Source organism: Mastigoproctus giganteus, chromosome 3 (assembly GCF_048544385.1).
Source record: "Mastigoproctus giganteus isolate SK-2022 chromosome 3, ASM4854438v1, whole genome shotgun sequence".
Classification (NCBI taxonomy): domain Eukaryota; kingdom Metazoa; phylum Arthropoda; class Arachnida; order Uropygi; family Thelyphonidae; genus Mastigoproctus; species Mastigoproctus giganteus.
The window spans coordinates 194,937,136-196,090,568 of NC_143577.1; the positions used below are offsets into that span (position 1 = coordinate 194,937,136).

Sequence of the window (1,153,433 nt, forward strand, 5' to 3'; positions counted from 1 at the left end):
TAAAGTCCATGCTGATCTGTTTTTTGAACATTGATAGGATTATCCATAAGGAATCATCTCTCCTGGCCAGACCGCCAATGGTTAAGGGAAACCATCACAAGGAAACATCCAGAGAATTGGCACACAAAGAACTGGGTCCTTCATCGTGACAATGTGCCGGCCCACACATCTCTCGCTGTGGTGCATTTTGGCATCCAATAACGTGAAGAGAAGAAGGGAAGAGGAAGAAGTCACCCCCTGTGACTTCTTCCTCTTCCCTTCTTCAAGGGAAAATCAAGGTGATGGGTCAGAAGATTTGATAGTGTAGAGGTTTAGGATGCATTCAATCATGGGAGAAGCACTGAGATCAATGTTTACACTCTCAAGGGACTTCAAAGATGATGGTGACAAATAAGACCCGGGGCAAGTCTAATTTATTTTATAAATACATTTCGGGAACTTTTGGACAGCACCTCGTAAAAGGTAGACACTGCACTTCAACAATTTAAAAATTTTGCAATTTAAAATCTGTAAAATATTTATGCAAATATTAATAAAATATTAATCATTTCAAGACTTCGGGTAACAAATATCTTAATAAGAAACACAAAAGTCTTAATAAAAAATAGTTTTAATAACAACATACAAAATTTGAAACCAGAGATGCAACTTGAAGTAATCCTGAAGAAGTGAAAATTACAGCTGGAGTTGAGAGGAAGAAGAGCACCAAAAACAATGTGGTATTAATTGCTAATGATTTTAAGTAGCGGGTTCTTCTACTAACTGGAATATTTTCCCTAAAAATATTTATAATTTATATTTTAGATATATAATCATGTGTTAATATTCTAGGATTTCAACATCAATTTTTATATTAAATTGTAAAATTTTAATATTTTGAAGTTTAATGTAATTTATTTTTAAACAAATATTTTGAAAATAATTAATATTTAGTTAGCGTTTAATTAAGTAATAATTAGTGATAAAATATTATAATCAATAATATACTTTAATTTATAAATAATTATAATGATGACTTGAAAATAATTATCACAAATATATGTGATCTCAGTTCCAATCTCAGTGGCATCCATTTCCACCTACAAATCTACTAAGTCCCACTTACTTTTTCTGACAGGGTCTCAATTATTGGTTGCCTCAATCATTCATCTCAGTTGCCCTAATTAATTGTTATATCATTCCTTTTGCTTCAAAGATGGTACTTGTCCATATGTTTGCTCTGATATTCCTTTCCAGAGACTTCTTAATTTGCAATCTTCTCTTTTCTGATCTCTGGCTTCAAATCTCTGTGCATCATTCTTTGAAGCTCACCTTTCTATAGTCTAACTTTCCTAACAGTGAGGTAATTTCCCATGGTGATTTTCACTTTCACAACTCCATCTGGCTCCAATTTTCTAGTTAAGTGGATGCAGCTAGTTGAGACACTAAGACTTTTGCAATTACTAATACCTTACACAGCTTGTCCATTTACATGTGAATACCAGACAATCCTAACCACACTACCAATACTGTTGATATTTTTCTTACCAACAACCCCTTCAAGTACATACTCAATGTTAGTTATCCTGTAGGCTTTTGAGATCCCAAATGCACTATATTACAATTGGCTGGTATCCAAATCTCCAACTTCATTTTCTGCCTACAGTAAGGCCCATACAACTGTAAAACAGTTATTAATCAATTTGAACTTAATTATGAACATGCTAGGGGTAAAAAAATTGCTTCTAATCCAAATGGTAGTGCAAGCAGTCTGGTTTCTTTCCAAAGCTATTAGCTGCATCTTCCATCCATCAATACTTTCAGCTTTGTTACAACCTAATGGCTCTATTTTATCATCAGCTAAAGATAAAACCAAACTATCTGCATTCTTCTTTTCTTTCAACTCTAGTACCAACAATGTTTTAAATTACTGCCTGCCATATGCAATACAAACCACTCAATGACTCCTGCAGTCTTTCAACAGAATAATGCTAGAACAACAATTCTGAACAACATTGATGTGAAGAAAGCTCCGAGTCTTTAACTATCTCAAAATATTTCAAAATTTTTGTATTCCATCTGGAATTCAGCAGACTGGCAATATATTTGCTTATGTTACTCTTCTTTGGACAAAGTCAATGAAAATATTTGGTAAAACTCGAGCAGTTGCTCTTGACATTTCTAAGGCTTTCCATCATGTTTTGCATAAGGTCTTCTAAACAAGCACCCATCTTGTGGAATGCCAACTGTTTTATTCAATTTGGCATCCAGATTTTAATCTGACCATACAATGTGGTGGGGGTATGCAACTCTGTGTCTTCTAATTTCTCCAATAATGCACTTCTTTCTCTCACTCTTTTCCTCTTGTATATAAAGAACCTTTTTCTACTGGCTGGAAAATGTATCCATAGTTTTGCTCATGATAGCATAATACATTCCACTTGCTAGTTTGAGAAAACTTTCATCCTTTCACCCAACTCCAAACTCAAACAACCAACCTTTTCTCTTCCTCATTCAACAACCTTCCTTTATATAGAGTACCTTAGAATTACAGGCTACAGAAATGAAGTCTAACGTCAACAAGTATTTTCTGCCTTCTCAGTCTTCAACTCATGCATTATACTAAGTATTACAGGTTCTAATATCATTCAAATCTGGTGTTTTCATTGGAAAAAAAATTAAATGTGGAAACATACAATTTTCAGATAACATCACTATAGAAAACCAGGTATACTACATACGTTTTCTGCTGTGTCCATTTGCGACTTTAAATAACATATGATTATATTACCATAGATTAAAACTGAGTGGGAACCATTTTTAAAGCTGCAAATTAAACTTTTTTATTACTTAAAAATATTTTCTTTCCATCTTTTTGTTTCATATTTTACATCTTTAGTGTAAAATAGTGTAGTTATTATTTGCATTTATCTGATAAAGTAGGCAAAATTGTTTATTACTTGACCTTGGAAATTACTCAAAACAATAGTCAAAAATAGGAGATTTGCAGAACTAGTGAGGGCAATCATCCTACAAATTAGGGTTTTATGATGTGTGCTAACTGCTACATTTTACAAAGCCATCTATAGGACATTATTGGGTCCTTGAGGCTGCCACAGATATTCTCTCAGATATGCTAGACACGCTGTGCTTGCTACCTGTGAGTCTAAAACACTGATGGAACTGATATGCAGGTGACACACAAGTCAAGTGGACCTAATTTCGGCAAAGTCCAGACGGTCTGTGACAGCCAAATCCTCTGCTTGCACCTTCATGATGGTGGGAGTGTTAGTAATCCTAGATATAACCCCATGCACAAGCACACTGTGGGTGACCAACCAAGTGTGAATCAATGTAAGCAGGGGTTACATTCCACCACATGGAGGAATACCACCCTTTGTATTACCAGGCAATACTAGGTGGTAGATGACTCTCATCAACCAGATGGTCTGTGACGGCCAAATCCTCTGCTTGCACCTTCATGATGGTGGGACTGTTAGTAATCCTAGATATAACCCCATGCACAAGCACACTGTGGGTGACCAATCAAGTGTGAATCAATGTAAGCAGGGGTTACATTCCACCACATGGAGGAATGCCACCCTTCGTATTACCAGGTAATACTAGGTGGTAGATGACTCTCATCAACCAGACGGTCTGTGACAGCCAAATCCTCTGATTGCACCTTCATGATGGTGGGACTGTTAGTAATCCTAGATATAACCCCATTCCAACCAAGTGTGAATCAATGTAAGCAGGGGTTACATTCCACCACATGGAGGAATGCCACCCTTTGTATTACCAGGCAATACTAGGTGGTAGATGACTCTCATCAACCAGATGGTCTGTGACAGCCAAATCATCTGCTGGCACCTTCACGATGGTGTGACTGTTAATAATCCTGGGTTCCCGTGCAAGCACACCGTGGGTGACCAGCCAAGTGTGAACTAATGTAAGCAGAGGCCGAGGTGTGGCACCCGCAACACACGGAGGAATGCCACCCCTCTGTGTTACAAGGCAATACTAGGTGGTAGATGACTCTCATCAACCAGTACAATACCACCACTTTGCTTATTGAAGGCTTCAAGTGGTGGAACCCATGTTTAGTCTCCTGAGCAAAGTTCCAGTCAACCATCCCCCATCTCTTCCATCATGCAGTATGATTGATGTTCTTTGAGGTTATGATGAACACCATAGTGAGATCCAAACTTCCTTACATTTCAAGGGTGCAGCCTAAAATGGTGTTACAGGCCAGCCACTAGTCAGTACACCGAACCGAACATATTGGTAACTGTCTAGGAGGCTTCCGGATCAGCTAGTGTATAATCTACCTCTACTCTGCCAGATAGTGACTGGAGGGAGTCCGAGTAGTGTGTATAGAGAGAGCATTTTTGAAGTCACGTTATGTTAAGGATCTGGGTATATTCTTACCATCTGTTTGCCATATTAAAAATTTCATTACTTGATACAGCATGCCACTTCCCCCACTTTTTCTTACTACTGAATACACCGTGAACTGTCAAACTAATAGAGCAAACTTATCTGCTAATCTCATCAATCCCAGGTGCCTTTCTTATGTTTAACTTCAACGATTTCTCCTCCACTTTGCTCTCAGTTATTGCAAAATTATTAAGCACTCTGTTACAGTTTGATAAGCTATTGGCATTTTCCTCCCTTAATAACTCATCATGTGTGAATAAAGATGCAAAATACTCATTCAGTTTGTCAGCTATCTGAGCAGGATCATCAACAGTCAAACCATCAATATCAAGTAACTGTTAATGCATTGAGAATATTCAGAAAAAGGAGCCACTAAGTGATAGTGATCATAATACATTCATGTGGGATCTACTTACAGGTATAATAAGTAGATTAGCATTTAGCATTAGCATATGATGCAAGAAAGCAAGGTTATGCTGCATCAGCCAAAAAAAATAATAATAAATAAATTTATTTAGGCTATCAACTTCCACAACAAAGGATGGAAGTCTGTTCCACCAACCAACCACCTGCTAGCTAAAGACAAACTTCCACACATCTATCCTACATCTGTCTTTCCTCAATTAGAATTTACGCATTCTCAAATGATTATTCTGAACAAGAGGAAGAATTCCATCAGGATTGAGTATGCTCAAACCATTCAAGGCTTTATACACCTCAATCAGGTCACCTCACAGGTGCCTAGTCTCCAGACACTGTAATTTACAAAATATAAGCCTTTCTTCATAAGAGCAACCCTTTGTTCCATTCACTAATCTTGTTGCTCTTCTCTGTACTCGTTCCAACAGCTCTACATCCTTCTTAAAATGAGACCTCCAGACCTGTATACAGTACTCAAGGTGTGGCCTGACCATTGCCTTATATAAGGGGATAATCACCTCCTTTTCCTCCTAGAAAAATTCCTGTATATCATTGACAAGACACTATGAGCTACTCTTGCAGACCATCTGCACTGCTCAGAAAACTTCATATCTGCCTGCACAATTACCCCCAGGTCCTTTTCGTTCTCTACCACTGTCAACGTAGAACCACAGAATTGATATGTCACTCTGGGGTTGCTGTTTCCCATATGAAGTACTTTACATTTGTCAATGTTAAACTTCATTTGCCACCTCTCAGCCCATCTGCTCAACTTTTCTAGATCCTGTTGCAGCAGCGTACTGTCATTAGTGTCCTTAACAACCCTGCCAACCTTTGTATCACTGAAAACGTGGACACTAAGCTTGATATACCATTATCAATATCATTTATAAATACAGAAAACAACAATGGACAAAGCACTGAACCCTGAGGGACTCCACGAATAACGTTAGTCCAGATGACGAGTGTCCAATGATTACCACTCTCTGTCTTCTCCCACTCAACCATCCCTTTATCCATAGCAGCAATTTTTCTCCAATGCCACACTGCTCCAATTTGTGATCCAAATATATGATATCAAAATTATTCTCTGCATCCAGTTCTTTGTGACCACATCATAGTATCCAATCAAATTAGTCAGGCAAGACTTTCCCTTAACAAAACAATGCTGTGTCTGAGCTATAACTGAAGTCTTGTCTAGATGATCCTGCAGTGCTTCTTTAACCAGTGCCTCCATTCATTTTCCTGAACAGAAGTTAAAGTAACAGGTCTATAATTACTTGTGTTGCCCTTTGAGCCTCCTTTGTAAATTGGGGTCACATTTGCACATCTCCAGTCCGTGGGTAACTCCCCTGAGTCCAAAGAAGTCATCATAATTATGGCTAAGGGTTTGCTTACTTCCTTTGCTGTCTCCTTTATTATAACTGGGTGGATCCCGTCCACGCCGGGTGCCTCTTTTATGTTTATCTTCAACAATTTCTCCTCCACTTTCCTTTCAGTTATTACAAAATCATCCAGCTCACTACCAGAGTTTAACTCACCTCTGGCATTCCCCTCCCTCAATAACTCCTTATGGGTGAATGTAGATGCAAAATGCTCATTTAGTTTGTTAGCCACCTGAGCAGGATCATCAACAGTTGAAGCATAAATATCTAATGGACCAATCTGATTCATCCCTTTCCCTCTAGAGTTTACACAAGTAAAGAACTCTTTGTTGTTTTTCTTTGCATCCTTTGCCAAGGATTTCTCATAATCTGCCTTTGCCTGCCTTAAGGAGGAACTGGGCAGGCATTTGGAGGGAATGATGTTTTTTTTTTTTTTTTTTTTTTTTCTTGGCTGATGATGCATAAGCTCATACACTTGCTTTCTTGCATCACATGCCAATACTACTACTACTACTAATCTCCTTTGTGACTTGGTTACAGGCCAGCTTATATCTATCATAGGCTTCCATGTCACCCATTAATTTATGTATCCCATGCATTTTTCTTCTCTGCCACATGTCTCATTAGTTCATCTAATATACATTTAGGCCTAATCCTTGAACAATATTTCTTAGTTGGTATGTAGAGCCTAGTAGCTTCCAAGATAAATTCTGTTGAATGCTTCCCATTTTGAATTTGCTGTTGGTAACATCATCATCAGTTGGTCCCCCTGTATAGAATTTAAATACTGTCTCCGACCACCGTAGTCACCTTTACAAAAGCAAAAACCCTTCCTTTACTTCTGATGGTAGTTACCTCTTTGAGTAAATCCCACTTCAGCACACTGCGATCACTGTCACCTAGTGGTTCCTTTATCTGCAGATTCTTAATGCATGAAGAATCACTACTGATAATCAGATCAAGAGTATTACTCTCTCTCTCACTAGTTGCCTCCCGAACATGCTGATGTAGAAAACAATCATCCAATAAATCCACAAAAGCCTTGCTAGTGTGTGAGTGACCAACTCACAAATTCCAGTCAATATCTGGGAAATTAAACTCCCCCATTATAAGACTCCCTGATTTATTGGCCCACTCTATTTCCCTATACAGTTCCTTATTATACTCATCAGTATCATTAGGCCTACAACACACTCCTACTCTCAATTTTGATCTCCCAATGCTTATGTCACACCAAACTGACTTGACACTGCACTGTCCAGCGATGTCAACTGGCTTCACTTTCTTGGGTTTTATGTTTCTTAACTAATAGTATAACCCCTCCTCCCTTTCTATCTTGTCTTTCCTTCCTGTACCCATTGTACTCCCCAAATTCCAGTTCTGCATTCCTTATGTCTGTGTGACACCATGTCTCTGATATCCCAACAATATCTGCCTTTGATGTTCTGAGCAATACCTCAAATTCATCAAATTTATTTACCAAACTCCTAGCATTGGTGTACATGCAAGTATACATGCGCCTGTTCCTATTCTTAGCTACCCTAACACAACCCATGTGTTTACGTACCGCAATGAATCCCAGCAGTCTCTGAAATACCCTGCATCTTGTTTTCCAGGCTGCTGCTCATTCCAATAGAAGCAGTGCAAGAATTACTTTCACCTCTGCCAGTGGCTATTGTTAATCTATTATTCCTCGTATCACCCCGAGCTAGCAGCTTTCCGACCAACCTAACACTGCCTTGATAGCATCAGCAAATATTCTTGCACCCTTTCTATTTAAGTGTATCCCATCCCTGTAGAAGCAGTCTCTCCTGTTAACAAGTACAGACCAGGCTGAAAAAAATTCTACCCCTTGAGCCTGAACTTCCCGAACACTTCCTTGTTCATTTCACAAATATACATGGTCTCAGTTCCAATCTCAATGATGTCCATTTCCACTCTGCCAAAACCCACATAATTTTTCCAACTGAATAGCAGTTATCAGTTGATTCAACTACTGCTCATCCGAATAATTTGCTGTATGATTACTTTCGCTTCAAAGGTGGTACTTGTGCATATAAACATTCTGATATCACCTGTCAGAGACTTAGTAACTTGGAATCTCCTCATTTCAATCTTCTCTGGCTTAAAATCCCTCTACCACATTCTGTCAAATTCATCTGTTGCCTCTATCATTATCCCAATTCCACTAATCACTTGGAACTCTTTGCCTTTCTCTCTTTGAAACTTTATTTTCTCCAGTCCAACTTTTCTAATAGTGAGGTAATTTTCCTTGGTGATTTTAATGTTCACAACTCCAGCTGGCTTCTGTTTTATAGTCACACAGACCGAGCTGGTCGAGAAGCTAAGGTTTTTGCAATTACTAATGACCTCGCACAGACTGTTCATTTACCTACTAAATACCAGATAATCCTAACCATGATTGACCTTATTCTCACAAATATCCCTTTTAAGTACATGGTCAAGGTGAGTGGTCCTCTAGGCACCTCAGATCATAATTTGGTGATGGTCTCTTCTCGTAGTCATTCTCAACTTTGTGTTTTTTGGCATTACAAGAATGCAAAATGGGGTGATCTGTGAGATTTCTTTTTTTTTTTTCTTTTCCTTGGTCGGATAACTGTTTCAAATCTTCTGATGTCAACATTTTTGCTCAGATTGTGTAAGTGAAATTATTCTTGTAGGGATGGAAATCTTTATTCCAGTCCATGTTAAATCTCATTCTTTATCCAAAACTTCCTCCAAAAGCCTTGGCAAATTTATTGGCTTCCCAATAAATTTGCTAAGGCTGTTGGAGAAAAGAATGTTGCATATCATAATTGGCTTGTTTTCAAATCTTCGGATTCCTTTTCTGCCTACACCAAGAAGAATTTGGAACATTGAAGTATGCTGGTCACATGATACGAAGCTCCATGATTCAGTAGTATTTCTTTCAGAAGCAATAGTAGTAATATCGAATGTTTGATATCAATGTACACCCTACACCAAGCTGAACAGGAAGGTGGAAATTTCATTGCAGCATAAAAATCAGGTAATTATGTATTTTACAATTTAATTTTAATATTCTAGTACAAAATACAGCCAGGCCTCGCATAACACAAGTTCGATTAACGAGTTTTTCAGATACTGCTATTTGAAAAAATTATACCACTTTTCACTTTACACAATGCAAATTTCCAATTAACACATTTTTTTTTTTTTTTATGTGATAGTTGAAGAAGATTTGAATCATGTGTTAAGCTTACCGCGTGTCGGACAGGCAATAAACAAACATTTGCCTGCTGCCCGCATCAGCATGTTGCATCAACCATTGGAAGAAGACATATTATTTGTTTGTCTCCTGCTAACAAAGTCAATGCAGACTTGCATTTAAAAATTCTAATTTTTAAACGAGCCAGATGAAAATGTTACCATGACGGAGATAACGGTAAAACAACTAGATGAAATCTTTCGTATCACAGAGAACCTCAAACCTTTTGTTTGAGATTCTCTGCAATATTTATTTTGCCAGGGCCCAGAGAAGATTGTTGTCAGCTATTGGAAATTGACTGATGAAAAGAGAAAGTCAACACTGTTCAAATATTTCCATAACAAATTGTTTCTTCACTGTGTATTTTACGTCAGAGGTTCCCTAACTTTCTAAGTTCATGGCGCCATTTGTGTCTCGGTAATTTTTTCACAGCACCCCGAAACCAAAAGAAATACCTAACAGTTCCGTTTATTAAGTAGTTAGGTCCAAACAACTTAATAGGAAATGCTGAAACTGTAAACTACCTCGAGCTAGTAGTTCATGTGGTGTCCGACAGATGTCAAATATCGCTGTGTTTCCCTCGAAAATTTTAAATATTCAGCGGCACACAGTTTGGGAACCACTGTTTTATGCAATAAACATTTAATATTATAAACATTCATTATCTTTTATATGGTATACAGTTAAAAAGTTATTTAAAAGGTATTTTTAAAATTCTTTATGGACATTCCTGAAGGTCAAGGAAAAATTATAATTTTTCCTATTCATTATTATATTTGATTAACGCATTTCCATTTTGCATGATGTGCTCGCAGGACAAATTAATCGCATTAATTGAAGTCAGCCTGTAGAGAACTGCCGACAACCAAGGTCAGTTGCACCTGTTAAACCCTAGCTTCGTGGAGGATTAATGCAGTCAGGACAAACAGGTGTTCGGTGCCTCCTGCATCACCAGAGATACATTATTTTCACCCTCAGTGGCAAATGAAACTAGGTCATGACCTTTGTGTAAACCTATACTGAGTAACTCAGAATGAAATAATCTTTCTGCAACTGTGCTCCTGATTGTGAAAAGATCTTTTTAAGAAAATTCCAGGATGCCACCCACTCACACTCAACAAACCTGCCAGAGCTGTTTTTGGAAAGTCATACACACAGTGTTGTGCAATGGTCACTGCACATGAGTCCTTTGTGAAAAATGTAGCAAAGTAAGAGTCTCAAAGCTGACTAGTGCCTCTGGAGCTGCATACGCCTGAGGTCACTGTAGGAACGTAGTGCCTGCACTAGTTAATGCATCACCTGACCAAGCCTCCACCCTCCTCACATGTACTCCAATAACTCACCACAAAACCCCACATACTATCCCTCAAGATACACACGATAAAAATAGTACAAAGGGAGATGTGCATCAGCCAGTTCAAATAGATGCCACTAACGGAAAAATAGCATCAATGACAAGATTATGAGATATCAAGGATGCAACAATACAAATATCTGTACACGTCTCCCAGTCGAACATGTGTTGAATCGCAAACTGATATGGCTATGAACCCACATCCTGCCATAAACACCGGACATCCATAGCTATCGAAAGTACAAGATGCCAAGCAGCCAGCCTAATACATGCAATAATCGACATCTTTAAAGCATCTATAATCCAAACTAATGAAAAGAAAATGAAGGAATTGTGCTGTCTCATAACTGTCTCCCATCCCTCTCAGAGCAGAAACAGCTGCCCCGAATGGCTTACACTTCATTCCTCAACAGACATACCTAGTTGTGTTGTTATTTGGTTTTTAGGAGCATTAGCAACTAAGGCCATATTGCTCCGGGGATATGCGGTGGTTATTCCCTGACCTTTCCGCATCCTCCATATTTGGTGGTCATGGGCTCGAACCCTGGTCTAATCAAGAAGTGTGTACTATGCACTGCCACTCCTGCCCACCTGGCTATGGAGGCGCCGACATACCTAGTGAATGGTCACAGTATAAACCTGTGCACCTGACTAGCGTTCAAGGTTCCTCTTCAAACCTTTTCAGTCATACATATCGCCAGTTAGAAGGAAAAGAAATCCCCACTGAAACTCAGTCTAAGTCTAGTCAATCGAATGTGACCAAAACATCAAGTACGCAGCATATTAATGCAACTCAGAAAGATGCCACACAATTGCAGCCTGCCCACAACTCATCCAATGATCAGCCCAAATGGAATATACCACCCGCCCAACCCAGAGGGCCTCAATCTAAGAAATGTGACAACACCCTCAATATGCCAATCAACAGATCACCCTTGCAATACCAGACTTGGACCCTGGTAGTGGTGACACAGTCGACAACTGGAATGCATTCAGCAGAAAAGAAGCAAGCCAAAACAGAGCTCCCAACTAAGACAAAGAGCAAGCCGATCTTATGCTATAGGAACATCCACTACTCACAGCTCCAAGCAGTAAGAACTACAGGAAAGGCGAAAAGCAGCATGTACATCTCTCGACTCTCCTCTCAGACCACAGCTGATCAAATTGCGACAGCCTTGAGGAATGAGAGGCAAATTGATGTCGCAGTGGAACAACTTCCAGCCAAGCACCGGAGCTATGCCTCCTTCAAGCTCAAATACAACTCCGAATGGTATCACATCATCAAAAGTCCATCTATGTGGCCAGTAGGAACCATTATATGCCCCTTTTAATGAAGACAGCTGACTTGTCTATAGCCACAATAGTGATCAATCCATCCAAATGGTACATGTTCAGTACATGCTCACCTGTTACCTTCCAACCCGAGTCCCCCCCCCGTAGGGCCTCTAGAAAGGCAACCTCAAAACATAATCTGCGAAACTGAGATGCCTTCACTATCAGGATCACATTAAAGGAAACAGCCCATCCTCGAAAGAACCAATCAATGAGAGTCCAGACAATTAAAAGAATTCCTTTGGTTCCCATGGTCACACTACTGTATCAGAACATTCACAGTTTAAGGAATACAATTGAAACCATGGACAAAATTTTGTTATCTCTTTTTTATCGCTTTCTTATGCTTTGCCTCACCGAGAACTAGCTAGAACCCAGTGAGCATTACTTTGCAGCTACGACTCCAAGGACTATGGCTCTGTACTCACATCCAGAAATAAAAGGAGGGCAGGAGGAACGTCACTATTCTACAATTAATCTATCCTCACCTTTGAGAACAGCATCTCCAGTAACTCAGATGATTACGAGGCACTCTACACATTGTGAAAGTGAGGTCCATTCCATTGAAGTCATCGTCATTTACATACTTCCCAATCCAACACTAGAGCCAATGCAAGAGGTTACCAATTGGATCCTTCCCCACCTTGAAACCTCACCAACAAAAATTGTTTGTGAAGATTTCAACCTCCCGCCATGTCTGGAACACATGAACAAATTGCTCCTTTTACAGCTTGGCGTGGCTGGCCTTACTAAAAAAAATAAAGGCCCCACGAGGGGTACAAACCAACTGGATCTGATTTTCACTTCTATTGCCTGTATGCTCAAGACTCCACAAGATGGTTACTTTAACTCTGATCACGACCCAATCCTAATACAACTAGAACCACCAATCGCAAGTTACAACTCAAAAGGACAGGTGATACGAAGAACAATCTACAGTCAAAAATATATGGATTTTTCCAGATAAATTACGGCAGCACCTCTCATCCCATGGTATATCCTTGAATCCTGTTATATGCTGCTAGCAGTAAACCTGATAACACTATATATTATTAAGGTAGCTCAAAACACTTCCATTTAATAAGAGCCATTTTCAACCGCCAAAAACTCCAGGCCATCAAGAGCTATTTTGATCATTTGCTACAATAGGTAGGATACCATATACCAAACAAACCACCAGTTTTGCAGAGCAACTCAGCCACCAGAGATAGACTGACTTCTTAACTGGGTTTGAAGACTGTGGGATCCAGCAGTAACCTAGACCACATATTCAATAATGACAAACAGAACTCTCTGAAAACTAAAACCATATCAAAGCACCAAATTTTGACAGCCTTGAATTGAACCCAGTCCTCTACAGCTGTGGACACTGATGGAATACTACAGTTCATGTTGAGATGCCTCGGACCATATATTGCATTTTGCATCAACGTTCACCCATGAGGAGTTATTTAGAGAGGGGAATGCCAGAGGTGAGTTAAACTCTGGCAGTGAGCTGGATGATTCTGTAATAACTGAGAGGAAAGTGGAGGAGAAATTGTTGAAGATAAACATAAAAAAGGCACCTGGGGTGGACAGGATCTATCCAATTATATTAAAGGAGGCAACAAAGGAAGAAAGCAAACCCTTAGCCATAATTATGAGAAATTCCTTGGACTCAGGGGAGGTAACCATGAACTGGAGATGTGCAAATGTGACCCCAATTCACAAAGGAGGATCAAAGGGCGACACAAGTAATTAGAGACCTGTTAGTTTAACTTCTGTTCCAGGAAAATTAATGGAGGCACTGGTTAAAGAAGTACTGCAGGATCATCTAGACAAGACTTCATTTATAACTCGAACACTGCATGGTTTTGTTAAGGGAAAGTCTTCCTGACCAATTTGATTGGGTAATATGATGTGGTCACAAAGGAACTAGATGCATGGAATATCTTTGATATCATATATTTGGATCTTAGAAAGGCTTTTGACTGTTGCACATGGAAGACTGCTGCACAAATTAGAGCTGTGTGGCATTGGAGGCAAATTGCTGCTATGGATAAAGGGATAGTTGAGTGGGAGAAGACAGAGAGTGGTAATCATTGGACACTCGTCATCTGGACTAATGTTATTCGTGGAGTCCCTCAGGGTTCAGTGTTGGGTCCATTGTTGTTTTCTGTATTTATAAATGATATTGATGATGGTATATCAAGCTTAATGTCCAAGTTTACAGATGATACAAAGGTTGGCAGGGTTGTTAAGGATACTAATGACAGTACGCTGCTGCAATAGGATCTAGAAAAGTTGAGCAGATGGGCTGAGAGGTGGCAAATGACATTTAATATTGACAAATATAAAGTATTACATATGGGAAGCAGTAACCCCAGAGTAACATATCAACTCTGTGGTACTACACTGACAATGGTAGAAAACGAAAAGGACCTGGGGGTAATTCAGGTTTTCTGAGCAGTGCAGATGGTCTGCAAGAGTAGCTCATGGTGTCTTGTCAATGATATACAGGAATTTTTCTAGCAGGGATAAGAAGGTGATTATCCCCTTGTATAAGGCAATGGTCAGGCCACACCTTGAGTACTGTATACCATGAGGCCTCATTTTAAGAAGGATGTAGAGCTGTTGGAATGAGTACAGAGAAGGGCAACACGATTAGTGAATGGAACAAAGGGTTGCTCTTAGGAAGAAATTTTATGAAGAAATTTCATTTTATGAAGTTTTGCAAATTACAGTGTCTGGAGACTGGGCACCTGCGAGGTGATCTGATTGAGGTGTATAAAGCCTTGAATGGTTTGAGCATGCTCAATGCTGATGGGATTCTTCCTCTTGCTCAGAATAATCACCTGAGAGGGCATAAATTCAAATTGATGAAAGACAGTTGTAGGATACTTGTGCAGAAGTTTGCCTTTAGCCAGCAGGTAGTTGGTTGGTGTAACAGACTTCCATCTTTTGTTGTGGAAGTTGATAGCCTAAATAAATTTAAGGCTGAGCTGGACAGATATTTGGAACGACCGGAGGGGTGAAATGGGAGCAGTTTTTTTTTGGCTGATAAGTTGCATAAGCTTGCTTTCTTGCATCATATGCCTCTACGATTGCTAATAACTTAGAGATCAAGCAGTTTTCAAATTAATGTAGTAGAGATCAGCACCACTGAGCAGTCTGTAGCAATGTGAAACCAGCAGAAATCAATATATTTGTTTTCTGAGCCATAAGACACGTCACTGGATCTTACAAGTAAATAATCTCTTCTTGATGGGATTAAAGTCGCCACCTAATTTATAGGTGACAATTGACAGACTTAAATAGATAACAATTGACAGTCTTATGTTCATATATACACCTAGCCGTGAGTAAATAGTGCACAGCCACAGCAGAAATTGCTATTTCACAATTTCATTTAATTATCAACTAAATTACAGTAATTACCATAAAAGTTATAACAGTTCAAAACAAGTAATCAATCTCAACAAATCCATGATGCCAAGAAACTTCTTCCATACAGAAGAATTTAGCTATTAGACTAAATATCTAATTATTACTCAAAATACATTTTCTCCTTTTAAATAGATGATCAGCATAATAAGCTAGGGCAAGAAAGTTCTCTTTATTTGCCACTAATTGATACATATTCTCAGGGGTATATATCTCAGTAATAATTTGCATTTGATTCCTCAGGTAAACATAAAAATTACACTCGAAAAGCATATGTTCTATAGATTCATCAAGGCCATGTGGACACAAACTGTAAAGAAAAATTAAATAACTGTCAGATTTCTATTTGTCTAATTTAATTTTAATGAAATTTGGAATGGTTTGAAAAATATTTATAAAAGGCCCAAATATAAAATTTCATGAAACATTCACTGGGTAGGCATCCCTCTTTAGTCATGAAGCCAGACAGACAGATACAGTGGAGACAACAACAGGCACATATGCACACAGATACATGAATGCAGGACAGTGCCTGTGCCATCTAGGTGATTCCATGTCAAGTGGCCTAATTTTGAAGATAGTCCCTGCTCAACCATCTTCAGTTTTGTTGAAACTTGGTGTAGATGTTTAATCAGATTTCAAATGAAGCTGTGCAAAATTTCCGTTCAAAATATAGTATGCTTGAGGCACCAGCACCTTTTTTATGGAGGTCACTTGTGTTACACAGAGCAAATCACAAAAAATTTTCAAAGTTTGTTTTAAGTGTTACTGTTGCACAACATTGAGAGGTAGTGCTCTGAAACTTGGTATACCTAGTTAACTTTTGGCAGAGAATGCAAAACTTTTGGTGTCCAGGATCAAAAATCTTCACATTTTTACAATGCGGTCTAAAACTGACACCAAACAATTGTTGCAACAAATTTAAACAAGACTTTCAAAAGTCATAACTTTGAAATAAAATCTTTTAGTACCTTCTTCTTTGGGCATTCCATTTAACAACTGCATGAATTCAGCCTAACTATATATGAGCTCTTATACTTGTTTGCTAGCTAAGATATTTTCCTTCAAAGATAGACTGAATATTTGAAAGTCAAAATTTGACCTATCTTTAGGGAGAAATATCTTAATGTAGGACACCTTCAATTCTCTCATTTTTGCTACCATTGGAAAGAGTAGGTTTTAAGCAACAAGAATTATGGTTTTTCAGCATTGTGTCTTGCTACTTAAGGCCTAAAAAATGGCCTTAAACATTTTATATTTTCCACATAATATTTGAATACTTATTTGATGGTGAAGCTTCACATCTCAATAAAGATAGAACCACTGCATTTACAAGAGTGAAATTTTCTGCAATTACTCTGCCCTTTGGTATAAGGAAAAAGGATATATTGTATTGCCAATTCAGAAAAAGATCTGTATTTTTTACAATGGGGGGGGGGTGCAAATGGCAAGAAAATAAATTGCATGGGCTTCTTTAGTGCAAGTTCCCAAGCTTGAAAAGTGGTCTTTATTTAGGATTCCAAGCATAAAGATGATGTTCTATTGGTTTCTAAGCTTGAAAGACGTTATAACTGCAACAAAATTTATTTTTAAAAAAAATACAATTTGAAATAAGTAAGTGGGTATGAAGATATTGAATCACTGCTTCGTAATGGACTGGAATTTTTCATTGATGGTTGATATTACTACTTCAGGCAAGCTATACTGTCATCCCATTGTTGTTTTTGGAGCTGGAAGATTGGCAATAATTTGTTGCTCAGGAATCCAGCAGACATCTTGTCTAGCAAGGCCAGTGAATTGAGCGAGCTACTCCATGAGAATGCATGAAATTTACCAATACATCATATTCTTCAAATGAAATTTCCCAAAAATTTCCAGTCCACCAGTTACTGTCAATAAATACAGGCAATGTATTGGCAAGGTTGTACATTAACAATTGGCACATACTGAATATTGGTTTCACTAGTCTGATCTACATGAGTTACAAGAATTTCACTAGTCTGATCTACATGAGTTACAAGAATTTCACTAGTCTGATCTACATGAGTTACAAGAATTTCACTAGTCTGATCTACATGAGCTACATTATCTACAAATGATGATGATGTGTGCCAATTGTTAATTTACAACCTTGCCAATACATTGCCTGTATTTATTGACAGTAACTGGTGGATTGGAAATTTTTGTGAAATTTCATTTGAAGAATATGATGTATTGGTAAATTTCATGCATTCTCATGGAGTAGCTCGCTCAATTCACTGGCCTGCTAGACAAGATGTCTGCTGGATTCCTGAGCAACAAATTATTGCCAATCTTCCAGCTCCAAAAACAAAAATGGAATGACAACATAGCTTGCCTGAAGTAGTAATATCAACCATCAATGAAAAATTCCAGTCCATTACGAAGCAGTGATTCAATATCTTCATACTCACTTACTTATTTCAAATTGTATTTTTTTTTTTTTTAAATAAATTTTGTTGCAGTTATAACTTCTTTCAAGCTTAGAAACCAATAGAACATCATCTTTATGCTTGGAATCCTGAATAAAGACCACTTTTCAAGCTTGGGAACTTGCTTGATTTCTTCTTTAGGAAGAAAATTGAATTTTATTCTGGTCACATGCTTGTCACAAAATTCAAACATGTTTCTTGGTGTCAGGATTTAGTTTTCAGTTGGGTGTTGGAGACTTGCATGTGCTGCCAATCATTTTATTGTGCCACCAATTCCATCACATGGTGATTGCCATGGCTAGAGGCAAAGAAATTCCATTCAGCACTGATTTCAAAATCTTTCTGATGATGGCACAAGTTAATACAATTCTTGTATTGAGCTGCAGAACCATCACTGAAGTAGTAAATGTGCCTGATTTCTGTTATGAAACTCTTCAAATATTCAATTAAGTTGGTTAAATAATTTTTTATTATTATCCATATTACTGATGGTGCATGAGTCCAGCTTTTCTCCAGCAAAATATTCTGATTCCATGGCTTTCATGCTGAGTAATAAGAGGATGTTTCTGCAAGCAATGAAAACTTAATTAACTTTATTACAGTCAAACAATAAAAAACAGAGGAACAAAATAAAAAAATAAAAAAACTGTTCATCATGAAGATAGAACACATTAATAACAGCATGGTTCAAATATCAGCTATTTATACTTTTTTTTTGTATGATTCTAGAATATTCCAGAGTTCCAGAAGGTTCATCAGGTTTTTCTGAAATTAAAGAATATTCTAGAATGTTCTGAATTTCTAGAATATTAGCATTAGTAAAAGCACATGATGCAAAAAAGCAAGGTTATATAGCATCAGCCAAAAAAAAAAAAAAAAAAAATCTAATTTCACCCATCCACTCACTCCAAATGTTTCTCTAATTCTGTATTCAATCTATTTAAGCTATCAACGTCTACAACAACAGATGGAAGTTTGTTCCAACCACAAGCTGGCTAAAGGCAAACTTCCGCACATCTATACTACAACTGTCTTTCCTCAATTTCAATTTATGCCCTCTCAGGTGATTATTATGAGCAAGAGGAAGAATCCCATCAGCATTGAGCTTGCTCAAACCATTCAAGGCTTTATACACCTCAATCAGATCACCTCGTAGGTGCGTAGTCTCCAGACACTGTAATTTGCAAAACTTCAGCCTTTCTTTGTAAGAACAACCCTTTGTTCCATTCACTAATCTTGTTGCTCTTCTCTGCACTCGCTCCAGCAGTTCTACATCCTTCGTAAAATGAGGCTATCAGACCTGTATACAGTACTGAAGCTATCAGACCTGTATACAGTACTGAGGCTATCAGACCTGTATACAGTACTGACCTGATGATTGCCTTGTACAAGGGGATAATCACCTCCTTATCCCTGCTAGAAAAATTCCTGTATATCACTGACAAGACACCATGAGTTACACTTGCAGACCGTGTGCTCTGCTCAGAAAACTTCATATCTGTCTGCACAATTATCCCCCCCCCCCCCGGTCCTTTTCATTCTCTACCACTGTCAGTGTAGTACCACAGAATTTATACGTTACTCTGGGGTTACTGCTTCCCATATGTAGTACTTTACATTTGTCAATATTAAACTTCATTTGCCACCTCTCAGCCCATCTGCTCAAATTTTCTAGATCCTGTTGCAGCAGTGTACTGTCATTAGTATCCTTAACAACCCTGCCAACCTTTGTATCATCTGCAAACTTGGACATTAGCTGAATATACCATCATCAATATCATTTATAAATACAGAAAACAACAATGGTTTGGTTTGGTTTGGTTTTTAATGGCGCATTGGCAGCTATGGCCATAATGCGCCAAATCAAAAAAATAAAACTAATACAAAAATATTGGTCAGCCTTAGAACAGGCTACCATGTCAAAAAAGGTAAAAATGATACTGTGGTTAAAGGTTATATAAAAGGTATAAAATATGAACTTAAATCTTTGTGTATAAATTGATCAAGTGTAAAAAATTAAAAACGTCAGACATGTTGTCTCTGTCACCTAAAATCTGACTGAGTGTAAATGGTTCAGCCAGATTATGAAAAGTTCTAGAAAAGGATCTTCTAAAGACAGGACATTCAATAAAAATGTGAGAAACAGTTAAAATAACGTTACACGTCTTGCACATAGGTGGGCCATCTGCCCTCAGCAAAAAGGAGTGTGTTAGATGGCTATGACCTATGCGGAGCTGAGCAAGAACAACTTCCTCTTTTCGGACCCTGCGTAGACTGGACTGCCATTGCATAATTACAGGCTTAATATGCTGTAGTTTATTCGCGGTCTGTCCGTGCCAAGAGTCTTGCCATTGGGAGTATAATTTACATCGTATTATTTGCCTGTAGTCTGTATAGGGGACTGACAGGCAATGACTATCCAGGGAAATGGCTGATTTGGCAGCGGTATCAGCTAATCCATTTCTCCGGATCCCAATGTGGCTTGGGATCCAGCAGAAGCGAATGTCAAATTCTGATTCAAAGGCAGAACAAAGCATCTGCCGGATCCAGGACAGGACCAGATGACAGTTGTACCTCATCGATACTAGAGCCTGTAACACACTGAATGAATCACAGTAAATCATGTACCTTTGGTAATCGCTATTTATAATGAACTCAAGGGCTATTTCAATTGCATGCAACTCTGCAGTATAAATGCTAGCTTCTTGTGGGATCTTGAATGATAATGTCTTCTGAGGAAATACAACAGCAGATCCCACATAAGATTCTGACTTTGAGCCATCTGTATAGACTGGCAGAAAGTCAGAGTACTGCTCTCTATGTGATGCGAAGAGTTGCTGATAGACGGCCGCCGGTGTATTAGCCTTCTCCATGATCTTGAGGGAGAAGTCACACGTTGGCAAATGTGCATACCAGGGTGGAAGGAGTTGCCTTGGTGACTGAGCAACATTGTTTACCGTCATGTTTAGTTCAATTAATAGCCCTTGCATCCGAATACCAAAAGGTCTGTTGGCAGTCCGACGGGTGTTATAGAGATTTTCCCAACGTGGCTCAAAAACCGATGCTCATGTGGGATGATCAGGCAGGGCTTTCAATTTAAAGGTATAATGTAAAGACAACTGCTTACGTCGAAAAGATAGGGATGGTTCATTTGCTTCGACGTAAAGGCTTTGGACTGGAGCTGTGCGAAATGCTCCTGTGGCTATCCGAATGGCCTGATGGTGAACTGGATCTAACCACCGAAGTACACTATCTCTAGCAGATCCATATACCCGGGACCCATAATCGAGTTTAGAACAGACAAGGGCTTGGTAGAGACGAAGAAGAGTAGAGCGATCTGCGCCCCATGAAGTTGACGAAAGGGCACGAAGGATGTTAAGCCCTTTAACACACCTTGTCCTAAGCTGACGAATATGTTGAAGAAATGTCAACTTTTTGTCGAAGATAAGTCCAAGGAATTTGACTTCTGCTACGACTGGGATGTTGTTTTGCCCAAGCCTTAAATCCAGTTCAGGATGAAGATTACGTTTGCGACAGAAGTGTACACAAATGGTCTTCTGTGATGAAAATCTGAACCCATTAGCCAATGACCAAGATGTAAGGTGGTCAATGGCTTTCTGCAGTTGCCTTTCAATGATCCTCATATTGCATGAGTGACAAAATATAGTAAAGTCGTCAACGGTGAGGGCATTGTTTATTGTGGGCGGAAGTTGTTCCGTGACAGAGTTTATTTTGATTGCAAAAAGCGTGACACTTAGAACGGACCCTTGTGGGACTCGCTCTTCCTGACAGAACTCTCGAGAGAGAGTAGATCCTAAACACACTTGAAAATGATGATTCAAAAGGAAGTTTTTGATAAAGAGAGGAAGGTTACCCTTAAGACCAAAGTTGTAGAGGTCTTTTAATATTCCAAATCGCCAGGCTGTGTCGTACGCTTTTTCAATATCAAAGAAAACTGCTACCAGATTCTCGGATTTAATAAAAGAGTCACGAATGTATGTTTCAAGTCGGATTAAATGATCCAAAGTGGTTCTGTCTCTTTGGAAGCCGCACTGAGTCCTGGAAAGCAGATCATTTGTTTCCAAATACCACACAAGGCAGGCATTAACCATTCTTTCCAGGACCTTGCACAAACAGCTTGTCAGAGCAATAGGACGATAGTTACTTGGATATCTAGGATCCTTTCCTGGTTTTGGGAAGGCAAGAACGATTGCTTTCTGCCAGGAATCCGGAAATTGTTTATCAAGAAAAATTCTGTTAAATAAAATTAATAAGTGATTTTTAGAATGTGGTGACAGATGTTTTATCATTTCGTAGTGGATGTCATCGGGCCCGACAGCACTTGCATGCGTAAGAAAGAGTGCTGCATTTAACTCTTCTTGTGTAAAGGGCTTGTTATATGGTTCGAGCCCTTTTGAAGAGAAGTTTAATGGATGTTTCTCACGTTTTTCTTTCAAGGCCAAGAACTCTGGAGGGAATGATGTTTTTGCAGATATTTTCGCAAATGTTTCCCCTAGAGTATTTACAACTGCAGTTCGGTCTGCAATTAGACATCCATTATGCTCGAGAATCACCGAAGGGCACGGTGGGTATTTGCCCTTCATTTTACGGATCTTGTCCCAGACTACTTTTGAGTTGGCAGTCTGGGTTATGGATGATGTAAAACGGATCCAAGATTTCCTTTGGCTCTGACGTTGGATATAACGTGTTTTTGCACGTGCACGTTTAAATGATATTAGATTATCGGTTGTGGGATATCGACGGAATATCCCCCAGGCTTTGTTTTGTGCCTTTTTTGCTGTTGTGCACTCTGAATTTCACCAAGGTTTAGGAAATAGTGGAAACCGGCTGGATGTTTTTGGGATTGCAATTGCAGCTGATTGGACAATACTTTCTGTAACGTACGCGACTGCATCATTTATATGTTCCCGACTGACTGTAGCGATGTGAAGATTTGCCAGATGTTGAAAGGCATTCCAGTCAGCCTGATCAATCTTTCACCGCAGTAAACTAAACGGCTGACACGGTCTACCACTAGTTAAGGTGGTTATCACGGGGAAGTGATCACTTCCATATGGGTTTTCTTCCACCTCCCATATAGCTGAAGGAAGGAGGGAAGAGGAGCAGATAGAAAGATCAATGGCAGAAAAAGTATGGGTAGGCATGTGGAAGAAAGTGTGTGTTCCCACATTGAGAAGGGAGAGGTCATTGTCAGTGAGCATACGCTCTATGACTCGTCCCCTTCCGTTAATGTTAGTACTACCCCACAGAGTGTTATGTCCATTAAAGTCCCCAAGAAATAATAAAGGGGGAGGCAATTGCATGAAGAGATCATCAAGGTCTTCCTGGAGGATGTCAATACCAGGTGGTAAATAAAGAGAGCAAACAGTTAATAAGAACCCCACTTTAAGGCGAATTGCTAAAGCATCTACGTTGGTTGTAAGTTGCAAAGGCTGAAAGGGAATCCGGTTGCTCACGAGGATTGCAACTCCTCCATGAGCAGGACCGTCCCCAATTCTGTCTTTACGAATGATCGTAATGTTACGTATGGTGGGGTCATCATTCGCCTTTAAATAGGTTTCCTGTACACAAAAGCACGATGGCTTGTACTTTTGCAGAAGTGCCTTGATGTCATTAATGTTTCGTCGGAATCCAGGACAGTTCCACTGTAGGATTTTAGCCATTATTTTGGCTTGGTGGGTCCATCAGGCAGCTTCCGAGGTGCTGAGGGCTTACTTTTATCAGTCTTGGATTTGTCTTTTTTGGGGAAGAAAGGGCGCTGTCCTGTGTCCATCTCTTCCTCCGTAAAGAGTTCCAAGACTGAATCGTCATGTACCTCCTTGGTTTCGACATCCATTTTTTCTTGTCCTGGCATGGGCTCTTGATTTATTTGTACTGTTACTTTAGTGCTCGCTTTTGATAGTGCTTGAGCACTGGGAGGTACCGATATTGGAGTGGCAGCTGACTGAGATTTCCGTGCTGGTTTTACTGAACTTAATAGATAGCGGGCAATGGGCGTGAATGACTCTTTTGGTGGCACAGTCATATCCGTTTGTGTGCCAATCGAGCATTTATTGCATACCTTTTCGGCATATGTTGCTTTGCCGCTACTTACTGGTTTAACTGCTTTCCTGGCCTCTTGGTATGAGATGTTAAGTTCTACCTTTAGTCGTTGTATTTCCTTTTCTTCCTTCCACCGCTGACAAGCTCTTGAATATGCAGGGTGTTCTCCATTGCAGTTAATACATGCGGCTTTTGTAGCTGAACATCCAGTTATTTCGTGGTCCTTTGCACCACATCGAGCGCAAGCAAGGGAACCACGGCAGGCCATTTGCGAGTGTCCATATTTCTGGCATTTGAAACACCGTAAAGGGTTCGGAACATATGGACGCACGGGGCAGTTTATGTATCCAGCTTTAATCTCATCAGGAGATTTAGGTGAACTGAATGTCAGGATAATGTTTCTGGTTTTAACCAGTTTCCCATCCCTACGTGCACTAATTCTTTTGACGGCAATAACTCCCTGGGACTACAATTCCGAGCAGATTTCCTCCTCGGTAACGTCGAGAAGGTCCCACTCTGAAATTACACCTCTCGATGAATTTAGTGTTCTGTGTGGTGTCACGGTTACAGGGACTCCTCCGATTAATGTTACTCGGAGTAGAGTTCAGATTGCCTGTCATTTTTAGTTTCAATCAAAAGATCCCCAGAACGGAGCCTCTTAACTGATTTGGGTGAACCAGCTAACCCATCTAACCTTTTCTGTATAAAGAAAGGTGACATTTTACCAATCGGTTTTTCATTGGTGGAGTGCATGATTAAAAACCGTGGGATAGGCCCTGATGGTAGTTCAGTCCACTGCCTCTTTGAAGCAATAGTGCTGTCAGTGTCTATATTTTCAGATAGGGACCGGGTTGGGGCCCCTGAAGAAATAAGTTTATCAGGATTCATGGAGTTTTTTAAATTGTTCAGTGCCCGGGCTCCCCACCCACCACGGAGCCCAAAGGGACGCCCACTACCCGGCATGCAATAAAAGCACTCGGGAGTGGGACGCCAGGGCTACCCAAACACTATACCCGCACCGCCGCCAGCCTGAATCCTGTCCCTCGGACCATGAGGGTAGGGGCGTGGCATTGACACGGTTGACCCTCGCAGGCGAGCCTACTAGCCAATTGATCCTAGCCGGGCCTTCCAGGACCTCCCGTCGAAGCAGGGGCCAAAGTGGTGTATTGAAGCTGGGTCCCTCAACCACCAGGATCCCCCTTTCCAAATTTCCATGGGTCGCAGCGCACGAATCTGGGCCTGGAATCTGGAATCTGGAATTCCAGATTAAAAGCCCACAGCCCTGGAAGCTGGGCTGTGGGCGTTGGATCCCAGTGATGCTAGTCTGGAAGTCCAGCAGCGTCACTGGGAGGTCCCCTCACCACGTACAGGTGCCCACGTCGAGGGGAACAATGGACCCAACACTGAACCCTGAGGGACTCCATGAATAACATTGGTCCAGCTGCAGCAATTTTTCTCCAATGCCACACTGCTCCAATTTGTGCAGCAGTCTTCCAAATGCAACAGTATCAAAAGCCTTTCTAAGATCCAAATATATGATATCAAAATTATTCACTGTATCCAGTTCTTTGTGACCACATCATAGTATCCAATCAAATTGAGCAGACGACTTCCCCTTAACGAAACCATGCTGTTTCCAAGCTATAACTGAAATCTTGTCTAGATTATCCTGAAGTGCTTCTTTAACCAGTGTCCCCCATTAATTTAAATGGAACAGAAGTTAAACTAACAGGTCTGTAATTACTTTCATCGCCCTTTGATCCTCCTTTGTGAATATAGGTCATATTTGCCCATATCCAGTCCATGGGTACCTCCCCTAAGTACAAGGAAACTCTCTTAATTATGGCTAAGGGTTTGCTTACTTCCTCTGCTGCCTCCTTTAATATAACTGGATAGATCCCATCCACCCCAGGTGCCGTTCTTATGTTTATCTTCAACAATTTCTTCTCCACTTTGCCCTCAGTTATTACAAAATCATGTAGCTCACTGCCAGAGTTTAGTTCACCTCTGGCATTCCTCTCCCTGAATAACTCCTCATGTGTGAATGTAGATGCAAAATATTCATTTAGTTTGTTAGCTACCTGAGCAGGATCATCAACAGTTGAACCATTGATATCCAGTGGACCAATCTGATTCATCCTCTTCCTTCTAGAGTTTACATAAGTAAAGAACTCTTTGCTGTTTTTCTTTGCATCCCTTCACCAAAAATTTCTCGTAATCTGCCTTTGCCTGCCTAACCTCCTTTGTGACTTGGTTACAGACCAGCTTATATCTATCATTGGCTTCTGTGTCACCCATTAATTTATATGTATCCCACACACTTTTCTTCTCTGCCACATGTCTTATTAGTTCAAATGACATCTATTTAGGCCTAAACCTTGAACAATATTTCTTAGTTGAAATATTTCAAAGTTATTACTTTCAAAAGTCTTGCTTAAATTTGTTGCGACATATTTTTGGTGCCAGTTTTAGACCACATTGTAAAAAATGTGAAGATTTTTGAACCTCAACACCAAAAGTTAACTAGGTATACCAAGTTTCAGAGCACTACCTCTCAATGTTGTGCAAGAGTATCACTTAAAACTGAAAATGTTTTGTGATTTGCTCCATGTAACTCAAGTGACCTCCACAAAAAAGGTGTGCCTCAAGCATACTATATTTTGAACGGAAATTTTGCACAGCTTCATTTGAAACCTGTTTAAACATCCACATCAAGTTTCAACAAAATTGAAGATGATCAAGCAGGAGCCCCTAGGCCACTTGACATGGAATGTCCCATCTGCAAATGCACAGATGGACAGACACATTGAAGACAACAGGGGCATATGCACACAAATATGTGAATGTATCTAAAAAGGTATAAACCCCAGTGGTTCACCAGATATGATTGGCATAACTATGGTTAATCCAGTTCAGAGCAAACTAAATAAATATAATGCATTTATATGAAGAAGTTTTTAGGGATGGAGATATCAGAAGTATACAAGATGATTTGTGATAACTCATGGAAAAGACTAAAAAAATTGTTGAAGCTAACAGTCAATAAGGCACCTCGGGATTATATTTAAAATCCAATTATATTTATAAAAGCAGCAAAAGAGGTTGGCAAACCTTTAGTGCCATAATTATGAAAGCATCCTTGGATTTGGGGATCACAGATGTACAAATGTCTCCCCCATTCATAAAAGGCAGGATGGTCAAAGGGTAAAGTGAGTAATTACAAATGTAATTACCTGTAAGATTCACTTGTTTTCCCAGGTAAAGCAAACTCAATGATTACAGAAATAATGCAGGAATATCTTGACAGTAATGGAGCTAGATGGCAATCACAGCATGGGTCTGTTGGAGAGAGATCATGTCTCCCTCCAACAAACATGATGCTGTAACAAAAAATTGGATGGAAAAAATAAATTTAGCATCATATACTGATTTCAAAAAGCTTGTGACACTGTTCCATATGAATGACTGCTTTTTCAGGGTTCAGTTCTATGCCCTTACTGTTAAAACTAACAGTGAATAAGGCACCTGGGGATGATGGAATAAAAGAGGCTAGAAAACTTTTGGTGCCATAATTATGACAGCATCACAGATATGCAAATGTCTCCCTGTTCACAAAGGGGGGGTCAAAGAGTAAAGTGAGCAATTACAAACCTGTAAGCTTCGCTTGTTTTCCCAAGTAAAATATTAACAAATTAACAAATACTATATTGTATTAATGTCCAAGTTTTCTGCAAACCTTGGCATGGTGATTGATAGGGAATGCTACTGCAACAAGACCTACAGAAATTAGATAGATGGGCTGGCAAGTGCTTCTTAATATTGATAAATGCACGGTACTAAATAGCAGTAATCCCAGAATAACATTCCAACTGGGTAGTACAAAACTCAAGGCAGCGGACAAGGTAAAAGATGTAAAAGTAATTGTACGGTCAAACATAAAATTCTCTGAGAATGGTAGACAAGTTAATGGTTCGTTATATCTTGATTACTGAATAAGGGACTGGAAGCCACATTTCAGAATGGATGTAGTTCTGTTGGAAAAGGTGAAGTGAAGAACAACAAGATTATTTTGGGACACAAAAGAGTACTTTTACCAAGACTTTAGTTCTGCATACTGCAGAATTTAGAAATTAGACACCTGCAAGGAGATCTGATTGAAATGTTAAAAGCTTTAAATGGATTGAGTAAACTATATGCTGGTGGCATATTTACTCTTTTTTGGAAAACATGCATAATGGTACTTATAAAAAAAAGGATAATTTTATTATTATTATTATTATTATTTTAGCCATATAGTGCAAAGAAGCCTGAGGTTTATGCTGCACCAGCCAAAAAAAAATTTCAGAGTTACCCTGAGAGAGAGAGTCAAAAGTAGAAAGGAATCACCAAGAAAGAAAGAAAAGAATGATGATATCGAGCTCAGGACCCTAGGTGTGCCAAGCCCATACTCAACAGATGTATTGTGCTTATTTTGCAGTGAAACTTGGTGATTAAGATAAACAATGGGCTCCACAATGGGAGCAGCAGCAAAGTATAGTTTGCAGAAATTGTGTTGAAGCTTTTTTTTTTTTTTTTTTTGTTATTTGTTGGCGCATCGGCTTCTGTGGCCATAATGCACCTTCCAAAGTTTTTTTTGCATTTTATTCTGATCCAAGCCCGAGGCAGGATTCAAATCCGCAACCTTTGGGTTGCCAGGCAGGCACTTTACCCACCTGGCTAGCCCAGTCAGTGTCGAAGCATTGAGATTGGGTAAAAATGGCAAAAAGAAGGCTATGCCATTTACAATTCCCATCATTTGGCAGGAGTCTTCAAACCACTGTGATCACTGGTACTTTTTCTTGTTTAATGTAGAGGAATACAATGCAAAGAGTAAGCAGGGTATTGTATATCCTAATATTCCATCTGCCATTAAACTAGTAACACATGGGGATAATCTGCCAATTCCATTCTTTATATTAATGTCAAAAGATGGCAGTACAATAATTAAGCCAATACAGTGGGAAAATAAATTTCATAACTGAAAATGCCAATGTTTCATGGTGCTATGAACTAACCCACTTACATTCGAGACTGTAGCAGCAGAGAGTGCCAAAAGCTTCTGAAGATGAAACTGAAGTCTACATGCCTGGAGATATTGAGTCCAGTCTAAAATGTTTTTACAGCATAAGCACAATGAACTTGAAATTAATAAAAATTTGTGAAAAATCAAATTTTCTTTCATGATTTTTAAAGAAACCTGATGTGATGAAAACAGACAGAAGTCATTTTTGAAATCATCATTAGAAAATGATTCACAGACACCCTTTTATGAGAAAACATCAGTGATTTTTTTTTTCAAAATGAAGATCAGTGTAATCAATCAACTAACCAACAATCTGAATGGCAGAAAGAAAAGAATCTTTGTAGTGACCTTACTCTATTCATAGATGTTCACATTCTAAGATTTTTTGGGAAAATTCTTCAGTCCACTTGAATTGGTATACCAATTCAAGTTTTAATAAAGCATTTAGAAGCATAAAAAAAACTGAATAGGCTAAATTAAAACTATACCTATATTTATATTACTTTTATAGAACTTTCTATAAGAAAAACTAATAAAACCATCTACAATATCATTTCACTTACTTACCATAAGATGTTTTTTGGAGCAGTAGCAAAGTTAACATTCCATGAATAAGGACTTGGATCAGCCTTTAAAATAGAAGGATGACTGTATCTCAGCTTATCAGAATTATGTGCTGCTACTATCCTAAATATAAAAATTTATATACCACTTAGAAAACAATTATTATTATTTAGGGACAACACTATTAAAGTGATTTTTTTTTTTTTTTTTTTGTTAGTTGGCGCATCGGCTTCTGTGGCTATAATGCACTTCCCAAAGTTTTTGCATTTTCTGCTCTGATCCAAGCCCGAGGTGGGATTCGAACCCATGACACATTTGGGTTGCCAGGCAGGCACTTGACCCACCTGGCTAGCTCTGTCGGCTAGAGTGATTCATCAATAAAATTATTATGATAATGAGACCAAGGTAAAATTATGATTTAGGGAGCTAAAATCAAAAACAAGCAGGAATGATACCATAACAAAAAAATTTATAGTTTTAATGCATTGGCAGTTACACAAGGGCAGGCATAGTCATTTTGACACCCCTTTTTTTTTTTTTTTTTTTTGTTATTTTGCATTTGAAAATAACTTTTTATTGAGAAATTCACAGTGCTCTCAAAAGTAATTTTGTGCTGCAGTTTCTCTATTAAAGATCTGAGTATATCTACACTGAAAAAATTTAAAATAAACACATTTTAATTTTTTTTTAATTTTAAAATAAAAGTTACAACTCAAAACTAGTAATCAAACTCAGCAAATCAACGATGCTGAGAAACTTCTTCCCTACAGAAGAATTTAGCTATTAGACTAAATATCTAATTATTACTCAAAATAGGTTTTATCCTTTTAAATAATTAAAATTATCCTCAAGGTGGCAACACCTTGTGTGTGATTTCACATGCTGCAGTTGTTAGGACGATAATTTTAATTTTGAAAGGTAATAACTAAAGATAATAATATAATTCTGAAACTTAAAAATCTTAAGTGTTAACCTCCAAAAACACATGTAACTTGTACAGCAAAATTCTGTTCATTCAAATCCCAATATTGAGAAATTTAGTGTAATTCTAATTTTTTAAATATTTCATGACAATAACCAATTTAATGTAAATTTAATTTTATTAATTTGAACGCCTCATCAATTCATAGTTCAAAAATGATTTTTAACTCCATGCTCAAATAATTGTGCAAAAAGGATAGGTCGAACAGGACCAGGGTATGTCTGCCAGGGACAAAAGTTAATGATGTAGAGCAGGTATCACCTTTTAAGAGCACAAAAAGGTGATACTGTTGTATATATTGTGACTAATGACATTAAGAATAGGAGAACGGCTGAATTACTTAACAAGTACAGATCAATGGCATTAAGTGCAAGTTGCTGCTATGGATAAAGGGATGATTGAGTAGGAGACGACAGAGAGTGGTAATCAATGGACACTGCTCTTTGTTAGGTGCATTATGGCCTTAGTACCCCTTGCACCAATATATCAAACAAACAAACAACAACAACTGCTCTTTGTGGAGTATTGTTATTTAGTCCCCCAGGGGTCCGTGTTGGCCCCATTGTTGTTTTCTGTGTCAATGATACTGATGAAGGTATCTCAGGCTTAATGTCCAAGTTTGCAGAAGATTGTTAATGACAGTAAGGATGGTACGCTACTGCAACAGGATCTAGAAAAGTTGAGCAGATGGACTGAGAGGTGACAACTGGAGTTTAACATTGACAAATGTAAAGTACTGCATATGGGTAGCAGTAACTCCAGAGTAAAGCTGTAGAGTATCAGCTGTGTACTACTACACTCAGGGTGGTACAGAATGATTATGACCTGGGGAGTGATTGTGCAGTCAGATTTGAAGTTTTCTTATCAGTGCAAACATCTGCAAGAGTAGCTCATAGTGTCTTGTCATTGATATACTGGAAATTTTCTAACAGGGATAGGCAGATGATTATCCCCTTGCATAAGGCAAAGGTCAGGCCACACCTTGAGTACTCTATACAGGTCCGGAGTTCTCATTTTAGGAAAGATGTAGAGCTGCTGGAACGAGTACAAAGGACAATGAGATTGGTGAATAGAACAAAGGGTTGCTCTTACAAAGAAAGACTTAAGTTCTGCAAATTGCAGTGTCTGGAGACTAAGCACCTGCGAGGTGATCCGATTGAGGTGTATACTGCCTCGAATGGTTTGAGCAAGCTCAATGCTGATGGGATTCTTCCTCTTGCCCAGTTTAGTTGTCTGAGGGGACATAAATTTAAATTGAGGAAAGGCAGTTGTAGAATAGATGTGTAGAAATTTGCCTTTAGCCAGCGGGTGGTTGATTGCTGGAACAAGCTTCCATCTGTCATTGTGGAGGTTGACAGCTTAAATAAATTCAAAGTAGAAGTAGACAAACATTTGGAGTTAATGGATGGGTGAAATGGGAAGGGTTTGTTTTTTTTTTTTTGTTTGTTTGATGCTATATAAACTTACTTTCTTGCATCATATGGCTCTACTAATGTTAATGCTAATCAAATATTTTTGTTTAATATAATTAAAAAAAATTGTAAGTGACCAATAAAATTTTTCTAAAATAAGGGACCAAATGTTTGGAATTGCGAGTGTAGTCTGTTATAACATGCAATAGCCTGTATGGCCTTCTGTGCTTTGCATGCCAGTTTGTGACATTGCTAACAGGGGGTCCTGCAAACACTATTGTGTTTGTCTATTGGATGTTTTTTGCTTCATTTAATTGCATTGTGTGTGTGTGTGCTTGTGTGTGTTACTGAAATCACATTTTGCATATACAGGGTGATTCACTACCAGTACGACAAACTTACAGGAGGTGTAGGGGGCACAAAGACGAATCGGAATCACATAGCATTGCAGGGTCCGAAATGCCTTCGTCATGCGGTAGAGGACGTTGAACGGGAGGTCGTGTGAACAGCGATCCCGCTGGAAGTCAGCATTTGTGCACCGTTTCTGTTGAAGAAACCAAGTAGCAAAAGCCCTCCAGAGTGGATAATCTGCAGGCTCCAATGATTGAACGTGTTGCAGATGGTGTGAACTCATTTGGTTTGTTGACAGTATCCTCCATCAAGTGGATTGGGAAATACCCAATCGTTGGCCTATCGTTCGAGTACTCTACTCGGATTGCCTTCTGCAAGACGTAGGCCATTCTCCTCATTGTCTGGCGTCCTCGTCATTCGCTCTCGATTCATGGTACCTCTCGTGAAACAACCAGTCTCACGTAACCTTCTGTGCACACGTGCGAAAATCATATGATGAGGATCATGCCTGTGCAGGAAACGTTCCTGGTACAAGCGCAGAGCGGTGCACCTGTTACAGTCCGCAGCTCCATATGCGAGGTGCATGTCGGCCAGTTCAACGTTTGAATACTCATCCATCCTACTGCCTCAGGAACCGGTTTGCAAATGCTGACTTCCAGAGGGATCGCTGTTCACGCGACCTCCCGTTCAACGTCCTCTACTGCATGACGAAGGCATTTCGGACCCAGCAATGCTATGTGATTCCGATTCGTCTTTGTGCCCCCTACACCTCCTGCAAGTTTGTCGCACTCGTAGTGAATCACCCTGTATACATTTTATTGGTGAAACAATAACAAACTATTAAAAAAAAAACCGGAATGATGTGAACTACTCTCCTCTTTAATACCAGTTCAACCAAAGATCACAATTTTGCCAGCAAACATTTTGAATTAACAGACTGGATGGTCTTGCCCCTTCTTTTGAGGCAGTCATATGGGGAATAGCGCCACTTGCTCCACTGTCTTTCTTGGAAGACCATCTCTGATTTTTCGAATCGACTCCTCTGCCTAAGGCCTGAAAGTGAGTGATTTTATCCTGCACCACACTCTATGCAGTATGATTAATATTTCTCTGTGACATCATCCATCTACGGAGGCGGACCTGTTTAGCTTCAACTTATGTCCAGTGGTTGTTCTCGGGAGTGACACCAGATGGCACGACAATCTGCCTTAGCCGCCACTTCAACCTTGGGGTAGGTAGGTCCCTTGGAGCAACTTTCACAATGTTTATTTTCTTATTAATTTTTATCACTATTAATTTATTTATTATTATTATTCTAATTTATTACTATTATTATACCGGTCTCCCAGCGTGATAGAGCCGCATTCGGTTCCTCCAAGGCGGTACTCGAACCCGGCTCCATCAGGCTTATTTACATAAATAAAGAGGGCTTTGCTGCTTTTCTTTGGCAGAAACTTCTCATAATCTAAATTAGTTTTTTATTATTATTATTCTAATTTATTACTATTATTATACCGGTCTCCCAGCATGATAGAGCCGCATTCGGTTCCTCCAAGGCGGTGCTCGAACCTGGCTCCATCAGGCTGGTAGTCCAGCCTGATGGAGCCGGGTTCAAGTACCGCCGGAGTCATAATCGCTGGGCTATCAGGCCCCTAAAAATAATAATGGAGAGAGAGAAGTAGAAAGGAATCACAAAGAAACAGAAGAATGATGATATCCAGCTCAGGACCCGGGGTGTGCCAAGCCCATACTCACCAGATGTGAGCCTCTGGAGAAACAACAATGGACCCATCACTGAACCCTGGGGTACTGTACTAATAACAGTAGTCCATGAAGAGCAGTGTCAATGAATAATCACTATCTTCTCACAATCAACCATCCGATTATCCACACCATCCAGTCAGATTGGTTAGACAAGGTCACAGCTTAACAAATCTATGCTGTAACTGCAGCAGAATTGCATTCCTGTTTAGATGATCCTACATTATTTCTTTAACCAGCAACTCCATTATTTTTCTAAAGGTCTGTAATTACTCATGTATCCCTTTGATTCACCTTTGCGAATTTGGGAAACAATTCCACATCTCCAGTCCAAAGGGATTTCCTGAATCCAGTGATGCTCTCATATTCATGGAAAAATGTTTGTTTACCTCTTTTCCTGCCAATTTTAGTATAATTGGATAGATCCCACCAACCCAGGTGCCTTTTTAATGTTTAGCTTCAACAATTTCTCCTCCACTTACCTCTCAGATATCACAAAATCAATCGATTCACCACAAGGTTTTGACTCACTTCTGGCATCCTCATCCTAAAAAGTTCGTGTGCAAATGTAGATGCAAAATATCCATGCAGTTTGTCTGAAATCCGAGCAGGGTTATCAACAATTAATTCGTTCATAGTCTAGTGGATCAATATAAATATATTTTAAGCAGCAAGGCCTTATTTACATAAATAAAGAGGACTTTGCTGCTTTTCTTTGGCAGAAACTTCTCATAATCTAAATTAGTTTGCATAACCTCCTTTGTAACTTGATTGCAGACTAATTTATATCTACTGTAGGCATTTATATAATTTTATAATTTATATGCATCCCATGCATTTTCTTTGCTGAGCTCTCATCAGTTCATTTGACATCCATTTAGGTCTATCTACATCTCTTAATGAACTGTATCTCTTAATTGGTATAAAAAGCCTATTAGTTTCTACATCCTTGAATGCTTCCCATTTAGAATTTTCTGTTCATAGCATCATGAGTTGGTTCCACTGCACAGAATCTGAAAACTGTCTGGGACTGCTGAAGTCACCTTTATGAAAGCAAAAGTCCTTTCCCGTGATTTTAAGAGTAGTTCCATCTTTATGTAAATCCCACATTAACACACTGTGATCAATGCCATCTAGGTCTCTTATCTGCATAATGCATTAAGGGTAACTGCTGATAATCAGATCAAGAGTACTGCTTTCTCTTATTGCCTCTCTAGCATGCTGGTGTAGGAAACAATCATGCAATAGATCCACATGTCTTGCTACTTTGTGAATGATTACCTCACAAGGTCCAGTCAATATCTGGAAAGTTAAACACCCCCATTATAAAACATTCCGATTTACTGGCCCACTCTATATGTCTGTACAGCTGTTCATTCTACTCATCACAGTCATTAGTCCTATAACACATTCACAGTCTCATTTTTGTTTTCACAGTGCTTGTCATACCAAACTGATGTGAGATTTTATGTGCTTCTTTACTAAAAGCAAGTCTTCATTCTGTCTTGCCTGTCCTTTCTATACACTAGGGCATGCTGTACTGTAATTACTCCTGCCTTACAAGTCTTGGCAGGCATCCTGCTATTAGATCTTGAAGTGATTGGCATGGTATGATCTACTTTCATAAGAAAGGTACAGAGACAACTATCCTTGACATCAGTCTTGATACCAACAGAGATATCAAGCAAGAAAGAAACTGTATCACAGAGGAACTACACAGAATATGGCAGGTAAGCTGGGAAGAAAGTGCCAAAGATGCAAGCCCAAAGCTTTTCTGTAGTTTTCCCCAAGCGTTTATGTGACATTCTTCCTTACAGGGCATGGATCTTTCAAGGATAAACTGACCTCCCTTGGGAATTACTGATGATCCTATCTGTAACTGCAAAAAAAGTGAAATGTGGAAGCATGTTATGTATCACTACCCAGACTATGAAGAATGACGGAGTCTGAGGACGAGAATAGCCTGTGTTGATGTAGCTTTTTGCCGCTCCTGGAACAGAGAAGTTTTTTCTGATTTATTTTCTGTTTAATTAGCTTAAATTGGCATATTAACTTATTTTCTAGAGTAGCTTTATATTCCTATTTACGATACTTAGTTTAAAGTAACTTAGATAGAGATTTTGTAGGTATTACTTAGTATCGGAAAGGGTATCAAATCCACGTGTTTACCGTTCATAAATTGCGTTGTTATGGGCCTATATGAGAGCTTGAAGGACAGGGTGGATGCCCTCGAAGGATTAAAAGTGGGGGGGGCCCATCAAGCTCTCAGCTGCCCAAACCAATGCCAGAGCTTGCACTTGGTCATCATGCAACACAGCGTCAGCCCTCAAGGCAGAATGCGCTGGTCCCAAAGGAACTAGTAGTTGTTGGTGACTCTATTGTCAGGGAAACGGGAAACATGCTTTGTAAAAAGAATAGGTGGAACAGGACCAGGGTATGTCTGCCAGGGACAAAGGTTGATGATGTTGTAGAGCGGATATCATCTTTTAAGGGCACAAAAGGTGATATAGTTGTACACGTTGGCACTAATCATATTAAGAGTAGGAGACCGGCGGAATTACTTAACAAGTACAGGTCACTGTTGAAAAAAAAGCTGTGAATTAGGGTTGAATTTGAAAGTGTCTGCAATTCTGCCCAGACACGATAGGAGGGAGTATATGATGAGAGCCCTGTCGATCAATTTGGCCCTGGAAAGATTGTGCAAGGCTCAAGGGTTAGAATTTTTTTCAGCCTGGTCTGTACTTATTAACAGGAGAGACTGCTTCTACAGGGATGGGATACACTTAAATAGAAAGCGTGCAAGAATGTTTGCAGATGCTATCGAGGCAGTGTTAGGTGGATCGGAAAACTAGATTGGGGGGATACAAGGACTAATAAATTAACAGTAACCACTGGCAGAGGTGAAAAAGTGATTCTTGCACTGCTTCTATTGGAATGAGCCGCAGCCTGGAAAATAAGATGCACGATATTTCAGAGACTGCTGGGAATCATTGGGGTACAAGTAAACACATGGGTTGTGTTAGGGTAACTAAGAAAAAGAACAGGTGCAGGTATACTTGCGTGTACACCAATGCTAGGAATTTAGTAAATAAATTTGATGAATTTGAGGTATTGCTCAAAACATCTAAGGCAGATATTGTGGGGATTTCAGAGATGTGGTGTCACACAGTTATAAGGAATGCAGAACTCGAATTTGGGGAGTACAATGTCTACAGAAGGGATAGACAGGATAGGAAGGGAGGAAGGGTTATGCTATTAGTCAAGAAATACATAAAATCCAAGGAAGTGAAGCCAGTCGACATTGCTGGACAGTGCAGTGTCGAGCCAGTTTGGTGTGACATAAGCATTGGGAGATCAAAATTGAGAGTAGGAGTGTGCTATAGGCCTAATGATTCTGATGAGTATAATAAGAAACTGTACAGGGAAATAGAGTGGGCCAGTAAATCAGAGAGTCTTATAATGGGGGATTTTAATTTCCCAGATATTGACTGGAATTTGTGGGTTGGTCACTCACACACTAGCAAGGCTTTTGTGGATTTATTGGATGATTGTTTTCTACATCAGCATGTTCGGGAGGCAACTAGAGGGAGTAATACTCTTGATTTGATTATTGGTAGTGATTCTTCATGCATTAAGAATCTGCAGGTAAATGAACCACTAGGTCACAGTGATCACAGTGTGCTGAAGTGGGATTTACTCAAAGAGGTAACTACCATTAGGGGTAAAGGGAAGGGTTATTGCTTCCGTAAAGGCGACTACGATGGACTGAGACAGTATTTAAATTCTATACAGTTGGACCAACTGATGATGTTATTACCAACAGCAAATTCAAAATGGGAAGCATTCAAAGAACTTATCTTGGAAGCTACTAGGCTTTACATACCAACTAGGAAATATTGTTCAAGGTTTAGGCCTAAGTGGATGTCAGATGAAATAATGAGACATATGGCAGAGAAGAAAAATGCATGGGATACATACAAATTAACACATGACACAGAAGCCTATGATAGATACAAGTTGATCTGTAACCAAGTTACAAAGGAGGTTAGGCAGGTGAAGGCAGATTACGAGAAATCATTGGCAAGGGATGCAAAGAAAAACAGCAAAGAGTTCTTTACTTATGTAAACTCTAGAAGGAAGGGGATGAATCAGATTGGTCCACTTGATATCGATGGGTCAACTGTTGATGATCCTGCTCAGGTAGCTAACAAACTGAATGAATATTTTGCATCGACATTCACACATGAGGAGTTATTCAGCGAGGGGAATGCCAGAGGTGTATTCAACTCTGGCAGTAAGCTAGAGAATCTTGTAATAACTCAGAGTAAAGTGGAGGAGAAATTGTTGAAGATAAATACAAGAAAGGCACCTGGGGTGGATGGGATCTATCCAGTTATATTAAAGGAAGCAGCAAAGGAACTAAGCAAACCTTAGCCATAATTATGAGAGCTTCTTTGGACTCAGGGGAAGTACCCATGGACTGGAGATGTGCAAATGTGACCCCAATTCACAAAGGAGGATCAAAGGGCGACATAAGTAATTATAGACCTGTTAGTTTAACTTCTGTCCCTGGAAAATTAATGGAGGCACTGGTTAAAGAAGCACTGCAGGATCATCTAGACAAGACTTCAGTAACAGCTCAGACACAGCATGGTTTTGTTAAGGGGAAGTCTTGGCTGACCAATTTGATTGGATACTATGATGCAGTCACAAAAGAACTGGATGCAGGGAATATCTTTGATATTATATACTTGGATCTTAGAAAGGCTTTTAAGTCACTAGAGCTCATACCTGGCCCCGTTATGGGGGCAGGTATGAGCTCTAGTGACTTTGCTCTTCTTCCGGAATAGTGATTTTTACACAACTAGGTGGAGGAATAGGAATAGAAACAGAATTCTGGCACGTGTGGCACTGGTCTTATTGCAGACGGAAGGTTGGGGTATTTTATTTTAACTCTTTTTCCCTGAAAACCCCTTAGCATGTGTTAGACAAAAATAACAATCTTCGAGGTGACTTGTGACTTATTGGTTCTTGCGAGATCATCGGAACAGCAAAATCCATTTTAGAATTGGTCCCCCTTCATCCATTCAGTCAGATTTACATAGCACGTTATACAGCACATATGTGATGCTCACCTTTTATCCTGATCACCCATGTGACAACGAAAATAAAAATAATAAGCTTGTTTCACCTTGTCTGTGATCGATTGATGTTGCGACTACACTGTAAATTGTCCACAAACACAGCAAAAACAGTTTGGCAAATTAATGCAAGCACACCATTTTCACTCCATTTCATAAGTTTTCACAAGAGCAAAACAGAACTTTAAAACACCACAATCTACCACTAGATCTTACAAATCAAAACTAACCCCAAAAATGTACATTTAAGGGCTAAAGATAGCATGTAAAACAAGTTGTCACAGAGGCTGGATGGCATTTCTGTAGCCAGTTGGGCAGGAACAGCAGTGTGTAGCACACGCTTCTTGATTAGACCAGGGTTCGAGCCCATGACCACCAAATACGGAGGATGCGGAAAATCAGGAAATGACCACCGCATATCTCCAGAGCAATGTGGCCTTAGTTGCTAATGCTCAAAATTACAACAACAAAAACAGAGGCTGGTGATGGGAAATATAGTAGGGTCCAAACGTGCTACAGCATAATAAGTATTAGAGCAATATAACTCAGAGCAGCTACTCCTTAGGGCCATGAAACTAAAAAAAAAAAAAAAAGGTATTAATATACCATTAAACAACACAGATATGTCTCTTTTGTTACAATAAATTTGACAGGGAAAAGTAGAATGCGATGCTGGATGATTTCATTGATTTTAAAGCTATTTTACATAATTTTTTAAAACAGTGTTTGAATTTTTCTAAAAAATGTGACGTGATAGAAACTTTTTACTGTCATATTTGTAATAAGCACAAAAAATGCTTACTTTCACCATGTTAGCAAAACCTTGTTGACCAGTGTAATCAACCATTTTGGTCATTAAATTACTGCCTTAGAAGAGAAAAGAAAAATTAGGGAATTATTGCAATAACATCGATCAATAACAATAACAGCAGTTGTGTCACTTTTATCATCATTAATATCTCTTTAATATCTATTTCAGTTCATATATTACCTGTTAACTGTTCAATGCAAAATGTTATGCTGGCTGTCATAACTGTATCAAACAAATAAACTGAAAAATGTGTACATATTGTAATGTACAACATAGTAATTACTTGATAAAAATAGTCAGTTTTAGTTACAAAACATGATAACTATCTTTACAACATCTTTTATTTTCTTCTCAAATAGTCTTATGATGAGAAAAATTCTGCAAGTAATAATTATACATATTCATCACAGAAGTTCAGGTGAAACTATATAAAAGAACTTACATTTCAGCCATTTGACTATTTTGTAGAGTGATAAAGGCTGTACCAATAGGTTTTTGCAAAATAGATTTCTTTTCGGCATTCATTCTCTTCAATAAATCTTCTTCTTCTTCAGTAAAAAATTCTAAAGCATCTACCTAAAAATTAATGTTAATTGACATTTAATGCCAAAATAAATATTTATTTGACTTTATTTCATTTGGTTTTTTTTTTTTTTATATTATGCTAGGTAGAGCAAAATGATCATATAATGGTTTCCTAAAAGAGGTGAAAAAATCCTTGAGGATTTTTTCACCTCTCCACCATTGAATAATTTAAATCTATTTGCTGCTCAAGAAGGTGGGTGGGTGGGTTGGTTCTATTTACATAAAATGCTGTCATAAGTAATGAAGAAATCCAATAATTGCTAAAGTATGTGAATTCAATATATTTTGTCTAATTAATGATCACCAATATAAACTGCATCCATATTAATGAGTTTGCTTTTCTTTTGGACTGCAATCCACACAAAATTTTCTAGGCTATTACACTCACTTGAAAACATATTCCACAAAAATTTAGCTTTAGTAGAGGCATATCACATTAAGAATGCAAGCTTATATACCATCAATAAAAAAAAAAACCCTTCCCATTTCACCTATCCATTCATTCCAAAAGTTTGTCCAGTACTTCCTTGAATCTATTTAAGCTATCAACTTCCACAAAAACAGATGGAAGTTGCCAGAGCTGTCTCTGGCTAAAGGAAAATTTCTACACAACTATTCTGCAACTGTCTTCCCTCAATTTGAATTTATGCCCCTCAAGTGCTTAATCTGAGCAAAAGGAAGAATCTCATCAGCACTGAGCTTTTTCAAACCATTCAAAGCCTTATACCAGATCATTTCACAGGTGCCTAGTCTCCAGGTGCTGCAATATGCAGAACTTTAGCCTTTCTTGACAAGAGCATCCCTTTGTTGCTCTCGCCAATCTCATTGGCGAGGGGAACTCTTCTCTGTACTCAGGGGCAGCTCGCTGGTAGGCACTGCAGAACTGCAGCACCCCCAGCTTTTTAAATCTAAATATACAGTCAAAAGAGTTACATGAAATTTTGTGTAGAACAATGCAACATTGTATACTGTGAACAATGCATATTGTATACTCATTCTCTATTTCCAATAAGCAAAAAAAATAAATAAAATTAAAAAATAAATAGAATACAAATAATTGCTTTATTTAATACAAGTATTAAACAGAGCCTAGGCCATCCAGGCCCAACCATAGCCTAAGGCCTTTAGTTCATGGGAAAACAACTATTTCCCATAATCATTTCAATAGTAAACAAATAAAAACATGAAATTGTTTTCAACTTTGAAGTTCAACCATAGACAGAACTGTGCACTAGACAGTTCCACATTTTGCTCCCAGTGGTTGAGTCAATGCCTGGTTGGTGGGTTGCCAATATGCATTTTTTATAAGTGACAAAATGAGTCGAAGGAACTGTGGAGCGAGCAGTGCCAATTTGATCATTAACCATGGTGTGTTGCCAAAATTCCCATTAAGCAAATTATATCAGTGTCAACAGTGCACCAAAATTCAATGAAAAAGTTATTAATCTCATTTTCAACAAATAAAAACCAATAATGGATTTTGCTTTTAAATAAAATTTCAAGCTTACCCAAATCTGTTGATGGTAAGTGTCCGGTAAATGTTTTGTAGTATTTTTAAATAAAATTGTTATTATTATTATTACCCATACATTATAGTCAAGGGGCCCCAATGTCTGTACTCGTTGGGGCCCCTTGACTATAATGTATGGGTAATAATGATAAGCAATTTAAAAATACTACAAAACATTTACCGGACACTTACCATTAACAGATTTGGGTAAGCTTGAAATTTTATTTAAAAGCAAAATCCATTATTGGTTTTTATTTGTTGAAAATGAGATTAATAACTTTTTCATTGAATGCAGTACACACGGTATGGCCTGACCATTGCCTTATAAAAAGGGATAATCAGCAGCTTATCCCTAGCAAAGTTCCTGTATATCATTGAAAAACCCCATTAGCTGCTCTAATAGCTCTGCACTGCTCTGAAAACTTCATATCTGGCTGCACAATTACCCCCTTTCCTCCCACCCAAGTATTTTTCATTCTCCACTACACTGAATGTAGTACCACACAGTTGGATTGTTACTCTGGGTTACTACTACTCATGTGCAGTACTCTGCATTTGTCAATGTTAAACTTCAGTTTCCACCTATCAGTCCCTGTGTCCAACTTTCCTAGACCCTGTTGTAGTAGTGTACTGTCATTAATATCATTAACACGCTACCAACCCTTGTATCACTGCAAACTTGGACATTAAGGCTGATATATACCTTTATCAATATCATTGAGAAATATAGAAAATAATAACAGTCCCAACACCGAAACTTGGCGAACTCCACTAGTTCGCCAAGTTTTGCCAATTATTCATGGTGTCCATTGAATGCCTCACTGTCTTTTTACACTCAACCATCCCTTTATTCATAGAAGAAGCTGGCTCTTAATTCTATACTGCTTCAATTTGTTCAGCAGTCTTCCATGTGCAACAATATCAAAAGCTTTCCTGATATCAAAATTATTTTTTGCATTCAGTTCCTTTGTGACCACATCATAGTATCCATTCAAATTGGTTGGGCAAGATTTCCGATTAACCCATGCTGTGTCTGAACTATAACTGCAACCTTGTCTAATGATCCTGCAGTGCTTCTTTAACCAGTGACTCCATTATTTTCCCCAGAACAGAAGTTAAACTAACAGGTTTGTAATTACTCATGTCATCCATGAAGGTTACTCATGAAGGTTCAGTTTTCTTTTACAGCAAACCTGAACCTTCTTGGACTTTCCGACAGCTCCCTTTGCACCTGTGGTGCCCAGGAGACCTGGGACCACTTGATGCGTGACTGCCTACTATATGATGACCTCAGATCTTCTCTCATCACACAAATCCATTTCATCCCGAGAGACCAGGAGCAACATCTCCGGGAAGACCACCATACTTATACAGCCTTTTCTAACTTTGCTCAGGGCCTCTTCACGAGGCTGAAAACCCTACCACAACCTCAGAATCAGACCCAACCAGACAATGAAACGGCCTAATCAGCCATGTGTCAAGACCACTACTTGCTTCAGCGTACTGCAATCCCCGTGAAGACTTTCGACCTGCACAATAATCATGCCTTTACAATGCAGCCTCAATAAAACCTTGATCTACCATGGGTGCCGCTCGGGCTTCGCTCCCACCAAGTTGATTCACCACTGAAATGACTGCACTATCTGGATGGGACTTGTCTGTCCCAGGATTGATACTACCCGGATTTGACCCTCTCGGATTGGCTCTACCAAATATATCTTCATGCAGCTCACTACTGAAATGACGGGACCTGCCTGTCCCAGGATTAGACTACTCGAATTTGACCTTCTCGGACTGGACTCTGCCGACTATGACTTCACGCAGCATTGCTGCTAATGCCACGTGACAATCCTGAACCCATGCTCCCTTGCACGGCCCTGTTTCTCCCCTGTTCCCCTGGCAGAGGAAGGTGATGGTCCCCTTGTCTTCTCCCTCCGCCACCCCTCTTTCCTTCTGGTGGGGCATGGGCCTGCCTCACTGATTTTGGGGTCATCTACTCTATCAACCCTATTCTGTCTGTCACCCCCCCAGCCTTCAGTCTCCCCTCCCCATCTAGCTTTCATCCCATGTCAAAATTATCCTAGCCCTACACCCAAAATTCTTAATTCCACACTATAACTTAAAACTCCTTTGGCCTGACTCAACCTCTAGTGTAAAGTGTGTTTGGGGTCAAACGGCACCAGGGGTTTCCCCCATCTTCGCGTAGTTTACATTGTCATGTGATGCAGTACACTGTAAAGGCCAGAGATTTAAAAGTGTATGGATATTGTACATGAGTAGTGTTGTGTACCATTGCTCTTCTGGTCATTTAGCCACCAGGCCTCTGCTGAGGCCAGACTCAACCTCTAGTGCACCTCCCTTTTTTCTTCTTCTTATTTTTTTTTTTTAAAGGTCCTAGCTACTGAAATCCCAGGAAATTAGGTGTCAGGACCTGCCAGAGTACTTATTTAAAAATGCCAGTGTACCTCGCTTGCCTCCACGGGGCTAAGTGTGGGCAACGTTAGGCCTCAGTAAGGATCCAGCAGCTAAATGGCCAGATGAACAATGACACATGACACTAGACCCAACAATATCCATACACTTTTAAATCTCAGGCCTTTACAGCGTTCTGTAACACACAACAATGTAGACTCTGCGGAGATGGGGGAACCCCTGGTGTCATTAGATCCTAAACACACTTTTTACTCATGTCACCCTTTGATCCCCCTTTGTGAATTGGGGATACATTTGTACATCTCCAGTCTGTGGTGTCCTCCCCCGAATCCAAGGGTGCTCTGATAATTATGGCTAAGGGTTTGCTTACTTCCTTTGCTGCCTCCCTTAATATAACTGGATAGATCCCATCCACCACTTGGGAAGTTTGGAGAACTCATACAGGTACTCTAATTACACTAGTTAAAATAATTACGTATCACTATAGGACAATCGAACATATCTATAGGACAATCGAACATATCAATATCCATTGTAGCCTGCAATTACAGTACACATTCAGAGACAGAATTGCAGATGTAAATTATTCTCAAACAAATACAAGCAAGAAGACACAAATTCAGGTGTGCAACCATTTCTTTAGGTACTCATCCATGTTGTAGATGCATCTCATTCGTGAATTATGACAGCAAAAGAAAATGTCCATTATCATAGTGAAGCATCTGAAAATGTCATATGAGATGAATCTGCCCAAATCTATCACTTGGAGAGTCATTGGGAGACTGGAGGTGGGACAGTCACAATGACAGGTTGCTGGATGGCATGGCATTACAAAATATAATCAGCAGGTAGTGGAATTTGTTCCAGAAAGCCAGTCCTTTTATAATCATCCAGGTTAGGGTCATAGACCACACAATGTCAAGACAAGATTTTCCTCTTCCTCTCTCTTTCTTTTTTGCCCATTACAATCAATGACCGAATGCTACCTGGCCACTTGAATGCTTTACAGAGATGAACAAGGACACTAGTGTCAACTCAAACATTCGATATTATCTGCACCAACACAGACTTCACACAAGCAGACTTCCCGAACTGGTACAATAAAAAGAACACAAAGTGAAGCAACTCAAAAATGTTTTTTTTTTTTATTCAAAGTAATCACCACCTGACTGAATGCAATTATTACATTATTCTAAATTTTTCTGAAAAGAATCAGTAAAGGTAACCAAAGAGATAATATTCAGTTCAGGAGTTAAGTTTTTATTTGTGCCTTCAACATCCTGAAATCTTTCTTTTGAGGACAGTTTACATCTTGGAGAAAGAGGAAAAAATCCACTGGTGCTAAATCGGGAGAGTAAGGTATATGGTTAGTCTGTACAGTGCCATGTTTCATAAGAAATGTCGTTGCAACAAGTGTGAAATGGGTGGGCACGTTGTAATGCACAAGAACCAGCTGCCTTTCACTCGAAATTGTGGCCTCACACTGGAAATGCATTTCAATCTTTAAAGCACCTGTATGTAAGATGCAACATTGACTCTCTCTCTCTCTCTCTCTCTCTCTCTCTCTCTCTCTCTCTCTCTCTCTCTCTCTCTCTCTCTCTCCCCCCCCCCTCAGTTAAATATTCCTTGTGAATCACAGTTTCTCAAAAAACATCAGCATTGTCTTGATCCTGGAATTCTGTAAGCAAAACTTTTTTTGGACCTTGACGATTTTGAAATACACTGCACACGCTGACACTTTGTCGCTGTACTGAAACACTCAAACTCATATCCATTGACAACACAGTCAAGGAAATTAGAATTGCCTTGAAAAGGCTGGATGAAGTCTTCACATGATGGCACTCCTTACTGCTTCTGTTAATCTGTGAGACTGTGGCACAAACCTTTCTTTTCCCTAAATCTTTATGTGGAATTTGATGAATCATAACTTTATTCATATCCAACTCATCAGCCATCATCCTCAGGGTCAAATTACTCCCTTGCCACAATTTCAAAATGCGAACATCCTCACATCCATCTTTGAACTGCTTATGCCATTCAACAACACTGGTAAGACTTAATGTTTCATCACCATAAAGAATTTTTAACATTTCATACATTTCTGTTGCAGATTTTCTCCGTTTAAAGAAAAATTTTATATTTTGGAAAATCATGAAAAGCAATTGTAAAATCATGATATAGAACATTAACGCTACTAACAAAAGTGGTTGTTACTTGCAATCTGTCAGCCTACTGGACAATCGCTGTACAACCGTCTGTTTGGAGGAAGCTTGAACTACAACATACCACTTCCATTTATTTTCAAACTCATCAAACATTACTGCAACCGCACAGTCCAGGAACTTTATTGCCATCCCTTGTATGATGTGTGTTCTGTTGAGTGTCTGACATATGGCCAGAACAATGTGAATATTCAACCATCATCACTGGACTAACAAGGAATGGTGCCATGTGGTCTTCACAATGAGTCCAAGTACAGCCTGCAGATGGAGTTCAATTGGATCCAAGTCTAGAGTGAAAGAGAAATCTGAAACGACCCTGTGCACATACAGTTAACACAGTTTAGCAGAGGCAGATTGTGGTATGAGGGAGCATTAATCTCTGTAGTCATGCAGACCTCCAAATCATTAGAAACAGGACCTTGACTGCATACAGATAAGAGTCTGCAATCTACCATCCTTTTCTATGTTGATGCCCTAGGTGGAACTTGTCCTGATGGATGCCAATGCTCAGCTCCACAGCTGGACAACAATATGCTGAAAGATGGGATATACATCTATATGGCTCAGCCTGCCTGTTCCTGAATCCCATTGAGCATGTCTGGGATGCCCTAGGAAGACTAATTGCAGCTCATCCAGATTGTCCAGTGTCTTCTGGCTGCTGCTGCTGGAGAACTAAAGATGTTGTTCATGAAAATGGAGGCGCCTCCGTAGCCAGGTGGGAAGGAGCAGCAGTGCGTAGCACACGCTTCTTGATTAGACCGGGGTTCGAGCCCGTCTCCACCAAATACGGAGGATGCGGAAAGGTCAGGGTATGACCACCGCATATCCCGGAGCAATATGGCCTTGGTTGCTAATGCTCCTAAAAACCAAATAAACAACAAACATCATGAAAATGGCAGCCAAAAATTTGACAAAAGCTGCTTCTACAAACTTACAGTACTTTGTTTCTTATGTGTTATTAGCATTAGCAGAGGCATATGATGCAAGAAAGCAAGCTTATACAGCAAGAATGGCCATAGTGTGGCTCACACAGATTTGTGGTGTGGCTCTCATGCAGATATATTTTGATTTTTATTTATATAAAAATTTTATAAATAATACAGATTAAAGTTCAAAAATAATAACTTCAGTTTTTAAGTAAGCATATTTCTTGTTACAAAGATTTTTTCAAAAACATAAAAAATAAACAAATTTCTCAAAATACTAATTCTGACAGACAATACTTACAATACTCAATGCTTTATGAGTACGTACAAGATCAGTTAAATGCTCATCAGCCAAAACAGACTGATACTTATTTTTAATAAATTTAAGTGTTCAATACAAAGACTCACAAGAATATGTTGTACCGAAAATAAATATTAATTCTGCCACACTCTTTTGTTTTAGGATATTTTTGTTCTGGAACCTGCTTCCAAAACTCAATAGTTGAGCAGCCACTTCCTACTGGAGCTCCTACTTGGAGCTCCAGTAGCTCCAACTCTACAGCTGCTGTATCCCCAGCAGTTGGCAGTGAGACAGGACAGCCATTCTTCATAATGTCAAAAAGAAAAGGATTTTTCAAAAATGCAAATGATGGTTTAAGTGCTCTTAAATCACAAAATCTATCATTAATTTCTTCTGCCAGTCCATATAACTTGCATGCATAATCTATAGTTATTATTTCAAATCCCGGCAGAATTTGCAAAATTTTACTCAAACAAGTGAAATGAGTGAAGGTTTTAGAAACCAGGTCCTTCTCAAAGAGTTTCAGTTTGTTGTGGAAGCTGAACATGCTGTGCTAGATTAAAAATAACTTTTCCTTGTCCTTGCAGAGATACATTTAATGATTGTAAATGCTGAACAACATCTGTGAAAAATGCCATATCTATTAACCACTGGGCATCCTCATGTTGAGGGAAAGATTTCCCTTTTTCTTTAACAAATTGTTTGAATGGAGCCAATCAAACAATTTGTTAAAGAAAAAACAGAACCACGATATGTCATCTGGAAGCTGATCATTGTCTATTTTCTTCCAAGAAGGCATTGAACTGTCAATGTGTTTTGGTGCTCGACATGTAGTTAACAATTTTCAGAACCTACCTCCATAACATATTCATATTTAAAATATTTAGCTGCTAGATGTTCCTTAAGAATAATGAAATGGACAGGGATAAAATTGGGAAAAAGTGCATCAGCAATTAAAAATCCCACAAGCCCTTTATTGACAACTCTCATAGCTGGGGCACCATCAGTTGCAATACTGACTATCTTCTTAATAGGTACAGTGGTTTGCCAAGCACAAGATCTAGTGCTCATTTTATGTCTGAAGCCCGAGTCATATCCTTCAAAACAATCAGATGTAACAGTTCTTCTTTCATGTCTATATTATTTGTTACAAAACAATCATGTTGCAAGTTATTTATGATATCAGCACTAATTACAGAAATTTGTCTTTCCACTATGTCTGGATGCAGGGATTTGTTCAATCATTTTGTGCAGTTTTCTATTTTCTGGGTCTAAAACTGAAATTACTTGAGCAATATTTTTCTTAATGAACTCTCCGTGTAGGGGTGCTTTGCCCAAGCAATATCGAAGGCCAAAATAAATCCAACCTCTGTTGTTACATCTCCCTCTTTAATAAACATTGACATAACCTTGGTTTGACCATTAAATTTTTCTTTTAAAGACAATAATTTAGTTTGCCTTAACACAGAACCAGCAGAATATTGTTGGGTGAAATAACTGTGATTCATTTCGTATTGCTGCTTAAGATTACTCACCTTGACCAGTCACAAAGTTACTTGACACAATAGACACATTGGTTTGCCATTTCTCTCCACAAAAACAAAAATTTGCAGATGATGTAAAGATCAGTACAGCAGTTAATGATCATTGCCAAGCAGAGCTCTTCAGTGTCCTAGATAGACTTCAAGGATGGTCAGAAAAGTGGCAGCTATACTTTAATTAAGCAAAATGCAAGGTCTTAATACCTGGGGAACAGCAATCCCAAAATAACTTATACACTTGGTAGAGTTGAACTAAAGTCAGTAGTGGAAGAAAGGGACCTGTGTACAATGCTTGGAGACATGAAGGTCTCTGAGCATTGTACACAGATTGCAAGGAAGGCCCACAATGTCCTATCGATGATTTATCAAAATTTGCTAGTAGAGATAAGGATGTCATAATCCCACTATATATGGCTATTGTTAGACTACATTTGGAATACTGTGTTCAAGTGCATGAAGATCTCACCTAAAAACAGACATCAAGCTTCTTGAAAGGGTCCAAAGGCAGGTAACTCGACTGGTGAGATCAGAAAAAGGGCATCCATATGAGGACAAACTTCAAATATGTGGGTTGGACAACTTGGAAACTAGGCGCCTTAGAGGAGACTTGATTGAGGTTGTTTAAGGCTTCGAGAAGCAAAAGCAAAATGAATGAGGGCAAAATTTTCATGGTTATAAATGATTCTAGAACTAGGGGACATAATGTCAAGTTATGCGGGGGGGGGGGGTTAGACTGGATTGCAGGAGGTTTCATTGTAGCCAGCAAATTATAAATTACTGGAATAAGTTATCTACTTTGGTGGTTGAGGGTGACAGTTCGGGGAAATTCAAGGTCAGCTGGATAGTTACCTACAGAAGGAGGGAAATGTTTAGGTTGACTATTTCCTCTTCTTTTATTATTTATGAATTGTTTTTTATTTAATTTTATTATTATTTTACTCTTCCCTTCCCCCTCTGTGCATAAGCCTTAAGCTTCCTTGCACCATATGGCCATTACTAATACTATTCCTGACAATTCTCAGTAAGGTTTTCCTTAGGAATTTTGCCTTAGAAATATTCCATCCTGGAATTGACAGGTTTATAACTATAGGAAGTAATAAACAGTCTCCATTATTGGCAGCCTATGCTGGAATCATTTCAATTAATAAAAAAAAAATAAAAATATATACCATCTACCATTGCAGTCTATCACTAAGATAGCCACCTAACTTGTAGTCACAGCTTTCAGTCTTTCCTGATTAGGTCTGATGACAGGATACAACATGGAATCCAGAAATATCAATTATTAAGTAATCCTATTGAGTAAAAGTTTAGCTTACCTACTGTAATACCTTTTACACAATAAAATTCATCTGATAATAACAATTTACATGGTTTAATTAGTATTATTCATATTTCACATTTTTTTATATTTCTACAATGAAATTTTTACAGAACTGATATTGCAAACCATCTATTTCTTTATCTTCAGTAACAAAGTAGTACTAGAAACTTCTCAAGCATTTGGAGTGAATGGATGAATGAAATGGGAATGTTTTTTTATATATTTATTTTTTTTTATTTAGCTGATGCTATATAAGCTTGCTTTCTTGCATCATATGCCTCTATTAATGCTAATGCTAAAATTTCAAACTTAAAATTGGTGCACTAATAATGAATTAAATTTAGCTGATGCTATATAAGCTTGCTTTCTTGCATCAATATGCCTCTGCTAATGCTAATGCTAAAATTTCAAACTTAAAATTGGTGCACTACTAATGAATGAAATTTAGCATCAGTGATGTAGTGCACTTCTGCTGCAACACCAAAAAATAACAATATAATTAATTAATTAAATAAATAAATAAATAAAATAAACACCCTATGTATGTAAGCTACCTATCCAGCTGACCTATGAATTTTTCCAAGCTGTCAATCTCAACGACCCATGATTGATGCTGACAGCTAGTGGGAAATGTATTCTAATAATTAACAACTTGCTAGCTAAAAAACCTACCTACAATCCAGTAATTTGCCCGACTCAGCATTCGTAAGGTAGCAATAAAATACTTCCTCACTAAACAAAAAAAAAAAAAAAAAAGAAAAAGAAAGAAAAAAAAAAAAAGACTTCTGTTTTAGACTGTCATGATCTGGCAATATAGATGCCCATAAACAAGTCAGAATCATCCACTGATTTAGTCCTATGGTAATCAAGTTCCAAAATGGAAGAGTAAGGTTTGACAAGCATCAGCCATAGCAATTTATAAATCATATCCTTTAATGTATCAAGGAGTAATGAGCCCAGAAAGCAGATGTGAGATACACTTGCTTACAGGATTACATTTGGATTATGAAATGTTGGCATGTAATTTAAAAGAACAAGCAAAATGCTTTATTCAAGTCAGTAGAAAGGAACATTAACAAACTCTTTCCATATGTGAAGATACAGGATTTCCTCACATGTGGAGAGAGTTTATTTTGCTTTGCAGCAAGAATTCCTAAACATTCCAAGCTTGCTTGGAGCATTTAGGAATTCTTGCTCCATAAAATGCTTCTGATTCAGTTCTTTTAGTTCATTAATTCATTACACCAGTTTTACTCAGAGTATGTTTTACTCTGATGTTTTAGTGCAGACAGGTAATCTGAACAACATATTTAAAGGAAATTCAGAATTTTTCTACAAAAAAAAAATAATAATAAAATAAAATAAATATATATATATATATATATATATATATATCCGATAATTCAAAATAAAACAAAATAAAATAAAACACAAGCCAGCAGTATGGCAAAAAATGTAGAGCAAAAAATAACACAAAAATAACGCAAAATAAACCAACAGGGAGGGGGAAGTAAAGGCAATAAGACACAAACAGCAGTCGACAGTCCTCTATACAATTCAGCACTTCAAATCCAACCAATAAAACACATAAAATTCAAAATAATGCCAATTACAATACAATTCAGCAGCACCCCCCCTTGAAGGCACCAGCTCCGAAAAACGTCACCAAAAAAGGGGTTAAAAGAACTACTAAGAGAAAAACAAAATATCAAAATAATAGACCGACCACTATGCCCCACATCGACAGAGGACCACGAGGCCAATAATGATCATGGAATCGCTGCATTTCAATCGCTATACAAATCATCGCAAAGGCGAAAAGATCGAAAAACCAAACCACCCATTCCTCCTCCGATCAATCCACAAATGCAGAGGATTTGCATGGCGGTGGTCCTTATGCAGCGAGAAATAATTTATAGAAATGACAGCACTCTAGATCAGAGCCACACCACTGATATAATGTAAGCTTAGCCAGCTTATATAAAAGAAAAGAAATGAAGCGATTCCATGACCATTATTGGCCTCATGGTCCTCTGTCAATATGGGGCACAATGGCCTGTCTATCACCCCGATATTTTGCCCCTCTCTTAGTAGCCCCCCAACCCCCTTTTCTGGCGACACTTCACGTTCCTCAGAACTGGCACCTTCGAGGGGGACACCGCTAAATTACACTATAATTGGTACCATTCCAAATTTTACATCGGTTCCACTAACTAGATCTAAAGCACCAAACTATACAGGGGACCATCAGCCACTGCCTACATCCCATCACCCTTACCTCCCCCCTCCCCCCTGCTGGCCCATTCTATGCTACTTCATGTTATTTTTTGCTCTACATCCCCTGCCATACCACTGGCCCATGTTTCACTTTACTTTGTTTTATTTTGAATTATCGGATATATCTGGGCTTCACGTGGAGGTTGTGCATTTTGCTGCCTCTAATGATAGCTTAATATTCATTTATTTATTTTCTTATTTTATGTTAAACTTTTAAGCCATTATTTAAATATATAAATATATATATACACAGTATATTGGTGGACATGCTTCTGATGTATTATGTAATCTTATTGAGTAAAAGATTTTACAAGGTTCTTTTTAAAAATGCCAACAAAAATGTCAAAGCTACATCTTCCTATCAAGCACAGATCACTGCAAACTAGATTTCTTATACACGTAGCCATCGATTTATGTCGGGGTTACATTTCTGGGGGGACAGGTGCAAATGGAACCCTTTATATAATGGAGTCAATCGGAAATCACAGGGTTAGGTTCTGGGCACCATAAATTTTACCAACCACTTTACATCATTTGTTTTATTTTATTAGCATTCTTCATAGTTGTAGTAATAGTCGATGGGGGCATATTCATAGCCCTACACACATTAGGGCGACTTTCATCAGACTCTAACCTCCGAATATTTCACTAGGATTCAATTAACTACTTTTACCAAACATGGTGTGTCTTTATTCTATTAAATTAAAATCTTTATAACACGATTGGAAAAAACTGCACACGGCTATCACTATTATTATTTAATTTATTAATATCACAATTAATAAAAAAATGTTAGCGTAATAAATTTCCAACACGTGTAAATAGCGTAAACAACAACCAACTGAATACTTCACTGCATGGACCTTTACTACCCGCATCCACGAGTGGTTACTTTGAGGGCAGGAATCTTTCTTGTCTCTGATACGAATGCGCTAATTGCTAGTTGGCTCAGTTTGTCCTAAATCACGTGAACAGTGCATGATAACATAGCACAGTATGATGCCGATAAATTTTGTCTGGTGATTTTAAACTTTCGATTTATAAAAAAATTGCAAAAATAAATAAATAAAAATGGCATTGTGGTTAGTGATCAGCGCTATTGTGAATCGGCGCAAATCAGACCAGTGCAAAACGAGGGCTACCTGTATGCTAGTTTAGATTAAACTTGTGCCTTTTTGACTTCTTCAGGTAGCTAGTTGCAGTGGCTGTTCCGCTTTTTTTTTTTAGCATCCAACAGCAGTCGGCTATCATATGAACATTCCTACAACCCCCTTCCAGAACCTCTTTTTCTTCATTTCTTTTATATCCTGATGGAATCTTTGCCCCAGCTCTTCACTTAAACTAGCTAATTTTCTGGGAAACAGTTGAGATGAGAGGGTAAGAAGTGTGCCTTGCACTCTCATCTCATCTCTCTTGATAGTCATGGCCTGGTCTTCTGAATTTCTCCAGCACATCACTCATGATCATCCCATAATTTGGATGTTTGTTTCCCATAAACTGGATACTATATTTTTAAAGCCAGCCAAAGTGTACTCTTTCAGTTTGATTCATGGATTTGGTTCAAAGCCAGTCCAAGCATCACTTTCAGGTTGGTTCATGGAGTCTTCAAATGCAGAGTTTAGCATCAGCTTGCAGATTTGAGATCCAACAAAAATACCTGCTTTGATTTATTTATTTATTTATTTATTTGTTGTTTGTTTCTAAGCAATGGGAATTTAGTGCAAACATAATTCATACAATTTCCTTCTTTATTCAGGACTTGGATGTACTGCATAGGAGATAACAGTACAGTCAGTCCTCGTATAGCACGATAGTTGCATTCCTAGAAACCCTCGTGCAATATAAACAACAGGCCCTATGGGAAAGATGGAGTTAGGTGCCGACCACCCAAGATTGAACACACATTTGTAACCAAAACATTACCAAACACAATAAATAATCGTTATAAAATACTTACGCATTTTATTACGACTATTACGTAATAAAATATTGCTAATGCTTTTGCTTCTATTGTAAGCAAACTTGTTTTTTGTTTGATTTTCTATCCAAACAGATGACAGCCATTCCATCTCTTCCGATTCTTTGTGTCTTAATCTAATGGATTTTAATTACACTTTGAGTTGTTCCTGCTATGAAAGTTGTTTTTATTTTCTCTGCATTCTTTCTAATTCTCGGCGTTGCCTCATTTAGGTCTGTAGCACGTGCAATATCACATGGTCTTTCATTTCGCTCAAAGAATTTCACAATTTCATATTTTTTCTCTATCGACAGAGGCGGACTGGCCATAATAAGCCTTACCGGGGAAACCCCGGTGGGCCGGAGGCCGGTGTGATTTTGGCCATAAACCATAGTATGAGGCCACTATAAATTTTCCCGGGTAAGAATTTTTGACCCAGTCCGCCTCCGTTTATCGATATTGCTTTTCTTTTTCTCTCTGAATCTGCAGTATCTTCACCAGGACGCTTCCTTTTCACACCTTTTAAGTATTTTACTCATTTTTAGGGAACAAAGCACAATTACAAAACGAGGAGGCATGCTTGATACACATCTTGATATACACAGCTTGATATACACATGAAATGTAATACACATAAACAAAGCTGCGCGCGTGTAGCAACTGAATAAACAACACCGTAAAGGCTGAGATACACTAACACCTCACATTTTACTAAAGCACATTTCTAGGGGTTACTACCATAAAACAATAAAAACAATTTCCAGTTGCGTTTCTGCTAGTGGAATCTGTTTATAAACTGGAAGTAAACTCGATCTAATTGCATTTGCGATTATACCGATAGCTGGAATTGTGTTGGTTTTTGCGTTATTATGGTGAAATGTGTTTCCCCTTCACTGATATAAAAAACATAAATACATTTTCTGAATCTTCTCTTCATTCCTATCGTGTTGTGTTCAGTTGGGGTGATTTGCGTTCGACTGCCATTTCTTGTAAACACAAAGGCGAATCGTGCATAAGCGAATTTGGTTCATGTTATATAAGATATCGTTCCCCTATTTATAAATCGTGTATGATCGAATTCGTGTAGTGTAAACACGTGTTATACGAGGACTGACTGTACTCTGTTTCACTCTACTAGTGACTCATCTTTAATGTTCTTTGAATCTGGTGTCACATAGTGTCTCACATAGTGGATACACTTTTCTTTCCAAATGTTCACTTTTTGCTCGAATATCTTGCTCGCTTAAAGAGCATGCCATTTTTGTGTAATCAAGTTGCTGGCTGAATAGCAGGCCAATAACCTTAAAATCTCCATACACTAGTCAACCATGATCCTAGTACTGATTTTTTTCCAAAATAAAGTTAACATTCTCATAGTTTTCTTTTAAGTGTGATGTTGTTGCAATATATCATTGAGCCATCTTAAGAAAAATAGAGAACCAATTCTTTTTTCATGATGTCCCTGCCACGAAAAGACTGTTCCCAAGGCCAGCAGATTCTTGGAATTCAAAGAGGCCCCTAAAAGCTCTGCAGACTCTTTAGGTAGATTTAAATCTCTCACAAGATCATTGAGTTCACTTTGTGCAAATAGCCGTTTTCTAGGGTTGTGAATTTCTTTGTCACAATAGTATCCTCTAGACCAGAGGTGTCCAACCTTTTCCCATACAGGGGCCATATTCAAAGTTAGATTTGTTTCACGGACCGCACTGGGTGATTTTAGAAAAATTTGTGTGCTACATTTTCAATGACATGCACTGCACATACACTTTTGCACAGCCACCAAGGTCAAGCATCAGAAGGCATGCCATAATTGGAGTCCTGGAACATTTTGATGGCACCTCGTATATACACATGCTTCTGATTGGGCATGCACATATTTGATACAAAACATAGATAAAAGCAACAAAATTCATGCGGCTTCAACACTCTCACATATTTGCAACAACAAATGCTACAGTCTTTTAAATTAATTTATTTCCACTTATTTTAACATTGAATTTACATGGTTCTTGAAATAATTAACAAAATTTAAAATGCTGTTTTAGTTCACTTTTTACGTGGGCCATATAAAAATTATCCATGGGCCATATCCAGACAGCGGGCCATATGTTGGACATCACTGCTCTAGACCACAAATGTCAGATTCAGAATCTAATGATACATTGTTCAAGAACAATTGATGGAGGTGGAACTGGTAGTTTAGGTATATGGGGTACTGGCCTTACAGCTGAAGTACTGTTGTTAGGGTATACAATACTTTGTATTATAACCTGATACATTCACATCAAAGGCCCTTCACCAGTATAAGGCACACTTTGTGGGGCCCAATTTGTATCTTGATCGCTTAATTTAATTCCGAAATATGCAGGGTGTGTATTTTTACATATAATTTCTATTCCTGTCTTTGTGTTTCCACCACATATTAACCACAAATGTAACAAAATATACATGGATTGTTCACACAATCACAAGTTACCATTGCTAAAGACACAGAATACAAAAATCAGGAAGAGAAGCATATAATGATTAGCATTATATCAGAAAACAATTAAATGCAGAAGAAATACTGCTGCAGGTTTATATAGCTACCGGATTCACAGGTCTTGATATTTCTAAACATGTCTGTGTACATCTATACCTGTCAATCAAAAAGGAAGTATTAAGCATAACTATAGATGGAATATGTATTTAAGAAAATTGTTTTCTTAAACAATTCTTACTGTTTTATTTAAAAAAAAAAAAGCTGTATGCGAAAGGTAAAAATGGTTTTCATTTTCATAATTAGAACTAAAAGTACAGCAAGAAACAAAAGTACAACAAAATTTATGCTGATCAGTATTAGCAAAGACACTAGAGGCAAAAGTAAATATGCAGTTGCAACCATATTTCTGAATGCCAATACAGAACAAACATTGCTTCCTTGCTGGTGAGATGACTGCAACTAAGCTACTGACATTTGTATCCAAAAGAGAGCAGTCAAGTTAATTAATGATCACTGTCTTTCAAACTCACTCCACTCTTTATCACAAAAATATTCAGTTTCTGTTGCATGCCTTTTCTACAGATATCTTCATGAGCACTGTTCTGAATCTATAACTTTCTTTTTTCTCTCTTTCTTCCAAACCAATCTGAATGTGTTCATCAGCTAGTCAATATCCCTTTACAGTTCAACACTAAATTCACTGATACACCAACTCCAAATTCACCTTTTTATGCATTTTCTAAAATCTGCAATCTACAGAAATTAATTTCATGAATTAATGCTAATTCATGAAATTAGCATTAGTAGTAATAATTGAGGCAAGAAAGCAAACTCAAGCAGCACCAGTCAAAAAAAAAAAAAAACCCAACCCATATCACTCATCCATCCCATCTAATAGTTTAATCAGTTCTTCCTTAAATTCATTCAAACTAACCACTTCCATAAGACTAGATGGAAGTGTGTTGGAACAATCAACTAAAGATATAAGGGAAATTTCTGCACATCCATCCCACCACCATCCCTTGTCAATTTGAAATTATGCCCTCCCCTATTATATGTGTATAATCTCAGCAAGAAAAAGGATGCCATCAGCACTGAGCTTAATCAATTCATTCAGAGCCTTTAATGCCTTAATCAGATATCCTAGCAGGTGCCTAGTCTCCAGACTTCACAATTTGCAGAACTGGAGCCTTTCATGCTAAGAGCACTCATTTGTTACCCTCACTCATCGCGTTACTCTTCCCTGCACCTGTTCCAACAGATCCACATCTTTCCTAAAGTGAGACTTCCAGACCTGCAGTACTCAAGATGCATTCTAACAATTGCCTTATACAATGGGATAATTTCTGCTGGCAAAATTCCTCTATATAATTGACAAAACCCCATGAGCTGTCCTAGCAGCCCATGGGATTTTTTTCAGTGATCAAAGAACTTCTCTGACTGCACAATTACCACCAGGTCAATTTAATTCTTGACTACCCTCAGTGTGGTACCACATAATGTTATTTTGTAATTACTACTACCCATACAAAACATTTTACATTTGTCAATTTTAACTTCATTTGACACTTCTCAAACCATCTGCCTAATTTTTCTACTTCTTGCTGCAGTAGCATACTCTGATTACTGTTATTAACTATACTTTGTATCATCATTTGTATCCTAATTTGTACCACGGACTAACATTTGTATCAACTGCAATTTTAGACATTACGCCTTCAGCAATATTAGCATTAGCATTAATGGACATATACTGATCCAATTTGTACAGTAGTCTTCCGTGTTCTTTTTTACATTTAGCTTGAACAATTTCTCTTCTACTTTCCTCTTGGTTATCACAAAATCATTTAGCTCAACAATGCGCCAAATGAATTAGGAGTCTTCTTTTTAGAATTTGATAAACTTCTGGCATTGCCCCCCCCCTTAAAAATTTCTCATGTGTGAATTCAAGTCAAAAGTTAACAAGTATGTAATTTCTGTCCTCTTAAATTTCAACCTATTAGAGTACTATTACTCTTAAAACACAAACAGAAAAATTTCGATTGCAAGGGTGAGTGGCTTTTGAAAGGTACCTAAACTATTTTAAGAATTCTGTGATGGCTATTGTTTCTGTTCTACTTAAGGTACTAAAAATGGCTTCAGCTGTCAAACTCTCTCATACAAAACACAAAATGCTATTTTATAAGGTGAAGAAAGTTAAAGAAACTGCTTTAACAAGATTCTCCATTAAGAATCAATACATGATACTTACTTTTGTACAAAATGGAAAAAAAACTAACAATGAGCCAAATAAATTAGGATTCATCTGCAGTCTTTGTTCTCTAGACCTATTGTAGGAAATACACCATTTTTTTGCTTCAGCCACAGCTTCTCTGTTTTACAAAAAGAAACAGAAAAATATCTGATATAATGATTCCACTTAAAGATGTCAAATATCAGCCTAGAATTATTACTTAGCAATTTCTTTCTAAAAATTAGCAGTCAAAATCATGTGTGAAAAAAATGTAAATACACATTTGAAATGTTGACTGGAAGGATAAACAATGACAATAAAAAAATTCAATGGAAGTTGATATATAAAATTAATCATCTCTAAACCTTACCAGTTTATAATGAATAGAGTGAAATATTAGTCAAAAATCCTCACATTTACTACATAGGTCAAGAAAAACTAGAGGTGTATACAAGAGTTGTTTGAAAAGTCTGATAATGGCCATATTTCAGTGTTATACTAGGTAGCACGGGACTGGTAGGCATGTCATGTAGTAGTGGCAACACCTCTGCCCAACTAAAATAGTTGTGCAGAGGTGTTGTATTTTCAATATTGCATAAAAATTAAAATGTTTCATATGCTTAAAGATAAAGTATGTGCTGTAGTACATATTCATTAGCTGATTCTTATATGTCTGCAATGATAAAAAAACCAAAAAACCCCATCCCCGACATGAAACTTAATAATTATGGTTCTGAGTGAAAAGTACCTTCAATCCAGTCTTTGATGGGATCCAAAATCTAGACCTTTCCAAATAACTGACAAACAGCAATGTCGCTACTCTGTTAAAAGTAGTTACTGTGTGGGTATGACTTCTTATCTCTGCTTGTTGACAGGAGAGACTGCTTCTACAGGGATGGGATACACTTAAATAGAAAGGGTGCAAGAATATTTGTTGATGCTATCGAGGCAGTGTTAGGTGGGTCAGAAAACTGCTAGCATGGGGGGATACACAGACTAAAAGGTTAACAGTGGCCGCAGGCAGAGACAAAAGTGATTCTTGCACTGCTTCTAAAAGAATGGGAAGCAGACTGGAAAGCAAGGTAATGGAGAATTCCAGGATTGCTGGGAGTCATAGTGAAACAAGTAAATACATGGGCTGTGTTAGGGCGGCTAGGAGCAGGAACAGGTGCATGTATACTTGCATGTACACCAATGCTAGGAGTATAGTTAATAAATTTGATGAGCTTGAAGTGTTAGTCAAGACATTAAAGGCAGATATTGTTGGGATATCAGTGTCACGTGGTGTCACACAGATATAGGCAGTGCAGAGCTGGAATTTGTGGAGTACAATGTGTACAGAAAGGATGGGAAGGAAGGAGGGGTTATGCTGTTAGTTAAGAAACACATGAAATCTAAGGAAGTGCATCCATTTGATGGTGGTGGACAATGCAGTGTTGCATCTGTTTGGTGTGAAATAAGCAATGGGAAAGGAAAAATGAGAGTAGGTGTGTGTTATAGGACTAATGAATCTGATGAGCATAATGAGCAATTGTGCAGAGAAATTGAGTAGGCCAGTAAATCAGAATGTCTTATAATGGGAGATTTTAACTTTCCAAATATTGACTGGAACTTGTGGATTGGTCACTCACACACTAGCAAGACTTTTGTGGATTTATTGGATGACTGTTTTCTACAGCAATGTGTTCGAGAGGCAATCAGAGGGAGTAATACTCTTGAACTGATTATCAGTAGTGATATACATTACATTAATATCAATATGCATAATATATTGATATACAATACATTACATCATGTACGTTAAGAATCTGCAAATAAAGGAACCACTGGGCGACAGTGATCACAATGTATTGATGTGGAATTATTTAAAGATGTATCTACCATCGAGGCTAAAGGGAAGGGCTTTTGCTTTCATAAAGACGACTACAGAGGTTTCAGACAGTTTTTAAATTCTGTACAGTGGGATCAACTGATGATGTTACCAACAGTGAATTATAAATGGGAAGCCTTCAGGGGCTTAATCTTGGAGGCTACTAAACTTTTCATTCCAACTAAGAAATACTGTTCAAGATTTCGGCCTAAATGGATGTCAGATGAATTAATGAGGCTAGTGGCAGAGAAGAATGTATGGGATGCATATAAAGTATCAGGCAACATAGAAGTCTATGGTAGGTATAAACTAGTCTGTAATCAAATCACAAAGTTGGTTAGGCAGGCAAAGGGAGATAATGAGAAATCTCTGGCAAGGGAAAACAGCAAGGAGTTCTTTACTTATGTAAACTCTAGAAAGAAAGGGATGAATCAGATTGGACCACTTAACATAGATGGGTTGACTATTGATGATCATGTCAGGTAGCTGATAAACTGAATGAGTATTTTGCATCTACATTCAAACATGAGGAGTTATTCAATGAGGGGGAGTGCCAGAAGTTTATCAAACGCTAACAGGGAGGGAGCTAAGTGATTTTCCATACTTGGACACAGTATTCCAGATGCAGGCTTACAATTGCCTTGCACAATGGGATTATAACCTCCTGTCTCTACAGGATACTGTTTGATAAATCATTGATAGGACACCATGGGCCAAGAAAACCCATGGTGTCCTATCAATTTCTGGTAACCTTATCTTAACATGCTGGAATGATCTGACCCGAGATATTACTACATACAATTGGCCATGACTAAATATAGGGTTAGTAAGTGAAATTCCGACTCTATCAAACGTTTGCCCTTGACTTTTATTTATAGTTATTTCAAAAGCCAGCTGAATAAGAAGTCTCTTAATTGAGAATGGTAAAGTCAAATCGGATGGAGTCAAATCTACATGTGGTAAGAGTACCCATTTATCCTTTAGCGTCTCCTGTTATTATTTCTAGATCCAAACAATTCTGATGCATAACTTTAACTATAAATCTCGTACCATTGATCAATCCTTCTGAAACTGCTATATTCGGCAGCAAAATAACAACTGCTCCTACCTTCAATTCTAAAATGTGGGGGTGGTAAACCAATTAAACTGAGGCTGTCCAGGAATTCAGTTGGATATCGCAAAAGTTCTTCGGGATCTTCAGATATAATTGTGTTAACACTCTTATATTGTAATGATTCACCAGACATCATTTGTAAAATTTCTAAATTGATTTTTTCACACTCGTCATATTTTGGAGCAAGAATAGCATACAATGAAATGGCATTTACATCAGTAAGGTTGGAGCCAAAAACAAAAGGAATCAAACTGCCATGAACTATTAGATTAGGATCTAATTCAATTTCATCCAAAGTTCCAGGCACTGTTTGATACATTCCATTTCCGATTGCAAGAAGGAAATTAGTGAATTCTATTTCATCTTGATTAGCCCCTCATGTTTTACTGTAAATGATGAATTCTGAAAGAATTCCACAAATGAGAATATTTTAAAAAATTTCCAACTATTGAGTGCTGTGAACCATGGGGAACTGGAAGAACTTGACAGAAATCTCCTCCCAAAACAACTTTGCCACCAAAAAGCACATCATTGTTATTCGTGTATCTTGTAATAAGCTGTTAATAACTACGAGAGCATCACAGGAAGCCGATGACGCCTCAACCCATAGTATTAGTCGAGCAGGCTTAATGAGTTCAGCTGCTGGACTATTTATTTGGAGAGAGGAAACAGACGATTCAGTTAAATTCATAGGTAATTTGAATCTGCTGTAAATTGTATGTCCACCAGGGAGCAACACTGCAGCTATGCCAGCCCAAACAACTGGAATAACAGGAATGTTATTTTCAAGATACGATAGGAGGAAGTATATAATGAGACTCTTGTCAATCAATTCGGCCCTGGAGAGATTGTGCAAAGCTCATGGGGTAGAATTTTTTTCAGCACGATCTGCGCTTGTTAACAGGAGAGACTGCTGCTACAGCGGTGGGATACACCTAAATAGAAAAAAGGTACAAAAATATTTGCTGATGCTATTGAGACAGTGTTAGTTGGGTTGGAAAACTGCTAGCTTGGTGGAATTTACAGACTAATATATTAACAGTAGCCACAAGCAGAGGTGAAAGTGATTCTTGCACTGCTTCTATTGGAATGAGCAGCAGCCTGGAAAGCAAAGTACTGGGAGTCATCATGGAACAAATAAATACATGGGCTGTGGTAGGGTAACGAAGAGTGCATGTATACTTGCATGCTAAGAGTACACCAATGCTAGCAGTACAGTAAATAAATTTCATGAATTTGAAGTGATGGTCAAGACAACAAAGGTCATATATGGTCGGATATCAGAAACATGATGTCACACAGACAAGCTGAATTGGAATTTGAGGAGTACAATGTATACGGGAAGGATAGACAAGATAGGAAGGGATTATGGTGTTAGTTAAGAAACACATAAAATCTAAGGCAGTGCATCCAGTTTACACAGGTGGACAGTGCAATGTTGAGTCAGTTTAGTGTGACAATCTCCGGTAAAGCAAAAATGAAAGTAGAAGCGTGATATAGGCCTAATGACTCTAATGAGCAACAAACAGCTATACAGTGAAATAGAATGGGCCAGTAAATGAGGATTTTAATGGAGGATTTTAACTTCCCAGATATTGACTGGAACTTGTGGGTTGGTCACTCACACAATAGCAAGACTTTTTTGGATTTATTGGAGGTTTTGTTTCTACAGTAGCATGTTCGAAATGCAACCAGAAGGAGTAATACTTTTGATCTGATTGTCAGCAGTTATTATTCATGCATAAGAATATGCAGATAAAGGAACCACTAGATTCCAATGAACACAGTGCACTGATGTCAGATTTATTTATAGATGTAATTATCATCAGGGGTAAAGGGAAGGGTTTTTGCTTTCGTAAAGATGGCTACAATGGTCTCAGACAGTTTTTAAATTCTATACAGTGGGACCAACTGATGTTGTTACCAACAGCAAATTCTAAATGGAAAGCATTCAAGGAATTAATCTTCAAAGCTACTACTTCATGCAGGTCTGGAGTCCCCATTTTAGGAAGGATACAGAACTCATGGAACAAGTGCAGAGGGGCAGCGAGATTGGTGAGGGGAGAAAAGGGTTGCTCTTACCAAGAAAGGCTTTAGTTCTGCAGGTTGCAGCATCTAGAGACCAGGCACTTGCGAGGTGATCTCATTAAGGTGTACAAAGCCTTAAATGGTTTGAACCAAGCTCAATGGGATTCTTCCTCTTGCTCAGATTATGCATCTGAGGGGACATAAATATAAATTGATAAAAGACAGTTGTAGAGTAGATGTGTAGAAGTTTGCCTTTAGCCAGCAGGTGGTTGATTGCTGGAACAAACTTCTATCTGTGGTTGTGGAAGTTGATTAATTAAATAAATTCAAGGAAGAACTGGACAAATTTTTGTAGTGAATGGATGTGTGAAATAGGAAGGGTTTTTATTTTGGCTGATGCTGTATAAGCTTGCTTTCTTGCATCATATTCTCTCTCTCTCTCTCTCTCTCTCTCTCTCTCTCTCTCTCTCTCTCTCTCTCTCTCTCTCTCACACCACTTAACCATCTATTTAACAAAAACAGTAGCTTGCTCCTAATGCTACATTGCTTCAATTTATACAGCAGTTATTCATGTAGAATAGTATCATAACGTATATGATGTCAAAATTATTCTCTGCATCCAATGCCATTTGTAATAATCTCAGCAACTAATTAGATTGGTCATGCATGATCTCCTTAAACAAATCCACACTCTGTTCACCTTATATCTCTATTCTTCTCAAGGTGACGTTGAATTACTTTTTGAACTGTTGACTCCATTACTGTCCATGGCATGGAAGTAAAATGTATAAGTTTATAGTTACCCACTTCATCCTTTGAATATGAGATATTTGTACATCCAGGTAGGAATTTCTCCTCAATACAAGGACATTCCAATTACTATTTATAAACATTTGCTTATCGCTTTTGCTACTTCTTTAAATATAACTAGATATATTCCATCAGCCCAAATGACCAATTTATTTTAACTTCAACAATTTCTCTTCCAGCTTACTTTCATTTATCATAAAATCATTTAGCTACCAGTTAGAATTAGATGTGTACTTCTGGTATCTCAACCCCAAAAATTGCTTTATATGCAAATATAGATGAAAAATATTTATTCAGTTTGTCAGCAACAAATGAGTTCATCAACAGTTATACCATTCAAATTCAATGAACCAATTTGATTCATCCATTTCCTTATATTCCAGTGTTAACAGTAAATAAATCTTTGCCACTTTGCATTCTTGCCCAAAATTAGTGTAATCTGTCTTAACATGCTTAACCCACTAAGTAACTGGATTGGAGACTAATTTATACTTACTGTAGGCATCTGCATCACCTGACAATTTATTATCATCCCATGCATTTTTCTTCTCTGCCACTAGTGTCATCAGTTCACCCAACATCCACTTAAGTCTAAACCTTAAATAATATCTTTTAGTTTGTATAAAAAGTTGAGTAGCTTCTAATATTATTTTCCTGCACAATTCCCATTTGCATTTGTTAAGAAAATCAATGGGTCTCATTGAAAGTAATTCAAAAACTGCTTAAGGCTTTTATACTCACTGCTACAGAAAAAATTCCCACATCAATACTCTATGATCACTGCTGCCTAGTGGTTCCTTTATTTGAAGATTCTTAAAGCATGATGAATAATCATGGCCGATAAGTATATCAGGAATAATGCTTTATCTTGTAACTCAGAGGTTCCCAAACGTTTTCAGTTCACAGTGGCCTTAATGTCCCAGTAATTTTTTTATGGTATCCCTTGGCGCCAAAATAAATACCTAACACAGTGGTTTTTGACCTTTCAATATATACCTATATAATAATTTTATTCTTTATATATAGGTACTAAATAAAGATCAATTATAGATCACCACAAAATTAAAAAGATATGGTACAATGGACCATACCATACACCTTTTTATAATGAAATAAATGTATAAATTTATACATTTATTTCATTATAAAATAAAATAATAATAATAACTTCAAGTAACTTAAACCGAAATTACACAGCACCCCAAGAATGTTGTTGCGGCACCCCGGTTGAAAATCACTGTTGTAACCTTTCAAGGTGTTTCTATAGAAAGCAGTCAGCAAATCTATAAATACTCTGCTACTGAATGAGCAGAGCATTTCTAGATTTGCTGATTGCTTTCTAGAAATGTTCTGCCAATGAATAAGCTGCCAACCACAAGTTCCAATCAATAGATAAAAAATTAAAATTCTCCATTCTGATTTGTTGACTCACTGAATTTGTCTGTATAGCTGTATTATACATTTTCACAAAGCCATTGGACTAGAATATACCTCTACTCTCAATTTCATATTTTCAGTGATATAAACATTGGCAACCTAATGTAATGTAATATCCCCCCCCCCACAGGAGACAACCTAATGTAATGTAATATCCCCCCCATAGCACAGGAGAGGTCATCAGCAACATATACAAAAAAAAAAAAAAAAAGTAGCCAATAGCTTTAAAGTAATACTGTTACAGATATCACATATACAAGCACACAAATTCACATTTTTATATGTTTAAGAAAATTATATTAAATTTTATATAGTTATAAACAAACTTCTAAACTGTTACACAAACTTCTAAAAGAAAAAAATATTACGTATTTATACTTCATGAGAATAAAAATTAAAGAATGCAAAATAGAGAACATTGGCCGACCGGGCTAGCCAGGTGGGTAAAGTGCCTGCCGGGCAACCCAAAGGTCGCGGGTTCGATTCCCGCCTCGGGCTTGGATCAAAGTACTGCAAAAACCTTGGGAGGTGCACTATGGCCACAGAAGCCGATGCGCCAACAACTACCAAACCAAAAAAAAAAAAAAAAAAAAATAGAGAACATTGGTTGATTAAATATAAAAATTTCAGAGAAAAACTTGAAATATAAGGTGACTATAAATTATGCACCTGATCATGCAGCTCAATTACAATTTTATTATAATAGGTATTACAAAACAGTTTGCTACACTTAATAAATTCTTTGAGTTGCTTAATAAAGCAACTATATATGACAATTAGCCGCTGTAGCCAAGTGGTCAGGCACATGGGTGCATAAGTACACGTGCCTTGAGAGACCGGGGTTCAAGGCCGTGACTGTTGAATATGGTGTATTGTTTCTTGTATTCTGTCTATCTTGTGAACTCCTCATCATTTGGTCATCACGGAGCATAACAGAAAATTTACATTTACAATTATGACTATTAACATTACCAGACAGGTGAAACGTTGCTTTATCACTGAAAACAATATTTCCAGAAAGTGCTCATCTTCATCTATAAGTTTAGAACACGAAAAGCACACTCTTTTTGTTGTGGTTTGTTATGAGGCTTAATTTCCCGGAAAATCTGCACTTTGTAAACAAAGTTTCAATCTCTTGAAAACCATCCTGTGCGATGTTGCTCATGGTACGGGGGGGGGGGGGGGGTTCGAACAAGATTTGTATTTTTTTTTTGAAAACCCCAAACACGAGAGGCATTAGAACCTATAGTACTTAGTACTGTGCATGGGTTGGAGGTTGAGAAGACAAAAGAAGATATTTGTTGACATTAGACTTGCACTTCTGTAGACTATAATTTTCAGGAAATACGTATGAAGGAAGGTTGTTCCAGAAAACGGCAGTTGAATGAATAAACAAGGAAGATAAAAAGTTGGCGCTATGAGTTTGAAGTTAGACAGCAAATTTTATCACATCTACTTCTGGGTGAATACCCAGAAGTAGATGTGATAAAAAGATGAAATTTTTTTGCTTGATACCTTAATCTCTATAACAACCACACAAATTTTGGTTTCAATCTGACAATTCATTTTTTTCTTCTTTGCAGCACTGAATGAAGTGAGGTGTCACAATGGATAAAATGGAATACAGATCAGTGCTTCAGTTCCTCTTTCTGCAAGAGAAAACACCCAAAACAATCCTCAAAGAAATGGTCACTGTTCATGGAGAAGACTGCCCAGGGGTTAGAGTGTTGTGCACATTGGTATAAACAATTCAAATATTTGTAAAATATACAGATCTACTCATACCTTTTGATAAGAAAATTCTTCAGCCCGATGCTTAAATAAAACTGATCCAATTAATACGTTATGTGAAAGGACTAAATTTATAACACGGTATTATGCTTTTTAAAATATTGTTAATATATACAGGTTTCTTAAAAACTAACCTTGTATTCAATTTCCATTATCCACTTTTTTTCCATTAGCCAAAAGGAAGAGCAAAGCATAGCTGACGTACATCAACCCACCCAAAACTAAACCAACCAGCAATAATAGACTGGAAACCAGAGACAATTGTCAAAATTATTTAAAATATTTTTGACTAAACTTCTTTATAAGGGAACAGGTTTTTTAAAAAACATAAGATCGTGTTATAAATTTAGTCCTTTCACATAATGTATTAATTGGATCAATTTGATGTGAGCATCAGACTGAAGAATTTTCCTATCAAAAGGTATAAGTAGATTTCTATATTTTACAAATAGTACTTAAGTAAGAAGTAGCCAATAGCTTTGTTGCTCTTATATTTTGAAATCTAAAACAATCCAAATATGGAAGAAACTAGTGCATGATGAAGAAATCTCAGGATGCCATAACAGAAGAGTGTTTTTGCAGCAATCTATTCTGTTATGGCAACTGCTGTAACAGAAGAGTGTTGCAAAATTGAGACATTAATCCTGGAAAATTGCTATATTAGCATCAAAGAACTAGCTGCAGAACTCCAAATTAATGGTCTGTGGATGGTCTGTGGAAAACATCATCCATCAGCAGTTTCATATGAGTTCTGCTAGATGAGATCCCTGTAGTGTGTTGCAGCAGCTACATGTAAAATTTACATTTCCCACTGTGCCCCTTACCAAAAGAAGAAAGGGGCACAGTGGGAAATGAAATGTTGTCAATGTGCCAGGAAAAGCAAGATGAGTTTTTTTGCATGGCTAGTTATCATGTATGAAAATTGGATCCATCACTACAATCTTGAAACAAAACAAATTAAACAAATGTCAGAACAATGGAAGCATGCAGAATCACTACTACCCCACTCCCAAAAAGGCAAAAAAAGTGCTGGCAAAGTAATATCAGTTTTTTGGGAACAGCATGATGTAATACTAAGAGTTTACCTTCAAAAAGACTATACTGTCATGGCGAAGTATTATTCCAACCTTATCATAAAGTTAATTTCTGCTATAAAAGAAAAAATATGGGGAAAGCAGTCAAAACGTGTGCACCTGCTCCATGATAATGTCCCTGTGCATTCCTCACATGCTGCAATGAAGCGTGCAGACAAATATGGGTTTGAAATATTGCTGCATCCTGCTTAATTCCCCAGTCTTGCACGCTTGGATTTCTTCCTTTTTCCTGCATTGAAGTCCTTTTGTCATGAAAAACAGTTTGCTGCTGAGTCATGGTTTGAAGGACAGTCAGAGGACTTCTACAAAACTGGTTACAGAAGTGTATTGAAAGGTGGCAAAAATGTGGCATTTCATCTGAGGACAAGGTTGAAACACTTTTTCAACACATCTATCACAACTACTTATGGGTGAATACAAATTTTGAACCCATCCCGCATCATATTTGCAGCTGCAGGCTCACTCAGTGGATACATTATGTAGGATTTCAGGTAAATACTTCCTGAATTTCTGAAACTTTAGCTGCAGATACATCAGGCCAACCTGCTCCTATCTGGTGCAGCACGCTGCTGGTTTCTTGAAACTGTTTCAACAATTACCTCACTGATTGTTCCATAAGTGGATCTTTCTGGAATTTCCATTAAAACACCTCTTTACAACAACTGGAGATTTGATATTCCACAGCCACAACATGCACATTGCTTTCTCTTGCACTGTCACCATTTTAATGCTGTACTGGGATCAAGGATGCCAACTGCATGAGAAAAAACTCATTGGGTCGCTGTGATAACTGAAGAAAACCATTTTAAGATATCTATTATAAAAAAAATTTAATCAAGCTTCGTAATGAGATGAATCATTTATAGATATCCTGTATTTCTTTAAGTTAATTGTGAAGTTGCAAAACAGAGTAATTTTGATTCCATAGTAATTTTTTTTAAAAAATTCACCTTGTATAAATGAATATAAATAAATTACCTTTTATAATTAAGATTTAGTAATTTCCGTACATCATAAGCAAACTGCACATCTTCAATAACACAATCAGGATAGGCCATTCTATAAAAAATGCATAAAAAATTGCTTAGGGGATTTGTTTATTCCTATGATTAGTTGTGATCCCACTTTTATACTACAAATAATATAATTTTCATACTTGTAATGTTAATTAATTTTGTCTTGGTATATTTTATTTTGATGCACTATACAGGGTTATTCAAGTTGAAGTCCAGGGTTTCAAACAATTCCTGTACACACATGAGCAGACATAGGAAGAAAGAAATATTTCCAGAATGCAAGTATAGTAATGAAGTTTTTTTTACATACCTCATAAATGTTCAATATGAGAGCCTTTAGTGATCTGGCAGACATCAACTTGGAAAAGGTTATTTTTTGTTATTTGGTTTTTTTAGGAGCATTAGCAACTAAGGCCATATTGCTCCGGGATATGCGGTGGTCATTCCCTGAATGACCTTTCCGCATCCTCCGTATTTGGTGGTGACGGGCTCGAACCCCGGTCTAATCAAGAAGCGTGTGCTACGCACTGCTGCTCCTTCCCACCTGGCTACGGAGGCGCCTCTTGGAAAAGGAATTCTTCCCACACACGGCTTAGTAAGTCAGGAGTGATGCTGTCAATGGTTTTGGTGATCTGATCTTTCAGTTCTGGTATAGTCGCAGGTAAGGGAGGCACAAAAACTTAAAAGATTTACTTACATGAAACTCCAACACAGTAAAAGCTTTCTCATTACATTCCAAAGCCATTTCGCAACAATGGCGTGCCGTCACAGGCAAACGAATAACTGCACGGCGGTATGCGTCCAACGCTATCTGGTGGTTAGCCGTGCAGCATACCGAACATCGCGATCGTGGGAACGAAACTTGAGATATTATGCGTTCTTTCGAGATGGCTACAAATGATTATGACACATGTGCTTTCCCAAAAAAAAATTCTGAAACCCCAGACTTCATTTTGAATAACCCTGTATATGTATATCCATTTGCAGGTTTGTAACAAACTATATTATTTAATATTAGAAATTCTTAAACTATATACAGTGGTAGCAAAAATTCAAATCCCTAACAAAACTTTCAGAAGACATAAATAATTTCTGATGTAATTTCTTAGTGATATCTAGTAAAGAAATATAGTATCTGATTAATATGATTATTAATACAACATACACTATAAGTTGAACAAAAGTCATAATATTAATCATTTAGTAAACCCTTAACTCTGTATTTATGTACAATGGTATTGGTATTTCTGACGTAAGGGCTACTAGGGCCATATTGCGCCTATCAAGGGTATGGAGTTCAGACACTGTGATTATAAAATCATGTCAGATGCGATCATATAGCTGTATCTCTTTGAGGAAGCAGAAAAATTCTAGAAGATTTGCATCATGGCCTGTAATATGACAAAGTGTTAAAGGTTCTTGAAGATTTCGTAGAATACTGAATGAGGCTTTTCGGGCATCAGTGTACAATCAATGAGAATGTGTTTGATTGTGAGAAAAGAGTTGCAGTGAGTACACTTCGGAGGATCGTCTCCTGTGAGTAGATAAAGATGGGTGAGGTGACTGTGACCGATTCGTGCTCTGGACAAGAGGACTTCTTCCCTTCTGTTTACACGGAAACTGGAAGCCCATAACTGCGGTTCAGATTTTATTTGCAAGAGCTTGTTCTGCAGTTGAGCTTGCCATAGAAGTGTCCACTGTTCCTTACATACATGTCTTATATAGGATCTATAGTCAATATATGGAATGTAGTAATTTGTCGATGCTATGTTGGATGATTGTTTTGCTGCACAGTCCGCTTTTTCATTCCCTGATATCTCCATGTGGCCTGGGATCCAACAAAAGATGACTACTTGCTGGTGTTCTTGAATATGCATCAGCCAAGATTTTATTGTTGCTATTACAGGATGTGTTGGCGAGGAGGAATTTTGCAAGGCTATAAGTGCACTCTGTGAGTCTGTATATATCACAGTTTTTTGGATGGATAGATGGAAGATATTTTCTAAGGCAAGGTTTATGGCACATAATTCTGCTATGTAACTGCTTCATTCAGTGGGCAAGGAAACAGAGATGGTGTTATAGGGAAAGACGGCTGCAGCCCCGACTCCACTTTCAGACTTTGATCCATCAGTGTATACTTTTGTAAAATGCGGATAATTTTGCGTGTGAGCAGTATGGAGTTGTTGTATATTGATATTTGCAAATGAATGTTTTCCCCAGTTTAGGAAATAGCTTTCATAGGATGCCTTAATAGAAGACCATGGAGCATCTGCACTGTTTGAATCTTGGAGGACTTTGTCAAGATGTACATTCCACGTTTGTGATAATACCTGCAATCTGATGCCAGTAGGCTGAACTTGCTCTAGGTTTGTTTCTATAGTGCATAGAGAACTGTGGATCATTAAGTATTGGCCTAATGGGGTGAGTAGATATACTTTGAATTTTGGCCACATAGTTTAGGAGTAACATCTTTCTCCTGAGTCTGAGGGGAGGGTCATGGGTTTCAATATAAAGAATTTGTACTGGTGATGTTCTATAAGCACCTACAGCAATCCTGAGGGCAGAATGTTGAATAGGGGCAAGACGTGCTAACATGCTTTCCCTAGCAGAATCATACATCGGGGCACCATAATCAAGGCGAGATCTGATTAGGGCTCTATATAAGTGAAGTAAGGTACAACGATCTACACCCCACGACATAGAAGAAATAACTCTTAGTAAGTTCATTTTTTTCTGGCAAACAGTCCGTAGATGTTTAATGTGTTCTGTAAAGTTCAATTTATTGTCAAAAATCACACCAAGAAGACGAACGCAGTTCACAACAGCGACAGGTTGGTTTCGTAAGTGTATTTCAGGATCTGGGTGCATCTTTTGTTTGTTACAAAAATGAATGACACTATATTTCTGATAAGACAGTCGGTAACCATTCTGTGTCATCCATAGTTTGATATTATTGATTGATGTTTGTAGTTGCCTCTCAATATAACTCATGTTTTGTGAACTGCAAGAGACCATCAGGTCATCAGCATATAGGTATGAATTCACTGTATTGGGAATAATTTTAGTCAACTGGTTTATTCTTATTGCAAACAAAGTTGCACTAAGAACAGAGCCCTGAGAGACTCCTTCTTCTTGTATATATGTTTTGGAAAGGACTTGCCAATAGCGAACTTGAAAGGTCCTCTGCTGTAGGAAATTCTGTATGAAGTAAGGTAAGTGACCCCACAGATCCAGGGAATGAAGATCTCTCAGGAAGCCAAAACGGCAAGTGGTGTCAGAGGCTTTCTCTATATCGAGACATGCCACGACGAGATGCTTATTTTGAATAAATGCATTCCTAATATTTGTTTCTGCTTTGATCATAAGATCCAGTGATGATCGGTTTTTCCTGAAACCAAATTGATTATCAGATATCATGTTTTGGAAATCAAGGTACCATGTTAGCCTACGGTGTATTATTTTTTCTAGGGTTTTACTTAAGCAACTGATGAGAGAAATGGGTTTATAATTATTAGGCATAGAGAGATCTTTCCCTCGTTTGGGTATTGCCAGTACAAAAGAGTGATGCCAGGAACTAGGGAATGAATGTTCCACGAAGATGTGATTATAGAATGTCAGAAGCGAAGATAGCAATTTATTATCTAGATGCTGTAGCATTATGTTGTATATTCCATCAGGGCCAGCAGTGCTGTTCCTTGCAGTGGATAGAGCCTCTTGAAGTTCTAGCATAGTGAGTGGTTGATTGTACAGTAGAAAGGATTTGGTTCTGAAATTCAGGTGGGATTTTTCGGCTGAAGTCTTAATCTTTTGAAATGATGGTTCGTTTTTTTTTTTTTTTTTTTTGTAGTTGTTGGCACATAGGCTTCTGTGGCCATAATGCACCTCCCAAGGTTTTTGCAGTACTTTGATCCAAGCCCGAGGCGAGAATCGAACCCGCGACCTTTGGGTTGCCAGGCAGGCACTTTACCCACCTGGCTAGCCCGGTCGGCTGATGGTTCGTATGCCGTTGATTGAGATAACTGTGAAAATACTGTGCCTGCAATCTCTGCAGGAGTAGACAGTTCCAACCCATTCCAGGTGATAAGTGGGGGAGGACAATGGGTGAAATTTTCCATTTAATTGCCTGATTTTTTTCCATATAATTCTTACATCAGTATTTTTATTAATTTCAGTTGCAAATTGAATCCAAGAGTCTTTTTTTGCTTTCTTCCTAATATGGCAGGCCTTAGCTCTAAGTTTTTTCCAGTTTATCAGGTTAGCAGTAGTAGGCTATTTGCAGAATAAATTCCACGCACATTTTTTTTTCTTTTTTTGCATAGTAGTTTCTGCTTTTACGGATGCTTGACTGTGATTATGGAATGGCAATAGATGCAGCTACTAGGATCTGTTTTGTAATATGGCTGGCAGCTTTGTCAATTGGATGATATTCAATGGTCCAGTTGTCGAAGGATACATGGGAAGTGTACTTTGTCCAATCTGCCTTAGAAAATTTCCATTTTGTGTTGGTTTCTGAAGTTATGCAGAGTGAAGTTTGTATTTTACAGATTACTGGGTAGTGGTCACTATTGAGCAGATCGTCCAGAGCAGTCCACTCAATACTAGGGAAGAGGAGAGCAGATGGATAGGTCTATTGCAGAGACTGATCCTGTTGGGAGAGGGAAATAAGTTGGTAAGCCTGCATTTAATATGCTTAGATTTTGTCTGTCGACAAGCATTTCAATAAGGTGTCCTCGGGCGTCTGTGTTGGGAGATCCCCACAATGGATTGTGTCCATTGAAGTCACCCAATAAACAGAAAGGGGTTGGCAACTGCAGAATGAGATCTTGAAGTTCTTGAAAGGTACAAGGATAACTGGGTGGCAGGTAGATAGAAACCAGTGTTAGGTTAATGCCAATCGCTATTCGCGTGGCAACAGCTTCAATGGCAGTTTGTAGCGGAATACGTTTACAAGGGACTCTTGAGTCCACAAGTATAGCTACCCCCCTCCATGAGCATTAGTGGTTGTAGGTCTGTCTTGTCGAAAGAGAGTATAATTTTTTATCGAGGGAGACAACTGAGGTGTTAAATATGTCTCTTGTAAGCAGATTCCAATTGGATTATGGTTCATAATTATTTTGTGGATGTCATCAATATTGCTGCGAAAGCCTCTGCAGTTCCATTGTACGATGTTTTCCATTGTTTGGATTTAAATGGAGCAGCTGTGTCTGCCTGCTTTTTGGAAATCTGTTTCAGGCGGTCAGCTTTCATTTTCTCTCTCTTTTTAAAAACAGGTCTGGTTTCTATTTTGTCTTCTGGATGGATTTCCAGAATGGTTTCATTTTCTTCTTGATTGCAAGCCTCATTTGTTTCCATAGCAGAAGATTCAGCATGCTGCTTATTAATGGGATCAGAATTTTCGCTTTGAGCAGGTCTTATGGAAGTTGCAGCGGCAACAGGTGGTATCGTGACTGGCATGTTACTAGATCTGGTTGAAGTCTGTTGCTTTGAGGATGTGGTATGGAAGAGAGTATAGATCGAGCCCACTCAGAAATAGAAATGCTTGGTGGTATTTATGTGTCAGTCTGAATGGATATTGTATGAAATCTTTTGGCAGCATCAGCATATGTACGTTTTGATATCAGTTGCCGTATTTGTTTCCTTGCTTCTGAAAATGAGACTTTTTTTTTGTCTACCTTATACTTCTGGATTTTCTTTTCATATTTCCATTGGTCCACCCAGTGTTTTAGAGAAAGCTGGGTGGTTGCCTTTGCAATTAGGGCAGAGTGAGGACTGTGATCCAGCTTGGGCATGCTCCTTCGAGCCACAGTTAGAGCATACAGCATCACCTCAACAGACCATTTGGGAGTGTCCAAATTTCTAACATTTATAACATCTTAATGGATTTGAAAATACAGGCGAATGTGGCAGTTCAGATACCCGGCTTTCACTGATGCAGGTAAGTTTAGTGAACTAAATGTCAGTATGATGCTTCGAGTTGGGATAAGTTTGCCATCCTTCTTCAGCATAATTCTTTTCGCCTGTGTGACCTTCTGATCTTGCAATTCATTTACAATTTCCTCCTCTGAGACATTCATTAGGTCCCATTCTGAGATGACACCTTTGGAGGTATTGAGTGTAGCATGTGGTGACATGTTGACTGGAATTCCACCAAATGTGGAGAGTTTCAGAAGGGACTCACAATGTTTGGAGCTGATGGTCTCAACCAGTAAGTCGCCAGATTTAAGATGTCTCACCATTTTCGGGGAACCTGCTACACTTTCCAGACATTTCTGTATGAGAAATGGAGATAGATTGCCTATAGCCTGATTTGTTAAAGAATGCAAGATCAGGAAAGTTAAATGTTCTATTCTGCAAGCACCCATCTTTAGTCTCTTTCTGGTGTTTGTGTGAACATCGGGATGGTGCAAATCCATTGAATTAGGATTTGCTGTCTGGATTGGGGGAAAGTTGTCGAAAACCATGTTTTACTCCATTTGGCCCTGGGGGTTTGCTTTACCACCCAGGTTTCCGGCCCCGCCACGGGGAGGCAGGAGCAGTGCCACGAGGTGACCAAGCAGCTGAGTTAGTACTAATAGAAAAGGAAACAGAAAGGGGGTTTTTTCTTTCTGGGCTTCTGCCTACTTCTTGTAGTGCGAGAGAGCTACTCTAATATAGAAATTAAGAAAATTAAGTTCTTATTGCTTAAATTCTCTTTTTAGAAAACGCTTTCAGAGACACTATAATCGCTTGGCCACGGAACGCTTGACACCCGGGGCCATGTACAATGCAACAGTTTAAGAACTTCACATCAAAAAGTACAATTGTTTCAAAGTTTTAGTATTAGAAGTGTCAAATGATGCAAGAAAGCAAGCTTATAAAGCATCAGCAAAAAAAAAAGAAAAACTTCCCACATCACCTGTCTACCCATCTCCAATAGTTTGTCTAGTCTTTCCTTGAATTTATTCAAACTATGTACTTTCAGAAAAACGAATGGAAACTTCTCCCAGCAATTCACTACTCATTTGCAGAAGAAAAACTTCCACAAACCTATTCTGCAACCATCCCTTCCTCATTTACTTATGTGTGTGTGTGTGTGTGTGGTCTAAGAAAGAGAAAGAATGCCATCAGTAGTGAGCTTAGTCAATCCATGCAGAGCCTTAAACAACTCAGTCAGAACACCTCACAGGTACCAAGTCTCCAGACGCTACAATTTGCAGAACTGAAGCATTTCTTGTTAAGATTACCCTTTTGTTCCCCTTCTCACCAATCTCATTGCCGTTCTCTACACCTATTCCAGAAGATCTACATCCTTCCTAAAATGAGGCCTCCATACCTGTATGCAGTACCCAAGATGAAGCCTAACCATTGTCTTGTACAATGGGGCATTCACCTAATTCCTGCTAGCAAAATTCCTGTATCACTGACAATTATTTTTTCCATTATCAACTACCCTTAAGTTTGCTGCTAACCAAATGTACTGTAGACAAGCCTAGAGCCACTGCTACCCAAATGTCAATCTTTAACTGCCATTTTTCGGCCAAATTTTTTATCTATATCTAAAAAGTTTTTGGATTTTTTTCGGCCTGGTCTGTGCTTGTTGACAGGAGGGACTGCTTCTACAGGGATGGTGTACACTTAAATAAAAAGGGTTCAAAAATATTTGCTGATGCTATCGAGGCGGTATTAGGTGGGTTGGAAAACTGCAATCTTGAAGGGGATACACAGACTAAAAGGTTAATGGTGCCGCAGGCAGAGGCAAAAGTGATTCTTGCACGGCTTCTAGTAGAATGAGAAGCAGTCTGGAAAGCAAGATAATGGAGATTTCCAGAACTGCTGGAAGTCATAGTGGAAGAGGTAAATACATGGGCTGTGTTAGGGTAACTAAGAGTAGGAACAGGTGCATGTATACTTACATGTACACCAATGCTAGGAGTATAATTAATAAATTTGATGAGCTTGAAGGGCTAGTGTTCCAGAATTCCATCCTTTGTTGTGGGGGTTAATAGCCTAAATAAATTTAAGGTTGAGCTGGGCAGGTATTTGGATCAAACAGGAGGGGTGAAATGGGAGTATTTTTTTTTTTTTTTTTGGCTGATGCATCATAAGCTTGCTTTCTTGCATCACATGCCACTACTAATGCTAGTCAAGACATCAAAGGTAGATATTGCTGGGATATCAAAGACATGGTGACACACAGATATAAGCAGTGCAGAGAATTGGAATTTGGGGAGTACAATGTGTAAGGGAAGGGAGGCAGGGGTTATTCTGTTAGTTAAGAAACACATAAAATCTAAGAAAGTGCATCCAACTGATGTTGGTGGACAATGCAATGTCGAGTCTGTTTGGTGTGAAATAAGCACTGAGAAAGGAAAAATGAGAGAAGGTGTGTGTTATAGCCCTAATAAATCTGATGACTATAATGAGCAATTGTACAGAGAAATAGAGTGGGCCAATAAATCAGATAAAGTGATCACAATGTACTGATGTGGGAATTACTTAAAGATGTAGCTACCATCAAGGCTAAAGGGAAGAGCTTTTTCTTTCGTAAAGGTAACTACAGGGTCTCAGACTGTTTTTAAATTCCACACAGTGGTATCAACTGATGATGTTACCAATGTTGAATTCTAAATGGGAAGCCTTCAGGGACTTAATTTTGGGGGCTACTAGGCTTTTCATTTCAACTAAGAAAAACTGTTCACGGTTTAGGCCGAAATGGATGTCAGATGAATTAATGAGGCTCATGGCAGAGAAGAAGAATGTGTGGGATGCATATAAAGTATCAGGTGACACAGAAGCCTATGGCAGTTATAAACTAGTCTGTAATCAAGTCACAAAGGAAGTTAGGCAGGCAAAGGCAGATTATGAGAAATTTTTGGCAAGGGATGCAAAGAAAAACAGCAAAGAGTTCTTTACTTATGTAAACTCTAGAAGGAAAGGGATAAATCAGATTGGACCACTTAACATAGATGCGTTGACTATTGATGATTATGCTCAGAGAGCTGATAAACTGAATGAGTATTTTGCATCTACATTCACACATCAGAACCTATTCAATGAGTGGAGTGCCAGAAGTTTATCAAACGCTAACAGGGAGTTAAGTGATTTGTAATAACTGAGAGCATACTGGAGGAGAAATTGTTGAAGTTAAACATAAGGAAGGCACCTAGGGTGGGTGCGATCTACCCAATTATATTAAAGGAGGGGGCAAAGGAACTAAGCAAACCTTTAGCCATAATTATGAGAGCATCCTTGGACTGAGGGGAGGTCACCATAGGCTGCAGGTGTGCAAATGTATCACCAATTCAAAAAGGGAGTTTAAAAGGTGACACAAGTAACTACAGACCTGTTAGTTTAACTTTGTTCTGGGAAAAATAATTTACTCACTGGTTAAAGAAGCATTGCAGGATCATCTAGACAAGACTGCAGTAATAGTTAAGACACAGCATGGGTTTGTCAAAGGAAGTCTTGTCAAACCAATTTGATTGGATACTATGATATGGTCACAAAGGAACTGAATGCCAAAAATAATTTTGATATCATATACTTGGATTTCATGAAAACTTTTGATACTGTTGCACATGGAAGACTGCTGTACAAATTGGAGAGGTATGGCATTAAGAGTAAATTGCTACAATGGATAAAGGAATGGTTGAATGGGAGACAGCAAAGAGTGGTAATCAATGGACACTGCTCTTTGTGGACTAATCTTAATAGTGGAGTTCCCCAGGGTTCAGTGTTGGGCCTACTGTTGTTTTGTATATTTATCAATGGTATTGATGAAGGTATATCAGGTTTAATGTCCAAGTTTGCAGATGATACAAAGGTTGGCAGGGTTGTTAACAACAGTAAAGAAAGTATGCTACTCCAACTGGATCTAGATAAGTTGGGAAAATGGGCTGAGAAGTGGCAACTCAAGTTTAACATTGACAAATGCAAAGTACTGCATATGGGTAGCAATAACGCAAGAGAAATGTACCAACTGTGTAGTACTACCTCAGGGAGGTGGAAAGTGAAAAAGACCTGGGGTAATTGTGCAGTCAAATATAAAGTTCGCTGAGCAGTACAGACAGGCTGCCAGGGCAGGTCATGGAGTCTTGTCAATGATATATAGGAATTTTACTAGCAGGGACAGGGAGGTGATTATCCTGTTATGCAAGGTAATGGTCAGGCCACAACAAGAGCACAGTGTACAGATCTGGAGGCCTCATTTTAGGAAGGATGTAGAGTTGCTAGAATGAGTACAAAGAAGGGCAACAAGATTGGTGAGGGGAACAAAGGGGTGCTCTTACCAAGAAAGGCTTAAGTTCTACAAATTGCAGCGCCTGGAGATAGGCACCTGTGCGGTGATATGATTGAGGTGTATAAGGACTTGAATGGGTTGAGCAAGCTGAATGCTGATGGGATTCTTCCTGACACTAAGAACCTGAGGGGGCACAGTGTCATATTGAGAAAATATAGTTATAGAATAGATGTGCGGAAATTTGCCTTTAGCCAGCAGATAGTTGATTGGTGGAACAGGCTTCCATCTTTTGTTGTGAAAGCTAATAGCCGAAATAAATTTAAGGCTGTGCTGGAAAGGAATTTGAAACGAATGGAGGGGTGAAATGGGAGGGATTTTTTTTTTTTTTTTTTCGGTGATGCTGCACAAGCTTGCTTTCTTTTATGCCTCTACTAATGCTAATGCTAATAAAGTAACATTCTCAGCAGCGCTATTAAATACCATGCCCACTTTTTGCATGTCCACAAAGGCTAACATTAAATGTGAAATACCTATATATCATTATAAGTATTTCACATTTAATGTATCTATATATCAAATATTAACTGCAAAATACCTCAATATCATTATTAAATATCAAAAATAGCAAAGAACCAAGTTGTGACTCTTGTGGAACCTCACTTGACATCAATACATGAAGTGCGGGATCATTTATAATTAGTTTGTCTTCTACTACTAATTCATCCCTTTATTCACAGGAGTGAGTTGATTCGAATACCATATTCTCTAATTTATGCAAAAGTCATTCAAGGAACCATATCAAAAAGTTTGCTAAAATCTAAGTAAATAATGCAAAAGTGAAAATTTATATAATCAAAGAGAATTATCTCTATAATTATAAATAAAATTTACATTTTAATGGAATTTAAGTAACTAAGGATTTTCAAATTAACTAGTCAATCTTGTTCAAAACAGATGACACTTCAAATTTACCCTGGAATTCATTTTCAAGTCCAGACGAGTTAGAAATTTGACATGATAACTACAAACACTGCTTCAACAGGGAGGGGATACACTTAAATAGAAAGGGTACAAGAATATTTGCTGATGTATCCAGGCAGAGTTAGGTGGGTCGGAAAACTGCTAGCTTGAGGGATACACGGTCTAACAGATTTACAGTAGCTGCTGGCAGAAGGGAAAGTAATTCTTGCACTGCTTATATTGAAATGACCTGGAAAACAAGTGCAGGGATTACAGTGACTGCTGGGAGTCACTGCTGAACAAATAAATACATTGGCTGTGTTAAGGTAGCTAAGAATAGGAACAGGTGCATAAATACTTGCGTGTGTACACCAATGCTAGCAGTTTGGTAAATAATTTTGATGAATTTGAGATGTTGATCAAAACATCAAAGGCAAACATTGTTGGGATAACAGAGACATGGTGTCACACAGATATTAGGAATGCAGAACTGGAATTTAGGGAGAACAATGAGTACAGAAAGGATAGAGAGGAGAGGAAGGGAGGAAGGGTTATGCTATTAGTTAAGAAACAAATCAAATCCAAGGAAGTACAGCCATTTGATATGGCTGGACAGTGCAGTGTCGAGTCAGTTTAGTGTCACTTAAACACTTGGAAAGCAAAATTGAGAGTAGGAGTGTGTTATAGGCCTAATGAATTTGATGAGAATAATAAACAACTGTACAGAGAAACAGATTGGGCCAGTAAATCAGAGAGTCTTACAATGGAGGATTTTAATTTCCCAGATATTGACTGGAATTTGTGGGTCGGTCACTCACACACTAGAAAGGCTTCTGTGGATTTATTGGATGATTGTTTTCTACAGCAGCATGTTTGAGAAGCAACTAGAGGGAGTAATATTCTTGATCTGATTATCAGTAGTGATTCTTCATGCATTAAGATTCTGCAGATAAAAGAACCACTAGGTGGGAGTAATCACAATGTGCTGAAGTGGGATTTACTCAAAGAGGGAACTACCATCAGGGGTAAAGGGGAAGAGTTTTTGCTTTCATAAAGGTACTCACCTTTAAAGGTGAGTACCTTTAAAGGTACGGTGGTCTGAGACAGTATTTAAATTCTAATGGTGGGACCAACTAATGATGTTACCAACAGCAAATTCAAAATGGGAAGCATTCAAAGAATTAACCTTGGAAGCTACTAGGCTTTACATACCAACTAAGAAATATGGTTCAAGATTTAGGCATAAATGGATGACAGATGAAATAATTAAACATATGGCAGAGAAGAAAAATGCAAGGGATACATAAAAAATAAGAAGTGACACAGAAGCCTGTGTGTAACCAAGTCACCAAGTAACCAAGCTGGTGTGTAACCAAGTCACAAAGGAGGTTAGGCAGGCAAAGGCAGATTATGAGAAATCTTTGGCAAAGGATGCAAAGAAAAACAGCAAAGAGTTCTTTACTTATGTAAACTCTAGAAAGAAGGGAATAAATCAGATTGGTCCACTTGATATCGATGGTTCAACTGTTGATGATCCTGCTCAGGTAGCTAACAAACTAAATGAATATTTTGCATCTACATTCACACATGCGGAGTTATTCAGGGAGGGGAATGCCAGAGGTGTATTAAACTCTGGTAGTAAGCTAGATAATCTTGTAATAACTGACAGTAAAGTGGAGGAGAAATTGTTGAAGACAAACATAAGAAAGTCACCTGGGGTAGATGAAATCTATCCACTTGTATTAAAGGAGCCAGCAAAGGAAGTAAGCAAACCCTTAGCCGTAATTATGAGAGCTTCCTTGGACTCAGGGAGGTACCCATGGACTAGAGATGCGCAAATGTAACGTAACCTCAATACACAAAGGAGGATCAAAGGCAAACAGGTAATTACAAACCGGTTAGTTTAACTTCTGTTCCAGGGAAATTAATGAAGGCAGTGCTCAAAGAAGCACTGCAGGATCATTTGGACAAGACTTCAGTTATAGCTCGGACACAGCATGGGTTTGTTAAGGGGAAATCTTGTCTGATGAATTTGCTTGGATACTACGATGTGGTCACAAAGGAATTGGATGCAAAGAATAATTTTGATATCATATTTTTGGATCTTAGAAAGGCTTCTGATACTGTTGAACATAGAAGACTGCTGCACAAATTTGAGCAGTGTGGTATTGGTGGCAATTTGCTGCTATGGATAAAGGGATGGTTGAATCGGAAAAGACGGAGAGTGGTAATCAATGAAAACTGCTCTTCATGGACTAATGTTATTAGTGTGGTCCTCCAGGTTCAGTGTTGGTTCCATTGTTGTTTTCTGTATTCATTAATGATATTGATGATGGTATATCAGGCTTAATGTCCAAGTTTGCAGACAATACGAGGTCGGCAGGGTTGTTAATGACACTAGTGACAGTACACTGCTGCAAGAGGATCTAGAAAAGTTGAGCAGATGGGTCGGGAAGAGGCAATTGAAGTTTAACATTGACAAATGTAAAGTACTGCATATGGGAAGCAATAACTTCAGAATAATGTATCAACTGTATGGTACTACACTGGCAGGATAGAAAGTGAAAAGGACCTGGGGATAATTATGCAGGAAAATATGAAGTTTTCTGAGCAGTGCAGATGGTCTGCAAGTGTAGCTCATGGTGTCTTTTTAATGATATACAGGAATTTTTCTAGCAGGGATAAGGAGGTGGTTATCCTCTTGTATAAGGCAATGGTCAGACCACACCTTGGGTACTGTATACAGTTCTGGAGGCCTCATTTTAAGAGCTGTTGGAATGGGTACAGAGAAGGGTAAGGAGATTAGTGAATAGAACAAAGGGTTGCTCTTACAAAGAAAAGCTTAAGTTTCGAAAATTACAGTGTCTGTAGACTAGGCCTGCGAGGTGATCTAACTGAGGTGTATAAAGCCTTGAATGGTTTGAGCATGCTCAATGCTGATGGGATTCTTCCTCTTGCTCAGAATAATTGTTTGAGAGGACATAAATTCAAATTGAGGAAAGACAGTTGTAGGATAGATGTGCAGAAATTTGCCTTTAGCCAGCAGGTGATTGCTGGAACAAACTTCCATGTGTCGCTGTAGAAGTTGATAGCTTAAATAGATTAAAGCAGAACTAGATAAACATTTAGAGTAAGTGGAAAGGTGAAATGAGAAGGGTGCATTTTTTTTTCTTTTTTTTTTTTTTGGCTGATGCTATATAAGCTTGCTCTCTTGCATCATGTGCCTTTACTAGTGCTAATGCTAACATCAAACAGCATTCATTATATAACTACTGAAAATCCCTTAGTAGTTCAACTGGAAACCTGCTGATCGACAGTGGTTTTGCCGTCCTGCAAGTTTTATTACTTTCTAAACTCCAAACATGGGCAGAAAAGCAGTGTCAATCCAACCATGCTGCTATTATGTATGTATTTATCATCCTGGTATAAAGTCATGCATTGCTGGAAATAATAACTGAAAGTGCATAAACTACCAAAAAAAAAAAAAAGAGAGAGAGAGAGAGAGAGAGAGGGGGGGGGCAGTTTTCATTATTAGTATTAGTATTAGTATTAGTAACGGCCGCATGGTGCAAGAAAGCCTATAGCTTATGCTGCACACCAGCCAAAAAAAAAAAAAAATAAAAAAAAAAATAAAATAAAAAAAAATATAAATCCGAACAAAACAATGATAAAAACAAAAAAAACAAATAAATAAATAAATAAATAAATAAATAACTAAATAATAATAATTAATAAAATAAAAAATAAATAAAAAGGAAATTAAACCTATCATCCTATGTGCTTCCCTTACCCGAAAGTACTATCCAGATGACCTTTGAATTTCCCCAAACTGTCGGCCTCTACCACCCATGAAGGCAACTTATTCCAGTAATTTATAACTCGCTGGCTAAAATAGAACTTCCTGCAATCCAATCTAAACATTTCCCCCCGTAACTTGAATTTATGTCCCCTAGTTCTAGCATCATTTGTAATCTTGAAAATTTTGTCCTCATTCATTTTACTGATGCCTCTCAGAGCCTTAAACACCTCAATCAAATCTCCTCTAAGGTGTCTAGTTTCCAAACTCTGCAACCCACATATTCGAAGTCTTTCTTCATAAGGACGCCCTTTTGCTGATCTCACCAGGCGAGTTACCCTTCTTTGCACCCTTTCAAGAAGCTCGATGTCTTTCTTCAGGTGCGGTCTCCATACTTGAACACAGTATTCCAAGTGTGGTCTAACATAAGCCTTATATAATGGGATTATCACGTCCCTATCTCTACTTGCAAAAGTTCGATAGATCATTGATAGGACACCATGGGCCTTCCTTGCAACCTGTTTACAATGCTCAGAGAATTTCATGTCTGACCGTATCGTAACACCCAAGTCCCTTTCCTCCAGTACTGGCTTTAGTTGAACTCCACCAAGTGAATAAGTTTTTTTGGGATTACTGTTTCCCAGGTGTAATACCTTACACTTTGTTGGATTAAAGCACAGCTGCCATTTTTCTGACCATTCCTGAAGTCTATCTAGGTCTCTCTGAAGAAGCTCAGCTTGACAGTGATCATTAACTACTCTACCAATTTTAACATCATCTGCAAATTTAGACATCACGCCCTCTATCCCTTCATCAATGTCGTTTATGAAAATTAAAAACAACAGTGGTCCTAATACTGATCCTTGGGGAACCCCACTTCTTACATCAACCCAATCTGAGGAATAGCCATTTATCACAACCCCTCTGCCTCCTGCCCTGAAGCCATCCTTCTATCCATCTAAGGATTTTCCCAGTGATTCCAACCTGTTCCAGCTTATAAAGCAACCGCTCATGTGGGACTGAGTCAAAAGCTTTGCTGAAATCTAAATAAACAATGTCGAAATTATTCCCTAAATCCAGCTCGTGAGTGACCCTTTCGAAATAGCGAACCAGATTTGTTAAACATGATTTTCCCTTTACGAAACCATGCTGAGTATCCTTGAGAATTTCAATTCGATCCAAATGATCCTGAATTCCACCCTTGATCATTGCCTCCATGATTTTCCCTACTACTGAAGTCAGACTGACAGGTCGATAATTTCCAACTTCACTTTTAGAGCCACCCTTATGTATGGGAGATACATTTGCACTTTTCCAATCCAAGGGAATCTCCCCAGAGTCTAATGATGCTCGCATAATTAGCCTCAATGGTTCAATGCACTCGCTTGCCGCCTCTCTTAAGATTATAGGGTATATTCCATCAACTCCAGGAGCCTTACTGGTCTGTAGGCTCGAAAGTTTTTTCATTAAATAATCTTGCGAAATTTCAATATCATTAATTACATATTTTTTAACTTCGCTCCCACAATTTCCCTTTGCCACAAAAGGCTTTTCATTTGTAAATATCGATGCAAAATAACTGTTGAGTACATCTGCAACGGCAGCTGGTGTATTTATTACTATCCCCTTTCCCTTACATAAAGGTCCGATCTGGTTTGTCCTGCTCTTCTTGGCATTTATATATGTGAAGAATTCTTTATCCCCCCCTCTTTGCTCTGTTTGCTAGTGATTTCTCATAAACTGCCTTTGCCTGTCGAACCTTTTCTGTGGCTCTATTACACTCACCTTGTAGCTGTTATAGGCTTCAGTACTTTTTATTGTTCTGTAACCTTCCATGCCACCTTTTTCTGCTCAAGTAATGCGGCAACTTCACTAGTCATCAACTTGGACAACCCTCCTCGTGGGAGTATTTTTTAAATGGTATATACGCATTCAAGGCATCTGTGATTAATGTTTTTAAAAGCGTACCACAGTTCAATTGTATTCATTCTCTGCGCGATATCTACCCAGTTAATAGAGGCCATGTAGTACCTTAAGGCATCGTAATTTCCTTTTCTGAAATTAAAACCCATTATGTCAAAGGCAAATACATATAACACACAGATAAAAGGAAATGCTTTCATATTTTAATTTGCACTTTCATTAAACTTAAAGGCCACAGGATTGGTTTAGCCTCTTTTATGAAAAATAACTCTTTCTGATAGAATTAGAAACATGTGCAATGGCCATCATTTACTGCCACCAAACTCAAATTTCATCTGCCCATGTCTGTTGTTGTGTTCCTGGTTTCCCTTTTAGCTCATCTTGAGTACCATTCTGTTATTTTCTTAGTCTACCTGTCAACATGCCTTTGAGCTATATTTCCTGCCAAAGTCCATTTCAGTTCTTTATTTTTGATAAGAATGTCCCTTTACTTGATTTTCTGCCTAATCCATGTGTTTCTCTTCTTATCCAACAGTCTGATTCCTAATATAATTCATTCCATTCTTTGCTGTGTGGTTTTCAGTTTGTTTGTTTGGTTTTTAGGAGCATTAGCAACTAAGCCATATTGCTCCGTGTGGGTTTTCAGCTTCTGTTCCATTCTTTTGGTGAGTGCCCAAGTTTCACTTCCATAAGTCATGGTTGGAGCATATATAGATTCATTACATTACGTTTCAGACAAATTGGGAGATTGCTCCTCAGTATGTGATTATATTTTCTAAATGCTATCCATCCAAAATTTATTCTTCTCTTGGCTTCCAGCCATTTATCATTATTACAGCTAATGACTTGTTCAAGATAAGTATACGAATCCACCTTTTCAAATTCTGCTCCTTCAATGATTATATCCCTTTCTGTGGCATACTTGTTCATCGTTACTTTTGTTTTAACCATATTCATCTTTAGTCTGAAATCCTTACTAATTCTGCATAACTGATTAAGATTTTCCTCTAATTCTTCAGGATCATGACATATGATCACTAAAACTTAAAATGTTCTGGATGGATCTGACAAGAAATATTAATCAGAGTGAGCTACAATGCCCAATCAGCCTGCAGCCTACGAATGACAAAATAATATTATTTCATAATCAACTAACATTGCTTCAGGGTGATGTTGGTTGATAAAAACTAAAAATAATGCAAAAATATTGATAAAGAAAATGAGTAGTTTTCAAATGAATATAAATGAAACTTAAAAGTGCATTGTTCAGTTTTGTTCACAAAGCTAATGTGATACTACGTTAATGTTAAATTAGCCTACAACTTATGATACAAATGAAACTAGTACTTGATTGTCTACCAGAAGGCCAAAATAAAAATCTCATTAGTTTGGAGGTATAATGGTGATTATTGAAAACGTGGTTTCACTCTCTGGAAGAACTATCAGCAGAAAGTTCACCAAAACTGCAGCACATCATATATGGAGATTTTTCATCTTAAAAAAGAAAGCCCACAAAAGTCAGAAAAGCTTTCTTATATTTGAAAAGAAAGCACCCTGAACTGGAAAATAATCTAATCTCTTTTCCTGAATGAAAATAATGCTTTTAAATGAAATATGATAGAAATTCTTCTGTAGAAAAATCACACACGAAGTTATATTTATTAACACTCTAACCTGTTAAAAGCAAGAAAGCAAAGTAAATTTCAAAAAAATAATAAAACCTGTTTAGTGTAGTGTATGTGCAAATGTTTGGTTAAAAGCTGAGAACAACAAAAACTCTATCTTTCCAATGATATGACCGGACACATGGAAAGACTGAGCAGGGATAAGGAGGTGGTTATCCTCTTGCAGGGATAAGCAGGGATAATTTCAAAATATCAAAATAGTCTGCACTTTCGATGAGTCAAATGACAACACACATACAACGTAGTAGGGTTTTAGTAGCATTTGCAGCTAAGGCCATATTGCTCCATGTATACTGTCTGTAAATTGCACATGTTCTGTGGTAGATTTTTTTGTTTTCTGGATGAAAAGCCCTAGTTTCCAGTACAAAAAACCCTCACTTGAGACTGACTAACTCAGCCACATTGTGAAAAAGGCCCATAAAAATTGCTGACATCACAAAAGGACTCAAACACACATCGTTTCCACCCATTGTGGTGAAGGCAGTGATTCTACCAACTGTGCTACCCACAAGGGCATCAAATGATGAGTTGAATAATGCTATAATTTTATGCTACATATATTTTACTTATGAAAGAAGACTTAGTAAAAAATAATTCAAACTGTGTTAGTCCAGGTATAAATGAAGGAGGGGAGGAGAAATCATGACCTGGCAAGCATTTGGTTGTAGAAGCAAAAATACAAGATGGTAGATCATGATTTCTCCTCCTCTCCCTCATTCATACATGAATTAACACAGTTTGAATTACTTGATTTGAACTATAAATAGATGGGAAGTGACATTATTAAACTTTTAAGCATTGTATCATAAATTATGTCTTTAATTCAAAAATGCCACAGAACATTTGCCTTACTGATGTGAAAACATCTTTGGCAGCACCAACTAAATTTTGGACTGAAGTAAAACCAATTGGTCACGAAAATGTGAAACGGAAATGATGCAAATTACATCACTTCCTAAATGACACTAATGCAGTCACACTAACATTGATTCTGTAGAGTAAATAGTGGGTGTGGGCATAAAACATTACATCGTTCATGCTAAATATTTTGCACCAAAGTAAAACTGATTGGTAATGAAAATTCAAGATGACATTTAGGAAGTATGTGAGACATCATTTAGTAAGTAGTGGGTGTGAGCCGGCTACTTCTTAAATTATGTTTGTTTGTTTGTTATTTTGGTTTTTAGGAGCATTAGCAACTAAAGCCATATTGCTCTGGGAATATGCGGTGGTCATTCCCTGACCTTTCTGCATCCTCCGTATTTGGTGGTGACAGGCTCAAACCCCGGTCTTATCAAGAAGCGTGTGCTACACACTGCTGCTCCTTCCCACCTGGCTACAGAGGTGCCTTCTTAAATTATGCTAATGACACTAACTCAGTCACTAAAGTTGATTCAGTAGAGTAAGTAGCGGGCGTGAGCATAAAACGCTACATCATTCATAGCTTTGTTTCTAGCTGTGCAATTTTAAAATGGTTCTGATTTTCGTCAAAGATATTTTCACACAAAACATCTTTCGTGCATACAGGGCACACATGTGCCTTTTTTTAAAGCATTTTGTCACATTAAGTTTTAATGTCATTTATTGCATGCCATGTATAAATAAATATATATATATATATAGAATGAAAACTTTAACTAATTAACATAAAAAGAAAAGAAAAGAAATATTGCAAACATCAGTGGCTGAATTAATGCATATTCCACCACATGATGATAATAATAAATTAAGGTAAAAACAAATAAAATACATGCCAGTAACATGATCAACCAGTAGAGGGAAAATAAAAATAAAAAATACAAAATGAAACAAAACAAGAGTAAAGAGAAGTGTACTGCAGAAAGAATGCTTCTAAAATAATTTATAGCTGAAATACACGATACCAAATAAAATATTTTAGAAAAGTCAAAATATGACACCAAATAACAAAATATTTTAGAAAAGCCAATGAAATGAAATTTAGTGGTGCCCCTCTAATGGCACCAGGTGCAAATTATGTGAAATATCACTAAAGGAGGAGCTGAAAAATATCCACAACACTGGACCAACAAAGCTAAATGAAAATAAAATAAATAGACTGGCTATTATGACCCACATGTTGACGGAGAATCACAGGGCCAACAACGGTCAGAGAATCACTGCCTTTTGAATGTTAGACAAATCTACACATACACAAACCAATACATTGATTGATCCACGGATGCAATAGATTTGAATAATGGTGGCCCTTATGCAATAAAAAAAATTATAATAGAACAAAACCTACCATTCACATGGCAACACCATACCACAGACAAAAATCGCTGTTAAACCAGAATATATAGGAAAAATTAGGCTATAGAGGTTCTGCTCTATTATAATTTTTCACTGCAAAAGGGCCACCATTATTCAAATCCAATGCATCCACAGATCGATCAATGTATCGGTTCATGTATGCGTGGATTTGTCTAACGTTCAAAATGCAGTGATTCCTTGACCTTGTTGTCTTCCATCAAGGTGGAGCATAATGGTCAGTCTATTAATTTTATTTTAATTTAGTTTTGTCAGTCCAGTGTTGTAGATATTTTTCAACTCCTCTTTTAGTATTATTTCACATAATTTGGACTGCTATCAGAGGAGCACTGCTAAATTTCATTTAATTGGCTTTTCTAAATTATTTTAGGAACGTTCTTTCTGCTTTTGTTTTGTTTTGTTTATTACGTTTGTTTTATTTTTATTTTCACTCAACTGGTTGGCCATGCTGCTGGCATATATTTTATTTGTTTTTATCTTAATTAAATATATATATATATATATATATTTAATACCACTATACCACTATATATATATATATATATATATATATATATATACACACCACTAAAATATGCTGAACGTGTTTTATTACCAAAATGCTACTTTGAGAAAATTAAAGTATTTTACTCACTTAAAATATGCACAAAGAGCACTTGCATTTCGAAAAGACAATCCTATATCCTTGACAATGATTGTACGTTTTACCTATTTAAAGAAAATATGGAAGTTACCAGATATCCTGCAGATAAATAAAATTAAACCAAACTCAATGATCTCCAGATGGAATACACACATGCATATATACAAGCACACCCACCCCACATACACTCAGTGATCACTGAAATGTGACCACTTACCTAATACCATGTTGGGTCATTGTTTGTATGGACAACAGCCACTATTCTCCTAGGCATTGGGTCCACTAGATATCAAAAAACATGTGTAAGGATTTGCAGCCATGTTGCCTGCAAGACTTTCCTCAGTGTCGGAATAGATGACAGTTGCACATCCACATGCCTCATTTCCTGTTCCAAACGTCTCACATATGTTCAACTGAATTGAAGTCAGACAAATTAGGAGGCCAATCCGATGGGTGATATCTTCACTATGTTCCTCAAACCACTTGTGCACAGTATGGATCCGATGACACAGTGCATTGCCAATTTGGAAGATCCAGAATAAAATGCAACATGGCAAGGTGCATATGGTCTACAAAGACTATAAGAGCTGCCAGTAAACCTCACCAATGAAACAGGGGTTCTAGTTCTTGCCAACAAACATGCCCCATATTAAGCAACCACCAACACCAGCCTGGATAGTGGGCATGCACGATGGGTCCATGAACTTGTTACTTGCATCACACATGATACACTTAAATAGAAAGGGTGCAAGAATATTTGCTGATGCTATCGAGGCAGTGTTAGGTGGGTCGGAAAACTGCTAGCTTGGGGGGATACAAAGACAAATAGATTAACAGTAGCCACTGGCAGAGGTGAAAGAGATTCTTGCACTGCTTCTATTGGAATGAGCAGAAGCCTGAAAAACAAGATTCAGGATATTTCAGAGACTGCTGGGAGTCATTGCGGTACAAGTAAACACACGGGTTGTGTTAGGGTAGCTAAGAATAGAAATAGGTGCATGTATACTTGCTTGTACACCAATGCTAGGAGTTTAGTAAATAAATTTGATGAATTTGAGGTATTGCTCAAAACATCAAAGGCAGATATTGTTGGGATATCAGAGACTTGGTGTCACACAGATATAAGGAATGCAGAACTGGAATTTGGGGAGTACAACGTCTACAGAAAAAATAGACTGGATAGGAAGGGAGGAGGGGTTATGCTATTAGTTAAGAAATACATAAAATCCAAGGAAGTGAAGCCAGTGGACATCGCTGGACAGTGCAGTGTTGAGTCAGTTTGGTGTGACATAAGCATTGGGAGATCAAAATTGAGAGTAGGAGTGTGCTATAGGCCTAATGACTCTGATGAGTATAATAAGAAACTGTACAGAAAAATGGGCCAGTAAATCAGAGTGTCTTATGGGGGATTTTAATTTACCAGATATTGACTGGAATTTGGGGGCTGGTCACTCACACACTAGCAAGGCTTTTGTGGATTTATTGGATGATTGTTTTCTACATCAGCATGTTCGGGAGGCAACTAGAGGGAGGAATACTCTTGATTTGATTATCAGCAGTGATTCTTTATGCATTAAGAATCTGCAGATAAATGAACCACTAGGTGGCAGTGATCACAGTGTGCTGAAGTGGGATTTACTCAAAGAGATAACTACCATTAGGGGTAAAGGGAAGGGTTATTGCTTTCGTAAAGGCGACTACGATGGACTGAGACAGTATTTAAATTCTATACAGTGGGACCAACTGATGATGTTACCAACAGTAAATGCAAAATGGGAAGCATTCAAAGAACTTATCTTGGAAGCTACTAGACTTTACATACCAACTAAGAAATATTGTTCACGGTTTAGGCCTAAATGGATGTCAGATGAACTGATGAGGCATATGGCAGAGAAGAAACATGCATGGGATACATACAAATTAACACATGACACAGAAGCCTATGATAGATACAAGTTGATCTGTAACCAAGTTACAAAGGAGGTTAGGCAGGCGAAGGCAGATTACGAGAAATCTTTGGCAAGGGATGCAAAGAAAAACAGGAAAGAGTTCTTTACTTATGTAAACTCTAGAAGGAAGGGGATGAATCGGATTGGTCCACTTGATATCGATGGGTCAACTGTTGATGATCCTGCTCAGGTAGCTAACAAACTAAATGAATATTTTGCATCGACATTCACACATGAGGAGTTATTTATCGAGGGGAATGCCAGAGGTGTATTCAACTCTAGCAGTAAGCTAGAGAATCTTGTAATAACTGAGAGTAAAGTGGAGGAGAAATTGTTGAAGATAAACACAAGAAAGGCACCTGGGGTGGATGGGATCTATCCAGTTATATTAAAGGAGGCAGCAAAGGAAGTAAGCAAACCCTTAGCCATAATTATGAGAGCTTCCTTGGACTCAGGGGAGGTACCCATAGACTGGAAATGTGCAAATGTGACCCCAATTCACAAAGGAGGATCAAAAGCTGACACAAGCAATTATAGACCTGTGAGTTTAACTTCTGTTCCAGGAAATTTAATGGAGGCACTAGTTAAAGAAGCACTGCAGGATCATTTAGACAAGACTTCAGTTATAGCTCGGACACAGCATGGTTTTGTTAAGGGGAAGTCTTGCCTGACCAATTTGATTGGATACTATGATGCAGTCACAAAGGAACTGGATGCAGGGAATAACTTTGATATTATATACTTGGATCTTAGAAAGGATTTTGATACTGTTGCACATGGAAGACTGCTGCACAAATTGGAGCAGTGTAACATTGGAGGCAAATTGCTGCTGTGGGTAAAGGGGTGGCTGAGGGGGAGAAGACAGAGAGTGGTAATCAATGGACACTGCTCGTCGTGGACTAATGTTATTAGTGGAGTCCCTCAGGGCTCAGTGTTGGGTCCATTATTGTTTTCTGTATTCATAAATGATATTGATGATGGTATATCAAGCTTAATGTCGAAGTTTGCAGACGATACAAAGGTAGGCAGGGTTGTCAAGGACACTACTGACACTATGCTGCTGCAACAGGATCTGGAAAGGTTGAGCAGATGGGCTGTGAGGTGGCAAATGAAGTTTAACATTGACAAATGTAAAGTACTACACATGGGAAACAGCAACCCCGGAGCAACGTATCAACTCTGTGGTATTACACTGACAGTGGTAGAGAATGAAAGGGACCTGGGGGTGGTTGTGCAGGCAGATATGAAGTTCTCTGAGCAGTGCAGACGGGCTGCAAGAGTAGCTCATGGTGTATTGTCAATGATATATAGGAATTTTTCTAGCAGGGATAAGGAGGTGATTATTCCCTTGTATAAGGCAATGGTCAGGCCACACCTAGAGTACTGTATACAGGCCTGGAGGCCTCATTTCAAGAAGGATGTAGAGCTGCTGGAACGAGTACAGAGAAGGGCAACAAGATTAGGGAATGGAACAAAGGGGTGCTCTTACGAAGAAAGGCTTAAGATTTGCAAATTACAGTGTCTGGAGACTAGGCACCAGCGAGGTGATCTGATAGAGGTGTATAAAGCATTGAATGGTTTGAGCATGCTCAATGCTGATGGGATTCTTCCTCTCGCTAAGAATAATCACCTGAGAGGGCATAAATTCAAATTGAGGAAAGACAGATGTAGGATAGACGTGCGGAAATTTGCCTTTAGCCAGCGAGTGGTTGGTTGGTGGAACAGACTTCCATCCCTTGTCGTGGAAGTTGATAGCCTAAATAAGTTTAAGGCTCAGCTGGACAGGTATTTTGAACGAACAGAGGGGTGAAGTGGGAGTGGTTTGTTTGTTTTTTTTTTTTTTTTTGGCTGATGCTGCATAAGCTTGCTTTCTTGCATCAAATGCCTCTGCTAATGCTAATGCTAATACATGAAGCTGTCCGCCGGCATGTTGCACCAGCTATTTGGACTTGTCTCACCAGCACACTCATTTCCAGTCCTCCAATATCCAACCAGCGTTGTTGACACCTCAGCAATGAGGCGTCTCTTTGATCGTCTGTGGAACCCCATACGTCTAAATGTGTGGTGCACAGTGCCGGATTTACATATGGGCTGAGTGGGCTGCAATCCAGGGCCTCATAATCTAGGAGGGGCTTGGCCTCTTGCCAAAAAACATTTTAAAAATTTACCATTAATTTTATTTTATTTGTAACCATAAAAATCAGGGGCGTACCTAGGCCAAAATAATGTGTAAGCACAAATCCAAAATTCAGGAACACATTGATGGGAGTGCCGAACACACTCACCCTTGAATCTACTATCTAGGCCAAGTTGCTTAGTAACATTAAACATGTGACATTATTATTATTATTAATAGCCATATGGTGCAAGGAAGCCTGAGGCTTATGCTGCACCAGGGAAAAAAAAAAATTTCCTGAGTTACCTGAGAGAGAGAGAGAGAGTCAAAGGTAGAAGGGATTCACCAAGAAAGAGAAAAATGATGATATCCAGCTCGGGACCCTGGGTGTGCCAAGCCTATACTCACCAGATGTGAGCCCCCGGTGTCATGAGTCTATGACTGTATAACAGTTATACATGTGCGTACTTACTCAGTAAAGTTCATGGAGGCTTTAAAGTTACTCAGAATCAAATGATAAAATCAGCTACGAAGCAATACAAGTGTTCAGATCACTGTCTATAATTATAGCATGCGTTTTGTGAACAAGTGAAGATTCTTTTATATCACTGTGAATCACAATAATATTTAATTTTGACTTTTGTGAAAATAATAATGAGTAAGCGATATGATAGTGGTGCTACTAAACAAAAGCGACAAAAAAACAGAAGGAAATACTCAAGCATTTAAAATCAATCATGTCATATGGCTTTGTACAGCAGGCAGAAACAGCCCTACAATCCCTCAGATACAAAAGATTCATGTTTACAAACAGAAGAAAATCAAGTAAACTACACTGAGCAGTCTGAAGAACAACCAGTTTATATACAGAACACAAGAACTTCAAGGAGAACTGTTGTCAATAACTACCACTACTAGTACAGAAACTTCTGGAGAAAGTGACAATTGGACAATGAAGTGACAGGACCTACAGCCAAAGAATTAACACAAGACGCTGTTACGAGATAGTTACACCAAAAGAAGCAGTTCAAGCTTATTACTGTCTTAAAGACTTGGAAAACAAAGCAAATGATCTCAGCAAAAACCCTAGCATTGCAGACACAAAAATACCAACTGTTCATGCTACTAGTGATTTCAGAGACAATGACTTAGATTTATGGACCACATTGAATAACGAGGAAATATCATTCTGGATTGAGAAAGGTCCATCGGAATGTCAGCACTGGGATGGACCTTTTACCAATTCGAAGCGAAGATACAAAAACCAAGCCTGGTTCTGCTCAAAGATTTTATTCCATTCTACCAAAGTAAATAGAGAAACCTACCCTCGAGAATGACTAGTGTATTCTCTCACAAAAGGAAAAGTCTACTGTTTTGTGTGCAAACTTTTTTCTAACAAAACTACCTCAACTACAGCTTTAGCTTCCACTGGATTCAATGATTGGCATCACACTTATCTTGTTCAAACGCACGGAACTCAAAAATCATATGAACTCTATGCTAACATACTTAACAAGAAAGCATGGTCAAACGCTCACATAAAAACTCGAAAAACAGATCAAAGCAGAGCAAGATTACCGGAGGAACATACTTCAGCGAGTTATTGCAGTGATTTCCCTTTTGGCAGGATGTGGCTTGGCATTTAGGGGAGATGATGAAACATTTGGTTCACCAAACAATGGTAACTTTCTTGGATTGCTTAAATTAATTTCCAAATTTGATCCCCTCCTGTGTGTTCACATAAATCAGTATAGAGGTAAAGGCTCTGGTCAGCCATCATGCTTCATATCCAGTTGATGACTAATAAAGTTCAAGAATCAATACTGAGCGACATCAAACAAGCAGGTTATTTTAGTTTGTCAGTTGATTCAACCCCTGATATTTCCCATGTTGATCAACTTACTGTCACTTTTAGTTATGTTTCTCCTAGTGATGGATTACCAGTTGAACACTTTCTGAGTTTTTTTAACTGAAAGGTCACACCGGTGAAAGTATGGCTGAGCTGATACAGAACTACTTTGGTTAACTTGAAATAGATTTCAGTAAATGTAGAGGACAATCATATGACAATGCAGCCAATGTGGCTGGAAAGTATAATGGCATTCAACAAAAAAATTCTGGAAAGGAACAAGTTTGCAAAGTTTCCATTCGCTTTCGCTAGACATTCCCTAAATCTAGTTGGATGAACCACAGTTAACTCGTGCCTGGATGCAGTGAATTTTTTTGGCACAATAAATGAGCTTTACTGTTTTTTCTCAGCTTCTACAAAAAGATGGGCAGTGCTAAAAAATTTCTTGTTAGATCAATTTCATAAAGTTAACAAGGCATTCCAAAGTTTACAAATTTCATTGAGCACATGTGCAAATATTTACAGCTCAGCTAAATATTGCAGTTCGTATCAAACACTTGGGATAATTTTGACGAAATTGAATAGCAAGCAAAATTTACTCTACTGCATGTAGAGTACAAAACTGTCAAAAGAAGGCAGAGAGTACGAAAAAAACAAAACAATGATGGAACAGCACCCAAAGACAAACTTCTTCAAGACACAAGTTTAGGGTAAATTCATTTATCTGTCATGGATGCGCTTGAAGCGAACCGAGACAAGTGTAGCTGGCAATTTTTTATTTTTGGTGAATCTGCAAGCAACCAAGGAACATTTTCACAATGGTGTGTAGATATTGATACAACAGTATTCAAAAGATGTTGACCTTAGTCTAGTTGATGAACTCTTGCACTTCCACCTGTATATCAAACAAGCTCACCCTGAAAAAGAAAATTTTACCACCAAGATAATATTCCAGAAGATATTCCAGAAGATTTGATAATATTCAAATAATATTCCAGAAGAAAATTGGACAGCTTTTCCAAATGTGGTAACAATTTTCAGATTGTTCCTCTGTTTAATGGTTACTAACTGTACTAGAGAAAGATCATTTTTTTAGAATAAAAAGGATAAAGAATGATCTATGGTCACAATGTCCGAAGATCGGTGGTCTGATCTAAGCATTCTCTGCATAGAAAATGATAAACTGCAACTTACTGTTATTAATGATATAATTGATAAGTTTGCATTCAAAAAAGCTCGAAAGAAACTGTTCTGACTTTGTAGTAGGAGAAGACTTGTTTAGAAGACCTTTATGCCAGACGAACAAGAAACCAAGTGTATGAGCTTACGCAGCATCAGTCAAAAAGGCAAAAAAAAATAAATAAATAAAATAAAAAATCACACCATTCCCTCCAAATGCATTTTTCTTTTTTTTTTATGTAAACCCCAAACACGAGAGGTATTAGAACCTACAGTACTTAGTACTGTTATTGTTTGTTATTTGGTTTTTAGTAGCATTAGCAACTAAGGCCATATTGCTCCGGGGATATGCGGTGGTCATTCCCTGACCCTTCGCATTCTCCGTATTTTGGTGGTGACAGGCTCAAACCCCGGTCTAATCAAGAAGAGTGTGCTACGCACTGCTGCTCCTTCCCACCTGGTTACGGAGGTGCCATTTAGTACTGTGCTTGGGTTGGAGGTTGAGAAGGCGAAAGAAGATATTTGTTGACCATGGACTTGAACTTCTGTAGACTGTAATTTTCAGGAAATACGCATGAAAGAAGGTTGTTCCAGAAAATGGACATTGAATGAATAAACAAGGAAGATGAAAAGTTGGTTCTGTGAGTTTGAAGTTGGACAGTAAATGGATGTTGGCTTTTGGTGGCATGTGTTCGGACTGTTTTGAAAGAGAGAGCAGGAATTATACAAGCCAATTCAGAAGAACAGTGCCCATGGAAGTATCTGTAGAAGAGGCATGCAGCAGAAACAGTATGTCCATGAGACAGCGAGTGGAGAGACTCTGTTAGAGATGAATAATTAATTAACCTAACTGTGCTCTTTTGAATGGAATCAAGAAGCCTGAGAGAGAGAGGGTTAGTGTTCCCACAACAGATGTGGGAACAATATTCCATTGCAGGGTGGATTTGCGATTTATACAGAGTGAGCAGCTGTTTGGAAGAAAAGTAACGCCGAGAGCAAAAGAGAAAACCAAGTTTTTTAGATGCACAGGAAGCAATATTTGTAATGTGCTTGTGCCAAGAGAGATTAGAAGTCAGGGTAATCCCCAAAAGAGATATATCATTTTGCTTAGAAATCGGAGTGTCACTAAAGATGAGCATAAGACCAGAAGAATCCTTTTTGCGAAATATAAGACAAGACTGAGTTTTAGAAGGGTTGAAATAAACGAAGTTGTCTTTGCCCCACTGGAGAATTACCTGAAGATCGGCATTAAAGGATTGGTAGCAGATTTTCGAGAAGTTGAAGCTGATTGAACATGGCAAGGTTTCTCAAAATGGAAAGTGGAATGCAATGTGCTATCATCAGCAAAACTATGGATAGGATTTCCAATCAATGGAAGAAGGTCATTAATATACAAGAGGAAAAGAGTGGGGGAAAGAACTGAACCTTGGAGAACACCAGCATTAGTGGTGGAGTTAGAAGACAGAGAGCCATCCACCATCACTCTCAGTGAGCGATCAGAGAAAAACTGGATAATCAATTACTAAAAACATTTGGCAAACCATAAGATGGAAGCTTGTTTAGAAGACCTTTATGCCAAACATGATCGAAAGCCTTTGAGATGTCAAGAGCAACTACTTGTGTTTCACCGAACATTTCCATTGAATTAGTCATAAATAGTTAACATAAGCCAGAACAACACAAGTGGGTCGACGCTGACAGAATCCATACTAGCGATCGTTGATCAGACAGAAGGTTTCTAGATAGTTTAAGAGTTTACGGTTAATTGATTTCTCCATTACTTTAGAAAGAATAGAAGTAATTGCAATGGGACGATAATTGGATGAGAGGGATTAGTCATCCTTTTTGGGAACCGGCTGGATATGGGCAAATTTGCAAGCAGAAGGAAAAACACCTTTGGAATAAGAAAGTGAAAAAAAAGGCGGCAAAGAATAGGAGTAAGTTCAGGAGCACAGGTTTTGAGAACAAATGGAGAAATACCATTGGGACCTGGTGCTTTCTTAGCATCAAGGTTCGTCAAAATCCTTTTGATGGAAGACCATAGGAGGCATTGAATGGAGCGTGTTGGGAATGGTGGAAGGTGTTTTCCTACGAATATTTACACATGAGTTGGAAGAAAAATGGGTTGCTAGCAGGTCAGCTTTAACCTTGGCTGAAGTGACAACAGAACCATCTGGTTTGGACAGAGGAGCGAGCAGAGATGGACAAAAGTTGCGGCCAATAGCTTTGGCAAGGGACCAGAATGCTCGGCTAACATTAGGGCAAGAAGCAAGTTTTCTACTCTTAGCCTGTTCAAACTCTAGTTTGGACTGATTAATAACTGCTTTACAATTGTTGTGAGCTTTGGTGTAGGCAGAAAATGAAACTGAAGAATTAGAAACAAGCCAATTACGATATGCAACATTCTTCTCTTGAACAGCCTTACCACATTTATTGGAAATCCAAGGTTTAAATAAAGGACGAGATTTTAAAGTGGAGTGTGGGATAAAGGATTCCATTTCTGCAAGAATAATTTCACTGACACGATCTGAGCAAACGTTGACATCAGAACTTTTGAAACAGTAATCCGACAAAAGGAAAAGAAGAAAAGAAATTTCGCAGGCCATCCCATTTTGCATTCTTGTAATGCCAAACAACACGAGGTTGGGAATAGCCATGAGATAAAGGCTCCGTTGGAGAAGAGACAATCACCAAGTTGGGATCTGAAGTGCCTAAAGGACCTCTCACTTCGACTGTGTACTTAGAAGGTTTGTTTGTGAGAAAAAGATCAAGCATGTTGGCTGTATGATTAGGATTGTCCGGTATTCTTGTAGGTAAATGAACAATCTGTGCAAGGTTATTAGTAATTTCAAAAGCCTCAGCATCTCGACCTGCTGGGTCGGTGTAACTAGAAAACGGAAGCCAGCTGGAGCTGTGAACATTAAAATCACCAAGGAAAATTACCTCACTGTTAGGAAAGTTGGACTGGAGAAAGTCAAGTTGCAAATAACATTAGTCCACGAAGAGCAGCACCCATTAATTACCACCCTCTGTCTTCTCCCACTCAACCATCCTTTTATCCATTGTAGCAACTTACCCTTAATACCATTCTGCTGCAATATGTACAAAAGTCTTCCATGTGCAACAGTGTCAAAAGCTTTCCTGAAATCCAAATATATGATATCAAAATTATTTTTTTCATAAAGTTTCTTGGTAACCACATCATAATATCCTATCATATTTGTCAGACTTTCCCTTAACAAACCCATGCTGTGTCTGAATTATTTCTGCGATCGCTCATCAGAAAGAAGTTTTCTAGGTTGGTTTGGTTTTTTTTTTTTTTTTTAGGAGCATTAGCAACTAAGGCCATATTGCTCCGGGATATGCGGTGGTCATTCCCTTGACCTTTCCGCATCCTCCGTATTTGGTGGTGACGGGCTCGAACCCCGGTCTAATCAAGAAGCGTGTGCTACGCACTGCTGCTCCTTCCCACCCGGCTACGGAGGCGCCAATGTTTTCTAGGTAGTTTAAGAGTGGGCGGTTAATTGATTTCTCCATTACTTTTGAAAGAGTAGTAGTAATTGCAATGGGACTATAACTGAATGGAAGAGATTTGTCACCCTTTTTAGGAACTGGCTGGATATGAGCAAATTTCCAATCAGAAGGAAAAACACCTTTGGAATAAGAAAATGAAAAAGCGGCAAAGAAAAGGAGTAAGTTCAGATGCACAGGATTTGAGAACAAGTGGAGAAATACCATCAGAACCTGGAGTTTTCTTAGCATCAAGATTCGTCAAAATCCTTCTGACATCCTTTTGACGGAAGACCACAGGAGGCATAAAATGGAACATGTTGGCAATGATGGGACGTATTTTACCAAGATACAGGAGTTGGAAGAAAAATGGAACGCTGGCAGGTCAGCTTTATTCTTGGCTGAAGTGACAACAGAACTATCTGGTTTTGACAGAGGTGGGAGCAGAGATGTACAAAAGTTGCAGCCAATAGCTTTGGCAAGAGACCAGAATGCTCGGCTACCATTAGGGCAAGAAGCAAGTTTTCTATTCTTAGCCTGTTCGAAATCTAGTTTGGACTGATTAATAATTGCTTTACAATTGTTGCGAACTTTGGGTAGGCAGAAAATGAAACTGAAGATTTGGAAACAAGCCAATTAGGATATGTAACATTCTTCTCTTGAACAGCCTTAGCACATTTACTGGAAAACCAAGGTTTAGATAAAGGACGAGATTTTAAAGTGGAGTGCGGATAAAGGATTCCATTATTACAAGAATAATTTCTCTGTTACGATCTGAGCAAATGTTGACATCAGATGTTTTAAAACAGTAATCCGACCAAGGAAAAGAAGAAAAGAAATTTTGCAGGTCATCCCATTTTGCAATCTTGTAATGCCAAACAATACGAGGTTGGGAATAGCCATTAGATAAAAGCTGCGTTGGAGAAGAGACAATTACCAAGTTGTGATCAGAGGTGCATAAAAGAACACTCACTTTGACTGTGTACTTAGAAAGGTTGTTTGTGAGAAAAATATCAAGCATGTTGGCTGCATGGTTAGGATTGTCCGGTATTCTTGTAGGTAAATGAACAATCAGTGCAAGGTCATTAGTAATTGCAAAAGCCTCAGCATCTCGACCAGCTGGGTCGGTGTGACTAGAAAACGGAAGCCAGGGAGTTGTGAACATTTAAATTACCAAAGAAAATTACCTCACTGTTAGGAAAGTTCGAGTGGAGAAAGTCTAGTTGCAAAGAGAGGAAGCCAAAAAGCTCCAAGTGATTAGTGGAGTTGGAGAACAGTAAAGACGACAAATGAATTTGACACAATGTGGTAGAGAGATTTTAAGCCAGAAAAGATAGAAAAGAGAAGATTCCAAATTACCAAGTCTTAAGACAGGGAATATCGGAACAGACATATCCACATGTACCACCTTTGAGGCGAAAGGAATCATACAGCGAAAAATTTGGGCATCTGAGATGAGCAGAGTTGAATCAACTGATAACTGAGATTCTATCAGAAAAAGTACATCGGGTTTGGCAGACTGCAAGTGGAAATGGATATCATTGAGATTAGAACTGAGACCATATATATCTGTGAAATGAACTAGGAAGTGTTTGGGAGGTTTAGATCTTTTCACAGATAAACTTACTCTATTAGTTTGACAATTCATGGTGTATTCAATAGTAAGAAAAAGTAGAGGGGGACATGCTTTATGAAGTAATGAAAGTTTTGGATATGGCGTACACATGGTAAGAATATACCCAGATACTTGACATAACATGGTCTCGACAATGCCCTCCCGCATACACACTACTCGGGCTCCCTCCAGTCACTATCTGGCAGAGTAGAGCCAGCAAGATTATACTAGATGAACCAGAAGCCTCCTAAAGAGTTACCAATAGGTTCGGTCCAGTGTACTAACTAGCAGCCGGCCTGAAAATACCGTTTTAGAGCTGTACCCTCGAAATGTAAGGATGATTGTATCTCAATTGGATGATTGATGTTCATCATAACCTCAAAAGTCATCAGTCATACTGCACGATGGAAGAGATGGGGAAGGGTCGACCAGAACTTAGCTGTGGAGACTAAACATGGGTCCCACCACTTCAAGCTTCCAATAAGCAAAGTGGTGGTATTTCACTGGTTGATGAGAGTCATCTACCACCTAATATTGCCTGATATCACATTGTATCACATTCTTCCATGTGGTGTGGGTCCCACACCTCGACCCCAACTTATATTGGTTCATACCTGGTGGTCACCCACAATATGCATGTGCATGGAGGTTATACCCAGGGTTACTAACAGTCCCAGCATCGTGAATGTGCAAGCAGAGGATTTGGCTGTCCCAGACCAGTCAAAGAATGGAAGACTATTGTACAAACTGGAGCAGAATGGTATTAAGAGTAAGTTGCTATAATGGATAAAAGGATGGTTGAGTGGGAGAAGACAGAGGGTGGTAATTAATGGGTGCTGCTCTTCATGGACTAATGTTATTAGGGGAATTCCACAGGGTTCGGTGTTGGGTCCTCTGTTGTTTTGTATATTTATCAATGATATTGATGAAGGTATATCAGGCTTAGTGTCAAAGTTGGCAGATGATACAAAGGTTGGTAAGGTTGTTAATGACAGTAATGGCAGTGTGCTACTGCAACAGGATCTCGATGATTTGGGCAGATGGGCTAAGAAGTGGCAACTGAAGTTTAAACGTGACAAATGCAAAGTACTGCATATGGGTAGAAGTAACCCCAGAGAAACGTACCAACTGTGTGGTACTACACTTAAGGTGATAGAAAATGAAAAAGACCTGGGAGTAATTGTGCAGTCAGATATGAAGTTTTCTGAGCAATGCAGACAGGCTGCCAGGGCAGGTCATGGGGTTTTGTCAATGATATATAGGAATTTTGCTAGCAGGGAAAAGGAGGTGATTGTCCCTCTGTATAAGGCAATGATCAGGCTATGCCTTGAGTACTGAGTACAGGTCTGGAGGCCTCATTTTTGGAAGCATGTAGATTTCCTTGAGCATGTACAGAGAAGGGCAACAAGACTGGTGAGGGGGAATGAAGGGATTCCCTTACCAAGAGAGGATTAAGTTCTGCAAATTGCAGTGGCTGGAGACTAGGCACCTGCGTGGTGATCTGATTGAGTTGTATAACTGAAGGCCTTGAATGGATACAGCCCACTAAATTCTGATGGGATCCTTCCACTTGTTCAGATTACAAACCTAAAGGGACATAAATCAAATTAAGAAAAGGCAGATGTAGAATAGATGTGCGGAAATTTGCCTTTAGTTTTTTTGCAGGTTTTTTTTTTTTTTTTTTGGCTGATGCTCCATAAGCTCATACACTTGCTTTCTTGCATCACATGCCGCTACTACTGTCCAGACTTCGCCGAAATTGGGTCCACTTGACTTGAACGTCACTTGAATATCTGTTCCATAAGTATTTTAGACTCCCAGGTAGCAAGTACAGCTTCTCTGGAATATCTGAGAGAATATCTGTGACAACCTCAAGGACCAACTTCTCTTCAGTTATTGCTAACCATATCCAGTACTTTGCATTTGTCAATGTTAAACCAGTTGCCACTTCTCAGCCTATTTGCCCAACTTATCTAGCTCCAGTTGGAGTAGCATACTGTCTTTACTGTTATTAACAACCCTGCCAAGCTTTGTATCATCTGCGAACTTGGACATTCAATCTGATTTACCTTCATCAATATCACTGATAAATATACAAAACAACAATGGGTTCAACACCGAACCCTGGGGAACTCCACTAATAACATTTTTCCAAGAAGAGCAGTGTCCATTAATTACCACTCTTACCCTTTATCCTTAATACCATATCTCTCCAATTTGTACATCAGTCTTCCATGTGCAACAGTATTAAAAGCTTTCCTGAAATCCAAGTATATGATATCAAAATTATTTTTGGCATTCAGTTCCTTCGTGACCACATCATAGTATCCAATCAAATTGGTCAGACAAGACCTCCCTTAACAAACCCATGCTGTGTCTTAACTATTACTGCAGTCTTGTCTAGTTGATCCTGCAATGCTTCTTTAACCAGTGATTACGTTACTTCCCTGTGAACACAAGTTAAACTAACAGGTCTATAGCTTTGTACAGACCTGTTAAACGAACAGGTCTATACTTTTGTAACCTTTTGAACCTCCTTTGTGAATTCATGATACATTTGCACCCCTCCAGTCCATGGAGACCTCCCCTGGATCTAAGGAAGCCCTCACAATTATGGCTGAGGATTTTCTTACTTCCTTTGCTACCTCCTTTAATATAACTGGATAGATCCAATCCATCTCAGCTGCTTTTTTTTATGTTTAACTTCAACAATTTCTCCTCCACTTTGCTCTCAGTTATTACAAAATCACTTATCTCCATGTTAGAGTTGACAAACATCTGACTCCCCTCATTGAATAACTCCTCGTGTGAATGTAGATGCAAAACACTCATTCAGTTCATCAGTTACCTGGGCATAATCATCAATAGTCAACCCATCTATGTTAAGTGGTCCAATCCGATTCATCCCTTTTCTTCTGGAGTTGACATAAATAAAGAACTCTTTTCTGTTTTTCTTTGCATCCTTTGCCAAGGATTTCTCATAACCTGCCTTCACCTGCCTAACCTCCTTTGTGATTTGATTACAAACTAGTTTATATCTGGCATAGGCTTCTGTGTCACCTGATAATTTATATGCATCCCATACATTTTTCTTCTCTGCCACGAGCCTCATTAGTTCATCTGACATCCATTTAGGGCTAAACCTTGAATAGTATTTCTTAATTGGAATGAAAAGCCTAGTAGCCTCCAAAATTAAGTTCCTGAAGGCTTCCCATTTAGAATTCAATGTTGGCAACATCATCAGTTGATCCCACTGTACAGAATTTAAAAACTGTCTGAGATTCAGTAGTCACCTTTAAAGAAGTAATTATTTATTATTTATTTATTTGGTTTTTTTTAGGAGCATTAGCAACTAAGGCCATATTGCTCCGAGGATATGCGGTGGTCATTCCCTGACCTTTCCCCATCCTCCGTATTTGGTAGTCATGGGCTCGAACCCCGGTCTAATCAAGAAGCGTGTGCTACGCACTGCTGCTCCTGCCCACCTGGCTACGGAGGCGCCTAAGGAAGTAATAGCCCTTCCCTTTAGCCTTGATGGTAGTTACATCTTTAAGTAATTCCCATAACAGTACATTCATCCTGTCATGCAGTGGTTCCTTTATCTGCAAATTCTTAATGCATGAATAATCACCGCTAATAATCAGATCAAGAGTATTACTTCCTCTGGTTGCCTCTCGAACTTGCTGCTGTAGAAAACAGTCAACCAATAAATCAAAAAAGTCTTGCTAGTGTGCAAGTGACCAATCCACAAGTTATAGTTAATATCTGGAAAGTTAAAATCCCCCATTATAAGACATTCTGATTTACTGGTCCACTCTATTTCTCTGCACAATTGCTCATTATACTCATCAGATTCATTAGGCCTACAACACACACACACACCTACTGATGGGTGGTTCATCTGAAGATGAGATTACAATGAGAATTAATGAGGGAAGAAATGTCTTGGGAATGTTGAATCCAATATTTTAATGAACAATAACGTTCTCCCAAAAACCAAACGATTACTATATAATGCAATTTTCAGAGTATCTTACTATATGGATCTGACGAGATTGACTATAAAGGAAAGGCAAAGGAAGAAATTGCTAGCTGTCGAGATGGATATTTGAAGATCAGCCCAAAGATCTAAACCAGAAAGAGTTAGGAATGAAGACATAAGAAACACAATGGATGCTCAAATAAACATCATCAATAAAATAGAACAAAAAAGATTAGAATGTTATGGATGTGTTATGATAATGGGGTAAGCGAGATTACCTAAAAAAGCAATGGAATGGACACCCCCCCCCCCTAGAAGGAAAAGGAGAGGAAGATCTAGCAGCACATGGACAGATGAAGGGAGTGAGAGCAGCTATGGAAAAGAGGAAATTGTAGAATGGAGACTGGGAGGCCAGAAAAGGGTGGAGGAACAAAATTAAATTATTTAAAAAAAAAAAAAAAAAATTGGATCGAGGATAAATGCTGATACATAGGAGAAATCCAAGAAGGAGAAGATTCATGAAAATATGCTATGGATGTGTCAAAAATAAGTGGTCACCCAATCTTTTTTTGTTCCTTATATTTCAGTTCATGATGAATGCATTGGTATGCAACTTTCATTGTTTTAACTCTCTCTCTCTCTCTCTCTCTCTCTCTTGTTTGCATAAAAAGCATGCAAACAAAAGTAAGAGAGAGGTGAACGATGTGCAGTATTAAGCACAAGCTGCTATCTGAAATCAACTACTTCAGTATTACCTATCAAAGTAGGAGAGAGGAGGGAATGTGTTTAGAGCTCACTAGTCAATGAGTATGAAGTGCATGAAAAAATAAATATCATAAATTTTTACTGTATTAATCAAAATTATATTTTAATTCATGAGTTATATAATATATGTGCTGAAAGGAAATAAGAGTAAAAACAATGATATGGTGCCAAATTCTGACAACATATCAACTTTGGAAAGCTCTGCCTTATAAACTTCAATTAAGTTACTATGCAGATGACTAGTTTCCAAAGAATACAATTTAGAGAACCTCAATCTTTTTCAGTAAAAATGCCTCTTTGTGCCCCCAACTAATGTTTCAGCATTAGCATTAGTGGTGGCAAATGACACTAACCAACAAAAATTTTTTTCGTCATACCTCTGGAACGAAAGTTGGTTATTCTGAACAAAATTAATGTCCTGATTATGAAAATATCAATCTTTTATTTCTGTCATGTCTACATCTAAAGATATACACATTTTTTAAATTCCTTGTTTTTATACAATATCAGCATAAATGGTTGTAATTATTACACACAATATATTTTACTTTGACATGTTTCACACTCAATGATTTCCTTTTATACTCCAGATTGCTTTCCAGTTTAAGGAACCAACAGTAATCTCCCATTATGGCAAAGTCCCAGCAACCTTGGTATCATTTTTCCATTGCAGATACATCCTGGTGAAAGCACTCTCCTTGTTCATCACTGACATCTGCTAAGTTTTCAGGAAATAAATCCAGATTGGAATGAAGTAAATGCATTTTCCATGACATTCGGCACCCCATGTTCTTGTAACATTTTAGCAAGTTTGTCACCAGTTGCTCATAGTTCTCTTGTTTTCTCTTTCTGAGGAATGCTTGTACCACAGCCTTGAAAGACCTCCATGCAGTCAGTTCAACATCATTCAGGTTTCTTTGAAATTCATCTTTTAGGAGCTTTCTTATTTGAGGACCTATGAAAATTCCTTCCTTCAGCTTTGCATAAGATAAATTTGGAAACATTTTCTGTAAATATGCGAATTGTCAGCTTTCTTTATCCAGTGCCTTAGTGAAATTCTTAATCAGTCCAAGCTTAATGTGTAAAAGGGGAAGGAAAAACCTTTTGTAGATCAACCAATGGAACATACTTTACATTTCTTTTGCTGGGAATGTATTCATCTCACTTGTCCCAGTGTTGCACAACATAGTGGTTGGCTGTTGTACGACTATCCCACAAACACAGGAAACAACAATATTTAGTGAAACCGCTTTGCAACCCAATAAGCAGTCCAATCACTTTGAGATCACCACAAATATTCCAACCATAGTCATTGTAACGCATAGCAGCAGGAATCGGAGACATACTATCGTAAGTTTCTTTCAGGCCAGTCAACAGCATGAGCAGGAGGAATTGATGGTAAAGTATTTCCATTATAAAGCAATACTGCTTTCAAACTTAGCTTTGACACATCAATGAACAAACACCATTCAGAGGTATTGTGATCAATGTTCAGTTCATGCATAAGACCAATGACGTCTTTGTAGACAAACATGTTGTTTTCATGCAAAATATCTTGAAAACTCTTCATTTCACTTACAGTATATTGTAATGTTTGTACCTTTGACGAGTAAGTTCCACTGTTCTAGTCTAGATCCGAGTAATTCAGCCTTCTCTTTGGGTAAGCCAGTCAAGTTGCTTAATTTTTCTTGTTCAATGCAGTGTGGGGCCTTTTCTTTTTCTGGCTCATAGTCCAAATCATATGAAGTACATGGTTCTGCAACATCTGGTATAACGATTTCTTCTGTACCTTCATCACTACTTCCAATACCCCAAGATTCTGGTGGCACAGGTACTGGCAGTTTTTTACCATGTGGCACTGGCCTAATTGCTGATGGGATATTTGGATATTTGATGCGGTGCTTTCTCTTTTTGGAAATACCTTTTATTTTTGTCATACAGAAATAGCAGTCGTAAAAATGATTCTTGGGCTCACGCCACACCATAGGCACAACAAAGGTAATGCTCTCAGCTTGCCAAATAACCACAGCCTCAGGTTTGCTGTACAAGTAATACAAGATATGTGGAGCCCAATTTTTTTCTTGGTCACCAATCTGGCAGCCGAAGGTACAATGAATATGCAACTTTTGTGACATTTTATATTTTCTTCCTCCGAGTTTTTGGGATTAAGTGTCTACAAACATAGCAGAAGTTGTCTGGGTGATTGATGCAAGTTCTGGCTTTGTCTTCTACATTTAACAATGCATTAACCTAAAAATAGTAAAAGCAATTGGTAAATTTGAACAGAAGGTGAATGCTTGTAGCATAGTTCATCATACACTATATATTAAACAGTTGAATGGTGTAATAAAATTAATAAAAATACTGATTTGTCAGGACAAGTGCATCAAAAACAAAATATACTATATTGCTAGAACAGTAATGATGTACTTGCTTAACTTTTAGCCCAATAAACAAACCAACCAAAAGTTAATAAGTTTAAAAATTGTATTTAAAACAGTAATGATCTCTTTGTACAGAATCCAGTTATCTATCTATATCTTAAAACTGAGATGTGATAGGAAATTTTTATGATTGATTTTAAATTCTATACATAAAACTTGACCAGAAACAACCATTGATTTCCTAGAGATAAAAATCATGTTGGGTAGTGTGATGCAAGAAAGCAAGCTCATACGGCATAAAAAAAAAAAAAAAAATACTTCCCATTTCATCTATCCATATATCTATTCTACAACCTCCTTCCTTCCTCAATTTGAATTTGTGCCCCTCTCATGTGCATAGTCTGAGCAAGAGGAAGGATCCCATCAACACTGAGCTTGCTCAGTCCATTAAAAGCCTTAAATAACTCAATCAGATTACCTTGCAGATGCCTAGCCTCCAGACACTGAAATTTGCAGAACTGAAGCTTTTCTTAGTAAAAGCAACCTTTTGTTCAATTCACCAATCCCATTGCCCTTCTCTGTACTCATTCCAGGAGCTCTATATCCTCCCTAAACTGGGGCTCCAGTCCTCTTTGCAGTACTCAAGATGTAGTCTAACCATTGTCTTCTACAACAGGATAACAACCTTCTTATCCTTATCCTGCTAGCAAAATTCCTGTATATCATTGACAAAACCCAATGATCTGTTCTGGCAACCTGTCTACACTCCTCAGAGAACTACATATCTAACTGCATAATTACTCCCAGGTTGTCTTTTTCATTTTCCACCACCCTGAGTGTAATACCACGCAATTAGCATATTATTCTGAGGTTACTGCTATCCATATGCAGTAGTTTGCATTTGTCAACGTTAAACTTCAATTGCCATTTCTCAGCCCATCTCCCTAACTTTTCTAGACCCAGTTGCTGTTATTTGGTTTTTTAGGAGCATTAGCAACTAAGGCCATATTGCTCTGGGGATATACGGTGGTCATTCACTGACCTTTCCGCATCCTCCGTATTTGGTGGTCACGAGCTTGAACCCCGGTCTAATCAAGAAGTGTGCTGCATATTGCTGCTCCTGCTCACCTGGAAATCCTGTTGCAGTAGCATCATTACTGCAATTAACCATGATGTCAGTGTTTGCAAATATCAGTGTTTGCTTAATATCAGTGTTTGCAAACACTGATATTAAGCCTGCTATGCCTTTGTCAATATCACTGATAAATATACAAAACAACAATGGGCCCAACACCGAACCCTGGGGAACTCCACTAATAACATTTGTCCATGAAGAGCAGTGTCCATTAATTACCACTCTCCGTTTTCTCCCACTCAACCATCTCTTTATCCATTGTAGCAACTTACCCTTAATGCCATATCTCTCCAATTTGTACAGCAGTCTTCCATGTGCAACAGTATCAAAAGCTTTCCTGAAATCCAAGTACAGCAGGCCCTCGTTATAACGCGGTTCGCTCTACGCTGATTCGCTATAACGCTGTTTTTATATTATAACCTATAACTCACTCTAACACTGTCACAATTCACTATAACGCTCTTTTACCAGTGTACAGATTGAATTTTTGGCATGTTTAATGAAAACGTTTCATCTGATGTAGTCAATAGCTTGAAAATGAATAGCAAAGTTTCCCACGCTGACTTGCGAAATTTTCTCCCACACTAATTTAATTGCACTACGATGATTTGTTACGTAGTTCTGAGATCAATATTTAAAAAAATGATCAAGTATATTGCTTGTAACATTTGCATTATATGCATTTATCCGAAGTCACTCGTTACAGTGTTAGACATCATTAGTTTACTCAAACATTGTATCATAATTAATGCAACGCTCTTACATTTTCGAAGATTAATAATGGCAGATAAGAATTAAAAAGGAACAAGGTCTGGACACGGGACAAAGCCTACTAAGGTAAGAAAAATAGTGAATTTGAAAATAAATTAAATTATACGTTTTGAGCAAATCGATTCCGTTCAATGAAAAGTGGATGTGTGCAGTAACTTAGGACTAGCAGATTCCACTGTAAGGACAATTACAAACAATTAATTTTAGTAGCCAGAAAGGCAAATGTCCCACTGCAAGCAACCAGACCGGCTATTATAATTGAAATGGAGAGACTTCTAAATAATTTTATTGAAGGTAAGTTAAATATTCTTAAAGAAATATCGATTAGCCAATATGATGATCTGAAGAAAGCTCACTTTAAAAAAAATAATAATAAAATGTCGAACCATTTAAAGCTAGTAAGGGCTGGTAAGATAGATTTAAAATCCAGGGGGAAGCCGGAAGTGCAGATCAAGAAGGAGCCGAAACTTTCAAAAAAGAACTTCTAAAAATTATTGAAGAGTGGTGTCAAACTTTTCAGCAAGTTCTTAACATAGGTAAAACAGGAATTTTTTTGGAAACGAATGCCTAAAAAATTTTTATATCAAAAGAAGAAAAAAAAACATGTCAGGCTTCAAAGCAGCAAAGGATCGGTTGACTTTATTGTTGGGTAGTAACTCCTTTTAGTTTACTAGAAAGACAGCCAAGGAAAAACCCAAAATCAACCAAAGCTACGAAAACTTGACAGCCTAGGGACATCAATCGGATTAATAAATTCATGATTTTAAGTTTCATTTTGATACATAATGTAGTTACTTGGCCTGCGAACACCAAAACGGTGTTTGCAGGCTGGCTGCCAGTAAGTACACCGGACCGAACCTTTCAGTAACTCTCTAGGAGGCTTCCGGATCAGCTAGTGTATAATCTTGCTACCTCTACTCTGCCAGATAGTGACTGGAGGCAGTCCGAGTAGAGAGTGAGTGTGCGTGAGTGTGTGCGTGCAGGGAGCATTGTAGAGGCCATGTTATGTCAAGGATCTGGGTATACTCTTACCATGTGTATGCCATCCAAAAATTTCATTACTTCATACAGCATGTCCCACACATGTTTTCTTACTATTGAATACACCATGAATTGTCAAACTAATAGAAAAGTGCGAAAAGATCTAATCCTCCCAAACACTTCCTAATTTATTTCACAAATATACGTGGTCTCATTTCTAATCTCAACAATTTCCACTTGCAGTCTGCAAAACCCCATGTACTTTTTCTGACAGATTCTCAGTTACCGGTTGATTCAACTACTGCTCATCTCAGATGCCCAAATTTTTCGCTGTATGATTCCTTTCGCCGCAAAGGTGGTACTTGTGCATATGTCTGTTCCGATATTCCCTGTCAGAGACTTCGTAATTTGGAATCTCCTCTCTACGATCTTCAATGACTTAAAATCTCTCTACCTCATTCTGTCAAATTCATCTGTTGTCTCTACCGTTCTCCCAACTCCATTAATCACTTCGAGCTCTTTGACTTCCTCTCTTTGCAACTTGACTCTCTCCAGTACAACTTTCCTCACAGTGAGGTAATTTTCCTTGGTGATTTTAATGTTCACAACTCCAGCTGGCTTCCGTTTTCTAGTCACACTGACCCAGCTGGTCGAGATGCTGAGGCTTTTGTAATTACTAATGATCTTGCACAGATTGTTCATTTACCTACAAGAATACTGGCCAATCCTAATCATACAGCCAATATGCTTGATCTTTTTCTCACAAACAACCCTAGGGAGTTCAGATCACAACTTGGTGATTGTCTCTTCTCCAATGGAGCCTTTATCTCGTGGCTATTCCCAACCTTGTGTTGTTTGGCATTACAAGAATGCAAAATGGGATGACCTGAGAGATTTCTTTTCTTCTTTTCCTTGGTCGGATTACAGTTTCAAAACATCTGATGTCAACGTTTGCTCAGATCGTGTCAGTGAAATTATTCTTGCAGGAATAGAATCCTTTATCCCACACTCCTCTTTAAAATCTCATCCTTTATCTCAACCTTGGTTATCCAATAAATGTGCTAAGGCTGTCCAAGAGAAGAATGTTGCATATTGTAATTGGCTTGTTTTTAATTCTTCAGCTTCATTTTCTACCTACACCAAAGTTGGCAACAATTGTAAAGCAGTTATTAATCAGTCCAAACTAGAGTAGAAAACTTGCTTCTTGCCCTAATGGTAGCCGAGCATTCTGGTCTCTTGCCAAAGCTATTGGCCACAACTTTTGCCCATCTTTTCTCCCACCTCTGTCCAAACCAGATGGTTCTGTTGTCACTTCAGCCAAGGATAAAGCTGACCTGCTATCATCCTTGGGCCTTGAGGTTGTCACAGACATTCTCTCAGATATGACAAAAAATCTGTACTTGATACCTGTGACTCTAAAACGCTGATGGAACTGATATTCGGGTAACACTCAAGTCAAGTGTACCCAATTTCGGCGAAGTCCGGACGGTCTGTTAGAGCCAAATCCTCTGCTTGCACCTTCACGATCGTAGGACTGTTAGTAATCCTGGGTATAACCTCCATGCACAAGTACATGGTGGGTGACCATGCAGGTGTGAACCTACGTAAGCAGGGGTCTAGGTGTGGCAGCCACACAACATGGAGGAATGCTGCCCCTCTAGGTTAACAGGCAGTACTAGGTGATAGATGACTCTCATCAACCAGTGCAATACCACCACTTTGCTTATTGGAGGCTTGAAGTGGTGGAACCCATGTTTAGTCTCTAGAGCTAAATTCCGGTCAACCCTTCCCCCATCTCTACCATCATGCAGTATAATTGATGACTTTTGAGGTTATGATGAACATCGTGGTGAAATCCAATATTGCTTACATTTAGAGGGTACAGCTCTAAAACGGTGTTCGCAGGCCAGCCGCTAGTTAGTACAACGGACCAAACCTATTGGTAACTCTCTAGGAGGCTTCCGGATCAGCTATTGTATAATCTTGCTACCTCTACTCTGCCAGATAGTGACTGGAGGGAGTCCGAGTAATGTGTATGCGGAGAGCATTGTCGAGGCCACATTATGTCAAGGATCTGGGTATATTTTTACCATGTGTACGCCATATCCAAAAATTTCATTACTTCATACATCATGTCCCACCCACTTTTTCTTACTATTGAATACACCATGAATTGTCAAACAAATAGACCAAGCTTATCTGCGAAAAGATCTAAACCGCCCAAGCACTTCCTAATTCATTTCACAAATATACATGGTCTCAATTCTAATCTCGACGATGTCCATTTCCACTTGCAGTCTGCCAAACCCCATGTACTTTTTCTGACAGAATCTCAGTTATTGGTTGATTCAACTACTGCTCATCTCAGATGCCCAAATTATTCGGTGTATAATTCTTTTCGCCTCACAGGTGGTACTTGTGCATATGACAATTTTTTGATGACTTTTGAGGTTATGATGAACATCGTGGTGAGATCCAATATTCCTTACATTTCGAGGGTACAGCTCTAAAACGGTGTTCGCAGACCGGCCACTAGTTAGTACACAGGACCGAACCTATTGGTAACTCTCTAGGAGGCTTCCGGATCAGCTGGTGTATAATCTTGCTACCTCTACTCTGCCAGACAGTGACTGGAGGGAGTCCGAGTAATGTGTATGCGGAGAGCATTGTCGAGGCCACGTTATGTCAAGGATCTGGGTATATTTTTACCATGTGTACGCCATATCCAAAAATTTCATTACTTCATAGAGCATGTCCCACCCACTTTTTCTTACTATTGAATACATCATGAATTGTCAAACTAATAGACCAAGCTTATCTGCAAAAAGATCTAAACCTCCAAGCATTTCCTAATTCATTTCACAAATATACGTGGTCTGAAATCTAATCTCAGCGATGTCCATTTCCACTTGCAGTCTGCCAAACCCCATGTACTTTTTCAGAGAGAATCTCAGTTATCGGTTGATCCAACTACTGCTCATCTCAGATGCCCAAATTATTCGCTATATAATTCTTTTCGCCTCAAAGGTGGTACTTGTGCATATGACCGTTCTGATATACCCTGTCAGAGACTTCACAATTTGGTATCTCCTCTCTTTGAACTTCTCTGGCTTAAAATCTCTCAACCCCATTTTGTAAAATTCATCTGCTGTCTCTACCATTCTCCCAACTCCATTAATCACTCGGAGCTTTTTGACTTCCTCTCTTTGCAACTTGAATTTCTCCAGTCCAACTCTCCAAACAGTCAGGTAATTTTCCTTGGTGATTTTAATGTTCACAACTCCAACTGGCTTCCGTTTTCTAGTCACACCGACCCAGCTGGTCGAGATGCTGAGGCTTTTGAAATTACTAATCACCTTGCACAGATTGTTCATTTACCTACAAGAATACTGGACACTCCTAATCATACAGCCAATATGCTTGATCTTTTTCTCACAAACAACCCTTTTAAGTACACGGTCAAAGTGAGAGGTCCTTTAGGCACTTCAGATCACAACTTGGTGATTGTCTCTTCTCCAATGGAACCTTTATCTCATGGCTATTCCCAACCGCGTGTTGGGAATAGCCATGAGATAGTTTGGCATTACAAGAATGGAAAATGGGATGACCTGCGAGACTTCTTTTCTTCTTTTCCATGGTCGGATTGCTGTTTCAAAAGTTCTGATGTCAACGTTTGCTCAGATCGTGTCAGTGAAATTTTTCTTGCAGGAATGGAATCTATTATCCCACACTCCACTTTAAAATCTCGTCCTATATCCAAACCTTGGTTTTCCAATAAATGTGCTAAGGCTGTTCAAGAGAAGTATGTTGCATATCGTAATTGGCTTGTTTCTAATTCTTCAGTTTCATTTTCTGCCTACACCAAAGCTCGCAACAATTGTAAAGCAGTTATTAATCAGTCCAAACTACAGTTTGAACAGGCTAAGAGTAGAAAACTTGCTTCTTGCCCTAATGGTAGCCGAGCATTCTGGTCTCTTGCCAAAGCTATTGGCTGCAACTTTTGCCCATCTCTGCTCCCACCCCTGTCCAAACCAGATGGTTCTGTTGTCACTTCAGGCAAGGTTAAAGCTGATCTGCTAGCATCCCATTTTTCTTTCAACTCATGCATTAAAGATCTTGGTAAAATAACTCCCACTATTCCCAACACGCTCCATTCAATACCTCCTGTGGTCTTCCGTCAAAAGGATGTCCGAAGGATTTTGACAAATCTTGATGTAAGAAAGCTCCAGGTCGCGATGGTATTTCTCCACTTGTTCTCAAAACCTGTGCTCCTGAACTTACTCCTATTCTTTGCCGCCTTTTTTCACTTTCTTATTCCAAAGGTGTTTTTCTTTCTGCTTGGAAATTTGCTCATATCCAGCCAGTTCCTAAAAAAGGCCGACAAATCACTCCCATCCAATTATCATCCCATTGCAATAACTACTACTCTTTCTAAAGTAATGGAGAAATCAATTAACCACCAAATTTTAAACAACCTAGAAACTTTCCGTCTGATCAATGATTGCCAGTATGGATTCCGTCAGTGTCGATCCACAGTGATATTCTGGCTTATGTTACCCATTTATGGACTAATTCAATGGAAAGGTTCGGTCAAACAAAAGTAGTTGCTCTTGACATCTCAAAGGCTTTCAATCGTGTTTGGCATAAAGGTCTTCTAAACAAGCTTCCATCTTATGGTTTGCCAACTGTTTTTTGATATTGGTTATCCAGTTTTATCTCTGATCGCTCACTGAGGGTGATGGTAGATGGCTCTCTGTCTTCTAACTCCTCCACTAATGCCGGTGTACCCCAAGGTTCAGTTCTTTCTCCAACTCTTTTCATCTTGTCCATTGACTGGAAATCCTATCCATAGTTTTGCCGATGATAGCACAGTGCATTCCACTCTCCATTTTGAGAATACTTGTCCTGTTCAATCAGCTTCAACTTCTCGAAAATCTGCTAACAATTCCTTAAATGCCAATCATCAGGTAATTTTCCAGTGGGGCAAAGGCAACTTAGTTGAATTCAACCCTTGTAAAACTCAGTCTTGTCTTATATCTCGCAAAAAGGATTCTTCTGCTCCTATGCTTATCTTTAGTGACACTCTGATTTCTAGTCAAAATGATATACAAATGTATCTCTTTTGGGGATTACCCTGACCTCTAATCTCTCTCTTCGCACAAGCACATTACAAATATTGCTTCTTCTGCATCTAAAAAACTTGGTTTTCTCTTTCGCTCTCAGTGTTACTTTTCTTCCAAACAGCTGCTCATTCTGTATAAATCGTAAATCCGCCCTGTCGTGGAATATTGTTCCTACATCTGGGGTGGTGCCAGATGTAGGAACAATTGGAAGTTTGTTCCAGAAAACTGCCGTTTTCTGGAACAACCTTCCTTCATACGTATTTCCTGATAATTGCAGTCTACAGAAGTTCAAGTCCAATGTTAACAAATATCTTCTTTCGTCTTCTCAACCTCCAACCCAAGCACGGTACTAAGTACTACAGGTTCTAACATCTCTCTTGTTTGGGGTTTACATAAAAAAAAAAAAAAAAAAAAATATCCCATTTTTCTTCCAACTCATGTATCAATGATCTTGGTAAAACACCTCCCACCATTGCCAACATACTCCATTTAATGCCTCCTGTGGTCTTTCGTGAAAAGGATTTTGACGAATCTTGATGCTAAGAAAGCACCATGTGACGATGGTATTTCTCCACTTGTTCTCAAAATCTGTGCTCTTGAACTTACTCCTATTCTTTGCTGCCTTTTTTCACTTTCTTATTCCAAAGGTGTTTTCCCTTCTGCTTGGAAATTTGCTCATATCCAGTCAGTTCCTAAAAAGGATGACAAATCCCTCGTATCGAATTATCATCCCATTGCAATTAATTCTACTCTTTCTAAAGTAATGGAGAAATCCATTAACCGCCAATTCTTAAACTACCTAGAAACTTCCATCTAATCAACGATCGCCGGTATGGATTCTGTCAGTGTCGATCCACTGGTGATATTCTGGCTTATATTACCTATTTATGGACTAATTCAATAGAAAGGTTCACTGAAACACAAGTAGTTGCTCTTGATATCTCAAAGGCTTTCAATCGTGTTTAGCATAAAGGTCTTCTAAACAAACTTTCATCTTACGGTTTGCCATCTGTTTTTTGTAATTGGTTACCCAGTTTTTCTCTCTGATCGCTCACTGAGGGTGATAGTAGATGGCTCTCTGTCTTCTAACTTCTCCACTAATGCTGGTGTCCCCCCAGGTTCGGTTCTTTTCCTCTTGTATATTAATGACCTTCTTCCATTGACTGGAAATCCTATCCATAGTTTTGCCGATGATAGCACAATGTATTCCACTCTCCATTTTGAGAAACCTTGCCATGTTCAATCAGCTTCAACTTCTCGAAAATCTGCTACCAATTCCTTAAATGTGGATCTTCAGGTAATTCTCCAGTGGGGCAAAGACAACTTAGTTGATTTCAATCCTTCTAAAACACAGTCGTCTTATATATCGCAAAAATGATTCTTCTGCTGCTATGCTTATCTTTAGTGACACTCCGATTTCTAGTCAAAATAATATATCTCTTTTGGGTATTACCCTGATTTCTAACCTCTCTTGGGACAAGCACATTACAAATATTGCTTCCTCTGCATCTAAAAAACTTGGTTCTCTCTTTCACTCTGGCCTTACTTTTCTTCCAAACAGCTGTTCACTCTGTACAAATCTCAAATCTGCCCTACCATGGAATATTGTTCCTACATCTAGGGTGGTGCCCCCAAAACCTCTCTCAGGCTGCTTGATTCCATTCAGAAGAGGGCAGTTAGGTTAATTAATGATTCATTTCTAACAGAGTCTCTCCACTCGCTGTCTCATAGACGTACTGTTTCTACTGCATGCCTCTTCTAAAGATATTTCCATGGGCACTGTTCTTCTGAATTGGCTTCTATAATTCCTGCTCCCTCTTTCAAAACAGTCCGAACACGTGCAGCCACCAGCCAACATCCATTTACTGTCCAACTTCAAACTCACAGAACCAACTTTTCATCTTCTTCGTTTATTCATTCAACTGCCATTTTCTGGAACAACCTTCCTTTGTACATATTTCCTGGAAATTACAGTCTACAGAAGTTCAAGTCCAATATCAACAAATATCTTCTTTCATCTTCTCAACCTCGAACCCAAGCACGGTACTAAGTACTATAGGTTCTAATACCTCTCGTGTTTGGGGTTTACATAAAAAAAAAAAAAACTTACCACATAATTATATATATATGTAATGGAGAAAGTTTTATATGTAAAAAATTTTAATATTAAATATTTTGATTGATATTTGTGTGTCTTTTCATTTATTATTGATTAGGAAATATCCAATGGCACTGATCGCGACTCACAAATACATATGTTACATTACAGGAATACGCGGCTTGCTTAGGGCTGATTCACTTAGCACGCTGTTTTTGGGAACAAATTATCACCGTTAAGTGGGGGTCACCTGTATATGATATCAAAATTATTTTTTGCATTCAGTTCCTTTGTGACCACATCATAGTATCCAATCAAATTGGTCAGACCTCACTTTAACAAACCCATGCTGTGTCTTATCTATTACTGCATTCTTGTCTAGATGATCCTTCAATGCTTCTTTAAACAGTGGTTCCATTACCTTCCCCTGAACACAAGTTAAACTAACAGGTCTATAGTTACTCCTGGGGAGCCTCCGTAGCCAGGTGGGCAGGAGCAGCAGTGTGTAGCACATAAACTTCTTGATTAGACTGGGGTTTGAGCCCATGACTACCAAATACAGAGGATGTAGAAAGGTCAGGGAATGACCACCGCATATCCCCGAAGCAATATTAGTATTAGTAACGGCCGCATGGTGCAAGAAAGCCTATGGCTTATGCTGCACCAGCCAAAAAAAAAAAAAAAAAAACCGAACAAAACAATGATTAAAAAAAAAAATAATAAATAAATAAATAACTAAATAATAATAATTAATAAAAAAAAAAAAAAAGAGGAAATTAAACCTATCATCCTATGCGCTTCCCTTACCCGAAAGTACTATCCAGATGACCTTTGAATTTCCCCAAACTGTCGGTATTACTGGAAATTATTCCAGTAATTTATAACTCACTGGCTAAAATAAAACTTCCTGCAGTCCAATCTAAACATTTTCCCCCCGTAACTTGAATTTATGTCCCCTAGTTCTAGCATCATTTATAATCTTGAAAATTTCGTCCTCATTCATTTTACTGATGCCTCTCAGAGCCTTAAACACCTCAATCAAATCTCCTCTAAGGTGTCTAGTTTCCAAACCCACATATTCGAAGTCTTTCTTCATAAGGACGCCCTTTTGCCGATCTCACCAGGCGAGTTACCCGTCTTTGCACCCTTTCAAGAAGCTCGATGTCTTTCTTTAGGTGCGGTCTCCATACTTGAACACAGTATTCCAAGTGTGGTCTAACATAAGCCTTATATAATGGGATTATCACGTCCCTATCTCTACTTGCAAAAGTTCGATAGATCATCGATAGGAAACCATGGGCCTTCCTTGCAACCTGTTTACAATGCTCAGAGAATTTCGTGTCTGACCGTATCGTAACACCCAAGTCCCTTTCCTCCAGTACTGGGTTTAGTTGAACTCCACCAAGTGAATAAGTTATTTTGGGATTATAGTTTCCCAGGTGTAATACCTTTGTTGGATTAAAGCATAGCTGCCATTTTTCTGACCATTCCTGAAGTCTATCTAGGTCTCTCTGAAGAAGCTCAGCTTGACAGTGATCATTAACTACTCTATAAATTTTAACATCATCTGCAAATTTAGACATCACACCCTCTATCCCTTCATCAATGTCGTTTTTGAAAATTAAAAACAACAGTGGTCCCAATACTGATCCTTGGGGAACCCCACTTCTTACATCAACCCAATCTGAGGAATAGCCATTTATCACAACCCTCTGCCTCCTGCCCTGAAGCCATCCTTCTATTCATCTAAGGATTTTCCCAGTGATTCCAACCTGTTCCAGCTTATAAAGCAACCGCTCATGTGGGACTGAGTCAAAAGCTTTGCTGAAATCTAAATAAACAATGTCGAAATTATTCCCTAAATCCAGCTCGTGAGTGACCCTTTCGAAATAGCGAACCAGATTTGTCAAATATGATTTTCCCTTTACAAAACAATGCTGAGTATCCTTGAGAATTTCAATTCTATCCAAATGATCCTGAATTCCACCCTTGATCATTGCCTCCATGATTTTCCCTACTACTGAAGTCAGACTGACAGGTCGATAATTTCCAACTTCACTTTTAGAGCCACCCTTATGTATGGGAGATACATTGTCACTTTTCCAATCCAAGGGAATCTCCCCAGAGTCCAGTGATGCTCGCATAATTAGCGTTAATGGTTCAATGCACTCGCTTGCTGCCTCCCTTAAGATTATAGGGTATATTCCATGAACTCCAGGAGCCTTACTTGTCTGTAGGCTCGAAAGTTTTTTCATTAAATAATCTTGAGAAATTTTCAATATCATTAATTACATATTTTTTAACTTCACTCCCACAATTTCCCATTGCCACAAAAGGCTTTTCATTTGTAAATATCGATGCAAAATAACTGTTGAGTTCATCTGCAACGGCAGCTGGTGTATTTATTACTATTCCCTTTCCCTTATGTAAAGGTCCAATCTGGTTTGTCCTGCTCTTCTTGGCATTTATATATGTGAAGAATTCTTTATCCCCACTCTTTGCTCTGTTTGCTAGTGATTTTTCATAAAGTGCCTTTGCCTGTCGAACCTTTTCTGTGGCTCTATTATGCATCATCTTGTAGCTGTTATAGGCTTCAGTACTTTTTATTGCTCTGTATCCTTTCCATGCCACCTTTTTCTGTTCAAGTAATGTGGCAACTTCACTATTCATCCAACTTGGAACCCTTCTCGTGGAGTATTTTTTTAATGGTATATACACATTCAAGGATCTGTGATTAATGTTTTAAAAGCATACCACAGTTCAATTGTATTCATTCTCTGCGCGATATCTACCCAGTTAATAGAGGCCATGTAGTACCTTAAGGCATCGTAATTTCCTTTTCTGAAATTAAAACCCATTCCTTTGCCTTTTACTTCTGCTACCTCTCTCGTCATCATCCAACGTAGAACTCTGTGATCACTTCCTGCTACTGGTTCCTCTACTGTCAGCCCCGTTATGTCATCTGATTCATGTGTGATGATGAGGTCTAGGATATTCTTTTCTCTAGTACTTTCCCTGACATGTTGATACAAATAACAGTCATCTAGTTGATTTAAAAATTTTGTTCCCCATGTCGAGTTTCCTTCCCATTTACTCCAATCAATTAGAGGCAAATTGAAATCACCCATAATAAGGCATTGACGCTTACTTGCCCATTCCTGTAGAGGAATGGGCAAGTAACGTAGAGGCTTTTGTCATAATCTTCACAATCACCTGGTCTGTAGATTACTCCTACTCGCATTATACCTTTGTTTCCAACTATCTCACACCATACAGACTCTATACTAGCATGTGAAATGTCTGAATCCGGGAAAGCTATCGTCGCACTCCGGCTGCTTCTGATAAGAAGCATTACCCCACCACCCCTTCTATCTACCCTATCCTTCCTAAATACATTATACAAGCCGTACTGAAACTCATCATCCCCAATTTCCAGGTGGCACCACGTCTCTGTAAGCCCTATTATGTCCACGTTACTTGTTTTAACCAGCAGTTCGAATTCGCTCATTTTATTGACGACACTTCTAACGTTACTGTATAAACAATTAAGATTTACTGTTCTTGTATATTTAACAACCCTAACACAACCCTTGAAGTTTTTTAGGCTCTCTTCCCTGATATTATCTACCCACTCATGTGAAACGTTTCTGCCCCCAGAACATCTAGATAATACGTCCAGTTGGGGTAACAGATAAGAACTCTTAAGGTATGTGCAAGAGTTACTTTGACCAATATTATCAGATAAACGCGTGTCAGTATTACCCACATACCCCCTAACTAGCAGTTTCCCTGAACCTTTAAGGTATCCTCAATAATACTGGCAAAAACTTTTGCACCACCTTTGTTTAAGTGTATCCCGTCTCTACAAAACAAATTCCTTCTACCTACAAGTGTGGGCCATGCTGATAGAAATTTACCCCCTAAGGCCTTGCAGATTCCTTCAAGTCTTGAGTTAATCCACAAGGCTCTTAACATATAATCCCTGATATCGTGTCTGGGCAGAATTGCAGGCACACAGACATTATGGCCTAGCTCGCAACATTTCCTCAGTATGGTCCTGTATTTTTCCAACAAATCGTCAGATCGTGTACGTTTAATATCATTCGTCCACACATGAATAATAATATTTTCTTTACCCCCTTTAAAATCTGACAATCTGTTGGTGACATCATCAATAGTTGCTCCCCTGCAGACATACCCTGGTTCTGCTCCACCTATCCTTATTACAAAAAATATTCCCCGTTTCCCTGACAATGGAGTCTCCTAATAAAACAATGTCCTTTTTAACCAGAGTGGTTTGCACTTGGTTTTTTCTGTTTTGAGGCTCGAATCGGGTGTGCATCACTTGGTAGATTGCTAGAGTTTTGAGTCCCTGACGAGCTCCCAGATGCATTATTCTCGAGGGCAAGCACTCGTTCTTTCAGGGACTCAAATTGTTCCATCAGTGCACAAAATTGTAATTTAAGATCAGTGCACTCCTTACATCGATCACAAAGAAAAGAATCCCCAGGTCAGGTAGGATTAGTCACCAGGCCGACCTTGGAAAACATTCCACAGGTTCCACAACGGATTAAATCATTACTCACCCGTAAATCGCCATCGGCTATTTCCATATGAGTCATGATACCCTGTGACGTGTTTAAGGCAGATCTCATAACTACCATTATAAAATTAAATAAATATCAATGAAAGTAACTTTAAAAAATTATATCTATAATATTATTAAAATCAAACAGTTACAGGAAAATCTATAACAAAATAATCCAACAATATCTAAATAAATCAAATATTTAAAAGCACTATCCAAAAGTAAACCACTTAACTGAGGAGCCCTGTCTAAACACGTCTGCTCACCTCGAATGCCAACCAAATAACCAAATATGGCCTTAGTTGCTAAACCAAAGTTGCATATGGCCTCAGTTGCTCTTAAAAACCAAATAACAAACAAGTTACTGTCGCATTTTGAATCTCCTTTGTGAATTTGTGATACATTTGCAACCTCCAGTCCATTGGGACCTCCCCTGAGTCCAAAGAAGCTCTCATAATTATGGCTAAGGGTTTGCTTACTTCCTTTGTTCTTTAACCCCTTCCCAGAACATTTTTTTTAAGGAAAATGTGCCGTAACGGATCAGCTTTTTTTATTTTACAAAATAAATGTATGCATCATGCGAATACTCATTTTATAGTTTTTTGTGTTTTTTATTAATTTATTCATAGAAAATACATGGGGGTAATTAACCCATTTGGGAGATCCCGAGTTATCTCGTGTATGGCAAAAAGTTGCAAATTATACAGATTTTTTTAAATAAATTAATGCTTCAGCTAAAAGAAAGGCAAAGAAAAAGTTTTCATTACTCATTATATAAATAAATTTAAAAATCAAGTGGAACGCACAAGCAGTAACCCCCTGCCACAAGAAGTAATTGCGAATGCGAACTAACTACATTCTGACAGACGGCCACCACAAGTGGATAGGCAAGGTAAGCGTCGCCTACGGGCAGCAGTTCAAGAGGGCGCCAAAATATTTTTTGATATTGTTTTTGTGAATTATTTTTGTGGGTTCAGTATTCTGCATTTAGGACGGAAAATTATATTTTGATTATTGGCAGCACAGGAACATGCGCTACTGTTTTGACATTGCTGTACAATATAATTAGAACAAAAGCCAGTCATTTGCTGCCAGGCGTAAGAAAATTCTGAGAAAACTCGGGATTTACCTGCCTAATGCACAATTAGCCAGATAAATGCCAGAGAAAATATGTTTCAGTCCTAAATTTGGAGGTATTATTGTTTGCTTCAGGTATTATTGTATCCCGAGATATTTCATGTAGTTCCAAATAACTTTTAAAACTTAAAATGAGATATCTCGGGATAATCCGTGAAGCAGTTAATATAACCGGATAGATGCCAGGTGCCTTTTTTATGTTTAACTTCAACAATTTCTCCTTCACTTTGCTCTCGGTTAATACAAAATCACTTAGCTCCTTGTTAGAGTTTGGTAAACATTTGACTCCCCTCATTGAATAACTCCTCATGTGTGAATATAGATGCAAAATACTCATTCAGTTGATCAGCTACCTGAGCATGATCATCAATAGTCAACCCATCTATGTTAAGTGGTCCAATCTGATTCATCCCTTTCCTTCTAGAGTTTATATAAGTATTGGGAGCAGGACTATTTGTGGATGTTTATCTAAGTATAATGAACAAAAGAAGAAAAAACATTTTTTTTCCATGTGAAATTTTGTTTTGTTATTTCTATTTTATTGTTTTACTGAAGACAGAGAGATTATAAACCCTTACTACTAGAACAAACAATTACCAAACTATGATTTGGCCCAGAAGCCTATCTTCAGTCCTAAGGTTGGGGGTAAGAACAGTAACCTTTTCCATGCAATACAATAAAAAAAAAAAAAAAATCCTCTCTCTTCACTGAAAGAGGATGCTGACCACATATAGCCCGCACTCCTTCTACTTTAGCCTTGAAGACAGCATTCTAATCAATGCAATTATTTTTAATTTTACATTACTTTTTTAAAAATAGGCAAATGTATTATTAACTAAAGTAATGTTATATCTTTAACAAATTTTTAAATATTACCCAATCTGAAACACCTTGAACTATCACATGCTTGGAATAATGCCTCAAGTTAATTATCAGTAACAAAAGAAGGACAAATGACAACACTGTATGAACCCATATAAGCAGAGAACTGAAAAATAAAATAATCTGTACTGTTTTATTTGTAAAATATACATGGGTTATAATTATATCTGTCACTGTTTAGTAAATTCAATCATTTTAATATAGTATAATGTTTCTGGCAGAGTTTAATATTCACAGATAAGAATTATATTAAAAAGTTCTAAGAAATAAGTCAAAACTCATCACAAGTCTGATACCAAATAACAATAAATATCATTTTTAAGACAATATAATCTGTCAACAAGCACATTTTAAAATGTGCCTGCTGACAGGTTATATTTAGGTACATTTGGGACACATGGCGTATGTAAAGGACACAATCCTTTTTTTTTTTGGCTGGTGCAGCAGCCTCAGGCTTCCTTGCGCCATGTGACTAATAATAATAATAACAAAAACACAAAAATGTAAATATATTTTTTATTCTTATTTTAATAATTGGTGTCGGTGGCCCACCTAGTCCTGTCTCGAATCCTCACATCATTGCCTTCTTGGGTAATTTACAATTCATGGCTATTTTAGGATATCTGGCCTCCATTTTTTCAAGGTGATGCTCTTTATCTTTCTCTACATGATTTCCTCAATTATGTTTACCATTTGTAATTTACTGAAAATGGTAGTCGTGTTTTCAATTGTATCTAATCATGTGTCCAGAAAAGAACTTTAATAACCTTATTTCTGCTGCCTCTACCACGTTTTGCTTACTTATCTAATGATGAATTTTCAGATCATTTTATACATTCATAAATGCATGAATGTTCGTTTACTTGCTTACATTTTTGCAATATTTCATCATACCTGATAAATTTTAAAACTCTACGTTCCAAGTCTCCCTCGCCATTCAGGACAACAGTATTTCCAAGGTGCACAAATTCCCTTATTTCAATTCAAATATTTTCGAAATATTTGAATTGAAAGTGAAGTCGTGTTTGGCAGTAGAAATATGACTCTGAAATTTGAATTGAAATCATCTAGATGCGTAGGATGTCCAGGAGCATTATCTACTTGAACCAAAATCTTGAAAGGAACGTCATTGTCTTTACAATATTTTTCAACCTTGAGAATGAAGCAGCATTTAAACCAATCCTCAAAGAGAAATATTGTTATCCATGCTCTCTGGTTCGATCAGAAATGCATGGGTAGGGTGGATTTATTGATACCCTGAAATGCACAAAGATTTCCAGAATGGTACACAAGCAGTGGTATTAATCCGTAATCTCCCACAGCATTAGCCGCAACAAGAGCGTGGTCCTACCTTTTGAAGCCTTGAAACCCAACATTGTCTTTTCCTGTTTGACAATGTATGTTCGATCTGGCATTTTTTTCCAATACAGAGCAGTCTCGTCAACATTAAAAATTTGCTGCATTGAATAGACACCTATATCAATAATCTTTTTCAACACATCACAAAATTTCTCTGCAGCTGCAGAATCAGCACTAGTAACTTACTGTATACTTTAATATTTTGGAAACCAGTGCGATACTTGAACCTATTAAACCACCTATTGCTTGCCATGAACTTGGTTTGGGGTTTGCCATACTTATCCTTCATATCTTCATAAATTCTTCTGGCTTTGGCTTGAATAGCCACTGGACTCAGGAGCACTTGCTTCTGATTTCGATTTTCCATCCATATTATTAATAGCGTTTCCAACTTCGATATAGCACCTGAACACTGTTGATCTTAAGTGCTTTAATCCATTGACATGTGCTTTTATACGAACACTGTCCTTTAAAATAGTATTTGCTGTTGGGGCAGCAAGACCTAATTCACTTGCAATAGATTACAAACTTTTTCCTGCTTCGTACTTCTTAATCATTTTCATCTTCATTTCTAATGTTTCACGTGTGAACAGGCAAAGTTTTTACGGCTCCAAATAGAGAAGATTTTGCTTTTTTATAGACTTAAATTGGCATATTAATTTATTTTTTAGAGTTGCTTTATATTCCTAGTAACAATACTTTAGTTTAAATTGAATTTACATAGCGATTTTGTAGGTTATTCCTTAGTATCGGTAAGGGTATCAAATCCACATGTGGACAGGTTTTGCAGCTCCCGCAAGTGAAAGATTTTAATTATACTTAGCCGCTTTATTCACTTAATTGTTAGATTAAATTATTTTCTATAAGTAGCTTATAGACCTAGTCAAGCTCCGTGGTTTATTTTGAAATTAGATAGTGCGATTTGGAAAGTAAATAATACCTTGTGTCCATAGATTAACTGTTCGTAACTTGCCGACGTTGTTATACGATATAACGTCTGCTTGCATAAGGTTTAACGGGAAAACTAGATAGCATAAAGTTTAATGGAAAACTAGATAGCAAGTATAGTAGTATCAATTAATCAGTAAAATTTATTAATCTTATTAAATTTCATTGTCAACTGAATTGTACTTTGTTAACTAAATAAATATAGCGACCTAATTATTACAAACGTAACATCATAAATTAATACATATAAGTTGACAGGGGATACGAAAGTCATATAACGTAACTCGGAGATAATATTTGATACCGAAATACATATATATAGTGTTATAACTGCATGGGATATAGGTTTAGGATTATATTTTGTATTGGAATTTTATTGAACTTGAATAGAAATCATGACTCACACCAGAGTAGCAAAGCAAAAGGCTCAAACTAGTGGAAGTGCTGTGAGGGAGAACTGAGGGGGTGAACTGAGGGGGTGGTTGTCCTCTGAATCACAGTCTATTGAAACGCACTGCTTGTTTGATGAGCAATCAGGAACGGGACATGATATTGCCAAGGGGAATGTCTTTGTGTGTGCACAATGTAAGGAGTGCGAGGAAATCAGGCGAAGGATTTAAATTGAGTGGCCCATCCAGCTCTCAGCTGCCCACATCAACGCCAGAGTTTGCACTTGAACATCACGCAACACAGAGACAACCCCCAAGGCAGAATGTGCTGGTCTCAAAGGAACTAGTTGTTGTAGATGACTTATTGTCAGGGAAACAGGGAACATATTGTGCAAAAAGGATAGATGGAACAGGAACAGAGTATGTCTGCCAGACTCAAAGGATGATGATGTTGTAGGGCAGTTATCATCCTTTAAGAGCACAAAAGGTGATATTGTTGTACACATTGATACTAATGCTATTAAGAGTAGGAGACCAGCAGAATAACTTAACAAGTACAAGACAATGCTGTGATAAAAAGCCGAGAGTTAGGGTTGAATTTGAAAGTGTCTGCAGTTCTGCCCAGACACGATAGGAGGGAGTATATGATGAGAGCCTTGTCGATCAATTCGGGCCTGGAGAGACTGTGCAAGACTCAAGGGGTAGACTTTTTCTCAGCCTGATCTGTGCTTGTTAACAGGAGAGACTGCTTCTACAGGGATGGGATACACTTGAATAGAAAGGTGCCAGAATATTTGCTGATGCTATGGAGGCAGAGTGAGGTGGGTTGGAAAACTGCTAGCTTGGGGGGATACACGGACTAATAGATTAACAGTAGCCGATGGCAGAGGTAAAAGTGATTCTTGCACTACTTCTATTGAAATGCAATTGAGCAGCAGCCGGGAAAGCAAGGCAATGAGAAATTCCAGGACAACTGTGAGTTGTAGATGTTGTAGTAAATACATGGGCTGCGTTATGGTAACTAAGGGTAGAAACAGGTGCATGTTTACTGGCCTGTACACCAATGCTAGGAGTATAGTTAATAAATTCGATGAGCTTGAAGTGCTAGTCAAGACATCAAAGGCAGATATTCTACGGAAATCAGACATGGTGTCACACAGACATAAGCAGTGCAGAACTGGAATTTAGGGAGTACAATGTGTACAGAAAGGAAAGACAGGAGAGGAAGGGAGGAGGGGGTTATGCTGTTAGTTAAGAAACACATAAAATATAAGGAAGTGCATCCAATTGATGTTGGTGGACAATGCAATGTTGAGTCTGTTTGGTGTGCTATAAGCACTGGGAAAGGAAAAATGAGAGTAGGTGTGTGTTATAGGCCTAATGAATCTGATGAGTATAATGAGCAATTGTGCAGAGAAACAGAGTGGGCCAGTAAATTGGTGTGTCTTATAATGGGAGATTTTAATTTCCCAGATATTGACTGGAATTTGTGGGTTGGTCACTCACACACTAGAAAGGCTTTTGTGGATTTATTGGATGATTGTTTTCTACAGCAGCACATTCGGGAGGCAACTATAGGGAGTAATACTCTTGATCTGATTATCAGTAATGATTCTTCATGAATCAAGAATCTGCAGATAAAGGAACCACTAGGTGGAAGTGATCACAGTGTGCTGAAGTGGGATTTATTCAAAGAGGTAACTACCAACAAGGGTAAAGGGAAGGGTTATTTCTTTCTTTCTTAAAGATGACTATGATAGTCTGAGACAGTATTTAAATTCTATTCAATGGAACAAACTGATGATGTTACCAACAGCAAATTCAAAATGGGAAGCATTCAAAGAATTAATCTTGGAAGCTACTAGGCTTTACATACCAACAAAGAAATATTGTTGAAGATTTAGGCCTAAATGGATGACAGATGAACTAATTAGACATGTGACAGAAAAGAAAAATGCATGGGATTCATATAAATTAACATGTGACACAGAAGCCTGTGATAGATGCAAGCTGGTCTGTAATCAAGTTACAAACCAAGTTTCTTTGCAATGCAAAGAAAAAAAACAGCAAAGAGTTCTTTACTTATGTGAACTTTAGAAGGAAGGGGATGAATCAGATTGGTCGACTTGATATCGTTGGTTTAACTGTTGATGATCCTGCTCAGGTAACTAACAAACTAAATAAATATTTTGCATCGACATTCACACATGAGGAGTTATTCGGGGAGGGGGAATGCCAGTGGTGTATTCCACTCTGGTAGTAAGCTAGATAATCATCTAATAACTGAGAGTAAAGTGGAGGAGAAATTGTTGAAAATAAACACAAGAAAGGCACCTGAGGTGGATGGAATCTATCCAGTTATATTAAAGGAGGCAGCAAAGGAAGCAAACAATCCATTAGCCATAATTATGACAGCTTACTAGACTCAGGAGAGGTACCCATGGACTGGAGATGTGCAAATCTGACCCCAATCCAAAAAGAAGGATCAAAGGGAGACACAGGTAAATACAGACCTCTTAGTTTAACTTCTGTTCCGGGGAAATTAATGGAAGCACTGGTAAAAGAAGCATTTCAGGATCATCTAGACAAGACCAGTTATAGCTCAGACACAGGATGGGTTTGTTAAGGGGAATTCTTGTCTCACTAATTTGATTGGATACTATGATGTAGTCACAAAGGAACTGGATGCAAAGAATCACTTTGATATCATATATTTGGATCTTAGAAAAGCCTTTGATACTATTGCACATGGAAGACTGCTGCACAAATTGGGGCATTGTGGCATTGGAGGCAAATTGCTCCTATGGATAAAGGGATGGTTGAGTGGAAGAAGACAGAGTGGTAATCAAGGACACTGCTCTTCGTGGACCAATGTTATTAGTGGAGTTCCTCAGGGTTCAGTGTTGGGTCCATTTTTGTTTTCTGTATTTATAAATGATACTGATGATGTATATCAGGCTTAATGTCCAAGTTAGCAAACGATATGAAGGTTGGCAGGGTTCTTAATGGCAATACACTGCTGCAACAGAATCTGGAAAGGTTGAGCCGATGGGCTGAGAGGTGGCAAATGAAGTTTAACACTGACAAATGTAAAGTACTATATATGGGAAGCAGTAATCCCAGAGTAACGTATCAACTCTGTGGTACCACACTGTCATCAGTAGAAAATGAAAAGGACCTGGGGGTAATTGGGCAGGCAGATATGAAGTTTTCTGAGCAGTGCAGACGGTCTGAAAGAGTAGCTCATGGTGTTTTGTCAATTATATACAGCAATTTTTCTAGCAGGGATAAGGAGGTGATTATCCCCTTGTATAAGGTAATGGTCAGGCTACACCTTGAGTACTGTATACAGGTCTGGAAGGATGTAGAGCTGTTGGAACAAGTACAGAGAAGGGCAACAAGATTAGTGAATTGAACAAAGGGTTGCTCTTAGGAAGAAAGGCTTAAATTTTGCAAATTACAGTGTCTGATTGAGGTGTATAAAATTTTGAATGGTTTGAGCATGCTCAATGCTGATGGGATTTTTCCTCTTGTTAAGAATAATCACCTGAGAGGGCATAAATTGAAATTGAGGAAAGACGATTGTAGGATAGATGTGCGGAAGTTTGCCTTTTAGCCAGGGGGTGGTTGATTGCTGGAACAAACTTCCATCTGTCGTTGTAGAAGTTGATAGCTTAAATAGGTTCAAGGCAGAACTAGAGAAACATCTGGAGTGACTGAATGGGTGAAATTAGAAGATTTCTTTTTTTTTTTTTTTTTTGGCTGATGCTATATAAGCTTGCTTTCTTGCATCATGTGCCTTTGCTAGTATTAAATCAATTTTGTTTCATTTCCTGGCACTGCCAACACTTGCACTTTCTGTTTGTTCCTTTCCCTTCATCATTGTATGTAAATACAAATGAAGAGAAGTTTTTGAAAATTTGTTTTTTATATGATTGAAGATTTCAGTGAAGGGAAGCATATTTCACCATAATACCATAATGTAAAAACCCACAATTCCAGTTATCAGGATTATTATCGCAAATGCAATAAGATCGAGTTTACTACCCATTTATAACTAGGTGCATTAACAGAAAAGCCCAATAAACCGGAAAGTTCTAATTGTTTTTATTGATTTCTGGTATTGACCTCCAGAAACATGCTTTAGAAAAATATCACAAAGGCGTGATATTCAAAATTGATTCTTAAAATACGAACATATTATAACAATCAAAATGTAGTGTAATTTCTATTATAAATATGACCTTTTAGAGGGATAAAAAGCTTAGTAACATAGCAAATTTTTCAACTTCCAGGAACTTGGAACAAATTACAAAAAAAAAAAAAAAAAACACTATATGTTATTGGGTTCACATACGATATTTTCACAAAGCCTCCATTTATCCCTACAGACACAGAATACGTTTCCTTTTTTTTTTTCTTTTTTTTTTTTTTCAGTTTGCATGGCCGGAAACAACTTACACAAAGTCGAATTTGCACAGTCTTGAATGCGGAATTACTTAAGAAGTACAGGTCACTGTTGAAACAAAGCCATGAATTAGAGTTGAATTTGAAAGTATCTGCAATTCTGCCCAAACACAATAGGAGAGAGCATATGATGAGAGTCTTGTCGATCAATTCGGCCCTGGAAAGATTGTGCAAGGCTCAAGGGGTAGAATATTTTTCAGCCTGGTCTGTACTTGTTAACAGGAGAGACTGCTTCTACAGGGATGGAATACACTTAAATAGAAAGGGTGCAAGAATATTTCCTGATGCACTTGAGGCAGGGTTAGATGGTCAGAAAACTTCTAGCTTGGGGGGGGGGGATACAAGGACTAATAGATTAACAGTAGCCACTAGCAGAGGTGAAAGTGATTCTTGCACTGGCTCTATTGGAATGAACAGCAGCTGGAAAACAAGATGCAGGGTATTTCAGAGAGTGCTGGCAGTCATTGCGGTATAAGTAAACACATGAGTTGTGTTAGGGTAGATAAGAATAGGAACAGGTGCATGTATACTTACGTATACACCAATGCTAGGAGTTTGGTAAATAAATTTGATGAATTTGAGGTATTGCTCAAAACATCAAAGGCAGATATTGTTGGGATATCAGAGACGTGGTGTCACACAGATATAAGGAATGCAGAACTGGAATTTGGGAAGTACAGTGTGTACAGGAAGGATAGACAGGGGAGGAAGGGTTATACTATTAGTTAAGAATTAAATAAAATCCAATTAAGTACAGCCAGTGCAGTATCAATTCAGTTTGGTGTGACATAAGCATTGGGAGATCAAAATTGAGAGTAGGAGTGTGTTACAGGCCTAATGACTCAGATTAGTATAATAAGAAATATACAGGGAAATAGAGTGGGCCAGTAAATCAGGGAGTCTTATAATGCGGGATTTTAATTTTCCAGATATTGACTGGAATTTGTGGGTTGGTCACTCACACACTAGCAAGGCTTTTGTGGATTTATTGGATGATTGTTTTCTACATCAGCATTTTCAAAAGGCAACTAGAGGGAGTAATACTCTTGATCTGATTATCAGTAGTGATTCTTCATGCATTAAAAATCTGAAGATAAAGGAACCACTGAGTGGCAGTGATCACAGTGTGCTGAAGTGGGATTTACTCAAAGAGGTAACTACCATCAGGGGTAAAGGGAAGGGTTTTTGCTTTCGAAAAGGCGACTACGGTGGTCTGAGACAGTATTTATATTTATAGAGTGGGACCAACTGATGATGATAGTAACAGCAAATTCAAAATGGGAAGCATTCAAATAATTAATCTTGGAAGCTACTAGGCTTTACATACCAACAAAGAAATATTGTTTAAGAGTTAGGCATAAATGGATGTCAGATGAACTAATTAGACATGTGACAGAAAAGAAAAATGCATGGAATACATATAAATTAACCTGTGACACAGAACCCTATGATAGATACAAGCTGGTCCGTAACCAAGTTACAAAGGAGGTTAGGCAGGCGAACGCAGATTACGAGAAATCTTTGGCAAAGAGTTCTTTGCCAAAAACAGCAAAGAATTCTTTTCTTATGTGAACTCTAGAAGGAAGAGGATGATTCAGATTGGTCCACTTGATTCGATGGTTCAACTGTTGATGATCCTGATCAGGTAGCTAACAAACTAAATGAATATTTTGCATCGACATTCACACATGAGGAGTTATTTGGGGAGGGGGAATGCCAGAGGTGTATTCAACTCTGGTAGTAAGCTAGATAATCATGTAATAACTGAGAGTAAAGTGGAGGAGAAATTGTTGAAAATAAACACAAGAAAGGCACTTGGGGTGGATGTAATCTATCCAGTTATATTAAAAGAGGCAGCAAAGGAAGTAAGAAAACCCTTAGCCATAATTAAGAGAGCTTCTCTGGACTCAGGGGAGGTACCCATGGACTGGAGATGTACAAATGTGACCCCAATCCACAAAGGAGGCCAAAGAGCGACATAAGTAATTATAGACCTGTTAGTTTAACTTCTGTTCCAGGAAAATTAATGGAGGCACTGGTTAAAGAAGCACTGCAGGATCATCTAGACAAGACTTCAGTTATAACTCGGACACAGCATGTTAAGGAAAAGTCCTGCCTGACCAATTTGATTGGATACTATGATGTGGTCACAAAGGAACTACATTCAGGGAATAACTTTGATATCATATATTTGGATCTTAGAAAGGCTTTTGATACTGCTGCACATGGAAGACTGCTGAACAAATTGGAGCAGCCTGGCATTGGAGGCAAATTTCTGCTATGGATAAAGGGATGGTTGAGTGGGAGAAGACAGAGTGGTAATCAATGCGCAATGCTCTTCGTGGACTAATGTTATTAGTGAAGTCCCTCAAGGTTCAGTGTTGGGTTGTTATTTTCTGTGTTTATAAATGATATCGATGATGGTATATCAGGCTTAATATCCAAGTTTCCAGATGATATGAAGGTTGGCAGGGTTGTTAAGGACACCAATGACAGTACGCTGCTGCAACAGGATCTAGAAAAGTTGAGCAGATGGGCTAAGAGCTGGAAAATGAAGTTTAACATTGACAAATGTAAAGTACTACATATGAGAAGCAGTAAACCCAGAATAACGTATCAACTCTGTGGTACTACACTGAAAGTGTTATAGAGAGCGAAAAGGACCTGGGGGTAATTGTGCAGGCAGATATGAAGTTTTCTGAGCAGTGCAGACAGTCTGCAAAAGCATCTGCAGTCACTGCTCAGGAAGTTTTCTAGCAGGGATAAGGTGATTATCCCCTTGTATATGGCAATGCATAGCCTTGAGTACTGTATACAGGTCTGGAGGCCTCATTTTAAGAAGGATGTAGAGCTGTTGGAACGAGTACAGAGATGGGCAACAAGATTAGTGAATGGAACAAAGGGTTGCTCTTACGAAGAAAGGCTTAAGTTTTGCAAATTACAGTGTCTGGAGACTTAGTACCTGCAAGGTGATCTGACTGATTTGTATAAATTCTTGAATGGTTTGAGCATGCTCAATGCTGATGGGATTCTTCCTCTTGCTCAGAATAATCACCTGAGAAGGCATAAATTCAAATTGAGAAAAGACAGATTTAGGATAGATATGCAGAAGTTTGCCTTTTGCCAGCGGGTAGTTGGTTGGTGGAACAGACTTCCATCCTTTGTTGTGGAAGTTGATAGTCTAAATAAATTCAAGGCTGAGCTGGACAGGTATTTGGAAACGAACAGAGGGGTGAAATGGGAGTGTTTTTTTTTTTTTTTTTTGGCTGATGCTGCATAAGCTTGCTTTCTTGCATCATATGCCTCTACTAATGCTAATGCTATATCAAGTATTACGTAAGTTAGGGAGTTCCTGTATTTTGAATGAAGCAATGAGTGTATGCTTAAGATTCACTATTGAATGATCAGTGCTTCTAAACCATGTTTTTCTCATAGTGAATTGTTCAAGGCGATAATTGGCATCGTTTGAATTGTATTTCATACTATGAATCAACTTTCAACTTGTGAAGGTTTGGAACATTTGGTTCTGTATGGAAGTTTCCACTGAAAGGTAGATGGTGGCTCATGGTGTGCGGACAAGGGTAGAAGGAGAGCTTGGCAAGTGGATGATGGGAAAATAGTGGCTGTGTGAAATGACATAATGAGCTGGTAAACCTTTTTGGAGGGTGTAGGAGAGATTGTTGTTGTTATTTGGTTTTTAGTAGCATTAGCAATAAGGCCATATTGCTCCGGGATATGCGGTGGTCATTCCCTGACCTTTCTGCATCCTCCGTATTTGGTGGTGACAGGCTCGAACCCCGGTCTAATCAAGAAGCGTGTGTAGCAGAGAGAGAGGTACTGTGTCTTCAGGTGATGTGATGACAAAGATTGGTGCAGGTGAGAATCCAATGACATTTTAAATCCCTTTTGCTGTTCTGATGTTTGGAAGAATTTGTGCCACAGCTGATTTTAGAAGTTTGTGTTGCTGATTTCCATTTATGGTTTTAATGGGCAAGTCTTCTGATCCTTTACATTCAAGGCATGGTTTAAGACAGTCACCTATGGTCCTAATTCCTGCCCAATTTCAGGTAGAAAAATAGAGATGATCATCAGTTGCAGGGTCTGTTATCCTTTTATTATGGAAGAGCAGTTCTGAAAATATTGCGGAAAGTGATGTTCCCTCAAGAGTGTGGTGAAGGTTTAACTTCTTCCAGTGGTACAGTGCGTCTTTATAAAAGGAGGGTAGTTTGAGTGGTGCTGGCGCCATGTCCATTCTTAACATTGTTGAAAGAAGACAGTCCTAGTGGCTACTGCAAGTACTTTATCCATAGTGGCAAAATACGAGTGCTTAATCTGCAGTGCCTTCAGAAGAAAGGTGTCAGGAAGGTAGAGATTTTTTCATCCAGAGAGACCAGCTCCTGTTCCCCCCCCCCCATGAGGGAGTGACTGGCAGAGTTTAAAGCAGGACATCCAGTTGGTTTTATTCCATAGGAAGCTTCAGATTGATGCTCAGATTTGGTGGAGGAAGTCAATAGGTGGAGTTAGAACTTTAAAGGTATGTCAGAGAACGCTTGCCACCATCTTGTTGACAACAAGCACTCTCCCTCTCAGCGAAGATGTAGCGCACACTCTACTCCATTTCCCTAGTACTCTATTGAAGCGACTCAGCAGTTCAGGCAATTTCTTTTAGAAAAAAAAGGGGTGCATTGCCAAGATACATTCCCAGGTATTTCTGTCCCTCACTGAACTATCTGCATTGGAGGGGGAGTCAGTTCTGGTTTTCCACTTGCCAGCCCAAAAGCCAATGGTCTTACAGTGGTTTAGTTTGGTACCTGATGCTTTAGCGTAGAGATCATGAGCCTTTTTGATGTCTTCAAATTTACTTCCGTGGCATATAACAATTGTAACAACTGCATATGCTGAGTGAGTTGTTTTTAGGTGAGGCTCTGGTAGCTGCATTCATCGGGATTGAAAACTGGTGGAAATTTTATTAAGAAATGGTTCTATTCCTTAATATTGTGCAATTGTGTAAACTTGCCCAGAGTGTGGGCAGCCTTGTTTTATCCCTCTGGAGTAAGGAAAGTTGTGGGTGAGCTGGATATTCAGTTTCAAGCAGAATTTGGCTTCCTTGTATAGCAGATGAACTGTTTGGGTGATGTAGGATCCATATCCGAGCACTTTCGGGATTTCAAAAACGTAGCTGTGTTCAACTCTGTCGAAAGCCTTTTCCTGGTCAAGGCTAATTAGCGCTAGGAATTCCCATTGGCTGTTTGCAGTGGAGAGGGGGTAACAGATCACATGAAGATTGTCTTGTATCAATCTTCCAGTGATCAATGATATCAAGAAGAGTGGATTTCAATCGGTGCAATGACATTGGAAGTAATTTTGCAATCTGTATTGATTAAGGATACAGGGCACCAGTTTTGGAGGTTGGTACAATCTCCTTTCTTGGGAATCAGTCATGCAACACAGGTAGTGATCGAGCCTAGTAGCCTCTAGGATTACACTTCTTCAAGCATTTGTAAGAGTAGCACTCCGAGATGATCCCAAGAGATATGGAAGAATTCAGAAGTCAGCTCATCCAGACCTGGAGATTTGTTTTTTTTTTGGAGAACACTTTGCACGCTGCTGTTAGTTCTTGTGGGGTGATTGGTTTCTCCATTTGCAATGGACCATGGGTGGGGGGGGGGAGTTGAAGTCCTGAAAGGATTTTCTCGGTTGCATTTTTGTGAAAGTTTCTTTGAAACTGTATATTTCCTGATAAAATCTGGTTACTTCAAAGAAGATTTACTCAAGGTCTTCAGTCATGTTTCCGTCTTGCAACTGAATGGTAATGATGATGGTTGCTTTATGATATCTACGTTCTAATGAGAAGCATTTGGTTGGAGCATCAGATAGATTTATATGGGTGTGTCTTGATTTCAGGAGGGTGCCTTTTGCAGAGCACTCTAAGTGAGTTTGTATGGCCTGTAGTGTTGACCGGTCACCTGACTATCAGGTGGGAGATGCTTCAGTCTTTGATCAAGTTGATATAGGTTAATGAGCTTTTGCTTACTCTTTTGATTGGCTGTAGATTTGCGAGAATGATTTCAGTTGGCTTTTAAATCTAGGCCACTGCATGTTCGTGGGCTCCAGTCTGTCTTTGGATTTGGCAAGATTGGATATTAGGTCTTCTAGCTTAGAGATATATTCCTTGTCTTGTAGAAGGCTATTGTTGAATATCCAGTAGATACCTCCAACTTTTGAAATAATTGGGTGAGAAGAAGAATTGCATTTTGACAACAAGGTTTTTTGCAGTACTTTTGATCCAAGCCCGCGACCTTTGGGTTGTCAGGTAGGCACTTTACCCACCCGGCTAGCCCAGTCGGCGCATTTTAACAAAGGAGTGGTCTGAGATATAAGATGCAATGTGTGTGATGCTTCTGACCAGTGGAACCAGTGTGTTTTGGGATGTAGTATTTGTGCAGTCGGGCTTGGTAAGAAAATCTTCTAGATGCTGTATTTGCGATCTTCAGGTGTAGGACTTTTCTTCTGAGTACTGGTCAACACCAACACCCCGTAAATGCGTCGACCAGCTGACTCTTGTCAACCAAGGCCTGCAAGTTGTTGATTAGTGTTGTGCAGTGCTAAAATACATCATGCTCTGTCCATCTCTGGGTCAAGGGTGCAGTTGAAATCACCAGCAAGAACAATGTGTTCCTGATCTATTATAGAGGGATGACTCTGTGTGAAATTTGTAATTTGAATGGTGAGCATGTCTGTTGGCATGTGCCAACAGGGCACACTCACCATTCAAAAAGGATGTTGATGTTAAAAATATGCAAAAATATAAAAATATAAAAAAAATTTAACATCAAAAAGAATTTAGATGTTAAACGTATACAAAGTTTCCTTTTGGGATATATCTAGGAGGGCATAAATTATCGTAGGCAGCAATCTCTGCAATCAAATGATGTAGACCTATACTCACTCGTGCTCCACGATGTTGCTGGGTCAGAGAATGGTGGAAAACATATGGCCAATCTGCCCATTTAAAAGATGGCCTTGTGTCTGCTTTAATATTTGTTTCTTGCAAGAAGAGTAGGTCAGCACGATGTCATTGAACCTGGTCCAGGATTAGCTTATTGTGCAATGCAGAAGCGCATCCCCCTGCATTGTGACAACATGCAAAGCATCGTTATTACATGTATAAAGGAAAGGGTTTGCAAGTTTTGAGAGCTATTAGCAATCTAATTGGTGGTATTGTTGTTCTAGCCCCTTAATCAAGTAGTACAGACACTTAGATCTGTTCACATCTACCCTGTCCTTTTTTCCCTTTAATTTTGAATACAGATCCTTGAATTATGAGATGAGCTCTGGTATGTTAGTGGTGAACTTCAGGGCTGCCATTGGCTTCTGTGGGGAGCTGCGTACTTCCTGTAAAAAGTAACGTAGTTTTTCCACAGTTAAAGGGCCTTTGGTGTAGGAAAATTTGCTTTTCCCGTCCTCTGAAGCATCTGAGTCATGGGAATCATGGTTAGTCTCTTCTTCGGCCCCCAGAAATTCAGGTTCTTCTTCATTTGAGTCGTGTGGTTTATAACTCCTTATTTATTTCCATACTTGATGGTATGATTGGCTTATTGAGATCTGACAGTTTGAATTTTGTGGTGTTCTGTATTTACTTTCATCCATCCTATTGTTTTTGTTAGTGGTTTGCTCTTTTCCAACCAACATGCACATTGTCTTCATGTTTGTGACTTTGGATATTGATTGTCTTGGGGTTGATTCCGAGAAATACTGCTTGTTTCAGTCAGTGAGTCTTCTGAAAGGAGTCCATCCTAGTCTCCTGTGGTCTTTGAATTTTCTTTTTCTGATGTGTTTGGTGTGGGAATCATCTCAGGCTGTTTGACAATTTCTTCTATATCCCTATTGTCTCCAACAGTCAGCTCACCTTTGCACTTCTGACCTAACCCTGCTGGATGTCTGAATTTCAGTATTATTCTCAGCAGAGTAAGAAATATGCATGCAGATTTTCCTGACATGGCCCTCTTCATGGCAGAAAAAACAATGAGAGGAAATGGAGGTATAGGTGTAAGTGATCCCATTTAACTAGGCACTGATGAGTTTTGGGATGTTGTTTGCTGCATCGTTATTGGCGAAGTGCATAAGGGCATGCTTGCGGAAGCTTTTTATGTGTGAAAATTCCAGTTTCATAGTTGCTGCACAGAGTGTACACATATTCCCCAGTAGCAGATCCATATTTGGATAAAAATGCTCTGAGAAATTGTTGAGGAAACTTAGGTGGGACGTTTGAAATAGTAACTTTTGTTGGTGCTAAGGCAATTAGCACCACTTCCAGGTGATGATGACCAATGTCTATCCCCTTTTGCAGGACAGTTTGCACCCACAAGGGGTGGTTGAAATACACCTGCACGGTTCCCACTACTCCGTCTACACAGGAGGCATGAGTAATATTTTCTGGTGGTACTTTCTCTGCTATCGCTGTTAGGTACTGCTCTAAAAGAGCATTTTCTTTGGTAGCAAAGATTACTATCCCATTTTCCCGAGAAGTAATATTGGTTGCTTCATTTGTTGGAGCATTGTTCAAACACATATATTCTATTGTGGGTCTCAAAAGCAGAGTTTTGGCAGGCAGCAAGTATAATCCAATAAAACACAGCATTAGCATAAATATTAAAAGTTACTGACCTTTTGGACCTTGAAGTATTCTCTTGTTGTCACAGGGTGTGGCTTCCAGTGTCAGGGTCACTGCTGGCAGTGGCTGTAGGTTTTGTTGCAGTGGTTGTTTGTCCTTCGCTAGCCATAGCTGAGGACAATTGTTGGGGTGGGTGGAGAGAGGTGGAATAAAGACATTACTGGAAATGCCAGCCTTCCATGTCTAAAAGTTAAAAATAAAATCTAATCTAGCTAAAACTCCACTAAATCTATGCAAATTAAATTGTTACTACTTGAAAGCTCTCCTGAAGAGAAATCGAATGGTATCAGTCTTGACTGGGATTCTCTGACAAAAGGCAAAAAAAGGGGGTAAAGGCAGGCACTAAATATATATATATATATATATATATAGAGAGAGAGAGAGAGAGATATCACATGTAGTTTTTGTTTGGAGGCTTCTCACACAAATTACTTTGACATTAGCACACCACTTCATATAGCATGCCCTTTTCTGCAGTCTTGGGAAATATGACTACACGGGAACTCCACAACTTACAAAAATTTGACTTTATGTACGGTTTTGCTGGTTGGTGCAAACTTAAAAAAATCATGGAAACATATTTTGCATCCCGTATGAATAAACGAAGGTATCCTGGAAATATCGTAATGTGAACCCAACATTTTTTTTTTTTTTTTTTTTTTTTTGTAATTCATTCCAAGTCCTTGAAAGTTGAAAATTTTCGCTGTATTACTAAGCTATTTATCTCTTACTAAGCTATTCATATGTTCCCGTTATAAGAATCAATTTGGAACGCCTTTGTAACATTTTTCTAAAGCATGTTTCTGGAGGTCACTACGACAACACAATAAAAACAATTTTCACTTTCTGGTTTATTGGGCTTTTCTGTTAGTACATCAAATTATAAATGGGTAGTAAACTCGATTTTATTGCATTTGCAATAATACCAATAACTGCAATTGTGTGAGTTTTTACGCTATTAGGGTGAAATGTGTTCCCCTTCACTGAAATCTTCAATCATATAAAAAACAAATTTTCAGAAACTTCTCTTCATTCCTATTTACATATTACAATGATGAAGGGAAAAACGAACAACGAAAAGTACAAGTGGTGGTAGTGCCAGAAAACAAAACAAAATAATTTTGAAATGAAGATGAAAATGATTAAGAAGTACGAAGAAGGAAAAAGTTTGTCATCTATTGTAAAGGAATTAGGTCTCACTGCTTCAACAGTGAATACTGTTTTAAAGGACAGTGCGCATATAAAAGAACATGTCAAAGAATCAACGCACTTAAGATCAACAGTGATCACAAAATAGAGTTCAGGTGCTATATCGAAGATGCAACAGCTGTTAATGCTACGGATTTTCCATCCATACTATGGATGGAAAATCAGATTCAGAAGCGAGTGCCCCTGAGTCTAATGACCATTCAAGCAAAAGCAACCAGTATTTATAAAGATATTAAGGATAAGTATGGCAAACCCAAGTTCATGGCAAGCACTGGGTGGTTTAATAGGTTCAAGAATCGTGCTGGTTTCCACAACATTAAAGTATGTGGTGAAGTCACCAGTGTCAAATTCTGCAGCTGCATAGAAATTTTGTGATGTGTTGGAAAAATTATTGATGAAGGCAGCTATTCAATGCAGCAAATTTTTAATGCTGATGAGGCTGCTCTGTATTTGGAAAAAATGCCGGATCGAACATACATTGCCAAAGAGAAAGAGACAATGGTAGATTTCAAGGCATCAAAAGATAGGGCCACGCTCTCACTTGGGGCTAATGCAGCAGGAGATTACAAATTAAAACCACTGCTTGTGTACCATTCTGGAAATCCTCTTGCATTTAAGGGCATCAATAAAGCCACCCTACCCATGCATTTCTGATCGAACCAGAGAGCATGGGTAAACATCTCTCTTTAAGGATTGGTTTAAATGCGGCTTCATTCCTGAGGTTGAAAAATATTGTAAAGACAATGACATTTCTTTCAAGATTTTGGTTCAATTAGATAATGCTCCTGGACATCCTAAGCATCTAGATGATTTCAATTCGAACGTGAGAGTGATATTTCAGGGTGTCATTTTGAATATAAAAGCAGACTATTTATGCACATTTGCTCAGGCATTGTCTGTAGTAGACGGTGAGAAAAAGTTTACGTTAAGAGACTTGTAAATCTTACAATATTTATCACGCCGTCTTAAACATTAATAAGGCCTGGGTGGAAATTACTAAAAGTTGTTTAAATGGTGCATGGAAGAAAACATGCCCACAGCACATAAAAGGCTTCGAAGGGTTTGAAAAAAGACGAATCATATGAGGAGATTACAGATAAGATTGTAAAGGTTGCAGAGCTACTACAGTTGGAAGTTGTTGCTAAAGACGTGGAGGAGTTAATAGAGGAAGGAATGATTGACTTGCAGGCAGAGATAGTGAAAGAAGAAAATGCTGACAAAGCTCAAGACGAAACAAATGAGGAGGCGATATGCTTCATCACCAGGAGATGACAATAGCATTTCATGAAATTGCATCGACAATGCCGAGGTTTGAGATGGATCCTGACACCAAACGATTCTTAAAAGTTAAGAGAGTGGTGAATGATATGCTTGCTTGCTACAAATAAATCTACAATAAAAATAAAAAAAGCCACCAACCCCTTCTAAATCTCCACAGCCTCAATCTCCACAGCTTATCAGCTGAAGACATCGATTCTGGCAATGATGCTTGAGAGGTAAAACTTACTGATCTTTTGCCTGTCTCCTCTCTTTTTTTGTAATTTTATAATTTTGAAATTTTTTAAATTACACACTTGTGTAATTTTTCCTGCACATGAGATAAAAAATTGAATAAAACCAGTAAATAATTCTATTTACATGTTCGTTGAACATTTTTTTTTTGATTCAATCAATTCAGTGAGCACAGTTGCAAGTGCTGTACAAGCATAGGAGATGTTTGTTTGTTTGTTATTTGGTTTTAGGAGCATTAGCAACTAAGGCCATATTGCTCCGGGATATGCGGTGGTCATTCCCTGACCTTTCCACATCCTCTGGATTTGGTGGTGATGGGCTCGAACCCCGGTCTAATCAAGAAGCATGTGCTACGCACTGCTGCTCCTTCCCACCTGGCTACGGAGGCACCAGCATAGGAGAAATTCCGACTTACGTAGCATTCAGCGGAATGCAACCCTTATATAAGTCGGGGAGTTCCTGTACATGATGTTTTTATAGACATAATATGCATATGGCATATTGTATAGGTTGAAAATTCCAGAATAACTGACAAACTCTAGTCCAATTTCCAGAAATCAGCTATTTACAGTTGCAGCGACAGGGGCTATTGAGAATTCTTCGCGTCATAGAATATGGGCATAGAATTTTCCAGACAAGTGTAAACCCACTGTACTGCCAAGGACACAGGTAATTGTGACACTATAGTTTAATATGTTTTCAGTAAACTCATCAAATAATAGTATTTTTAAAAAAATCAAAAAATTTCACACTGATAATTCTGTTAAGTGAAGAGAGAAAGAAAAAAAAATAAGAGTTAGTGCAGTTCAGAGACAATGTACTGTTCCATACACCCCCAATAAATTCATATATTGATGAAAATAAATACAGTCGAACTTGGTTATAACGAGCATGGAAATAACGAGATTGCGGCTGCATCGAGCAAAAAGCCATAATGATTTTAATTCACATGTATCACTGTTATGTTGTTGTTATTTGGTTTTTAGGAGCATTAGCAACTAAGTCACATTTCTCTGGGGATGTGCAGTGGTCATTTCCTGACCTTTCTGCATCCTCCGTATTTGGTTGTCACGGGCTTGAACCCCGATCTAATCAAGAAGCGTGTGCTACGCACTGCTGCTCCTACCCACCTGGCTACGGAGGCTGCCTCATCACTGTTATAACGAGTGTACTACATGGATATATCGTACAAATTTTGGTAACTATGCAAACATTCTTAATTGCTTTGGTAGTTGAAAAAATCTAATTCTCGGAACAGACAAAAATGAAAAGGGCGACTTAATTTTTATGACCACCTGCATTTCATCGGATTAGCTGCTGGTTTATGACCTTTTCATTTCAGGTGCAGGGCTATATAACAGTGCATTGGCATTCTGCTTGTCACATTACCTATTTACAGATTGTCTTGTATTCACTAAACCATAAATTTATTTTAGGACTTCTACGAATTTTGGAAATGGGACTTCTAAGAACTTGGTATGCATTTCGGGACTTCTAAGAATTTTGTATGCAGAATCACCTTACTGTCATTTTGAATAAAATCAGTTAGGGACGAACCGTTCCTTTGGAAACATGTCTACTAACAAAAAGAAAGTGTCACTCGACTTGCAAAAAAGTCAAAATTATTTGTGAATTAGAACATGGTGCAAAAAATGTTGATATGTAAACATGTTTATTCGTCCACATTGTGGAAGAATAAACATGTTTACATATTGCACTAGAAAAGGGCATAACCGAAAAAAAATAAAAAATTTAGAAAGGGCAAGGTTACAAATGCCGATGAAATTGCTTCAATGGTAACTACACAAAAGTACTGGATTTCAATATACAGTCCGATATTGAAGGCCCAAGCAGAAAAATATGCTCAACAATTTTGGCGATGATTTTGGCTGGATTGATTTAAAAACCGAATACAAGCATATTAATACAAATAATATGTACGTATATATTAATATTATTTTTTTCTCTCTAATATTTCTTGTTTTTTGAATCTATTGTTTTATCAAGTTATTGAGAATTAAAAAAATATTGGAGGTAGATTTAACTCATCACTGATATAGTGAGTAACTGTTATAACAAGGAAATTTTGTTGGTTACTCACTTACCTTTACTTACTCATACCAGAATGCCCTTTGATCCAGCAAGATATCACTGCATGATTCTTACTTCATAGGTGATTTAAACAGAAAAAAATTTGTTTTATGATGAGAAGAGATACTGAAAGTTTATTGTCTAATGCAGACACTGCACTCATGGAATCTGTGTATATTATACTGCTAGTATTGTGAAAAGTGTTTATATTTGTGTGCAGACGACACGAAGGTTGACAGGGTTGTCAAGGACACTACTGACACTATGCTACTGCAACAGGATCTGGAAAGGTTGAGCAGATGGGCTGAGAGGTGGCAAATTAAGTTTAACACTGACAAATGTAAAGTACTATATATGGGAAACAGCAACCCCAGAGCAACGTATCAACTCTGTGGTGCTACACTGACAGTGGTAGAGAATGAAAGGGACCTGGGGGTGGTTGTGCAGGCAGATATGAAGTTTTCTGAGCAGTGCAGATGGGCTGCAAGAGTAGCTCATGGTGTATTGTCGATGATATACAGGAATTTTTCTAGCAGGGATAAGGATGCGATTATTCCCTTGCAATGGTCAGACCGCACCTAGAGTACTGTATACAGGTCTGGAGGCCTCATTTCAAGAAGGATGTAGAGATGCTGGAACAAGTACAGAGAAGGGCAACAAGATTAGTGAATGGAACAAAGGGGTGCTCTTATGAAGAAAGGCTTACGTTTTGCAAATTACAGTGTCTGGAGACTAGGCACCGGCGAGGTGATCTGATAGAGGTGTATAAAGCCTTGAATGGTTTGAGCATGCTCAATGCTGATGGGTTTCTTCATCTTGCTCAGAATAATCACCTGAGAGGGCATAAATTCAAATTGAGGAAAGACAGATGTAGGATAGACGTGAGGAAATTTGCCTTTAGCCAGCGGGTGGTTGGTTGCTGGAATAGACTTCCATCCCTTGTCTTGGAAGTTGATAGCCTAAATAAGTTTAAAGCTCAGCTGGACAGGTATTTTGAACGAACAGAGGGGTGAAGTGGAAGTGGTTATTTTTTATTTATTTATTTATTTGTTTTTTTTTTTTTTTTTTTTTTTTTAGCTGATGCTGCATAACTTGCTTTCTTGCATCAAATGCCTCTACTAATGCTAATGCTAATTTTCTAGGGCTAATTTTATTGGGTATAATTCTGTGTAACTGCTACACTCAATTGGTAGTGATATAGAAAGTGTAAAAGAGGAAAAGACAGCTGCCGCACCAACAGAAGAGTCTGTTTTCGAACCATCTGTATATATTATACAGTGTTGAGCATTGTTGAGGGCATGGCCTTTATGTAGCTGTTTAATACTTTGCCAATAATTCAGCAATGGGAAAAGAAATCCCCATTGCTGAAAATAGGTATCACAGTGAGGGAGAGTTACAGTCCAGGGTGGATCAGGTACATCATTCCCTTGAAGCATATTGTCAAAATTTATGTCCCAGGCATGTATCAATTCTTTTAATCAAATACCAGTGGTCTATTTTCAGTAAATTTGCTGTTCTAGAATGTGATCCAATCAGGGTTGAGAAGCAAAGGTTGAACAGGATGGGCTAGAAGGCTTTGAATTTTGGCTGCATAATTAAGGAGCAGCATTTTCCTTCTAAGGTGAAGTGGATCATTGAGTTTGAAATTAAACAGAATGAGTTTGAAAATAAACAGAAGTGGTATGTTGTATTTCAAGTTTCTTCCAATAAATGGTGAAACACTGTACAGAGATTAACGTTCTACATGTCAAGATTTTGCAATAGAGCAATAAATGAATATCAAATTTTGCTTTGCATGTGGAAAATTTGAAACAGAAAATTATCAAATGTTAAAAACTGTTTATGGTGATGAAACATTAAGTCATACTAGCACGAATGTTATAAGCAGTTCAGAGAAGGATGTGAGAATGCTTGCAATGACCCAAGAAGTGGACATCCATTAATCTCTCGAAAGGAGGACAGAGTTGCAAAAGTTTGGGAAATTGTGGAAAGAGATTGTCATTTGACCCGCAGAATGATGACTACCTTGAATATGAATAAGGAGTCAATTCATCAAATTCTGCATGAAGATTTGGGAAAACGAAGGTCCGTACAAAATTTGTGCCACATAGCCTCACAGATGCACAGAAGCAATGAAGAGGGTAATCACATAAAAACTTCATCTAGACTTGTCCAGACAATCCTAATTTCCTCGACAGAATCATCTGGAGATGAGTATTGGGTGTGTCAGTATGACCCGCAAACAAAGTGTCAGAGCATGTAGTGGACTTCGAAATCATCACCAAAGCCCAAAACATTTCATTTCCAGAAGTCCAGGATCAAGACAATGCTGATCATGTTTTTCAACAAAACAGGGTGCGATTCACAAGGAATTTGTACCTAAAGGGATGAGAGTCAATGCTGCATTTTACATACAGGTGCCTCAAAAATTATTGGAGTGCCTATCCCAAGTGAGGCTACAATTTCGAGAGAAAGGTAGCTGGTTCTTGTTGCATGACAATGCCCCCACCACACATTCCGCATTTGCTGTGAAGACATTTCTGATGAAACATGGCACTGTTCAGATCAACCATCCACCCTACTCTCCAGATCTAGCACTAGCAGACCTCTTCCTCTTTCCCAAGATGTAAACTGCCCTTCGAATAAAGATATTTAAGAATGTTGAGTACATAAAGAAAAACATAATCAGCAATTGAACACTTTTACTTACTCATTTCAGTAACTCTTAGAACAGTATAATAAGTACATTCAATCAGTTGGTGGTTACTTTGAACAAAAATAAAACAACTTTTGAATTCCTTCACTTTGTGTTCTTCTCATTGCACCAATCCAGGAACTTTATTGCCTGCCACACCTCTTTTGCAGAAATCACATAATCTAAACACAGATAATCAGTTTACTGTCTCTGGGTATTACAAAAATTCCTACAATGATTTACTTCATGACTAATACAAAACAAATACTTACTCTGTTTCTAAGTTGCTCAATGTCGTATGCCCAAACTTTTTACTTTCATCTTCTAAAAAAATTAAAATAAATAAAGAAATATATATATAACTAATAGAAACAAAATCAAACAAACACACACACACACATACACATATATATATATATATATATATATATATATATATATATATACACACAAACACATTAATATTAGTGATAAAAAAGAAAGTTAATAATTATAACGACTGTAACTGTAACTAATATTTATGGGTCAATGCAGCTGCAGAGCAATCATGCATAATGTCTATAAAATATTGAAGATAATAGAAAATAATAGAAAAAGTAAATCAATCAAATAATACATTCAGGGATTTAAGAAAACGCAAAAATAAAAAAAATAATTTAAAAAAATAATAATAAAACAAAAAATTATTATCGCTTTTTACCCACAATCCAGATGACTTCAACTGGGGCCAACCACCCAGACTGAATGCAAAAAACGACAAGAAGTTCTCTGTTTCTGTAATGATCAATAATGCTAAGTAATTTAAATCTAAACCAAATATAAACCGATATAGGCCGAATATAAATCAAATATATTTTTGATTCCGAAATGCCTTCGTCATGCGGTAGAGGACGTTGAACGGGAGGTCGCGTGAACAGTGATCCCGCTGGAAGTCAGCATTTACGAACCGTTTCTGTTGAAGAAACCAAGAAACAAAAGTCCTCCGGAGTGGATAATCCACAGGCTCCAATGATTGGATGCATTTCAGATGGTATGAACTAATTTGGTTTGTTGACAGTATCCTCCATACAGTGGACTGGGAAATACCCAATCGTTGGCCTATCGCTCAAGTACTCGTACTCGGATTGCCTTCTGCAAGGCGTAGGACATTCTTCTCATTGTCTGGCGTCCTCGTCGTTCGCTCTCGATTCATTGTACCTCTCGTGAAACAACCAGTCTCACGTAACCTTCTGTGCACACGTGCGAAAATCGTATGATGAATAAATAAATAAATAAATTTTCTGTTTATACTCCGGGATGACCAAACGGTCAGATGAGTTCACAAGATAGACAGAATACAAGAAACAGCACCATATTCAGTAGTCACGGGCTTGAACCCTGGTCACTCAAGGCACATGTACTTATGCACCCGCGCGCCTGACCACTAGGCTACGGCTGCCTGTGAGGAGCACGGCTGTGCGGGAAACGTTCCTGGTACAAGCGCAGAGCGGCGTGCCCGTTACAGTCCGCAGCTCCATACGCGCAATGTGCATGTCGGCCAGTTCAACGTTTGAATACCATCCATCCTGCACTTAATACCATACTGCCTCGGGAACCGGTTCGCAAATGCTGACTTCCAGTGGGATCGCTGTTCATGCAAACTCCAGTTCAACGTCCTCTACCGCATGACGAAGGCATTTCGGACCCTGCAATGTTATGTGATTCCGATTCGTCTTTGTGCCCCCTACATCTTCTGCAAGTATGTCGCACTGGTAGTGAATCACCCTGTATATATATATATATATATATATATTATGTGAGGTAAAAATTAGGCAAAAGTAATAAAAATAAATAAATATGGCTATGTAGCTATCATTAGAGGCAGCAAATGCACGTCCTCCACATGATGCCTAATTATATCTGATAATTAAAATAAATATGATATTTAAAATAAAAACATCAGCCAGTAGTACGGCAATAATGCAGAGCGAAACGAAACGCAAAATAATATAAAATAAACAAACAGAAGTATTAAGAAGTATTACTTAATAAAAATAAAAAGGAGGTAAAAATGATGCTTAAAACATAGTCATATAAATTAGAATAAGGTTTAAAATAATAAAATAATGCCAGCAGTATGGCAAGACAAGAGCGAAAAAACAAAATTAAACCTAAATTCAAATCTAACAGGGAGGGAAGAGAAAGGTAGTCGATAATCCCCTGTATAATTTAGTCAATTAAGTCATTAAACCCAATTAATAAAATGATGTAAATTTAAAATAATTCCAATTATAAATAATTTAGCGGTACCCCCCTCGAAGGTACCAGTTCCAAAAGACGTGAAATATCACCAAAAAAGGGTTAAAGAAACTACCAAAAAACTAAAATATCAAAATGATAGACTGACCATCATGCCCCATATCGATTCCATGACCATTATTGGCCTCGTGGTCCTCTGTCGATATGGGGCATGATGGTCAGTCTATCATTTTGATATTTTAGTTTTTTGGTAGTTTCTTTAACCCTTTTTTGGTGATATTTCACGTCTTTTGGAACTGGTACCTTCGAGGGGGGTACCGCTAAATTATTTATAATTGGCATTATTTTAAATTTACATCATTTTATTAATTGGGTTTAATGACTTAATTGACTAATTTATATTATTTTGCGTTTCGTTTCGCTCTGCATTATTGCCGTACTACTGGCTGATGTTTTTATTTTAAATATCATATTTATTTTAATTATCAGATATAATTAGGCATCATGTGGAGGATGTGCATTTGCTGCCTCTAATGATAGCTACATAGCCATATTTATTTATTTTTATTACTTTTGCCTAATTTTTACCTCACATAATATAAATTAGTGGTAGTAGTGGGTTGATATGCTAAATAAGCAGCGCCTGTGCCGCCATCTATTCTTTTCCTTTCTATTATATAAGCTGGTTAAGCTTGCATTATGTCAGTGGTGTGGCTCTGATCAAGAGTGCTGTCTGTTCTATAGATTATTTTTCGCTGCATAAGGACCACCGCCATGCAACTCCTCTGCATTGGTTGATCTATCGGAGAATGGAGGGGTGGTTTGGTTCTTCGATATTTCTGCCTTTGCGATGATTTGTATGACGATTGAAATGCAGCGATTCCATGACCATTATTGGCCTCGTGGTCCTCTGTCGATATGGGGCATGATGGTCAGTCTATCATTTTGATATTTTAGTTTTTTGGTAGTTTCTTTAACCCTTTTTTGGTGATATTTCACGTCTTTTGGAACTGGTACCTTCGAGGGGGGTACCGCTAAATTATTTATAATTGGCATTATTTTAAATTTACATCATTTTATTAATTGGGTTTAATGACTTAATTGACTAAATTATACAGGAGATTATCGACTACCTTTTTGTCCTATTATCCTTACTTTCCCTTCCCTGTTTGTTTATTTTTTATATTATTTTGCGTTTCGTTTCGCTCTGCATTATTGCCGTACTACTGGCTGATGTTTTTATTTTAAATATCATATTTATTTTAATTATCAGATATATATATATATAATTATATTTGAATAATGTTGAAAAAGAAGTATTACTTAATAAAAATAAAAAGGAGGGTACAGCACACATCAAAGGCAGCAAAAAGCACATTCCTCTACATGATGCTTAAAACATAGTCATATAAATTAGAATAAGGTTTAAAATAATAAAATAATGCCAGCAGTATGGCAAGACAAGAGCGAAAAAACAAAATTAAACCTAAATTCAAATCTAACAGGGAGGGAAGAGAAAGGTAACAAGAATGAAAATATATTGCAACGGAAACTCTAAATTAATTTATAAAATCTAATTATACGAATAATAATTCATTGAAATTTAAAGATAGATTTGAATTTAGGTTTAATTTTGTTTTTTTGTTCTTGTCTTGCCGTACTGCTGGCATAATTTTATTATTTTAAACCTTATTCTAATTTATATGACTATGTTTTAAGCATCATGTAGAGGAATGTGCTTTTTGCTGCCTTTGTGTGCTGTACCCTCCGTTTTATTTTTATTAAGTAATACTTCTTTTTCAACATTATTCAAATATAATTATGTCACATGATAGTCTTGGGCGAATTGCTAACGCTGCGCCTGTACTGCTATCTATAGTTTATTTGTTTATATAAATGGGTTAAGTTTACTTTTGTCAGTAGTGTGGCTTTGCACTGGAGTGCTCTTGTCTGTTCTATTTTTGATTTTCGCTGCATCAGGACCACCGCTGTTCAATTCCCTGCATTGGCGGTTCGATCTGGGGATCGGTGTGGTGGACTGATCTTGCGATCGTTTCGCCTTTGTGGCGATTTGTTTGGCGTTTGAAATGCAGCGATTCCCTGACCATTATTGGCCTTGTGATCCTCTGTTGAGATGGGGCATAATGATCAGTCTATTTTTTCTATTTTTGTTTTGTTTTGTTTTATTGTGAATGGTTTAAATCTCTGTTTGGTGATATTTCACATAAATTTGGACCTGGTGCCGATCAGAGGGGACACCGCTAAATTTCTATTTAATTGGCTTTAAATTTCAATGAATTATTATTCGTATAATTAGATTTTCTAAATTAATTTAGAGTTTCCGTTGCAATATATTTTCATTCTTGTTACCTTTCTCTTCCCTCCCTGTTAGATTTGAAATTAGGTTTAATTTTGTTTTTTCGCTCTTGTCTTGCCGTACTGCTGGCATTATTTTAAACCTTATTCTAATTTATATGACTATATATATATATATATAATGTGATATAAAAGTTAGGCAAAAGTAATAAAAATAAAAATAAATAAATATGGATATGAAGCTATCATTAGAGGCAGCAAATGCACATCCTCCACATGAAGCCTAATTATATCTGATAATTAAAATAAATATGAAATTTAAAATAAAAAACATCAGCCAGTAGTACGGCAAAAATGCAGAGCGAAACGAAACGCAAAATAATATAAAATAAACAAACAGGGAAGGGAAAGTAGAGATAATAAAACAAAAAGGTAGTCGATAATCCCCTGTATAATTTAGTCATTAAACCCAATTAATAACAACGATGTAAATTTAGAATAATGCCAATTATATATAATTTAGCGGTACCCCCCTCGAAGGTACCAGTTCCAAAAGACGTGAAATATCACCAAAAAGGGGTTAAAGAAACTACAAAAACTAAAATATCAAAATAATAGACTGACCATTATGCCCCATATCGACAGAGGACCACGAGGCCAATAATGGTCATGGAATCGCTGCATTTCAATCGTCATACAAATCATCACAAAGGCGGAAATATCGAAGAACCAAACCACCCTTCCATTATTTTGCGTTTCGTTTCGCTCTGCATTTTTGCCGTACTACTGGCTGATGTTTTTTATTTTAACTATCATATTTATTTTAATTATCAGATATAATTAGGCTTCATGTGGAGGATGTGGATTTGCTGCCTCTAATGATAGCTTCATATCCATATTTATTTATTTTTATTACTTTTGCCTAACTTTTACATCACATTATATAAATTAGTGGTAGTAGTGGGTTGATATGCTAAATAAGCAGCGCCTGTGCCACCATCTATTCTTTTCCTTTCTATTATATAAGCTGGTTAAGCTTGCATTATGTCAGTGGTGTGGCTCTGATCAAGAGTGCTGTCTGTTCTATAGATTATTTCTCGCTGCATAAGGACCACCGCCATGCAAATCCTCTGCATTGGTTGATCTATCGGAGAATGGAAGGGTGGTTTGGTTCTTCGATATTTCCGCCTTTGCGATGATTTGTATGACGATTGAAATGCAGCGATTCCATGACCATTATTGGCCTCGTGGTCCTCTGTCGATATGGGGCATAATGGTCAGTCTATTATTTTGATATTTTAGTTTTTGTAGTTTCTTTAACCCCTTTTTGGTGATATTTCACGTCTTTTGGAACTGGTACCTTCAAGGGAGGTACCGCTAAATTATATATAATTGGCATTATTCTAAATTTACATCGTTGTTATTAATTTATTTTATATTATTTTGCGTTTCGTTTCGCTCTGCATTTTTGCCGTAATACTTGGCTGATGTTTTTTATTTTAAATATCATATTTATTTTAATTATCAGATATATATATATATATATATATTTATATATACGTGGTCTCAGTTCTAATCTCAACGATGTCATTTTCCACTTACGGTTTGTTAAACCCCATGTAATTTTTCACAGAACCCCAATTATGAGATGATTCAACCACAGCTCATTTCAGTTGTCTGAATTATTTGTTGTACGATTCCTTTTGCTTCAAAGATGATAGTAGTAGTAGTAGAGGAAAGTGATGCAAGAAAGCAAGCTTATGCAACATCAATCAAAAAAAAAAAACGTTTCACACATCCATTTCTTCTAAACGATTGTCCAGCTCCTCCTTGGATTTATTTAAACTATCAACTTCCACAATGACAGATCAAAGTTTGTTCCAGCAATCAACTACCCACTGGCTAAAGGCAAATTTCAACACATCTTCTCTACAACTGTCTTTCCTCAATTTGTATTTATGCCCCCTCAGGTTTGTAATCTGAGCAAGAGGAAGAATCCCAAAGGGCTTGAATGGGTTGATGCTGCTCAACCCATTCAAGGCCTTAAACACCTCAATCAGATCACCTCACAAATGCTTAGTCTCCAGACGCTGCAAACTGCAGAACTTTATTAGTCTTTCTTCTTAAGACCACTCATTCATTCCCCTTACCAATATTCTTCCCTTCTCTGTACTCGGTCAAGAAACTCTACATCTAATCTTAAAATGAATCCTCTAGACCTATATGCAATACTCAAGCAATGGCCTGCCCACTGCCATATACAAAGGGATAATCACCTCCTTTTCCCCATTAGCAAAATTCCTGTATATCATTGACAATACCACATAATCTGCTCAGAAAATTTCATATCTGACTGCACAATTACTCCCAAGTTTTTTCATTTTCTATCACCCTTAGTGCAGTACCACACAGTTGGTAAGTTTCTCTAGGGTTACCTCTACCCATACTCAGTACTTTGCATTTGTCAATGTTAAACTTCAGTTGCCAATTCTCAGCTCATCTGCTCAACTTTTCTAGATCCTGTTGTAATATCGCACTGCCATTAGCGATATTAATAACCTGGCCAACCTTTAATAATCTGCAAACTTTGACATTAAGCCTCATATACCTTTATCAATATCATTGACAAATATACAAAACAACAGCAGGCCCAACAACGAACCCTACGTGACTCTACCAATAACATTAGTCCACAAAGAGCAGCGTCAGCATTGATTACCACTCTCTGTCTTCTCCCACTCAACCATCCTTTTATCCATTATAGAAACCTGCACTTAATACCATACTGCTCCAATTTGTACAGTAGTCTTCCAAGTGCAACAGTGTCAAAAACTTTCCTGAAATCCAATTATATGATATCAAAATTATTTTTTGCATCCAGTTCCTTTGTAACCACATCATAGTATCCAATCAAATTTGTCAGATAAGACTTTCCCTTAACAAACACATGCTATCTGAATTATTACTGCAGTCTTGTCAAGATGATCCTGAAATGCTTCTTTATTTTCCCCGGAATAGAAGTTAAACGTTTATTCTGTAATTATTCTGTAATTACTCATGTCACCCTTAGATCCCCCTTTGTGAATTAGTGATACCTTTGCACATCTCCAGTCTGTGGGGACTTCCCCTGAGTCCAAGAATGCTGTCATAATTATAGCTAAGGGTTCGCTTACTTCCTTTGCCGCCTCCTTTAATATACCTGTATAGATCTCATCCACCTCAGGTGCCTTTTTTAAGTTTAACTTCAACCATTTCTCCTCCATTTTGTTCTATTATTACAAAATAATTCTGTAATAATAACAAAATCATTGTAAGTTTAAATTATTACAAAATAATTTAAACTTCAGGCATTCTTCTCCCTTAATAACTCCTCATGTGTGAATATAGATGTAAAATACTCATTCAGATTGTTAGCTATTTGAGCAGGATCATTTAGAATTTTTTTCAGCCTGGAATGTACTTGTTAACAGGAGAGATTGCTTCTACAGGGATGGGATACACTGAAACAGAAAGGGTGCAAGAATATTTGCTGATGCTATCGAGGCAGTGTTAGGTGGGTCGGAAAACTGCTAGCTTGGGGGAAGACAAAGACTAATGGATTAACAGTAGCCACTGGCAGAGGTGAAAGAGATTCTTGCACTGCTTCTATTGGAATGAGCAGAAGCCTGAAAAACAAGATGCAGGATATTTCAGGGACTGCTGGAAGTCATTGTGATACAAGTAAACACATGGGTTGTGTTAGGGTAGCTAAGAATAGAAACAAGTGCAGGTATGCTTGCGTGTACACCAATGCTAGGAGTTTAGTAAATAAATTTGATGAATTTGAGGTATTGCTCAAAACATCAAAGGCAGATATTGTTGGGATATCAGAGACGTGGTGTCACACAGATATAAGGAATGCAGAACTGGAATTTGGGGAGTACAATGTGTATAGAAAGGATAGACAGGACAGGAGGGGAGGAGGGGTTATGCTTTTAGTTAAAAAACACATAAAATCCAAGGAAGTGAAGCCAGTCGACATTGATGGACAGGGCAGTGTCGAGTCAGTTTGGTGTGACATAAACATAGGTAAATCAAAATTGAGAGTAGGAGTGTGCTATAGGCCTAATGACTCTGATGAGTATAATAAGATACTGTACAGGGAAATAGAATGGGCCAGTAAATCAGAGAGTCTTATAATGGGGGATTTTAATTTCCCAGATATTGACTGGAATTTGTGGGTTGGTCACTCACACACTAGCAGGGCTTTTGTGGATTTATTGGATGATTGTTTTCTACACCAGCATGTTCGGGAGGCAACTAGAGGGAGTAATACTCTTGATCTGATTATCAGTAGTGATTCTTCATGCATTAGGAATCTGCAGATAAAGGAACCACTGGGTGGCAGTGATCACAGTGTGCTGAAGTGGGATTTACTCAAGGAGGTAACTACCATCAGAGGCAAAGGGAAGGGTTTTTGCTTTCATAAAGGCGACTATGATGGTCTGAGACAGTATTTAAATTCTATACAGTGGGACCAACTGATGATGTTACCAAAAGCAAATTCTAAATGGGAAGCATTCAAGGAACTAATCTTGGAAGCTACCAGGCTTTACATACCAACCAAGAAATATTGTTCAAGGTTCAGGCCTAAATGGTTGTCAGATGAACTAATGAGACATATGGCAGAGAAGAAAAATGCATGGGATACATACAAATTAATGGGTGACATGGAAGCCTATGATAGATATAAGTTGGTCTGTAACCAAGTCACAAAGGAGATTAGGCAGTCAAAGGCAGATTATGAGAAATCCTTGGCAAAGGACGCAAAGAAAAACAGAAAAGAGTTCTTTACCTATTTAAACTCAAGAAGGAAAGGGATGAATCAGATTGGTCCACTGGATGTTGATGGTTCAACAGTTGAGGATCCTGCTCAGGTGGCTAACAATCTAAATGAGTATTTTGCATCTACATTCACACATGAGGAGTTATTCAGGAAGGGGAATGTCGTAGGTGAAGTAAACATTGGCAGTGAGCTAGATTATTTTCTAATAACTGAGAGGAAAGTGGAGGAGAAATTGCTGAGGATAAACATAAAAAAGGCACCAGGGGTGGATGGGATCTATCCAGTTATATTAAAGGAGGCAGCAAAGGAAGTAAGCAAACCCCTAGCCATAATTATGAGAGCTTCTTTGGACTCAGGGGAGGTACCCATGGACTGGAGATGTGCAAATGTAACCCCAATTCACAAAGGAGGATCAAAGGCTGACACAAGTAATTATAGACCTGTTAGTTTAACTTCGGTTCCAGGAAAATTAATGGAGGCACTGGTTAAAGAAGCACTGCAGGATCATCTGGACAAGAATTCAGTTATAGCTCAGACACAGCATGGTTTTGTTAAGGGCAGGTCTTGTCTGACCAATTTGATTGGATACTATGATGTAGTCACAAAAGAACTGGATGCAGGTAATAACTTTGATATTATATATTTGGATCTTAGAAAGGCTTTTGATACTGTTGCGCATGGAAGACTGCTGCACAAATTGGAGAAGTGTGGCATTGGAGGCAAATTGCTGCTATGGATAAAGGGATGGTTGAGTGGCAGAAGACAGAGAGTGGTAATCAATGGACACTGCTCAACGTGGACTAATGTTATTAGTGGAGTTCCTCAGGGTTCAGTGTTGGGTCCATTGTTGTTTTCTGTATTTATAAATGATATTGATGATGGTGTATCAGGCTTAATGTCCAAGTTTGCAGACGATACAAAGGTTGGCAGGGTTGTTAAGGACACTACTGATACTATGCTGCTGCAACAGGATCTGGAAAGGTTGAGCAGATGGGCTGAGAGGTGGCAAATGAAGTTTAACATTGACAAATGTAAAGTACTACATATGGGAAACAGTAACCCCAGATCAACGTATCAACTCTGTGGTACTACGCTGACAGTGGTAGAGAATGAAAAGGACCTGGGGGTAATTGTGCAGGCAGATATGAAGTTCTCTGAGCAGTGCAGACGAGCTGCAAGAGTAGCTCATGGTGTCTTGTCAATGATATACAGGAATTTTTCTAGCAGGGATAAGGATGTGATTATTCCCTTGTATAAGGCATTGGTCAGGCCACACCTTGAGTACTGTGTACAGGTCTGGAGGCCTCATTTCAAGAAGGATGTAGAGCTATTCGAACGAGTACAGAGAAGGGCAACAAGATTAGTGAATGGAACAAAGGGTTGCTCTTACGAAGAAAGGCTTAAGTTTTGCAAATTACAGAGCCTGGAGACTAGGCATCGGCGAGGTGATCTGATAGAGGTGTATAAGGCTTTGAATGGCTTGAGCATGCTCAATGCCGATGGGATTCTTCCTCTTGCTCAGAATAATCACATGAGAGGGCATAAATTCAAATTGAGGAAGGACGGATGTCGGATAGATGTGCGGAAATTTGCCTTTAGCCAGCGGGCAGTTGGTTTGTGGAATAGACTCCCATCGCTTGTTGTTGAAGTTGATAGCCTAAATAAATTTAAGGCTCAGCTGGACAGGCATTTCGAACGAACGGAGGGGTGAAATGGGAGTAGTGGTTGTTTTTTTTTTTTTTTTTTGGCTGATGCTGAATAAGCTTGCTTTCTTGCATCATATGCCTCTACTAATGCTAATGCTAATGCTAATCATCAATAGTCGAACCATCAATATCAAGTGGACCAATCTGATTTGTCCCCTTCCTTCTAGGGTTTATAACTAAAGAAGTCCTTGCTGTTTTTCTTAGCATCCTTTGTCAAAGATTTCTCGTAATCTGCCTTTGCATGCGTAACATCCTTTGTGACGATTACAGACTAGCTTACATCTACCACAGGCTTCTGTCAAATGATAATTTATATGCATCCCATGCATTTTTCTTCTCTGCCAGGAGTCTCATTAGTTCTTCTGACATCTATTGAGGCCTAAACCTTGAACGGTATTTCTTAATCAGTATGAAAAGTGTAGTGGCATCCACAATTACTTCCTTAAAAAAATTCCCATTTAGAATTTGCTGTTGGTAACAACATCAGTTGGTCCCACAAGTGTAGTACTCGTGTATATGTCCGTCCTGAGGTTCCCTATCAGAGTTAGTAATTTCCAATCACCTCGTTTTGATCTTCTCTGGCTTAAAATCTCTCTACCACATTCTGTCAAACTCTTCTGCTGCCTCTATCATTCTCCCTACTGCACTAATCACTTGGAACTCTTCGACTTCCTCTCTTTTAAACAAACTTGACTTTCTCCAGTCCAACATTCCTAACAATAAGGTAGTTTTCCTTTGCGATTTTAACGTTCACAACTCCAGTTGGTTCCATTTTATAGTCACACGGACCAGGCCGGTCGAGGTGCTGAGGCTTTTACAATTATTAATGACCTTACACAGATTGTTCATTTACCTACCAAAATACCAGACAATCCTAACCACATAGATAACACACTTGATCTTTTTCTCACAAACAACACTTTAAGTACACAGTCAATGTCAGTGGTCCTCTAAGCACCTCAGATCACAACTTGGTGATGGTCCCTTCTCCAATGGAGCATTTCTCTCATGGCCATTCCCATGCTTCTGTTGTTTTGCATTACAAGAATACAAATTGAATGATCTGCAAGATTTCTTTTCTTCTTTTCCTTGGTTGGATTACTGTTTCAAAACTTCTGATGTCAATATTTGCATAGATCATCAGTGAAATTATTCTTGTAGAGATTGAATCCTTTATTCCACACACACCACCTAAAAATCTCGTCCATTATCTAAACCTTGGTTTTCCAATAAATGTGCTAAGAATTTTCCAATAAATTCAAGAGAAGAATGTTGTATATCATAATTGGTTTGTTTCCAAATCTTTAGTTTCATTTTCTGCCTACATCAAAGCTCGCAACAATTGTAAAGCAGTTATTAATCAGTCGAAACTAGATTCAAATATGCTAAGAGTAGAAAACGTGCTTCTTTTTCAATTGGGAGTAGAGAATTCTGGTCTTCTGCCAATGCTATTAGCCACAACTTTTGCCCATCTCTGTTCCTACCTCTATTAAAACCAGATGGCTCTATTGCCACTTCAGGCAAGGATAAAGCTGACCTGCTAGCAACCTATTTTTCTTCCAACTAATGCATTGGTGATCTTGATAAACCACCTCACAACTTTCTCTGTACATTCCATTCAATGCCTCCTGTGCCTTCCATCAAAAAGATGTCACAAGGATTTTGATCGATCTTGGTGCTAAGAATGCTCCAGCCCTGATGATATTTCTCCACTTGTTCTCAAAACCTGTACTCCTAAACTTACTCCCATTCTGTACCACCTTTTTTTTCACTTATCTATTCCAAAGGATTTTTTCCTTCCGTTTGGAAATATGCTCATATCTAGCCAGTTCCTAGAAAAAGGATGACGACTCCCTCCCATCCAATTATTGTCCCATTGCAATCACCTCTACTCCTTCCGTGTGCTACGCACTGCTGCTCCTGCCCACCTGGCTACGGAGGCGCTGCCCTAATTCAATGCAGTAGATGACAAACTTTGTCCTGCTTCGTACTTCTTAATTAATCATCTTCATTTCTAAATCAATTTTGTTTCATTTCCTAGCACTGCCAGCACTTGCACTTTCCATTGGTCCCTTTCCCTTCACCATTGTAATAAGTAAATAGGAATGAAGAGAAGATTCTGAAATTTTATTTATGTTTTTTATATGATTGAAGATTTCAGTGAAGGGGAAACACAGCTAAGGCTGTTCAAGAGAAGAATGTTGCATATCGTAATTGGTTTGTTTCTAATTCTTCAGTTTCATTTTCTGCCTACACCGATCAGGAGCGAGAGTGCATAGCATGCTTTCCTTGAGTGGACCAAGGTTCAAGCCCGTGACTACTAAATACGATAAATATTTAACCCCGAGGGCTCAGATCTGGTGAGTATGGGCTTGGCAAACCCAGGGTCCTGAGGCTGGATATCATCATTCTTCTCTTTCTTGGTGATGCCTTTCTACTTCTCTCTCTCTCTCTCTCCCTCACTCACTCACTCACTCACTCACACACACACACACACACACACACACACACACACACACACACACACACACACACACACACACACACACGGAGGGACACGGGGATTTTTTTTTTTGGCTGGTGCAGCATAAGCCCCAGGCCTCCTTGTACCATATGGATAATAATAATATCACAACATAAAACCCCACATAATTCCAGTTATTGGTATTATCAATACCAATAACTGGAATTATGTGGGGTTTACTCAATTGAGTAAACAATAAGATTGAGTTTACTACCTGTTTATAATACATTGCGCTAACAGAAAATCCCAATAAGCCGGAAAGTGCAAACTGTTTTTATTGCTTTATGGTCGTGACCTTCAGAAATGTGTTTTAGAAAAATATCACAAAGCCGTTCAAAATTGTTTCTTATAACAGAACATATCAAAATGATGAAAGTGTTGCAATTTCTATTATAAAAATGACCTTTTAGAGAGATAAATAGCTTAGTTATATAGCGAAAATTTCAACTTCCGAGGTTTTGGAACAAATTACCAAAAAAAAAACGTGTTATTGAGTTCACATTACAATATATTCACGATATCTCCATTTATTATTACAGGATGCAAAATGTTTCCACGATTTTTTTAAGTTTGCACTAGCAGGCAAAAACTTATGTAAAGTCAAATTTCCATAAGTCAAGTATCACATAAGCCGGGAGTGACTGTACTTGTTTCTAACAATGACTGTTTTAACATTTTTTTTTTTTTTTTTTAAGTTAAAGAGGTTCATGCACGACTGTAATATCTGACCCTTATCATGGCCAAGAAATGATCCCAATTTTTAACCCAACTGAAAACTGCTGAAGTCTTAACAGAAAATTGCTGCAAAAAAATCATCAAGCAAGATAAAACTTAAAGAAACCATTAATCGTGTCTAGTACCACGAACTAAACAGCAATTATATCAAGAATTTAATACTCCATGCCAGACAGGTAATTAAAGGTCATGGTAAGTGAACAAAATACTACTATCTGTTTTAGAAAACCTAATGATATCACAACCATATCTGTTTGCTGCTGGCATATTTTTTCCCATCTTATTAAATAACGGTAATTTCAAATGTTGATTAAAACGAAAAGGCACTGATATGGCCTGCAGTATATTTCTACAGTTATTTGTAATTAAATATGTCTAAATAATTTTTCCTAAATTTATTTTCTTATCAATAAAATGCATAATCACTTACATTTTATTGATATCAGTGTACAACAAATAATGTTTAACAACAAAAATTAATAAATAAACTCCAATTCCTAGCTCTATTTTCAAGTATCAAGAACAAATCACACAAACCATCCAAATGGTATGACAAATTATCTTTATCAAAAAAGAAAATTCTGTATTCAGAATGATTTTTATAAATTGATTTTGTAAAAAGAGCTGACCATTTCATATATTTTCAGATGGTACAAAGAGTATTAGAAAGCACTGCATTGTTTCTTTCTGAAATAGAGAATCAAGGTTGACACAGAAATAACAAAACACTTGGTGTTTTGTTGGCAAAGGTAAGTTTACACAAGCATTTATAGAAACACCAACCAGTGGACAAAACTTAACAATTTCCTCATGCAGAGAAAAAAAAAAGATTATTGAAAAATAACTGTACTTTTTATAATTTTTTAAAAAATGTTCCCCATCCCAACCATAAAAAAGTACAAATATAATGAGATTAGGCAGCCAATTCTAAAAGAAGAAATCAAAATAATTTTCAAAGATATTACACCGTGTGGTTAACATAAACTTTGCAGTAGACAATCACTGGAGAGGAAGATGAAAATAAATATTGATGTCACCAGATGCTTAAGTTGTTAAACAGAAAAAAGCAGTACTGCAAAACACATGCAGTTTAAGTGAGTGAGTTTTGATAAATTTTATCTCTATTTCTTTTAGTTTTATATTATGTTATAGTTGTAATTTCAATTGTGCTTATTTAAAACTGTGCTTAGTTTTAAGTTAGATAGTCAGTTCAGAAATCCAATTAGATCAATATCAGAATCCTTTTTATAGCCATACAAAATGAGGCAGATAATCTGTGACAGAAAGTTACAATATTAATGACAGTAAGCAACGGTTTACAATAGCTTGTAGTTCACAGTTTACATCAGCATTTAAGTATTAATTTTTAAAAGTAGTTCATTTTATTATTATTACTTTTATTGCATACACTGTGCTTTTTGATTTAACTCTAACTTTGATTTAAGCTCAAAATAATGGTCCCCATTAAATTGTTTGCTGAAGATAAAAATCTGTGATTTTTTTTACCTTCCTAAATATACACAAAATTTTACTTGTATAGAATTTGAATTTTTATTTATCATTTTCCATATCTGTTTACCACTGGCATATTTTTTCCCATCTTATTAAATAATGTTAATTTCAAATGTTGATCAAAACGAAAAAGGCATTGATATGACCTGCAATATATTTCTACAGTTATTTGTAATTAAATATGTCTAAATAATTTTTCCTAAATTTATTTTCTTATCAATAAAATGCATAATCATTTACATTTTTTTGATACCAGCGCAACAAATTTGAGACTACTGGGGCAATTATTTCAATTGTAATGCTTGTTTTGGAAGAAAGTTCACAGTGATGCAGTTTATGTGATTGCCACTAAACACACAAGAGGTGTGATCAAAAAGTTTGGGGAACAGAACTAATATTTGGGATAGGATGAAACCAATCAATAAGGATATAACTAAATTAACATGGTGGCAGTGATCACAGTGTACTGATGTGGGATTTACTTAAAGATATAATTACCATCAGGGGTAAAGGAAAGGGTTTTTGTTTCCATAAAGGTGAGTACAGTGGTCTCAGAAAGTTTTTAAATTCTGTACAGTGGGATAAACTGACGATGTTACCAACAGTAAATTCTAAGTGGGAAGCATTTAAGGAATTAATCGTGGAAGCTACTAAAAGTTTCATACCTATTAAGAAATACTGTTCAAGGTTTAGGCCTAAATGGTTATCAAATGAACTAATGAGACTCGTAACAGAGAAGAAAAATGCATGGGATGCATATAAATTATCAAGCAACTCAGAAGCCTATGGCAGATATAAGCTAGTCTGTAATCAGGTCACAAAGGAGGTTAGGCAGGCAAAGGCAGATTACAAGAAATCCTTGGCAAAAGATGTTAAGAAAAACGGCAAGGATTTCTTTGCTTATATAAACTCTAAAAGGAAGGGGATGAATCTGATTGGTCCACTTGATATCGATGGATCGAATGTTGATGATCCTGCCCAGATAGCAAACAAAACTGAACAAGTAAGAGGTTAGCCTGTGCGGACATTGTACCTTAAAGCTCTTCAAACAGAGAAGTTTTTCCTGATTTATTTTCTGCTTTATTAGTTTAAATTGTCATATTAACTTATTTTCTAGAGTAGCTTTATATTCCTAGTTACGATACTTAGTTTAAAGTTTAACTTAGACAGAGATTTTGTAGATATTACTTAGTATCGGTAACGGTATCAAATCCACGTGTCACAAACCAAATTTTTTTTTAACCAAATTTAGTCGATTTATTAACCAACTGTTATATCAAATTATCTTCTATAAGTAGATTATAGACCTAGTCAGGATCCTTAGTTTATTCTAAATTGAGATAGCGAGATTTGGAAGCTAATCAATACTTACGAGTCCGTAGAAGTACCGTTCGTGAATTCCCGCCATTTTTAGACGATAGCATAAGCTTAGTGTCGTATAGTGCATAATATAATATTGTCAATTAATCAGTAAATCTATTAATCTTGATAAACTTTATTGTCAATTAAATTGTACTTTTAACTCTATATATATATATATATATATATATATATATATATATAACGACTTAATCGTAACAAATAATTAATACATAACTATAGTGGTGCACGTGATACGGAAGTTGTATAAAGGGAACTCGTAGAAAACACTAGATACCGAAAAAAATATATATATAACATAACTGTTTTGGGATATAACTTAAGGATTTAATTTTTGTTTTGAATTTTATTGAATTAAATCGGAATCATGACTCTGACCAGAGCAGCAAAGCAAAAGGCTCAAGCTAATGGGAGTGCTGTGGTTCAGGGGAGAACTGAGGGGGGCAGTTGCCCTCTGAATCACAGTCTATTAAAATGCACTGTTTGCTTGATGTTTGCGGAGCAGTCGGGTACGGGACATGATACTGCCAAGGGGGATGTCTTTGTGTGTGCACGATGTAAGGAGTGCAAGGAAATCAGGCGACAACTCAGCGTTGTTATGGGCCTTTATGAGAGCTTGAAGGACAGGGTGGATGCCCTCGAAGGTAATAAATTGAGGGGCCCATCAAGCTCTCAGCTGCCCACATCAACACCAGAGCTAGCACTTGGTCATCAGGCAACACAGAAGCAGCCCCCTAGGCAGAATGCGCTGGTCCCACAGGAACTAGTAGTTGTTGGTGACTCTATTGTCAGGGAAACGGGGAACATACTTTGTAAAAAGGATAGGTGGAATAGGACCAGGGTATGTCTGCCAGGGGCAAAGGCTGATGACGTTGTAGAGCGGATATCATCTTTTAAGGGCACAAAAGGTGATATAGTTGTACACGTTGGCACTAATGATATTAAGAGTAGGAGACCGGCGGAATTACTTAGCAAGTACAGGTCACTGTTGAAAAAAAGCCGTGAATTAGGGTTGAACTTGAAAGTGTCTGCAATTCTGCCCAGACACGATAGGAGGGAGTATATGATGAGAGCCTTGTCGATCAATTCAGCCCTGGAGGGATTGTGCAAGGCTCAAGGGGTAGAATTTTTTTCAGCCTGGACTGTACTTGTTAACGGGAGAGATTGCTTCTACAGGGATGGGATACACTTAAATAGAAAGGGTGCAAGAATTTTTGCTGATGCTGTCGAGGCAGTGTTAGGTGGGTCGGAAAACTGCTAGTTGGGGGGGATACAAGGACTAATAGATTAACAGTAGCCAGTGGCAGAGGTGGAAGTGATTCTTGCACTGCTTCTATTGAAATGAGCAGAAGTCTGAAAAACAAGATGCAGGATATTTCAGAGACTGCTGGTAGTCATTGCGGTACAAGTAAACACATGGGTTGTGTTAGAGTAGCTAAGAATAGAAACAGGTGCATGTATACCTGCGTGTACACCAATGCTAGGAGTTTGGTAAATAAATTTGATGAATTTGAGGTATTGCTCAAAACATCAAAGGCAGATATTGTTGGGATATCAGAGACGTGGTGTCACACAGATATAAGTAATGCGGAACTGGAATTTGGGGAATACAATGTGTATAGAAAGGATAGACAGGACAGGAGGGGAGGAGGGGTTATGCTATTAATTAAGAAACACATAAAGTCCAAGGAAGTGAAGCCAGTCGACATCGATGGACAGGGCAGTGTCGAGTCAGTTTGGTGTGACATAAGCATAGGGAAATCAAAATTGGGAGTAGGAGTGTGCTATAGGCCTAATGACTCTGATGAGTATAATAAGATATTGTACAGGGAAATAGAGTGGGCCAGTAAATCAGAGAGTCTAATAATGGGGGACTTTAATTTCCCAGATATTGACTGGAATTTGTGGGTTGGTCACTCGCACACTAGCAAGGCTTTTGTGGATTTATTGGATGATTGTTTTCTACATCAGCATGTTCGTGAGGCAACAAGAGGGAGCAATACTCTTGATCTGATTATCAGTAGTGATTCTTCATGCATTAAGAACCTGCAGATAAATGAACCACTAGGTGGCAGTGATCACAGTGTGTTGAAGTGGGATTTACTCAAGGAGGTAACTACCATCAGAGGTAAAGGGAAGGGTTTTTGTTTTCGTAAAGGCGACTATGATGGTCTGAGACAGTATTTAAATTCTATACAGTGGGACCAACTGATGATGTTACCAACAGCAAACTCAAAATGGGAAGCATTCAAGGAACTAATCTTGGAGGCTACCAGGCTTTACATACCAACTAAGAAATATTGTTCAAGGTTTAGGCCTAAATGGTTGTCAGATGAACTAATGAGACATGTGGCAGAGAAGAAAAATGCATGGGATACATACAAATTAATGGGTGACATGGAAGCCTATGATAGATATAAGTTGGTCTGTAACCAAGTCACAAAGGAGATTAGGCAGGCAAAGGCAGACTATGAAAAATCCTTGGCAAAGGATGCAAAGAAAAACAGAAAAGAGTTCTTTACCTATTTAAACTCAAGAAGGAAAGGGATGAATCAGATTGGTCCACTGGATATTGATGGTTCAACAGTTGAGGATCCTGCTCAGGTGGCTAACAATCTAAACGAGTATTTTGCATCTACATTCACGCATGAGGAGTTATTCAGGAAGGAGAATGATGTAGGTAAAGTAAACATTGGCAGTGAGCTGGATGATTTTGTAATAACTGAGAGGAAAGTGGAGGAGAGATTGTTGAGGATAAACATAAAAAAGGCACCTGGGGTGGATGGGATCTATCCAGTTATATTAAAGGAGGCAGCAAAGGAAGTATGCAAACCCCTAGCCATAATTATGAGAGCTTCTTTGGACTCAGGGGAGGTACCCATAGACTGGAGATGTGCAAATGTAACCCCAATTCACAAAGGAGGATCAAAGGCTGACACAAGTAATTATAGACCTGTTAGTTTAACTTCTGTTCCAGGTAAATTAATGGAGGCACTGGTTAAAGAAGCACTGCAGGATCATCTAGACAAGAATTCAGTTATAGCTCAGACGCAGCATGGTTTTGTTAAGGGCAGGTCTTCCCTGACCAATTTGATTGGATACTATGATGTAGTCACAAAAGAACTGGATGCAGGGAATAACTTTGATATTATATATTTGGATCTTAGAAAGGCTTTTGATACTGTTGCACATGGAAGACTGCTGCACAAATTGGAGCAGTGTGGCATTGGAGGCAAATTGCTGCTATGGATAAGGGGATGGTTGAGTGGCAGAAGACAGAGAGTGGTAATCAATGGACACTGCTCAACGTGGACTAATGTTATTAGTGGAGTTCCTCAAGGTTCAGTGTTGGGTCCGTTGTTGTTTTCGGTGTTTATGAATGATATTGATGATGGGATATCAAGTTTAATGTCCAAGTTTGCAGATGATACAAAGGTTGGCAGGGTCGTTAAGGACAATACTGACGCTATGCTGCTGCAACAGGATCTGGAAAGGTTGAACAGATGGGCTGAGAGGTGGCAAATGAGGTTTAACATCGACAAATGTAAAGTGCTGCATATGGGAAATAGTAACCCCAGAGCAACGTATCAACTCTGCGGTACTACACTGACAGTGGTGGAGAATGAAAAGGACCTGGGGGTAATTGTGCAGGCAGATATGAAGTTCTCTGAGCAGTGCAGACGAGCTGCAAGAGTAGCTCATGGTGTCTTGTCAATGATATACAGGAATTTTTCTAGCAGGGATAAGGAGGTGATTATTCCCTTGTATAAGGCAATGGTAAGGCCACATCTTGAGTACTGTATACAGGTCTGGAGGCCTCATTTCAAGAAGGATGTAGAGCTGCTGGAACGGGTACAGAGAAGGGCAACAAGATTAGTAAATGGAACAAAGGGTTGCTCTTACGAAGAAAGGCTTAAGTTTTGCAAATTACAGAGTTTGGAGACTAGGCACCGGCGAGGTGATCTGATAGAGGTGTATAAGGCTTTGAATGGTTTGAGCATGCTCAATGCCAATGGGATTCTTCATCTTTCTCAGAATAATCACCTCAGAGGGCATAAATTCAAATTGAGGAAGGACGGATGTCGGATAGATGTGCGGAAATTTGCCTTTGGCCAGCGGGTGGTTGGTTGGTGGAACCGACTTCCATCACTTGTTGTTGAAGTTGATAGCCTAAACAAATTTAAAGCTCAACTGGACAGGTATTTCGAACGAACGGAGGGGTGAAATGGGAGTGGGTTTTTTTTTTTTTTTTTTTGGCTGATGCTGAATAAGCTTGCTTTCTTGCATCATATGCCTCTGCTAATGCTAATGCTAATGCTAAGTATTTTGCATCTAAATTCACACACGAGGAATTATTAAGGTTTGGAAATGGCAGAAGGTTATCAAATTGTAGCAGGATACTTAATGATTTTGTAATAACTGAGAGCAAAGTGGAGGAGAAATTGTTGAAGTGAAACATAAGAAAAGCACCTGGGGTAGATGGGATCTATCCAGTTATATTAAAGGAGGCGGCAAAGCAACTAAGCAAACCCTTGGCCATAATTATGAGAGCATCCTTCGACTCAGGAGAGGTTCCCACGGACTGGAGATGTGCAAATGTATCCCCAATTCACAAAGGGGGATCGAAGGGTGACACGAGTAATTACAGACCAGTTAGTTTAACTTTTGTTCCGGGTAAAATAACGGAGTCACTGGTTAAAGATGCATCGCAGGATCATCTAGACAAGACTGCTGCAATAATTCAGACACAGCATGGGTTTGTTAAGGGAAAGTCTTGTCTGACAAATTTGATTGGATATTATGATGTAGTTACAAAGGAACTGGATGCAAAATATAATTTTGATATCATCTATTTGGATTTCAGGAAAGCTTTTGACACTGTTGCGCATGAAAGACTATTGTACAAATTGGAGCAGAATGGTAGTAGTAGTAGTACTAGTGGCATATGATGCAAGAAAGCAAGTGTATGAGCTTATGCAGCATCAGCCAAAAAAAAAAAAAAAAAAATCACACCATTCCCTCCAAATGCCTGTCCAGTTCCTCCTTAAATTTATTTAACCTGTCAACTTCCACAATGACAGATGGAAGTTTGTTCCAGCAATTAACTACCCGCTGGCTAAAGGCAAATTTCCGCACATCTATTCTACATCTGTCTTTTCTTAATTTGAATTTATGCCCCCTTAGGTTCGTAATCTGAACAAGTGGAAGGATCCCATCAGAATTCAGCGTGCTCAACCCATTCAAGGCCTTATACAGCTCAATCAGATCACCGCGCAGGTGCCTAGTCTCCAGCCACTGCAATTTGCAGAACTTAAGCCTCTCTTGGTAAGAGGATCACTTCATTCCCCTCACTAATCTTGTTGCCCTTCTTGGATCTATGGCACTACTAATGCTAATGCACAATCCATTTTCAGAAATCTTTTTGAAAAGTCATTTTCACAAGGCTTGCGTAATCAGATGGTTACGACATCCAGAGAGCATGAGAGAAAGTCTCGGTGAAAGACCCAATCATTGACATAGGCTGTAAACATTTTCCATTGCCCAGTGTCAAGTAAAGAAGTCCAGTGACACAAAACTGGGACTCTAGCTGGCCACTCTGTTAGTTCTCATCTGTTGTCCATCTATTGGGTAAAAGTGATACCATGCAGCTGTGCATAGGAATGAAGTAACAAAGTGAGGCCCCATCCTACATACAAAGAAGTTGCTGTGAATTGGCTAATTTCTTACATAAGAGAAAAATTAATGCCTGCAGAATATCAAGATATCTTTCACCATTCACTATTATGCAAAATGAATGGTCCAATAACTCTATTGGATGTCATTCCACAGCACACAGTTTTGGATGATCCTTGCTGTTTTAAGCTTTTCCTTGGGATTGTGAGAAACCCAGTAATGGCTGGTGCCTGTTGGTAAAGCCTTCCACATGAAAAACCATTTCATCTGAACACAGGATGTTGTTTAAAAGGGCAGACCACTCAAACATTCACCTAAGCATACCTTCCATAAACTCCAACTTTCTGTCACAGCCCTCTACTACAATAGTCTCCAAAGTGGTGTGCATGCACTCCTAGGGGCGCACAAAATGATCCATGGAGGGGGGGGGGGTAATCTACAGATGATCCATCTTGGTAAGTAGAGCGAGCAATAAAATCCTTCCATTTGGATCAACGTAAACTATGTGAGGTGACCTGATCTGTAATAACTACTATTAAAACCACATTTAGAAATAAACTTAACTTGGAACCAGATCTTTGGGTAGCCATGTCCTAAAATATGAAACAAAGATACACAGCAATAATGAAAAATATTCAAGCACATTGTTCCCACTAAAAAGTGCTGTTAATCTGATTTATACCACTTTGTACTTCAATTTCGTTTTGTTTTGCATTTTTGCATCAAATTAGATTGTGATCTTTTCAAATTATGCAATTTTATATATATATGTGATTCTAGATAAAATGCATGCCATGTAAATTATTTATAAATAAAACAAATAGTATAACATTACATTTAGTACAGTTGTTACATTAATAATTTAATATCACTTTGTACTTGAACTTCAATTTAATTTTGTTTTGTGATCTTTGAAAATTATATGTGATTTTAGATACAATGCCTTCCATGTAAATGATTTAAAAATAAAAAAATATATTGAACTTATGTATTTAATTTTTTATTCTGGGGTGCATGCTAGTCCTTTTAGGTAAAATAAGGATGCATGACCAAAAATATTTGGAGACCACTGCTCTACTGGTAATTTCTGAATGTAATGAAGTTTTCAAGGTCTCCATGGCATGACACTTTAATCTAGTTCACACACTACTCTGTGAATTTTTTGGAGCTTCTTCAAAAAATGCATTAACAGCCTGAACATGTGCATCAACAGCTTCAACATTTTCTGTGAATGTCAATGTGGATAGTCTTCCATTGCATTTAGCGCCAATGACTGATCCTGTTGTCATTAATTTTTTGTAACATCCTTTAATGCATTTTGGGTCAATATTTCATGGCTTCCACAATCTGTACACACCACCATCTTTGCACAACTATCACCACCACCACCATCATCATCAACCATTTTCAATCCACTGCAGGATGAAGGCCTCTCCAGCAACTTTCCAGTTCCTTCTGTTTTGTGGAAAGGCCATCCATTTACTACCCACAAATTCACGAATTTCATCTGTCCATCTCCGTCGTTGTCTTCCGGGTTTTCTTCTAGCTCCTCTTGGTACCATTCTGTTATTTTCTTCGTCCATCTGTCATCGTGTCTTCGAGCTATGTGCCTTGCCCAGGACCAAATTAGTTCTTTATTTTTGATAAGAATGTCCTTTACTTGAGTTTGTGCCTAATCCATGTGTTTCTCTTATCTAATAGTCTGATTCCTAATATAATTCCCTCCATTCTTCACTGTGTAATTTTCAGCTTCTCTTCTATTCTTTTGGTGAGTGCCCAAGTTTCACTTCCATAAGTCAGTGGGGAGTATACATTGGTTCATTATTTTACATTTCAGACAAATTGGGATATTGCTCCTCAGTATGTGATTATATTTCCTGAATGCTATCCATCAAACATTTATTCTTCTCTTGACTTCCAGCCATTTATCATTATTACAGTTAATGACTTGTCGCAGATAAGTATATAACTCCACCTTTTCAATTACTGCTCCTTCAATAATTATATCCCTTTCTGTGTCATACTTGTTCTTCATTACTTTTGTTTTAGCCATATTCATCTTTAATCCAAAATCTTTAAACTTTAGTCCAAAATCCTTACTAATTGTGCATAACTGATTAAGATTTTCCTCTAATTGTTTGGGATCATGGATTATGACCACAATATCATCTGCAAATCGTAAATGGTTTAGGTACTCTCCATTCACATTGATTCCTTTCTGCAACCAGTCTAATCTTCTGAAAGCTTCTTCAAGAGCAACAGTAAACAACTTCGTAGATATTGTGTCTTCTTCTCGAACTCCTTTCTCAATTTTAAATTTGCTACTGTCTTTGTCTAGTCTAATAAAGGAGGTAGTGTTCTCATATGTTTTCTTCAAAATCATAATATATGGGGTATCTATGCCTTGTCTTCCCAGTGCCTGAAACATTGCCTTATGCTGTATGGAGTCAAATGCCTTTTCATAATCCACAAATGCCAGGCATAATGGTGTTTTATATTCATTTGCTTTTTCCATTAGCTGTGATATTACAAGGTGATCCATAGTTGAGAATCCTGTCCTAAACCCAGCATGCGCTTTCGGTTGATTTTCATGAAGTATTCTTTCTAATCTGTTAGTAATGACCCTTTTGAACAACTTCTAGATGTGGGATAACAAGCTAATTGGTCTATAATTTCCAATTTCTGATTTATCTCCTTTCTTATGCAGCAAAACTATTATTGCACTCCTTAGGCATTACACCTTTTCTAATGCATTTTTTGAAGAGTCTTGCCAGTTTCTGTGTCAGATCTCTTCCTCCCAATTTTAATAAAACTCTTTAATTAACTCCCAATTTTAATAAAACTCTTTAATTAACTCCCAATTTTAATAAAACTCTTTAATTAACTGCATCTTCCCCTGGGGCTTTCTGGTTCTTCATTTTGTTCAACGCATGTTCTACCACATCAGGAAGGATATTGGGTATGTCATATGTGTTACTAATTTGTGATCTATCTTCCCCACTGCTGGCATCAATCACTCCCTCCTTGTACAATTGTCTATAGTAGTCTTCTGCTATTTGAATTATGCCTTCTGTGCTATTTATAAGTACACCATTTTCTGCTATTCTTCATTTTCAGTATCATTTGTCTTTCTGTATTACTGCTCATGGCTGCTGATTTAAATCCTTTGTTTTCCCTTAACACTTGTTCTACTTTTCTTGTGCTAAACCTTCTTATGTCCTCTCCTCTGAGTCTCTTTCTTATGGGCTTTACATAACTGAGTATACTCAATTTTATCCTTGTCAGTGTTTGTTTGTTATTTGGTTTTTAGGAGCATTAGCAACTAAGGCCATATTGCTCCAGGGATATGCTGCGGTCATTCCCTGACCTTTCCTCATCCTCCGTATTTGGTGGTCACGGGCTCGCGAACCCCGGTCTAATCAAGAAGTGTGTGCTATGCACTTCTGCTCCTGCCCACCTGGCTATGGAGGCGCCCCTTGTCAGTGTTTACCTTGCTCTTCAATTGTTGTCTTCAATTTTTCATGACAAGTGTTTCTTGACTAATTTTTTCTTTAATTTCTTTTTACTTATAGGTTTCTTGGGCTTTATTGCTTTCAGAAAGTTGTAGTATTCCTCGTCGATATCTTGGTCTTGAACAGTCTGCAGAAGCTCAAACCTGTTCTTAAGTTCCAGTACATGCTGCTTTTTCTCTTCTTCTGTTATCTCAAAGACCTTTGTATTATTTAGTCGAGTCAGTTTTTTTCCTTTCTTTTCTTATATCTATATCAAGTGTGCATCTTACCATTCTATGATCACTTCCAACATTTACCTTGTTCAGGACAGTAACATCATTCAAGTTATATCTTCTGTTAGTGAGGATAAAGTCAATTTCATTAGTTGTTAATCCATTTGGGCTCTTCCATGTCCATTTTCTGTTCATCCTTTTCTTGAAAAAAGTGTTCATTACTGACAATCCTCGAGATTCTGCAAATTCCAAAATTTCCTGTAGTTTCCCTTTCTGCACTGTTTTGTCTCTTTCCAACCTTAGTATTGAAGTCCCCCATAATGATAGTGTAGTGGGTTTTCTGCTCAGCTAGAAGACTCACTTTTGGTGTACATTTCTTCAACCTCTTCATCGTCATGGCTTGATGTTGGTGCATAAATCATTATAACCTTTAGCTTGTACCTCTTAGAAATCCTCAACAGTAGTCTTGACACCCTTGGAGATGTACTTTTGAATTCCAAAAAGTTGTTGTTTTTTATATCTTTATGGACCAGAAAGCCAACTCCACCTTCGCTCCTTTCACTGTTTCCATTGGTGTATAGCAGATTTCCACTTGATAACCTTGATAAAGTGATTCATTTCGTCTTCTTCTTCTTTCAGCCAAACCGATGATATTCCAATTCACATTTTTTTATTCCTTTTCCAGCTCTAATATCCTGTCTTCACCGATGAGCGATCTTACGTTGAAACAGGCCAAGTTCAGTTTCCATGCATGGCAGCCTGGTCATACCCAGAGATTCTTAGCACCCTCTGCTTCCACTCTGATCCTCTTGCTGCTGTAAGAGGGGGAGTGAAAGCCGCTGAGGACTGATGACCATTTGTTTTGTTGTGCTGTCATGTGCTGGAGGGTTTGGTCTTTTCTTCTTCATGCTGACCAGCAGTATTGAAGAGAATCATTCTTCACGTTCGTTGCTACCTAAGTGATGTAACAGGGCTTACCATTGAGAAGGTGTGTATGAGTGGATTTTAGGTAGGCAGGCCAACCGGACTTCTCCTAAATCTTCTGAAATAGGAAGATATTGGGATTCATCAGTGTTTTAGACTTAGTGTCTGATAATACACAGAATGTTCCCCTCTAAGCCTGTTTCCCTCTTGCACAATTATCACAAACCCCCATACATCATGCTTTGCAGCAATTCAGGCTCAGTTTATGCTTAGCTTATTCAACATTCTTTTATCTCAAATGAAAGAGAAATGGAAATGTTAATACTAAACTACAGTGGTGGACAAAAAGACTGCACCACTTGTGAATTTTTTTCAATTAATGTGTTTTGCACTGCATTTTGGGTTGCAGAAATGTTTGAAATGCATTTGTTTGATGATATATATATCTCTGTGAGTTCTGATGGGATATATATCTCTGTGAATGAAATCGAATAAAAAAGACTCCACTTGATATACCTAATTTCCATAAATATCTTCTCAAAGTGTAAAAGGTGTAATTAATGGAAATATGAAAAATAATCCAAATGGCAATCATGACAACCAAACATACATTTAATTGCATTTATGTGTACAAACTGAAATGACAATTAATGTAATAGTATTATGTACTGTAAATCAGCAAAATAAGTTCTCGATATATTTTTTTTTTTTGATTTGGTAGTTGTTGGTGCATCGGCATCTGTGGCCATATTGCACCTCCCAAGGTTTTTGCAGTACTTTGATCCAAGCCCGAGGCGGGAATTGAACCCGCGACCTTTGGGTTGCCGGGCAGGTACTTTACCCACTCGGCTAGCCCGGTCGGCCCGATATTTTGTTGTTCCTCCTCGGGCTGCAATTACAACATTGTTGTTGTTGTTATTTTGGTTTTTAGGAGCATTAGCAACTAAGGCCATATTGCTCCGGGAATATGCGGTGGTCATTCCCTGACCTTTCCGCATCCTCCGTATTTGGTGGTGACGGGCTCGAACCCCGGTCTAATCAAGAAGCAGTGTGCTACACACTGCTGCTCCTTCCCACCTGGCTACGGAGGCGCCTGCTTGAATGAGTAAACCAGAAATTTTCCCTCTCACAAACTGATGAACAGCGCCGTCTACCGACTTACGGTGACGTTTCCGGTTATGGGTTCCTATGCGATTTACATTCCTTTAGATGTTACCTACCTCCCCTAAATGTTTGTACCAATATTTTTGAGACACCCTGTATATGAACATGCATAAAAATGCAGGGAAGTGTCTTTGTCATAATCATACTGACACAAAACATTATATTTCTCTAAAAAATGAAGATTTTGCCAGAAATGGACATTAAATGTTTGCATGAGAGAGAGAGATTTAAGATAACTGAATAATTTTTGTCTTGTGCATGTGAACAGGCAAAAATTTAAAATATTTATCATTTATATTAGTCTTGTTATTTCAGATTAAAAGTTCATTTTTACATATATTTCACATTCCTACATTTCAGATATTTTAAACTCCTGCATCATCTGAAACATTGAAATTTCATTTCAATGTTTCAGTCTCCTGAAACATTGAAATGAAAATTTTTTTAACTTCAAATTTAAGTCATTAGTAATGAGAGAGAGGTTGCAACATCATGTGAAGCAGCCAAAAACTACAGGTGACCCCTGCTTAACGCTGATAATTCGTTCCATAAAAACAGAGCGCTAAGCGAGCACCGCATTCCATAAGGGCATATGTATTTGTAAGTTGTGGTCGGTGCCATAGGATATTTCCTAATGAATAATAAACGGTAGTGAAAAGATGCACAAATGTTGGTCAAGATATTTAATATTCAAATATTTGTACATATAAAATATTCTGCGTTACATACATATATAATTATGTGGTAACTACTTACGTATCGAAATTAAACTTAAAATTCCAATTAAAATCATGAATTTAATTGATGAATTTAATCATGAAAAATGTGTCGATTTTGGGTTGAACTTTGGCCCTCTTCCAAATAAACTAAAAGGGATATTAATTTTAAATCCCCCGCAGTTTAATTACCACCCAACAATAAAGTCAACGGATCCCTCGCCACTTTGAAAATGTGGCATGTTTTTTTATTCTTTCAGTATGAAATTTCTTTTAGGCATTCATTTCCACAAAAGTCCTGCTTCATCTATGTTAAAAACTTGAGAAGTACAGTATAACACATAATATCCCTCTTCAATAATTTTAACAAGTTCTTTTTTGAAAGTTTCGCTCCTTCTGCACTTGCAGCTTCTCCCTGGATTTTAAATCTATTCAACCAACCCTTACTAGTTTTTAATGGTTCCACATTTTTTTTTTTTTTTAGGTGAGTTTTCTTCAGCTCATCATATTGGCTAATCTTTCTCTTTTTTTTTTTTTTTTTTTAATAATATTTAACTTAACTGAATTCTGCATAGGATATTATTTTCAATAAAATTAGTTAAAGTCTTTCCATTTCAATCCTAATAGCCAGCCTAGCCCTAGTTTGCTTGCAGTGGAACAGCTATCTTTCCCGCTGCTAAAATTAATTCTTTATTTTTTTTTTATAATTGTTCTTACAGTTAAACTTGCAAGTCCTGAATTATGGCACACATCCGATTGTCTTTGACCAGAATCGATTTGGTCTAATTCAATTTTCAAATTCAGTCTTTTTCTTACATTTATAGTCTTCGCTGCGCTCAGACATTGTTGCTTTTTCATTCTTATCGGCCATTATTAACTTTCCGAAAATGTAACTGCATTGATTGCATTAATTATGATACAATGTTCAAGTAAACTGTCCGTTTCACACGATGTCTAATACGGTACTGAGTGATGACTAGACTTCGGATAAATGCATATAACGCAAATATTACAAGCAATATACTTGATCATTTTTTAAAATGTTGATCTCGGAACTACGTAACAAGTCACTGTACTGCAATTAAATTAGCGTGCGAGAAAATTTCACTGAGCTTGGGAAAATTTCTCAAGTCGGCGTGGGAAACGTTTTAATGCTGTTTTGCTATTCATTTTCAAGCTATCGACTCTCAAATTAAATGATTTCGTTAAATATGCCAAAAATACAATCTATAAAAGAGTGTTATAGTGATCTGTGACAGCGTTATAGTCAGATACTGGTTATAATATAAGAACAGTGTTATAGTGAATCAGCGTAAAGCAAACCACGTTATAACGAGGGCCTGCTGTATTGGCATTATTTTCATGTGTGAATTGATCTGTTTCAATGGAAATACTTTATATTACAATGTGGATTTAAGGAATATAAGCATCAGTTAGTAGGATGCAGTTAAGTGAAACAGTTTACTGAAGATTATGAAAAGTAGGGATATAAAAGGGAATTTAATATAAACTTTCTTTTATCACCTTGAAGTAAATATTTCTTATATAAAATACAATGCTACAAATGAAATGTCATACAAATGACCTAGCACAAAAATATTGCTTTTATTCTCAAGATTAGATGCATTTGTAATCTGTTAAAATAATTCATGCAAGAGTAAATTTAATAAATAACTTAATGCCATTAACATCTAAGGAAAAAAAAATACTTACCTAAAGCTCCTGTCATATTAATAGGTAAAATAATACCAATTGTAAATATGCTAACAATGAAGAAGTGAAAGATAAAGTGACGCTGAAAAGATAAGTACTGCACAGCATCTATACCACTTCGCTTTAAGACAAAATGATCTCTGAAAGATATTTATAAAATATTTTGTAAATTAAAATACAATATCTAAATAAAACAAATTGTAAAAATAATGTAACAAAAATTAATAAATAAACTCCAATTCCTAGCTCTATTTTCAAGTATCAAGAACAAATCACACAAACCATTCAAATGTTATGACAAATTATCTTTATCAAAAAAGAAAATTCTGTATTCACAATGATTTTTATAAATTGATTTTGTAAAAAGAGCTGACCATTTCACATATTTTCAGATGGTCCAAAGAGTATTAGAAAGCACTGCATTGTTTCTTTCTGAAATAGAGAATTAAGGTTGACACAGAAATACCAAGCCACCTGAACATGGCTTGATGTTTTGTTGGCAAAGGTAAGTTTACACAGGCATGTATAGAAACACCAACCAGTGGACAAAACTTTAAAATTTCTCATGCACAAAAACATGAATGATCATTGAAAAATAACTGCACTTTTTTTATATTTTTTTAAAAAATGTTCCCCATCCCAACTATAAAAAAGTACAAATATAATGAGATTAGGCACCCAATTCTAAAAGAAGAAATCAAAATAATTTTCAAAGATATGATACCTTGTGGTTAGCATAAATTTTGCAGTAGACAATCACTGGAGAGGAAGATGAAAAGAAATGCTGAAGTCACCAGATGCTTAATTTGTTGAACAGAAAAAAGCAGTACTGCAAGACATGCAGTTTAAGTGAGTGAGTTTTGATAAATTTTATATCTATTTCTTTCAGTTTTATATTATGTTATAGTTGTAATTTTAATTGTACTTATTAGGTAACTGTGATATCCCAACAATTTTAAATCTATCTAATTTTAAAAAACTAATTTTAAAACTTAGTTTTAAAATTAGATAGTTAGTTCAGAAGTCCAATTAGATCAATTTCAGAATCTTTTTTATAAGCCATACAAAATGAGGCAGATGATCTGTGACAGAAAGTTACAATATTAATGGTAGCAAGTAACAGTTTACGATAGCTTGTAGTTCACAGTTTACATTAGCAGTTAAGTATTAATTTTTAAAAGTAGTTCATTTTATTATTACTTTTATTGCATATACTGTGCTTTTCTGATTTAACCCTGCAGTTTTTAAGTTGATTTAATCCTTCAGCCATGTGCTACATCTGGGACATGGTGTTCAAAATAATAGTTCCCATTAAATTGTTTGCTGAAGATAAAAATCTGTGTTTTTGTTTATCTTCCTAAATATACAGAAAAATTTACTTGTATAGATTTTGAATTTCTATTTATCATTTTCCTAAAGTTATAGTGCAAACACATCCACCACGGGCAGCCCCACCACACTCATTATACTTTTATCTCATAGTAACGTAAACATGGGAAAATGGGAAAGTGACTGCTACGACTACTACAAAGCACAGAACCACGTGTTTGTTTCCAGTTCAAGTGATTTATAAATCTCTCCCAGATAATCTAACCTGGACAAAAGTATATGATTTTTTAAAACAGATATCATCTTTTAAGGGCACAAAAGGTAATATTGTAGTGCACATTGGCACTAATAATCAGAGATCAGAGGATTTACTTAAGGAGGGCAATGTTGGGAAAAAGTTGTGGGTTAGGACTGAATTTGAAAGTATCTGCAATTCTGCCCAGATACAATAAGACAGAGTACATGTACATGTTGAGAGCCTTGCTAATCAATTCGGCCCTGGAGAGATTGTGCAAGGCTCGTGGAGTAGAATTTTTCTCAGCATAGTCTGAGCTTGTTAATAGGAGAGACTGTTTTTAGAGAAATGGGATACACTTAAACATAAGGAGTGCATGAATATTTGCCGATGCTATCGAGGCAGTGATGGGCAGGTCAGAAAACTGCTAGTTTGGAGGAATATACATACTAACAGATTGACCAGAGCTGCAGTCAGAGGTGAAGGTGATTCTTACATAGAAAAGGCAAGAATTTGAAAGCTTCTTCTATTGGAAAATGCAGTAGCCTGGAAAGAAAGGTGTCAGGGATTTAAGGCCTTGCTGTGGGTCATCATGAAACAAGTGAATACATGGGATGTCGTAAGGAAACTAAGAGTAAGAACATGTATATGTACACTAACGCCAGGAACATTATAAATAAATTAGATAAATTTAAAGTACTGATTAAGTCATCGAATGCAAACATTGTAGGAATAGCAGCGACACGGTGTCATTTAGACCTAAGTGATTCTGAAGTTGAATATGGGGAGTACAATGTATATAGGAAGGATAGACGGGACAGGAGGGGTGTAGAGGTATGCTCTTATTTAAGGAGCATATTAACTCTAAGGCAGTGCATCCAGTCGACAAGGGTGACCAGTTTGGCATGATATAAAAACAAACAAAATTGAGACTATGAGTGTATTATAGGCCTAATGAATGTCTTGAGTGTACCAAACAGCTATATAGAAACACAGAGTGGACCAGTAAATCAGAATGCCTTATAATGGGGAAATTTAACTTTTCAGATGTTGACTGCAATTTGTGGGTTGGTCACTCACATACTAGCAAGATTTTACAGATTATTGTTTTCTACAACAGCATGTTTGAGAGGCAAGAGAAAGTAATGCGCCTGATCTGGTTATTAGCAGTGATTCTACATGCATTAAGAATCTGCAGGTAAAAGACCATTGGATGACAGAGATTACACTGCAGAGATGTGGAATTTAATTAAAGACGTAACCACTGTAAAGGATAAAGGGAAAGGGTAATTACAGTCTCAGACAGTTTTTAAGTTCTATGCCAGTGGTTCCCAAATGGTGCAGGGTGAGAGGATGGCAGGTGTGGTAGGAAGATTCAAAGACAATCAAGGATTCAGAGACATTTTTAAAAAATTCATATGCCAAAAATAAATATGAAGGTCATTTTCTTATTTATTTTGTTACATGTGATATAATATGTACACCAATGCTAGGAGTTTGGTAAATAATTTTGATGAATTTGAGTTATTGCTCAAAGCACCAAAGGCGGATATTGTTGGGATATCAGAGACGTGGTGTCACACAGATATAAGGAATGCAGAACTGGAATTTGGGGAGTACGACGTCTACAGAAAGGATAAACAGGACAGGAAGGGAGGAGGGGTTATGCTATTAGTTAAGAAACACATAAAATCCAAGGAAGTGAAGCCAGTCGACATCACTGGACAGCGCAGTGTCGAGTCAGTTTGGTGTGACATAAGAATTGGGAGATCAAAATTGAGAGTAGGAGTGTGCTATAGGTCTAATGACTCTGATGAGTATAATAAGAAACTGTACAGGGAAATAGAGTGGGCCAGTATATCAGAGAGTCTTATAATGGGGGATTTTAATTTCCCAGATATTGACTGGAATTTGTGGGTTGGTCACTCACATACTAGCAAGGCTTTTGTGGATTTACTGGATGATTGTTTTCTACATCAGCATGTTCGGGAGGCAACTAGAGGGAGTAATACTCTTCATTTGATTATCATTAGTGATTCTTCATGCATTAAGAATCTGCAGATAAAGGAACCACTAGGTGGCAGTGATCACAGTGTGCTGAAGTGGGATTTACTCAAAGAGGTAACTACCATCAGGGGTAAAGGGAAGGGTTATTGCTTTCGTAAAGGTGGCTACGATGGTCTGAGACAGTATTTAAATTCTATACAGTGGGATCAACTGATGATGTTACCAACAGCAAATTCAAAATGGGAAGCATTCAAAGAACTTATCTTGGAAGCTACTAGGCTTTACATCCCAATTAAGAAATATTGTTCAAGGTTCAGGCCTAAATGGATGTCAGATGAACTAATGAGACACATGGCAGTGAAGAAAAATGCATGGGATACATATAAATTAACATGTGACACAGACGCCTATGATAGATATAAGCTGGTCTGTAACCAAGGCACAAAGGAAGTTAGGCAGGCAAAGGCAGATTATGAGAAATCTTTGGCAAAGGATGGAAAGAAAAACAGCAAAGAGTTCTTTACTTGTGTAAACTCTAGAAGGAAGGGGATGAATCAGATTGGTTCACTTGATATCGATGGTTCAACTGTTGATGATTCTGCTCAGGTAGCTAACAAACTAGATGAATTTTGCATCGACATTCACACGTGAGGAGTTATTCAGTGAGGGGAATGCCAGAGGTGTATTCAACTCTCGCAGTAAGCTAGATAATCTTGTAATAACTGAGAGTAAAGTGGAGGAGAAAACAAGCAAACCCTTAGCCATAATTATGAGAGCTTCCTTGGACTCAGAGGAGGTACCCATAGACTGGAGATGTGCAAATGTGACCCCAATTCGCAAAGGAGGATCAGCCAATGCTAATATTGTAAATATATGTATAGAAACCCATAGAATTTTCCAGGAGTTTCCAGATTTTATTCGGTAATATAATTAATTTTACATCAAATAGATTTTAAAAATAATAAAAATTAGTTAAAAATAATGAAATTATAAATACAGGTAAACCTCAATATATGTGTTTCCGATCAATGAGAGTTTCGGTTAATACGGTCAGAAACATTAATACCATTCCTCTATACATATATGCCCCCTAAAATTTCGAATAGTGCAGCCAAATTTGGCAGGCAAATAAAAAGTCATGGGTCATAAAGCTTTGTTTGAAGGCTGGTTTAAGAGTTATATTTTGTTCAGCAGTCAGAAACTATTGCAAACAAAATAAGCTTACATTTGAAGCGCTTTTAGCTCTTGACAATGCCCCTGGCCATCCTACTGCACTGCATGACCTGTGTGAAAATGTAAAAGTAGTATTTTTACCTCCGTACACTACATCTTTTCTACAGCCGAAGGGCAAGGGCATAATTTCAACTTACAAAGCCAAAGAACTTTTGTGCAAGTAGTGAAAGCTATGATGGGGGAAGACGCAATTTCATTAACTGAATTTTTTGGAAGAATTTTCACATTAGACAAGCTATCAAAAATGTGAATCATGGCAAGAAGTTACGGCTAGTACAGTGAAGGCTGTGTGGAAATATCTTCTTCCTTACTGCGCAAATGACTTTTGTGGTTTCGAAAATCGAGTTGACACTGTTATTGAAGAAATTAGTGTCATTTGAAAGGATCATGGCATTGAAGATGTTGATTCCCTAAATATCAGAGAAGGCCTAGATTCACATTCACAGACACAGATCTTATAGAATTGGAGCAACAGCATGCGTACAACGAGAAAGACTAAATTGCAACTGAAGGGGAACAGTGTGTCTCTAAGGTAAATTTTGTTAAAGGTTTTTGAGCAGATGTTTCAAAATTTGGAAACTGTTAAACAACAAATTATGGATTTACAGGAATTCCCCGACTTATGTAACAGTTGCATTCTGCAGAACGCTACATAAGTCAGAATTTCCTCCATGCTTGTGCAGCACTCACAACTGTGCTCACTGAATTGATTGAATCAAAAAAAGAAATGTTTGAAAACATGTAAACAGAATTATTTATAGCATTTTTTCAATATTTTACCTCATGTGCAGGAAAAATGACAAAAGCGCGTAATTTAAAAAATTTCAAAATTATAAAATTACCAAAAAAAGAGAGGAGACAGGCATAACGTCAGTAAGTTTTACCTCTCAAGCATCATTTCCAGAATCAACGTCTTCAACTGATAAGCATGCTGCTTCAGAGGGTGAGGGCTGTGGAGATTTAGAAGGGGTCGGCCGCTCAACCTTATGAAAGAACACAATAATGGATGACTGGACGGTCACTTTTTTCTTTTCATCATAGATTTCTTTGTAGCAAGCAAGCATATCATTCACCCCACTGTTAACTCTTAAAAACTGTTCGCTGTCAGAATCCATCTTCTCAAAGCTCACCATTGCTGATGCAATTTCACGAAATGTCTCGGCTCCTCATTTAGTTCATCTTGAGCTTCGTAAGCATTTTCTTCTTTCACTATCATTGCCTGCAAGTCAATAAGTTCTTTGTTAGATAATTTCTTCTCTTTTTCCTCTATTAACTCCTCCACATCTTTGCATCAATCTCTAATGGAAGTAGTTCTGCGACCTTTACAATTTTATTTCTAACCTCTTCAAATCATTTGTCTTTTTCAAATCCTTCAAAATCTTTTACGTGCTGTTGGCATATTGTCTTCTATGTGCCATTTAAACAACATTTAGTAATTTCTGCCCAGGCCTTATTAATGTTTAAGATGGAGTCGTAAATATTGTAAGATTTCCAAAAGCCTCTTAACGTAAAATTTTTCTCATCATCTACTGCAGACAATGCCTGAACAAACGTTGTGCATAAATAGTATGCTTTTAAATTCAAAATAACACCCTGATCCATGTGTTGGATGAGTGAAGTCGTGTTTGGTGGTAGAAATATGACTCTCACGTTCGAATTGAAATCATCTAAATGCGTAGAATGACCAGAAGCATTATCGAATAGAAGCAAAATCTTTAAAAGAACGTTGTTGTCTTTACAATATTTTTTAACCTCAGGAATGAATCAGCATTTAAATCAATCCTCAGAGAGAGAGAGAGAGAGAGAGAGAGAGATATTGTTATCCATACTCTCTGGTTCGATCGGAAATGCACAGGTAGGGTGGCTTTATTGATGCCCTTATATGCACAAGAATTTCCAGAATGGTACACAAGCAGTGGTTTTAATCTGTAATCTTCCATTGCATTAGCCCCAAGCAAGAGCATGGCCCTATCTTTTAATGCCTTGAAACCTGGCATTGTATTTTCCTCTTTGGCAATGTATGTTCGATCCAGCATTTTTTTCCAATACAGAACAGTCTCGTCAATGTTAAAAATTTGCTGCGTTCAATAGCAGCCTTCATCAATAATTTTTTCCAACACATCACAAAATTTCTCAGCAGCTGCAGAATCAGCACTGGCGACTTCCCTGCATACTTTAATGGAGACCAACACGATTCTTGAACCTATTAAATCACCTTGTGCTTACCACGAACTTGGGTTGGGGTTCGCCGTACTTATCCTTAATATCTTTATAAATACTTGTTGCTTTTGCTTGAATGGTCATTAGACTCAGGGGCACGCGCTTCTGAATCTGATTTTCCATCCATATTATTAACCGCTGTTGCATCTTCGATATAGCACCTAAACTCTGTTTTGCGATTACTGTTGTCTTATGTGCGTTGATCCTTTGACATGTTCTTTTATACGTGCACTGTCCTTTAAAATAGTATTCCCCGTTGAAGCAGTGAGACCTAATTCCCTTGCAATAGATGAGAAACTTTGTCTTGCTTCGTACTTCTTAATCATTTTCATCTTCATTTCTAAATCAATTTTGTTTTGTTTCCTGGCGCTACCACCACTTGCACTTTCCATTGTCTGCTTTCCCTTCATCATTGTAATACATAAAAAGGAATGGTGAGAAGTTTCTGAAAATTTGTTTTTTATATGATTGAAGATTTCAGTGAAGGGGAACACATTTCACCATAATAGCCTAAAAACCCACACAATTGCAGTTATCAGTATTATTGTAAATGCAATAAAATCAAGTTAACTACCTGTTTATGATTAGATACACTAACAGAAAAGCCCAATAAACCAGAAAGTGCAAATTGTTTTTATTATTATTTGGTCGTGACCTCCTGAAACGTCCTTTAGAAAAATATCACAAAGATGTTCAAAATTGATTCTTATAATGGGAACATATGATAACGATAAAAGAGTAGTACAATTTCAATATAAATATGATCTTTTAGAGAGATAAATAGCTTAGTAATACAGCGAAATTTTCAACTTCCAAGGACTTGGAATAAATTACAACAAAAATAAATAAATAAACAATGTGTTATTGGGTACACATTATGATATTTTCAGGATACCTCCATTTATTCCTACAAGATGCAAAATATGTTTCCCCGATTTTTTTAAGTTTACACCAGCTGGATAAAACTTATGTAAAGTTGAATTTCCGTAAGTCGAGTATTACTTAAGTCAAGGAGTTCCTGTAGATCCAAAGGTGAAAAGAAGCATGCTAGTTTGCCAAACCCTAGAAAATGGAATTAGCTGCTATTGTAAATTTTATGAAGAGAAAAAGAAGGCTACAACTATTTAAACGACACTTGAAATATATTTTTCTAGAAAGTAGCATATCGATTTTTCACTCATTTTGTAGCTCATTTCTTTAAGAAACGGTTTTTAGCTTACTTGCTTTTCATTATTCTTTATATTTCTATGTACATAGTTAAAACGTATTTTAAAGGACTAAATTAAGTCTTCTGACAAATGTTCTAAAACATCATGGATGAATTAGAATTTTTCCCATTAGTTTTTCACTTCGATATATGCGATTTCGAGATATATGGGACACCTGATGCTGAATTAACCACATATATAGAGGTTTGCCTGTATACTATTTAAATTGTGCTTAACCTGTTTAAAAAGAGAACTTGCCGATATTTTCTAGAAATTTCTATGCATTTCATGAATATATTAAAATTATATACAGTGCATTCCGGTTAATTGGTGCACCGGTTAATCGGGGCAGCCGCTTATTTGGGGCAAATTATGAAGAACAGAAACAAAACAAATATCTAGCCTGAATTTGTTCCGCTTATTTGGGCCAACTCGCCGCTTAATTGGTACAATGAAGGTCTTGATTGAACAATAAACTATATTTAGATGGCACGCACAAACATCTAAATATAGTTTATTGAACAATAAACTAATTTAGATGGTTCGTAACAAAGAGATCATGCGGGCAGCAGCCAAAACAGTTATTGCCAAGTCGTGCTGTACAGTGGTTGTTTTACGTTTGTTCTGTGTCGGATCAGATTCTGAAGAAATTTTGCTTGCAGTTGTTTACAATCACACTAGGTACATATGTATACATCTTGTGGCTTAGAATAGATTAAAAATTGTACCAAACAGTGCACTGATTTTGGTTTTCCCCTCCCCTTTTTTTTCAGTACATTTAAGACCCTGGTCAAGATGCCATGTAAAGATTTGTCGCTTTCAGAAAAAAAATCGCTATTCTTGACAAGATAAAAAGTCAATCTCCTAACATCAGTCATCATCAGCTAACGGAGATAATAAAGGTGCCAAAATCTACAATTTCACGACTGCAATTTTTCTACAGCAACAAGAAAAACTTATAGAGGAGTGGACATTGCACGTGGATTTAAGGAAAACATCTCATAAGCGAAAGAGGAAAGGCAAAGATCCAGATGTCGAAGGTACTTTGAATCAATGGTTTTCCACTGTATCTAAACGAGGAGTGCGTGTAAGTGGCCTATGCTAAAAACCAAGTCAGAAGAGTTGGCCAAAAAGCTAGGTCACGTAAATTTCAAAGTGACAGATGGTTGGTTGTCTCAATGGAAGTGTAGACATGACATTAGTTACAAAAAAGCACATGGCGAGAAGGACAGTGCTGATTCTACAAGTGCTGAGCAATGGAAATCTGAAAAACTGCCAGAGTTGCTTAAAAAATTTAGTGGGGATGACATTTACAATGCCGATGAAACAGGTCTGCATTATCGTGCTATGCCAGATGGTTCCCTCAGCTATCAACACATAACACCGTCCGGTTCAAAGAAAGCAATGGATCATGTAACAGTGTTGTGCGGCTCAAACATGTCAGGAAATGATAAACTCAAACTTTTGGTTATTGGTAAAAGTGCCAAACATCGTTGTTTCAAGGGGCTTACAATAGGCAGTTTGCCAGTTTCGTATTATGCCAATAAGAAGGCGGGGATGACCACATATATTTTTATGCAATGGCTAAACAACTGGAACGCGGAACTGCAATGGAAGTCCAGAAAAGTTCTGTTGATATTGGACAACTGCACTGCACACTCTAATATAGCTGGTTTAAAAAATATTGAACTGGAATTTTTACCCCCTAATGCCACATCCCTGATACAGCCTATGGACGCGGGAATTATAAAAAATTTGAAGACCACAGTACCTGATTATTCGAATGATACCGACATTTTGGATAGTTTCAAAAAGATAAAAAAAAAAAAGAAAAGAAAAATATAAAATTTAAGTTAAATGAAAGAGATACAATTCGTGGATTTCAGGAATACCTAATTGAAAAGATGGTTTTGGAAGAATTGAACCATTTGATGGACGCTTGGAGTATGATACCAATTTCATCGAGTGAATGTGAACGAGGATTTTCACAAATGAATCTGATCGTCAGCCCAACCACAGCTTCGTTGATGAAAAACACACTTTCTTTACTACTGTTTCTTAAAATTGGAGGCCCACCACTGATCCGCTTTGATCCAGCAAATATTGGTGGCTGCTTCAGAAACGTCATTCATCAACAGGCATAAACAGTAAGAAAAGAAGTTGGCATAGGGTCTCATATGAAAATATAATAAAAATTTGGAATATTCTACAAAAACTTTATTATGAAATTATTTTTACTTATTATTTTTAGGGTTCGTAGTTCAACAAAGAACCCTTACAATGTCTCTCGGTTGTCTGTCTGTCCGTCCGTCCGTCTGTCACAGCATTGTATCTCTGGAACCATTCAACTTATTGACTTGAAATTTTGTATGGATTTGTACATCATGTGGGCCAATATAATGCCATATTGTTCATTGTTGACTAAAATTTGTCTGAGAGATGAGGGGGTAACATGTAGGGGGACAAAAATGTTGCAGACAACCTATAGCTTATTATACACTGTTGGAAAGAGCTCAACAAGTAGGTTTAAAATATTTTTAAAATTAAAAATGGTGGTGCTAGACAGGAAAATTGTGAGTAATTTTTATGTCCCCCCTCTATTTCCATCGCTAATGGAGCTAAAAATTTAAAAATCACAATAGCTGTATGTTATTCGATGCTTATGAATGGAAAACTATTCCAACTGAAATCTATCATTTACTTTTTGTGTTAAAATTAAAAAAACAATTGTTTTATTGCACTTCGATTCTTTGTACTAAGTTACTCTCCTTTTGGTGAGAAAAAGGTTGCTAAATAATTAACTAATAATTCTATAAAGGTCATTTATAAATTTTGTGACGAGAAGTATCTTTTAACAATTTTCAAAGCTGGAGTTGTCCCGACAAGGAAGTTGTTGTTGTTATTTGGTTTTTAGGAGCATTAGCAACTAAGGCCATATTGCTCCGGGAATATGCGGTGGTCATTCCCTGACCTTTCATCATCCTCCGTATTTGGTGGTGACGGGCTCGAACCCCGGTCTAATCAAGAAGTGTGTGTGCTACGCACTGCTGCTCCTTCCCACCTGGCTACGGAGGCGCCTCCGACAAGGAAGAGAGCCAGTGTTAAGGCGGCGGTGGCAGGGAGGCATCTATGCGGAGTCTTGCATAGCCTTCGCCTGCCAGTCGCTTTTTCCCCAAGACTTTAATAGCTTCTCCATGCTTGTCACTCACAACTGGAAAGACCGAAATAGACGTTTTTGTTAGTTCCTCAGTTTTAGGCCAAGTCAGGGTATTAGAAACTTTTTTTTGGTTACCATAAAGCTCTCTATTTCAGATACTACACTAACGTCCATTCGTGACAACGGACCCTTCATCGTGAGTGCCCGACACTCAGCAGTTGACTGATTTATTTACTTATTTTACTTATTCTTTTATATACTTGAATAATAAATTTATGCTTAATAAGCTGTTTTAATATACTAAATTTATTGTTCTTATTCCAAAAACTAAAGTAACAACATATCAGGAAAAAAAAAATTTTAGAGTACTTTTAATTTTCAATTTTTTCTGATAGCAAAAGATGAGTACTGGCACCTAGTTTTCTACAAAAAAAGCACTGGCTATAAGTATAGTAAATAAATTTAATGAATTTGAAGTGCTGATCAAGACATCAAAGGCAGATATCGTTGGGATATCAGAGATATGGTGTCACACAGAGATAAGCAGTGCAGAATTGGAATTAGGGGAGTACAATGTGTACAGAAAGGATGGACAGTGTAGGAAGAGAGGAGGGGATTAGTCAAGAAACACATAAAATCTAAGGAGGTGCATCCAGTTGACATGGGTGGACAGTGGAATGTTGAGTCAGTTTGGAAAAAGGAGAGTAGGAGTGTGTTATAGAGTAGGGAAAAATGAGAGTAGGAGTGTGTTATAGAGTAGGGAAAAATGAGAGTAGGGGTGTGTTATAGGCCTAATGATTCTGATGCGTTCAAGGAACAATTCTGCAGAGAAATAGAGTGGACCAGTAAATCAGAATGTCTTGTAATGAGGGATTTTAACTTTCCAGATATTGACTGGAACTTCTGGGTTGGTCGCTCACACGCTAGCAAGACTATTGTGGATTTATTGGAGAGGATTGTTTTCTACAGCAACATGTTTGAGGAGCAACCAGAGGGTTAGTAATACTCTTGATCTGATTATCAGCAGTGATGACTCATGCATTAGAAATGTTCAGATAAAGGAACCCTCAGGTGACAGTGATCACAGTCTACTGATGTGGAATTTATTTAATAATGTAACTACCAACTAAAGGGAAGGGTTTATGTTTTCGTAAAGGTGACTACAGTTTCTGAGGTAGTTTTTGAATTCTATACAGTAGGATCAACTGATGATGTTAAAAACAGTGAATTCTAAATGGGAGGCCTTCGAGATATTAATCTTGGAAGCTACTAGGCTTTTCATACCAACTAAGAAATACTGTTCAAGATTTAGGCCTAAATGGATGTCAGATAAACTAATAATAATGCTCATGACAGAGAAGAAAAATGAGTGTGATGCATATAAATTAGCAGGTGATACAGAAGCCTATGGCAGATATAAGCTAGTCTGTAATCAAGTCACAAAGGAGGTTAGGCAAGCAAAGGCTGATTGCGAGAAATCCTTGGCAAAAGATGCAAAGAAAAACAACAAAGACTTCTTTACTTATGTAAACTCTAGAAGAAAAGGAATGAATCAGATTAGTCCACTTGATGTTGGTAGCTTGACTGTCGATGATCCTGCTCAGATAGCTAACAAACTGAATGAGTATTTTGCATCTACACTCACAATTGAGGAATTCTGTAAGGGGAGGACAGAAGTTTACTAAATTCTAACAGTGAGATAAATGATTTTGTAATAATGGAGAGCAAAGTGGCAGAGAAATTGTTGAAGTTAAACATAAAAAAGGCAGGACAGATGGAATCTATCCAGTTATACTGAAGGAGGCAGTGAGGAAAGTAAGCGAACCCTTAAAAATTATTATAAGAGCATCTTTACATTCAGGGGAGGTCCCAACAGACTGGAGATGTGCAATTGTATCCCCAATTCACAAAGGGGGTTCAAAGGGTGACGCAAATAATTACAGACCTGTTAGTTTAACTTCTGTTCCAGTGAAAATAATGGAGTCGCTGGTTAACAAAGCATAGCAGGATCACTGAGACAAAGCTGCAGTAACAGTTCAGACACAGCATGGGTTTGTTAGGGGAAAATCTTGTCTGACCAATTTGATTAGATATTATGATGTGTTCACAAAGGAACTAGATTCAAAAAATAATTTTGATATCATATACAGTGGATTCTGGTTTTCTGGGCCACCAGTTAATTGGAACAGCCATTTATTTGGGGCAAATCTTAAAAAAGAGGACCCAATCAAGATAATAGCCAGGGTTTACTTCGCTTAATTGGGACAATATGCTGGTTAATCGGGGCAGGAGACCGCAGCACCGGAGATTACCCTACAATTGTCTCCGACCGTTCGGTCGGATTTCTGGAGGTCACAACCATAAAAAAAATAAAAACAATTAGCAGTCACCTGTCTGTTGAGCTTTTCTGTTAGTGCAATCTATCATAAATGGATAGTAAACTCAATCTTACTGAATTTGCAATAATACTGACAGCTGGAATTCTGTGGGTTATTATGGTGAAATGTGCTTACACTTCCATGAAATCTTCAATCATATAAGAAAATTAATTTTCAGAATCTTCTCTTCATTCCTATTTTTAAAGCTTCGTAACTTGTTAGTCCGTTCTCACTTGCACGTATCCTGTTACTTGCAATTTGTGTGTGCCATGTTCTTTGTTATTGATGGCTTATCTTTTTACTGTTTTAAATTTTCATCCCCACCCACAAATGTCAATGAACAGAAATATCAACTAGTTAGTATGTACATATTACAGTACATATTAACTATTCCGTTTATCACGTATATTCTTCCGATTTTCAGGTATCGTTTAATTTTTTTAATTGGTAAGGTAATAAAAGCTAAATTTGTGCTTCATATATCTTTACTTTTATAGCCTGTGGATAATATTCCTCCTATTTTTGCTAATTGGAATCACTGTTTAATAGTATTAAAATTCAATTCACAATGACCAACGCTTACTACACATCGTATAGTGAACGGTACTATGGTGACTCCATCATAAAGCGATTTCATTGTACAGTGAACCAATTGTAAAGCGGGGGTCCATTGTATTTTTACCTTGTTTTACATGAAAATTCGGATAACTGGGGCAGCCGCATAATCGGGCCAAAATGCACTAGCCGCGATGTGTCCCAAATAACCAGAATCAACTGTACTTGGATTTTAGGAAAGCTTTAGATACTGATGCACAAGGAACACTGCTGTACAAATTGGAGCGGTATGGTATTTAGGGCAAGTTACTGCATAAGATAAAGGGATGGTTGAGTGGGAGACAGCAGTGAGTGGTAATAAATGAACACTGCTCTACGTGGACTAATGTTATTAGTGGAGTCTCCTAGGGTTCGATGCTGGGCTATTGTTGTTTTGTGTATTTATTAATGATATCGGTGAAAGTATATCACGTTTAATGTCCAAGTTTTCAGATGATACAAAGGTTGGCAGGATTGTTAACGATAGTAAAGACAGTATGCTACTGCGAAAATTTATTTTTATTATGTACAGTATGCTACTGCAACAGGATCTAGAAAAGCTAGGTAGATGGGCTGAGAAGTGCCAACTGAAGTTTAATATTGACAAATACAAAGTACTCCATAGCAGTAATCCAAGAGAAACGTACCCAATGTGTAGTACTACACTCAGGAATTGTTTGTTATTTGGTTTTTAGGAGAATTAGCGACTAAGGTCACATTGCTCCAAGGATATGCAGTGGTCATTCCCTGACCTTTCCACATCCTCCGTAGTTGGTGGTCATGGGCTCAAACCCCAGTCTAATCAAGAACTGTGTGCTACTCACTGCTGCTCCTGCCCACCTGACTATGGAGATGCCTACACTCAGGGAGGTGGAGAATGAAAAAGACCTGGGAGTAATTGTGCAGTTGGATATAAAGTTCTCTGAGCAGTGCAGATGGGTGGCCAGAGCAGGACGTGGAGTTTTGTCAATGATATATAGGACTTACCAAGAGAGGCTTAAATTCTGCAAGTTACGTCATCTGGAGACGAGGCACCTGCGAGGTGATCTGATTGAAGTGTACAAGGACTTGAATGGTTTGAGCAAGCTCATTGCTGATAGGATACTTCCACTTGCTGAGATTAAAAACCTAAGTGGACATAGATTCAAATTGAGGAAAGACATTTGTAGAATAGATGTGCAGAAGTTTGCTTTGAGCCAGAAGGTAGTTGATTGCTGGAACAGACTTCCATTTGTTGTTGTGGAAGTTGATAGCTTAAATAAATTTAAGGTTGAATTAGACAAATATGTGGAGTGACCGAATGGGCAGGGTTTTTTTTTTTTTTTTTTTAGCTGCTGCTGTATAAGCTTTCTTTCTTGTATCATATGCCTCAACTAATGTTAATGCTAAGTGATGGTTGCATATATAAAAATAATTAGTATGGAGTAGGAAAAGCTGATACATTTATGTATACAACTTTATAAAACTTCATATGATGAAATTTCAGAACATCTCAACACAATAAAGACATTGTTTATTGGGGTATTAATAAAGACATTCTTTATTAATACCCCCCATCAGCCTGGTACAACTGTATAAACAAAAATTCTTATCTGTGAAAAGGGAGGTTAAAAAGAGGATATGTTGGGCCTTCTTAACAGTAATAACATTATGAAAGCCACAAGTATTATGTGGCTTTCATAATTCATAAATTTATACTAATCATGTTTTTAATCATAATAGTAATCATTTATAGGATTAAATAATTAAAATTTTGCTAAATATTACAATTATGGAAATAAATACTTTTTTATAGTGTTTGTACAATGTGTTTATTTTCATTGTTATGCCAAAAAGTATGAAATATAATTATAAATCGTGAACAAAAGCTCAACTCAAAATCACAACTGAAACAGCATTTTTAAATTTCCATATTTATTATCATTAGCCCAATGATGGAAGAAAATCAAGGCTTTTTCTGCACCAACGAAAAAAAAAAAAAAAATCTCAAGTTACCCTAAGAGAGAGAGAGAGAGAGTGAAGTAGAAAGGAATCACCAAGAATGAGAGAAGAATCATGATATCCAGCTCTAGATCCTGGGTGTGCAAAGCCCATACTCACCAGATGTAAGCCCCTGGGGTGAAATAGGGCAGAACTAATGCAAAACAAAGGGGAATCAAGTGCTATAACAAACCAATGTGCTATACCTATAAACTGAATCTGGTGCAATGATTATGTCACTACACTGTTAAATCAAAATTCAATCTTCTTTTTCGATTTTTTCTTTCATTTTTGGACATGTTTTTCTTATGAAGGTGCAATATGTCATGGGAGTTACTTTGTGTGTAAAATAAATTTTATCACCTCACTACATGTAACTGTGCCACATTGGTTATGTGTATACATCTTTTACATTCCTGATAAATTGACCAGATTGGTCCTTGAGGTTGTCACAGACATTCTCTCAGATATGCCAGACAAGCTGTACTTGCTACCGGGAAGTCTAAAATGCTGATGGAACTGATATTCGTATGACATTCAAGTCAAGTGGACCCAATTTCAGCAAAATCCGGACAGTCTGTGACAGCCAAATCCTCTGCTTGCACCTTGACGATGGTGGGACTTTTGGTAATCCTGGGTATAACCTCCATGCACAAGTACATGGTGGGTGACCACCCAGTGTGAAACAACATAAGCAGGGGTCGAGGTGTGGCGCCCACACCACATGGAGGAACACCGCCCCCTCTACGTTACCAGGCAGTACTAGGTGGTAGACGACTCATCAACTGGTGAAATACCACCACTTTGCTTATTGGAGGCTTGAAGTGGTGGAACCCATGTTTAGTCTCTAGAGCTAAGTTCCAGTCAACCCTTCCCTATCTCTTCCATCATGCAGTATGATTGATGACTTTTGAGGTTATGATGAACGTCGTGGTGAGATCAAATATTCCTTTCATTTCAAGGGTACAGCTCTAAAACGGTGTTCGCAGGCTGGCCGGTAGCTAGTACACCGGACCGAACCTATTGGTAACTCTCTAGGAGGCTTCCGGATCAGCTAGTGTATAATCTCGCTACCTCTACTCTGCCAGATAGTGACTGCAGAGAGTCCGAGTAATGTGTATGCGGGGAGCATTGACGAGGCCACATTATGTCAAGGATCTGGGTATATTCTTAACATGTGTACACCATATCCAAAAATTTCATTACTTCATACAGCATGTCCCACTCACTTTTTCTTACTATTGAATACACCATGACTTGTCAAACTAATAGAGCAAGCTTATCTGCGAAAAGATCTAAACCTCCCAAGCACTACCTAATTCATTTCACAAATATACGTGGTCTCAATTCTAATCTCAAAGATGTCCATTTCCACTTGCAGTCTGCCAAACCCCATGTACTTTTTCTGACAGAATCTCAGTTATCGGTTGATTCAACTACTGCTCATCTCAGATGCCCAAATTCGCTGTATGATTCCTTTCGCCTCAAAGGTGGTACTTGTGCATATGTCCATTCTGATATTCCCTGTCAGAGACTTGACAATTTGGAATCTCTTCTCTTTGATCTTCATTGGCTTAAAATCTCTCTACCTCATTGTGTCAAATTCATCTGTTGTCTCTACCGTTCTCCCAACTCCACTAATCATTTGGAGCTCTTTTGACTTCCTCTCTTTGCAACTTGACTTTCTCCAGTCCAACTTTCCTAACAGTGAGGTAAATTTCCTTCGTGATTCTAATGTTCACAACTCCAGCTGGCTTCCGTTTTCTAGTCACACCGATCCAGCAGGTCAAGATGCTGAGGCTTTTGCAATTACTAATAACCTAGCACAGATTGTTCAATTACCTATAAGAATACCGGACAATCCTAATCATACAGCCAATACGCTTGATCTTTTTCTCACAAACAACCCTTCTAAGTACATGGTCAAAGTGAGAGGTCCTTTAGGCACTTCAGATCACAACTTGGTGATTGTCTCTTCTACAATGGAACCTTTATCTCCTGGCTATTCCCAACCTCGTGTTGTTTGGCATTACAAGAATGCAAAATGGGATGACCTGCGAGACTTCTTTTCTTCTTTTCCATGGTCGGATTACTGTTTCTAAACTTCTGATGTCAAAGTTTGCTCAGATCGTGTCAGTGAAATTATTCTTGCAGGAATGGAATCCTTTATCCCACACTCCACTCTAAAATCTCGTCCTTTATCTAAACTTTGGTTTTCCAATAAATGTGCTAAGGCTCTTCAAGAGAAGAATGTTGCATATCGTAATTGGCTTGTTTCTAATTCTTCAATTTCATTTTCTGCCTACACCAAAGCTCGCAACAATTGTAAAGCAGTTATTAATCAGTCCAAACTAGAGTTTGAACAGGATAAGAGTAGAAAACTTGCTTCTTGCCCTAATGGTAGCCGAGCATTCTGGTCTCTTGCCAAAGCTATGGGCCGCAACTTTTGCCCATCTCTGTTTCCACCTCTGTCCAAACCAGATGGTTCTGTTGTCACTTCAGCCAAGGATAAAGCTGACCTGCTAGCATTCCATTTTTCTTTCAGCTCATGTATTAATGATCTTGGTAAAACACCTCCCACCATTCCCAACACGCTCCATTCAATGCCTCCTGTGGTCTTCCGTGAAAAGGATATCAGAAGGATTTTGATGAATCTCGATGCTAAGAAAGCTCCAGGTTCTGATGGTATTTGTTCTCAAAACCTGTGCTCCTGAACTTACTCCTATTCTTTGCTGCCTTTTTTCACTTTCTTATTCCAAAGGTGTTTTTCTTTCTGCTTGGAAATTTGCTCATATCTAGCCAGTTCCTAAAAAGGGTGACAAATCCCTCCCATCCAATTATCGTACCATTGCAATTACTTCTACTCTTTCTAAAGTAATGGAGAAATCAATTAACCGCTAACTCTTAAACTACCTAGAAACCTTCCGTCTGATCAATGATCGCCAGTATGGATTCCGTCAGTGTCAATCCACTGGTGATATTCTGGTTTATGTTACCCATTTACGGACTAATTCAATGGAAAGGTTCGGTGAAACACAAGTAGTTGCTCTTGACATCTCAAAGGCTTTTGATCGTGTTTGGCATAAAGATCTTCTAAACAAGCTTCCGTCTTATGGTTTGCCAACTGTTTTTAGTAATTGGTTATCCAGTTTTCTCTCTGATCGCTCACTGAGGGTGATGGTAGATGTCTCTCTGTCTAACTTCTCCACTAATGCCGGTGTCCCCCAAGGTCCAGTTCTTTCCCCCACTCTTTTCCTCTTGTATATTAATAACCTTCTTCCATTAACTGGAAATCCTATCCATAGTTTTGCCGATGATAGCACATTACATTCCGCTTTCCATTTTGAGAAACCTTGTCCTGCTCAATCAGCTTAAACTTCTCGAAAATCTGCTACCAATTCCTTAAATGCCGATCTTCAGGTAATTCTCCAGTGGAGCAAAGACAACTTAGTTGATTTCAACCCTTCTAAAACTCAGTCTTGTCTTATATCTCGCAAAAAGGATTCTTCTGCTCCTATGCTTATCATTAGTGACACTCCGATTTCTAGGCAAAATGATATGTCTCTTTTGGGGATTATCCTGACTTCTAATCTCTCTTGGCACAAGAAAATTACAAATATTGCTTCCTCTGCATCTAAAAAACTTGGTTTTCTCTTTCGTTCTCGGCGTTACTTTTCTTCCAAACAGCTGCTCACCCTGCCATGGAATATTGTTCCCACATCTGGGGTGGTGCCCCCCAAAACCTCACTCAGGCTTCTTGAATCCATTCAGAAGAGGGCAGTTAGGTTAATTAATGATTCATCTCTAGCAGAGTCTCTCCACTCACTTTGTCATAGACATACTGTTTCTGCTGTATGCCTCTTCTACAGATACTTCCATGGGCACTGTTCTTCTAAATTGGCTTCTATAATTCCCGCTCTCTCTTTCAAGACAGTCCGAACACGTGCCGCCACCAGCCAACATCCATTTACTGTCCAACTTCAAACCCACAGAACCAACTTTTCATCTTCCTCATTTATTCATTCAACTGCCATTTTCTGGAACAACCTTCCTTCATACGTATTTCCTGAAAATTAAAATCTACAGAAGTTCAAGTCCACTGTCAACAAATATCTTCTTTCGTCTTCTCAACCTCCAACCCAAGGACATAAAAAAAAAAAAAAAAAAACAGATAAAAGGTTACTGAAAAATAATTCCAATGCTTGCCAAAACTTCTTGCTTATTTGTAAAAACACTAATATATTATATATATTATGATAAAACAAAAGATATTCAACATAGTATTTACTTACCTGATTCTTGAAAGAGCTATAATCCAAAAAAAAAAGCCCTGAAAGAAAATTTTTTTCAAATATAATACTATGTAATGTATATGAGACATAAGTCACGGCAAACACTTTAAAACAGAAAACCTGAATATTCTTATAAAAAAATCTAATCAAAAAATTTATAATGAGAGTGCATCATTTTGGACTCTCATCATGCTTGGACAACAGTTGAGAACAAAAAAGTCAAACTTATACTAATTTTCCAGGATATTTTGATCTATGGAAATAGATCAACAGATCATAAAAGGGAACCGACTCATAGCAGAGAAGAAAAATGAATGGGATGCATTTAAATTAACAGGTAATACAGGCACCAGTGGTAGATGTAAACTAGTCTGCAATCAAGTCACAAAGGAAGTTAGACAAGATAAGACAGATTATGACAAGCCTTTGGAAAAGGATGTGAAAAAAAAAACAGCAAATTCTCTTTACTTTTATAAACACTAGAAGGAAGGGGATTAATCACATTGGTCACTAGAAAGAAAGGCATTAATCATATTGGTCACTTGATATTGATGGCTTAACTGCTGATGATCTCACCTAGGTTGCTCACAAACTGAATTGGTATTTTGCATCTACATTCATAGATAAGGAATTCTTTAGGAAAGGAGATGCCAGAAGTTTATCAAAGTCTAACATGGAGCTAAATGATTCTGTGATAACCAAGAGGAAAGTGGGAGAGACACTGTTGAAGCTAAACATAAAAAGCGGCACCTGGAGTTGTTGTTGTTATTTGGTTTTTAAAAGCATTAGCAACTAAGGCCATATTGCTCCAGGGAAATGTGGTAGTCATTCCCTGACCTTTCCGCATCCTCTGTATTTGGTGGTCACGGGCTTGAACCCTGGTCTAATCAAGAAGCGTGTGCTACGAACTTCTTGCTCCTGCCCACTTCTTGCTGCTGCTCCTGCCCACTTGGCTACAGAAGCACCAGGCACCTGGAGTGGATGAGATATATCCAATTATATTAAGGGAGGCAGCAAAGGGAGAAAGCAAACCCTTGGCCATAATTCTGAGAGCATCTTTAGGTTCAGTGAAGGCATACTGGAGATTATACAAATGTATCTCCAATTCAGAAAGGAGAATCAGAGGGTGATATGACTAATACAGACATGTTATCTTAACTTCTGTTCCAGGCTTCCTTGTTCGAATCTTCCGTTTTCATCCCCTGGTATTTTCTCAACCCCCCCCCTCGCGCCCTTTTTTTCTCTCCACTTACATGAGTAATTACAGACATGTTATCTTAACTTCTGTTCCAGGAAAAATAATGGAGTCACTGATAAAAAAAGTAATGCAAGATCACTTAGACAGGAATGCAGTTATACTTCTGTGACTACATGGATTTGTAAAGGGACGATCTTGTCTCACCATTTCATTGGATACTATGATGCAGTAACAAATGAACTGAATGCAAAAACTAATTTTGATATAATATACTTGGATATTAGGAAAGCTTTTGATACTATTCACATAAAAGACTGATGTACAAATTGGAGTAGTGTGGCATTAAGGTCAAGTTACTTCTGTGGATAAAGGATGGCTGAGTGGGAAAAGACTGAATGATTATTAATGGACACTGCTCTTCATGGAATAATATTATTAGTGAAGTACTACATGGTTCAGTGCAGGGTCCATTGTTGTTTTAAATATATATTAATGATATTAATGAAGGTATATCAGGCTTGATGTCTAAGTTTGCAGATGATACAAAGGTTGTCAGGGTGGTTAATTACAGTAATCAGGGTAAACTACTGCAACAAGTTCTAAAAAAATTAGGCAGACAGAATGAGAAAGGACAGTTGAAGTTTAACACTGACAAATGCAAGATACTGCATAAGGATAGCAGTAATCCCAGATTAACATACTAACTGTGTGGTACTGCACTCAGGTTAGTGGAAAATGAAAAATCCTCAGGCAATTTGCAATCAGATATGTTCTCTAATACAGGAATTTTGCTAGCAAGGATAAGAAGATGATTATCCCACTGCACTTGTACAAGGGAGGACAGTGCAGTTTCAGAAGTGAACAGTCACATCTGCACGAAGCTCCGCTTGATTGTAAACAACGGAATCTGGTGGAATGAGAGTCGCTGTAATTTTTGGATTTATATAGTGGTTTTCATCGTGGATTTCATTGTTTTAAATGAAGATGCAGATGAACAGAAGTAAAGTAAACCAGCTAAGAGCATTTTTTAGTAACTAGTTTTGTGGTTTTTTTCAATTTCTGAAAAAATTTTGGGGCAATACAGTCAACATGACAATCGCCATGGTGAGCTTGTTACTGCCAACATTGTTACTTTGATCTTTCAGAAGTTGAAAAATACTGGTCATTCATTAATAAAAAATAGTTGTAAGTGCATTATTAATGGTAGGAAATATGAATATAAATCGAAACTAGGCTTAGACTTAACTTTTGAAGGCCTTTTCTTTATTGACCTTAAAACGGCCGTAAAAAATGAGTTTCCTGCCCAAACAAAAAAGTTAAATAACTTGGGTTTCAATAGGTCCATGGACTTAAATAACATAACAAAATATTCCCCAAGACTTGAGATAACAAAATATAATAATAAAATGGCAAGTAGAGAGACCAGAATTTACTTGAAAAAAGCCAAAAATCTGGAAACATTGATTTAGACAACTTCCCGAGTTTGAGGGAGTACTCAGAGACAGAACCACCAACAATGAAGAAATTAATAAAGATGATTTAGAAACTTGTCCCTCAGTCCCCCCTTGGTAAAAAAAGGCCAGGAAGGGGGGAAATCAGCCAGAAAATAAGTACAAAGCCAACACAAAATCAGAAGTGACAAAAACAGAAGAAGAAAGAAAACTTGATATTCTCAATGAAACAAGAGACCCTGTCAAGCAAATAAAAGAAGCCACTATACCTGGAGAATTTTATTCACAAGCAGACCAACAGGATCATATCTGCCATAAGGCTGCAGATTGTGAACTGTTGTCTATATTAGAACAGAGACTCACAGAGCTCAACACTGCAAAACAAAGTTCTGAAATCAAAAGTTGATACTGTAACTAAAAAAAAGGAAAGTTACAAGAATCTAAATACTCTCAGTTATGCCCAGGTAGCAAAGGCCAACAAAAATGAAAATAATCAACTAAGACAGACAAAGCAAAGCAAAAGGCTCAAGCTAATGGAAGTGCTGTGGCTCAGAGCAGAACTGAGGGGGGGCAGTTGTCCTCTGACTCACAGCCTTATAAAATGCACTGTTTGCTTGATGTTTGCAGAGCAATCGGGTGCGGGACATGATACTGCCATGGGGGATGTCTGTGTGCGCGCGCGATGCAAGGAGTGTATCGATATCAGGCAACAACTCAGCGTTCTTGTGGGCCTATATGAGAGCTTGAAGGTCAGGGTGGATGCCCTCGAAGAAACTAAATTGAGGGGCCCATCAAGCTCTCAGCTGCCCACATCAACGCCAGAGCTTGCACTTGGGCATCACATGACACAGAGGCACCCCCCAAGGCAGAATGCGCTGGTCCCGAAGGAACTAGTAGTTGTTGGTGACTCTATTGTCAGGGAAACAGGGAACATGCTTTGTAAAAAGGATAGGTGGAACAGGACCAGGGTATGTCTGCCAGGGGCAAAGGTTGATGACATTGTAGAGCGAATATCATCTTTTAAGGGCACAAAAGGTGATATAGTTGTACACGTTGGCACTAATGATATTAAGAGTAGGAGACCGGCAGAATTACTTAACAAGTGCAGGTCACTGTTGAACAAAAGCAGAGAATTAGGGTTGAATTTGAAAGTGTCTGCAATTCTGCCCAGACACAATAGGAGGGAGTATATGATGAGAGCCTAGTCGATCAATTCGGCCCTGGAAAGATTGTGCAAAGCTCAAGGGGTAGAATTTTTTTCAGCCTGGACTGTACTTGTTAACAGGAGAGATTGCTTCTACAGGGATGGGATACACTTAAATAGAAAGGGTGCAAGAATATTTGCTGATGCTATCGAGGCAGTGTTAGGTGGGTAGGAAAACTGCTAGCTTGGGGGGAGACAAAGACCAATAGATTGACAGTAGCCACTGGAAGAGGTGAACGAGATTCTTGCACTGCTTCTATTAGAATGAGCAGAAGCCTGAAAAACAAGATGCATGATATTTCAGAGACTGCTGGGAGCCACTGCGGTACAAATAAACACATGGGTTGTGTTAGGGTGGCTAAGAATAGAAACAGGTGCAGGTATACTTGCGTGTACACCAATGCTAGGAGTTTAGTAAATAAATTTGATGAATTTGAGGTATTGCTCAAAACATCAAAGGCAGATATTGTTGGGATATCAGAGGCAGAACTGGAATTTGGGGAGTACGTCTACAGAAAGTATAGACAGGATAGGAAGGGGGGAGAGGTTATGCTATTAGTTAAGAATCACATAAAATCCAAGGAAGTGAAGCCAGTCGACATCGCTGGACAGTGCAGTGTTGAGTCAGTTTGGTGTGACATAAGCATTGGGAGATCAAAATTGAGAGTAGGAGTGTGCTATAGGCCTAATGACTCTGATGAGTATAATAAGAAACTGTACAGGGAAATAGAGTGGGCCAGTAAATCAGAGAGACTTATAATGGGAGATTTTAATTTCCCAGATATTGACTGGAATTTGGGAGCTGGTCACTCACACACTAGCAGGGCTTTTGTGGATTTATTGGATGATTGTTTTCTACATCAGCATGTTCGGGAGGCAACTAAAGGGAGGAATACTCTTGATTTGATTATCAGCAGTGATTCTTTATGCATTAAGAATCTGCAGATAAATGAACCACTAGGTGGCAGTGATCACAGTGTGCTGAAGTGGGATTTACTCAAAAAGGCGACTACGATGGACTGAGACAGTATTTAAATTCTATACAGTGGGACCAACTGATGATGATGTTACCAACAGCAAATTCAAAATGGGAAGCATTCAAAGAACTTATCTTGGAAGCTACTAGACTTTACATACCAACTAAGAAATATTGTTCAAGGTTTAGGCCTAAATGGATGTCAGATGAACTAATGAGACACATGGCAGAGAAAAAAAATGCATGGGATACATATAAATTAAACACATGACACAGAAGCCTATGATAGATATAAGCTGGTCTGTAACCAAGTCACAAAGGAGGTTAGGCAGGCAAAGGCAGATTATGAGAAATCTTTGGCAAAGGATGCAAAGAAAAACAGCAAAGAGTTCTTTACTTATGTAAACTCTAGAAGGAAGGCGATGAATCAGATTGGTCCACTTGATATCGATGGTTCAACTGTTGATGATCCTGCTCAGGTAACTAACAAACTAAATGAATATTTTGCATCGACATTCACACGTTAGGAGTTATTCAGCGAGGAAAATGGAAGAGGTGTATTCAACTCTGGCAGTAAGCTAGATAATCTTGTAATAACTGAGAGTAAAGTGGAGGAGAAATTGTTGAAGATAAACACAAGAGCGGCACCTGAGGTGGATGGGATCTATTCAATTATATTAAAGGAGGCAGCAAAGGAAGTAAGCAAACCCTTAGCCATAATTATGAGAGCTTCCATGGACTCAGGGGAGGTACCCATAGACTGGAGATGTGCAAATGTGATCCCAATTCACAAAGGAGGATCAAAGGCTGACACAAGTAATTATAGACCTGTGAGTTTAACTTCTGTTGCAGCAAAATTAATGGAGGCACTGGTTCAAGAAGCACTGCAGGATCCTGTAGACAAGACTTCATTTATAGATTGGACACAGCATGGTTTTGTTAAGGGGAAGTCTTGCCTGACCAATTTGATTGGATACTATGATGCAGTCACAAAAGAGCTGGAAGCAGGGAATAACTATGATATTATATACTTAGATCTTAGAAAGGCTTTTGATACTGTTGCACATGGAAGACTGCTGCACAAATTGGAGCAGTGTGGCATTGGAGGCAAATTGCTGCTATGGATAAAGGGGTGGTTGAGGGACAAAAGACAGAGAGTGGTAATCAATGGACACTGCTCATCGCGGACTAATGTTATTAGTGTAGTCCCTCAGGGTTCAGTGTTGGGTCCATTATTGTTTTCGGTATTTATAAATAATATTGATGATGGTATATCAAGCTTAATGTCCAAGTTTGCAGACGATACAAAGGTTGGCAGGGTTGTTAAGGATACTACTGACACTATGCTGCTGCAACAGGATCTGGAAAGGTTGAGCAGATGGGCTGAGAGGTGGCAAATGAAGTTTACCATTGACAAATGTAAAGTACTACATATGGGAAACAGCAACCCCAGAGCAACGTATCAACTCTGTGGTACTACACTGACAGTGGTAGAGAATGAAAAGGACCTGGGGGTAATTGTGCAGGCAGATATGAAGTTCTCCGAGCAGTGCAGACTGCTCGGAGAACTTAAGTTTTGCAAATTGCAGTGTCTGGAGACTAGGCACCGGCGAGGTGATCTCATAGTGGTGTATAAAGCCTTGAATGGTTTGAGCATGCTCAATTCTGATGGGATTCTTCCTCTTGCTCAGAATACCCCCCCCCACCCCCAAGAGGGCATAAATTCAAATTGAGGAAAGACAGATATAGGATAGATGTGTGGAAATTTGCCTTTAGCCAGCGGGTAGTTGGTTGGTGGAACAGACTTCCATCCCTTGTTATGGAGGTTGATAGCCTAAATAAATTTAAGGCTCAGCTGGACAGTTATTTCGAACAAACGGAGGGGTGAAGTGGAAGGTTTTTTTTTTTTTTTTTGGCTGATGCTGCATAAGCTTGCTTTCTTGCATCATATGCCTCTACTAATGCTAATGCTAATGCATACCTTTAAATATTTTACACATTTTTCAATTTTGCTTAGCCAGTAAAATATAAAAAATCATCATAAAGGCAAGCATAAATTGTAACTTTAATGGTACTTTCAGACCTCCATAATACGGACTGTGGCATAGTATAAATAAAGTGGTGAAAAAAAAAAAAAATTTCCGTTAATTAATGCACCCAGGGGCTCACATCTGGTGAGTATGGGCTTGGTAAACCCAGGGTCCTGAGCTGGATATCATCATTCTTCTTTCTTGGTGATTCCCTTCTACTTCTCTCTCTCTCTCTCTCTCTCTCAGGGTAACATGGGATTTTTTTTTTTTTTTGGCTGGTGCAGCATAGGCCTCAAGGTTCCTTGCAGCTTATGGCTAATAAAAATAATAATAATAATAATGAAAAGAAAAAAAAATTGTGAAAGTTACCCCATGAACTTATTTTCTCCAAAGTCAGAATGACGGGTGAGGCAAATAGTGGTGCCATCTGGTGTGACTTGCGAGAACTAACTAACTAAATAAATAAACCACTGGACACAAGCCGAAGCTAAACAAGTCTACCTCCATAGATGGATGATGTCACAGATAAATATTATTCATACGCATCGAGTGTGGCGCAGGATAAAGTCACTCGCATTCAGGCCTTAGGTAGAGGGGTCGGTTCGAAAAGTTGGAGACCGTTTCCAAGCTAGACAGTGAAGCAAGTGACGCTGTCCCCCGTAAGGCTACTACAAGAGAAGAGCAGGACCATCAAGCCTCACCAATTGGAATTGTTTGCTGTGCAACTGCGCTAGTGACCACCCAGGAAGGAAGAAAACGTCAACGCATGAAGTGGAGCATTGAAATGAAAACATACATCATGTGAGCATACTATGAAATAACCAGGCTAGAGACTGATATGACAATGTACAGATCACAACTACATACCAAGTGGTTAGAACAATACCCGGATATTCAGGTCACCGAACAGCGATTAACAGACCAGAGAAGGACCATCGTCACGAAGAACCTAATAGATGCTGGTGTCCTCCAAGGTTCAGTTCTTTCCCCCACTCTTTTCCTCTTGTATATTAATGACCTTCTTCCAAGGAAATCAATGGATATCAATGATATCAGGAAACCAATGATAGCACATTGCATTGCACTTTCCATTTTGAGAAAACTTGCCCTGTTCAATCAGCTTCAACTTCTCGAAAATCTGCTACCAATTCCTTTAATGCTGATCTTCAGGTAATTCTCCAGTGGGGCAAAGACAACTTAGTTGATTTCAATCCTTCTAAAACTCAGTCTTGTCTTATAATTCGCAAAAAGGATTCTTCTGCTCCTATGCTTATCTTTAGTGACACTCCGATTTCTAGGCAAAATGATATATCTCTTTTGGGGATTACCGACTTCTAATCTCTCTTGGCACAAGCACATTACAAATATTGCTTCCTCTGCATCTAAAAAACTTGGTTTTCTCTTTCGCTCCCGGCATTACTTTTCTACCAAACAGCTACTCACTCTGTATAAATCGCAAATCCGCCCTGCCAATGGAATATTGTTCCCACATCTGGGGTGGTGCCCCCAAAACCTCTCTCAGGCTTCTTGATTCCATTCAGAATAGGGCAGTTAGGTTAATTGATGATTCATCTCTAACAGAGTCTCTACACTCGCTGTCTCATAGACGTACTGTTTCTGCTGCATGCCTCTTCTACAGATACTTCCATGGGCACTGTTCTTCTGAATTGGCTTCTACAATTCCCGCTCTTTCTCTTTCAAAACAGTCCGAACACGTGTCGCCACCAGCCAACGTCCATTTGCTGTCCAACTTCAAACTCACAGAACCAACTTTTCATCTTCCTCGTTTATTCATTCAACTTCGGTTTTCTGGAACAACCTTCCTTCATACGTATTTCCTGAAAATTACAGTCAACAGATTTTCAAGTCCAATGTCAACAAATATCTTTTTTCGTCTTCTCAACCTCCTACCCAAGCACGGTACTAAGTACTACAGGTTCTAATACCTCTCTTGTTTGGGGTTTACATAAAAAAAAAAAAAGATATTTATTAATGATGGATTTGAATTTCTGCAAATTGTAACTTTAACAAAATACAAAAAAAAAAAAAAAAAAAAAGAAGAAGAAGAAGAGTGTTCCAAATTTGGAGAAGCAGAATGGATAAATGAAGAAGAAAGTTAGTTTGGTGATTCTGGAGCTAATGAAAACTGTGAATGGATGTTGATTAGCACATGCATGTGTTTGGACTGGTTTTGAAGGAAGAATTCATATAACAGATTCTATCATTATCAGAAGACTGTACATTCAAATATTGAGAGTAATTCTTCAACAATATACATAATTCCTGAGAAACAATAATGGTTAAGGAAACTATTACCCATAAAATTAACAGATAGATGAAATATTCACTAATAAAAGACTGCTTACACACACACAATTAAATTATATAGTCACACAAATTTGTAAGAGTTACAATATATAACACAATTTTCATATACATGTACATACTCAAATCATGACTTCTAATAAATCCAAATTTAAACATTAAAAACTAACCTTAGGGGCATCTTCAGGAAAATTACGATATCCTATTGACTGGACACTTCCCACTGGAGCGACTAACTGTTCACTTATCACATCTCCATAAAAGAGTGTTATCCAACTAAGCAGTAACAAATTAATCTTCATCACAAATGATAGGATCTTTTCTTAATACTTTTAAAATAAAAAGTAGTCAATGGCTGATAACTTACTCAAATGTCATTATCTATAATTAATTCTTGCATAAAAAAAGCATTCTAATTTATTCTCTAAAGTGAGAATTTTCATGTGTGTTAGCACATACCTCTTATCTCCTTATTTTGTTATCACAAAGAAAAGAAAAGGAACAAGTTATTGAATGTAATTGCACAGTTTGTGCCATTAAACTATTTTCTGCACTAAAAATGAACAGAGCCACAGCCATCTATTGCAGCTTTCAACCCATACTGATAAATCCACACATTTTGCTATATACAATCTATGTTTAATCAACAACAAAATCCATATTTAATCAATATAAAATATAACATAATACAACATACCACAAAACTAAAACTTGACTTAAAACAGAAGAAAAGTTCTTTTGTAAAACCACAAAAACTTGCAATTTTTGGGAAAAACTAAAAAAATAAATAGATATATTATTAGCTTAAGTAAAATCAGATTTTTGTGATCTAAGATGTTCAGAACAATGAATAACGTTAAATAACTGATATACATAGATTTTTATATTTCCCAAATTCTGGGAAACATAAAAATCTGGGTAAAAATTCTCGGTGTACCTTTAGTGCTAATTCTAAAAATCCAAACTGTTTTAACCTATCAGATACAGCTTTTTTTACAAACAGTAAATCTAATTAAACAATAAGAACTGTTTTCTTAGATATACATTCCCCAAATAAAAACTATGTATGCTACTTCCTTTGTGACTGACAAGTACAGATGTGCTCAGACATGTTTAGAACAAAGGCAGAATATAACATCATTTGCAAAAAATATATATGCCACATATTTTAGAATTAAATTAATACTCTACAGCACAATTAAATTAAATTGTGCTGTAGAGTGTGGAGTGTTTGCAATTGTAAAAGTTTTCCATAGAAAATAGTGGAGCAGGTGATTAAAAAAATTACTGCAAGGTCACCTTAACAGGAATGTTGTTTGTTGTTTGTTGTTTGGTTTTTAGGAGCATTAGCAACTAAGGCCATATTGCTCCGGGAAATGTGGTGGTCATTCTCTGACCTTTCCGCATCTTCCGTATTTGGTGGTGACGGACTCGAACCCCGGTCTAATCAAGAAGCGTGTGCTATGCACTGCTGCTCCTTCCCACCTGGCTATGGAGGCGCTTTAACAGGAATGGAATTATTTATAAATTGTAATGAGTTTGTAAAGGGAGATTCGGTCTAACTAATCTGATTAACTACTATGGTACGGTAACAAAGGAACTGGATGAATAAAATTAGTCACCTTAACAGGAATGGAATTATTTAGAAATTGTAATGAGTTTGTAAAGGGAGATTCTGTCTAACTAATCTGATTAACTACTATGGTAAAGTAACAAAGGAACTGGATGCATAAAATTAGTCACCTTAACAGGAATGGAATTATTTAGAAATTGTAATGAGTTTGTAAAGGGAGATTCTGTCTAACTAATCTGATTAACTACTATGGTAAAGTAACAAAGGAACTGGATGCATAAAATTAATTTTGATATCATATACAGTATTTAAATTTCATTAAAGGTTTTGACACTGTTCCAAATAAAAGACTGTTGCACAAATTAAAGCAATGTTGCACTAATGCCACTCTGTTTCAGTTACTGCTATGAATAAAGGGATGGTTGAATGGCTAAAAAAAAAAAGAGTACTTATAAATGGGAACTGCTCTTCTTGGATTAATGTTATTAGTGGACTTTCTCAGGGTAAGGTCCCTTACTGTTTACATTATTTATTAATTATACTGATGAAAGCCTCCATAGCTGAGTGGTCAGGAGCAGGAGGGCAGAAGACCCCTAGCTACTAAATATGATTGATCTGTCAACCCACACAGGACCAGCATAGCAGAATATGGTCCATTTCCCTCAGCATGAATCGCTGAGGAGGCTTCCATCCTGCAGTGGATTGATAATGGCTATTTACCTTTTTTTTTTTTTTTTTTTTTATAACTGATGAGAGCACATCAACTTACTGTCAACATTTGGAGATAATAAAGGTGGCACGGTGGATAATGATAGGAATCAAAACGTACTGCAGCAGCAAGACCTAGAAATATCAGGCAGATGGGCTGATGAGGTGGCAATTGAGGTACATTGGTAAATTGAAGGTGCTGCATATGGGTAGCAGCAGTAATCTCAGAATAATATAGTAATTGGGTGGAAAGTGGAAAACAAAAAGAGACCTAGGGATAAGTGAACAGTCTAACATGAAGTTCTCTGAGCTGTGCAGACAGGTTGCTAGAACAGCTCATAGGATTCTGTTGATGATATACAGGAACGTTTTCAGCAGGGACAAGAAGCTGATTATCCTATTGTATAAGGTAATAGTTAGGCCACACCTTGAATACTACATACAGTTCTGGAAGCCTCATTTTAAGAAATATGTAGATCTAACAGTTTAGATCTATATATTTCTTAAAAGATTAGTCAAGAACACAAAAGGATACTCTTGCTATAAAAGACTTCAGTTCTGCATATTGCAATGCTTGACAACTTGCAAAGAGATTTGATTGAAGTGTTTAAGGCTTTAAATGGATTGAGTAAACTTAACGATGACAGTATTCTAACTCTTTCTCACACAATGCACTCAAGAGGATATAAACTTGAACTGAAAAAGGAAGGCTGCAGGAAAAATGTACAAAAATTTGCCAGAGAATAATTGATTGATGGAACAAACTACCACCTAGTGTTACAAAAGTGAGTAGCTTGAATAAATTCTAGGAATAATTATAAATATTATTAGAGGGGACAGATAGTTGAGATTTTTTTTTTTTTTTTTTGCTGATACTGAATAAGCTTGCTTTCTTACATAATTTGGCAATACTAATAATAACAACTACATGTTATGACTTTCAAGTCAAATAGTTATAAAAACATGAAGTCTCTTCCATATTCAGTTGTTTTGTGGTGCAGCTATGCTAACTATTAGCTCCTTCTGATATGATTTTCATATTCTGTGTTTCTGACAGTAGAAACTTGTGGTTATGGGAGTAATCCAAATATATTTTGTTACAGTTATGGTAACTATGTTTATGTTGTGGTAAAAGAAAGGCAGGATATAACATTATTTATGAAAAATGCATATGATGCATAATTTGGAATTAAATTAGGTGACCAGGATCACATCTGGTGAGGCTTGGCACACCCAGGGTCTTGAGCTGGATATCATCATTCTTCCCTTTCTTGGTGATTCCTTTCTACTTCTCTCTCTCTCTCTCTCTCTCTCTCTCTCTCTCTCTCTCTCTCTCAGGGTAATAGGGAAATTTTTTTTTTGGCCAGTGCAGCATAAGCCTCAGGCTTCCTTGCACCATATGGCTAATAATAATAACAAAAATAATAATAAAAGAGATAACTAAGATTGAGCTCCCATAAAGTGTACCATATACATGTGGAGATCTTGCGATTGCAGAAATCTGGTAAAAAAAAAAACCATGATATTTTCCATTCCCATAGTGTGGGAGGGAACTCTCAGGATCATAATTATGACTGCAACTTTTGTTTAATAAATGTAGCAGGGTATAACATAAAGAACAAGCAGAGCACTTTGTAATCCAACATTTCTTCAGCTGGGGCAGTATATCGTGGATCTGAACAACTACACCACCTCACCAGTTGTTAGTGAACATATGTCATCAGATCCTGAATCTGACATTGTGATTTAGATGATGATATAAACTATTGTGACAAAGAAATTCACAGCCCTAGAAAACAGCTATTTACAGAAATAGTCTACTGTATTTTTAGGGTCAAGACTCAAATTCAAGAAACTGCTGGCCACAGGGACAGTATTTGCATGGTAAAGACACTGTGAAAAAGAACTGATCCCCCCATTTGTTTGAAGAGAGTTTGGTGATATATTGCAACAACATTCCTGCAGTTATTAATTTTTTGGAATTTTCAATCAACCAGCAGAACTGAAGCTATTGACTAACTCATCAAAGCAAAGCCTCAAAGGAGTTTTCCTTTGAGGCTTGCTGGAAAAGTATACACCCATTCCTGTACCCATTCATCTCACTCAAAAAGAAAAACTACAAAAATGTTAAGCTTCTTTTGGAAAGAAAATTTGTGCAAGGATCATGATTGGCTAGTGTACATGTTCTGCTACTCAGCCAACATCTTGGTTACACAAAACTGTCTTGCTTTCTGTGTGTGGGATAGTCGAGCAAAAATTGAATACAGTAGACACTCGATTTTCCAGGGTAGATGGTAAAAAACAAATCCCGGATAATTGATTTCCCGGTTAATCGAAAAATACAGAAGTCCTCAACATTCGTAAGAGTAACGTAAGACATAACTTCTTACTTCGTCGAGTTTTACATAACTCAGGAATGGCTAATAACATATTGCTACTATATTATTATTGACAAATCTGAATTCAGTGCGATACTTGTTAATCTTTAACCATTTTCATACATTCTTACCCAGATCGATCTCTTTCCTTTTCTTGGTAGATTTACTGGTACCACTGTCACTTAGCACCATGTAACTGTCAGGATGAAATTTTCTGTAATTAACTTCATAGGGTTAAGGCGAAAACTCACTATTATCACCCCAAGCGCGCTCACATTTTACTAAAGCACATTTCTAGAGGTCACTATCATAAAACAATTTGCACTTTCCGTTTTATTGGGCTTTTCTGTTCGTACATCTAATTTAAACAGGTAGTAAACTTGATCATATTGCATTTGCGAAAAAAACGATAGGTGGAATTCTGTGGGTTTTACGTTATTATGGTGAAATGTGTTTCCCTTCACTGAAATCTTCAGTCATATAAAAAAAAAAAAAAAAAAACCCATAAATAAATTGTAAGAATCTTCTCTTCTTTCCTATTTTTCTGCTTGTTACCCATATCTCAATTGTGCAATTTGTGCGCGCAGTGATTGTCATTATTGATTGCTTATTATTATTTTTTCTTTTTTTTGTTATAAATTTTACAATCCTTAAAAAAAAAATAAAAATTTATGTAAATCCGTAGTTGCGTAACCCCAGGGGCTCACATCTGGTGAGTATGGGCTTGGCACACCCAGGGTCCTGAGTTGGATATCATCATTCTTCTCTTTCTTGGTGATTCCCTTCTACTTCTCTCTCTCTCTCTCTCTCTCTCTCTTAGGGTGACTCAGGAATTTTTTTTTTTTTTTTTTTTTGGCTAGTGCAGCATAAGCCTCAGGCTTCCTTGCACCATATAGCTAATAATAATAATAATAATAAGTAAGTTGGGGACTTACTTGAAATATGTTCAGCAACCTACGTAAAAAATATGGCGATAGATAAAAAAAAAGTAAAAAACTTACCACGAAATACTCGCATGTCCAATATGATGCTTCCCTTTATTTTTTGCAATGTCGATTTTAAATCTAATGGCTTTCCTTTATTTTTTCATTGTTGCGTATGATTTAGTCTCCAACATTATAATGGTAACGGATGCACTGTTTTCAAACTTTTGAATAATTTCAAGTTTGTTTAACTGAAAGCGCAACTTTTTTGCATTTACCCATCATTTTTGCGATTTCTGAACAAAAAATATATATATTTACTATAAAAAAAAATTTCAACACCTCTGACATAAATAACGAAACAAAATTTCTTTTTGCGGTGCAACGGAACACAACAATTGACGCAACGCACTAAAACAAACATTTGTTTTTCTTTTTTTTTTTTTTTTTTTTTTTTTTTGAGCTGCAGGTGTGAAGACAGTGGGGTTGCAATATAATAGGTACATTATTATAATAGGTAAATTAAACTTATAACGCTGCTTCTTGTCACTTATTTCTGCCTTGCAAAACATCTGTTTATACCTATTCTAGTTAATTACTTGAATTTTATGATTTTTGGTTGATTTTTTTTTTTTTTTTATTTGGAGTCTCGAAGTGTCCCGGTTAATCCACTTCCCGGTTAATCCGATCCTGGTAAATCAAGAATCTGCTGTATTGGGAAAAAAAAAATATGGCCACCAAGACAAATTCTGACAGCAGGCTGAAAGAAGATGAACCACTAGTAGATCAAAGCAAAGTACTGTTATAAATCTATGTATATAAATCTATGTTCGATGAAACAGTTCATCCAAGCCTTGAATAAAGAAGGAAATTGCTTCAAGCATGTTTCCTAAAAAATTCCCATTACTTACATATTAAAAAACCAAAGCAACAATTCTGTTCGGAGCTCAAATCCACAAGATGCGATTAGACTCTGTATTTTAGCATTAGTAGAGGCATATGATACAAGAAACCAGGGATTTTGTTTCACCCCTCCATTTGTTAAAAATACCTGTCCAGCTCAGCCTTAAATTTATTTAGGCTATCAACTTCCACAATAAAAGATGGAGAAAGTCTGTTCCACCAGTCAACTATTCACTGGCTAAACTTCCGCACATCTATCCTACAACTGTCATTCCTCAATTTGAATTTATGCCCTCTCAGGTAATTATTCTGAGCAAGAGGAAAAATCCCATCAGCATTGAGCATGCTCAAACCATTCAAGGCTTTATACACCTCAATCAGATCAGATCAAATCACCTGGAATTGGAGATCAGATCACCTCGCAGGTGCCTGGTCTCCAAACACTGTAATCCGCAAAACTTAAGCCTTTTTCGTAAGAGCAACCCTTCGTTCCATTCACTAATCTTGTTGCCCTTCTCTGTACTCATTCCAACAGCTCTACATCCTTCTTAAAATGAGGCCTCCAGACCTGTATACAGTACTCAAGGTGTGGCCTGACCATTGCCTTATACAAGGGGATAATCACCTCCTTATCCCTGCTAGAAAAATTCCTGTATAACATTGACAAGACACCATGAGCTACTCTTGCACACCGTCATCACTGCCCAGAAAACTTCATATCTGCATGCACAATTGCCCCCAGGTAATTTTCATTCTCAACCACTGTCAGTGTAGTACCACAGAGTTGATATGTTACTCTGGAGTTACTGTTTCGCATATGTAGTACTTTACATTTGTCAATGTTAAACTTCATTCGCCACCTCTCAGCCCATCTGCTCAACATTTCTAGATCCTGTTGCAGCAGCGTACTGTCATTAGTGTCCTTAACAACCCTGCCATCCTTCGTATCATCTGCAAACTTGGACATTAAGCTTTATATACAATTATCAGTATCATTTATAAATACAGAAAACAACAATGGACCCAACACTGAACCCTGAGGGACTCCACTAATATCATTAGTCCACAAAGAGCAGTGTCTATTGATTACCACTCTCTGTCTTCTCCCACTCAACCATCCCTTTATCCATAGCATCAATTTGCCTCCAATGCCACACTGCTCCAATTTGTGCAGCAACAGTATCTTCCACGTGCAACAGTATCAAAAGCCTTTGATACAGCACTGGTTCACAGATTTGATGAATCTGTGAACCAAACTGAAAGAAGTGCATAGATTGGCATAAAAATGTAGTAGCAATTTATTAGGAAACAATATACACAAATTTTATAAGATGATGAGTGACATGTTGGAGAAGTTTAGAAAACTAGGCTGCAATATGAGAGTTAAGATACACTTCTTGCAAACCCACCTCAATACATGTCCAATCCAATTTTTCTTTCTTTCCCCTTATTCTTCTTCTAGAGAATAAGGGGAAGCATTCTAGAGAATACTTCTATTCTCTCTCTCTCTCTCTCTCTCTCCTCCCTTCCTCCCCCAATACTCCCTCATTCTTAATCAATCTGTCCTTTTCACACCTTCAAATCTCCTCAATTCCCCCTTCTCAAGAGTTTCAACTATTTCAACCCTCATCTCAACTATTTCAACAAAAAAATTAGGTAGTTAGCATTAGCATTAGTAGAGGCATATGATGCAAGAAAGCAAGCTTATGCAGCATCAGCCAAAAAAAAAAAAAAAAAAAACCTTCCTCTTCACCCCTCCGTTTGTTCGAAATACCTGTCCAGCTGAGCCTTAAATTTATTTAGGCTATCAACTTCCACAACAAGGGATGAAAGTCTGTTCCACCAACCAACCAACCACTGGCTAAAGGCAAATTTCCGCACATCTAGCTTTCCTCAATTTGAATTTATGCCCTCTCAGGTGATTATTCTGAGCAAGAGGAAGAATCCCATCAGCATTGCTTAAACCATTCAAGGCTTTACACACCTCTATCAGATCACCTTGCCGATGCCTAGTCACCAGACACTGTAATTTGCAAAACTTAAGCCTTTCTTAATAAGAGCAACCCTTTGTTCCATTCACTAATCTTGTTGCCCTTCTCTGTACTCGTTCCAGCAGCTCTACATCCTTCTTGAAATGAGGCCTCCAGACCTGTATACAGTACTCAAAGTGTGGCCTGACCATTGCCTTATACAAGGGAATAATCATCTCCTTATCCCTACTAGAAAAATTCCTGTATATCATTGAAAAGACACCATGAGATACTCTTGCAGCCTGTCTGCACTACTCAGAGAACTTCATATCTGCCTGCACAATTACCCCCAGGTCCTTTTCATTCTCTACCTGTCAGGGTAGTACCACAGAGTTGATACGTTGCTCTGGGGTTGCTGTTTCACATATGTAGTACTTGACATTTGTCATCATTATACTTCATTTGCCAACTCTCAGCCCATTTGCTCAACCTTTCCAGATCCTGTTGCAGCAGCATAGCGTCAGTAGTGTCCTTAACAAACCTGCCAACCTTTGTATCGTCTGCAAACTTGGACACTAAGCTTGATATACCATCATCAATATTATTTATAAATACAGAAAACAATAATGGACCCAACACTGAACCCTGAGGGACTCCAGTAATAACATTAGTCCACGATGAGCAGTGTCCATTGATTACTAATCTCTGTCTTCTCCCCCTCAACCACACCTTTATCCATAGCAGCAATTTGCCTCCAATGCTACACTGCTCCAAACACATTTACTGCCTTTAAACATATATACGTAAAACGGCACTAGGAATGATGTGCCACAATGCATAACTGCATTCAAAATACACTCAAATGCTGTGCCATGACAAATATGAGCAGCCATTCTTAAGCTCTCAATAAATAAGTGTCATAAACATAAACACACATGAAATTAACAGCTATTTTGTGCTGATATTCACCAAAAGGGCTCACATCTGGTGAGTATGGCTTGGCACACCCAGGGTCCTCAGTTAGATATCATAATTCTTCTCTTTCTTCGTGATTCCTTTCTACTTTTCTTTCTCTCTCTCTCTCTCTCTCTCTCTCTTTCTCTCTCTCTCTCTCTCTCTCTCTCACAGGGTAACTCGGGAATTTTTTGGCTGGTGTAGCATAAGCTTCAGGCTTGCACCATATGGCTAATAATACACTGATTGGATGCTTTGCAGTAATGCTTACCTTTTGTTTATAGACTTAGCACACGGTTTTATTTGTTCTTTGATCATGTTGATGTTCATTTATGTGCATGAATAAACTTTCAATAAAATTTTAATATTTATTCTGATTTACAGCCCGGCACAAAAATAAGTGCTCACTTTTAGCAATGAACTCCAAACTTTTAATTGTCACCATTATGTACTAATTTTCAGAATGCAAGGGATATCAAAATGTTGATTTTTCAATATTCCAAAAATCATAGCACATTAGTAGTAGTGGCATGTGATGCAAGAAAGCAAGTGCATGAGCTTATGCAGCATCAGCCAAAAAAAAAAAAAAAAAAATCGCACCATTCCCTCCAAATACCTGTCCAGTTCCTCCTTAAATTTATTTAACCTATCAACTTCCACAATGAGATGGACGTTTGTTCCAGCAATTAACCACCCGCTGGTTAAAGGCAAATTTCCGAACATCCATTCTACATCTGTCTTTTCTTAATTTGAATTTATGCCCCCTTAGTTCGTAATCTGAACAAGTGGAAGGATTCCATCAGAATTCAGCATGCTCAACCCATTCAAGGCCTTATACACCTCAATCAGATCACCGCGCAGGTGCCTAGTCTCCAGCCACTGCAATTTGTAGAACTTAAGCCTCTCTTGGTAAGAGGATCCCTTCATTCCCCTCACCAATCTTGTTACCCTTCTCTGTACACGCTCAAGCAAATCTCCATCCTTCCTAAAATGAGGCCTCCAGACCTGTACACGGTACTCAAGGCGTGGCCTGACCATTGCCTTATGCAGAAGGACAATCACCTCCTTTTCCCTGCTAGGAAAATTCCTATATATCATTGACAAAATGACCATGACCTGCCCTGGCAGCTTCTCTGCATTGCTCAGAAAACTTCATATCTGACAGCACAATTACTCCCAGGTCTTTTTCATTTTCTACCACCTTAAGTGTAGTACCACACAGCTGGTACATTTCTCTGGAGTTACTTCTACCCATATACAGTACTTTCCATTTGTGAAGGTTAAATTTCAGTTGCCACTTCTTAGCCCATCTACCCAAATTTTCTAGATCCTGATGCAGTAGCACACTACCATTACTGTCATTAACAACCCTGCCAATCTTTGTATCATCTACAAACTTCGACACTAAGCCTGATATACCTTCATCAATATCATTGATAAATATACAAAACAATTGACAAAATGACCATGACCTGCCCTGGCAGCTTCTCTGCATTGCTCAGAAAACTTCATATCTGACTGCACAATTACTCCCAGGTCTTTTTCATTTTCTACCACCTTAAGTGTAGTACCACACAGCTGGTACATTTCTCTGGAGTTACTTCTACCCATATACAGTACTTTCCATTTGTGAAGGTTAAATTTCAGTTGCCACTTCTTAGCCCATCTACCCAAATTTTCTAGATCCTGATGCAGTAGCACACTACCATTACTGTCATTAACAACCCTGCCAATCTTTGTATCATCTACAAACTTCGACACTAAGCCTGATATACCTTCATCAATATCATTGATAAATATACAAAACAATAGAGGACCCAACACTGAACCCTGTGGGACTCCACTAATAACATTAAACCACGAAGAACAGCGTCCATTGATTACCACCATCTGTCTTCTCCCACTTAACCATCCTTTTATCCATTGTATCAACTTACCCTAAATACCATTCTGCTCCAATTTGTACAGTAGTTTTCCGTGTGCAACAGTGTCAAAAGCTTTCCTGAAATCCAAATATATGATATCAAAATTATTTTTTGCATCCAGTTCCTTTGTAACCACATCATAATATTCTATCAAATTTGTCAGACAAGACTTTCCCTTAACAAACCCATGCTGTGTCTGAATTATTGCTGCAGTCTTGTCTAGATGATCCTGCAATGCATCTTTAACCAGTGACTCCATTATTTTACCCCGAACAGAAGTTAACATAACTGGTCTGTAATTACTCGCGTCACCCTTCGATCCCCCCTTTGTGTATTGGGGATACATTTGCACATCTCCAGTCCATGGGAGGCTCCCCTGAGTCCAATGATGCTCTCATAATTATGGCTAAGGGTTTGCTCACTTCCCTTGCCGCCTCCTTTAATATAACTGGATGGATCCCATCCACCCCAAGTGCTTTTCTTATGTTTAACTTCAACAATTTCTCTTCCACTTTGCTCTCAGTTATTACAAAATCATTAAGTATTCTGCTACAATTTGATAACCTGCCATTTTCAAACTTTAATAATTCCTCATGTGTGAATGTAGATGCAAAATACTCATTCAGTTTTTTTAGTTATCTGAGCAGGATCATCAACAGTCGAACCATCAATGTCAAGTGGACCAATCAGATTCATCCCCTTCCTTTTAGAGTTTATATAAGTAAAGAAATCCTTGCTGTTTTTCTTAGTATCTTTTGCCAAATATTTCTTGTAATCTGCCTTCGCCTGCCTAACCTCTTTTGTGACCTGATTACAGACTAGCTTATATCCGCCATAGGCTTCTGAGTCGCTTGATAATTTATATGCATCCCATGCATTTTTCTTCTCTGTTACGAGTCTCATTAGTTCACATTCGATAACCATTTTGGCCTAAACCTTGAACAATATTTCTTAATAGGTATGAAACTTTTAGTAGCTTCCACGATTAATTCCTTGAATGCTTCCCACTTAGAATTTACTGTTGGTAACATCGTCAGTTGATCCCACTGTACAGAATTTAAAAACTGTCAGAGACCACTGTACTCCTCCTTACGGAAGCAAAAACCTTTTCCTTTACCTCTGATGGTAATTAAATCTTTAAGTAAATCCCACATCAGTAATGTGATCACTGCCGCCTAGTGGTTCCTTTATCTGCAAATTCTTAATACACAAATGATCACTGCTGATAACCAGATCAAGAGTATTACTTTCTCTGGTTGCCTCTCGAACATGCTGCTGCTGCAGAAAACAATCATCCAATAAATCCACAAAAGTCTGACTAGTGTGTGTGTGTGAGTGACCAAGCCACAAGTTCCAGTCAATATCTGGGAAGTTAAAATCCCCCATTACATGGTAACCAGAACCATAGAGGTGGTTCTGGACCACCTCTCTTTATTTAAAAAAAAAAAGATGTTACCCATCTCCCTGACAATCTAATCTCCCAATAAAACTAGATCACCTTTGACTAGAGCAGTCTGCTCTTGATTATTCTTTTCTTGGACCTGAATTGGAGGGAGTGGTGTATCACTCGGCAGGTCAGCATTAGCATTAATAGAGGCCTATGATGCAAGAAAGCAAGCTTATGCAGCATCAGCCAAAAAAAAAAAAAAAAAAAAAACTCTCTCCCATTTCACCCCTCCGTTCATTCCAAGTACCTGTCCAGCTCAGCCTTAAATTTATTTAGGCTATCAACTTCCACAACAAAAGATAGAAGTCTGTTCCACCAATCAACTACCCGCTGGATAAAGGCAAACTTCCGTACATCTATCCTACAACTGTCTTTCCTCAATTTGAATTTATGCCCTCTCAAGTGATTATTTTGAGCAAGAGGAAGAATCCCATCAGCATTGAGCATGCTCAAACCATTCAAGGCTTTATACACCTCAATCAGATCACCTCGCAGGTGCCTAGTCTCCAGACATCGTAATCTGCAAAACTTAAGCCTTTCTTCGTAAAAGCAACCCTTCATTCCATTCACTAATCAGGAGATACTTGGCTCCCTGACGAGCTCCCAGTTACATTTGTTTCTAAGGCAAGCACTCGTTTCTTCAGTGACTCAAATTCTTCTCATAATGCACCAAGTTGTAATTTGAGATTGATACACTTCTTACATCAGTTTCAAAGAAAAGAATCAGCCTTAGAATACATGCCGTTTGAGTTTTGATGTCCCTTAACTTTGCATTGTAAGTGGATCTTGTAGCAACTATAATTTAAGTAAAATTTGAACTTTAAAAATATTACAAAATTTAAACTTACAATACTTTGTATATTATGTTATCAAAATATTACAGAAATTAAACTGTTGACAAAATTTAAACACTAAAGAAGTAAATTTAAGCTACCAAAAGAAAGTTACGAAGTTCCTGCCAAAATATCAATAATAAAGGCTATCTGAATATTAAGCTGTAGTTTTCCAAATACTTTACCAATTTAAACTTACAATATAGTATAGAATTTAAATTAACAAACTATTACAGAAATTATACTGCTGACAAAACTTTTAACCACTAGTGAAATTAAATTTAGGCTGTCCAGTGAAAGTTATGAACTTCCTGCAAAATATCAAGAGCAAAGGCTATTTGAATATTAAGCTGTAGCTTTCTAAATACTTATCTAAATAAAAAAATAAACTAACCTACATAACTATAAGAATTCAAACTATATATTAACTAGAGCAGTCTGCAGCCCCGATGGTGCCATCTGGGCGATAGTTTCTTTCTATACATTAAAATAATTTTCCTCCTAGTGATATTTATTGGGCCAATGAGAGAAGAGGGATGCGGATTAAGTGGTAATACGTAACAAATACTAAGATACGTAACAGAAGCTTGCTTTACTGTTGTAAAACAAGCTTCTGTTTTAGCGTGATCATGCTAAATAAATCATATGAAATTTGTTTATCTAGAATGACCACGCAGTACCATTCTTGATTTCCATATGTAACATATTTATTATAAAATATCAGTGTAAGTACACCATAGTTTGCTCATAAAAATGAACTATATTTGTAGTGTAAAGGCATCTACGTTTGTAGTGTAATTTAATTGTACCTCATATTTTGACTACCTTCAACGATGGGTTACCATATATTGCTCTACCTCGAATAAGTAACAGTTCACTAATAGACAAGACTATTGTTACTTATTCTCAGTGGGCACCACCACCCAGACAGCACCGTTTCAACACTTGTTCTATTGTCGGTGGGTGGGCAGGTACCCTGGTGTTGCAATCATGCCAACCCAGTTGTGAAGTGATTCCACAATATGAGAGATGCCAAAAGGTGTACAAAATCCATCTCTCATATTGTGGAATCACTTCACAACTGAGTTGGCATGACTGTAACACCAGAGTACCTGTCCATCCACCGATGATAGGCCAATAAGCCTTGAAACGGTGCCATCTGGACAATGGTGCCCGTTGAGAATAAGTAACAATAGTCTTCTCTATTAGTGAAGTGTTATATTCGAGGTAGTGCAATACATGGTAAGTCATTGTGAAGGTAGTCACAATATGAGATACAATCAAATTGATGCCTTTACACTATGAATGTAGTTCATTTTTATGAGCAAACTATGGTGTATTTACACAGTGATATTTTATAGTTAATTCATGCTCGTATTCTATTATGCCTCATGCATTTATATTTTTATTACAGTAACATATTTATGAATTCGTAGCTGAGGAAGAGACACACACACAGTTTCGAAAGCTTCTGTTAGTATTTTATTGTATTAAAAGAAGCAAGTGCAGCCCCCTATTAGTATATTAAAATAAAAAAATTAAAAAATAAAAAAACCTCAAAAAATTAACCTGAAGAGCTTCAGCAAACCACACACACACACACACAGTCACCTTGATCCTAGAAATCTACATATATGACATCAAAATAATTTTTTTGCAAACAGTTTCTTTGCTACTGTGTCATAGCATCCAATCAGGTTGATTAGACAAGATGACCCTTAGCAAATCCATGCTGTAAATGCCATATAATTGCAGTATATAAATCCAGTATATAAATATAATTGCAGTATATAGTATATAAAGCCCCATATAAATCCATGCCGTAACTGCCATATAATATACAGTGGATTCCAGTTATTTGGGTCACCCGTTAATCGGGGCAGCTGTTTATTTGGGGCAAATCTTAAAAAACAGAAACCAATAGAGAAAATAGCCAGGACATAGCCTTAATTGGGACAAAATGCCGTTTAATCGGGGCAGGAGACCGCAGCACTGGAGATTACCCTACGAATGTCTCCGACGCTACCACATGGTTCGGTCGAAATTCTGGAGGTCACAACCATAAAACAGTTAGCAGTCACCTATTTATTGGGCTTTTCTATTAGTGAAATCTATCATAAATGGGTGGTACACTCGATCTTATTGAATTTGCGATAATACCGACAACTGGAATTCTGTGGGTTATTATGGTGAAATGAGTTTATACTTCCATGAAATCTTCAATCATATAAAAAAATTAATTTTCAGATCTTCTCTTCATTCCTATTTTTAAAGCTTTGTAACTCGTTACTCCGTTCTCACTTGTCTCACTTGGGCGTATCGTGTTACTTGCAATTTGTGAGTTCCGTGTTCCTTGTTATTGATTACTTATCTTTTTACTTTTTTAAATTTTAACACCCACCCACAAATGTCAGTGAACAGAAATGTCAACTAGTTAGTATGTACATATCACACAGTATTTATTAATTATTCCGATTATCACGTATATTCTTCCGATTTTCACGTATCATTAATTTTTTAATTGGTAAGGTAATAGAGGGTAAATTTGTGCTTAATATATCTTTACTTTTATAGCCTGTGGATAATATTCCTCATATTTTCTCTAATTATAATCGCTGTTTAATAGAATTTAAATTCAATTCACAAACGTGATCATAATGGCCGGCGCTTACTACACATCATATAGTGAACAGTACTTTACTATGTTGAGTTCATCGTAACGTGATTTGATTGTACAGTGAACCAATTGTAAAGTGGGGGGTGGATAAATTGTATTTTTAACTATTTACGTGAAACTTTGGATAATTGGGGCAGCCGCTTAATGGGGCCAAAATGCACTAGTCCCGATGGGTCCCAAATAACCGGAATGGACTGTATTTTTATTATATGCCAGTTACATTTTATTATATATTACATATTTATGTATTCGTAGACGAGGAAGAGATACACATGGTGTCGAAAGCTTCTATTAGTATTTTATTTTATTAAAAGAAGCAAGCACAGCCTCCTAGTAGTATATTAAAATAAAAATAAAAAACTTCAAAATTATTTCAAAAACTAAACTGAAGAACTTCAGAAATACACAGGCACACACACTGTCCCCTTGATCCTAGAAATCTAATATATGACATCAAATTAATATTTTGCCTCCAGTTTCTTTGCTACTGTGTCATAGCATCCAATCAGGTTGGTTAGACAAGATGCCCCTCAGCAAATTAGCATTAGCATTAGTAGAGGCATTTGATGCAAGAAAGCAAGCTTATGCAGCATCAGCCAAAAAAAAATAAAAAAATAACCACTTCCACTTCACCCCTCTGTTCATTCGAAGTACCTGTCCAGCTGAGCCTTAAACTTATTCAGGCCATCAACTTCCACGACAAGGGATGGAAGTCTGTTCCACAAACCAACCATCCGCTGGCTAAAGGCAAATTTCCTCATGTCTATCCTACATCTGTCCTTCCTCAATTTGAATTTATGCCCTCTCAGGTGATTATTCTGAGCAAGAGGTAGAATCCCATCAGCATTGAGCATGCTCAAACCATTCAAGGCTTTATACATCTCTATCAGATCACCTCGCTGGCGCCTAGTCTCCAGACTCTGTAATTTGCAAAACTTAAGCCTTTCTTCGTAAGAGCACCCCTTTGTTCTATTCACTAATCTTGTTGCCCTTCTCTGTATTCGTTCCAGCATCTCTACATCCTTCTTGAAATGAGGCCTCCAGACCTGTATACAGTACTCTAGGTGTGGCCTGACCATTGCCTTATACAAGGGAATAATCACTTCCTTATCCCTGCTAGAAAAATTCCTATATATCATCGACAATACACCATGAGCTACTCTTGCAGCCCGTCTGCACTGCTCAGAAAACTTCATATCTGCCTGCACAACCACCTCCAGGTCCCTTTCATTCTCTACCACCATCAGTGTAGTACCACAGAGTTGATACGTTGCTCTGGGGTTGCTGTTTCCCATATGTAGTACTTTACATTTGCCAATGGTAAACTTCATTTGCCACCTCTCAGCCCATATGCTCAATCTTTCCAGATCCTGTTGCAGTAGCATAGTGTCAGTAGTGTCCTTGACAACCCTGCCAACCTTAGTATCATCTGCAAACTTGGACATTAAGCTTGATATACCATCATCAATATCATTTATAAATACAGAAAACAATAATGGACCCAACACTGAACCCTGAGGGACTTCACTAATAACATTAGTCCACGATGAGCAGTGTCCATTGATTACCACTCTCTGTCTTCTACCCCTCAACCACCCCTTTATCCATAGCAGCAATTTGCCTCCAATGCCACACTGCTCCAATTTGTGCAGCAGTCTTCCATGAGCAACAGTATCAAAAGCCTTTCTAAGATCCAAGTATATAATATCAAAGTTATTCCCTGCATCCAGTTCTTTTGTGACTGCATCATAGTATCCAATCAAATTGGTCAGGCAAGACTTCCCCTTAACAAAACCATGCTGTGTCTGAGCTATAACTGAAGTCTTGTCTAGATGATCTTGCAGTGCTTCTTTAATCAATGCCTCCATTAATTTTCCGGGAACAGAAGTTAAGCTCACAGGTCTATAATTACTTGTGTCGCCCTTTGATCCTCCTTTGTGAATTGGGGTCACATTTGCACATCTCCAGTCCATAGGTACTTCCCCTGAGTCCAAGGAAGCTCTCATAATTATGGCTAAGGGTTTGCTTACTTCCTTTGCTGCCTCCTTTAATATAATTGGATAGATCCCATCCACCCCAGGTGCCTTTCTTGTATTTATCTTCAACAATTTCTCCTCCACTTTACTCTCAGTTATTACAAGATTCTCTAGCTTACTGCCAGAGTTGAATACACCTCTGGCATTCCCCTCGCTGAATAACTCCTCATGTGTGAATGTCGATGCAAAATATTCATTTAGTTTGTTAGCTACCTGAGCAGGATCATCAACAGTTGACCCATCGTTATACATCAACATCGAAATCCATGTATAACTGCCATATAATTGCATTCCTGTCCAGATTGTCCTGCATGACTTTGTTTCTGCATTATTTTCCCCGGAACATAAGTCAAGCTTACAGATCTGTAATCTCACTTCACCCTTTGATCTCCCTTTCTAAATTGAGGATACATTTGCACATCTCCAGTCCACTGGCACCTCCCCTGAATCCAAGCATACTCTCAAAATTATGGGTAAAGGTTATATGTCTTTTTCTTTTTTGCTACCTCTCCTAATATAACTGGATAGATCCACAGGTGCCCTGTTACATTTGGCATCAACAAATTTTCTTCCACTTTCCTCTCAGTTATCACAAAATGATTTGGCTCCCAGTAATCTGACATACTTCTGGCATTCCCACCCTAAAAAATTCAACATTGTGAATGTAGTTGCAAAATATATATTCAGTTTGTTAGCAACCTGAGCAGGATCATCAACTATTATATCATTCATATCTAGCAGGCTAATGTGATTCATCCCTTTTCTTCTAGTGTTTACATAAGTAAAGAAACCTTTGATACTTTTCTTTTGCATTTGTTGCCAGAGACTTTGTCTTAGCTTGTCTAACACACTTTGTGACTTGACTGCAGAAGAGTTTATATCTGCTATAAATCTCTGTCATATCTTCATAATTTATATAGTCCCCCTCGCAAATACCTAGGAATCATCATGGATCATAACGATTTTGCCTTATACCACCTATGTTAAGTAGCAGCTAAAGAGCTATATAGGAAGGATATTCTGCATCACTCAGAACTCGGAACTGCAGGGTGGAGGCCTAATCTTCAAGTACTTTACTATATTTCCTACTCATTATTTGATAATGCATGAGCATGGTAGCAAAAAGCCTCTCAAGTTGTAATCTAGTGTCATGTAACAGTAGTATTCATATTTCCTTACATCTTTAGATCATGTATAATAGTTTCTACTGTTGCCCTTCAGGTCATCCCTGGAAAATCCCCTGTAGACCTTGAAGTTAAGCATGCTGGACTCCTATACATGCTGAAGCATAATATTCCTGGACATACTGATAACATATAGGTTGACACAGCCAAGAAAAGAGACTTCATTCAGAGCTATTCTGGCTTGCAAACACGCTGGGATGCTTCTCCACAGGGCATGATCACCAAATTTTCATATGCCAAACCTTGGTTTACTCCAGAACTATACTCAATGTACCACTAATGAGCCATGGAAGCATGAATAGGAAGATAACACATCTTGGAATTAGTTAAACCACCCTCACCTGTGATTATAAAAGGGTCTATGCCCATTGTTTCTCATGTCATATTTATGCTGGCCACAGGATGCTCTGGACCTCTCTATTGGGACACTCTCAAGAGGAAATGATACAATCACTCTCCAAACCAAATACAACTTCTAGGCCTTCACCAACTTTGCAAACACAATATTCAGACTGAATAAATCTCTGCTTGAGCACTGATAACCTTGCACTTCAGACCGACATACAGGCCTTGCTGAGTCCAGAACTTTCTGGGGTGATATTGCCCATTCCTGGCCATGGGCACCTGCTTAGAGTGGGATGATGATAATAATAATAATCTTTAATAATCCCAATTCAAGTACAGCCAGGCCTCGCATAATGCGAGTTCGATTAACGCGTTTTTCAGTTACAGCTATTTGAAAAAATTGTACCACTTTTCACTTTACATGATGCAAATTTCCAGTTAATGCGATTTTTTTTTTTTTTTTTATGCAATAGCCTGCCTCGGTAAAAAAAAAAAAAAAAAAAAAAAAGTAAACTGCAGCCATTATCAACCCACTGCAGGATGGAAGCCTCCTCAACAATTCATGTTGAGGGAAGTGGACCATGCTGGTCCAGTGCGGGTTGGCAGATTGACCATATTTAGCAGTCAGGGGCTTGAACCCCAGTCTACTCAAGGAGCATGTGCTACTGCACTCCTACTCCTGACCACTCGGCTATGCCTTTGTGTGTTCCATCAACGATCAGAAGAAGACGTATTACTTGTTTGTCTCCCACTAATAAAGTCAATGCAGACTTGCATTTAAAAATTCTAATTTTTAAATGAGCCAGATGAAAATGTTAACCATGAAGGAGATAAAGGTAAAAGAACTAGATGAAATCTTTCGTATCGCAGAGAACCTCAAACAAAAGGTTTGAGGTTCTCTGCGATATTTATTTCACCAGGACTTAGAGAAGGTGGTTGTCGGCTATCAGAAATTGATTGATGAAAAGAGAAAGTCAACACTGTTCAAATATTTCCGTAACAGTCATTTCTTCATTGTGTATTTTATGTCAGAGGTTCCCAAACTTTCTCCGTTCATGGCGTCCTTACTGCAAGTAATTTTTTCACAGCACACCCAGACAAAAAGAAATACCTAACAGTTCCATTTAGTAGTTAGGTCCAAACAACTAAGAAATGTTGAAACTGTGAACTACCTCGAGCTAGTAGTTCGTGCTGTGTCCGACAGATGTCGAGTATCGCCGTGTCTCCCTAGAAAATTTTTAAATATTCCACGGCGCACAGTTTGGAAACCGCTGTTTTATGCAATAAACATTTAATTCCATAATTATTTTCATTATCTTTTACATTGTATACAGTTAAAAAGTTATTTAAAAGGTTTTTAAAATTCTTTATGAACATTCCAGAAGGTCAAGGACCAATTATAATTTTTCTATAATTTTTCCTATTGATTATATTTGATTAACGCATTTCCGTTTTGCGCGATGCGCTCGCGGGATGAAGTAATTGCGTTAATTAAGGCCAACCTGTATATAAAGATCAACTAGGAGATCCCAGAACCATTAGAGCCTATACATATGAGAAAAAGTAACATATCAAAGTTTAATTTAAAATTTTAATTATTAATTGTTAAGTTACAGAAAGTATTTTTACACGAATCCATTCTGTAGTCTTTGATTTGAGACTACTGGTGTGAATCAAGATTAAGGTTACTCAAAAATTTCATATCGCAGAATTGGCAAGTAGTGATCAAATTTTACCAGTCTATTTCTGGAGACAGGCTAGTGGAACTCCTATTCCAACAAAATCCCAGGTGTTAATGTGGTCTAATTTTCCAATCATTTATTTCACCATGAAGTTAATCTAAATTACTGCAAAACAGTGTTCAAGATGACGGGAGGTTAAATTCCTCAAGAAGCTATGGTTTGGTCAGTGAGGTGAGAAACTGGAACGGTTTCCTGACCCACTTAAGGATCCAGGTTTTTATGGCGATCACATTTCAGGTTAGAAGCAGTAAATGCTGTCCAAAAGTTGGTAGCATACGTGATTCCAATAAATATATAAATATTTACTTATTTTAAAATAATCTTCATACAGTAGAAGCCCTCTTATCCAATGTGCTTGGGACTGGTAGTTAGTCAATTAATTGAAATTCAGTTAAAGCAGTGAATCATTAAAAATATAGGCGTCTCCGTAGCCAGGTGGGAAGGAGCAGCAGTGCGTAGCACATGCTTCTTGATTAGACCGGGATTCGAGTCCGTGACCACCAAATACAGAGGATGCAGGAAGGTCAGGGAATGACCAGCACATATCCCGGAGCAATATGGCCTTAGTTGCTAATGCTCCTAAAAACCAAATAACAAACAAACATTAAAAATATATATATATACGCAAACATACCTCAAGGATTTTATTTTCACTTAAACATATACATGCACATTTATTTAAATAAAATCAATAATTGTCATCTGTTAAAAAAAAAAAAAAAAAAAACAGTATGAAATGTGACATTTTTCAGCATTTCCAGATGGTTTTTTTTTTTTTTTTTTTTGGCAGTTGTTGGCGCATAGGATTCTGTGGCCATAATGCACCTCCCAAGGTTTTTGCAGTACTTTGATCCAAGCCCAAGGCGGGAATCGAACCCGCGACCTTTTCCGGATGTAAAGGAGCATATCCAGAAAGAGAATAGCCTTTTCCGGCAAGTTTAATTTCTTTAAATGTTTCTTTACAGAAGGTTCAATTTCATGGCAAAAAACATTTTGTGAATACTGCAGAACCCATCCAATCTGATTTTACGAATGATAGTAAACTAGTAAAGATGAATGATTTATATTTTTTAAAAGTGCTAGGATTAGTCAACTTACCAAAAACAAAAAGCAATAAACAATATGCAAGTTCCAGTTGTACTACTACTATGATTCTCCTTTTGAATTTTTTGTATTCCAGTGTGGCAGGTTATGCTTTTTTAAACTTGTTCATCAATTTTTCTCCATTGATAAAAGACCTTAAATCTTCTGTAAATTTTTGAGCAGCAGGTTGATCAATGGATAATTTCTCCCCATTAATACCATGACATATTTTCTAAATCTCCAAGTTATCTGCCACTTGCTATAAAACTTTCTGCATCATCAATCTTTTGATGGAAGACCAAGCCTCTTTCTCTGATGGCACTTATAAGTTCTCTGGTTGAATGTCATTGGTTTGTCATTGATAAATGCACTGTATACTATCTCTAATTTTGGTTTCTTTAAAGTGGGATGAAAACTTAACAACCTTTTTGAAACCTGAGTACAAAATCCTTCTAGATTTTTTAGGATTTTTTTCTGGTGTCTCACCCACACCTAACTCAGCATCATTTTTTTTTTTTTTAGAAACTAACCTTTATAAATTCTTTCCAAAACATTAAACCTAGTTTTCACAGAAAACCAATACTCTTTTCTCATTCACTTATGTAATATTTAATTAAATTATGTTAATTACAATAACAAGTAATTTCATTGTAATAACAAATTAATAAATTACTTTGGTGCAAACATGGTTTGGAACAAACATAAGACTGATCTCTCAGGAAACACAACCCAACAGGCAGGCATGGTGTACCACACTAGCCACAAGCATACTGCTGTGTACCATAAGCATCAAACAGTGTTTTATAGAGGAAGATGGGGAGCATTGGTTAATCCAGTGAGTTAGTTAAGAGGGCTTCTGCTGCATTTTTATTTTACTAGATCCAACTGCACTAACCACAAGGTGAGTTTCAAGGTCTAAAAAGATTCCAAGAAGCTTAAATTCCAAAACCAAACTTACAAGTTCGGTATAATAATGGTTAGAAAAGAAGGTTTCAATGCTAGAGACAAGTTGTTATATTGTGTTTTAGATGAATTCAGTTTCAGGTTAAAGAAGATAAGGTAATTGCTACAGTTTGAGATGGCAGAAGGAACTTTTAATGATTTTTTCAACCAGTACACGAAAGAAACTCCTAATTTTTATTTAAAAAAAAAAAAAAAAAAAAATATATATATATATATATATATATATATATAGTAGTGAAGAGTAGAACTGACAAGGAACCACATTGAGAATTCCTGTCTCTTGGAGTCCTTGGTTAATAATCCATGCTCAAATTTGAAATGAAGCACTCACTCTCTTTGACAGAATAAGTTTATTGAAGGATAAAGTGGAATCTTTAATTAGAAAGAAATGTTCCAGTAGAAAAGGAGGAAATTATCAGAAACTGAACCAAATGCAGTAGATATGTTATTTCATCAAGGGCAACAGCACAGAAGTCCATCACTGCATCTCATCAGTTGAGGATGTTAGGGCATCTGAGCATATTATGACAGAACATTACCTCATTCCATAATGGGTATCTATTGGTCTTTCATTGAACATGTGGACTAATAACTAGTAAAGCATACATTTCTCTAGTAATTTGTGCCAGATTTGTCAAAAACCGACTAATGTATTTAGCATTCAACTTCCACAACAGAGGATGGAAGTCTGTTCCACCAACCAACTACCTGCTGGCTAAAGGCAAACTTCTGCACATCTATCCTACAACTGTCTTTCTTCAATTTTAATTTATGCCTTCTCAGGTGATTATTCTGAGCAAGAGGAAGAATCTCATCAGCATTGAGCAATAATTTGTTTTAGACACAGGAATCACTTTGTACTCAAGCCAAGAAAAAGAAACCCAAGCTTTTGAAAATATTCTGTTGAACAAGAATATGACTTAAAAAGGCATCAATAAATAATAAAATAATAAAATAATAATTAGTAATTTTATGGGCATAACTAGGAAACTGATCTTCCTCAAGATTAGAACAGTTAAGTAACTGAATAATTATTTCAATCAGTTCTTGCTTGGAGGTACTGATCCTTCTAAAGCTCAATATACAGAGCATGAAGCAGCAATAGATCCATCACGACTTCGTGAGAGGAGGAGAATCTAATGATGTGGTTGATCCATTCCATTTGCTGCAGTGTGCTTAGGATGCTCGATGTGAGGAGCAGCAGAAAAGGTTTTTTTCTTGCTTAGCATTCTTGTCTCTATAGGAATAGAGAACTTGACATCAGCTACTGGAAGAATTTTCGGCTAAGGAAAGAAAGCATCAACACGAGAACGACGAGAAATGTTGGATAACCCACGTAGAAAATTAGTTTCTACGTGGGTTATCACACAAGACTCTAGTGCTGCTCGCTTGGTAAATGGACGGTAGGTATTATCAGTCAGGAGCCGAAATCAAGAAGATTATAATGATTCACAGGTATGCGTGGCAAATGATGAAATGATTGGTGGTGAGCACGACAGACAACAAGCTACTGGGTATTCCTTGGTTGGCATTATAATGTATATTTATGAGCAAAGAATGGTGCATAATAGTTTTGTGATGAATGGTAAACACGTAATAGCAGCAATGAATCTTTTAAAGATGGAAGAAATTTGTAAGGAAAATAAAACGTTGGTTGGTTTTTAATGAAAACTAAATTTAAAAAAGGTTTTGTTCCATTCATTTTTATGTTCTTTATTATGTTTTTTCTCATTATTAAAAGCAGATTTTTGGAGTTCATGAGTGTTTTTACTATATTGTTGATTTATGTTCGGTTATAAAAAAAAAGAAAAGGTTTCTTTATTTTTCAGAAAAGTCCACCGATGATTCTAAAGAAAAAAGGTTAGGTTACCCCCTCCATTTTGGGAGAGGTTCAAGCTCCCATGGGATTCAAATGGAGGTAACCTGACCTTTTTTCACCATTAGGCCATATTATTGAACAAGAAAATAAAAATACAGTCATAAAAAAATTTATTTTTTTATGAATGTATTTCTAAATATCACTTTGATTCTAAAATAAAAAGGTTGGATTACCCACTCCACTTCGTAACCTGGACGTAACCTAGCCTTTTTTCACCATTATGGACAGCGTTCATTAGGGCAAATTACCATTAGTGCTTCAGAGTGCTATTAAACTGATGTTATTGTGTGTTGTGTTCATGCACATTGGCACATCATTTGCTATGCCTACCTGTCAATCAATATATTGTTCTTGACTTTGCTCCAGACTGATAACACCTACCATCTGTTTACTGAGAGAGCAGCGCTAGAGTGCTATATCGAGAAACTAATTTTTCAAGTAAGTTATCCGACGTTTCTCGTCATTCTCGTGTTGGCTTTCTTTACCTTCACCGAATTTTCTTTTGTTAACGAACTCTCTGAAAGTGTGGATCAATGGGTTCCATTTGTAATTTCAATGACTGAACTGTTTTCCCAAAAGCAGCTGAGAGTTGTTATTGAATCATGATTTGGAATGAAACAAAATTGTACAAGTCTTAGACATTCAAGTTTATATAATGAAACGAGACCATTAAAAAAGTCAACTATAGCAGTTTAGAGGAGATTTTTCTCCTTTAACAAGAAACCCCTGACCCTAGGGGTAAGATCATTTGGAAGCAGAATTGTTATCTCATCAAAAATTTGTGTGCTTTACCTGCATCCAATTTTGATCATGGACACATATGTTCAACTTAGAGAAAAATATCATTATTCTATAGATTTAAAAGGCTATAGATTTAAAAATCTGAAACACCTCCAGGCCAAAGAAAAGTAGAAGGGAATCACCAAGAAAAGAAGAATGATGATATCCAGTCCTGAGCTGGATATCATCATTCTTCTCTTTATTGGTGATTCCCTTCTACTTCTCTCTCTCTCTCTCTCAGAGTAACTAGGGAATTTTTTTTTTTTTTTTTTTTTGGCTGTTGCAGCATAAGCCTCAAGCTTCCTTGCACCATATAGCTAATAATAATAATAATAATAATAATAATAATAATAACTGTTCAAAACTTACTGGCTTTTCACCAGCTGGCAGGTGGTTTCTATTATCAAATGCATTACAAATGTGAATAATGTATCTTGTTTAAGCGAACAGCCAAGCAGTGTATGGAAGTAAATCATCCATTTAAAAACTAAAAACTGTTATGTGGTGATGGACCTATGCAGTACAATACAACAAGATTGCAAAAGTTGAAATCAAATCAAAATTCAGGTACTTCACATGAGCAAAACAGAGTGAATGAGTCTTTCCACAATTGAAAGGCTTTCTATAAAAGGTTTACATCATTTTCATAAGCCAAGAACAGTAAAATTGAACCGTACTTCCACTGGTCTATATAAATTCATATCTTTCTCTTGGCCTGCAGCTCACCTTGCTTCAGTGATGATTTAATTCAAAATACAAGAGACAGCGAGGGTGTTTCAAAATCTCCCATTAAAACAAAGCATATAAAATTTTCAGGCCTATTTTAACCAGATGAATAATACAAATATCATGAGTTATATTAATCACACATTTACGTAAGCCTTAACCCGTCACTGGTCACGCAAAGGATTGTTCTCCCTTTACACATGAGGGGGTTGAAGTGACCCTGCATATGTGCATTTGAAAAATCAGCAAGGAAATAATTCAAAATTGTTCACCATTTTGATGTCACCTTTATTTTCAATCTCTTCTGAAGGCAACTGAAAAATACATTTTCCATTTTTTATATTAAAAACATATATTGATCTTAAATATTCTTTTGAATTGCTCGTTATTTCACCAATTTTCATTTCTTGATATACCTGTGCACCATGCCGCTAAAAGAATAGTTAAGGTTCATACACAAAACTGTCTTGGTATGCGAAGCTGATGGTGTCATAAGGACAGCATTGCAAAAATGCAACTCATGGATATCTATTTACTTAAGTTTAATTTTATAAACTAAATTATTAACTGATTTATACCTGATGTTTACTAATAACTATCTGTTGACTAATTCATCTATTATGCTTATAATTACTAAAGGCTAAATATTAACAAGTAAGAAATGAGTGATCAAATTAACAACTCCATGTAAATGAAGTCATCATAATTTACCAGTTCTGCTGTCTTTACAGTCACTGAAAGTGCAGTATAGGAAGTACCATGAAACATCTGAGAATAATCCGCAATTATTTAAGAAATTAAAGGCAGATTACACTCCACATAGGTTTAAGTGTTCATTATTTCACCAATTTCCAATTTCTGATTCACCAATTTCCAAAACATATATTTTTAATTAAATTTTGAAATTAAAACTCCCTTTAGATCCACTCACAAATGAAATGAAAATCAAAAATCCTGTACACTTCAATGAATGCATGCAATTGGTAGACACCAACCTGTCAATAACAGGAGCTCTTGCATGGAATGTGAAATTCCAGATGCTACTCTTTAATGTCACAAAGCCAGAGACCATTACCAATTGGAGAAAAGCAAGCACCAATAAAGCCAACTCACTGTTAATAACTGTATGTGGCATATGCCACTCAACACATGTATATAATTAAGTATAACTTAATTCCTGAAGTTTTCCTAAATTATTTAACAGAGATTTCTGGAATTTTCAGTGGAGAAATTGAAGGAAACATTTTTAAAAACAGCTATTAGGAATTCAGCTGTGTGAATGGAGTAAACAAAGAGTATGAATTGCCGACATGTTGTCTGGAGGCCTCATTGACCCTGTACAAGAGGTTAAAATTAATAAGTAACAAAGTTGCAATTTTGGCCTAGTAAACACAAATTTCTACAGAGCAGTGAATACTAAATTAGGACTAAAAGACCATACACCTAACAGAAAACATTTTACTAAATGTATATATGTGTCCATTGAGGGTAATCAAATTTAAAACAAAAATTCACATATAAAACACCATACAATACCTTTTGTCTACTGGATTTTCAACAGAAATATGTTTCCATGATATCTTCATTAAGACTGAGAAAAGTATAAGCAATGCCTAAAAATTGAAAAATGAAAGAAAAAGACAATTTACAGAATAACAAGAAATAATTATAGTTAATGAGGGGTATTACTAACAAAGTACAGAAATTCCTGATAATTATCTTAACACTGCTTATCACAGTAATGCATACAGAACTCAAATTTCAATAAATCTATAACCTGTTAGGGTTATGATAAATTTTTAGAAATAACCTGCATGGCAGAAAACTCTCATAATATATGTTCCAGAAAAGATCAAAATCTGATTAATCCTATGATTTACCAATTCACTAAAAACTCAGAATTCAGACTTTTACTGCTCCAATCTTAGGATTTACTAGTTCATGTTGTAAAAGTCTGAAATATCAAAATGTTTCACACTGATTCACTTTTCCCGATTTTTAAGCGAGGGCATGGGGGGGATGTATCTGCTATCCCTGCAAGGCAGTCTGAGTAACACAGTCTATATTTGGAATAGAGAATATGTAACGCAGACAAGACAACCTTGTGGGTAAAGCGGATATATCCATCCTGTGCCCTCATTTAAAAATAAGGAAAACAAATAAACCAGGAATTTATGATTACTTTCCTTTTCATACTACTAGCAACAATCTTTCAAACTCGATTCTATGCTATGAGTGTGAAGTTAAGAGTTTAGGGAGTGCACATCAACTGTATTACTACTGCTTCACAAAATGGAATAATAATAAAATCCTGGATCACTATGGAAAGAGTGTTTCTAGATTCATCATATTGAGAATAAGATGACTGAGAAAATAAAATGCAACAACTCTCCTAATTTTACACACAAGTGCTAAGGAACTGAGCAGGAAAAACACACCACTGAAAAAGAAGATGACAGATGCTAGCTTCATAATCCTCAAGAGTTCCAGAGAAGAGTGATATTGATAGTAGTCAAGCCATCAAAAACCAAAGTCACCAGATAACTCAAAACCCATTGTAAAAAAAAAAGTCAGGATCAAGCCCATAAGAAGTACACAAAGTAACAGAATTATCATCAAGACTGCTGGAAAAGCTAATGCTAACAGAATCTTACTAAACTCAGTGGTCAGTAAGATTCTCTCATGGGCCAAAAGGCCAAAATACCTAAGGGATGGGAACGAAGCATCCTTAATGACAAAAAGACCTGCAACCAAAGGTGAAATAATGAAAGATCCATTATTTCACCTTTATATCCATCTTGAAAAAAATTTCAGCAAAACCATATCCAGACACAGCTAAATGCTGAGTTAAATCTAAACCATAAAAATCTAGTCTGCTCCCAACATATGATTACTGAAGTTACTCCTTGTTGTGGGAAATCTTCAGGAGTTAAGAGCACAAACCTACCAGGGTTATCCAGCCACAGGTCCTGCGACTGTCCCAGTAATAAGGTTCTTTAAATGATTAAAATTTGAGCACACAACGAACACTTGCACCCAGGACAAATCCACTTGCAGCCAATACAGAGAAAAAGGACAAATCACACAGAGAAAAGGACAAATACTGAACACTGCCCAAACAGGAACCAACAGGTCCAGTATACCAATTGCAAGAACGTGAAGAAAATTCATGATCAAAGCCAATTATAAGTCCACCTAATACAAAACAAAGAATAAAAATAATACAGCTGAACATACACACGCACACAGCACTCAAGAACTACTGCAGAACACACTATTTGGGAACCCTAACCCTTTCAAGGGATGATACAGGACCACTCGCACGTATACCACATTGTGGAATGCAATACAGACAGCAACAAGAAGGAGCTTATCATTAACAATCAATACATTATGGTTATGATGATTAATATGCTGTACACCACTGATTGAATACATTCAGTTTACCAGTGAGCAGAACTACCTATATTATTATTATTGTTGTTGCTCTTATATTATTTCTCCCACTTATATTATTCCACTCCATGACAGGTACTGCTACCAAATACACAGGGTATACTTAGTAGGGTGCACGGGGTGTACTTATTATTATTTTTATTATTATTATTAGCTATATGGTGCAAGGAAAGCCTGAGTGCTGCACCAACCAAAAAAAAAAAAAAAAAATTCCCACGTCACCCTGAGAGTGAGAGAGAAGTAGAAAAGAATCACCAAGGAAGAGAAGAATGATGAGTCTCAATGTATCACCATCCCAGTCAGGACACAGGACCCTCAATACTTTACCTACAGACAGCCATAGACATGATACCATCACAAAAGACCCTTATTGACATGGATCATAAATGACATTGACTATCTTGGCATAGCCTATGGAATGATCATGCTAGTACCTCATTCAGCTCTTGTACCTCTTGGCTAACTATTTTAAACTGCCCTAAGTATTGCATTACGGGCAAGTTGCTACAATGGATAAAAAGACAATTGAGTGGGAGAAGACAGAGACTGGTAATCAATGGACACCGCTCTTTGTGGACTAATGTTATTAGTGGAATCCCCAGAGTTAAGTTGGGCCCATTGTTGTTTGGTATATTTATCAATTATATTGATGAAGCCATATCATACTTAATGTCAAAGTGTGCAGATGATACAAAGGTTGGCAGCATTGTTAATGACAGTATGATTACTGCAAAAGGATCTAGAAAGTTGGGCAGATGAGCTGAAAAGTGGCAACTGAAGTTTAACAATGACAAATGCAAAGTAAAGTCAGTTCTGCTATAACGCGCATTTTAGAAATGTGACTTTGCTCCAACACGACTGATATATTAGGCAACAATGTGAGTATAACACAACTTTTGCACTGGCTCATGTGTGATTTCATCTGTGAGTAACACCAGGTGAATGCAAAACCCAGCACGAAGCTGAATGCAGCGACCTTCTCAGCAATACATACAAGTTTACGAAGCTTAAAAAATGTCAAACATCAAATGTGTGAGAACTATATTTCCCATTTACTGTAGTTGTATTGGTCGGAGACACTACTGTCATTCGCTTTATTCACAAGATAACACATGATATTGTAGGCCGACTCGTGTTTTCATGAGCTCATATTTTTCTATTCGTGAGGCATGAGCAGAGGAGCACATTTCTGGAGGTCACTACCAAAAAACAATAAAAACAATTTGCAGTTCTCGGTTTATTGGGCTTTTCTTTTAGTGTGGTCTAATTTAAAAATGAGTAGTAAGCTCGATCTTATTGCATTTGCGATAATACCGATTGTGGAATTATGTGGGTTTTTATGTTATTATGGTGAAATGTGTTTCCCCTACCATGAAATATTCAATCATATAAAAAATATAAATAAATTTTCAGAATCTTTTCTTCATTTTAATGTGTGAAATTGTTAATGCATATCTCACTTGTGCAATCTGTGCACGCCATGTTCATCGTTATTGATTGCTTATTTTTTTTACTATACAAAAAAAAAAAAAGTCAGTGAACAGAACTATCAATTAGTATGTATATATTACAGTGCTATATTTACTGTAATATTTATTTATTAATTAGAAATTTAAGATGTTTAAAACTGTGTTAGCAATTATATTGAGTTTCTAACTTTTTTTATAAAATTTTACTGTAACTAAAGTTTTTTACAAATAATATCAAAAATAAAATCAAAAACAAATTATTTACAATAAACTAATGGTTGTATATTACAGAATGCTAAGAGCTGTAATAAAAATCATTTACTATAAAATATGCTAAAATATAAAAATTAAAAGCGCTAAAAACCATTAAAAAACCTGAAATTTTCGAGAGCGTCAGCTTCCTTCTTCAACAGTAATAAGACTTCCTGCAACATCTCTTTATATAGCAGGCTCACAGTACCTCCACACGTGGTATTTCTCCACGTGGTTCTATCGGCACATTAGCAGAACAGGAAATGGCTCGGATACGTGGCAAACAAAATCGTTCATCCGAACTTAATACAATTGCTTCAAAAATAAGATGAATAAGAATAACATACCTCTGTCTCTATTCATTGTATTCTTACTGGATGAGCTAATCCGTAAACCCTCGAGCCATTTATGCACCCAGTATCCATGTGCACGATACAAAATAATAGCATCCTCTGGGGAGATTTGATGTGCTTCTCCAAAAATGTTCGGCCACAGCAGACTTATTGTAGTCAGCGGTTCTTATGGCATTTAAATGTTCCCCCAGACAATCCCTGAGCCGTCGTTTTGTTTCCCCCACAATCCGAGCATTCTATTCTATAAACAACTCCGCTACTAAGACCTTTTGGTATATGGTCTTTGACCTGGGACACAGCTGTGCACAGCCTCCATCCAGGAAGCTGTACACAGCGTGCCTTATAACCCCGTAAAATTCTCGCCAGATGCTCAGTAAGGCCCAGAGGGGATGTATGCGGTGGCTACCGGAATGAACGGCTCCCTAAATCTCCCTATATCTATCCAGGATCCTCTGGGGGGGATCCGCACTTTCTAAGTTCTGCCGTGACACGATTAATTTCTTTTTCTTTATCCTCAGAAGTGGTACAGTGTGATCCTGCTCTGTCAAATAAAGCTTTCACTACACTATTCTTGTATTGTCCAGCTTGTGCTGAATTGTAGTAGGTGTATTGGCCTCTACACAATAGACGTCTTAAGTCTAGAACCCACCCTAGAGACCAATACATCCAAAATGACAGGGTATCGCCTGTTTCCACTTCTGAGGTAAATTGTATAAATTGGGAGAAGCTGTTAAGCCAGCAAAATGCATCATCCTCCCTCCCCTTCTGGACTAGGGCAAAGGTATCGTCAACATATCTTTTCCAATTTCTAATAGGAAACAAACACCCACCTATAAACCCTGCCTTCCAACTCCTCCATGGCCAAGTTGGCCACGGTGGCACTAATGGGTGAACCCATGGCCGTACCGTGAACCTGCTTATACATAGTTCCTTGAAATAACATGGTAGTACTAACCAGACATAATTCTACCCCAGCACAAATATCTTCAACACCAAACAGTGATCTATTACCAAGTGAGACATCCCTTACGCAACACTTTTACACAATATACGAGTTTGTAAATTTTGTGGGGAATTTGACTATAAATGATAATGAGAGCAGGATCTCTTTTGATGTTGTACCTTTAGTAAAGTGCAGCCATTATCAACCCACTGCAAGATGGAAGCCTCCTCAACGATTCATGCTGAGGGAAATGGACCATAATCTGCCACGCTGGTCCAGTGCGGGTTGGCAGATCGACCGTATTCAGCAGTCAGGGGCTTGAACCCCGGTCTACTCAAAGAGCGTGTGCTACTGCACTCCCGCTCCTGCCCACTCGGCTACGGAGGCTATTCACATGTATCCCTATTAATCATGCAATATATTGTGTAAAAATGGCATTGACCAGGGATGTCTCACTTGGTAATAGATCACTACTTGGTGTTGAAGATATTTGTGCCAGGGTAGAATTATGTCTAGCTAGTACTACCATGTTATTTCAAGGAACTATGTATAAGCAGGTTCACAGTACGGCCATGGGTTCAACCATTAATGCCACCGTGGCCAACTTGGCCACGGAGGAGTTGGAAAGCAGGGTTTTTAGTGGGAGTTCGTTTCCTCTTAGAAATTGGAAAAGATATGTTGACGATACCTTTGCCCTGGTCCAGAAGGGGAGGGAGGATGATGCCGTTTGCTGGCTTAACAGCTTCTACCAATTTATACAATTTACCTCAGAGGTGGAAACAGGCAGTACCCTGTCGGTTTTTAGATGTATTGGTCTTTAGGGTGGGTTCTAGACTTAAGACGTCAGTTTTTAAAAAACCCATGTGTAGAGGCCAATACACCCACTACAATTCAGCACAAGCTGGACAATACAAGAATAGTGTAGTGAAAGCTTTATTTGACAGAGCAGGATCACACTGTACCACTTCTGAGGATAAAGAAAAAGAAATTAATCGTGTCACGGCAGAACTTAGAAAGTGCGGATACCCCCAGAGGATCCTGGATAGATATAGCAGAGGAGTGTCGGAACGTAGGGAGCCGTTCGTCCCGGTAGCCACCGCATACATCCCCTACTATCCGGGCCTTACTGAGCATCTGGCGAGAATTTTACGGGGTTATAAGACACGCTGTGTACTGCTTCCTGGGCGAAGGCTGTGCACAGCTGTATCCCAGGTCAAAGACCGTATATCAAAAGATCTCAGTAGCGGAGTTGTTTATAGAATAGAATGCCCGAATTGTGGGGAGTGTTATGTGGGGGGAAACAAAACGACAGCTCAAGGATCGTCTAGGGAGAACATTTAAATGCCATAGAACCACTGACTACAATAAGTCTGCTGTGGCCGAACATTTTTGGGAGAAGCAGCATCAAATCTCCCCGGAGGACGCTATTATTTTGGATCGTGCACATGGATACTGGGAGCGTAAATGGCTCGAGGGTTTACGGATTGGCTCATCCAGTAAGAATACTATGAATAGAGACAGAGGTATGTGTATTCATCCTATTTGTGAAGCAATTGTATTAAGTTTGGATGAACGATTTTGTTTGCCACGTACCCGAGCCATTTCCGCTTCCGGTTCTACCCATGTGCCGATAGAACCACGTGGAGAAATGCCACATGTGGAGGTACCGTGAGCCTGCTATATAAAGAGATGTTGCAGGAAGTCATTACTGTTGAAGAAGGGAGTTGACACTCTCGAAAGCTTCGGGTTTATTAACGGTTTTTAGTGCTTTTAATTTTTATATTTTAGCATATTTTATAGTAAATGATTTTTATTACAGTTTTTAGCATTCCGTAATACAACCATTAGTTTATTGTAAATAATTTGTTTTTGATTTTATTTTTGATATTATTTGTAAAAAACTTTATTTACAGTAAAATTTTATTTAATGGTCAGCATATGAATTTATTTATTTTCTAGACCCTGTTGTTTTTAATGCATGAAATACCATAATGCGTAGACTTTTGGAACACATGTACTGTATAATAGCAGAACTGACTATACTGCATATGGATAGCAGTAACCCCAGAGAAGTATACCAATTGCATAGTAGTGGAGAATGAAAAAGACCTGAGGATAATTGTGTAGTCAGATATGAAGTTTTCTGAGCAGTGCAGACTGGTTGCCAGAGCAGGTAATGGGGTCTTGTCAATAATATACAGGAATTTTGATAGCAGAGATAAGGTGGTGATAATCCCTTTACATAAGGCAATGGTCAGGGCACAACGTGAGTACTGCGCACAGGTCAGGAGGCCTCATTTTAGGAAGGATGGAGAATTGCTAGAATGAGTACAGAAAAGGGCAACAAGACTGGTGAGGGAAACAAAGGGATCCTCTTAACAAGAAAGACTTAAATTCTGCAAATTGCAGCATCTGGAGACTAGGCACCAGTAATCTCATTAAGGTGTATTTGGCCTTGAAAGGTTTGGGCAGGCTCAATGCTGATGTGTTTCTTCCTCTTGCTCAGGTTACAAACCTGAGGGGGCACAAACTCATCTTGGGGAAAAACAGTTGTAGAACAGACATGTGGAAATTAGCCAGTGGGTAGTTGACTGATGGAACAAACTTCCATTTGAACTATCAACTTCCATGTGGAAGTTGATAGTTTAAATAAATTCAAGGAAGAACTGGATAAACTTTTGGATCAAATGGATGAGTAAAATGGGAGGGTTTTGCATAAGCTTGCTTTCTTCTATCATATGCCTCTGCTAATGCTAAAAAATGCTAATAATATTACCATTTTTAACAACTTCAGGGAAGAAGTTGATATCTCCTGATATCTTCTTGGACACTCCCACCTTAGTAAACAAAGTATAAGGCTGGTCTGTTCAAAAGTGAACAACTACTGATCGTCAAGCCATCACATTCTCACTTGTGGACATATATTTTGTATATTCATATATTCGCATTCTGGTTTGGGTTGCTCCTAGAACTTTTGTTCAAATATACGTTGTTTCACTGTGCTGCTACAAATCACTGTAAAATTGGCCAGACATGTAACTAATGTATGTTTGTGTGTTTTTATGTGTTGTGTTGTATGTGTTGTGCTGGCCACTTGGCTACCCAGAAGCAGCAAATCCCAGGAAAGCTGCTTCAGAGTACTTGTCCATACCACAGGAAGGCAAGTCAATTCAGGTAGATAGGACTCGCTCGGGCATTTTCAGTATATTAGAGAAAAAAAACAGAGAGAGAGAATCATGAGATTCTTGCTATCACCATCTTCTATACACACACACACACACACACACCTCAGACTCCTGCCTATATTATTAATGTTAGAATACAACACTTTCCTTCTTGAGAGCACAGTCACTGCAAAGTCCTGAAATACCTGGTAAGTTTTCTGATAAGAAACAAAAATTATTTCATTTCTTGGTACAAAATCATGAATAGCTTTTCTCAACTTACTTTTTAAGTCATCATACAGGGTACATCCATATAATATATGAATAAAATAAGCCTGAGGCTTATGCTGCACCAGCCAAAAAAAAATCCCCAAATTATCCTGAGAGAGAGAGAGAGTGTTAAAAGTAGAAGGGAATCACCAAGAAAAGAAGAATGATGAAATCCAGCTCAGGACCCTGGGTATGCCAAGCCCATGCTCACCAGATGTGAGCCCCTGGGGGTTACTCTACATATACAAAGATCCAACATGAACAACTTTTCATTCATAGAACTGTGCCCTCTAATCAGGAATGAAGTCTAGTGTCATACTTAGCCACCTCTGGATTTTTTATTTTGTAAATAAGTTACATCTGAAAAGAACCTTTTGGTTACTGTTCCCATTAAAGAGGTACTCCACCTAATCTGCAAAGTTTTATTCCAACTCGGTCCACAGCCTTTTCTTTTTGGCCTTCTTATATGTTTGTAAATTATACTTTTGTAAACCTAAATTTGTACTATATAAAGTAAACCTCTATACAGTACAAAAATATTCAATGGGATTGTTCCAAAAATGCAGGGATGCCGTTAATACGGTTCGACATACTCAGTTTATTTCTAGTAACATTGTTCTCTGTAAAGAGTTTAGTTTAACATTGAACCTTACTACATCAACCCTATGAACCCATACTCCTGCAACATACGTCACCATATGGGGAAATACAATGACAAAGTTAGCATTAGTAGAGACATATGATGCAAGAAAGCAAGATTATATAGCATCAGCCAAAAAAAAAAAAAAAAAAAAACCTTCCCATTTCACCCATCCATTCACTCCTAATGCTTATCTAGCTCTGCCTTGAATTTATTTCAGTTGTCAACCTCCACTACAGCAGATGGAAGTTTGTTCCAACAATCAACCACCCGCTGTTTACATTCCTTCAGGTGAGTAATCTGAGCAAGAGGAAGAATCAGCACTGAGCTTGCTCAAACCAATCAAGGCCTTACACACCTCAATTAGATCACTTTACAGGTGCCTAGTTTCCAGACACTGCAATTTGCAGAACTTAAGCCTTTCTTGGTAACAGCAACCCTTTGTTTCATTCACCAATCTTGTTGCCCTTCTCAGGACTCATTCCAGCAGCTCTACATCCCTCCTAAAATGAGGCCTCCACACCTGTATGCAGTACTGAAGATGTGGCTGCCTAACCATTGGCTTATACAAAGGGATAACACCTAATTATCCCTGCTAGCAAAATTCATGTATATCATTAACAAGACACTGTGGGCTACTCTTGTCTGCACTCAGAAAACTCCACATCTGACTGCACAATTTCACCCAGGTCTTTTTCATTCTCCACTACAGAGTATAGTACCACACAGTTGGTATATTACTCTGGGGTTACCGCAACCCATATGCAATACTATACATTTGTCAATGTTAAATGTAAAGTTCTTCTTGACAAACCCCATTCGGCTTTTAAAATTCTTATTAAAGATCCTGTATATCTTTTAACCTTCCAGCAAGATGAATTAGATGAGGGAAAAACTCAACTTTTAATCAAAAACAATTCCCAGGTACTTAAAATCCTGGACAAAGGGCAAACTAATGCCATTTATTTTAACTTGTGGAGGACGAATGAGATTGAGCTTTGGCTTAAAGACCATCATCTTTGTTTTTACTGGACTTATGTTTGTTTGTTATTTGGTTTTTAGGAGCATTAGCAACTAAGGCCATATTGCTCCGGGGATATGCGGTGGTCATTCCCTGACCTTTCCGCATCCTCCGTATTTGGTGGTCACGGGCTCGAACCCCAGTCTAATCAAGAAGCATGTGCTACGCACTGCTGCTCCTGCCCACCTGGCTACGGAGGCGCCTTACTGGACTTATAGTAAGCTTATAGTACTCAATACCCACATACTAAATGCATTAAAATACCATTTGCAATTTCCTCAAGAATTGCTCTTGCTCTCCCACTTACAACTAGCATCAAATCGTCTGCAAATGCAATAATTTTACAGTTATCAAAAGTTATCTGTAATTTTAATAAAAGAGATAACTGTAATTTTACAGTTATCTCTTTTAATCCAATCATGTAAAATTAAGTTCAAGAGAAGGGGGGGTAACAGGACAGAGCCCTGGGGGCACCCTCTTGATATTTGTCTACTTATTGATTGAGAAGGGACAGTCCCAAAAATTGTGGGGGCCCTGTTCAAGAATTACTTGTGGGCCCTGGGGTGCTGCGAAAAACTTACAGGGTGTTTTTGTAATAGTGATTTTTTTAATTTTTTTATTTTTTTCAAATTTTACAGTAACTAAGAAAGAATTTTATATTACATTGAACAAAAAGTTTAAATACAAATAATATTTAATACATTAATCAACAATATTGTTTAACAATTGCAGTCATGTCATAAAAATAGGAATATGAATAAATAGTAATAGGAACCAATAATCACACACATTTACATATTATTAAAGCAATTTTGCACACAAACGTTGTTTAGATAATTACAAAATATTTCTAGCCCTTTTGACTGCAAAGTCATTAATGATGTTTTGGTAACCAATTTTTTTTCTACATCATTTTTGATGGAAATAAATGACAGTGAAGTTAATCTTTCCTAGGAAATGGAGGACCTTAAATAATTTTTAACTATTTTTAGCTTGGAATGGGATAATGGATTAACAAAAAAATTACATTTTTAAATAACATCCTATGTTCGATATCAAATGAAATCTACATACTGAGAATGAAGTATATGCTCTATTTCTAGCAATTTTCAAGTCAGCTTGCACAAGTGCTCTTGGAGTGACGATAATGAAGTTAACTAGACATTAAGACAGCAGTAGGCTCATTGATAGAAATGCAGAAAAATACATGGATGATATTATTTAGATCATTTGAGCATGTCGCCCAGTGTGACCAGCACTGGACTGATAACTAGATATCTGTCAATAAAGGAGCTTCAATATAACTGAAATAACTACATACAACAATCTGCACCTCTTAATCGATCTAACACTCCTTCACACCATACAGAGTCAAACACTCTTTGAAAGACCACAAATATTGCCAATTCATATTTCACAGAAAAATTCTCAAGATGTAATAAAAAATCTGCAAACACACCTTCACACAACCTACCTTTGGTAAATCCATATTGCCTGGAAGAAATTAAGTTTCTTGCAGTCAACAACTGTATAGTTCTGATAGCCATTAATGTTCTCCAATATTTTGCCTGAATTAGCCAATTAGGTGATTGGGCAGTACCACCTCAGGTCCTGGTCAGGTTTTTAAGCAATTTTTAAATACTGCAACTTTCTGTAAGTAGGAAAAACTGCCTCATATAAACACATTATACAGGGTGTCTCAAAAATATTGGTACAAACGTTTAGGGGAGGTAGGTAACATCTAAAGGAATGTGAATCGCATAGGAACCCATAACTGGAAACATCATGGGAAAGTACTAGCAGAGGCACAAGAAGCAGAAATGACACAAGACAGTAGTTAGTGGCAAACATTTATTTGACATAATATTAACAATGGAGTACAAGAAGGATGCATTTCATGATGTTACAACAGATGCTCGAAGGTTCCACCATGAGATGCGATGCATGCATGACACCGACGCAGCATGGATTGGCGGACACGGTCGAACACACCTGGAGTTTCTTTGACAGTAGCAGCAGTGAAGACAAGTCTCGCCACGAGATCCATTTCCGTCTCCACAGGCAGTTCATACATGATAGATTTGAGGGGCCCCCCACAGAAAGAAATCAAGGCTCGATAAATCAGGTGAGCGTGGGGACCAGGCAATGGGTCCACCACGGCCAATCGATCAACGCCCAAAACACCTGTTCAAATGGTCACGAATGGGCAGGCGCCCCATCATGTTGAAACCAAATGTTGCGTCTCACATTTGCTGGAATATCGTCAAGTAACCCTTGTAGAACTTGTTCAAGAAATATCCGATATTTAGCAGAGTTCATGCGGGATGGTAACAGGTATGAACCGACTAAGCAGTCACCGACCATACCTGCCCACACATTTATTGTGAAGCGATGTTGTGCCGCATGGGGGCGCACACCGTGTGGGTTGTCATGAGCATTGTGCTGATTGAATAAGCCTTCCTGAGTGAAATAAGACTCATCTGTGAACAAAACATAGGCTGGAAAATTCAAGTCTTGAACACTTTCTTGGAGAAACCACTGAGCAAAAGCCACACGTACAGGATGATCTTGGGGGAGCAGTAACTAAACCCTTTGGAGATGAAAGGGGGGGGGTAAGGAATTGTCGTGCCAGACACGCTGTACACTGCAACGAGACACTCCTAAGGCAGAGGCAACGGCATGTGTGTTTGTAGTAGGATTATTCAAGAAGACATTCAAGACTCTTTTTTCCATGGCGGGAGTTCGCATCGAACATGGTCTGCCCACTCTACTCCTGTTACCTCTAAATGACCCATGATCACACAAATTTTGATGCACACGTGCAAACAAACGGTGGTCCAGTACATATCTCTCTGAGAAGCGTTCTCCATAAATTCGTTGAGCGGCTCGTCCATTGCCCTCTGCTAATCCATACACTAGGTGCATGTCTGCCAGCTCACAGTTCGTATATTGATGCATGCTCTTCATGCGATGACTACTGCTTGAATGAGTAAACCAGAAATTTTCCCTCTCGCAAACTGATGAACAGCACCGTCTACCAACTTACAGTGACGTTCCGGTTATGGGTTCCTATGCGATTCACATTCCTTTAGATGTTACCTACCTCCCCTAAACATTTGTACCAATATTTTTGAGACACCCTGTATAATTTTAACAGTACGCCTGAGTAAAAGTTGAAAGAATCTTAATATGAATAAATTTTCAACCATATTCTGACCAGGACACTTTTAACATTCACTTTTCTCAAGAATTTCAATTTGTCTAGGGTAAATGGATCTGTACTGCTGTCAGGACTGTAATTCTGATTAGCAAATCGAATGGTATAATGATAGTCCGTAACATCATCAGGAGCATCTATAATAAATACTCTAACTAAAATAATATTTAAAGAGTCTGTCCAAACTGAAGTTTCGCTATCATTATTATACCAAAAACATCTGGTGCTTGTATCTTATCCCTGGTTATTTTATGCGAGTCCCCATGGATCAGAGTTACAAATAAATAGAAAGAAAATTCATCCATGTCTGCCTCCTTCAGTTACTGCCTTGAAATATCTATTTTTAATAATCAAATATTCATTATACAACTGATGAAATTCAACCAGTTGCCGGTTCCTAAGATGTTGATACCTTCAACTTGCTAGAGAAAGTTGAAGGTATCGACCTAGGAACTCTTCTAAGAAATGTTAACTCAATATTTAGATTTAGACACTTGAGATTTTCAGCAGTAGGAAAAATCTTAGAGGCAATGATTAAGAGTTTAACCAAGGAACATTTAGATAGATATGGCAATCTGAAGTTTTTGTTTTGTTAAGGGAAAATCATGTTTAACTAACTTAGTAGGCTATTTTGACACTCATAAGGTGGATTTGGAGAACAATACCAACATTTATTTGCATTTCAGCAAAATTTGACTCGGGCCCCCTCATGAGAGGTTACTGTATAAGCTTGAACAGGTTGGGATTACTGATAACATTCTAAGATGAATTTCTGGGTGGCTGCAGAGCAGAAGGCAGAGGGTTGTAATTAATGGATATTCTTCAGATTGGTGTAATATCGGGAGTTGGGTCCCTCAAGGATCAGTTAATGCACCATTGTTGTTTCTCGTTTTCCATAAATGACATTGAAAAAGGGATAGAAGGCATGATGTCAAAATTTGCAGACAACGTAAAAATTGGTAGAGTCATTAATGATGAGGGCCGAGCAGCACTCCTCCAGGATGACTTGAACAGACTTAAAAAATGGTCACAGAACTGGCAGCTATGTTTTAATGCTGCCAAATGCCGGGAACTTGCACTTGGAGAACAGCAAATCTTATAATTTGAGAATAGTATCCCCTAAACAAATGATACGCTTCGTGGGGTTGAAACAAAAACATTAAACTGAAAATGTAAAACTGTGCTTTGTTAATAATCTGATTTATCTTTTTTTCTCATGTGTATCTCTTTTGTAAATATGTTTTGTTAACCCCTGGCACCACCATGCCGTGACGGGACTAATTGTATGTCTATCATTGCTGCAATTAAAGATTCTATTCTATTCTATTCTATTAGGAGGAGGAAAAGGATCTGGGAGTTACGACACAGGCAGTTATGAAGTTTTCTGAACAATATAAACAGGCAGCAAGGAAAGCCCGTGGTGTCCTATCAATAATTTATCAAAAGTTATCCTATAGAGATAAGGAGGTTATAATCGTACTTAATAAGGCAATTGCAAGACCACATTTCAAATATTGTATTCAAGTATGGAGACCTCATCTGAAAAAAAAGGGCATTTAGGTCCTTAAAAGGGTCCAAAGGCGGGCAACTCGAATGGTGAGATCGGCAAAAGGATGACCAAATGAGGAAAGACTGATTATGTGGACTACAGAGCCTTAGCAATCAAGCACCTCAGAGGTGAACTAACTGATGTTTATGAGGTTTATAAGGCTCTGAGAGGGATTAATAAAATGAAGGAAGGTGGAATTTTCACTGTTTTCAGGTATTCAAGAACTAGGGGCCATAATTCAAATTACCGGAGTTAAGGTTTAGATTAGATTATTGGAAAGCTGTATTTCAATTTTCTTTTAGCCAGCAGACTGCTGAAAGAAGTTGCCCTAGCAGGTAGTTGTGGCTGACAGTTGGAATAATTCAAAGGTCAAATGGACATTCACTTTTCTGTGTGAGAAGTTGGTTGGTTTGTTGGTTGGTTGGTTTGGGTATTTTACTGGTGCATAAGCTTCTATGGCTGTAGTGAGTCATGTGTGAGAGGAAAGCATTTCATTTATATTTTCTTATCTACTTTCTTTTTTTTTTTTTATGAAAACCCCAAATAAGTACTATAGGTTCTAATACGAGAGGTATTAGAACCTATAGTACTTAGTACCATGCTTGGGTTGGAGGTTGAGAAGACAAAAGAAGATATTTGTTGACATTACACTTGAACAGTGACTGAAAATTACAGTCTCTGTAGATTGTAATTTTCAGGAAATACGTGTGAAGAAAGGTTGTTCCCAGAAAATGGCAGTTGAATGAATAAATGAGGAAGATGAAAAGTTGGTTTTTGAGTTTGAAGTTGGACAGTAAATGGATGTTGGCTGGTGGCTGCATGTGTTCGGACGGTTTGAAAGAGAGAGAGAGAGAGAGAGAGAGCGGGAATTATAGAAGCTAATTCAGAAGAACAGTGCCCATGGAAGTATCAGAAGGAAAGGCATGCAGAACATCTATGCGACAGACAGTGGAGAGACTGTTAGAGAGGAGTTGTTAATTAACCTAACTGCCCTCTTCTGAATGGAATCTAGAAACCTGAGAGAGATTTTGGGTACACTGTCCCAGATGTGAGAACAATATTCCATGGTAGGGCGGATTTGCAATTTGTACAGAGTGAACAGCTGTTTGGAAGAAAAGTAACGATGAGAGCGAAAGAGAAAACCTAGTTTTTTTAGATGCAGAGGAAACAATATTTGTAATGTGCTTGTGCCAAGAGAGATTAGAAGTAAGGGTATTCCCCAAAAAAGATATATCATTTTGCCTAGAAATCGGAGTGTCACCAAAGATAAGCATAGGTGTGGAAGAATCCTTTTTGCAAGATAGAAGACAAGACTGAGTTTTAGAAGGATTGAAATTAACTAACTTGTCTTTGCTCCAATGGACAATTACCTAAAGTAATTCTCCATTTACTTAAAGATTAATTACCATCAGGGGTAAAGGAAAGGGTTTTGGCTTCCATAAAGGTGAGTACAGTGGTCTCAGAAACTTTTTAAATTCTGTACAGTGGGATCAACTGACGATATTACCAACAGTAAATTCTAAGTGGGAAGCATTCAAGGAATTAATCGTGGATGCTACTAAAAGTTTCATACCTATTAAGAAATATTGTTCAAGGTTTAGGCTTAAATGATTATCAAATGAACTAATGAGACTCGTAACAGAGAAGAAACATGCATGGGATGCATATAAATTATCAAGTGACTCAGAAGCCTATGGCAGATATATGCTAGTCTGTAATCAGGTCACAAAGGAGGTTAGGCAGGCAAAGGCAGATTACGAGAAATCCTTGGCAAAAGATGCTAAGAAAAACAGCAAGGATTTCTTTACTTATATAAACTCAAGGAAGGGGATGAATCTGATTGGTCCACTTGACATTGATGATTCGACTGTTGATGATCCTGTTCAGATAGCAAACAAACTGAATGAGTATTTTGCATCTACATTCACACATGAGGAATTATTAAGGTTTGAAAATGGCAGAAGGCTAACAAATTGTAATAACTGAGAGCAAAGTGGAGGAGAAATTGTTGAAGTTAAACATAAGAAAAGCACCCGGGACGGATGGGATCTATCCAGTTATATTAAAGGAGGCAGCAAAGCAACTAAGCAAACCCTCAGCCATAATTATGAGAGCATCCTTGGATTCAGGGGAGGTTCCCACTAGGGGTTGCATAAAACCGAGAAATTTCAGAACTGAGTTTAACCAAAGTTTACTCTTAAAACCGGTTTTAAAACCAATTTTCTCAGACTTAGGAAAAATAATTAAAAGTTTATAACGCAGGTATTTATTTTATCTTGGGTAGATTGTACAAATCATAAACAAATCTTTTAAACAAAATCTATCACCTCTAATAGTAAAAAAAAAATTAAAAAATTAAAATGCTTCAAAAAAGTAACCAGCTTGAGATTATACAAAATTACAAATTGTATTCAAATCCTCTGAATAAAAACTATCTTCTCGTAAAGTAAACAAAAAAATATAATAATAATAAATAAATAAAATTAATGTGAAAAAAAACAGCTCGGGAAAATTACTTTGCTATTTATTGCTCAACTTTTTTTCTGAAAATGATCCTTTAAAAAACGCAGTATATTAAGCATTTTTCCTGATAGAGATGACCTTATTTTTGTGTTAAAGAGACCAGTGATCGAAAACACTCTCTCAGATTGGCCACTTGTTGGTTTAATGGTCAGCAGTGCTCTATAAACTTTCTCCAGCTTTTCACTTCTACTGCTAGTTGCCTCCAAAATTTTAAATTCTTTGCTGATTTCCAATTCACTCGGATATTTTGAAGGCTCTTCAGTTAATCTCTTTATTACACTATCATACTCTCGCATGAGTGTATCTCCAACATTGGAACTAGACGAGTCTTTGTTTTCTTCTAAAAGAACAGTTCGTTTATTTTCAGTTTCTTCATTCAACGCTAAGACTCCTTTGGAATGTTTTGCAAATAATCTCTGATAAATCTCTTCAGCATGTTTTTTTAAAAACCTGCTTACTGGGAAAATCAAAAGTTCTTGAACCTGAATCTTCTTTCCTAAACTTTTTGGGGTTGTGTAGATAGCTCAGCAAAGCCACAGTTTGGCAATTTCGTCTTGCATTGTAACGCTACAAAAGGCTTTGGTGAAACTTTAAAGCAAATGGGTTTTCTGCTGTATCAAGCTTAGCAAGCAGAAACTCTATTGAAGACTCTGCTTTAAGTAAGTCTGTATCTTCTGAGGTTATAGCCTTCAGAATCATTTCAACTGGTCGCAAAGTTTCACATAGCAATTCAAGTGTTTCCCAGTCATTGTCAGACACAGCTTCAGTTGACAGTACTAAATATCGTACTGACAGTATTGCATTTGGAATGCAATTTTTCAATTTCAAAAATCTCTCAGTCGTATAGAATGTGCTATTCCATCTAATCTTGCAATCTAATATAAGTTTATATTCTTTCCCATTAAATTTTGCTTTAACAAAATTTTGTAATATGTCATTTTTGGTAATTGATTTTCGAAAAAGCTTGCAAATTTTTCTGACTCTGTTAATAGTTTGTGCAATATTGGCCATTGGATTGAAGAAATAAATGAGCTCATCGGTAAAGTCGGTTTGATAAAGCATGCCTTGCTGGCTTTCTTCAACTTCGTCATCATCACTACTTTCCTCATTATTTTCATTTTCTTCATTGTCTTTGGGAAACTCAGAAACTGTGGCACCATAATTGATTGCTTTTTCATAAAGCACATATATAACTGACAGATATATACAATGTTGATGATTAGGCGTAATTTGCTTGCCAAACTTAATCATCATTGCTGCTCTGTCGGTGGTGCAGGCAACAATATCCTCATCCAAGTTCAAACCAAATTCCTCAAAGTGTCCATTCACAATTTGTTCAGTTCTTCTGCTATCAAGTGAACCATTAATCTCAATAAGACCTAACGACCAATGAGTGTCTTTTGAATGCATATTTATATTCATATACCTTTTATTTTGTATAGACGTATATTCATCTAGAGTCAATGAATACTGTGCACCCAAAACCAATGAATTTTTGAAATGCTGAACGAGTTCTTCTTTCTTAGTTTTATAATAATTCAGAACCATATTTTTAATTCCATTCACTGAGGCTGGTGGTAATTTATCGTATTTATTTCTCTGAAGGTGAAGGCTTGATTGTATAAACTCACTCTTGGCAATTGAATGAAAAGAAAATCCACCTAAAGCAGCTAATTTTGAAATCTCTTCTTCCATAGATTTTTTAACGATAAAGTTTCCTAATGTTCTTACCATTTTTAAGATTCACTGTTATCTTGTTTAATTTTAATCTTGTTTAATGTTAATTTTCTTTAAATGCAACATCAAGGGTGATGTAGATCCTCCAGATGACTTCATTATCTTCTGACATTTCGAACATTGTGCTTCTTTGCTTTTTCGAGTAAAATAATTCCATACATTTGATTTCATCTTAGACATATTAAGAGTAATAAATATTAATTAGTAGGAATTTATATCACCGAAATTTTAAATAAAAATATTGAAGATAACAAAGGCACAATACTATGCGTCACTCCCGCAAGCACTGAATGAAGAGTCTAAACGAGGCAAGTTTCAAAATTTTCACGAAAGAAATTTTTTATTTATTTACTTGCAATTTTTTTTTTCCCCAATTAAATCTATTGTATTTTCAAAATTACATAAAAGCTAAATTTGGTGAAGCTGCTTTTTGGAGAACATTTGAACGCAAATTAAGGTGGTAGATGACTTTCATCAACCGGTGAAATACCACCACTTTGCTTATTGGAGGCTTGAAGTGGTGAAACCCATGTTTAGTCTCTAGAGCAAAGTTTCCGGCATCACCCTCCCCCCATACTTCTCCTTCAACCCATGCACGGTACTAAGTACTATAGGTTTTGATACCTTTCGTGTTTGGGGTTTTCTTAAAAAAAAAAAAAAAAAAATAGGAATAAAGAAGCAAAAAACTTTCTACGATTGAAATTTGATGCAATATTCAGCGAATCCGTTTCGAGTGGTAACCAACAATAAGGTGCGTTCCATAACTTGCCTGGCGAACAAGATCGATAGATAGAACAGAGAAATGTTGAGCATTTTCTTTTACGCTATCGCTCCTACTCACTCAGTCGTAAATGAATACACCTGCATTGTGCCATGATACAGGTGGGAAGATAAAAGGTACCCCCACCTAGATTTGGGCCACTTGAATATGAGATTCGTACCTTAAAATAAAAAAACATAAAGCAGTTGAACAATCCAGACAAACGAACAAACAAAAGAAAATGTGCATAACAGAAAACTATATTCGAGGGCTAACTAAGAAAATATTCGAATCCGGTTTTAGAAGCTCGGTTTTGGTTTTAACAACTCAATATGAAAACCGATTTAACCGGTTTTATAAAACAGGTTTGCAAGTCCTAGTTCCCACAGACTAGAGATGTGCAAATGTATCCCCAATTCATAAAGGGGGATCGAAGGATGACTCGAGTAATTACAGACCAGTTAGTTTAACTTCTATTCCGGGTAAAATAATGGAGTCACTGGTTAAAGATGCATTACAGGATCATCTAGACAAGACTGCAGCAATAATTCAGAAACAGCATGGGTTTGTTAAGGGAAAGTCTTGTCTGACAAATTTGATAGGATATTATGATGTGGTTACAAAGGAACTGGATGCAAAAAATAATTTTGATATCATATATTTGGATTTCAGGAAAGCTTTTGACACTGCCGCGCATGGAAGACTATTGTACAAATTGGAGCAGAATGGTATTAAGATTAAGTTGCAACAATGGTTAAAAGGATGGTTAAGTTTTTTTTTTTATGAAAACCCCAAACATGAAAGGTATCTAAACCTATAGTACTTAGTACCGTGCATGGGTTGAAGGAGAAGTATGGGGGTGGGGATGCCGGAAACTTTGATCTAGAGACTAAACATGGGTTTCACCACTTCAAGCCTCCAATAAGCAAAGTGGTGGTATTTCACTGGTTGGTGAAAGTCATGTACCACCTGACAAGAGCGTGGTAATCAATGGGTGCTGCTCTTCATGGACTAATGTTATTATTGGAGTCCCACAGGGTTCGGTGTTGGGTCCACTGTTATTTTGTTTATTTATCAATGATATTGATGAAGGTATATCAGACTTAATGTCGAATTTTGCAGATGATACAAAGGCTGGCAGGGTTGTTAATGACAGTAATGGCAGTGTGCTACTGCAACAAACAGGATCGAGATAATTTGGGCAGATGGGCTAAGAAGTGGCAACTGAAGTTTAACCTTGACATATGCAAAGTACTGCATATGGGTAGAAATAACCCCAGAGAAACATACCAACTGTGTGGTATGTTTCTCTGGAAAAGGGAGGTGATTGTCCCTTTGTATAAGGCAATGGTCAGGCTACGCCTTGAGTACTGCGTACAGGTCTGGAGGCCTCATTTTAGGAAGGATGTAGATTAGCTTGAGCGTGTACAGAGAAGTGCAACAAGATTGGTGAGGGGAATGAAATGATCCTCTTACCAAGAGAGGCTTAAGTTCTGCAAATTGCAGTGGCTGGAGACTAGGCACTTGCGCGGTGATCTGATTGAGTTGTATAAGGCCTTGAATGAGTTGAGCACTCTGAATTCTGATGGGATCCTTCCACTTGTACAGATTACGATCCTAAGGGGGCATAAATTCAAATTAAGAAAGGACAGATATAGAATAGATGTGCGGAAATTTGCCTTTAGCCAGCGGGTGGTTAATTGCTGGAACAAACTTCCATCTGTCGTTGTGGAAGTTGATTGGTCACATAAATTTATGGAGGAACTGGACAGGCATTTGGAGGGAATGGTGTGATTTTTTTTTTTTTTTTTTTTTGGCTGATGCTGCATAAGCTCATATACTTGCTTTCTTGCATCACATGCCACTACTACTACAACCTGGAGATCGTCATTTAAGGAATTGGTAACGGTTATTCGAGAAGTTGAAGCTGATTGAGCAGGGCAAGGTTTTTCAAATTGGAAAGTGGATTGCAACGTCCTATTATCGGCTAAACTATGGATAGGATTTCCAGTCAATGGAAAAAGGTCATTAATATATAAGAGGAAAAAGAGTGTTTGTTTGTTTGTTTTGTTTGTTGGTTCTTTAAGGAGCATTAGCAACTAAGGCCATATTGCTCCGGGATATGCGGTGGTCATTCCCTGACCTTTCCGCATCCTCCGTATTTGGTAGTGACGGGCTCGAACCCCGGTTTAATCAAGAAGCGTGTGCTACGCACTTCTGCTCCTTCCCACCTGGCTACGGAGGCGCCGGAAAAAGAGTGGGGGAAAGAACTGAACCTTGGGGGACACCAGCATTACTGGAGAAGTTAGAAGACAGAGATCCATCTACCATCACCCTCAGTGAGCGATCACAGAGAAAACTGGATAACCAATTACAAAAAACAGTTGGCAAACCATAAGATGGAAGCTTGTTTAGAAGACCTTTATGCCAAACACAATCAAAAGCCTTTGAGATGTCAACAACAACTACTTGTGTTTCACCAAACCTTTCCATTCAATTAGTCCATAAATGGATAACAAAAACCAGAATATCACCAGTGTATCGACACTGACAGAATCCATACTAACGATCATTGATCAGATGGAAGGTTTCCATATAATTTAAGAGTTGGCTGTTAATTAATTTTTCCATTACTGTAGAAAGAGTAGAAGTAATTGCAATGGGACGATAATTGGATGGGAGAGACTTGTCACTCTTTTTAGGAACTGGCTGGATGTGAGAAAATTTCCAAGCACAAGGAAAAACACCTTTGGACTAAGAAAGTGAAAAAAGGCGGCAAAGAATAGGAATAAGTTCAGGAGCACAGGTTTTGAGAACGAGTGGAGAAATACCATCAGGACCTGGAGCTTTCTTGGCATCAAGATTCGTCAAAATCCTTCTGATATCCTTTTGACGGAAGACCACAGGAGACATTGAATGGAGTGTGTTGGGAATGGTGGGAGGTGTTTTACCAAGATCAGTAATACATGAGTTCGAAGAAAAATGGTATGTTAGCAGGTCCGCATTATCCTTGGCTGAAGTGACAAGAGAATCATCTGGTTTTGACAGAGGTGGGAGCAGAGAGTTGGGCAAAAGTTGCGGCCTATAGCTTTGGAAACAGTCCAGAATGCTCGGCTACCATTAGGGCAAGAAGCAAGTTTTCTACTGTCAGCCTGTTCAAAATATAGTTTGGACTGATTAATGACCGCGTTACAATTGTTGCGAGCTTTGGTGTAGGCAGAAAATGAAACTGAAGAATTGGAAACAAGCCAATTACGATATGCAATGTTCTTCTCTTGAACAGCTTTAGCACATTTATTGGAAAACCACAGTTTAGATAAAGGACAAGATTTTAAAGTGGAATGTGGAATAAAGATGTCAATGAAATTATTTTTCTAGGAATTGAATCCTTTATTCCACATTCCACTTTAAAATCTTGTCCTTTATCTAAACTGTGGTTTTCCAATAAATGTGCTATAAATGTGCTAATTATTTTTCTAGGAATTGAATCATTTCATTGACACAATATGAGCAAACATCAGAAGTTTTGAAACAGTAATCCAACTAAGGAAAATAAATCTTGCAGGTCATCCCATTTTGTATTCTTGTAATGCCAAACACCACGAGGATGGGAATAGCCATGAGATAAGGCTCCATTTGAGAAGAGAGAATCACCAAGTCGTGATCTGAGGTACCTAAAGGACCACTCACTTTGACTGTGTACTTAGAAGGGTTGCTTGTGAGAAAAAGATCAAGCTTGTTGACTGTATGGTTGGGATTGTCCGGTATTCTTGAAGATAAACGAACAATCTATGCAAGGTCATTAGAAATTGCAAAAGCCTCGGCATCTTGACCAGCTGGGTCGGTGTGAATAGAAAACGGAAGCTAGCTGCAGTTGTGAACAATAAAATCACCAAGGAAAATTACCTCACTATTAGAAAAGTTGGACTGGAGAAAGTCAAGTTTCAAAAAGAGAAAGTCAAAGAGCTCCTAGTGATTAGTGGAGTTGGGAGAACGATAAGACAACAGATGAATTTGACACAATGAGGTAGAGAGATTTTAAGCCAGAGATCAAAAAGAGGAGATTTGAAATTAACAAGTCTCTGACAGGGAATATCGGAGAGGACATATCCACAAGTACCACCTTTGAGGCGAAAAGAATCATAGAGCGAATAATTCGGGCAACCGAGATGAGCAGTAGTTGATTCAACTGATAGCTGAGATTCTGCCAGAAAAGGTACATGGGGTTTGGCAGACTGCAAATGGAAATGGACATAGTCGCGATTAGAATTGAGACCACGTATATTTGTGAAATGAACTAGGAAGTGTTTGGGAGGTTTAAACCTTTTCACAGATAAGCTTACTCTATTAGTTTGACAATTCCTGGTGTATTCAATAGTAAGGAAAAGTGGGGGGACATGCTGTATGAAGCAATGAAATTTTTGGATATGGCGTACACATGGTAAGAATATACCCAGATCCGTGACATAATGTGGCCTCGACAATGCCCCCCCGCATACACACTACTCGGACTCCCTTCAGTCACTATCTGGCAGAATAGAGGTAGCAAGATTATACACTAGATGATCCAGAAGCCTCCTAAACAGTTTCCAATAGGTTCAGACTGGTTTAATAACTAGCATCTGGCCTGCAAACACCGTTTTAGAGCTGTACCCTCAAAAATGAAAGGAAGATTGGATCTCGCCATGATGTTCAACATAACCTTAAAAGTCATCAGTCATACTGCATGCTGGAAGAGATGGGTAAGGGTTGACCGGAACTTAGCTCTGGAGACTAAACATGGGTTCCACCCTTTCAAGCCTCCAATAAGCAAAGTGGTGGTATAGCACTGGTTGGTGAGAGTCATCTACCACCTAGTATTGCCTGGTAACACAGAGGGGCGGCATTCCTCCGTGTGGTGTGAGCACCACACCTCAACCCCTGCTTACGTTGGTTCATACCTGGGTGGTCAACCAGTGTGCTTGTACATGGAGGTTATACCCAGGGTTACTAACAGTCCCACCAACGTGAAGGTGCAAACAGTGTATTTGGCTGTCATAGATCATCCGGTCTTCGCCGAAGTTGGTTTTTTTTAATAGAAAATCTTATGAAGTTTGGCACTTTATATTGATGTTCATATTTTATACTATTTTATAGAACAGACTTCCAACTTTTGTTGTGGAAGTTGATAGCCTTAAATTTATTAATACTATCAACTTCCACAACAAAAGTTGGAAGTCTGTTCTACCAATGAACTACCTGCTGGCTAAAGGAAAACTTCCATACATCTATCCTACAACTGTCTTTCCTCAATTTGAATTTATGCCCTCTCAGGTGATTATTCTGAGCAACAGGAAGAATTCCATTGGCTTTGTTTGTTTGTATTGAGGTTTAATGGCGCATGGACTACGCGGGTCATAATGTGCCAATTCATACGGTGTGATGTGTTTCAGGGGTGTTTACTTTCGATTTAAATTGTTCATTTTAACCTGATTTATACGTTCTTGTGTTAGTCTGTTGCTTATATTCACTTCCTTTTTTTTTTTTTTTTTTTTTAAATGAAAACCCCAAACATGAAAGGTATCAAAACCTATAGTACTTAGTACCATGCATGGGTTGAAGGAGAAGTATGGGGGGAAGGTGATGCCGGAAACTTTGCTCTAGAGACTAAACATGGGTTTCACCACTTCAAGCCTCCAATAAGCAAAGGAGGTGGTATAAATTGATAGCTTTAAGAAAGTTGAAAACATCTGTGCAGTCATGTTTATTTTTCAAGAGATCTGTTAGTGTAATGGCGTCATGTGTCTCATAAATATCTTTGAAGAATTGTTTACGTTCATTTGTATATATAGGACAGTCTATTAATATGTGCTTTACTGAATGAACGGTGTCACAAGTCTGGCATCGTGGTGATGATTCCTCTGCTCGCAACAAAAATGAGTGCGTAAGATGGGTATGGCCGATTCTTAGCCTGGTGAGTGCTGTTTCTTCTTTTCTCGACCTTCGACTGCTAGAAATCCAGTTTTCAATATTCGGCTTTATTTGGTATAATTTGTTTGCAGTTTGCTGATTCCAGGTTTCTTGCCATTTCAACTGGCAAATACGCCATATCGCAGGCTTGTAATCGGAATACGGGACTGATATATCCTCTCCGATCTGTAGTACGGCTTCTTTGGCTGACTTGTCTGCTGCTTCGTTTCCCGCAATCCCTGTATGTCCTGGGATCCAGCAGAAAAAAGTATCCTGTTCATTTCTTGCGCAGTCAGTTAGTATTTGCCATATGTGCCAAAGGATTGGGTGTTTGGATGTACCTATGTTTTGCATGGATTGTAAGGAACTCAAGGAATCTGTATATATTACACTTCTCGTATAATGATTATCTTGTACATGAGTTAAGGCTATTTTTATTGCGTATAATTCTGCTGTGTATACACTGCCTCTTTCGGTAGCTGTTGTGTTAAAGTTATATCTGAGAATACAGCTGCTGCTCCCACTAAAGTGTCTGTTTTTGAACCATCTGTGTATATTGGAATATAGTCAGGAAATTGAATTCTGTGCTCTGCATGTAACTGTTGGAAGATTGTTGAAGGTATCGCTTTTTTATTCCATTTCTGAAAGGAGAAGTCGCATATCGGGATATGCGAATCCCATGGTGGAGGAGTATGAACTGGCATGTGTGCTATTTTGTCTATATTAAGGTTATGTACTGCCAAAAAGTCTTGCATTCTAATTCCCAGGGGTCAGTTTGCTTGTTGGCGATTCTGATATATGTTTCTGCATCGTGGATCAAAGAGGGTCTCCCAAGTAGGGTGTCCAGGCATAGATTTTATTTTAAATGTATAATACAATGCGAGTTGCTGTCGCCTAAGAGTTAAAGGTGGTTCTCGTTGGCTTCAGCATAGAGACTATATATGGGAGAGGTACGATAAGCGACAGTAGCTATACGCAGTGCATTGTGATGTACTGGATCCAGCCATTTCAGAGCTGTTTTCCATGCTGAATCGTAAACTGGGGCTCCATAGTCCAATTTTGATCTAATTAGTGCTTTGTATAGGTTTAGTAAGGAATATCTGTCTGCTCCCCATGCTGTTGACGAAAGGATTTTAAGTATGTTCATGTGTTTTGTACAGCTTTTACGCAGCTCTCAGATATGCTCCACGAATGTGAGTTTCTTATCTAAGATTAGTCCGAGAAATTTTGCCTTCGGCTGCGTTGGTATATTTTTGCCTTCTAATTTTAGTTCAGGATCAGGATGGAGATTTCTTTTGCGACAAAAATGTACACATATTGTTCTTTGTGTTGACAGTCTGAAACCGTTATCTAGTGCCCACTTACTTATATTGTTGATTGCGCATTGCAATTGTCTCTCGATAGTTCTCATGTTCTGTGCCTGACTAGAGACACTAAAGTCATCAATGTAAAGTGCATGTGAAACTGAAGGAGGGAGTTGATTTGTGATCGAATTAATCTTTATGGCAAACAAAGTGGCACTCAAGACTGAGCCCTGTGGAACGCCTTCTTCTTGTTGGTAGATTTTAGAGAAAGAAGTTTGTACTTTGACTTGGAAGGTTCTGTTCATAAGGAAGTTCTGGATAAACAAAGGGAGATTGCCTCTCAGTCCAGCATGGTGCATATCTCGCAGGATCCCATATCTCCAAGTGGCCATAAGCTTTGCCATAAGTTTTGCCATAAGCTTTTTCGATGTCAAAAAATACTGTAACCATATGTTGTGATAAATGCCATAAATGCATTTCTGATGTTGGCTTCTATCCTGACTAGATGGTCCAGAGTAGATCTTTGATGTCTAAAACCACATTGCGTGTTTGTGTAGATGTTATTTTACTCTAGATACCAAATCAGTCTTTTGTTTATCATTTTTTCTAATAATTTTCCTAAACAGCTGGTAAGGGCTATTGGTCGATAGTTGAATGGATTTGTCAGGTCTTTGTCAGGTTTCGGGAAAGCTAGTACTATTGCATGGCACCATATGTTTGGAAATACATTTTCTTGGAATATTCTGTTATACAGTTTCAATAAATTTTCTAATTCAGTCTTGTTAAGGTGCTTGATCATGTCGTAATGTATATCGTCTGGGCCTACTGCACTTGGCCTGGCTGTGAACAAAACTTTGTGTAGTTCGTTTATTGTAAATGGTTGATTGTAGGGTTCATTACCTTTTGATTTAAATTTGATCTTATGCTTTTCTGCTTTTTCTTTTTGGATCAGAAATTCCGGATGGTATGAATCTTTGGCTGATACTTTTGCGAAGGTCTCGCCTAATGTGTTTGCAATAACGGTAGGTTCAGTCAAACTAATTCCATTGCAGATCAGTATTGGTGATGGCCTATTTCTATATTTACCTGTCATTTTTCTTATTTTATTCCAGACTATATGTGCATTTGTTTTTTTGTTTATTGTAGATGTGAATTTTATCCATGCTGCTTTTCGACTCTGCTTCCTGGTAAATCGCGCTATGGCACGCATTCTTTTGAACTGAATCAGATTTTCTGTTGTGGGATACCTGCGAAAACGGTTCCATGCCCTATTCTGTTGTTTTCTTGTTTTAGTGCAGTCATCATTCCACCATGTTTTTGGACGGTTTGGAAAATGTGATGAAGTCTTAGGGATTGTTAGCTTGCCTGCGTTTTGTATGGTTTCTGTGACATGTGCTAGTGCAACAACTACTGTTTCCTGCTCAATGATATTGGTGTTGAAAACTGCTTTCCTCCTGAATGCTTCCCAATTAGCTTTTTCTATTTTCCAACAAGGAGATATGGATATTCACTGACCAGTGTGGAAATTACTGGATAATGATCACTCCCAAGAGGATCCTCAAAAACTTCCCAATTAAATGCTGTGTAAAGTGTAGGGGTACATATGGTAAGATCTATAGCTGTGGTGGTCCGAGTTGGAAAATGGAAGTAAGTGTGGTTACCCCTGTTAAGAAGTAAGAGGTTATGATTATCTAGCAGTTGTTCAATGATGCGTCCTCTTCTGTTGTAGTCGGAGCATCCCCACAAAGGGTTATGTCCATTCATATCTCCCATCAGACAAATTTGGGGTGGTAGTTGTAGTAATGCATCTAGGTCTTCATAAGAGACATCATCTCCTGGTGGAATGTATAATGAACATATGGTTAATACGGACCTTGCTATTGTACGAATTGCTACCGCTTCTAATGGGCTATTTAAATGCACCTGTTGTGTTGGTATTCTGTCATTTACTAATATAGCAACTCCTCCATGTGTTATACTTTGAGTTATTCGGTCTCTTCTGTACATTGAGTAGTTCCTGATATTCAGGGTATCTTGTTGTTTGAGGTACGTTTCCTGGAGACATATACAGATTGGTGTGTAATGGGTGATCAGATACAGTACGTCGTCAAAATTAGTACGTAATCCACGACAGTTCCACTGGATAATTTTATCCATTATTTATATTTGCTCAGCCCCTCGAGCTGTTTTCGTTGGGTGACTGTCTTTTGTTTTTCTGTCCTTACTCTATCTCTTTTGGGAAATACCGGTTTTCCGGTATCCATATCTTCTTCTAATTCTTCGGCATGATTTCCAACGTATCGTCATCTATCTTTCCCGTTTTCTCAAATTTCATAAATTCTGAGTTAGGTTCGTGATTTTGTGATCTGCTATTACTCTTACACTGTTGCAAGGTTGGAGAATCTGAGGGGATTGAGATGGGTGTGTTTACTGTTTTCTCATGTTTATCTTGTTGCTTTGCTTGGAGTAAGTGTTGACTTGTGGAGAAAAAGATTCATTTGGAGGAACTGAGATTTCAGTTTGACATTCCACTGATTTAAATTTTGTTGTTACTTGTGCGTACGTTGGTCTATTGGTTATAGTTGGCTGGACCATTTTTCTTGCTTCTTGGTATGTAATATTGTGCTCTGTTTTGTATTTCTGTATTTCTTTTTCTTTTTTCCATCTATCACATGCTCTGGAGTATGCGGGATGTTCTCCTTTACAATTTGGACACGCTGTGGCTGGGCAGTCATCAATCTGATGTTCTTTGGATCCACATTTAGCGCATGTCGGTGTGTTTCTACATGCTGTTTGCGAGTGTCCAAATTGTTGACACTTGAAACAGCCCAAAGGATTTGGAATATATACTTTTACTTGGCAGTTCAAATATCCTGCTTTTACAGTGCATGGGATTTTTGGTGTGTTAAATGTCAGGATTAAGGTTTTGGTAGGTATTACATTTCCATCTCTCCGAATAGAAATCCGTCTTACATTTGTCACTCCTTGATTTTGGAGTTCTTTGCTGATTTCCTCTTCAGTAACGTGTAAGAGATCCCATTCGAAGATTACTCCCCGCGAAGAGTTTAAAGTGTTATGGGGGATGACCACTACTGGTATACCTCCAAAGTTTGATACATTCAGTAGCTTTTCTGAATGTCTAGTACTGGACGTTTCGATTAATAAATCCCCAGATCGGAGTCGCCTGACCGTTTTTGGTGTTCCGGCTAGTCCTTCCAAGACTTTTTGGATGAAAAATGGGGATTTCTTTCCTAATGTCTCCTCTCCAGTGGAGTGGATGATGGTTTGGAGCCGTCTGTTCTTTGCCTTTTGGCAATATTTTCTGGTTCTTCATCAAGCCGATTTGGTGGGATCTTTTCTGAAGTCCCTTGGGAAGTAGTGACTTTACTACTCATGATTTGCTCTTTTAGCCCTGGGAGCGTACCTTCCAACTCCCAGGTTTCCAGCCCCGCCACGAGGAGGCAAGAGCGGTGCCACCAAGTGACCAAGCAGCTGCTATAAGTTAGTAGGGTTGGTGGTTAGTTTGAGATAAGAGAAAAAAGAAAGGTGACTTTCCTTTCTGTTAGATTGCTAGATCCTTTTAGCAAAACTTACTTATGAAGTACTAAAAAATTAAGATCGCTATAACTATAATAAACTAAGTATAATTGAGAAGCGCACTCTAGAATCACTTTAAATCACTTGATCACTTGGAAAACGCTTGGCACTCGGGGCCATTCCATTGGCATTGAGCATGCTCAAACCATTCAAGACTTTATACACCTCAATCAGATCACCTCACAGCTGCCTAGTCTCCAAACACTATAAACTGCAAAAGCTAAACCTTTCTTCATAAGAGCAACCTTTCATTCCATTCACTAATCTTGTTGTCCTTCTCTGTACTCGTTCCAACAGCTCTACATCCTTCTTTAAATGAGGCCTCCAGACCTGCAAGGTGTGATCTGACCACTGCCTTATACAAGGGGATAATCACCTCCTTATCCCTGCAAGAAAAATTCATGTATTTCATTGACAAGACACCATGAGCTACTCTTCTTGGTGGAGATTGAGGGGCAGATATGAAGTTTTCTGCACTGCTCAGAACACTTCATATCTGCCTGCACAATTAGTCCCAGGTCCTTTTCATTCTCTACCACTATCAGTGTAGTATCACAGAGTTGATACGTTACTGTGGTGTTACTGCTTCCCATATGCAGTACTTTACATTTGTCAATGTTAAACTTCATTTGCCACCTCTCAGCCCATCTGCTCAACTTTTCTAGATCCTGTTGATGCAGTGTACTGTCATTAGTGTCCTTAACAACCCTGCCAACCTTTGTATCATCTGCAAACTTGAACATTAAGCCTGATATACCATCATCAATATCATTTATAAATACAGAAAACAATAATGGACCCAATACTGAACCCTGAGGGACTCCACTAATAACATTAGTCCACAAAGGGCAGTGTCCGTTGATTAACACTCTCTATCTTCTCCCACTCAACCATCCCTTTATGAGGTGCTTCCGTAGCCAGGTGGGCAGGAGCAGCAGCGCATATCACACACTTTTTGATTAGACCGGGGTTCAATCCCGTGACCACCAAATACGGAGGATGGTTGATGGTCATGGGATCGAACCCTGGTCTAATCAAGAAGCGTGGCCTTAGTTGCTAATGCTCCTAAAAACCAAATAACAAACAAACAATATCTCCAAAGTTGTTTACTGCTGCCCTTGATTAAGCTTTCAGAAGATTAGACTGGTTGCAGAAAGGAGTCAATCTGAATGAAGAGTACCTAAACCATTTATGATTTGCAGATGACATTGTGGTCATAAGCCATGATCCAAAAGAATTAGAGGAAAATCTTAATCAGTTATGCACAGTTAGTAAGGATTTTGGACTAAAGATGAATATGGCTAAAACAAAAGTAATGATGAACAACTATGCCACAGAAAGGGATATAATGATTGAAGGAGCAGTAATTGAAAAGGTGGAGTCATATACTTACCTGGGACAAGTCATTAGCTGTAATAATTATAAATGGATGGAAATCAAGAGAAGAGTAAATTTTGGATGGATAGCATTCAGGAAATATAGTCACATACTGAGGAGCAATATCCCAATTTGTCTGAAACGTAAAATAATGAACCAATGTATACTCCCCACCATGACTTATGGAAATGAAACTTGGGCACTCACCAAAAGAATGGAAGAGAAGCTGAGAACTACACAGCGATGAATGGAACAAATTATATTGGGAATCAGACTGTAAGATAAGAAGAGAAACACATGGATTAGGCAGCAAACTCGTGTAAAGGACATTCTTATCAAAACTAAAGAACTAAAATGGTCTTGGGCAGGACACATAGCTCAAAGACATGATGACAGATGGACTAAGAAAATAACAGAATGGTACCAAAGAGGAGCCAAGAGAAAACATGGAAGATAACAACAGAGGTGGACAGATGAAATTCATGAGTTTGTGGGTAGTAAATGGATAGCAATTGCACAAAACAGAAGGAACTGGAAAGTTGCTGGAGAGGCCTTCATCGTGCAGTGGATTGAAAATGGCTGATGATGATAGTTTAACTTCTGTTCCAGGAAAATTAATATAGGCACTGGTTAAAGAAGCACTGCAGGATCATCTAAACAAGACTACAGTTATAGCTTGGACACAGCATGGTTTTGTTAAGGAAAGTCTTGTCTGACCAATTTGATTGGATACTATGATGCGGTCACAAAGGAACTGGATGCAAGGAATAACTTTGATATCATATATTTGGATCATAGAAAGGATTTTGACGCTGTTCGACATGGAAGACTGCTGAACAAATGAGAGCAGTATGGCATTGTAGGCAAATTGCTGCTATGCATAAAGGGACTTTTGTTTGTTGTCATTTGGATTTTAGGAGCATTAGCAACTAAGGCCATATTGCTCCGGGGATATGCGGTGGTCATTCCTGACCTTTCCACATCCTCCGTATTTGGTGGTCACGGGCTCGAAACCCGGTCTAATCAAGGAGCGTGTGCTACGCACTGCTGCTCCTGCCTACCTGGCTACGGAGGCTCCCGGAGATATTGTGTCTCCTTGTCTAACTCCTTTCTCGATTTTAAATTTATTATTGTCTTTGTCTGGTCTAATAAAGGAGGTAGCATTAGCATTAGTAGAGGCATTTGATGCAAGAAAGCAAGCTTATGCAGCATCAGCCAAAAAAAAAAAAAAAAAAAACCCACTTCCACTTCACCCCTCTGTTCGTTCAAAATACCTGTCCAGCTGAGCCTTAAACTTATTTAGGCTATCAACCTCCACCACAAGGGATGGCAGTCTGTTCCACCAACCAACCACCCGCTGGCTAAAGGCAAATTTCCGCACGTCTATCCTACATCTGTCTTTCCTCAATTTGAATTTATGCCCTCTCAGGTGATTTTTCTGAGCTAGAGGAAGAATCCCATCAGCATTGAGCATGCTTAAACCATTCAAGGCTTTATACACCTCTATCAGATCACCTCGCTGGTGCCTAGTCTCCAGACACTGTAATTTGCAAAACTTAAGCCTTTCTTCGTAAGAGCACCCCTTTGTTCCATTCACTAATCTTGTTGCCCTTCTCTGTACTCGTTCCAGCAGCTCTACATCCTTCTTGAAATGAGGCCTCCAGACCTGTATACAGCACTCTAGGTGTGGCCTGACCATTGCCTTATACAATGGAATAATCACCTCCTTATCCCTGCTGGAAAAATTCCTGTATATCATTGACAATACTCCATGAGCTACTCTTCCCGCCCGTCTGCACTGCTCAGAGAACTTCATATCTGCCTGCACAACCACCCCCAAGTCCCTTTCATTCTCTACCACTGTCAGTGTAGTACCACAGAGTTGATAAGTTGCTCTGGGGTTGCTGTTTCCCATGTGTAGTACTTTACATTTGTCAATGTTAAACTTCATTTGCCACCTCTCAGCCCATCTGCTCAACCTTTCCAGATCCTGTTGCAGCAGCATAGTGTCAGTAGTGTCCTTGACAACCCTGCCAACCTTTGTATCATCTGCAAACTTGGACATTAAGCTTGATATACCCTCATCAATATCATTTATAAATACAGAAAACAATAATGGACCCAACACTGAGCCCTGAGGGACTCCACTAATAACGTTAGTCCACGATGAGCAGTGTCCATTGATTACCACTCTCTGTCTTCTCCCCCTCAACCACCCCTTTATCCATAGCAGCAATTTGCCTCCAATGTCACACTGCTCCAATTTGTGTAGCAGTCTTCCATGTGCAACAGTATCAAAAGCCTTTCTAAGATCCAAGTATATAATATCAAAGTTATTCCCTGCATCCAGTTCTTTTGTGACTGCATCATAGTATCCAATCAAGTTGGTCAGGCAAGACTTCCCCTTAACAAAACCATGCTGTGTCTGAGCTATAACTGAAGGTCTATAATTACTTGTGTCAGCCTTTGATCCTCCTTTGTGAATTGGGGTCACATTTGCACATTTCCAGTCTATGGGTACCTCCCCTGAGTCCAAGGAAGCTCTCATAATTATGGCTAAGGGTTTGCTTACTTCCTTTGCTGCCTCCTTTAATATAACTGGATAGATCCCATCCACCCCGGGTGCCTTTCTTGTGTTTATCTTCAACAGTTTCTCCTCCACTTTACTCCCAGTTATTTCAAGATTCTGTAGCTTACTGCTAGAGTTGAATACACCTCTGGCATTCCCCTCGCTGAATAACTCCTCATGTGTGAATGTCGATGCAAAATATTCATTTAGTTTGTTAGCTACCTGAGCAGGATCATCAACAGTTGACCCATCAATATCAAGTGGACCAATCTGATTCATCCCCTTCCTTCTAGAGTTTACATAAGTAAAGAACTCTTTGCTGTTTTTCTTTGCATCCCTTGCCAAGGATTTCTCGTAATCTGCCTTCGCCTGCCTAACCTCCTTTGTAACTTGGTTGCATATCAACTTGTATCTATCATAGGCTTCTGTGTCATGTATTAATTTATATGTATCCCATGCATTTTTCTTCTCTGCCATATGCCTCATTAGTTCATCTGACATCCATTTAGGCCTAAACCTTGAACAATATTTCTTAGTTGGTGTGTAAAGCCTAGTAGCTTCCAAGATAAGTTCTTTGAATGCTTCCCATTTTGAATTTGCTGTTGGTAACATCATCAGTTGGTCCCACTGTATAGAATTTAAATACTGTCTCAGTCCATCGTAGTCGCCTTTACGGAAGCAATAACCCTTCCCTTTACCCCTAATGGTAGTTACCTCTTTCAGTAAATCCCACTTCAGCACACTGTGATCACTGCCACCTAGTGGTTCATTTATCTGCAGATTCTTAATGCATGAAGAATCACTGCTGATAATCAAATCAAGAGTATTACTCCCTCTAGTTGCCTCCCGAACATGCTGATGTAGAAAACAATCATCCAATAAATCCACAAAAGCCCTGCTAGTGTGTGAGTAACCAGCCCCCAAATTCCAGTCAATATCTGGGAAATTAAAATCTCCCATTATAAGACTCTGATTTACTGGCCCACTCTATTTCCCTGTACAGTTCCTTATTATACTCATCAGAGTCATTAGGCCTATAGCACACTCCTACTCTCAATTTTGATCTCCCAATGCTTATGTCACACCAAACTGACTCAACACTGCACTGTCCAGCGATGTCGACTGGCTTCACTTCCTTGGTTTTTATGTGTTTCTTAACTAATAGCATAACCCATCCCCCCTTCCTATCCTGTCTATCCTTTCTGTAGACGTTGTACTCCCCAAATTGCAGTTCTGCATCCCTTATATCTGTGTGACACCATGTCTCTGATATCCCAACAATATCTGCCTTCGATGTTTTGAGCAATACCTCAAATTCATCAAATTTATTTACTAAACTCCTAGCATTGGTGTACACGCAAGTATACCCGCACCTGTTTCTATTCTTAGCTACCCTAACACAACCCATGTGTTTACTTGTACCGCAATGTCTCCCAGCAGTCTCTGAAATACCATGCATCTTGTTTTTCAGGCTTCTGCTCATTCTAATAGAAGCAGTGCAAGAATCTCTTTCACCTCTGCCAGTGGCTACTGTCAATCTATTGGTCTTTGTCTCCCCGCAAGCTAGCAGTTTTCCGACCCACCTAACACTGCCTCGATAGCATCAGCAAATATTCTTGCACCCTTTCTATTTAAGTGTATCCCATCCCTGTAGAAGCAATCTCTCCTGTTAACAAGTACCGTCCAGGCTGTAAAAAATTCTACCCCTTGAGCATTCTCATATATTTTCTTCAAAATCATAACATATGGGGTATCTATGCCTTGTCTTTCTGGTGCCTTAAACATTGCCTTGTGCTCTATGGAGAGTCAAATGCCTTTTCAGGTCTATAATTACTTGTGATTACAGACCTGTTAGTTTAACTTCTGTTCCAGGGAAATTAATTAAGGCACTGGTTAGATGCAGAGGAAGCAATATTTGTAATGCACTTATGCCAAGAGAGATTAGAAGTCGGGGTAATCCCAGTAGAGATATATCATCTTGCTTAGAAATCAGAGTATCATCGAATATAAGCACAGGAGCAGAAGAATCCTTTTTGAAAGATATAAGACAAGACTGAGTTTAAAAAGGATTGAAATCAACTAGGTTATCTTTTTACAGATTGGCATTTAAATAATTGGTGGTGGATATTCAAGAAGTTGTAGCTGTTTGAGCAGGGCATGGTTTCTCAAACTGGAAGGTAAAATGCAATGTGCAATCATCAGCAAAACTGTGGATAGAATTTCTCGTAAATGGAAGGTCATTAATATACAAGAAGAAAAGAGTGGGAAAAAGAACTGAACCTTGGGGGACACCAGCATTAATGGAGAAGTTAGAAGACAGAGAGCCATCTACCATCACCTTCAATGAGTGGTCAGAGAGAGAACTGGACACCCAATTACAAAAAAACATTTGGCAAACCATAAGATGGAAGCTTGGCATAGCTGAGAGAATGTCTGCAACACCCTCAAGGGTGTTGATTTACTGGCCCACTCTATTTCCCTGTACAGTTTCTTATTATACTCATCAGAGTCAACAACAATTAGTCAACAACACATTTATTAATAATTCAACGTTTCAAAATAATTCAACATTATAACAAAACCTGCAAAGGGGGAACAATATAATGATACAGAATAAAAGGACAATGAAAAATATTTAAGAAAAACACACGTAGATTAGCTACTACATAAGCCATGTATAATCGCAACATCTATTGACCTGTTTAATATTACAATGTTTTTGTATCAGCCTTAACTGTTTGTGTTACTCTGGCTTGTACAGAATATCCCATAATTTTACTTTATTATTATTATTATTAGCCATATGGTGCAAGGAAGCCTGAGGCTTATGCTGCACCAGCCAAAATAAAAATTTTCTGAATTACCCCAAGAGACAGAGAGAGAATCACCAAGAAAAAGAAGAATGATGATATACAGCTCGGAACCCTGGGTGTGCCAAGCCCATACTCACCAGATGTGAGCCCCTGGGGTTAACTGTCCCATCTAAACTTTTAGATAATGAACAGCTATTACATCAATCAAATGCAACCCAGCAGACACACGCATATCATCTGCAACTACTCTAGAATGTTGACCATTTATTTCCTGATGTAGAAAACAATCATCCAATAAATCCACAAAAGCATTGCTAGTGTGTGAGTGACCAACCCACAAATTCCAGTCAATATCTGGGAAATTAAAATCCCCCATTATAACACTCTCTGATTTACTGGCCCACTCTATTTCCCTGTACAGTTTCTTATTATACTCATCAGAGTCATTAGGCCTATAACACACTCCTACTCTCAATTTTGATCTCAATGCTTATGTCATGCCAAACTGACTCGACACTGCACTGCGCTGTCCAGCGATGTCAACTGGCTTCACTTCCCTGGGTTTTATGTGTTTCTTAAGTAATAGCATAACCCCTCCTCACTCCCTATACACATTGTACTCCCCAAATTCCAGTTCTGCATTCCTTATATCTGTGTGACACCACTTCTCTGATATCCCAACAATATCTGCCTTTGATGTTTTGAGCAATACCTCAAATTCATCAAATTTATTTACCAAACTCCTGGCATTGGTGTATACACAAGTATCATCATCATCATCAGCCATTTTCAATCCACTGCAGGATGAAGGCCTCTCCAGCAACTTTCCAGTTCCTTCTGTTTTGAGCACTGGACATCCATTTACTACCCACAAACTCATGAATTTCATCTATCCATCTCCGCCTTTGTCTTCCAGGTTTTCTTCTAGCTCCTCTTGGATACCATTCTGTTATTTTCTTAGTCCATCTGTCATCATGTCTTCGAGCTATGTGTCCTGCCCAAGACCATTTTAGTTCTTTAGTTTTGATAAGAATGTCCTTTACTTGAGTTTGTTGCCTAATCCATGTGTTTCTCTTCTTATCTAACAGTCTTATTCCCAATATGATTCGTTCCATTCTTCGCTGTGTAGTTCTCAGCTTCTCTTCCATTCTTTTGGTGAGTGCCCAAGTTTCACTTCCATAAGTCATGATGGGGAGTATACATTGGTCCATTATTTTACGTTTCAGACAAACTGGGATATTGCTCTTCAGTATGTGACTATATTTCCTGAATGCTATCCATCCAAAATTTATTCTTCTCTTGACTTCCAGCCATTTATCATTATTACAGCTAATAACTTGTCCCAGATAAGTATATGACTCCACCTTTTCAATTACTGCTCCTTCAATCATTATTTCCCTTTCTGTGGCATACTTGTTCATCATTACTTTTGTTTTAGCCATATTCATCTTTAGTCCAAAATCCTTACGAGCTGTGCATAACTGATTAAGATTTTCCTCTAATTCTTTGGGATCATGGCTTATGACCACAATGTCATCTGCAAATCGTAAATGGTTTAGGTACTCTCCATTCACATTGACTCCTTTCTGCGACCAGTCTAATCTTCTGAAAGCTTCCTCAAGGGCAGCAGTAAACAGCTTCGGAGATATTGTGTCTCCTTGTCGAACTCCTTTCTCAATTTTAAATTTCCTACTGTCTTTGTCTAGTCTAATAAAGGAGGTAGCACTCTCGTATATTTTCTTCAAAATCATAATATATGGGGTATCAATGCCTTGTCTTTCCAGTGCCCGAAACATTGCCTTATGCTGTATGGAGTCAAATGCCTTTTCATAATCCACAAATGCCAGGCATAATGGTATTTTATATTCATTTGCTTTCTCCATTAGCTGTGATATTACATGAAGGTGATCCATAGTTGAGAATCCTGTCCTAAAGCCAGCTTGCTCTTTCGGTTGATTCTCATCCAGTATTCTTTCTAATCTGTTAGTAATGACCCTTGTGAACAACTTGTAGATGTGGGATAGCAAGCTAATTGGTCTATAATTTCCAATTTCTGATTTATCTCCTTTCTTATGCAGCAAAACTATGATTGCATTATTCCACTGCTTAGGCGTCACACCTTTTCTAATGCACTTTGTGAAGAGCCTTGCCAGTTTTTGTGTTATGTCTCTTCCTCCCAATTTTAACAACTCTACAGTAACTTCATCTTCCCCCGGGGCTTTCTGATTCTTCATTTTCTTCAATGCATGCTCTACCTCATCAGGAAGAATATTGGGTATGTCGTATGTGTTGCTACTTTGCAATCCATCTTCCCCACTGCTGGCATCATTCCCCTGCTCCTTGTATAATTCTCTATAGTAGTCTTCTGCTATTTGAATTATGCCTTCTCTGCTGTTTATAAGTACACCATCGCTATTCTTCAGTTTCAGTATCATTTGTCTTTCTGTATTACTGCTCATGGCTGCTGATTTAAATCCTTTGTTTTCCCTTAATGCTTGTTCTACTTTTCTTGTGTTAAATCTTCTTATGTCCTCTCTGAGTCTCTTTCTAATGGCTTTGCATAACTCAGTATACTCGATTTTCTCCCTGTCAGTGTTTTTCTTGCTTTTCATTTGTCGTCTTCGGTTCATCATGACAAGTGTTTCTTGACTAATTTTTTCTTCTTTGGATTTCTTTTTCCCTATAGGTTTCTTGGGCTTTATCACTTTCAAAAAGTTGTAATATTCCTCGTCGATATCTTGGTCCTCAGCAGTCTGCAGAAGCTCAAACTTGTTCTTAAGTTCCAGTACATACTGCTTTTTCTCCTCCTCTGTTATTTCAAAGACCTTTGTATTATTTACTCGAGTCAGTTTTTTCCTTTCCTTTCCTACATCTATATCAAGTGTACATCTTACCATTCTGTGATCACTTCCAACATTTACCTTATTCAGGACGGTAACATCATTCACAATATATCTTCTGTTAGTGAGGATGAAGTCGATTTCATTAGTAGTTAATCCATTTGGACTCTTCCATGTCCACTTTCTGTTCACCCGTTTCTTGAAAAAAGTGTTCATTACTGACAGTCCTTGAGATTCTGCAAATTCCACAAGTCTTTCACCTCTTTCATTTCTTTCACCAATTCCAAAATTTCCTATAGTTCCCCTTTCTGTGCTGTTTTGTCTTTTTCCAACCTTAGCATTGAAGTCTCCCATAATAATAGTGTAGTGGGTTTTCTGCTCATCTAGAAGAGTCTCAATTTCAGTGTACATTTCTTCAACCTCTTCATCATCATGGCTCGATGTTGGTGCATAAATCATTATAATCTTTAGCTTGTATCTCTTAGAAATCTTGAGTATTAGTCTTGACACTCTTGGTGATGTACTTTTGAATTCCAAAATGTTGTTTTTAAAATCTTTATGGACCAGAAACCCAATTCCACCTTCACTCCTTTCACTGTTTCCATTGGTGTACAGCAGATTTCCACTTGATAAACTTATAAGTGATTCATTTCTTCTTCTTGTTTCAGCCAAACCGATGATATTCCAATTCACATTTTCTAATTCCTTTTCCAGCTCTAATATCCTGTCTTCACCGATGAGTGTTCTTACGTTCATACACAAGTATACATGCACCTATTCTTATTCTTAGCTATCCTAACACAACCCATGTGTTTACTTGTACCACAATGACTCCCAGCAGTCTCTGAAATACCCTGCATCTTGTTTTCCAGGCTGTTGCTCATTCCAATAGAAGCAGTGCAAGAATTACTTTCACTTCTGCCAGTGGCTACTGTTAATCTATTAGTCCTTGTACCCCCCCCCAAAGCTAGCTCTGTCCACAAATGAGAGATATAATCTCTCATTTGTGGACAGAGTGACTCTGCCTATTTGCTACCAAAGAAAGATCTCAATAAAAACTGTGAAGTGGGATATCTTGGCTTGTTCCTGCCAAGAAGACTTTGAACAGACCTGATACTAGGGCTGCACTCTGGTGGATTCTGGACCTAATCACATTACACAAGCAAGTACATGCTGCAAGAAGGGAGTTTCAGCACAAAGGATCCCCCCCCCCACAAGACTGATGAGGACAAAATAAAAAGACCTCAAAACAAATATACTTATACTAAGCTCATCAATGACAGGAAATGACTCCTGGGATAACTTTGTATTTACTATCAGAAATAATAACCCTTGGGGTACTGTAAACAAAATTATTAGCATCAATAAACTCCTGATGGGTGATGCAGTCAATACTACCCAAGATAGCAGTGAAATACCACTTACAGTTCGAAGGATACCATTGATAACAACTTATCTATTCTATTTTTTTAAAGGTGACACAGGATGAGAAACAGACACATGGAGAAACACTGTTGCTAGGAGTTCAATATATGTATCTGGTCATGAAGATTCTCCATGGAGCACATCCCTGGAACTAGATGAGGAAAAATTAAAGTGGACAAATGTCCAGGACTCAATCTTCTTGAGGCCGAAATAGTCAAAAAAATTCTAGAAGCTTCACCCAGACATGCTGTATATCTTTATAACTTGGCTTCATATATCTGCTTGGCCTCAAGCACATACTCAGCAACATTGAAAACCTCATTATTCAGTTTCTACCCAAAAACCCCAACAAGCGTCTTACCAATCTGGTCATACAGGAATATAATGATTGCTGCCAGTGACAGGGAAGCTTGTGGAGTGCCTCATCCTCTTCAGATCAAACGTGGAACAAACATGAATTACAACCACAATTTGGTTTCAAACAAAGTTAATGAACACAGGATGCCAAACACAAAATTACTTCTATCACAGAAGATTCTCCTGAAAAAATATTCACTAGCCATTTCTGTGGATTTCGATGGAGCTGTTGACTGCATCTGGTAGGAAAGTGTACTCCAGCACTTCCATAAGATGAAGGCTCCAGACAACTTATACTAGCTCATGAATAGCTACCTTTCTGATTGTACTGTGAATGCACAATAAGTATCAAGCTCTCACAAAGCAGATTGCCACAGGCTCTCCTCAGGGTTCAATCCTTGTACAGAATATGTACAAGGCCCTTTTCTATGGAATATTATTCACAAAGAATAGCTTGTCAAGGAAAAATCAAATTTCATTTTCCCTACATCTGAGTTGCACCATGTTTCTGATATCTCTACACATGCTGTGAGATGGAGCAGCATGTGTAGGGATAACAGATAGTCTGCATTATATAACTTAATCAATACTTCAGCAAACCTATTTATGATATGCTTAGAATTAATGTACAAATATGTATATGTGCACCTGTTTTAACTCTTAGTATCTCTAACACATCCCATATATTTGCCCACAGTACATTAAATACCAAGTGTGAGACCCACTAATAAATGAAGGAATACCAACTAGACTGTATTACTACTGATCAGCATATGAACACAAATTCCACTCTTCATATGGCTGTATAAGTGCTTTTTGTCACCTCATCAGTGAAGAGCTAGGAAAGATTGAAAGATCTATAGTAAAGCCTGTAGTTTTTTAATACTTGTGGGCTCAATCAAAGACACAAAAAAACCAAAACACCCATACTTAAGACCACCTTTCCAAAAAAAACCACACACCACATAAATACATCAGATATAATGATACAAAATTAAAATAAAAATAATCCAACATTAGCTGAAACAAAAAAAAAAAAAAAAAAAAGCTAATTATATACACAACAAAGAATTCAGAAAATTGTCCTGGCGTGTGTGTGTTAGTTATGTAAGTTTAATGCCACATAAGCTGCTGGGACTACAGTCCACCTATTATTTATTACTAGTTGAATTAAAGTGCCAAAAAATTGCTTCTAAAAGGACAATCTCATAAGAAGCACACATAAGCACTGTTGTCTTGAAACTTGCAAAGACAGTATATTAAATACCAAATGCAATACCTGCTGAAAATGGAAGAACACCAGCTAGACCAGACTATGGCAGGATTATTATTTACCAGCATTTCTAGTGTGGTTTGGTGCTCTTTTTAGTGATATTTGTGTTCATATGTTGGGATACACCTTTTAGCATCCCTCATATTATGTGAATAAGTCATAACTGAGTTATCAGCTTTCACGCTTGAGTAAAAAAAAAATTGTTCTTGTTTATACTCCAGCACAACCACCAGTTCACAGGAGTTGAAAATAAATTATCAGTACAAACATTAATCGTATTTAGCAGTCACAGGTTTGAATCCCAGTCCACTCAAAGAGCACATGCAACTGCACTCTCACTCCTGACCACTCGGCTACCTACTTGCTCACCAATAAGAACTAAATGGCTTCAAAATAGTGCCATCTGGATGGTGATATTCATCCCAGAACAAGTAAAAATATACTTCTCTAACAGAGAAATTACTTATTCAAAGTGTAAGAGATAGGCAAACTGCCGTATAATGATGCCTTCCTTACTTTTAAATTCTAGCTAAGAAATATTGATACAATTGAACAATTTATCTCATAGACATCTCTCATATTGTGTAACCGAGTCATAACGGTTGTCCAGAGCAATATGGCCTTAGTTGCCAATGCTCCTAAAAACCAAATAACAAACAAACAACTGGGTTGTCAGCTCTTACACTATTGTCCAAATAATATTCACAGCTTGTTGCGGCTTATAGCCCTTAAATGTTATTAATTGAGGCAATTTAAATAACTAAGGGAACCACTGGAAAGGAATTGATTACAACCTCAAGTGTCAGCAGTCACATAAAAGGGAACATATTACAAGTTAGCTGAAAAACCAAACTGACCAAATATAACTTCCTCTTATACCTGCAAGATATCTTTTCACTCAGATCATGCATCAATTGAGGCTGGCTTTTCTACGGTTATCCCTATCAGCCCTGATGAGCATTTTAGGATAAAATGTGAACAAAGTGGTTATATCTGAGAAGCATATTAACCTTCCACTGCTAGCATGGCATCTGACAGATGCCACTTTTTAAATTTGTCAATGAAATCAAATCTTCCTATTTCGGAATTTCAGGAAATGAGAGCGCTGATCTTGCCACTAAACAACCTCTTCCCCCATTTTTGCAACAAATTCAGGTTCTTTACATGGATTACAAGTCTATAATTCACAAGGCATGTTACAATAATTAGTCACAGATCTGGCAAAGTAATACCAACAAGAAACTCTATCAGGTAAACAAGATCCAAAATTATGGCTCTCTAGATTCAGACAATAAGAACTGGTTAGTAGCTTAAGTTCTACAAATTGAAGTATCTATCCGGACCTAACTGAGCAAATTGCTCAAGTATTACACAATTGCCAGACATGCTGGGTGCAACTGCCAGGGCGAAGGTTGCTCACAGTTGTGCCAAAGGTTAAGGAGCCCATACCTAGGGAAGGTATAAAGGGGTTCATATAAGAGATAAAGTTCCCGGATTGTGGGGAGTGTTACGTTGGAGGAACCAAAACGGCATTTCAAAGATAGTATGGGGGAACATATTAATGCAATAAAGACTGCAAATTATGGGAAATCTGCTGTGGCTGAACATTTTTGGGAGAAAAATCCACCAAATCTCAGGTGCCTCTGTAGCCAGGTGGGCAGGAGCAGCAGTGCGTAGTACACACTTCTTGATTAGACCGGGGTTCGAGCCCATGACCACCAAATACGGAGGATGCGGAAAGATCAAAGATTGACCACCGCATATCCCCGGAGCAATATGGCCTTAGTTGCTAATGCTCCTAAAAACCAAATAACAACAATAGCCACCAAATCTCTCCCAACAAAGTTGCTATTGTCAACCGTTTGCATAGATTTTGGAACAACAAATGGCTCGAGAGTTTGAGGATTTGCTCATCTGAGCGTAAGACTATTAATAGAGACAGGGGAATCCATATTCATCCCCCTCTTCAAGACTGTCATTCTTGGACGGGATGAACAGTTCCACCTGACATGTTCCCGAGCCATTTCCGGTTCCAGTGCACGTATGGAGGATACTGCCCATGCTCCTGCAGTAACACGTGCTGTGAACTGTGATCCTACAAATATTTAAGGATGTACTATAACATGTTAAGTATTACTGTTGATAAAGGTGGCGGATGCCTTTCAAAGCTATGGTTGTGTTTTTATAACTTTTATTCCATGATTTATATCATGTTTTATTTCATTTTACATGCTTTATTTTTATGGTTTTATTGTATAAACAGTGTATTTTATTTTATTACCAGTTTAATTTTAATCCATTTTTTCACTATACCATTTTTATTTTAATAAAGTATCAGTTTTACACTTGGTATAGTATTATTGCAGTTATTATGAATTCGAACATCCCAACCTCAGAGGCCTGTTTGAAGAATCTGGAGACCAGGCACCTGTGAGGTGATCTGATTGAGTGTATAAGGCCCTGAATAGTTTGAGCAAGTTCAGTGCTGATGGAATTATTCCTCTTGCTCAGATTATGCACCTGAGGGAGAATAAATTCAAACTGAGGAAAGAGAGCTGTAGAATAGACAATTTAGAAATTTGCCTTTATCCAGAATGTGGTTGATTGCTGGAATAAACTTCCATCGATCATTGCAAAAGTTGATAGCTTAAATAAATTCAAGGAAGAACTGGAAACACTTTTGGAGTGAATGGATAGGTGAAATGGGAAGTTTTTTTTTTTTTTTTTTTTTTGGCTGAGGCTGTATAAGCTTGCTTTCTTGCATCATATGCTAATCCTTCTTTTCACCTGCAAAGATCCTTGTTTAATCAAGCCAAACTTTAGAATAGCTTAACAAGCTTTAGAATGGCATGTAAGGAAAAAAAAAACAAAAAGGGGATGGGAGGTTCTCAGAACATAATCATTCCATGCCAAAGGTATTTAACATAGAATCATTGACTCAGCATGTAATAACTTGCTTCTCTCCTTGTTTCTTACCCTAACAGCTGACTTATTTGATAAATCTCCAATTCCCAATATCCTCTCCTCAGTATCCATTACAATTCAAACATTTAAAAAATTAAATTCTCTACCTGACCATTCAACTTTCTGATTCTGATAGCATCTCTAACTTTTACATAAAAATTTTAAGTATTCGTATTATAGACACCTTGGATGCACTTTATAATCAGTCGTTGGCTTCAGTTGTCAATCTGAAATTTGGAAAAATACATAGCACTGTCCCTGTTCCTGACTGTTCTAACCCTCAGCATGTAGATTTTAAGTCAACCTATATTTGCTCATTCTTCCTTAAAATCCAAGTTGCTGAGATATTGCCATGATGGGAGATTACTGCTTAAGAAAGAAAGCAAAATAGACTATAAGATAAACCTGTGAGTGGAAAACATTTCTAAAGAAACAGAATGTATGTAGTACATTATATGTTTGATTAAAGTCTTTTAATATTAATTACTCATTTTTAAGATAGCATATGTATCGTGTGATATTTGAAATTAGTTGTTCGTAAAGTATATCGGTTGAAATGTACTTTATGGTACTTATCCATAGATCTTTGTGACAAGGAATGTGAAGAGCTGACCTAGCTCCACCCGCTGGTTCGCAGTGCTTGGACAATCTATTCCCAATTTAAAACCAGCCACGAAGGAGGTTTGTTTGTTTTGTTTTGTTTTTATTGGCGCATTAGCTGCGGAGGCTATAATGCGCCAAGACCACCACGAAGGAGGAAAAATCTTTCTTTTTATTTTAAACTAGCACAAAAGAGGGGAAATAGTTGCAAGATTTCCCCCCTTTGATGCTGGTTTAAAATTGGGGAAATGAAGTTGTGCACAGAATAGATTGTTCAATCACTGCAAAACAGTAGACAGAGATGGAAAAGCTCTTCGTGCATGTATACTCCTTGTCACAAAGATCCATTGGTAAGCACCAGAAAGTAAATTTCAACCAGTATACCTTTGAATATATCTATCAATGGAGACGTGATGGAGAACTAATTTTGCTACTTTTGGAATCAGCAGATCAGTTTCCTTTAGATTCTACAACTATTTGCTCTGCTGGTAGGATTTTTTTTTTTTTTCCTTCCCTATTCACCAGTGAATTATTACAAAGGATAGGGATAGACAAGTGATGCCCAGATATAAAATTCCATGAAAATTTTTCCATTCAGAGTCAAGCTGTTACATGCAGAATATCCTGAAAGAGGCCTCTGAGGTCGGGAAAACTCATATCTAGGAAATAAACTCATACACCGACCATCGAACAAAATTTTTACAAATAGTATAAAAACAAATTATTTACAATAAACTAATGATTGTATATTGCGGAATACTAAAAACTGTAATAAAAGATCGTTTACCATAAAATAAGCTAAAATATAAAATTAAAAGCGCTAAAAACCTGGAGCTTTCGAGAGCGTCAGCTCTCTTCTTCAACAGTAATATGACTTTCTGCAACATCTCCTTAAATAGCAGGTTCACAGTACCTCCACACGTGGTATTTCTCCACATGGTTCAATCGGCACATGGTCAGAACCGGAAGCGAAAATGTCTCGGGTACGGGGCAAATAAAATCGTTCATCCAAACTTAATACAATTGTTTCAAAAATAGGATGAATATGCATGCCTCTATCTCTGTTCATGGTATTCTTACTGGATGAACCAATCCGTAAACGCTCGAGCCATTTACGCTCCCAGTATCCGTGTGCACGATCCAAAATAATAGCGTCCTCCGGGGAGATTTGATGCTGCTTCTCCCAAAAATGTTCGGCCACGGCAGACTTACTGTAACCAGCGGTTCTTATGGCATTTAAATGTTTCCCCAGACGATCCCTAAGCCGTCGTTTTGTTTCCCCCACAATCCGGGCATTCTATTCTATAAATAACTCCGCTACTGAGATCTTTTGGTATACGGTCTTTGACCTGGGACACAGCTGTGCACAGCCTCCGCCCAGGAAGTTGTACACAGCGTGTCTTATAACCCCGTAAAATTCTTGCCAGATGCTCAGTAAGGCCCGGATAGCAGAGGATGTATGCGGTGGCTACCAGGACGAACGACTCCCTACGCTCAGACACCCCTCTACTATATCTATCCAGGATCCTCTGGGGGTATCCGCACTTTCTAAGTTCTGCCGTGACACGATTAATTTCTTTCTCTTTATCCTCAGAAGTGGTACAGTGTGATCTTACTCTGTCAAATAAAGCTTTTGCTACACTATTCTTGTATTGTCCAGCTTGTGCTGAATTATAGTGGGTGTATTGACCTCTACACATGGGTTTTTTAAAAACTGACGTCTTAAGCCTAAAACCCACCCTAGAGACTAATACATCCAAAAACGACAGAGTACCGCCCGTTTCCACCTCTGAGGTGAATTGTATAAATTGGGAGAAGCTATTAAGCCAGCAAACGGCATCTTCCTCCCTCCCCTTCTGGACCAGGGCAAAGGTATCATCAACGTATCTTCTCCAATTCCTGATAGGAAACAAACACCCACTAAAAACCCTACTTTCCAACTCCTCCATGGCCAAGTTGGCCACGGTGGCACTAATGGGTGAACCCATGGCTGTACTGCGAACCTGCTTATACATAGTTCCTTGAAATAACAAGGGTGTCTGAGTGTAGGGAGTCGTTCGTCCCGGTAGCCACTGCATACATCCCTTACTATCCGGGTCTTACTGAGCATCTGGCAAGAATTTTACGGGGTTATAAGACATGCTGTGTACAACTTCCTAGGCGGAGGCTGTGCACAGCTGTGTCCCAGGTCAAAGACCGTATACCAAAAGATCTCAGTAGCGGAGTTATTTATAGAATAGAATGCCCAGATTGTGGGGAGTGTTATGTGGGGAAAACAAAACGACGGCTTAGGGATCGTCTGGGGGAACATTTAAATGCCATAAGAACCGCTGATTACAGTAAGTCTGCCGTGGCCGAACATTTTTGGGAGAAGCAGCATCAAATCTCCCCGGAGGACGCTATTATTTTGGATCGTGCACATGGATACTGGGAGCGTAAATGGCTCGAGCATTTACGGATTGGTTCATCCAGTAAGAATACCATGAATAGAGATAGAGGCATGCGTATTCATCCTATTTTTGAAAAAATTGTATTAAGTTCGGATGAACGATTTTATTTGCCACGTACCCGAGAAATTTCCGCTTCCGGTTCTGACCATGTGCCGATTGAACCACGTGGAGAAATACCACGTGTGGCGGTACCGTGAACCTGCTATTTAAGGAGATGTTGCAGAAAGTCATATTACTGTTGAAGAAGAGAGCTGAAGCTCTCGAAAGCTCCAGGTTTTTAGCGCTTTTAATTTTATATTTTAGCTTATTTTATGGTAAACAATCTTTTATTACAGTTTTTAGTATTCCGCAATATACGATCATTAGTTTATTGTAAATAATTTGTTTTTATACTATTTGTAAAAATTTTAGTTACAGTAAAAAATTTTGTTCAATGGTCGGTGTATGAGTTTATTTCCTAGATATGTTACATGCAGATGACCATAGTAAAAACAAAAGGTATATATGCTAACACACCTAAAAAGGATGGCCACAGGATAGAAGTGAGAAAATTTTCTTTCAGCAATAGAGTAATTGATTGCTGAAACTACCATCTGCTATTGTGGAAGTGGGTAGTTTGAATGAATCTAACCTGCAATGGCAGTACAAAATAGTCACAAAAAATCGTAGCACTCACCTGACAGGTACCAATTTTTCTTTTTAATTTCTGGAAAAATGCTTTCAGATATTTTTGAATTTTGCCTGGACAAGACCAACATTTCATGTATTCTTCATGGATTGTAATACTTATTTAATGTAGAATTTTTATTTTCAATAAAAAATTAAATATTTCAAAAATCTTGTTTTTCCTACCTTTTATTTTCAAAAAAAATAAATAATAAAATAAAATAAAATAATATATATATATATATATACATATTAATTCAACAGAAAATTAAAAAAGTTTTCGAAATAAAATATAAACACGAACTATCAGATTCTTCCATTTACCATTTAAGAGATCATTACGTGCACAAAATTTAAATGTGCATACATGCATGTATCTATGCTTATTATTCATATAAATACTTTTAAATATATATATATATAAGTTTGTAGGTAGAGAATATGAAGGTAGGTAGAGAATGGTAAAGGGCTAACGAAACTAAAATTGTAATTACAGAGAACAAGGAAGGGACAGATAATAATAAGAAGTACGTAATGCTGTGTATCCTATGATTTCAGTGCCTTCTTCTATGCCAACCCCCGAAATCAAAGAAAAAACAGAAAGAAGTAAGAACTCTGTTTCTGACATGAAATATATGCAGCACGTGCTAAATATGAAATGCCAGTATTGAAGATAAGGATTAAAAATTTAAATTTAAATCATAAGGCTTATTTATATTTGGGTCAGCCATGAAATATACGTAAGCTTCATGTTTTAAATTTAAATTTTTAACCCTAATCTTTAATGTGTTAGGATAACTAAGAGTAAGAACAAGTGCATGTATACTTGCATGTACACCAATGCTAGGAGTATAGTTAATAAATTTGATGAGCTTGAAGTGCAAAGGCAAATATCGTTGGGATATCAGAGAAGTGGTGTCACACAGATATAAGCATTGTACAATTGGAATTTGGGGGGTACAATGTGTACAGAAAGGATACACAGAGCAGGAAGGGAGGCATGATTATGCTGTTAGTTAAGAAACAACAAAATCTAAGGAAGTGCATCCAATTGATGTTGGTGGACAATGCAATGTTGAGTCTGTTTAGTGTGACATAAGCACTGGAAAAGGAAAAATGAGAGTAGGTGTGAGTTACAGACCTAATGAATCTGATGAGTATAATGAGCAATTGTGCACAGAAAAAGAGTGGACCAGTAAATCAGAATGTCTTGTAATGGGGAATTTTAACCTTCAAGATATTGACTGGAACTTGTGGATTGGTCACTCGCACACTAGCAAGACTTGTGTGGATTTATTTGAGGATTGTTTTCTACATGTTCAAGGAGCAACCAGAGGGAGTAAAACCCTTGATCTGATTATCAGCAGTGATTATTCATGCATTCAGAATTTGCAGATAAAAGAACCACTAGGTGACAGTGATCACAGTGTACTGATGTGCGATGTACTTAAAGATGTAGCTACCATCAAGGTTAAAGGGAAGGATTTTTGTTTTCGTAAAGGTGACTACAGTAGTCTTAGACAGTTTTTAAATTCTATACAGTGGGATCAACTGAGGATGTTACCAACAGTGAATTCTAAAGGGGAAGCCTCCTTAATCTTGGAGGCTACTAGCCTTTTCATACCAACTAAATAATTTTTTTGGCCTAAATGGATGTCAGATGAATTAATGAGGCTCATAGCAGAAAATAAAAATGCATGGGATGCATATAAATTATCAGGCGACACAGAAGCCTACGGCAGATATAAGCTAGTCTGTGATCAAGTCACAAAAGAGGTTAGGCAGGAGAAGGCAGATTACGAGAAATCTTTGGCAAAGGACGCAAAGAAAAACAGCAAAGAGTTCTTTACTTATGTAAACTCTAGAATGAAGGAGGGGAATGAATCAGATTGGTCCACTTAACATCAATGGTTTAACTATTGATGATCCTACTCAAGTAGCTGATAAACAATGATTATTTTGCATCTACATTCACACATGAGGAGTTATTCAAGGAGGGGAATGCCATAAGTTTACCAAACTCTAACATGGAGATAATTGACTTTGTAATAACTGAGAGTAAAGTGGAAGAGAAATTGTTGAAGTTAATAAGGAAGGAAAATGACAGAAGGTTATCAAATTGTAGAAGGGTATCAAATTGTAGAAGGGTGCTTAATGATTTTGTAATAACTGAGAGCAAAGTGGAAGAGAAATTGTTGAAGTTAAACATAAAAAAGGCACCTGTGGTTAGCATTAGCATTAGTAGAGGCATATGATGCAAGAAAGCAAGCTTATGCAGCATCAGCCGGGGAAAAAAAAAAAAAGACTTCTTCCACTTCAACCCTCCATTCGTTAGAAATACCTGTCCAGCTGAGCCTTAAATTTATTTAGGTTATCAACTTCCACAACAAGGGATGGAAGTCTGTTCACCAACCAACTATCCACTGGCTAAAGGCAAATTTCCGGACATCTATCCTGCATCTGTCTTTCCTCAATTTGAATTTATGCCCTCTCAGGTGATTATTCGGAGCAAGAGGCAAAATCCCATCAGCATTGAGTATGCTCAAACCATTCAAGGCTTTATACATCTCTATCAGATCACCTCGCCGGTGCAACGGTGGTGGATGGGATCTATTTAGTTAGATTAAAGGAGGTGGCAAAGGAACTAAGCAAACCTTTAGCCATAATTTTGAGATCATCCTTGGATTCCGGGGAGATCTCCACGTACTGGAGATGTGCAAATGTATCCCAATTCACAAAGGGGGTTCAAAAGGTGACACATATAACTATAGACCTGTTAGTTTAACTTCTATTTCAAGGAAAATAATGGAGTCACTGGTTAAAGCATTGCAGGATCATCTAGACAAAACTGCAGTAATAGTTAAGACATGGCATGGGTTTGTTAAAGGGAGGTCTTGTCTGCCCAATTTGATAATTTTGATATCATATACTTAGATTTCAGGAAAGCTTTTGATACTGTTGCACATGGAAGACTGCTGTACAAATTGAAGTGGTATGGCATTAAAGGCAGTTTACTGCAATGGATAAAGGGATATGGAATAAATAGACACTGCTATACATGGACTAATGTTATTAGCAGAGTCCCCCAGTGTTCGGTGCTGGGCCTATTGTTGTTTTGTGTATTTATCAATGATATCAATGAATGTATATCTGGCTTAATGTCCAAGTTTGCAGATGATACAAAGGTTGACAGGTTATTAATGAAAGTATGCTATTGCAACAGGATCTAGAAAAGTTAGTGAGATGGACTGAGAAGTGGCAACTGAAGTTTAACATTGACAAATGCAAAGTACTCCATATGAGTAGCAGTAACCAACCCAAGAGAAACGTACCAACTGTTTGATACTACACTCAGGGAGGTGGAGAATGAAAAAGACCTGGGCATAACTGTGCAGTCAGATATGAAGTTCTCTGAGCAGTGCAGACATTCTGCCAGAGTAGGTCATGGACATTTGTGAATGATATATAGGAATTTTGCTAGCAGAGTCAAGGAGGTGATTATCCCTTTGTATAAGGCAATGGTCAGGCTACACCTTGAGTACTGTATACAGGTCTGGAGGCCACATTTTAGGAAGGATGTAGAGTTGCTAGAATGAGTGCAGAGAAGGGAAACAAAATTGGTGAGAGGAACAAAGGGGTGCGCTTGGGAAGAAAGGCTTAAATTCTCCAAGTTGCAGCAAAAAAGTTAAAGCATCTGTAGACTAGACACCTGCGAGGTAATCTGATCAAGTCGTATAAGGCCTTGAATGGTGTAAGCAGGCACAATGCTGATGGGATACTTCCACTTGCTCAGATTAAGAACCTGAGGGGCACAGATTCAAATTGAGGAAAGATAGTTGTAGAATAGATGTGCAGACGTTTGCCTTTAGCCAGCAAGTAGTTGATTGCTGGAACAGACTTCCATCTGTTGTTGTGAAAGTTGATAGCCTAAATAAATTTAAGGCTGAAGTAGACAAATATTTGGAGTGACCGGATGGGCAGTTTTTTTTTTTTTTTTTGGCTGATGCTGTATAAGCTTGCTTTCTTGCATCATATGCCTCAATTAACGCTAATGCTGGCATTTCATATGTAGGAGGGCTTCATATATTTCATTTAAGAAACAGAGGCCACTGTATTTTCCTTTGATTTCGGCCACTGACCCCAGAAGAATACACTGACATCATAGGATACACAGCATTAAGTACTTTAATTACTACTTATTATCTTCTGTCCCTTCCTTATTCTCCCTAATTACAATTTCAGCTCTGTTAGCCCTTTACCATTTTCTACCTACTTTTATATTCTCTTCCTACAAACTTATGTATTAATTATCGTCATTGGGTTCTTGCTACTTAATATCAGCAGTTTCTCTGGTCCATAAAACATTAATTAATAATATTTCATACTGTGGCATTTTTCGTAAAAATTCTTATTAAAAATTGTGTGTGTTTTATATATATATATAAAAAAATTCTTATAACAAATTGTAACTCAGGTGGTAGATGACTTTCATCAACCGGTGAAATACCACCACTTTGCTTATTGGAGGCTTGAAGTGGTGAAACCCATGTTTAGTCTCTAGAGCAAAGTTTCCGGCATCCCCCTCTCCCCATACTTCTCCTTCAACCCATGCACAGTACTAAGTACTATAGGTTTTGATACCTTTCGTATGTGGGGTTCTCATAAAAAAAAAAAAAAAATTATATATATAGACAAATGTATGAGTAGGGGTGCTTGCCTGTCAGGTGTAGTTACAAGGGAAAAAAATTAAAAATTCCTGAAAAATAAAAGCAGATTAAATAAAATTAAATGAAAATATATAAATGGTACTTAATGCTATAGATTCTAAAATCAAGGGCTGGCAGCCAAAACCAAAGACAATACAGAAAGAAGTAAGGCCTCTGTTTCTGTTGTGATATATATGTAGCAGACAGAAAAAGTGAGCAGACATATACATCATAGCTGACCCGACAGAGATCAAAAAGAAAAGGAATAAAAAACTAAAATATAATAATAAATAAAAGTAAAATGCAAAATTAAGCTGAAATTAATACCAATTAAAGAAAAATTGAATGAATGGCAAACAGCCCTACTTGAAATTTAACTAAGAAAGTGTAATTTAAAGATGAAAGGATATAGTCAGAATATGACAACTTACTGTTGAGCCTGGTAGGAGACAATGAAGTGGGATGAGAGAAGTGAATGCAACAGGCTGTATCAGAGACCAAAGGGGTTAGCCGAAGGTTCCCGGCAAATTTATAACTAGTAAAGTAACCCTGTGAATGGGGGAAAGGAAAGGGGTGTAAACAGATCAAAGATCTATTGAGCCTGGCAGGAGACAGTGAAGTCGACTGAGAGAAGCGAATGTATCAGAGACCAAATAGGTTAGCCGAAAGTTGCCGGCATCTTTATAACCATTAAAGTAATCCCATGTGTGGGAGGAAGGGAAAATTTTTAAGATTACAGAGAAACATTATTTAATGTAAAGACATCTAATTTTAATGTAAATACATCCAATAAAGCTATAAAAACAATTTTAACATATTCCTTAATATACATATAGCACATCTAAAACTTAACATATGTACATATATAAAAATACAAATAAAGTTTCCTACCACAACCAAACATGCATTAATCAAGAGATTTTCTGGAATACCTTCAAAGCCTCTGTCACCAATAAAACTGAAATTTTGATATCGAATAACTGAACATTTTTTGGTGCCTTCTATCTTGATTGAAGGAGTCTTCTGTTCTGGGTAAGCATAATTTTCAACAAAATATGGAAATGAACACATACTTGGTAATAATTAAACATTCTGAGAACTAATTTCACTAAAGAAAATAATAAATGAATACTTGTTGAACAATTCTGCTTCTAAGAAAAATAAAAATTTCAGAGCAGTAATATTAATCATGAAATTGTACTGTACAACACTACCACCGCAATAAGCAATATGAATTACTAATTACAGATTAAACAACATATATATTTTCTGTAAAGACCTTCACCAAAAATTATACCAAAAAAAGTAAGCCTTTTCTTTACATGCTTTACCTCAGCGATTACAAAAATGGCTATATATACCTATTACATCACATTTTTGAAAATTTTCATTATATTATATTAAAAGCTTTTCGAAGCTAGTTGGCTTCATCATCAGTGGTTGGGCAGGTCCCCTGTTGCATTAGTGACAACCCAGTTATGAAGTATAACTCCACAATATGAGAGATGCTTGATGGTTTAATCAAAAAATATTTCTTTACAATGTCAAAGAGTATGAAGCCAACTAGCTTCGAAACTGTGCCGTCTGGGAATAAGTAACAGTAGTCTTCTCTACCAGAGAAGTGTTACTTATTCGAAGTAGTGCAATACCTAGGCAATTTGTTGTGAAGGTGTTCACAATATGAGATATGAATAAATGATGCATTCATACTACCTGGGTAGTAGAAATGATGGAAGTGCCACACCCATACATAAACCACCTCTTTCATACTTGAAATTAGCATTAGCAAGAGCATATGATGCAAGAAAGCAAACTTATATAGCTTCAGCCAAAAAAAACACACCCCCTTCTCATTTCACCCATTCACTTGCTCCAAATGTTTGTCCAGTTCTGCCTTAAAATGAATTGATTCTACATGTTTCTATAATTCACTATGTATAAATGAAATAATCTGTGTGTAAGAACTGAAATATCACACTACTGTATTAATAAATCAGACAGTTTCTATTGTTTGCAGCAGGTATGTAATTGAACAGCACAAAAGAAGAATGCCTTCCATGATCAAGAAAGCTTATGATCTGAATTTTGGCTACAAAACAGGAGATCAAGATAAACCTTGGGCCCCACATATGTTGTACACATTATGCAGTGACCCTGTAAACATGGTTGAATGAGAAAATTAAATATATGCCATTTGTTCCGGCGATGATACGGCAGAAACAAATAACTACTTTAAGGGGATTATCACTTTTGGCTCTTCATCTAACAGCAAGGAGAACACTGAATATCCCAGTCTACTTTTCACAATGCAACCACTAGTTCATTCTGATGACATGCAGATTCCTAAGCCTTCTCAAACATGACCTTTAGATGATGATAAGCAATCTTTTAAAGATTGACAAGTGTAAGTGTCCAAAAGGATGCAGAATACACAACGACCCAGAAGAGCCAACCTCATCTGATTACTCAATTAGTAGTATTAATAGTAATGGCAAATGACGCAAAAAGGCAAACTTATACAGCATCAGCCAAAAAAAAAAACAGAAAAAAATCTGGAATTAAATAACATCATTTCAAGCAAATCTTTGTAAGTCAAATTAAACCTTGGGTTCAGTTTACAAGGATGAATGTACAGCCATATATGGATATCACAGCCCCCAAAAGAATTTAATTCAGTTTTTTCTCTATAATATCTTTTTTTTTTTTACTGAGATAGTGATGGTGTAATGGCTGCTATAGGGCACAAGCACAATCAGGTGAACACAGGCACCTTTTATGAACTCGTGAAAATGTACATTAAAGTCCATTCCATTGCATAATTAAAATACCCATTGGACATGACCAATTGGACATGCTATCCCTTTGAAAGAAGGCTGAGGAAAATAAGGACTCTTATTCCAGTACTGTAATTAACAACTTTCTAGTTAAACCAAAACTTCCTGCAATCCAGTCTAAATCTCTTCCCTCACAATTTGAATTCATAGCCCCTAGTTCTGAAATATTTATAACAGTGAAAATTTACCTCATTCATTTTACTTTCTCCTCTCAAAGCCATATCACCTCATTGGTATCCTCTAAGGTGTCTAGTTATCAAGCTGTAGCCTACATATTCAAAGCCCTTTTGCCACCTTCACCATATTGCCTATCTTTCTACACAAGAAATGTCATTATGTTTTGATGTCTTTATTAGGTAGTGTCCATACTTCAGAACAGTATTCCAAGTTGTGGATTTATGACCTCCTATCATTAAAGGCAAATATTAGCATTAGCATTAGTAGAGGCGTTTGATGCAAGAAAGCAAGCTTATGTAGCATCAGCCAAAAAAAAAAAATAAAGTAAAATAAATAAATAAAAAATAACCACTTCCACTTCACCCCTCTGTTCGTTCGAAATACCTGTCCAGCTGAGCCTTAAACTTATTTAGGCTATCAACTTCCACGACAAAGGATGGAAGTCTGTTCCACCTACCAACCACCCGCTGGCTAAAGGCAAATTTCCGCACATCTATCCTACATCTGTCTTTCCTCAATTTGAATTTATGCCCTCTCAGGTGATTATTCTGAGCAATAGGAAGAATCCCATCAGCATTGAGCATGCTCAAACCATTCAAGGCTTTGTACACCTCTATCAGATCACCACGCTAGTGTGCCTAGTCTCCAGACACTGTAATTCGCAAAACTTAAGCCTTTCTTCGTAAGAGCACCCCTTTGTTCCATTCACTAATCTTGTTGCTCTTCTCTGTACTCGTTCCAGCAGCTCTACATCCTTGTTGAAATGAGGCCTCCAGGCCTGTATACAGTACTCTAGGTGTGGCCTGACCATTGCCTTATACAAGAGAATAATCACCTCCTTATCCCTGCTAGAAAAATTCCTATATATCATTGACAATACACCATGAGCTACTCTTCCAGCCCGTCTGCACTGCTCAGAGAACTTCATATCTGCCTGCACAACCACCCCCAGGTCCCTTTCATTCTCTACCACTGTCAGTGTAGTACCACAGAGTTGATACGATGCTCAGGGGCTGCTGTTTCCCATATGTAGTACGTTACATTTGTCAATGTTAAACTTCATTTGCCACCTCTCAGCCCATCTGCTCAACCTTTCCAGATCCTGTTGCAGCAGCATAGCGTCAGTAGTGTCCTTGACAACCCTGCCAACCTTCGTATCGTCAGCAAACTTGGACATTAAGCTTGATATACCATCATCAGTATCATTTATAAATACAAAGAACAATAAAGGACCGAAGACTGAACCCTGAGGGACTCCACTAATAACATTAGTCCACGACGAGCAGTGTCCATTGATTACAACTCCCTGTCTTCTCCCCCTCAACCACCCCTTTATTCATAGCAGCAATTTGCCTCCAATGCCACACTGCTCCAATTTGTGCAGCAGTCTTCCATGTGCAACAGTATCAAAAGCCTTTCTAAGATCCAAGTATACAAATATCAAAGTTATTCCTTGAATCCAGTCTTTTGTGACTGCAATATAGTATCCAATCAAATTGGCCAGGCAAGACTTCCCCTTAACAAAACTATGCTGTGTCCGAGCTATAACTGAAGTCTTGTCTAGATAATCCTGCAGTGCTTCTTTAACCAGTGCCTCCATTAATTTTCCGGGAACAGAAGTTAAACTCACAGGTCTATAATTACTTGTGTCAGCCCTTGATCCTCCCTTGTGAATTGGGGTCCCATTTGCACATCTCCAGTCCATGGGTACCTCCCCTGAGTCCAAGGAAGCTCTCATAATTATGGCTAAGGGTTTGCTTACTTCCTTTGCTGCCTTCCTTCCTTTCCTTAGGATAGATCCCATCCACCCCAGGTGCCTTTCTTGTGTTTATCTTCAACAATTTCTCCTCCACTTTACTCTCAGTTATTACAAGATTCTCTAGCTTACTGCTAGAGTTGAATACACCTCTGGCATTCCCCTCGCTGAATAACTCCTCGTGTGTGAATGTCGATGCAAAATATTCATTTAGTTTGTTAGCTACCTGAGCAGGGTCATCAACAGTTTACCCATCGATATCAAGTGGACCAATCTGATTCATCCCCTTCCTTCTAGAGTTTACATAAATAAAGAACTCTTTGCTGTTTTTCTTCGCATCCCTTGCCAAGGATCTCTCGTAATCTGCCTTCGCCTGCCTAACCTCCTTTGTAACTTGGTTACAGATCAACTTGTATCTATCATAGGCTTCTGTGTCACGTGTTAATTTGTATGTATTCCATGCATTTTTCTTCTCTGCCATATGCCTCATTAGTTCATCTGACATCCATTTAGGCCTAAACCTTGAACAATATTTCTTAGTTGGTATGTAAAGCCTAGTAGCTTGCAAGATAAGTTCTTTGAATGCTTCCAATTTTGAATTTGCTGTTGGTAACATCATCAATTGATCCCACTGTATAGAATTTAAATACTGTCCCAGTCCATCGTAATCGCCTTTACGAAAGCAAAAACCCTTCCCTTTAGCCCTGATGGTAGTTACCTCTTTGAGTAAATCCCACTTCAGCACACTGTGATCACCGCCACTTAGTGGTTCCTTTATCTGCAGATTCTTAATGCATGAAGAATCACTACTGATAATCAAATCAAGAGTATTACTCCCTCTAGTTGCCTCCCGAACATGCTGATGTAGAAAACAATCATCCAATAAATCCACAAAAGCCTTGCTAGTGTGTGAGTGACCAACCCACAAATTCCAGTCTATATCTGGGAAATTAAAATCCTCCATTATAAGACTCTCTGATTTACTGGCCCACTCTATTTCCCTGTACAGTTTCTAATTATACTCATCAGAGTCATTAGGCCTATAGCACACTCCTACTCTCAATTTTGATCTCCCAATGCTTATGTCACACCAAACTGACTTGACACTGCAGTGTCCAACGATGTCAACTTGCTTCACTTCCATGGATTTTACGTGTTTCTTAACTAATAGCATAACCCCTCCTCCCTTTCTATCCTTTCTGTACACATTGTACTCCCCAAATTCCAGTTTCGCATTCCTTATATCTGTGTGAAACCACGTCTCTGATATCCCAAGAACATCTGCCTTTGTTGTTTTGAGCAATACCTCAAATTCATCAAATTTATTTACCAAACTCCTTGCATTGGTGTACACGCAAGTATACATGAACCTGTTCCTATTCTTAGCTACCCTAACACACCCCATGTGTTTACTTGTACCGCAGTGACTCCCAGCAGTCTCTGAAATATCTGACATCTTGTTTTCCAGGCTGCTGCTCATTCCAATAGAAGCAGTGCAAGAATCACGTTCACCTCTGCCAATGGCTACTGTTAATCTATTAGTCCTTGTATCCTCCAAAGCTAGCAGTTTTCCAACCCACCTAACACTGCCTTGATAGCTTCAGCAAATATTCTTGCACCCTTTCTATTTAAGTGTATCCCATCCCTGTAGAAGCAGTCTCTCCTGTTAACAAGTACAGACCAGGCTGAAAAAAATTCTACCCCTTGAGCCTTGCACAATCTTTCCAGGGCCGCCTTGACTGACAAGGCATTATTGCTACCAATATGCAGTACTTCGCATTTGTTAATGTTAAACTTCAGTTGCCACTTCTCAGCCCATTTGCCCAACTTGTCTAGATCCAGTTGGAGTAGTATACTCTCTTTCCTATCGTTAACAACACTGCCAACCTTTTATATCATCTGTAAACTTGCATTTTAATCCTGATATATCTTCATCAATATCACTGATGAATACACAAAACAACAATCGCCCAGCACCGAACCCTAGGGAACTCCACTAATAACATTTGTCCACGAAGAGCAGTGTCCACTGATTACCACTCTTTGTTGTCTCCCACTCAACCATTCCTTTATCCATTGTAGCAACTTACCCTTAATGCCATGCCTCTACAATTTGTACAGCAGTCTTCCATGTGCAAAAGTATCAAGAGCTTTCCTGAAATCCAAGTATACGATATCAAAATTATTTTTGACATTCAGTTCCTTTGTGACACCACATCATAGTATCCAATCAATTAGTCAGACAAGACCTCCCTTTAACAAACTCATGCTATGTCTTAACTATTACTGCAGTCTTGTCTAGATGATCCTGCAATGCTTCATTAACCGGTGGCTCCAATATTCTCCCCGGAACCCAAGTTAAACAAACAGGTCTATTGTTACTTGTGTCACCTTTTGAACCCCAGTTGTGAATTGGTGATACATTTGCACACCTCCAGTCCATGGGGACCTCACCTGAGTCCAAGGAAGCTCTCATAATTATGGCTAAGGGTTTCCTTACTTCCTTTGCTGCCTCCTTTAATATAACTGGTAGATGTCATCCAACCCAATTGCCTTTCTTATGATATCTTATGATAACATGAATAAAATGATATCTTATGATAAAATGATTTCTTATGATAACTTCAACTTCACTTTGATCTCGGTTATTACAAAATCACTTACCTCCCTGTTAGAGTTTGATAAACGTCTGACTCCCCTCATTGAATAACTCCTCATGTGTGAATGTAGATGCAAAATACTCATTCAGTTTATCAGCTACCTGAGCATGATCATCAATAGTGAACCCATCTATGTTAAGTGATGCAATTTGATTCATTCCTTTCCTTCTAGAGTTTATATAAAAAAAAACTCTTTGCTGTTTTTCTTTGCATCCTTTGCCAAAGATTTCTCGTAATCTGCCTTCGCCTGCCCCTCCTTTGTGACTTGTTTACAGACAAGCTTATATCTACCATAGGCGTCTGTGTCACCTGATAATTTATATGCATCCCATACATTTTTCTTCTCTGCCACAAGCCTGATTAATTCATCTGACATCTATTTAGGCCTAAAACTTGAAGAGTATTTCTTACTTGGAATGAAACGCCTAGCAGCCTCCAAAATTAAGTCCCTGAAGGCTTCCCATTTAGAAGTCAGTCAAAGTTGGTAACATCATCAGTTGGTCCCACTGTATAGAATTTAAAAATTGTCTGAGACCCCTGTAGTTACCTTTACAAAAGCAAAAGCCCTTCCCTTTCGCCTTGATGGTAGTTAAATCTTTAAGTAATTCCAACATCAGTACATTGTGATCACTGTCACCCAGTGGTTACTTTATTTGCAAATTCTTAATGCATGAATAATCACTGCTGATAATCAGATCAAGAGTATTACTCCCCCTGGTTGCCTCTCAAACATGTTACTGTAGAATACAGTCATCCAATAAATCTACAAACATCTTGCTAGTGTGCAAGTGACCAACCCACAAGTTCCAGTTAATATCTGGAAAGTTAAAATCCCTGATTATAAGACATTCTGATTTACTAGCCCACTCTATTTCTCTGCACAATTGCTCATTATACTCATCAGATTCATTAGGCCTATAACACACACCTACTCTCATTTTTCCTTTCCCAGTGCTTATGTCACACCAAACAGACTCAATATTGCATTGTCCACCAACATTAATTGGATGCGCTTCCTTGGATTTTGTATGTTTTTTAACTAACAGCATAACCCCCCTCCTCACTTCCTGTCCTGTCTATCCTTTCTGTACACATTGTACTCCCCAAATTCCAATTCTGCATTGCTTATATCTGTGTGACACCACATCTCTGATATCCCAACATCTGCCTTTGATGTCTTGACTAGCCACTTCAAGCTCATCAAATTTATGAACTATACTCCTAGCATGTATACATGCAAGTATACCAATTTTTTTTTCTCTTAGTTACCCTAACACAGCCCAGGTATTTATTTGTTCCACTATGACTCCAAACGGTCCTGGAAATCTCCATTGCCTTGCTTTCCATGCTTCTGCTCATTCCAACAGAAGCAGTGAAAGAATCACTTTTGCCTCTCCTGCGGCCACTGTTAACCTTTTTGTCTGTGTATCCCATAGATATGACAGGACTTAGTTTTAGAAGGATTGAAATCAACTACGTTATCTTTGCCCCACTGGAGAATTACCTGGAGATCAGAACTTAAGGAATTTGTAGTGGATATTCAAGAATTTCAAGGTGTTTGTGCAGGGCAAGGTTTCTCAAACTGAAGGCAGAATACAATGTGCTATCATCAGCAAAATTATGGATAGGATTTCTGGTCAATGGAAGGTCATTAATATACAAGAGGAAAAGAATAGGAGAAAGAACTGAACCTTGGGGAACACCAGCATTAGTGGAGAAGTTAGAAGGCTGAGCACTATCATCCACAGTGAGTGGTCAGAGAGAGAGAGAAAACTGGATACCCAATTACAAAAAACAGTTCGTAAACCATGACAGAAGCTTATTTAGAAGGCCTTTACACCAAACACAATCAAGTCTTTGAAACATCAAGAGCAACTGCTTGAGTTTCATCAAAACGTTTCCATTGAATTTGTCCACAGAGGGATAACATAAGCCAGAATATCACAAGTGGATCAACACTGATGGAATCCATACTGGCAATCGTTGATCAGATGGAAAGTTTCTAGGCAGTTTAAGATTTAATTGATTACTCCATTAATTTAGAAAGAGTAGAAGTGCAATGGGACAAAAACTGGATGGGAGGGATTTGGCACCATTTTTAGGAACTGGCTGGATATGAGCAAATTTTCAAGCAGAAGGAAAAACATTTTTGGAGCCTAGTTAACTTCCTTTATTTCTTTTCTTTAATACTCCCCATTTAGAATTTGCTGTTGGTCTCACTGAATAGATTTTAAAAACTATCTGAGCCCACTGTACTCACCTATACAAAAACAAACTCCCTTTCCTTTGCCCTTGACAGTAGTTACAAATCACTACGACCTAATGGTTTTTTTTTTATCTGCACATTTTAAATGCATGAAGAGTTGCTGCTGATAATCAGCTCAAGAGTACTACTTTCTCTCAGTACCTCACTAACATGCCAGTTTAGAAAATATCCAACAAATTAACAAAAGTCTCACTAATGCATGAGTGACCAAACCTCAGGATGCAGTCAAAATTTGCAAAGTTAAAATTTTGTCTGTATAGTTATTCATTATACTCATCACATTCATTAGACCTTTTATACTACTCTTATTTTTGTTTTCTTAGTGCTTGTCACATCCACTGGTGAACTAGATTGATTCACCATTGAGCCTGGCCACCCATGTCCACTGAATACACTGCTTCTTTAGATTTTATGCATTTCATAACTAAAAGCATAATTCTCCCCCCCCCCTTTTGCCTTGTCTGTCTTCTGTACATATTGTATTCCCCATATTCTAATTCTACATCCCTTATATCTGAGCGACAGTATGTTTCCAATATCCTTGTTGACTTAAATAGTACTTCAAATTTATCAACTTTATTTACTATGCTCCTAGCATTAGCATATACGTAAGTATACATGTACCTATTTTAACTCTTAGTAACCCTAACACAGCTCATGCATTTGCTTGTTCCATGAGCAGGCCTAATGATCACACCAACACCTTTTCCGGGCTGCTGCATGTGCCAACAGCAGCAGCAGTGCAAGAATCACTTACACCTCTGCCTGCAGCTGCTACTGATTTATTAGTCTGTATATATAACAGTAGTTTCCAAGCCACCAATACTGCCTCAACAGCATCAGCAAATATTCTTGTACCCTTTCTATTTAAGTATATTCCATCCTGTAAAAACAGGATGGAATATACTAGGATGGATCCACTAGTTGATAAGGAAAAGATTTTATTGTCCCCTCTTAATATGAAATCAGGTTTAATGAAAAATTCCATAAAAGCACCGACAAAGACAGACAATGTCTGTCTTTGTCGGTGCTTAGCAATGCTCCTAAGCAATGTCTGTCTTGGAAATTATTGCTTCAAGAAGCAATAAATTCTAAGCTATGGAGAGCCAAAAATTTCATGAAATATGAAAATAAGATGGGATACTCAAGGGGCCACAAATTAAGAAGTTAATGACTATTCTTGTATATTGATGGCCAATGCCCTCAATGTACATGAAAAGGCTGTACAAGGGCACTCTGCCAAAACTGTTTAGGAAATTGAAGATCAGCAAAGTATTAGGAGTTTGTTGACCAACTCCTGCAAGTGTATTTGGTTTGTAATATAAGCTTAATTAAAAGTACATTTTCTACATTCACATCTTAATTTTTTTTTTCCCTCAAACTTGGATGATATCAACAGGATATTTCTTGCATTGAAAAATTTTATGTAATTACTTCCGAATACTTATAAGGGAATCATGGAAGACTATAGGCAAAAAAACCCAGACCTCACATCTGGTATGGGCTTGGCACACCATGGGTCCTTGGCTGGATATCATCATTCTTCTCTTCTTGGTGATTCCCTTCTACTTCCGACTCTTGTTCTCTCTCTCTAAGGGTAATTCTGAATTTTTTTTTTTTTTTTGGCTGGTGCAGTATAAGCCTCAGGCTTCCTTGCACCATATAGCTAATAATAATAATAATAATAAAATTAGCGCTCAAAACATTTTCACTTCGCAAATTTCTGAGAAACCCGTATTGTCCTACAATCTGTGATAAGCTAAACTTACCCATTACATAATGAATTTAAAGGGAAACATACGAATCTCATTAACGTTAGTAGATTATATGATATCCTACATGAAACATTAATACGGAGCATATGTTACATTTGGCGGCGAAATATCGTCTTAGTAGCCATAATCGGCAAAACGATTTTGTTTTGCTTATAGCTTCTCTAACTAAATATTTCAAAAATATCACAGCTACAGAAACACACATAGCAATTTACACCTCCGATTAATTCAATGTGACTTTTTCTAAAAAAAATGCATTTCGATTTTGGAGTAACTCTTAAATAAATTATAAACTACGTAAATTAAAACAACTTATTGCAATAAAACACCACTTAGCAGATTTGTTCCATGCAAATTTCGCGGTATTGTTGCTAAGGTGTCCCGATTGGGCAGAAGATTCGGGAAAGCGCATGAATATGTTAACTTTCGACTGCATTAATAAAAAATAAGTATCTCAATCAATATCCGATTATTACTAATATCAGGTAAAGTACCCCAGAGACTATGTCATAGATTCTATTAAACAACGGTAGGAACAAAAGGTCTTGCCCAAGTAAGTACAAGAAAGCAAAGGTGACCTTTATGGTGGTGCCGAAGTATAAATAAATCATTTATTTTTTTAGATGTCAACTTCTCTTTGACAATCCTACTTTGATAGTTGCCGGAAAAAAAGTCCAGGTGTATAGTTGCCGGAAAAAAGTCCAGGGTTAAAAAAAATCTGTTTTCATATTTAACATATATTGATATAATGAATTTTTATTTATTATGCTTAGGTCTTTCACCGACTGACAAAGTTACTTACTTGCTTCAGAGTACTCGCGCACGTAGACTTTTTTTTTTTTTTTCCGTGAGCTACGTTGGCGGTAGCAATACGCTACATGCTACCTCCAACTGCGATTTTTTTGGGGGAGAGGTGCAGCGATACCCCCAAGAAATCCAGCGTTATTTATATTTTACTAGTATTTTTGATTTTATTATTCATTTTACATTTAGTTTTATTATTTTTGAGTGACTTGTAATTATACAGTATATTTATTTTAATACTCCCAGGGGCTCACATCTGGTGAGTATGGCACACCCACGGTCCTGAGCTAGATATCATCATTCTTCTCTTTCTTGGTGATGCCATTCTGATTCTTGATCTCTCTCTCTCTCTCACAGGCGCCTCCGTAGCCAGGCGGGCAGGAGCAGCAGTGCGTAGCACACGCTTCTTGATTAGACCGGGGTTCGAGCCCGTGACCACCAAATACGGAGGATGCGGAAAGGTCAGGGAATGACCACCGCATATCCCCGGACCAATATGGCCTTAGTTGCTAATGCTCCTTAAAAAAAAAAAAAAAAAACCAAATAACCTCTCTCTCTCTCAGGGTAATTCAGAATTTTTTTTTTTTTAGCTGGTGCAGCATAAGCCTTAGGCTTCCTTGCACCATATTATCCACAGGGGCTCATTATCTGGTGAGAATGGGCCTGGCATACCCAAGGTCCCTAGCTGGATATTATCATTCTTCTCTTTCTTGGTGATTCCTTTCTTCCACCTCTCTCTCTCTCTCTCCCCCCACCAACCAATCTCTCCGGGAACAAATCAGACCATACTGGCTGCACTAAAGTACAGGAAAACAAATTGTTACAATTAATTGTTAATTAATTTATGCATAACAATAATAAGGCTCCTCTGTAGCCAGGTGGGTAGGAGCAGCAGTGCGTAGCACACGCTTCTTGATTAAACTGAGGTTCGAACCCGTGACCACCAAATACGGAGGATGCGGAAAGGTCAGGGAATGACCACTGCATATGCCCGGAGCAATATGGCCTTAGTTGCTAATGCTCCTAAAAACCAAAATAACATAACAGCATAACAATAAACAACCAGTGTATTTTATACTTGTAAGTATAAAATGATTATCTACCCAGGTAGATGAATTGGCATCATTTTAATTATATCACATATTGTGAATACCTTTGCAACAAATTACCATGGTATTGCACTACCTTATTCTCGGTAGATACCACCAACCAGACGGCACCAATTCAAGGCTTTTGGGCCTCTTTGGTGGGTGGGCAAGTACCCTGGTGTTGCAATAGCAACAACCCACTTATGAAATATTATTCCACAATATGAGAGATGCCTGAAAAAGTGTTAAGAAAACCTTGGTCGTGAAAGAATGCTGTACAAATATTAGCTGGGTGCCATCGGGAGCAAGTTACATCTATGGATAAAGGAATGGTTGAGAGGTAGAGGACAAAGGGTAGTTATAAATGTGTGCTGATCTTGGATTAATTTTATTACTTGAGTCCCTCAGAATTCAGTGCTGGTCCCCTTACTGTGTTCAGTATTTATTAATGATACTGATGAAGACATGTCAATCTTATTGTCTGAGTTTTCAGATGATACAAAGGATGGCACGATGGCTAATGAAAGGAATTAAGGTGTACTACTGGAACAAGACCTAGAAAAATGGACAAATATGCTGAGTAGTGGCAGCTGAAGTTTAACATTGATAAAGGCTAGGTACTACATATGGGCAGTAGTAATCTCAGAATAACATATTAATTGAGTGGTATCACACTTAAGGAGGTAGAGATTGAACCAGACTTAAGAGTAGTTGTATAACCTAACATGAAATTCTCTGAGCTATGTGGACAGACTGCTAGGTCAGCTCATGGAGATTCTGTCAATAATTAGCAGGGACAGGAAGATGGTTATCTGATTGTATAATGCAAATGGTTAAGCTTCATCTTGAGTGCTGTAGTGAGATCCCTCTCAGGTGCCTAGTTTCCAATTGTAGAACTAAAATCTTTTATGGTGAAAGTACCTTTTATGTCCTTCAGTAATCTGGTTCCTCTTCTCTGTACCCATTCCAAGAGATCCTCCTCCTTAAAAGGAGGTTTGCAGATCTTTATGCAGTACTCAAGATGTTGCCTAATACAATGGAATAATCACTTCCCCCTTGTCTCTGCCTGCAAAATTCATATACAGTGAAACTTCTCCTAACGGACACCTCTCATTAACGGACATCTCTCTACAACGGACATTTTCAAATTCCCCAATTCACCTCTATTGGTTTTAACGTGTTTGCAGCTTCTATCTAGCGGACATTCTCTGTAACAGACGCAGACAGGCAATCTGCACTGTTTAGTTTAGATTAGCACTTAATTTGATCTCCCCATAACAGACAGCGGGTGAGCTTACGGCCCTTTTTCTAGGAACTTTTCTTCCACGTATTGCCTCAGTCGTATGTTTATTTTCTATTTCCGATTCTCTGAATTTTATCGAGGTTTATGTCACGGTTCTAAACCCTTTTTCAAGAATTTTAAGGCACGTGTAAAACTTCTGATGAATTCGGTGTGTGCAGGAGGGAAGGGAATCTGGTCGGCCTTTCATCTTTTCAGTTTCAGTTTTGTTCAGTGTCGTGTGAAGTGCACAATGTCTTCTCGTAAACATTTAACTTTAAAAGATAAAGTCGAACTCATTAATGCGTATGATCGGCAAAAAAATAGCGTTCGCAATCTCGCTGCAAAATTCAAAATCGGGAAGACGCAGGTAATTGACATCCTAAAGAAAATAAATGAACTGCTCAAACAATTTTGGCAACACGGAAATGATCAGCTTCAAAATCATTCCCGTAAACTTTTGGACTTCAAATTGACAATGTTACGTATGAGTGGTTTTGTCGCGAACGTGCTAAAAAAATTCCCATTAATGGGCCTATTATTAGGGAAAAGGCTTTGGAGGTGCGAAATCTATGGGAGTAAATGAGTTCAAAGCTTCTGTGGGATGGCTAGACAAGTTCAAAACTCGGCATAAAATTTCTTGGAAAACAGTAAGTGGTGAAAGTGGATCTGTTGATACTGGGGTTGTAACAGAGTGGACCGTCAAATTGCAAGATTTATGTCGTGATTTTGAAGCCAAGAGTATTTACAACTGTGACGAAACAGGGTTGTTTTTTAAAGCTCTTCCTGAAAAAACAATGAGTCTAAAAAACGAAAAGTGCCAGGGCGGAAAAATTTCTAAGGAACGCTTGACTGTACTATTGTGTACAAATATGCTGGGAGACTTTGAACAACCTCTTGTTATAGGAAAATCACAAAATCCTCATTTCAAGGGCATAAAGTTGAATCTTTTGAATGTTGACTGGAAGTCTAATAAAAAAGCGTGGATGACACGAGATATCATGAGCGAATGGATAAGTCACTTTAACCAAAACATGATTCGTCAAAACAGAAAAATTATTCTTTTCATGGATAATGCTGCATCTCACCCGCACATTGAATTGTCCAACATTCAAATCGTTTTTCTGCCACCAAACACATCTGCAGAGTGTCAGCCCTTGGATCAAGGGATAATAAAAAATTTTAAACTTCACTACAGAAAACGTGTTTTAAGACATCTCATTGCAAACATGAACGGTGTAACATGTGCGAGTGACCTTGCATAGAAAATCAGCATCCTAGATGCGATTCAGTGGATTTCCTCTTCAGTAAACGCAATTAGAAAACAAACTGTCGTGAACTGTTTTGTAAAGTCTGGCTTCTCAAACGCAAAAATTGAAGTTGTGAACAGCAATGTGGAGTACCAAGAAGAACAAGAACTTCAACATCTATTGATAATGTACGATACTTCCGCTACAAGTGACCCTGGCTACAAAGATATAGACTCGAACCTCACTACAGAAGATGGTGCTCTAGATATCAACGACATTATCATCGATATTTTTCAAGAAGTTCCCCATCAGGATGAAGAAATGGAAGGAGGTCATTCTGTTGAAGAACATATTAACAATGAACCACCGATGAAAATAGAAGAAGCACTCGTACAAATCAATCGTTTAAAAATGTTTTTCGCCGCTGAAGAAGATACTGAAGGACTTTCGATGGTTTCTTCACTCCAAACAAATGTTGGAGAAGGTGCAGAAGAAAATAAGTGATTACTGTATGCATTTTTCTTAAGATAAAGTCATAACATGCATAGCACAATTGTATGTATATTATTTACAAAAATATTGTTCAAAATCTGTATATATTTTAATTTAATTTTACATTAAACGTTTAACAATTTTTCTTTCTTTCTTTTTTTTTTTCTCCCTCAGACTTCTTGTTAGCGGACACTTCTCTCTAACGGACACATTTTCGTTCCCCATGGCTGTCCGTTAAAGGGAAGTTTCACTGTATACCAGTCATAGAACCCCACGATCTGCCCTAGCATCCCATCTACACTGCTCCAAAAACTTTATGTTAGACTGTACAGTGACCCTTGGAGCACTTTAATTCTCCACCACCCTGAGTGTGGTTCTATCTAAATGGTATAGTAATCCGGGATTACTGCTGCCAGTGTGATTACCTTGCATTTATCATTATTAAACCTTTCCATTTCTCAGCCCATCATCTAATTTGTATGGGTCTTGTTGCAGTAGTGGACCTTTGATTCCTGTCATTAATCATTCTGTCAACCTTTGTATAATTTTAAAATTCAGATAATAAGCAGATGGCCTCCATAGCCGAGTGGTCAGGAACGGGAGTGCAGTAGCGCATGCTCTTTGAGTAGACCGGGGTTCAAGCCCCTGACTGCTGAATACGGTCGATCTGCCAACCTGCAATGGACCAGCGTGGCAGATTATGGTCCATTTCCCTCAGCATCAATTTTTGAGGAGGCTTCCATCCTGCAGTGGGTTGATAATGGCTGCACTTTACCTTTTTTTACCTTCATCAGTATTATTAATAAATACTGAAAACAATAAGGAGCCCAGTGTGGATTCTTGAAGGACCCCACTAATAACATTAGCCCAAGAAGAGTAGTGCTCTTTTATAACCATTATATATCAAGATAATCTAAAGCATACATTTTCATTTAAAATTTAAAGATGAAATATAATTCCTAGCAAATAACAATCTTTGGATACCTAAAATAACATTTTAGTATTAGTGTTATAATTAGACCTGTGGTGTAAGGAAGCACAAGGCTTTTGCTACAGTAACCAAATAAAAAAAAAATAAAAAAAATAAGAATAATAAATTTAAGAAAAGATAAATAATACAGTAAAACAAACCACCCATTTGACTCCCTCTTCACATCGATACATATCTAATTGACTTCTGAATCTGCCCAGGCCATTAATAAGCCCCACCCATTAATCTCAACCACCCATGGATGGAAGCTTATTTGAATAATCAACAATTCATTGGCTAAAAAGAAACTTCCTAAAATTCATTTAACTTCATCCCTTGTAATTTGAATTTATAGCACCTAGTTCTGAAATCATTCGTAACAATGAAAATTTCACCCTCATTTTATCTTCATTTTGCTTTCTAACTTAAGAGCCATGTACACCATTATCAGATCTCCTAACTCTGCAGTCCACATAGTCACAGTTTTTCCTGTTATTGACCTGCCCCCTTTGCGATCTCACCAAGAATCCTTTTACCCTTTCAAGAAGCTCAATGTCTTTCTTTATGTGCAGTTTTCATTGGATTATGGCATTCCTACCCTTACAAGAAAACATACAATAAATCATCAAAAGGACACCATGGGCCTTCCATGCTGCCTGTCCACACTGCTCAGCGAACTTCATGTCCGACAGTATTGCAACTTCCAAATTCCTTTCTTCTTCTTCTGCTGTTTGTAATTCAATCCTACCATAATCAATAATTGAATTTTCAATAATTACACTTTCCTGCTATCAATTTTAGCCTTTGTTAAAAGGCTAAAATTGAAAAGTTTCAGCAGATCCCTTGCAATTACCAACCAAGTAACAATATCATTTGAACATATTTTGTGGACAAACTCTCCCTTATAGAAATGCCTATGTATTACTTGACATCGATGGTTCGATGTTGATGCTGAGATAGCTGTTGATGTTCGACTGCTCAGGTAGCAAACAAACTGAATGAGTATTTTGCATCTACATTCACACATGAGGAATTATTAAGGTTTGAAAATAGCAGAAGGTTATCAAATTGTAGCAGGATACTTAATGATTTTGGAGGAGAAATTGTTGAAGTTAAACATAAGAAAAGTGCCTGGAGTGGATGGTATCTATCCAGTTATATTAAAGGAGGTGGCAAAGCAACTAAGCAAATCCTTAGCCATAATTATGAGTTCATCCTTGGACTCAGGGGAGGTTCCCACGGACTGGAGATGTGCAAATGTATCCCCAATTCATAAAGGGGGATCTAAGGGTGACACAAGTAATTACAGACCAGTTAGTTGAACTTCTGTTCCGGGTAAAATAATGGAGTCACTGGTTAAAGATGCATTGCAGGATCATCTAGACAAGACTGCAGCAATAATTCAGACACAGCATGGATTTGTTAATGGAAAATCTTGTCTGACAAATTTGATTGGTTATTATGATGTGGATACAAAGGAACTGGATGCAAAAAATAATTTTGATATCATATATTTGGATTTCAGGAAAGCTTTTTACACTGTCTCGCATGGAAGACTATTGTACAAATTGGAGCAGAATGGTATTAAGGGCAAGTTGCTACAATGGATAAAAAGGATGGTTAAGTGGGAGAAGACAGAGGATGGTAATCAATGGGTGCTGTTCTTCGTGGACTAATGTTATTAGTGGAGTCCCACAGGGTTCAGTGTTGGGTCCACTGTTGTTTTGTATATTTATCTATGATATTGATGAAGGTATATCAGACGTAGTGTCAAAGTTTGCAGATGATACAAAGTTGGCAGGGTTGTTAATGACAGTAATGGCAGTGTGCTACTGCAACAGGATCTAGATAATTTGGTTAGATGGGCTAAGAAGTGGCAGCTGAAGTTTAACCTTGACAAATGCAAAGTACAGTCAATCCTCGTATAACACGTGTTTACACTACACGAATTCGATCATACACGATTTATAACTAGGGGAACGATATCTTATATAACACGAACCGAATTCACTTATGCACGATTCGCCTTTGTGTTTACAAGAAATGGCAGTCGAACGCAGAATCACTCCAACTGAACGCAACACGATAGAAATGAAGAGAAGATTTTGAAAATGTATTTATGTTTCTTATATCAGTGAAGGGGAAACATTTCACCATAATAACGTAAAAACCCACACAATTCCAGCTATCTGTATAATCATAAATGCAATTAGATCGAGTTTACTACCAGTTTATAACAGATTCCACTAGCAGAAACGCAACTGGAAATTGTTTTTATTGTTTTATGGTAGTAACCCGAAGAAATGTGCTTTAGTAAAATGTGAGGTGTTAATAGTGTATCTCTGCCTTTATAGTGTTGTTTATTCAGTTGCTACACGCGTGCAGCTTTGTTCATGTGTATCAAGGATGCCTCCTCGTTTTGTAATTGTGCTTTATTCTCTAAAAATGAGTAAAATACTTAAAAGGTGTGAAAAGGAAGCGCCCTGGTGAAAACACTGCAGATTCAGAGAGAAAAAGAAAAGCAATATCGATAAACAGAGACGGACTCTGTCAAAAATTCTTACCCGGGAAAATTCATAGTGGCCTCATACTACGTATGGTTTATGGCCAAAATCACACCAGCCTCCGGACCACCGGAGTTTCCCTGACAAGGCTTATGGCCAGTCCGCCTCTGTCAATAGAGAAAAAATATGAAATTGTGAAACGCTTTAAGCGAAATGAAAGACCATGTGATATTGCACGTGCTACAGCCCTAAATGAGGCAATGCCGAGAATTACAAAGAATGCAGAGAAAATAAAAACTTTCATAAGCAGGAACAACTCAAAGTGTAACTAAAATCCATTACATTAGGACACAAAGAATTGGAAGAGATGGAACGGCTGTCATCTGTTTGGATAGAAAATCAAACAAAGAACAAGTTTGCTTACGATAGAAGCAAAAGCAGTAGCAATATTTTATTACTTAATAGTCGTAATAAAATACTTACGTATTTTATTACGATAATTTGTGTTTGGTAATGTTTTGGTTACAAATGTGTGTGTTCAATCTTGGGTGGTCGGCACCTGTTGTTTATATTGGACGATTTTGCATTGCATGAGAGTTTCTAGGAACACAACTATCGTGCTATACGAGGACTAACTGTACTGCATATGGGTAGAAGTAACCCGAGAGAAAAGTACCAACTCTGTGGTACTACACTTAAGATGGTAGAAAATGAAAAAGACCTGGGCGTAATTGTGCAGTCAGATATGAAGTTTTCTGAGCAATGCAGACAGGCTGCCAGGGCAGGTCATGGGGATTTATCAATGATATATAGGAATTTTGCTAGCAGGGAAAAGGAGATGATTGTCCCTCTGTATAAGGCAATGGTCAGGCCACACCTTGAGTACTGCGTACAGGTCTGGGGGCCTCATTTTAGGAAGAATGTAGATTTGCTTGAACGTGTACAGAGAAGGGCAACAAGATTGGTAAGAGGAATGAAAGGATCCTCTTACCAAGAGAGGCTTAAGTTCTGCAAATTGCAGTGGCTGGAGACTAGGCATCTGCGCAGTGATCTGATTGAGGTGTATAAGGCCTTGAATGAGTTGAGCACGCTGAATTCTGATGGGATCCTTCCACTTGTTCAGATTACAAACCTAAGGGGGCACAAATTCAAATTGAGGAAAGACAATTGTAGAATAGATGTGCAGAAATTCACCTTTAACCAGCAGGCGGTTGACAATCAGAGCAAACTTCCATCTGTTGTAGTGTAAGGTGACCATTCGTCCCTGAAACAAGACTTGTGTTCTGGCTTATTTTTGTCCCCAATTCTGTATTTCTTCCTTAAAGTTATAAAATAATGAATATGAGACCCTGAGCCATGATTTTGCTTTTAAAATTAAACTATTAAAATTCTGCTAATCTAGCAACAGTGTAATGATACTGGGAATCCCCGGGGTATCGACTCAAACATTCGGCCCTGGGCTGTGATCAGTGATGAACGAGACATCAAAGGGATTTGATGACAGGTTTCTCATAGGAGTATTTTTGTACCATTGAACATGTCTTTCTATTTACTATGTGGTTTTGAATAAAAAAGTTATACAAGATTAAAACTGTAAGTTGCTTTGTATGTTTAAATTTTAAATTAATTACATACTTGTTATTTTAGAATTATTAGTTTGAAAAAAGCGAAAGGCTCACTTCAGCGAATCATTCCAAGCCCAATTTTCATTTATTCCTGCAGTTAATTCAAATACAATGCACTGTGTGCAATTTGACATTATCAGTAGCTAGTGGTGGAAAATCTTCCATAACACAGACCACATGAAAACACAAAAGCACAAAACTGCATTGAAAACAAAATCTCAGTCTGGAAGTATTAGTAACTATTATTGCAAACTTGAGCCATCAAAATCCGAATACGATTTAGCTATACATGAAGGTACTTACACCTATCATACCATTCGACACAATCAAAGTTTTCGAAGCATGGACTGTACAATGATTTTACAAAAGAAATTTTCAGATGAAAAGTTTTCATGCTCAAGAACAAAGTGTGAGGCAATTGTAAAAAAATGTATTTTACTCTTGGTTGCTGTAAGAAATGAAAAATTAACTTAAAAATGCTAATTTTGTCACCTTTTCTTGCGATATCTTGAATCACAAAGGGAAGTACAATGTATACAGAAAGGACAAACAGGACAGGAGGAATGTAGGATTATGCTTCTAGTTAAGAAGAGGACAGTAAATCTAAGTCAGTGCATCCAGTCGACATGGATGACCAGCGCAATTTTGAATCAATTTGGTTTGAAAACAAAATTGTGATTTCACAACACTGTGAAACAAAATTCTGGGTAGGAGTGTCTTACAGGCCTAATGACTGTGATGAGTATATCAAACAGCTATTAAGAGAAATAGAGTGGGCCAGTAAATCAGAATGTGTTATAATTGGAGATTTTAATTTTCCAGATGTTGACTTGAATTTGCGGGTTGGTCATTCAAACACTAGCAAGACTTTTGTGGATTTCTTCAATGACTGTTTTCTACAGCAGCAAGTTAGAGAGACAACAAGAGCAAGCAATACTCTTGATCTGGTAATCAGGTGATTCTTCATACATTAAAAATCTGCAGGTAAAAGACCCACGGTGTGGCAGAGATCACAGTGTACTAATGTGGACTTTAATTAAAGACATAACTGTAAAAGCATTTTCATTTGAATATGCGACTTCAGTGGTCTCAGAGACTCAGTGGGACCAACTGATAATGCTACCAACATAAAATCTAAGGAAGTGCATCCAATTGATGTTGGTGGACAATGCAATGTTGAGTCTGTTTGGTGTGACATAAGCACTAAGAAAGGAAAGGAAAGGAAAAATGAGAGTAGGCGTGTGTATTATAGGCCTAATGAATCTGATGAGTATAAATTGGTGATTGTTTTCTACAGCAGCCTGTTCGTGAGGCAACTAGAGGTAGTAATACTAACGATCTGATTATCATTAGTGATCCTTCATGCAGAAATCTGCAGAAAAAGCAACCACTAGGTGGCAGTGATCACAGTGTGCTGAAGTAGGATTTACTCAAAGAGGTAACTACCAACCGGGGTAAAGAGAAGGGTTTTTGCTTTCGTAAAGGTGACTACGGTGGTTTGAGACAATATTTAAATTCTATACGGTGGGACCAACTGATGATGTTACCAAAAGCAAATTCAAAATGGGAAGCATTCAAAGAAATAATCTTGGAAGATACTAAGCTTTTCATACCAACTAAGAAATATTGTTCAAGAATTAGATTGGTCCACTTGATATCCATGGTTCAACTGTTGATGATCCTGCTCAGGTAGCTAACAAACTAAATGAATATTTTGCATATGCAATTACACATGACGAGTTATTCAGGGAGGGGAATACCAGAGGTGTAATAAACTCTGGCAGAAAGCTAGATAATCTTGTAATAACTGAGAGTAAAGTGAAGGAGAAATTGTTGATAAACATAAGGAAGGCACCTGGGGTGAATGGAATCTATCCAGTTATATTAAAGGAGGCAGCAAAGGAAGTAAGCAAACCCTTAGCCATAATTATGAGAGCTTCCTTGGACTCAGGGGAAGTCCCATGGACAGGAGATGTGCAAATGTGATCCCAATCCTCAAAGGAGGATCAAAGGGAGACACAGATAATTACAGACCTGTTAGTTTAACTTCTGTTCCAGGGAAATTAATGGAGGCACTGGTTAGAGAAGCATTACACGATCATCTAGACAAGACTTCAGTTATAGCTCGGACACAGCATGGATTTGTTAAGGGGTAGTCTTGTCTAACCAATTTGATTGGATACTATGACGTAGTCACAAAGAACTAGATGCAAAGAGTAATTTTGATATATATTTGGATCTTAGAAAGGCTTTTGATACTGTTGCACACGGAAGACTGCTGTACAAATTGGAGCAGTGTGGCATTGGAGGCAAATTGCTGCTATGGCTAAAGGGATGGTTTAGTGGGAGAAGACAGAGAGTGATAATCAACGGACACTGCTCTTCGTGGACTAATATTATTAGTGGAGTCCCCCAGGGTTCAGTGTTGGGTCCATTGTTGTTTTCTGTATTTATAAATGATATTGATGATCGTATATCAGGCTTAATGTCCAAGTTGCAGACGATACGAAGGTTGGCAGGGTTGTTAATGACACTAATGACAGTACGCTGCTACAACAGGATCTAGAAAAGTTGAGCAGATGGGCTGAGAAGTGGCAAATGAAGTTTAACATTGGCAAATGTCAAGTACTGCATATGGGAAGCAATAACCCCAGAGTAATGTATGAATTGTGTGGTACTACACTGGCAGTTGTAGAGTGAAAAGGACCTTGGGGTAATTGTGCAGGCAGATATGAAGTTTTCTGAGCAGTGCAGACAGTCTGAAAGAGTAGCTCATGGTGTCTTGTTGATGATATACAGGAATTATTCTTGCAGGGATAAGGAGGTGATTATCCCCTTGTATAAGGCAATGGTCAGTCCACACCTTGAGTACTGTATACAGGTCTAGAGGCCTCAATTTAAGAAGGATGTAGAGCTGTTTGAACGAGTGTAGAGAAGAGCAACAAGATTTGTGAATGGAACAAAGGGTTGCTCTTACGAAGAAAGGCTTACGTTTTGAAAATTACAGTGTCTGGAGATTAGACACCCGCGAGGTGATTTGATTGAGGTGTATGGTTTCCCATCTGCATTGAGCATGCTTTTAATGATGATAGGATTCTTCTTGCTCAGAATAATCACCTGAGAGGGCATAAATTCAAATAGAGGAAAGACAGTTGAAGGATAGATGTGTGGAAATTTGCCTTTAACTACCTGTTGATTGATTTCTGGAACAAACCTTCATCTGTTGTAGAAGTTGATAGCCTAAACAAACATTTGGAGCGAATGGATGGGAAGCAAGTGGATGGATGAGCGAATGGATGGATGAAATGAGAAGGGGGTGTGTGTATTTTTTAATTTTGTTTTTCTTTTGGCTGATACTATATAAGCTTGCTTTCTTGCATCATGTGCCCTTGCTAATGCTAATAGCAAATTCTAAATGGGAAGTATTCGGGGAAGTAATCATAGAAGCTAATAGGCTTTTCATACCAATGAAGAAATATTGTTTAAGGCCTAGCATTAGAATTAGCATAGTAGTGGAATATGATGCAAGAAAGCAAGCTTATACAGCATCAGCCAAAAAAACAAAAGAAACACATCCCATTTCACCTATCCATTCCCTCCAAAGGTTTGTCTAGTTCGTTGAAATTATTTAAGCTATCAACTTCCACTATGCCAGATTGAAGATTATTGTAGTATTCAATGATTCGCTGGCTAAAGTCAAATTTCTGCACATCTATTCTGTAACCATCTTTCCTCAATTTTAATTTATACCACCTCAAGTGTGTAATCTGAGGGAAGAATCCAATCAACATTAAGCTTGCTGAAGCCATTGAAAGCCTTAAACATCTCAGATCACATAGATGTTTTAGCATTGACAAATTCAAGGTAAAAAGGTAAATTGCAGCCATTATCAACCCACTGCAGGATGGAAGCCTCCTCAACAATTCATGCTGAGTGAAATGGACCATAATCTGCCATGCTGGTCCAGTGCGAGTTGGCAGATCGACCGTATTCAGCAGTCAGGGGCTTGAACCCCGGTCTACTCGAAGAACATGTACTACTGCACTCCCACTCCTGACCACTCGGCTACGGAGGCCCTAGGTACTGCATGTGAATAGCAGTAATCCCAGAGTAACCTATCAACTGTGTGGTACTACACTGAGCTTACTGGAAAATGAAAAAGACCTGGGCTAATTATGAAGTCAGAAATGAAATTATCTGAGCAGTGCAGACATGCTGCCAGGAGAGCTCATGGGGTTTTGTCAATAATATACAGAAACTTTGAGAGCAGGGATGATGAGGCGATTATCCCATTGTATAAGGCAATGGTCAGGTCGCATGGTCTTTTCCACCTAGTGTCAGAGAAGGGAAATTTTACCAACTATGCTACCCACAAGAACTCATTAATGGAGGCATGTGATTCAAGCATATGAGCTTATGTAGCAGCATCCATTGATTACTACTCTCTGTCTTCTCCCACCCAACCACCTTTTTATCCCTTGTTGCAACTTACCTTTAAAACCATACTGCTCTAATTTGTACAGTAATCTTCTCTGTGCAACAGTATCAAAAGCTTTCCTGAAATCCAAGTACTGTATATGATATCAAAATTATTTTTTGTATCCAGTTCCTTTGTGACCACATCATAGGATCCAATCAAATTTGTATAACAAGACTTTTCCTTAACAAACCCATGCTGTGTCCAAATTATTACTGCAGTCTTGTCTAGATGATCCTGCAGTGCATCTTTAACCAGTGACTTCATTATTTTCCCCAGAAAAGAAGTTACACTAACTGGTCTGTAATTACTCATGTCATCCTTAGATCCCCCTTTGTGAATTGGAGATACATTTGCATATCTTCGGTCCATGGGAACCTCCTCAGAATCCAAGGGTGCTCGCATAATTATGGCTAAGGGTTTGCTTACTTCCTTCGATGTCTCCTTTAATATTACTGGATAGATCCCACCCATCCCAGGTGCCTTTCTTATGTTTAACTTCAATTTTTCCTCCACTTTGCTCTCATTTATTACAAAATCATTAAGTACCCTGTGATGGTTCAATAAACTTCCGGAATTCTCCTCCCTTAATAATTCCTAATGTGTACATGTAGATGCAAAATACTCATTCAGATTATCAGCTATCTGAACAGGATCATCAACAGTCGAACCATCGATATCAAGCTGATCAATATTATTCATCCCCTTCCTTCTAGAGTTTATATAAGTAAAGAAGTTCTTTCTGTTTTTCTTATCATCCTTTGCCAAAGATTTCTCATAAGCTGCCTTAGGCTTATGAGAAATCATAGCCTGATAAGTTATATTCATTGTATGTATATTTTTCTTCTCCACCACGAATCTCATTAGTTCATCTGACATCCATTTAGGCCGAAACGTTGAACAATATTTCTTAATCATTATGAAAAGCCTAGTAGCTTCCACAGCTAGTTCCTTGAATGCTTCCCACTTAGAATTTGCTATTGGTAACATCATCAGTTGGTCCCATTGCACAGAATTTAAAAACTATCTGAGACCACTGTAGTCACCTTTATGGAAGCGAAAACCCTTCTCTTTACCCTCGATGGTCATTATATCTTTAAGTAAATCCCACATCAGTACATTGTGATTGCTGGCACCTAGTGGTTACTTTATCTACAGATTTTTAATGCATGAATAATCAGATCAAGATTACTCCCTCTGGTTGCTTCTCGAACATGCTACTGTAAAAAAACAATCATCCAATAAATCCACAAAAGTCTTGCTAGTGTGGAAGTGACCAATCCACAAGTTCCATTCAGCATCTGGGAAGTTAAAATCTCCCATTATAATACAGTCAAATTTACAGGTCCATTCTGTTTCTCTGTACAATTGTTCGTTGCCCTCATTAGAGTCATTAGGCCTATGACACACTGGTACTCTCATTTTTGCTTTCCCAGTGTCACACCAAACTGACTCAACATTGCACTGTCCATGTAAGTCAACTGGAGTCAAGTTACTGCATGTGTTACTCACAAGAACGCATTAGGGTCAAAGTACTCGATGGATAAATGTATAGTTGAGTGAAGAAGATAGTGTGTTTATGAATGGGCACCACTCTTCATGGACTGATGTTAGAATGTTCTAAAAATTAATCCATGAATGAATGGAATCCAGGGCATCAGGGTTCCAGGCTTGGTCTCTCACTGTTTTCAATATTTATTAACGGTATTGATGGAGGTTTATTGTGTTGAATGTTAAAGTTTATTGATGATATTGTTAGCAAGCTCATAATGACAATAATCAGTATATCCTATTCCAACATAATCTGTATAAATAAAGCAGATGTGCTGAAAAGTTTCAATTGAGTTTTAGCTTTGATACATGCACTTGAGTAGCAATAAAACAAAATAATATACCAATTTAGTGATACCACACTCTCAGGGTGGATGAAAGCAAAAGAGATCTGGGTGTAATTGTACAGTCAAACATAAAGTTATCAATGTAGTACAAAACATGCATCCGGGTCAGATTATGGGTTCGTTTTATTAGTGATATAGAGAAAATTCTCTCGGCAAGGCCAATTAGAAAATTAGCTAGTTGTATAAGGAAATGATTAGGCCACATCTGAATACTGCACACAAGTCTAGAAGCCTTGCTTTAGGATGGATGTGCAGAGAAGAGGAGGAAGATTAATCAGTGGCGCAAAAGAATACCCTTAATCAGAAAGACCAGTTTTGTAAATTTCAGCATCAAGAAACTAGACACTTGTGAAAAGACCTGATTAAAATGATTAAGGCTTAAATAGATCGCATAAACTAAATTCTGATGGTATCCTTGCCCTTTCCAGTTTGCCCTGCCCAAGGGGACATAAATATAAATTGAGAAAGGTTGCTTACAGGACTGATGTATGAAAATTTGCTTTTACCCAGAGAATAATTGATTGTTGAAGCAAACATCCATATGATGTTGTGGAAGTGGGTAATCTGAATACATTTAAAAGGGATTAGAGCAGGGGTGTCAAACTCATTTGGGCCGCGGGCCATTTCCCGTATTAGTGTACCTCATGTGGGCTGCACACGACCTACAAACCTTGCCATTGCTAAGCCTAAAGATGCTTTTTAATTGCTCACTTGTTTCTTGTTGCTGATTGATACTTTCAGCTGAAAATACATTAATAACTAATTTAAAGTAAATAAAAGTCTGAATAAACAACAGAACGAATAATGTAAAGCAAATTTATTCCAGATAATACAATATTCAATGAACGAATATACATGAAATTAGATAATCTAGGCCTTTTTGCCAAACACTTGACTCCATTTGTTTGCAACCAGCTTCTCGAGATTTGGAGTCAAAGATTGAGAAGACACAGCCTTCATTATGGAAGAAAGATTGGCTTCAGTTAGCCTTGATCTTGGGCTTTTTTTTAGCTTTCATACATTAAAACAGTTGTTCACATAAATATTTGCTCCCAGAGTAACATAGAATTTGTGCGGAAAACTTTCTTATCTCTGGGTATTTTTGCCCTAAATACAAGTAGATTTTTGGGATCCCAACTTCTCGGTATTTCTCTTTTAAAATTGAGTCATTCTGCCAATCAATTTGTGGTTTTTTTTTTTTTTTTTTTTTTATGAAAACCCCAAACACGAAAGGTATCAAAACCTATAGTACTTAGTACCGTGCATGGGTTGAAGGAGAAGTATGGGGGGAGGGGAATGCCGGAAACTTTGCTCTAGAGACTAAACATGGGTTTCACCACCTCGAGCCTCCAATAAGCAAAGTGGTGGTATTTCACCGGTTTTTGTTCCATTTGTGTGGAAATAGAAGTTCTCTCGACCAATGAAAAGAGAAAATCTTCTTGGTGCTTCTTTAAATCATTAAAGCTCCTATCAAATTCGTCTTTAATCTTTTCTGTTCTGTTGCAATATTTTGAAAAGGTATAACTTTGACTCTGATTTTTCAATTGTTCACACATAGAAAAGTAAGTCAGATTATCCTCTTTTAATTGATTTTGCCACGCAATCAACTTTTTTTTGAAAACTAGCCAGTGCATCATGCATGTCTGTTATCAACTTATCTCTCTTTGTAGTTTGATATTTAGTCATTTAGGTGACCTATAATATCTATTAGGAAGGCCAGATCTTGTACCCAGGACTGATCCTTCAGAAGCATTACATCCTGACCTTCATTTCTAGGAACAGTATTATTTCTTCCATAAGTAAAAAAAAAACTCTGAGTACATTGTGGCAAGACAACCAACAAACCTCTGTGTAGTATGGCAGCCCTTCAAATTCTCTTTCCAAGTCCTTAAAAAGGAGGGTAAACAATCGGTGATTCAATTCTCTGGACTGGCTAAAGTTCACTGTCTTGAGCACATAGTCCAATTTCAGTATATTCGAACACAGAACCTGCTGATGAATAATGCAGTGGAAAGATTGCAATTTTTGTTTGTCCAGATACCCATCCTTCAGTTTTGCTTCTAGTGTTTATACAAATCATTTGACTTTGCCTGTCATCACTGGAGTGCCATCGGTAGTCACAGCCACTAGTCTCTTGAGAGGAAGCTTGTATTTCTCCAGAATGCTCCTTACAGCGTCACAAATGTCTTCCCTAGCAGTAGTTCCATGGATGGGAATCATTTCCAGAAACTCTTCAGTTACTTTCAAATTGGCATTGCAGGCTCTAAGAAACGGTACAACTTGTGCCACATCTTGAATATCATTACTTTCAACAAGTGCAATTGAAAAACATTGAAATGTTGGATGCTTCCTGCAGTTGTTCACGAAAGTTGTCTGCTATCTTGGTTATCCTTTCAGCCACTGTGTTTCTTGACAATGAAATTTCTTGGAACACTTTTTCAGTCACTTTTATCATGCATTCCTTAACCACGGAGCCTTCACTGAAACGTTTGGCATGTTTTGCTAGTAAATGGCTTTCACTGCCGATTCACTGCCTTTGTTAATTTTTGCAATTACATTTTGCTGCCTTTGAAGTGAGTTCTTCATATCCTTTAGTTTTTCTTCTCTTAATTTACCCTCAAAGCAGGAAAAAATTTCTTTGTGAATTGTATCATAGTATCATTTAATATTGCATTCTTTGATGACACTAATCAATTCATTGCAATAATACACACAATTTTACCTTTTATCTCTGTGCAAAAGTAACTCAATTCCCATCTTTCTTGGAATTGTCTTCCCTCATCAACCTTTCTTTTTCTGGTTGGCTTGGAAAGCAACATCACATTGCAATTATGTGTATATAAGAGTCACAACACACAACTGTTTGCTTACCGACTTTATTAAATAAAAATGGCAACACAAATATTAGCTCACTCGCATTACGATCTAACCGACTCAAACAGTATGAAAGCCACAGTAAAACTAACTGTCAATGTGCAAAATGATCACAAGGTCTGCCTTTTGGATGGCACTTTGTTGGCATGAAGACCAACACTAATGATACAGTACCTCCAAATAGAGGCACTGGAAAATTCTGGAAATTGTGTGATCACAGAAAGCAGTAAACACCAGTGGAAAGCAGTAGAAACACATTTTAGAAATGTCATTATTTCCATAGAGACAGTGCAGGCCACAAAAAACCTGTTGAGGGCCACCAGTTTGACCCCCCCCCTAGATTAGAGTGTGGATGGTATGGTTTGCCTGATATTTAAGCTTTATTCCTTTCATAATTTTACCACTGCTGTGTTAAATTTCAGACCATGATTTTAAGGGAACTACCATCACATACTGAGTACTGTATACAGCTGTGGGAGCCTCGGTTTAGGAAGGATATGGATCTGCTGGAACGGGTGCATAGAAGAGATTGATGAAGGGAACTAAAGGGGGTCTCTTACCTAGAAAGGCTTCAGTTCTACAAATTGCAGCATCTGGAAACTAGGCACCTGTGAGGTGCCCAGTCTCCAGATGAGATGTTTAAGTGATTGAGGTGTTTAAGTCCTTGAATGGATTGAGTAAGCTAAATATTGTCGCATTCTTCCTCTTGCTGAGACTACACACACATGAGGGGGCATAAATTCAAGTTGAGAATGGATGGTTGCAGGAGGTAGATGTGTGGAAGTTTGGCTGAAGGCAATGGGTGATTGTTGGAACTGGTTTCCATCTGTCATCGTGGATAGGGATTGGTTGAATAAATTCAAGGAAGAACTAGACAAATTCTTGGAGTGTATGAATGGGTGATGTGTGTGTGTGTCTTGTGGGTTTTTTTTTTTTTGGCTGATGCCACATAATCTTGCTTTCTTGGATCATTTGCCACTACCACTATTGTTACTATAAGTTAGTAATTCTTCATAATTCACCTTTGAAATGTTTCAGCAATTCAAATTTACGATAAACATCTTCAGTTGAATTTTTGGGATTTTTAAAGCACATTGGTGTGCAAACTCAATATTTTCATTGATTCTTCTAAATCTTCTTCTTCTTCTTCCTGTTTGTTGCTTTTCACTAAATGGATAACATCTTTAGAAAGAGCAAAATTTATATCAATTTCTCCTCGGTGTGCTTTTTGAATGGCACCAGTAGAGCAATTGCTTTTAAAATATGTTTCCTCAATTTGAGAATTCCATTGGATTATCCACTTCTGCGTGATGTGATAGAAATTTCACTCTTTCATCTTTTAATCATAAAAATAACAAAAAAATTGCTTTTGGACATACATTAATATAAAATCACTATAATAATTCAGGCAGAGCCCATATAAACACTCACAATTGCAAAAAAATATAATCTTTACTGTGTCCCAAAGTACAAGGTTATCCAATTAAAATGCAACCCAATTTACAATACAATATTTTATAAAGAATTCCACAAAAAGCTTTGTGTGTCAGCTAGTTGATAAAGGAACACATCTCTCCGACACTTAACTTAATATATATTTTGTTTTTGTTCTTATTTCTTTTAATACTTTTAGCACTTATCTATGTATATTTTATTACTGTTCTTAATTAGTTTGCAAACATTGTACTTTATTTTTAATTAAGATTTATTTTATACATTTATGTTTCTTCGATAGTGACAAGATTTGTTTCAGTATGCAGAATTTAATTAAAATTCTTACAGAACATATTGGGAGTTTCTGGTTTGCTCGTATAGGTATAAATCTGTGTTAAGAGTTGATCAAACATACTCTTTTAGTATGTTTGATCAACTCTGAAAAGAATATCCTCATCTGTGTTACAAATGTATTTTCAGTGTTTTGCTTTAATTCATCCAGAGTATGTATGAAGTGTAGTGTATATCTCATTCCTGAGTATACTCAATGATAAAAACCTAGAGACAACAAAATAAAGCACCACCTAATAAATTCCATACTGCTGCTCAGATACTTGCTATTAAACCAAAACTGCCTTCTGCCACCTGTTTAAAAATGTATCACTCCACATTGGATGACTTTTTTTTTTTTTTTTTTTAAGTTGAAATATTTATAACTGCTTAGAAAGCCATGAATCTAGACATATTTATTTCTACCACTTGGTGATTAATAGTTTAGACTGGGATTCTGTTTTTATTTATTAGCATTTTATTTATTAGCACAATGCAAGAAAGCAAGCTTATGCAGCATCAGCCAAAAAAAAAAACCCTCCCATTTCACCCCTCCATTCATTCCAAATGCCTATCCAGCTCAGTCTTAAATTTATTTAGGCTATAAACTTCCACAACAAAAGATGGAAGTCTGTTTCACCAATTAACTATCTAAAGGCAAATTTCCACACATCTATTCTACACCTGCCTTTCCTCAATTTGAAACTGTGCCCTCTCAGGTTCTAAATCTGAGCAAGAAGAAGAATCCCATCAGCATTCAGCTTGCTCACCCCATTTAAGGCCTTGCACACCTCAATCAGATCACCTCGCAGGTGCTGCAATTTGCAGAACTTAAGCCTTTCTTCGTAAGAGCACCCCCTTTGTTTCCTCCTAATCGTTCTAGCAACTACTCATTCTAGCAACTCTAGAACTTTCCTAAAATGAGGACTCCAGACCTATACACAGTACTCTAGTGTGGCCTGACCATTCCTTGCATAACGGGATAATCACCTCCCTGTCCATGCTAGCAAAATACCTATATATCATTGACAAGACTCCATGATCTACCCTGGCAGCCCATCTGCACTCCTCAGCGAACTTCATATTTGACTGCATAATTAACCCCAGGTCTTTTTCACTTTCCACTTCCCTCAGTGTAGTACCACACAGTTAGTACGTGTCTCTTGGGTTATTGCTACCCATATGCAGTACTTTGCATTTGTCAATGTTAAACTTCAGTTGCCACTTCTCGGCCCATTTGCCCAACTTGTCTAGATCCAGTTGGAGTAGCATACTGTCTTTACTGTCGTTAACAACCTTGCCAACCTTTGTATCATCGGAAAACTTGAACATTAATCCTGATATACCTTCATCAGTATCATTGATGAATACACAAAACAACAATTGGCCAAGCACTGAACCCTGGGAAACTCCACTAATAATATTTGTCCACGAAGAGCAGTGTCCATTGATTACCATTCTGTCGTCTCCCATTCAACTATCCCATTATCCATTGTAGCAACTTACCCTTAATGCCATACCTCTCCAATTTGCCATACTTAATGCCATACCTCTCCAAGTCTTCCATGTGCATCAGTATCAAAAACTTTCCCGAAATTCAAGTATATGATATCAAAATTATTTTTGGCATTCAGTTCCTTTGTGCCCACATCATAGTATCCAATCAAATTGGTCAGACAAGACCTCCCTTTAACAAATCCATGCTGTGTCTTAACTATTACTGGAGTCTTGTCTAGATGATCCTGCAATGCTTCTTTAACCAGTGATTCCATTATTTTCCGCGGAACACAAGTTAAACTAACAGGTCTATAGTTACTTGTGCCACCTTTTGAACTCCCTTTGTGAATTAGTGATACATTTGCACACCTCCAGTCCATGGGGACCTCCCCTGAGTCCAAGGAAGCTCGCATAATTGTGGCTAAGGGTTAGCTTACTTCCTCCGCTGCCTCCTTTAATATAACTGGATAGATCCAGTCCACCCGAAGTGTCTTCCTTATGTTTAACTTCAACAATTTCTCCTCCAATTTGCAATCAGTTATTACAAAATCACTTACCTCCCTGTTAGAGTTTGATAAACTTCTCGCATTCCTCCCATTGAATAACTCCTCATGTGTGAATGTAGATGCAAAATACTCATTCAGTTTATCAGCTACTGAGCATGATCATCAGTAGTCAACTCATCTATGTTAAGTGGTCCAATCTGATTCATCCCTTTTCTTCTAGAGTTTACATGAGTAAAGCATTCTTTGCTGTGTTTTTCTTTGCATCCTTTGCCAAATCTTTGCGTCCAAAGATTTCTCGTAATCTACCTTTGCCTGCCTAATCTCCTTTGTGACTTGATTACAAATTAGTTTATATCTGCCATAGGTTTCTGTGTCATCTGATACTTGTTATGCATTCCATACATTCTTCTTCTCTGCCACGAGCCTCATTAATTCATCTGACATCCATTTAGGCCTAAACCTTGAACAGTATTTCTTAGTTGGAATGAAATGCGTAGCAGTCTCCAAAATTAAGTCCCCGAAGGCTTCCCATTTAGAAGTCAAAGTTGGTAACATCATCAGTTGATCGCACTGTACAGAATTTGAAAATTGTCTGAGACCCCTGTAGTTACGTTTGCAAAAGCCCTTCCCTTTAGCCTTGATGGTAGTTACATCTTTAAGTAATTCCCACATCGGTACATTGCGATCACTGTCATCCAGTGGTTCCTTTATCTGCAAAGTCTTAATGCATGAATAATCACTGCTGATAATCAGATCAAGAGTATTACTCCCTCTGGCTGCCTCTTAAACATGTTGCTGTAGAATACAGTCATCCAATAAAGCTACAAACATCTTGCTAGTGTGCAAGTGATCAACCCACAAGTTCCAGTTAATATCTGGAAAGTTAAAATCACTGATTATAAGACATTCTGATTTACTGGCCCAATCTATTTCTCTGCACAATTGCTCATTACACTCATTAGTCCTATTACACACACACCTACTCTCATTTTTCCTTTCCCAGTGCTTATGTCACACCAAACAGACTCAATATTGCATTCTATAATAATTAATGATAAACACCAGCCAAGAAATTAAACTGAAAATTTACTATAAAATAAATAAAATAACATACAATGCAATGTGATGAAAATAAAATACAATGATTAAATTATAGTTACAATATGGTTAAAATATAGTTAAAAGCAATAAAATTATCTAAAATAAACTGGGTTAAAAGCGATAAAACAATGAAACCTGGAGCTTTCGGAGACTGTCGTCTCCTCCTTCAACAGCATACTACTAGTGCTAAGACACATCCTTAAGTAGCAGGTCCATGGCACTCATGCACGTGGTCATCAGACACATGATCTACATTCTCCATGCTCGTATCGGAAACGGAAGTGGCTCGGGAGCGTGTCAAACAGAAACGGTCATCCCTTCTGAGGACAACTTCCTCAAACAGGGGGTGTAAATGGATCCCCCTGTCCCTATTAATAGTATTGTCACTGGATGAACCGATTCGCAAGCTCTCGAGCCACTTGCGTTCCCAAAATCCATGGCCGCGGTCATTACTGACCATGTCTTCAGGGGAGATCCGATACTGCTTTTCCCAGAAATGCTCTACCACAGCAGGCCTCGCATAGTTAGCAGTCTTGATAGCGGTCGTGTGTTCCCCCAGACGGTCCTTTAAACGTCGCCCCGTTTTCCCCACATAACACTCCTCACAATCCGGGCACTTAATTTCGTAGACCACATTGCTAGTATGGTCCTGAGCTATGGGATCTTTAACTTGGGATATCACTGTGTGCAACCTCTGACCCGGAAGTTGCACACAGCGAGTCTAGCACTCCCGCAATGCCCGTACAGTCCGTTCTGAAAGAATTCATCAATATTGCATTGTCAATTGCCAACATTAATTGGATGCACTTCCTTAGATTTTATGTATTTCTTAACTAACAGCATAACCCTCTCCCCTCCCTTTCTGTACTGTCTATCCTTTTGGTACACATCGTACTCCCCATATTCCCATTCTGCACTGCTTATATTTGCGTGACACCACATCTCTGATATCCCAACAATATCTGCCTTTGATGTCTTGACTAGCACTTCAAGCTCATCAAATTTATTAACTATACTCCTAGCATTGGTGTACTTGCAAGTTAACATGCACCTGTTCCTACTCTTAGTTACCCTAACACAACCCATGTATTTTCTTGTTCCACTATGACTCTCAGTAGTGGGGGAAATCTCCATTACCTTGCTTTCCTGGCTGCTAATCATTCTAATAGAAACAGTGCAAGAATCACGTTTGCCTCTGCCTGCGGCCACTGTTAACCTTTTAGTCTGTGTGTCCCCCCCCCCTAAAGCTAGCATTTTTCCTCACCCACCTAACACTGCCTTGATAGCATCAGGAAATATTCTTGCACCCTTTCTATTTAAGTGTACCCCATCCCTCTAGAAGCAGCCTCTCCTGTCAACAAGCACAGACCAGGCTGAAAAAAATTCCATCCCTTGAGCCTTGCACAATCTCTCTCCAGGGCTGAATTGATTGACAAGGCTCTCATCATATACTTTCCCCTATCATGTCTGGGCAGAATTGCAGACACTTTCACGTTCAACCCTAACTCACGACTTTTTTTCAACTTTGACCTGTACTTGTTAAGTAAATCTGTAGATCTCTTACTCTTAATGTCATTAGTTCTAACGTGTACAACAATATCACCTTATGTGCCCTTAAAAGATGATATCTGCTCTACAACGTCATCAATCTTTGCCTCTGACTGATATACTCTGGTCCTGCTCTACCTATCAATTATCTGAGGTAATGTGGAATGAGGGAACCTCAGATAATCAAAAAATCTGGTAACGCTGAAGGTTTGGTAAATTATTATTAAATAAACTGGACTTATTGACCATAATGACTTTTAAATTTTACAATAAAACATTTTTAATTTTATTTAGAACTGTTTTATTAAAAAATTAAAATAAAAAAATACATGTATAAAAATTACAAGTCATAGACAAGAAAAATATAACTTACAGCCATTAGCACTACACCTTGATATCATATAAAAATTCCTTAATGAGTTTCTGTTTCATAGAAGCTTCTCACTTTTTGGCTGCTATATTTTGTAGGTGCCTAAGTAACAAATAATCGGCTGGCACAGTATCCTCCTACTGTACAATATAATGATATAACCGTCCGTGTGTGTGTGTGTGTGTGTGTGTGTTTTTTTTGTTTTTTTTTTGTAGTTTCTGTGCACTCTTCATCATCATCTTTACTTTCATCTTCTTCTTCAATAAGCTTTACGATCATGTCATCAGTCATTTCCAGCTGTTCAACAGAATTCATCCACTCTTTTAATATCCTCTGTAGTGAGTCTCCAAAACAGGAAGGTTATTGGCTAGTTCTAAAAGGGTTTCCTCACCTCTTTCATCTTCATTTGCATCTCGTTCTTATTAGCTTCATTTTGGAAGCATAAAATATTTTTCCAGGATTTAATAAGAGTTTTAATATCATTCCATGCTTCTGTCAACCAGTAAATAACATCCTTGATGCATATTTTTTTAAGATTCTCAACAACACTGGTCCCTGTTTCAAGATTTTGAAGCAGATGTTTTAAGAGACATCACCTATAGTTGCATTTCAACATCTCCAAAACACCTTGATCTAGGGGTTGAAGAAGGGATGTTGCCACATTAGGTGGCAAAATCAAAGCTCTGATGTCACCAAAAACTAGTTCAACTTTCGTCTGGATTGAATGGAGCATTGTCTAAAATTAAAAGTCTCAGTTAATTGAGCCTCTACTGTATATTGAAAAGTTGGATAAAAGACCTCTGTGTTGGTGTCTAGGAGGCTGCTGCACGTGTCCCCATTTTGGTTAGTTCAGCTCATGAACATTTGCATGAAACTGAACATGAGCAAGGTCTGTGCATATTGAGTGCCCGGCAATTTCACTGCAGACCAAATGAAAGCAAGTGTGATGATTTGTGCCCATTGTTATTGATCACAACAGTGATTCAACAAAAGCAGAATTTGTACAAATTTTTTTGTACAAATTTGTTTACAGATTTTTTTTTTTTTGTACAAAAAAAAAATCTGTACAATTTTTTTTAATAATGGATGAATCATAGTTTCCATTGTTTAACTTAGAATATTGATCTGGCCAGTGGAAATGCTCTGACTTGCCACCATTGAAAAAATTTTGTACAAAAGCTTCTCAGCAGAATTTATATAGAACCTTCTCCTGAGAAGCTGTTTGAATCTCTCAGAAAATGATGTATGCCAATTTCACAGGCTCCCACAGAACTCATTTTGGCTAATCTTACACCAAAGGGTATTACAGTCACTGTAGCACCAATTTGTTCTTTTGTATTGTCAATGGGAGAGCAAATTTCTTCCAGCTGTGCAACAGAAAAGACCAAAAGTTGTGGAAGGAGATGGTTTTTCATCATGACAGTATGCCCCGCCCTCACCATTCTGATATGGTTTTTTATTTACCCCATGCTCCATACTCACGCCAACTCTAACTCCAAACAATTTTGGGCTCTTTGGATGACAAAAAAATCATCTCCATGGTTGCAGATTTTTAACCTGATCTACCTTGTGATCAGCAGCCCTCCAGTGAGCTCAGCATATTCTGCAAGAAACTGTCTCCACAGCTTTCTAGAAGTGGATAGAATGTTGCAGGAAATGTGCAGCATTGCTGGAGGAATACTTTGAAAAGCTATACAGTAGTAATTGAGATTTTCACTCATACCAAAAGCAAAGTTTATAAAAGCTTAATGAGTAGAACTTTTTTTTGTACCTTATAAATTTAGTTTTAAAAAAATGATAGTTATTTATTTTATTATTTTTCAAAAGAATGTTAGCTTGTTAAGATGGCCTTATATATACCAGCTCAGTACTTTTGGAAAAACTTTTTATATGCAATAACATAATAAGCTGATATCTCAGACCCAAAGCCAGTTTCATTAGTATGTTGATGCCTTCATTTCTTTCCCTACAAATTTTAAATTTCCTATCAGAAATTTGGAAAATTTAATAACACAAATAACACACAGCTAATATTATAAATATGAAAAAGCACTGTTCTAATAGTACTATGAATGCATTTGGTAACATCAGAATATTTTTAAACTGACTAGGTAGGCAAAGCAGTATCTTGGGATTATGAGTGCTCCACTAGACACGAGTCCATCTGAAGAAGAATTTTCTAATGAACTGAATAAGTCTACAGAAAAATGTACTGCCATTCAAAGAACAGTTTTTACATTCATAACAAGAAACCATGGCTATTTGGGTATTCCAGAGATGCTAATTTTAAATTGTATTCCATTTTTGGTAAGAATTACATTTATTATTTTGCTTCTACTGACTTTTGTTGCTGTAACTACTGTGTAGAGGTTACCATTAGGTGTTTAGAGTTCTTCTATATTAATGACTGTGTTTCTATATTCATTCAATAAACTTTTTTAATTAATATTAATTAGGTGCTCATACTGCTGTTTTCATTCCTCTCAATGAAAGCCTACAAACTTAAAGAAAAGAGTTATCACGAAGAAGTGAGGTACTACTCATAAGTAATGTACTTTTATATCTCTTATCTGTTCAGTTTTTTATTCAGCATTTAAAAATGAAGAGGATGAGTAAATTTATTTTACCTACAGTTACAAAGTAGGCAATCAAGTGATTGTTTGATATTTTTAACTTTTATCATTTACCATGTTTACCTGAATATTTCATAATTTTTTACAATATTTCATACCAGGCATGTCCAACATGTAGGCTTTGCAGCCCAATCCCCAACATGCGTGGGCCATGGCCATATCACTGATACACCCATTTAGCTTCTTTTGTACATGGTGTTAATGAAGATTTAAACACAACAGAAGAAATTGCTGCCCTACTCCCCACTGAAGGACACAGACAAATTCTATGATTTCTTTGAAGGCGTGAAGATTATATTAACTCTGTGGTTTGAAACTCAGCAACATATCAGGTACATTTACTGAGCACTGCTCTGATGGGAACACGAGAAGGTTTACAGAAGTTAATTGACAATGATCAAAAATAGCAGGATGTAATTCACTAGATCATCCACCAGAACAAAGTTGCTGAAGATCAAAAATGTCATGTTTGTTGTAATCAAATAATCAGTCAGTAATTCAATATCCAAAAGTCAGACATAACAAGAAGTGCTATGTAATGGATGCAAAATTTGAGGACATTTGTTATTCTGAAGTTTATTAATAAGTTGATTATTAAACCATGACAAAATTGAAGCAGGTGTCCAATCTGAAATCTGAATTTCAGTCATTTTTGAATCAGAAAGTGAGTTTGATAACAGATGAAAAAATCTGAGGGCAAACAGTGTACTACAATTTGCTGCCCACCCTCTAGCATCATATCATCAAAGTTTCTTGCGATGACCGACTAACTGGTTAAAATAAATTTATTAAAATAAAAATGATATATACATAAGATAAAACAGAAATAAAATAAGATAAAAGCATTAAAATACAATAAGATAAAAGCATTAAAATACAATAAGATAAAAGCATTAAAATATATATAATAAAAGCGTTAAAATACATAGTAGCTTTCGAGGCAAAGTGCCAACCGGCTAGCCGAGTGGGTAAAGTACCTGCCCGGCAACCCAAAGGTCGCGGGTTCGATTCCCGCCTCGGGTTTGGATCAAAGTACTGCAAAAACCTTGGGAGGTGCAATATGGCCACAGAAGCCGATGCGCCAACAACTACCAAATCAAAAAAAAAAAAAAAAAATCGAGGCAAAGTGCCTCTTCATCAGCTAGTCTGTAAATGGTGTATTTCAGTATATATTGATGGTTACAATAGCACAAGTCAGCTGGGGTTGATCATGTATCACGAGTCTGGTGTCAGTAAAGCAGAATTACGTACACGTGATGATCGCCAGTGCTCATCACACTGCAATACAGTACATTCTATAATAGGGTGTAAGTGTAAACCCCCTCATCCAATTCATAGTACAGTACTGTTATTGGTGGCTCTGGGTAGTGCTTCAAGCCATGGGCGCTGGCAGTAATCACGTGAATAGTCGATGATTTCAATATCCAATTGGGGATCAAGATTGTGCTGCTCAACCCAATAATGTTCGGTGATTGTGAAGCATTCAAAATTAGCAGTTCGCAGAGCCACCTCATGCTCAGAAACCCAATCTTTCAACCTTCTACCAGACTCACCTACATAACACCCCCCACAATCCGGATACATAATATGGTATACGGAACCACTCCGTAGGAAAGGCAGAATATGTGTTTTCACCTTAGAAATAATAGATTGTAATTACCTCCCTGGAAGTTGCACACATTATATGATTTATATGATGGAGATGCAAAATCCTAACAAGGCGTTCCGATATGCCCAGATAATATGGGATGTAGGCAGTAGAGATAAATTAATTGACACGAGGCGGGTTAGATTTCATAACAAATTCGTGAGCCTGAAGCTCACATTTATCTAGAACATGAATTGGATAGCCGCAATTTGAAAGCTCCACCCTAATTTTAGAAATCTCCAATTGCCTGTCACTAGTCGAACTAGAGTGCGTCCAAGTGCGGGAGAATAAAGTATGAGCAGTGCTATGTAAATGACCAGGGGCATGCGCAGAGCCATAATTGGTAAATTGACCTGCGCACATTGGCTTCCTAAAAACAGAAGTTACTAAACATGATTCTTGGCTTCAATCATACCAAGCCATGCATGTGACTGAAGCGTATCGTGTACATCAGCATAATAAATTTAACGCTTTATTACAAGAAGTATATACTGCTAGGAACATACATATGAGAGATAACTCACAGTTTGTTTTGAACTTGAGTAGCAAACAATTATCTAAGGAGCAACATGATCTCTTGACCCTCCGCATGAAGTTTGTGATCCTTCCTTGTAAACCTCCCATTACACATTTGGTTATGGGTGTGGAAGCATCTCTCGACAAGCCACCTGAAGAGACTGCTAATGTAATTTGCTTTAAAACAGCTTCGATTTTGCTGCACATCCGGCCTATTACTAATAACCTCAGACAATGTCAACGGGAAGCTCTTTCTTCTTTGTGAAATGATGACATATTGTCGTTTTGCCTGCAGATAAGGGGTGGCGCACTGCTGTACTGGACAAGTCGGAGTATATTCGTAAAGCCCTTGCTCTATTACAGGATCGGGAGGTTTATGAAACTGTGCAAGACTCTCCTCTGAAAGTGTTGGAGAAGTTGGAATCCAAAATTAATAAACTTGTGCATTCTTGGTTTTTAGCTAATAAGATTACCAAGAATGTCCGTTGGAAGCTTCATGTGACAGGTTGCCGACTTCCGCAGTTTTATGGACTTCTAAAGATCCATAAACCTGATATTCCTTTACAGCCCATTGTTTCTTGTTGACATACACCTACGTATGAACTTTCTAAACATGGTGCCAAGTTATTAGCACCCCTTGTTGGGAAAACTGTTTACACTGTTTCCAGTAGTATGCATTTTCTGCATATTATTAAAGATTTTATTATTTCTGACAGTGGGGTTATGGTCTCCTTTGATGTGGGTTCTCTGTTCACTTCTTTTCCTGCACAACAGGCCTGCGCGAGACGTCTTTTGAGAAGGGATACCACATTGGGAGATAGAACCTCGCTCTCTACAGTTGATATTTGTACTGCTCTCAATCTGTGTTTAACAGGGGGTGTGATCATGTTCAATGACTCACTGTTTCATCAAATACAGGGCACAGCTATGGGTGCCCCTGTTAGTCCTATCATGGTGAATATTGCCATGGAGGAACTTGAGAGCCACATTTTCTTGAACTTACCTATTCCTATCACTCTCTGGTGTCGTTGACGATAGTTTTGCAGTTGTACCCCGGGGATCAGAATCTGGGCTGCTGCAATATCTAAATTCCCTGTCACTCATCATTCAGTTTACGATTGAACTAGAGGTTGATAATACCCTTCCTTTTTTGGTGTGTTAGTCCAATGCGTGGATTCGCGTTTAGTAACTTCCGTTTTTAGGAAGCCAATGTGTGCAGGGGCCAATTTACCAATTATGGCTCTGCGCACGCCCCTGGTCATTTACGTAGCACTGCTCGTACTTTATTCTCCCTCACTTGGATGCACTCTAGTTCGACTGGTGACAGGCAATTGGAGATTTCTAAAATTAGGGTGGAGCTTTCAAATTGCGGCTATCCAATTCATGTTCTAGATAAATGTGAGCTTCAGGCTCACGAATTTGTTATGAAATCTAACCCACCTTGCACAATCAATTTATCTCTACAACCCCTATTATCTGGGTGTATTGGAATGTGTTATTAGGATTTTCGTCTCCATCATATACGGTGTGAAACTTCCGGAGAGGAAATTACAATCTATTATTTCTAAGTTGAAAACACCTATTCCTCCTTTCCTATGGAGTGGTTCCGTATACCGTATTACATGTCCGGATTGTGGGGAGTGTTATGTAGGTGAGTCTGGTAGAAGGTTGAAAGATCGGGTTTTTGAGCATGAGGTGGCTCTGCGAACCGCTAATTTTGAATGCTCCGCAGTCGCCGAACATTATTGGGTTGAGCAGCACAATCTTGATCCCCAACGGGATATTGAAATCATCAACTATTCACGTGATTACTGTCAGCGCTCATGGCTTGAAGCGCTACACATAGCCACCAATAATAGTACTATGAATCGGACGAGGGGAGTACACTTACACCCTATTATAGAATGTACTGTATTGCAAGGCGATGAGTGCTGGCAATCATCACATACGTAATTCTGCTTTACCAACACCAGACTTGTGATACAAAATCATGCCAAGCTGACTTGTGCTATTGTAACCATCAATATATACTGAAGTACACCATTCAAAGACTAGCTGATGAAGAGACGTTTTGCTTCTAAAGCTACTATGTATTTTAACGCTTTTATTATATATATTTTAATTCTTTTATCTTATTTTAATTCTTTTATCTTGTTTTATTTCTGTTTTATCTTGTTTTATTTCTGTTTTATCATATGTATATATCATTTTTATTTTAATAAATTTATTTTAACCAGTTAGTCGGTCATCACAAGAAACTTTGATGTTATAATGCAACCCGACGCACAAGGCCTGTTTTCTAACCCTCTAGCAGTAAAAATCATGTGAATGGATGGAGGAAATAAAAGAATGCTTTTAAATAGGTGCGGCCCAGATTAAATTGGAAATGCGTAAATTTAATAAAATTGAGGGTTACTGAAATATTTGAGTCTACTCACCTACACAAAATTTTGGATATGGCTGCACACCAACAATGAATATCCTGAAATCACAACAGTGGCTATAAAAATTCTAACAATGAGGACAAATGGGCCTGTTGTACTGGCCACGGTAACTAAATAAGACTAAGTGTTAGCCAGTAAAATAATTTAATAGATAGTGAATAAGATACTGTATCTTTCAAGACAAATTGTGACTCTTTTTGAAAAAGCTGAAACTTAATTATTCTAATAGACATAGTTATGTGCGCAGTGAGGTGTGCGAAGGCAAGAGGTAGGTCATTCAACCATTAAACTGGTGTTCATTGTTGCTGCACGGACGTGCGCAGTTTTTCTCCATCTTGTTTGTAAAATGATTGTCTCATGCCTTTGCAGTGGTTCATGGCTCTCAAATTCTCCAATATATTGAGTGACTTTAACCAGAGGCGGTGGCAAAAGTGTCGGGAGTGGTCAATTATTTCATAGTCCTGCTTGGAATTGAGGTCGTGGTGGGTGGTCCAGAAGTGTTCTGTGATTGCGGACTGGTCGGTCTCAGCAAGGTGAATTGCTCTGTCATGTTCTGCAAGGCGGTCTTGAAGACGTCTCGAAGTCTCTCTCTTATGTAGCAGCTGTCACAGTCTTTGTAGGCTCTGCAGTATATTACACTGCTGTGTAAGAGAGGGATGACAGGGGTCTTTACACTGGAAACTAGAAAACGTAAGCTTCTACCAGGCAACTGCACGCATTTTATGCAGTATCCTCTGAGGATTTTCCGGATCTGGCCTGACATGCCTGGATAGTAGGGAATGCAGGCGGTAGGTATATTGGCCTGAGTTGGTGGTGGTCTCGGGTGGACTGTGAGTTCCTGTACTTGCAATAAGCACTTGTCTAGTACGTGCGTTGGGTGGTCACAATTGATTAAGTCTGTCCTCACTCTAGAAATCTCGCTGCGCATAGCTTCTTCTGTGCTGGAATGGCTCCAAGATCTGGAGAAGAGTGCGGGTAGTGCTGTTGATCACCATCATCCCACGTGGCTCTGAAACAACGTTACTAGAATATCTCAATTCCCCGTTTGTGTTCATCTCTAGAGTTAGAGGTTAACGGATCTCTCCCATTCCTGGATGTCATAGTAAAACGCATGGACCCATATCTAGAAACCTCAGTATACCGTAAGCCTATGTGTTGCGGACAGTTCACAAACTACAGATCCGGCCATGTTCCCAGTCATCTCAACATCTCTGCCTGCATTCTATTCTCCAGAGCTTGGAGCCATTCCAGCACAGATGAAACTAGGCGCAGCGAGATTTCTAGAGTGAGGACAGACTTAGTCAGTTTTGGCTAAGTCTTATTGCAAGCATAGGAGCTCACAGTCCACCCGAGCTCACAGATCACCACCAACTCAGGCCAATATACCTACCGCCTACATTCCCTACTATCCAGGCATGTCAGGCCAGATCTCGAAAATCCTCAGAGGATACCACATAAAATGGTGCAGTTGCCTGGTAGAAGCTTACGTTCTCTAGTTTCCAGTGTAAAGACGCCTGTCACCGACAGAGAGGTGAGTATCCTTTTATACAAGGCAGTGTTCAGGCCACACCTAGAGTAATGTGTACAGGTCTGGAAGCGTCATTTAGGAAGGATGTAGAGTTGCTAGAACGAGTACAAAGAAGGGCAACAAGAATGGTGAGGAGAACAAAGGGGTACTCTTACCAGGAAAGGCTTAAATTCTGCAAATTGCATTGCCTGCAGAGTAGGCATCTGCAAGGTGATCTGATTGATGTGTATAAGGCCTTGAATGGGTTGAGCAGGCTGAATGCTGATGGGCTTCTTTCTCTTGTTCAGACTAAGAACCTGAGGGGACACTGTGTCAAATTGACGAAAGACAGTGTAGGATAGATGAGCAGAAGTTTGCCTTTAGCCAGCGGGTGGTTGATTGCCGGAACAAACTTCCATCCGTCGTAAAAGTTGATAGCTTAAACAGATTCAAGGCAGAACTGGACAAACATTTGGAGAGAGTGAAAGGGTGAAATGAGAAGGTGGTGTAATATTTTTTTTTTTGGCTGATGCTATATAAGCTTGCTTTCTTGCATAATATGCTAAATTACCACTTCCACAACAACAGATTAAAGTTTGCTCCAACAATCAGCTCCCCCCCCCCCGGCTGAAAGCAAACTTCAGCACATCTGTTCTGCAACCTCCCTCCACAGTTTGAATTTATGCCCCCTAATGAGTATAGACTGAGCAATAGGAAGAATTCCATCAGCATTGTCTTTGTTCAATCCATTCAAACTCTTAAATACCTTAATCAGATCTCCTCATAAGTGCCTTGTCTCCAGATGCTGCAATTTGCAGACCTGAAGCCTTTTTTGATAGGACCACCCTTTTGTTCCCCTTACTAATCTCATTGCCCTTCTCTACATCTATTCCAGAATATCTCCTGACCTGTATGCAGTATTCAAGATGTGCCTTTTGCAGTGGGATAATCGCTTAACAGGGATAACTGAGTTAAGGCCTGTTAGCAACCTTACTGTATATCATTCATAAAACACCATGAACTGTGTTGGCTGCCTGTCTGCACTGCTCAGATTACTACATATCTCTCTGCACAATTATCCCTCAAGTCTTTTTTGTTTCCCACTACCTTGAGTCCGATACCACACAATTGTTACTTTAGTCTGGAATTACTGCTACCCATATGCAAAACATTGCATTTTTGAATGTTAAATTTCAAGCCATTCTCAGTGCATCTGCCTAATTTTTCTAGATGGTTGAAGTTAACCACCCTGCAAACTTTTGTATCAGAAAACATAGATATTAAATCTAATATACTTTCAGCATGACCTGCTCTTGCAGCCTGTCTGCATTGTTCAGAAAACTCCATAATCTGACTGCACAATTATCCCCAGATCTCTTTCGTTTTCTACCAACCTAAGTGTAGTACCACACAGTTGGTACATTCCTCTGGGGTTACTTCTACCAATATGTAATACTTTGCATTTGTCGATATTAAACTTCAGTTGCCTCTTCTCAGCCCATCTTCCCAAATTTTCCAGATCTTGTTGCAGTAGCACACTGCCATTAATAACCCTGCCAACCTTTGTATAATCTGCAAACTTCCACACTAAGTGTGATACACCTTCATCAGTATCATTGATAAATATACAAAAAAACAGTGGACCCAACACCAAATCCTGTGGGACTCGACTAATAACATTAGTCCATGAAGAGTAGCGCCCATTGATTACTACACTCTGTCTTCTCCCACTCAACCATCCTTTTATCCATTGTAGCAACTTACCCTTATTACCATTTTGCTCCAATTTGTACAGTAGTCTTCCATGCACAATAGGGTCAAAAGCTTTCCTGAAATCCAAGTACATGATATCAAAATTATTTTTTTGCATCCAGTTTCTTTGTAACCACATCATAATATCCAATCAAATTTGTCAGACAAGACTTTCTCTTAACAAACCCATGCTGTGTCTGAATTATTGCTGCAGTCTTGTCTGGATGATCCTGCAATACATCTTTAATCAGTGACTCCATTATTTTACCCGGAACAAAAGTTAAACTAACTGGGCTATAATTACTCATGTCGCCCTTTGATCCCCCTTTGTGAATTGGGGTTACATTTGCACATATCCAGTCCATGGGGACCTCCCGTGCATCCAAGGATGCTCTCATAATTATGGCTAAGAGTTTGCTTACTTCTTGTGCCGCTTCCTTTAATATAACTAGATACATCCCATCCACCCCAGGTGCCTTTCTTATGTTTAACTTCAACAATTTCTCCTCCACTTTGCTCTCAGTTATAAATATTATTATTATTATTATTATTATTATTATCTATATGGTGCAAGGAAGCCTGAGGCTTACTGCACCGTCAAAAAAAAAAAAAAAAAAAATTCTCAATTACCCTGAGAGAGAGAGAGAGAGAGAGAGAGAGAGAGAGAGAGAGAGAGAGAGAGAGAGAGAGAGAGAGAGAGAGAGAGAGAGAGAGAGAGAGAGAGAGAGCGAGCAAACAAGAGGCAGAAGTAGTAGTAGTGGCATGTGATGCAAGAAAAGAAGTGTATGAGCTTATGCAGCGTCAGCCAAAAAAAATCACACCATTCCCACCAAATGCCTGTCCAGTTCCTCCTTAAATTTATTTAACCTATCAACTTCCACGACGACAGATGGAAGTTTGTTCCTGCAATTAACCAACATCTGGCTAAAGGCAAATTTCTGCATATTCTACATCTGTCTTTTCTTAATTTGAATTTATGCCCCCTTAGGTTCGTAATCTGAACAAGTGCAAGGATCTCATCAGAATTCAGCGTGCTCAATCCATTCAAGGCCTTGTACACCTCAATCAGATCACCGTGCAGGTGCCTAGTCTCCAGCCACTGCAATTTGCAGAACTTAAGCCTCTCTTGGTAAGAGAATCCCTTCATTCCCCTCACCAATCTTGTTGCCCTTCTCTTTACATGCTCAAGCAAATCTACATCCTTCCTTAAATGAGGCCTCCAGACCTGTACGCAGTACTCAAGGCGTGGCCTGACCATTGCCTTATACAGAGGGAGAATCACCTCCTTTTCCCTGCTAGCAAAATTCCTATATACCATTGACAAAACCCCATGACTTGCCCTGGCAGCCTGTCTGCATTGCTCAGAAACCTTCATATCTGACTGCACAATTATTCCCAGGTCTTTTATATTTTCTACCACTTTAAGTGTAGTACCACACAGTTGATACGTTTCTCTGGGGTTACTTCTACCCATATGCAGTACTTTGCATTTGTCAAGGTTAAACTTCAGTTGCCACTTCTTAGCCCATCTGCCCAAATTTTCTAGATCCTTTTGCAGTAGCACACTGCCACTACTGTCATTAACAACCCTGCCAACCTTTGTATCATCTGCAAACTTCGACACTAAGCCTGATATACCTTCATCAGTATCATTGATTAATATACAAAACAGCAGTGGACCCAACAGCGAACCCTCTATATCATTAATAAATATAGAAAACAATAATAGTTCAGCACTCAAACCCCAGACAACTACACTAATAACATTAGTCCATGAAAAGCAGTGTCTATTAATTACCACTCTCTGTCTTTTTCCATTCAACCATCCCTTTATCAATAGCAGTAACTTTCCCTTAATTTCACACTGCTCCAATTCGTACAGCAATTTTTTTTTTATGTACAACAGTATCAAAAGCTTTCTTTTAATCCAAGTATACAGTATTCATGCATTAAAAATCTGCAGTTAAAGGAACCACTAGATGGCAGTTATAACAGTGTACTGATGTGGGATTTACTCAAAAATGTAACTACCATCAAGGGTAAAGGGAAGGATTTTTGCTTTCGTAAAGGTGACTGTAGTGGTCTCAGACAGTTTTTAAATTCTCTGCAGTGGGACCAACTGAAGATGTTACAGCTAAGGTAAAGAAGCCCAACACGAGAAGCATGGGAAATTTATACCAGGCAAACTCATGTCCTGCTACTGCAGTTTTTCCCTGTGTTCACAGTAAATAGATGGTTCATGTTATTGGTAGTGGCATTAGAAGCTGATGTATTGATTAGTTTTGATTAGTTTTAATGCATAACTAATCAATACATACCAATGTATTGAATAGTTTTATCTCATTATTAAAGCAGATCAGTCCTCGAAGTAGTCACAGACATCCAAGACAAGTGTACTTGCTACCTGGCAGTCTAAAACACTGATGGAACTGATATTCGGGTGACATTAAAGTCAAGTGTAACCAATTTCAGCGAAGTCCGGACGGTCTGTGACAGCCAAATCCTCTGCTTGCACCTTCATGATGGTGGGACTGTTAGTAACCCTGGGTATAATATTAATATTATACCCTGTTATAATCTTGCTACCTCTACTCTGCCAGATAGTGACTGGAGGGAGTCTGAGCAGTGTGTGTGGTAGGCATTGTATAATATTAATATTAATATTATACCCAGTATAACCTCCATGCACATGCACACTGTGGGTGACCACCCAGGTGTGAACCAACATAAGCAGGAATCGAGGTGCGGCACTCACACCACATGGAAGAATGTCACCCCTCTGTGTTACCAGGCAATATTAGGTGGTAGATAACTCTCACCAACCAGTGCTATACCACCACTTTGCTTATTGGAGGTGGAACCCATGTTTAGTCTTCAGAGCTAAGTTCCAGTCAACCCTTCCCCGCACACGCTTCTTGATTAGACCGGGGTTCGAGCCCGTCACCACCAAATACGGAGGATGCGGAAAGTTCAGGGAATGACCACTGCATATCCCTGGAGCAATATGGCCTTAGTTGCTAATGCTCCTAAAAACTAAATAACTAACAAATAACAACTATTCCCCATCTCTTCCATCATGCAGTATGATTGATGACTTTTGAGGTTATGATGAACATCGTGGCTAGATCAAATATTCCTTACATTTCGAGGCTACAGCTCTAAAACAGTGCTCCCAGGCCGTCCGCTAGTTAGTACACCAGACCAAACCTATTGGTACTCTCTAGGAGACTTCCGGATCAGCTGGTGTATAATCTTGCTACCTCTACTCTGCCAGATAGTGAGTGGAGGGAGTCTGAGTAGTGTGTGTGTGTGTGTGTGTGTGTGTGTGCGCCGTAGGCATTGTCGAGGCCACGTTATGTCAAGTATCTGGATATATTCTTACCACGTGTACACAATATCAAAAAATTTCATTACTTCATACAGCATGCCCCCACTTTTTCTTACTATTGAATACACCATGAATTGTCAAATTAATAGAGTAAGCTTATCTGCGAAAAGATGTAAACCTACCAAACACTTCCTAGTTCATTTCACAAATATACGTGGTCTCAATTCTAATCTCAAAGATGTACATTTCCACTTGCAGTCTGCCAAACCCCATGTACTTTTTTTGACAGAATCTTAATTATCGGTTGATTCAACTACTGCTCATCTCAGTTGCCCAAATTATTCCCTGTATGATTCCTTACACCTAAAAGATGGTAAAAGGATATGATACTTGGGCATATGTCCATTCCCATATTCCCTGTCAGAGACTTGGTAATTTGGAATATCCTCTTTTCAATCTTCTCTGGCTTAAAATCTCTCTACCTCATTGTGTCAAATTCATCTGTGTTTTCTACCATTCTCCTAACTCCAATAATCACTTGGAGCTCTTTGACTTGCTCTCTTTGCAACTTGACTTTCTCCAGTCCAACTTTCCTAACAGTGAGGTAATTTTCCTTGGTGATTTTATTGTTCACAACTCCAGCTGGCTTCCATTTTCTAGTCACACTGACACAGCTGTTCAAGATGCTAAGACTTTTGCAATTACTAATGACCTTGCACAGATTGTTCATTTACCTACAAGAATACCGGACAGTCCTAACTATGGAGCCAACATGCGTGGTCCTTTAGGCACCTCAGATCAGAACTTTGTCTCTTCACCAATGGAGCCTTTATCTCATGGCTATTCCCAACCTCATATTGTTTGGCATTACAATAATGCAAAATGGGATGACCTGCGGATTTCTTTTCTTCTTTTCCTTGGTCGGATTACTATTTCAAAACTTCCGATGTCAATGTTTTCTCAGATCGTTCTTGTAGGAATGGAATCCTTCATTCCACACTCCACTTTAAAATTTCCTCCTTTATTTAAACCTTGGTTTTCCAGTAAATGTGCTATGGCTGTTCAAGAGAAGAATGTTGCATATCGTAATTGGCTTGTTTCCAATTCTTCATCTTCAAATTCTGCTTCCAGCAGAGCTTGCAACAATTGTAAAGCAGTTATTAATCAGTCCAAACTAGATTTTGAACAGGCTAAGGGTTGAAAATTTGCTTCTTGCCCTACTGATAGCCTAACATTCTGGTCTCTTGCCAAAGATATTGGCCGCAACTTTTGCCCATCTCTGCTCCCACCTCTGTCAAAACCAGTTGGTTCTTTTGTCACTTCAGCCAAGAATAAAGCTGACCTGCTAGCATCCCATTGTTCTTTCAAATCATGTATTAATGATCTTGGTAAAAACACCTCTTACCATTCCCAACACACTCCATTCAGTGCATTCTGTGGTCTTCTGTCTAAAGGATGCCAGAAGGATTTTGACGAATCTTGATGCTAAGAAAGCTCCAGTTCCTGATGGTATTTCTCCATTTGTTCTCAAAAGCTGTGCTCCTGAACTTACTCCTATTCTTTGCCACCTTTTTTCACTTTCTTATTCCAAAGGTGTTTTTCCTTCTGCTTGGAAATTTGCTCATATCCAGCCAGTCCCTAAAAAGGGTGACAAATCCCTCCTATCCAATTATCCTCCCATTGCAATTACTTCTACTCTTTCTAAAGTAATGGAGAAATCAATTAACCACCAACTCTTAAACTACCTAGAAACCTTCCATCTGATCAATGATCGCCAGTATGGATTCCATCAGTGTCGATGCAATGTGATATTCTGGCTTATGTTACCCATTTATGGAAAAATTCAATGGAAAAGTTCGGTGAAACACAAGCAGTTGCTCTTGACAAATTAAAAGCTTTCGATCATATCTAGCATAAAGATCTCCTAAACAAGCTTCCATCTTATGGTTTACCAACTGTTTTTTTGTAATTGGTTATCCAGTTTTCTCTCTGATCGCTCACTGAGGGTGATAGTAGATGACTCTCTGTCCTCTAATTTTTCCACTAATGCTGGTGTCCTCCCACAGAGCCAGTGCTTCCCCCCACTCTTTTCCTCTTCTATATTAATGACATTCTTCCATTGAATAGAAACCCTATCCATAGGTTTGCCAATGGTAGCACTTTGCATTCCACTTTCCATTTTGCGAAAACTTTCCCTGCTTAATCAGCTTCAACTTCTCGAATATCCCCTACCAATTCCTTAAATGCCGATCTCTAGGTAATTCTCTAGTGGGGCAAAGAAAACTTAGTTGATTTCAATCCTTCTAAAACTCTACCTGTGTTATATCTCGCAAAAAGGATTCTTCTGCTCCTATGCTTATCTTTGATGACACTCCAATTTTTAGGCAAAATGATATATCTCTTTTGGGGATTAACCTGACTTCTAATCTCTGTTGGCACAAGCACATTACAAATATTGCTTCCTCTGCATCTAAAAAATTTTTGGTTTTCTCTTTCACTCTCGGTGTTACCTTTCTTCTAAACAGCTGTTCACTCTCTACAAATCGTAAATCCACCCTACCATAGAATATTGTTTCCACATCTGGGGCGGTGCCCCCAAAACCCCTCTCAGGCTTCTAGATTCCATTCAGAAGAGGGCAGTTAGGTTAATTAATGACTCCTCTCTAACAGAGTCTCTCCACCTGCTATCTCATAAACATACTGTTTCTGCTTTATGCCTTTTCTACAGATACTTCCATGGGCACTGTTCTTCTGAATTGGCTTTTATAATTCCCACTCTTTCTTTCAAAACAGTCAGAATACATGCCACCACCAGCGAACATCCATTTACTGTCCAACGTCAAACTCACAAAGTCAACTTTTTATCTTCTTCATTTATTCATTCAACTGCCGTTTTCTGGAACAACCTTCCTTTGTATGTATTTCCTGAAAATATCAGACTACAGAAGTTCAAATCTAATGTCAACAAATATCTTCTTTCATCTTCTCAACCTACAATCCAAGCATGGTACTAAGTAATATAGGTTCTAATACCTCTTGTGTTTGGGATATTCATAAAAAATAAAAATTATTGGAGTTCATGAGTGGCTGGAAATTTACTTACTGGTACACCCTCCAGACTGCCCTCAGCCTTAGGGTAGTAGTAGTAGTAGTGGCATGTGATGAAAGAAAGCAAGTGTATGAGCTTATGCAGCATCGGCTAAAAAAAAAAAAAAAAAAATTACATAACAGTTCCCTCTAAATGTTTGTCCAGTTCCTCCTTAAATTTATTTAGCCTATCAACTTCAACAACAGATGAAAGTGTGTTCCTGCAATCAACCACCCGCTGGCTATAGGCAAATTTCTGCACATCTATTCTACATCTGTTTGAATCCTCAATTTGAATTTATGGCATAAATTCAAATTCATCCTCTATTTGAATTTATGCCCTCTTTGGTTCGTAATCTGAACAAGTGGAAGAATCACATCGGAATTCAGCCTGCTCAACCCATTCAAGGCCTTATACACCTGAATCAGATCACCTCGCAGGTGCCTAGTCTCCAGCTGCTGCAATTTAGAATTAGCATTAGCATTAGTAGAGGCATTTGATGCAAGAAAGCAAGCTTATGCAGCATCAGCCAAAAAAACAAACGTAACATAAATAAATAAAAATAACCACTTCCACTTCACCCCTCTGTTCATTCGAAATACCTGTCCAGCTGAGCCTTAAACTTATTTAGGCTATCAACCTCCACGACAAGGGATGGAAGTCTGTTCCACCTACCAACCACCCGCTGGCTAAAGGCAAATTTCCGCACATCTATCCTACATCTGTCTTTCCTCAATTTGAACTTATGCCCTCTCAGGTGATTATTCTGAGCAAGAGGAAGAATCCCATCAGCATTGAGCATACTCAAACCATTCAAGGCTTTGTACACCTCTATCAGATCACCTCGCTGGTGCCTAGTCTCCAGACACTGTAATTCGCAAAACTTAAGCCTTTCTTCGTAAGAGCACAACTTTGTTCCATTCACTAATCTTGTTGCTCTTCTCTGTACTCGTTCCAGCAGCTCTACATCCTTCTTGAAATGAGGCCTCCAGGCCTGTATACAGTACTCTAGGTGTGGCCTGACCATTGCCTTATACAAGGGAATAATCACCTCCTTATCCCTGCTAGAAAAATTCCTATATATCATTGACAATACACCATGAGCTACCCTTGCAACCCGTCTGCACTGCTCAGAGAACTTCATATCTGCCTGCACAACCACCCCCAGGTCCCTTTCATTCTCTACCACTGTCAGTGTAGTACCACAGAGTTGATACGTTGCTCTGGGGTTGCTGTTTCCCATATGTAGTACTTTACATTTGTCAATGATAAACTTCATTTGCCACCTCTCAGCCCATCTGCTCAACCTTTCCAGATCCTGTTGCAGCAGCATAGTGTCAGTAGTGTCCTTGACAATCCTGCCAACCTTCGTATCGTCTGCAAACTTGAACATTAAGCTTGATATACCATCATCAATATCATTTATAAATACAGAGAACAATAAAGGACCCAATACTGAACCCTGAGGGACTCCACTAATAACATTAGTCCACGATGAGCAGTGTCCATTGATTACCACTCTCTGTCTTCTCCCCCTCAACCACCCCTTTATTCATAGCAGCAATTTGCCTCCAATGCCACACTGCTCCCATTTGTGCAGCAGTCTTCCATGTGCAAGAGTATCAAAAGCCTTTCTAAGATCCAAGTATATAATATCAAAGTTATTCCCTGCATCCAGTTCTTTTGTGACTGCATCATAGTATCCAATCAAATTGGTCAGGCAAGACTTCCCCTTAACAAAACCATGCTGTGTCCGAGCTATAACTGAAGTCTTGTCTAGATGATCCTGCAGTGCTTCTTTAACCAGTGCCTCCATTAATTTTCCGGGAACAGAAGATAAACTCACAGGTCTATAATTACTTGTGTCAGCCTTTGATCCTACCTTGTGAATTGGGGTCACATTTGCACATCTCCAGTCCATGGGTACCTCCCCTGAGTCCAAGGAAGCTCTCATAATTATGGCTAAAGGTTTGCTTACTTCCTTTGCTGCCTCCTTTAATATAACTGGATAGATCCCATCCACCCCAGGTGCCTTTCTTGTGTTTATCTTCAACAATTTCTCCTCCACTTTACTCTCAGTTATTACAAGATTCTCTAGCTTACTGCTAGAGTTGAATACACCTCTGGCATTCCCCTCGCTGAATAACTCCTCGTGTGTGAATGTCGATGCAAAATATTCATTTAGTTTGTTAGCTACCCGAGCAGGGTCATCAACAGTTTACCCATCGATATCAAGTGGACCAATCTGATTCATCCCCTTCCTTCTAGAGTTAACATAAGTAAAGAACTCTTTGCTGTTTTTCTTCGCACCCCTTGCCAAGGATCTCTCGTAATCTGCCTTCGCCTGCCTAATTTGTAACTTGGTTACAGATCAACTTGTATCTATCATAGGCTTCTGTGTCACGTGTTAATTTGTATGTATCCCATGCATTTTTCTTCTCTGCCATATGCCTCATTAGTTCATCTGACATCCATTTAGCCTAAACCTTGAACAATATTTCTTAGTTGGTATGTAAAGCCTAGTAGCTTGCAAGATAAGTTCTTTGAATGCTTCCAATTTTGAATTTGCTGTTGGTAACATCATCAGTTGATCCCACTGTATAGAATTTAAATACTGTCCCAGTCCATCGTAGTCGCCTTTACGAAAGCAATACCCTTCCCTTTTCCCCTAATGGTAATTACCTCTTTGAGTAACTCCCACTTCAGAACACTGTGATCACTGCCACCTAGTGGTTCATTTATCTGCAGATTCTTAATGCATGAAGAATCACTACTGATAATCAAATCAAGAGTATTACTCCCTCTAGTTGCCTCCCGAACATGCTGATGTAGAAAACAATCATCCAATAAATCCACAAAAGCCTTGCTAATGTGTGAGTGACCAGCCCCCAAATTCCAGTCAATATCTGGGAAATTAAAATCCCCCATTATAAGACTCTCTGATTTACTGGCCCACTATTTCTCTGTACAGTTTCTTATTATACTCATCAGAGTCATTAGGCCTATAGCACACTCCTACTCTCAATTTTGATCTTCCAATGCTTATGTCACACCAAACCGACTCGACACTGCACTGTCCAGTGATGTCGACTGGCTTCACTTCCTTGGATTTTATGTGATTCTTAACTAATAGCATAACCCCTCCTCCCTTCCTATCTTGCTATCCTTTCTGTAGACATTGTACTCCCCAAATTCCAGTTCTGCATTCCTTATATCTGTGTGACACCACGTCTCTGAAATCCCAACAATATCTGCCTTTGATGTTTTGAGCAATAACTCAAATTCATCAAATTTATTTACTAAACTCCTAGCATTGGTGTACACGCAAGTATACATGCACCTGCTCTTCCTCTTAGCCACCCTAACACAACCCACGTGTTTACTTGTACCCCCATGATTCCCAGCAGTCTCTGTAATATCCTGCATCTTATTTTCCAGGCTGCTGCTCATTCCAATAGAAGCAGTGCAAGAATCACTTTCTCCTCTGCCAGTGGCTACTGTTAATCTATTAGTCCTTGTATCCCCCCAATCTAGCAGTTTTCCGACCCACCTAACACTGCCTCGATAGCATCAGCAAACATTCTTGCACCCTTTCTATTTAAGTGTATCCCATCCCTGTAGAAGCAGTCTCTCCTGTTAACAAGTACAGTCCAGGCTGAAAAAAATTCTACCCCTTGAGCCCTGCACAATCTTTCTAGGGCCGAATTGATCGACAGGGCTCTCATCATATACTCCCTCCTATCGTGAATGGGCAGAATTGCAGACACTTTCAAATTCAACCCTAATTCACGGCTTTTTTTCATCAGTGACCTGTACTTGTTAAGTAATTCCGCCGGTCTTGGAAGACTACTGTACAAGTTGTAGCATTATATCATTAAGAGAAAGTTGCTACAATGGATAAAAGGATGGTTGAGTGGGAGAAGACAGAGAGTGGTAATCAATGGACACTGCTCTTCATGGACGAATGTTATAAATGGAGCTCCCCAGTGGTCTGTGTTGGATCCATCGTTGTTTTCTGTATTTATCAGTGATATTGATAAAGGTATATCAGGCTTAATGTCCAAGTTTGCAGACAATGCGAAAGTTGGTAGGGTTGATAATGACATAAAGATGGGACGTTACTGCAATAGGATCTAGAAAAGCTCAGCAGATTGGCTGAGTGGTAGCAATTGAAGTTTAACATTGAAAAATACAAAATACTGTATATGGGTAGTAGTAACCCCAGAGTAACATAACAACTGTGTGGTACTACACTCAGGGTAGTATATAAAATGAAAAAGACCTGGGAGTAATTGTGCAATCAATTATGAATTTTTCTGAGGTGCAGACAGGTTGCAAGAGTAGCTCATAGTGTCCTGTCAAAGATATATAGGAATTTTGCTAGCAGGGATAAGGAGGCGATTATCCCCTTGTATAAGGAAATGGTCAGGCCACACCTTTCAGTACTGAATACAGGTCTGGGGCCCTCATTTTAGGAAAGATGTTGAGTTACTAGAACAAATACAGAGAAGAGGAATGAGAGTGAAGAGTGGAAGAAAGGGTTGCTATTACAAAGATAGGCACATTAGTAGAGGCATATGATGCAAGAAAGGAAACTTATAAAGAATCAGCCAAAAAAGAAAAAACTTCCCATTTCACCCATCCAGTCACTACAATTGTTTGTCTAGTTCAGCCTTTTTTTTTTTTTTTTTTTGGTAGTTGTTGGCGCATCGGCTTCTGTGGCCATAATGCACCTTCCAAGGTTTTTGCAGTACTTTGATCCAAGCCCGAGGCGGGATTCGAACCCGCGACCTTTGGGTTGCCAGGCAGGCACTTTACCTACCCGGCTAGCTCGGTCAGCAGTTCAGCCTTAAATTTATTTAAGCTATCAACTTCCACAATAGCAGATGGAAGTCTGTTCCAACAATCAACTATCTGCTGGCTAAAGGAAAACTTTGCACATCTATTCTACAACTGTTTTTCCTCAATCTGAATCTATACCCCCTCAGGTTCTTAATCTGAGCAAGCAGAAGTATCCCATCAGCATTGAGCCTACTCAAACCATTCAAGGCCTTATACACCTTAATCAGATCACCTCGGAGGTGCCTAGTCTCCTGATGCTGCAAATTGCAGAAATTAACTCTTTCTTCGTAAGCACCCCCCCCCCTGTTCCTTTCACCAATCTTGCTCTTCTCTGATTCATTTTAGGAAGGATATAGAGTTGCTCTAGCAACTCTGTATCCTTCCTAAAATAAGGCCTCCAGTCCTGTACACAATACTCAAGGTGTGACCTGGCCATTGCCTTATACAAAGGGATAATCACCTCTTGTCTCTGCTGGAAAAATTCCTATATATCATTGACAAAACTCCACGACCGGCTCTGGCAGCCTGCCTGCACTGCTCACAGAACTTCATATCTGACTGCACGATTACCCCCAGGCCTTTTTCATTCTCCACCTCCCTGAGTGTAGTATCCTACAGCTGGTACGTTTCTCTTGGGTTATTGCTAGCCATATGCAGTACTTTGCATTTGTCAATGTTAAACTTCAGTTGCCACTTGTCAGTCCATCTGCCTAACTTTTCTCTATCCTGTTGCAGTAGCATGCTGTCTTTAATGTCATTAACAACCCTGCCAACCTTTGTATCATCTGCAAACTTGGACATTAAGTGTGATATACTTTCATTGTTATCATTGATAAATACACAAAACAACAATGGGCCCAGCACCAAACCCTGGGGAACTCCACTAATAACATTAGTCCACGTAGACCAGTGTCCATTTATTACCCCTGTCTGCCATCTCCCACTCAACCATCCCTTTATCCATTGCAGCAACTTACCCTTAATTCCATATCGCTCCAATTTGTACAGCAGTCTTCCATGTGCAGCAGTATCAAAAGCTTTCCTGAAATTCAAGTAGAGTAGGCCCTTGATTTAATGGACTAATTGGGAAGGGGGGTCCACTATTGCTGAAAGTCCGTTAAATCGAATGTATAAGTATGAATAAAATATTATAATGTACATTGAGTTATTTATACTAAAAGATCTGTTAAAAATATAAAAATAAATATACGACAGGAACCAAACTTTATTTTAATTAAACACGTCAAAAATTATACAATGTAACTAATGGAGTGTTTCCATCACTTTTTGTTATATTTTTTCCTTAAAGCTCACGCAAAGTTGTTTTCAATGTGAACATTAGTTTTTTTCATTTAAATCCATTTTACAGGGGAAAAATACTTGAAATTCTTAAACTCCATTGAATAAAAAACATTAAAAAAAATACCATAATATTCAATATTAATATTAACTTAATTGAAATAATCGCAATTTTCAAGTCAGAAACAACTGTCATATGGAGGGAGAGGCGTTAATTCCTTGCTGGTAGAGGGTTCTGGTCAAACAGGTCCAGTTGATGGAGTGGTCTTGATGAAATCATCAAGCTTCAGTTGCCTTACACCTTGGTGCTGCTTCCTTATTACTGTAGATCAAAATTCTCTAAAATGTTCATAATAAGGAAGCACATCAGGGTCTGATGATGATTCAATATAATATATGATATCATCCATATGTTATAACAGACAATTTAGACAGATGAGGTGCGACTGATTCTTTGTCTTTGTCACCACCATCATCATCATCGTCCTCTTGTTCTCCATGAAGAACATTTTCCACACTCTTTCCCTCAGAAAAAATTTCATAGCCTGTATCACCTTCATCATTTTCAAGCCACTGTTCCATATCATTCTCAGTTGCATTTTTGTTGTCAGCACTCAGAAGAGTGTCTCGAAAATTAGACGTTCAGCTCCCTCAAAGTCCATTTCAGGTTCTATGTTGAACAATAACTTCTTCCAAGCATTGGCCAAGTAGTAATCTTCATATCTTTCCACACAGCTACTAAGTTGAAGATAGCAGATCTGATGTTGAATGCATGTAAATTTTGCAGTGTCCAGGTGCCTCTTGTCTTTTCTTCTGCTTCTTCCAAAACAACCATCACCTCTTCCAAAAACTTCTTCTTATACAACCTCTTGCAAGCAGTGATTACACCCTGATCCATCAACTGTATCAGTGAAGTAGCATTCGGAGGCAGAAAAACACATTTCATTCTCACATCTCTGCTAACTAACCTCTCAGCATTAGGGTGAGCAGGTGCATTATCTAGCAGTAAAACAGTAGAAGGAATTTTCAGCACATCTGTCTGATGTTCAATGCTATTAGATATAAATAGGTTCTAAATTTTTCCTTTAGGGCAGAAATTTTTTTCCGTTAAATCAGGGTCCATTAAATCAAGGGCCTACTGTATATGATTATTAAATTGCAGCATCTGAAGACTAGGCACCTACAAGGTGGCCTTGAATGGTTTGAGCAAGCTCAATGCTGATGGGATTCTTCGTCTTGCTCAGATTCCCCACCTGAGGGGCATAAATTCAAATTGAAGAAAGACGGTTATAGAATAGATGTGTGGAAATTTTCCTTTAGTCAGCGGGTGGTTGATTGCTGGAACAACCTTCCACGTGTCGTCGTGGAAGTTGACAGCTTAAATAAATTCAAGGTTGAACTAGACAAACTTTTGGAGTGAATGGATGGGTGAAACAGAAAGGGATTTTTTTTTTTTTTGGCTGATGCTAAATAAGCTTTCTTGCCTCATATGCTAATGCTATATCAAAATTATTTTTTGCATCTAGTTCCTTTGTTACTGCATCAAATTAAGCAATGAGATTGGTAGGATGGTATTGCCACTTAAAAAAAATCCGTGCTATTACCCCAGTATAACTGCTTTCTTGCCTAGATGGTCCTGCATTACTTCTTTAACCAGCTACTCCATTACTTTTCCCGGAACAGAAGTTAAGCTAAGGGGTCTATAATTGCTCACGACCCTCCCCCCATTTGTGATCCCCTTTGTGAATTGAGGATGTATTCTAACATCTCCAATCCATCGGGACCTACCCTGAGTCCAAAGATGCTCTCATAATTATGGCCAAAGATTTTCTTGCCACCTTTGCTGCCTACCTTAATATCATCAGATGAATCCCATCAGGTACTTTTTTTTTTATGTTAGCATTCGCATTAGTAGAGGCATATGATGCAAGAAAGTGAGCTTATGCAGCATCAGCCAAAAAAAAAAAAAAAAACACTTCCATTTCACCTCTCCGTTTGTTCGAAATACCTGTCCAGCTGAGCCTTAAATTTATTTAGGCTATCAACTTCCACGACAAGGGATGGAAATCTATTCCACCAACCAACTACCCGCTGGCTAAAGGCAAATTTCCACACATCTATCCTATATCTGTCTTTCCTCAATCTGAATTTATTTAATATCTATATAATATCGGTGTTTAAATATTGTCATATACACCTTTTGGCATCTCTCATATTGTGTGATTATCTTCACAACTGGGCAGTCATGTCTGCAATACCAGGGTACCTGCCCACCCACTGATGATAGACCAATAGCCTTGAAACATGTCTGGGTGGTGGTACTCACTGAGAATAAGTAACAATAGTCTTCTCTATTAGTGAAGCGTTACTTATTCGAGGTAGTGCAATATCATGGCAACTCTTCGTGGCGGCAGAGCACAATATGAGAAAGAGCAAATGATGCCTATAACAACTACTTTGTAGTTTCACACCGATATTATATAGATATTAAACTCTTAATGTATTATGCCTTGTGCATTTAGTTATTATAAAGATTATCTAGCTTACTGCCAGAGTTGAATACACCTCTAGCATTCCCCTCACTGAATAACTCCTCGTGTGTGAATGTCGATGCAAAATATTCATTTAGTTTGTTAGCTACCTGAGCAGGATCATCAACAGTTGAACCATCGATATCAAGTGGACCAATCTAATTCATCCCCTTCCCGCTAGAGTTTACATAAGTAATGAACTCTTTGCTGTTTTTCTTTGCATCCTTTGCCAAAGATTTCTCGTAATCTGCCTACGCCTGCCTAACCTCCTTTGTAACTTGGTTACAAATCAGCTTAAATCTATCATAGGCTTCTGTGTCACATGTTAATTTATATGTATCCCATGCATTTTTCTTCTCTGCCACGAGCCTCATTAATTCATCTGACATCCATTTAGGCCCAAACCTTGAACAATATTTCTTAGTTGGTATATAACACCTAGTAGCTTCCAAGATAAGTTCTTTGAATGCTTCCCATTTTGAATTTGCTGTTGGTAACATCATCAGTTGGTCCCACTGTATAGAATTTAAATACTGTCTCAGACCATCGTATTTGCCTTTATGAAAGCAAACACCCTTCCCTTTACCCCTGATAGTAGTTACCTCTTTGAGTAAATCCCACTTCAGCACACTGTGATCACTGCCACCTAGTGGTTCCTTTATCTGCAGATTCTTAATGCATGAATAATCACTACTGATAATCAGATCAAGAGTATTACTCCCTCTGGTTGCCTCCTGAACATGCTGATGTAGAAAACAATCATCCAATAAATCCACAAAAGCTTTGCTACTGTGTGAGTGACCACCCCACAAATTCCAGTCAATATCTGGGAAACTAAAATCCCCCATTATAAGACTCTCTGATGTACTGGCCCACTATTTCCCTATACAGTTTCTTATTATACTCATCAGAGTCATTAAGTCTATAGCACACTCCTACTCACAATTTTTATCTCCCAATGCTTATGTCACACCAAACTGACTCGACACTGCACTGTCCAGCGATGTCGACTGGCTTCACTTCCTTGGATTTTATGTGTTTCTTAACAAGGGAGTAACCCCTCCTATCCATCCTTTCTGTAGACGTTGTACTCCCCAAATTCCAGTTCTGCATTCCTTATATCTGTGTGACACCACGTCTCTGATATCCCAACAATATCTGCCTTTGATGTTTTGAGCAATACCTCAAATTCATCAAATTTATTTACCAGACTCCTAGCATTGGTGTACACGCAAGTAATACATACACCTGTTTCTATTCTTAGCTACCCTAACACAACCCATTTGTTCACTTGTCCCGCAATGACTCCCAGCAGTCTCTGAATGTTCAGCATCAACAATTTCTATTCCACTTTTCTCCCAGTTATAAAAGAATCATTTAGCTTTCCGTTAGAGTTTGATACATTTCTGGCATGGCGCCTCCGTAGCCAGGTGGGCAGAGCAGCAGTTCGTAGCACACGCTTCTTGATTAGACCGGGATTCGAGCCCATGCCCACCAAATACAGAGGATGCGGAAAGATCAGAGAATGACCACTGCATATCCCTGGAGCAATATGGCCTTAGTTGCTAATGCTCCTAAAAACTAAATAACAAACATACAATTTCTGGCATCCTCTTTCTTAAAGAATTCCTCATTGTGTATGTAAATGCAAAATGCTCATTCAGTTTGTCAGCACCCTGTGCAGGATCATGAATAGTTAAACTATCTAGTGGACCAAACTGATTCTACTCCTTCCTTCTACTGTTAACATAATACTATATTAAAATATAAATGCACAAGGCATAATACGATATGAGCTTAAAATATACTATAAAATATTGGTGTAAGTACACCATAGATCGCATATAAAAGAAAAACTACAATAACAGTGTAAAGGCATTGATTTAATTGTATCTCATATTGTGACTACCTTCGCTACTTCGCCTCCTTAGCCAGGTGGGCAGGAGCAGCAGTGCGTAGCACACGCTTCTTGATTAGACCGGGGTTCGTGCCCGTGACCACCAAATACGGAGGATGCAGAAAGGTCAGGGAATGACCACCGCATATCCCCGGAGCAATATGGCCTTAGTTGCTAATGCTCCTAAAAACCAAATAACAAACAAACAAACCTTCGCAACGAGTTACCATGTATTGCATTACTTTGAATAAGCAACACTTCGTTAATAGAGAAGGCTATTGGTACTTATTCTCAGTGGGCAACACTTCCGAGATGGCACCATTGTGAGGCTTGTTGGCCTATCGTTGGTGGGTGGGTGGGCTGGTACCCTGGTGTTGCAATCATGCGAGCCCTGTTGTGAAGTTAATTCCACAATATGAGAGGTATTTTATAGTATATTTTCAACTAATATTGTATTATGCCTTGTGCATTTATATTTTTATATAGTATTATTTTGTACACCTTTTGGCATCTCTCATATTGTGGAATTAACTTCACAACTGTGTTGGCATGATTGAACGCCAGGGTACCTGCCCACCCACCCACCCACCGACGGTGGCAGCACGTTTTTGGACACGTGCCACTGGTGGTGGCACATGTTCGGACTGTTTTGAAAAAGAGAGCAGGAATTCCAATCCAGAAGAACAGTGCCCATGGAAATATCTGTAGAAGAGGCATGCAGCAGAAACAGTATATCTATGAGACAGCGAGTGGAGAGACACTGTGAGAGATGAATCATTAATTAACCTAACTGCCTTCTTCTGAATGAAATCTAGAAGCCTGAGAGAGGTTTTTGGGGCACCACCCCAAATGTGGGAACAATATTCCATGGTAGGGCGGATTTGCGATTTGTACAGAGTGAGCAGCTGTTTGGAAGAAAAGTAATGCAGAGAGCAAAAGAGAAAACCAAGTTTTTTAGATGCAGTGGAAACAATATTTCTAATGTGCTTGTGCCAAGAGAGAGAATCCCCAAAGTAATCCCCAAAAGAGATATATCGTTTTGCCTAGAAATTGGAGTGTCACCAAAGATAAGCATAGGAGCAGAAGAATCCTTTTTGTGAGATATAAGACAAGGCTGAGTTTTAGAAGGATTGAAATTGACTAAGTTGTCTTTGCCCCACTGGAGAATTATCTGGAGATCAGCATTTAAGAAATTGGTAGCGGATATTCGAGAGATGTTGAAGCTGATTGAGCAGGGCAAGGTTTCTCAAAATGGAAAGTGGAATGCAATGTGCTATCATCAGCAAAACTATGGATAGCATTTCCAATCAATGGAAGAAGGTCATTAATATAAGAGGAAAAGAGTGGGGGGGGAAAGAACTGAACCTTGGGGGACACCAGCATTAGTGGAAAAATTAGAAGACAGAGAGCCATCTACCATCACCCTCAGTGAGCGATCAGAGAGAAAACTGGATAACCAATTACAAAAAATAGTTGGCAAACTATAAAATGAAAGCTTGTTTAGAAGACCTTTATGCCAAACACGATCGAAATCCATTGAGATGTCTAGAGCAACTACTTGTTATTGTTTGTTATTTAGTTTTTGGGAGCATTAGCAACTAAAGCCATATTGCTCTGGTATATGCGGTGGTCATTCCCTGACCTTTATGCATCCTCCGTATTTGGTGGTGACAGGCTCGAACCCTGGTCTAATCAAGAAGCATGTGCTACACACTGCTGCTCCTTCCCACCTGGCTACGGAGGCACCGCAACAAATTGTGTTTCACTGAACTTTTCCATTCAATTGGTCCATAAATGGGTAAAATAAGCCAGAATATCACCAGTGGATCAACACTGATGGAATCCATACTGGCGATCATTGATCTGACAGAAGGTTTCTAGGTAGTTTAAGAGTTGGTGGTTAATTGATTTCTCCATTACTTTAGAAAGAGTAGAAATAATTGCAATGGGACGATATTTGGATGGTAGGGATTTGTCACCCTTTTTAAGGAACTAGCTGGATATAAGCAAATTTCAAAACAGAAGGAAAAACACCTTTGGAATAAGAAAGTGAAAAAAGGTGGCAAAGAACAGGAGTAAGTTCAGGAGCACAGGTTTTGAGAACAAGTGGAGAAATACCATCAGGACCTGGAGCTTTCTTAACATCAAGATTAGTCAAAATCCTTCTGACATCCTTTTGATGAAAGATAACAGGAGGCATTGAATGGAGCATGTTGGGAATGGTGGGAGGTGTTTTACCAAGATCATTAATACATGAGCTGGAAGAAAAATGGGATGCTAGCAGGTCAGCTTTATCCTTGGCTGAGGTGACAACAGAACCATCTGGTTTGGACAGAGGTGGAAGCAGAGATATGCAAAAGTTGTGGCCAATAGCTTTGGAAAGAGACCAGAATGCTCGGCTACCATTAGGGCAAGAAGCAAGTTTTCTACTCTTAGCCTGTTCAAACTCTAGTTTGGACTGATTAATAACTGATTTACAATTGTTGCAAAATGGTGTTGGCAGAAAATGAAACTGAAGAATTAGAAACTAGCCAACTGTGATATGCAACGTTATTCTTTTGAACAGCTTTAGCACATTTACTGGAAAACCAACATTTAGATAAAGGATGAGATTTTAAAGTGGCATGTGGGATAAAGGATTCCATTCCTGCAATAATAATTTCAATGAAACGATCTGAGCAAACATTGACATCAGAAGTTTTGAAACAGTAATCCGACAAAGGAAATGAAGAAAAGAAATCTTGCAGGTCATTCCATTTTGCATTTTTGTAATGCCAAACAATACAAGGTTGTGAATAGCCATGAGATAAAGGCTCCATTGGAGAAGAGACAATCACCAAGTTGTGATCTGTGCCTAAAGGACCTCTCACTTCGACCGTGTACTTAGAAGGATTGTTTGTGAGAAAAAGATCAACCGTGTTGGCCGTATGGTTAGGATTGTCCGGTATTCTTATAGGTAAATGAATAATCTGTGCAAGGTCATTAGTAATTGCAAAAGCCTCAGCATCTCGACCTACTGGATTGGTATGACTATAAAACGGAAGCCAGCTGGAGTTGTGAACATTAAAATCACCATGGAAAATTGCCTCACTGTTAGGAAAGTTGGACTGGAGAAAGTCAAGTTGCAAAGAGAGGAAGTCAAAGAGCTCCAAGTGGTTAGTGAAGTTGGGAGAACAGTAGAGACAACAGATAAATTTGACACAATGAGGTAGAAAGATTTTAAGCCAGAGAAGATTGAAAAGAGGAGATTCCAAATTACAAAGTTTTTTAACAGGGAATATCAGAATGGACATAGGCACAAGTACCACTTTTGAGGCGAAAGGAGTCATACACCAAAGAATTTGGGCAACTGAGATGAGCAGTAGTTGAATCGACATAAATGAGATTCTGTCAGAAAAAGTGCATGGGTTTGGCAGATTGCAAGTGAAAATGCATATTGTTGAGATTAGAATTGAGACCATGTATATTTGTGAAATGAATTAGGAAGTGTTTGGGAGGTTTAGGTCTTTTTGCGGATAAGCTTGCTCTATTAGTTTGACAATTCGTGGTGTATTGAATAGTAATCAAAAGTGGGTGGGACATGCCGTATGAAGTAATGAAATTTTTGGCATACACATGATAAGAATATACCCAGATCCTTCACATGATGTCACCTCAACAATGCCCTCCACATACACACACACACACTACTTGGACTCCCTCCAGTCACTGTCTGGCAGAGTGGAAGTGGCAAGATTATGCACTAGCTGATCTGGAAGCCTCCTAGAGAGTTACCAATAGGTTTGGTCCGGTGTACTAACTAATGGCTGTCCTGCGAACACCATTTTAGAGCTGTACTCTCGCAATGTAAGGAATATTGGATCTTGCCACAATGTTCATCATAACCTCAAAAGTCATCAATCATACTGCATGATGGAAGAGATGGGGAAGGGTTGACCGGAACTTAGCTCTGGAGACTAAACATGGGTTCCACCACTTCAAGCCGACAATAAGCAAAGTGGTAGTTTTGCACTGCTTGATGAGAGTCATCTGTCACCTAGTACTGCCTGGTAACATAGAGGGGTGGCATTTCTCCATGGTGTGGGTGCTACACCTCGACCCCTGCTTACATTGGTTCACACCTGGGTTGTCACCCACCATGTACTTGTGCATGGAGGTTATACCCAGGATTACTAAGAGTCCCACCATCATGAAGGTGCAAGCAGAGGATTTGGCTGTCACAGACCATCTGGACTTTGCTGAAATTGAGTCCACTTGACTTGAGTGTCACCCGAATATCAGTTCCATCAGTGTTTTAGACTCCAAGGTAGCAAGTACAACTTGTCTGGCAAATCAGAGAGAATGTGTGTGACAACCTCAGGGACCATTTTTGGTCCCCATTAGATTTTGATACACTTCAGGCATCCTCCCCCCCCCCTAAAGAATTCAATGTGTGAATGTAGATGCAAAACACCTATTCAATTTGTCAAACTGAGCGGGGTCATCAACAGTTAACCTATTAATATCAAGTGACCCAATATGATTCAATCCCTTCCTTCCTTCTACTGTTAAAGAAGCCATAGAATCTTTGCTGCTTTTCTTTGCATTCTCATAATCTTGGTATGAAAATCCTAGTAGCTCCTGTGATTACTTCCCTTTCTTCCCATTTAGAATTTGCTATTGGTTACATCATCAGTTGGTCCGACTGCATAGAATTTAAAAACTGTCTGAGACCACTGCAGTCACCCATACAAAAGAAAATGCCTTTCCCTTTACCTTTTACAGTAGTTAAGTCTTTAATTAAATTTCACATCAGTACACTGTGATCACTGCCAACCATTGGGTCTTTTATCTGCAGATTTTCATAATGCATGTAGAGTCAGTGCTGATAACCATATCAAGGATGCTGCTTCCTCTTTTTAACTCTCTAGCATGCTGCTGTAGAAAACAGTCATCCAAAAAATCTACAGAAGTCTTGCTAGTGTTTGTGTGATCAATCTACAAATTCCAGTCAACATCTGGAAAATTAAAATCTCCAATTATAAAACATTCTGATTTGCCAGCCCACTCTATTTCTCTTTTAAGCTGTATGATATACTCTTCACAGTAATTAGGCCTTTAACACATTTCTACTCAATTTTTAATTCACAGTGTTTGTATCACACCAAACTGAACTCAACATTTCAATGGTTGCCCATGTTGACTGGATGCACTGCCTGCCTTAGATTTAATATGCTTCTTAACTAAGAGCATAACCCTTCCACTCTTCCTGTCATAGCAGTGACACCGCATCTCTGCTATCCCTGCAATGTCTGCATTTGATGACTTAATCAGTTCTTCAGTTTCATCAAGTTAATTTTTATAATGCTCCTGGCGTTAGTATACATTCAAGTATACATGCACAGGTTCTTAATCTTAGTTGCCCCAACACAGCCCATGTATTCATTTGTTCCATGATGACCCACTGCAAACTCTGAAATCCTTGACACCTTGCTTTCCAGGCTGCTGCATTTTCCAGTAGATGCAGTGTGGTCACCCATATATTTATAAAAAAATTATTTTTTATTTATAGTTTTTTTTTTTTTAATATAAATGTTGGCTTACATCCTACTGAAGTCACAGGCAGACTCTGACTACAATTTTCAGAAAATTCCAAATTCTAGAGTGTGTAAAGCAGTGAGAGTCTATGAGTTCGGGGTTCAATAAAAACAGGAACACACTTACATTCCGAATTGGGCCACTGCTTCAATTCTCTTGCACTCCGCTTTTTCCTCCATGGCAGATAGACTTCTCACGTCCATTTCAAATCTTTCTGGCAGTCGAACTCTTCTTTGGGGCTCTTGGACTGGATACTCTCCATCTATGTAGGTTTCTCAACTCGCATATCTGCATACCTGGCTCATTCTCAACGAAACTGGATCGAGACACAAGTGTAGCTTCCTACATGATTATACTTCAGAAATACAGCATGTTATTTCGTTGCTAGACATGCTGACCACCTAATGACTTGCCAACCTCATTTACTTTAACTTTAGAATATGTTTTCCACTCTTCGCACTTCCCAAAAAAAAAACAACTCTCCACATTCTTTCCATAACTCTCTTGTTCTTTTTTTCTTTTGTCGCATATCTCACTATTTCCAAACTCTGAACTTCAACTCTAAAACTACAAAGCTAGAAACTCTCCATGTCCTCATCTCCCCTCCTCCCTTCCTTTTTTTTTTTCTTCATCTTACTTCCACGATTTCCAAACTTGTACTCTAAAAAAACCTAACTCCAACCCGCAATTCACGACTCTCTCACAAAAAAAAACTTTTTGAACTCTCATCCGAACCCTTTTCCCTCAGAAATTTGGAACACGTCCCACAGGACTCCCAACCAATCCCAATACTTTACTTAGTTTCTTACTATTTCCTATTAGTTGAAAAAAAATTACCACAACTCTCCTTCGTGCCACAAACCAAATCCTCTCTTGTAATTTCCTTGTTTTTCCTGTTTACTTAGCACCTCCACATTACAACTCTTTCATGTATGCTGATTGCTTCCACAATACCTATTTTCATGTTTTCGCAGTTTGCTAAAATGTTTCCAACCTACCTAAAATTTGCCACACTGGCATGGTCTTTTTCGATGCAAATGCCAGACTGTCCACGCATTCACTTCCATTTTCAAGCTGCGGCTTAGATCAAAACACTTCTTAATTACCTGATCTGATGGTCACATTATCTTGCTCCTAGTAACCCTTTGTCGCCCATTCACAAATGACCACTCCTTCTCTAGTAAGGGCCACTGTTTTTGTTTACTCTCAGTTTCTCACTACTCTTTGAACTACTTGCTACTTCTTGTTTCCATTTAACTGCTATTCACAACACACATTTATAACCTCCCAATTTCTAAATCCAATATTTTCAATCTTAATATTTATTATACTCAAACTTAATACTTGAACCTTATTAAGTAATTTTTTTGTAAGAGTGTATTCTTACAGCAGTGCAAGAATTACCTTGACCTCTGCCTGGTTAATCTATTAATCTGTGTATTCCCCTCAAGCTAGAAGTTTTCCATCCAATTACTCACTGCATCAATAGAATCATCAAATATTCTTGCACCCCTTCTATTTAAGTGTATCCCATTGCTGTAAAAACAGTCTCTCCTGTTAACAAAGACAGACCACGCTGAGAAAAATTCTATCCCATGAGCCTTATGCATTCTCTCCATGGCCAAATCGATTAACAACTCTCAACATGTACTCCCTACTATTGTGTCTGGGACATAATTGCAGAAACTTTCAAATTCAATCCTAATTCATGACTTTTCTCAACATTTCCCTGTACTTGTTAAGTCTTTTAATCTTCTACTCTTAATATCATTAATGCCAACATGTAAACAATATCACCTCTTGTGCACTTAAGAGATGATACCTGCTCTACAATGTCATCTACTTTTTACCTTGGGAGACATACCCTGGTCCTATTCCACTTATCCTCCTTGCACATATTTCCCTGATAGTAGAGTAACCAACAATAACCACCTCCTGTGGGACCAGCGCATTCTGTCTTGGAGATTGTCACTGTGTTTCCTGATGCACAAGTGTGAGCTCTGGCATTGAGTTGGGCAGCTGAGAGCTTGATGGGGGGCCCCCATTTTAATTCCTTTGAGAGCATCTACCCTACTCTTAAAACTCTCATAGATTCCCATCAGAACAATGAGTTGGCACCTAATTTCTTCACACTCTGTCTGCACTGAACACACACACACACACACACAAAGGATCCTCCTTGGCTGTATCATGTCCTGTTCCAGAAAGATCAGTGAACATTGCACAAGTTGCTCATTTTGTTAGTTCATGATTCATAGAAGAATTGCAAACTTCTGTTCTCCCCCCCCCCCACCGAGCCACAGCATTCCTGCTACTTTGTTCCTGTTGCCTTGCTGCTCTAGTCTGGGGCATTGTTTCCATTTAAATACAATTTAATTGATCAACAATGAAAATTAATAAAATTATTTGATTTAATTGATTAATTAATAATACTACACTAAGAGAATAGGCTCCTAAATGCAGTTAACACATCGTATGCTATCGAGTTTTACATTGTGCCTTATGCTATCAAGTTCAAGATATATGTTACACTACACTACAACATTGCAGGATCATCTAAAGAAGACTGCAGCAATAATTCAGACACAGCATGGGTTTGTTAAGGGAAAGTCTTGTATGACAAATTTGATTGGATATTATGATGTGGTTACAAAGGAACTGGATGCAAAAAATAATTTTGATATCATATACTTGGATTTCAGGAAAGCTTTTGATACTGTTGCACATGGAAGACTACTGCACAAATTGGAATAGAATGGTATTAAGGGTAAGTTGCTACAATGGATAAAAGGATGGTTGAGTGGTAGAAGACAGGGTGATAATCAGTGGGTGTTGCTCTTTGTGGACTAATGTTATTAGTGGAGTCCCACAGGGTTCAGTGTTGGGTCCACTGTTGTTTTGTATATTTATCAATGATATTGATGAAGGTATATCAGGCTTAGTGTCAAAGTCTGCAGATGATACAAAGGGTGGCAGGGTTGTTAATGACAGTGAGCTACTGCAACAAGATCTAGAAAATTTGGGCAGATGGGCTGAGAAGTGGCAACTGAAGTTTAGCATTGACAAATGCAAAGTACTGCATATGGGTAAAAGTAACCCCAGAGAAATGTACCAACTGTGTAGTACTACACTTAAGATGGTAGAAAATGAAAAAGACCTGGGAATAATTGTGCAGTCAGATATGAAGTTTTCTGAGCAATGAAGACAGGCCACCAGGGCAAGTCATGGGGTATTGTCAATGATATACAAGAATTTTGCCAGGAGGGAAAAGGAGGTGATTGTCTATCTGTATAAGGCAGTGGTCAGGCCATGCCTTGAGTACTGCATACAGGTCTGGAGGCCTCATTTTAGGAAGGATGTAGGTTTGCTTGAGCGTGTACAGAGAAGGGCAACAAGATTGGTGAGGGGAATGAAGGGATCCTCTTACCAAGAGAGGCTTAAGTTCTGCAAATTGCAGCGGATGGAGACTAGGCACCTGTGAGGTGATCTGATTGAGGTGTATAAGGCCTTGAATGGGTTGAACATGCTTAATTCTGATGGGATTCTTCCACTTGTTCAGATTACGAACCTAAGGGGCATAAATTCAAATTGAGGAAAGACAGACATAGAATAGACTTGCAAAAATTTGCCTTTAGCCAGCGGGTGGTTAATTGCTGGAACAAACTTCCATCTGTCATTGTGGAAGTTGATAGGTTAAATATATTTAAGGAGGAACTGGACAAACATTTAGAGGGAATTGTTTTGTAATTTTTTTTTTTTTTTGGCTGATACTGCATAATCTCATACACTTGCTTTCTTGCATCACATGCCACTATTACTATTACACTATACCACAATCTTAGCTAAAAACAAAAAATATATGCCTAACAAGTGATTAGATCCTTTGAGCTACTTATTTACTTGAAACGGTTGTTTATGCATGGGTAATGCACTTCCATCATTTCTACTACCCAGGTAGTATGCATGCGTCATTTAATTATATCTCATATTGTGAATACCTTCACGAGTTGCTGATGTATTGCACTGCTTTGAATAAGTAATGCTTCACCAGTGGAGAAGACTGTTGTTACTTATTCTGGGCAGATAAAAATAAGTAACAGCAGTCTTCTCCACTATTGATGCGTTACTTATTCAAAGCAGTGCAATATCTCGGCAACTTGTTGTGAAGGTATTCACAATATGATATGAGATATAATTAAATGATGCATGCATACTACCTGGGTAGTAGAAATGATGGAAGTGCATTACCCATGCATAAACAACCTTTTCATACTCTTAGACATTTAGTCAAGAAATATTTTTAGATTACTTATATACTTCTTTATCACAATCAAGCCCTACTGTTCCACTGTACTAGTTGCATATTACAATATTCACACCAAACACTGATACAATAGTGGTACAAATAATAATTTGTAGTATACAAAATCCCTAGCAAAATTTAAAAATAAGCTAACAAATGTAATTAATGCTATTAAACTATTTGTCAAACACAATTTAATATGTTAATTAAAAAAAAAATTTCCAACAAACTTATCTGTTCCCACAAGGTCAAAATTATTTCACCATTCACGTGATACCACTGACCTTGGAGGGTTCTTTCAGTACCTTTTTAGTTTTTAATGGTTAATAGATTCACCTACTGAATCTATTAACCATTAGATTCACCTCCTTGCTTGATTTGCCTGTGATTATCCTACATCCACCAACTGCTCTCTCCACCAAATTGAATCACACACATATGATGTCTTCATGCCATTTTTCCATGAAATGTTACTCAGACATGCTTGATCCATACACACTCACACTGAGTAAAATACAATGAAATGTTCCATTTAAAACCATTATCAAAACAATACATGTGCTTATTCTATTTGTATCAGTTATATTAAAGCATTAATAGTGCCTGCATCAGTTACTTGATATGTGTGCACAAATTCAGTTCATTTTACGGAACTTTTATCTTTTATTGTGTTCTTGTTTAAGACGTTAATTTACTTGCTCAGTTTTAATAGTGTACAACAAAATTGCAATGCCGCCTTTTTTGATTTGATTATTTTAATTAATATTATTTTTAAATAATATTAATTATTATTAAATTTAAAAATCATTACATACTGCTTTCTTTTACAGTTGGATAGAGTTATTTTTTGGAGATGTTCATTCAGAATCAGATATTCATTCAGACAATGTTCCAGAATCTTTGCATGATGATGATAATCATCACCATCATCGCCATTTAAGAAAAAGGGTAATTTTTTGATATCTTTTTCCTTATATTTTTTGTTCCCTCTGTTATTATTAATATAACTTTTTCTCCTTATAGGATTTTTTTCAATCCTGTGATGGGTACCGGTACCAAGTGCATGGGATGGTTGGTTGTGTCCAGTTACAATTATTATTATTACGGTTGGTTGAGGACCTTTCAAACTGTCTCAGGTGTTCAGGATCATAGCTTAATGGAGTTCCAAGTAAGTGTTCTGAGGGAGGCCTATCGCTGCTAGGTTCTTATGAAGGCTCTTTAGTATCATGCCAGTGGTTGACATAGTGATCGCGATGGTTATTACTTGTTCCATGTGCCACATTTCTTTGACTTCCTGTTTTAGGACTGTGTACGTCCTGATCTTTTCCTTGTATGTTTTCTGGAGGTTGCTGGTATTGAACACCACTGTGTCAGTCAAGTACGTAGCCATTTCTTTCTTGTCAATGAGGGTTATATTTGATCTATTGTGCAGGGTTGTCTTATCCATTATAATGGTACAGTCACAGTATAGTTTGTGAATAGGGGTCTCAATTACAGCTTGGGGTACATACTTGTAATATGATACGCTTTCATTGATAAACTAGTATTTTTGCAATGATTTGGTTGAATGTCAAGGAGAGAAGACTCGTCTGGAATAGCTCCCACTCGATGGAGGTCTCATGGTTAGTAGCAGTGCTGAGGTTTGATCCTTCCCATGATGAGCAGCACTGATCTTCACTGAACCTTGACATTGAGCTTTTGGATTCTTCAATCGTCAACATGGATATTGGTAAGTATAAGAAGATATTTCCAGCTGGTTAAACAGGTGTGTCCTTCTTTTACTAGTCTTAGTGTTTTTACAAATTTCTTACTTTATTTATTTTGTAATTATGGGGTTAATTCATTTGTTTCCCATGGCACTGAAATAGTGGGCTCATCTTTTGGCAATTTCTTTTAATTTGGAAATTATGATTTGCTTATTTTTAATGTTGATTGTTATACTTATTTGTTATACTTAATTTTGGCTTATTTGTGTGGAAATACCTGTTTTTTTTTTTTGAGTTTCAATTGTAAAATTCATTTGTGACTTCAACCTCTGCCATTTTGCTGGATAGCCTTACACCAGTATGAATCACAAGATCATGCCACTTGGCTGGTGCAGAAATTATAATCTCATCACTATCGCTGCCCAGAAAATGGGCCCTTAAGGTACCAGAAATGTAAACATCATGCATTTGGATGACAAACTGGATCACAGACCGGGTCACGCGACAAACAGAAGTTGAACAAAACAAAAAGATCACCTTCCAGATCCCTGACATCTCACCCACAGATTTGTGATTCTGATGAAACCCAGGAAGTGGTAAGTAATTCAAATAAAATGACCGATGATTACAGCAATATTGATCTATTTCCTGAAAACACATGACACAATTGCTGCAATGAGATTGCATTTAGAGGAAGTAATGAGTGCTCAGGCATAGCAGAATTACCTATGCTACTATGTTAAAAATCATAGAATGATGGACCATTCTTGAAAAGAAATTGATGCAGATACACATGGAGCCAGACACTTTTGGCTAAATTAGACTTAGTATCAAAGGTGCTGATACCTTGGGAGGATCTGAGAGAACTAATAGAAAAAATCCCTAAGAATAAAGAGATACTTTTAATGGGGGATTTCAATGAAAGAGTAGGAACTGAACAAAATAGCAAAGTTATTAGAAGATTTGGAGAGAAAGAGAGGAACGACAATGGAGATAGACTATTCAATCTTTGTGAACAGTTCAACTTGAGAATAAACAACACATTTCCAACACAAGGATATCCATAAATATACTTGGTCACAGGAGACAAGACAAATTAGATAAGTTATAGATTACATTATTTCAAAACATTCAGGGACATATGTATTGAAAGATGTCAGAGTTTATAGAGGAGCCAAAAGTGAATCTGACCATTTTCTTGTTAAAACAACACTGAGGTGGAACTGGATTAAGAAAATAAGTGTGGACAGCCAACAATACAGGGAAGGAGAAATGCTATAAGTGGATCAGTTTAATGTTGAACTACTTCAGGATGACAGCATTAGAAACAACTTCACCCAGAGATTGGATGCTGCAATTAACATAGAGATAAAAGGTAATACTGAAGAAATCTACCAATATTTAAAAAATATTGTAAAAAAAAATAGCTCATGAAATCCTAGGCAAAAAGAAGAGCCAAGGACCAAAAAAGAAGAGCTGTTGTAGAGGAAAAGAAACTTGCATATCAGAAATGGCTGGGTGATAAGAATGATGCATATAGGAACATTTATGTTAAAAAGAAGAAAATAGCCAATTGGTTGGTACTAGAAGCAAAAAATAAAGAATGGGAAAGGAAATGCTTGACTATTAATAGCAAATCTTGAAGCCCAATTTGCTTATTTATTTATATTTCAAATCGAAATAGTGGAAGATCCTTAAAGACTTGAGAAAACAGAATAAACACAACACTGGTTTGCAATTAATACCTTTGAAAGACTGGATGAAGTACTGTGAAGGACTTTTAAAAGAAGACCGGGAAGAGTTCAAGACGGTGGAAGATTTTGGTATAGAAGACTCGGGCTTAAAAGTTTCTGTTAGGGAAGTGGAACTCTTGCTAAAGGAAGGAAGGAATGGCAAATCACCTGGACCTGGAGGAGTTTATATGGAACTTCTGAAATATGGAGGAAGAGGAGTGGCTGTTCTGATACAAAAATTGTTAAATGGTATACTGAGAGGAGAAGAAATACCAAAAGAAATGACAACAGGATATATCACATCAATTTATAAGAAGGGCAATCGGAAAAGCTGTTCAAATTACAAAGGATATGCTTCCTGAACCCGCTGTTAAAGATTCTTGGAAAAGGGATCAGGAACCATTTAGAAGCCCGAATCGAGGTGTCAGAAAAACAAAGTGGTTTTTCAGCCAGAAGGTCATGTATAGACCATATCTCAACAGTACAACAGATCCTTGAAAAATGCCAATCGAAAGGAAAAGAAATCTTTATGATTTTCATTGACCTTGAAAAGGCATATGACAGTGTTCCAAGAAAACTCTTATAGGAAGCACTGAAAGAGGCAAATATTGATGGACAATTGATTAACATTATTAAGACAATTTACTAGAATAACAGGTGCAGAATTAAGATGGGATCAGCTTTGTCACCTGAATTCCACACTTCAAAATTCTTATTAGAGGGCTGTTGCATGTCACCAACACTTTTCAAAATTTATATCGACATCTGCCTAAGATCCTGGTCAATAAAATGGGATTGCTGATTACTAAGAACACCTATATTCACAGTTTACTTTTCACAGACGATCAGGTGGTGATAGTGCAAGACAGAAGATGCAGACTATGCATGTTGTCAATTGTTTGAGGAATATAAATAATGATGTCTAAAATTCAATTTTAGGAAGACTGAAATGTTGTCTTCAGGATCAGAACACATTCTAAATATTGCAGGTTTTAAAATCAAACAAGTTGATAAATTCAAATATTTGGGATCAATCTTACAAAGTGATGGATCATCCCAAGCAGAGATCAATAAGAGAATTGCAGATGGCAGAAAGGCTATCGGCTTTGTAAATTCTGTACTATGGAGCAGAAATATCCTAAATAAAATGAAGAAACTTATATTTCAAATGATTGTACAAAGTCTTCTATTGTATGGAGCGGAAACCCGGATGTTGAATAGGTGAGTGGAAAGCAAATTGCTCTCCACAGAAATGAATTTTTGGAGATGCTCAGCAAAAACTTCTTGAAGAGACAGAAAACGGAATGAAGACATAAGGGAGAAAATGGAAGTGAAAAAGAATATTATTGACACTATCAAAGAAAACACTTAACATGGTATGGACATGTAAAGTGGATGCAAGAAACCAGATATCCAAAGGCTATCCTGTAATGGATACCTACTAGGAGAAGAAGAAGATTTAGGAGGACATGGATGGATGGAGTACAGGAATGCGTGACAGCTCGAGGCTTAACAGACCAAGACACCTTGAACCGCACTTTATGGCGGGAAAAAATTCCTACCAAAAAATAACTTGTAGGCTGAGGAAACCCATTGTAAATAAAAACACTCCTCTTGAAGAAGAAGATCAAAGAGGAAAGAAAGTATTCAACAGAAATCTAAGCTCTCCTATGAGTAGGCCCTAAAAATGAACCCTGGCAAGACAAATGATGAATTTGAAGTGTTGGTCAAGATATCAAAGGTGGATATTGTTGGGATATCAGAGACATGGTGTTGTCACACAGATATAAGGAATGCAGAATTGAATTTTTAGGAGTACAATGTGTACAGAAAGGATAGACAGCATAGGAAGGGAGGAGGGGTTATGCTGTTAGTTAAGAAACATACAATCTAAGGCAATGCATCCAGTCTACATTGGTGGGCAGTGCAATGTTGAATTAGTTTGGTGTGACCTAAGCACTGGGAAAGCAAAAATGAGGGTAGGAGTTTGTTATAGGCCTAATGACTCTGATGAGTAGAGTGAACAATTATACATAGAAATTGAGTGTGCCAGTAAATCAGACTGTCCCATAACGGGGAAATTTCATTTCCCAGATATTGACTGGAACTTGTGGTTGGTCACTTGTGGAACTTGTGGTTGGATTTACTGGATGATTGTTTTCTACAGCAGCACATTTGAGAGGCAACCAGAGGGAGTAATACTCTTGATCTGATTATCAGCAGTGATTATTCATGCATTAAGAATTTGCAGATAAAGAAGCCACTAGGTGGCAGTGATCACAGTGTACTGATGTGAGATTTATTTAAAGAGGTAACTACCACCAGGGGTAAAGGGAAGGATTTTTGCTTTCATAAAGGTGACTACAGTGGTCTCAGACAGTTTTTAAATTCTATACAGTGAGACTAACTGATGATTTACCAAAAGCAAATTCTAAATGGGAAGCATTCAAGGAATTAATCTTGGAAGCTACTAGGCTTCGTGTAAACTAAGAAATACTGTTCAAGGTTTAGGGCTAAATTGAAGTCAGATGAACTAATGAGACTTGTGGCAGAGAATAAAAATGTATGGGGAACATTAATTATCAGGTGACACAGAAGCTTATGGTAGATATAAGTTAGTCTGTAATCAAGTCACAAAGGAGATTAGGCAAGCGAAGGCAGATTATGAGAAATCTTTGGCAAAGGATGCAAAGAAAAACAGCAAAGACTTCCTTACTTATATAAACTTTAGAAGAAAGGGGATGAATCAGATTGGTCCACTTGATATTGATGGTTCGACTGTTGATGATACTGCTCAGGTAGCTGACAAACTGAATGAGTATTTTGCATCTATATATACACATGAGGAATTCTGTAGGGAAGTGGAGGGCAGAAGCTTATTTGGCTCTAACAGGGAGCTAAATGCCTTTTCAATAACTGAGAGCAAAGTGGAGGAGAAATTGTTGGAGTTGAGCATAAGAAAGGCACCTGGGGTGGATGGGAACTATCCAGTTATTAAATTTCATGGTGATGTGCTGGATTGTTTATGGGGCCAAGTGGCATTGTCAACACGTATCATCTGTCATTCCGAGATCCTTCGCAATGTATTTCCTGGTTTTGGATGGCAAGCATGTATCCTTCAGTCTTGGAGAAGAGCCTCTTGTTCATGAGCCATGCATTAGAAGTCATCTTAATCTACCTAGTCTTGATGGAAGTCATTGTAGTGTCTACCATGTAGTGTCCTCTTTGTCCATTTTTATATTTTTGTTTCTTATGTCTGCATTAGTGGGTTCTTCTTGTTGAGAATGAGTAGTGTGTACTGTTTGTCTGTCTTCCTTATGAATTGGTAGATTGGCGCTGTCTTTTCCTGAAAGTAATCCTCAGGTTCAGAATCACCTTTTTCTGTTGTTCGGTGAGGTCTGTGAAACCCTCCCTTCTTCCTGGGCTGTAGTCAGTCTCTTGGTGGCCAAGTTTGAATGTTATTGGTGGCTCTTGGTCATCATTATCCTGGTAAATCTCATAATCTCCTCCAGCTGTGTGTTGGTTCAATCTGTGATCTCAAAGAATTATGTTAATATTAGGACTGTGTAGGTTTTTATGACTGTGACCATGCTCCTGCATTCTTCTTTATTTTTATTGGACTTTAGTCTCTGATGGTATTTCTCAGTCAGGTGGGTCTTGATCTCCTTGTGTTCTAATTGTTGAGCCTGCATGATCCACAGATATTTGTAAGTCGTTACCTCTGTCATGGCTTTAATCTCTTCACCAGGCTTTAGCTAGTAGTTCCAGCTGACTGGATTTCCCTGATACAATCCATGAGTCTTGCATTTGTCTAGGCCAGATTTCATCCTGATGTTAGTGCTGAACTCTTTGATTAGAGAGAGAGAGAGAGAGAGAGAGAGAGAGAGAGATGGTGTGGTGTACAGGTTCTTCCTCCCTTCTTTAAGGTATATCTGTACTACTTGCTGTTATTGAGCATGGTGGATAGTGGGTTACATGCTAGACAGAACCATAGTGGACTCTGGGCATCTCCCCAGAATATTTTGTCTTCTGATGAGGATCAGTCTGATCATGATGTTCTCAACCTTGATGTTTGTTCTCCACTTCGTCATGGTTGCTTCTAGGAAGAGTGTCAGTGTTGGAATGACTTTATAGATTTTCAGTGTCTCTATCAGCCAGCTATGGGGTATAGAGTCGAAGGCCTTGCGGTAGTTGAAGTAGGCCATGTACAGGTTGTGATGCTTCTTGTTGGCTTGCTCCATAACAGCCAGGTCAATAGTTAATTGCTCTTTGCATTCTTTGCTCATCTGCTGCTCAGCCATAATGTTCGGGTTCTCCAAATGGTCTAATATCTTCTTGTTTATGTGGCTGGTCAGGATCTTGTACATTGTTGGAGACAAGTAAGCTGTCTGTGCTTGGGGTTTTTTGGTGTCTTTTTCCTTAGCCAGATAGGTGATTTCTTGAGTCAGAATCTCTGAGATTGTGTCATGGTGCCTCATCATCTGGATGAACTGCTCCTTATGTGCCTATGTGTGCAACTGAACTTATGGTACCAGTTGTGAATATTTTCTATCCTTATGGTTCGCTGTTTGTGGAAGTCCTTTGACTCTTGTACTTTTTCCTCCTGAATCTCCCATTCTGTCATCTCTTGCTCACCTTTTCTTCCATTCTAGATCTGTTCTGGAGGCATGGCCATTTTGGCCAACTTGTCTGCTCCACGCGTTTCTCCCGAACCCCTCAAGTTCCTTCTCGTCAAGGGGAGTCTGTTGCCCTCCTTTTCCTCTTGTCCAATGTTCCTGTAGAAGGCCGTCTGGTTTTCGTCAAATATCTGGTTGTCTATTTCCCTCTGGGCACTTTTTCGATATTGGCAAAGTCTCTTGTTGAGTGCAAGGAGGTTCTGCTTGAGGGTAACAGGTAATTTTCGATCTTCCAATTATTGGTTTTGTGTTGCTGTGGATGTTGTCTTTCTTGACAACATCCACAGCAACACAGGTGTTGTCTTTCTTGAAGACAACATCCAAGAACTGATTAGAAGCTGATTAGAACTTTTCTAATCAGCTTCTTATTTCTGTTACTCTGTTAGTACTGGGTCAGTTGGCCTATCTTTGCCATTACATCTTCAATCTTCTGCTGTAGCCTTTTTTTCCCAGGCTGGTGGTTCCTTGTCTTTGTGTTTTGTTTGCTGTTGTTCTCTGGTTTCTCTTCCATTCGTCTTGGTGGCTGCTACAGCAGCACAGTAAATGGCTGTGTGGATGGTATCCAGTGTTACTTTCTTGTTGTTGGGGTAACCTCAACAACCGTGAAGGTATTAATCATCAATTGATGTGGTCTGTTACTTGCCACAGGATTTCATTGGGTTTTGCTTCAGTGTGGTATGGGTCTTTGTGGGATCTGTTCCCTTGAATTCTAGGGCCTTCTACTCATCTTCTATTCTGGATATTGTGACTTCATCTGTTTCTACTTCGGCTGCCCCGAGTTTTACTTTTTGTACTTGCTATTCCTCTTCTAGTTCTCATTCAGTTGTGTCCGTAATCTTTGTTCTTTGTAATTAGTCTCTCACATCCTGCTTACTATCAGGTTGTTCGTGATGACGATGATACGTATCTGGTCTGCCATTCGCTGCTCAGTGATCTGAACAGTCAGGACTCATTCTCTTTGTCCATCTTTCCAACCATTTGTGTAATTTCATCCTGTACATCTTCATTTCGATCTCTAGCTTAGTTATTTCATAGTATGCTCACATGAAGAATGTCTTCATTTCACTGCTCCACTTTGTGCATTGACTTACCTCTCTTACCAATAGAGGCTTAAGTTCTGCAAATTGCAGCGGATGGAGACTAGGCACCTGTGAGGTGATCTGATTGAGGTGTATAAGGCCTTGAATGGGTTGAGCACGCTGAATTCTGATGGGATCCTTCCATTTGTTCAGATTACGAACCTAAGGGGGCATAAATTCAAATTAAGAAAAGACAGATGTAGAATAGATGTGCGGAAATTTGCCTTTAGCCAGCGGGTGGTTAATTGCTGGAACAAACTTCCATCTGTCGTTGTGGAAGTTGATAGGTTGAATAAATTTAAGGAGGAACTGGACAGGCATTTGGAGGGAATGGTGTAATTTTTTTTTTTTTTTTTGGCTGATGCTGCATAAGCTCATACACTTGCTTTCTTGCATCACATGCCACTACTACTACTTTTTTCCCCTTCCTGGATGTTTGCCAGCAGAGTTGCACAGGAAACACTTCCAGTTGATAGGGCTGGATTGTCTTGCCCTTCCTGTTGTGGTAGGCATATGGGGGACAGTGCCACTTGCTTCACTGTGTTCCACAAGCGACTTGTCTCTGACCTTTCAAGCTAAGTTCAGGCCTTAGGCTGACCCTTCTGCCTAAGGCCCGAACACAAGTGCATTTTTTCCTGTGCTACACTCAATGACACAGTATTTTCAGTATTTCTACTTGTCATCGCCATCCATCTATGGAGGTGAACCTGTTTAGTTTTGCCTTTTTGTATCCAGTAGTGGATGGCAGTTATTGAGAGCAACACCAGATGGTGCCACTCTCTGCCTCAGCCGTTACTTTAACCTTGGAGGAGGTAGGTCCCATAAAGCAACTTTTGCAATTTTTTTATTGTTATTCACTTCCTGTTATATATATTGTTTTTATTCTTAATTGGTGAGAATAATTAAAACATTTTAATTGTTTAAAACCTATACCTTAGTCATGCTTTTAACAATAAATTTTTTTTTTTTTTTAATCCTACATTTCAGAACCTTTACTGATTCCTTGTTCACATGCACTCATACTACATTAAAGTGAAAAGGAACAAAAATATAATATATAACTATCTATATCCATTTCATCAGGCACTACTGATGTCATACCTAATAAGCCAATTATCACTTTGGGATGACAGATACAGTGGATTCCTGTTATTTGGGCCACCGGTTAATCGGGGCAGCCGTTTATTTGCCATAAATCTTAAAAAAACAGAACCCAAGCAAGAAAATAGCTATGGTTTACTTCACTTAATTGGGACAAAATGCGGGCGCCTCCGTAGCCAGGTGGGAAGGAGCAGCAGTGCGTAGCACATGCTTCTTGATTAGACCGGGGTTCGAGCCCGTCACCACCAAATACGGAGTATGCGGAAAGGTCAAGGAATGACCACCGCATATCCCGGAGCAATATGGCCTTAGTTGCTAATGCTCCTAAAAACCAAATAACAAACAAACATGGGACAAAATGCCGTTTAATCGGGGCAGGTGACCGCAGCACTGGAGATTACCCTACCTGGAGATTGTCTCCGACCGTACCACATAGTTCGGTCAGATTTCCGGAGGTCACAACCATAAAACAATTAGCAATCACCTGTTTATTGGGCTTCTCTGTTAGTGCAATCTATCATAAACGGATAGTAAACTCGATCTTATTGAATTTGTGATAATACTGACAGCTGGAATTCTCTGGATTATTATGGTAAAATGTGTTTACACTTCCATGGAATCTTCATTCATATAAAAAAATTAATTTTCAGATCTTCTCTTCATTCCTATTTTTAAAGCTTTGTAACTCGTTACTCCGTTCTCACTTGTGCATATTGTGTTACTTGCAATTTGTGTGTGCCGTGTTTTTTGTTATTGGAATGCTTATCTTTTTACTGTTCTATCTGTTTAACCCCCACCCACAAATGTCAGTGAACAGAAACGTCACTAGTTTAGTTAATATGTACATATTACAGTACATATTAATTATTCTGATTATCACGTATATTCTTCCAAATTTCACGTATCATTTAATTTTTTAATTGGTAAGGTAATAAAGGGTAAATTTGTGCTTAATATATCTTTGTTTTTATAGCCTGTGGATAATATTCCTCCTATTTTTGCTAATTAGAATTGCTGTTTAATAGAATTAAAATTCAATTCACAAACGTGATCACAATGTATGGCACTTACTACACATCGTATAGTGAACGGTACTTTACTATGGTGAGTTCGTCGTAACGTGATTTTATTGTACAGTGAACTAATTGCAAAGGGGGAGTACATTGTATTTTTAACTATTTACATGAAACTTCGGATAATTGGGGCAGTCGCTTAATCGGGCCAAAATGCACTAGTCCCAATGTGTCCCAAATAACTGGAATCAACTGTATTTAGCCACTAGGAAATGGAGGGAGGAAATTAAATGAAATTTCAAATGCTTTCTTCTAGGCTAGAGTGTAAAAGTAAGAGGGAGTAATATAATAAACATCTATAAATATATGTAATTTTTATGGAATATGTAGAATATTTTACAAACTTACGGCTGCAGTGAAAAGCTAAGTAAGTGCATTTTTCTGATAAATTCATTATTATACAAAGCACTTACCTGGATTTTAACAGGTAACATCTTATAGTGCTTGCTGACAAGGACTGAACTGCAAACAGGGAAGTCCTGTTTGCAGAATAGAAGATGTGAATCAAGATGTATTCATCTACTTCTTGGATTATGAAAAGCCTTCGATCAGGTAAGACATGACAAACTGTTCCAAATCTTAGAGAAGATTGGAATTGATAGCAAAGACATCAGAATAATTGTGAATTTGTATTGGGAACAATCAGCAAAAGTATGCATAGAAGGAGAAGAATCGGAAGAGATAGAAATTAAAAGAGAAGTTCATCAAGATTGTATTCTATCACCTATATTGTTCAATGTATATGCTGAAGAACTTTTTAAAGAAGCTCTAGAGGGATGTACAGAAGGATTAATTATGCAGACAGATATGCAGATGATACTATATTGCTGGCCAGCTCTGAGAAGGATTTACAAGCATTAATGAATAGAGTTAACAGAATAAGTGAAAATTCTCGTCTGAAGTTAAACATCAAGAAAACAAAACTTATAGTGATCTATAAGAAAGAAGTGCAAACAAAAATTACAATCAATAATGAAGAAATTGAAAGTTATTGCTATCTTGGATGTATGCTGAGCAAGGACTGGGACCATTCTATTCAAGTACGCTCAAGAATTGAACATGCACATCCAGCCTTCCTTAAAATGAAGAATCTTCTATGCCACAGTGACCTCATGCTTCCTTTAAGAACAAGAATATTGAGATGTTTTGTCCTTTCTATCCTCCTTTATGGAGTTGAGACCACTGACAAAGAGGACCCAGAATAAGTTAAATGCTTTAGAGATGTGGTGTTACAGATGAATATTAAGAGTGTCATGGACTGATAAAATAAAGAATCATGAGACGATGAAGAAAAAAGACAGAAATAACCAACGCACCATAAAAGAGAGGAACTAAAATATTTAGGACATTTCATGAGGAATGACAAATATAAGATGTTGCAATTGATAATCCAGGGCAAGGTCAATGGAAAAGAAGTCAAGGGAAAAGAAGGAAATCTTGGTTAGCAAACCTCAGAGAAGATCAGAGTAACTAGTGTTTGTTTACGGCTTCTACCTCATGTTCGTCCATTTTGAAGGTGACAACCTCTGTAAAGAGATGGTACACCGAAGAAGAGGAAGAAGAATATAATTGAATGAAATTTTTTATAATTTATTATTTTTATAATTTTCAATTTTTTTTTCTTTTTAAAATTCCTTCAATTTTTAAAGAATTGAATCATCATAGAATATTCCCACCCCCTTTTTTTTCTGTTTTCTGTAATCTATGAAAACGTTTTGACTGATAAAAATTTCCATTTATTTCCCAGTCTATGTTTACACAACTGAATTTTTACAAAGAAAAGGAACTAATAAAATTATATTAAACTAATTTGCTGGATAATGCAGTATTAGCATTACTGTGTTAAAAATAATTTTTATTTATATTTTTCTGTAATGTTTTGAATTTGTGAAATTATATTTTTTTTTCATTTCATTTATAAAATTGCTGTTTCTGACATTTTTTTTTTTCCTTTAGGGATTTTGCTTTTGGCTTGCTAGAAGTTGGAAAATTAGGTAAAATGCATTTTAAGAAGAATATATTTTGATATATTTCTAAAGTATTTTAATTTTTAAGAGTATTTTGGTAACTGATATTTTTTCATCTCAATAAAAAATTATAATGAAATTAATTACACAGAAAACTATTAGATATTCACGCTTTAAAATTATAGAAATACTGTTAGTTTTGTCATAGTGATATAATTTAAAAGAAATCACTTTTTTCCCTTCCACTCTGACATGAAAATATATATAAATGTAACAGTTTTTTCCAAATTAAGGAACTATTTGCTTCTAATAAATTCTATGACATAGGGGCTGTGTTATTTATATTAGGATAAGATAATTCAAAGTGTGAAGCTTCAGTCTCCTGTCTAACTTGTATTGTAAGGCCAATTTTATATCCCAATTTAGAATTAGGAGGCAGAGAAAATCCTGCACTTTTCCTAAGGCCCTCGTGGGTAGTACAGTTGGTAGGATCACTGTCCTCCCCAGTCCAGGTGCAAAAGACCTGAGTTTGAGCCCCATCGGTGACAGGAGGAATTTTTATAGGCCTTTTTCACAACATGGCTGAGTTAGTTGGTCTCAGGCAAGGGTAGCATGGTTTTTTCTCCCAAAAACTCGGTTTTTTTTCTTCCAGCAAACAGAAAATTGACCTCAGAACACATGCAATTTACAGACAATATACACAGAACAATATGGTCTTAGTCTCTGATGCTCCTAAAACAACAACAACTTTGTCCAATATTGGCTACCTCAGTCTCATACTACTTGAAAGATTTCAATAAGTTGCTGTGCATTACCAGCAGGATTTGAACCCAGGTTTTTCCATACATGAATGAGTTAACTAATTCATTTGTTATGAGATGATCTTTGGTAATACCAATCATCTAATTAATTTCTTTTTTTTTTTTTTTAGTATCTGGTATAACAGTATAAATTATTACCAATTTTGGCATCAGCTTAAAAATATACTTAAAAAGTTGTTACATCTAAATATTTTTTAACAAAATTTAAAAATGTATACTAAGTATGTATTTTTATATATCTTTGGGAAACACTGATTATGTAGAAACATAATCAATGTTTCTTAAAACTGACATCAATAAGGTAAATTATGAAGATATCACTAATTCTATATTTTCAAAAACAAATCAGATGTGAAAGAAGAGATTACAAGAAGTCCTTGGAGAAAAATGCAAAAGAAAAGTATAAAAGATTCTTTGCTTATACAAAGGGTACTAGGAAAGTTTTGCAATATGACGCAACAATGAATCACAGGAAGCTGCTTGTTGCTGCATGTTGAGACATGTTCATACGTGCATAGTAGCCGCCGAGCCAAGTCGATGGGCTCAGTTATTCATTAGTAGTGAGAGTGTAAAGTGCTTGCGATGGCATCGTGGTCACGAAATGAGATAAGGACAGTTTTGCGGTATAATTTCGTGCGTGGTTTAACCATAGACCAGTGCTTAGAAGAAATGACTCTTGCACTAGATGATGATTGTCCACATCGTACAACGATATTCAGGTGGTATAGAGAATTCCAAAGGGGAAATTTCACTCTGGAGGATTCGGAGAGGCCGGCAAGGCCACGAACCTCAGTTACGGAGGAAAACGTTACTGCTGTGAGGAAAATGCTTGACGAAAACAGGCGAGTGACCTACCAACAGATAGAGGATACTTTGGGCCTAAATGCACCAGCAATTCGTTCGATTCTGCAAGATCATTTGCACGTGAAGAAACTTTGTTCTCTCTGGGTGCCGCATCAACTGACTGAAGAGCAGATGACACGACGTGTGACTTGGTGCCGGGAGATGTTAAAAAGTTTGATAAGGGACAATCTCGGTATGTGAACAACATCGTGACAGGTGATGAGACTTGGCTGTGCTATTACGATCTGCCGACCAAGGCTCAAAACAAAGTTTGGGTCTTTGATGATGACGACACACCCGTAATTGTCAGAAAATCCCGATCTGTAAAGAAGAAAATGATAGCTGTATTTTTCAAATCGAGTGGAATTGTGGAACGTGTCGTTTTGGACACGCAGAAGACAGTCACAGCTAAGTGGTATACTGAACAATGCCTGCCTAAAGTCATTGGATCTATGAAGAACCTGCGGCCAAAGTCAAGAATGGACACCTGGTACCTCCATCACGAAAATGCTCCAGCTCACCGCGCCAAAGCCTGCACTGAATATTTGACGATGACAGGACTGAAACTTCTCGAGCACCCTCCCTACAGTTCAGACCTTGCTCCCTGCGACTTTGCACTGTTCCCGCATGTGAAAATGAAGCTAAAAGGGAGGCGGTTTTCCAGTGATGAGGACCTTCTACGGGCTTGGGATAACGAGTGTGCTTTACTCCCTAGTGAAACTTGGCAGAACTGGTTTAAAGATTGGTTTCGGAGGATGGAGAGGTGTATTGAATGTAGAGGAAATTACTTTGAAAAAATTAAATAAACAAAGCTGTATTGCAAAACTTTCCTAGTACCCTTTGTATTACCAATATTTACCACTAGAAGGAAAAGAAAGGAAAACCACATTGATCCGCTGAATATGGGTGACATAACTATTGATGATTCTGTTCGGGTTGTCAACCTGAATAAATATTTTGCATTCGCATTAACACTTGAAGATGTTTTTCAGATGGGAGATACCAGAAATATACCTAATTCTGACTGGGAGTTAATTGATTTTATGATAACTCAGAGGAAAGCGGAAGAGAAATTGTTGTTGCTAAAAGTAAATATGATATACCTGGAATCCATCCAATTATATTAAAAGAAGCAGCAAAAGAGATAAGTACCGTATTTCCCCATGTATAAGACGCATCTTAATTTTGGAGCCTGAAATTTGAAATAAAATGTTTTATATAAAGTTATTGAACTCAAGTTTTATTCATCATAAAATTCATACAACTGCTCATCACTGTCAAAACTCCCATCCATTAGCTTGTCCTCATCTGTGTCTGATGACGAATCACTGTCTTCATATATTGCCTCGTCCTCAGTTCCATCTATGGCATTTGAAATGCCACACTTCTTAAATGACTTGACAACAATCTCAATTTTGATATTATCCCGGGATCTTTTCACCCATGTACAAACTTCTCCTATAGTTAGTTTCTTCACTCTTCCTGCTGGTGTCAAATTGTCCCCAGAAGACTTCATCCATTGGTTCCATTTGTCTCTCATGGCAGCTTTGAAGGGTTTGTTAATGCTGACATCAAGTGGTTGGAGCTGGGATGTCAAGCCTCCAGGTATGACAGCAAGTTTTGTTTTTTGCTCTGCAGCAATCTTCTTTGTATTTTTTGTTATGTGTGCCCTGAACTGATCAAGCACCAATAGGTCAGGTTTGTGTAAGAGCCCACCTGGTCTCCTGCTCCAAACTTTCTCAAACCAGATCTTCATCCCATCCTGATCCATCCAACCCTTGTCGTGAACGCGGACAATCACTCCTCGAGGAATGTCTTCTTTTGGCATTGTTTTGCGTTTGAAAATCAGCATAGGAGGCAGCTTGGTTCCGTCGGCACAACAAGCGAGAACAACTGTTAATGGCTCTCTTCATGTCCACTTGTCTTCACAGTTACAGTTTTCACCCCCTTCTTTTCAACAGTTCTGTTACTTGGGATATAAAATTGAAGGGGCACTTTGTCCATATTTGCAATCTGTCCCAACTCAAACTGATGTGTCTTCCGACATTGAATGACAAAACAATGAAATTGAAGGACCTTCTGCTCATAGCTTTCAGGCATCTTTTGGGCAAGTCTGGTGCGTGTATGCATGCTTAGTCCATTCCGTTTCATGAACCTGAAGCACCAATTGTGTCTTCCTTTGAAATCAGTAACTTCTTTTTCATCAGAAATTCTTCTTGCCTCATGCTGAACCACCTTTGTGGACACAAAAATTCCAATTGCCCTTTGCTCCTTAATCCATATCTTCAATTCCCTCTCTAAATCAGGCCATTTTTCTGACTTGCCTCTAATGGCCTTCTTCTGCCGTGGTGTTTTCAGTAGGGTTTCTTCTTCCCGTAGCCAGTCTCAGATTGTTTTCTCAGTTAGAGGAGGACCAAACTTATGTTCAGCAGCACGATTTCCATTCACTTTTGCAAACTGGATCATTTTTAACTTGAATTCAGCACTGTACGAAAATCTTTTCTGAGCCATTTCTGAGCAGAACGTGGAAAAACGTAACCTAATATACCGGTAACAAGTGCGAAACAATGAGTGCAAAGACAACAAGCGCAAAAAAGCGGGAAATGCAAGTAAAAAAAAAATCTACAACCACTGTATAAGACGCACCCAGTTTTTAGACCCTAAATTTTTCGAAAAAATGTGCGTCTTATACATGGGGAAATACAGTAAACCTTAAACATAAATATGAAAGGGATCCCTACAATCTGGAGGTATGAAAATGTTTCTTCTGTTCACAAATGTGAGATCAAACAGACCTGTCTTAACTTCTGTGCCAATAAAATTTAATGGAGTTATTGGTTAAAGAAGTAATTCATGATCAGCTTGACAGTTATGCAGCAATTGTGGCATGGATTTTTAAGGAGGATTTTGTCTGACCAATCTGATTGGCTACTGCAAAAATTAATTTTTACATTATATTTTGATTTCAGTAAAGCTTTTGACACTTTTCTGCATGAACAACTGCTATACAAATTGGAGTAATGTGGCATTAAAGACCATTTACTGGTATTAATAGAGATGATTGGTGGTAGGAAACAGAGAATAGTTTTAATGACTACTTCTCTTCGTGGACTGTTGTTATTAGTGTCGCTCTTCTCTGCATCCACTGCAGACAAGAGCGACAGCATTAGTCAGAGATACAAAAGGGTTCTCTTACAAAAAGCCTTCAGGTAGGTAAATTGCAGCATCTGGATATAAGGCATCTGTGGGGAGACCTGGATAAATTCCTGATTGAAATATTTAAGACTTTAAATGGATTTAGTAAACTAAATGCATGACACCCTTACTCTTTCTAGAACATTAGAAAGGAGGACATAAATTTAAATTGGAAAAGGATAGTTGTAGAATAAATGGGCAAAAGTTTGATTTCGGCAAGAAGTACTTAATTCTTGGAACAAGCATCCATAATCCATAAACTTTAATTTGAATAAATTTAAAGAAGGATTGGACAGAATGTTGGAAGGGATGGAATAGTATTGGTTGGAGATTAAAGCAGTAGGGTAGAAAATGACAGTTTCATCTACAGAGATATTTTAGGAAATCTGGAGAAAAAGGTAAACTTAACAATTAACAATTGTACCGTGTTAAACAGCCACAAGCTTTGAATTACAAAAACTATTTCACATAAAATCAACTCAACATAGTATCAACTAAAATCAACATAGTATCAACTCTGTGGTACTACACTGACAGTGGTAGAGAATGAAAGGGACTTGGGGGTGATTGTGCAGGCAGATATGAAGTTCTCTGAGCAGTGCAGACGGGCTGCAAGAGTAGCTCATGGAGTATTGTCAATGATATACAGGAATTTTTCCAGCAGGGATAAGGAGGTGATTATTCCATTGTATAAGGCAATGGTCAGGCCACACCTAGAGTACTGTATACAGGTCTGGAGGCCTCATTTCAAGAAGGATGTAGAGCTGCTGGAACGAGTACAGAGAAGGGCAACAAGATTAGTGAATGGAACAAAGGGGTGCTCTTACGAAGAAAGGCTTAAGTTTTGCAAATTACAGTGTCTGGAGACTAGGCACCAGCGAGGTGATCTGATAGAGGTGTATAAAGCCTTGAATGGTTTAAGCATGCTCAATGCTGATGGGATTCTTCCTCTAGCTCAGAAAAATCACCTCAGAGGGCATAAATTCAAATTGAGGAAAGACAGATGTAGGATAGACGTGCGGAAATTTGCCTTTAGCCAGCGGGTGGTTGGTTGGTGGAACAGACTGCCATCCCTTGTGGTGGAGGTTGATAGCCTAAATAAGTTTAAGGCTCAGCTGGACAGGTATTTTGAACGAACAGAGGGGTGAAGTGGAAGTGGGTTTTTTTTTTTTTTTTTGGCTGATGCTGCATAAGCTTGCTTTCTTGCATCAAATGCCTCTACTAATGCTAAATGCTAATGCTAATGCTAAAATTAGCACAAATTTACATGGAGAGAGCATAATAGAAACAAGAAAAGCATAATTGACTATATCATTTATAAAAGAATCTTAACGACTAGTTGAAGCCACAAGTGTATATAAGGATTTGAGATTGGAAGTCGTCATCTTGTATTGAGCAAATTAAAAATGTAATTAATGACAAAATAAAGAGTATTAAAAAAAATAATAATCATTAAAATAAACAAAAATTATTCTGATATAATGAGATATATACACTGTATATATGGTGTTTCAAAAGTGATGGCCAATAATTTAAAGTTGGACTGTACAGACTACAATATGCAAAAAAAGCCTAGTAAACATGGGTCATTAAGTGAACTGTTTTCGAGATATTTCACATTTCTAGTTGGGATCCACCACTGACTTGTTTGTTAAGATTAGGTTATGCTCATTCTCTCCCTTTCCCCTCTCTCAATGCTCTGAGACATTGCAGGCATATAGTACTTGTCAAAGGATAGTCAACATGGAAAAAGGTCATAGCAACGAAGAGTATATGGACATGAACTTCATGTATGGTAAATACAGTAAACAGCAGTGCGCTCGAGGCTGCACGTTTGTACCAAGAAGCATTTCCCCGCCGAAGGGAGCCCAACAGGCACATTCATCAGGGTACATCAATACCTTAGAGCAGTGGTCTCAAACTGGCAGCCTGCGGGCCGCATCCGGCTCCCCAAAGAAATTTTACATGGCCTGCAAATACATTTCAATTATGTATTTGTTGTAAATATGGTGCTTATATTCACTCTAATTTTGTTTAAAAAAAATTCCGGCCTGTCAGCTGCTTTCAAATCATGCATTCGGCCCGCATGCAATTTGAGTTTGAGACCACTGCCTTAGAGAACATGGGCACTTCGCACATGGAGTACAAGCAGGTAGGCACAGAAGCAAAACATCTGATTATGAGGAAAGAGTGTTAGAAAGAAGAGAATAAAATCCAGGAATTTCGACAAGGAAGGTTGCTCTGCAAGAGTGTGTACTGAGTCATAGCAGTATGTGACGAATTTTACATAGCCAATTATTGTACCCCTACATATCCAGCGTGTACAAGGTCTCAGCAATACAGACTACCCTCCCAAAGTACTCCCATAGTCAGTGGCGGATCTTAACAGAAAATGTGCAGCCCGATGTTTACTGGGACTTTTTTGCTTATTTTAGTTTGTACTTTTCACCTTTAAATTATTGACCATCATTTTTGAAACACCCTGTATATATATATATATATGTGTGTGTGTGTGTGTGTGTGTGTGTGTGTGTGTGTGTGTGTGTGTGTGTGTGTGTATTTCTTATACACACACACACACACACACACACACACACACACACATATGTATAAGAAATTTGTTTTTTTTATTTCCCAAACTAAGATATGTGTGTGTAGCCATAACCTACAAGGCCCCTAACAGTCACTATAAATAGCAAAGAGTTACTATATCTAATCTTAACAAATTAATAAATCAAAGCATAATGTCTTACTGCATAAGGCTTACGATGAAAGGCACATCAATGTGGGGGCCTAAGTCCTTGCTTTGCTTTTTCCTGCCCGTTTTGCTACAGAAACAGTCATGTAAATATTCCAATAGTGTAAGAGTATAGCTACCTGTAGGGCTAGCAGTTATATTTTGCTGGTCAGCCATTCGTAATTTTGCTAAATTTGTACCTTGCTCCTTTAGCATATTATGCTAATCTTAGCTTAAATTTAATCTCTAATTCATTCTTAAAGATATTATGTATACTATATTTAGTATATATTAATAAGGTGAGGCTGGAAAATAACTCGCAGAAACAGATGGCTCGTGTTGTTATTGATGGCATATATTGAGAGGCACTAGCTCCAAGTTGACGTGCCTTTCAATGTAAGCCTCATGCAGTAATGACATTATACTTATGATTTGTTAATTTGTTAAGATTAGATTTAGTAAGGCTTCGCTATTTATAGTGACTGTTAGGGGCCTTGTAGGTTATGGGCACTTCGCAACACACATTATCTTAGACTATATGGTTTGGGAAATAAAAAAAACAAATTTCTTATATTTTCCAGGCATATGTAATGTCGAATCAAATATGATGCCAATAATTGGTCCTGACAAATATTTTTCTGTTGATTATATCATTTAGATATTAGAGGTTTTAATTTGTTGGTATTAATATATATGTATATGTATATACACTTGAAGAATGGCAAAAATTTAATGGATTTTAATAGAAGAAATGAAAAAAGTATATGAGAAGGTCCGTAAAAATAGAAAATTCAGGGCATCATGCCCAAGAAGTTAGAGGAAATTAGATTTAAAAAAATATTTTGAGAAAATTTTGACAAATAAAACTAATAAATAATTATTGGAATGTAAAGAGGGCAAAGATGTGTACAGCAGGCTAAAAAAAAAATAATGGGATTTTGAAAAATATTTGGAAAACAAATATCATTAAAGTAGAAAAGTGTTTTGGCATTTGGCTTAAATTTTCCAAACATATTCACAGATTCAATTTTTCATAGGAAGGATGTAGAGTTGCTAGAACGAGTACGAAGAAGGGCAACAAGATTGGTGAGGGGAACAAAGGAGTGCTGCAGTACTGCATAATGGTAACTGTAACCCCAGATTAAAGTATCAACCAGGTGGTACTACGTTCATGGTAGTGGAGAATGAAAAGGACCTGGGAATAATTGTGCAGTCAGATATGAAGTTTTCTGAGTAGTGCAACAAGGATGCAAGAGTAGCTCATGGTGTCTTGTCAATGATATACAAGAATTTTGCTAGCAGGAATAAAGGGTGATTGCCCCCTTGTATAAGGCAATGGTCAGGCCACACCTTGAGTACTGTATACAGGCCTCGAGGGCTCATTTTAGGAAGGACGTAGAGCTGCTGGAATGAGTAGAGAGAAGGGCAATGAGATTGGTGAGTGGAACAAAGGGTTGGTGTTACCAAGAAAGGCTTAAGTTCTGCAAATTGCAGCACCTGGAGACTAGGCACGTGCAAGGTGATCTGACTGAGGTGTATAAGGCCTTGAACGTGTTGAGCAAGCTCAATGCCGATGGGATTCTTCCTCTTGCTCAAATTACGAACCTGAGTGGGAATAGATTCAAATTGAGGAAAGACAGTTGTAGAATAGATGTATGGAAATTTGCTTTTAACCAGCGGGTAATTGATTGCTGGAACAGACTTCCATCTCTTGTTGGAAAAAAAATTTATTTAACTATCTCTTGATAGTTAAATAAATTTAAGCGCTTCTTGATTAGACCAGGGTTCGAGCCTGTCACCACCAAATACGGAGGATGCGGAAAGGTCAGGGAACGACCACTGCATATCCCGGAGCAATATGGCCTTAGTTGCTAATTCTCCTAAAAACCAAAATAACAAATAACAAATAAATTTAAGGCTGAGTTAGACAGGCACTTGGAGTGAACAGATGGGTGAAATGGGATGGTTTTTTTTTTTTTTTTTTTTTGACTGATGCTGCATAAGCTTGCTTTCTTGCATTGTATGCCTCAACTAATGCTAATTCTAATTACTAGGATCCTACATAAGCTATGAACTAATATTCTGCAATTCTATTGTTTTTCACTATGCTCTTGTACAAGCAGCCAGTACTTTGGTTAATACTTCAGTAATCCACTGAAGAAGTTTGCAGTAGGCCTGGCAGACTTGGATCAAGTACTTTTGAATGTGTTTTATTAGTTTTGTTTGTATTTCTTCAGTTTTTAATGTAACTTGTTTCCTTTTATGCCAAGAGCATTCAGAATTTAGTTTTATTTAAAACAGAGAAAGCTCTTATTCTTATATATAGCATGAACCTACATTAGGAGTTACAGTGATAACATAAATGCAGCATTTCATCATCATCATCCAACCTGTTGTATCCAGTGGGTATGGGTGTACCAAATGGTCACTATAGTGATACAGATCAGTACTGGATCATCATAGCTTTCCATTCAATGTTTTGTTTTCTTTCATGCTATCCTATTTTCTATTAGATTTTTAGCCTTAGTCAGAGTAATCTAGTGCTTGCTTGACATCATCCATCTGCCTTCCTCTTCATCTACCCATCTTCTTTGGGGTTATTACCATTCATTTTTGGCCTTCAAATGTCTGTTTAGCTAATCTCACATATTTTCTACATGCCCATCCTGTCTTAAGTTTGCTTCATTTACCTTTGATTAGATATTTGTAACCTCAAGGTTTTTTCTTAATTCCTTGTAATATGGTCTTGCCATTGCTCCCATCCATTTGTTATTTCCCTTAAAACTCTTTTCTGTGGATTCTAATTTTGATCAATCCTTTTATTTCTTACCCAGTTCTCAGCCCCTTAGGTCAAAATAGTCTTAAAAAAATCTTTTTGAAGTACAAAATAGAATTATTACAGTATAAACAAATTAAGCTACAAAGTTTTTGCAAATAAGTTCATTTTTTAAATTATGTGGTGTATCCCATGAGATACACTTCCCAACTCATAACATAATATATAAACATGGGATAACAGCATTAGTATTTATAAAAGGCTATATTGCAAAATGTAGTCATGCAAAAATTAGAAATTTTACTTCAAACAGAAAAACTGCAAAGTTTTTCTGTTTGAAGTAAAATTTCATGTATTGAACCTATTACAAGAAATAATCTAAAACTGCACTTCTCACACAAGATTGTGGTTTGTCCAACAGAACACGTTCTGTAACGCTATCTTTCTCCAATGAATGGAAACTTCTCATGTTGTCATATCTGACATTTTGTGTAAGGGATAAGGTACCCTACATTGTTTTATAATTTTTACTGGAGGATCCCTCTGTGTTTAGCATGAATAAGTGCTATAGCAATGTGCATTCTGAAAATTTTCAGTTTTTCAAATTTCTTTTACCCCATGGCAATATACAAATCGAGTGCTGTTGTTTATTGGTGTGCCCAAAAATTGAGAGGGAGTCAAAAAAAAAAAAAACTAGCATCATCAAGGTCACTTTAAAGAGGTCACAAAACTAGCAACCTACACTATGCAATTTGGATCAGAAATACTTCATCACAGTTGAACAACTAATTCTTGTACATAAAAGATGAGGAATTCTATACATCACACACACACACACACACACACACACACACACACACACACACACACACACACACACACACACACACACACACACACACACCAGAACTCCTCATAAACAATTTGAATCCCCCTTCTTAGGTTTTTCTGGTGATTACTGCTGAAGAGGTGACCACCATCATTTATTTCATCAGCAGAAAATTTATGCTCTTTTTCCTGTAAAAAGCAACATTTCATACATGCATGTTCCAAAACTAAACTTATCTTATGGATGCAAATAGCAGAGGGGAAAAGAGTCATCTTGAAAACAGCAAATGTTAAAATTTTTGATTTTTTTAAAATCTTTCGAAAAACCTCCAGAATTGTAGGTTTAGTACAGTTAGACGTTTAGTAAAAAGACACTTGTAGGTTTAGTAAAATGACACGTTCCAATAAATTAATTAAATGTGAAGCATTTAATTAATTTATTGGAATGAGAGGATAGTTATTGCAATACACCCAAACAATAACGGGAACTAAATAAATTAATTATGTTTTCTGATATTCGTGATGAAATCTATCTTCGGCCTAGTTTTTTGGTTTTGTAATCTATACAAAGAGATACAGAGTTAATTATACAAAGGAAGTTTAATGTAGGTTTATGAAACATGAATCTAATATGACTTGTTTGATTGGATCAAGTTTTAAATTGAAATTAAATTTATTCTAAATTAATTCTCAAAGTTTTACTTTGAGAATTAATTTATAATGCTTGTACTGTGCTAGATATATAACCTATATTTTCAAATAGCGTATACACTGAGTGATCACTGAATTATGACCACCCCCTATGAAAACTGAATGCGACCCGTTGACCACCTGAGGTACAAGAGTGAAGAGTTAGTCGACCTATGTCAAGCATAGATAAGGTGTCAGTGGTTCAGTAGTAGTAAAATTCCGAGCATGATGGGTAAAAGGAAGGATTTATCGGACTTTGATAAAGGACAGATTGTGGATGCTCGACGAGCTTGTGCCTTGATTTCCCAAATGGCTGAACCAGTGGGGTATTTGAGAGATGCCATAGTTAAAGTGTACCAGGACTGGCATCAAAATAGTCAAACAATGACCCGACGGCAAAACTGCAAAGGTCAGCGAAAGGTTGGTGTTAGAGGTGAGCATCGGGTCCGATGACTCGAACAGGCGCAGCACTGTTGAAGATGTGACTACCCAATACAGCATGGGCCAACCCTGAACAATATCTGGCATGACCATGCGTCGCACGCTCACACATATGGGCTATACCAGCAGACGATCCTTACAGCATCCTCCCCTAACCAAGGTTCATCGGCATAAAAGACTCGCCTGATGCAAAGAGCATGCAAGTTGGACATTAGAAGACTGGAAGAAGGTGTGCTGGTCAGATGAGTCATGTTATTTATTCCACACTGTGGATGGTCATGTTCAGATTTGGCATCAACAACATGAGGCTCGTGATCCATCATGCATAGTATCAAAATTGCAGGTCGGTGGAGGCAATTGTATGGTGTGGGGAATGTTTCACTGGCAGGAACTTGGACCCCTGGTGCATGTGGAACGTATTAGTAGTCAACGCTATCGTCAACTGCTTGCTGAATGTGTACGCCCCGCTATGTTATACTTTTTCCCGAATGGCGATGGTGTCTTCCCAGATGACACTGCACTGAGCCATCGGGCACTTGTTGTGCAGGAATGGTTTGAGGAACACAGTTCTGACTTCCAGCACATTGATTGGCCTCTGAACTCCACTCCACCGATACCAATCCCATAGAGCACTTGTGGGACACTATGGAAAGGCAATCAGTCATCTGGATACACCAATCACCTCCATACCTGCATTGCTGACCGCATCACACATAGCTTGGTTAGCCATACCTCCCAAATGTATCCGACATATTGTTGAATCATTACCACATCGGAATAGCTGCTTTACTGAGGGCAAAAGGAGGACCTTTAAAGTATAGGTAGGTGGTCATATTTCAGTGATCACTCAGTGTAGAATATGCTATAATGCATTTCTGAGTATATGCATTATAGTAAATAATGCATACCCTCAAATGCATTTCCACAGGATACCACTGATTGAGTAAGGGTTAAAAACAGCTCATTTTTGTCTTTTAGTTTTTCTCCAATGCATTTGTTTAACTGGCTTCTTACACTTTTTGCTTTACTTACTTTATCATTGATTTCAATATATAATCTTCCATTCCATATTAAACACTGTTCTGAGATATATAAAATTTCTAACTTGATCCAGTTTGTGGTTATTTAGTCTACAAGATAAAATCTCTTTGTCTTTCCCAACATCCATGCCAACAGCTCAGTTTTATTCAGAGATTCTTGTAGATAATGAGAGGTACTTTAGTAGTTCAATATCATCCACATATAATGATGTTCTAATTTTTACATCTTTTACAATAAACTTTGTCAGTAATATACATTATTTTATTAAATGATTCATAAAAATTATAAAAAGTAGTAATAAGATGTACATTTTATTACTACTTTTATAAGTTTAATTTTAAACTACTTTCCAATACTTCCTCCAATCCTCACTGTAGATTTGTCACTTTTATACAAACTTTTTATTCCCCTTAAAAGATTATCCTTGATGGCATATTTTTATAAAATTTGAAAGAGCAATTACTAGGAAATTTTATCATATGCTTTTTTCGAGATTAACAAAACCTAAATACAGGTTCTTATTATGTTTCTATGAATTTCTATTATTTGTCTTAGTGTGAATTTTTGATTCTAGTTCTCCGTTTGATCTAAAAACTGTAATTCATTCCAAGATTACATTCAACTGTGCTTCTAACCCTGTCTCTAAGATAGCTACATATATTTGTAGCTGGAACATTAAAAAAAGTAGTTATATCTGAAAAGAAATGAAATTCTTCCATAATTTTTACATTCAGTCCTATTTGTCATTAGAGTAATAGTAATCGTGACATGTGATGCAAGAAAGCAAGCGTATGATCTTATGTAGCATCAGCCAAAAAAATTCACACAACCATTCCCTCTAAATGTTTGTCCAGTTAATCCTTAAATTTATTTAACCTATCAACTTTCACAATAACAGATGGAAGTTTGTTCCAGCAATTAACCACCCACTGGCTGAAGGCAAATTCCATTGCATGCTCAACCCATTCAAGGCCTCATAAACAATTTGAATCCCCCTTCTTAGGCTTTTCTGGTGATTACTGCTGAAGCGCTGACCACCATCATTTATTTCATCAGCAGAAAATTTATGCTCTTTTTTCCTGTAAAAAGCAACATTTCATACATGCATGTTCCAAAACCAAACTTATCTTATGGATGCAAATACCAGAGGGAAAAGAGTCATCTTGAAAATAAAAAATGTTAAAATTTTTGAATTTCTTATCAATCAGATCGCCTCACAGTTTCCTAGTCTCCAGCCGCTGCAATTTGCAGAACTTAAGCCTCTCTTGGTAAGAGGGTCCCTTCATTCCCCTCACCAATCTTGCTGCCCTTCTCTGTACACGCTCAAGCAAATCTATGTCCTTCCTAAAATGAGGCCTCCAGAACTGTACGCGGTACTCAAGGCATGGCCTAACCATTGCCTTATACAGAGGGAAAATCACCTCCTTTTCCCGGCTAGCAAAATTCCTATATATCATTGACAAAACCCCATGACCTGCTCTGGCAGCCTGTCTGCATTGCTCAGAAAACTTCACATCTGACTGCACAATTACTCCCAGGTCTTTTTCATTTTCTACTGCCCAAGTGTAGTATCACACAGTTGCTACGTCCCTCTCGGGTTACTTCTACCCATATGCAGTACTTTGCATATGTCAATGTTAAACGTCAGTTGCCACTTCTCAGTCAATCTTCCCGAATTTTCTAGATCCTGTTGCAGTATCACACTGCCATTACTGTCATTAACAACAATGCCAACCTTTGTATCATCTGCAAACTTCAACACTAAGCCTGATATACTATCATCAATATCATTGATAAATATACAAAACAACAGTGGACAACACCAAACCCTGTGGGACTCCACTAATAACATTAATCCATGAAGAGGAGCACCCATTGATTACCACTCAACCATCCTTTTATCCATTGTAGCAACTTACCCTTAATACCATACCGCTCCAATTTGTACAGTAGTCTTCCATGTGCAAAAGTGTCAAAGGCTTTCCTGAAATCCAAGTATATGATATCAAAATTATTTTTTCAAAATTATTTTTTGTATCCAGTTCCTTTGTAACCACATCATAATATCCAATCAAATTTGTCAGACAAGACTTTCCCTTAACAAACCTATGCTGTGTCTGAATTATTGCTGCAGTCTTGTCCAGATGATCCTGCAATGCATCTTTAACCAGTGATTCCATTATTTTACCCGGAACAGAAGTTAAACTAACTGGTCTGTAATTACTCGTGTCACCCTTCAATCCCCCCTTTGTGAATTGGGGATACATTTGCACATCTCCAGTCTGTGGGGATGGTCCCTGAGTCCAAGAATGCTCTCATAATTATGGCTAAGGGTTTGCTTAGTTCCTTTGCGGTCTCCTTTAATATAACTGGATAGATCCCATCCACCCCAGGTGCCTTTCTTATGTTTAACTTCAACAATTTCTCCTCCATTTTGCTCTCAGTTATTACCAAATCATTAAGCACCCTGCTACATTTTGATAAACTTCTGGCATTTTCAATCCTTAATAACTCCTCATGTGGGAATGTAGATGCAAAATACTCATTCAGCTTGTTTGCTATCTGAGCAGGATCATCAACAGTCGAACCATCGATATCAAGTTGACCAATCTGATTCATCCCCTTCCTTCTAGAGTTTATATAAGTAAAGAACTCTTTGCTGTTTTTCTTTGCATCCTTTGCCAAAGATTTCTCGTTATCTGCCTTCGCCTGCCTTACCTCCTTTGTGACTTGATTAAAGACTAGCTTATATCTACCATAGGCTTCTGTGTTGCCTGATAATTTATATGCATCCCATTCATTTTTCTTCTCTGCCACAAGTCTCATTAGTTCATTTGACAACCATTTAGGCCTAAACCTTGAACAATATTTCTGAATCGGTATGAAAAGTCTAGTAGCTTCCATGTTTAATTCCTTGAATGCTTCCCACTTAGAATTTGCTGTTATTAACATCATTAGTTGATCCCACTGTACAGAATTTAAAACTGTCTGAGAGCACTGTAGCCCCCTTTACGGAGCAAAAACCCTTTCCTTTACCCCTGATGGTAATTATATCTTAAGTAAATCCCACATCAGTGCACTGATCACTGCCACCTAGTGGTTCCTTTATCTGCAAATTCTTAATACATGAATGATCACTGCTGATAACCAGATCAAGAGTATTACCCTCTCTGGTTGCCTCTCGAACCTGCTGCTGCAGAAAGCAATCATCCAATAAATCCACAAAAGCCTTACTAGTGTGCGAGAGAAAAAGAAAGAATGAATTTGTTTTGTAAGTAAATACAAAACAGGATTTGTAACTATATTATTTTGGGTGACACAGCATTATTCTCACTGTCCAAATTAACTGTTGGAAAATCTTGTGGAGCTAGAGCTTAAGTCCCTAGAAATTTAAGAAAAGTTTGGGCAGATACCTAGATTATATAGGAATTTTGCTAGCAGAGACAAGGTGATTATCCCTTTATATAAGGCAATGGTCAGGCCACACCTTGAGTACTGCATACAGGTCTGGAGGCTTCATTTTTAGGAAGGATGTAGAGTTGCTGAGAGAGGCAACAAGATTGGTGAGAGGAACAAAGAGGGTGCTCTTACCTAGAGAGGCTTAAAAATCTGCAAGTTGCATCATCTGGAGACTAGACACCTGTGAGGTGATCTGATTGAGGTGTATAAGGCCTTGATTGGTTTGAGCAAGCTCAGTGCTGATGGGTTACTTCCACTTGCACAGATTAAGAACCTGAGGGGGACATAGATTGAAATTGAGGAAAGACAGTTGTAGAATAAATGTGCTGAAGTTTGGCTTTAGCTAGCTGGAACAAATGATTGCTGGAACAAACTTCCATCTGTTGTTGTGGAAGTTGATTGCTTAAATAAATTTAAGGCTGAACTGAACAAACATTTGGAGTGACTGAATAGGTGAAATGGGAAGGGTTTTTTTTTTGGCTGATGCTGCATAAGCTTGCTTTCTTTCATCATATGCTTCAACTAATTCTAATGATGCATGATGAGTTACTGATTTTGCTTTGTACAGTTTGTATGATTTGTCAGTGTTGTTACTCCATGAAAGAAAGTACTGTATCTTTACTCCTACCAATGTGAATGTTTTACAGTAGAACATTAACCCTTTTCTAAGTTTTCATTTTAATATTTGCTTTATTTGTTTTTAATGGTTTGTTTGAATTTCCAGAAATATTGACAGTTTCATTTTTATTGATGGCTTTCTCAAAGAAATAATGTACCGTCAAATTAAATTATTTTATATTGCTTGATTTTCAAGCAAGATAAAATACTTTATACTTTGTATTTTTTTTTTCTGTCCACTTACACCTTTTTATGTACATGTTTCTGCTCTGCCTCAATAAACAGCGCTGAACAGCTGCATTCTTGCTTCATCAGTTATTATTATCAATTGGTTATCATTATCACTTTAGCTGAGTCATCCCAAAATGATCACAATAAGAAGCATCCATTGTGTTTAATATTAATTTAGCAGAAATTATATATATCATCTTAAAGAAATTCACTAAACTGAGGACTGTCCTCAATTTATTCAATTTTCAAATCAGGCATATAGAAGAGCAAACCCTTTTATGTTTGGTGGCTAGTGGACATGAAACTTCTATAAGTAAATGCTGTGGTCTTCAGTGCTCATGGTGGAATGGATTTTGTTGTTTGCACTATTTTAAATGAATAATATCACTAAAAGGCTATTCTGTTATTTGTTTAAAATATGAAATACCATTATGACAGTGCCTGTTGCAAGACTTATTATTCTCATATCAGATAATAGGTGACAGTGTTAGTCATTTCTCTAATGACTTCCAAATAATGACACAATTCTAATTGAGTTGCCATGCACATAAAGAAGTTAAAAATTCAAATATTACTTTACTTTATTTGAATTTTTGAATTAATTTCTAAGGCTATATAGTGACCTATGATACTGATATACCATAAAACCATAACAACAACTAAGACCATATAGTTTCTGCTGTATGGCCTTAGTTTTCATTTCTTTATACCATATGACAACTCACACAAACTGCTTTGTTATTCATAAGACATCAAAGATACATTAACTGAGACCACATACTGTTATATCAGTAATAATATTTTAAAAGTAATGCACCTTGAAGCAACTATTAATGTGACCTCTGAATGAACAACTTGTGAAATTATTCATTCATGGGTCATGCAACAGGTCTTTCTTTCATGAGTATCATTAAATCTTAGTGTTTACTTTTTTTTTTTTTTTTTTTATGAAAACCCCAAACACAACAGGTATTAAAACCTATAGTACTTAGTACTGTGCTTGGGTTGGAGGTTGAGAACACGAAAAAAGATATTTGTTGACATTAGACTTGAACTTCTTTAGACTGTAATTTTCAGGAAATACACATGAAGGAAGGTTGTTCCAGAAAACGGCAGTTGAATGAATAAACGAGGAAGATGAAAAGTTGGTTCTGTGAGTTTGAAGTTGGACAGTAAATGGATGTTGGCTGGTGGCGGCACATGTTTGGACTGTTGTGAAAGAGAGAGCAGGAATTATAGAAGCCAATTCGGAAGAACAGTGCCCATGCAAATACCTGTAGAAAAGGCATGCAGCAGAAACAGTACGTCTATGAGACAGCAAGTGGAGAGACTGTTATAGATGAATCATTAATTACCCTAACTGCCCTCTTCTGAATGGAATCAAGATTGATTGATTTAATTTTTATGGCGCAAAAACAGCAGGGTTATAGTGCGCCAGGAAAATGTTAAAATATAAAAAGGTAAGACTGGAAACTTGTAAAAATGTTACGTCGCCTAAAAATACATAAAATCATATAAATAAATAAAATCAGTACAATGATAAAAGCAAATTGTATATTTCATATGAGTGTATACATATTGATCAACTTTAAAAATTTAAAAACTGCTGACACATTGTCGTTGTCATTTAAAATCTGACTGAGTGTATACGGTTCAGTCAGATGGGTAAAAGCAGTAAAACGAGCATTTATAAAACTGGAACAATCACATAAAATGTGTTGGACGGTTAAAATGGTGTCGCATTGCTCACACATAGGAGGGTCATCAGCCCTCAGCAAAAAGGAGTGTGTTAAATGACAGTGTCCTATGCGGAGCCGAGCAAGAACAACTTCCTCCTTGCGATCCCTGTGTAAGCTGGACCGCCAAGGATGGATCACAGGCTTAATTCGACGCAGCTTGTTCGTAGTAACCAGGCGATGCCACAAATCATGCCACTCAGAATGCAGGTTACTACAGATCACTTGCCTGTAGTCTGTATAGGGGACTAACAGGTCAAGATTATCCATCAGGGCTGCCGATTTGGCTGCATTGTCAGCCAAATCATTTCCTCTAATCCCGATGTGACTGGGGATCCAGCAGAAGCGGATATCGAATCCAGTTGTATAGAGATTGTATATTATCTGCTGAATTCGGGACAGGGTTGGGTGATTAGTGCGTGACACCGCTGATAAAGCCTGCAGTGCACTCATTGAATCGGCATATATAATACACCGTTGGTATCGGTGTTTTGTTATGTGATCTAGAGCTAACTCTATCGCATGCAGCTCTGCAGTGTAAATGCTGCAGTCAACGGGTATCTGCTCTCTATTCACGTTGTTGTGAATAGAGCTGAAGGTAGACAGAGGCTGGAGTATTAGACTTCGTCGCAAGTTTGAGCGAGAAGTCACATGCTGGTGTTTGTGCATGCCAGGGTGGAAGGGGCTCCTTTGGTGATTGAGCAACCTTGTCTACCGACATGTTAAGCTTATTGAGTAGCTCTTGAACACGAATGCCGAATGGCCGATTGGCAGTACGTCGTGTGTTATAAAGATTTTCCCATCGTGGCTCGAAAACGGATGTCCACGTGGGATGGTGTGGTAGGGACTTCAGCTTGAAGGCATATTGCACAGACAACTGCATTCGCCGAAGCGACAAAGATGGTTCATTTGCTTCGGCATACAGACTTTGGACAGGCGAAGTTCTAAAAGCACCAGTAGCAATACGGGGTCAAGCCAACGGACAGCGCTATTTTTGGCAGATGAATAGACCTGAGACCCATAATCTAATTTTGAACGTACAAGTGCACGGTACAGACGTAGGAGAGTGCATCGGTCTGCACCCCAAGAGATAGAAGAGAGAGAGCGGAGGATGTTAAGCCCTCTCGTACACTTTGTACGTAGCTGACGAATGTGTTGAACAAATGTCAACTTTTTGTCAAAAATGAGTCCCAGGAATTTCGCCTCTGATACAACTGAAATGGTGTTTTGTCCAAGTCGTAATTCAGGCTCAGGGTGGAGGTTACATTTGCGACAAAAATGGACGCAAACAGTCTTCTCCGGTGAGAACCTGAAACCATTGGCCGTGGCCCAGGTGTTAACACGGTCAATAGCTTGTTGCAGTTGTCTCTCAATAACCCTCATATTGCATGATTGAGAGAATATGCTGAAGTCATCGACATAGAGTGCACTGTTTATAGTTGGAGGAAGTTGTTCAGAAATAGAATTTATTTTAATGGCAAAAAGCGTAACACTTAAGACAGATCCTTGTGGTACCCCCTCCTCTTGGCAAAAAGGCCGCGAAAGGGAGGATCCTACACGAACTTGGAAACAATGGCGGGATAAAAAATTTTTAATAAAAATGGGAAGGTGGCCTCTAAGACCGACGTTGTGAAGGTCTTTTAAAATACCAAATCTCCAAGTTGTGTCGTACGCTTTTTCCATGTCAAAGAACACCGACACCAAGTGTTCTCTTTTTAGGAAAGCATCTCGGATTGATGTTTCCAGTCTAATTAAGTGGTCCAGTGTGGACCTGTTTCTTCAGAAGCCACACTGAAAGTGGGAGAGAAGGTCGTTCGATTCTAAATACCATAAGAGACGAGCATTGACCATTCTCTCCAATAGTTTGCACAGACAGCTCATCAGAGCAATAGGACGATAGTTTTTTGGACATTTAGGATCCTTTCCCGGCTTAGCAAAAGCAAGAATAGTTGCCTTGCGCCAGGTATCCGGAAAGTGCTCTTCAAGGAAGATTCTGTTATACAGGAAAAGCAAGCGGTCCATGGATTCTCTTGAAAGATGTGTGATCATTTCATAATGGATGTTGTCTGGTCCAGCAGCGGTAGCCTTTGTACGGGCAAGTGCTGTTTTCAGCTCGTGGATAGTAAATGGCCCATTATATGGGTGGGAACCCTTCGATGTAAACTTAAGGGCCTGATTTTCAGTGTTGCCCTTTAAGACCAGAAACTCTGGGGAGTAAGGTGATGTTGCAGAGATGTTAGAAAAGGTTTCCCCAAGAGCATTTGCTATTTCAGCAGAGTCTGCAATAGTACATCCATTATATTCAAGGACCGATGAGGGGTGTGCTGTGTATTTTCCCTTCATTTTCCGAATTTTATCCCAGACTACCTTAGAGTTGGTAGACTGGTTAATAGATGATGTAAAACGGATCCACGATTCCTTTTGACTCTGACGACGGATGTAGCATGCTTTGGCTCGTGCACGTTTAAAGGTTATAAGGTTGGTCGTGGTAGGATATCGGCGGAATATCCCCCACGCTTTGTTTTGAGCCTTTTTTGCTGCTGTGCATTGTGAATTCCACCAGGGTTTGGGAAATGGTGGAAACCGGGCAGATGTTTTTGGAACAGTATTCGCAGCTGCTTGGACAATATTTTCTGTGATGTACTTAACTGCATCATTGATAGGCTCTTGACTGACTGTACTAAGATCAAAATTTGCCTGATGTTGGAAGGCAGTCCAGTCAGCCTGATCAAACTTCCACCGTGGTAACCTGAAGGTGAAGACATGGTCTCCCACTGTGTAACAAGGTTATCACAGGGAAGTGATCACTTCCGTATGGATTCTCTTCCACTTCCCAAGTGAGTGAAGGGAGCAGAGAAGGGGAGCAGATAGAGAGATCAATGGCAGAAAAAGTACGGGTAGGCATGTGGAAGAAGGTGTTTGTTCCAGTATTTAGAAGGGAAAGGTCATTGTCATTGAGCATAAGCTCTATGACTCGTCCCCTTCCGTTGATGTTAGCACTACCCCACAGGGTGTTATGTCCATTAAAATCCCCGAGAAGTAAGAAAGGGGGAGGCAACTGCGTTAGAAGATCATCAAGGTCTGCCTGGGAGATGTCAGTCCCAGGTGGCAAATAGATAGAGCACACAGTTAATAAAAATCCCACCGTAAGGCGAATTGCAACAGCCTCTATGCTAGTTGTAATTAGTAAGGGTTGCACTGGAGTCTGGTTACCCACAAGGATAGCCACTCCCCCATGTACAGAGCCATCCGCAATTCTATCCTTACGAAAAATTGTGGTGTTATGAATCGTGGGATCGTCACTTGCCTTTAGATATGTTTCCTGCAAGCAAAAGCAAACTGGCTCGTGCTTTTGCAGGAGGGCCTTGATGTCATCTATATTTCGCCGGAATCCACGACAATTCCATTGTAGGAATTTAGCCATTATTTTGGCTTGGTGGGTCCATCAGGCGGCTTCCGAGGTGCTGAGGGCTTACTTTTATCAGTCTTGGATTTATCTTTTTTGGGGAAGAATGGACACTGTCCCGTATCCATTTCTTCCTCCGCAAAGAGTTCCAAGACTGAACCTTCGGGTACCTCCTTCTGCTCGACATCCATCTTTTCTTGGGTACTAGGGGGACTTCCCCTTTCTTATTCTTTTCTTTCATAATTACCTTAGTTACTTGTGGAGCATTAGGAGGTACCGATATAGGAGTGGCAGCTGATTGGTCCTTTTGTGCAGGTTTTTGTGAACTTAAGAGATACCGCGCAATGGGAGTGAAAGACTCCTTTGGAGGAATGCTCATGTCCGTCTGAATTCCGACGGAACATCTCCCTGCTACCTTCTGGGCGTAGGTAGGTTTGTTAATATTCACGGGTTTGACCGATTTCCTTGCCTCCTGATATGAAATGTTAAGCTCTGCCTTCAGCCGTTGAATCTCTTTTTCTTCTTTCCAACTCTGGCATGCTCGTGAGTAGGCCGGGTGTTCGCCTTCACAGTTAATACAGGTGGGTTTTGCGGCTGAACATGCTGTTGTTTCGTGGTCCTTTGCACCGCATCGAGCGCATGCAAGGACTCTACGGCAGGCCATTTGAGAATGTCCATACTTCTGGCATTTAAAACACCGTAAAGGGTTCGGAACGTATGGGCGCACTGAACAATTGATGTATCCAGCTTTGATCTCGTCAGGAGGTTTAGGAGTGTTAAAAGTCAGGATAACGCTCCTGGTTTTAACAATTTTTCCATCCCTTCGCGCAGTAATTCTCTTGACGGCAGTAACTCCTTGTGGTTTCAGTTCTAAGCAGATTTCCTCCTCGGTGACGTCGAGAAGGTCCCATTCCGAAATGACACCTCTCGATGAATTGAGTGTTCTGTGTGGTGTCACTGTTATGGGTATTCCTCCGATTGATGTTGCACGGAGTAGCTGCTCAGACTGCCTGTCAGTTTTGGATTCAATTAAGAGGTCTCCAGAACGGAGCCTCTTAACCGATTTGGGTGACCCTGCTAACCCATCTAACCCTTTCTGTATGAAGAAGGGCAACATTTTACCAATTGGTTTTTCTCCTGTGGAGTGTATAATTAGGAACCTTGGAACAGGCCCTGATGGTACTTCAGTTCTCTGCCTTTTTTTAGCAATAATGCTATCTGGATCGTTGTCTATGTTTTCAGATAGGGACCGGGTTGGGGCCCCTGAAGGAGTAAGTTTCTCAGGATTCATATAGTTTTTTAAATTGTTCAATGCCCGGGCTCCCCACCCACCACGGAGCCCAAAGGGACGCCCACTACCCGGCATGCAATAAATGCGCTCGGGAGTGGAACGCCAGGGCTACCCAGACACTATACCCGCACCGCCGCCAGCCTGAATCCTGTCCCTCGGACCATGAGGGTAGGGGCGTGGCATTGACACGGTTGACCCTCGCAGGCGAACCTACTAGCCGATTGATCCTAGCCGGGCCTTCCAGGACCACCCGTCTTGTCGAAGCAGGGGCCAAAGTGGTGTATTGAAGCTGGGCCCCTCAACCACTAGGATCCCCCTTTCCGAATTTCCACGGGTCGCAGCGCACGGCAAACACGCCGGATTCCATTGATGTAAGCCTGGAACCTGGGCTGTGGGCGTTGGATCCCAGTGATGCTAGTCTGGAAGTCCAGCAGCGTCACTGGGAGGTCCCCTCACCACGTACAGGTGCCCACGTCGAGGGGAAATGGAATCAAGAAGCCTGAGAGAGGTTTTGGGGGCACCACCCCAGATGTGGGAACAATATTCCATGGTAGGGCAGATTTTCAATTTGTAAAGAGTGAACAGCTGTTTGGAAGAAAAGTAATGTCGAGAGTGAAAGAGAAAACCAAGTTTTTTAGATGCAGAGGAAGCAATAATTGTAATTTGCTTGTGCTAAGAGAGAGAGATTCGAGGTCAGGGTAATCCCCAAAACTTATGGCAGTTGAAAGGCTGCTGGCCCATAAACATATTAATGGACAAAATATTCCTACTAAGTGTTTATACAGTGTCTCAAAAAAGTTATAGACACATTTTAGGAAATAAATAAAATTAATTAAAAACCTCAGAAATTACTTTTATTGGACATGTACAAAAGCAATAATTTGTGGCACATAGTGAACTTGTACAATATTCAAATTGTCCATTATTTGCTTCTAGGCCCTTTAAACAGTGACAAACAAGTGAATGGCAAATGTTCTCCAATATAACTACTGGGATTGTTTTGCACACCTTTTTAATTTAATTTCATCCTTCAGTTGTTGAACTGTGGCTGGTATGGTTTTATACCATACACTATATACTTCAGGTAGACCTACAAGTATAAGAATTAAATAAGGTGAATGTGAAGGAAACTGGACACTTCCCTCTTAGCTTTTCTGCTGACCTCCGAAATTATTATCATGAGTGGGGTATCCTATCCTTTTGATATCAAACCACTTCATTCCCATACATACAGCTCATAATGGTATTAGTATTAGCAATGGCCACATGGTGCAAGGAAGCCTATGGCTTATTCTGCACCAGTCAAAAAAAAAAAAAGAATAAAATAATAAAAAGAAGAAAATTTTAAAAAATAAATAATTAATAAAAGAAAAGAAAATAGACAATCTGTGCATTTCCCTCCTCCCGTAGGTACTTCAGCTGATCTTTCCAGCTATTCAACTATCCAGCTGACCTTTGAATTACCCCAAACTGTCAGCCTCTACCACCCATATAGGTAACTTATTCCAGTAATTTATAGGTGCATTATAGCCTTAGATGCTAATGCACCATAAAACTCTAAAACAAACAAACAATCCAGTAATTTATAACTCATTGACTAAAATAAAACTTCGTGCAATCCAGTCTAAACATCTCCCCCTGTAATTTGAAATTATGGCCCCTAGTTCTAGAATCATTTATAACTGTGAAAATTTTGGCCTCATTCATTTTACTTATGCCTCTCAGAGCCTTAAACACCTCAGTCAAGTTAGTTAGTTAGTTATTTGGTTTTTAGGAGCATTAGCAACTAAGGCCATATTGCTCCGGGAAATGCGGTGGTCATTCTCTGACCTTTCCTCATCCTCCGTATTTGGTGGTGACGGGCTCGAACCCCGGTCTAATCAATAAGTGTGTGCTACGCACTGCTGCTCCTTCCCACCTGGCTACGGAGGCGCCCCTCAGTCAAGTCTCCTCTAAGGTGCCTAGTTTCCAAGCTCAGCAACCCACATGTTCAAAGTCTTTCCTCATGTGGACTCCCTTTTGCTGATCTCACCAGGCAAGTTACCTGTCTTTGGGCCCTTTCAAGAAGCACAATGTCTTTCTTTAGATGCAGTCTCCATACTTGAACACAGTATTCCAAGTGTGGTCTAACAGTAGCCTTATATAATAGGATTATGACGTCCTTTTCTCTACTAGCAGTTGTTCGATAAATATGAAAATATTTCGTCGATAGGGCACCATGGGCCTTTCTTGCAACCTGTCTACAATGCTCGGAAAACTTCATACCTGACTGTATCCTAACACCCAAGTCCGTTTCCTCCACTACTGACTTTAGTTCAACTCCACCAAGTGTTTAAGTTATTTTGGGGTTACTGTTCCCCAGGTTTAATACCTTACACTTTGCTGGATTAAAGCATAGCTGCCATTTTTCTGACCATCCCTGAAGGCTATCTAGGTCACTCTGAAGAATCTCTGCTTGACAGTGACTCTTTTTCTGCTCTACCAATCTTTACATCATCTGCAAATTTTGACATCACTCCCTCTATCTCTTCATCGATGTCATTTATGAAAATTAAAAACAACAACAGTGGTCGTAATATTGATCCTTGGGGAACCCCACTTCTTACATCAACCTAATCTGAGGAATAACCATTTATCACAGCCCTCTGCCCTGAAGCCATCCTACTATCCATCTAAGGATTTTCCCTATGATTCCAACCTGTTCCAGCTTATAAAGTAACTGCTCATGTGGGACTGAGTAGTTATCTTTGATGAAATTCAAATAAACAATATTGAAATTATTCCTTAAATCCAGCTCTTGAGTGACCCTGTCAAAATAGCTAACCAGATTAGTTAAACATGATTTTATCTTTAAAAAACCATACTGTGAGTAGCCTTCAGAATTCCATTTCTATCTAAATGATCCTGAATTCCACCCTTGATCATTGCTTCCATGATTTTCCCTACTACTGAAGTGACTGACCAGCCCAGTAATTTCCCACTTCACTCTTAGAGTCCAGTCCTCCCGAGTCCAGTGATGCTCTCATAATAGTCTCAATGGTTCAATGGACACACTCACTTGCCACCTTCCTAAATAAACTGTAGCTATTGTCAACCCACTGCAGGATGGAAGCCTCCTCAACAATTCATGTTGAAGGAAATGGACCATAATCTTTCACACTGACCCAGTGCGGATTGGCAGATTGACCATATTTAGCAGTAAAGGGCTTGAACCCCCCAGTCTACTGCACTCCTGCTCCTGACCACTCGGCTGTAGAGAGTATATGCCATCAACCCCAGGAGCCTTACTAGCCTGTAGGCTCGAAAGTTCTCTCATTAAATAAACGTGAAATTTCAACATCATTAATTACATTTTTTCAACTTCACTCCCATAATTTCTCATTAACACAAAGGGTTTTTCTTCTGTAAATATCGATGCAAAATAACTGTTGAGTTCATCTGCAACTTCAGCTGGGATATCTAATACTATTCCATGTCCATAAGGATCCAATCTGGTTTGCCCTTCTCTTTGCATTTATATATGTGAAGAATTCCTTATCCCCACTCTTTGCCAGCAATTTCTCATAATCTTTCTTAGCTAGCCTAACCTTTTCTGTGGCACTATTACAGATCGATTTGTATCTGTTATAAGCTTCAGTACTTTTTATTTCTCTGTAACTTTTCCATGCTGTATTTTTCTGCTCAATAATCTGGCAACTTATTCATCCAACTTGGAATCTTCCTCATGGAGTATTTTTTTTAATGGTATATAAGGCTTATGTAATTAATGTTTTATAAGGGTATACCATAATTCAATTGTATTCGCTCTCTGTGCGATATCTATCCTGTTAATAGAGGCCATGTAGCACCTTAAGCGTCGTAATTTCCTTTCCTGAAATTATAACCCATTCCTTTAACTTCTGATATCCCCTCTCTTCATTGTCCACCATAAAACTTCACTTCCTGCTACTGGTTCCCTTACTGTCAGCCCTATTATGTTATCTGGTTCATGGATGATGATGATGAGGTCTAGAATTTTTTTTTCTCTAGTACTTTCCATATCATGTTGATACAAATAACAATCATCTGGTTGATTTAAAAATTTTGTCCCCCATGTGGAGTTTCCTTCCCATTTGCTCCAATCAGAGGTGCGGAAATTTGCCTTTAGCCAGTTGGTAGTTGATTGGGGAACAAGCTTCCATCTTTTGTTGCGGAAGCTAATAGCCTAAATAAACTTAAGGCTGAGCTGGACAGGCATTTGGAACGAATGAAGAGGTGAAATGGGAGGGGTGTTTTTTTTTTTTTTTTTTTTTGGCTGATGCTGCATAAGCTTGCTTTCTTGCATCGTATGCCTCTACTAATGCTAATCAATTAGAGGCAAATTAAAATCACCCACAATAAGACATTGATACTTACTTGTCCATTCCATTTGTATATAGAGGCTCTCATCATAATCGTCAAAATCGCTTGGCCTTTAGATTACTCCCACTCTCATTATACCTTTGCTTCCAACTATCTCACACCATACAGATTCTATACTAGCATGTGAAATGTCTGAATCTAGGTAAGCTTTCATCGTGCTCAAGCTGCTTTTGATAAGAAGCATGACCCCCACCACCCCTTTTATCTTCCCTATCCTTTAGGAAGGATAAAAGGGGTGGTGGGGTATTTAGGAAGGATATCCCTGTCCTTCCTAATTCATTCAAATTCATTCATTTTATTGACGGCACTTCTGACATTACTGTATAAACAATTATGACTTAGTATTCTTGTATAGTTAACTATCCTGACACACCCCTTAAAGTTATTTAAGCTTGCTTTCCTGGCATTAGCTACCTGCTCATTTGAAACAATTTTGCCCTCAGAACATCTTGCTAATATGTTCTGTTGCAGTAACAAACAAACACTCTTGAGGTATGTGCAAAAGTTACTTTGACCAATATTATCAGATAAACACATATCTATATTATATATACCCCCCCCCCCCAAACTAGCAGTTTCCCTGAACCTTTAAGGTATCCTCAATAATACTGGCAAAACTCTTGCACTACCTTTGTTTAAATACATCCCATCTCTACAAAACAGATTTCTTCTACCTGCAAGTGCAGGGGCCAAGCTGATAGAAATCCCCCCCCCCAAAGCCTTGCAGAGTCCTTCAAGTCTTGAGTCAATCCACAAGTCTTTCAGCATATAATCCCTCCTATCATGCCTGGGCAGAATTGCAGACACATAGACATTGTGACCTAACTCATGGCATTTCTTCAGCATGGTCCTATATTTGTCTAACAAATTGTCAGATCAAATATGCTTAACATCATTAGTCCTCACAGGAATAATAATATTCCCTTTACCCCCTTAAAATCTGACAGTATTAATGTGACATCATTAATAGTTGCTCCGGGCAGACATACCCTGGTTCTAGTCCACCTATCCTTATTACAAAAAATATTTCCTGTTTCCCTGACAGTGGGATCTCCTGATAGAACTAAGTGGTGGCCACAATGGATACATTAAGAACACTGAAGTACATATCACCAGTAACTGACCTTTCAGAAGAATGTGGATGAGAGAGGAAATATTTTTGGGCAATAACTCATCATAAATTCATTACTCTCTCTACAAAAATGTTTGGATTATCATGCAGTTAATATGGATAATTATGTCAGTTTTAGTCTTTTTAAAATTTTTTTAAATTTAAAATGGCTTTGCATTATTTAAATGTTAAATATACAGCCACCATATTGTTTATGGTTTACCTTATCATTTTGCTTTTGTTTTAATAATTAATACCATCTTTTATCAGAAAAACATATAATCAGAGACAAAAAAATTGGCGCCTCCATAGCCAGGTGGGAAGGAGCAGCAGTGAGTAGCACACGCTTCTTGATTAGACCGGGGTTCGAGCCCGTCACCACCAAATACGGAGGATGCGGAAAGGTCAGGGAATGACCACCGCATATCCCGGAGCAATATGGCCTTAGTTGCTAATGCTCCTAAAAACCAAACAACAACAACAAAAAAATTTAAGTTCAACTATAAGTGCATGATTAGGTATTTATGATGAAAATGTTTATATGCCTTTTTAAGATATTCTGTATGCATAGTTGTCTTTACTACTGGAAATATTAATAAATATATATTTTCTCTAAAATGATTATTACAGGGTGATATTAAATATTATATGTACATTTATAAATTGGTTAAAATTTTATTTTTATTTTTATCTAGAGATGAAGAAATTAAGCTTCGGGGTGGATCAGATGCAATATGTTATTTATCATTTCAACGTCATATCATTTTTGTGGCCTTCGTTATTACAACCATTTCTTTGGCTTTTGTTTTGCCAGCCAACCTTCAGGGTGATTTAGGTAATTATTAGATAACAACTAATGCATTTTTTTTTTTTTTTTTTTTTTTGAGGTTTTTAACATTTCAACTGCCACAGCGTTAAAAAAATTCTTGCTCCTAGGTTACATGATTGTTGCTCTTATTTGATACAAAAATAAGAATGTTACAAAAATTTAGCTAATGAGAAGGGAGGAGTATATGCTTAATAAAATCCCACATTATGATAGAGTAATGTGTAGAATGTAATTAATTTTACTGTATACCATGATTTGCTGATGCACATGTATGTGCCATACAAATGCAAAAATGATTACATTGATTTTTAAAGTAAATGATATTTGTGTTTCTTTTATTATTTTTTTCTCTTTAATTATTTGCTCTTTAATTCTTAAATATTATGACAATATAATACACATATACAGTTTAAACTCTATATAATGACCCTCCAGGGGAATGAGAAAAATGGCTGTTATATTGGAAAGACATTATATTGATTGTTCATAAAATCAGCAACAAAACAAGTAAAAATTTGAACATTAATGTAATTCTACTTATACAATGTAGTATAATCTTATTTATAATATGTACTACAGTATTAAACAATAAAATTATGATTGTAAATTTTGCTTTTGCATTGATTGTAGAGTGCAGTAAGGTTACAATTAATTGTAAATTTCACTACATAGACTACATACCTATCCTAAAAGAGAATTGTTTCATACTTTAAAATAATCTGTCAAAATATGCTGTTTCAATGGTAGAGCATGTTTTAAAGAGAACTATGAAGGTGCACGGCCGACCGGGCTAGCCGGGTGGGTAAAGCGCCTGCCTAGCAACCCAAAGGTCGCGGGTTCGAATCCCGCCTCGGGCTTGGATCAAAGTACTGCAAAAAACCTTGGGAGGTGCATTATGGCCACAGAAGTCGATGCGCCAATAACTACCAAAGAAAGAATACCAAAGAAGGTGCACGATAGCAGTTATTTCACTTTCGCAGTTAGGCTGTGCATGAAAAAATTGACATACAAGCTGATAAGCATCTTTCACTGATAATCACTCATCTTTCGCTTATCCTTGATAAGCATCTTTCACTGAAACTTCTTGTTCAACCACAGTGGGCCTCCTCCTTTGAAAAGGAGGAGGCCCACTGTGGGTTCCTCCTTTTCAAAGGAGGAACCCACTGTGGTTGAACAAGAAGTGAATTTGTGCATATTCTGAACATTCAATGTCCACATCCACTTCTGTGTAATCTTTTAAGCTTAAATTTTCCTGTAAGTTTAGGTGCACATGCTCATATGTTTCTTCCCTGTTATCGAACTGTTCTTTGCAGTTAATAGAGGAAGAAGCATGTAAAACTTCACACATTGTATCAATCAAGGCGATATATCCAGCATGTTTGAAGCAGTTGGCTATCAGCATGTAACAAAATATAGTGCCTGCAGGATGTCGATTTCACTTTCAGTTTTGCTTTCATGACATAGCAAAATTTTGTTTAATAGCATTCTTCAGTGGTTTTTCTTAAAACATTGAATTACACCTTGATAAAGTGGCTGGAGAACTAACGTCATATTTTGTGGTAAGTATACCCAACAGTGATAGCATGTAGGTCGTTTACTTGACAATGAGGGGTGCAGTTATCCACAAACAGCAAAATTTTTCTATTCTCACTCATCCTGCAATCTATGTCTCCGATCCATTCTTTGTAGATTTGTGATGTCATACATGCCTTTTAGTTTGCTTGATACATAGTTAAATGTCTTCAAACCTTTAAAGGAGTAGTTTTCAACCAGGTTGCTGCATCAATATTCCAGGGGTACCATGTAATGTGGTTTAAGTTACTTAAACTATTTTTTTTTTAATTTATATGTGTTTTTTTTTTTTTTTTTTTTTTTATGTGAACCCCAAACACGAGAGGTGTTAGAACCTATAGTATTTAGTACCATGCTTGGGTTGGAGGTTGAGAAGACGAAAGAAAATATTTGTTGACATTGGACTTGAACTTCTGTAGATTGTATTTAGGAAATACAAAGGGTACTAGGAAAGTTTTGCAATACAGCTTTGTTTATTTAATTTTTTCAAAGTAATTTCCTCTACATTCAATACACCTCTCCATCCTCCAAAACCAATCTTTAAACCAGTTCTGCCAAGTTTCACTAGGGAGTAAAGCACACTCGTTGTCCCAAGCCCGTAGAAGGTCCTCATCACTGGAAAACCGCCTCCCTTTTAGCTTCATTTTCACATGCGGGAACAGTGCAAAGTCGCAGGGAGCAAGGTCTGGACTGTAGCGAGGGTGCTCGAGAAGTTTCAGTCCTGTCGTGGTCAAATATTCGGTGCAGGCTTTGGCGCGGTGAGCTGCAGCATTATCATGATGGAGGTACCAGGTGTCCATTCTTGACTTTGGCCGCAGGTTCTTCATAGATCCAATGACTTTAGGCAGGCATTGTTCAGTATACCACTTAGCTGTGACTGTCTTCTGCGTGTCCAAAACGACACGTTCCACAATTCCACTCGATTTGAAAAATACAGCTATCATTTTCTTCTTTACAGATCGGGATTTTCTGACAATTACGGCTGTGTCGTCATCATCAAAGACCCAAACTTTGTTTTGAGCCTTGGTCGGCAGATCGTAATAGTACAGCCAAGTCTCGTCACCTGTCACGATGTTGTTCACATACCGAGATTGTCCCTTATCAAACTTTTTTAACATCTCCCGGCACCAAGTCACACGTCGTGTCATCTGCTCTTCAGTCAGTTGATGCGGCACCAGAGAGAACAAAGTTTCTTCACGTGCAAATGATCTTGCAGAATCGAACGAATTGCTGGTGCATTTAGGCCCAAAGTATCATCTATCTGTTGGTAGGTCACTCGCCTGTTTTCGTCAAGCATTTTCCTCACAGCAGTAACGTTTTCCTCCGTAACTGACATTCGTGGCCTTCCCGGCCTCTCAGAATCCTCCAGAGTGAAATTTCCCCTTTGGAATTCTCTATACCACCTGAATATCGTTGTACGATGTGGACAATCATCATCTAGTGCAAGAGTCATTTCTTCTAAGCACTGGTCTATGGTTAAACCACGCACGAAATTATACCGCAAAACTGTCTTTATCTCATTTCGTGACCACGATGCCATCGCAAGCACTTTCCACTCTCACTGCTAATGAATAACTGAGCCCATCGATTTGGCGCGGCGGCTACTATGCACGTATGAACATGTCTCAACATGCAGCAACAAGCAGCTTCCTGTGTTTCATTGTTGCGTCATATTGCAAAACTTTCCTAGTACCCTTTGTATGTATGAAGGAAGGTTGTTCCAGAAAACGGCAGTTGAATGAATAAATGAGGAAGATGAAAAGTTGGTTCTGTGGGTTTGAAGTTGGACAGTAAATGGATGTTGACTGGTGGCGGCACGTGTTTGGACTGTTTTGAAAGAGAGAGCGGGAATTATAGAAGCCAATTCAGAAGAACAGTGCCCATGGAAGTGTCTGTAGAAGACACTTCCATGGAAGTGTCTGTAGAAGAGGCATGCAGCAGAAACAGTACGTCTATGAGAAAGCGAGTGGAGAGACTCTGTTAGAGATGAATCATTAATTAACCTAACTGCCCTCTTCTGAATGGAATCAAGAAGCCTGAGCGAGGTTTTGGGGGCACCACCCCAGATGTGGGAACAATATTCCATGGCAGGGCGGATTTGCGATTTATACAGAGTGAGCAGCTGTTTGGAAGAAAAGTAATGCCGAGAGCGAAAGAGAAAACCAAGTTTTTTAGATGCACAGGAAGCAATATTTGTAAAGTGCTTGTGCCAAGAGAGATTAGAAGTCAGGGTAATCCCCAAAAGAGATATATCATTTTGCCTAGAAATCAGAATGTCACTAAAGATAAGCATAGGAGCAGAAGAATCCTTTTTGCAAGATATAAGACAAGACTGAGTGTTAGAAGGGTTGAAATCAACTAAGTTGTCTTTGCCCCACTGGAGAATTATCTGAAGATCGGCATTTAAGGAATTGGTAGAAGATTTTTGAGAAGTTGAAGCTGATTGAGCAGGACAAGGTTTCTCAAAATGGGAAGTTGAATGCAATGTGCTATCATTGGCAAAACTATGGATAGGATTTCCAGTCAATGGAAGAAGGTCATTAATATACAAAAGGAAAAGAGTGGGGAGAAAGAACTGAACCTCGGGGGACACCGGCATTAGTGAAGAAGTTAGAATACAGAGAGCCATCTACCATAACCCCTCAGTGAGCGATCAGAGAGAAAACTGGATAACCAATTACTAAAAACAGTTGGCAAACCATAAGATGGAAGCTTGTTTAGAAGACCTTTATGCCAAACACGATCGAAAGCCTTTGAGATGTCAAGAGCAACTACTTGTGTTTCACCAAACCTTTCCATTGAATTAGTCCATAAATGGGTAACATAAGCCAAAATACCACCAGTGGATCGACGCTGACGAAATCCATACTGGCGATCGTTGATCAGACGGAAGATTTCTAGGTAGTTTAAGAGTTGGCGGTTAATTGATTTCTCCATTACTTTAGAAAGAGTAGAAGTAATTGCAATGGGACGATAATTGGATGGGAGGGATTTGTCACCCTTTTTAGGAACTGGTGGCATATAAGAGAATTTCCAAGCAGAAGGAAAAACACCTTTGGAATAAGAAAGTAAAAAAAGGCGGCAAAGAATAGGAGTAAGTTCAGGAGCACAGGTTTTGAGAACAAGTGGAGACGTAATATCAGGACCTGGAGCTTTCTTAGCATCAAGATTCGTCAAAATCCTTCTGATATCCTTTTGACGGAAGACCACAGGAGGCATTGAATGGAGCATGTTGGGAATGGTGGGAGGTGTTTTACCAAGATCATTAATACATGAGCTGGAAGAAAAATGGGATGCTAGAAGGTCAGTTTTATCCTTGGCTGAAGTGACAACAGAACCATCTGGTTTGGACAGAGGTGGGAGCAGAGATGGGAAAAAGTTGCGGCCAATAGCTTTGGCAAGAGACCAGAATGCTCGGCTACCATTAGGGCAAGAAGCAAGTTTTCTACTCTTAGCCTGTTCAAACTCTAGTTTGGACTGATTAATAACTGCTTTACAATTTTTGCGAGCTTTGGTGTAGGCAGAAAATGAAACTGAATAATTAGAAACAAGCCAATTACGATATGCAACATTCTTCTCTTGAACAGCCTTAGCACATTTATTGGAAAACCAAAGTTTAGATAAAGGATGAGATTTTAAAGTGGAGTGTGGGATAAAGGATTCCATTCCTGCAAGAATAATTTCACTGACACGATCTGAGCAAATGTTGACATCAAAAGTTTTGAAACAGTAATCCGACCATGGAAAAGAAGAAAAGAAGTCTCGCAGTTCATCCCATTTTGCATTCTTGTAATGCCAAACAACACAAGGTTGGGAATAGCCATGAGATAAAGGTTCCATCGGAGAAGAGACAATCACCAAGTTGTGATCCGAAGTGCCTAAAGGACCTCTTACTTTGACTGTGTACTTAGAAGGGTTGTTTGTGAGAAAAAGATCAAGCGTATTGGCTGTATGATTAGGATTGTCTGGTATTCTTGTAACAATTTGTGCTAGGTCATTAGTAATTGCAAAAGCCTCAGCATCTTGACCTGCTGGGTCTGTGTGACTAGAAAACGGAAGCCAGCTGGAGTTGTGAACATTAAAATCACCAAGGAAAATTACCTCACTGTTAGGAAACTGGGACTGGAGAAAGTCACGTTGCAAAGAGAGGAAGTCAAAGAGCTCCAAGTGATTAGTGGAGTTGGGAGAACAGTAGAGACAACAGATGAATTTGACACAATGAGGTAGAGAGATTTTAAGCCTGAGAAGATCAAAGAGAGGAGATTCCAAATTGCCAAGTCTCTGACAGGGAATATCAGAACGGACATATGCAAAAGTACCACCTTTGAGGCGAAAGGAATCATACAGCGAATAATTTGGGCATCTGAGATGAGGTAGTTGAATCAACCGATAACTGAGATTCTGTCAGAAAACGTACATGGGGTTTGGCAGCTGCAAGTGGAAACGGACATCGTTCAGATTAGAATTGAGGCCACGTATATTTGTGAAATGAATTAGGAAGTCCTTGGGAGGTTTAGATCTTTTTGCAGATAAGCTTGCTCTATTAGTTTGACAATTCATGGTGTATTCAATAGTAAGAAAAAGTGGGTGGGACATGCTGTATGAAGTAATGAAATTTTTGGATATGGCATACACGTGGTAAGAATATACCCAGATCCTTGACATAACATGGCCTCGACAATGCTCCCCGCATACACACTACTCGGACTCCCTCCAGTCACTATCTGGCAGAGTAGAGGTAGCAAGATTATACACTAGCTGATCCAGAAGCCTCCTAGAGAGTTACCAATAGGTTCGGTCCGGTATACTAACTAGCGGCCGGCCTGCGAACACCGTTTTACAGCTGTACCCTCGAAATGTAAGGAATATTGGATCTCGCCACGACGTTCGTCATAACCTCAAAAGTCATCAATCATACTGCATGATGGAAGAGAGAAGGAAGGGTTGACCAGAACTTAGCTCTAGAGACTAAACATGGGTTCCACCACTTCAAGCCTCCAATAAGCAAAGTGGTGGTATTTCACCAGTTGATGAGAGTCATCTACCACCTAGTACTGCCTGGTAACATAGAGGGGCGGCGTTCCTCAATGTGGTGTGGGCGCCACACCTCGACCCCTCCTTACGTTGGTTCACACCTGGGTAGTCACCCCACCATGTACTTGTGCATGGAGGTTATACCCAGGATTACTAACAGTCCCACCATCGTGAAGGTTTAAGCAGAGGATTTGGCTGTCGCAGACCATCCGGACTTCCCCGAAATTGGGTCCACTTGACTTGAGTGTCACCCGAATATCAGTTCCATCAGCGTTTTAGACTCCCAGGTAGCAAGTACAGCTTGTCTGGCCTATCTGAGAGAATGTCTGTGACAAACTCAAGGACCATGTATGACAATGTCATACATGCCTTTTAGTTTGCTGGATACATAGTTAAATGTCTGCAAACCTTTAAAGGAGTAGTTTTCAACTGGATTGCTGCATCAACATTCCAGGGGTACCATGTAATGTGGTTTAAGTTACTTAAACTATTTTTTTTTTTAATTTATGTTTATTTCATTATAAAAAAAATATACAGTATCTTTTTAATTTTGTAATGATCTATAATTGATGTTTACTTAGTACCTCTATATAAAGAATAAGATTATTATATATATATATAATTTGTATTATGAATTGTAATTTTGTTTTCAGTTATATTATTGTAATAACCATCAGATAATATATATTTTTTTAAATTAAATATATATATATATTTATATATACACAGAGAGAGAGAGTCGTATCTAACAGGCAGAAAATTGAGTAGGGATGCCACAAAATAATATAAAATAAATTACTTAAGGGTGCCGTTATTAAAAAAAGGTCAAAAACCACTGCTTTAAATCATCGAGGCTTCTGAGCTTTCCCAATGAGTAAAAGAGAAGGCTTCTCTATGCCAGACATGTTTACTGCTAGGAGAACAGTAATCCATTATTTGACCTTTTTTCCGCTGCTACATTTCTCACCTTTAAATGTAAGTGTTTCATCCAGTAGCAGTTTAAAAAAGAGGCCAGTTTCAACTGCATTGAAGATGTCATTGTGGTTGTGTGTCAGCAGAACATTTCTTAAACAATTTTCCTTCCATTCCTTTGTAGTGTCAATGTCCATGACTGCACTTTCACCACACACTTTTTTTTTTTTTTTTTTTTTTCGAAAGACAGGCCATGATGAGTCATAAATTTCTGGAACCAACCATATGAATTTTTAAATTAGTAATTAGTAATTGTATTGCCTTATAGTGCAAGGAAGCCACAGACTTTTGCTGCACCAGCCAAAAAAATAAAAAACGGAGGGACCAGATAAGATAATCATCAATCAGATCCCTTCTAAGATGCCTGGTTGCCAAGTTCTGTAGCCCACATAATTAGTCTTTCCTTGTACAGTTACCCATCTTCAGACTCTTTCAAGAAGCTCCATGTCTTTCTTTCTTTTTTTTTTTTTTTTTGGTTAGGTCTCTATATTTGGACACAGCATTCCAAATGCGGCTTAACTTCCCTATTTCTACAGAATAATGTTCTATAAATCATCGATAGGACACCGTGGGCCTTCCTGGATGCCTGTTTACACTGCTTAAAAAGCTTAATGTTTGCCTGTATCATACCCCACATCCCTCTCTTCCTCTACCATTTTTAATTCAACCCCACTAAGTGTACAATTTATTTTGGGGTTCCTATTTCCCAAGTGAAAGACCTTGCATTTTGCTGCATTAAAACAAAGCTGCCACTTTTCTGACCATTCCTGAAGACTGTTCAAGTTATCCTGAAAAAGCTTTGTTTGGCACTGATTGTTAATGACTCTCCCAATCTTGAATGTCAATATCATTTATGAAAATCAGGAATAACAGTGGTCCAAGACCCAATCATTGGGGGACTCCACTTCTTATGTTACACCAATCTGAAGAATATCCATTGATCACAACCATCTGCCTTCTGCCCTGTAGCAACCCTGCAATCCATCTTAGAATATTTCCAGTAATCCCAACATGTTTTAGCTTATACAGTAAGCTCTCATCAGGAACTGGTCAAATGCTTTGTTAAAATCCAAATAAAATACATTGAAATTGTTTTCTACATCCAGTTCACGAGTAACGTAACATGATATTCCTTAACAAAACCATGTTGTGTGTCCTTCAGAATGCCATTTCTTTCTAAATGTCCCTGGATTGCTCTCTTAATCAGAGCTTCTGAAGTCAGAATAAAGTCTGTAGTTAGCAACCACTCTTAGAACCACCTTTAGTATTGGCAATATGTTGGCAATTCTCCAATCCAAAGGAATCTCTCCAGAGTCCAATGATGCCCTCATAATTAAACCCATTGTTTCAAAACATTCTCTGGCCATCTCACTCAAAATTACTGGGTATATGCCATTAACTGTGAAAGCCTTGCCTTATACTCAAAAGGTTTTCTAATAGTCATTAGTAATTTTGAAATCTCAAACTCACTTGCATAGCCTCTTTTCAGCATGAAGGGTCTTTTTTCAGTAAAGACCGTTGCAAAGTAACTATTTAATTCATTGGCAACATAAGTGGGTTACTTCATCTGTAATGCTACTAAATAACACTGACTCGAATCTGTAAAACTTCTTTATTATGATAAAATAAAATAAAATAAAATACATACATACTGATTGTATAACTATATGTTAAAATATTAAAACAAAATAAAAATAAATGTTGTATAACAAAAATAAAATTTAATAAAATATATAAAATTAAAAGTGATAAAAGTTGTTTAAGCCACTAATATAGGAGCTTTTGGCTGCGGTGGCCACCTTCATCAGCTATAGTGGTTGCAGGATGACCGACAATCTATATGTACCACACATGTCAGTAGGTCTGCGACATGAACTATGGCGTCTGTGCACGGTTCATTTCTCGTGCATTGGAACCAGAAAATGGACGGGCCACTCTAAACCATTCGTCTCTTCATAGCATAAGGATCTTACCCGCAATAGGATCTTTAGTTGCAGACACTACTGTGTGCAGTCTCCGACCTGGCAGCTGCACACAGCGTATCTTACACGAATGCAAGATATGGAAAATGGGTTCCGAAATCCCCGGATAGTAAGGGATGTATGCGATGGAAACAGGTATAAAAGCATCCCTGCGACTGTTGTTCATTACTTCTTAAACACCTCTCAATGGTGCTCTGCCAGGTCGAAGGCTGCACACAGTAGTGTACATAACTAAAGATCCTATTGCAGGTAATGACACTAGTGGGGTCATATATTAAATCAAGTGTCCTGATTGTGGGGTGGTGTTATGTGGAGGAAATGAAACACAGACTGTGGGATTGCCTGGGGGAACACAATAGAGCCCTTAAGGCTGCAAATTACAGAGGTTCAGCTGTAGCGGAACATGCCTGGGAAACTGGGCATGGCAATACTGCTAAAAAAGGCATGATCATGGATAAGGCACATGGCTTTTGGAACCGGAAATGGCTGGGGAGTTTAAGAATATGTTCGTCCGAGCGCTACAGTCTTAATAGGGATAAGGGATGTCGCATTCATCCACTCTTTGAAGCCCTTATCCTACGAAGAGACAAATGGTTTAGAGTGGCCTGTCCATTTTCCGGTTCCAATGCACAAGAAGTGAACCATGCACAGACGCTATAGTTCATGTCGCAGACCTGCTGAGATGTGTGGTACGTGTAGGTTGTCGGTCATCCTGCAACCACTATAGTTGATGAAGGTGGCCACTGCTGCCAAAAGCTCCTGTATTAGTGGTTGTAAACAACTTTTATCACTTTTAATTTTATATATTTTATTGAATTTTATTCTCATTATACAACATTTATTTTATTTTGTTTTAATATTTTAACATATAGTTATACAATCAGTACGTATGTATTTTATTTTATCCTAATAAAGACATTTTACAGATTCGAGTCAGTGTTATTTAGTAGCATTACAGATGAATTACAGAGTTCCTGACTCCAGAGGCCTTTTCAATGGAATAAGTGGGTTACGTAAGAGTTTCACGTACATAGTACACAAGGGTCCCATCTGATTTGTTTTTTCTTCTTTGTATTCACATACATGAAAAATTCCTTGTCCCCATGGTTCTGCTCTCTTAACCAGTACTTTTTCATGCTCTGCTTTTGCCTCCTAACCTTATTTGTGATACTGTTACATTCCATTCCATTTCCATTTATTTGTACACACAATTATTACATATACATACAATACTTACATGAATATATATATATATATATACAATTTTATATACATTAACATTCTCGTTACACATATATACGACATTATATTATATTTGACCTCCTGGTGCATTGCATAGGTGTATCCCAGAGTCAAGGGTGGCTCCTAGGCAAAAGCCCATCTCCACCTAGTTCATCTGTTTTGGCGTAGAACCTCAACAAATCTAGCCTAAAAACATGTGCGAGGTATTTTACCACTGCCAATATAAGACAGCTGCTGCCTAGTACTCTTCTCTAGGAGGCACCTCTGTAGACAAGTGGGAAGGAGCAGCAGTACATAGCACACACTTCTTGATTAGACCAGGGTTCGAGCCCGTCACCACCAAATACGGAGGATGCAGAAAGGTCAGGGAATGACCACTGCATATCCCGGAGCAATATGGCCTTAGTTGCTAATGCTCCAAATAACAAAGAAATAAACATCTTCTCTAGGCCCGGATTTATTTTATATATTTGTGCCGAATGCACAATTCCCGCACCCACTGGACGTAGTGCAATACCACAGTGGGTGTTGACAAGTGAATTACTAGTGGAGAACTTCCACAAATTAACCTCGCTACCACAAAGAAACAATAATTATTATATTAAACAGATATATACAATACTTTTTTTTTAAATATGCTCAGAGTCTGAACTCCTGAGAACCAAGAAAACAATATATAACATACAATGGTCAATTAACAACACTGTCTAGTCTGTCCGCTGGAACTTTCAAACCTGTCGACAAGCACAACAAGATAGCTACTAAACGATTCTCATAAACTTTGTGTTTCACAGAAACCAATCTTTATAATAACAATTGACAAAAATCAACACAACATTAATTAACATAAATCAACACAATGACAATCCATATAAGTCAACACAATAACAATTATGGCCTTAAATCTTCTGTTTACACATAAATCTTTTGTCTTTTGGTCATTTGTGAGGTCAATTCCCAGAAGAAGCTGAAGTTCTTAGCTGAGTCCTCAATATGAAAACTGTTCTTGAGAAGGTTTGCAGAGCAGTAAAGTTATTATGGTCTTCAATTAAGATATTTACATTGTTCTCCAATAAATTTGGAACTGCAGACATTAAATCTGCTCTAGGTTGAGGGTACAATGGACAGTTTAGAAGTACATAAATCCATGTTTCATATTCCCCACATGTGCAGTATGGATCAGGCTCCAGGCCACGCTCAAATAACTTAGCCCGGAGGGACCCATGTCCTGTTCGCAGATAAGAAGTTGTCATAGAAGGCCTAAACCACAAAATAATTCCAGGGGTTGTCGAGAATTCCACTTGCGCAATATACTTTCTTGTTACAAGCCCAAATTCGCTCTCATCCCATGTTTTTTGCCAGACAAAAGTAAATTCCTTCCAAAGCCTTTTCTTCTCCCTTTTAAAGTTGCTGGCTGGGTTAGTCGTAATTTGAAGCATTATCTTAGACTGTCCTTTTTTTAGATAGTAAATCAAACCTCAAAAAGCAATATATAAATCTACAGGAATCATCATCATACCAAGTATTTGGAGTGCGTTGTTTGAAACAATCCTTGGAATATTATTGATCATCAGAAGAACTGATCTTTGTGTGGAAATAAGTTTCTGTTTCACTTTTACCTTTGATACTTTTTGATATCAAACACTTGCTGCATATGATATAATAGGCAAAAATATGGTTTTATAATAAAGGTTCAAGGTTTTCTTTGATAATCCCCACTCTTTCCTTGAGACTTTAATAACTGAGACTGTGGAAAAACGGATTTTTTTCCCTGAGTTTTGACACCAGGCAGAAAACTGAGTTTATTATCTAAGGTGATAACCAAATACTTAGTTTGGGATACATAGGGGATTTGGGTATTATTTAGTCGGATTCTGGGTGGTCTGTTGTGGGTATATTTTCAGTTTGTTGACTGTAGCCAATGCCATCAAGTAGTAGTAGTGGCATGTGATGCAAGAAAGTATGTGTATGAGCTTATGCAGCATCAGCCAAAAAAAAAAAATCACACCATTCCCTCCAAATGCCTGTTCAGTTCCTCCTTAAATTTATTCAACCTATCAACTTCCACAACTACAGATGGAAGTTTCTTCCAGCAATTAACCACCCGCTGGCTAAAGGCAAATTTCCGCACATCCAATCTACATCTGTCTTTTCTTAATTTGAATTTATGCCCCCTTAGGTTCGTAATCTGAACAAGTGCAAGGAACCCATCAGAATTCAGCATGCTCAATCCATTCAAGGCCTTATACACCTCAATCAGATCACCGTGCAGGTGCCTAGTCTCCAGCCACTGCAATTTGCAGAACTTAAGCCTCTCTTGGTAAAAGGATCCCTTCATTCTCCTCACCAATCTTGTTGCCCTTATCTGTACACACTCAAGTAAATCTACATCCTTCCGAAAATGAGGCCTCCAGACCTGTATGCAGTACTCAAGGCGTGGCCTGACCATTGCCTTATACAAAGGGATAATCACCTCCTTTTTCCCTGCTAGCAAAATTCCTATATATCATTGGCAAAAACCCATGACCTGCCCTGGCAGCCTGTCTGCATTGCTCAGAAAATTTCATATCTGCCTGTACAATTATTCCCAGGTCTTTTTCATTTTCTACCACCTTAAGTGTAGTACCACACAGTTGGTACGTTTCTCTGGGTTTACTTCTACCCATATGCAGTACTTTGCATTTGTCAAGGTTAAACTTCAGTTGCCACTTCTTAGCCCATCTGCCCAAATTATCTAGATCCTGTTGCAATAGCACACTGCCATTACTGTCATTAACAACCCTGCCAACCTTTGTATCATCTGCAAACTTTGACATTAAGCCTGATGTACCTTCATCAATATCATTGATAAATATACAAAACAACAGTGGACCTTACACCGAACCCTGTGGGACTCCACTAATAACATTAGTCCACGAAGAGCAGCACCCATTGGTTACCACCCTCTCTCTTCTCCCACTTAACCATCCTTTTATCCATTGTAGCAACTTACCCTTAATACCATTCTGCTCCAATTTGTACAATAGTCTTTCATACGCCACAGTGTCAAAAGCTTTCCTGAAATCCAAATATATGATATCAAAATTATTTTTTGCATCCAGTTCCTTTGTAACCACATTATAATATCCTATCAAATTTGTCAGACAAGACTTTCTCTTAAGAAACCCATACTGTGTCTGAATTATTGCTGCAGTCTTGTCTAGATGATCCTGAAATGCATCTTTAACCAGTAACTCCATGATTTTACCCGGAACAGAAGTTAAACTAACTGGTCTGTAATTACTCGTGTCACCCTTCGATCCTCCTTTGTGAATTTGGGATACATTTGCACATCTCTAGTCCGTGGGAACCTCCCCTGAGTCCAAGGATGCTCTCATAATTATGGCTAAGGGTTTGCTTAGTTGCTTTGCCACCGCCTTTAATATAACTGGATAGATCCCATCCACCCCAGGTGCTTTTCTTAAGTTTAACTTCAACAATTTGTCCTCCACTTTGCTCTCAGTTATTACAAAATCATTAAGTATCCTGCTACAATTTGATAACCTTCTGCCATTTTCAAACCTTAATAATTCCTCATGTGTGAATGTAGATGCAAAATACTCATTCAGTTTGTTTGCTATCTGAGCAGGATCATCAACAATCGAACCATCGATGTCAAGTGGACCAATCAGATTCATCCGCTACCTTTTAGAGTTTATATAAGTAAAGAAATCCTTGCTGTTTTTCTTAGCATCTTTTGCCAAGGATTTCTCGTACTCTGCCATAGGCTTCTGAGTCGCTTGATAATTTATATGCATCCCATGCATTTTTCTTCAATGTTACGAGTCTCATTAGTTCATTGGATAAAGATTTAGGCCTAAACCTTGAACAGTATTTCTTAATAGGTATGAAACTTTTAGTAGCATCCACGATTAATTCCTTGAATGCTTCCCACTTAGAATTTACTGTTGATAACATCGTCAGTTTATCCCACTGTACAGAATTTAAAAACTTTCTGAGACCACTGTACTCACCTTTATGGAAGCAAAAACCCTTTCCTTTACCCCTGATGGTAATTATATCTTTAAGTAAATCCCACATCAGTACACTGTGATCACTGCCACCTAGTGGTTCCTTTATCTGCAAATTTTTAATACACGAATGATCACTGCTAATAACCAGATCAAGAGTATTACTCTCTCTGTTTGCATCTCAAACATGCTGCTGCAGAAAACAATCATCCAATAAATCCACAAAAGTCTGACTAGTGTGTGAGTGAACAACCCACAAGTTCCAGTCAATATCTGGGAAATTAAAATCCCCCATTATAAGACTTTCTGATTTATTGGCCTACTCTATTTCTCTGTATAATTGTTCATTGTACTCATTCAAGTCATTAGGCCTATAACAAACTCCTACTCTTATTTTTGCTTTCACAGTGCTTATGTCACACCAAACTGACTCAACAGTGCACTGTTCATCTATATCAACTGGGTGCACTTCTTTTGATTTTATGTGTTTCTTAATTAACAGCATAACACCTCCTTTCTATCCTATCTATCCTTTCTGTACACATTGTACTCCCCAAATTCCAGTTCTGCATTCCTTATATCTGTGTGGCACCACATCTCTGCTATCCCAACAATATCCGCCTTTGATGTCTTGACCAACACTTCAAATTCATCAAATTTATTTTCTATACGTCTAGCATTGGTATACATGCTCCTATTGCTAGTTACCCTAACACATTCCATATACCCACCTATTTCAGAATGACTGCCATCCGTCCCTGAAGCCTCCAACGCCCCTCGCTCCAGGTCGCTACTTATTCTTCCCCTCTGCCTACGGCTACTGTTAAACTATTAATCCTTGTATTCCCCCAAGCTATCAGTTTTCCGACCCACCTAAAACTGCCTCGATGGCATCAGCAAATATTCTTGCACCCTTTCTATTTAAGTGTATCCCATCCCTGTAGAAGCAGTCTCTCCTGTTAACAAGTACAGACCAGGCTGAAAAAAATTCTATTCCTTGAGCCTTGCACAATCTTTCCAGGGCCGAATCGATCGAAAAGGCTCTCATCATATAATCCCTCCTATCGTGTCTGGGCAGAATTGCAGACATTTTCAAATTCAACCCTAATTCTCGGCTTTTGTTCAATAGTGTCCTGTACTTGTTAAGTAATTCTGCCAGTCTCCTACTCTTAATATCATTAGTGCCAACGTGTAAAACTATATCACCTTTTGTGCCCTTAAAAGATGATATCCGTTCTACAACGTCATCAACCTTTGCCCCTGGCAGACATACCCTGGTCCTGTTCCACCTATCCATTTTACAAAGCATGTTACCTGTTTCCCTGACAATAGAGTCACCAACAACTAATAGTTTCTGTGGGACCAGTGCATTCTGCCTTGGGGGTTGCCACTGTGTTGCATGATGACCAAATGCAAGCTCTGGCATTGATGTGGGCAGCTGAGAGCTTGATGGGCCCCTCAATTTAGATCTTTCGAGGGCATCCACCCTGTCCTTCAAACTCTTATATAGGCCCATAACAACAATTGAGTTGTCGCCTGATTTCCTTACCCTCCTTAAATCGCGCACACACAAAGACATCCCCCATGGCAATATCATATTCCCTTCCAGAGAGTTTGGTAAACATTTCACAAGTTGCACATTTTTTTAGGCTGTGATGCGTTGGAGAATCGGCCCCCCTCAGTTCTCCCCCCGAGTCACAGCACTCCTGCCACTTTGTGCCCGTTGCTTTGCTGCTCTAGTTTGGGTCATGCTATTTTAAATTAATAAGATCAATAAATTAAATTAATTAAATGTCAATACTACACTATCTAATAGAAACAGTGAAGCATATTACTCTATATAATTATGCTTAAGAGCTACCTAGCTACCTCAGTTAAAAATTTGAATTCCCTACCACTATATATAAAAACAATGGCTTCAAGATTCGAATGAAATTACGGTTTTATGTATATTAAGTAGTAATCCACAAAAACTCTTTATCTAAATTAAAATAAAAATAACCAGCGTAACTATAACTATAAGACTACGTATTAAGTACAATATAAAATAACAATTATGTAAATAAAAAAGCAAACACATCGCTTTTTCTGAGCCTGTAACTCACAAGTCATCCAAGATAGGCTGTATTTTCTCTTCAATTATTCTCCTTGTGCTTCCATGATCACTAAGTCATCTGCATAGGCTATCTTACTGATGCCATTGTGTTCCCTCGTTAACCACTGATCCTTGGGGGGGCATCCTCTTGAAATCTGAGCCCAGTATGTAAGATGTTTTGCTACCACCTTAATATATCTGTTGCTAAAGTTCGATCGCATAACACCGTAGATGTACACATCACCCTCTGTGGATCTGAAGCTCCTGAGGGCACTTTCCCACCATTAAGGGTCAAATGTGCCCTGAAAGTCCACAAACACAGCGAGTATGTATTTAGCAGGTGAGTTGGACACAGTTAGTCAGAAGATTTATAGCGTCTTCAGTCGACTGTCCTTTCTTGAAGCCGTATTGTGCTTCTGAACATAACTAATGACCTTCTAGCATATTAACTTATACCTCTTGTAGGGCTTCAGTACTTTTTGTTGCTCTGTAATGTTTCCATGCTATCTTTTTCTGCTCCATTAGACCAGCCAGCTCCATGTTCATCCATTTCAGAATCCACTTTGTGTAATATTTTCTTAATGGTATATATGCATTCTTGGCTTCTGTGATTTTTGGTTTAAAAGGTAAATTGGTAAATTAAAATGCATTTGCCCTCCCTCTCCCTATAATCCACCCAATGAATAGATGCCATTAAGCTCCTTAAACCATCACAGTCCCTTCTTCTGAAATTAAAATCCTTGCCCTTACCTTTAACCATTGCAGCATCTTCCAACTAACAATTGTGTGATCACTACCTAAGAATAGTTCCTGTAATTTAAGCCCTGTGATGTCACCTGCTTCATGAGTAATGATGAGGTCAAGGAAATTCTCACCCCCTAGTATTTTCTAACATACTGGTACACTAAATTGTAATGGCTAGTCATCTGGCCTGTGTCAAACTTGCTCAAGTCTGCTGCCTTTCCAATATGAAGAACAAGAGTAACACTGATTAACGGAGCTCAGTATCAGTTGTGTTTTATACCAGGTCCCAACCCGCACACGCGCTGTAGTTCACCTGCAGCCGCTTCGATTTACATAACAACTCGCTAGTCATAATGTTTTGGCTCATCGGTATATATATATCAGGTGAAGTAATAGAGTGAGAGAAAAAGTGTAATAGATGGAAGTGTAAATAACATAAGGTACCAAAACTAATAGGAAAAGAATAGAAAGAAAGAAGAATTAAAGGTGAATGATAGGGAAAGAATGTGAAGAACCTAAATGATATATTGAATTTTATGAAATTAAAGGCTGAATTAATAAGCCAATTAGAAGGAAACAAGCTATAGGGGAAAAATAATTAATCAATTGCAAAGAAATAGGAAGCATTAAATAGAAGATGGGAAAATAATTTGATATTATTAAAACCTAAAAATAAAGGTTTAAATATTTGTGCATGCTATTTTATATGCATGCACAAATATTTTATATTTGTGCATGCGATTGATACATAATGCAGGTATTTCATTGGGGGATTACACCTGATCATGTATCAATAAACTGCATTTCTATGCATACATATAGTTATGGAAGAAAAATATTAAAAGGAAACTAAATAGATTGCATGCAAAAAAAAAAAAATTGTTTACTGCAAAGGAGGGTGAAAACAAAAAAACTTCCATAAAAATACGTAGGATAGTTCCAATGCAGCTTTCACAATAAAATTAAGGTAATTAAATAAGAGATAAGATAATAATAAAAATAAATAAATAAAAGTGTACCGAAAAGTCAAATCTGAAGTAATAGTAGGTTGGTGAAATATAAAAAATATTTTTGAAGAAAACTTTGGGAAAGAAACAATTTTGTATGTAAAAATTGCGTAAAGAGGCAAGCAAATGGTATAGGGACAGGAAATAAAGTGTGGTAAGGGAAGGGAAAAGTAATGAATCAAATGAAGCAAAGATAGCATAGAGGAAAAGAAAGTAAGTATCCATATTGCCCTTGTGTTGCACTAATAGCTCAATGGATGGAAGAACGAAGGGTAGAAAGGGGAAAGATATAAAGCAAAGAGAAGGATTTAAAAGAATCTTCGGGCCAGCTAGGAACATAACTACCCAACCTCTTGGAGTGGGCCCTGGTTAAGTAAATGTTAGTAGAAAAAGAAGCTAATACCATATGCCTGTAATATATAATGTGTTTTGAAAAAAGAAAAAACTTTCCATATAACTTTTATAACATAATTAGCGTATATCTCCATATATGTCACTCTTGCTCATTTTATCCATACTTAATATATATATACAGTAAGTGCCAGTTATAGTGATCACTGGTTATTAGAATCAGCTGCTATAGAGAATCAAATTCCAAAGAACCAATTCAAATCAATAAAATACACTACACTTTCATCGATTATTAGAATCACATCTTCGGTTATAAGAATCCATTTTGAACTCCTCTGTGATATTTTTTAAAGCACATTTCTGAAGGTCATATTTTTAGAGATCACAACCATAAAACAGTAAAAACAAATTGTAGTTTTTGGTTTATTGGGCCTTTTTGTTTATACAATCTGTTATAAATGGGTATTTACTACATCTTTAACAGAAGAAGAAAGTGCCCAGTCTGTTACTGATAATTTTGCCAAGGAGGAGGAAAATGAAGATGAACCCGAACAAATTGTGGCTACTTACGTTTAACATTGACAAATGTACAGTACTGCATATGAGTTGCAGTAACCCCAGAGTAACATATCAAATATGTGGTACTACACTCAGGGTGGTAGACAATGAAAAGAACCTGGAGATAATTGTGCAGTCAGTTTTGAAGTATTCTGAGCAGTACAGATAGGCTGTGAGAGTAGCTCATGGTGTCTTGTTAATGATATACAGCAATTTTTCTAGCAGGTATAAGAAAGTGATCATCCCCTTGTATAAGGCAATGGTCAGGACACACCTTGAATACTGTATACAGGTCTGGAGGCCTCATTTTAGGAAGAATGTAGAGCTGCTGGAATGAGTACAGAGAAGAGCAACAAGATTAGTGAATTGAACAAAGATTTGCTCTTACACAGAAAGGCTCAAGTTCTGCAAATTACAGTGTCTGGAGACTAGGTACCTGCGACGAGAACTGATTGAGGCTTATAAGGCCTTGAATGGTTTGAGCAAGCTCAGTGCTGGTGGGATTCTTCCTCTTGCCCAGATCAATAGCGTGAGGGGACATAAATTCAAATTGAGGAAAGACAGTATAGAATAGATGTGTGTAAATTTGCCTTTAGCCAGCAGACAGTGGTTTGCCAGAACAAACGTCTGTCATTGTAGAAGTTGACAGCTTAAATAATTCAAGGCAGAACTAGATAAACATCTGGAGCGAATGGATGGGTGAAATGGGAAGGGATGTGTTTTTTTTTTCTTTTTTTCTTTGGTGCTGTATAAGCTTGCTTTCTTGCATCATATGCCTCTACCAATGCTAATGCTAAGGAGAGTTATTAACGAGAGTAGTCTTGTGCAGGCGAAGTTTTTTTCTGTTTTATTAGCTTAAATTGGCATATTAACTTATTTTCTAGAGTAGCTTTATATTCCTAGTCACGATACTTGGTTTAAAGTTTAACTTAGATAGAGATTTTGTAGGTATTACTTAGCATCAGTAAGGGTATCAAATCCACATGTTACAAGTTGCAACTCCACCGAATGAGAAGTTTTTTAGCCATATTTAGCCGCTTTATTGACCAATTGCTATATTAAATTATTTTCTATAAGTAGCTTATAGATCTAGTCAGGATCCTTAGTTTATTCTGAATTGAGACAGCGAGATTTGGAAGTTAATTAATACTTAAGTGTCCGTAGATTTACCGTTCGTAACTTGCCACCATTGTTATACGATATGTTATATCCCGAACTAGATAGCGTAAGCTTAGTATAGTATAGTATATAATATAATATTGTTGATTTATCAATAAAATCTATTAATCTTGTTAAACTTCATTGTCAATTAAATTGTACTTTTTAACTAAATACATATAACAACTTAGATTCCAAATGTAACATAATTAATTAATACATAACTTGATATGGAAGTTATATAAACGGAACTCGTAGATAATACTCATACTGAAAAATATATATAGCGTTATAACTGTGTTGAGATACAAGTTTAGGGTTATAATTTTGTACAGAAATTGAAATTTTATTGAAATTAAATCGAAATCATGACTCAGACCAGAGCAGCAAAGCAAAATGCTCAAGCTAATGGGAGTGCTATGGCTCAGGGGAGAACTGAGGTGGGGGGGTAATTGCCTCTGAATCACAGCCTTTTAAAATGCACTGCTTGCTTGATGTTTGTGGAGCAGTTGGGTTCGGGATATGATATTGCCATGGGGGATGTCTTTGTGTGTACGCAATGTAAGGAGTTTAAGGAAACCAGGCAACAACTCTGCGTTGTTATGGGCCTATATGAGACCTTGAAGGACAGAGTGGATGCCCTCGAAGGATCTAAATTGAGGGTCCCATCAAGCTCTCAGCTGCCCACATCAACGCCAGAGCTTACACTTGGTCATCATGCAACACAGTGGCAACCCCCAAGGCAGAATGCGCTGGTTCATACAGGAACTACTAGTTGTTGGTGACTCTATTGTCAGGGAAATGGGAACATGCTTTGTAAAAAGGATAGGTGGAACAGGACCAGGGTATGTCTACCAGGGGCAAAGGTTGATGACATTTTAGAGCGGATATCATCTTTTAAGGGCACAAAAGGTGATATAGTTGTACACATTGGCACTAATGATATTAAGAGTAGGAGACCGGCGGAATTACTTAACAAGTACAGGTCACTGTTGAAAAAAGGTCGTGAATTAGGGTTGAATTTGCAAGTGTCTGCAATTCTGCCCAGACACGATAGGAGGGAGTATATGATGAGAGCCCTGTCGATCAATTCGGACCTGGAAAGATTATGCAAGGCTCAAGGGGTAGAATTTTTTTCAGCCTGGTCTGTACTTGTTAACAGGAGAGACTGCTTCTACAGGGATGGGATACACTTAAATAGAAAGGGTGCAGGAATATTTGCTGATGATATCGAGGCAGTGTTAAGTGGGTCGCAAAACTGCTAGCTTTTTGGGGACACAAGGACTAATAGATTAACAGTAGCCACTGGCAAAGGTGAAAGTGATTCTTGCACTGCTTCTATTGGAATGAGCAGCAGCCTGGAAAACATGATGCAGGATATTTCAGAGGCTGCTGGGAGTCATTGCAGTACAAGTAAACACATGGGTTGTGTTAGGGTAACTAAGAATAGGAACAGGTGCATATATACTTGTGTGTACACCAATGCTAGGAGTTTGGTAAATAAATTTGATGAATTTGAGATATTGCTCAAAACATCAAAGGCAGATATTGTTGGGATATCAGAGACGTGGTGTCACACAGATATAAGGAATGCAGAACTGGAATTTGGGGAGTACAATATGTACAGAAAGGATAGACAGGACAGGAAGGGAGGAGGGGTTATGCTATTAGTTAAGAAACACATAAAATCTATGGAAGTGAAGCCAGTCGACATCGCTGGACAGTGCAGTGTTGAGGCAGTTTGGTATGACATAAGCATTGGGAGATCAAAATTGAGAGTAGGAGTGAGCTATAGGCCTAATGACTCTGATGAGTATAATAAGAAACTGTACAGGGAAATAGAGTGGGCCAGTAAATCAGAGTCTTATAATAGGGGATTTTAATTTCCCAGATATTGACTGGAATTTGTGGGTTGGTCACTCACACACTAGCAAGGCTTTTGTACATTTATTGGATGATTGGATGATTATTTTCTACATCAGAATGTTCAGGAGGCAACTAGAGGGAGTAATATTCTTGATCTGATTATCAGTTGTGATTCTTGATGCATTAAGAATCTGCAGATAAAGGAACAACTAGGTGGTAGTGATCACAGTGTGCTGAAGTGGGATTTACTCAAAGAGGTAACTATCATCAGGGGTAAAGGGAAGGGTTATTGCTTTCGTAAAAGCAACTATGATAGTCTGAGACAGTATTTAAATTCTATTCAATGGAACAAACTGATGATGTTGCCAACAGTAAATTCAAAATGGGATGCATTCAAAGAACTTATCTTGGAAGCTACTAGGCTTTACATATCAACTAAGAAATATTGTTCAAGGTTTAGGCCTAAATGGATGTCAGATGAACTAATGAGACATATGGCAGAGAAGAAAAATGCATGGGATACATATAAATTAATGGTGACATGGAAGCCTATGATAGATATAAGCTGGTCTGTAACCAAGTCACAAAGGAGATTAGGCAGGCAAAGGCAGATTACGAGAAATCCTTGGCAAAGGATGCAAAGAAAAACAGAAAAGAGTTCTTTACCTATGTAAACTCTAGAAGGAAAGGGATGAATCAGATTGGTCCACTGGATATTGATGGTTCATCAGTTGAGGATCCTGCTCAGGTGGCTAACAAACTAAACGAGTATTTTGCATCTACATTCACACATGAGCAGTTATTCAGGAAAGGCAATGCCAGAGATGAAGTAAACTCTGGCAATGAGCTAGATGATTTTGTAATAACTGAGAGAAAAGTGGAGGAGAAATTGTTGAGGATAAATATAAAACAGGCACCTGAGGTGGATGGGATCTATCCAGTTATATTAAAAGAGGCAGCAAAGAAAGTAAGCAAACCGTTAGCCATAATTATAAGAGCTTCTTTAGACTCAGGGGAGGTGCCCATAGACTGGAGATGTGCAAAGGCTGACATAAGTAATTATAGACCTGTGAGTTTAACTTCTGTTCCAGGAAAATTAATTGAGGCGCTGGTTAAAGAAGCACTGCAGGATCATCTAGACAAGACTTCAGTTATAGCTGAGACACAGCATGGTTTTGTTAAGGGAAAGTCTTACCTGATCAATCTGATTGGATACTATGATGCAGTCACAAAAGAACTGGATGCAGGGAATAACTTTGATATTATATATTTGGATCTTAGAAAGGCTTTTGATACTGTTGCACATGGAAGACTGCTGCATAGATGGGAGAAGTGTGGCATTGGAGGCAAATTGCTATGGATAAAGGGATGGTTGAGGGAGAGAACACAAAGAGTGGTAATCAATGGACACTGCTCATCATGGACTAATGTTATTAGTGGAGTTTCTCAGGGTTCAGTGTTGGGTCCATTGTTGTTTTATGTATTTATAAATGATATTGATGATGGTATATCAAGCTTAATGTCCAAGTTTGTAGATGATACAAAGGTTGGCAGGGTTGCTAAGGACACTACTGACGCTATGCTGCTGCAACAGGATCTGGAAAGGTTGAGCAGATGGGCTGAGAGGTGGCAAATGAAGTTTAACTTTGACAAATATAAAGTACTATATATGGGAAACAGCAACCCCAGAGCAACGTATCAACTCTGTGGTACTACACTAATAGTGGTAGAGAATGAAAATGACCTGGGAGTAATTGTGCAGGCAGATATGAAGTTCTCTGAGCAGCGCAGACAGGCTTCAAGGACAGTTCATGGTGTCTTGTCAATGATATACAGGAATTTTTGTAGGAGGTGATTATTCCCTTGTATAAGGCAATGGTCAGGCCACACCTTGAGTACTGTATACAGGTCTGGAGGCCTCATTTCAAGAATTATGTAGAGCTGCTGGAATGAGTACAGAGAAGGGCAACAAGATTAGTGAATGGAACAAAGGTTTGCTCTTACGAAGAAAGGCTTACGTTTTGCCAATTACAGTGTCTCTGGAGACTAGGCACCGGCGAGTTGATCTGATAGAGGTTTATAAAGCCTTGAATGGTTTGAGCATGCTCACTGCCAATGGGACTCTTCCTCTTGCTCAGAATAAATTGAGGAAAGACAGATGTGCGGAAATTTGCTTTTAGTCAGCGGGTAGTTGGTTGGTGGAACAGACTTCCATCCCTTGTTGTGGAAGTTGATAGCCTAAATAAATTTAAGGCTCAGCTGGACAGGTATTTCAATCGAACGGAGGGCTGAAATGGGAGTGTTTTTTTTTTTTTTTTTGGCTGATGCTGCATAAGCTTGCTTTCTTGGATCGTATGCCTCTGCTAATGCTAAATTCCAATTATGAAATGGCAAACTCACGTAGCTATATAGCCATCCTGAAGAGAGCATTGGGAGAAACTGATTCAAGTGATCATGAATATAGACTGTAATACAATATTGAATGAATCTATAAATAAACTGTAGTCATTATTTAAAATTATAATCATATTACAAAGTGTTATGTTTAATCAATATGCATATTTAGAAGTTATAGTATGTCTTAAAGTACTGTTTTATTGGACTAAATTTAAAAATAGCAAAAGCTTAAATTTCCAGTACTCACCTTTGATCGATCTGCAATTGTTATAGTTTGAATAATAAGAGATTGGTTTTTTTAAAAAATTAAGGGGATGAATAAGTGGTAATTACGATGAAATGGGATTAAAATATGCGCAAGGAAGTAGAAGCGCACTAACTCCGTCCTTGGTTGTTGTGAAGTTGATTAAAGTTGAAATTCTAAATTGTGAATAAGCCAATAGTCCTAATGGTGGACTTTCATTAAAACGTCTTCAGTTGTAGGTGGTAGATGACTATCATCAACCGGTGAAATACCACCACTTTGCTTATTGGAGGCTTGAAGTGGTGAAACCCATGTTTAGTCTCTAGAGCAAAGTTTCTGGCATTCCCCTCCCCCCATACTTCTCCTTCAACCCATGCACGGTACTAAGTACTATAGGTTTTGATACTTTTTGTGTTTGGGGTTTTCATAAAAAAAAAAAAAGTTGGCAAGTTAAGTGAAAGGGAATGCGTACCCTTTCAATGAATAAGCCAATAGTCGTAACGGTGGACTTTCGTTAAAACGTCTTCAGTTGGAAAGTTAAGTGAAAGGGAACGCGTACCGTATTTAAGAAGAATTTTGTAATCCCATGATGCGCTTTGCCGCTTGCGGGAATCTCAAATTGGTGAGGTTCCAAACCGGAGAAAGATTGAAGGGGAGTTTCGCATTTAAAATGTTTAGATCGGAGTGGTGACAGAACCATTCTATAATGAGGGCTTCGTATTGCAAGATTTTGTAATTGTTTTTTTATTTTAATATGGTGATAGCTGAATCAACTAGGAGGGTGTGGTTGTTGGAACGCATGTGTGTAGTAAGTTCAGTGCTGGATTACCCCGTTCTGAAGCTATTGTAATGATAATAAGCTCTTCTATTAGATGACTGGGTTGAACCAAATTTGGTTGTAGTACTGCCAATGTAACAGGCGTTACAATTTTGTTGACATTTAATTAAGTAAATAATATTATTCATTTCACTTGTTGGATATTTATGTGTTTCTTTATATTTATTGAAAAGTGATCCAAATTTATTGTAGGAAAAAAAAAATAAGTGTAATGTCCGTTCCTGCAAATATTTGCCGAAATTGTCCTGCAAGATTACTATGATAAGGGAGAACGAGACATGTTTTGCTATTTGTAATGCGTTTTATGGGGTTATTAATATTATTTTTTACGATGGAAATAGTGTGTTGAATTAAGTGTTGTGGGTAGTTTCTAGCTATGAATTTTTTTGTGAGGTATTGTAACTCTTTGGATAGGTCTTCTTGTGAGGTGCTGTATTTAATGGCATTGTGGATTTGGTTATAGAGAACAGACTTGTGCGCCTCTGTAGCCAGGTGGGAAGGAGCAGCAGGGCGGAGCACACACTTCTTGATTATACCGGGGTTCGAGCCCGTCACCCCCAAATACGGAGAATGCAGAAAGGTCAGGGAATGACTACCGCATATCCCGGAGCAATGTGGCGTTAGTTGCTAATGCTCCTAAAAACCAAATAACAACAACAACAACAGAACAGACTTTTTTTACGTTAAGAGGGTGGTGTGATGTAAAGTGTAGGAATTTCCCCGTATGCGTATGTTTTCTAAAAATCTTAGTTTCTAGTTTAGTACCTGTTTTATATATGGTGAGATTGAGAAAGTTAATTTGTTTATTAGTTTCTATTTCGAGTGTGTATTTTAGTCTGTCGTGAATTGAATTAAATTTTGTAAGTGGTTATCAATTATAGTTTTATTTCCTGTTATGAGTATATCATCGGCATATCACATGTATAGCTTAATCTCAGAAGGATAAGGTTGTAGGTTCTGATTTTCAACTGTAGCTTAGTAAATTTCAGATAGGGGGGCGGAAATGCCTAAGCCCTTTGGTAACCCAATGCGCTTAGGCATTACGCAAAATGCCAATGCGCTTAGGCATTTTGCAATATGCCAATGATATACTCATAATAGGAAATAAAACTATAATTGATAACCTCTTCACAAAATTTATTCGATTCACGACAGACTAAATATACACACTCGAAATAGAAACTAATAAACAAATTAACTTTCTCAATCTCATCATATATAAAACAGGTACTAACTAGGAACTAAGATTTTAGAAAACATACACATACGGGGAAATTCCTACACTTTACATCACACCACCCTCTTAACCTAAAAAAGTCTGTTCTCTATAACCAAATCCACAATGCCATTAAATACAGCATCTCAAAAGACAACCTATCCAAAGAGTTACAATACCTCACAAAAAATTCATAGCCAGAAACTACCCACAACACTTAATTCAACACACTATTTCCATCATAAAAAATAATATTAATACCCCTATAAAATGCATTACAAATAGCAAAACACGTCTCGTTCTCCCTTATATAGTAATCTTGCAGGTCAATTTTGGTGAATATTTGCAGGAACGGACATTACACTTATTTTTTCTACCTACAAGTAAATTGGATCACTTTTCAATAAATATAAAGAAACACATAAATATCCAACAAGTGAAATGAATAATACTATTTACTTAATTAAATGTCAACAAAATTGTAATGCCTGTTACATTGGCAGTACTACAACCAAATTCGGTTCAACCCAGTCATCTAATACAAGAGCTTATTATCACTACAATAGCTTCAGAACGGGGCAATCCAGCACTGAACTTACTTCACACATGCGTTCCAACAACCCTAGTTGATTCAGCTATCACCATATTAAAATAAAAAACAATTACAAAATCTTGCAATACGAAGCCCTCATTATAGAATGGTTCTGTCACCACTCCGATCTAAACATTTTAAATGCGAAACTCCCCTTCAATCTTTCTTCGGTTTGGAACCTCACCAATTTGAGATTCCCGCAAGCTGGCAAAGCGCATCATGGGATTACAAAATTCTTCTTAAATACGGTACGCGTTCCCTTTCACTTAACTTTCCAACTGAAGACGTTTTAATGAAAGTCCACCGTTACGACTATTGGCTTATTCACAAAATTAGAATTTAAACTTTAATCAACTTCACAACAACCAAGGACTGAGTTAGTGCACTTCTACTTCCTTGCGCATATTTTTAATCCCATTTCATCGTAATTACCACTTATCATCCCTTAATTTTTTAAAAAACCAATCTCTTATTATTCAAACCATAACAATTGCAGATTGATCAAAGGTGAGTACTGGAAATTTAAGCTTTTGCTATTACTGTATTTAATTAAGTTACATATGTAAGTAAAAATTTATTTTTATTTTGCTAAACCGTAGATAATATTCTTTCAATTTTAATACATCATTTAATAGGTTTTTTTTTTTTTTTTTTTAATAGAAAACCAAACATGAGAGCCTATTAGAACCTGTAATACTTAGTACCGTGCATGGGTTGGAGAGTAAGAATGAAAGCAGACATTAGACTTCCACATCTTTAGACTAGACTGCAATTTTCAGGAAATACATATGAAGGAAGGTTGTTCCAGAAAACGGCAGTTGAATGAATAAACAAAGAAGATGAAAAGTTGGTTCTGTGCATTTGAAGTTGGACAGAAAATGGACATTAGCTGGTGGTGGCACGTGTTCGGATTGTTTTGAAAGAGAGAGCGAGAATTATAGAAGCCAATTCAGAAGAACAGCGCTTATGGAAGTATCTGTAGAAAAGGCATGCAGTCTATGAGACAGAGGGTGGAGAGACTGTTAGAGATGAGTTATTAATTAACCTCAGTGCCGTCTTCTGAATGGAATCTAGAAGTCTGAGAGAGGTTTTTGGGGGCCCTCTCCCAGATGTGGGAACAATATTTCATTTTAGGATGGATTTGGGATTTCTACAGAGTAAAACTGTTTGGAAGAACAGCAACACAGAGAGTAGTAGTGGCATGTGATGCAAGAAAGCAAATGTATGAGCTTATGCAGCATCAGCCAAAAAAAAAAAAAAAAATCACACCATTCCCTCCAAATGCCTGTCCAGTTCCTCCTTAAATTTATTCAACCTATCAACTTCCACAACTACAGATGGAAGTTTCTTCCAGCAATTAACCACCCGCTGGCTAAAGGCAAATTTCCGCACATCCAATCTACATCTGTCTTTTCTTAATTTGAATTTATGCCCCCTTAGGTTCGTAATCTGAACAAGTGCAAGGATCCCATCAGAATTCAGCGTGCTGAACCCATTCAAGGCCTTATACACCTCAATCAGATCACCGCACAGGTGCCTAGTCTCCAGCCACTGCAATTTGCAGAACTTAAGCCTCTCTTGATAAGAGGATCCCTTCATTCCCCTCACTAATCTTGTTGCCCTTATCTGTACACACTCAAGTAAATCTACATCCTTCCGAAAATGAGGCCTCCAGACCTGTACGCAGTACTCAAGGCGTGGCCTGACCATTGCCTTATACAGAGGGACAATCACCTCCTTTTCCCTGCTAGCAAAATTCCTATATATCATTGACAAAACCCCATGACCTGCCCTGGCAGCCTGTCTGCATTGCTCAGAAAACTTCATATCTGCCTGCACAATTACTCCCAGGTCTTTTTCATTTTCTACCACCTTAAGTGTAGTACCACACAGTTGGTACGTTTCTCTGGGGTTACTTCTACCCATATGCAGTACTTTGCATTTGTCAAGGTTAAACTTCAGTTGCCACTTCTTAGCCCATCTGCCCAAATTATCTAGATCCTGTTGCAGTAGCACACTGCCATTACTGTCATTAACAACCCTGCCAACCTTTGTATCATCTGCAAACTTCGACACTAAGCCTGATATTCCTTCATCAATATCATTGATAAATATACAAAACAACAGTGGACCCAACACCGAACCCTGTGGGACTCCACTAATAACATTAGTCCAAGAAGAGCAGCACCCATTGATTACTACCCTCTGTCTTCTCCCACTTAACCATCCTTTTATCCATTGCAGCAACTTACCCTTAATACCATTCTGCTCCAATTTGTACAATAGTCTTCCATGCGCAACGGTGTCAAAAACTTTCCTGAAATCCAAATATATGATATCAAAATTATTTTTTGCATCCAGTTCCTTTGTAACCACATCATAATATCCTATCAAATTTGTCAGACAGGACTTTCCCTTAACAAACCCATGCTGTGTCTGAATTATTGCTGCAGTCTTGTCTAGATGATCCTGCAATGCATCTTTAACCAGCGACTCCATTATTTTACCCGGAACAGAAGTTAAACTAACTGGTCTGTAATTACCCATGTTACCCTTCGATCCCCCTTTGTGAATTGGGGATACATTTGCACATCTCCAGTCTGTGGGGACCTCCCCTGAGTCCAAGGATGCTCTCATAATTATGGCTAACGGTTTGCTTAGTTGCTTTGCCGCCTCCTTTAATATAACTGGATAGATCCCATCCACCCCAGGCGCTTTTCTTACGTTTAACTTCAACAATTTCTCTTCCACTTTGCTCTCAGTTATTACAAAATCATTAAGTATCCTGCTACAATTTGATAACCTTCTGCCATTTTCAAACCTTAATAATTCCTTACGTGTGAATGTAGATGCAAAATACTCATTCAGTTTGTTTGCTATCTGAGCAGGATCATCAACAGTCGAACCATTAATGTCAAGTGGACCAATAAGATTCATCCCCTTCCTTTTAGAGTTTATATAAGTAAAGAAATCCTTGCTGTTTTTCTTAGCATCTTTTGCCAAGGATTTCTCGTAATCTGCCTTCGCCTGCCTAACCTCCTTTGTAACTTGGTTACAGATCAACTTGTAGCTATAATAGGCTTCTGTGTCACGTGTTAATTTATATGCATCCCATGCATTTTTCTTCTCTGTTACGAGTCTCATTAGTTCATTTGACAACCATTTAGGCCTAAACCTTTAACAATATTTCTTAATCGGTATGAGGGAAAGAGAAAACTTCAATAAGTTTTTTAGATGCAGAGGAAGCGATATTTGCAATATCATTATCATTAGCTATATGGGGCAAGGAAGCCTAAGGCTTTTGCTGCACCAGCCAAAAAAAAAATTCCTGAATTACCCAGAGAGAGAGAGAAAGAGAGCAAGAGTCAGAAATAGAAGGAATCACTAAGAAAGAGAAGAATAATGATATCCAGCTCAGAACCCTGGGTGTGCCAAGCCCATGCTCACCAGATATGAGCCCCTGGGGTGTATAACACTGATATTTTTTTTTTAATTAATTACTTATCTATTGCAAATAAACACTAACAAAAGCATGCAAGATTAGAAACTGAAGCCTTTTGTTTTTTTTTTTTTAATATTTCTCTGGCACAACTCAGTCAACCCTTCGCCCATAAGGAGCTCTAAGTCTATGTATGCTATGTGCATGCATAAGTTACTTGCTATAAGTAAGATGAGAGTCAGTTGGAGAGTGGCATATTGGTTTGTTCTGCCAACTTCATATTGAACTACATTATACAATATTTAATCATTCATAACATTGGTTGCAAATACAAAATAAATATAAAAATGTGTTTAAATTTTATTTTTTCATTGTTACTGTGGCAGTGCCATGTCTCGGTGGCACTTTATAGCCAGCTGTCATTTTCAATTTTCAAAACAATGGATAACACATTTGGAACTGTTAAAGTATTAAAACTCATGATTTATATAAAAGATTGTAATAAAAATTAAGAATAAATAAATAACAGGATGAAATTACAGTTTGTGCACTATGATAAGGAAATGTATCATTGTACCATAATGATACAGTGCAGTGGCATAACTATGCCAATGCAGCCAATGCAGTGCATTGAGGCCTGCTCTCCTGCCCGAAACTGAAAAAAAAAAAATGAATTGAGTAAAAATGTAAGTTTTTTATTTATGTTTATGATAAAATTTACTATGTCTATGAACAATATATATTTTTGTCACATGAAGCATGTTTATTGTTAGCTAGCCACACAGCACAAGTGAAACTGTAGTGAGCAGAGGTGAAATAGTATTAGCATAGCTGCTGCTTCCAGAGCAATTTTTAAGGACTTGTGTTTAAGGATTTTTTATTTTTACCAAAACAAATATTTTCACAGGGGGGGGCACACCAAACTTTTCATTGGGACCCACTTTTTCTAGGTACTTCACTGATACAGTGCCTAAATAATGATCACTTGATAATTACATAGTTTCTATATGGTAGATTGTTATGTTTTTTAATGTACAGTTCTAAAAATTTCCTTAGAGAAGGTCCTAGTAGATACGTACGGATTTGTATTAACTTAAAATGTGTCATACGTTGAAAAATATTCATTTTGAGTCCTAAAAGAGTTCTAAATGGTTTCTTTTGAAAAAAATAAATCTTAATGAATATTATTTTTGAAACTAGTGTACCTGCTTTCCGTCTAAAAATACCCCTCAAATTGAAAAAAAAAAAAAAAAAAAATTAATATAGTTGGAGAAGAACGAGCAGTTTGAGTTGACCAAGCAAGAGACTGGCAACAGCCTATGTGTGGTCTGAGGATAGGTTTCGGCAAGGTTCCCAAAATGTTACCTCAGTGGTTTTCAACCTTTTTTTAAAAACAGAACCCCTAAGTAATTTATTTTATTTTGCGGCACCCCTACTGAATTTGCTGCCTGTTAGAACCGATTCTCTCTCTCTGTATACATATATATCTAATATTAAAAAAATGTGTTATATGATAGTTATTACAATAATATAACTATAAAAAAAATAACAATTCATAATACAAATTATATATATATAATAATTTTATTCTTTTTATAAAGGTGCTAAATAAACATCAATTATAAATCACCACAAAATTAAAAAGATATCGTACACCTTTTTATAATGAAATAAACATATAAATTTTAAAAAAAAATAAGTTTAAGTAACTTAAACCCAAATTATGTGGCACCCCTGGAATGTTGCTGCAACACCCCAGTTGAAAACCACTGTGCTACATTAATGCATAGTGATTAAATTAATAGCTGAATAATCTATTTTAATATTCACGTGGTATAAGAGTTGTCATTATAGAAATCTAAATTCTGTAAAATTTTTTTGTTTTCATTTAAATTCAATTTAATATCCAGACGACTTGTTGCCATCTATCAATTGCATTTACAGCAGTCATCTCCATTGCTGCTGTAAATGACCATCAAAATGATGGCAATGAAACTTGATTTTCTCTATTTAAATTCAATTCATTAGACACAGTATTGAGGCGCCTCCGTAGCCAAGTGGGTAGGAGCAGCAGTGCGCAGCACACACCCATCGACCAGATGCTTGTGCCAAGAGAGATTAAAAGTCAGGGTAATCCCCAAAAGAGCTATATCATCTTGCCTGGAAATTGGTGTGTCACCAGAGATAAATATAGGAGCAGAAGAATCCTTTTTGCGAGATATAAGATAGGACTGAATTTTAGAAGGATTGAAATCAACTAAGTTGTCTTTGCCCTGCTGGAGAATTATCTAGAGATCAGCATTGAAGGAATTGGTAGTGGATATTCCAGACGTTGAAGCTGATTGAGCAGGGCAAGGTAACTGGAAAGTGGAATGCAATGTGCTATCATCAACAAAACTAAGGATATTATTTCCGGTCAGTGGAAGAAGGTAATTAATATACAAGAGGGAAAGTGTAGGTAGGGGAAGAACTGAACCTTGGGGGACACCAGCATTAGTGAAGAAGTTAAAAGACAGAGAACCATCTACTATCACTCTCAGTGAGTGGTCAGAGAGAAAATTGGATAACCAATTACAAAAACCACTTGGCAAACCATAAGGTGGAAGCTTGTTTAGGAGTCCTTTGTGCCAAACACAATCGAAAGCCTTTGAGATATCAAGAGCAACTGCTTGCATTTCACTGAACTTTTCATTGAATTTGTCCAAAATGGGCCGTTGATCCGACAGAAGGATTCTGGGTAATTTAAAAGATGGCGGCTAATTGATTTCTCTATTACTTTAGAAAGATTTTTTATTTTTTTATTTTATTTTATTTTTTTTTGGTAGTTGTTGGCGCTTCGGCTTCTGTGGCCATAATGCACCTCCCAAGGTTTTTGCAGTACTTTGATCCAAGCCCGAGGTGGGATTCAGACCTGCGACCTTTGGGTTGCCAGGCAGGCACTTTACCCACCCAGCTAGCCCAGTCGGCACTTTAGAAAGAGAAGAAGTAATTGCAATGGGAGGATATTTGGTTGGAAGGGATTTGTCACAATTTTTAGGAACTGGCTGGGTATTGAGCAAATTTCCAAGCAGAAGAAAAAACACCTCTGGAATAAGAAAGTGAAAAACAGTGGCAAAGAAGAGGAGTAAGTTCAGGAGCAAAGGTTTTGAAAACAAGAGGAGAAATACCATCAGAACCTGGAGCTTTCTTAGCATCAAGATTCATCAATATCCTTCTGACATCCTTTTGAAGATAACAGGAGGCATTGAATGGAGCGTGTTGGGAATGGTGGGAGATGTTTTACCAAGGTCATTAATACATAAGTTGAAATAAAAATGGGATGCTAGCAGGTCAGCTTTATCCTTGACTGAAGTGACAACAGAACTATCTGATTTGGACAGAGGTGGAAGCAGAGATATGCAAAAGTTGCGGCCAATAGCTTTGGAAAGAGACCAGAATGCTCGGCTACCATTAGGGCAAGAAGCAAGTTTTCTGCTCTTAGCCTGTTCATATAATTTGGATTGATTAATAACTGCTTTACAATTGTTGGGAGCTGTGGTGTAGGCAGAAAATGAAACTGAAGAATTGGAAACAAGACAATTATGATATGCAACGTTCTTCTCTTGAACAGCCTTAGCACATTTATTGGAAAACCAAGGTTTAGATAAAGGACATAATTTTAAAGTGTAGTATGGAATAAAGGATTCCTTTCCTACAAGAACAATTTCACTGACACAAGCTGAGCAAATGTTGACATCAGAAGTTTTGAAACAGTAATCCAACCAAGGAAAAGAAGAAAATAAATCTTGCAGGTCATCTAATTTTGCATTCTTGTAATGCCATAAAATACAAGGTTGGGAATAGCCATAAGATAAAGGCTCCATTGGAGAAGAGACAATCACCAAGTTGTGATCTGAGGTGCCTAAAGGACCACTCACTTCGACCCTGTACTTAGAAGGGTTGCTTGACAGGAAAAGATCAAGTGTGTTTTCTGTATAGTAAGGATTGTCTGGTATTCTGATAGGTAAATGAACAATCTGTGCAAGGTCATTAGTAATTGCAAAAGCCTCAGCATGTCGACCGGCTGGGTCTGTGTGAATAGAAAACAGAAGCCAGCTGGAGTTGTGAACATTAATATCACCAAGGAAAATTACATCACTGTTAGGAAAGTTGGACTGTCAAGTTGCAAAGAGTTCCAAGTGATTAGTGGAGTTGGGAGAACAGTAGAGACAACAGATGAATTTGTTGTCTCTTTGAAGCCAGAGAAGATCGAAAAGAGGAGATTCTAAATTACAAAATCTCTGACAGGGAATATCGAAACAAATATATGCATATTTGAGGCAAAAGGAATTGTACAGTGAATAATTTGGGCAACTAAGATGAGCAGTGATTAAATCAACCAATAACTGAAATTCTGGCAGAAAAAGTACATGGGGTTTGGTATACTAAGTGGAAATGGATATCGTTGAGATTAGAACTGAGACCATGTATATTGGTGAAATGAACTAGGAAGTGTTTGGGAGGTTTAGATCTTTCACAGATAAACTTGCTCTATTGGTTTGAAAATTCATGGTGTATTCAATAGTAAGAAAAAGTGGGGGGGGGGGGCATGCTGTATGAAGTAATGAAATTTTTGGATATGGCATACACATGGTAAGAATATACCCAGATACTTGACATAACGTGGCCTCGACAATGCCTACCGCACACACCCTCCGACTGCCTCCAGTCACTATCTGGCAGAATAGAGGTAGCAAGATTATACACTAGCTGATCTGGAAGCCTCCTAGAGCGTTACCAATAGGTTCGGTCCAGTGTACTAACTAGTGGCCAGCCTGCTAACACCGTTTTTGAGCTGTACCCTCACCACAACTCAAACCCTTCTTACGTTGGTTCACACCTGGGTGCTCACCCACAGGGTGCTTGGGCATGGGGGAGTTATGCCCAGGATTACTAACAGTCCCACCATCGTGAAGGTGCAAGCAGAGGATTTGGCTCTCACAGACCTTGCGGACTTCGCTGAAATTGGGTCCACTTGACTTGAATATCAGTGCCATCAGCGTTTTAGACTCCCAGGTAGCAAGCTCAATTTGTCTGGCATATCTGAGAGAATGTCTGCGACAATCTCAAGGACCATTTGATAATAAAGTGCAAATTTGTGCTTTATATCTTTATTTTTATAGCCTGTTGATAATATTCATCGATTTTCGCTTATTAGAATTGCCATTCATAAGAATCAAAATTCAATTTGCAAAGTGATCACTATAACCAGCGCTTAGTGATCACTATAAAATAACATCTATAGAGTAATTTTTATATTTTCACTTCATTTATTCATTGATTTTTTTTGCTTAAAGAATAAACTTTTCCTATTATACTTTTTTTATTATTTCAGAAGAAGATAGCAAGATATTTGCACGTGCTACATTGAGTAACTTGAAATCTGAGTAAGTATTACAACTATAATAGTTTTTTGATGGTGCATTCTTCTGCCTGTTAGCAGCATACTTGAAGATATGGTGGCTTTGGATGTGAGTGTTGTATACTATTTCTGTGTCAATTTGTGGGCAGTTTTTTTTTTTTTAGCAAAATTCACTATAAGTGCCCCTTGGCTAGTACTCAATTCCTGTAAAGAGTTCAAAAAAAAAAAAAGGTAACACTGAGATGAAAATGGTGTTGTACTCAACCAGTTCTAAATTTAGTTATGTCTGAAGGGCTATAAAAGCAGGTATGAACAAACCAACTAGCTGAAATTAATATAAGACTTTATCTGAAGAGTCATGCACTTCTAATAAAGCTGTTATAACAGAAGCACCATAGTTACACTTTTCAAATGTTTTTACCGGAAAGATTGAGAAGGAAACCTCTTTTGCCATATGGTATACAAAAAAATTATGTGGAAGTTTTATCTTTATATGTATCCTGAACCAGAGAATTGGCCACAGATCTTTTCAACAACAAACTCTACAATGAGTTTACTGTTGAAGAGATCAGTGTTACTGATCGCTTATATAGCATCAGCCAAAAAAAAAAAAAAAAAAAATCTAATTTCACCCATTCACTCGCTCCAAATGTTTCTCTAGTTCAGCCTGAATCTATTTAAGCTTATAACTTCTACAATGATTGATGGAAGTTTATTCCAGCAGTCAACCACACACTGGCTAAAAGCAAACTTCCTCACATCTATCCTACAACCTGTCTTTCCTCAATTTTAATTTACGACCCTCAAGTGATTATTCTGAGCAAGAGGAAGGAACCCATCACCATTGAGCATGCTCAAACCATTCAAGACTTTAAACACCTCAGACAGATCACCTTGCAGGTGTCTACTCCAGACACTGTAATTTGCAAAACTTAAGCCTTTCTTCATAAGAGCAAGCCTTTGTTCCATGCACTAATCTTGTTGCTCTTCTCTGCACTCGCTCTAGCAGCCCTACATCCTTCCTAAAATGAGGCCTCCAGACCTATATACACTACTCAAGGTGTGGCCTGACCATTGCCTTATACAAGGGGATAATCAACTCCTTATCCCTGCTAAAAAAATTCATTTATATCATTTACAAGACACCGTAAGCTACTCTTGCAGACCGTCTGCACTGCTCAGAAAACTTCGTATCTGCCTGCACAATTACCCCCAGATCCTTTTCATTCTCTACCACTGTCAGTGTAGTACCACACAGTTTATACATTACTCTGGAGTTACTGCTTCCCATATGCAGTACTTAACATTTGTCAATGTTAAATTTCAGTTGCCACCTCTCAGCCCATCTGCTCAACTTTTCTAGATCCTGTTGCAGCAGCATACTGTGATTTACAATCCTGCCAACCTTAGTATCTTCTGCAAACTTGGAAAAATTAGCCTGATATACCATCATCAATTATCATTAATAAATACAGAAAACAACAATGGACTCAATGCTGAACCCTGAGGGACTCCATTAATAACATTAGTCCAAAAAGAGCAGTGTCCATTGAGTGTTATTCCCTGCATCCAGTTCCTTTATGACCACATCATAGTATCCAGTTAGTATGAAATTGGTTAGACAAGACTTTCTCTTAACAAATCCATGCTGTGTTCGAGCTATAACTGATGTCTTGTCTAGATGATCCTGCAGTACTTCTTTAAAGTGGCGCCTCCTTAGCCAGATGGGCAGGAGCGGCAGTGTGTAGCACACACTTCTTGATTACACTGGGGTTCGAGCCTGTGACCACCAAATACAGAGGATGCGGAAAGGTCAGGGAATGACCGCAGCATATCCCTGGAGCAATATGGCCTTAATTGCTAATGCTCATAAAAACCAAACAACAACAGCAGCTTCTTTAAACAGTGCCTACATTAATTTCAATGGAGGTCTATAATTATGTTCACCTTTTGATCCTCCTTTTGTTAATTGGGGTCACATTTGCACATCTCCAGGCCATGGGTACCTCCCCTGAGTCCAAGGAAGCTCTCATAATTATGGCTAAGGGTTTGCTTACTTCCTTTGCTGCCTCCTTTAATGTAACTGTATAGATCCCATCCACCTCAGGTGCTTTTCTTATGTTTATCTTCAACAATTTCTCCTCCACTTTGCTCTCAGTAATTACTTTTTAAAATAATAAGAGGAGTTTACGTCAATATAATATGTAGAACACTTCCGTATGATACTCTCCAGAAATTAAAACAAAAAAATTCAAAAAACTTGCATTAGAGTAAAAAATAATTAAAAACCAATTAAACACAATTAAAATCAATTTAACACAATTAAAAATCAATTTAATCCCCTTTCCACAATAAACCAAATTAGGGTACAGGCTAAGGATAGGATACAAAATACTACACCAACCAACAATAGCAATATCAAAAAATATTTTATTTCTGTCCCATATGTTGAACAGTGGCACAAACAGCTTAATAGATTCGTTTAAAGATATCGAATTTAAAATTGCGGCCAGGCTAATATGTAAATTACACACTATACTGAACAATCGCTCGGTTCTTTCCACATTTGCAACACAAATTAATGACCTGGTATACAATGACCTTGCAGTGATTGCAAGAAATGTCTTCCCAAGGATCGATGCGTTTTTCTCTGAATATTTGTGTAAATCAACATAAAGCCTCAGCTCGTGCTTCCCGTTCAGCAGCGTCAGAATTAGCGTTTCATGCCATTAATGAAAAACATACTTTTTTATTTAACGAAGCCAAAATACTTAATTTTCAACGTAATTATACGCAACTATTAATTGCAGAAACCATATAAATTAAATTACACAAGAATTTTGTTAATGTTCGTCAGCCATATTTGATCTCCGATGTGTGGACCTTTACGTGTATGCGCGAAGACAAATAATCACTATTTAAGTTTCATGTTCAACCCTATTCGGTAATTTTCATTCGTGTGATCATGACAAAAGGTCGAAAAGCGTTGTCAGCTTCAGGAAGGAATTTTTCTGTTAGATTTCTGTTAGATATATTTCTGTTAGATTCTTTTTAATATTTTTAATTGCATTAAATTGATTTTTAATTGTGTTAAATTGATTTTGATTGTGTTTAATTCGTTTTTAATTATTTTTTACTCTAATGTAAGTTTTTTGATTTTTTTCGTTTTAATTTCTGGAGAGTATCATATGGAAGTGTTCTACGTACTATATTGAGGTAAACTCCTCTTATTATTTTACAAATATTAATATCAATGTAGAACGTATTGAGCATTACAGCTCTGATTCATACTATCTCAGTAATTACAAAATCATCTAGCTTACTGCCAGGGTTTAATACATCTCTGGCATTCCCCTCCCTGGATAACTCCCATATGTGAATGTAGATGCAAAATACTCATTTAGTTTGTTAGCTATCTGAGCAGGATCGTCAGTTGATCCATCAATATCCAGTGGACCAATCTGATTCATTTCCTTCCTTCTAGAGTTTAAATAAGTAAAGAACTCTGTGCTGTTTTTATTTGCATCCTTTGCCAAAGATTTCTTGTAATCTGCCTTTGCCTGCGTAACCTCCTTTGTGACTTGGTTACATACCAGCTTATATCTATCATAGGCTTCCGTGTCACCCATTAATTTATATCCCATACATTTTTCTTCTCTGCCACATGTCTCATTAGTTCATCTGACATCCATTTAGGCCTAAACCTTGAACAATATTTCTTAGTAGCTTCCAAGATTAATTTTTTGAATGGTTTCCATTTTGAATTTGCTATTGGTAACATCATCAGTTAGTCCCACCATATAGAATTTAAATACTGTATCAGACCTCTGTAGTCGCCTTTATGAAAGCAAAAACCCTTCCCTTTACCCCTGATGGTAGTTACCACTTTGAATAAATCCCACTTGAGCACACTATGATCACTGCCACCTAGTGGTTCCTTTATCTGCAGATTCTTAATGCATGAAAAATCACTACTGATAATCGGATCAAGAGTATTACTCCCTCTAGTTGCCTCCCGAACATGCTGCTATAGAAAACAATCAGCCAATAAATCCACAAAAACCTTGCTAGTGTGTGAGTGACCAACCCACAAATTCCAGTGAATAACTTGGAAATTAAAATCCCCCATTATAAGTCTCTGATTTACTGGCCTGCTCTATTTCCGGCACCTCCATAGCCAGGTGGGCAGGAGCAGCAGTGCATAGCACACGCTTCTTGATTAGACCGGGGTTCGAGCCCGTGACCACCAAAAAGGAGGATGTGTAAAGGTCAGGGAATGGCCACCACATATCCCTGGAGCAATATGGCCTTGCTAATGCTCCTAAAAACCAAATAACAAACAACTCTATTTCCCTGTACAGTTGTTTATTATACTCATCAGAGTCATTAGGCTTATATCCCACTCCTAATTTTAATTTTGATTTCCCAGTGCTTATGTCACACCAAACTGACTCAACACTGCACTGTCCAGCCATGTCGACTGGCTGTACTCCCTTGGATTTTGTGTTTCTTAACTAATAGCATAACCTCTCCTTCCTTCTTATTCTGTGTATCCTTCCCGTACACATTGTACTCCTCAAGTTCCATTTCTGTTTTTCTTATATCTGTGTGATACCACGTCTCTGATATTTCAACAATTTGATGTTTTGACCAACACCTCAAATTCATCAAATTTATTTACCAAACCCCTAGCATTGGTGTACACGCAAGTAGAGATGCACCTGTTCCTATTCTTAGCTACCCTAACACAGCCCATGTGTTTACTTCTACAGCAATGACTCCCACTAGTCTCTGAAATCTCCTGCATCTTGTTTTCCAGGCTTCTGCTTGTTCCGATAGAAGCAGTGACTTGCATTGACGGATAAATTTGCTGAGAATATGACATGTGAACAATTAACAGTTCCAAAAGCAGACCCATCTGGATGGCTAGTAAGGTTCATCGTTTCCCAAATATTAGTTCAGTCCCCAAACTTTTTTTTTTTTTTATTATTATACTTCATATAGTAAGTAAATTTGATGAATTTCAAGTGTTGCTTAACACATTAACTTCTACCTGTATTTGAGAGAGCACATTTAAATGTACCATATTTTTTCAGAATGATAAGAAACAACAACATTCTATATTCATTATCTCTAAAAATTCATAAATAATTGTTGAAAAGTAAAAGTCTTGAATTCATAACTAAAAACAAGCATTTACTTTTGGACTGAGCTGTAAATCAAAAGAAACCTCAATTTTCATCCAAGTTTATTCCATTGTACATAAATTAACCTCAACATAAGCAAAAAACAAATAAAACTACATACCAAGCTATAAACAAAAAACCAAACCAAACCAAGGGTTGCTGCTTATAGCTGGCATATAGTTGAACAGTTGTTAATATTATGTGCTTTTACTTTTACGGCACTCATATACTGACAACTTAAGAATGACCCCCCCCCCCATGTGCATTATGACATAGATGCTTGTATGTGTCAAAAGCAGCAAGTGCGTTATCATCTAATGCTGACATTATAGGAGTTAATTCTGATACTAAGGATGCCAAAAATGAATGCAGATTGGAATGTGAATAGAAAGGATAGATATAAGAGGAGAGAGGAAGGAGATATGCTTTTGGTTAAGAAGTACAATTACATAGATTCTAAAATATACAACCAGTAGACATAGGTCGCAAGTGTAATATTGAGTCTATTTGTCATGGAGATTTTAAATTTCCTAATATCAATGGGAAGTCATGGGATGGCAGCTCATTTAGTAGCAGAAGGTTTCTGGATTCGCTAGATGATTGCTTTCTATACCAACATGTTAGAGAAGCAACAGAAGAATGAATATTCATGATTTTATTATTAGCACCGATTATCATTTATTAAGAATCTTCAAGTAAAGGCACCACTATGCATCTGTGATCATGGTATTGATGTGGTATTTATTAATAAATAATTACTGTTAAGTGTCAATGGAAGAGATTTTATTTTTTGCAAAGGGCCCAGTAATTTTTTAAATTCTTTTCATTTGGAATCATAGCTTATTATTATTATAAAATACCAAACAGATATTTGGTATTTTGTAGATAGATATTATCTATAAATATAGATATTACATAGATATTATAAAATATCAAAGGACAAAGAATCTTACAGTAAGTATAAATTAGTCTATAATCAAGTTACATGGGAAGTTGGGCATGCTAAGATGATGAAAAGACCTTGGCTAAAAAGGCAATTAAAAATAACATGGAATTCTTTACTTATTTAATGCTAGAAGGAAAAGGGTGAATCATATTAATTAAATTGATATGAATGATATATCTATTGAGAATCCTGCAGGTTCCTGACAAATTTAAAAAAATATATTTTGCATCCACATTCACATGTGAAGTTTTCAAATATTGATTTGTATTAAATGATTTTATGATAATGGAAAGGAAGTTAGAAGAGAAATTGTTGCAGTCAAAAGTGAACAAAGCACCTGAAGTTGATTGAATCTATCCATTATATTAAAAGAAGTGGTAGAAGAATAATCATACATTTTACCTATAATACTGAGAGCATCCTTGGAGTCAGAGAAACTCCTTACAGATTGGATATATTGATATGAAAATGTGTCTCCTGTTCACTAGGGTGATTTAAAGAGCAAAGTGGGTATCTATTTGGGTATCTGGTGGGTAGATATTTGCCAGGGAAAAATAATGGAGACAGTAGTTAAAGAAGTATGATTGCCTTATGGAGCCATAAGGCAATCACAGCATGGATTTGTTAAAGGGAGATCATGCCTGACCAATCTGATTTGCTAGTATGAGGTTGCTGCAAAGCAACCAGATGCAAAGAATAGTTTTTTATCATAGGTTAGATTTCACTATAGCTTTTTATACTGTTTTAAATTCATGATTGTATAAATTGCGGCTATTTGGCATTTGGGTAAGTTACAGCTATGGATAAAGCAATGGTTAAGTAGTAGGGTAGGAAACAGTATTTATAAATGACCACTGCTTTTCATGAGCTAATGTTATGAGTGCATGTAAGAGAGTTCATTGCTGGTCTCCTTAATGAAACTCATACATCAATATATTTAATATTTATTAAATATATTGATGTATGAGTTTCAAGTTTGCTGTTGATTCAGAGGTGAATGTCATTAAGCTGGGTATACTTCTTCAAGAAATATAGAAATATAGTTGGGCTGAGAAATGTCAGTTAAGGTTTAGGATAAATGATGAATTGGAAATGCTGATTAGGTTTGGGATGGGAGGCATGTTGAAATTGCAGCACATAATTGTAATCAGGTGTCCTCATTATAATTTGGGAGATCATCATCATCAGCCATTTTCAATCCACTGCAGGATGAAGGCCTCTCCAGCAACTTTCCAGTTCCTTCTGTTTTGAGCACTGGCCATCCAATTACTACTCAAAAACTCATGAATTTCATCTATCCATCTCCGCCTTTGTCTTCCAGGTTTTCTTCTAGCTCCTCTTGGGTACCATTCTGTTATTTTCTTAGTCCATCTGTCATCATGTCTTCGAGCTATGTGTCCTGCCCAAGACCATTTTAGTTCTTTAGTTTTGATAAGAATGTCCTTTACTTGAGTTTGCTGCCTAATCCATGTGTTTCTCTTCTTATCTAACAGTCTGATTCCCAATATAATTCGTTCCATTCTTCGCTGTGTAGTTCTCAGCTTCTCTTCCATTCTTTTGGTGAGTGCCCAAGTTTCACTTCCATAAGTCATGGTGGGGAGTATACATTGATTCATTATTTTACGTTTCAGACAAACTGGGATATTGCTCTTCAGTATGTGACTATATTTCCTGAATGCTATCCATCCAAAATTTATTCTTCTCTTGACTTCCAGCCATTTATCATTATTACAGCTAATAACTTGTCCCAGATAAGTATATGACTCCACCTTTTCAATTACTGCTCCTTCAATCATTATTTCCCTTTCCGTGGCATACTTGTTCATCATTACTTTTGTTTTAGCCATATTCATCTTTAGTCCAAAATCCTGACTAACTGTGCATAACTGATTAAGATTTTCCTCTAATTCTTTGGGATCGTGGCTTATGACCACAATGTCATCTGCAAATCGTAAATGGTTTAGGTACTCTCCGTTCACATTGACTCCTTTCTGCGACCAGTCTAATCTTCTGAAAGCTTCCTCAAGGGCAGCAGTAAACAGCTTCGGAGATATTGTGTCTCCTTGTCGAACTCCTTTCTCGATTTTAAATTTGCTACTGTCTTTGTCTAGTCTAATAAAGGATGTAGCACTCTCATATATTTTCTTCAAAATCATAATATATGGAGTATCTATGCCTTGTCTTTCCAGTGCCCGAAACATTGCCTTATGCTGTACGCAGTCAAATGCCTTTTCATAATCCACAAATGCCAGGCATAATGGTGTTTTATATTCATTTGCTTTCTCCATTAGCTGTGATATTACGTGAAGGTGATCCATAGTTGAGAATCCTGTCCTAAAGCCAGCTTGCTCTTTCGGTTGATTCTCATCAAGTATTCTTTCTAATCTGTTAGTAATGACCCTTGTGAACAACTTGTAGATATGGGATAACAAGCTAATTGGTCTATAATTTCCAATTTCTGATTTATCTCCTTTCTTATGCAGCAAAACTATGATTGCATTATTCCACTGCTTAGGCATCACACCTTTTCTGATGCACTTTGTGAAGAGCCTTGCCAGTTTTTGTGTTATGTCTCTACCTCCCAATTTTAACAACTCTACTGTAACTTCATCTTCCCCCGGGGCTTTCCGATTCTTCATTTTCTTCAATGCATGTTCTACCTCATCAGGAAGAATATCGGGTATGTCGTATGTGTTGCTACTTTGCAATCCATGTTTCCCACTGCTGGTATCATTCCCTTGCTCCTTGTATAATTCTCTATAGTAGTCTTCTGCTATTTGAATTATGCCTTCTCTGCTGTTTATAAGTACACCATCGCTATTCTTCAGTTTCAGTATCATTTGTCTTTCTGTATTACTGCTCATGGCTGCTGATTTAAATCCTTTGTTTTCCCTTAATGCTTGTTCTACTTTTCTTGTGTTAAATCTTCTTATGTCCTCTCTGAGTCTCTTTCTAATGGCTTTGCATAACTCAGTATACTCAATTTTCTCCCTGTCAGTGTTTTTCTTGCTTTTCATTTGTCGTCTTTGGTTCATCATGACAAGTGTTTCTTGACTAATTTTTTCTTCTTTGGATTTCTGTTTCCCTATAGGTTTCTTGGGCTTTATCACTTTCAGAAAGTTGTAATATTCCTCGTCGATATCTTGGTCCTGAGCAGTCTGCAGAAGCTCAAACTTGTTCTTAAGTTCCAGTACATACTGCTTTTTCTCCTTCTCTGTTATTTCAAAGACCTTTGTATTATTTACTCGAGTCAGTTTTTTCCTTTCCTTTCCTACATCTATATCAAGTGTACATCTTACCATTCTGTGATCACTTCCAACATTTACCTTATTCAGGACGGTAACATCATTCACAATATATCTTCTGTTAGTGAGGATGAAGTCGATTTCATTAGTTGTTAATCCATTTGGACTCTTCCATGTCCACTTTCTGTTCACCCTTTTCTTGAAAAAAGTGTTCATTACTGACAGTCCTTGAGATTCTGCAAATTCCACAAGTCTTTCACCTCTTTTATTTCTTTCACCAATTCCAAAATTTCCTATAGTTCCTCTTTCTGCGCTGTTTTGCCGTTTTCCAACCTTAGTATTGAAGTCCCCCATAATAATAGTGTAGTGGGTTTTCTGCTCATCTAGAAGACTCTCAATTTCAGTGTACATTTCTTCAACCTCTTCATCATCATGGCTTGATGTTGGTGCATAAATCATTATAATCTTTAGCTTGTACCTCTTAGAAATCTTGAATATTAGTCTTGACACCCTTGGTGATGTACTTTTGAATTCCAAAATGTTGTTTTTAAAATCTTTATGGACCAGAAACCCAACTCCACCTTCACTCCTTTCACTGTTTCCATTGGTGTACAGCAGATTTCCACTTGATAAACTTATAAGTGATTCATTTCTTCTTCTTGTTTCAGCCAAACCGATGATATTCCAATTCACATTTTCTAATTCCTTTTCCAGCTCTAATATCCTGTCTTCACCGATGAGTGATCGTACGTTATAACAGGCCAAGTTCAATTTCCGTGCATGGCAGCCTCGTCGTACCCAGAGATTCTTAGCACCCTCTGCTTCCACTCGGATCCTCTCGCTGCCGTAAGAGGGAGAGTGAAAGCTGCTGGGGACTGAGGGCCATTTGTATTGTTGTGCTCTCATTGCTGGAGGGTTTGGTCTTTTCCTCTTCACGCTGACCAGGCGTCTTGAAGAGAACCACTCTACACGTTCGTTGCCACCTAAGTGACGTAACAGGGCTTACCATCGAGAAGGTGTGCATGAGTGGATTTTAGGGAGGCAGGCCAACCGGACTTCTCCTAAATCTTCTGTAATAGAGAGATATTGGATCCATCAGTGTTTTAGGCTGAGTGTCTGATAACACACAGGATACCTGTTCCCCTCTAAGCCCCTTCCCCTCTAAGCCCCAGTTTGACATACTTCTCCCAATTTGGGAGAAGTATGTCAAATTACAATGACATGCTTCCCACTGGCCTTTGATTCCCTAATCTTTTGTAGGAATAGTTTACACTAGTTTGCAAACTATTCCTACTTTAAAATGAGCAACAGGGCAATAGTTTGCCTATTGCTAATTTTAAAGTCAGGATTCAGTTATACAAATAAAATCATACACCTTAAACATAATAAGGCCTTGTAACGCATGAAGCTTATTTGATAAGCTTCTCACATTTTATTTGAGTTTCAGACTCAAATAAAATTGACAATTGTTATTCAAGCTGCTGTTGTGTATTGACTGTTATTCATTATTCTGTTGTATAATAGTGCTCGTCCTGGTGCCTTCTTTATCTAAATGGGAAGCATTCAAGGAATTGATTGTGGAAGCTACTAGACTTTTCATACCTATTAAGAAATCTTGTTCAAGGTTTAGGCCTAAATGGATGTCATATGAACTGAGACTCGTGGCAGAAAAGAAAAATGCATGGAATGCATATAAATTATCAGGCGACACAGAAGCCTATGGCAGATATAAGCTAGTCTGTAATCAAGTCACAAAGAAGATTAGGCAAGCAAAGGCAGATTCTGAGAAATCTTTGGCAAAGGATGCTAAGAAAAACAGCAAGGATTTCTTTACTTATATAAACTCTAAAAGGAAGGAGATGAATCAAATTGGTCCACTTGATACTGATGGTTCAACTGTTGATGATCTTGCTCAGATAGCAAACAAACTGAATGAGTATTTTGCATCTACTTAATAAGTCCTCACACATGAGGACTTATTAAGGAAGGAAAATGCCAGAAGTTTATCAAGTTGTAACAGGGTACTTAATGATTTTGTAATAACTGAAAGCAAAGTGGAGAAATTGTTGAAGTTAAGCATAAAAAGGCAACTCGGGTGGGTGCAATCTATCCAGTTATATTAAAGGAGGCGGCAAAGGAACTAAGCAAACCATTAGCCATAATTATGAGAGCATCCTTGGACTCAGGAAAAATCCCCATGGACTGGAGATGTGCAAATGTATCCCAAATTCACAAAGGGGATCGAAGGGTGACACAAGTAATTACAGACCAGTTAGTTTAACTTCTGTCCTGGGTAAAATAATGGAGTCGCTGGTTAAAGATGTATTGGTTAGACAAGACTGCAGCAATAGTTCAGACACAGCATGGGTTTGTTAAGGAAAGTCTTGTCTGACAAATTTGATTAGATGCTATGATGTGGTTATAAAGAAACTGGATGCAAAAAATAATTTTTGATATCATATACTTGTATTTCATTAAATATTTTGATATCATATACTTGTATTTCAGGAAAGCTTTTGACACTGTTGCACATGGAAGACTACTGTACAAATTAGAGCAAAATAGTATTAAGGGTAAGTTGCTATAATGGATAAAAGGGTGATTGAGTGGGAGAAGACAGAGGGTGGTAATCAGTGGACGCTGCTCTTCGTGGACTAATGTTATTAGTGGAGTCCCACAGGATTCGGTGTTGGGCCTACTGTTGTTTTGTATATTTATCAATGATATTGATAAATTATATCAGGCTTAGTGTCAAAGTTTGCAGATAATACAAAGGTTGGCTGGGTTGTTAATGACAGTGTGCTACTGGAATGGGGTCTAGAAAATTTGGCAGATGAGCTGAGAAGTGGCAACGGAAGTTTAATATTGACAAATGCAAGGGTGGCCATGATTAAATTATCCCTATTCAAAGCTCTCTGTAGCTATTTAGAGCTATTCCCTATTCGGAGCTCTCTAAGTAATAAACAGAATGCCACCAAAATTAGTAAGTAAACTATTCAAGGCCTGGGGAGAAGGATCCACTGAAAAAAAAAATTAGTTTCAAAATCTGCTGATAGGGCACTGTACAAGAGGAAAGACATGACAAAGTACCAACAAATAAATAACTAACTCAAACTTAATGAAATTACAAATTTTTATTTGTGCTCTTTGCAAAAAAAACAGAAAGAAACTGAACTAAATTGCCAGAGGAAATGGTTTTACAGCTCCAAACTCACTCACTCAGAATTTACTCCCAATAGTCGATGATGTCGCTGATGGTGGAGTTGGTTTTCGATGTGATTACCATTGTTCTGGACCAGAAATTGCATTCGTTGCACAGTGTGCTGTTCTGCAGAAAGCAACATCTCTGGAGTAATGTTCCACACATGTTGCATTACGTTGTCCTTTAAGACGGCCAGGTTAAGGACACTTCCTCAATAGACATTGGCCTTGAGGTCACCCCACAGCCAAAAATTATGTAATGTAAGGTCAGGCAAACATGGTGGCCATGCAGTGAGAAACAAATTATTAATTACTCTTTCTGCAGTAAAGTGATGTTGGAGAAGCTGCTGTACTGGTCATGCGATATGAGGAGGAGCCCCATCTTGCATAAAAATTGTCTCATACAGGCATCCTCTTTGCTGCAGATAATGAAACTGCTCAGCATGTGATGATATCTTTGTGCTGTAATGGAACAGGTGGCTGCTCCTGCTGGGTGCAATTCCTCAAAAAAGTATTTCCCTGTGATGAAATTTGAAGTCACACCACACCAGACGATGATTTTCAATGAGTAAAGTGGGATTTGCTGAATAGCATGCAGTGCTTCTGAAGCCCATATTCGGCAGGTTTGAGTGTTGACAGTCCCATCAAGATAAAAATGGGCCTCATCTCCCCCAAAGAATGTTCCATGGCCAGGCATCATCCATTTCCATTCTGGCCAAAAACGTTAGAGCAAATGACATTCGTTTTTCAGGATCATCTCTTTGCAACTGCTGCTGGTGACTGATCTTGTATAAATAATAGCAGATTAGTTTCCGAAGAATTTTCCACATAGTGGAATATGGGACATCCAATTGCCTCACTACTCCCCATGCGCTGCTATTAGTTCCAGCAGCTGTATCCATGGGTTGGTTGATGATAGCCATTGCAATTTCCTCTGCTAAGCAAAGTGAAACAGGCTTCCTTCCTCTTCCAGGCTTAACAACAAAGGACTCAGTTTGCTCAGATTTGTTAATCATCCTTCTAACTTCCGCAGCTGATAATGGACCTTGACGTAAGTTCTTACAGCGTCTAAATTCACACAGAGCAGCTGATGCACTGCATCCATTAACGCAAGAACTTCGCAATTAAAGCGCAATCAGGCAGAGTGAGACGTATTGTTAACAGTAAACTTACAGAATATGCTTGCAATATTCACATTGTGCTTTTACAGCTCTCTGCTGCTGGGAAAATTAAATTAACTTAGATTTATGCAAATTTTCTGCTCTCTTAGTGTCTTATTTTTTATTTTGGATTTAAAACTTTAGTGCAATTCAGTTTTTTTTTTTTTTTTTTTGTAAAGAGCACAAATAAAAATTTGTAATTTCATTAAGGTTTGTCTTAGCCATTTATTTGTTGGTACTTTGTCATGTCTTTCCTCTTGTACAGTGCCATTTTATCCTCTATCAGCAGAATTTGGAACTAATTATTTTATTTTTTTTTTTTGTGGGATCCTTCTCCCTATGCCTTAAATAGTTTACTTACTAATTTTTGTGGCATTCCGCTTATTACTTAGAGCTACAGAGAGCTCTGAATAGGGATACTTTAATTATGCCCACCCTGTACTGCATATGGGGTAGAAGAGAAACATACCAACTGTGTGGTATTACACTGACAGTGGCAGAAAATGAAAAAGACCTGGTAGTATTGGGCAGTCAGATATGAAATTTTCTGAGCAATGCAGACAGGCTGCAGGAGCCGGTCGTGGGGTTTTATCAATGATATACAGGAATTTTGCTAGCAGGGAAAAGGAGGTGATTATCCCTTTGTATAAGGCAATGGTCAAGCCACACCTTGAGTATTGCATACAGGTCTGGAGGCATCATTTTAGAAAGGATGTAGATTTGCTTGAACGTGTACAGAGAAGGGCAACAAGATTGGTGAGGAGAATGAAGCGGTCCTCTTACCAAAAAAGGCTTAAGTCCTGCAAATTGCAGCAGCTGGAGACTAGGCACCTGCGAGGTGATCTGATTGAGGTGTATAAAGTCTTGAATGAGTTGAGCACGCTGAATTCTGATGGGATTCTTCCAATTGCTCAGATTATGAACCTAATGGGGCATAAATTCAAATTGAGTAAAGACAGTTGTAGAATAGATGTGCTGAAATTTGCCTTTAGCCAGTGGGTGGTTAATTGCTGGAACAAACTTCCATCTGTTGTTGTGGAAGTTGATAGCTTAAATAAATTCAAGGAGGAACCGGACAAACTTGTAGAGGGAATGGTTGTGTGAATTTTTTTTTTTTGGCTGATGCTACATAAGCTCATATGCTTGCATTCTTGCATCATATGCCTCTATTACTATTACTGTAAATGTTTTGACTCAGGCATCAGGTAGCCAGTGCATCATATCCAGTATTATGTTAATATTACTGAAAACACAAAACACTGTGACATTTTTGTTGACGTAAGTTGAATGCCTTATTAAAAAACTTTTGCATCTTCCACAACTCCAAACTGCTCTGCAAAGAGGTTTAATACCTTGAGAGACAAAATATTGATTGATCTTCATTACAAAAAAAATCTACATGTATCAGCTAATTAAGACTACTGATTATCATTTAGTCTCTTCACCTGCAAACTGTTACCTGCATCCTATATTACCTGGATAAAGTGTTGGCTGCACTGATCAGCAGTATCTTTGCTTGCTTCCTCTGAAGTAGCATCTACTACCACTTGTGTGTATGCCAAACTTTAAATTCCAGAGAAGTATAGATCTTAGTTTTGTACTATTTTTAGATAACCATTTTGAAGAATTTAGCTCAAGATTGCTTGAGCCACATTCTTCAAAATTGAGGTCTATCTCAGATATAGAATGGTTTCAATTGTTTGCTAATTCCTTCAAATTAGTTTTATTTTGTGTCTGTGCACTTTTAGCCTTTGTCACCTTTTTAAATTCTGTATTTGTTTTGACCTGTTGCAAAAGGTTTTGTATTCCATGACTCTTTCTGTTGTGTTTTAGAGAACTCAATCTCTTTTTTGAATGGGACAAATCATAGAACTGCTAGTTGTTAATTTTCTCCCCATTCAATGATATTTGCTTCCTTATTACCTCTCAACAAGTGGTTGTCATGGATGATTAATCTCTCAGTGCTTCACATTGGGAAGCATAACAGTCTTATTATTATTATTAGCCATATGGTGCAAGGAAGCCCGAGGCTTATGCTGCACCAGCCAAAAGAATTACAGAGAGAGAGAGAGAGAGAGAGAGAGAGAGAGAGAGAGAGAGAGAGAGAGAGAGAGAGAGAGAGAGGGAATCACCAAGAAAGAGAAGAATCAGTCATTAAGGATTTGTTTCTCTAGAAATACGGTTCCATACAGCGGTAGGAGTTGATCATTTTATTTTATTTGTACAGCAGTATACAAATACTGCTGTACAAATTTTTTTTTTTTTTTTTCTTGCCGAATTATAAATTTTTACCCATACTGTGAAATCCACATTTATTCATAAGACAAATGTCTCAAATAGTAATAGGAGGCATGTGATGCAAGGAAGCAAGCTTATGTAGCATCAGCCAAAAAAAAATCATATACAAATGATATTGCGTATGATTAGAACATATTCCACATGTCACTGAGCTGATTTTGTTGTTCATTTTTACCTGTTTTCTAGTTACCCCACTTTTAGCAATGATAATTTGACTCTGTACAGTGAAATTTAGTGGCAAAGCGGATCAGGGTCTTTTAGCTTTTTTTTTTTTTTTTTTTTGGGGGGATTCTACTCTGTTGGCCTGTCTTATGAAAAGAGTACTTAACATGAGCGTACAACAGAGACAGGGGGAATCATCATTACTCCATTACACAATTAGTCTTAGGATATATCCAATTTAGTTTTAAAAATACAAAACTTTACCTGAAATATTCATAGATTTTTGGCAAAAATAATTCCAAAGATGTAACACCTCCAGGTTATTTTGGTAAAGAGAGTTAGAACGAAAATAAAACACTTTAACTTACTAGAAATTAAGTAAAACCCACAGAGTCCTGAGACAAGTATTTTTCATGACATTAACACTATTATGAAACAGGACTGTTACCCTCCAAGAATTTGTGTTTCTGAACTGATTGTGTGAAGAGTGGGGCCCATTTAACCACTTGAGGCTGGGAACAGTTGTGGTCCTAGATTGCCTGAATATATAGTGTATATCCTGACATACGAGTCAACCTTTAAAGCCCTAAAAGTTTATTTAAAATTTAAAAGTCAACTTATACACCAAGTATAAAATCATAACCTTTAATTAGAGACATGGTCTCAAGGTTACAAAGGTTAAATATATGTTGTTTAAATATACAATGTACATTTAACGTTGGTTAAATATACATTGTTTCTCACTTTTTAAATCCAAAAATGTGTTCCATCCTTTTCATCAGATGAAAATTTGTCAGGAGTTATGTGTTTTTGGGTTTAATTTTTGAATTCTCAAAAGGTAAACCCAATTTCATGTTTCCACATTGGGGCACTGTGTGCAAGGAAACCATTTTACAGTACAGTATTAAAATGGCAACAATGAATTGCTCAATCACAGTCTCCCAGGTACATATATAGTGTCAGTAAGCGTGATGTCTCATCTCTGCCTGTAGGTTTTGGTTTCATGTCCTTCTGTATAAGGGGGGTATACTCTTGCCACTTTCTTTACAGTTTAATGTGCCATGTAATAAAGTGTCACAATTATACTTGAAAAAGTAGAAATGACAGAATTAAAAAGGTCAGTGGTAATTAATGCAGATTTTACTGTAATGCACCATTATATGCAAAATATGACTGTAAAAAAAGGTTGGTTTGACTTATATGGCAAAGACAGTACAGTTCATAAGTCTGGAATTATTAAAATTCCAGAATGTTTTGAATATTTCTCTGAGGGTAGTTGACCTTACAACGATAGGAATAAACTGGACCAATTTAAAAAAAACACCAACTGAGGTTATACATATGTTCCATTAAAAACTTCCAAACACCAATTTATTTCAGCTTTACATATTCCTAGGCTGTATGCTATTGCTACTATGTATTTGCAACATATAAATTCATTCATTTTGCAATACTAGTTTGTAGTATGTATTTAGTTTTTAAGGAAATTCTTTTGCTGAAATCATATTGCACCATATATATACCTCATATTAAAAATTATTATACAATTTTGCAGTTCAAATCCCACCATCCAGTGTAGGATTCAAAATACTGAAACTGCTGCCAAAGTTTCTTAGAATAAAGCAAATGACCAGTGGGTGATAGTGAAAACAAATAACCACAAATCATAAAAATGGTGTTTTGGCTGCTAAAGCTATTTCCTGTTTAAATACAATTAAAAGTTCTTTAGTGTAGCAAATCATATTCCCTGAATGGTGTACTGTATAAAATGGATAGTAATTTAATTTAGGTGAAATTAAAAATTGAACATGCTAGTTATATTTACTTGACAATCACTTATTATTTACATTTTGCTGTTGATTTTTTTATATAATACTCTATTGTATTTCATTTTATTGAAATTATTTTTATAATGAATTTAAGGATATACCGTATTTCCCAATGTATAAGACGCACTTTAATTTTGTGGCCCGAAATTTGAAAAAAAATGTATTACATAAAGTTATTGAACTCAAGTTTTATTCCTCATAAAATTCATACAACTCCTCATCACTGTCAAAACTCCCATCCATTAGCTTGTCCTCATCTGTGTCTGATGACGAATCACTGTCTTCATATATTGCCTCGTCCTCAGTTCCATCTATGGCATTTGAAATGCCACATTTCTTAAATGTGGAACCAATGGAAGACTTCATCCATTGGTTCCATTCGTCTCTCATGTCAGCTTTGAAGGGTTTGTTAATGCTGACATCAAATGGTTGGAGCTGGGATGTCAAGGTATGACGGCAAGTTTTGTTTTTTGCTCTGCAGCAATCTTCTTTGTATTTTTTGTTATGTGTGCCCTGAACTAATCAAGCACCAATAGGGCAGGTTTGCGTAAGAGCCCACTTGGTCTCCTGCTCCAAACTTTCTCAAACCAGATTTTCATCCCATCCTGATCCATCTAACCATTGTCATGAACGTGGACAATCATTCCTCGAGGAATGTCTTCTTTTGGCATTGTTTTGCGTTTAAAAATCAGCATAGGAGGCAGCTTGGTTCCGTCGGCACAACAAGCTAGAACAACTGTATAATGGCTCTTGTCTTCACAGTTACAGTTTTCACCCCCTTCTTATCAACACTGTTACTTGGGACATCAAATTGAAGGGGGACTTTGTCCATATTTGCAATCTGTCCCAACTCAAACTGATGTCTTCCGACATTGAATGACAAAACGATGAAATTCAAGGACCTTCTGCTCATAGCTTTCAGGCATCTTTTGGGCAAGTATGGTGCATATATGCATGAACCGTTTCATGAACCTGAAGCACCAATTGTGTCCTCCTTTGAAATCAGTAACTTGTTTTTCATCAGCAAGTCTTCTTGCCTCATGCTGAACCATCTTTGTGGACACAGGAATTCCAATTGCCCTTTGCTCCTCAATCTATATAAATTCCCTCTCTAAATTAGGCCATTTTGCTGACTTGCCTCTAATGGTCTTCTTCGGCTGTGGCGTTTTCAGTAGGGTTTCTTCTTCCCGTAGCCAGTCTCGGATTGTTTTCTCAGTTGGAGGAGGATCAAACTTACATTCAGCAGCATGATTTCCATTCACTTTTGCAAACTGAATCACTTTTAACTTGAATTCAGCACTGTACGAAAATCTTTTCTGAGCCATTTCTGGGCAGAACGTGGCAAAACGTAACCTAATATACCGGTAACAAGTGCGAAACAATGAGTGCAAAGACAACAAGCGCGAAAAAGCGGGAAATGCAAGTAAAAAAATCTACAACCACTGTATAAGACGCACCCAGTTTTTAGACCCCAAATTTTTCGAAAAAAGGTGAGTCTTATACATGGGGAAATATGGTAACCTAATTTTCATCCATTCATTTCGAGTTTGTGATAAGTGAGTTAATTTTATTTGAACATATATATGTATATGAATAATTCTTGAAAAATTGAGTTTTCTTTCAACAGTGACTATTAGTAAAATAATAAGAGGAGTTTACCTCAATATAGTACGTAGAACACTTCCGTATGATACCCTCCAGAAATTAAAACGGAAAAAACAAAACAAAAAAAAAAAAAAAAAAACAACGACAACTTACCGGTACATTAGAGTAAAATATAAATAATTAAATAATCAATTTAACACAATTCAAATCAAATTAAAACAATTAAAAATCAAATTAACGCAATTAAAAGAATCTAATGAAAATATTCAAAACGATTTTCGTTAGATTCTTTTAATTGCGTTAATTTGATTTTTAATTGTTTTAATTTGATTTGAATTGTGTTAAACCGATTATTTATATTTTACTCTAATGTACCGGTAAGTTTTCGTTTTTTCCGTTTTAATTTCTGGAGGGTATCATACGGAAATGTTCTACATACTATATTGAGGTAAACTCCTCTTATTATTTTACTAATATTATTATCAACGTAGAACATATTGAGTATTACAGCTCTGATTCATACTATCTAACAGTGACTATATGAGTGTATTGTACATGTGATTATTTATGAATTGTATAATTGTGATGTCACCATTTTTTCCTTAATATTACTTTCATATTTTTATCCTCTAGATCACCATTACTATGGACCCATTCAGTATGGTCACTGATGTATGTTATACTGGGTGTTATGTCTATGAGACACTTTTCTAAACAAATCAAAGCAAAAGAAATTCCTTATCGAGTAATCTTTACTTTTTTTATTTATAACTTTATGATTATAATAATATTCAAAAATTAAATATCACTAAACATTATTTTTATCATCTTTAGTCTATGTAACTAGACATTAGTTTTATCATCTTTAGTAAGTCTTCTTCTTCTTTAGATGCCATCTCTGACAGAGAGGTTGGCAGCCAGCAAATACCAAGTTTACCTGGCCCCTGAGGCTTGTCACAGAAATTTTTCCTGATTTGACAGCTATTGCTTCTAACCAGGAATCTAAAATGCTGATAGAACTGATGTTCAGGTCCAACTTGAGAATCAAGTTGGACCTGAGACTCAACTTGAGAATCAAGTTCGCCGAATTTTGGCAAAATCCAATTGTTCTGTGACAACCACATCCTCTGCTTTCACCTTCACCTTCACAGTGGTGAGTTGTTAGTAACCCTGGATATAACCCACATGTGCAAGGTCAGAAACACTGCACTTGGTGGAGACAACTACCCAGGTCTGAACTAATGTAAGCAAGAGCCGAAGCCCATATCACACATGAGAATGGCTGACTCTCTGAGTTACCAGGCAATACTAGATGGTAGATGACTCTGAGAGTCTCAATTATCTATTACTTCAACCATTGCCCATCTCTGTTGTCCTAATTATTCACTTTATGATTCCTTTTGCTTTTAAAGATGGCATTTGTGCATATCCCCACTGTGATATTTCTTATCAGAGACTTTTTCATTTGGAATCTCCTCTAACCTAAAATCTCTTTATTCTATTCTGTAAGATTCATCTATTGCCTCTTCCATTCTCCCAACTCTAAAAATCACTCAAAAAATGTTTGACTTCCTTTCTTTGAAACTTGACTTCCTCCAATCTAACCTTCCTAACAGTGAGGTAATTTCCTAAGAGAACTCCAGCTATCTTCAGTTTTCTAGTTACACAAACTAAAGTTTTGCACAGGTCTACTGTATTAGACCCACAGTAGCTGGAACCTGACCTGCATTGTTTTTATCCATAATCCAAAAAAATAATAATAATAATAATAATTAAAATAAATACCATATTAAGAAAATATCAAATTTTCTACACATCATTAAAAATAAAATGTGGGTGGGCAGGCACCCTGGTGTTTCAATCATGCCAACTCAGTTGTGAAGCTATTTCCTCAATATCAGAGATGCCAAAAGGTGTGCAAGATAACACTCAGTGCTTTTTTTGTAAAAAAATAGGTGCTGGTACTCATTCTTTGCTATGAGGAAAAATTGAAAATTAAAAGGATATAAAAAGTACTCTGAAAAAATTTTTTTCCTGATATTGTTACTTTAATAGTAATGTTTTTGGATTAAGAACAACAAATTTAGTATATTAACACAGTTTATTAAGCATAAATTTATTATTCAAGTATATAAAAAAATAATTAAATGTGAGTAAAATAAGTAAATAAATCGGTCAACTACTGAGTGAACACTCCGGATGAAAGGGTCTGTAGTCACAAATGGTCGTTAGTGTAGTATCTCAAATAGAGCTTTATGGTAACTGAAAAAAAGTTTTCAGTACTCCCTCCGGCTTGGCCTAAAAACCAAGGAATGAATGAAAACGTTGTCTATTAGAGTGTTTCCAGTTGTTGTGAATGACTAGGATGGGAGAAGCGGCTCCGACTTCTTCCTGGAGAAGTGATTAAACTCTTGGGGGAGAAGTGACTGGCAGGTGAGGGCCGTGCAAGGCTCGGTGCAGGTGCGTACCAACCACAAGTGCCTCAACACGGCTCTCTGAGTACCTCCTTGCCGGGACAACTCCAGCTTTGAAAATTTTTAAAAAATACTTTTTGTCTCAAAATTTATAAATTACCTTTATAGAATTATTAATTAACTATTTAGCAATCTTTTTGTCACCAAAAGGAGAGTTAATTAGTACAAAGAAGCTCACTATTGAAGTGCAATAATTTTTTTTTTAACATAAAAAGTAAATGATAGATTTCAATCGGAATAGTTTTCCCTTGATAAGCATCGAATAACGCATAGCTAATGTGAATTTTAAATTTTTAGCTCCATTAGCGAAATTGGGGGGGGGGGGGGACACGAAAATTACTCACATTTTCCTGTCTGGTGCACCATTTTTAATTTTAAAAATATTTAAAAATTATATCTTAAACCTACTCGCTGAGCTCTTTCCAATGGTGTATAATAAACTATAGGTTGTTGACAACATTTTTGCCCCCCCACCCACTTTTTACCCCTCCATTTCTCAGACAAATTTTTGTCACCAACGATCAATATGGCATTATGTTGGCACACATGATGTACAAACTCATGCAAAATTTCAAGTCAATAGGTTGAGTGGTTCCAGAGATACAATGCTACGACACACGGATGGACAGACAGACAACCAATTGACATTATATACAGGGTTTTTCGTTAGATTATGTACCCTAAAAATAATAAGTAAAAATAAATAACATAAGTAAAATTAATTTCATAAAGTTTTTGTAGAATATTCCAAATTTTTATTAAGTTCTCATCCAACACCCTATGCCAACTTCTTTTCTTCCTCTTCGTGTGTCAGTTGCTGAATGATGTTTCCGAAGCAGCCACGAATCGACATATTTTGCTGGATTGAAGTAGGTCAGCGGGGGCCTGCAATTTTAAGAAACAGTAGTGAAGAAACTATTTTTGTCATCAACGAAGCTCTTGTTGGGCTGGCGATAAGATTCATTTGTAAAAATTCTTGTTCACATTGACTCGATGAAATTGGTGTCGTACTCAGAGCGTCCATCAAATGCAATTAGGTATTCCCGAAATCCACGAATTGTATCTCTTTCATTTAACTGTAACCTAATTGTCAATTTTCTAACTTCGTTTTCACCAAATGGCAACAATTCTTGTTTAGAAAGTTTAAACTTCGTTGTCCTCGTTTTCCTTCTCTCGTCATCGATGTTGTCGTTAGTTCCTAAATCTGAATTTTTTTCTTCTTTCTTTTTTTTTTGAAACTGTCCAAAATGTTAGTGTCATTCGGATATTCAGGTACTGTGATCATGTAAACAGAGATATGGAAAATTTACGAAAAATGTCGAGAACGCACATCCGCAAAAGAACAGATGATTATTTTTCAGGATAAAAGAAAATTGCTCTCTCCTAATTCTCAAACAGGGCACTTATAATTGATTCACAGCAGTGTCCAACCTACGGCTCGCCCGTAAAGTCAACTAAATCAGCATAAAGAAATCTAACTTTGAATTTTTTTTTAATATGGCCCCTGTACGGGAAATGTTGGACACCACTGCAGTAGAAGGTGGATCAGAGTCCATTGGGAATACCCCTTGATCTGCTCACTGTTGACCAGCGCGATTTCTCTCCGTATGTGGTCGGATAGGTTTTACCAGGTACCACTAAGTTGTAGAATGGTAATCCCTTTAGCTCTCTTAATTCATGCAGCAGCACTAATTGCCTGAAGACCAGAAATGCGAACTGTGTGTACCAAGTTAATTCTCTCCGTTCACTATATGAAAATTTTCTTTGCTCAACGGAAAATATTTTAAACGTTACTTCCAAGGGAAATTCAAAATAATTTGCTATAAAAGGACTGTTAAACAGAGGCCTGACTGAGTAATTTAGAATTATGAAAATGGTTATACAGTTTTATCTAGAAAGTATCTTAACAATAGACAGTGAAAAATGCAAATTTAGTTAAATAATTTTAAGTTTATTTGAATAGTAGGTAAACATGAGAAAAAAAATTTACAGAATATTACAAATTTTGAAGTGCATTGCATCCAAATGTCACACGTCACTGTTAATAAAGGTGCTGGTACACCGTACCATTGTGTACCGTCCCAAAAAAAAAAAAAAGCACTGGTAATACTTAAATAAAATATATTATTGCTATTATGCTCATAATATATGAGTAATATATTATGAGCATAATATATTACTCATAATGAAACACTATATAAGTAGTATAAAGGCATTGATTTAATTGTCTCATATTTTGACTACCTTCATGAGATGCCATGTATTGCAATACCTCAAATAAGTAATGCTTCACTAATAGAGAAGACTATTGTTACTTATTCTCAGTGGACACCCCCCCCAGATGGCCCCATTTCAAGGCTTACTGACCCATCCTAAATGGGTGAGCAGGTACCCTGGTGTTGCAATCATGCCAACCCAGTTGTGAAGCTATTTCCCCAATATCAGAGATGCCAAAAGGTGTGCAGGGTAATACTTAAATAAAATATAAATGCTCAAGGCATAATATATTATGAGTTTAAAATACACTATAAAATATCAGTGTAAACAGACCATAGTGAACTCATAATCAAAAACTGCATAAGTAGTATGTCATTTTTCATTATGTGTTCACTATGGTGTATTTACATTGATATTTTATAGAGTATTGTATATAATATATAAAAAAAATTAAAAATTAAATAAAAAATACAAATAATGAAACATACTCATAATATAATTACTTTTACAAAATTTTTGGTAAGTGTCTGTGTGGAAACAGGATATCAACAGTTTCCATGTTCATCTGCATTTTCTCATCTGTATTTGCAGTAAACTCTTTTGCTTGCTGCCCACTGGAATGGATAGCAAAAATATATATATATATATATATATATATATATATATATATATATATATATATATATTTATTTTTTTTTTTATGTAAATCCCAAACACGAGAGGTATTAGGACCTATAGTACTTTGTACCGTGCTTGGGTTGGAGGTTGAGAAGACGAAAGAAGATATTTGTTGACATTGGATTTGAACTTCTGTAGACTGTAATTTTCAGGAAATACATATGAAGGAAGGTTGTTCCAGAAAACGGCAGTTGAATGAATAAATGAGGAAGATGAAAAGTTGGTTCTGTGAGTTTGAAGTTGGACAGTAAATGGATGTTGGCTGGTGGCGGCACGCGTTCGGACTGTTCTGAAAGAGAGAGCGGGAATTATAGAAGCCAATTCAGAAGAACAGTGTCCGTGGAAGTATCTGTAGAAGAGGCATGCAGCAGAAACAGTACATCTATGAGACAGCGAGTGGAGAGACTCTGTTAGAGATGAATCATTAATTAACCTAACTTCCTTCTTCTGAATGGAATTGAGAAGCCTGAGAGAGGTTTTCCATGGCAGGATGGATTTGCGATTTATACAGAGTGAGCAGCTGTTTGAAAGAAAAGTAACGCTGAGAGCGAAAGAGAAAATCAAGTGTTTTAGATGCAGAGGAAGCAATATTCATAATGTGCTTGTGCCAAGAGAGATTAGAAGTCAGGGTAATCCCCAAAAGGGCCCCGAGTGCCAAGCGATAGTGTCCAAGCATTTTTCCTAAGTGATATGTAGTGCTCTTTCTCAGTGATTTCGTTATATTTTCTTGCCCGTGCTTTTCTCATCCTTATTTCTTTATAAGTGGTTCTGTACTTAACAGATCCTAAGTAAGAACCCAGAAAGGAAAATTACCTTTCTTTTCCTAGTATATTTATTAATTTTTGCACTAATAAACTAACCTCTCCAACCGCTTGGCCACTAGGTGGCACTGCTCCTGCCTCCACATGGCGGGGCCGAAAATCTGGGACGAAAAGCTCTCACTCCCAGGGCTAAAAGGAGCAACAATGGACTGTGATGCATGTCCACCACTAGAACCAGCAGGCTCTCAACATACTGAAACCCGAAGAATGGAAGATGATCCCAATCTTTCAAAAAGAATGAAAAAGGATTGTAACAAATCAGAACCACCAGCTTTTCTGATTGTACATTCTTTATCGACTCAGCCGCTAAGCAGACTCTCTCCTTTTGTCATCCAGAGATGTCTGGAGAATGCAGCAGGTACAACGAAAATGGTAAAAAGGCTCCAATCAGGAGATCTTTTAATTGAGACCACTCAAGCAAGGCATTCAGAATTTTTACTAAAAATGTCATCTATAAGCAGAATTCAATCAAAGTCTCACCACATAACACCTTGAACTCCTCAAAAGGAGTAATAAGTGAGTGGGATTTGTTGAAAGTAACCGAAGAGGAGATAGTCATGGAATTACTAGAACAGAAAATAACTCAAGCAAGAAGAATTATGATAAAGAAGGATGACAAACTTGTTCCCACACGTAATATTATATTGACCTTTAGTACACCGAATTTGCCGACCTCAGTTAAAGAAGGCTACCTAAACTGCCATATCTGTCCATACATTCCAAATCCTCTAAGATGTTTCAAGTGCCAAAAGTTTGGTCACTCCCAGACAACATGCAGAGGCGAAAATACTTGTCCTAACTGCGGATCAAAAAACCACTCACAAACAGAATGTACTGCAAAGACTCCGGAATGTCCAAATTGCAAGAATGACCATCCAGCATACTCAAAATCATGCGAACTTTGGAAAATTGAAAAAAGAATACAAAAGTACAAGATCGAGAATAAGGTCACATATCAAGAAGCAAGAAAGCAAATAAAGTCAACTATCCCAAAAACAACGTACGCTTCCGTTACACTAAAGTGCCAAGCTGTTTCAACCCAAACTGAGGTATCAATTCCGCCCAATACATACATTGCAGAATGGGCACGATCTGTGCTATCAACATCTCAACCTACCACCAAACCCGCTCTAGTTGATGAAATAAGTAATACCCTTGTCACAGTTCCGCCTAAAATAAAATCATATGATAAAATTTCAAATAAATCACAAAAGCAACAAGCCACTGAATTACAAAAGACAAACTCAAATAGAATGGACTCTGAAAATATAGCTACACATGATGAAACAGTCCTTAATCTTCATGCAGAAGATGATATGGAAACTGGATTTTCATCAGGTCAAACTGATGACGTAGAAGAGAGTACAGATCCCGGACGTTCCAATTTTCCTAAAAAAGATAAAACGAAATATGACCGTCAAAAGCAAACCACTCACAAGAAACAGATAGACTCGCCTTCCCTCCTCAAACCCCGATAATGCAGGACATTGTTCAATGGAATTGTAGGTTTATGCAGCAATACCGATGACATCTATGATTTAATCTCCCGATATGATCCTATAGCCATTTGCCTACAAGAGACTAATCTAACTCCACAAATAACTCCATCAATCAGAAATTTTACATTTTACAGAAAAGATAGAAACTCCTCATTATCCGCACGTGGAGGCTTTGCGATTCTAGTTGACTGTAAAATACCTTCTAGAAACATTCCGCTTCAAACCCACTTAGAAGCTATTGCTGTACGTGTATCAGTTGGGCAAATTCTAACTCTAGTATCTCTGTACCTTCCACCTAACAAGATGTGCATGTTTAAAGAACTAGAAGACCTTATAAGACAAATTCCACCACCTTTTTGTATCCTTGGTGATTTCAATGCGCATCATCCATTGTGGGGATCAGACCAAATGGACAATAGAGGACACTTGATTGAGACGATACTAGCCCAACTGAATCTAACATTACTGAATACTGGTGAAAATACTTATACTCACCTTCACTCTGGATCTATGTCAGCAATTGATTTAACTCTCTGTTCCCCCATATTATATCCCAGTATAGAATGGACAGTATTAAACGACCCACACAATAGTGATCATTTTCCAATCATATGCAGAATCCAAACACTTCAAACATCATACCCTGATAATCGCTCAAAATGGAAATTCTCCAGAGCAGATTGGGAAAAGTTTTCAACCCGTCTTTCTTTTGATAGCCAATTGATCAGACTACAACCCATTGATGATGTCACAGAGCATATTACCAGGCAAATACTGACCATTGCCTCCGAATCAATACCTCAAGCCTCCACATGTAAACACAAAAACCTTAAACACTGGTGGAACAAAGTTTGTACGAATGCCAAAAAGGATAAAAATAAAGCTCGGAACCTGTTCCGGAAGTTCCCAACTACCAACAACCTAATTCAATATAAAAGGCTAAAGTCAAAAGCTAGACAAATTAGAAGAAAAGCTAAAAAGGAATCATGGATACAGTTTGCCTCCACTATTACAAAGGTTTGTTTGTTTGTTTGTTTGTTTGTTTGTTTGTTTGTTTGTTTGTTATTTGGTTTTTAGGAGCATTAGCAACTAAGGCCACATTGCTCCGGGATATGCGGTGGTCATTCCCTGACCTTTCCGCATCCTCCGTATTTGGTGGTGACGGGCTCGAACTCCGGTCTAATCAAGAAGCGTGTGCTACGCACTGCTGCTCCTTCCCACCTGGCTACGGAGGCACCTATTACAAAGGACACTAGCAGTCGTCTCATCTACAAAAAGATTCGGCAATTAAATGGGAAATATCCACCTCTTCCTTCTCCCATCTTAATCAAAAATGGACAGGAAATTTCTTCTGAAGAAGAAATAGCTAACGCCCTTGCAGAGAATTTCTACCAGACATCTGCCACGTCAGCATATGACAACTCCTTTCTTAAAATCAAAGCTTCGGCGGAAAGGTACAAAATAAAATTCCATACTACCCAATATATTGCCTATAATCAACCGTTTAACCTATTTGAACTGCAAACAGCATTAAATAGATCACCCAACAGTGCAGCTGGACCTGATGGTATATACTATGTAATGCTGAAACATAAACAGTACGGCATTGAATTTACTATTAATTTTCTATAATCGGATTTTTCTTGAAGGTATATATATCCATCTTCCTGGCATCATTCCATCATTTTAGCCTTTCCTAAACCAGGAAAAGATCACTCACTTCCAGAAAATTACCGACCTATTTCTCTAACCAGCTACCTAAGTAAAATCCTAGAAAGAATGATACACAGACGGCTTACCTGGGTTCTTGAAACTAAAGCACTGATGAACAACAATCAGTTTGGTTTCCGACAAAACAGAGCCACTTTGGATCTAATGGTGAAAGCCGAGACTAACATCCGTAATGCTTACATCAAAAATGAACATCTTGTAATGGTAAGTCTCGATATAGAAAAGGCATTCAACACTACCTGGAGGTATGGCATATTGAGAGAACTTCATTCCATAGGATTGCGAGGGCACTTACCAGAATTCATTAGAAATTTTCTTCAACACAGAACCTTTCAGGTCCGCTATCAATCTGTACTTTCTCGGTCCTACACTCAGGAGGAGGGTGTCCCACAGGGATCAGTACTGAGCTCTACCCTTTTTTCACTTAGACTGAACACCATAACACACAACATCCCAAATACTGTAGAACTATATATGTATGCTGATGATCTAACTATATCTTGCCATTCACAAAATATTCATACCATTGAAAGACAGCTGCAACTCTCCATAAATAAGTTGGAGGCATGGACAATGCAGAATGGATATCGATTATCAGATCAAAAAAAAATTGCAGTTCACTTTTGCAAAAAAAGTAAGCTACACCCGGAACCGGAACTCAGATTAAAAAGCCATTTGATCCCTCTCACCAGTAATCTTCGTTTCCTAGGCTTAATATTGGACACCAAACTGAACTTCATTCCACATATCACATACCTCCGAACTGTTTGTCTGAAGAAACTTAATATACTTAGGTCCATTTCTGCTATGACATGGGGAGCTGATAGATACTCTATTACATTTGTGCTATTATCAGATCTCATTTAGACTACGGTGCTATTGTATATGATTCAGCTAGGAAAAGTGCATTAATCAGACTTAATACCATCCAACACAGTGCCCTTCGCACTGCTCTTTGAGCATGTAGAACATCCCCTGTTCAGAGTCTGTATGTAGAGGCACACGAACCTCCACTTCACCATCGAAGGAAAATGTTGCTTCTAAATTATGCAGCTAAAATTCAAAGCCTTCCAGACCATCCCGTTCAACCGTTGCTTTCCAATCCTGAGTGGACAGCATTCTATAACAGTAAACCGACTGCAAATAGACCAACTGGCATTAGATTAAAAGATTTGCTTCACACCTGGAATATTGATTTTGATAACATACTTCAAGAGAGCGATATTCCTGACCCACCCTGGTCTGTAAATCTCGCTCACTGTGATACCCATTTTCAGCAATGGGGAAAGAACTCCCTGGCAGATGAAAATATCAAACAACTACATAAAGAACATGCCCTCAACAATATACAAAGCTACCAAATATATACAGATGGCTCAAAAACAGGTTCTGCCTTTGGTGCCGCAGCTGTCTTTCCATCCTTTACAGTCTCCATATCACTACCAGTTGAATGCAGCAGTTATACTGCTGAGTTATATGCAATCAAACTAGCCATCAAACTAGCCTTACAGAATATTAGCACTCTCCACAATGCTAGCAGTATAATATACACTGATTCATTGAGTGCAGTGTCTGCTTTGGGCAATCAATTTGCTGTTTAAACCATCTATGAAGTAGGAATCATTCAGTGAAATTCTGCTGGATCCCAGGGCATTCTGGTATCTTAGGCAATGACAGAGCAGATCAGGCAGCCAAAAAACCAAACAGTACAACACCAGCAAATTACCATTATTTGAAGCATATTAGAAAAGTCTGTATGTTTCAGTGGACAGAAATATGGAAGGCACAAAGTAATAACAAGTTGCTCCAAATCAAAGAAGAACCAACCTTATGGATTTCCAGCTTCAGAGAAAATAGACAGGAAGAAGTTGTACTAGCAAGACTAAGAATTGGACATACGCGCCTAACCCATATGTTTCTACTCGTGGGGGATGACCCACCTCGATGCACACGTACACTACCGCTTTCAGTCAAGCATATACTTTTGGATTGGCCTCACTATTCCTGTTTCAGAAGTACTTTCCACTCTCGATCACAACTGCAAGAACCACTATCCCTTAACCATATGATTGGCAATAGTGCTAACCTAGCTACACTCTATACCTTTCTGAAGCAAATACATATATATGAATTCTTCTGATGCAAAAATGGAACACATTATATTACTTTAGGATAATAATATAGGACCTGGCACATTTTGGCCTTAGCTGCCCTTGTGCCCTTAAACACCAATACCACTCCCCAAAAGAGATATATCATTTTGCCTAGAAATCAGAGTGTCACATAGGAGCAGAAGAATCCTTTTTGCGAGATATAAGACAAGACTGAGTTTTAGAAGGGTTGAAATCAACTAAGTTGTCTTTGCCCCACTAGAGAATTACCTGAAGATCAGCATTCAAGGAAATGGTAGCAGATTTTCGAGAAGTTGAAGCTGATTGAACAGGGCAAGGTTTCTCAAAATGGAAAGTGGAATGCAATGTGCTATCATCGGCAAAACTATGGATAGGATTTCCAGTCAATGGAAGAAGGTCATTAATATAAAAGAGGAAAAGAGTGGGGGAAAGAACTGAACCTTGGGGGGACACCGGCATTAGTGGAGAAGTTAGAAGACAGAGAGCCATCTACCATCACCCTCAGTGAGTGATCAGAGATAAAACTGGATAACCAATTACTAAACAGTTGGCAAACCATAAGATGGAAGCTTGTTTAGAAGACCTTTATGCCAAACACGATCGAAAGCCTTTGAGATGTCAAGAACACCTACTTGTATTTCACCGAACCTATCCATTGAATTAGTCCATAAATGGGTAACATAAGCCAGAACATCACCAGTGGATTGACACTGGTGGAATCCATACTGGCGATCGTTGATCAGACGGAAGGTTTCTTGGTAGGTTAAGAGTTGGCGGTTAATTGATTTCTCCGTTACTTTAGAAAGAGTAAAAGTAATTGCAATGGAACGATAATTGGATGGGAGGGATTTGTCACCCTTTTTAGGAACTGGTGGGATATGAGAGAATTTCCAAGCAGAAGGAAAAACACCTTTGGAATAAGAAAGTAAAAAAAGGCGGCAAAGAATAGGAGTAAGTTCAGGCGCACAGGTTTTCAGAACAAGTGGAGACGTAATATCAGGACCTGGAGCTTTTTAGCATCAAGATTCGTCAAAATCCTTCTGATATCCTTTTGACGGAAGACCACAGGAGGCATTGAATGGAGCATGTTGGGAATGGTGGGAGGTGTTTTACCAAGATTATTAATATATGAGTTGGAAGAAAAATGGGATGCTATCAGGTCAGTTTTATCCTTGGCTGAAGTGACAACAGAACCATCTGGTTTGGACAGAGGTGGGAGCAGAGATGGGCAAAAGTTGCGGCCAATAGCTTTGACAAGAGACCAGAATGCTCGGCTACCATTAGGGCAAGAAGCAAGTTTTCTACTCTTAGCCTGTTCAAACTATAGTCTGGACTGATTAATAACTGCTTTACAATTGTTGCGAGCTTTGGTGTAGGCAGAAAACGAAACTGAAGAATTAGAAACTAGCCAACTGCGATATGCAACGTTCTTCTCTTGAACAGCCTTAGCACGTTTATTGGAAAACCAAGGTTTAGATAAAGGACGAGATTTTAAAGTGGAGTGTGGGATAAAGGATTCCATTCCTACTAGAATAATGTCACTGACACGATCTGAGCAAACGTTGACATCAAAAGTTTTGAAACAGTAATCCGACCAAGGAAAAGAAGAAAAGAAATCTCGCAGGTCATCCCATTTTGCATTCTTGTAATGCCAAACATCATGAGGTTGGGAATAGCCATGAGATAAAGGCTCCATTGGAAAAGAGACAATCACCAAGTTGTGAACTGAAGTGCCTAAAGGACCTCTCACTTCGACCGTGTACTTAGAAGGGTTGTTTGTTAGAAAAAGATCAAGCGTGTTGGCTGTATGGATAGGATTGTCCGGTATTGTACGTAAATGAACAATCTGTGCAAGGTCATTAGTAATTGCAAAAGCCTCAGCATCTCAACCAGTTGGGTCGGTGTGACTAGAAAACGGAAGCCAGCTGGAGTTGTGAACATTAAAATCACCAAGAAAAATTACCTCACTGTTAGGAAAGTTGGACTGGAGAAAGTCAAGTTGCAAAGAGAGGAAGTCAAAAAGCTCCAAGTGATTAGTGGAGTTGGGAGTTGGTAGAGACAACAGATGAATTTTACACAATGGGGTAGAGAGATTTTAAGCCAGAGAAGATCCAAGAGAGTAGATTCCAAATTTCCAAGTCTGACAGGGAATATCAGAATGGACATATGCAAAAGTACCACCTTTGAGGCGAAAGGAATCATACAGCGAATAATTTGGGCATCTGAGATGAGCAGTAGTTGAATCAACCAATAACTGAGATTCTGTCGGAAAAAGTACATGGGGTTTGGCAGACTGCAAGTGGAAATGGACATCGTTCAGATTAGAATTGAGGCCACGTATATTTGTAAAACGAATTAGGAAGTCCTTGGGAGGTTTAGATCTTTTCGCAGATAAGCTTGCTCTATTAGTTTGACAATTCATGGTGTATTCAATAGTAAGAAAAAGTGGGTGGGACATGCTGTATGAAGTAATGAAATTTTTGGATATGGCATACACGTGGTAAGAATATACCCAGATCCTTGACATAACGTGGCCTCGACAATGCTCCCAGCATACACACTACTCGGACTCCCTCCAGTCACTATCTGGCAGAGTAGAGGTAGCAAGATTATACACTAGCTGATCCGGAAGCCTCCTAGAGAGTTACCAATAGGTTCGGTCCGGTGTACTAACTAGCGGCCGGCCTGCGAATACCGTTTTAGAGCTGTACCCTCGAAATGGAAGGAATATTGGATCTCGCCATGATGTTCATCATAACCTCAAAAGTCATCAATCATACTGCATGATGGAAGAGATGGGGAAGGGTTGACCGGAACTTAGCTCTAGAGACTAAACATGGATTCCTCCACTTCAAGCCACCAATAAGCAAAGTGGTGGTATTGCACCTGTTGATGAGAGTCATCTACCACCTAGTACTGCCTGGTAACATAGAGTGGCGTCATTCCTCCATGTGGTGTGGGCGCAACACCCACCATGTACTTGTGCATGGAGGTTATACCCAGGATTACTAACAGTCCCACCATCATGAAGGTTTGCAGAGGATTTGGCTGTCCCAGACCATCCAGACTTCACCGAAATTGAGTCCACTTGACTTGAGTGTCACCCGAATATCAGTTCCATCAGCGTTTTAGACTCCCAGGTAGCAAGTGCAGCTTGTCTGGCATATCTGAGAGAATGTCCGTGACAACCTCAAGGACCAGTACCTTCTGTTCTCCAACAGAAGGAAGGAAGGAAGGAATATACTTGACAAAGTATATTCCTTCCCTGTATACCTACCTACATGTAAGGCAATTGTAAGACCATATTTGGAATACTGTGTTCAAGTATGGAGCTTCTTGAAAGGGTCCAAACACAGGCAACTCGAATGGTGAGATCGGCAAAAGGATAACCACATGAGGTAAGAGTGTGTATATGTGGGCTGCAGAGCTTGGCAACAGGTTTATAAAACTCTGAGATGGTTAGTAAAATGAACAACAGCAGAATTTTCACTATTATTGAGAATTTCAGAACTTGGAGGCATAAATTCAAATTACAGAGGAAGAGGTTCAAAGTAGATTGTAAAAGGTTTTCTTTTAGCCAACGAGTCATTGATTGCTGGAACAGGTTGTCTTCACAGGTAGTTGGGACAAACAGTTTGAATTAATTCAGAGGCCAGCTGGATAGTTACCTGCATGAGGAGGGAAGCAAATAATTTGTATTTTCTTACTACTCTTTTTTTTTTTTTTTTTTCTTCCCTGGCCAGCATAGCTAAACCTTGTGGCTTCCTTGTACTATATGGCTGTTATTATATTAAACCAGATGATACTGTATAATTTATGCAGCTCATTTAATCAGCCAAAACTACAACTGCCATTCACAGTTTAAAAAACAATGAATGTTTATTATTTTTTCTTATTATTATTATTTTATATCTTCATATACCTCACTCACATTTTTATATTCTTGAACTTGGCACATTATAGCCCAAGTTTTCCATGCTCCTTAAAAATTAAAATCAAATCTTTATAATTATTTATTGTGTGGTTAAATGGGCCTGTAGTAATGGATTCCATGACGATAAATAAGTACTGTACTGTTTGATCCAGAAAGTTTAATAAACGATAAAGGACATGTAGCTTTGGGGTTAAATGGACCCTTTCATCGGAAATTCTAACAGGATAAAGGCATTACAGACAATTTTTTTAACAAATACAGAGTTTTGTGTGTGCAGTGATGCGTGCATTAGATTAAGATTCATCTACTAGGTTGCTGCTCGTTGTTGCACAGATGTGCAACAACAATGAGCCATTCGAGTTTATCCAGTTTCAATATGGTTGCCTCTAAGATAAGGTGCAGCCTTGTACCCTTGCAGCGATTCATAGTTCTTGAATTGCACGAGATATTAAGTGACTCTGCCAGAGGCGGTGACGAAAGTGTTGGGATTGGTCAATCACTTTGTAATCGCGCTTGGGGTTAAGGTCATGAAGGGTCAACCAGAAGTGTTCCGTGATTGCAGACTGGTCAGTCTCACCAAGGCAGATTGACCTGTCGTGCTCTGCAAGGTGGTCTTGAAGGTGTCTCAAGCTCTCCCCTTTGCAAGTTATGTGGTATACCACCCCGCTGTACAAAGGAAGGGTGACCGGAGTCTTCACATTAAAAACAAGAGAACACAAGCTTCTACCAGGTAGCTGCACACATTTTATGCGGTATTTCCGGAAGATTTTTGAAATCTGGCCCAACATGCACAGATAGTAAGGAATGTAGGTGGTAGGCATAATGTCACGCATTAGCAGAGGCATATGATGTAAGAAAGCAAGTTTATACAGCATCGGCCAAAAAAAAAAAAACTTTTCCCATTTCACCCATCCATTCACTCCAAATATTTGTCTAGTTCTGCTTTGCATTTATTTAAACTGTCAACTTCTGCAGCAACAAATGGCAGTTTGTTCCAGCAATCAACCACCTGCTGGCTAGAGGCAAATTTTCCACACATCTATTCTATGTCTTTCCTCAATTTGAATTTGTGTCCCCTCAGGCAGTTAATCTGGGCAAAATGAAGAATCCCATTGGCATTGAACTTGCTCAAACCATTCAAGGCCTTATATACCTCAATCAGATACCCTCACAGGTGCCTAGTCTCCAGACACTGTAATTTGCAAAACTTAAGCCTTTCTTTGTAAGAGAAAACCATTGTTCCATTCACTAATCTTGTTGCCTTTTCCGTACTCGTTCCAGCAGCTCTACATCCTTCCTAAAATGAGGCATCCAGACCTGTATACAGTACTCAAGGTGTGGCCTGACCATTGCCTTATACAAGGGGATAATGAACTCCTTATTCTGCTACAAAAAATTCCTATATATCATTGACAAGAGACCATGAGCTACTCTTGCAGATTGCCTGCACTACTCAGAAACTTCATATCTGACTGCACGATTACCCCCAGACCCTTTTCATTCTCTACCAACCTGAGTGTAGTACCACACAGTTGGTTACTCTGGAGTTACTGCTACTCATATGCTGTCAATCTTAAACTTCAGTTGCCACCTCTCAGCCCATCTGCTCAACTTTTCTAGATCCTGTTGCAACAGCAGCAGCATACTGTCATTAGTGTCATTTACAACCCTGCTGACCTTCGTATCGTCTGCAAACTTCGACATTAAGCCTGATATACTTTCATCAGTATCATTAATAAATTCAGAAAACAACAATGGACTCAACACTGATCCTTGGGGGACTCCACTGATAACATTAGTCCAGAAAGAGCAGTGTCCATTGATTACCACCCTCTGTCTCCTCCCACTCAACCATCCCTTTATCCATAGCGGCAATTTGCCCATAATGCCATACTGATACTGATCTAATACAAACGTAATATAATTAATTATATTTAACATAATTAATAACATAACATAATTAATTATAATTAATTAATAAATTAATAGAATCATGACTCAGACCAGAGCAGCAAAGCAAAAGGCTCAAGCTAATGGAAGTGCTGTGGCTCAGAACAGAACTGAGGGGGGCAGTTGTCCTCTGACTCACAGCCTTATAAAATGCACTGTTTGCTTGATGTTTGCAGAGCAATCGGGTACGGGACATGATACTGCCATGGGGGATGTCTTTGTGTGTGCGCGATTCAAGGAGTGTATCGATATCAGGCAACAACTCGGCGTTCTTGTGGGCCTATATGAGAGCTTGAAGGACAGGGTGGATGCTATCGAAGAAACTAAATTGAGGGGCCCATCAAGCTCTCAGCTGCCCACATCAACGCCAGAGCTTGCACTTGGGCATCGCGTGACACAGAGGCAACCCCCAAGGCAGAATGTGCTGGTCCCGAAGGAACTAGTAGTTGTTGGTGACTCTATTGTCAGGGAAACGGGGAACATGCTTTGTAAAAAAGATAGGTGGAACAGGACCAGGGTATGTCTGCCAGGGCAAAGGTTGATGACATTGTAGAGCGAATATCATCTTTTAAGGGCACAAAAGGTGATATAGTTGTACATGTTGGCACTAATAATATTAAGAGTAGGAGACCAGCAGAATTACTTAACAAGTACAGGTCACTGCTGAACAAAAGCCGTCAATTAGGGTTGAATTTGAAAGTGTCTGCAATTCTGCCCAGACACGATAGGAGGGAGTATATGATGAGAGCCTTGTCGATCAATTCGGCCCTGGAAAGATTGTGCAAGGCTCAAGGGGTAGAATTTTTTTCAGCCTGGACTGTACTTGTTAACAGGAGAGATTGCTTCTACAGGGATGGGATACACTTAAATAGAAAGGGTGCAAGAATATTTGCTGATGCTATCGAGGCAGTGTTAGGTGGGTCGGAAAACTGCTAGCTTGGGGGGAGACAAAGACCAATAGATTGACAGTAGCCACTGGCAGAGGTGAAAGAGATTCTTGCACTGCTTCTATTAGAATGAGCAGAAGCCTGAAAAACAAAATGCATGGTATTTCAGAGACTGCTGGGAGCCATTGCGGTACAAGTAAACACATGGGTTGTGTTAGGGTAGCTAAGAATAGAAACATGTGCAGGTATACTTGCGTGTACACCAATGCTAGGAGTTTAGTAAATAAATTTGATGAATTTGAGGTATTGCTCAAAACATCAAAGGCAGATATTGTTGGGGATATCAGAGACGTGGTGTCACACAGATATAAGGGATGCAGAACTGCAATTTGGGGAGTACAACGTCTACAGAAAGGATAGACAGGATAGGAAGGGGGGAGGGGTTATGCTATTAGTTAAGAAACACATAAAAACCAAGGAAGTGAAGCCAGTCGACATCGCTGGACAGTGCAGTGTTGAGTCAGTTTGGTGTGACATAAGCATTGGGAGATCAAAATTGAGAGTAGGAGTGTGCTATAGGCCTAATGACTCTGATGAGTATGATAAGGAACTGTACAGCGAAATAGAGTGGGCCAGTAAATCAGAGTCTTATAATGGGAGATTTTAATTTCCCAGATATTGACTGGAATTTGGGGCTAGTTACTCACGCACTAGCAGGGCTTTTGTGGATTTATTGGATGATTGTTTTCTACATCAGCATGTTCAGGAGGCAACTAGAGGGAGTAATACTCATTGATTTGATTATCATCAGTGATTCTTCATGTATTAAGAAACTGCAGATAATGAACCACTAGGTGGCAGTGATCACAGTGTGCTGAAGTGGGATTTACTCAAAGAGGTAACTACCATTAGGGGTAAAGGGAAGGGTTATTGCTTCCGTAAAGGCGACTACGATGGACTGAGACAGTATTTAAATTCTATACAGATGATGTTACCACAGCAAATTCAAAATGGAAGCATTCAAAGAACTTATCTTGATAGCTACTAGGCTTTACATAACAACTAAGAAATATTGTTCAAGGTTTAGGCCAAAATGGATGTCAGATGAACTAATGAGACATATGGCAGAGAAGAAAAATGCATGGGATACTTACAAATTAACACATGACACAGAAGCCTATGATAGATACAAGTTGATATGCAACCAAGTTACAAAGGAGGTTAGGCAGGCGAAGGCAGATTACGAGAAATCCTTCACAAGGGATGCAAAGAAAAACAGCAAAGAGTTCTTTACATATGTAAACTCTAGAAGGAAGGGGATGAATCAGATTGGTCCACTTGATATTGATGGGTCAACTGTTGATGATCTTGCTCAGGTACTAACAAACTAAATGAATATTTTGCATCGACATTCACACATGAGGAGATATTCAGCAAGGGGAATGCCAGAGGTGTATTCAACTCTAGCAGTAAGCTACAGAATCTTGAAATAACTGGGAGTAAAGTGGAGGAGAAACTGTTGAAGATAAACACAAGAAAGGCACCCGGGGTGGATGGGATCTATCCAGTTATATTAAAGGAGGCAGCAAAGGAAGTAAGCAAACCCTTAGCCATAATTATGAGAGCTTCCTTGGACTCAGGGGAGGTACCCATAGACTGGAAACGTGCAAATGTGACACCAATTCACAAAGGAGGATCAAAGGGCTGACACAAGTAATTATAGACCTGTGAGCTTAACTTCTGTTCCAGGAAAATTAATGGAGGCACTGGTTAAAGAAGCACTGCAGGATCATTTAGACAAGACTTCAGTTATAGCTCAGACACAGCATGGTTTTGTTAAGGGGAAGTCTTGCCTGACCAACTTGATTGGATACTATGATGCAGTCACAAAAGAACTGGATGCAGGAATAACTTTGATATTATATACTTGGATTCTTAGAAAGGCTTTTGATAGTGTTGCACATGGAAGACTGCTACACAAATTGGAGCAGTGTGACATTGGAGGCAAATTGCTGCTATGGATAAAGGGGTGGTTGAGGAGAGAAGACAGAGAGTGGTAATCAATGGACACTGCTCATCGTGGGACTAATGTTATTAGTGGAGTCCCTCAGGGCTCAGTGTTGGGTCCATAATTGTTTTCTGTATTTATAAATGATATTGATGATGGTATATCAAGCTTAATATCCAAGTTTGCAGACGATACAAAGGTTGGCAGGGTTGTCAAGGACACTACTGACACTATGCTGCTGCAACAGGATCTGGAAAGGTTGAGCAGATGGGCTGAGAGGTGGCAAATGAAGTTTAACATTGACAAATGTAAAGTACTACACATGGGAAACAGCAACCCCAGAGCAACGTATCAAATCTGTGGTACTACACTGACAGTGGTAGAGAATGAAAGGGACTTGGGCGGTGGTTGTGCAGGCAGATATGAAGTTTCTCTGAGCAGTGCAGACGGGCTGCAAGAGTAGCTCATGGAGTATTGTCAATGATATACAGGAATTTTTCCAGCAGGGATAAGGAGGTGATTATTCCCTTGTATAAGGCAATGGTCAGGCCACACCTTGAGTACTGTATACAGGTCTGGAAGCCTCATTTCAAGAAGGATGTAGAGCTGCTGGAACGAGTACAGAGAAGGTCAACAAGATTAGTGAATGGAACAAAGGGGTGCTCTTACGAAGAAAGGCTTAAATTTTGCAAATTACAGTGTCTGGAGACTAGGCACCAGCGAGGTGATCTGATAGAGGTGTATAAAGCCTTGAAGGTTTAAGCATGCTCAATGCTGATGGGATTCTTCCTCTAGCTCAGAAAAATCACCTGAGAGGGCATAAATTCAAATTGAGGAAAGACAGATGTTGGATAGACGTGCGGGAAAATTTGCCTTTAGCCAGCAGGTGGTTGGTTGGTGGAACAGACTTCCATCCCTTGTGGTGGAGGTTGATAGCCTAAATAAGTTTAAGGCTCAGCTGGACAGGTATTTTGAATGAACAGAGGGGTGAAGTGGAAAGTGGGTTTTTTTTTGGCTGATGCTGCATAAGCTTGCTTTTCTTGCATCAAATGCCTATTCTAATGCTAATTTGTACAGTAGTCTTCCATGTGCAAACAGTATCAAAAAGCTCTCCTAAGATCCCAAACATATGATATTGAAATTATTTTTTGCATCCAGTTCCTTGTGATCACATCATAGTATCCAATCAGATTGGGCCAGGCCATGATATTATAACTAGAACGTATAACTGAAATATTGTCTCAAATGATCCTGCAGCGCTTCTTTAACCAGTGCCTCCATTAAATTCCCCCTGAACAGAAGTTAAACTAACTGGTCTGTAATTACTTGTGTCACCCTTTGATCCTCTTTTGTGAGTTGGGGTCACATTTGCATATCTCCAGTTCATGGGGACTTTCCCTGAGGCCAAGGAAGCCTCGTAATTATGGCTAATGGGTTTGCTTACGTCCTTTGCTGCCCTCCCTTAATATAACTGGATAGATTCCATCCACCCTGGGTGCCTTCCTTGTGTTTAACTTCAACAATTTCTCCTTACTTTGCTCTCAGTTATTACAATATCACTTGCACCCTGTTAAAGTTTGATAAAACTTCTGCATTCCCGTCCTTGAATAACTCCTCATGTGTGAATGTAGATTCAGAATACTCATTCAGTTTATCAGCACACCTGAGCAAGATCATCAATAGTTGAAACCATCTGTGTTAAGTGGACCAATCTGATTCATCCCTTTCCGTTTTTTTTTTATATATATTTTACATAAGTAAAGACTTATGTAAAAACTTGTTTTTTACTTAAGTTTTACATAAGTAAAGAACTCTTCGCTGTTTTTCTTTGCATCGTTTTCCAATGAATTTCTCATAATCTGCCTTTGCCTGCCTAACTTCCTTTGTGACTTCACATCCAGGTTTCCCCTTATTATAGCAATATAGGCCAAATATAGCATTCCAAATTGCTTCACAGCCAAATGTCCATTTGTCCTCGCATGTCACTGGACTTCTATGCCATTGTCTAATATCTGTGTGCTTGAAAGGGCTATTTGTCATGTTATTAATTTTTTTCATGTATTAAAAGCTCTACGTATAATCATTGTGGCATTTTCTCATATGTTAAAATTATTTTGCGTATAAGATCCTCAAACATAAACAAAAAAAAAAAAAAGTTTTCCTCTTTTGGAAAAAAAAACAATATGCATCTTCCAAATAAATTGAAATAAGAATCAAGAATATTTTTAATATAAATTGGCTGAGCTGGGAGAAACTGGAAAGTTTCCCAAAACAGTAATTAGCAATAATTATGATATAGGCTTTAGTGTAATTAGGCCTAAGCATCAGGTTGTGTTAATTATATTGATAGAGGAGTATAAAAAGAATTGGAAATATGTATAAATTAATTTTGGCTACCTACATGTAGTATTTAAGGTTAATTATTATTTTTTTTTTTTTGGTAGTTATTGGCGCATAGGCTTCTGTATCCATGATGCACCCCCCAAGGTTTTTGCAGTACTTTGATCCAAGCCCGAGGCGGGAATCGAACCCGCGACCTTTGGGTTTCCAGGCAGGCACTTTACCCACCCGGCTAGCCCGGTCGGCCTAAGGTTAATTAATATTAGTATTAATAGTGGTAAATGATGCAAGAAAGCAAGCTTTATATAGCATCAGCAAAAAAAAAAAAAAAAAAAAACCATCTCCTTCAATAGTTTGTCTACTTGAATTTATTCAAACTACCCACTTCCACCACAATGAATGGGAGCATGTTCCTGCAATCAACCGCCCATTGGCAAACTTCCACACATCTACCATCTTTCCTCAATTTGAATTTATGCTTCCTCATTGTGCATAGTTTAAGCAAGAAAAAGAATCCCATCAGCATTGATTTTCCTCAAGCCATTCAAAGCTTTAAACACCTCAGTCAGATCACCTAACACATGATCTGATTGAGGTGTTTAAGGCTAGTCTCCAGATGCTGAAATTTGCAGAACTGAAACCTTTCTTGGTTAGAACATATACACACCCTTTGTTCCCCCTTACCAACCTTGTTGGCCTTCTCTGTACCCTTTTCAATAGCTTTACATCCTGCCTAAAATGAGGCCTCCAGACCTGTGTACAGTATTCAAGATTTGGCCTGACCATTGCCTTATACAATGGCATAATAATGGCATAATCACCTCCTTATTCCTGCTAGCAAAATTCCTATATATCATTGACAAAACACTGTGAGCTGTTCTGGCCACCTGTCTGCACTGTTCAGAAAACTTCATAACAGAATGCACAGTTATTCCCAGGTTGTTTTCATTTTTCACTACCCTGAGTTTAGTACCACACAATTGGTACATTATTCTGGAATTACTGCTAACCATATGCAGTACCTTGTATTTATCAATGTTAAATTCAAGTACCATTTCTTAGCCCACCTGCCTAATTTTTCTAGATCTTGTTGCAGCAACATACCTTCATTACGGTCATTAACTACCCTGCTAACCTTCTGTATCATCTGCATACTTACACATTAAGCCTGATATACTTTCATCAGTATCATTAATAAATACAGAAAACAACAATAGATTCAGTACCAAACCCTGTGAAACTCCATTAACAATATTAGTCCACGAAGAGCAATGTCCATTGATAACCACTCTGTCTTCTCCCTCTCGACCATCCCTTTCTCCACAGTAGCAACTTTCCTTAATACCACACTGCTCCAATTTTTATAGCAGTTGCTTGTGTGCAATAATATCAAAAGCTTTCCTGAAATCTAAGTATATAATATTGAATATATATAATAATGAATTAATTAGAGTAGTGATTAGTCTCCTGTAGAACACATCCCAAAATATGGTAGTTCTTCAAGCTTTTCCACAAGTATTGATTTGTGAAACAGCTTTCTGCTTGACAGAATGATGTACCCCAATTGTGTACAATAATCAGCATCATTTTCATTCCATTCATTGGACTGCATCTGAGTTTTGGCCCATAAGATCAAGCTGACACTGACATTTTATCCTCTACAATTATGAATTTCAGAAAAACATCATCTTCTGTTATCATCATGTAAATACACATAGTTTAGAGCATCTTCATGTAAATAAACATAGTTTAGAGCATCTCCAGCATGTATTTAGGCTTCTCTATGCTACCAAATGCCCTCCCACTTATGAAACTGCCTACTATACTGCTATCTTGTCTTTTTTGTATAGCTATACTACATGATTGCTTCTCACAAGCACATTGATGACAGCACCACCACTACTACAAGGCGCCTCCATAGCCAGGTGGGCAGGATCAGCAGTGCATAGCACATGCTTCTTGATTAGACCGGGGTTCGAACCCGTGACCATCAAATACGGAGGATGCGGAAAGGTTAGGGAATGACCACTGCATATCAACGGAGCAATATGGCCCTAGTTGCTAATGCTCCTAAAAACCAAAATAACAACAACTACCACTACTTTTTTTGACTTCCCTCATACTCTTTATTAAACACAAACTTGTCTTAATCTTAAGCAGGATATGCCTCCTTCCCAACACAATTCCGTCTCACATGATTTCACAATTTCATGCTCTCAGTCTATCAGTCCATACAGCTAAAAATTACAGAAATCTCCTGTTTTCATGCAATCAGGAAAAATGCAGGGTCAAGTTAATCCTATTCTTGATAATTATATGCACATCCTGAAAAATATGAATTTAAGATTAGCATATCTCATTGTCCAATTATTGAAGAATTATCACTTTATGTTTTATGGTAGCACATCCAATTGTCACCCTCTATAGGTTCATGCCATGGATGAGTCTGGTTGTCATCCAGTTGTTAAAGCATACAGGTTTCTCTTTTGAAATTTTGCTCACCATCAGCCAAGATAATAAAGGAGATGATATTCAAAACTCCCAAAAAAACACTACAAAGAGCAGTTTTATTCTTAAAAAAATTTATTAAAAATGTTTTTAATATAAAAAAATTTGATTTTTCATAATAGATTTCAGTTCATAATAAATAAAGGTGGCATCAAAAATTTAACAATTTTTAAGGGTACAATGTGGAAACTATTAAAAGTATTTGAAAATGTAATTACTTAAAATCATTAATATTTTAGGTCAGATGTACACTGCAGATAACAGGAATTGAGAAAGAATACAGAGATGAAAAGATATTATTGCAGTTGTTAAGGTATTTACCTTTTTGCACGTTTGAAAAAAAAAATATATATATATATGTAGTTAAGTTCTCTTTCCATAACCTATGTTTTAAAATATTAATAGATTTTGACTCGCAAAACATTTTTTTTTTTTTTTTTTTTTTTTATGAAAACCCTAAATATGAGAGGTATTATAACCAGTAGTAGGCCCCAAGTGCCAAGCGATTTTTCTTAAGCGAATTCTAAAGTGATCCTTCCAAGTGATTTTGTTCTGTTTCATTTCTAGCCGCTCTCTTATTCTCAGTTCATTGTAAGTGGTTCTTCACTTAGCAGATTTTAAGTAGAACCCAGGAAGGAAAATCACCTTTCTTTTTTAGGATATTTATCCATTTTCTCACTAACAAACTAATCCGCCAGCTGCTTGGTCACTAGGTGGCACTGCTCCTGCCTCCCCGTGGTGGGGCCGGAAACCTGAAAGGAAAAATAATCCTTTCAGGGCTAAAAGGAGCAACAATGTACTTGACAAACCAGGCTTCTCCTGGAATTATGGATCAAACTGATCATAATCGGCAGCAAGATGATCCTAATCCATCTACTGCCAAAAGACAAAAGAAGAAAGATGTGACCCAAACCATCTCGCCACTCTTTCTAATTGTTCATTCCTATCAGACCAACCAGTTAGTAAACTTTCTCCCTTTGTTATACAAAGGTGTCTAGAACATATAGCTGGTCCACCGAAAATGGTTCGCCGCTTGAAATCGGGCGATCTTCTGATATAAACGACAAATCATCGACATTTTGAGCTTCTTGAATCCAAAACTTTTGGAGGGATTCCCATCACAGTCACTCCACGTGCCACTTTAAATTCATCTAAAGGGGTTATCGTGGAATGGGACCTCCTAAACAGCTCTGAAGAAGAAATCGTACAAGAGCTACAAAACCAGAATGTCATACATGCCAAAAGAATCCTTATTAAAAAGGATGGAAACCTCATTCCAACCTGCACCATCATACTTACTTTCAGTACTCCAACTCTACCATCATCAGTCAAAGCCGGGTACCTGAATTGCCAGGTAAAGCCATACATCCCCAATCCAATAAGATGCTTCAAGTGTCAAAAATATGGCCATTCCCAAACAGTATGCAGAGGACAAGCTATTTGTGCCACTTGTGGCTCAAAAGAACATACCTGTAAAGAATGCAATACACAGTCTCCTCGCTGCCCAAACTGCAAAGGAGACCACCCTGCCTATTCCAGAGACTGTAATATATGGAAAAGAGAAAAGCAAGTTCAAAAATATAAAACTGAACATAAGATAACATATCAAGAAGCCAAAAAGCAGATACCACTATTTCCAACAGTGAGATCATATGCAGCAACAACAGCAGCAACTACAGTGCAGAAAACAAAGGTAATTGCAATACAGACTGACATCACAGTCCCGCCTAACATCTCAGTAGCAGATTGGGCACGTAATTTTCTTTTACAAACAAAACAAAAAGTTGACCAGGCAATTAATACACCCATTGTAATCTCACCAGATGCTGAAGATTCAACAACAACAAGCAGTACAAATTCCACCAAACCTGTTGAAAAAACACAAAAAAATACTGACACTATGGAAATTGATGAAAAGGAGAAAGAAGATGAACCAGTTCTGGAACTTTATGCAAATGATGACATGGACAGTGGTAGCCGACCAAGCTTCCCCAGAAAAGAAAAAATCAAAACAGATCGATTAAAACAAGCAGCTCATCGTAAGTCATCTGAATCAAGTACTAAACCCAAATAATGCGTACACTTCTACAATGGAATTGTCGTGGCATTCGAAGTAATCTAAGCGATATCAGAGATCTAATTTCCGTATATGCTCCTGCAAGTATCTGTTTGCAAGAAACAAACCTAACTCCGCACATAAGTATTTCAATCAAGAACTACAATGTATATAGGCAAGATCGAAAAACCAATACAGGTCATGGAGGAGTCACCATTCTAGTTGACTCTAATGTTCCATCCAAGCATATTCAGCTACAAACACCCCTTGAAGCAGTCGCGGTACGCATCGTGACTGGAATTACCTTGACTATGATTTCACTCTACCTTCCACCTAATCATGCATATACACTGCAAGAATTTGAGGATTTAATTGAACAATTACCATCTCCTTTTTGTTTGATGGGGGACTTTAATGGGCATCATATCATCTGTGGGATCACTTCATACAGACAAAAGAAGACAGATGATTGAAAAACTTATAAACACACTTACCAACAGGGACTACCTCCGCAATCGATCTCACCATCTGTTCCCCAGCTCTCTTTCCTTTCCTCTCCTTGACTGGTCTGTTTCCGATGATCCCTATATTGACAAATGTAAAGTACTACAAATGGGAAACAGTAACCCCAGATCAACGTATCAACTCTGTGGTACTACGCTGACAGTGGTAGAGAATGAAAAGGACCTGGGGGTAATTGTGCAGGCAGATATGAAATTCTCTGAGCAGTGCAGACGAGCTGCAAGAGTAGCTCATGGTGTCTTGTCAATGATATACAAGAATTTTTCTAGCAGGGATAGGGATGTGATTATTCCCTTGTATAAGGCAGTCAGGCCACACCTTGAGTACTGTATACAGGTCTGGAGGCCTCATTTCAAGAAGGATGTAGAGCTGCTGGAACGAGTACAGAGAAGGGCAACAAGATTAGTGAATGGAACAAAGGGTTGCTCTTACGAAGAAAGGCTTAAGTTTTGCAAATTACAGAGTCTGGAGACTAGGCATCGGCGAGGTGATCTGATAGAGGTGTATAAGACTTTGAATGGCTTGAGCATGCTCAATGCCGATGGGATTCTTCCTCTTGCTCAGAATAATCACCTGAGAGGGCATAAATTCAAATTGAGGAAGGACGGATGTCGGATAGATGTGCGGAAATTTGCCTTTAGCCAGCGGGCAGTTGGTTTGTGGAATAGACTTCCATCACTTGTTGTTGAAGTTGATAGCCTAAACAAATTTAAGGCTCAGCTGGACAGGTATTTCGAACGAACGGAGGGGTGAAATGGGAGTAGTGGTTGTGTGGTTTTTTTTTTTTTTTTTTGGCTGATGCTGAATAAGCTTGCTTTCTTGCACCATATGCCTCTACTAATGCTAATGCAGTGATCATTACCCAATTGTTTGTCACCTACTAGCAAATGATGTACAGCAACCTATAAGAGGTATAAAATGGAAATTTTGCAAAGCAAACTGGGAAAAATACCAATATGCTGCTTCTTTAGATGAGAAAATCATAAGACATACTGATATCAATAATGTTGTTACTCATATCACAAATCAAATAATTTCTGCAGCAAACATTGCAATACCAAAGACAGCTAACCAGTCTCATAAATATTACAAGCAGTGGTGGAATGAAGAATGCTTGGAAGCAAAGAAAGAAAAAAAATAAGGCTTGGAATCAATTCAGAAAGTATCCCACCACCACTAATCTCATAAAATATAAGAAAGCCAGAGCAAAAGCACGCTATATACGCCGGAAATCTCAGAAAGAATCCTGGATATCTTTTGCAAGCAAAATTAATAGAAATACGGACAGCAGAATAATATGGAATAAAATTAGACAAATTTCAGGCAAATATACAACCGTCCCTAAACCGATCATAAGCTGGAAAGGTCATGACATGACAACCAGAAAAAATTGCAAATCTACTAGGAGAAACATTTGAGGAATTGTCAGCAACAACATCATACAGACCAATCTTTCAAACATATAAAGCTCAAATCAAAAATACAAAATTAATTTCCATGCAGCTCATGAGATTTCATACAATCAATCCTTCACTATAAATGAATTGCATAAAGCCCTAGTCAAATCTGAAGAAAGTGCAGCAGGTCCGGATGGAATCCACTATCAAATGATTAAACACCTCCCTAAAAATTCTTTATGCATGCTGTTACTGCAATATAATAGGATATACCTTGAGGATACATATCCAGACTCTTGGTGACATTCGTTTGTACTGGCCTTTCCAAAACCTGGGAAGGACCATTCAAATCCATATAATCATCGTCCCATCGCGCTCACTAGCTGGCTAGGTAAAATTTTAGAAAAAATGGTGAATGATCGGTTAACATGGTTTCTTGACTTCCATAACCTCCTTAGTCCTAGTCAATATGGTTTTCGGAAAAATAGATCAACAATAGACATAATGACAAAAGCTGAATCAAATATTCACAATGCCTTTCTCCGAAACGAACACCTTGTAATGATATGCCTTGATATTGAAAAGGTGTTCGATACTACGTGGAGATATGGGATCCTTCATGAATTGCACAAATTAGGTCTTTGAGGCCATCTACCGAAGTTCCTTCAGAATTTCATGACTAAAAGAACATTTCAAGTCTGCTACCATCATATTCTGTCTCTAATATACAATCAAGAACAGGGGGTCCCCCAAGGCTCAGTCCTCAGTGCAACCCTTTTCGCTATCAAAATAAACCCTGTAACAGAAGTTATTCCAGCAACAGTTGAAACCTACCTATATTCCGACGACCTCACAATATCATGTCACTCACAGAATATGCGGACAATCGAGAGGCAGCCCCAATGTGCTATTAACAAATTAGAGTCCTGGTCCATCTATAATGGATATCGAATCTCAGTACAAAAGACAGTGGCAATACACTTCTGCAGAAAACGAAAGATGCATCCTGATCCAGAACTAAGGATAAACAATCAACAAATTCCACTCAAACAGAGTATCCGGCTACTAGGACTAATCATGGATCAAAAATTAAATTTCCTAGAACACAAAATATCTACGTACAATGTGCTTAAAGAAATTAAACATTCTACAAGCTGTATCAGCCATGACATGGTGAGCTAATCGTTATTCACTTTTGCATGTTTATCGTTCAATGATAAGATCTAAATTAGATTATGGTTCTCCCATTTACTCCTCAGCTAGGAAAAGTGTGTTGAACTGGTTAGATCCAATTCATCACAATGCATTACGTGTTGTTTCAGGAGCCTTCCGTACCTCACCTGTGTATAGTCTATACACAGAGATCCATGAACTCCCACTCAGTCTTCGTAGACAAGTTCTTCTTATGAACTATGCTGCAAAAGTTCAAAGCCTTCCTGGACATCCTACATGGCAATATCTGTATAAACCGAAATGGGAAAATTTATATACGAACAAACCTAATATATGCAAACCTGCAGGCATCCGACTAAAAGAAATACTCTAACAATTGAACTTAAGTATGGATAAAATCTACCAAGATATCCCCACAGCCCTTCCACCGTGGGAAATCAGTTCAGTTGACTGTGACATGATCCTCATAAAATGGAAACACAACAATATCCCAAGTCAACACATAAAACAGCTTCATTCCTCTTATGTAATGCAATTCTCTGACTATTCTCATCTGTACACTGATGGATCCAAGACGGCCACACACAGATTATGCTGTTTGGCAATACAACAGCAGCACCAACACGTTGGTGCTGCTGTTGTATTGCCAAACAGCATAATCTCACAGTCTCTTCCAATAGAGTGCAGTATCTTTAGTGCTGAATTGTTTGCAATAAGTGTTGCCCTAGATCACATTGCCAAAACTTCCCTAGTAAAAAGTATCATTTTCACTGACTCATTAAGTGCAATATATGCTTTACAGGCAGAAGATCATCCGTATGTAAGAAAAATTCTTTCCATCTTATCACATCTTAGGAAAAAAAAACAGAGTCAGATTCACTTGGATTCCTGGACATTCTGGAATTCTCGGCAATGAACGTGCGGATGATGCTGCAAAACATCTGTCTAACAAAAATTCTCACTTGCATAAAATACCGCTCAGTGACTTTAAAAACATCAATCGAAAAGCCTCTGAAAAAATTATATATGGACGCAGACCTGGAAATCTCAAACAAACAATAAATTATACCAAATCAAACAACAGCAGAAATCCTGGAAATCAAGTTTTCGGTCAAACAGACACGAAGAGGTTATCCTCGCCCGGCTTCGCATCGGACACACAAATTTAACATACTCTTACCTCCTAATGAAAGATGATCCTTCACAATGCCCTTAGTGTCTGACCACACTAACAGTGAAGCACATCATCATAGAATGTCCCGATACCAAATTGCCCACCAATCAGCTTTCAAATCGCATTCAAATGAGCCATTAAGCCTTGAACTCATTATGGGAGAAAATTCAACGTGAGTGAACTCTTTTCATACCTCAGTTTAATAAACTTAACTAATCATATCTAATATGTTAAATCAGTAACAATATAACAGGAAATAACAAAACTTGAACAGGCGCAATATAGCCGAAGTTGCTCTTGCACCATTAAGCCCCAAACAACAACAACCAGTAGTAATTATTACTTTTCATGGGTTGGAGGTTCAGAAGTTGAAAGATGATATTTGTTGACATTAGACTTGAACTTCTGAAGACTGTAATTTTCAGGAAACACATAGGAAGGAAGGTTGTTCCAGAAAACGGCAGTTGAATGAATAAACGAAGAAGATGAAAAGTTGATTCTATTAGTTTGAAATTTGACAGTAAATGGATGTTGGCTGGGGGCAGCATGTGTTCACACTGTTTTGAAAGAGAGAGCGCAAATTATAGAAGCCAATTCAGAAGAACAGTGCCCATGGAAGTATCTGTAGAAATGACATGCAGCAAAAACAGAACATCTATGAGACAGAGGGTGGAGAGACTCTATTAGAGATGAATCATTAATTAACCTAACTGCCCTCATCTGAATGGAATGGATGAGTCATTAATTAACCTAACTGCCCTCGTCTGAATGGAATGGAAACTAGAAGACTGAAAGAGGTTATGGGGGCACCACCCCAGATGTGAGAACAATATTCCATGGTAGGGCGAATTTGCGACTTCTACAGCGTGAACAGCTGTTTGGAAGAAAAGTAACGCTGAGAGCGAAAGAGAAAACCAAGTTTTTTCGATGCAGCAGAAGCAATATTTGAAATGTGCTTGTGCCAAGACAGATTAGAAGTCAGGGTAATCCCCAAAAAAAATATATCATCTTGCCTAGAAATCGAGGCGCCTCCGTAGCCAGGTGGGCAGGAGCAGCAGTGCATAGCACAGGCTTCTGGATTAGACCGGGGTTCGAGCTCGTGAGCCACCAAATACGGAGGATGCGGAAAGGTCAGGGAAGGACCACCGCATATACCAGGAGCAATATGGCCTTAGTTGCTAATGCTCCTAAAAAAAAAAAAATAATAACAATAACAACAGCCTAGAAATCGAACTATCACCAAAGATGGCGCCTCCGTAATCAGGTGGGAAGGATCAGCAGTGTGTAGCACACGCTTCTTGATTAGACCGGCATTCAAGTCCGTCACCACCAAATACGGAGAATGCAGAAAGGTCAGGGAATGACCACCGCATATCATGGAGCAATATGGCCTTAGTTGCTAATGTTCCTAAAACTCAAAATAACAAATAACAAAGTCACCAAAGATAAGCATTGGAGCAGAACAATCCTTTTTGCGAGATATAAGACAAGATTGAGTTTTAGAAGGATTGAAATCAACTAAGTTGTCTTTGCCCCACTGGGGAATCACCTGGAGATTGGCATTTAAGGAATTGGTAACAGATATTCGAGCAGCTGAAGCTGATTGAGCAAGGCAAGGTTTCTCAAAGTGGAAAGTGGAATGCAATGTGCTATCATCAGCAAAACTAAGGATAGGATTTCTGCTCAATGGAAGAAGGTCATTAATATACAAGAGGAAAAGAGTGGGGGAAAGAATTGAACGTTGGGGGACACTAGGATTTTGTGAAGAAGTTAGAAATTGCCATCTACCATCACCCTCAGTGAGCAGTCACAGAGAAAACTGGATAACCAATTACAATGAACAATTGGAAAACCATAAGATAAAAGCTAGTTTACAAGACCTTTATGCCAAACATGATCGAAAGCCTGGGAGATATCAAGAGCAACTGTTTGTGTTTCACCGAACTTTTCCATTGAATTTTTCCATATATGGATAACATAACCCAGAATATCACTAGTGGATCGGCACTGACGGAATCCATACTGGTGATCGTTCATCAGATGGTAGGTTTCTAGATAGCTTAAGAATTGCCGGTTAATTGATTTCTCCATTACTTTAGAAAGAGTAGAAGTAATAGCAATGGGACGACATAGATGAGTAGCATAACCCAGCAATGGACGACATAGATAAGTAACATAACCCAGAATATCAAAAGTGGATCAACACTAACGGAATCCATACTGGCGATCATTGATCAGATGGAAGGTTTCTAGATAGTTTAAGAGTTGGCAGTTAATTAGTTTCTCCATTATTTTAGAAAGAGTAGAAGTAATAGCAATGGGATGATAATTGGATGGGAGGGATTTGTCACAATTTTTAGGAACTGGTTGGATATGAGCAAATTTTGAAGCAGAAGGAAACACACCTTTGGAATAAGAAATTGAAAAAAGCAGCAAAGAACAGAAGTAAGTTCAGGAGTGCACATTTTGAGAACAAGTGGAGAAATACCATTAGGACCAAGGGCTTTCTCAGCATCAAAATTTTTAAAAATCCTTCTGACATCCTTTTGACAGAAGACCACAGGAGGCATTGAATGGAGCATGTTGGGAATGGTGGGAGGTGTTTTACCCAGATCATTAACACACGAGTTGGAAGAAAAATGGGATGCTACCAGGTCAGCTTTATTCTTGACTGAAGTGACAACAGAACCGTCTGGTTTGGACAGAGGTGGGAGAAGAGATGGGCAATAGTTGCAGCCGATAGCTTTGGCAAGAGACCAAAATGCTCAGCTACCATTAGGGCAAGAAGCAAGTTTTCTACTCTTAGCCTGTTCAAACTCTAGTTTGGACTGATTAATAACTGCTTTACAATTGTTGTGAGCTTTGGTGTAGGCAGAAAATGAAACTGAAGAATTAGAACCAAGCCAATTACGATATGCAACTCTTCTCTTGAACAGCCTTAGCACATTTATTGGAAAACCAAGGTTTAGATAAAGGACGAGATTTTAAAGTGGAGTGTGGGATAAAGGATTCCATTCCTGCAAGAATAATTTCACTGACACGATCTGAGCAAACGTTGACGTCAAAAGTTTTGAAACAGTAATCCGACCAAGGAAAAGTAGAAAAGAAATCTCGCAGGTCATCCCATTTTGCATTCTTATAAAGCCAAACAACACAAGGTTGGGAATAGCCATGAGATGAAGGCTCCATTGGAGAAGAGACAATCACAAAGTTGTGATCTGAGGTGCCTAAGGAACACTCAAAGTAGACCTAAAGGACCACTCACTTCAATTGTGTTCTTAGAAGGGTTATTTGTGAGAAAAAGCTCGAATGTATTGGCTGTATTATTAGGATTGTTCTGTATTCTGATAGGTAAATGAACAATCTGTGTGAGGTCATTAGTAATTGCAAAAACCTCAGCATCTTGACCGGTTGGGTATTTGTGACTAGAAAATGGAAGCCAGCTAGATTTGTGACCATTAAAAATTACCAAGAAAAATTTCCTCGCTGTTAGGAATGTTGGACTGGAGAAAGTCACGTTGCAAAGAGAAGAAGTCAGAGTTCTGAGTGATTAGCAGAGTTGGGAGAACAGTAGAGACAACAGATGAATTTGGCAGAATGAGGTAGAGAGAGATTTTAAGCCATAGAAAATGAAAAAGAGGAGATTCAAATTGCCAAGTCTCTGACACGGAATATGAGAGCAGACATATGCACAAGTACCACCTTTGAGGCGAAATAAATCATACAGTGAATAATTTGGGAAACTGAGATGAGCAGTGGTTGAATCAACCAATAACTGAAATTCTGTCAGAAAAAGTACATGGGGTCTGGCAGAATTTAAGTGGAAATGGACATCATTGAGATTAGAACTAAGCTTTCTCTGTTAGTTTCACAATTCATGGTATATTCAATAGTAAGAAAAAGTAGGGGGTACATATGTGAAGTAATGAAATTCTTGAATAGGGTATACGCATTAGCAAAGGCACGTGATGCAAGAAAGCAAGCTTATATAGCATCAGCCAGAGGAAAAAAAAAAAAAAAAAAAAAAAACCTTATTTCACCCATCCACTCGCTCCAAATGTTTGTCAAGTTCTGCCTTGAATCTATTTAAGCTATCAACTTCTACAATGACAGATGGAAGTTTATTCTAGCAATAAACCATCCACTTGCTAAAGGCAAACTTCCACACATCTATCCTACAACTGTCTTTCCTCAATTTGAATTTATGTCCTCTCAGGCGATTATTCTGAGCAAGAGGAAGAATCCCATCCACACTGAGCATGCTCAAACCATTCAAAGATTTATAGACCTCAATCAGATCACCTCGCAGGTGCCTAGTCTCCAGACACTTTAATTTGCAAAACTTAAGCATTTCTTTGTAAGAGCAACCCATTGTTACATTCACTAATCTTGTTGCCATTCTCTGTTCTCGTCCCAACAGCTCTACATCCTTTTTAAAATGAGGCTTCCAGACCTGTATACAGTACTCAAGGTGTGGCCTGACCATTGCCTTATACAAGGGGATAATCACCTCCTTATCCCTGCTAGAAAAATTCATGTATATCATTGACAAGACACCATGAGCTACTATTGCAGACCATCTGCACTGCTCAGAAAACTTCATATCTGCTTGCACAATTACCCCCAGGTTCTTTACATTCTCTACACACTGTCAGTGTGGTACTACAGAGTTGATATGTTACTCTGGGATAACTACTTCTCATATGTAGTAGTAGTAGTGGCATGTGATGTAAGAAAGCAAGTGTATGAGCTTATGCAGCATCAGCCAAAAAAAAAAAAAAAAAAAATCACACCATTCCCTCCAAGTGCCTGTCCAGTTCCTCCTTAAATTTATTTAACCTAACTTCCACAACGACAGATGGAAGTTTGTTCCAGCAATTAACCACCCACTGGCTAAAGGCAAATTTCCGCACATCTATTCTACATCTGTCTTTTCTTAATTTGAATTTATGCCCCCTTAGGTTCATAATCTGAACAAGTGGAAGGATCCCATCAGAAGTCAGCGTGCTCAACCCATTCAAGGTATTTTATACACCTCAATCAGATCACCGCAAAGGTGCCTAGTCTCCAGCCACTGCAATTTGCAGAATGAAGCCCTCTTGTTAAGAGGATCCCTTCATTCCCCTCACAAATCTTGTTGCCCTTCTCTGTACATGCTCAAGCAAATCTACATCCTTCCTTAAATGAGGCCTCCAGACATGTACACAGTACTCAAGGCGTGGCCTGACCATTGCCTTATACAGAGGGACAATCACCTCCTTTTCCCTGCTAGCAAAATTCCTCTATATCATTGACAAAACCCCATGACCTGCCCTGGCAGCCTGTCTGCATTGCTCAGAAAACTTCATATCTGACTGCACAATTACTCCCAGGTCTTTTTCATTTTCTACCACACAGTTGGTACGTTTCTCTGGGGTTACTTCTACCCATATGGAGTACTTTACATTTGTCAATGTTAAACTTCAGTTGCCACTTAGCCCATCTGCCCAAATTTTCTAGATCCTGTTGAAGTAGCGCACTGCCATTACTGTCATTAACAACCCTGCCAACCTTTGTATCATCTGCAAACTTCGACGTTAAGCCTGATATTAGCATTAGCATTAGTAGAGGCATTTGATGCAAGAAAGCAAGCTTATGCAGCATCAGCCAAAAAAATAAATAAATAAAAAAATAACCACTTCCACTTCACCCCTCTGTTCGTTCGAAATACCTGTCCAGCTGAGCCTTATACTTATTTAGGCTATCAACTTAAACGACAAGGGATGGAAGTCTGTTCCACCAACCAACCAACCACCCGCTGTCTAAAAGCAAATTTCCGCACGTCTATCCTACATCTGTCTTTCCTCAATTTGAATTTATGCCCTCTCAGGTGATTATTCTGAGCAAGAGGAAGAATTCCATCAGCATTGAGCATGCTCAAACCATTCAAAGCTTTATACACCTCTATCAGATCACCTCGCTGGTGCCTAGTCTCCAGACACTGTAATTTGCAAAACTTAAGCCTTTCATCGTAAGAGCACCTCTTTGTTCCATTCACTAATCTTGTTGCCCTTCTTTGTACTCGTTCCAGCAGCTCTGCATCCTTCTTGAAATGAGGCCTCCAGGCCTGTATACAGTACTCTAGGTGTGGCCTGAACATTGCCTTGTACAAGAGAATAATCACTTCCTTATCCCTGCTAGAAAAATTCCTATATATCATTGACAATACACCATGAGCTACTCTTGCCGCCCGTCTGCACTGCTCAGAGAACTTCATATCTGCCTGCACAACCACCCCCAATCCCTTTCATTCTCTACCACTGTCAGTGTAGTACCACAGAGTTGATACGTTGCTCTGGGGTTGCTGTTTCCCATATGTAGTACTTTACATTTGTCAATGTTAAACTTCATTTGCCACCTCTCAGCCCATCTGCTCAACCTTTCCAGATCCTGTTGCAGCAGCATAGTGTCAGTAGTGCCTTTGACAACCCTGCCAACCTTCGTATCGTCTGCAAACTTGGACATTAAGCTTGATGTACCATCAATATCATTTATAGATACAGAAAACAATAATGGATCCAACACTGAACCCTGAGGGACTCCACTAATAACATTAGTCCATGATGAGTAGTGTCCATTGATTACCACTCTCTGTCTTCTCCCCCTCAACCACCCCTTTATCCATAGCAGCAATTTGCCTCCAGTGCCACACTGCTCCAATTTGTGCAGCAGTCTTCCATGTGCAACAGTATTAAAAGCCTTTCTAAGATCCAAGTATATAATATCAAATTATTCCCTGCATCCAGTTATTTTGTGACTGCATCATAGTATCCAATCAAATTGGTCAGGCAAGACTTTCCCTTAACAAAACCGTGCTGTGTCCAAGCTATAACTGAAGTCTTGTCTAGATGATCCTGCAGTGCTTCTTTAACCAGTGCCTCCATTCATTTTCCCGGAACATAAGTTAAACTCACAGGTCTATAATTACTTGTGTCAGCCTTTGATCCTCCTTTGTGAATTGGGGTCACATTTGCACATCTCCAGTCCATGGGTACCTCCCCTGAGTCCAAGGGAGCTCTCATAATTATGGCTAAGGGTTTGCTTACTTCCTTTGCTGCCTCCTTTAATATAACTGGATAGATCCCATCCACCCTAGCCTTTCTTGTGTTTATCTTCAACAATTTCTCCTCCACTTTACTCTCAGTTATTACAAGATTCTCTAGCTTACTGCCAGAGTTGAATACACCTCTGGCATTCCCCTCGCTGAATAACTCCTCATGTATAATTCACATAATTATTCTGCATAACCTGATTGTCAACAGCAGCAGATAACAATCAGATTATGCAGAATATGATAAACTTTGGTGCATGCAGCATACCCAACCATTGCAGTTACAACCACAAGCTTTTACTTCCAACTGCTGATTGTTATCAGCACATATTTCACTATGCATGACCACCATGGCCGGGCACCTGATATTCTTTATTATTTTTGTAATAATGCTCAAATCTGAACTGAGGAAGGACTACTTAAGTCCAAAAGCTTTTGGTGATTTATTTACTTTATTTTTTGCTTGTTTTATGTTTCAATCTGATATTAAAGAATTTTTACTCAAAACCTGTTGTTTCATCCAACTTCTCAGTAAAGCTGAATTATATTCCTATAATGAATCCTGAGAACAGAGGCCTCTTTCAAAAATATAGTAATTTTCACTTAAAGGAAAGAATATATATTTTTTTCTAAGTGGACCACCTATCAATTTTGCAGAGGTCCACTCTTGATGTATATAAAATAAAACATCTTAAAAAATGCCATGTAATTGTATTGAAATACATGTCCTTGGACATGTAATCTTCATCAGATGACATTTCAAGGTATCACAAAATGTCTATTAGATAGCATTAATATTAGTTTTGACTAAATGGTAAATGGTGCAGGAGGCAGACTTTTTCACATCTGCTAAAAATAAAAAAGGTTCTTAGTTATTTATACTTTTCCCACCACCAAAAGGGATCATCCAGTTTTGCCTTGAATTTTGCTAAACTGCCCACCTTGAGCACATTAGAAAGTAATATATTCTGCTATTCTTCAACATGCTGCACAAATGTAAGCTTCATGAATTTCAGTCTTTTATTACTCCCTAAGTTTTTATATTTATCTGCCTCCCATATTCCAGTCCCTCCAACTAGTGAGAACATACCACTACCTCCATTTTATTCATCTCCCTCAGGGACTTAGTGCACACCTCAATCAGGTCTTCATCTCAGCCATTCTTCTTATGAACATTAACAATCTAGTCACCCCTCTTTGAACCCTCCAGAAATTCTAGGCCATTTTTTTCAGGTGCAGCCTTTAGACCTGAATGAAATTTTCCAAATTCTTGTTTAGAGTTTTTTGGAGTGCAGTCTAATGGAGGAAAGGCAACCCAATTTGGTGGAATATATTCTTCAAAGGATGCAGAAAAAAATTATATGAATAACAAAATCAGTTCTACAAATTTCAACCATGCAAGAAAAAGTTGTTCTGTCAAAAATTTGTGTAATCCACTCCACTGATTTATAAATGTGGAATGGAAGGCAAAAAGATGCTGCAGATAAGGGTGCTATAGTGTTAGAAGCGCAATGTCTCTCACCTTAACCCTTTTGCGTGTATGTCATATGTATACAGTATTTCATGCAGGAACCAAATGAGTATTAGCATACATGTACATTTTGAAGATTCTTTCAACGTAAGACATATACAGATATTTATTAACTGTGTTATGTCCTATTATTAAATTTATTATTAAATTAATTGTGTTTCCAAGTATATTAGGCATTTTTTTATATTTACAATAATTTCAAAAATCAGCATTATTATTATTAAATTTATTATTAAATTAATTGTGTTTCTTCTTCTTCTTCTTCTGTCCTTAGCTGGCAGCTGGGGGAGGCGGTTGGCCACGCAACCAGTATGCTGCTGTAGGTGCCGCAGGGTTTCGGACTTGCTCTGTGATGTTCTTCCATACCTTACGATCCATGGCTTCAGTCCTGGCCTGGTTAAAGTCGAGACGTCGGCTCTTCAAGTCATCTTCCACTTGCTTGGCCCACGTTTTCCTAGGCGCGGTCCGTTGGATGCTCCATTGGGTGGGTCGTTGTCTCCAAAGGAGTGTGGATGGTATTCTGTTCATGCCCATTCTACATACGTGGCCAAACCATCTGAGCCTTCGCTTCTGGATTTGGTCGGCAATGGTTGGTTGCTGTTGGCATCTGGCACGGATGGTATCATTAGTGATGCGGTCGCGAAGAGAGATGCCCAAGATCTGCCGCAGGCATCGCATTTGGAATACCTCAAGTTTGTTCAAATCTAACTTGAGACAAATCCATGTTTCCGATCCGTAAAGAAGAATGGGCGGGATCAAAGTCCGGAAGAGTCGGATTTTAGTCTTTGTGGAAATGTTGGTCCTCTTCCACAGACACCATTTGAGCGAGGCGAACGCAGTGGCCGCCTGTCCAATTCTGCTGTGGATTTCCATGGTGGATGCAACTTTCTTCTCCTGGACCAGCGACCCAAGGTATTTAAAGTCCTGCACTTGCTCGATCTGGACGCCTTCGAGATAGATGGTGGCTTGCGACCCATCTGTTGTCAGGGCCTTTGTCTTACCAGCATTGATCTTCAAACCGTATGGCCGGGCAATGCGGGCAATGTCGTAGAGGATGTCCGTGGCTTCAGCGTCGTTACCGGCAAGGATAGCACTATCATCAGCAAACATCAGGTCAGTCACATAGTGATCCTTGTCATATTGTATGCCCTGTCTGTTTCTGAATGCTTGCCTCATAATGGCGTCGACCACGATGTTGAAAAGCAACGGGGAGGCTACATCCCCTTGGCGGACTCCAGTTTGGATGGTAAATTCCTCAGATAAATCGTTCTGGATGCGCACCTGGCTGGTTAAACCGTTGTATGCAGTTTGGAGGAGTGTGATGACTTTTCGAGGTACATGTTCAACCTCTAGTAGTTTCCATAAGGCAGGCCGGTGGACACAGTCGAAAGCAGACTTAAAGTCAATGAAAACAATGACGGTTCGCTGTCCACACCGGATCCTCTCCTCCATCAGCTGACGAATGGCAAAGATTTGATCACAGCATCCTCGCCCGGGTCTAAATCCTGCCTGTTCTTCTCGACTTGTTTGCTCGCGATGTTTTTGCAGTCTTGACTGGATGATCTTCATAAAGACCTTTCCGATGATGGAAAGGAGGCTGATGCCACGGTAGTTCTTGCAGTCCCGGTTATCACCTTTCTTGTGGATCGGTACGATAATGGCTTTCCTCCATGTTAACGGAATTTGTTCGGTGCACCAGATGGTTTTGAGGAGTGAGTGTAGTCGGCGAAGCAGTACATCTCCCCCGGCTTTGATCGCTTCTGTGGTGACTTGGTCCACTTCTGGTGCCCTGCCATTCTTCAGGGATTGTATGGCTGCTTTCACTTCTTCTACTGTAGGCTCAACATCGACCATGGAGACCTCAGGGGGGTCGATCGAGAGTGCTGTTGCTGGCGGTCCCTGAGGTGGGTCGTGATTATACAAAGCTTTGAAGAATTCACTCCACCGTTGCAGGCGTTCGGATGGTGATCGCACAAAGGTCCCATCAGCATTCTTGATGTTGTCACTAGTCAATTTGGTCTTTCCACTCAGACATCTGAGGGTGCGGTAGAGAGTGCGGTACTCGTTTTTGGATGCCGCCACTTCAAGATCGTCTGCCACTTGGTTCCAGTATGCTTCTCTTTCTGCTGTCATTCTTTGTCGGACTTCTCGGTTTAGCTGCCGGTAACGTTCAAAGTCGACCAACTTTGCCTGTTTCCGTTTGTCCACGAGGTCGAGGCACTCGTCTGATATCCATGGTTGCGTTCGACATCGGGCAGGTGGACATAGGGGCTTGGCGCATTCCAGGATGGCATCAGAGATCTGCTTTTCTTCTTCATTTATATCCTCGGGCACGGCCAGCATCTCGAAGCGGTTGGATAGGGCGATCTGATATGCCTGTTTGTTGGCAGCATTCATTAGCTGCCTCCAGTCCAGCTTGGCTGACCGAGATGATCTTTTTGCATGCCGTAATTTGAGCTGCACCTTAGCCCGGATGAGGTAGTGATCAGATCCGCAATCAGGTCCCCTCATGGCACGAACGTCCATGAGTGATGAGCGAAATCTGGCATTGATCAAAATGTAGTCCAGGATTGCTGAGTCCTTGCCAGATGGATTTCGCCATGTAAGTTGATGTTTTTGAGGGTGCTGGAAATGGCTGTTTCCAATGATCAGGTTGTTAGATGCGGCAAAGGACAACAAACGTAGTCCGTTGTCATTGATCTTCCCATGGCCAAACTTGCCCATTGTTGTTTCCCAACCAGATCTGTCCACGCCAATATGGGCATTAAAGTCCCCTGCGAGGATGATCACTTCTGTCTGCGGAATTGAATCCAGCATATGTTGGAGCTGGTTGTAGAAGTCATTCTTGGTCGGGTCCAGGCTAGTCTCAGTTGGCGCATAGGCGGAGATAATAGAGATAATATGGGTCTTGATGGTGCCCTTGACAGTAAGGACTGCCAGGCGGTCCGATATTGGTTGGAAAGCGATCACACTACTGGTGGCCTGAGCATCGACCATAAAGCCCACTCCTGCTTCTCGTTTCTCACCACCAGAGTAGAATAGCATAACCGCTTCGTTAGGTGCTGGTGGTTGGATGATCATCGTTCCAGACCCGGTGAGCCTTAATTCGGATAATGCCGCGATTGATATCTTGCACCTAAGTAGTTCTTGGGCAATGATTTCCTTTTGTCCAACGTGGTGCCCCGTTCGAACATTCCATTCGCCAATGTTAATTGTCCTTTTCGGCGTAGTAAGCTTATTGCTGTGGCCAGTGATCCACTTCACACCAGCACCCTGGGTCCCCAGTGCTGGCGCATCGGCTACCCCGGATGCGGTAACATTGTTATAACAGCTTGTTCTGTGGCCAGTGGTCCACTTCACACCAGTACCCTGGGTCCCCAGTGCTGGCGCATCGGCTAACCCGGATGTGGTAACATTGTTGTAAGAGCTTGTTCCGAATTTCATGAGGTTTCTTGCCTAGTTTCCCCGGTTTCCCGGTTCTGGTCATTTCGGCAGGATGACCACCCTCCTCCTTTCGCAGCCGGGCTTGGGACCGTCCATGGCGGAGTTATAATTGTGTTTACAAGTATATTAGGCATTTTTTTATATTTACAATAATTTCAAAAATCAGCACAGGAATGTGCAACTTTTCAACAAGATTGAAATTGAAGAAATTCTCTGGAATTCAAATCCATAAGTTGATAAAGCTGAATCAAATAATACATATATTAATGAAGAGGATAAACAAGGGTACATCCAGCCTTATGGGGAGAGGGTCTAGGTTCATATGAAAGCAAAAGTCCTTCCCTGTTGAAAATATCACATGTGAACTCTGGTGATAATTTGGAAGTGGGAGAAATTATATTTTAGCTCAATAAGTACAGGCACTTCCTGGCTTGTGTAATACTCGACTTACAGAAATTCATCTTTACGTAAGTTTTTGCTGGTCAGTGCAAACTTAAAAAAATCGTGAAAACATCATATTTTGCATCGTGTAGGAATAAATGGAGGTATCGTGAAAATATTGTAATGTGATTCCAATAACACGTGTGTGTTTTTTTTTTTTTTTTTGGTAATTTGTTCCAAGACCTCGGAAGTTGAAATTTTCACTATATAACTAAGCTATTTATCTCTCTAAAAGGTCATTTTTATAATGGAAATTGCACTACACTTTCATTGTTATCATATGTTCTGTCATAAGAATCAATTTTGAACGCCTTTGTGATATTTTTCTAAAGCACATTTCTGGAGGTCACTACCATAAAACAATTTGCACTTTCCAGTTTATTCAGCTTTTCTGTTAGTGTAATCTGTTATAAATGGGTGGTAAACTCGACCTTATTGAATTTGTGATAATACCAATAACTGGAATTCTGTGGGTTTTTATGTTACGGTATTATGGTGAAATGAGTACCCCCTTCACTGAAATCTTCAATCATATAAAAAACCTAAATAAATTTTCAGAATCTTCTCTTCATCCCTATTTACTTATTACAATGGTGAAGGGAAAGGGACCAATGGAAAGTGCAAGTGCTAGGAAACAGAACAAAATTGATTTAGAAATGAATATAGTTAATTAAGAAGTACGAAGCATAACAAAGTTTGTCATCTGTTTTATTGCACAGAATTAGGTCTCGCTGCTTCAACAGTGAATCTCTCACTATTGAATTCACTTGCTGCTTTACAGTGAATCTCTCACTATTGAATTCACTTGCTGCTTCAACATGTGAATACTGTTTTAAGGGACAGTGCGAATATAAAAGATCAATGCATTTAAGATCAACAATGATCACAAAACAGCATTCAAGTGCTATATCGAAGATGGAAAAACTATTAATAATATAGATGGAAAATCAGATTCAGAAGCAAGTGCCCCTGAGTCCAAATGGCCATTCAAGCAAAAGAAAGGAGCAAAAGAAACCCCAAACAAAGTTCCTGGCAAGCAACAGGCAATTTAATAGGTTCAAGCATCATACTGGTTTCCAAAACATTTAAAGAATGTGGTGAAGTCACCAGTGCTGATTCTGCAGCTGCAGAGAAATTTTGTGATGTTTTGGGAAAAACCCCTTCTGAATCTCCGCAGCCCTCAACTTCCGCAGCAGCATGCTTCAGCTGGAGAGTTAATTCTGTCAATGATGCTTGAAAGGTAAAACTTGCTGATGTTATGCCTGTCTCTCTCTCCTTTTGTAATTTTATAATTTTTAAATTTTTGTAATTTTGTACACTTTTGTAATTTTTCCTGCGCATGAGATAAAAAAATTGAATAAATAATTCTATTTACATGTTTGTTGAACATTTCTTTTTTTCTTCAATCAAATACAGTGCACATAGTTACAAGTGTTGCATAAGCATTTAGGGAAATTCTGACTTATGTAGCATTCCACGGAACACAACCCTTACATAAGTCGGGGAGTGGCTGTATTTTATATTAAACATTATTTTTTTGGTTATAAAAAAGAAATATCTATACATTGTAGGTTTTTGTGAAGCTTGGGTTTGCTAAATTTATTTCCCATAACATTATCAAATAACATAGCAGCATTTTACTATTGATATTGATTTTTTATTGCACTAAATTAATTTTCTCTACTCCTTAATGAATTCTCCTTAGTGACTCCTTTATTATCAATGTTTTGTAGTAATAATTCCAAGAATTGACGAGATTTTGTTTTTATAGAATTTCTAAATTGACAAAAAATAAAAGTTTAGGATATTTTTGCTAATAATCAATTGATTACTTTATTGTTATTTTGTTTTATTGTTATTTTTGTTATTGTTATTGTTATTATTTTATTGTTATTATTTTAAATACTGTATCTCTGCAAATTAATTTTTAATTAGCATTTTACACATTACATTTTACAGAAATTCGTATTCAGACTGCAATATAGAATCTGTTCATCTAACATATAATATAAGTCATTTGATTGAAATTGATATCAACAGGTAAATTTCATTTTCTTTTAAGTTAGTAAATGAGCAAATAAATACAAAACTTATCCTTTAATGTTTCATCAGTTTTTACGAAAAAATAATAAGATGTTTTTCTTATTACAGTTATTTATTAGTACTTGCACAATAATGTCCTTTTTCACATCCATATAACATCATGAATTGTAATTTAAACCTTAAATAGATATTCAGTAGGAGAAAAGTCAGTTAATACATGTGGTGCTTTACATTTCAGATGCATTAGCAAATAGTAATAATAAAATCCTAGGGCAAAAAGCCTACAACTATGTAAAATTCAACCTGACATTATTTAATGCAACTGCATTATTACTACATAGTTGAACTTTAAGACAAACCAAAGTTTGTACATTGTGCATTGTACATCTCATATTGTGAAATCCTTTGCAATAAGTTTCCTTCCTCTTATGCTTTGAATAAGTAACACTCCCATTAGAGATGTCTACTGTTACTTATTCCCATTTGAGTAACACCACCCAGATGGCAATTCAAAGCTATTTGATCTCTCACTGGTATGCAAGGAGGTAGGTACCGAGAGGTGACAACTAGAACTGACAACCAGTTTTGGCATATTTTTAACAATATGAAAGATGTGCCAAAAGATGCACTTACTTCTTGGACTAATACATTTTTTCTGTGTAATAATGATTCAATTGCACTAAATAATGTCATACTTTGAATTTAATATATATTGAGGCTTTGTGCCCTAAAATTTTATTAGCTAAGAAGTACACCTTTTGGTATCTTATATTGCATAAATAAGTAATAACTTGTTTATCAACTCTCATATCTTGGGTTCCAATCTGCCCATCAATGAAGAGCCAAATAACTTTGAAATTTTGCTGTCTGGGTGGTAGTACTCAGCTGAGAATAAGTGACAGTAGACTTCTCTAATAGGAGTATTCTTATTCAAAGTATAGGAGGAAGGCAACTCATTGTGAACGATTGCACAATATGAGATATTATAATAATGATGCATAACATACAAACTTTAGTTTGTCTTAAAATTCAACTATGTAGTAGTGATGCAGTTGCACTAAATAATGTCATAGTACAAATAGCAATAATTCATGATTTTTAACATTAAAAGCAACGACTTTTATATGTGAAAAAAAGCAATGACTTTTATATGTGAATCAAGAACATTTCATTTTTGTACATCAGCTGCATTGCCCATTCGTTCTTCCAACCAGTACATAGAAACAAACGTATGCTTCAATATAATGTGTGATACTTGAATAGTCTACAGAGTCCAGTCACAATATTATGACCACCCAACCAATGCAGACATCACACACGCCTAGTGAATCATCGTGGTGCCTCCGTAGCCAGGTGGGAAGGAGCAGCAGTGCGTAGCACACGCTTCTTGATTAACCGGGGTTCGAGCCTGTCACCATCAAATATGGAGAATGCGGAAAGGTCAGGGAATGAACACCGCATATTCACAGAGCAATATAGCCTTAGTTGCTAATGTTCCTAAATAACAAATAAGAGGCCTAGCGAATCATACAGCACATGTGTCAAGTTCACACAACACAAGCATATAAGGCTCGATGTTTGGCATCCATGAACACAGTAACAGCCTCTGTCATGGGCAAAGCATGCGACCTATCAGACCTGTAAAAAGGCATGATCATCAGCTATCAGGCCAGGGGTGCCAGCATTTCTGAAACAATGGACTTTGTGACATGCTCCTGCTGCAGTGGTGAAAGTGTATCAAAACTAGATGAATGGGACTGTTTTGATGACCCGACGTGACAATTGTGAAGCCCCATATGCCCCATTGATCCCAGAGGTTAACATCAGCTGAAACGGTTGGTCAGGACCGATCAGCACACTATTGTTGCTCAACTGGCCATCCAAATGAATCGCCGACCGGGCTAGCCAAGTGGGTAAAGTACCTGCCCGGCAACCCAAAGGTCGCGGGTTCGATTCCCGCCTCGGGCTTGGATCAAAGTACTACAAAAACGATTTATTGACGATTTATTGTAAACTCTACTGACTTGGTTGTCGTGCCGGAGTATAAGCAGAAAATTTATTTAAGTTGTTTGGTTGTTCTGTTATAAGGGCTCACATCTGGTGAGTATAAGCTTGGCACACCCAGGGTCCTGAGCTGGATATCATCATTCTTCTCTTTCTTGGTGATTCGCTTCTACTTCTGACTCTCTCTCTCTCTCTCTCTCTCTCAGGGTAACTCGGAAATTTTTTTTTTGGCTGGTGCTTCATAAGCCTCAGGCTTCCTTGCACTATATGTCTAGTAGTAATAATAAAAACCTTGGGAGGTGCAATATGGCCACAGACGCCGATGCGCCAACAACTACCAAATCAAAAAAAAAAAAAAAAAAAAAAATCCAAATGAATCATGGGTACACCAGAAAGGTCTCCAACATGACAGTGCAGCGAACCCTGTTGCGCATTGGACTCTGGAGCAGATGCTTGGTGACAGCACCCATTCATCGCAAATGCCGTCAGTGTGCACAACAATACTGACACTGGACCCCGGCCGAGTGGTAACGGGTGGCTTCTCCAATGAGTCATGGTTTCTGCTCCACCGAGTGGATGGAGGGTGGTGTGTTAAGCGTGAAACCTCCTAGAACAGACACCCCTCATTATGGTCTGGGGAATGTTTTCATGGCATGGCTTGGGTCCACTGATACCTCTGGAAAGCACCCTGAACCCAAATGGTTACCTATCACTCGTTGTCGATCAGGTACACCCATACATGTTGACTGTGTGCTCTGGGGGCGATGGTATCTATCAGCAAGACAATGCACCATGCAGTGTCACCAGAATTGTTCATGAGTGGTTTGAGGAGCACGACAAAGACTTCAAGCTACTCCCTTGGCCACCGAATTCCCTGGATCTTAACCCAACTGAAAACCTATGGGACCACCTCGATCGACACATCAGATGGATGAATCCTCCACCAAGGAACCTACAAGAACTCCAGGGTGCACTGCAGTCTGCATGGTCACAGATACCCCTAGCAACCATAGAAAGGCACATATTCTAGATACTAGGCAGGTGGTCATAATAAGGTGACTGAACCCTGTATGTGATATGCATGAAAAAAATAAATAATACTGGGGAGGTTTGACATATAATTCTTTCAGACCAAAATATAAAATTTGATGAAAATCTATCCACTGAGAGTCAAGTTATTACATGCAGATTTAAGAACAAAAAAAAACCATGATTGTTGAATTTCTATTGGGTCTAATTTTAATGAAATATAGGATGGCTCAACAATTTTTTTAAAAGGTCCAAATATATAATTACATGAAATCATCAACTAGGAGCCATGTTATTACACAAGGACAGACAGATGCACATGGTGAAGACAATAGGCACATTATGTTTGTGCATCATTATTTTAAAATATTATATGTTACGTGTTACTTGTTTCATGTAAATATATAATTACATGAAATCATCAACTAGGAGCCATGTTATTACACAAGGACAGACAGATGCACATGGTGAAGACAATAGGCACATTATGTTTGTGCCTCATTATTTTAAAATATTATATGTTACGTGTTACTTGTTTCATGTAAATATATAATTACATGAAATCATCAACTAGGAGCCATGTTATTACACAAGGACAGACAGATGCACATGGTGAAGACAATAGGCACATTAGTTTGTGCATCATTATTTTAAAATATTATATGTTATGTGTTAAAGCTAATGTCCATTGTTGTTTTCTGTATTTATAAATGATATTGATGATGGTATATCAGGCTTAATGTTCAAGTTTGCAGACGATACAAAGGTTGGCAGAGTTGTTAATGGCAGTATGCTGCTGCTGCTGCAGCAGGAGGATCTAGAAAAGTTGAGCAGATGGGCTGAGAGGTGGCAAATGAAGTTTAATAATGACAAATGTAAAGTACTACATATAGAAAGCAGCAACCCCAGAATAACATATCAACTCTGTGGTACTACACTGACAGTGGTAGAGAATGAAAAGGACCTGGGAATAATTGTGCAGAGAGATATGAAATTTTCTGAGCAGTGCAGACGGTCTGCAAGAGTAGCTCATGGTGTCTTGTCAATGATATACAGGAATTTTTCTAGCAGGGATAAGGAGGTGATTATCCCCTTGTATACGTCAATGGTCAGGCCACACCTTGAGTACTGTATAGAGGTCTGGAGGCCTCATTTTAAGAAGGATGTAGAACTGTTGGAACGAGTACAGAGAAGGGCAATGAGATTAGTGAATGGAACAAAGGCTTAAGTTTTGCAGATTACAGTGTTTGGAGACCAGGCACCTGTGAGGTGATCTGATTGAGGTGTATAAAGCCTTGAATGGTTTGAGCATGCTCAATGCTGATGGGATTATTCTTCTTCTTGCTCAGAATAATCACCTGAGAGGGCATAAATTCAAATTGAGGAAAGACAGTTGTAGAATAGATGTGCGGAAGTTTAACTTTAGCCAGCGTGTAGTTGATTGGTGGAACAGACCATCTTTTGTTGTGGAAGTTTGATAGCCTAAATAAATATAAGGCTGAGCTGGACAGGTATTTGGAGGGGTGAAATCAAAGCTTTTTTTTTTTTTTTGGCTGATGCTGCATAAGCTTGCTTTCTTGAATCGTATGCCTCTTCTAATGCTAAAACAGTCTCTTCTGTTAACAAGCAAACCCATGCTGAGAAAAATTCTACATCATATGCTTTTCACAGTCTTAGTCCATCTTTATGAAGGAGATAGAATTCTGAAGTAAGTAAAATATCTAAAATTGGTTTGTTCATCCTCTTTGTTCCTCAACAAACAGTAATACTGAATGTAAAAGTAAGTTCATCCTTGTCAAAAACATAACAGTGGAATTTGGATTACCTGTGTCAAACAAAACAGTAGAGTTGAGTTTATGCAAAAAATTGGGTATTAGTTATGAACAGGCTTTTAGTATAGATTTCATAAAATACATGATGAAGGCTATTGCTGCTTTTCTAAGTTCTTCTTCGATAATGAAACAGTAGGTAAATAAACACATTTTATATTTTGCATATGTTGTGAGAGATTTGCTTACATGTTTACATTGGATTTATTTTAATAAAAAATTTATTGGCTAATATCTTTTAATTTCATTGTGAGTGTGTTTTTGTAAGTAGTACTGATTAATCATTTTGGCGTTTTCACATGCTATATATATATTCAAAGGCCCCATCGCCCTCTCTCTCTCTCTCTCTCTCTCTCTTTAAAAAAAGATACTAGAATATAAAAAATTTAATATCCAATAGTACGTAGTTGAACAAAAGGAAATGAAATTTAACATGTTCTTAAAACACATAAGCTAAATTTATTGCAGTTCAAAATGAAATGTTAATTTTCCATTGCAGATGACACATATTCCAATTATAAGACATAATATTCATTATTTATTGTTAAAGTAATCTTCTGATTTAGAAACTTTTGGTGTTAAAAACAAGAATTTTTTTTTGTATTGAATAGGTTAAAGATCAGAATGGACTGAACTGATTAAAGAGAATGTTAGCTAAAGAAGCTCAATGAAAGCAGATTCCATATTAGGAAATCTGGCAAACATATCAGGATAGACATATGTGCAAGTGCTAGCTTTAAAGTGGAAATACTCATAAAATAAATAATTAGGTCAAATGAATGAGTAGTGGTTGAGGGACCAATAATTGAGATTATGTCAAAAAATAAGTGTGGCTTGGTTCATTTTCATTTAAAAATATTTAAATTCCTTTTCAAGATATTTGTATGTTCTTTTTCCATATTTATTAATGACATTGATGAAGGTATATCAGACCTAATGTCTAAGGTTGCAGATGATGCAAAAGTTGGCAGGATGGTTAATGATAGTAATCAAGGTAAGCTACTGCAACAAGATCTAGAAATATTAAGCAGATGGACTGAGAAATGAGGTTTTGGAATTTAACATTAACAAATGCTAGGTACTGCATGTCAGTAGCAATTCCCAGATTAATATACAATGTGATACTACAATCATGGAAAATATTGGAAAATGAAAAGGACCCGGGGATAATTGTGCAGTCTGATATGAAGTTCTCTGAGCAATGCCAACAGGCTGCCAGGACAGCTCATGGTGATTTTTGTCAATGATATACAGGAACTTTTCTGTCAGGAATAAGGAGGTGATTATCCCATTGTACAAGGCAATAGTTAAGCTGCATCTTGAGTTCTGCAAACATGTCTGGAGGCCTCGTTTTAAGAAGGATGCAGATCTGCTTGAACCATTGCAGAGAAGGTCAGTGAGATTGGTGAGGGGAAACAAAAGAGTAGTCTTACCAAGAAAGGCTTCAGTTCTACAAATTGCAGCATCTGGAGACTAGGCACCTTCAAGGCTTTGAATGGATTGAGCAAGCTCAGTGCTGATATTCTTTCTCTTGCTTGGACTACACACATAAAGCGGCATAAATTAAAATTGGGGAAGAATGATTGAAGGATAGATGTGTGGAGGTTTGGAATGGTCAATTGTTGGAACAAATTTCTATGCTACCTTTGTTGTGGAAGTTTAGTTCTTCCTTTAATTTGAATATATTTATTTTTTTTCCATTTTCGCTGATGCTTTATAAGCTTGCACTTTTTTTTTTTTTTTTTTTTTTTGTATAATTTGTCTGACCATATCATAACATTCATGTCTGACCATATCATTTAACCCCGGGGGCTCACATCTGGTGAGTATGGGCTTGGCACACCCAGGGTCCTGAGCTGGATATCATCATTCTTCCCTTTCTTGGTGATTCCCTTCTACTTTTGACTCTCTCTCTCTCTCTCTCTCTCTCTCTCTCTCTCTCTCTCTCTCTCTCTCAGGGCTACTCGGGAACTTTTTTTTTTTCCTGGTGCAGCATAAGCCTCAGGCTTCCTTGCATCATATGGATAATAATAATAACCCCAAATTGCTTTCTGCCTCTACTGCTTTTAATATAATTTTACCATGTGTGTGTGTATAATTTATTTTGAGATTACTAATCCCAAAGTGTAACAAAAACAAACTTTGTATTTTGCTGCATTAAAACATAGCTATTACTTTTCTGGCTATCCAAGTTGTTCTGGAGGAGTGCTGCTTGGTCATTAATCACTAATCATTAAATATCTCCAAATTTTGACATCAGCCTCTTTCCGTTCATTGATATCATTTAAGAAAATCAGGAACAATGGCATTCCCTAGGCTGATCCTTGGGTGGGGTGGGGGACCCAGACTGATTTTTGAGCATTAGAATTATTTTTTTACCACGTAAAAATGCTTTATTGAATTGCAGCATTATCAGACTATATTTCAGAGAAAGAGAGCAAGCACATGAACCTGTTCACATTTTACTCAAACTAACTTATCTCCCCCCACTTCAGCATTTATTGGTTCTTCTTTATAGTTAGCAAAGAATTCTTAATTTTGAGACCTTGCATTATATCACAAAAGAGTAATCTACAAAGTTCAAGAATTAAAGAGAGCCTTGGGCTGTTTTGAGCTGTTTCAGGCTGTTGTAAAATAGTATGATGTGGCCAAATTAGATAGAAGCCTTCATCTATAGGGGTGGAAGAGTATGCCTATCATAGACATTTTCTTTGAAACGTGATGATTGGAGATAGCCTAATATATGGTCTGATAATGCTGCAGTTGAGCAAAGGATTTTTATGTTTAGGTATTAGCTGTAAAAAAAGTTGAAGCCTTTTGTGTTATTAATCTGAATATTATCTTTACAAATCTGAGGCTTTCAGCTTTAATCTGTCTGCATTTAACCCCGGGGGCTCACATCTGGTGAGTATGGGCATGGCACACCCAGGGTCCTGAGCTGGATATCATCATTCTTCTCTTTCTTGGTGATTCCCTATTCTCTCTCTCTCTCTCTCTCTCTCTCTCTCTCAGGGTGGCTCAGGAATTTTTTTTTTTTTGGCTGGTGCAGCATAAGCCTCAGGCTTCCTTGCACCATATAGCTAATAATAATAATAATAATAATAATAATAATAATAATAATTAGGCCCAGTACATTTATAAGCCTGTGTGGCATCTGTTGTATAATGCTAAGTTCACCAGTGCATTCCACCAAGACCAGATATCTCACTGTAGACCTTGGCTTTTAATTTTTCATTTAATTTTAATTCACTTTCTCATTTATATTAATTTTATTTTACTTTTAATTTTATTATTTCCTTTTATTTTGTTATTATTTCAATAATTTAAAATGTGTAGCCTACAGTGTGATTGGTTATTGCAATAAAGATCTTTAATTAATCATTATATTGTCACATCATTATCACATTAACACTCCATAAGTTATATCAAGTACTAAAGATGTTTTCTCTACTTAAAATTACTTCTTTTTTCATATGTATGTTCAGGAAAGAAGCCCAAGATGCTAAAGAGTGGTGTACTCAGTATTATACAGCAACAAAACGAAGGCCACAAATCAGACCTGCAAAATGTAGTATATTTACTTGCTGGATGGATGAAGTATGTATGTGTATATTTTTGGAAGGTTGTCTATTGTTTAGCTTAATTACTATAATAATTGTTGTTTATGAATTTACTTTGTTTAGATTAGTTGTTTTATGTTGGTCTTTGGCAATTTGAAAATATTTAAAGCAAATAAAATTATTTAAAGATCATTTTGATGCAAGTTAATTCTAAATGATCTTCCTGATTTCAAATATTTATTGTGACAATACTAATGAAAATATTCCTTAAATGCAAATTATGTATTTTTGTATAAGATGTATTTAAAAATTACATAAGAATTACCTCTATCTTTCTCCATAGAATTACTTCTCTTCTAAACTGTCCAAATTTGACCCCTTATTCTTGTTTACAAACGGATCGAAATTTAAAATGACTAAAATATACACTTCATTAAAATCCAATAAATGTGTTCAGTTCTCTAAGCCCATGAATGTCCAGACATCCCCAGGATCACAGCCAAAGGTGCCCCACCTGACCCCAGATTGATCCAATACATCACGTAACCGTGTCAAAGTTTAAAAATAAATGCCGTTAAAATTCACTAATATATGATGATGATGAATATACTTTAAAATTACTTTCCTTCCTAAAGGGACAAAATTTTCAACATACTGTCGTGATCACAGGTAGGAATAAAACTGTCTAATGTGAATTTTCCCCACGTTATTTATTACTGAGATATTACTTGCTAACATGCATGTGAGAAAAAGTCCATGAATCCAAGATGAGAAAATGTCTCCATATGTTAATCGCGTTGTTTTTGATTTTCATTTCTAAGGTTTCAGCAATTAAAAGTCTTGTGTAATTGTGCTGTACGTTCAAAAAATAGCTTAGCTTCATTAAACAAGATGATGAGATCCTCATTTATCGAATGAAATGACAGCTCAGATGCCATCGCCCTCATTACCCTAACCAACACCCATGTTGCTTTAGACGTGTATCTAAAAGGCACCTCGTAGTTCCGACATATGAAGAATCACAATTACTGCATGGAATATTATATACTACATTGTGTAGTATAACTGAAGAGAAGATTGCAGAATGCCTTTTCAGCATGGAATGCAGTTACTGAGTGGGCTTCGCTATTACTTTAAAATCTGTATCCCTGAAAAGAATATTGAGCTGTTTGTACCATTGCTGGACATATGGAATTGTAATAAAATGTTTTTTTTCCACCTTGTTGTTGTTTCCATTATTAACCAACCTTTCTTTGGCCTGCAACCATAATATTGTTTATGGTACATAGCAAATACCCCCTGTTTAAAAACCTGTATGTAAGTTCTTCAATTTCGTGGTCTAATGCAGTCTGCATCATCGTATATTTGTATGCATTTGTAAATTGATTTAAAATAATAGAACATTTATAAGTCAAAGGATGATAACTCGAATAATGTGGTAACATCCCTATGTTTGATGGCTTACGATATATTTTAAACTGTAATTTGTTACTCTCCCTTGTTAATGTGAAGTTTAGAAAGTTTATTGTCTTCATTGTGCATCCTCCACCTCCTCCAAAGTGAAACTTAACCTCTTGTGCATGTTATTAGCATTAGCATTGACATACGATGCAAGAAAGCAAGCTTCTGCAGCATCAGCCAAAAAAAACCCCTCCCATTTCACCCCTCTTCGTTCCAAATACTTGTGCAGCTCAGCCTTAAATTTATTTAGGCTATCAACTTCCACAACAAAAGATGGGAGTCTGTTCCACCAATCAACCACCTGCTGGCTAAAGGCAAATATCCGCACATTCATTCTACAACAGTCTTTCCTCAATTTGAATCTATGCCCCCTCAGGTTCTTAATCCGAGCAAGAGGAAGAATCCCATCAGCATTCAGCTTGCTCAACCCATTCAAGGCCTTATACACCTAAATCAGATCACCTCGCAGGTGCCTACTCTCCGGGCGCTGCAATTTGCAGAACTTAAGCCTTTCTTGGTAAGGGCACCCCTTTGTTCCCCACACCAATCTTTTTGCCCTTCTTTGTGCTCATTCTAGCAACTCTATTTCCTTCCTAAAATGAGGCCTCCAGACCTGTACACAGGTGTAGCCTGACCATTGATTTGTACAACAGAATAATCACCTCCCTGTCCCTGCTAGCAAAATTCCTATATATCATTGACAAGAATTCATGACCTGCCCTAGCAACCTGTCTGCACTGCTCGGCAAACTTTATGTTTGACTGCACAATTACCCCCAGGTCTTTTTCACTTTTCACTTCCCTGAGTATAGTACCACACAGTTGGTACGTTTCTCTTTGGTTATTGCTACCCATATGCATTACTTTGCATTTGATAATGTTAAACTTCAGTTGTCACTACTCAGCCCATTTGCCCAACTTTTCTAGATCCAGTTCGAGTAGCATACTGTCTTTACTGTCATTAACAACCCTGCCAACCTTTGTATCATCTGCAAACTTGGACGTTAATCCTGATATACATTCATCTCTGTCATTGATGAATACACAAAACAACAATGGGCCCAGCACTAAACTCCACTAATAACATTTGTCCATGAAGAGCAGTGTCCATTGATTACCACTCTCTGTCATCTCCCACTCAACCATCCCTTTTTCCATTCTAACAACTTACCCTTAATGCCATACCTCTCCAATTTGAACAGCAATCTTCCATGTGCAACAGTATGAAAAGTTTTCCTGGAATCCAAGTATATGATATCAAAATTATTTTTGACATTCAGTTCCTTTGCTACCACATCATAATATCCAATCAAATTGATCAGACATGATCTCCCTTTAACAAACCCATGCTGTGTCTTAACTGTTACTGCAGTTTTGTCTAGATGATCCTGCAATGCTTCTTTAACCAGTGACTCCATTATTTTCCCTGGAACGCAAGTTAAACTAACAGGTCTATACTTACTTGTGTCACCTTTTGAACCCCCTTTGTGAAATAGTGATACATTTGCACACCTCCAGTCCATGGGGACCTTCCCTGAGTCCAAGGAAGCTCTCATAATTATGGCTAAGGTTTGGCTTACACCCATTGCTGCCTCCTTTAATATAACTAACTAGACAGATCCTGTCCATCCCAGGTGCCTTCCTTATGTTTAACTTCAACAATTTCTCCTCCACTTTGCTCTCAGTTATTATAAAATCACTTAGCTCCCTGTTACAGTTTAATAAACTTCTGGCATTCCCCTCATTGAATAACTCCTCATGTGTGAATGTAGATGCAAAATACTCATTATTTTTATCAGCTACCTGGGCATGATCATCAATAATCAACCCAACTAGGTTAAGTGGTCCAATCTGATTCATCCCTTTGCTTCTAGAGTTTACATAAATAAAGAACTCTTTGCTGTTCTTCTCTGCATCCTTTGCCAAGGATTTCTTGTAATCTACCTTCACCTGCCTAACCTCCTTTGTGAATTGATTACAGACAAGCTTATATCTGCCATAGGCTTCTGTCACCTGATAATTTATATGCATCCCATACATTTTTCTTCTCTGACATGAGCCTCATGAATTCATCTGACATCCATTTAGGCCTAAACCTTCAACAGTATTTCTTAGTTGGAATGAAAAGCCTAGTAGCCTCCAAAATTAAGTCCTTGAAGGCTTTCCATTGAGAATTCAATGTTGGTAACATCATCAGTTGATCCCACTGTACAGAATTTAAAAACTGTCTGAGGACCCCTATTGTCACCTTTATGAAAGCAAAAGCTCTTCCCTTCAGCCTTGATGGCAGTTACATCTTTAAGTAATTCCAATATCAGTACATTGTGATCACTGTCACTCACTGGTTCCTTTATCTGCAAATTCTTAATGCATGAATAATCACTGATGATAATCAGATCAAGAGTATTTATTACTCCCTCTGGTTGCCTCTCGAGCATGCTGCTGTAGAAAACAGACATCCAATAAATCGAAAAACATCTTGCTAGTGTGTGAGTGACCAACTCACAAGTTCCAGTTAATATCTGGAAAGTTAAAATCCCCCATTATAAGACATTCCGATTTACTAGCCCACTCTATTTCTCTTATACTCATCAGATTCATTAGGCCTATATCACACACACACACACACACACACACCTACTCTCATTTTTCCTTTCCCAGTGCTTGTCACACCAAACAGACTCAACATTGCATTGTTCACCAACATCAATTGGATGCACTTCCTTATGTGTTTCTTAACTAACAGCATAACCCCTCCTCCCTTCCTGTCCTGTCTATCCTTTCTGTCCACATTGTACTCGCCAGTTTTCAATTCTGCGCTGCTTATATCTGTCTCTGATATCCCAACAATATCTGCCTTTGATGTCTTGACCAGCAGAGCAAGCTCATCAAATTTATTAACTATACTCCTAGCATTGGCATACATGCACCTGTTTCTACTCTTAGTTACCCTCACACAGCCCATGTATTTATTTGTTCCATTATGACTCCCAACAGTCCTAGAAATCTCCATTGCCTTGCTTTCCATGCTGCTGCTCATTCTAATAGAAGCAGTGCAAGAATCACTTTTGCCTCTGCCCACAGCTACTGCTAACCTTTTAGTCTGTGTATCCCCCCCCCCAAGCTAGCAGTTTTCCGACCCACCTAACACTGCCTCAATAGCATCAGCAAATATTCTTGCACCCTTTCTATTTAAGTTACCTTATCCCTGTAGAAGTAGTCTCTCCTGTCAATAAGCACAGACCAGGCTGAAAAAAATTGTACCCCTTGAGCCTTGCACATTCTCTCCTGGACCAAATTGATTGACAAGGTTCTCATCATATGCTCCCTCCTATCGTGTCTGGGCCAAATTGATGACTGTTTTACATTCAACCCTAACCCGCGACTTTTTGATAATACTATATTATCCTCTACTTGTTGATTAAATCTGCAGATCTCTTACTCTTAATGTCATTAGTTCCAACGTGTACAACATCACCTTTTGTGCCCTTAAAAGATGATATCTGCTCTACAGCTTCATCAAGTTTTAATCCTCGCAGACATACCTTGATCCTGTTCCACCTATTCTTCTTGCATAGTATATTCCCCGTCTCCCTGATAATAGAGTCACCAACAATAACTGTTTCCCTTGGGACCAGCACATTCACCTTGGAGATTGCCTCTATGTTGCCTGATGCACAAGAGTCAGCTCTGCCATTGATCTGGGCAGCTGAGAGCGTGATGGGCCCCTCATTAATTTCTTCGAGGGCATTTACTCTATACCGCAAGCTCTCATAGACGCCCATCAGATTGCTGAGTTGGCACCTAATTTCTTGACACTCTAGGCATCTAGCACACACAGAGACATCCTCCTTGGCTAGATCAGGTCCTGTTTTAGAAAGTTCATCAAACATTTCATATTTCGCACATTTTTTGAGACTGTGATGCATTGGAGGATCACCCACTTCGTTTCTCTCTCCTGGGTCACAGCACTATCGCTAGTCTGTGATCTTTGCTTTGCAGCTCTAGTCTGGGTCATGATTTCCATTTAAATACAGTTTAATTAACAATGGAATTTAATAAGATTAATAAATATTTTTGATTAATTGATAATACTATACTAAGCTAACAGATTCCTAATACACTGCTTCATATTACGTTATCTAGTTTTATGTTATACCTTACGCTACAGTTTGAGATATATAAGTTGCACTATTTCTTATCAATTGTGCCTCCGTAGCCAGGTGAGAAGGAGCAGCAGTGCGTAGCACACGCTTCTTGATTAGACCGGGGTTCAAGCCCATCACTACCAAATACGGAGGATGCCAAAAGGTCAGGGAATGACCACTGTATATTCCCGGAGCAATATGGCCTTAGTTGCTAATGCTCCTAAAAACCAAATAACAACAAACATCTTATCAATTGCAATATGGTGGCTAGTTCAACAATATTGGCACCTACACCAGGAGTCGTAACTTACAAAAATCACTAGTTAAATTCAAATAAGAAGCTAACGAACGCTACTAAACCTATTTAATATCTTTTATTAAATAGGTTTAGTAGGTTAATTAACAAATAAGGGATAAGTATTTAGATAGTAAAACTATCTAAATACTTATCCCTTTACAGTAGCTTAAAATCCACCGACCGTTCTCTTCCGCAACCTCCAACTTTAATTACGTTCATAAAATATTATCCATCATCTGTTCATCCGATATAATGAGAATGTCATCTAAATATCCCGTAAAATGTGAAGTTGGGTAAAAACATTGTTAGGTATATTTGTTCTATTCTATTTAGATATATTTCGCAGTGAGATCACTTAAACTAAGCCCCATGGATAACCGAATATTTGTCTGTAAATTTTATCCTGGACGGCAATATAATTTGCTTGAACTAAAAATTTTACTAAATTAAAAATCTCTATTTTTGGAAATTTAGTCTTATTTATATTTACCAAATCATTGTTAATAATGTCCCATGTAGTATTTAATGCATAGTCAATATTGACATTAGCATATAGTGACACTACATCCAAAGAGAATAATTTATCTTTCTCCCCCTATCCTTCTATCCTTTAAATTTGTAAACCGTGCATTGTAATATTTTATGCTGAAACTTAATATTTGTCTCATTGGCTTTATTATACAGTCCATTCCGATTACTTGGGACACATCGGGACTAGTGCATTTTGGCCCGATTAAGCGGCTGCCCCATTTATCTGAAGTTTCACGTAAATAGTTAAAAATGCAATGTACAAAGCCCCTTTAAAATTGGTTTACTGTACAATCAAATTACGTTACGACGAACTCACCATAGTAAAGTACCATTCACTATACAATGTGCAGTAAGCGCCGGTCATTGTGATCACATTTGTGAATTGAATTTTAATTCTATTAAACAGCGATTATAATTAGCGAAAATAGGAGGAATATTATCCACAGGCTATAAAAGCAAAGATATATTAAGCACAATTTTACCCTTTATTACCTTACCAATTAAAAAATTAAATGATACCTGAAAATCAGAAGAATATACGTGATAATCGGAATAATTAATACGTACTGTAATATGTACATACGAACTAGTTGACATTTCTGTTCACTGACATTTGTGGGTGGGGGTTAAAATTTAAAACAGTAAAAAGATAAGCAATCAATAGCAAAGAACACGGCACACAAAAATTGCAAGTAACACAATACGCACAAGTGAGAGCGGAGTAATGAGTTACAAAGTTTTAAAAATAGGAATGAAGAGAAGATCTGAAAAAATTATTTTTTTATATGACTGAAGATTTCATGGAAGTGTAAACACATTTCACCATAATAACCCACAGAATTCCAGCTGTCGGTATTATCGCAAATTCAGTAAGATCGAGTTTACTGTCCGTTTATGATAGATTTCACTAACAGAAAAGTCCAATAAACAGGTGACTGCTAATTGTTTTTATTGTTTTATGGTTGTGACCTCCAGAATTTCGACCGAACCACGTGGTACCGTCGGAGACGATCGTAGGGTAATCTCCAGTGCTGGAGATTACCCTGCTCTACAGGAGATTTCTGTCTCCTGACCCGATTAAACGGCATACTGTCCCAATTAAGTGAAGTAAACCCTGGCTATTTTCTCGATTGGTTTCTGTTTTTTAAGAGTTGCCCCAAATAAACAGCTGCCCCGATTAGCCAGTGGCCCAAATAACCGGAATCCACTGTATAATACAAGTATGATGCTAATGAAGCAAATTCTGAATCTTTGTGGCACAATGGGACTAATGGGATAGCCCTCCTTATGTAATTTTACTTGACCAAATAATGTAGGTATTTTGTTTGTGCAGACTTTAAGATTTTTTAATTGGGCCATGGAAATAGTCTTTTTTCCTGTAGTCAGTGAGAGATGTGTTGTATCGTTTAACTAGATCTTCAAATACTGAGATATCAACTTCTTTATTATGTTGCAGGCCAGAGAAAGGTTGGTTAATAATGGAAACAACAACAAGGTGGGAAAAAAACATTTTTATTATGATTCCATATGTCCAGCTCAATATTCTTTTCAGGGACACAGATTTTAAAGTAATAGCAAAGCTCACTCATTCCGTGCTGAAAAGGCATTTTGCGCTTTCCTCTTCAGTTATGGAATTACACTATATAGAATATAATATTCCAACTGTGATTCTTCTTATGTCAGATCTACAAAGTGCCTTTTGGATACACATCTAAAGCAACATGCGGTATCAGTTAGGGCAATGAGGACCACGGCATCTGAGCTGTCTTTTCATTTGATAAATGAGGATCACATCTCTTTGTTTAATGAAGCTAAGGATTTGAATGTGCATACAATTACACAAGACTTTTAATTGCTGAAACCTTAGAAATTAAAATCAAAAACAATGCGATTAACATACGGAGACCTTTTCTCATCTCGGATTCGTGGACTTTTTCACGCATGCATGTTAGCAAATAATCTCTCATTAATAAATAACATGGGGAATGTTCACATTAGACAGTTTGATTCCTACCTGTGATCACACCAATATGTCAAAAAGATTTGTCCCTTCAGGTAGGAAAGTAATTTTAACGTATATTCATCATTGTATATAAGTATATTCGTGAATTTTAACGGCATTTATTTTTAAACTTTGACACAATATTTTCAATTTTTTTCAGGTTACTTGGCATATTGGATAAATCTGTGGTCGAGTTGAGGCCGTTGGCTGTGATCCCTGGGGTGTCTGGACATTCACGGGCTTAGAGAATTGAACGGATTTATTGGATTTTAATGAAGTGTATATTTTAATCATTTTAAATTTCAAACCATGTGTAAACAAGAATAAGGGGTCAAATTTGGAGTTTAGAAGAGAAGTAATTCTATGGAGAAAGATAGAGGTAAATGTAATTTTTAAATCTGCTTTAGACATAGAACATATTGAGCCTTGATTGCTCTTGGTTTTATAGCATAAGAGGTATGAAATTCTTGATGAATTTCATACAGTTACATTTTCAAGGAAAAAAACATAGATTGTGATTTACTTACTGTTGCACATAAAACACTACTATACAAATTGGAGCAGTGTTTTATTAAGGGCAGGTTACTACTATTGATAAAGGTATTGATACTATTGATAAAGGACTAATGTTATTAGTATTTTTGTGTTAGAGGTATGAAATTCTTGATGAATATCATACCTCTTATTATCACTTCATGCATAATATTAATCATAGGCACCATTTACTTTTGCAAGGAAAAAAACATAGATCATAATAAAAGACTGCTATACAAATTAGAGTAGTGTTTTATTAAGGACAGGTTACTGCTATTGATAAAGGGACTGTTGAGTGGGAGAAGATAGAGAGCAGTTATCAATGAACACCATTCTTCTTGGGCTAATGTTATTAGTAAAGTTCTGCAGGGGTTGGTGCTGGGTCCATTGTTGTTTTATGTATTTATTAATGATATTGATGAAGGTTTATCAGGCTTAATGTCTAAGTTTGCAGATGATACAAAGGTTGGCAGAGTGGTTAATGATACTAATGAAGGTATGCTGCTGCAACAAGATCTAGAAAAATTAGGCAGATGGGTTGAGAAATGGCAATTGAAGTTCAACGTTGATAAATGCAACGCGCTGCATATGGTTAGCAGTAATCCCAGAATAATGTACCAACTGTGTGGTACTACACTTGTGGTATTGGAAAATGAAAAGGACTTGAGGGTAATTGTGCAGTCAGATATGAACTTCTCTGAGCAGTGCAGACACCAAATGGTGTGTTGTCAATGATATAGAAGAATTTTTCTAGCATGGATAAGGAGATGATTATCCCATTGTATAAGGCAGTGGTCAAGCCATATCTTGAGTACTGCATACAGGCATGTAGGCCTAATTTTAGGAAGGATGTAGAGCTGCTGGAATGGGTTTAGAGAAGGACAACAAAATTAGTGAGGGGAACAAAGGGGGTGCTTTTACTAAGAAAAGCTTCAGTTCTGCAATTTGCAGCATCTGGAGACTAGTCACCTTGTTGGTGCCCACTCTCCAGATGCTGAAATTTGAAGAACTGATCGAGGTGTTTAAGGCTTTGAATGGTTTGAACAAACTGAGTGCTGATGGAATTTTTCCTCTTACTCAGACTATGCACATGGAGGGGCATAAATTCAAAATGAGGAAGGATGGTTGCAGAGTAGATGTGCAGAAGTTTATCTTCAGCCAATGGATAGTTGATTGCTGGAACAAGCGTCCATTTGTTGTGGTAGTGGATAATTTGCATAAATTCAAGGAAGACCTAGACAAACTATTGAAGGGAGCGGATAGGTGAAATCAGATTTTTTTTTTTTTTTTTTTGGTTGATAAGCTTGCTTTCTTGCATCATTTGCCACTACTAATACTCATGATTCTTTTTGCCTGTATTCTGTTGAAAAAAAAAACAAAGTTATGTATCTTTCCAGTTATGAACAGAATAGCCTTCAAATAATATTGAAGATAGTGACACAACTGCATGTGTAAGATTTGTTGTTGTTGTTGTTATTTGGTTTTTTAGGAGCATTAGCAACTAAGGCCGTATTGCTCCAGGGATATGCGGTGGTCACAGGCTCGAACCCCAGTCTAATCAAGAAGCGTGTGCTACGCACTGTTGCTCCTGCCCACCTGGCTACGGAGGCGCCTGTAAGGTTTGTTTTGATGATGAAGCATCATTACATCTTTCTGAAAAGGTAAACAGACTGTTTGATTATGGAAAATATTTCTACATGCCTGTATTGACCATGTTAGAAATATCGCAACATACTAGTACATTCAGAAAGTTCCCAGCATTTTACTATAAAATTTTATTGAGTTAACAGTTGGGCTTACTAACCTAATCACCTTCAAAGTACCTTCCTTCTGCACACACACACACTTGATACATATGTCTTCCCAATATTTGAAACATTCATTAAAATGGTGTTTCTTTAGTGCATGTAGGGCATTTTATTCGATGTCATCCACTGTAGTGAAACAACAACCCCAAAGCTCCATTTTCAGTTTTGAGAACAGCTAGAAGTTGCACAGTGCAAGGTCAGAGGAGCAGGGAGGATGCTGGATGACTGTGATTTTTTTGCAGCCAAGGACTACTGGACTCTCGACTGCTGTGTCCACTGTGAGTTTATCTTCCAGTGTTTCCTGTCCATTTTTAAATGGATTAAACCACTTATAAACTGCTGTTTTCTTCAAATCATCTCCATAAACATTCTGTAATGTGTGCAGCATTTCTATAGCACATTTCCCCAGTTTAAAGAAGAACCTGATGTTAGCATGCTATTAAAACTGCAACATTCTGCAATCGTTCAGGTGTGACATTCAAGTGAAGTGAACAAGCCAGTCCCCACTGAGCATGCTTGTGCTCTAAGGTCAACGTCAATGCACCATGAAACCTTACAGTCATAGAGAAAGCCGTTTAAATACCAGCATATGATTCAGGGAACTTTTTGATGTACTGGTATATTAATGTAAATTGAATGTGTTTAATTTACATTAACATACTGCAGAGCGTATAAACCAGGGATGTCAAACAAGTGTCACACATTGGTTTATTGAATTATGGGTTTAGAAATTATGCCATCACACTGAAACCCATATATATTTTACTATTAAAAAAAAGTACTTTTTATTTGAGACAGATTTCTGTTAGTCTACAACCAGCAGTGAAACTCCTAAGTGTAATTGTGCACAAAATTATATATCAACAGAGTTGTCATTAGAAACTCTCAAGTGCTACCTTCTTATAACATAAATAATGATTATTTACTCATTTTAGTCAGTTCCCTTTCTCCATGGTTTGCTAAATTGTCATATCCTTCAAATAGGCCTCTGGGGTTGGGTATATTCATACTATGATTTTTTAGTGTTTCTCACCAACCATTGAAGTTGGTGAGAAAAACAACCTTTCGTTTTTACTTCAATGGTTGGTGAGAAACACTAAAAAATCATAGTATAAATTGTCATATGTTTGTTTCACCTTATTTTTGGCATGCACGCTGAAAAGGATTCATCATTGCTGATATAGGCAGTTCTGTTTTGTTAAACAGATGGTCACTAGTATTAATTGCCTAAGTATGCTGAACTAATTAAAAAAAAAAAAATAGGCAGGGAAGGTATTGCTTTTCGTTAAGAGGATTTGGGTACAGGTCGTGTGCAAAAAAGAAAAGTGACCATAACAAGAATAAAAATAGTCACTTTTGGATCTTCCAGTCCAGGTGGGGTTTTTTTTTTTTTTTTGGCATGTCTAATGCATACAAAAGGTTTTGAATATAAATATAATTAACTATATTTTGAAGTTAAGATTATCATTAATATAATATAAAATTATGCCATCACACTGAAACCCATATATATTTTACTATTAAAAAAAGTACTTTTTATTTGAGACAGATTTCTGTTAGTCTACAACCACAGTGAAACTCCTAATGCAGGAGTTTCACTGCTGGTTGTAGCCTTTAAAAGGTGGAATGAATTGTAGATTTCATCAAAATTATGAAATATACACTTGAGATTTGAGAAAGTTATATTAAATTGTGACATTTCAGTAATTTCTTTGAAAAGCAACATTATAAATAAATACATTTCCATTTATACTATGTTCATTCAGCATGGCCAGAAGAATTTACTGTTTCATTGTAACTGTTTTTATTGCAACAGATAAACTAGTTCAACAATTGATAATGGGCTCTGTATTTTTTTTCAGGGTATAGAGGCTTGATCTTGCTGTGTGTGTGTGTGTGTGTGTGTGTGTGTGTGTGTGTGTGTGTGTGTGTGTGTGTGTGTGTGTGTGTGTGTGTGTGTGTGTGTGTGTGTGTGTGTGTGCGCGCGCGCGCTTAAACTATTTTAATTTATGAGAGTATAAATAAACTAAAAAATAATTTATGAGAATATAAATGAAAATAAACTAAAATTGAAATACTGTTCGTCTTTTTGCCAGCTGCTTTTACCAAATTCTAGAACTGAGGTTGAAATGTGAACAGGATTGTAAGTTAGCCGAGTCCACATTGTGGGTGTAGAACTATTAATATCTACAATGAAATAATCAAATTATGTATCGAAAACTAAAAAGACAAAAATTAATTAATTAAATAAAGGGTACCACTTCAATAAATATAATGAACCTAGATTATGATTTCTTTTTATGGAATTCTAGAAAATAAAACTTATAAAGGAATTAGTTAGTTCTAGATATTTGTTGAATACTTGATAAACTATGTAGGTTGACAAACATCTCTTAAATTGAATCAGTTTGCTGGATTATATCTGCTAATTTGTAATAGCTCTAATTATTTTTAATAAAGTAATAAAAAAAGATTCCCTGTTATAGTGTAGTAGTGCAGTAGTTATTTAAGTAGAAAAAAGAGCAGTTGCAATGTTCTTTCTTCTACAGCAGTCTTTATGACATAACTTTACTATAAAGATATGTTTGTCTTTATAGTAAAATTATTGTGTTGGACGAATTAATGAGACTTGTGGCAGAGAAGAAAAATGAATGGGATGCATATAAATTATCAGGCGACACAAAAGCCTATGGCAGATATAAGCTAGTCTGTTATCAAGTCACAAAGGTGGTTAGGCAGTCGAAGGCAGATTACGAGAAATCTTTGGAAAAGGATGCAAAGAAAAACAGCAAAGAGTTCTTTACTTATGTAAACTCTAGAAGGAAGGGGATGAATCAGATTGGTCCACTTACCATAGATGGTTTGACTATTGATGATCCTGCTCAGGTAGCCAACAAACTGAATGAGTATTTTGCATCTACATTCCCATATGAGGAGTTATTCAAGGAGCAGAATGACAGAAGTTTATCAAACTCTAATACGGAGCTAAGTGATTTTGTAATAACTGAGAAATTGTTGAAGTTAAACATAAAAAAGGCACCTGGGCAGATGGAATCTATTTCTAGTTCTCTGAGCAGTGCAGACGGACTGCCAGGGCGGGTCATGGGGTTTTGTCAATGATATATAGAAATTTTACTAGCAGAGACAAGGAAGTGATTATCCCTTTGTATACGGCAGTGGTCAAGCCACACCTTGAGTATTGTGTACAGGTGTGGAGGCCTCATTTTTGGAAAGATGTAGAGTTGCTAGAACGACTACAGAGAAGAGCAACATTGGTGAGAGGAACAAAGGGGTGCACTTACTAAGAAAGCTTAAGTTCTGCAAGTTGCAGTATCTGGAGACTAGGCACCTGGGAGGTGATCTGATTGAGGTGTATAAGGACTTGAATGGTTTGAGCAAGCTCAAGGCTGATGGGATACCTTTGCTTGCTCAGATTAAGAACCTGAGGGGGCATAGATTCAAATTGAGGAAAGACAGTTGTAGAATAGATGTGCGGAAGTTTGCCTTTAGCCAGCAGGTAGTTTATTTCTGGAACAGACTTCCATCTGTTCCAGATGGTGTTACCAACAGCAAACTCAAAATGGGAAGCATTCAAGGAACTAATCTTGGAGGCTACCAGGCTTTACATACCAACTAAGAAATATTGTTCAAGGTTTAGGCCTAAATGGTTGTCAGATGAACTAATGAGACATGTGGCAGAGAAGAAAAATGCATGGGATGCATACAAATTAATGGGTGACATGAAAGCCTATGATAGATATAAGTTGGTCTGTAACCAAGTCACAAAGGAGATTAGGCAGGCAAAGGCAGACTACAAAAAATCCTTGGCAAAGGATGCAAAGAAAAACAGAAAAGAGTTCTTTACATATTTAAACTCAAGAAGAAAAGGGATGAATCAGATTGGTCCACTGGATATTGATGGTTCAACAGTTGAGGATCCTGCTCAGGTGTCTAACAATCTAAATGAGTATTTTGCATCTACATTCACGCATGAGGAGTTATTCAGGAAGGAGAATGATGTAGGTAAAGTAAACATTGGCAGTGAGCTGGATGATTTTGTAATAACTGAGAGGAAAGTGGAGGAGAGATTGTTGAGGATAAACATAAAAAAGGCACCTGGGGTGGATGGGATCTATCCAGTTATATTAAAGCAAGGGAAGTAAGCAAACCCCTAGCCATAATTATGAGAGCTTCTTTGGACTCAGGGGAGGTACCCATAGACTGGAGATGTGCAAATGTAACCCCAATTCACAAAGGAGGATCAAAGGCTGACACAAGTAATTATATTAATGGAGGCACTGGTTAAAGAAGCACTGCAGGATCATCTAGACAAGAATTCAGTTATAGCTCAGACGCAGCATGGTTTTGTTAAGGGCAGGTCTTGCCTGACCAATTTGATTGGATACTATGATGTAGTCACAAAAGAACTGGATGCAGGGAATAACTTTGATATTATATATTTGGATCTTAGAAAGGCTTTTGATACTGTTGCACATGGAAGACTGCTGCACAAATTGGAGCAGTGTGGCATTGGAGGCAAATTGCTGCTATGGATTAGGGGATGGTTGAGTGGCAGAAGACAGAGAGTGGTAATCAATGGACACTGCTCAACGTGGACTAATGTTATTAGTGGAGTTCCTCAGGGTTCAGTGTTGGGGCCGTTGTTGTTTTCAGTGTTTATGAATGATATTGATGATGGGATATCAAGTTTAATGTCCAAGTTTGCAGATGATACAAAGGTTGGCAGGGTTGTTAAGGACACTACTGATGCTATTCTGCTGCAACAGGATCTGGAAAGGTTGAACAGATGGGCTGAGAGGTGGCAAATGAAGTTTAACATTGACAAATGTAAAGTACTACATATGGGAAACAGTAACCCCAGAGCAACGTATCAACTCTGCGGTACTACACTGACAGTGGTGGAGAATGAAAAGGACCTGGGGGTAATTGTGCAGGCAGATATGAAGTTCTCTGAGCAGTGCAGAGGAGCTGCAAGAGTAGCTCATGGTGTCTTGTCAATGATATACAGGAATTTTTCTAGCAGGGATAAGAAGGTGATTATTCCCTTGTATAAGGCAATGGTTAGGCCACATCTTGAGTACTGTATACAGGTCTGGAGGCCTCATTTCAAGAAGGATGTAGAGCTGCTGGAACGGGTACAGAGAAGGGCAACAAGATTAGTGAATGGAACAAAGGGTTGCTCTTACGAAGAAAGGCTTAAGTTTTGCAAATTACAGAGTCTGGAGACTAGGCACCGGCGAGGTGATCTGATAGAGGTGTATAAGGCTTTGAATAGTTTGAGCATGCTCAATGCCAATGGGATTCTTCATCTTGCTCAGAATAATCACCTCAGAGGGCATAAATTCAAATTGAGGAAGGACGGATGTCGGATAGATGTGCGGAAATTTGCCTTTGGCCAGCGGGTGGTTGGTTGGTGGAACCGACTTCCATCACTTGTTGTTGAAGTTGATAGCCTAAACAAATTTAAAGCTCAACTGGACAGGTATTTCGAACGAACGGAGGGGTGAAATGGGAGTGGTGTGTGTGTTTTTTTTTTTTTTTTTTTTTTTTGGCTGATGCTGAATAAGCTTGCTTTCTTGCATCATATGCCTCTACTAATGCTAATGCTAATCTGTTGTGAAAGTTGATCGCTTAAATAAATTTAAGTCTAATCTAGACAAACATTTGGAGACCAGATGGGTGAAATGGGAAGGGGTTTTTTTTTTTTTTTTTTTTTTTTACCTTTGGCTGATGCTGTATAAGCTTGCTTTCTTGCATTCTATGCCTCAACTAATGCTAATTACTTTTGATACAGATGTAACATAGTCTGTTGCATTTTCTTTTGTCTTCACCCCCTTCTTTGATTTGTATGCTTCTACTGTCTTATTCTTCCTGTTTAGTTAAATGCTTATACGATCCCTTGTTCATTGTTTTAACTTAGCCTGTCATTTACTTTTTCACTAATTTATTTGATTCAGTTTGATTTATTTATGTTAATTCTCTGCATTGCCATTTAGTTTTTAATATTAATTTTCATATTTGACTTTAATTATTTCTATTTGATTTATATTAATTACTTGATTCTATTTTATTTATGTTAATTACTTGATTCTATTTTATTTATGTTAATTACTTGATTCTATTTTATTTATGTTAATTATTTAATTCCAGTGCTTTTTTTGTAAAAAAAAATAGGTGCCGGTACTCATTCTTTGCTATCAGGAAAAATTGAAAATTAAAAGGATATGAAAAGTATTCTAAAAGTTTTTTTTCCCTGATATTGTTACTTTCGTAGTAATACTTTTGGAATAAGAACAACAAATTTAGTATATTAACACAGTTTATTAAGTATAATATAAAAAAATAAGTAAAATTGGAATAAAATAAATAAATAAATCGGTAAACTACTGAGTGCCGGGCGCTAAGGATGACACAAATGGTCATTAGTGTAGTATCTCAAATAGAGAGCTTTATGGTAACTGAAAAAAGTTTCTAGTATCCCGGCTTGGCCTAAAACTTAGGAAATAACGAAAACGTTGTCTATTTGAGTCATTCCAGTTGTTGCTGTTGTGAATGCCAAGGGTGGGAGAAGCGACTCCGACTTCTTCCTGGAGAAGCGATTAAAGTCTCGGAGGAGAAGCGACTGGCAGGTGAGGGCCTTGCAAGACTCAGAGCAGGCGCCACTCCACCACCACCACCGCTTCAACACTGGCTCTCTGAGTATCTCCTTGCTGGAATAACTCCAGCTTTGAAAATTGTTAAAGAATACTTCTCGTCGCAAAATTTATAAATGAGCTTTACAGAATTATTAACTAACTATTTAGCAACCTTTTTGTCACCAAAAGGAGAGTTACTTAGTACAAAGAAGCATGCTATCGAAGTGCAATAAAAAATTGATTTTTTAATTTTAACACATATATAATTTATCATTTAATTATAAATGATAGATTTCAATCGGAGCAGTTTTCCCTTGATAAGCATCGAATAATGCATAGCTAATGTGATTTTTAAATTTTTAGTTCCGTTAGCGATGGAAATAGAGAGGGGGACACGAAAATTACTCACATTTTCCTGTCTGGCGCCGGCATTTTTAATTTTAAAATTATATTTTAAACATACTCATTGATCTCTTTCCTACGGTGTAGCTATAGGTTGTTGACAACATTTTTATCCCCCACATTTAACCCCCCCCCCTCAATTTCTAAGACAAATTTTTATTAATAATGATCAATATGGCGTTATTGTTGGCCCACTTGATGTGCAAACCCATGCAATTTTTCTAGTCAATAGGTTGAGTCGTTCCAGAGATACAATGCTGTGACAGACAGACGGATGGACAGACAGACAACCTAGTGACATTTTGAGGGTCCTTCGTTAGACCCTAAATATGGCCCCTAAAAATAATAAGTAAAAATAATTTTATAATAAAGTTTTTATAGAGTACTCAAAATTTTTATTAAGTTTTTATCTGACACCCTATGCCGACTTCTTTTCTTCCTCTTTGTGTGTGTCGGTTGCTGAATGACATTTCCGAAGCAGCCACGAATCGACATATTTTGCTGGATCGAAGCGGGTCAGCAGTGGGCATACAATTTTAAGAAACTGTTTTTGTCATCAAAGAAGCTCTGGTCAGGCTGACAATCAGATTCATTTGTGAAAATCCTCGTTCACATTTAATCGATGAAATTGGTATCGTACTCAGAGCATCCATCAAATGCTTCAATTCTTCTGAAACCATCTTTTCAACTAGGTCCGCGAAATCCGCGGACCTAGTTCAACTAGGTCCCCCGAAATCCGCGAATTGCATTTAACTGTAACCTAATTGACAATTTTCTAACTTCATTTTCACCAAATGCCAACAATTCATGCTTAGAACGTTTAATACCTTCATTGACCTCATTTTCCTTCTCTCGTCATCGGTATTGTCACTAGTTCTTAAATTTGAATTTTTTTTTTTTTTTTTTTTGAAACTGTCCAAAATGTCAGTGTCATTCGGATATTCAGGTATTGTGATCACGCAAACAAAGATAGAGAAAATTTACGGAAAAATGTGGATAATGCACTTCCGCAAAACAACAGATGATTATTTGTCAGGGTAAAGGAAATCACTTTTCTAATTCTCAAACGGGGTACTCACGGTTGATTCACAAAGGTGTCCAACCTATGGCCCTGCCTGGAAACTGAACTAAATCAGCATTTTAAATTTTGTTAATTATCAAAAAAATCTCATTAAATGTTTTGTTCAGTAAATGCAATTGTGTATTGTACTTAATAAAGTTTTCGAATATTTTCAATTTTACTTTTACATTCAACAAGATATGGAAAATGTAACACACTAAAGAAATCTAACTTTGAATTTTTTTGAATATTGCCCTGTACGGGAAATGTTTGGACACCACTGCACTAGAGGGTGGACCAGAGCCCATTGGGAATACATCTTGATCAGCTCACTGCAGACCAGCATGACTTCTCCATATGTGGGACGGGTGGTCGGATAGTTTTTATCAGGTGCCACTAAGTTGTAGAATGGTAATCCCTTCAGCTCTCTTAATTCGCGCAGCAGCACTAATTCCCTGAAGGCCAGAAATGTGAACAAGGCATTCTCTCCTAATCCGTTCGCTATATGAGAATTTTCTCGCTCAACGGAAACTATTTTAAATGTAACTTCCAAGGGGAATTCAAAATAATTAAACAGAGGTCCAACTGAGTAATTTAGAATTATGAAAATGGTTATACAGTTTTATGTAGAAAATATCTTAGCAATAGACAGTGAAAAATGTAAATTTAGTTAAATAATTTTAAGCTTATTTGAATAGTAGATAAACATGTGAATGGAATATTACTAATTTCAAAGTGCACTGCATCCAAATGTCACACATCACTCTTAATAAAGGTGCCGGTATGCCGTACCGTTGCGTACTGTCACAAAAAAAGCACTGTTCAATTCTATTTGATTTATTTATATTAATTCTCTGTATTGTGAATTGGTTTTTAATATTGATTTAGACCTGTCATTTGGCTAGGTTGATGTTCAGATTACTTAATTAAACTTAAGAAAGAGAGAGAGGGCCATGACATACGATTTTGAGTTTAGTCTAATTGTTTCCTTTCCTTGTTCAGATCATGTAAGGGCATCTATTGATATTTGTCTAGATAGTAGTCTATGACTGAAATACAGTCCTTTTGGAGTTCAAAAGCACTGGTGAGATGCATTAGCATTAGTATACGATGCAATACGATGAATGATGAACTGAAGACGACAAATGAAGAGCAAGATAAACACTGATAAGGAGAAAATTGAGTATACTGAGTTATGCAAAGCCATTAGAAAGAGACTCAGAGAGGACATAAGAAGATTTAACACAAGAAAAGTAGAACAAGCATTAAGGGAAAACAAATGACTTAAATCAACAGCCATGAGCAGTAATACAGAAAGACAAATGATATTGAAACTTAAGAATAGCGATGGTGTACTTATAAACAGCAGAGAAGGCATAATTCAAATAGCAGAAGACTACTATAGAGAATTATACAAGGATCAAGGGAATGATGCCAGCAGTAGGGAAGATGGATTGCAAATTAGTATCACATATGAGATGCTTGATATCCTTCCTGATGAGGTAGAACATGCGTTGAAGAAAATGAAGAATCAGAAAGCCCGGGAAAAATGAAGTTACTCTAGAGTTGTTAAAATTGGGAGGGAGACATGGCACAAAAACTGGCAAGACTCTTCACGACATGCATTAGAAAAGGAGCGAAATAATGCAATCATAGCTTTGCTGCACAAGAAAGGAGTTAAATCAGAAATTGGAAATTATACACCACTTAGCTTGTTATCCCACATTTACAAGTTGTTCACAAGGGTCATTACTAACAGATTAGAAAGAATACTTGAAGAGAATCAACCGAAAGAGCAAGCTGACTTTAGGACAGGATTCTCAACTATGGATCACCTTCGCATAATATCACAGCTAATGGAGAAAGCAAATGAATATAAAACACCATTATGCCTGGTATTTGTGGATTATGAAAAGGCATTTGACTCCATACAGCATAAGGCAATGTTTCGGGCACTGGAAAGACAAGGCATAGATACCCCATATATTATGATTTTGAAGAAAATATATGAGAGTGCTATCTCCTTTATTAGACTAGACAAAGACAGTAAGAATTTAAAATCGAGAAAGGAGTTCGACAAGGAGACACAATATCTCTGAAGCTGTTTACCGCTGCCCTTGAGGAAGCTTTCAGAAGATTAGACTGGTCGCAGAAAGGAGTCAATGTGAACGGAGAGTACCTAAACCATTTACGATTTGCAGATGACATTGTGGTCATAAGCCACGATCCCAAAGAATTAGAGGAAAATCTTAATCAGTTATGCACAGTTAGTAAGGATTTTGGACTAAAGATGAATATGGCTAAAACAAAATTAAAGATGAACAAGTATGCCACAGAAAGGGATATAATCATTGTAGGAGCAGTAATTGAGAAGGTGGATTTGTGTACTTATCTTACACAAACCATTAGCTGTAATAATGATAAATGGCTGGAAGTCAAGAGAAGAATAAATTTTGGATGGATAGCATTCAGGAAATATAGTCACATACTGAAGAGCAATATCCCAGTTTGTCTGAAACATAAAATAATGAATCAATGTATACTCCCCACCATGACTTATGGAAGTGAAACTTGGGCACTCACCAAAAGAATGGAAGAGAAGCTGAGAACTACACAGCGAAGAATGGAACGAATTATATTGGGAATCAGACTGTTAGATAAGAAGAGAAACACATGGATTAGGCAGCAAACTCGAGTAAAGGACATTCTTATCAAAACTAAAGAACTAAAATGGTCTTGGGCAGGACACATAGCTCGAAGACATGATGACAGGTGGACTAGGAAAATAACAGAATGGTACCCAAGAGGAGCTAGAAGAAAACCTGGAAGACAAAGGCGGAGATGGATAGATGAAATTCGTGAGTTTTTGGGTAGTAAATGGATGGCCAGTGCTCAAAACAGAAGGAACTGGAAAGTTGCTGGAGAGGCCTTCATCCTGCAGTGGATTGAAAATGGCTGATGATGATGACGACTCAAGATGAGCTAGAAGAAAACCTGGAAGACAACGACGGAGATGGACAGATGAAATTCATGAGTTTGTTGGTTAAATGGATGGCCATTGGACAAGACAGAAGGAACTGGAAAGTTGCTTCATACTGCAGTGGATTGAAAATGGCTGATGATGATGATGCAAAAAAGCAAGCTTATGCAGCATCAGCCAAAAAAAAAAAAAAAAACCCCTCCATTCATTCCAAATGCCTGTCCAGCTCAGCCTTAAATTTATTTAGGCTATCAACTTCCACAACAAAGGATTGAAGTTTGTTCCACCAATCAACCACCCGCTAGCTAAAGGCAAACTTCCGCACATCTATTCTATAACTGTCTTGCTTCAATTTGAATCTATGCCCCCTCAGCTCAGGTTCTTAATCTGAGCAAAAGGAAGAATCCAATCAGCATTCAGCTTGCTCAACCAATTCAAGGCTTTATACGCCTCAATGAGATCACCTCGCAGGTGCCTACTCTCCAGCCGCTACAATTTACAGATCTTAACCCTTTCTTGGTAAGGGCACCCCCTTTGTTCCCCTCACCAATCTTGTTGCCCTTCTTTGTATTCGTTCTAGCAACCCTATATCCTTCCTAAAATAAGGCCTTCCGACCTGTACACAGTACTCCAGGTGTGGCTTGACCATTGCTTTGTACAACTGGATAATCACCTACCTGTCTCTGCTAGCAAAATTCCTATATATCATTGACAAGACTCCATGACCAGCCCTGCTCAGCACTGCACTGCTCAGCAAACTTCATATTTGATTGCACAGTTACCGCCAAGTCTTTTTCACTTTCCACTTCCCTGAATGTAGTACCACACAGTTGGTACATTTCTCTTGGGTTATTGCTACACATATGCAGTACATTGCATTTGTCAATGTTAAATGTCAGTTGCCACTTCTCACCCCATTTCCCCAACTTGTCTAGATCCAGTTGGAGTAACATACTGTCTTTACTGTCGCTAACAACCCTACCAACCTTTGTATCATCTGAAAACTTGGAAATTAATCCTAATATACCTTCCTCAGTATCATTGATGAATATACAAAACAACAATGTGCCCAGAACAGAACCCTGGGGATCTCTACTAATAACATTTGTCCATGAAGAGCAGTGTCCATTGATTACCACTCTGTCATTTCCCACTCAACCATTCCAAATGATTCATGATGAGATTGATGAGATGACATTCTCCTTAGATAAATTGTTCTTGTGAATTCCCTGTTTTTATTTAATTCCATTTATTTATTATGAAAGTAGCCTGTGCTGCCATACATTTTTGTGGCTGTGAGGGTCTGTCTCCTTGGACAGGGTCTTATGTGTTTATACTGCTGAGAGCAAGCGCTGCTGTGTCTTTTTCTTATTTTTGTGATTTTATTTTATTTTGAATAATAGGGTATCTTGTTACTCAGGTAGCAGATTTACACCTTCCTAATTATAACTCTAATTGTAGCATTAATTTATCACATTTGTGTCATGGTAATTACTCTTCTTTGTCTACAATAGTTTTTTTATATATAATCATTATATGTTAGTACCTATTTAACTTTAAATTTACTTGGTAATATAATATTTTCATTCATACCACAATGAGGGAGGTGGAGAATGAAAAGGACATGGGTGGGTAATTATGTAGTCAGATATGAAGTTCTCTGAGCAGTGCAGACGGGCTGTCAGAGCAGGTCATGGAGTTTTGTCAATGATATATAGGAATTTTGCTAGCAGAGACAAGGAGGTGATTATCCCTTTGTATAAGGCAATGGTCCGGCCACATCTAGAGTACTGTATACAGATCTGGAGGCCTCATTTTAGGAAGTCTGTAGAGTTGCTAGAATGAGTACAGAGAAGGGCAACAAGTTTGATGAGGGGAACAAAGGGGTGTACTTACGAAGAAAGGCTTAAGTTCTGCAAGTTGCAGCATCTGGAGACTAGGCACCTGCGAGGTGATCTGATCGAGATGTATTTGAGCAGGTTCAATGCTGACAGAATACTTCCACTTGCTCAGATGAGGGGGGTGGGCATAGATTCAAATTGAGGGAAGACAGTTGTAGAATAGATGTGCACCTATTTTTGAGCTTTTGTGAAGGGAGAAACTCTGCTATTATGTTGGATGTAAATTTTTCAACATTTGCATTCTTTTTTGTGAATCTCCACTGTTAGCTTGCTAGTCATTATACAAAAAAAAAAAAAAAAAAAAAAAAAAGCATATTCGGCAATCCCTGTGTTTTATTTTGTGGGGAAATCCCCATATTACATTCTGTGCTATTGTATTTGTGCTTGTTTGAGACCATAAAAATTTGTGACTTCGAAGAACGCAGTTATTTTGGTTTCTATTTGAGCGTTTATAAATTTTTCCAGTTATGTATTACTAAACTTTGTTCATAAGAAGCGTATTGGAATAATTACTTTGTTTTGAATTAAATGCCAGCCCTAAATTATGGCTAAGGAAATTAGGCATAATTTTGGTAACTGCTGATTTATTTAAACAATGGATTCTAAATTGTTTTGTGCCAGCTGTGGAAAACTATTTAAAGCCGAAAAATCTAGATATCAAAGTTTTATTACTATTGGGTAATGTGCCAGGCCATCTGAAAGATTTAAGTCATCCAAAATGTTGAAGTAATGTTCCTACTACCTATTACAACGTTTTTAATTTAGCCATTAGATCAAGGCATTATTTATCTGCCTTTAAAACTCATTACATCAGAAAATCGTTACAATGGATTTTGGAAAAAATTGATTCCGAATCTATTGAAGTGAGAGAGGCATGGAAACATTTTTCAATTGTGGACTGTATCAGAATCATAGCTTTATCACTCAAAGAAGTAAAACCGTCAACACATGCGTGTTGGAGAAATGTATGGCCAGAGTCAGTTCATTCAGGAAATATGGTCCAACTGACAAAAAACAGAATCGGTGCGATAGTAGAACTTGCTAAGTCAGTAGGATGGGAAGGTTTTGATGATATGACTATTGAAGACGTTAATGAATTACTGGTAGAGAAAGAGGCTGGCAAAGCAGATTTGGTGGAAAAGGCATAGGAGGTAAACCAATTCAGAGGATAATAGTGCAGATGAAAATTCTGAAGTTCCAAATTTTACACTAATAGTAGTAGTAGTAGTAGTGGCATGTGATGCAAGAAAGCAAGTGTATGAGCTTATGCAGCATCAGCCAAAAAAAAAAATCACACCATTCCCTCCAAATGCCTGTCCAGTTCCTCCTTAAATTTATTCAACCTATTAACTTCCACAACGACAGATGGAAGTTTGTTCCAGCAATTAACCACCCTCTGGCTAAAGGCAAATTTCCGCACATGTATTCTACATCTGTCTTTTCTTAATTTGAATTTATGCCCCCTTAGGTTCGCGATCTGAACAAGTGGAAGGATCCCATCAGAATTCAGAATGCTCAACCCATTCAAGGCCTTATACATCTCAATCAGATCACTGCGCAGGTGCCTAGTCTCCAGCCACTGCAATTTGCAAAACTTAAGCCTCTCTTGGTAAGAGGATCCCTTCATTCCCCTCACCAATCTTGTTGCCTTTCTCTGTACACGCTGAAGTAAATCTACATCCTTCCTAAAATGAGGCCTCCAGACCTGTACGCAGTACTCAAGGCGTGGCCTGACCATTGCCTTATACAGAGTGACAATCACCTCCTTTTTCCTGCTAGCAAAATTCCTATATATCATTGACAAAACCCCATGACCTGCCCTGGCAGCCTGGGCTCAGAAAACTTCATATCTGACTGCACAATTACTCCCAGGTCTTTTTCATTTTCTACCACACAGTTGGTACGTTTCTCTGGGGTTACTTCTACCCATATGCAGAAATTTGCATTTGTCAAGGTTAAACTTCAGTTGCCACTTCTTAGCCCATCTGCCCAAATTAACTAGATCCTGTTGCAGTAGCACACTGCCATTACTGTCATTAACAACCTTTGTATCATCTGCAAACTAATAATACAGCAAGGCATAAACTTAGCCAAGCAATTAGAATCTTATTTTTTGGAATGTGGATCCTTAGACTGGAAGGAACACAAAGTTCAAAAGGGAGCTTTAAAAATGCTTAGATCCATTCCATGCAATTTGCAAAGATCTATCAAGCAAAAGCAAACAATTCCAGAATACTGATATTTTAAAGAGAGCAGAAGATACATGAAATCTAAATGCTGCAGAAGAAAGTTCAGAAGGTAAAGATATTCTGCAACAGAGAAAATGTTCTCCTTTGATTGTGCTTAGCAGCAATGAAGAGGAAGAAAATTAAATGTATGTACAAAGGGTACTAGGAAAGTTTTGCAATATGACGCAACAATGAATCACAGGAAGCTGCTTGTTGCTGCATGTTGAGACATGTTCATACGTGCATAGTAGCCGCCGCGCCAAGTCGATGGGCTCAGTTATTCATTAGTAGTGAGAGTGTAAAGTGCTTGCAATGGCATCGTGGTCACGAAATCAGATAAGGACAGTTTTGCGGTATAATTTCGTGCGTGGTTTAACCATAGACCAGTGCTTAGAAGAAATGACTCTTGCACTAGATGATGATTGTCCACATCGTACAACAATATTCAGGTGGTATAGAGAATTCCAAAGGGGAAATTTCACTCTGGAGGATTCTGAGAGGCCGGGAAGGCCACAAACGTCAGTTACAGAGGAAAACGTTACTGCTGTGAGGAAAATGCTTGACGAAAACAGGCGAGTGACCTACCAACAGATAGAGGACACTTTGGGCCTAAATGCACCAGCAATTCGTTCGATTCTGCAAGATCATTTGCACGTGAAGAAACTTTGTTCTCTCTGGGTGCCGCATCAACTGACTGAAGAGCAGATGACACGACGTGTGACTTGGTGCCGGGAGATGTTAAAAAAGTTTGATAAGGGACAATCTCGGTATGTGAACAACATCGTGACAGGTGACGAGACTTGGCTGTACTATTACGATCTGCCGACCAAGGCTCAAAACAAAGTTTGGGTCTTTGATGATGACGACACACCCATAATTGTCAGAAAATCCCGATCTGTAAAGAAGAAAATGATAGCTGTATTTTTCAAATCGAGTGGAATTGTGGAACGTGTCGTTTTGGACACGCAGAAGACAGTCACAGCTAAGTGGTATACTGAACAATGCCTGCCTAAAGTCATTGGATCTATGAAGAACCTGCGGCCAAAGTCAAGAATGGACACCTGGTACCTCCATCACGATAATGCTGCAGCTCACCGCGCCAAAGCCTGCACCGAATATTTGACCACGACAGGACTGAAACTTCTCGAGCACCCTCGCTACAGTCCAGACCTTGCTCCCTGCGACTTTGCACTGTTCCCGCATGTGAAACTGAAGCTAAAAGGGAGGCGGTTTTCCAGTGATGAGGACCTTCTACGGGCTTGGGACAACGAGTGTGAAACTTGGCAGAACTGGTTTAAAGATTGGTTTCGGAGGATGGAGAGGTGTATTGAATGTAGAGGAAATTACTTTGAAAAAATTAAATAAACAAAGCTGTATTGCAAAACTTTCCTAGTACCCTTTGTACATTAACTGACATATTACATATCACAGATTGTAAGACGTTTCTTCAGTTATTACTATTTTTAATAAAACTTAAGTAGAAACAGCTGCATGTATACTTGCATGTAAACCAATGCCAGGAGTATAGTTAATAAATTTCATGAGCTTGAAGTGCTAGTCAACAATTCATCAAAGGCAGATATTGTTCAAATATCAAAGACATGGTGTCACACAGATATAAGCAGTGCAGAATTGGAAATTGTGGAGTACAATGTGTACAGAAAGGATAGACGAGACAGGAAGGGAGGAGGAGGGGGTTATGATGTTAGTTAAGGAACACATAAAATCTAAGGAAGTGCATCCAATTGATGTTGGTGAACAATGCAATGTTGAGTCTGTTTGGTGTGACAAGCACTGGGAATGGAGAAATGAGAGTGTGTGTGTGTGTGTGTGTGTGTGTGTGTGTGTGTGTGTGTGTGTGTGTGTGTGTGTGTGTGTGTGTGTGTGTGATATATAGGCCTAATGAGTATAATGAGCAATTGTGCAGAGAAATAGAGTGGGCCAGTAAATCGGAATGTCTTATAATGGGGGATTTTAACTTTCTAGATATTGACTGGAACTTGTGGGTTGGTCACTCACACTAGCAAGACTTTTTTGGATTTATTGGATAACTATTTTCTACAGCAGCATGATCAAGAGGCAACCAGAGGGAGTTTGATCTGATTATCAGCAGTGATTATTCATGCATTAAGAATTTGCAGATAAAGGAACCACTGGGTGACAGTGATTACAATGTACTGATATGGGAATTACTTAAAACTGTAACTACCATCAGGGCTAAAGGGAAGGGCTTTTGCTTTCATATAGGTCACTACAGGGGTCTCGGACAAATTCTGTACAGTGGAATCAACTGATGATGTTACCAATGTGAATTCTAAATGGAAAGCCTTCAGGGACTTAATCTTGGAGGCCACTAGGCTTTTCATTCCAACTAAGAAATACAATTCAAGGTTCAGGCCTAAATGGATGTCAGATGAATTCATGAGCTCATGGCAGAGAAGAAAAATGGATGGGATGCATATAAATTATCAAGTGACACAGAAGCCTATGGCAGATATAAGCTTGTCTGTAATGAAGTCACGAAGGAGGTTAGGCAGGTGAAGGCAGATTACGATAAATATTTTGGCAAAGGATGCACAGAAAAAACAGCAAAAAGTTCTTTACTTATGTAAACTCTAGAAGGAAAGGGATGAATCAGATTGGACCACTTAACATTGGGTTGACTATTGATGATCATGCTCAGGTAGCTGATAAACTGAATGAGTATTTTGCATCTACATTCACACATGAGAAGTTATTCAATAAGGGGAATGCCAGAAGTTTATCAAATTCTAACAGGGAGCTAAGTGATTTTGTAATAACTGAGAGCAAATGGAGAATAAATTGTTGAAGTTAAACACAAGGAAGGCACCTGGGGTGGACAGGATCTATCCAGTTATGTTAAAGGAGACAGCAAAGGAAGTAAGCAAACCCTTAGCCATAATTATGAGAGTATCCTTGGATTTGAGGATTACTAAGTCCAAGGATGCTCAAGGATACTCGAGTCCCCACGGACTGGAGATGTGCAAATATATCTCCAATTTACAAAGGAGATCAAAGTGTGACATGAGTAATTACAGACCTGTTAGTTTGACTTCTGTTCTAGGGAAAATAATGGAGTCACTTGTTAAAGAAGCATTGCAGGATCATCTAGACAAGACAGCATTAATAATTCAGACACAGCATGGGTTTGTCAAGGGGAAGTCTTGTCTGACCAATTTTAATTGGATGCTATGATCTGGTCACAAAGGAACTGCATGCAAAGAATAATTTTGATATCATATATTTGGATCTTAAAAAGGCTTTTGATACTGTTGCACATTGAAGACTGCTGCAAAAATTGGAGCAGTGTGGCATTGGAGGCAAACTGCTGCTATGGATAAAGGGATGGTTGAGTGGGAGAATAGAGAGAGTGGTAATCAATGGGTACTGCTCTAAGTGGACTAATGTTATTATTGGTGTCCCTCAGGGTTCTGTGTTATGCCCATTGTTGTTTTGTATATTTATCAATGATATTGATGAAGGTATAACATCAAAGTTTGCAGTTGATACAAAGGTTGGCAATTTTGTAAATAACAGTAAATACAGTATGCTACTCCAACTGGATGTAGACAAGTTGGGAAAATGGGCTGAGAAGTGGCAACTGAAGTTTAACATTGACTGATGAAAAGTACTGTATATGGGTAGCAGTAACTGAAGAGAAACATACCAACTATGTGGTACTACACTCAGGGAAGTGGAAAATGAAAAAGACCTGGGTGTAATTGGGCAGTCAAATATGAAGTTTGCTGAGCAGGGCTGCTAGGGCAGGTCATGGAGTCTTGTCAATGATATAAAGGAATTTTGCTAGCAGAGACAGGTAGGTGATTATCCCGTTATACAAAGGAATGGTCAGGCCACATCTAGAGTACTGTGTACAGGTCTGGAGGCCTCATTTTAAGAAGGATGTAGAGTTGCTGGAACGAATGCAAAGAAGGGCAAGATTGGTGAGGGGAACAAAAGGGTGCTCTTACCAAGAAAGACTTAATACCAGCAAATTGCAGCGGCTGGAGAGTAGGCACCTGCAAGATGATATGATTGAGGTGTATAAAGCCTTGAATGGATTAAAAAGCTGAATGCTGATGGGATTCTTCCTCTTGCTCAGATTAAGAACCTGAGGGGGCATAAATTCAAATTGAGGAAAGACAGTTGTAGAATAGATGTGTGGAAATTTGCCTTTAGCCACCAGGTGGTTGGTTGGTGGAACAGACTCCATCTTTTGTTGTGGAAATTGATATCCTAAATAAATTTAAGGCTGAGGTGGACAGGCATTTATATCGAATGGAGGGGTGAAATGGGAATGTTTTTGTTTTGTTTTTTTGTTTTTTTCGGCTGATGCTGCATAAGCTTGCTTTCTTGCATCGTATGCCTCTATTAATGCTAATCCTAATGCTTAGCTGCAATAAAGAGGAAGAAAATTATATGAATGTACATTAACTGACATATTATGTATCACAATTTGTAAGATGTTTGTTCAGTTATTAGTATTTTTAATAAAAATTAAGTTTTCGATGTAGTTTTTCGAATGTAACCCCCGTTTTTGTATTGGTTCTTAGTCCCATATAGTAGTAGTAGTAGTAGTAGTGGCATGTGATGCAAGAAAGCAAGTGTATGAGCTTATGCACCATCAGCCAAAAAAAAAAAAAAAAAAAAATCACACCATTCTCGCCAAATGCCTGTCCAGTTTCTCCTTAAATTTATTCAACCTTTCAACCTATCAACTTCCACAATGACAGATGGAAGTTTGTTCCAGCAATTAACCACCCACTGGCTAAAGGCAAATTTCTGCACATCTATTCTACATCTGTCCTTTCTTAATTTGAATTTATGCCCCCTTAGGTTCGTAATCTGAACAAGTGGAAGGATCCCATCAGAATTCAGCGTGCTGAACCCATTCAAGGCCTTATACACTTCAATCAGATCACCGCGCAGGTGCCTAGTCTCCAGCCACTGCATTTTGCAGAACTTAAGCCTCTCTTGATAAGAGGATCCCTTCATTCCCCCACCAATCTTGTTGCCCTTCTCTGTACACGCTCAAGTAAATCTACATCCTTCCTAAAATGAGGACTCCAGACCTGTACGCAGTACTCAATGCAGCGCCTCCGTAGCCAGGTAGGAAGGAGCAGCAGAGCGTAGCACACGCTTCTTGATTAGACCAGGGTTCAAGCCCCTCACCACCACATACAAAGGATGCGGAAAGGTCAGGAATGACCACCGCATATCCTGGAGCAATATGGCCTTAGTTGCTAATGCTCCTGAAAACCAAAATAACAACAATAACAGTACTCAAGGCGTGGCCTGACCATTGCCTTATACAGAGAGATAATCACCTCCTTTTCCCTGCTAGCAAAATTCCTATATATCATTGACAAAACCCCATGACCTGCCCTGGCAGCCTGTCTGCATTGCTCAGAAAACTTCATATCTTCCTGCACAATTACTCCCAGGTCTTTTTCATTTTCTACCACCTTAAGTGTAGTACCACACAGTTGGTACGTTTCTCTGGGGTTACTTCTACCCATATGCAGTACTTTGCATTTGTCAAGGTTAAACTTCAGTTGCCACTTCTTAGCCCATCTGCCCAAATTATCCAGATCCTGTTGCAGTAGCACACTGCCATTACTGTCATTAACAACCCTGCCAACCTTTGTATCATCTGCAAACTTCGACATTAAGCCTGATATACCTTCATCAATATCATTGATAAATATACAAAACAACAGTGGACCTAACACTGAACCCTGTGGGACTCCACTAATAACATTAGTCCAAGAAGAGCAGCACCCATTGATTACCACCCTCTGTCGTCTCCCACTTAACCATCCTTTTATCCATTGTAGCAACTTACCCTTAATATAACATGGTTTCACCCTACACAAGATTATATAGAACCTAACTACTGTGTTATTATTATTATTATTAGTCCTATGGGTACAAGGAAACCTGAGGCTTATGCTGCACCTGCCAAAAAAAAATTTCTGAATTACCCTGAGAGAGAGAGAGAGAGAGAGAGAGAGAGAGAGAGAGAGAGAGAGAGAGAGAGAGAGAGAGAGAGAGAGAGAGAGAGAGGACAAGAGTCAGAAGTAGAAGGGAATCACCAAGAAAGAGAATGATGATGATATCATTGGCACACCCAGCTCAGGACCCTGGGTGTGCCAAGCCCATACTCACCAGATGTGAGCCCCTGGGGATTACCAGGGTTACCTGTATTTTCATTAATTTATTTTGGTGAACAAAAAATTTATTCCCACATGCACCACCTTGCAAAATATTCTGCCGCTGCCCATGCTTGTGATGTTCCCACATTAAATACAGAGGTTAATTGTTCTGCTGTTTAGCAATAATTAAAATTTGTAATATGCTCCAGATGTCAAGCACCTTATTCTTTCTCTTTTCATTTTCCACTGCAGTTGCATGTTTGTGTTTTTCTATTAAAGACTTAAATGATGCTAGTGTTTTAATTCTTGAATACTATAGCCATCCTTTCTGCTGTAACACTTAAAAATGCACCAACAGTTGTACTTCTTTGGACTTCTCCTGCCCATTATCCTTTGCTGGTGTACAGAGTTGGGTACTAGTTAGATTGCACAGTTGGTTAGCACTTTACTGCACTCATCACACACCATGCAACTTCTCTTTCCCATATTTTTGTGTAGATTGTTGCATGTAGCCCAACAATCTACACAAAAATATGGGAAATCAAGCCTACATGATTCTGATAAAGTGGCCAAATAGTGTATAATAAAAAACAAGATAAGATTAATTGAATGGAAAAGGAATTAATTTCTCTCAAATTCAGTCTAATCTATCTCACCTATGAATGTATTGAATGTTTCACTTTTATTGTGGCAGTTCAATAAATACAGGTAACCCTGATATAACACGGTGGTTAGGGGCCTAAAAAATCTCATGTAGTGTGAAACCATATTATATGGGACTAAGAACCTGTACAAAAGGGGGGGGGGGGGGGGGGATATGTTCCAAAAACTAACAAAAATACACCATTTTTTGGCTAAGGTGAAGAAAGCCTGCACAAGAAGCATGCAAAAGTGCTGAAATTTACCGGTAAAAGTACTTTGCCATAACAACATTTGTATTGTTGCTCGCTCGATAAACAGATGGTGGGTGTTATCGGTCTTGTAGTAGAAGTTGAATCCCACAGGAGCTTGAGACTCTCCCAAAGTGGGGGGGTAACCTGACCTTTTTTTCTTTAGAATCACTAATAAAATTAACTAATTGAATCACAAACAGAGTCATATTGGAAGTTCTGGCGTTGTAAAAAATGTTTGTAACGTAGTTTCACCGGTAAACTTTTTTGAAGTTTGCTGTGCTTCTCGTGTGGGCTTCCTTTGCCCTTTTTTTTTTTTTTTTTTTTTTTCCCCTTAATAAACAATTTATCCACTAGTCTACCAGTGATTATAAAGAAAAAAGGTCAGGTTACTTCCTCCACTTCGGGAGGGTTTCAATCTCCTATGGGATTCAATTTCTACTCCTGACCGATAACACCCAACTGTATTACTGAGTGAGCAACATCATAAATGCCGTTATGGCAAAGTACTTTTACCGGTAAATTTCATTGAACTTTTGCGTGCTTCTTTACATTCGCCCATTTTTTTTATAACTATTAGAAACTTAATTTTGATTAAAAATAGTAATAACTGAACAAATGTCTTGCAAACTGTGATACATATCAGCATAATCAGTAATTCAGTCTTGTGACTAGTCAGTTCATCTGATGAGCTGTCTCTATCTTTGTCTCTCCTGTGCCATTTATTTTAGTTCCTCAAAATTTTGAAGTCCTGCTTCATCCAGCAATGTCCCGATGAAGGTATTTTTTGGTCTTCCCCAGGTTGTTTTCCCTCCACAGTCCCCTCCATGGCATCCAGAAGCAAACCACCATGTTGAATCACTTGGCCCACCCATTTGAATCTAGTTGATCTTATTCTACCTATAATTTTCCTTTGTCCTTGGACACTTAATACTTCCACATTTGACACTTTTTCAGTCCATTTAATTTTTTCCATCCTGCACCAGCAACACACCTCACAGGCCTCAAGTCTCTTTTTGTCTCTCTTTGTAAGAATCCATGTCTCTGCTGCATATAGTGTCACTGACCAGATATATGTCATTATCTGGAGTCTTGAGAACGAGGATAGCCTGTGCGGACGTAGATTTTTGCCGCTCGTGGAACAGAGAAGTTTTTTCTGATTTATTTTCTGTTTTATTAACTTAAATTGGCATATTAACTTATTTTCTAGAGTAGCTTTATATTCCTACTTACGATACTTAGTTTAAAGTAACTTAGATAGAGATTTTGTAGGTATTACTTAGTATCGGTAAGGGTATCAAATCCACGTGTTTACCGTTCGTAAATTGCCGCCATTGTTACGCAATACAAAATATCTCGAACTAGATAGCATAAGCTTAATATAGTATAGTATAGTACATAATATTGTCAATTAATCAGTAAAATCTATTAATCTTGTTGAACTTCATTGTCAGTTAAATTGTTTGTTTGTTGTTTGGTTTTTAGGAGCATTAGCAACTAAGGCCATATTGCTCCGGGATATGCGGTGGTCATTCCCTGACCTTTCCGCATCCTTCATATTTGGTGGCGACGGGCTCGAACCCCGGTCTAATCAAGAAGCGTGTGCTATGCACTGCTGCTCCTTCCCACCTGGCTACGGAGGCGCCGTCAGTTAAATTGTACTTTTAACTATACATATAACAACTTAGGTTACATAACATAAATAATTAGTAAAAATAAATAATTAATATTTAACTTGATACGGAAGTTATATAAAAGGATTTCGTAGATAACACTCGATACTGAAACATAAATATAGCGTTATAACTGTGTTGAGATACAAGTTTAGGGTTCTAATTTTGTACTGAAATTGAAATTTTATTGAAATTAAATCAAAATAATGACTCAGACCAGAGCAGCAAAGCAAAAGGCTCAAGATAATGGGAGTGCTGTGGCTCAGGGGAGAACTGAGGGGGGAGCAGTTGCCCTCTGAATCACAGCCTTTTAAAATGCACTACTTGCTTATTGCGGGGATTCACAAAAAAGAATGGAAATGTTGAAAAATTACATTCAACATAATAGCAGGGTTTTTTTCCTGCACAAAAGCTCAAAAATACTGTGTTATGTGAGGTTTTATTCAATTCTCTAACCATGTTAGACTGTGTTATATCAGTACCATGCTGTGCAAGGATTGCCACAATTTATCAATCGTGTTAGAACAAAACCGAGTTGTGGAAGTAGTGTTATACAGGGGTTGTCTGTATATTAATCACAACATGTGATATAAGTTATATATCACACTATATTCCTTGAGATGAGTAACCATGTATTACCCTTACAAAAATTAATGAACATAATGTAATAAAACATAAAATTATATATTATATTCTTATTAAGAATAAAATGAAAATAAAGAAAATTAAACGAAGAAAAAGAAGTAAGAAAATAAGAAAGTAACCTAATGCAATCTAAGGCAGATGATGCTAAACCTTAGCAAAGCACAGATGATAAGAATAGAAATAAAAATAAGTAAGAGAGAGAGAGATAAGAGAGTGAAGGGTGGGAAGGAGAAATGGAGGAAAAAAAGGTGATGGAAGAAAGGGGTAAGAGATAAAAAAAAATAAATAAATAAATTATTTTTATAAAATAAAAAAAAATTATGTTCTTATTATATATTATTTATTCTTATAATATAAGTGTATAATAAGAATGAATGCATACTGCTCGACAAAATTAACAGAACATGTAGAAAATGTGGTGTAACCGTACAGCTTGCAATAAAGTGGGACAAAATTTGGTATGGTGGTGTACTAAAGAATAACGATGAAATGAGGAGAAGGAGACAACCAGAAACCTCAGACAGGAATAAGAGACATTTATAGAGGTGTTGTATAAGAATTTCCAAAAAAAAAAGTCATATTGCAGAAGTCAGTACAAATGCTTGAAAATATGGTCACCTCCAATGGCTAAACAGGCTTGACAGCTGTGATTTCTGGAACAACACTTGTTCCAGCAATCTTTAATTTATTAGATGGTAGCATCAGCACTCATCTCATAACATCAGTCTTGTTTTCCATTGCTGCACTGTGTATGTGTGAATCTTCAATCCCCATCATTTGATACTTCCTCCAACACTGCACTAATACCAGGATTCCTTGAGAGAAGTTTTGTGGTGTTGTATAGAATCCATTTGTGCACTGCTGTTCTCTTTACCTCTTCATCTGATGAAAAGCGATATACTTGTTAGTGTCTTTTAATGGCCTAAAAAATACATATGGAGCTAAGTCTGATGAATACGAAGGATGGGGTAATAGCTCAAACTTCATCTTCTGTATCTGTACACTTACAACAAGCAGTGTGATGTCTGAAGTGTGTACCTGTATCATGCTGTGGGTACACACCTGAGGACATCACACTATATTTCTTTCAAATTGCTGTCTTTAATTGGTTCAGAAGCATATCATAGTATTTGTAACTCATCACTCTTTCTCCTCCTTCTAGATAATATTCCAGAACCACTCCTTGAAGATCCCAGAATACAGTGGGTAACACTTTCCCAGTTGATGCTTGGATACAGGCTTTCTTCATCCAAGATGAGTCTGCATGGTACCATTCTGAACTTGTACCTTTGCTTAAAAGGCATTTCCTTCTCATGCATGCCATCAAAGAGTCATGAAACACATATTAAGCCATCATTCCTCTAGTTCTGGTGTTAAACACCAAGGAATACATTGAGCACCCACTTTTCAAAACTGCAACTCCGCATTAACAATAGTATGCACCTGCATGCCATGGTAATTTCTTCACTATTAATGCAAAAGTTTCCTCATACGAATTCTTTCATTGACACTACAACTTCTGATTCAAAAAACACGATGTGCTTACCCCAGTTGAGGAAAATCTTCAACACTTTCAATATATTCTTAAATGATTCACCCACTCTTAGCTTTTCCATTGATTCATACACTTCACCATACTGAGCCAACATTCTACAATAAATTTCAGCAGGTTTTATTCTTCTGTATTCAAAAATAGGATTACAGATCTCGTTGCTACCTATTTGCATGACTGCAAAGATATTTCCATCTTGAGAATTGACTGTTTCTAAATAATGCCAACAGATGTTACTGTGTGGGCACTAAGTGTGGCAGACATAAAATCGGACACAAGATTGTCATTCATTTTTGCATAATTTGATTTGATTACTTAAAACTGAAATGTATTCAGAAAGCTGCTAAAACTAGTAATTCTATGCTTTTCTCATCCATGCAAATATATGTGCGTACTCTACCACCGTTCATCTTTCTGAATACAAGTTAGTTTTAAATTTAAAAACATTAAATATAATAACAATTATTCATAATGACTTTTTGAAACTTGGAAGTCTCATAAATCAAAATGAAAGTTGCATCACCACTCTCTTATGTAGTGAGCTGCCCTGGTAAATATTTGATCCTGGTATCCCATCTTTAGACATCTAATTTAATTTGTTTTTAGATTCTTGGCACAAAACCTGCTTGTCCTTTCCCAAGGTTACAGCAATACTTCTAGCACTCAGTTAAGGTACTTGCATAGATTTTATCCAGTGAAATTTCACTAAGGAGTGAAATTCCTATGTAATTTCCACATTCAGCTGTAAATCAATAAAATATTCTTGCATCCACTGATTAACAAGTACAAAATAAAATAGAATATCTAATAAATTATAAAAACCAAGAATAGTAAAATACAATAAAAAAGGTAAAAACCAATTAAAAACAGATAAAATATAATGACAAAAACTCCTCTTTATTTTGTGTATTTTTTAATTTTTACCATTACATTTTACCAGTTCTTTAACACATTCACTATATTGATGCATATGAGTAATGACTGTAATGAGTATAACAGATAACTATACAGAGAAATAAACCAGTAAATCAGAATGTCTTATAATAGGGGATTTTAACTGTCCAGATATTCACTGAATTTGTGGATTGGTCACTCGATGAACTAGCAGAACTTTAGCATTCGCAAAGGCACATGATGCAAGAAAGCAAGTTTATATAGCATCAGCCGAAAAAAAAAAAAAAATAAAATACCCTTCTCATTTCACCCATCCACTCAATCCAAATGTTTCTGTAGTTCTGCCTTGAATCTATTTAAGCTATCATCAACTTCTACAACAACAACAGAGGGAAGTTTGTTCCAGCAATCAACCACCTGCTGGCTAAAGGCAAACTTCCACACATCTATCCTACATCTATCTTTCTTCAATTTGAATTTATACCCTTCTCAGGTGATTATTCTAAGTAAGAGAAATCTGTGTCCATCGATTACCACATTCTGTCTTCTCCCACTCAACCATCCCTTTATCCATAGCAGCAGTTTGCCCCCAATTTGTGCAGCAGTCTCAAAAGCCTTTCTAAGATCCAAATAAATGATATCAAAATTATTCTTTGCGTCCAGTTCGTTTGTGACCACATCATAGTATCCAATCAAATTGGTCAGACAAGGCTTCCCTTAACAAACCCATGCTGTCTGAGCTATAACTGAAGTCTACAACTGAAAGAAGCACTGCAGGATCATCTGAACAGACTGAAGTCTGTCTAGATAATCTTGCAGTGCTTCTTTAACCAGAGCTTTCGTTAATTTCCCTGGAACAGAAGTTAAACTAACAGATCTGTAATTACATGTGTCTCCCTTTGATCCTCCATTGTGAATTGGGGTCACATTTGCACATCTCCAGTCCATGGGTACCTCCCCTGAGTCCAAGGAAGCTCACATAATTATGGCTAAGGGTTTGCTTACTTCCTTTGTTGCTTCTTTTAATATAACTGGATAGATCCCATCCACCCCAGGTGCCTTTCTTATGTTTATCTTCAATAATTTGTCATCCGCTTTGCTCTCAGTTATTACAAAATCATCTAGCTCATTGCCAGAGTTTAATTCACCTCTGGCATTCCCCTCCCTAAATAACTCCTCATGTGTGAATGTAGATGCAAAATATTCATTTAGTTTGTTAGCTACCTGAGCCGGATCATCAACAGTTGAACCATTGATATCAAGTAGACAAATCTGATTCATCCTCTTCCTTCTAGAGTTTATATAAGTAAAGAACTCTTTGCTGTTTTTCTTTGCATCCTTTGCCAAAGATTTCTCGTAATCTACCTTTGCCTGCCTAACCTCCTTTGTGACTTGGTTACAGACCAGCTTATATCTATCCTAGGCTTCCATGTCATCTGTTAATTTATATATATCCCATGCATTTTTCTTCTTTACCATGTCTCATTAGTTCATCTGACATCCATTTAGGCCTAAATCTTGAACAATATTTCTTTGTTGGTATGAAAAGCCTAGTAGCTTTCATAATTAATTCTTTGATTGCTTCCAGTTTTGAATTTGCTGTTAGTAACATCATCAGTTGGTCCCACCATATAGAATTTAAATGCTGTCTCAGACCACTGTAGTCACCTTTACGAAAGCAAAAACCCTTCCCTTTACCCCTGATGGTAGTTACCTCTTTGAGTAAATCCCACTGCAGCGTACTGTGATCACTGCCACCTAGTGGTTCCTTTATCTGCAGATTCTTATTGCATGAACAATCACTACTGATAATTAGATCAAGGGTATTGTTCCCTCTAGTTGTCTCCCAAACATGCTACTGTAGAAAGCAATCATCCAATAAATCCACAAAAGCCCTGCTAGTGTGTGAGTGACCAGCCCACAAATTCCAGTGAATATCTTGGAAATTAAAATCCCCCATTATAAGACTGATTTACTGGCCCACTCTATTTCCCTGTACAGTTGCTTATTATACTCATCAGTGCTTATGTACTTAATTGGCTGTAATTAATTGGATTTTATGTGTTTCTTAACTAATAGCATAACTCCTCTTCCCTTCCTATCCTGTCTATCCTTCCTATACACATTGTACTCCCCAAATTGCAGTTCTGGATTCTTTATATCTTTGTGACACCACGTCTCTGATATCACGACAATTTGGCCAAAAGAGCAAAGGCTTTTTTGCCAACACCTCAAATTCACCAAATTTATTTACCAAACTCCTAGCATTGGCATACACGCAAGCATACATCCACCTATTCCTTTTGTGGATTTATTGGAAGACTGCTTTCTACAGTCATCCAATTAAGCTACAGAGGCAAAAAGAGAAGCAATACTTAGTCTGTTATCAACAGTAATTCTTCATTCATTAAAGAATCTGCAGGTAAAAGACCCTGTGGGTGGCAGTTATCACAGTGTGCTAATGTGGACTTTACTTAAAGATATAACTATTGTCAAGAGTTATGAGAAGACTTTTAGGTGAAGGTAAAGAAAGGCAACACAAGAACAACGAGAAACGTTGGATAACCTTTCGCGGAAAATTAGTTTCCCGATACAGCGCTGCTCGCTCGGTAAGCAGACGGTAGTTGTTATTGGTCTGGAGCAAAGTCGAGAACGATATATTGATTGACAGGTAGGCATACCAAACGATGTGCTGATTGGCGCGCAAAGACAAGACACAATAATATTAGTTTAGTATCACTTTAGTTGCACTCAGCACTAATGGTAACTTGTCCTAATAACACTTTCCATAATGGTGAAAAAAAGATCAGGTTACCTCCACTTGAATCCCATGGGCGCTTGAAACCCTCCCGAAGTGGAAGGGGTAACGTAACCTTTTTACTTTAGAATCATGGGTCAACTAGAGCATAAATTGTTTATTAACAAAATATTAATTTTTTATTACTGTACTTTTATTTTTAAAGACACTCGTGCAGATACACACATAATTTCAATAGCTATTCACTATATATATATAATAGGATATTTTCAGTAGCATGGCAAACCAGTAGAGTGAAAAAGAACTTAACCAAATAAAATAACATAACAATAACAGAAAAATATATATGGGGGGGGGGGGATAAAGGAGAAGAGGGTAATGTTGAAGCAATGTTCCTGAAATAATTTAGAAAATTAAGCCAATTAAGAGAAATTTAGTGGCACCCTGAAGGCACCCATTTCCGAATTATGTGAAATTTTATTTTATTTCATTTTATCAATTGTTCATGTAATGTTGTTAGTCTATGTTTCCACTTTAATGAGATTTCACATAATTCAGAAACATGTGCCTCAGGGTGGGGGTGCCACTAAATTTCTCTTAATTGGCTTAATTTTCTAAATTATTTTAGGAACGCTGCTTAAACACTACCCTCTTCTTCTTTATCCCCCCCCCATATATATTTTTCTGTTATTGTTATGTTATTTTATTTGGTTAAGTTCTTTTTCACTCTACTGGTTTCCCATGCTACTGGCAAATATCCTATCTTAATTTAGCTTATTATAAGCAACATGTAGTGTATTGTGCTTTTCTGCTGCCACTGATGTTAGCTTTCCTATTATTTTTCTTATTTATTTTTAATATATATTTTTATTAATTTTTTCCTATTTAACTTTTGGATTAATTGGATTTTTATATATTGGAATTGTGTCAAAAGACATTTAGGTTTAAATATTAAATGGCGTAAGTATTGTAAATATTGGCTCCAGCATTAATGCTGGAGCCAATTACAGACAGCATTAATGCTGTCTGTAACAATGCTGTTACAGACAGCATTAATGCTGTCTGTAACAATTAGACATTACATGTGCATGGGTTGTATATGTACTTAACTTATTTATACATTTCTGTTTTTAAATTGTTGTACTACTTGGGAACGTCAGGTATGTAGTGACCCCAACAAATCCACTAGTTATATTTAAACCTAGCCCTGGTATGGATAGCCTTACATATAAAATATAAGATAAATATAAAGACAACAAAATTAATGAAATTTTAAAGAAAGCTGGAGAAATTGGCAAAAGTTAGTGAAAATTAATGAAAATTAACATTCTTCCTCATAGCCATATCTCTGCTACTCCTCAGGGGCTTTGAGCAGACATATAGCCATACTAGAGGAATGTATTATACATACTCGTTTCTGTAATCTCTATGCCAGTTTTGCTGGGTTAATTACTTGGTGGATAATTTGGAATTATAAGAGTAATCTTATTGAATAAATGTACGTATTTTTATGTAAGTACTTAATTTTAAATAAACAAGGTGGTCTACATATATTACAGCAAACTGTGATAGGAGATTCAAAGCCCTACAGGTATGTAACAAATTGAAATATCATAGTATCTCACCTCCATGTCCTGTGGTGGTCAGTCTGAAAATATTCAATTTCCCACCAAAGTTTAGATTGTGTGTGTGTGTGGTACAGTTTATTGCGCAGTCATATCAGGTTTTGACCATGGCATGATAGTTAATCTTGCCGTAAGCAACGTCACAATCTTTGCATTCCTGAGTGTGGGCTGGTGTTGATTGTAATTTAGAGTTTGCTGTATTATTGTGGGAAGCAGATACAATATAATATCTAACCATGCTAAAAATGATAGAAATAAATGGTAATAATTGACATGGTGTTTATTTTAATAAAATGGGGTGAAGTTATTAAAATTAAATGTGTTATCCTTTGGGTGTGGACTGGCAACGCTTTTCTAAGGCATGACAGCCCTGTGTGTACCCTTGGGGATAACTATTTACAAATATATACAGCCTCTTTCATTGTGAATATTAACTCTGTGTTTCTGTACTTGCAAATAAATCTCGATTTAATGGAAATGCATTATACCTGTATGGTGATGTAGACGTGTGTATTTACATTCCTGGTGTTAATAACTCTGCTTTCTGCTTGTGGGGATTTATGAATTTGGACATCCAGGTACCGTGCGATTGTGTCGAGCCACACCTATGCACAATTAACCTGTGGTTCAAAAGAGGGCCAAATTATAGCTCTAATTAGAGTTATTTATGTTCCGTGGAAAACTTTTTTTTTCTAAGATACTATCAGGACTAATGTGAGTTGGTTGCTGTATGAGTTTAGCTTGTGTGGCTGCATTTATATGGTGTCTGATGTTAATTGTCAGGTATTTTGTTTTTGATAAGGGTATTTTTCAGTTTTATTAAAGCTGTTATAATGCTTTCTGGGCTACTGCATATGTGTATAATTCTGTTTGTTTGGTTTCTGATATTTTTTCCATGTATAGTTTTGACTAATTTAGTTTTCCAGTTAGTCAGTTTGATTTCTGGGAAGACGAACAGGTCTCTTTTATCATAATGTTTGGTGTATACAAAATCGTTTGTTATTGTGATTTGACTATCTAGGTAGGTGGCTTGTAGGTTGCTTTCTGTGTTGGTTCTTTCTGTAGTCAAATCTTCGGGATGGATTTTTTTAGCTATGTTGTCAATCTGTATGGTTGATGACTAGTATATCATCTATTACCTGTATTATGTGATGTCTTCTTTATATTTATTTTCATAAAAGTGCAAATAGAGGTTGGCTATGAAGCATGAACTAATTGAACCCATAACCATGCCTCTTATTTGCACATAGATGCTATTGCCCATCAGTATGTAATTGATTTTCACATTAAGGTTGATAAGGTCTTTCCAGTACTGTTTTTTGCATCCTAATTTATCTTGATATTCTATGTAATACTGCGGATAGTACTTTTATCAGATTGTCATGTGAAATACTAGGAACAAGTTTTTGAAGTCATGTGTATACATTGTTGATGTGGTTATTTCTAATATATTTTTTTCAGCCTGGTCTGTACTTGTTAACAGGAGAGACTGCTTCTACAGGGATGGGATACGCTTAAATAGAAAGGGTGCAAGAATATTTGCTGATGCTATTGAGGCAGTGTTAGGTGGGTCGGAAAACTGCTAGCTTGGGGGGATACAAGGACTAATAGATTAACAGTAGCCACTGGCATAGGTGAAAGTGATTCTTGCACTGCTTCTATTGGAATGAGCAGAAACCTGAAAAACAAGATGCAGGATATTTCAGAGACTGCTGACAGTCATTGCGGTACAAGTAAACACATGAGTTGTGTTAGGGTAGCTAAGAATAGAAACAGGTGCATGTATACTTGCGTGTACACCAATGCTAGGAGTTTGGTAAATAAATTTGATGAATTTGAGGTATTGCTCAAAGCATCAAAGGCAGATATTGTTGGGATATCAGAGACATGGTGTCACACAGATATAAGGAATGCAGAACTGGAATTTGGTGAGTACATCTACAGAAAGGATAGACAGGATAGGAAGGGAGGAGGGGTTATGCTATTAGTTAAAAAACACAAAATCCAAGGAAGTGAAGCCAGTCAACATCGCTGGACAGTGCAGTGTCGAGTCAGTTTGGTGTGACATAAGCATTGGGAGATCAAAATTGAGAGTAGGAGTGTGCTATAGGCCTAATGACTCTGATGAGTATAATAAGAAACTGTACAGGGAAATAGAGTGGGCCAGTAAATCAGAGAGTCTTATAATGGGGGATTTTAATTTCCCAGATATTGACTGGAATTTGTGGGTTGGTCACTCATACACTAGCAAGGCTTTTTTGGATTTATTGGATGATTGTTTTCTACATCAGCATGTTCAGGAGGCAACTACAGGAAGTAATACTATTGATCTGATTATCAGTAGTGATTCTTCTTGCATTAAGAATCTGCAGATAAAGAAACCACTCGGTGTCAGTGCTGAAGTGGGATTTACTCAAAGAGGTAACTACCATCAGGGGTAAAGGGAAGGGTTTTTGCTTTCGTAAAGGTGACTACCGTGGTCTGAGACAGTACTTAAATTCTATACAGTGAGACCAACTGATGATTTTACCAACAGCAAATTCAAAATGGGAAGCATTCAAAGAATTTATCTTGGAAGCTACTAGGCTTTACATACCAACTAAGAAATATTGTTTAAGGTTTAGGCCTCAATGGATGTCAGATGAACTAATGAGACATATGGCAGAGAAGAAAAATGCATGGGATACATATAAATTAACTATATAATATCGGTGTAAATACACCATAGTTAACCCATAGATTTGAGCTACGATTATAGCGTAGAAGGCATCGTTTTAATTGTATCTCATAATGTGGTTGCCTTCACAACAAGATAGCTACTATTGAATTACTTCAAATAAATAACGCTTCTCTAGTAGAGAAGACTACTGTTATTTATTTTCAGCGGTACCACCACCCAGACGATCGTTTCGAAGCTGTTTGGCTTCATCATCAGTGGGCGGGCAGGTACCCAGGTAATACAACAAGCCATCTCAGTTGCGAAGTTATATCCACATTAGGAGAGATACCAAAAGGTGGTACCGCTGAAAATAAATAACAGTAGTCTTCTCTACTAGAGAAGCGTTATTTATTTGAAGTAATTCAATAGTAGCTATCTTTTTGTGAAGGCAACCACATTATGAGATACAATTAAAACGATGCCTTCTACGCTACAATCGTAGCTCCAATCTATGGGTTAACTATGGTGTGTTTACACCGATATTATATAGTTAATTATCAAAACCCATAAGGATTATGCCTAGTGCATTTAATTTTCCAAATATAAATTAACACATGACACAGAAGCCTATGGTAGATACAAGTTGATCTGTAACCAAGTTACAAAGGAGGTTAGCCAGGCGAAGGCAGATTACAAGAAATCTTTGGCAAGGGATGCGAAGAAAAACAGCAAAGAGTTCTTTACTTATGTAAACTCTAGAAGGAAGGAAGGGGATGAATCAGATTGGTCCACTAGATATCGATGGTTCAACTGTTGATGATCCTGCTCAGGTAGCTAACAAACTAAAAGAATATTTTGCATCGACATTCACACGAGGAGTTATTCAGGAAGGGAAATGCCAGAGGTGTATTCAACTCTGACAGTAAGCTAGATAACCTTGTAATAACTGAGTAAAGTGGAGGAGAAATTGTTGAAGAGAAACATAAGAAAGGCACCTGGGGTGGATAGAATCTATCCAGTTATATTAAAGGAGGCAGCAAAGGAAGTAAGCAAACCCTTAGCTATAATTATGAGAGCTTCCCTGGACTCAGGGGAGGTACCCATGGACTGGAGATGTGCAAATATGACCTCAATCCACAAAGGAGGATCAAAGGAAGACACAAGTAATTACAGACCTGTTAGTTTAACTTCTGTTCCAGGGAAATTAATGGAGGTACTGTTTAAAGAAGCATTGCAGGATCATCTAGACAAGACTTCTTCAGTTATAGCTCGGACACAGCACGGTTTTGTTAAGGGGAAGTCTTGCCTGACCAATTTGATTGGATACTATGATGCAGTCACGAAAGAACTGGATGCAGGGAATAACTTTGATATTATATACTTGGATCATAGAAAGGCTTTTGATACTGTTGCACATGGAAGACTGCTGCTCAAATTGGAGCAGTGTGGCATTGGAGGCAAATTGCTGCTATGGATAAAGGGGTGGTTGAGGGGGGAGAAGACAGACAGTGGTAATCAATGGACACTGCTCATCGTGGACTAATGTTATTAGTGGAGTCCCTCAGGGTTCAGTGTTGGGTCCATTATTGTTTTCTGTATTTATAAATAATATTGATGATTGTATATCAAGCTTAATGTCCAAGTTTGCAGATGATACAAAGGTTGGCAGGGTTATTAATGACAGTAATGGCAGTGTGCTACTTCAACAGGATCTAGATAATTTGGGGCATATGGGCTAAGAAGTGGCAACTGAAGTTTAACCTTGACAAATGCAAAGTACTACATATGGGTAGAAGTAACCCCAGAGAAACGTACCAACTGTGTAGTACTACACTTAAGGTGGTAGAAAATGAAAAAGACCTGGGAGTAATTGTGCAGGCAGATATGAAGTTTTCTGAGCAATGCAGACAGGCTGCCAGGGCAGGTCATGGGGTTTTGTCAATGATATATAGGAATTTTGCTAGCAGGGAAAAAAAGGAGGTGATTATCCCTCTGTGTAAGGCAATGGTCAGGCCACGCCTTGAGTACTGCGTACAGGTCTGGAGGCCTCATTTTAGGAAGGATGTAAATTTGCTTGAGCGTGTACAGAGAAGGGCAACAAGATTGGTGAGGGGAATGAAGGGATCCTCTTACCAAGAGAGGATTAAGTTCTGCAAATTGCAGTGGCTGGAAACTAGGCAGCTGCACAGTGATCTGATTGAGGTGTATAAGGCCTTGAATGGATTGAGCACGCTGAATTCTGATGGGATCCTTCCACTTGTTCAGATTAGGAACCTCAGGGGGCATAAATTCAAATTAAGAATAGACAGATGTAGAATAGATGTGTTGACATTTGCCTTTAGCCAGCAGGTGGTTAATTGCTGGAACAAACTTCCATCTGTCGTTGTGGAGGTTGATAGGTTAAATAAATTTAAGGAGGAACTGGACAGGCATTTGGAGGGAATGGTGTGATTTTTTTTTTTTTTGGCTCATGCTGCATAAACTCATACACTTGCTTTCTTGCATCACATGCCACTACTACTACTACTGCATACCTACTCTCATTTTTCCTTTCCCTGTGCTTATGTCACACCAAACAGACTCAACATTGCATTGTCCACCAACATCAATTAGATGCACTTTCTTAGATTTTATGTGTTTCTTAACTAACAGCATAACCCCTCCTCCCTTCCTCTCCTGTATATCCTTTCTGTACATATTGGAATCCCCAAATTCCAATTCTGCATTCCTTATACATGTATCTGAGTGGCACCAAGTCTCTGATATCCCAACAATATCTGCCTTGGATGTCTTAACCAGCACTTCAAATTCATCAAATTTATTTACTATTCTCCTAGCACTGATATACATGCACCTGTTCTTACTGTGTTAGGTATTCTAACACAGCCCATGATCTTGCATTGGCATTTGATTTGTCCATCTATTGGTGATGTGGTTGGGATGACAATTTCCAATTCTATGTTTGCAATGTTTTCGAGAATCTTTATCAGCTTCTATTTGAATTTTAAAACATAAATGGGAATATTCTGTACTTATGCAGAAATAGATATTTAATCGTACCCCCATCTTTAAATGCGACTCACAATTAAGCTTAGAGTTATTTCAACAGGGATTCCTCATGATGGAGTTTCCTAATCCTGTGTTAAGTCTTAAATGCACCTGATCAGTAAAATATCAAATTATTAAATAGGTTATTAATATTTAGAATATGTTGCCTTTTATACTCTTCATTCAAGATAATATTCTGATAATTGCTTATGCTGATGACTTAAAAATGTAGCCTGTTTCGTGTTCAAGAGTTAAACTATGATTAATAACACTCAAATAAATAATGCACTTAATAAAACCTGTGTCTGCTTTAATGCCTCAAAGGTAGTTCAATATGTAAGATCTAGAAACAAACAATCTTATTCGTGTATCAACAGCATACACCATAATTAAATATGTTAAATTTTACATCTCTCACTTATTTTATGACTGAGATTTTCATGGCTGCAACAAATAAAAAAATCTTAAAGACATCAGTAGAATACCAGATTATTAAGTGGGTTAATGGGATGACAGTCTTGATTTGAGTAAACCAGATCAAGAATGCATATTTGTAGTAAAACTCATCCATTATGAACCCACTGCAGGATGAAAGCCTCCTCAATAATTCATGCTGAGGGAAATGGACCATAATCTGCCACGCTGGTCCAGTGCGGGTTGGCAAATCGACCGTATTTAGCAGTCAGGGGCTTGGACCCTAGTCTACTCAAAGAGTGTGTGCTACTGCACTCCCGCTCATGACTACTCGGCTATGGAGTGGTAATGTTCATTTGTAGTAATGTTCATTATGTTCCTATTGACAAACTTATTCAAGTCAGAGCAGTGAAAACCTTTTTTATATACTCCTCCTTAGTATAAGAGCAAAATCAAAACTGATCCCTTTATGCTACTGAATACATAGAAGAATAACATTATTAATCTTTTATCATCCCTCATAGTCAAGCCCTTTGTATAATCTCCTGACTTGTTTATAATTATTACCTTTGTTACTATTACTTCTGTGTAATACTTTATTATTAATTATTAAATTATTTATTTTATTGTATTCTTCCTCCTTGTGTAAATTGCTGTTTCTTTTATGTTATTTATGAAACTATGAATGTTTTATGACATATTGTCATTTTCTCGTGCGATTATTATATATCTTCTATGTTATTTTGATCTTTTTCATGCAGTCCCTCTGTAGTATTTTAACCTGAAAACTGACCAGCAAACTGATATTTATTTATTCTGAGTTCCACTTGTACTCATCACAAGTTTTTTTATATTTTTTAATTTGTTCTTTCTTCAATTCATCCCCCATATGTTTCTCTGACAAATGTTGTTTCAGTATTCTGAATGTAGGGAGTATTTAATGAATTTTTTATTTTAATTTTTAATTTATTTTGCAAGAATGGTATTAACAGCTCCTAATAGCACTCTCATAACCCTAAGTGTATTATGTTTATAAAAGTGTGTGTTCACAGGCTGATTTGCACATTAGGCAGGCTGTGAATAACTCATGGGGATATCCTACACCCAGCACCAGACAGGTCTCTGGTACCAGTGTAGGGTTCCCTCCATGACTTCAGCCTCAAATGAAAAGGACTTTAGAGATTCCTCCATTTGTCAATGAGAATCAAACTTAGATCTCTCAAACAAGTGGCAGATGATGATGTATTATGCTAACCAAGGCTCATTTAATGGACAGGCTCAAAAAGTTCCTTCCTTTAATCTCTCAGTTCTTGATCATTAGTAGTTACTCGGTAACTACTAATGATCTAATGTAATGGTACTGTACTGTACTGTATCTAATCTAATCCAATGGTACTGTACTTTTTTTTTTTTTTTTTTTTTTTTTGTTAGTTGTTGGCGCATCAGCTTCTGTGGCCATAATGCACCTCCCAAAGTTTTTGCATTTTACTCTGATCCAAGCCCGAGGCAGGATTCGAACCCGTGACCTTTGGGTTGCCAGGCAGGCACTTTACCCACCTGGCTAGCCCAGTCAGCAGTACTGTACTGTATCTAATCTAATGGTACTGTACTATATTTGTACTGTATCTAATCACTAATGGTGCTGTACATACTAATGATAAATGTTACTATAGCATAAAACAACAGCCACTTTGCTGAAGCCAATGGCACAGTTTGGGCATGAGAGGTCATTAAAATGTTGTATCCTCTGAATTTTGTCATTCACTGAAGTCTCATCGTTTCAGGAAAGATAAGGCCCTAAATAACAGACAAATTTTTTTAAAAGTTCACACCATTACTTTGTACTATAAACTTGCTACAAAGGAGGCAAGAATACCACAGTAAGCTTTGTGTATTTCTGTGACTTCCAAATATTCTTTCTGATTTAAATGTAATGTAGCATAAAATATGTACATGCAAACCTATAGCTAGCAATGAGTATGAGTGAAAGGACTAGGAAGTCACAATTAAAGTATCCCTATATTTAGATTTGTGAAGTGCAACATAATGGGGAAAAATACAACCAGATTAAGCAAGTGCATATCTTCAGAGGATGCAAAAGAGATTTCATGAAAAACAAAATTAGCTCCAAAAATCAATGTCAGGGAAAAAAAATTTTGTTCTGTATGATTAACCTGTAAAATTATCTGTGTGTATGTGCATACTGCAAATGGAGAACATAATGTTAACACTTTTACAATAACATTGTCACTTTATTGCTTGATGTTTTTGGATAACAGCATTATCAGTATCTCCTGTTCTGCGGAAGATTCAGTAGTCAATATTCGATATATGTTATCACCATTTGTGGTAGCAGAATCTCGTGTCAAGAAACAGCATGGTCAGCTACATATAAATCTGGTTGGGGGGTTGATTAGGAGTCTACAGTAACTGGGTTCACAATTCTTCAAGGGTCCTATCCAAGTTAACAATATTGCATTTTTTTAAGTAATTACATTCATTTTTAATAATAACAAAAAAAAAGCTACAAAATTAAAATAATAAAATTGTTTTTAATTTGATTAATTTTTATGTTATTCATTTATTATATGTTAGAATTGATTTATTGCTTTTTAACCTTCACATCTGCGTGCTTGTGTGTGTGTGCATGTACTTGCATATGCACACACACCACATGTAGATGTGGATACATCTACATCATTCGCTGTACACTTGGGCCCATGTTAGCTCTCAACTTCCCTGACTACAGAACATCACGTATCATGTGTTACTGATGAAACATATCATGTGTTTCTCACTTGTCATGTGTTACTGACCTTCAGGGTTGCTAGACCAGGAATTTTATCACAATGAACACTATTCTTTAGGTAGCCCTAGAGCCAAAAGTCACAAAGAGTGAGTTGGACAATTAATACATATGTGCTTTGGAAAATGGGTACCCAATTATCCTTTCAGTGATAGAGTGCTGTTGCAACTTTTCTTGTATAGATCTTCTGATTTGCAGAGATGCCCCATCTTGTATAAAAAATGTTGTTTTCAGACATTCTTGCAGTTGCGCGCCAATCACATAGGTAGCTGTGAAACTACATCATAAGATCACTAGAGTGACTTCATGACCCCAGTCCTGAAGTTTTGATATTTTCAGTCCCATTCAAATGCAAATTAGCATTAGCATTAGTAAAGGCACATGATGCAACAAAGCAAGCCTATATAGCATCAGCCAAAAAAAAAAAAAAAAAAAATCTAATTTCACACATCCACTCACTCCGAATGTTTCTCTAGTTCTGCCTTTATTCTATTTAAGCCATCAACTTCTACAACAACAGATGGAAGTTTGTTCCAGCAATCAACCACACACTGGCTAAAGGCAAACTTCGGCACATCTATCCTACAATTGTCTTTCCTCAATTTGAATTTATGCCCTCTCAGGTGATTATTCTGAGCAAAAGGAAGAATCCCATCAGCATTGCATGTTCAAACCATTCAAGGCTTTATACACCTCAATTAATCACTGCTCAGAAAACTTCATATCTGCCTGCACAATTACCTCCAGGTCCTTTCTCATCCTCTACCACTGTCAGTGTAGTAACACACAGTTGATACGTTACTCTGGGATTACTGCTTTCCATATGCAGTACCTTACATTTGTCAATGTTAAGCTTCAGTTGCCAATTCTCAGCACATCTGCTTAACTTTTCTAGATCCTGTTGCAGCAGAATACTGTTATTAGTGTCATTAACAACCCTGCCAACCTTTGTATTGCCTGCAAACTTGGACATTAAGCCTGATATACCATCGTCAATATCATCAATAAATACAGAAAACAACAATGGACCCAACGCTACACCCTGTGAGACTCCACTAATAACATTAATCCACGAAGAGAAGAGTCCATTGATTACCACTCTCTGTCTTCTCACACTTAACCATCCCTTTATCCATAGCAGCAATTTGCCTCCAATGCCACACTGCTCCAATTTGTGCAGCAGTCTTCCATGTGCTGCAGTATCGAAAGCCTTTCTAAGATCCAAGTATATAATATCAAAGTTATTCCTTGCAACCAGTTTCCTTGTGACCACATCATAATATCCAATCAAATTGGTCAGGCAGGATTTTCCTTTAACAAAACCATGCTGTGTATGAGCTATAACTGAAGTCTTGTCTAGATGATCCTGCAGTGCTTCTTTCACCAATGCCTCCATTAATTTCTCCGGAACAGAAGTTAAACTAACAGGTCTGTAATTACTTGTGTTACCCTTTGATCCTCCTTTGTGAATTGGGATCACATTTGCACATCTCCAGTCCATAGGTACCTATCCTGAGTCCAAGGAAGCTCTCATAATTATAGCTAAGGGTTTGCTTACTTCCTTTGCTGCCTCCTTTAATATAACTGGATAGATCCCCTCCACCTCAGGTGCCTTTCTTATGTTTATCTTCAACAATTTCTCCTCCACTTTTCTCTCAGTTATTACGAAATCATCTAGCTCACTGCCAGAGTTTAATTCACCTCTGGCATTCCCCTCCCTGAATAACTCCTCATGTGTGAATTTAGATGCAAAATATTCATTTAGTTTGTTAGCTATCTGAGCAGGATCATCAACAGTTGAACCATCAATATCAAGTGGACCAATCTGATTCATCCCCTTCCTTCTAGAGTCTGATTCATCAATCTGAAGGGGATGCCCTTGTAGAGTTTACATAAGTAAAGAACCTAGTTTAATTCTTTAATTCCAAGATTAATTCTTTGAATGCTTCCCGTTTTGAATTTGCTGTTGTTAACATCATCAGTTGGTCCCACTGTACAGAATTTAAAGACTGCCTCAAACCTCCGTAGTCATCTTTATGAAAGCAAAAACCCTTCCCTTTACCCCTGATGGTAGTTACCTCTTTGAGTAAATCCCACTTCAGCACACTGTGATCACTGCCACCTAGTGGTTCCTTTATCTGCAGATTCTTAATGCATAGAATCACTACTGATAATCAGGTCAAGAGTATTACTCCCTCTAATTGCCTCCAGAACATGCTGCTGTAGAAAACAATTGTCCAATAAATCCTCAAAACCCTTGTTAGGGTAGCTAAGAATAGAAACAGGTGCATGTATACCTGCGTGTACACCAATGCTAGGAGTTTGGTAAATAAATTTGATGAATTTGAGGTATTGCTCAAAACATCAAAGGCAGATATTGTTGGGATATCAGAGACGTGGTGTCACACAGATATAAGTAATGCGGAACTGGAATTTGGGGAATACAATGTGTATAGAAAGGATAGACGGGACAGGAGGGGAGGAGGGGTCATGCTATTAATTAAGAAACACATAAAGTCCAAGGAAGTGATGCCAGTCGACATCGATGGACAGGGCAGCGTCGAGTCAGTTTGGTGTGACATAAGCATAGGGAAATCAAAATTGAGAGTAGGAGTGTGCTATAGGCCTAATGACTCTGATGAGTATAATAAGATATTGTACAGGGAAATAGAGTGGGCCAGTAAATCAGAGAGTCTTATAATGGGGGACTTTAATTTCCCAGATATTGACTGGAATTTGTGGGTTGGTCACTCGCACACTAGCAAGGCTTTTGTGGATTTATTGGATGATTGTTTTCTACATCAGCATGTTCGTGAGGCAACAAGAGGGAGCAATACTCTTGATCTGATTATCAGTAGTGATTCTTCATGCATTAAGAACCTGCAGATAAATGAACCACTAGGTGGCAGTGATCACAGTGTGTTGAAGTGGGATTTACTCAAGGAGGTAACTACCATCAGAGGTAAAGGGAAGGGTTTTTGTTTTCGTAAAGGCGACTATGATGGTCTGAGACAGTATTTAAATTCTATACAGTGGGACCAACTGATGATGTTACCAACAGCAAACTCAAAATGGGAAGCATTCAAGGAACTAATCTTGGAGGCTACCAGGATTTACATACCAACTAAGAAATATTGTTCAAGGTTTAGGCCTAAATGGTTGTCAGATGAACTAATGAGACATGTGGCAGAGAATAAAAATGCATGGGATACATACAAATTAATGGGTGACATGGAAGCCTATGATAGATATAAGTTGGTCTGTAACCAAGTCACAAAGGAGATTAGGCAGGCAAAGGCAGACTATGAAAAATCCTTGGCAAAGGATGCAAAGAAAAACAGAAAAGAGTTCTTTACATACTTGAACTCGAAAAGGAAAGGGATGAATCAGATTGGTCCACTGGATATTGATGGTTCAACAGTTGAGGATCCTGCTCAGGTGGCTAACAATCTAAACGAGTATTTTGCATCTACATTCACGCATGAGGAGTTATTCAGGAAGGAGAATGATGTAGGTAAAGTAAACATTGGCAGTGAGCTGGATGATTTTGTAATAACTGAGAGGAAAGTGGAGGAGAGATTGTTGAGGATAAACATAAAAAAGGCACCTGGGGTGGATGGGATCTATCCAGTTATATTAAAGGAGGCAGCAAAGGAAGTAAGCAAACCCTTAGCCATAATTATGAGAGCTTCCTTGGACTCAGGGGAGGTACCTATGGACTGGAGATGTGCAAATGTGACCCCAATTCACAAAGGAGGTTCAAAGGCTGACACAAGTAATTATAGACCTGTTAGTTTAACTTCTGTTCCAGGTAAATTAATGGAGGCACTGGTTAAAGAAGCACTGCAGGATCATCTAGACAAGAATTCAGTTATAGCTCAGACGCAGCATGGTTTTGTTAACGGCAGGTCTTGCCTGACCAATTTGATTGGATACTATGATGTAGTCACAAAAGAACTGGATGCAGGGAATAACTTTGATATTATATATTTGGATCTTAGAAAGGCTTTTGATACTGTTGCACATGGAAGACTGCTGCACAAATTGGAGCAGTGTGGCATTGGAGGCAAATTGCTGCTATGGATAAGGGGATGGTTGAGTGGCAGAAGACAGAGAGTGGTAATCAATGGACACTGCTCAACGTGGACTAATGTTATTAGTGGAGTTCCTCAAGGTTCAGTGTTGGGTCCGTTGTTGTTTTCGGTGTTTATGAATGATATTGATGATGGGATATCAAGTTTAATGTCCAAGTTTGCAGATGATACAAAGGTTGGCAGGGTCGTTAAGGACAATACTGACGCTATGCTGCTGCAACAGGATCTGGACAGGTTGAACAGATGGGCTGAGAGGTGGCAAATGAGGTTTAACATCGACAAATGTAAAGTGCTGCATATGGGAAACAGTAACCCCAGAGCAACGTATCAACTCTGCGGTACTACACTGACAGTGGTGGAGAATGAAAAGGACCTGGGGGTAATTGTGCAGGCAGATATGAAGTTCTCTGAGCAGTGCAGACGAGCTGCAAGAGTAGCTCATGGTGTGTTGTCAATGATATACAGGAATTTTTCTAGCAGGGATAAGGAGGTGATTATTCCCTTGTATAAGGCAATGGTAAGGCCACATCTTGAGTACTGTATACAGGTCTGGAAGCCTCATTTCAAGAAGGATGTAGAGCTGCTGGAACGGGTACAGAGAAGGGCAACAAGATTAGTAAATGGAACAAAGGGTTGCTCTTACGAAGAAAGGCTTAAGTTTTGCAAATTACAGAGTCTGGAGACTAGGCACCGGCGAGGTGATCTGATAGAGGTGTATAAGGCTTTGAATGGTTTGAGCATGCTCAATGCCAATGGGATTCTTCATCTTTCTCAGAATAATCACCTCAGAGGGCATAAATTCAAATTGAGGAAGGACGGATGTCGGATAGATGTGCGGAAATTTGCCTTTGGCCAGCGGGTGGTTGGTTGGTGGAACCGACTTCCATCACTGGTTGTTGAAGTTGATAGCCTAAACAAATTTAAAGCTCAACTGGACAGGTATTTCGAACGAACGGAGGGGTGAAATGGGAGTGTTTTTTTTTTTTTTGTTTTTTTTGGCTGATGCTGAATAAGCTTGCTTTCTTGCATCATATGCCTCTGCTAATGCTAATGCTAATGCTAAATGCTAGTGTGTGTGACTAACCCACAAATTCCAGTCAATATCTTGGAAATTAAACTCCCTATTATAAGACTCTGGTTTACTGTCCCACTCTATTTCCCTGTACATTTGTTTATTATACTCATCAGAGTCATTAGGCCTATAACACACGCCTGTTCTCATTTTTGATTTCCCAGTGCTTATGTCACACCAAACTGACTCGACACTGCACTGTCCAGCCATGTCGACTGGCTGTACTTAATTGAATTTTATGTGTTTCTTAACTAATAGCATAACCTCTCCTCCCTTCCTATCCTGTCTATCCTTCCTGTACACATTGTACTGCCCAAATTCCATTTCTGCATTCCTTATATCTGTGTGATACCACATCTCTGATATATTCCAACAATATCTGCCTCTGATGTTTTGCACAACACCTCAAATTCATCAAATTTTTTTTATCAAACTTCTAACATTGGTGTATGTGCAAATATATGCGCACCTGTTCCTATTCTTAGCTACCCTAACACAACCCATGTGTTTACTTGTACTGCAGTGACTCCCAGCCATCTCTGAAATCCCCTGCATTTTGTTTTCCAGGCTGCTGCTCATTCCAGTAGAAGCCTCATCTTAAAACGTGCCTCATCTTCTCAAAGGTTGTTCCATGGCCACTCAGTATCTACCTCCATTTGTGCCAAGAACTGTAGAGAAAAAGTCAGTCAAATTTCAGCATTACCCACTTGAAATTGTTGCTTGAGGCAGAGTTTGAGACCTTCCTTACATATTGTGTAAATAAATGCGTACAAAAAATGCATCCAGCAGCCTTGCTGCCACACATGCACTGGTTTTGCATTCTGGTGCCAGTACTAGTACACTACTTTCCATGGGCCTTTCCATGATTGGAGGAGCATCATCCTCAACCTTGTTTCCTTTCTGCTTCCCCAAACCATTCAGTTATTTTTCTGACACCACATGATGTCATTGGATCTCTTTGTTTTTACCTGTAAACCTGAATTGCTCTATCTACATTACCTCCATTCTAGTAGTACTGATTATAATCAAAGCATACTCTAATAAGGTGAGAGATACTGTGCTCCTGACACCACAGTATCCTCATCTACTGTGTGTTGTGCCTTCCATTCCATATTTATGTATGAGTAACAGTGCAGTATGCAAATCATTTACAGCCCAACTTTTCCCTGGTAGTGATTTTTAGAAATAATTTTGTTTTCCAAGTAATTCTCTTCCACATGCATCCTATGAAAAACATATCTACTAAATCTGGCTGCATTTCTTCCATTTGATTGTGCTCAAGACATCTAAATGGAGATACTTTAATTAGTGCCATTGAGTATTACTCAATTTGTTGATAACCAGAAAGGATGTGTAACTACTTATTGTGTAAATAAATGATGCCAATGTGCTTTTACTAAGGTCTCATTCTTCTAAATATACTCTCTCTTCACATGATTCCAATATAAGAGATGTATTTGTATGTTTATATCTTATAGAAGTGTTTATTTATATATGTTGCATGAGTAAACTGAATTTTCTATCTTAACTGGCTTGAAAATATTTTAGATATTTTGAAAATATCTAAAAATTTGTATAATATAAGGTGCACATATTATTTATACAAATACTAAATTTATAGCCTACTTCTAGGAGACCTGTATTCTGATGTGACCTCCATGTGGAAGTTGATAGCCTAAATAAATTTAAGGCTGAGCTGGACCCACATTTGGAATGAATGGAGGGTGAAATGGGAGGGTTTTTTTTTTTTTTCTTTGTTTTTTTGACTGATGCTACATAAGCCTGCTTTCTTGCATCATATGCCTCTGGTAATGCTAATATGAGCCAGCAGCCCACACAATCCCATAATTATCGAATTCTGTTTTCATCAAAGAAGAATGAGTTCTTAATTTTGAAATTTTTGAGTTTTTAATTTCTGAATATGCAGATGTCAAGAATCTCATATTATCTATTTCAATTTATCTTCCCTAGGTTGATGGGCTTGATTTTTATGCAAATGAGGAAGCTTTCCTAACAGCTGAACTGAACTGTGAACGAACTATATCATTTTCCAAACCTCTGAGCTGTGCATTTGTAACCTTTCAATCTGAAGAAATGGCTCATCTGTGAGTGATCAGATAATGTTCAATTTTTCCATCATAATGGAGGATACCCGAAGTTATTGGGATCCATTGCATAAGTTAAAACTAGTATTGCAGAAATAATTTTCCATAAAATAATGGATCAAATTATAAGACATCTCTTTGCAGATGTTAATATTTTCTTCATATTAATGTTTTATAGGTATTTGTTTAAATTACAATAATATAAACAATTACAGTAACATCCAAAATCATTTGATTTGATTTCATTTATGTATGCTTATTGTATGCATTAACCATTGAGTTGTCACATAGAGGGCAATAATTCTCCAGCACATTTAAAACTGTTGCCCATGATTGGTACTTGCAATTGCAAAACTAAAACTCTCAGTACTATCCTAGCTGACTCCATAGCTGCCAACTCTCCAGATTTATCAAGTAAAAAAGGTGGCTTCTCAATGGAGAATCCTTCTTTTTAACTTAATTTGATCCCTTCTCCATCTCATCTGTCATAGTATAGTTAGTGACAAGAGTTTTTCTGTCCTAACTCAGTCTTTCTACATCTTTTTCCTTTCACAAAATATAATAAAACTATGTCAAAATTGGATTTTTTTTTTTTTTTTAATTTATGAATTTCTGCTTATTTTCATTAGTGAATTTTCCATCAGTTTTGCTGTGCATCCGTAGCCGAGTGGTCAGGAGCAGGAGTGCAGTAGCAGACACTCCTTGAGTATACCGGGATTCAAACCCCCTGCCAATCGATCTGCCAACCCGCAGTGGACTGGCGTGGCAGATTATGATCCATTTCCCTCAACATGAATTGTTGAGGAGGCTTCCATCGTGCAGTGGGTTGATAATGGCTGCAGTTTACCTTTTTTTTTTTTTTTTTCTTTTGTGTGCAACAGTATCAAAAACTTTTCTGAAATCCAAGTAAAAAAAAAAAAAAAAAAAGCTAAAGTGCAGCCATTATCAACCCACTGCAGGATGGAAGCCTCCTCAACAATTCATGCTGAGGGAAATGTACCATAATCTGCCACGCTGGTCCAGTGCGGGTTGGCAGATCAACCATATTCAGCAGTCAGGGGCTTGAACCCCGGTCTACTCAAAGAGCGTGTGCTACTGCACTCCCGCTCCTGACCACTCGGCTACGGAGGCCGTATCCAAATATATGAATACGGTCGATCTGCCACTCCTGTGTTGCTTCTTTAACCACTTTATTTTCCTTAGAACAGAAATTAAGCTAACAGTTCTGTAATTACTCATGCCCCCCCCCCTCAGTGAAATGGGGATACATTTGCACATCTCCAGTCCACAGAAAACTCCCCTGAATCTAAGATGCTCACATAATTATGGCAAGGGTTTGCTTACCTCCTTTGCTGCCTCCCTTAATATAATTAGATAGATCCCAGGTCCCTTTTTTATGTTTAATTTCAACAATTTCTCTTACACTTTCCTCTCAGTTATCATAAAATTGTTCATCTCCCTGTGAGAGTTTGATAAACTTCTGGCATTCATTCCCTAAAGAATTCCTCATGTGGGAATGTAGATGCAAAATCATCAACAGTTAAACCATTGATAAGTAAATAAGTCCTTTCTGACTTTCTTGACATTCTTTGCCAGAGATTTCTTGTAATCTGCCTTGGCTTCCCTAACCTCCTTTGTGACTTGATTACAGATTAGTTTATATCTACCCAAGGCTTTTGCATTACCTAATAATTTATGTGCATTCCCATGCATTTTTATTCTGTGCCACATGTCTCAATAGTTCATCTGTCATCCATTTAAATCTACTAGGTGAAAAGCCTAGTAGTTTCTTTGATTATTTCCTGAATTCTTCCCATTTAGAATTTGTTGCTGTAGTTGGTCCCACTGTATAGAATATAAAATCTGTCTGCGATCATTGTAGTTGACTTTACGAAAGCAAAATCCATTCCATTTACCCTTGATGGTAGTTACATCTTTAAATAAATCCCACATCAATACACTGTGATCACTGCCACCAAGTAGTTCTTTTATATGCAGATTCTTAATGCATGAAAGATCACTACTGTTAATAATCAGATCAATTGTATTGTCTCTCTCTTGTTACCTCTCTAACATGCTAATGTAGAAACAATCATCCAAGAAATCCACAAAAGTCTTGTTCAAGTTCCAGTCACTGGAGAGTTAAACTTCCCCATTATAAGACATTCTGATTTACTGACCCACTCTGTTTCTCTGTATAGTTGTTCATTTTACCCATCAAAGTCATTCAGTCTATAACACACCCCAAGTCTCATTTTTGTTTTCCCAGTGCTAATGTCACACCAAACTGACTCAACATTGCACTGACCACCCATGTCTACTGGATGCCTTAGATTTTATGTGCTTCTTAACTAAGGGCATAATTCCCCTCCTCCCTCATGTCTTTCTATGTATATTGTACTCCCCATATTCAAATTCTGCACCCCTTATATCTGAGTGACACCACATCTCAGATATCCCCAAAAGAACCTCATTTAGAAAATTCAAAAAAATGCATTTTCTAAATGAATTAGTATAATTGTTGTAATTACTCATGGCAGGGGATGTTAATACCTCTTGTGGGGTTTGGTGACATGAAGTTCCTGTTCTTGGGCAACAGAAACGAGGATTTACTTTGTTCAGTATAACAGCATTGGTGTGATGCCCACGGAAATACAGTGTTGGTGAATTCTATTTAATTTAATGATAAGTTCAACAGGCTTAAAGTAATATTAACACATTCACTGGATTGGTGCTTATTATTGTTCAATACCCCAACTGTGGTGCCATAATGACTATGACTGTTATGGCACAGTACCCTAAGTGCTATAACACATATTGGTGGTCAATCTTAAGTAGTTCATTTCATATGCCTTTACTTTAATAACACTATTTTGTCAGCATACTGATTGAACTCCGAGCTATTAGCATCAAGGATTTGATTTTGTTTATAGCTTGGTTTACATTTTTATTCATTTATTTTTATGTATTTTTTTTTGCCTGTGTTGTGGTTAATTTATGTGCATAGAATAAACTTCCAATAAAATTTTTAGTTTTGTTATGATTTGCAGCTAATCCCAAAAGTAAGTGTTTGCCTTTAGCTATGAATTCCAAACTTTTACTTTTTAACCATTCTTTAGTCAAAACATTGAGGATCTTGAAATGTTGTTATTTCTCAGCATTATAAATTATAGCATACTGAATGCACTCTCTCAAATACCGATGGCAGCAAATGTATTAACTGTTTTTTACCCTTTTTGTTCTGTTTTTATATGATTTTGAATGTTAAGGATTTTAGAATGTTGTTATTTCTCGACATTTGGAAAATTATGGCACATTGAATGGGCTCTCAAAAATAGGTAAATGTGTTACAATTTTAATCTGAGCACATTTTAAATCTGTTAATTTTTAAGCTGTGAATACTGGAGAATTTAGTAAAATCTTCTATGCTAAGGATATTTTTAATACTATCAAGTAACTCAAAGTATTTGTAGTGGAGGTAAAATTGTTTAAATCTAAAGAATAATTACTTGCTTAATATGACTTCCATGTGCTGAAAGATGATTCTGAATCTCCGGTTCTTCATCAGGTCTTCCTAAAGAGGAATAGGTTGAAATGGCCTTCACTTGCTGAGAAATCCAAATTGTGCATTAATCTTTGTTTCTTTTTTTCCCTTATTGTCTAGTTGTGCATGAATTGGATATTGCATCCATAGGTACTAGTTATACATGACTTGTACTTTTGTGAGATATATAGAATATGGGGGGAAAAAAAAGGAAAAACACCAGAAGAGCATAAAACTGAAATCCCTCCAAAGTTTGGAACTACCCAACAGATATAATAGTTGCAGAGAGTATATAGAATTGCTTTTTATATAGTTCCCTGCCCATTTAATAGTCAACAGAAATCAAGGACCTATCAACTTAAACTTTGGATGGATTAATGTTTTCAAGGACCAGGTAATCACATAATAGTGATTTCTACCTAATCCCAGTCTTTAAGTCCCAGAATGACATAGCTTCTCTCAGTAGTTTACTCAGTTCAATAAAGATTAAGACAGGGAAAGATCAGCCATTATGCCAATTTCTGCAACTTCTTAGACCTGCCAGTGAGATGATGGAAGAATTTCGGGGCGCCTCTGTAGCCAGGTGAGCAGGAGCAGCAGTGCATAGCACACGCTTCTTGATTAGACCGGGGATTCGAGCCCGTCACCACCAAATACGGAGGATGCGGAAAGGTCAGGGAATGACCACCACATATCCCGGAGCAATATGGCCTTAGTTGCTAATGCTCCTAAAAACCAAATAACAAATAACAGATGGAAGAATTTCCTTCTAATCTGGTTCCCACGAGGTTTGTTTGTTTGTTATTTGGTTTTTAGGAGCATTAGCAACTAAGGCCATATTGCTCCGGGATATGTGGTGGTCATTCCCTGACCTTTCCGCATCCTCCGTATTTGGTGGTCACGGGCTCGAATCCCCGGTCTAATCAAGAAGCGTGTGCTATGCACTGCTGCTCCTGCCCACCTGGCTACGGAGTCACCTTCCCACAAGGGAAGCTTCTCCCGGAAGAGAGAAAACATGCATTCCATTCCATAACACCATTAACTTCAGGCATTAGTAAAATCCCATTTAGCAAAAAGCTGTGGCACAACAGCATTTTTTCTTTATTATGCTTTATTTTTTTTAATAGAGTTAGCAGAGTGTTAATTTTTTAAATATTGTAACACAATATAATAAAATAGTGCTTTTTAATACAAACCAATACACTGCGTTTCTGCTCGAATTCAAATAGTTTGATTTCACTTTGCCAGTTCTGCTGTCATTATTTTGTACTCAGTTATTTTGTACTGCAATAAAAAAGTAAAGAAGTAATGTAGGAACATCAAGACAGAATGCAATTGTACTGCAGTCACAGCATGGATTTGTTAACGGGCGATCTTGCCTGACCAGTCTGATTGGATACTATGATGCAGTAACAAAAGAACTGGATGCAAAAAATAATTTTGATATCATATACTTGGATTTCAGGAAAGCTTTTGATAGTGTTGTAGATAAAAAGACTGCTGTACAAATTGGAATAGTGTGGCATTAAGAGCAAGTTCCTGCTATGGACAAAGAGATGGGCGAAGACAAATAATAGTTATTAATTCATACTGGTCTTCATGGACTAATGTTATTAGTGGAGTCCTTCACAGTTTAGTGCTGGGTCCATTGTTGTTTTCTATATTTATTAATGATATTGATGAAGGTATATCAGGCTTAATGTCTAAGTTTGCAAATGATACAAAGGTTGGCAGGATGGTCAATGACAGTAATCAAGATAAGCTACTGCAACAAGATCTAGAAAATGAGGCAAATGGGCTGTTGAAGTGACAAATGCAAAGTTCTGCTTATGGGTAGCAGTAATCCCAGAGTAAATAAACTGTATGATATTACACTTAGGGTAGTGGAGAATGAAAAGGACCTGGGGGCAATTGTGTAGTCTGTGTACACTGGTGTTCAAAGAAAGTGCATCACTCCTTAAAATTGTAATTGTCGTCCAAATAATGTAAGTATATGGCAATATTTCTTACAAATTGCACCAGATAAGATTGACATGCGTAAGTAATGATGTAATATTGCATCGGCTGTTACTTTCAGCTATATAAGCATGCCCTGCAAGAGTTGCAGTCATTCCTTTCTTGTATCAGGATGGTGAGTTACGTGCAGTTGATGCCACAAAGAAAGAGTGCTATTATTGTTTAACATGAGGAAGAATGTTCTTCTCATCATATTGCTTATAGAGTGTCTTGTAATCAGTCGACAGCGAATAGATTTCTCTCGAAACTCAAGAATACTGGTTCTGCTGATAGAAAAAAAAGAAACCAGATGCAAACGATTCTCTAAGCCAAAATAGGACCGCATTTTGAAGCACTTATTCCTTAAAACTGTAAAGCTTCTTTGTCTGAGCTGAAAAGAGAATGGGAAGAACATGATTAACAGGAACATGAACAGGAATGGTAGCAAGCAGGGTCGCCTTATCCATTAGGCACTTTATGCACAGTGCCTAGGGCCTACGAAAACATGACTAACAAAAACTTTTACAGGAATTGGGAAAAAGAAAAACAAAATTTCAAAATAAAGATATTTTATATTTTCATCCACAAAAATTATAAGTAGAAATTTTTAAAAATAGAAATAGGTTTAATAAACAACAATTCTTGAAAACATAAACAATCATGAATCACATTTTCTAAAAAACAAAAAAAAAAAAAAAAAATAGAAACAATCACATTTGTTACATAAAAATCACATTCAACATATAAGATTGGTTATTGAGGTATATTTACTTTGCGGCATTTTTTATTTTTTTAAATTCTCTTATAATTTCGTCAGCTACTTATAATCTCAACTACTTATCTCTTATAATTTCGTCAACTAATATTTCACTTTCTATAGAAAGTACTGATAAAGATGATAATTTTGACTGAGATAATCCAGATTGCAAATGAATTTTTATACGATTTAATGTTGAAAATGCTCGTTCACCTTCTGCATTCATCCCCAAAATTGATAAGTAAATTCGAAGTGCAATTGTATTCGGGAAGCTTGTCACCAGATTTTGTTCAATTTGTACTGACAATAATTCTAATACTGTTTTGCACTCCAGAAATAATTTTGAAAATAATAAAAATTCACCCACAAAAGAATCTTCTAAATCTTGATTATATATATGGACTAGAGTCTTTGTTTTGGAAACAGTTTCGCTTTCTGTCATTGATTTATCAATAAGAAAGTCAAATCTGTCATAAAGAAAATTATAGGCAGCTAGTCTTTTACCCAACTCCTTTGTTAATCTATCTATAATTGGATAAAACGCTTGAATTTGAAATTTATTTGAGGGATTCAGATTTGTGGTTTAGTCATTTTCACTATTTATTTCACATGAAATATTTTTCGCTTCTGTTGCCTTTTGAAAATTTTAAATTCCAATTTTGGTGCAAATCCTTTGGCAGAATTTTCAAAATCAAAAAATTTATTTCGAGCACTTTTTAAATAAGATAAAAGACTGTCGTAGAGATTTATAACAGTGCATAATTCAATGCTAGGTTGCTATAAAGCTGTATTTATAATATTGATATTTTGAAGAATGACTTTCTAAATATAACACACATTAGAGATGTTTCAAAATGTCCAAATTTTTTAACAAGAGCGTTTGCTTCATGTTTAGCACTTTTACAATCAATTATACTTATCGATGCTTGCTGAGTTCCGTCATAATTATCATAAAATGCTTTAGTAACATCATGTCTAGCCAACCACCTAGTTTCAGATAAGCTGTGTAATATATTTGTATTTTCTTTCATATGTTGTTTTAACTTTAGCCATCTCTGTGGTGAAGCTGCAAAGAATGAATAAATTTTCTGCAAAATTCCAAAATAGTTCAAAGCGTCACTACAACATTCTGCATCAGCTACTCCAATCAAATTCAAGCTATGCACAGCACAATGAAACCCATACAGCTGAATTATTAACTTCATGAATCCTTGCTTGAACACCATTATATAACCCACTCATGTTGCTCGCATTATCATATGATTGCGATCTGCAGTCTTTTATGTCTATGTCATTTTTTTTGAGAGTGTCGCATAAGGTATCAAATAAGTATTTTCCATCATGTTTTTCAATTGGGACAAATTTGAGAAATCTTTCGACAACTTGTGCATTTTTAAGAATGTAGCATAATATTACTGTCAGTTGATCAACGTGACTGATATCTGGTGTTGAATCAATACTGATTCCATAGTATTTTGCATTTTTTACTTCCGATATAATTTGATCCATCACTTTAGATCCTAATATGTTTATGAATTCATCACATGCATTTGATGATAGAGTTATCCGAATTTGATTCTAAGAAAAGAATCAAATTCGGATAACAAATCAATGCACCCAAGAAAATTGCCACGAAAAGCTAACTCTCTTTCAGCCAGAAATTTTATGACAACAATGACTATCTTTAGCACTTCAGTCCAGTAAATGTGCAACCTCTTGTTATCTTTTTGCAACACAGCATCTATTCTTGTATATCATTTATGTTGTAGTAAATTTGATATGGCTTCAATATGTTCTTTGGATTTTTCATGTGAGGTAATTCTGGCTGTGGCATTCTTCCAGTCACGAAACTGTTTGTAAACTGCTTCGATGAATTGAATTTATATTTTTGCTCAATAGCTTGCTGACATAACAACATATCTTACCAGAAGAAGGGAAATAAATCATCCAGTCTCTTGGTATTATTTCCCCATTACTTGAACTTTCTAAAGAAAAACTCTTTCCAGCATACCTCATCTTATCGCCAATCAGCTTAGCTTTAAGTTGAAAATTCAATTCCGTATTCCAGGAGGGAATATTTTCTGCATAATAAATTATTAGATCAGCTGTTATGATCCAATCAGCTAGATCATTACTGTATTTCATATTTTGTTTTCAGAATTTTTGTTATGTTTATGATGAGATTTTTGTTCTATTTATGGTGTTTATTATGAGGGAGTATATGATGAGAGGCTTGTCAATCAGTTTGGCCCTGGAGAGATTGTGCAAGGCGCAAGGGGTAGAATTTTTCTCAGCCTGGCCTGTGCTTGTTAACAGGAGAGACTGCTTCTACAGGGATTGGATACACTTAAATAGAAAGGATGCAAGAATATTTACTGATGCTATCGAAGCAGAGTTAGGCCCGTTGGAAAACTGCTACTTTGGGGGGGGCATACACGGACTAATAGATTAACAGTAGCCACTGGCAGAGTTGAAGGCGATTCTTGCACTGCTTCTATTGAAATGCAATCGAGCAGCACCCTGGAAAGCAAGGCAATGGGGATTTCCAAGACTCTGGCAGTCATAGTGGAACAAGTAAATACATGGGCTGTATTAGAGTAACTAAGAGTAGGGGGCTTAGAGGGGAACAGGTATCCTGTGTGTTATCAGACACTCAGCCTAAAACACTGATAGATCCAATATCTCTCTATTACAGAAGATTTAGGAGAAGTCCAGTTGGCCTGCCTCCCTAAAATCCACTCATGCACACCTTCTCGATGGTAAGCCCTGTTACATCACTTAGGTGGCAACGAACGTGTAGAGTGGTTCTCTTCAAGACGCCTGGCCAGCGTGAAGAGGAAAAGACCAAACCCTCCAGCAATAAGAGCACAACAATACAAATGGCCCTCAGTCCCCAGCAGCTTTCACTCTCCCTCTTACGGCAGCGAGAGGATCAGAGTGGAAGCAGAGAGTGCTAAGAATCTCTGGGTACGACCAGGCTGCCATGCACGGAAATTGAACTTGGCCTGTTATAACGTACGATCACTCATCGGTGAAGACAAGATATTAGAGCTGGAAAAGGAATTAGAAAATGTGAATTGGAATATCATCGGTTTGGCTGAAACAAGAAGAAGAAATGAATCACTTATAAGTTTATCAAGTGGAAATCTGCTGTACACCAATGGAAACAGTGAAAGGAGTGAAGGTGGAGTTGGGTTTCTGGTCCATAAAGATTTTAAAATCAACATTTTGGAATTCAAAAGTACATCACCAAGGGTGTCAAGACTAATATTCAAGATTTCTAAGAGGTACAAGCTAAAGATTATAATGATTTATGCACCAACATCGAGCCATGATGATGAAGAGGTTGAAGAAATGTACACTGAAATTGAGAGTCTTCTAGATGAGCAGAAAACCCACTACACTATTATTATTATGGGGGACTTCAATGCTAAGGTTGGAAAAAGGCAAAACAGCGCAGAAAGAGGAACTATAGGAAATTTTGGAATTGGTGAAAGAAATAAAAGAGGTGAAAGACTTGTGGAATTTGCAGAATCTCAAGGACTGCCAGTAATGAACACTTTTTTCAAGAAAAGGGTGAACAGAAAGTGGAACAGAAAGTTTCATTAGTTGTTAATCCAAATGGATTAACAACTAATGAAATCGACTTCATCCTCACTAACAGAAGATATATTGTGAATGATGATAAGGTAAATGTTGGAAGTGATCACAGAATGGTAAGATGTACACTTGATATAGATGTAGGAAAGGAAAGGAAAAAACTAATTCGAGTAAATATACAAAGGTCTTTGAAATAACAGAGGAGGAGAAAAAGCAGTATGTACTGGAACTTAAGAACAAGTTTGAGCTTCTGCAGACTGCTCAGGACCAAGATATCGACGAGGAATATTAAAACTTTCTGAAAGTGATAAAGCCCAAGAAACCTATAGGGAAACAGAAATCCAAAGAAGAAAAAATTAGTCAAGAAACACTTGTCATGATGAACCAAAGACGACAAATGAAAAGCAAGAAAAACACTGACAGGGAGAAAATTGAGTATACTGAGTTATGCAAAGCCATTAGAAAGAGACTCAGAGAGGACATAAGAAGATTTAACACAAGAAAAGTAGAACAAGCATTAAGGGAAAACAAAGGATTTAAATCAGCAGCCATGAGCAGAAATACAGAAAGACAAATGATACTGAAACTGAAGAATAGCGATGGTGTAGTTATAAACAGCAGAAAAGGCATAATTCAAATAGCAGAAGACTACTATAGAGAATTATACAAGGAGCGAGGGAATGATACCAGCAGTGGGGAAGATGGATTGCAAAGTAGCAACACATACGACATACCCAATATTCTTCCTGATGAGGTAGAACATGCATTGAAGAAAATGAAGAATCGGAAAGCCCCGGGGGAAGATGAAGTTACTGTAGAGTTGTTAAAATTGGGAGGAAGAGACATAACACAAAACCTGGCAAGGCTCTTCACAAAGTGCATTAGAAAAGATGTGATGCCTAAGCAGTGGAATAATGCAATCATAGTTTTGCTACATAAGAAAGGAGAAACATCAGAAATTGGAAATTATAGACCAATTAGCTTGTTATCCCATATCTACAAGTTGTTCACAAGGGTCATTACTAACAGATTAGAAAGAATACTTGATGAGAATCAACCGAAAGAGCAAGCTGGCTTTAGGACAGGATTCTCAACTATGGATCACCTTCACGTAATATCACAGCTAATGGAGAAAGCAAATGAATATAAAACACCATTATGCCTGGCATTTGTGGATTATGAAAAGGCATTTGTGGATTATGAAAAGGCATTTGACTCCATACAGCATAAGGCAATGTTTCGGGCACTGGAAAGACAAGGATAGATAGGCATAGATACCCCATATATTATGATTTTGAAGAAAATATATGAGAGTGCTACCTCCTTTATTAGACTAGACAAAGACAGTAGCAAATTTAAAATCGAGAAAGGAGTTCGACAAGGAGACACAATATCTCCGAAGCTGTTTACTGCTGCCCTTGAGGAAGCTTTCAGAAGATTAGACTGGTCGCAGAAAGGAGTCAATGTGAACGGAGAGTACCTAAACCATTTACGATTTGCAGATGATATTGTGGTCATAAGCCACGATCCCAAAGAATTAGAGGAAAATCTTAATCAGTTATGCACAGTTAGTAAGGATTTTGGACTAAAGATGAATATGGCTAAAACAAAAGTAATGATGAACAAGTATGCCACGGAAAGGGAAAATAATGATTGAAGGAGCAGTAATTGAAAAGGTGGAGTCATATACTTATCTGGGACAAGTTATTAGCTGTAATAATGATAAATGGCTGGAAGTCAAGAGAAGAATAAATTTTGGATGGATAGCGTTCAGGAAATATAGTCACATACTGAAGAGCAATATCCCAGTTTGTCTGAAACGTAAAATAATGAATCAATGTATACTCCCCACCATGACTTATGGAAGTGAAACTTGGGCACTCACCAAAAGAATGGAAGAGAAGCTAAGAACTACACAGCGAAGAATGGAACGAATTATATTGGGAATCAAACTGTTAGATAAGAAGAGAAACACATGGATTAGGCAGCAAACTCAAGTAAAGGACATTCTTATCAAAACTAAAGAACTGAATTGGTCTTGGGCAGGACACATAGCTCGAAGACATGATGACAGATGGACTAAGAAAATAACAGAATGGTACCCAAGAGGAGCTAGAAGAAAACCTGGAAGACAAAGGCGGAGATGGATAGATGAAATTCATCAGTTTTTGAGTAGTAAATGGATGGCCAGTGCTCAAAACAGAAGGAACTGGAAAGTTGCTGGAGAGGCCTTCATCCTGCAGTGGATTGGAAATGGCTGATGATGATGAAGAGTAGAAACAGGTGCATGTATACTTGCTTGTACACCAATGCTAGGATACAGTTAATAAATTCGATGAGCTTGAAGTGCTTGTCAAGTCATCAAAGGCAGATATTGTTATCTGTGATATTGTGGGATATCAGAGATGTAAGCAGTGCAGAATTGGAATTTAGAGACTACAATGTGTACAGAACGGATAGACAGGACGATAGAAGGGGTTATGATTTTAGTTAAGAAACACATAAAATCTAAGGAAGTGCATCCAATTGATGTTGGTGGACAATGTTGAGTCTGTTTGGTGTGACATAAGCACTGGGAAAGGAAAAATGAGAGTAGGTGTGTGTTAAAAGCCTAATGAATCTGATGAGTATAATGAGCAATTGTGCAGAGAAATAGTGAGCCAGTAAATCAGAGTGTCTTATAATGGGGGATTTTAATTTCCCAGAGATTGACAAGAATTTGTGGGTTGGACACTCACACACAACCAAACCTTTTGTGAGTTTATTGGATGATTGTTTTCTACAGCAGCATGTTCAGCAGGCAACTATAGAGAGTAATACTCTTGATCTGATTATCAGTAATGATTCATCATGCTTTAAGAATCTGCAGATAAAGGAACCACTAGATGGCAGTGATCACAGTGTGCTGAAATGGGATTTACTCAAAGAGGTAACTACCATCAGGGGTAAAGGGAAGGGTTTTTGCTTTCATAAAGGTGACTACGGTGCTCTGAGACAGTATTTAAATTCTATACGGTGGGACCAACTGATGATGTTTCCAACAGCAAATACAAAATGGAAAGCATTCAAAGAACTTATCTTGGAAGCTACTAGGCTTTACATACCAACTAAGAGATATTGTTCAAAGTTTAGGCCTAAATGGATGTCAGATGAACTAATGAGACATATGGCAGAGAAGACAAATGCATTGGATACATATAAATTAAAAGGTGACATGGAAGCCTATGATAGATATAAGCTGGTCTGTAACCAAGTCACAAAGTCACAAGTTGGAAATGGATCCATATTATTTTTTTCAACAGCCATAGTCCAGTATTGTAACCTTCATAATGATCGTAATTTATCTTTTGTGTCGAAAATATTTACATTTTTTCCTTGAAGGGAGAGAAAAACATCATTCAATGTTGTGAATATATCCGCCAGATAAGCAATTTGACTCAACCACGGAATGTGTCTAAAGCGATCTGCCAATAGAAATTTGTCATTATATAAGAATATGGAGAGCTCTTCTTGTAATTCAAATAATCTGACAAGAACTCTGCCACGTGACAACCATCTAATTTCAGTATGTACCATCAAAGATGTTGGCTGCCCACATCTTCATATATAATTTGGAATAATCTTGTTTTTAATGGTCGTGTTTTCACAAAGTTAATAATTTTCACTGCTTCATCTAAAATATATTTTAAAGATGAAGGGATATTTTTAACAACCAGTGCATGTCTGTGAAGGAACACATTGATTACTTATACACATTTTAGCAACATTTTTAATTCATGTTTCTGCCCCTTTCACAGGTCCTATCATAGAATGGTATTAAGGGTAAGTTGCTACAATGGAGAAGATAGAGGGTGGTAATCAATGGGTGCTGCTCTTCGTGGACTAATGTTATTAGTGGAGTCCCACAGGGTTTGGTGTTAGGTCCACTGTTGTTTTGTATATTTATCAATGATATTGATGAAGGTATATCAGGCTTAATGTCGAAGTTTGCAGATGATACAAAGGTTGGCAGGGTTGTTAATGACAGTAATGGCAGTGTGCTACTGCAACAGGATCTAGATAATTTGGGCAGATGGGCTAAAAAGTGGCAACTGAAGTTTAACGTTGACAAATGCACAGTACTGCATATGGGTAGAAGTAACCCCAGAGAAATGTACCAACTGTGTGGTACTACACTTAAGGTGGTAGAAAATGAAAAAGACCTGTGAGTAATTGTGCAGTCAGATATGAAGTTTTCTGAGCAATGCAGACAGCCTATTAGGGCAGGTCATAGGGTTTTGTCAATGATATATAGGAATTTTGCTAGCAGGGAAAAGGAGGTGATGATCCCTCTGTATAAGGCAATGGTCAGGCCACGCCTTGAGTACTGCGTACAGGTCTGGAGGACTCATTTTAGGAAGGATGTAGATTTACTTGAGCGTGTACAGAGAAGGGCAACAAGATTCGTGAGGGGAATGAAGGGATCCTCTTACCAAGAGAGGCTTAAGTTCTGCAAATTGCAGTGGCTGGAGATTAGGCACCTGCCGGTGATCTGATTGAGGTATATAAGGCCTTGAATGGGTTGAGCACGCTGAATTCTGATGGGATCCTTCCACTTGTTCAGATTGCGAACCTAAGGGGGCATAAATTCAAATTAAGAAAAGACAGATGTAGAATAGATGTGCGGAAATTTGCCTTTAGCCAGCGGGTAGTTAATTGCTGGAACAAACTTCCATCTGTCGTTGTGGAAGTTGATAGGTTGAATAAATTTAAGGAGGAACTGGACAGGCATTTGGAGGCAATGGTGTAATTTTTTTTTTTTTTTTTTTTTGGCTGATGCTGCATAAGCTCATACACTTGCTTTTTTGCATCACATGCCACTACTACTACTACTACCTTCACACCATTGCTACATACATCGACACATTTCTCCCAACTTATTCCATGAGTCTTCATAAAATCATCGATATGTTTAAATATCATTTCTGCTGTTGTATTGGTTTGTAAATTTTCACAGAGTAACATGTCTTCTTCAATAGAATTATTGTAGTAATAACAAACGAAAACTAATAAAATTGATGGGTTTGCAACATCCATTGTCTCATCTTAATTGTAAAGAGTACTCATCACATGACTGGAGTCTTAAAATAAGTTCCTGCTCAATATCCTCAGCCATATCATGAATTCTGCATGAAGCTGTATTATTTGTGAAAGAAATTTTATCAATTTGTTGACAGGATTTCTCATTGAACATACACTGAACATCTTTGATACATGGTTTTATGAGAGTTTCAGAAATTGTATGTGCTTCACCTGCGAGCGGTGAAGTACAATGGCTTTCTACAAAGTAATGGTAGCTTACTTTGTAGAAAGCCATTGTTGCCCTTTCGTTATCCGACAATATATTCGACATAAAATGTTCAGTTTTGTCAAGAGACTCAAGTTTTCTTTCAAAAAATTTGACATCTTTATTTTTATATTCTGAATGGTATGTTTCAAAATGTCTGCACAATTTAGCTGGTGCTAACAAACTATTTGATAAGATCTTATTGCATAATATATCCCAGTGACTTCGGGATTTCCTGTGGTCGTGAATCTGAGTAATAAATAACTCAAGTCGTATTTACATTTTTTATGACTTAGCAATATTTTAGTATTGACAAACAACACTTCCCTTTTCCTGTTCATCTGCTACACAAGTAATGCTAGTCATCAGTATCCACTTTACCAGTCCCCTTGTTACTAGAAACATAGGCGCCTCCGTAGCCAGGTGGGAAGGAGCAGCAGCAGCAGCAGTGCGTAGCACACGCTTCTTGATTAGACCAGGGTTCGAGCCCGTCACCACCAAATACGGAAGATGCGGAAAGGTCAGGGAATGACCACCACATATCCCGGAGCAATATGGCCTTAGTTGCTAATGCTCCTAAAAAAAAAAAACCAAAATAACAAAAATAACTAGAAACATGTGAACTGCTTGCTACACTTTTTTTTTAAAACTCCTTCTCCCAAACAACGATCCATGATATTTTAATTTGGGGTATACATGATCATAATATTATAAATTAATATGATGTCCACTTTATTTTTATATGAAAAGTACATAAGATATCACAAAATCATTGCAGTGCAAAACACCACCAATCTATGACTGATATGCCTGCTTGTACGCTACCTCACTACAGTTGATTTCGTCATGGGATATGACTCAACTAATGGTAGAAGAATCTAATGCAAGTATTCGATTCATTCATCCACCATTAGACTAACCGGATTTTATTTTCCACACATGCAAGCTGCGCAGAGTCTGTGCGCAAGTCCCCTCTCCCTATAGAATATTAATAATTTTTGAAACCTTACTTAAATAAAATTTTCATACATATTTTAAACTATTAATTAGAGCTCAAAAACTAATTTTATTGCAGAACCCCAGATGTTATCGGCGGAACCCTATTCTACAGAACACAAGTCTAATGGTGCTGTAGAGCAGTGATCTCAAACTCAAATGGTGCCTCCGTAGCCAGGTGGGAAGGAGCAGTAGTGCGTATCACATGCTTCTTGATTAGACTGGGGTTCGAGCCCGTCACCACCAATACGGAAGATGTGGAAAGGTCAGGGAATGACCACCGCATATCCCGGAGCAATATGGCTTTAGTTGCTAATGCTCCCAAAAACCAAAACAACAACAACAACAAACTCAAATTGCATGCGGGCCAAATGCATGATCTGAAAGCAGCTGACGGGCCGGAATTTTTTTTTAACAAAATGAAAGTGAATATAAGCACCATATTTACAACAAATACATAATTGAAATGTATTCCGTGTAAAATTGCTTCGGGGGCCAGATGCGGCCCGCGGGCCGCCAGTTTTAGACCACTGCTGTAGAGAACTGTTGGCATCATGTGGAATCTGCAGTTGCGAGAAAGAAACCAAAGACCTTACGTGAACTTCAGGAAGCCATAATTCGTGTTTGGAACCACGAATTATCAGGTGATTATCTTCAGAAATTGATCTTGTCGATGCCTCGACGGTGTGCGGTTGTCATCAGGGCCAGAGGCAGTTCAACTAAATATTAGTTTGCACCTTGTGAACATATCATTTTGTTTTCCATTTAAAATGATAAACTGAAACAAATTGAGGGCTTCTGGTAAGATTTCAGCCATAATTGTCATGATTACCTGTTGTATAAAGGTTGCAAATGCTCATTTTGGAATATTTTGGGCTTGTCAAATATTACTTAGCTTTGCCTTAACTATTAATAAATGTCTTTTGTTTATATTTCTATTTGTGATGCTAGTCATTAATGTAACATACCATCGCAAAAAAGGATTAGAAATGTGATGTTCCTAGGTAATGCACTTTCTTTGAACACCATTGACTTGTGTATATACCAGTGTATATAGCTCTCTGAGCAGTGTAGACAGTCTGCTAGGACAGCTCATGAAGTTTTTTCAATGATATACAGGAATTTTGCTAGCAGGAATAAGAAGGTGATTATCCTATTGTACAAGGCTGTTAAGCTGCATCTTGAGTACTGCATATAGATCTGGAGGCCTCAATTTAGGAAGAATGTAGAATTGCTGGAATGGGTGCAGAGATGGACAGTGGGATTGGTGAGGGGGGAACAAAAAGATAGTCTTACCAAGAAACCTTCATTTCTGCAAATTGCAAGGTGATCTGATTGAATGATTTGTGCAAACTCAATGCTGATAGCATTCTTCCTCTTGCTGAGACTTCACATATGAGGGAACATAAATTCAAGTTGAGGAAGGTTGGATGTAAGATAGATTAAATTCCGTTTATTAGCTCTTGGTCGGGAGTTCCTGACCAAGAGCTAATAAACAGAATTCATAATAACTGCACAATCCTACACCAACCGTTATTAAATAAAATTGGATAGCATTGTGTTATATTAAAATAATAATGATACAAATAAATGAAATAAATAGAATGATATAATTACACCAGATAAAAAGGTAACTGTCTGTACAATAAAATATGGAATTTTAAACTGCAATGAATAAATTACAATAAACAATCACAGGATAATAAAAGCACTAAAACACCGTAGCTTTCAGAGGCATCTGCATCCTTTTTCAACAGTGAGGTTTATCGTACAGCACATCCTTAAATATCAGCAGGCTCGTGGTTCTCAGCACGCGTTTCTACAGTAGCATGGGTAGTATTCTCCCCGTATGCACTGGAACCGGAAATGACTCGGGAACATGCCCGGCAGAACCGCTCATCCCGTCCAAGAACCATTGCTTCGAAGAGGGCATGAATGCAGATTCCCATTTCTCTATTAATTGTGTTGCTCTCAGAGGAGTAAATCTGCAAGCTCTAAAGCCATTTCCACTCCCAAATATCTATGTGCCTGGTCGACGATAACAGCTTCGTCTGGGAAGATTTGATGGTGCTCCTCCCAAAAATGTTCTGCCACAGCAGACTTCCCATAATCTGTGGTCTTTAACGTGTTTGTATGTGCCCCCAGACGATCCTTAAACCGACATTTCGTTTCAACAACATAACATTCGCCACAATCCGGGCACCTTATCTCATACACGACCCCACTTCATTCCCTTGGTATGGGGTCCTTAACCTGTGACACAACTGTGTGTAACCTCTGCCTTGGCAGCTGCGCACAGTGTGTCTGGCAATCGCACACTACCCAAGCTGTACAATCAGTTAAGCCCCGGATAGTAGGAAATGTATGCAGTAGCAACTGGTGTAAATGGTTCTCTTCATCTGTGCTCTGCTTCTTGGATATATTTATCTATGATCCTTGGGGTAGCCACATTTTCTGAGATCTGCTGTGACATGTTTAATTTCTTCTTTTCTATCCTCAGAGGTGCTGCAATGGGACCCAACCCTATCCAACAATGTCCTAATAACACTGTTCTTATGATTTGTGCCGCATTGTAATATGTATATTGGCCCGGCACATGGGTTTCCTATATACACTGGTTTTCACCCTAGGGCCTTCCCTATGTACCAACACATCAAGGAAAGGGAGGGTACCCTCTACTTCCACCTCTAAGGTAAACTGAATAAATGGGGAGACGCTATTGAGAAAACCAAGCACCTCATCCTCTCTCCCCTTCCGAATAATTGTAAGTGTATCGTCAATGTATCGTTTCCATGCACGCATGGAGTGAGTATTACCCGAGTGCTCAGGTACTGCGTGATTTCCAGACACGCGTTGTGTAGCTGAGAGGGCAGAGGTTGCACACAGTTGTGTCACAGGTCAAGGACCCCATACTTGAGAATGTACAAGTGGGGTTGTGTATGAGATAAGGTGCCCGGATTGTGGGGAATGTTATGTTGGTGAAACGAAATGTCAGTTTAAGGATCATCTGGGGGCACATATGAACATGTTAAAGACCACGGATTATGGGAAGTCTGCTGTGGTAGAACATTTTTGGGAGGAGCACCATCAAATCTCCCCAGACAAAGCTGTTATCGTCGACCGGGCACATAGATTTTGGGACTGCAACTGACTTGAGAGCTTGCAGATTTGCTCCTCTGAGAGCAATACCATTAATAGAGACAGGGGAATCCACATTCATCCCCTCTTCAAGGCAGTGGTTCTTGGACGGGATGAGCAATTCTGCCTGGCATGCTCCTGAGCCATTTCTGGTTCCAGTGCACATGAGGAGTTAGTTAGTTAGTTAGTTATTTGTTTTTAGGAGCATTAGCAACTAAGGCCATATTGCTCCGCACATGAGGAGAATACTGCCCGTGCTCATGTAGAAACATGTGCTGAGAACCGTGAGCCTGCTGATATTTAATGATGTGCTGTACGATAAACCTCACTGTTGAAAAAGGAAGCGGATGCCTCTGAAAGATACAGTGTTTTAGAACTTTTATCGGTTTTATTATCCTGTGTTTTATCTACATTGTTTATTGTAATTTATTCATTGCAGTTTAAAATTTCATATTTTATTGCACAGGCAGTTATCTTTTTATCAGTTTTATCCAGTGTAATTATATTATTCTATTTATTTCATTTATTTGTATCATTATTATTTTAATATAACACAACACAACACTATTTATTTATTTTATTTAATAATGGTTGGTGTAGGATTGTGCAGTTATTATGAATATGAATATTCCCAACCCCAGAGGCCTATTTGAAGATTTAATAAACAGAAGACAAGCAGAAGCTTGCCTTCAACCTGCTGGTGGTTGATTGTTGAAACAAATGTCCATCTATTGTTGTGGAAGTTGGTAGTTTGAATAAATTGAAGGAAGAACTAGATAAATTATTGGACATTCTATACAGGTGATGTAGGAAGAGGGGTTTTTTTTTTTGTTTTTGGCTAATTGTTTATAAGCTTGTTCTCTTATATCATTTGCCGCGACTAATACTGTTTGCAGATAACTAATATGTAATCTGTGTGTGGAAATATATCAATTTTCGAATGAATATTTAACAAAACATTTAACTGTATAGTACCCATAGTAAACATGATTAATATAATAGGTAGTGTATACACAATGCAGATACATTACTTATCTCTCTCTCTCTCTCTCTCTCTCTCTCTCTCTCTCTCTCTCTCTCTCTCTCTCAGGGTAACTCGGGATTTTTTTTTTTTTTTTATGGCTGGTGCAGCATAAGCCTCAGGCTTCCTTGCACCATATAGCTATTAATAATAATAATAATAATAATAATAAGGGATGTAAGCAGTACAATATGTCAAAATAAATATTGAAATAAAATTTTTTCAATATTTTTGAAATTTTTTATTCAAAAATTCAATATTTATGTTGAATATTCAATATTTATGTTGAATATTCAATATCAAAATTTATGAATTTTGAATTTTTTATTCAAAAATTCAAATAAATAAATAAATATTTATTTATTTTTGAATTTATAAAAAAATTTGAAATTGAAAAAAATAAAATAAATAAATAAATACTAGAATAAATAACGTAAGAAAAACAAAAATCAAAAACTATTTTCTCTTACCTTGATGGAGTAGAACTGAGTTTGTTGTGCCATGATCATATAGTGGGACTCAGAATAATTTATTCTGTGTCAGTGGATCTCCCTAGCTCCAATGAAGTGGCCTGCTATGATGATGAGGCAGGTTGGGATGAAGATGGGGCAGGAGAAGCAACAGGTTTGAAGAATGTGTCCAACTACATCTGTTTACCTCCCTTGTGACAGCCTCTCTTAAAGTACATAAATGGTGGTAGTGGGGCTGTATTTCACTGTTGTCTGAGAGGCTGAAATACTGAATTACAAGATCAAGTGCCTCTCATACTGCTATCTTTTTTTGGTTTGTTAATAATTTCTTCATCACTGGACAGCCACTCAATGTCACCTGTTCTCCCTTCATCAGTAATCTCCTCTGGTGTCAAGATCAATGTCACTTTCCTCTAGCCATTCAGTTACATATTCCACTGTAACATTCTCTCCCCCACCCACATGGCATAGCCTTTGGTGGAAGTCGGCAGGCTCAAACTCTTCAAAATCATTGTCAGGGTCACTGTCAAAAAGCAACTTCTTCCAATTATGAGCCAGCATTGTGGTTTTTACGTTATTCCAAGAGTCAGCAAAGTTGTAAATTGCTGACTTGATGTTATAATTTTTTATGTTTTGCAGAGTACGCTGGCCTCTTGTGTCTTCCATTAAGTCTTCTTCCTCTTCAATGATGACCAAAACTTTGTTCAGGTACTTTTGCAGGTAGAGCCTCTTGCATGAAACTATGACTCCTTGATCCATGGGTTGTATTAGGAGGAAGAAACATGGTACGGATCTTGCCATCACTGCTGACTAATTTCTCAGCAACTGGGTGAGCAGGAGCATTATCTAATAAAAGAAGAGCCTTTACATCATTGGGAGCCATCTTTAAGATCTCTTGCTGATATCAGCATACTTCAGGGACAAAATGCTTGAAAAACCAGTCAGAAAATATGCTGGCATTGAACCATGCCATTCTTTGAATGGTAGTAAATACAGGCAACCGCATCATGTAATCTTTCAAAACACTTGGGCATGATGATTTGCCTACAACAACCAGCTTCAGGTGATGGAGGCCATCAGCACTTGCACAGTATAAAGCTGAAAAGTGCTCCTTGCTCATTTTCTTTCTAGGAGTTTTGTCTTTGTTTCTGAAGGCTTGAATATTTTTTGGTAGGGACCACCAGAATAACCCAGTCTCGTCTCCATTATGCACCTGGGATAAGAGCAGCTCCTCCTTTATCAATTCGTTGAGGTGGTCTGAAAGGCTCAGCTGAATATGTTGCAGCAGACCCAGCTTCACCATGCTCTTTTCTGTTACATGCCATGGCAATTTCTAAAATGCCACAGCCACCCATCACTAGCTTTGAAATTGTTAATGCCCATATGTTTAGTCAGTTTATCAGCTGCAGTGCATAAGTTAACATCAGTAACATTCACTCCACATGATTGCTCCTGCACATACCATTTGTAAACAGCTTCTTCTAGATCTTTATCTTTGCTTACTTTCATGTGCTTTCTGTCACTCACGGAACCCCTAGCTTCTATCTTAAAGCTTTGGAGCTTTCCTTTGGCCTTGCAAATATCAGAAAGAGTTTGCTTTTTAACTCCATACTGCTCACAAACACCAGTCACTGAGACACCACTCTCAAGACTTTTAATCAGCTCAAGCTTTCGACCAACACTCAAATGTGCATTCTTTCTTTTAACACCTTGTTTGTTTTAAAGCCATTGCAGGTCACAAGAATTATTTGAAATAATACTAACAATGGATAAATGTTGATACAAAGTGCACTGTCCTCATGCTCACCATCAGGAACAACAAAAACAATACTGCTGCTGTGTACACTAACCGGCAGACATCCCATGAATTACAGTCGGTGTCCAGAAAATGGTGGTATAGTGGAATTCGATTATCCAGAATTTTGTCCCAAAAATCCGAAATCCGGGAAATTGAGGGGAAAGTGTGTGTGGAATCCTGTACATACATGATAGGATGAGTACAATGAGAGCTTTGTAAATCATTTTGTCCCTGGAGAAAATGTACAAGGTACATGAGTAGAATTTTTTCTTAGAATGACCTAACACCAACATATGTGTGTATTATGGGTTACTAAGAGCAAAACCAGGCACACATATACATGCTTCTTTATTAATGCTAGGAACATGAATAAATTTGATGAATTAAGTATTAGTTAATTCATCAAAAGCACAGGTTATAGGGATATCAGAAATAAGGCTTCCAGACCTGCATACAGGTATGGAAGCCTCTTTTCAGGAAGGATGGAGATCTGTAAAAATGGGTTCAGAGAAGAGTAACGAGTTTTGTTAGGGATACAAAAGGGTACTTTTACCGAGAAAAATTTCAGTTCTGGAAATTTCTGTGTCCTGCAGTATTTAAAGCTTTAAATGGACTGAGTAAACTAAATGCTGATGGATCTCAGATGTCACACATCATATGGGTACATCAATTTAAATCGAAAAAGGATGGTTGAAGGATAGATGTGCAAAAATTTGCTTTCAGCCAGAAGCCAACTTTGCTTTGATTGCACTGTTCAACCAAAAAATTCTTTGAATTTGTTTCCTTTCTTAAAATAGGCAAACTTTACTAATTTTGGGTAGAGAAAAACAAATATGAATTCAGAAATGTTTTTGAGATACAGTACATTCGCTATTGTCTAAAAATATAGTAATTTCATTAGTAGTTGGAGTTAAAAGTATTATTAAAACAATCTCATATTTACATTTTCTTGATACAACATAAATCACAGTTGTTTTTAATTAAAACATAACAAGAACACAAGAAAGCTGCACGGGAACCGAAAGTACTTTCTCAAAATATCACCTGTTCACAACAATGCCTTCTTTTCACTTGTCGCTTTTATTCCACTTCCGGGGCATCTCTTGTTACTGTCCAACAGTAGTCAGCAAGCATAGAAGTGTTCCACCTACCCTGATATCTCCTTTCCACCGCTGAAATGTCTTGGTGGACTCGCTCGCTGTGCTCGTCACTCACTGCACCACAGATGTCAGAGAAGATGTCCAGATGAGAGTCGAGAAAGTGGATTTTCAGTGACATGTTGCAGCCTAACTGGTGATACTTTTCTAGAAGGTTGTTCACAGTCTCGACATAGTTTACAGATCTTCAGTTTCTCAGGAAGTCGTGCACAACACTTTTAAAGGCTTCCCAAGCTGCATTCTCATTACCCTGGAGGACTCGCTCAAAGTTTTCATCCTTTAATTCACGAGCAGACCAAGAAAGATTCCTTCCTTAACCTTAGCATCACTTCACAGTGGAAATTGTCCTCTCAGGTACTTGAAAAGTTCTCCATCCTGGTTCATCCCCTTAACAATGTTCTTCATGAGTCCCAGTTTGATGTGTAAAGGGGGCAGAAGAATTTTGCTTCGATCAACCAGAGGGTTGTATTGGACATTTTTTCCCCTGGAGCACAGATTTTCACTTACAGGCCAGACTTTTCTCTTGTAGTGTGAGGACCTAGCCCGACTGTCCCATTCACACAGGAAACAGCAGTACTTTGTGTATCCCAACTGCATGCCAGCAGTATTGCAATCACCTTCAGGTCTCCACAGATATGCCATTGGTGATCTTTGTACTTCATTGCTTCCAGAATTAATTTCATATTCTCATGTCTCCTTCATGTGGACAGTATGGCCTAGAGGAATTGAAGGAAGAGCGTTGCCATTGGGGAGCAAAACAGCTTTTAAACTTAACTTTGATGAGTCTATGAATAGCCTGCAGTTCTGTGGGTTGTGCTCCACATTCAAAAAAAAAAAAAAAAAAAGATGGTCCTCCGTAGCCAGGTGGACAGGAGCAGCAGTGCGTAGCACACATTTCTTGATTAGACCGGGGTTCGAGCCCATGATCCACCAAATAAGGAGGATGTGGAAAGGTCAGGGAATGACCACCGCATATCCCCAGAGCAATATGGCCTTAGTTGCTAATGCTCCTAAAAGCCAAATAACAACAACAAAAACAACCACATTCAAAGCTGTCATCAAGCCATTGACATCGTAGCAGGCAACAAGGTTGTTTTCACTTTTAAAATATGAAATCAAAGTATTCTGCCTGCTCCTGTACATAGACACCTTGACATTTGGTTGCACTGTTGGAGTCTTGAACCCAGAAGCTCTGCTTTATCTTTCAATAGATCTAGGGCTCGAATTAGATCACTTAGTTCACCTTGAGTGATTCTGTGTGACTCACTCAGTGACTCAGGTTCTGTCACAAAATCAGGATCCTGTGATGTTGAAGGTCCAGGTTGACCATCATTCCTCACACTGTCCTCATCTTCGTCAGACTCCAAAGGCTCTTCTGGAGGGTGAGGAACAGGCAGACCATCCCCATGTGCCACTGGTCGGATAGCTGACGGGATGTTGGGGTATTCGACAGTCCATTTCTTTTTTTCTTTTTTTTTTTTTTTTTTGACATGCCATGCTGAAGAGGAAGCATCATGCAGAAATAACAGCAATTTACATGATTTGAAGGCTCCCTCCAAATCATTGGGATGGCAAAAGGCATTGAACGTCCTTTGTTATTCAACCATCCATGGAGATTTACAGCACATGTGTTACAGCAAATATGAGGTGCCCAGGGTTTGTTTTCATTCCCTACCTTACAGCCAAAATAATGGTAGTAGGCTATCTTCACAAATGGAGCCAATTGGCATTTTTGAGTGGAAAATGTCACAACACCACACACACATAACAAAAATTGTTAACACATTTACGTGGCATCCTGGCTTTTTATGTATTTTTTGTCCATAAACCTGAAAAAAAAAGAAATGAACATCACTTGCAAGGTAAATGATACACAGAAATACAAAAAAAAAAAAAAAAAAAAAAAAACGGTGTATCGGTTCCTGTTTCAGTGTTACCAACCTGTCTAGACTACAAGGTTCCCTAGTATTCACCAATATTCCCATAAATCATAAGAGGGGCTATATCGTGGAATCGAGAGCTAACTAAGAGTTTTAAATGTATGTTCGTTTTTCTCATGCTGAAATTAAGAAGAATTGACTATTTTCAAGCCAGAAACATTTTTGGTGTTGACCAGTGAATTGTCGGAAAAAACTTCCATAATTTGGCATTGTGGAATGATAGTTTGAATAAATTTAAAGAAGGATCAGACAAATAATGTAGGTAGGGTTTTTTTTTTTTTTTTTTTTTTGTTTTGCTAATCTGTATAAGCTTGTTTCCTTGTGTCATATACCAGTACTAATACCATCATTTAATGCCTTGAACATGGGCATTGCATTAGTGGATGAAATGAGACCAAATGCGTACCATTATCAGTCGAATCCCTTAGCTAATACTTTTCCAGGGATCAACAAGATTTTTTGTGATAAGACCCTCTGCCCTTTTTGAGGGTTGTGTTTTTGTTTTGTTTTTTTGTAAGGAAACCAGCACCAGCTGTACATTGTTGTGTGAAATAAAAGCAACTGAAACCAAGCATCAAGAAGAGGAATTTTATGTGGCTTGATCAGGGAAAAAAGTTGAACATGAACTTGGTGAGATGTTGGTTTAGCAAATGTGATGATAAAATTGTCTTGGCTGGAATCTTAGGAGAAAGTTTTGGGGCTGTACGATTGTATAACCACTATTATTATAAACCTCAAAAATCTGGAAAAAATTTCTGGTCAGTTACCCATTTAGAACATTTCTCTGAGAGAAGGCAACCATATAAGAGCAGAGGGAAAATAAGCTAGCTGTAAAGAAAAAAAAAAAAAAAACTGCAGGTCCAGATTGCATTATGTTCTGTTAAAAACTTTCAAACTTTCTGATTTAAATATTTCCTAGACTGTATCACTGTACTTGCAATTTATAAAATCATTCATTTTGTGAGACATTCAGTACTAGTTCACAATATAGTTCTTTACAGTACAGTAGTATATATTTAGTTTTTAAGGCAGTTTTAATTCTGAAATCATATTGCACTATTTATAGGTCATATTAAAAATTATTGGACATCTCTAGACCCATACCTGTTTATCATAAATGCTTCCTCCATACCGGAGGAAGCATTTTAACCTACAATTTTCATTTCTTGGGTTAGTACATATAAGTATTATATTATATAAGGAGCAAGGGAATGATGCCAGCAATGGGGAAGATGGATCACAAATTAGCAACATATATGACATACCCAATATGCTTCCTGATGGAGTTGAACATGAATTGAAGAATCAAAAAGCCCCAAGTGAAGATAAAGTTACTGTAGAGTTGTTAAAATTAGGAGGAAGACACACAACACAGAAACTGGAAAAGACCCTTCACAAAATACATTAGGAAAGTCGCGATGTATAAGGAGTGGTTGTTGTTATTTGGTTTTTAGGAGCATTAGCAACTAAGGCCATATTGCTCCTGGGATATGTGGTGGTCATTCCCTGACCTTTCCGCCTCCTCCTTCTTATTTGGTGGATCGCGGGCTCAAACCCCGGTCTAATCAAGAAGTGTGTGCTATGTGCTGCTGCTCCTGCCCACCTGGCTGTGGAGGCGCCATAAGGAGTGGAATAATGCAATCATAATTTTGCTGCATGAGAAAGGAGATAAATCAGAAATTGGAAATTATAGACCAATTAGCTTGTTGTCTGACATCTACAAATTGTTCACAAGGGTCTTTACTAACAGATTAGAAAGAATACTTGATGAGAATCAACTGAAAGAGCAAGCTGGCTTTAGGACAGGATTCTCAACTATGGATCACCTTCATGTAATATCATAGCTAATGGAGAAAGCAAATGAATATAAAATACCATTATGCCTGGCATTTGTGGATTATGAAAAGGCATTTGACTCCATACAGCATAAGGCAATGTTTTGGGCACTGGAAAGACAAGGCATAGATACCCCATATATTATGCTTTTGAAGAAAATATGAGAACGCTACCTCATTTATTAGACTAGACAAAGACAATAGCAAATTTAAAATTGAGAAAGGAATTCGACAAGGAGATACAATATCTCCAAAGTTTTTTACTGCTGCCCTTAAGGAAGCTTTCAGAAGATTAGACTGGTCGCAGAAAGGAGTCAATGTGAATGGAGAGTACTTAAACCATTTACGATTTGCAGGTGACATTATGATCATAATTCATGATCTTGAAGAAGTAGAGGAAAATCTTAATCGGCTATGCAGTGTTAGTCAGGATTTTGGACTAAAGATGAATATGGTTAAAACAAAAGTAATGATAAACAAGTGTGCCACTGGAAGGAATATAATCATTGTAGGAGCAGAAATTGAAAAGATGGATTCATATACTTACCTTGGACAAGTCATTAGCTGAAATAATGATAAATGGCTGGAAGTCAAGAGAAGATTAAATTTTGGATGGATAGCATTCAGGAAATATAGTCACATACAGAGCAGCAAACTCAAGCTGCTCTGTATCTTTTGGTGAGTGCCCAAGTTTTACTTGGGCACTCACCAAACGAATGGTAGAGAAACTGAAAACTCACAGCAAAGAATGGAATAAATGATTTTATTAGAAATCAGACTGTTGAAAAAGAAGCAAAACACATGGATTAGGCAGCAAACTCAAGTAAAGGACATTCTTATCAAAACTAAAGAACTGAAATGGGCTGGGGTAGGACACATAGCTCAAAGACATGACAACAGATGGACTAAAACAATAACAGAATGATACCCAATTGGAGCTAAAAGAAAACCAGGAAGATAACAACAGAGATGGACAGATGGAATTCAAGGGTTTGTGATCAGTAAATGGATGGCCATTGCATAAAACAGAAGAAACTGGAATTGCTGGAGAGTCCTTCATCCTTCAGTGGATTGAAAATGGCTGGGCTGTTGTTGATGATAATGATGAGGTTAGTACATTACCCATTGGACCACTCAGGCAGCACAGGTTAACATTTTGGCAAATATTATTCTTAACACTGGTGAATATTATTCTGTGGAGATTATAGGGATCAGAGCTACTGTATTATCTAATAAAAATAACAAATTACTCCTGAATAATTTAAGCTATATTCATAACCTTCAAAAAAACCTGGTATTTTCAAAATTCTGGCATGTGCTGGGTCCTGAGGATGTCAGATTTACAAGGTTTCTACTGTGTTTTAGCCCTTATAGACAAAATATTTAAGAAATATTTGCAGGAAATTAGCTGATACTGTCACATAGATTACAATTTTTTAAAAAATAAATGTTGCTATTATAGATATGGTACAAAGATTATCCCAAAAGTAATGCACAAAACAGTTAATTTAAAATGAATTTATTATATAATTTAATTTACATTAAAAACCTTTAATGTAGTCTCCTTCATGCCTTATGACTGCTTTCCAATGTTCAGATAATTTTTGAATACCATTTGACTGTCTGCTGAAGTTAAGCTGCATAATGCATTGGGTCATGGCTGCACTCAGTGCTTCTAAAGACAGAAATCTTTGTCCATGCAACTGTTTCTTGAACTTGAGGAATAGATTCATAATCACAAGAACTTAATATCCGGACTATAAGGGTAGTGATGTAATGTTTCCCATATGTAATTGGCAAAATTATTTGGCAGACTGTGATATCAGGAGGTCCTGCATTATCATGGTGTACAGGCCAGCTTCCAACATCTGTGGCTACTACTACTGATGAATTTTTGGACATAATTTCTGATAAAGAAATGTTGCATAGTAATTTCAAGTTAAAGATCTTCCAAGCGGAATTTGACCAGCAGCAGCAGCAACAATGTTCTCATAATTGTAGACCATGATAATCATTTGTTTCGCTTTTGATTGTTGCCAAAACATTTAGAAAGGCATGGTGAAGATGGATGTTTCCACTGAGCTGATTTTGAATTCAGTTTAGATTCAAAGTTGCATATCCATGGTTCATCAGTGGCAACAGTGCACTTTTGAAAACTTGCCTTCTTGTCAGGCACTGCAATTTCTTTATGCTTTGCACATTGTTCACCTGATAGCAAATGGGACCCATCAGGTTCAACCTTTCATTTTTTGAACATCTCAGTTAAAATTCAGTGAGTGGATGATTTTGATATTCCAGATTCATTGGCTATTTCTTCACAGGTCATACACCTGTCTTCCTCCAAAATGGTAGTAATAATGACTGCCGATGTGTTGTCCATGGATGTTCTCAGTCTTCCTGAGCATTGCTTTCAACACTTGTCTTACCTTGATGAAACCCTTGAGACAAATATGGAGTCATTCTACAATCTACTGTTAACTCAACATACACTTCCCACAACAATCCATAAATTTGTGTCACCATTCAACCATTTAAAGTTTCAATTTTGATAAAAGATCTTTGATCTGAAACTAATTTGACCTGAGCAATATCCCTATCTACTTTTAAAGACTATACACACAAACATTCAATGCAGGATTCTATTTCAAGAATACTAATGTTGAGGTTAACCTTTAAATTATTATCCTGATAAAATGTCTGTCATGCTAGCATATGGCATGAGGAGAGAGTGTGCGCAGTGTAGTTGGGATAACTCTCATATATTACTCTTAGAGTGAAGGTACCTATCATTCATTTTCCTGTGGGGGAAAAATTGAGATATATTCATAAATGGACATAATATTAGAATTTAAATTTAGTAGTCGCCACACAGACATGCAACAAAAATTAATGTACTTTCTGGCAGGCTAAAAAAAAAAAAAAAAGAATTGCACATAGAAATTTTAAGAAACTGGTTGGTTTGAGTTAACGTTTACAAACGTTATTTGTTGAGTGACTTTTAAATTTTGTCCCATTTTTGCAAATAGGCTATTTTGGTAATTTGTTTATCTTTTGTATGCCTGAGGGAAAGTTTCTACTTTTTTCTGTTAGTATGACAGAGGATCTTATATATATATATATATATATATATATTATTTTTATTATGTATGTCTGTATACCCAGTGTACTCCTGAGGCATAAAACAGCATTAAAATCTAAACATACCAGTGGTCAAGATATTGATCGTAATTGGAAATTTAAACTTGCTCCTGATCCGAGAGACATTCAATGGTAAGTATATAAATATAGAAATAAAATAAAGGAATAAATTCACAATTTTTAATGTAAAAAATTCTGTATACCATAATATATGAAAAAATGTAATAGATGCATGTACTGATTAGTAACTAATTAGTGACCAAAGCATGCATTGATTAGTAACCTTCATAATAAGAACTTCTATCTTCCCTTGCACATTCAAGCATTAGCTTCCTATATGCATTAACAGATATTCCAAACTACTGGAGAGGGAATATGGTTTCCTCCATGGGTTGTTCCAAATTTTTTAGCCTGCATAGCATGCAGATCAGCTTGTTGAACACACTTATTCAGATCTAATACATAAGTGCAATGTGGCCTACATCCTTGATGCACTATAAAACCAGTAAAGCAAACCAAACCAAACCATTATTAACATCTATTATTGCCAAGCTGTTAATAGTTATAGTTGTTTTAATGTTTAAAGTAGTTCTCCAAACACAAGTAGAGTTGTTTGCTGACTGTAAATTGTGACAACCATGAATATATTTCTATCAAAACTTTAATTTACAAATATTACACAAATTTGCCATTTATATTAAGAAATGAAAATACCATATTTTCTGGATCATAACATATACTCTTTTTCATGGAAAACGTTACCTAAAATTCCCCATTATTTTATGATTTAAAGATATACTGGAGGTGTCATTAGTAATACCTTTAGCTGAGACTAAAAGCAGCATGATCAAATCATGCAAGTGGCCTCCTAAAAAAAAAGCTAGCTATTTTATTGTATGACCATTTTTTAAGATCATACATAACAGAGACAACAAAAAGGTTGGTTGCTGGCTGAATTCAACACAGAATTAGCTGTAATTTGAAGAGGTCTTAGTAAACCCATCAATGGACATGTTGACTCAATTAATAAAACTTAATGTTCAATTTGGTCATTCCAGGCAAACGAATGGATATAGGAGGCACCAAATAACAATTTGACACCAACAGGATAAATGAAGCAACCCATTTCCCACATATACAAATATGTGGGAAATGGGCAATGGCCTGAGGGCAATGCACCCTTTGAAGAAAGTTATAGACATACTGATGATGCATTATTGACATTATACTACCATTCTGCCAGGGGGCTCCCGAACAGTTGATCAGGTATGGATGTTAGAAAATGGGGAGCATTTATGAATCCTTCAAGAGAAGACAAAATGTGCCACTATAGACACATTCTGTTAATGGAATAATAGAATGGGCCTGTAAATACTATTGGTGATGACAGATGCTTCTTGGATATCTGTTGGAAATTTAACCCTAGTTTATCATATTAGGGCTGTGAAAAAATATGTTAAATAAAATGCAAATTATATGTGGTGTAATCAACTAATGATACTATGATAGCACACCTAAGAATTTCTGCAAACTAAAAAAATAATGATGCTAGCAAAATGCTAACTGCTGTCTGCAACTGGATCACATTATTGAATTTCTAATTCCATCTGCTTTAGTATACACTGACTCACTCAGTGCTGTCTCTGCCATAAGCAGTAATACCAAATCCTCTCACCCTGTAATAAAAGAAATACATTCTAATTACGTGCATGTAATCAGTCAAACCAAACTGTGACATTCTGCTGGATCCCAGGTCATTCTGGAATAGCAGTGATAACTGCTATTCCAGAATTCAAGTGATAACTAGAATAGGTATAAACAGATGTTTTGCAAGTTGTAAATAAGCGACATTATAAGTTGTCATTGGGAGATTAGTGTACCTATTATCTTGCAACCCCCGCTGTCTTCACACCTACCGCTCAAAAAAAAAAAGAGAGAGAGAGACAAATGTTTAGTTTGTTTTAGTGCGTCGCGTTGAATGTTGTGTTCCATCGCACCGCAAAAAGACACATTTTGTTTCATTAATTTATGTCAGGGATGTCGGATTTTTTTTTTTTTTTTTTTTTTTTATATAGTAACTTGTTTTTTTGTTTAGAATTTGCGAAAATGATGGGCAAACGCAAGATTTGTGCTTCCAATTAAACAAAAACTTGAAATTATTCAAACTTTTATTGAAAACGGTGCATCCATTAAATCTCTAAAGAACCAGCATAATGTTGGTGACCAAACCATATGCGACATTGTAAAATATAAAGGGAAGCATCGCATTGGACACGCAAGTAGTGTGTGGTAAGTTTTTTTTGTTTTTTATCTATCGCCATACTTTTTACTTAGGTTGCTGAACATTTTTCAATACAGTAAGTCCCCAACTTACATTGCATTATTTGTATTATATTTTTTTATGTGACTCAAGATTTCACACATTTCATCATAATAATGTAAAAACACACAATTCCAGCTATTGGTAGTATCGCAAATGCAATAAGATCGAGTTTACTACCCATTTATAATGATTTGCACTAACAGAAAAGCCCAGTAACCCGGAAAGTGCAAATTGTTTTCATTGTTTTATGGTAGTGACTTCCAGAAATGTGCTCCAGTAAAATGTGAGCTCACGTGGGGGTGATAATAGCGAGTTTCACCTTGACCCTCTGAAGTTCTTTTCATAAAATTTAATTTTGACTGTTATCATGGTGCTGACTAAGAGAATAAGTGACAGTGGTTACTAGTAAATCTATCAAGAAAAGGAAAGCGATCGAGTTGGATCAGAAAATTAAAATAATAAAGATGTATGAAAATGACCGAACATTAAATAGTATCATGCAGAATTCAGATTTGTCAGTACCAGAAGCAGTGAAGCTATCGGCACAAATGAAGTCAACTATAATAACCAAGTTTTATAGTTTTTTACAGTACAATAACATGCATTTTTGATTCCTTTTATGTTTTATTTTCTTATCTGCCACTCTGGCTACTTCACTGCTGTCCCCAGATAAAGTTTACTGAACTAATTAAAAATATATAACTATTTTTCTTCATTCTTCTGAGGATATTATGTGGTTTTTGTAATTTTGGCATATCAGAGATATTGTAGCAATATTTTATTATTCATTCCAGAGGTACGTAAAACTCGACTTACGTAAGAAGTCCTGGAACGTATCTCTTATGTATGTTGGGGACCTACCATATTTTTGGATTAAGCGGGAAATCAATTATCCAGGAATTTTTTTTTACCATCTATCCCAGAAAATCAAGAGTCTACTGTACTTCTTTTTTAAAGACTTTTCAAGTTCCATATACCAATTTCAACCCAATCATTCATAAAGCATGTTACAATAGGTGGTCAATAATCTGGAGAGGATATCCAGGGAACAAAACTTACTGAATAAAACCAGATCCAAGGCTGTGGCTCTCCAGCTTTCAGAAAAGCAGAAGAGAAGTAATTCTAGGAAGGCTAAGAATTGGGCATACTCACCTTGCAGACCTCTATCTATTAATGAATGACAGCACTCCTCGATGCACATCATGTCATGTGTAACTGACTGTTCATCATTTATTAGTTGGACTGTCCTCACCTTCTCAATATCAGTTAAAACAGCTTTAAATCATGTGCTAATGCACAGTCTTCACTAACATTAATGCATATTCTTGGAGATGACCCTAATAAAATAGAACTGTTTGCCTTCCTAAATAACATAGGAATATACCATAAAATGTAACAGGTATTACAATAAAGTTAGTATTTCTTATTAAGTAATTAAATTTCATCACAACAACAGCAACAGTTGTCTGCATACAAGCATAAAAAACACAATTTAAAACTATATAAAGAAAAATTAAATTTAAATTTATTATGGATCATAAATATTCTGTTAGTGGCATGGTGTGCAGATATATCAAGAAATAGAAATTGGTGAAATGACAAGCAGATTATTCTCAGACATTTCGTGGTTCCTGTATCACTCCTTCAGTGACTCTAAAGACAGCAGAACTGGAAAATTATGGCAACTTCATTTACACAGAGTTTTTAATTTGATTACACATTTCTTACTTGTTAATATTTAGCCTTGAATTCTTATATGCATAATAGCACACAAATTAGTCAAATTAGCTATTAGTATATATCTATTAAAGATTAATTTTAGTAGTTTAAATAATATTTAAAACAGTTAATAAGATTAAAATTAAGATTAAAGATTAAATAAGATTAAAATTAAGATTAAAGCCTCGCATATCAAGACAGTGGTTTACAATTAATTATATTTATATGTTCTATGGTTCAAACTCCAGTTAAGGTCTTCTGGAGCCAATCATAGTTTGTACCTGAGAGTGAGGATATTCACAGAGAGAATAGGGATTTGGATGTGGGCAAATTCAAGATTACATTAGAAGGGCATAATTGGGGTTCTTTTTTCAAGATGTTAATCAAAATTATCAAAAAATAATTTTGATATCATATACTTGGATTTCAGGAAAGCTTTTGACACTGTTGCACATGGAAGGCTACTATACAAATTGGAGCAGAATGATATTAAGGGTAAGTTGCTACAATGGATAAAAGGGTGGTTGAGTGGGAGAAGACAGAGGGTGGTAATCAATGGGCGCAGCTCTTCGTGGACTAATGTTATTAGTGGAGTTCCCCAGGGTTCGGTGTTGGGCCCACTGTTGTTTTGTATATTTACCAATGATATTGATGAAGGTATATAAGGCTTAGTGTCGAAGTTTGCAGATGATACAAAGATTGATAGGGTGGTTAATGACAGTGTGCTATTGCAACAGGATCTAGAAAATTTGGGCAGATGGCTGAGAAGTGGCAACTGAAGTTTAATATTGACAAATGCAAAGTACTGCATATGGGTAGAAGTAACCCCAGAGGAATGTACCAACTGTATGGTACTACACTTAGGGTGGTAGAAAATGAAAGACCTGAGAATAATTGTGCAGTCAGATATAAAGTTTTCTGAGCAATGCAGACAGGCTGCAAAAGCAGGTTATGGGGTTTTGTCAATGATATACAGGAATTTTGCTTAGCAGGAAAAGGAGGTTATTTTTATTTATTTTTTATTTATTTTATTTTTTTGTTTTTAGGAGCATTAGCAACTAAGGCCATATTGTTCCGGGGTGATATGACTACAGAGGATGCAGAAAGGTCATTCCCTGACCTTTCTGCATCCTCTGTATTTTTGATGGTCATGGGCTCGAACTCCGGTCTAATCAAGAAGCATGTGCTACGCACTGCTGCTCCTGCCCACCTGACTATGGAAGCACCAAAAAGGAGGTGATTATCCCTTTATATAAGGCAATGGTCAGGCCCCGCATTCAGTACTGCATACAGGTCTGGAGGCCTGCTTTTATGAAGGATTTAGATTTGCTTGCACATCTATTCCTTCCTCATTTTAGGAAGGAATAGGTATGCATAAATTCAAATTGAAGAAAGACAGTTGTAGAATAGATGTGCAGAAATTTGCCTTTAGCCAGCAGGTGGTTAATAGCTGGAACAAACTCCCATCTGTCATTGTGGAAGTTGATAGCTTAAATAAATTCAAGGAAGAACTGGACAAACATTTAGAGGGAATGGTTGTGTGAATTCTTTTTTTTTTTTTTTTTTTTTTTTGTCTGATGCTACATAAGTTCATATGCTTGCTTTCTTGCATCACATGCCACTATTACTACTATTACTATGTAAGTGTTATGATTTCTATTTTATTTTTTATTTGTTATAATACTCTACTTTTTAAAATATGCATGTATTAATGTCTATTTTCTCTTTCAGTTAATATTTTTCGTCATGCCAATAACAAAGAATTCTTTGTACAGTCTGTATTCCCTATACTTGTCAGTGGTTAAAACAGAGATGTTCTTGAAATCCTGTTGGTGATCCTCACACCAGGTGTGGAATGCAGGATCTGATTTTGTTGTTAGGCCCTTAGCTGTGCCCAGATTTTCCAATATTTTATTTTTGGAAATCCTTGCATAGTACCATATTTTTAATGGGATTAGTTCTTGTAAATCTGGTGTACAACCCATATTTTTTGGGTAGGTTTTTGATCTGATTGCTAATTTGGAGAGAATAGGAGATGATAATGTACTTTTTTTCTTTTTCTGGTTCTTTGTCAGATGGTGTGTTGAAATAACTCTCTTTTGTTATTTTCATTATGTGATTTTGTTGATATCTGTTGTTTCTAAATATTAGTGAAATTCTTTTGATTTCTTTTTTGAGTGTTTTGATCTCTGCATAGCCAGAAAGCTCTAAGAACAAAACTTTTAAGAATGCTTATTTTTGTGTTCATAGGGTGATTGGAGTTAAACTTTATGATAGCACCAGTGTATGTTGGTTTACTATATATTTCTATTAGAAGAAAGTTATATTTCTTTAACAAGAGATCCAGGAATGGTATACTATTGTCTTTCTCTATTCCTATTTTAAATTTTATGTGTAGATATAAAATATTTAGATAATTGTGAAAGACTATGTATAAATATAGTGCAAATGCATCAAAAATACATAGCTATATCTGAATAAATCAGAATATTAGTAAAACGGCATCGTTTTAAGTTATATCTCATATTGTGAATACCTTCACAACGAGTTGCCATGATATTGCACTACTTCGAATAAGTAACGCTTCACCTAAGGAGAAGACTAATGTTACTTATTCTCAGATGGATACCACCACCCAGACGGCACCGTTTCAGAGCTATTTGGCTCTTCTTCGGTGGGTGGGTAGGTACCCAAGTGATGCAACGATGGCAAAACAGTTATGAAGTATAACTCCACAATATGAGAGATGCCTGATGGTGTATCATGTATTTAGACTCAAGCGTTTAGGGCATAAGCCTCAAGCTATGAAGGAGTCTAGACTATGTATAAATATAGTGCAAATGCATCAAAAATACATAGCTATATCTGAATAAATCAGAATATTAGTAAAACGGCATCGTTTTAAGTTATATCTCATATTGTGAATACCTTCACAACGAGTTGCCATGATATTGCACTACTTCGAATAAGTAACGCTTCACCTAAGGAGAAGACTAATGTTACTTATTCTCAGATGGATACCACCACCCAGACGGCACCGTTTCAGAGCTATTCAGAGAAGGTATTCACAATATGAGATATAACTTAAAACGATGCCGTTTTACTAATATTCTGATTTATTCAGATATAGCTATGTATTTTTGATGCATTTGCACTATATTTATACATAGTCTAGACTCCTTCATAGCTTGAGGCTTATGCCCTAAACGCTTGAGTCTAAATACATGATACACCATCAGGCATCTCTCATATTGTGGAGTTATACTTCATAACTGTTTTGCCATCGTTGCATCACTTGGGTACCTACCCACCCACCGAAGAAGAGCCAAAATAGCTCTGAAACGGTGCCGTCTGGGTGGTGGTATCCATCTGAGAATAAGTAACATTAGTCTTCTCCTTAGGTGAAGCGTTACTTATTCGAAGTAGTGCAATATCATGGCAACTCGTTGTGAAGGTATTCACAATATGAGATATAACTTAAAACGATGCCGTTTTACTAATATTCTGATTTATTCAGATATAGCTATGTATTTTTGATGCATTTGCACTATATTTATACATAGTCTAGACTCCTTCATAGCTTGAGGCTTATGCCCTAAACGCTTGAGTCTAAATAATTGTGAAAGTTGTTTAATTCTTCTAATCCATGTGGCTAAATGGTTAGAATGTCATTGACATATCTACCCCAGTATATTGGTTTTAGAGGGAAATTGTCTACAGCTACATCTTCAAATGTGCTCAGGATTTCTGAAAGGGTGGGGGGGGGATTTCCCATACATATTCTAACTTTTTGTTTCTATAGGATGTTGAAAAGTTGAAGCAGCCTTCTCCAACTGAAAGATCAGTTAAGTCAAGAATGTATTTTGTACCAAGGTTGTGTTAATAACCTGGCCAATTTGTTGTTGTATTATGGTTTTTGTTTCATCAAGAGAGGTATTTGTAAACATATTGTCTACATGAAATTAACAAATCGGTGTTATCGATGCATATGTTCTGAAGTTTTTCTTGTAGGTGATATGTGTTTTTTTTATGTATCTTGGGTTATTCAGGAAAAGTGGGGGTGGTTATGTTTACCAGCCACTGTGCTACATTGCGTTCAGGGTGGGGTTTCCCATTGACAAAGGATCTAATGGGGGTATCCTTCTTTTTCAATGTATAATTTACTATGCAAAGATTGCCAAAAATCATATATTGGGCAACCAGGTAGATTATTCAAAAGAATTAAAGAACATAAATATGACATAGCCCACAGCCTAATAATAAAATCAGATCCTGCATTCCACACCTTGTGCAAGGATCACCAATGAGACTTCAAGAACACTTCTGTTCTAACTATTTACAAGTACAGGAAATGCAGACTTATAAAGAATCCTTCATTATTGGCATAACCAACAATATTAATTGAAACAAAGGCATGAAGATAGACATTAACCACATGCTTATTTTCAAAAGCAGAGTATTAGAACAGATTTAAAAAAAAATTAAAAAAATAGAAAACCATAATAATTATACCTTGAAAAGAGAAACCCCAATCTCCCTTCTAACATAATCTGAAATCCACTCACAAAGATCTCTCTCTCTCTCTCTCTCTCTCTCTCTCTCTCTCTCTCTCTCTCTCTCTCTCTCTCTCTCTCTCTCGCTCTCTCTCGCTCTTAAGTACAAACTGTGATTGGTGCCAGAAGATCTTAATTTGATTCAAAAATTCATAGTTTGAGAGTATAGTATAGAACATATAAACATAATTAACTGTAAACCACTCTCTTGGCATGTGAGAAACCCCAATCTCCCTTCTAACATAATCTGAAATCCACTCACAAAGATCTCTCTCTCTCTCTCTCTCTCTCTCTCTCTCTCTCTCTCTCTCTCTCTCACCCTTAAGTACAAACTGTGATTGGTGCCAGAAGATCTTAATTTGATTCAAAAATTCATAGTTTGAGAGTATAGTATAGAACATATAAACATAATTAATTGTAAACCACTCTCTTGGCATGTGAGGTTGATGGTGTCATAAGCACAACATTATAAAAAGAATGTAAGTATTCATGGCTATCTATTTAGTTAACTTAATTAAAGAATTATAGATTATTCTCATACATTTCATTGTATGGGAAATACCACAAAATATATGAGAATAAGCTGTAATGCTTTAAGAAATTAAAGGCAGAGTACACTCTTTGCAGTGCTCATTATTTCACCAATTTCCATAAATTTATTATATTATTTTACATTATTTTTATTGAAATAAAAATTTCATTAAAACTAAACACCTTGTATTTTCAAATTGTATTTAGATATATTAATTCCTACAATTTTTTAATTCTTTTCAGTGCTCGTTTATGAAAAATAAATATAATTCTTATATTTTTAATTTTAATTTTTGATATTTAATTTTATAAATTAAATTAAAATTCACTTTTAATTTTTTCAAAGTATGCATGTGTATATGAACATAAAGTACTAGTTATGATTTTTATCCTGTTCGGTGTTTGAATTGTAAAAAATAAATTTCATTTTTTCTTGCACATCACATTATTTCATAATAATAAATCACATTATTTCATGCATCCACTATAATGTCAAGATATCAAAGAAAAAAAAATGCACAACAATTTGCCATTATTCAGTCATACTGAATAGTATAATGATGTACTCCACTATGCCTCCTAGTGTAATTTTTTTGGCAAGTGTGCCAAAAAATTACACTATCAAAAAATTATCCAAAAGGTTTTGTATGTTGCATGATTACTTGGATAGTATCATAGATACTTTTCATATTTCAATAAAATCAATGATGCAGATTCAAAATCAAAATGTATTGGAGGAACTCTAATATTCAAACTTATGCAAATGAGAGATTGGCAAAGGTAAAAAATGCCAACACGAAAACCACTGCAAACTACGGGAAACTTACCAGACAAAACGGCTTGCCGCTACTGCAGTTTCTCCCTGCATTCTCAGTAAACAGACTGTGTGCAATTTCAGTAGCAGCAGTAGAAGACGAGAACGATATATTGATTAACACGAGGTATGACAGATGATAACATCATATCATTAAGTGATTGATTGATGTTATGATATGTATATATATATATATAAAGATTCTTTCTTTCTTTCTTTTCCAATTATTTCCTAACCTTATATCTAAAGTCAGGTTATGAAATATAACAAAAAATAAAGAAACCTTTTCCTTTTTTTCTAACCTGTCCTTTAAGGTTATGTTAGGAAACCTAACCTTAAAAACGTACAAAGAAATTACTTAAATATGGTTTTTTAATAGCAACAACACTCGTGAACTCCAATAATCTACTTTTAATAATGAAGAAAAACTAATCATTATATCATCTGTCATGCCTATGTGTCAATCAGTACATAGTTCTTGACTTCTACTGCCACTATCGATAACACACACTGTCTGTTTACCGAGAATGCAGAGAGAAACCACAGTAGTGGGAAACCCGTTTGTCCGGTAAGTTTCCCGAAGCTGAGAGATTTTATTTTTCAAATTTTGTTTAGATAGGACATCATTTTGCAGCCATATACATGCTTTATTGCAGAAATTCGATCAAGCATAGAAAAACGGCAGGAATATGTATGTCTCTCAGTTTATTTAATTTTTTTAAATATTATGTGCATATTTAGAAATGTGTTATAAAACTTAAAATTGTTATAACACATTTATTTTAAAACTATTTCAATTATATATGTTTATCTGACATTCCACAGGCTATCTTGAATTGCATTTATGTGCACTTAAAGATATCCTGTGTAATATATCTGATATCTCTTGTAATGTTTTTATTGCAGTTTGACATTAAATTACAAAAAAATAATTAATTAAAATTAATAACTAAAAATATTTTTTTCATCTTACATCCACTATACTATCAAGGGAATGAATGAATACATTAAAAAAAGTTGGCTTGATAACATTAATAAAAACACTGTTGCATTTGATAATATCTATGCTATGCATATAAGACAAAAAACTGTGCAAATAAATTCAGACTCTTTCTTTAAATTAGATTTTAATTTATTTAAATTGATTATTTATTGTTTTGCATTTTGCCTGCAATACTGTTATCTTGCTTTTCCTAATTTACATGATTAATTACACACACACATACATATATATATATATATATATATATATATGAGGTACTACCCAAATGTTCCCAAAATTTGAATGTTGTGTGGGAATTATGTATAGTACGGACTTGTGGCGTTAGGTAACGCTGCATGCATCCTTTGTGAATCAGTGTGCTACACAGCATAGAGCTGGATAGAGTCATTGAATATCTATGTGCAGTTATTTGGTGGTGTGCTTCGCATAGTTTGCAGTTGTTGCAATGGCTGATGTGAGAGAGAGCAACAGAAACCCATAAGAAGTTGAAATAAGCTTTTGGTGACAATGCGCTAGGCCAGATACAGACCTATCCAGTCTAATCAAGAAACACATGCTTCTTGATTAGACCGGGGTTCGAGCCCGTGACCACCAAATACGGAAGATGCGGAAAGGTCAGGGAATGACCACCGCATATCCCCAGAGCAATATGGCCTTAGTTGCTAATGCCCTTAAAAAAAAACAAATAACAACAACCATTTTAAAAAAGGTCAAATGTCAGTTGGTGACGGTGATCACTCTGGGCACCCATCATTGAGCACCACCCTGGAAAATGTCACCTAAGTTCAGGTCCATGAAGGCTGCACGCCGATCAGGCACCTTCGTAGCACACACTTCTTGATTAGACTGGGGTTCGAGCTCGTGACCACCAAATGTGGAGGATGCGGAAAAGTCAGGGAATGACCACCGCATATCCCCAGAGCATTATGGCCTTAGTTGCTAATGCTTCTAAAAACCAAATAACAACAGCAGGCCGACCATCCACAACATTTGTGGCATTGTAGGACTATCATACAGCATGTGTCAGCAGATTTTGTCAGACGAGTTGAACATGAGAAGGATTGTGGCCAAGTTCGTGCCATGATTATTGAGTGAAGACCAAGAGCAGCATCCCATGGAAGTTAGCAGAGATCTTCAAGAACAGGCCAGGATTGGAAAGAACAGGTTGGGTATTTAGGCACGACCCAGAAATCAAGCAACAATCATCCCAGTTGAAGAGCCCATCTTTGCCATGACTGAAGAAAGCCTGACAGGTGAGGAGCAATGCGAAGTCCATGCTGATCTGTTTTTTGGACATTGACGGGATTATCCATAAGGAATTTGTCCCTCCTGGCCAGACCATCAATGCAAAGTTCTACTGCGACATCCTGAGGTGATTAAGGGAAGCCGTCGGGGGAAACGTCGAGAAACGTGGCACACAAAGAACTGGGTCCTTCATCATGACAACATGCTGGCCAACACATCTCTCACTGTGACGCAGTTTTTGGTATCCAACAACATGACAATCATCTACCCCCCTTATTTCCAGACTTAGTCCCCTGAGACTTCTTCCTCTTCCCAAGGATGAAAATCAAGCTGAAGTTGAAGATTTGACACAGTACAGGATATCCAAACTGAATTGCAGGCAGTGCTGAACACTATGACAAAGAAGGACTTTCAGGACACCTTCAAATCATGGGAAAACTACTGTACATCATAACAGAGCATAATTAATGATGTAAAAAATTAAAAACTTATATTGCTGAATGATATTACTATTAAACTACTACTATATTACTATTAGTAATTTAGCATTAGTAGAGGCATATGCAAAGTTCTACTGCGACATCCTGAGGCGATTAAGGGAAGCCGTCAGGGGAAACGTCGATAAGCAAGCTTGCATAAGCTTGCTTTCTTGCATATGATGCAAGAAAGCAAGCTTATGCAGCAACAGCCAAGAAAAAAAAAAAACTTCCCATTTCACTCCTCCAATAGTAGTAGTAGTATTTAGTAATTTAATAGTTAGCAATTAGTAGTAGTTTTAAATTTTTTACATTATTAAATTATGCTCTGTTATGATGGTCTAACTCGTGACAGGTTTTCCAAGAATACATCCCTAAAATGTCAAGAACTTAGTCTAGTACAAAGAAAGTGACATAAGGATGCTGCTGCTGCATTCATTTAATGCAGTTAAGATTGTGTTTACTAACTGATCCTCCCATCTTCCCTCCAACTTACTTCTCTATCAAGAGCCTCAAAATGAGAAGCTATCATCTTTGTTAAACTGAAACTAGGCACTTTCCTAACATCTTCTCTATCAACAAACATGAAAGACTATTGTACAAATAATTGGAGCAGAATGGTATTAAGGGTAAGTTGCTACAATGGATAAAAGGATGGTTAAGTGGCAGAAGACAGAGGGTGGTAATCAATGGGTGCTGCTCTTCGTGGACTAATGTTATTAGTGGAGTCCCACACGATTCGGTGTTGGGTCCTGATATACCTTCATCAATGATATTGATGAAGGTATATCAGGCTTAATGTTGAAGTTTGCAGATGATACAAAGGTTTGCAGATGATACAGTAATGGCAGTGTGCTACTGCAACAGGATCTAGATAATTTGGGCAGATGGGCTAAGAAGTGGCAACTGAAGTTTAACCTTGACAAATGCAAAGTACTGCATATGGGTAGAAGTAACCCCAGAGAAACGTACCAACTGTGTGGTACTACACTTAAGGTGGTAGAAAATGAAAAAGACCTGGGAGTAATTGTGCAGGCAGATATGAAGTTTTCTGAGCAATGCAGACAGGCTGCCAGAGCAGGTCATAGAGTTTTGTCAATGATATATAAGAATTTTGCTAGCAGGGAAAAGGAGGTGATTATCCCTCTGTATAAGGCAATGGTCAGGCCACGCCTTGAGTACTGCGTACAGGTCTGGAGGCCTCATTTTAGGAAGGATGTAGATTTACTTGAGCGTGTACAGAGAAGGGCAACAAGATTCGTGAGGGGAATGAAGGGATCCTCTTACCAAGAGAGGCTTAAGTTCTGCAAATTGCAGTGGCTGAAGACTAGGCACCTACGCGGTGATCTGATTGAGGTATATAAGGCCTTGAATGGGTTGAGCATGCTGAATTCTGATAGGATCCTTCCACTTGTTCAGATTACGAACCTAAGGGGGCATAAATTCAAATTAAGAAAAGACAGATGTAGAATAGATGTGCGGAAATTTGCCTTTAGCCAGCGGGTGGTTAATTGCTGGAACAAACTTCCATCTGTCGTTGTGGAAGTTGATAGGTTGAATAAATTTAAGGAGGAACTGTACAGGCATTTGGAGGGAATGGTGTGATTTTTTTTTTTTTTTTTTTTTTGGCTGATGCTGCATAAGCTCATACACATGCTTTCTTGCATCACATGCCACTACTACTACTACATTTCATCTTTCCCTCCCTCAACAATGGGCACTATTTTCTATTCTTATTTCTTCCCCCAATCATTTTTCCATCTCTCTCTCTCTCTCTCTCTCTCTCTCTCTCTCTCTCTCTCTCTCTCTCTCTCTCTCTCTCTCTCTCTCTCTCTCTAAGGCTGCAGTGATTTTATTGACTGAAAGACACCTTAAACTTAAATTTAAAATTTCTCATGGAAAAAATGTCAACCTCCATTGACATTTTTGCCATGAGAAATGCACCACACAAAAAAATGCCACCTCAATCTGAGTCCACTGCCTTCTTCTGTATTAACCAGGTTCTAATGAGAGGACTTAACTCTGTTTCCCTCTTATTCCTTTTACATGCTTATTTGTTTCAATTGTCCCACCCAAGAACCTTACTATTGATATCTTGCACATCCTTCAGGTCATTGATTGCATTATGGATCTATAAATATAAAAATGGCTCTCCTCCTTAAGAATGAGCCACTTCAGCAATCTCAACAAGTTAGTTAATGTATGCAATGCATTACATTTCAGGCACATTAGCAAATAGTAACAATATACCCCTATGAACCAAAACATTATGACCAGTGAGTCATTATGCAAATTGAAGCAGGTGAACTACTGTGCATGTGTGGCCAGGACACAGTATAAAAAACACCTGATACTGAGCTCCATTAATCAGTGTTACTCTTGTTCTTCAGATGGGAAAGGCTGCAGACTTAAGCGAGTTTGACAAAGGCCAAATTGTAATGGCTAGACGAATGAGTCAGAGCATATCTGAAATGGCATGGCTGGTGAGATGGTCAGCCGTGGTTAGTACCTATCAAAAGTGGTCCGAGGAGGGGGAACCCACGAGCCGCCGGCGAGGTGTTGGCCGACCATGGCTCATCGATGCTCGAGGTGAGAAAAGGCTCTCCCGGATGGTATGTGGCAACAGAAGGCGACTGTGGCGCAACTCGCCGGTAATTGGAATGCTGGTGATGAGAGTAATGTGTCACAACCCACACCGTACATCAAACCCTGCTGAAAAGGGGACTGAGTAGCCGCAGGCCGCTCCAAGTGCCCATGCTAACCATGGTTCACCGACGACAGTGCCTATAATGGGCATGTGAGCCTCAAAACTGGACCTTGAGTGATTGAAAGAAGGTCGTTTGGTCCAATGAATCCTGTTGCACGTTTCCTGTTGCACCATGTGTATGGCCGGGTACGTGTGGAAGTGATGGTGCCTGGATGCACCGTGGGATGAAAACAAGCTGGTGCGGCGGTGTCATGCTTTGAGCAATGTTCTGCTGGGATACCCTGGGTCCAGCCATCCATATGCCGGTCACTCTGACATCTATCACCTACCTAAACATCATTGATGAACAGGTACACCCCTTTCATGGCAACAGTCTTCCCCTCTGGCAGTGCCATCTTTCAGCAGGATAATGCACCATACCACACCGCCCAACTGTTCGAGACTGGTTCGCAGAACATGAGGTAGACTTCCAGGTATTGCCTGGCCTCCAAATTCCCCAGACATCGATCCCATCAAGCATCTGTGGTTTGTGTTGGAACAGCAACTCCGATCTGCAGCATCTCAACCACAGACCTTACAGGAGTTAAAGGAGCTGCTGGTTACGTGTTAGTATCAGATACCACAAGACACATTTAGAAATCTTGTAGCATCCGTGTACGAGCTGTTTTGGCTGCACGTGGAGGACCAACATCATATTAGGTAGGTGATCATAATGTTTTGGCTCATCGGTGTATAATTATTACTATTTTTTTTTTTTTTTTTATTAAAAAAATGAACAAAAAGCAATGAATTTTATGCACATACCAAGAGCATTTCATTTTTGCACATCTGTCATATTACCCATCCATCATACTGAAACAAACATAATATCCAATGCTTCACTACAATATACATTGGCGCCTCCGTAGCCAGGTGGGAAGGAGCAGCAGTGCGTAGCACACGATTCTTGATTAGACCGGGGTTCGAGCCCGTCACCACCAAATACGGAGGATGCGGAAAGGTCAGGGATTGACCACCACATATCCCGGAGCAATATGGCCTTAGTTGCTAATGCTCCTAAAAACCAAATAACAACAACAACCATATACATTATTTGGATAGCCTATGCAATATATATGAAAAAAGAAAATAATAACTGCCATATTTTTATTGGCCCAATTTTAATTTAATTTGGGAAGGCTTGACAAATCATTCTAAAAGAGCCAAATATAAAATTTCATGAAAATCCATCCACCAACCTATCTTTGTCTACCACCTCGACTCTCAGTGGAGTCGAGTTAGTGAACAAAGAAATAATAATTGCCAAATTTTTATTGGTTCGATTTTAATGAAAGTTGGGGTGGTTCAACAAATTTTCTAAATGAGCCAAATATAAAAAAATTTATGAACACCTTCAAGTTATTACATGTGCTTGGACAGACAATAGGTGAAAACAGTAGGCACTTTATACATAATATGGTAATGCACCTAAAAATTGACAATTTATCATTTTTCAACTGGGCTATTGAACTAATATCCTTTTTTAATTTAATTTTTAAATAATTGGGCTACAGTTGCATTCATTTGTGTGCTTTATTTTTACACTGTACATTCCAAGTTTATATTTGATGTTGAGCTTGCGAACTGCTTATACTTGGATTTCTGACTGATGTCTCCAACTCTGAAGATGGTGCAACTTTCCTCTCTACAAATATTCTTGACCTTGAAGATTGTTTCTTAACAGTTTTATCATTCTTGTTCCAACTTTTCATAAATAACATTAGCTACAATTCACTTTTTATTTTATTGGGTCCATTTCCATAGAATCCATTCTGATATGATCCATTTCCATAAAATCCATTTCCACAGAATTGTCAGGGTGTTGTAAGTAATTTGGTTGGGGGGGGGGGGTAATTAAGGATATCACGGTAGGATACAACTGTCAGGATTCATCTACCATATTGCCCATCCGTTCCTCAAATCACCACACTCCAACAAACATAATATCCAATACTTCAGCTTCAATATGCAGTATATGTATGCAAAATAATAATAATAATAATTTCCAGATTTCTATTGGTATGATTTTAATTAAACTTGGGAAGACTTGTCAAACCATTCTAAAAGCCAAATATAAAATTTCATGAAAATCCATCCACCTGGAGTCAATTTATTATGTGTGGATGGACTGACAAAGAAATAATAATTCAAATTTCTATTCATCTGATTTTAATGAAATTTGGGTTGGCTCAATGACTTTTCTAAACAAGTCAGATATAAAATTTTATGAAAATCCATCCATTTGGAATCAAGTTATTGCATGCTGATGGACAAATGAACATACTGACAACAGGCACTTTATGCACATGTGTTAATACACTTAAAAATAACCAGTTTATCATTTATCAACTGTTCTGCACCAATACTTATAACCTTTCATAATTTAACTTCTAAATAATTGGGCTACAATTGCATCCATTTGTGTGCTTTATTTCAAATAAATATCAGCAAATATTACTTGAAATAGTAAAGTGTACTATTTCAAGTGATATTTGATGTTGGGCTTGTGAGCTGCTGATACTTGGACTTCTAACTGATGTTTGCAACTGTGAAGATGATGCAATTTCTGTCTCTGTAAGCAATCTTGAACCTCTGGATTGTTTCTTTACTGTTTTATCATCTTTGTTCTTCCAACTTTTTACAACAATGACATTAGCTACAGTTCAATTTTTATTTTATTTGGGTCCATTTCCATAGAATCCATTCTCATATGATTCATTTCTATAGAATCCATTCTCATATGATTCATTTCCATAGAATTGTCAGAATATTGTAAGTAGTTTGTAAGTGTTAAGGATATCATGGTAGGATATGTCAGGGTTCTAGGTACTATAACCATTTCCCTAATTCAAATTATGAGAAGCACCTGTACCATGACACCATCTTTTCTTAACTTCATTTTGATAATGCACTCACCCAAACAATATATATGTATAGGTATATGAATTGCAAAGCCTCTGTAGCCAAGTGGACAGGAGTGGGAGTGCAATAGCACACTCTTTAGACTGGGGCTCAACCCCCTGACTGCTAAATACAGTCAGCTTTCCAACCTGTTCTGGACCAGTGTGGCAGATTATGGTCCATTCCCTCAACATGACTTGTTGAGGGTGCCTCCATCCTGCAGTGAATTGATAATGGCTGCTGATTTATTTATTTATTATTATATGAATTGCTACTTTATAGGATCACTTTCCATTGTTTCAGAATCCAAAAATGGTGGGAAGTGTATCAAGTGACATTTTGCATTGTTGGATTTGTATTGATATAACACCTAGACCTCTTGACTTCATCATTTGCAGAGACATCTACAAATATACTTGATCCACTATACTATTTCTTGAGTGTGGTGTCATTCTTGTCATTCCAGTTTTTTCATAACATTAAATACATTTGATTTTGCAAGGTTTAAATGGATTGCAATAGCATACATTGTAACATGATAAATATTGTATTTGACAGTTTAACCTCTGAAACTCTGTTAGATTTGGATACTAATTTTAATTAGTATGTAACTAATTTTTATACTAATTTTTAATAATTTGCCATTATTAAAGGTGTGCTCAAATGTTTTGATAGTACAGGTAACCCTCATATAACATGGTAATTAGGTTCCTATAAAATGTCGTGTAGTGCAAAACTGTTATATGGGACTAAAAACCAGTACAAAAAGGGGGTTACATTCCAAAAGCTAACAAAAATACACCATATTTTTTTATAAATCGGAAAATTAATAACTGAACAAACATCTTACAAACTATAATACATACAGGGTGTTTCAGTTAAACGTTTCAGAACTTCTAAGAGGGGTAGGGTACATCCTGACAACTCGAAATCATATACCAATGGGCAGAATCGAAAATTCCGAGCTTTAGTGCAGGGAATCTTAATTTCGCACAAGAACGGCAAGTTAGTAGGATGGATAATTACACGAACGCAGAGTTAGCCGATATGCATTTGGCGTACGGGGCTGCAAATTGTAGTGGGCCAGCCGCACAGCGTTTGTACGCGGAACGATATCCGACGAGGCGTATTCCCAGTCATAATTTCTTTGCAAGACTGCACCAGAGGTTAGCTGAGAGAGGTTCATTTGAAAGAGCTGACAGGGACAGGGTAAGAACAGCACAGACTCCAGCCGTCGAACAGAATGTGCTGCAGCATGTACAGGGGAATCCAAGAACGAGTACACGAAGTCTAGCAAACGCAGTCGGGGTTTCCCATTGCAGCGTCTGGAGGATTCTCCGAGAACAAGACATGCATCCGTTTCACGTGCAGTGTGTCCAGACACAGCAACCGGAGGCACCTCGTATTGCTTTCGCACAGTGATACCTTGGAAAATGTGCTACAAATCCCCTTTTTCCTGCTGAAGTGTTGTTTTCCGATGAGGCATCCTTCACAAGGGAAGGAATTTTCAACACGCATAACGACCATATCTGGGCGGTCGAGAACCCGCATGCAATACGACGTCGTGCAGCACAGATTCGATTTTCAGTCAATTTATGGGCCGGTATTATGGGAGATCACCTCATCGGACCTTACCTGTTACCGTGTCGTCTAACCGGACCTATCTACTTGATCTTTCTGCAGCAAGTATTACCACAACTTTTGAGAGATGAACAGATTTCTGCATCGACGCAACAGACAATGTGGTTCCAACATGATGGAGCCCCTGCCCATTATAGTGGAGTTGTTCGTAACTACCTGGATGTCACATTTGGTCAACAGTGGATCGGACGTGGTGGTCCTGTGCGTTGGCCTGCTCGGTCACCCGACCTATCATGTCTTGATTTTTATTTCTGGGGTCATATGAAATCGCTAGTTTATGACACCCCTGTTGACAATGCTGAGGAGCTGGTTGCAAGAATCGCAGTAGCTGCCGAAAGAATTCGAAATTCGCCTGGAGTATTCCAGAATGTTCGGATGTCCATGCGTCGGAAATGTGAGGCGTGCATTGTAGCCCGTGGAAGAAACTTCGAACACTTACTTTAATCCATGTACCTTTTGCTTCTTTTCATGTATTATTAAAACGATTTCCCACTTACGGTCTCTTTTCTTTATGGTGCTTCTGTGTACAACACCGCTTCAGGAAAGCATTTCCGACCCCACATTACTATATGATTTCGAGTTGTCAAGATGTACCCTACCCCTCTTAGAAGTTCTGAAACGTTTAACTGAAACACCCTGTATATGTCAGGTAATGCACTTTCATTTAATTTTCTTCCTCTTTATCACTGCTAAGCACAATCAAACGAAAACATTTTGTCTGTTGCAGAATATCTTCACCTTCTGAACTTTCTTCTGCAGCATCTACATTTCGTGTATCTTCTGCTCTCTTTAAAAAATCAGCAATCTGGGTTTGTTTGCCTTTACTTGATAGATCTTTATAAATTTCTTGGTATGGAGCTAAGCATGTTTGAAGCTCTCTTTTGAACTTTGTGCTCCTTCCAGACAAAGGATCTGCATTCAAAAAATAAGATTCTAATTGCTTGACTAAGGTCTCATATGCTTTTTTAGTGTAAAATTTCGAAGTTCAGAATTTGATCTGTGCTATCATCCTCTTAATTGATTTGGTTTACATCCGATGCCATTTCCACCAAATCCACTTTGCTAGCCTCTTTTTCTACCAGTAATTCGTGAACATAAGTTAATCTGTAATCAGGTGACAAAGGAGGTTCGGCAGGCGAAGGCAGATTACGAGAAATCCTTGGCAAAAGATGCTAAGAAAAACAGCAAGGATTTCTTTACGTATATAAACTCTAAAAGGAAGGGGACGAATCTGATTGGTCCACTTGACATTGATGGTTCGACTGTTGATGATCCTGCTCAGATAGCAAACAAACTGAATGAGTATTTTGCATCTACATTCACACGTGAGGAATTATTAAGGTTTGAAAATGGCAGAAGGTTATCAAATTGTTGTAGCAAGATACTTAATGATTTTGTAATAACTGAGAGCAAAGTGGAAGAGAAATTGTTGAAGTTAAATGTAAGAAAAGCACCTGGGTGGATGGGATCTATCCAGTTATATTAAAGGAGGCGGCAAAGCAACTAAGCAAACCCTTAGCCATAATTATGAGAGCATCCTTGGACTCAGGGGAGGTTCCAACGGACTGGAGATGTGCAAATGTATCCCCAATTCACAAAGGGGGATCGAAGGGTGACACGAGTAATTACAGACCAGTTATTTTAACTTCTATTCCGGGTAAAATAATGGAGTCAGTGGTTAAAGATGCATTGCACGATCATCTAGACAAGACTGCAGCAATAATTCAGACACAGCATGGGTTTGTTAAGGGAAAGTCTTGTCTGACAAATTTGATAGGATATTATGATGTGGTTACAAAGGAACTGGATGAAAAAAATAATTTTTATATCATATATTTGAATTTTTGGAAAGCTTTTGACACTGTTATGCATGGAAGACTATTGTACAAATTGGAGCAGAATGGTATTAAGGGTAAGTTGCTACAATGGATAAAAGGATGGTTAAGTGCTAGAAGACAGAGGGTGGTAATCAATGGGTGCTGCTCTTCTTGGACTAATGTTATTAATGGAGTCCCACAGGGTTCGGTGTTAGGTCCACTGTTGTTTTGTATATTTATCAATGATATTGATGAAGGTATATCAGGCTTAATGTCGAAGTTTGCAGATGATACAAAGGTTGGCAGGGTTGTTAATGACAGTAATGGCAGTGTGCTACTTCAACAGGATCTAAATAATTTGGGCATATGGGCTAAGAAGTGGCAACTGAAGTTTAACCTTGACAAATGCAAAGTACTGCATATGGGTAGAAGTAACCCCAGAGAAACGTACCAACTGTGTGGTACTACACTTAAGGTGGTAGAAAATGAAAAAGACCTGGGAGTAATTGTGCAGGCAGATATGAAGTTTTCTGAGCAATGCAGACAGGCTGCCAGGGCAGGTCATGGGGTTTTGTCGATATATAGGAATTTTGCTAGCAGGGAAAAATGGAGGTGATTATCCCTCTGTGTAAAGCAATGGTCAGGCCACGCCTTCGGTACTGCGTACAGGTCTGGAGGCCTCATTTTAGGAAGGATGTAGATTTACTTGAGCGTGTACAGAGATGGGCAACAAGATTGGTGAGGGGAATGAAGGGATCCTCTTACCAAGAGAGGTTTAAGTTCTGCAAATTGCAATGGCTGAAGACTAGGCACCTGTGCGGTGATCTGATTGAGGTATATAAGGCCTTGAATGGGTTGAGCACGCTGAATTCTGATGGGATCCTTCCACTTGTTCAGATTACGAACCTAAGGGGGCATAAATTCAAATTAAGAAAAGACAGATGTAGAATAGATGTGTGGAAATTTGCCTTTAGCCAGCGGGTGGTTAATTGCTGGAACAAACTTCCATCTGTCGTTGTGGAAGTTGATAGGTTGAATAAATTTAAGGAGGAACTGGACAGGCATTTGGAGGGAATGGTGTGATTTTTTTTTTTTTTTTTTTTTTGGCTGATGCTGCATAAGCTCATACATTTGCTTTCTTGCATCACATGCCACTACTACTACTACATTTTCAGTAGTTCTATCATCAAAACCTTCCCCCCCCTCCTACCGACTTAGCAAGTTCTACTATTGATTCTGTTTTCTGCTGGTTCAACCATATTTCCTAAATGAGCTGACTGTGGCCATACATTTTTTCAACACGCAGTTAATGTTGATGGTTTTACTTCTTTGAACCATAAAGCTATGATTCCGATACAATCCACAATTGAAAAATGTCTTTTTTACTTTCCTTAGGCATAATTTAGGGCTGGAATTTAATTCACAACAAAGAAATTATTCCAATATGGTTCTTAAGAACAAAGTTCAGTAATACATACCCGGAAAAATTTATAAACAATCAAATAAAAGCCAAAATAACCTTACAAAAACCTTAAAAATCACAACCTGCAGGCTTCAAAGTCAATTTTTTGTTGTCTCAAAACAAGCACAAGTTCAATAGCACAAAACCTAACACGTGGATATCCCACCAAAATAAAATATGGAGATTTACCAATAATCTTTTTTTTTGCATAACGACTAGCGAGTCAAAAGCAGGGATTCACAAAAAAGAATGAAAATGTTGAAAAATTACATCCAATATAGCAGGGATTTCACCTGCAAAAAAAGCTCAAAAATACCATGTTATGCGAGGTTTGCTCCAATTTTCTAACCGTATTAGAGCGAAACTGTGTTATATAAGTACCATGTTGTGCAAGGATTGCCACAATTTATCAATTATGTTAGAGCGAAACCGTGTTGTAGAAGTACCATGTTATCCGGGGGTTGCCTGTATATTACATCTGACATTCGCAAATTAATTGGTGTCCTTTCAGAAAAAAAAACTAAATGACTCATTCCTGAATATTCTTTGATTCTTTAATGCTCATTACTGAAATTCGATTTGTGCTATTTATTCTTTTCCTAATTCTTTTAATATAACAGTTTAAAGAAAGCACTCTATCAAGTAAATACTGTTTACGTATTTATTAAAATTTCCACATTTGAAGCATTAACAAGAATATAGTTTTTTAAAAGAAGTTAATATTTATTTATTTAATGCTGGAAATGTGTAATTTGATTAACTGTTTTATATTTTAGTTTCTGTTCTGTATTTATTCCTCCTATCATTCTTTTACATTTGCTTTAATATGATAGATCTTTCCTTATGTCTCCAAGGTTACTTATTATAAATGATGCTTAAGGGCTAGATAGTGGTACATTGGTAAAGATAATGGTACCAGGGTAGTGTACACAGACACTCATTTGCACATTGCGAGACCGAACCCCATACTGCCACAAAAGTGCACAACACCCCCTTGTTAAACTGTTATGTTGCCCTATCTGTTACAATAGAAAAACAGTAACAACAAAGTTGTAAGAACTTCTGACTATAGTGGCCATACAGAGTATAAACAGAAATTTTATATATATTACAAATGTAAGGAATCCCCAAGAAGGTACATGAAGCTATATGGTCTAAAATACAGAATAGGTAATTCAAATTTCATGTTACAGCCTACAGTACTGAAAAACATGTGCCTATGAATTACTATCAAATAGAAGTTTATTATTGCAAACCTTTAATAACTGCTTATATACCAAAAATGCTTACAAACAGCCTTTAGAGAAAATGCTACCAATTCTTTCTCTCTCTCTCTCTCTCTCCTTTTCTTAATCATGAAAATTGCAGTCTCTCTCAGAACCAACATTGCTTTCTTTCTACAAAAATAGCAGAAAAATGAAAAAATGTGACACGAAAACACCATATGACTTTTTTTTTTGCAATATAAGCATGTGTGGAATTGCACACCTTGCTTAACGGATGCTCTATCCCTTTCATTCTCTAGAGCACGGGTTCTCTGCCTTTCTTTTCATTTTGTATAATCACCACCTCACCCCTTCCAATTTTACTCTGCCACCTCACTTCCCTTATTCTAGCTTAAAAATTATAAATGAAACATATAGTGTGAGCCCTTGATATCCGTCAACCTCCTAATCTGCTGTCCACTATTTAACACCATTATTCTCTTACCACCATATTTTCTTATCTGTCATCATGCCATCACCTGTCTAATGCCTCGTGTATATAACTTCCAGTCACTCAGCAGCATCAGTGAGGGATTCTCATTGAGTTGTCTGCTGATTTTTTTTTGTCTTATTTACTTTATTTTTGCCTCTGTTTATCAACCTCAGAAGATTACATTTGGCCAGCATGTTGTTGACCACTGGAATAAAGTGCATCCCCGACAATGTGAGAGGTCAAGGTTGAGAGTCTGGTGAAATTTTAGGAGCAACTAGATCACTTCCTTCTAAAAGTGAGAAAGAGTATAATAAGAATGGAAATAGTTGTATAGACAAGTTTTGTTTTTCTTGGTCTTTACTAATACACATGAATTTGGTTATGAGTCAGTGAGTACTGATATCTAGTCTTCAGGGAGTTTTTTCATCACATCAGTGGGTTTTTTAAAAATTATTGAGCAGCTTAGATATGATCCTAAACAAATCTTCAAATCAGTGAAACCAGCTGTTTTGAGGGGAAGGTGCTTAACAGAATTTTCATCATGAAAAAGAGAAGAATTTGGTAGGTCATGTGTCTTCTTAGAATCAATTGATTTTTTCTGGGAGACAATGCTGCATGGAATTTCAAGGTGAAACTGACTTTTGTTAATCACTATGAGAAAGCTCTGGCAGACTTTAGCTTTCTGTGGTTTGAGGTCAAGCTTAGGTTATCAGGAACTTCTTCCAAGAGTGGTTCTACCATCATTTCTGCTCTGCTCTGTACAGAAGTAAAGATTTACCTCAGGTTGGCAGCAGAAGCATTGTGGATCATTACCAATGCTCCAATCCATCCAGACAGCCATTATGAGATGATATGATAGATATGGAATGAAGTCCATCTTATTTACTCCCTTTAAAAGTGCTGAAACATATAGTTTCAGCTCTTTTATGTCTATGCGCTGGTATTGATGACACAGCACATAGACTAGAATGTAATTGATAATTCAAGCAATACTACTATTATATGACCACATTCACTAACTGCTTGGAGTCTGCCAATAAAGAAAAGAGCCCACTTGTTAAAAATGCCTCAATAGACAACATTGCAATTGCCTGTGATGAAGTCGGTTCCTACTGTACAAATGATACATGAAGGACTGTGACTTGAATGTATTGCTGATTGGATTTCAAGAGGAGATACTAGAAAAAATAAAATACAGAAAAAGATTGCTGAGTTTGGAATTAGTCTTGTGATGTTGAAGAACTGTTGGTGACACATTCTAAAAAGTTCAGCATGCAAGACCTGGTTCAAATGAGTGAATTCAGATCCTCCAAGGCATTACCTGATGAAAATATGGAGAAAAAGAAACCAAAAACTTCAGTGTTGACAGATGGAATACAGTGAAGTAGCTTTAGATAAGTACCCAAATGAAGAGAGAGTTCCTGTAGCAAAGAAGGTTGGTTTCTACCAATCTTCATTGCTACAAGGAAATCCTAGATAGAATCAACACTAGGTTGATTTTCAAGAAGAATGATACCTCTATTCTTCTTGAATGTATAGTGCTCAACTTCTGGATTAAAATTCAGAAGTTGAGCACTTTAAGTTCTTGGTATGTAAGTCTAGGATGAATTCATCCTTCAAAGAATAAATTGATATGCATATTGTACATTTAAATCAATAAAGTTATTGTTGAACTCGTTTTTGGTAGTGTTTATTTATCTGAAGAACAAGTTTATCACTCAAGCTTATGATTCTCTGGAATCAGTTGTCCTTATAGCATGCAAGTCTGATGCTCATTATCTCTCTCTCTCATTTTAAAGGAAACAATTAATAATGGCTATGAAGTGCCTACTGTAGTCAGAAAATTCAAATTTTAAAAGGCCTTGTTTAAAGTTATATGCTGCATATTACAACTACTTGAAAATTAATGAATGACTGACATGACTGATGCAAAAAAAAAAAGTGCTTTAAGGGAGGCTTTACTATCTCTGAAAGGAAGACAAGCTTACCTGGGGAAGTAAGAAAAATAATTTTGCATAATTAGTTTTTAATGTGCAAATGCTTATTGCTTTTTTTTTTTTTTTTTTTTTAGGGAAAACTTGTCAATAGGCAAAAAACAGTACTGGTTTCGAAATATTGTTATCAACTCTTTAGTCCTTCTGCTCTTTGTCTTTCTTACAACACCAACCATGATAATCATCACCTTTGGTTTTATGCATCTCTATGAAATACTTAAAAATGTTGTATGTATGCCATTTATATTTAAATTATTTACTTTGAACTCATGAAATATCAAAAAAATTAAAATACATTTAATTGGTTTGTTATATCGTGAATAATAACTGTAATGTAAATTTATGATAAATGTTAGCATTTCCTTTATGTATTAGTGTTAGCATTGGCGAAATGATGCAAGGAAGCAAGTTTAGTTAGCATTAACCAAAAAAAAATTTTTTAAATAAAATAAAATGTTACACAGATAGTATTAGCTTTATATAATGCAAGGAAACATCACACTTTTGATGTGTCAGCCAAAAAAATAAATAAATAACACAACTTACTCGTATATCAAAGTATAAATTAAATATGGTGTAATCAGCTAATGATGTTAAAAAAAAAAAAAAAAAAGCTATACTGAAGAAGTGCTAACTGCTATTTGCAACCAAGAGATTAAAATAAACAAATTAGAGAGAATTATGAAAACAACAAAATGCAAAGCTTCGAAAGTTTTGTAATTTTCTATAATTTTTTTTATTTTAATTGCTTGGTTGCAGATAGCACCTCTCAAGTATCACTCCTTACATTTAGCACTAACCTTCACGTGCAATATGAAAATACTGTTTTTAATTTGAGACATCATCAAACCACTATGTTTTTCCCATAATCATATAGGTAATTAATCATCTGACATGTGAATTTCCCCACATTGTCACTCTCTACTTAAGAAAGTAATTAATGTTAAAGGTAATTAACAACTGCTGGCTACTAAAAAACTTCCTGCACTCCATTCTAATACTTCTTCCAACATAATTTGAATTTATGCCCCTAATTAAAGATTGAATTTATTTTTGAATATTTATTTACTTTATTTATTGAATTTATGCCCCTAGAAAAATTTCACCTTCATTTACTTTGTTATCTTCTCTTATAGACCTCAATCATATCCACTCTATTGTACATAGCTATCAGGCTGTATAGCCCACATATTCCAAGTCTTTCCTTTTGCTAATCATACCAAGCATGTTGCCCATCTTTGGAACATTTCAAGAAGCTTGGTGTGTGTGTTTTAGGTGTGGTTTTCACACCTGAACAAAAGCAAAGTCTTACAGTTCCATATGGGATCTTATGATTTCCTCAACATATGGATTATGACCACACTATTTCTACAAGCAAATGTTGTAGGAAGGAGGAGGAGGAGGATACAGTGGGCCTTCCTTCCTACCTGTTTACCCTGCACAGAGAACCCATGCCCATGTTTGCCATAATCCCAACTCCCTTTCTTCCTCTATTGTTGTTGTTGTTTGTTTGGTTTTTAGGAGCATTAGCAACTAAGGCCATATTGCTCCGGGATATGTGGTGGTCATTCCCTGACCTTTCCGCATCCTCCGTATTTGGTGGTGACGGGCTCGAACCCCGAGTCTAATCAAGAAGTGTGTGCTATGCACTGCTGCTCCTTCCCACCTGGCTACGGAGGCGCCCATTGTTGTTGTAGGCGCCTCCGTAGCTAGGTGGGCAGAAGCAGCAGTGCGTAGCACATGCTTCTTGATTATACCCGGGTTCGAACCCGTGACCACCAAATACGGAGGATGCGGAAAGGTCAGGAAATTACCACCGCATATCCCCGAAGCAATATGACCTTAGTTGCTAATGCTCCTAAAAACCAAATAAAAACAACAACAACAACCCTCCTCTATTGTTTTTAATTCAGCTCCTCCTAATGTACAGGGTGAGGAAGGGAAACAGTAAATTTTAAAAACTTGGCAATTAAATAAAGAATCTATTTTCCAAATTACAAATATACCATCTTAAAGTACATAGCATGCTGTAGGCACCTTTGTAGCCAGGTGGGCAGGAGCGGCAGTGCATAGCACACGCTTCTTGATTAGACCGGAGTTCGAGCCCATGACCACCAAATAAGGAGGATGCGGAAAGGTCAGGGAATGACCACCACATATCCCGAAGCAATATGGCCTTAGTTGCTAATGCTCCTAAAATAACAACAATAGCATGCTGTTTATTTTTTGAAGATGATATCTTCGAGGTGACCTCCATCGCTATGCAGGTATTCTTCTAATCTCACATTCCTTTGGAGGTGCTATGCCACACCATGGCAAATATGAGATTAGAAGTTCTGGCAATTTCTTCACAAATTATTTCTTTCATTTCTTTAATATTGCGTAGCTGATGACAGTACACCTTGCTTTTTAAGTTCCCCAATAAAAAAAGAGAATCACATGCTGACACATTTGGAGAATCTGGAGGCCAAGAAATTTCACCATTCCTGGAGATTAGGGGTTATGAAAAAGCAATTATATGGTGTCCATTGACACCCTGGCGGTATGAGGCATCACACCGTCTTATTGAAACCAGCTGGCTTCGTTAACTTGAGGAAACTTAGAAGTTAGTTCATCAGTCAAAAAAATTGTGATCATGTTAGCATAATGGCTTGACATCACAGTTGTTACCCTTCCATTATTATCTTCAAGAAATATGGAGCTGATAATGCTGTGTTGCACACCACACTGTTTTACAGTCACTGTGCAGTGGTTGCTGATGGGATCAACAAGGGTCTTATTGTAACCAATAACAAAAGTTTTGTTATGCACAGAATCATTTAAATGAAAATGAGCTTCATCAGACATCCATAGGTTATGGATAAAGTCTTTGTCATTTGAGTTAGCATTTCATGACATTTGATTCATTTGAGTTAGCATTTCTTGACAAAAATTTTTACGGGTGAGAAGGTTTTAATTCTTGCAGTACCTGTACCTTGTAAGGATGGAAATTTAAGTCCTGGTGTAATATTCATCATACACACCTATTGGGTAACAACAACAGTGCAGGCTGACATGCAGAACACTTCGGACTCCATATGAGCGTGGTCCTAACAGCTGCAATGTTTTCTGATGTGTGGGTGCTTCTTATTCTTCTTATTCCACCAAGGAACTTCTTTTTGAGAACAGAACCAGTTTCTTCAAAATTACATAACCATGTTTTAATGGCATAAGCAGACAGTGCAGGTGCTTGACTCTTAAAATGAACATGAAATAAATATCAAGTGGCCGCATAACTGAGATTATTTTCGTAAAATGATATAGTTTTACTTTTGACAGTAAAAGCATATTGTGCACAACTCCACTATTGCATTGTTACTAAATGTCATAATGTGGACAAGAATATTTCAGTGATGCACACTGGCACCCAGAAAACCAGCTTTTAAAATTGCTGGTTTCCCTGTATAAGTTACTTTGGGCTTGCTATTCCCAAGCATAAAATTTTGCTGCATTAAAACATAACTGCCACTTTCTGACCATCCTACATCCTAAAGGAGTGCCAGTCATTAGCTACTCTCCTGATCTGAATATCACCTTCCTATTTTCACATCACACTCTGAATTCCTTCATCAGTCTCATATAAGGACCTCACCCATGATTTCAATATGTTTCAGCTTACATATGGGACTGAATCAAATGCTTTGCTAAAATCCAAAAAACTGTGTTAAAATTACTTCCTACATCCAGCTCATGAATCTGTTAAAATAGCTAACTAGGTTAGCCAAACAAGGTTTCTCCTTTTACAAAACTGCTGTGTGTTTTCTTCAGAATACCATTTATATCTTTATGCTTTTGTATTGTATTCACTTCCATGATTTTCTCCACACTGAATTCAGATTGACATCGTTTAGTTACTTGCATTGCTCAGAAGCCAAGTCGATGTACAGCCATGAAACCAAACATTGCAGCTTTTCCATGAAATTTACAAAACACAAACAAGTGTGTCAGCAGTTCCATTTTCAGCCAGTATAGAGCAGTGGCTTAACTGGTATGCTGAACAATAAATTACATTTTTCCAGAGTCTGTTTTTAGTTCCTGTATATTTAATAGGGGCTTAGAGGGGAACAGGCATTCTGTGTGTTATCAAACACTCAGTTTAAAACACTGATAGATCCAATATCTTTCTATTTTAGAAGATTTAGGAGAAATCTAATTGCCCTCCTCCCTAAAATCCACACATCACACCTTCCAATTGGTAAGCCCTGTTACGTCACTTCGGTGGCAACAAACGTGTTCTCTTCAAGATGCCTGATTAGTGTGAAGAGGAAAAGACCAAACCCTCTAGCACTTATTAATGTGAAAAGATCTTTGGCTGCACCTACTACATTTTTAGACTGGAACAAAACAAATGGTAATGAAATTTTCTTACAGAAATGATGCAAATTATGTCACGTCACTTCCATCTCTTAGTATGAACAATGCTAACTCAGTCACTAACATTTATTCGGTAGCAGTGGGTAGTAATATTATACAAGAATAAAAGCTTAACCTGGCCCTGCTTGAAGTCTAGACGGCCAACCTGATACAAGCCCTTTTTTTTTTTTTTTTTTTATTCATTACCCATACCTGACCCCACCCAAACCGTTTTTTATCCTGGCCCGACTGAAACTTTTCACAAAAATAAAATCACTAGCATTAGTTTCTGAAGTTTCATAATAAAGAAATAAACTTTCTGATTCAAAATTCATTATTAATAATTACTAGGGGGGTTTGCCCCTGCTCGCTTTGCTTTCCCACCCCCGCACATGCTTTTCTACGTAAAATGTAGTGGTATATAGGAGTAAGTCAAATCTTTTCTACATAAAAGCCACACCTGTTGAAATGCACTGGTTGATATCTAATCAGGAAATGACCTATGTAATTATTTACCAGTGCATTTGTAGTGCACGACATTCTCAAAGTCAAATAAATATCACAGTAAAATTCCAGAACGGTGTACACCCTCCAATGTGGCAGCAAGCAAAACAGTGGGAAAGCAGTGATTGACAAGTTGTGACTCCCATATTTAGACAAACAGACAGGAACAAAGCAGTAATTGGCAGATGCCACTGCTTTCCCCGTCCATCCTAGGTTGATATGCCTAGGGTGTTTTTCCCTACATTTGCTGCTGTTTTTAAATCAGGAACTCAATTTCCCATTTTAAAACAGTGGGAGGGTGGGATAAACACCCTATCTAAGCTAAGCCCTCCCCCTCGACAACACAAAACAATCAGAAAAGGGAGGTACCTTCACCTGTCAATTATTGCCATCTTCCTCACTTTCATCGAAGTACCTGCTGGTGTATACTATCCTGGACTTCAGCCAATATCATCCCTATGTAATTCTTTACATAGATCACTTAGGAAAGGGCCTTTTGCTTCGGGTTCCATAATACATGAGGAATATTGTTGCATCTGAAAGGTCAGAACTGAAATATTTAAACTATACAAATATTTAAAATATTTACAAAATACTAAACCATAGTACAGTAAACCCCGCTATTCGCGGTATCTTTATTCGCAGTTTCACGTATTCGCGGTCGCTGATTTAATATAAAATGAAACCTAAAAAAAATGTGAATTTTAAAGCGCCATGAACATTTTCCGCCATAAAAAAACATGGGCTTGACTAAAATTATCTTTCCCAGTCAAAACAGCGCTCAGTGGGTGGGGGGAGAGGGGTGACAAAATCGCAAGCGTGGATGTTTCTCGCTAATCCTTGTTCGGTATGTGTTATGCGCTTGCCATGGAAGGTTTCGTCGTTTGCTTTTAATTTATATTTAAATTTAATTTATTAGTTTGCTTTTAATTTATATTTAAATTAAAAGCAAAATTTATAAATTGATATGAACATGTCAATGCCAGGTTTGGGGTTATAAATTGATATGCTTACAAAAGTGATAAATCTACCGTTTTGCAGTGTAAAACAGACTTTTTCGAGTGTTAACGGAAGGAAGTGACTTTATTGTGGACAAGTTCTTTCTAACCCGTACAAAAATATGGCTACAAATAACAAGGGAAATGTGAAAAGATCAAAGAAGGTGATGACATTAGCGAATAAAATTGAGTTATTAGACAAAATTTCTAATGGTGAAAGTGTCTTCTCAGTGGCAAAACATTATAAAATCAATGAGTCAACGGTACGATCAATCAAAAAATCCGAAGAAAGATCCGTGAAAACGCGCTAATTGTTTCAAAAATTTGCTCTGTAACTCGTGATGCTAAATTAGAAAAAATGGAAAAGGCTTTAAATCTGTGGATAGAAGACCAAACTCAAAATAAAATTTTGTTAGGTTCACTCATCATTCGTGAAAAGGCAAAACACCTTTATCAACACTTCAGGTGATAGCACTGGCAGGATAAGTTTTTTAGCTAGCAAAGGCACTGGTTTGAAAGATTTGTTTGAAATTTCTAATAAATATTACATTTAATATTAAATTGTTTCTTATTTTCATTTCGATGCCATGTTAGTTAGTTAGTTATTTGGTTTTTAGGAACATTAGCAACTAAGGCCATATTGCTCCGGGATATGCGGTGGTCATTCCCTGACCTTTCCACATCCTCTGTATTTGGTGGTGACGGGCTCGAACCCCGGTCTAATCAAGAAGCATGTGCTACGCACTGCTACTCCTTCCCACCTGGCTACGGAGGCGCCGATGCCATGTGCTTGCATTTCACTATGTACTGTCTATGTACATAGTCATATTATGAAGATACATATAATACATACATAGACAAAATTTTAGACTAGTTTTTCTTATATATTTCATACTTTGGAACAGAACTCCTTTATTATTATAGGAGCCATAACTCAATATTCGCGTTTTTGGTATTCGCGGAATTTCTCAGGAACGTAACCCCCGCGAATCGCAGGGGTTTACTGTATTTACAAATATACAATTTTCATTAATATACAAAAAACGTTACAACGGAACATCAAATTTAGTCAGAAAATCACGTGCACGAGGTTAGTGAACTCACGTTCACTAACCTCGTGCATGGAGGCAGTTGTCAATAATTAATTGCATTTATAGTGACCTAATTGCCTTGCCCTCTTCTCCCATTGGCTCGAATAAATATCATCCCTAAATTTCCTCCTAGTGAATAAATATCACTAGGAGGAAAACTTTTTTAATGTAGATAGATATAAAAATAATAATCAGTATTAATTATTATTATAGGCGCCTCCGCAGCCAGATGGGAGGAGCAGCAGTGCGTAGCACACGCTTCTTGATTAGACCGGGGTTCGAGCCCGTCACCACCAAATACGGAGGATACGGAAAGGTCAGGGATTGACCACCACATATCCCGGAGCAATATGGCCTTAGTTGCTAATGCTCCTAAAAACCAAATAACAAATAACAAGTATTAATTATAAAAAAATAAAATGCAATAAATTTTCAATTTTACATACTTAATATAATTCCAAAACGAATATCGATATCCGCCTCTACCATTACAATGTAAGATCGCTCATCGGTGACAATGGGATATTAGAGCTGGAAAAGGAATTAGAAAATGTGAATTGGAATGTCATCAGTTTGGCTGAAACAAGAAGAAAAGATGAACCACCTGTTCACACACTTTTTATTGCAAATTGTTGTGCAGAAATAAAATAGAGTCAACACTGTCACTACTTTCAACACTCTTGCACTGCTAATCTGGATGCACTAAAATTTCTTTCAGAGCTTGCATTGCTGACAGGTTATTTCCATGAAAGAGTACAAATTTCAGTGAATTTTGGAGACGTTGGTGAAGTGCACCATATTGGCCAATTAAAAGTGCCAAATGACAAATAATACACATTTTTTTAAATATGACACCACAACAAAACATGTGGCCCTCAGTCCCCAGCAGCTTTTACTCTCCCTCTTATGGTAGCAAGAGGATCAGGGTGGAAACAGAAGGTGCAAAGAATCTCTGGGTATGACCAGGCTGCCATTCACAGAAACTGAACTTGACCTGTTACAATGTTAGATTGCTCATCGGTGATGATGGGATATTAGAGCTGGAAAAGGAATTAGAAAATGTGAATTCGAATGTCATCAGCTTCGCTGAAACAAGAAGAAGAAATAAATCACAAGTTTATTGAGTGGAAATCTGCTGTATACCAATGGAAACAGTGAAAAGACTTAAGGTGGAGTTGGCTTTCTGGTCAATAAAGATATAAAAAACATTTTGGAATTCAAAAGTACATCACCCTTGGCGGTGTACTTTTGAATTTTACTTTTCAGGACAAAGATATCAACGACGAATACAACTTTCTGATAAAGCCCAAATAAACCAATAGGTGAAAAGAAATCCAAAGAAGAAAAAATGGCGAAGGTAAAGAATGCCAACATAAGAACAACGAGAAATGTCGGATAACTTATGCGGAAAATTAGTTTCCCGATACGGTACTCTAGCACTGCTCGCTCGGTAAACAGACGTTAGATGTTATCGGTATGGAGAAAAGTTGAGAACGATGTATTAATTGACAGGTAGGCGTGGCAAACAATGTGCTGATTGGTGCATGAACACAACACACAATAACATCAGGTTAGTATCCTGTAACTCAGAAGCATAAATAGTAACTTGTCCTAATCGCCACTTTCCATAATGGTGAAAAAAGGTCAGGTTACTTCCACTTGAATCCCATGGGAGCTTGAACCCCTCCTGAAATGGAGGGGGTAACCTAACCTTTTTTCTTCAGCATCATGGGTTAACTAGTGCAGAAATTGTTTATTAACAAAATATTAATTTTTTATTACTGTACTTTTATTTTTTAAGACACTCGTGCAGATACACACCCATCATGACATCAATCAACACCTCAATAGCTATTCGCTATTGAGGTGTTTATTCTTTTTATATATATTTATAAAGAATCTTTCTTTCTTTTCCTATTATTTCCTAACCTAACGTTTAAGGTTAGGTAAATATAAGGAAACCTTTTCTATTATTTCCTAACCTACTATTTAAGGTGAGGTTACGAAATATAACGAATAATAGAGAAACCTTTTCCTTTTTTTATAACCAAACCTAAATCAACAATATAATAAAAACACTCAACACCTAACTTCAAAAATCTGCTTTTAATAATGAGAAAAAAACATAATGAAGAACATAAAAATGAACAGAACGAAACTTTTATTAATTTAGTTTTCATCGACCAATGCTTTATTTTCCTTACAAATTTCTTCCATCTTTAAAAGTTTCATCGCTACTATTACCTGTTTACCGTTCATCACAAAACTATTATGCACTGTTCTTTACTCATTAATACACATAATGCCAACCAATCACTACACAGTAGTTTGTCATCTGTTGTGCCCACCACCAATCATTTCATCGTTTGCCACGCCTACCTGTCAATCAGTATATCCTTCCCGATTTCGGCTCCAGACCAATAACACCTACCATCTGTTTACCAAGCGAGCACCGCTAGAGTCCATTGTCAGGAAACTAATTTTCCGCACAAGTTAACCGACTTTTCTTGTCGTTCTCATGTTGTCTTTCTTTACCTTAGCCGAAAAAATTAGTCAAGAAACACTTGTCATGATGAACTGAAGACAACAATTGAAGAGCAAGATAAACACTGACCAGGACAAAATTCATTATACTGAGTTATGCACAACCACAACTGAACAGTGCACTGTTCATCTATATCAGCTGGGTGCACTTCTTTTGATTTTATGTTTTTCTTAATTAACAGCATAACACCTCCTCCCTTTCTATCCTGTCTATCCTTTTTGTACACATTGTACTCCCCAAATTCCAGTTCTGCATTCCTTATATCTGTGTAACACCACATCTCTGTTATCCCAACAATATCTGCCTTTGATGTCTTGACCAACACTTCAAATTCATCAAATTTATTTACTGTACTTCTAGCATTGGTATACATGCTCCTATTCTATTCACCCTAACACATCCCATGTACCCACATATTTCATGATGACTGCCATCCATCCCTGAAACCCCCAACACCCCTCGCTCCCGGTCGCTACTTATTCTAATAGAAGTTGTGCAAGAATCACCTTCACCTCTGCCTGCAGCTACTGTTAAACTATTAGTCCTTGTATCTCCCCAAGCTAGCAGTTTTCCGACCCACCTAACACTGCCTCAATAGCATCAACAAATATTCTTGCACCCTTTCTATTTAAGTGTATCCCATCCCTGTAGAAGCAGTCTCTCTTGTTAACAAGTACAGACCAGGCTGAAAAAAATTCTATCCCTTGAGCCTTGCACAATCTTTCCAGGGCCGAATTGATCGACAAGGCTCTCATTATATACTCCCTTCTATCATGTCTGGGCAGAATTGCAGACACTTTCAAATTCAACCCTAATTCCCGGCTTTTTTTCAACAGTGACCTGTACTTGTTAAGTAATTCTGCACGTCTCCTACTCTTAATATCATTAGTGCCAACGTGTACAACTAATTTTCCGCACAAGTTAACCGACTTTTCACCTTTACGAATCACCTTTTCTGCCCTTAAAAGACGCTCTAAGTCATCAACCTTTGGTCCTGTTCCGCCTATCCTTTTTACAAAGCATGTTCCCCGTTTCCCTGACAATAGAGTCACTAACAACTACTAGTTCCTGCTTGAGCAGCACATTCTGCCTTGTGGGTTGCAGCTATGTTGCGTGATGACCAAGTGCAAGCTCTGGCGTTGATGTGGGCAGCTGAGAGTTGATGTGGGCTCCTCGATTTAGATCCTTCGAGGGCATCCACCCTGTCCTTCACGCTCTCATATAGGCCCATAACAATGCTGAGTTGTCGCCTGATTTCCTTACACTCCTTACATCACGCACACAGAAAGACATCCCCCATGGCAATATCATGTTCCGTTCCAGAGAGTTCGGCAAACATTTCACAAGTTGCACATTTTTTTAGGCTGTGATGCGTTGGAGAATCGCCCCCCTTCCTCAGTTCTCCCCCGAGTCACAGCACTGCTGCCACTTTGTGCCCGTTGGTTTGCTGCTCTAGTTTGGGGCATGACTTTTTAAATTAATAAGATCAATAAATTAAATTAATTAAATGTCAATACTATGCTATCTAATAGAAACAGTGAAGCATATTACGCTATATAATTATACGTTAGAGCTACCTAGTTACCTCAATTAAAAATTTGAATTACCTACCACTATATACAAAAACAATGGCTGCAAAATTCGAACGAAATAAAGGTTTTACGTATATTAAGTAGTAATCCACAAAAACTCTCTATCTAAATTAAAATAAAAATAACCAGCATAACTATAACTATAAGACTACGTATTAAGTACAATATAAAATAACAAATTATGTAAATAAAAAGGCAAACACTTATCGCTTTTTCAGAGCCTGTAACTCACAGCTGTAATTTTTATAGAGAGTTAGCACCCTCTCTTATTAACCTTAGCTGAATCTAAACATCCCACAACTACAATAATGCATTCTTTAATTGATTTCCACACCACTAAATGGGCTTACTACTTCTTCCAACTATATATGCTACTCTATATGTCACTTCAACGATGTCAGTCCCTTGTCCTGACATAGCTTTGAATACTTGTTGTTGCTGCTGTCCATCTTTCATTTTCTTAAGTGCAGACTTTCAAGGTCCTCCATCTAGTTCAGCATATTTGTTGTCCTTGTGAGTCGCATATGCATGCTGATATAAGTCGCAGAGTGAACACATAAATTTATCGTTCACTGCAGTAACGTAATACTGCAATTCCCATTTTTCATTGAATACTCAATGCTCTTCTTTTCTTATTTCTTGATATAATCAGATTACCAGAAAAAAATAAAAATGAAATACACAGATTGACTGAAAATTCAATTTTAAAATAAACAAGCTGATGAAACTTGGGAGAATGACTGGAATGTCAACTGATACTAGTAGCAGTTAGCAAGATGAATCATCTGTGATAACGATTCCAACATTACTAAATGAAGTTCAGTTTCAAGTGAAAGTGATGCCATATCATCTATATGGGAAAAAATAATATTCTATAAAGATTAGTGAATTAGAATAAATGCTTTATTTTGTATTTACTTTAATATATAATTCATTATTATTTGCCTTAACTAGAAAAGACAATGCATACATTTTATTTAACACATACATTTTCTTTAACATGTTACAGTTCTTTCTTAAGAAGCTCTCAGGTCTGTGATGCGAATCGCTAAGTGTTGCCAGTTCACTAATTACCGAGTTGCCACTCACAGGCCTCTCGCTAAATACACAGTTATCAATATACATAATTTTACCTCTTCACTTTGTTTTGGCCTCTATCGATCTATCCAATATTTTTATGCCCTTTATGTTTCTTTTGGTAATGTACTGTGTAACTGTAAACTAAATAATATAAGGAGAATAACGATTTATAAAAAAGAGAATATATAACATTTATCTTAAAAATATTTTGACTTTGCTGTTGTGCCATGAAATAAAAGGTGGATTTTGCATTTGAGAGAAATAGACAAAAGGCCACAACTGGTATCCCAAAAGGCTGCATGTGGCCTTAAGGCCACATGTTCCCCATCCCTGACCTAAACCATTTATGATTTGCAGATGACATTGTGATCATAAGCCACGACCCCAAAGAATTAAACAAAAACCTTAATCAGTTATGCAGAGTTAGTAAGGATTTTGGACTAAAGGAGAATGTGGCTAAAGCAAAAGTAATGATGAACAAGTATGCAACAGAAAGGGATATAATCATTAAAGGAGCAGAAATTGAAAAGGTGGATTCATATACTTATCCTGGACAAGTCATTAGCTGTAATAATGATAAATGGCTGGAAGTCAAGAGAAAATAAATCTCAGATGGGTAGCATTCAAGAAATATAGTCACATACTGAGGAGCAATATCCCAATTTGTCTGAAATGTAAAATAATGAACCAGTGTATACTCCCAACCATGACTTATGGAAGTGAAACTTGGGTACTCACCAAAAGAATGGTAGAGATGCTGGAAACTACAATGCGAAGAATGGAAATGAATGATTTTATTAGGAATCAAGACTGTTGGATAAGAAGAGAAACACATGGATTAGGCAGCAAACTCAAGTAAAGGTCATTCTTATCAAAACTAAAGAACTGAAATGGACTTGAGCTGGACACATAGCTTGATGACAGGACTAAGAAAATAACAGAATGGTACTCAAGAGGAGCTAAAATAAAATCTGGAAGAACAATGGAGATGGACAGATGAAATTCAAAGGTTTGTCAGCAGTAAATGGATGACCATTGCACAAAACAGAAGGAACTGGAAAGTTGCTGGACAGGCCTTCATCCTGCAGGGGATTGAAATTGAGTGATGATGATAACATTTAGCAAAACTCATTTTCTCAAATTTGTGTACTAGTCACTTATGCTATGCTTCTCAGCTATCCATATGATATAGTTAATGAGTTGATAACTTGTTTATATAAAAGCCTCTTATACTCTTTATACAATTTTATTATTCAATTAAAATTTTATACAATTTAAATTATTCTTTTAAGAAAAATTTTGAACAGCTGATCTCTTTAAGTTCCGAAACAGTGTGAGAAGATATTGAGGACATTGAAAAGTTAAAGTAGTTAACTGACCTTCATATATAGAAGATAGTTTTTTTCCCTTTTAAGTTTTTCTTTAGCTTGGTGGAAAAAAAAAAAAGGTATCTGGCTAAAAATATAACAATTTAATCTGACTGTGAGGTGCGGTCAAGGCATTAGATTCATTCTAAGATTAATCAGCAATGGGATCATTCATCATAAAATAAATGATTCTTCATTTCATGATACAGTACAGTGCATCTCTTAATACTAGCATTAGCAAAAGCACATGATGCAAGAAAGCAAGCTTCCAGCGAGATCGCTGTTCACGCGACCTCCCGTTCAACGTCCTCTACCGCATGACGAAGGCATTTCGGACCCTGCAATGCTATGTGATTCCGATTCGTCTTTGTGCCCCCTACACGTCCTGCAAGTTTGTTGCACTGGTAGTGAATCACCCTGTATAGCATAAGCCAAAAAAAAAAAAGCCTTTATTTCACCCATCCACTCACTCCAAATGTTTCTCAAGTTCTGCCTTCAACCTATTTAAGCTCTCAACTTCTGCAATGACAGATGGAAGTTTGTTCCAGCAATCTGGAACAAAGAAGGAATCAGCAATCTGGAACAAGGAAGTTTGCCTTTAGCCTGCTGGCTAAAGGCAAACTTCCGCACATCTATCCTACAACTGTCTTTCCTCAATTTGAATTTACGCCCTCTCAGGTGATTATTCTGAGCAAGAGGAAGAATCCCATCAGCATTGAGCATGCTCAAACCATTCCAGGCTTTATACACCTCAGTCAAATCACCTCACAGGTGCCTAGTCTCCAGACACTGTAATTTGCAAAACTTAAGCCTTTCTTCGTATGAGCAACCCTTTGTTCTATTCACTAATCTTGTTTTTTTTTTTTTTATGAAACCCCCAAACACGAAAGGTATCAAAACCTATAGTACTTAGTACTGTGCATGAGTTGAAGGAGAAGTATGGGGGGGGGGGGAATACCAGAAACTTTGCTCTAGAGACTAAACATGGGTTTCACCACTTCAAACCTCCAATAAGCGAAGTGGTGGTATTTCACCAGTTGATGAAAGTCATCTACCACCTATTTTGCCCTTCTATGTACTTGTTCCAACAGCTCTACATCCTTCTTAAAATGAGACCTCAGACATGTATATAGTAATCAAGGTGTGGCCTAACCATTGCCTTATACAAGGGGATAATCACCTCCTTATCCCTGCTAGAAAAATTCCTGTATATCATTGACAAGACACCATGAGCTACTCTTGCAGACTGTCTGCACTGCTCAGAAAAATTCATATATGCCTGCACAATTACCCCCAGGTCCTTTTCATTCTCTTCCACTGTCAGTGTAGTACAATGTTAAACATCACTTGCCACTTCTCAGCCCATTTTCCTAACTTTTCTAGATCGTGTTGCAGTAGCATACTGTCTTTAGTGTCGTTAACAACCCTGCCAACCTTTGTATCATCTGCAGACTTGGTCATTAAGCTTATTATACCTTCATCAATATCATTGATGAATACATAAAACAACAATGGGCCCAGCACAGAACCCTGGGGAACTCCACTAATAACATTTGTTCACGAAGAGCAGTGTCCATTGATTGCACCTCTCTGTCATCTCCCACTCAACCATCCCTTTATCCATTGTAGCAACATACCCTTAATGCCATACCACTCCAATTTGTACAGCAGTCTTCCATGTACAACAGTATCAAAAACTTTCCTGAAATCCAAGTATATGATATCAAAATTATTTTGTGCATCCAGTTCCTTTGTGAGCACATCATAGTATCCAATCAGATTGGTCAGACAGTACTTCCCTTTAACAAACCCATGCTGCTTCTTATACTATTACTGCAGTCTTGTCTAGGTGATCCTGCATCACCTCGTTAACTGGTGACTCCATTATTTTCCCTGGAGCAGAAGTTATACTAACAGGCCTATAATTATTTGTGTCACTCTTTGAACCCAATTTGTGAATGCGATACATTTGCACATCTCCATTCCATGGGGACCTCCCCTGAATCTAAGGATGCTCTCATAATTATGACTAATGGTTTTCTAACTTCCCACACTGCCTCCTTCATTATAACTGGATAGATTCCATCCACCCCAGGTGCCTTTTTTATGTTTAAATTCAACAATTTCTCCTTCACTTTGCTCTCAGTTATTAAAAAATAACTTAGATCAGCTCCATGTTAGAGTTTGATAATCTTCTAGCATTCCCCTCCTTGAATAACTCCTCATGTATGAATGTAGATGGAAAATACTCTTTCAGTTTATCAGCTACTTGAGCAGGATCATCAGTAGTTGAATCTTCTATGGTTAGTGGACCAATCTGATTCATCCCCTTTCTTCTAGAGTTTATATAAGTAAAGAACTCTTTGCTGTTTTTCTTTGCATCCTTTGCCAAAAAGTTCTCATAATCTCCCTTTGCCTGCCTAACCTCCTTTGTGACTTGGTTACAGTCCAGCCTATATCTGCCGTAAGCATCTGTGTCACCAGATAATTTATATGCATCCCATGCATTTTTCTTCTTTGCCACGAACCTCATTAATTCATCTGACATCCATTTAGACCTGAACCTTGAATTGTATTTCTTAGTTGGAATGAAAAGTCTAGTAGCCTCCAAGATTAAGTCCCTGAAGGCTTTCCATTTAGAATTCACATTGGTAACATCATCACTGTATAGAATTTAAAAACGGTCTGAGACCACTGTAGTCACCTTTACGAAAGCAAAAACCCTTCCATTTACCCTTGATGGTAGTTACATCTTAAAGTAAATCCAACATCAGTACACTATGATCACTGCCACTAAGTGGTTCCTTTATCTGCAAATTCTTAATGCATGAATAATCAAATAGAGTGGGCCAGTAAATCAGAGAGTCTTATAATGGGAGATTTTAATTTCCCAGATATTGACTGGAATTTGGGGACTGGTTACTCACACACTAGCACGGCTTTTGTGGATTTATTGGATGATTGTTTTCTACATCAGCATGTTCGGGAGGCAACTAGAGGGAGTAATACTCTTGATTTGATTATCAGCAGTGATTCTTCATGCATTAAGAATCTGCAGATAAATGAACCACTAGGTGGCAGTGATCACAGTGTGCTGAAGTGGGATTTACTCAAAGAGGTAACTACCATTAGGGGTAAAGGGAAGGGTTATTGCTTCCGTAAAGGCGACTACGATGGACTGAGACAGTATTTAAATTCTATACAGTGGGACCAACTGATGATGTTACCAACAGCAAATTCAAAATGGGAAGCATTCAAAGAACTTATCTTGGAAGCTACTAGGCTTTACATACCAACTAAGAAATATTGTTCAAGGTTTAGGCCAAAATGGATGTCAGGTGAACTAATGAGGCATATGGCAGAGAAGAAAAATGCATGGGATACTTACAAATTAACACATGACACAGAAGCCTATGATAGATACAAGTTGATATGCAACCAAGTTACAAAGGAGGTTAGGCAGGCGAAGGCAGATTACGAGAAATCCTTGGCAAGGGATGCAAAGAAAAACAGCAAAGAGTTCTTTACTTATGTAAACTCTAGAAGGAAGGGGATGAATCAGATTGGTCCACTTGATATTGATGGTCAACTGTTGATGATCCTGCTCAGGTAGCTAACAAACTAAATGAATATTTTGCATCGACATTCACACATGAGGAGTTATTCAGCAAGGGGAATGCCAGAGGTGTATTCAACTCTAGCAGTAAGCTACAGAATCTTGAAATAACTGGGAGTAAAGTGGAGGAGAAACTGTTGAAGATAAACACAAGAAAGGCACCCGGGGTGGATGGGATCTATCCAGTTATATTAAAGGAGGCAGCAAAGGAAGTAAGCAAACCCTTAGCCATAATTATGAGAGCTTCCTTGGACTCAGGGGAGGTACCCATAGACTGGAAATGTGCAAATGTGACCCCAATTCACAAAGGAGGATCAAAGGCTGACACAAGTAATTATAGACCTGTGAGCTTAACTTCTGTTCCAGGAAAATTAATGGAGGCACTGGTTAAAGAAGCACTGCAGGATCATTTAGACAAGACTTCAGTTATAGCTCAGACACAGCATGGTTTTGTTAAGGGGAAGTCTTGCCTGAGGTCTCCGTAGCTGAGTGGGCAGGAGCGGGAGTGCAGTAGCACACGCTCTTTGAGTAGACCGGGGTTCAAGCCCCTGACTGCTGAATATGGTCGATCTGCCAACCCGCACTGGACCAGCGTAGCAGATTATGGTCCATTTCCCTCAGCATGAATTGTTGAGGAGGCTTCCACCCTGCAGTGGGTTGATAATGGCTGCACTTTACTTTTTTTTTTTTTTTACTTGCCTGACCAACTTGATTGGATACTATGATGCAGCCACAAAAGAACTGGATGCAGGGAATAACTTTGATATTATATACTTGGATCTTAGAAAGGCTTTTGATACTGTTGCACATGGAAGACTGCTACACAAATTGGAGCAGTGTGACATTGGAGGCAAATTGCTGCTATGGATAAAGGGGTGGTTGAGGGGGAGAAGACAGAGAGTGGTAATCAATGGACACTGCTCATCGTGGACTAATGTTATTAGTGGAGTCCCTCAGGGCTCAGTGTTGGGTCCATTATTGTTTTCTGTATTTATAAATGATATTGATGATGGTATATCAAGCTTAATGTCCAAGTTTGCAGATGATACAAAGGTTGGCAGGGTTGTCAAGGACACTACTGACACTATGCTGCTGCAACAGGATCTGGAAAGGTTGAGCAGATGGGCTGAGAGGTGGCAAATGAAGTTTAACATTGACAAATGTAAAGTACTACACATGGGAAACAGCAACCCCAGAGCGACGTATCAACTCTGTGGTACTACACTGACAGTGGTAGAGAATGAAAGGGACTTGGGGGTGATTGTGCAGGCAGATATGAAGTTCTCTGAGCAGTGCAGACGGGCTGCAAGAGTAGCTCATGGAGTATTGTCAATGATATACAGGAATTTTTCCAGCAGGGATAAGGAGGTGATTATTCCATTGTATAAGGCAATGGTCAGGCCACACCTAGAGTACTGTATACAGGTCTGGAGGCCTCATTTCAAGAAGGATGTAGAGCTGCTGGAACGAGTACAGAGAAGGGCAACAAGATTAGTGAATGGAACAAAGGGGTGCTCTTACGAAGAAAGGCTTAAGTTTTGCAAATTACAGTGTCTGGAGACTAGGCACCAGCGAGGTGATCTGATAGAGGTGTATAAAGCCTTGAATGGTTTAAGCATGCTCAATGCTGATGGGATTCTTCCTCTAGCTCAGAAAAATCACCTGAGAGGGCATAAATTCAAATTGAGGAAAGACAGATGTAGGATAGATGTGCGGAAATTTGCCTTTAGCCAGCGGGTGGTTGGTTGGTGGAACAGACTGCCATTCCTTGTGGTGGAGGTTGATAGCCTAAATAAGTTTAAGGCTCAGCTGGACAGGTATTTTGAACGAACAGAGGGGTGAAGTGGAAGTGGGTTTTTTTTTTTTTTTTTTTGGCTGATGCTGCATAAGCTTGCTTTCTTGCATCAAATGCCTCTACTAATGCTAATGCTAATCACAGCTGATAATCAGATCAAGAGTATTACTCTTTCTGGTTGCCCCTTGAACTCGTTGCTGTAGAAAACAATCTCCCTATAAATCCACAAAAGTCTTGCTAGCGTGCAAGTGACCAATCCACAAGTTCCAATCAATATCAAGAAAGTTAAAATCTCTCATTACAAGACATTCTGGTTTACTAGCCCACTTTATTTCTCTGCAGAACTGTATGTGTACTCATCAGAGTTCTTAGGCCTATAACACACTCCTATTCTCATTCTCCCTTTCCCATTATTTATGTCACACCAAACAGACTCAACATTCACTGTCTACTCATGTCAACTAGATGCACTTCCTTAAATTTTATGTTTCTTAACTAACAGCATAACCCCTCCTCCCTTCCTACCCTGTCTATTCTTGCTGTACACGTTGTACTCCCCAAATTCCAATTCTGCATTGCTTTTATCTGTGTGACACTATCTCTGATATTCCAACAATATCTGCCTTTGATGCCTTGATCAGCACTTGAAATTCATCAAATTTATTTACTATACTTCTAGAATTGGTGTATGTGCAAGTATACATGTGCCTCTTAGTTACCCTAACACTGCCCTTGTATTTACTTGTTCCATGATGACTCCCAGCAGCTCTTGAAATCCCCAGCAACTTACTCTCTAGGCTGCTACTCATTACAATAGAAGCAGTGCAAGAATCACTTTCACCTCTGCTTGCAGCTATTGTTAATTTTTTAGTCTGTGGATCCCCCCCAAGCTAGCAGTTTTCTGACCCACCTAACACTGCCTCAATAGCATCAGCAAATATTCTTCTATTCTTTTTATTTAAGTGTACCCCCATCCCTGTAGAAGCAGTCTCTCGTGTTAGCAAGCACAGACCACCCAAAAAAAATTCTACTACCCCATGAGCCTTGCATAATCTCTCCATGGCTGAATTGATTGACAAGGCTCTCATCATATACTCACTCTTATCTTGTCTGGGCAGAATTGCAGACAGTTTCAAATTTAATCCTAACTTGCGACTTTTTTTTCAGCATTGACCTGTACTTGTTAAGTAAATCTGCATTTCTGTTACTCTTAGGGATAATGATAATGAAATATTGCTTCTACTGACTTCAAATGGTTTATTAAAATAAAGGATGATACAAAATTAGAAGTTAAAAATATTAAAAATAAATAAATTATGAATATATACAAAAAATTAAAAATCAGACTATGTACAACTAAAATAAAACAGGATTATATACAATTAAAATATAAAATAAAACAACCAAATAAAGTGCTAAAACATACATGAACTGTATATAAAATAAGATATTTGAGAAACTAAGGTATTTGAGAAAATAAAATAAGAAACTTTTGAGGTGACAGCCTCCTTCAGCTTAATAAGATCAACAACAATGAACCAAATCTATATTACAAAAGAAAATCCCACGCATGCACAAACAGTCAATACCTGTGCATCGGGTCTAGCAGAAGAGGAGGAGTAGGAATGAGAGAAATATAAGGTGTTAATCATCAGACTCTGTATTGCTGATTGCTGTTGTAATGCCAAGTATCCTTAATGTTAACTTGCCACTGCCCATCATGGTGTAAAACAGTGGCCACCATAATAGGGTGAATGCAAGCCTCAGCACTACAATTAATGGGGGGACCTTCTGTTGCCATATGGAAGGTCTCTAACCATGGGAGATGGGATGTATCATGAGCATAATCCAGAATTTCATGTTAGACCAGGGGTCACAATTAAAGTGCTGCTAACTCCAATGTGAGCACACAGTGCCAAGGTGGCAGTGCATCATTTTCAAATTTGAAATTTTTTGTGTACTTCTTGGTATTAAAGATAAAGACATAGAAGAAATAATAGATATTTTTCAGCATCAATTTTTGTGTGAGAACCTACCGAATGCTATTATGAAAAGAAAGAAATGATGTACAGTGGTCCTTTGTTGGGGAACTGACAAGTGCACAAGGGAGCGTGAAATATAACAAATTATCCAAAGTCATGTTTGTACACTGCAATGAGAAATTTTAACAATTCTTATTGCAGTGCTAAATGTGAGAGAATATTCAGGCAGGCTGGAAAAAATAAAAATTCTGTTCAGATCTCTTTTTGGTGAAGCTCCAAAGCTTCACCAAAAAGAGATCTGAACAGAATTTTTATTTTTTCCAGCCTGCCTGAATGGAAATGCTCCTGACAGCCAAGTCTTAGACAGCAGTGGCATTGTTATGAACAAAACTTTGACTCATCATTTCTGAATAGGACAAGATCTTTCTTGAAGCAATCAATTAGGACAACAGTAATTTTCTTGAAGCAATAAAAATCAGTTGATGTCTAATAGAATATTCAAGCAGAAATCCACAGACAGAAAAATAGGTAAGCTAATGTTTAAAAGTGTACTGGGTAAACAATCATGTGGCTGTATTTTAACATAAAATGTGTACATTGCAGCAATATTTAATTTATTGCTGCAATGTGGACTTGAAAAAAAGCCATCTGCTTTTTCTGAAAAATCTCCTGTTTTCCTCCCTGTTTTTGGGAAGCAACCTTGATTTTTGTAAAAAACTGTTTTTCACTTGTTTTGGCTCAAAAAAGATCCTGTTTTCCTCCTGCTTACAAATGCCTGATCTCCAGCTTTTTGAAAGTTAACTGTTGGCAGCTATGCATAACATTTTTCTCATGAGTTATACCAGGTTTTTCAGCTTGCACTGCACAACATGCAAATTAGTTCATGAATAAACAGTTCTACAGACATTATATGTTTGTGGTTATAAGTACATGCTTGTGGGCTGTTAACATCTCATTTTTTTTTTTTTTTTTTTGTGTTGTTGTTTCTAATCAGGGTTAGAATGAATTCTATCGGCAGAAACGTATGGCCATGGTTCTACCTATACAGTTCATCCAAAATATTTGAAACTAATAATGTTGGGAACGATTCAAGAGATATATTTTTTCAAAGTAAATTTTTAGCTCTTGAACTCCTGAAACTTAGATAGTTGAATCATTCAAAGGTCAGCTCAGTAATCTGTAGACTGAATGCTGCTGCTTGAGTTGAATTCATTTTATGGGATATTCTTACAGAAACAGGAAGGTTTACTTATTTTTAAATCTTAAATTCATGTAATTGGCACAATAAATGAAAAGTTGCTGCAAACTTTATTTTGTATCAGAGGAGTGTAATTTCTAGATTTTCATTTTCTCTTTGCTTTAGATCCATGTGGATGCTTTAAAATAGGCATTTTTGTAGCTTTTGCTTGCTATAAGTGATAAACATGTTAATGAATATAAAATTATTGGCAGAATTCACAAGTTTTGTATGTGGAACTACTGAAATTAAAATTTTAAATAAAAATACTAAATTTAAATACTAAAATTTTAAATAACAAAACAGTTTTAGATAACAGTTTCAGAAAACAGTTAGCATTAGCATAGGCATATGATGCAAGAAAGCAAGCTTATAAAGTATCAGCCAAAAAAAATCCATTTCCCATCACCTGTCCATCCTCTCCAATAATTTGTCTAGTTCTTCCTTGAATTTATGGAAGTTTGTTCCAACAACCAACCACCAGCAATCAATCAACAGATGGAAGTTTATTCCAGAAATCAAAGGCAAAGGCTAAGGCAAACTTCCACACATCTATTCTGCGACCATCCTTCCTCAATTTTAAAATATGCCCCCTTTACATGTGTAGTCTGAGAAAGAGGTAGAATACCATATGCATTGAGCTTGCTCAATCCATTTGAAGCCTTAAAGGTTTCAATCAGATCATCTCATAGGTACCTAATCTCCAGACTGCAATTTGCAGAATGAAGCCCTTCTTGGTATGACCATCCTTCTGTTCCCTTCACTAATCTCACTGCCCTTCCTCTGCACCCAATATAGAAAAACTCTGCTTTGAAAACATAATACACTCACAAAATTCTTAGATTGGTTATTTAGTAGTGTTTGTCTATTGATACTAATAACAGACAAAAACTACTAAATAACACAGGATTAAATAAAGTCAGCCATTAACAACTAATATCACAACACTAGTGAAACTCTGAAAACCAAAAAAACATATAATGGTCATAAATTTAGCATAAAAAAAGCACTGTGTAGACATAAATAGACTAAATAAATTAATTAAACTACTAAATAACACAGGATTAAATAAAGTCAGCCATTAACAACCAATAAATATTGCAACACCAGTGAAACTCTGACCGCAAAAAAAAAAAATAATTGGACAAGAAGATAAACCTGCTTTTCATAATTTTCCAAGTTTATTATTTATACCTTAAATAAACTTTGACCTTAAAAATATATAAGCTTGTTTAATGGAATTTCGTATTTTCCTCAGTATGTAACTTTGATAAAATTAGTTTTAGTTTCTCCTTTTATAATTTCTTAATTTTCCATATAAACTAGTGACTATAGTTTCAATTAGTTTTATTAATTTTAGTAGTTTTAATTTTCATGAACATTTTCAGAAAATATAAATGATAAAATTGTTTTTTTTTTTTGCATATAAAGAAGTTTAAGTACTGCACTAAATTTTAATAAATCTTCTCTATATTATTTACAGAATGCAATGGTGTCTGTATATTTACCAACTCTGCTTCTTTGCATAATTTCATTAATTCTTCCAGTGGTTGTTGGTTTTTCAGATTGTTTTATTGGTCACTGGACCAGGTCAGTATATTTTATCACTTGAATTTTTTGTTTCTAATCCTCTAGTGGAATGATCTTTTATTATCTAATAAACAATCATTTGTAATATAGTCAGTAACATTTACTTGTATGTTATAGCAAACTTAGTTTTTCAAAAACACATTAATTATTCAATGAAGCAAATCATGAGTTGTTATGTCTTATGCTGAATAATGGTTCAGCACTGCTTGTACATAAATGCTATATAACTTCCAGACTTTGAAGTTAATTAGCCCCCTAATTTATCTATCAACTTATCACAACTCTTGTCACAAATTTACTCAAGACTACTTTCATCGGTGAAGATAGGATATTAGAGCTGAAAAAGGAACTAGAAAATGTGAATTGAAATATCATCAGTTTAGTTGAAACAAGAAGAAGAAATGAATCACTTATAAGTTTATCAAGTTGAAATCTACTGTACACCAATGGAAACAGAGAAAGGAGCGAAGGTGGAGTCGGCTTTCTGGTCCATAAAGATATAAAAAACAACATTTTGGAATTCAAAAGTACATCACCAAGGGTTTCAAGACTAATACTCAGAATTTCTGAGAGGTATAAGCTAAAGGTTATAATGATTTATGCACCAACATTGAGCCATCATAATGAAGAGGTTGAAGAAATGTACACTGAAATTGAGAGTCTTCTAGATGAGCAGAAAACCCACTACACTATCATTATCGGGGACTTCAATGCTAAGGTTGGAAAAAGACAAAACAGCACAGAAAGGGGAACTATAGGAAATTTTGGAATTGGTGAAAGAAATGAAAGAGGTGAAAGACTTGTGGAATTTGCAGAATCTCGAGGTTTGTCAGTAATGAACACTTTTTTTCAAGAAAAGGGCAAACAGAAAGTGGACATAGAAGAGCCCAAATGGATCAAAAACTAATGAAATCAACTTCATCCTCACTAACAGAAGATATATTGTGAATGATGTTACCATCCTGAACAAGGTAAATATTGGAAGTGATCACAGAATGGTAAGATGCACACTTGATATAGATGTAAGGAAAAAAAAAAAGGAAAAAATTAATCCAGTAAATAATATGAAGGTCTTTGAGATAACAGAAGAGGAGAAAAAGCAGTATGTACTGGAACTTAAGAACAAGTTTGAGCTTCTGCAGACTGCTCTGTACCAAGATATCGATGAGGAATATTACAACTTTCTGAAAGTGATGAAGCCCAAGAAACCTATAGGGAAAAAGAAATCCAAAGAAGAAAATATTAGTCAAGAAACACACGTCATGATGAACCAAAGACGAATGAAGAGCAAGATAAACATTGACAAGGAGAAAATTGAGTATACTGAGTTATGCAAAGCTATTAGAAAGAGACTCAGAGAGGACATAAGAAGATTTAACACAAGAAAAGTAGAACAAGCATTAAGGGAAAACAAAGGACTTAAATCAGCAGCCATAAGCAGTAATACAGAAAGACAAATGATACTGAAACTGAAGAATACTGATGGTGTACTTATAAATAGCAGAGAAGGCATAATTCAAATAGCAGAAGACTACTATAGAGAATTTTACAAGGAGCGAAGAAATCATGCCAGCAGTGGGGAAGATGGGTCGTAAATTAGTAACACATACAACATACCCGATATTCTTTCCGATGAGGTAGAACATGCGTTGAAGAAAATGAAGAATCAGAAAGCCCCGGGGGAAAATGAAATTACTGTAGGGTTGTTAAAATTGAGATGAAGATACATAACACAAAACTCTTCACAAATTGCATTAGAAAAGGTGTGATGCCTAAGGAGTGGAATAATGCAATCATAGTTTTGCTGCATAAGAAAGGAGATAAATCAGAAATTGGAAATTATAGACCACTTAGCTTGTTATCCCATATCTACAAGTTGTTCACAGGGGTCATTACTAACAGATTAGAAAGAATACTTGATGAGAATCAACCAAAAGAGCAAGCTGACTTTAGGACAGGATTCTCAACTATGGATCACCTTCACATAATATCACAGCTAATGGAGAAAGCAAATGAATATAAAATATCATTATGCCTGGCATTTGTGGATTATGAAAAGGCATTTGACTCCATACAGCATAAGGCAATGTTTCGGGCACTGGAAAGACAACACATAGATACCCCATATATTATAATTTCGAAGAAAATATATGAGAATGCTACCTCCTTTATTAGACTAGATAGAGACAGTAGGAAATTTAAAATTGAGAAATGAGTTCGAAAAGGAAACACAATATCTCCGAAGTTGTTTACTGCAGCCTTTGAGGAAGCTTTCAGAAGATTAGACTGGTTGCAGAAAGGAGTCAATGGGAATGGAGAGTACCTAAACCATTTAAAGATTTGCAGACGACATTCTCATCATAAGCCACGATCCCAAAGAATCAGAGGAAAATCTTAATCAGTTATGTAGAGTTAGTAAGGATTTTGGACTAAAGATGAATATGGCTAAAACAAAATTAATGATGAACAAGTATGCCACAGAAAGGAACATAATGACTGAAGGAGCAGTAATTGAACAGGTGGAGTCATATACTTATCTAGGACAAGTTATTAGCTATAATAATGATAAATGGCTGGAAGTCAAGAGAAGAATAAATTTTGGATGGATAGAATTCAGGAAATATAGTCATATATTGAGGAGCAATATCCCAGTTTGTCTGAAATGTAAAATAATGAGCCGATGTATACTCTCCACCATGGCTTATGGAAGTGAAACTTGGGCACTCACCAATAGAATGGAAGAGAAGCTGAGAACTACACAGCGAAGAATGGAATGAATTCTGTTGGGAATCAGACTGTTAGATAAGAAGAGAAACACATGGATTAGGTAGTAAACTTTTTCTTACTATTGAATACACCATGAATTGTCAAACTAATAGAGCAAGCTTATCTGCGTAAAGATCTAAACCTCCCAAGGACTTCCTAATTCATTTGACAAATATACGTGGTCTCAATTCTAATCTCAACGATATCCATTTCCACTTGCAGTCTGCCAAACCCCATGTACTTTTTCTGACAGAATCTCAGTTATCGGTTGATTCATCTACTGCTCATCTCAGATGCCCTAATTATTCGCTGTATGATTCCTTTCGCGCCAAAGGTGGTACTTGTGCATATGTCCGTTCTGATATTCCCTGTCAGAGACTTGGCAATTTGGAATCTCCTCTCTTTGATCTTCTCTGGCTTAAAATCTCTCTACCTCATTGTGTAAAATTCATCTGTTGTCTCTACCGTTCTCCCAACTCCACTAATCACTTGGAGCTCTTTGACTTCCTCTCTTTGCAACTTGACTTTCTCCAGTCCAACTTTCCTAACAGTGAAGTAATTTTCCTTGGTGATTTTAATGTTCACAACTCCAGCTGGCTTCCGTTTTCTAGTCACACCGACCCAGCAGGTCGAGATGCTGAGGCTTTTGCAATTACTAATGACCTAGCACAGATTGTTCATTTACCTTCAAGAATACCGGACAATCCTAATCATACAGCCAATACGCTTGATCTTTTTCTCACAAACAACCCTTCTAAGTACACGGTCGAAGTGAGAGGTCCTTTAGGCACTTCGGATCACAACTTGGTGATTGTCTCTTCTCCAATGGAACCTTTATCTCATGGCTATTCCCAACCACGTGTTGTTTGGCATTACAAGAATGGAAAATGGGATGATCTGCGAGACTTCTTTTCTTCTTTTCCTTGGTCGGATTACTGTTTCAAAACTTCTGATGTCAACGTTTGCTCAGATCGTGTCAGTGAAATTATTCTTGCAGGAATGGAATCCCTTATCCCACACTCCAATTTAAAATCTCGTCCTTTATCTAAACCTTGGTTTTCCAATAAATGTGCTAAGGCTGTCCAAGAGAAGAATGTTGCATATCGTAATTGGCTTGTTTCTAATTCTTCAGTTTCATTTTCTGCCTACACCAAAGCTCGCAACAATTGTAAAGCAGTTATTAATCAGTCCAAACTAGAGTTTTAACAGGCTAAGAGTAGAAAACTTGCTTCTTGCCCTAATGGTAGCCAAGCATTCTGGTCTCTTGCCAAAGCTATTGGCCCCAACTTTTGCCCATCTTTGCTCCCACCTCTGTCCAAACCAGATGGTTCTGTTGCCACTTCAGCCAAGGATAAAGCTGACCTACTAGCATCCCATTTTTCTTCTAGCTCATGTATTAATGATCTTGGTAAAACACCTCCCACCATTCCCAACACGCTCCATTCAATGCCTCCTGTGGTCTTACGTCAAAAGGATATCAGAAGGATTTTGATGAATCTTGATGCTAAGAAAGCTCCAGGTCCTGATGGTATTTTCCACTTGTTCTCAAAACCTGTGCTCCTGAACTTACTCCTATTCTTTGCCGCCTTTTTTCACTTTCTTATTCCAAAGGTGTTTTTCCTTCTGCTTGGAAATTTGCTCATATCCAGCCAGTTCCTAAAAAGGGTGACAAATCCCTCCCATCCAATTATCGTCCCATTGCAATTACTTCTACTCTTTCTAAAGTAATGGAAAAATCAATTAACCGCCAACTCTTAAACTACCTAGAAACCTTCCATCTGATCAACAATCACCAGTATGGATTCCGTCAGTGTCGATCCACTGGTGATATTCTGGCTTATGTTACCCATTTATGGACTAATTCAATGGAAAGGTTCGGTGAAACACGAGTAGTTGCTCTTGACATCTCAAAGGCTTTTGATCGTGTTTGGCATAAAAGTCTTCTAAACAAGCTTCCATCTTATGGTTTGCCAACTGTTTTTAGTAATTGGTTATCCAGTTTTCTCTCTGATCGCTCACTGAGGGTGATGGTAGATGGCTCTCTCTCTTCTAACTTCTCCACTAATGCCGGTGTCCCCCAAGGTTCAGTTCTTTCCCCCACTCTTTTCCTCTTGTATATCAATGACCTACTTCCATTGACTGGAAATCCTATCCATAGTTTTGCCGATGATAGCACATTGCATTCAACTTTCCATTTTGAGAAACCTTGTCCTGCTCAGTCAGCTTCAAGTTCTCGAAAATCTGCTGCCAATTCCTTAAATGCCGATCTTCAGGTAATTCTCCAGTGGGGCAAAGACAACTTAGTTGATTTCAACCCTTCTAAAACTCAGTCTTGTCTTATATCTCGCAAAAAGGATTCTTCTGCTCCTATGCTTATCTTTAGTGACACTCCGATTTCTAGGCAAAATGATATATCTCTTTTGGGGATTACCCTGACTTCTAATCTCTCTCTCTCTTGATACAAGCAAGCACATTACAAATATTGCTTCCTCTGCATCTAAAAAACTTGGTTTTCTCTTTCGCTCTCGTCATTACTTTTCTTCCAAACAGCTGCTCACTCTGTATAAATCGCAAATCCGCCCTGCCATGGAATATTGTTCCAACATCTGGGGTGGTGCCCCCAAAACCTCTCTCAGGCTTCTTGATTCCATTCAGAAGAGGGCAGTTAGGTTAATTAATGATTCATCTCTAACAGAGTCTCTCTACTCGCTTTCTCATAGACGCACTGCTTCTGCTGCATGTCTCTTCTACAGATACTTCCATGGGCACTGTTCTTCTGAATTGGCTTCTGTAATTACTACTTTCTCTTTCAAAACAGTCCGAACACGTGCCGCCACTAGCCAGCATCCATTTACTGTCCAACTTCAAACCCACAGAACCAACTTTTCATCTTCCTCATTTATTCATTCAACTGCCGTTTTCTGGAACAACCTTCCTTCATACGTATTTCCTGAAAATTATGATCTGCAGAAGTTCAAGTCTAATGTAAACAAATATCTTCTTTCGTCTTCTTAACCTCAAACCCAAGCACGGTACTAAGTACTATAGGTTCTAATACCTCTCGTGTTTGGGATTCACATTAAAAAAAAAAAAAAAAACTCAAGTAAAGGACATTCTTATCAAAAATGGTCTTGGGCAGGACACATAGCTCGAAGACATGATGACAGATGGACTAAGAAAATAACAGAATGGTACCCAAGAGGAGCTAGAAGAAATCCTGGAAGACAACAGTGGAGATGGATAGATGAAATTCATGAGTTTGTGGGTAGTAAATGGATGGCCATTGCACAAAACAGAAGGAACTGGAAAGTTGCTGGAGAGGCCTTCATCCTGCAGTGGATTGAAAATGGCTGGTAATGATGACGTTCACCAAAAGATTGCTACATGTTTCATATTACATAACTCTCATTTTCCTAAGGTTATATAGCCATACAACTTTTGACAAGTGGAGTAGAACAATATCTGAGTGCTAATATTCATACACTGGTAGAAATGAAAACCAGAATCCCTCAGTGAGTTACAAACAAGGTGTCACTTTCTGATATTGAACTGTGCTTCATCATATACACTAATACCGCTTCTGGCAGTAACTGACCTGTGAAACTGCAAATTGTTTGCATAATTCACTTCTATATAATGTACAAGGTGTGATCAAAAAGTTTATAGCTGACTTTGTATCTTGAAATTGTAACAAGTTGCAACTTGTCATAACTATAAAAAAAAGGTAAAGTGCAGCCATTATCAACCCACTACAGGATGGAAGCCACCGCAACAATTCATACTGAGGGAAATGGACCATAATCTGCCACGCTGGTCCAGTGCGGGTTGGCAGATCAACCATATTCAGGAGTCAGGGGCTTGAACCCCAGTCTACTAAAAGAGCGTGTACTACTGCACTCCCGCTCCTGACCACTCAGCTACGGAGGCTGTTTGTTTCACTATGACTGCCAGCAACTTGCTCTCTAGTCTGCTGCTCATTCGAATAGAAGCATTGCAAGAATCACTTTTGCCTCTGCTTGCAGCCATTGTTAATCTTTTAGTCTGTGTATCTTCCTCAAGCTAGCAGTTTTCTGACCCACCTAACACTGCCTCGATAGCAACAGAAAATATTCTTGTACTCTTTCTATTTAAGTGTTCCCCATCCCTGTAGAAGCACTCTCCAGTTAACAAGCACAGACCACGCTCAGTGATGATTCTTCACAGATGAAATCCTTTCCATTTACTGAAATGCTTTCCCTACTGGTTCTAGTGCCCCAAGTCGCACACAAACAACCATTGCAAATATTTATGCCGCAGCAAAAGTGTTAAAGGATAAGATAGTCCTGCAAGCATTTTGTAAAGAAAGAAATGTCACTTTTTTTTCAGGGATTCTTAAAGGCAAATGTGATCCTTGATATTATTGGTGGATTGGTTTCTTAATATTTCTGGATTAAAATTTTTTTTGTAAAATGTGCTGGATTTAAAGTATTCTGGATGGTAAAGTGTTGGATTTTATGGTTTCATGTATATATATTAGATGATATTAGTCATTTCCATATTCAAGAAGTTTGTATAACCACTGAAGGCACAAACTTTTAAAATTAAAGTGGTACTCATAATCTGTGTAAGAATTGTAATAAAAATGGCCATGCAGTACTAGTACCTGGCAGCTGCTTTCCCACATATAATTTTTTGTAAACAGTAACTGTTAACTTTCAAAACTGTTCAAGTAAAATTGTGTCTATATTTAGAAAGGTACAAATAGTTTCCGTCATTAAACATGAACCAACAGTTAATGCACGATTTCAGTGTTGGACCTTTCAGGTCCGAAATGACCACTTCCAAGATAATACATCCTTGTTTATTCTTATAGAAATTGGCTTGTTGATGCTGTAAATATATCCAGTAGCTGATGCACTGTAACCTCTTTTCAAAGTGCTTGATTATCTCTAGCTTAACTTCCAGACCAATTTTCTTTGTACAAGCTTTTTTTTCCTAGGAAGTAACTATTGCTTGATGTTTTATATGGCTGTAACTGAATTTGTTCATTACTGCAACTTATAATACTGTACATGTATAACCATCTCTCTCTCTCTCTCTCTCTCTCTCTCTCTCTCTCTCTCTCTCTCTCTCTCTCTCTCTCTCTCTGACACACACACGCAAGTATATGCATGTGCGCACACATTATCATCAGCCATTTTCAATCCACTGCAGGATGAAGGCCTCTCCAGCAACTTTCCAGTTCCTTCTGTTTTGTGCAATGGCTGTCCATTTACTACCCACAAACTCATGAATTTCATCTATCCATCTCCGCCGTTGTCTTCCAAGTTTCCCTTAGCTCCTCTTGGGTACCATTCTGTTATTTTCTTAGTCCATCTGTCATCATGTCTTCGAGCTATGTGTCCTGCCCAAGACCATTTTAGTTCTTTAGTTTTGATAAGAATGCCCTTTATTTGAGTTTGCTGCCTAATACAGGGAAACACCTGTTTATCTGCATCAAGTCTGGATTAACAAATTAGATTACTTTGAGTTTTGAATAATTTCCAAGGCCAAATAAGAAACAGATAAACACAAATAATAATGCATTACTAATTTTTAAAAAGAAAGATGACAGAAACCAATAATTTTTAAATAATAAAAAAGTTTGTTTGTTGTTTGGTTTTTAGGAGCATTAGCAACTAAGACCATATTGCTCCAGGAATATGCAGTGATCATTCCCTGACCTTTCCGCATCCTCCATATTTGGTGGTGACAGGCTCGAAGTCCGGTCTAATCAAGAAGCGTGTGCTACGCACTGCTGCTGCTCCTTCCCACCTGGCTACGGAGGTGCCAATAAAAAAAAAAAAATAAAAAAAAAGGGTAAGTTTAGCCACTTCAAAAATGGCTCCCACTTAGTAGCTTGTGTATGCCCAGATGTATATGCTCAGAAGCAGCTCTTGTAGTGGATGACATGTCTGCCATTACCACAATAGAAGATAGAAGAGAGCATTGATGCAAAATGAATTAGCCTAGCCAAATTTCATAGACTGGATGGAATTTTTAAGTGTGATAGCACTGCAAAAATTTTGCCCATTCTCATTGTTCTACATAGTAATGCAGAATGTAAATGTGTTTTCAGTCTTATCAGAGGAAATAGGACAAAATTTTTGTCATTCCTTTCAAGTAAAAGTAATATTTAAGTAACATTTTAGTCTGTAGACATAATAAACACTTCTCACATCACATCCATTTCAATTTTAAAATGAAGAAAAGTACATCTTTATTATGAATAGATATGTTTAGTGCCATTTTCCAAAAAACCCTAAAATATTCCACAGCAAGTTAATTGATGAATAAACATATTTTGCTTTTTGTGACAGGTACTTGCATTTTCTTATATTATAAACATTTTATTATTTTGTAATTCCAGGGCCCAGTTTTGTAAGTAGCACTAATCAATAATTTTTGCCTTTTCATATATATTAATGCCAGGCATCTATCCCCCCACCACAATAATTAAGCATATATACATATTTATATGTATGTATGCTTAACTATCTAATACTGACTTCTAATATATACAGGGTGTTTCAATTAAATAACACCATTAATCTATCTTGCTCATTTTTAGATTTTGGTTGTCTGTCATCTGGACTTTTTTTTTTGTCTTATTTAAACTGAAATTTTTAAATTTGATGTTAACATTTACATTTTACAATTTATAAATTTAAATTTTGCCTGATCAACTTTTTTTTTCTCAGTGGGAAAAGTTGCTTCCTTCCTTCATTATAGCCTAAAAATGTCACCAATGTAATAGTAGTGATAAATGATGCAAGAAAACAAGCTTATGTAGCATCAGCAACAAAAAAAAAAAAAAAAAAATACACACTTCATCCATTCATACCCTCCAAGAATTTGTCTAGTTCTTCCTTGAATTTATTCAAACTATCCACTTCCAAAAATCAACCACCCACTGGCTGAAGGCAAACTTGTGCACATTTATCCTGCAACTATCCTTCCTCAACTGGAATTTATGTCCCCTCATGTGTAGCAGGTTGCAGAACTGAAGTCTTTCTACAAGGTTAAAAGCACCCTTTTGTTCCCTTCACAAATCTGGTTGCCCTTCTTTGCACCCATAACAGCAGATCTATATCCTTCCCAAAGTGAGGCCTCCAGACAGTACTCAAGCTGCAGCCTAACCATGGCCTCCTACAAAGGAATAATCACTTCCTTATCTCTGCTAACAAAGTTTCTGTATATCATTGATAAAACCTTATGCACTGTCCTGGCAGCATGTATCTAACCTGCAAAATTAACCCCATGACTTTTTCATTTTCCACTACCCAGAGTGTAGTACCACACAGTTGATAAGTTACTCTGGGATTATTGCTACCCATATGAAGTTTGTCAATGTTAAATTTCAACTGCCATTTCTTAGCCCATCAAAATAATTTTTATAGATCTTGTTGCAGTAGCATCATACTGTCATTAACCAACCTTCTAATTTTTGTATCTGCAAACTTAGCCATTAAGCCTGATATACCTTCATCAGTATCATTAATAAATATTGAAAACAACAATGGACCCAGCATGAACCTTGGGGGGACTCCACAAAGAGTAGTGCCCATTGATAACTACTCTCTGTCTTCTTCCACTCAACCATATCTTTATCCATAGCAGTAACTTGCCCTTAATGCCACATTCCTCCGGTTTCTATAGCAGTCTTTTATACAGGACGTCTCAAAAATATTGGTACAAACGTTTAGGGGAGGTAGGTAACATCTAAAGGAATGTGAATCGCATAGGAACCCATAACCGGAAACATCACGGGAAAGTAGTAGCAGAGGCACAAGAAGCAGAAATGACACAAGACAGTAGTTAGTGGCAAACATTTATTTGACATAATATTAACAATGAAGTACGAGATGGATGCATTTCATGATTTTACAATAGATGCTCAAAGGTTCCACCATGAGATGCGATGCATGCGTGACACCAACACAGCGTGGATTGGCGGACATGGTCGAACACACCTGGAGTTTCTTTGACAGTAGCATCAGCGCAGACGAATCTAGCCACGAGATCCATTTCCGTCTCCACAGGCGATTCATACACGATAGATTTGAGGGTCCCCCCCCACAGAAAGAAATCAAGGCTCTTGATAAATCAGGTGAGCGTGGGGGCCAGGCAACGGGTCCACCACGGCCAATCCATTAATGCCCAAAATGCCTGTTCAAATGGTCACGAACACACCTTACATAATGGGCAGATGCCCCGTCATGTTGAAACCAAATGTTGCACCTCACATTTGCTGGAACATCGTCAATTAACCCTGGTAGAACTTGTTCAAGAAAGATCCGATATTTAGCGGAGTTCATGCAGGATGGTAACAGGTATGGGCCGACTAAGCAGTCACTGACCGTACCTGCCCACACATTTATTGCGAAGCAATGTTGTGCCGCATGGGGGGGTGCACACTGTGTGGGTTGTCGTGAGCCCACACATGAGCATTGTGCTGATTGAATAAGCCTTCCTGAGTGAAATAAGCCTCATCTGTGAAGCCTCATCATAGGCTGGAAAATTCAAGTCTTGAATACTTTCTTGGAGAAACCACTGCGCAAAAGCCACACGTGCAGGATGATCTTGGGGGAGCAGTAACTGAACCCTTTGGAGATGAAAGGGGTGTAAGGAATCGTCGTGCCAGACATGCTGTACACTGCAACGAGACACTCCTGAGGCAAACATATGATTATTCTGGACTGCATTCAACACACTTTCTTCCATAGCGGGAGTTCGCGTCGAACGTGGTCTGCCCACACTACTCCTGTTACCTCTAAATGACCCATAATCGCACAAATTTTGATGCACACGTGCAAACAAACGGTGGTCCGGTACATGTCTGTCTGGGAAACATTCTCCATAAATTCGTTGAGCGGCTCGTCCATTGCCCTCTGCTAATCCATACACTAGGTGCATGTCTGCCAGCTCACAGTTCGTATATCAATGCATGTTCTTCGTGCAGAAACTACTGCTTGAATGAGTAAACCAGAAATTTTCCCTCTCGCAAACTGATGAACAGCGCCATCTACCAACTTACAGTGACGTTTCCGGTTATGGGTTCCTATGCGATTCACATTCCTTTAGATGTTACCTACCTCCCCTAAACATTTGTACCAATATTTTTGAGACACCCTGTATACAACAGTATTAAAAGCCTTCCTGAAATCTAAGTATAGGATATAAAAATTATTTTTTCCATCCAGTTCCTTGGTCACTACATCACAGTAACCTATCAGATTGGTTAGACAAGACCGCCCTAAGAAATTCATGCTGTGACTGCAGTAAAATTGCATTTCTGTTCAGATGATCCTGCATTACTTCTTTAACTAATGACTCTATTATTTTTTCTAGAACAGACATTAAGCTAACAAGTCTCTAATTACTCATGTCACCTTTTGATCCCCCTTTATGAATTGGGGATACATTTGTGCATCTCCAGTCTATAGGGACCTCCCCCGAATCCAAGGATGCTCTCAAAATTAAGGATAAGGATCAAAATTAATGGTTAAAGGTTTGCTTACCTCCTTTGTGCCTCTCTTAATATAATTGGATAGATTCCATCCACTCCAGGTGCCTTTATTATGATCAGTTTCAACAAATTCTCTTCCAATTACTTTTCAGTTATCACAAAGCCATTTAGCTCCCCATTAGAGTTTGATAAACTTCTGTCATCCTCTCCCCTAAAGAATACCTCATGTGTGAGTGTAGATGCAAAATAACGATTCAATTTGTCAGCAGCGTGAGCAGGGTTAACCTACTAATATCAAATTTCCCAATGTTATTCAGTTCTTTCTTCTACTGTTAATATAAGTATAGAAGTCTTTGCTGCTTTTCTTTGCCAGAAACTTCTCATAATGAACCTTAGCTTGCCTAGGGCAGATTATGAGAAGTCTCTCCTTTGTGACTTGATTATAGACTAATTTTTCTATATTACCTGATAATTTGTATGCCTCCCATGCACTTTTCTCTTCTGCATGTGTCTCAGTAGTTCATCTGACATCCATTTAGGTCTAAGCTTTGAACAGTATTCCTCCATTGGTATGAAAACCTAGTAATTTCTATTATTACCTTCCTGAATGCATCCCATTTAGAATTTGCTGGTAACACCATCAGTTGTTCCCACTGCATAGAATTTAAAAACTATCTGTAATCACTCTTACAAAAGCAAAAGCCTTTCCCTTTCCCCTTGACTCTAGTTATGCCTTTAATTGAATTCCACATTAGTACACTGTGATCACTGCCACCCAGTGGGTCTTTTACCTGCAGTTTCTAAATGCACAAAGAATCACTGCTGATAACCAGATCAAGAGTATTGCTTCCTTTTGTTGCCTCTCCAACATTCTGCCATAGGAAACAGTCATCTAAGAAATGTACATAAGTCTTGTTAGTGTGTGAGTGAACAACCCACAAATTCCAATCAACAACTGGAAAGTTAAAATCCCCGCATTATGAGCCATACTGATTTATCGGACCACTTTATTTCCCTTTATAGCTGTTTGGTGTACTCATGCTGGAACTGAATAGTCATGAGTACTATTCAGTTGAAACATGGCATGGCACAAACTTCCTTCATATAGCCAGAATTTCTAAACAGCTAAATCCATATTGTTGTGTGTCCTACATGTTTTTGATTCAAATAAAATTGGCTTGTGTTCACTTCATAATTACACCTATAAAATGCTTAGACTAAACTGAGAGTCAGGAATAATTTTTTTATTGAAAAAAAAAAAAAAAAAAAAAAAAGCAGATAATTAGGCTCTCAGAGCCTCTTTTAATCGAAACACTGTGTGTGTGTGTGTGTGTGTGTGTGTGTGTGTGTGTGTGTGTGTGTGTGTGTGTGTGTGTGTGTGTGTGTGTGTGTGTGTGTGTGTGTGTGTGTGTGTGTGTTATTTACATATGCTTATAGTAATTTTTCATAGAATAGCAGTGCCATTATACAATTACTCAAGTTTTGGCAAACTGCCAATAGAATGCCAGCGAGAGTATGCCCAACAATATGGTAGACACATTTGTGAGTTCTGACATGTCTTATGACAGGTGTTGTCTTATCTGGTAGTTGCAAAGTGGCCTTAAGTTATATACTGTAAGTGTGAGCTGTTTTTTTTTATCTACTTAAAGGAAGATTTGAACACTGAGAACATTTTTTATACACTTTTGTGTTCAACATGCTATGAGTGCTACATATGCTGTGTGACTACACACTTTCACATGGCTTTGTTTCTGATCAGGTGTCAAATGGGAACAAAATCCAGCAAGAATAGATTCATGACATTGTAAGGTACTTTGTAACATATCTTAATCATGTTTGCACTGCCATGTGAGATCAACATTCTGTTGCTCAGCTGACAGAGTGGAATTCTCCTGTCTTCACCAATTTCAACTTTCTTTATTGCAACTGTGCCACTTTAAAATTGCAGTTGAATCAATACTCATTGAACACAATAGCTTATAATAACCATTACTCAGTCTTCAAATCTGCCGTTATGCAGCTCACAAAATAATTCACATTAGAACTGATATTTCTTGCAGTTGTTGAACATACAATCCCCTGCCATCTAATGGCAGTTTGCCAAAACCTGAATGGTTCATTGCCATTCCGTCCATGCATTAAAAGATCAGCCTGTGTATATATTAGCATTAGCATTAGCATTAGTAGAGGCATTTGATGCAAGAAAGCAAGCTTATGCAGCATCAGCCAAAAAAAAAAAAAAAAACCCACTTCCACTTCACCCCTCTGTTCGTTCAAAATACCTGTCCAGCCGAGCCTTAAACTTATTCAGGCTATCAACCTCCACCACAAGGGATGGCAGTCTGTTCCACCAACCAACCACCCGCTGGCTAAAGGCAAATTTTCGCACGTCTATCCTACATCTGTCTTTCCTCAATTTGAATTTATGCCCTCTCAGGTGATTATTCTGAGCTAGAGGAAGAATCCCATCAGCATTGAGCATGCTCAAACCATTCAAGGCTTTATACACCTCTATCAGATCACCTCGCTGGTGCCTAGTCTCCAGACACTGTAATTTGCAAAACTTAAGCCTTTCTTCGTAAGAGCACCCCTTTGTTCCATTCACTAATCTTGTTGCCCTTCTCTGTACTCGTTCCAGCAGCTCTACATCCTTCTTGAAATGAGGCCTCCAGACCTGTATACAGTACTCTAGGTGTGGCCTGACCATTGCCTTATACAAGGGAATAATCACCTCCTTATCCCTGCTGGAAAAATTCCTGTATATCATTGACAATACTCCATGAGCTACTCTTGCAGCCCGTCTGCACTGCTCAGAGAACTTCATATCTGCCTGCACAATCACCCCCAAGTCCCTTTCATTCTCTACCACTGTCAGTGTAGTACCACAGAGTTGATACGTTGCTCTGGGGTTGCTGTTTCCCATGTGTAGTACTTTACATTTGTCAATGTTAAACTTCATTTGCCACCTCTCAGCCCATCTGCTCAACCTTTCCAGATCCTGTTGCAGCAGCATAGTGTCAGTAGTGTCCTTGACAACCCTGCCAACCTTTGTATCATCTGCAAACTTGGACATTAAGCTTGATATACCATCATCAATATCATTTATAAATACAGAAAACAACAATGGACCCAACACTGAGCCCTGAGGGACTCCACTAATAACATTAGTCCACGATGAGCAGTATCCATTGATTACCACTCTCTGTCTTCTCCCCCTCAACCACCCCTTTATCCATAGCAGCAATTTGCCTCCAATGTCACACTGCTCCAATTTGTGTAGCAGTCTTCCATGTGCAACAGTATCAAAAGCCTTTCTAAGATCCAAGTATATAATATCAAAGTTATTCCCTGCATCCAGTTCTTTTGTGACTGCATCATAGTATCCAATCAAGTTGGTCAGGCAAGACTTCCCCTTAACAAAACCATGCTGTGTCTGAGCTATAACTGAAGTCTTGTCTAAATGATCCTGCAGTGCTTCTTTAACCAGTGCCTCCATTAATTTTCCTGGAACAGAAGTTAAGCTCACAGGCCTATAATTACTTGTGTCAGCCTTTGATCCTCCTTTGTGAATTGGGGTCACATTTGCACATTTCCAGTCTATGGGTACCTCCCCTGAGTCCAAGGAAGCTCTCATAATTATGGCTAAGGGTTTGCTTACTTCCTTTGCTGCCTCCTTTAATATAACTGGATAGATCCCATCCACCCCGGGTGCCTTTCTTGTGTTTATCTTCAACAGTTTCTCCTCCACTTTACTCCCAGTTATTTCAAGATTCTGTAGCTTACTGCTAGAGTTGAATACACCTCTGGCATTCCCTTTGCTGAATAACTCCTCATGTGTGAATGTCGATGCAAAATATTCATTTAGTTTGTTAGCTACCTGAGCAGGATCATCAACAGTTGACCCATCAATATCAAGTGGACCAATCTGATTCATCCCCTTCCTTCTAGAGTTTACATAAGTAAAGAACTCTTTGCTGTTTTTCTTTGCATCCCTTGCCAAGGATTTCTCGTAATCTGCCTTCACCTGCCTAACCTCCTTTGTAACTTGGTTGCATATCAACTTGTATCTATCATAGGCTTCTGTGTCATGTGTTAATTTGTAAGTATCCCATGCATTTTTCTTCTCTGCCATATGCCTCATTAGTTCATCTGACATCCATTTTGGCCTAAACCTTGAACAATATTTCTTAGTTGGTATGTAAAGCCTAGTAGCTTCCAAGATAAGTTCTTTGAATGCTTCCCATTTTGAATTTGCTGTTGGTAACATCATCAGTTGGTCCCACTGTATAGAATTTAAATACTGTCTCAGTCCATCGTAGTCGCCTTTACGGAAGCAATAACCCTTCCCTTTACCCCTAATGGTAGTTACCTCTTTGAGTAAATCCCACTTCAGCACACTGTGATCACTGCCACCTAGTGGTTCATTTATCTGCAGATTCTTAATGCATGAAGAATCACTGCGATAATCAAATCAAGAGTATTACTCCCTCTAGTTGCCTCCCGAACATGCTGATGTAGAAAACAATCATCCAATAAATCCACAAAAGCTCTGCTAGTGCGTGAGTAACCAGCCCCCAAATTCCAGTCAATATCTGGGAAATTAAAATCTCCCATTATAAGACTCTCCGATTTACTGGCCCACTCTATTTCCATGTACAGTTCCTTATTATACTCATCAGAGTCATTAGGCCTATAGCACACTCCTACTCTCAATTTTGATCTCCCAATGCTTATGTCACACCAAACTGACTCAACACTGCACTGTCCAGCGATGTCGACTGGCTTCACTTCCTTGGTTTTTATGTGTTTCTTAACTAATAGCATAACCCTCCCCCCTTCCTATCCTGTCTATCCTTTCTGTAGACGTTGTACTCCCCAAATTGCAGTTCTGCATCCCTTATATCTGTGTGACACCACGTCTCTGATATCCCAACAATATCTGCCTTTGATGTTTTGAGCAATACCTCAAATTCATCAAATTTATTTACTAAACTCCTAGCATTGGTGTACACGCAAGTATACCTGCACCTGTTTTCTATTCTTAGCTACCCTAAACACAACCCATGTGTTTACTTGTACCGCAATGGCTCCCAGCAGTCTCTGAAATACCATGCATCTTGTTTTTCAGGCTTCTGCTCATTCTAATAGAAGCAGTGCAAGAATCTCTTTCACCTCTGCCAGTGGCTACTGTCAATCTATTGGTCTTTGTCTCCCCCCAAGCTAGCAGTTTTCCGACCCACCTAACACTGCCTCGACAGCATCAGCAAATATTCTTGCACCCTTTCTATTTAAGTGTATCCCATCCCTGTAGAAGCAATCTCTCCTGTTAACAAGTACAGTCCAGGCTGAAAAAAATTCTACCCCTTGAGCCTTGCACAATCTTTCCAGGGCCGAATTGATCGACAAGGCTCTCATCATATACTCCCTCCTATCGTGTCTGGGCAGAATTGCAGACACTTTCAAATTCAACCCTAATTCTCGGCTTTTGTATATATTATATATTTATATATACTGTATTAGGAGAAATCCCAAATTTATGCAGCAGTAGGAGTAAAACATTTCAGCAAGTGTTGTTTTTACTTTACATCTAAGCAGCAAATGCAGACAAAAAAAGTGACAAGAGGAGCTGAGCTGATAAGAAAAGTGATGCCTTTACTTGAATCAATACTTAATTTTATATTTTAACTACAGTTTTTTCTATTCTTTTCAGATGTATGTTTGCAATGAACATGCATATATACAATGACTACCCAAAAGTCATGGATACTACCAGTGGTGGGATTCAGCCGGTTCGCACCGGTTCGGTAGAACCGATACCTAAGTTTTTGTTGAGTTCGGCGAACCGGTTGTTAAAATTGCACTTGTGATCAGGGTTCTCTCTAAGGTGGGCGCCTGGGCAGCCACCCAATGTGGAAATCACAAATTTACATTCCTTACTCTTTTTTAACGTTCATCTACGCAACAGCGTATTCCAAGTGCCCTTAGTAATGTTCATTCCGTCCATAGGTGAAAAAAATTAGACGGAACTATGCTTGTAATATTTATTTATTCATTTCATAAAACTCATCATACCTTTGATGAAATACTACATTTTTATTCCCTCGCATTTGTAACTTAAGTAAACGAATATATAACGTAGGGAGAAAAAGTGCCAAACAACCAGGGGGGATGACACACTGTCATTTGTTTCAGCTTTGTGTTACGCCCTAAATTCACATGAGATATTATGAGTGCGTTGGTGTTCCCCGATCAATAAAAACAATAGGAAGCTAGGACACAACGAACCAAGAGAAATTAAGACAATAAGAAACCAAAATCAGAATTGGCCTTGGATGGTACAAAACAGTCACAAGCACAACTACTCCAACTTGAAGAAAGCAGCACGTCAATTATTGAAATAAAAAAACAATAACAACTCCAAAATTGAAAATAATCTTCCTGAATGCTGGACAGTACAACAATATAACAATTTTAAAGAAAAATATGACGGACTGGTAATTTTTAACAAAAAGTTAGGTTGCAAGTATTGTGCAAAATATGACTTTATAAAAGAGAAAAGTGTTCGTGTGTCAAAAGAATGGAAAAGAATGGCATCAGGGAAAAATAAAGAGGTACACCAGGCTTCTCTAAGGAAAAAATATGAAAGAACATTTTTCATCAAAAGCTCATAACATTTGTAAAGCGAACTTAAAATAATGTGAGCAGGAGTCAATAACAAAAGTAATAGATACGATGAGTGAAAAATATTTAAATGCTACTTGTAGCGTGTTTAATACAGTTTACAGGCTGGCAAAAAGATGTAAACCGTTTTCAGACATAGAAGATAAGATAGAAGTGCAAATTAAAAATGGATTAGATATGGGAGTAGGAACACATTCTCGTAAAACTGCTGTGAAAGTAGTTGATTTCATTGCAAAGGAAATTAAAAAAGAAATATTTAATAAAATTATTGAAAATAATCTGAAAATATGTTTGATTATTGATGAAGCTTCAACGATATCCTGCAAACTAGTTATTATACTTTTCTTAAAAGTTGAGGATTCAGTTACATCACCAACAATTTTCGTTGAACTAGTTGAATTGGGAAAACAAGATGCAGAGACAATATGTTCTTCAGTTATGGAAAGTTTAAATGATGTTGGGCTTACTAAGAACTACTTAGAAAAAAATTTAATAGGATTTTGCTCCGATGGTGCCAGCGTTATGCTTGAGAGAAAATTTGGAGTGAGCACTAGGATTGCAAAAGAGTTTCCAAACATAATAATATGGCACTGTTTAAATCATCGCTTCCATCTTGTTTTAGATGATTCGATAAAGGAAATAAATCAAGTAAATCATTTTAAAATATTTATTGATAAGATATACACTATTTTTCATCATTCCAATAAGAACCAAATTGAACTTTCCAAAATATCCGAACAACTTGGAATTTAAATTATAAAGATTAGTAGAGTTTTGGGACCAAGATGGGCTGACTGTAGTTTAAGGTCAACCCTAGCTGTGGCGCGCTTATCCAGCGCTACATCACTATTTTTATTCAAATAAAAAAGTACTTAGTTATGGCTATCCGTCTTGAAAATATATATTTTATAACTGATTTGGCATTGATGATTGATATTTTAAAGGAAATTTATCTTCTTTCAAATGCACTGCAAGCAAGAAACATAGGCATACTAAAGGCTGAAAAACTCGTGATAAGATCTATTAAAGCATTTCAAATGCTTGGAAAGGAAAAGGGTCCATTCAAAAAAAAAGCTGATGAATTAATTACTTCAGAAACCTTCAAAAATATAAAATTTGTATAAAATCATCGATTTGTCGGGCTTCCTCGGGAAAGCCTTTTAGAAAACATCGTAACGAATTTTAAAAAAAGACTAATGGATTGTGAACATTTAAAAGCAAGTTGTAGCCAATTTCAAGATAGAAATAAATTACAATTTCTCAATTTTTTGGAGCCAGATTACTGGAATATTGAAGAAGTACTGGTTCCATGGAAAGCAGCTGAAAAACAATTGCTCATATTTATTGACATTTTTAATTACCAAATTGATTTTAATGATTATCGAGATTTCGTGGAAAACATTTTAAAAAATTCCCAGAATTATGCAATTCCTGAAAGTGTTCAAAGAGCTAAAAATATTGTCAGAACATTTACTGTAAGTTCAGCAGAAGTGGAAAGGGTTTTTTCAAAGATGAACATAATATGTTCAGAGAACAGATGTCGCCTAACTGTTTCTAATAAATCAAACACAATGACTATTAGTCTAATTGGCCTACCTCTAAAGGAATGGGATCCTACTCCTACAGAGAAAAGATGGTTAAGGATAAATCACTCAGCCGATGATGCTTGGATAAAAGCGAAATTGCAAGTGAGGACAGCAATCAAGAGGCAATAACAGTTTCATTGTTTTTTGTCAGGTATTATTTAATATTTTTTCATTAATATTTTAAAACTCTTTCTTATAACATAATCTAGTTTTGTGGACCTTTTTTATTGTTCTTATTTAAGTATTAACTGCATGAAATAATAAATTACCTTTCGATATATAGTTTTTTTATACCTACAACGGTCATTAGGGCAGCGAACCGGTTGTTAAATTATTTGAATCCCACCACTGGATACTACTCATAAATTTTTTAATTAAAGGCCATGCACACATTTTACCCAATGGTGTGCATTATGTTATTGAAAAGCAGTGAAGAAATAACTGAAATCCAGACCAATTTAAGCACCTTCTCAGTATGTATCACATGTACAAAAAACAGGGAAACCAAATATTTTAGGAAGGATCTGGCACTGCTGGAATGAGTACAGAGAAGGTCAACAAGATTTGTGAGCAGAACAAATGGGTGCTCTTACTAAGAAAGGCTTCAGTTCTAAAAATTGCAGCATCTGAAGACTAGGTACCATCGACATGATCTGATCGAAATGTTTAAGGCTTTTAATGGATTGAGCAGGTTCAGTGCTGATGGGATTCTTCCTCTTGCTCAGACCACACACACACACGAGGAAGCACAAACTCAAATTGAGACAGGATAGTTGCAGAACAGATGTGTGGAAATTTGCCTTTAGCCTACGGGTGGTTGATGGAGCAAATTTCCATCTGTTGGTGTGGAAGTTGATTGTTTAAATTAATTCAAAGAAGAAGTAGACAAACTATTGGAGAGAAAGAATGGGTGGAATGAGAGATGCCAAGAGGTGTGCAAGGTAATACTTAAATCAAATATAAATGCACAAGGCATAATATAATATGCCTTGAGCATATTAGAAGACTACAGTCTTCTAATATACTCTAATAGAAGATTATAGTCTTCTCTATTAGTCATAATACACTATAATCAGTGAAAATACATAAATCTGTTAGTGATATTACACTATATATTAGTGATATTACTCTTTATATTAGTGAAAATATGTTATAAAATATCTGTGTAAATACACCATAGTGAACGCATAATGGTGTATTTACACAGATATTTTATAGTGTATTTTAAACTCATAATATATTATGCCTTGAGCATTTATATTTTATTTAAGTATTACCTTGCACATCTTTTGGCATCTCTGATATTGTGGAAATAACTTCACAACTGGGTTGGCATGATTGGAACACCAGGTACCTGCCCACCCACTGACAATAAGCCAACAAGCCTTGAAATGGAGCTGTCTGAGAGGTGGTGCCCACTTGGAATAAGTAACAGTAGTCTTCTTCTGTATTAGTGAGGCATTACTTATTCGAAGTGTTGCAATACATGGTAACTCGTGAAGGTAGTCACAATATGAGATACAATTAAATCGATGCCTTTACTAACGTAGTTTTTCATTATGAGTTTGCCTTGGTGTATTTACACTAATATTTTATAGAAATATTTATGAAATTAAATAATTGAAAATTTCATTAAAATCAAACAAATATAAATCAGATAAATTTTTCTCTCTTTTATTAATACATATCTCGGTTTCTTTATTTATTTTTTACACTTACTTTGGATTATTTATTTATTTTATCTTATCTTGGGGGTGCCTCCGTGGGCAGGAGCAACAGTGCATATCACACACTTCTTGATTAGACCAGGGTTCGAGCCCATGCCCACCAAATACGGAGGATGCGGAAAGGTCAGGAAATGACCACTGCATATCCCCAGAGCAATGTGGCCTTAGTTGCTAATGCTCCTAAAAACCAAATAACAAACAAACTAACATCTTATCTTGGGTTATAAGCAACAGATTTTCATAAAATTTTGCAATGCATTATTATTTAGAGTAGTATTTAGAATACTACCTAAAAATTATTAAAAATTAATTTAAGAAAAAATTCTGATGCACCTGAAATATAATGCAATACGTACGTTACTTAACTAGTTTTTGATTACTTTTGTGTTTTTTTTACCTAATATAATAAGAAATGAGATGTGTAATTTAAAGAACATGTGGAGCGGTCACTGTTAAAGACATAAATAGTTTAAATATATATTTTGAGCTATCTATATTTCTTTTTTTAATTTCAGGTCAAGTTTTTCAAAATCTGTGATGATAAAGACATATATATATCTGCTATTTATGGTAATCTTATTGCCTTCCTTGGGTTTAACTAGGTAACAGGTTGTTTTTTTATCTTGCATATGTATGTGTGTGTGTTATTTTTTAAGCTTTTATTGTCAACCAATACAGTCTAGTTTATTAAATATTAGATGAGTTCTTTAAAAGGCTTTAGGCAGCTTGCAATCATCTTAAACTTATGAGATGAGATTTAAGAGTGGTGGTGTAGGAGTGTGGGTATTTAAAATCTTCTTTGAACTTCCATTAAGGTGATTGCCTAAGCTCACAAAACATGTAAAAGTTAAGACATATTTTTGGAAGGTATATATTTAACACAAATGTTTTCCTTAGGGAAAAGTATAAAAAGAACATTATAAGTTACATAATGCAGGTGAACATTTTTCATATATTTTTAAACTTGAATTTACTGATAGTCAGTGATATCCATGTTAGGGATATATTCAGTGATTTAAGATAAAATGGCATTGCTATCTAAAAAAAGCACATGCGTACTATGTATGCATGAAAGATGTTTTATATGAAAACATCTTTGACGAAAATGTGAAACAGAAATAATGCTAATGCAGTCATGTTTATTCAGTAGAGTAAGAAGCAGGTGTGAGCCTGCTGCTTACCAATGGATGGTACCGGTGGAAGGTCGAATGTCAGTAACCCTACTCTTTATCATGAAAGTGATGGCCAATTGATGGATGGCAATGCCACAGCAGCAACGAAGTTCTTCATCTTCTTACTCCAACTTTGGAGTAAGAAGTCCAACACTGGAAAAGTTGTTAGTAGTAATAACAGTTAATGACTACTATTACTACTTAACTCTTCCAGCAACAATAGTTAAAATATTAACTATTAAATATTACTACTAACTACTGTTAATGATCCAGCGAATACCCCTCCTATTCACTGTTAGTTAATGTTAGTAGTTATTACTTACTACTAACGTTATACTCCTAGTTAACTATAAACTTAATGTTAATAGTTAATGTTAGTAGCAAAAACTTTATACTATACTAGTTTTAGGAGTATAACTACTAAATGCCGTCCAGACTTCGGAATGGGGTTAAGCAGGGAAAGCTTTTATTCTTGCATAATATTACTACCCCCTACTTACTCTACAGAATCAACATTAATGTCATTTCCGTCTGTTAGTATGAAAGACAACATTTTATTCTCACACCCACTACTTACTCTACCAAATCATCGTTAGTGACTCAGTTAGCATTGTTAGTACCATTTAGGAAGTGATGTCATTTGCGTCATTTCCGTAAGAAAATTTCATTACCAATTGGTTTTGCTTAAGTCCAAAAATGTAGTAGGTGCTGCCAAAGATGATTTCACATCAAAAATTATTTCCCAACTAAAACCAAAGCAAACACTTATAAGAAATTATATACTAGCAGGTGTGTGGCAACATGGATTATATATAGATTTTGATTGCTATACCTTTTGAGATCTTTTCTTTTAAAAAATAATCAATGATGCAGCTTGAAAATGAAGACAGTGCCAGTCACATATTAAAATTCATGCTGACATAATTCTAAAAGATCAGATGTTCCCAAACAGTAGGGCACATCCCTTAGGGCTGTGCTACTCAAATTGTGATCTGCGGACCAGTGCTGTTTGTTACTAGTCTGCACCGAATGGAATTTGATCGCGGACATTACCAGTCCCCAACGATTCGCCCATTTCTGGTCCACAAAATTTGTATTTTACAAAAGTACCAGTCCGCGATGGGGAAATAAAAGAAACTGGTCTTTCATCACAGATAGTTTGAGAAGCACAGCCTTAGAGAATACACTTTATTTAGTGGAGGTGACTGTATTTCAATTTTATTTCTTTCTCTTTTTTATTCATCAGATTCATTTCATCAATATTTTTATTTCAGTTTGAGATTAAATGTATTGAAGTATATATATATATATATATATTAATTTATAAAAATATGAATACTCATAGCTAAATTTTACTTGAATTCTGTACTTTTTTTTTTTTTTTAGGAAAACCCCAAACATGAGAGAGGTATTAGAACCTATAGTACTTAGTACCATGCTTGGATTGGAGGTTGAGAAAGCAAGAGAAGATATTTGTTGACATTAGACTTGAACTTCTGTAGACTAATTTTCAGGAAATACGTACGAAGGAAGGCTGTTCCAGAAAACGGCAGTTGAATGAATAAACGAGGAAGATGAAAAGTTGGTTCTGTGAGTTTGAAGTTGGACAGTAAATGGATGTTGGCTGGTGGCAGCACGTGTTCAGACTGTTTTGAAAGAGAGAGTCAGAATTATAGAAGACAATTCAGAAGAACAGTGCCCATGAACGTATCTGTAGAAAAGGCATGCAGGAGAAACAGAATGTCTATGAGACAGAGTGGAGAGACTCTGTTAGAGAGGAGTCATTAATTAACCTAACTGCCCTCTTCTGAATGGAATCTAGAAACCTGACAGAGGTTTGGGGGGGCACCGCCCCAGATGTGGGAACAATATTCCATGGTAGGGCGGATTTGCGAATTGTACAGAGAAAACAGCTATTTCAAAGAAAAGTAATGCCTAGAGCGAAAGAGAAAACCAAGTTTTTAGATGGAGAAGAAGCAATACACTAGACTCCCGCTAGTCCGAACTAATTGGGACCGAGCCCTGTTCAGATTAGCAGAATTTCGGATTAGCCGAATAACTGCAATAATGCAGAAGCAAGCAGTAAAACAGGTCTGGTTTATTAAGGAATGAATGTATAGTAAGCCTACTAGCGTTTGTACGCGAGCGTAGCACACCGGAAGCAAACCCCCCCCTCCACGCTATGACTAATTGCACGTGACATTGTGCATTAAACGTGAATGTTTATATCTTCGCTCTACATTACATTTTATAGTTCAGTTTAGTTCAGTCTGCTGCCACAATGGCTACGAAATGGAAACACACAACATGTACGTTGAAAGATAAGCTGGAAGTTTTGGAAAAGCTGGACAAGGGGGAAAGTGCAACGAAATTAGCAATAGAGTTTGGAGTGGGCAAGGCCACAGTAACTGACTGGAAAAAAAACCACCCAAAGATCGAGCAGTTTTGTACCTCTACTTCAGAAAAATCAGTTGAAAATCGACAAACAGTAAGGCCCTCAACGTTTGACAAGCTTGATGAAGCCTTATTCACGTGGTTCACTCAGGAAAGAAGAAGGGGAACACCCCTAAGTGAACCTCTTGTTAGAGAAAAGGCCATTCATCTCAACAAACTAATGAAAGGTGATGAATCATTTAGTGCGAGTACCGGTTGGTTTGATCGCTGGAAGAAGCGCCATGGGATTCGCCAGCTAACGATCACCGGGGAGCAATTATCAGCTGATCATGCTGCAGCAGAGAAATATTTGGGTGAGTTCGCTGATTTGGTATCACATTATTCACCTCAGCAGATATATAATGCTGATGAGACAAGTTTAAATTTTAAGGCTTTGCCCACAAAAAGTCTAGCACCCCAACAATAAATGCGTGCCCCAGGTTTTAAAATGGATAAGGAGCGAGTGACGTTGATAGCTTGTAGTAATGCTTCAGGAAATCACAAGCTACCTTTGATGATGATCGGTAAATCAGCGAAGCGAAGCTGAGAGCTTTTAAAAATATGAACATTAACAATCTTCCAGTTCATTATAAAAGTCAAAAAAAAGCTTGGATGAACAGACAGATTTTCATTGAGTGGTTTCATAATCAATTTGTCCCAGCAGTGAAACGTTTCAGCAATGAAAATGATTTGCCACCTCGTGCCATTCTCCTCATAGACAATGTGCCGTCCCACCCAGACGTTTCCGAGTTGACATCGGGGGATATAAAGGCAGCTTTTTTACCACCTAATGTAACACCGTTATTACAGCCCATGGACCAGGGGGTGTTACAGTCTATCAAGCTTGCATACAGAAAGAAATATCTTAGGTCCTTGATAGAAGATAACACCAATTCACTTTCTTTACATGAGAAAATGAAACAAGTGAACTTAAAAGATGTTGTATATTGGGTTGCTGAGTCGTAGGAGGGTGTAACCGAGCAGTCCATACAAAGATCATGGAAGAAATTATGGCCCTCTCTCAGCTTTGTCGATAGCTCTGACGAAAACAATGACATAGAACAATTAATTCAGCTCGTACAGGAAATTCCTGGGTGCGAGGAAGAAATAGAATCTGACGTTAACGAGTGGATTGCAGCAGATGGAATAGGTCATGAAAACCTGTCGGATGAGGACATCGTGGCAGCTGTCACCCAAGAAGACTCCAAGCAGAATGATGACGGGAGTGATGACGAGCCCGGTGTTTCTGCGGAACAACTTGTGTCGCACACAAACGCGACAGCGGCCCTTGACCTCGCTTTACGCTACTTAGAACAACATCCCAGCGCTACACCGGCAGACTACATGTTTATGAAGCGGTGGCGAAACATAGCATCATCTAGCCAATTTTCATCATTACGTCAAAAGAAACTAACAGAGTTTGTTACTTCTGAAAAATGACTTTTGTTCCTGTTTTGGTGTGTAAGTATAGATCTGTAATTTTAATAGGCCATGTCAAACACTGATTTATTAATTTTGTATTAGTACAGTACTACAATAAAATACAATTGTTTTGTGGAATTCTAAATGTTTTTGTACCATTAATGCATTTAAATTTAACTGGAAAATACAAAAAACGTATATTTTGCGAACTAAAAAATTTCCTCTCTGGTGACCGAAATGTGTTCGGATTAGCGGGAGTCCACTGTATTTGTAATGTGCTTGTGCCAAGAGAGAGATTAGAAGTCAGTGTAATCCCCAAAGGAGATATATCAACTTGCCTAGAAATTGCAGTGTCACCAAAGATAAGCATAGGAGCAGAAGGATCCTTTTTGAGAGATATAACACAAGACTGAGTTTTAGAAGGATTGAAATCAACTAAATTGTCTTTGCCTCACTGGAGATCAGCATTTAAGGAATTCGTAATGGATATTCGAGAAGTTGAAGCTGATTGAGCAGGGCAAGGTTTCTCAAACTGGAAAGTGGAATGCAATGTGCTATCATTGACAAAACTATGGACAGGATTTCCAGTCAATGGAACAAGGTCATTAATATGCAAGAGGAAAAGAGTGGGGAAAAGAACTGAACCTTGGGGGACACCACCAGCATTAATGGAGAAGTTAGAAGACAGAGAGCCATCTACCATCACCCTCAGTGAGCGATCAGAGAGAAAACTGGATAACCAATTGCAAAAAACAATTGGCAAACCATAAAATGGTCTCTTGTTTAGGAGACCTTTATGCCAAACACGATGGAAAGCCTTTGAGATGTCAAGAGAAACTGCTTGTGTTTCACCAAACTTTTCCATAAGTAACATAAGTCAGAATACCACCAGTGGATCAACACTGACGGAATCGATACTGGCAATTGTTGATCAGATGGAAGGTTTCTAGGTAGTTTAAGAGTTGGCGGTTAATTGATTTCTCCATTATTTTAGAGAGAGTAGAAGTAATTGCAATGGGACGATAATTGGATGGGAGGGATTTGTCACCATTTTTAGGAATTGGTTGGATATGAGCAAACTTCCCAGCAGAAGGAAAAACACCTTTGAAATAAGATAATGAAAAAATGTGGGAAAGAACAGGAGCACAAGTTTTGAGAACAAGTTGAGAAATACCATCAAGATTTATCAGAATCCTTCTGACATCCTTTTTGACGGAAGACCACAGAAGGCATTGAATGGAGCGTGTTGGGAATGGTGGGAAGTGTTTTACCAAGATCATTAATACATGAGTTGGAAGAAAAATGGGATACTAGCAGGTCAGCTTTATCCATGGCTGAAAAAAGAACCATCTGGTTTTGACAGAGGTGGGAGCAATGATGGGAAAAAGTTGTGGCCAATAGCTTTGGCAAAAGACCAGAATGCTCAGCTACCATTAGGGCAAGAAGCAAGATTTCTACTCTTAGCCTGTTCAAAATCTAGTTTGGACTGATTAATAACTGCTTTACAATTGTTGCGAGCTTTAGTGTAGGCAGAAAATTAAACTGAAAAATTGGAAACAAGCCAATTACGATATGCAACATTCTTCTCCTGAACGGCCTTAGCACAATTATTAGAAAACCAAGGTTTAGATAAAGGACGAGATTTTAAAGTGGAATGTGAGATAAAGGATTCCATTCCTACAAGAATAATTTCACTGACACAATCTGAGCAAACGTTGACATCAGAAGTTTTGAAAAAGGTACAATGAAATGAACGATCCGAAATATAAGAAATCGAAATTTTGATGGCCCAGTTCTTCCAACGCATCGTAGAGACATAGTTTTTACAGAAGAATATAAAACATCATGCAATGGAGAATTGTTTCTACAATTTGGTTCTGGACCCGAGGACAATCGCATGTTAATTTTCAGTACGAAAAGAAATTTGCAGTTGTTAGCGTGAAGTGGACACTGGTATGCCGATGGGACTTTCAAAACTGTTCCCTTATTTTTTTATCAGCTGTATACAATACATGGATTCAAGGACAAAATATCGCTTCCATTAGTTTATGCATTATTGCCTAACAAGTCTGAGGAAACGTATGTATCTCTACTACAGCAGCTGAAAGTATTGGAACCGGCTATGTCCCCGCAATCAATAACTATAAATTTTGAGACAGCGATGATGAATGCTTGCAGAAGAGTTTTTCCTGACGCTTCACAACGGGGTTGTTTTTTCCACTTTTCACAATGTATTTTTTGTTCCATTGAGAATAATGGATTGAAACAACGTTATGAAACTGACGCTAATTTTGCTTTAAATATGCGAATTTTGGCAGCAATTGCATTTGCGCCCACTCCAATTGTGACGGTCGTTTTTGAACAATTCTGTGAAAATGGTGTTTTTCCTCCAGAATCGCAAGAAGTTGTTGATTATTTAGAGGATACATGGATTGGACGCCCAACCAGACAACATCTTCGTCGACCACCAAAGTATTCCCATGAAATGTGGAACGTACGCCAGCTTGTTCTAGAAGGATTACCAAGAACGAATAATTCTGTTGAAGGGTGGCATAGAGGATTTGAGGAACAAGTCGCTGCTTATCATCACAACATTTGGAAATTTATCGATGGCATTAAAAAAGAACAAAGTATTGATGAAATGCGCATTGAACAATATTTAAGTGGAAGTGATACGGACAACAAAAAAAAGAAGTATTGCGATTGTGATGAATGAATTAAAAGGCTTGTTAGTGCATATGATGAACGGGGTGATATTGTTGATTATCTAAGAGGTATAGCGCATAATATTTCTTATTAATAATTTACATACTGTGTTGTAAATATTACAGTTTTTTAGTAATTAATTATCCCGTGACTGATTCTGAAGATTGCATAAACATTCATTTTGAATTTTTGCAATGTACTATGACATACCTAATGTTATAATTATTTTAGTTTAAAATTAGCCAATTGTTATATTGTTCAAATAATGGATTTTTTGACTATTTTTGTGATATGTAACTATTAAAATACATAATATACCTATTAAATTACATATTAGCATTAGCATTAGTAGAGGTATTTGATGCAAGAAAGCAAGCTTATGCAGCATCAGCCAAAAAAATAAATAAAATAAAATACATAAATAAATAAAAAATAACCACTTCCACTTCACCCCTCTGTTCGTTCGAAATACCTGTCCAGCTGTGCCTTAAACTTATTTAGGCTAGCAACTTCCACGACAAGGGATGGAAGTCTATTCCACCAACCAACCACCCGCTCGCTAAAAGCAAATTTCCTGACGTCTATCCTACATCTGTCTTTTCTCAATTTGAATTTATGCCCTCTCAGGTAATCACCTGAAAGGAAGAATTCTGAGCAAGAGGAAGAATCCCATCAGCATTGAGCATGCTCAAACCATTCAAGACTTTATACACCTCTATCAGATCACCTCACCGGTGCCTAGTCTCCAGACACTGTAATTTGCAAAACTTAAGCCTTTCTTCATAAGAGCACCCCTTTGTTCCATTCACTAATCTTGTTGCCCTTCTCTGTACTCGTTCCAGCATTTCTACATCCTTCTTGAAATGAGGCCTCCAGACCTGTATACAGTACTCTAGGTGTGGTCTGACCATTGCCTTATACAAGGGAATAATCACCTCCTTATCTCTGCTAGAAAAATTCCTATATATCATTGACAATACACCATGAGCTACTCTTGCAACCCGTCTACACTGTTCAGAAAACTTCATATCTGCCTGCACAACCACCCCCAGGTCCCTTTCATTTTCTACCACTGTTAGTGTAGTACCACAGAGTTGATACGTTGCTCTGAAGGCGCCTCCGTAGCCAGGTGGGAAGGAGCAGAGCGTAGCACACGCTTCTTGTTTAGACCGGGGTTCGAGCCCGTCACCCCCAAATAAGAGGATGTGGAAAGGTCAGGGAATGACCACTGCATATCCCGGAGCAATATGGCCTTAGTTGCTAATGCTCCTAAAAACCAAATAACAACAAATAACGTTGCTCTGGGGTTGCTGTTTCCCATATGTAGTACTTTACATTTGTCAATGTTAAACTTAATTTGCCACCTCTCAGCCCATCTGCTCAACCTTTCCAGATCCTGTTGCAGTAGCATAGTGTCAGTAGTGTCCTTGACAACCCTGCCAACCTTCGTATCGTCTGCAAACTTGGACATTAAGCTTGATATACCATCATCAATATCATTTATAAATACAGAAAACAATAATGGACCCAATACTGAACCCTGAGGGACTCCACTAATAACATTAGTCCACGATGAGCAGTGTCCATTGATTACCACTCTCTGTCTTCTCCCCCTCAACCACCCCTTTATCCATAGCAGAAATTTGCCTCCAATGCCACACTGCTCCAATTTGTGCAGCAGTCTTCCATGTGCAACAGTATCAAAAGCCTTCCTAAGATCCAAGTATATAATATCAAAGTTATTCCCTGCATCCAGTTCTTTTGTGACTGCATCATAGTATCCAATCAAATTGGTCAGGCAAGACTTCTCCTTAACAAAACCATGCTGTGTCTGAGCTATAACTGAAGTCTTGTCTAGATGATCCTGCAGTGCTTCTTTAACCAGTGCCTCCATTAATTTTACAGGAACAGAAGTTAAACTAACAGGTCTATAATTACTTGTGTTGCCCTTTGATCCTCCTTTGTGAATTGGGGTCACATTGGCACATCTCCAGTCCATAGGTACTTCCCCTGAGTCCAAGGAAGCTCTCATAATTGTGGCTAAGGGTTTGCTTACTTCCTTTGCTGCCTCCTTTAATATAACTGGATAGATCCCATCCACCGCAGGTGCCTTTCTTGTATTTATCTTCAACAATTCCTCCTCCACTTTACTCTCAGTTATTACAAGATTCTCTAGCTTACTGCCAGAGTTGAATACACCACTGGCATTCTCCTCGCTGAATAACTCCTCATGTGTGAATGTCGATGCAAAATATTCATTCAGTTTGTTAGCTACCTGAGCAGGATCATCAATAGTTGACCCATCGATATCAAGTGGACCAATCTGATTCATCCCCTTCCTTCTAGAGTTTACATAAGTAAAGAACTCTTTGCTGTTTTTCTTTGCATCCCTTGCCAAAGATTTCTCGTAATCTGCCTTCGCCTGCCTAACCTCCTTTGTAACTTGGTTACAGATCAACTTGTATCTATCATAGGCTTCTGTGTCACGTGTTAATTTGTATATATATCCCGTGCATTTTTCTTCTCTGCCATATGTCTCATTAGTTCATCTGACATCCACTTAGGCCTAAACCTTGAACAATATTTCTTAGTTGGTATGTAAAGCCTAGTAGCTTCCAAGAGAAGTTCTTTGAATGCTTCCCATTTTGAATTTGCTGTTGGTAACATCATCAGTTGGTCCCACTGTATAGAATTTAAATACTGTCTCAGTCCATCGTAGTCACCTTTACGAAAGCAATAACCCTTCCCTTTACCCCTAATGCTAGTTACCTCTTTGAGTAAATCCCACTTCAGCACACTGTGATCACTGCCACCTAGTGGTTCATTTACCTGCAGATTCTTAATGCATGAAGAATCACTACTGATAATCAAATCAAGAGTATTACTCCCTCTAATTGCCTCCAAAACATGCTGATGTAGAAAACAAGAATATTTCCATACATGTGTTTTTTTTTATTTCCGTACTATTCCCTAACAGTTCATAGAATTCCAAAAATATGCTAATCATAGCTTAAGGCAGAAACTTAAATAAAAAATAACTTTTTATGATTTGACCAAACACATCTCATTGCTTCTAGACGGTAAAATGTGATAAACTGAAGCGGAGGTAAATTGCTGGCGGTAAATTGTTTATACGGTAAACTGACACTGCGGTAAATTGCTGGCGATCAATTTTCTGGACCCCGAATCAACCGATAACTGAGATTCTGTCAGAAAAAGTACATGGGGTTTGGTAGACTGCAAGTGGAAATGGACATCATTGAGATTAGAATTGAAGCCACATATATTTATGAAATGAACTAGGAAGTGTTTGGGAGGTTTAGATCTTTTCGCATATAAAGTTACTCTATTATTTTGACAATTCATGGTGTATTCAATAGTAAGAAAAAGTGAGTGGGACATGCTGTATGAAGTAATGAAATTTTTGGATATGACGCACAAATGGTAAGAATATACCCAGATCCTTGACATAACGTGGCTTTGACAATGCCCCCCACCCCGCCCCGCATACACACTACTCGGACTCCCTCCTGTCACTGTCTGGCAGAGTAGAGGTAGCAAGGTATACACTAGCTGATCCAGAAGCCTCCTAAAGAGTTACCAATAGGTTCAGTCCGGTGTACTAACTAGTGGCCGGCCTGCAAACACTGTTTTAGAGCTGTACCCTCGAAATGTAAGGAAGATTGGATCTCACCATGATGTCCATCATAACCTCAAAAGTCATCAGTCATACTGCATGATGGGGAAGGATTGACTGGAACTTAGCTCTGGAGACTAAACATGGGTTCCACCACTTCAAGCCTCCAATAAGCAAAGTGGTGGTATTGCACCGGTTGATGAGAGTCGTCTACCACCTAGTATTGCCTGGTAACACAGAGGGGTGGCATTCCTCCATGTGGTGTGGAGTGCCACACCTTGACCCCTGTTACATTGGTTCAAACCTGAGTGGTCGCCTACAGTGTGCTTGTGCATTGGGGTTATACCCAGGATTACTAACAGTCCCACCGTCATGATGGTGCAAGCAGAGGATTAACCGTCACAGACTGTCCAAACTTCGCCAAAATTTTGTCCACTTGACTTGAGTGTCATCCAAATATCAGTTCCATCAGCGTTTTAGACTGCCAGGTAACAACTACAGCTTGTCTGGCATATCTGAGAGAATGTCTTTGACAACCTCAAGGACCAATCATTTACAGTTGTTTTGAAATCGGGCATGAAATTTATGGAATATTTTAAGAGGTGCAAAGAATAAAAAAATTTGGAGAACTTCACCTCTGTAATAAAGGTTCCCAAACTTGTAACCAGGTAACCCCCTGCACGCACACTCACGCTCACACACACACACAGCAGGAGCAAAGTGTTAACTGGGTACAACAGTGCACCCTGCTGTTGAGTTAATATGTATTGAATAATGTTTGATGTTCGATTATAAAAAAAAAATAAAATTATAATGTTTATTGCCACTGATAATATTTTCAATGTTATATCTAAGAAAGTAAATAAATCTTTAGATTCAAGAGCTAGCATGCTATTGCATTTGCCTATTACTAGGATAATATTGGTGCTGTCATCAGTAAATCTTGCTGTAAGGCTATCACTAATTTTATTAAATTTTTCTACTTTCACAAGAAAAACTATAGTAAAATAATAACTTTTTAACCAGTAGTATGTGATTAGCTAATTTCTTGCATTTCATTTAACTATAAATTAATTTTTTTTTTATAAATATTTTATTCTCCTAGTGCCATAGCTTTTGTTCGCTGGGCTGTGATAAGAAAAAGAGAAAAATATCGTTGGGAGTAAGTGCTTTATAAACAATTTAAATTTTCTTTTTTGATTTTTTAAAATAGTGATTAAGACAAGAAAAAATTCTGCATTACCATGTTAGAGCATATTGTACTGGGCTGGGTGAAACATGAAATTTGCTCACCTATTGCTATTGTATTTATATTGGGTTTTCCCACATAGCATAAAATCTCATTCCACATTTACATTCCTGCAACTCTGTAGGAATTGATCAGGCTGATGATTTGAATTCACTGTGACTGAATGAACCTTGACCTAAATGGAGTTTACCTTGGTTTCTAGGTCTAAATTGCCCTGTCGAACATAGTGTATAATGTTAATTGTAATGCTGCTCCTGGAGGTTCCCCCAACTCTGCATCAAGCAGTATGGTGAATACAAAGGTTTTAAAGGCCAGATTTATGTAGGTTTGTGAGTGTTTCTGTGGGGTTGTGTTGTTCAGTGGCCTGTGTTTTCACACAAAAACCTCTAGTTTATCATCCAGCATGCCATGAGGAGGTGGGCCGGGAAGCAGGGAGCGTAAAGTACTGCAGGGTGAACCCTGTGGCAGCGAAGGCTACAGACAGGGAGAGCCTAGCAAAAAAAAATTAAATTTAAAGATGATACTGGGGAGATGGTAAGTGGGATTGGAAAAGCAGTAGAAGGATAGAGGGGGGACAGCAGTGATGGCACCTGCCTGAGTGAAAGGGGGGGACAGAAGGGGACTCCCAGGTCAGGATGCCCACCTTGCTCTACAGTGGGATATGATAGTTGACAGTGGGAAACCCACAAAGCAAAGGGGGTAAGGTGCCACCTAGGTTGAGGGAAGGAGATGGGGGAGTAAGATATCAACCAACCCAGGTGGTAGGAATGAAAGAACATTGGGAAAGAATCACTATATAGGAGCGCCTGCTTTGGTGCTGTATCTCAGAAAATATTTACCTGCATTGGTGCTGAAGAAACTTTCAGAATATTGGACTGGTCGCAAAAAGGAGTCAGTGAGAAAGGAGAGTACCTAACTACCATTTATGATTTGCAAATGACATTGTGATCGTAAGCCACGATCCCAAAAAATTAGAGGAAAATCTTAATCAGTTATGCAGAGTTAGTAAGGATTTTGGACTAAAGATGAATATGGCTAAAACAAAATTAATGATGAACAAGTATGCCACAGAAAGGGATATAATCATTGTAGGAGCAGTAATTGAAAAGGTGGATTTGTGTACTTATCTTGCACAAACCATTAGCTGTAATAATGATAAATGGCTGGAAGTCAAGAGAAGAATAGATTTCAGATGGATAGCATTCAGGGAATATAGTCACATACTGAGGAGCAATATCCCAATTTGTCTGAAACATAAAATAATGAACCAATGTATAGTCCCCACCATGACTTATTGAAATGAAACTTGGGCACTTACCAAAAGAGTGGAAGAGAAGCTGAAAACTACATAGTGAAGAATGGAATGAATGATTTTCATTTAATGAATGATTATGTATATTTAATTCAGACTTTTGGATAAGAAGAAAAACATGTGGATTAGGCAGCAAACACAAGTAAAGGACATTCTTATCAAAACTAAAGAACTGAAATGGGTTTTTTTTTTTTTTTTTTTTCATTGCTTTATGTTATATGTGTTAGAGAACCTAGTCCTTTCTTAAGCATAAATCTATTAGTGACATGCTACAAGTCTGAATTTCAAAATCTTAAAAATTCTCATAACATTTTTTTGTTTTAAATTTTCTTAACAGATGAACTTGTTTAAACCAATAAATTACTAAAAATCTTTTTATCTTTTTAAGATGCATCTTTATTCCTGACAATGGTGCTTTCTTTGTAAATTATGTGATAACTACAGGCTTTCTATCCAATGCAATACAGCTAATCCGTGCACCAGAACTTATTATGTATATATGTTTTTTTTTTCTTTCACGTGCAAGAGCAGAAAAGTATAGTGTTAAACAGGTATGCATATTTAATCTTTTCTTTATTTATTATTTTTTATAAAGAATTATTATGTCCATAAAGCAGTAAATGCTAAGAATATATACAGTAGGTTGTATCAGAAGCCTGAACATGCAGATAGATTTTTCTATTCAGTTTCAATTTATTAATGTTCAGATTGTGTTATAACAACCTGCATATATACAGGGGAAATACAACCACTTTGGAGTTGGATTTCTCAACAAAGTCTAATTTTAAACCTTTGAAATGTCATATATAGGTTACTAGGATGTCAGAGTTTGGAGTTTTACAATCAAAGATGATATTTTTACTTATTTGTGCAGATTGAGGCATATGAAGAGGATAAAAATACTTGATTTCTTGCTTTTTAAATTTTAAATTTAAAAAGCAAGAAATCAAGTACACCTAATTCTGTTTTTACACGATAGATACGTTCCTGAAAAATATGTGTAAAAAAAATTTGTGTAAAAAAATACATTGTATTTATGGAAGAAAAGAAGATTGGTTCCGGATCTAAAAAATCAGTAAAAATAATTAAAAAAAAAACACATAAAAATATTCTTTTTAAGCTTATTATTTTATTTCAACAAAATACACATGTAATAATATGTAATGAAAATGTATTAAAGTAAATTTGTATGCATATGAAATGAATTCTTCATGAACAAAAAAAATCTGTTTTACACATAACAAATTTTATTCATTTTCACTTTCTGATAATAAACGGCGCATACGTTTGCGTACGACTGGAATATCACTGCTATCACTAGAAATGTTGTGGACATCGTCTTCTTCCTCTATTAATGAAATTCTTTCTGTGATCTCTTGAGCAAAATCAGCACGAGTCTCCTCTGGTGCTGATGTTTCACCGGTTTTACGAACGAATTCAGTTCGTGTTTTGGTTAGGCCGTTATATAATTCTCTGTAAGAGGCTGTCAACAATTTCAGTTCAAGTTGAAACTTCTCAGCACGTTCCTCATTAGGGTCATGTTTGACAAAATGATTACCTAATTTTCTGGCCAGTTCCAGACCTTCTTTTATTAAATCTGCATTTAGAACAGGATCATTTTCTTCATTATCACTACGTTCTGTGAGATAAGGAGTCCCAAGGACAATCTCTAATATTTCATCTTCGCTTAGGGCTTTGTCGGTTAACAATTCATCAATATCTTCAAACGACAGATCATCGAATCCTTCTCCACCAATTTTGTGTGTCATTGTAATGATGTTGGGAAATGCGGTCGTATTAAGGATGATGGGATCTTTGCTTTTTACACATTGCGGCCAAACCGCTTTCCAACACGCATTTAAAGTTGCTGGTTTTAATTCAGTTAACGCTAATCCAACTTGATTGATACAATCCATAATTGAGAATTTCTTCCACACATCAATGACTGTTAGTGTTTCATCATTCAGTTTGTCCAAAACGTGTTGGAATGTTCGTTTTACGTAGTATGTTTTAATTGTCGCAATTATACCTTGGTCTACCGGTTGTATCAAAGATGTAGTATTAGGTGGCAGAAATAAAATTTGTACGTTTGGGTGTTCCAAGACAGGATGGCTGGGTGCATTATCAAGAATCAGAAGAACTTTAAATTCGAGACCTTTCAAATTCATATAACGTCTGACTTCTGGGACGAAACATTTGTTGAACCATTCTATAAAGATAGCAGTAGTCACCCAGGCCTTCTTGTTTGCCATCCAGTGAACAGGCAGTTTATTGATATCTACACCTTTCATTGAACGTGGGTTTAGGGCTCGATTTACCAGCAGTGGTTTCAACATACGATCTCCTGAAGCGTTAGAGGAAAATAATAAGGTCACACGATCCTTAGCTACCTTAAAACCACCAGTTTTCTGCGATTTGGCTACATATGTTCTGTTCGGCATTCGTTTCCAGAAGAAACCAGTTTCATCTGCATTCCACACTTGATCAGGAGTGTATCCTCCATCTTCAATAATTTTTGCAAGTTCCTGCGGGAATACTTTAGCAGCCGATTCATCTGCAGATGCAGTTTCACCTTTAATTTTTATATTATGAAGAGTATTCCTTTTAAGAAACCCTGTCATCCAACCTGTACTCGCAGAAAATTCATACTTTCTGTTTAATTGAGATGAAGTGCTTGGCTCCTTTTCTTTAATCTGTTTTTGTAAATTCTTAGTGCTGTTTGCTTGATGGCATTTCCATCTACTGGTACTTTTTTTTTTGTGACTGGTCTTCTATCCATATTACCAGAGCCTTTTCCATTTTTTCCTTGACAATATCTCTTGTATATGATGATGAATTAACACTTACTTTTGTTCCAGAACATACCGACTTCCTAATGCAGCTTCATTTTTCTTAATAGTTCTTATGGTAGCTTCATGTACACCAAAATGCTTTCCTACAGACGTAGCCCCTTGTCCAGTTGCAAGACGATCTAAAATTTGAATTTTAAGTTCCAAAGAAATCGCTTTCCTTTTCATTTTGGTAATAGGCGAATTATTCGACATTATATAAGGGCTACGGAAAAATATCTCAGTTATAATTAATAAAAAAAGGTATGAAAAATTTGTAAACTTACAATTTATTGACTATCGGCAAAATTAATAAATTTTTATGTGCACAAATTTCACTAAAGATTCTTTCACTTTGAAATAGAGCGTACTACTAAATGTCTTCCGAAGATACAATGCACAAATACCGTAGATGTGCACCAAATTCAATAAAAACGTTGACGATTCATAGATATCTAGACGTACACATTGGTAAACAAAAGCACGCGTTTCAAAACGCACACACTAGCTGTTATCCAAATTGGTGCTATTGGTGCGTGTAAAATAGAAATGATACTAATATGCCACAAATTAAAAAAAAATTTTCTTAGAATTTAGGCAAAAAAAATTAATTGAAATCGTGTTAAATCAAAATGACTCGCGTAAAAAGAGAATGAAATTTTTATTTTGAATTCGTGTTAAATCAAATTCGTGTAAAAAAAGTTCGTGCAAAAACAGAATTAGGTGTACAGCTTAATCATAGTGGTAACAGTGATGTAGTCCTTACAGTTCCTGCAGGCTACGTTAGCGAGGTGATTCATCATCTGGAGGATCAAACATAAAACTTCTGTGATACTATCAAGAATATTAATTTTACACAATCAGAAGTAGCCACGCATTATTGGTAGAAGGGCCATAACCTTATGCCAAATGATGCTTGAATAATAGATTATGCCCTTAGCTTTAAAGCATCACTAATTGGAATTACATACATCAATAATACTTAGACTTCTGTTAATAGGGACCATGGTATACATGTACATCCTATTTTTGAACCGTTTGTGTTTGTGTGAGAACATAAAAGTTCCATCCCTGATTTCATCCTCTTTCTTCTTTACCGACCACTTACTTCATGTCTACTCTCCATTCTAGTTTAATATCACTTTTTATCTCTCCTATCCTCTCCTCCCCATGACTTGCATTTGCACATGTGATCAACTGTAGTTACTCATATTCTGTATTTAAGCTGCTGATAACCACTTTTACTTCAGTCATTATCAACTAAAATAAAAATAGTTAGCAATGGTTAGTGGTAAAGTAAAAGTAAATTGCCTACAGAAGCTAAAAGCTACTGTATACTTAATTATTATTATTTTTAGTTTTTTTATGTATATTTTTAGCACATTGAACCAGTGAATTTTAATTGCTTTTATTTAATATATTCTGCTTAATTTTGTAAGTTTTAAATGTAAATATTTTGTAATCTTTTATTTTATAATAAACTTTCTTTTGAATTGGTCAATATCTACAAGAAGTTGTATGTACCCAATTCCTGAGAGGTTAAAGAACCTTTCAGGAATTGGGTACATATAACTCAGAGGATTCTTTAACCATATTGTCATACTATTCTTAGTGGACTAAATCCCATACCCATAAGAAGTAGTACAAGCCTTGTGGTGCCAGAAATCCTGTACCATTGGAGGCCAATCAGTGGGGCGCCTCCGTAGCCAGGTGGGAAGGAGCAGCAGTGCGTAGTACACGCTTCTTGATTAGACCGGGGTTCGAGCCCGTCACCACCAAATACGGAGGATGCGGAAAGGTCAGGGAATGACCACTGCATATCCCGGAGCAATATGGCCTTAGTTGCTAATGCTCCTAAAAAAAAAAAAAAACCAGCCAATCAGTGGTATGGAATTGAGAGAGAAAAAAAAATACCACGAGCAAATCCTGCCCTCTCAAAAAAGGGTAATAGAGAAAATAAATCATAAAAAATCCCTCTCCTTCATAATAGTGAAGAGACCAGCAAATCCCGTCCCCTAAAAAAGGAGATTTTCATTCCATCCATCCCATTATGTGCCATCTCCCTCCAGTAGGTTGACTGCAAAGGATCTCAAGACTTCCCTCTTTTCAGCCACACTTGCAAGTTTTTTGTATCTGAGCCCACTGCAGTCTTCCATGTTTCCTATCCATCTTTGTTGTCCTCTTCCTCTTTTGCCTTCTATTTTTCCTTCCATTAGCAGCTTCTGAACATATATGGATAGCATTCAGAAAATAGCACATATATGGGCTATTTTCTGAATGCTAGGAAATATTCAGGAAATAGCACATATATGGGCCACCTGATTAGAAATCAGGTGGCCCATATATGTGCTATTTTCCTTTGCTTCAATGTGTTTTAGAAATGTATGTTTAGTGTTTACCATTTTTAGTACATCTTCATTCCTTAGTTTCATTTTCCATGATATCTTCATCATTTTCCTATATGTCCACATTTCAAAAACATTGATTTTATTTTCAATATTTTTGCTTATTGACCATGTTTCCACTATATGAAAACACAGATCACACAAAGCATATATTAATCCTAAGCCTCAATTTGATGTCCAGGTCTTGGGTTGCTAACTGTTTTTTCATTTTGATAAATGCTTGTTTTGCCATAGCAATTCTTCTGTTCATTTCCTCTTAATTTCTTCCATCATTAATTATTGTATGTGCAAAGTAGACAAATTTGTCCACTTTTTTTATTCTTTCTCCATTTATTTCTGTTCTTATTTTTGGAACATCTTCCCTTTTGCTGATGCTATCACTTTTCATTTTGTTCACATTAATTTTGATTCCCCTTCTCTAAATATCATTTCTGTGTATAGGTATGGTAACAGCAAAATACTTGTCTAACACCTTTCCTTTATTCCTAATTTCTGCTGATGTATGATCTTCATTTTTTATGACTGCTGTTTGGTTCCAGTAAAGATTAGCAATTAGTTTCAGACATTTTCTGTCAGTTTCCCATGTTGACCCTGATGAAGGCCTTTTCATAATCTATGAAGCATATCAGATCTTTTTTCATTTCTATATATCTTTCAAAAATGTTTCTTATATTAATTATTTCTTGTTCCTTTTACATTTCTATAACCACTGTTTTTTGTATCTACTTCTTGTTCAATTTGATCTGTTATTCTGTAAGTAATTATTCTGACTAAGGCGCATTTAGGGCTAGAGCCTCAAGCTGTGAACAAATTTAGACTATGTATATAAAGTGCTTAGCATCATAATACACAGCCATTTCTGAATAAACAGAAAATTTTTAAGGTATTTTTGAGATATAACCTAAAACGATGCCACCTTAAAAATTTTCTGTTTATTCAGAAATGGCTGTGTATTATGATGCTAAGCACTTTATATACATAGTAATTATTCTGAGTAATATTTCAGTTACATAGCTCTTAATGCATATGATTCTGAAGTTTTTACAGTCCTGAGTGTTTTGCTTTTTGGAAGAGATACAATTGTAGAATTCACTAGGTTTTCTTGTGTTATGTATTAGATTAAAAATATTTGTTAGACTATTTATTGCATTACAATTCGGTATTTTTAAAATTTCTGAATGTACTTCATTGCCTGTTACTTTTCCATCTTTCTTCACTTTAATGGCTATTATCACCTCTTCCTTTAGGACTTCTGGACTTTCTCATTCTTCTGCATGATAATTTCACTTCTCATCATCACATAGTTCCTGATGTATCCCCCATTTACTGGAAATATCTTCTTTTTTCCATAAAATGTTTCATATATACAGTTGTTTCCTTTTATACAGTTGTTCCCATTCTCTCTCTTTTTTCTTAAAGATATTTCATTTATTTTTTGAAACATTATCCTGGTTTTGAAGTTCCTCTAACTCTTCAATGTCTTTACATTTATTATTTATCTAGTTGTCCTTTGCTTTTCTGCATTCTTCTCTCATCCTTTAGAAGTTCGGATGTTAGTTTAACTTCTGTTCCGGGGGGGATAATAGAGTCACTGGCTAAAGAAGCATTGCAAGATCATCTAGACAAGCCTGCAGTAATAATTCAGACACAGCATGGGTTTGTTAAGGGGAAATCTTGGCTGACCAATTTGATTGGATACTGTGATGTGGTTACAAGGGAACTGGATGAAAAAAATAATTTTGATATCATAGACTTGGATTTTGGGAAATCTTTTTGATACCATTGCACATGGAAAACTACTGTACAAATTGGAGCAGTATGGCATTAAAGGTAAGTTGCTACAATGGATAAAAGGGTGGTTGAGTGGGAGAAGACAGAGTATGGTAATTAATGGACACTGCTCTTCGTGGACAAACGTTATTAGTGGAGTTCCCCAGGGTTCTGTGTTGGGCCCATTGTTGTTTTGTATATTTATCAATGATATTGATGAAGGTATATCAGGCTTAATGTCCAAGTTTGCAGATGATACAAAGGTTGGCAGGGTTGGTAACGACAGTATGCTACTGCAAAAGGATCTAAAAAGGTTGAGCAAATGGGCTGAGAAGTGGAAACTGAAGTTTAACATTGACCCTGAGTGTAGTACCACACAGTAAACTGTGTGGTACTATGCTCAGGGTGGTAGAGAATGAAAAAGACCTGGGAGTAATTGTTCAGTCACATATGAAGTTTTTTGAGCAGTGCAGATAGGCTGCTAGAGCAGGTCATGGGGTCTTGTCAATGATATATAAGAATTTCGCTAGTAGGGAGAAGGAGGTGATTATTCCTCTGTATAAGGCAATGGTCAGCCGATGCCTGTGGACTTCCTAAAATGAAGCTTCTAGACCTGTACACAGGTCTAGAGGCCTCATTTTAGGAAGGATGTAGAGTTGATAGAACAAATACAAGAAGGGCAATGAGTTGGTGAGGGGGACGAAGGGGTGCTCTTAGCAAGAAAGCCTTAAATTCGGCAAATTGCAGCATTTGAAGATTAGGCACCTATGAGGTGATCTGATTGAGGTGTATAAGACTTTGAATGGTTTGAGCAAGCTCAATGCTAATGGGATTCTTTCTCTTGCTCAAATTACGCACTTGAGGGGCATTAATTCAAATTGAGGTAAGACAGTTGTAGAATTAATGTGTGGAAATTTGCCTTTAGCCAGCAAGTAGTTGATTGCTAGAAAAAAATACCAACTGTCGTGGAAGTTGACAGCTTAAATAAATTCAAGGAAGAACTGGACAAACTTTTGGAGCAAACAGATGGGTGAAATGGGAAAGTTTTTTTTTTTTTTTATTATTATTATTATTATCTGATGCTGTAAGCTTGCTTTCTTGCATAATATACCTCTATTAATGTGCTAGTGCTAATGCTACTTTCTTAGCCGACCGGGCTAGCCGAGTAGGTAAAGTACCTGCCCGGCAACCCAAAGGTTGCGGTTCGATTCCCGCCTCAGGCTTGGATCAAAGTACTGCAAAAACCTTGGGAGGTGCAATATGGCCAGAGAAGCCGTTGCGCCAACAACTACCAAATCAAAAAAAATCAGCTAATTTCTTTATATCTTTCTTGGCAGTAAAAGTGGCATCAGGGGGGAAAAAAGAATAAGTAACACACCCTTCAGTACTGGTATCCCAGCAAGTTTGCCAAATGCTGAGGCACTCATTCCAGTATCTTTCGCTCCTAATGTCAGCATTTTAAGTCAAGTGCAATTTCAAAGAAATAAGAGGGAATTCTGTATTTTAGTCTATAAGTTAAACCTTTAAGAACCAGATGAATTCCAAAGGCAGCAGTAGCAACCATTCTGCAAGCCTTGAAAGTTATGAGTGACATTGTTCCCTGAAGTATTAATAGTTTGGTTTGGAAAGTGGATTTACTGTATGGAACCATGCACCAGCACCATTCATGACCTTAGGGACAAAAGCATTCTAATAAAGCTGTTTTTAATTTTAACAATTAGTGGATGATTTTAGTCCAGACTCCCCTTAACGATCAACATTTTCAGTTTAGTTGAGGAAATGCTCAGATTGATTATGATTGTGTAGCACAGACCAGTGAGAAAGGTTGGATAACACATTATTAGCAGTCATTTCCAACACACAGCATAACCTACCAAAAACCACAACCACCAAGTCATCAGTGAGCAATTTTGTATTTTGTTGAACTGCCTAATGAGTCAGCCATCCAGAACAGTCTTCCATATGAGGGGCCCCAGGATGGATCCTTGCCAACATCCCTGTGTGGCAGGTCTTAAGACAGAACAGTGTTTGAACAATACTTGGACCTTGCAGTTGCTAAAGTAATTCCTTTTAATGAGATATAGCTATTTATTGTAATTTGCCATTCTTAATCAATCAAGAGTGCTTTCCCACCAGAGAGAGAGAGAGAATCAAATATGCCCTTAAAATCAATAAAAACAGAAAGCTCGTACATAACCTGAGATCTTTCAGTGTAAGATACCTCATGAACTAGTGCAGTCTCACATGATTTACCATGAGAAAAGTGTATTGCTCAGAAAAGTTAAACCTGTGGACTCAAAAATATCAATAATTTGGAACACAATCAAACAAAATTTTTCCAAGATCTGCAAGCAGTGATATTAGACAATATGCTTTAGAGTCTTGGAGATTTACCATGGTTTTGGATAATTTTCAGGGAAGACATACTTCCACATCTTGGGGAAAACACTTAGAGAGACATTTATTAAATAACATCATTAATGAAAATTTTCACAAAAAAAGTAATGCTGGGACATTTTTTTTTGTTTTTATTTTTGAGATTGCATATGCTGCTATTTCTTGCATAGTAAAAGGGTCCATATCAACTGAAAATAAGTTATGTCCATATCAGCTGAAAATGTATAATTTATGTCCATTTCAACTGAATATATATAAATAACATGCATTGTTATTTATATATATTCAGTTCTAAAAATGTATATTTTTAAAATGCATGTATATTTTTAGAATGCATGTCACTTTGTGCTTGCATATCTGTAGAATCATCATCAAAGATAAGTCTGTCCAAAATAGGGTTGAATAATATTACCCATTTGTTCACCACAGCATTGTATATATATCAGGAGAGATTGTTTTTTTTTTTTTTTTTTTTCTGTACAGTGTATGTATATAGAAGACCCCAAGGATCAGAATTTCCTGAACTTTTTAAAAAGTGTTGCTGCCATGATGAATGCTTTTACATAACAGTAGCCTTAACGTGGAATTTCTCCAGGTCTCTATAGATGTGCAGTCTCCACTTCAGTGGAGGGTTTGTCTTCAAAACTTTTGATGAGCTTGGTGGATGCAACATCTCAAGGTGGAAAGACCATGCTTCCACCATGATGAAATGTTACCCATTTATCTCCTCCAGGAATTTGTCTAGTTCTTCCATGAATTTATTCACACTACTCACTTCCACAACAACAGATGGAAGTTTGTTCAAACAATCAACCACCTGATGGCTGAAGGCAAACTTCCACACATCTTTCTGCAACCATCCTTCCTCAATTTGAATTCATGCCCCGCTCATGTGTGGTCTCAGCAAGAGGAAGAATTCTATCAACATTGAGCTTACTCAATTCAAGATCTTACACACACTTCGATCAGATCTCCTTGCAGCTGTCTAGTCCCCAGATGCTGCAGTTTCCAAGACTGAAGCCTTTCTTGGTAAGAGCACCATTTAGTTCTCTTCACCCCAGAAGATATGCAGCCTTCCTAAAATGAGATCCTTAGACCTGTATACAGTACTCAAGCGCCTATGCCTTGTACAAAGGGATAATCACATCCTTATCCCTCCTAGCAAAGTTCCTGTATATCATTGACAAAACCCATAAACTGTCTTGGCAGCCTATCTTCACTGATCAGAGAACTTCATATCTCACACCACCATTATCTCCCCAGGCAGTAGTAACTTGTCCTTAAAAATGCCACATTGCTCTAGTGTATACATCAGTCTTTTATGTGGAACAGTAACAAAATTCATCCTGAAATCCAAGTATGTTATAAAAAAAATTATTTTCTGCATCCAGTTTCTTTGTTACTGCATCATACTATCCAATCAGATTGATCAGACAAGACTGGCCCTTAACAAATCCATACTATGACTGCAGTATAATTGCATTCCTGTCTAGATAATTCTGCATTACTTTAACCCAGTGGTTTTCAACCTTTTTTTTAAAAACGACACCCCTAAGTAATTTATTTTATTTTGCGGCACCCCTACTCAATTTTCTGCCTGTTAGATCCCATTCTCTCCCTGTGTGTGTGTACTCATATATATCTAATATTAAAAAATATATATGTTATATGATAGTTATTACAATAATATAATTATAAAAATTACATTTCATAATACAAATTATATATATACAGTATATAATAATTTTATTCTTTAATAAAATAGAGGTACTACGTAAACATCAATTACAGATCACCACAAAATTAAAAAGATACTCTACACCTTTTTATAATGAAATTAACATATAAATTTTAAAAATTTAAAGTTTAAGTAACTTAAACCCAAATTACGTGCCACTTCTAGAATGTTGTTGCGGCACCCCGGTTGAAACCCACTGCCTTAACCAGTGACTCCATTATTTTATCTGGAACAGAAGTTAAGCTAACATGTCTGTAACTACTCGTCAACCTTTGACCCCCCCCTTGTGAATTTGGATACATTTCCATATCCCCAGTCCACGGGGACCTCTCCTGAATCCAGAGATGCTCTCCAAATTATAGATAAGGGTTTGCTTAACTTCTAGATTCCATCTACCCCAGGTGCCTTATTATTATTATAGCTCTTATATTATTTCTTCCTGATTAGGGTTTCCACCTCGTGACAAGTATTGCTACCAAGTACACAGGGTGGCTGTTATGTCTGTTGGTCGAGGAACTCTCTGACTATTCTACAGGTGTTCAGGATTGCGACTTTCTGGAGTTCCTTGTAGGTGTTTGCTGGGAGACCTATTGCTGCTAGGCTGTTATGTAGGGTCTTTGGCACCATACTTGTGGTTGACACGATGATCAGGATGGTCGCTACTTGGTGCATATGCCACACCTCTTTGATCTCCTGTCTTAGGTTCGTGTACTTCCTGATATTTTGCCCATGGGTTTTCTGCAGGTTGCCACTATGTCAATCAGATAGGTAGCCTTTTCCTTCTTGACCACAAGGGTTATGTCCAGTCTGTTGTGCAGGATTGTCCTATCCATTATTATGGTGCGGTCCCAGTACAGCTTGTGGGTTGGGGTCTCTAGTTACTGCCTGGGGTTCATACTTGTAGCACAGTACACTTTTCTATCAACTGGTATTTCCTTGCTAGCTTCTGATGTATTATCCTGGCTAACTGGTCGTGTCTATGAGTGATCACCTTGCATCCCACAGTGATGTGTTCGATCGTTTCTGAGGCCAGGGTGGCATCGAACACTCCGGGCTCCTTGGTGTTGTATTTTCTGTAGTTCCTGGTTTTGATTACCTGGTCTTGGATGGCGAGCATGAATCCTTCAGTCTCGGGGAAAAGCATCCCGCTCGTGAGCCATGCATTGGAACCAATTTTATCTATGTGATCTTGATGGAGATCATTGTATCTGCCATGAAATGTCTGCTCTGCCCATCTTTCTAGCTTCATTTGTACCTCCTGGTTGGTGGGGGGGGGGGAACTCCTCGCTTAGGTTTTCCTTGGGTTTCCAAGTTTTCTAGTGGGCTATACCGTTTGTCTATCTTCCTTATGGCCTGGTGGAGTGCTGCTGTGTGTTTCTGGAAGTAATCCTTCAGGTTAACTATCGCTGTCTTCTGTTGCTCAATGAAGTTTATCAGGCCCCTTCCTCCTTCTTCCCGGGCAATTGTCAGTCTCTCTGGATGCCTCCATAGACAGGTGGGCACACGCTTCTTGATTAGACCGAGGTTTGAGCCCGTGACCACCAAATATGCGGAGGATGTGGAAAGGTCAGGGAATGACCACTGCATATCCCCAGAGCAATATGGCCTTAGTTGCTAATGCTCCTAAAAATCAAATAACAACAACAGTCTCTCTACGGCAGATTTTGGGTGGCGTTGGCGGTTCTTGGTCATCATTGTCCTTATCTTTCTTGTGATATCTTCCAGCTCGATGTTAGTCCAATCTATGACCCCGAAGGAGTATGTTAGCACTGGGACTGCATAGATGTTTATGGCTTTAACTGTGTTCCCTCCGTTCATATTTGCTTTCAGCAGACTTCTGAGTCTCTGATGGTATTTTTTGGTCAGGCACGCCTTAATTTCCTTGTGCTGTAACTGCTGAGCCTGCATCATCCCAAGTATTTGTAGGCCTCTGCCATGGCTTCGATCTTTACCAGTCTGCAGCCGGTAGTTATTATTTGTTATTATTTGGTTTTTAGGAGCATTAGCAACTAAGGCCATATTGCTCCGGGGATATGCGGTGGTCATTCCCTGACCTTTCCGCATCCTCCATATTTGGTGGTGACGGGCTCGAACCCCGGTCTAATCAAGAAGCGTGTGCTACGCACTGTTGCTCCTTCCCACCTGGCTACGGAGGCGCCCAGCCCTTAGTTTCAGTTGACTAATTTTCTCCAGTGCAATCCGTGGGTCTTGCATTTGTCTAGACCAAATTTAATCCTAATATCATTGCTGAAGTCTTCGGTGATCTGGAGTAGTTGATGGAGGTGCTTCTCAGTTCCCGCATAGAGCTTGATGTCATCCATGTATATCAGGTGGGTGAGGGTGTACAGGTTCTTCCTTCCTTCTTTGAGGTTATATCCATACTTGCTACTGTTGAGCATGGTGGATAGCAGGTTAAGTGCTAGACGGAACCACAATGGGCTCCAGGCATCTCTGAAAGATTCCTCTCCTGATGGGAATTGGCCTGGTTGTGATGTTTTCGACCTTAATGGTGGTACTCCATTTTGCCATCGTTTATCCTCGGAAGTTTGTCACTATTGGATTGACTTTGTAGATGTTCAGCACTTCTATTAGCCAGCTATGAGACACTGAGTCGAAGGCCTTGCAGTAATCGATGTAGGCTTTTTACATGTTGTGCCGCTTCTTGTAGGCTTGCTCCATAACTGTGGCATCTATGGTTAATTGCTCCTTACATCCTTTCTGCTGTTCGGCCATTATGTTCTGGCTCTCCAGGTGGTCTGATATCTTCCTGGTTATGCAGCTGGTCAGGATCTTGTACATTGTTGGGAGGCAGGTGATTGGCCTATATTTCACCGGTTCCTTGTATCTTCGTCTTTAGGCTTCAGATATGTGATTCCTTGAGTTAGAAACTTCGAGATTGTCTCTGGGTGCCTTATCATTCGGCTGAACTGCTCTGCCAGGTGCTTGTGTGTACAAGTGAGCTTGTTGTTGTTGTTGTTGTTGCTGTGGAGGATTAATGGCACATAAGCTGCTAAGGCTATAATGTGCCTGAGCTTCTTGTACCAGTAGTTGTGGACATTATCTATTCCTAGAGTTCGCCAGTTGCAAGAGTTCTTGATCGTCTGTTTTACTTCTTCCCTCTGGTCTTGGCGCATTATAGCCTGAGATGCTAATGCGCCAATAAAATACAAACCAACAACAACAACTTCTTCCCAAATCTCCCACCCTCTCATTTCTTGTACGTCCTTGGTTTTCTTGTGTTTTAGTTCTATCCAGTTGGCTCGGCTGTTATTTCTTACTTCTCTGCTCCATATGTTTCCCCAGAACTCCTCAATTGTCTTCTTCTCAGGTGGTCCATTCCCGTCTTCTCCAAGATTCCTGTAGAAGCCTCTTTGGTCCTCATCGAAGATTCAGTTGTTTATTTTCCTCTGGGAGCTCTCTTTGTATCGGCGTAGTCTCTTACTAGTGCAAGGAGGTTCTGCTTCAATGTGTCCAAATACTCTCCTATTCTGATTTTTTGTCTCATGTTTGCTGTGGACGCTGTCTCTCTTTAGGACGCTCTTCACTTTTCCAATTAATTTCTTACTCCTGTTGCCCCATTGGTACTGGGTCAATTGGCCTATCTCGACTCCTAATTCTTCTATCTTCTGCTGAAGTCTTCTTTCCCAAGCTGGTGGTTCCTTCTGTTTTCGATTCTTCTACTGCTGCTGGTCTCTCACCTCCCCTCCATTAATCCTCTTGGCTGCTACTGCAGCACAATACACGGCTGTGTGGATGGCCTCCAGTATTGCACCATTAATGTCGAGGTAATGTGGTATTATGTGCCAATTCAGGTGGTCTGTGGCTCTCCACAAGGTTCTGTTCACCCTCATCTTTGGTATCATGTGTCTTTGACTTTGACCTCGAATTCTGTTAGGACCCTCTTCCACTCATCCTCTATTCTGGATATCATGACCTCGTCTCTTTCCACTTCAGCTGCTGTGGGTTATATTTTTTCTTTCTCGTCTGGTTCGGTGGTGGTATGTTCTTCCTCCTTGATTTTTTTCAAGATTGCAGGAGCTGTCAGGTTCTTTGTGATGATGGTCCTTCTCTGGTCCGCTATTCGCTGTTCGGTGACCTGAATGTCTGGGAATCGTTCCACCCACTTGGTATGCAGTACTGTTGAGGTAATGCGGTATTATGTGCCAATTCAGGTGGTCTGTGGCTCTCCACAAGGTTCTGTTCGGCCTCTGCTTTTGTATCATGTGAGTCTTTGTGGGGTCCATTCCTTTGAATTCTGTTAGGGCCCTCTTCCACTCGTCTTCTATTCTGTATATCATGACCTCATCTCTTTCCACTTCAGTCAGCTGCTGTGGGTTGTATTTCTTCTTGCTCTTTCTCCTCTGGTTCGGTGGTGGTATCTTCTTCCTCCTCTGGTTCTGTGTTCTTTATCCTTTGAAAATTGATCACTTACATCCTGCTTGATTTTTTCCAAGATTGCAGGAGCTATCAGGTTCTTCATGATGATGGTCCTTCTCTGGTCTGCTATTCAGTGACCTGAATATCCAGGAATCATTCCAGCCACTTGGTATGTAGTTGCCCTGTAACTTGTCATATCAGTCTCCAGCTTCGTTATTTTGTAGTATGCTTGCATGATGTATGTATTCATTTCACTGCTCCACTTCATGCATTGGTGTTTTGTCCCTTCCTGGGTGGTCACTAGTGCAGTTGTGCAGGAAGCACTTCTAGTTGGTGGGGCTGGATGGTCTTGCCCTTCTTTTGTGGTAGCCATACGGGGGACAGCGCCACTCGCTCCATTGTCTTCCTCGGGTGACCGTCTCTGATTTTTCGAACCGACCCCTCTACCAAAGGCCTGAACGCTATCCTGCGCCACACTCAGTGCAGTATGATTAATATTTCTCTGCGACATCATCCATCTATGGAGGTGGACCTGTTTAGCTTTGGCTTATGTCCAGTGGTAATGCGGGAGTGACGCCAGATGGCGCCACAATCTGCCTTAGCCACCACTCCGACCTTGGGGTAGGTAGTAGGGCTTGCAAACCTGTTTTATAAAACCGGTTAAATCGGTTTTCATATTGAGTTGTTAAAACTGAAACCGAGCTTCTAAAACCGGATTCGAATATTTTCTTAGTTAGCCCTCGAATATAGTTTTTTGTTACGCACATTTTCTTTTGTTTGTTCATTTGTCTGGATCGTTCAACTGCTTTATGTTTTAAACATGTTTTTTATTTTATTTTATTTTATGTTTAGGTACGAATCTCATGGGCAAATGGCCCAAATCTAGGAGGGGTAACTTTTATCTTCCCACCTGTATCATGGCACGATGCAGGTGTACTCATTTACGACTGAGTGAGTCGGAGCGATAGTGTAAAAGAAAATGCTCAACATTTCTCCGTTCCATCTTTCTTGTTCGCCAGGCAAGTTATGGAATGCGCCTTATTGATGGTTACCCACTAGAAACAAATTCGCTGAATATTGCATCAAATTTTAATCGTAGAAAGTTTTTTGCTTCTTTATTCCTATTAAATTTGCAATCAAATGTTCTCCAAAAAGCAGCTTCACCAAATTTAGCTTTTATGTAATTTTGAAAATACAATAGATTTAATTGGGGGAAAAAAATTGCAAGTACATAAATTAAAAGTTTCTTTTTGAAACTTGCCTCGTTTAGACTCTTCATTCAATGCTTGCGGGAGTGACGCATAGTATTGTACCTTTGTTATCTTCAATATTTTTATTTAAAATTGTCGGTGATATAAATTCCTACTAAGTAATATTTATTACTCTTAATATGTCTAAGATGAAATGAAATGTATGGAATTATTTTGCTCGAAAAAGCAAAGATGAAGCACAATGTTCGAAATGTCAGAAAATAATGAAGTCGTCTGGAGGATCTACATCATCTTTGATGTTGCATTTAAAGAAAATGCATCAGATTGACATTAAACAAGATAACAGTGAACCTCCTGTAAAAATGGTAAGAACATTAGAAAACTTTATCGTTAAAAAATCTATGGAAGAAGAGATTTCAAAATTAGTTGCTTTAGATGGATTTTCTTTTAATTCAATTGCCAAGAGTGAGTTTATACAATCAAGCCTTCACCTTCAGAGAAATAAATACAATAAATTACCACCAGCCTCAGTGAATGGAATTAAAAATATGGTTCTGAATTATTATAAAACTAAGAAAGAAGAACTCATTCAGCATTTCAAAAATTCATTGGTTTTGGGTGCACAGTATTCATTGACTCTAGACAAATATACGTCTATACAAAATAAAAGGTATATGAATATAAATGTGCATTCAAAAGACACTCATTGGTCGTTAGGTCTTATTGAGATTAATGGTTCACTTGATAGCAGAAGAACTGAGCAAATTGTGAATGGACACTTGAAGGGATTTGGTTTGAACTTGGATGAGGATATTGTTGCCTGCACCACTGATGGAGCAGCAATGATGATTAAGTTTGGCAAGCAAATTACACCTAATCATCAACAATGTATAGCCCATTGTTACATCTGTCAGTTATAGATGTACTTTATGAAAAAGCAATCAATTATGGTGCCACAGTCTCTGAGTCTCCCAAAGACAATGAAGAAAATGAAAATAATGAAGAAAGTAGTGATGATGAAGAAGTTGAAGAAAGACAGCAAGGCATGCTTTATCAAACTGACTTTACCGATCAGCTCATTTATTTCTTCAATCCAATGGCCAATATTGCACAAACTATTAACAAAGTCAGAAAAATTTGCAAGTTTTTCAAAAATCGCCTACCAAAAATGACATATTACAAAATTTTGTTAAGGCAAAATTTAATGGGAAAGAATATAAACTTATATTAGATTGCAAGACTAGATGGGATAGCACATTCTATATGATTGAGAGATCATATTTGAAATTGAAAAATTGCATTCCAAATGCTCTATGTGCAGTACTGTCAACTGAAGCTGTGTCTGATGGATGACTGGAAAACACTTGAATTGCTGTGTGAAACTTTGTGACCAGTTAAAATGATTCTGAAGGCTATAACCTCAGAAGATACAGACTTACTTAAAGCAGAGTCTTCAATAGAATTTCTGCTTGCTAAGCTTGATACAGCAGAAAACCCATTTGCCTTAAAGTTTCACCAAAGCCTTTTGCAGCGTTACAATGCAAGACGAAATTGCCAAACTGTGGCACAACCCCAAAAAATTTAGGAAAGAAGATTCAGGTTCAAGAACGTTTGATTTTCCAAGTAAGCAAGTTTTGAAAAGCATGCTGAAGAGATTTATCAGGAGTCTTAGCGTTGAATGAAGAAAGTGAAAATAAACGAACTGTTCTTTTAGAAGAAAACAAAGACTCATCTAGTTCCGATGTTGGAGATACACTCATGCGAGAGTATGATAGTGTAACAAAGAGATTAACTGAAGAGCCTTCAAAATATCCGAGTGAATTGGAAATCAGCAAAGAATTTAAAATTTTGGAGGCAACTAGCAGTAGAAGTGAAAAGCTGGAGAAAGTCTATAGAGCACTGCTGACCATTAATCCAACAAGTGTCCAACCTGAGAGTGTTTTCGATCACTGGTCTCTTTAACACAAAAATAAGGTCAAGTCTATCAGGAAAAATGCTTAATATGCTGTGTTTTTTAAAAGCTGAGCAATAAATAGTAAAGTAATTTCCCCAAGCTGTTTTTTTTTTCACATTATTTTTATTTATTTATTTATTATTATTATTATAAGGCTTATTATTTTTTCGTTTACTATACGAGAAGATAGTTTTTATTCAAAGGATTTGAATACAATTTGTAATTTTGTATAATCTCAAGCTGGTTACTTTTTTGGAGCATTTTAATTTTTTTATTTTTTTTACTATAAGAGGTGATAGATTTTGTTTAAAAGATTTGATTACGATTTGTACAGTCTACCCAAGATAAAATAAATACCTCTGTTATAAGCTTTTAATTATTTTCCCTAAGTCTGAGAAAATTGGTTTTAAAACCGGTTTTAAGAGTAAACTTCGGTTAAACTCGGTTTTGAAATTTCTTGGTTTTATGCAAGCCCTAGTAGGTAGGTCCATTGGAGCAACTTTCATGATGTTTATTTATTTATTAATTTTTTATTACTATTGATTAAATTATTATTATTATTCTAATTTTATTTCTATTATTATACTGGTCTCCTAGCGTGATGGAGCCACATTCGCTTCCGCCAAGGTGGTACTCGAACCCAGGTCCATGAGGCTGGTAATCCAGTGACTTTGTGACTTCTTTGTGACTTGATTGCAGACTAGTTTATATCTACCATAGACTTCTGTACCACCTGATAATTTTATGTATTGCATGCATTTTTCTTCTCTGTCATGTGTTTTAATATTTCATCTGATATACACTTGGGTCTAAGCTTTGTACTGTATTTCTTAGTTAGTATGAAAAGCTTAATAGCTTCTATGATTATTTTCTTGGATGCTTCCCATTTAGAATTTATTTTTGGTAACAACAATAGTTAGCCTCATTGTATAGAATTTAAAAAGTGTTTGAGACCATTCGCCTCCTTTATAAGCAAAATCCCTTCCCTTTACCCTTGTTGATAGTTACATCTATAAATAAATCCCATGTCAGTACACTGTGATCCCTGCTACCTAGTGGTTCTTTATGTACAGATTTGTAATGCAAGAAGAATCAGTGCTGATAATCAGATCAAGAGTATTACTCTCTCTCTTGTTGCATCTCCAACAAGCTAATGTACAAAACAGTCATCTAATAAATCCACAAAAGTCTTGCTAGTGCGTGAGTGACCAACCCACAAGTTGCAGTCAATATCTGGAAAGTTAAAATCTCCCATTATAGGACATTCTGATTAATGCCCACTCTGTTTCTCTATACAGTTGTTCACTGTACTCATCACAGTCATTCAGCATATAACATATCCTATTCTCATTTTTGTTCAGTCAGTTTGTCACACCAAACTGACTAAACATTGCATTGGCGCTTCCATACCCAGGTGGGCAGGAGCAGCAGTGCATAGCACACGCTTCTTGATTAGACCGGGGTTCAAGCCCGTGACCACCAAATACGGAGGATGCGGAAAGGTCAGGGAATGACCACCGCATATCCCCGGAGTAACATGGCCTTAGTTGCTAATGCTCCTAAAAACCAAATAACAAACAAACAAACATTGCACTGACTACCCCCATGTGAACTGGATGAACTGCCTTAGATTTTGTGCTTCTTAACCTAACAGCATAACCCCTCTCCCCTTCCTGTCCTTTCTGTATACATCATACTCCCCATATTCAAATTCTGCATTCCTTATATCTGAGTGACACCATGTCTCTGATATCCCCACAACATCTGCATACGATGACTTGATCAGCACTTCAAATTCATCAAATTTATTTACTACGAACAGGTGCAAGTATACAACACACATTCTTGCTCTTAGTTATCCTAATTCATCCCATGTATTTCCTTGTTCCATGATGACTCCCAGCAGTCCTTGAAATCCCTGGCTCTTTCCAGTAGAAGCAGCTCAAGAATCGCTTTCACCGCTGCCTGTGACTTTCATTAATCTGTTAGTCTGTGTATCTCCCCCCAAGCTAGCAGTTTTCCAACCCACCTAAAACTACCTTGATAGCATCAGGAAATATTCTTGCACCTTTCTATTTAAGTGTATTCCATCCCTGTAGATACACTCTTTCCTGTTACTTAGCACAGAACGCATTAAGAAAAGGCCTATCCCATGAGCCTTGCACAGTCTCTCCAGGGCCAAATTGATTGACATGGCTCTCATCTTATACTCCTTTCTATTGTGTCTGGGCTTTCAAATTTAATGTTAACTTACAACTTTTTCTCAACATTGTTCTGTACTTGTTAAGTAAATCCTCCGATCTCCTACTCTTAATGTCATTAGTGCCAACAATATGTACAACAGTATCACTTTTGTGATTTGTGTCCTTAAAAGATATCTGCACTACAATATCAACTTTATCTCCCCTGGCAGAGATACTCTGATCCTCTCCACCTCTCCTTTTTGCACAATATATTTCCCATTTTCCTAACAATAGAGTCTCCGAGAATGGCTACTTCCTTTGGGACCAGTGCATTCTGCCTTGGGGGTTTCCACTGAATTTCGTGATGTACAAGTGCAACCTCTGGTATTGATGTGGGCAACTTAGAGCTTGATGGGCCCAACTTAATTTCTTTGAGGGAATCCACCCTGTTCTTTAAGATCTCATAAATGCTCATCAGAATGCTGAGTTGACACCTAATATTCTTACACACTTTACATCAAACACATACATACAGTGATATCCCCCCTTAGTTGTCATGTCCTGTTCCAGATAGATCTGCAAAAATCAAACAAGTAATACATTTCCTGAGGCCATGATTCAGAGGACAACCACTCCCTCAGTTTTTCCCTAAGACACAGCACTCCCACTACTTTGAGCCCTTTGCTTTGCTTCTCTGGTCTGTGGCATGATTTCTGTTCAAAATCAGTTTAATTGAGAATAGTACACTAAATATACTTAAATGCAATAATAACAGTAAGAAATGGTTATGCAGCAATAATACATATTACGCCAGCAAGATTACATTATTAAATATATATTATGTTATCGGGTTTATGCTATACTTTTATGCTTGTAAAGTTATAAGTTAATTATAACATCCAATAAAATTACATATTAAAGCCAACCTGCATGATTCTATCTTTCAAGATACCTATTTACTATAATTAAGACACTAGAATTCCCTTATGATGCACTACAGCACAAAGTTACAAGATACGATATTTTTGCCAAATCACCTATACAAAGTTTCTACATATATTAAATAGTAACTTACAAAATCTCTAACTAAATTTAAAAATAAACTAATGAACATGACTAAGACTATAAAACTATTTATAGAATACAATTTAATATGCTAATTAAGTCAATAACATGGCAAAATTTTTCAAAAACTTATCTGTTCCCAGCAATTCAAAATTCTTCAACTAGTACACGAATATTCTCAAACAAAAAATTTCTGTAGAGTATTAAGAGAGGATATTGAGCACTTGGTGATAATAGGCTCCTTATCTGATTAATTTGTGCGAAGGAAAGCAGGCCACATGCTTTTCTTTGAAAGTGGATGAATATTTGGTCAACATTTACTAGTGTCCAGAAACAAGTGCAAAAAAGAAAGATTGATTAAAAGAGTTTTTTTTTTTCAGATCATTACTCCTTGTTATGTTGAAGAATGTGGCATCCAAATTTGTTAGACGAACAGTTGCGAAATCTTCCACTCTCCTTATGGAGATTAATTATCATAGTAGACTAAATCAGAAAGATGAATCTGACCTTTCATGGACAGGTGGTTTGGTTTGGTTTTTTTTTTTTCTTTATGAGCATTAGCAACTAAGGCCATATTGCTCCAGGGATATGCGGTGTTCATTCCCTGACCTTTCCGCATCCTCCGTATTTGGTGGGCACAGGCTCGAACCCCAGTCTAATCAAGAAGCATGTGCTACGCACTGCTCCTCCTGCCGACCTGGCTACGGGGGCACCTTCAAGGGCAGTTCTGCCAAAGTCATGGAGAGTCTAAAACAAGAAAAAATTCTGTTCTCTTATTCAGTGAGAAAATACTTCATTGCAATGGTGAAACTACCATAACCATGATGGTGGAGAGGAACGACAGCTCATTTGGTACAGTTATTAAAGATCACATGGAGCAATTCAGCACTCTGGGAGTTGGGGGGACAGAATTTATAGTTTCCCCACTGCTTCATGCTGTGTGTGACAACATAGTGCACAAGTTCCCACTGAAAAATTATGTTCTTATAAATTCAGTGGCAGCGCAAATGCTCTGTTTATACTTTGGCATAACCACTAGGTCAAAGAGTTTACAGTTAATCATTTTAACAATGAATACAGTCATTAACTGTTTAGTAGTTAATGATATATGGAATGAACCATGATCCACTCAAACATGCCAATGCACTGTCTCACTTGACCACTCAATTATATTAGACCCTTTATAGGCAGTATATATCATTTTCAAACTTGAAATGCTTTGTGAACACGTTTCCAGAACTTCTTCATGCCATTGTAGATAAAGAATAGATGAAACAACAAATGTTTTGCAGTATCAGTTCTGTTATTTTCAGTGTGAGAACTTACCAGGAACTATTGTGAAAGAAGACAAAGAAACAATTGATTTACAGTGGAACTTGGTTAGAAATCTGACAAGTTCTGAAGGAAACTTTAAATATAACAAATTATCTCAAGCCATACTTAATATTTTAACAATTCCTCATAGTAATGCCAAGTGAGAGGATATTCAGCCAGGTGAAAGTAACAACCCAGTTCAGATCTTTTCTTTCTGATGAAACTTTGGAAACATTCTTGACAATGAAGTTTAGACAGCAGGGCCATTTTTATAAACAAAACTTCGAAACAAATCATAATCAATTAACAGACAATCCAGACAGAAAACTCTTGGGTGAGTGATTACCAGTACAATATGCTTTCATAATGTACTAGTAATCAATCCTGTAACTTAGTTATGAGTGAAAAATGCATATGTTATGAGTGAAATTTAATTTCAAGGTCTATATTAAAAAAAAATCCACTTTACTCTTGTTTTTCCAATAATCTCCTGCTTTCCAAAAACCAAGTGTTGCAGCTGTATAAATGGATAGATTATCCACTTACAGAGCTGCACTTTTCCATAATTTAACTAAACCACATAGCTTTTGTTACATTAAATTTCATTACATTAAATTAAACACATTTTGCTAAACAGTGATCTTCAAAAAATGTATGACTAATTCTATGCCATCACTTAAAATATCCATTTGTTATTTACCATATGTTACGAGGTGTGATCAAAATTTTTGAGGACTAACTTAGTATCTTGTAATTGTAGTGTTGTAATGAGTTGCAATTTGTCACATGTTCAGTGGCTCATTTAGACATAGTAGCAAGCAAATTACCCGTTCATCTGTAGTCAATCTCTGTTAACACACATTGAATAGAAATTGTTTTATGTGCTTTGTCACATTTTTAAATGCAGATTTACTGAACACCAATTTTGCATCAAATTTTGTTTCAGTTAGAGACCCACACTTAAAAAGTCACCCTTGAAAGATCACAGATTTGGAATGAGTAAGGAAATTATTCAGAACATGACACAGGGGCTATTAGCAAAAGAAACCAAAAATGTTAAAAACAGCTTTTAAAGAAGAAGATGCTATGTTTTGTTCAACAGCTTTTCAATGATTCCCAAAGTTTAAAGAGGGCTTTTTGTTCATCAAAGATGATCCTCAGTCATGCCACCCTTCCACTTCAAAAACCAGTGATTCAGTTGCTCATGTTTGAGATCTGATCAGGATAAACAACATTTAACTATCCATGAAGTTGCTAGCAAAATTCGTATTTATTATGGGACATATCAATCAATTTTAACACAAGATATGACACATTTCTGCCAAATTTGTGCCTTGCATCCTTACTAATGATTGGAAAGTGGTGAGTTTTCACATATCAGGATCTTCATCAACGCTGTTGGTGATCCACCCTTTGCTTCTTCCATCATTATTAGTGAAAAATTGTGAGCATGTGAACTGGAAACAAAGGCCCAATTTACTGAATGGAGATTCGATCTTCTCCAAGGCCCAAGGGAAAAAAAAATCTCAATCAAAATGAAGATCACATGTATTGTATTTTTTGACTTCACAGTTCGTTGTTCATTATGAATTTATCCCACATGGTCAAACAATGAAACAAAAATACCACAATTGTGCAATGCTGTTCAAAGAAAACAAGTGGAAAAGTTGAGGTGAGGTTTGGGGAATTGGTGCTTGCATCATGATAATGCCCCTGTACATTCAGCACTTTCTGTTCAAGAATTTCTTGCAAAGCACTCCACTACTGTGGTTCCCCCTTGGCCATACTCACAGGATTTAGCTCCCTGTGATTTCCCCCCCCCACACTTAAGCCCCCTTGAAAGGTCATCGGGGGGGGGCTTAAGCGTGGGGGAAATTTCCTCATTCTGAATAATTTCCTCAGTCATTTGGAATGACTGAGGAAATTATTCAGAACATGACACAAGAACTATTAGCAATTCCAACTATTAGCCCATCAGGAATGCTTCCAGAAGTTGAAGAAGTATTGAAATCAGTATATGCAGTGTCAAGGAGACTACTTCATATGAGAGAATCCATGAATGGAATAACTGGTAAAATTCATCATTCCCTCAATGTGAGTTCAGTCCCTGGACATTTTGATCATATTAATGGAATGAAGTAAATTAAAAGAAAAGAAAAATTAATACATGATATATAAAAATTGATTGAGATTTAATTCTGCAGCTTTTCCATTAAAAAAATTTGTACTAAAATTGTTAAAATATTCTTCTGTTACAGGCTGTTACATTAGAATTTGCATATGGAATAGAATATGCTTGGTATATTCTAATTTTTGCTGTTACCATTGTTTACTCAATACCATGTCCCATTATTTCCCCATTTGGTAAGTATTATATATATTATTTTATTAACTGAAATTAAGTATTTTATAATGTGTGCAGATTGATTCTTTCTTTTCATTTATGAAGTTATTCATCCTTAAAAACTTATTTTAATCATATTTTGCTGTTCTTTAATCATACTGTGATGTTAGCACTGTAATATTTCTGCATAAACTTCCTAATTCATGTCAGAAAACATGATATAAGTTCTAGTCTAAATGATTTTAATTTGTCTACAATCTGCCAAGCCCTAATTACTTTTTCCTAACAGAACTTTGCTTATCGATTTCCACAATCACCACTCATCTTATTTGTTCTAGGTATTTGCTCTATGATTTCTTTCATGGCCCCACATGCCAAAGAACTATCTATCAAGAAAACTTTTCCAATGATAATCTAGCTCTCTCCAAGTATAAATTTTTATAGAGTTGATTGAAAGTCCATAAACTCAAAAGTTAATGGTATTTACAGTTTGAATAACAAGTCAGTTGATCTCAGAGATTAAGACAGTGACCTTTCTTAATCTCTTTAACTAACAACTACCTCTATTCAGTGTTTAGTCACTGGTGGAGTTTGTTGCCCCCATGAGGTGAGACTGGAAACCTGAGGGGTGAAGTTATTCGCCAGGTCTAAAAAGGTGCAAGCTGTGACTGATGCTATATCATGGGTGGCCTAAAAATATCACCAAAGCAAGTGGGAAAAATGAAAATGACCATGTAAACACAGAAAACAGACAAAAAAAACAGATATTAGCCTGATCACTTCATCACCAATGTTTTATTCATCCCTCACCAATAACTCCAGGAATATATCAGAAGCACCAATGAAACAGCTGCTGCAAATAGCAACCTGTGGAAGGATTCCGGTAAAAATAATCCTTCTACCGTAGGGGAAGGATTATTTTTACCAGAATTATACATGGGGAAATACGGTAAATAATTAAACTTCACACCAACCAGTACTTGTCTGCTCTGCCAGAGCAGACTTCCCGTAATTTGCAGTCTTTATTTCATTCATGTGTTCCCCCAGCCTGATGTGGAGAAGAAATGGGAGAAGCAACATCAGATCTCTCCGGAGGATGCTGTCATCACAGATCATGCACAGGAGTTCTGGAACCATAAATGGCTTGAGAGCTTATGCATTGGGGCAGCCAGTAATACCATTAATAGAGATAAGGGTGTATGTTTACACCCTCTCTTTGAAACGGTTGACTTGGGACACGATGAACGGTTTTGGGTAGCACGCTCCCGAGCCATTTCCGGTTCTGGTGCGCAAATGAGAAATACCAATCACATTCCTGGGTTACCATGTGACAAATGCCGTGGACCTGCTATTTAAGGATGTGGCATACAGCAAAATGTACACTGTTGAGAAAGGAAACTGCCATCTCCGAAAGCTATAGTTGTTATGGCATATTTTAATTTTTAATATTCTTTAATATCTGTTTTCAGTCATATTTTAATTGTTTTTATTCATATATTTTAAATATTTTAGACTAGTTTTAATCATTTTATTGTAAATACAGTGTTTTTAGTTACAGTATTAAAATATTTTCAAGTACTGGTTGGTGTGAAGTTTAATTATGGACATATACATGGGGAAATGGGGAAATTATGGACATATACATGTAATGGATGGCCATTACACAAAAAATGCATTAGAATAGGTGTTGACTAAGGATTGGAATAATGCAATCAGAGTTTTGTTGCATAAGAAAGGAAATAAATCAGAAATTGGAAATTATAGACCAATTACCTTGTTAACCCACATCTACAAGTTGTTCACAAGGGTCATTACTAAAAGATTAGAAAGAATACTTGATGAGAATCAACCAAAATAGCAAGCTGGCTTCAGGACAGGATTCTCAACTATGGATCACCTTCATGTAATATCACAGCTAATGAAGAAAGCAAATGAAAACAAAACACCATTATGCCTGGCATTTGTGGATTACGAAAAGGCATTTGATTCCATACAGCATAAGGCAATGTTTCGGGCACTGGAAAGACAAGGCATAGATACCCCATATATTATGATTGTGAAGAAAATATGAGAACACTATCTCCTTTATTAGGAGATAGCGTTCTCATAGACTATACAAAGACAATAGGAAATTTAAAATTGAGAAAGGAGTTCGACAAGGAGATACAATATCTCTGAAGTTGTTTACTGCTGCCCTTGAGGAAGCTTTCAGAAGATTAGACTGGTCACAGAAAGGAGTCAATGTGAATGGAGAGTATCTAAACCATTTAAGATTCACAGATGACATTGTGGTCGTAAGCCACAATCCCATAGAATTAGAGGAAAGTCTTAATGAGTTTGAAAGAATTTTGGACTAAAGATGAATATGGCTAAAACAAAAGTAATGATGAACATTATTACTTTTGATGTATACTACAGAAAGGTATATAATGTTGAAGGAGCAGTAATTGAAAAGGTGTAGTCATATGCTTATCTGGGACAGGTCATTAGCTGTAATAATGATAAATGGCTGGAAGTCAAGAGAAGAAAAAATTTTGGATGGATAGCATTCAAGAAATATAGTCAGATACTGAGGAGCAAATCGCAATTTGTCTGAAACGAAAAATAATAAACCAATGTATACGACCCACCATGACTTATGGAAGTGAAACTTGGGCACTCACCGAAAGAATGGGAGAGAAGCTGAGAACTACACAGCAAAGAATGGAATAAATTGTATTGGGAATCAGACTGTTAGATAAGAAGAGAAACACATGGATTAGGCAGCAAACTCAAGTAAAGAACATTCTTATCAAATATAAAGAACTAAAATGGTCTTGGGCAGGACACATAGCTCGAAGACAAATGGACTAAGAAAATAACAGAATGGTACCCAAGGGAACTAGAAGAAAACCTGGAAGACAATGACGGTGGTGGACAGATGAAATTCATGAGTTGTGGTTTGAATCCATATATACAGATTTGTTGTTTACGTTATGAGCATGGACAATATGGGATCATTGGTTTGTTTGTTATTTGGATTTTAGGAGCATTAGCAACTAAGGCCATATTGCTCCGGGATATGCGGTGGTCATTCCCTGACCTTTCCGCATCCTCCGTATTTGGTGGTGACGGGCTCGAACACCGGTCTAATCAAGAAGCGTGTGCTACGCACTGCTGCTCCTTCCCACCTGGCTATGAAGGCGCCGGATCATTGGTACCAGTTAAAATATTATTATTACTAGCCATACAGTGTAAGGAAGCCTGAGGCTTATACTGCACCAGCTAAAAAAAATTTCCGAGTTACCCTGAGAGAGAGAGAGAGAGAAGTAGAAGGGAATCACCAAGAAAGAGAAGAATGATGATATCCAGCTCAGGACCCTGGGTGTGCCAAGCCCATACTCACCACATGTGAGCCCCTGGGGTTGTATATGATGGTTCATCAATTTCCTGGAGAATTGGATGACGATTATGCCATTAATGTACATATAAAACGAAGACTCATATCTACAAGGATGTGTACAGAAGAAAATAGTGAAAATATGGTTAAGGTATTTGATAAATTGACCTTTGTATAAATTCTACGGCATAAAAGTGAGTGACGATTTCTTAGGGACAAATGATGATAGTGAACAGGAACATTCAGATGAAATTGTGGAACCTGTCAACAATGATGATGAACTATTGTTAATTCAACAACAAACATTATTATGATCTGAAGATAAGATCATAAGTATAGCGTAGCTTAATTTTAAGATTTTAATTTTAAGCTACGCTATACTTATGATCTAGTCGTTATATCATAGTACATAAGGAATCCTTAATATATGATCAGTCTGAAAATAAATATTTATGTATAGCACCAGGTCAGAAATCATCTGCAACAAGTTTCATATTTGATATACATGCAGAAGAACTTTCTTTTCCAGCTATATATTTGGGACATGCACAAAAATTTAAAATTGGATTGAAAATTCTCCCTTTATGATGGCATCGAATGAAATTCGTAGATCTGATCGTCGTGGAATAACTCCCCAACATTTGCTATATGTGGGAATGAAAATTATGCGAATGCGTACCGCAGAAAATTTGCAAATTATATTTAAATCAGTAGGAATAATAGCTAACATTGCTCGTTCTATATTGGAATCGAAAGAATTTATAAACAAGTCTGGAGCATTAGAGATTGCTCCAGAATTACGGCATTCACTACAATTTCATGAATTAGTACAAGTTGTTCGACAGTCCGGTAGTACATTTTCTAAAATTCTTACAAAATTAGGGAATGGAGAAGCGTTATTACCAGATGAACTTAAAATTATAGAATCAAGATTTGTTACCAAAGAAGATGCTACTAATTTATGTCTGCAAGTGATTTGACTATTTTTAAGAAATAGTGATGTAAATGCCTATGATACAAATGCTTTAGTTGCAGATGAAACCCATGAAGCGGTTGCACAAGATTTATACCACGGATGATAGTGAACAGGAACATTCAGATGAAATTGTGGAACCTGTCAACAATGATGATGAACTATTGTTAATTCAACAACAAACATTATTATGATCTGAAGATAAGATCATAAGTATAGCGTAGCTTAATTTTAAGATTTTAATTTTAAGCTATGCTATACTTATGATCTAGTCGTTATATCATAGTACATAAGGAATCCTTAATATATGATCAGTTCTGAAGAACAATTAGCAAGTATGCAAAATAAAATGTCAGTGACTGAAACTGCAGGACTTTCATACAGGCTACCATTATTGAAAGGAAAACCGTACATGATTACTACAAATATAGATGTGGTGATGGATTGGTAAACAGTGCAATCGGTACTTTAGTATACAGGTAGCCCTTGTTTTGCGCTGGTCCGATTTGCGCCGATTCGCAATATCGCCAATCACTAACCACAATGCTATTTTTATTTATTTATTTTTGCAAAATTTTTTTTGTAAATTTTTTATAAATTGAAAGTTTAAAATCGTCAGACAAAATTTATCAGCATCATACTGTGCTATCCACTGTTCTCGTGATCTAGGACAGTCTAAAGATTACCGCCCTCAAAGTAACCACTCCTGGACGCGGGTAGTAAAGGTCCATGCGGTGAATCATTCAGTTGGTTGTTGTTTATGCTATTTACACATGTTGGAAATTTATTACGTTAGCATTTTTTTTAATTGTGCTATTAATAAATTAAACAAAAATAATAGTGATATCCATGTGCAGTTTTTGCCAATCGTGTTATAAAGTTTTTAATTTAATAGAATAAAGAAACGCCATGGCTAGTAAAAGAAGTTCATTGAATCCTAGTGCAATATTCAGAGGATGGAATCTGGTGAAAGCCACTCTAATGTGTGTAGGGCTATGAATATGCCTCCATTGACTATTACTACAACTATGAAGAATGCTAATAAAACAAAACAATCAATGCAAAGTGGTATTAAAATTTTTGGTGGGGGAACCTAACCCTGTGATTTCCGATTGACTCCATTATATAAAGGATTCCATTTGTGCCTGTCCCCCAAGGAACCTAACCCCGACGTAAATCGAGGGCTACCTGTATTTCGAATTTGAGGACAATGAAACAGTTAAACGAATATGGATGAAATTTCCTGAGTCAAAAATAGGACATAACTATCAGCCTTGTTATAAACAATATGTGAAAGATAAACATTTACCTAGTCAATCCGTACCTATTATAAAATGATCAACTACGATTCCATTCAAGAACAATAGGAAATTAACATGTAGACATACACAATTTCCTTTAGTATGTGAATGTGCTTTGACCATACATAAATCGCAAAGAGGGACCTTCAACAAAGTTGTATATAATTATTAGAAAGATCATCAACAGCAACTTGTATACGTGGCGTTATCTCAAGAGACCTCATTGCAAGATTTATATATTACAAATCCCCACAACGATTTCACATTTCACCACTTCAAAACTTCTAGTAATATAGAACTTCCTGTGGAACTAGATCACTTGAAAAATAATAAGCTACCATCTCTACTGGATGAACTGCAAGATTTCATACAAAGTGGTATATCTATATCATCAATGAATGTACAAAGTTTACGGGCCCATGTTTGAGATATCGAAATGGACACAATCTTACAGCAATCCAAAATATTGATATTTAGTGAAACGTGGTTGGATAATGATGAACATATATTACTTAAACCATTCCAATGTGTGACTCAATTTAAAAGGTCAGATGTTCGTAGTGGTGGTGTTGCAATATTTCAACGTGAAGGTTCAGCTATTATCAATACACCACATATCTTTGCACAACATAATAGCAGCAATGCGACAATGGTATCAGATGAAATTGGAGACATTCGTGGATCTTTGTGCAAATTCAATAGTGAATCTGTTTTCATCGTTGCTATGTGCATCACTCCAGGGATGTTATTAGATATAATTCAAAAATTCATAAACAAGAATTTGATGCTGTATTCCATTGAAGGTGCAAAATTATTAGAAGCGCCAGTGGATCTTCTAACCTATAGTTCTTGCTGGTGATTTAAATCTAGAATTAAATTCTGAGGCCGGAAATAAGTTTTGTAAATTTATGAAAGTTGTTATGTTGTTATTTGGTTTTTAGGAGCATTAGCAACTAAGGCCATATTGCTCCGGGATATGCGGTGGTCATTCCCTGACCTTTCCGCATTCTCCGTATTTGGTGGTGACGGGCTCGAACCCCGGTCTAATCAAGAAGCGTGTGCTATGCACTGCTGCTCCTTCCCACCTGGCTACGGAGGCGCCCGAAAGTTGTCTTCAATTTAGATATTAAGTCAAATACTTTAGTAAATACTACACGTAATGGAATGACAATCGAAGTAGTATTCACTCGGGAATTAAAAACATTTGAATGTCAGAATTATATATCTTATTTCAGTTACCATAGACCAATAATTTTAGTGTTATTATAATATATTTTATACGAATTATTTCATTGTACACTAGTACAATGAAAAATTCCATTCATTGTACTGAAATTATTTTTTCAATAAAATTAATGCAGCAATACTTTTTTTATTTATTTTACTGTACCAGTTTCATAATGAGTTCCTGCAGTAAAGACGTTTTTAACGGCTGCTGCTGTGACATTATCAGTGACACTATCAGTCACAGAGTAGAGCAGCAGCAACTCATTATGTACCTGGTTCATAATTTTTTAATTATTATTATTTTTTTTTTAAATTTTGTTTTTGTTTTGTCTGATGCTGTATAGGGTGTCCGTAAATGTTTCCAATTTTGATATTTTTTTATTCAGAATTACTTCAAGTTTACACTCATGAAACACATACCAGCTGAAAGATCAATTCAATAATTTTTTTTTTTTTTTTTGCTGACCGGGCTAGCCGGGTAGGTAAAGTGCCTGCCTCGCAACCCAAAGGTCGCGGGTTCGATTCCCGCCTCAGGCTGGATATCACGATGGTGCCGAACCAACCAGTTGATTGGATATCCCGGCCACGATACACAAAGGAAGCAAGAAAAAACTGGTTCCTTCGTGTATTGATCACATCATATGAAATAAATAAAATAAGGTTTTTTTTTAAATTGGCACTTGACTGCCAGTTTTGCATTCTGCCCGCTACGCAGCACTACATTCACCAGAATGGCAAAATGGCAACTGGGCCAGAGAAAACATTCTGTGTGTTAGCATTTCATGGAACAAAATCTGGATTTCTTTTTGTGGGGTTATGTGAAGGACAATGTGTACATCCCTCCACTACCAATGACACTACAGGAGCTGAAGGCACAGATCACACAGGCCTTTGGTAAAATTGATTGCAAAATGAAGCACAGTGTGTGCTTCAGCGATATTCGAGCTACTCATGGTACCCACACTGAACTTTACCAATGACTTTATGTACCTTCATAAAACTTATTGAATTGATCTTTCAGCTGGTATGTATTTCATGAGTGTAGCTTGAAGTAATTCTGAATAAAAAATATCAAAATCGGAAACATCATTTATGAACACTCTGTATAAGCTTGCTTTCTTGCATCATATGCCTCTACTAATGCTAATATTGCTTAAAAAAACCACCCTTCCCCATCGAGCCCCTCCAATAGTTTGTTTAGTTCTTCCTTGAATTTATGCAAACTATCCACTTCCACAATAACAGATGGAAATTTGTTCCAGCAATCAACCACCTGCTAGCTGAAAACAAATTTCTGCACATCTATCCTGCAATCATCCTTTCTCAGTTTGAATTCATGCCCTCTGTCTGTCTGTCTCTCTCTCTCTCTCTCTCTCTCTCTCTCTCTCTCTCTCTCTCTCTCTCTCTCTCTCTCTCTCTGTGTGTGTGTGTGTGTGTGTGTGTGTGTGTGTGTGTGTGTGTGTGTGTGTGTGTGTGTGTGTGTGTGTGTGTGTGTGTGTGTGTGTGTGTGTGTGTGTGTGCACTCTGAGAAAGAAGAAGAATGCCATTAGCATTCAGTTTGCTCAAGCCATTAAAAAGCTTAAATACCTCAATTATATCACCTGACAGGCTAGCCTTCAGGTGCTGCAATTTGCAGAACTAAAGCCTTTCTTGGTAAGAGCACTCTTTTGTTCCCCCTCGCCACTCTTGCTGAATGTCTGCACCCATTCAACAGATCCTAATCCTTCCTAAAATGAGCCTCCAGACCTGTATGCAGTACTTGAGATGTGGCCTAAGTGCCTTGTACAATGAGTTATATCACCTCTCCTCTTTATCTTTGCTAGCAAAATTCCTGTATGCCATTGATAAAACCCCACGAGTTATTCTGGCAGCCTGTATTCACTGCTTAGAGAACTTTTTATCTGAAGTTTTCTAAGCAGTGCACACAGCTTAGAGAACTTCATATCAGACTGCACAATTACTCCCAGGTTTTTTCATTTTTCACTACTCTGAGTATACCACACAGTTGGTGTATTATTCTGAATTACTGCTATCCATATGCAATACTATGCATTTGTGAATGTTAAACTTTATTTGCCATTTTGCAGCCCATATGCCAAATTTTTCTAGATCTTGTTGCAGTAACATACCTTGATTACTGTCATTAACCAACCTGCTAATCTTTGCATCATCATCTGCAAACTTAGACATTAAGCCTGATATACATATACCTTGATCAGTATCATTAATAAATACTGGAAACAATAATGGGCCTAGCAATGAATCCCAGGAACTCTACTAATAACATTAGCAAAGAGCAATGGCTTAGTGAAGAGTAGCATCTATTGATAACCACTGTCTGTCTTCTCCTACACACCCATCCTTTTACCCACAGCAGTAACTTACCCTTAATGCCACACTACTCCAGTTTATTCAGCAAACTTTTATGTGCAACACTATCAAAAGCTTTCCTGAAATCCAAGTATACAGTATCAAAATTATTTTCTGCATCTCATTCCTGTGTTGTTGCTTCTTAGTATCTAATCATTTTGGTCAGACAAGATTGCCCCTTTACAAATCCATGTTGTGACTGCACTCCTGTCTAGATGGTCCTGCATTACTTCTTTAACCAGTGAATCCATTATTTTTCCTGGAACAGAAATTGAGGATTCAGTTGCACATCTCCATCCTCCCCTGAATCCATAGGTGCTCTCATAATTATGGCTAATAAGGCTTTGCTTACCTACTTTGCTGCCTCCCTTAATATAATTGGATGGATCCCATTCTTCCCAGGTGTTTTTTTTTATGTTTAGCTTCAACTGTTTCTCTTCCAGTTTCCTCTCAGTTATCACAAAATAATTTATTACTCTGTTAAAGTTTGATAAACTTCTGGCATCTCCTTCCCTGAAGACCCAGGGTCCTGAGCTGGATATCATCATAATCGTTCTTCTCTTTCTTGGTGATTCCTTTCTACCAATCTCTCTCTCAGGAATTTTTTTTTTTTTTTTTTTTTGGCTGGTGCAGCATAAGCCTCAGGCTTCCTTACAACATATGGCCAATAATAATAATAATAATAATAATAATAATTCCTCATGTATGACTGTAAATGCAAAATACCTATTCAGTTTGTCAGCAACCTAAGTAGGATCATCAAGTTGACCAATATGATTTGATATCAAGTAACCACCAATATGTGGACCAATAGTATGTTCAGGTTACTGATACTATGGTTAATTGTTATTAACATGATATTGAATAAAAGTTATTTTGTAAATAATACTGCACATGTTTTGCAAAACACACATTATGGTTTTCTTTACTTGTAGGTCTTTTTTACTTAGTTATAAAGCATTATGTGGATCGCTACAACATTTGTTATGCTTATATTCGGACCAAAGTGGATCCCACAGTACACGAATATGCAATAACTTGTGTAATTATTGCACTCATATTAATGAAATTTCTGTTTTTTTTTTTTATGTTGGTGAGAATAGGTAAGAATTATTTTCTTTACATTTTTTTTAAGAACTAGACTTAAAATTTAAGATGTTTTAAATTTCTTCTCTGTACAGTATTTATGATTGCTGTATAATTGTTGGTGAGATTACTTCTGCCAATGTGGAGGCAGTAGAAAATTTTTTACCGAAGTTGAAAAATGTAATAGAAGTGGGAGGATACATGGCAAATCAGATTTTTAAATGTGATGAAACTGAACTCTATTGGGAGAAAAATGCTTGACAGGACATATTTATCTAAAGAACGAGTTGCACCTGAATTCAAAGTGTCAAAGGACAGAATCACTTTCCTATTTTAGTAACTCTTCTATTGATTATAAATGCAAGCCTTTATTAGTGTATCGTTCAGAAAACCCAAGGGCTTTGAAAGGCAAAAATAAATCCTCTTTTCCCACTTACTGGTGATCGAATATAAAAGCATAGATGACTGGCTCACTGTTTAATAATGGTTAGAGCATTGTTTCGTACCTGAAGTTGAAGGATATCTGAAAAATAAGAATTTATCATTCAAGGTGCTGCTTATCTTAGACAACGTTTCAAGTCACCCAGTGTCACTTCTCAATTTCAATCCAAATGTAAAACTTGTGTTTCTTACTCCAAGCACAACATCAATTTTACAGCCTCTGTACCAAGAGATCATTTCGACTTTTAAATCTTATTATCTAAGAAGAAGCTTGGCAAATCTTGTTGATAAAATTGAAAAATTTCCTGATAAAAACACGAGCCAATGTTGGGCTGAATTCACAATACTAACAGGTATTAAAATAATTGAACAGTCAAGAACTGAAATGAAGAAGTCAACTTTGAAGAACTATTGGAAGAAGCTACTCCCTGAAACAGGAAGTGACTCACAAGACCTCAATATTATTCAGACAGAAGTTGAGAAAATTATTAAACTTTCAAACGTTATTGGAAGTGAGGGATTCAGTGATATAGGGCAGGAAGAAAATTTAGAACATATTAATTCCCATCAGGAGGAATTAAAAAATGAGGAGTTGAAGAACTACTGGACTCCAATAAAGATGTTTGTGAAGATGAAGAAGAAAATGAAGAGCAGAAGAAACCTAAACTAACAAACAAAGGTATATTAGAGATTCTAAAGGCAGCCGAGCTCTTGAAGGAGAAGATTATGCAGGAATATCCAGACTTTCATAGGAGTACAAAAATTAAGAGAGACATTGACAATATTATGGTGTCTTATGTTGACACAAGAAAGATCATGACAAAACAGCGACAGTCAAAAATTTGTTTTGTAAGTCAACTTCAATTTCAAAAGCATGTTAACCTTGTGCTAGCAGTTTTATCAATTGAACATTTCTTCTATGTGTTGGTAAGTCATGGTCAATTAAAAGTTTTATTTCATTGTTTTACTTTTTTCAGCATGCAGTTTTATTTTAAATTTAGGTAGGAATTCATTTCGATTCCATAACAGAAGCGTATACCCAATTAAGTTTCTGTTGTTTCTATAATTTAGTTTGATTTTTTTTGGGGTTTAGTTTTCTTTTAACATACGGGCCCTTTACATTTACGTTAGGGACACATACTCACGTCACTCAATTGGATCAATGGAACTAGAAATGAGAAATTATGGAGGAAGTCAGTTTTGCCATTCATTTTTTAAATCCCCATTCCAGCAAAAATTAGTATAGAAAAATATTACTTCCATATATTTTATGATGTTTTTAGTTGGAATAAATTTTAAATTATAAAGTGAAATTGTTAATTCCTTTTAAAAATAAATTTTACCATTTGTAACACAGATTATGGTTTTAATTTCCTACATAAAAAGTTTCAGAACCTAACCTTCGTATTTCCATAACAACAGTACCCAGCCAAACACAGAATCACCATGAATGGACGTTGATCGGAACATAACCCCCGCACTTGGCAGGAGGGGTCACCTGCACATAATATCAAAATTATTTTTTGCATCCAGTTCCTTCGTCACTGCACCACAGTATCCAATCATTAATCAGACAAAATCTCCCCTTAACAAACCCATGCTGTGACTGAAGTAGGTGCAGGTATACTTGCGTGTACACCAATGCTAGGAGTTTAGTAAATAAATTTGATGAATTTGAGGTATTGCTCAAAACATCGAAGGCAGATATTGTTGGGATATCAGAGACGTGGTGTCACACAGATATAAGGGATGCGGAACTGCAATTTGGGGAGTATAACGTCTACAGAAAGGATAGACAGGATAGGAAGGGGGGAGGTGTTATGCTATTAGTTAAGAAACACATAAAAACCAAGGAAGTGAAGCCAGTCGACATCGCTGGACAGTGCAGTGTGGAGTCAGTTTGGTGTGACATAAACATTGGGAGATCAAAATTGAGAGTAGGAGTGTGCTATAGGCCTAATGAATCTGATGAGTATAATAAGGAACTGTACAGGGAAATAGAATGGGCCAGTAAATCAGAGTGTCTTATAATGGGAGATTTTAATTTCCCAGATATTGACTGGAATTTGGGGGCTGGATACTCACACACTAGCAGGGCTTTTGTGGATTTATTGGATGATTGTTTTCTACATCAGCATGTTCGGGAGGCAACTAGAGGGAGCAATACTCTTGATTTGATTATCAGCAGTGATTCTTCATGCATTAAGAATCTGCAGATAAATGAACCACTAGGTGGCAGTGATCACAGTGTGCTGAAGTGGGATTTACTCAAAGAGGTAACTACCATTAGGGGTAAAGGGAAGGGTTATTGCTTCCGTAAAGGCGACTACGATGGACTGAGACAGTATTTAAATTCTATACAGTGGGACCAACTGATGATGTTACCAACAGCAAATTCAAAATGGGAAGCATTCAAAGAACTTATCTTGGAAGCTACTAGGCTTTACATACCAACTAAGAAATATTGTTCAAGGTTTAGGCCAAAATGGATGTCAGATGAACTAATGAGGCATATGGCAGAGAAGAAAAATGCATGGGATACTTACAAATTAACACATGACACAGAAGCCTATGATAGATACAAGTTGATATGCAACCAAGTTACAAAGGAGGTTAGGCAGGCGAAGGCAGATTACGAGAAATCCTTGGCAAGGGATGCAAAGAAAAACAGCAAAGAGTTCTTTACTTATGTAAACTCTAGAAGGAGAGGGATGAATCAGATTGGTCCACTTGATATTGATGGGTCAAGTGTTGATGATCCTGCTCAGGTAGCTAACAAACTAAATGAATATTTTGCATCGACATTCACACATGAGGAGTTATTCAGCGAGGGGAATGCCAGAGGTGTATTCAACTCTAGCAGTAAGTTACAGAATCTTGAAATAACTGGGAGTAAAGTGGAGGAGAAACTGTTGAAGATAAACACAAGAAAGGCACCCGGGGTGGATGGGATCTATCCAGTTATATTAAAGGAGGCAGCAAAGGAAGTAAGCAAACCCTTAGCCATAATTATGAGAGCTTCCTTGGACTCAGGGGAGGTACCCATAGACTGGAAATGTGCAAATGTGACCCCAATTCACAAAGGAGGATCAAAGGCTGACACAAGTAATTATAGACCTGTGAGCTTAACTTCTGTTCCAGGAAAATTAATGGAGGCACTGGTTAAAGAAGCACTGCAGGATCATTTAGACAAGACTTCAGTTATAGCTCAGACACAGCATGGTTTTGTTAAGGGGAAGTCTTGCCTGACCAACTTGATTGGATACTATGATGCAGTCACAAAAGAACTGGATGCAGGGAATAACTTTGATATTATATACTTGGATCTTAGAAAGGCTTTTGATACTGTTGCACATGGAAGACTGCTACACAAATTGGAGCAGTGTGACATTGGAGGCAAATTACTGCTATGGATAAAGGGGTGGTTGAGGGGGAGAAGACAGAGAGTGGTAATCAATGGACACTGCTCATCGTGGACTGATGTTATTAGTGGAGTCCCTCAGGGCTCAGTGTTGGGTCCATTATTGTTTTCTGTATTTATAAATGATATTGATGATGGTATATCGGGATTAATGTCCAAGTTTGCAGACGATACAAAGGTTGGCAGGGTTGTCAAGGACACTACTGACACTATGCTGCTGCAACAGGATCTGGAAAGGTTGAGCAGATGGGCTGAGAGGTGGCAAATGAAGTTTAACATTGACAAATGTAAAGTACTACACATGGGAAACAGCAACCCCAGAGCAACGTATCAACTCTGTGGTACAACACTGACAGTGGTAGAGAATGAAAGGGACTTGGGGGTGGTTGTGCAGGCAGATATGAAGTTCTCTGAGCAGTGCAGACGGGCTGCAAGAGTAGCTCATGGAGTATTGTCAATGATATACAGGAATTTTTCCAGCAGGGATAAGGAGGTGATTATTCCATTGTATAAGGCGATGGTCAGGCCACACCTAGAGTACTGTATACAGGTCTGGAGGCCTCATTTCAAGAAGGATGTAGAGCTGCTGGAACGAGTACAGAGAAGGGCAACAAGATTAGTGAATGGAACAAAGGGGTGCTCTTACGAAGAACGGCTTAAGTTTTGCAAATTACAGTGTCTGGAGACTAGGCACCAGCGAGGTGATCTGATAGAGGTGTATAAAGCCTTGAATGGTTTAAGCATGCTCAATGCTGATGGGATTCTTCCTCTAGCTCAGAATAATCACCTGAGAGGGCATAAATTCAAATTGAGGAAAGACAGATGTAGGATAGACGTGCGGAAATTTGCCTTTAGCCAGCGGGTGGTTGGTTGGTGGAACAGACTTCCATCCCTTGTGGTGGAGGTTGATAGCCTAAATAAGTTTAAGGCTCAGCTGGACAGGTATTTTGAATGAACGGAGGGGTGAAGTGGAAGTGGTTTTTTTTTTTTTTTTTTTTTTTGGCTGATGCTGCATAAGCTTGCTTTCTTGCATCAAATGCCTCTACTAATGCTAATGCTAATGCTAAAGTATAACTGTACTCCTGTCTAAATGGTCCTGCATTGCTTCTTTAACCAGTGACTCCATTATTTTCCCTGGAACAGAAGTTAAGCTATCAGGTCTGTAATTAGTCATGTCGCCTTTGATCCTCCTTTTGTGAATTGGGGATACATTTGCACATCTCCAGTCCACAGTGACGTCCACTGAATAATACAAAGATGCTCTCATAATGGTTTCCTTAACCTTCTTTGCTGCCACTTTTAATATCATTGGATAGATCCCATCCATCCCAGGTGAATTTTTATTTTGTTTAACTTCAACAATTTCTCTTCCACTTTCCACTCAGTTATCACAAAATCATTCAGTTCACTGTTAGAGTTTGAGAAACTTCTGGCATTTATTACCTAAAAAATTCCTCGTGTGTGAATGTAGATGCAAAATAACTATTCAGTCTGTAAGCAACCTGAGCAGGGTCATCAACAGTTAAACCAACCACATATAATGGATCAATATCATTCAATCTTCTTTCTACTGTTAATATAAGTAAAGAAGTCTTTTCTGCTTTTCTTGGCTTTCTTTGCTAGCAACTTACACTGTACACAATTTAAATACTGTCTGCGACCTCTGTAGTCACCATTATGAAAGCAAAAGCCTTTTCCTTTGCTCTTGACAGTAGTTATGGCTTTAATTAAATTCCACATTAGTACACTCTGATTGATGCCACCCATGGGTCTTTTACCTTCTGATTCTTAATACATGAAGAATCACTGCTGATAACCATATCAAGAGTATTGCTTCCTCTTGTTGCCTCTCTAACATGCTGCTGTAAAAAACAGTCATCCAAGAAATCCACAAAAGTCTTACTAGTGTGTGAGTGAACAACCCACAAATTCCAGTCAACATCTGAAAAGTTAAAATTCCCCTTTATGAGACATTCTGATTTGCTCTCCCTCTATTTTCCTGTATAGCTGTTTGGTATACTCATCACAGTCATTAGGCCTATAACATGCACATACTCTCAATTTTGTTTTCCCAATACTTATATCACAAAAAACTGACTGAACATTGCACTGCCTTAAATTTAATATTCTTTTTAACTAAGAACATAACCCCTCAACCTCACCTGTACATTCTGTCCTTCCTGTTTACATTGTATTCATTTACCCATATTCAAATTCAGCATTGCTTGTGTCTAAGGGACACCACATCTCTGCTATTCCTACAATGTCTGCATTTGATAACTTAATCAATACTTCAAATTCCTCAAATTTATTTACAACTCTCCTAGCATTAGTGTACATACAAGTATACATGCATGTGTTCTTAATCTTAGTTACCCTAACACAGCCCATATATTCATTTGTTCCATGATGACTCACAGCAGGGCCTGGAATCCCAGACATCTTGCTTTTCAGGCTGCTGCAATAGTAGCATTGCAAGAATCACTTTCGCCTCTGCCCGTGGCTCTACTTAAACTATTAATCTGTGTAACCCCCCCCCCCACAAGCTAGTGGTTTTCAGACCACCTATCACTGCCTCGATAGCATCAGTAAATATTCTTGCATCCCCTCTATTCAAGTGTATCCCATCCCTGTAAAAACAGTCTCTCCTGTTAAAAAGCACAGACCATGCATGAGGCATACCTCGTGTGCCTTGCACATTCTCTCCAGAGGCTGAATTGATTTACAAAGCTACAATATATACTCCCTCCTATCATGTCTGGGCAGAAATGCAGACACTTTCAAATTCAGCTCTAACTTGCAACTTTTTGCCAACATTACTCTGTACTTGTTAAGTAAGTCCTGAGTTCTCTTACTCTTAATATCATTAGTGCCAATGTGTACAATAATGTCCTTAAAACTTTTATGTCCTTAAAAGGTGATATCTGCTCTATAACGTTATCTACTTTTTCCCCCTAACAGACATACTCTGGTCCTATTCCACCTACCTTTCTTGCACAACATATTTCCCATTTCTCTGACAATAGAGTCACCAACAGTAACTAGCTCCTGTGGAACCAGCACATTCTGCCTTGAAGTGTGCTGCTGCTGCTGTGTTGTCTGATACACAAGGGTGAGTGCTCTGGTGTTGAGTTGGGAAGCTGAGAGCTCGATGATTCCCCCATTTTAATTCCTTCGAGGGCATTTTTTGCCATCTGCTTAATTTCTGTAATATTTTAAGAAATTCATATACGAGTCAGGAGTTCATTGATTGTATAGCTTGTGGCATGTATTCAAAGGTCATTCAAGGTTTGACCTTGGAATATATGACAAAGTAAAAATAAGGTCCTAGCTCAACTGGTGGTTCTCTCCTTCGTTGCCAACATAAGGGGTTTGCTGATCTTAAATTAAAACTTGGTGCCTTACTATATGATAGTTCTTTTTTGTGACCACAAAAATAGGTAATGTAAAGGTGTGCTGAGGTTAATGATATATGACCACAAAACTAATACTAGGAAAACAAGCTAAAATAACTTCAAGAGGAAAAAAATTGATGAAATTGAGTCACTGAAGATGTGAGAGGATGCACCACAGAAACATACAAGACTCATCAGTGGTTCAAATATCTGGTAACCTTCTGGATGATGCATCCCCAATTTGGGCTTCAGAAGAGAAAAGTCATTACTGCCATTTTAAAAGGAATCAGTCTTATTGGGGGATTCCACTGTCAAAGAACTGAGTAACATTTATATAATACAAACAAGGTGGACTAGAAACATAGTGTGTCTGCTGGGAGAAAAAAATTATGATGTTACCAACAGGGTGTCAAATTTTAAAGGGAGTTAAGAAAGCATTATTATTCATGTGAAGAACTAATAATATTAAGCATACACAAACCAGTGATTCGTTGGATAAATATATAAAGCCATGCTTTAAAAATGTTGGTATTAGATCAGAATGTTTAGGTATTTGCAATCCTATCATGGTAGGAGGAATTGTGATGCTTTTTATCAGCATGGCCTGCCCTAATGAGAAGAAAGAATATTTTGAAGAGATGGAGTGCATTTGAACAAAGAAATTGCAAGGGTCTTTGCCAATATCATTAAGGCCTTAAGGGTTCAGGGAAATAGGGGATAATATTAGATACACATTTATCTGATGATGTGAGTCAAAGTAATACTTGCACATGTCTCAGTTCTTGTTTGTGGCCACAAAACTGGATAATGACGAGACATGCAAGGTTAGTAGTGCTGTTTCGCATGACTAGAAAACTAATGCTATGAAAACAAGGTTAAATAACTTGAAGAGGAGTATCCTGATAGTAAACTAAACAGAACACTTAGTCTTAACTGGATTACAGTAATATAAGTAGTATTGTTGATAAAATAATTTTATTGATTAGGCAAGTAATGCTGAATAATGGAACTAAACAAAACATGGTGTCACCCAGAAACAGAGGATGATGAGTTATTTGTTATTTTTGTTATTTGTTATTTGGTTTTTTTTTTAGGAGCATTAGCAACTAAGGCCATATTGCTCCGGGATATGCGGTGGTCATTCCCTGACCTTTCCACATCTTCCGTATTTAGTGGTGATGGGCTCAAACCCCAGTCTAATCAAGAAGCATGTGCTACACACTGCTGCTCCTTCCCACCTGGCTACGGGGCGCCTCTGTAGCCAGGTGGGAAGAAGCAGCAGTGCATAACGCACGCTTCTTGATTAGACCAGGGTTCGATCCCGTCACCACCAAATACGGGGATGCGGAAAGATCAGGGAATGATCATCGCATATTCCCGGAGCAATATGGCCTTAGTTGCTAATGCTCCTAAAAACCAAATAACAAACAAACAACAAACCTGGCTACGGAGGCACCTGAGGATGATGAGTTTCACTTTGGTATGTATAATGTATTTAGAAAGAAAAGCAAAATAGAAGGGGATCAGTAATTGTGCTTCTTATCAAAAGCAGCCTGAATGCAACAAAAGCTTCTCCAGATTCAGAACTTATGCATGCCAGCATAGAGTCTGTGTGATGTGAACTAGTTGGAAACAAAGATAAAATGATGGTGGGAGTATGCCACAGAGCAGAATATCGTGAAGAGTATGATGTGAGCCTCTACCTGCAGATGGTATGGGTGAGAAAGTGCAAATGTCTTATGGGTGATTTCAGTTTATACTGATTGGAGCATGGAACAAGTGAAAAGAAAAATCTCAGGACAAAATATTTAAATCAATCACATTATTATTTATATCAGTATGTTAAAGAAAGTGGGGTCAAGAATATTCTATACCTGATCATCATTACTCACAAACCAGTTGATGTCATAGGGCTGACACCCCAGGAACTATTAACAAGGAGTGATCATAGAGTTCTAAGTTGGATGATGATGAGGAGGAGGGGAGAGAGAACGGGAATCATAGTTGTTAAAGGCAAAGGCATGGGATTTAATAAATAGACTAAGACTCTATATACTGGGTGGTTATCATAGGGAAGCCAAATACATTAGAATTATGGAATACCTTTAAATCATAATCATAGAAGTCATGAATGCATATATACCATTAACCTGGCAGTGCTTGCAAGGGACTAGACAGGAATATCCCTCTCCAAAATAACTGTTGAGCATTAATTTTTGGCGAGCCCGTCACCACCAAATACGGAGGATGCGGAAAGGTCAGGGAATGACCACCGCATATCCTGGAGCAATATGGCCTTAGTTGCTAATGCTCCTAAAAACCAAATAACAAACAATTAATTTTTGGTTGAGTGCTGATGGCTGTAACTTTCACTACCTTTCTAAATATAGTCAGACTTTTATTTGAGCAGTTTTGGAAGTAAACAGTTATTGTTTACTTGAAATTATATGTGCAGAAAACCTGTCAGGTACTGATGACTATTTCTGACCTTCTGCTTCGACATGCTAATTTCAGTTTCAGCAATATATTATTTATGTAACACTAAAACAAAAACAAGTGCATTGGCTGACTTGGCGGCTACAGAAATTAGATACTTTTTATTTTATGTTTAATTATTTGTAAAAAATGTGCTTATTGTCTTTATTATTATTGATGTAAAATGTTTCTTGTTTAAATTATTATTATTATTTATCTGTTTATTCTTTTATTTTTTTATCATTTGCATGCAAAAGTTTGAATTTTAACACTCTAAACTGAAAAATGGAAGTAACTATTAGTTTCAGGTTTATATTTAAAGACTGATTTTTTTTCCCTCCAGCAGAACTAATAAAAGTTTTGTTTCATTAAAAATAACATGTAAAAAAACATGTTTTTAAATATTTTTTTTCATTATGAAAATAAAGATTAAATTACATTTAATAAGTATTGCAATCCATCAGTGAAGGTCAAGCATTAGTATACTTAAAGCAGTGCTGTACTATGGCCATTAATGCCGATGCACCTAAAAATTCACAAACAAACAAACTTAAAGCAGAATTACAAAAAAAAAATAAAAATAAAAAATTAATTTACGGAAATAAAAAAAGTTGGCAGCTGCCAATTCCATGTTAGCATGTTTGTTACAATCAGAAGCACAAGCACTGCCACATTAAGAAAATATAGCATTAGGAGGATGCTGAGATGGATGAACAAAATAAGCTGGCCAGTTTAAGAGAACAAAATAAGATTATGCGGGGAAAGTTGCAGGGTGATGGAAAGTACTGAAGCCTATAACAGGTATGACTTATGCAGGCAAAGGATTTTATGAGAAATCACTAGCTAAGAAAACAAAGAATAGAAGCCCGAAGTTTTTCCTGTACAGCCACTCCCCAATTTACGTAAGGGTTGCGTTCTGCTGAACTCTACGTAAGTCGAATTTTACATAAGTCAGAATTTCCCTAAAGGTTTATGCAGCACTTGAAACTATGCATACTGAATTTGATTGAAGCAAAAAAGAAATGTTCGGCAAACGTGTAAATAGAATTATATTTTAATTTTTTTATCTCATGGCCAGGAAGCATTTCAAAAGTGTACAAAATTACAAAAGTGTGCAATTACAAAAATTTTGCTTTAACATTGTGGAAATCAGCGTGATGCTTAAACCTATTAAACAACCCATTGTTTGCCATGAACTTGACTTGGTGTTCACCATACTTATCCTTAATATCTTCATAAATACTTCTTGCTTTTGCTTGAATGGCCATTAGACACAGGGGCACTAGCTTCTGAATCTGATTTTCCATCCATATTATTAATAGTTTTTCGATCTTCGATATAGCACATGAACGCTGTAATGCTGTTTTTCATCACTGTTGATCTTAAATGAGTTAATCCTTTAACATGTTCTTTTGTATATGCATTTTCTTCCTTTAATTAAAATAGTATTCACTGTTGAAGCAGCGAGACCTAATTCTCGTGCAGTGGATTAGCTTTGCATTAGTTGAGGCATATGATGCAAGAAAGCAAGTGTCTACAGCATCAACCAAAAAAAAAAAAAAACCTTCCCATTTCACCCATCCGGTAGTAGTAGTGCCATGTGCCAAAAAAATGGCACATGTGCCAAGTGCCAAAAAAAAAAAAAAAAAAAAAAAAATCACACCATTCCCTCCAAATGCCTGTCCAGTTCCTCCTTAAATTTATTCAACCTATCAACTTCCACAACGACAGTTAGTTATTCAGTTATTCAGTTATTACAAAATCATTCAGTTATCATTCGACATTCAGTTATTACAAATCATTCGACATTCAATTATTACAAAATCATTAAGTATCCTGCTACAATTTGATAACCTTCTGCCGTTTTCAAACCTTAATAATTCCTCACGTGTGAATGTAGATGCAAAATACTCATTCAGTTTGTTTGCTATCTGAGCAGGATCATCAACAGTCGAACCATCAATGTCAAGAGGACCAATAAGATTCATCCCCTTCCTTTTAGAGTTTATATAAGTAAAGAAATCCTTGCTGTTTTTCTTAGCATCTTTTGCCAAGGATTTCTCGTAATCTGCCTTCGCCTGCCTAACCTCCTTTGTCACTTGGTTACAGATCAACTTGTAGCTATCATAGGCTTCTGTGTCACGTGTTAATTTGTATGCATCCCATGCATTTTTCTTCTCTGTTACGAGTCTCATTAGTTCATTTGACAACCATTTAGGCCTAAACCTTGAACAATATTTCTTAATAGGTATGAAACTTTTAGTAGCATCCACGATTAATTCCTTGAATGCTTCCCACTTAGAATTTACTGTTGGTAACATCGTCAGTTGATCCCACTGTACAGAATTTAAAAACTGTCGGAGACCACTGTACTCGCCTTTATGGAAGCAAAAACCCTTTCCTTTACCCCTGATGGTAATTAAATCTTTAAGTAAATCCCACGTCAGTACACTGTGATCACTGCCACCTAGTGGTTCTTTTATCTGCAAATTCCTAATACACGAATGATCACTGCTGATAACCAGATCAAGAGTATTAGTTTCTCTGGTTGCCTCTCGAACATGCTGCTGCAGAAAACAATCATCCAATAAATCCACAAAAGTCTGACTAGTGTGTGAGTGACAAACCCACAAGTTCCAGTCAATATCTGGGAAGTTGAAATCTCCCATTATAAGACATTCCGATTTACTAGCCCACTCTATTTCTCTGTACAATTGTTCATTGTACTCATTCGAGTTATTAGGCCTATAACACACTCCTACTCTTATTTTTGCTTTCGCAGTGCCTATGTCACACCAAACTGACTCAACAGTGCACTTTCATCTATATCAACTGGATGCACTTCTTTTGATTTTATGTTTTTCTTAATTAACAGCATAACACCTCCTCCCTTCCTATCCTTTCTGTATACATTGTACTCCCTAAATTCCAGTTCGGCATTCCTTATATCAGTGTGACACCATGTCTCTGATATTCCAACAATATCCGCCTTTGATGCCTTGACCAACACTTCAAATTCATCAAATTTGAAATTTGATGAATTTGAAGGTCATTTCAAATGTTTTCTATTTCAGCCTTAACAACAGATTGAAGTCTGTTCCACAATCAACTACCCACTAAATAAGCTACCAAAAATTAAAAACTGTCCGAGTCAAATGTAGTCACCTTTACAAAAGCAAAAACCTTACCTTTACCCCTGAGAGTAGTTACATAAGCAGTAGCAGAGAGAGGCATGTGATGCAAGAAAGCAAGTTTATAGAGCATGAGCCAAAAAAAAAATAACAACCTTCCCATTTCTACCATCTGGTCACTCCAAATGTTTGTTTAGTTCAGCCTTAAATTTATTTAAGCTATCAACTTCCACAACAATAGATGGAAGTCTATTCCAGCAATCAACTACAAACTGGCTAAAGGCAAACTTACCCACATCTATTCTACAATTATCTTTCCTCAATTTGAATCTATGCCCCCTCAGGTTCTTCATCTGAGCAAGAGGAAGAATCCCATCAGCATTGAGTTTGCTCAAACCATTCAAGGCCTTATACACCTCAATCAGATCACCTTGCAGGTGCCTAATTTCCAGTTTCTGCAACTTGCAGAGTTTAAGCCTCTCTTGATAAGAGACCCCTTTGTTCCTCTCACCAAACTCGTTGCCCTTCTCTGTACTCGTTCTAGCAACTCTAAATCCTTTCTAAAATGAGGACCCAAGACCTGTACACAGTACTCAAGGTGTGGCCTGACCATTGCCTTATACAAAGGGATAATCACCTTGTCTCTGCTAGAAAAATTTCTATATATAATTGACAAAACTCCATGACCTGCTCTGGCAGCCCATCTGCACAATTACCTCCAGGTCTTTTTCATTCTCCACCTCCCTGAGTGTAGTACCACACAGCTTGTACATTTCTCTTGAGTTACTGCTACCCATATGCAGTACTTTGCATTTGTCAATGTTAAACTTCAGTTGCCACTTCTTAGCCATCTGCCTAACTTTTCTAGATCCTGTTGGAGTAGCATACTGTCTTCACTGTCATTAATAACCTTGCCAACCTTTGAATCATCAGCAAATCTGGGCATTAAGCCTGATATACCTTCATCGATATCATTGATAAATACATAAAACAACAATGGGCCCAGCACCAAACCCTGAGCCCATTGTTGTTTTAATAACAATGGGTCCACTAATAACATTAGTCCACGTAGAGCAGTGTCCATTTATTTCCACTCTCTGCCACCTCCCACTCAACCATCCATTTATCCATTGTGGCAACTTGCCCTTAATGCCATACCACTAAAATTTGTAGCAGTTTTCCATGTGCAACGGTATCAAAAGCACTCCTGAAATCCAAGTATAGTCGATTCCGGTTATTTGGGACACATCGGGACTAGTGCATTTTGGCCCAATTAAGCGGCTGTCCAATTATCCGAAGTTTCACGTAAATACAGTAGTTAAAAATACAATGTATCCCCCCCTTTACAATTAGTTCACTTTACAATCAAATCACGTTACAACGAACTCACCATAGTAAAGTACCGTTCACTATACGATGTGCAGTAAGCGCCAGTCATTATGATCACGTTTGTGAATTCAATTTTAATTCTATTAAACAGCAATTCTAATTAGTGAAAATAGGAGGAATGTTATCTACAGACTATAAAAGTAAAGATATATTAAGCATAAATTTACCCTTTACCTTACCAATTAAAAAATTAAATGATACGGGAAATTCGGAAGAATATACGTGATAATCAGAATAATTAATACGTACTGTAATATGTAGATACTAAGTAAACTAGTTGACATTTCTGTTCACTGACATTTTTTGGTGGGGGCTGAAATTTAAAACAGTAAAAAGATAAGCAATCAATAACAAAAAAACACTGCATACACAAATTGCAAGTAACAAGATACGCGCAAGTGGGAACGGAGTAACGAGTTACAAAGCTTTAAAAATAGGAATGAAGAGAAGATTCTGAAAATTATTTTTTTTTTTATATGATTGAAGATTCCATGGAAGTGTAAACACATTTTACCATAATAACCCACAGAATTCCAGCTGTCAGTATTATCGCAAATTCAATAAGATCAAGTTTACTATCCGTTTACGATAAATTTCACTAACAGAAAAGCCCAATAAACAGGTGACTGCTAATTATTTTTATTGTTTTATGGTTGTGACCTCCAAAAATCTGACCAAACTACGTGTTACGGTCAGAGAAAATCTTAGGGTAATCTCCAGTGGTGTGCGGTCTCCTTCCCCGATTAAACGGCATTTTGTCCCAATTAAGCGAAGTAAACTCTGGCTATTTTCTCGATTGGGTGTTTTTTAAGATTTGCCCCAAATAAATGGCTGCCCCGATTAACCGGTGGCCCAAATAACCGGAATCCACTGTATATGATATCAAAATTATTTTTTGCATCCAGTTCCTGTGTCACCACATCGTAGTACCCAATCAGATTAGTCAGACAAGACTTCCCCTTAACAAACCTATGCTGTGTCTGAACTATTACTGCAGTCTTGCCTAGATCATCCTGCTTCTTCAACCAGTGACTCCATTATTTTCCCTGAACAGAATTTAAACTAACAGGTCTATAATTATTTGTGTCACCCGTTCAACCCCCCTGTGAATTGGGGAAAACTTTTGCGCATCTCCTGTCCATGGAGATGGACCTCCTCTGAATCTAAGGATGCTTTAATAATTATGGCTAAAGGTTTGCTTACTTCCTTTGCTGCCTCCTTCAATATAACTGGATAGATTCCATCTGCCCCAGATGCTTTTTTTATGTTTAACTTCAACATTTTCTCCTCCACTTTGCTCTCCGTTATTACAAAATCATTTAGCTCCCTGTTGGAGTTTAGTAAAGTTCTGTCCTCCTCTTCCTTACAGAATTGCTCTTGTGTGAATGTAGATGCAAAATACTCATTCAGTTTATTAGCTATCTGAGCAGGATCATCAACAGTCGAACCAATAAAGACTTCTTTACATAAGTAAAGAAGTCTTTGTTGTTTATTTTGCATCCTTTGCCAAAGATTTCTCATAATCAGCCTTTGTTTGCGTAACCTCCTCTGTGACTTGAATACGGAATAGCGCATTAGCATTAGTAGAGGCATTTGATACAAGAAAGCAAGCTTATGCAGCATCAGCCAAAAAAAAAAAAAAAACCTTCCACTTCACCCCTCCGTTTGTTCAAAATACCTATCCAGCTGAGCCTTAAATTTATTTAGGCTATCAACTGCCACGACAAGGGATGGAAGTCTATTCCACCAACCAACCACACGCTGGCTAAAGGCAAATTTCCTCACGTCTATCCTACATCTGTCTTTTCTCAATTTGAATTTATGCCCACTCAGGTGATTATTCTGAGCAAGAGGAAGAATCAGCATTGAGCATGCTCAAACCATTCAAGGCTTTATACACCTCTATCAGATCACCTCGCTGGTGCCTAGTCCCCAGACACTGTAATTTGCAAAACTTAAGCCTTTCTTCTTAAGAGCACCCCTTTGTTCCATTCACTTATCTTGTTGCCCTTCTCTCTACTCGTTCCAGCATCTCTACATCCTTCTTGAAATGAGGCCTGTATACAGTACTCTAGGTGTGGCCTGACCATTGCCTTATACAAGGGAATAATCACCTCCTTATCCCTGCTAGAAAAATTCCTATATATCATTGACAATACACCATGAGCTACTCTTGCAGCCCGTCTGCACTGCTCAGAAAACTTCATATCTGCCTGCACAACCACCCCCAGGTCCCTTTCATTCTCTACCACTGTCAGTGTAGTACCACAGAGTTGATATGTTGCTCTGGGGTTGTTCTTTCCCATATGTAGTACTTTACATTTCTCAATATTAAACTTCATTTGCCACCTCTCAGCCCATCTGCTCAACCTTTCCACATACTGTTGCAGTAGAATAGTGTCAGTAGTGTCCTTGACAACCCTGCCAACCTTCGTATCATCTGGAAACTTGGACATTAAGCTTGATATACCATCATCAATATCATTTATAAATAAAGAAAACAATAATGGACCCAATACTGAACCCTGAGGGACTCCACTAATAACATTAGTCAACGATGAGCAGTGTCCATTGATTACCACTCTCTGTCTTCTCCCCCTCAACCACCCCTTTATCCATAGTAGCAATTTGCCTCCAATGACACACTGCTCCAATTTGTGCAGCAGTCTTCCATGTGCAACAGTATCAAAAGCCATTCTAAGATCCAAGTATATAATATCAAAGTTATTCCCTGCATCCAGTTCTTTTGTGACTGCATCATAGTATCCATTCAAATTGGTCAGGCAAGACTTCCCCTTAACAAAACCATGCTGTGTCTGAGCTATAACTGAAGGCTTGTCTAGATGATACTGCAGTGCTTCTTTAACCAGTGCCTCCATTAATTTTCCAGGAACAGAAGTTAAACTAACAGGTCAATAATTACTTGTGTCCCCGTTGATCCTCCTTTATGAATTGGGGTCACATTTGCACATCTCCAGTCCATAGGTACTTCCCCTGAGTCCAAGGAAGCTCTCATAATTATGGCTAAGGGTTTTCTTACTTCCTTTGCTGCCTCCTTTAATATAACTGGATAAATCCCATCCACCCCAGGTGCCTTTCTTGTATTTATCTTCAACAATTCCTCCTCCATTTTACTCTCAGTTATTACAAGATTCTCTAGCTTACTGCCAGAGTTGAATACACCTCTGGCATTCCCCTCACTGAATAACTCCTCATGTGTGAATGTCGATGCAAAATATTCATTCAGTTTGTTAGCTACCTGAGCAGGATCATCAACAGTTGACCCATCGATATCAAGTGGACCAATCTGATTCATCCCCTTCCTTCTAGAGTTTACATAAGTAAAGAACTCTTTGCTGTTTTTCTTTGTATCCCTTGCCAAAGATTTCTCGTAATCTGCCTTCGCCTGCCTAACCTCCTTTGTAACTTGGTTACAGATCAACCTGTATCTATCATAAGCTTCTGTGTCAAGTGTTAATTTGTATGTATCCCATGCATTTTTCTTCTCTGCCATATGTCTCATTAGTTCATCTGACATCCACTTAGGACTAAACCTTGAACAATATTTCTTAGTTGGTATGTAAAGCCTAGTAGCTTCCAAGAGAAGTTCTTTGAATGCTTCCCATTTTGCATTTGCTGTTGGTAACATCATCAGTTGGTCCCACTGTATAGAATTTAAACACTGTCTCAGTCCATCGTAGTCACCTTTACGAACGCAATAACCCTTCCCTTTACCCCTAATGGTAGTTACCTCTTTGAGTAAATCCCACTTCAGCACACTGTGATCATTGCCACCTAGTGGTTCATTTACCTGCAGATTCTTAATGCATGAAGAATCACTACTGATAATCAAATCAAGAGTATTACTCCCTCTAGTTGCCTCCCGAACATGCTGATGTAGAAAACAATCATCCAATAAATCCACAAAAGCCTTGCTAGTGGGTAAGTGACCACCTCCCAAATTCCAGTCGATATTATCTGGGAAATTAAAATCCCCCATTATAAGACTCTCTGATTTACTGGCCCACTCTATTTCCCTGTACAGTTTCTTATTATACTCATCAGAGTCATTAGGCCTATTGCACACTCCTACTCTCAATTTTGATCTCCCAATGCTTATGTCACACCAAACTGACTCGACACTGCACTGTCCAGCAATGTCGACTGGCTTCACTTCCTTGGATTTTATGTATTTCTTAACTAATAGCATAACCCCCTCCTCCCTTCCTATCCTGTCCTGTCTATCCTTTCTGTAGACATTGTACTCCCCAAATTCCAGTTCTGCATTCCTTATATCTGTGTGACACCATGTCTCTGAAATCCCCACAATATCTGCCTTTGATGTTTTGAGCAATACCTCAAATTCATCAAATTTATTTACTAAACTCCTAGCATTGGAGTGTACACGCAAGTATACATGCACCTGTTCTTTTTCTTGGCTACCCTAACACAACCTATGTGTTTATTTGTACCCCAATGATTCCCAGCAGTCTCTGAAATATCGTGCATCTTATTTTCCAGGCTGCGGCTCATTCCAATAGAAACAGTGCAAGATTCACTTTCACCTCTGCCAGTGGCTACTGTTAATTTATTAGTCCTTGTTTCCCCCCAATCCAGCAGTTTTCCGACCCACCTAACACTGCCTCGATAGCATCAGCAAACATTTTTGCACCCTTTCTATTTAAGTGTATCCCATCCCTGTAGAAGCAGTCTCTCCTGTTAACAAGTACAGACCAGGCCATAGGCTTATATCTGCCATAGGCTTCGGTCCCACACATTTTTTTTTTTTCCCTTCTGCCATGACCCTCATTAGTTCATCTGACATCCATTTAGGTCTAAATCTTGAACAGTATTTCTTAGTTATTATGAAAAGCTTAGTAGCTTCCAATATTATTTCCTTGAAGGCTTCCCATTTGGAATTTCCTGTTTTTAATGTCATCAGTTGATCCCGCTGTAGAATTTAAAACTGTCTGAGACCACTGTATAGTCACCTATACAAAAAAAAAAACTCTTCCCTTTACCCATGATGCTGGTTACATCTTTAAGTAAATCCCACATCAGTACAGTCAGTCCTCGTATAGCACGATAGTTGTGTTCCTAGAAACCCTCGTGTAATGCAAGATTGTGCAATATAAACAACAGGCCCTATGGAAAAAATAGGGTTAGGTGCCATCCACCAAAGATTGAACACACATTTGTAACCAAAACATTACCAAACACAATAAATAATCGTAATAAAATATGTATGTATTTTATTACGACTATTACGTAATAAAATATTGCTAATGCTTTTGCTTCTATCGTAAGCAAACTTGTTTTTTTGTTTGATTTTCTATCGAAACAGATGATAGCCGTTCCACCTCTTCCAATTCTTTGTGTCTTGATCTAATGAATTTTAATTACACTTTAAGTTGTTCCTGCTATGAAAGTTGTTTTTATACATCTTTCTAATTCTCGACGTTGCCTCATTTAGGCCTGTAGCACGTGCAATATCAAATGGTCTTTAATTTTGCTCAAAGCGTTTCACAATTTCATATTTTTTTCTCTATCGACAGAGGCGGACTGACCATAAGTCTTGCCGGGGAAACTCCGGTGGGCCGGAGGCCGGTGTGATTTTGGCCATAAACCATAGTATGAGGCCACTATAAATTTTCCGGGGTAAGAATTTTTGATCCAGTCCGCCTCTGTTTATCGATATTGCTTTTCTTTTTCTCTCTGAATCTGCAGTGTCTTCACCAGGACGCTTCCTTTTTACACCTTTTAAGTATTTAACTTATTTTTAGGGAATAAAGCACAATTACAAAACGAGGAGGCATGCTTGATACACATAAACAAAGCTGCGTGCGTGCGTGTAGCAACTGAATAAACAACACCATAAAGGCAAAGATACACTATTAACACCTCGCATTTTACTAAAGCACATTTCTAGGGGTTACTACCATAAAACAATAAAAACAATTTCCAGTTGCGTTCCTGCTAGTGGAATCTGTTATAAACTGGTAGTAAACTCGATCTAATTGCATTTGCGATAATACCGATAGCTGGAATTGTGTGGGTTTTTACGTTATTATGGTGAAATGTGTTTCCCCTTCACTGATATAAAAAAAACATAAATACATTTTCAGAATCTTCTCTTCATTCCTATCGTGTTGCGTTTGGTTGGGGTGATTTCTGCGTTCGACTGCCATTTCTTGTAAACACAAAGGCGAATCGTGCATAAGCGAATTCGGTTCGTGTTATACACAGTATCGTTCCCCTATTTATAAATCGTGTATGATCGAATTCGTGTAGTGTAAACGTGTTATACAAGGACTGACTGTACACTGTAATCGCTGTCACCTGTGGTTACTTTATCTGCAAAGTTTTAATGCATGAATAATCACTGCTATTAATTAGAACAAGCGTATTACTCCCTCTGGTTGCCCCTCGAACATGTTCTGTAAAAAACAATTATCCAATAAATACAGGGTGCACTATAGCCCCAGCAGCTCTGCGCCATTAAACCCCCATCACACACACACCCCAATAAATACACAAAAGTCTTGCTAGCGGGCAAGTGACCAATCCACAAGTTCCAGTCAATATCTGGAAAGTTAAAATCCCCCATTACAAGATATTCGGATTTACCGGCCCACTCTATTTCTCTACATAATTGTTTCTTGTTCTCATCAGTCATTAGGCCTATAACACACTCTTACTCTATTTTCCCTTTCCCAGTGTTTATGTCACACCAAACTGACTCAACATTGCAGTCCACCCGTGTCAACTTCCTTAGATTTTATGTGTTTCTTAAATAACAGCATAAACTCTCCCCCCCTTCCTACCCTTGTCTATCCTTTTTGTACACATTGTACTCCCTAAATTCCAATTCTGCACTACTCATATGTGTCACACCATGTCTCTGATATCCCAAAAATATCTGCCTTTGATATCTTGATCAGCACTTAAAATTACAAACTTTGTCCTGCTTCTTCTTAATCATTTTCATCTTCATTTCTAAATCAAATAAGTAAAGAGGAATGAAAAGAAAATTCTGAATTTTATTTGTTTTTTTTTTATATGAATGAAGATTTCAGTGAAGGGAAAACACATTTCATCATAATATCATAAAAACCCACACAATTCCAGTTATTGATATTATCGCAAATGCAATAAGATAAAGTTTACTACCCATTTATTAGAGGGGATTAGAGGGGGAACAGACATTCTGTGTGTTATCAGACACTCAGTCTAAAACACTGATTGATCCAATATCTTTCTATTTCAGAAGATTTAGGAGAAGTCTGGTTAGCCTGCCTCCCTAAAATCCACTCATGCACACCTTCTCGATGGCAAGCCCTGTTACGTCACTTAGGTGGCAACGAATGTGTAGAGTGGTTCTCTTCAAGACGCCTGGTCAGTGTGAAGAGAAAAAGACCACACCCTCCAGAATATGACAGCATGACGAAACAAATGGTTTTCACTCCCCCCCCCCTCTTACGGCAGCGAGAGAATCAGAGTGGAAGCAGAGGGTAATAAGAATCTCTGGGTACGACCAGGTTGCCATGCACTGGAACTGAACTTGGCCTGTTACAGCGTAAGATCGCTCATCAGTGAAGACAGGATATTAGAGCTGGAAAAGGAATTAGAAAATGTGAATTGGAATATCATCAGTTTGGCTGAAACAAGAAGAAGAAATGAATCACTTATAAGTTTATCAAGTGGAAATCTGCTGTACACCAATGGAAACAGTGAAACGATTACTATTCAGGATTTCTAAGAGGAACAAGCTAAAGGTTATAATGATTTATGCACCAACATCGTGCCTTGATAATGAAGTGGTTAAAGAAATATACACCGAAAAAGAGACTTCTGGATGAACAGAAACTCACTGCACCATCATTATGGAGGATTTCAATGCTAAGGTTGGAAAGAGACAAAACAGCATACAAAGGGGAACTATAGGAAATTTTTGAATTGGTGAAAGAAATGAAAGAGGTCAAAGACTTGTGGAATTTGCAGAATCTTGAGGAATGTCAGTAATGAACACTTTTTTCAAGAAAAGGATGAACAGAAAGTGGACATGGAAGAGCCCAAATGGATCAATAACTAATGAAATCGACTATATCATCAAATAGTACGTTATTCTGGGATTACTGCTACACATATGCAGTACTTTACATTTGTCATTGTTAAACTTCAGTTGCCACCTCTCGGCCCATCTGCTCAACTTTTCCAGATCCTGTTGCAATAGCATATCATTCCTGTCATTAACAACCCTGCCAACCTTCATATCATTTGCAAACTTAGACATTAACCCTGATACGCCTTCATCACTATCATTGATAAATACCGAAAACAACACTGGACCCAACACCAAACTGTAGGAGACTCCACTAATAACATTAGTCCATGAAGAGCAGTGTCCATGATAATCACTCTCTGTCTTCTCCCACTCAATCTTACTTTTATCTATTTTAGCGACGTGCCCATAATGCCATACTGCTCCCCTACAGTAGTCTTCCATGTGCCACAGTATCAGAAGCTTTCCTAAAATCGAAGTATATGATATCAAAATTATTCTTTGCATCCAGTTCCTTTGTGACTACATAATAGTATCCAATCAAATTTGTCAGACAAGACTTCCCCTTAACAAACCCATGCTGTGTCTGAACTATAACTGAAGTCTTCTCTATATGATTCTGCATCACTTCCTTAACCAGTGACTCCATTATTTTCCCTGGAACAGAAGTTAAACTAACAGGTCTATAATTACCCGTGTCACTCTTTGATCCCCCTTTTTGTGAACTGGGGACACATTTGCACATTTCCAATCCATGGGGACCTCCCCTGAGTCCAAAGAAGCTTTCATAATTATGGCTAAGGGTTTGTTTACTTCTTTTGCGGCCTCCTTTAATATAACTGGATAGATCCCATCCACCCCAGGTGCCTTCCTTATGTTTAACTTCAACAATTTCTCCTCTACTTTGCTCTCAGTTATTACAAAATCACTTAGCTCCCTATTAGAGTTTGATAAACTTCTGGTATTCCCCTCCCTGAATATATCGTCAATAATGTTACCATCCTAAACAAGGTAAATGTGGAAGTGATCACTGAATGATAAGATGCACACTTAGCATTAGCATTAGTAGAGGTATATGATGCAAGAAAGCAAGCTTATGCAGCATCAGCCAAAATAAAAAAAAAAAAAAAAACCCTTCCACTTCACCCCTCCGTTCGTTCGAAATACCTATCCAGCTGAGCCTTAAATTTATTTAGGCTATCAACTTCCACAACAAGGGATGGAAGTCTGTTCCACCAACCAACTACCCGCTGGCTAAAGGCAAATTTCCACACACCTATCCTACATCTGTCTTTCCTCAATTTGAATTTATACCCTCTCAGGTGATTATTCTGAGCAAGAGCAGTATCCCATCAGCATTGAGAATGCTCAAACCATTCAAGGCTTTATACACCTCTATCAGATCACCTCGCTGGTGCCTAGTCTCCAGACACTGTAATTTGCAAACCTTAAGCCTTTCTTCGTAAGAGTAACCCTTCGTTCCATTCACTAACCTTGTTGCCCTTCTCTGTACTCGTTCTAGCAGCTCTACATCCTTTTTGAAATGAGGCCTCCAGACCTGTGTACAGTACTCAAGAAGCGGCCTGACCATTCCCTTATACAAGGGAATAATCACCTCCCTATCCCTGCTAGAAAAATTCCTGTATATCATTGATAAGACACCGTGAGCTACTCTTGCAGCCCGTCTGCACTGCTCAGAGAACTTCATATCTGCCTGCACAATTACCCCCAGGTCCTTTTCATTCTCTACCACTGTCATTGTAGTACCACAAAGTTGATACTTGGTCTGGGGTTGCTGTTTCCCATATGTAGTACTTTACATTTCTCAATGTTAAACTTCATTTGCCACCTCTCAGCCCATCTGCTCAACTTTTCCAGATCCTGTTGCAGCAGCATAGCGTCAGTAGCGTCCTTAACAACCCTGCCAACCTTTGTATCGTCTGCAAACTTGGACATTAAGCGTGATATACCATCATCAATATTATTTATAAATACAGTAAACAACAATGGACCCAACACTGAACCCTGAGGGACTCCACTAATAACATTAGTCCACGATGAGCAGTGTCCATTAATTACCACTCTCTGTCTTCTGCCACTCAACCATCCCTTTATCCATACCAACAATTTGCCACCAATGCCACACAGCTCCAATTTGTGCAGCAGTCTTCCATATGCAACAGTATCAAAAGCCTTTCTAAGATCCAAATATATAATATCAAAGTTATTCCCTGCATCCAATTCTTTTGTGACTACATCATAGTATCCAATCAAATTGGTCAGGCAAGACCTTCCCTTAAAAAAACCATGCTGTGTCTGAGCTATAACTGAATTCTTATCAAGATGATCCTGCAGTGCTTCTTTAACCAGTGCTTCCATTAATTTTCCTGGAACAGAAGTTAAACTCACAGGTCTATAATTACTTGTGTCAGCCTTTGATCCTCCTTTGTGAATTTGGGTTACATTTGCACATCTCCAGTCTGTGGGTACCTCCCCCAAGTCCAAGGAAGCTCTCATAATTATGGCTTGCATACTTCCTTTGCTGCCTCCTTTAATATAACTGGATAAATCCCATCCACCCCAGGTGCCTTTCTTGTATTTATCTTCAACAATTTCTCCTCCACTTTACTCTCAATTATTACAAGATCATCTAGCTCACTGCCAGTGTTTATTTCATCTATGGCATTCCCCTTCCTGAATAACTCCTCCTGTGTGAATGTAGATGCAAAATATTGATTTAGTTTGTTAGCTACCTGAGCAGGATCATGAACAGTTGAACCATCGATATCAAGTGGACCAATCTGATTCATCCCCTTCCTTCTAGAGTTTACATTAGTAAAGAACTCCTTGCTGTTTTTCTTTGCATCCCTTGCCAAAGATTTCTCATAATCTGCCTTCGCCTGCCTGACCACCTTTGTAAATTGGTTACAGATCAACTTATATCTATCATAGGCTTCTGTGTCACAAGTTAATTTATATGTATCCCATGCATTTTTCTTCTCTGCCATATGTCTCATTAGTTCATCTGACATCTATTTAGGCCTGAACTTTGAACAATATTTCTTAGTTGGTATGTAAAGCCTAGTAACTTCCAAGATAAGTTCTTTGAATGCTTCCCATTTTGAGTTTGCTGTTGGTAACATCATCAGTTGGTCCCACTGTATAGAATTTAAATACTGTCTCTGACCATCGTAGTCGTCTCTACGAAAGCAATAACCCTTCCCTTTAACCCTACGGGCCTCTGTAGCCGAGTGGTCAAGAGCAGGAGTGCAGTAGCACACGCTCTTTGAGTAGACCGGGGTTCAAGCCTCTGACTGCTGAATACGGTCGATCTGTCAACCCGCACTGGACCAGTGTGGCAGATTATGGTCCATTTCCCTCAGCATGAATTGTTGAGGAGGCTTCAATCCTGCAGTGGGTTGATAATGGCTACAGTTTTTTTACCCCTCTTGGTAGTTACCTCCTTGAGTAAATCCCACTTCAGCACACTGTGATCACTGCCACCTAGTGGTTCCTGTAGCTACAGATTCTTAATGCATGAAGAATCACATCAACAGTATTGCTCCCTCTAGTTGCTTCCCAAACATGCTGATTTAGAAAACAATCATCCAATAAATCCACAAAAGCCTTGCTTATGTGTGAGTGACCAACCCACAAATTCCAGTCAATATCTGGGAAATTAAAATCCCCCATTATAAGACTCTCTGATTTACTGGCCCACTCTATTTCCCTGTACAGTTTCTTATTATACTCATCAGAGTCATTAGGCCTATAGCACACTCCTACTCTCAATTTTGATCTCCCAATGCTTATGTCACACCAAACTGACTCGACACTGCACTGTCCAGCGATGTCGACTGGCTTCACTTCCTTGGAGTTTATGTGTTTCTTAACTAATAGCCTAACCCCTCCTCCCTTCCTATCCTGTCTATCCTTTCTGTAGACTTTGTACTCCCCAAATTCCAGTTCTGCATTACTTATATCTGTGTGACACCACGTCTATGATATCCCAACAATATCCGCCTTTGATGCTTTGAGCAGTACCTCAAATTCATCAAATTTATTTACCAAACTCCTAGCGTTGGTGTACACGCAAGTATACATGCACCTGTTCTTTTTCTTAGCTACCCTAACACAACCCATGTGTTTACTTGTACCCCAATGACTTCCAGCAGTCTCTGAATTATCATGCATCTTATTTTCCAAGCTGCTGCTCATTCCAGTAGAAGCAGTGCAAGAATCACTTTCGCCTCTGCCAGTGGCTACAGTTAATCTATTAGTCCTTGTATCCCCCCAATCTAGCAGTTTTCCGACCCACCTAACACTGCCTCGATAGCATCAGCAAACATTCTTGCACCCTTTCTGTTTAAGTGTATCCCATCCCTGTAGAAGCAGTCTCTCCTGTTAACAAGTACAGACCAGGCTGAAAAAAATTCTACCCCTTGAGCACTGCACAATTTTTCCAGGGCCAAATTGATCAACAGGGCTCTCATCATATACTCCCTCCTATCGTGTCTGGGCAGAATTGCAGACACTTTCAAATTCAACTCTAATTCACGGCTTTTTTTCAATAGTGACCTGTACTTGTTAAATAATTCCGCCAGTCTCCTACTCTTAATATCATTAGTGCCAACGTGTACAACTATATCACCTTTTGTGCCCTTAAAAGATGCTCTGCTCTACAACGTCATCAACCCTTGCTCCTGGCAGACATACCCTGGTCCTGTTCCACCTATCCTTTTTACAAAGCATGTTTCCCGTTTCCCTAACAATAGAGTCACCAACAACTACTAGTTCTTTTGGGACCAGTGCATTCTGCTTTGGGGGTTGCCGCTGTGTTGCGTGATGCTGAAGTGCAAGCTCTGGCGTCTGTGGGCAGCTGAGAGCTTGATGGGCCCCTCACTTTTAATCCTTCGAAGGCATCCACCCTGTCCTTCAAGCTCTCATATAGGCCCATAACAATGCTGAGTTGTCGCCTGATTTCCTTACACTCCTTGCATTGCGCACATACAAAGACATCCCCCATGGCAGTATCATGTCCCATACCTGACTGCTCCACAAACATCAAGCAAATAGTGCATTTTAAAAGGCTGTGATTCAGATGGCAACTGTCCCCCTCAGTTCTCCCCTGAACCACAGCACTCTCATTAGCTTGAGCCTTTTGCTTTGCTGCTCTGGTCTGAGTCATGATTTCGATTTAATTTCAATAAAATTTCAATTTCAGTACAAAATTAAAACCCTAAACTTGTATCACAACACAGTTATAACGCTATATTTATGTTTCAGTATCAAGTGTTATCTATGAAATCCCTTTATATAACTTCCGTATCAAGTTAAGTGTTAATTATTTATTTTTTATGAAGAATCAGAAAGCCCCGGGGGAAGATGAAGTTACTGTAGAGTTGTTAAAATTGGGAGGAAGAGACATAACACAAAAACTGGCAAGGCTCTTCACAAAGTGCATTAGAAAAGGTGTGACGCCTAAGCAGTGGAATAATGCAATCATACTTTTGCTGTATAAGAAAGGAGATAGATCAGAAACTAGAAATTATAGACCAATTAGCATGTTATCCCACATCTACAAGTTGTTCACAAGGGTCATTACTAACAGATTAGAAAGAATACTTGATGAGAATCAACCAAAAGAGCAAGCTGGCTTTAGGACAGGATTCTCAACTATGGATCACTTCACGTAATATCACAGCTAATGGAGAAAGCAAATGAATATAAAACACCATTATGCCTGGCATTTGGGGATCATGAAAAGGCATTTGACTCCATACAGCATAAGGCAATGTTTCAGGCACTGGAAAGACAATGCATAGATACCCCATATATTATGATTTTGAAGAAAATATATGAGAACACTACCTCTTTTATTAGACTAGACAAAGACAACAGAAAATTTAAAATTGAAAAAGGAGTTTGACAAGGAGACACAATATCTCCGAAATTGTTTACTGCTGCCCTTGAGGAAGCTTTCAGAAGATTGGACTGGTTGCAGAAAGAAGTCAATGTGAATGGAGAGTACTTAAACTATTTACAATTTGCAGATGGCATTGTGGCCATAAGCCACAATCCCAAAGAAATAGAGGAAAAATCTTAATCAGTTATGCAGAGTTAGTAAGGATTTTGGACTAAAGATGAATATGGCTAAAACAAAATTAATGATAAACAAGTATGTCACCAAAAGGGATATAATGATTGAAGGAGCTTATCTGGGACAAGTCATTAACTATTAAAATGATAAATGGCTGGAAGTCAAGAGAAGAATAAATTTTGGATGGATAGCATTCAAGAAATATAATCATATACTGAGGAGCAATATCCCAATTTGTCTGAAATGAAAAATAATGAACCAATGTATACTCACCACCATGACTTATTATTATTAATAACCATATGGTGCAAGGAAGCCTAAGGCTTATGCTGCACCAGGGAAAAAAAAAAATTCCCAAGTTGCCCTGAGAGAGAGAGAGTCAAAAGTAGAAGGGAATCACCAAGAAAGAGAAGAATGATGATATCCAGCTCAGGAGCCTGAGTGTGCCAAACCCATACTCACTAGATGTTAGTATGCTAGTATACTCACCAGATGTTTCACTCAACCGTGAGTGAAACTTGGCCACTCATCAAAAGAATGGAAGATAAGCTGAGAACTACACATCAAAGAATGGAATTAATTATATTGGGAATCAGGCTGTTAGATAAGAAGAGAAACACATGGATTATGCAGATAACTGAAGTAAAGGACATTCTTATCAAAACTAAAGAATTAAAATGGTCTTGGGCAGGACACATAATCGAAGACATGATGACAGATAGGCTAAGAAAGTAACAGAATGGTACCCAAGAGGAGCTAGAAGAAAACCTGGAAGAAAACAGCGATGATCGACAGATGAAATTCATGAGTTTGTGGGTAGTAAATGGATGACCATTGCACAAAACAGAAAGAACTGGAAGGTTGCTGAACAGGCCTTTTGAAAATGGCTGATGATGATGACCTGTTTATTATAATATGTTTATTTCACTAATAGAAAAGCCCAATAAACCAGAAAGTGCAAATTTTTATTTTATGGTCGTAATCTCCAGAAATGTGCTTTTGAAAAATATCATAAAGGCTTTCAAATTTGATTCTTATGACTGAACATAATTATGATAACGAAGAAAGTATAGTGCATTCTCCTGCTGGACCACATAGCCCTTCCTCTCAGCCAATAGTAGCGTCTTGGCTGCATGTTTTGTTTCTTTAGTTAAAAGTGATTTTAATGTTGTTCTTATTTGACATCAAGTTACATAAAATTAATACAATTTCCATTATAAAAATGATCTTTTAAAGAGTTAAACAGCTCAGTTATATCGTGAAAATTTCAACTTCTAGGTCTTGGAACCAAAAAAAAAGAAAAAACAATGCGTTATTGGGTACACATTACGATATTTTCACAATACCTCCATTTATTCCTACAAGATGCAAAATATGTTTTCAATTTTTTTTCAGTTTGCATTGGCCGGCAAAAACTAACATAAAGTTGAATTTACGTAAGTCAAGTATTACATATGTCGGGGAGTGCCTGTATTTGAATATGGAAGAGAAAATAACAAAATCAGATCAAACCCTTGCGTAATGGGTGTGAGAAAGTCTTACATAACTCAGCTGATGTAATGAATTGAACAGGTACTTCATATTCATCATTTCAGAAGAAATACTCTTCATAGAGAGAGAGATGAAACTGAGCATGTGCAGCTGAACAATATGAAATCAAGAATATTAAAATTACAGAAGACTGTTTATTAGAAAAAATTTGGAGCCTAAAGGTAAGAAAGACAATGTCAACTCCAGGAGCCTTCAGGTGAGCCAAGAAAGGCTGCTTGTAATGGAGAATTTTAAATTTCCAGATATTGAATGGAATTTGTGAGTTGGTCAGCCACTCACACAATACCAAAACTTTTTTTGAATTTATTGAATACTGCTTCCTTCACCAGCATGCTAGAACAGTAACAAAACAAAGTAATACTCTGATCTGATTATCACAGTGACTCTTCACAAATCAAGTCTTCATGTTAAAGAACCACTAGTCGGCAATGAACATAGTGTACTGATGTGGGATTTGCTTACTATCAAAAGTAAAGACAATTTTCCTTCACAAAGGTGACTACAACAGTCTTAGACAGTTTTCAGTGGAACCAACTGTTGATGTTACAAACATTGAATTCTAATTGGAAAGCATTTGTAGAAGCTACTAAGCTTTTTATACCAACTAAGAGATACCTTTCAAAGTTTTAGACCTAAACGAAATTCAGATGAGCTGATGAAACTGGTGACAGACAATAAAAAATGCATGGGATGAATATAAATTAGCAAATTTTAATAATGTGATTCTCATTATTCTAAAATATTCTTAGTGATTTGACAAACCAATCAAGTCACTAAGAGTGTTAGACAAACTAAGGCAGATTATGAGAAGCTTTTGACCTTTGAGTAAAAATTCCAAGAAAAGTAGCAAAGAATTCTTTGCTTATGTTAATACTAGGAGAGGGATGAAAACATTTGCTCACTAGATTTGAATGGCATTAACTATTGATAATCCTGTTCAGGTTACTGACAAATTGAATAAATATCTTGCATCTGCATTCATGCAAGAGATTTTTAGGGACAGGATTACCAGAAGTAAACCAAGTCATAACTGGAACTAAATGATTTTGCGATAACTGAGAAGAAAAATATTTGAAAAAAAAAAGTAAGAAAGGCACTTGTGGCTGATGGAATCTGTCCAATTATATTTAAAAAAAAAAAAAAGCAGCAAAAGATGAAAGAAAACCTTTGGCCATAATTATGAGCGCATCCTTGGATTCAGAAGAGGTCCCTATAGATTTTAGATGTACAAATATCTCTCCTACTTACAACCCAGGCGCCTCCGTAGCCAGGTGGGAAGGAGCAGCAGTGCGTAGCACAAGCTTCTTGATTACACTGGGGTTCAAGCCCGTCACCACCAAATACGGAGGATGCGGAAAGGTCAGGGACTGACCACCGCATATTCCCGGAGCAATATGGCCTTAGTTGCTAATGCTCCTAAAAACCAAACAACAACCTACTTACAAAGGAGGATCAAAGGGCAAAGTGAGCAGTTACAGACCTAAACTTAACTTCCATTCCAGGGAAAATAATGGAGTTGTTGGTTAAAGAAGTATTGTATGATCATCTTGACAGGAATAAATTAACAATATTAAAATTTCAGAAGACTGTTTATAAGAAAAACTTTGGCACCTCAAGGAAAGAAAGGCAACATCAACTCCAGGAGCCATTTGCAATGATACAGAAATCACAGCACAGATTTGTTAAATGGAAACCTTATCAGACCAATGTGATAACTACTATGACAGAGTAACAAAGGAATAGGGTGCAAAATATAATTCTGACATCATATACTTAGACTCTGCAGTAAAGCTTTTGACACTGTTCCACACAAAAGACTACAGTGTGTAGTGTAGTAGATGGTTGACTTTTGTCCAACCAGTAGTCAAAATTTGCGTTATCGGTCATAGTCTTCATTCTCATCCAGAAGGGTCATGAGTTGATAACCAAAATTTTAGTGATTAACATAGTTGTGATCTTTCAGGATATGCACTGCCTTGATTTTGTATGGGTGAAAATTTTAAATCTTTATGTAAAATGCATTTTAAACTCAATCTGAAATATTTAACAGAGCTGTTCTGTAACATGCAGAATGCCATAGAATCTGTTCAAGGATTCTCATAACAACGAGAAAAGACCCTTAAACAGAATCTATGGGTAACTCTCCCAAAAAACAGAGTAATGTTTTTCTGACATACTTCTTTCTTTAATGCAGAACCAGTTTTTTTCAAAGTTCTTAATCTACATCTTAATGGCATGAGTAAATAGTACTGAATTATTATGATTGATATTGAAATGGCACAAAATAAGCATTGAACAGCCATGATACTGTCACTATTTTTGTATTTTTATATATATTAGTGAAGAACACACATGGTACACTGGTCCACTGCTCCATGATTACTACTGACAACACAACTCAATTATCTCTGCTGCACTGGTATGGAAAAATGGTTGTATAATCCTTCATTTCTCTACCACATACTGTACTTTAAAATTCATTTTAATATATCTTTGTTACTAATTCTGATATTGCAGTGAAATCTAAATTTAAAAGTGAATTGATTTTAACTTATCTTAGCCATTATGTAATGAGCGAACAATAACTAATATTAAAAACTGATCGATAACTTTTCTTTTTTATGTTCAGGTTGGAAAGGTTTATCAATAGGAAATTTTGTGAGTCTTATAATTTCCATTATATTTTGCATTATACAAGTGTTTCCTCCAGTTTTCTTGCAATATCTTCCATGGAGTTACATGCCACATAAAAGAGTAAGTCATCTTCTATACGAGGTCTTAAATTAATTAGAAAATCATTTATATTTATTAACAATATTGGTAAAGATAGGCAGTATCACATATAATAGTTTCCCTATGGAAAGGAAGGTAACATTGCCATTCTTCTAATGGAAACTTTAACTAGACTGTTTATGCTGTACATGAGATCTAGTCTGTAGCCCTATGTTGTTTTATGTGACCTTCAAGCATATTAGCATTAGCAGATGCATATGGTGCAAGAAAGCAAGCTTATATAGCATCGAGTGCCAATTTAAAAAAACTTATTGGATTGATCTTTCAGTTGGTATGTGTTTCATGAGTGTAGCTTGAAGTAATTCTGAATAAAAAAATATAAAAATCGAAAACATCATTTATGGACACCCTGTATAACATCAGCCAAAACAAAAACAAAAAAAAAAGCCCCTTCCCATTTTACTCATCCATTCATTCCAAATGTTTGTCTAGTTCTGCCTTGAACTTATTTAAGTTGCTGATCTCTGCTACAACAAGAAGTTTGTTCCAACTATCAACCATCCGCTGGCTAAAGGCGAATTTCCACACATCTATTCTACAATTGTCTTTCCTCAATTTGAATTTATGACCCCTCAGGGTCGTAATCTGAGCAAATGAAAGAATCCCATCAGAATTCAGCGTGCTAAACCCATTCAAGGCCTTATACACCTCAATTAGATCACCTCACAGGTGCCTAGTCTCCAGAAGCTGCAATTTGCAGAACTTAAGCCTTTCTTGGTAACACCAACCCTATGTTCCACTCACCAATCTAGTTGCCCTTCTCTGTACTCGTTCCATCCAGCTCTATATATTTCCTAAAATGAGGCCTCCAGACCTGTATACAGTACTCAAGGTGTAGCCTAACCATTGCCTTGTACAAGGGGACAATTGCCCCCTTATCCCTGCTAGGAAAAATTCCTGTATATCATTGACAACACACCATGAGCCACTCTTGCAGCCTTTTTGCAATTCTCAGAAAACTTCATATCTGACTGCACAATTACCCCCAGGTCCTTTTCATTCTCCATTACCCTGGGTGTAGTACAACCCAGTTGGTACGTTATTCTGGAGTTACTGCTACACATATGCAGTACTTTACATTTGTTATTGTTAAACTTCAGTGCTCAACTTTTCCAGATCCCGTTGCAATAGCATACTATCGTTCCTGTCATTTAACAATCCTGCCAACCTTCGTATCATCTGCAAACTTAGACATTAACCCTGATACACCTTCATCACTATCAGTGATAAATAGCGAAAACAACACTGGACACACCACTAAACTCTGGGGGACTCCACTAATGACATTAGTCCATGAAGAGCAGTGTCCATTGATAATCACTCTCTGTCTTCTCCCATTTAACCATCCTTTTATCCATTTTAGAGACTTGCCCTTATTGCCATACTGCTCCTCTACAGTAGTCTTCCATGTGACACAGTATCAGAAGCTTTCCTAAAATCCAAGTATATGATATCAAAATTATTCTTTGCATCCAGTTCCTTTGTGACCATATCATAGTATCCAATCAGATTTGTCAGACAAGACTTCCCCTTAACAAACCTATGCTATGTCTGAACTATAACTGAAGTTTTGTCTAGATGATTCTGCATCATTTCCTTAACCAGTGACACTCTATTATTTTCCCTGGAACAGAAGTTAAACTAACAGGTTGTAATTACCCATGTCACTCTTTGATCCCCCTTTTTGTGAACTGGGGACACATTTGCACATTTCCAGCCCAAGGAAGCTTTCATAATTATGGCTATGGGTTTGCTTACTTCCTTTGCTGCCTCCTTTAATATAACTGGATAGATTCCATCTGCCCCAGGTGCTTTTTTTATGTTTAACTTCAACAATTTCTCCTCCACTTTGCTCTCAGTTATTACAAAATCACTTAGCTCCCTATTAGAGTTTGATAAACTTCTGGCATTCCCCATCTGAATAACTCCTCAAGTGTGAATGTAGATGCAAAACACGTATTCAGTTTATCAGGTACCTGAGCATGATCATCAGTAGTCAAACCATCTATGTTAAGTGGACCAATCTGATTCATCCCTTTCCTTTTAGGGTTTACATCAGTAAAGAACTTTTTGCTGTTTTTTCTGTGCATCCTTTGCCAAAAAATTTATCTTAATCTGCCTTCATCTGCCTAACCTCCTTTGTGACATATATTGCAATATAGGGTGTTCACAGTGTTTGATGTATGTCCCTGCCTTTAGAAGGCTCTTCAGTGTCTTTAAAAAGTTTTCAGTGTAGAAATGCACAATTTGTTATGATAATATCATTGTGCAAAGTTTTTTTTTTTTTTATATGGTGCTCACAAACATTTAAGGAATTGAGAATGTATAGCAATTACATACTAGGTACGCATTGATTAAGAAAACAAAAGAATTCTTGTTGACATTGGAACTGAATTTCTATATCATAATATTCATGCTAAGAAAGGTTGTTTCAGAGACCAGAAGTAGAAAAGGTAAGTGAAGAAGAGAAATGGTTAGGTCTGTGAGTCAGGAGTTGAACAGTGAATGAGTGTTTACTGCTTGAAGTGATTACAGAATGAAGTTGAAGAAATTACAGACGCTAATTCAGAAGATAAATGCCTATGGAAATATCTGGTAGAAAAGGCATGTACCAGAAACTGAATATCTGTATGACAGAGAGTGCAAAGAGTTTATAAGAGGTTGGTCATTAATTAACCTGATTGTCATCTTTTAGATAAATTCAAAAGATCAGGTTGGGAGTTTTGATGGGGATGGGGTTACACTGCCCAAAATGTGAGAACAGTATGCCATGGTAATGTGGATTTGTTCAGCATTACTAGCTGCTTAGTATAAAAGTAATGCCAAGAGTAAAAAATAGAAAACCTAGTTTTGTTGATACAGTAAAAGCAATAATTGTTATATGATTATACCAAGAAAGCTAAGAGTCACAATTATCTCCATTAAAGATACGTGATCTTGTCTAGAAATCTGAATGTTGTTGAAAATGAAAGTCGGTTTCTCTCTCTCTCACAATAAATAAGTGAGGACTGAGTTTTGTAGAAATAGAGTTAGCTAAAAGTTTCTTCTCCCACTGGTATTACATGGAGAATTACCTGGAGATCAGCATTTAATGAACTAGTGGTGAATATTCTACAGGTTTTAGCTATTTGTGCAAAGCAGGATTTTTTCAACTGGAAAGTGGAATGTAGTCTAACATCATTACTATACAAAAGGTAAAGAACAGAAACTTGGAAAACAACATCACTGGTTTAGCTGTTGGAAGAAAAATAGCCTTCAACCTTCTCCTGCAGTGAGTGGTCACAAAGAGAAAAACTTGTTGCCCCGTTGCAAAAAAACATAACTCTTTCCATAAGATGAAAAGTTGGGTAAAAGACCTTTATTCCTAACACAATCAAAAGCCTTAAAGATGGTGAGAAACTGCTTGAGTTTCTCTGAACCTGACCATTGAATTTTTCCACACATGACTAATACAAGCCAAGATATCATAAGTGGATTAATACTGCTGGAATTCATATTAGCAATTATTAATTAAATGAAAGGTTTTAACAGTTGGATGTTGACAGATTTCTTCATTACTTTGAAAAGTAGTGTAATAAGACAATAATTGGGAGGAAGGGGTATTTGTTACCCTTTTAAGGAATTGGCTAGATATGAGAAAATTTAAATGCTAAATGAAAAATACTGCAGAAAAAGAAAGTGTAGAGGGGGGGCACTAAACAGGAGTTAATTACATCGAGGTTGTTCAGAACTCTTCTGTCTTTCAGAAAACCAAAAGAGATATTGAAAGGAATGTATTCATCATGGGAGGAGATTTTCCAGGATTATCACCACAGGATTATCACCAGGAGAAGTAAGATGCTAATAATATTGGATTTCTTTTTCTTTTTTTCCTCCTGAAATATGACACATCTTGTGGATTTTGATAAGCTAAACCCAAATTGGAAGTCAGGTATTACCTAGTAATATTCCACAAATTTAAAGAGGAATGCTGGTTATGCTTATTGGAATTTTAACAAATACTTCAATAAGTGGTATAAAAATATAGTTGCTTTTTTTATAATTATCAGGAACCTCTGATGAATGTCCAGCAATAGTTTGTCAACCTACCAGGTTTCTACCTTCCTCAGTAATGTTTCTCCATGATTGCAATAACTTGATGAAAATGTTCACTACTAACATATCCAGAATTAACTGGGGAAAAGTCTAAGTCAGAATGGAGGAAGCGTATTTTTAAAGACATATTGTAATCAAGATTTTGATAGGCTCTTATAATCAATTCTAAATCAAGATTTTGATAGGCTCTTATAATCAATTCTAAATCAAGATTTTGATAGGCTCTTATAATCAATTCTAAATCAAGATTTTATAGTTGTCTGCTGTTGTTGGCCATAAATGTTTACAAACTTCCTTTAAGGATTTCCAAACGATTGAACATGCTTTCAAAAGATCAGGTTGAGAGTTTTTATGGGGAGGGGGGGGGTATCAGAGAGTTATGATTCATCTTTTCACTGAAAGATGAATCATAACTCTCTGATATGCAGATAGTTATGATAAATAGATTGATGAATACACCTTTTGATTTTGTAATCACACAAAAACTTTACTTTTAAATAGTGAAAGCCATCTCCATTCCTATCCATAGTTTTTACAGAATTCTTAATTAGACCTACTTTATGCAAATTGGTGGTTAAAAAAAATATGTTAAATCAACTAGTGGCATATAGATATTTTTATTTCCAGTTACAAGGCTCATGTGAGAGGGGCCAAATCATAGCTTCATAATAAATGGCTTTGATTTGCCTTTCCTACTCAAAAAAAAAAAAAAAAGCAACAATATTTTATATAGCCAAATTACAGACTCTCTGCAGATGTACCACTTGTATATCATCCTGTACTTTTTCTGAAGAGAAATTCCATGTTCTCATAGGATTTTTTCATGTGGAGAGGATGGCTGAATGAATACAGATGAATTCTTGTTTCCATTGTGTGTAGTAGCACAGCTTTTAAATTTTATTTCAAAGTCACTAGTGGCCTAAATTCTTTTTCTTTATGTTCTCTTCCAAAAGCATCAAACAGCACATTGACATTATTACTGTAGCAAGGTGAATCTTTCATTGAAAAATATAAGGAAAGCTCTGTTTGTCATTTTCAAAATACAGATATAGTTGTATCTTTTTGCAGTAAATTCTGCTCCAATAATTTACTGCAAAAAGAATTCCTTCACCCTTCTGCATATGTCCGTTCCAATATTCTCTGTCAGAGACTTGGTAATTTCGAATCTCCTCTTTTCAATCTTCTCTGGTTTAAAATCTCTCTACTTCATTGTGTCAAATTCATCTGTTGTCTCTACCATTCTCCCAACTCCACTAATCACTTGGAGCTCTTTGACTTCCTCTCTTTGTAACCTCATTTTCTCCAGTCCAACTTTCCTAACAGTGAGGTAATTTTCCTTGGTGATTTTAATGTTCACAACTCCAGCTGGCTTCCATTTTCTAGTCACACCAACCCAGCTGGTCGAGATGCTAGGGCTTTTGCAATTACTAATGACCTTGCACAGATTGTACATTTACCTACAAGAATACCAGACAATCCTAACCATACAGCCAACACGCTTGATCTTTTTCTCACAAACAACCCTTCTAAGTACACGGTTGAATTGAGAGGTCCTTTAGGCACCTCAGATCACAACTTGGTGATTGTCTCTTCTCCAATGGAGCCTTTATCTCATGGCTATTTCCAACCTCGTATTGTTTGGCATTACAAGAATGCAAAATGGGATGACCTGCGAGATTTCTTTTCCTCTTTTCCTTGGTCCGATTACTGTTTCAAAACTTCAGATGTCAAAGTTTGCTCAGATCGTGTCAGCGAAATTATTCTTGTAGGAACAGAATCCTTTATTCCACATTCCACTTTAAAATCTCGTCCTTTATCTAAACCTTGGTTTTTTAATAATTGTGCTAAGGCCGTTCAGGAGAAGAATGTTGCATATCATAATTGGCTTGTTTCCAAATCTTCAGGTTCATTTTCTGCCTACACCAAAGCTCACAACAATTGTAAAGCAGTTATTAATCAGTCCAAACTATATTTTGAACAGGCTAAGAGTAGAAAAGTTACTTCTTGCCCTAATGGTAGCCGAACATTCTGATCTCTTGCCAAAGCTATTGGCCACAACTTTTTACCATCTCTACTCCCACCTCTGTCAAAACCAGATCTGGATTCCATCAGTGTCGATCCACTGGTGATATTCTGGCTTATGTTACCCATTTATGGAAAAGTTTGGGGAAAACACAAGCAGTTGCTCTTGACATCTCAAAGGCTTTCGATCTTGTTTGGCATAAAGGTCTCCTAAACAAGCTTCCATCTTATGGTTTGCCAACTGTTTTTTATAATTGGTTATCCAGTTTTCTCTCTGATCGCTCACTGAGGGTGATGGTAGATGGCTCTCTGTCTTCTAACTTTTCCACTAATGCCGGTGTCCCCCATGGTTCAGTTCTTTCCCCCATTCTTTTCCTCTTGTATATTAATGACCTTCTTCCATAGACTGAAATTCCTATCCACAATTTTGCCGATGATAGCACGTTGCACCTTCCATTTTGAGAAACCTTGCCCTGCTCAATCAACTTGAACTTCTCAAATATCCGCTACCAATTCCTTAAATGCCAATCTCCAGGTAATTCTCCAGTGGGACAAAGACAACTTAGTTGATTTCAGTCCTTCTAAAACTCAGTCTTGTCTTGTATCTCTCAAAAAGGATTCTTCTGCTTCTATGCTTATCTTTGGTAACACTCCGATTTCTAGGCAAAATGATATATCTCTTTTGGGGATTACCCTGACTTCTAATCTCTCTTGGGACAAGCACATTACAAATATTGCTTTCTCTACATCTAAAAAATTTGGTTTTCTCTCTCGCTCTCGGCATTTACTCCATTTACTGTCCAACTTCAAACATCCAGTAAACATCCATTTACTGTCCAACTTCAAACTCACAGAACCAACTTTTCATCTTCCAAACAGCTGTTCACTCTGTACAAATTGCAAATCCACCCTACCATGGAATAGTGTTCTCACATCTGGGGCGGTGCCCCCAAAACCTCTCTCAAGCTTCTAGATTCCATTCAGAGGAGGGCAGTTAGGTTAATTAATGACTCTTGTTTAACAGAATCTCTCCTCTTGCTGTCTCATAGACATACTGTTTTTGCTGCATGCCTTTTCTAGTTACTTCCATGGGCACTATTCTTCTGAATTGGCTTCTATAATTCCCGCTCTCTCTTTAAAACAGTCCGAACACGTGCCGCCACCAGCCAACATCCATTTACTGTCCAACTTCAAACTCACAGATCCAACTTTTCATCTTCCTCGTTTATTCATTCAACTGCCGTTTTCTGGAACAGCCTTCCTTCGTACATATTTCCTGAAAATTAGTCTACAGAAGTTCAAGTCTAATGTCAACAAATATCTTTCGTCTTCTGAACCTTTTCATCTTCCTCGTTTATTCATTCAACTGCCGTTTTCTGGAACAGCCTTCCTTCGTACATATTTCCTGAAAATTAGTCTACAGAAGTTCAAGTCTAATGTCAACAAATATCTTTCGTCTTCTCAACCTCCAACCCAAGCACAGTACTAAGTACTATAGGTTCTAATACCTCTTGTGTTTGGGGTTTCATAAAAAAAAAATAATAATCTGCCTGCCTTAGATTAAAATCATGCGCAAGATCACTTAATCCAATTTGAGTTTTAAGATGAGGATCGTTTCAATCTGGGCATTGTTTTCTGATCTAGAGCTTGTATGGACTGTTTCTATTGAATCTGTGCTTTCTTCTTCTTCTTCTAATGACCAAGTTTCTGGAGGAACTGTTAATAACTGGTCTAATGATTGATCGAATGTTCAGATACTCCCCTTCCATCCTTCAGTTTTAGTTATGCAAAAATAGAAACCATTGACATGATTGGTTGGTACCCTCCACATCACAGAAACAGCAAATGACATTTATACTTTGTTTATTTTTTAGCCCACATTTGAGACATGAAGTATAATTAGTGCAGTGTATATGAAGAGTTAACTTCTTGTCCTAATCTGCTGCCAAAATAAAGTTCATATGCTTTAATATGGGCATTAAAGGCTGTCTGTAAGATTTACAGTGGCACACAAAAAACTGCATCACCTTAAAAAAAAGTAGTGAAACATATAAGATATTGTTTGATTACAGTCGTTTTGTTTGTCGCAAAGCAAAGGTATTGTGTCAGATAACGCTTCTATTGCATCAGACTGTGGTTGCAAGTTATTGCATCAGCCATTTTTATAAATATGGCATTGGAAGGGTATACACGCTTATTAGTATCCTGTTTTGCAGAGGTGTAAGCATGGCTCCATATGTTCAGTTGACACCAAAAAAAAAAAAAGTGTAGCCATTGCTCTGTCCCAGGAAGGGCTTTCTACGCATGCTATCATTGATAAAATAGGCTGCCACCAGTCAACAGTATCCCAGGTGATGAAATTAAAGCATTAAACTGGTGATGTGACGAGAAGACCTGGATCAGGCTGTAAGAGAGTGACTGCGCTTTCCCAAGATCAATATTTGAAATGGCTATGCCTTTGTAATCGCCATGCTAGTGCTCCTGATCGAAAACTGGACTTTGCGATGGCCTCTGATGTTGAAACAAGTGCACGAACTATCCAAAGATGGTTTTCAGAATGTGGTCTGCATGCCTATCAGCTCAAGAAGCCTTTGTTGATCCAACAAATGAGGAAGAAGCGACTTGCTTGGGCTAAAATGCATATGTTTCATGGACATTAAGACACCATCTTTTCTGACGAATTGAAATTCAACCTGCATGGCTTGGATGGGAAGCAATATGTCAGAAGACAAAAATCGGAGGCATACCATCCTGACTGCATAACACTGACTGTAAAGTTCCCCGCCAGTCAGATGGTCTGAGGATGCATAACAAGCAAAGGGGTGGGGCGAATTAAGTTTATTAATGGAACGGTGAATGCAGAAACCTACACTGCTATCTTGGAGGAGGTCTGGAAACCTGTTATTAGGGATCACCACACAGACATCCAAAACTGCATTTTTCAACACGACTCATCATCTTGCTACACAGCAAAATTTCGAGCCCATGGTTACCAAATACGGAGGATGCAGAAAGGTCAGGATATGACCACCGCATATCCCCGGAGCAATATGGCCTTAGTTGCTAATGCTCCTAAAAACTACACAACAACAACACAGCAAAATTGGCAAGTTTTATGCTATTTAGATTTAATGAGGAGTTTCTCTTGTTGCCTCACAAGGCTTAAAACATATTTACACCAATTTTTTCCCTCGTTTTTCTCCCTTAAGGTGCAGTCATACCTTAGAAATGCTGGCAACAGTCCACATTTTTGAACCCTATTGAAAATTGCTGGTAAATAATGTCATCTAAAATTACTCAGAAGAAGCCAACAAGTAAGATTCAGCTGCCGGAGAGCATTGTAAGGGTGTGGTACCACGAAATTGGGCAACCATATATCCAGAAGTTGATTAACTCTATGCCAGATCGTTGCAAGGCTGTAATTGCAGCTTGAGGAGGAACAACAAAATATTGAAGTTGCTGATTTCAGTTTGTACACATAAATGCAATAAAATGTATGTTTGGTTGTCATGATTGCCATTTGCATGATTTTTCATATTTCCATTAATTACGCATTTTACCCTTTGGGAAGATATTTATGGCAATTAGGTATATCAAGTGGAGTCTTTTTATTGGATTTCATTCACAGAGATATATATCCCATGTAAAAAATGCATTTCAAACATTTCTGCAATCCACAATGCAGTGCAAAACACATTATTTGCAAAATTCACAAGTGATGCAGTTTTTTTGTCCACCAAAGTAATTCTGTAATTACCAGACATAACAAAAGCTACCAATGATTTAACTTACTAATTAGATTATTAAATGATTTAACATTTAAAAACAACCATAAGTTGAATGTACTAACAGTTCCAAAAACTACCAAAAGAGCACTACAGGAACTCCCCGACTTATGTAAGGGTTGCATTCTGTGGAACGCTACGTAAGTCAGAATTTCCCCCATGCTTGTGCTCACTGAATTGATTGAATCAAAAAAGAAATGTTCAACGACCATGTAAATAGAATTATTTATTGTATTTATTCAATTTTTTATCTCATGCATAGGAAAAATTACAAATGTGTGTAATTTAAAAAAAATTTCAAAATTATAAAATTACAAAAAAAGAGACGAGACAGGCATACCGTCAGTAAGTTTTACCTCTCAAGCATCATTGCCAGAATCAGTGTCTTCAGCTGATAAGTACACTGCTGCAGAGGTTTAGGGCTGTGGAGATTTAGAAGGAGTTGGCCGCTCAACCTTACGAAAGAACATATTAATGGATGACTGGATGGTGGCTTTTTTCTTTTCATCATAGATTTCTTTGTAGCAAACAAGCATATCGTTGACACCTCTGTTAACTTTTAAGAATCATTCGCTGTCAGGATCCATCTTCTCAAACTTTGCCATTGCCCTCTCTCTCTCTCTGGTGATAAAGCATCTCGGCTCCTCATTTGGTTCATCTTGAGCTTCAAAAGCATTTTCTTCTTTCACTATCACTACCTGCAAGTCAATAAGTTCTTCATTGGATATTTCTTCTCTTCTTCCTCTATTAACTCCTCCTCATCTTTGGCAACAACCTTCAACTGAACTAGCTCTGCAACCTTTACAATCTTATCTGTAACCTCTTCATGTGATTTGTCTTTTTCAAATCCTTCGAAGCCTTTTACATGCCGTGGGCATATTTTCTTCCATCCGCCATTTAAACAACTTTTAGTAATTTCCACCCAGGCCTTATTAATGCTTAACATGGCATGGTAAATATTGTAAGGTTTTCAAAAGTCTCTTAACGTAAAATTTTTCTCATCTACTGCAGACAACGCCTGAGCAAATGTTGTGCATAAATAGTATGCTTTTAAATTTGAAATAACACCCTGATCCATAAGTTGGACAAGTGAAGTCGTGTTTGGTGGTAGAAATATGACTCTCATGTTCGAATTGAAATAATCTAGATGTCCAGGAGCATTATCTAATAGAAGCAAAATCGTGAAAGGAACATCGTTGTCTTTACAATATTTTTCAACCTCGGGAATGAAGCTACATTTAAACCAATCCTCAAAGAGAGATGTTGTTATACATGCTCTCTGGTTCGATCGGAAATACACGGGTAGGATGGCTTTATTGATGCCCTTAATAATATGGATTGAAAATCAGATTCAGAAGCGAGTGTCCCTGAGTCTAATGACCATTCAAGCAAAAGCAACAAGTATTTATAAAGATATTAAGGATAAGTACGACGAACCCCTGCCCAAGTTTGTGGCAAGCAATGGGTGGTTTAATAGGTTCAAGCATCGCCCTGGTTTCCATAATGGTAAAGTATGCAGTGAAGTCGCCAGTGTCAATTCTGCAGCTGCAGAGAAATTTTGTGATGTGTTGGAAAAAATTATTGATGAAGGCAGTTATTCAATGCAGCAAATTTTTAACGTTGATGAGACTGCTCTGTATTGGAAAAAAATGTTATTAGTTTACAGCTGGGTGATTATTAGGCTTTCATAATATTTTTATACCTTACAAATACCAATAGAATCTGGGTTACTAACAGTTTTTTTACCAGTGTTGAAGGTGCAAGAATATTTGGTTGTCACAGAATAACTGAACTTTAACAAAATTCTGTGCACTTAAATCATAAGTGCAAACTCAATATTAGCTCCATTAGCATTTTGTACTTCCATGTGGCTATTATAGTTGTCATCACTGGAAGAAATGTCCATGGCAAGCTTCATGAAAAGAAAATTTAGCAAGATGACAAAACTACAGATTCTTGATTATCCATATTTCAATAATGAGAATGTTTATATAAATCCATTATTCACTCACGTATGGATTGCATGCATGTGTGTATGGTGCCACACAATTGATATGTTAATCTGAGATTACTGGTACTCATATGCAGTACCTTACATTTGCCAATATTAAATTTTTATTGCCACTTCTCAGCCCATCTGCCTAACTTTTCTAGATTTTGTTGCAGTAGCATACTATGATCATTAATCACCACCCTGTTAACCTTTTTTATCATCTGCAAACTTAGTCATTAAGCCTGATATACATTCATCAGTATCATTAATAGATACAGAAAATAACACTGGGCCCAACACCCTGGGGAACTTCACTAATAACAGTAGTCCAAGGAGATCAGTACCCAACCATACCCCTTTATCCATAGCAGTAATATTTGCCCCTAATGCCACACTGCTCCAATTTGAAAATATGGACTCTAACAAAAGAAGGAAGGAAGGTAATGGATGAATCTAGGATGTTTTAAGAAAAGTGAACAGAGTACTACTATTTTATTGAACATAAGTTACTGTTTGTTTAATATGCAAGGAATCTATATTGTTTTTTAAAATATTCATTATTAGAAGACAGCGTGAGCAATATTCATTACAATTTAATAATATTGAAAGACAATTTTATGAAGATAAAATCATCAAATATAAATGTGAACTGTCTGCATAGCAAGCAGGTTTTTAAAATTTAACTTCCTGCTCTGTAAAAGCAAACTACACAATAGCAAGTATTATTGCTGAAATATCAAAACCATATTGATGGTGAATTTATGAAAGGATGCGTAGAAATCACTGGGAGTCCTGATTTGTTCCTAAAAAAATCAGCTATTCCTTTAAATACATATGACTATCTTGTAAGATAGCATGTAGATGAATTAGCTGTATTCATGCACATTAAGTTAGGAACAAATCTCATTTTCAAATTGTATTCATTACATTGGATTATTACATATATGGCAATGATAATTTTTACATAACAGAATTGGCTGTGTTGATAGCACTTAAATATGCCAGTCAGTCTATTGATTTTATGAGGCAGCAATAGTAACATTAACCTGAATATCATTAACACTTAGTATATTATCTGGTTTAACAATCCGTGTGTTGCAGCATTAATTAAAAAACAGGAAAATGTGATAAAATTAAAAGCAGTCCAGAAAAACTGGAAACATAAAGGCAATGAATTACCACTGTATTATTCATTATTTAACCATTGAAAATTAAAGAATTTTTCAGCCACCTGCATTAAAAATGGGAAAACATTTACCACTTAAAGATACCACTTCAAGTCTATTGATTTTTAACAGATAACAATAGTAACATTAACTTGATCATCATCATTAACTCAATCCATTCAAGGCCTTATACATCTCAATCAGATCACCGTGCAGGTGCCTAGTCTCCAGCCAGTGCAATTCGCAGAACTTAAGCCTCTCTTGGTAAGAGGATTCCTTCATTCCCCTCACCAATCTTGTAGCCCCTCTCTGTACACGCTCAAGCAAATCTACATCCTTCCTAAAATGAGGCCTCCAGACCTGTACGCAGTACTCAAGGCGCGGCCTGACCATTGCATTATACAGAGGGACAATAACCTTCTCCCTGCTAGCAAAATTCCTATATATCATTGACAAAACCCCATGACCTGCCCTAGCAGCCTGTCTGCATTGCTCAGAAAACTTCATATCTGACTGTACAATTATTCCCAGGTCTTTTTCATTTTCTACCACCTTAAGTGTAGTACCACACAGTTGGTACGTTTCTCTGGGGTTACTTCTACCCATATGCAATACTTTGCATTTGTCAAGGTTAAACTTCAGTTGCCACTTCTTAGCCCATCTGCCCAAATTATCTAGATCCTGTTGCAGTAGCACACTGCCATTACTGTCATTAACAACCCTACCAACCTTTGTATCATCTGCAAACTTCGACACTCAGCCTGATATACCTTCATCAATATCATTGATAAATATACAAAACAACAGAGGACCCAACTGAACCCTGTGGGACTCCACTAATAACATTAGTCCATGAAGAGCAGCACCCATTAATTACCACCCTCTGTCTTCTCCCACTCAACCATCCTTTTATCCATTGTAGCAACTTACCCTTAATACCATTCTGCTCCAATTTGTACAATAGTCTTCCATGCGCAACAGTGTCAAAATCTTTCCTGAAATCCAAATATATGATATCAAAATTATTTTTTGCATCCAGTTCCTTTGTAACCACATTATAATATCCTATCAAATTTGTCAGACAAGACTCTCCCTTAACAAACCCATGCTGTGTCTGAATTATTGCTGCAGTCTTGTCTAGATGATCCTGCAATGCATCTTTAACCAGTGACTCCATTATTTTACCCGGAACAGAAGTTAAACTAACTGGTCTGTAATTACTCGTGTCACCCTCCAATCCCCATTTGTGAACTAGGGATACATTTGCACATCTCCAATCCGTGGGGACCTCCCCTGAGTCCAAGGATGCTCTCATAATTATGGCTAAGGGCTTGCTTAGTTGCTTTGCCACCTCCTTTAATATAACTGGATAGATCCCATCCACCCCAGGTGCTTTTCTTATGTTTAACTTCAACAATTTCTCCTCCACTTTGCTCTCAGTTATTACAAAATCATTAAGCACCCTGCTACAATTTGATAACCTTCTGCCATTTTCAAACCTTAATAACTCCTCATGTGAATGTAGATGCAAAATACTCATTCAGTTTGTTTGCTATCTGAGCAGGATCATCAACAGTTGAACCATCAATATCAAGTGGAACAATCAGATTCACCCCCCTTCCTTTTAGAGTTTATATAAGTAAAGAAATCCTTGCTGTTTTTCTTAGCATCTTTTGCCAAAGATTTCTCGTAATCTGCCTTCGCCTGCCTAACCTCCTTTGTGACCTGATTACAGACTAGCTTATATCTGCCATAGGCTTCTGAGTCACTTGATAATTGATATGCATCCCATGCATTTTTCTTCTCTGTTACGAATCTCATTAGTTCATTTGATAACCATTTAGGCCTAAACCTTGAACAGTATTTCCTAATAGGTATGAAACTTTTAGTAGCATCCACGATTAATTCCTTGAATGCTGCCCACTTAGAATTTACTGTTGGTAACATCGTCAGTTGATCCCACTGTACAGAATTTAAAAACTGTCTGAGACCACTGTACTCACCTTTACGGAAGCAAAAACCCTTTCCTTTACCCCTGATGGTAATTATATCTTTAAGTAAATCCCACATCAGTACACTGTGATCACTGCCACCTAGTAGTTCCTTTGTCTGCTAATTCTTAATACACGAATGATCACTGCTGATAACCAGATCAAGGTTTAATGGGCTTTATATCTTGGTCTTGAGCAGTCTGCAGAAGCTCAGACTTGTTCTTAAGCTTCAGTACATATTGCTTTTTCTCCTCTTCTGTTATCTCAAAGACCTTTGTATTATTTACTCGAGTCAGTTTTTTCCTTTCTTTTCTTACATCTATATCAAGTGTGCATCTTACCATTCTGTGATCACTTCCAACATTTACCTTCGATCCCCATTTGTGAATTGGGGATACATTTACACATCTCCAGTCCGATACATTTATACATCTCCAGACCTCCTCTTGTTCAGTATGGTAACATCATTCACAATATATCTTCTGTTAGTGTGGATGAAGTTGATTTCATTAGTTGTTAATCCATTTGAGCTCTTCCATGTCCACTCTCTGTTCACCCTTTTCTTGAAAAAAGTGTTCATTACTGACAATCCTCGAGATTCTGAAAATTCCACAAGTCTTTCACCTCTTTCATTTCTTTCACCAATCCCAAAATTTCCTATATTTCCCCTTTCTGCACTGTTTTGTCTCTTTCCAACCTTAGCATTGAAGTCCCCCCATAATGATAGTGTAGTGGGTTTTCTGCTCGTCTAGAAGACTCTCAAAAAATACATAAAGAAAAGTGTATTACTAAAACTCATGAAAATAATGTTATTTATTTGTGATATTTCTTGAAACATTCTTCTACTCAAAGAGCTGGCTTCTCTTGGTACACTGGACTATAATAGCGTGATTCGCGGCATGTTTTATTTCTTGTACATACTCGACACGTTTACTCAGGCATGGTTTTTTCAGTTGGTGGTATATCCTCTAAATAATGAATTTCACATTGAGACCCAATCTTCTCTGGCACGTTTAGAATTTTTTCTCCAATCAATGATTTAATGACTGTTTCTCTGAATTTCAAACATTTTATAGTGGAACCCGTAACTTAACAGAAACGGATGTGTAATGCAATTTTTTTCGGCCATCTGATGGTTTTTCTTAGCGCCGAATAATACAAGAGTATTTGATCCGATCGATCTATGCCAGACACTCCACTATTGTAATCTCGAATTATGTTTGGTTTTATCAAAATTTTTCCATTCCAGTTGTGTACCTCAACCATTTCAACAATGTGTATGTTAGAAATAGTAAAAACTTCTCTTTTATCCCTCCACTTACATACTACAACAGGCCATGCAACTTGCCCTTTCTTCAATTTTTGCATCACTAAATCTTTTAGATTTTGTTTTCTGTTGGTGCGTAATGTTCCACATAAGTTTTTCGAACAGACAACAATTTCATCAGAGCAACGGAATTATAAAAATTGTTCCTATATAACATATATCCCTTGTCTAAATAGTCCTCAAGCAAGTATAGTGCAACTTCAGCAGTATGACCTACGTTTTGTTCAGTTTCTCATGTTTTACCGGATTAAATTTTTATTTTCATAACAAGGCCGTTGGACTCACACAGTTTGTAAAGTTTGATTCCGTATTTGTGCTTTTTATTTTTTATGTACTGGCGGAAATTCAGTCTCCAACGCCACATCATCAACTCACATTTTTATTTGGTACGTAATTATTGCACATAACATTATTGAAATGATTCAAAATCGGTCTTACTTTGTATAGCCTGTCATTTATCTGCGAAGTGAAAATATCATAATATCAACCGAAATCTATTTCGACTCATAAATGATCGCCAAAACATAACGTTGTAGAATGCACTTGTACTCTAGTAATGCTCTACTGAAGGAAAAGAACAAGGACTTATTTGTAAAAAAAGTCCAAGAAACACTTTCATTTCTGAGATGTCAGTGTCCTTCCATCTTGATGACCTGGCAGATTTTCTTGATTGTCCACATTTTTCAAAAATCTTGCAAAGTGTATAAATTAGTTTGTTCGACTAATAATGTAAGAAACTCTTCTGAAAAATATAGGTCTACCAATTTTTGTATACTAAATTCTGTTGTGTCCATTTTCAAACCAACGTTCTCTTCAAAAATAAATTGTAGTGGATCCTGTGCTATTTCATTCCACAAATTGTCATTATTTGACATACTTGTCTGCGGAGAATTAAGATTATCTTCAGGCTGGCTTCAGATTATCTTCATAAGATTATATTCAGATTAGCTTCATCCTCACTTAAATCATCAGAAGGTTCATAATTGTAGCTATCGGAACCAGAACCATATGGCTTGTGAAGAAGCTGTTCAAATTCTGAGTCACTCATATTAGCATAGAGCTCAAGCTCTTCTTCGGTCAGTGGTCCCTTCTTAAAAAAAAAAAAAAAAATGTAACAAAGTACTAAATACAATGTACACGACAAAGTCTGTGTCACTACTGTGGATTTACGCACATTGCTCACTGATATGCAGTGAATTCTGCAAGTTGCAACTCGTCTAAGTTAATCAAGTTAACTCATAGTTTGCTGACGCGAAGAATTTTCTATTACATATGCCAACTACAAAATAATTCGCGAAGCTTTTTTTACAAGTTTTGATGATGAATATATATTATAATTTGGGTTTTGAATAATTTAACATGCCTAACTCAAATTGGTGTCGGAGACCCATTTACCGAATTAAGCCTTGGCAGTCAACGTGTTAAAGCTGTATCTTCATGAATGACCATGTCTCTCCCTCTGGCCAGTGATGACATGGCATATTCCTTTTTAGAAATACCAAGCAAAAACTTAGTGTTGCTAGAAACCATATTAAGTTTATAGATAAAATGTTTCCTGTTCCTTCCCTGCCATTAATTAACAAATTTCAGACAGACCACTCTTTACTAAGTGTATCTACCTCTAAAAAGGAATTAAGGTTATTTTATTATTTTATTTATTTTATTTTTTTTCTTGTATGGTTCCTTTTTCCCCATCCCCATGGAGGTTGTAATGTGTACCACATTATATAACTGCTCTCCTTTTGTACATTTTCATATCAACTAAGAAATACTGTTCAAGGTTTAGGCCTAAATAGATGTCAGATGAACTAATGAGACTTGTGGCGGAGAACAAAAATTCATGGGATGCATATAAATTATCAGGAGACACAGATGCCTATGGTTGATATGATAGTCTGTAATCAAGTCGCAAAGATAGATAATCAGAAATCTTTGGCAAAGGAAAACAATAAAGACTTCTTTACTTATTTAAGCTCTAGAAGGAAGGGGGTGAACCAGATTGTTCCACTTGTTCTCGATGGTTCAATTGTTGATGATTCTGCTCAGGTAGCTGACAAATTGAATGAGTATTTTGCATCTACATTCACACGTGAGGAATTTGGTGGGGAAGTGGAGGCCAGAAGCTTATCAAACTCAAACAGGGAGCTAAATGATTTTGTAATAACATATTGTAACTAAATATAATTTTGTAACTAAGAGTAGCAGAGAATGAAAAAGATCTGGGATATTTGTGCAGTCAGATATGAAGTTTTCTGAACACTGCAGACAAGGCTGCAAGAGTAGCTCATGGGGTCTTGTCAATGATAGATAGGAATTTTGCTAACAGGGATAAGGAGGTGATTATCCTCTTGTATAAGGCAGTGGTCAGGCCACACCTTGAGTACTGCATACAGGTCTGGAGGCCTCATTTAGGAAAGATGTAGAGCTGCTGGAAGGAGTACAGAGAAGGGCAACAAGATTGGTGGGAGGAACAAAGGATTGCTCTTACGAAGAAAGTTTTATGCTCTGCAAATTGCAGCGTCTGGAGACTAGGCACCTGTGAGGTGATTTGATTGAGGTGTATAAGGGCCTTGAATTGTTTGAGCAAGCTCATTGCTGATGGGATTCTTCCACTTGTTTAGATTCCACACCTGATGGAGCATAAATTTAAATTAAGTAGAATGGATGTGTGGAAATTTGCCTTTAGCCAGCATGTGGTTGATTGCTGGAACAAACTTCCATCTGTCATTCTGGAAGGTGACAGCTTAAATAAATTCAAGACAGAACTAAACAAACTTTTGGAGTGAATGGATGGGTGAAATGGGAATGGGTTTTTTTTTTTTTTTTTTTTTTTTTGGCTGATGCTATATAAGCTTGCTTTCTTGCATCATATGCCTCCACTAATTCTAATGCTAATTTCTGTGTGCATTTCTTCAACCTCTTCATCATCATGGCTCGATGTTGGTCCATAAATAATTATAATAACCTTTAGCTTGTACCTCTTAGAAATCCTGAGTAGTAGTCTTGACATTATATTTTATATAATTATCAAATTGAAACAAATTGAGAAAAACAGTTGGCAATCCATGTGATGTGAGCTTGTTTAGAAGACCTTTAAGCCAAACACAAATGGCCTTGAAAATGTCAAGAGTCAACGTTCCTGACATTTTGAATGTAGTTGTAGGCTCAATTTTTTTAAAAAACTTCTACATAAATCAACACACGTAGCTAGTTTAACAACTAGCTTTGTATGTTGCTTGATGTCCTAGAAAATGAGCATACAAAGCTGATTTTCTAGGACATTGAGCAAAACTTATCTTCACCAATTTCCTCACTTATACTTTTTTATCACATACCATATCATATCACATCATTTTATCATATCACAAAAGAACAACTTGTATGGATGAACTTCCTGTGCCAGTCATAAATGGAATCACTGCCAGGAGGCTGTATATTAAGCATTGTAAAATCTTCATTAAACTTGAATTGTAAATTTTGCTCAAAAGAAAAATTCACTGAGCTTGTTCTGTTGTCTGACATTCATTTTGAGCAGTCTGGACTCAATTCCTAGTGAAGACTGGAGGAATTTCTAAAGCCCTCTTTAATCTAGGCTGTAGTTAGCTGATGTTTGGTGGAGAGTAGCCTTTTTCTGTAAATTGTAAATTATTCTGGGTTTTTTAACCTGCAATGTCTAGATCAATCCATGAATACACCTCTGTACAAGCCTAACCAGCCTAATGAAAGTTAATATTTCATTTGCATTACATTTTCCCCAACTACTAGTAACACTTTTAACTTGAATCCCTTTTTCTTTTTTTTTTTTTTTGTAGCTTGTTCTTTGGTTATCTCTTTCATGAGTGCATCTCCCAAATGTGTGCCTCCCCCACAGAAAACTCTCTATAGTAAGTTTCCTTTCTGGAGGTGAAGTGAATTTCTTTTTAATTCTTTTAAGCCGACCGGGCTAGCCAGGTGGGTAAAGTGCCTGCCTGGCAACCCAAAGGTCGCGGGTTCGATTCCCGCCTCGGGCTTGGATCAAAGTACTGCAAAAACCTTGGGAGGTGCATTATGGCCGCAGAAGCCTATGCGCCAACAACTACCAAAAAAAAAAAAAATTCTTTTAAATATTAATTTCTTATGAGTCTGACTTCAATGCCCATCAGTAAAGTAAAAGTATGGTAAAAAAAAATGAAATTCTTTAAAAAAATAAAAAAAAACATTATGAAAAAGAAAGCAGAAGTAGAAGGCATGAAAGAGCATCATTCTTTAAAAAATGAAAAAGCAAAAAAAAAAAAATTAGTAAAACAATCTTAAAAAACTGTTAATTACATTTTTCAAACAACAGTGTCCTCTGCACATATTTATGTATCACTTCATTCGATTTCATCAACTGCAAGCTCTGAATTCCCAAGAATTTCAGCCAAAATTGGACAATGGGTGCAACATCCTCATCCAATTTTTGAAAGCTATATTCATTCTGCCATTTATTAAAACCATGCCTACTATTAGTTGGAAACACAGATAAGAAATGGTAGCACATTCTGGAAAATTTCAAGAAATCTGCATAAAAGATTCAATTATTTGAAATGACCTTAAGAAACATAGGGCTACATACCTCTCCCTAGAGCCCACACATTAAATACATAGATCAATATGTTTATTCCTGAAAGGGTTAATATTCTAAGTACGAGATGTTCAGGAACATCTCGTACTTAGAGTACGAGAATTTTCAATCAAACAAATTATTATTATTATTAGCCATATGGTGCAAGGAAGCCTGAGGCTTATGCTGCACCAGCCAAAAAAAATTTTTGAATTACCCTAAGAGTGAGAAGTAGAAGGAATCACCAAGAAAGAGAAGAATGATGATATGAATGAACCCCCCCCCTCAGGGTTCAGTGTTGGGTCCATTGTTTTCTGTATTTATAAATGATATTGATGATGGTATGTCAAGCTTAATGTCCAAGTCTGCACACGATACAAAGGTTGGCAGGGTTGTTAAGGGCACAACTGACGCTATGCTGCTGCAACAGGATCTGGAAAGGTTGAGCAGATGGGCTGAGAGGTGGCAAATGAAGTTTAACATTGACAAATGTAAAGTACTACATATGAGAAACAGCAACCCCAGAGTAACATCAACTCTGTGGTACTACACTGACAGTAGTAGAGAATGAAAAGGACCTGGGGGTAATTGTGCAGCCAGATATGAAGTTCTCTGAGCAGTGCAGACAGGCTGCAAGAGTAGCTCATGGTGTCTTGTCAATGATATATAGGAATTTTTCTAGCAGGGATAAGAAGGTGATTATTCCCTTGTATAAGGCAATGGTCAGGCCACACCTTGAATACTGTATACAGGTCTGGAGGCCTCATTTCATGAAGGATGTAGAGCTGCTGGAACAAATACAGAGAAGGGCAACAAGATTAGTGAATGAAACAAAGGGTTGCTCTTACGAAGAAAGGCTTAAGTTTTGCAAATTACAGTGGCTGGAGTCTAGGCACTGGCGAGGTGATCTGATAGAGGTGTATAAAGCCTTGAATGGTTTGAGCATGCTCAATGCCGATGGAATCCTTCCACTTGCTCAGAATAATCACCTGAGAGGGCATAAATTCAGATTGAGGAAAGACAGATGTAGAATAGATGTGCGGAAATTTGCCTTTAGCCAGCGGGTAGTTGGTTGATGGAACAGACTTCCATCACTTGTTGTGGAAGTTGATAGCCTAAATAAATTTAAGGCTCCGCTGGACAGGTATTTCGAACAAACAGAGGGGTGAAATGGAAGTGGTTTTTTTTTTTTTTTTTTTGGCTGACGCTGCATAAGCTCGCTTTCTTGCATCATATGCCTCTACTAATGCTAATGATATCCAGCTCAGGATCCTGGGTGTGCCAAGCCCATACTCACCAGATGTGAGCCCCTAGGATAAATTAGCCATACAGTGGTACCTTTATTTGATATATGATGAAAAATAATGCAAAAGAACTGTCAGTATTACTAGAAATTTTTTTTTCAACAATAAATGGGTTATTTTGAGAAAATTAAGTATAGAGTAGGTAACCACCATTAATGAAAATCATGTTTTTTTTTTTTTTTTTTTCATGTGCACTATAAGTTGTAATACCTAGTGTTTAATATTTAATTATTAATATAACCGTTTTTTTTTCTTCCTTCCACTGAAAGCAGTTAGCTGGACAGTTAGCACCACTGACCGAAGATGATAAAATACTTGTGGTAAGAAATAGTTCCTTGTTACATTAACATAATAAAAGTTACTATTCTTTCTATATTAAGTGTTGATTTACTGTAACATATACACCTGCCAACTTTTCTGGTATTCATGCATATTTTATAGTTTTCTAACATTTCTTTCTTCTCTCCAGTATGCAAATCCATGGACATATTATGTTTTATTTATAAATGTAAACTTAAAAGTCCTTGTTAGAAAGCTCCAGCCTTGCCCATGTTCAGCATGGAGAATATATTCATTAAATCGTACATTATTGGATGGTACTTTGTTATTGTACTTGCATTACAGTTCTTCAAATATAAACAGTTAGGCCAAGTGATGAAAGAAATAAGTATTATTTCCAAGAATTTAGGAACACATATCATATATGTATGTGGCTTTACAATTCCAAGTTAAAAAAAAGGAAGTAGGTTTACATTTTATAGTTTGTGCCAATCTGATTTTAAAATATCACACAAAGAAAAACTGGTATCTAACTATTTGAAGCAGGCAAAACATGTTTCCAGCAAAAAAGTATAAAGAATTAAATAAAACAATATAAAGATAAGATTCTTAGTCAATAGTGGAAAGAGTAATTTTGTATTATTATTAACAAATGATTCAAGAAAGCAAGCTTATATAAACTTCCCACATTATCTGTCCATCCCCTCCAATAGTTTGTCTAGTTCGTCCTTGAATGTATTCAACCCACCCACTTCCACAAAAACTGATAGAACATAATTTTTGATAGAACATAATCTTCCTATGATTGCAGCAGACCATGATAGTAAATTGGAATTGCAAATGTATAGGTCTGGCAGAGCATTCCATGTTTATAGAAATGGTCCATTTTTCTGTTTCAACTGATAGCAGCAGTGATACAGATGCAGATTATTTCCATAATCATAACATTTTTTATGATAAACTTTGTGTATTCTATTTTCCATGTCTGCCCTTGAAAAGTGGTTCTGCAGGATGGAATACAGATTTGATGCTTTCAGAATTGGAGTGTTATAAAATACCAGTAGAACTCTGTACAGTAATCTCCCAGTTTACAAATAGCAATCATCCCTGAGAAGTAGTTCATAATTGGGAATAGTTTTTTCATGTCTTTGTTACAGTATAGTTGATCCATTATTTATTTAATGTATGCATTATGCTTTACTTTTCTATATAAAGCAGGGTATTATAAGAGTAAAAACAAAACATAATACACTGTTAAATAGAACAGTTATATAGAACTTATCTACTGCAATGCAGCATTGCAGTAGATAAGGTATTAGAAATGTTATTATCTGAGGTACTATGATCTGAAAGGACATTACATTAAGTGTATTTTGAAAGGTTGTTGGTAAGGAATCAATTGTTAAGTATGTGGTTATGATTGTCTGGTATTCCTGGTAGGTAAATTAGTAATTGTAAAAGATTCGGCTCTCTCAACCAGCTGGAGTTGAAAATAACCTTACTGTTAGGAAAGTGAGACTGAAGAAAGGCCAGTTTTAGATAAATGAAAGCAAAATGTTTTGAGTGATTTTTGGAGTTGGGAGAACAGTAGGGCAAACAGAATGGAGTAAAGAGATTTTAAGCCAAAGGTGATTTAACAGACAAGATTCGTGATTTAGAGTCCTTTGGAATATCAAAGGACCATCTTTAAAATGAAAGCCATCATACAGTAAATAATTAAAGAATCTCAGAAGAGTGATGGCCGAGATAACCAATAATTGAGATGCTGTCAAAAAAAGTGGGGCTTGGCAGCTTGCAGATGGAAATGGACATCATTATTAGTAGTAGTACTGGCAAGTGATACAAGGAAGAAAGCTTATATGGCATCAGCCAAAAAAAAAAACCACTGCTTTCAGAATTGGAACGTTATAAAATACCAGTAGAACTCTGTACAGTAATCTCACAGTTTACAAATAATAAATAAAAACAAATAAATAAAAACCAAAAATGGATGTGCATTATCTACCACCTAGTATTGCCTAGTGACACAGAGGTCCAGCCATTCCTTTGTGTGGTGTGCATGCCACACCTTGACTACTGCCTACATTGTTTTAAACTTGAGTTTTTAATCCCCAGAATACTAGACAGTGTTTTTAGACTTTGCATGTAGGATATACACCCAATGTTACTAACAGAAATTAAACCTAAATGAGGAATACTGTCCCAATAAAATCCTATTATTGCACTATTGTGAAGGTGTAATAAGATTTCGTTGAAATTCAAACCACTTAACTGATAACAGGGACCCAATTATGAACTCCACACATTTTAGATTCCCAAATAGTATTTGTAGCTGTCATACTATATGAAATGTTTGAGATGAATCTGAGAGATCAATTTACTATACTCCTAGCATTAATGTATAAGCAAATAAATGTACTATGATGCCACTCACTTCATTCATTACATTTAGTACTAGAAATTCTTAAACACCAATTTAACAAAAGATTTCAATAAAATGGATTTTATCTAAATCCATTTTATTCTTCATACATGATGGAAACTGCCAAGTACATTTCAAAATTATTTGGAGGTAAACTTGAAGATCTTCAACTGAAGATTATAATACTATAAGTGATGCAAGTTTAAAAGTTCCTAATAAAAGAAGATAAATTTTGGAGCATAGTGAACTTCACTGATTTTTCCAATTTGTGCAGTACTGCTTCGAGAAAAAAATCCTACTTTGTAACAGCATTTCAGTATATATCTCTCTCTGATGAACCTTTCCATTGGCAACAACTAGTAAATCAAAAAGTAGATGTCCAGTATCCATTAATATGGTATGTACTTGGCATTAACATTAATAGTGGCATATGATGTAAGAAAGCAAGCTTATATAGCATCAGCCAAAAAAAACTTTTCCTGTTTAACCCATCCATTCACTCCAAAAGTTTGTCTACTTCAAGCTTTGAATTTATTTAAGCTGTCAACTTCCACGACAGATGGAAGTTTGTTCCAGCAATCAACCACCCACTGGTTGAAGGCAAATTTCCCCAAATCTATTCTACAACTGTCTTGCCTCAATTTGAATTTATGCCACTCAGGTGCAGAATCTGAGCAAGAGGAAGAATTCCATCAGCACTGAGCTTGCTCAAACCATTCAAAGCTCTATACACCTCAATCAGATCACCTCGTGGGTGCCTAGTCTCCAGACTGCAATTTGCAGAACTTAAGCCTTTCTTGATAACAGCAACCCTTTGTTCCGCTCACTAATCTCATTGCCCTTCTCTGTTCTCATTCCAGCAACTCTACATCTTTCCTAAAATGAGGCCTGAAGACCCATATGCAGTACTCAAGGCGTGACCTGACCAATGCCTTATACAAGAGGATATCACCTCCTTATCCCTGCTAGAAAAATTCCTATATATCATTGAAAAGACCCCCCCCATGAGTTACTATTGCAGCCTGTTTGCACTGCTCAGCAAATGTCATATCTGACTGCACAATTATTGCCCTCAGGTCTTTTTCATTCTCCACTATCTTGAGTGTAGAACCGCATAGTTGGTATGTTACTCTGGGGTTACTGCTACCCATATGCAGCACTTTGCATTTGTCAATGTTAAACTTCAGTTGCCACCTCTCAGCCCATCTGCTCAACTTTTCCAGATCCTGTTGCAGTAACATAATATCCTTACTGTCATTAACAACCCTACCAACCTTCATATCATCTACAAACTTAAACATTAAGCCTGATATACCTTCATCAATATCATTGATAAATACAGAAAACAACAATAGGCCCAACATGGACCCCTGGGGGACACCACTAATAACAATAGTCCACGGAGAGCAGTATCCATTGATTACCATTCTGTCTTCTCCCATACTCCCATCCCTTTATCCATAGCAGCAACTTGGCCTTAATGCTATACTGCTGCAACTTGTATACAGTAGTCTTCCATGTGTAGCAGTATCAAAAGTATATGATATAAAAATTATTTTTTGCATACAGTTCCTTTGTGACCACATCATAGTAACAAATGCATTGCTGTGTCTGAACTATAACTTATTACCATTTGGATAGGACAGCACCAGTTTCAGAGCACCTGTACGTCCCAAAAAAACCAAATAAAGCATCACATTTTTATGGTTTCACCATGTTATAAAACAATAACTCAAAGAAATAAATAGCAATTTCCATGAGCAATGCAGAATAACACATCAGACAGTACTTGTACTTTTTTTATTTGGATTTATAAAATATTTATTACTTATAAGCATACAATAAAATGCAATTTTTTCTATGAATAACTTAAATAGAAGGATAGCAAGCCTAAACAAGGAATTTTGTTGGTTACTAGGTGGCACAGCACAGGCCCTTTTACTTGTGCTCAATATTTACTAGTCCTGTGTGTCTCAACCATTTTTTGTCAGCAGAACCCTTTTGCAACTTCAGTTTTTTTACAGAACCCCAATACATTAAAAAAAAAAGAAAAAAAACAGTTATTGTAGAGATTACGTAAAAATTAACAACAAAACATTTGCAGAACCCTTGAGATAACTTTGGGGAATCCCAGGAATCCCTGCAGAACATACTTTGAAAGCCACTGCAGTAGTAAGTTGGTTAAGTTTTCAACTTGTGTTTCTTAACTTAAGAATGAGTGAAGTTATAACTTCAAGGAGCCCTAAATTATCATTTTTGGCTTCTAGAAAACAGCATAAATTCAATATCAATTTATATAAGCAGTTAGTCTTATTAAGAAAATAATTTAAAAATGAACATGAAATCAAATGTGATATTTAGATAGAACAGAATTTTCTAATGTTCCTGATAATTTGATATTAGTGAATGAAGCAACTGCTAAACTTAGTATAATCCTACATACAATCAAGAGCGCTTGCAATTGCAACTGTCCTCCGTTTATATGATTGAATATCTTATTATAACATAGCCATGTTACAGTAAGTTGTCTCAGTTTGGATTGGAGAATATCCGAATGTTATGCTCAAAGCAGGAAATGAATACTGATTATTAATACCAGCTTGTTTTGATATTTCTCAAAATTTATTTATAAAAATATTCAGTTTTGTATGTTGCTTTGTTGTGTGCCCAATGCAGAATAAAGTTTCAGAACTACTGCTGTAGGAGGCCTGATCCAAATCAGAGTAGGTCCCCATGATTTTTTTTTTTATGTAAACCCCAAACACGAGAGGTAGAGAACCTATAGTACTTAGTACCATACTTGGGTTGGAGATTGAGAAGACGAATGATATTTGTTTACATTAGACTTGAACTTCTGTAGACTGTAATTTTCAGGAAATACATATGAAGGAAGGTTGTTCCAGAAAACGGCAGTTGAATGAATAAACGAGAAAGATGAAAAGTTTGTTCTGTGAGTTTGAAGTTGGAGAGTAAATGGATGTTGGCTTGTGGCGGCATGTGTTTGGACTGTTTTGAAAGAGAGAGCGGGAATTATACAAGCCAATTCAGAAGAACAGTGCCCATGGAATCATCTGTAGAAGAGACATGCAGCAGAAACAGTACGTCTATGAGACAGCGAGTGGAGAGACTCGGTTAGAGAAGAATCATTAATTAACTTAACTGCCCTCTTCTGAATGGAATCAAGAAGCCTGAGAGAGGTTTTGGGGGCACCACCCCAGATGTGGGAACAATATTCTATGGCAGGGCCGATTTGCGATTTATACAGAGTGAGCAGCTGTTTGGAAGAAAAGTAATGCCGAGAGTGAAAGAGAAAACCAACTTTTTTAGATGCAGAGGAAGCAATATTTGTAATGTGCTTGTGCCAAGAGAGATAGAAGTCAGGGTAATCCCCAAAAGAGATATATCATTTTGCCTAGAAATCGGAGTGTCACTAAAGATAAGCATAGGAGCAGAAGAATCCTTTTTGCGAGATATAAGACAAGACTGAGTTTTAGAAGGGTTGAAATCAACTAAGTTGTCTTTGCCCCACTGGAAAATTACCTGAAGATCGGCATTTAAGGAATTGGAGCAGATTTTCGAGAAGTTGAAGCTGATTGAGCAGGACAAGGTTTCTCAAAATGGAAAGTGGAATGTAATGTGCTATCATCGGCAAAACTATGGATAGGATTTCCAGTTAATGGAAGAAGGTCATTAATATACAAGAGAAAAAGATTGGGAGAAAGAACCGAACCTTGGGAGACATCGGCATTAGTGGAGAAGTTAGAAGACAGAGTGCCATCTACCATCACCCTCAGTGAGCGATCAGAGAGAAAACTGGATAATCAATTACTAAAAACATTTGGCAAACCATAAGATGGAAGCTTGTTTAGAAGACTTTTATGCCAAACACGATCGAAAGCCTTTGAGATGTCAAGAGCAACTACTTGTGTTTCACCGAACCTTTCCATTGAATTAGTCCATAAATGGGTAACATAAGCCAGAATATCACCAGTGGATCGACACTGACGGAATCCATACTGGTGATCATTGATCAGATGGAAGATTTCTAGGTAGTTTAAGAGTTGGAGGTTAATTGATTTCTCCATTACTTTAGAAAGAGTAGAAGTAATTGCAATGGGATGATAATTGGATGGGAGGGATTTGTCACCCTTTTTAGGAACTGGCTGGATATGAGCAAATTTCCAAGCAGAAGGAAAAACACCTTTGGAATAAGAAAGTGAAAAAAAGGTGGCAAAGAATAGGAGTAAGTTCAGGAGCACAGGTTTTGAGAAAAAGTGGAGAAATACCATCGGGACCTGGAGCTTTCTTAGCATGAAGATTAGTCAAAATCCTTCTAACATCCTTTTGACGGAAGACCACAGGAGGCATTGAATGGAGTGTGTTGGGAGGTGTTTTACCAAGATCATTAATACATGAATTGGAAGAAAAATGGGATGCTAGCAGGTCAGCTTTATCCTTGGCTGAAGTGACAACAGAACCATCTGGTTTGGACAGAGGTGGGAGCAGAGATGGGCAAAAGTTGCGGCAATAGCTTTGGCAAGAGACCAGAATGCTCGGCTACCATTAGGGCAAGAAGCAAGTTTTCTGTTCTTAGCCTGTTCAAAATCTAGTTTGGACTGATTAATAACTGCTTTACAATTGTTGCGAGCTTTGGTGTAGGCAGAAAATGAAACTGAAGAATTAGAGAACAAGCCAATTACAATATGCAACATTCTTCTCTTGAACAGCCTTAGCACATTTATTGGAAAACCAAGGTTTAGATAAAGGACGAGATTTTAAAGTGGAGTGTGGGATAAAGGATACCATTCCTGCAAGAATAATTTCACTGACACAATCTGAGCAAACGTTGACATCAGAAGTTTTGAAACAGTAATCCGACCAAGGGAAAAAAGAAAAGAAGTCTCGCAGGTCATCCCATTTTGCATTCTTGTAATGCCAAACAACACGAGGTTGGGAATAGCCATGAGATAAAGGCTCCATTGGAGAAGAGACAATCACCAAGTTGTGATCTGAAGTGCCTAAAGAACCTCTCACTTCGACCGTGTACTTAGAATGGTTGTTTGTAAGAAAAAGATCAAGCGTATTGGCTGTATGATTAGGATTGTCTGGTATTCTTGTAGGTAAATGAACAATCTGTGCAAGGTCATTAGTAATTGCAAAAGCCTCAGCATCTCGAACTGCTGGGTCGGTGTGACTAGAAAATGGAAGCTAGCCGGGGTTGTGAACATTAAAATTACCAAGGAAAATTGATGATATGCAAGTGTCCCAACATTCTGACCACTTCTGGAATCATTGCTAATAGTGTTCAGATGTCAGCTGATTGAGTTCCTCTATCTCATTCTGTTGAATGGCTGGAATATGATGAAGTCTATCCTCTCAGCTTCATTTTGAAGTTGGAGAAGATGAAAAAAAAAAATCACATGGAGCAATGTCAGGTGAATATTGAGGATGAAATACCACAAGATTTTTTTTCCCCTCTGCGTGTGTGTGTGGTGGAGAAAGCATACGTTATTTACAAATGGCTAGTTGTATTTTCTCCTCAGTGAACTCCGAATCTTTTCATAATAGGCCTGGTTTACAATCTAATCATTCTGAATGAATTCATAATGAATGATACCCAATGTCAAAAAAAAAAAACTAAGAAAAAAAAAACACGTTTTCACATTTCACTGGACCTGTCTTGTTGGTGTTTTTTTTTTTTTTTTTTTTTTTTATTGAACAACTAGAATTTTGATTCAGAGTCATAGCTGTAGTAACTTTGCAATGTAATCACCAGTAACAATGCAATTACAGTTCATCAGACAGTTTTCAATGGCAAACCTTTTGGTCAAAATTCAATGATGTTGGAACAAGTTTTACTAACACTCAATGCATATCAGTTTTGATGCAATTATTAAACATAAATCAGAATAAATCTCTCAACACACTTTAGTTACCATTTTATCACTGAAGATTAACATAAATATTTGTCATCATTCAACTTCTCATTCATTTTGTAAATGTGTTCTCCACCAATAAATGACAGCCTTACTTAAAAAAGCTTCAATAAGTGCAGTTCTTAACATTTGGAGGTTATCTCCTGTTTTTCTTGTTCTTCCCAAGAAACTTGATGCACACGTTTCTCCAATTTCATATCCATTATGATTGTGACAGGAGCCTAAGCTCATCTGAACCTGGGGGTAATTGTGCAGTTGGATATGAAGTTTTCTGAGCAGTGCAGACAATCTGCAAGAGTAGCTCATGGTGTCTTGTCTGTGATATACAGGAATTATTCTAGCAGGGATAAGGAGGTGATCATCTCTTTGTATAAAGCAATGGTCAGGCCACACCTTGAGTACTGTATACAGGTCTGGAGGCCTTGTTTTAGGAAAGATGTAGAGCTGCTTAAACAAATATAGAGGAGGGCAACAGGATTGATGAATGGAACAAAGGATTGCTCTTACAAAGAAAGGCTTAAGTTCTGGAAATTATCTGAAGACTAGGCACCTGCGAGGTGATCTGATTGAGGAGTATAAGGTCTTGAAGGGTTCAAGTAAGCTCAATGCTGATGGGATTCTTCCTCTTTCCCAGATTAATCGCCTGAGGGGATATAAATTCAAATTGAGGAAAGACAGTTGTAGAATAGATGTGCAGAAATATACCTTTAGCCAGCAGGTGGTTGATTGCTGGAACAAAATTCCATGTCATTGTAGAAGTTGACAGCTTAAATAATTCAAGGCAGAACTAGACAGACATCTGGAGTGAATGAATGGGTGAAATGGGAAGGATTGTTTTTTCTTTATTTCTTTTTTTTTTTTGGCTGATATAAGCTTGCTTTCTTGCGTCATATGTCTCTACTAATGCTAACTTCAACATGCACTGTTCTTTACTGGTGTGGTGGAGCAGGAGGTGACTCATACCACTAATGTGATCAGCTGTCCCCTACATTATCTTGGTCGTCTATCTCTACTCAAAAAAGAGAGACCAACCAAGACAGTCTTAGAACATTTTTAGCATTAGCATTAATAGAGGCACATGATGCAAGAAAGCAGGCTTATACAGCATAGGCCAAAAAAAAAAAAAAAAAAAACTTTCTCATTTCACCCATCCATTCGTTTCAAATGTTTATCTAGTTCTGCCTTGAATTTATGCTATCGACTTCCACAACAACAGATGAAAGTTTATATTACACGTTCTTAGCGTTTTTTCACCAACCTTTCATAAAATAAAATAAAATAAAATAAAATAAAATAAAACACAACAAATTCCCGATAACTATATTTACAATAACCTGTATTTACAAAATTAATATATACGTATTACAATATTAAAAGTATTAAAACACAAGATTAAAATGCATTAAAATATACTAAGTTAAAAGCGATAAAATTCCGTAGCTTTCAAAGGCTCCAGCCTTCTTCTTCAGCAGTATTCTCTATTATTCAGTACACCTTTAAATATCAGCAGGGTAATGGTAGACATCACATGTTTTCATTCTCACGTGTTCCGCTCTCTTGCATTGTGGAACCGGAAGTGGCTCAAACGGAAGTCGTACGGAACCGTTCATCCTTTTTTAGGATAATAGTCTCTAAAAGGGGGTGAATCCGTACACCCCTATCCCTATTAATGTTAGTTGTAGAACTGATCCGCAAACTCTCGAGCCACTTACGGTCCCAAAACCGTAAGTGGCTCGAGAGTTTGCGGATCAGTTCTACAACTAACATTAATAGGGATAGGGGTGTACGGATTCACCCCCTTTTAGAGACTATTATCCTAAAAAAGGATGAACGGTTCCGTACGACCTCCGTTCGAGCCACTTCCGGTTCCACAATGCAAGAGAGCGGAACACGTGAGAATGAAAACATGTGATGTCTACCATTACCCTGCTGATATTTAAAGGTGTACTGAATAATAGAGAATACTGCTGAAGAAGAAGGCTGGAGCCTTTGAAAGCTACGGAATTTTATCGCTTTTAACTTAGTATATTTTAATGCATTTTAATCTTGTGTTTTAATACTTTTAATATTGTAATACGTATATATTAATTTTGTAAATACAGGTTATTGTAAATATAGTTATCGGGAATTTGTTGTGTTTTATTTTATTTTATTTTATGAAAGGTTGGTGAAAAAACGCTAAGAACGTGTAATATGAATATACCCAACCTCAGAGGCCTATTTGAGGAGTTATTTCGATGCTACGGCCATCCAATTATGCAGTGCATCAGGGAGTTTCAGAGACATAGTGGCAAGGAGGCTAAACAGGAACAGCATTTGAGGTTTGCACACCGATGTAAGACACATAAACTTATACCGCGAGGCTTCCAAACAAAGCTTCCTTTTGAGGATGAGCGATTATTCAACGTCGCCAGATGGTATCATAAGAAGATCTTAAATATATGGATTGGAAAATTACATAGGGACTTACATAATACTAGGAAAGAAAAAAGACAATGCTTTGAAGAAATAAGGGATATATTGACACCAATGCACCTATCAGGTGTGATTAGTGTAGTGACAGCTAAAGCAAAGCAAATTTCTGATAGCTATAGACGGAGACAAATAGGGAAGTTTGACAGGCTTAAAGAACAAAGTAAGGTGAGAGACAATAATGATAATATTACTAAGGATTTTGTAATTAATATGAGTAATAAACAATTAACTAAAGAGCAATTGGAGGTCCTAAATCTAGGACCAAAATTTGCCATAGTACCGCCCAGAATACCCGTTGCAGAAATTGCAATGGGTGTGGAAAGGACTATAAATAAACTTCCCGTAGATATAGCTAATGAAGCCCGAGTGAAAATAGCAGCCATCCTTAGTCAAGCTAAGAGTGCTCCTTCCAATCTTAATGTGAAGCAAAAACTAGCATTAAGAAGCCTTAAACAAGATGATAGTATTTTACCCGCTGATAAAGGCAAAGCAACGGTGGTTCTTAATAAAGAAGTGTATAAGAATAAAGCGTTGAGTTTATTAGAAGATCAGACAACATATAAGGTTATCCAGAAGAGTCCACTTCTTAGTTTGGAGCGACAAGTGAATGGAATGTTGCAGAGTTGGCTCAAATCTAATAAGATTTCTAAAGAACAATATTGGACACTACATGCTACAGGTAGCCAAATGCCAAGGTTTTATGGGTTACCTAAAATTCACAAAGTAGATGTGCCACTCAGACCTATAGTCTCATTTATAGGTAGTCCGACGTATGCACTTTCGGGTTTTCTAGCCAAACTATTGTCTCCACTAGTAGGACTCTCTGATTATAGTATCAAGGATAGTAAAGAATTTGTGCACTTTATTAGGAATCAGCGTATAGAAGAGGATGAGATTATGATATCATTTGATGTAAAATCGCTATTTACTTGTATTCCTATTGACCACGGAGTGTGGTGTGCAAACATAGTCTTACAGAGGGATACTACCCTAAATACTAGGACACAACTTAATCCAGAAGATATCAGGAAGGGTATAGAATTGTGCCTCTCAAGTAACACTATGGTTTTTGATAACATTATATATAAGCAGGTTAATGGTACAGCTATGGGCTCCCCCATTAGCGCAATTATAGCAAATTTAGCTATGGAGGAGCTCGAGACCAGAATATTTAATGCTAGTGTTCTCCCTATGCGCCCTTGGAAAAGGTATGTGGATGATACGTTTACATTTATTCGGAAGGGGAGTGAAGATCAGGTGTTGAATATCTTAAATGGCTTCTCCCAATTCATACAATTTACATCGGAAGTTGAAGATGGAGGAGTTCTCCCGTTCCTGGATGTGTTGGTCTGTAGGGAAGACTAGCAGTTAAAGACAAAAGTCTTTAGAAAAACGATGTGTAAAGGGCAATATACGCATTATGATTCAGCCCTGACCAGCCATCATAGGAACAGTGTGATAAGAACGTTAATTAATAGAGCAAAATCACATTGCAGTAACCCCAATGATAGGAAAGCAGAGTATGAACGTGTCACGGCGGATCTTGCTAAATGTGGTTACCCCCAGAGGATTATAGATAAATTTATTAATGAAAATCAGAGGAGAGATGAATCTTTTATACCAGTATCTACTGCATACATTCCCTATTATCCGGGCTTGACGGATTATATAACTAGAGTATTAAGAAAATATCAGACACGCTGTGTGCAGCTTCCAGGACGAAGACTGCGCACAGTTGTGTCTCAAGTTAAGGACCCCATTCAAAAAGAGGATGTTAGTGGGGTCGTATATAATATTAGATGCCCGGATTGTGGGGGAATGTTATGTAGGCGAGACAAAACGTCGTCTCAAAGATCGTCTGGGGGAACACAAAAAAGCAATAAGGAATGCGGAGTATGGCAAGTCCGCCGTGGCCGAGCATTTTTGGGAGAAGCAGCACCAGATCTCCCCAGACGATGCCACTATCACCGATTGGGCGCATAGGTTTTGGGACCGTAAGTGGCTCGAGAGTTTGCGGATCAGTTCTACAACTAACATTAATAGGGATAGGGGTGTACGGATTCACCCCCTTTTAGAGACTATTATCCTAAAAAAGGATGAACGGTTCCGTACGACTTCCGTTCGAGCCACTTCCGGTTCCACAATGCAAGAGAGCGGAACACGTGAGAATGAAAACATGTGATGTCTACCATTACCCTGCTGATATTTAAAGGTGTACTGAATAATAGAGAATACTGCTGAAGAAGAAGGCTGGAGCCTTTGAAAGCTACGGAATTTTATCGCTTTTAACTTAGTATATTTTAATGCATTTTAATCTTGTGTTTTAATACTTTTAATATTGTAATACGTATATATTAATTTTGTAAATACAGGTTATTGTAAATATAGTTATCGGGAATTTGTTGTGTTTTATTTTATTTTATTTTATTTTATTTTATTTTATGAAAGGTTGGTGAAAAAACGCTAAGAACGTGTAATATGAATATACCCAACCTCAGAGGCCTATTTGAGGAGATGAAAGTTTGTTCCAGCAATCACTATCTGCTGGCTAAAGGAAAATTTCCGCACATCTATTCGACAACTGGCTTTCCTCAATTTTAGTTTATGCCCCCTCGGGTTTGTCATCTGAGCAAGAGGAAGAATCCCATCAGCATTGAGCCTGCTCAATCCATTCAAGACTTTATACATCTCATTGCCTAGTCTCCAGATGCTGCAATTTGTGGAACTTAAGCCTTTCTTCATAAGAGCACCCCTTTGTTCCTCTCACCAGTCTTGTTGCCCTTCTCTGTACTTATTCTAGCAACTCTACATCCTTCCTAAAATGAGGCTTCCAGACCTGTATGTAGTACTCAAGGTGTGGCCTGACCATTGCCTTATACAAGGGGATATCACCTCCTTATCCTTGCTTGCAAAATTCCTGTATGTCATTGACAAGACCCTATGACCTACTTGGGTAGCCTGTCTGCACTGCTCAGAAAACTTCATATCTGAATGCACAATTACCCCAAGATCTCTTTCATTTACTGCTACCCATATGCAGTACTTTGCACTTGTCAATGTTAAACTTCAGTTGCCACTTCTCAGCCCAACTTTTTTAGATCCTGTTGCAGCAGCATACTGTTATTAACAACCCTGCCAACCTTTGTATCATCTGCAAACTTTGACATTAAGCTTGATATACCTTCATCAATATCATTGATAAAGATACAAAACAATAATGGGACCAACACCAAACTCTGCTCGACACCACTAATGTTGTTGTTGTTTTTGGAAGCATTAGCAACTAAGGCCATATTGCTCCGGGATATGTGGTGGTCATTCCCTGACCTTTCCGCATACTCCGTATTTGGTGGTGACGGGCTCGAACTCCAGTCTAATCAAGAAGCGTGTGCTACGCACTGCTGCTCCTTCCCACCTGGCTACGGAGGCGCACACCACTAATAACATTAGTCCATGTAGAGCAGTACCCATTGACCACCACTCTGTCTTCTCCCACTCAACCATCCTTTTATGTTTTGTAGCAACTTATGATTAGACTTTGTATAACATTCTTTGGGGACAATACTGCTGTTATAGTAGGCAATAAATAGGCATTGCCCTTCTTGTAGCATTGTTATAAGCTGTCATTCAATTCATTTAGTTATAGAAAAGGTTGCAACAATCAAATCCAGTCGATTTGAATGAAATTCAGATGAAATCTTGTGGATATATATATTATTTCTGGGAGAGAAGTATTAAAAGAAGAGAAAGATTGCAGAAGCATCAAAACCTTCACATAAAAGAGATTATACTAAAACAGATTCAGAAGTTGGTCTGCACTTGCGTATTGGTTTTATGGCACATCAGCATTTGTATAAGTGTGTGTTTTGGGGCTGATTTCGATGTTGTGTTGAGCCCCAAAAGCCAGAGTAGCTTACAGGAGAAATCTACTCCTTCCATCTTAGATCATCTAACTACCCAACTGAATATGCCTTTTAAAAATCCCATTAGTCTCTAATGGGATTCAAACCCAGACCTCTCCAAACAAATGACAAACAGTGAAACCACAATATAATTACAGAGGACATTTTCACTTGGAAGTAATTGGTCAAGATTAGTCCTTGACTAATCGAACAACTGCTTGAGCAGGCAATAGAAAATTGTTTTCTACACTGGGCAGTCGAGCTGGAATAACTTGAAGCCCACCAAAGACTGTTTCTGATTTCCAACTCTCCTGGACACAGAGCGAACCCCGTGATGATATGTGTGACCTATGTGGAAACCATAGGTGACAATGGACTATTTCGATAACCTTCCAGAACTGGATGGTATGTCATCATATGATTTGCTAGATGGCTCAGAAGATGCAGTTGGACTGCTGGGTCAATCCATCGACGACACACGGTCACAAAATTTCATATATGTCCATGTCATTCATATATATCTCCAATAGGAATGAAAAAAACTTAGTTAACTTCGATCCTTTTACATCTCGGCCCTGTCTTATTTCTCACAAGACAGCCTGCTGCTCCTATGCATCTACAAGATCACATCTCTATTGGGGATTATCCTGACGTCTAATCTCTCTTAGTATAAGCCCATCACAAATATGTCTTCCTATGCATCAAAAAAACTGGGTTTTATTTTTCTCTCAGTGTTACTTTTCTCTGACAACTACTCACACCTATCTTACTGTGAAATATTGTTCCCACAACTTGGGTGGTGCCCCAAAACCTCTCTGATGCTTCTACATCCCATTCAAAAGAGACAGTCAGATTAATTAATTACCCTTCTCTCTTCCTTGCTGTCTCATAGATGTTCAGTTTCTGCAATATGCCTTTTCTATAGATACTTCCATGGGAACTATTCTTCTGAATTGGCATCTGTAATTTCTCCACTCTCTTCCATTCTAGTCCAAACATGTGCTGCAAGCAGTCAGCATCCATTCATTGTCCAACTCCAAACTCATGGAACTAACATTTTTTTTTCCTTCCTCATTTAGCCCTTCTACTTCTGTTTTCTGGAACACCCTTCCTTTACATGTATTTCCTAAACATTACAATTTACAGAAATTTAAGTGTAATGCTAACAAAACAAGTATCTTCTATATTAGTTTGAGTATTAGCAATGACCACATGGTGCAAGGAAGCCTACGGCTTATGCTACACCAGTAAAAAAAAAAAAATAAATAATAATAAGAAGAAAATTTTTAAAAATATAATAAAAGAAAAGGAAATAGACAATCTATGTGTTTCCCTCCTCCCATAGGTCACTATTCAGCTGACTTTTGAATTTCCCCAAACTGTCAGCCTCTACCACTCATGTAGGTAACTTAATCCAGTAATTTATAACTCACTGGCTAAAATAAAACTTCCCTCAATCCAGTCTAAACATCTCTCCCTGTAACTTGAATTTATGGCCCCTAGTTCTAGAATCATTTATAACCTTGAAAATTTTGTCCTTGTTCATTTTACTTATGCCTGTCAGAGCCTTAAACACCTCAATCAAGTCTCCTCCAAGGTGTCTAGTTTCCAAGCTCTCCAACCAAAATATTCAGTCTTTCCTCACATGGATGCCCTTTTGCCTATCTCACCATGTGAGTTACCCATCTTTGGATACTTTCAAGAAGCTCAATATCTTTCTTTATGTGCGGTCTCCATACTTCAACACAGTATTTTAAGTGTGGTGTAACAATAGCTTTGTGTAATGAGATTATGACATCCTTATCTCTACTAGCAAATGTTCAGTAGATCATTGATAGGACACCATGGGCCTTCCTTGCAACCTGTCTACAATGCTCTGAGAACTTCACACGTCTGACCATATTGTAACACCAAAGTCCCTTTCCTCCTCTACTGGCTGTAGTTCAACTCCACAAAGTGTATAAATTATTTTGGAGTTACTGTTCCCCAGGTGTAGTACCTTACACTTTGATGGATTAAAGCATAGCTGCCATTTTTCTGGCCATCCCTGAAGTCTATTAGGTCACTCTGAAGAAGCTCTGCTTGGCAGTTATCATTAACTACTCTATCAATATTTACATCATCTGCAAATTTAGACATCATGCCCTCTATCCCTTCATCGATGTCATTTATGAAAATCAAAAACAATAGTGGTCCTAATAGTGATCCTTGAGGAATCCCACTTCTTACATCAACCCAATCTGAGGAATAACTATTTATAACAACCCTCTTCCTCCTTCCCTGAAGCCGTCCTGCTTTCCATCTGAGGATTTTTCCTGTGATTGGAATCTGTTCCAGCTTATAAAGTAACCACTCATGTGGGACTGGATTCCATCAGAATTCCATTTGTATCTAAATGATCCTGAATTCCACCCTTGATCATTGCCTGCCAAAATATTCCTCACTACGAAGTTAGACTGACCAGTCGGTAATTTCCCACTTCACTCTTAGAACCACCCTTATGTATTGGAGATACATTGGCAATTTTCCAATTCAACCGAATTACACCCGAGTCCAGTGATGCTCTCATAATTAGCCCCAATGGTTCAATGCACTCACTTGCCACCTCCCTTAAGATTATAGCATGTATATGCCATCAACCCCAGGAGCCTTACTGGCCTGTAGGCTTGAAAGTTTTTTCATTAAATACTCATGTGAAATTTCAATATCATTAATTACATATTTTTCAACTTCACTCCCATAATTTCTCTTTGACATAAAGGGATTTTCTTCTGTAAATATCAGTGCAAAATAACTGTTGAGTTACATCTGCAACATCAGCTGGGGTATCTAATACTATCCCTCATCCATTATGTAAGGGTCCAGTCTGGTTTGTCCTTCTCTTCTTTGCATTTATATATGTGAAGAATTCCTTACCCCTACTCCTTGCTCTCTTTGCCTGCAATTTCTCAAAATCTGCCTTTGCCAGCTTCAGTACTTTTTATTGCTATGTAACTTTTCCATGTTGTCTTTTTCTGCTCAAGTAATCAGGCAACTTCTCATTATTCATTCAACTTGGAATCCTCTTCATGGAGTATTTTTTAATGGTATTTATATATGCATTCAAGGCTTCCGTGATTAATGTTTTAAAGGTATACCATAATTCAATTGCATTCACTCTCTTTGCAATATCTACCCAGTTAATAGAGGTCATGTAATTTCCTTTTCTTAAATTATAACCCATTCCTTTGCCTTTAACTACTGCTACCTCTCTCTCTTCATCATCCATCATAGAACTCCATGATCACTTCCTGCTACTGGTTCCTATTATGTCATCTGGTTCATGGGTGATGATCAGGTCCAGAATATTCTTTTCTGTAGTACTTTCCCTGACATGTTGGTAGAAATAAAAATCATCTAGTTGATTTAAAAATTTTGTCCCCCCTTTGTGCAGTTTCCTTTTCATTTGCTCCAATCAATTAGAAACAAATTAAAATCACCCATTCACACTTACTTGCCCATTCCATTTGCATGGTAATTTCACACCATACAGATTACATTATACTAGCATGCGAAAAGTCTGAATCTGGGAAAGCTTAGGTCGCACTCAGGCCGCTTTTGATAAGAAACATGACCCCACCACCCCTTCTATCTTCCCTATCCTTCCTAAATACATACCTAAGATTTCAAAATGTATGAGCAATGAAGCCCAATTTTAAACATACCATACTGAAACTCTCCCATCTCCGGGTGCACCACATTTCCATAAGCCCTATCATGTCAGCGTTACTTGTCCTAACTAGCAGTTTGAATTCACTCATTTTTTATGACACTTCTGACATTACTGTATAAACAATTAAGACAGGTTTCTTGTATAGTTAATTACAGTGACACACCTCTTAAAGTTATTTAAGCTCGTTTTCTTGGTATTAGCTACCCGCTCATTTGAAACATTTCTGCATTCAGAACATCTTGCTAATATGTTCTGTTGGGTAATAAACAAGAACTCTTGATGAAGTATTGGTCATCATTGGTCATCTTTGACTAATATTATAGATAAATGCATATCTATTTGGAGGGGCCCTTGTTCCCCCCCCCCCCCCAAATTGATATGCATTTATCTGATAATAGCAATTTCCCCTGAACCTTTAAGGTATCCTCAATAATACTGGCAAAAACCCTTGCACCACCTGTTTAAATGAATCCTGTCTCTGATTCCATGTACCTAATAGTCCTACCTACACGCGCAGGCCAAGCTGATAAAAATTTCCCCCCCAGAAGCCTTGCAGAGTCCTTCAAGTCTTGAGTTAATCCACAAGGCTTTCAAGCATATAATCCCTCCTGTCATGTCTAGGCAGAATTGCAGACATATAAACATTGTAACTTAACTCATGGCATTTCTTCAGCATGGTCCTATATTTGCCTAACAAACTGTCAGATCATGTATGTTTAATATCATTAGTCCCCACATGAATAATAATATTCTCTTTACCCCATTTAAAATCTGACAATCTGTTGGTGACATTAATTGTTGCTCTCAGCAGATATACCCTGGTTCCAGTCCATCTATCTTTATTACAAAAAATATTTCCCATTTCCCTAACAATAGTCTCTTAATAGAACTAAGCTGAACCAGAGTAGTTTTCTTGGTTATTCTGTTCTAGGCCCGAATCGGGAGTGCATTACTTCGTAGGTTACTAGTCTTGAGTCCCTGACAAGCTCCCTGTTACATTATTCTTGAGGGTAAGCACCCTTTTTTTCAGTGACTCAAATTGTTCCAGCAATTATTTTCAGCCATCAACCCATACACAGTACTATAAACTCAGTACCTTTCGTGTTTAGGGTTTTCAATTTAAAAAAAAAAAAAAAAAAGTTTCTGAATTTATACCAAATTTCAAAGCATAAGCAAAATACAACAGAGCCAACTCAAAAAAGGAAAGTCACAGGAAGAGTGAAAAGAAATGAGATTCAAGCCTTGAGTAGCTCCATCAGCAATAAAAATTAATATTAGCATTAGCAAGGCACATTATGCAAGAAAGCAAGCTTATATAGCATCAGCCAAAAAAAAAAAAAAAACACACACACACCCTTCTCATTTCATCCATCCACTCGCTCCAAAAGTTATCTAGTTCTGCTTTGAATCTATTTCAGCTATCAACTTCTACGACAGATGGAAGTTTGTTCCAGCAATCAACCACCTGCTGGCTAAAGGCAAACTTCCACACATCTATCCAACAACTGTCTTTTATCAATTTGAATTTATGCCCTCTCAGGCAATTATTCTGAAGAAGAGGAAGATTCCCATCAGCATTGAGCATGCTCAAACCATTCAAGGCTTTATACACCTCAATCTGATCACCTCGCAGATGCCTAGTCTCCAGACATTGTAATTTGCAAAACTTAAGCCTTTCTTCATAAGAGCAACTCTTTGTTCCATTCACTAATCTTGTTGCCCTTCTCTGTACTCCTTCCAACAGCTCTACATCCTTCTTAAATTGAAGCCTCCAGACTTGTATACAGTACTCAAGGTGTGGCCTGAGCATTGCCTTATACAAGGGGATAATCACCTCCTTATCCCTGCTAGAAAAATTTCTGTATATCATTGACAAAACACCATGAGCTACTCTTGCAGACCATCTGCACTGCTCAGAAAACTTCATATCTGCCTGTACAATTACCCCCAGGTCCTTTTCACTCTCTCCCATTGTCATTGTAGTACCACACAGTTGATGTTACTCTGGGGTTACTGCTTCCCATATGAAGTATTTTACATTTGTCAATGTTAAACTTCAATTGCCACCTCTCAGCCCATCTGCTCAACTTTTCTAGATCTTGTTGCAGCAGTGTACTGTCATTAACAACCCTGCCGACCTTCATATCGTCTGAAAACTTGTACATTAAGCCTGATATACCATCATTAATATCATTAATGAATGCAGAAAACAACAGTGCACCCAACACTGAACTTGGAGGACTCCACTAATAAAATTAGTCCACGAAGAGCAGTGTTCATTTATTACCACTTTGTCTTCTCCCACTCAACCATCCCTTTATCCATAGCAGCACTTTGCCTCCAATGCCACACTGCTCCAATTTGTGCAGCAGTCTTCCATGTGCAACAATGTATCAGTAGCCTTTCTAACATCCAAATATATGATATCAAAATTATTCTTTGCATCCAGTTCCTTTGCAACTACATCATAGTATCCAATCGAATTGGTCAGACAAGACTTCCCCTTAACAAACCCATGCTTTGTCCGAACTATAACTGAAGTCTTGTCTAGATGATCTTGCAATGCTTCTTTAACCAGTGCCTCCATTAATTTCCCTGGAACAGAAGTTAAACTAACAGGTTTGTAATTACCAGCATCTCCCTTTGATCCTCCTTTGTGGTTTGGGGTCACATTTGCACATTTCCAGTCCATGGATAGTCCAAGAAAGCTCTCATAATTATGGCTAAGGGTTTGCTTACTTCCTTTGCTGCCTCCTTTAATATAACTAGATAGAATCCATCCACCCCAGGTGCCTTTCTTATCTTCAACAATTTCTCCACCACTTTACTCTCAGTTATTACAAGATTATCTAGCTTACTGTCAGAGTTTAATACATCTCTGGCATTTCCCTCTCTGAATAACTCATTATATACAGAACAGCCAATTTTACAAAATAAAAAGCCTTGTCTAAGTCAAGAAATTTATCCATTTCTTCATTCGAATTTCAACAAGATATTCTGTCTTCTCCTTGATAAAATGAACCTCCAATTCTTAAATCATCCCTTAATGAAACTGCAGAACGAATTATTCTGAAAATGTGTAAAGCCCCAGTGTTGCTAATTTTAGCAACACTGGGGCTTTATTTACTCCATTATTTCTCCACCACTTTACTCTCAGTTTTTACAAGATTATCTAGCTTACTGTCAGAGTTTAATACACCTCTGGCATTCTCCTCCCTGAATAACTCATTATATACAGAACAGCCAATGTTACAAAATAAAAAGCCTTGTCTAAGTCAAGAAATTTATCCATTTCTTCATTCGAATTTCAACAAGATATTCTGCCTTCTCTTGATAAAATGAACCTTCAATTCTTAAATCATCCCTTAATGAAACTGCAGGACGAATTATTCTCAAAATGTGTAAAGCCCCAGTGTTGCTAATTTCAGCAACACTGGGGCTTTATTTACTCCATTCATACAAAAAAGAGAACAGCTATTTGGTAACAAATTGTTATGGTTTATTGATTTGACATATATGACAATAATTGAAAATATATGACATAATTGTCATATATTTTCTCCTAAAACATTAGAATTGTGTGGGAAATGGAGATATGATTATTTACATTGCCTACTTTCACTTTTCAACAGGCATCTGTTGAAAAGTGAAATCACTTTATGATATGCACTGCTGCATATCACTTTATGATATGCAGCAGATCCTCGCTTACACAAACAAATGAATAACTATACAGAGACTGTACCAAAAAAAAAGAAAAAAACTTCCAGAATGCATTGTCTGTAGAAACTGGAAATTTACTGCAAATAAATAATTCAACATTGGTTATTTTAGGTAAACTGGCAGTCTTCACCTATTTCTTTTATTAGGTTTTAGCAATTTATCATAAAAAATTTCATGCTTTAGATATTAACACTTGAATCATATTTAATATAATAGTTTTTTTATTACTTTAGAAAATTATTCTTTAAAAATCTTGGTTTTTCATTTTTATAGAGCTATGTTCCCGATGTTCTGATACCTTAAGTTGCCTTCTGAACAGGTTGCAACTTAGCCTGAGATTCTAACTTGAGAATCTAGCTAATATTTATCCACTAGGCAAAGATATTGAAAATAAACTGTCACAATGAAGTTGTATTATAGCAGAATTTTATATACAGTTGATGCAATTTGTAAGGTATTCTTCTCATTAAATAAAACTAACAGTTTATTGTCATGACTTATAGAGAAACTACACCAAACATAATGCACAAAAACAAATTCTTATTTTAAAGTAAACTGGCAGTTCTAACTTTTATTACTTATCCTCAAAGCCTTTTTTTTTTGTTAGAAAAGTTAAAAAAATTCCTATCATATAAAACTCTCTATAATGGAGCAATAAATCTAATTATAGACATACTACTGCATATGTGTTTGCTTCTCCTCCTTTAGTTTAATGGAAGTGAAAAACAATCAGGACTATCTTTCTCTCCTCTAGTCACTACATGGCTAGAAAACATGGCTAAAGAAGAAACTTGAATAACGGAAGAAGAAACGAATTTCGACATGATGCACATTTTAATTACTATTTAAATAAATACAGTATGGTTAATTATTTAATTGTACAAAGCATCATTTATACATAAAATAAAGCAAAGTTAAACAGTATTTCATATAATTCCTTCACAAGATTCTCCTACTCATGCATTTAGAATAATTAACACTTCCCCAGAAGGGAAGTACAGTCAGTTCTGCTATAATGCAGTAACAACATGTGTTCCTAAAAATCTCTGCATTATGATTTTTCGCATATTAAAAACAGGACTTATGGGAAAAATAGAGATGGGGCAGAACACTCAAAAAAAAAAAAAAAAAAAAAAAAAAAAAGAGTTAGAAACCCAATAATATTACTAACACAGGTTTAAACATCTTAAATTTCTGATAAATATTAAAGTAAATATAGCACTTTACCTTGACAAGATATGAAGTTTGTTTGATTGATATTTCTGTTCACTGACATTTTTTTTTGGATTGTAAAATTTAAAACAGTAAAATGGATGAGCAATCAATAATGACAAACACAGCACATATACAAAAGAGAAGATTCTTAAAATTTATGTTATTTATATGATCGAAGAGGAAGGGGAAACACATCTCACCATTACATAAAAAACCCACAGAATTCCAGCTACTGGTATTATTGCAAATGCAGTAATATCAAGTTTACTACCCGTTTACAATTAGACTGCACTAACAGAAAAGCCCAATAAACTAGGAACTGCAAATTGTTTTTATTTTATGGTAGTGACCTCCAGAAATGTGCTCCTCCATTCACGCTATCCCACCTCACAAAATTTCTGTTTGAACAGAAAATCTTGTGACTACAGCAAATGATAAGTTTGATAACAGTGTCTCCGACCAATACAATTACAGTAAATGAAAAATATAGCGATCACACATGTGATGTTTGACATTTTTTAAGCTTCATAAAATTGTATGTATTGCTGCGCAGGTTACTACATTCAGCTTGATGCTGGATTTTACATTCACCTGAGTACTCGCAGATGAAATCACACATGAGCCAACGCAAAAGTCATGTTATAATTGCATTGTTCCCTATTATATCAATTGCTTAGGAGTAAATTCGCATTGTGAACACACACATTGTATTATAGCAGAACTGACTATACTAATATTTGTTCTAAATTGAATACCACCACACAGATGACACCATTTCAGAGATTGTCTCCTCATTGTGAGTTAACAACCCAGTTGTAACTTGACTCTATAAATGAAAGATGCCAAAGGATGCAGGATGTTTAGTCCTATGATAGCATATGAGCATACAGAACATTATACAATATCTATTCACAATACCAGATGTATTTTTAGAAAAACTTCATTTGCTTATTTTATGGCTACAAACAAACTCATGCTTTGCACTGGCTGTACATTACGACTGTTCAATAATCTGTGATCATAATTCTTTTTCACAATGTACCTTTATTAATCATCCATATTTTGATGGTTCTTTTAAAAGTAATCCCCATTTGATGAAATGCATAACTCCATAATAATGCACTAACTCTATTATTTCTGCCATTCTTCAAAAACATGGTGAAAACCATATTTTTACGTGCATTTGAGAATACATTTCATTTTGAAAAATTTGATTGGATATTGTGATATGGTTACAAAGGAACTGGATGCAAAAAAATAATTCTGATATCGTATACAGTCAGTCCTCGTATAGCACGATAGTTGTGTTCCTAGAAACCCTCATGCAATGCAAAATCGTGCAATATAAACAACAGGCCCTATGGGAAAAATAGGGTTAGGTGCCGACCACCCAAGATTGAACACACATTTGTAACCAAAACATTACCAAACATAATAAATAATCGTAATAAAATACATAAGTATTTTATTACGACTATTACGTAACAAAATATTGCTAATGCTTTTGCTTCTATCGTAAGCAAACTTGTTTTTTGTTTGATTTTCTATCCAAACAGATGACAGTCATTCCATCGCTTCCAATTCTTTGTGTCTTAATCTAATGGATTTCAATTACACTTTGAGTTGTTCCTACTATGAAAGTTTTTATTTTCTCTGCATTCTTTGTAATTCTCGGCGTTGCCTCATTTAGGCCAGTAGCACGTGCAATATCACATGGTCTTTCATTTCGCTCAAAGTGTTTCACAATTTCATATTTTTTCTCTATCGACAGAGGCAGATTGGCCATAAACCTTACCGGGGGAAAAACCCCGGTGGGTCGGTGTGGTTTTGGCCATAAACCATAGTATGAGGCCACTGTAAATTTCCCCAGGTAAGAATTTTTGACCCAGTCCGCCTCTGTTTATCGATATTGCTTTTCTTTTTCTCTCTGAATCTGCAGTGTCTTCACCAGGATGCTTCCTTTTCACACCTTTTAAGTATTTTACTCGTTTTTAGGGAATAAAGCACAATTACAAAACGAGGAGGCACGCTTGATACACATAAACAAAGCTGCACACGTGTAGCAACTGAATAAACAACACCATAAAGGCAGAGATACACTATTAACACCTCACATTTTACTAAAAGCACATTTCTAGGGGTTACTACCATAAAAGAATAAAAACAATTTCCAGTTGCGTTTCTGCTAGTGGAATCTGTTATAAACTCGATCTAATTGCATTTGCGATTATACCGATTGCTGGAATTGTGTTGGTTTTTACGTTATTATGGTGAAATGTGTTTCCCCTTCACTGATAGAAAAAACAAATTCATTTTCAGAATCTTCTCTTCATTCCTATCATGTTGCGTTCAGTTGGGGTGATTCTGCGTTCGACTGCCATTTCTTGTAAACACAAAGGCGAATCGTGCATAAGCGAATTCGGTTCATGTTATATAAGATATCGTTCCCTTATTTATAAATCGTGTATGATCAAATTCATGTAGCGTATAACACGTGTTATACGAGGACTGACTGTACTTGGATTTCAGGAAAGCTTTTGACACTGCTGCGCATGAAAGAGTACTGTACAAATTGGAGCAGTATGGTATTAAGGGTAAGTTGCTACAATGGATAAAAGGGTGGATGAGTGGAGGAAGACAGAGTGGTAATCAACGGATGCTGCTCTTTGTGGACTAAAGTTATTAGTTGGAGTCCACATGGTTTGGTGTTGGGCCCACTGTTGTTTTGTATATTTATCAATGATATTGATGAAGGTATATCAGGCTTAGTGTTGAAGTTTGTAGATGATACAAAGGTTGGCAGGATTGTTAATGACAGTAATCACAGGCGCTACTGCAACAGGATCTAGAAAATTTGGGCAGATGGGCTAAGTGGCAACTGAAGTTTAACGCTGACAAATGCAAAGTACTGCATATGGGTAGAAGTAACCCCAGAGAAACGTACCAACAGTGTAGTACTACAGTTAGGGTGGTAGAAAATGAAAAAGACCTGGGAGTAATTGTGCAGTCAGATATGAAGTTTTCTCTGCAATGCAGACAGGCTGCCAGGGCAGTTCATGGGGTATTGTCAATGATACACAGGAATTTTACTAGTAGGAAAAAGGAGGCGATTATCCCTTCGTATAAGGCCATGGTCAGGCCACACCTTGAGTACTGCATACAGGTCTGAAGGCCTAATTTTAAGAAGGATGTAGAGTTGCTTGAGCATGTACGGAGAAGGGGAACAAGGTTGGTGAGGGGAACTAAGGGGTCATCTTACCAAGAAAGGCCTTAAGTTCTGCAAATTGCAGCAGATAGAGACTAGGCACCTGCAAAGTGATCTGATTGAAGTATACAAGGCCTTGAATGGGTTTAGCACGCTGAATTCTGATGGGATTCTTCTGCTTGCTCAGATTATGAACCTGAGGGGGGCATAAATTCAAATTGAGGAAAGACAGTTGTAGAATAGATGGGCAGAAATTTGCCTTTAGCCAGCATATGGTTTAATTGCTGGAACAAACTTCCACATGTTGTTGTGGAAGTTGATGGCTTAAATAAATTGAAGGAGGAACTGGACAAACTTTTAGAGGGAATGGATGTGCAAAATTTTTTTTTTTTTTTTTTGCTTCCGTAACCATCCATTGCAGCTCCTGACAAACCTCAATGTGAACTTCCTATTGCTTGGGTGTGAGTAGTCTTGGAACTCAGCATGCACAAACATGTGTTATAGGCAAATGGTGATGAAGAGTACTGTGCATGCTTCCTAAGGATATTCTCAACATCTCTGCCAGCTACCTAACTGTTATATGACAATTTTCTCTCAATTACAGAAGCAGTGCTTATGGTTTCTGTGGAGACAGCAGTGGTTAAAGCTCCAGAGCTGCCAATTATTGTGATTGAATCATGTGCATCTTTAAAAATTCTAAACCACCTGAGAGCTGTGCTATATAGAATTGTAGATTCACCATATCTCGGGCAAATTTTCTTGAGGTGGAAACAAAATTTGAGAGCAGCATACAGTCTCTTTTATGATGCACACAAGTCAACTGTACAGTTGCTAAGTGATACAGCTTGGTTTCGTCCTAAATTCCACAGCTCAGCTAGAAATAGCAAACAGGCAATTCATGATAAATTATGAGCTTCTTTATTGAACAGCTCTCATAGTTATGTTTTTATAGCCGGAAGCATTTATACTATTACGCTACTACAGAATAACTAATTAAATGAAAAACATCTGATAAATTCACATTGTAGGTTTCTTACAACTATAACAATCTGAAAATCCAGACCCAAGCTTTACCTGTTCCTAACAAATTCTAACAGGAATAAGCAATTTCACTGAGCTCCAAAATCCTCAATTATTATGGTATATACATACCACAGCAGTGTTATTTACAGAATGCTGTAAATTACTGATTTTCATGAGACCAATATACTTGAGTTGTGTTATATGCAATTTATTTTTTGTTGCCTGATTAATACAAACAAATGTACAAGAAAAACAGTACATGAAAAAGCAACTCAGCTTGCAGAACTTTCTCTCGAATACAGTAACAACAACTATTTGTTGACAGCACATTTGTTAGTTTCAACAATTTGATGATTTGTGTGTGTGCAGTATCTGCGTATTTGTATGTGTAATATGCATTATTTGTGTGTGCAATATCTCCGAAGCTGTTTACTGCTGCCCTTGAGGAAGCTTTCAGAAGATTAGACTGGTTCCAGAAAGGAATCAATTTGAATGGAGAGTACCTAAACCATTTAGGATTTGCAGATGACATTGTGTTCATAAGCCACGATCCCAAAGAATTAGAGGAAAATCTTAATCAGTTATGCACAGTTAGTAAGGATTTTGGACTAAAGATGAATATGGCTAAAACAAAAGTAATGATGAATAAGTATGCCACAGAAAGGGACATAATGATTGAAGGAGCAGTAATTGAAAAGGTGGAGTCATATACTTATCTGGGACAAGTTATTAGCTATAATAATGATAAATGGCTGGAAGTCAAGAGAAGAATAAATTTTCGATGGATAGCATTCAGGAAATATAGTCACATACTGAAGAGCAATATCCCAGTTTGCCTGAAACTTAAAATAATTAATCAATGTATACTCCCCACCAGGACTTATGGAAGTGAAACTTGGGCACTCACCAAAAGAATGGAAGAGAAGCTGAGAACTACACAGCGAAGAATGGAACAAATTATATTGGGAATCAGACTGTTAGATAATAAGAGAAACGCATGGATTAGGCAGCAAACTCAAGTAAAGGACATTCTTATCAAAACTAAAGAACTAAAATGGTCTTGGGCAGGACACATAGCTCGAAGACATGATGACAGATGGACTAAGAAAATAACAGAATGGTACCCAAGAGGAGCTAAGGGAAACTTGGAAGACAACGGCGGAGATGGATAGATGAAATTCATGAGTTTGTGGGTAGTAAATGGACAGCCATTGCACAAAACAGAAGGAACTGGAAAGTTGCTGGAGAGGCCTTCATCCTGCAGTGGATTGAAAATGGCTGATGATAATGTGTGCGCACATGCATATACTTGCGTGTGTGTATGTGTGTCAGAGAGAGAGATGGTTATACATGTACAGTATTATAAGTTGCAGTAATGAACAAATTCAGTTACAGCCATATAAAACATCAAGCAATAGTTACTTCCTAGGAAAAAAAAGCTTGTACAAAGAAAATTGGTCTGGAAGTTAAGCTAGAGATAATCAAGCACTTTGAAAAGAGGTTACAGTGCATCAGCTACTGGATATATTTACAGCATCAACAAGCCAATTTCTATAAGAATAAACAAGGATGTATTATCTTGGAAGTGGTCATTTCGGACCTGAACGGTCCAACACTGAAATTGTGCATTAACTGTTGGTTCATGTTTAATGACGGAAACTATTTGTACCTTTCTAAATATAGACACAATTTTACTTGAACAGTTTTGAAAGTTAACAGTTACTGTTTACAAAAAATTATATGTGGGAAAGCAGCTGCCAGGTACTAGTACTGCATGGCCATTTTTATTACAATTCTTACACAGATTATGAGTACCACTTTAATTTTGAAAGTTTGTGCCTTCAATGGTTATACAAACTTCTTGAAAATGGAAATGACTAATATCATCTAATATATATACATGAAACCATAAAATCCAACACTTTACCATCCAGAATACTTTAAATCCAGCACATTTTACAAAAAAAATTTTAATCCAGAAATATTAAGAAACCAATCCACCAATAATATCAAGGATCACATTTGCCTTTAAGAATCCCTGAAAAAAAAGATGACATTTCTTTCTTTACAAAATGCTTGCAGGACTATCTTATCCTTTAACACTTTTGCTGCGGCATAAATATTTGCAATGGTTGTTTGTGTGCGACTTGGGGCACTAGAACCAGTAGGGAAAGCATTTCAGTAAATGGAAAGGATTTCATCTGTGAAGAATCATCACTGAGCGTGGTCTGTGCTTGTTAACTGGAGAGACTGCTTCTACAGGGATGGGGAACACTTAAATAGAAAGAGTACAAGAATATTTTCTGTTGCTATCGAGGCAGTGTTAGGTGGGTCAGAAAACTGCTAGCTTGAGGAAGATACACAGACTAAAAGATTAACAATGGCTGCAAGCAGAGGCAAAAGTGATTGCAATGCTTCTATTCGAATGAGCAGCAGCCTAGAGAGCAAGTTGCTGGCAGTCATAGTGAAACAAACAGCCTCCGTAGTTGAGTGGTCAGGAGCGGGAGTGCAGTAGTACACGCTCTTTTAGTAGACTGGGGTTCAAGCCCCTGACTCCTGAATATGGTTGATCTGCCAACCCGCACTGGACCAGCATGGCAAATTATGGTCCATTTCCCTCAGTATGAATTGTTGAGGTGGCTTCCATCCTGTAGTGGGTTGATAATGCACTTTACCTTTTTTTTAATAGTGAAATAAGTAAATACATGGGCTGTGTTAGGGTAACTAAGAGTAGGAACAGGTGCATGTGTACTTGCATGTACACCATTGCTGGAAGTATAGTTAATAAATTTGATGAGTTTAAAGTGCTGGTCAAGACAACAAAGGCAAATATTGTTGGGATATCAGAGACATGGTGCCAAACAGGTATAAGCAGTGCAGAATTGGAATTTGGGGAGTACAATGTGTACAGAAAGGATAGACAGGACAGGAAGGGAGAAGGGCTTATGCTGTTAGTTAAGAAACACAATATCTAAGGAAGTGCATCCAATTGACATTAGTGGACAATGTAATGTTGAGTCAGTGTGGTGTGACATAAGCAATGAGAAATTTTTTACAATGGGGTCAACTGATGTTACCAACGGTGAATTCTAAATGGAAAGCCTTCAGAAACTTAATCTTGAAGGCTACTAGGCTTTTTCTACCAACTAAGAAATGCTGTTCAAGGTTTAGGCCTAAATGGATATCATGAATTAATGAGGTTCGTGGCAGAAAAGAAAAATGCATGGGTTGTATATAAATTTCAGGTGACACAGAAGCCTATGGCAGACATAAGCTACTCTGTAATCATGTCACAAAGAAGGTTATAAAGGCAAAGGCAGATTACAAGAAATCTTTGGCAAAGGATGCAAAGAGTTCTTTACTTATGTAAACTCTAGAAGGAAAGGGATGAATCAGATTGGTCCACTTAACATAGGTAATTTGACTATTGATGATCATGCTCGGGTAGCTAATAAACTGAATGAGTATTTTGCATCTACATTCACACGAGGAGTTATTCGAGGAGAAGAGGGCCAGATGTTTATCAAACTCTAATAGGGAGTTAAATGATTTTGTAATAACTGACAGCAAAGTGCAGGAGAAATTGTTGAAGTTAAACATGAGAAAGGCACCTGGGGTGGATGGAATCTATCCAGTTATGTTAAAGGAGGCAGCAAAGGAAGTAAGCAAACCCTTAGCCATAATTATAAGAACTTTCTTAGATTCGGGGGAGGTCCACATGGACTGGAGGTGGGCAAATGTATCTCCAATTCACAAAAGGGGTTCAAAAGGTGACAAGTAATTATAGACCTGTTAGTTTAACTTGTGTTCTGGGGAAAATAATGGAGTCACTAGTTAAAAAAGTATTGCAGGATCATCTAGACAAGACTGCAGTAGTAGTTAAGACACATGGGTTTCTTAACGGGAGGTCTTGTCTGACCAATTTCATTGGATACTATGATGTGGTCACAAAAGAACTGGATACAAAAAATAATTTTGATATCATATACTTGGATATCAGGAAAGCTTTTGATACTGTTGCATATGGAAGACTGCTGTACAAATTGGAGCGGTATGGCATTAAGTATACGTTTATCAAGTGGAAATCTGCTGTACACCAATGGAAACAGTGAAAGGAGTGAAGGTGGAGTTGGGTTTCTAGTCCATAAAGATTTTAAAAACAACATTTTGGAATTCAAAAGTACATCACCAAGGGTGTCAAGACTAATATTCAAAATTTCTAAGAGGTACAAGCTAAAGATTATAATGATTTATGCACCAACATCGAGCCATGATGATGAAGAGGTTGAAGAAATGTACACTGAAATTGAGAGTCTTCTAGATGAGCAGAAAACCCACTACACTATTATTATGGGGGACTTCAATGCTAAGGTTGGAAAAAGGCAAAACAGCACAGAAAGAGGAACTATAGGAAATTTTGGAATTGGTGAAAGACTTGTGGAATTTGCAGAATCTCAAGGAATGTCAGTAATGAACACTTTTCAAGAAAAGGGTGAACAGAAAGTGGACATGGAAGAGTCCAAATGGATTAACAACTAATGAAATCGACTTCATCCTCACTAACAGAAGATATATTGTGAATGATGTTACCGTCCTGAATAAGGTAAATGTTGGAAGTGATCACAGAATGGTAAGATGTACACTTGATATAGATGTAGGAAAGGAAAGGAAAAAACTGACTCGAGTAAATAATACAAAGGTCTTTGAAATAACAGAGGAGGAGAAAAAGCAGTATGTATTATTATTATTATTATTAATACCCATATGGTGCAAGGAAGCCTGAGGCTTATGCTGCACCAGGAAAAAAAAAAAAAAAAAACATTCCCAAGTTACCCAGAGAGAGAGAGAGAGAGAGAGTCAAAAGTAGAAGGGAATCACCAAGAAAGAGAAGAATGTACTGGAACTTAAGAACAAGTTTGAGCTTCTGCAGACTACTCAGGACCAAGATATCGACGAGGAATATTACAACTTTCTGAAAGTGATAAAGCCCAAGAAACCTATAGGGAAACAGAAATCCAAAGAAGAAAAAAATTAGCCAAGAAACACTTGTCATGATGAACCAAAGACGACAAATGAAGAGCAAGAAAAACACTGACAGGGAGAAAATTGAGTATACTGAGTTATGCAAAGCTATTAGAAAGAGACTCAGAGAGAACATAAGAAGATTTAACACAAGAAAAGTAAAACAAGCATTAAGGGAAAACAAAGGATTTAAATCAGCAGCCATGAGCAGTAATACAGAAAGAATAATAATAGTGAAACTGAAGAATAGTGATGGTGTACTTATAAACAGCAGAGAAGGCATAATTCAAATAGCAGAAGACTACTATAGAGAATTATACAAGGAGCGAGGGAATGATACCAGCAGTGGGGAAGATGGATTGCAAAGTAGCAACACATTCGACATACCCGATATTCTTCCTGATGAGGTAGAACATGCATTGAAGAAAATGAAGAATCGGAAAGCCCCGGGGGAAGATGAAGTTACTGTAGAGTTGTTAAAATTGGGAGGAAGAGACATAACACAAAAACTGGCAAGGCTCTTCACAAAGTGCATTAGAAAAGGTGTGATGCCTAAGCAATGGAATAATGCAATCATAGTTTTGCTGCATAAGAAAGGAGATAAATCAGAAATTGGAAATTATAGACCAATTAGCTTGTTACCCCATATCTACAAGTTGTTCACAAGGGTCATTACTAACAGATTAGAAAGAATACTTGATGAGAATCAACCGAAAGAGCAAGCTGGCTTTAGGACAGGATTCTCAACTATGGATCACCTTCACGTAATATCACAGCTAATGGAGAAAGCAAATGAATATAAAACACCATTATGCCTGGCATTTGTGGATTATGAAAAGGCATTTGACTCCATACAGCATAAGGCAATGTTTCGGGCACTGGAAAGACAAGGCATAGATACTCCATATATTATGATTTTGAAGAAAATATATGAGAGTGCTACATCCTTTATTAGACTAGACAAAGACAGTAGCAAATTTAAAATCGAGAAAGGAGTTCGACAAGGAGACACAATATCTCCAAAGCTGTTTACTGCTGCCCTTGAGGAAGCTTTCAGAAGATTAGACTGGTCGCAGAAAGGAGTCAATGTGAACGGAGAGTACCTAAACCATTTACGATTTGCAGATGACATTGTGGTCATAAGCCACGATCCCAAAGAATTAGAGGAAAATCTTAATCAGTTATGCACAGTTAGTAAGGATTTTGGAATAAAGATGAATATGGCTAAAACAAAAGTAATGATGAATAAGTATGCCACGGAAAGGGAAATAATGATTGAAGGAGCAGTAATTGAAAAGATGGAGTCATATACTTATCTGGGACAAGTTATTAGCTGTAATAATGATAAATGGCTGGAAGTCAAGAGAAGAATAAATTTTGGATGGATAGCATTCAGGAAATATAGTCACATACTGAAGAGCAATATCCCACTTTGTCTGAAACGTAAAATAATGAACCAATGTATACTCCCCACCATGACTTATGGAAGTGAAACTTGGGCACTCACCAAAAGAATGGAAGAGAAGCTAAGAACTACACAGCGAAGAATGGAACGAATTATATTGGGAATCAGACTGTTAGATAAGAAGAGAAACACATGGATTAGGCAGCAAACTCAAGTAAAGGATATTCTTATCAAAACTAAAGAACTAAAATGGTCTTGGGCAGGACACATAGCTCGAAGACATGATGACAGATGGACTAAGAAAATAACAGAATGGTATCCAAGAGGAGCTAGAAGAAAACCTGGAAGACAAAGGCGGAGATGGATAGATGAAATTCATGAGTTTTTGAGTAGTAAGTGGATGGCCAGTGCTCAAAACAGAAGGAACTGGAAAGTTGCTGGAGAGGCCTTCATCCTGCAGTGGATTGAAAATGGCTGATGATGATGATGATGATGGCATTAAGGGCAAGGTGCTACAATGGATAGTTGAGTGGGAGCCTCAGAGAGTGGTAATCAGTGGACACTGATCTTTGTGGATAAATGTTATTAGTGGAGTTCCCCAGAATTCGGTGCTGGGCCCATTGTTGTTTTGTTTATTCATCAGTATATTGATGAGGGTATATCAGGCTTAATGTCCAAGTTTGCAGATGATACAAAGGTTGGCAGTGTTGTTAATGACAGTATGCTACTGCATCTGGATCTAAATAAGTTGGGCAAATGGGCTGAGAAGTGCCAAGTGAAGTTTAATATTGTCAAATGTAAAGTACTGCATATGGGTACCAGCAGTGCTTTTTTTGTAAAAAAATAGGTGCCAGTACTCATTCTTTGCTATCGAAAAAATTTTAAATTAAAACGATATGAAAAGTACTCTAAAAATTTTTTTTTCCTGATAGTTACTTTCGTAGTAATGTTTTTGGAATAAGAACAACAAATTTAGTATATGAACACAGTTTATTAAGTATAAATTTATTATTCAAGTAAATATAGAAAAATAAGTAAAATGTGAATAAAATAAGTAAATAAATCGGTCAACTACTGAGTGCCGGGCACTCAGGATGATATGAATTGTCATTAGTGTAGTATCTCAAATAGAGAGCTTTATGGTAACTGAAAAAAAAGTTTCTAGTACCCCACTTGGCCTAAAACTTAGGAAATAATGAAAACATTGTCTATTTGAGTCTTTCCAGTTGTTGTGAATACCAAGGGTGGGAGAAGCAACTCCGACTTCTTCCTGCAGAAGCAATTAGTCTTGGGGGGAGAAGCGACTGGCCCTGCAAGACTCCGCACAGGCGCCTCCTCAACACTGACTCTCTGAGTTACCTCCTTGCTGGGATAACCCCAGCTTTGAAAATTTTTTAAAAATACTTCTTGTCGCAAAATTTATAAATGACCTTTATAGAATTATTAACTAACTATTTAGCAACCTTTTTGTCACTAAAAGGAGAGTTACTTAGTAAAAAGAAGCACACTATTAAAGTTCAATAAACTGAAGTGCAACAAAAAAAAGATTTTGAACTAATTTTAACACAAAAATAAATGATAGATTTCGATCAGAATAGTTTCCCCTTGATAAGCATCGAATAATGCATAGTCAATGTGATTTTTAAATTTTTGGCTCTGTTAGTGACGGAAATAGAGGGGGGGGGGACACGAAAATTACATTTTCCTGTCTGACGCCGCCATTTTTAATTTTAAAAATATTTTAAATACTTGTTGAGCTCTTTCCAACGGTGTAGCTGTAGGTTGTTGACAACATTTTTCTCCTCCCACATTTTAACCCCCCTCAATTTCTCAGACAAATTTTTGTCAACAATGATCAATATGGCGTTATGTTGGCCCACTTCATGTGCAAACCCATGCAAAATGTCTAGTCAATAGGTTGAGTGGTTCCAGAGATACAATGCTGTGACATACGGACGGACAAGCAGACAACCGAGTGGCATTTTAAGGGTCATTCGTTAAACTATAGCCCCTAAAAATAATAAGTAAAAATAATTTTATAATAAAGTTTTTGTAGAATATTCCAAATTTTTATTAAGTTCTCATCCAACAACACCTTATGCCGACTTCTTTTCTTCCTCTTTGTGTGTCTCTTGCTGAATGACTTTTCCGAAGCAGCCACGAATCGAAATATTTCGCTGGATCGAAGATGGTCAGCCTACAATTTTAAGAAACAGTAGTGAAGAAAGTGTTTTTGTCATCAACGAAGCTCTGGTTGGGCTGACAATCAGATTCATATGTGAAAATCCTCGTTCACATTCACTCGATGAAATTGGTATACTCAGAGCGTCCATCAAATTCTTCCCGAAACCATCTTTTCAATTAGGTACCCCCGAAATCCACGAATTGCATTTAACTGTAACCTAATTGACAATTTTCTAACTTCGTTGTCATTCCAATATTCAGGTACTGTGCCATGTAAACAGAGATAGGGAAAATTTATGGAAAATGTGGATAATGCACTTCTGCGAAACAACAGATGATTATTTGTCAGGGTAAAAGAAATTACTCCCTCCTAATTCTCGAACGGGGCGCTTACAGATGATTCACGAAGGTGTCCAACCTACAGTCCGCGAGGAAAGTGAACTAAAACAGCATTTTAAATTTTGTTAATTATCAAAAAAATTCTCATTAAATGTTTTGTTCAGTAAATGTAATCGTGTATTGTACTTAATAAAATTTTCGAATATTTTCAATTTTACTTTTACATGCAACAAGATATGGAAAATGTAACACACTAAAGAAATCTAACTTTGAATTTTTTTGAATATGGCACCTGTACGGGAAAAGGCTGGACACCACTGCAGTAGAAGGTGGGCCAGAGCCCATTGGGAATACACCTTGATCTGCTCACTGTTGACCAGCGCGACTTGTGGCTATCCTACCACCTGTCCGACGTACGGAGGTACACCAGACAGGTGGTCGGATAGGTTTTACCAAGTACCACTAAATTATAGAATGGTAATCCCTTTAGCTCTTTTAATTTGCTCAACAGCACTAATTGCCTAAATTGCCTGAAGGCCAGAAATGCGAACAGTGCGTACCGAGTTAATTCTCTCCTAATCCATTTGCTATATGAAAATTTTCTCGCTCAACGGAAACTATTTTAAATGTAACTTCCAAGTTGAATTCAAAATAATTAAACAGAGGTCCGACTAGGCAATTTAGCATTATAAAAATGGTTATACAATTTTATATAGAAAATATCTTAACAATAGACAGTGAAAAATGTAAATTTAGTTAAATAATTTTAAGCTTATTTGAATAGTAGATAAACAGGAAAAAAAAAAATTACGGAATATTACAAATTTCGAAGTGCACTGCATCCAAATGTCACACATCACTTTTAATGTTTGTTATTTGGTTTTTAGGAGCATTAGCAACTAAGGCCACATTGCTCCTGGATATGCGGTGGTCATTCCCCGACTCTTTCAGATCCTCCATATTTGGTGGTGATGGGCTCGAACCCCGGTCTAATCAAGACGCGTGTGCTACGCACTGTTGCTCCTTCCCACCTGGCTACGGATGCGCCGTCACTGTTAATAAAGGTGCCGATACGCCATACCGTCACAAAAAAAGCACTGGGTAGTAGTAACCCAAGAGAAATGTACCATGTGGTACTACACTCAGGGAAGTGGAAAGTGAAAAGGACCTGGGGGGTAGTTATGCAGTCAGATATGAAGTTTGCTGAGTAGTGCAGACACACTGCCAGAGCATGTCATGGAGTCTTGTCAATGATAAATAGGAATTTTGCTAGCAGGAACAAGGAGGCAATTTCCCTTTGTACAAGGCAATGGTCAAGGCCACACCTTGAATACCATGTACAGGTTTGGAGGCCTCATTTTAGGAAGGATGTAGAGTTGCTAGAACATGTACAAAGAGCAACAAGATTGGTGAGGGGAACAGAGGGGTACCCTTACCAAGATAGGCCTAAGTTCTGCAAATTGCAGTGCCTGGAGACTAAGCACATTCGAGGCGGTCTGATTGAGGTGTGTGAGGCCGTGAACAGATGGAGAAAGAGCAATGCTGATGGGATTCATCCTCTTGCTTAGTTTAAGGACCTGAGGGGATATAGATTCAAATTGAGGAAAGACAGTTGTAGAATAGATGTGTGGAAATTTGCCTTTAGCCGGGGGGGGGGGGTGTAGTTGATTGCTGGAACAGACTTCCATCTCTTGTTGTGGAAGTTGATAGCTTAAGTAAATTTAAGGCTGAGCTGGATAAGCATTTGGAGTGAATAGATGAGTGAAAGAGGAGTGGGGTTTTTTTTTTTTTTTTTTGGCTGATTCTGCATAAGCTTGCTTTCTTGCATCATGCGTCTCTGCTAATGCTCCAGTTAGCACTGGCATCTGTTTTTTTTTTTATTTCAGAATTCTAACATCAACATGCATTTGGACAAGATTCAGAATCTACATCACATTAGAATTCTTTCAATATCAGATGACATATTACAAAAGTCTGATTCAATATCATCAGTTCAACATATTGTCCATTCCTGATCTCTCAGGCTGTGTATTCATTATAACAAACTTTATTGGAAAACACTTTTTACACTAAATTTTATCAGTAGACAGACTAAGGATGATGTTTTTTTCTCATAAACAAAAGAATTAAAATTCAGCAAGCATAATCTTCAAAAAATGTTTTCTTGTATAAAATACTAACCTAAATAAAATAACTTCAGTGTAAAAAAAAACATATGAAACTGTGATATGGCTTTTATAGCATTCTCTAAATAGTGCAACTGATGCTAAGCAAAATCCCAGCAGTAATTCATATACTGCTGGGATTTTGATTGAACCATGGGCTATTTGCCCATGGTTCAATCAGTGTGGTATTATCGAATAGTTGTACATTGTGTGCCTTTCCTTTTACAGCACTCATTTATTAATCGCAATTGAATGAATGCATAGTTACATCAAGGCACAAAAATTGCAGTTCATTTTGATGCAAGTGTGTATTCCAGAAGAAAAATTCTTAATTTGTTTTTGTGGACAGCAGGATTTAAATTGCATAGATAATGCAGTAATATTTATTTGCACAGCAGAATAAATTTGCCTTTGCAACATGTTGCACTGGTATTACACTACATACAAACAGTTGTCCTAGATAAAAGGTTAATTGACCATTTGTTTAAAGATATCTATTGAAAGTAGTCCTATACTAGGACAACTCGTGAAAAAGGCAAGTTTGTTCTGCTGTGAGAATTAAGACCATTCCATATCCAGGGGTAGAATTTTTTTCAGCCTTGTCTGTACTTGTTAACAGGAGAGACTGCTTCTACAGGGATGGGATACACTTAAATAGAAACGGTGAAAGAATATTTGCTGATGCTATCGAGGCAGTGTTAGGTGGGTGGGAAAACTGCTAGATTGGGAGGATACAAGGACTAATAGATTAACAGTAGCCACTGGCAGAGGTCAAAGTGATTCTTGCACTGCTTCTATTGGAATCAGCAGCAGCTTGGAAAATAAGATGCAGGGTATTTCAGAGACTGCTGGAAGTCATTGGGGTACAAGTAAACACATGGGTTGTGTTAGGGTAGCTAAGAATAGGAACAGGTGCATGTATACTAATGCTAGGAGTTTATTAAATAAATTTAACATTAGTAGAGGCATATGATGCAAGAAAGCAAGCTTATTCAGCATCAGCCGAAAAAAGAAAAAAAAAAAACACCACACCCATTTCACCCCTTCGTTCGTCCGAAATACCTGTCCAGCTGAGTCTTAAATTTGTTTAGGCCAGTGCTTCTCAAACTTTTTTGGATCACAGCCCCCTAAAAAAAAAAGCCCTCACCAAAGCTTTTTTTTAGCCCACCAATATAAAGTGAAGCTAAATAACTGAAATGAATATTTGTCTGTTTGCATCCAAAAACGTAAATGCAGCCCTGCATGTATGTGTGTGAATCATAAAGAAAACTATTTACTGCACTTTATTCCTTCTTCGTAAAAAATTACAACTACATAAATAAGTCATGATATTAATGGAAATAGTTAATTATATTTTAATATTTAATGCGATGGATGAGCTTGGTGGAGATTTATTAGCTTATCAATATTAGGTTTAATATCTGTAAGTAGAAGTCGTAAATCGTCACGTTTAATCCAGACAATTTCTTTGTTTTGTCAGCAATTGAGATACAGCACTGAAACCGGTTTTGACTAGATATGATGTTGGAAAAGAAATAAGTAATTTTTTTTTTTACAATTCCCCACAATGCAGGATAATGGTCAGTGATTTTCTTTTGTAACAAAAATTCCTGATATCAATTTTGAAATTTTGACTTCAGCTCAACTTCATTTTGTAACTCAATTCTTCTTCTACAAAAGATTCACCATCGTCATTATTTAAAAAAGGATTTATAACCCAATCTGGAATTTTAAAATTAAGAAGATCTTCAAACTTTTCCTGCATATCTCTGCCCAACATTTCTAGATGATTACAAAACGTTAGTAGAGTTTCATCAGCTATTTTTCCTTTTTTTCTCTATTTCCAACAGATTTGGAAATTGATATAATTCACGTCGTCCTACGTTGTGCATAAAAAGCTTTACTTTTGAAATAAATGCTGAAATTTCAGTTTTCGCCTTAATAAGAGTTACATCTTGTCCTTGTAAATTCATTGAGTTGAATCTAGTAAATAAATCTGCAAGATAAGCAGTATCAGTTTTCATTTTCTTGAGGTCATTACTAAGGTCGTTGTTCCTATCTTCAAAACACTCAACAACAGTATCAAAGAGTTCATAAAATCTGTTGAGACAGTTGCCTTTTGACAGCCACCGAACCTCAGAGTGAAGTAGAAATTGTTCAAAATCTTCACTGTTTTGATCACAAAGCTTTCAAAATATACGATCATTCAAAGAATGTGCTTTAATTTTGTTTATAGCAGTAATAACAGTTTGTAGAGTATAGTACAGTTGATCACCAAGTTTTTTAGCAACTAAATGCTGACGGTGAATGACACAATGAACAGTAATAATATTTGGCACAGAATTTCTTTAAATAAGCCATAAAACCTTGTAACGGCCAATCATTGATGGTGTTCCATCGGCCCCCTGTCGCCCCCTTTCATGCCTAACGCCCCCAGGGGGCGATATCGCCCACTTTGAGAAGCATTGGTTTACGCTAACAACTTCCACAATAAGGGATGGAAGTCTGTTCCACCAACCAACTACCCGCTGGCCAAAGGCAAATTTCTGCACATCTATCCTACATCTGTATTTCCTCAATTTGAATTTATGCCCTCTCAGGTGATTATTCTGAGCAAGAGGAAGAATCTCATCAGCACTGAGCATGCTCAAACCATTCAAGGCCTTATACATCTCTATCAGATCACCTCGCCAGTGCCTAGTCTCCAGACACTGTAATTTGCAAAACTTAAGCCTTTCTTCGTGAGAGCAACCCTTTGTTCCATTTACTAATCTTGTTGCCCTTCTCTGTACTCGTTCCAGCAGCTCTACATCCTTCTTGAAATGAGGCCTCCAGAATTGTATACAGTACTCAAGGTGTGGCCTGACCATTGCCTTATACAAGGGAATAATCACCTCCTTATCCCTGCTAGAAAAATTCCTGTATATCATTGACAAGACACCATGAGCTACTCTTGCAGCTCGTCTGCACTGCTCAGAGAACTTCATATCTGCCTGCACAATTACCCCCCAGGTCCTTTTCATTCTCTACCACTGTCAGTGTAGTACCACAGAGTTGATACGTTGCTCTGGGATTACTGTTTCCCCTATGTAGTACTTTACATTTGTCAATGTTAAACTTCATTTGCCACCTCTCAGCCCATCTGCTGAACCTTTCCAGATCCTGTTGCAGCAGCATAACATCAGTAGTGTCCTTAACAACCCTGCCAACCTTTGTATTGTCTGCAAACTTGGACATTAAGCTTGATATACCATCATCAATATCATTTATAAATACAGAAAACAACAATGGACCCAACACTGAACCCTGAGGAACTTCACTAATAACATTAGTCCAAGTTGAGCAGTGTCCATCGATTACCACTCTCTGTCTTCTGCCACTCAACCATCCCTTTATCCATAGCAGCAATTTGCCTCCAATGCCACACTGCTCCGATTTGTGCAGCAGTCTTCCATGTGCAACAGTATCAAAAGCCTTTCTAAGATCCAAATATATAACATCAAAGTTATTCCCTGTATCCAGTTCTTTTGTGACTACATCATAGTATCCGATCAAATTGGTCAGGCAAGACTTTCCCTTAACAAAACCATGCTGTGTCCGATCTGTAACTGAAGTCTTGTCTAGATGATCCCGCAGTGCTTCTTTAACCAATGCCTCCATTAATTTTCCTGGAACAGAAGTTAAACTCACAGGTCTATAATTACTTGAGTCAGCCTTTGATCTTCCTTTGTGAATTGGGGTTACATTTGCACATCTCCAGTCTATGGGTGTCTCCCCTGAGTCCAAACAAGCTCTCATAATTATGGCTAAGAATTTGCTTACTTCCTTTGCTGCCTCCTTTAATATAACCGGATAGACCCCATCCACCCCTGGTGCCTTTTTTATGATTATCCTCAACAATTTCTCCTCCACTTTCCCTCAGTTATTACAAAATCATCTAGCTCACTGCCAGTGTTTACTTCATCTACGGCATTCCCCTTCCTGAATAACTGCTGATGTGTGAATGTAGACGCAAAATACTCATTTAGTTTGTTAGCCACCTAAGCAGGATCCTAAACTGTTGAACCATCAATATCCAGTGGACCAATCTGATTCATCCCCTTCCTTCTTGAATTTACATATGTAAAGAACTCTTTTCTGTTTTTCTTTGCATCCTTTGCCAAGAATTTCTCATAATCTGTCTTTGCCTGCCTAATCTCCTTTGTGACTTGGTTACAGACCAGCTTATATCTTTCATAGGCTTCCATGTCACCCATTAATTTGTATGTATCACATGCATTTTTCTTCTCTGCCACATGTCTCATTAGTTCATCTGACATCCATTTTTAGGCCTAAACCTTGAACAATATTTCTTAGTTGGTATGTAAAGCCTAGTAGCTTCCAAGATAAGTTCTTTGAATGCTTTCCATTTTGAATTTGCTGTTGGTAACATCATCAGTTGGTCCCACCGTATAGAATTTAAATACTGTCTCAGACCATTGTAGTCGCCTTTCCAAAACCAAAAACCCTTCCCTTTACCCCTGATGGTAGTTATCTCTTGGAGTAAATCCCACTTCAGCACACTGTGATCACTGCCACCTAATGGTTCCTTTATCTGCAAATTCTTGATGCATGAATAATCACTACTGATAATCAGATCAAGAGTATTGCTCCCTCTAGTTGCCTCCCCTGAACATGCTGATGTAGAAAACAATCATCCAATAAATCCACAAAAGCCTTGCTTGTGTGTGAGTGACCAACCCACAAATTCCAGTCTGGGAAATTAAAATCCCCCATTATAAGACTCTTTGATTTACTGGCCCACTCTATTTTCCTGTGCAGTATCTTATTATACTCAGAGTCATTAGGCCTATAGCACACTCCTACTCTCAATTTTGATATCCCTATGCTTATATCACACCAAACTGACTCAACACTGCACTGTCCATCGATGTCGACTGGCTTCACTTCCTTGGATTTTATGTGTTTCTTAACTAATAGCATAACCCCTCCTCCCTTCCTGTCCTGTCTATCCTTTCTGTACTCCCCAACTTCCAGTTCTGCATTCCTTATATCTGTGTGACACCACATCTCTGATATCCCAACAATATCTGCCTTTGATGTTTTGAGCAATACCTCAAATTCATCAAATTTATTTACCAAACTCCTAGCATCGGTGTACACGCAAGTATACATGCACCTGTTCTTATTCTTAGCTACCCTAACACAACCCATGTGTTTACTTGTTCTGCAATGACTCCCAGCAGTCTCTGAAATATCCTGCATCTTGTTTTCCAGGCTGCTGCTCATTTCAATAGCAATGGAAGAATCACTTTCACCTCTGCCAGTGGCTACTGTTAATCTATTAGTCCTTGTATCCCCCCAAACTAGCAGTTTTCTGACCCATCTAACACTGCCTCGATAGCATCAGCAAATATTCTTGCACCCTTTCTATTTAAGTGTATCCCATCCCTGTAGAAGAAGTCTCTCCTGTTAACAAGCTGAAAAAAATTCTACCCCTTAGCCTTGCACAATCTTTCCAGGGCCGAATTGATCGACAAGGCTCTCATCATATACTCCCTCCTATCGTGTCTGTGCAGAATTGCAGACACTTTCAAAGTCAACAATAATTCACGGCTTTTTTTTTAACACTGACCTGTACTTGTTAAGTAATCCCACCGGTCTCCTACTCTTAATATCATTAGTGCCAACTTGTACAAGTATATCACCTTTTGTGCCCTTAAAAGATGATATCTGCTCTACGTCATCAACCTTTGCCCCTGGCAGACATACCCTGGTCCTGTTCCACCTATCCTTTTTACAAAGCATGTTCCCCGTTTCCCTGACAATAGAGTCACCAAAAACTACTAGTTCCTGTGGGACCAGCGCATTCTGCCTTGGGGGTTGCCGCTGTGTTGCGTGATGACCAAGTGCAAGCTGTTGATGTGGGCACCTGAGAGCTTGATGGGCCCTTCAATTTATATCCTTCGAGGGCATCCACCCTGTCCTTCAAGCTCTCATATAGGCCCATGACGCTGAGTTGTTGCCTGATTTTCTTACACTCCTTACATCGCACACGGCAGTATCATGTCCCGTACCTGATTGCTCCACAAACATCAAGCACGCAGTGCATTTTAAAAGGCTGTGATTTAGAGGGCAACTTCCCCCCTCAGTTCTCCCCTGAGCCACAGCACTACCATTAGCTTGAGCCTTTTGCTTTGCTGCTCTGGTCTGAGTCATGATTTCGATTTAATTTCAATAAAATTTCAATTTCAGTACAAAATTAAAACCCTAAACTTGTATCCCAACACAGTTATGACGCTATAATCTAAGTCGTTATATGTATATAGTTAAAAGTACAATTTAATTGACAATGAAATTTAACAAGATTAATAGATTTACTGATTAATTGGCAATATTATATTATAATATTGCCAATTAATCAGTATACATGCACCTGTTCTAGATGTATCCATACATTTAGTTCGGGATATAATGTTGTATCGTATAACAATGGCAGTAAGTTACGAATGGTAAATCTACGGACATTAAGTATTGATTAACATCCAAATCTCGCTGACTCAATTCACAATAAACTAAGAATCATGACTAGGTCTACAAGCTACTTATAGAAAATAATTTGATATAACAATTGGTCAATAAAGTGGCTAAATATGGTTAAAAAACTTCTCATTCAGCGGAACTGCAACTTGTAACACGTGGCTTTGATACCCTTACCAATACTAAGTAATACTATGATTTTTTTAGTGTTTCTCACCAACCATTGAAGTAAATGCCCGGAGTGTGGGGAATGTTATGTGGGAGAAACAAAACGGCGTCTCAAAGATCGTCTGGGGGAGCACACAAATGCGATAAGAAATGCAGACTATGGTAAATCCGCCATAGCTGAACATTTCTGGGAGAAGCAACATCAAATCTCCCCAAACGAAGCTGTCATCACTGATCGGGCGCATAAATTTTGGGACCGCAAGTGGCTCGAGAGCTTACGAATTAGTTCTATTGAAAATAATATAAATAGAGATAGGGGCACACACATTCATCCCCTCTTTGAGGCAGTAATCCTTGGAGGGGATGAACGTTTTTGCCTGAAATGCACCCGAGCCACTTCCGGTTCCGACAGGAACAGTATACGTTTACGTGAGATGCACCGCGAACCTGCTGGTATTTAATGATGCACCGCAGAATAGAAGCACACTGTTGAGAAAGAAGGCAGAAGCCTTTGAAAGCTTCAGTTAGTATTTTAGCGCTTTTAACCTAGTATATTTTATTGTATTTTAAATTCGGTATTTGTATTACCACCTTGTATATTTACTGTATATCACAGTTGTCTTATTTTAAAATTGCTATCATCAGTAATATGGTATTTTATTTTGTTTGTAAATAAATTTATTGTAAATATTAAAATTTTAAGAATTTGGTTTTTCGTCTTTCGGTTTTTACTTCAATGGTTGGTGAGAAACACTAAAAAAAAAAAAAAAAAATCATAGTATGAATATACCCAACCCCAGAGGCCTATTTGAAGAACTAAGTAATACTTACAAAATCTCTATCTAAGTTAAACTTTAAACTAAGTATCGTAACTAGGAATATAAAGCTACTCTAGAAAATAAGTTAATATGCCAATTTAAGCTAATAAAACAGAAAATAAATCAGAAAAAACTTCTGTTCCAGGAGCGGCAATAAGCTGCGTCTGCACAGGCTACTCTCGTTGAGGTATTTCTCAGAACATCAAAGGCAGTTTTTGTTGGGATATCAGAGACATGGTGTCACACAGGTATAAAGAATGCAGAACTGGAATTTGGGGAGTATAATGTGTACAGGAATGATTCACAAGATAGGAAGGGAGGAGGGGTTATACTATTAGTTAAGAAACACAAAATCCAAGGAAGTGAAGCCAGTCGACATCGCTGGACAGTGCAGTGTGGCGTTAGTTTGGTGTGACATAAACATTGGGAGATCAAAATTGAGAGTAGGTGTTATAGGCCTAATGACTCTGACGAGTATATTAAGGAACTGTATAGGGAAATAGAGTGAGCCAGTAAATCAGAGAGTCTTATAATGGGGGATTTTAAATTTCCCAGATATTGATTGGAATTTTTGGGTTGGTCACTCACACACTATCAAGGCTTTTGTGGATTTATTGGATGACTGTTTTCTACATCAGCATGTTCGGGAGGCAACTAGAGGGAGTAATACTCTTGATCTGATTATCAGTAGTGATTCTTCATGCATTAAGAATCTGCAGATAAAGGAACCACTAGGTGGCAGTGATCACAGTGTGATGAAGTGGGATTTATTCAAAGAGGTAACTACCATCGGGGGTAAAGGGAAGGGTTTTTTCTTTCGTAAAGGTGACTACGGTGGTCTGAGACAGTATTTAAATTCTATGTGGTGGGACCAACTAATGATGATGTTACCAACAGCAAATTCAAAATGGGCAGCATTCAAAGAATTTATCATGGAAGCTACTAGGCTCTACATACCAACTAAGAAATATTGTTCAAGGTTTAGGCCTAAATGGATGTCAGATGAACTAATGAGACATGTGGCAGAGAAGAAAAATGCATGGGATACATAAATTAATGGGTGATATGGAAGCCTATAATAGATATAAGCTGGTCTGTAACCAAGTCACTAAGGAGATTAAGCAGGCAGAGGGAGATTATGAGAAATCCATGGCAAAGCATGCAAAGAAAAACAACAAAGTTCTTTACTTATGTAAACTCTAGAAGGAAAGGGATGAATCAGATTGGACAACTGGACATTGATGGTTCAACTGTTGATGATTCTGCTCAGGTGGCTAACAAACTAAATGAATATTTTGCATCTACATTCACCTATGAGGAGTTATTCAGAGAGGGGAATGCCAGAGGTGAGTTAAACTCCGGCAGTGAGCTGAATCATAATAATTGAGAAGAAAGTGGAGGAGAAATTGTTGAAGATAAAACAATACATAAAAAAGGCACCCGGGGTGGACAGGATCTATCCAGTTATATTAAAGTAAGTAGCAAAATAAGTAAGCAAATCCTTAGCCATAATTATGAGTTTCTTTGGACTCGAGGGAGGTACCCATGGACTAGAGATGTGCAAATGTGACCCCAATTCACAAAGGAGGATCAAAGGGCAACACAAGTAATTATAGACCTGTTAGTTTAACTTCTGTTCCAGGAAAATTAATGGAGGCACTGGTTAAAGAAGCACTGCAGGATCATCTAGACAACTTCAGTTATAGCTCGGACACAGCATGGTTTTGTTAAGGGAAAGTCTTGCCTGACCAATCTGATTGGATACTATGATGTGGTCACAAAGGAACTGGATGCAGGGAGTAACTTTGATATCGTATATTTGGATCTTAGAAAGGCTTTGGATACTGTTGCACATGGAAGACTGCTGCACAAATGGAGCAGTGTGGCATTGAAGGCAAATTTCTGCTATGGATAAAGGGATGGTTGAATGGGAGAAGACAGAGTGGTAATCAATGGACACTGCTCATCATGGACTAATGTTATTAATGGAGTCCCTCAGGGTTCCGTATTGGGTCCATTGTTGTTTTCTGTATTTATAAATGATATTGATGATGGTATATCAAGCTTAACGTTCAAGTTTAAAGACGATACGAAGGTTGGCAGGGTTGTTAAGGACACTAATGACAGTACACTGTTGCAACAGAATCTAGAAAAGTTGAGCAGATGGGCTGAGAGGTGGCAAATGAAGTTTAACATTGACAAATGTAAAGTACTACATATGGGAAGCAGCAATCCCAGAGTGACGTATCAACTCTGTGGTACTACACTGACAGTGGTAGAGAACGAAAAAGACCTGGGGGTAATTGTGCAGGCAGATATGAAGTTTTCGGAGCAGTGCAGACGGTCTGCAAGAGTAGCTCGTAGTGTCTTGTCAATGATATACAGGAATTTTTCTAGCATGAAAACGGAGGTGATTATTCCCTTGTATAAGGCAATGGTCAGGCCAAACCTTGAGTACTGTATACAGTCTGGAGGCCTCATTTCAAGAAGGATGTAGAGGCTGTTGGAACGAGTATAGAGAAGAGTAACAAGATTAGTGAATGGAACAAAGGATTGCTCTTATGAAGAAAAGCTTAAATTTTGCAAATTACAGTGTCTGGAGACTAGGCACCTGCAAGGTTTGGTTTTTATTGGCGCATTAGCAACTAAGGCTATAATGCGCCAAGACCAAACCTGCGAGGTGATCTGATTGAGGTGTATAAAGCCTTGAATGGTTTGAGCATGCTCAATGCTGATGGAATTTTTCCTCTTGCTCAGAATAATCATTTGACAGGGCATAAATTCAAATTGAGGAATGAAAGATGTAGGATAGATGTGCAGAAGTTTGCCTTCAGCCAGTGGGTGGTTGGTTAGTTGACTTCCATCCTTTGTTGTGGAAGTTGATAGCCTAAATAAATTTAAGGCTGAGCTGGACAGGTATTTGGAACGAATGGAGTGGTGAAAGGGGAGAGTGTTTTTTTTTTGGCTGATGCTGCATAAGCTTGCATCATATGCCTCTACTAATGTTAATGCTGGTGAAAAACAAATGAAAAGACAAGGTAGTCATTATCAAAGTTTACATTTCAGTTCAGTTGTCTGTGTTTAATATTCATTGAAATGTAGTCTTATAAAACTGCTCACTTACTAGGTATAGCTCTCTAAAATCTAGAAAATTTTAAAATCTGGCACTCCTCAGTCCCCATGGGTGCTGGACTTTAAAAAGTTTGTGTACGTGTAAATTAAAATCGAAAATAATTTAAAATAAAGTACAGAAGAATGCACATCAACTGCAGAATATATTTAACCGTGTTGATACATCATCATCTTTATCTAACCTCTTCTTTTTTGTATAACAAAAAGAAGAGGTTATACAAATAAAAACAATTGGGGAGGGGGCTAAATTAAGAGTTTTGCAGAAAGAATATATACCTAATATACTGTTCAAGATTTAGGACTAAATGTTTATCAGATGAACTAATGAGACTCATGTCAGAGAAGAAAAATGCATGGGATGCATATAAATTATCAGGCAACACAGAAGCCTATGGCAGATATAAGCTAGTCTGTAATCAAATTGCAGAGGTTAGGCAAATGATGATCTGAGAAATGGCAGATTTTTGGCAAAAGATGCAAAGAAAAACAGACTTCTTTACTTATGTAAATTCTAGAAGAAAGGGATAGAATCAATCACCTTGCGCCACTTATCAATGGTTCAACTGTTGATGATCCTGCTCAGTTTTCTGACAAACTGAATGATGATTTTACATCTACCTTCATCACATAGGATGAATTCTTTAGGAAGTGGAGGCTCAAAGTTTATCAATCTAACAGGAAGCTAACTGATTTTGTAATAAGTGAGAGGAAAGTGGAAGAGAATTGTTGTAAGTTAAACATAAGAAAGGCACCTGCAGTGGATGGAATCTATCCAATTATATTAAGGGAGGCAGCAAAGGAAGTAAGCAAATCCTTAACCATAAATATGAGATAATCTTTGAATTCAGGGGGAGATCTCTATAAACTTAAGATATGCAAATATATCCTCAATTCAGAAAGGGGGATCAAAGGGTGACACAAGTAATTACATACCTATTAGTTTAACTTCTCTTGAGAGGTAAATAATGGAATCACTGATTAAAAAAGTAATGCAGGATCATCTAGAAAAGACTGCAGTTATACTTCAAACACAGCATGGATTTGTTTAGGGGAATCTTGTCTGACCAATTTGATTGGTTACTATGATATTGTCACAAAGGAACCAGATTTATAAAAAAATAAAATAATTTTTTTTGCATCCAGATATCATATTTTTTATATTTCAGGAAAGCTTTTGATACTGTTGCATATGGAAGACTGCTGTACAAATTGGAGCAGTATGGCATAAGGACAAGTTGTCACTATGGATAAAGGAATGGCTGAGTGGGAGTAGACAGTGTGGTAATCAATGAATACTGCACTTCCTGGATTAATGTTATTAGTGGAGTCCTGCAGAGTTTGTTGTTAAGCTCATAGTTATTTTCTGTTTTTATCAATAATATTGATGAAGGCATATCAGGCATAATATCCAGGTTTTCAGATAGGGAGGTTGGCAACGTTGTTCATGACAGTACGCTACTGCAACAGGATCTAGAAAAGTTGGGCAGATGGGTTGATAAGTGGTAACTGAAGTTTAACGTTTACAAATGCAAAGTACTGCATATGGGTAGTAATAACAGAGCAACGAACCAACTGTTCGCTACTATACTCGGAGTAATGGAGAAAGAAAAAGACCTGGGGTAATTGTGCAGTCAGATATGAAGTTTTCTGAGCAATGCAGACAGGCTGCCTTTACTGCTCATGAGGTTTTGTCAATGATATACAGGAATTTTGATAGCAGGCATAAGGAGGCGATTATCCCAGTGTATAGAGCAATGGTCAGGCAACATCTTCAGTACTGCATACAGGTATATATTCATATGGTATTGGTGCAAGGAAACCCCAGGCTTTTGCTGCACCAGCCAAAAAAATAAATAAAATAAAATATATACAGGGTGTCCAAAAAATCCTTGTGCACTTTAGAACTGCAATATCTTAGATTCTATACAAGATAAAAACAATCTGTAATATGCATTGAAAAGGTAATTCTAGTTTTTAGAGTAAGAATAAAATAACAATCATAATATTGTTAAGACTCAACATAACCTCCATTATTACTGATACAATATGCAGTAGAATTTTACAATTCCATAAACACATCCTTCTCCAGTTGTGACATTAATTGAATTTATGATGCTGGTAAGAAAATTTAAAGAGCAAAGCATTGAGGAGTAAACCATGCTTTTAACATGCCCCCATAGAAAAACATTCAATGAGACAAACTAGGTGAGTGAGATGGCCAAGCAATTGGCCCATCTCTGATAATTCATCTGTTTGGGAAGACCATTAAAAAATTGTTGAACATTCTGAGCAAAGTGGGCAAGGTGCTCCCATCTGAAAAACAGTCTTGGTTTCAGTTTTTGTTTTAGTTCAGAAAAAAACAAAAATCCTATGGAATTTAAAGATAACTATCACCATTTACCAATGTTTTTGCCAAAAAAGAAAATACCAGTTATGCATGTTTTTCCACTGCATACAAAGCATTAACTTTAGGTGGAATCTTTTTTAGTCCCAGACTTCTTGTGGTTTCTCTGTACCACATATGACAATTATGTTTATTAACCTTGCCAGTAATGTGAAACGTTGCTTCATCACTAAACGTTAGATTTGCAACATATGATGCCATTTTCAATATTTTCATTAAACTCATGACAGTAAGCTAATCTTATGAAGTTCTTTAAAACTGAAAATAACTGTACCTTATAATTTCACTCTAAGAACTTGTGCACTGTTGCTTTACGAACACTGAATTCTAGAAATCCTTGTCTGCAATTTTGCTGAGCTTTGCTGAAAAGCTTCCTCAACAGAGATCACAGCCAACTCATTTAATCTGAACTTCTTGCTCATGGACGTTCAGATTAAACGAGGCTTATCATTAACAGAACTAATCTCTTTAAACTTTTTCATCCAACAAATCTGTGTGGTGCTTCCTTTGTGCAATATTGTAAATTTTCTTCTAACCATTGATAAGAATTTAAGCTTTGCTAGCTGGAGGGCACAGTTCACTTTCTCGTCTGCTGGAGCCATTTCACGTAGATTATCTGAAAAAAATTAAAAAACACAATTAGAATAAATTAAGCAATTGTTTTTGCACATAAAAACTTGAATAGACTACCTTTCCAAATCGTGTGTGTGTGTGTGTTAAATAAAATAAATAGTTAATTACAATAAAATAAAATAGCTATAAATTTCTTTTTCTCTCCTTGGATAGCCACCTAACCAGATGACCTTTAGATTTTCTCAAGCTTTCAGCTTCAACCACACCCCACAGAGGCAACTTATTCCAGTAATTAGCTCACTCATTAATTACTGAAATAATGAAGATTTCTTTTAGCCAGGTAGCTAAAAGAAAACTCTCTATATATAGCAAACCTTCTTTAAGCAATCCTTTGTTAATTCTTTATTAATTAAGCACCATCCTCTGTTAAGCAGCAATTTTTTGTCATTCCCTTGCTAAATCCCGTTTAAGAACTTAGTCTGTTAAGCACTAGCCTATCTAATGCAAACAGCAAGCAATGCATTCAGTTCTCCAGGCACTAATAACACTTGTATTAAAACAGGCTTTTTTTTTTTTTTTTGTCAGTAAATTTAATCCTGTATATCTTTTGAAAGATTTTCTTTTTTTAAAATCTGTTTAGTCAACTAGCCATTTTTTCACTTAGTAGACTAAACAGGTTACAATTTTTTTCTTTTTTATCATTAAAAAGTAATGTACCATAACACTAAAAATATAAACAACAATACCATATACACTAAAAGGAAATTTTTGAAACTGAATTTCTTATACAAATATGTATGGTTTTGATTTGTATTAAGTATTAGTAACGGCCGCATGGTGCAAGAAAGCCTATGGCTTATGCTGCACCAGCCAAAAAAAAAAAATAATAATAAATAAATAATAATAATTAATAAAGAAAAAAAAAAAAAAAAGGAAATTAAAACTATCATCCTATGCGCTTCCCCTACCCGAAAGTACTATCCAGATGACCTCTGAATTTCCCCAAACTGTCGGCCTCTACCACCCATGAAGGCAACTTATTCCAGTAATTTATAACTCGCTGGCTAAAATAAAACTTATTGCAGTCCAATCTAAACATTTCCCCCGGTAACTTGAATTTATGTCCCCTAGTTCTAGCATCATTTATAATCTTGAAAATTTCGTCCTCATTCATTTTACTAATGCCTCTCAGAGCCTTAAACACCTCAATCAAATCTCCTCTAAGGTGTCTAGTTTCCAAACTCTGCAACCCACATATTCGAAGTCTTTCTTCATAAGGACGCCCTTTTGCCGATCTCACCAGGCGAGTTACCCGTCTTTGCACCCTTTCAAGAAGCTCGATGTCTTTCTTTAGGTGCGGTCTCCATACTTTAACACAGTATTCCAAGTGTGGTCTAACATAAGCCTTATATAATGGGATTATCACGTCCCTATCTCTACTTGCAAAAGTTTGATAGATCATCGATAGGACACCATGGGCCTTCCTTGCAACCTGTTTACAATGCTCAGAAATTTCGTGTTGGACTGTACCGTAACAACCAAGTCCCTTTCCTCCAGTACTGGGTTTAGTTGAACTCCACCAAGTGAATAGGTTTTTTTTGGGATTACTGTTTCCCAGGTGTAATACCTTACACTTTGTTGGATTAAAGCATAGCTGCCATTTTTCTGACCATTCCTGAAGTCTATCTAGGTCTCTCTGAAGGTGCTCAGCTTGACAGTGATCATTAACTACTCTACCAATTTTAACATCATCTGCAAATTTAGACATCATGCCCTGTATCCCTTCATCAATGTTGTTTATGAAAATTAAAAACAACAGTGGTCCTAATACTGATCCTTGGGGAACCCCACTTCTTACATCAACCCAATCTGAGGAATAGCCATTTATCACAACCCTCTGCCTCCTACCCTGAAGCCATCCTTCTATCCATCTAAGGATTTTCCCAGTGATTCCAACCTGTTCCAGCTTATAAAGCAACCACTCATGTGGGACTGAGTCAAAAGCTTTGCTGAAATCTAAATAAACAATGTCGAAATTATTCCCTAAATCCAGCTCGTGAGTGACCCTTTCGAAATAGTGAACCAGATTTGTTAAACATGATTTTTCCTTTACAAAACCATGCTGAGTATTCTTGAGAATTTCAATTCAATCCAAATGATCCTGAATTCCACCCTTGATCATTGCCTCCATGATTTTCCCTACTACTGAAGTCAGACTGACAGGTCGATAATTTCCAACTTCACTTTTAGAGCCACCCTTATGTATGGGAGATACATTTGCACTTTTCCAATCCAAGGGAATCTCCCCAGAGTCTTGTGATGCTCGCATAATTAGCCGCAATGGTTCAATGCACTCGCTTTCCGCCTCCCTTAAGATTATAGGGTATATTCCATCAACTCCAGGAGCCTTACTGGTCTGTAGGCTCGAAAGTTTTTTCATTAAATAATCTTGTGAAATTTCAATATCATTAATTACATATTTTTTAACTTTGCTCTCACAATTTCCCATTGCCACAAAAGGCTTTTCATTTGTAAATATCGATGCAAAATAACTGTTGAGTTCATCTGCAACGGCAGCTGGTGTATTTATTACTATCCCCTTTCCCTCACGTAAAGGTCCGATCTGGTTTGTCCTGCTCTTTTTGGCATTTATATATGTGAAGAATTCTTTATCGCCCCTCTTTGCTTTGTTTGCTAGTGATTTCTCATAAACTGCCTTTGCCTGTCGAACCTTTTCTGTGGCTCTATTACACATCACCTTGTAGCTGTTATAGGCTTCAGTACTTTTTATTGCTCTGTAACCTTTCCATGCCACCTTTTTCTGCCCAAGTAATGTGGCAACTTCACTATTCATCCAACTTGGAACCCTTCTCGTGGAGTATTTTTTTAATGGTATATATGCATTCAAGGCATCTGTGATTAATGTTTTAAAAGCGTAACACAGTTCAATTGTATTCATTCTCTGCGCGATATCTACCCAGTTAATAGAGGCCATGTAGTACCTTAAGGCATCGTAATTTCCTTTTCTGAAATTAAAACCCATTCCTTTGCCTTTTACTTCTGCTACCTCTCTCGTCATCATCCACCGTAGAACTCCGTGATCACTTCCTGCTACTGGTTCCTCTACTGTCAGCCCTGTTATGTCATCTGATTCATGTGTGATGATGAGGTCTAGGATATTCTTTTCTCTAGTATTTTCCCTGACATGTTGATACAAATAACAGTCATCTAGTTGATTTAAAAATTTTGTTCCCCATGTCGAGTTTCCTTACCATTTACTCCAATCAATTAGAGGCAAATTGAAATCACCCATAATAAGGCATTGACGCTTACTTGCCCATTCCATTTGCATGTAGAGGCTTTTGTCATAATCGTCACAATCACCTGGTCTGTAGATTACTCCTACTCGCATTATACCTTTGTTTCCAACTATCTCACACCATACAGACTCTATACTAGCATGTGAAATGTCTGAATCCGGAAAGCTATCGTCGCACTCAGGCTGCTTCTGATAAGAAGCATTACCCCACCACCCCTTCTATCTACTCTATCCTTCCTAAATACATTATACAAGCCGTACTGAAACTCATCATCCCCAATTTCCAGGTGGCACCACGTCTCTGTAAGCCCTATTATGTCCGCGTTACTTGTTTTAACCAGCAGTTCAAATTCGCTCATTTTATTGACGATACTTCTAACGTTACTGTATTATATTAAGATTTACTGTTCTTGTATATTTAACAACCCTTGAAGTTTTTTAGGCTCTCTTCCCTGATATTAGCTACCCGCTCACGTGAAACGTTTCTGCCCCCAGAACATCTAGATAATACGTCCAGTTGGGATAACAGATAAGAACTCTTAAGGTATGTATGGTTCTTGAAGCTGAGGCACTATAGACATTTGTACAATGCTACTATAGTACCTGGCATCAAAGAATGTGAGCAGATAAAACAATTAGAGTGATAGCATGTTTCTCTATAAGGTTTTGGTTTTTAAGTGTTCCTTAAAGGAGCAAAGTAGTGTGCAGCATTAAGTATCACTTTGGAACATGTAAAAATTATGTACTTTACATATAATTGCACAAGTTTGATTTAACCTTTCATTCAAGGAATGAAATTAAATTTTAGAAGGAAACAATTCTGGCATATATTAAGCCAAATGAACATCAACAATGAAACTATCAGTTCAGAATTGTTAAATTCTACAAATTTACTGGACAACAATTTTTTGGATAAGCTCTGGAATCTTTTGAAAATCAAAACTGAAACTATTCAAAAATATTTCCAATGGTGTGGGTTTCCATTTTTTCCTGAACTTGCTAATGAGAACATACCAAGTGAGAAAAACAGACTAAAAAGTGAGAAAAAAAAAGCTGCTGAAAAGGAGGATTTGCTTCTAAAGAGGTATCTGACGTGCCTTTAGTGTGCGTCATAGCAAGCAACACAGATTGCCATCTATATGTTCAAATGTATAGCAGTGATGGCTGCATGGAATCACACAAACCTTCCAAATGTGAAGGTGAATTAGCATAAATTTGCTCCTTCAAACGGCCACAGAGAAAACAATTCAATGGGTTAAGATCAGGTATCACTGGCTGCTGTGCTATAGGATTAACGCAACCTATCCTATAGCACAGCAGCCAGTGCTATAGGATTAGTGCAACCTATCCAACTCCCAGGGAACACAGTATTAAGGTGATTGTAGACAGTAGTGCTAAAATCCACAGGGATGCACATTGTATTTATAATCATGTTGCACAGCAACTGGCAAGAGCATGTTGTCTAGTAAAGTAGATAGCATAGCAGATGACATCTGAAACTAAAACCACCATGGAGTAGCAACATGCAAATTTACATCAGCCTAGTAATACATACTGTAGCAATTCCAGATGTCTTCTTTTGTGGCTTTGTCAGTCCACAGGATGTGCTGTTGCAAAACCACTCATAGTAGAACACACAACATTCATAATCTGCAGACACGGTTCTTGAATAAAAAAGTGATATAGCTGCAAACTACAGTGGATTCCAGTTATTTAGGCAGCCGTTTATTTGGGACAAATCTGAAAGAATAGAACCTAATTGAGAAAATAGCTACGGTTTTCTCTGCTTAATTGGCACAACATACTGTTTAATCAGGGCAGGAGACCGCAACACTCGAGATTACCCTACGATTGTCTGACCATACCACGTGGTCCGGTCGGATTTCTGAAGGTCACAACCATAAAACAATTAGCGGTTTCCAGTTTATTGGACTTTTCTGTTAGTGCAATCTATTATAAACAAATAGTAAACTCTATCTTATTGAATTTGCGATCATACAGACAGCTGGAATTCTGTAGGTTTTTACATTATTATGATGAAATGGTTTCACCTTCCATGAAATCTTCAATCATATAAAAAACATAAATTTTCAGAATCTTCTCTTCATTCCTATTTTTTAAGCTTCATAACTTGTTACTCCATTCTCATTTGCACGTATTGTGTTAGTTTCAATTAGTGTGGGCCGTGTTTTTTTTATTGATTGCTTATCTTTTTTTTACTGTTTTAAATTTTAACCCCTCCCCAAATGTCAGTGAACAGAAATATCCACTAGTTAGTGAATTATGTACATATTACAGTACATATTAATTAAGTATGCACATAAGCATAAATTTATTTTTAATTTTGCTAACCTGTGGAAAATATTCTTCCGATTTTCATGTATCATTTAATTTTTTAATTTTATTTTTTTTTTATGTGAACCCCAAACACGAGAGATATTAGAACCTATAGTACTTAGTACCGTGCTTGGGTTGGAGGTTGAGAAGACGAAAGAAGATATTTGTTGACATTGGACTTGAACTTCTGTAGATTGTAAGTTTCAGGAAATATGTATGAAGGAAGGTTGTTCCAGAAAACGGCAGTTGAATGAATAAATGAGAAAGATAAAAAGTTGGTTCTGTGGGTTTGAAGTTGGACAGTAAATGGATGTTGGCTGGTGGCGGCAATGGTTGGACTGTTTTGAAAGAGAGAGTGGGAATTATAGAAGCCAATTCAGAAGAACGGTGCCTATGGAAGTATCTGTAGAAGAGGCATGCAGCAGAAACAGTATGTCTATGAGAAAGCGAGTGGAGAGACTCTGTTAGAGATGAATCATTAATTAACCTAACTGCCCTCTTCTGAATGGAATCAAGAAGCCTGAGAGAGGTTTTGGGGGCACCACCCCAGATGTGGGAACAATATTCCATAGCAGGGCAGATTTGCGATTTATACAGAGGGAGCAGCTGTTTGGAAGAAAAGTAACACCGAGACCGAAAGAGAGAGCCAAGTTTTTTAGATGCAGAGGAAGCAATATTTGTAATGTGCTTGTGCCAAGAGAGAGATTAGAAGCCTCGGTAATCCCCAAAAGAGATATATCATTTTGCCTAGAAATCAGGGTGTCACTAAAGATAAGCATAGGAGCAGAAGAATCCTTTTTGCAAGATATAAGACAAGACTGGGTTTTAGAAGGTTTGAAATCAACTAAGTTGTCTTTGCCCCACTGGAGAATTACCTGAAGATCAGCATTTAAGGAATTGGTAGCAGATTTTCGAAAAGTTGAAGTTGATTGAGCAGGACAAGGTTTCTCAAAATGGAATGCAATGTGCTATCATCGCCAAAACTATGGATAGGATTTCCAGTCAATGGAAAAAGGTCATTAATATACAAAAGGAAAAGATTGGGGGAAAGAACCGAACCTTGGGGGACACTGGCATTAGTGGGGAAGTTAGAAGACAGAGAGCCATCTACCATCACCCTCAGTGAGCGATCAGAGAGAAAACTGGATAACCAATTACTAAAAACAGTTGGCAAACCATAAGATGGAAGCTTCTTTAGAAGACCTTTATGCTAAACACGATCAAAAGCCTTTGAGATGTCAAGAGCAACTACTTGTGTTTCACTGAACCTTTCCATTGAATTAGTCCATAAATGAGTAACATAAGCCAGAATATCACCAGTGGATTGACACTGACGGAATCCATACTGGCGATCGATCAGATGGAAGATTTCTAGGTAGTTTAAGAGTTGGCGGTTAATTGATTTCTCCATTACTTTAGAAAGAGTAGAAGTAATTGCAATGGGACGATAATTGGATGGAAGGGATTTGTCACCCTTTTTAGGAACTGACTGGATATGAGCAAATTTCCAAGCAGAAGGAAAAACACCTTTGCAATAAGAAAGCGAAAAAAGGTGGCAAAGAATAGGAGTAAGTTCAGGAGCACACGTTTTGAGAACAAGTGGATAAATACCATCGGGACCTGGAGCTTTCTTAGCATCAAGATTCGTCAAAATCCTTCTAACATCCTTTTGATGGAAGACCACAGAAGGCACTGAATGGAGTGTGTTAGGAATGGTGGGAGGTGTTTTACCAAGATCATTAATACATGAGTTGGAAGAAAAATGGGATTCTAGCAGGTCCGCTTTATCCTTGGCTGAAGTGACAACAGAACCATCTGGTTTGGACAGAGGTGGGAGCAGAGATGGGCAAAAGTTGCAGCCAATAGCTTTGGCAAGAGACCAGAATGCTCGGCTACCATTAGGACAAGAAGCAAGTTTTCTACTCTTAGCCTGCTCAAACTCTAGTTTGGACTGATTAATAACTGCATTACAATTGTTGCGAGCTTTGGTGTAGGCAGAAAATGAAACTGAAGAATTGGAAACAAGCCAATTACGATATGCAACATTCTTCTCTTGAACAGCCTTAGCACATTTATTGGAAAACCAAGGTTTAGATAAAGGACGAGACTTTAAAGTGGAGTGTGGGATCAAGGATTCCATTCCTGCAAGAATAATTTCACTGACACGATCTGAGCAAACGTTGACATCAGAAGTTTTGAAACAGTAATCCGACCAAGGAAAAGAAGAAAATAAGTCTCGCAGGTCATCCCACTTTGCATTCTTGTAATGCCAAACAACACGTGGTTGGGAATAGCCACGAGATAAAGGTTCCATTGGAGAAGAGACAATCACCAAGTTGTGATCTGAAGTGCCTAAAGGACCTCTCACTTCGACCGTGTACGTAGAAGGGTTGTTTGTGGGAAAAAGATCAAGCATATTGGCTGTATGATTAGGATTATCCAGCATTCTTGTAGGTAAATGAACAATCTGTGCTAGGTCATTAGTAATTGCAAAAGCCTCAGCATCTCGACCCGCTGGGTCGGTGTGACTAAAAAACGGAAGCCAGCTGGAGTTGTGAACGTTAAAATCACCAAGGAAAATTACCTCACTGTTAGGAAAGTTGGACTGGAGAAAGTCAAGTTGCAAAGAGAGGAAGTCAAAGAGCTTCAAGTGATTAGTGGAGTTGGAAGAATGGTAGAGACGACAGATGAATTTGACACAATGAGGTAGAGAGAGAGAGATTTTAAGCCAGAGAAGATCAAAGAGAGGAGATTCCAAATTGCCAAATCTCTGACAGGGAATATCAGAACGGACATATGCACAAGTACCACCTTTGAGGCGAAAGGAATCATACAGCGAATAATTTGGGCATCTGAGATGAGCAGTAGTTGAATCAACCGATAACTGAGATTCTGTCAGAAAAAGTACATGGGGTTTGGCAGACTGCAAGTGGAAATGGCCATCGTTAGATTAGAATTGAGACCACGTATATTTGTGAAATGAATTAGGAAGTGCTTGGGAGGTTTAGATCTTTTCACAGATAAGCTTGCTCTATTAGTTTGACAATTCATGGTGTATTCAATAGTAAGAAAAAGTGGGTGGGATATGCTGTATGAAGTAATGAAATTTTTGGATATGGTGTACACGTGGTAAGAATATACCCAGATCCTTGACATAACATGGCCTCGACAATGCTCCCCGCCTACACACTACTCGGACTCCCTCTAGTCACTATCTGGCAGAGTAGAGGTGGCAAGATTATACACTAGCTGATCCAGAAGCCTCCTAGAGAGTTACCAATAGGTTCGGCCCGGTGTACTAACTAGCGGCCGGACTGTGAACACCGTTTTAGAGCTGTACCCTCGAAATGTAAGGAATATTGGATCTTGCCACGACGTTCATCATAACCTCAAAAGTCATCAATCATACTGCATGATGGAAGAGATAGGAAAGGGTTGACCGGAACTTAGCTCTAGAGACTAAACATGGGTTCCACCACTTCAAGCCTTCAATAAGCAAAGTGGTGGTATTTCACCGGTTGATGAGAGCATCTACCACCTAGTACTGCCTGGTAACATAGAGGGGCGGCGTTCCTCCATGTGGTGTGGGCACCACACCTCGACCCCTACTTACGTTGGTTCACACCCGGGTGGTCACCCACCATGTACTTGTGCATGGAGGTTATACCCAGAATTACTAACAGTCCCACCATCGTGAAGGTGCAAGCAGAGGATTTAGCTGTCACAGACTGTCCGGACTTCGCCGAAATTGGGTCCACTTGACTTGAGTGTCACCCGAATATCAGTTCCATCAGCGTTTTAGACTCCCAGGTAGCAAGTACAGCTTGTCTCGCATATCTGAGAGAATGTCTGTGACAACCTCAAGGACCAATTAGTAAGGTAATAAAGTGTAAATTTGTGCTTAATATATCTTTACTTTTATAGCCTGTGGATAATATTCCTCCTATTTTCGTTTACTAGAATCGCTGTTTAATAGAATTAAAATTCAATTCAAACTTGATCACAGTGACCGGTGCTTACTGTATATTGTATAGTGAATGGTACTTTACTATGGCGAGTCCATTGTACAGAAAATCAATTGCAAAGCAGAGGTACCCTGTATTTTTAACTATTTACGTGAATCTTCGCATAATTAGGGTGGCTGCTTAATTGGGCAAAAATGCACTAGTCCCAATGTGTCCCAAATAACTGGAATAAACTGTATATACTCTCATAATGCACCAAATAGTGTGGCTCACAACTAACCACGAAACTAGCATGCACATGCTAATGTTTAATCAATTTTATTAGATAGGATGGGATAAAAGTGAATGATCAGGCCACACCTTGAGTATTATATACAGGACTGGAGGCCTCATTTTAGGAAGGTTGTAGAGCTGCTGGAATGAGTACAGAGAAGGGCAATGAGATTGGCGAGTGGAACAAAGGGTTGATGTTACCAAGAAAGGCTTAAGTTCTGCAAACTGCAGCTTCTGGAGACTAGGCACCTGCGAGGTGATCTGATTGAGGTGTATAAGGCCTTGAATGGTTTGAGCAAGCTCAATGCTGATGGAATTCTTCCTCTTGCCCAGATTAATCACCTTAGGGGACAAATTCAAATTGGGGAAAGACAGTTGTAGAACAGATGTGCAGAAATTTGCCTTTAGCCAGCGGGTTTGATTGCTGGAACAAACTTCCATCTGTCGTAGAAGTTGACAGCTTAAATAAATTCAAAGCAGAACTAGACAAACATCTGGAGCGAATGGATGGGTGAAATGGGAAGGGCTTTTTTTTTTTTTTTTTTTTGGCTGGTGCTGTATAAGCTTGCTTTCTTGCATCATGTGCCTCTACTAATGCTAAGTCCTTCCATATATCATTACCGACCAATAGTCTTTTCTGTTTTCATATCTATACATTATGAATCACGAGACATTAAATTTTTGTTTGGCATTTAACGAGTGCCAGTGAGCAAAAGCATCTACTTTTCATCTAGAAATCAAGTGTTCAATCTTACTGTACACTTTGATTTTGCAGGCTAAATGTGAACAGCTGACAAAAATACAAATGTTCACAATGCATCTGCCAGATGCAGCACAAATATCTGGGTTTTAATGTGGAAGATCAGTGACCTGGAAAATTCTAAAAAATATGATAAAAACTTAATTATTACTATTATTATTGGTTTCTCTTGTTTACATTTAATATTTTTTAATTGGGTTTAGCAAATTATAATTAATAGATCACCATTTTCAATTCAGCAAAAAAGCTAAAAATTTATTTGTTATGATTAAAAAAACAATGATCTCACAGTCACCCTGCTCGTATTGAGGGTGAGAGTGACAGATTAAAAGTATAAAATTTAACAATAATTCATTTAACATTTTATGGAACTTAAAATGTCTACATTAAAAAGAAAGGTGGGGGGGTAGAAATAGGAAAGGAAATACTATATAATATGAGTGACTGCACATTATTGTAATGCACTATGCATATTACAGTAACATTTGCAAAGAATAAAATTACCAAACTGAAGCTAAGTTTAATTGTGAATCAGCCATAGGATGATAGTCAGTATTTGTGTTTACATAATATGGTGATGCTATGTTTGTATGTTGTGGAGTCCAATAGCCATTCAACTGGAACGGTAATTGCTGTGAACTCCTGTACATCTCAAGTAATTGCAAATGGTGTTCATTGGTGTTCATCTGTTCAGACGGTTGTGGCACATGGCTGCTCATCTGGTCAGACGGTTGTGGCACATGGCTGCTCATCTGGTCAGACGGTTGTGGCACATGGCTGCTCATCTGGTCAGACGGTTGTGGCACATGGCTGCTCATCTGGTCAGACGGTTGTGGCACATGGCTGCTCATTTGGTCAGATGGTTGCTGCTCTTTCGTCTGACTGGATGATTGCTGCAGTGCACAGCCATCCATCTGGCTGGGTTGTTGCTGCTGCACACAGCTTTTCAACTGATCAGATGGTTTCTGCAAACTGTCCATCAGAAAAGGAGACTGCTGCAAATTGTATACCTGATCAGATAAGTGCTGCAGATAACTGTTCATTGTGTAAGTTGATTGCTGCAAGTAACTGTTCAACTGATGTGACTGCTGGGAAGAACTCTTCATATGATCAAGAGGATGCTGTGGCTGAACAAGTGACTGCTGAAAAGAACACTGTGGCTGATCAAGTGGTGACTGCTGAAGAGAATGCTGTGGCTGATCAAGTGGTGACTGCTGAAGAGAATGCTGTGGCTGATCAAGTGGTGACTGCTGAAGAGAATGCTGTGGCTGATCAAGTGGTGACTGCTGAAAAGAACACTGTGGCAGATCAAGTGGTGACTGCTGAAAAGAACACTGTGGCAGATCAAGTGGTGACTGCTGAAAAGAACACTGTGGCAGATCAAGTGGTGACTGCTGAAAAGAACACTGTGGCAGATCAATTGGTGACTGCTGAAAAGAACACTGTGGATGATCAAGTGGTGACTGCTGAAAAGAACACTGTGGCTGATCAAGTGGTGACTGCTGAAAAGAACACTGTGGCTGATCAAGTGATGACTGCTGAAAAGAACACTGTGGCAGATCAAGTGACTGCTGCACAGGGCACTTTGGCTGATCAAGTGACTGCCGCAAAGGATTCTTTATCCCATAAGGTGATTGCTTCATGTAGAAGTTCACTTGATAAGATGACTGTTGCATAAAAGCATTCACCAAGTAGGGTGATTGCTGCATATAACTATTCATCTGATAAGGTAATTGTTGTATACAGCTTTTACCGGATATGTAGTCACTCACTGGTGAAGGAACAGCAGGACTTGAGATAGTATTATTATTATTATTGCTGTTAGAAACAATTTCTGGAACACAAGATGAGCTAAGTGCTGGAAGACTTTTTAGTTTGGAAACAAATATCTTCTTAACTGGTAAATTTGAGGCTGGTTGTTGGGGTTTCATTCTGGGACACCGTTTAGAATTTCCACTTGTACTTTGTTCCATACTCTGTTCCATTTGTAGTTTGCGAGTTTTTGCCCTTCGATTCTTAAACCATACCTATTAAATAAAAGAAAATTGGCTTTCCACTTAGTTGTAAGGCAAAATAATACAAACTTAAGCAAATTATATGTGGACTAATCATTTACAGATTACTAAATTAAAATTAGTGTTTTACCACATGGAATTTTGCTAATAACTGCCACAGGTTATGCTTATAAGGTGCTGTTGCTATCTGCAGCCAACCTGTAATGAAACAAACTATATATACAAAAGAAAATTAATAAATTAAATTTTAATTTAATTTAATTATTTTGTATTGTTTAGGTAGTTTGTTTAATTATAGCTTGGTTGCATACTTGCAAGCTGTAATTAAACAAACCTCATGGTAGCACCTCACAAGCATAAATAGCAGCAAAATTCTGTGTGGTAAAAGTGTTACTTGAATTTGGTAACAAACAATTTTTAAATCAAGAACTAACTTTGAGGTAAGGAGCATTAAAGGTAATTCAGGACAAAGGCATTGAGCCATGATACAATCATACATGGAGTTTACCATGCAGTAAAAGCATGGTGTCTTATCAGTGATTTATTGGACCTTTGCTAGTAAAGAAAGACATTTCATTATTCCTCTTTATAAATCAAGGTCACCAGCTAGTGGACTGCAATCCACATCTGGGCTGTCAACAATTTTGCAAGGACCAAAAATGATTTAAATCAAATGGTTGACTTTTTTTTTTTTTTTCTCCCTTTTTGGCACTTAATTTGCATAATATTACATACCTAATGGTCATTTGAATTGTCATAACTGGTTTATTGGGCCAGCAACAATCCTCATCTCATTGTACAGAAGAATATTAACCTGTCAGGATTTATTGTGTGGATGAGACTCTTTCTTAATGGTTAATTTTATTTAATGTGGGATTCAGGGCCCCCTGTGACCTATCCTGCAAATCACTTAATGAAACTTTTGTGCCAATAAAATCTATATTCAATCCAATCTACTTAATGAAATTTGAGAAAATAAAACAAAAATTTCCACAACAAAAAGCAGTAAGATACCAAAGGAAGGAAAACTCAGACACTAAGCTGATTAACCTAATGCTCTTATAATAAGGAAGATGAGTAAATAACTTAAAATGACGAGAAAATTGATAAATGGAAAGAAAAAAAAAAAAAAAAAACACCTCTCACACACTGCCTCAGAGATTAGAAAAATGGAACAGATTGCCACCATGCCTCACCTCCTTGGGGATGGTTACAATTTACCCTAGACTTCCAGACATGGTGCATTTCATTCACCACTGAATTCTGAATGAGCTGTACTGAATAATAATAGCCTCTATACTATGCTATACTCAAATAATGAAAATAAAAATCTTAATTAGTTGAGTGCCACATGGAATTGAAACAAATGTGGAGGAACGTGAGATATACATATAAATATATATTTTTTTAATTAAATTTAATTAAATTAAAATTAAATTAAATTTAAATCAATTATTTATTTATTTATTTTATTATAATTTAACTTTTGTCAATATTTAGTATATATATATATTACAAAAATATATAGAAGGAAGGAAAACTGTTACTGGACATTATTTAAGGAAAAAATATAATTTGCTGGTTTTCAAACACCTAAACTCACATATTTATAAAATCTGTTTATTCTTGAAATATGACTGTATTAACAGAAGGAATTAACAGAAACCAAGATTTTCTGATGCTACACAATTAGTCATGCAGTTTTCGTGATAGTATATGGGCTCAAACCTGTAGCCTCCTTGTAACTGTGCATGTTTACTGCATAACAAACATATTCTGCAAGTGCTATCTAAATAATTGCTTGAGTAATGCTTACACAATATTTTGAGGAACTTTAAAATAAAAATAAAATATACTTCGTATATTCCCTGAACTTTTTTGTAAAATATAAACTTCTGTAATTCTGAGAAAGTCCCCTTAGAAAAGAGGGCCCTCCCTGGAAAAATTTTTTTGGAACATCATGGTGCCAAACTTTTGAATTTGGGGATTTTCAAAGTCTTAAACAGTTAGTATTGAATGATATTTTACTTCTTTTTTTTTTTTTTTTTTTTAAATTATTTTATCATTTGGCTGCTTGTTACTTTTGCTGCTCACCCTGCACTCTCACTTCTTTGTTGCAATGTGTTTAACAAAGTCACCTTATCCTTTATTAGATACTTCAATATCTCCCTTACAATAAACAATACGCATTTTCACTCCCCAGTGATGCTTTTAAATAATGGCATCATAATTGCTAATTTGACATTTCAAATTACAAAAGTATAATAGTAAATAAGTGTTTTAATTATTAAGCATCATGATTGGCAAATGCTTCAATAGATGAGTCAGAGTCAAACTCTGCATCTAGCTTACCTCCCCATTGACACACAACACACTAATGGCATTAATAATAATAAATAATTTTTATTTTAAAATAAATATTTTTGTTTTTAAATGATTTTTTTTATTTGTATTTCTTTAACTTTCAGAACACTGTTCTGGCAGAAAAAAGCCCTATATATACCTATACTAAAAAGAAATCCTTGTGATGTATTATATTAATCTGAATCATTTTGTTTAGTCATGAAAATAAAGCATTTTTTTTGGTATGGAAAGCGAATGAATAAAATAAAGTTAACAGATTTGGTGTTCCTGAAAACTTCAGAATGGATAAGAAATGGTGGACTACCACATATAGCACTCTACAAATCTTATCCATATCCAATCCAAAGTGTTCCATTGCTTAAAAAAGGTCAATGTTAAAAAACACTGATCTGGGCTGAAATAAACAGCACAAAGTGTACCAATTAAAAAATTTCCAAATGGTGCTGAAGGCAAGACACAGATGGAAGTGGAGGAGGAAGAGATGGAATGCAAAGTAGTCTTGTAGTAAATAATATCAAAATTTAAGTCAAAAGATACCTTTTATAATGGTATAAACAAAGGTCTGCTATCAATAAACAGTGTTGTGCATAAAGATTAGAAGAATTGGAATATAAATTTCCCAATACTAACATTTCAATGCACAGAATAATTGGATAATACTACAGATTGGTGTCTATAGTGGCTCCTTCCTTGGGGAGGTACTACACTAATGCCAAGAACCCTGGAATTGAAATTAGTATAAGCTGTAATCTGTGGAGAGGGAGAGAATTTGTGATCTTTTGATAACTTACAGGTTTCTGTTTTGAAAGTGTTTGGTTTATTTTCTGAATAACTACAGTTGAGCAAATCCCAAATGGATCATGGATTCTCAGTTGCATGAATCATCTGATATCAGGTTATATACATGTAGAACTAAACAGCTAGAAATTCCACAGTTACAGCTGAGGACCTCAAGGAAGGGAAAGGAAGTGTTACTATGCCATAATCTGTTTTTAAATGTTGTGTAAAAAAGATATGTGGGATATTCTAGATCAGTGCTTCTCAAACTATCTGTGATGAAGAACCAGTTCCTTTTATTTCCAATCCATCACAGACTGGTACTTTTGGAAAATACAATCATCACAGATCAGTAATGGAAGGAATTGTCACGGACTGGTAATAAACATTTTGCGGACCACACTTTGAGTAGCACTGTTCTAGATCAGAAATCAAATCTTACAAATCCCACATCAGGTTTGAACTTAAATTATGAAATTTACTAGCACTTTTTTGGTGCTCAGCTGAACATGCATAAGTGTGTCACAAAGAGTACTGAGAGAATGCAACAAAACTTAAAACTACCACCCTACAAAATAATAGTAGTGCAGTATTTGCAACTACAGGTTGCCAGAGCCAATTATTGCAAATGGTTTCTTCAGTCAGTTCACAATAGCCTAGAAATGATTTATGGAGCTGAGGCATGGTTTTAACAGAATGGTACTTACACCTTCTGCAAGCAGTTGCTCTCCATGATGCAAAAGTGGGTGTTTGGCACTTTTAGTGCAAAGAGGATTATTAGGACTATGTTCTTTACAATTACGATTAACTCAAAGGGATATGCAAGTCTGATTTTGAAACCATATTTTAAAGAAATAACAAACAAAAAAAAGTTCTGTGGGCATTTCCAACAAGATTTTGCTACCATGCATACTTCCAATCACATGATGTAGACACTGAGCAGTGTTTGGTGAAAGTATAAGTCATGGATTATGGCTGCCTTCTTCTCTAGACTCAGTATAACTGTTTAACAATGTTAAACAGTTACACTGAGTTACAACAGACTACACAGAATGAATCCTCATACGGAAAAACTCAAAATGTTAAAGTTGAAGTGGTCAGCATATCCATGGAATGACTGCAGAGGCAGAATTGTGGCAAACAGTGATCCAATAAATCAGCACACTGTCTTCTTTTAACTGAAAATTAGAAATAAATCTATCTTATCTCCATGTAATACTTATACATTTTCCTAACCTACACATAACTGCATGTAACAGTTTATATACAATAAGTTATTCAACTCTTATGCTATGTGTTCATTGGTAATATTCCAAATTCAATCCATTCAGTTCCTCAATGGAAGCTCTAGTTTCTTATTTTTATTAACCTCACTTGTCTCAATGAAACTGTTATGTCTGGTTAGGTTAGGAAAATGGGGATAAATTAATAAAAAAAAATTATTTTTAATTTACAGGTAAAAGAAAATGTGACATTTATAAAACAATCAAGTGCCACATATTGTAGTTTGCTGTGCCTGCATTCATACTATTGATGAAGTAAGCAACATTATGCAATAAACTGTCTCAAAAGTTCAGCCTTAAAATAAAAAATCACTTTTTCTGTACAAGATTACAAATGATACTAAAAGGTAGGAGTAGTCAAAATATTTTGAAATTCAGCTAGGCACAAATATCATCTGAGGTTGGGCATCACAAGTTACTGGTTCTTGGTTATAACCAGATTTAAGATGCTGTAAAAAATGGAGAGAAAAGAAAACTTCCTTGGGACAGCTGCCACCTGGAAGACAAATTGCTTTAGATATTTTTACAGAAAAGGCTAATTCACATTAACTATTCATTATCTGGTTAGCCCACCAAGAAAAGAAATTTTTTGGTGAACCTATAGAAAATTAAATTCAACACAGGTCACTACTTTTCCCACCTAAGGAAGGCTGTAAGTAACCAATATAAAATTTACCAGCAAAGTTGGTGTACTGTTTCTCTGGATTGTCTTGTGGCTGCTTTTGTTGATTTCAATGTTCATTCTTTTAGATGATGTGCACTAATTTTGTGCTCTCAGATGATGTGGCTAACTTGTCACTAATATAAGTTATGTTTGTTATTTGGTTTTTAGGAGCATTAGCAACTAAGGCCATATTGCTCTGGGGATATGTGGTGGTCATTCCCTGACCTTTCCCCGTCCTCCGTATTTGGTGGTCACGGGCTTGAGCCCCGGTCTAATCAAGAAGCGTGTGCTACGCACTGCTGTTCCTGCCCACCTGGCTATGGAGGTGCCACTAATATAAGAAAAAATAACAGGGGAGGGGGACCAATTCTCAAAAAAAAAAAAAAAAAAAAAAATGCTTGTCTCTACTACTGATGCTGTTCTATGTGTCTAAACAGTGTGGGAAATCAGAGTTTGTTCTCCAGGCTGATAATTACATACAACTAGACTGCTTTTAATGAATGAACTAATGGCACCACACTTGTCTTGAGCAACTCGTTTCAAAGTTGCGGACTTTACATTTTGTTTGTCAACTTGGTACACATTCTTCTTCTGGCGCCTCCATAGCCAGGTGGGCAGGAACAGCAGCAGTGCATAGCACATGCTTCTTGATTAGACTGGGGTTCAAGCCCATGACCACCAAATACGGAGGATACGGAAAGGTCAGGGAACGACCACCGCCATATCCCTGGAGCAATATGGCCTTAGTTGCTGATGCTCCTAAAAACCAAAATAACATAACATAACATAACATAACATACTTCTTCACTTTTTAATTTGTTTTGTGATATTCCATAAAGAGAGACAGTTGTTGAAGGAAGAGGACTGCTTATGAAAATTTAATTCTCTTTACAGATACTCACAACCACTTCTAGAAGGATACTTATACGCAAAATTAGAGTTAAAACTAATTAGGATATCACAAGAGTTTTAAATAGTGGTTATAAGTTGGATGGCATCTTTTTCTGAAGAGAAGAATAATTTAAAAGGGCAGTATTTTAAAAAGAATAAGTATTGTTTTTCAGGAAAATGTAACCAAAGGTGCACACCTCTCATTTTTCAATATTTTACACTTGGTGGTGTTCACTACTGATTATGAATTTCATCTATATTACTCCTAATGTGCCTTCGCTGAACATAAAGAAAAGACCAAGTTGGGATTTTGTGAACCTACCATCAAAGTTAGAAATGCATTATTATTTTTTGATATTGGCTGGGTAGGCTGTTGTTGTTGTTGTTATTTGGTTTTTAGGAGCATTAGCAACTAAGGCCATATTGCTCCGAGAAATGCGATGGTCATTCCCTGACCTTTCCTCATCCTCCGTATTTGGTGGTGACGGGCTCGAACCCCGGTCTAATCAAGAAGCGTGTGCTACGCACTGCTGCTCCTTCCCACCTGGCTACGGAGGTGCCGCTGGGTAGGCAAAACCATTCAGTAACTGAAGAAAGTAACAAAATTTTAGTGCAACTGTTGTTTTCATTTTTCTGGCAATCTAAGATAAATTGCTTGTACATCACAAACATGAAAATATTTAAAAACAGTCATACCTGGGGTTGGCAAGCCTCAAAATGAATAAATTCCAGGATATTTTTTCAAACTTTAAAATGCAACTTAATTTATTGATTAGAAATATATAATGAATATTTAATTTCTTCAAGGGTTTGGCCTCTGTAAGACAGATTCTAAAACATCAATCCAACAGCCCCAACAATCTCGGAGGCCCTATTTATCAAACAGATTTTTGGTGTGGAGCCACGTACATAGGAGTGTCTTATAGAACCGCGGTCGCAAACCTTTCGGACCTCACGGACCACTAAACTCAAAATTTTGAATCCCATGGACCACTACCATGATTTTATCCATAAAAGTAACATTCTAAATACGAAATGGTACTTACACGTGTTTTTGCACTCCAAGTTATTTGCAAAAAATTGATGTCATTAATGTTAATATAATTAATAATATAATGGCCTTATAATGATAAAAAAAAGTATAATAAATAAATGCAGATATATTCATTATGAAAAATACAAAAAAAAACATTTTAAATTTCATTTTATTAAAAAAAAGAATTAACAGAAACAATTAATATTAACAATTATCAAATATCGAGTGCACCTCGACATAGAGGTGTATAAAGGATTAATTATAGCAAAATAATCAGTGTAACTGTTGGCCAAAAGCCGAGAATTAGGGTTGAATTTGAAAGTGTCTGCAATTCTGCCCGGATGAGAGCCTTGTCGATCAATTCGGCCCTGGAAAGATTGTGCAAGGCTCAAGGGGTAGAATTTTTTTCAGCCTGGACTGTACTTGTTAACAGGAGAGACTGCTTCTATAGGGATGGGATACAGTTAAATAGAAAGGGTGCAAGAATATTTGCTGATGCTATCGAGGCAGTGTTAGGTGGGTCGGAAAACTGACAGCTTGTGGGGATACAAGGACTAATAGTTTAACAGTAGCCATAGGAAGAGGTGAAGGTGATTCTTGCACAACTTCTATTAGAATAAGTAGCGACCTGGAGCGAGGGGTGTTGGGGGTTTCAGGGACGGATGGCAGTCATCGTGAAATAGGTGGGTATATGGGATGTGTTAGGGTAACTAGGAATAGGAGTAGAAGCATGCATGTTTGTATGTATACCAATGCTAGAAGTATAGTAAATAAATTTGATGAATTTAAAGTGTTGGTCAAGACATCAAAGGCGGATATTGTTGGGATAGCAGAGACTTGGTATCACACAGATATAAGGAATGCTGAACTGGAATTTGGGGAGCACAATGTGTACAGAAAGGATAGACAGGATAGAAAGGGAGGAGATGTTATGCTGTTAATTAAGGAAAACATAAAATCAAAAGAAGTGCATCCAGTTGATATAGATTAACAGTGCACTGTTGAGTCAGTATGGTGTGACATAAGCACTGCGAAAGCAAAAATAAGAGTAGGAGTGTGTTATAGGCCTAATGACTCAAATGAGTACAATGAACAATTGTACAGAAAAATAGAGTGGGCTAGTAAATCGGAATGTCTTATAATGGGGGATTTTAACTTCCCAGATATTGACTGGAACTTGTGAGTTGGTCACACACACTATTCAGACTTTTGTGGATTTACTGGATGATTGTTTTCTGCAGCAGCATGTTCGAGAGGCAACCAGAGAAAGTAATATTCTTGATCTGGTTATCAGCAGTGATCATTCGTGTATTAAGAATTTGCAGATAAAGGAACCACTAGGTGGCAGTGATCACAGTGTACTGATGTGGGATTTACTTAAAGATTTATTACCATCAAGGGTAAAGGAAAGGGTTTTTGCTTCCGTAAAGGTGAGTACAGTGGTCTCCGACAGTTTTTAATTTCTGTACAGTGGGATAAACTGACGATGTTACCAACAGTAAATTCTAAGTGGGAAGCATTCAAGGAATTAATTGTGGATGTTACTAAAAGTTTCATACCTATTAAGAAATATTGTTCAAGGTTTAGGCCTAAATTGTTATCTAATGAACTAATGAGACTGGTAACAAAGAAGAAAAATGCATGGGATGCATATAAATTAAGAGGCTCAGAAGCCTATGGCAGATATAAGCTAGTCTGTAATCAGGTCACAAAGGAGGTTAGGCAGGCGAAGGCAGATTATGAGAAATTCTTGGCAAAAGATGCTAAGAAAAACAGCAAGGATTTCTTTACTTATATAAACTCTAAAAGGTAGGGGATGAATCTGATTGGTCCACTTGACATCAATGGTTCGACTGTTGATGATCCTGCCCAGATAGCAAACAAACTGAATGAGTATTTTGCATCTACATTCACACATGAGGAATTATTAAGGTTTGAAAATGGCAGAAGGTTATCAAATTGTAGCAGGATACTTAATGATTTTGTAATAACTGAAAGCAAAGTGGAGGAGAAATTGTTGAAGTTAAACATAAGAAAAGCACCTGGGGTGGATGGAATCTATCCAGTTATATTAAAGGAGGTGGCAAAGCAACTAAGCAAACCCTTAGCCATAATTATGAGAGCATCCTTGGACTCAGGGGAGGTCCCCACAGACTGGAGATGTGCAAATGTATCCCCAGTTCACAAATGGGGATCGAAGGGTGACATGAGTAATTACAGACCAGTTAGTTTAACTTCTGTTCCGGGTAAAATAATGGAGTCACTGGTTAAAGATGCATTGCAGGATCATCTAGACAAGACTGCAGCAATAATTCAGAGACAGCATGGGTTTGTTAAGGGAAAGTCTTGTCTGACAAATTTTATAGGATAATATGATGTGGTTACAAAGGAACTGGATGCAAAAAATAATTTTGATATCATATATTTCGATTTCAGGAAAGCTTTTGACACTGTTGTGCATGGAAGACTATTGTACAAATTGAAGCAGAATGGTATTAAGGGTAAGTTGCTACAATGGATAAAAGGGTGGTAATCAATGGGTGCTGCTCTTCGTGGACTAATGTTATTAGTGGTGTCCCACAGGGTTCGGTGTTAGGTTCGCTATTGTTTTGTATATTTATCAATGATATTGATGAACGTATATCAGGCTTAATGTCGAAGTTTGCAGATGATACAAAGGTTGGCAGGGTTGTTAATGACAGTAATGGCAGTGTGCTACTGCAACAGGATCTAGATAATTTGGGCAGATGGGCTATGAGGTGGCAACTGAAGTTTAACTTTGACAAATGCAAAGTACTGCATATGGGTAGAAGTAACCCCAGAGAAACGTACCAACTGTGTGGTACTACACTTAAGGTGGTAGAAAATGAAAAAGACCTGGGAGTAATTGTGCAGTCAGATATGTTTTCTGAACAATGCAGACAGGCTGTCAGGACAGGTCATGGGGTTTTGTCAATGATATATATGAATTTTGCTAGCAGGGAGAAGGAGGTGATTGTCCCTCTGTATAAGGCAATGGTCAGGCCATGCCTTGAGTACTGAGTACAGGTCTGGAGGCCTCATTTTAGGAAGGATGTAGATTTACTTGAGCATGTACAGAGAAGGGCAACAAGATTGGTGAGGGGAATGAAGGGATCCTCTTATCAAGAGAGGCTTAAGTTCTGCAAATTGCAGTGGCTGGAGATTAGGCACCTACACAGTGATCTGATTGAGGCGTATAAGGCCTTGAATGGGTTGAGCACGCTGAATTCTGATGGGATCCTTCCACTTGTTCAGATTACGAACCTAAGGGGGCATAAATTCAAATTAAGAAAAGACAGATGTAGATTGGATGTGCGGAAATTTGCCTTTAGCCAGCAGGTGGTTAATTGCTGGAACAAACTTCCATCTGTCGCTGTGGAAGTTGATAGGTTAAATAAATTTAAAGAGGAACTGGACAGGCATTTGGAGGGAATGGTGTGATTTTTTTTTTTTTGGCTGATACTGCATAAGCTCATACACTTGCTTTCTTGCATCACATGCCACCACTACTAGTACTACTTGACATTAGAGGATACGTAATCTTTTCGTATAGCTTTAGCTTCCAAGGTATGTAAAATCTCATTCATATCAAATTGACTACCCTCGTTCTATTATTTTTTTTTTCCTTCTTTAACAAAACTTACTGGGAAGATATTTAGAGTTCTTCTCCAATGATGAACCAGGAAAAGTTCACTAATGTGGAGGATATTCTTCAGATCCTATCTGAACTTCAGTCTGATTTTGAGGATAAAACATCCTAGAAGCGGCTTCATCACTATCATCAGATGATACTGGATCTGGATGATCCAGATTATATTCCCTTACTTGATGAAGACAACATAAATCATAAACTTGTTGAGGAAACAAGAGTAATTTAATATGAACATCCACAAAAAAAAAAAAAAAAAAAAATGTATCTTCAGCCTCTAACAGGCCTTCATCAACCCCTGTGTCTTCAATTTCCTCATCACCTGACTGATGTGATGAGGTGAAATGATGAGCATTTAGTGGTGAAAAATGGATTAGTTTGAATTACAAAACCGAAATCCAGGAACACTAAAATTTCCAAGAAGAACATTATTCACATTCTACCTGGACCAACTGCTATGGCAAGAACAGTGTAAGAGCTATTCAAAAGCTCCCAATTATTCATTTCAGAGAACATTACCACATGGATTGTGACTCACACCAATGAAGAGATTGTTTGAAGAAAAGAAAAATATAAACAACAAGAAGGAACAGTTCAAGTTTTGTGCTGCAATGAACTCGTGCATTGATGGAACTATTATTTCTAACTGCTGTAATGAAAAACAATTATCTATCAGTTGATACACTATTTGATCCTTCATACTGTGGCGGTAGATATAGTGCAATGTCATCTGGATGCTTAAATTTTCTTGTAAATTGTCTGAGATTTGATGTAAAGGCAACAAGAAAAAGACAAAGACAAAAAAATAAATTGACACCAATATTAGATATTTGGGAACTGTTAATGCCAAATTGTCGAGCTAACTACAAAGCTCATACATCACTACAGATGAGCAACTTATAGGGTTTCATGGGGGCTGCCCTTTTTGAATGTATATTCCATCAAATCCTGATAAATACAGCCTAAAAGTTATGATGTGTGAAAATTGTAGCAAGTACATGATCAACACAGTACCTTATTTTGGGAAAGGGACAGCCCCAAATAATATGGCGGCAGCTGATTACTTTGTTTTCAAACTGGTCAAATCAATTAGAGGAACAAATAGAAATATCACCATGAACAATTGATTTGTTAGCTGGCATCTGGTTTCAAGACTGTTGAAAGTGTATAAGCTAACAGAAGTTGGCACAATAAAAAAAAAAAAAAGCAAATTCCCACAAGAATTTAGTGTTATAAAACATTACAAACAAACATTTGGGTCCATTTTTTTTTTTTTTTTTTTTTGACAGCAGTGTCATATAAGGCCAACAACAAACTTGTGTTTCTAGTTTCATCTATGCACGACGATGATGCTATTAATTCAGGCAAAAACCAGAAATAACTGCCACTTACAATGAAACTAAAGCCGTAATTGACACATTTGACCAAAGGTGCCACAATATGAGTGCAAATCAAAAGACACAAAGATGGCCATTATGCTTTTTTTTACACGTTGAACATTGTTGCCATAAATGCATACATTTACATTCACAATTTTTTCAAGGATAATAAAAATCAACAAATGCAACCTTTATCTAAATACCAATTCGTGCTGACTCTTCAAAAACAGTTAACCAAGAAATGGCAAGAACATCAGCTGTCAATTCCACGTACACTGGTGTTCAAAGAAAGTGCAATCACCCCTTAAAATTGTAACTGTCGCCGAATAACACAAGTAAGTGTATGGCAATATTTCTTACAGATTGCATCAGATAAGATTAACAGGCATAAGTGATGATGTAATATTGCATCAGCTGTTACTTTCAGCTATATACACTCTGCAAGAGTTGCAGTCATTCTTTGACTGTATCAGAATGGCAAGTTATATGTGGTTGATGCCAAGAAGAAAGAGTGCTATTGTTGCTTTACATGAGGAAGGATGGACCGTTCTTCCAACCATTTTTTCACCTGTAACAAATGTAAACACATTACTGTCAAATCTGTAATGCTTCCCATCATATTGCTTATAGAATGTCTTGCAATCACTCAACAGTGAGTAGCTTTCTTTCCAAACTCAAGAATACTGGTTCTGCTGATAGGAAAAAAGGAACCGGACGTAAATGATTCTATTCCTAAACAGGACCGCATTTTGAAGCGCTTATGCCTTAAAAACCATAACGCTTCTTTGTCTGAGCTGAAAATAGAATGGGAAGAACATACAGGAGTGGTAGCAGGTGCAGAACAGTCAGAAGACGCCTCTTCAAAAATGGACTTGTAGCCCCCCCCCCTCCTCACACAAAAAATGAAAAAGGCCAGATTAATTTGGTGTAAGGAGCATGTCAAATGGATCCCCGAGCAGTGGATGTCAGTTATTTTCTTGGATGAGAAGAAATTCAACCAGCATGGCTCTGATGGAAGATAAATGATTCGCCGTAGACATGGTGAAGAATACCATCCAGACTGTATGGTGTCTACAGTGAAATTCCCACTATAAAGCCAACAACAAACTTGTGCTTCTAGTTTCATCTATGCATGATGATGCTGTATAATGCAATCTATGCTGCACCCCCATATCATTTGGCTGTATGATATGGGGGTGCATCTCGTATCGCCGAGTAGGTCACCTGCAGTTTACAAAAGGTTCCGTAAATGCCAATGGATACCTGGCTATACTGGTAGGCAAATTGCTGCCAACCATTAGAGATCATGTCAACCTACCAAGTAACTGCATCTTTCAAGACAACTCTGCTCCTTGTCATCAGGCAAAAAAGTGTAAGTAGGCAATTCTGTAATTACTTTAGCTTCGTTTCTGTATTACAGATTTGACAGTAATGTGTTTACATTTGTTACAGGTGAAAAAATGGCTGGAAGAACGGTCCATTACAACTCTTAGCTGGCCAGGAAACTGCCTGGACCTGAATCCTATAGAGAACTGTTGGCATCATGTGGAATCTGCAGTTGCCAAAAAGAAACCAAAGACCCTTAGTTGAACATCAGGAAGCCATAATTTGTTTGGAACCACAAACTATCAGTTGATTATCTTCAGAAATTGATCTTGTTAATGCCTTGACGATGGTGCTGTTGCTGTCATCAGGACCAGAGGCAGTTCAACTAAATATTAGTTTGCACCTGGTGAACTTTTCATTTTGTTTTCCATTTAAATGATAAACTGAAGCAAATTGATGGCTTCTGATAACATTTCAACCATAACTGTCGTGTTTACCAAAACCATTGTATAAAGGTTGAAATGCTCATTTTGGATTACTTTCAGAGCACGTGTCAAATATTACTTAGCTTTGCCTTAACTATTAATAAATGTCTTTTGTTTATATTTCTATTTGTGATGCTAGTCATTAATGTAACATACCATTGTGAAAAAGAGTTAGAGAAATGTGAAATTCCTAGGTGATGCACTTCCTTTGAACACCAGTGTATAAGTAGAAACTTGCTCTTGGAATGAAAACCTCCAGATACTACAATCGAATCAACCAGAGAAAACCCTAAAAAGAAAAAAATATATACTTTTCTGTATACTGCCATTACTCTAAAAGGTGCCACACACTACCACATATTGTGTCACTGCAAAAAAAACCACTTTGCAGGTAACACCAAAAGAAAATTTGCAGCAAATGTGAGTACATTTATTTGAAATAATATTTTATGAAGTGATCATATTTTAATATTTTTTATATATCCTAATTGTGATATTATCATATTGTGAAAAAAAAATAGCATAAAATATTTTAATCATTTAAGTTTTGAGTGAATTTAATTTTGTTATTAAAAAATAAAAGGTTCTTTACATTACTGACCAGTTTTAAATCAAAACCTATAAAGAAAGTTAAGATTTTAAAGTGATCATATTGTACCCATGGGAGTAAACATTACTCCCCACTACCTTTAATGCAACATGAAATAATGCTACCAGTCTAGGGTTAACTTAATAAGCTGGTGTTAAAAAGTAACTAACTTATGTCTTGCAACACTAGTAACCTTTATTTTAATAATATTTGTTCTTGAAATAAGCAAATAAAAAGAGAATAAGTTATATTTCACAATATAGTCGTCATAAATCCACACATTGCACCTTTACTTTCCTTTAGGGGGCATATGTGTGCCCTTTGTACCCTTCTATAAAGGAAAACATTTATTTGAAGTAAATGGGCTTATAACAAAGGGGCATGCACAAGTTATTAAAGATGGGTCATTTTATTTATTTATTACGGTTTAATGTTATAGAAATAATTTGTACGCACCTTATATATTGACTGAGCTCAGTGAATATGAAAGTATCCATTTTCATTTATCTACTGTTTTATGGGGACCCTTTTGCAGAATCTGTGGATTTCTTTTTTTTTTTTTCTTTGTTTGTAATTTCTATGCAATCTAATATGATCAAGTTTGAAGTAATGTGCTAATCTAACCAATAGCAGTTTTGTGTTTTACCAAAGTATAGTGACATACAAAATCATGAAACAATTGATATATACCACTGATAGACTCCATATCAAGAAATGCACAAAAAAAAAAAATAATAATAATAATAATAAAATTCTTATAATGCTACTCCTAAATCACTTACCTGTATTCTTGACTCTGGAACTTCAATTTTTGCTGCCACTTCTTGCCTTATGAATTTATCAGGAAAGGGAGTCACTTTAAAGAGTTCTTCAAGAATTTCTATCTGGCTCTTAGTAAATGTAGTTCTTTCTCTTCTCTTCTTCCAAGTTGCAGGAGGTAATGCTACAATAAACATATTTCTTGCCCTTCATCAATCTTAGTATCATATCAGTTCACTGCACATAGACTTGGCTAATTCATAATTTTCACATTAATTAAACTAAAAGTCAAAATGAGATAAAGTTAACTTTAATAAAACTTTTCTCTCCTTTACAGAAATTTACTGCTGAATCTTTAAGTCAGTATCTTCAGAATTTCTTCATGACAGCAACAAAAGAAAGTATAGAACGAAAAATCCCTACTTTTTTTTTTTTTTTAACAAAGAGCAATTTACAGAAATTTATGAGGCTATGGCATAGAATAATTTAGAGGTGCAAAAAGTCACATGCACGGGTATAATTAGCAGCAGCAAGTAAAAGGGAATAATTAGGCAATAACTTCTGCAAGGGAATAATCAGCCACTTTTGAGGATTGCCTCTGATTAACTTAAATGGCATTTTCTTATCTTGCTTCAGACAACCAATTTCTATGCCACAACACTGCAAACTTATGTCTCAACCAAAGAGTCTGCCTGCATCTAAAATCTGAATGATTTTTTAAAAATTTTTTAATATATATACATATATATATATATATATTCATGATTCTAAGTTCTACAAATTAATATGTAATTGCTGGCCCAGTTAATACATAATTCAATAACGTAACACAATTGAAATTATCAAAATTTATTAACCAACATATCGACAAAGCAATACAAGACTCTGCAATGCACAGCATTCGTAGATCATCTAGGATATTGCAGTTTTCTGGATCAATATGCAATCATCTGCTATTTCAACAACAGCATTTAGCATTAGCAGAGACATACGATGCAAGCTTATGCACCACCAGCCAAAAAAACCCTCCCATTTCACCCCTCCATTCGTTCCAAATGCCTGTCCAGCTCAGTCTTAAATTTATTTAGGCTATCAACTTGCACAACAAAAGATGGAAGTCTATTCCACCAATCAACCACCCACTGGCTAAAGGCAAATTTCCACACATCCATTCTACAACTGTCTTTCTTCAATTTGAATCTATGCCCCCTCAGGTTCTTAATCTGAGCAAGAGGAAGAATCCCATAAGCATTCAGCTTGCTCACCCCTTTCAAAGCTTTATACACCTCAATCAGATCACCTCGCAGGTGCTTACTCTCTCCAGGCACTGCAATTTGCAGAACTTAAGCCTTTCTTGATAAGAGCACCCCTTTGTTCCCCTCATCAATCTTGTTGCCCTGCTTTGTACTCTTTCTAGCAACTCTATATTCTTACTAAAATGAGGCCTCCAGACCCGTACACAGTACTCTAGGTGTGGCCTAACCATTGCCTTGTACAATGGGATAATCACTTTCCTGTCCCTGCTAGCAAAATTCCTATATATCATTGACAAGTCTCCATGACCTGCCCTGGCACCCTGTCTGCACTGGTCAGTGAACTTCATATTTGACTGCACACTTAGCCCCAGGTCTTTTTCACTTTCCACTTCCCTGAGTACCACACAGTTGGTACATTTCTCTTCGGTTATTGTTACCCATAAGCAGTACTTTGTTAAACTTCAGTTGCCATTTCTCAGCCCAATTGACCAACTTTTCTAGATCCAGTTGGAGTAGCATACTGTCTTTACTGTCGTTAACAACCCTGTCAACCTTTGTATCATCTGCAAACTTGGACATTAATTTTGATATATCTTCATCAATATCATTGATGAATATATAAAACAATGAACCCAGCATCGAACCCTGAGGAACTCCACTAATAACATTTATCCATGAAGAGCAGTGTCCATTGATTACCGCTCTGTCGTCTCCAACTCACCATCCCTTTATCCATTGCAACAACTTGCCCTTAATGCCATACCTCTCCAATTTGTACAGCAATCTTCCATGTGCAATAGTATCAAAAGCTTTCCTGAAATCCAAGTATATGATATCAAAATTATTTTTGACATTCAGTTCCTTTGTGACCACATCGAAGTATCCAATCAAATTGGTCAGACAAGACCTCCCTTTAACAAACCCATGACTGCAGTAATATAGTCTTAACTGTTACTGCAGTCTTGTCTAGATGATCATGCAATGCTTCTTTAACCAGTGACTCCATTATTTTCCCTGGAATACAAGTTACATAAATAAAGAAGTGTGTTGTTTTCCTTTGCATCATTTGCCAAGGATTTCTCATAATCAGCTTTTGCTTGCCTAACCTCCTTTGTGACTTGAATACAGTCTAGCTTATACCTGCCTTAGGCTTCTGTGTCACCTACTAATTTATATGCATCCCACACATTTTTCTTCTCTGCCACGAGCCTCATTAGTTCATCTGGCATGCTTTCAAGCCTAAACCTTGAACAGTATTTCTTAGTTGGTATGAAAAGCCTAGTAGCTTCCACAGTTAATTCCCTGAAGGCTTCCCATTTAGAATTCACTGTTTTTAACATCAGTTGATCCCACTGTATAGAATTTAAAAACTGCCTGAGACCACTGTAGTCACCTTCATGAAAACAAAAGCCCTTCCCTTTACCCTTGATGGTAGTTACATCTTTAACTAAATCCCACATCAGTACACTGTGATCACTGTTACCTAGTGATCCCTTTATCTGCAAATTCCAAATGCATGAGTCATCACTGCTGATAATCAGATCAAGAGTATCCCCCCCGGTTGCCCCTCAAACACCTTGCTGTAGAGAACAATCCTCCAATAAATCCACTAAAGTCTTGGAAAGTTAAAATCGCAGATTACAAGACATTCGGATTTACTGGCCCAGTGTATTTCTCTACACAATTGTTCGTTGTACTCAGTCATTAGGCCTATAACACACTCCTACTCTCATTTTCCCTTTCGCAGTGTTTATGTCACACCAAACAGACTCAACATTGCACTGTCCACCCATGTCAACTGGATGCACTTCCTTAGATTGTATGTGTTTCTTAACTAACAGCATAAACCCTCCTCCCTTCCTACCCATCTATTCTTTTATGTACGCACTGTACTCCCCAAATTCCAATTCTGCACCGCTTATACCTGTGTGACACCATGTCTCTGATATCCCAACAGTATCTGCCTTTGATGTCTTGACCAGCACTTCAAATTTATCAATTCTATTTACTATACTTCTAGCATTGGGGAACATGCAAGTATACATGCACCTGTTCCTACTCTTAGTTACCCTAACACAGCCCATGTATCTTCTTGTTCCATGATGACTCCCAGCAGCTCTTGAAATCCCCAGCAACTTGCTCTCTAGACTGCTACTCATTACAATAGAAGCAGTGCAAGAATCACTTTCACCTCTGCTTGCAGCTACTGTTAATTTTTTAGTATGTGGATCCACCAAGATAGCAGTTTTCTGACCCATCTAACACTGCCTTGACAGCATCAGCAAATATTTTTGCACCCTTTCTATTTAATCCCTGTAAAGCAGTCTCTCCTGTTAGCAAGTACTGACCAATCTTGGGGGGGGGGGAATTCTACCCCATGAGTCTTGCACAATCTCTTCAGGTGGTAGATGACTTTCATCAACTGGTGAAATACCACCACTTTGCTTATTGGAGGCTCAAAGTGGTGAAACCCATGTTTAGTCTCTAGAGCAAAGTTTCCAGCATCCCCCTCCTCCCATACCTTTCCTTCAACCCATGCACGGTACTAAGTACTATAGGTTTTGATACCTTTCGTGTTTGGGGTTTTCATAAAAAAAAGATCCTAATTGATTGACAAGACTCATCATATACTCCCTCCTATTGCTTCTGGGCAGAATTGCAGACACTTTCAAATTCAAACCCCAGCTCAACTTTTTTTTCAACACTCACCTGAACTTATTAATTAAATCCTCAGAACTCTTACTCTAAAGGTCATTAGTGCCAACATTTACAACAATATCACCTTCTGTGCCCTTAAAAGATCTATAATTGGAAACAAAGTTATAATGCGAGTAGGAGTAATCTACAGACCAGGTGATTGTGAAGATTATGACAAAAGCCTCTACATGCAAATGGAATGGGCAAGTAAGCGTCAATGTCTTATCATGGGTGATTTCAATTTGACTCTAATTGATTGGAGTAAATGGGAAGGAAACTCGACATGGGGAACAAAATTTTTAAATCAACTAGATGACTGTTATTTGTATCAACATGTCAGGGAAAGTACTAGAGAAAAGAATATCCTAGACCTCATCATCACACATGAATCAGATGACATAACAGGGCTGACAGTAGAGGAACCAGTAGCAGGAAGTGATCACGGAGTTCTACGGTGGATGATGACGAGAGAGGTAGCAGAAGTAAAAGGCAAAGGAATGGGCTTTAATTTCAGAAAAGGAAATTACGATGCCTTAAGGTACTACATGGCCTCTATTAACTGGGTAGATATCGCGCAGAGAATGAATACAATTGAACTGTGGTACGCTTTTAAAACATTAATCACAGATGCCTTGAATGCGTATATACCATTAAAAAAATACTCCACGAGGAGGGTTCCAAGTTGGATGACTAGTGAAGTTGCCGCATTACTTGAGCAGAAAAAGGTGGCATGGAAAGGTTACAGAACAATAAAAAGTACTGAAGCCTATAACAGCTACAAGGTGATGTGTAACAGAGCCACAGAAAAGGTTCGACAGGCAAAGGCAGTTTATGAGAAATCACTTGCAAACAGAGCAAAGAGGGGGGATAAAGAATTCTTCACATATATAAATGCCAAGAAGAGCAGGACAAACCAGATCGGACCTTTACGTAAGGGAAAGGGGATAGTAATAAATACACCAGCTGCCATTGCAGATGAACTCAACAGTTATTTTGCATCGATATTTACAAATGAAAAGCCTTTTGTGGCAAAGGGAAATTGTGGGAGCGAAGTTAAAAAAAATGTAATTAATGATATTGAAATTTCGCAAGATTATTTAATGAAAAAACTTTCGAGCCTACAGACCAGTAAAGCTCCTGGAGTTGATGGAATATACCCTATAATCTTAAGAGAGGCGGCAAGCGAGTGCATTGAACCATTGAGGCTAATTATGCGAGCATCATTAGACTCTGGGGAGATTCCCTTGGATTGGAAAAGTGCAAATGTATCTCCCATACATAAGGGTGGCTCTAAAAGTGAAGTTGGAAATTATCGACCTGTCAGTCTGACTTCAGTAGTAGGGAAAATCATGGAGGCAATGATCAAGGGTGGAATTCAGGATCATTTGGATCGAATTGAAATTCTCAAGGATACTCAGCATGGTTTCGTAAAGGGAAAATCATGTTTAACAAATCTGGTTCGCTATTTCGAAAGGGTCACTCACGAGCTGGATTTAGGGAATAATTTCGACATTGTTTATTTAGATTTCAGCAAAGCTTTTGACTCAGTCCCACATGAGCGGTTGCTTTATAAGCTGGAACAGGTTGGAATCACTGGGAAAATCCTTAGATGGATAGAAGGATGGCTTCAGGGCAGGAGGCAGAGGGTTGTGATAAATGGCTATTCCTCAGATTGGGTTGATGTAAGAAGTGGGGTTCCCCAAGGATCAGTATTAGGACCACTGTTGTTTTTAATTTTCATAAACGACATTGATGAAGGGATAGAGGGCGTGATGTCTAAATTTGCAGATGATGTTAAAATTGGTAGAATAGTTAATGATCACTGTCAAGCTGAGCTTCTTCAGAGAGACCTAGATAGACTTCAAGAATGGTCAGAAAAATGGCAGCTGTGCTTTAATCCAACAAAGTGTAAGGTATTACATCTGGGAAACAGTAATCCCAAAATAACTTATTCACTTGGTGGAGTTCAACTAAACCCAGTACTGGAGGAAAGGGACTTGGGTGTTACGATACGGTCAGACATGAAATTCTCTGAGCATTGTAAACAGGTTGCAAGGAAGGCCCATGGTGTCCTATCGATGATCTATCGAAATTTTGCAAGTAGAGATAGGGACGTGATAATCCCATTATATAAGGCTTATGTTAGACCACACTTGGAATACTGTGTTCAAGTATGGAGACCGCACCTAAAGAAAGACATCGAGCTTCTTGAAAGGGTGCAAAGAAGGGTAACTCGCCTGGTGAGATCGGCAAAAGGGCGTCCTTATGAAGAAAGACTTCGAATATGTGGGTTTGGAAACTAGACACCTTAGAGGAGATTTGATTGAGGTCTTTAAGGCTCTGAGAGGCATCAGTAAAATGAATGAGGATAAAATTTTCAAGATTATAAATGATGCTAGAACTAGGGGACATAAATTCAAGTTACGGGGGGAAATGTTTAGATTGGACTGCAGGAAGTTTTATTTTAGCCAGCAAGTTATAAATTACTGGAATAAGTTGCCTTCATGGGTGGTAGAGGCCGACAGTTTGGGGAAATTCAAAGGTCATCTGGATAGTACTTTCGGGTAAGGGAAGCGCATAGGATGATAGGATTAATTTCCTTTTTATTTATTTTTATTTCATTTTATTATTTTTATTTATTTATTAATTATTATTATTTATTTATTTATTTAATTTTTGTTTTTATCATTGTTTTATTCGGATTTTTTTTTTTTTTTTTTTTTTTGGCTGGTGCAGCATAAGCCATGGGCTTTCTTGCACCATACGGCTGTTACTAATACTAAATACTAAATAATGTCATTCCCCTGGCAGACATACCCTGGTCCTGTTCCACCTATCCTTTTTGCATAAAATATTCCCATCTCCCTGACAAGAGTCAGCAACAATAACTAGTTCCTGTGGGAACAGCACATTCTACCTTGAAGATTACCACTGTGTAACCTGATGCACAGGCGTGAGCTCTGGCGTTGAGTTAGGCAGCTGAGAGCTTGATGGGCCCCCTCTTATTAATTTCCTCAAGGGCACCTACCCTACAACTCAAACTCTCAGACTCCCATCAGAACACTGATTTGGTGTCTAATTTCCTCACAGTCTCTGCACCTAGTGCACACAAAGACATCCTCCTTGGCTAGATCATGTCCTGCTCTAGATAGGTCCACAAACATTTCACGCATTTTTTTTTTTTTTTTTTTGACTGTGATGTGTTGGAGAATCAGCCCCCTTCGGTTCTCCCAGAGCCACAGCACTCTGGATATCTGTGCGAGTTGCTTTGCTACTCTAGTCTGGGTCATGATTCCATTTAAGTACAATTTAATTGACAATGAAATTTAATAAAATTAATAAATTTTACTGATTAATTGATAATACTAGACTATACTACACTAACAGATTTACAACAGTCCTAAGTGTTTCACTATCTAGTTTTACATTAAACCTTGTATCGTATAACAATGGCGGCAAGTTATTAACGGTAAATCTACGGACACTAAGTATAGGAAACCCACGATTTAACAGACTAATAGGGGAGAAGGTTTGTCTGTTGTTTGTTTGTTATTTGGTTTTTAGGAGCATTAGCAACAAAGGCCATATTGCTCCGGGGATATGCGGTGGTCATTCCCTGACCTTCCCACATCCTCCGTATTTAGGGGAGAAGGGGTGTCTATTAATGCTGAAAGTCCGTTAAATCAAATGTAACCTGGGAGGGGGTATTGTTCTTAACGTAAAAAAAAAAAGAAAAAAGCTTTAATACAATATACAGTAGTGTACAATATAAAATGTTGCCTTTGATTTAGAGACATCAGAAACTGTTTTTTTATGCCATAAATTTCACAAACACGTGCTAGTGATACGTCTTTTTCTAATTTCTCAATTAGCTCTAATTTCTGTGCAACATTTAAGTTTATACACTGCCTTTCTTTAATTCCTCTATCACTTGATGCCATTTTAAATTGTAAGGATTGCAAAATTATTTAATAAATAAAGTCACAATTCAGAAATCACAGAAACACTCTGCATACAACCTGACCGCACGATAGCTTAAGACAGACAGACTGACACAAAGTGAGTCGGTACAAACCTGCAGTTTAGTGTCCTGAGTCTCGTTCAACTCACAAGTCACTGCCTGCTCTTATCTGTTATCTAAGAAAACAGCTATTTGAATGTTTTCAGAAAGAATAAAAAACAATTTCCTGAATTTGATTATGAAAATAAAAATAAGTAATTATTAAAAACAATAATGGAAATAGATAATTATTATTAAATTTTAATTAATAATAACACTGAAGTTTTGTATAACCTAAAAAAAATATGGTCGAGATTAATATGTACATTACTGTATTATTTTTCCAGTGCATTAAATCCGAAATAGTAGTAGTAGTGGTGGTTTGTTGTTGTTGTTGATATGGAGGTTTGATGGCGCATAAGCCACTTTGGCTATAATGCGCCTAAGTAGTGGTGGCATGATGAAAAAAAGCAAGTGTATGAGCTTATGTTACATCAGCCAAAAAAAAAAAAAAATTTCACACAACCATTCCCTCTAAATGTTTGTCCAGTTCCTCCTTAAATTAATCTAACCTTTCGACTTCCACAACGACAGATGGAAGTTTGTTCCAGCAATTAACCACCCGCTGGCTAAAGGCAAATTTCCGCACATCTATTCTACATCTGTCTTTCCTTAAATTTGAATTTATGCCCCCTTAGGTTCGTAATCTAGAAGAATCCCATCAGAATTCAGCATGCTCAACCCATTCAAGGCCCTATACCTCAGTCAGATCACTGCACAGGAGCCTAGTCTCCAGCCACTGCAATTTGCAGAACTTAAGCCTCTCTTGGTAAGAGGATCTCTTCATTCCCCTCACTAATCTTGTTGCCCTTCTCTGTACATGCTCAAGTAAATCTACATCATTCCTAAAATGAGGCCTCCAGACCTGTACACAGTACTCAAGGCATGGCCTAACCATTGCCTTATGCAGAGGGACAATCACCTCCTTTTCCCTGCTAACAAAATTCCTATATATCATTGACAAAATGCCATGATCTGCCCTGGCAGCCTGTCTGCATTGCTCAGAAAACTTCATATCTGACTGCACAATTACTCCCAGGTCTTTTAAATTTTCTACTTAAGTGTAGTACCACAGAGTTGGTAAGTTTCTCTGGGGTTACTTCTACCAATATGCAGTACTTTGCATTTGTCAAGGTTAAACTTCAGTTCTCACTTCACAGACCATCTGCCCAAATTTTCTAGATCCTGTTGCAGTAGCACACTGCCATTACTGTCATTAACAACCTTGCCAACCTTTATATCATGTGCAAACTTCGACACTAAGCCTGATATACCTTCATGAATATCATTGATAAATATACAAAACAACAGTGGACCCAACAGTGTGTTTTGTATATTTATGGGTCTGTGGAACTTAGTGGAGTCCCACAGGGACTCCACTAATAACATTGGTGCACGAAGAGCAATGCCCATTGATTACCACCTCCTGTCTTCTTCCATTCAACCATTCTTTTATCCATTGTAGCAACTTACCCTTAATACCATTCTGCTCCAATTCGTACAGTAGTCTTCCATGCTCAAGTGTCAAAAGCTTTCCTGAAATCAAAGAATATGATATCAAAATTATTTTTTGCATCCAGTTCCTTTGTAACCACATCATAATATCCTATCAAATTTGTCAGACAAGACTTTCCCTTAAACCCATGCTGTGTCTGAATTATTTCTGCAGTCTTGTCTAGATGATCCTGCAATGCATCTTTAACCAGCGACTCATTATTTTACCCGGAACAGAAGTTAAACTAACTGGTCTGTAATTACTCGTGTCACCCTTCGATCCCCTTTTGTGAATTGGGGATACATTTGCACATCTCCAGTCCGTGGGGACCTCCCTTGAGTCCAAGAATGTTCTCATAATTATGGCTAAGGGTTTGCTTAGTTGCTTTGCCGCCTCCATTAATATAACTGGATAGATCCCATCCACCCCAGGTGCCTTTCTTATGTTTAACTTCAACGATTTCTCCTCCACTTTGCTCTCGGTTATTACAAAATCATTAAACACCCTGCTACAATTTGATAACCTTCCGGATAACACATGAGTTAAGACATTTTCAAACCTTAATAACTCCTCACGTGTCAATGTGAATGCAAAATACTCATTCAGTTTGTTTACTATCTGAGCAGGATCATTAACAGTCGAACCATCGATATCAAGTGGACCAATTACATTCATCCTCTTCCTTTTAGAGTTTATATAAGTAAAGAAATCCTTGCTGTTTTTCTTATCATCCTTTGCCAAAGATTTCTCGTAATCTGCCTTCGCCTGCCTAACCTCCTTTGTGACTTAATTACAGACTAACTTATATCTGCCATAGGCTTCTGTGTCGTCTGATAATTTATTATGCATCCCATGCATTTTTCTTCTCTGTCACGAGTCTCATTAGTTCATTTGATAACCATTTAGGCCTAAACCTTGAACAATATTTCTTAATAGGTATGAAACTTTTAGTAGCTTCCACAATTAATTCCTTGAATGCTTCCCACTTAGAATTTGCTGTTGGTAACATCGTCAGTTGATTCCACTGTACAGAATTTAAAAACTGTCTGAGACCATTATACTCACCTTTAGGAAGCAAAAACCCTTTCCTTTACCCCTGATGGTAATTACATCTTTAAGTAAATCCCACATCAGTACACTGTGATCACTGCCACCTAGTGGTTCCTTTATCTGCAAATTCTTAATACACGAATGATCACTGCTGACAACCAGATCAAGAGTATTACCCTCTCTGGTTGTCTCTCGAACGTGCTGCTGCAGAAAACAATCATCCAATAATCCACAAAAGTCTTACTAGTGTGTGAGTGACCAATCCAAAAGTTCCAGTCAATATGTGGGAAGTTAAAAATCCCCATTATAAGACATTCTGATTTATTAGCCCACTCTACTTCTCTGTACAATTGTTCATTGTACTCATTAGGCCTATAACACACTCCTACTCTTATTTTTTCTTTCGCAGTGCTTATGTCACACCAAACTGACTCAACACTGCACTGTTCATCTATATCATGTTTTTCTTAATTAACAGCATAACACCTCCTCCCTTCCTATCCTGTCCATCCTTTCTGTACACATTGTACTCCCCAAATTCCGATTCTGCATTCCTAATATCTGTGTGACACCACGTCTCTGATATCCCAACAATATCCGCCTTTGATATCTTGACTAAGACTTCAAATTCATCAAATCCGTTATATCGGAGTCTGTTAAATCAAGGGTTTAACGTCTTAACTTTTAAAATCGCTATCTAAATTCAAAATAAACCAAGGAGCTTGACTGGGACCGTAAGCTACTTATAAAAAAAAGTATTTTAGCCGTCAATAAAATGGCTAAATATAATTAAAAACTTAGCATTCACCGGAGCTGCAAAATCTTGTCCACACGGATACCCTTACCGATATTAAATAATAACCTACAAAATCTCTAAGTTCAAAATAAACTTAGTTTTGTAACTAGGAATATAAATTAATATGCCAATTTAAGTCAATAAAACAGCATAAATTTAAGAAAAACTTCTCCATCTATTAGCTGGAGCGAACCTTTACAAGATCCGCATTAGGTGTTTATATGGCAGGTTCCACAGCAAAAGTGGATCTTTGATGGCTACAATGTATCCTCTTGACCAAACAATTGACATACTGCATTTCCTCAGGATGGCTACATTTCACTTTATCAGAAACCTTATCTTATTTGCAGTATTCATATTTGGTGCTTGTGAATCTACAACATTTTTCTCACAGGTTCCATTTTTAGCTATATTTACATTGCCGATCTTCTACAGGATATTTTTCCATCGGACCATCAAAGTTTCACTGACATGCAGAGTACTATATATATTAGCATTAGTTGAGGCACATGATGCAAGAAAGCAAGCTTATATAGCATCAGTCAAAAAAAAACACCTTCCCATTTCACCCATCCAGTCACTCCAAACGTTTATCTAGTTCAGCCTTAAATTTATTTAAGCTATCAACTTCCACAACAGATGAAAGTCTTCCAACAATCAGCTACCCACTGGCTAAAGGCAAACTTCAGCACACCTATTCTACAACTGTCTTTCCTCAATCTGAATCTATACCCCCTCAGGTTCTTAATCTGAGAAAGCGGATGTATCCCGTCAGCATTGAGTTTGCTCAAACCATTCAAGGCGGTGTTTCCCAACGTGGGTCCCACGCCCCACATGGGGGAAATTTGATTGTTCAGGGGGGCAATTCAAAAATTGCTCGTCTAGAGTTTAAAACAACCGCCTACTATGACTTAACTTGTACAAAAGAAGAATTGTTGGTAAAGTCTCTGTTTATTGCTCATTCTGCAACTGTCAATCGTACTCTTGAGGCTAGTTATGAAATTTCTTTACTCATTGCTAAATCTGGAAAAAATCATACTATAGGAGAAAATTTAATCAAACCATCAATATCAGCATTTCTTAAAACAGTTCTGGAAAAAGATGACAAAGACGTGAAAGCTAAGCCACTCAATAACAATACTGTTAGCGGAAGAATAGATGAAATGAGTGAAGATATTGAAATACAACTTGTTGGAAAGCTGAAAACAAGAAAATTCTCAGTGCAAATGGATGACTCAACTTTGAGAGACAGTGAAGCCGTACTGATAACTTATGTAAGATATATTGATGAAGGTAATTTTTCTGAAGAAATGTTATTCTGTAAATCATTAGAGAGCACCATTACCTCCAAAGATATATATAATAAGCTAAAAAATTACTTAGATGACAATAATATATCAATGAAAAATATAACATCTTGCGCTGCAGATGGTGCTCCTAATAATTTAAATTCTATACAGTGGGACCAACTGATGATATTATCAACAGCAAATTCAAAATGGGAAGCATTCAAAGAACTTATCTTGGAAGCTACTAGGCTTTACATACCAACTAAGAAATATTGTTCAAGGTTTAGGCCAAAATGGATGTCAGATGAACTAATGAGGCATATGGCAGAGAAGAAAAATGCATGGGATACTTACAAATTAACACATGACACAGAAGCCTATGATAGATACAAGTTGATATGCAACCAAGTTACAAAGGAGGTTAGGCAGGCGAAGGCAGATTACGAGAAATCCTTGGCAAGGGATGCAAAGAAAAACAGCAAAGAGTTCTTTACTATGTAAACTCTAGAAGGAAGGGGATGAATCAGATTGGTCCACTTGATATTGATGGGTCAACTGCTGATTGATCCTGCTCAGGTAGCTAACAAACTAAATGAATATTTTGCATCGACATTCACACATGAGGAGGTATTCAGCGAGGGGAATGCCAGAGGTATATTCAACTCTAGCAGTAAGCTACAGAATCTTGAAATAACTGGGAGTAAAGTGGAGGAGAAATTGTTGAAGATAAACACAAGAAAGGCACCCGGGGTGGATGGGATCTATCCAGTTATATTAAAGGAGGCAGCAAAGGAAGTAAGCAAACCCTTAGCCATAATTATGAGAGCTTCCTTGGACTCAGGGGAGGTACCCATAGGAAATGTGCAAATGTAACCCCAATTCACAAAGGAGTATCAAAGGCTGACACAAGTAATTATAGACCTGTGAGCTTAACTTCTGTTCCAGGAAAATTAATGGAGGCACTGGTTAAAGAAGCACTGCAGGATCATTTAGACAAGACTTCAGTTATAGCTCGGACACAGCATGGTTTTGTTAAGGGGAAGTCTTGCCTGACCAATTTGATTGGATACTATGATGCAGTCACAAAAGAACTGGATGCAGGGAATAGCTTTGATATTATATACTTGGATCTTAGAAAGGCTTTTTATACTGTTGCACATGGAAGACTGCTACACAAATTGGAGCAGTGTGACATTGGAGGCAAATTGCTGCTATGGATAAAGGGATGGTTGAGTGGCAGAAGACAGAGAGTGGTAATCAATGGACACTGCTCATCATGGACTAATGTTATTAGTGGAGTCCCTCAGGGCTCAGTGTTGAGTCCATTATTGTTTTCTGTATTTATAAATGATACTGATGATGGTATATCAAGCTTAATGTCCAAGTTTGCAGACGATACAAAGGTTGGCAGGGTTGTCAAGGACACTACTGACACTATGCTGCTGCAACAGGATCTGGAAAGGTTGAGCAGATGGGCTGAGAGGTGGCAAATGAAGTTTAACATTGACAAATGTAAAGTACTACACATGGGAAACATCAACCCCAGAGCAACGTATCAACTCTGTGGTACTACACTGACAGTGGTAGAGAATGAAAGGGACTTGGGGGTGGTTGTGCAGGCAGATATGAAGTTCTCTGAGCAGTGCAGATGGGCTGCAAGGGTAGCTCATGGAGTATTGTCAATGATATACAGGAATTTTTCCAGCAGGGATAAGGAGGTGATTATTCCCTTGTATAAGGCAATGGTCAGGCCACACCTAGAGTACTGTATACAGGTCTGGAGGCCTCATTTCAAGAAGGATGTAGAGCTGCTGGAACGAGTACAGAGAAGGGCAACAAGATTAGTGAATGGAACAAAGGGGTGCTCTTACGAAGAAAGGCTTAAGTTTTGCAAATTACAGTGTCTGGAGACTAGGCACCAGCGAGGTGATCTGATAGAGGCGTATAAAGCCTTGAATGGTTTGAGCATGCTCAATGCTGATGGGATTCTTCCTCTTGCTCAGAAAAATCACCTGAGAGGGCATAAATTCAAATTGAGGAAAGACAGATGTAGGATAGATGTGCGGAAATTTGCCTTTAGCCAGCGGGTGGTTGGTTGGTGGAACAGACTTCCATCCCTTGTAGTGGAGGTTGATAGCCTAAATAAGTTTAAGGCTCAGCTGGACAGGTATTTTGAACGAACAGAGGGGTGAAGTGGAAGTGGTTTTTTTTTTTTTTTTTTTTTTTGGCTGATGCTGCATAAGCTTGCTTTCTTGCATCAATGCCTCTACTAATGCTAATATGATGGGCAAGAAAAATGGCTGCTTAAAATTGATGAAAGATGAGAATTCAGAAATGCTTCTTGTGCATTGTGTTATTCATAGGGAAAACTTGTGTCTCTTCAAGCTTTTTTGTGAAGAACAAAATGAAGACCATGTGAGACTTTTACTTCACACTGAAGTAAGGTGGCTCTCTTAAGGGAACTGCTTGAAAAGATTTATGGAACTATTTGATACTATTAGTGACTTTTTAAGTGACAAACCTAAAATGAAGCATCTGTTAACGGTCGATGGTAAAGCATTTGTGAGTTATTTAGCCGATATCTTTGAAAAACTAAATATATTAAATAAACAGCTTCAAGGAACAAATAAAACTCTCGTCAATGCAAAAGCGAAGACATTTGGTTTCATTACATTTATTAAATTATGTCAAAAATATATTTTTAAAAAAAATTTGAACAGTTTCGTTGTCTGCAAAAATGTGAAGTGACTGATACCGCTGTATTTGTTATTGTTGATCATCTGAAAATTCTGTCCGATGATTTAAAAGAAAGGTTTTTTGATTTAAAACAAATTGATTTTCCAACCTGGATGATGCAACCAATGTTAGTGGATTTGTCTGATGTATCAATACAGTACCAAGAAGAATTCTCAGAAATGCAAAATGATGAGTCAGTTAAAACTTTATTCAATATAAAAGAAGCGATGGCATGGCTTTGTGATTGAAACAGAAATTAAATACCCAAATTCAACCAACTTTGCAAGAGAGCTATTGTTACCGTTTCCATCTTCATATTTAGCTGAATGTGGATTTAGTTCCATAAATGATTTGTTACTAAAGAAAAGAAATCGACTGGATATCACAATGTCTATTATATGTTTTGAAAATTTACTTCATATTTTTTTCTTAATTTTTCCTAATGATTTCTTCCTAAAACCTAAGTCTCGTGTCCTGAACAAGTTGTAATTAGGCTTCATTTAGGGAATAATTCAATTTTTGAATATAAAAAATATATATATCGGTGTTTTCCAACGTTACATAGGGGACATCAGAATTTTAGAAAGACTTAGGTGGGGCATGGTAAAGAAAAGGTTGGGAAACACCGATTCAAGGCCTTATACACCTCGATCAGATCACCTTGCAGGTGCCTAGTCTCCAGATACTGCAACTTGCAGAACTTATATCAGTGGTTTTCAACCGGGGTGCCACAACATTCCAGGGGTGCCACGTAATCTGGGTTTAAGTTACTTAAAAATTTGCCAACCAGGCTAGCCGGGTGGGTAAAGTACCTGCCTAGCAACCCAAAGGTCGCAGGTTCGAATCCCGTCTCGGGCTTGGATCAAAGTATTGCAGAAACCTTGGCAGGTGCATTATGGCCACAGAAGCCGATGCGCCAACAACTACCAAATAAAAAAAATAATAATAAAAAATAAAATAAAATAAATTTTTTTAATTTTATTTATATATTTATCTCATTATAAAGAGATGTACGGTATCTATTTAATTTTGTGGTGATCTATAATTGATGTCTATTTAATACAATAAAGAATAAAATTATTATATAAGTATATATAATTTGTATTATAAATTGTAATTTTGTTTACAGTTATATTATTGTAATAACTACCATATTTTTTTTAATATTACATTGAGTAGGGGTGCCACAAAAAAAAAAAAATTACTTAATGGTGCCCTTATTAAAAAAAAAGGTCAAAATCCACTGATTTAAGCCTTTCTTTGTATGCGCACCTCTTTCTTCCTCTCACCGATCATATTGCCCTTCTCTGTACTCGTTCTAGCAACTCTACATCCTTCCTAATATGAGGCCTCCATACCTGTATACAGTACAGAAGGTGTAGCCTGACCATTGCCTTATACAAGGCAATGGTCAGGCCACCTCCTTGTCTTTGCTAGCAAAATTCCTATATATCATTGACAAAACTCCATGACCTGCTCTGACACCCATCTGCACTGCTCAGAGAACTTCATATCTGACTGCACAATTGCCCCCAGGTCTTTTTCATTCACCACCTCCCTGAGTTTAGTACCACACACTTGGCATGTTTCTCTTGGTTACTGCTACCTATATGGAGTTCTTTGCATTTGTCAATGTTAAACTTCAGTTGCCCCTTCTCAGTCCATCTGCCTAACTTTTCTAGATCCTGTTGCAATAAAATAGTCTTTACTATCAATTGACAACCCTGCCAACTTTGTATCATCTGCAAACTTTGACATTAAATCTGATATACCTTCATCGATATCAATGATAAATACACAAAACAATGAGCCCAACACCAAACCTAGGGGGACTCCGCTAATATCATTAGTCCACAGAGTAGTGGGTTTTTTTTTTTTTTATGTAAACCCCAAACACGAGAGGTATTAGAACCTATAGTACTTAGTACCGTGCTTGGGTTGGAGGTTGAGAAGACGAAAGAACATATTTGTTGACTTCGGACTTTAACTTCTGTAGACTGTAATTTTCAGGAAAAACATCTGATGAAAGGTTGTTCCAGAAAACTGCAGTTGAATGAATAAACGAGGAAGATGAAAAGTTGGTTCTGTGAGTTTGAACTTGGACAGTAAATGAATATTGGCTGGTGGCGGCAGGTGTTTGGACTGTTTTCAAAGAGAGAGAGAGAGAGTGGGAATTATAGAAGCCAATTCAGAACAGTGCCCATGGAATCATCTGTAGAAGAGGCGTGCAGCAGAAACAGTATGTCTATGAGACAGCAAGTGAAGAGACTGTTACAGATGAATCATTAATTAACCTAACTGCCCTCTACTGAACAGAATCAAGAAGCCTGAGAGAGGTTTTAATCATCATCCCAGTTGTGGGAACAATATTCCATGGTAGGGCGGATTTCTGAATTGTAAAGAGTGAACAGATGTTTGGAAGAAAAGTAATGCCGAGAGCGAAAGAGAAAACCAACTTTTTTAGATGCAGAAGAAGCAATATTTGTAATGTGCTTGTGCCAAGATTGAGAGATTAGAAGTCAGGGTAATCCCCCAAAAGAGATATATCATTTTGCCTAGAAATCAGAGTGTCACTAAAGATAAGCATAGGAGCAGAAGAATCCCATTTGTGAGATATAAGACAAGACTGAGTTTTAGAAGGATTGAAATCAACTAAGTTATCTTTGTCCCACTAGAGAATTACCTAGAGATCAGCATTTAAAGAATTGGTAGCAGATTTTCAAGAAATTGAAGCTGATTGAGCAGGACAAGGTTTCTCAAAATGGAAAGTGGAATGCAATGTGCTATCATCGCCAAAACTATGGATAGGATTTCCAGTCAATGGAAGAAGGTCATTAATATACAAGGTAAAAAGAGTGGGGAAAGAACTGAACCTTGGGGGACACCGACATTAGTGGAGAAGTTAGAAGACAGAGCCATCTACCATCACCCTCAGTGAGCGATCAGAGAGAAAACTGGATAACCAATTACAAAAAAAACAGTTGGCAAACCATAAGATCGAAGCTTGTTTAGAAGACCTTTATGCTAAACATGATCGAAAGCCTTTCAGATGTCAAGAGCAACTACTTGTGTTTCACCGAACCTTTACATTGAATTAGTCCATAAATGGGTAACATAAGCCAGAATATCACCATTGATCGACACTGACAGAAGCCATACTGGCAATCGTTGATCAGATGGAAGGTTTCTAGGTAGTTTAACAGTTGGCGGTTAATGGATTTCTGCATTAATTTAGAAAGAGTAGAAATAATTGCAATAGGACAATAATTGGAATGGAGAGATTTGTCACCATTTTTAGGAACTGGCTGGATATGAGCAAATTTCCAAGCAGAAAGAAAAACACCTTTAGAATAAGAAAGTGAAAAAAGGCAGCAAAGAACAGGAGTAAGTTCAGGAGCACAGGTTTTGAGAACAAGTGGAGAAATACCATCAGGACCTGGAGCTTGCTTAGCATCAAGATTCTTCAAAATCCTTCTGACATCCTTTTGACAGAAGACCACAGGAGGCATTGAATGGAGTGTGTTAGGAATGGTGGGAGGTGTTTTACCAACATCATTAATACATGAGTTGGAAGAAAAATGGGATGCTAGCAGGTCAGCTTTATCCTTGGCTGAAGTGACAACAGAATCACCTGGTTTGGACAGAGGTGGGAGCAGAGATGGGCAAAAGTTGCGGCCAATAGCTTTGGCAAGAGACCAGAATGCTCGGCTACCATTAGGACAAGAAGCAAGTTTTCTACTCTTAGCCTGTTCGAACTCTAGTTTGGACTAATTAATAACTGCTTTACAATTGTTGCGAGCTTTGGTGTAGGCAGAAAATGAAACTGAAGAATTAGAAACAAGCCAATTACGATATGCAACATTCTTCTCTTGAACAGCCTTAGCACATTTATTGGGAAACCAAGGTTTGGATAAAGGATGAGATTTTAAAGTGGAGTGTGAGATAAAGGATTCCATTCCTGCAAGAATGATGTCGCTGACACGATCTGAGCAGACGTTGACATCAAAAGTTTTGAAACAGTAATCCGACCAAGGAAAAGAAATCTCGCAGGTCATCCCATTTTGCATTCTTGTAATGACAAACAATACGAGGTTGGGAATACCATTAGCAGAGGAATATGATGCAAGAAAGCAAGCTTATGAGCAGCAGCCAAAAAAAAAAAAAAAAAACTTGCATTTCACCCCTCCGTTCATTCGAAATAGCTGTCCAGCTGAGCGTTAAATTTATTTAGGCTATCAATTTCCACAAAAGGGATGAAAGTCTGTTCCACCAACCAACTACCTGCTGCCTAAAGGCAAATTTCCACACATCTCTCCTACATCTGTCTTTCTTCAATCTGAATTTATGCCCTCTCAGATGATTATTCTGAGCATGAGGAAGAATCCCATCGGCATTGAGCATGCTCAAACCATTCAACGCTTTATACACCTCTATCAGATCACCTCGCCGGGGCCTAGTCTCCAGACACAGTAATTTGCAAAATTTAAGCCTTTCTTGGTAAGAGCAACCCTTTGTTCCATTCACTAACCTTGTTGCCCTTCTCTGTACTCGTTCCAGCAGCTCTACATCCTTCTTGAAATGGGGCCTCCAGACCTGTATACAGTACTCAAGGTGTGGCCTCACCACTGCCTTATATAAGGCAAGAATCACCAACTTATCCCTGCTAGAAATATTCCTGTATATCATTGACAAGACACCATGAGCAACTCATGCAGCTCATCTGCACTGGTCAGAGAACTTCATATCTGCCTGCACAATAACACCCAGGTCCTTTTCATTCTCTATCACTGTCAGTGTAGTACCACAGAGTTGATATGTTGCTCTGGGGTTGCTGTTTCCCCATATGTAGTACTTTACATTTGTCAATGTTAAATTTCTTTTGCCGCCTCTCAGCCCATCTGCTCAACCTTTCCAGATCCTGTTAAAATAACAGGATCTGGAAAGGTTGAGCTTTCCAGATCCAGCAGGGATAAGGAGGTGATTATTCCCTTGTATAAGGCAATGGTCAGGCCACACCTAGAGTACTGTATACAGGTCTGGAGGCCTCATTTCAAGAAGGATGTAGAGCTGCTGGAACGAGTACAGAGAAGGGCAACAAGATTAGTGAATGGAACAAAGGGGTGCTCTTACGAAGAAAGGCTTAAGTTTTGCAAATTACAGTGTCTGGAGACTAGGCACCAGCGAGGTGATCTGATAGAGGTGTATAAAGCCTTGAATGGTTTGAGCATGCTCAATGCTGATGAGATTCTTCCTCTTGCTCAGAAAAATCACCTGAGAGGGCATAAATTCAAATTGAGGAAAGACAGATGTAGGATAGATGTGCGGAAATTTGCCTTTAGCCAGCGGGTGGTTGGTTGGTGGAACAGACTTCCATCCCTTGTAGTGGAGGTTGATAGCCTAAATAAGTTTAAGGCTCAGCTGGACAGGTATTTTGAACGAACAGAGGGGTGAAGTGGAAGTGGTTTTTTTTTTTTTTTTTTTTTTGGCTGATGCTGCATAAGCTTGCTTTCTTGCATCATATGCCTCTACTAATGCTAATGCTAATGCTGTTGCAGCAGCATAGCGTCAGTAGTGTCCTTAACAACCCTGCCAACCTTTCTATCATCTGCAGACTTGGACATTAAGCTTCATATATACCATCATCAATATCATTTATAAATGCAGAAAGCAATAATGGACCCAACACTGAACCCTGAGGGACTTCACTAATAAGATTAGTCCACGATGAGCAGTGTCCATTGATTACCACTCTGTCTTCTCCCCCTCAACCATCCCTTTATCCAAAGCAGCAATTTGCCTCCAATGCCAAACTGCTCCAATTTGTGCAGCAGTCTTCCATGTGAACAGTATCAAAAGCCTTACTGAGATCCAAATATATAATATCAAAGTTATTCCCTGCATCCAGTTCTTTTGTGACTGCATCATAGTATCCAATCAAACTGGTAAGGAAAGGCTTTGCCTTAACAAAACCATGCTCTGTCCGAGCTATAACTGAAGTCTTGTCTAGATGATCCTGCAGTGCTTCTTTAACCAGTAGCTCCATTAATTTTCCTGGAAGAGAAGTTAAACTCACAGGTCTATAATTACTTGTGTCAACCTTTGATCCTCCTTTGTGAATTGGGGTCACATTTGCACATCTCCAGTCTATGGGTACCTCCCCTGAGTGGAGGGAAGCTCTCATAATTATGGCTAAAGATTTGCTTACTTCCTTTGCTATCTCCTTCAATATAACTGGACAGATCCCATTCACCCCATGTGCCTTTCTTGTATTTATCTCCAACAATTTCTCCTCCACTTTACTCTCAGTTATTACAAGATTATCTAGCTTGCTGCCAGAGTTGAATACACCTCTGGCATTCCCCTCACTGTATAACTCCTCATTCACACATGAGGAGTTATTCCCTTCACTGAATAACTCCTCATGTGTGAATGTAGATGCAAAATATTCATTTAGTTTGTTAGCAGCCTGAGGAGGCTCATCAACAAGTTGAACCATTGATATCAAGTGGACCAATCTGATTCATCCCCTTCCTTCTAGAGTTTCCACAAGTAAAGATCTCTTTGTTGTTTTTCTTTGCATCCTTTGCCAAATATTTCTCGTAATCTACCTTCGCCTGCCTAACCTCCTTTGCAACTTGGTTATGGACCAGCTTATATCTATCATACGCTTCTGTGTCACATGTTAATTTATATGTATCCCGTGCATTTTTCTTCTCTACCATACGACTCATTAGTTCATCTGACATCCATTCAGGCTCTCAAAAAACTTTGAACAATATTTCTTAGATGGTATGTAAAGCCTAGTAGCTTCCTAGGTAAGTTCTTTGAATGCTTCCCATTTTGAATTTGCTGTTGTTAACATCAGTTGGTCCCAATGTATAGAATTTAAATATTGTCTCAGACCATCGTAGTTGCCTTTACAAAAGCAAAAACCCTTACCTTTACCCTTGATGGTAGTTACCTCTTTGTGTAAATCCCACTGCAACGTACTGTGATCACTGCCACCTGGTGGTTCCTTTATCTGCAGATTCTTAATGCATGAAGAATCACTACTGATAATCAGATCAAGAGTATTACTCCATCTAGTTTCTTCCCGAACATGCTGATGTAGAAAACAATAATCCAATAAATCCACAGAAGCCTTGCTAGTGTGTGAGTGACCAACCCACAAATTCCAGTCAATATCTGGGAAATTAAAATCCCCCATTATAAGACTATCTGATTTACTGGCCCACTATTTCCCTGTACAGTTTCTTATTATACTCATCAGAGTCATTAGGCCTATAGCAGACTCCTACTCTCAATTTTTATCTCCCAATGCTTAGGTCATACCAAACTGACTCAACACTGCACTGTCCATCAATGTCAACTGGCTTCACTTCCTTGGATTTTATGTGTTTCTTAACTAATAGTATAACCCCTTCTCCCTTCCTATCTTGTCTATCCTTCCTGTACACATTTTACTTCCCAAATTCCAGTTCTGCATTCGTTATATCTGTGTAACACCGTGTCTCTGATATCCCAACAATTTATGCCTTTGATGTTTTGAGCAATACCTCAAATTCATCAAATTTATTTGCCAAACTCCTAGCATTGGTGTACGCACAAGTATAAATGCACCTGTTCCTATTCTTAGCTACCCTAACACAACCCATGTGTTTACTTGTACTGCAATGACTCCCAGCAGTCTCTGAAACATCCTGCATCTTTTTCAGGCTTCTGCTCATTCCAATAGAAGCAGTGCAAGAATCACTTTCACCTCTGCCAGTGAATACTGGCAATCTATTAGTCCTTGTATCCCCCCAAGTTAGCAGTTTTCCGACCCACGTAACACTGCCTCGATAGCATCAGCAAATATTCTTGCACCCTTTCTATTTAAGTGTATCCCGTCCCTGTAGAAGAAGTCTCTCCTATTAACAATAGCAATGAGGTAAAGTCTCCACTGGAGAAGAGACAATCACCAAGTTGTGATCTGAAGTGCCTAAAGGACCTCTCACTTCGACAGTGTACTAAGAATGGTTGTTTGTGAGAAAAAGATGAAGCGTGTTGGCTCTATGGTTAGGATTGTCCGGTATTCTTGTAGGTAAATAAACAATTTGTGCAAGGTCATTAGTAATTGCAAAAGCCTCAGCATCTCGACCAGCTGGGTCGGTGTGACTAGAAAACCGAAGCCAGCTGGAGTTGTGAACATTAAAATCAACAAAGAAAATTACCACTGTTAGGAAAGTTGGGCTGGAGAAAGTCAAGTTGCAAAGAGGGAAAGTCAAAGAGCTCCAAGTGATTGGTGCAGTTGGGAGAACGGTATAGACAACAGATGAATTTGACACAACGAGGTAGAGAGATTTTAAGCCAGAGACGATCAAAAAGAGGAGATTCCAAATTACCAAGTCTCTGACATGGAATATCGGAACGGACACATGCACAAGTACCACCTTTGAGGCAAAAGGAATCATACAGCGAATAATTTGGGCAACTGAGGTGAGCAGTAGTTAAATCAACTGATAACTGAGATTCTCTCAGAAAAAGTACATGGAGTTTGGTAGACTGCAAGTGGAAATGGACATTGCTGAGATTAGAATTGAGACCACGTATATTTGTGAAATGAATTAGGAAGTGTTTGGTATGTTTAGATCCTATCACAGATAAGCTTACTCTATTGGTTTTACAATTCATGGTGTATTCAATAGTAAAAAAAAGTGGGTGGGACATGCTGTATGAAGTAATGAAATTTTTGAATATGTCATACACATGGTAAGATCCTTGACATAACGTGGCCTCAACAATGCCCCCCCCCCCACATACACACTAATCAGACTCCCTCCAGTCACTATCTGGCAGAGTTGAGGTAGCAAGATTATATGCTAGCTGATCTGGAAGCCTCCTAGAGAGTTGCCAATAGGTTCGGTCCAGTGTACTAACTAGAGACTGGTCTGCAAACACCGTTCTAGAGCTTACATTTCGAGGGTACATTATCTGTACCCTCGAAATGTAAGGAAGATTGGATCTCGCTACAATGTTCATCATAACCTCAAAAGTCAATCATACTGCATAATGGAAGAGATGGGGAAGGGTTGACCAGAACTTAGCTCTGGAGACTAAACATGGGTTACACCACTTCAAGCCTCCAATAATCAAAGTGGTGGTATTGCACTGTTTGATGAGGGTCATCTACCACCTAGTACTGCCTGGTAACACAGAGGGGCGGCATTCCTTCATGTGGTGTTGGTGCCACACCTCGACCCGTCCTTACATTGGTTCACACCTGGGTGGTCACCCACCGTGTGCTTGTGCATGGAGGTTATAACCAGGATTACTAACAGTCAAGCAGAGGATTTGGCTGTCACAGACCGTCTGGACTTTGCTGAAATTGGTTTGTTTGTTATTTTGGTTTTTAGGAGCATTAGCAACTAAGGCCATATTGCTACGGGATATGCGGTGGTCATTCCCTGACCTTTCCGCATCCTCTGTATTTGGTGGTGACGGGCTCGAACCCCAGTCTAATCAAGAAGCGTATGCTACGCACTGCTGCTCCTTCCTACCTGGCTACGGAGGCGCCTGCTGAAATTGGGTCCACTTGACTTGAGCGTCATCCGAATATCAGGTCCATCAGATTTTTAGACTCCCAGGTAGCAAATTCTACAGCTTGTCTGGCATATCTGAGAGAATGTCCGTGACAACCACAAGGACTAAAGTGTCCATTTATTACCACTCTCTGCCATCTCCCACTCAACCATCCCTTTATCCATTGCAGTAACTTGCCTTAATGCCACACCACTCCAATTTGTACAGCAGTCTTCCATGTGCAATAGTACCAAAAGCTTTCCTGAAATCCAAGTATATGATATCAGAATTATTTTTTTTTCATCCAGTTCCTTTGTGACCACATAGTTGTATCCAGTCAGATTGGTCAAACTAGACTTCCCCTTAACAAACCCATGCTGTGTCTGAGCTATTATTGCTGTCTTGTTTAGGTGATCAGTCTCACCTCTTTAACCAGTGACTCCATTATTTTTCCCCAAAACAGAAGTTAAACTAACAGGTCTATAGTTATTTGTGTCACCCTTTGAACCCCCTTTGTGAATTGGGGATGCATTTGCACATCTCCAGTCCATGAGGAATATCCCTGACTCTAAGGATGCTCTTTTTTCTTCTCTGCCACATGCCTCATTAATTCATCCAACATTCATTTAGGCCTGAACCTTGAACAGTATTTCTTAGTTGGTATGAAAAGCCTAGTAGCCTCCAAGTCCCTGAAGGCTTTCCATTTAGAATTTATTGTTGATAACATCTTCAGTTGATCCCACTGTATAGAATTTAAACAACTGTCTGAGACCACTGTAGTCACCTTTACGAAAGCAAAAACCCTTCCCTTTACCCTTGATGGTAGTTACTAAGTAAATCCTGCATCAGTACACTGTGATCACTTTCACCTAGTGGTTCCTTTATCTGCAAATTTTTAATGCATGAATAATCACTGCTGATAATCAGATCAAGGATATTAATCCTTCTGGTTGCCCTTCGAACATGTTCCTGTAGAATACAATCCTCCAATAAATCCACAAAAGTCCATGAAATTTACAAAAATCTATCTAGCAAAAGCAAAGAAACCCAGATTAAATTTTTAAAGAGAGCAGAAAATACACGAATGCTGCAGAAGAAAGTTGCCGAATAAAGCAGGTGAAGATATTCTGCAACAGAGAAAACTTGCTCTTTGATTGTGCTTAGCAGCAATGAAGAGGAAGAAAATTAAATGAGCATACATTATCTGACATATGTATCATAGTTTGTAAGACTTATGTTGAGTTATTACTATTTTTAATAAAAATTAAGTTTCCATAGTTATAAAAAAAAGTTTATTTTTGTTATATTTTGAAATGTAATCCCTCTTTTTGTACTGGTTCTTAGTCCCATATAACACGGTTTCACTACACAAGAATTTACAGGAATATAACTACTGTGTTATGAGGGTTACCTGTATAACTGCACAATATGAGAGATCCCTGATGGTGTGCAATAGCATTGACAATTTTTGGCTAAAGCTTCAAACTACATGGAAGTTTCACTAGTACCATCATTTTAATTATATCTCATATTGTGAAAACCTTCACACAAGTTGCCATGCTATTGCACTACCTCGAATAAGTAACACCTCACCAACTGTGCAATATCATGGCAACTCGTGAAGGTTTTCACAATATAGATATAATTAAAATGATGCCAATTTATCTACTTCAGTAATTCACTACTTACAAATATGATGCAATAGCACTAACCTGTCTGCCTATCATGCACCTCTTTATGAGCGCGAGCCCTCTCCCCATACCTATTTGAAAGCATGAAATACAAATTCAGTTATGTAATGAAAATAACTCTATACTGAAGTGTGCAAATCCCATTTTTTTTTACTGCATTAATAGCTATACCGATGTTAATTATAGCCCAATTGATGCTAGTTACTATGTGTTATTAATCTAATATTAAAAATAGCAAGAGCTTCTTTAATAACTCTCCTCATTTTTTACCTATTTTTATAAAATTACTTAAAAATAAGCTCTTGCATTTTTAATATTAGATTAAAAGTTATTACAAACATTAGAAAATGAAAAGCATCATTTATTCAGGTATTCCAAAATGTAATACAAAGCTTAAACCCCCAACTTTCTCCTCCACAGGAAGAAGTACTGAATAAGCACAAGCACAAACAAGAATATTTGCTGATGCTATCGAGGCAGTGTTAGGTGGGTCGGAAAACTGCTAGCTTGGGGGGAGACAAAGACCAATAGATTGACAGTAGCCACTGGCAGAGGTGAAAGAGATTCTTGCACTGCTTCTATTAGAATGAGCAGAAGCCTGAAAAACAAGATGCATGGTATTTCAGAGACTGCTGGGAGCCATTGCGGTACAAGTAAACACATGGGTTGTGTTAGGGTAGCTAAGAATAGAAACAGGTGCAGGTATACTTGCGTGTACACCAATGCTAGGAGTTTAGTAAATAAATTTGATGAATTTGAGGTATTGCTCAAAACATCAAAGGCAGATATTGTTGGGATATCAGAGACGTGGTGTCACACAGATATAAGGGATGCAGAACTGCAATTTGGGGAGTACACGTCTACAGAAAGGATAGACAGGATAGGAAGGGGGGAGGGGTTATGCTATTAGTTAAGAAACACATAAAAACCAAGGAAGTGAAGCCAGTCGACATCGCTGGACAGTGCAGTGTTGAGTCAGTTTGGTGTGACATAAGCATTGGGAGATCAAAATTGAGAGTAGGAGTGTGCTATAGGCCTAATGACTCTGATGAGTATAATAAGGAACTGTACAAGGAAATAGAGTGGGACAGTAAATCAGAGAGTCTTATAATGGGAGATTTTAATTTCCCAGATATTGACTGGAATTTGGGGGCTGGTTACTCACGCACTAGCAGAGCTTTTGTGGATTTATTGGATGATTGTTTTCTACATCAGCATGTTCGGGAGGCAACTAGAGGGAGTAATACTCTTGATTTGATTATCAGCAGTGATTCTTCATGCATTAAGAATCTGCAGATAAATGAACCACTAGGTGGCAGTGATCACAGTCTGCTGAAGTGGGATTTACTCAAAGAGGTAACTACCATTAGGGGTAAAGGGAAGGGTTATTGCTTCCGTAAAGGCGACTACGATGGACTGAGACAGTATTTAAATTCTATACAGTGGGACCAACTGATGATGTTACCAACAGCAAATTCAAAATGGGAAGCATTCAAAGAACTTATCTTGGAAGCTACTAGGCTTTACATACCAACTAAGAAATATTGTTCAAGGTTTAGGCCAAAATGGATGTCAGATGAACTAATGAGGCATATGGCAGAGAAGAAAAATGCATGGGATACTTACAAATTAACACATGACACAGAAGCCTATGATAGATACAAGTTGATATGCAACCAAGTTACAAAGGAGGTTAGGCAGGCAAAGGCAGATTACGAGAAATCCTTGGCAAGGGATGCAAAGAAAAACAGCAAAGAGTTCTTTACTTATGTAAACTCTAGAAGGAAGGGGATGAATCAGATTGGTCCACTTGATATTGATGGGTCAACTGTTGATGATCCTGCTCAGGTAGCTAACAAACTAAATGAATATTTTGCATCGACATTCACACATGAGGAGTTATTCAGCAAAGGGAATGCCAGAGGTGTATTCAACTCTAGCAGTAAGCTACAGAATCTTGAAATAACTGGGAGTAAAGTGGAGGAGAAACTGTTGAAGATAAACACAAGAAAGGCACCCGGGGTGGATGGGATCTATCCAGTTATATTAAAGGAGGCAGCAAAGGAAGTAAGCAAACCCTTAGCCATAATTATGAGAGCTTCCTTGGACTCAGGGGAGGTACCCATAGACTGGAAATGTGCAAATGTGACCCCAATTCACAAAGGAGGATCAAAGGCTGACACAAGTAATTATAGACCTGTGAGCTTAACTTCTGTTCCAGGAAAATTAATGGAGGCACTGGTTAAAGAAGCACTGCAGGATCATTTAGACAAGACTTCAGTTATAGCTCAGACACAGCATGGTTTTGTTAAGGGGAAGTCTTGCCTGACCAACTTGATTGGATACTATGATGCAGTCACAAAAGAACTGGATGCAGGGAATAACTTTGATATTATATACTTGGATCTTAGAAAGGCTTTTGATACTGTTGCACATGGAAGACTGCTGCACAAATTGGAGCAGTGTGGCATTGGAGGCAAATTGCTGCTATGGATAAAGGGGTGGTTGAGGGGGAGAAGACAGAGAGTGGTAATCAATGGACACTGCTCATCGTGGACTAATGTTATTAGTGGGGTCCCTCAGGACTCAGTGTTGGGTCCATTGTTGTTTTCTGTATTTATAAATGATATTGATGATGGTATATCAAGCTTAATGTCCAAGTTTGCAGATGATACAAAGGTTGGCAGGGTTGTCAAGGACACTACTGACACTATGCTGCTGCAACAGGATCTGGAAAGGTTGAGCAGATGGGCTGAGAGGTGGCAAATGAAGTTTAACATTGACAAATGTAAAGTACTACACATGGGAAACAGCAACCCCAGAGCAACGTCTCAACTCTGTGGTACTACACTGACAGTGGTAGAGAATGAAAGGGACTTGGGGGTGATTGTGCAGGCAGATATGAAGTTCTCTGAGCAGTGCAGACGGGCTGCAAGGGTAGCTCATGGAGTATTGTCAATGATATACAGGAATTTTTTCAGCAGGGATAAGGAGGTGATTATTCCATTGTATAAGGCAATGGTCAGGCCACACCTAGAGTACTGTATACAGGTCTGGAGGCCTCATTTCAAGAAGGATGTAGAGCTGCTGGAACGAGTACAGAGAAGGGCAACAAGATTAGTGAATGGAACAAAGGGGTGCTCTTACGAAGAAAGGCTTAAGTTTTGCAAATTACAGTGTCTGGAGACTAGGCACCAGCGAGGTGATCTGATAGAGGTGTATAAAGCCTTGAATGGTTTAAGCATGCTCAATGCTGATGGGATTCTTCCTCTAGCTCAGAATAATCACCTGAGAGGGCATAAATTCAAATTGAGGAAAGACAGATGTAGGATAGACGTGCGGAAATTTGCCTTTAGCCAGCGGGTGGTTGGTAGGTGGAACAGACTTCCATCCCTTGTCGTGGAAGTTGATAGCCTAAATAAGTTTAAGGCTCAGCTGGACAGGTATTTCGAACGAACAGAGGGGTGAAGAGGAAGTGGTTATTTTTATTTATTTATGTTACTTTTTTTTTTTTTTTTGGCTGATGCTGCATAAGCTTGCTTTCTTGCATCAAATGCCTCTACTAATGCTAATGCTAAAGGTTACCTAAAAGATAACAATCTGAAAAGGGAGGTAATGATAATTTCAACAAGTTGGTTAATTACACATGCCTGAAATGTAATTTCAGGCATATTAGCAAATAATAGTTCATGACAAAAGAGGGGAAAAAAAAAAAAAAAGCCCAAATAGCAACTGTTTTTATAGGCAAACCAAGAACATTTCATGTCTGTGCATCTGCCTATTCATCCTTCCAATCAGCACTTGGTAACAAATATAATATACTTCGGCTACAGTACATGTTATAAAGTTTGAGAAATCATTCTAGTTAACTTTAAAATATGATCCCAGTTTCAATCAATGGTTGTCAAGGCAAGGCACGGAGGCCTGAAATGAAAGTCGGAAAAGGATTTTCGGACTTTAATCCAGCAGCAAAGGGGGGTACTGTATACCAAAGATTAACCCAAGAAACCTAACTTACTAACCTAAAAAACATTCCAATGCAAAACAGGGATAAATTATGCACGGGACTAGGCCTTCCAATCACTGCGAGGAAAACAGAAGGTAGGAGTTAGGCCTGTCCATCACTGCTTCTCACAAAGATTGATCGGAACTGGGATTGTATTATAAAACTTAATACCTTTTCCCCTGTGATAAAAAAAAAGTTGAATAATATGTGCAGTGAGTTACATTTCTGGTACATTAGTTTTTTTTTTTTTTTTCTCTTTTTCTGTGATTAACAGAAGTGAAATGTTAATATATAGTTTATTTCTCACTGATTATAAGAATAATTATTCTTATTAAATACTAAGATTATAACTTTATAGAATACTTAATAAAATGATAGTTTTGCATTTTTTTTAAATTTTACTGTTCAGTTTAATTACAACTGTATAATATTTATGACTCTTCTCTTATATACTTTTTAAGAGTGTTTTATGTACTATAAGATATAAAATTTACAGTTGTATTGTAGTTGTTGATATGTGGCATTAATGCTATTGTAATAATTAAACATTATACACACATTAATAGAAATTACACTACAAACACAAACCCAAAAATTCTATTTAATTTTTGGGTTTCTGTTTGTAGTGTAATTTATATTTTGGTGGGAGGCAATTTGGTGTGCTAGCAGTTGCCGGTTCACCTAAAGATCTAGGTTGTAATTTTAAAATAAAAATATGTTAAAAAATGAATAAAAAGGTTAGAAGAAATGTAAAAATTAATTTTAAAAAGGAAGAGAATAATGAATAAAGACAACATGCAGAGGTTGAAGGAAATAGTAGAAAAAAAAATTACACACACACACACACACAGTTTTGTCTCGGTAAATAGAACAATAACAAGTGACAACCCTGCAGATAGGAAAGTGTGGTGGCGCCACCTGTCTTGCCCAACCGGAACACAAAAGTATGCCCTTTAGTTCGCCGTGAGTCATTGGCCGGTGCAGATGCATATTCAGGCTGTGGAGGCCTATGTGCGTGATGTGAGAAGAGTGTTATAGCCATGCAGCATTAGCCCCTTTTTGGCTTTTGTGTCTGTGGCACCTATGCTACATGGGATGATTGTCTGATTAGGACAAAAATCTAAGCCCTCTCCAACCAAGGGTTGCTGCAGCTATAGATTGCGTTGTTTTAAATTGAGTAATCACTTTAGGTTACTCAACCCTGCATAACCTTTTCTGGCTTCTAATTCTTCCTTCTGGTGTGTGTAAGAGTATTGGCAGAGAGAAGAGACATGAAATAACACAACGTTTATTAAAGAAAACCATGTATACAGTACACTTTCATCATACCTCGTTGTTAATGTAACAAGTAAGATATACGTTGCTTCCAAGTTTAAGTTCATAATAACAGTATTAATTTAATTAGGGTTATGATATCGTAATATCAAGCATCTTTATAGTACAGTATTTTGTATTCTATCATCTTGGGAACCATTCATTCATTGACTTTGTTATTTACTAAAATACCATTAACTGAATAAACTACAACATACATAATACACACTCATATTCAGACTTTTGGATATAAGGGATATAAAATTAGGAAAACATACTTTAATTGTTCTATCACCTTCCATCATATGTTCCCATTATGATTAAATTACTAACATTTATCCTATTTTGATTATTCTTACACCTTCTAATTCCTTGTTTTAACATTTATTTTGCCACACTCTACACTCTTCTGTGAAATTTAAATAATCAGAGTTATTTCTGCACATTATTGAATTAACAAAGATTTAAGTTTTTAGGAAGGAAGCATTTGGTTTGATCTATTCATGCTATCTCAGTCATTTTCATTTACACAAAAGAAAGTTGCTTACCAGGTTCAGACCAGGCTCACTGTCTTCTCTGGACCCCAGGACTTTCTTTCAGCTTCCCCCTCTCTGCAACACAGAGCACTTCACCACTCCTCCCCCTTTGGTGCCTCCTCAAACCCTTTATATATTCTCCGGTTATTTCATCCTACGTCACAGAGTCAGAGTCGCCAAAAATGCCCATTTGCTCTCTAACACTACCTTTTTTAGTAATCGTCCCACAACATCCTCTGTATCCTGACTCCACTGTAGCAATAAACCCTTTAAACCAGCTCATCTGTGCTTGTCCGAGTTAGTGTGGCTTCAGCTTATCTCCCCCCCATATAAGTTGCAGAAAGGCACACAGCAAGTTGCTTTGCAATCCCCGTACACCCACACTTCCCTGCAAAATGAGATTTTCTTCTCTTTTATTGAACACTGTGGGTTCCAAATGAAAATAGTTTTGTAATTTATCCCAAATATCCCAAGGTACTGTATTAGCCATTTAGTAGTCAGTTAGTTCTGCCCGTCGGGAGATGCAAAAGTTCTCAGTTTAACACTCCACAGCCTTCACTAAGAATTTTTGGGTACGGGATTAAGAGTTCTGCATCCAAAAATTTGGTCTGTGGGATATGAAAGGTGCAGAAATGAATCTTAGTTATGCTTGCTTCCTTCCTTCACAAATCATAATTTGCCTAAATTAACATTAATATTATGGGAATACTAGTACAGCATATTTAGATAATAATATATATTAAACTAACATGATTACTTGAGTAACATCAGTATCTGAACTGGTTTGACTGATCCTAGATAGGATAGAGCTCATCATTATTTGTATGACATGTTTGACATAACACGACAGTAAATAAATGTTCAAGCACTGATCTTTCACCTGTGGACACTAAGATCACACATCCATGAGCAAAGAATCAACAAAGCACAATGTCCACTAAATCACTTTTATCTTCCTTAGCAATGTTCTCTCCTTTTTTTTTTCCTTCCTTCTCATTTACTGAGTCTTTGGAAATAACACACTTGTTTCATATGGTTCTCCAATTTTTTCCCAAGAATAGTTCATGCAATAGTAAAGGAAAACAGGTGTTAGTATGTTTTCTCATCATTATAATCACATAACATATGATTAAACATACAGAAATAAGATTCATTATGATATGACAAAGTCATAGTACATCAAAGCCAAAATTAACACACTTATATAAGCCTTATAATTCTAAAAGCTATCTAGGTTAATAAAACAGTTCTTAATTAGTTCCCCACAACTTCATTTACTTTGAAAGTCTGGCCAGTCACTTACAGCGGTATTTCCTGGTGACCTTCAGTCCGTGGAGATAAAGGTTTTGGTTCAGCATCTCTGTGCATCTGTGCACATTCCGTAGCCATTAACTAAGGAAGTATTCGCTGGAGCAATTCTCATGCTCCCTCATCTTGAAGGATGGGATGTTGCACTTATCTTCCATTCTCCGGAGAAAATAACCCTCTGGGATACAAAGCACTGCATTTCACACAAATAGCACTAATAGAGTTGACCCAAAATGGTACTTGCTAGGAGTCAAAGCTGACTCCAGATTCCTCCTAAGTGTATATCTTCCTAAAGTAGATACATCTTGTGACTCCTGAATTTGCATCAATTAAAAAAAAAAAAAACTTTCCCTTCTAGTACCGATTTCTTTCCCATGTTTATTGATGAAAGAGAATTATCAGGTTTTATTTCTATATATTTCTTCTTCTCTCTTCTGGCTTTAGACCTTAACTATTATTGACAGCTTTGAAGACCTTGTTCTTCCTTTTTCATGGCATTGGCAAATAAACTTTTTCTCTCTATCTTCTTTTATTCTCTTGCATGGGAAAAGAAATTGGCATAGATTACTGTAAGTAGATTAATATTAATAAGTAGACTCAGGGGAGGTACCCATGGACTGGAGATGTGCAAATGTGACCCCAATTCACAAAGGAGGACCAAAGGCTGACACAAGTAATTATAGACCTGTGAGTTAAACTTCTGTTCCCGGAAAATTAATGGAGGCACTGGTTAAAGAAGCACTGCAGGATCATCTAGACAAGACTTCAGTTATAGCTCAGACACAGCATGGTTTTGTTAAGGGGAAGTCTTGCCTGACCAATTTAATTGGATACTATGATGCAGTCACAAAAGAACTGGATGCAGGGAATAACTTTGATATTATATACTTGGATCTTAGAAAGGCTTTTGATACTGTTGCACATGGAAGACTGCTGCACAAATTGGAGCAGTGTGGCATTGGAGGCAAATTGCTGCTATGGATAAAGGGGTGGTTCAGGGGGAGAAGACAGAGAGTGGTAATCAATGGACACTGCTCATCGTGGACTAATGTTATTAGTGGAGTCCCTCAGGGTTCAGTATTGGGTCCTTTATTGTTTTCTGTATTTATAAATGATATTGATAATGGTATATAAGCTTAATGTCCAAGTTTGCAGACGATACGAAGGTTGGCAGGGTTGTCAAGGACACTATGACACTATGCTGCTGCAACAGGATCTGGAAAGGTTGAGCAGATGGGCTGAGAGGTGGCAAATGAAGTTTAACATTGACAAATGTAAAGTACTACATATGGGAAACAACAACCCCAGAGCAACGTATCAACTCTGGTACTACACTGACAGTGGTGGAGAATGAAAGGGACCTGGGGCTGGTTGTGCAGGCAGATATGAAGTTCTCTGAGCAGTGCAGACAGGCTGCAAGAGTAGCTCATGGTGTATTGTCAATGATATATAGGAATTTTTCTAGCAGGGATAAGGAGGTGATTATTCCCTTGTGGCAATGGTCAGGCCACACCTGGAGTACTGTATACAGGCCTGGAGACCTCATTTCACGAAGGATGTAGAGCTGCTGGAATGAGTACAGAGAAGGGCAACAAGATTAGTGAATGGAACAAAGGGGTGCTCTTACGAAGAAAGGCTTAAGTTTTGCAAATTACAGTGTCTGGAGACTAGGCACCAGCGAGGTGATCTGATAGAGGTGTACAAAGCCTTGAATGGTTTGAGCATGCTCAATGCTGATGGAATTCTTCCTCTTGCTCAGAATAATCACCTGAGAGGGCATAAATTCAAATTGAGGAAAGGCAGATGTAGGATAGATGTGCAGAAATTTGCCTTTAGCCAGCGGGTGGTTGGTAGGTGGAACAGACTTCCATCCCTTGTCGTGGAAGTTGATAGCCTAAATAAGTTTAAGGCTCGGCTGGATAGGTATTTCGAACGAACAGAGGGGTGAAGTGGAAGTGGTTATTTTTTATTTATTTATTTTACTTTAATTTTTTTGGCTGATGCTGCATAAGCTTGCTTTCTTGCATCAAATGCCTCTATTAATGCTATTTCAAAGAGGCATTATGGATTTAGGGAGGCACAAGCACAAGAATACTTCTTCAGCAGTTGTTTTTTCATTGTAATAGATAGCAACTGTTTGTTCTGTATTGACCTTTCTACACTAATGCAATATCAATAACTCCCTTGGTTTCATACATGATAGAGTTCTGATTAGTAGATAACTTCTATTTAAAAATCATTTGTGGAACTAGGAATCTGATTTAATACTGTTTCAAATTCTTTGTTGAGATGAAACTTTTTCCTTTTCTTTTTTTTAAATAGCACAAGATCCCTTATCTTGACCTTGAAGTTACCCCGTTTCACTTAAATCCTCTCTTTGGAACATGAGAAAAACGAGTGACAGGGAGGGTCCAGACTACTGCTTCTCCTCAATCTCCAAAAAACTGGATGTGATTTTTTCCCTTTCCCACTTTGGATCCTCTCTTGATCTTGAATATAGACATGTAATGGGAGAGAGAGAGAGAGAGAGAGAGAGAGAGAGAGAGAGAGAGAGAGAGAGAGAGAGAGAGAGAGAGAGAGAACAAAAAGTAGCTAGTGAGGTACCTTTAATGCCCTGTACTAATTGCATCCTTCCTCTCTTCATTTAATCTTGTATAATTAGGATATTTCGTGTAAAAAAAGTAATAGCATTTGATTAAGAATTTTGGCATTGCTCCTTTTTTTTTTTTTCTTTGAGATTCATTGAAGTAACTCGTGCTTTTGCATGAAACTTAAAGTTGAGATAGATTCAAATCACATTCCTATGTTCCTACCTGTACCACTAGATAACCTGCACTGATTGAACCATCCAATAATATAACTGCCAATAAAAACAAACTGATAGAATCCAACAAAACTGATCCACTCTTCACATTTAAGGTTAAGCCCAGAATAGGCATAATCCTGCAAATAATCCTTTGTTTGCCACAATTTTCTTTTTTTATTTTCAAACTTGCCATTACTAGGCAGACTTTACAAATTGTATTCTTTCCTTTTCTTAGAATATACTTCTTTCTTAGAAGTTCCAACTGCTTAGACAAATCATTACTTTAACACCTGCTGAGTGTAGCATAAGCCTATATGCAAATATTTGTGCTACGCAACAAAAATTTGCTGTTCATTTATTATATTCTCCTCTTCATTTTATTTTAAGGTGTGCGTGATGTGAATTTGATGTGATGTAAATTTCAGTACATAATCAGATGCGTTCATACCTCCATTCTGATTTGACCTATCTTTGTGGTGTTCAGGGTCAGGACGAATAACCCATTCTACAAAAAAGCGTCCCAATATTTCAGGATCCTCAGAGTGCACTGGTGCCTCTGCCTTCTCCTCTGAACAGGTCTGGACTGGCTGAGACTGTGGTTCAGTATCTGTTCTATCAGAAGAAATATTCTGTTCTGCATCATCAGGAATTTTAACTTCCTCTAGAACAATTGTGCTCATTTGGTGATTGAGGAATTGTCACCTCATTGTTTCTAGGAAGTGGTACAGAGACTTGAGGCTCTTAACTTCTGCTATGCGGGTTATACTGGTGTGTAGGCAGAGAGTGACCTTTCTCTTCCCTTACACTATGTGGAGCTGACTGTTGATTTTGTTTCACTACTGATTGTCCTTTTGATCAATATTTGTTTTACCTAGAGAATGCTTTTAATCTCATCTAATATTAATGCCAAATCACTATTCTGGTTTAGTTCCTACAATGATTCTCATGGCTAACTCCTTAAGGAGTTCATAATCAACTACAATCTCACTGGCGCCTCCGTAGCTAGCCAGGTGGGAAGGAGCAGCAGTGTGTAGCACACGCTTCTTGATTGGACCGGGGTTCGAGCCCGTCACCACCAAATACGGAGCATGCGGAAAGGTCAGGGAATGACCACCACACCGGAGCAATATGGCCTTAGTTGCTAATGCTCTTAAAAACCAAACAACAACAACAATCTCACTATTTTAAATAGGCCGCAAAATTTCACTACTTACTCCAGTTTCACTGCTGATTCAAATACTGGCTTAACTCTCGTGAATTCACATTTTGATCTGACAGTTTGACTGGAGCGTCAAGCCTGACTGGTGTACAAGTGATCATCATGTGATCCTTTTCAGTTTCATCCAAACCTGCATACATAGCCTAAATCATTGACATCCCTTACAATTCCAGAACTTGTTGACAAAATTCTAAATTCGACAATTAAAGCTTCTTATTGATCTTCAAGAAAAAAAAAAGAGGATAACCTCTGGGTTATCCTCTTTTTGCCCATGGTGGACCCAGGAGCTATCCCAATTACAAAAGCAAGTTCACAGTGCACGCCGTTTTTATCAGAGACATCGAAATTGGCCTCACGATAATGTAAGTATTCTACCAACAGTATGCAGATTTAAAAAAGAAATATGTTAAGACTATTGCAACTCGGAAATGGGAAGCCTGGATGGCTTTTGTGCAATGCTCTGGGAATGCTGATCCTGGGCTTGCTATATAAGCTTTCATGTGGGAAAACTTTTACTCCAAATATATATAATTGGGCCAATAGTGTTAATGCTATACTAGACAGTATTTCCGGAGGATGACGTGGCCTCCAATTCTTTAGATCATTCGTGGACACTTTTGCTAAGTCCAGTTACAGTGCTGAGATCTAAAGTGAACTTTTAATCTGCTTGAATTGAACATTGCCAAATGTCCAGGCATGGATCTTGTTGAAAGTACCTTTATATTAAGACTCATGAAATTAAGACCTGAAATACTTCTGTTTTTGTTTAACGAATGCCTAGGAAGGGTACTTTTCCAGAGGCTTGGAAAATCTCACTGATCAAACTCATAAAAAAGCCTGGCAAACCATCATTTCATCAGAAGTCTTACAGACCAAGCGCTCTTGGCAAAATTACTGGAGCATCTTATGGCTATCTGTCTATACAACCTATTACAACTGCAGGATTTAATATCTCTAAACCAATATGGTTTCTGTACTGGCAGGTCCTGCAAGAATGCTTTGGTAGACCTGGTTATTCATCTGGAAAACAACTTACAAATATGTTTTAGCTATATATATTGACTTTAAGGGTGCTTTCGATTCCCTTTGGTGGGAAGTGCCCTCGAATGCCTCCGCATTGCCAAGTTTTGGTGGGAAAGTGCCCTCGAATGTCTCCGCTACAACTATACTTCCTTTTCCGGATCTATTTTGACAATAGAGTAATAACCGTAAAATCTAAGTTTAATCAAGTCTTGTGAGGGTGTCCCCAGCAGGGATCTATCTTGAGACCACTTGTCTTGAACATGGTCCTCCAGCAGTGGATTTCTAGAACCTTTGAAAATGTTAAGATTATAGCCTACGCCGATGATCTGACTATCCTCGTCAGTGGCAATACTCGGTCTGAGCTGGAATCTGTTGCCAATCTGTTGTACAGTTCAGGATCTATATGAATGGACTCTTCTTAACAAGCTAAAGATTAGCCCTGAGAAGTCAAATATGATGGTATTCAGAGCAAATTTAAATATCTCTCATCCTCCTCAAGTTAAAATCAATAATTTTTGTCTTTCTTTTGTCACAAAAACTAAAATCTTTGGAGTAACAACAGACCGAAAGCTAAATTTTATGACACATGTTACTAACTTGACAGTTAAAATCAAGAACTTCACTAGAGGGTTAACAAGAATTAAGAGCTGAGTGGGGGCTCTCGAGAAGGACTTTAAAAATTTATTATAATGCAGTATTTATCCCAATGGCCACCTACACTGCTGGCCCCTGGTTTCACAGAGCATTAATTGTGGGAATTAGAAACAAGTTATATTCTTTGCAGAGAACAATTTTATTATCCATAGTTAGAGCATGTCATACAGTGTCGACCCCTGCCTTACAAGTCTTAGCTGGAGTTTTGCCCTTAGACCTACATTTGATCTTTAAAGGATTATCTTACAGGTTAAAGAAGCAAATCCCAACAGAGTTTATGGGAATCACTATTGACTGTCAGCAGGATATCAAGCGTGAAAAAAGGAGACCCTGGAATGCATGAGTGGCAGACCCGCTGGGACACAACCTCTTTGGGATTGGTGACAAGATGCTTCTTCCCAGAAGCGACTTTTCTTCATGATAAAAAAGTAGTCATGGCTTTCCATCGATCTGTACAAGTCTTACTTGACCACAGGACACAGATCATTAAATCAGCGACTCTTCAGGTCAAGTTGGCTACCACAGATTTATGTCTTTGTGGTGAGCCAGAGTTGGGATCATGTACTGTATTCATGTTCTAACTACGAGGATCAGAGAAGAACTCGCAAATTGTGTTCTACGGCCTGGCCACAAAACTTTGCTTATTCAGAATGCTGAGATTTATCAGGCATTTCAAACTTTTGCCAGAGAAGTTTTTGAGAAAAGACAGCAGCTGGTATCTACAGTTTCATCTTCTGGATCATCACTACCTCATAATTGTTCTCATGGTCTTGAAATGGGACCTCAATTAGGGTCTCATTTGATACTGATTGTTACCTCATTTGTCTTAATTTTGTATATAAATGTATAACTGAACAAAAAAATAAAATAAAATAATTTCTTTCCCCTCCGGAGTGGGCCCCCAGAGGGATCTGGCCCACCTTTTGGCTATATCAGGGTCAGTGTCTCAAATGTGTGTCTTGGGATTTTGATACGTGCAAAAAACAGTTTACAGCCGACGGATTAATGAGTACGGTAGTGTATATCAGGGGTCGGCAAACTACGGGCCAAATCCGGCCCGCCCCCTCTTTTTAATCCAGCCCACGGGTTAATATTGTTTTTTACATGAAAAAAATTAAAAATAAATCTAATTATGCACTGCAATAGCCGAGTTGAGAATAATGACCGCACGTGGCACTACTGGCGTCGCATTCTGTCATCTACCGTAGAACAAGTGTTGCCAGCATTTCTCTCAGTTTTGCTTTAGCAGCGCACGTGGTATTGTGTGTCATGGTGCTCTGCAATCTTTTTTTTCCTTTTATTTATTATCCACCGTTTCCACGTCACCCTCAAGACCAAATATGAAGAGAAAAGTAGACTTCGAATGTCGTGCTTTTAAAGCTGAATGGAGTGTGAATTATTTTGTCATAGAAATAAATGACAAAGTATCATGTTTATTATGTAATGACACAAAGCTGTGCGAAAAAAAAAAAGAGTACAATATACATCGTCATTACCAAAGTAAGCACGCAGCACAATATTCAAAACTCACAGAAAATCAACGGAAGCTAAAATTGGCAAGTTTAAAACGTAATGCATCATCACAATGCAATTTATTCGTTAATGATAATGAAGCAGTAACTAAAGTAAGCTTACGAATAGCTCATTTATTAGCCAAGAAAGGGAAACCATTTACCAATGGTGAATTAATTAAATCATGTTTGCTTGTGGTAGCCGAAGAAATGTGTTCAGAGAAAATGGATTTGTTTCGATCTGTCAGTCTTTCGGCAAGAAGAGTTCAGGACATCGGGAGCCACATCAAGAGTTAATTAAAAGACAAGGCAAAAAATTTCAAGTGGTTTTCGTTGGTTCTTAATTACTGATACTGCCCAATTGTTGCTGTTTATTCGAGGAGTCAATACTGAGTTTGAGGTTATTGAAAAATTAACTTCTATGAATAGTCTGCATGGAACAACAGGCAAAGATATCTTCAATGAAGTCGAGAAAACACTAACACAGTACAATTTGCAATGGAATCAGTTAAAATGTGTCACAACTGATGGTGGTAAAAATATGTGTGGAACGGGGAAAGGATTAGTTGGACACATTTTTAAGGCTTGTGAAGAAGCAAAACCTCCGGTAATTCATTGTATTATTCACCAGCAGGCTCTTTGTGGGAAACACCTCAATCTGTCATGTGTTCTTGAACCAGTTGTGTCAGCGGTTAACTTTATTCGCTCTCGTGGACTTAACCATCGTCAGTTTTGTGATTTTTTATTAGAGATTGAAGGCGAATATCCTGATTTGCCCTACTATACAGCAGTTCGATGGCTCAGCAATGGAAAAGTTTTATTGAGATTTTTTGAACTCAGAGATAGAAATTTTTCTAAATGAGAAAAACTGCCCACAACCACTATTATCTAACAATGAATGGCTATGGAAATTAGCATTTGCTACAGACATCGTGGGATATCTTAACAAATTTAACTTAAAATTACTGGGGAAAACAGTGCTCATATGTGAAACGTATTCTATCGTAAAGTCATATCGTCAAAAATTTGCACTGTTTGAAACACAAATCACATTAACCAAGTTTGACCATTTTCCAAGCTGTAAAAAATTTCAAATATTAGCGAAATCCCCATTCCCAAAAAAATTTGCGGCGGATATATTTTCTGAACTTAAACTACAGTTACAACAGCATTTTTCGGATCTTGATGCAAGTGCAAAAGATATTTCCATATTTCAAAATCCATTTGGCTAAGTGTGGACAACGTTGGGCCCCAGCAGGGGTCTAGCGGCTAAATGGCCAGAAGAACAACGATACACAACACTACACTTACAAAATCCATACACTTTTAAATCTCTGGCCTTTACAGTGAACTGTTACACCTACAATGAAAGCAACGCGGAGTTGGGCCCGTGCCGCTAGACACGAATACACTTTACACTTAATCCATTTGGCTGTACAATTGAGGAGCTTCCATCAGCCCTTCAATTGGAAGTGATTGATCTGCAAAAGGTTAGGTTTAAAGAAATGGATCTAACCCAGTTCTATAAATACGGTCAATTAAACTCATATGCAGGGGGATTTATATCTGTATTTGGGAGTACTTACCAATGTGAAAAGACATTTTCGAAAATTAAATATGTAAAATCGCAGTACAGATCATTATTAACGGATGACCATTTGCATACAACTTTAATGATAGTAAGTACTACTAACTTCGAACTCCAGTATGATGAAATACTATATCAGAAAAAACAATTACATTCATCGCATTAGTACAAAATTTAACCAGTTCTATAATACGTTTATAAATGGAAATATTTTATTCATTTTTTGTAAGTTTCAGCATGGGTATAAATATTATGTAAAATATCACTTCCTAATAAAAAGATTTTGAACCTGGTTTTTTTTTTTTTTTTTTGTTGCTCTATGAGTAGAATTACCCATGTAAATATCTTCGAGCTTGCTACCTGGCCCGCCGAGCCTAAAAATTTTACTTTTTCTTGCCCTTTACAAAAAAAGTTTGCCGACCCCTGGTGTATATGGCACGGGCGCGACAAAAACGCTATGGGACTTGGGTGTGTCGTCTGCCTTGGACGTGTACATATAAGTTTATATATATGAAATTTGACAGCCGTATACTTTGTGTGCAGAATTTTATTTAAGCTGAATGCCACAAGTAAATTTTATAAGTAACGGATGTCAAAATTCACAAAGAATTTACGTTAAGAAATTCGGCCAACATCAAGATCACAGAATGGCCGTGCAAAGGGGAAGGGGGTTACGGTTGGGTAGCTCCTATGCAGAGACAGTTTCTTAAATAGCATAACATGGCTATAACAAAAGAATGTGATACCCCCCCCCCGCGCCACGAACCGACAACACAGGAAAGCCGCCCACACTACTGCGTGCTTCCGATTACAGACATAAATTACTAACACAAATCAGCTAAAATTAATATGCATGTTGTCTTAAAATGCTCAAAAATAAATTTAAGATAATTAAATCTTAGTTTACTAACTCTGTAAAAAAAAACTGATGACAGACATGTGACCAGTAGCTAAACGGAAATTTTTACCAAATGGAACTTATGAAACTATCCTATTTTTATAATCAAGTACAGGTAGTTCGACTTTACGAGTTAATTCGTTCCTAGCGCGCGCTCGTAAAGCGGGAATTTATTTCACATAGACATAAGGTTAAAAATAGCGGTTATGTTCTCAACAATGAAATTAGTTAGCTAATTAGTTTATGTTTAAACAATGATTGATTTATCCAAAGAAATGAAAACTTAGCCTATAAAATCAAGCAAATTATAATAAAAGAGAAATTATTTACGACTTACAAATGTTAAAGAATGTTTATTCTTCATCAGGAGTTGGTAACTAATACAATTTACAAACCACTCTCACGACCTTTTATATGGCCATCACACGCTCTTGACCTTAAAAATGACATTTTAAAGAGATAAATAGCTTAGTTATACAGAGAAAATTTCAACATCCGAGAACTTGAAACGAATTACCAAAAAAAGTGTTATTGAGTTCACATTACGATATTTTAGCGATACGATCCTCTGAAACGGATTAATATCGTAAAGCTCGGTACACTGTATTGTATAACTACGCACGTGGTTTGAAATGCGGTATTTATGAGTGTTTAACATTCAATTTTTCCAATTAATGTTCATATTTTCGATTTTGTTGATACTTGGGGGGGAAAAAACCCGAGAACTGCCTGTACTATACGAACATATTACCGATACGTGTGAAGAACTGGAGTAGAATTCCAGTGATCTCGAGTTCATTCCGAGCCCTAGATATGACTTTTGTATATATTCTACATTTATGAATTTTTAAATAGGTATTAGTACTGTTATCTTTTGTATTCTACTATTATTTCAGGACTTGTACATGGGTGTTAAAGTTAAGGGTAGCTACACTACTGCGTAACACCCATGTACAAGCTACCCTTTTTCGGGCCCGGAAGCAGAGAAAATGTTCGGGGCCCTACTTAATGGTTTTTGCAAACAGAGGATACAGCAAAATACTCCAGGTTCCTGAAGGGCCCGGAGGCAATTGCCTTGCCTGCCTAGATGGTAGCTATGCCACTGGTGTTACGCCCACGGTTACTAACAGTCCTACCAATTTCTGTTAATTTTATTTGGCCATCGATATTTAAAAAGCATGGATCTTTTAATGCGTACCCATATCCTCATACGTTACTCTACGACTACGGCCGGCACAAAAATAAGCAAACGAATAATTAACTCAATTTTATTTTTTTAGAAAGAATTAATACGGGTAAACTGGTCAACTGCAACACTTTAAATTTCCCGCCTGCCTTAGTTACTACAACAGTCAAGAGATGACTTAGAAATGCACCACCGTGTTGTAAATGGAAGGATTTTGTTTTCACTTGCGCATTTGTGGCTTAATAATAATAATAACATAGAGTTACACACACATGGTCTATAAATGTTTTGGCAGCAAAAAAAAAAAATTCCGTTTACACTCTGGGATCGGTAACATAAGGTTAAGAGGAGTCTACAAAAGCATTATCGTATTTTGTGGTGTCAAGCAGCATGAGTACTTAAAATTGACCACTCGGCTAGAGTTATGCCTACATTTTGTCAGTAAAACATCATAGGAAGTTGTAATATTTCAAACGGGGACATTTGTGCGAGTAACACAGAAATTTCTTGGGAGGACCTAAAGACACATTCTTTTCAAACAAAGAGAACCGAATCGAGATTTAAAAGAAGATGAATTGATAATTTTGTAAAGCAGAAGAAGATCATTTAGCTAACAGTTTCCACTCCATATCGACAGACTGGAACGCGAACAACACCTCGTTTAAATTAAGAACGCTTACATAATTCTGAAAGAAAAAAGAGAAAGAGGGGGTTATTCCCATTGCTAACTGCCCCTTACCTCGTATTCACCATAACCTTTGAAACTTTAACAGGGCCGGCCGAACAAAAGCGGGGCCCGGTGCAAAGTTGACTTGCGGGGCCTTGATATAAATTCGTACAACAAAATAATTTATTGCATTTTGATATTTATTACATTGCACAAATTGGTTTAGTAAGGATTACATGAAAATGATAAATAATTAAATTATTTTAATAAACTTAACATTTCAATCACAAAAAAATCTTTAATAAATCAAATAAGAAAAATAATTGCTTCATATACTTACAAAATACAATTTGGTATGCGACTTCATCGAATAATGTCACAATATGTGATTTTTGTTTCATTTTCTTACATGTTTTATAACAAATTCGTTGATAATATCATCATAATTTAGTTTTTTGGCTATTTCGGATTCGATAGATAAAAATGGCTGAGGAGGTAAATCTCTTTCTTAACTAATGCTAGATCAAGTAATTTTTTATTATTTTCAATCTTGAGAAGGATCTTTCTGCAGATGCGACGGTAATTGATAAGGTTAATATAATTTTCAGAACAGTAACAAAATTTGGATACAATTCAAATAAATTATTTTTTAGTAAATATTGTGATCCTGGAAGGCAAAACAAGACGGCAAATTTTGATTTCATTAAATAAATCAATGCAATCAACATCGTCTTGCAAGGTAGCATCTAAGTCTTTGCAACATTTAAGATCGTTTTCAGTCAGTTTTTGAATATTATCCGAATTATATAAAAAACCATATGTCTCATGTTCGTGATAAATTTCGAATCTTTTCTTAAAAGAAATAATCGCACTATCGATTATGACTAGAAAAGATTGAATTCTGAAATATTCTTCGCCTGATGAAATAGGCTGATCGGTTCCTTCATAACAAAATTGCTTTGTTTTTCGTCCAGTTCTTTGATTCTTAAATTCAGATATCACTTGTAATTCTTCAGCTATTTCCTTTGCAGTTATTAAAGAAGATTTGAATCCCGATTCACGATACTGTTCAAAAAAAATTAAAGGCCTTTTAAATGTGAATTTGCAGTACCGATATCTATATTTGAATTTAAAATATCTTGCTCACAATATTTACTTCATTCAGTATGTCATACCAAATGACCAAACTTAATAAAAATTCAAATGAAGTAAGTTTATTTTCATTGATTGGATTTCGTTTTCATGTCACTGGTATGTTCATAAAGGTATTTCAAAGCTAGAGAAAATTGTGGTACTTGGTATCTCATCACACATTTCACACTTTCGAGGTGACGTTCCCACCTCGTTGCTGACAGTGGTTTTGGAGTAAGATGTTTGGCATACTCTTTTAATATATCCCAGCGTATCACAGAACTTGCAAAAATATTATATATGCTTTGTAAAGTCCCACAAAATGAATTTGCAAGAGAAGATAATTTTGAAATGTCTCCAAGAACTAAATTCAAATTATGACTTCAGCAGGGCATATACTGTGCTTTGGAATTCTTTTGCAGGATAAGTGCTTTGGTCAAACCAGTATTATTAACTTAAAATTTTCTCAGAAGAAAATTTAAGTCGACTTTTTGAATAATTTCGAATTCACTCGATCTCTCGAAGGTAGAAAGCGAAAAAGGGCCAAGAAAACCTAGTCGGTGGTATATATAGCCTTTAGAGTACGATAACTATGCAAACGCTGGCAACATATAATCGTACATCTGAGTGACTTGTAAGGAGAGATATTTTAAATATATCTGAAAGAAAATATATTTTTCCGTGTTCTTTGGAGAATTTTTGGCGGGCTTTTAGATATGTTAATAACATGATTATTGACATTTTATTTCTTATGTATATTAAAAATATGGCCATTTTATGGCGATGTCGCTAGATTTTGCGACAGTATTAAAACAAAAAAAAAAAAAAAATGAAACCATTTTTATTTTGCAAATTCAGTCAGCGGCGCGGGGTTTTGTGCGCTCGCACCCCCTCGGGCCGGCTCTGAACTTTAAGTATCTCAGCATATACGTTCATTCTTTTATTGGTAGTCACCAATTCAGTTTTAATTCTAAAATGCACTCTCTCAATTACACTGCATTTATTCACTTTACACCAGTCTTGATAAAAATAAATAAATAATTGGATTCACTATTCTCTTATTTAAATATTCTCTTTGGCAGGGTCGTATTCAGGGAAGAGCAGAGGAACATACATCTCCCCTTAACAATGCATATAAGTGTTCCTAAGTCTTTAAAAAAAAAAAAAAAAAAAACACCTCAAAAACCTGGTCGTCATGTCCAACCCCCCCCCCCCCCCACCTTTACGATGATACCTGGATACGACAGTGCTCTTTGGTATATGTTTCTCTTTACAGAATTCTGTAAAGAGAAACATATACCAAACATATACAAAGCTATTGTATATACAAAGCTGTAATTGTCATTTATCTCTTGTCGCTGTAGCGAATCTTCAAATCCATTCTCTTAAAAGTGGAAAAAATATAAATCTGAAATCATGTCATTGTTCGACTTCAGAATGCTCACTACAATGAGAAATTAGCTTCGAATTTTACTCACCCATTGGAATATACTGCATAGGCTGCCTTCCTTTTACACCAATATCGATACGCACTGTTATGTTCTTACCGTTGTATCAGACTGCTGAGTATAACCCTGGACTGATTCTTAGTCGCTGACTTAGGATGTCCTCTTTGCTGAACGTGCATTTGGATAAACAAGTAACCTCATTTGATAGGGGGATGATTACTGCCCCAAGGAATACAACTCAGGGCAGTTCTGTATTGGAGGGTTTTAACGGGGTCGGTTGGCACAAGTTCCAAAAACGGCAGATTCCCAGAATTCGAACCCTTGCAATAATCGGATTTCTTACTGTAGAGGTTACTTGAAAGACAGCGGTGTATCAATACGATAACACTGGTTTGAATGTCACGTGTCCAGCTTTATTCGTTGGGGAGGGAGGAGGGGTTCTGAGGCCATGCCACTATTCATTTCATGAGTTTTAATGATTTCATGCTATATTTTTAAGAAAATCTTATCTGAACATATTTGCCCGAATTTTTTTTTACGGCGAAATACTAATTATATTCAAGGATTGTGAAGTCAATAAGTATTAGTTAGTAATGATTTCGATATCCTTCCCAGGATATATTATAACAGTGGGAATTTCTAGTGATTTTTACTATTTTAATTTTTCTCCCCCACTATTACTCATTTATGAAGCAGTGGTTTCCAACGTGAGTCGACGCCTCCGTATCCAGGTGGCAACGGAGGAGCCGTTGGGGAGGGAGGAAGGGGGTTCTGAGTCCATGCCACTATTCATTTCATGAGTTTTAATGATTTCATGCTATATTTTTAAGAAAATCTTATCTGAACATATTTGCCATTTTTTTTTTTACTGCGAAATACTAAATATATTCAAGGATTGTGAAGTCAATAAGTATTAGTTAGTAATGATTTCGATATCCTTCCCAGGATATATTATAACAGTGGGAATTTCTAGTGATTTTTACTATTTTAATTTTTCTCCCCCACTATTACTCATTTATGAAGCAGTGGTTTCCAACGTGAGTCGACGCCTCCATATCCAGGTGGCAACGGAGGAGCCGTTGGGGAGGGAGGAAGGGAGTTCTGAGTCCATGCCACTATTCATTTCATGAGTTTTAATGATTTCATGCCATATTTTTAAGAAAATCTTATCTGAACATATTTGCCCGAATTTTTTTTTTACTGCGAAATACTAAATATATTCAAGGATTGTGAAGTCAATAAGTATTAGTTAGTAATGATTTCGATATCCTTCCCAGGATATATTATAACAGTGGGAATTTCTAGTGATTTTTTTACTATTTTAATTTTTCTCCCCCACTATTACTCATTTATGAAGCAGTGGTTTCCAACGTGAGTCGGCGCCTCCGTATCCAGGTGGCAACGGAGGAGCCGTTGGGGAGGGAGGAAGGGGGTTCTGAGTCCATGCCACTATTCATTTCATGAGTTTTAATGATTTCATGCTATATTTTTAAGAAAATCTTATCTGAACATATTTGCCCGATTTTTTTTTTTTTACTGCAAAATACTAAATATATTCAAGGATTGTGTAGTCAATAAGTATTAGTTAGTAATGATTTCGATATCCTTCCCAGGATATATTATAACAGTGGGAATTTCTAGTGATTTTTACTATTTTAATTTTTCTCCCTCACTATTACTCATTTATGAAGCAGTGGTTCGTAAGTTCGTAAGACGTGAGTCGGCGCCTCCGTATCCAGGTGGGAAGGTGCAGCATTGCGTAGCACACGCTTCTTGATTAGACCGGGGTTCGAGCCCGTCACCACCAAATACGGATGATGCAGAAAGGTCAGGGAATGACCACCGCATATCTCGGAGCAATATGGCCTTAGTTGCTAATGCTCCTATAAAAAAAAAAATAATAAAATAAAATAACTAACCAACGTGAGTGCCGCGAGATTAAGGAAAACTCCACTGAGTTCAACAGCAATTAACTTCTCAGGTATGTCGCTATAGCATCGTTTAACTACGTATGTGAATCTAGTGACAAAGGTTGAGACCCGCCACAAAAGGCTGATTAAAAGAACTGGTAATGGAACATGTCAGTAGAATCAAGATTTAGTTTAGTGACCTTCATTCACACCCTTTTATCACCATTGCTATATCAGCAGTTTTTCGCTAATTCTAAAGAATTTAAGTCATTTGGCTGCAAATTTTCAGGCAAGCAAAGTATAATCCTCCCCTCTCAACATACACCACCAAACCAAAACAACGCCTGCCAACGGCAATCTCACCGATTAGCTAACTATGATGCAAACAAATCCATCACATTATCAGTAACAAATACCTTGGCGTTATTTATGATCACATGTGATCATTAAAATTCAAAATGAGCGGCAGGTATGCTTTGCAGACATTAATAAATAATAAAAAAAAAACAAAAAAAAAAGTATATAATATAATCAGCTATGCCTTTTAATAGCTACTCTATTAAATCCAATTTTATAATGACAACAAATAATCTACAAAGCAATACATCATTACCATCGTGGAACCAACATATTTACTTAAGAAAAGAAAGTGGAATGATAGATAATTTTAGATAAATTACCTATTTATCTAAATAACAATAAAATTCCATACCCATCTAATTGTCAGGCTTACATTGTTAGCCAGTAATATTCCTAAAGTTTATTTATTTTTATTTATTATTATTGCCTTTGATTTGTTTTAAGTGCTGTCTCCAGGGTTCGCTTATATGCCACTGTAGCATCTGAAAAGGTCAATGCCGGAAAGTGTATGTATGTAGGCGTACAAGTATGCGTTTTGTTATGTTGAGTGCCGGCACCTGGCGACTTTGGGAGACACCTGAATAAATAAATAAATTTTCAGTTTATACTCCGGCGCGACAACCAAGCAGTAAGGTTAATAATAAATCGTCAATACAAATATTTATCGTATTTAGTAGTCACGGGCTTGAACCCCGGTCACTCAAGGAACGCGTGCTATGCACTCGGCTACGTCAGACCTGGTTCCCCTGCTCCCCAACCTTGGTCACGTGGAGGCGCGATAGGGTACACTTTCTAGCTGAGACTCTTACTGGGGCTATCAGGCAAGCCTTGGAGCCCAAGGTGTTCAGGGAAAGGAAGTGGGGACAAGAATGAGGATTGGAAAGTTGGACAGAAGATAAGGGGAAGAAGAGATAGACAGCCCCTGAAATAGAAGTTTACAATAGTTTATAGGGAAAAAAAAATAAGTAAACAATAATAATACCAAAAAAGTACCTGTATACAATGTTTACTATTAGCTAAGTGAGTACGATCACCACTCCGGAAACTTAATCAGAAAAACCAAAACTACAAATAACACTCCATTAGATCAACTAACACCATTTCAAAAATATTACTATTAGGCCACAGCAACCAGACATCTGTCCAGTCATTATACAGGACTCACCTACTTTGCCCCTTAATAACACTGATTATCTGATCCTACACTACCAGATTTCAGCATTAAACTCAGAAGGCAAATGTAGTGTACCTACATAGATAGCACACCTTGTCAGTGTTTTACAATTCAATATCATATTTACAACATGCATAGCCAACTTTTCCTCTGTACACAAAACCGCCATCAATATCCTGATAGTTTGGTCTTGGCGCATTATAGCCTTAGTTGCCAATGCGCCAATAAAATCCAAATCAAACCAATATCCTGATAGTCTTTACGAGTCACATCTTGACAGGAGCCACACTCTGCTCGAGAACCACTAACACAGCCAACAGACAACCTCTATTAAATCCAATTTTATATTCACAAATAATCTACAAAACAATACATCATTACCATCGCGGAACCAACATATTTACTTAAAAGAAAACTAAGGACTTATTTACAGAAAACATATTTTAACAAAGTATAATAGTTCTTGTCCTAGAACACAAACTCTGGATTACTTGGCATTACCCTTTACAGATCAACTCCAATTAGTTTCTTCCTACGCACAAACAGTTTATCAGCAACATTAGAGAAGGCTAGGAAATTGTCTTTGTCACTGAAAAAACGTGGTAGGTCATCATTGTACACTTCTGTAAGAAGCTGTAAATTATTTCTTAAGTCTATACAGGGTGTCTCAAAAATATTGGTACAAACGTTTAGGGGAGGTAGGTAACATCTAAAGGAATGTGAATCGCATAGGAACCCATAACCGGAAACGTCACCGTAAGTCGGTAGACGGCGCTATTCATCAGTTCGAGAGAGGGAAAATTTCTGGTTTACTCATTCAAGCAGTAGTAGCCGCACGAAGAGCATGCATCGATATACGAACTGTGAGCTGGCAGACATGCACCTAGTGTGTGGATTAGCAGAGGGCAATGGACGAGCCGCTCAACGAATTTATGGAGAACGCTTCCCAGACAGAAATATACCGGACCACCGTTTGTTTGCGCGTGTGCATCAAAATTTGTGCGATTATGGATCATTTAGAGGTACAGAAGTAGTGCGGGCAGACCACGTTCGACGCGAACTCCCGCCATGGAAAAAAAGTGTGTTGAATGCCATCCAGAATAATTCTACTACCAGCACACGTGCCGTTGCCTCTGGTTTAAGAGTGTCTCGTTGCAGTGTACAGCGTGTCTGGCACGACGACGACGATTCCTTACACCCCTGTCATCTCCAAAGGGTTCAGTTACTGTTCCTCCAAGATAATCCTGCACGTGTGGCTTTTGCGCAGTGGTTTCTCCAAGAAAGTGTTCAAGATTTGAATTTTCCAGCCTATGTTTTGTTCACGGATGAGGCTTATTTCACTCGGGAAGGCTTACTCAATGAGCACAATACTCTTGTGTGGGCTCACGACAACCCACACGGTGTGCGCCCCCATGCGGCACAACATCGCTTCGCAATAAATGTGTCGGCAGGTATGGTCGGTGACTGCTTAGTCGGCCCATACCTGTTGCCATCCCGCATGATATCGGATCTTTCTTGAACAAGTTCTACCAGGGTTACTTGACTATGTTCCAGCAAATGTGAGACGCAACATTTGGTTTCAACATGACGGGGCACCTGCCCATTATAGGTGTGTTCGTGACCATTGGAACAGGCGTTTGGGCGTCGATGGATCGGCCGTGGTGGACCCGTTGCCTGGCCCCCACGCTCACCTGATTTATCGAGCCTTGATTTCTTTCTGTGGGGGAACCCTAAAATCTATCGTATATGAATCGCCTGTGGAGACGGAAATGGATCTCGTGGCGAGACTTGTCTGCGCTGCTGCTACTGTCAAAGAAACTCCAGGTGTGTTCGACCGTGTCTGCCAATTAATGCTGCGTCAGTGTCACGCATGCATCGCGTCTCATGGTGGAACCTTCGAGCATCTGTTGTAACATCATGAAATGCATCCATCTCTTACTCCACTGTTAATATTATGTCAAATAAATGCTTGCCACTAATTACTGTCTTGTGTCATTTCTGCTTCTTGTGCCTCTGCTACTACTTTCCCGTGATGTTTCCGGTTATGGGTTCCTATGCGATTCACATTCCTTTAGATGTTACCTACCTTCCCTAAACGTTTGTACCAACATTTTTGAGACACCCTGTATAGATATAACAGTCAAATATTAAATGCTCCATGGTCTCAGGAGCACCACACTTACATAATGGAGAGATAGCCAACCCCAGAGTGAACAATTTGGAGTTCAAGATTCGGTATAAGGAAGCAGTCAGGCTTCAAGAACAGCGATCCAGCATCAGGGCACAGCATAACTAATTAACATAGAGTTAAAAATAAAACACTTAGAATAACAGATATACACGAGCGCAAAAAAAAAAAAGAACATGACTTCACATACCAGGCCACCTAGCGGAGCTGGTTCTGAAGTACAATACTGTACTGTATAATGCAGTGTTTCTCAATCTTTTTACTCTCGTGGCACATTTTCCAAAGAAGAAAAATTTCGCGGCACACCTACGTAGTCATAGAAGAAGAAATTTCTAAATTAAATAAATAGAATGAAAAATAATATTAACATTTTTTTTTATTTATACTTATATCATTTCTGTGTTATGCAAACAATTCTTACAACCAAAATAAAATATAAAAATTATTAAATAAATAATTACAAAAAGAAAATATGTACGCCTTCAGCAAAGCTTTAAATTATTCAAATATTTGATAGAGATCAAATGAATTTTTATTTAAAAAATTATAGTCAATGTGAAATATATGATTGACGATGTTTTGTTATTTCTGCTATATCAGGTCTTATTTCAGACAGAGTAACTCGCAGGTCATCTTCGACATTTTCCAATCTTGATCATTTTTTATTTTTCATGTTAGTGAGAGTCGAAAATCCTAACTCACATAAATACGACGTAGAAAATTGGAGTAAAATATTTATTGCTCTTTTAGATAACTTTGGATATTCATCTCTGACTGAAATCCAAAAGTATCCAAATGAAATTCCGAATGCTTGATTTTTAATGTTCGATCGGATGAAAGGGAAATCAGTTCTTCCTCTTCTTCTTCAAGACAAAGATTCCAGTTTGATGTATCATTAATAAAAGGATTTCGAATCCAGTCATATTTTTCCGATTTAATAGATGGAAAATATGTTTTCGTTGCCTTTTGAAGCAAATCCAAATGGTTTTCACCATTGGTGCAAGAAAATTTCTCATCTGTTCAGGAATCTTAGGAAACATAGCTAAATTATTTTCATCAAGTTTATTCATCCACAAGCATAATTTTTTTATCAAAAGCAATTAACTTATCTGTTGATGTTAAGATATTTTCGTTTCGCCCTTGTAAACTAGTATTTAAAATATTAAGTTGTGAAAATACTGTATATGTTCTGTGTAAGCCAGTTTTGCACACCACAATACATTGTTAAAACAATCATAAAATATTTGTATTTTCATACGATTCTTTTGTTTTCCTGCGGTACTTATTTCATTTTTAAAAAATGCACAAAGTTCTGCTCGCAATTCAAATACACGGGCTAAAACTTTTCCTCTAAAAAGCCAACGAATAGCATTATGTAGTAATAAACAATTGTGGTTAGATTCCATGCTGTCGCATAATTCTTTGAAAATTCGTGATTTTAAAGGTCTGCTTTTAATATTAACAATTTTTATACGTCATCTAGTACAATGCTTAATTCTGTCGGGAGAGTTTTGCCTACTAAAGCTTTTCGATGAATAATGCAATGTGTAGAAATAAGATTTTAATTTTTTTTGTTTTGCAAACGCCAAAAAATCTTTTTCAGGTCCGATCATTGATGCAACACCATCTGTACAAATGCATGTACAAAAATTCCAAGATAACTTTGTCTCTTCGAAAAAGTTATCTGCACAATTAAATATTTCCCTTCTTGTCGTTCTTCCTGGCAATTCTTGACAAAATAAAAATTGGTTCATAATTAAATCTCCGTTAATGAATCGAACAAATCCCATTAATTGTGCTTTCCCGCTGATATCTGTTGACTCATCTATTTGCAGAGCAAAAATTTGACCATCAAGTTTTTGTTGAACATTTTCTACTATATTTTCCGGCATATCGATTATTCTTCGACTTATAGTATCGTTGGAAAGAGGAATTTTATTTATTTCAGCTTCTGCATCTTTGCCGAACATACATTTCACAATTATACGACAAGCAGGACCGGTCAACGTTTCCCTTTTTGTGCAATAAGTTGTTCTACTTCATAGGAGGCAATTTGTGCTTTGTCAGACACTTTTACTGTGTTTTCCAATTTTTGTATTTGCTTGGCATTAATCGTTCAAAATACCTTTTGTCTTTAGACATCAAATTTTGATGAACTTTTTCCACATGGCGTTTTAGCTTGCTAAGAACCATTGCACTGTTTGCTTTTTTATGTCCACATACAACACATAAAGGTAAGGGGAAATTTATGTACCCTGTCCACGTAAAACCAAAATTTAAGTAATCTTCATTATATTTTCTTGTACTAATTTTCGATCTTTTTGGCTGAGATTCATCGGCGCTGGTATTGTTCATATTATCACTATTTTCAATGGATATATTTGTATCTGTTGCAGAACTACTGTCGCCGACATCAATAGTTTTGTTTTTATTTTAAAATTTTCGTATATCCATTTTCAGTTTTTTCTAATAAACAAAAAACGGTTTTGTAGAATTTTTAATTTTTATATACATTTAAATTACCTTAAGAAATCGCCTAACCCTAAATTATTTACTTTACAACACAAATACAGTTTAATATGACAATATTAAAAACACGATATATATAAACACGTAATACGCCGCATGCCTACGCGTACAACTCCCAGAGAACTAGCGAGACTAGAGACGGGATCCCGTATTTTGACTTTCTGAGGTAATTCAGGGGCGCTGCGCACTTATACAGTATCGCGTCGGTCCGATTCACGTGGTCTGCGGGCGACAGATAATTGGTCTTTATTCAAATAGTGTTGGCGCCTGAATGCAATTTCAATTCGTCATAAAAAGATCCTTCGTGTACTTTGTGCCTATTAATGGTATTGTACGTATATTCGGATAATGATGTTAAAATAAAAACGACGCTAGTTTTTTTTTAAGATTTCGCGGCACACTTGGAAAATTTTGCGGCACACCCTTTGAGAAACACTGATCTAGTCTAACCCCCTTCCTTTTTAATTTGAATTTATGGCTCCTAGTCAGTAGCGGATTAAGATCGGTTGAGGCCCCGGGCGCAGAAGAAAATATTGGGCCCCTTAAAAAAAAGAGAGAGACAGGGAAAATAAAAATACATGTTAACCATTTTTTAAATAAATAAAAAATATTATGTACTATTAATGTTTTATTTCCAATAAAATCTGAATATAATATATGTATAATATAATTAATAATAGCATAATAATAATCACAAAGTTTTGAACTAATAGTTGAACATATTAGTTCAACTAATTTGTTGGGATTTTGCGTATAAAGTTGGGGTTTTGCGTGGGCCCTTCAGAAGTCGGGGCCCAGGGCGCGCGCCTGGTGCGCCCGCCGTTAAATCCGCCTCTGTTCCTAGTTCTCGGGAATTCTTTATAAGAGTGAAAAATTCTGCCTTCATTCATTTTTACTGACCCTTTTAGAGCCTTATAAACCTCAATCATGTCCCCGTTTAAGGTGCCTGGTTGCCAAACTCTGTTGCCCACAATCTAAATGTTTGCACTACTCAGAAAACTTCATTATCTGCCCTAATCGTAACTCCCAGAATCCTTTCTTCCTTTGCTGTTTTTAATTCGGCCCTACCCAGTGTAAAAGTCATTTTGGGGTTGCAATTCCCCAAATGTAAGACCTTACATTTTGCAGCATTGAAACATAGTGCCACTTTTCTGACCATTCTTGGAGTCTGTTCAAGTCATCCTCAAGAAATGCTGCTCGGCACTGATCATTAACGACTCTCCCGATCTTTATGTCGTCTTCAAATTTTGGCATCGTGCCCTTTATCCCTTCTTCGATGTCGTTTATGAAAATCAGAGACAACAGTGTCTTCTAAGAACCGATCCATGGGGAACCCCCCCCCCCCTTTCTGACCTTACGACAATATAAAGATTATCTATTAATCAAAAGTCACAACCCTCTGCCCTGCAGCCATCCTTTCAACTTTATAGGGTTGCGTTATGGAAAATGGGTTTAAGAAGAAAAAAAAAAGAAGTTTCTCACGTAATGTTTGATTTATGAGGCTGTCAATAATGACAGTTTGATTGACAAAAATTTTTCAGCAATGATCAAAAGACGAACATCATACATACAGTGAAAATCTCACTGTATGTATGATGTTTAGTTAATCCATTTTCTAATTTTCTTTCTTGTGAACTGAAACTACTAGTCAGGCTTGAAGGCACATAAGTATACGTGGATTGAGCGACCAAGGCTCGAGCTCGCGAGACTCCCAAATACGGTGCTGTTTCTTGTATTTTCTCTGTCTTGTGAACTCCTCTAACCATTGGTCATCCCGGAGTATAAACATAAAATTTATTATATATTTTTTTAAATAACCGACATGGATAATATCAGAATATAACCAAAATAGTATCAAAGTATAATAATAGCCGTCTCCTGTGATTGTGTGAATACAAAAATAAGAGTTGGTCTCGCGAATTATGACAGACTTCATAGAATTAACAGACATGTTAGAAGACAGGACTTACTTCCTCAGTAGGGTTAGAGCGAAGAATATCAGAAATTCAATTGATTAATACGCGCTTTTCCTGACTTACTTTCTATGTGAAAACACTTCGGACTTATAACCAGAAAATGCAATCTGGAACCCAACTTGGAATTATGACATGTGGCCAAATATAAATAATTTTACATTTAATTATAACCAAATTAATTATTTCATAAAAATAACCGAATAATAATTATATTACACTAATAGTGTAATAATTAATTATAAATTATTAATTAATAATTTATAATTAATCATAATATTATTTAACTGATAATTAAATTACGAAAATAATTATTAAATTATTATTCACGAAATGGTACTTTTTTATAAAACAAGAGAGGCTTTTATAATATGAGTTAGATAATGACAGTTGTCATATTTTTAAAATAAATTATAAATTCAGTTTTTCTAAACCTTTAACTCCATTCGACGCCTGTGGCCCAGAGCACTCACCATAACCTAGTTATGCATCTGCTCGCAGTTATAATAGCAACATTTTTAGCGATCTGAACTTCTATGGAACTATTTAAACGGTTTCTGTGATATACGCAGACGAAAGGTTTAAACCACTCTTCCTTTTGAAAAAAAAAAAAAATATATATATATATATACGTATATACACTAGTGTTCAAAGAAAGTACATCACCCCTTAAAATTATAATTGTCGTCCGAATAATGTAAGTATATGGCAATATTTCTTACAGATTGCATCATATAAGATTGACACCCGTAAGTGATGGCGTAATATTGCATCAGCTGTTACTTTCAGCTATATAAGCACACTCTGCAAGAGTTGCAGTCATTTCTTGCTGGTATCATGATGGCGAGTTACGTGCAGTTGACTCCACGAAGAAAGGGTGCTATTATTGCTTTACGTGAGGAAGGATGTTCTTCCTGTCATATTGCTTATAGAGTGTCTTGTAATCAGTTGACAGTGAGTAGATTTCTTTCCAAACTCAAGAATACTGGTTCTGCTGATAAGAAAAAAAGGAACCGGATGCAAACGCGTCTCTTATGCCAAAACAGGACCGCGTTTTGAAGCACTTTGCTTTAAAAACAGTAACACTTTGTCTGAGCTGAAAAGAGAATGGGAAGAACATACAGGAGTGGTAGCAAGTGCAGTAAGTCAGAAGACACTACTTCAAAAATGGACTTGTAGCCCGTTGTCCTAAGAAGAAGCTTCTCCTTACACAAAAAATGAAAAAAGGCCCAATTAATTTGGTGTAAGGAGCATGTCAAATGGACCCCAAAGCAGTGGAAGTCAGTTATTTTTTTGGATGAGAAGAAATTCAACATGCATCTTTCAGAATTACTCTGCTCCTTGTCATCATGCAAAAAGTGTAAGTAGGCACTTCTGTAGTTACTTTAGCTTCATTTCAGCATTAGAGGTTCAACAGTAATGTGTTTACATTTGTTACAGGTAAAAAAATGGTTGGAAGAATGGTCCATTACAACTCTTAGCTGGCCAGGAAACAGCTCGGACCTGAATCCTATAGAGAATATTGGCATCGTATGGAATCTGCAGTTGCCAGAAAGAAACCAAAGACCCTTCGTGAACCTTTCAGAGACTCTTCAGGAAGCCATAATGCCTGTTTGGAACTACAAACTATCAATTGATTATCTTCAGAAATTGATCTTGTCAATGCTTCAGCAGCACACCATCGAGGCATTGATCTTGTCAACGTCTCGACGGTGTGCTGCTGTCATTAGGGCCAGAGGCAGTTCAACTAATTATTAGTTTGCACTTGGTGAACTTTTCATTTTGTTTTCCATTTAAAATGATAAACTGAAACAAATTTAGGGCTTCTGATAACATTTAAGCCATAATTGTGGTGTTTACCAAAACTGTTGTATAAAGGTTGCAAATGCTCATTTTGGAATATTCTGAGAGCACCTATCCCTTAACTTTCCCTTAACTATTAATAAATATCTTTTGTTTATATTTCTATTTGTGATGTGATTTCTATTTATATTTCTATTTGTCATTAATGTAACATACCATCACAAAAATAGATTAGAAATGTGAAATTCCTAGGTGATGCCCTTTCTTTGAACACCAGTGTATATACAGTACAGTAAAACCCAAAACCACAAGTGGCTTGGAATTTGAGATAACATCAGTGGTGAAACTACCATATCACCAAGTCCGTCACTGCAGGGGTACCCTACGGACAACATCAGTGGTGTATTCGGGCCAGAACAACATTCCGGTACTTTTTTCTAAATGTCATAATAGAAAATCATTAAATTTATACACCTAATATTATGAAACAATGACATAATCAAAGGGGAGGGAGAAATATCTATTTTACCCATTGCTACTAAAAATATATATTAATAGTAATCTTTAAAATTAATAGATTTCTTTAAAAATTTATTGAAAAACAAAAATATAAATTTCGCAATGAAACTTGAACTTTTTTACTAAAGTACAATGTGTTAGATAAAGAGATCCAACGAATGAGATATACTGTGATGTGTGTGAACGCTGCATTTTGATTTGCCATGAGCTGAAAATGCTAGAACTGGTTGTTCTATGAACCATGAGTCTGAAGTCTGATTCGGTAACTGTACATTCGATGTGGTGTTATCATATAGTCTTCTGGAGAACGAGTGTTCTGGTACTATTTTTTTTTAGCAATACACCTCCAGACAACGTCCATGGTGAAATCGGCAAAAGGGTGACCATATGAGGAACGAACCCCAGGGGGGCTCACATTTGGTGAGTATGGGCTTGGCACACCCAGGGTCCTGAGCTGGATATGATCATTCTTCTCTTTGTTGGTGATTCTCTTCTACGTCTGACTCTCTCTCGCAAGGTAATTCAGAAATTTTTTTTTTTTTTTTTTTGGCTGGTGCAGCATATGCCTCAGGCTTCCTTGCACCATATGACTAATAATATAATAATAATGTAGGCTACAGAGCATGGCAGCCAGGCTCTGCATGGGGATAGTAAAATGAATAAAAGCAGAATTTTCACTGTTATAGAGAATTCCAGAACTCTGGGGCATAAATTCAAATTACAGGGGAAGAGGTTAGAAGACATAGAACTTTTGGAGAATGTTCAGAGAAGGGTGACCAGATTGGTGATAAGTGCTAAGCAATGCACATATAAAAAACAGCTTAGGTGTGTACTGAAAGTTTAACAACTAGACATAATGAGGGAGATATAATTGAGATGTATAAGTCACTGAAGAAGGGATTAACTAAAATGAATGAGGAAGGCCCGTTCTCTCTCATAGGTGAGATATAAACCAAGGGACACATACATAAAATCTCTGGGAATAACAAAAGATTGGATCTAATGAAGTTTCCCTATGGGCAGCAGGTTGTTGAACTGTAGAATAAGTTGTCTCTCAGCATGACTGAATCTAACTAAGTTTAAAGCAAAATTGAATTATTGCCTTGTGGAGGTGGAAATGGTATAATATTCTGCTTTGTTTGAATTTTTTATTATTATTATTTTTTAGCTGATGCAGAAAACTTTCACTTCCTTCAATCATTCAGCCTTACTAATATTGATGTTAAATCAAGTTAAGTTTTGTGCTAGTTTTATCAGTTGACTTGCACTCAAGGATGGCAGTGAACTTTGTCAGTCAAGAACCATCATGCACTACAAAGGATTCTCCAAGCAAGTGCCATTTGATAGCTTTGACATAACAAAAATGAATCTGAGGCCCCCATGTGGATGCACAGGCAGTAAAAGTAATTACTAAGTTGGGAGAAACCCTCACTGAACAAAGAGCAGTAATAAAATCTGACCACAAATGTGAAAATCATGATGTGAAGGTTTCAGCTCTGGCAGAAAACAACTCATGCCATGAAAAAGTGGCCATGCATGCTACACCTTACTTCCTCGTATATGGCATTGCAATTTGCACAGTATTCTTTGAGCATAATGGCCAGCTTAAAGGGAAGCATGGTAAGTATGTTCGAGAAGTGAAATAGCTCTAATGCCAAGGATATATTCAAATACTCAAAATAGATCAAATAGATCCGTGTGATATATTTGTGGATGGGGATATCAAGCAATGCCTCTAATACATTAAGAATATATCAGATTGTAATGGATTAGTGGTCAGAACCAAAGAAAAAGTTGTTTACTAGAAAAATATTATTTATGACAATATTCAAAAACAGTCTGTCTAACGCAGTAATTTCTTGCAAGGGGGATACTATCAATTTCAAATTAAAAAAATGGAAATCTTATAGAATTAAATTCCACATATAAAAATATAAAATCAGCCAAGTATAAATTAAAATTGCCTATAACAACTACTTTTTCAACTGGTGAAATATTAGATCAAACCCGGCCACTAAAAAATGAGAATGCCTTAACCAACTGTAAGGGTTAAATATATTAAAATAATGAAAATATGATGGTAACTCTTATATTTGACGTATAAAATTTCCAGCATTTCACTTCAGTAAGAATATACTGAACAAATGCTAAAATCATCTTTGAATACTATTGCCAGTGTCCACCCTCCTCCACCAAGAAAAAGAAGAAACAGTTATGAAACTTCATGAAAAAGAAGAAACAGTTATGGTCAAACCATGATTAACCAAACTGATTAGGCTTTAACCAGATTTCAGAGAACATTAAAAAATCATATGATGCTTCTGACATAACGTCAATAAGATTTGCCAATTTATTTCTCAAACTTGTAATGTTCTGTTAATAAAGTGATAATATCAATTGCTCAACGTGCTGTACTTTATGAACTAAGTAAATGAGCATAAGTCAAAGAAAGAGTGAAATGTTATGTCCCGCCTTCCAAAGTTGGAAAATAAATAATTTGTTTAGACCAGTTCTGAACAACTGGTACATTTGATAAGCATCTCTCATCTGCATATATTTTTCATATTGTGTAGATAGTTTGCGTGTGGTATATAATTCCAAAAAAAAAAAAATTTTTTTTTTTTTTTTACAAAAATTACCACATGCATGTAATTTACACTGTCAATGTGATAAATATACTTGAAATTTATTAGTGAAAATATTTGTTCTTCTCGACAGGGCTGGATTATCCAAAAGGTGCAGTTGTCAGGTGCTTAGGGACTCCCACCAGTGGACAGGACTCTTTTATTGAAAGCAAAAAGAATAAATAATTAAATAAAAGTAATCGATTTTCTTATTTTGAGGAATTGAATTACAGTAATTAATACAATAATATCCGAATGTGATTTTACGTCTAATTTAGCCAGTATGGTTCGTATATTTGTCCCATGTACAGAAATCAAACATCTAATAGGCTATACCCATGGAAGCTCCAGTCCCTGCTCACTGATGCATACAGTTAATTTACATAAACATCATATGTTTATGAGTCATGTCATCTGTTTGGATGGTGCAGTCATGGGCAATGTTATTACAAAGTCATGGTACCCTAGGTACAATTACTTTGTAATAACAGGGCCCCTAGATTGTTTTAATCTGCCACACCATTGCATGTTGGTAACTGAGGTCAAAGGAAGACCAATGGAAAGTTTAATATACACCAGTGAGCCAAAACATTATGACCTTCTACCTAATATGATGTTGGTCTTCCACATGCAGCCAAAACAGCTCGTACCTGGTGAGGCATGAACGCTACAAGATTTCTGAATGTATCTTGTGGTATCTGGTACCAACATGTAACCAGCAGATCCTTTAGCACCTGTAAGGTCCGTAGTTGAGATGCCGCAGATTGGAGTTGCTGTTCCAACACAAACCACAGATGCTCGATTGGGATTGATGTCTGCAGAATTTGAAGGCTAGGGCAATACCTGGAAGTCTTCTCGTGTTCCGTGAACCACTCTCGAACAATCTGGGCAGTGTGGCATGGCACATCCTGCTGAAAGATGGCACCGCCATAGGGGAAGACCATTGCCATGAAAGGGTGTACCTGGTCAGCAATGATGTTTAGGAAGGCGGTAGATGTCAGAGTGCCTGGCACATGGATGACTGGATCCAAAGTATCCCAACAGAACATTGTCCAAAGCATGACACCACTGGCTTGTTTTTGTCCCACATTGCATCCAGGCACCATCACTTCCCCAGGTAAACAATGCACATACCCAGTCATCCACGTGGTGCAACAGGAAACGTGATTCATCGGACCAGACGAGCTTCTTCCAATCACTCAAGGTCCAGTTTCGATGCTCGCATGCCCATTGTAGGCACTGTCACCAGTGGCCCGTGGTTAGCATAGGCACTCGGAGTGGCCTGTGGCTACACAGCCCCATTTTCAGCAGGGTTCGATGTACTGTGTGTTGTGACACATTACTCATGTCACCAGCATTCCAATTACTGGCGAGTTTTGAAATGATTCATGAAAAGTTAAGTTCTGTGTTCATTACATTGCTTGGAAGTGAGTACTTCCATATTAATATTACTCTGGTCAGATAATACACATTTTAATGATTAGCCTCCACTAAATGTTATTTAGTAGTCTACGGTGGCCTCCAACTATGTGTAAAGGTGTTTTTATACAAGCTGGTGTTGTAAACAATTGTTAAATCATTCAAATTTATGCACATTATATTACTCATTAACCCCATTTTCAGCAGAGTTCGATGTACTGTGTGTTGTGACACATTACTCCTGTCACCAGCATTCCAATTACTGGCGAGTTGCACCACAGTCACCCTTCTGTTGCCACATACCATCCGGGAGAACCTTCACTCACCTTGAGCATCGATGAGCTGTGGTTGCCCAACACCTCACCAGTGGTTCATGGTTTTCCCCTCCTCGGACCACTTTCGGTAGGTACTAACCATGGCTGACCATGAGCATCCCACCAGCCATGATGTTTCGGATATGCTCTGACCCAGTTGTCTGGCATTACAATTTGGCCTTTGTCAAACTCGCTTAAGTCCTTTGCCTTTCCTATCTGAAGAACAAAAGTAACACTGATTAATGGAGATCAGTATCAGGTGTTTTTTACACATGTCCCGACCCGCACATGCACCGTAGTTCACCTGCAGTTGTTTCGATTTGCATAACAACTCGCTGGTCATAATGTTTTGGCTCATCGGCGTACGTAGTCATTTCATGTTGCACGTGTTGATTTATTTTTGTATGCATTGTTCCATTTAGTTTTGATTTAAATTGGTATTGTCCAATGAGATGATGAGACGACAAAAAAAAAACCTAAAGAATATATCTAAAATGTGCTATAGAGGTATAAGACTGAGATTTCTCAGGTCTCGACGATCGGGCAGATCTAATTAATTATTTTTTTGTTAGAATCGTATCTTGGGAATCTTTAGGATAAAATTATAAAACTCTATTCATTTGGAACTTACGTTTGATACAATAAACAGAGGAGAAACTTATTTTCCAGGGATTGTGTATGAACTGATTGCACAATTCCTCGCCCTAGTTCTCTGTCATGGACTTCTCACCAACAGAGTGGAAGGAGAGGAGAGTGCCTCAGTTCCCACACCCACAGGGGTACTAAAAAGGGTTTTATTGCTACAGCAGAGATGGGATGTCCAGTTGTTTTCGCAGGACTATTACCAAAGATGGTGGTGTCACTGTGAAAATGGACATTCTTGGATGACTTTGTCTCTGTGACATGATCAAGATAATGTTAGTATATAAAGGGTGCTGAGAGGCACCAAGGGGGACTGGCAACAGAGTTGAATGTCTCGTCGTCGAACATCTTGGCGATGTGAAGGGAAAGTTCGCAGTCGGTGTCGTTCCAGCCTTAAGAAGGGTCGAGGAGGAGCTGAGACAAAGGAATCAAGGCTCAGAGAGGACCATGCCCTAGATTGCGCTGGAGAGAAGGACGCCTATTAACTGAATTCAGGAGCGAGTGATTTAACAGGTAAGCCATTATTTCATTTGTATGGATGTAAACCTCGAAAACAACATCAGCAGATATCATTTCAATGCTTCCTTCCTGAATGTTTAATATTTGTTAATTTAACAATGAAAGGAAATTTCTCACAGGTTTGGTGGTACACAGGAATCTTACAGCAAGGTGCTGTTGGAATAAGAAACGAGAGGGGGGGGTGAGACTGTTCACATTCATAAGATAGTGTAAAGTAACGAGTACATGGAAGAGAGCATGGCAAAAAGAACACCAAAAGCACTTCGCCTAAGGTTCTTCTGTTACCCAATCAATTTGTTCTATGTTGAAGTGTTTTGTGAACATTGTAGCTTGTTAAACCAGTGCCAAACAGTGTCTAATGAATGAATAATTCCAGTGATACTAGAATCCAGTATGTTATAAAGATGTTTTTGCCAATACAATATTATAATCCTAAACAGATTCATGTTGCTGTTATGAACAGAAACCCAGAAGCAATATATATATATCTTTACTTTTATAGAAACAAATAGACAGAGTGCAAGTCTGTACATGTTTTTTTTTTTGTTATAATAAATGTTATGTGTTACATGAACCCCAGGGGTCCACATCTGGTGAATATGGGCTTGTCACACCCAGGGTCCTGAGCTGGATACCATCATTCTTCTCTTCTTGGTGATTCCCTTTTACTTCTCTCTCTCCTCTCTGGGTAACTTGGAAATTTTTTTTTTTTTAGCTGGTGCAGCATAAGTCTCAGGCTTCCTTGCACTATATGGCTAGTAATAATAATAATAATGTCTTATTCTCTCTGCCCATATTCTCATACACCAGTAGAAACAAGTACGAACCAGTAAAGGTTAGAGTGAGGGTTGGGTCGATGCTCTCTGATCGCCCAATCTAAAAATCACAAAGCATCCCAATGCTGCAGTAATCAAGTGTTAGAACAGCCCTTGGTTTGCCGAGAGCACAGGTTTTTGTCCTAGCTGACGATCATCTTAGTCAGAATAATTATCATAGGAAAAGTAACACGGCCATAAGTCAAGGGGAATAAACAAGAAAGAGAGAAAACTGCAGAGAGAGAGAGAGAGAGAGCCTTGACAGAGGAGGGTGCATTTTATTTTTTTAAAAAATAAGAAAAATATATGTTTTTAATATAAAAAAAAAGGATGTTTAAGGTAATAAATTGGGTAACTTTTTATACCATTTAACTGAATGAATATGTAATATCTAAAAAAATACTAGTGCAACCAATTACAGTTAAAATCAATTATTCCAGACAGAAATATGTTCTTTCACAAGATCCTTTTAGCTCTCATTTAGTATTTAGTATCAGTATTGGCAAACGATGCAAGGAAGAACGCTTATACAATATCAGCCAAAAATAGTCATTGCCCAGAACATCTGTCAATTCCCCCTAATAATTTGTGATTTATCTTCGCAACACCAGATGGAAGTTTGTTCAACAGTCATCTATCCTTTGCATCCAGCCAAATTTCCACATATCTATCCTGTAACCATTCTTTCCCAATTTAAATTTATGTCCCCTTCTGTGTGTTGAGCAGAAGTATGGATGCCATCAACAACTCAATCCATTCAAAGCCTTAAACATCTCAATTAGATCTCACAGATGCCTCATTTCCAGATGCTTCAATTTGAAGAACTGAAGCCTTTTTTGATAAAAGTACCCTTTCACAACCTTTATTAATCTCATTGCCCTTCTCTGCAACTGTTCCAACAGATCCACATCCTTTTTAAAAAGAGGCTTTCAGAGGTATGCAGTACTCAAGATGCCGCCTAACTGTGCCTGATACAGCAGAATAACGACCTCCTTATCCGTGCCAAAATTCCTGTGTATATCACTAACAAAACTCCACAAGCTGTCCTAACAGCCCATCTGCACTGCTCAGAGAATTTTATGCCTTATTGCACAAATATCTTCAAGTTTTTTTTGTTCATTTATAGTTGTTCTTTGGATTACCTGCCTACCTGGATTTTTATAATGAGAAATGCCAGCAAAAAAAAAAAAAGAAAAAAAGAAAGTTACATGTGAACATCTTTTAATTTCAAATAATTTCTAACTTGTGGAAGCTATTGTCATTATTATTTGGTTTTTAGGAGCATTAGCAACTAAGGCCATATTGCTCCGGGGATATGCGGTGGTCATTCCCTGACCTTTCCACATCCTCTGTATTTGGTGGTCACGGGCTCGAACCCCGGTCTAATCAAGAAGCGTGTGCTATGCACTGCTGCTCCTGCCTACCTGGCTATGGAGGCCCCCCCCCCCCTTGTGGAAGTAAAACTGTGAGCTTTATTAAAAGAATGTTTCACTTATGAGAAAATGCAACCTTAGGCAGCAGTGCAGTGTAGTGAACTGCAAGGATATCTCTATTAAACAAGATTCCAATATTAAATATCTTTTTGATATGTAAACATCTTTGGTGGCACCTACTAAATTTTGCACTGTAGTAAAATCAATTTGTCACAATTTTGCGATGCGGAAATTATGTCATTTGACATCATTTCTGTTTCATAACAAAGAAAAATGGAGTCTGGAGAGGAGATCGCTCAAAGGATCATGGGAGGTGATCTTGGATGTGCTCAGAGCAGAAAACGTTTATGATTCATGGCATACCACTTAGGTGGCTTTGGGCTAACCATTGCCACCCATGACAGAAACCTTTTGGTAAACAGAGAAATGGATATTTGTTGAGAGTAGTGATCTTGGATGTGCTCAGAGCTGGCATAAACCAGCTGGTTGCAGAAAAATGTTTATGATTCGGGGCATACCACTTAGGTGGTTTTGGGCTAACCATTGCCACCCATAGCAGAAACCTTTTGGTAACCAGAGAAATGGATATCTTGCAAAATTTAAAGTAAAGTAAAGCAAAATTTAAAATAAAAAAATAAATAAAATCATTCGACCAGCACAAAACATCACAGAAAAGGCAAAAAGAATGGAGTCGAGGGAGGAAATTGGGCATAGCATCATGGAAAGTGATCTTGGATGTGCTCAGAGCTGGCATAAACCAGCTGGTTGAGGAAAAACATTTATGATTTGGGGCATACCACTTAGGTGGCTTTGGGCTAACCATTGCCACGACAGAAATATTTTGGCAAAAAGAGAAATGGATATCTTGCAAAATTTAAACTAAAAGTATTTAAAGTAAAGAAAAAGGTGCTGCCGAAGATGTATAAACATGTTTGGTGGCACCTACTAAATTTGTCGGGTAGTAAAATCAATTTGTCACAATTTTGTGATGCGGAAATTATGTCATTTGTCGTCATTTCCATTTCATAACAAAGAAAAATGGAGTCGGGAGAGGAGGTCATGCAAAGGATCATGGGAGGTGATATTGGATGTGCTCAGAGCTGGCATAAACCAGCTGATTGCAGAAAACGTTTATGATTCAAGGCATGCCACGTAGGTGGCTTTGGGCTAACCATTACCACCTGTGGCAGAAACCTTTTGGTAAACAGAGATATGGATATTCGTGAGGGTAGTGATCTTGGATATGCTCAGAGCTGGCATAAACCAGCTCTGAGCACATTCAAGATCATTACATTACAAGCGCTTTAGCCTTACCAGTTGAAGCACACGCAATGTAGGTATTACAGTTCCCGTCTGTATTATCGAAGCAGTTGTATATTTCCATTAAGAGGCGAATCATAAACATTTTTCTGCAACCAGCTGGGCTGATCAAGAATATTTGAATTGGTTTGCAATTGGGAGATAAAGACTCCAAATTACATGTGTAAGTAGAATCTTTTGCTTGTCATTGGCCTTTCTCATTAAGTTGCAGACGTCCTCATTGGTCATCAAGTTTTTGCATTTCTTTGCAATTGCGCTGAGTCGGTTGAGTGTGGAGAGCTTTAGATCCTCATTCATCTCGCTGTTTGGATGAGTGTAAAAGATTCGAAAGAGGTCTTCTCGCAGTCACGTTACAAGGCTATGCAGGTCATTACCGCATGCTTTGTCAGGGTCACCATTGTCTTGCACATTTCAGTTGTTTTGCGAATGTCCAAGTCGTACAATTTACGATCTAGTATGAGCTCTTCATTGTCGTAGTAGATCTTGACATATCTCATCTCTAACAGTATCTCTGTTTCCTCATTGCGAAATGGAATATGCAGCATTACCATCTCACGCTTATACTCATTGAGATCCTGAGCCAAGTTATAGTTTCGATAGCATATTATGCATGGATACTGTCGTTTCTTGTAGACCTCATTAGCACTACATGTGTAATTTGTGACAAAGCATGACAAAGTAACATGATAGCATGATTGTAACAGTACAAATACTTGTATCATTGCAATCATACTATTCAACAAATGGCTACAATCAAATGGGTAATTAGGCTATTGGTCTAATTACCTCTTCCAGATGTTGATTTGGTAGAGTAAGCAGCAGGCGTGTGTATCCTATTTATCACTAACATTGATTCGGTAGAGTAAGTAGCCAGCATGAGCATAAATTACATTGTTTGTGATTTCGGTTCTAGCTGTTCGAAATTTAGTAGGTGTCGTTAAATATGTTTACACGTAAAACACCTTTCATGCATACAGGGTACACACACATGATATTTTTTTTTTTTCATAACAATTAAAGAAACAATCAAAGAGCTCAACTGCATGACACAAGGTATTGAGTGAATTTATTTTATAGTGTTTCTTGCATCTGAGTATTTTGTTAAAAATATGAAATTAATAATTATTATAATTATGGAAAAACTAATTACTATTTGTATTTCCATAATTAATATTTAATATTTCTTAATTACCGTGTGATGTGATTAATAATCTATTATCTAAATATGGCCTGCAGCAGATTTTTAAATACCTCACACCATGCAAGGTAGTTTAAGGCCCAGGCACACATTTTTAGATGCCTTAAAAATAAACTTTCGGTGTCCCCTAGACTAATAGTAATTGTTCTAGGACTCTGCCATCTCGGGGCCCTGGAGTAACAGTGCCACTGCACCTCCATAAATCGATCCTGGCTTAATATAATGAAATCTGTTATCACAAAACAGGGAAATGAATAATATATATTTTGAATTATTAAACAAGGACGTATGGAGGAGACATACTTATCAAAACTTCAGCACCTGGATGTAAATAAGAAAATGCCATTCATGAAAAGTTCTGTGTTCATTAAATTGCTTGGAAGTGAGTACTTCCATATTAATATTACTCTGATCAGATAATACACATTTTAACGATTAGCCTCTACTAAATGTTATTTAGTAGTCTATGGTGGCCTCCCACTATGTATAAAGGTGTTTTTATACAAGCTGGTGTTGTAAACAGTTGTTAAATCATTCAAATTTATACACATTATATTATTCATGAACACACTACCATAGATACTCAAGTAAAAGTTTAGAAATTTTGGACATTTTCAAAATTAAAAAGTATAAAATCATAAAGGTTACTTTATATACAGGTCCTGTTACAAAAAAAATTTATGTTAATAGCAAGACAATTTTTAAAATAATTTTTAATTTTACTGGGAACACTCCATCTTGTTCTCAGAGTGAGTGCAATGCATAGATTATTGCATATATAGTCATTACTACTCTTTGTTGTGCAGTGTTTCGTAGACCACATCCAGATGGCAAGTCTTTCATTTCTAAACTTTAACATTTTGCAAAAGCATGTACATTTTGTTGTTGCAGACTAGTCAGGAGATTTCAGATACTGAAGTGTGTTTTTAAGAAATTAATATTACAGTGCCTATGTTTTAATTGGAAGTGTTGTAACACAGTAGTGGTAATCATGTAAAACTAAGGTTTTTTTTTTTTTTTTTTTAATTCTTTCACAAAAATTGCAAATATGGTTGAAATAAATTGAAAATGAGTGTCATACAAAGCTCACTTTCAAGTGAGTGTCATATGAAGCTGGCTTTAATCTGTGGCTTCTGCAATTAAATATTCCAATCATTTATTATCAAAAGAGGTTTTGGATGAAATGTTTTGCACACTTCACCTACTTTGTTATGCCAAAAATATAACAAATTAGACAGCATCAGCTATGCCCTCAAAATACATTTTCTAATATCAACTTATACACAGATCAATACATTTTATAACTTTCTGAGGCCCAAAACGAGTGGTGACTTATACTTGAAGTCAGCTTGTACTCGAGTATCTATGGCATAATTTAAATATACCTTATTGCTTTCCTTTTTTAGCAAAAGGCATGTTGACTACATTATGTACAACATTTTTACAAACTTTTACACAGTTCATCTGTTCACAGCAGCAGTGCAGTAAAGATAAAATCCATTTACGGCCATCAATGCTGTCTTTCCTTTTATTCACCAAGGCTTTATGGTTCCCAATAGATGAGAACCTGGTAAAAGAAATTCTGTTAATATTTTGCTAATTTACATTGACTCTGATTTTGTCGGTTTTGAGTTATTTTTTTCAGTTTTTCATGTTAGAAATTTTGCACCCTTTGAATACACATGATTGGCAGAAGAGACAAGGTAGTCTGCACAATTGTTGATGCTTTCCTAAATTCTTTTAGAAATTAAGGAATTAACAGTGGTACAACAGCAACCAGTCAAAAAATGAAACGTAGTTTGACTCAAATAATGTAAAGTAGCAACAAGTTAAACAGTGGAAAGCAGGTTCCACTGTTTAACTCTTTCTATTTATTATTATATACCAAGGGTAACAATGGAAATTAATTTGTCCTCCTTTTCTTTTACTTTTGAGCTCCAGATAAACTTTTATAACTTATAAAACCTATACTACTAACCTTTAACTCTCAGATAATATATCTCTACTTAATGTGGGCATTATACTGGAATGGTATTGCTACCACACCAGAAAACAAAATGCTAATTATAAATACTAAAACGTTCACATAGTAATTAATATGATATGACACACTCTTATGTCAGTTTTTGTGAGAAGTATCTTACCATAGCTTTCTGTTATTGGCAATGTACTTGTTGCAGACTTATCATAGATTGTATTAAGATTGTAGCAAAAATAAGATGTGGACATATTTCTCACCCAATTTGGTGATCATGCATTAAAAGACTGCCAATTGAAACTGTATTTTATTTGTATTATTATAACAGTACTAGTGTAGAATGTGATGGATTGAAATAATAATCTCTAAAATTTGGATTCCTTGATGGCAAATGGAAAACATGAATTTATAATTCATATATTGTAGCCAGGGAATAGACCAGTAGGGATCTTAGAAATGCACATATCACTCAATAGAAATTATAAAAGTTTCACAATATACAAATATTAGCACAAGTTTTCTTTGAGCCTCTGATTACATTATACAAGCACATAAACTTACATTGTCTGTGCCATTTTGACTGTGTGTAGGAATTGTGTCATTCTATAGGTGTAATGGAATAATAAGAAATAATGAAAAAATGCGGAAGCTTCATAATGCTTTGGACCTGTCACTGCATTATGAAGGCATATAAGCTTAAGTTATCTGGCTTTAGAATCAGTCTTAATGCCATCTTACCTGATATTTGTTCAGTAATGGGTTTGGTATTGTAGAATAACGAGAGTTGATAGTTGTGCACTGGTCTTGAACCATTCTGTAGAGTATCTAATAACTAACTGCCATTAAGAGTGGTATAACAGTGGAGGAAAGAGCATAGTTTGCTGCAAACAGATGCTCTGCTTGAATCAATTTGATATTTCACTACTTCCTATAGGAATTTTATAGCAAAAGGCAAACCTACATGCTATTTCAATTATCTGTAACGTGTGTACTGGTGTGGAGGTCTTTGGTAATAATTCATGGGGGCACTCTTCCAGAATGCACTATGCCATGTGTCAAAGGCAATTAAACAATTTATTTTAAAATATAAGGTTTAAGGGCAAAGAAAATATGAATAATTGCTAATGTGATAGATACTCTGCATTGAACTAAATGTTAAGGAAATTGACAGCATAAGTGAAAAGAAAATTAAAGGCAGAAGATCTGGGAATAATACCCCCCCCCCACATGATTTATTGAAAAGCACTAAAAATATATATTTTTTTTATAACTTTTTGTAATATGTATAAAATATTTAAAAATATAAGATGCCAAAAACTTTTTCTGCAAGACTGGTAAATTTATATTATTTTTCTTTTATATATTGTTTGTTTTAACCATGTATATACATGGTTAAAACAAACAATTTTCCTGTTTTCACCCTTCCCCCTTAAAAATATAAATGCTGGATCTGCCCTTAGCCTTATTGCTATAGCAGAGAGAGAGAAACAACAGGCAGCTCAGGGTTACCTACCAGGTTTTCTCTTCTACAGCATTAGCATGGAATGGAAAGTGGCCTAAATAAGTGACTTTGAACCTCCAGTTGTTTTTCTCTCTAATTCAGTATGGCATCTGACAGATGCCACTTTAAATTTTTCAGATTTTTTTTTTAAATTTGTAAATTAAACAAATCCTCCCATGTATCTTTGTCCACCAGTATTCTGTTATACAGTATTTTCTGTTTTCATCTCAATAACTATGAATTATGAGACATTGCTTTTTTGTTTAGCATTTAGATGGCAAGTGAGCAAAAGTGTCTGTCTTTCTTCTAAACAATTCCCATTCCCACGTGGTATCTGTGAGACACCAGCAACAAGCATTTAGTCTTGCGTTCACGTTGTGTCTGCCAGATGCAATGCAAGCATCTGAGTTTCAATCCTTGAAAATTCTAAAAACACTATAAAAACTTTTATTATTATTGGTTTCTCTCATTTATTTTTGTTTGACATTTTTTAATTGAGTTTAGCAAATCATAATTAATATATCACCATTTTTCTCTTCAGTAAAAAAAACTAAAAATTAATTTTTTATTATTAAAAAAATGCAGGGGTCTCACAGAAGCCACACACAAGCGTCTTTGGTAAATTTAGAGTGCAAGTGATGGAAGATTAAGACATAACCCCCTAAGACAAAAATTTTGAGCAAAAAAAATATAAAGTAAGCATAAATCAAACCAAATCATTCTGTCTAAAGTTTTCTTTTTCAACTTCATGTTCTGATTAAGATAGGTACCATGCAGTTGAGGTTTCATAGCATAGCGACTGCATCCAATCAATTCCAGCCCATCTGCTGTGTTTATGAATTATTAAAATGTTATCATTATTCCTCTCTTAAGAAACATTCAAAGAAAACATTTGTACAAGAATTCATGTGTATGGACGTTAATGGTAATCAATTTGAATAATAAATGAACTAAATATATATATTGTTTCATTTTCCCTATGGGTCCAGACTTCTGATACACCCTGTACTAAATATTTAAACAAGAAGAGCTTTCAGAATATCTCCTAAAAATTATTACACACACTGATGTTTTAAGAACTAGTAAAGAAGAAAAAATTCTTTGTAGATTTCTTAACATAATTTTGTAAATTTTGGTTGTGCTTTTTCTTAAATTATTTTTTGATGATTTTTCAAATGTAAGCACATGGGTCTAAGTGACTCCACACAATCAGAGGAAGAATAAAGAATAATCCTTTTCACGCCTGCAGACAAGTTAATTGTTCATTAGCAATTTGACCTAATTAAGAGAATAGCAGTAAGTATCTAAGTTCTTTCATACAAGTAGCCAAAATTCCCTTAATATTTGGTTTGACATGACACATCACACTAACAGTTAGTGTTAGTGGTATAGACGGTTAAGTAATTGTCTCAGTATACAAGCACTATAAGCCAAATGTAAATGCCACAGGCCATCTCTGAAAAGACCTATCCTACTAACTGATACCATAACCATCCAATGGTTGCCACATTTTGACCTGTTCAATGACAGCATGGATAAATAAAAACTTAATCTAAAATTATACAGACAATTTTATAAAGGTATGCTTTGTCCAGTTAAGACAATTTAGCAGCAAAAGACGAATAACCTATATGGTGCTAAATGCAATTTTGATTCTTCTTAAAAGAACAGTCTGCTATTATTGTCTAATAGTTACTAAAACAATATGTGCATAACACGATATTCTGTTTTCCAAACAAAAAAAAAAAAAAAAAAAAAAAAAAAAAAAAACAGCACGGCAATTTTTTTTGATCTAATTAAGTCTGCTACTATAAAATATAATTTTACAAAATGCAAAATAAGGCTGCTACTGCTATCTAATTTTGTTCAAAATCATATATTTTTTCCAGTTTACTATTAAAAAAAATAGAAATAAAGATGTCTGAGATTCATTTACCATTGTAATAAAATATAAATAAAAAATTTTAAGAGTTTTAGTAAAGGAATCAATGACACAATTGTTTCTTAAATTATTGTACATTAAAAGCATAAAAATCTAACAAGATAAACATTTTATTATTTTAATATTTTATGGCATTTCAATGTGGTTACAATAGAAGAGGGGCAGAAGAGAAACGAGAAAGACTACTGTATAACACAGGGTAGATGAGTCAAACTTAAAATGCAACAAGCTTCTCTACATGTTTCAATATATTTACAGACAATGAAATTTCCAAGGTGCTTTATCAGAAGACTCAAGGCATTCACTTGGAGGAAGTCCACCATTAACAGCCGTACGTGGAGTCAGTGGCTGAGGAATAGTATGATTAGACATATGTGAGGCCATATTTGATGATATTGAAGCAAAATTTAACTGTGCATGGGGCACGGAAGGAGGAAGGTATTCCATATTCATGTTTCCATAATATGATGATGCTGCATATGTCTGAGAATAACAGTTTGAATTTTGTGAAGTCTGACAACTAGTCATCTGATAAGGTGATCGCTGCATACAACTATTACTAGATACATAGTCATTCACTGATGAAAGAACAGCAGGACTCCATATAGCATTATTATTTCCATTAGAATTTATTCCTGGCACACAAGATGTGAGAGATGTTGGCAGAATTTGTGGCTTGTATACAGATTCTTTATTAACCGGTGAGCTTGGAGTTGATGGTTGGGTTTTTACTTTAGAGCGCTGTTTAGAATTTCCACCTCCACTCTGTTGTTCCATTTGTAGTTGCTGGCGAGTTTTTGCTCTTCGATTCTTAAACCATACCTATCATATAAAAAAAGAAAATTCATTTTTCATACAGTTGCAAGGAAAATAATATTAAAAAAAAAGTTATGTATTTAAAAAAATGTGTTATTCAAATGAAACTTGGTACTGAGCAGGGGTAAATTGGTTTAAATCAGGAAATCACTTTACGATAAGTACCATGTTGCTATAGGTTTTACTGATTTTCACAGAATCTTAGCATTTGTGATGCTAATGTAATATGCATGTACATGCTGAAGTGCACACGCACACACCAGCTGAAAGAGCACCCTGTATATTTTTAAAGTTAATTTATGGCATTTCTTAAATTATTGTACATTAAAAGCATAGTTGGATTTAGTTGGATCCTATTCTAACCTAATACCAACAATTTATTCAAGAAAAAAAAAAAAAGGAAATTTTGAATGTGCTAAGCTTTGTTTTACTACTTAAAACACAAAAGTCCAGTATATATCATTTTATTACAATATCTCTTCAATTTCTATAATAGAAATTAACTTTTAATTTGTTCTAAGAGGTTCAGGTTAAGGTCCTTTCATAGAGTGGCAGAATTTTTAAGGTCCTCTTCAACTGGGGTCAGTTAATTGATCTCAGGCAGAGGCAGTAGGATTCCCCTCCCCCTCATGAGCAGTTCTGAAGTTATTTTTTTTTCAATCTGCACAATATATGAATTGGCTTCTGAATACACGCTATAACTGGCAAATATATGATAGATGTGTGACCACTGTACATTAAAAGCATAAAAAGCTCATCACTGACTGGTTCTGCATAATTCTGTGCACTGAATTATGCTTAGAATTGAAATTTCTTATAAGAGTTCAATTCTAAGCAAGTTCCATGATGTCACAGTAAACAGATTAACTTCAGTTCTTCAGGTTCCATTAACAGCTATTCAGGCTGTCCTACTGGCTGATGTGATGGATTTATGATGAAAGATAACACAGACTTAAAGACAAATGACCTTTCATTATAGTGATATCAACCCTCCAAAAATTTGCTCATCATAGCAAATACAGGCACAATGACAATTCATACACTTATCTCTATGCATTAATGGTGATAATTTGCATATATTTAAAAAATTTCTGTGAATTAGCAGGTTCAATGTAGTGTTCTGATACTCTCAGAACACTGCCTCACTTTCTAAAAATGTTATTGCATTATACTGATATATATAGTACTAGTAGTAATAGAGGCATGTGATGCAAGAAAGCAAGCATATGAGCTTATATAATCAGCCAAAAAAAAAAAAAAAAAAATTTCACACAATTCCCTCAAATGTTTGCCCAGTTCCTCTTTGAATTTATTTAATCTATCAACTTTCACAATGACAGATGGAAGTTTGTTCCAGCAATTAACCGCCCACTGGCTAAAGGCAAATTTCCACACAATCTATTCTACAACTGTATTTTCTTAATTTTGATTTATGCCCCCTCAGGTTCATAATCTGACCAAGTGGAAGAATCCCATCAGAATTAAGCGTGTTCAACCCATTCAAGGCCTTATACACCTCAATCAGATCACCTTGCAGGTGCCTAGTCTCCAGACACTGCAATTTTCAGAACTTAAGCTTTTCTTGGTAAGAGGACCCCTCCGTTCCCCTCACCAATCTTGTTGCCCTTCTCTGTACACACTCAAGCAACTCTACATCCTTCCTAAAATGAGGCCTCCAGACCTGTATGCAGTACTCAAGGTGTGGTCTGACCATTGCCTTATACAAAGGGATAATCACCTCCTTTTCCCTACTAGAAAAATTCCTGTATATCATTGACAACACCCCATGACCTGCTCTGGCATCCTGTCTGCATTGCTCAGAAAACTTCATATCTGACTGCAAAATCACTTCCAGGTGTTTTTCATTTTCTACCACCCTAAGTTTAGTACCACACAGTTGGTACATTCCTCCGGGGTTACTTCTACCCATATTCAGTACTTTGCATTTGTCAATGTTAAACTTTAGTTGGCACTTCTCAGCCCATCTGCCCAAATTTTCTAGATCCTGTTGCAGTAGCACTCTGCCATTACTGTCATTATCAACCCTGCCAACCTTGGTATCATCATCTGCAAACTTCGACACTAAGCCTGATATACCTTCATCAATATCATTGATAAATATTCAAAACAACAATGGGCCCAGCACTGAACCCTGGGGAACTTCACTAATAACATTTGTCCGCAAAGAGCAGCATCCATTGATTACCACTCTGTCTTCTCCGACTCAACCACCCTTTTATCCATTGTAGAAACTTACCCTTAATACCATACTGCTCCAATTTGTACAGTAATCTTCCATGTGCAATAGTGTCAAAATCTTTCCTGAAATCAAAGTACAGTATATGATATCAAAATTATTTTTTGCATCTAGTTCCTTTGTAACCACATCATAGTATCCAATCAAATTTGTCAGACAAGACTTTCTTTTAACAAACCGATGCTGTGTCTGAATTATTGCTGCAGTCTTGTCTATATGATCCTGCATCTTTAATCAATGACTCCATTATTTTACCTGGAACAGAAAAACTAACTAGTCTGTAATTACTCGTGTCACCCTTAGATTCCACTTTGTGAACTCAGGATACATTTGCACATCTCCAGTCCGTGGGCACTTCCCCTGAGTCCAAGGATACTCTCATAATTATGGCTCAGGGTTTGTTTAGTTCCTCTGCCACCTCCTTTAATAAAACTGGATGGATCCCATCAACCCCAGGTGTCTTTCTTATGTTTAACTTCAACAATTTCTCCTCCACTTTGCTCGTAGTTATTACAAAATCATTAAGGTATGTGAAACACACCTTCAAAACTTCGAGAGAAAATGTCAAAATCCTGTAATCTCACTTTACTTTTTCTTAATTCAACATTCTTAGCTAGTAGAAACTACTCTTTTAAAATCCTGCCAGTCTAAGGAAATTTTCATCGTGGTTATCCAAAAAATTTCCCTTTCTTTGGCCACTCCACTTTCCATTTTATTTGCAGCTCCTTGTTTCATCTTTGCGATTCCTTGTTTACTTTGCAGTTTCTTGTTTCATCTATGCTAACAGCAACTGTATGCTTCCAATCAATGTGGACATTCAATTGCCGAGCGAGGTGAACACCACTGGTTGCATAGTTTGTTGATGTTATAATGCTAGTAGGTTTGCAAAGAAAGTAATATTCCTCCTTAAAATGAACACTACATCGTGACATGCAATAAAACCCACTATGGCCACTTTATGAAATTTTTTACTAATCAGAAAATTGCTTATTTAATGTTCAAATGCTATTTACTGGAACCTTGTTTTCATTAAATCAGAAATAAAGATATAAAATTGGCAAATTTGAGGAGAAAATAATTTCTAAATTATTTTCTATACAATCAGATATATCTTGTGAAGAAACCATTATGTTCAGAAGTAGTAGTGTGGTATATCATGTGGAGTGCTTGGATTGTATCTCCTGAAATTATTGGTCAACCCAATGCAGTCTACTAGATAGGACCAATACAGGCACTCCTCAACTTACGTACCTAATTGTTTTTTTTTTTTAATGTACATAAGTTGTGGTTTGTACATAAGTCCAACTTCCGTTATTATAGTTATTAAATACATGTACAATACAGTACAACTCACCGAGATTATAACCCCCAACAAACTTCACCAGGCCATACGTATGGCATTTTTTACAGCATTTTACAATTTTTAATCAAGTTAAATGAGGCTGATAAAAACACAATGAATAATAATGTAGAGTACAGTATTTATTCAAAAGTAATTTAATCTAATACCTGTAAACAGTACTGTATAGCACATAAACAAAGAACAAAAATAAACAAGAGGGTTTTTTTTGTTTGGTTGTAAAATTTAAAACAGTAGAAAAGATAAGCACTCAATTACACGCACGTGATACGCACAAGCGAGATACGGAGTAACAAGTTTACGAAGCTTAAAAAAATAGGAATGAAGAGAAGATTCTGAAAATTTATTTAAGTTTGTTATATGAAGAAGAGGAACACATTTTACCATAACTTAAAACCCACAGAATTCCACTATTGGTAATAACGCAAATTCAATAAGATCGTATTTACTATCCATTTATAATAGATAGCACTAACAGAAAAGCCCAATAAACTGGAAACTACAAATTGTTTTTATTGTTTTATGGTAGTGACCTTAAGAAATGTGCTTTAGAAAAATATCATGAAGGCATTCAAAACTGATTCTTATAACCAAACATAGCAATAAATGATGTTGGAGTAGGGTTTTTTAGGAGCAGCAACTAAACTAAGGCCATATTGCTCCATTTATGCTGTCTGCAAATTTTGTGTTTTCTGTAATCGATTTTCTGTTTGCTGGGCGAAATTTGATTCTATAAAGTGGCTGATTCTAGTGATCGTGTTAACCGATGCCTAGCCATTTCAGGTCTTATGATTGTCTCCAACTGGACCACATAGTCCTTCCTCTCATTGCCGACCGCGCTAGCCGGGTGGGTAAAGTGCCTGCCTGGCAACCCAAAGGTCGTGGATTCGATTCCCGCCTCGGGCTTGGATCAAAGTACTGCAAAAACTTTGGGAGGTGCATTATGGCCACAGAAGCCTATGCGCCAACAACTAACAAAAAAAAAAAAAAAAAAACCTTCCTCTCAACCAGTAGCAGCATTTGTAAACATGTTGGTCACATTTTGCTTTTGCATCCTTTAGTTAAAAGTAATTTTTGTGTTGTGCTTATTTAACATAAATTTATATAAAACTAATACAATTTCCATTATAAAAATGGCCTTTTAGAGAGATAAATAGCTTAGTTATATACCTCAGAAGTTTAAAATTTCAACTTCTGAGGTCTTTGAACAATTCACCGAAAAACAATGTGTTATTGTGTTCATATTACGATGGTGTCTCTGAAACGAATTAATATCATAAAGTGGGAGTCCACTGTATATGGCAGCTGATTTTGGCACTTCACGTGCATGGTTCGAAACTGTCAATATATTTTCGATATACAGCATTTTTATTAATTTTGAGTAGCTTTCTGCTTTGTACGTATCTATGAGTTGTATGTAAGCTGTTTGTATGTAACTAGAGGAGTGCCTATAATTATAAAATTTCCATTAACCATTCTGGAACCTCCGAGCTCACCTAACATACTTTATTCCTCCATCACAGGTTCAAATTTGATCAGATTTCTGTATCAGAATACCAACCAAACTATCCTAAATTGCTGATATCAGAAACATTGATATCTGAAACTTGCACATATTAAAATATGTGCAAGTTTCAGCAATGTTCAGCAACCATTCATTACATCTGATATGTGAAACTATGCAAAACATTAGAAGCATCTTCTGTTTCTCTTATAAAAAATAGATTAGCCCATAGATGAATAAATGTGTGCTGCTTTTGAAAATATTGTCATTCTCATTCTAGCCTTTTGACAACAATATAATCAAGGTTTTAGTCTCACTTCCAGGTTTTTATTATTCATTCCATCTTATACACAGATATCAGAATTACTCTTATGTTGTTATCAACAATAATGACACTGGGGGTCCTTCTGGAGATTTCACATGGCATGCTTCATAATGTTAATATGGGGAATTATTATTTTTCATTTTAATTAAAATGAACAGGCATTGAAAGTGTTTCCAAGTTTGAGGAAGTACCACAGAATATATCAAAGGTATCACCATTCTTCTCTTTCTTGGTGATTCCTTTCTACTTCTACTTCTACTTCTCTCTCTCTCTCTCTCTCTCTCTCTCTCTCTCTCTCTCTCTCTCTCTCTCTCTCTCTCTCTCTCTCTCTCTCTCTCTCTCAGGATAATTCAGAATTTTTTTTTTTTTTTTTTGTCTGGTGCAGCATAAGCCTCAGGCTTCCGTGCACCATATGGCTAATAATAATAATAATTTGCTTTAAATGTATACACTGTAGCAATGTGACATTAAAAGCAAGTTAGTACTATGGAAAAAGGGATGGCCAAGTTGTAGGAGACAAAGAGTAGTTAAAAATAGACATTGCTCTTCATGAACTAATATTATTAGTGGGGATTTATAGGGCATTATAAGGGAATAAAACATGGTTTTGTCCCTTAATGTTTCAAATATTTGTTAACTAATCATAAGTCCTTATTTCAGGGCTTATAAGGACTAATAGTTAAATTATAAGGACTTATTTCATAAGTCCTTATTAGTTAACTGAGTCTGGGTAACAGTAATCTTAGTATAACATACCACTTGGGTATCACAAATGTAGCTTGTGCAGTTCTGTAATGTTATATAGGAACTTTGCTTATAGAGATAAAGAAGTAATTATTTCATTATATAAAGTAATAGTTCAGTTGCATCTCAAATACTGCATACAGGCCTGGAAACTCCATTTTAGAAAGATGTGAATCTGGGGTTGATGAGACCCCAGACAATATTTCAGCAATTCATATCCTTCATCTACACTGTCCACAACTGAAACTGCTAATAGCTGTTTTTGAAAATTCAGAATTTGCTGTTAATTATTGTACAATTAAGAAAATTCAAGAATTAAGTTAAATTTAATTATATACATGTGAGTGGCACCTATAACATACAATTATTGGCTGCCATTCAGTTGCACACATTCATCGATACAGGCAGGTTTTACACTCGCTAGCAAGGCTAACAGAAGTTATCATCAAAAATTAATTAAAAATGTTTTTAATATAAAAATTGATTTTTTTAAAATCCATTTTTATATTAAAATCATTTGCTGATTTTTAAAATTTATGCATGTGGGGTCAAAGTGATTGTGCATGTTTAGAGGAAGAACAATCCTTTTTTTGCGACTTCTGATGGGTTAATGACGTTGATGGTACAAAAGTGGGCAGGGTAGTTAATGACAGTAATCTAGGTATGCTACTTCAGCAAGACTTAGATAAATTATTTGGATGGGCTGAAATGGCCCCTGAAGTATAAGAGTCCAAAATGCAAAGTCTTCAGTCTCGGTAACAGTAATGTTATTAGTATAACATACCACTTGGGTACCACAAATGTAGCTGATGCAATTCTGTAATGCTATATAGGAACTTTGCTTATAGAGATAAAGAAATAATTATTTCATTATATAAAGTAATAGTTGAGTTGCATCTCAAATACTGCATACAGGCCTGCAAACTCCATTTTAGAAAGATGTGAATGTGTTGGAAAAGGTAGAGAACAGGGCAATAATATTGAGGACTTCAGTTTTGTAAGCTACAATGCCTGGAAACCAGGCATATGCAGATGACCTGATTAAGCTGTATAAGACCTTAAAAGGTTTGGCCAAACAAAATGCTGAGAGAATTTTTACGCTTAATTGCATGACATACACTGGAGCATAAATTTAAACTGAGAGAGGATAATTATAGACTAGATGTCTGAAAAATTTCCTTTAGTCAAAGTGTGAATGAGCTCTGAATAAATTCCCATCTACTTTTTTGGAATTTGGAAGTTTATCTAAATTTGAAGACAACTGGATAAATACCTGAAAGAAACAGATGAATGAAGTGAGGGAAGGTAACATTTATTACTTTATTTTTAAATTTTATTTTTTATTTTTATTACTTTTTTTACTGATGCCACCTGAGCTTGTGCTTCCTAACATTATTTTGTCAATACTAATACTAAACCCTTGAGTTAAAGGATTTCAGTCTAACAGACTGAAAATAATAGCATCCACTGAACAGCTTTTCATCTGTATATGACCCAGTCACATAACTGCCTCAGTCCAACGGTATTTACCATCAGCTAAAATATTTTAATTAATAATAAAACAAATTTAATTCACAGCTGAGGAGACTGGCATTGCTTTCATTTATCAATACAGTATCAGACAACTGGAAAGAAAACCAGAAACACTATATGAAGCATTTTTCTTCTCATTTATGACCGCTGAAGTACTGAAATGAAGTGTTGAAATTATCAAAAATTTGAAACTGAATTTCCGTCTTGAAACTGCAGCACCTGCAGCCACCCTCAATTAGTATGCATATTTCAATGAATTGGTGCTTGTATGATGACAATGCCCTGCACAATCAGTACTTTCCATTCAAGAATCAATCACCAAAGTTCTCCCCCCCCATTCACTATACTCATTGGATTTAGCACCCTGTGATTTTTGCTTACCTTTAAAGGTCACAGATCTGCAACAACTGATGCTAATGCTAAACTAATATTACCATATATTTTGGCATATTAAGTCGACCCTTAGTTTTTTTACTTGAAAATTCGTTATCGTATATTTCTTTTAAAAGTTTACATAATGACACTTTATTACACTGCGCAATAAACTATAGAAAGCGATAAGCATATACAATACTCCCTTATGTAGCAGGTCATGAAACCAAACCAACAGGCATAGGGCATTGCTTGTTTAGTACTGTACTGCCAATTGAGTACACAATGGTTCAATATGGAAGCAAATCTGATATTATAAATTGACAATCGTGAAAGTTCATGTTTTGAGAACTCAAATAAACCTGAAAACACAATGTCCAATGAATTCCATAAACTGTTTTTGTCTGATGATGAAAGTAAACAAATCATTTGGTTTTAAAAGGTGAGTTACAAGATATATTTTTGAGAAACATATATATAAAATTAATATGAGTTTAAATTAATACCAATAAATATATTGGTATTAATTTGTGTCTTTCTAGCTTTGTGTCTTTTTGTCTTTCTAGCAAGTACTTTGATTCAAGTTCAGGATTTTATATATAAATTGCATATAAGTTGGCCTTAAAATTTTAGATGATTTTAAAAAATTTTGGCAATCAGTATATATAAATACAGCATAAAGGAAATTTTTTCAAAGAAGATCAATATAGCCAGTACACTTCATAATTTCTCAAATGTTAGTGCATTTCCTGAACCCCCTGATCACATCTCATATTTCTTTTGAGTTTAATGGACAATTGAATTTAACGGACCGATCTTATCCCTATATAGGCTGTTACATTTAAATTTTACTGTACTATAGAGATATCAAGCAAAAATAAGTTTATAATATAAGGCAACTGACTTTTCTAATGAGGTTAGCAAAAGACATTCTCTAGACATAATGTAAATCCAATCCTGAACAGCTTGTCCATGATATAATCTTCCACCACCCATGAACCATGAAGCTGCCCCTTCTGCAAAAGCACCCAGGTCAGACAATAAGCTTTATTTTCATGAAAATTCTTGTCATTCTAATTTGTTCTCTCGTGATGTAACACTGTAATTTGGTAAGTTATGTAAATAATTTTATGGTTTTAATTTTAGTCCCAGTTGCTGCTGAAGAAGTTTCCAAGATAGGGGTATATATAATGTGTAGTGTTACAAATATTACATTATGTATAGTTTTGAAAATATTAGACTGACATTATTTTGTCCATAGACAGTGAATATAAATGCAATGATAAGTGCATTTATAGTCTATTAGAAATAATAGACTATTATAGACTATTATGAAATAATAGACTATTATGAAATAGTCTATTATTTCATAAAAACTATGATAGTTTATATACAATATACTTTGATAGAGGAACATGTTAAGACCTAGTTCCCAGATGTAAACAGGAAAATACCACTTCTCGCCACTATAGGAAAAGGGTCCAACAATGCTGTTTTCATTTTATCACCCTCACATTATATGAAAAATGTCCTATTGATATTATTAATTTTTCTGCCCCAGAGAACTAGTGCAACTAGATGCAGTCATGTCCAACAAACACACCAACAGATGTATTATATGGAAATTCATTATTTATTTATTACAATGAAGAACTGTAGAGATAATGTGTAATACCTTATACAGTGACTGAGCTGTGTACATGTTACAAATTATGCTCATAGATATTGCTTTTATATCTACCTTAACAAGCACACTGTTACAAAAGAACTATAATTTTTTTTAAATTCTTAATCATGTAATAAGATTGAATTCTTGTGTTTTTCAAACCAATAACAACTCTGAATGTTACAAAAGTATGGACATATGACAAATTCAAGATATTGGTGCACTTCACTGCTGTTGTGGAGCACACACACGTACACATGCTAAATATAGGGGCTTTGACCATACACTTTTTAGCCAATACAGTATGGTTAACCATGGAGAACATTAACAATACATTTAGTGTTAATAGTGACAAATGATGCAAGGAAGCAAGCTTATACAGTAACAGCAAAATAAAAATAAAATAGAATAAATAAAAGAGCTACCCACAGAATTTGTCCATCTCCTCTAATAAATTGCATCTTAAGGTGGATAGTAATAAAACTAATAGTAGGATATTTTTAACAATTTGAATTGATAATAGTAAAATACCTGAATTACCTTGTTCCGCTTCTTTTCTATTCCACTATTCTCATAGTCGAATAAAAGAAAAGTGTTACCCACTTTCACAACACCAAATGGAAGTTTGTTCCAACAATCAATTACTCTCCAGCTGAAAGCAAATTTTCACAAATCGATCCTACAACCATTATTTTTTTAATTTAAAAATATGTCTCTTATGAACATCGTCCAAGAAAAAGTAAAAATGCCATCAGCATTTAGTTTACTCAACTCATTTAAAACCTTAAACCCATTTCCTTGTAGATGCCTGGTTCCCAGATGCTGCAACATACAAAAAACTTAGGTCTTCTTTTGGTAAGAGAACCCTTTTGTGCTCCTGACTAAACCTGTTTCTCTTCTTCACACTGATTCATACAAATCCACTCCTAAAATGAAAACTTGTATTCAGCACTCAAAATGTGGCTTAACCATTGCCCTATACCAGCAGTTCCCAAACTAATGAGATTTCTGGATCCCCCTTCAAAAATCAAAACAAGTTAGCGGACCCCTTCAAAAATCAAAGACGCCTTCGTAGCCAGGTGGGCAGGAGCGGCAGTGCGTAGCACATGCTTTTTGATTAGACCTGGGTTCGAGCCCGTGACCACCAAATACGGAGGATGCGGAAAGGTCAGGGAATGACCACCGCATATCCCCAGAGCAATATGGCCTTAGTTGCTAATGCTCCTAAAAACCAAATAACAACAACAACAAAAATCAAAACATATATATGTTATTTGTGAGGTTATTTGTATAAGTAATTGTTATATATGTTATATGTTATTTGTGAAGTTTTTGTATAAGTAATTTGTGTGAATAATTTGTACAAAACTACTCACCTATCTAGCTAAACAGTGAGACAATGACTTTTAACTATAATACATAACATTTACATAAAATAAATATATATTAATATTATAATAATAATTTTATTTATCACCAATTTGCTATACATAGAACGAATAATTTGAAATATGTATACAATTATATATACTAATTGTATCGAAAATAAGTAATGTTCTATAATGAAACTCATTGTGGCTCTATCAGTATATTTTTTAAGAAAATAAACATATTGCTTGATGCCTTCTGAACGTTTCGTGGACCCCTGGAACTGGTCTACGGACCCTCAGGGGTTCATGGACCCCAGTTTGGGAAACATTGCCCTATATGAGATAACCACTTCCTTGTCCCTTCTGGAAAAATTCATATGTAGTCATTAAAAGAATTTCACAAGCTGTCCTAGCAGCATGACTGCACTGGTACCTCCGTAGCCAGGTGGGAAGGAGCAGCAGTACGTAACATACGCTTCTTGATTAGACCGGGATTCGATCGCGTCTCCACCAAATACGGAGGATGCGGAAAGGTCAGGGAATGACCACCGCATATTCCTGGAGCAATATGGCCTTAGTTGCTAATGCTCCTAAAAACCAAATAACAAACAAACATGACTGTACTACTCAGAAAACTCAGGTTGGGCTATATGATTACCTCTAGCCTCGAGGGCTTTTTCATTCTCCATCACCTTGAGCATGGTACCACCCAATTGGCATGTTATTCTGGATTATTATATTACCCATATGCAGTTTTTATCATTTTTTGTTTAGAATTTTATTTTTAGTTGGTTTATTTTGTTCTTTACCTAAGTTGCACAAGTTAATTCTAAGATTGAATAGTGACATCTATTAGTTATTTGCTATTATAAAAATCAAAGAAAGAAATGCAAACTTTTGGAAAAGGCAAAAGAAATGCAAACAAAATGGAAAAGGCAATAGCAGGTGCCTGCCAATGATAATTTTAACTGTATTTTTTTTTTTTATTCCACTTAGTTATTCTCAGATTGCATAAGTGTGTGCATGTGTTTTTTCACGTGCGTGCATGTGTTTAAATACTGTAAAATACTGTAAAACATCCTGTATGAAATATTAATGCTATTTTTAAATTGCTTACCTGTATTCTAGACTCAGGAAGTTTAATTTTAGCTGCTACTTCTTCCCTTGTGAATATATCCGGATAGCGAGTCTTTTTGAATAACTCTTCAAGAACTTCTAACTGACTCTTAGTAAATGTGGTTCTCTCTCTTCTTTGTTTACGAGGTGCAGGAGATTGTGCTATAATAAGCATATTTCTTAATGTCAGTTCATTGCAGCTTAAACTTAAAAGAAATAAATTATTCCAAGGTTTAAAAAAAATTTAAGAATGATTAAGTCATCCTTAATTAATTATAACCTACTGATAATTTTCGCAGTTAATAATTAAAAGTCAAAATGAGAATAAGTTAACTAGCTTTATTATGAGTTTATTAAGAATTTTAAAACAAAATTCTTCAAGCTCCAAAGGAAAAAAATAACAAAACAACAACAACAAAAAAGAACCCTTTATAATTAGTGCTAATAATGCTGAAGGGTTGGGAAGTGACAATATATTAAATATAAAAACAGGGATTAAAAATAATAAATTAAACACCCCCCCCCCTTTTCTAATAAGTGTACACCTTTTATAGAGGTTCAGAGAGAATTACAAACAAAAATTACTGGAAATGTCACAAACTGCTAGGTACATCTGATTGAAACCTACTAGCAGAAGGAATAGAAACATGTAGTAATTGAGGTATTAGCAAAATTTATAATGGATTCTACACATTTAAAATTTCTAAATATTTTTGGTTATTTAATAGTGAATGATTCCATAAGTTGAAAATTTTGACCAGAGGAAGTTTATCTAAAATAACCACTTCATTAAATAATGGCACATGTTTTAAAGAGTATTTTGATTCAATAGTTACTCAAATGTAAGCATGCTGATAGTTTAGAAAAACACTTGAACTTTGAGATGACATAAAGGAATCGGTAAATATGTGGGGAGAGAATGAAATAAAAAAGATAAAAAGCAGCTGCCATTTTAAAACGACCATTGAACCTACTGATGCTCAGAAAAATACAATAAAAATCCATTATAATGAATGGAAGTAGAGGCATAACTAGAATATGGAAAGTGTGGCCTCCTGCCACAGGAGCCAATTCACCATAGGTGCCAAATGGAGCTAGACTTAAAATAACAAAATTTATAATTTATTTTAAAAATATGAAAACTGTTACAATGCTTTATCCTCCTGCCGGTAGTTATGATATTACAACTCCAGCAATATACTACTTAACCTAACTACTGGTGGAAGAATAATTAACAAGTACCATATCCTCTATAATAATTTAATAATAAATACAGTACTTTTATAATTTAATTAATATTATAATGTAACTGAAATATAATTATTTTTATAAAAACAAAGGTGCATTTCTAATATTTGGCCATAGATGCCAAAATTCCTAAATGGAAATGCCCCATTGTTTTCAAAAAATTATTTAATAATTTTATAATATTTCTGCTATTTCACCACAGGTGTCAAAATTCCAAAATGAAAATGTCCCCTTTGTTTTCATAACAATAATTATATTGCAGTTTATATTATAATATTAATTAATTAATATTTTTGAATTATTTATAATATTAATTAAATTATAACTGCAACTTAATTATTTTAAATAATAAAATTGCAGTTATATTATAATGAATTTTATAATAATAAAACTTATTTAAAAGATTTGATTTTATTTCTAGATTGAAAAAAATAACAGAAAATTTTTAAAAAGTGGCATCTATCAGAAGGTTAATATTCGTTATAAAAAAGTACCGTTATTTGAGAAGGCAAAAGTTTTGAACACACCCATACTGAAATTCTGGTCAGGCATATGCATAGTAAATAAGCACCTGAGCTGCCATTTTGTAAACAAGGGAAGAATTTCAGCTAAGGATAATCGCTGGTTAAAATAAACTGTTACATTTCATCAAACTTTTTTCTTCTTTTTTTTTTTTTTTTTTTTTTTTTTTTTACAAAGGGAGTGGATAATCCCCAAAAATATAACAACGGGGTCGCAAACCCGTCCAGCACACCCCTGAATAAAGTTAACAAAAGTACACAGAAACAGAAAAGAGTTAGTCTTGCTCTGGTTCATTAATTCATCATTAAAATGAAAGAGGAGAACAGTTCCAAAACATCTCTACGTGCATGCTTCGATCAGGGCCAGCGGAACACCGTAACCTGGGCATAGGGGCGCCAAAGTCTGGAGGCCCCGAAATTCAACATTTTTATTATAATAATATTATTATAATAAAAGTGTCTCAAAGGTACCGAATACATTTTTGCATAGGGGCGCCAAAAACCCTGGGGCCTTGTGTCTGGCTTCGATTATTTGTTATATCTATGGCACGAAAGCCATTTTTAGATGACAAGTCACTTTTAGCTGTTAAATTGCCCAATCGACAGCCTTATGTAGCACTGGTTGTTATAAATACAAAAGAAACACAAATAAGTAATAAAAAAAAAATTTTAACTTAGTAATAAATACAAAAAAGTACTTACTTTTATTTTTTCATTGTTATTGTATTTGTTATTGTAACCAGCCGCCACTGCCATATGAGAATAGCACCGCAGGGGAATGATATGAGGCCGACCGGGCTAGCCGAGTGGGTAAAGTACCTGCCCGGCAACCCAAAGGTCGCGGGTTCGATTCCCGCCTCGGGCTTGGATCAAAGTACTGCAAAAACCTTGGGAGGTGCAATATGGCCACAGAAGCCGATGCGCCAACAACTACCAAATCAAAATCAATCGAATGATATGAACTTCAATGCAAAGTGCCAAATTCAAATTAATTCTGATGTGGAGCTTTCATGATAGGCAGGGTTGTTAAATGTGACAATGGGACAGAATTGAAAAAAGCGAGACTTTTGCGAACTGAAGTGGGCAGTTGGATGTGCAGTATAGCCCATGGCTTGGAAGGAGCCAGTGCACCCCCACCGTTCCGGTTCGTGCGGACGAACCGGAACCGCGTGCAGACGAATATTTGATTATTAAAAAGGAGATATTTTATTAAACAAGCGTTCAAGTTCGTTAAAAACGTAACATTAATTGGACCATTTCGATCCCTAACTGGCCCTTATATATTTTGAGAGAATATTCTAACCTCCTCCATTTCCCTTTTCGATTCTTAGATGTCGCCACCATCCAATTCTTAATGGTAATACGGACACTCAAGGCCACGCACGCACCTGCAAAGAAGGAAAGACTTTTTAACTGTCATTTTTATCTTTACAACTGCCGTAAAGTTAACGAGAACATAGCCCCTATTCACGTCCAGCATAGATAATATCAATCAAGATATCACGAAAATAATTGAAATGAGCCATCTGAATCGATTGTTCGACAGTATCAGAAAATTACTCCTTTCACAGAACATCGTATTGTTATAATAATTAAAATTAAAAAATAAAAATAAAAAAGTTCTGTAAGAGCTCTGGCCTGCAATAGCAGCCACAAGCGATTGTAATACCATCTACTTCATCAAATATTTTAAAACTTCGTGATTTAAAGATTTCCTCAATATTGCTAGGAATTCTGATCGGAATCTAAATAAGAATGCTTTAAATCAGAAGCTTACACAGAAATATGATTGTTAGGAGGTGAGAGTGGTGAGAGAGTTAATGGGCTGAAAGTATATTTTTATTCTTACTGGTACGCCACTATTTTTTTTTTTTAGATGTAAAAATATTTCTGTATTATTTTTATGGAACCCTGTGTTGTTTTCTTTTCTTATTTATTCATTTTATTATTATTTTTTATGACGACAAAAATAATCTGCAATTTCAACATCATTGTTGTGAGACTACTGTATATCTAAAAAAATAACCAAGAGAATGTGAATGTAACTGGATTCTTTGTGAAAAATAATCGCAAAATTATTTTTCGCAAAGAATCTAACTCGATGTATTATTAGATTTTTTATATTAATATGGATTCAGCCGATAAAACCAATTAATCACGATGACAGTGTGAATATTCCGGCACTTCCGCAGCACAGACTAGATTCTTTAGAAGACGAAATGGAATGCGATGAAGGTGCGATTGGCAGAGACCCGAGAGCTGATTTGAGTGCACACCCGACGGAGAGACATCGGAGCTGAAGCTGTTTACACAAGATGAATTGAATGATCTCGTTAGAGATCTAGCTCTCTTCGAGATAAAACCGAACTTCTCGCCTCGTGACTAAGCAGAAACATCTGGTTAAGAAGATTTCAAATCCATCGAAACGAAACCAAGGTTTGGCGACATTCTTTACAATAAACGGTTTGCTCTGCTACTGCCATGATATCAACGAGTTTTTAGGGAATTGTCACAAGCATGCATTACATTTGAAAGTCGTCCCTTCATCGACTCCTCGCGCCAAAGCAAAGTCTGAAATTATAACATGAAGTACCCGAAGCAATTCATGCAGCGGACATCAAGGAAACATCTGCAGTGATCTCAAAGTATTTGGTATATTAATGGGCATGCAAGCAGGATTCACAAAATATTGTTGTTTTCTATACCTTATGGGATAGCCATTCTATCTCATAAGAAGTCACATGAGCCAGGAACAAGTAGTGAGCAATACGTTCCATAAATCCAGTGAAGATTTTCTTTCAACTCGTCCGCATTAAACTTGGCTTAATGAAGAGTTTTGTGAAAGTAATGGGTAAGATGAATTCGAGAGGATTTCATTACTTAAGTGAGAAATTTCTAAAGATCAGTGTCGCGAAAGTGAAAGAGGGAATCTTGGTGCTAACTTAAATCAGAGAGCTTCTGCAGGATGAATGCGTTGAAAAATGACTCAATGTATTAGAACTTGAAAGCCTGCCACGCTTTAAAATGGCTTTGTGGAAACTTTTAGTTAACATCGGGTCTCCTGCATACAAAAATGGAGTTCAGAAACTGCTTGATGTGCATATAAAGAAATGAGATGTCGAATGTCACTGAAAACCTCAGAACACACGCATATACAGACGATATATGCGGATCAACAAAGCTTTAGTCGCCGATGCCCCTAAAACCCAATAACAACGAATGTCACTGAAACTTCATTTCTTGCATTCGCATTGATGAGAGAGGGGCAGTAGGGGGTATTTGGCACTGGGCGCCCATGTACCCGAGGCGTCATAAGGTGACAGTGGCACTATTTATTTATTTAGGGGCGCAAATATATTTCATTTTCCCCGGGGCATATAACCTAGATACTTCTCTGATGAGCAGAGTAGTAGAAGAACGATTTCATCAAGACATCGATTGCATTGAAAATCGTTACCATGGTTTTGGAAACGAACATATAAATAAATCTATTTGTCCTACCAAACTAAATAAAATGTTACATCGGTGTGCGACAAATTTCCTTCACCGCAGTAAATTCCTGGGCATATGTTGGCTGACTACCGATTGATGTTGTACCCCAACATTCCCAACAAGTGTGCTAAAGGAAATCATCCGCACAACATTTTTAAATTGTACGTCTTTATTGTTATTACTATAGCGTCCTGTATTATTTTAAGTATGTACATGAAGTGTAAAAAAAGATTTAAACTGTAAAAGTGACAAAAATGTAATCGTAACCAGTTTCATGTTTTCAAATGAAATAATGTTAATTAACTTGTACTGATATTATCAGCAGTCGCGTTACGAAATATAATCGTGCTAGGCAAAAAAAAAAAAAAAAAAAAAAAAAAAAAAAATAGAACATACTTGAATTCAGCGCGCAAAACTGGTTTAGAAAGGTGTGTTTACATCTTTGATAAAAAAAAAAAAAAAATTCATTTTGTCAACACAACAAATCCTATTTGTATGTTATTGATAGAATAGTGACAAAAGATTATTATAAAGCATACCAGCATACCATAAAAATAAAGTCGTTCCTCAACGAAAAAAATCTCGCCGTTTCTTATAAACAATCACGAATTGCTCACCAAACTAATGCATGTCAGACAGGGCAGATCCTTGTGAGAGAGAGAGAGAGAGAGAAAGAGGTAACGAATGCAACTTCCCTTTCCACAGAGCGAAAAGAATCCCAACAAAGAGGGATGGAGGGTTGGAGCTTACATTAGACTCGTTTGAGATAATGTCACGACCGTATCCCGAAGAAAAAATTATTAATCGGATAATTGATATATACAGTATATATATTATATGAAATCCCCAAACGCGAGTGGTATCAGGGCCGTTGAGATAAAAAAAAAAAAAAAAAAAAAAAAAAAAAATGCTTGTTTACTTCATAATTGAATTTCTTCATATTGTAATTTTCGGAAATACGTGCGAAGGAAGGTTATTTCAAAGAACAGAAGGAATAAATAAAGAAGAGAAAAGGTTAGTTCTGTGAACTTGGAATTGGACAGTGAATGGATGGACAATTTATTGGTTGAGGCACATGCTCGGACTGATTTTGAAGAGGGCGGTGGAATTTCAGATGCCAATTCAAAAAAGAAAGAAACAGTGCGTGTGGAAGTATATCTATAGAAAAGGCGCTGGATGTCTACGAAACATTGAGCGATTACTGTTTTTTTTTTTTTTTCTGGAAAGGGATAAAGCCCGACATCTTCCTTGGGTGCACCCCTGGGGGGGGGAGTACCACTCCACATGTGAAAATAATATTTCATGATATGGCGAAGTTGAGATTTTTACAGATTAAGTAACTGCTTAGAAAAAAAAGGTAAAGCCGATAACCAAAAAGAAAACTTTTTTTTTTTTTTTTTTTTTTTTGATGCAGAGGAAGTAATATTTGTGATGTGCTTATGCCAGAGATTAGAAGTCAGAACAACAGTGTTTCTCAATCTTTTTGTTGCTGCTGCGGCACACTGCAACCACTACTTATACTCATATATTCACAAACGGAAAGAATTTTAATTAATAAATTTTCTGTTTATACTCCGGGATGACCACACAGTCAGAGGAGTTTCTGTTGAGTGTATTTAATAATACACTTATTGTTTTAAATATCTCTTTTGAACATACATGAATTACATGACATTTAAAAGAAAATTTTTGAACCTATATGAAATTTAAAATATAATAATATTATTATTATTATTAGCCATATGGTGCAAGGAAGCATGAGGCTTATGGTGCACCAGCCAAAAAAAAAAAAAAAAAAAAATCCTGAATTCCCTGGAGAGAGAGAGAGAGAGAGAGAGAGAGAGAGAGAGAGAGAGAGAGAGAGAGAGAGAGAGAAGGGAATCACCAAGAAAGAGAAGAATGATGATATCCAGCTCAGGACCCTGGGTGTGCCAGGATATCATCATTTTTCTCTTTCTTGGTGATTCCCTTCTACTCTCTCTCCCTCTCCAGGGTAATGTAAACAAAATTAACATAATTACATAAAAACAAACAAAAATATTAATTATAATATTTTAATCAGTGAAACGGTTGGGTTTGATGGGAGGCACACGGTTTTTTAATGGACTGTACTAATATAGTTCTTTGAAAATACCTGTTCTACATGAATTAACGGAATATGACATTTCAGAGATATAAAAGCACACAGTGGCGCGTTATCCTATAGGCAAAAAAAGACACTGCCTAGGACCCCGGTCAGAGGTGGGGGGGGGGCTCAAAATCACTGTTTCAAAAACTCGTTGCAGTTTTTGACTAATATTTTTAAGTGATTTTTATCGGAAACTGAACTTTCTACCTGCCAAGATCAATGAACTTTACGTGAAGATTAATTTGAAAATTTTTTTTTGTTTTTTTTTTCAAAAATGGTTTTACCCATTTTGATGAAATTTTATATTTAGTTCTTATGTCATATAATTTGTTTGTTTTGTTGTCACAATAAAATAAAATTGAGTGTTCTTTATTAGTTTTTTCTTTCCCAAGACCAAATTCCATTTTGTCTTGGGCCCTTACAACTGAAGGGCGCTTGACAGAGACTCGCAAGTGATAAGAACGGCCGAATAAAGGTGAACAGTCTAGTACGTACTGTACTAGGAATCAAAACGTAACGTCACATTGATCGCCGGAAGGCGCAGTGTAAATAAACGAATTTTTTGTTTGAATTAATTTTTATTATAAAACTTGGATTTATTATTTTTTTAATTTACATTATCCGCGGCACACTTCACGCATACCCTCAACACACTAATGCGCCGCGGCACACAGGTTGAGAAACACTGAGTCAGATACAGATATATGATCTTGTCTAAAAATCTCAGTGTCATCGAAGATGGGAGTGGAAAGAGGAGACTTTTTTTTACGAGAAATAAGAGTGAGTTTAAAAAATGTTGCTAAAACTAACAGTTTTAGTGATACGACTTTTTTCATAATGTTTCAAATTATATTATATTTTTGTTAGACTTTTAAATTATGCTTTTAATTTAACATGCCCCTAATATTTGCAAATTTCATTTTTCAAGAAATATCCCTACATAAAAATGAAATCAGAAAAAGATAAAGAAAAGTTGCAAATATTATTTTTGGAAAAAATCTTTACATAAAACCAAAATCACTCACCACTACTTACACTATTTTTTATCGCTTTAAAAGAGGGGGCAGTGTGCACTCTTCGCTCGATATTAATATAAAGTCGTATGTATTCAGAAAGGAATGCCTTTTTATAAATATATAAAAGATATAAATAATAGATACTTGTTTGTTGTGTGTGTGGGGGGGGGGAGAAATAGTAGGATATCAAATTTAAGGGCTCCGCAAATTATTTTCACTCAATGTTCCGCAAAAGCCTGGTTCTTCTTTATATTACTTCATACTTTTCACTAGACTATCAAACAACATACTTGTCTCCCTCCCACTTCCCCCAGAAAATTTCTGCAGTGATCATGCATGGGTTCCTCTTTTTAACTTAGAGATTAAACGATAAAGCATGGCCTACTGTGAATAATGATAGTCAGACCAATATAGAACATTTTTCAGAGTGAATCAAATTATGAAACACCACTGGACCAAGAGCATTTTTTTTAGGCTAAAGTTAAAAATAACAACTGCAAAGAGCAATTTAGACGCAGCTGATTTTACGTACTCGTATTTTTATATTGAAACCTTGAATACAAATTCAATCTTGGTAGAAGTGGGGGAGGAACAATTTTTAGCTAAACAAAATTTAGTAATTTTACGAAAAATTTTATCAAGTTATACAGTGTTTAATATTGCGACAGATTTGCTATACAAAATAGCGACCAAGGGGGGGAGGAGTGTTTTGTGAAATTCTTTCAATAACTAGCTGCAATAAAAGTACTTTATTGGCACTCTCCAGCAGACAGACAAAAACATTACCGAAATCAATGGAAAATAATCAAAATCGATTATTTGGAATTCTTAAAATTTTTAGTAGAATTAAATAGCATAATTAAAAGTTTCAGTAAATCAAACTTAGATCTAATTCGAAGAATTTAGTTTTAAGGTTAATTATTTTTAAAGGTTAGCAGAATTCTTCGAATTAGATCAAGTTTTATTTAATTTCACTAAACATTTTAAAAACTCCATAACAAATAACTCTTAGTTACTGTCTTTGCAGGTCACTGAAGAAGTGATAAGCAAATACCACGAAACGTTTGACTCCATTATGTACATATTTCCAATTCGGAAATAAACATAATGCCAACATAGGTTTTGAATGCTTTGCTATCTACATACAGTTTACTTACGCATCATGCTGCTCAAGAAATAGCTTAAATCTCTGCGGTATAAACTGCTCAACCAATCCTATAATTTATGTTTACTTGATTACTGATTTAATGTTATTACTTGAATGCCATTCATACTAAAATGCATTTTAAACTCCCAACAGTGTTTAATGTCTTAATTATTTGATATAATGGTCGTTCTGAGGATGGTCCCAATCGATATTAAAAAATGTTTTTAATATCGATTGGCAAATTTTTGATGTTTATCAAAAATGTAATAAATACGAATATATATCTGAAGTTGGAGGAGGATAGTTTCTTGTCGATGTTAACCAATCATTTGATTCAGTCAATTTATTAAACTGTGTGGATTGAAGCCAATAAGGTTTGCGCTCGTTCATATTAACATTTAATAATATTTTTATCTTCGATCGGAGACACCATTAATATTTCAGTTCAATTGGGCTGTTAATTTGCATCTCGAACAGCAGTCACCAAAACAAGTTACAAAGGGATAAAACCATTCTTGCAAAAGGCAGGACTATGAGTAAAAAAAAATCCTTTCAATAGCAGTGTTAATTAATGGCAATACGAGTCATCTCACATAGTATGTTACATGATTAACATGTAACAAACGTACGAACCTAGATTCCCTCATCACGGCAGAACTGCCAGAATCATAAATATTAAAACATTAAAATTAATGAAACAGTCACAAAGTACACATTGTTTCAGAGCCAGGTAACTGCGTTATTTTAAGGATTCCCTAGGTGTCATCAGTCAGTTAAGCTCATTTCTGGAGGTTTCATTCTCACCACACGACTTCTCTTGAATTCTATAATTTGTGTTGCGCTGTAAACCCATCAGAGGATATTTGCTTCCTTGCGATATTTGGGCTTATGAATACTAATCTGAATGATGTTTATTTCCATCTACAATTTTCTATGCCCCGCTTACTTTTGCTGGCAGAATATCAGCTATCGGTTACCTATTGGGTTATCAGGAACTGAAATGCTGTCAGAAAAAGTAAGTGGAGCTTGGAAGATTGTAGGCAGAAATGGACATCATTGAAAATGGAACTAAGACCAAGTACAAATATCTGTGAAAAGAAAAGTCACTTTGCGAAAACTCATTTGTGATAGTTGGAGTAAGCCTGGCAGAACCCCTGCTTAGCATTGGTCAAGCAAAATAAAGCTCAACATTATCTGAATTCCTGCTCGGAACATTAAAAAGGCTAAAATTTTATTATTTATGAAGTATTTCACTACTCATTTAGAAAAATGTAATGCTTGTTTTCAATCGAAGATAGTGGATGGTGCTACTGTGTATTCAAGTTATCTACGCAGAATATAAGATAGTTATAAAGTCAAGGATAATTATATTATTCGAGTAAGGGGACATTATAGACCTTCTCAGTCCTGGCTTATTTCTCACAAAAAAGAATCTACTGCTCCTGTACTCATCTTCGACGATATTCACTCAGATTTCTAGATAATATCACATATCTTTATTAGGAATTACCCTGACTCCTAATCTCTCTCTTGGCTTATGCCAATATTTGAGATGTGCTTATGCACATCACAAATATTGCCTCCTCTACATCTAAAAAACTGGGTTTTCTCTTTCGCTCTCGACGTTACTTTTATTCAAACAACTATTCACTCTGTATAAATTTCAAATTTGCACTACCAGGGAATATTGCTTCCACGTGTGGGGTGGTTCCCCCATAATCCTCTCTCCAGCTTCTGGACGTCATTCAAAAAGAGGACAATTAGGCTAATCAATAGCACGTCTCATACAGAGTCTCTCCAGTATGTCTTTGTCTCATACATTCAGACATTCAATTTCTGCTGCTTGCCTTTTCTATAGATACTTCCATGGGCACTGTTCTTCTGAAATGGCTTCTGAAATTTTCCCTGGAGATTGATTAAATGCAGTTTTCATTTCGTCAAGTACAAAAATGACCGCTTGCGAACAAACTGATGGAAGGATAGCAGTTCACTGACTGCATGAAATCGGACTGTGGATAGCATGTGGGATCGAAGAACGAAGTTTCATCACTTCTGTGATAATTACAGTTATTAATGTTAATAAGAAATAAAATTTTTAAAAGTTTAACATAATTTTAATACTGTTGAGAATTAAGTAGTCGATGTAGCAAAGGAATAACCAAAATACAAATATGGCGGACTTCATATACAAATATCAAAGACATTTAAATGTGAAAATGAAAATTTGAGAAATACAATGGCACCGAGAGAGATCAACCCAACCTATCTCATTATACAGAGTTGATATTAGCCCAAAACCTATACATGTTGTGTGATTTGTAGGCTGCGGATATTTTTAAGAGGTTGGTTTATCTGCTTTCGATGTTAAAAAGGACGGAATACTTCAAGGGGACTTTTGACTTCTTTCTGAGACCAACTAACAGCATCACTTGATGGTGTAAACCCTTCATTATACAGGATTTTTAAATGAATAAAATTAGGGTTTAGCTTCAGTGCATAAGGTTAAAGTATCCTAGAAGCAAATCTCTAGCAGCATTCCAAATTTATGTGCCGCTAAAAGTCTTTCGCTGCATAAAGGACACGTAGACGAAATAGGTGGCAGTTGCGGACGGACCACTTGCGGACATCGTAGGTAAAAGCAGACTTAGAAAAACGTAACTTGGCAGGCGGGTCGCTAACACGGTGGCCTTGACAGCTCGAATCCCCCCTTTCCTCCTTAAGAGGTAGTGCTTAAAGATGGCTATTGGTTGCGAGGAATTGAATACTCTTGCGTTTTCCTCTCTTCCTTTACAGCTGTACAGCGTAAAAAAGGTGATAAAGGCTACGGCGTTGTAATGAACTTTTTATGACGCCTGCCGTTTCTACTATAATACATGGAAGAAACGATAAAATACAGCAGGCAGCTAAAAGGTCGCATTCCAAGTATGGCAATTGTTAACGTCTATATAAGTCTATGGTAGACAATTGATATCCATATGTGGTGACTAGACAAGGCAGACAGGAGCAAACAGTGGCGCGTGAACGTCATAGGAAGCATTGCCATAACCTAAAAGTCCCTATTGTTCACCTGGAACTTTTCCTGAATTAAAGTTCTCCCAGAGAAAAAAAAAAAAAATTCTACGCACAAGAACATTCTTGGAATTATGGTGCTGGCACGGGATGTTTTAACAGTCTCTAATATCCTGTTAATTCGTACGACGGGGGGAGTTTAGCTAATAAAGTTGGTTGATGAGACACCGTTAAGAGCGAACTTATGTCGCACTGACCCTTATTTAGGGTACGCAGACCTGAGCCACATTTATCGCTATAGCTAAACAAATTCGCGTAATGTTTCATAATATAGCTCGTTTTATCAACTGACGAGTCTGTTTCCTATCCAACATTGTCGACCACCAACTGCGCGGATTCTTCTCCTGCAAAAGTTATTGCCACCCCTTCCAACCTCTCTATACACTTCAGGTGCGCAGTATGTGGACTTCCTTATAGGCATTTTGTGTGCTAAGTGCATGCATCACAGGTGAGTATTGCAAGGCTTATCTCCTTCAATGAATGACTTCTGTACATAGTACGTTGCAGAAACCTGATAGCAGTAGCGGGACACTTTATGTGGTGTAGCAAGAGATCATAGCGAACACGGGGTTAACACGCCCCTTCCCTTATTTTCCAGCAAAAATGTGAAGTCAAAAAAGCAAATTTTCGTCCCCATATAGATACACCACAGAGGCTGCCTCCCCATTCCTCCTCCCTGCATCCCTTGGGTACAGCACTTAAGGTGAAAGTATAACTCTAAACAAGCTACCTACCTCGTCAGAAGATTGAAATATTGGTTTATTTTACCTTTACACGTTTTTGTTATAAGTTGTAGCACCACCACTGGTCTGGTTAACCTTTGTAATGTTGATATTTTTTTATAAACATTATTAAAAACATCGTAAATATCCTAGGCTTTTTATAGCTATGCCTTATTTATTTATTTTGTAATTTATCAAATGGCATCTCGCCCGGGAGATGACTCTGTATTTAAGCATTAAATAGTTTTTTTAAAAAATTCTGTTTATACTGTAGGTCAGAGAATACTGTCACAGAATTTCACAAGTTAGAAAGAATACAACAAACAGCAATGTATTTAGCAGTCACGGGCTTGAACTCCAGTCACCCAAGGCACGTGTACTTATGCACCCTGGCGCCTGACCATTCGGCTACGGCGGTACTGTTGTCCTATTTACTGTTATTTTGAGCTCACTGTAGTGCATGTTTTATTACGATAAATATTAAATATTATAACAAAAGTAATCATTTCTCAAAAATGGTGGGTTTTCTTTAATATCTTCAAATAACGAAGAATTTTCTCGCAGGCCTAAACAAATCTGCATTTAAATTAACATAGAAATTTTTATGAACTTTTGCAACACCGTTTTCATAGTTTCTGTCGGCTGGAAGGTGAATATGATTAATGAATACAAGTCAGCCCAGGGAATGTCCGGTTTCATCACCATTAAAAAAGTATCTTCTAATAAAGAACACCCTAGTCTGGTTTTGAACTGGAATTTAAATGGCACCACTGGCAACAGGAGCGTTACTCAATTAAACAACAGAAATAAATTTATTTAAAAGTGTTGCACATTTCCTAACTCAGGTCACATCTCACTCGGTAGCATTTCTCAACCCAGGTCACACACTCTATGAGTCTATGTAATGATACAAACACTGTCCTACAATCATTCATACTTTATGGACTTTTCACTAAGAGTAGTGCTATTTCTTCTCTCGCCTTTTATAGGAATCACAAACACGAAAGGTTAATGAATCAGTAATAGAACGCAGTGCACATAATGCGAGAGTGAGGGGAAGAGACTCGTTAAATCTTCAATTCGAATATCTAAAGTTCGTAATTTTCAGGAAATACTTATGGAGAAGCATTCTTCTATAACAAGTCGTATGATACATTCTTACATTCTTCATACATTCTTCAATAACAAGAATGCATGAAGGAAAATCAAACTCAATTTGAAGTTCAACAATAAAAGGATATTGGTTCGTTGCTGTGTGTTTTGTAATAGAAGAAAAGATGGAGGACTCAAAAACGCCAATCGGAAAGAACAACGCTGGTGGAAATATCTGTAGAGAAAGAATACAAAATAAACTTAGCATATGAGTGATGGAGAGGAGCGTCTTTAAAGTTGGATTATTTACAATGTGCACCTAGGAAACTTGGCATCATTATAATAGAGTGGTCAATTGCGTGAATAGGCTTAAATTTCTTTTCATACTCCAATACTATCCCATGGTTGTCAGAAAAGTTTACAACTTCGTTGTGGCTGTTTTAGAGTAGCTGAAATACAGCGACACATGTGGCAATGAACTATGCATTTTTGCTGCGACAAGGGACGCCGAAAGGAGCTGGCGAGTCAGCCTCTTCGGACGGAGGTCGTGTAGGGAACCCGGAATTGGATTCCGAGACTCATGGAGAAAGGCTGTTTGCCTAGGGCCCGTGCTGGCTGTCAACGCCCCTGATGGCTGCCTGTAGATTCGATTGCGTACCACCGGACACGTACACAGTTCCTAGGAGCCGTATGAATAACGTAAATTAGGTTATTCCAAACAAATTTGATCTCATCTGGTGGTAAGGAAGCAGTATGGAAAAGTTTATGAAAAAAAATTCCTTTTTGGATATAAAATAAGATTGAATTTCCCTAGTACTTAAATTGGCTGATTATCACAATCCTCCGGTGAGAATGTGATAATTGTGCTATTCTGAAGATTATAAGAAGCTAATTCATTAGCTTCTTATAATCAAGAGTCAAACTCCTAAATCTTCAGATTTAGGAGTTTGACTGTGAAGAAAAGAAATATTTATCATTATGAAGTACTGTACAAGGTTGGCTCCAGTTCAGCATACTTGTACTTAGTAAGTAAAAAATTAACACATTTTAGGAGAAATTTACAGCATTTTTTCGCATCGCACGAATTAGAACAACGTACACAAATAACAATTTTGTGTACAAATAACTATTTATACGTTGTGCGACGGACATAGTTTTGTTGATGATAGTAGGAACAAAGCAGATTAAGCATGAAAAAGATGTACCATGGTAGTTGAAAAGCACGACACCCATTTTCTTTAAAAAAATAACCCAAACACCATAACCCAAAACAGCACGCATTTTAAGTTTGGTGGGGATTGGATTAGCCGGAAAAGGAGATGTTGCAGTGGAGGGTGCACCATGTCTTCAGTGACGGCTAAATCTAAATCTAATACACTATATTTCTAAATCGGAAATAAACATAATTAAACTAACTTAATTTTGAGAGCGGTATTATTTTCAAACAACACAATTTACCCACTCTCCATGCCGCTCAAGGAATATCTAAGATTATCCTGGGGTAACCCGAACTTATTTAATAAGGTTAGATTATCTAAAATAGAATACTAAACTATCTAAAATAGGATAATTACGTTAGATTATTTAAAGGAGTTTAAAATAATTGTAAGTTTGTTTAAAGTTTGATCTGTAGTGGCTGCCAATAATAACAGTTGACGAGCATCATATGGTGAGATTGTCAAGCTATCGGCCTATCGCATGGAAGTTGTGGGAAAGTACTCCCACAACTTCCATGCGATGGAAGTCGTTTAGTTAACTCATGCTGCATTGTTTGGTCTTGTGTTGTTGTTGTTATTTGGTTTTTAGGAGCATTAGCAACTAAGGTCATATTGCTCCGGGGATATGCGGTGGTCATTTCCTGACCTTTCCCCATCCTCCGTATTTGGTGGTCACGGGCTCGAACCTCGGTCTGATCAAGAAGCGTGTGCTACGCACTGCTGCTCCTGCCCACCTGGCTACGGAGGCGCCTTGGTCTTGTGAAGCATCGGCATCTTAGGCCATACTGCTCCAGTCCATTGTGTTTATATCAATGTGTGTTCACGGGCCTATTTGGATTTGTGAGGCATGAGAAGACCTGAATAACAAATCCAAGGGGAGAGAACTCTACTCCACCCGATATCGGCTAATAACAGTCCCAGTGAAAGAAGCTTTTAAGAAATCCCTGTCACCTACGGTATTCGAACCCAGTCATGTCCAACACAAGTGACAAGTGTATTTCACGGAGGAAGAAATTTAAAAAAAAAAAAAATAATAATAATAATAATATATATATATATATATATAGCAGTATCAATAAATTTATAGCGATAATCAGATACTGGAATTTTCGATCATAAGACAATATTTACAGTATTTGTTGTTCCAGTGAACTTACTTTCGATTTGAACACTGATATAACCATTCTTTCTTACAAGTAGTTGAAGACATCAAATTTACTTCAACTAAGGTGGCGCTGCTTAAAGAGACTTCGAAGGTAATTCATTAGCTTTAAGCAAATGAATTACGCCTGACATACTGTAATATCACAGCTGCTTGTAAAACTTCACTGATACTCAGACTACAAAGAAGACAGTTTGTATTTCCATGAGTGCCATAGTGCCTTTCCAGTTATATATCATACCCTTCTTTTCACGTGTCACCTGCTTTCAGAGAATGCAGCTGGCTTTCCTGTAGGCCAGCTGCGTTCTCTTAAGCCAAAATCCTTGATTTTTGCTGCTTAATAAATACAAACGTCAGTTCCGTTTACCATCAATAAAGTAATGTATTATATTTCATCGCTCTCTTAGATACGACTTCAACAAAATGAATAAAATGTATCATACTTCTTGTCATCTTTCATTGAAAAGGAATCTACGTATTACAGGTTCTTGACTTCCTTTAGACGCTGAATCTAACAACATACTTTTTACTGCTACTCCAACATAGTAGAACAGATTCCGGATAGAAACTAGAGCAAATGCTGAAATATCTTTTCGATATCGAACCTGTTATAACATTGTCGCTTTGTATTATGTGATCGGAGAGGAAACACAAAAGAAAATTTACACTGATTTACACAAGGTAAACTATGGACAGTTATGTGATAATTGCCTAGAAATATTTATGCGCAGCACGTCTTAAGTTGGTCACGACAGCATACGACAAGGCGCTGTGTGTCGCAATAAATTCGTCTTGTTTTTTTTCTTTCTGAATACTGAGTAAACCATATCCGACTACCGTCGAAGGCAAGAAATAATTTGCATGTGAAGCCTGTTGCTTATCTGAAGGCATTCAGAAACAGCTTCAGTACAGAAGTTCAAACAGAACAAAAATAAATAAATAAAAATAAAAACTAGCGAAATGAAAGAGATGCTGTTAGAGGGCACTGCCCAGTCGGAGTTAACCTCGACTGAAATGACTAACAAAGAAAATAAGAAACGTCGAGGGCTAGAAATAAAAACACTGAAATAAACCTACTTCCTGTTATTTTTATATGAAAAAAGTGCTTAAATATGTTTAAATAACATTTTAAATATGTTTAAATTTAACTTTTAAAAGATTACTGTAAAAGGACCAAAATGCTATAAAATTCTGCTTTAAACCTAAAATCGAGCTTTCCTGCCTGCAATTTTAAAAATATTTATCATTTTCTCTTAAAAAGCACCTTTGCTTATACTAGAGGAGGACTTGTAGCAAACTTAAGCTAGCATAAGAAAACAGATGAGTATTTTCAAACTGAGTTTCTCGAGGTTTTTCCATTATTAACAATCAGAACTTCTAAGAGAAGCAAAATTCTATTTCGTCGTGATGATCTCGCCTCCCACTCCCCAGATGGCAGGTTCAAAGATTATTATCTCACTGACAGTGGGGCCAGCCGCCCGATTAGTGCAGTACCTGCCATATTTGCATCTCATAAATGAAATTCTTTTCTTAGGAGGAGAAAGTGCTGTTTATTTCTGGTGCGACACTAAGCAACTCACGATAACCTTACAGTGTGAAAGTTTTGGTGCCATTTGAAAACGCTTTTGCCTTTATTTTTAGATTTATTTTGTTATTTGTGTATTCTGTAAATAACAGAGGCAAGTTTAATAAACGAAATTAACTTTGTGGCAATATAATTTTGTTTAATTATTGATAACAATATGCGTTTCATTTGAAGTCAGTAAATCTTGTATTATTTTATTAATAATCCAGTTATTAAGAAACCTTAACCTTGATTTTAATTTGATTTAACATTTAATTTGATAAAATCAAATTAAATGTCATTGTGGAATCACATCTGGTAGTTAAGCTAACTAAGTTATTTGTGGGATTCAGTATTTTGAAGCCGTCCATAATTTGCAGGTTTTAATTTCGCTGTTATGTTCTTTTTCTTTGTCACTGTTCCACAATTTCTGGTTTTTATCTTTTTTGTTTCTAGCTGTTTATCTGGAATGTTGAAAATTCCGGTTTATGTGAGAGTTGGATCTTATGTCAAATATTGATTCCTATAATTTTTCCTTCCTGAATTTTCTTTTAGTTCTGTTAATTTTATATGCATAGAATTTTCTCCCTACTTTCCTGTTTTTCGTTAGGTTATCGTAATTTGATTCCAAGGTTTCTGCGATTATTATAGCAGATATTGGGAACATTCACTGTCAGTGAGAGGGAGTTTACGGTATGTATTATATATTGCTTGCCTCTTCTGTCCTGCGGTACTATGAAATGAAATGCAAATACTTTTCTTTCAATATTCACAGTTAAACTCACTATAAATTTTAAATTACGTTCAGTCCAAGCGGTAAATGAACTTTGCAAATTTATTCTTAACATCAACATTCGTAAAACCTTTAAAGTTAATGGTGTATTATTTTATTCCTAAAAACCTTGGATAATTCTTTGAAGGCATGTATATTTTCATTTTATTTCTTAGCATCGATATCAGTTCATGTAACGCTGTAGCATATACTCGTTATCTTTCAAATCATAAATAATTTCGGTAATTACACAAGAAGTAAGGTCGTTTTCATTTTGTAGCTTCTTATTCGTTGTTTGAAGAAGAAATTTCGAAACATAGCAAAACTATTTAGTTAGGGTTGATTTGCATTTTACTGTAAACAAACCCTTGAATTTTCACCTCATTTTTACCCAATAAGTTTAGTTGGCTACCTATTTCCTTCCTTAACCACTTTACATATAAATATTACGACTGCGGGTAAAAGAAAAAACATAAGGTTTAACTTTTTTTCTTTTCGTACATTTGTTAAAAGGGGTTGCCCCTGAAATAAAAACTTTTTGGTAGTTACAGATCTTTCTGACTGACATCGCTGTAATTGCATATCTTAAAAAAATATAATAAATCATAAGTCCATCATATAAAATGTATTTATGGGATGGCTATTAGAAGTAATCCGGATAACAATAAGACATTACACATATTTATTATATTTTACTTATTATAACGTGCTAGGGTTGATTTATAACCCAACATTGTAAGTTCTCAAGGACGCAAAACTTTGAAGTAAAATAGCCACTTCTATTAGCAAGTGATAAGAAAATGTGATAATTCATGCCAATTGGCAGGTAACAAATTAATAAATAAAGAACCGATTTCATTCTGAAAATATAGTCTATTTTTTCTTTGATCCTTTCTTAGATTATTATACGAGGCGAAGTCTACCTACGATTTTACAGACAAAGTGAATAATGCAATCACTTAAAATATATTTTGTGATCAGAATAACTATTTTACATCACGGAAACGTAATATTCCTCCAGGCGATGGAATACATTTCTTTCTTTAAAAAGAAAACTGTTTCAAAGTTAAAGGAAAACTCCTTTCAAATATTTCTTACTGCGACTCAATTAGAAAGAGCTTACAACTTCATTTTAGTTATTTACGATAGTTGATATAATGGGAACATAAATGCGGTGATAGCAGTTTTTCGGGAAACCGAGAAACTGCTGCTTTGTTATAGAGAAAATTACTGTGTTTTGTCTTTCGTTCTGATCGAGTGTCTTTGAGGAGGGGAAGGTGCTTAAGCCAGTAGCTCCTTCTCCTACCGAAAGAGACTGCGTATTGGGCTACTGATTCCTGATATTATCAAGTCACAGTACTTCATTCAATAACAATTGACAATATTGATTCCGATAAACCTAAAAAAAAAAAAAAAAATACGAGTGCAACTAAACTAAAAAAAAGTTTAGTTGTACACGTATGATCATCATAAGGCCGAAGAAGTGAATTCTTTTGTTACTTAAATAAGATAATTTTTTAATCTTAATTCCTTTAAAATTTTTTTAAGAAAAAATTTTAAAAGAATTAATTTCCTTAACGAAACTAACAAGCTAAAAGTGCAGCTAATAAAATTATCTTTAACAATTTTTATATTTTTAGCAGCGATTGATTGAACACATTCATCCATTCAACGAGCTCATACGTGCAGGGAAAAGCAAGCATAGCATTTGGTTACCTCTCGGAATTTCGCCTATTGTAATGTCCCTGAATTTTCCATTTCCGTTAATATTACAGCATGATCGATGACAAAGTATAAATTGAAGTTTTAGTGGGTGTGAGAAAACCAATAAGCTATCTTCGTACACGAATATCGATCACGTTTTGTATTTGTTCAAAAAAGTAATTTAACCAAGCCACAAGTTTAGTCTCTTACAAAAAAGTTGGCTCGTCTCTTTCAAAAAAATTTAGAATAAGGATCATCTCACAATCTTCTTTCTTCAGTTTAAGTCTATAATGTTGATTATACCTAAAGTTCTTAATGGTAAAATAATTTCGAAGATGGACATAATTGTACGGAGTGGGACTGGTGATGAATATTCAATGCCATCAACGTCACTGCATCTGTATATCTAAAAATAATTGTTTGCTTTTCCCACCTCCTCCAAAATCAAAGATTCTGTTTCGAGGACAAGGACACTGCTCATAAAGTTTGTCTTATTCGAATCGATTTCTAATGAAAATGTAAGTTACTTACATTTATGCGAAGCGACTCATACCTTTCTCTCCTTAAGGTTTATTTGGTACAAGCTCATTATTCTATGCAAGTATAGGATAATGAGTTTGTACCAAATAAACCTTACTGGTGCGGAAGTGCTCTGATGGACACTCATATATAATGCTCCGTTTTATTACTAACTCCAACCGGATGTATAGCTAGTATACAATACTGATTAATGTTTAGATAGAGAGTAAGTATAGTTGCGATCTTCCGCAGTGCGTGCATTCTCTCAGAGTAACAACACCTTAAGGTTCTCTTTAGGACATGATGACAATTGTATGTACGAAGGTTGAGTTGTTATAACCTAGACGTCATGGTTTCACGCGCACATGCAATTTATTCTCCAGTTGAACCCTGAAGTGTGGTCGCACAAGCTTTGGGGGAAGGGATTACTTATGAATATGTATTTCGTTCCTGAAAACACACACACACACACACACAAAATTTGCTGTCGCATGCAAAAGTCCTACCGGTATTTTCAAGATTTTGTGCTTACATTTTCCAGTTTAATTTTGGAATTCAGCGAATGTGCCTTTAAAAATTAAATTGAAAAATAAACTGAAAATGGTAAAAATATTTCCAAATGGCACTGACGTATCCTGGAATTTTTATTAGTTAAATATTTATATTCTGTTTTGTCTGGTTTGAGGAAAGAGTTCCATTATGTGGGCTACGGAACTTGGCAACCATACATTTCAGAGTAGACCTTGAAATTTGAGAGGGCATAATAAAATGAATGAAGGCGAAATTTTCACTGTTATAAATGAATTCTGGAACATAAATTCAAATTACAGGGAAAGTGATTCAGACTGGATTGTAGGAAGTTTTCTTTTTAGTCAGTGAGGTGTTAATTACTGGAATACATTACTTCCGTTGGTAGTTGATATCTATGGTTGATAGCTACCTAGGTAAGGAGAAAACACATAGGTTGTTTATTTTCTTTTGTATTTTTATAGATCTATTTTATATATTTTTTATTTATTTTATTTTGGCCAGTGTAGCAAAGTCTGGAACTATATGGCTAATACTAACACTGGGACTGAAACTGTACGCAACTTAGAATACCACATTGATTAAGATGTATACAGCATGAAGGTAAACGCACGCTGATTTCACCATTACCGAAAATTCCTTATATGGAAGCATCATTAAATGTGTTCTGAAGAGGTTAGTGAAAAGTGAAATCGCGTCGTTCATCAAAGCAGTGCAGTTAAGTGTGACCAACCGAAACCTCCTCAATCCTCTCCCACCTTAAACCAACCATCCCACTGGGAGTTTGTCGGTATTTCGAATTCTAATAATTTTTTCGTAATGTCATTGTCTTATTGACCCTAATCATAGTGAATTATGTTCATTTAACTTCCTCTCAAGAGCATAAAAAATACTAGAGATGTCGTGGAACGTTTAGGAACATTTATTTTGTCTGAAGGGAAATAAGCAGGATCTTTTAACCCATCATTGCACAGACGGTTAGGGGAGAGTATGCTTATCCTAATGAAGATTGACAGCATAACATCGCTGATGAAACATTTCATTGTAAAATTTTAGAAAATGAAATCACGAATGTAGTCATTTCGGTTATAAGGGATGATGATATAAGAGAGGAGAGAAAATATAAATAAATAAATAAAATAATACAAATCCTGATTCTTTCTGAACTACAAATATATTTTTGGTTGATCTGTGGATGGAAATGGGAGACGGAAGTTTCAACCCCTGGTTCCGGAGATTTAAAAAAAAAAAGTGCCTGATAATAATAGATAATATACCATCTGTTCCAAAATCCCATTTCATCCATGAAACAGGTAGTCTTCAGTTTTACAGACTGGAAAAAGCTGCATATAATCAGTTCTCCAATTATTCACGGAATTCTGTGAATATTATTAATTTTAATCATGAAATCTAATTCATATTAGATTCCATGATTCTAATTAATATTTTAAACGTATACGAAAATTTTAGAAATCGTCATATTAATCTCACACTAGAAAAAAAGTTAGATTGCGTTAAAAGTCACATACGAAAAAAGAAAAGAAAAAAAAAAAAGTACACTGTTCTCTTATTTTACATTATCTGTTTTATAGGACAGCGGGGTAGTGAGCCAGACTATATTTGCCCTGTCTTATATTGCTTTCTCAGGAGTTGTTAACCCCATTTGGAGCATTAATCTGTGAAAAAGTACTTATATCACGAACACTTGCATATACTGAATACTAACACAAGGCACGTAGAGAGCAATTTTGAATTCAGGCTTCCGGGAGGGAAAAATTCCCACTCAGGATAAGATGTGAAGTTAACACTCTATTATTTATCCTGAGTGGGAATTTTTTCCATCCGGGTTTAGTCAGGATTCAACATCGGCAGAGAGACCTATTGTATGTCGTGGTGTCATTCCTACAAACGAAAATTCAAAAATACCAGGCCTTTATAAGGACATATGCTAATCATAAGAGGCCTCCGTAGCCGAGTGGTCAGGAGCGGGAATTCAGTAGCACACGCTCTTTGAGTAGACCAGGGTTAAAGCCCTTGATTGCTAAATACGGTCGATCTGCAAACCCGCACTGGACCAGCGTGGCAGATTATGGCCCATTTCCTTCAACATGATTCGTTGAGGAGGCTTCCATCCTGCAGTGGATTTAAAATGGCTGCAGATTACCTTATGCGAATCACAACCACTAATGCAAACTGCCTGCGCTGATGAGGAACAATCCATTTCTGCATATTCTTTGTTGCACCTTTTTGTAAAAGTGCATTGTTCTATGAATAATAAAAGCACACCAAATTTATTAACTGTTGAACAACAATATTTTCTTGATTGCTTTTGGCCATAGCGCCAGTTCACATGGTATTCTACTTTTATTTTATCTTTTATATATCTTGTATTATGGCTATATAAATGTATGTTCACAGGTTCGAACAAAACTAATCAAACGCATATATTACAACAGTAAGAATTCTGTACAGTGGTCTTATGCGGCTGGAAACTATGGGGAATATTATGAATGTAGCACTGAAAATGTATTCAGTAATAGTCTTCTATGGTTAGAAGTTGATATTATAATCAATCTGCCGATAGTGGACAGACATCGGTTGTTGCACAAATTGTAAAAAAAAAAAAAAAAACTGTAATAAGCTAATAATGCACAGTTAGAGTATGACATAATAAGTCACATCCCATTCCTGAAGCCGGGTCCACACTTGAGAATTCTATTAAAGTTTACACAAAATGTAAAACGAATGCTCAGTGGACATCAATTTCATTATGCGAACTCCCGTTGACTGTGGCACTTGGGACTAGGTCTGACTTAGCCAAGTGGTCAACAAGGGAGTGCAACAGCATACTTCTTTGAGTTGACGTTGGTTCGAGCCCACGTGATCTCTAAATATGATAATAGTATTGTCAAGTTCATTAATTGTATTGATGTATACTTTAATTGTATACTTCTCTGACTTCAGTGGTCATTCTAGAGTCAGAATATCAGAACTAAAGGAACGTTTTCATTGATACTTAAATTTCATTCCCTTTTCTCTCCCTACATTCCGGACTATTAAAGATTACAGTTGGGACTACTGTATTTCTTTCTGTGTAATCCAGTTAGTTATGATTTTTCATCGCCTTCATATAAACTTTCCGTCTTCAATACGCTTCTTGTCCACACTCCACGACTTTTATACCCTATGTTCATTTTGTTATTACTTAATATTAGCAGTATATTCCTGAAATTATTATTTGTAATCTTTATTGTACAATTCTGTATATTTGATAGGATATTATCCTATCAAATATACCAGACTGCGTACAGGTCTGGAGGTCTCATTTTAGGAAGGATGTAGATTTACTTGAGGATGTAGATTTACTGGATGTAGATTTACAGAGAAGGGCAACAAGATTGGTGAGGGGAATGAAGGGATCCTCTTACCAAGAGAGGCTTAAGTTCTGCAAATTGCAGTGGCTGGAGACTAGGCACCTGCGCGGTGATCTGATTGAGGTGTATAAGGCCTTGAATGGGTTGAGCACGCTGAATTCTGATGGGATTCTTCCGCTTGCTCAGATTATGAACCTGAGGGGGGCATAAATTCAAATTAAGAAAAGACAGACGTAGAATAGATGTGCGGAAATTTGCCTTTAGCCAGCGGGTGGTTAATTGCTGGAACAAACTTCCATCTGTCGTTGTGGAAGTTGATAGGTTAAATAAATTTAAGGAGGAACTGGACAGGCATTTGTAGGGAATGGTGTGATTTTTTATTATTATTTATTATTATTTTTTTTTTTTTGGCTGATGCTGCATAAGCTCATATACATGCTTTCTTGCATCACATGCCACTACTACTACTACTATTTCTGAAACTATCATTGTTTTTTTCCTTTGCTTTGTGGCCCATTCTGTTTTTTTTTTTTTTTTGTATATATAGATAAAAGTAAATCAATAACATCGTCATAAACGAAATTGCATGTTACAGTTGCAGAGCATAGGCACTGTCATACGTTTACCATTTGACGAATGGATTTTTTTACGGTCTCCCGACGAGTTCTTTACCCTTTTTTTCCTGACATTTGATTGCTTTCTCTTTGCTAAGTTTATCGGCCCACGGACTTTCATTTGAATTCAAGACGTGTCGTAGTCACGCTTGGTTGGTACATGTGATTATCTAAATCATACATACCTCTATAGTTTGTTAACGATTCACTACAACAGATAAGCGCTTCCTGTAGGATGTCAAACCACACATACACACAACGTGGAGGCAGTTCGAACAGTTATATATGCTCTTATATTGTCTACTTCGTAGTAGGATGAATTAAAACAGAGTTCATCCCTTGGGTTTGTTATACAACGCTTTCATTTTTATCAAGAAATATCCCTCTGAGCTAAATAATTTTCTGCACTTTCTAGACTAGAAGAAATTAAATTTCCAGTTCAGTTCAGTGGTATAAAATAATGTTACCAATATTAAAAAATAAGAAAAAATGCAATTTAACACTTTAAAAGTAGTAATCAAATAATATTATACCTCCACCACGTAAGTATATTTAAAGGATTACGATAACAAGTTTTCAAGAGATGAAAAGCAATCCAATAGTAGAGGACACCCTCTCATTTCCAATTTCACTAAATTTTTGTGTAGTAAAAGCACGAGGATATCCACACCCTCTTCATTATCAAAACAATTTTTAAATATGTGTTATTCACAATACTTGCCTCGAATTTTGCTGCTACAAAGATAAATCATATATCATTGGAAAAGTCTTGGCCAAGAATCGAGTTTATGATATTAAATAGAATAAAATTAATTAATTTTTAAATACGAAATTAAGTAATATGCGTTTGCGGAAATGACTGACTGACTGCCATTGCAAAACAGGATATTATTAAGCACCAAGGCAGCAGTTCAATCAGTAGAGTAATGTTTAAAACTATTTTAGATATGTTTGTACTACTCCGGATATATATAACGATCAAATTCTGACGTAGGCTTCTCCACACTCTTTTAACCATTCCTTGATTCTTTTGACAGAAAAATTGAATGAAGCTATATAAATGAAAAATACGTTTATTTTTCAAAGGAAATGAAGCATACAAAAAAATATAGGGATAGTATAGTGGTTTCACCATTTGTCACTCGTTTGACGAGGTCCAGATCGAAGTCGCTCCTTTGAGAGGTCTAGGTTCAAGTCCGGTCACAAACAGGAGAAATTCTAATGATGTCTTAAATCAGAGCTGTAGATAGCCTATTCCTGGTCGGAGGGAGTAAGGGCCACCCCGTTAGTAATTGTGTGTGTGTGTTTTTTCCAGACCGCGAAACATGCAAGTTGTCCTGAACATACATTTCTACAAAAATAACACATAATGGCGCAATATGGTCAAAGTTGCTGATGCGCCTAAAAATGTAATAATAATTTTAGTTTTCTGTTTATCGTTTCCTCTGCAATCACAAAATTCACCATCAGGGACAAGACCTTGTGTAGCCGCCGTAGTCGAGTGGTCAGACGCGAATGTGCTTTGAGTGACCGGGGTTCAAGCCCGTGACTGCTAAATACGGTACTGTTTCTTGTATTCTTTCGATTTTGTGAACTCCTCTGACCGTGTGGTCGTCCCGGAGTATAAACAGAATATTTATTTATTATCTGGCGTTTAATTTACTTCGTATGGTGATTTGTGTAGTGCACTTCTTCAACCACAATATGCAGAAATCAAAAGCCCACGTATTTGTCGGCGAATGTCTCCATCTATGTCATATAATTTGTAATGGTGGCTTTCGAGTTCATACAATCATGAAGCTTGAACGTTGAATCATGAATCTTTTTCTCCGGAATCAACGCATTATTCCGGAGAACAAGAATCCAAGGTAGGAAACTTACGACTGATCATTCATATCACTGGTAAATTTCGTTGTTTTGTTTATTTTGTTTTTTCTTGACTCAAATCAGCTGAAGGTATTGAGGGGCCAGTGTATTCTATCTGTAAGCTGCGTGTATTCTATGGTCGGTTTACTGGATAAAAAACTCCGGTTTCGGAGAGAGACGTGGATTCTCGACCACAGTGTGAAAGAAGAGCATAAAAATTCTTACCACCCTGAAGAGGTATTCAAACCCAAGCTTTTCTCACACGTTGTAGAAGTACAACGACCGCAAGCAACGTGCAAAACGCAAGGGCATCAAGTTCGTCTGCAATAAATGAGACTACTTCGCACCCTTTCGGATAGCACTTGCATAACAATAGTTTCCGAAGAATGAAGGAACAAAATTACACCACAAAACGTATTGCCGATGACTGACAGAACATGTTAACCATGTGCACAAACCTTAGAAGAATATCGGCCGATGATGAATTTTGCTGTTTTGTAGGCAAAAATGTTCTACACTCATTCGTTGAGTGAATTCAAGGGCGTGTCTGTATAAAAGAGGGGAGGGAGGAGTTCGTTTATCGCATTAGACTGTTTTTTGCCCAGGTGGTACAAGTTAGATAAAAAAAACAATTCATTTCATTCATCCAGTTGAGTTGCTATTCAGTGGATAATGAAGCTTATCATATTTTATATGCCGAACTGGGCAACGTCACGCAGCATCTACAGCACGAGCTGCCGTATACATTGGCCAATACTAGCGTGTCGGTGTCTCCTCCGTAGAGTGCGGAGCAGTTATTTATCTCGTCTTCGGAGACACTATAATTATAGTATTCCCGTTTCCTCAAAATCATTTTTTGTAAGCTGTTTTGTGTCATCAGATGTGGTCTCTGTTCTTTCATATAACCATACAAAGTTGAAGAGACCGATAATCTTTTTACGCATGAGTTGAAACTGGTTTCGTGTTAAGCAATTGTATAAAGAGTGGGCGGACTTCTGTAATTCAACAAGCATGGTTACCGTAATATGGTTATTCCTGATGCTGAACATTTAATGTTTCAGAATCATTTTTCAACACTTCTGATGCTGAAACTTGATTTTTCACCATTAGAACTGATGGATTAATTTGAAATGTACCGGAAGTACAAATTCATTCATTTACATACGCTTTTGGGGCTCTTGGTGGAAACTGTCAAAATATGCTGATACTAAATCTGAACCAGCAGTTCGCCCTCCTCTGAAAATGCTCTGTGCTATGGTATATTGGCATGACTTCAGGAAGTATGCATTTCAAAAGCCGAATTAGATTAAACTAATGAGTGACTCCTGAAACTTAAGATGTTCTATATATTAGACTGCTTTATGGTATAATATTGAAGGTTTTAAGGTAGTTAGCCTGGTGGGGGGTGAGACAAAAAGGTACTTTGGATAATTAAAATTTCAATTTACCACGGGGTTTCTTAGGCCTAAATTTCAGTTAACGAATGATAATATTCATTCATATTATCATAATTGATAATATGATTATATAATCATACCTATCCCGTAAAAGGACTTCATTACTTTAAAGAAACTGATATTCATTCATTAAGTTATTACTCCTTAAGAATTAGATGTTTAATTGCCAAATCTGTGATACGCCATTTTCTACTTTCAGCTGTAGAGTAGAACTGGCATAAATTTATGCGTTTTCCCCAATTAGATAAATACGCACGTGTGGCTGTTTGCGCTATTCAGGGGCGTCAAACCCAGTAATACTCCTTTAAGTATCACCATTTATTATTTTAATACAGTCTCATATCGATATTATTTTCATTAACCTATGGAAATTTATAACACTTGGGCGGCCGCACGACGTCAGAGGGTCGTCAGTTTGACGTACCTCCTATAAATAATTGAGCAGTCATATATGTGGCAATAGATCATCCACTCAGACAACGTTATCTATTCCCGTCATTTTTTCAGCTACTCGGTGAAAAATGAAATTAAAGCTGAACTGATGTTTCCCTTGTTTTATTTCTAATATACTGCATTTCGAAACTCAGTGGGGAAACATCCGGTAAAACATATCTATCTATCATTATCAACAAAGAAAACTTGTCAAACAAACTTCAGGATTTTCTGATAATACCAGGCTCCCAGCCAAGAACTGCAAATGTGGTTCCATGTGTAATAGTTAGTCCACGGGACTTTGAATCCAGTGATCCGAATTCAAGTCTCCGTGGAACCTTAATGTATAATTTACTTTATTATTAATAATGTTTTCAAAATAAATGTGTTCATTTTTAAGTAATAAAGAAAGTAAGTAATAAAGAAAGTAATAAAGAAGTAATAAAGAAACTTCCCGAAATGCAATTTTTAAGGGATGCGCAATTCTCATGAAAAATTAGAAGGGACGAGCCAAATTTAAAGTTCACCTCGGGAGCCTTAACTCATGTTGCTAAAACATGATGTAAGTTAAATTAATGAGGCAATAGAATGGGTAAGCCCTGCGAGATTCGAATGCATCGAAGTCCAGTTCAAATATATAGCAAAATATTGAAGAAATTGGGGAGGGAACCAAATTAAGAATAACGGTTGTTGTCGATAACGCCGAAACCGAATAAGGTAAAATATTATTATAACGATATTGGAAACCAACCACAACAACAAGAGAAATAAACCTAAGAGAAATAAACTGATGATAATAAATAATAATAATAATAACAAGCCCACTATATTAAATAAAAGCAGAGCAACCATTAAGTTCCATCTCGTCAGAAGGTCAAAGAAACAATGGTCGGGGATTAGACAACGTATGGTTTTTTTTTTTTTCAATCACTGATGCTTATCTTTCTTTCTTCACTTTTAAATTTCTTTATTTATTTTTATTCTTCAGTACCTTTCAATACTTTTAATTTCAATTTAAGTAAAATGGTAGTAATTAGCTGAGATGCTAAGCATTGCTCATACCGTCAGCTATACAGTAGTCTAGTTTATTTTACTTTCAAAGAACTGCAAATGTGGTTCCATGTGTAATAGTTAGTCCACGGGACTTTGAATCCAGTGATCCGAATTCAAGTCTCCGTGGAACCTTAATGTATAATTTACTTTATTATTAATAATGTTTTCAAAATAAATGTGTTCATTTTTAATTCGATTCTCTTATTATAAAACTTTTTCTCCTTTATGGGATTTTTCCGCTCCGTGACGGGTATTGGTACCAAGTGTATGGGGTGGTTGACTGTGTCCAGGTACTATTATTATTGTTACTGTTGGTCGGGGAACTCTCTTACTATCCCACAGGTGTTCAGGATCGCGGCTTTCTGGAGTTACATGTAAGTGTTTATCATTATTATTCGTTAGGCTTTGTATCCTGATAAATTTCTCATTGCATAAGGGCTGCTGTTATGGAAATTTAGTGCATCGGCAAGCTGAATTTATCGGTTGGGATTTTAATACATTGATTTGTTAACGTTTGAAATGATTTCTAGCGAATAAACTAGATGGTCTAATTTCGTTATCTTAATGAAAAATTGTACCATCGTACCAAGAAGATTTCCCATGCTTCTTCTTGTCCTCATTCGCATAGAAGTTTTATGATAAATTGCGTATCTCTTCTTCGCAATCTCAGAAAATTGACGACGCGATTTCTTGGAAGTCGGAGATAAATGAGTGTTCTCAACACATGCTTTAGTTTAGAATAAGGATCAAAATGAAGAACCACGCAAATCTTGCATGTTTAAGCATAGCACGCTTAAACATGGAAGTTGAATACTGAATACTCTTCACTCCCCTCTGTCACTCCATACCTACTACATTTTTTTTTTTTTTTTTTTTTTTTACATTTTTACAGCACTGTGCACCATTGTCACCAGTTGAGGGTTTGATTATTACCATTCACTCTGAATAATAAATATTTCTTAATAAAATAAGCCTGCCGACACACACAAGAGAAAATATTTGTTTTCAGCTTTTGGCATCCTTTACACAAAATCTATTAATGTTGATGAAACAGGCCTTTTTTGGAAACGAATGCCAAAAAAAAAACCTTTCTAGCAAAAAAAGAAAAGGCTCAACCAGGCTATAAAGTTTCCAAAGATAGAATAACACTTTTATTGGGAGGCAATGCAGAAGGCGATTTGAAATTAAAACGCATGGTTATCTATAGAAACGAAACTCCCAGGTCTTTAAAGTTTTAATAAAGCAAGCCTACTTGTAGAAATAGAAAAACTCTAATAGAAAAGCTTGGGTCACGAAAGCTTTATTTGAAGAGTGGTTCACTATCTATTTTTGTCCGAAAGTTAAGGCCTACTGTGAAGAAAATAATCTTGCATTCAAAATTTTAGACAATGCCCCGGGCACTTTCTGATTTGTGTGAAAACGTGAAAGTTATATTTTTACCTCCAAATACGACAAGTCTTTTACAGCCTATGGATCAAGGCATAATCGCTACTTTTAAGGCCTATTATTTAGGCAGAACATTTGCGCAAGCAATTGAAGCAACAACTGGAGATGGTGCAGTTTCTTTAGTTGAATTTTGGAGAAATTACAGCATCAGAAAAGCAATAGACAATATCATGAGTCATGGTCTGAAGTAACATCCAGCAATATGAGAGCAGTTTGGAAGCATATTTTGCCACATTGCGCAAGTGATTTCTGTAGCAAATATTGGAAGAGATCTTTGATGAAATCGACAACAGTGATGTTCGCGAATTGCTGGAATCACATTCAGAACAATTAAGTGATTCTGACCTCCTTAATATTGATGAACAATGAGCATATGACGAGGTGGAAATTTGGGAGGAAGAAAATGTTCAAGAAAAGAAGTTGACATTAAAAGAACTTGAAAGAATATTTCGCGCAGCCGAAAATTTGAAGCAACTAATCATGGATGCAGACCCAGATATCGAACGCAGTATGCAAATTCGCAGGAACATTGAAAAAGATGTGTATCCATACAAGCAAATTTATGATGAAAGGAAGGAAGAAAAGCCTGCGCAAACCAGTCTTTTGAAATATTTTACAAAGAAATAAAGTGAGTTATATGTTGTAATTTTTTTTTTTAATTTCAATAAACTTTTGATTACTGTACTGCAAATATTTATAATCATCCTTTGCTTTTATACTGCTGTACATTAAATTGCCATAAAAAATCATATTTTTAAAAATATTGATTGGTATATTGCAGGTCTTGGAACGAATTAGGTTATTTTGTATTGATTATTAACTTCGATTAGCGCGCCATTTTCGCGGAACCAATTAATCGCGCTAATTGAGGGATTCCTGTAAGGTCAAATGAGTTTCGAATGCACAGTAAAAGAATATTACTATATTTTGAATTCCATCTCACCAAATCAATATTTATGCATTTATTCATTCATCTTCCGTACTGTTGTTCTATCGAACAACCTTCAGGTCCTGAATCAGACATCCAGATCTAATGTTCAGTTTCCTTTCAATTCTTATTCTTACTATGGTATTAGAGTAGAGAAACAGCAAGAAATGTAGGTAAACAGAAGTTTTTTGAAAATCTGTTATATAGTATTATTTATTAAATTTGCTATACACCGACGACCTCTATTTTAAGCTTAAGCTGCCATGCATAAAAGTAGTCATTTTACATGCAAAGCATATACAGTACAAACAAAATTTTAGTATGCGTCACAATAACAATTCATTGCGAGAAGATACGTACATGACGTATATCGCCCATTTGAAAAGCGCACAAATTGAGCTAAGCACATAATATTTTAAGTACTGCTAGTATAAGTGGCTATCATCAGTTCTTCATTATCACGTTTTTAAACGTTATTATAAATAGCACGATCCGTGTCATTTTATCAAACAAGAGGACACCACACTTACGATAACGAAATATATCAACAACATTCTGAAAATTATGGCCTTTTACTACGTTGTACAAAGTTATTAAAAATACTACGGATTCTTGTGTTATATTTTCACTACTCTTAGTGTGATGTGACGATCAAAGTTCAAAATAATATTCCTGAAGTTTTGCAGTGTATATAGTTGGGATTTTTGCCGAGCTGTCTGTTAATTTAGTGGGGTTTCATCAGTAGTGATTCATATTACGCCCTTTGGTGCACTGTGTAAACCTACAAGCATATACGAAGTGAATGTTAAAGCAGATAATCTGAAATACTTACTGCCTCTATATGTCGCATCTTGGGGCAAGAGTGGTCCAGCCATTGAATTTTTTCTGGGGAGAAACGTGTGAAAATTGTTCTGTTTAGATAATTCAAAAGCATAAAGTTATTTTGGAATAATCTTAGGGTGGGAACTAATTACCTACTTTTGTTTTGGGAAGGTAATTTTATAACTTTCCTCCACCCCAGAAATCTTCTAGTGATAAATCCGGCGACTTGGAAGACAACACATGAGAAATGACAGGAAATTTTCTATCCTGGAAGCGCTACAAAAGAACGTGTTTTATATATCGACCAATGTGGATCGAAACGATATCCCGCAATAAAACTCATTGCCTCCAACACCTGATATTCCTGTCGGGTGAATATAACAGCGTTCTCAATGAAGTATGATACCGCTCCGCGGTGACAGTAAACATTTTGGCTTTTTGTTCGCCGAAAAAAGAACAGATGGATTGAGTAGTTGGCTGTAAAGCGGCTCACGACATGGTCACTTTAAAACACCAATTCAGAGGGATCATTCATCTCTAATTGATTCTTGCATTTGAGGATTATGGCATTATACTGTAAAAGTTGCTTTTTCTTAAATTGTAATTCGTATTAATCGATAGTTGCTATAAAGTTGTGATTTACAGAAAATTGCCTATTAGCTCTTGATTGGCTCGCGTTTCTTTCTTTCTTTTTATTTTCCATACAAAACAGAGTAAAACACCATACCGTGAATGTGTTATAATACATTGAAATAGGGTTGAATTTGAAAGTGTCTGCAATTCTGCCCAGACACGATAGGAGGGAGTACATAATGAGAGCCTTGTCGATCAATTCGGCCCTGGAAAGATTGTGCAAGGCTCAAGGGGTAGAATTTTTTTCAGCCTGGACTGTACTTGTTAACAGGAGAGATTGCTTCTATAGGGATGGGATACACTTAAATAGAAAGGGTGCAAGAATATTTTGTAAAATGCCCACATTTTTCATATTAATTTACACATATTTCCCATGCATTTCCCTCCCCCCCTTTGCTGTGCCCCTTCTTGCTAAAGAGTTGTTTTGACCGTTTCAGCAGAAAATATAAATGCCAATCGTACATGAGTAACCGCTATCAGTTTCTTGTCAAATATAGAATGGTTAAATTCGACTTAGTTGCTTTCTCAGTTATAAATTCCCTTTGCCATTATTTTCCTAACTGAAGATAACAGTCGCTACGTAGAAGTAAGTTCACAAGTCCACGAAAATACGAGCTTCGCTCTCCCTGACAAATACTGGTCAGTGTGTCTGATGTTGACCGCGTGAGAAAAGTGTCCCACCCTAGTTCAAGCTCGGTGTGAGGCGAAAGTTCATGCGATAAGGAGCATATACCCTGGTGGACGATGAGCGAAAGGTTGTTGTTTTGTGGTGGCTTTTGGTAGAAGCAGTCGGTTAGTTAGTCTGTATGAGAGAGAGTGAAAAAATACAGTAAGTTTTTGGAAACGGGAATTACGTTACAGAATGACTGTACAGAGAGAAGCTTGAAGAACAGCGCAAGAAGATCCAGAATGAGCGAGCGAAGATAGCAGAACCCGAAGGAAGGCTGCGAAAGCACGGAATCCCCTCACCGAGTTCCGCCCCCCGTAGAATGAGTCATCCGTATTTAGGTAAGTCATCCCACAGCTATACATAAACCTTACTCCTCAATAATATAATTAATTATGTTAGCATTGATAAATTGTAAAATGTCCTAATACCGCTATCTTAAATAGCGCATCACTTAGATTGTCAGTTTCACAAATTAACAATAGGTAAATGATGTATCTTAAGCATGCTATCCTAAATAGTGCAGTACTTTTAGTATTGACCCCATCATGTTTGTACAACCATTATGTCATATGCTAGTCCTTGCCTGAGATGAAGTATCCACACGAAGAACACCTATGTGAAGAACCCATTAATTTCCAAAACATCAATAAATGCTAAGAACTCTTAAATACTTCCATAAAGTCAGTTTATATTATTGTAACCAAATGATTTAGGATTTGCTTGTCACTGCCGCTAGGGCAGTAGTTTTCATACATGTATCAATTCTATAGTGGAGTATATTAAACTATATTTTGTTTTAAACATATGCCTCAGGCCTATCCTCTATTCACACGAATGAGTAAGCAAAGAATTATATAATAGAACTGATACCGCGGGTACTCGAATTTCTACCTATAATTGGAAAGAGTTTGAGTATTTTCACAACGCCTGATCGAAGCTGCAGTTCCTATTCCCTTGAATAGTTTACCGAGGGCCGAGATCATTGTCCTAATATGAAAAACCACTAGACAATCACATGAGTATACTGGGGTTATCATTGAACAAATGATTAAGGAAGGAAAGTGTCCCGCCATACAGATGTGTTGTCCAGAGAAGTCCGAACGAAAATAATAATAATAAATAGTAAGAAGTATATAACCCCCCCCAGTATAACACTGGTGCCGTGACCAGGATTAAATATTTTGCGGGATGAAAAACTGTCTACACAGAAGAAGAAGTCACAAAGAGAAAGAATCTAAAGGGATTACTGATAAGTAGTAAGACTGTTGATTTCGTGCACTAAGAGAATAGGTAGGAGGCATTACTCCTTTGCAACAACACAGGACATCTACACTAATTAATAAATTATTGCTATTTTTATAATTAGATTTAATAAACAAATGACTACATGCTATAACACACTCTTGTTTTAAATAAGTGATTACTAACATCATAATTTTGTTTCAGCAACAGGTAAGTCACATTATTTTGGAAGACAGGGGCCCAAAATTAGCAATTAAATTTCCCAATTCCTAGTAAATTAAAAAAAAAAAAAAAAAAAAAATGGAGGATCAAATTCCTCAAACAACAGGAATATCATCCCCCCTACCTCGAACACAACAGACACCACCCACCCCAGAACCAGACAGACCGCATTCAGCGAATATTGCAGGATTTTTAAGTCTTGTGCCATTATTCTTTGGCAAAAATGATGAAGGCCCTTCAGTCCAATTGTTTTTCGAAACTTTGGAGAGTGTTGGAGAATTAGCACTCTGGGGACACAGAGAACTTTTGGCAGTCTCGAAATCTAAACTTCGCGCTTCGGCAGCCGACTTTTTAGCCCAATCCTTTGAATTACGCGGGGAAAAGAATTACAACATATTTAAGAATGCTTTTTTTAGCTCAGTTCGAAAAAACGGAACCAATTATCACTTCCCTTCAGCAGTTCGCCAGTGCTGTGCAAGAACCTTCGGAAACCATTGCGAGTTATAGCACGCGCGTGAGGAATTTGGCAAGGGCAGCTTTCAAAATTCAGGGAGAGACACCTGAAGTATTAAACATTTTAGACCAGGCAATGCTGGCCCAATTCCTTAGGGGCATATCTGGAAAAATTAGAAAAATGGTGCTCACACACAATCCTTTAACTTTTTCACAGGCAATTGAGATTTCGAAAAGAGAGGAAATTAATGACCAACTTACTCACACAAAAACTGTCCCTGTACATGTTATTAATAGTCCTGTAAGGGCCGAGAATGAACGGGAGCGACAGGAAAATAATCCCAAACACATTCTTGAACCCATTCAAGATCAAATACGCGACTTACAACAATCGTTAAGTTCATTATCAATAAATCACGCAACAATCAACAATTTAGAGACACAGATAGCCGCCCTGAGTCAGCAGATGCAAACTATGAAGGTGGGAAAATTTCCCCCTCCCCACGGTCAGGCAGCATTAGGCGCTACCTACCTCCACTCGGACAGCGCAGTAGATCCGCTAACCGACGCTAACGTGACCTTCAGATCAGAGGTCGTTGACCGCCCGGAAAGACGCATAATCTTGCCATACCACGGCCGGCAGCAGGCAGCCAGAAATATGGTAAACAATCGCGAACGAAGGGAAAGACGCATTTTTGACGGCCGTCCCAGCTTCCATCAACCCACCCAACTGTTCCGCAGCCGCCCGTGCACGAATTACGAAACGGATGTGTACACTGCATCCCCAAAAGTTAGGACGTCCTATGCTAACAATCGATATTGTAATTTTAATGAAAATCGAGATCAAGCCGCCAATAGAATGTATTATGCTGATCATAATAGGAGTAATATAGACTCTTATTCTAGGATAAGGAGAGGAACATATAGGAATGAGCATATTCAGGGGCAAATTCGGCCAAAAACATTTCAGGGCAGACAAAATAATTATACAAATACAGGAAGCTACAGGCGAGATAGAGATAGAAATTTATGACTAAAAAGGGGTTCTAAACTTAATAGGAAGGATTCGCGATGTAATAAAACCCTTTTGCCAACCCCTAACTTTAGTAAAGTTAGTAAGCCAGAAGTCAGAGACATCAGAACACAACATGGCATTTACATTCTGGAGGATAATACTAAACTACCTGTGGTATTGGGTTCTGTACAAAACATTAAAACTAGATTTCTTTTAGACACAGGTGCTGGCGTTTCTTTAATGAGTGCAGATTTATTTAATAAAATTAAAAATGATACATCGTTAGATTTCAGACCTCCAGAATTAACTGTAACCGGAGTTTCGGGAAATATTGTGCCAATACACACTACAGTAACTGCTAATATTAAATTAGATAAGGCAACTTTTAGGGAGAAAATTCTGGTTACTTCAAAAAATTTTAGTGGCAAATATGATATCATCCTCGGCTTGAACATATTAAGGAAGTTTTCATTCAGCTTAGACTTAGGTAAAGGGATCATACGATCAGTTCCATTAGGGATTTGCCTGAGGGAAGAGGATATTCGGCAACAATTGGTGGATTCCACACCCACAGTTGCTAAGCTTACATGTAAACATGTGCTCCCAGCAAGCACAGAACAGGTGGTAACAGTATCTTGTGACCAGCTTGCTGCTCCTCCCAAACAACTAGTATTAGCAGGGCCAAATTCAAACTTAAGCCAGGATGATTTAGCAGTGAAATATTCGGTAGACCAGGTAGACGAAAGTGGGAAAATATCTGTGCTCGTCGCCAATTTAACAGCGGAACCGCTGCATCTTCCAAAAGGCATGGGTATTGCGTGTCTGGAGAACCTGAATCCTCAATCAATTAACCCTAAGAGCCAGGAAAGAGGCAAAAGGGAAGTTTCTCCAGTGACCATAGAGGACTTTAAGCTTGATCACCTGACTGCCGATCAAAGACACCAATTATCAGACCTGTTACGCAAATACTGGGATGTGTTTGCCAAATCACCAGCCCAACTAGGCAACTCAAAAGTTATCCAACACAGAATTAAATTGACAGACAACATTCCTGTTAGACAGAATGCTTACAGAACCCCCTTTTTACTAAAGGATGAGATTCGCAACCAGGTCCAAGAACTCCTAGATTCAAACATCATTGAACCCAGCTGTTCTCCGTATGCCGCGCCCATTGTTCTGGTGAAGAAGCGAGGTGGGGGATACAGGTTATGTATTGATTTTAGGAAACTTAACGCCAAGACGATCTCCGACGCATACCCGATCCCTTCCATGAGTGAGATACTTGAACTTCTGGGAGGCGCGCGCTACTTCAGCTCTTTGGACCTCGAAGCCGGATTCCACCAGATTGAAGTGCACCCCGCGGACCGCCACAAGACAGCTTTTACTACAGGGGAATCGCTGCTACAATACCGGCGCATGCCTTTTGGGTTAAAAAACGCGCCATCTAGTTTTGTGAGAGCAATGGGGCTTGTCTTGGATAATTTACAACGAGATTCCATTTTCGCTTACTTAGACGACATAATCATAGTGTCGAAATCTTGGTCCTCACACCTTTCGAAGCTTGAGAAAGTTTTCCAGCGCCTGAGAAAGTACGATCTGAAGCTGAAACCAAAGAAGTGCGAGTTCCTAAAAGAGCAAATAAAATACTTAGGTCATCTCATTGATAAGGACGGTGTCCGTCCCGATCCAGCGAACGTGAAGGCCGTTCGAGAGTGTCGAGAGCCAAGAACAATGAAGCAAGTGCGATCGTTTCTTGGGATGACAGGATTTTACAGAAAGTTTGTCCCAGAGTACGCAGAGATAGTCAGGCCGCTAACCCAACTTACAAAAAAGAACACCCCCTTTTTATGGAACAGTGCCGCCCAAGAGGCATTCGACAAGCTGAAGGTCGCTTTGACCACACCACCCCTATTGATTTACCCTGACTTTTCTAAACCATTTTTTGTGTCCTCTGACGCATCTAATTATGCAATCTCGGCTGTGCTAGAGCAACAAGTTGACGAAAATCAAAGACAGCCAATCGCTTACGCCTCCAGACTACTAAAGAAAGCAGAGACTATGTATAGTACCACAGAAAAGGAAGCTTTGGCAATAGTCTTTGCGGTATCACAGTTCAGACCATTCTTAATAGCCTCCAGTTTCACACTAATAACAGACCACCAACCATTAAGCTATCTTCTTCACTTAAAGAATCCATCCCCCAGATTAGCTCGCTGGAGTATGCTTCTACAAGAATACAATTTCAAAATCATATACAGGCCGGGTCGACTTCACTCAAATGCCGATTTCCTTTCAAGGCCAGTGTTAGAGGAAGAGGAAAGACAAAAGGGGCTTAAGAAATCCAAAACTGCTGAATTAGTTGCTCCTATAGCAGCAAATCCCACCATAGAGTCACTGATCATGCCGCAACAACAAACCAGAACTTTGATTAGGAATCTCCAAAGAGAGGACCCTAATTTGCAGGAGTTAATTGAGCAATTAGAAGGAACACTACAGGCAACAAGCAAAGTCCCAGATTCCTTCTATCTGAGTGAGGACAGGATTCTGTATCACTACACTTTACCTGACCATGGAGCTACTCGCTCAGAGCCCTGTGAACAGTTAGTAGTTCCAACTAGCTTGAAAGCAGAAGTGTTGAAGTCCTGTCACGACGGTTTACTCAGCGGGGGCCACCTGGCCCTACACAAGACGTTAGAGAAGGTTAGAAAACACTTTTTCTGGCTAGGCCTTTTTGGCGACGTCAAGAATTATGTGGAGACTTGTCCATCGTGTTTGGAGCGTAGAGGGTATAACCCTAAGGCAAAAGCAGCCCTGATGAGAGTTCCTAATGAGAACTCACCTTGGGTCCGAGTGTCCTTGGACATTTTGGGACCCCTTCCAATGACTTTGAAAGGGCACAAATATTTACTGATGGCAATAGACAATTTTACCCGTTACGCAGAAGTAAGCCCGCTTTATACCCAGAAGGCTGAGGAAGTGGCCACAGCTTTCATAAACAATGTGATCTCGAGACATGGGATTCCTAAATACATCCTAACAGATCAGGGCACTAACTTCATGTCATCACTGTTACGACAGGTGTGTAAAAAGCTAGATATTCATCAGCTTCATACGAGTTCCTTCCACCCCCCAAGCCAATGCAAAGGTCGAACGTCTAAACCGCACCTTGGCAAACATCCTGTCTCATGTAGTGAATGAGTCTCAAACGGACTGGGATGTCATGGCCCCACTAGCAATCGCTGCGTACCACGCGGCAACTCATAGTTCCACACAGGAATCGCCAAACTTTTTAATGTATGGCAGAGATTTGGTGTTGCCATCTGACTTATGGCATTCCAAAGAGAGACATTCATATGCGTCTTTGGAAAACTATGCAGAACTATTGTGTGCACGCCTTCGCAGATCCTATGAAATCGTCTCCCAACACTTGGAAGAGGCAGTGCAGAGGCAAGAGGATCGTAGAGCATCCGTTGCAGTAGACAAAAACATCCGTGTAGGAAGCCTTGTTTATCTTTTTACCCCTAAGATAAAACCGGGCACTACAAAGAAATTGGCTCGTTTGAGCACAGGTCCCTACCGTGTGGTCAGTCAGCCATCATTAGTGAATTATGAAATACAGCACCTGTATAACCCTAAAGATAAACAAATTGTGCACGTGGACAGACTGACAAAGGTTATTGACAGGAAAGTGTTTCCCGAACTGAGAGTAGAGGAATCAGAGGAATCAGAAGATAGCAGTTCACCAGACCATACAAGCCCCACATCAGTGCCCAAAGAGACATGGATCTTTGATGAACCTTTGGTGGAGGATTGTGATCTTATCCCACCTATAATTCCCCGACCAACAAGGATCAATCCGACAAGCTTACCCATATCAATCCCATTGTCATCCCTCCCACAAAGAAATCAGGAGGGCCAACCAAGGACAGATCAGTTAGTAAGACCAGAAGGAGCTGTGCAAGCACCTACTCAGACCCACGGATATAATTTACGTAGTCGCGACCGAGTAACTCATGCCCCACCAAAGGAAATTGTGGTGTCCCAGTCACAAACTGAGGAATTAGTGCCAGAGACAGCTTCAGTGGAAAGAGCAGATACAGTGGTTGATACTCCCAGCAATGTAGCTGAAGCAGAAAGAGGTGTCACCCCAGATCAGAGTAACAACGCTCAAGCAAACACAAGCCAAAGCGAGCCACCAGATAGGATAGAAAGAGCAGTTCAGTGGATATTGGGTCCACATCTTGCTGAGAGATACCTTCGACCAAGCGATGGCAGTAGTTCTGATCTGGCAGGTATTCTGAGAGATGCCTGGAGAGACTAAAGTGAGGATAGCGAAGTGTATCGATTTCAAGGAGAAACAAGCCATAATTGCAGTTACTAGCAAAGTGAATGCTTTGGCAAGACAGTTGTGTACACCGAACGACCAGTTTGAGAACCAGTACCAAAAAATTAAAAAAAAAAAAAATAATAAGATTGGTGACAGAGAGTGGAAGCGGAAAAAGGATTGAGAAGTATAAATGGCACAGTTGGAAACACAGAAGAGAGAAGATATGAAAAAAAAAGGAGAAAAAAAAAAAAAAAAAAAAAAATCTTTTTAGCATTCTTGTAAGGCATTCAATGTACAAAAGGTTCGATTCCGAATCTGTATCTAATAGCTAAATCGGGGAAGGAGGAAGGGATATACACCTGTATACACATCCCCTGCATAATAATGCATGAGATGAAAGGGACAGAGAATACTGAGAACTATAGGAACAGATGTGAAGAGCAAGCACAAGTCTTTTTTTGAGGAGAGAATGAGGAATGATTGGGAATTTAATTTGCATTTCTGCTTAAACTGTGGTAGGACCATTGAGAAAAGGTTTCTTTTTAATTTACATATCACTTTACCAGTACAAAAAAAAATTTATGACATCAGGAGATCAAGATTTTAGATAAGTAGATCATCTTCCTGTACTAATGTGAAAAAAAAAAACACTTGTGTTATTTCAAGAGAAAGAGAGAGGGGATAAGCGAAGTTATGATAAGAAAAGGATCAAAGTACATAACTGACCACAGAGGTGAAGAAATTGATCAGTTTTGTTGGATTCTGGCAGTGTGTTTTATCAGCAGCCAGATAAATGGATGGCAAATTGAATGACATGGCACAAGTAGGAAAATAGAATTAATTTATCTTTATAAATCTCACGCAGAAGCACGAACCACTCCAATGAACCTTGAAAAAAAAAACCAGAGATTTTGTATCCGAATTCTATTCAAATATGACCATTGAGCTAATACTATTAAAGCAAACACCTTTCTCCACCAAATATATCTAGACTTTATGAAATTATGCGGTATAAAAATGGAGAGAGGAAGGATACAGGTGGCTGAGGGAATGTCCGGAAATCCCCTAGTCACTTTTTGTTTTCCCTCTCTCTCATTGCACATCGAAATCCAAAAGTCAAGAGAGAGGATCCTAAAAAAAAAAAAAAAAAAAAAAAAAAAAAAAAAAAAAAAGCGAGAACAAGAGGGAGATAATATTTGGTTTCTTTTGGAGAGAGGATAGGGCAATTGGCCTGGGGACGGCTGGTTCCTCCCAGTCACTAGTTGTTTTTATCACTTTCCAGAGAAAAAAAAATTTAAGTGAATAGGAGGTAACTTCTGAACTTCAAGATCTAGACTTGGGATCCATCTTCTTGTACTACATATATATAAATAATATATATTAAAAAAAAAAAAAAAAAAAACTTTACTGTGGAAAGAAATCCTCAAAACAATATTAATCAGAATTCTAATTCCGTCAATAATTTCTTTTTGAATAAAGTTTACCTACTAATGAGAACTTCATCATGTATGACAGTAGGGAGTAAGTGATAGTGCATTAATGTAAGAAGATCAATATAGAACAAAACATATAGGTAATATTGACTATAAAAAAAAAAAAAAAAACAGAAACAAGGTTGCTGAAGTAGTGTACTCATGTTCGTGCCTTCAAAAATCCAGACTGCTGATAAACAAAACATTGTGCTAATTAGGAGAATCAAGGGCTATTTTAAAATAAGAGAATGATTTCTAAAGTTTTTGTTTTCTGATGGGGATATTATTTTTTTTTTCATGCATGGCATGTTTGATTTTGCAAATGAATTGAGTAATTCGTCTTCGAAGAGGTATGCAAGGAAATCAAGAAAGTGACATTTGAGGTTGTGAGTGAGAGCAGGAAGAATGAATGAAAGGTAAATGTGGAGTATGTATGGTACCAAATACTCCCTCACCCGGGATTCGAAAGTATAAGGAGGAAAAGATGTGTAAGTGGGGCAAATCTTTAGTATGGAAGAGAGGATGGATGGAATGCATAAACAGAAGTATTTTCTTCACTAACTAGTCGTGTTTATCCGTCCTTGTTTAGTCGCGATGGTGGAGTTTCACAGGTCTGTACGATGCCTCATCGCTAGAATGCTGACCTTCCTCCTAGCACCTTTACGTTGGATACAGAGGGTGACCACCACAGAAAGGGAGATCCCAGCGCCTAATCAATCCATAAGTCCTTGTCAGGAGTCTTCTGGAGCTGAGCTGATTCTAACCCCGCAGCAGCTTTCCCAGCAAGAGCGGAAACAAAAGGAAGTAAGGCGGTCTCAACCCATGAGGAGGAAACTTAAGGCAGCCCTGGAAATGCGTTTTCCCTGCCACTATGAGAACCATGGCACGAGAAGTTTCCTAAATTGGAAAGGTGAGGTGCAGGTTTCAAAACATAGACTTGGGATGGTGAATCGCTTTGTCCGCCCAACCTGGTGCACACCTGCCCTTCCCCGGTCACCAACGACACACCCCCTTGGATCACTTCCTCCTTTCTCGAAGTGGATCGTCATTGATTTTCTATTTGCCAGTAACCAAGAAAGTGCACTCAAAGTAGAGGAGATTGCCCTAGTAAGTTGGGACCATCAGTATATTGCATCAACCCCAAAGGCAGGAGCGTTTGCATCTCAGCATTTCGGATCATGGTTAAGCATCCTTACGAAGCCATACCAAACGATCATAGCTATAGGAGAAAGAAAGGCACGAAGCCTGGAAAAAGTCCTTCCCTTCTGGACTGTGGTGGATGCTAAAGTCTTCTCCTGTCCCGATCCAGAATTCTTGCCTGATGCAAGAAACAATCCCTTTCATTGTCCCTGGAACCACCCGGCGGACCACTGTGCAGTCCGCACAGTGAACCTTTGCACCCAGTGGCTGGAATTCATCGGTCTAGTGAAGGCAAGAAAAGCTCTTCCTGAGAACTGAATAGTGAAAGTGGTTTACCACAAGGCCATGTGTTAACAGCCAAGAAAGACAAGGCCAAACGTGGAGACAGAAGAGATTGTAATTCCATTCATTTCTGTGTAAGGAGATTGCTAAGGTCTACAATATTCAAAAGAAAAATTATATATATACATATATATATTTTATAGACCTAACTTTAATATTTTTATCAGCTTTACATATATGATATTTCTTTTATGTATGTTGCAGTGTTCCATTTTAGTTATTAGTTCATGTCTATGTTATTGTGATGTTTAGTTACATGTATACAATTATAATGTACTTGCTTAATTAACTTCAGATGCTTTGTGTCCATGACCTAAGGACAGTTACTAATTGTGTGATTGTTTATGTTTTATGTCGTGCCTGTGAGCCAAGTAAGGACTATGAACAAAAGCAGTGCCCAGAACATTCCTTGGAGGGATAAGCTCCTTTTGTGTGTCTCCAGCCTGCTGAAGAATAACCTCACCGAATCATGGACTACAGAAGAACTTTTCTTTTACTGCCTGACAACCTCAGCCTGGAAGTCCAGATCTGTTTTCTGTTGTGCTTCAAAATGCTCATTTATTTAAACCAGGGAAACTGTTAACTGAAGCACGGACTTTAGTGGTGAGAAAAAAAAAAAAAAAAAAAAAAAAAAAACAATTTCTCAACAGATGGGTGCAGACAATGGCCTCCATGTGGAGAGCGAACAGCATTGAGAAGTGTGAATACATTAAGTCCACACAGTGAACTAAGTGCTATACGCTTTGTTTTGTTTGTCTTGTATTTTATTTGATTATATCCATATAATATGTTAGTAATTAAGTTTCTTTTACATACTGTAAGAGGAGGAATGTTTATGTTGTCCCCCCCTGACAAAAGTCAAAGCCCCAGTAGGGACGTTGAGAATTTCAGTCTTAGTTGTGTACCCCGACTGAAATCCTCAGCGGTAGTGGCGAGGAGTGTAAAATGCCCACATTTTTCATATTAATTTACACATATTTCCCATGCATTTCCCTCCCCCCCTTTGCTGTGCCCCTTCTTGCTAAAGAGTTGTTTTGACCGTTTCAGCAGAAAATATAAATGCCAATCGTACATGAGTAACCGCTATCAGTTTCTTGTCAAATATAGAATGGTTAAATTCGACTTAGTTGCTTTCTCAGTTATAAATTCCCTTTGCCATTATTTTCCTAACTGAAGATAACAGTCGCTACGTAGAAGTAAGTTCACAAGTCCACGAAAATACGAGCTTCGCTCTCCCTGACAAATACTGGTCAGTGTGTCTGATGTTGACCGCGTGAGAAAAGTGTCTCACCCTAGTTCAAGCTCGGTGTGAGGCGAAAGTTCATGCGATAAGGAGCATATACCCTGGTGGACGATGAGCGAAAGGTTGTTGTTTTGTGGTGGCTTTTGGTAGAAGCAGTCGGTTAGTTAGTCTGTATGAGAGAGAGTGAAAAAATACAGTAAGTTTTTGGAAACGGGAATTACGTTACAGAATGACTGTACAGAGAGAAGCTTGAAGAACAGCGCAAGAAGATCCAGAATGAGCGAGCGAAGATAGCAGAACCCGAAGGAAGGCTGCGAAAGCACGGAATCCCCTCACCGAGTTCCGCCCCCCGTAGAATGAGTCATCCGTATTTAGGTAAGTCATCCCACAGCTATACATAAACCTTACTCCTCAATAATATAATTAATTATGTTAGCATTGATAAATTGTAAAATGTCCTAATACCGCTATCTTAAATAGCGCATCACTTAGATTGTCAGTTTCACAAATTAACAATAGGTAAATGATGTATCTTAAGCATGCTATCCTAAATAGTGCAGTACTTTTAGTATTGACCCCATCATGTTTGTACAACCATTATGTCATATGCTAGTCCTTGCCTGAGATGAAGTATCCACACGAAGAACACCTATGTGAAGAACCCATTAATTTCCAAAACATCAATAAATGCTAAGAACTCTTAAATACTTCCATAAAGTCAGTTTATATTATTGTAACCAAATGATTTAGGATTTGCTTGTCACTGCCGCTAGGGCAGTAGTTTTCATACATGTATCAATTCTATAGTGGAGTATATTAAACTATATTTTGTTTTAAACATATGCCTCAGGCCTATCCTCTATTCACACGAATGAGTAAGCAAAGAATTATATAATAGAACTGATACCGCGGGTACTCGAATTTCTGCCTATAATTGGAAAGAGTTTGAGTATTTTCACAACGCCTGATCGAAGCTGCAGTTCCTATTCCCTTGAATAGTTTACCGAGGGCCGAGATCATTGTCCTAATATGAAAAACCACTAGACAATCACATGAGTATACTGGGGTTATCATTGAACAAATGATTAAGGAAGGAAAGTGTCCCGCCATACAGATGTGTTGTCCAGAGAAGTCCGAACGAAAATAATAATAATAAATAGTAAGAAGTATATAACCCCCCCCCCCCAGTATAACAATTTGCTGATGCTATCGAGGCAGTTAGGTGGGTCGGAAAACTGCTAGTTTGGGGGGATACAAAGACTAATAGTTTAACAGTAACCGCAGGCAGAGGTGAAGGTGATTCTTGCACAACTTCTATTAGAATAAGAAGCGACCTGGAGCGAGGGGTGTTGGGGGTTTCAGGGACGGATGGCAGTCATCATGGAATAGTTGGGTATATGGGATGTGTTAAGGTAACAAGGAATAGGCATAGGAGCATGTATGCTTGCATGTATACCAATGCTAGAAGTATAGTAAATAAATTTGATGAATTTGAAGTGTTGGTCAAGACATCAAAGGCGGATATTGTTGGGATAGCAGAGACGTGGTGTCACAAAGATATAAGGAATGCAGAACTGGAATTTGGGGAGTACAATGTGTACAGAAAGGATAGACAGGACAGAAAGGGAGGGGGTGTTATGCTGTTAATTAAGAAAAACATAAAATCAAAGGAAGTGCACCCAGTTAATATAGATGAACAGTGCTCTGTTGAGTCAGTTTGGTGTGAGATAAGCACTGCAAAAGGAAATATAAGAGTAGGAGTGTGTTATAGGCCTAATGACTTGAATGAGTACAATGAACAATTGTACAGAGAAATAGAGTGGGCCAGTAAATCTGAATGTCTTATAATGGGGGATTTTAACTTCCCAGATATTGACTGGAACTTGTGGGTTGGTCACTCACACACTAGTCAGACTTTTGTGGATTTATTGGATGATTGTTTTCTGCAGCAGCATGTTCGAGAGGCAACCAGAGAAAGTAACACTCTTGATCTGGTTATCAGCAGTGATCATTCGTGTATTAAGAATTTGCAGATAAAGGAACCACTAGGTGGCAGTGATCACAGTGTGCTGAAGTGGGATTTACTCAAAGAGGTAACTACCGTCAGGGGTAAAGGAAAGGGTTTTTGCTTCCGTAAAGAGGAGTACAGTGGTCTCAGACAGTTTTTAAGTTCTGTACAGTGGGATCAACTGACGATGTTACAAACAGTAAATTCTAAGTGGGAAGCATTCAAAGAATTAATCGTGGAAGCTACTAGATTTTATATACCGATTAAGAAATATCGTTCAAGGTTTAGGCCTAAATGGTTATCAAATGAACTATTGAGACTCGTGACAGAGAAGAAGAATGCATGGGATGCATATAAATTATCAGGTGACGCAGAAGCCTGTGGCAGATATAAGCTAGTCTGTAATCAGGTCACAAAGGAGGTTCGGCAGGCGAAGGCGGATTACGAGAAATCTTTGGCAAAAGATGCTAAGAAAACCAGCAAGGATTTCTTTACTTATATAAACTCAAAAAGGAAGGGGATGAATCTGATTGGTCCACTTGACATCGATGGTTCGACTGTTGATGATCCTGCTCAGATAGCAAACAAACTGAATGAGTATTTTGCATCTACATTCACACGTGAGGAATTATTAAGGTTTGAAAATGGAAGAAGGTTATCAAATTGTAGCAGTGTGCTTAATGATTTTGTAATAACTGAGAGCAAAGTGGAGGAGAAATTGTTGAAGTTAAACACAAGAAAGTCACCTGGGGTGGATGGGATCTATCCAGTTATTTTAAAGGAGGCGGCAAAGCAAGTAAGCAAACCCTTAGCCATAATTATGAGAGCATCCTTGGACTCAGGGGAGGTCCCCACGGACTGGAGATGGGCAAATGTATCCCCAATTCACAAAGGTGGATCGAAGGGTGACACGAGTAATTACAGACCAGTTAGTTTAACTTCTGTTCCGGGTAAAACAATGGAGTCGCTGGTTAAAGATGCATTGCAGGATCATCTAGACAAGACTGCAGCAATAATTCAAACACAGCATGGGTTTGTTAAGGGAAAGTCTTGTCTGACAAATTTGATTGGTTATTATGATGTGGTCACAAAGGAACTGGATGCAAAAAATAATTTTGATATCATATACTTGGATTTCAGGAAAGCTTTTGACACTGTTGCGCATGAAAGACTACTGTACAAATTGGAGCAGAATGGTATTAAGGGTAAGTTGCTACAATGGATAAAAGGATGGTTATGTGGGAGAAGACAGAGGGTGGTAATCAATGGGTGCTGCTCTTCGTGGACTAATGTTATTAGTGGAGTCCCACAGGGTTCGGTGTTGGGTCCACTGTTGTTTTGTGTATTTATCAATGATATTGATGAAGGTATATCAGGCTTAATGTCGAAGTTTGCAGATGACACAAAGGTTGGCAGGGTTGTTAATAACAGTAATGGCAGTGTGCTACTGCAACAGGATCTAGATAATTTGGGCAGATGGGCTAAGAAGTGGCAACTGAAGTTCAACCTTGACAAATGCAAAGTACTGCATATGGGTAGAAGTAATCCCAGAGAAACGTACCAACTGTGTGGTACTACACTTAAGGTGGTAGAAAATGAAAAAGACCTGGGAGTAATTGTGCAGTCAGATATGAAGTTTTCTGAGCAGTGCAGACAGGCTGCTAGGGCGGGTCATGGGGTTTTGTCAATGATATATAGGAATTTTGCTAGCAGGGAAAAGGAGGTGATTGTCCCTCTGTATAAGGCAATGGTTAGGCCACGCCTTGAGTACTGCGTACAGGTCTGGAGGCCTCATTTTAGGAAGGATGTAGATTTGCTTGAGCGTGTACAGAGAAGAGCAACACGATTGGTGAGGGGAATGAAGGGATTCTCTTACCAAGAGAGGCTTAAGTTCTGCAAATTGCAGTGGCTGGAGACTAGGCACCTGCGCGGTGATCTGACTGAGGTCTATAAGGCCTTGAATGGGTTGAGCACGCTGAATTCTGATGGGATCCTTCCACTTGTTCAGATTACGAACCTAAGGGGGCATAAATTGAAATTAAGAAAGGACAGATGTAGAATAGATGTGCGGAAATTTGCCTTTAGCCAGCGGGTGGTTAATTGCTGGAACAAACTTCCATCTGTCGTTGTGGAAGTTGATAGGTTAAATAAATTTAAGGAGGAACTGGACAGGCATTTGGAGGGAATGGTGTGATTTTTTTTTTTTTTTTTTTTTTGGCTGATGCTGCATAAGCTCCTACACTTGCTTTCTTGCATCATGTGCCACTGCTACTACTACACACTCATACGTACAACACATCAAGTAATATCAATGATTCTAAAAGATAATGAAACAACCTGCAGTATTATTTATATTAAACAGTAATTACACTGATTTTAAAACGTCATTATAGGTATAAATGTATCAACGTAGTTAATACGATAGGACTGTTGCTTCCACAGTCAGCTCGAAAGCTCAAATAGAATAGTTTATATTATCTTAAAATTTTGTGTTGGACGTTATAATAAATGTACAGAAGCAGTTCGTTGTTTAAAATAGTATTGTTTAAAGCTTTATACTATACCTGATAACTCTATCTTCTAATGTGTTCAGATTTAGGTAATGTAAGTAATAGCGATAATTTGATCTGTGGTATTTTAAGGTGCAATCTTTTAGAGTAATTAAGCTCTTTATTGCTTTTCTTTGAATTGGAGACCTATATTCCAAAAATAGTTTCCTGATTAAGTGTTATGATTTTTGACAGTACGAAAAACGTTTCGTAAGTCCTCAAAGTAAATCCTTAACGGTATTTAGCGGTCACACACAGACATGAACTATGGTCTCCTGAACGAGAGTGCTGCTTCAAGTTTTTGCTGGCTTCATTTGTTCTGTATCTGACGCCTAAAATCCAAAAACTACCCATTTTATACAGGAACAATTAGGATTATCGTTTGTATTTCCCGTTTACTGCAACTTTAGTGACTTTTTATTATTATTATTATTATTTTATTCGCCTGAGTTCAAATCCCGAGGAATCTTTATACAGTGTAGGCCTTTTTTCACAACGTGGCTGAGTTAGTCGGTCTCAGGCGAGGTAGCGTTGTTGTTTTCTCCCGGGAACTTTGGTGTTTCGTCCGGCTAACAGAAAATAGACTTCAAAACACGCGCAATTTATAAACAATGTACACGGAGCATTATGGCCTTAGTCGCTGATGCTCCTAAACCAAGAAGAACATCAATTTTTTATTCGCCATGGCAACAGATTAAAAAATAAAAACTTTTAGAATTAAATACATCAGTATGTGTCTCGCTCTAGAGTCATGGCTTTATTTACCTCTCTTACTGTATCGTTATTGATGGACATAATCGAATGATTAGTAATTGAGAGACTTCAATAATCTAAATAATCGAATGATTTTTTTCCATAATCAAAATAATCGAATGACGTGAGTATAATCGAAATAACCGACTGGTTTTTCAAAACCATGTGAATCATCGCAGGATATGAGTATAAGCGAAATAATGGATCATGACCATCAAGTCATACCTCCGAGTTCGCTAAATTGAGCGAAGCTAAGATATTTGTCAGAGAAATTTTCAAGCAGCTTCTAGCAGAATTCTTACAGGTTAACAATTATGATGTTAAAAAAAGTCCAGTAATTCATTTCAAGTAGCAGATACTTCAAAATCACTAGTGATTCAACTAAAGTAATCACTGTGGCCTTCGTAACATGCAGAGCGTTTAAGTGATACAGGCTTTGCATGCTGTGAAGGGCGCTTGTCAGTTTGCTAAGGGGATTATGTTTAAACAGCGCCACCTATCTAGGTAGCGTTGATTTTGAAGCATTTCCTATAGCTATCTAATCTTGAACTTTATTTACCATTTCATTTTCGAGGTTTCGTTACCGCGAGAAATTTGTCCTTTTACACATTTGGGGGGGAGTCTGCAGGAATTATCTCATATTATGCAGGTTGACAAAACCAATTTTTTTCATGTTACGATAAAAAAAATAAAATAAAATAAACTAAACTCGATGAGAGATAGTAAAAACACAAGAATTCACATACTCATAGTATTATTCTTCAGACACATAAATGTGTCTGAAAAGTAAAACTGTTAGGCGACATGAGCTAATAATGAGTAAATTGTTAAATAGTAATAATTTATTTGGTAAGATCTTTCTCCATATTTTTATTAACAATTGGTTAATTAATATGCGATTAGATAATGCTATTTAATACCTGTTACTTAACATTCTCCCCCCCCCCCGCAAAACTTACGCTCTCCTATTTTTTTCGGTTAAACGAGTAAGTGCCTTGCTAACAAATAAGTGTTTTACCAATACTATCGGAATAAACGCTTATTATATAAACTCAAAAGTAATGCAAAAGGTAACAACATAACGTAGATGCCACATTTGCCTGTACATAAGACCCATGAAAATCCATTTAAAATTGGTGTTTAGATCTTATTAGCTCATTAAAGCCAAGGGTATATGTACAATAAAATATTGAAACGTTATAGGCTGCATATATGGATTATCTCAGCATATATCATAGTGAAATAGGGTGGGATCCTGATGAGATCCCTTTCCATATATATCAGCCAGTTACCTATAAGTGTAAGATTATTATAAGATCATGTTAAAGTAAAAGATTAATATAACATAATAAGATTGCTATATATTTGTATACAGGCAACTATTTACTAATCCACATATCTACAATGTCCAGGGCAGTTACTAGTACGGACGAGAAATCGCGCTCCCGGATAACACGAACACTAAATTTATATTCTTCGTTCATATACTGTTCACTTACCTCCAACTAATTCTTTCTGCACTCTGGGGGCAGGAATTTATATTTCTATCCTAATTCCTTATCTAATTTCGCCTCTTGTTAGACAAACTGCTATATCATTGTTTATGACTACAACCCACCACATTTACACAAAATGAGTGCATATAAGTAATACTACCAAGTTCTGTCTTTGCAGCAAGTCGCAAGATAGGTCAGTAGAAATATCCAATAACAGAAACCCATGCCCGGCGCTAGTAAAAATTTTAAAAATTATTAAAAAGTAATGGCGAGTAGGATTGTTTCTGAGAAGTAGGAGAATATTCAAAAATGTGATTATGGGAAGGTATAAAAAAAAAATTATTTTTATTGGAGTCACCCAGAATTGCTTCTCTATATATATTGCGTGTGTTCTCTGGTCGATTTGCCTGATTTTGCTGGACGAAAAAAATTTTTTATACCTTCCCCCAGTTTCTAGGGGAAGGTATAAAAAACTATTTTCAGGTCACCTGAATAATTAAATTCATATGCCGTACTGTGTGTGTTCTATGGTTGATTTATCTGTTTTGCTGGACGAAAACCCCCCCAGTTTCCGATAGAAAAACCTTGCTATCTACGCCTGAGACCGACTAACTCAGCCGCGGAGTGAATGGGTGTGGGGTGGGGGAGATGTATTCAAAGTATTCTTGTATGTAAAGGCGGTAACCAGGGTTTCCCCTATACGCCGCCGAGTCATCTAACAGCAAAGTGCCAAGGCCGGCATTAAAAAGAGAGAGAGAGAGAGACAGATCTAATGAAACGTTTGTATCTTTATGTGTATATTAATGTGTGGTGTGTTTTGTGTGTTGTAAGCCGGCACCTGGCATTTATCAGTCAGGGGTAGGAGAACAAAGGTTCCCCGACTCCCATCCCAAGCCACGAGGAGGCAGCCAGGTTCTACTATCAAGAGACAAGTACTGAGGTTGTCACAAGGAGAACCTCAAAATAATTTAGAAAGGAAGAAGGGAAAGGGGGAAAGAGAGGATGAAGAAAAAGGAACAGAAGAGAAGAGGAATACAGATATCCTTTAGAAATATAAGCAGAAGAATATAAAAGAGAAAAGTAAGAAGACTACAAGGAACATGTAATTAAAAACTAATTGTCAACAGCTATGCATATATACATACAATCAATTTTACCCAGTAATCATAATAAACCAAGTCATAATATCAACCAGATAACTTAAAATCAAATTTAAAAACTCCAAAAACAACAAGGCAAGAATCATACCAATAAGCAATCGAAAGGCTGCAAATCAATAAGATTACAAAACCTTGAAAAACTTACAACTAAAACAGCCAATCAATCAGCAAAACCCCCAACAACACGATTAATGCAAGATAACAACACATAACATGGTAAGTAATCTAATACCACTTTCAAAACCCAAGGTACAATCGGAGAGCAAGTCCAAATAGGCGACTTAAAATTTAAATAAACAATAATCAAGCAGTACATGTATTTTACATTTTAACGAGTGATAGTCTGAACACAACCCCCACAGCCGAAAACTTGGATCAGGGTCAAGCCAGTAAACACATAAATACAGGCTGTCACGACAACAGAGACATTCAAACAAAACAAGAAGAAAACACTAATGTTGAGACTCCTCAACCAGTACTGATGGCAAATTACTAAACAGCCACGACAACTTCTATAATATACAAATTCAGCTGAAACTATAAGCACGAACAATAAAATAGAAGTTAAAACGATAAAACAGGTCATAAAATCTAAAACCCTTTATGCAGCAACTCGCATAAAATCATTTTAAATAAGTTCAGGTTTAAACAACTATTAAGGTTATTAAGACAACAGAACCCCTGTATAGGCAGATATAAACAATTCCTTTTATAATTTTTTTCAGAGGAATCTCTCCTCCTGGCTGTGGAAAATTTTTCGATATTTCATTCAGCCATCTTATTTCACCAGCATAATTAGCCTTAAGGTTGCAAAGTTCGGATGTTTCGAGACTGTAAGAACACCTCCTGGTTCATATCAAGGTAGCAACTAGTCAACGTCCCTGCTAGAGAGACATCCAATGCTCTAACCTTTTTCCTGCAAAACGTAAGAAGTCTTGGAAGAAAATTACACTCTCCAAACCCTTCTTCTCCTCAAAGATTTCACTTTTGTCGGTTTGCTGGAAACACGGTTCCACGGTGACGAGCAATTTAACTACCTAGACGGAAATAATTGTAATATGAAGGAACACATAAATGTGGTATGCGAAGTATTAATTTGTACGTATAAGATCTTCCAGGTTTCTTGCCTAATAAAAAGTACGGCCGAAAGCTTCGATGCTATATGTCTCTCCCTTACTAAAGATCACTCCCAAATACAAATCGGGATAGTCTGTCTTCCACCTGAACGCATGCATGGTGAAGGACTGGAGCTTCTTGCCTAGTTAATATTCCATTTGAAGGGACAGTCCCTACCATCCTCTCAGGGATCATTAACATCCCTCTACCCAGGTTCTCAGCTACCAAGTCGGAGATTGACAGTTTTCTTCAATTTTTAGGATTATAACCGATTCAGACACTACCCATAAGAGAGACACAAAATCTGGATTTAATCTACCATAACCTTAAAGAAATATACCTGATACAAAGAGTGGCCAAATTCATATCAGACCATTCTCCTCTTGTGGTCGAGTTCGCATATCATAATCTAAGTAGGAGACAGAATATGAGCCCACTTCACACCAAAAATCACATTCTCAAGTTTAAATATGTTTGAAAATATATCATCTTGGAAAAACAAAGCCATGGACTGGAATATGTACGCTCTCTCCCCGACAGAAGCGATCAACTGCCTATCTGAATATCTAGGCATAAAGGGTGAAGAAAGAAGCATCAAAAGCAATTAAAATCAACAAATGGACCAGATCCTGGTTGAATAATGCAATCGAGCCTTATTTCTCTGCTAAACAGGTAGCTTTTCGAGTATGGTGCAAAGAGCTTCCATAATAAAACTACATAAAATTTAAAAGGCGGAGAGCTGCTTTAGCCAAAATGAGGATGAGGAGGCAGGCCAACGAAACTCCAGGCGTTGGGAAACTTTCCAAGAGAAAGCGAACCTGTCCAAAAAAAAAATGATAGTAACTTCTTTAAGAGACAGGACCTATTCTACGAGTAGGCCGAAAATACTTTTCAGGAGTCTCTTATGGCGCCATACAACCTGGTTATACCCTACATGCATTTGCTGAGAGGATTCTTTCTTTTATCACTGATAAGCATCTCCAAACAAGATCTTATGGGAACCATCAACCGCTTTCCCAAGAAATGCACTATCAGTCCAGATAACTTTCCACTTTCCGATCTACTCCTCCGTGTACGTTATTTAAAAAAAAAAAACTTGCAACAGATCCCAATCTGGAGGAAATACGTAGTAAATCCAATTCTAAAGAGCAGTAAACCTTCTACATGGAAATATTAAAGACCAATATCCATTGGATGTATTCTTCTAAAAAGTTTTGAAAAGACCATCCTGGAACACACCATCCAGCACTGCTTTGGACACAGACCTGAATACTTCTTCATTTAATTATTCGTAACAGATCCACAACCACAAACCCCCTCTAAACTTTCTTCAGAAACAGAAAACACTTAAGAACAAGGAACAACTGGACATCGTATTTCTCGACACAGGCGTCGCCTATGATAAGATTCAGATCCAACCACTCTTGCAGATCTTAGAACAACATTTTAGGAAGAACGGAAAACCTTCTTTCCATACTGATTGATCTCCTCTCAAGACCAAATCCAGTTATGCATAAAACCAACTTCATATCACTGTATGAATAGAGGCGTCCCACAAGGGGACGTTGTCTCGGCAACTCTCTTTCTGCACCTTTGGACCCGTTTATATCATGCTGCTTAAACTATATTTCGTATGAGATGACTTAAAAATGTTTATCTCATCCCAAAATATCTTAGACGCCCCCATTGTCTTCCAGAGATCCACAAAACAATTAGCAGGGTAAATGAAAGGTTTAGGATTACAGCTGAACCCATCAAAAAGCTCAAATGATACTCACTTATAAAAAAAAAAATATAAATAATAATAATAAAATATTATATGCATTAACCTACGCCGCCGTAGCCGAGTGGTCAATCGCGCGGGTGCATAAGTACACGTGCCTTGATTGACCGGAGTTCAAGCCCATGACTGCTAAATACGGTGCTGTTTCTTGTAAACAGAAAATTTATTTATTACACAGAGCAACAATCAATAAAATAAGAAACCAGCCCGACCTTGGCATATTTTGGGATGAACATCTCTCTTTCGCTCAGCATTACGCAGAGGCAAAGAAAATGACCCTGGCTACCTTTTCGAGAACACGTTAGGAACTTGCCGCTGTAACAAAATCAAAACTGGTGTGTCTACATTGTTTGGATTTGTTATCTAGTCTTGAGTTCCTCAAACAAACACACTGCAGCAATAATACTGGCTCCTACGCTGGTTGAGTAAAATACTTCATAAACCATTTACCATCTCTAGAGGGATCCTGTATGCCAGCCTCGTTTAGAGACCATAGAAGATGATTTTAAACAAACATAATATTGTAACACTGGCTAAACTCCTCCCTGCCAGACTAGACTCGCCAGACATATTTTCAATAGCCGCAACTTCGCGAAGCAAAAGAATGCTGGGATCTGCAGCCGGACGTATAAGACTCAATCTTCAGCAGCGAATGTTTCCTGCCAATACCATCGACTTTTTAGACATCTTAGAATTGACTGCGAGAGTCTCTGCACCGACAAAACCTACAAGGCCAACAAACTAAACGAACTGTATCACATTATCCGTTGCTAATCTCAAACTCTGAAAAGGTAAGCAGTATATTCACCTCAACTTAGGGCTGTTTAAAATTATGTACATTTTTGGTTAATTGTATTTCACCTTTTTGTTAAACAGAAACGTTTAAATCCCTGGAACTATGCCGTGACAGGTTTTTGCTTGTTTCGTATACAATACAGTTCTATTGTTTATGCTTGCGATAAAGAGTTTGATAATAATAAAACCTAGGAGTAATGTGGCGAAGTGACTGACTTACCTAGAAAAAACTTGATCCTGAGCGTTATCCAGAAACTGAGCCCCTTCGTTTTTATGCTATATCTTATCGTAAGAGCATTATTTGCAAGCGAAGAAGGGTTCCGTTAGAGATCACACCGGTGATCGCAAGTTCATATGAAGACGGAATGATTTCACTGACACGGTATTGTGAATCTCCTCTAGCTAGAACACGCACATTGAATCACTTGTTATGGTGCGTTTAACTTAATCTTCACGAGGTGCTTTCACATTTTAGAGACTTTTACGACTAGTAATATTAGTCTTCAGTACTAAATCCTTTTATTATATTCATCTCGTTATTTTCTAGATAAATATTGAGCAACTATTTATTTATTCATTTTTGATAAACCACACCCCTCTTCCTTCATTAGAAAGGACAATGAAAGTCACCTCTCCTACACATGCGCATTCGTAATATAACCGAAACAAAACCTTGCGTGACTAGATTATAGCTTGGGTGTGGTATTTAGTGGCTCTCCCTTGGCAACGATATTCTCATTAGTTTAGACAACGTTCGTTTTGCTCTGAAAGCCTGGGTTAATTCTTTTCGGAATTTAAAATTGTCGGGATCAGTGTTCTGACTGAAAAATGTTAACAACGTCAATATTTATTTGAAAATACAAGATTATTTATTCAAAAGTTTATCCGACACACGAAAAAATATACATTAGTTCTCATTCTCATTGGTTTTTGGACGCCATGATTAATACTAATGTCTTTGCACTTGCAATCTCTTCTTAACATTACGGAAAAGTTTTTTTTTGTATTATTTTAAAGGCTAAACTTGTAAACCTGAACAGCGGTTCCTGCCCACTTTGCACACCGGTTCTCGTATTTCCATTCCTCCAAATTAAGCAGTATTGATATACACTGGTGTTCAAAGAAAGTGCATCATCTAGGAATTTCACATTGCTAACCCTTTTTCGCGGTGGTATGTTACATTAATGACTAGCATCGCAAATATAAACGAAAGATATTTATTAATAGTTAGACAAAGCTAAGTAATATTTGACAGGTGCTCTCAAAATATTCCAAAATGAGCATTTGAAACCTTTATACAACAGTTTTGGTAAACGCCACAATTATGGCTGAGATGTTATCAGAAGCCGTCAATTTGCTTCAGTTTATCATTTAAATGGAAAACAAAATGAAAAGTTCACCAGGTGCACACTAATATTTAGTTGAACCGCCTCTGACCCTAATGACAGCAGCACAACGTCGAGGCATTGACAAGATCAAAATCAACTAATAGTTCGTGGTTCCGAACTTCCTGAAGTTCACGAAGGATCTTTGCTTTCTTTCTGGCAACTGCAGATTACACACGATGCCCAACAGTTCTCTATAGGATTCAGGTCCGGGCTGTTTCCTGGCCAGCTAAGAGTTGTAATGGACCGTTCTTCCAACCATTTTTTCACTTGTAACAAATGTAAACATATTACTGTCGAACATCTAATGCAGAAATGAAGCTAAAGTAACTACAGAAGTGCCTACTTACACTTTTAGCCCAATGACAAGGAGCAGAGTCGTCCCGAAAGATACATTTACTTGCCAGGTTGAAATGGTCTCTAATGGTTGGCAGCAACTTGCCTTCCAATATAGCCAAGTGTCCAGTGGCATTTACGGAACCTTTTTTAATACGACCTGCACCCCCATATCATTTGGCTGGGAGGGAATTTCACTGTAGACACCATACAGTCTGGATGGCATTCTTCACCACGTCTACGGCGAATCGTTTGTCTCCCATCAGAGCCATGCAGGTTGAATTTCTTCTCATCCGAGAAAATAACTGACTTCCACTGCTCAGGGTCCCATTTGACATGCGACTTACATCAAATGAAGCGGGCCATTTTAATTTTTTGTGCGAGGAGAGGCTTCTTCTTAGGACGACGGGCTGAAAGTCCATTTTTGAAGAGCCGTCTTCTGACTGTTACTGCACTTGCTACCACTCCTGTATGTTCTTCCCATTCTTTTTTCAGCTCAGACGAAGAAGCTTTACGGTTTTTAGGCATAAGCGCTTCAAAACGCGATCCTGTTTTGGCGTAGAGACTCGTTTGCGTCCGGTTTCTTTTTTTCTGTCAGCAGAACCAGTATTCTTGAGTTTGGAAAGAAATCTACTCACTGTCGACTGATTACAAGACACTCTATAAGCAATATCACGGGAAGAACATCCTTCCGCAAGTAAAGCAACAACAGCACTCTTACTTCATAGCGTCAACTGCACGTAACTCGCCATCCTGACACAAGCAAGGAATGACTGCAACTCTTGCAGGGCGTGCTTATATAGCTTAAAGTAACAGCTGATACAATATTACGTCATCACCTACGCGTGCCAATCTTATCTGGTGCAATCTGTAAGAAATATTTCCATATAATTACGTTATTCGGACGACAATTAAAATTTGAAGGGGTGATGCACTTTCTTTGAACACCAGTGTACATACCAATCCTGTTTAATGTGCACAAATGAATGATATTATTAACAGCAGTTAATTTTTTAAACATTTCATTAATTAAATTATAATCATTTTAGCTACAGCTCATTTTTTATAATACAGTACAGATCTCCTCTTGATATCGGTAGCTAGGTACGCCTATTTTAAGTATTTTGAAGAAACTCTGGGTCTCGACCACCTGGGGGAGGTCGAGACCCACAATAAATTATTTTATTGTGGGTCTCCGGATTTGGAAATCCCTTTAAGGTAACCAGCTTGAAAGAGAGGTGGGATTTACTACCATTTTATTTTTAAAATCTACGTATATTTCGTACTGTGGTTTAGTATTCAATGGTTTCATTAGTTCAGTTCATTGATTAATAAAATATTGAAAACTTAATTGTGTAAGAAAACGTTAGTAAACTGAGAAAAGTGCCTGTTAATTATTAATAAATTCAAATACTGTATTGATTTATTGATGCTTTAGCTACAGTTGAAAAGAAATGAAAATGTCGAACACCTAGCTGAAGTTTACTATCAAGCAAAAACTTATATCATGTTGCGAAGTGTGCATAAATGCCACATCCCGAGTGTTATTACTGGAGAAAATTATTTTAAGGTTAAGATTAATCAGTATGACAACGAAGATAAGTATCAGAATCGCATTATTTTAGAATTAAATTAAATTTATTTTTATTGATTAAAATTTCATTTTGTATTTTACTACTTTTTTCTAAATAAACGCCTTCATTTTTTAAAAAAGAATTTTTCTGTTGCTTTCTATTCCAAATTGCTGCAGTATGTAAATATTTGATCACACGAACGAAAAAAAAAAACATTGCTGTCATTTACTAGTCTCATTTATTTTATATTTGATAAATAAGGTCAGTTTTTCCAGCTGCAGTGAACATTTTTACCTACGTTTTTATCGCTGGGTATTGACAGAAAATATCGTATCCAACCCCCTCCCCCCTATCCTCCAAGTAGAAAATCGTGTCCAGACGAAACTGAAAATATTTCCAACTGCTGCCATTAGTACAAACAATATCTCAGAAGGACTTGTATTATCAATTTAAAATCCTAAATACTGTATATTATATTTAAATATTATTTAAAATATTTCTTGAGTGAAAAATTAACTTGACATAAAATTGAATGAGAGTTATTTCTCGGAATCTATTTTTACAAGTAGATGCTTACTAAAATTACTTTTCAGAGTTCAATAAATAAATTGTTAATGTTAATAAATTGCCTCTCCAATGGTTCCAATTCGTAAAATATGCAGATTACGCTTTGAAGTCAAACGAATGTCCTGTTTAGCGTGAGTTCGACAAGCGCAAGCTTCCATGAAGGCGTCTAACGATTCTGACACTTAAATGGCCACGTGACGAGTCAAGCTCACGAGAAGGAAAGAAAAACAACGTAGACAACTGTCACCTAAGTTAGCTTGAATTGTAGACGGGGAGGACACGCTGCTCATAAGTAAGCTTCTCTCTTCTCCGGTGGTGAAAGCAAGGTGAGGTGCAAGCCAGTGCCTTAACTTAACAGGTACAGCGGCTTTACATATTAACATCAGCGTTTTCTTGCTTTTCGGGGGAGAGCCAAATTCACTCCGCCTGAAGCTGTACATGGAGGTCATTGGACGGTAAATTGACCGAATACTGTGCAGCTTGTCGAAATGGACTTGTAACCGCCATTCACCCGTATCTCAATGATGTGTTAGCTTGTCAAATCAAAATGGTTGACTAAAGGGTGATTTATGTTAGTCAATACCCTTTCAACGTGCCTGGTCACGTATAGAGAACATCTCTTAGCGGATTGTACAAGATCTGCTACCGTACTAGCCGAGAGAAGATTGATGTTCTGGAGAGCAGTCCTTGCTATACGACACTTCAAATGAACTTGGTCGTCGGTCCTTTGTTGTGACTATTCAACCAGAATACCAGTACGTGGGGTATCACTAAGGGAAACAATGAAGAGGTGTTATGACCCTTTTTTAATGATTTCCTCCTGGCAACGACAAACTATGCCCAGCGCTGCAGCAAAATAATGTTACATGACTGAATGAAAGAGAAGAAGAAATTTTTAACAGTGGCCTATTTGCTATTTATTAGCTATCTGCCCAATAATTGAGATGAAAAATAGCGTACGGACCTGAATCTTACTACAACATCCAGGTTAATACAACAAAATCGAGGTTTTCAAACGCTATAAAATGGAAGCAGATTGGGCAAGAAAACTCTCAAGAAATGTAAAATTAAAGTGGTAATCGCAAATGGCGGACCAATCCATAAACAGAAATTATCCATCACTAGAACAACGGAGAGAAATTCTTAAAGTGCTGATTCTTACTCATTAATTAACCGAGCATATTTAGAAACCGTAAATTTTTGGAAAATATCCACTTTCAAGAAATTTGGTTTTCTTGTTCCATAGGTGTGTTACGCAGTAAAAGACAACACAAGGAGGTAAAATAAAATAACGGAATTAAATAATAAAACAAAATAAAAAAATAAATAAAACACAGTTAGTTGTTCCTAGCCGGATTGAAATACGGTCTCACTCACCCTAGTACGCGACGGAAGATGAAAGAAAATTGTCTTCATTTCGCAATACGTACAAAGGGTACTAGGAAAGTTTTGCAATATGACGCAACAATGAATCACAGGAAGCTGCTTGTTGCTGCATGTTGAGACATGTTCATACGTGCATAGTAGCCGCCGCGCCAAGTCGATGGGCTCAGTTATTCATTAGTAGTGAGTGTAAAGTGCTTGCGATGGCATCGTGGTCACGAAATGAGATAAGGACAGTTTTGCGGTATAATTTCGTGCGTGGTTTAACCATAGACCAGTGCTTAGAAGAAATGACTCTTGCACTAGATGATGATTGTCCACATCGTACAACGATATTCAGGTGGTATAGAGAATTCCAAAGGGGAAATTTCACTCTGGAGGATTCTGAGAGGCCGGGAAGGCCACGAACGTCAGTTACGGAGGAAAACGTTACTGCTGTGAGGAAAATGCTTGACGAAAACAGGCGAGTGACCTACCAACAGATAGAGGATACTTTGGGCCTAAATGCACCAGCAATTCGTTCGATTCTGCAAGATCATTTGCACGTGAAGAAACTTTGTTCTCTCTGGGTGCCGCATCAACTGACTGAAGAACAGATGACACGACGTGTGACTTGGTGCCGGGAGATGTTAAAAAAGTTTGATAAGGGACAATCTCGGTATGTGAACAACATCGTGACAGGTGACGAGACTTGGCTGTACTATTACGATCTGCCGACCAAGGCTCAAAACAAAGTTTGGGTCTTTGATGATGACGACACACCCGTAATTGTCAGAAAATCCCGATCTGTAAAGAAGAAAATGATAGCTGTATTTTTCAAATCGAGTGGAATTGTGGAACGTGTCGTTTTGGACACGCAGAAGACAGTCACAGCTAAGTGGTATACTGAACAATGCCTGCCTAAAGTCATTGGATCTATGAAGAACCTGCGGCCAAAGTCAAGAATGGACACCTGGTACCTCCATCACGATAATGCTGCAGCTCACCGCGCCAAAGCCTGCACCGAATATTTGACCACGACAGGACTGAAACTTCTCGAGCACCCTCCCTACAGGCCAGACCTTGCTCCCTGCGACTTTGCACTGTTCCCGCATGTGAAAATGAAGCTAAAAGGGAGGCGGTTTTCCAGTGATGAGGACCTTCTACGGGCTTGGGACAACGAGTGTGCTTTACTCCCTAGTGAAACTTGGCAGAACTGGTTTAAAGATTGGTTTCGGAGGATGGAGAGGTGTATTGAATGTAGAGGAAATTACTTTGAAAAAATTAAATAAACAAAGCTGTATTGCAAAACTTTCCTAGTACCCTTTGTATCTGCAACGTACAGACACTGCACTACTGTGAAATTCAGAAACGCATCTATCATATACCGTACGTTCCGACGTATAAGATTCGATCTCTATTTTGCCCCCTGAAAATTCGTGCTTAATCGTATACTCGCCGTATAATTCTTGCTTAATCAAAAAATAATAATAATAAATTTTCTGTTTATACTCTGGGAAGACCACACGGTCAGAGGAGTTCAAGATCGAGAGAATACAAGAAACAGCACCATATACTCGCAGTATAATTCAATGCCTCTCTAATACTAAGCATGTGCCTTTAATTCAAGGTTAGGAAATTTTACCTGGTGTGTAAATATACCTTAAATTTTAGACGATATTTTGTGCTTCAGAGGTTGACTTATGCTTCGGAATATACGGTAATTGTATAAAACAAAATATGTAAACTTAAAAAAAAATTATGAATATCATATGTATTGTCAGTAAATTTAGTAACGTTTAGTTAAAGCATAACAATAAACTTCTATTTGAAACTATGAAGCACAAGTTAGATATGATACTAAAACATTGGATTAAGATGCCTCATCTCATTCAATGCAGCAAATGAATTTCGTCTGGACTCCGTTTGGTGATAGCCTTCCACGAACAGTGAATATCTACTTTTGTGTATGCAAGTTTCTGTGGGTCGCTCAATTCTTGCAAAGTTGTGTTTGTTGGAAGCAATGTGATATATCTGATTTCATTAAATTGCCGCTGAAAAACTTATTTCAAGTGATAGTGAAAGCCACAAGATGTCAGGATATAGCCACTACTCTGACCTTCATAGACACTGTCTGTGGTAATTTGAGACGACGATGCTCCATTGACATTGGGATCTTATTTCATCTTCTATTTGGATTCTGTTGTTTTACAACAGAATCCAGAGCTGGCTCGCCCATTAGGCGATCCTAGGCAGTTCCTTGGGCGCAATGGTCCTAGGGGCGCATTCTAAGAAAGTGTAATTTTTTTTAGTGGTTTAAAAAATTAATTATTTAAGAAGGAAGGGAGGACGATAAAAGTTTATTTTTTGATAATGTCCCATGTCGCGATCGTGCACTGTATTGTTATTATCACATCATACAATAAATCATAATAATATACAACAACCAGACAAATATTATAGATGAATGGATAGACATATGAATGGGTGGGAATAGGTATGCTTTTTGGTAGGCAGGATGATGGATAGACAGACGAATGGATCGTACGGAATACAACTGGGGTGCAAATTTTAAGTCTCGCCTAGGGCGCATGAAACCCTTGCGTCGGCTTTGTATTTATCCATTACTTTCTGCTTAAAAAGCTCTTGACTCGAAAGACAATAGGGGTCGACTTAAAATCTATATTACACCAAGTTGTTGGAATGAGTAATTTTTCTGAAAAACATGTCTTTCTAACACTTAACTGTTTGATGACTTGCCTCTTCAAACCGAAACGAAACGATATGCGCATTTAGTTGTGCAATTATATCGTGTCTCCTCATGCTTACAACAGTGGTGTTCGTTCGTTTTCAAATAAAATCAGTTTTGTTTGTTCGGAAGTACACCGAATAGCGTCTTCAGTCTGAGCTGAGAACGGCGAGCAACTTTCCCATTAAGAAAAGTAGTTGATTAAGCATAGTTAAATTTAGAAATCATAAAATATAAACATTAATGCTCAATTAACTTCAAAAATTTCAGCCGAAATATGACAAGAAAAAAAAAATATATAGATGACAAATGAAATTCTTTAGAACGTGATATCATGGGCCCACAGAGAACAGGTTTTAAAATTTTTAAGAAATTACAACTAGACACAAATGATCAAATAAAAACCAACTCCACCTCCCAAGCAGAATGGAAGCAACACTATTCCAAACTATGGTATAACCTAGGCACTAGGAAATTGGAAGATGAATCTGTGATAACCAAAGATGAAGAAAATATAACAATGGAAGAACTAGAGTTAATATTACAAAAATCAAAACCCTGAAAAAGCTAAGGCATAGACAATTTGAATGTAGAACTATTTAAATATGGGGGCACCTTACTAAAATACGCACTACTAAAATTATTTAACATCATATGGCATAAGCAACATATACCCAAAGATTGAGAAACAGGAATAGTAATCAATTTACACAAAAAAGCTCCAGAAATAACCCTAACAACTACAGAGGGATAACACTGCTGTCAACTGTTGCAAAGCTATACTCTAATATACTAAAGAATAAACTTAATAAATACAGTGATCAATTCTTAGAAGAAGAACAATGTGGGTTCAGAAAAGGGAGAGGCACAATAGATGCCATTTTCTCACTGCAACAAATTTTGGAGAAAAGATGAGAATTCAATCTACCAACATTTCTGTTCTTTATTGATTATGAAAAAGCATATGACAATGTAAACCGGGAAAAACTTTGGCAGATTTTACGTGAAGAAAATATCCCAACCCAACCCAACTCCGGAAAGCGATCCAAAGCCTATATAAAAACTCAAAAGTCTGTATAAAATATTCTAATGGCTAACTATCAGACCCAATTAACACCAATAAAGGAGTGAAACAAGGATGTGGACTATCACCATAAATCTATATCAATAAAATTCTTAAAGAATGGAAACAAACAATTAACAACGGAATACAGTTGAACAACAGGAATAAAATCCAAACTATATTATATGCTGATGATCAAGTTATAATTGCAAAATCCGAAGATGAACTACAAATACCAGCAAATGAACTTAATAAAATAGGTAAAATGTAGGAGATGAAAATCTCCACCTCAAAAACAAAATCAATGGGATTATGTGGAAAAAACATACAAAGAGTCAAAATTGTTATTGATGATAAAATAATAGAACAAATATCTGAAAAAATATTTGGGAAATTTAATATCAAATGAAGGGAAAGACATCCACACTAAACTACAAAAATATAATAAAATTAATGGAACGATTAAACGCCACTTCGGAAAACAAATGACAACTGAAACAAAATTACGACTGCACAACATCACTTCAAAACCAGCCCTCTTCTACAGCTGTGAGACTTGGGTCATAAATAAGAAAGATGCACACAAACTAGAAGCGGCACAAATAAGATTTTTAAGACCACCAAAGAAATTTAGATATCCGCGAGAAATTAAAAGTAGATAACATAGTAAATGACATAAAACGGTATCAGGAAAAATGGATCAGCCACATAGAAAGAATGAACCCAGACCAGATCCCAAAATTAGCATTTAACTACAAACCTACAGGCAAGAGAGATGCTGGTCGACCAAGACAACGATGGCGAGATCAAGACCACCTCCAAGTGCTACAACGGAACAGGTCTTAAAAGACCTAAGCCGGACCAAGTTCATGATGATGATGATGACAAATGAACTAAACCTAAAAATATGCGAAATAGACACTAGTGCCTTATAATCGACACAATCTACATTTACAGTACAGTATTTAGAAAACAAAGGAGTTTTTGGTAAAAAAAAAAAAAAAAAAAAAAAAAAAGAATAATTTGCCTTTTTCAATACTTCGAAGTGTAATGAATCGCTAATCGAATCAATATGCTATAAAATGAACTATATGAATATGATAATGTTAAGTATGCAGGATTATTGTACAGACTGCATCTAGAACAAGCGAGTCAATTGAAAAATTGAAATGGGACAAGTGAAGTCGATTGTCCGATATGGTCATTTGCACATTACTAATACCATAAATACGTACAGTATGTGTAGGTTTTCTCACAGTTTCACTTCCATCTTGACTAACCCTCCCCTCTTTGTTCGCATCGTTCCACATTTTCTCCCCATTTTAAGGATGAATTCGAAAATAAGTATCCAGGTGGTCAGCCAGCGGCATACTACTGACAGTGAAGATAGAATGAATGCTGCACGAAGACAATAGCTCCATTAGCGTTTGAAGAAACTTTTCAGCGTGATTTTTATCTAGAACAGTGAAGGAGAATCAAGAAAAAGCCATTGTCAACAATACACGTCTATATATGGAGGATGTGAAACCACTTAGCAAAAGGAAATTGGCAACACTCGCACCAAACATTTCTATAGATCTTCGCACTGGGAGGTAAGTAAAAGGTCAGGACCGTTATCACTGTTCATACAACGCGCGCTATTCATACGACTGAGAAGTGTGCGGAAACGGGCGTGGACAGTAAGGGCGCGAATATCAAGAATTTTAATTTTTAAACATCAACACGAATACCTTTTTCTAATTCTTGATACTGGAATTTCCCAACTGATCCCTTAGCCGTTTTTCAAATAGTCATTGCAGTGATTACATTATTTTAAGATCGGATTTTTTTTTTTTAAATAATTATTTCGTATTTAGTAGCAGGAAACTATGTTATTTTTTCTTATGTCGTACGTTATTTATATTGTCCACCTCTCAGGAGAAGACACTCGATTTGATTAGCATTGCTCTGGAAGCGGAGGAGTTCATTCCACCAGTATAGTAGGTAACTAAGTTTTGAAAGTGTGTTAGTCGTAACCGTTGCCGGGGCAACGCTAATCACGTCGAGTGTCTTCTGAGAGGAGGATTCTACAAGTAGTTTCCAAACACTGAATGCTGTTATGAAAACAGTGGGCTCATTTACCTGGGATTTTCACACAATTTCCATATACTCAATGGGGCGATTTTTTTTTTTTTTTTTTGACCAATGTAAAATTATTATTTTTCATGCTCGAAAATTTCTAGGTAATCTCAAGGTTTTATCAAGTAAACCAAAAAAAGTAATTTCGAATTTACTTCCCTTCCACTCTTAAATGCTAAAATACAAAATATGGACACCACTAAGAATATTAAATGGAAATTTAATATGCTTAATCATAAAATTTTTTTAGAATGAATATTTTTCAATATTTTTAGGTTAGGGTTAGATGACGACATTTTTGAGTGAGGTGGCCTGTTGTCTCAACAAAGATGAAACAGGACTTCAAGCAGTTCCATTTTTTCCAGCAGTGTTATTTTATTTTGGAGTTACATGATTACACCCATTTCGTAAGTAGTAGTAGCTTTTTACAGTTTTATTAGACGTTGGATTACACAACAGGAAATGATCGTTGACACTGTTGGGATTAAAAACACTCCTAATTTCTTAAATCGGTTATATAAGTATTATATGTATAACATAATAAAGAAAACAGCAACCTGATTTCGCCATAAGGATAAGTTGTTGCGACAACGTTTGTTATAGAAAATTCCATTGACGTCCGTATTATATTTGTGATGGGTGGTACAGAAGAATCTATAGCAATTGGTAATTTAGATAATATACAGTTCTAATCCTGGAAAACAGAATACACACTAAGTAACACTGAATTATGACCGCCTACCTAATACCGTGTTGGGCCACTGTTCGCACGGATAACAACCGCTATTCGCTTAGGCATTGACTCCACTGGAAGACTAAAGACGTCCGTAGGGATCTGCAACCATCATCTATTTGCCTGCAAATAGATGATGTGTGCATGTCCAAACGCCTCACTTACCATTCCAAAACATCCTATGGGTGTTCACTTGGATTGAAGTAAGATGAATTTGGAAGCCAATCAAGATGGGCGATATCTTTGCTGTGTTCCTCAAACCACTTGTGCACACTGCGGTCCCGATGATAACGCAATTATCGCCTTGGAAGATCCATTTTCTCTCTGGGGAAAAAATGCAACATGGCAGGGTGCACGTAAATAAATAAATTTTCTGTTTATACTCCGGGACGACCAAATTATTCAGCGGTCACGGGTTTGAACCCCGGTCACGCAAGGCACGTGTACTCATGCACCCGCGTGCCTGACTACTCGGCTACGGCGGCGTCTCCTAAGGGTTGCTGGTAGACCTCATTAGTTACAGTATAGTCCCTGAACATTCCGACAGAAGGCCCTCCTCTCAAGATTTCACTCGATACAATATCAAAAGGGCCAAATGGGATATATTTGCACAGCACATACAGGCCATTACAGCTGAGCAACAGACCAGACTACTAGCACTTCCAGCCAAAACCCAGGCAGTACAAAAACTGATACTTGAGACCTGTGACGCTTCCATCCCTAGACAGAAGAGACGACCCAATCATGTTCTTCTCAGTGATGAGTTCTCATCAATCTCCTCTGCACAGAGGAGATTGATGAGAACTTCTAGAAGAAATTCCAAAAGTCCGAAAGGAACAACAGGCCGACTCACGAAGTCAATAGATTAAATGAGATATACAAAGAAAACACAAGAATATATCACAGAACCATCTACCATGACAAGCGTTTAGCACGGGAAAGGCTTGTTGAGAGGAACTGTAATTCAAACCCACGGGAGATCTACTCATCCATCCGACAGAAATAATGCTGAGACCCTCTCATTGGAACAATCAGCTTCCAAGGTTCTGTACCTATCATTCACTAGGATGACAGAAGAAAAGAATTAAACATCCAGGTTAACATGTGTATTGATGACCTTGCCTATCAAGAAAACCCCTATGAAAGAAACTTTGACAGAGTGGAAATTAAAAGTGTAATAGCTACAACTAAATCTGCCAATTGCCCAGGTCCAGATCAAATAGAAGTCGAAGTAATCTAAAAGCTTTCACAGTTCTCTCCAGCTATACTGTAAAACCTTTTCAATTCTTGCCTGTGTGATGGAGTCTTTCCCACCATCTGGAAGTGTGCTCATCTTAAAATTCTGCTTAAGAAAGACAAACCAAAGGATCAACTGGAGTCGTATTACCCAATCGCCCTGTTCTCTGTTCCTGGCAAAATACTAGAAAAGTTATTGGCTCAGAGATTCTCCACAACCTACCAGGCACAGAATTTTCCATACTCTCAGCAATTTGGCTTCAAAAAGGGTCACTGTGTGAAGGATGCAAATCATGCTCTCCTTACTGCAAGAAACACAAATAAGAAATATGCCCTCGGCTTTCTTGTGGACTTTAAAGGGGCCCTTGATTCCCTTTGGTGGCAAATTGTCGTGGAGAGGTTTAGGGAGGCTGAGGTGTCCAAACCCATATACCCTCTCATGTTCAGTTACCTCGACAACAGAAGCCTCGTTGTAAGAACCACCCATTCCCAGCTAAACAAGAGGATACCATCAGGGTTCTGTTCTGGGGCCTCTTTGCTGGAATGCCATTATTGATAAATGGCTGAAAAGAACTCACAACAACAACAACGTCAAGCTAGCTTACGCTGATGATCTTCCCATTGTAGTGTATGGAAACTCTAGAGTTCAACTTGAGACTGCTGCCAACAGCATCTTGGATGACCTTGCAGAATGGTGTGAAGTAAACAAATTAAGTCTCCACCATCAAGACCCGAAAAATGCACATCAAGGGCACGTTGAACACCTGCCGACCACCAACAGTAAAGTACAGACATGCCCAGAGCAAATACACAAGAACATACAAATAAATACCTTGGAGTAGTACTTGATGACAACAACTCTTTTCTACCGCATTGTGACTACCTCAAAAAAAAAAAAAAAAAAAAAAAAAAAATCAAGAATATAACGGGGAAGATGGCTAAAGTTACATGGAGAGACTGGGGTCTTTAACCCCGCACTCTCAGGATCTATTACGAGTCTCTTTTCCTGCCTATTTTAACCTTTGGTACTGGCGCATGGGGATACCGCGTCGAGAGCAAGTCTGTCTAGAAAGAAACTAGCTCAAGCATAGAGGATAATCCTCCTAACAGTGTCCAGAGCCCGAAGAACTGTCTCCACTCCGGCACTGCAGGTTATCTGTGAAAAATTGCCCATCCACCAGATCATGAATTCATATCTCATCATCTGAGAATTGGAAATCCAGCAAAAATAAATGGAGATGTGAATTTATTTTTTTTAGTTTGTTTAGTTGTTTCTTGACTGTCAGGCTAACCGTATTTTAAGACGTGCCTTTCGTTTGAATCTGCCTTCGCTGTTCTTAGGGGATATCTGTGGTCTTTACACCTTTGCTGGCCATAACGGAGATGCAAGTATTTTAAAAATTTCCGCACGGCCGATGTTTCCTTGAAGAAAGTGGTTACTGTAGCTCCTCAACTTTTCGTTTTAGTGTTATTTCTGTTTAGCGATTTTTCGTATTCGCCTTTAGTGTGGCAGCGAGCAATTTCTTAGTGGTTTTTCAGGCAGCAGTTGCACCACACCATACCATACCATACATATGGAGTCGCTGTCCATTTTTTGGATGAATGCAGACCCTTGCTTGCTTCTTGTTTCTTTTCATTAGGAAGTTTTGATTTTCAATTTTTATTTTGCTTAGTAGACAGTTAGCAGTTGGCACTTCCTCAGCGTCCTCGTGGGTAACTCAGTTGGTAGAATCGCCGTTCTCCCCACACCGGGTGGAAAAGACCTGAGTTCGAGTTCCGTCGATGACGCGAGGAATATTTATGGGCCTTTTGCACAACGAAGCTGAGTTAGTCGGTCTCAGGCAGGGTATCATATTTTTTTTTCTCCCAGAAACGCAGATTTTTCGTCCAGCAAACTGAAAATCGACCACAGAACAGGAAATTTATGGACAATATACACAGAGCAATATGGCCTTAGCCGCTGATGCTCCTAAAACACTACAACAACTTACTCAGAGTCCTTGTTGCAGTTTGCAATAATATTAAGATGGTACAACAGTAGTTTAATCTTAATTAAAACACTGTTACAGAATTTTAATAAGGTTAATTCATTAAATTATTTTAATATTAAATTTATTTCATTCAACAGTAAATTTATCGTAGTATTGCTTTAAAAGAAATCGGGTTATTTATATCTTAAATTAATTCATAATTTATTGGGGCACTAATCTTAGTTTACCTGTTTACTAATCCAGAAACTACATTAATTAAAAATACTTAAATAAATAATTATGTATAAAAATTAATAATAAAAATATTATTAATATTTTTCTTTATTTTTAGAATGCATATTTTCAGGCAGGTGGCATATTTGTCCATAAAGGCAGACGAGTTTACACAGTGATTACGCAGTGTTTATATTAGTTTCTTAGCAGTTATGTTTTTGCTGTGAATATAGCATTATAAATAGTATAAAATCTTTATGCTTCATCCATTAAGTACAGAAAACTTCAGTAGACAAGACTAAAGGTAAAGATTGTTAGTAAACACATTTTCGTTTAAGCTGAATGACTTATGATTCGTTCACTTTGGATCTGTGAAGTGCCGATAGCATAGCCAATGGCGTGAAATTTGACGTGCTGAGTCGTGATATTTATAAAACAAAAAGTTGTGAAGCTTTTTACTATAAAAATATTCGTAAGTTCTAATAATTTTGAGCCAAAGAATACAAAACGAGTGTCATTACAGTTAATATTTCTTTCAGAATGAAAGAAATATTAACTGTAATGACACTCGTTTACAGTTAATATTTTAACTGTAAACTTTAATTATGTAACTGTAATATTTTAACTTTAATATTACAGTTAATATTTTCTTTCATTCTGAAAGAAATATTAACTAAATAATATTAAAGTTCGTAATGTGTTAGTAACAGTTCATATTTAAGTTATGTTAATCAACCGACAAGTATTGCATGGCTTGTCTCGCACGATCTAGATGCATTCACGACATCGTCTTTTTTGGAAAGTTAGAACAAATAGTTAAAAAAGAAAGAAAAAAAAGATAATAGTGAGCTATATGATATTGTAAAATATATTATCATTATTTTATTATATTGCTGTTATGTTGTGATAACGGTGTTATATATCGTATGTTATCGATATATAATATCGATAAAGTATATAATTATTTTATGATTATATTATTAATATTTTGTTGTTATAATGTCATATCTTATTAGCAAATTTTATTCAAAAAACACCTGTTAACACCAGGAGATCGTTCTTTTATGTTCGTATTCCACTAAGTCCACTATATAATCTCTTCTGAAATATCTTAGGCGGTTTCATTGTAAGCATACTTAATTTTGATATACTGTGTCATATTTTAAAATATCTCAGTGATGTGGACAACCAAATCTCAGGGAATTACCAATATTGTGGAATTGAGGGGAGGGGGGGGAACAGCGAGAGATAACACGTACGCACTGAAAGAATTATTTTAGGTTTTGAAATGTAATATTGAAGTTTGTAATTACACCCAATGTTCTTATTTCTGTAATGATATGAAATATATATTTTTTATTATTATTATTTATTTATTTTTAAAAACAAGCGATCTTTCGAATGCTGATTGCCGCCCCGCGCAGTTTTTTAGTGTACCATCTCGCAAACTTATTAATAGCAGTAGTGATCGGCATAATCCATAATGGTATTTCCATAATCGATTATGAAATTAAATATAACAACAGTTAATATATATATTATATTATACAAATAATATATATTTATACATACGAGTATATATACTGTAGTTAATAAAGTGGAGAAAAAATAAATGAATAAAGTGATATTAAAAGAAGGAAGGAATAAATATAGAAAAGAGTAAAGAGCAAGAAGGGTAAAGAAGTGAAAGAAAGAAATTACGGTGTATATACTGAATATTAAAAAAATTAATTATACACAAATGTACAAATAGAAATAAAAATAGATAAATATATTGTCATATATCACACAACCTTGGTGTCGTTATATAGAGTCAACCATCAGAATTGCACGAAAAGAATTTATATATATATATATATAAATGGATGTGATAGTTACACAAAGTGCCAGAAACTAGATTTATGAAAGGTGAAAGAATGTTAAAATCCTAGAGGTTATGATAAATTAAGAAAAATTATGGGCTGTATTACCAAGCCAATATAAAGTGGGTGAACTGTAAAGGAAAATTAGTACATCAAAATAATAATATAATGCAAATAAAAATAAAAATTATATCTGTCATCAGATATGGAGGGAATATATTTAGAAAATGGTCGAATATAGGTAATGCAAATATGCATGATATTTGCATTACATGATCAGGTATTATATCTATAATTATTTCTAAATTTAATTAATTTTGACAGTCTCTACACTTCCGCCCTCTTACTAAATCTTTACAGTTTTTCTTGGGTGCTGTTACTTTTTAAATATATAAATAAATATATAGCTCCAGTGGTAGCAGGAATTCAGAAATAATTTTCATATACTGTATATATGAAATAATTTTGATGGAAAAAACTGAAGTTGAAGTTATGTTGCCACTCAAGAAGTATACATGTATATTGCAGCGATAACATCAAATCTGATCCTTCCACTGCTTTTTTTTTTAACTCTCTTAAATTAACTTTAGTTTTTGAATTCATAATCGATTATTGAAATAATAGATTATTAATAATTCGATTATGTTTATCACCACTGGTGAGTAACGCACAAGGTATGTATGCGTGGCCCTCTGGATTATTCGATATGTTCCATCAATTTAAAATTAAAGCTTAAAAAAAAAATATATATATATATATACTGTATATATAATAGTAATAATAAATGAAATACAAATAAATAATAATAAACTTCGAAACTTTTAAAAATGAACAAAACTACAGTATAGAGAAACTACTCGTGTGTATGTATATATATCTTTTTTTTTTTAATAAAAGGATAAATTATAATTTTTAAAACAGTAATTAACGCCTCTAGCTTGAGTCCCTCGTAGGGTTTGTTTGTTTGTTTGTTATTTGGTTTTTAGGAGCATTAGCAACTAAGGCCATATTGCTCCGAGATATGTGGTGGTCATTCCCTGACCTTTCCGCATCCTCCGTATTTGGTGGTGACGGGCTCGAACCCCGGTCTAATCAAGAAGCGTGTGCTACTCACTGCTGCTGCTCCTTCCCACCTGGCTACGGAGACGCCCCCCCCGGAGGGTAATTTGTAAATACTCTATAGGTACCTGTTATATGAAAGAAATATTAATCAATAAAATATAAAAGGTTTTTAAGTATAATTTGAAATATGAAAAGGAAAAAGTTCTAGAGTACATGCTGAACTGTAGTCCAACTTTTAAATTTCAATTCTTTGGGATTTTTGGAAGAAATGTCTGCCTGTCACTTGTAGGTCTTTATTATGATTTCACGGCAGCCCGCTAGCAAAAAAGGGTTGCTTACCACTGTCGTAGATTCTTTCAGTTAGAGGCGTTTCCGTAGCCAGGCGGGAAGGAGCAGCAGTGCGTAGCACACGCTTCTTGATTAGACCGGGGTTCGAGCTCGTCACCACCAAATACGGAGGATGCGGAAAGATCAGGGAATGACCACCGCATATCCTCGGATCAATATGGCCTTAGTTGCTAATGCTCCTAAAAACCAAATAACAAACAAACAAACAAACTTTCAGTTAGGGTGATGGAGAGCTTCGGACGTAACTTTCGCCCTGGTCCAGAATTTGCGTGTGTGTGTGGGGGGGGGGGGATATCTTGGGAACTACAGAAAAAGAAAAGAGAAAAACTGAGGAGGCAAGGCAATCCTGATGAAACAATTTTACTTGGGTAAATACCCTTTTATTACCCCCCCCCCCCCCAAGATGTCTAGTTTCCAAGCTTTGCAGTCCTCACTTTCTAAGCTGTTCTTCATATAGACACCGATTAGCACCCCTTACAAACCTTGTTGCCCTTCTCTGAACCTTTCTAAAAGTTGTCTTTCCGGTTTAATAGTAATTTAGAGTTGAATCGTTGCTGGTTTTTTTTTTTTTTTTTTTTTAATATTATTTTTTAACTAACTCCTATTATCACAGAAAATATCGATAAAATAAAGGTTTTCGATTTATACTGCGTGATGACCACATATGGTCAGAGGAGTTTACAAGATAGGGGTAATACAAGACCATCACCACAGTTTAGTAGTCAAGCAGGCTAGAATTACGGTCGCTCTAGCGCGTGCATCATGTCTTTACCGTCGTACTTGGTCACTCGACTAAGGCGACCGTAGACATTCTCACCACAAACATCTACTGGGAAGTTATTATTTCACTTGATTTGAAAACATAGGATAGGTAGGCGAAGTAAACTTAAATGATCGAGCTTAAATAGCTTCATTGTTGGTAAAGCATGGACCTATAAATATAAACGATAAAGTTGCACGTATACTGTATGTCATTTTCCTAGTTTACGCTTAGGATAGTGTTAATGCAAACCAGCGTTTTTATTAAAAAAATAAATAAATAAAAATAATGTTTTGTAAAGATGGAGCCTTTGTATGAAAGACCTATGCCATTTACAGAAAATGTACTTTATTGGGTGTTTTTTTTTGTTTTTTTTTTTACTTTTAACAGAGCACGTGCCTCCATCACAACATGCTGCTTTTTTTAAAAAACAAATTCGATTCTTTTTTTTTTAAAAACAAAACAAAATAATCTGTAATTGGCATAATTTCTCATATGGCGTACTTTCCAGCTTCACAAGTGCCCTGTTTAAGTAGCACTTCCCTACATCACCAAGGTGGTTTACCTATTTGAATTCGCAGCATTGGGTTTTAAAACAAAGTCTCTTTATCTGAATGGAGAAGTACTGATTAGTTCAAGTAATGCAATACAATGGCTACTCTCGGTGAAGATGGCGAATTTCATAATAGTGATCCTTTGTTGCAAATAGACTGGTACATTCTGTATATTAGCAGCATTGAAGTAGGATTATGGTTGAGGTAGCATGAAACAGGTTATTGGTTGATTCGGAAACATTTCTTTGTTAACGTTCCTTACGTCATAGGTAACGTTGAGTCCAAGAAACGACTAAGCAGGCTTAAAATATTAACTGACAGGAGCCGACGCGCCTTGAGGTGGCTGGTTACACCATCAGATCCTAGAGGATTGCAGTTGGGGGATGCGAGCAGCCATAGACAAACCTGTAAGTGATTATATGACACGTAGAGAGCTGTAAAATGAATTTTCATGCAGCTGTCTACGTGTTAGAGAAGTGCAGATCAAGCTTTTGATAACAAAACAAGTGCACATCATCGATTGGCATGGTACAAGGCACACCGAACCTGAACTGTGGATCGGTGAAAATCGGTCGTGTGGAGCGACAAGTCACGTATCATACTCTTCTAGTTTGATGAATCTGTTGGGACACAGGGGATGCGTAGAAAACTCTTATTACTTGAGTGTTGTTCCAACTGTGAAGCTAGAAGGCAGTGGACTAGATTCACTGATTGTAATTCATGGAACCATGATTCCGTGTTCTACACAGATGTTCTGGATAATTCTCTGTGCCCTACACCTTCCAATACGATAGCGCTTCCTGTTACAAAGCATGGATTCGAATGCGTAGTTTGAAGAGTGATATTGGAACTTTTCATTAATCAGATAAGACCGCAGCACGGGTTTGTTAAGGGAAAGTCTTGTCTGACAAATTTGATTGGATACTATGATGTGGTTACAAAGATACTAGATGAAAAAAATCATTTTGAAATCATATACAGTACTTGTATTTCAGGAAAGCTTTTGACACACTTTTGCGCATGGAAGATTACTGTACAAATTGGAGTAGGATGGTATTAAGTGTAAGTTGCTACAATGGATAAAGGGATGGTCGAGTGGGAGAAGACAGAGAGTGGTAATCAGTGGATGCTGCTCTTCGTGGACTAATGTAGTGGAGTTCCCCAGGGTTCGGTGTTGGGCCCACTGTTGTTTTGTATAATTACCAATGATATTGTTAAAGGTATATAAGGCTTAGTGTCGAAGTTTGCAAGTGATACAAAGGTTGGCAGGGTTGTTAATGACAGTAATGGTAGTGTGCTACTGCAACAGGATATAGAAAATTTAGGCAGATGGGCTGAGAAGTGGCAAGTGAAGGTTAACATTGACAAATGCAAAGTACATACTGCATATGGGTAGAAGTAACCCGAGAGGAACGTACCAACTGTGTAGTACTACACTTTGGGTGGTAGAAAATGAAAAAGACCTGGGAGTGATTGTGCGGTCAGATATGAAGTTTTCTTAGCAATGCAGACAGGCGTCCAGAGCAGGTCATGGGGTATTGTCAATGATATATAGGAATTTTGCTAGCAGGGAAAAGGTAGTGATTATTCCTTTGTATAAGGCAATGGTCAGGTCACGCTTTGAGTACAGCGTACAGGTCTGTACGCCTCATTTTAGGAAGGATGTAGAGTTGCTTGAACGTGTATAGAGAAGGGCAACAAGATTGGTGAGGGAAACGAAGGGGTCCTCTTACGAAGAAAGGTTTAAGTTCTGCAAATTGCAGCAGCTGGAGACTAGGCACCTGCGAGGTGATCTGATTGATGTGTATAAGGCCTTGAATGGGTTGAGCATGCTGAATTCTGATGGGATTCTTCCGCTTTCTCAGATTACGAACCTGAGGGGGCATAAATTCAAATTGGGGAAAGACAGTTGTAGGATAGATGTGCGGAAATTTGCCTTTAGCCAGCGGGTGGGTTAATTGCTGGAACAAACTTTCATCTATCGTCGTGGAAGTTGATAGCTTAAATAAATTCAAAGAGGAACTGGACAAACTTTTAAAGGGAATGGTTGTGTGAAATTGGGATTTTTTTTTTTTTTTTTTGGCTGATGCTACATAAGCTTGCTTTCTTGCATCACATGCCTCTATTACTATTACAGAACAGACTTCCTCCACCCCAGCCTTAACCCAGTCGAACTTTAGGATGAATTGGAATGCAGAATTAGGGCAAGAGCAAGCACAATATAACCAGATTTTTACCAGAAAAAAAAAAAAAAAAAGAAAAAGAAAAAATCTGCTACTCCTTGGAGCAGTCATTATGGCCATAAGCAGGCCGAAAATCAATTTCTTGAATAAATATGTTTTGTTCATAACTACACTGAAGGGACAGAATTTATGGGATACCTAGGGCAACGTGAAGCTGTCACCCCCTCTCGTTAGTGGAAGAACCCACCGCTTGGCAGATATATAGGTACACTGCATTCACGTAGATAGTAATTCGATGTCAGTATGGATAAACGTCATGAGTTAACCGACTTTGAAAGAGGGATGATAGTGGGTGCCCGACGAATGGGTCACTCTATCGCGGAGTGGTACAGAAATTGCACTATCCCTGTTTCGACAGTATCAAGAGTGTATCGGGAATATGCCATTTCTGGAATAATATCTCATTGTAGATAGCGCTGTGGGCGGAGAAAGGTGGTGGATGAACGTGGCCGCCGACGTTTGTCTCGCATTGTTTCGGCCAACTGGAGAGCGACAGTGGCACAAATCACCGCCTTCTTCAACTAGGTGCCAGAAACGTCTCCACCAAGACCATCAAGCGATCATTAGCTGCAATAGGTTATGGGAGCCGCCGACCCGCCAGAGTCCCATTGCTAACACCACGACACAGGACTCTACGCCCCAACTAGGCGAAATAACATCGGCACTGGACCTTGGATGATTGGAATGGCCTTCCCGTTCACCGGACATGAGCTCTGTGGGGCATCATTGGGATGCTGTGGAAAGGTCCGTTCGAGCTTTGGATCCTCCACCCAGGAATGGACAGCGGTGCAGCCAGCATGGATGGAATATATGTGGAACGCTTTCATGAACTAGTAGACTCAACGCCTCGTCGTGTGCCTACCTAGTAACGGGTGGACACATGATTTGTGTCCACTTTTGTTATTAAATCATAAAAAAAAAAATAAATAAAAAAAACCATTAAGAGTGATGGGAGATACAGGTATGTCTATAACAACTTAACGTGTACTACATATGTTAAGTATCAGTATATATAATTGTAATTAAAAAATAATTGCTAATATAAGTTAATATTTTTTGTGGTCTGTGACCTTTATCGCAAATATTCAAATATTAAGGTGGTCTGTGGTTTCTGTCTCAAATATATGTCATCCGTATCTGAAAAAAAGATTGGGAAACGCCAGTATAAACGATATAAAAAGTCGTCAGTATCGGATATACTAGTGCTTCACAACATTTTTTTTTTTTTTACCAGTTTTTCCTCTGTTTTCATTTTCACATGAATTAGTTTTTATTTAATTTAAGTACGTAAAGGTGTAGAATTATCTCTGAGGTGGTCGGTCAGGTCACTAGTATAGTTTTAGTTAATTGCCTTATTTTTACGAAAATCTCGCGATCAAAATCTTTTAACAGTAATTACAAACACAGCTATATATAGAATACATGAATAGGAAATGTAAAGAAATTTTGCTTGCGGAAAGGAAACTAGCCTTTAATGTGTTTGGATACCAGCTGTTTCACATTCATTCAGCTTTAATTTGTGGTCAGTTAATATGTTTGAGATTTACCAATAGTAAGATAAACAGACGCTACGTTATTTTAAAATTAACTGATTTATATCGGAATCAAGATAGACGATATAAAACTTATATGAAGTTCTTTTGCATGACACAGCGCACCACTTTTCATCAATAGTATAAACAAACTTCTAAATTAATGGTTAAAAAAAAAAAAAAAAAAAAAAAAAAAAAAAACTTACGCGTAGAAAGTGAAGAATTCAGCTCCAGATAGTGCTTTGTAGTATTGGAAGTCACTGCTAGTTCTTGCTCTTTCCACGCTGAAGACATTGCAGATTCAGCTGGCAACACAACTTGATCCTGAATTGCATGTATGGGAAGTATCATTTGCTCTTGATTGCAGATTGGTGATGAAGAGAAAGTTCTCTGCCCTTGGTTTATACAAACTAATGATGATGTAGACATGTCCGTTAGATCTTGCTCTTTCCACGCTGAAGACATTGTAGATTGAATTGGCAACATCACAACTTGATCCTGAATTGCATGTGTGGGAAGTATCATTTGCTCTTGATTGCAGATTGGTGATGAAGAGAAAGTTCTCTGCTCTTGGTCTATACAAAGTAATGATGATGTGGGTGATAATGAAGACATGTCCGTTAGATCTGTGCACATCGATGTTGAGCTCGTATTTTCAGAATATTCCGGAGATGATGGTACTGTTATCTGTTGTATGCATTCATAAGAAGCGTCCACATTTTCCTGCTTTAAATAAACTGTTTGCATTGGATTACCCACGGGAAAGGTGTTATTCCAGGGAAAAGTCGCAGGAGAAGGAGCATATGCCGCGAATGAATACTGTGATCTGGTACCGCGATTGGAACGCACCACTGGATTTTCAGCTGCAAATGTTTATAATAAGTAAGACAACACAATGGATTACTTTGGAGAAATAAAACTTCCGCAGAAGTCAGAAGAATGACTCATCTTAAAAACACTAAATCCAAGAACAATAACACTGCACAGTTGAATTTTAAAAAAAAAGTAATCTTTTATTGCGCACAACTAGATACGGCGGATATGTCATCGCAGCACATGGGGACAGGGTTCTAGCAAGTTAACGTAGAGCTGCATAAAATCATTGATTTAACACTACGTAATTAAGAGTGTTATAGATAACACTCTTAGCAGGTTGTAGTAATGGAAAGTTCGGACTAATCTAGAAAACGTTAACAGTTCAAATTAGAAAAGGAGGATAAAGATAAATTGTAGTGGAAGTACAATTTAGTAGATATTTGTACATAAAAGTCGTATATCATAATATACACAAAATCGGTATCAATCACATGAACCAGTTCAGTCAACAATATGCATAGCCGAATTTTTCAACCACACTGCTGACTAACTACCGATGATGCACCAGTTCTTAGAGATTTTGATGTTGCAACTCATATCGACTTTGTACTCACTAGGTATTTATCATTTGAGGAGGAACAGTTGCCCTTCAGCACACAGTTTTACAGTTTATAAAAGCAGCCAGAAGCACTCCATTTCGGTGAGCATATTCTGATACGATGAAAGCCAGACAGACAATTCTGAGTTCGGTAGAGAATTGCTCTGCGAATTTATACATTCTGCTTCATTCGATTTTAATATTTGAATGACTGGTGGTAGTTACCTCGTAGTTGTGAACCTGTCGCACTCCTCCGTAGCAGTTTAGTCGCGATACATTGCCACCTTCCACTCGTTTGGTAAGGTCTGGGTTCGATCTGCTCAACGACTGGGAGAATTTCTAAAGTCCTCTTCAATCGGGGCTGTACTTAGCCGATTTCAATCAGGAAGAGAGGGCTACCTCGTGTTATTCCGGAATGTTCAGCTCATGATGTTATATCGATTTACATAACATATAAATCGGCCTGTGAGGCATATGCACTTCTATAGACAAAATATGTATGTATAAAATAATAATTTTATTTTTATTTGTGAACCTATCGCTTAGTTTAAGCGATAGGTTTACAAATACTGACTTTTGTCAGTAGCGCTGGTGTTAATCTCCAGTATTGTGCATGAATGCGTCAGGTGCATAGATCCAAGAAATTTTGGTATGAAGTTGCACCGTTTAGGAGCTTCTTGATAGTTGCGAGCCCTCTATTGTTTACTGTTGATCGTAGCCTGCAATAGAACCATCTGGATTGTCCATGTTTGTGGAGGAATTTGATGCTTATGAATGGCGTATTTCAATAGCCAGCAAACCGTTTCGGCATAGATTTTTTTATTCTAGTGTCGAAGCTGCCGACGCTCAAATTTTTGCTTCATGCACCACTAAAGAGTAAGTGTCTCGATAAACAATACTGTATTTCTACGTTGTTCTTGCGTCATTTATACAGAAGGTTTTATTTAGCAAACCTTTAAGTATACACATTTGTTACCAGGACTTCAATGGGTCAAATGGTCAAAGATTACTTCCAGGTCTTTATAACTATTCGATATTGGGACATGGGCACCTTAGAAAGAAGGCAGAATTTTTAATAGTAACGGTACCACAGAGCAGATCATATAATTTATTTGGGTTTCGGCGAAGCACAAACTACATGGTTTGAAAATTAAGTGCCATGACTGAATCCATTGCACGTATGCCTCACCTGTAGCACAGTGGTTATAATCAGCATCCTCCGACACCAGGTAGAAAAGGCTAAGTTCGAATTCCATTAATGATGCCAAGAAGTTTTATGGGCTTTTTTTTTTTACATGACAATGTTAGTCAGTCTCAGGAGATGACTGCATGGTTTTTTCGGGAAAGTTGAGTTTTTCGTTCAGAAAACTGACCGAGTACACGACCGAAACCTACATTTAGCGCTAACACACACCTAACCGAACACCTAATTGCGCGGGTGCAGCACCCGTGACATTTTCCACCACCAACTACCTGACTGCTTTCTCTACAAGATCATTAGTGTGTGTTGCTTGTAGTTAGATCTTTTGTGTTGTTAAACCTATTGTCATTGTGTTAAGTGATGAAAGAAAGAAAGAGTGAATATTAAATGTTTCTAGCTTGGGAAAAGGGTGACTGAAACCTGCAAGTTGCTAAAACAAGTGTATGATAACGATGCTCTATCTCGATCGCGGATTTTTCATCAGTTTGCAAAATTTTGGGATGGCTATGAGGAGGATCACATTAATAAGAGAGAAGCAATTTGTGCAATTCTTATAAGAAGATTTGGACAAACCGAAGATTAGACTAACAAAAGATCTACGCTAAGTTTATTCCTCAAATCGAGCGAGGAAGTTGGGGGTTTTTCGAATACGATCCACAGATAAAGAAACAAAGTTTGGAATAGTGATCAACATGCTCTCTGAGACAAAAATTCATTTTCAAAAATCAAAAAGTGATATTGATAATTTTCTTCGATAGCATCCACATAATCATCCACAAGGAATTTGTTCTACCAGTTAATAAGGACTACTATGCACAAGTTTTGGTTCGTTTGGTTAAACGAATTCGCCTAGTAAGGTCGCAGTTTTTGATAAAAAGGGAACTAGTACCTAATGCTTACCAGCTCCGTATTGCAGGCCAATGCCAGGCCTGTTTTATGCTGATTAACAAGGAGTTTTTTGAATAACGTGGGATATTGCAGTTAGGCCGCCGTAGCCGAGAGGTTATATGCGAAGGTGCATAAGCTCGCGTGACTGCAATTACGGTGCTGTTTCTTCTATTCTCTTTCTATCATGTGAGTTCCTTTGACTGTGTGGTCTTCCCTGAGTATAAACAGAAATTTTAAATCACCCGCCTTTATTTTCTTGATTTATCCCCCCTCCCCCTCTCTCTCCTCCCGCAGAGTCGTAATTAGGTATTTCCCTGCTTCCGGTGCGAAATAAAAATGTTACGCCACCTACCCAAATAAATAAATATTAAATTAACAATGAATAAATAATGAAATATTGCGCGAAAAATGCTTGTCGCGCTCATTCATTATATTACAACTAATATATATACAGTATATATATTAGTTGAAATTCTATGTTTTTGCGTTGCTGGTTTTGATGCCCAAATTCCGCGCTGAAAGGACGGTGATTTGATGGCATAGTAGAAGATATTAAAAGAAATGTGACAAAATTAAATTGGTAGCGGTCAATTCAAATGCATTTAAAAAATGTTTCTAATGGCCTTGTGAACTGTCTCATAGTTGATTAAGGCAGGGGCCTATTCAGGGGCGGGCAGAAGAGGCATATGCCCTCCCTTAACTAAAAATTTGAAATTAAAGAAAAAGAACGTAGGAGGCGTACTAAAAAATCTTAAAAACCTGGTCGCCATGCCCCCCCCCCCCCCCACGTAGATGACACCTGGATACGCTACTGGCTCAAGGATTACTCTGAAAGAACTTGTTCATTCTACCAACTGGTTAAGCTGACTAAGTTCTGGAAGTTATTGTGAAACCTTGTAGTTAAGGTGGAAAGTTAATTCAGTAATTTCGTTTTTATGTATTCAGTAGGGGCGACCGGATTGGCTCCAGGCACGATAGAGGTCAGTGTCTTCATCTTTTTTTACAGGTTGAAATACTTTTGAGATTTAAGTTCCTCGCTTTCCCAAAAAAAAAACAGTATTGTTATTAATATGCACAGACGAATATTATTATTAATATTCATAAAATAGTATTATTAATATGAATACTTACTTGCTGAGAAAGCTTTAGAACGCATATTAATTGTTTCATCACCTTTCTTGTATCAGCCTTTCCTTTCTCCTTTTCTGATGTTAAAGTCGCTGTTCCTTCTTTTTCACATTTTTATCCAGTAAGTGACCTTTATTTTAGTCAACTTGCGTTTTTTAAAATAAAATTTCAATATAGTAGGACCTACACGATCCCTCTCTTTTATTTACAGGAATATCTAGTTACAGACCGGATATTCCTGTAAATGAGAACTTTTCAAAGTGGGTGTCGCGTCGTGTTTTTAAGGGTGTCGCCAAATTTTGACACCATATCACGTTTTTTTTTTTTTTTTTCATTTTGATTTTATTTCCCTGCATCTATTAAAATACAATTATTAATACATTAAAAATTTATCACTCTTATTTCCATACGTGCTTTATACTCGTCAGTGCCGGTGAGCTCTGGACGCTGTCTTTTTCTAATGGTTAATATTCTCAAGTGATAGCCGATTTCAGATAGCATTGATTAAGCTTGTACTTACTGCTGCGCATATTTCCTCTCCCTTACTCTTTACTGTTTTTGGATCGAAACAAAGGGAATTGCGTACCGTTCCGTTTACTATCAACTTAAAAATAAGAAACAAGAAGGATGGGGCGTTGAATTATTAAAATATTTTGGGTGGAGTGTCGAATTATTTTTGGCAAGTGTCAGTCTCAAAAAAAAAAAAAAAAAAAAAAAAAAAATGGAAAGCATGGCATTAAATTTTTTTTTTTTTTAATTAGAAAAGGAAGCTCTAATTTTCATAGTAACAGTCTGACTTTAAAATCGTTCACTTGTGTGGCCACATCGAATCCCTTCTAGCTGCATGAATTTTAATTCTTCATGGTATAGCAATACCATTTAGTTTAAAGGACTGTTCTCTACAATAATCTTTTCTTTCCCTTCAAAAATAACTAGTACTTTTTGCTAGGCATTAGTAAAACTACTGTTAATACTTTTGTACAAAAAATAAATTTTGTTGTTAAAGCACTTGTTGAACTACCAAAGTGGAAATGATTTTCACGAACATTTCGGTTTATAGAGATAAACATTAACTGTGTAATATCGGTGTAGATACACCATAGTTTACCCGTAAATTAAACTACGTACGTAGTGTGAAGGCATCGTTTTTAATTGTATCTCATATGTGGCTACCTTCAGAGATAACATTTTAAATCATCAATGAAAATTGAAAACTAGCTTTACAATTTTGTACGCCTCTAACTTCGAATTTTTAACTTAGTTATGTATATATATATATATATATCAAGCACTGAATGAAAGTTTTCGAATTTTGATTAGTGACTTAAATTTCACCGGTGGTTGACGCGCGCTAATATAAACAACAAGATGGCGATTTTTAGTGGAGCGGAGAAGCTCGGTATATTTTGTTCTTTGAATAAATATAATCAGTTTGCAGTCGAAGTTCAGCGAAGTTTTCTTACATGATATAAAAACAACCCTCGGTAGACGTTCTTTTTAAGCGGCATAGAAATTTTGTCCACAGAGGTTGTTCTTTGGTACTTGCCAAAAAATTCGAAGTCCCAGAAAATCGACATATAGTGCTAATCGACTAGTCATTAGCGTTGCAGTACCCCAGCTTACGATGTGAAGATTTTTGAGAAAAGGCCGAGTCTAAAACCATACAGGCTGTAAATGTTATAAGCCATCACTAATTACAACAGGAAAGGTCACTATTTCAGTGTCAACGATTTCGTTCAGCTGAACAATGAAAAAGGTTTTAATTGTATCATGTTCACGCTGAATGCACTCATTCATTTGAATGCACATGTGAATAAACAAAATACTGTATTACAATTTGGGAAAGTGAGAATCTTAATGGTTAATACCTCAGTCTGGAATATTGGTTGCACAGATGGATGAACAGGGTGGTGGATCACCCTTTTACTATCTCCAGATCCATTCTCCAAGCTAATCTAGGGACCACTCTCTGGGACTTCTCATTACGACAAGAAACGTACTCATGCTAGCTCGGCTTATCACAGGCCGAATAGATGCTCCACCTGTATCCCCGTTAATCTCTGACCCAAAGAAGACAAGAAATGAACGCCGCGACTCCTGCCACCCTCTTTAGTTTACACTTACAAACATTGATTCCCTTAGGGGCATGTTTCCGGCCAACTGCTTCCAAATCTACAATAAACTGGGCATCAACCCTGATAAGTTCTGTGAAGACAAGCTCTACAGAAAGGAATGCCTCAAGAACTGTTACCAATTATTGAACCTGTGACGATCACTACACCTGGACTTTTTGCCTGCTGCATTTTTTTTCATATTTTTTAGTTTTTTATTATTTTTATTTTTTTAAATTCTGATATCTGTTGCTAAAAAATTTGTTTTATTTGAAGCATATGTAAGTTCAATTATGTAAATATCTCGGGTCGAGCACGCATGTACTCTTGTACATGTGGTTCCTCTCACCTCAGTATGTAAATCTCTCGCCCTCCTGGCACACTGCCGTCCCGGGATGACACACAGTTTCTTGTGGTTAATAAACGGATAATAATAATAATAATAATAATAATAATAATAATAATAATAATAATAATAATAAGTGGAGCTTACGTGAAAGTTCCATAGTGAATGTGGTATGTGCTCTGTCACACGAACGTTTATGGCCCATTTTTGTTCGTTGAAAAGTACCATCAGAGAGGTTGGGCATCATGACACGTTAGGAAACTTTCTTCTACTGCAGATCATGGAAAATCCAGATGACCAGACCATATTCTAGCAAGATAACGTATTCTTCTTATAGAAGAACTCTTTATAGCACGGGTGGCCAACTAGACAACCTTTAGGAGCTGCAATAGTGGAAGGCATATTGGAAAGAGCTATACAGTATAATAAAACGCGTACGTACGTCTACACGAGCCGATAGCTCCATCTAGCATCTCTATAATAAAACGCTTTAGACGTACTGTACGTGTGGTTCAATCAGTTTTTTTACAGTGCACGAGTAATTTGCGTGAACATTATTAGTTTCTTTTTTTAAGTGAGACCCTTTAAAAGTTATTATGCTGTCTGGAAAACGTAGATATGAAGATGAGAATAGGGGATTTAACGCAGAGTGGGAAGAGGAGTTTGTTTTTGTGGAGAGAAACGGTAAACCAATGTGTCTTTTGTGGTCAAATAACATTGTCACAGTCCAAAGCCAGTAATCTTAAGTGCCATTACAAAACGAATCAGTTCTTTCACCCAACAATTTCTTGATGGTTCCGTATTAAGGCGAACTAAAATATTGTCTTTAAAAGAAAATTTTAATAGTCAAACCAAGGTTGTCAATGTTGATTAAAGAGGCAGATGTAACAATAGAGGCTGGTTTTATTTATTTTGGCCTTCAATATCGCTCAGACAAAGCACCCCAACATGGAAGGAGAGTTCATTAAGAAAACATTGCTTAAGTAATTTCAGTTTTAGACCCAGGAAATAGAAAACTGCACAAAACGATTGAACAAATCCCTTTTTTTTTTTTTTTTTTGGTAGTTGTTGGCGCATCGGCTTCTGTGGCCCTAATGCACCTCCCAAGATTTTTGCAATACTTTTGATCCAAGCCCAAGGCGGGATTCGAACCCGCGACCTTTGGGTTGCCAGGCAAGCACTTTACCCACCTGGCTAGCCCGGTCGACAAACAAATCCCTGCGTCCAGACATACAGTGGAAAGACGAATTTCTGTAATCAGCGCTGACATCATAAATAACTTGCAACATAATTTAAAGAATTGCTCAGCACTGAGTCCGGCTTTTCTGTTCTTCTTGGACGAATCTACAGACAGTGAAGATAAACCACAACTAGCCATATTTGTTCGTTTTGTAACAAATAATATAGATGTGAAAGAATAACTATTAGATCTGATTACTTTGAAGGATGCGACTCTAGCTTCAGATATAAAAGGAGCTCTTGATCTTGCGCCTGGCAAAGCTTCTGTACCGATTAAGAAGATAGTCAGTGTTGCAACTGACAGTTCAAAGCCTTCATGGAAGAAATAGACAACGATCAGCTTCCATATAATGTATCGTGGTTCGGTTTAGTAAGGTGGCTCTCGGTAACAAAGTTCTTTCGCTTGATGGAGCCAATCAAACAATTTGTCAAAGAAAAAGGGAAATATTTCCCTCAACTTGAGGATGCCAGTTGTTAATAGATATGGAATTTTTCGCAGATATTGTTCAGCCTTTACAATCATTAAACGTATTTCTGCAAGGACAAGGAAAATTTATTTCTGATCTAGCACAGAGTGTGTTCAGCTTCCACAACAAACTGAAACTCTTCGAGAAGGACCTGGTTTCTAAAACCTTCACTCATTTCACGTGTTTGAGTAAAGCTTTGCAAACTCTACCCGGATTTGAAATAATAACTAGAGATTATGCATACAAGTTACCATGCTTAATTTCGATCTGTTATATTATCACTTTCTTTTATTTATTGAAATTTCTTTAAATCAATACTACAATGCAACCATTTAATCAAATGTAACTACATTTAGTACTTTACATTTCAATGTAATAACTGGACATCCGTGCCGAACTCTTAATCAGTGTTGCCGAATTCCACAAAACTTATGTTGTTCGCCAGGACAAAATCTATAACTCGCTTGTCATTCAAACTCTCATGACACATTTTAAATCTTGCCAATATAATGCGCTTTAAATCATTCCCTCTTATCATAGAATGCTCTCTAAATAAATGACTCAATTCATCGCTGCTTTGTTATGACAGTTCTGAGGACTTACAGTTTTACCCCCACGGCATCTTTTCTCTACAAATCCCTGCTTTCCTCTTTTGCAGAAAAGTTTTTCTATCTAGGTGTTGCTGAAGTCCGTCGAAATGCAGAAACAAGTCTGTAAACATTTTTTATTGAATTACCATAGCTGTATGGAGATCAACGGTTACTATCTGTCTGGCCTACCTCCAAGGATCCGTACCATCTCTTATAATAGGAATCTATCATCAGACTTACCTTTTAAATTCTCCACATCTTCTGGACATCCGTGCGAAAACCGGGCAATTTCTATTCGCTTATACCATAGTCCACTTTACAAAAGAGGTTGCAGTCCGCCAGTGGAATGCTACATCATAATTCTCAACTCTTGCGATCCTTTCTATTTTTATTCTCGTCAGCTCCTTTTTTTGACGTGAATACGTCTTTAAATTCCGTCCGGTATAGGGAGATCTCTACGAAAACTCTAGCGACCAAAAAAATGGCAAGATTTGTCGCGCTTATATGTCATAAACTATAAATGATAATCTAATGATTTAAATTTTGTTGGATAGAGGGTTTATGTCCGTATCTAAAATGGTGTGTAGTGGGGAAGGGGGGTAGTACTTGCGCGTGAACACTGAAAATGGCGACGCCGCGCAGCGTTTGGGCAGTGTAACTTTGGATTGTGAAGAGGTAGGACGTTGAAATTGGTGTCGATTTGTAGAGAATAACAGGATCTACAATATTATTTAGCAATAATAACCGATAAAATAAAATTTGTAAAGTTATATATAAGACGATAAGTGTGCCGAGTTGAAGAAAATTTTTATAATGTCGAAAAAATTGCAAAGGAAATATGAACAGAAATGTAAGAAACGTATATCATTGGAAAGAAAAATTCAAAAGTTCAATGCGAGTTCAATTTGAAGTACATTTCTGCATCGCCCACTGCTCTGGGCAAAGCTTTAACCTTTGTAAGAAACATCGATGTAAATACTATGCCATATGTATCTTACTTCTCCTATCATCGGCCTTTGATAAATAAAATTATACTTCACTTATAACCACCAAGATTTTATTCATTTACATCTTACCCTTCCTCTAATAACACAAAGACGGATTCACGCTTTAAACGATTGCGGTTGTGTCCCCGTACACAACCCACCCCATTTTTTTTTTTTATTTATCACTATTAATTATTTAAAATTATCATTCATTACTAGCACTACTTTCCATTACCTGAGGCATACCCTACCCTAGGTATGACATGCACACGTTAAAATCTAGCTGCCAATTTGATTCCACATACTTATTTCTGGTGGAAATTTTGAATATATTTCTCTTCCGAATATCATAAATCTGACTTCTTACCTATTCGAAATATCTGAGAAATGATATTATCGAGCGGCTCCCTTTTCCTATTCGTTGACGACCCAAATTTTAATTCAAATTTTTGCTTCCTGCGCTTTTTCAAAACACATGTCCTTCCTCCTGTTTGTGTTCTCTTTTGTCGCCAACTTCACAGGTTCTTAAACTTTTTTTTATCCGTGACCCACAGTTTAAGAACCGCTGGTGTATAATAATTCCATTAGTTTTATAATAAATATTAATTTAATCACGTCTATCAATGTTTGCTGCCACCCACAGTTTAAGAACACCCCTGCTCTACTTGATAGTGCCCCTGTGGGCAACACAGTTGGTATAATCACGGGATTCGAACTTAGGTGGTTTCCCACACCGCGTGGAAAAGATCCGAGTTCGAATCCCGTCAGTGACACGAAGAATTTTTATAGGTCTTTTTCACCACATGACTGAGTTAATCAGTTTCAAGCGAGGGTAGCATAATTTTTTCTCCCTTAAACTCGGGTTTTTCGTACATCAAACAACAAATCGACGAGAACACATGCAGTTTGCAGACATTTGCAGATGCACCTAAAACCCATCAACAACTACTTGGTACTGTGTATTCCTATATTTAAATAAGAGGAATATCTTGGAGTTTTTCCTTTTATTTAAATCTAAATCCACTTATATAAATATACATAATATTTTTATTACCCTCCTATTATATTTAAAATTAATTTGTAACACTAGAAATCTTGGCCCCGAGTGCCAAGCGAGTGATCAAAGCGAATCTACAAGTGAATTTCAAAGCGACTTCTCTAGAGTTAATAGATTTCAGAGAAATTTCAAGTGTTTCATTTGCTAAGTTATTTATTTTCAGCTCTTCTAAATAAAGAAGTAAGCTTTTCAAAAAGAAAGGAAAGGTACCTTTCTTCTTCTTGTATATAGAAATAACACATAACACACTAACCACTAATCTCTAATCGCTTGGTCACTGGTGGCACCGCTCCTGCCTCCACGTGGCGGGGCCGGTAACCTGGAGGAAAAGTTATCCTCTGGGGCTAAAAGGAGCAACCATGGATTATGACAACTTTCCAGTACTTGAGCCTAGACGCTCATGTCATGACTCAAATGAACCCGAACGTGACGAATCACAATCTAAGAGACTACGCAAAAATGAGAATCAGCAGGAATATCCAGCGTTCCTCATATTACATTCTCTTTCTGCCAAACCTGTGAGTTCACTTTCACCATTTCTAATCCAGAAATGTTTGGAAAGTGTGGCTGGTTCACCGAAAATGGTGAAAAGACTCCGATCTGGAGATCTTCTAGTCGAAACAACTAAGCACCAGCATTCTCAGTCTCTACTGAAATTATCCACTTTCGGCGGAATACCAGTACAGGTTACCCCTCATGCCACTTTAAATAGCTCCAAAGGAGTAATAGCAGAGTGGGACCTGATGAATGTCACTGAAGACGAGATAGTAGAAGAACTAAAAGATCAAAAGGTAGTTCAAGCAAAGCGGATAATAATTAAAAAAGATGGTGAACTTGTTCCCACTAGGAATTATCCTCACATTTAGTACACCAACCTTACCATCATGTGTCAAAGCCGGATACCTTAATTGCCGAATACGTCCCTACATTCCGAACCCAATCAGATGCTTCAAGTGTCAAAAATTTGGACACGCGCAAACAGTATGTCGAGGAGACGCCATCTGCCCAAACTGTGGTTCTAAAGCTCATGCACAAACGGACTGCAATGCAGAAACGCCACAATGCCCAAATTGTAAAGGCCAGCATCCAGCATACTCAAAATCATGTGAACTCTGGAGGGTAGGAAAAGAGATCCAGAAATACAAAGTTGAGCAAAAGGTCACCTACCAGGAAGCTAGGAAAAAAGTTATGCTCAGTATGCCAAAAATTACCTATGCTGCGGCAGCCAAAAAATACCAGTCAGCTGCAACACAAACGGCAGTCACAGTACCTCCATCCATCTCAATTGCTGATTGGGCCCGATCAGTGCTGTCGGTCCCACAGCAGCCACCTACAGAACAATGTAAAGTGACTTGTGCTAACAATACTCCGCTAACAGTCCCACCAACTGCAACTGATACTCTACCAGAAACTGTGAAATTGAAAGCATCATCCCCAAATATTGCACAACAACCATACTCAGGAAATATGGACACAGATGCTGGTACCCCGCATGATGAGACAATATTAGATTTACATGCAGAAGATGATATGGACCTTGGGCGTCCTAGCTTCCCAAAAAAAGAAAAGATGAAACCAAAACGACACAAGCAGGTTGGATATAAAAAACAGACAGAACCATACTCAATCCCAAAAACTAAATAATGCAGAATATTATACAGTGGAACTGTAGAGGTCTACGAAGCAATATATTTGATATTTATGACCTAATCAAACAGCACAGTCCAATCAGCCTCTGCTTGCAAGAAACCAATCTAACTCCGCAGGTGACTCCAGTGATTAAAAATTATAGTATCTATCAACAAGACAGAAGCAATACTAACTCAACCAGAGGAGGTGTAGCCATACTAGTTGACAACAAAGTTCCTACAAAACAGATCTCCCTGCAGACCACATTAGAAGCTGTAGCCATACGTATTGTTTTAAATTTTACTTTAACCATTGTCTCTGTATACCTTTCCCCAAACAAAGAATTCACTGTGAAAGAACTGGAGGACCTTATAAAGCAGCTTCCATCTCCTTTCATTCTACTAGGAGATTTCAATGGGCACCACACTATGTGGGGATCTCCCCAGATAGACAAACGAGGAAAACTTATTGAAACAGTTCTTGACAGCCAGAATCTCACATTATTAAACACTGGTGCTGACACTTATATTCATTTTCCCACCGGAGTATCTACTGCCATAGACTTATCAATATGTTCCCCAAAACTATTCCCAATCATTCAGTGGATAGTTTCAAGTAACCCACTAAACAGTGACCATTACCCAATTATTTGCAAATTGCAAACAAACAGAACCACACATATAGCCAGCCGCATAAAATGGAAATTTTCAAAAGCAGACTGGAACAAGTTCACAGATTCAATTTCCTTTGATAATGAAGTCATCAAAAGCCAGTCCATAGATAAAGTTACCGACCACATTACTACACAAATAATAACAGCTGCAACCTGTACTATACCAAAAACCACAGCCAGTCCTCGCAGACATGCCAATATCTGGTGGAATGATGCATGCCGTGATGCTAAAAGAGAAAAGAATAAAGCATGGAATCGATTTCGCAAGTATCCAACAACTGAAAACTTGATTAATTTTAAGAAACTTAAAGCAAAGGCACGTTATGTGCAGAGAAAAGCGAAAAAAGACTCTTGGATCCGGTTCGCTTCCACTATTACTAAAAATACAGAGATTAGAAAAATCTGGAATAAAATAAAAAAACTGAATGGTAAACTGTTTCCCGAATCAATGCCGATTATAAGCTGGAAAGGTAAAGACTTCTCCACTCCAACAGAAATTGCAAATGCCCTGGCAGATTGCTTTTTCCAAATCTCCGCAGCATCAGCATATGAGTCTACTTTTAAACAGCTAAAAGCTAAAGCAGAAAAGCATAACCTGAACTTCAATACAAGGGCATCTCCTCCATATAACCGACCTTTTACATCATTTGAACTAGAGAGCTGTCTAAATAGGTCGGGTGATAGTGCACCAGGGCCTGATGGGTATACTATATAATGCTTAAACATTTAAACAAACAAGCTTTGAATTCATTGCTAATATACTTCAACCGGATATTCTCAGATGGCTACTTTCCTCTTTCTTGGCGTCACTCAATAGTTCTAGCGTTTGCTAAACCTGGAAAGGATCAATCAGATCCACGAAACTATCGGCCAATATCTCTCAGCAGTTGCCTTGGTAAGACACTAGAAAAAATGATCCACGCCCGTTTAGTATGGTATCTAGAATCTCATTCAGTGATGAATAAGAATCAGTACGGATTTCGGAAAAATCGGTCAACTCTAGACCTTATGGTCAAGGCAGAATCCAACATACGCAATGCTTTTATCCGTAAAGAACATCTAGTCATGATTTGCTTGGATATCGAAAAAGCCTTTGATACCACCTGACGGTATGGCATACTTCAAAATCTGTATGCCACAGGGCTCCGGGGTCAACTACCCCTTATCATACAGAGTTTTCTAGAAAACAGGACCTTTCAAGTGCGTTACTGCAATTCACTCTCCCGTACATTTGTCCAAGAAGAAGGGGTCCCACAAGGATCAGTTCTAAGTGCAACGCTCTTTGCGGTTAGGCTAAATAATGCAACAGAAAATATTCCGGCTAATGTTGACACCTATTTATATGCAGATGACCTTACTATATCCTATCATTCACAAAGCATGCGGTCCATTGAGCGACAATTGCAGCTCTCGATAAATAAAATAGAATCATGGGCATCCCGCAATGGCTATCGTCTCTCTGCAACAAAAACAACTGCTATCCATTTTTGCAAAAAGCGTCAGCTCCATCCAGATCCCGAGCTAATATTAGGAACCCAAAAAATACCACTTAGCAAAAGTATCCGGTTCTTGGGCCTTACACTTGACACCAAACTTACCTTTCAGGCACATATACGACAAATAAGAACTCAGTGCATGAAAAAGATTAATATCCTCAAAGTTATATCTTCCATGACATGGGGAGCCGATCGCTTCACTCTTCTACATCTGTATCGAACCTTAATAAGATCTCGTCTAGATTATGGAGCCCCAGTTTATGATTCTGCACGAAAGACAGCATTGGCTTGGCTCAATCCGGTCCAGCATAGTGCTCTCAGGATTGCCTTAGGGGCCTTTAAGACATCCCCAGTGCAAAGTATGTATATAGATGCCAATGAACCTCCACTACATCTTAGGAGAAAAGTATTGCTTCTTAGTTATGCAGTCAAATTACGTAGTCACCCGTCTCATCCCATCTGGACATATCTTTTTGAACCGCAGTGGGAAAACTTATATAGAAATAAACCCAACGAAAACAAACCTGCTGGTATTCGGCTACAAGAGGTAACTCAAAATTGGAACATCTATCTTGGAAATATCTTTCAAGCTACGGACGCAGTACAAGCACCATGGGCAATGTATATACCTCATTGCGATGACTATTTTCTTCAGTGGGGAAAACACTCCTTATCGAACCACAATCTCAGACAACTACATGCGAATCACGCATTGACCAATGCTCACAGTCTTCAGATATACACGGACGGCTCCAAAACTGATGTCTCCGTGGGAGCTGCAGTAATGAGTCCTGCATGCACTGTCTCTGTCCAATTACCACTTGAATGCAGTGTTTTTACGGCCGAACTATACGCAATCAAAATGGCTTTAAAACTCCTTAACGATGTTCCAAACACCCAAGTAATAATATATACAGACTCTTTAAGTGCGGTGAATGCTCTGCAGAATAAATCACAACATTTGCATCCATTCCTCTCACAAATCAGGTCACAGTTATGCCAACTCAACAAAAATAATCGGACTGTTACGTTTTGCTGGATACCGAGCCACGTTGGAATTCCAGGAAATGAGCGTGCAGACGAAGCAGCAAAACACCCCACTTGCTTCGATTCCACCCCTGTTCCTTTTTCTGACTACAAACCAGTCATACGGCGGATATGTACTGAGATGTGGTCTGAAATGTGGCATAATCAAACCGGTAACAAACTTCTTGAAATAAAACACAATCCACAGCTGTGGAGATCCAGTTCCCGATCAAACAGGCAGGAAGAGGTCGTGCTGGCAAGAGCACGAATTGGCCATACACATCTTACACACCTATTTCTACTGCTAGGAGAAGATCCTCCACTTTGCCCGCATTGTAGTTCCATACTTACTGTAAAACATATTATCATTGAGTGTACACATTATCATTCAGCTAGAATCGCATGTTTCAAATCCTTAATTAGCTCACAAAAACCTCTGCAACTAAGCCATATACTTGGAAATGATGCCACTTTATCAGAACTGTTCACCTTTCTAAAAATGATTAACGCATACAATCACTTCTAGAATAGTCTCCTTTCCTATATTGACAAACACTCCAAAGTAACGGTATAGGCGCAATATGGTCATAGCAGCCCTTGCGCCAATAAATCCCACTCCAACAACAACAACAACAACTAGAAATCTTTCGCGCCCTGCTGCACTATATTATTGGCGCTTCCATAGCCAGGAGCAGCAGTGCGTAGCACACGCTTCTTGATTAGACCGGGGTTCGAGCCCGTGCCCACCAAATACGGAGGATGCGGAAAGGTCAGGGAATGACCACCGCATATCCGCATATGGCCTTAGTTGCTAATGCTCCTAAAAACCAAACAACGACAATAACAAACTATACTATTGTACCTTAATTCGTAGGTTAGGGCAGCGGTAACCAAACTATTTAATATATAAAGATCAGTTATTTATTTATATACATGTGCAAACTGTATCAGATCCTTATACAGGTGTTTGTAACATGTTTTCAGTGATATTGACATCGTCTCAAGCACCCTGTGCGTATGACTCCGCCTAAAACGAGGCAGATTCGGAGGTTACACTTCCGGAAAGAGTTAGTGAGAGCTACAGCGGTCCACTTCAGAAACTCTTAAAAAAAGTAAGTTGATTTGAAGTGAATTTTTAAGTGACGGAGTAGAAAATAGATAATGGTAAAAAATATCAAATTAGTGTCCTGACAACCTGCCGTATTCCTGCCGGAGTGGTGATCTCAATGGCGCATAAGTACATTTGCTTTGAGTGACCAGGGTTCAACTTCGTGACTGCTAAATACGGTGCCGTTTCTTGTGAGCTGCTCTAGTCTTCTCAGAGTATAAGCAGAAAATATTTTATTCTATTTATGTCGCGACATAAATAGAATAAAATATTTTTCGCGCGACATGTTTGCAGCACTTCGGCAACCAGTGTTGCTTAGTGGTGTTCAACCGGTGGTAGGCATATTCCTGGGGGTACGAGGCCATTTCAGGGATATATCATACAAAATCGGCTTTATTGAAAAATGATAAATTTTTCATGTCTGTAGGAAAACTATTTTCTTAGAAAATAAATATAAGGTGGGAAGATATTATAATTGTCTGGAAAATTGTAAGGCATGCAATTACAAGTCTACGAATATTACTGCTGTAGGGCAGTGGTGTGCAACCATGGGTTACATAAATATTATAAACAGATACAAAATAAATATACCGTGCTTAGGTGTTGAGGTCGTGTAAAATTGAGTAAAAAAACATGGAGTAGCGATAGAAGTGTAACCAAAGATCCTGTAAACCTATGAGATTTTCTATTCTATCCCCCCCATACTTTTCAACAACTTGACCTTTTTTTCCTGCTGATTTTTAGCAACCTCGCGCGGTGGTTCACCTGAAATCGCGGCAGCTACTGTGGCCTGTTCTACATGTGATCTGTTACAGGTTAAATAATTTTTTTTTTTTTTTTAATAATCAAATCTCACGCAGCCCAACTTGAATATGATTCACAGCAGATGTTATACACATAGCAAAATTCAACTTGACCTTTTTTTCCTGCTGATTTTTAGCAACCTCGCGCGGTGGTTCACCTGAAATCCCGGCAGCTACTGTGGCCTGTTCTACATGTGATCTGTTACAGGTTAAATAATTTTTTTTTTTTTTTTTAATAATCAAATCTCACGCAGCCCAACTTGAATATGATTCACAGCAGATGTTATACACATAGCAAAATTTGCGTATACACAGTCTGAAAATAATGCCCACTCGCCATGTTGAGCATTTTATTTTATTTTTGCCATAATGATATATACTGTATATAAATTTAAATAAATATAAATTTTTATATTACATATATTTATAATATAAAAATATAAATATAATATATAAATACCATAACATTTATACTCCTTTCAAGTTTTAACCCGATTGGGATCATGATGACAAACTTGAGAAAAATTCCTGTTAGAAAGTCAAGTTTAATTCTTTGCAAGAGGTAGTCGCAGAAATAGCTGTGAACCTTGGAAGAAATATCATAATTCCTGGTATACAGGGTGGTACAATTAAAAGATACCAGGATCTCTCTCTCGTTTATTTTTGAGTATTTTGTCGTGTAGACCTTTTTTGTAGTATTTGAGCGCAAATTTTTGAATTTCATATGAAAAAATTGGTCTAGATTTTACGACTTTTTAAATTAAAATTTTGCCTAATGAGTTTTTTTTTTTTTTTCATAAAAAAAAAAAAAAAAACGTAACAAATACAACGGTTGGTATGTGATGTTGGTGTGTTGCATGCGATGGTCGCTCTTCAGGACGCGTTTATCTGCGCGGTAGCACGGTGGTTATGTGTAATAATAGTCCTCTCCACCATGGATGAAAAAGGCCTGGGTTTGAATCCGATCAAATGACACGAGGAACTTTCGTGGGCTTTTTTTTTTTCAATCTGTGGCTCAGTTAGTCGGCTTAGGCGTGGGTAGCAAGCCCCCCCCCCCTCCCGGAAACTCGGGTTTTACTTCCAGTGCAAATCGAACAGAGAACAGGTGCAATATATGGTCATAATGCACGTGGGCAGACAAGCTCGTTCTCGGGTGACTTTTTTTACAGGACGCCTGTTTAGTTTGTAGAACTGCTCTGACTATAGGAAGGTTGTTGGGTCGCTTCTACTCACGCTACATTTATTGCGGTTGTTTTGCTTTTTTCAAATATATTGGTTTACATTCGATTCAGAAGTATACTGATAAGGTAGAAGCATAACAACTTGAGGAGAATAACGTGTAGTTATTCTCCTCACGTACAGTGTACAGTATAGAAATGCAGGGAAATCCATTAATGTGCTATCCTCTCCATTTAATCGAAGGAGGCGCGAAGAGATAATCCAAACTCTTGCTTCTCGCTTCAGCTAATTCTTACAAATCTTAATTCTCTGAGAGATGTTTCCTCCCAGTATATAAATATTAAACAAATTAAGCATCCATCCAGATAAATTCTGCGAAGATAAGCTTTATAGAAAGAACTTTCAGGTTTCATGTGAGGGGGTACTTTCAGGCATTCATCGATTAGGTGAGTGACAGACCTGATCGATGACCCCCGAATTGCTGGAAGAAATCAAGTGGACCCAAGGCTCCCGCTGAGAATCAGGTTCAACAACCTCAAAGGCCTGACACGCATGTTTCCTGGAAACACAGTAGATCTGGTTAATCTATCCATCAATCTTGATAAATTCTGCCAGTAGCATGCATACAGACCCCAGAAGCTAATGGACACCTACACAAATCTACTGTTATGACCCATAGGAACACCACAAGAAGGAAAATATGGACCGCCCCCCAACCAAAGAAATGCTTTATATTTTTTGTACATATCTCATGTTATTGTTCAGCACTTTTAGATAATTTTTTTTAATTAGGAATACTTCGGTATTCCACAATTTTCAAGTATGTAAATAAAAAAACTCTGGAAATACTGTACATTTCAGGTTAAGCACACACATGTGTTCCATGTAACCCCGGACACATGTCCCTACCTGTCCTTTGAATGTAAATATCACCCCCCCCCAGCTTACTGCTGTCCAGGGGTGGCTCTCGAGCAGAGCAATAAACAGATAATAATAATAAATCTTACTTTACAGATTGGCAAAAAATAATAATAATAATAAAAAAAAAAACTGCTTTATTTTCAAAGAAACAGCCATGCTAAGGGAATACAGTATAATCTAAAAAAACACTATACGGGGCAAAACGGTATATGGAATCTCACAAAAGATTGAGCACTGCTGCTTATGCACAAATAAGCTGAGAGTGCTTGAAATGAAATGCTTAAGACAAATAAAGTACTGTACATCACTTTGTTGTCCACATTCGAAATTGGATCTAACGTAGTGCGAGAAAACTAATAAGTTAGTTATTGTGGACTTTTTTGACCTTAGCCGGAGGATTGAGCTCGGGTGGGGTCTACTTGAGAGCTCTTCACACTCTGAATAAGCTTTAGTCAGTTGCCACTGCCTCTGTGCGACACAACGAAATTGCAAGCTATACAATAAGTGCAGTAAATTGCAAAGTACAGAATAATATTCTGGCAATTTCGGGGACTGTATTTATTTCTTTCGAGTTTACCAGAGAATCGGAGAAGAAAAGACCGTATTTGTTAGATTCCTTAACTTTACAGGGTGAGTCAAAATTATAAATAGTTTAAACAGTCATGTTTTGTAGAAGAATAAGTAATTTGAATAAACATACGTTTTAAACTAAAATAAAATTAGGTTTTTAATAAATTTTCATTATATTGCAGATAAAGTGGTGACTCACTGATAATCAGCTAAAATTTTGAGAAAGGAGTGCATTCTGAATTGGTACTAAAAGTATGAAAATATTAGAGGGTCAGCGTATATGGGAATGGTATTATGGGACAAAAGCACCAACGCATCTGACAATAACCCGCCACCATGATAAGTTTGAAGAACATGGAAATGTGTAGAGTGTGTGGACGAGATTCTCCTCTCATGGGATAATCGGACCTTATTCAATGATACTATTACTGAATAATTCATGAATGTTGCAGTTCTCTCAAAAAAAGAAACATGTTTTTGTGCGTTTCAGGATATAGTGATGCACTTTCAACAGGAACGTGCACCTCTACATTTTCACATTGGTGTCCATGCCTATTTGAATAGTGAATTTCCGGAACGATGGATAGATCGCAGAAGAAATACGATCGAATACCCCTCCCCAAAGGGCTCCAGACTTAACATCCCTAAACTTTTTTTCTCTCTTGGGGTTACTCGAAAGTTCAAATGTACGCTCATAAACCATTTCAAGATTTGTGGGTGATGATAATAAAAGGAACAAACAAAATTAAGCTTGCATTGTAGAAATTACATCACCTGATGTAATTTCTACAATGAATCCCGTTTCTATGTATCTCATGCATTTGAAACCCTTTTTGTTTCATACTTACTCAATAAACTTTCTGAGATGCAGCATAACGTGTTTGTACATAGTTCTGACTCACCCTGTATCTGTATTTTTCATCAGTCTGATTAGAAAAAGTAGTTTCTATTTGTTTAGGAGCTATCAATAACTCTTTATGTATGTACTCTGTTATTTATCGTGGTCCGTTATGTTGAGGTTACAGCTGTTCCTTCCCTCCATTCATATTCTTACTGTTCGTTGTATTATTCGTCCATATGTTGATTTTTTTTTTTTTTTTTTGGAAAAATAAAAATCATTAGGCAGTGTACTGGATTGTAAGCGTCTGGAATAGGTTTAAGATATATACTTCCCCCCCCCCTTCTTTTGCCGTGTTTTAGATTTAGGTGTTGATTTAGATACGAATTTTTTGGGTGATTTTTCAGTAATGGAAGATGTCTGTTTCCTTATGTAGAAGCTTGTTGTTATGCAAACAACTGAGAAATGCGGTTTTAAAGCATAGACCTGATTTTGGGCTTCCGGTATTCTCTCCATGAGTTTAAGGCCTCTTGTTCCCTTAATTAGTGCCAGTGCCAGCTCGAAGAATTTAGGCGCCCTAGGAAGAAAGACTTATGCCGCCATCCCCCTTCATAGGTAATGAAATACACAAGGAATTTTAATTGACTTTATTTTTAAGCTTCAAAACTGCAATAACATAATGAACTGTAATTGAACAACATACTACTTTCAAGGCTATATCATCATATCTTACCCATTATTTAATTCAGTGGCGCGCAAACTTATTTCTCTCGCGACCTCCTTTATTAAATATAAAATTGATGTGACCGCTCAATGTAAACCCCGAGGGAGGATGACAAGATTTTTAGAGAAGAAAAATGGCATTTTTTAAATTATGCACTTTTTTTTTTTGTTAGTGTTGCGCCAACATAGAAGCCGATGTTGGCGCATCGGCTTCTGTGGCCATAATGCACCTCCCAAGGATTTTTGCAGAACTTTGACCCAAGCCCGAGGCGGGATTCGAACCCGCGACCTTTGGGTTGCCAAGCAGGCCCTTTACCCACCTGGCTAGCCCGGTCGGAAAATTATGCACTAGAAAATTTTTTTTGAGTACTGAGAAAGGAATAAAAAAAAATGTTTCCTTTTTAATTTACACATTCAAATAATTGCTTAATATTTTTATTGAATACAGCAAAAACAACAAATCAAATTCTTATTGTTCAATTAAGATTATAAAAGAATAAAAAATGAACAATTACAAAACAAAACAATTAATCAGAAGGATGAGCCTGGATAACCGATAATATTTAGATGCAATATTTGAAATTGCTAATCTCATGTCAACTTCTGGATCAAGTCTGGAACGCTGTTTTGTTTTTATAGCTGCTAATTTTGAGAAACAAACGTCACATAAATATGTAGACCGAAAGGTAGCTAGCTATTTTTGTATCGCCATTTTCGATACTCATCTCGAAGAGAAAGCCAAAATTTTTCACAAGTAGTTTTGAAACGAGCACGTAATACTTCGTCAGACGACATATCGATGAGATCTTCCTTTTTGCCCAATAGTAATTTCGGGACATGAAGAAATTTCAAAAGCAAAGGGATCACGGATCCAATGCATTTTTTTCTGGAGATACATAGTCGTTTGGAAAAATTCTTAATTAGCATTGTTAGGTAGGTGGCAATGATATCCCTAAATTGTAAAATATCAATATTATTGCTATTAACAAAATCAGAAAAACATGGGAACATTTCAGTATTATTTCGTTCAAATTCAGTTTTCCAAAGGTTAAGTTTATTTTTGAAAGCTTTTGAGTATTAATATATTTGTTCCTTGTCCTTGAAGACTTAAATTTAAATTAAATCATTCAGTTTTTCAAATACTCTGTATATCAACAAGGTAGCTAAGTTTACCAAGCCATTTTTTAATTGTAAACAATTGAACAAGGTTCTGATCTGTATCTGATAAAAACAATAAAACTTCATGTTTGAGGCCAAAAAGACGTCGCAACACTTTACCACTGGGCAACCACCTCACATTCGTATATAAAAGAAGCATTTCATAAGCGATCCCATTTCTTTACAAAGTATAGTGAAAAGCTTCTACTTTCAATGAAGTTGATCACACTTACTGCATCTTTCTAAACTTCGTGCAAATCATACTTCCCTATGTATAATGCAATGATTAAAAAATATATATGGAGCAATTTCCTTTACTTTGCCTTTTTAAACCTTTTACATATTTTCTCCTGTTAATGCATCCAATCAGTACAAATCGCAACACTGTTCTTCCACGTTAGATTATTTTTGTTGAAATAAAATATTTATAACATCAAAAATCTTCTGGCCCGTCGTTCTTTCAAAGATTTCCAAAATGTCCCCCTCGTAGCAGTATCCAACATATACAATAAGTTGAGCAAGGTTTGAAATATCTGTGGATTTATCTAACTGTATTGCAAAAATTGGACTTTCTCTCAATCGATTTAATAAATTTAATTTTATGTTGTTCGATAACCGTAATACCCCTCGAAACTGTCTGTGGACAGAGGAATGGTTTTTAAATCGTTACTGTACTTTTCTTCATGCATAATTGAAATAATTTTTTATTGCATCAAGGAAAATGCACCGAATTACGAAGCAGAATAAAGCTTGCGTGCAACCAGTGCCGACGGAACACAGTATGCCTGGTAAGAGAGTATAGGGGTGCCAACGTCTTGGGGCGGCGCCGAAATTCAAAATTTTTATTATAATAATATTTAATAAAAGTATTTCAAGGGCGCCAAATACATTTCTGCCTAGGGATGCCAAAAACCCTAGCGCTGCGCCTGCGTGAAACTTGCTATGTATATTTACTGCTACCGCACATTCGCACCTCTGGTCTTTAGGCAATTAATCTCTTTAGAATTAACATCTAAAGGGATTAATTGATTAATTGGTGTATTCCAGACGCGGTTCATTCGTATCTCAGACAGTTCGAAAAGTAATTTTAACAGGTTTTTAGCTTTTATGTACACAAAAAATAAGTTTATTTCAAAATTTCCTCGACCCCTCTGGGGGTGGCACCCCACTGATTTAATTGATGATCAGAATACAATTATAAAAATATCAGTAATATTATAATAACATACTCTAATACATACAATCCAATTATATCCCACAAAAGAATACAATATACACATTTCCATACACTTATTAAAACTACCAATTATTATAATTATCGATCTCATAATTTACATGAACATGAAGTTTTAATCTTCTTCAAGAGGAGTGTTTCCGTTTACAATGGGTTTCCTCAGCCTACAAGTTATTTTTTAGTAGGAATTTTTTTCCCGCCATAAAGTGCGGTTCAAGGTGTCTTGGTCAGTTAAACCTCGAGCTGTCATGCACTCCCGTACTCCATCCATCCATCCATCCATGTCCTAGCTCTTCTCCTTCTTCCAGGAGGTATCCATTCCAGGATAGCCTTTGGATATCTGGTTTCTTGCATCCGTTTTACATGTCCATGCCATGTTAAACGCTTTTCTTTGATAGTGTCAATAATATTCTTTTAATGAAATTTTAATACAACACAATTGAAACATTAATTAGTCTTTCCATTAATTAATGCTTTAATCAGCTGAAATCAATAAAATTTTCCTTATCTTCTCCTAGATTTCATGTCAGCAAAGTTATTAATAATTACTGACAAATCCAATTTTGATACTGTGTCATTTTCGATATATAGAACTGCCAGCGAATTCAACCTTGTGTCTGTTATGGACGATCGCAGGTATGTTTTAATTAACTTTATTTTACTGACTGAAACTTCTCTCACCACTTGCCAGTTATAGGAATGGTTTACATAATTCGCAATGGAACCCATTTTCTAGCATATCTTGCATTTTGTTTGAATTTATAAACTTCAACATACCTAAAGCATTATCAGGTACATTTTCAGCCAAAAGTACCACCAACGACTCAATTTCTTGGCATAACTCTTCACCATTTACATTGCATTCATTGATATCACTAAGTTTTATTTCAAGTTTTTTTGCGCCTTTTTAATGATTCATCATGGCCCATACCTTTTTTTATATTGTACAAAAAAAAACCCCAATTATCATAGAATTCTTCATAGATCATATCATAGATTTGTTAAAACCTTTCTGTCAGGGACATGATTGCGTTGTCTAATATTACATTAAAAAAGGTTGGTTTGAAATCTTTTTTTTTATTCGCTTTCTTGTAGTGATTGGCCATTAAAATCATTAAGTTGGGCGAATCGGGTATTTCGAAATTCGCATTTTACATCTAATATTTCTGGCAAACAGATCTCAACGCTTCTACATAACCACAGTTTCTGTATTTCTTTAGAAATTTTTTACAATTCTTTATAAGCATGGCTGTAGTACCTATTTCCATGTCAGGGCCCTCACTGATTTGCTTACCATATTCATTTTAAATAAAATATCATTCCATGTGCAAAGGGTAATCAAAAAGCTAAAATCTTAATTTTCTGCTATTAGAGATTCCGCTTCAGATGTATCAATGGATTCAGTGCTGGGGTTTTCGGCCACCTCAGTTATGGCGTTCCTTAATTCTAAGATTTCATTTTTGATAGCTTTAACGCTATCAACTCTACATTCCCACCTAGTGTCACACAAAGCTACCTTATACGATAGACTTTCCGGAAGGAATACTAAACCTCGTAAGATAAGCCAGCCACGTTTTGGAGATTACCTAGAAGTACTGCACCTGGTGTAATCTATGACAGGGCTCGCTCCCTCGTGGGTTAATTTTTAGACGAATCCAAGAGTCTTATGGCGCCCCCTAAAATTTAGCGCCCCGGGTGATCTCCCGGTACTCGGGCAGGATTAGTGCTCTAACAATTGATTTGTCGGAGCATTGAAGGTATCGACTTCGTATGCCAATTTTAATAAAGATGCTAGCAGGTCTTTAATATTGTTCGGCAGCGTATATTCGAAGTTTTTTCAAAGATAAATGTAACAGCTGTGCAGATCTCATTAAGAGTTGCTGGTGTCATACGGTTTTGGTATTTGTCAGTAAATTGACATTTCTCTAAGGAAAGAAACGTCAACAATAACATCTAGGATAATGTCGCTTGTCTTGTTTGTCTCAGCATTTACGGATTCGTGTTGCAGTGTCTCTGCCTTTTGCTGTTTTACTTAATTGAAGTTACTCTGTGTGTGTATTTCGAAATAGATCTGGGATCAAAGGACATTTTTATGTAGGGTTAAGTGAAGGGTCGGCATCTTTTTGTGATAATTATGCATCTGTTTGGAAATCTGAATTTATGCGCAGTATCACGTTAAAATTTTGCAAACATGTAGTTCGAATTCGGTCTCAAACTACGTTCCAATTATTCTGATAACTGTAGTGATTTTGTGTGTGGTTGGAAGTCGCAGCGATGGAAGGGTTTATTTTTGTATTTGTTTGGCAGTGTTTCTGAATTCATGCGAAGATTTTTCCCAAATTGTCTATATTACGAGTAGATGAGAATTTGGCGAATTTGCTAGTAAGTGGGATATTCTCTTGAACTGTGTGTATGAATTTTCACAATCTTGTGAGAAAAGTAGTTTAGTCTTCGCAGTTTTCTTTGGTGGTTACGAAACGTGCTTGTAATTGTACGTACGAGAAAAAAAACTCTGTTCTAGTGATTGCTACGATTTACAATAAAAGATTGATTGGTAATAAAAGTGGGCCATTTTCAGTAAATATTTGTAAAATAAATGTTCCTTCCTCTTTCTGCCTTGAGGAATTTACAACGACATTGTAGCTGTTCTTCTGAAGCAGAATAAACCAGTGTAACAAGTTAACAATGGAACATTGACTTTTTTTTTTTTTTGTGCTAGCGTGAGGATTCGATATCGCAATATGGCATCGACTCCGCAAAAGGTGTCCTTCGGTATCCGATACCTGGGGACACTTTTTGCGGTCTCGTGAAATCGATGCCATACCCGATGCAAGCAGTTATTAGTGAAAGGCGGTCCAACACGCTATTAGGTTTGCCTCTAATTGATCGGAGTAAATGGGAAGGAAACTCGACATGGGGAAGAAAATTTTTAAATCAACTAGATGACTGTTATTTGTATCAACATGTCAGGGAAAGTACTAGAGAAAAGAATATCCTAGACCTCATCATCACACATGAATCAGATGACATAACAGGGCTGACAGTAGAGGAACCAGTAGCAGGAAGTGATCACGGAGTTCTACGGTGGATGATGACGAGAGAGGTAGCAGAAGTAAAAGGCAAAGGAATGGGTTTTAATTTCAGAAAAGGAAATTACGATGCCTTAAGGTACTACATGGCCTCTATTAACTGGGTAGATATCGCGCAGAGAATGAATACAATTGAACTGTGGTACGCTTTTAAAACATTAATCACAGATGCCTTGAATGCGTATATACCATTAAAAAAATACTCCACGAGAAAGGTTCCAAGTTGGATGAATAGTGAAGTTGCCACATTACTTGAGCAGAAAAAGGTGGCATGGAAACGTTACAGAGCAATAAAAAGTACTGAAGCCTATAACAGCTACAAGGTGATGTGTAATAGAGCCACAGAAAAGGTTCGACAGGCAAAGGCAGTTTATGAGAAATCACTAGCAAACAGAGCAAAGAGGGGGGATAAAGAATTCTTCACATATATAAATGCCAAGAAGAGCAGGACAAACCAGATCGGACCTTTACGTAAGGGAAAGGGGATAGTAATAAATACACCAGCTGCCGTAGATGAACTCAACAGTTATTTTGCATCGATATTTACAAATGAAAAGCCTTTTGTGGCAATGGGAAATTGTGGGAGCGAAGTTAAAAAATATGTAATTAATGATATTGAAATTTCGCAAGATTATTTAATGAAAAAACTTTCAAGCTTACAGACTAGTAAGGCTCCTGGAGTTGATGGAATATACCCTATAATCTTAGAGAGGCGGCAAGCGAGTGCATTGAACCACTGAGGCTGGTTATGCGAGCATCACTAGACTCTGGGGAGATTCCCTTGGATTGGAAAAGTGCAAATGTATCTCCCATACATAAGGGTGGCTCTAAAAGTGAAGTGGAAAATTATCGACCTGTCAGTCTGACTTCAGTAGTAGGGAAAATCATGGAGGCATTGATCAAGGGTGGAATTCAGGATCATTTGGATCGAATTGAAATTCTCAAGGATACTCAGCATGGTTTTGTAAAGGGAAAATCATGTTTAACAAATCTGGTTCGCTATTTCGAAAGGGTCACTCACGAGCTGGATTTAGGGAATAATTTCGACATTGTTTATTTAGATTTCAGCAAAGCTTTTGACTCAGTCCCACATGAGCGGTTGCTTTATAAGCTGGAACAGGTTGGAATCACTGGGAAAATCCTTAGATGGATAGAAGGATGGCTTCAGGGCAGGAGGCAGAGGGTTGTGATAAATGGCTATTCCTCAGATTGGGTTGATGTAAGAAGTGGGGTTCCCCAAGGATCAGTATTAGGACCACTGTTGTTTTTAATTTTCATAAACGACATTGATGAAGGGATAGAGGGCGTGATGTCTAAATTTGCAGATGATGTTAAAATTGGTAGAGTAGTTAATGATCACTGTCAAGCTGAGCTTCTTCAGAGAGACCTAGATAGACTTCAAGAATGGTCAGAAAAATGGCAGCTGTGCTTTAATCCAACAAAGTGTAAGGTATTACACCTGGGAAACAGTAATCCCAAAATAACTTATTCACTTGGTGGAGTTCAACTAAACCCAGTACTGGAGGAAAGGGACTTGGGTGTTACGATACGGTCACACATGAAATTCTCTGAGCATTGTAAACAGGTTGCAAGGAAGGCCCATGGTGTCCTATCGATGATCTATCGAACTTTTGCAAGTAGAGATAGGGACGTGATAATCCCATTATATAAGGCCTATGTTAGACCACACTTGGAATACTGTGTTCAAGTATGGAGACCGCACCTAAAGAAAGACATCGAGCTTCTTGAAAGGGTGCAAAGAAGGGTAACTCGCCTGGTGAGATCGGCAAAAGGGCGTCCTTATGAAGAAAGACTTCGAATATGTGGGTTGCTGAGTTTGGAAACTAGACACCTTAGAGGAGATTTGATTGAGGTGTTTAAGGCTCTGAGAGGCATCAGTAAAATGAATGAGGACAAAATTTTCAAGATTATAAATGATGCTAGAACTAGGGGACATAAATTCAAGTTACGCGGGGAAATGTTTAGATTGGACTGCAGGAAGTTTTATTTTAGCCAGCGAGTTATAAATTACTGGAATAAGTTGCCTTCATGGGTGGTAGAGGCCGACAGTTTGGGGAAATTCAAAGGTCATCTGGATAGTACTTTCGGGTAAGGGAAGCGCATAGGATGATAGGATTAATTTCCTTTTTATTTAATTTCATTTTATTATTTTTATTTATTTATTAATTATTATTATTTATTTATTTATTTAATTTTTGTTTTTATCATTGTTTTGTTCGGATTTTTTTTTTTTTTTTTTTGGCTGGTGCAGCATAAGCCATAGGCTTTCTTGCACCATACGGCCGTTACTAATACTAATACTAGGTAGGTGGTCATGTTCTGGCTTATGATTTTACATTGTAAAGCCCAGAGGCGGATTTAACGGCGGGCGCGCGCCCTGGGCCCCGACTTCTGAAGGGCCCACGCAAAACCCAAACAAATTAGTTGAACATATTAGTTCAAAACTTTGTGATTATTATTATGCTGAGGATTGTCAACTTATTCCAATCACAAGATCTTATTTCCCCAGCACAATACGGTTTCACGCCTGGCCGCTCCTGCGAAGATGCCCTCTTCGACCTGGTTCTTCATCTAGAAACATCTAAGTCAAAGTATGAGCTTGCTGTTTGTGTTGACTTTGAGGGTGCATTTGACAAAGTTTGGTGGGAGAGTGCACTGGAGCGTCTCCGGTTAGCCAACTGCTCCTCACAACTCTACTGGCTAACTAGAAACTACTTTTCTGAAAGGTCAGTTATGGTGAAAACAAAACATCAGCACGTCACCAGACCAGTCTTTAGGGGCTGCCCCCAAGGATCTGTCCTAGGCCCCCTGATCTGGAATGTAGTTTTACAAGATTGGCTAAGCAGATCATTTGAACGCACCAAGGTCATTGCATTTGCTGATGACCTTACCATTGTTGTCTCCGGACACTCAAGACTTGCTCTGGAAGATACTGCTAACCTAGTACTAACTAACCTTACCAACTGGGCTAAGATTAACAAACTGCATATCAATCCTCACAAGACAAATATGATGATTTTTAAAACTAAACTGGATCTTCGGCGGCCCCCTCAGGTCAAGATAGATGGAATACGGCTCCCCCTGGTGACACAGACCAGGGTCCTTGGGGTCGTTATTGATCACCGGCTATCCTTCTTACCACACTTGCAACATTTATATGCCAAAATCAGAAAATTCTCTGCCTCAATTATCAGAATCTCCCGAAGCGACTGGGGTCTCTCTAAGCGTACCTTACAGTTATACTATAAAGCTGTTTTCTTACCTATCGCCACGTATGCTGCAGGAGCATGGTTTCACAGAGCGACCAATTGCAAAATCAAACAGAAGCTTAACTCCATCCAGAGAAGCATTATTCTTGCTACCCATCGTGCTTGTAGAACTGTGTCAACTGCAGCATTGCAAGTATTATCTGGAAACATCCCCCTGGATCTATTCCTTATCTATAGAGGACTTGCCTACCGTCTGAAGAAAAGAATCCCAACTGAAATACTGGATATTGAACTCAACCTGGACAGTGATACCAAACAGGAAAGAGCTCGTTGCTATAACGAGCTAATCAATTACTGGCAGACAAGATGGGACACGACCACAAAAGGCATTGTTACGAAAAAATTTATACCGGATGTCACATTCGCAACCAGCAAAGCGGTCAACAAGTGGTTCTCAATCAGCATGGAAACATCCTTTCTGGTCACTGGACATGGATCTCTCAACCAGAAACTCCACCAACTAGGTCTGCTAAATACTGACCTCTGTTTCTGTGGGTCTGTCGAGAGTTGGGAACATCTACTATTTGAATGCACTATCTACGAGGACCATAGACAACAACTCCAGGCAGCAATTTTGGGATTTTCTCCTGACCAAGTAGAACTCCTTGTCCATTCCAAAAGGAACTTAGGTGCACTACAGCACTTTGCGGCAGACGTATTCAAGCGTAGGAGGAGGATCATCCTAGAAGCTTCTGCAATTCAATAACTAGTTATTTATTTTTATTATTTTTTTTTTTTACTCTCTCTCTCTTCTTCTCATAATCAGCTAGCACTAGTAGCCCTAGCACTCTCCTGATAGCCTTTTCCTATCCACCCCGTGTGGGATAATTTGAAAAAAAAAAAAAAACCCTCTTTCTTTTCTTTCTTATTTATTTGTTATTTTTTTTCCCTTTAACATCATTCTGCTTGCTGACATCCTGGCTCTATTCCTTTCCTTGACCAGGTTGTGGGATTTAAATCTTTTTTTTTTTTTTTCGCGTTCTGACTTGGGCTGGGGCTCCCCAGACCAGGAAAGCTCCTCTCTCACACTAATTTTTTTTTTTTTTATTATTATTATTATTTATTTATTTATTTGTTTGCGTTGTTGTTCTAGCTATCCATCCTGGACTGGGACTTTCCTGGGCCGGAACAGTCCTTCTCCTCTTTACTCCTTCCCTCTCTTCATCTTATACAAGTTTTTCTTTCTTCTTTTAACATCATTCTGCTTGCTGACATCCTGGCTCTATTCCTTTCCTTGACCAGGTTGTGGGATTTAAATCTTTTTTTTTTTTTTTTTTTTTTTTTTTTCGCGTTCTGACCTGGGCTGGGGCTCCCCAGACCAGGAAAGCTCCTCTCTGACACTAATTTTTTTTTTTTTTTTTTATTATTATTATTTATTTATTTATTTATTTATTTGTTTGCGTTGTTGTTCTAGCTATCCATCCTGGACTGGGACTTTCCTGGGCCGGAACAGTCCTTCTCCTCTTTACTCCTTCCCTCTCTTCATCTTATACAAGTTTTTCTTTCTTCCCTGGGAACTCTTCCCCAGGGAGGAGGGCGTGCAGATAGTAGGGGAGGCCTTGCCCTTCTTCTGCTAGGGACGAGTACCTGGAGGAACCGTCCAGGTGCTCACTCCTTCCAGGTAGCCAATAGGCCAAAACACAACATCACGCTACAGAACACACACACATAAGCTCACAAACACAGTTTTTCTTTCCTATCACTTTCTCCCGTGCGGGATGAAAAGCTTTTTTTTTTTTTTTTTTTTTTTCTTTTTCCCTCTCTCCCCTTCCTTTTCATCTATCTTCATCCAATCTGGGATATTCCTGTGTGGATTCGGTTTGGAAAAAAAAAAAAAAAAAAAAAAAAAAAATATTATTTATTTTTATAAGACACACACCGGCCTTACCCTTACAGAGTCTATAAAAACTGAACAGAGCAACGAGGCGGAGATGAACTTCTGTTCTAGGAGCCGCCCATACAAAAGCACAAAAATAATAAAATAAAAAATAAAAATTATTATTATGCTATTATTAATTATATTATACATATATTATATTCAAATTTTATTGGAAATAAAAGATTAATAGTACATAATAGTTTTTATTTATTTTAAAAAATGGTTAACATGTTTTTATTTTCCCTGTCTCTCTCTTTTTTTTAAGGGGCCCAGTATTTTCTTCTGCGCCCCGGGCCTCAACCGACCTTAATCCGCTCCTGGTAAAGCCAGTTGTGTGATTTGGTGCAGGCTATGTAGATATGTTGTAGATTAGCCAGTTTTAAGCCAGGAAGTAGCAAACCCAAAGTAAGCCGCTTATTGTCATCTGGAGGCGACCATCTGCCGCCGTAGCCTAGTGGTCAGGCGCGCGGGTGCATAAGTATACGTGCCTTGAGTGACCGGGGTTCAAGCCCGTGACTACTGAATACGGTGCTGTTTCTTGTATTCTGTCTATCTTGTGAACTCCTCTGACCGTTTGGTCGTCCCGGAGTATAAACAGAAAATTTATTTATTTACTATTACGTACAACCCTATCCGTGTCAAGCAAGAAAATCTCGCACTGGAAGAAGTGCAGTACCAGCGGGTTTCAGCAGTTACATGTCAGTGATGGCCCTTCATTCCAGGCAAGGTGAAAATTCAGAATCGCAATTCTTGAACGGCGCCTCCGTAGCCAGGTGGGAAGGAGCAGCAGTGCATAGCACATGCTTCTTGATTAGACCGGGGTTAGAGCCCGTCACCACCAAATATGGAGGATGCGGAAAGGTCAGGGGAATGACCACCGCATATCCCGGAGAAATATGGCCTTAGTTGCTAATGCTCCTAAAAACCAAATAACAACAACAACAATTCTTGAGCAGCAGAAACAAGAAATTTTATGTAAATTATTACATATAAAATAGGCTACGGCCGCCGTAGTACAGTGGTAAAGCACAACGCTATAGAAGTACACGTGCGTGAGTGACCGTGGTTCAAGCTTTCCTGATTACTCAGTGCGGAGACGTTCTTGTGGACTAATCCAAAAAAACCATGTACGATGCCGGCAAGTTGTTGGATTTTAGGCACATCAGTTACTTTGTGGCCATAATGCACCATTGGGTATTATATCTGTATGAACTTGTGTTGCGTACTGGTTTTCATTTTGTGTGAAAAAACGCAACCTTGAGAAATTCCTTCCAGCCTATGACGAGAGACGATTTCTTGATGGAAAATCGAGACCCAGAGGCAGTAGAATCGGCTTAAAGAATTGCCCAGTTGAAAGCCGTTTCTTTCTTTTTAATATTTTTTTATAGTTTTTTTATGAGCTAATATAGCAGCTTCGTGTTTTTCAGTCTCCACAACCTTCACATCAGTGTGTAAAAACTTGAAGGAGCCAGACATTATACGTGATAAACCATATGAACAAGCGTACTGCGACCAAAACAATCGATGCCACAAGACAAGGTTTGTTCGTAATGAAACTCTTTTCTCCCAGCGTCATTCTAAATAAATTTTAGAAAAACCTAATATGTGAAAATAATTTTTATTTACTTATTTCTTATAATTATATATTCAATAGGTTTTACTACAGGAGGCTCACCGGGAAGTTTTCTGATATCGCGGTGACTCAATCTGCCCCTTCCTGCCAATGAGTGCACGAAGGCCGTGTACAGGTGGTTAAATTAACTACAACAGCGTAAATATGTGGAAATGCAAATATGCCAAAACACAAACTAGCCATTGTCGATGAAAGCAATGATCTTAACTCGATCATTGCAATAAATTTCTGGAAACCTATTTTCTCTTCCCTGTGGAATTTTAATCAGACATGTCTCTATAGAATTTAACATCCTCAGAGGCACATCAGTTACAAAATTTATTTCTTTATCTTTAACCTCTTTCTTTGAACTCTTCTTGAAATATTGTTGACATAGGTGGACAATGAAGGGGGTTCTTACTACTTTCTCGCTTTTTGCACTTCTGCGGACCTTTTTTGAAAGACCCATCTTATAAATATAAGATATTGGTATGCCTCTGAAAAAAAGATTACAGCCAGGCCTCGCGTAACGCGAGTTCGATTAACGCGATTTTCAGTTAACGCTATTTGAAAAATTATACCACTTTTCACTTTACACGATGCAAATTTCCAGTTAACGCGATCTTTTTTTTTTTCTTCTTTTTTTTATGCGATAGTTGAAAAAGATTTGAATCGCGCGTTAAGCTTACCGCGTTTGCCTGTTGTCCGCCTCGGTGTGTTCCATCAACCATCGGAAGAAGACGTGTTACTTGTTTGTCTCCTGCATGCACACTTGCATAAAAATTCAAATTTTTAAATGAGCCAGATAAAAATGTTACCGCGTAGGAGATAACGGTAAAAGAATTAGATAAAATCTTTCGTATCGCAGAGAACTTCAAACAAAAGGTTTGAGGTCTTTGCGATACTTATTTCAACAAGGCCCAGAGAAGATTGTTGTCAGCTATCGGAAATTGATTGATGAAAAGAGAAAGTCAACACTGTTCAAATATTTCCGCGACAATCATTTCTTCATTGTGTATTTTATGTCAGAGGTTCCCAAACTTTCTCGGTTCACGGCGCCCATAGTGTCTCAGTAATTTTTTCAAGGCGCACCCAGACCAAAAGAAAAACCTAACAGTTTAGTAGTTAGGTCCAAACAACTTAATAAGAAATGCTGAAACTGTGAACTACCTCGAGCTAGTAGTTCGCGCGGTGTCCGACAGATGTCGAGTATAGCTGTGTTTCCCTCGAAAATTTAAAATATTCCGCGGCGCACAGTTGGGAACCTCTGTTTTATGCAATAAACATTTAATTCCATAATTATTTTAATTATATTTTACATTTTATACAGTTAAAAAGTTATTTAAAAGATATTTTTAAAATTCTTTATGGACATTCCAGGTCAAGGACCAATTATAATTTTTCCTATTGATTATTATATTCGATTAACGCGTTTCCTTTTTCGCGATGCGCTCGCGGTACGAATTAATCGCGTTAATCGAGGCCAGCTTGTATATTCAAATTGATTCGCACATGAAGTGAAGGTTATATGCTAATCAATTTGATTATATAATCTTTCTTCAGAATGCTACTTCCAGATCTAGATAAACTTGGCAGATGAGCTAAAAATGACTTTAACATTGATTAATGTCTGGTTCTGCTTTGGGTAACAATAATTATAAAAATAAAAAATAAAAAAGTGGTTGATAAGGAAAAAGACCTAAGGCTAATTATATCGCAATCATTTTAAACAATTTCATAAATTAACCCTTCATGGCGCAGGTAACTGCGTTTAATATCAGTACTAGCAAAACAATGCAAGTAAACGAAGCTTATAGAGCATTAAAAGAAAAAAAAATCTTTAAATGTTGTATAAGAAAATCTTCATTCCTTCTAATAATTTCCACAATCAGTTATTTAGGAGAGTGGTCAAATGCGAGAATGTAGAAACACACTCGTTTGAATAGACTGGTTCAAGCTCATAATATCCTAAGTCGCTATACAAACTGTTTCTTGGCTAAATATGGTTAATGATTTGTAATCATTATCGAAATTAATAAACTTTTCTTGACTTGGTAGTAGTGCCGGGGTATAAACGGAACTTTTTATCTTAAGTCTGGCTGCAATACGAGTTTCCGCACTTCTGTTTTGCAACCATCCTTTTTCAGTGTGTGTGTAAAGATGTCATCAACATTCAGTTTACTTAACCTTTTAAATCAGTATACACATCAATTAAGTCACCATGCAGATGCCTGCTTTGTAGACAATTTGCAATATACAGACCCCGTCTTTCTCTGTAAGAAAATTCTTTTGCATCTCCTAACTAAACTTGTTGTTCTCTGCACTCTTTACAAAAGATCCGTGTTCTTCCTAAAATAGTTTTCCAAACCTTTATGTAAGATTTATGGCCTAAGTATTTCTTTAGAGAATGGGATAATCACGTCAACCCCCCCCCCCCCACTGGCGAAGATTCTACATATCATTGACAGAACCTCCAAGAGCTATTTTAACAGCTGGTCTGCTATTCACATAACTTCATATCTTCATACTTTTAGTATAACGAAAACAATACTATTAGTGTAATTAGTATAAGTTCTTAGTTTTAGTAAATACTTATACTTTTTTTGGAGCTGCCTCTTCTCCCCGCAAATCTCCAGAGTAAGAGAGAGTTGCTATAATCGTGTATTTTAACACTAAAATGGACAATTTTGTGAATACTTTGATTTTTTGAGCCTCCTTCCTCCAAAATCCCCTTAGGATCCCCGGAGTAACGTATTTTACTTCCTTTAGATCAGGGGTTCTTAACCTTTTTTTGTGCCATCGACCCCTTTGGCAATCTGGTGAAGCCTATGGACTCCTTCTCAATGATGTTTTTAAATGCATAAAACAAAATACATAGGATTACAAAGGAAACCACTTATATTGAAATACATTTATCGATATATTAAAAAATATATATAATTTGTGATGTAGTAACATATGTGCTTTTTTATTAACTCATTAAATAAAAAGAAAATACATTTAAAATATAGGCAAGTTAAATTTTATTTTTTAAAGACATATCAGTGTTAAGGCTCTTGTTGCTTAGCTTGAATAAAAACATTAAACTGTGGGGGGTGGTCTTTGACAGGGCAACATCATTTCACATTTAGGACATCCAATATATTTCGATTTTTTGTTTTGATGGTTACGAGTGTTGAAAACAAAGATAAAAAAAAAGGTAAAGTGCAGCCATTATCAACCCACTGCAGGATGGAAGCCTCCTCAAATGCTGAGGGAAATGGACCATAATCTGCCACTCTGGTCCAGTGCGGGTTGGCAGATCGACCGTATTCAGCAGCTTGAACCCCGGTCTACTCAAAGAGCGTGTGCTACTGCACTCTCGCTCCTGACCACTCGGCTACGGAGGCCTCCTTCGCAAAGATATATTGTTGCAAATGGAATAAGGCTTCCATAGCTTTAATTCCAAAATGGAATTAAAAAAACACGCTTGTGTATTTTCCAGTAAAGTAAATGAAAAGACCAGCAATATTATGAAGACTGAGTGGTTTGGTGTGTGGGAAGCAGTTGAAGCACTAGTGAACATTCTTAGTTATTACCTGGTGTGTCTTATACAGTATATTAATAATAGAGTTAGGGAAATTTTAAAGCAGAGTTGAATGGAATGTCCTGCACAACATGTTCATAACATAAAGTAATTTTTACAGATATTTAAAATATGCTAATTTCTTCGTTTAAGATCTACAAAAATTAAGAAAATGGATTGCTGAATTATATGGGAGCAATACCATTTCGTATAATTTCACATGAACGCTGGTAGCACAGTCTGAAGTCTTCATTTCAATTGGGGGAAAGGACACAAAAAACTTTATGTAACCTTTGTAAGATCTTGGTGGAGATTTCCAACTTTTAGTTACGGACTATTATGCAGCACATTCATACTATTGAATGAGCAATTTATTATACGAGAGAGAGATATATATAAACAAAAATCTAGCTAACAGTTTGGGAAGAGTGCAATTGCAAACAGGACCTGTTTGCAATTGCAATCGAAGAAATAGTTTGTATAGCGACTTAGGATATAAAATAAATTATACACAATAACGCCTTTCTGGGATTTTGACTAATTTCTTGTTTTTTTTTTTTATAAAGCGTAGCTGAGTGATCAAGTGCGAAGGTACAGAAGTACACGCGATTTGAGTAACCGTGGCTGAAGTTCGCGTGTATGTTAAATACGGTATGCTCCTGTATCTCTCTATCTTGTGAACTCCTCTGACTTTTTGGCCGTCCCGGAATATAAAAGAGAATTTTATTTGACTTTTATCTCAAATTTCTTAAGTATTCTGTTGACAGGATTTACAAATTTTGCATTAAAAAAAAAGAAGCAAATTTCCGAACATAGCTGGATAAAAGTTGTTTCCGTTCCTTCAATCTCTAGTTGCTCTTATGATTGTTTGTTTATATTCGGAATTCTCCTTCTTTCCCGCTCTTAGATAATAAGAAAGTGCGTGTTAGCCTCCCATTCAGAATATTTAATATTAATTGCTAACTGATTTTTTTTAGACAAAATGAAAAGAAAAAAAAAAAAAAGAGTGTGCCAGTAATGCTGAGCCACTTACTGCTATTACTGATACGGTTGATTTCCATCATTCAGTACTAGTTAATTACATAAGTCACCAAGAGGACTCTTCGTAAGAAAATAATGAAGATGGATTATGCGACGCACGTTGTTGTAGTGCCCATGGTAAATTGCATTTATTTAGGAGGTCTCGATCACCACCAGCTTTAGGATCTAGGTGGCTTGTCCTTGCGATATAGAATCGTTGCTTTTTATGAAAAAAAAAAAAAAAAAAAAAAAAAAAAATGGGGGTTAATGAAACAGGTATTGAAGTGTCTGCTTCTCTTTTGCGATAAAATGAATTATGCTTTTAAAAGCAGCAAGAAAGGGAAATTTGATCCCAATCTATAACCTTACGTTTCAATAGAACTGGAAGATCAGAGTTTTGGTTAGGATTGTGTTCGTTTTAAATGGTTAAAGTAAGTTTATTATAAGAGTTTGGTTAGGATTAGGATCAGAGTTTTGGTTAGGATTGTGTTCTTTTTAAATGGTTAAAGTAAGTTTATTATAAGAGTTTTGGTTAGGGTTAGGATCAGAGTTTTGATTAGGATTGTGTTCTTTTTAAATGGTTAAAGTAAGTTTATTATAAGAGTTTTGGTTAGGATTAGGATCAGAGTTTTGGTTAGGATTGTGTTCTTTTTAAATGGTTAAAGTAAGTTTATTATAAGTAATGTGTCATTCTGAGCAACAGCTGGAGGACAAAATCAACTCTCAATTATAAACCGATTTTTTTATGAACATTTTCTCTTGTTTAGTTCATAAGGCGGTTATTTCCGCGATGACACTTTATGGTACTCAACTGGTAATCAAAAAAGAGCGGCCAGTGTATATGCTTAAATCCACAATGGCAGATTTAAGGTATTATAAACTATTGTCCACACGTGTTTACGGTTGGAAAAGAAGCGGATAATCGTCCGCTCATATCCTGAAATTTCCGTATCTAAAGCACTACAAATTGAACATTTGTTCTAAGTAGATTTACATCTACTTTAAACGTTGAATGACTAATTTCATGTTGTAACAATGAATATAATCGTGCACTTTAACCACTAAATAAGTTCCCAAATAAAGTATCTCCTGCTTATCGCTCATACGATACGGTTTAGAAGAATGCAATTTAAGGTTAATTCTTGTAACATGTTCACAGACTTGAAGCGAGTTCGTGTCGTACAGGCTTGGACCTACGACGTATGTATGTATACTCTTACCTGAACTTACGAAGTCTGTCTTGCTCGTCCCCATCATAACTTCCCATTTAAAATCTTTCCAAAAAGGGGAAGCTTAAGATTTGGTAAAATCAAAGTTGCTTGGGAAATTCTTTGGGATAGCTCTGGGCAGCACTGTCGCGAATGAATGTTGATTGGCTTAAAAATTCGATTTAGTATATATAGTACATTCAACAAAAATACCTCTAGAAGAGAAGCACAAACTCGGAAGTTTTCGCAGGCCGTACTACTATGCACTACACAACAGTGTTACTGAATGAAGTAGTGTATTATTATTGTCCATGTTTTCCATTACACAAAGATAAACAATCCCAAAATCAGTAACGTTTATGAAGGTTCGTAAATTTATTTTAAATTATGAGGGCTGTTTTCAATAAATTCAATAAATCAATGAATATGGATGATTTCAATTCTTTATTGAAATCATCCATATTTTAATAGTCCTTTTCAAAGTAGTCCCTATTTGATGAAACACATCTACTTCAATGTTTCTGCCGTTCTTCAAAAACATGCTGGAAGCCATTTTATGATATGCGTTTAAGAATCGCCTCTGATGTCTTTGCAACTTCTCCTGACGACGGGAACCATTTTCCTCGCAGCTCCTTTAACTGTTGACTTCGATTTTTTTTTTTTTTTTTTTTTATATAAAAAATTTCAGGGTGCAAAGTCAGGGTTGTAAATTTAATCAAAGATATAATGCATGAACCATTTACTAGTGTTGACCACAAGATAAGGAAACATTAAATCTGTGGAGCCGGCTGAGGCACAGCGGTTATATAGCGTATGATGTTTAATGTTAAGTCGAACCTGGAATGCCTGTTCAACTCATTTGGTAAAGCGGCTAGCGTGAGTTGTCACAAATAGAGAGGTTGTGGGTTCGAGCTCGTACGCTGCCACGGAAGATGTAGTCGAAAACCTAATTGAGTATGTTTGCAGTCACAATGAATATATAAACTGTTCTGGTCTCGGCCGTATCGAGAATAAAGGGAAATTTGTTATCCTAGATACAGATAAACCTTCGCTTTCTTGTAAGCTTCCTCTGCATATTTGCCACAGATATACTTTTTTTTTAATCAACAGTTTTTAGAGCGAATTAAATGGGTTCTGCGAACAAAAGTAGTATAGACTCGAGGTGCTTTGAAGAAATACGTGGTACACAAAGAGGTATAATCAGAGGCGGATTTACCGTGAAGTTTCAGGGGCCCCTTTAAAGTACCAGGAAAGAGCCCAGCAATGTGTTCACATGGTCATATGTTTTTGTAAAATTTGCAAAAGTAAGATATTTTAACCACACTCTGTTGAGACTGCCATCTCTTTCCACTCCGACTTCCTCCCTGTCGGGTGGTGTTGGACTGGCCGCCAACTTGAAGAAAAAGAATATATAGAAATTTTATATTCTTTTTCTTAAAGAGAGACCCAAAAATTGTATAAGCTTTAGGTTCTGCAAAACTTGGATCTGCCCGTGGGCATAACTACAAATTATCTACGTCCATGATGTATTGGTATGGTAGTTTCACTCTCCTTTAGGTAACTCTCCCCTTTTCATGAAATACAGCGCTCCTTTATTGACAGCATCACGCGTTCCTCCTACGGTTCGATATAAAGGAGATGGAACATATACAGATAGGTTTTATTAATCGCGCACACATATTGTATGTGTGCGACTAAGTGTAAGAATGGGCAATATGAAAGATTTCAATGACTTGGAACATGGATTGGTAGTCGGTGCCAGACGCACTGATATTATTGATGAGATCTTCCCACTCGCTCGGCTATACAATGGGTGCATCTAGCTTGCTTTAGCTCTCCTGGAGTGGTGGTGCTCGGCAGACAGGGGTCCCTTCTACTATCCTGGCCTGGCTTTTCGTGCTAGTGGACGGATGCTGGAAGACCCTTTCCATGGTGATCAAGGCTCCCAGTAACTAAGTGGACAACACAGAGACGCATCTCACAGTTTTGTGGGTGACCACTAGCACCGCTCACAGTTACACACACTATGTCCACTATGGTAATCCTGTTGTCAGAAACAGCTCATCGATGCGAAAGGCCAACGGAGGCTGAGAAGACTTGCGCAGGGCAACAGAAAGGCTAAAGTCAGTCAAATTAATCAAACATTTGAATGGCACAGGTTATCTGGGCGTCTCCGTAGCCAGGTGGGAAGAAGCAGCAGTGCATAGCATACGCTTCTAGATTAGACCGGGGTTCGAGCCCGTCACCACCAAATACGGAGGATGCGGAAAGGTCAGGGAATGACTACCGCATATCCCGGAGCAATATGGCCTTAGTTGCTAATGCTCCTAAAAACCAAACAACAACAACAGGTTATCTGGAAATTGTTTCCAATCAGCTTATCCCTTCATGGCTGCAATGTGTCCATTTGTGAATGTGTTCTTTCAGAAGGATAATGCGCCATGGCACAAGGCCAGAATTGTATAGAACAGTTCCAGGTACAAAAGAGGAATTTTAGAATGTTCAACTCGTCACGGATAGGGGATCGCAATTGACAACCGAATCGGGTTCCACTCCATTCAGCAAAAAATATGCACACCTTATGTATGGCGCACTATAGCCACAGCTGCTGATTAGCCATTAAACGCCCAAGCAAGAAAGAAAGAAAGAAGGTGCGATTACGGTTGGCTCTGAAGCACCAACGTTAGACAGTGGAGAATTACAAAAGCCCTTCCTGGTCTGATGAATCCCAATTCCTGCTGTTTCAGGTTGATGGGAGGACCAGAACATTGCAAAATCAGTACGAGTCCAATTCTTATCAAGACTAAAAAAAAAGTAAAGTGCAGCCACACTGCAGGATGGAAGCCTCCTCAACAATTCATGCTGAGGGAAATATCAAGACTAAGGAAAGACTTACTCTCGCTAATAAAGAGGCTATTCTGTGTAGGCACAAGCACAAAAAAAACTTTCTTTCTTGATGCCCTGTATTTAACTTCTTCGATTCACTCACCTGGGACACATTTTATAATAAAATCATGTGTTCATACAGTATCCAGAAAAACAAAAGAAAAAATCCTTTGGGCTAAACAGTCTCAAAGCCCTTATGGATCTCTACGATTTTATTTATTATTTATATCTCAATTATTTATTACTGAAAATTAATTTATATTTCCTGCTTCTGAATAACTGAAACAAAAGTAAATAATACTTCTCGTGAATTCTCTGTGAAGCAAATCGAATGGCATTTCGGAAGACACTACGAATTAATTCTGCATGAATGAAATTCCTAAATGCGAACTTTCATGTGTTAGTGATTGTCATTTCGAACTTGTTTCGAGAAACTTGTTCGTGCTAAGTAGTCCATATTACAAGGGATTTGAAAGTACTGACCCACATGCAAACAGACCGTATCATAAATAGTATGGTATTTCACATAGGAATAATCACTGTTTAGTTTGATGCGAGTGGAGTTACGGTTCGGTATACATAATGTCAAGTTTATGAGCGGTCACGTAAAAATGTTACACGGTGCCTCCTTCCAGCGTATTTCTCGCTGGAAAAGAAAAATCCGCAGTTAAGGTCCGCTTGATCTTAATTGCGGATAGCCGTCTTTTAATGAAAGCAAAGAACTAGAGACGCATATTATTGGAAATGACGGACACTGTTTCGCACTCGTGAACTTACCTAATTGGTCAGCGTTTATATTCTCTTAATTGTAATAAGAGAGAGAGAGGAGATTTCTTTAAATAAAGAAAACACTCAACTGGTCTTCAAGAAAACTGTTTGATTCTCGAGTACCAGTCTCGTCTTTTTTATCCTTTATAGTCTCACGAAGGGAAAGACTTATGTCAGAGTAAATAATTAATTAATCTGGTAAAGGATTAGTCTTCGAGGATCAGATTACATGCTTGAAACATGTTTCCCGCAAACATTTCGTTTCCATGACAATGACTTCATTTGGGAAAATAAAGTAGAAAATCTCCAGGGGAAATTTATTCCATATTATAGTTCTGGCCTTCATGCCACAAAGGTTGCACTTTGTCTTTAAAATTGGCCCCCCCAGATTCTCACTTTCTTTTGAACTCTACAAATGGAGACCTGCTTGCTTCATTCAAAGTGAAAAAATCGACTGCACCCGCGATTGTCTAAATATCACTCGAGTTTAGTGGACATAGTGTTATTGTTATGTGGGAACCACATAACAATAACACTATATCCACTAAACTCGCAAATTCGCATCACTTGAGTTTATTTAATATAAATATCTGTGTTATTGATTATTTTTATTACCTAATGATTGCTATTGTATGAACACACTGCTCGTAGAGATATCCCTCGCTGATCCTTGTAATTGGTAAAATCTTTAATGGGAAAAGGGGGAGGGAGCGGGATTTTGTTCCGTCCGAATTGATAAATAAAAAAACGTAATTTTAAACAGTAGAAATAGGAGAATTAGTAACGTAAATTTCAGCATTTACAAGCGCATCCTTAGTGTTTAACTTGGCTATTCAAAGTATTTATCACATGCGACTTTAGCATCTTTTTTAGGTGGAGATGGAAAGCTGATATTTTTCTTTACGTTCATTGAGCTGTAGTTGTAATGTTATTTGAAATATTTAAGTTTGCTTCTTTTTTTCTTTTTTTTTTTTAATAACAAACTTAACTTACTGAATATTGACTCGCTACATTCATCGCGAATAAATAAAATGCAGTTGACGATCAGCAGACGTGGGGTGAACCGTGATGAATGCAAAATTACCACTTGAATTAAATAGCAAAATGCTGTTACTCAGTTAGGTCGAATAAGACAAGCATTCAATATTTTCTAAGTTTTTCAATATTTACTATAAATATTGATAATCTTATCAAAAATAAAGATAACTATCCCTAACATAGCATGTACTTATAAGGTAGGCAGTTCCCGAACATCGCGCTGTGATACGCTGTACAGTCTGACGTAATGCGGGAGACACTGCTTCGTGCAACCGAAGCGCTGCTTGGATTGACTTCAACATAACGCAAAGTCCATTTAAATGGATGACCTAATGGATTACTAAAATACCACTGATTAGCATCTGTATGAATAATAGGCTCACCTCTTCTAGTACTGTATCGTTAAAGATAAGTCAATACGAAATATTGACTTATCTTTAAATATTCTACTTTGCTAAAGACAACAGGACTCTTATCCTATTTCTCTTTGCAGTGGACTGTTTCACATTCTTATTTAAATTTCTAATTCAAATAAATGTCTTTGTTCGAACATGCACTGAAATTACATTGTCATAAATATAAATATCCAGAAATTTGCTTTTTGCAATATGGCCCAACGTCTCCATATCATATTACTTATTTACTGATGAGGAACCAGTAAATCACAGGATGAGACTGGTAGATATTTGGTATGATGGTGTACCATAGAATAACAATGAAATGAGGAGACAGCGAGAAACTTCGGACAATAAGGGACATTTTAGGGGTTGTATAAGAATTACCAAAAAGGTTACATTACAGAAGTCGATACAAGAAGGTCGAAAATATGGTCATATGACATAAGTACGGCGTATGATCCCCCTTCAACAGGTAAATAGGCCTGACAGCGATGAAAATGTTCAATATAAGGTTGTCTAAGATTCTGTGGCAACAAATCCCATTCTTCCACCAGCGCTCACCAAGACCGAGAACTTTGTTGTCGGAGTGCAGTGCGACCGCCCAAGGGCGTCGCACTGCACACAACACATCCGACCGATTTAAGTTTGGTGATCCTGCTGACCACGGCTGTTGTTGTTGTTTTGGTTTTTAGGAGCATTAGCAACTAAGACCATATTGCTCCGGGATATGCGGTGGTCATTCCCTGACCTTTCCGCATCTTCCGTATTTGGTGGTGACGGGCTCTAACCCCGGTCTAATCAAGAAGCATGTGATACGCACTACTGATCCTTCCCACCTGGCTACGGCAGTCGTTGATATCTTCAGTTTCAAGATATTCTCCCACCACTTGAGCTCTGTGTGCAGTGGCATTGTCGGGCATGAAAAGAAAATTTGGGCCAACTGCACCCCCTGAAAATCACACAGAGTTCGAGGATCTGTTCTTAGTACCTCTGCGCAGTTGCGGTACTTCTATCAAAAACGTGAAGAGGGGTGCGGTCGTTGATCATTATTCCGCCTCAGACGAGAACATTGCCTTCATCTTAAGTGTTCCTTTCTCTGATGTTTGAGATCCGCATTCCTCTTGTTTCCTGATGACATAATGGCTAGAATCTGTATGTAGGGACTCATCAGAGAACAGAACTGTACCCAATTTTGCCCCGCTTTATCTCAAGCTGCGCAAGTTACACCAGGTTTTCTGTTTTGTTAATTTTGTCGAGCAGTGTAGAATATTGGATAGCAAAGCAAAGTGCGAAGCAAAGATGTGTTACAGGAGAACAACGATACAAAAGTGCAGCCACTCAATTAGACAACCTACAAAAATTTTAGGCAAGAGTTTAAACGACTCCCCCCCCCCCTACGGAGAACTTTCCTCCAACTGTCATGTAATAGGCCGATAGCTTGATAATCTTGCTGTGTAATGTTCGTTTCTCATTAGTTTCTGCTTATTAATTACTGACAAATAGACAAACTGCCATTATTGAAAACCACCGAAAATTAATCTTTACGTCACAAAATTTCGAGTTTATTTAATCCATTTTAGGTAACATATCGTTATTTAATAACATTACTTTTCCCAAATGCTTAATTTAAAATAACCGCTAATTATCCTATTTCAGATAACCTAATCGTGTTTAACAAGCTTATGTTACCTTAACAACATTAGGAATTTAATAGGTCTAACATATGATACATAGTGATATGCACAGAAACGTAAAATTACTTTTCCTTAATTAATAATTAACGATTAATTATCAAATTCTAGGTAGCCTAACTTTATTATATAAGGTTACGTTACCAAAATGGGTTAGTTAGCAAAACTAAAAAAAAAAACCTTTACTTTTCACGTAATATTTGATTTGAGGTAGAGGTCAATTATGCTAGTTTGACAAAAGCTGTCAATATAATGGTTGGTAAAAACTAATGAGAGACGGCTCTAACCGTAGCCGAGTGGTCATGAGCGGGAATGCAGAAGCACACTACTCTTTGAGTAGACCGGGGTTCAAGCCCCTGACTTCTGAATACGGTCGATCTGCCAACTCGCACTGGACCAGCGTGGAAGATTATGGTCCATTTCCCTCAGCATGAATTGTTGAGGAGGCTTCCATCCGGCAGTGGGTTGATAATGGCTGCACTTTACTTTTACTTTTAATGAGAGACGAAGTGTTTCAAGCTATTGACCTATCATATGAAAGTTAGGGGGACGTTTTCAGTAGCGTGAAATGAGTCTCTTATTTATTAGATGCAAAATTTGCCAAATCGGTGATATGCTAAACAAGTGGACTGGTTTTGTGGGGATGATACACAAATAGCCATTTCAATGGATCTGCAGAACGTTTTCTTTGAAAATACAGAATAACCAAATGTAGTGCAGTTTGTCTTTGAACACCATGAAACTCTTCAACATAAAACGAAAAGTATTACACTAATCACCCTATTTAGGAACTTACCATCCGGCGAACAAAAACTACATTACTTACTGGATTTGTCAATTCAAAACTCGACCCTGGGAACTTTCTTCATCAACGCAGCTTTCCTTTCTTTATTTTTTGTAAAATTAGTTTCTGCTGTAGTATCTTAATTTCTTCTTAGAGCACAAAGGCATTTTTACTGATATTTATTGTACAGTATGACTATTACAATAGACAAATTTAAAAAAATAATAAATAAAATAATACCATGATTACATCTATTAGCAAAAGCTTTCCCGAATACATTTTCACGATATTGGTTCCGTTTTGCATCTACAAAGAAAAATCATATTCGAGAAGTCTCAACCAGAAATAATTTATGATATTAACCAGATTTTAATGAATTTTAAATACGAAATTAATTGATGCGTTTGCACAGATGACCAATTGATATTTTAAATCTGGATATTTAAAATCACAAACACAACGATAACAGTTGCGTAAAGTAAAGGTTCATGCGTGCTTTTTTTTACTTCGGGTATAGTTAAATCTGGACTTACGTTTTTCCTCCCCTCTCTCTCCTCTTAATTCTTTTGACAAAAATTGAACAAAGCGATGACATATCAGAATCGAGGAACTTTTTAATCTTTCATGGTCCGACAAGATTGTATCTTCAAAGGTAGATCAGTTTCCACTAACCTCACTCTATTTTGGCAATTTGTCTGGTCTCTGCGTTCACAAAGGTGAATTGTTATATCAGTAAATAACATCCACTAAATTTTTAAAATTTAAATTTAAAAATTTAGTGGATGTTATTTACTGATATAACAAGTGCGTTTAATAAGGTCGAGCATACCCCATTTTTATTAGCAAATTGTAGAGATGGGATTCGGGACATGCTTCTTTCCCGGATTTAATGAAGCATTAAATCCAGCCAAGGACTGTTATTGTCATTATTAAATGACAATATGTCGCCTTCTTCAGAGGCAACATATATTTTCACAACGCTAATTCAAAATCTTTCTCCTCGGGTTCCCCAAGGGGCTTTTCTAGGACCTCTCCCATTTAACGTCTTCATCAATTACCTTCCTGAAATAATCTCTGGATCTTCAATTCAAATTGCTTTGTTTTGTTAATAACAAGCTACTCATCCATTTCTAAACCATCAGCGACTGCTAAAGCTGAACGTGGTTAGTCGCTGATGCAGTGGGCCTCGGACAACGTGCTCTCAATAAATCCATCTAAATGCCCAATTTATCTCTTTTGCAACTTTCAAATCAAGTAATAATTTCAATTATTCCCACTACATTTAATAAACTCGTATCCACAGGACGGATGAAATTGCCAACTTAGGAATTTTTTTAATCCTAAATATGCCCCTAAGTTGGATTAAATAAACTCCAACGTAGGAGTATATTTAATCTTCTAAAGCAGGGGTTCCCAACCTGTGGTTCACGAACCCCTCGGGGGTTCGCGATTATTTATGATTACGCTTTCCAGATTAATATCTATAGAATTATCTACTTGCAATGCAAATAGTCGCCCAAAATTATTAATACGTTGAAAAACTTGTTTTTTGATATCACCCGACATTTCTTATATGCGCCTGCTGTTCGAAAGTGGTACTGTCATTATTATTATTATAAATTTTTTTTTTTTCAGTTTCCTCTCCCAAAATACTTTTCAGGATTACCCGACATGCTGGTAAAAATCAGACTTTCTGCAATCAGGTGAGATTTATTTTTAGGGTCCGTAGACTAACGAAGGACCCTTATAATGTCACTCGATTGTCTGTCTGTCCCAGCATTGTATCTCTGGCATGGAACCACTCAACCTTGAAATTTTGCATGGGTTTGTACATCATGTGGGTCAGCATAACGCCATATCAACATTGATCGTTGTTGACAAAAATTTGTCTGACAAATGGGGGGGGGGACAAAATGTTGTCGACAACCTATACTTATTATACACCGTTGGAAAGAGCTCAACGAATAGGTTTAAAATATAATTTTAAAATTAAAAATAGCGGCGCCAGACAGCTAACACACTTTACACTTATTAGCTATGCATTATTCGATGTTTATCGAGGGAAAACTATTCCGATTGAAATCTATCATTTACTTTTTGTGTTAAAATTAAAAAAACAATTTTTTTTATTGCACTTCGATAGCGCGCTTCTTTATACTAAGTAACTCTCCTTTGGTGACAAAAAGGTTGCTAAATAGTTAGTTAATAATTCTGAAAAGGTCATTTATAAGTTTTGCGACGAGAAGTATTTTTAAACAATTTTCAAAGCTGGAGTTTTTCCGGCAAGGAGGTACTCAGAGAGTTAGGGTTGAGGCGGCGGTGGTGGTGGGGAGGCGCCCGTGCGAAGTCTTGCACGATCCTCGCCTGCCAGTCGTTTCTCACCCAAGATTTTAATAGCTTCTCCAGGAAGAAGTCGGAGTCGCTTCTCCCACCCTTGTCATTCACAACAACTGGAAAGACTTTATACTAAGTAACTCTCCTTTGGTGACAAAAAGGTTGCTAAATAGTTAGTTAATAATTCTGAAAAGGTCATTTATAAGTTTTGCGACGAGAAGTATTTTTAAACAATTTTCAAAGCTGGAGTTTTTCCGGGAAGGAGGTACTCAGAGAGTTAGGGTTGAGGCGGCGGTGGTGGTGGGGAGGCGCCCGTGCGAAGTCTTGCACGATCCTCGCCTGCCAGTCGTTTCTCACCCAAGATTTTAATAGCTTCTCCAGGAATAAGTCGGAGTCGCTTCTCCCACCCTTGTCATTCACAACAACTGGAAAGACTCAAATAGACAACGTTTTCTTTAGTTCAGTTTTCAGCCAAGCCGCGATACTATAAACTTTTTTTCAGTTACCATAAAGCTCTCCATTTGAGATACTACACTAACGACCATTCATCCTGAGTGCCCGGCACTCAGTAGTTGACCGATTTATTATTTTTTTCTTTGCCACCAGTTCGGCTACTAAATAGCTGACTCCTTGCGCTTTATCAGATATTTTAGCCATATTATAAAATTCTGTACCTTGTTTTCTAGTAGAGCCCTGCAGTCTTTTAAAATATTCCAGTTTTGGACGATAAATTCTCATGTTTCGTAGAAAAATGACGCTGTAGTTTACTTGGCACCATTGATTTATTCTATTCGACAATTTTAAACTACACATAAAGGTTGAGTACAACCTTGGGTACTAGTATAAGAAAATCCCATCGCCAAATAATCATCATTTTTTTTTTTTTTTGATTTTGATGGTTGATTGTTTTTGTTATTTTCTCCAAGCTCGTTGTTATCAAGTTGCTTCTTATGATTTTCTTTCACTAAATATTTATCCGTCGCGAATAATTTCTAAAAAAATTAATGTTACTTCTAGAAACTAATACAGTTAATTGAAAACACCTGTTCTTTTTTTTTTTTTTTTGGCGCATCGGTGGCCATAGCGCACCTCCCAAGGTTTTTGTAGTACTTTAATCCAAGCCCGAGGCGGGATTCGAACCGGCGACCTTTGGGTTGCTAGGCAGGCACTTTACCCACCTGGCTAGCCCGGTCGGCGAAAACACCTGTTCTATACGAATTAACTAAATATGACGTTTTAGAGATAAAAACACAAAGGAAATTTCTTACTATGCTGCTTACAAGTTGCACTTAATTCGTAGTCATATGCTTTAGGCACAACTGCAAAATGCACTGCAGGGTGCCTCGGCCATTCTTATCTCAAGTGATAAGAATGGCCGAATAAAGGGGAACAATTCTAGTACTAGGAATCAAAAGGTGACGAGGGTGAACAGATCTAGTACTAGGAATTAAACGTGACGTCACATTGACCGCTGGAAGGAATCGGATCGGCGCCGCGTAAATAAACGAATTTTTTATTTGAATTAATTTTTATTATAAAACTTGGATTTATTATTTTTTTTATTTGCATTTTCCGCGGCCCACTTGAAGTATACTCGCAAATTTTATCGCATTGCGGATCAACATAGGATGTTGGTCCGCAATGCGATAAAATTGTCAACATCAGTGATTATTTTGTAAATTAGTGTTTCCAGAATAAATTCTCTTCTACACTCTGCCTACTATCAGTGCAAAAGTGTATCACGACTCCTCTGACCACATGACTTTCTACCATTATTCCACTGTCCACACACGATGTTCTCGGCACCACCGCAAGCGAATTTTTATGTTTTTCTCCGAAACAAGTGGCTTCCGAATAGGCAGGCGACCCCGAAATACCAAATTTCTTCAATTCTCTGTGCATGCACGGTCCAGGTTGAAATAAGGCAGTTCTGGGCTTTGTTGAATTCAGACGTTATTCACTGCACACTGGATATCCTGTTTTTTCTGTATAGTTCTCCTTCGATTACGACGGCTTCGCACTTCAAGTATTATTATTCTGCAACATTTACGCATTTGTGATGTGGAAGAATCGCTTGTTTTCCAGTCATTAAAAAGTTTTGAGTGGATGCTTTGAGAAACCATTTAGGTACGACCGCCGCAGCCTTGTGGTCAGGCGCATAAGTACACGTGCTTTGAGTGACCGGGGTTCAAGTCAGTGACTGCTAAATACGGTGCTGTATCTTGTGAACTCCTCTGACCGTGTGGTCGTCCCGGAATATAAATAGAAAATTTATTTATGTCTTTCGTTTCTTGAATCGTGGCTCCTGCTAAACGTTTACCCACGATAAGACCTTTTTCAAAGTCTGATGAATCAAGCGTTTTCTCCATTCTGGCTTCAGATTACTGCAACAGCCTGTGCATATTTATACTTAACAAACCTGTTACTATCTTTATACAAATGTTCGTATTTTTATTTTTTGGCCAGTGTATATATAATGACATTTGAACATGTGTTGTTCGCAATAATGATTTTGATCATTATTCTGAATTAATTGTCATGAGTTTTATTATTTCATGTGGTTATTATACCTTAACTTGCATGCCCACCGTTTTAGCCCGTCGGTTGTCTAGTATTTAACTAATCAGTCCTGGAGAAACTGGTAACTTAGTGGTATCTCGAAGCACTGAGTTTAGTTGGCCTTTTCAACCCTTTGAATTGGGATTTTCTTATTATTGATTTAAAAAAAAAAAAAAAAAAAAAATATATATATATATATAAATCGTCATATATCAAATAGCGCAAGAATGTTCAGAAAATAAACTTCAGGTTCATGCTTGGTTTGCTTATTGAGTATCGGCATCAGTGAAGATCCATCAGTGGATCTTCTCTGATACCGATGTGAATGTTCAATATCTATTATTTCTTGTTATGGAGAGTAAGACAAAATTTAGACCCTGTTTTTTTAAATGGCAAAGTTGATAAAACTACAGAAGAAATATATTACACAGATACCACAGTAGCAAGCAGTGTATGTGGTAGAAGAATTAATTGGCTCTATGTAGAACTGTACTGGTAGACATGGATGAATTACGAACAGACGTTTCTTTTCAACTAGCATTCTAAAGTTTGTAAAAATGTCTGCGAGAAGAATAGAATTCTGAGACCAGTTACTTAATGCAATAATCTGATTACATCGTGCCACTGCTAGAAAGAATTTTCATTTCAGAAGTGTCTTAATATTATGAAATAACATCATGAGCTCCTAATTGTGCTTTGGAGCAACGTTTTCCCAGCAGGATTGAGAGGATGGAAAGAAATTTGGTAATACGTCCTTTTCTTTCATTTTCCTAGTTTTTGCCATTATTTTAGCTTCTAATTTGTTAAAATATTTGAGCTAGTTATGGATAAAAATTTTGTTCAAGACCCAAGTATCTAATGAACTTTTGTTTGGGCTTGAAATAGCACTGTTCACCATTGGTGAAAAAGTAGAAATTCTTTATTCCTCTTCAACTTAGGGTATATACTTGCCAGAAAGCATTCTCTATCTGTATTTCCCTTCGTTAAGTGAATACTCCAGCGAGCTCGCTGGGATATCTCTTCTATCCAGCCGAAGTTTAAAGCACCGTTCTTCAGGAGGCCTCATTAGTTTTTGCCAAATGGTCTTGTTTTTAATTTTTTTTGTTTCAAGAATTATTTTAATATTACTGTGTTCCTAACTACAAATTGGTGACAATATCAGAATTCAGATTTTGTTGCAAATTCGTTATATACGAGGTATGAACAAAAAGTTCGGCGACTGAACTAATATTTAAGAAATGACACTTAATCGCTATTCGTATTGGTCTCCTTTGATATAATCTTCTTGAACACTGTACTGTATATACAGGTTTCAGTGCTTCGGAGACTGAACTAATATTTGAGAAATTAAATTCAACTGGCTATTGGCAAGGATCTCCTTTGAAATAGACTTGTTCAACGCTGTGTACACAGATTTTAGTACTTCTGGAAGCATTTCTAACAGTCTTGTTATGGTTGATAGTTGTGTGTCTCGTTCTGAATTTTCTCCGTAATTGAAAATCTGAGCTTTCAAGGAGTTTTGGAGCTTGGGGAGAAATCACAGGGAGCTAAATGCGGTAAGTATGGCTGGCCACCGTGTTGGAGTGCTTCGCAAGAAATTCCTGAATAGAAAACGCCGAGTGTGCAGGGGCGTTGTCATAATGCAAGCGTCATTTTCCTGAAGCCCACTTTTCCGGCTGTTTTTTCCAAACGTCGTTGTGCGATCGCTGCCGAACTATTTCATAGTATTCCTTATGCAATCGCTGCCGAACCATTTTATAGTATTCCTTGAACATGGTAAAATAGTTGTTCACTATTTTACCATGTTCAAATTCATAATGAACAATGCCTTGTAAGTTTAAAAAATACCATCAGCATGATCTTCACATTTGAGTGAGATCTTTTCTTTCTCTCTCTTTTAAGCCTTGAAGAAGACTTAGTCTTCGATTGAGAGGATGGCCTTTGTTTCTCGTTCGCAGCTCTTTGTAATGATCACTGTCACAGAGACTCTTTTGTCACTCGCAGCTCTCTGTAATCATCAGTGAAGTGTTACGCATAAACCTGTCTGAAACGCGCCGTTTCCAAATCTGGTTTTAAAATTGGCATGTTCTATAAGCAATACCAAATTCACTAGCAACTTCGCCGATAGTTATACGTCTATCGCTTCTGGTCAGATCATGAATACGAGTGATTGAAATTCATTAATCGTTGGTTTTTTGAAGTTGAAGGTCATCTTCGATGGGCAATCAGCCCACTGAAAAAACTTCGAATGACAGCAAAACTTTTTAATATGGTGCGTTTCTGTTGCACTTTCCCTAATTCGAAACAAAAATTGATGCAAATTAGCTGCTCAGTAAAATCGCTCATTTTTAAATGCTGTGAAATACAAAACACCTTCTGTTCAACGTCGTATACGCGAGATGCATCAGTAAAGAAAGAAGCGGTGATTTGTGTGTTTGTGTGAACCGCTGACCACGTTACGACGTCGCCAGTCTCTAAGATGCCGCATTTTCAAGGTATAAAGTTCGAGAACTTATTGATCACGCCTCGTATAAAGGCGAATTTACTCGGGTGCAGCTATTTCAGCGCCCTAAGGTTGTGTCCCCCCTCCAGAGTGACGCAATTGCTGTGAGGAGTCAAATTTTTGAGCTTTTACTATTTGCGCATCGGGGCCCCAGACTACTTAAATTCAGCATTGAAACTTAGAGCTTTGTTTTCAGTAAATTCACTCTTCTACGTTCAAAAAATTGTTTAAAAAATAATTAATTGTTAAGTGGGGATTCGGGAATAGAAAATGTTGGGAACCACTGCATTAAAACCAAACAGATACCTTGAACGAATTGAAATGCCAAATGGACAGAATATTTACTTTAACCGAGATAGCCGAAATTCGAGGAGTAAGGTGCTACTTTAACCGAGATGCTGAAATTCCAGGAGAAAAAAAAAATAAATAAAAAAACAAGAAGAATATTTTGCGCAGAAAGACTTGTTTTATATTCTTCGATTTAACTTTAAAAGAATGGAGTATTGCCATTTCAGATACCCGATATAACAATAGGAGTATCTGCAATTCGCGACATTTTTAAAATGCAGGCTCCCAGTAATATACCAGAATACGTGAGGGGAGAGGAGATAAAAAGGCGGTGGGGGGGGGGGGTGTAGAAGAAAACTTTATTTGCTGCTTTTCTGGTTGTAATATGAGGCAATCGTCCGAAATACCTTGGCGATCACGCAGTTAGGTTGATTCAGATATCTTTTTTTCATATATATAATATTTAAAAAAATTTAAAGACGACTGGTTACTTCTAATGGTTTCGATCAATTAATTCAATATAATACAACTTGCATCTCAAGGGTTCGTGGCTTTGTGACCCATGTGACTCATTTTCCCCCATAATAATACAAATACAAATATATCTGCAGATTCACTTATAGAACAAATGTTATTTTTAAGTAATTTAAATGTCCCATTACTGTAGAAATTATCTTAAAACTTAAAACAGATAATGACTTTGACTATAGATAAACATCAAAACACTCACTCACCAGGATATCCAACAGCTGGGTGAAGCAACTCTACGCCGGCCGCCAGTCCCATACCGTTGACTGAAGGGTAAGGGGATGGTTTTAGATACGCCATGCAGGTTGTCGCAGCCGTGGTCGTGTTGGCCGTAGACGAAAACGGGACGTAGGACGAGGCTGCTTCTGGGAAAGCAACGGCTCCACTGTCGTACTCTCCACCGATTCCAGCCGATTGGTTTGCCGGAGAATGGTAGGGAAAGTAGCCGGTAAAAGCCGGATTATAAGCCTCACCTGTACCCTCTCTAGGAGGGAGGTCTTCCCCTGACGGCCACAGCTTTACGAATGGAAAAGGAACTCTTAAAATTTAAGAAGGTACAAGGAATGAAAATCAGCGATCTCAATTATATTCCCACGAGTATATCGCTCTGTCTCTTTGCTAAATGCTTGAAATCACCAACACAACGTAAACTCACCGCTATAACTGATCACGTAACTGCAGTTCAAACAACCGACTTCTTGCTCTCGTACTTAGCGCGCATACTCTCTGCGGTGAGACACATTGGACCATTCACTGATCTCGACCACCTGTTCGATGACGTCATATATGCACAGCGTGCCATTGGAAGAAGTGTGGAGACATTTCTTATTGTTTAGCCAATCGTGATCTTTTTATATGGTAGAAACTGCGTAGACTTACTCAGCGATGGTTATAAGGTTTACGTCATTTTTCATAATTCATGTTATTGGTCAGTTTGTGGTCACATAATAAGAAGGAAATATTGCTTTCATTTAATTAAATGAAGTACTCCGGTGAGTGCAGTTGAGAGAGTTGGGAGTTTTTAAAACACTTAAATGGAAATGTTGTTTCAGTTGTATATATATATATATACACTGTATATATATATATATATATTTTTTTTTTTTTTTAAAGAAAACATTTGAGTAACACCCCCTCGTTGTAGAAGTGGGGGGAGGTACTAAAAAGCTCTGTATACAGCAGAGGCGGACTAGGTGAAAAATTCTTACCGGGGAAAACAAATAGAATGTATCGGAGGTCAGACGCCGGCCCACCAGGGGTTTCCTCGGTAAGTCTTATGGCCAGTCCGCCTCTGACTATATAGTAGGGTCATGCGGAATCCTCAATTATGTCATAAGATCCGAAAACAAACAAAATTATATGGATATTAAAAAAAATTCAGATTTATAATGCTGTATCTTAATTATAATGGGTATCTTTGCAAAACATTCCATAATGCGCTGGCACAAAGTCTATATTAAAAATAATAAAAGTATTGTTTAATAATTAAGATAATCCGATATAATTAAGTTCAGGGCAAAAACTTCAAGGTAAGAAAGCTATAAGTCATTGTACATTACTGCTGATAATTTTCAGGGATTGAGTATTCTTTATTTATTGAGTGTAATAATAAATTTAAAATATACCGGTTTTTCTCTTACTGGCTTATCTGAGTAAATAGTGTCTAATGACTCTAGAACAGGTATAGGAGAATGGAATACGAAACCAAAAATAGGAACGAGTAACCTTTCAAGAAATGATGTGCTAAAGAGTCAGCTTTTCTGTAATGTATACATATTATACGCGTTGTTCAGTCTGGAATCATTATGTAAACTGATTTTATTTTAGAATTTTTTAAATTATATATATTTTTTTATTTTATTGCAGGTTTGTGTTGCCCATGGGTAATAATGTCCTTAAACTTAAAGAACACGTATAAATTATCCTGTTGTGTGAGAGATAGACACACAGGGAATTAACTTCAGAGTTGAGTTTGACCCTATATATGGCCGTCTTAGATTAAAAATCGATTATATTATTATCGTCTGAAAAAAAAAAAAAAAAGCGTATCTCAAGCTGCAGTAGCAAAACTTCTGAAAAGATATATATATTCAGAGAAACTTGCTGAACAGCTTACAAAACGTTTTGAAATTGACAGCCGATGGCTGTTTTGAACAGTTAAAATTACTGCTTTAAAATAAAATAAAATGTTTACTTTGATCCCAAACTTCGTGGACGCCTGGTATAATAACGGTTCCAGAGCTTCTTCAGTTTAGGGCGAGATGCTTCTTTATAACATTAATACATAATAATAATTATTAAATTACTTTATTTCTTCATTAAATTTTAATAAAGCTTAAGAAGAGCTTATTATTGAATTCATATATGGGATTTGTTATTGGGGAAGCTTATTTATTTAATGTGGGTAAATAGTAAATTAAGGCTTGAGCTACAAGTTCATTTAAATACAAAAAGCAAAAATAAGGTAGAAGTTTAAATAAATGTGTCATTATATAAACCTATACGTTAGCCGGGTGGGTAAAGTGCCTGCCTGGTAACCCAAAGGGCGCGGGTTCGAATCTCGCCTTGGGCTTGGATACACGATGGTACCGCACTATCCGGTTGGATCTCACGGCCACGATACACGAAGGAAGCAGGAAAAAACTGGTTCCTCCGTGTATTGCTCATATCATACGATAAAAAAAACAACAACACAACCCTATGTATTTAATTACACGAAAACAATGCAGACAACTATTTCTTAAAAATAATTGAAGAGGAAGAAAAGCAATATTCTTTTTATTTTGGTGCAGTTATTGAATAGTTCCGACCAACGTATAAATGAAATGAAGAATAGAACCAATCTCAATCTTTCTATAAATTTGATAATCTAAAAACAGTTATTACAAGATTGACTTTTGAAGATGTACATCAAATATTTACAAGAATTTGCATAGATACTCAAAAAAAAAAAGAAGCAGTTATCTGTAAATAATTGTAATTGTAGCGGATTGAAAATATTGTAAATGTTTAAAGACAATCATGCCCAGCAAATGTATAGTGCGGGATAGGAAGTCGAAATGCAGGACATTTTGCTCTAGTTGGATTTCATTCCGCCGTGTTGGAACAGAACAGGGGTCAGCAACCTGCGGCTCTTTGAACATGTAACTGCGGCTCTAACTTTGGCCCACATGAAGCACAATTTAAAATGGTGTTAGAGGACTTAAAAATCAAGGACATGTGGAGTGCAAGACTAAAATGCCTTAAAGCTGAAATTGAGGAGTTGGAAATGCAAAAGGTTGCATTTCCCTTGAAATTCTACACAAATAGATGGCAGTAGATGAGTTGAAAAAGCAAGACCAAATTGTATTCGATGAGTGGAGTAGCTTACCTTACAAGTATATAAATTTAAAAATATTTGCGTTTGAACTTCTCTAAGTTTTTTGCTCGACGTATTTCTGCAGGCAAATATTTTCGAACATGAACTATATTAAAAATATATCAAGAAACGGTCTGAACAATGCGAGTCTCTCAGCATCTTTAAAGATTAAAATTACGGCATACTAGCCTAATGTTGAGAGACTCGCTCAAGAAGTTCAGCAGCAAAAGTCACATTAATTCATACCTAATTGGATGTTTGTTACTTTTTTACAGTATTAATAAATGATATTTAAAAATAGATATATTTTTAATAAAACACCTTCCCACTCTATTCCATTTCTTAATCCCCCTCCCCCCAGCTTGAGCTGAGGCGCGGCTCTTCCAATTCTCTCTCTCTCTCTTTTTTTTTTTTTTAAATTAGATCAAAAATGGCTCTTCACTCAAAAAAAGGTTGCCGACCCCTGGAATAGAAGTAGGCATAAACAGTATGTATGCTTTCATGCATACATATTGTATACGTCTACTTCTATTCCAACACGGCAGTATTGCCGAAATATAATTTAAAAAACAAACAAACGCAGACATCTGTTTTTTTAATTATTTTTTATTTTATTTTAACTATATTTTATGAATGCAACATAAAAGGTTTTATAAGACTCATTTGAAAATAGTCAATGGTTTTGCAAGCTGCTATGCTGAGTCTTCTGATGACCAATTATGGGCCGCGACCAATCTTGGATTCTTGAATTTTTTCTTCCAGAAGAATTTCTATAGAATTGATAGCTTCCGTTTGTTTCTGCCAGATATTTGAGCAGTTTGTTCTGTGAAAGGCCGAGTCAGCCCAGGTAATTTGCTGTTCATAAATTCGTTGGGTAACGTTTAATTGCACTACTTTACACATTGCCAGCTCAAATTCACATCGTATATAAATGAAATCTTATTTAATTGTCCTTTGCACAAGCTGAAGTAGTATTTTAGTTCAGCGATATGTAATAATTAAGTCAGATTTTATACCAGTCCCAGTACACTGCAGATTGCACAATCTTAACCAACTGGTCTGGTATTCTTTTGGTAAAAACAGAATTTCAGTTTTTATGAAATATGCCTGATAAATGGCACTTGCTTTAATTAGTTTGCTATTATTTTTAACAACAGCGTCATACTTCTAAGAACACTTACCATTATTGGAAATACAGTATGAATATTACAAGCGCGGAAATTTTGTAAAAATAAGAGTACTGTTTCTCAGTTTGAGCACATGCTCCGAAAGAAGTAAGAATGAAAAATGATCTTTTATTTTACTTGCTTGGTTTTTTTTGTATTTTAGTTATGTTCCTTTTCCTCCAGAAGATTAGTGCGAAAAGTTTTATTCTTTGTTGCTTCCTGAGAAGATTAAATCTCTCTCTCTGAAATTTTGTAATTATGTCAGGTGTTCGTCGCGACGCGAATATTTTCATTTTAAAGAAACTTTCCTTTTTACCGTCAAAACATGTTATTTTCAATATACACTATTCGGGTGAAAATTCCCTGGGTTATCTTGGTTTCCTGCTTGCGTTTCTTGCGAAGTTTTTTTCAGCAGGGATCTAAACGCTTCTGTCGCCGGGCCACGTGCGGCGATTTTATGCTAATTATAAACTGTGGCCGAGTTTAGTGATTCGAGAATCATCATTTATAGAGCGGTATTAGAGCCTACGTTGGCTAGTGCAGAGTAAAAACGGAATTTCAGTTTTTATGAAATACGCCTGATAAATGGCACTTGCTTCAGTTAGTTTGCTATTATGCATAACAACAGGGTCATACTTGTAAGAACACTTACCATGTTTGGAAATACAGTATGAATATTACAAGCGCGGGAATTTTGTAAAAATAAGAGTACACTGAATTTTTCAGTTTCTCAGTTTGAGCACATGGCTGCGAAATACATCGTGGCGAATTTTGATAATTTTCAAATTTTTGAGGAATCTGCAGTCAGAAAATGAACGATTTTTAATCCCTCAGAATTACATTATCAGTTAATAGTACAATTTAATTTTTCTTGTAGTGATGAGAAACGTATGTAATAAATTTCGAAAGTTTTCTTTCAAGTCTTTATTGTGTTTCAGTAATATTTAGATTAATATTTCCTGGTGCTCAAATTTTTATTGCTATGCATAAAGGCCTGACGTAGCCGAGTGGTCCCGGTGCAGTAACACACGCTCTTTGAGTGGACCGGGAGTTCAAGCCCGTGACTGCTAAATACGATTAACATTTGTATTGATTGATTTACTGTGAACTCCACTGACTGGTGGATACTCAGGCACGACTGGTGGTCGTACCGGAGTATAAACAAGAACATTTTTTTATTTTATATATATCCCATTTAATACAAAAGTAATAGGAATGGTGGACTCTTCGTTGAATTTCCACGCTTTGGTTATCATATGGGAAGGTTATTGTTGTTATTGGGCTTTAGAAGCATCAGCAACTAAGGCCATATTGGTCCGTATATACTGTCTGTAAATTGCGTGTGTTCTGTGGTCGATTTTATGTTTTTCTGGACGAAAAACCCATGCTACCCTCGCTTGAGACCGACTAACTAAGCTATGGTGGGCAAAAAATTGGGATGGGTTGTGTACGGGGACACAACCGCAATCGTTTAACACATGAACCCGTCTTTGTGTTATTAGAGGAAGGGTAAGATGTAAATGAATAAAGTCTTGGTGGTTATAAATGAAGTATAATTTTATTTATCAAAGGCCGATGATAGGAGAAGTAAGATACATATTTTTTTTCTGTTTGTACTCCGGCACGACAACCAAGTCAGTAGAGTTTAAATAAATCGTCAATACAAATATTTATCGTATTTAGTAGTCAAGGGCTTGAACCCCGGTCCACTCAAGGAACGCGTGCGATGTACTCTCGCTCCTGATCACTCGGCTACGTCAGGCCTATATGGCATAGTATTTACATCGATGTTTCTTACAAAGGTTAAAGTTATACAAGTGTTGCCCACAGTAGTGGCCATGTAGAAATGTACTTCCATTTGAACTTTTGAATTTTTCTTTCCAATGATATACGTTTCTTACATTTCTGTTCATATTTCCTTTGCAATTTTTTTCGACATTATGAAAATTTTCTTCAACTCATCACACTTATCGGCTTATAACTTTATAAATTTTATTTTATCGGTTATTATTTCTAAATAATATTGTAGATCTTGTTATTCTCTACAAATTGACACCAATTTCAACGTCCTATCTCTTCGCAATCCACAGTTACACTGCCCAAACGCCGTGCGTCGTCGCCATTTTCAGTGTTCACGCGCAAGCGCTACCCTCATCGCTACGCACCCCAACTACCCACCATTTTAGATACGGAAATAAACCGTCTATTCAACAAAATTTAAATAATTAGATTATTATTTATAATTTACGAAATGTAAGCGTGACAAATCTTGCCATTTTTTTTGGTCGCTAGAGTTTTCGTAGAGACCCCCCCCCTCCCTATAACGGACCGAATTTAAAGACGTATTCACGTAGCAGCCCGTAGAAATTCCTCTCGCCATTGACGTTACTTGAACTCAGGTCTTTTCCACTCGGCGTGGCGAAAAATTATGCTTTCATAAAATTGGCAGTAGTGTTTTCTGGTGCAAATTAAGAATGGAAAATTTCCATATCAGCTGACGACAAGTTCAAAACAGTTCTGGTATGTTTTTTTTTTTTTTTTTTTTGAAGAAAGTAAATAAAATTCCAGATGCAGTAACAGGATAGTTGGTTGACACAATTTGATGTATGTGTATATATTACAGATATGGAAAATAATGACTAATAGTATTAATAAATTTTTTTATTAATTTTAAATAAATTAAAAATACAAATACTGCTATAATTTAATATAGCATAACATGTCATACTACTTTCAACAATCGCAGTCGTAATAAAGGTTGAATTGCCAACGTAGCACAAAGGTAATTTTAGAAATACTGTATAAATAAGTAACTAGCGGTTTGCAGCTTATTGTGAGACCGGTAAATTTATCTCTTAAAAATGAAAGAAGCACACACACACCCACCCACCCACCACTCGAAACGTGTCTTGGCAACTACATTTTCACGATACATGTGTATGTCATTTTAGAGCACTGATCTGAAAAAAGATATTACATTCATTTATTACCTACTTTGGGGTTCTTCGTTGAATTTTCACTTGTTGAATGGCAATATCTTTGTAAGGGATGTCTATCGTACACATCACTCTGTTGCAGAACTTCAGTTCCCTGTTCCGTAATGAAGTTCTTCCATGGTTATCGTCTGGTATATATTATGTACATTAAACGAAACTGATGTGGGTTACTCGTTCAACGAAATTGTTGCCCTAGCTGCAGATTTAACAGGTGTTTTGACTCCCTTATTAGAAGATTGAGTGTCGAAATACAGCAAAAGGGGTTGTTTTTCAATTTGCGAAGTCGCCAGTGCACTGGATCTTCCCTGCCCGATCATTGAGAATCAATTAATTTACACTATCATCGCCGTGGTAACTTTCTGCATAGTGAAAGCTGTAGTGTGGATGAGTGTTGTGGGTCTTCCAATGTTAAAGGTGCTCTCTCACGTGTGTACAGCGGCATCGCTTCATGTGTTAATCCCCCACCCTCAGCTTACCTCAACAAATTAAGCTTGCTAATTCCTGGAAAGTTCAGATATCATGAGCTCAACTGGGTCGGGTTGCTCGCCTTTAGGTAATTATTAAATAAATAAATAAATAAATTTTCTGTTTATACTCCGGCACGACATACGATGTTCTTTCGTATTTGTAAACCTTTCAATTAACGAGAAAATTGTTGTGTCCATAATTTGAAAGAAAAATTAATTTTGAAATTTTGTTGCGGATCCTGAATAGCTTCCTCTACTTTCACATAATCGAAATTACAGTGCTTACTTCTGGAAATTAAGCTGCAATACCAGGGATAGTAGCCATATTATTAGCCCAATCGAGAATTTTTTTGGAATGCTTCCTCTGTTCTATTTTCTTGAAAATATTCCGTGATTTCCCATTGGTAGGGATGTAAGGCAAGGATGTTCCATGTTCCCCGTACTATTTGATTCATACGCAGAAGCATTGATGAAAGAATTCAAAGAAGAGCTGAAAGCAAGTGTAAAAGTAAAGACAATAAGATATGCAGATGACTAGATATTGATTGCTAATAATAAAGAATTACAGTTCCTTGGACATCTTGAATAGCACAATAAAGGAGTAAAATATGAAGATTATCAGCAATAAAACCAAGATAATGTTAATTTCAAAGAGGCCAGGAAGAAGAATCAATACATTAGATGGAATAATATTGGAACAGGTTGAAAGATACAGGTACTTGGGAAGCATAATTAAACAGGTAATTGGGAAGCATAAAAAGGCCGCCGTAGCCTAGTGGTCAGGCGCCCGGGTGCATAAGTACACGTGCCTTGAGTTCAAGCCCTGAATACGGTGAATACGGTGCTGTTTCTTGTATTCTCTCTATCTTGTGAATTCCTCTGACCGTTTGGTCGTCCCGGAGTATAAACAGAATATTTATTTATTTATTATTATTATTAAAATCAGTTTATTTCCCAAGAAACCTTAGGTCACCCCGGGACAGCTCTGTGCCAGAAGGGTGTGAATATTTACAGACTAAGGTGCGAGGAACATAATGTACAATAAACAAGAGTACATGCGTGCTCGACCCGAGACTTTTACAGGATTAAATATACAATAATATACAAAATATATGATTGCATGAAGACAAAAAGTCTTTGTCATATACAAATAGGCAAGTTAAAAAAAAACAAAAAAAAAAAACAGTCTGTCCAGGAGCAGGTGAGTATTATAAGTTCATAATCTGGTTGCAGTTCTTGAGGATTTCCTTCTTGACAGAAAATATAATGACAGAAAATGCAAAAAGCCTGGAAGAAATAAGAATTGCAACGGGCAAAGAGGCATTTAGTAACAGAAAAGAACTATTTAGAAGAAATTTCAAAAAGGAATTAAGAAAGCAAGTGGTGAAAACATTAATATGGATTGTTGTACTATATGACTCCGAGACATGGACACGGGGAAAGAGGAGATTAGAAGCCTAGAAGCTTTCGAGATGTGGGTGTGGAGGAGAATGGAAAGGGTGAAATGGGTGAACAGAGTGAGTAATGAATTTTTAGAAAGTAGAAGAGAGAACTTTAGTAAAGAATTAAGGAGACAAAATAACTTTATATGACATGTATTGAGAAGAAAAAGCATGTAGAGGAAAGGGATTGAGGGGTAGATGTGTGGGAAGAGAACTGTTGGGAGAAGGAGAATTGGAATGATGGATTGAACGGTAAGAGGAAATTATGCAGGAATTAAAAGTATAGCACAAGATAGAGAAGCATGGCGCCAATGGAGCCCTGAACCTGCCTGAGAGCAGGGAACTTGAAGAAAAAGAAGATTTTATAACTGCAAAATATAAACATAAAACAGAGATCCAGATAAGCAACTTAACATGTCTGCAATTTCATGTACTGCATTTATTTCAAATGAATTATTTGCCTGCCGTGTTGAATACTGGTAAACGATCGAAGTCGCGTTGATCATCTGATTGTATAAAATCAAAAAGACACATTCTCTCAGATTTGCCAGACAGCTATACTTGCTACCTGGGAATCGTCTGGCACGAGTGACACGCAGCACGTGTCACTAGTGCCATATGTTTCCGTATGTTCAGGTTATGACTTCGCTGTTAGAAATGTCACGTGGTGTTAATATTTGATTAGCCGATTATTTAATTTTATGGATGCGTAATTAAAAACAAAAAAAGAAAAGTTGTTTGGTTTTGGAAAAGGCTGAATAATACGTATGTCGGGGGTCTGGGGTTCCCCCCCCCAAAATTCTCCTATTTGCGTATTCGATTGCTAGTGACTTACTTTTTGGTTTTCCTTGGTTGAGACGGGTGTCTGTTGTATTGGGTGATTTTTTTTTTTCATGCAAAATAGTAGTGCTGAAGTGTTGGATCGTTTAGAAAACATAATTCGATTGATAAGGTGAGTGATTTCAGTCCTTTTAGCATTTCTGTTGACGGGCATCAGTAATTTTCAGTGTTGTATATGGTGTTAATTTTAAATAAATAAAATAAATTTTATGTTTATACTCCGGGACGACCAAACAGTCAGAGGAGTTTACAAGATACACAGAATACAAGAAACAGCACCGTATTCAACAGTCACGGGCTTGAAACCCGGTCACTCAAGGCACGTGTACTTATGCACCCGCGCGCCTGACCACTAGGCTACGGCGGCCTGTTGCAAATAATATGCTAATTACTTGTTTTTTAATGTTGGGACAGAAAAGCAGGGGATCGGGATCCCCTATCCCCCATCTAGTAATGTACGGGCGAGAAGAATCAGGGGTTGCACGTGGTGCGAATTTTTTTTAAAAAATTGCCGTGTCGCCTTTTCTTTTTCTTCATTTCAGCTCCAGTTACGCACCAATACATTTGATATGTATGTATGTATTATAATGCCAACACGTATGCCAATGCGTTATGGATTCAAGGCCATTCTGACTGTTTTCGAAACTCTCATTATACATACAAATTTGTATATACGGACTCTGCTAGCTTTGATAGATTAGTAAACACTAGATTCCGAGGGGTGAGGTCGTTGATTGTGCGTAAGCTGTGTATTTTTATTAAAGATTATTTTTTAAAAACGTTACAGTTATACCTTTATATGCAAATATGAGTGGAAAGAAGAAATGTAATGGCGGTGATTGTTCTTTTAGATCCAAACATCGAACGAGGTATGAAAGTAAGGCGGGCGTTGCAAAATGACGTTCAATGTTATAAAGAGATGTATTCAGATAAAAAGAAGAAAAAAACTGTGCAAACTAAGCTGATCATTTATTTTTCAAAATAAAAATACAGTACATACTTCACTTATATTCTTTTTGGTATGTACATACTGCAATAAAAATCATTTGTACTGTATTTATTAGTATTTTTCATTTTTATCATTTTAGTTTCTTTTTTTGCAAGAATTTCGTGTGCATCAATTTATAGTAAACATACACCCATATATTTTTGCAACTCGACCCATATAATCAAATTGTCGGAAAGCATTACATTAAAATACATACTAATAATATCTCGATCAGAGCGGTTTCGCATAGCGCGATATTTTTTGGAACAAATTGGCAGGAAAACCGCGCTATGCGAGGTATTCCTGTAATTGTTAAACGTGTGGGCGCTTTTGTTCCATATCGTGATTTCTAATCACGCCGAATTTCATATTTCTAAACCATTTTGTAATTGCCTTTCTTTCTTCAAAACTTAATTGGGTACTCTCCATCGTTTTAGAGGTATCTATAAAAGAAAACAAAAATTAAATTTTTGTAAAAAAATTGTCTATTTTTAAGCTACAAAATGAGTTTAAGAAAATTAATTGGTGCATATTGTTCATTAAATATAAATTTTTAAAATGTGTATAATAATTTTGAAACACCCTGCATATATAGAAGGGTACGACAGCTAATTAGTAGTGACCTATGTCCTTTGTAGTGTGGACGATAACTCTTGGTGTGACATAGTGACATAGTGTTTTGGTAGGTTACTAGCGGTATCCAGGGTTTCCCCTATATCCGCCGTTGTTTAAGCGTTTATCTTTGCCAGCATAAAATTTTTTAACAATTTCTCTAATGATAACGTATACAATTTTGAATTTTGACTAAAAAAAAAAAAAGTATGTATATATATATATATCTATATATATATTTACTTAGGCCTAGTTATGCTTATGTTATATATATAAAAAAAAAAAAAGGAAAAAAAAAAGAAAAAAAAAATTTTATTTTACCCTTTAATTTGTATTTTAGTGTATGTAGTGTGTTGTTCTCGTTGTTTGTGGCTGGCAACTGGCATTTAGCAGCAGGGAGTCGCGGACTTGTAGTGTCCCGACCACCCGCTCCCGTCACTTGCCACGTGGAGGCAGCCAGTTTCTCTTGCACTCTTAATCATTTCCTTATTAAACAATATTTTGGTAGTACCCTGGCTCTCGCAGGGCTCAGTCCTGACCTAGCGCGGGCGTTTTAAGATGTTTTTAGTAGCCGGACCCCTGCACACGCAGGGCCCAATCCTGTCCTTGTGGAGAAGCCCGGCATTCTAGGTTATTTTATATCTATTTCAATTCTTTATCATTTACATAGGCATATAGTCAGTCAGTCTTACATAGGCATAAAAGTCAATCAGGCATTCTAGGTTATTTTATATCCATTTCAATTCTTTATCATTTACATAGGCATAAAAGTCAATCAGTCTCTTATAATCACTGTTGTTTTCTTATGTGCTAGGTGAGTTTTTGTGTGTCACGTACAAGTTTGTGTGTTCCCTGACCTTTTCATGTGGTCAGCAGGTATACTGTCTTACTTTTCAAGCCATAGGTCCATGGCAGACTGTGTTTTCCTTGTCCTGCCCTTCTTCCTTTCACTTGGTAATTATTGACAATACAACACGCGTTACCTTCCCAGTGTAGTGTTGTCACAGGACACGGTTACCTGCTAGTCTGGCAGGCCTAGGAGAGTCCTTCTTCTCTGGAATGCTCTCTCTGCAAAGTTCGCCAGTGCTTGGAAGGTTTCCAGTGATTCCGTCACTTTGAAGAAATCCTCCGTGTGGTACACCTCTGTTATTAGCTGGAACGGTTGCCTCAGGTCCGTGTAGTTAATGCAGTCCAGCATTATGTGTTGCACTGTTTCGTGCGACCCGCATTTGCAGTCAGGAGAATCGGCCAGCCTCAGAGCATGTAGTCTTGAGTTTAAGCTTCTGTGGCCCGACATGAGGAAAGTAGTGTATAATCCTGGTTGCAGCCAAGGTTTGTTTGTCTTGCTTATTTCTTGTGCAAGGGGGAAGAACTGATACGTTGTCCTCCCCTTGGTCTCTTCCCTCCATTCTCTTTGCCATTGTGTAGTAAACATTTCTCTTAGTCTTCTTTGATCTTCTTTGTCTGTTCCATTAAGATTTATTGCATATTCTTCAAAGGCATGTGGGATTCTTTGTCTCCTGTAGTAATTTAGATATGCTTGTATGATTTCATATTTTATGGGTAGCTTTCCACATATTATCTGGAGGGCTGAAGTTGAGATGGTTCGACATGCTCTGGAGGTGGCCAAAAGAAAGATTCTTTGTGCCTGTAATAGGTATTTGTTTACTAGGCTGCGTTTGATGCCAGGTGCCCAGGCACCCGCTCCATAGCATATAATGGGGAGGAAGAGGCTTGTATAATACAATGCCAGTGTGGATGGTTTTATGTTCCATTTTTTCCTTGCAATTCTTAGTAATTTTCTGGTTAATTTTTGAGTTTTTTTCTTTAAGTATTTTGCATGCTCTATGAAAGTTAAATTTTCATCTAATATTATTCCTAGATACTTGTATTTGGATTCCCTGCCTATGCTCTGTTCATTGATTTTAATTAATGGAGGTCTATTTCTATTGAGCTTTCCCTTGAATAGGACTTGTTTTGTTTTTTCTGCTGATATTTCCAGTTTATTTATTGTGCACCAGGACATTAGATCTTCCAGGGCCTCTTTTGCTCTGGATTCCAGCTCGCGCCTTGAGTTACCCTGTAGGATCAGAACAAGATCGTCTGCGTAAGCTATTTTCTCTATTTGGGGGAGATCTTTTGCGACTCTTGGTGTGGAATGCTATGGCCCGTTCCCGCCACGAGGCTAAACGGTCGCTATTAAATAAGTTTCATTTCTTTTATTTCTTTTGTTATTTCAGTTGCCCGATGGGTCTTTCTATTATTGCATTTTGTTTTAGCCCACTAGACGTTGGTTCTTTTACAAGACACAAATGAGAACTAGTCGCATATGGGTGAAAGCCCATCTGACGGCTAGGATGGTAGCTCATTCAAATGACATCATTTTTGACACAGTTATCTGGATACATTAAACAAATCGGCAGTTTTAGTTACCGATGCCACTGCTAAACGTGCATCAGCAATTGAATGAGCAATAATATCTGTACGAAGCAAAGAAAATACCATCGCTGCAGGTTCATAAATACGTCATACAGCCATTACAAAAACTACTACAGTACTTTCATATCAGGTGTTTCCATTAATTTGTTCACCCTCTATATATATGCAGTTACAGTATATTAAATGTAATTTTAATGCGGTATTGTTAACTTTAGACAATTCGTGCACGCTTCGCATGTATTGTTATGCATGACTCATTGAACATTGTCACATGTGAAACTTCCCTTTAACGGACAGCCATGGGGAACGAAAATTTGTCCGTTAGAGAGAAGTGTCCGCTAACAAGAAGTCTGAGGGAGAAAAAAAAAAGAAAGAAAGAAAAATCGTTAAACGTTTAATGTAAAATGAAATTAAAATATATACATATTTTGAACAATATTTTTGTAAATAATATACAATTACATACACAAGAGATAAAGAAAAATCGTTAAACGTTTAATGTAAAATTAAATTAAATTATATGCAGATTTTGCACAATATTTTTGTAAATAATATACATACAATTGTGCTATGCATATTATGACTTTATCTTAAGAAAAATACATACAGTAATCACTTATTTTCTTCTGCACCTTCTTCCGGCTGATAATTTTGTTTTCAACGTTAGTTTGGAGTGAAGAAACCATCGAAAGTCCTTCAGTATCTTCTTCAGCGGCGAAAAACATTTTTAAACGATTGATTTGTATGAGCGCTTCTTCTATTTTCATCGGTGGTTCGTCGTTAATATGTTCTTCGACAGAATGACCTCCTTCCATTTCTTCATCCTCATGAGGAACTTCTTGAAAAATATCGATGATAATGTCTTTGATATCTAGAGCACCATCTTCTGTAGTGAGGTTCGAGTCTATATCTTTGTAGCCAGGGTCCCATATAGCGGAAGTATCGTACATTATCAATAGATGTCGAAGTTCTTGTTCTTCTTGGTGCTCCACATTGCTGTTCACAACTTCAATTTTTGCGTTTGAGAAGCCAGACTTTACAAAACAGTTCACGACAGTTTGTTTTCTAATTGCGTTTACTGAAGAGGAAATCCATTGAATCGCATCTAGGATGCTGAGTTTCTTTGCAAGGTCACTCGCACATGTTACATCGTTCATGTTTGCAATGAGATGTCTTAAAACACGTTTTCTGTAGTGAAGTTTAAAATTTTTTATTATCCCTTGATCCAAGGGCTGACACTCTGCAGATGTGTTTGGTGGCAGAAAAACGATTTGAATGTTGGACAATTCAATGTGCAGGTGAGATGCAGCATTATCCATGAAAAGAATAATTTTTCTGTTTTGACGAATCATGTTTTGGTTAAAGTGACTTATCCATTTGCTCATAATATCTCGTGTCATCCACGCTTTTTTATTAGACTTCCAGTCAACATTCAAAAGATTCAATTTTATGCCCTTGAAACAACGAGGATTTTGTGGTTTTCCTATAACAAGAAGTTGTTCACAGTCTCCCGGCATATTTGTACACAATAGTACAGTCAAGCGTTCCTTAGAAATTTTTTCGCCCTGGCACTTTTCGTTTTTTAGACTCATTGTTTTTTCAGGAAGAGCTTTAAAAAACAACCCTGTTTCGTCACAGTTGTAAATATCCTTAGCTTCAAAATCACGACATAAATCTTCCAATTTAACGGTCCACTCTGTTACAACCCCTGTCAACAGATCCACCTTCACCCTACTTGTCTAGCCATCATCCCACAGAAGCTTTGAACTCATTTACTCCCATAGATTTCGCAACCTCCAAAGCCTTTTCCCTAATAATATGCCCATTAATGGGAATTTTTTTTTATCACGTGCGCGTCAAAACCACTCATACGTAACATTGTCAATTTGAAGTCCAACAGTTTTCGGAAATGATTTTTGAGCCTGATCATTTCCGTGTTGCCAAAATTGTTTGAGCAGTTCATTTTTTTCCCTTTAGGATGTCGCTTACCTGCCTTTTCCCTTTTTTGAATTTTGCAGCGAGATTGCGAACACTATTTGTTTGCCGATCATAAGCATTAATGAGTTCGACTTTATCTTTTAAAGTTAAATGTTTACGAGAAGACATTGTGCACTTCACACGACACTGAACAAAACTGAAAACTGAAACTCAAAAGACGAAAGGCCGACAAAATCCCCCCCCCCCCCTGCACACACCGAATTACATCAGAAGTTTTAAAATTCTTGAAAAAGGGTTTAGAACCGCGACGTAAACCTTGATAAAATTCAGAGAATCGGAAATAGAAAATAAACACAGGACTGAGGCAATACGTTGAAGAAACGTTCCTAGAAAAAGGGCCGTGAGCTCGCGCGCTGTCCGTTATGGGGAGATCAAGTTAAGTGCTAATCTAAACGAAACAGTGCAGATTGCCTGTCCGCGTCCGTTACAGAGAATGTCCGCTAGACAGAAGCTGAAAACACGTTAAAACCAATAGAGGAGAGTTGGGGAATTTGAAAATGTCCGTTAAAGAGAGGTGTCCGTTAGGAGAAGTTTCACTGTACATATATATTGAGAGAAAAGCCTTAAAAGTACACGGGAGAAGAGTAATAAATTTTATACAGTTGTAATTAAACTGTAGATCTAAGTTCGGAGCATAAAACTAAAATTTTGTTAAGTGCTCTATAAAGTTTTAATCTTAGTAATTAATTGATAAGGAGATAACTATATTTACTTTTCACGTCTGTTAATCACAGGAAACGAAAAAAAAAATAAAATAAATAAAATAATAATAATTAATTTAAGAGAAAATCGAACGCATCTGAAATGTAACTCTTTGCATACATTAACTCACTTGTATTAATATAAGTGAAAAAATATTTTTTTTAATTTTTTTTTTTGTGTTTAGCACAGAAGCCGAAAAAGTTTCGCCATTATTCTAGCTAATAGCTGTCCTGGATGGTGCGATCTGCAATAAATGTATTTATTTATTTACAGACTTGTCACCCACAGCGCACGCAGACCCTAGAGGCCTAGGTCATGGTGAGAACGCTGAGAATTACAGAGAATCAATACAAAACAGTCACTAGTATTAAAATATATAGAAAAGTGTGAATAAATTCAGCACATTTCCTTAATATGCCGATACTGAATGGATTCAGAAGATAAAAGATAAAAATAACCTGTTTCTCTAATTATTAAAATACTGTACTGTATATCTAACCATTGTGCATGCATAAAGCGCTTATTGGGATCACCATGTCTGTCCGCCCGTTCGTTCTCATATAACATCGTGACTCTCAATATATGTATTTTCATGAAATTTTATTTAATTCTTTTAGAAAATTTTATCAACCATCATAAATTTCATTAAAATCGGACAAATGGAAGTCCGGCAGTTTCTTTTTTTCATATGGTTATCCGTATAACGTACATGCTAGCTGAAGCACTGGATACTGTTTGTATCCGGACGCTGATTGGAGGAATGAAAGGGCAGGCGAATGCGCAGAAACGAAATGTTCTCAGTTCGCGCATAAGTCGCTGCTTTTTTTGAGATCTCGTTGGGTTTTTTTTTTTTTTTTTTTCAGCTAAATACTGTATACATATATGAAATGTTACTGCTGCTTATTGCAATAATCACGGCAGAAACGTGAAATATATATTTCAATTTGCTATTAACATCCCTGGAGAAATAAGTATGTACATTACTAAAATGGGTTGACAGCAAACTACGATCTGAGATTCTTGTTGCTATTTAATTTATTAAATCCCAGAGCTTGAAATACGTGTGTTACATTTCAATTTTTCTTAAAATACTAAAGAAAATAAGTACTTTGCATTGAGCGGATATTGAAGTACTGTATGCGCAGTGAAGCGAAAACAATTACTTTATATGATTACTAAATAAAATTACTGGTTAATTAGTAACTCCCTATTAATAATAGAAAATAAATTCATTTCAAAAAATTGAACGCACCCGAAGCGAATATTATCTAACTTATATAAATAACTGTATATGTGATGGGTGTTTCTTGTTAATGCGTACACTTCTTTCCGAATGATTGTTATCATTTTACCACATGAAATATTTTCTAAGGAAGAAACGCTAGAAAGAAATCCCCTCTTTCGTTTTAACAGCCGTCATTATATACCTGGCTTAGTGATTTAATCTCTGAGAGCGAACTCTTACTGGAGTTTCCGAATTCGGGCTCAACATTATTATTCGTGTTCGAAGTTGAGGCCTTCCCTTAATCGCTATCTCAATTTCATTTCTGCATATTCTTACGTATTTCATCACCAGACTACCATGTATTTAATTTTTTTTTTTCCATTTCATTTAATTTCTCATATAATTTCTTTCATTCAGACTACTGATTATTTCATCTACCAGACTACCAGTTGATTTATTGATTCAGGTTTATAAATGCTTTGGTTTTGTTGGAAGAAAGAAACATATCATGTCCTGAATTGACTTTCATATTTATTCTTTCTTTATTTTCTTCATTAGTTTCGACTGCAATTACATTTAATGAATGTTAGAATTAGTTTTTTTGATATCTGCTTAAATCAAATACCCAGCTTAAATTATTCCTAAATAAATATATATTGTAACTAAATTCCATCAACACATGTTACACCTATAGTAATGGAAGATTTTTGCGAGTTCATAGTGAAGGTTCACTTATGTTGGCGGTCAAGTGATGGACGATCTCACTTAAAGCGACTAGTGATTCTTAGAAAACTGCAGACAACGGAGAGGAGACGTAGTGAAAGTGTAGACGTCAGCATAGATTAGTAACACCGAAATGAAGAGCGGTAGCTAAGGTTCACTGTCGTCTTTTAAACCGGTTTCGACATCAGTGGTGACAAAATTAGGAACAGTTATTTGTCCAAGCGTAACAAATCAACCGTCATGTCGCCACCTTCAAGAAACGCGTGCAAGAATTTCTCATTTGTGCCTTGTCCCTTTTGGAAGGTCACATCAACTGCAGTGATCAGACCATTGTGTCATGGGCTCTATTAATTAACCACAGAAAAATCTGGCATTACCCCAACCACAAACTTCCTAAGGCGTTATTGAACTCTCCGATTTTTTGAGCTTGTTATTCACTTTGTACGCTGTAAGAGTCATCTTTATCCGGTGCTGAGGAATCTGATGCATTTACTTTATGCTTTTTTTAAAACTCAAACTAGGTTTGTTGTTTTGTTATTTGGAGCCCTTAGCAACTAAGGCCATATTGCTCCGGGGGTATGCGGCGGATATTCCCTGACCTTTCCGCGTCCTCCGTATTTGGTGGTCACGGGTTCGAACCCCGGTCTAATCAAGAAGCGTGTGCTACGCACTGCTGCTCCTGCCCACCAGGCTACGGAGGCGCCTGCTGAAACTAGGAAAAGATACCTTAATTTAGTCAGTCAATCTACGGTTATGCCATTTAAGTTTCGATGCTGGTTTGTTATAAGTATTTGCTGAAACCGCATAGAATCAACATACATTGAGTAACAAAAAGTCGCTCGTTAATACATTTTTTTTTTTTTTTTTTTTTTTTTATGGATACCCAATGGCGATCTATAGTACTTATACAGTGTATGGGTTGAAAACTGGAGATTCTTTTTTGACATTAGACTTGAATTTCTGTATATTGTAGATGTCTGGAAAAAATTGTGAATGAAGGTTGTTCCAGAAAACAGAAGTTGAAGGGATAAATGAGGATGAAGAAAAGGGTGTATGGTCCTGCGAGTTTGAAATAGGTTAGTAAATGGATGTTGACTGGTTACGGGACGGGTTCGGACTGGTTTCGAAGAGAGAGAGAGAGAGAGAGAGAGAGAGAGAGAGAGGAGGGGCGGGGTATTATACAAACTAATTCAGAAGAACAGTGCCCAGGAAAGTATCTATAGAAAAGGCATGCAGTAGAAAGAGAACGTTTATGAAACAGAATGGAGAGACTTTAAATGGGATTAATCAAGGCAAATCGACGGGAGAACCACACAATTTATGGACACATATGGGCAGATGAATTACACTGCTGGACAAAATTAACAGAAAGTAACAGATTATTTACAATTCTTCTTCTTCTTCTTCTTCTTCTTCTTCTTCTTCTTCTGCTGCTTCTTCTGGCGTTATAACCCAGGGTGGGTCTTAGCTTTCTCAACGATGTTCCACCAGTATGCTCTCCCAGAAGTCAAACTTCTCCAACTTCTTATTCTCATGATCTTTAAGTCCTCTTCTATGTCATCCATCTTTTCCTCAGTCTTCCTCTTGCCTCCTACCGGTAGATTTCCATTTCATTATACTTTTTTTTATTATTATCATCAGTTTATTTCTTTTAGGAGAACACCCGGTTACAGCCACAGGCTAGAGGTGAACATACATATACAACTATGTTACAAAACATACATCTATGTTACAGTTATAAAATACATGAAATACATAATATCTGATTTATAATTATCTGTAATATAGAATATTTGAGTTATTAATTACCCGCAAAGGCTTGTACTACCGTAAACTGGTAAGAAACATAATACCATGACAATTGAAGCATACCTTCTGCTTAAACAGACACAAGTGGGAGTTTCACCGTATTTACATAAACACAAATATTTACAGCCAAGCAACGTACAGCATATGAAACAACAGGAATGACCGCGATACAGTAAAATAAAAAATTTTAAAGTTCAAATTTCCAGCAGTCGTCTTCTTCTGTGGGATTAGATTTGTGTAGGTAGGACAATCCTGACATCTATTTCTTGATGAGGTCGGATTTCCTAAAGCCCAGTGGCTTGTGTCTGGCCGAACAAGGTGCTGAAACTGTATCCTTACATCTGTATTTGCAAGTAAGAGTTTCTGAGAACTTCCTTTCTGTAGGATTTGCAATTGCAGAGGTTTTCAGGATTGATATTGAGGTTGTTGAATAGCTGGATGGTGTTTGCTGGAAAGAATCTTCCGAGGCTATCTAACTGCGTAAATGCCGATTTCAGTTGTGGTTTCTTATCTGCAACTCTTCTTGGTTTTTCGCCGGGTATTTTTATCCACTCTCGGGCTTTCGGTGCGTCAGTCGTCCTGTTAAAAGCTGAGCCAGGGTCATTATGTTCCTTGACGTGATTATTTGTCTCCAGGGTGTGACCTCTAAATTGGAGTATAGTATAGCTCTTGAGATGGTAAAAGGCTTAGCTGAAATTCTGTTCAGCCATCTCAAGAGCCAGTATTCGAGTCTTAGAAAGGCTTTGATACTGCATTCGGCAACTGAAGACCAGATTTGTGCCGCTTATAGGGGAATTTTAGTTATTCTGCTGTCATCCATTCTCATAACATGTCCCAACCAGGCAAGTCTCTGGCTCTTCACAAATCTGACGATGTCCGCACTCTGAATAAGATGGTCAAGTTCATGGGTCATTGTGATCCTCCAGGATTCATCAACGTTTTGTGCGGGCCCAAAAACATTTCGTAAAATTCTACGCTCGAACACTCTCATCACCTACTCATCTTTATTCGCTTTACAACCGTATGCCACAACTAGTCTAATGAGACTTTTGTATATTCTTAATTTTAAATGTCTGTTCAATGTTTTGAACTTCATTAGTTTTTCATGTGCATAGAAACATCTGTTTCCACTCAGGATACGGGACTTAATTTCATTAGTAATAGAGTTGGACTGGTTTATCTGCGAACCTAGATAGGTGAAATTTTGAAAATGCTCAAACGAGAAGGTTCTTAAATTTTCCATGTTATCTGCCATTTTGCGGACTTCCATATATTTTGTCCTCGCTTCATTTATCCTAAATACTCTTCTTTGTGCTTCACTATCCAGCCTAGCCACTGTTTCCTCTAGTGCTCCTTTAGTCCTACTGATAATAGCGACATTATCAGCATATGCACAGCCCTGCTTTGTCTTTGTGTCTATGTGGCAAGACAAGTTACTTCTAATTTTCTGATAGCCGCCTCTAAAATCAAGTTAAATAACACAGTAGAGAGTGTGCATCGCCTTGTCTAACACCAGCGTTAATGTCAAAGGGAGTCGACAACTCGTTGTCAATTTTCCACTCCCTTAGAGCAAGCCAGGGTTGCTTTTATGCACTTTTGTAATTGTAAATAATCAAGATTATTTACAATTACAAAAGTGCAATTATTGACAATATTATTTACAAAATACAATTATTGATTATATTACAAGAGGCAATTATTTACAGTATCTTCCGATAATTAAACAGTGATTTTATGTTGCATTTGTGTCATGCAGTGTCGTCTTGGCCCTATGGAAGCAGATTCAGGAGGCAGGAACCATTACAATAAGAGCAGCCAAGGTCCCCCGAGGGCTGCATCAACCAGAACAGAACTGCTGTCTGGTTCGAACAGCAAGAGGGAACCCTACCATATCCTGTCATCGCCTCTTGAGGTTGGTGCGGCCACAGGTGAAAACATTTCCAACCGGACTGTGTTAAGAAGGCTTAATTCAGGGGAACTCTATGCAAGGAAGCCAGTGGTTTTTATCCCATTAACCCCAAACCACCGGAGAGCTCGTCGAAACTGGTGCCATGAACATGTGACTTGGACCTGACAAATGTGGTACAGTTCTGTTCTCTGATGAGTCCTGTTTTAGCCTACAAACAGATTCAAGACGTTATTTCATCTGGAGAAAACGAGCAATGCTGTACCATCCCTCCAAAATCAGAGAAACGGACACTTTCGGTGTGTGACGGAATAATGATCAATGGCCGCACCCCTCCATGTTTTTGATAAAGGTACCTTAAATGCGCAGAGTTACCGAAAGCACATCCTCCAACCCTATGTGCGACTTTTTAGGGGTGCGTTTGGCCCAGGTTTTCTTTTCATGCACCACAGCGGCACTGCACACAGAGACCAAGTGGTGGAGGAATATCTTGAAACTGAGGCTATCTATTTGCTGCCGTGGCCAGCACGATCAGTAGATTTAAATCCGATCGAACATGGGATGCCTTGGGCGTCGCATTGCACGCCGAAAGCCAACTCCTTGATCACTTGGTCAGCTAAGGTCTGCGCTGGTAGAAGAATGCGATTTATTGCCACAGAATCTTACAGACACCCTCATGTCGAGCATGGTTCACCGCTGTCAGGCCTATTTTAAATTATTATTATCCGTTTATTAACTACAAGAAACTGTGGGTCACCCAGGGACGGCAGTGTGCCAGGAGGGTGAGAGATTTACATACTGAGGTGCGAGGAGCCGTATGTACAGTGTACAAGAGTACATGCGTGCTCGACCCGAGATATTTAGAAGAAAATATTTATTGTACAGTAAAGATACAATAATGTGCCCGCCACAGCCAGGAGGCCAGGGGCTTGACAATGATATAGGGTAATATAAAAATATGTACAGTATAAAAATTTGTACAGTATAAAAGATAACATAACAATTAAAAACGCAACATTAACCATTCAATAGATATGAGTATGTACATATTTGTGAGGCAGACAGTACACCAAGGTATGTACACGTTCATATGTACAAAGCACATATTTAAGCATATTCACACAAGTCAGAATATTTCACAGTGCCAAATTGATGTTCGGTATTGCATTTTCTTGTGAAACAGTTCGTCGATTTGCCTGCGACGTGCCGTTCTGCGCCTCATAGCAGATAGCAGATAGCAGGTGGAGGTATCGGTATGAGTCGACATCAGGGGCCAAACAAAAGGGGAACAAGTTCGGCCAACGAGTGCCTGTAATTGCGATCCGAAGCGAATTTCTGGAGGTCAACTCCGATCATTAGCAGTACTTGTACTGTAGGAAGTACTTGTCTAGGTAGGAATCTGTCACTGATCTTCAGCCTGTTCCGTTGTAGCTGAAGAAGAGGGGTGGCTCGTAAGGAAGGAAGTGGAACATGCCACCGGCATATATCCCAGAAGTCAGGGGAGCTGATTTTGCCAACCAGCATTTTGACTGTGGTCACAGTTCTCCTCATGCCGATTATTTGAGGCAGCCGCGAGATTTTGAGTTGGTCTGCCATGCTGGTGGTATTCTGTTGGGGGGGGGGAGTCGATGTTTGTGGGTTGCCCACTTCAATATCCAGTATTCACTGGCGAGGATGGGCTTCATGAGAGAAGGTACTGTGGATGCCCATATTTCAGAGGCATACAGAAAGGTAGGATACACGACGGTTTCCAGATATCTGATTGTGGTTCCTGCGTCTGTGTTATGAAGAAGATGTTGACGGGCAGTCCAGCGCATTCAGTTGGTCTTGCGTAGACACATTCGATGTGATAGTTGAACCTAAGGTTTGGGTCGAAGGTTACACCGAGATCTTTGTGTTTAATTACACTTGAAATAACTGCACCCTGCAGTGAGGGTTGTATGGATGTGGGACACTTCTTCAGAGAAAAATCCATAATAACGGATATTTGGGGGTTCAGTTTAAGACCGAAATGGTTGAGATGGCTACAGAAAGCTGTGATCTAATTACAGATTTCCGATGTGATCACTCCCCTGTCGGCTGATGGTGGTATTTCCGTTAGGAACTATCGTCGGCATAGGTAATAACGTCATCTCTGTTACACACAAACGGAACAAGGAGGGCGGTAAAAAGTAACTCCGATAAAACGCCACCTTGCGGCACACCAGCATTGATGGATCGGGTATAGGAGAGGTTGCGATGAGTGAGGTACACTGTTCTGTTCCAGAGGAGCAAGTGCAGAAAAGCGAAAACGTCACCTTTGATCCGAAAGAAATTGGTTAGGAGATTCAGAAGGGCTGAGATGTTGAGGCTATCAAAAGCAGCTTCGATATCGGCATAAACAACCGCCATTTCTGATCTGGCCTCAAATGCATTTAGAATTTCCGTTTGGACTGCCAGAAGGTTGGAGACAGTTGATCTATTAGGGAGAACATAATGGAGTTGTTTTGATGGTTGTGGAAGAAGATGGCGTGTTATATGCGGAAGAAGGACTTTTTCCTGTAGCTTTAGGAGCGTGGATGCAGTGGATATCGGTCTATAGAATTCAACTTACATACGCTTCAAATAAAACAGAGTTTATAGCAATAGACATCTGAATTTTTAAAAAAAAATAGAAAAAATAAACAAATAAATAGAAAAAAATAAAAATAAAAATGCAGCAGGCAAAAAAGTCCAGGTGTAGGCGGTCGTCACAGGTTCAATAGTTGGTAACAGTTCTTTAGGCATTCCTTTCTGTAGAGCTTGTCCTCACAGAACTTATCAGGGTTGATGCCTAGTTTATTATAGATTTGGAGGTAATTGGCCAGAAACAAGCCCCTAAGCGAATCAATGTTTGTAAGTGTAAACCGGAGAGGGTAGCAGAAGTCGCGGCGTTCACCTCTTGTCTTCTTTGCCAGAGATTAACGTGGATACAGATGGAGCATCTATTCGGCTTGTGATAAGCCGAGCTAGCATGAGTATGTTTCTTGTCGTAATGAGAAGGCTCCAGGAGTGGTCCCTAGATTAGCTTGGAGGATGGATCTAAAGATAGTAAAAGGGTGACCCACCTCCCTGTTCATCCATCTGAGCAACCAATATTCCAGAGTGAGGTACTTTTTTTAAGTGGGAGGCAGGAACAGATGACCAAATTTCAGATGCGTAGAGAGGGGTAGGGGTAATGCACTTCAGGATGTACCGACAAGGCAGCGCTGGCTGATGCACATCAACGAGCTCCTGACGCACTGCCCAAAGTACCGCGTACGTCTTCTGTCTCATCCTGACAAAGTGAGGCTGGAACGTGAGTCCAACATCCCAGGTGAGGCCTAGGTCTGTATGGGAAGTTACCCTTTGCACCCTTTCCCCGCCAACGAAGATTTGAACATCATTTTTAACTCTTTTTTTTTTTTTTTTTTTGGTTATCGGTAGTTGAGCAGATTTTGAAATGTTCAGATGCAACCCAATTATGGCTAGATAGTTTTCCAGTTTCATTATCTGTGTAGAGGCCTTTTGGTTAATATCCAGGATCTAATCTGGATGGTTTGAACTCACGTAGAACTTCAGATCATCGGCATAGGAGACAAAGTTAGGATTATATGCTAGGAAAGGCTCCAAAACTGCTGAGAAGAGAATTGTTGAAAGTACACTCCCTTGCGAGATGCCTTTTGTGATGTCGAAAGTTACCTGGAAATCGTTGACAGTAACAGACAGATGTCAGAGAACTAGGATGGATTTCAAGATTTCTAGCAAGGTATCTGCCAGGCCGAAGTAGTGCTTCAGAATAGTCAAGAGAGCTGGTAGGTATATTCTATCGTATGCCGATTTAATGTCCAGGAAGATGATGTCAATCTGGGATTTGTTATTGATGGCCTGTTGGATTCTGAAGAGGGTATCTAGAAGATTTCTAGTTGTTGATCTCTTGTGCAGAACGGTATGACGGTACTTGGGCCTGTGACCAAAGCAGTGTTGGTCAATTGCTGGCTGAATAGCTTCAAAGATTTTAAGTAAAGAGCAACTGATGGAAATTGGTCGCAGATCTTTCGGAGATTTAGGTTTCCTAATCTTTGGAATGGGTTTGACATGGTAAGATCTCCAAATTGATGGAACTCTTCCAGATTGCAAGATTTGGCTGAAAATGTGGAGTAGAAGGTCAACAATGTACGTGCTGCATATTTTTACTATGAATAATGGGAAACCGTCTGGTCCTACAGTAGCTTTGTTAGGTAATTTGTTGATGACATCAATCAGGGTCTCCCTAGATATTTCTATATCATTCATCTATGCCCTAGGTCGATTCCCCTCCTGTGAGGGAGGGGAATCTGGATCTGGAAAATTTGCCTGCAGGAAGTTGCACTGTACCCATTTACTTTAAAGAAGGATGTAGAGCTGTTGGAACGAGTACAGAGAAGAGCAACAAGATTAGTGAATGGAACAAAGGGTTGCTCTTACGAAGAAAGGCTTAAGTTTTGCAAATTACAGTGTCTGGAGACTAGGCACCTGCGAGGTGATCTGATTGGGGTGTATAAAGCCTTGAGTGGTTTTAGCATGATCAATGCGGATGGGATGCTTCCTCTTGCTCAGAATAATCGCCTGAGAGGGCATAAATTCAAATCGAAGAAAGACGGTTGTAGGATAGATGCGCGGAAGTTTGCCTTTAGCCACCGGGTGGTTGATTGCTGGAACAAACTTCCATTTGTCGTTGTAGAAGTTGATAGCTTAAATAGATTCAAGGCAGAACTTGACAAACATTTGGAGTGAGTGTATGGGTGAAATAAGGGTTTTTTTTTTTTTTTTTGGCTGATGCTATATAAACTTGCTTTCTTGCATCATGTGCTAATGCTAATTCCTGGACAAGCTTTTGATCAATGATATGATGGTTTGTTTGGTATGATAGAATCTTTCTATCCCTCTTCAATCTATCAAGAACAGCTTGCTTTAGGACTTGTCTTTTCTCTTTTAGGAAATAAGCTCTTTCTTTCTTTCTTAAATATAGTGAGGCCTGAGGAAAGTTGAGATTTCTGCCATTTCCGGTAGGCCTTCTGCTTTCTGATGAAGGCCAATTTGGTTTCTTTATTAAAACACCGATTCTACTTGCTACAAATCCCAATTTTCTTGACTGCACTACGGAGTGTAATTAACTTCAATTGTTTGGGCAAGGCCATAGTGGTATCCTCTATCGATTCAGAATAGAGGCATCCCCAAATCCGCTCATTTATCTGTTGGACGGAATCACACGCCGTACTGGTGTCATGTGTCCATATTTTCGAGCAACAAACAAAACAAAATATGATATTAGGGTTCCCCGTCAATGATTACATCTACTCATATATTTATTTGTCTGTAAATTGCGTGTGTTCTCTGGTCGATTTGTCTGTTTGCTGGACGAAAAAACCTTAATTTCTGGGGGAGAAAAACCTTGCTTGCTACGCCTGAGACCGAATAACTCAGCCACGGAGTGAAAAAAGCCCACTAAAGTTCCTCCCGTCGATGACGGGAGGCAATTCTTATACATCCCTATAAATGTCCCTTATACCTGTCCGAAGATTCTCGCTGACTCTTCATTTCATCGTTATTCTATGGTACACCACCATACCAAATTTTGTCCCGCTTCATCGCAACTGTCCTGTGTAGCACAGTTGGAAGGATCACTGTCCTTCCCACACTGGGTGGAAATGACCCGAGTTCGAGTCCCGTCGATGACGTGAGGAATTTTTATGGGCATTTTTCACAACGTGGCTGAGTTAGTCGGTATCAGGCGAGAGTAGCATGGATTTTTTTGTTTCTCCCGTAAACTCGGGTTTTTCTTCCAGCAAACAGAAAATCGACCTCAGAACACTCGCAATTTATAGCCAATATACACGGAGCAATATGGCCTTAGTCTCTGATGCTCCTAAAAACCCTACAACAACAGCCCTTCTTTTTAGCACAGTTGGAAGAATCGCCGTCCTCCCCAAACCGGGTGGAAAAGATCCGAGTTCGAGTCCCATCAATGACGAGAGGAATTTGACTGAGTTTGTCGGTCTCAGGTGAGGGTAGCGTGGTTTTTTGTCCTGGAAACACGGGCTTTTTCCATCAAACAGAAAATCGACTACAGAACACACGCAAGTTACAGACAATATATACTGAGCAATATGGTCTTAGTTGCCGATGCTCTTAAACCGTACTACAGCTACAACAACAACAGCTTCATCGCAAGCTGCTCGAGTTACACCACGTTTTCTATGTGGTCTGTTAATTTTGTCGAGCAGTGTAGTTTTCTGGCGAATCTAATATGGCAGTTTTTTTTTTACCTTGGATGTTTCCGTACTTTCCAGATGTGTTACTTAAATTTCCTATTAGAAACAGTAATAATCTGTACTTCCTGCTAAACTACTGTCTAGAAACCATGTGATCAATGATCGCTAATATGGATTCCATCAGTGTCGATCCATTGGTGATATACTGACCCATCTATGGACAAATTTTGTGAAACTCAGACAGTTGCTCTTGACCTTTCAAAGGCTTTTGATCGTGTTTGGTATGAAGGTCTTCTAAATAGCTTCCATCTTATGGTTTGCCAACTGTTCTTTTTAATTGGGTATCTGGCTGTCTCTGTGACCGCTTACTGTGAGTGATGACGGCTCTCTGTCTTATAATTTCTCTTCTAATACCTGGTGTTCCCCAAGGTTCTTTTTTTCTTCCACTCTTTTCTTCTTGTATATTCATGATATTTTCTTCCATTGACTTTGAAATCCTATCCATAGTTTTGCTGATGATAGCTCATTGCATTCCACCTTCCAGTTTGAGAAACCTTGCTCTGTACAAACAGCTTCAACTTCTCGAATATACACTACCAATTCCTTAAATGCTGATCTGCAGGTAATTCTCCAGTGGGGCAAAGACAACTTAATTAATATCAATCCTTCTAAAATTCGGTCCTGTCTTATATCTCGCAAAAACCTTTCTTCTACTCCTATGCTTATCTTCGACGACACCCAGATTTCTAGAGAAGATCACATACAGTATTTCTTATAGGGAGTACCCTGATTTTTAATCTCTCTACCTTGTCATAAGCACATCACAAATATTGCTTCCTCTGCATCTAAAAAAGGTTTTCTCATTTCGCTGTCGTTGTTGATTTTGAAGGTGCGTTCGATTCATGTGGTGGGAAAGCGTATTCGAAGCTCTGCGTGCTGTTAAGTATTCGTTTCAGCTTTATCAGGTCATACGGAATTACTTCAGAGACAGGTTTATCCAAGTATCATCTAAAAATCAGACAATTAGTAGGTCTCTCTCGCGTGGATCCCCTCAAGGATCTATCCTGGCACCTCTGTTTTGGAATATTGTTTTAAATAGATAGCTTATCAGGAAATTTGAGTTCAACCACCCAATTGCCTACTCAGACAACTTGGTTCTTATTGTTTCTGGATATTCAAGAATTGAACTTGAAACCAGGTCGTCTAGTCCTTCTGGACCTAATTGCTTGGACTAAACAAAACAAGCTTACAATATCTCAGGCGAAACTAAGATAATTTCATTTAACCGAACCTACCTCCTAGTATTAAGATTGGTGGCAAACAAATACTCTACGTCCGTAATTTGAAATACCTTGGTGTCGTTGTAGATGACCGACTAGACTTCACCCTACACATCAACAATTTTCTTGAGAAGTTCAAGAATTTTACTATAGCCATAGTGAGAATCTCTAAATTTGACTGAGGTCTTGGCAGGAAGACGCTCTTTCTCTACTACAAAGCTGTGTTTCTTCAAATTGTCGCATATGATTCTCCTATGTGGTCTGAGCGTGTTAAAACTGTAAAGTTTCGACTTAAACTGTACTCTCTTCAGTGCTCAGTGCTGCTCTGTAAGCTACGTGCCTGCAGGACAGTTTCTACAGATACCCTAGAAGTAATTGGTGGGACATTGCCGTTAGATCTTAATTTTATATTCAGATCGTTCTGTTATCATCTCAAGCACGCATTGCCGATGGAATTTGCTGGTATTACTGCAAACTCTTCAAATTATTTTATTTAAATGTTGGATACTATTACCATTAGTCAGACTTGCTTGATCTGATTAGAGAAGGCTGTAGAGGGTCTATCTCCTTTTCTGAAAAAGTTCTGTTGCTGTAGTACACAAACTTTTGCCCGTTTTTCCAAGTATATACCAATTTCTCCCTCCACCTTTCTCATCCCTCGAAAATCCACACATCTCTGCAGTAAGGCCGTATTTTTAAGAAGGGCACCTAATTTATAGTTTCCTTCCGGAGCATGTGTCCTGTCTAATTTTTGAAGTATTTCACGAATTTTGACATTTAATTGGAACCAAGCCGCTTTTTTTCTTTTTTTTTTTTTTTGCAAACTTCCTTTATTTCCGAATAAATCGATTTCAAATTTACATCATAGCGACTGTTGGAGGTTAAATATCCAACAGTCTTTATATATATGTAAAGGTGTTGCTCTTATATTATTTCTCCCTGATTGTGAGATTCCACTCCGTGACGGGTACTGCTACCAATTACACAGAGTGGTTGTAATGTCTGGTGTTACTGTAGGTCGAGGAACTCTCTGACTGTCCTACAGGTGTTCAGGATTGCGACTTTCTGGAGTTCCTTGCAGGTGTTGTCTGGGAGACCTATTGCTGCTAGGCTGCTATGTAGGGTCTTTGGCACCATACCGGTGGTTGACATGATGATCGGGATGGTCGTTACTTCTTGAATATGCCACATTTCCTTGACCTCATGTCTCAGGTTCGTGTACTTCCTAATTTTTTCCTCATGCGTTTTCTTGACATTGCTAGTGTTAGGCACCGCTATGTCAATCAGATAGGTAGCCTTTTCCATCTTGTCGACAAGGATTATGTCCGGTCTGTTGTGCGGGATGGTGTTATCCGTTATTATGGCGCGGTCCCAGTACAGCTTGTGGGTTGGGGTCTCTAGTACTGCCTGGGTTCGTACTTGTAGTATGGTACACTTTCTTTGGTCAACTGGTATTTCCTAACTAGCTTCTGATATATTATCCTGGGTACGCAGTCGTGTCTATGAGCGTACTCAGTCTGGGTGGTCACCTTGCCACCCAGACAGGCCATGTGGCATTGTCGACACGTGTCAACTAACATTCCGGGCTCCTTTGCGATGGGTGTTTTACCTCCAACAGTTCCTACTCTGCTCGATAAATTGAGATGGTTTCAAATTTGCTACTATTAGTTTGTAGTCAGTGAGTGATCTGTTTATAATCCAGCTAATATGCTCTATCCGATTCACTTTTAAATCATAGCACATATACTCGCTTTTTCTGCTTATTCCACTACCCATTTTCCTTCTCAGCCATGTAGCTCTATGAATAAGGGGATTAAACAATCTCCACACAGCGACTTCCCCAAAATCTGAACATATTTCTCACAACATTAGCACTATTCATTCCCTTTATAGGGTACACAATTTCAACTTAACCCTGACTGGGTCATGAGCGCAATTCCAGTCCCCAGTCATGATTATCCAATGTGCTGCAGCCAAAAATCTGCGCAAATTGCCAAACAAACAAACTGATTCACCCAGTCCCATCATTCGGTGCTTACACATTTATAAACTTAATTATGCTACCTCCTGATAACCAGTCTATGCACACCGCTCTATCATACACATCACGTTTGTATGGTAGTGGAAGTTTTTAATTTGCCCGCGCACCGAAGAAATGACTAAAATTCCCACTGAGTTTCAGAACTACCTAGTCGACTGGGGCATCTTTCATCCACAATCGTACCACTGTCTCCTAAAGGCTACGAGCATATTTATAGTTGTCTGACACGTGGGGATCGGACTTTACCAACTATTAATGGAGGGGTGTCCCGATATTAAAGTTAGGGCAGTGTAGATAAATGCAAGGTATTACTGTATATTTGGGTAGAATAATCCTAGAAGAGAATACAATTTGGGTAGAACAAATTAATTAATTATCCGTGGGTATGTACAGTCTGACTTCAAGTTCTCTGAAGAGACTAGTAGAACACCTAATGGTGTATTATGAATGACATGCAAACTCTTTGCCAGCAGGGACAAATAGGTAATTATAGACTTGTAAAAAGCAGAAACATCCTTAATACTGCATTTTAAAATGCTGCATACTAGAAACTACATTTTAAGAAGCATGTTCACCTGTTGAAATTAGTGGAAAAAAGAGAAAAAGTTGCCGGGGACAAAACAGTATTCTTTTCAAGATTGGAGTTATGCAAATTGCAGTATCTGGTAATTAGACGTCGTTGTGACTTAACTGAAGCCCTCGTGGGTAGCCCAGTTGGTAGAATCGCTGTCCTTTCCACACCGACTGGAAAAGACCTGTTCGAGTCCCGTCGATGACGTTAGGAATTTTTATGGGCACTTTTCACAATGTGACTGAGCTAATCGGTCTCGAGCGACGGTAGCATGGTTTTTTTTCTCTCTAAAAATCGGGTTTTTCGTCCGGCAAACAGAAAATCGAACACCAAACACACGCAAATTACAGACAGTATATATGGTGCAATATGGACTTGGTCGATGATGCTCCTAAAAACCTCCTACAACATAACTGAAGTGTTTAATGCTTTAAATGCTGATCACTTCTTTGCTTTCTCGAACAACACGCGCACACTTCGGGATAAATTTAAATTGCAGAAAAACTTCAATGGAATAGATGTGCTCAAACTTGCTTTCTGGTAGAGAGTACTTAATTGTACACCGAGATGACAGAATTCATGGGATACCTGGTTTCTGGGCAATGCGACGCTGTCTCCGTTTGGCAAGTATATAGGTACACTGCATTCACGTAGACGGTAATTCGATGTCAGTATGGATAAACGTCGTGAGTTAGCCGACTTTGAAAGAGGGATAATAGTGGGTGCCCGACGCATGGGTCACTTTATCGTGGAGGTGGTATAGAAATTGCACTATTCCCGTTCAACAGTATCAAGAGTTTTCGGGAATACGCCATTTTCGGAATAACATCTCATCGTGGACAGCACTGTGGCAGAGAAAGGTGGTGATGAACGTGGCCGTATGTCTCGCATTGTTTCAGCCAACCGGAGAGCGACAGTAGCACAAATCACCGCCGACTTCAACGAGGGTGGTGCCAGAAACGTCTCCACTAAGACAAGACCATCAGGCGCTACCCTCGTTGAAGTCGGCGGTGATTTGTGCTACTGTCGCTCTCCGGTTATGGGAGGCGACGACCCACCAGAGTCCCATTGCTAACACCACGACACGGGACTTTCGCCCCAACTGCGAGAAAGAACATCGACACTGGACCTTGGATGATTGGAGACGGGTCTTCTGGTCTGATGAGTCCCGTTTCCAGTTATTTAGGGCTGACGGGTGGGTACGTAGCTGGCGGAAACCGCATGAAGCTATGCACTTCATGCGGTTTTCAGGCAGTTCGGTAATGGTCTGGGGCGTGTTCAACTGGCACACGTTGGGACCTCTGCTACGTCTAGACGAATCTCTGAACGGTCCAGGTTACGTGTCCATCATTGCAGACCATTTGCATCCCTTCATGGTCATCTTGCACTCACAGGGCAATGAACTCTTCCAGCAGAACAACGTGCCTCCACACAGGGCTGTGGTGATTAGAACATGGTTCGAAGAGCATTCCACAGATTTTACCACCATGGAATGACCTTCCCGTGCACCGGACATGAACCCTGTGGGGCGTCTTTGGGATGCTGTGGAAAGGTCCGTTCGAGCTTTGGATCCTCCACCCAGGAATGCGATGGAATTATGGAATTATGGTGCAGCAAGCCTGGATGAAAATACCTGTGGAACTCTTTGGTGAACTAGTGGACTCAATGCCTCGCCGTGTGACTGCCCTTATCCGGGCGAAAGGTGGGCCTATTCGTTACTAGGTAGGTGTCCCATGATTTCTGTCCGCTCAGTGTAGAGTAGGAGAAACTTGATTGCTGGAAATAAACTTTCATCGAACATTGTGGAAAGTGGGTGGTTTGAATAAATTTAAACAATGATTGGACGAATTATTAGAAATGGACAAAGCAAGGTTAATTATTTTTTCTGCTTATTCTGTGTTAAACTTGTTAAAGAAGGCTTCCCTCTACTTTCTTAACATAAACGCGTGTGTGCACGAATACAATAAAATAAATTATGTACGACTCTATAAAATCATGTTTATTTTCTTTGAAGAAGAATCTGTATACTTCTATTTATTAGTTCTGTGGCTGTAGTGGGCCAGAGCTGAAGCATATATGGAATAAGTGAGAAGGATGGCAAACACCGTTATTGCGCATTGAGATTCAGTGCTCCAGAAAATGACTTGGCTATTTGAATTGCATACCAAATACATTGTTAATTTTAATTCAAATCCGAGTTCTCATTGTCATGAAATATAACAAATGCATGCATTCAAAGGTATATGCTTTCCAATTTTCGATTATCATTTATGCAGAAAAATACAATTTATTGGTGTTGTCGCCAGAATCATACCAGTTCAGATATGAAACTTTAGCTGACGTTTTTGTGGTAGATATACTGATTGCCCAAGATGTAGATATATTTGCTAGTTTTGCATGCTATATTGGTTCACGTCTCTGGTAATAATCAAAATAATGTACAGAGACAAATTGGAACCCTAGCAACATGATATGACATGACACGACTTAACTGTGAAAAGCTATGCTGAGATAAACAAATAGATTTTTCCGTCATAAATGTTGCTTAAGGTAAATTATTGTGGTTGTATTGCGATTCCATAAATTTTGCAGTATTATTTTTGCGTTATTTACTAGTCATGCTAAAATTTCCCTTTTGTGATTTCGTGGCTTTCAAATCTATAGTTTTTGTTGGTATTTGAAAATAGGGATCATGGGCTTACCGAACTGTATTCATACAGTTTATTAAAACACTAAAATTATATCCTGGTGTAAAGCACTTCCTAATTTTTTTCCCTTTCTCTTTTCAGACCATAGGTTGGTGACATCTTGTCAGAATGTTTGGAAATTAGTCTCATTTTAAGATTAAGAAGGATTATATCTGTCTCTTAATCCAAACAGTTTTTTTCCCTTTACTTCCCGGTTTGCCAACCAATTCTGAACGAGTAATAGTGCAAGCACATTTCAGTTAACAAAAACCTTTGCGCTAAAGTGGCCTCCTCTGTCGGTCTAACAACATGCTCCCCCCCAACTTTTATGGGCAGTATAGCTACTAGATATAAGAATCAGTCGTAGGGTCAAATTCTAACAGCTGATAACGTGAAATACCTCAATAAATTTCACTGTCCTTCACTTAAGAGCAGGGAGTTGTCAGCCAACACCCATTTCGTCACGTGGTGTTAGAAATTTCTGATTACATCTTAAAAACAGAAGCAGTGTTACCTCAACATTTCTTATTCTAGGCCAAAAGTGACTCGGTTTGATTTAAATGTTCTACTTTTAAATTTTATACAAGGACGTGTGTTTGTGGTAGAGAGTGAGAGAGATTGTTTCTAACGTTTGCAGTGGAATCATATGCAGCATTTACCATAAGCACTTCTTAAATTTTTAGGAAGTGCTTATAGTAATAACTCTCATCTATACGAACTGCTTTCTTCTCTTTTAATTAAGCACCTTATGATGACTTTTTTGAGGGGGGGAGGGGTGGTTAAATGATTATACTGTTTGCGACAATGTACAAAAATACTCTAGTTTACCTACGACGAGCGGGATTTTTTTTCCATGCATGATTTTTTTCTAACTTTAAACCTTTAAAAACTTGTTCCCCGCTAAATAGTATTTAATAGTGAGTATATTTGTTATGAGATATTTCGGATGTTGCTGACTTTGATAGTCATTGCATCCTTCCTTCCTTCCTCCTGTGGTAATTTTTCCAAAGATCTTCCTTCAAGCAACGCACTCCTTTTAAAGTACCCTTCGGTCTTTTCTGTGATGTTATTCTATGTTCTTGTCTTCTCTCTCTCTCTCTCATGCACGATGTAAATCGGAGGTAGCTACAAAAATATTAGCAACAATGAACCACTTAAATAGAGGACTCCTGTGAGTAATATGGTTGTCCTGAAACAGCAAAAGTGCATGTATCATGTTGTTGACTTCGAAATGTCTTTGGTAAAGACTAATATAGCTTCGAGCATCAAAGACAAACAGCTTTTTCTCAAGTACCTCACATCTTCAGTACGCTCAAACACGTTTGAAGCGGACATTCTGAATTTAATCAACAACGTACACGTTGGCATTATCGTTTAAGAGGTAAAAATAAAAATTGTCTCCATCGTCCTACACATACGAACGATCAGATGATAGCAGTGTCAATGACTTTCCATCTCAAATTCTCACGTTCCCGACGGCCTTTATTCGACTTGGGGGCGTATCACACTGAATAATTATTATTCAATTACGTGTTCAGAATGGGTTAAGCTTGCAAGTTAAACAAGAAGAGTGATTTTTTTGAATACTTTGTATAGCAACAAATTTATTCCAGTTTTCTGGTCATCGAGAAGTGTCACCAAACTTTTATATGAAAAGGTAAAGTTAAACTTACGATTAAGAGGCAGCAATATTTTAATTTTACTTTCAGATTTTTTATCAGCATAAACTCCTCAGGTGCTTTCCTTTGCTCCATAATCTAGTGAAATGAGTAGCTCTCCTAGTTATTCACAGTGCGATAGGTGAAATGGTAATATACCAACGTCTAAGTAAGTTTCACTATTATACGAAATTAATTACCTCTAGATTCAGGGCATAGGTAAACGAAGCGAATCATGTTCGTTGCAGAATGTCAGTATCGAGCTGCCATTTTATGCCATTCGTTCAAGTGCAACAATGTTGTAGTTAAAACTTATTCTGCTACACCATTTACTTTCGAAATCTCTAAACAAAAAAAAAAAAAAAAAAAAAAAAAAATGGGGGGACTATCGGGCGGGCTGGGGCGGGGGGATACAGATCCGTTGAAACTGTCTTGTCCTCAAAAGAATGGATTTCTCCAAAGATTGGGTGCCAACGTGTAAGACATGCTGGTTACTTTTGCTGAAGTTCTGAACATAAAAAGTAGATTGGCACCCGCGTTAACCTGTTTATGGACACGTAGAAAGCAGGTCAATTAGCGTCTGTTGTCTAATAAACGCCAAGTGCTGGCGTTTATTAGACAACGCCAAGTGTTTGCGTTTATTAGAATGTCTATGAGAGAGAGAGAGAGAGAATTAGAATTGTGTACCGAAAACGGATCTTGTGTGTGCTCTATACAAGTGATATACAGGGTGATTCACTACCAGTGCAACAAACTTGCAGAAGGTGTAGGGGGCACAAAGACGAATCGGAATCACATAGCATTGCAGGGTCCGAAATGCCTTCGTCATGCGGTAGAGGACGTTGAACGGGAGGTTGCGTGAACAGCGATCCCGCTGGAAGTCAGCATTTGCGAACCGGTTCCCGAGGCAGTAGGATGGACGAGTATTCAAACGTTGAACTGGCCGACATGCACCTCGCGTATGGAGCTGCGGACTGTAACGGGCGCGCCGCTCTGCGCTTGTACCAGGAACGTTTCTCGCACAGGCGTGCTCCTCATCATACCGATTTTCGCACGTGTGCACAGAAGGTTACGTGAGACTGGTTGTTTCACGAGAGGTACCATGAATCGAGAGAGAACGACGAGGACGCCAGACAATGAGGAGAATGTCCTACGTCTTGCAGAAGGCAATCCGAGTACGAGTACGAGTACTCGAGCGATAGGCCAACGATTGGGTATTTCCCAATCCACTGTATGGAGGATACTGTCAACAAACCAAATGAGTTAATACCATCTGCAACGCGTCCAATCATTGGAGTCTGCGGATTATCCACTCTGGAGGACTTTTGCTACTTGGTTTCTTCAACAGAAACGGTTCGCAAATGCTGACTTCCAGCGGGATCGCTGTTCACGCAACCTCCCGTTCAACGTCCTCTACCGCATGACGAAGGCATTTCGGACCCTGCAATGCTATGTGATTCCGATTCGTCTTTGTGCCCCCCTATACCTCCTGCAAGTTTGTCGCACTGGTAGTGAATCACCCTGTATTTACATAGCAAATAGCACTCAGATAACGTATATCAGCTGGCCTCAGTAACAAACTGTCGTTCAAGCAAACAGCGTGGGTGAAGCAGCTGATATCAAGGTCTTCCAAAGGACTAATTTGTGGTACGCGCACATCTGGTGCAACGCTATAGGTTGCAGCGAATCTAGCCGGTGTTCCTACCACTGACGGCAGCCTATAAAGTAGAGTGTTCAGACGTCCGTTTTTCCGAGATTTTCTCGGTTTTGTGCATAATACCACTGTTGTCTCCAGAAACGTTTATAGTAATTTAAAATTAATAGTATATAATTTCGTTAGTTTAGCATAGCAGTTAGTAATATATAATTTCGTTAGCTTAGCATAGCAGTTAAAACTGTCGTAAGAAATAGCAGTATTAATACGTTTAACATTGTTGAAGTGCGGCGAGGACGTTGTTAAAAAAAAATAAATAAATAAAAAAAAGAAGGGGGGGAAAAAGCATCAGTGAAAACTGTATGTTCGCTTGCTTATGCGCTGATTATTAACCCAGAGTTATACTATTTTCGGGCCGAAAGTTATCGAGGCAAATCGGAGCGTTATTAGCAAAATAGGAAGCATTAAAAAATATATATATATAAATATATATATATAAAAGATAGGAGGTTATGCTTTTAGTGTAGAGAGAGAACAGCAGGTAGTGTAATCAACCAACGGGTTACGCTACCTGCTGTTCTCTCTTCACACTAAAAACATAACCTCCAAAATTTAATTATTTATAGTCGTTGGGTGCCTTCTACTCTACATAGTAGTAACCCAGGTCTATATTCCTTCATATATTCCTGTTATTTCAACTCCCGTACTTATTACTTCTATTCTATATATATAATTACTATAGTAAGAGTATAATTGGTACTATAACTTCCTATATAGTAGTACTAGTAGTAGTAGTAGTGGCATGTGATGCAAGAAAGCAAATGTATGAGCTTATGCAGCATCAGCCAAAAAAAAAAAACACACCATTCCCTCCAAATGCCTGTCCAGTTCCTCCTTAAATTTATTCAACCTATCAACTTCCACAACGACAGATGGAAGTTTGTTCCAGCAATTAACCACCCGCTGGCTAAAGGTAAATTTCTGCACATCTATTCAACATCTGTCTTTTCTTAATTTGAATTTATGCCTCCTTAGGTTCGTAATCTGAATGAGGTATATAAGGCCTTGAATGGGTTGAATGCTCAACCCATTCAAGGCCTTATATACCTCAATCAGATCACGCAGGTGCCTAGTCTCCAGCCACTGCAATTTGCAGAACTTAAGCCTCTCTTGGTAAGAGGATCCCTTCATTCACCTCACCAATCTTGTTGCCCTTCTCTGTACACGCTCAAGTAAATCTACATCCTTCCTAAAATGAGGCCTCCAGACCTGTAAGCAGTACTCAAGGCGTGGCCTGACCATTGCCTTATACAGAGGGATAATCACCTCCCTTTCCCTGCTAGCAAAATTCCTATATATCATTGACCTGCCCTGGCAGCCTGTCTGCATTGCTCAGAGAACTTCATATCTGACTGCACAATTACTCCCAGGTCTTTTTCATTTTCTACCACCTTAAGTGTAGTACCACACAGTTGGTACGTTTCTCTGGGGTTACTTCTACCCATATGCAGTACTTTGCATTTGTCAAGGTTAAACTTCAGTTGCCACTTCTTAGCCCATCTGCCCAAATTATCTAGATCCTGTTGCAGTAGCACACTGCCATTACTGTCAACAACCCTGCCAACCTTTGTATCATCTGCAAACTTCGACATTAAGCCTGATATACCTTCATCAATATCATTGATAAATATACAAAACAACAGTGGACCTAACACCGAACCCTGTGGGACTCCACTAATAACATTAGTCCAAGAAGAGCAGCACCCATTGATTACCACCCTCTGTCTTCTCGCACTTAACCATCCTTTTATCCATTGTAGCAACTTACCCTTAATACCATTCTGCTCCAATTTGTACAATAGTCTTCCATGCGCAACAGTGTCAAAAGCTTTCCTGAAATCCAAATATATGATATCAAAATTATTTTTTGCATCCAGTTCCTTTGTAACCACATCATAATATCCTATCAAATTTGTCAGACAAGACTTTCCCTTAACAAACCCATGCTGTGTCTGAATTGTTGCTGCAGTCTTGTCTAGATGATCCTGCAATGCATCTTTAACCAACGACTCCATTATTTTACCCGGAACAGAAGTTAAACTAACTGGTCTGTAATTACTCGTGTCACCCTTCGATCCCCCTTTGTGAATTGGGGATACATTTGCACATCTCCAGTCCTTGGGAACCTCCCCTGAGTCCAAGGATGCTCTCATAATTATGGCTAAGGGTTTGCTTAGTTGCTTTGCCGCCTCCTTTAATATAACTGGATAGATCCCATCCACCCCAGGTGCTTTTCTTACGTTTAACTTCAACAATTTCTCTTCCACTTTGCTGTCAGTTATTACAAGATCATTAAGCACCCTGCTACAATTTGATAACCTTCTGCCATTTTCAAACCTTAATAATTCCTCACGTGTGAATGTAGATGCAAAATACTCATTCAGTTTGTTTGCTATCTGAGCAGGATCATCAACAGTCGAATCATCGATGTCAAGTGGACCAATCATATTAATCCCCTTCCTTTTAGAGTTTATATAAGTAAAGAAATCCTTGCTGTTTTTCTTAGCATCTTTTGCCAAGGATTTCTCGTAATCTGCCTTCGCCTGCCGAACCTCCTTTGTGACCTGATTACAGATTAACTTATATCTGCCATAGGCTTCTGTGTCGCTTGATAATTTATGTGCATACCATGCATTTTTCTTCTCTGTCACGAGTCTCATTAGTTCATTTGACAACCATTTAGGCCTAAACCTTGAACAATATTTCTTAATAGGTATGAAACTTTTAGTAGCTTCCACGATTAATTCCTTGAATGCTTCCCACTTAGAATTTACTGTTGGTAACATCGTCAGTTGATCCCACTGTACAGAATTTAAAAACTGTCGGAGACCACTGTACGGAAGCAAAAACCCTTTCCTTTACCCCTGATGGTAATTAAATCTTTAAGTAAATCCCACGTCAGTACACTGTGATCACTGCCACCTAGTGGTTCTTTTATCTGCAAATTCCTAATACATGAATGATCACTGCTGATAACCAGATCAAGAGTATTACTTTCTCTGGTTGCCTCTCGAACATGCTGCTGCAGAAAACAATCATCCAATAAATCTCCAAAAAGTCTGACTAGTGTATGAGTGCCCAACCCACAAGTTCCAGTCAGTATCTGGGAAGTTAAAATTCCCCATTATAAGACATTCCGATTTACTAGCCCACTCTATTTCTCTGTACAATTGTTCATTGTACTCATTCGAGTCATTAGGCCTATAACACACTCCTACTCTAATTTTTGCTTTCGCAGTGCTTATGTCACACCATATGTATAGGTACTCAAAGTATATTAAAACATAGGCATAAAAGTATTCTGCGGGCCATAAGGCCAAAAGAACCTATAAAGACTAAGATAGCCTGTGCTGGTCCACATTTCTATATCCTAGAAATAATCATATAATTAGCAATATTATATAAAATTGAATAAGATAAAATAATAATTATGTAGCTAATTATTGTTATTCGGATACACTGAATGAAACTTTTTCGAGGGCTAACTCCATTCAATATATCCCAACAATAATTAATAAGGCTATCTATTTCTGATTGTTATCAAGCGTTTCAAAGCTATCTGTCGGGCTAGCTGTTACCTTTCCTGTTTGCTGTTAAACTTTAAAGTTTTTTATTCTAAACTTTAAAAATTTAAAGTTTAGAATAAAACGCCTTTATGTTTATTATTTTGACCTAGTTAAACAGGCAGATAACAATCAGAAACAGATAGCCTTGTTAATTTTTGTTGGTATTTATTGGATGGGGTTAGCCCTCGAAAAAGTTCCATTAAATGTATCCGAATATCAATAATTAGCTACATAATTATTATTCTATTTTATATAATATTGCTAATTGTATTTTTACTTCTAGGGTATAGCAATGTAGACCAGCACAGGCTATCTTAGTCTTTATAGGTTCTTTTGGCTTTTATGGCCCGCAAAGTACTTTTATGACTACGTTTTAATACGCTGAGTACTTATATAGTACCAATTATACTCTTACTATAGTAACTAGATTACAGACTGGTGTAATGTTCAATCTACAATCTACAATTGATGGCATTAATCCGATCTAACATACCTTTTACATATATTTCATAATAGATTATATATATATATATATATATATTGTTTTTAACGTTTTATTCCCTAAACGTTAATTCAACTCCGCCATGGTTCTCTCTGATGATATGTAAAACTCTGTACAATGGCCAGAAATGAGTGTAATACTATGTTTGCATAGCGTGTGTTGTTTAGTTGTTTCTGGCCGCTTAGCTAACAGGAAGCAGCGATCATCAGGAATGCTGCTTTCCAGTACCCGTCCACGCCACGATAAGGTGGGCCCAACTATGCACGTACTAAACTAAATGTAATATTACCAGACCCATAGGAAGAAGTGCAAGTCGTATGGGTGCAATAGTCTCCTATGTTCATGTACGATGGTGAAGTCTACAAAGAATCCCACATCCATTGGAGAAAGTGTAATAGCAGTGGATGCCAGCAGTTCCCATACCCAGGAAGCCGAAATCTGGGTACAAGCAGGTAAAAATCCCGTCTCTAATAAACTGGAGACCAGCGAATCCTGCGCCGGAAGGGGCTAGCATACAAAAAAAAAAAAAAAAAAAAAAAAAAAACTTTACCCAAAGGGACTAACATAATTAGCAGTTTTAGAATAAAAATATTTAAATGGCCAAAATAATATTTAAGTTTAAAAAATAAAATAAAATAAAATAAATAATAATAAATTTAATTAGATAAAACGTTAAAATAATAATTATTATAAAAAGAAAAGGAAATAAAATAATTAAGGAAAAAAATAAATAGAGAGAGAGAGAGAGAGAGAGAGAGAGAGAGATAGTAAAGGTTAACACTATCCTAAGAAATAATGAAGCCCAAGTAAATAAAGCTGAACTTCAACTCTTTTGTGTTGAAGTTCAGCTTTATTTACTTGAGGTCATAAAAGTAGTTTTGCTGAGGTCAGAAGTCAACTCAGTAATCCGCGTCGTCTGTTAAAAATCTGTGTTTCAAATTCCTGTAGAGCTGAGAAGGCACTTTTTCAAAAGATTCTCTATTAGGCCAAATCAAAATATGATTTGGCCTAATAGAGAAGAATCTTTTTATGAAAATGGTTTCCAGTAGATCAGTTCCTGGGCATTTGTTATTACTCATAGAAGAAACTGCATTTTTAATCTCTTCCATAGAAAATAAAGGAGTAAAAATGGGAGAATCATATTGCTCATTTTCTTTCCTAACTGCCGACCGGGCTAGCCGAGTGGGTAAAGTACCTGCCCGGCAACCCAAAGGTTGCGGGTTCGATTCTCGCCTCAAAGTACTGCAAAAAAACCTTGGGAGGTGCAATATGGCCACAGAAGCCGATGCGCCAACAACTACCAAATCAAAAAAAATCAATCAAATCTTTCCTAACTCCAGAATGGTAGGCAGAATCAAGAGTTCGACATCATTGGGAAAAAGTCTTTCAAGTATTTGATTGGCAGTTTGCATCCAGTTCAGAGTTTCAGTATTATTTGAGATTACTGCATTAAAGATATCACCAGTAGTTAATTTATTTCTACTGATGTTATATATAAGACCATACCGATCTTGGTTTCCAGTTATATGTACAAAATTCTGCCAAGATTTGACTTTACTAATATATATTGCTTTAGTATATATCATCTTCTCATTTTTATAATTTGAATGTAACCTATTGACCACAAGTAAAGACTGTCTATCGCGTTTTGCTTTTTGATAAAGCGCCTATCGTGATGAACCTTGCAGTGTTGAATTGTTAGCTATTTTTCCACCACAGGGTACATTTTGTACGGAAAGCTTTGTTTTTGGTAGATTTTCGGATATCTGTAAAGACAGTTTTTTTAACAAAATTTGCCAGTTGATTATCGCCAAGATGGTCCGCAGAGTTTGTAGAATTTGAAGGAAGATCTTTAAAGATTGATTATATATATATATATATACACTATCATTAAATTATATTACTTAAAGTTCAATTATAATAAAATGAATAAATAATTAAGCATTCATTAGAGGCAGCGACATGCAATTCCTCCATATGAAGCTGAAATACATCCATTATTTTAAATTAAATAAAACAGAAGCCAGTAGTATGGCAAAAACTGTAGAGCGAAAATTAACATAAAAATAACCCAAATAAACAATCGAACGAAAAGAAAGAATAGATATAAATAGTAGCCCAGAAACCCTAATATAATTTCGATCTTTAAATCCAATTAACAAAAACTATACAAATTTTAGGATAATGCCAATTAGTTATTAATTTAGCGGTACCCCCCCGAGAGGTACCAGTTCCGAAAAACGTGAAATATCACCCAAAGAGGGTTAAAGGAACTACCAAACGATAACAAAATCAAAATAAACTAAAATAAAATAGACTGACCATCATGCCCCATATCGACAGAGGACCACGAGGCCAATAATGGTCATGGAATCGCTGCATTTCAATCGTCATACAAAACATCGCAAAGGCGGAAATATCGAAGAACCAAACCACCCTTCCATTCTCCGATAGATCAACCAATGCAGAGGATTTGCATGGCGGTGGTCCTTATGCAGCGAAAATAAACTATAGAACAGACAGCACTCTAAAGCAGAGCCACACCACTGACATACTGTAAGCTGAATCAGCTTATATTGAAGAAAAAAAGAAAATAGATGGCGGCATTGGCGTTGCTAAATTAGCATATCGACCCATTACTATTGAATTATATTAAATGTTGACGAAAATTAAATTATAATAAAAAATTATAACTAATTAAGATAATTAAGCATTCATTAGAGGCAGCAACTTGCAATTCCTCCATATGAAGCCGAAATATATACTATCATTAAATTATATTACTTAAAGTTCAATTATAATAAAATGAATAAATAATTAAGCATTCATTAGAGGCAGCGACATGCAATTCCTCCATATGAAGCTGAAATACATCCATTATTTTAAATTAAATAAAACAGAAGCCAGTAGTATGGCAAAAACTGTAGAAATTATGGGATATTAATTCGGTTCATAATAAATTTATAATAAATAATACCTATTTAACTAATAGCAATGGGAAAGGGACAAAAATGGGAATTTAAAAGAAACTTAGAATTCAGTATCGGACAAAATAGCAAAGCTGTGATAGATACAAACAGAAACGGGTAAGTAAGTAATGCATTACATCGAATGGACCGTCAATCCGCTCAAAGCCCCCGATGAAGTAGGGGATTGACGACCATGTGATGTAATACAAATATGTATAAAGATGTAATACAATAAATGTATAAAAATGTTTAATATTTTATCATTTTGTCATAAAGTAGTATTGCTACAGTTTTTCATCTATAATTAATATGACAATTTCTTTAGCAATACGTAACAAGTTGAAAAATAATAAATGAATAGGCCCTGGACATTTAAGATAACCGAGTTTAGGCTAGCTTAAAGACCAGTAATGTATTAACCATAATACCTATGAGTAGAAAACACCCGTAATTAAGAAAATAAACACAATAAACCACAATAGAAAGATAAAATAATAATATATATATATATATATATATATTATCTTAAAAAAAAATAAAAATAAAAAATAAATATATATATATATATATATATACACATTTTAATACTGTGATGAGAAAGTTCAGTGCACAGTACGAGTGCAATTTAAGTATTGGATATGGTGATCGCACTGATATAAAAGTTTGTTTAACATAAAGAAAACGTAAGCAAAATTGCAGAGTCGAACTGCAATTTCTTACATCCCATCGCTCAAACAGGGCCTAGCTGTATGTAGTTTCGTGTCTGCAAGTAGAACCATGTGAAGTCATTTCAGCACCTGGTTACAAAGGCAAGCGCTCACTCTTATAAGAAAGGGCAAGCAGTACTACTATTTTTTTTTTCATTTTTTTTTTTTTTTTTTTGTGAGAGCTGGAGCTTGGATGCAGTAGCTTCGAGACATGCAGTCAGGGCCATGTCAACATGGTCCTGACTGCATCAAGGGGGTATCTTCACAATCAACTTAGTCTCTTTTTTTTATTGAACAGTATTTATTACAACAAAAAATTTAAATAAATCTCTGCCAAACTCAGAATTGGTGGCACCCTCTACATGACATTCCGGTTTAGCATATGTAGAAATAAATGCTCGCGACCATTCATTTTCCTCCTGGCATATTTCGTAGAGATATTCTAAAACTGATGGTTTATATCGCAAAGAAAACACCTGCGAGTATAGAGTTTGTAACATAGTTTGGCTCCATAGAAAAACACTTTAATGGACGGTGGATTGGACGTCGTAGCACTGTTAGTTAAATGGTCACCAAAAGTACCTTTTTACCTTCCACTGGACTTTTTCCTGTTACGGGGGAGAGGATATCTAAAATCGGTGGTGTACCAAGAAATACTGATGATGGTGAATGATCAAAAACAGCGCTTTTGAAACTATTTTTTAACGAATGGGAATGGACAAGAAATTGTCGAACGCTAAATCGATGGATGAGCTATTTTGTTAGTGTGTGCGCGCACGCATGCACGCACGCACACACACACACACACACACACACACACACACACACACACACACACTTTACATGAGCAGTAACAAAATAATTCATCAATTACATCACGAGAATTTGTTTTTAGTATGGATATATTGAGTATATAATTTTTTTAAATGGCATCGAATTGTAGATAAGTGTTAATTATTGCCGGAATGTTTCATGGAATACTTTGGCTACAATACATGCAGCACACCTATTCAAAAACATTTATCTTCTTATCTATGTGTCTGTTCTATGGTGGCATAGACTCACGTCTATCTACACCTAATGCTATTGTCTTTTAATACGAAACTATAAATGGCCACTTAGCTACCAGGGAGCAGCCAATGCCTGGGCAGCTGCTGCCTGGTGCTTGTCACTCGGCACGTGGAGCCGGGCTTGGGTCTACTGTTCTATCTGCACTAACCGGACCAAAATTCCGCACCCACCTAAAGAAGTGCTGTACAGGTGGGGGGGGGGTACCTGCATCCCGCACTCAGGCTGTATTAAAAAACACTACACTACGATATGGCGCCCCTGTAGGAGCAGCAGTGCTTAGCACATGCTTCTTGATTATACCAGGGTTCGATCCCGTAACCGCCAAATACGGAGGATGCGGAAAGGTCAGGGAATGACCACCGCATATCCCCGGAGCAATATGACCTTAGTTGCTAATGCTCCTAAAAAAAAAAAAAAAAAAAAAAAAAAAAACCCGATCTAAAACGATCACTACGATCTAAGGCTCTAAGCCATAAGGCCGAGAAACACTTCATCGTTATCTTCGTTTCTATTCTATGGTGGCCCCCAAGACTCTCGTCGAAATCCACCTAGTATTATAGTCGAACATGTACTCTGTGAATATTAAAGGTGACCTGAACATTGTATTCAGACCACCTCTCCACCAGGAAGCAGTCACACCTGGGCAGCTGCTTCCTGGTGGTCATACCAGGGTCTTCCAAAGCTCTTATTATGCGAATTTGCACTAATCCCGCACCCACCTGAGGTAGTGCTATACAGGTGGGTGCCAACATCCAGCACCCAGGCTGCCCAAACCTGAGTGCCAGAAAAAAAAACAAAAAAACAAAACAAATAAATAAAAACAAATAAAACAAAAATAAAAAATAATAATAATAAATGAAAAAATAATAAAATAAATAAAATTATAAATAAAAATAAAATATAAAAATAATAAAATAAATAAAATTATAAATAAAAATAAAATATAAAATATAATAAAATAAATAAATAAAATTATAAATAAAATAAATAAAAATTATAAATAAAAATAAAATATTTTTATTTATAATTAAATAAAATACTCTGCAGTAATTTTAAATTACTGCAGAATATTTTTCTTCCGCAGCTGGCACAGTAATTATAATCGCCATCCTTCTACACGAAAGAAAAGGCCTGTTCGAATTCCATCTTGATCGGATTGATCGGAAGAACTTTTATGGGCCTTTTTACAGAGCGTAACGAATTAGTCTGTCTTTGTTGAGGCTTTCACGTTTTTTCTTTATTTTTTTCCATAAACTTAGATTTTCCATCTGCCAATATAGGCAAACCGACTTTTATAAATTGTGTGTATGGTGTATAAAATACAGATCTTAAGATTCAGTATTCAGTACCAGAAAGCTTATTGAGCAATTTGTCTGATATAGAGGACAAGCCCACATCCATAGAGATATATACAAATACACTTATGTGTATTTGTATATATCTGCATTAATAGTCCATCACGACTGGGTTATAAATAACCCAGATATTATGTTCACCATCTCTAGTACGTCTTCTTGGTTTAAAAAAATGGTCCCTGAAGGTGAGCACGTAATTGCGTGTATGCTGTTCATACAGCATACATGCACTTACGTGATCACCTTTAAGGACCATTTTTTCACGCACTTGCGTGCTCTCCCTTAGCGACGATTCATTTTATGGCGCCTCCGTAGCCAGGTGGGCAGGAGCAGCAGTGCGTAGCACACGCTTCTTGATTAGACCGGGGTTCGAGTCCGTGACCACCAAATACGGAGGATGCGGAAAGGTCGGGGAATGACCACCGCATATCCCCGGAGCAATATGGCCTTAGTTGCTAATGCTCCTAAAAACCAAATAACAAACAAACAAACAAATTCATTTTATGTTATCGTAAAATGAATTTCTAATGCGTCGGATTACGACTCTGTGTGAAACTCATCTCAGTGAGCTTTGAAAGTCCCCCCTTTCCGGAAGCTCTAATTTCTCTTCCAACAAAACAGGCAAACTTGCCATTTTATGGATACAATACTGACTCATCACAGCCTTAGTTTTCTTAGCATAAAAAAAAATCTGAATTAGTGATTCAGAGCGATGAAAAGTTGGATGATACGACAGTCGCTAGCTACGTTGGTCGGAGCTTTAAATCAAAGCCACTATTGAGTTCTCGGCGGCGAAATATTTGGCAGTTTTAAGGCCTAAACTTTACGCAGAAGGCATCAAAAAGGTGATTCTATGAAACAACAACACATTCTAAATTCAAAGGCAAAAGGGAAATGTTCTATGATTCTCGAAACTAATCCTTGACGTCTTTTTATCTGAAGAGACGGTGGAATGTGCTGTAATCCCGCTAATATTGGAAGGACGATAATGGTGGTGGCCTAAGTTCTCTGATAATTATTTTCGACAGGGGTCTCATCTGGTCAATAAACTCTTTCAAGTGCAGCGGTTCTTCGGATGGAGTAACCAGCTATGTTCCATCCAGTGCAGGGAGGACTGTGATTGTATTTACAGTGCTACCGAGAGCGTAACAACTGATTGCATGAATAAAAATCATATTTTTTTCCAGCGTGTTAAATATTTTTTTTTTTCAATGCAAGAAATGGGTAGTAACCCGAAGCGGCTATATTTGAAGAATTGGGTGAGTGTGAAAGTAATTAATATAACCTAAATTCTTATTGTATTCTTCTGTCGTTCGATTGTTTTCTGAACGAAAAGCCCGAATTTCTGGAGATAAAATCACATTACTACCTACTTTGCTACCTACAAGGTACTCGATTCTTGACTTGGTGCATTGTCATGTAGGAAGAGTGTTCCTCTGGAGAGTTTCCTACGACGTTTGGCATTTAATTACCTTATGAAATTTCATTAGCAAGGGGAAATAATATCCATTTTGCCGTTTTGGTGCTAATTATTCCGTATAATCCCTTCTTTTTCCAAGAAAATCGATGCTATCACTTGGAAATTGATGACATTCGAAGTTTGTTGTGGCGATATCTTCTTTATGCCACTCTATGGACTATTGTTTAATCTTTAGATCATAGAAAAGAATTATTTTTATCCACTGCCAAAGTTATTTCATTCTGGACTAATTTCGGAAGAATTGTCTTGTACAGTTCACCCTCTCCCTCTTCTAGTATGCATTCAAATCTTTTGGTACATATTTCGCTGATTTTTTTTCCATACCCAGTTCTTTGTGGAAAATAGGGTATGTTTAGTGTCTTTACTATAGTACTGTACCACAGTACAATGATCTTTTAAAAATAACATCGTGAATATCATCAGTGTTTTCTGCGGTTAACCCTCCCAGGTTATCCAGACCTGGGTTCATCTCTAGCGGTTCTACCACTCGTAATTCAGCAGTGCAGTTCTTAATGGCTTTGTATATGGACAATCATCAATGTCTCCACATCCTAGTGGATTTGTCTTTAAAGACTTCTTACATCCCCCCCCCCATCAAGTATTTCCTTTCCGAATGGCTCTTCCATTTTGTGAAATCATTGGTTTCAGGACTTTTTTTTTTTTTTTGTTTATAAAAAACTTCAGATATTACTAAAAACTTCAGATATTACTAAAAAAAAAATGAATAGCTTCGTAAATGTTTGTAATTTCAAATTATTGAGTTTGTTTTGATTTCAAATAATAAAATACAGTATATGACCAGCCAGGAACTTTTCAAATATCCCTCGTATCTGCAGTTAAGTTAACTGTATCAAGTATATAAAGGTTTTAGGAAATATAAAAATGCGCACATCTTCGGTACTGGTTTACGATAAATGTCTTTATCCTTGCCAATTTAAGAGATACAGGGTCTTAAGATACAGCACTACAACAGTAGTATGTGTCACGCGTTTTATCAAAGTATAAATGAAATCTTTCATCATTAGGAGGCAATCCCAAGGAAGGATTAAAAGTAATGTACAAAGTTTTAAACAGCTTTTTTTTAAATACTGCGTTATTAGGAGATAAACTTGTCCACAATAATCACTCTTTCAGAACGATGGAAGAAACGGCACCCTGAATTCTTTTACTGTTCCTAGAAGAATATAAACTTGATCATTTTATTACATATCCAATGTTTTTATTACATTTAAAAATATCTATTTAGACCGAGAATGAATCTTTTTTATGTTTATGGTATTTCTAGAATTGTATTTCAATTGTCACGTTATAATATTCTTAATCCCTTCTCTATTTTTGTGAAAATTCTAATACAATTCTCAGACAGTGATAACTAGTGTATTTTTATATTTCAAAATTGTTATTGTATACATTTGTTAGATCTTATAATTTGCATATTTTATCGCAATTTTCTAATTTGTAACCGATTGAACAATGCTCATTTATTTTATATTCGTGTCTGTAAAATACACCGTAATTTATTTGTCAGGTGACAGTTATTAGGAACGCTTGTTTTAAAAATCAGGGCATTAATATACAAAACGTTTTCCCATTTTTTTACATTGTCTTCCCCTATATTCTGAATGCAAAGGAACGAACTTTATTTTTTTGAACTTTGAGATGCAAAAGTTTGCTGAAATTTCTTTTTTGGCGTTTCATATAATTCGTATGCTTATCTGGTATGCTTATCTAGTATGCTTATAATTCGTATGCTTATTCTGACTGTCAGAAATATTATCTTATGTAAATAAGAGAACACCTGTAGATTGATAAACCTTTCTGTTTATAACGGCCACATAAAGTCAGAGGAGTGTATCAGATTGATTGCGATAATGTTATCTTATTTCATGGTATTATGGATTCGAACACACGACTTGGGTATCCGTACTTTTACCCGGTCACTCTGATCGTGGTCTCTTACCAACCAAAATCTGTCATTATTAAAGATAACAACTTAGATGAAATTCTGATTTTCTGTAAAGGATAAGAAATTTTGAATGATAATTTAATTTCGAGATTTGATCGTTTTGAAAACATTCATTCCAATTTATTAATCTGAACAACAGCTAAAATATGTACATTCTTTAATAAATTTGGTTGTCTCTTTTCGCCACTATGTGTAATTTGGAACTGAATAAAGTTATCATATTTCCAGTTTTATTTGCTTATAAAGTAGTGCATTTTTTTGTTTAATAACAAAATCAGAAT

The 1,153,433-nt window shown here is 37.6% G+C and overlaps 2 protein-coding genes across 2 annotated transcripts; one reads left to right on the plus strand and one right to left on the minus strand.

The window, feature by feature from the left end:
• The first annotated feature begins 803,647 nt into the window (after window positions 1–803,647).
• LOC150088543 (uncharacterized) lies at window positions 803,648–820,535 on the plus strand. The gene is made up of 2 exons (XM_090370225.1): window positions 803,648–804,899; window positions 820,228–820,535. Exons 1-2 carry the CDS (start codon window positions 803,648–803,650, stop codon window positions 820,533–820,535), a joined length of 1,560 nt encoding a protein of 519 aa, XP_090226351.1.
• Window positions 820,536–949,627: 129,092 nt separating this feature from the next.
• On the minus strand, window positions 949,628–962,613 carry LOC150088544 (homeobox protein OTX2-A-like). The gene is made up of 2 exons (XM_090370227.1): window positions 962,440–962,613; window positions 949,628–950,197 (listed from the first exon to the last, which is right to left on the minus strand). The coding sequence occupies exons 1-2, from the start codon at window positions 962,611–962,613 to the stop codon at window positions 949,628–949,630; spliced, it is 744 nt and encodes a 247-aa protein (XP_090226353.1).
• Between the last annotated feature and the right edge of the window lie 190,820 nt (window positions 962,614–1,153,433).

What these genes read in the sequence shown, in the direction of transcription:
- LOC150088543 (XM_090370225.1), top strand. Translation starts at nt 803,648, where the DNA reads ATGCAGTGCATCAGGGAGTTTCAGAGACATAGTGGCAAGGAGGCTAAA. An exon ending in TCCAGAAGATATCAGGAAGG is followed by an intron (nt 804,900 to 820,227) that starts GTATAGAATTGT and finishes TCTCAATTACAG; the next exon opens with AAGCAGTGCTTATGGTTTCT.
- LOC150088544 (XM_090370227.1), bottom strand. Translation starts at nt 962,613, where the DNA reads ATGCTTATTATAGCACAATCTCCTGCACCTCGTAAACAAAGAAGAGAG. An exon ending in TTCCTGAGTCTAGAATACAG is followed by an intron (nt 950,198 to 962,439) that starts GTAAGCAATTTA and finishes TTTATATGATAG; the next exon opens with GTATGGTTTAAGAATCGAAG.